At 39.7% G+C, this 1,117,497-nt stretch overlaps 7 protein-coding genes, 3 long non-coding RNA genes and 3 pseudogenes across 19 annotated transcripts; 6 read left to right on the top strand and 7 right to left on the bottom strand.

The window, feature by feature from the left end:
• Positions 1–205,403: 205,403 nt before the first annotated feature.
• Positions 205,404–233,666, bottom strand: TBX4 (T-box transcription factor 4). Its single transcript, XM_044250247.1, has 10 exons — positions 233,195–233,666; positions 231,774–231,868; positions 231,523–231,726; positions 230,653–230,747; positions 222,455–222,574; positions 220,981–221,128; positions 210,257–210,409; positions 209,211–209,299; positions 208,838–209,073; positions 205,404–207,593 (listed from the first exon to the last, which is right to left on the bottom strand). Exons 1-10 carry the CDS (start codon positions 233,664–233,666, stop codon positions 206,977–206,979), a joined length of 2,229 nt encoding a protein of 742 aa, XP_044106182.1. The 3' UTR covers positions 205,404–206,976.
• A 38,774-nt stretch (positions 233,667–272,440) lies between these two features.
• On the top strand, positions 272,441–278,505 carry LOC122907696. The gene is made up of 5 exons (XR_006384743.1): positions 272,441–272,599; positions 272,812–272,929; positions 277,883–277,941; positions 278,042–278,219; positions 278,474–278,505. It is a non-coding gene; the product is annotated as an uncharacterized LOC122907696 (long non-coding RNA).
• Positions 278,506–278,545: 40 nt separating this feature from the next.
• On the top strand, positions 278,546–284,834 carry LOC122907695. The gene is made up of 3 exons (XR_006384742.1): positions 278,546–278,585; positions 279,533–279,753; positions 284,183–284,834. It is a non-coding gene; the product is annotated as an uncharacterized LOC122907695 (long non-coding RNA).
• A 17,739-nt stretch (positions 284,835–302,573) lies between these two features.
• TBX2 (T-box transcription factor 2) lies at positions 302,574–311,692 on the bottom strand. The gene is made up of 7 exons (XM_044248521.1): positions 311,254–311,692; positions 309,869–310,136; positions 308,765–308,911; positions 307,523–307,599; positions 307,261–307,424; positions 306,156–306,793; positions 302,574–304,001 (listed from the first exon to the last, which is right to left on the bottom strand). The coding sequence occupies exons 1-7, from the start codon at positions 311,646–311,648 to the stop codon at positions 303,549–303,551; spliced, it is 2,142 nt and encodes a 713-aa protein (XP_044104456.1). The 5' UTR covers positions 311,649–311,692; the 3' UTR covers positions 302,574–303,548.
• A 7,341-nt stretch (positions 311,693–319,033) lies between these two features.
• Positions 319,034–907,900, bottom strand: BCAS3 (BCAS3 microtubule associated cell migration factor). 8 transcript variants are annotated; one of them, XM_044248513.1, is made up of 27 exons: positions 907,829–907,900; positions 906,339–906,426; positions 903,758–903,812; positions 897,061–897,136; positions 878,336–878,442; positions 851,625–851,706; positions 815,203–815,275; positions 768,075–768,182; positions 764,889–764,965; positions 749,449–749,525; positions 740,644–740,727; positions 727,635–727,805; positions 717,935–718,028; positions 695,129–695,262; positions 669,307–669,571; positions 641,311–641,461; positions 628,312–628,356; positions 620,232–620,356; positions 617,672–617,837; positions 615,456–615,556; positions 586,549–586,649; positions 583,878–584,074; positions 578,944–579,041; positions 342,444–342,611; positions 331,974–332,039; positions 323,179–323,269; positions 319,718–319,840 (listed from the first exon to the last, which is right to left on the bottom strand). In XM_044248513.1, exons 2-27 carry the CDS (start codon positions 906,407–906,409, stop codon positions 319,804–319,806), a joined length of 2,820 nt encoding a protein of 939 aa, XP_044104448.1. In that variant the 5' UTR covers positions 906,410–906,426; positions 907,829–907,900; the 3' UTR covers positions 319,718–319,803. The 8 variants fall into 8 exon arrangements, with proteins under 8 accessions (XP_044104447.1, XP_044104450.1, XP_044104449.1 ...); XM_044248512.1 differs by lacking the exon at positions 323,179–323,269 and having other exon boundaries at positions 319,034–319,840; XM_044248517.1 differs by lacking the exon at positions 331,974–332,039.
• On the top strand, positions 344,101–349,810 carry LOC122906499. The gene is made up of 4 exons (XR_006384549.1): positions 344,101–344,308; positions 346,169–346,406; positions 347,663–347,733; positions 348,973–349,810. It is a non-coding gene; the product is annotated as an uncharacterized LOC122906499 (long non-coding RNA).
• LOC122907994 lies at positions 431,026–431,183 on the top strand (annotated as a pseudogene).
• LOC122907985 lies at positions 762,699–762,781 on the top strand (annotated as a pseudogene).
• Positions 907,901–919,069: 11,169 nt separating the features above from the next.
• Positions 919,070–960,838, bottom strand: PPM1D (protein phosphatase, Mg2+/Mn2+ dependent 1D). Of its 2 annotated transcripts, none has more exons than XM_044248511.1 (6): positions 960,209–960,838; positions 942,350–942,575; positions 934,222–934,346; positions 927,133–927,323; positions 924,765–925,007; positions 919,070–920,556 (listed from the first exon to the last, which is right to left on the bottom strand). In XM_044248511.1, the coding sequence occupies exons 1-6, from the start codon at positions 960,678–960,680 to the stop codon at positions 919,996–919,998; spliced, it is 1,818 nt and encodes a 605-aa protein (XP_044104446.1). In that variant the 5' UTR covers positions 960,681–960,838; the 3' UTR covers positions 919,070–919,995. The 2 variants fall into 2 exon arrangements, with proteins under 2 accessions (XP_044104446.1, XP_044104445.1); XM_044248510.1 differs by having other exon boundaries at positions 942,350–942,578; positions 960,209–960,837.
• Positions 960,839–989,770: 28,932 nt separating this feature from the next.
• Positions 989,771–990,776, bottom strand: LOC122907694 (annotated as a pseudogene).
• Positions 990,777–1,031,967: 41,191 nt separating this feature from the next.
• On the top strand, positions 1,031,968–1,095,312 carry APPBP2 (amyloid beta precursor protein binding protein 2). 2 transcript variants are annotated; one of them, XM_044248507.1, is made up of 13 exons: positions 1,031,968–1,032,393; positions 1,060,965–1,061,053; positions 1,064,152–1,064,303; positions 1,067,159–1,067,282; positions 1,075,779–1,075,947; positions 1,080,515–1,080,604; positions 1,081,983–1,082,050; positions 1,082,131–1,082,236; positions 1,082,939–1,083,063; positions 1,086,231–1,086,316; positions 1,087,865–1,088,055; positions 1,089,539–1,089,704; positions 1,090,749–1,095,312. In XM_044248507.1, exons 1-13 carry the CDS (start codon positions 1,032,256–1,032,258, stop codon positions 1,091,000–1,091,002), a joined length of 1,758 nt encoding a protein of 585 aa, XP_044104442.1. In that variant the 5' UTR covers positions 1,031,968–1,032,255; the 3' UTR covers positions 1,091,003–1,095,312. The 2 variants fall into 2 exon arrangements, with proteins under 2 accessions (XP_044104442.1, XP_044104443.1); XM_044248508.1 differs by lacking the exon at positions 1,031,968–1,032,393 and adding an exon at positions 1,034,254–1,035,021.
• LOC122906495 (cyclin-dependent kinases regulatory subunit 2-like) lies at positions 1,072,541–1,073,115 on the bottom strand. The gene has a single exon (XM_044248509.1). It carries the CDS (start codon positions 1,072,989–1,072,991, stop codon positions 1,072,752–1,072,754), a length of 240 nt encoding a protein of 79 aa, XP_044104444.1. The 5' UTR covers positions 1,072,992–1,073,115; the 3' UTR covers positions 1,072,541–1,072,751.
• A 12,550-nt stretch (positions 1,095,313–1,107,862) lies between the features above and the next one.
• Positions 1,107,863–1,117,080, bottom strand: C5H17orf64 (chromosome 5 C17orf64 homolog). The gene is made up of 6 exons (XM_044250503.1): positions 1,117,015–1,117,080; positions 1,115,710–1,115,811; positions 1,115,270–1,115,445; positions 1,114,733–1,114,832; positions 1,110,816–1,111,011; positions 1,107,863–1,108,131 (listed from the first exon to the last, which is right to left on the bottom strand). The coding sequence occupies exons 1-6, from the start codon at positions 1,117,063–1,117,065 to the stop codon at positions 1,108,046–1,108,048; spliced, it is 711 nt and encodes a 236-aa protein (XP_044106438.1). The 5' UTR covers positions 1,117,066–1,117,080; the 3' UTR covers positions 1,107,863–1,108,045.
• Positions 1,117,081–1,117,497: the final 417 nt, after the last annotated feature.

Genomic DNA, 1,117,497 nt, shown 5'->3' with positions numbered 1-1,117,497 from the left:
AGTAGGAGGTAGGAAATATAAAAAATTTTTTGTGCCATCCTTAATATAGGCCTACTTAAAATTATAATAAAGTAAATTGATATGTTCATATTTCCATATTTTAGCCTTTAAAGTTGATTGGAGAACATAGGCAGAAATCTCTTTGATTGCAATATACATGAAGTTTGTTACCCTTAGACTTGGAAACATGTTCCAGTTCCACCTGTTGACTTTGGGCAAGTTACTTAAGTTCTCTGAACTTCCATGTTTTTAATCTTAAAATAGAGATAAATAATAATTTCATAAGAAATGGATCAAACAGGGGCGCCTGGGTGGCTCAGTGGGTTAAAGCCTCTGCCTTCGGCTCAGGTCATGATCCCAGGGTCATGGGATCGAGCCCCACATTGGGCTCTCTGCTCGGCAGGGAGCCTGCTTCCTCCTCTTTCTCTGCCTGCCTCTCTGCCTACTTGTGATCTCTGTCAAATAAATAAATAAAATCTTTAAAAAAATAGATCAAACATTATGAGTATCAAATGCAGTAGAATGCATAAAAGCTTTTAAATATTTTTAGTTTTTTTTTAAGTGTTCCAAAATTCATTGTTTATGCACCACACCCAGTGCTCCATGCAATATGTGCCCTCCATAATACCCACCACCAGGCTCACCCAACCTTCCCCATCCCCTCCCTTCCAAATCCTCAGTTTGTGTCTCAGAGGCCACAGTCTCTCATGGTTTGTCTCCCACTCCAATTTCCCTCATCTCACTTCTCTCCATCCCACAATGTCCTCCATGTTATTCCTTATACTCCACAAGTAAGTGAAACCATGTGATAATTGACTCTCTCTGCTTGACTTATTTCACTTAGCATAATCTCTTCCAGTCTCGTCCATGTTGATACAAAAGTTGGCTATTCATCCTTTCTGATGGAGGCATAATACTGCATTGTATATATGGACCATATCTTCTTTATCCATTTGTCCATTGAAGGACATCTTGGTTCTTTCCGCAGTGTGGTGACTGTCCATTGCGGCTCTGACCATTGGGGTACAGGTGGCCCTTCTTTTCACTACATCTGTATCTTTGGTAAATACCCAGTAGTGCAATTGCAGGGTCATAGGATAACTCTATTTTTAATTTCTTAAGGAATCTCCACACTGATTTCCAAAGTGGCTGCTCCAACTTGCATTCCCATCCAACAGTGTAAGAGGGTTCTCCTTTCTCCACATCCTCTCCAACACTTGTTTCCTGTCTTGTTAATTTTGGCCATTCTAACTGGTATAATGTGGTATCTTGATGTGTTTTTTTTCCAATTTATTTATTTTCAGAAAAACAGTATTCATTATTTTTTCACCACACCCAGTGCTCCATGCAAGCCGTGCCCTCTATAATACCCACCACCTGGTACCCCAACCTCCCACTCCCCCGCCACTTCAAATCCCTCAGATTGTTTTTCAGAGTCCATAGTCTCTCATGGTTCATCTCCCCTTCCAATTTACCCAAATTTCCTTCTCCTCTCTAACGCCCCTTGTCCTCCATGCTATTTGTTATGCTCCACAAATAAGTGAAACCATATGATAATTGACTCTCTCTGCTTGACTTATTTCACTCAGCATAATCTCTTCCAGTCCCGTCCATGTTGCTACAAAAGTTGGGTATTCATCCTTTCTGATGGAGGCATAATACTCCATAGTGTATATGGACCACATCTTCCTTATCCATTCATCTGTTGAAGGTCATCTTGGTTCTTTCCATAGTTTGGCAACCGTGGCCATTGCTGCTGAAAAAATGTTCATCATCATTAGCCCTCAGGGAGATTCAAATTAAAACCACATTGAGATATCACCTTACACCAGTTAGAATGGCCAAAATTAACAGAACAGGAAACAACATGTGTTGGAGAGGATGTGGAGAATGCCAGTGGAATTTTGTTCAGAATGGCATTAAAAGTATAGATTGCTCTACGCAGTATAGACATTTTAACAATGTTTATTCCTCTTACACTGTTGGTGGGAATGCAAGTTGGTGCAGCCTCTTTGGAGAACAGTGTGGAGATTCCTCAAGAAATTAAAAATAGAGCTTCCCTATGACTCTGCAATTGCACTCCTGGGTATTTACCCCAAAGACACAGATGTCGTGAAAAGAAGGGCCATCTTGATGTGGTTTTGATTTGAATCTCCCTGATTGCTTATCATGATGAACATTTTTTCATGTCTGCTAGCCATTTGTATGTATTCTTTGGAGAAGTGTCTGTTCATGTCTTCCACCCATTTTTTGACATGATTATCTGTTTTGTATGTGTTGAGTTTGAGGAGTTCTTCGTGATCTTGAATATCAGCTCTTTGTGTCATTTGTGAATATTTTCTCCATTTTGTGGGTTGCCTCTTTGTTTTGTTGACTGTTTTCTTTGCTGTGCAGAAGCTTTTGATCTTGATGAAGTCCCAAAAGTTCATTTTTGCTTTTGTTTCCTTTGCCTTTGGAGAGATGTCTTGAAAGAAGTTGCTGTGGCCGATATCGAAGAGGTTACTGCCTATGTTCTCCTCTCCTCTAGGATTTTGATAAATTCCTGCCTCACATTGAGGTCTTTTATCCATTTCAAGTTTATCTTTGTGTATGGTATAAGAGAATGGTCAAGTTTTATTCTTCCACACATAGCTGTCCAATTTTCCCAGCACCATTTATTGAACAGACTGTCTTCTTTCCAATGTATATTTTTTCCTGCTTTGTCGAAGATTATTTGACCATAGAGTTGAGGGTCCATATCTGGGCTTTCTACTCTGTTCCACTGGTCTATGTCTTTGTTTTTGTGCCAGTACTATGCTGTCTTGGTGATCACAGCTTTGTAGTAAAGTTTGAAATCAGAGAACGTGATGCCCCCAGTTTTCTTTTTCTTTTTCAGCATTTCCTTAGCAATTTGGGGTCTCTTTTGGTTCCATACAAATTTTAGGATTGTTTGTTCCAGCTCTTTGAAAAATGCCAGTGGAATTTTGTTCAGAATGGCATTAAAAGTATAGATTGCTCTACGCAGTATAGACATTTTAACAATGTTTATTCTTCTGATCCATGAGCTTGGAATCCTCTTCTATCTTTTTGTGTCTTCAATTTCTTTCATGAGTGTTTTGTAGTTTCTGGAGTACAGATATCTTACCTCTTTGGTTAGGTTTATTCCCAGGTATCTTATGGTTCTTGGTGCTATAGGAAATGGAATCAATTCTCTAATTCCCCTTTCTGTATTTTCATTGTTAGTGTATAAGAAAGCAACTGGTTTCTGTACATTGATTTTGTATCCTGCCACATTACTGAATTGCTATATGAGTTCTTGTAGTTTGGGGGTAGAGTCTTTTGGGTTTTGCCTATAAAGTATCATGTCATCTGTGAAGAGAGAAAGTTTGACTTCTTCAGTGCCAATTTGTATGCCTTTTATTTCTTTTTGTTGTCTGATTGCTGTTTCTAGGACTTCTAGTACTATGTTGAACAAGAGTGGCATGAGTGGGCATCCTTGCTGTGTTCCTCTCAAAGGGAAGGCTGTCAGCTTTTCCCCATTGAGGATGATATTTGCTGTGGGTTTTTCATAGATAGATTTTATGAAGTTGAGGAATGTTCCCTCTATCCCTTAACTTTGAATCATTTTAATAAGGAATGGATGCTGTATCTTGTCATATGAAAAGCTTTTTTTTTTTCTTTTTTAATCAGGCAAGGAGAAAGATAACAGAATTTGGGGTCACAAGAATAAGTTCGAATTTTGGCCCTGTTATTTACTGAGTGGACTTTGTTGATCTTCAGCTTTATCTTCTGGGGGGAAAAGTGAGCAATATCTACACAAGAAAATTGTGAGAATTATGCAGTATGTGAAAATGCTTTATAAATTCTGAAGCACTGTTCAAATGTTCGTTGTTAGGGAACCAAAATAATACAGTATAATGGTCATCTCAAATTATACCTTCAAAAGGACTAATAACCCTTAGAATTTGGACCATATACTCAAAACCACTTTGAGCTTCTTTCAAAGGAAACTCAGTGCAGTTATTCTTTTACTGGCAAGACATATATCATGATAGTTTACTTTCCATTTTTACATTTCATTTTTATGTCTTAAAATGTGTGTACATTGCAAACAGAAAAAGTTATCAGAGGAACACCAAAATCCATAAATCCCATTGAGAACATTCTATGCAAGATTCATAGGGAAGGGAATTTTCTTTTTGTATATGTTATTTACTGCTGTACTCCCAACATCAAATTTTTGATTAAATGTATGCACCATTTTGCTAATAATGTATTTATTTCTCTCAGGACTTTATCATATGATACTTGACTCTCATAAATGCCTATTTCATTTCATTTGACCAATTTCTAGAGTCTAGTGAACTTTCTCTTTCTAAATGTTTATTCTTATTCCTTTAACAGCAATAAATCTTTCACATCTTCTCTGTTTCTTCAATTGTGGGCCAGGGATTGTCTTTACTCTTTCTTTTTTTATTTTGAAGGCTGTACTTTTAACAACTTTATCCACAAGGGATGCTGGACTTTTGCACATTCTATTGCGCTGTCCATAAACAGTATTATTCTGACACAATTGGATTCTAAAACGTTAATTAAATTTCATATTAACTAATTGGTTAGCCAAAATATAAGCTATTTTGTAAACATTTTATTACCACCCCATGATAAAAATTAATTATTCCCTATATGATATTTATTGCATGATGTTGCAAGTAATTACGTAGAAGTGTGTCTCTCTGGCACACTGTGACTGCCCAAGATTAAGGACGATTTCCCATATTACCTAGCATTTGTTCATTCACTCACTTATCTAGTATATTTTGAGAGCCTGCTTTGCATTAAGAGCTATTCTGTGCTGTAGGGATACCAAAGATGAGTAAGACAAGGATCGTATCTTCAAGGAATTCATAGCCTAATTAGCATACAGCAAATACTTACTATACAGTGTGGTAAGAGCTGTAATAGAGGCAAAACACACAGCAGTTTTGAGTATATACATAGTGGTAAGTATAATAATGATATTATTTATCTAGTTAGAGGATCTGTAAGTTAACAGCAGAATTTGTTTAACACAGGAAATACCATCTGACAGATTTTCTTTCATTTCTTAATGGAAAAGTGCTTACAATTTTGAAATACATTCTTGAGGAAATTCAGAATATGCTATTTTTCTTGATAATCCCATCTTCAGATCTCTTGGCCTCTCTACTCAGGATTATTGAGTGTTGACTTACTTAAAGGAAACAGCAAGAACATAGCAACTAAATCTTATGTAGTATTTTTATTGTATATCATGTAGTCTGTCATAGAGCTTTCACAACCATTAGTTCATCTGGTTCTCAAAATAGTCTACCAAAGTCAGCAACACATTTAAAAATGAGGAAAATGAAACTGACATCACAGTCAAGGTCATGATGCTCTTTCTACTGCTTTGTTGGAGTTTTGTACTCTCATATTTATTTTAGTATACTTTTATTTCCAAAAATCTCTTTATGAAAAGTATATTCTTAGAATTCTGAACATAGACTTCATTATCTAACTTTTTTTTTATAAAGGAGTGCTTTCCAGAATCATCTTAACATTTCTATAATATTAAACAAAAATACATAACATCCATTAAAAAGTATAAGCTCCTTGGGGCGCCTGCGTGGCTCAGTGGGTTAAAGCCTCTGCCTTCGGCTCAGGTCATGATCTCAGGGTCCTGGGATTGAGCCCCGCATCAGGCTTTCTGCTCAGCAGGGAGCCTGCTTCCTCCTCTCTCTCTGCCTGCCTCTCTGCCTACTTGTGATCTCTCTCTGTCAAATAAATAAAAAAAAACCTTTAAAAAAAAAAGTATAAGCTCCTTGAGGGCAGAAATAGTCCTAGAGCATAGTATACTGCTTGACACATCGGAGGTGCTTAGTAAACATTTTTTCATAAGAAGAAAGAATCTTTTTAAAACGACCCAAAAACCTTAACATTGCCTTAGGTAACATAGCTAACTCATGATGCTAGAATCAAAACTTGTACACAGGTGTCATAAGTTCTAATTCTAGATTCTTAACACCTTACCAACTTACCTTATATGAAAGCCTCAGTTTCCTGACGACTGTTCTTGTGATTTCACTTCCATTTCATCCACTCACTTCCATTGACTATACCGTAAAACTTCCTTACTCATGATACTTTGAACTCTGTCCTTCTTTCTACTTCTCTGATCTTCTGTGCTCCAGCTTTTACTCCATTCCTCCTTGTATACCTACTCCCTTGGTTTTCTCCCAGTTTATCAATCTCCTGCACTCTTAGCTTTCCTTTTTTAAAAAAATCTTATAATTCTTTTTATTTCTGAAAGTCAATATTAATATCCCTGTTTCTTCTCATTATCATTAATATACAATGTATCATTTGCTTTAGGTGTACAGGTTTGTGAATCATCAGTCTTACATAATTCACAGCACTCACCATGGCACATATACTCCCCAAAGTCCATTACCCAGGCACCCGATCCCTCCCCTCCACCCCCCAGCAACCCTCAGTTTGTTTCCTGAGATTAAGAGTCTCTTATGGTTTGTCTCCCTCCCTGGTCCCAACTTGTTTCATTTTTTACCCTCCCTGCCCCCACAATCCCCTAGGGGCCCTGCCTCTCAAATTCCTCTTATCAGGGAGATCGTATGATAATTGTCTTTCTCTGATTGACTTATTTCGCTCAGCATAATATCCTCTAGTTCCATCCACATCATTGCAAATGGTCAAGATTTCACTTTTTTTGATGGCTGCATAGTATTCAATTTGTGTGTGTGTGTGTGTGTGTGTGTGTGTGTATACACACATATATATCACATCTTCTTTATCCATTCATCTGTAGATGGACATCTAGGCTCTTTCTACAGATTGGCTATTATGGACACTGCTGCTATAAACATAAAGGTACACGTGTCCCTTTGGATCACTACATTTGTATCTTTTTTCTTTTTTTTTTAAAGATTTTATTTATTTATTTGAGAGAGAGAGACAGTGAGAGAGAGCATGAGCGAGGAGAAGGTCAGAGAGCGAAGCAGACTCCCCATGCTGCTGGGAGCCTGATGTGGGACTCGATCCCGGGACTCCAGGATCACGCCCTGAGCTGAAGGCAGTCGTCCAACCAACTGAGCCACCCAGGCGTCCCACTACATTTGTATCTTTAGGGTAAATACCCAGTAGTGCAATTGCTGGGTCATACGGTAGCTCTATTTTCAAATTTTTGAGGAACTTACATACTGTTTTCCAGAGTGGCTGCACCAGCTTGCATTCCCACCAACAGTGTGGGAGGGTTTCCTTTCCTTTACATCCTCACCAACACCTGTCCTTTCTGATTGCTTAATTTTAACCATTCTGATTGATATGAGGTGGTATCTCACTTTGATTTTGATTTCTATCTCCCTGATGCTGAGTGAAGTGGAGCACTTTTTCATGTCTGTTAGCCATCTGGTTGTCTTCTTTGCAGAAATGTCTGTTCATGTCTTCTGCCCATTTCTTGATTGGATTATTTTTTCTTTGTGTGTTGAGTTTGACAAGTTCTTTATAGATTTTGGATAGTAGCCCTTTATCTGATATGTCATTTGCAAATATCTTCTCCCATTCTGTCAGTTATCTTTTGGTTATGTTGACTGTTTCCTTTGCTGTGCAAAAGGTTTTGGTCTTGATGAATGAAGTCCCAATGGTTCAGTTTTGCCCTTGCTTCCCTTGCCTTTGGCAATGTTTCTATGAAAAAGTTGTTGCGGCTGAGGTCGAAGAGGTTGCTGCCTGTGTTCTTCTCAAGGATTTTGAAGGATTCCTGTCTCACACTGAGGTTTTTCATCCATTTTGAGTCTACTTTTTTGTGTGGTGAAAGGAAATGGTCCAGTTTCACTCTTCCGCGTGTGGCTGTTCAATTTTCCCAACACCATTTGTTGAAGAGACTGTTTTTTTTCCGTGGGACATTCTTTCCTGCTTTGTCAAAGATGAATTGACCATAAAGTTGAAGGTCTACTTCTGGCCTCTATTCTGTTCCATTCATCTAGGTGTCTGTTTTCATGCCAGTACCATACTGTCTTGATGATGACAGCTTTGTAATAGAGCTTGAAGTCTGAAATTGTAATGTCACCACCTTTGGCTTTCTTTTTCAACATTCGTCTGGCTATTCGGGGTCTTTTCTTATTCTATATAAATATAGGATTATTTGTTCCACTTTTTTGAAAAAAGTTGATGGTATTTTGATAAGGATTGCATTAAATGTGTATATTGCTCTAGGAAGCATGGACGTTTTCACAATATTTGTTCTTCCAATCCATGAGCATGGAACATTTTTGCATTTCTTTTTGTCTTCCTCAATTTCTTTCATGAACACTTTATAGTATTCTGAGTACAGATTCTTTGCCTCTTTGGTTGGGTTTATTCCTAGGTATCTTATGGTTTGGGTGCAATTGTAAATGGGATTGACTCCTTAATTTCTCTATCTTCTGTCTTGTTGTTGGTGTATAGAAATGCAACTGATTTCTGTGCATTGATTTAATATCCTCACAGTTTACAGAATTCCTGAATGTGTTCTGGCAGTTTTGGAGTGGAGTCTTTTGGGTTTTCCACATGAAGTATCGTATCATCTGCAAAGAATGAGAATTTGACTTCTTCTTTGCTGATTTGGATGCCTTTTTATTTCTTTTTGTTGTGTGATTGCTGAGACTAAGACTTCTGGTACTATGTTGAATAGCAGTGGTGAGAGTGGATAGCCCTGCTGTGTTCCTGACCTAAGGGGAAAAGCTCTCAGTCTTTCCCCATTCAGAATGATATTCACTGTGGAGTTTTCATAGATGGCTTTGATGATATTGAGGTAGATACCCTCTATCCCTACACTGTGAAGAGTTTTGATTAAGAAAGGATGCTGTACTTGGTCAAATGCTTTTTTAGCATCTATTGAGAATATTATATGGTTCTTGTTCTTTCTTTTATTAATGTATTGTAACACATTGATTGATTTGCAGATGTTGAACCAACCTGCAGCCCAGTCATAAATCCTACTTGGTCGTGGTGAATGAACCTTTTAATGTACTGTCGGAACCTATTGGCTAGTATTTTGGTGAGCATTTTTGCATCCATATTCATCAGTTATATTGGTCTGTAATTCTCCTTTTTGATGGGGTCTTTGTCTGGTTTTGGGATCAAGGGAATACTGCCCTCATAAAATGAGTTTGGTAGTTTTCCTTCCATTTCTATTTTTTGGAACAGTTTCAGGAGAATAGGTATTAATTCTTCTTTAAATGTTTGGTAGACTTCCCCTGGGAAGCCATCTGGCCCTCGGCTCCTGTTTGTTGGGAGATTTTTGATGACTGCTTCAGCTCCTTATGGATCTGTTCAGGTTTTCTATTTCTTCCTGGTTCAGTTTGGGTAGTTTATATGGAGCTAGGAATGCATCTATTTCTTCCAGATTGTCAGATTTGCTGGTGTATAGTTGCTTGTAATATATTCTTATAATTGTTTGTATTTCTTTGGTATTGGTTTTGATGTGTCCTCTTTCATTCATGATTTTATTTATTTGGGTCCTTTCTCTTTTCTTTTTGATAAGTCTGGCCAGGGGTTTATCAATCTTATTAATTCTTTCAATGAACCAGCTCCTAGTTTTGTTGACCTTTTCTACTGTTTTTTTTTTCTATTTCATTGATTTCTGCTCTGATCTTTATTATTTCTCTTCTGCTGGGTTTAGGCTTTCTTTGCTATTCTTTCTGCAGCTCCTGTAGGTGTAGGGCTCGGTTTTGTACTTGAGACATTTCTTGTTTCTTGAGAAAGTCTTGTATTGCTATATACTTTCCTCTCAGGACTGCCTTTGATGTATTGCAAAGATTTTGAACAGGTGTGGGTTTGTTTGTTTGTTTGTTTTTTCATTTGTTTCCATGATTTTTTTTTAAATTCCTCTTTAATTTCCTGGTTGACCCATTCATTCTTTAGTAGGATGCTCTTCTGCCTCCATGTATTTGAGTTCTTTCCAACCTTCCTCTTGTGGTTGAATCCTAACTTCAGAGCATTGTGGTCTGAAAATATGCAGGGAATGATCCCAATCTTTTGGCACTGGTTGAGACATGATTTGTGACCCAGGATGTGGTCTCTTCTGGAGAATGTTCCATGTACAGTAGAGAAGAGTGTGTATTCTGTTGCTTTGAGATGGAATGTTCTGAATATATCCATGAAATCCGTCTGGTCCAGTGTATTATTTAAAGCCCTCATTTCCTTCTTTTTTTTTTTTAAAGATTTTATTTATTTATTTGACAGACAGAGATCACAAGTAGGCAGAGAGGCAGGCAGAGAGAGAGAGAGGAAAGCAGGCTCCCTGCTGAGCAGAGAGCCCAAAGTGGGGCTCGATCCCAGGACCCTGGGACCATGACCCGAGCCAAAGTCAGAGGCCTTAACCCACTGAGCCACCCAGGTGCCCCCCCCTCATTTCCTTCTTGATCTTTTGCTTAGATGATCTGTCCATTTCAGTGAGGGGGGTGTTAAAGTCCCCTACTATTATCGTATTATTGTCAATGTGTTTCTTTGATTTGGTTATTAATTGGTTTATATAATTGGCTGCTCCTATGTTAGGGCATAGATATTTAAAGTTGTTAGATCTTCTTGTTGGGCAGACCCTTTAGTGTCCTTCCTTATCTCTTATTATAGTCTTTGGCTCAAAAGGTAATTTACCCGATAGAAGGATTGCCATCCCCGCTTTCTTTTGATGTCCATTAGCATGGTAAATTGTTTTCTACCCCCTCACCTTAAATCCGGAGGTGTCTTTGGATCTCAAATGAGTTTCTTGCAGACTGCATATAGATGGTTCTTGGTTTTTGTTTGTTTGTTTTTATCCATTCTGATACCCTGTGCCTTTTGATTGGGGCATTTAGCCCATTTATATTCAGGGTAACTATTGAACGATATGAATTTAGTGTCAATGTATTGCCTATAAGGTGACTGTTACTGTATATTATCTCTGTTCCTTTCTGGTCTGTTACTTTTAAGCTCTCTCTTTGTTTAGAGGACCCCTTTCAATATTTTCTGTAGGGCTGGTTTGATGCTTGCAAATTCTTTTAGTTTTTGTTTGTCCTGGAAGTCTTTTATATCTCCTATTTTCAATGACAGCCTATCTGGATATAGTACTCTTGGCTGCATATTTTTCTCATTTAGTACTCTGAATATTTCATGCTAGTCTTTTCTGGCCTGCCAGGTCTCTGTGAATAAGTCTGCTGCCAATCTAATATTTCTACTGTTGTATATTATAGACCTCTTGTCCCAAGCTGCTTTCAGGATTTTCTCTTTGTCACTGAAACTTGTAAGTTTTACTATTAGATGACGGGTATGGACCTATTTTGTTGATTTTGAGGAAGATTCTCTGTGCATCCTGGATTTTGATGCTTGGTCCCTTCACCAAATTAGGGAAATTCTTTGCTATAAGTTGCTCCAATATACTTTCTGTCCCTTCTCTCTATTTCTTCTTCTTCTGGGATCCTAATTACTCTAATATTGCTTCATCTTATGGTATCACTTATCTCTCAAATTCTTCCCTCATTGTCCAGTTAGTTGTTTATCTCTATTTTTCTCAGCTTCTTTATTCTCCATTATTTGGTCTTTTGTATCACTAATTCTCTCTTCTGCCTCATTTTTTCCTAGCTGTAAGAGCCTCCATTTTTTATTGTACCTCATTAATAGCTTTTTTGATTTCAACTTGGTTAGATTTTAGTTATTTTTCCAGAAATTGATTTTATTTCTCCAGAAAGGAATTCTCTAGTATCTTCCATGCTTTTTTCAAGCCCAGCTAGCACATTGATATTGTCATTCTAATCTCCAGTTCTGACATCTTACTCATGTCCATATTGATTAGGTCCCTAGATGTTGGTACTGCCTCTTGTTCTTTCTGTTGAGGTGAGTTTTTCTGCCTTGTCATTTTATCCAGATAAGAATAGATAAATGAGAGAACAAAATACTAAAGGTGTAGCAACAACCCCAGAAAAATATACACTATTACATTGGAAGAGACCTGAAACTGGGGGAGAAGAAAGAAAAAGGAGAAAAAGGAAAATATATATATTATATATATGTGTGTGTGTGTGTGTGTGTGTGTGTGTGTCAGACTGGTGAATAGAACAGAGCCACACACTTGATTTTGGGTGTATTTTGGTCTGTTACAAGAAACTGCCTCCCAAAATTTTAAAGAAAGAAAAAAAGAAATATATATCTCTATATATATCTATATATAGAGATAGATAAATATATAGATATACACACACATACATACACACACACACACACACACACACACACAAACACACACATAAGGATAAACATGGTAAAGGGATGGAATATGACCATAAAGATGAAAATTTAAAAAAAATTCTAAAAAAAAGAATTGATAAGATAAGAAGATGGTTGAAAAAGAAAAAGAAAAAAAGAAAGAGGAAAGAATGTGATCAGGCTGGAGATAGAACAAAGACACGTACTAGATTTAGGGTATAGTTTGATATGTTAGAAGAGACTGTATCCCAAAATATTAAAGGAAGAAAAACCTGTATGTATACAAAAAAATAAGTTTAAATATAATGAAGAAATAGAGTATGACAATAAAAATGAAAATTAAAAATTTCTTATAAGGTTTTGATAAGATAAAATTGTTAAAAAACATTAAAATAGGAAAGAGGAAACATTTTTTTAAATAGAATAAGAAAAAAATAAAATTAAAATTTTTTAACTTTGAAAGTCTAAAGAATCATGGGGAAAAAGCCATGAATTCTATGTGCTGTATTCTCATAGCTCTGAAGTTTTGCAGTTCTCATTGATTGGTGAATTTGGTCTTAGCTAGATGTTCTTGTTGATCTTCTGGGGGAGAGACCTGTTGCAGTTATTCTCAAATGTCTTTGCCCAAGGCAGAATTGAACCACCCTTGCCAGGGGCCAGGCTAAGTAATCTGCTCGGGTTTCCTCTTGGGAGCTTTTGTTCCCTAAATGCTTTCTGTAGAGCTTTGGGGGATGGGAATGAAGATGGCAACCTCCCAATCTCTAGCCCGTAGGACCTGAGAGCTTGGGGCCCCACTCCTCAGTGAGCCCTCAGAGAAAAGCAGTCTGTCAGTCCCATCTCCATGGTCTCCAGCTGCGCTCCAAGCTCACCCAGCCTGTGACCGTGCGTTTCTATCTGGCGCACAGCCCTGTTTAGGAGTCTCCAAACCCAGAATATTCCCGCAGCACACTCCTGTGCCACTCCTCCCAGAAGAGGAAGGAGGGAGTCTCCCCAGATCTGTCACTTGTGGGTTCCCTGCTCGAAGAGCAGTGGCCCGACTGTGCCTTGGATCATGGCTTAAATTAACCCCAAGCTGAAAGCCCCTTCCTCAGCTCTGTCTCTGTAGCTGGCTTGCCTGCTCTGTCTGCCACACTCAGACAGCCCTAGTGTTTTTGTGACCCTGAAGTTCCTGAGACCACACTGTCCCAGCAAAAGTTCCACCCACCTCCCACCTCTCCCCTGCTTAGCCTCTGGAATGAAATCCCTCAGTGGGGCAGACTTCTAAAAGTTCTGATTTTGTGCTCGACTGTTCTACCACTTGCTGGAAGCCACCCCCTCTTCCCTGCAGTCTGTCTTCCCATGTATCACCTCAGATTCACTTCTCCACACATCCTATCCATCCTACCTTCCAGAAATTGGTTGCTTTTCTGTTCCTAAAATTGCTGCTCTTCTTCTCTTCAATCTCCTGTTGAGTTTGTAGGTGTTCAGAATGATTTGATAAGTATCTAGCTGAACTCCTGGGACCCAATGATATTTAAGTCTCCTACTTCTCTGCCATCTTGCTCCTCCCCCTCCAGCTTCCTTCCTTCCAAGTTTGGACTTCATAGTCACTGTAACTATTCTCTTGCTCAGGTCCTGAACTCCTGTCAACCTTTGTCATTCTGCTATCTTAGTCTTGCAAAATCATAAATCTAATTTAATGTCACAGTCTATCTTCGCTATTTGTACATCTGGGAAGTTGAGTACTACTTAAAAATTTTGTATAGTAGTGTGGATTGGTGCCACTGCAGTATAATGGCTTCCAGTCTTAATTGGATTCCCAGTACTGCTTTTCAGGTTGTATGTTTTCCCTGATTATTTTTCCATCTCTTCCCTCACCTGGCAGCAACTGGACTAAACTTACATGTTACTTCTTAGCCCAATTCCCTTCCCAATTGGTATGCTTCCTCTGAATAATCTTATCCTCTCTTCAACTGTGTGCTGATGATGCTTGACCCATCATCTAGCTACATACTCAACATGTTGGGTGTTCCATAGTATCTCAAATTCAATTTGTACAAAATAATTCTTTCCTGAACTTGCTCTTCTCTGTTTTAGCTGGTGGCACCATCATTCATGTACTTCTCTAAATCTTAAACTATCAAGTCATCCAAGTTTTAGAGTTGAGCAATATTGCTCAACTTTCCATCTTTACTGTGATTGCATTAAGACCTTCATAATCTTTTCTAACCTAGTGTAATTGTTCTTAACTAGTCACTTTGCCACTTGTCTTACTCCTAAAGTCCACTTTACATTTTGTTGCCACTTAACCGATCAAAAATACCAATCTGACCTTTTCATTCACTTCTTTAAAACCCTTCTGAGGGGGCGCCTGTGTGGCTCAGTGGGTTAAGGCCTCTGCCTCTGGCTCAGGTCCTGGTCTCAGGGTCCTGGAATTGAACCCCGCATCCTGCTCTCTGCTCAGTGGGGAGTCTGTCTCCCTCCTCTCTCTGCCTGCCTCTCTGCCTGCTTGTAATTCTCTCTCTGTCTAATAACTAAATAAAAATATTAAAAAATAAAAAATAAAACCTTTCTATGTACAGGACCAAGTCAAAACTCTATATGAAAACATACCAGACTTTTTATGATCTGGTCTTTGCTAGTGTTTCCAGCCTTATCTCCTGCCACCCTTTGTTGACATTATACTTAAGAATAGTTTTAAAAACAGACCATGCTGTTTCAGATCCATTGCTTTTGCTAATGCTCTTTCACTTGTGCAGAGTTCCCTCCCTCTTCATTACCTGGCAAACTCCTACTCATCCTGAGAGTTTTAGCTAAGGCATTATTTCTCTGAAAACACTGTGTCTTCCCAGCTGCATTAAATGTACTTCTAATTTTCTTGCCCTCCCCCCCAGGGCCTACCTTCAACATAGTATTTTTAACACTATGTTGTTTATTTTCACTCCTGTCTCTGTACCAGACTGTATAAGCTTATACAACGTAAGACCTTATTTGTCCTTGTAACTCTTGCATCTGGTACATGCTTTAAAACCACCCAATTTATGACGCTGTTCAGTTCCATAAGCCAAACTGAATCATGCTATTTTAAGATAGGCTACTTTTATTTAGGTGCTGCATTGATTTGTTTATTATATTATTGATTACTGTTTTAATATTTTAGAGTAGGCCAGAACTTTAGAAATCATATACTTCCCTTACATTAAACATGAGGTAACTGAGATCCAGAGAGATTTAGTACCTAGACCAACATTGATAGCAACACAATACACTGTGTTTTTAATGTAATTTAGAACAAATTAACTTGATTTAGACTTGTTTTTCAAGGCATTCTTAGAGAAAGTACAAGGTTAGATAACCGAAAACTAACTTTAAAATACTAATTAAGAAGCCACTTGATCACATACTTTACGATTACATATAACTATAGAGTTTATTATGAGAAGAAGTATATGTTGGTGGTAATATATTTTAATGGTAATATACTTTTGTTTATTGCTACCACTATGTGTGATAATTCTCCATTGAGTGGTCTTCTGATTGACTAAACTTATACACCACACCTTAATAAATTATCACAACCAGCAGTATATTTTTAGGAAATTAATATAATTGTTAGTGTGATATGACTTTCCTAAATCTTTTTTACCTTATTTTATTCTTAGGAATTTTTTATAAAACTGTTTCTAAAAATACTATGCTGATAAAAATCCAAATTGCATAAAAATCCAAACATTTCCTGAATGTTAAATTAAATTGCACACACAGTGCCTGGGTGGCTCAGTCTCTTGAATATCTGACTCTTGGTTTTTAACTCAGGTCATGATCTCAGGGTCGTGGGATCAAGCCCGTGTCAGGCTCTGCACTCAGTGGGGAGTCTGCTTAGAGTTTCTCTCCCTCTGCCCTCTCCCCACCCCACCTCCACCTCTCTCTCCAAAATAAAATAAGTCTTTTTAAAAAATTGCACAAAATCCCTTTGCCATTGCTTAACTGAGAATGCAGATCAGAAGAAAATTTATGTCACTGGTGACAGTGCTGCCCTTAGTAATTTAAAAGCCACATCAATGGTTTATCAGACTTCAGGGACGAATTTAGGTGAACTCACTTAATTGCTACATAGCATCCTTGTCACTTTCTAAAGCCTTCAAATGTAAATAAGACAACTTTTTCATGCTCATGTAAAATCTGAAATGAAAAGCAATTTTTAAACTTTTTAAATATGATCCAGTCTCTTAAGAATTGCAAAGGAAGAAAAAAATAAAATAATCTCAGATTCTGCTCAAAACATAGAAAGTAAGAAGTGTCACATTGTGGCAGATAGGCATTGCTCTATTTGTGTCTGATAATGAATTTTTTTAAAATATTCCCAAGACAAGGGGGGACGGAGAGGAGAAGGGAGTTGAGGGAAATTGGAAGGGGAGGTGAACCATGAGAGACTATGGACTCTGAAAAACAATCTGAGGATTTTGAAGGGGTGGGAGGTGGGAGGTTGGGGGAACCAGGTGGTGGGTATTAGAGAGGGTACGGATTGCATGGAGCACTGGGTGTAGTGCAAAAACAATGAATACTGTTATGCTCTAAAGAAATAAAAAATTTAAAAAATATATTCCCAAGATACACATAATCCAGATTTCATACTTTGGCAGGCTCGACCTGGCGAAAGGATGGTTGCTTCCATGGGTTACAGGAAGCAGCCTATAGGATGTAGTGACTCATAGAAGCAACCTAAAGGATAAAGGGGGATGGGTTCCACCAGCTGTTCCTAAAAAACAATGGGATGGGTGCTCATATACAAACAAGTGACCCATAAGCCTTTTTCTTTTGCAGAAGTATGTCTTAGGTTGCCTGCTAGCCTTTTTCAACTGCCCAGCCACTTTCAATGCTGCTCATCATATTCATTTTTATTCTGATACCCACTTCTAATGTTACACAGAAGAGACTAGGTCACACATTATGATTTATTTCAGGCCCTGCCCTCACCCAGAAATAATCTTAAACTCCACTTTTCCTAGAAACATTATGGCTGAGGAGAAACACATTAGTTGTATTCTAAAATGCTTATTTTAACATCTATTACTTACCCACTTTCAACATCAGTGGATTCATCTAAATTCTTTCTACCCATTTAAAATCTGAGAGTAACAAGTTCTATGATAATATGCCTTCATTCAATACTTAAGTATAAAAGACACAACTATAACTTGGGATTTTCCCTGCTTCTACCCTCTCAGAGGTGGACCGTTTATGACAAGTCTGAATGTTTACTTTGGTTACAAATGTCTGCAGAAACATATGGTCAGATCATATGGTTCTAATAATGTTCCCTTTAGTACTTTGCAGCTTTGACCAATTTCAATATTTTTTCTGGAATTGGAAATTCTTTCTTGTGGGAATGTACTCATTTATCAAAAAATGAATATGTGGTTGTTAAGAACTTTTTGGCTTAGTGCAATATGAAGGACTATAAGAATTTTTTTGAGAACTACAACTTTGTATAGATTCATAGTCTTATTATACAAATTCTTCAGATTTCAACTGTGTACCCTTGAGCTTGAAGTAAAATGCTATGTTGTTAATTTTTTTTTTGAGCTGCATCATTCAATATCTTCTCATTCTGAGTTTCCACTCCTCTCTATAGTGATTTCCAGCACAAATGTAATTCAGTCCCAAAAAGAGTTTGGGAGAATGGTGTATGGGAGGTTATCTCTGGGTCTATTTTCTTCTCTTTGGTGTAACTGAGAACCTTTGTTGTATAGTACCATTAATTCCTACAGAAGGTAGTGAGAGTTCACTCAACACCAAGAGGAGCTCTTCCTTCCTCTATGAAAACTTGGAGGTTTACTCACTTTGTGCAAAACGCAGTCTGACATAAAGAAGATTGCCCTTGCTTATTTGAGATTTGCTTAGTGACTGCTTGGATTGTTCGGCTAAAGAATATGGAGAAATTTTTGTCCTGAAACCAGATGTGTAGCAGTGACTTATTACTATTATTATAAATATACTGTTTAAAAGGAACACTACTCACACAGATTTATTACAATGTGGAAGAAGCGTGAGAAAAATTACTTTGCTTTTTTTTATGTTAATTTTATTTATTTATTTATTTATTTGACACAGAGAGAGGGATCACAAGTAGGCAGGGAGCAGGCAGAGAGAGAGGGGGAAACAGGCTCCCCACTGAATGGAGAGCCCAATATGGGGCTCAATCCCAGGACACTGAGATCATGACCTGAGCTGAAGACAGAGGCTTACCAAATCTGAGCCACCCAGGCATTCCTACTTTGCTATTTCTAATTGCTAAAGAAATATTTGCATTAAAAGTTTTTTCTTTTAAAATAGCCTTTTCTTAGACTATGAATCTTCATGTAATTTCTGTTACAGGCTCTATTATGGGAAAAATTTTGTTCTTACATATTTATATAATAATCAAATTTCTGTTTTAAAGCTCACTGGTTGAAAATTTTGACAGGTACTATTTCAAATTTAATTAACATAGACAGATTTTCTTATTGTAGAATATGGAGATTTGGTAATATTTTCAATTATACATAATGAAAAAACAAAGAAATATACCTTTCTCTTGAACAATTTTGATTTTTAGGAAGTCACTAAGCCTAATGGACTGGAGCATGAATTTGAGGTTATGATATTTTATTTATTTACTTATAAATAATTTTTTTAGAGAGAGAGAGAGAAAGATAAGGGGAGTGGGGGAAGAGAACAGAGAGAATCTCAAGCAGGATCCATGCCTAGTAAGGAGCCTAGCACAGGGCTTGATCTCATAACCCTGAGATCATGACCTGAGTAAAATTAAGAGTCAGCCCAACCAACTAAGCCACCCAGGCACTCCAGGGTTAGCATATTTTAAATCCTCACCTACTGCTTTCTAACTTTTACTTATATTCTCTGAAACTTAATTTTCTCATCTGTAAAATGAGGACAATTATACTTATCTCATAGAGATGTTATGAGAATAAACTTAATTAATGAATTTACCTAAAGGCAATAGAAAATGTAGGCTAGTACTCTTTTTTAAAACTTATTTTTGTGACTCTTCTATGTTAAACGAAAGATGGTAAAAGTTAAGATTTTATATTTTCCTTTACATTAAACTAATGGTTTTCAAATCTTTATCCATTCTTAACATCCACTCTACCTTCTATTAGATCTTTATAAGTGAAATTGAGATGTTCAGACTGGTGGTTTAAGGTTTTTGAAAGGCCTTTTTTTATTTATTGTAGGCATGGAGACAGGTTTATCTTTAAATGTCATCTGGAATATGAAAGAATGTTCTTTAACCAACTACTTATGGTGTAGGAATTGTATAACCAGTCTCTATTCCCATGTCTTTTAATTGGTGCTGAAAAAAGTGATCCTGGAAACATTGCTGAATCAAGGGTAAGTTTTTATACATTCGTTCTTGAAATGTAATATTGAGCTGCTTATGTATAATGATATTTCATATATCTTCATCATAACAAAAGTATTGCTATGTTGCAGAGAAATATGATTAATAAGGCCTATTCTCTCTTTTAATAAAAAATATAAAATATGATATACTATTAAAGATGAACTATTTCTAGATATAATACTTCAGTAAATTTGGCATTAAACCGTAAGTATTGAAGCCAAAACTAAAAAGCCATTTAAATATGGCCACATAGAAAAATTAGACACATTATACTTCCATATTGCAATGAAATTACACTTTAAAAACTTGCATTGTTAAAGCAATTCTGTCTTATCTCTTTGTGTGTTTTTTAATCTGCTCACTGAAGCCTAATCAGGATTAAATATACTGGAGACAAAGACATGACCCAAAGATTAGCCTTGTAAAATAAGGATCGGATTTCCAACTCAATGTAAACTCCTGGTGTATATCCCTAAACCAAGGAGAATCAAAGTTATAATAGTAAAGCAAACAATTTGGTTATAAATACAGTTTTATCAAAGGATAGAATGACTTTCAACACATATGCTCTATGAATAAGACTAGGTATGTTCTTAAAGAACTATGAATTGCATTACTTTAAAAAACATCAAATCTCAGGTAACTAACTATAGTAAGATTTTTAAAATGTCTTCTTAGTGTAATACAGTGTGGTGGGTAAGAATGTGAACTCTGCAATGCGATCAGTTGGATATCAAATTCTACTATTCTGCCTCTTTATTGGCTCCGTGACCTAGAGCAAGTTACTTAACTTTTCTTTTACTTTTCTACAAAACTAGGGAAATAATACCTAAGCAATAGGGTTGTTATAAGGATTAAATGAGTTAATTCCTATTAAACTACTTAGAATACTGACTAGTGTGATGTAAGAACTCATGCAACAAACATGATGATGCTATATTATTAATATTGATATCACTTTAAAAAACCTTTAGTCATTAAAAAATACAAAATCATGCATTATTCCAACATTAAATAATATAGTTAGAGGTTAGAATATTTATCCATTTTAGTGTTTAAATTGTGTGATGATGGTTAGGCATAGGAACAATTTAAACTGTAATATTCCTGTTTTAACATTATGAAATAGTATCAGAGTCCCTCAGCAACAAGACATGCTCTACTGCTGTGGGTTTTATAAGGTGAGTTTCAATACACATTCAGACGAAATGCCATTTATAAGCATACAGTTAATTGAATGCTCACAGGAAGAGCATAGTTAAGTACTATTCCTTTGTGGACTGGTAAATTATGCCTTACAATTAATACTTCTCTGTGGGAAAAAAATAGAGCTTGTCTTTCTTCCAAGGAAGGTGAAATTGGCAGTATGGGAACATTGAAAAGTTCTGGCAGGGTTATATATTTTATTTTTGAAAATTCACTCTTCCCAACTGGAAATGTAATAAGGATTTTGCAACAAGATTTTGTTCCATTGTCTTACCTGATAAGAAATTTAGACAGGACAGTAAGCATAACCTTATTTTGGTTAGGGCCACTGGGAATTAACTTTCAAATATGACTTTCTCTTTTTTGGTTATCCCCATATCATAGCTATCCACATTACACTCTTGTGTTAGTGACTTATACCACTTATTATCAATTATCTTGAAATTATATCACTTATTATCATGTATGTTAACTTAACATCACTATTACCTGTGTTACTGAGAGATAATTTACTTTCTATTCTCATTCAGTCTTACCTAATAGTAGCACATTAGATATTTTTTAACTTGTTTTAATATAGTAACTCTTTTTAAATAAATATTGGAGATATTTGGGGATCTAAAATCTGAAATGATTGTACATTCAAATGTACTGTGTGCAAATGAAGGATTAGTGCTACTGATTCTGACTTTACTGAAGTTGGTTGTTTTAAGTATTGTTGACAGTTTTGTTGATGGAAATGAGATTTGCTCAAGAGATGTTAACATTTTAACCTAGTTATATCATATGTAACTTAAAAGCTATGGAAGATATATTTTTTATATTTCATTACCGTCCAGAGTAAACAAACTCCATTTTCTCTAATTTGTTGTGTTCTTAACATCTCCCTCTTCCCTTTTATCTTCAAAACATCCATTGAATAATGTTAGTTTTTAAAATTTTCTGTAGGCTTATTTTTTCTTATTGTTTTATTTCTCTCATTTATGCCTATTTGTAACCCTTCTCTCTTTTCTTGTTTTTTTTTTTGCTATTATTTATACTAAATTAGAGCTTTCATATACTAGTGTGCTCTAAATGACTGCATCAGTAAAAATCACATTACTCCATAAAAATACTTTATTTGTTTTAGATGATATAACACTTTTAATTCAATAGAAAAAATAGTAGGAATGTTTTCACATTTTACGCATGTAGCTTGATGAAGGACCTACGTGTATATGGCTTGGAACCTTTCTTTCAGTGGAAGCAGTACTAGAAAAGTACAAGTAAATCAATGACAAGGAAGAGAATCTAAGAAAAAGGAGGAGTGGGGAAAGGAAATAAAATTATTATAGCAAGCACTTGATCCTATTTGGCAACTATTGTAAGAGAACATTGTGTCAATCCAAAACATTCAATTTCCTTAGTTAAGACAACACTTCTTTCTAAGAACTAGACATACTGTGAGATTATTATGTCACTGTCATAGAAATAATGTTAAAGCAGGATGAAGGATGAAGAAGAACCTAAAAATCTCAGGCTGCATCCAAAGATCAGCAAGAGTAATGGTTCAATAGGGAATTGGTAAAAAAAAAAAAAGCCCAAACAGACAAACAAACAAACAAAAACCCAACAACAAAAAGCTGCTCTCTTTCAGATCTCCTGGTTTGGTTAGTATGTGTATGTAAATGAAAGAAAAGAGTTCTAAATAAATGATGTTTAAGTGTTCTTTTTAATAATCCATAGTTCATTAAAGCTTTTGAAATTTTGTTCTTATTATTCTTTGAATGTATCTTTGTAAACTTATAGATTCTTTAGAGGATACCTTAATACAAGTAAGAAACTTTGTACACTCATAGTGATCATTAGTGAAAGGACTAAGCAACTATACTTTATTATAGTTGATCACCTAAGTTTTCAGTAATTTTTTCAAATAATTGCCTAATTCAGTTCTATTAGGCATTTTCTTCAATGAGTTAATTTTCTACTTCTTTGTTATTATAGAAATCTTTTTATGCTAATCTTAAACTTGTATAGTTACCCCGTAATTTCAAAATACTCATTTTAAATATTTTTTTCTTTATTGAGTTAATTTTCTACCTCTTTGTTATTATAGAAATCTTTTTATTCTAATCTTAAGCTTGTATAGTTACCCCGTAATTTCAAAATACTCATTTTAAATATTTTTTTTTCTTTATTGAGAGAAGAAAGCACATATGGAGTGTGGAAGAGGACAGGGGGAGAGGGAGAATCTTCAACAGGCTCCACACCCAGTGCAGAGCCCATTGTGGGGCTTGACTTCAAGACCTTGAGATCATGATCTGAGCTGAAATCAAGAGTTGGACACTTAACCAACTGAACCACCTAGATGCCTCAGTCATTTTAAATCTTAACGAGTATATAACTCTATGTTTAAGAATATAACTCCTGATATTTTGTAAAACAGTATATACTTTTGATAAGGCCATAATTAAAATAACTTCTAAGGAGGAAAAATTGAAATAACTAATGTTCAAGATAATTTTCACTTCTATCTTTATTTTTAAAGAATGTTTTAAAGTATTTAGAGGATACTTGGAATATCAATTTCTCTTACAAGATGAAAAAGTCCATTGAAATCTAGGAAATGTTTACAACCTATAGGAAGAAAATCATAAAACTTATCTGGAAGATGTTAAGCAGTGATTTTCAAATGGAGGGAAGTGTATCAACTTCTACTCTAAAGATTTCCTATATAATTAGAGTTAACTATTGATGGAAGTGTGGATGCATGTAAATGACATTGAGGCTGAAAAGAAGTTTGAGAGTGAAAGCTTTAAATAGATACTGTATCATAGAATTAAGGAAATAAATATGGTACAGATATTAGTTATTTATTACTTAAGACATAGAATTAACTGATTTGAATATGGCTAATGAAGGGATATCACCTTAAGGGATGTTAAAAACATACATCAAACTTATAAATAATTAAAATAATTTAGGAGATCAATGTCTGGAACGGTAGTATGAGGATCTTTGTAACTCACTTTTCCACAAAAACTATAAAACAACTAACAGCTATTTCACTAACCAAAGACACAGAATGAACTGAAAACAAAACATCTATCCAAGGGAAACTATTATACCTCAGTAAGACAACAATGTTAATGACTTCTTCCTAACTCTGTGATATCATACCCATTCAAAGGTATAAGTTTCACAGCCAGTAGAGAGGCACTCAGTTAAAAGGCAACACCACTACTCAAAAAAAGTTAAAAGTAGAATTGTTATATAATACAGCAATTCCAATTCTGGGTATTGTATTGAAAGCAGGGTCTCAAAGAGGTAGTTGTACACTCGTTAATCATAGGAGCATTATTGACAATAGCCAAGAGGTTGTATCAACCTAAATGTCCATCAGTGGATGAAAAGATAAAATGTGGCACACACATACAAAGTGATCTTTTTTAAAAAAAAGTTTTTAAAATCAACATATAATGTATTATTAGCTCCAGGGGTACAGGTCTGTGAATCATCAGACTTAACACACTTCACAGCACTTACCATAGCACATACCCTCCCCAATGTCCATAACCCAACCACCCTCTCCCTACCCCCTTCCCCTGGCAACCCTCAGTTTGTTTTGTAAGTTTAAGAGTCTCCTATGGTTTGTCTCCCTCTCGATCCCTTTTTTTTTTTTTTCATTTTTCCTTCCTTAATCCCCACATCCCCTACTTTGCCTCTCAACTTCCTCATATCAGGGAGATCATATGATAATTGTCTTTCTCTGATTGACTAATTTCACTCAGCATAATACCCTCTAGTTCCATCCACGTTGTAGCAAATGGCAAGATTTCATTTCTTTTTGATGGTTGCATAGTATTGCATTGAATATATCTACCACATCTTCTTTAACCATTCATCTGTGGATGGACATCTAGTTTCTTTCCATAGTTTGGCTATTGTGGACATTGCTTCTATAAACATTGGGGTGCACGTGCCCCTTTGGATCACTATATTTGTTATCTTTAGGGTAAATACTCAGTAGTGAAATTGCTGGGTTGTAGGGTAGCTCTATTTTCAACTTTTTGAGGAACCTCCATGCTGTTTTCCAGAGTGGCTGCACCAGCTTGCATTCCCACCAACAGTTTAGGAGGGTTCCCCTTTCTCTACATCCTCGCCAGCATCTGTCGTTTCCTGACTTGTTAATTTTAACCATTCTGACAGGTGTGAGGTGGTATCTCATTGTGGTTTTGATTTGTATTTCCCTGATGCCGAGTGATGTGGAGCACTTTTTCATGCAGCTGTTAGCCATCTGGATGTCTTCTTTGCAGAAATGTCTGTTCATGTCTTCTGCCCATTTCTTGATTGAATTATTTGTTCTTTGGGTGTTGAGTTTGACAAGTTCTTTATAGATTTTGGATAGTAGCCCTTTATCTGATATGTCGTTTGCAAATATCTTCTCCCATTCTGTCAGTTGTCTTTTGGTTTTGTTAACTGTTTCCTTTGCTGTGCAAAAGCTTGTGATCTTGATGAAGTCCCAATGGTTCATTTTTGCCCTTGCTTCTCTTGCCTTTGGCGATGTTTCTATGAAAAAGTTGTTGCGGCTGAGGTCGAAGAGGTTGCTGCCTGTGTTCTTCTCAAGGATTTTGAAGGATTCCTGTCTCACACTGAGGTTTTTCATCCATTTTGAATCTACTTTTTTGTGTGGTGAAAGGAAATGGTCCAGTTTCACTCTTCCGCGTGTGGCTGTCCAATTTTCCCAACACCATTTGTTGAAGGGACTGTCTTTTTTCCATGGGACATTCTTTCCTGCTTTGTCAAAGATGAGTTGGCCATAGAGTCGAGGGTCTACTTCTGGGCTCTCTATTCTGTTCCATTCATCTAGGTGTCTGTTTTCGTGCCAGTACCATACTGTCTTGATGATGACAGCTTTGTAATAGAGCTTGAAGTCTGAAATTGTAATGTCACCACCTTTGGCTTTCTTTTTCAACATTCCTCTGGATATTCGGGGTCTTCTCTGGTTCTATATAAATTTTAGGAATATTTGTTCAATTTTTTGGGAAAAAAATGGATGGTATTTTGTTAGGGATTGCATTAAATGTGTAAATTGCCTTAGGTAGCATAGACATTTTCACAATATTTGTTCTTCCAATTCATGAGCATGGAAACTTTTGCATTGCTTTGTGTCTTCCTCAATTTCTTTCATGAACATTTTATAGTTTTCTGAGTACAGATTCATTCATGTGGGTTTTCCACATGAAGTATCTTATCATCTTCAAAGAGTGATAGTTTGACTTCTTCTTTGCTGATTTGGATGCTTTTAATTTCTTTTTGTTTTCTGATTGCTGAAGCTAGGACTTCTAGTACTATGTTGAATGCCAGTAATGAGAGTGGACAGCCCTGCCATGTTCCTGACCTAAGGGGAAAAGCTCTCAGTCTTTCCCCATTGAGAATGATATTCGTTGTGGGCTTTTCATGGATGGCTTTGATGATATTGAGGTAGGTATGCTCTACCCCTACACTGTGAAGAGTTTTGATCAAGAAAGGATGCTCTACTTTGTCAAATGCTTTTTAAGCATCTATTGAGAGTATCATATGGTTCTTGTTCTTTCTTTTATTAGTGTATTGTATCACATTGATTGATGTGTGGATGTTGAACCAACCTTACAGCCCTGGAATAAATTCCACTTGGTCATGGTGAATAATCCTTTTAATGTACTGTTGGATCCTATTGACTAGTATTTTGGTGAGAATTTTCACATCTGTGTTCATCAAGGATATTGGTCTGTAATTCTCTTTTTTAATGGGATCTTTGTCTTGTTTGGGATCAAGGTAATGCTGGCCTCCTAAAATGAATTTGGAAGTTTTCCTTCCATTTCTATTTTTTGGAACAGTTTCAGGAGAATAGGTATTAATTCTTCTTTAAATGTGTGGTAGAATTCCCCTGGGAAGCCATCTGGCCCCAGGCTCTTTTTTGTTGGGACATTTTTGATGACTGCTTCAATCTCCTTACTGGCTATGGGTCTGTTCAGGTTTTCTATTTCTTCCTGTTTCAGTTTGGGTATTTTATAGGTCTCTAGTAATGCAAATATTTTTTCCAGATTGTCAAATTTGCTGGTGTATAGTTGCTCATAATATGTTCTTATAATTGTTTGTATTTCTTTGGTATTGGTTGTGATCTCTCCTCTTTCATTCATGACTTTATTTATTTGGATCCTTTCACTTTTCTTTTTGATAAGTCTGGCTAGGGATTGGAAGGGGAGGGGCTTATCAGTCTTACTAATTCTTTCAAAGAAATTTCTCCTAGTTTCATTGATTTGTTCTATTGTTTTTTTGGTTTCTATTTCATTGATTTCTACTCTGATTATTATTTCTCTTCTCCTGCTGGGTTTAGGCTTTCTTTGCTGTTCTTTCTGCAGCTCCTATAGGTGTAAGGTTCAGTTGTGTACTTGGTAACTTTCTTGTTTCTTGTGAAAGGTTTGTATTGCTATATACTCAAAAAGTTTTAAAAAAATTAAAAAAAACATGCTTATTTCTAAATACTACCAATAAGCATGTGGACATCAAAGTTAAAAAATATAGTGTGATTTATAATAGCTCAAAAAATGAAATACTTAAGTGTAACTCTAACAAAATATGTATTAGATTTGTATGCTGAAAATTATGCAGCACTGAAGAAAGCAAAGATCCAAAATAAGCAGGGTATGCCTGGTTGGCTCAATCAGTTAAGCATCCACCTCTTGGTTTTGGCTTAGGTCATGATCTCAGTGTCTTAGGATTGAGCCCTACATAAGGCTCCATGCTGGGCACAGAGTCTGCTGAAGGTTCCCTCCCTTTTCCACTGCCCCTCCCCCTGCTCATTCTCTCTATATTTCTAGTGTGTGTGTGTGTGTGTGTGTGTGTGTGTGTGTATGACATAAAATAGAGCACCTGGGTGGATTAAAGCCTCTGCCTTCAGCTCAAGTCATGATCTCTCAGAATCCTGGGATTGAGCCCCACATTGGGCTCTCTGCTCTGCTGGGAGCCTACTTCTTCCTCTCTCTCTCTCTCTGCCTGCCTCTCTGCCTACTTATGATCTCTGTGAAATAAATAAATAAAATCTTTTAAAAAAACATAAAATAAACAGAGAGGGGCATCTGGGTGGCTCAGTCATTTGAGCAACTCACACTTGAGGCTCTGTACTCAATGGGGAATCTGCTTAAGATTCTCTCCCTCTCTCCTTCTTTCCCTCTCTCCCTCTTCCCCCTTGCTTTCTCTAAATTAAATGAATAAATCTTTTTAAAAATATGAAAGATAATAAACAGAGATATGTTATGTGTTCATTCTAAGAGTTTAGATGTCATTTCTCCTCCCCCAATTGATATACCATTTATGTAATAACTGTCAAAATCACAGTAAAGGTTTTGTAGATATAGACAGTATTATTCTAAAATTTATATGGGAAGGCCAAAGTACTAAGATAGCTAAAACAATTTTGAAAAAAAATAATAAAGTGGAAGGGATCAGTCTACCTGATTGCAAGACTTTTTATATACTTGTTGTAACCAAGACTATGTGTTTTTTTTTAGGAGGGATAGAAACATAGATTAATGGGATAGAATAGTGAACTCATAAATAGATCCTCACAATATCCCCAGCTAAATTTTGACAAAGATACAAAAGAAATTCGATGGAGGACAGATTGACTTTTCAATAAGCAGTGCTAGATCAATTGGACATCCACAGGCAAAATAAAATGAACCTCAACAAGAACCTCATATCTTACACAAAATTTAACTCAGAACTGGTCAAGAATTTAAATGTAAAATGTGAAACTATTGAACTTCTAGGAAAAAATAATCGGAGGAAATCTTTGGAACCAGGTTAAGAAAAAGAGTTTTTAAACTTGATCCCCAAAGCATGACTCATAAGAAGGAAACATTAATAAATTAAACTTATTCAGAATTAAAAACTTCTGCTCCAAAAAGACCCTCATAGGATAAAAATTCAAACTACAGAGTGGGAGAAAATATCTGAAACCACATTTCTGTCAAAGGACTTCTTTGAAGAATTCTCAAAACTAAACAGTAAAAAGAAAACAACCTAATTAGGATATAGGCAGAAGATATGAAGAGACCTTTTGCCAAGGAAGTTATGCAAATAAGAAAGAATTACATAGAAAAATGTTTGACATTATTAACCAATAGGGAAATGCAGTTAACCATACTGAGATCACTACATACATATCAGAATGACTAAAATTTAAAAATTGTGACACCACCAAGTGATGGTGAGAATGTAAAGAACCTATATCACTCATACACTATTGTGGGAATGTAAAATAGTACAGCCATGCTCACAATTTGGAAGTTTCTTTAAAAACTAAGAATGCACATTCACCAAGAGAACCACTTTCTGAATCTGAAAATACAGCTTAACAAATGTATTCATTTATTTATTTATTTATTTATTTATAGGTTTTAGTTATTTAACCGAGAGAGAGAGAGAGAGATCATGAGCAGGGTGAGGGATAGAGGGAGAAGACTCTCCACTGTGCAGGGAACCTCATGCAGGACTTGATCCCAGGATCCTGGGATCATGACCTGAGCCAAAGGCAGACACTTAACCACCTGAGTCACCCAGGTGTCCAACAAATTTAAAAGAATAGAAATCATACAGTGTTAGCTCTGAGAACACAATTGAGTCAAACTAGAAATCAATAACAGAAAGATAACTGGAAAATCCCAAGGTACATGAAGATTAAACAACACACTTCTTAATAACAAATGGGTTAAAGAAAAAAATCTCAAGAGAAATTTGAAAATATTTTGAACTAAATGAAAATGAAAGCACAACTTATCAAGATGTGTGGATGCAGCAACATCAAGGCCTAGAAGAAATTTATAGCAATGAATGCATATGTAAGTAGAAAGATTTAAAATTAAAAATCTAAGTCTCCACCCTAGGAAACTAGAAAAAGAAGAGCAAATTAAATCCAAAGTAAGCAGAAGGAAAATAATAATAATTCAGAGCAAAAATCAATGAAATTGTAAACAAGATATAATAGAAAAAATTCAGTGAAACACAAAGGTGCTTCTTTGGAAAGATAAAAAATCAACTAGCCTCTAGCAGTTTAACTAAGCAAAAAAAAGGACAAAAATTACCAATGTCAGAAATGAAAGAGGGAGTATTACTGCAGATCCTGTGCACTTTAAAGGATAACAAAGAAATATCATAAAAAACAAATATTAGTGGTCTAGATGAAATAGACCAATTTCTTGAAGGACATAATTTGACAAAACTCACTCAAAGAAAATCTGTATAGGCTTATATCTATTAAAGAAATTGAATCCATAATTAATAATCTTCTGAAACAGAAAGAACCCAGCCCAAGTGGATTCACTGATTATTTCTACTGAACATTTAAGGAAGAAATTATACTAATTCTCTACAATCTCTTCAGAGGATAAAGTAGAGGGAATACTGCCTAACTCATTGTATGAGGCCAGAATTACCCTAATCCCAAAACTACACAAAGACATTAGAAGAAAACTACAGAACAATATCTCTCTTGAACATGGATGTAAAAATTCTTAGTAAATATTATCAAATCAAATCCAAAAACGTATAAAAGAATTATACATCACCACCAAGTGGGATTTATCCCAACCAGCCAAAGCTAACTCAGTATTCAAAAATCATTTAGTGTAATCCATCACATCAATAAGCTAAAAAAGAAAAATCACATGATCATATCAATAGATGCAGAAAAAGTTCACAAATTCAACACTCAACATGATAAAAACTCTCAGTAAACTACAAATAGAGGAGGATGTCCTCAACTTGATAAAGAATATCTACAAAAAACCAAAGCTAACATTATACTTAATGGTGAGAAACTCAGAGGTTTCCCACTAAGATCAGGTACAAAGCAAGATGTCCCCTCTCATCACTCCTTCTCAACACTGTACAGGAAACCCTAATAAGACAAGAAAAGGAAATAAAAGGTAGTCAGTATGGGAAGGAAAAAATAAATCTGTCTTTGTTCAGCAATGACATAACGATGTATGTAGAAAATCCAAAAAAACCCCACATCAACCAAAACACACCCCCCACCCCAGAACTAGTAAGTGATTATAGCAATACTGCAGGATATGAGATTAATGCACAAAAGTCAGTTGCTGTCCTATATACCAGCAACGAACAAGTAGAATTTGAAATTAAAAACACAAAACCAGGGCACCTGGGTGGCTCAGTGGGTTAAGCCTCTGCCTTCGGCTCAGATCATGATCTCAGGATCCTGGGATCGAGCCCCACATTGGGCTCTCTGCTCAGCAGGGAGCCTGCTTCCTTCTCTCTCTCTACCTGCCTCTCTACCTACTTGTGATCTCTGTCTGTCAAATAAATAAATAAAATCAAAAACAAAAACAAAAAACCACTTACACTAGTCGAACTAATGAAATATTTAGGTATAAAGCTAGCAAAGTAGGTACAAGATGTAGACAAGGAAACTACAAAACTCTGAAGAATGAAATAAGAGAAGAACTAAATAAATGGAAAGCTACACCATATTTATGGTTATATTATCAAGATGTCAGTTCTTTCCAACTTGATCTATAGACTCGATGTAGTCCCAATCAAAATCCAAGCAAGTTATTTTGTGGATGTCAACAAACTGGTTTGAAAGTTTATATGAAGAGGCAAAAGGTCCAGAATAGCCAACATAATATTGAAAGAGAAGAACAATATTGGAGGACTGACACTACCTAACATCAAGACATACAAAAAAAAAAAAAAAGCTACAGTAATTAAGACAGTGTGGTATTGACAAATCATAGCTAAATAGGTTGACAGAACAGAATAGAGTCCAGAAAGAGACCCCCATTAATACAGTCAACTGATATTTGGCAAAGGAACCAAAACAGTATGACAGAACAAAGATAGTGTCTTCAAGAAAGGCTACTGGAACATCTGGACAACTGCATGCAAAAAAAGTGAATCTAGACTTAAACCTCTCATAAAACTTTACTCAGAAAGACTGCAGACCTAATGTAAAACACAAAAGTATAAAACTCATTGTAAGATAACATATGCGCATGTAAGATAACATATGAGAAAACCTTGGTGACATTGGCTAAGGTGATAACTTTTTAGATACAGTAAATAAAGTTTTACTTTTAAAGTTGATATATAAACTAAGGATCCTCCCTATTGCCATATAACAGCAATTCACTCCTAGGTATTTATCCCAGGGAAATGAAAGCTGTGTTGCCTCAGAAATCCATACACAAATGTTTATAGCAGCACTATTCATAACAGCTAAAAGATGAAAACAACCCAGATGTTCTTCAACAGGTTAGTAAAGAAACTGTACTTTATACACAATGAAATTCTAAACAGCAATAAAAGATATGAGTTATTGATACACAGAACAACCTGGATGTATCTCCATAGAATTATGCTAGGTTTAAAAAACCAACCTCGAAAGATTACATGCTGTATGATTCCATTTATATAAAGTCTTGAAATGCAAAATTATTCAAATGGTGAGCAGATTAGTGGTTACCAAAGATTAAGGAGGAAATGCAAGTGAGAGTGAAGTGGGTGTGGCTATTATAAAGCAGGAGAGATCCTTGTCATGATGCAAATGTTGCATATTGACTCTTTCAATATCAACATTCTTGTTGCAATATCATGCTTTTATTTTGCAAGATATTATACGTTTGGAAACTGGGCAACAGGTCATGGGATCACTGTATTATATCTTACAATTGCATATCATTCTACAACTATCTCAAAATGAGTTTAATTTTTAAAATGAAGGAGAGGGATGCCTAGGTGGTTCAGTCAGTTAAGCATCAAACTCTTGATTTTGTCTCAAGTCGCGATCTCAGGGTCGTGGGATCAAGCCCCTTGTCTGGCTCCATATTCAGCAAGGAGTCTGTTGGAGATTCTCTCTCTCCCTCGCCCTCTGCCCCTCCCCCCACTCATACTCTCATTTTCTCTCTCAAATAAAAAATAAATCTTTTTTTTTTAAAAGAATTTATTTATTTATTTGACAGACAGAGATCACAAGTAGGCAGAGAGGCAGGCAGAGAGAGGAAGGGAAGCAGGCTCCCTGCCAAGCAGAGAGCCTGGTGGGGCACTTGATCCCAGGACCCTGAGATCATGACCCAAGCTGAAGGCAGAGGCCAACCCACTGAGCCACCCAGGTGCCCAAAAAAATAAATCTTTTTTAAAATGAAGGAGAAATTCTGATACTCTCAGATAAACAAAAACAGAGTATATATTACTAGCAAACTTGTTATATGAGAAATGCTAACTGGAGTCCTTCAAGATAAATGAAAACAAAAAACAAAAACAAAAAAACAACAGATGGTAACTTGAATACTCATGAAGAAATATAGAGCATTGGTAAAAGTAATTTCAGAAATAAATAGAAGACAGCACAGGGACGCCTGGGTGGCTCAGTTGGTTAAGTGGCTGCCTTTGGCTCAGGTCATGATTCCAGCGTCCTAGGATGGAGTCCCACATCCGGCTCCTTGCTCAGCAGGAAGCCTGCTTTTCCCTCTGCCTCTACCTGCCACTCTTTCTGCCTGTGCTCACTCTCTCTGACAAATAAATAAATAAAATCTTAAAAAAAGAAGAAGACAGCATAAATGTGTGTTTGTTTATAATCCTTTCCTTTTACCTCTTTTCAATGACAACTAAGTATAACAATAATTATAAAAACTACTGATGAGGGACGCCTGGGTGGCGCAGTTGGTTAAACGACTGCCTCCGGCTCAGGGCGTGATCCTGGAGTCCTGGGATCGAGTCCCACATCAGGCTCCCAGCTCCATGGGGAGTCTGCTTCTCCCTCTGACCTTCTCCTCGCTCATGCTCTCTCTCACTGTCTCTCTCTCTCAAATAAATAAAAAAATAAAATCTTAAAAAAAAAAAAAAAACTACTGATGAGTTCATATTAAAGACGTAAATTGTGTGGCAACAATTATACAAGTGACAGGATGGAGATGTTGGAAGAAAGTTGGTATATAACATTGAAATTAAAATAATATTAATCTGAATAGATTGTTTCAAGTTAAGTTGCTAATTATAATCCCCAGAGCATCCATTAAGGAAATAATTTTTAAAATGTAGGAAGAGACACAAAAGAGTTAAAAGAGTACACTACAAAATATTTAACACAAAAGAAGTCAATCTCCTCTTCTTATAAGGACACCGGTTATATTAGAGTATGTCTTACACCAATGATCTCATTTTAACTTGTTTTTGCTTTGTTTTTGTGACCTTATATTCAAATGCAGTTATACTCTGGGTTAGCAGAGGTTTGGGCTCCAATATATGAATTTTGGGGGGAGACAATTCAGCCCATAATACTGATCTATATAATTTTCTTTTTTTTCTGAGGAATTTCTTCTAACATTTCTTGCAAAACATGGAAGTTGCCTATGGGTAAAAAAGTCCCTCAAATTCCATTTTTGCTTGTTGGAGAATGTATGTCTCCTTCATTTTTGAAGTTTAACTTAGCTGGAAATAGAATTTTAGGTTGTTTTTTTTCTTTCAATGCTTTAAGTATTTTATTTTTTTAACAATATTTTATTTATTTATTTGATACAGAGAGAGAGATCACAAGTAGGCAAAGGGTCAGGCAGAGAGAGGGGGGAAGCAGACTCCCTTCTGAGCAGAGAGAGCCTGATGCGGGGCTCCATCCCAGCACCCTGGATTTAGGACCTGAGCTGAAGGCAGAGGCTTAACCCACTGAGCCACCCAGGCGGCCCAGCACTTTAAGTATTTTGCTCCACTATTTTTTTTTTCTTGCTTGCATGTTTTCTGAAGAGAAGTTTAATGTAATTATTATCCTTGCTCCTCTGTGGTAAAATGTTTTTTCCTCTGGCTTCTTTCAAAATTTTCTTTGTCTTTGATTTTCTGAAGTTTGAATGTGATACACATTGGTGTAGATTTTGTGGTATTTATTCTCAGTGGTTTATGAACTTCATGGTTCTGTGTTTTGATGTTTCTCATTAGTTTTGGGAAATTGTCAGTCATTATTGTTTCTGGTATTCCTTTTGTTCCTTTCTCTTTTATACTTCTGGTATTATTATTATACATGTTACACTTCTTGTAATTTTAATTTTACATTTATTAGATATTCTGTTCTCTTTCATTATATTTTCTCTTTGCATTTCAATTTGGAAGTTTCTAAGATTTTTATTTATTTGTCAGAGAAAGAGAGAAAGCAAACACAAGCAGAGGGAGTGCCAGGCAGAGGGAGAAGCAGGCTCTCCCCTGAGCAGGGAGCCCCATGGGGGACTTGGCTGGGATCATGACCTGAGCCAAAGGTATTTACTTAATGGACTGAACCACCCAGGTGTCCCTCAATTTGGAAGTTCTAAATTGACACTTCTTCAAGCCCACTGATTTTTCCTGAGAGCGTATCAATCTATTGATGAGCCCATCAAGGCATTCTTTATTTCTGTTACAGTGTTCTTAATTTCTAGCATTTCCTTTTGATTCTTCCTTAGAATTTCATTTCTCTGCTTACATTGTCTACATTCTTGTATGCTGTCCATTTTTCCATTAGAGCCTTTAACATATTTATCATATGTTTTAAGTTTTCAGTATGATAATTTCAACACCTCTGCCATGTCTGAGTGCTTCTGATGCTCTCTTCAAACTGTTTGTTTGTTTTGGTCTTTTAATATAACTAGTAATTTTTTTGGAAAACTACTTCATAAGTAGTATTCTATTCTTCCATCAAGAAGCATATGTGTAACTCTTTTGATGATGTTAACAGTCACTGATGTTCAACATCTAGAGCTATTAATTCATTAAGGATTGCAAAATACTGATGTTCCATTTCTCTCATTCTATATTATATTATTATATAGAGTACTTTTATTATATTATTATATATTATTATATAGAGGAACTTCTTATCTGCTATATGGTTACTCAGAGGTAGAGTTTTGTTGTTGCTGTTGTTTTATTTACTTGACAGAGAGAGACACAGCGACAGAGGGAGCACAAGCAGGGGCAGTGGGAGAGGGAGAAGCAGGATTCCCATTGAGCAGGTAGCCCAATGTGGGGCTCTATCCCAGCAGCCTGGGATCATGACCTGAGCTAAAGGCAGATACCTAAGGACTGAGCCACCCAGGCGCCCCCAGAGGTAGAGTGTATTTTTTTTTATTTAAAAAAAATTTTTTTTTTAAAGAGAGAGATAACAAGTAGGCAGAGAGGCAGGCGGAGAGAGAGTAAGGGAAGCAGACTCTCCACTGAGGAGAGAGCCCAATGTGGGGCTCAATTCCAGGACCCTGGGATCAGGACCTGAGCCAAAGGGAGAGGCTTTAACCCACTGAGCCTCCCAGGTGCCCCCAGAGGTAGAGTTTAAATAGGAAAGTCAGACTAAGTACTTGCTAGCTTTTTTTTTTTTTTAACCATAATTAATATGATGAGTTAGCTCATTAGAATCCAATGGCAATGTTTTTTGGTTGCTTTTTAAATTATATTATAAGCTCAGAAACCTGAAAATGCTGACATATTTCAATTCCTTTCTTATTTTAAAAATAGAATAATAACTCAAATTTCATTTATATGCTGGTTAATAGAACCAATTTTAAGAGATATTACAGTTTGGCTTGGAAGACAAAATGCAGACAAAAGACTTAGATAGGCACTTCACAAAAAAGGTATTCAAATGACCAATAAATACATGAACATATGTTCAACCTTATTAGTTATCAGGGAAATGCAAATTTAAACAATAACACTACCTAATATGCCTAAAAGAATGGCTAAAATAAAGACAGAAAATGCTAAGATTGGTGAAATTATAGAACATTGTTAATGAGAATGTGGATTGGTATAACCATTTGGAAAACTGATTCACGATATCTAATAAAATTGAATATATTTACATTCTAAGTCCCAGCAATATTCCTGGATATATGCTCAACAGAAATGCATACATATGTTCACCAAAAGACATGTGTAAGATTGTTCGTAGCAGCATAATTCATTATACCTATAAAATGATGACCATAGAATAAATAAATAATCCAAAATCTACCATATATATATATATATAATGGTATATTTGCACAAAAAGAATGAATGAGCTATAACTGCTCAAAAACACTGAAGAATCTTGCAAACATTATGTTGAGAGAAAAAGCTAGATGTAAGTTCAAAAAAACAAGCCAAACTAATACATGATGTTTAAAATTGGGTTAGTGGCCTGGCAGGGAAGAATCTAATGACTAGAAGGGCTTCTAGGATGCCATTTCTTGATGTTTAGTTTTAAAAATCTTTTTCTGGTTAACGTATGTGCTCACTTTGTGAAAATTCAGTAGCCTCTTTATTTATGTACTTTTCTGTGTATATGTTATTCTTCAATAAATGATTTTAAAAATACAACTTGTGATATTCTCATCTAACCTCTATTATACATTATTTTTTAAAGATTTTTATTTATTTATTTGACAGAGAGAGATCACAAGTAGGCAGAGAGGCAGGCAGAGAGAGAGAGGAGGAAGTAGGCTCCCTGCCAAGCAGAGAGCCCAATGCGGGATTCAATCCCACGACCCTGAGATCATGACCTGAGCCGAAGATAGATGCCTAACCCACTAAGCCACTCAGGTGCCCCATCTATTGTACATTATTAATTAGGATGTTTTTAGATATGAAGCAGTTATTAAACCCCACTGGATCAAAGACATTTTCAGAATGTATTATTAAAACAGAATCCCTTCACGTTACTAAATCTCCTACAGCATGATTTTTATCATGTTTTCAGTTTTGGGGGATCAAACCAAATTGATTTAAAACATCTCTTGGGGTGCCTGGGTGGCTCTGTGGGTTAAAGCCTCTGGCTTCAGCTCTGGTCATGATCCTAGGGTCCTGAGATCAAGCCCCACATCAGGCTCTCTGCTCAGCGGGGAGCCTGCTTCCCCCACCTCTCTCTGCCTGCCTCTTTGCCTACTTGTGATCTCTGTCAAATAAATAAATAAAATCTTTTTTTAAAAGTCCCTAAGCAATTAAATACAGAAAACGCATAAAGATGTTTGGTCTATTTTCCAGATAGACAAGTCAGCTGTTAAAAAGGTGACCTTTGTGTAACAGGGATTTTGTGTAGATTTTTTAGGGGAGTCCATGTTAACACATTTGATAAACTTTTATCTTAATGCGCCTTTCTGGAATACCAGTCTGATCTCAATTCGAACAAAGCCTTAGTTGATGTTTGCTGGTGGTTGAGGTGGCTTGGTCATTTTCCCAGCCTGTATATTTATTATTGAATGTTAATCAGATTCATTATTAAAGATTTCATCTGCCACACAAATAAGTAATTGGCTATGTCTGAGTGGCTACCTTTTGTCTTTAGGAGGTTGCTTAAAACTGCATTAAACATCATTAGACCAAAATGATGACCATTTGTCCTTTACTTGTTTTCTAACAGATTGGATCTTATTATTATGCAAACACATTACAAAGAACAGTCTTAGAAAAAGCTCATATGAATATTCTAAGTTCATAACAAGCTTTTATATTGAAGGATGCATGAAATTATTACTAATTATGTTAAACTATTTCCTTTTGTATGTATTATAGGGCACTGTTTAGAATCCATGGGTTAAAAATTATACAAAAGTGAGAAGTTTGTAAGCATTGCTTTCTACCTTAATGTATTTTATCCTCTTTTATTGATGAAATGATACAGAAGAAAAAAGATTAAATATATTATTTAAATTTATATGTTGGTTTTCTCTTAAATGAGTCCATGAGATAAAATAAGCAGAAAATAATCATGAAGGTATAATTATTAAACAATATAATTATAAATCCACATTTTCCCTACAACATATTTTTCTTAAAATCATATTTGCCAGGGCACCTGGGTGGCTCAGCGGGTTAAAGCCTCTGCCTTCGGTTCAGGTCATGGTCCCAGGGTCCTGGGATGGAGCCCCACATCAGGCTCTCTGCTCTGCCGGGAGCCCGTTTCCTCCTCTTTCTCTGCCTGCTTCTCTGCCAACTTGTGATCTCTGTCTGTCAAATAAATGAATAAAATCTTAAAAAAAATCATATATGCCAACCCACAGAACTTTATTTGTAAGTCATCATCTATTTTGATCCCCCCAAAGAATTATATGTAATGCTATCTTTCTTGTTCAATTTCTATTATTGTTGTGACTAAATAAATTCAGTGGCTCTGAAATGCATGAAATTGGCTGTCATCTGAGATCTGACAATTTCATAATTGGTTTAAGCAGAATGTACTTCATACTGACCTTAAAATATCTTTGGAAATCTTTCTGCGCCTGGAGCTGACTTGGCCACAAATGAAATTATTTCAGCCTTAGGAATGAAATCCTCACCCACTAAGGGTTCAGGTGGACTTAGCTTTATAATCTGGTTTAAAAGTTTTGAGTAGATGGAGCCCTCGCTTGCCACCTTCCCTTCTCTTCCTCCACGCTACCTGTGGAGGTGGCAGCTGTGTGTTACAGGGCAGTGTTGCTGCCCTCAGACATCTGGTGAAGCCCAAGATCATTAAAGAAAGGACCAAAAAGTTCATCTGGCACGAGTCAGACCAATATGTCAAAATTAAGCGCAACTGCCAGAAACCCAGAGGCATTGACAATAGGATGCACTGAAGATTAGAGGGCCAGATCTTGATGCCCAGTATTGGTTAGGGTAGCAACAAGAAAGCAAATCATATTCCCCAGGGGCTTCCAGAAGTTCCTAGTCCACAATGTCAAGGAGCTTGAAGTGCTGCTGATGTGCAGCAAATCTTACCGTGGAGAGATTGCTCGTATTGTCTCCTAAAGAACCGCAAAGCCCTTGTGGAAAGAGCAGCCTAGCTGGACATCAGAGTCACCAAACCCAATACCAGGCTGCACAGCAAAGAAAATGAATGATCAGTTTGTGCACATTATAGTTATATCAAAACCATAAAAGTACAAAAATTTTTTTGAGAAAATTGAATTATATGGTTGTCCTTCATATTTCCTGACCAGTTTTAGGGAAGAGTATTTATTATTTTCTGTTTCATCAAGGAACTGAATCCTCTCAAATTCATACATTGCAAATTATATTAGGAATGGATTATGGTCAAGAATTTTATAAATAAAGCAATTAATACTAATTAATAAAAATCTTTCTGTATATCTACTTAAGAGTGAAAATAATTCACTTTTTAAAAAAGATTTTATTTATTTATTTGACAGAGAGAGAGAGATCACAAGTAGGCAGAGAGGCAGGCAGAGAGAGGGGGGTACATGATGTACATGATGTTTTGATATTTGATATTTGATACATTGTGAAGTGATTACCACATTAACCAAATTAATATATCCATCAGCTCACATAGTGACCTTTTTTTGGTATGTGGTGAGAGAAAACATCTATATTAGCAAAGTTTAAGTATACAATACATTATTATTAGCTATAGTCACTATGTTGAACACTAAGTCTCTAGAACTTATTCATCTTATAATTGAAAGCTTGTACCCTTTGACCAATATCTCTCCATTTCTCCTGCCCCTTGTGAGAACCATTTTACCCTCTGGTTCAATGAGTTAGGCTTTTTTAGATTCCACAAATAAGTGAGGTCATGTAGTATTTGTCCTTTGTGTCTGACTTACTTTACTTAGCTTAATATCTTCAGGGTTCATTCATGTGGTTACAAATGGCAAGATTTCTTTTTTTTTAAAGGATGAATATTATTCCATTATATATTTTTCTTTTTCTATTCATCCATTGACAACCCTTAAGTAGTTTTAATATCTTGGCTATTATGAATAATGCTGCAGTGAACATAGGGGTACATATATCTTTTCAAGTTAGAGTTCATTTTCTTCAGATAAATACCCAGAAGTGGAATTGCTAGGTCATATGGTAGTTCTATTTTGTATTTTTTGGAGAAAACTCCATATTGTTTTCCATAATGGCTATCTCAGTACACATTACCACTACAGTGTACAAGGATTCTTTTCTCCACACTCTCACCAACACTTGTTATCTCTTGTTTTGTTTGTTTGTTTTGATAATAGCCATGCTAACAGATGTGAAGTGATATTTCAATGTTCTTTTGCATTTTCTTGATGATTAGTTATGTTGAGCATTTTTTATATACCCATTGGGCATTTGTACGGCTTTGGAAAATGGCTATGCAGGTTCTCTGCTCATTTTGAATCAGGTTGTTTGGGTTTCTGGTTGTATGAGTTGCTTATATACTTTGAATATTACCCCCTTATCAGATAAATGCTTTCCAAATATTGTCTCCCATTCCACTGGTTATCTCTTCACTCTGATGACTGTTTCTTTTGTTATGCAGAAACTTCCTGTTTTTGGTGTCATATCCAAAAAATTATTGCCAAGATTATTGTCAGGGGAGCTTTCCCACATGTATTTTTTAAAGTAAATCTGCCCTCTTCAAGATTTATGTATTTCTTTGAGGGGGAGAGAGAGAGAGCACAAGCAAGGGGAGGAACATATGGAAAAGGAGAGGGAGAGACTCTCAGGCAGACTCCTTGCTGAGCTTGTAGCGGGAGGTGGGGTTTAATCCAATGACAACTGAGATCATGACCTGAGCCGAAATCAAGAGTCTGACACCCAACCACCTGAGCCATCCAGGTTCCCCCTGGACCCCCTGTATTCTTCTAGGAGTCTTATAGTTTCAGGTCATCCATTTAAGTCTTTAATCCATTTTTGAGTTGATTTTTGTATATGGTGTAAAATAAGGATTTAATTTCATTCTTTCGCATGTAGGTATCCAGTTTCCCACCACCTTTTTCTGAAGAGATTATCCTTTCCCCATCGTGTATTCTTGGTTCTTTTGTTGAGGAATTAGTTGAACATATATGCATGGGTTTATTTCTGTGATCTTTATTGTTTCATTTGCCAGTACTATACTGCTTTGATTGCCATAGTTTAAAATCGGGAAGAGTGATGCAACCAGAAGAACATCTACTTTATCATTCCTCATTATTACTTTGGCTATTTGGGGTCTTTGGTGGTTCTATACAAATTTTAGGATTGCTTTTTCTGCTTCTGTAAGAAATGCCATTTGGATTTTATAAGGATTGCATTAAATTTGTAGATCACTTGTGTAATATGGATACTTTAACAATAATAATTCTTCCAATTCACATACACAGATATTATCTTTCCATTTACTCGTATCTCCTTCATTTTCTTTCATCTTTCTTTAGAGTTTCAGTGTGAAGATCTTTACTTCCTTGGTTAAATTTTTTTCCTAGTATTTTATCTTTTTTATGATATTGTAAATGGGATTCTTAATTTCTTTTTGGGGGGGCAGATAGTTTATTGTTTATGTGTAGCAATACAACTGATCTTAGTATGTTGATTCTGTGTCCTGTAACTTTACTTAATTTATCAGTTCTAACAGTTTTTAGGTGGAGTCCTTAGGGTTTTTTTTTCTAATATATAGAAATCATACATCTAGATATATACATCTAATATATAGATCATACATCCATGAACAGAGACAGTATCATTATTCCTTTCTGATTTGGATGCCTTCTATTTCTTTTTCTTGCCTAACTGTTCTGGCTAGGATTTCTAGTCTTATGTTGAATAGTGGAGGTGAGAGTCGTCATCATTGTCTTGTTCCTGATCTAGAGGAAAACTTTCAGCTTTTCACCATTGAGAATAATATTAACTGTGAACAAATCATATACAGCCTTTATTATGTTGAGCTACATTCCTTCTATATCTTAAAATGTATTGAGAGTTTTTATCATAAACAGTTGTTGAATTTTGTCAAACACTTTTTCTGTGTCTATTGAGATGATCATATAAGTTTTTTCCTTCCTTCCATTAATGTGGTATGTCACATTGATTGATTTGTGTATGTTTCTTGCATCTTAGGGATAACTATCACTTGATCATGTTGTACGATCTTTGTAATGTGCTGGCGAATTGAGTTTGCTAGTATCTTTTGAGGATTTCTTTATTCTTCAGATATGTTGGTCTATAATTTTTTTGCAGTGTCCTTGTCTGGCTTTGTTATCAGGGTAATACTGGCTTCATAAAATGAGTTTGAAGTGTTCTCTCCTCTTCAACTTTTTGGAAGTGTTTGAGAAGAACTGATATTAGTTCTTTAAATTTAATTAGATTCCACTCATGAAGTTATCTAGACCTCGGCTTTTCTTTGTTTGGAGGTTTTTGATCATTACGTTAGTCTTCTAACTTATTATTGGCCTATTCTTTCATATTTTCTTTTTCTTTATGATTCTTGGTTTATTCTTTTTCTTTATGATTCTAGGTTGTATGTTTCCAGGAATTTATCCATTTCTTCTAGGTTACCCAATTTTTTAGTATATAATTCTTTATATTAGTTTTTTTATGATCCTTCATATTTCTTTGGTATCAGTAATAATCAGTAACTACTTTCATTTCTGATTTTATTTTATTTTTGTTTTATTATGTTATGTAAGTCACATACACTATATCATTAGTTTTTGATGTAGTGTTCCATGATTTATTGTTTGTGTATAACATTCAGTGCTCCATGCAATACATGCCTTCCTTAATACCCATTACCAGGCTAATGCATCCTCCCATGCCCCCTCCTCTCAGCAGCCCTCAGTTTGTTTCCTGTAGTCCATAGTCCCTCATGGTTCATTGCCCCTCTGATTCCCACCCCTTCATTTTTTCTCTTCCTTCTTCTTCTTTTTTTTTTTTCTCTCTTCCTTCTTCTAATGTCCTCTATGTTATTCCTTATGTTCCCCATATCAGTGAAACCAAGTGAAAATGGTCTTTCTCTGCTTTACTTATTTCACCTAGCATAATCTCTGATTTTATTTATTTGAATCCTTTCTCTTTTTTCTTAGGCTAGTTTAAGATTTGTCAATTTCATTTGTCTTTTAAAAAAATCAACTATTAGGGGTGCCTGCGTGGCTCAGTGGGTTAAATCCTCTGCCTTCGGCTCAGGTCATGATCCCAGGGTCCTGGGATCGAGCCCCGCATCAGGCTCTCTGCTCAGTGGGGAGCCTGCTTCCTCTTCTCTCTCTGCCTGCCTCGCTGACTACTTGTAATCTCTGTTTGTCAAATAAATAAATAAAATATTTTTAAAAATCAACTATTAAAAAAATCAACTATTAGTTTCATTGGTCTTTTGTTTTTCTAGTCCCTATCTCATTTTTCTCTGCTCTGATCCTTGTTATTTCCTTCCTTCTGCTAACTTTGAGTTGAGTTCTTTCTTCTTTTTCTAGTTCTTTGAGGTGTGAAATTAGGTTGTTTAGAGATCATTTTTCTTTTTTAAAGTAGGGTGCTTATTACTATAAACTTCCTTCTAATAAATGCTTTTACTGTGTCCCCAGTGTTCTGTTGTATTGTTTCATTAGTCTCAAGATTTTTTTTTTATTTCCCTTTTGATCTCTTCTTTGACTTGCTGATTGTTCAGCAGTGTGGTCAATTTTCACATATTTGTGAATTTTCCAGTTTTTTACCTGTTATTTATTTCTAATTTCTTATTGTTTGTGTCAGTAAAAATACTGATTTCAATTTTCCTAAATGTTAAGATTTGTTTTGTGACCTTATATATGATTTATCCTGGAGATTATCCTGTGCACCTGAGAAGAATGTGTATGCTATTGCTGTTGAATGGATTGTTCTGTTAGGTCCATTTGAAGTATAGTTTAAGTCCTGTGTTTCCTTATCAACTTTTATCTGAAAGACCTATATTTTATTGAAAGTAGGGTACTAAAGTCTCCTACTATTATTGTATTGTCTATTTCTGCATATCTGTTAATATTTATATATTTAGGTACTCTGATGTTGGGTGCATATATATTTATAACTGTTGTATCCTCTTGGTGAATTCACCTTTTTATCTTCATCTCTTATGACAGTTTTTGGCTTAAGGTTCATTCTGTCTCATTCAAATATGGCTACATCTGATCTATTTTTGCTTTCCATTTGTATGGAATATCTCTTTACATTTTTTAACTTTCAACATACATGTATCTTTAAAGCTGAAGTGAATTTCATGTAGACAGCATGGAGCTGGGTCTTGCTTTTTAATCCATTCAGTCACTCTGTGTATTTTGTTTGGAGGATTTAACCCATTTACATTTAAAGTACTTTTTGATGGGTAAAACTTACTGTGGCCATTTCATCATTAATTGTTTCCTGGCAGCTTTTGTAGTTCCTTTTTTCTTCAATTGCTATTTTTCTTTTTGATTGATGGTTATCCTTAGTGTGGTACTCTTTTGATTCCTTTATTTTTTGTGTGTTTACTATAGACTTTTGCCTTGTGGTTTCCATGAGGCTTACCTAAAACATATTTTAGTTATCACAGTGTATTTTAAGGTTGTAGCAACTCAAAATCAATTGCAAAGAAAAGCACTATACTTTTTCTACTCCCTTATATTTCATTTTTAATGCCACAGCTTACTAATTTTTATATTGTGTATCCATTAACAAATTATTTTGGCTAGAGTTATTTTTAATACTTTTGTCTTTTAACTTTTATACCAGAGTTGAAAGTGATTAACTCACCACCATTCTGGTTTAGAGTATTCTAAATTTGACAATATTAAGACATTTATTTTCTTATTGCACTTTGCAGATATTGCATTTTTTATGAATTGAAGGTTTGCGGGAAACTGGTATTAAGCAAGTCTATGAGCACTATCCTTTCCAACAGCATTTTCTCACTTTGTATCCTTGTGTCACATTTTGGTAATTCCCATAATATTTCAAACTTTTCACTATTATTAGTTTGTTATTTTGATCTGTGGTCAGTGATTGTAGTTCACTGAAAGCTCAGATGATGGTTAGCTTTTTTTTTTCAATAAAGTTTTAAAAAATTAAGGTATGTACATTGCCTTTTTATATAATGCTATTACACACTCAATATACTACAGTATAGTGTAAGCATAACTTTTATATGAACTGGGAAACCAAAAAACTTATTTGGATTATTTTATTGCAATATTCACTTTATGGTGGTGGTCTGGAACTGAACCCTCGATATCTCCAAGGTATATCTGTATCTCCCTTTATTTTTTTTTCTAAATACTTTATTTGTTTATTTGAGAAAGAGGGAAAGAGCATGTAAGAGAGAGCATGAAAGGTGAGGAGGGGCAGAGGGAGAGGGAGAAGGAGACTTCCCACTGAGCAGGGAGCCCAGCACAGGGCTTGATTCCAGGACCCATGAGATCATGACCTGAGCCAAAGACAGATTCAACCTACTGAGTCACCTAAATGCCCCTTACCTTCCTTTACCAGTGAGTTCTATACTTTGTTCATATTAGTAATTAGCATCCTTTTGTTTCAACTTGGAGAATTCCCTGTAGCACTTCTTGTGAGGTAGGTCTAATGGTGATGAACTTCCTCAGCTTTTTTGGGAGAGTTTTAGCTCCTTCATTTCTAAGAGACAGATTTGCCAAGTGAGTTATTCTTGGTTGGCAACTTTTTTTTTTTCTTTTAGCACTTTGAATATCCCACTCTCTCCTGGTCTTCAAGGTTTCTGCTGAGAAGTCTTATGGGGGTTCCCTGGTATATTATGAGTCACTTTCATTTTGCTGCTTTAATAATTCTTTGTCTTTAATTTCTGGCAGTTTGATTATTATGTGCCTTGGTGATTTCCTCTTTGGTTTAAACCTGTTTGGGGATCTTTTACTCTCATGTACCTGGATGTCATAAAGCTCCCCCAATTTGGGAAGTTTTCATCCATTATTTCTTTAAATAAGCATTCTGCCCTCTTCTCTTTCTTCTGAGACTCTCATAACACATACATTAGTGTTTTGGGGTTTTTTGATGGTGTTCTCTAAATCCCATAGACTTTCTTCATCCATTTTCATTGTTTTTTCTCTCTGACTAGAATCTTTCAAATGATTCATCTTTCTATTCATGATTCTTTCGTCTACTGCTGACAATCTCTATTGCATTTTTTATTTCATTTAAAAATTTTTTCATCTACAAAATTTCTTTCTCATTGGTTTTTATGATTTCTTTCTTTTTATTAAACTTCTCATTTTGTTTATGTATTTTTTTCTGATTATGTTGTGTTGTTTTTGTTATCTTGTTGTTTGCTGATCTTCCTTAAACCAGTTATTTTTATTTCTTTATAATGTAATTCATAGATCTCCCTATCTTTGAGTAGGTTACTGAAAAATTGTGTCATGTTCGAATGGATAACCACTTTGGTGGTGTCATGTTTCTTTGTTTTGTGTGTGTGTGTGTTCTATGAAGTCTTGTGTTGCTGTATTCACATTTGAAGAAGTAGTGACCTCCTTTAGTCTTTATTAACTAACTGGATTTGGATGAGAAATGCTTTCACTACTCAGCCTGGTTAGTAATTCTGAGGCTCTCTTCAACATTTTCTATGGCTGTGTGTATTTGACACCTTTTGGGGTGAATTGGAATTCTTAAGATTATATGCCTTCTCTTGATTTCTGCAAAGCCAGCCAAATGCTGAAATTCTTCCTTTTGTTTTTCCTAGGATGGTACCCTGAAATGTTTAAATTTGCATACCTTCTCCCAAACTCATAAAGTCAAGTTGGATGTTTGTGTGTGCTTGCAAGTTGTTTGCAGTGGCTTGCATATATCCACAGGAACATGCATTATGATATGGACATGATGGGGGAGATGCATAGCTTGTAAAGGGAGTCCATGGGATAGTTGTGGGGGTTCTTTAGGCAACGAGGCATCCCAAGTGGCTTTCTTTTTATTTATTTTTATTTTTAAATTTCTTTTCAGCGTAACAGAATTCATTGTTCATGCACCACACCCAGCACTCCATGCAATATGTGCCTTCCATAATACCCACCAACTGCCCCCCCAACCTCCCATCCCCTGCCCCTTCAAAACCTTCAGATTGTTTTTCAGAGTCCATAGTCTCTCATGGTTCATCTCCCCTTCCAATTTCCCCCAACTCCCTTCTCCTCTCTACCTCCCTATGTCCTCCATGTTATTTGTTATGCTCCACAAATAAGTGAAACCATATGATAATTGACTCTCTCTGCTTGACTTATTTCACTCAGCATAATCTCTTCCAGTCCCGTCCATGTTGCTACAAAGTTGGGTATTCATCCTTTCTGATGGAGGAATAATACTCCATAGTGTAATGGACAACATCTTTCTTACCCATTTGTCCGTTGAAGGGCATCTTGGTTCTTTCCACAGTTGGCAACTGTGGCCATTGCAGCTATAAACATTGGGGTACAGATGACCCTTATTTTCACTAGATCTGTATCTATGGGATAAATACCCAGTAGTACAATTGCAGGGTCAAAGGGAATCTCTATTTTTAATTTCTTAAGGAATCTCCACACTGTTCTCTAAAGTGGCTGCACCAACTTGCATTACATCCACATTTAGAGTGTTCCCCTTTCTCCACATCCTCTCCAAAACACGTTGTCTCCTGTCTTACTAATTTTGGCCATTCTAACTGGTGTAGGGTGGTATCTCAATGTGCTTTTTTTTTTTTTTTTTTTTTTTTTTTTGGGGAAGCTGAAACTACGTTTCTTTTTTTTTTTTTTCCCAATTTATTTATTTTCAGAAAAACATTATTCATTATTTTTTTCACCACACCCAGTGCTCCATGCAAGCCGTGCCCTCTATAATACCCACCACCTGGTACCCCTACCTTCCACTCCCCCGCCACTTCAAACCCCTCAGACTGTTCTTCAGAGTCCATAGTCTCTCATGGTTCACCTCCCCTTCCAATTTACCCAAATTCCCTACTCCTCTCTAATGCCCCTTGTCCTCCATGCTATTTGTTATGCTCCACAAATAAGTGAAACCATATGATAATTGACTCTCTCTGCTTGACTTATTTCACTCAGCATAATCTCTTCCAGTCCCGTCCATGTTGCTACAAAAGTTGGGTATTCATCCTTTCTGATGGAGGCATAATACTCCATAGTGTATATGGACCACATCTTCCTTATCCATTCATCCGTTGAAGGGCACCTTGGTTCTTTCCATAGTTTGGCGACTGTGGCCATTGCTGCTATAAACATTGGGGTGCAGATGGCCCTTCTTTTCACGACATCTGTGTCTTTGGGGTAAATACCCAGGAGTGCAATTGCAGGGTCATTTGAATCTCCCTGATGGCTGGTGATGATGAACATTTTTTCATGTGTCTGATAGCCATTTGTATGTCTTCATTGGAAAAGTGTCTGTTCATGTCTTCTGCCCATTTTTTGGACATGATTATCTGTTTTGTGTGTGTTGAGTTTGAGAAGTTCTTTATAGATCCTGGCTATCAGCCTTTTGTCTGTACTGTCATTTGCGAATATCTTCTCCCATTCCCTGGGTTGCCTCTTTGTTTTGTTGACTGTTTCTTTTGCTGTGCTGAAGCTTTTGATCTTGATGAAGTCCCCAAAATTCATTTTTGCTTTTGTTTCCTTTGCCTTTGGAGACATATCTTGAAAGAAGTTGCTGTGGCTGATATCGAAGAGGTTACTGCCTATGTTCTCCTCTATGATTCTGCTGGATTCCTGTCTCACATTGAGGTCTTTTATCCATTTTGAGTTTATCTTTGGGTATAGTGTAAGAGAATGGTCAAGTTTCATTCTTCTACATATAGCTATATGTATATATATCTTCTACATATAGTATATGTATATATATACATAGCTACATGTATATATATACATAGCTACATGTATATATATATATCTTCTACATATAGTATATGTATATATATACATAGCTATATGTATGTATATCTTCTACATATAGTCCAATTTTCCCAGCACCATTTATTGAAGAGACTTTTTTCCAACGTATATTTTTTCCTGCTTTGTCGAAGATTATTTGACCACAGAGTTGAGGGTCCATATCTGGGCTTTCTACTCTGTTCCACTGGTCTATGTGTCTGTTTTTATGCCAGTACCATGCTGTCCTGGTGATCACAGTTTTGTAGTAAAGCTTGAAATCAGGCATCGTGATGCCCCCAGTTTTGTTTTTCTTTTTCAACATTCCCTTAGAAATTTGGAATCTCTTCTGATTCCATTCAAATTTTAGGATTATTTGCTCCAGCTCTTTGAAAAATACTGGTGGAATTTCTATCAGAATGGCATTAAAAGTATAGATTGCTCTAGGCAGTATAGACATTTTAACAATGTTTATTCTTCCGATCCAAGAGCATGGAATTCCATCTTTTTGTGTCTTCTTCAATTTCTTTCATGAGTGTTCTGTAGTTCCTTGAGTACAGATCCTTTACCTCTTTGGTTAGGCTTATTCCCAGGTATCTTATGGTTCTTGGTGCTATAGTAAATGGAATTGATTCTCTAATTTCCCTTTCTGTATTTTCATTGTCAGTGTATAAGAAAGCAACTGATTTCTGTACATCGACTTTGTATCCTGCCACATTACTGAATTGCTGTATGAGTTCTAGTAGTTTGGGGATGGAATCTTTTGGGTTTTCCATATAAAGTATCATGTCATCTTCGAAAAGAGAGAGTTTGACTTCTTTGCCAAATTTGAATACATTTTATTTCTCTTTGTTGTTTGATTGCTATTGCTAAGACTTCTAATAACTATGTTGAACAAGAGTGGCGAGAGTGAGCAGCCTTGTCGGGTTCCTGATCTCAAAGGGAATGCTGTCAGCTTTTTCCCATTGAGGATGGTATTCACTGTGGGTTTTTCATAGATAGATTTTATGAAGTTCAGGATGTTCCCTCTATCCCTATACTTTGAAGCGTTTTAATCAGGAACGGATGCTGGATTTTGTCAAATGCTTTTTCTGCATCAATTGAGAGGACCATGTGATTCTTCTCTCTTCTCTTATTGATGTGTTCTATCACATTGATTGATTTGTGAATGCTGAACCATCCTTGTAAGCCAAGGATGAATCCCAGCTGGTCGTGATGGATAATCTTTTTAATGTGCTGTTGGATCCTGTTTGCTAGGATCTTGGTGAGAATCTTAGCATCCATATTCATCATATTCATCAGGGATATCGGTCTGAAACTCTCCTTTTTGGTGGGGTCTTTGCCTGGTTTGGGGATCAGAGTAATGCTGGCTTCATAAAAAGAGTCTGGAAGTTTTCCTTCTGCTTCAATTTTTTGAAACAGCTTCAGGAGAATAGGTGTCATTTCTTCTTTGAAAGTTGGGTAGAATTCCCAGGGAATCCATCAGGTTCTGGGCTCAAGACCAGCAAGCCTTGCCGGTCTTGGAGACTCTTTATCTCTCCATCCATTTTGAATGTCAGTCATGCTGGATAAAGTATTCTTGGCTGCATGTTCTTCTCATTTAGTGCCCTGAATATGTCTTGCCAGCCCTTTCTGGCTTGCCAGGTTTCTGTGGACAGGTCTGACATCATTCTGATGGGCTTTCCTCTGTATGTAAGGAGCTTCTTTGTCCTAGCTGCTTTCAAGATATACCCTCTACCATTATGATTCCTCATTCTTACTATCAGGTGTCTTGAGGTCTTTCTAGATTCTATAATCTTGGCGGGAGACCGTTCTGCTTCTACTACATGAATGTTGGTTCCATTAGCAAGATTGGGAAAATTTTCATGGAGAATTTGTTCAACTATATCTCCTAGTCTTCTTTCTTTCTCTTCCCCCTCAAGGATTCCAATAATTCTGACATTGGGATGTTTCATGGCGTCATTTATTTCCCTAATTCTGTTTCTGTCATTTATTTCCCTAATTATTTCCCTAATTCTGCTTCTGAAACAGAAGCTGTTTGTTCCAGGCTTCCTCTTGATCCTTTCTCTCTATCTGTTTGTCCTCCAGATCACTAATTCTATCTTCTGTCTCAGTTACCCGAGTTTTTAGAGAATTTAGATTAGATTGGAACTTATTGAGAACATTGTGAACATCATCCCTGGTGGCTTTCAGTTCTTCCCTAATCAATTCCATTTTGTCATCCATGGCTTTCTCCAGCCTAGCTATTGCCTGGATAATTGTTAGCCTGAATTCCCTTTCCAACATATTGTCTATGTTGACAGCCATTAGCTCTGTTGCAGAAGGCCCAGCCTCTGGATTTTTCTTCTGTTGGGCACTCCTCCTCCTAGTCATTTTGGTGAGATGGCTGAATGGATGTAGCTGAATGTATTGACCATGGTGCAGGCAAGGTGCTCCCTGGAAAGCTTCTGAGAAATTAAGAGTCCCCACCCAACCGAAAGAAAAAAGAAAGAGAGAAAAAAGAAAAAGAGAAAGAGAAAGAGAGAGAGAGAGAGAGTGACAGGAAAAAAAAGAAAGATAAAATAAAAGAGAAAGCCCAGCCCAAAGAGGCCCCAAGGTAAGATTTATGAAGTAGACAAATAAGAACAGACAAACAAAAAGACTGATAAAAGTGGATGACAAGAAAAAAAAAAAATATATATATATATAAAAGCAAAACAAACAAACAAACAAACAAAACCTCGTCAAAAAGAACCCCAAGTATAAGATTTATACACTACCAGGACAAACACAAATACACAGAAACATTGGCGGAAGAAAAAGATGGGAGAGTGGCTATAAATTCTCAGTGTGGGCAAGGAAGGTTATTTTGAGTCTTCCTGGTTGTATCTTGATATCTTTGTTAAAGGACTCAACTTTCCCAAGATAAAGGGGGATTAAAAATTGGTTTACCTATAAGGGTAGCATTGATCGGGGAAAGGGGATTACCCTGAAGCTTAACTCTATGTGAATATTAAAAAATAAAAATTAAAAAAAGGATAAACTAAACTAAAATTAAATTAAATTTAAAAAATTAAAAAATAGAAAAGCAAAAGAAAAACACCGGTACATGCATCAAAAAATTTGGGTTAAAAGTTTATTATGGAATTTGATGTACTGACATCTCACTATGATGGTAAATAGGTTAAAAAATTATCTATAAAAAAAAAAGAACCAGAATAGTGGGAACGAATAAAAAAAAAAAGAGTTGTATCTATGAAGTAGTGGTGGTGGTTCTCTTGTCTTTTTTTTTTCCTTATTTTTTTTTCCTGGTTGGCTTTCTGGGGGCGGGGTCTGCCACGTGGATTTTCAGGCAGTGTTCCCTGAGTTACGTCTTCCCACCCCCATCAAGGGCATGGGCTCGGAGGAAACTGGTTTTTCAGGCTTTCATTCCCTGGAGGTTTTTTTTGTTTGTTTGTTTGTTTGTTTTCTCTTGCCTTGACAGCTTTTGATGTTTTTTGGAGGTTTAGAGGAAAGCAAACTGCACTCAGACCTCCCTCTCAGAGAAAAGCTCCAGAGCACATAAATTCCCCCTTGGTCGCTGGCAGAGCACATTCCCAGTCGCAGTCCCTGGGGTCACAGAACTCCTGCTTGTACCCAAAACCAGCCACAGCGGCGGCTATCTGGGCAGCTCCAGACTGCCAGAGAGGTCCCAAGCAGCCATAGCGCACTGAGATATTCCCACTGGCCCCGGCTTGGAGTGCTCAGACTTTCTGGGTCCGAGAGTGCCAGGCTGGCGCCTGCACGCACCTCTCTCAGGGGAGGGTGTGGGGCACGACTCAGACTCTGTTCGCGTGACCTGCACGCATGGAGAGGGCAAAAGGCTGTGGTTCTGCCAGCTGGAGCCTACAGGCACCTCTCTAAGTGGGAGGTGTGGTACGTGACTCAGACTCTGATAGCACAGTGCAGCACAGGTGTGAAGAGTGCAAAAGGCTGTGGTTCTGCTGGCTGGTGAGGCTCCCAGTGGTGAGCCACCACCCAGGTGCTCTCAGGTGTGCTCATGGCTCAGGGAACAACACTTTGTTTCTTCCCTACACTCACTCTGGCTCAGCACCAGGGGTGGCTGTCCTGGGTCCATGGACTTAAGCCTCTGTCCCCAACTGCCCCGATTCCCACAATTTCCCCCCATGATCTGTTGCTCTTTTTTGAGTGCTTTCAACCAGACTCCAAGTTAATGCTGGTCCCCAGTCACAGGGCACTCTTGTATTAGGGTATTACTTTCCAATGGGTCGCTTCTGGTGGCTCCCTACCCCTTTTGTTTATCTTCCAATATCAGTCCATGTTCCCACTCTGCTTTACCTTCCCACTGGTGTCTTCTGACCCTGTAGAGATCCAGACGTGTATAATTCTAATCTCAGGCTGATTTCATGGGTGATCAGAGTTCTTTGGTAGGTAATCAGCTCACTTTAGGGTACAGGTTGAAACGGCGCCTCCTCCTACTTCCCCGCCATCTTGTCCTCCTCCCCAAGTGGCTTTCTGATTGAGGGCACAAACACTTTGATAGCATCCACTGCCCTTTGTTGAATTCCAAGTACTGGTTACTGAGTCCTCCCTCTGTTCCCTGCCCTTAGCCTCTTCTAGTCATTCAGCTGTGCCTATTACTTCAATATTCTGAGTAGGGTAAGAAGTGACCTCTGAGCAGCAATCTGTATGACTAGGAAAACAAAGTAGTCACTCACCTTGTTCTCACTTTCCCCCATGGAAGAAATTGCAGGCTAAGTGGGTCTTTCTTGGCCCTGAGCTATACCACCTTGTGGGAGGTATGATATATTTAAAGTGAACCTATTCTTCTTACCCTCTTCAATGCATCTGTTCTTAGATTTTTTTTTTTCCTGCAGTGATGTGCTTGAACATCTTCATTGGACTTCTAGCCTCCTACGAAGTTACTCTCATCCATGAGCATTGTCAAAATTCATGCTTTTGTGGGGAGATGATGGTACTTTACTGAAGTCTTTCCTCCAAAATTCACTTTGTAGTGAAATATTTAGGTAGTATCTGAACTCAAACCTTTTTACAACACTGTGGAGCAGAGCTGGCTTATAGAATAGTGTTAGTGTAAATGGATTTCTTTACTGAAGTGAAAAAAGAACTCATTATGAAATGATAAATTGCATAATATTAAATTCAATGATATACCATCTATTTATAAAAGATAAATATTAGTTGATATAGTCTAAATAAGACTGCTCCAACAAAGATGATCAATTGACCAGTTGATTTTCAATGCTAGAATTTTTATGTAAGTTATTCCTTAACTCTAAAATACTCCTTTCCATCCATTTTGACTATCTTGCTTTTCCAATTTAGGATTCATCTGCTCTGTAGAGCCTTCCCTTACCCCTGTAGCAACATCCATCCCTCACTTTTCTGACAATGCTTCCTATTTTATGCATTTAACCACTTAATTATTTATAAACTTTGATTTTCTGTTCAATTTGTATAGCTTTTCTATTCCCCTTGAGATATGTTCTTCAGAGATAGTCTAGCATATATGGATGGATGGTTAGACAGATAGATACTTGATAAATTTTATTTGAAATGAATTATATGTTTATCCCTACAACATCTCTTTTCCCCTTCACCTAAATTAGCCATACCTCTGTTCACTCCTATTGTTCCTAGTGCTACTATTTTTTTTCTCCCTTTTAAGATAATTTTTAAGTATAAATATCCTATTAAGTATAGATGGAAATGTATATATATATATAGTGTAGACAATGTATTCATATACCTTGAATTGATCTTAATACTCAATATTGTAATTTTGTCAAAAGGTAAAGACTCATATAACACTTAGCAGATAGTCAGTTATCATTAACAGACACTGATATCCTACTGTTATTTTTTTGAAGATTTTTACTTATTTATTTGAGAGAGAGTGTACAGGAGCAGGGAGGAGCAGAGGAAGAGGGACAAACAAACTTGATGCTGAGCATGGAGCCCAACACGGGGCTCAATCTCATAACCCTGAGATCATGACCTGAGCTGAAATCAAGAGTCAGATGCTTAACTGACTGAGCCACCCAGGTGTCCACAGAGACTGATTTTTTAAATTTAATTTTCAGTGGTCTGGGCTCTTTATTCCCCTTATTTAAAAATTGAATTAATAAATTCTGCTCTAACTTACCTCATAGAGATGTTGTATTTATATATGTGTTTGTTTTATATATATGTATGATCTGTGTATTTCACACATATGTATGTGTATTTCATAATCAAGTAAAATCAGTGTGCTTTGAGGCCAGAGCTGTACATTTTCAAGCAAATATAGTATATGTGTTCAAGTTATAGATAATTCAGAAGTAGCTTATTTGGCACTTATTTATCTACAGGAAAGAATTTCTTTTTTTAATCTTTTCTGAATTGATGAATAATAAATATACAGTGTTATATTAGTTTCAGGTGTGCAATGTAATGATTAAACAATTCTCTACATTACTCAGTGGTCATCATAATAATCCCCTTTATCAGGGTGCCTGTGTGGCTCAGCAGGTTAAGCCTCTACCTTCAGCTTGGGTCACGATCTCAGGGTCCTGGGATTGAGCCCCACATCGGGCTCTCTGCTCAGCAGGGAGCTTGCTTCCCCCCCCCCCCCGCCTGCTGCTCTGCCTGCTTGTGATCTCTCTCTCTCTCTCTGTGAAATAAACAAATAAAATCTAAAAAAAAAAAAAAGATAATCTCTTTTATCTATTTCACCCATCTCTCCACCTGGCAACATTTGTTCTCTATATTCAAGAGTCTGCTATTTTGTTTGTCTTTTTTTTTCTTTGTTCATTTGCTTTATTTCTTAAAATCCACATAAGAGTGAAATCATACGGTATTTGCCTTTTTCTGTCTGACTTATTTCACTTAGCATTATACCTTCTAGTTCCACTCATGTTTTTGCAAATGGCAAGATCTTATTCTTTTTATTGCTCAATATTATTCCATTTTATATATACCCATCTTCTTTATATGTTTGTCTATGGATGAGTACCTGGTTGCTTTTATATCTTGGCTATTGTAAATAATACTGCAAGGCAACCTATTAAGTGGAGGAATATATTAAAAATGATATATTCAATATTCAAAATATATACAGAACTTATAGAACTCAACACCAAAAAGACCAAACAAAACAAATAAATAATTTGACTTAAAAAAGGGTAGAGGAGGGAGACCTGGATGTCTCAGTTGGTTAAGCATCCACCTTTTGCTCAGGTTATGATCCCAGGGTTCTTGGATTGAGTTCTGTATCCCGATCCTTGCTCAGGGGGAACCTGCTTCTCCCTCTGCCTGCTGCTACCCTTGCTTGTGTGGGCTGGCTCATTCTTTCCCTCTGTCTCTCACCCATAAATAAATAAAATCTTTTTTAAAAATGGGCAGAGGATCTGAATAGACATTTTTCTAAAGAAGACCTAAAAATGGCCTACAAACACATGAAAAGATGATCAGCAAATTAAAATCAGATATCACCTTACATCTGTCAGAATGGCAAAATAAGGTAAGAAATAATACGTGTTGGCAAGGATGTGGAGAAAAAGGATTCCTTGTGCACTGTTCATAGGAATGCAAATTTGTGTGGCCACTGTGAAAAACAGGATAGGCTTTCCTTTAAAACAGAGGGGTGCCTGGGGAGTGCCTGGATGGCTCAGTAGGTTAAGGCCTTTGCCTTCAGCTCAGGTCATGATCCCAGGGTCCTGGGATCGAGCCCTGCATCAGGCTCTCTGCTCAGCAGGGAACCTGCTTCCCTTCCTTTCTCTCTTTCTGCCTCTCTGCCTACTTGTAGCCTCCATCAAATAAATAAGTGAAATTAAAAAAACAAAACAAAACAAAAAAACAGAGGGGTTAGCTCAGTTGGTTAAGCATCTGCTTTTGTCTCTGGTCATGATCTCAGGGTCCCGGGATTGAGCCCCCATGTTGGGTTCACTGCTTGGTGGAGAGCCTGCTTCTTTCTTTCCCTCTGCTGCCTCCCCTGTTTGTGTGCATGCTCTCTCTCTCTATTAAATAAGGAAATGAAATCTTAAAAAATTTAAAAAATAGAGTTGCCACATGATTCAGTAATTCCAGTACTGGGTATGTATCCAAAGAAAGCAAAAACACAACTCAAAAACACTAACACTAACCCCTATGTTCATTGTAGCATTATTTATAATAACCAAGATATGGAAGAAGTAGAGAGTTTCTTTGCAAAGCACTGTTTCTCAAATTTGCTAAAGGTACTCTGATGAGAGTCAAATTAATATCTCTTCCAGGCACTAAAATTCATGAGAAGCAAAGATCTAGTTAGAGTATAAGAGAAAGGAAAAACTTAATTATAGACAGCACCTAACAACCTAAGCAACCATCATGCATTTGAATATGAATTACACTAGGCATAAACAAATTAATCCGGAATTCAGCAGAATGTAGAAAATAAGGCAGTTAAGCTAAAATATATGCCTTTTGCTCAATATTAGATTTAACTAAATGTGATTGCCAACACGTGGCATTTTTTACCTACAAAAACATCAATTTCTTACAGTTCAGCCTAATAGTGTTAAGGTATTGAATTATATGGCAAGATTCCTATCAAAACCTGTTTTCTTGATAACAGTGAAGCAGAGGAGCAGGTTAAATGACTTGCCCAATGAGACAGTCAAGACTATATGTTCAAGTTTTATTTGTTTTTTTTTCCTAGCTAAATACTACATAACAACCCATTATATTTTTTTCATCATTGGCATATTATTTTATTCTTTATATTAAACCATCTCAGAATTCAGTAGGCCTTAATTTTGCTCTATATTTGCACCACTTTGTTAATACTTTTGGGGAAGAAGCATTAGAAAGAATACTGGATGAAGAATTTAAAAAAAAAATCCATTGGAGAGGATGTGGAGAAAGGGGAACCCTCTTACACTGTTGGTGGGAATGCAAGTTGGTGCAGCCTCTTTGGAGAACAGTGTGGAGATTCCTCAAGAAATTAAAAATAGAGCTTCCCTATGACCCTGCAATTGCACTCCTGGGTATTTACCCCAAAGATACAGATGTTGTGAAAAGAAGGGCCATCTGTACCCCAATGTTTATAGCAGCAATGGCCACAGTCGCCAAACTATGGAAAGAACCAAGATGCCCTTCAACGGATGAATGGATATGGAAGATGTGGTCCATATACACTATGGAGTATTATGCCTCCATCAGAAAGGATGAATACCCTACTTTTGTAGCAACATGGACGGGACTGGAAGAGATTATGCTGAGTGAAATAAGTCAAGCAGAGAGAGTCAATTATCATATGGTTTCACTTATTTGTGGAGCATAACAAATAGCATGGAGGACAAGGGGCATTAGAGAGGAGTAGGGAATTTGGGTAAATTGGATGGGGAGGTGAACCATGAGAGACTATGGACTCTGAAAAACAATCTGAGGGGTTTGAAGTGGCGGGGGAGTGGGAGGTTGGGGTACCAGGTGGTGGGTATTATAGAGGGTACGGCTTGCATGGAGCACTGGGTGTGGTGAAAAAATAATGAATAATGTTTTTCTGAAAATAAATAAATTGGAAAAAAAATTCCAAGTACTAGTTGCAGATTTTCCACTGTAATTCCCTTAAAGTCCCTTAAAACCTTGATAAGAACAGTATGTGAAAGATTAATTCCTTTACCTAAGATTTCTGTGAATCTGGAGGGGTATTGGTATGTTTTCTTCTTTATCATAAGTCTAAGCTTATGCTTCTGCTGAATTTATTCATTTATGGATTATTTGCTCTTCCTCCACATGCTGTCCTTATCTTACAACATACTGACTTAGATACAGAATTGACCCATAAATATTTTTTTAAAGAAAGGAGGATGAGAAAGAGGGACAAAAAAGAGAAGGAAGGAGAATAAAAAGAACAAAGAAAAAGAACCACCTTATTTAAGGCATTTATTTATATAAGAGGTTTAATGGTGGTTTGGAGAGAGGGGGAGATTTAAGTTGAAAGAATGTGGGGCCCCTCGGTGGCTCAGTGGTTAAGCTTCCACTTTTGGCTCAGGTCATGATCCTAGGGTCCTGGGATCAAACCCCGCATCTTGCTTTCTGCTCGGCGGGAAGCCTGCTTCTCCCTCTCCCACTCTCCCTGCTTGTGTTCCCTCTCTCACTGTGTCTCTCTGTCATATAAATAAATAAAATCTTTTAAAAAATAAAATAAAATAAATGGAAAGAATGTATACATCAAATTGTATACTCTTGGAAGTGCCCAGGTGGTTCAGTGGGTTAAGTGTTTGACTCTTCATCTCAGGGTTGTGAGTTCAAGCCCCATGTTGGAATTCATGCTTGGTATGGAGCCTACTTTAAAAAAAAACTGCACACTCTTTAAAGATACTTCAGAGACCCTAAAGATGCTGATAATCCATCTCCTTATCTCTTCTATTTATTTTTCTGTGCTATCCTTAGCCACGAATTCCTGTTCATTTCTAATGTAGAACAACTTAGCTTTCTCTTATTTTCTTGTCTTCAGCTACTTATGTTCTCAGAATCTCATATTTTATTTCCCAGTGTCATATCAAAGTTTCTTTCTAATAGAAAAGAGTTGACTCCTCAATAGAAAAGAATTTTTTCTGTTTACTATAAAGATTTTTGTCACCCTGCTATAACAGGGTGAATTTGGTTAAAAATTATATTTACATTCTCTAAAATCTAATTTTTTCCTCAGAAAGTTGGAGGTGTTCTACTTGATTTGCCTGTATCTCAAAGTAATAAGCATCAAATGGCTTATACATATATGAAAGTGTCATATAAACTTTTATACACATTTAAGAACTTTCATGTGGGAGAGAGCATGGTGAAAATAACACTAGACATCAGTTGGAAAGAATATGTGCTTACATTGTGCATGATTTAATTTATTCCTTTATGTTGAATAGTCATTATGTTGAATAGTCATTACTGCCAATTTTACATATGAAGAAACTGATACACAGAAATGCCAAGTAATTTGAAATGCCAGACAGTTTTAAGGTAGGAGAATCAGGATTTAAGCCCAAGTTTAATTGCCTACAAAACTTGTGGATATATTTGTTTTTCATTATATCTCACATCCAAATCTGAGTTACTAGTGTGTGTACATTTAATTTATTAGAATTTCAGTGTTTTTTATTTGGAAGTCAGAAATAATACCTGTGTTGCCTACCTCACAAGGATTTTCAAGAATCAAATGAAACATTTTGAAAATCTGAAGAACTGGCTAAATTTAATTAGTGTTTCCTTATTGAGAAGTGGATGCAAACAAAGTAAAAGTACAGACACATACTTAAGTAAAGATATTTAAATTCAAATGAAGATAATTGAAATTTTGTTGAGGGCAAAAAATTCAGGAGCTAAGGACTTCAGTCTTTGATTCAATAAAACGACTTTGCAGAATGGCAGTCAGATTTCTCTGACCATAGGATTATGCCCCTACACGTACATTCCACGTTTCTTTTATTAGAAACAAAAGAAATCATAATTAAAAATCATAATATAAGATTTAGTCAAGAATGTCAGTTCTAGCCAATGTTCTAGAGTTAGCACAGATTCAACTCAGTGTCCTAGATTATCTATATTAATTAATGATCCTTAGTCTTTTATAAATATAAGAAATGTTAAGTATAGTCTACTTACTAAATCACTGTAGTCTGCTTACTAAATATACTATAAATATATAAAAATATTTAAATCACAAATTTTAGAAGGTCTTAAGTACCAGCATTTATCTACTCAAGAGTCCTATTTTTTGAAACCCTACAACAATTAAATAAGATTTTGCTACACTTGGTTTCTTTTTGAAATCATTTAAATTTTTGGCCTTTTAAGAAACTCAGAACATTTCAAATTTTTGAGATGTATCTCTCTCATTATGTAGGTACTGACAACTGAAACTAAAAGATTAAAATCATTGATATAACAAATATTTGCAAGTGTTAATGTTTAAAAATTCACACTGTATACTCCAAACAAAAATAGTATAATTTCAGCCAAAATTCAAAATTCTAGCAAGGCCCTTTAAATTTTAAAATATTTATGATTATATATAATTTGTTTGAGATATCCAAATAGATGAGTATTAAACAAATTTTGTAAACACAATGTATATGTGATTTATCTTTGCTCATTATACTATGACTAAAAGGCTTCATAATAGTGTGTATATATTTTTCATCAGCTAAGGTACACATTGTTGTATTTTGGGTTACAATTTAACTTTGACCATTATAAATTAATCTATAAATAAATTTCACATGAAGTTGATGAATTTTGCCATATAACATTACCTTTTAAGTTATTGTATAATACAATCATTAAGTTGGAAATCTCATTTAGTTTTAGAAATTTGTCATGTGGTACTTAAAAGGCCACATGCAGCTTGTAAGGCTGTTTTAAACAGGGGCTCCTGGGTGGCTCAGTCAGTTGAGTGTCAGACTCTTGATTTCGGCTTAGGTCATGATCTCCTAGTTATGGGATCTCCATGCTGTGTACAGAGTCTGCCTGTCTCACTCTTCCTCCTCTCCCTGGTTGCCCATTCTTTCTCTCTCTCTCTAAAATAAATAAATAAAATCTTAAAAAAGAAAAGACAACTTTAAACAAATATTTTTTGCATACCATTATTTTGCAAGTTAATGTGTCTCTGCCTTCCTTCAAGACTGTGTACTCCTAAGCAAGGAATCAGGATATATTTAAAACCTGTAAGAGTAGCTCTAAAATTAGGAATTAAAGATTAGATTGTTAAATAATCTAAAAAAGATTCATTGAAGTGGAATTATATTTTATGTAGATTTTTCTGCCATTGACACTTCTCAAGAGTATCAAAATATAAATCACTTCTTTGTTATTGGCATATTATTTGGCTTTGCAGAACATGAATGCAAAACATCAACCAACAGAAAAAAAAATCAAAGAATTGTTTTCAACATTGTATGATTTATATAAATTATATAATTGAGTTATTTGATTTCTCTGTAGTCATTTGTTATTAATTAATTCATTAATTATTTTAGAGAAGGAGAGCGGGTGTTTGGTGAGGGCAGAGGGAGAGGGGTAGGGAGAATCTTAAGCAGGCTGCATGCCCAGCATGGAGCCTAACACAAAGCTCAATCTCAGGACCCTAATATGATCTGAGCTGAAATCAAGAGTCTGATGTGTAACTGATTGAGCCACCCAGGGACCCCTGTAGTGAGTTTTTTAAATATCAAGAGCATTAAATAAGGTTTTAGAATTTTTAAAGTTACAAATAGATTTATCCCAAGGATGTTGGTTACATAATTTATTACAAAAATGAATAGCTTTCAGCAATAGTTTTAATGCTTTACTAGGTAAAATTTAATTTGTTAACATATACTAATATATAAAAACTTACAACATAGGAAAGGAAATCATCAGAGAAATAAAAAGACAACTTGGGGCACCTAGGTGGCTCAGTGGGTTAAGCCTCTGCCTTCGGCTCAGGTCATGATCCCAGGGTCCTGGTATCAAGCCCCACATCGGGCTCTCTGCTCAGCAGGGAGGCTGCTTCCCCTCTCCCTCTGCCTGCCTCTCTGCCTACTTGTGATCTTTCTCTCTCTCTGTCAAATAAATAAATAAAATCTTTAAAAAAACCCCAACAACCTGAACTTATAGACATAGGGAACAGATTGTTCCCAGAGGTGGGTAATGGGGTGGGTGTGTGTAAAATGGGTGAAGGTGGTCAAAGGTACAAATCTCCATTTATAAAACAAGTACGTAAATGCCCTTTTAAAAATTTATTTATTTATTTATTTTGACAGAGATCACAAGTGGGCAGAGAGGCAGGCAGAGAGAGAAGGGGAAGCAGGCTCCTTGCTGAGCAGAAAGCCCGATGTGGGGCCCTATTTATTTAATTTTACTAAAATTTTAAAGAAGAATTAACATCAAGTTTACACAGTCCCTTCAAGAAAAAAGGAGGGAACACTTTTCATTTCATTTTATGGAATTAATATTACCTCAATACCCAGACCAGACAAAGTCAGTACAAAAAACAAAATAACAACAAAAACTACACACCAGTATCTCTCATGCACATAAATGCAAAAATCTTTAACAAAATATTATCAAGTCAAACCTAACATTTTATGAAAGAACTGTGCTCTATGCCCAGGTATGCAAAGTTGTGTCAATATCTGAAAATCAGTGTAATCCACCATGTTAACAGTCTAAAAGAAAAAAAAAAAAAAACACCATATGGTCATATCAATTGTTGCATTGAAAGCATTTGACAAAATACAATACCCATTCATGATTAAAAGTTCTCAGTAAACTTCCTCAACTTCACAAAGAACATCTATAAAAACCCTACAGTTACTATCATATGTAATACTGAGAAACTGGAGATGCTTTTCCTGCTAAGATCAGGAGATAGATAAGGATGTCCTCTTTTCCTTCCCCCATTCAAGTTCATATTGGACATCCTGACTATACAACAAGATTTAAAAAAAAAAAAAAAGGAAATGTGTGCAGATTGGAAAGGAAGAAATGAAACTGTCTTTATTATCTAATTATATGGTTATCTATGTAGAAAATCCCAAGAATTGAAAAAATGCCCCAGAACTAATTGATTGCAAAGCTGAAGGATTCACAGTTAATATATAATGGTCAGTTGCTTTCCTATACCAGCAATGTACAATTAGAATTTAAAATTTAAAAAGTACTATTTTTAGTAATACCAAAAAAATGAGTTACTTAGGTATAAATCTAACAAAATATGTACAGAATCTATATGCTGAAAACTATAAAACTCTGATAAAAGAAATAAAAAGGATCTAAATTAATGGGAAGATATTTCATGTTCATGGTCAGAAAGACTCAATATTGTTAAGGTGTCAATTCTTCTCAAACCTAATCAACAGATTCAATGCAATTCCAATCAATATCCCAACAAGCTACTTTGTAGATATCAACAAATTGATTCTAAAGTTTTTATGGAAAATACAATATTTAAAGTCACTTTATAAATGGAATACCTAGATACTAGTCTAACAAAACATCTATAGGTCTTTTACATCAAAAAGTACAAAATGATGATTAAAAAAATCAAAGATCTAAATAAACAGTGAGACATATCATAGGAAGACCAATTCTTCCCAAATTGATATATAGATTTAATGTGATTTTTATAAAATCCCAGCAAAAAAGTGTTTGTAGATATAGACAATATTATTCTAAAATTTATATGAAAATGCAGTGGAACTGGAATAACTGTAACAATTTTGACAAAGGAGAATAAGGTGGGAGGAGTCATTCTACCTTATCTTAAGGCTTACTGTATAATTACAATATCAAGACAGGGGAGAATAGGCATTATAGATCAATGCAACAAAACAGAGAATCCAGAAATGGATCCACATAAATATGCTCAACTGATTTCTAACAAAGATGGAAAAGCAGTTCAGTGAAGGAAAGATAGCCTTTTCAACAAATGGTGCTGGAAGCAAAAACAAAACAAAACAAAATAAGAAATAACCCAAACCTTGACCCAATTACAAAAATTAACTCAAAATTGATGAACCATGAGAGACTATGGACTCTGAAAAACAGTCTGAGGGGTTTGAAGTGGCGGGGGGGTGGTGGGAGGTTGGGGTACCAGGTGGTGGGTATTATAGAGGGCACAGCTTGCATGGAGCACTGGGTGTGGTGAAAAAATAATGAATACTGTTTTTTCTGAAAATAAATAAATTGGGAAAAAAAATAAATGAAAAAAAATTGATCATGAATATAAACATAAAGTATATAATGTAAAAGATAAATATAAAGTGTAAAAATATAAAATTTTTTAAGAAACAACATAGAAAAGAATTTGGGATACAAAGCTAAATAAATAGAAGCACTATTCATAGAGAAAAAGTTGATAAATTGTTCCTCTAAACTTGATTTCAATAAAAATTTAAAACTTTTGGCCTTTGAAAGCCCATATGAAGAGGAAGAAAAGATGAGCTACAGACTGGGAAAAAATATTTGAAAATCAAATATTACAAAAGATTGCTATAAAAATAAATAAGGTAGCCTCAAAACTCAATAGTAAAGGGGTGCCTCCATGGCTCAGTCGATTAGCGATGGACTCTTGATTTCAGTTCAGGCCATGATCTCAGGGTTCTAAGATTGAGACTTGTGTTGGGCTCTGTGCTGGGCATGGAGCCTGCTTAAGATTCCCTCTCTTCCCCTCCATAGACCCTACCCCCCAAAACAAACACCTCAACAGTAAAAAACAAAACAAACAAACAGAAAACTAATCAGAAAATAAGAAGAAAACATTGAAGAGACATATATCCAAAGAGGATATACAGTTAAGAAATAAGCACGTGAAGAAGTGCTTAACACTAACCATTAGGGAAATGAAATTAACACCATGATGATATATCACATGTCTATCAAAATGACTAAAAAATTAGTGACAATACCAAATACTGGAAAGAATGCAGAGAAATGGATGCTACCACACATTGCTGGGGAGAATATAAAATGTTACAGTCACTCTGGCAAATATTTTGGCAATGTCTTAATAAACTAAATATACAGATGCACTTCTGGGCCCTCATCTCAGAGAAATAATAATGTAGGTCCCACAAAAATCAATACATGATAGGGTTGTAACAGCTTATTTGTAAATACAAAAAGCTAGAAAACAAAATCTTCTGCAATAGGTAATGATTAAACCATGGTACAGCTCAGCAATAAAAATGAAGGTGCTATTGATACCTACACAATTTGAGTACATAATTCAGTGGCATATGCTGAGTCAAAAAATCAAATTTCAAAAATTGCATACCATGTGATTCCATTTATGTAACATTTTTGAAATGACAAAATTGTATAAATGGAAAACAATAAGAAATTTCCAGAAGTTAGAGAAGGTGGCAGAGAGGGAATTGGATGTGTCTTTAAAGTAGTATCTTTGGAGTGCCTGAGTGGCTAAAACAGTTAAGTGTCTGCCTTCAGCTCAGGTCATGATCCCAGAGCTCAGGGATCAAGCCCCACCATTGGGCTTTCTGCTCAGTGGGGAGCCTGCTTCTCCCTTTCCCACTCCCCCTGCTTGTGCCCAGTCTCTCACTCACTCTCTCTGTCAAATAAATAAATAAAATCTTTAAAAAAAAATAAAGAGGTATCTTTTTTTTTAAATGCAACTGTTTTATTTTATTTTGTTTTTTTTCAAGATTCATTGTTTATGCACCACACCCAGTGCGCCATGCAATACGTTCCCTCCTTAATACCCACCACCAGTCTAACCCATCCCCCCAATACCCTCCCTTTCCAAAACCCTCAGTCTGTTTCTCAGAGCCCATAATATCTCATGTTTTGTCTCCCCTCCAATTTATCCCAATTCACTTTTCCTTTTCTTCTTCCAATGTCCTCCAAGTTATTCCTTATGCTCCACAAGTAAGTGAAATCATATGATAATTGACTTTCTCTGCTTGGCTAATTTCACTCAGCATAATCTCCTCCAGTCCCGTCCATGTTGATACAAAAGTTGGCTATTCATCCTTTCTGATGGAGGCATAATACTGCGTTGTATATATGGACCATATCTTCTTTATCCATTCATCTGTTGAAGGGCATCTTGGTTCTTTCCACAGTTTGGTGACTGTGGCAATTGCTGCTATAAACAATGGGCTACAGATGGCCCTTCTTTTCACTACATCTATATCTTTGGGGTAAATACCCAGTAGTGCAATTGCGGGGTCATAGGGTAGCTCTATTTTTAATTCTTAAGCAATCTCCATGCTGTTTTCCAAAGTGGCTGCACCAACTTGCATTCTCACCAAGAATGTAACAAGGTTTCCCTTTCTTCACATCCTCTCCAACACACATTATTTACTGTCTTCTTAATTTTGGCCATTCTAACTGGTGTAAGGTGGTATCTCAATGAGGTTTTGATTTGAATCTCCCTGAGGGCTAGTGATGATGAACATTTTTCCTGTGTCTGTTAGCCATTTGTATGTCTTCATTGGAGAAGTGTCTTCTGCCCATTTTTTGACATAATTATCTGTTATGTGTGTGTTGAGTTTGAGGAGTTCTTTATAGATCCTGGCTATCAGCCTTTTGTCTGTACTGTCATTTGCGAATATCTTCTCCCATTCCCTGGGTTGCCTCTTTGTTTTGTTGACTGTTTCCTTTGCTGTGCAGAAGCTTTTGATCTTGATGAAGTCCCAAAAGTTCATTTTCACTTTTCTTTTCTTTGCCTTTGGAGACATGTCTTGAAAGAACTTGCTGTGTCCTATGTCAAAGAGGTAAAGGATCTGTACTCGAGGAATTACAGAACACTCATGAAAGAAATTGAGGAAGACACAAAAAGATGGAAAAGCATTCCAGGCTCATAGATTGGAAAAATAAACATTGTTAAAATATCTATACTGCCCAGAGCAATCTATACTTTCAGTGCCATCCCAATCAAAATTCCACTGGCATTTTTCAAAGTGCTGGAACAAACAATAATAAGATTCACATTGAACTAGAAAAGACCCTGAATCGCTAAGGAAAAGTTGAAAAGGAAAAACAAAACTGAGGGCATCTCGATGCCTGATTTCAAGCTTTACTACAAAGCTGTGATCACCAAGACAGCATGGTACTGGCACAAAAACAGACACATAAACCAATGGAATACAGTACAGATTTCAGATATGGACCCTCAACTCTATGGTCAAATAATCTTGACAAAGCAGGAAAAAAATATCCAGTAGAAAAAGGACAGTTTCTTCACTAAATGGTGCTGGGAAAATAGGACAGCTATGTATAGAAGAATGAAACTCAACCATTCTCTTACATCACAAAGATAAACTCGAAATGGATGAAAGACCTCAATGTGAGGAAGGATCTATCAAAATCTATAGGAGAACATAGGCAGTAACTTCTTTGACACTGGACACACCAATTTCTTTTAAAGAGGTATCTTGAGGGAGATCTTTGCAGTGGTGGAAGAGTTCTTTTAATTTTGTGGTAGTTTTATGATTATGTGCAATAAAAAGACATAGAACTATACACACATTTTATACTAGTTTCAATTTTCTGGTTTTGATATTGTTCTGTAAATGTGTCAGATGTATGTCAGACCATTGCAGTAAAGCAAATAGCACAATAAAGTGAGTCAAATAAATTTTTCGACTTCTCAATGCATTTAAAATTATGTTTACACTATACTGTAGTCTATTAAGTGTGCAGTAGCATTATGTCTAAAAAGACAATATATATACCTTAACTTTAAATATTTCATTGCTAAAAAATATTAACCATCATCTGAGTTTTCAGCAAGTCATAATCATTGATCATAGGTCACCATAACAAATATAATATTAATGAAAAATTTGGAAATATTGCAAGAATTGCCAAAATGTGGCACAGAGACATGAATTGAGCAAATGCTATTGGAAAAATGGTGCTGATAGACTTACTTGATGCAGGGTTCCCACAAATCTTCAATTTGTTAAAAAACAAACAAACAAACACATTATTGGGGGAGGAGACAAGATGGCAGAGAAGTAGGAGGCACTGTTTCAACCTGTCCCCTAAAGTGAGCTTATCACCTAACAAAGAACTCTGATCACCCCTGAAGTCAGTCTGAGATTAGGATTATACACTTCTGGGTCTCTACGGGGGCAGAAGACACCAGTGGACAAGTAAAGCAGAGTGGGAACATCGGACTGATATTGGAAGATAGACAAAAGGGGGAGGGAGCCACCAGAAGTGGCACATTGGAAAGTAATACCCCAATACAAGAGTACCCTGTGATTGGGGACCAGCATTAACTTGGAATCTAGTTGAAAGCACTCAAAAAGAGCAAAAGATCTTAAGGGGAAATTGGTGGAATTGGGTGGTTAGGGACAGGGACTTAAGTCCATGGACCCAGGACAGCCACCATTGGTGGGGAACCAGAGAGTGCAGCGAAGAAGCAGGTCTTGGTCCCTGAGCTGCAGGCGTGCCTGAGAGTGTCTGGGTGGTGGCGCCCATGAGGGAGCCTGGTGTGGACGCCAGCTGGCGCTCTCTAGAACCACAGCCTTTTGTGTTGTGCTGCGTGTTTTTGTTTTTTTTTTTTCTTTTTTTTTTTCAGCTGTGCTGCGTGTTTTTGTGTTGTGCTGCGTGTCCAGGATCTGAGTCGCACTCCACACCCTCTCCTGAGAGAGGTCTATGCAGGTACTAGCCGGTGCTCTCTAGGACCCAGAGATTCTGAACAGTCTCAGCCCAGGCCAGCTTGAAAATCTCAGTGGGCTGTCTCTGGTTGGGAGCTCTCTGGAGGTCCAGACCTGCCCAGACAGCTATGGCTAGTATCCCTCGTGGTTTGGGTTACAAGCAGGAGTTCCTGTGACCCTAGAAACCTTGACTGGGGATGTGCTCTGCCAGTGGCAGAGGGGAAATTTATGTGCTCTGGAGCACCCAGAGGGGAACAGACTGAGGCTTCTCTCTGAGATGGAGGTCTGGGTGCAGTTTGCTTTCCTCTAAGCCTCCAAAGAACTGCCGAAAGCCACGAAGGGGAGAAAAAACAAACTAACAAACCAAAAAACCTCCAGAGAATAAAAGCCTGAAAAACCGGTTTCCTCAGAGGGCAGCACCTTGATGGGGGTAGGAGGGCTCAATTCTAGCAAGACTCCCTGAAAAACTATGCAGCAGGCCCCTCCACCAGAAAGCCAACCAGCCAAAAAAAACAAAACGAAACAAAACAAAACAAAACAAAACAAAAAAAGAAAAACCCCAAAAACAAAAAAAACAAGAGGACAACCACCACTACTTCATAGATACAACTTTTTAAAAAAATTCATTCCTACTATTCTGGTTCTTTTCATTTTTTTAAATATAACTTTTAAATCTATTTACCATCACAATGAGATGTTCAGTACATCAAATTCCATAATAACCTTTTAACCTGAACTTTTTTGATACATATACCTGTGTTTTTCTTTTGCTTTTCTACTTTTTATTTTTATTTTATTTTTTTAATATTCATATAGAGATAAGCTTCAAGGTAATCCCCTTTCCCCAATCAATGCTACTCCTATATGTAAACTAGTTTTAATCCCCCTTTATCTCAGGTAAGTTGAATCCTTTAACAAAGATATCAAGATACATCCAGGAAGAATCAAAATCACCTTCCTCATCCACATTGAGAATTTATAACCACCCTCCCATCTTTTTCTTTTGTCAGTGTTTCTGTGTATTTGTTTTTGTATTTGTATTTGTTATGTATTTGTTCTGGTAGTATATAAATCTAATACTTGGGGTTCATTTTGACTGTGTCCTTTTATTTATTTATTTTTTTCTCTTGTCATCTACTTTTGTCAGTCTTTTTGTTTGTCTGTTTTTGTTTGTATACCTTATAAATCTTACCTTTGGGACCCATTCAGGCTGGGCCTTCTCTTTTATTTTTTCTTCTTCTTTTTTTTTTTTCCTGTCTCTCTCTCTCTCTCTTTCTTTTGGTGAGGACTCTCAATCGCTCAGAAGTGTTGCAGAGTACACCTTACCTGTTCCAGAGTACACCTTGCCTGCACCACAGTTGATACATTCAGCTACACATCCATTCAGCCATCTCTTACCAAAATGACTAGGAGGAGGAATGCCCAACAGAGGAAAAATTCAGAGACTGTGCCCTCTCCATCAGAGCTATTGGATATGGACATAAACAGTATGTTTGAAAGGGAATTCAGGCTAACAATTATCCAGGCAATAGCTAGGCTGGAGAAAGCCTTTGATGACAAAATGGAATTGATTAGGGAAGAAGTGAAAGCCACCAGGGCTGATGTTAACAATGGTCTCAGTGAGTTCCAATTTAATCTAAATTCTCTAAAAGCTAGGGTTAACTGAGGCAGAAGATAGAATTAGTGATCTGGAGGACAAACAGATAGAGAGAACGGATCAGGAGAAAGCCTGGAACAAACAGCTTAGAAGCCATGAAAACAGAATTAGGGAAATAAATGACACCATGAAACATTCCAATGTCAGAATTATTGGAATCCCTGAGGGGGAGGAGAAAGAAAGAAGACTAGAAGATATAGTTGAACAAATTCTCCATGAAAATTTTCCCAATCTGACAAATGGAACCAGTGTTCATGTCCTAGAGCAGAAAGGTCTCCCCCCAAGATCACAGAATCTAGAAAGACCTTGAGACACCTGATTGTGAAAATGATGAGCCATCATTTTAGACAGGAGCTCTTGAAAGCAGCTAGGGGCAAGAGATTCCTTACATACAGAGGAAATCCTATCAGAATAATGTCAGACCTGTCCACAGAAACCTGGCAAGCCAGAAAGGGCTGGCAAGATGTACTCAAGGCACTAAATGAGAACGACATACAGCCAAGAATACTTTATCCAGCAAAACTGACATTCAAAATGGATGGAGAGAGAAAGAGCTTCCAAGACCAGCAAGGTTTAAAAGAGTATGTGACCACCAAGCTAACACTGCAAGAAATATTAAGGGGGGTTCTATAAAAGAGGAAAAAAACCCAAAAATATCATTGAACAGAAATATATGGAGACAATCTATAGAAACAAAGACTTCACAGGTAACACGATATGAATAGAAATGTATCTCTCAATAATCAATCTCAACATGAAAGGCCTAAATGTGCCCATAAAATGGCACAGGGTTGCAGATTGGATAAAATAACAGGACCCATCCATATGTTGTCTACAAGAGACCCATTTTGAACCCAAGGATACATCCAGACTGAAACTGAAGGGATGGAGAGGCATCTTTCATGCCAATGGGCCTCAAAGGAAGGCTGGTGCAGTGATTCTCATATCAGATAAATTAGATTTTAAACTGAAGATTGTAGTCAGAGATACAGAAGGACACTACATAATTCTTAAAGGGACTATCCTTTTTTTTGTAAATATTTATGCCCCCAATATGGGACCAGCCAATTACATATAAAAACTGTCAATCAAGATAAATATTCATATTGATATGAATATTAATAGTAGGAGATCTTAACATGCCACTCTCAGTAATAGACAGATCATCCAAGCAGAAAATAAATAAAGAAACAAGAGCATTGAATGACACATTGGACCAGATGGACCTCATAGATATATACAGAACATTCCACCCTAAAACAACAGAATACTCATTCTTCTCAAGTGCACATGGAACCTTCTCCAGAATAGACCACATACTGGGTCACAAATCAGGGCTCAACCGATACCAAAATACTGAGATTATTCCCTGCATATTCTCAGATCACAATGCTTTGAAACTGGAGCTCAGCCACAAGGAAAAGTTTGGAAGGAACTCAAACACCTGGAAGCTAAAGACCCCCTCGCTTAAGAATGCTTGGATCAACCAGGAAATCAAAGAAGAACTTAAACAATTCATGGAAACCAATAAATGAAGACACTTTGGCCCAAAACTTATGGGATACAACAAAGGCAGTCCTATGGAGGAAATACAGAGCCATCCAAGCCTCTCTCAAAAAAAATTGAAAAATCCAGAATATACCAGCTGTCTCTACACCTTAAGGAACTGGAGGATCTATAAAATATTAAGTCAACTCAACACACAAGAAAGGAAATAATCAAGATTTGACCAGAGATCAAGGAGCTAGAAACTAGAGATACAGTAGAACGCCTCAATGAAACTAGAAGCTGGTTTTTGGAAAAAATCAATAAGATCGATAAACCACTGACCAAACTAATCCAAAAGAAAAGAGAGAAGGCCCAAATTAATAAAATTATGAATGAAAAGGGAGAGATCACAACTAACACCAAGGAAATAGAAACAATCATCAGAAGTTATTATCAACAGTTACATGCCAATAAGTTAAGCAACCTAGATGATATGGATGGAAATTCCTGGAAAACTATAAACTTCCAAAATTGAACCAGGAAGAAATTGACAACCTGAATAGACCAATAGCTAGTAATGAGATTGAAGCAGTGATCAAAAACCTCCCAAAAAACAAGAGCCCAGGACCTGATGGATTCCCTGGGGAATTCTACCCAACTTTCAAAGAAGAAATGACACCTATTCTCCTGAAGCTGTTTCAAAAAATTGAAGCAGAAGGAAAACTTCCAGACTCTTTTTATGAAGCCAGCATTACTCTGATCCCCAAACCAGGCAAAGACCCCACCAAAAAGGAGAGTTTCAGACCGATATCCCTGATGAATATGATGAATATGGATGCTAAGATTCTCACCAAGATCCTAGCAAACAGGATCCAACAGCACATTAAAAAGATTATCCACCACGACCAGGTGGGATTCATCCCTGGCTTACAAGGATGGTTCAGCATTCACAAATCAATCAATGTGATAGAACACATCAATAAGAGAAGAGAGAAGAATCACATGGTCCTCTCAATTGATGCAGAAAAAGCATTTGACAAAATCCAGCATCCGTTCCTGATTAAAACGCTTCAAAGTGTAGGGATAGAGGGAACATCCTGAACTTCATAAAATCTATCTATGAAAAACCCACAGTGAATACCATCCTCAATGGGAAAAAGCTGACAGCATTCCCTTTGAGATCAGGAACCCCGACAAGGCTGCCCACTCTCGCCACTCTTGTTCAACATAGTTATTAGAAGTCTTAGCAATAGCAATCAAACAACAAAGAGAAATAAAATGTATTCAAATTTGGCAAAGAAGTCAAACTCTCTCTTTTCGAAGATAACATGATACTTTATATGGAAAACCCAAAAGACTCCATCCCCAAACTACTAGAACTCATACAGCAATTCAGTAATGTGGCAGGATGCAAAGTCGATGTACAGAAATCAGTTGCTTTCTTATACACTGACAATGAAAATACAGAAAGGGAAATTAGAGAATCAATTCCATTTACTATAGCACCAAGAACCATAAGATACCTGGGAATAAGCCTAACCAAAGAGGTAAAGGATCTGTACTCAAGGAACTACAGAACACTCATGAAAGAAATTGAAGAAGACACAAAAAGATGGAATACCATTCCATGCTCTTGGATCGGAAGAATAAACATTGTTAAAATGTCTATACTGCCTAGAGCAATCTATACTTTTAATGCCATTCTGATAGAAATTCCACCAGTATTTTTCAAAGAGCTGGAGCAAATAATCCTAAAATTTGAATGGAATCAGAAGAGATTCCAAATTTCTAAGGGAATGTTGAAAAAGAAAAACAAAACTGGGGGCATCACGATGCCTGATTTCAAGCTTTACTACAAAACTGTGATCACCAAGACAGCATGGCACTGGCATAAAAACAGACACCTAGGGGCGCCTGGGTGGCTCAGTGGGTTAAGCCGCTGCCTTCGGCTCAGGTCATGATCTCAGGGTCCTGGGATCGAGTCCTGCATCGGGCTCTCTGCTCGGCAGGGAGCCTGCTTTCCTCTCTCTGTCTGCCTGCCTCTCTGTCTGCTTGTGATTTCTCTCTGTCAAATAAATAAATAAAAAATCTTAAAAAAAAAAAAAACAGACACATAGACCAGTGGAACAGAGTAGAAAGCCCAGACATGGACCCTCAACTCTGTGGTCAAATAATCTTCAACAAAGCAGGAAAAAATATACGTTGGAAAAAAGTCTCTTCAATAAATGGTGCTGGGAAAATTGGACTATATGTAGAAGATATATATACATATAGCTATGTATATATATACATATACTATATGTAGAAGATATATATACATATAGCTATATGTAGAAGAATGAAACTTGACCATTCTCTTACACTGTACCCAAAGATAAACTCAAAATGGATAAAAGACTTCAATGTGAGACAGGAATCCAGCAGAATCATAGAGGAGAACATAGGCAGTAACCTCTTCGATATCAGCCACAGCAACTTCTTTCAAGATATGTCTCCAAAGGCAAAGGAAACAAAAGCAAAAATGAATTTTGGGGACTTCATCAAGATCAAAAGCTTCGGCACAGCAAAAGAAACAGTCAACAAAACAAAGAGGTAACCCAGGGAATGGGAGAAGATATTCGCAAATGACAGTACAGACAAAAGGCTGATAGCCAGGATCTATAAAGAACTTCTCAAATTCAACACACACAAAACATATAATCATGTCCAAAAAATGGGCAGAACCATGAACAGACATGAACAGAACATGAACAGACACTTTTCCAATGAAGACATACAAATGGCTAACAGACACATGAAAAAATGTTCATCATCACTAGCCATCAGGGAGATTCAAATCAAAACCTCATTGAGATACCACCTTACACCAGTTAGAATGGCCAAAATTAAGAAGACAGTAAATAATGTGTGTTGGAGAGGATGTGAAGAAAGGGAAACCTTGTTACATTCTTGGTGAGAATGCAAGTTGGTGCAGCCACTTTGGAAAACAGCATGGAGATTGCTTAAGAAATTAAAAATAGAGCTACTCTATGACCCCGCAATTGCACTACTGGGTATTTACCACAGAGATACAGATGTAGTGAAAAGAAGGGCCATCTGTAGCCCATTGTTTATAGCAGCAATTGCCACAGTCACCAAACTATGGAAAGAACCAAGATGCCCTTCAACAGATGAATGGATAAAATACAACACAGTATTATGCCTCCATCAGAAAGGATGAATAGCCAACTTTTGTATCAATATGGATAGGACTAGAAGAGATTATGCTGAGTGAGATAAGTCAAGCAGAGAGAGTCAGTTTTCATATGGTTTCACTTATTTGTGGAGCATGACAAATAACATGGAGGACATGGGGAGATGGAGAGGAGAAGGGAGTTGGGGGAAATTGGAGGGGGAGATGAACCAGGAGAGACTATGGACTCTGAAAAACAATCTGAAGGTTTTGAAGGGGCGGGGGATGGGAGGCTGGGTGAGCCTGGTGGTGGGTATTATGGAGGGCACATATTGCATGGAACACTGGTTGTGATACATAAACAATGAATTCTGGTACACTGAAAAGAAATTTTTAAAAAACACATTATTTCTGAAGAGCAGTAAAGCAAAGCACAATAAAATGAGGCAGCATGTAATGCAATCCTCATATTGATAGACTAAAAAGAAAAATCACATGATCATATCAATAGATGCAGGAAAAGCATTTCACAAAACCCAATACCCATTTATAATAAAAACTCTTAGACTAGGAATAAGAGGAAACTTCTTCAACTGATTAAGAATATTTTTGAAAACCTTCAGTTAATATCCTACTTTATGGTGAGAAACTCAGAGGTTTCCCACTAAGATCATGTACAAAGCAAGGTTGTACCCTCTCATCACTCCTTTTTAACACTGTACAGAAAATTCTAGCTAATGCAATAAGACAAGAAAAGGAAATAAAAGGGAGTCAGAATGGGAAAGAAAAAATAAATCTGTCTTTGTTCAGCAATGACATGACAATGTATGTAGAAAATACAAAAAAACCCACATCAATCAAAACACACCCCCACCCCAGAACTAGTAAGTGATTATAACAAGATTGCAGGATATGAGATTAATGCACAAAAGTCAGTTGCTGTCCTATATACCAGCAATGAACAAGTAGAATTTGAAATTAAAAACACAAAACCACTTACACTAGTCAAAAGAACTAATGAAATACTTGGGTATAAAGCTAGCAAGGTAGGTACAAGATGTAGACAAGGAAACTACAAAACTCTGAAGAATGAAATAAGAAAAGAACTAAATAAATGGAAAGCTACCATATTTATGGTTATATTATCAAGAAGTCAGTTCTTTCCAACTTAATCTATCGACTCGATGTAGTTCCAATCAAAATCCAAGCAAGTTATTTTGTGGATGTCAACAAACTGGTTTGAAAGTTTATATGAAGAGGCAAAAGGCCCAGAATAGCCAACACAATATTGAAAAAGAAGAACAATATTGGAGGACTGACACTACCTAACATCAAGACTTACTGGAAAGCTACAGTAATCAAGACAGTGTGGTATTGACAAATCATAGCTAAATAGATTGATGGAACAGAATAAGGAGTCCAGAAAGAGACCCCCATTAACACAGTCAACTGATATTTGGCAAAGGAGCAAAAACAGTATGACAGAGCAAAGATAGTGTCTTCAAAAAACGCTGCTGGAACATCTAGACATCCACATGCAAAAAAATGAATCTAGACTTAAACCTTTCATAAGACTTTACTCAGAAAGACTGCAGACCTAATGTAAAACACAAAAGTATAAAACTCATGAAAGATAACATATGAGAAAACCTAGGTGACCTTGGCTAAGTTGATAACTTTTTAGATATAACACCAAAGGCATGATTCATGAAGGAAATAATTGATAAGCTAGACTTCATAAAAATTTAAAAATGTTCTGTGTGGGGCATCTGAGTGGCATAGTTAGTTAAGTGTCTCTTGATTTCAGCTCAGGTCATGATATCAGGGTTATGAGATCAAGCCTCATGTCAGGCTCCATGCTCAGTGGGGTCTGCTTGAGATTCTTTCTCTCCCTCTCCCTGTACCCACCCCTACTCTTTGTCTCTCTCACTCTTACTCTCAAATAATAAATAAATCTTTTTTTTAAAAAACTGTTCTGTGAAAGACAATGTCAAGAGAATGAGAAAACAGACCACAGTCTGGGAGAAAATATTTGCAAAATACATATTTGATAAAGAATTTTTACCCCAAATATACAAAGAATTATTTAAACTGAAAAACTTAATTAAAAAATGGACCACAAAAAAAAAAAATGGACCACAGACCTTGATAGACACATCACCACAGATGATATACAGGTGGAAAATAAGCATATGAAAAGAATTTCCACCTCCTATGTCCTCAGGGAAATGAGTATTAAAACAACAACAAGATATCACCACACACCTATTAGAATGAACAAAATCTGTAACACTGACAACAGCAAATGCTGGCAAAGATGTGGAGCAACAGGAACTGATGCATTGCTGGTGGAATGCACAATGGTATTGCCACTTTTGAAGATGGTTTGGCAGTTTTTTACAAAACTAATCATACTCTTAGTAATGTACTAAGTCATACCTAGTAACATACTCACACAATCCAGGAATTTCAGTGCTTGGTGTTTACTCAAAAGTTGAACACTTTTATTCTCATAAAAACTTACACATAGTTGTTTATAACAGCTTCATTCATAATTGCCAAAACCTGGTAGCACTATAAACTGATACACAAATAAACTTTGGTACATCCAGCTATGGAATATTATTGAACACTGAAAAGAAATGAGCTAACAAGCCATGAAAAATTATTGAGAAGTCTTAAATACATATTACTTAACATAATATTTAATAATACATAATACTTAATACTTACATACATAATTCATACATAATACATATATAATACATTATACATATAATACATTATAAATACATACATAAAACTTAATACATAATACTTAAATACATATTACTAAGTGAAAGAAGTCAATATGATTACATACTATATGGTTCCAACAATATGATATTCTATTAAAACTATGTAGATGGTAAAAAGATCAATAGTTGCCCAGGGCTGGGGATAGGAGGGAGAGGATGAATGGGCAGAAGACAGAATTTTTAGGGTAATAAATACTATATGATATTATAATGATGTATACATGTCATTATGCATTTTTACAACACCAAGAGTTGACCATAATGTCAACTACAGACTTTAGGTGATCTTGATGTGACATTGTAGATTCATCAAATATAACAAATGTACCACTCTTTTGGGGGATGTTTTTAATGAAGGAGGCTATGCATGTGTGGGGCAGGGGATATATAAGAAATCTCTGCATCTTCCTTGAAATTTTGCCATGAATCTGAAACTATTATTAAAAACACTCTTTAACAAGTTTAACAAAACACTCTTTAACTACAGCCAGCAGTATACTTAAATTTGGTGAAAGATTAAACACTTTTCCCTAAGATCAGGAACAAAGGGATATCTGCCCTCACTGCTTCCATTCAACATTGTACTAAAGGCTCTCTAGTCAATGCAATGGTGGGTGGGGGAAGTAGAGCATATAGATTGTAAGGAAAAAGTTAAACTGTTTTTATTCATAAACAACATGCAACCTATGCATAAAATCATAAAATATCTATAAAAAACCACCAGAACTAAGAAGTGTGTTTAAGAACTCATGAGTCAAAATCAATGTACAAAAATAAATTAGATTTTTATGCAGCAATGTTTCTTTTAGTGTTTATCTGTTGGTCATGAAGTCTTTTAATATTTAGTTATCTGTAAATACTCTTTCACATACATTTTTGAAGGATATTTTCAATGGGTATAGAATTCTAGGTTGGAGTTATTTTCCTTAACCACTTTGAAAATAATCTATTGTCTTCTGACTTCCATTATTTTCATTGAAATATCAGGTGTCTTTTTTTCTCTATGTCTAAGATTTTCTTTTTGTCTTTTGTTTTCAGCACTTTTATTATGATGCTCCTAGTTTTCCTTTTACTTATTGCTCCTGGGGTATTAGTACTTCTTGAATATGTGGCCTGCTATCTTTTGTGAGTTTTAGAAAATTCTCAGGCATTATCTCTTCAAATATTTCTTCTGTCTTACTCTCCTCCACTACCCTGTGGCTCCAGGAAAGTCTCAGAACTTTTGTACCCAACTTATTACATGTTCTCTGAAAGAAATTGGCTTAAAGTGCCCTCATCTTTTTGTGTTAATATTTTTAGGCTATCATGCTGTAATTTTGTTGCATATCAATAAAAATAATTTTTTTTACTTAAGATGAGTACTAAAGCTTCTGAATACCTTTCAAAAGGATAATCATAATCTTTCTTTCTTTGATTTATGCCTTCTTGTGAATTAAATGGATATGGCTTTAAAAAAGGAGCATCAGTCTCAAATACTGTTTTGATACTTACACTGTATTTTATAAGCATTAACTTCTATTCACCCACAGTTATGGAAAAAGTCTGTATCCTTCATTTATTACTACCAGCTAGGGATATATGATTGTGGATGCATATTTCTGTTTCAGCTTTTGTTTGAGCAGCTTCCAAAACATCATCCTATAGGTTTTTAGAATCTGTGCCAAGTTCAGCTGAGATTAAGTTTCTTTGTTAGAATTGCTTTTTAAAGCATCTGGATCAGAAATCATATACTTCTGCTGCATAGCAAAAGAACATTTGGAAATCATCAGGGGCATCATAATAGAAGATGATAGTATTGTATGTTCTTTCTCAGAGTAGGTAAAGACTACAACAAAAAATAATTTTATTAAGAATTTAGAAAATGCTGTTTTGATATTGCTAAAACATGTATAGCAGGGGATGGTTGGCTTCAAAAATAATGTCATTCTACGCATTATTATTCCTAAAACCATCATAGAATATTTCTAGGTAAAACAGAGTTTTCTGCTTTTTACCTGTTTTCAATGGTGTACACACAGGCACACACACAAATATGTTAAGAAGGCATGCAGTGTTAAACATTTTTTGTTTAATGTGATAATTTTATTTTTGTTTCTTCCCTAAATTTGAAACAGAGACCTAAATTATTCTTCATATCCTTCTAAAAAACAGCATTCATTTTGTTAGGTTTGGTTTAGATTTCATTAGATGACAGTAATCACTTTGCTCTCCTAAAGAGAAAGATCCATTTTTTATTAAAAAAAAAAAAGAAACACAAAACTCCAAGAGAAGTCTTCCATTTTTAATATAGTACATTGTATCATTTTCGTAAATGGGAAGGAGTTTCAAAAATAGTCTCAGAACTTTTGTACCTATGAAGTAAACTTAAATCTATGGTTTTTAGGCTCTCTAATGTTTCCAAAATGATTGATGGATTTTGGAGAGATCATTTGATTATTCCATATATAGCCATAAGAGGGTACATTTAGGTTGTGGTTTGGAAATCCAAATGATTTAGTGGATAAGCTCCAGACTGTGGAACCAGAAGAAAAGAGTTCTTTTTCTGGTTGGAGTGTGACCTTTGTCATGTTTACCTCTGCTATTCTCAAATTTAGAAATAACTTTCTCTTCTATGTTCACTTCCAAAGATAGTGTGAAATCATCAAGGTACATCACAACCTAATTTTACTTTCTCATAGTTATATATGGGGTTATCAAATGATCTCTCCAAATCTCAGTAATCATGAAATTATGATTAGTATGACCATTTTTGTACCAATTTAAACATTATAGTTCTTACTTTTATGAATCATATAACCTTCGTATTGATAGCACTATTTTTCAAAATCTAGCCTAATAAATGTTTTTATTTTCTTCCTCTCATTAGCCAAGGAAGATAGTAGAGGAAAGGCGGACACATTCTTTAGAGAGTAAGGAAATACAATTTTGCTTCTTTATAGTCTACCTTATCTGCACCTTAAAGACATAGCTAAAATGTGATGTCTGAAATATATGTAGCAATGAAGTTTTTATTGATTGATATAAATAGGGATGGCTTTGTTCAGCTGAATACTGCTGGTAGGAGTTACTGGCGTATGTAATACATTATCTTATTACACTCATTTTATGGAAGCTGATCCTGATGGGACAGTGGAAGGAGAGCTTTCTCCAGCTTTCTGGAAAAGCAATTAATCCTACTGCTTATGTAGCAACCATGTCTTGGATCACATTGGTGTACTGGCACCCTTTCTCCTTTTATTAAAACAAAAATGCAGCTGCTGACCAGAAGTGCAGCTCTACAAGTGGGGCTTTCATCGTACTGGTAAGAGATTCATATCCAGGGTTGACATCATTTCAGTTATGGCTTTTTCATTATTAAATTTTGGAATTTCAAGTTTGTTTATTAAAGATTTAAAGCTATAGGTTAAATCACCAAATTGAAATCCACTTATTTTTCTATCCTATGATAAGTGGATAAGGTGTGCTAGAAAATGTATTTTTCAGATTTCACCACCAGATGAATTATTTTAATTGTGAAATACATGGTATCATAAGGAAATTGATAATTTTCCCCAAATCTTTCTGTTCTGAAACATTTCTATTTTATATGTAACTGTCCACGTTCCTCAGTTTGTAAGTAAATTTAGTAGTAAGTTTAACAAATATTTTAGTTATTGACTAATAACTGTTGGTAAAAATAGTGGCCAGGACTTTTACTTAGCCCTTGTGGCAACTTTACTGTATACTTCATCTGTTTCTCATCAGTATTGAAAATTGATAATTCTTTAAAACATGTTGCATTCACTAATGCTAACAAAGATTTTCAACTCTTAGTATAGTCTTGCATATAAGGGCTCTCTTAATTTGTAATCCAGTCTTTTTCGAGACAGTTCATTTTTTACTGCAAAACCAAAAATTAGCAGAATACTTTTGTTATCTAGGGTTTAATGTAAATTTTATTTTAAATAGCAGAAGCAGTATTATATAGTTAACAGATACTTTTACGAAGACATTTATGAAACAGAAAGTTCCAACTGCAGTATATTTTATGTTTGTAAATTTCTAATGCTTTGGATTTTTGATATTTTAGGTCTTGCTTTCCCATTCAATCAGTCTATTGGGTTTCAATTTTGACCTCTGTGAAATCCATTTTACCAAAGACCATGGAATATATGTAAAATGGGTTCTATTCTCTATTCTCATGCCCTGTGCATTGTGCATATATATTAGTAGGTAATAGTTGTTTTTTAGAAGTTGTTGTCATTGGGGACCTGGGTGGCTCAGTCAGTTAAGCATCTGCCTTTGGCTCAGGTCATGATCCCAGGGTCCTGAGATTGAGTCCTGCATCAGGCTCCCTGCTCAGCAGAGAACTTGCTCTCCTCACTCTACCTGACACTCCCCCTGCTTATGCTCTCCCTCTCTTTCTCTGTCAAATAAATAAATCAAATCATTTAAAAAATAAAATTGTTATTTATTTGTTTTGCTATTTAAGATGAAAATAACAGAACAAATAATTGGAATAATGGCTGACACATCACTCTGACATGTATTCTTTAAAGACTTTTTAAATTGGTTACATACTGCAGGAGACAGGGCAGGAAAATCCAAAAGTTCACAGTTCTTAAGATAAAAATATGTGTTGCTGTGTTCCAACATCAATTCTCTGATACCAATTGGGTGTTCTACTATTCAATTCAATTATGATACCAACTACCCAAGTTAGAGTCAAATTCCACACATTTAAGACAAAGTTCTTCACAAGACAGCCCTCACATTAGATCCCAATTGCAAGTTTTGGCTGTCACCAAACACCCACATTTCTGTCTGGCCTACTACAAATTCAGCCAGGGCCTCACACAACCTCTTCAGGTTTGATCATTCTAGAATGACTCACAGAATTCAGATAAGTGTTACATTTATAATTGCCACTTTATTATAAAGGATGATGAAGATATATACAGAACAAGGTTTGGAATGGTCCAGAGTACAGAGTTCTGTCTCTGTGGAATCATGCTATGTGCCACCAGCATGTCAATATGTTCACCAACCAGGAAGCTCCCCCTGAACCTGTATGTCCAGATGGTTGCATTACATAGACATAATAAATCAAATCACAGAACACTGTGATTGATTTCTCTAGACTACCTCCTTTCCCTGAAGGTTGGACTGGCCCAAATTTCCAACACTCTAATCATGTGTTCATTTTTTGGTTATAACCCTCATTCTGAAGCTGTTTGGGGCCCTGTCTTGAGTCACCTCATTAGCATGATGAAGACACTCCCATCACTCAGGAAATCTGAAAGGTTTTTTGAAGCTCTGTGCCATGAATAAGGCCAGATAAAGATTTAATTATACCATGGTTGTCTATTATAATGGTTATAATTATAAATACTTGTTATGAGATAAAACATAAAGAGATATTTAGAAAGAGAATTCTGATGTAGAGCTCATCAATAAATTAAGATAGGCACATTGGATATATCTCTTGTGGGAGTTGAAGGTTTTTAAATTTCTACATCTACAATTAAGCTAGGTTTAAAGACTGGACCGTTTTCTTACATCATATACAAAAATAAACTTAAAATGTATTAAATACCTAAATATGAGCTATGAAACCGTAAAACTCCTAGAAGAAAACATAGGCAATAATTAATTTTACATTAGCTATAGCAACATTTTTCTAGATGTGTCTCCTCAGGCAAGAGAAACAAACATATGCTCAGCAAAGGTAAACATCAACAAAATGAAAAGGCAACCTACTGAATGGGAGAAGATATTCACAAGTGATGTATCTGATAAGGGGATAATATCCAAAATATATGAAGAATTTATATAACTCAAGAGTGATAAAACAAATAAATAACCTGATTAAAATAGGCAGAGAATCTGAACAGACATTTCTCCAAAGAAGACACACAGATGGTCAACAGACATGTTTCATTTTGTTGATTCTCAACATCACTCATCATGAGGGAAATGCAAATCAAAACCACAATGAAATACCATCTTCTACCTGTCAGAATGGCAAGAATAAAAAAGACAAGAATAACAAATATTGGTGAGGATGTGGAGCAAAAGGAACCCTCATGCACGGTTGATGGAAATGTAAATTGGTACAGCCCACTGTGGAAAACAGTATGGAGTTTCCTCAAAAAATTAGAAATAGAAATACCATGTGATCCAGTAATTCAACTTCTGGGTATTTATCCAAAGAATACAAAATCATTAATTCAAAAAGATACATGTACCTGTATGTTTACTTCAGCATTATTTACAATAGCCAAGATATGGAAGCAATCCAAGCCCATCCATAGATGAATCGATATAGATGTGGTATATACATACAACGGAATATTACTCATACATAAAAAAGAATGAAATTTTGCCATTTGTGACAATATAGATGAAACTAGAGGGAATTATGCTAAGTGAAATAAGTCAAACAGAGAAAGACAAATAACCATAAGATTTCACTTGTATGTGGAATCTAAAACACACACACACACACAAACACAAATGAATAAACAAACAAAAAGCAGAAACAAAGAATAAATACAGAGAATAAACCAATGGTTGCCAGAGGGGTGAGGAGATAGTAGATGAGCTAAACAGAAGAAGAGGAGTGGGAGATTCAGGCTTCCATTTGTGGAATGAATAAGTCGTAGCAATAAAAGACATAGCCTAGGAGATATGGTATATCAATGATACTGTAACAGCATTGTCTGATGACATAAGGTAGCTCCACTTACAGTGAGCATAGCATGACATATAGATTTGTCCAATCACTATGTTGTTTACCTTAAATTAATGTAACACTGTGTGTCAACTATACTTCAATTAAAAAATGAAAACATGATTTAAAAAATATTTTTTAAATATCCGTAATAACTGGTTACTTATTTGATACGGAATCATGAAAATAATGTTCTGATTCCTGTTTTACATTATAAAAAGGCTTAAACTTCACAAAGTAATTGCCAAACACCAGGGTACTTGAAATATGCACTTTCCACCCATTGAAAACTGGTTTTATTTATCATGAGCAAGTTGTATTTATGATATCCATGTCATGGCAAATTGCGAAAACAAAGATTAAGTTATTTTTTCAGCCATACATAATTAGTGCCAGAAACTGAAATCTGAATACTGATTTTCCATAGCCTGTGCTTAGCATACTTAACCGTAATATAATTCAATTACTAAAACACAATTTTGTATGAAGTATTTGCTAACATAATAATGATTTCATTGGATATATCACATACCACATCTTATTTTTACTTTTGTTAATATCACTTCCAATTGACACAATAGATTTCCTTATGAAAAATGAATGAATGACATTACTCAAATCTCATAGAAACTGGGAAAACATGCTTTTTTAAATTTTTTAAAAGGGTAGGAATTGAATTTAGGTTTTCTACTAAGTTCTAGGTCTCTATTGATTACTATATTAAATGTACACTTTTCTTGTAAAATAAGTCACAAAAAAAAGATATGATGATTTATAATCTATGCATAGCTAGATTATAGAGTATTGAAGCTAAGATTGCTAACACCACCATAAGAAGAAATCAAGAATGATTTTTTGGGCACCTGGGTGGCTCAGTGGGTTAAGCCGCTGCCTTCGGCTCAGGTCATGATCTCAGGGTCCTGGGATCGAGTCCCGCATCGGGCTCTCTGCTCAGCAGGGAGCCTGCTTCCTCCTCTCTCTCTCTGCCTGCCTCTTTGCCTACTTGTGATCTCTCTGCCAAATAAATAAATAAATAAAATATTTTTTAAAAAAAAGAATGATTTTTTAATTTATTTTATTTATTTATTTTTAATTTTATTTGTTTTTTAAATTTTTTATTTATTTTCAGTGTAACAGTATTCATTGTTTTTGCACCATACCTAGTGCTCCATGCAATCCGTGCCCTCTCTAATACCCACCACTGGTTCCCCCAACCTCCCACCCCAATAATGATTTTTTAAAATATATTCTTTTATCAGTATCAACCATCACTTTCTTCCAATGGAACTGGCAAATGCAGCAAAACACACAATTTTCAAGAAATTAATAAAATTAAATATTTTGAGTAGCAAATATAACATTTGAGTGAAACTATTGCTGTATTATGGGATACTGTAGGCCAGCCATTAGAAGAGAGAACCATTGATTTTAGTAGGAAAAACCAATTTAAGATAACCTAAAAACAAATCTTTATTAGTTTTCTAGATTTCTTTTGAAGCAATAAGATGGGAACAAAGTATATTCATTATTTATGTATCAAATCCTAATCATCAATTACCTGAAATAACAATGTGTTTTTAGTATATAATTTTTGTAAGAATGTTACATAGTTGGTATTGTGTGTGTGTGTGTGTGTATGTGTGTGTCTGGAAAGTATATGTATATATTCTGGCAGTGGGAAGAAAAAGAAAAATGAAAGTACTTAGGAGTAATAAATAGAATGAAGGAAAAAGGAGACTCAGAATAAGAAATAAGTGGAAAAGGTAGCCAGCCTTACCTAATAGTATTTATTGGACTTTGGGGGTAAAAAATACATCTAGATTTTTAAAACAGACAAACATTGCTAGAATTTTACAATCAAGTATTTATTGAGTACATATTATATGCTTAAACTATGCTGATAAAGGGAATGAAAGGGAAGTTTAAGACAAGGTCCCGGCTTTCAAAGAATGTAAAATCCAGCAAGAGTGACTAACCTAACATGCAAGACAACTAGAGAAGTAGATTACAGATATTGGTGTGGAATGAGTTGGCTTCTCAAAGGAGGTAGAATTTGTAAGTTTTAGACAAAAATCATGTGCATTCCTTTCTAAAGTTTTATACAATTATTCCTGAAATCAGGGCTTCTTTTCTTTTCTTTTTAAGATTTTATTTATTTGACAGAGAGATACAGAGCACAAGTAGGCACAGTGGCAAGCAGAGGGAGAGGGAGAAGTAGGATCTCTGCTGAGCAGGTGGCCTGATGCTGGGCTTGATCGCAGGCCCCTGAGATCATGACTTCAGCCAAAGGCAGACACTTAACTGACCTGAGCCACCCAGGCACCCCAGGTCTTCTTTGTTTTCATTATGAAATTGTAGCTTCTTTGCTAAAAAGTATGGTTACCACAATTCCCTTTACATAAAAGCAGGTTTATTTTAATGTTATAACCATTTTATGTTTTTCTAGAATGTACCTGCTAAAGATTTAAAGCCATATTTTTGCAACACTTCCTATTTCTGCTCTAAGAGCCAGTCATATAAAGGTAAGCTGATATTTTGATTCAAACCCTGATATGAAGTTGGAAGTTCTCCTTCCTCTTTTGCCACTCCCCTTTGTACATTAGATAAAGAAAAAATATTAACAGAAAGTACCATAGAAACACAAATAATCAATGAAGATAAAATTGTGAGAAACAAGTTTTTTACATTACTCCAGTATTATTAAAATTATTTCAGAAAACAATATTTGATATTAAGACTTCAAAATTAATATATATGTGGTGAATATCATTATTATAATTGTATAGATCAAGATTGTTTTACAGTAAGAGAAGTCATTTGTGGTCAGTGGGGTATAAAATGTGACTTTAGATGCCAAAGTGTTATGAAATTAAATTTATGTCAGTCTCTTTTTGCTTTCTTTTCTGTGGGCTAATCATGAATCTACTATGTCACTTGAGTTTGCTTAACAGCTTGTGCTGATGAAAAGATACTGGTCTTAATATATAGTAAGGGTGGTTATAATAAACCTAGTACAATATGCTGAAAATTTTTATGAGTCAGTTCATAATGTACATGTGAACCTGTCAAAAAAAAATCAATACCTTAGTGAAGGATAAAGTTGAGATGAAATGGCTAAGATCAGACTTTTTAGATTATTCTACCATTTGCTTTAAAACTTTTTGAAAGTAGTTATTTTAGAATTATATGTAGATTGCATTTGCATATTTCTAGCTAGCTATTTTGCCTCATTAGATTAGTAAACAAATGAATGATACTTTACTGGGAAATTTCCCAATCTGGATGTTAAGAAAAATTGGATATGATGATATTAATTTGCTGTTAACTAATGTTATACAACATTGTTAAATGACAGTCCATCTGTCAAATTAACATCATGACATCCTACTTGTTATTTTAATATGTTATAATGATGAAATGTGTTTTTTAGATATGTTTTACATTTGCACTAAGTAATGGAAAGTACAATATATTATGTGCCTATGCCCCGAGGAGAGATTTTAACAAAAATAATTGAAGGTAATAAATCTTAGCCGCTTTCCCTGTGTTGCCCCTACCCCAGTATACCTTTTATATTATTATATCTCCTATACATAGCAAGCTTTCTAGATAGTAACAAAGTTTGAGCACTATTATGTGTTTTATAGAATAAAACCCACAATTCCTGCCAAAAAATTTACTTTGCCCTTAAATGTTACTTTAATAAACACTCTCTATGATCGCTTTTATGATGATTTGATCCCCTTGACCAAGATTGAAATGCATTCTTGAATGATGTTGCTATTGAACAAAAGACAAGTTTTTCAAATAATTAGGAACATCTACAGGCTAATAAATCTCCCCTACAGTTTTAATTTGATTGTATACCTGGTAGGTGTTTTTGCTTAAGAGAGTGTGTATGGGGGGGGTATGCATGATTTATAATGTGTTTGGGTTTTTGTTTAAATTGTCATGGGCAGCAATGATAAAATTTGGTGCAAAGAAGTAATGCAATTCATATTTGATAATATTGTCTTTAATCATGCCTTGATCTCGCCAATATTCCCTAATGCAATTTAAAAAAATTTTGAGATGGCTAATTTTGAGACACATTATTTTAATAACTGGTGTTCCTCATAGTGCTTTGTTTTCATGTGTAAATATATAGCACAGATGATTATACACTATCTTTTCAAAAATGGTTACAGGGTTTTGTAGCTTTTATATAACATTATCCAGAGTGTTTTCAGTGTATTTAAATGTGACAATATATTGTGAAAAGCAAATTTTAAAATTATATAAATGGAATACTTTTCAACAAGAAATAATGATGTGAATGAAAACTAATCCAATATATATGAACGTAGCCCAGGCTTGCAATATTGGTTTATCCATTAATTTTCTTAGCCCAGGTGTTTGTTTAGTGGGAAGTCATCTCATGAAGTGATGATAGATGTATTTTACTCAGAGCTAGTTACACAAGTCCAACATTTTATACTTTTCATGCTCAAAACTGCTAAGGAACCTTTGCTTATAAAAGTTTAAAATCACAATTGGAGAAAATTATTCATGATCTTTCAATAGAAGAAATGCTTTCTGAAAGCTTTCAATGAACAAAATAGGACATTTTAAAACCTAGGTAGTAATGAATTTTATTCACAATGTTATTATAAAATTCTTTTTAAATAACATTAGAACAGATTTTTTCTAAAATGGAAAAAACTTTACTAATTTTTCATACTTAAAAAAAAGACAATATATTTTTGTTGTAAAAATCAACAATACAAAAGTCCCCAAACTAGAAATTCTACCCAATCTTACCTCTCAGAGAAAATCATTGTTAGTACTTTGCTGTATGTCTTTTCAGGATTTTTTTTAAAAAATAGTTTTAAAATTGCCTTATACTTACACATAGTACTTTGCAAACTGCCTTTTTTCACTTACTATATTATGGATAACTTTTCATGTCAATACATATAGATCTTGATAATTTTTAATGACACATAGTATTCTGCTTGTAGTTAACTCCCTATAGGTAAATAACAGTTCATTTAATGAATCTCTCTAGTGATGGTCATTTAGGTTGTTTCCAGTCCAGAGCTTTTATAAACATTACATTTGTTTAATGATTTCCTTGGAATAAATTCTAAAAATTCAAATTATTGGATTAAGTATTTAGATGTTTTAAAGTTTTATATGTCTTGTCTAGTTGTTCTCTGAGAGAGTTATGCTGATCACTATACAAATTGACAGTATCCACACCTTCGCCTACTCTGCATATAATTCATGTTTCTAATATTTGTTAATTGGATATGACAGAGTAGCACATCTTATTTACCAACAAGTCTAGGTTTTTTTCATTTGCGAAGTACTAGAAAATACTTATGTATTATGGTTTTTTCCCCATTTTTCTATCTCTTTTTATTTATTGGTAAGAGAGTTTTAGTGAAGATATTAATCCTTTATGATGGAGTGTCTGGGTGGCTCAGTTAAGTGTCTGCTTTGGCGGGGGGGTGGGAGGTTGGGGTACCAGGTGGTGGGTATTATAGAGGGCACGGCTTGCATGGAGCACTGGGTGTGGTGAAAAAATAATGAATACTGTTTTTCTGAAAATAAATAAATTGGGGAAAAAAAAGTGTCTGCTTTGGGCTCAGGTCATGATCTCATGGGGATGGAGCCCCATGTGGGGCTATTTGCTCAGCAGGGAGCCTGCTTCTCTCTCTCTCCCTGCCCCTCCCCCTTGCTTATGCTCTCTTTTTCTCTCTCTCTCAAATAAATAAGCAAAATCTTCTAAAAATACTAATCCTTTCTGTATTATATGTTAAAATGTATTTTTAAATTTTGTGTTTTGTGTCAATATGTGGTCAATTATGTGGTTAATTTTATTAGTTTTTTTACTGATAGTTTCTAGCTTTAGTGCATGCTAAAGAAGGTCTTCCTTACCCAGATTATGATAATATCTTTTATTTTCTTCCAGTGCTTCAATAATTCTGTTCCACTTATTTCTTTTTTATTCATTTTGAGTAGATAAGCAGTTAACATACAATAAATTGCACCTATTTAAAATACAAAACTTGACAAGTTTTTGTGTATTTATAACCCATGAAACCACCAACCCAAGATGATGTGCATACTCAGCACCTCAAAAAAGTGTTTCATGCTTCTTTGTATTTCCTTCCTCCCATTTCTTTTTCCCTACCCCTCAACAACCACTGATTAGCTTTAGCTTTCTGTCACTGTAGATGCATTTTCTAGAATTTTCTATGAATGGCATAGTAAAGCATAGTAAATTGTAAAACAGTAAAGTAAAAAACAGTAATAAATAGTAAAAAATAGTAAAGCATGCTTTTTTCCCTCTGGCTTCTTTAACTTGGCATAATTATTTTGAGATTCATCTGTCATTGCATATAATAATAGTTAATTCCTGGGAGGGGAAAAAAACCCCCAATGATTAATTCCCTTTTATTGCTGAGTAGTATTTCATTATATAACTATGCCAAAATTTGTTTATTTGTTCACATGTTGATGGACATTTGGGTTATTTCATGTTTGGGGCTATTACAAATAAATCTACTGTGAACATTCATGTACAAGTCTTTGTATGGACATTTACTTTCATTTCTCTTGGGTAAATATCTAGGAGTGGAATGTCTAGAAAATATAATCAGTGCATATTTGATTTTTGAGAAACTGCCAAACTGTTTTCCAAAGTGATCATACCATTTTACCTTCCTACCAACAGTTTTTCCAATTTTTGCCAACACTTCGTGTGGTCAGTCTTTTTAATTTTAGCCATTCTAGTAGGTGTGTAGTGGTATTTTATTAAAACATTAATTTGCGGGGTGCCTGGGTGGCTCAGTGGGTTAAAGCCTCTGCTTTCGGCTCAGGTCATGATTCCAGGGTCCTGGGATCGAGCCCCACATCGGGCTCTCGGCTCGGCAGGGAGCCTGCTTCCTCCTCTCTCTCTGCCTGCCTCTCTGCCTACTTGTAATCTCTGTCTGTCAAATAAATAAATAAATAACTCTTTAAAAAAAAACATTAATTTGCATTTCCCTAATGCTTAGTCTATTCATATGTTTTCATGCCATTCACATATATTATTTGGTGAAGTATCCGTCCCAACCTTGTGCCCATTTAAAAAAAATTGTTTTGTTTTCTTGTTGAGTGTGGAGAGTTCTCTATGTATTCCAGATTCAAGTCTTATCAGCTGTAAGCTTTGTAAATATTGCAAATATTTTCTTTTAGTCTGTGGTTTATCTTTTTTTTTTAAGATTTTATTTATTTACTTATTTGACAGAGAGAGAGAGAGAGAGAGATCATAAGTAGGCAGAGGGGCAAGCAGAGAGAGAGGAGGAAGCAGGCTCCCCACTGAGAGCCCGACAGGGGGTTCAATCCCAGGACCCTCGGATCATGACCTGAATTGAAGGCAGAGGCTTAACCCACTGAGCCACCCAGGAGCCCCGTGTCTTTTTATTTTCTTAACAGTGATTTTCAAAAAACAGAAGCCTTAAATTTTGATAAAGTCAAATTTGTCCATTTTTCTTTTTCAGATCATGCTTTTGGTATCATATCTAAAAAATCTTTGCCTAACCCCAGGTTACAGAAGTTTTTTTCTTCCATTTTCTAGATATTTGTGTGCTATGATGCATTTTAGGGTAATGCCTATATATGGTGCAAGATATGGATCCAAGATATGGATACATTTGTTTGTATCCAATTGTTTCAGCAACATTTGTTGAAATGAGTATCTTCTCTCCACTGGATTGCCTTTGCATCTTTGTAAAAACTAAGTCATCCATATATGTGTGGATCTATTTCTGAACTCTCTATTCTGTTCCATCTATTTATTTGTCTACTTTTTACAATACTGCACTGTCTTGCAATCAGATAATGTTAATCTTCCAACTTTTTTTTTCTTCAAAGTTGACGACTATTCAAGTTCCTTTGTATTTCCATATACATGTTAGAATTACCTTGTCAATTTAAACAAAAAATGTTAGGCGCCTGAGTGGCTCAGTTGGTTAATGCTCTGCCTTCAGCTTGGGTCGTGATCTCAGGGTCCTGGGATTGAGCCCTGCATTGGGCTCTCTACTCAGCAGGGAGCCTGCTTCCCCCTCTCTCTCTGCTTGCCTCTCTGCCTACTTGTGATCTCCCTTTCTCTGTCAAATAAATAAAAAAAAACAAAATCTTAAAAAAAAAATGTTCACGTGAATTTCGATTAAGATTGTAGTTAGAGGGCACCTGGCTGGCTCAGTTGGTGAAATATATGACTCTTGATCTCAGGGTTGTGAGTTCAAGCCCCATGCTTGGTGTAGAGATTACTTAAAAATAAAAACTAAAAAAAAAAAAAAGAACAAGAAGGTTGTAATTGGAAGAATTAACATCTTAAAAATATTGAATCATCCACATACGAATAAAGTATAACTTGCTATTATTTGGGTCTTGTTTAATTTCTCTCAACAGTGTTCTGTAGTCTGCAGGTATAGGTCTTGCCCATCTTTGGTCACACTTATTCCTAAATATTTTATATTTTTATGCTACTGTTGATTTGAATTTCAATTTCTGAATGTTGTTAGTATGTAAAAATATAATTGATTTTTGTATATTTATTTTGTGTCCTACAACCTAGATGAGCTCATTTATAAGTTCTAATAGAATTTTGTATAATGCATGAGATATTCTACACAAATGAACATGTTGTCTATGAACACAGACTTCCTTTTCAACTGGAAGCTTTTAAATTCTTCTTGTTTATTGTACTGAATAATGCCTTCCAGTACAAGGAGCGCTTGGGTGGCTTAGCTGGTTAAGCATCTGACTCTTGATTTTGGCTCAGGTCATGATCTCAAGGTAGTGAGATCAAGCCCCATGTTGGGCTCCATGCTCAGTGAGGCGTCTGCTTGAGATTCTCTCTCTCTCCATTTTCCTCTGCTCCTCCCTGTTGCACTCTCTCTGTCTCCAAAATAAATAGGTATATCTTAAAAGAATAACAACAACAACAACCACCTCCAGTACAATATTGAATAGACATAGTGAGAAGAAACAAACTTGTCTTGTTATTGATCCTAGGGAGAAAGCATTCAGTCATTCACCATTAAGTATGATGCTCTACACGGATTTTTTTGTAAATGCCTTTTAAGAAGTTGAAGATATTTTCTTGTATTCCCATTTGCTGAGTTTTTATCAGGAATGTTTGCTGAGATTTTATCAAATGCATTTTCTGTATCTTTGAGATGAATCATATGGTTCTTTTATATATATATAAATATATATATTATATATAATGTATAAATACACGTATATTCTATATGTGTGTGTACATGTGTGTGTGTATATATATGATATATATCATATATAGTATGTAAATATATATTTTACATATATAATATGTATATATATATACATATATATATGATGATTCACACTGATTCACTTTTTAATGTTAACCTACCTTGCAATCCTGGAATAAACCCTTCAATTATTTCAATCCTGAAATAAACCCATGAATTGTCCTTTTCATATATTGATAGATTTGATGTGCAAAAATTTTATTTATAATGTTTACATCTATGTTTGTGAGGGATATTAGTTCTGTAGTTTTCCTTTCTTGTAATATCTTTGATGGCTTTGGTATCAAGGTAATGCCAAACTCTGAATGGCTGAGAAATATTCTGCACTCTTCACTTTTCTGAAAGTTTTTATAGAATTTGATATTATTTATTCCTTAAGTGTTAGATAAGATTTACAGTGGAATTTTCTTTGTAGGTTTTTTTTTTTTAAACAGTTTCAATTTCTTCAATAGATACAGGGCTACACAGATTATCTATTTCTTCTTGAGTGAGCTTTAGCAGGTTGAGTCAAGGGATTTTTTTTTCCACCTAATTTAAGCTTTCAAATTTATGGACATAAAATTGCTTGTGATAAAAAAAAATTGCTTGTGATATTCCCTATCATTATTTCAATATATGTAGGATCTATAGCATGTATTCTCTTTTATTGCTAATATTAGCAATTTGTGTCTTCTTTCTGTTTTTTTCCTGATTAGTATGGTTAGAGGTTATCAATTATATTAATATTCATAAAATATCAGCTCTTGGTACAATCTATTTGCTCTCTTTTATTTTATTGATTTCTATTTTGTTATTTATTATTTCTTTCTTTCTTTCTTTCTTTTTTTTTTTTTGCTTACATTGGACTTAATCTGCCCTTTTTTTCTAGTTTCTTAAGGTGTAAGTTGAGGTCAATTTTTTGAGATCTTTCTTCTTTTTTAATATATAGGCTTTTGGTACTAAAAATTTCTCTCCAGTCAAAATGCTTTTCAATTTGCTTCTGATTTCTTCTTTGGCAAATGCATTATTTAGAAGTATATTTCATAGTTTCCAAATATCTGGGGATTTAAATATTTCTGTTATTGATTTCAAATTAAATTGCTTTGTGATTATGAACATACTTTACATGACTTAAATGATTTTAAATTTGTTAAGATTTGTTATATGGTCCAGAATATGGTTTATCTTGGTAAATGTTCCATAGTACTTGATAAAAGGGTTCATCCTCTCTTGTTGGTTGTAGTGTCCAAGGTCATTGAAGATTTATTCAAGTTGTGTACCTGTACTGGTTTTCTCTCTACTTGTTCTATAAATGATTGAGAGATTGAAATCTCCCTTTTAAAATGTATGTATGTATGTATGTATGCATGTATGTATGTATTTATCTTAAATTGGTTCCAGGCGGGGCCCAATGCAGGGCCTTGAACTCATGACCCTAAGATCAAAACCTGAGCTGAAATCAAGAGTCAGACACTTAACTGAATGAGTCATCCAGCTGTCCCAGAAGTCTCTCTCACTCTTTTTTTCTTTATAGATTTATTCATCCATTTTAGAGAGAAAAAGAGAGAATGCTGATGTGTGAGTGAGGGAAGGGGCAGAGGGAGAGAATCTTCAAGGAGACTCCCCACTGAGAGCAGAGCCCAGTATGGGACTCAATTCCACAACCCATGAAATCACAACCTGAACTAAAACCAAGAGTCAGATGCCCAATGGACTGAACTACCCAGGTGCCCCCCTGAAATCTTTTATTTTTTCCCCCATTTGATTACATTTTATTTTCGGAAAGCCATCAGTCATTCTAGTTAGTCACATAGATTACATGATCAAGAGATTTAAAACTATGTTAATCATGAAATCCCACTTTCATCTGCAAAAGTCAAGCTATGCTCTTAAACACAACCAAGATAATAAGAACACAAATGTCCCTAAGTCTACTGGATCTTGAGAATTATTCAGCAACACCCACAAGAAAAAGGCAAAACTTTGTCCTCCTGAAAAAGTGTAGCACTTTTTTTTTTAGATTTATTTATTTATTTGTTGGACAGACAGAGATCATACGTAGGCAGAGAGGCTGGCAGAGAGAGAGAGAGAAGAGGAAGGAGGCTTCCTGCCAAGCAGAGAGCCCGACGCGGGGCTCGATCCCAGGACCCTGGGATCATGACCTGAGCTGAAGGCAGAGGCTTCAACCCACTGAGCCACCCAGGCACCCCTAAAGTGTAGCACTTTTTAGAAAACCAGGAGAACTTCCAAAAGCCTCAACATTTGTGATTATGTTAATAACCCTTACAAATGTCTTCATAAACTGTGCTAAGTCAGGTAGGGGTCAACAAGTCAAACACACCCCTGTTGCTTTTCATGAGGACATTTGGAGGTCCCAAACTACTACCCCAGAGTCTCTTCCCTTTTTGTTCATACAGTATACATATACATATGAAGAGACTTGCTTTGAGTAGGCACACTTAATACTGTAGGTCCTTTTAACAAAGAATGTCCCTATGTCAGTCTTTAACTGTGTGCGACAAAGCCAAGTTTTTCTAGTGAAGACAACAAAGCCCATTCACAACTGAGGGACAGAGGAAAACTCCTATTTTAGCCACTGTTACCTCTCAGAAGACAGACCTGGGGGTTCCATGCCCTGCCATGTGGAAAGCTCCCCTTCTTTCCTGCCAGACACCCAGTAGTTGAGAATGCAAAGGTCATTGTGATCACCCTGCATTGAGAATTTCACTGCCTCTGACAGCCCACACATGGGAGCTTTGTTGTGCCTGCATGGCAGCATGGGAGCCATAAAGGGAGAGGATGAAAGCATTCCCTGTGAGAGGCTGTTAAAAAGAATCCCCTGCCCCAGTCCACCAAAAAAGCACTGATCATAGTATTTAATAACTACATCCAAGCAATTGGAGGGGAAATTACTGGGGCATGCAGAGAATCTAATGTACTCAAGCTGTCACTGCAAAGCTGGTCTTGCAAAAAGCAGAGGAACCATGTGATCTAGCTCAAATCACACGTGCTGCACCCTTAAATTTTGTCCCTTCAATGGGTCTTCACTGCCAACACACTGGTCTTCAAAGTCTCTCAGAGCTTCTCTCTTAACCAGGTTGCTTGTGCTAGTTTTTTAGTCTTTCCCAACAGGATCCAGGTGAAAAATAGCCTTTGGAATGCAGCAGCAAAGGAAATAAGGAATATTCAGGTATGGAAAATTTAGGAGAAGGCCTCCTGGTGTTGATTTAGAGACTAAGAGTCTTGGGGGCGCCTGGGTGGCTCAGTGGGTTAAAGCCTCTGCCTTCGGCTCAGGTCATGATCCCAGGGTCCTGGGATCGAGCCCCACATCGGGCTCTCTGCTCAGCAGGGAGCCTGCTTCCTCCTCTCTCTCTCTGCCTGCCTCTCTGCCTACTTGTGAGCTCTGTCAAATAAATAAATAAAATCTTTAAAAAAAAAAAAAAAGAGTCTAGGCTACTGCTAACAGTGGGGTTGCCAGCAGAGCCGTCTTCCCGGAGACACTCGCCGCAGCATTTCCGTTACACAGGTCCTGCTGGCAGCAGCAGTACTCAAGCTTCTTAAGCCCTAGGGCTTTTGAAATATACTTGTAATTTTAATTATCAAACTTCCAACCCTGGTGGTAAAAAAGTTTTGGCTCAGCTTTGACAAAAAGACACATATCAAGATTAACAGAACAAGTGGTGGTCTTATTGCAGTCATGGTCTGGTTCAGTACAGATGGAGCATGTTAGGCTGTGATCAGAGTGGCAGAGGACGGCCAGGACAAGCAGAAACAGGATGAATCCTCCTTTGTTTCCCATTGCGATCGTCCACAGAATCTGTCTGCACCTAGCACCCCACTGCTAACATTGCACCCTGAAATCTCCTTTTTAAACATGGATTTCTTTATTTCTTTTTTCCGTTTTATCAGTTTTTGTTTCATGTATTTTGAAGCTCTGTTAGTAGATGTGTAAACATTTAAGATTATTATGTCTTCTTCATGAAGTGAAATTATTTGGCCTTAAAGAGTAAGAACTCAGATAAGCAAGAGAAATCATGAGCTTATTGCAAAAAGGCTTATTCAAATACATTTGTTTTACCTTCTACCACATTTCAAAAAGGATTTGAGGCAGATACATTTATTTAGAATCTACTGTGTTCAAGATATTCAAGTAGTGTTTTTCAAAAACTAAATTCATATCACAATTTTACAGAAAGGGATACATTGTACACAGGGACCCAATATACACATTTATTTATACATATTTTATATGTGTGCATATAAAAAACTCACAAAAAATTAACTCTTAATACATGTGATATAATCTGATATTATCTAATCTATGTCATTTAAAAAAATTAATACTAATTATTAAAAAACTAAATTGATGAATTTGAATTTTAAAAGATCACTGTGGTGGGGCACCTGGGTGGCTCAGTGAGTTAAATCCTCTGCCTTCAGCTCAGGTCATGATCCCAGGGTCCTGGGATCAAGCCCCGCATCGCATCGGGCTTTCTGCTCAGCAGGGAGCCTGCTTCCTCCTCTCTCTCTCTCTGCCTGCTTCTCTGCCTACATGTGATCTCTGTCTGTCAAATAAATAAATAAAATCTTTAAAAAAAAAAGGATCACTGTGGTTGCAATATGGAAAATGGATTAGATTTGAGGATGACAAAAGAAGAACCATGAAAACGCTTGTAATGGTATGGGTAAGAAAATATGGTAGCCTAGAGTAGGGGTGATATCAAAGTAGCTAGACAAAAGTGAATCAATTCAAGATCTATTTTAGAAGTAGAATTAACAGAACTGAATAAAATATGTGAGAAAAGTGACATTGAAGATATAAGAACCAACTTTGGTTGACTTAAGCAAAAAGGGAAATTAAAAAAAAATAGGGATATTGAAAAACTCACCAAATTGATTAAAAGGTGAAACAGTTACAATTAGAAATGACTCATAAGACTACCATCATAGGAATGAAAGAAGTCCAACTGATTTTGTCATCTTTTCTTCATATGCCCACTATAGAGAGCAGAGGTGTCAAGGGTCTCTGAGGTGTCAAACTCTCAGAGTTTAAAAACCTCTGGTTAACCACCCTCAAGGGATACAATGGTCTAAAGGATAGAAACACAAAAGTTCTCCTTACCCAAGGACCCGAGATCTTTGCAGGTTTTTAACTTAAAAAAAAAATTTAATTGTCTACAAATGGGAAAAAAGGCAAATTTGAAAATGATCTGCAGTTCCCAGTGCATATTAATAGGCAAAAAAGCCAAGTACTTCCAAACATCTATACTTACAGTCCTCTTTAACCCTCTTAAAGACAGAAAAATGTTCTTAATTCTGTTATCAAAACTATTAAGGGGGGCTGGATGGTTCAGTTGGTTAAGGGCCCAACTTTTGATCTCATGTCAAGCTTGACCTCAGGGTTATGAGTTCAAGCCCCATGTTGGACTCCACACAGAGCATGGAGCTTCTTAAAAAATAAAACAAAACAAACCTTTTGACTTCAGTTTCCTAGTGAATTTTAAGTCTAGGCTGTGTTTTCTTCATCTTTTCTATGTCACATCAAATTCAACATCAAACTTCTTTCCTTCCTATACAAGGTCCTCCCTGCTCCCTTCCTATCCTTCCTTCACTGATTCAAGTAAGTGATGCTGTGGAATTTGCAGTTTGAATCACTTAGTATTTCTTAGGGGCACTCCATTGACAGGAGTGACTTTTAGACTTGGAACCTCCCATCTGCAACCAAACAATGTCTACAGATTTATTTACCTTATATTTCACTGAGTGAGCATGAGGGGAAAACAGTAATGGTACTCTAGTCAAAAGCCCAGCTATATTAAGAGTTCTAGAGAACAAATTCCTAGAGACTCAGGAAATTCCTAGAGTCTTTAGAAAATTGGAATTGGTCTTTGTGGTGATTATATCTCTGATCCTTTTTGAAAAAATAGCAGTACACATGAAGATGATCCTAGTTAAATGGAAACCACTCTACTAAGTAGGAATCCTTTGACAAACATCTTATGGATGGAACTAATGTGAAAAGATGTATCCTTTGTATTTTAAAGACTATAGTTCTTTTTAATCCCCTATCACACAGTCACCTGTTAATAAAACACTTGGAAACCATTGCAGATGCTTTCTTAAGATTGCAGCTTCTCTTTCCTACCTATAAGTGGGGTCTGAACCATGCGTTATTTGCCCTGTTCACTTAACTAAATCTATTCTTGTCCCTAATCTTGTCTCAATTTGTCTGTTACTTTAATGAGTTCCAGTCTAATTTAATTCCATTGTGAATCCCATTGTTTGTGCATTTTGTTGTTGTTTTGCAATTACCTTTTTCTGGTCCCCGCCATTTGACCATGCCACTTGCTTAATCTTACTGCAACTCCAATTTGTCTGCATAAAGAAACAAATGTGGTGTCTATTAGTATTTGTAGGGAGGTCTAAAACAGAATCCTATACTGATAACTGATAACTTCCAAATGGTTTTGAAGGTCATCATTACAATTAAATCAATTAACAGTTTTTAAAGAATGTAATGATTGAAAAGTCATATGCTAGGCAATGGGGAGAAGGATAATACCAAGAAATTTCATGGTTCTTGCCCTCAAATAGCTTACTGTCTGGTGAAGGAGAGGGAAATATAAACAATTAAGTTTAACATGAGCTTAAATAGGAAAATAAGTGCAAGAAACATACGGTTGTACAGGAGTGCCCAGATGAGAATAGGGAAGATTTCACAAAGGAGTTGGAATAAAAATATATTAATAAGATCAAACGTTTATATAGTATCATGAACTAGGTACTATTCTAAGAGCTTTACATACACAGTTGGCCCTTGAACAACATGGGTTTGAACAGTGTGAGTCTGCTGATACATGGATATTTTTCTATAAACATATTACAGTACTGTAAATGATTTTTTCTTTCTTGTGATTTTCTTTTTTTAATTTAATTTTATTTTTTTTCCAATTTATTTATTTTCAGAAAAGCAGTATTCATTATTTTTTCACCACACCCAGTGCTCCATTTCTTAATAATATTTTCTTTTCTCTAGCTTACTTTATTATAAGGATACAGTATATAATACATGTAGCATATAAAATATGTGTTAATTGACTGTTATTGGTAAGTCTACCAGTCAACAATAAGCTATTAGTAGTTAAGTTTTCGGGGAGTCAAAAGTTATATGCAGATTTTCAACTTTGCAGAGGGTCAGCACCCCTAACCTTCATGTTCAAGAGTGAACTGTGTTAATTCCTTTTTAAGGATATAGGTAAGATTTTAATATATAACTATAGGCAGAAGAGCATAAGGCAAAGCACAAAAATCTACCTCATAAGTTTTCTTATCTGTAAGAAAGAAAGTTGAGATTAATATCTCTAATGCCTTTTTTGGGTTACCTTTGTAAGCTACAAACACAGAAAGCAGCCTCAAATCCTTGGGTCATGGCAACAAAAGCAGAAGTTCAGTATCTCATCACAGAATGCAAGAGCAAGCATCCTCTCCATTCATACATGTATGGAAGCCAAAACATTTAGATAACTTGTCTAATGTTACATAAGGAATTAGTATTGAACAATGGATTAAATTTAATTCAGCTAATATGTTTGATCATACGCAATTAGAATAACCTTTCACGTAGCTAAATAAGCAGAAAGTAGAATATATAGCTCTTTTAATTTTAGTTCATTCCATACTACTGTATCCTGCCTATAACCAAGCATGCTGTCATTGTAAGACCAGAGCCTTCCCTTTATAGTGCTGTGGATCACTGAGGTATATAAATTAAAGCTGGTTACTATGGACATCTCTTTGGGACCACTTATATGAAATAAATAATAGGGTTAAATTAAAAAAACTAAATCCAAAAAGCCTTCCCAGAAGTTATGTATAAACCTTCATTAGGTACATTTTCCATTTTGAATTCTGGTGGATGGGAGCCAATCAGTGGGTAAAGCCAGCACCACATACTGCAATATACTCAACACTTAAATGCTTAGTATTTGAACCTTTCATATTTTTGGTTGAGTAGAAAGCAGTAGCTCGCAAGCCAAGTGAGAATAAAGAGAAGACAGAAAATTTTTGCATGTAAAAACACCAATTTTAATAAGATACTATAATTACATGACACTTTGATACCTATCCCCAGTTTCTTTCCCCAAAGATCCCATTTATTTATTTGTGAGGAAGCATGTGTGCACAATTTGGGGAGGGGCAGAGGGAGAGGGAGAAGCAGACTACCTGTTGAGCAGGGAGCCCAACACAGGGCTTGACCCCAGGACCCAGATATCATGACCTGAGCCAAAGGCAGATGCTTAACTGACTGAGCCACCTAGGCAGCCCCTACCCAGTTTTTGAGTGCATTGGGAAGAAAATAATGTACTTCTCCTTGATGGCTTTGGAGATGTGTATATATATTTCCCTTTTATGTTTGTTTTTAAATATTCAGATTTAAGCAGTTTAGTATGGAGAGACAATATTAGTGCATACTTACAGTAGCTAAAGAGCCAATTCAGAAAAACTGATAATATAAATTAGAATGGGTAGAAGCCCAATGTGGCATCTTTCTATGTTGCTTTGCAGTTTGTTCACTCTGGGAAAGTGATGTATTCATAATGTCCTTGGAAGCATGATAAATTGAGAAAAATTGTCTTCTGGTGAGATTCTGATTTCAGTGTAATCATTCTTGTGAAAGGGAAAAGCTTCGTATCTGTAGTCATTTTACAGACCAAGCAAGTTACTAAGACAGAAACTGTCATTTTCTTAGAGACCCAGAAGGTCTCAAAAGAAAAGAAAGCAAGGTTAATAGAAAAAAGTGTCTCTTATTTCTTTGGATGCCAGAGGGCCCCTTTCCAGTCCTTGTTTATATTCTTCCTCACTTGTTACATTGAAAGGAAAAATTTGATACTATTGGAAAACAAAATCCTCAAGACCTTCATAAGTTTGAACTTTATAAACCGAGGAGGAGATTTCGGAGCAAAGACAGGAGTTTTAATAAAGGAAAACAGAATACCAAACCAGGAATCTGAAAATGGAGGAAATTCTCAGTGTTGACGAAAGGTATGGATATGGAGATTTAAGGAACTAAAGGAACTGCTTTCCCATGGAGAGTCTTAGAGATTTTTAGAAGCATTCTTTCCCTGGCATTCATGCTGAATCCAATTCTATTTTTTTCCTGTTCTTGAAATTCTTGGCAGACCATCTCATTTGGCAATTGGGACTAATTACATTCTCTTGTTCACTGCAATTAGAAAACTTTGTTTCATTTTGAAACACAAAATTTATGTTTATCCAGAATTACTATATTCCACTATGAACCAATTTGCTGTCATTAAGTTTAAATCAAAATATATCTATGAGTTATATAATTTTAGTTCAAATAGAAATTCCATGACTAAAATTTACTTCTCAAAAGATGATGATGTCAGTTAGTTTTCAGCAACTAGAATTTAAGAAATAGAAAAATCACTAGATCTGGCTGGCTGTAGCTTACAAAATGCTTGGGGGTTTACATTCAATCATTTCTAGTTTCTATATTCTTTTAAACTCCTACCCCCACTGCTTCCTGATCATCCCCTGGAACTCAAGTAGAAACTCTTGTAACTAAGCTCTGTGTAACCAACATAATATTAATGGGTACTCATCCATTAACTCTATAAACAAAACATACTGACTGATGACCACAGCACACTGATAGCATTTAGGTAATATGCCACCGCCCAGTTTACGCATAGATTTTTGTTCTCATTAGAGTGATAGAATTACCAAGAACCACTTGTGTTTATTTAACCTATTTATGCTAGATATACTTGTTATTATAATTACATAATTTAAGTGATTATTTTATAAACCATTACATAATTTTTATTTGAAATATAAATAAAGAAAATGGTTGTTTCTACTAAAATGAAGTTGAGTGAGTTGAAAACATTAAAAAAAGGAAAATGTCTTTAAATTTTTCCATTGGGGGGCATCTGGGTGGTTCAGTCAGTTAAATATTCGACTCTTGTTTCTGGCTCAGATCGTGATCTCAGGATCATGGGATCAGGCCCTCCATTGGGCTCAGTACTGGGCGAGGAGCCTGCTTAAGATTCTCTTTCTCCCTGGGGCATCTGGGTGGCTCAGTGGGTTAAGCATCTGCCTTCAGCTCAGGTCGTGATCCCAGGGTCCTGGGATCAAGCCCTGCATCAGGTTCCTTGCTCAGTGGCAGGGCGGCTGCTTCTCTCTGCCTGCTGCTAGTGCTTTCTCTCTCTCTTCCTCATTCTCTCTCAAGTAAATAAATAAAATCTTAAGAAAAAATATTGTCTCTCTCCTTCTCCCTCTTCCCCTTTCCTGTCACTTACACGCTCTCTCTCTCTCTAAAAAAAAAAAAAAAAAAAAAAGAATTTCCATTGGACTAGAGTAAAAAAGAAGAGATTGGGGAGAAATCATAAGTATCTAGCATTCTGCACTCAGATTGCTTCATGAGCACTTTTTCCACTTTTTAAAATTGTGGTAGAATATATATAACATAATATTTACCATCTCTTTTTTCATTCTTTCAAGATTTTATTTCATTTCCAGTTAGTTAATATATAGTGTAGAATTAGTTTCAGGGGTAAAATTTAGTGATTCATCACTTGAATACAATACCCAATCATTATGTCAACTGCCCTCCTTCATGCCCATCACCTATTTACACCATGCCCCACCCACCACCCCTCCAGCAAACCTCAGTTTGTTCTCTATAGTTGAGTCTCTAATGGTTTGCCTCCCTCTCAGTTTTTTTTTTTAATTTTTTATTTTTTATAAACATATAATATATTTTTATCCCCAGGGGTACAGGTCTGTGAATCGCCAGGTTTACACACTTCACAAGCACTCACCAAAGCACATACCCTCCCCAATGTCCATAATGCCACCCCCCTTCTCCCAACCTCCCTCCCCCCCAGCAACCCACAGTTTGTTTTGTGAGATTAAGAGTCACTTATGGTTTGTCTCCCTCCCAATCCCATCTTGTTTCATTGATTCTTCTCCTACCCCTTTAAGCCCCCATGTTGCATCACCACTTCCTCATATCAGGGAGATCATATGATAGTTGTCTTTCTCCGCTTGACTTATTTCGCTAAGCATGATACGCTCTAGTTCCATCCACGTTGTCGCAAATGGCAAGATTTCATTTCTTTTGATGGCTGCATAGTATTCCATTGTGTATATATACCACATCTTCTTGATCCATTCATCTGTTGATGGACATCTAGGTTCTTTCCATAGTTTGGCTATTGTGGACATTGCTGCTATAAACATTCAGGTGCACGTGCCCCTTCGGATCACCATGTTTGTATCTTTAGGGTAAATACACAGTAGTGCAATTGCTGGGTCATAGGGCAGTTCTATTTTCAACATTTTGAGGAACCTCCATGCTGTTTTCCAGAGTGGTTGCACCAGCTTGCATTCCTACCAACAGTGTAGGAGGGTTCCCCTTTCTCCGCATCCTCACCAGCATCTGTCATTTCCTGACTTGTTGATTTTAGCCATTCTGACTGGTGTGAGGTGATATCTCATTGTGGTTTTGATTTGTATTTCGCTGATGCCGAGTGATATGGAGCACTTTTTCATGTGTCTGTTGGCCATCTGGATGTCTTCTTTGCAGAAATGTCTGTTCATGTCCTCTGCCCATTTTTTTTTGATTGGATTATTTGTTTTTTGGGTGTTGAGTTTGCTAAGTTCTTTATAGATTTTGGACACTAGTCCTTTATCCGATATATCATTTGCTAATATCTTCTCCCATTCTGTCAGTTGTCTTTTGATTTTGTTAACTGTTTACTTTGTGAAACAGTGCAAAAGCTTTTGATCTTGATGAAATCCCAATAGTTCATTTTTGTCCTTGCTTCCCTTGCCTTTGGCGATGTTCCTAGGAAGATGTTGCTGCGGCTGAGGTCGAAGAGGTTGCTGCCTGTGTTCTCCTCAAGGATTTTGATGGATTCCTTTCTCACATTGAGGTCCTTCATCCATTTTGAGTCTATTTTTGTGTGTGGTGTAAGGAAATGGTCCAATTTCATTTTTCTGCATGTGGCTGTCCAATTTTCCCAGCACCATTTATTGAAGAGGCTGTCTTTTTTCCATTGGACATTCTTACCTGCTTTGTCGAAGATTAGTTGACCATAGAGTTGAGGGTCTATTTCTGGGCTCTCTATTATGTTCCATTGATCTATGTGTCTGTTTTTGTGCCAGTACCATGCTGTCTTGATGATGACAGCTTTGTAATAGAGCTTGAAGTCCGGAATTGTGATGCCACCAACTTTGGCTTTCTTTTTCAATATTCGTTTGGCTATTCGAGGTCTTTTCTGGTTCCATATAAATTTTAGGATTATTTGTTCCATTTCTTTGAAAAAGATGGATGGTACTTTGATAGGAATTGCATTAAATGTGTAGATTGCTTTAGGTAGCATAGACATTTTCACAATATTTATTCTTCCAATCCAGGAGCATGGAACATTTTGCCATTTCTTTGTGTCTTCCTCAATTTCTTTCATGAGTACTTTATAGTTTTCTGAGTATAGATTCTATGCCTCTTTGGTTAGGTTTATTCCTAGGTATCTTATGGTTTTGGGTGCAATTGTAAATGGGATTGACTCCTTAATTTCTCTTTCTTCTGTCTTGTTGTTGGTGTAGAGAAATGCAATTGATTTCTGTGCATTGATTTTATATCCTGACACTTTACTGAATTCCAGTACAAGTTTTTGCAGTTTTGGAGTGGAGTCTTTTGGGTTTTCCACATATAGTATCATATCATCTGCAAAGAGTGATAGTTTGACTTCTTCTTTGCCGATTTGGATGCCTTTAATTTCCTTTTGTTGTCTGATTGCTGAGGCTAGGACTTCTAGTACTATGTTGAATAGCAGTGGTGATAATAGACATCCCTGCCATGTTCCTGACCTTAGCAAAAAAGCTTTCAGTTTTTCTCCATTGAGAATGATATTTGTGGTGGGTTTTTCATAAATGGCTTTGATAATACTGAGGTATGTGCCCTCTGTTCCTACACTTTGAAGAGTTTTGATCAGGAAGGGATGCTGTACTTTGTCAAATGCTTTTTCAGCATCTATTGAGAGTATCATATGTTTCTTGTTCTTTTATTGATGTGCTGTATCACATTGACTGATTTGCGGATGTTGAACCAACCTTGCAGCCCTGGAATAAATCCCATTTGGTCGTGGTGAATAATCCTTTTAATGTACTGTTGAATCCTATTGGCTAGTATTTTGGTGAGAATTTTCGCATCTGTGTTCATCAAGGATATTGGTCTATAGCTCTCTTTTTTGATGGGATCCTTGTCTGGTTTTGGGATCAAGGTGATGCTGGCCTCATAAAATGAGTTTGGAAGTTTTCCTTCCATTTCTATTTTTTTGGAACAGTTTCAGGAGAATAGGAATTAGTTCTTCTTTAAATGTTTGGTAGAATTCCCCCAGAAAGCTGTCTGGCCCTGGGCTTTTGTTTGTTTGGAGATTTTTAATGACTGTTTCAATCTCCTTATTGGTTATGGGTCTGTTCAGGCTTTCTATTTCTTCCTGGTTCAGTTGTGGTAGTTTATATGTTTCTAGGAATGCATCCATTTCTTCCAGATTGTCAAATTTGTTGGCGTAGAGTTGCTCATAGTATGTTCTTATAATAGTTTTTATTTCTTTGGTGTTAGTTGTGATCTCTCCTCTTTCATTCATGATTTTATTTATTTGGGTCCTATCTCTTTTCTTTTTGATAAGTCTGGCCAGGGGTTTATCAATTTTATTAATCCTTTCAAAGAACCAGCTCCTAGTTTCGTTGATTTGTTCTATTGTTTTTTGGTTTCTATTTCATTGATTTCTGCCCTGATCTTTATGATTTCTCTTCTCCTGCTGGGCTTAGGGTTTCTTTCTTGTTCTTTCTCCAGCTCCTTTAGGTGTAGGGTTAGGTTGTGTACCTGAGACCTTTCTTGTTTCTTGAGAAAGGCTTGTACCACTATGTATTTTCCTTTCAGGACTGCCTTTGTTGTGTCCCACAGATTTTGAACCATTGTGTTTTCATTATCATTTGTTTCCATGATTTTTTTCAATTCTTCTTTAATTTCCTGGTTGACCCATTCATTCTTTAGAAGGATGCTGTTTAGTCTCCATGTATTTGGGTTCTTTCCAAACTTCCTCTTGTGGTTGAGTTCTAGCTTCAGAGCATTGTGGTCTGAAAATATGCAGGGAATGATCCCAATCTTTTGATACTGGTTGAGTCCTGATTTAGGACCGAGGAAGTGATCTATTCTGGAGAATGTTCCATGTGCACTAGAGAAGAATGTGTATTCTGTTGCATTGGGATGAAATGTTCTGAATATATCTGTGATGTCCATCTGGTCCAGTGTGTCATTTAAGGCCTTTATTTCCTTGTTGATCTTTTGCTTGGATGATCTGTCCATTTCAGTGAGGGGAGTGTTAAAGTCCCCTACTATTATTGTATTATTGTTGATGTGTTTCTTTGATTTTGTTATTAATTGGTCTATATATTGTTGGCTGCTCCCACGTTGGGGGCATAGACATTTAAAATTGTTAGATCTTCTTGTTGGACAGACCCTTTGAGTATGATAGAGTGTCCTTCCTCATCTCTTATTATAGTCTTTGGCTTAAAATCTAATTGATCTGATATAAGGATTGCCACTCCTGCTTTCTTTGGATGTCCATTAGCATGGTAAATTCTTTTCCACCCCCTCACTTTAAATCTGGAGGTGTCTTCGGGCTTAAAATGAGTTTCTTGGAGGCAACATATAGATGGGTTTTGGTTTTTTATCCATTCGGATACCCTGTGTCTTTTGATTGGGGCATTTAGCCCATTAACATTCAGGGTAACTATTGAGAGATATGAATTTAGTGCCATTGTATTGCCTGTAAGGTGACTGTTACTGTATATTGTCTCTGTTCCTTTCTGATCTACCACTTGTAGCCTCTCTCTTTGCTTAGAGGACCCCTTTCAATATTTCCTGTAGAGCTGGTTTGGTGTTTGCAAATTCTTTCAGTTTTTGTTTGTCCTGGAAGCTTTTAATCTCTCCTTCTATTTTCAATGATAGCCTAGCTGGATATAGTATTCTTGGCTGCATGCTTTTCTCGTTTAGTGCTCTGAATATATCATGCCAGCTCTTTCTGGCCTGCCAGGTCTCTGTGGATAAGTCAGCTGCCAATCTAATATTTTTACCATTGTATGTTACAGACTTCTTTTCCCAGGCTGCTTTCAGGATTTTCTCTTTGTCACTAAGGCTTGTAAATTTTACTATTAGGTGATGGGGTATGGGCCTATTCTTATTGATTTTGAGGGGTGTTCTCTGAACCTCCTGAATTTTGATGCTCGTTCCTTTGCCATATTGGGGAAATTCTCCCCAATAATTCTCTCCAGTATACCTTCTGCTCCCCTCTCTCTTTCTTCTTCTTCTGGAATCCCAATTATTCTAATGTTGTTTTGTCTTATGGTGTCACTTATCTCTTGAATTCTCCCCTTGTGGTCCAGTAGCTGTTTGTCCCTCTTTTGCTCAGCTTCTTTATTCTCTGTCATTTGGTCTTCTATATCGCTAATTCTTTCTTCTGCCTCATTTATCCTAGCAGTGAGAGCCTCCATTTTTGATTGCACCTCATTAATAGCTTTTTTTATTTCAACTTGGTTAGATTTTAGTTCGTTTATTTCTCCAGAAAGGGCTTTTATATCTCCCGAGAGGGTTTCTCTAATATCTTCCATGCCTTTTTTGAGCCCGGCTAGAACCTTGAGAATTGTCATTCTGAACTCTAGATCTGACATATTACCAATGTCTGTATTGATTAGGTCCCTAGCCTTTGGTATTGCCTCTTGTTCTTTTTTTTGTGGTGAATTTTTCCGCCTTGTCATTTTGTCCAGATAAGAGTATATGAAGGAGCAAGTAAAATACTAAAAGAGTGGCAACAACCCTAGGAAAATATGCTTTAACCAAATCAGAAGAGATCCCAAATCGTGAGGGGGGAGAAAGGGGATAAAAAGAGGTTCAAAAAGAAAGAAAGGAAAAAAAAAAAGAGAGAGAGAATTAAAAAAAGAAAATGAATAAAGAAAAGTATAAAAAAGAAAAAATATATATTAGATAAACTAGTTAAAAAACGTTAAAAAGGAAAAGGGTAAACGTTAAAAAAATTTTAGCAAAAGAAGAGAAAAAAAAATGAAAAAGAAAAAAATTAACTGCAAGACTAAAATATCACAGGGAGAAAGCCATGAGTTCCATGCTTTGCTTTCTCCTCTTCTGGAATTCTGCTGCTCTCCTTGGTATTGAAATTGCACTCCTTGGTAGGTGAACTTGGTCTTGGCTGGATTTCTTGTTGATCTTCTGGGGGAGGGGCCTGTTGTAGTGATTCTCAAGTGTCTTTGCCACAGGCGGAATTACCAGGGGCTGGGATGAGTAATCCGCTTGGCTTTGCTTTCAGGAGCTTTTGTTCCCTGAGCGCTTTCCGTAGAGTTCCGGAGGACGGGAATACAAATGGCGGCCTCCTGGTCTCTGGCCTGGAGGAGCTGAGAGCCCAGGGCCCCACTCCTCAGTGCGCCCTCAGAGAACAGCTCCAGTATCTCCCATCTGCCTGACCTCCGGCCGCGCTCTGAGCTCACCGAGCCTGCGACCAGTTCAAGGTAACCCCGAGCTGTGAGCTTACTGTCGGCTCTGTCTCTGTAGCCGGCTTTCCCGTTCCAATACCCGCAAGCTCTATGACACTCAGACACCCACGATCCTTCTGTGACCCTGCGGGACCTGAGGCCACGTTGACCCCGCGTGGGCTTCGCCCCGGTTCAGCCTCTGGAGCGATGTCCCTCAGCGGAACAGACTTGTAAAAGTCCCGATTTTGTGCTCCGTTGCTCCGCTGCTTGCCGGGAGCCGGCCCCTCCCCCCGGGGTCTATCTTCCCGTCGCTTTGGATTCACTTCTCTGCCAGTCCTACCTTTCAGAAAGTGGTTGTTTTTCTGTTTCTAGAATTGCTGTTCTTCTCTTCGATCTGCCGATGGATTTGCAGGTGTTTGCAATCTTGAGGTAGGCTATCTAGCTGATCTCCTGCTGGCTGAAGTAGTCTCAGCCTGCTACTTCTCTGCCATCTTGACTCTTCCCCCCCGGTAAGAAACCTCTTTCATCTATTTTGAATCTATTTGTGTATGGTGTGAGAAAGTTGTCCAGTTTCAGTCTTCTGCCTAACGTTTACCATATTAAACATTTTAAGCATATAGTTAAGTGGTATTAAATATACTCTTGTGCTAACATCACTACCATCTACATTGAGAACAGAAATTCTATACCCATTAAACAGTAAATCCCTATTTTCTCTGCCCCAGCCCCTGGCAACCACCATTCTACTTTCTGTCTTTATGATTTTGACTAAGCGTTAATCTAAGTGAAATCACACAGTATTTGGGCTTTTTTAAAATTTTTAATTTTTTTTTTTTTTGTGAGTGGCTTGTTTTACTTAGTATAATGTCTTCAAAATTCATCTGTGTTGGGAACACCTGGGTGACTCTGTTGGTTAAGCAACTGCCTCCAGCTCAGGTCATGATCCCAGGGTCCTGGGGTTGAGTCCTACATAGGGCTCCTCATTCAGCAGGGGGCCTTCTTCTCCCTCTGCCTATAGCTCCCCCTGTTTGTGTGCTCTCTTTCTCTCTGACAAATAAATAAATAAAATCTTTAAAAAAATTCATCCATGTTGTAATGTATATTACTTTTGAAGTGTGAATAATATTCCATTGTATGTATATACAACTTTACTTATCTATTCATCTGTCAATAGACTTTGGGTTGCTTCTGCATTTTAGCTATTGGGAATAATGCTGCTATAAATTTGGGTATACATATATCTCTTTGAGACACTGCTTTCAATTCTGTATACCCAGGAGTGGAATCGTTAGAACACATGATAATTCTTTTTTTTTTTAATTTTATTTATTTATTTGACAGACAGAGATCACAAGTAGGCAGAGAGGCAGGCAGAGAGAGAGGGAGAAGCAGGCTCCCTGCTGAGCAGAGAGCCTGATGCAGAGCTCGATCCCAGAACCCTGGGATCATGACCTGAGTTGAAGGCAGAGGCTTTATCCTACTGAGCCACCCAGGTGCCCCAACATATGATAATTCTATTTACTTTTTGAAGAACTGTTTTCACTGGTAGCTGTACCGTATTACATTCCCAACAGTGCACAAGGGTTCCAATTTCTCAACATCCTCAATAGCACTTGCAATTTTCTGTTTTTTTTAATTAGCCATCCTAATGGATGTAGGTGGTATCTCATTGTAGTTTTGATTTTTGATTTGCATTTCCTTAATGACTAGAGATGTTGAGCACCTTTTCATGTGCTATATGGCCATTTATATCTTCTTTGGAGAAATGTCTATTCAAGCCCCTTACCAAGTTTTGAATTGGACTGTTTGTTGTTGTAGTTGTTATCATTAGTTCTTATATATTCTTGATGTTATCAGATATTTGTAAATATCTTCTCCCATTCTCTGAGTTGCCTTTTTACTCTGTCGATACTCTGTCTCCTTTTTTTTTTTAAACAGTTTTATTTAAAAATTTTAAAGTTTTTTAAATCCAGTTAATTAATGTAGTGTTATTTTCTGTTACTTTCTGCTGAATTCAATTGTTCTAACAATTTTTTTGTGAAATCTTTAGGGTTTTCTGCTTATAAGATCATATCATTTGAAAATAGAGATCATTTTACTTTTTCAAAGTAAATTACAATTTGAATGTCTTTTTATTTCTTTTTGTCTTTCCTTCTTTCTTTTTTTGGGGAGGTCTAATTGCTCTGGCTAGAACTGCTAGTACTGTGTTGAATAGTAGTGGTAAAGTGGTCATCTTTGCCTAATTTCTGATCTTAGAGAAAAAGATTTCAGTCATTTACCATTAAGTATGATATTCACTGTGGATTTTTAATGTATGGCTTTTACTATATGTTGAGGTAGTTCTTCCACTCCTAGTTTGTTGAGTGTTTTTTTAATCATGAAAGTGTGTTGATTTTTGTCAAATGCTTCTCTCTGCACCAATTGAGATGATCTTGTATATCTTTTTCTGTTATCATGATATATTACATTGATCAGTTTTCACATATTGAAACATTCTTGCACTTTGGAAATAAATCCCACTGAATAAAAGATTCAGTGTTTAATCCTTTGAATACACTGTTGAATCCAGTTTGCTACCATTTTGTTGAGGATTTTTGCAAAAATATTCATAAAGGATTTTGGTCTATAATTCTCTCTTGTTTTGTAGTGTCTTTGCCTGGCTTTGGTATGAGGGGAAAGCTGGCCTCAAAGCATAAGTTATGGAATGTTTCTTCTTTTATTTCAGTCGTTTTGGAAAGTTTGAGAAGTATTGGTGTTAATTCTTTTTTTTTTTTTTTTTAAAGATTTTATTTATGTATTTGAGAGAGAGAGTGAGTGAGAGAGGGGTGGGGCAGAGCAAAAGAAGAGGAGAAAAGCAGACTCCCCTCCTGGGCAGGGAGACTGACACGGGCCTTAATCCTGGATCCTGGGATGATGACCTGACCCAGAGGCAGATGCTTAACTGACTAAGCCACCCAGGTGCTTCAGATGTTAGTTCTTATTTAAATATTTTGTAGAATTCACCAGTGAAGCCATCAGGTCCGTTGCTTTTCTGTTGGGAGATTTTTTGATTACTGATTCAGTCTTCTAACTAGATATAGGTCTATTCAGATTTTCTATTTTTCATTATTTAGTCTTAGTAGGTTTTGTGTTTCTGGAAATTTGTCCATTTTATATAGATTAGATTATCCAGTTAGTTCGTATGCATAGTACTCCCTTATAATCCTTTTTATTTCTATAGAATCCGTAGTAATGTCCCTACTTTCATTTCTGATTTTCAGAATTTGAATCTTCTCTCTGTTTTTCTTAATCCATTTAGCTAATTGTTTATCAAATTTGTTGATCTTTTGTAAAAACCAACCTTTTATTTCATTGATTTTCTCTATTTTTAAAAAAATTCTTCTTTTGTTTACCTCTGCTGTCATCTTTATTATTTCCTTCCTTTGGCTAGTTTCATTTGTTTGGGTTTCATTTGTTCTTCCTTTTTCTAGTTCCTTAAGTTGTAGAGTTTGGTGTTGATTTGGGATTTTTTTTTTTTTTTTTGCTTTTTTTTTTTTTTCTTTTAGCACTGTGAATGATCATCCCATGGCCTTCTGGCCTCCAAAGTTTCTGGCGAGAGATATGCTGATAATCCAATGAAGATTTCTTGTATGTGATGAGTAACTTTACTTTCTCTGCTTTCAAGATTCTCTCTTATTAGTCCTTGTATTTCCAAATTTTATTTATAAGGTGTCTTTTTGTGGGTCTCTTACTTTGAATTCTTATTTATTTTTATGTCTTTCATCAAATTTGGGAAGTTTTTAACCATTATCCAAATACTTTACCATTTTTCTTTCTCTCTTCTCTTTCTGGGACTCTCACAATGCATATGTTGGTCCACTTGATTGTATCCCACAGGTCATTTAGAGTCTGTTCATTTTTATTCAGTTTTTTAGTTTCTGTTCCTCAGATTCAATTAATTTCCATTGTCCTATCTTTAAGTTTACTGCTTCTTTCTTTTGGTGTCTCAAATCTTCCTTTAAATCCCCCTAGTGAATTTTTCATTTCAGTTATTGTACTTTTCAGCTCCAGAATTTCTTTTTAGTTTCTTTCTAAGTTTTCTATCTCTCTATTGATATTTCCATTTCACAGAGTGCTTTCTTTTTCCACATCTTGCTTTAGTTTTTTGAGCATTTTTAAGACATTTGTTTTAAAATCTTTGTCTGGTAGATCCTCCATCAGGTCTTTTTTTCAGAGACCCTTTCACTTAACTTATTTTTTGAACCGTAAGTTGAATGGATCATTCTTTCATATTTCTTTGTATACTTGTGTTTGTTCTTGTTGTTGTTGTTGTTGAAAACTGGACATTTGACACTAATAATGTGGTAATTCTGGAGATCAGATTCTTCTCCTTCCATAGGATTTTCTGAGTTTCGTTGTTGATTATTATTGTTGTTATTTTATTTTTGTAGGTGTCTCCATGCTAAGGATCAGCCTGAGGTATAAACTTAAGATCTTTTCAGGTCTTTTCTTAGCCTGCATCTTTCCCTAGGCATACACGGTGACTTTCTAATTACCCTTATATATGCAGTTGCTTTTGAATATCCTAGTCTTTAATGTCTGTCTTCCAAAAGGGGAAAAATAAAAATGAAGGGGGATAATACTGTGCTAGCCTTTTAAATCCCCTGGAAATGATTTCAGCTGAAGGGGTGGAGCTTGTTGGGGAAGTATAACAACAACAATGGCCACCTGCCTCTTTGTACCTCTGAGTTTAAAACCTAGTAATTAACAATCAGAACACAGATCCTTGATATTTTGTGGACAAAGTCCTTTTATGTTACCTTGTATCCTGCAAGCTGGATTGCAGGCTGCCCATGTAATGCATGAAGAAGTAGGGCAGAAGCTTTTGATTTTGATGAAGACTTCATTAAAATCAAAAGCGGCAGAAGCTTTTGATTTTGATGAAGACTTCATCAAAATCAAAAGCTTCTGCACAGCAAAGGAAACAGTCAAAAAAACAAAGAGGCAACCCATGGAATGGGAGAAGATATTTGCAAATGACAGTACAGACAAAAGGTTGATATCCAGGATCTATAATGAACTCCTCAAACTCAACACACACAAAACAGGCAAACATATCAAAAAATGGGAAGAAGATATGAACAGACACTTCTCCAATCAAGACATACAAATGGCTATCAGACACATGAAAAAATGTTCATCATCACTAGCCCTCAGGGAGATTCAAATTAAAATCACATTGAGATATCACCTTACACCAGTTAGAATGGCCAAAATTAACAAAACAGGAAACAACGTGTTGGAGAGGATGTGGAGAAAGGGGAACCCTCTTACACTGTTGGTGGGAATGCAAGTTGGTGCAGCCTCTTTGGAGAACAGTGTGGAGATTCCTCAAGAAATTAAAAATAGAACTTCCCTATGACCCTGCAATTGCACTCCTGGGTATTTACCCCAAAGATACAGATGTCGTGAAAAGAAGGGCCATCTGTACCCCAATGTTTATAGCAGCAATGGCCACGGTCGCCAAACTGTTGAAAGAACCAAGATGCCCTTCAACGGACGAGTGGAAAAGGAAGATGTGGTCCATATACACTATGGAGTATTATGCCTCCATCAGAAAGAACGAATACCCAACTTTTGTAGCAACATGGACGGGACTGGAAGAGATTATGCTGAGTGAAATCAGTCAAGCAGAGAGAGTTAATTATCATATGGTTTCACTTACTTGTGGAGCATAACAAATATCATGGAGGACAAGGGGTGTTAGAGAGGAGAAGGGAGCTGGGGTAAATTGGAAGGGGAGCTGAATTATGAGAGACTATGGACTCTGAAAAACAATCTGAGGGGTTTGAAGTGGTGGGGGCGGGGGTGGGAGGTTGGGTTATTGGGTTACCAGGTGGTGGGTATTAGAGAGGGCACGGATTGCATAGAGCACTGGGTATGGTGAAAAAATAATGAATACTGTTTTTCTGAAAATAAATAAATAAATAAATAAATACCAAAAAAAAAAACAAAAAAGAAGTAGGGCAGATGGTTACTAATTTACTAAAAGCTGAAATTGATCAAAATTAAACAAAATTTACCATTCGTGCCTTCCCCTGGAGGTTACAGGCCTCAGTAGACTCCAGAGTTCCAAATTAGTTCTATCAGATTCTGCCAGGCCAATTGTTATCTAGATAGGAATATAGATTCCTTGTGCTTCCTACTCTACCATCTTCTTAGAAATTCTCTCCTTGAGGACATTTAAGTCCTTGATTTACTTTAAATAAACCAAAACAAGGAACCATAGACAATGCACTTATGTATATGGTCTATGCAAGAAAACTGATGCTGATTCGAATAAACATATTCTAATATTAGAACATATTCAAAGAAATCCAATAAAATCAAAAAAGTTTTAGACCTTATATCAAAAGATTGGAAAATAAATGTATGCAAACAGATACATGTTTTAGGTTAAAATAAATGTTAAAGAATGTAATTTTTGCTCATGATTCCCCAATTTAATCTTTTTCAGGGAACTACCTATTGGCCAAATCCCAGGTCCCTCTTACATTTTATTAAATAAGTGGTTTTCCACTGTGCTGTGGATCATCTGTAACTTATATCCTCTAAATCCAGCCTTACTTCAATTCCAAACTTCCTTGACTTCTTGGCAACATTTGACACTGTTGACATCTCTTTTTTAAATGCTCACTTTTTTTGGTCTCCATGGCACCACACTCTCCTGATCTTTACCTTTCCTTTCTATTGTGTTCCTCAGTTTCCTTTGTGGGCATCTCCTCTTCTGCACAGTTCTGAAATATTGGTTTATCTCAGGGGTCTTTCCCAGCCTTGTGCTCTTTTCACTCCATATACTCACTTTAAATGATCTGATTAATTTCTATGCCGATGATTTACAAATCTGTAATTCCAAGCTCAGTCTTTGTTCTGACACACACACTTATGTGTCCAAATACCTACTTAACAATCTTACTTGGATACCCCTCCGGCACCTCAAACATAGTATATCTAAAAGTGAACTAATTACCTCTTCTCTACTGATTAATTAGAGAATCTTCTCCAGTGTCCCCTGCTCAATGAGTAGCACCATCACATAGATAATTTCCAGACCGATGTGATAGTCATGTTCTTAACTCTTCCCTTTCCTTATCTGTGATATCTAATAAACCTTCAGTTCCTGTTGTTGTTGTTGTTTTTACCTCTTGAGTATTTCTCAAATCCATGTACTTCTCTCCATCTCTACTATGATCATTCCCTCCTAATTTTTGCAATAACCAACCAAATGGTCTCCTTACCTCCAGTATCTCTTCTCACCAATCCATTCTGCCACCAGATTTGCATATTCATTCTTCAGTATATGTACAACTCTGAACCTCCGCCATATGGTTTATTAGGCCTTGCATGTTCTGATGTCTGCCAGTCTTCTCTTACTATTCTCCCAAACGTAATTAACCATACTGAATTTCAGTTCCTGTAACATCATGCATCCTTACCCCCAGACTTCCATGTTATTGTCTCTACTTGAAACACTCCTAGTATCTTTCAAATCTCAGCATTAAAGTCATTTTCTCAGGAGAGTTAATCCTGATCCCTAGATTAACTTAAATCTCCCTAAAATATGTTCCCATTACACCATTCTTTATGCAATTGCTTATTCAATCTTTGTCTTCCTGACTAGATGAAGAATACTTGTTCTGTCTGTCCTATTCACTGCTGGATCCACAGCCCAATGGCTATCACATACTAGGTACTCAATAAATACTTTTTGGATGAATGAATGAATAAACACATTGGCAATAGTTAGAACTCAGTAACTATCAAATGAAATGGTCTTAAAAAGAAAAAAAAACACTACATTTTTTTATGCGGAGGAGAGTTGTTCTCAACAAACTCATTGCCATGGGAGATGTTATTCAGGCATCTGGAATTCTGGAATTCTTCTCCGGATTACCTTCAGAACATGCAATATATTCCCCCATAATACCCTAGATAGTGGCAGATATTCATCCTTCAGGTTGGATTTTATTTTTGAAGCAGCAAGATCACTTAAAGCCAAGATGGGTAATCAAGCAGGGTAATACTATCAGAGGTAAAAAAAAAAATTATGTGTGATTGTAAATTAATGAGTCTGACTTTTTCATATGGCTCATAAACAGGGTCATAAGGTACTTCTAGAAGAGAAGTTTCAAAAAATATTTTGAGAAATGGCAGGATTGTTAGAATGTTTGTATAGCTTCCCAAGGGAACTTCTTTGTGGGGAACACGGCTCACTTAGATATATACAGTAAGGAATGTTTTGTTTTGTTTCCTTTAGGCACGATTTCTACATACATGTAAGCTTGACTCAAAGCTTCAGGGAGAGAATGATATAGTAGATAGCAGATATGTGAAGTAAATTTTACTTATCATCATCATTATTGTGAACATTTAATAATGTGCAAGGCACTTACAAAGTAATCATCATCATAATTTGACCACATATCAAGATAAAGTGAAGTTGTTAGCACACCAACCTAAATACCACCCCCAACAAAAAGTGTTATGAAATATAGAATAATCCTTTGCCAACTAATATAGCTCTCAAGAGTATCAACTACAGTGATATTAGGTTGACTCAGTTTATTGAAGTTAATGAGTGATTCCATCTGCCACAGATGATGCCTTCAGACTTTGGTCAGACTACTCAAAAATAGGTATTATTGGTCATGAGGGAAATCATGGGCAAGAACAGATCTACAGAAATAAATATATCTTCCCTATTAACAGCAACAATAATAGATCTTATTTAGATTCCCCATTATGTGCCATGAATTATGCTAAGCACTTAATATGCAAGTATTATTTTTTCATTTCAGAACCCAAAGCTAAGAGAGGTTAATTAACTTGTCCATCATTAAACATATAGCAACTGGAAGATTTAGACTGAGAACTAATGGTATACATAATTTCAAAGCACAAGTTCTTTCCACTTTACTCAAAGTACATAATGGATGAAACCAGGCCTTCACCATATGCAAAGATTGCACATTTGAAATACCAGCTCTATTGATTTGATTTTTTTTTTTGGTGGATCATCTTCTCATAAGTGTCTTAACTCTTCTGGCAGTTCCACTTTCTTCAAAATTAGCATTAAGAATTTTTTTTTAATTTTTTATTTTTTATAAACATATATTTTTATCCCCAGGGGTACAGGTCTGTGAATCGCCAGGTTTACACACTTCACAGCACTCACCAAAGCACATACCCTCCCCAATGTCCATAACCCCACCCCCCTTCTCCTAACCCCCCTCCCCCCAGCAACCCTCAGTTTGTTTTGTGAGATTAAGAGTCACTTATGGTTTGTCTCCCTCCCAATCCCATCTTGTTTCATTTATTCTTCTCCTACCCACTTAAACCCCCATGTTGCATCACCACTTCCTCATATCAGGGAGATCATATGATAGTTGTCTTTCTCCGCTTGACTTATTTCGCTAAGCATGATACGCTCTAGTTCCATCCACGTTGTCGCAAATGGCAAGATTTCATTTCTTTTGATGGCTGCGTAGTATTCCATTGTGTATATATACCACACCTTCTTTTTCCATTCATCTGTTGATGGACATCTAGGTTCTTTCCATAGTTTGGCTATTGTGGACATTGCTGCTATAAACATTCGGGTGCACGTGCCCCTTTGGATCACTATGTTTGTATCTTTAGGGTAAATACCCAGTAGTACAATTGCTGGGTCATAGGGCAGTTCTATTTTCAACATTTTGAGGAACCTCCATACTGTTTTCCAGAGTGGTTGCACCAGTTTGCATTCCCACCAACAGTGTAGGAGGGTTCCCCTTTCTCCACATCCTCGCCAGCATCTGTCATTTCCTGACTTGTTGATTTTAGCCATTCTGACTGGTGTGAGGTGATATCTCATTGTGGTTTTGATTTGTATTTCCCTAAGCATTTAAGAATTTTCTATTGATCTTTCTCTCCACTTTTTTTTTTAAGATTTTATTTATTTATTTGACAGAGAGAGATCACAAGTAGGCAGAGAGGCAGGCAGAGAGAGAGGAAGGGAAGCAGGCTCCCTGCCGAGCAGAGAGCCCAATGAGGGGCTCGATCCCAGGACCCTGAGATCATGACCTGAGCCAAAGGCAGTGGCTTAACCCACTGAGCCACCCAGGCGCCCCTCTCTCCACTTTTTACTATAATATTGAGTGTATTTTGGCTGTCTTCTCAGCTGTCCTTATGCCTCACTCCTAACTTCATTGCCCCAAAAGTTGTTACTGAAGCTCAGATCCTGCCTGTGGAGCTCTGTCCCATGGAAACCAACTTTGCATGACTTTTGCCTCCTATAAAATGGTAATGGACAAATCCTTCTCTGTGGGGAGTTTTTCTTGCCACTTGATATTGAATCTTGTAGGGGGAAGGTAATGGGAGATGGTTGATGGAACGTTTGGAGTTACCAAATCTGATATCCATACCTTGTCCAAGTACAGCATCCAATTTGGATTTGGACCTTACTACTAGATTCTGTCAGTATCCCAGGGAATGCATTGACTATCATAACATTTTTGTCACATCTCCATGCTGATTGTGCCATTATGTTGATGGAATCAAATTCAGTTACCATTTTTAACTTGATGCTCTTGATGAGGGTCTTAAAGGAAAGCATGATTTGTCTTGAGTAGGTAGGTTGACAGATTATTTTTGTCTTCTAGCTTAATATTAGCAAGAAGACTATGATGCAAGAGCCTTTAGTCCCCAGTGACAGGGAAACATCCAACTAAAGAAAATTGGAAAGGAATTAGTAAAACTGTGTCATAAAAATCACCATTACCTTCATATATGTTTATATCAAACTATAAATCAATATCTTTCTACCTATTTACAACCTAGCATACTTTAACCCCACCTCACTGTGTTTCTTCTCTTGTCTATATTCCTGATTGATTTCATGGTGTTTATTTTAAGGTCAGTAGAGTCATTTCCATCTCCTCATAATATTTTAACTCTTCATCTGTCTTTCATCCTATACCTTGATTTAATTATTTATTATAAGTATTTCTTAAGTCGCATTTGTTCAGAGAACTCTTTTCTGGACCTTAAAATGATACCAAACTCTCTAAGTCATGCTCTGTATTCTAAAAAAGCCTTTAGATTGTAAGGGGAAGATTAAAAACATGAAGGAAAATCTTTTACCTAAGAGAAATATTTTAAAGGATATAAGAAACAATCAGAAAATATACAATGGAAAGGATTAAAAGGGGTCTTAAAAATGCTATTCTAGCAGGTTTCTCCATCCATGTGTTTGTCTTACATCTTGCTCAGAGCAGCCTACACTATTATTAGTCTGCTAATACTAATTTTCCAGGGGTTCTGGAAAATAGTTTAGTAGCAGGAATTACTCCCCCAAAATATACTAAGAAACTAAATCACAGTAAGACTTGTATAAAGCCTGACAATTATAGGAATAATATTTAGATGTCCTGACTCCTAATTAATTCTTTGCTAAAAATAAGTTGATTGCTAGGGAGATTTGGCTACATGTTCCTTTGTTATCTTTTAGCATTCATTATTGTTAGATGTTAGAATACTAAAACATATATTCATATATGTCATCTGTTAGTATACATAATTCTTCCTTCTGCAAAGCGTTTGTGTAGAACGTAAACTCCAAGATATGATAATTAGTGATAACAGAGTCAAAGGTTTCCAAGGAGGAAATCAAAGAAGAAAAATGGGCACAAAATGTTGAAGGAAACTAGCAATAATTTTCATAATTGTTCTATTCTAAATCAGTGCCTTTCAAACTTCTAAAACCATGATTCACATGATTTTAAAATAAATGCATTTTTATCATAAGACTCAAAAGTTGTTATCCTCACTATGTGTAATGCACCTTTGATGCAATTTTTATTTCATTTCTTAAAAATCTGGTTAGGATCTAATAAGTGGGTCAACGTCCATAGTTTGAAAATCACTGCTTTAAATTGTCCACTGCTATAAAGAAGAAGGAGGAGGAAGAAGGGTTAGTGATGACATAGACTAGTCCAAGTGAAGTTTAGTAAGAGATATTTAGCATGATCCTTTTTTTCCCCCTCACTGACAAATATGTACATTTTAAAGACTTCAAAAGAAGGAAGTTATATGTGCCCAACATTGCGTACTTTAAAGATGCCAAAGAATTTTTAACTTAGAGTGCTTGTTCTTATTTCAGAGTAATAGTCCAAGCAAAGATGTGAATGTGTTTTTTTAAATCAACTAGTGTGAATTTTAAATAGCAGCTTTCTGCTTTCATAAATCATTTGTATCAAATTCATCTGTTGTTCTTCATATGGTAGATCACAAGTGGGTTGCAGCTGGCTTCTTTACAAACTGGAATTTGGATTCTATTAACAGGTCCAGGGAAAGATTCTTCTCCAGTATCTGGGCTTTTTCATTGCTACACACACTGAACATGGCTTTTGTACTATTACTTCAAGCTCCTTCAATTAGAAATTGCAAGATAGCTGTCATCAAACTCATGTAATGTGGATCAGCCATACATCTGGCAGAATTTGTTTGTGCAACAGATTAGATACCTACAATGTTTTCTCATCTTAAAGCAAAAACATTGCTTTTATAGCTAATGGAACATCAGAAGTGTTTCCATTATCCTGGTTTAAAAATACACGTACAACAAAGCAAGTGTCGCAATAAAATGCATGTTCTTTAAAAAAAAATTGCTATTAGGAAGTATATAAAATAGCTTTATTTGCACCAAAGTGAAACTTTACCATTATTTTTAAGACATGAAATATAAAAATCACAAGAAATTGGGAGCATTTGAGTAAGTAAAATAGTTGCTAAGCATAATGAATTTTGCTTTTTGGAAAGCCCATTTAAATTTCACTCTACTTCTAAGCAGTATTGTGTCATATAGTAGAAAATGCACTAAAGAGTATAAAAGGCCTGGGATTTGGTCTTAGTGCAGTCATTAGCTGATAGTGTAACTTTGGGTGATCCACTTAACCTTGCTGAGACTCATTTTCCTAATTTTAAAAATGAAGATATTAAATCACATGGTTTCTAAATTCCATAATATCATAGAGATAGGGAAGCTTGAGATAGTTATCTATTATATAAATGTTAACAAACAGGAATTATCCACTCATTCCTTTCCACATTAATTTGTGAGCATCTCTCATCATGTAGGTAAGAAGTAAAAACCTTTGCTTAAATGCAAGAGAGTTTAATAAACCTTTAAAAATAATCTCGGACCCTACTTAGAAACTAACGGACTAGAGGTTGCTAGAAGTCTGTTCTGGTTATACAGGCAAACTTGCAATCACTATAATAAAAGAATAAATCATATAAGAAAATGCATTAGCAAAAACTGAAGAGAGTAATCAGATAAAACATTGTGTGCATCCAACCATATCATTGAGAATAGACAATGCGTTTTTCTATGATTGAATTGAACAAAAATTATTCTAACTTATGAATACTAGAGCTACCAGAGAGAGAAAGTGGTGACCATCTGGAGTAAGAAGTTTCTTCTTCATGTAATCACAGTGATGACATCATTCACAAGTGGCAGAACATAATAAAGCATTTATCTTTCATTCCACAAGGTGGTGGTTTCATGTATAAACTATTTGGGATAGGGTTTTTATTCTGAATCTAATGATGTGCTTTTTAAACGGTTTTCTTATTTTTGTCTTGTTAGTACATCATTTAGAATCCTGCCTCTGGGTCTAACAAATTGCCTCATGCCAACATAGATACATATACTTTTCCCCCAAATTGATAACATATGCCAAGCTTTTCTGTACTGCCCTCAATAAACACACTTCTAGGGGCATTCTTGACCCTGATCCCAAAGAGAACTCCAAATGCGTTCCCTCTCAGCCAGAAGATCAGCTTCCTTGTGCTTTTTACCCTGTAGTTATGGCCTTAAAAATTAAATATACTTTAGAAACAAAATATGGTTCTTTATCTATAAATATTTGTATGTATTATATGGCTGAATGAGGTTTGTGAAATAACATTAAAAGGTATTTTAAAACAAAAGTTGAAGAGTTGTTGGCAATAAATTTTGCCAACTTTAACTTAAGAACCTTAGAGCCTTCCAGATACCTCAGATTCTGCCATTTCCTCCCTCCATAATGACATCTTCAACCAAAGCCTTCTCAGATGAGTCCGAGATTAGTTTCAAGGAGTCCAGGCTAAAGGTGTTTGAGGGCTGATTCTTTATGTTTGCCTCCTGCAGCTTTGTTTCAGATACATCTGTAAAATGAGCATCAGTGGTAAGGTACAGGCTTATGCATAAACTGCAGGGTATATTTAGAGTACATTGACCATTTATCCGTGCATTCATTCATTCTTCCTCTCACTCATTTTTCAAATATTTATTAAGTGCTTTCTTTGTTCCAGGCATGTGTTAAGCATTGAGGGTACAAAATAAAATAAACTCTCTTAAGAGTAATAATATAGGAATGATAGCATTAAACCTAATATTCAGCAAGGCAAATGAGATTTAATAACTTTTTATGCTAAATATCTTCATTTCTAATAATTTCCTCTATTTTTTCTATTATCTATTTAAAATAATTGTTTCACTTATCTTCTGCTTTTCTGTCTTCGATATAGTTTAAGCTAAGAGTTCTTTATAGTTTAAAACACTACATCTTATCAGAAAAAAATTTAAACATTTTAGGAGAGTGTAGGGGCATCTGGGTGGCTCAGTCAGTTAAGCATCTGCCTTCAGCTCAGGTCATGATTCCAGGGCCCTGGGATCAAGCCCCAGGTTGGAGTCCCTGCTCAGCAGGGAATCAGCTTCTCCCACAGCCCCTCATCCCCACTCATGTTCTCTCTCTGAAATAAGTAAATAAAATCTTTAAAATAATAAACATTTTAGGAGAGTTTAGTGGCACCTAATTGTTATGCCACTTTAATTTTTGCCTAAAATAATTTTAGAGTCTTTAGATTTCTAGGACTTAGAGTCCCAGAAAAATGGAGGCAAGTGGTCTCCACCAGCAGGTTTACGGGGATTGGAACTTGAATGTTATTTATTTAGAGAAGATTATAATAAGTATGAGCTAAGGGATCAGGAGACAGTACACACTACAAAAGTAAATATGATTATTAATAGGACACATAATAGAAGGTTTAACTGTGTATACATCAGAACTGAGTAGTTGCTTTCCACCCTGGGAAGGACTGGTTGTGTTCTTGAAGGGTGTTCTGACTCAAATGTACGGCAAAGTCAGTGATCAAATGCTTTCCTAACTAGAGATTAGTTCAGGTGTTTACTTTTAACAGTCTTTCTACTTAGCGCATAAAAAATGGCATGTGAAGATGAAAAACTTTCTATATACTGAGAGAAAATGTTGCCACTAAATGGTAAAGTAATTCTTATTCAAACTAAAAAATGTCGTTTTTCTTTTACTCAAATTGAGTCATCAGAACATTCAGGTACACTTAAGCCAATAAAAGAAAGAAAGAATAAAATATTCAGAAGTAAAACATGTCCATACTTACACAGTTTCAAGTTAGAAATGGTTGGTTCATTATCTTATTAAGCTGCCATCCACTACAGTATTTAATGCTTTCTATTTTTGAGCACTGCACAAATATTAACAAATTGATTCCATCACACTCTAAAGTTTGCTAGTGTTGTTACTGCGATTTCTAAGGCAAAGGCAGAAGAGACCATTTTAGAGTGTACTTTGAGCTAGAGGAATGACAGCATATTCAAACACCTATAAGTAAGTTAGTCTTGTTGGGGAAGCAAGGTATGCACTTCTGGAGCAACTAGGAAATACTGAGCATTGGACATGATTATGTGCCAAAATAGATAGTAAGTGCTATAGATCTGAATAGAGAGGTAAAAAACCAGATCTATGATGAGTCTTAGAGCAAGAGCTATTTTACTTCTCAGGAACAGAAAGTATTCATATTACCATGATTTTGTCTTTACACCCTGACTTCTTCAGTAGCTACTTTGAAATTAGAGAAGGTAATTGCCCTTTCTCAGCTAATTCTGAAAACATATGGAGTGTACTATCATTACACTCAAACACAGGTACTTCAGCATTTAACATGGGGGCCACCCTGCTTGTCAAATTTTCCCCAAACAAGAGGCAATAAAAACTAGCCATTCCTCAGGAGTAGATATTCAAAATTAGAAAAGTGACTGGAAATTTGAAGGGGGAAAAAAAAAAAAAAGATGGGGCTGTTTTTTACGTGAGCTCTCCCCACGACCCCCTACTGCCTTTTAAAAAATAAATTAACTCATCATGAGATTTCCAAATGCATTCTTTTAACATATGGTCAGAGTGTAAACATACTGGATTTATTTCAGGGAAAGAAGTAACCTGATTGATTCAAACAGTACCTCAGAATTTATTCAGTAATGTCAAGAGTCACAACTTCTTTTTATCACTTTGGATTCACAAAATTGCATCAGAGGAAGATATATGCTTGAGTGTGATTGCTCCCAGACATGCATTTTTCCTCCATGAGGGACCTGAAATAATACCAAAAAGCCAGCATGTATTCATGTGGGTTTTAGTGGCACTCATCCGGAATGATTTCCCACTGAACGTTATGTCAAACTTGTGAAACAATAAGGTTATATCCTGACACCAGTAATTTTCTCTCTGGCATCTAAAATTCAGATTCTTCTGTTGGTAAAACTCCTCTCCAAATTTAATGAGCTATCTTGTATTACTTTTGCAAGGTGAGGGTAAGAGAGCTGAGCGGGCCAGTATAGGAATGAACATGTGAAAAATCAGAAGAAAGTGAGAAATTGCTTAATGATCGAGTTCTAATACCAGATATAATGGTATGCTTACCCTTTGAAATGAACAATCCAAAAGTCAAAACACAGTTAAATTGAACGTAGAGAAAGTATACACTGGAATGAAATCAGTACTGCAGGATTAAGTCTATATTCCTTTTCATTAGGAAGTGTCCTTCCCATGCACACATGTCACCATACTGATAGGCAGCAGGAGACAATGTTGTACGTTTTCTTCCCACCATCAGAGGCCTGAGGATGAAATCAGAGATCATCTGCTTGTGAATATGGGGGGAAAGAACCCATTTTCACTGCAAGGCTTTAATGTGATGTTGATGGTAAGCGACATGATCACTGAAAACAGATGCCATATGGAGTCTCATTGATTGATGTGCAAATCTTTGACAGCAGAAACCCAGGTTGTCAGTTTGCCTTCATGGCTGTCTTACTGAGATCGAGTCAGGAAAGGATCCTCTTCATTTAAAATGCTGGGATATGAATCACTCTGACAGAGAAAAGTTCCTTCTGTCTGGCCTTGTGATTCTCAAGTGTAGGCAACATGGGGACTTCTTCTAAAGGTGAAACTCAGGAATTTCAAAATCCCCTTTAACAAATTCTCTTCTTTAAATGAAGAATATTTTTGCTGAAATAGTTCACTAGACACTGTTTTCTTGTTTAAAGCGAGGGTGATTGTCACCCTTAAGGTGCTGGCTACCCTTCCACAAGTATGTGTGACAGCTTTGGTTAACGGGATTTTGTGAAATGAGGAATCATGGCCCCTCATGCTTTTGTGTGAGTTTGTATGCTGCCGTACTACAAAGAAAACACACCATTTTACCATGTCAGTAAAAGAAGGACTGCCTTGAATTAGGAAACCTCTCCGGAAGCAGCCAGAGGAGCCTCTCCACCTGAACTCAGTTTGGGAGGCTTATGCACTTTGTTTTTAATTGGTGCAGTCTGATCAAGCAAACCAAAACAAGGAAGTGTTTATAAGCTCAAGAGGGAATGGTATTCCTTAGAATCTCAAAGAGCTATATATTTTTTAGATATTAATCATATGTGATGCTGTAAAGAAAAGCAGTTGGCACCGACATGAGAAATGTTGGCATTAGATAATATGTGTAGTGGAAAGGCATCTGAACCCAAAGCCTGTAAATACTTTCTTCCAATGGTAGATCCTAATTATATTTTCTGTATTGCCTTTTGATTGGTTGGCTCATTTTATGTTTGTTTTAATAACATCTATTAACAATTTTTCTACTACAAAAGCAGTACATATTTTTTTATTAAAACACTGGATAATATAAGAAAAAGCACTCATATTTTTATTACTTTAAGACAACCAATATATTTTTCTATGTATAGGTTTTTATTTTTAAAAAATGTTTAAAGACCTCATTTATTTGAGAGGGCACAAGTGGGGGGAGAGGGGCAAAGGGAGGAGGGAAGCAGACTCCCCGATGAACAGGGAGCCCAATGTGGGGATGAATCCCAGGACCCAGAGATCATGACCTGAGCCAAAGGCAGATACTTAACCAACTGAGCCATCCAGGTGCCCTCTACAGGCGTTTATTTTTTAAAACATATACTGCATGTAAAATTTTGTATTCTGATTTTTATTTATTTTTTTAAAGATTTTATTTATTTATTTGACAGACAGAAATCACAAATAGGCAGAGAGGCAGGCAGAGAGAGAGAGAGAGAGAGAGAGGAGGAAGCAGGCTCCCTGCTGAGCAGAGATCCCAATTCAGGGCCGATCCCAGGACCCTGAGATCATGACCTGAGCCGAAGGCAGAGGCTTAACCCACTGAGCCAGCCAGATGCCCCTGTATTCTGATTTTTAAACTTAACATTCTATCACATAATTTTTGTATATAAATTTCATCTAAATTTTCTTTTATTAGCTGCAGTGATGATCATCAAATGAATTTACTATGTTGTTCTTGACCATTCCTTCATTGATACTTACCATTTCTTATCTTTATAAGTAAGGTTGCAATTAACATTCTCTTCAAAGTTGTATCTTTGGATCTTAGTTTAAATTTATATAATTGGTTCCCAGGTATAGAATTATTAGGTTAAACTATAAAAACTTTTTAAAGGCTTTGGTTGTTTCATTTTACATGCTCTTAAGCCGAATGTGATAGTATTCATTTCTTGGCTCATTTTAGATGGCTGATTATTGAAACTCTCTTGGGGTTTCATGAGGCCCAATGGAGTTTGGAAATAGATGTGATTGCTGTTTGACTCTCCTTAACCACCCTTAAGCTCTGGAGGTTCAATTTTCTTCATTAATGAGATGAATTATAAAATATTTCACAAAACCATTGTGTGAAAAAGACAGTAAAATAAATGGAAAATATCTCATAATTTTAGAATATTTATTAAGTACCTGCTGTGCGTGGGATTATTCTACATACGAATATGTTTTTTCAATTGAGAACCTAGCATATTTTAATTTTCCCTAGACAATAGTAGTCTAGCAAAGGAAAGGATGAAAACCTTTGGTTAAAGAATCCATTCTCATTTTTACTCTTTTACTAAGTTGCTATGTGACCTTGTATAAATTACTTAACTCTTCAGGTCTCTATTTCTTCATCAAGGAGTGCAGCGGATTTAACCAGATTATCTCTAAACTGCTTATGGGTCTAAGATTCTTTGATGCTATCAAAAGTCATTTTTCCAGAAAAGAATGACCCTTCTAACCACTCGTCCTTTCAAAATCCAAGTGAAGAGTGCCTGCAATATTTATTTCCAAAAACTCTCAGAGAGTTCAAATATATATGGCTGTACTGGGTAACTTTCATGTTTCTATTCAGATTTACTTTAAAGAAATATCATGATGAGAGCATAACCTTTGCTTGATCCTTTTGTGAGTTAAACAAAAACAGATGAAAGTTATAACAAAGAATCCTTTAAAAATATAAGTATACTACAGAATGTGCCAAATTATGCTCTAAGCTTTGTAGTGTAATGGTCACTGTTTTCAGTTGGAATTTCATACAAGTCTTTGAGATTACAATTTGGTGCTCATTACTATAACACAGAAGACATCCTACACTAAACAGAGAGCATCATCTTATCTGGGCTACAGTGAACATTTATCTTTTTATTAGTGAACACTAATCTTTATCTTTTTATACAGTGAACACTTATCTTGTTTATTTCATTTTGTATACTCTTAAATATAGTGCTAACAAGGAAAAAAATCACATTTTGTTTGCTAGCAGGATTTTGTCATGGAAAATTTGCATTTTTAAAAATAACAGCTTTATTATGATATAATTCACAATTTTAAAGTGTATAATTCAGTGGTGTTTAGTATGTTCACAGAGTTGTACCAACACCACAGGTGTGTTTTAAAAACTAAATTGTGTAGACAATACACTAATTGCTTGCTTCTGTTTATTAGATTTGGTATCATATATATATTTTTTTCACTCAAGACCTTGTTTGGTTGCAAGAATTTAAACTATTCAGAGTTAATAAATAATTTGGCTGTGTTATAGCACATTTTCAGTTTAATGTGAAATCTACGCATTTACCCAATCCTACGTGGAAATCTTTGTTTACAGAGTATAGAAAAATTTAAAGTGCATATGTTTGATGGTTTTGCAATACAATTAAAATCCATGAGAGGCTGAGAACAGTTCATGTGTTTCTGAATTTATTTTAGATATTTAAAGTCATTTAAAAAAATTTGCCTCCCTCTGTTGACTTAGAATTCTTATGGATGATTAAAGATCATACCTCAAGAAAAAACATCTAAAAAAACATCTGAAGGTGATAGAGGGGTAATAGCTGTTTTTTCTCCTCAAGCCATGAAAAAAAAAATGCTTGTATTTTGAGAAATCATAGGTATGATTTAAAATGTAAATAATAATATTTTATCTCTAGCATTTCATAAGATTGATCTTGAAAGAGTTAACTAGATGTTTCTACTTAAGCCTTTGCAATAAACTTGCTAGTAATCTCTTCTTAACTGTTTTATAAACAAGCTGAGTAACTTACTATTACGATGAGTTTTTAGTAACTTGACTACTGAAGCTATAAAAACCATTGTAAATTTAGATAAAACCTTTTTTGTTTAACATTCCAATCTAAATCCTTCAGTATAGCATCTCATTTTTTTCCCCTGTCCATCTCTTGGGAATTGCAAGGGTTGTCATAAATTATTTTCTCACTATTCAGTTTGAGAAATCGGTGCCCATTTTCAAATAGAAGCTTTATTTTATTTTATTCTTTATCCAGTATAATTAACATACAAAGTTGTATTAATTTCAGGTGTACAGTATAACAATCAGATGGAAATTTTGAAGTAAACTTCTCACTAGTGAGGTAAAAAAAGAGAGGCCTAACATTCTTGCTAGAACCTCAATACAGACCTTTATAAGAACATCTTCTCAGGGTGCCTGAGTGGCTCAGTTGTTAAGCATCTGCCTTTGGCTCAGGTCTTGATCCCAGGGACCTGGGATTGAGACCCGCATCGGGCTCCCTGCTCTGTGGGGAGCCTGTTTCTCCCTCTTCCATTCCCCCTGTTTGTGTTCCCTCTCTTGTTGTCTCTCTCTCTGTCAAATAAAAAAATAAAATCTTTAAAAAAAAATCTTCTGTAAGTGTTCATACCTTGAAATGACCTTGAATAAGTCGTTTACCCTTATATGGCTTATTTTCTCATCTGCCAAATGGCAGTAAAGAGTGGTCTAAGTGTGTTTGAACATGATAACCTAAAGTAATTGTATTACATCAAATAGTGGTATATACGTTGTGTCCCTCAGAAAGACATCAACAAACTAATATTTTTAATATAACCTATAAATTTTCTGTGATATCCTTATCTACATTTGGGAAACCAGTTGAACTCTTAATCTAAAATATACAGATGGGACACCTGGGTGGCTCAGTCAGCAGAACATCTGAATCTTGATTTGGGCTCAGGTCACAAGGTCAATGTCATGAGATTGAGCCCCATAGTGGGCTCCATGCTCAGTAGGCAGTCTGCTTGAGAGTCTCTCTCTTCCTCTCCCTCTGTCCCTCACCCTGTACTCATGCATGTGCTTTCTCTCTTTCATAAATAAATAAATTTTTAAAACATTAAAATACACAGAAATATTTATCAAAGTAGTAACTCATATCATATCATAATAACTCATTATGACATTTTAGAGAGATTATGAGCATTGATTTTTGTTATTTTGCCTTTAAGTGAGCATTGAGATATATGAGAAACAAGCCTAGCTTGAGGAAAATAAGTTGACTCATAATTAGACTTAAAAATTCAGAAAAAGGGGCACCTGGGTGGCTCAGTGGGTTAAAGCCTCTGCCTTCAGCTCAGGTCATGATCCCAGGGTCCTGGGATCGAGCCCCGCGTCGGGCTGTCTGCTCAGCGGGGAGCCTGCTTCCTCCTCCCTCTCTCTCTGCCTGCCTCTCTGCCTACTTGTGATCTCTGTCTGTCAAATAAATAAAAAATTTAAAAAAATTCTTTAAAAAATAATTCAGAAAAAAATGTGGGACAGTTAGCAGAGATCAAATAATTAGCTGAGAAAAAAAAACTAACTTGGAAACAAGTTCGAGACTGGAAATAGTGGGCACAATTTTCTCTTTTGTAAAATTGGTTATTTGGGGGACCATTCTGTGTTTTATAAATGTGATTTATATATTAGAGGCAACATTGCTTTTTAGGGAAAAAATACTGATGCCCTCTGCTGTCATCTTAACTTCCTTCTGTTTGCTGTCAAAACAGGAAGGAAAGGGGGAAACCCAAGCGAAGTAGTCAGGGAGCAATACTGGGAAATTCTGGTATCTGCACTGCCATGGACTGAATCACATGCCTCTATCTGACTGCTTTATAACTTCACCCCAAAGTGAATTCCATCATTATTAGAGACAAACATAATTCTTTTTAAAAGATTTTGTAGTGACAGAAATGTGTGCCTTTGAAATTCAGAAAAACTAATATGAAATGAAAGTATCATCTGTTTGAGATTTCTCCTGGAATGAAACTAAAATGGGTTCATTTGGTAATTAGAGGAAACCTCAGCCAAAAATTCTTTTTGAACAAATGAGTACCTCCTTCCTCAATGAAGCCGCCTAAAATGTTATTTAAAGTATATGCCGACTGGACAGACCTGGAATTGTTATTTTTCACAATTAATTGAAGCATTTGGAAAATTCTGGCTGTAGATGGCAGCATCGCACTAATGCATCCGTTCTAAAGCCTCTCACAGAATTTGTAAGATGCTAAAAGCTCTCTGGTGCTTAGAGGACTACAGCTCATTCACTAAAAACTAGCCACCTTTTTTCCCCCCCTCTGAGGGTGAAAACTTGCCTTGCCTTTGCATGCATCCACCTCTAAATTTACTACATTCAGACTTATTCCCAAAGTCTTTGAGCATATTCCTTTAGTTGTGGGATTTGGAAAACAAAATGAATGGTATTTTTTTTTAGAGCTTCTGAAAATACCAATTGTAGAGCCTTTGAAAACACAGATTTGTCAGCATTTCACATTAATGGGTCTTTTATTTGTTTGTTTTTCTTCCTGATTTATAGACAGCACCCCATTATAGAGGCAATATATCTTAATTTAAATAACTTTCAAGTTATTTATGACTAGCAATGACTTTGAGGCTGGGGTGTTTTACTTTGTTTTATTTTTGTTAACAGTTTCATTCTGGTGCTAGTGATAACAGTAGAGCCTAAAATAAAAGTTTTACAGAGTTCTCTGGATGATTGGAATAAACTACTGAATTACATGAAAGACCTAAATCTTTCTTGAAAAATTTTCATTTATAGCTATATTCTAACTTAAACGTTTAACAAAAGATAATGATGACAATTCATTATGTCACAGATATTATCTAAGGTTCTCTTATTTCACTTAACTCTTGTTATAAATGCACATTATTTTTATTTTGCACACGAAGAAGCAAGGGCAAAGAGATTCAGTGATTTGCCCAAGATTTCACCACTAATAATGGTGGAACCAGGCTATAATGCAGGGTTTTTTTAATTCTAAGATCAGTTCATTCAAAGTGATGATAGCTGCTTCTCCAAGGAGAAAAATAGTCTAGTAAGCAGGACATGAAAGATTTAAGACAGAAAAATAGGTATAATTTATAAGCATTTAGAATAGGTAGTAGGTGATTTTTAAAATTTGGGGGTTTTTCTTCATTCAATAAATATCCTTTAAATGTCTGGCATGTACCGGGCGCCTGGGTGGCTCAGTGGGTAAAGCCCCTGCCTTCAGCTCAGGTCATGATCTCAGGGGTCCTGGGATTGAGTCCCGCATAGGGCTCTCTGCTAGGCAGGGAACCTGCTTCCTTCTCTCTCTCTCTCTCTCTCTGCCTGCCTCTCTGCCTACTTGTGATCTCTCTCTGTCAAATAAATAAATAAATAAAATCTTAAAAAAAAAAAAAAAATGTCTGTCATGTACCAAGACCTGGAAAGGAACCAAGGAAACCTTAACATAATCTATAATATATAGTTCTTGCCCTTCTATAGTGTGTGTGTGGGAACCAAGACACAAATAGATAATTATAACACAGTGATTTTTATCTTTGCATTTAGTCTGTTGTAATATATGTTAATATGAGAACATAGAGAAGGCAAATCTTACCTGGGGTGGAGGGCAAAAGAGCCTTCCTGAAATAATTGACATTTCAGTTGAGTCTTACAGGCTAGACTAACCAATTGGAAGGAATAGAAGAAGACATTACAAACAGAACAGCAGCATAAACCAAAGACAGCATAGTGTGCACATTAAATAATATCTAATACTGAAGTGAAGATTTTGCATTTTTTATAGGGGGGAGAGGGAGAGAAACTTAATCTCAGGCTTGATCTCACAACCCTGAGATCATGACCTGAGCTGAAACCAAGAGCCGGATACTTAACCAACTGAACCATCCAGGTGCCCCATGAAGTGAAAATTTTAGAAAATAGTTTTGTTGAGTTCAAAGGGAAGAGTTAGGGTCACTATTTTCTCATCAGCCTTAACTGTATTATAAAACTATGTTAACTATATTATAAAACCCTTAAAAATATTGTAATTATACCAAATCTTAGGGACACTTAGATGACAACCTCAACCGTCAAAAATATAACTAAGAACCTGGAAGGGGAAGGAAAATAAGAAAACTGACATTTATTGAGGTATCTGGGTGGCTCAGTCAGTTAAGTGTCTGCCTTTAGTTCAGGTCATGATCCCAGGGTCCTGGGATCAAGCCCCGCATGAGGCCTCTTGCTTAGCAGGGAGCCTGCTTCTTCATCTCCCTCTGCCTGCTTCTCCCCCTGCTTCTGCTCTCTCTCTCATTCTCTTTCTCTGTCAGATAAATAAATAAAATCTTTAAAAAAAAAAAAAAAAGGAGGGGTGCCTGGGTGGCTCAGTTGTTAAGCATCTGCCATCAGCTCGGGTCATGATCCCAGGGTGTCTGGGATCGAGCCCCACATTGGGCTCCCTGCTTGGTGGGAAACCTGCTTCTCCTTCTCCCATTCCCCCTACTTGTGTTCCCTCTCTCACTGTGTCTTTCTGTCAAATAAATAAATAAAATCTTAAAACAAAAATTAAAAAAATTTAAAAAAGGAATACTGACATTTACTGAATAGCACTCACGTCATCCCAATACTGGACATTAATTCTGTGATATTAATAGTAATGTGTCTGTTTTATGACAAGGCTTAAAAATATTAAGGAAGTTTCCCACAGCAAGCTAGGGAATGGTAGAGCCAGAATTGGGGTTCCGATGACTCTAAAGACTTTGCTCTTTTTTATGCTTTTGTAGAAGAGGGAAAATATTTTTTTCTTCCTACTCTTCCAAGATCTGGACTGAAACCCCATAGCAAAAGACAGATTAACATGAGAAAAGCATACAGATTTACTTTACTTAATATAAGTTTTATGTGACACAGAAGCCTTCATAAGGAAATGAAGACCCAAAGAAGTGATTAAACCTGAGTGATTTATGCTAGGTGTGACGAAGAGTGGAAAATTATGGGAAAATGTGATAAGACAAAGAGTGTGAGCTCAGAGTAGTAAAGGGGGAGAAACAAGGTCTGATTGTCGACCTCTTGGTGTACCTGCCTTTGGAGATAAGAATGTTCCTTTCCTTCAGGTATAGAGAGGGCACCTCTCACATCAGGGTCTTATGATCTGCTTTAGGGGAAAGTCAGAAAGTTCTTTCTGCACATGCTTTGCCTCAAATTCCTTAAGTTTAAAATATGCAATATGTCAAGTTTATTTTGGGGTTATATGCATATTTTGGGGTAGCATGTTTTGAACACCATCTTTCTTTCCTCAGAGTAGCTAAAAGTTAAGTATCACAAAATCTATACACTATGATTTCCTTATGAACTTGACTCATAAGAAAGCTCCTCAAGCTCTGACTCAGGTGGTTTCCTTTCATAAATCACAAATCCATTCCAATTGTCCACTCCTCATCATCTCATACACAGATTAAAAAGTAGCTTCCTGAAGTGCCTAGGTGACTCGGTGGTTTAAGCATTCAGCTCGTGATTTTGGCGCAGGTCATGATCTCATGGGTCTTGAGATTGAGCCCTGACTCCAGCTCTGTGCTCAGTGGGGAGCCTGCTTGAGAGCGTCTCCCTTTGCCCCTCCCCAAACTCGTGTACATGCATGCACTCTAGCTCTCTCTCTAAAATCAATCAATCAATCTTTTTTTTTAAAAAATGGACTTCCAGGGTGCCTGGGTGGCTCAGTGGGTTAAGCCTCGGCCTTCGGCTCAGGTCATGATCCCAGGGTCCTGGGATCGAGTCCCGCATCGGGCTCTCTTCTCAGCGGGGAGCCTGCTTCCCTCTCTCTCTCTGCCTGCCTCTCCGCCTACTTGTGATCTCTGCCTGTCAAATAAATAAATAAAATCTTAAAAAAAAAAAAAGTACTTCCTAACTCTCTCTGCCTCAGTCTACCAGCACCACACTCCATACTACTTGTTTTTCTAAAACAGAACTAGTCCTATCACTTATGGAAACAAAAAATCCTTTACTGCCTTCCAATTGCCTTCACAAAGTTCAAACTCCTGAGCGTAGTTTTCAAGGCTTTTTACTTAGCCCTGTGTTTTCCCATCTAGAGGCCTGTTTCTTTCCTTCTTTCTGCCCTTTCTCCTCTCCCTGTCCTTCTCTCTTTTTTCCCTTCCCTTTTCCTCTCTCCCTGTCTTCCCCCACTTTTCTCTCATCTTCCCCTCTATCGTTGCTCTCTCCCTCGTCCTCTCCTTTTTACCGTGACTCTAGTCACAGTGAAATATGTATTGCTCCCTGAACATAGTATGTTCTCTTCCCCTAAAATTTACTTCCCATCCTTTTCTAGCTGATAAGATGTGACAAAAATCCAATTCGTCTTTCAAGATATAGTTTAAATGTCATGAACCATGTGAAATCTTACCCTATCTCCTGGGGTTAAATTATTACTTCCTACTTCAGACTCCCACAACTCTATTCTTACCTTTAAGTGCCTTTTGCAAGTGCCCTTTGTAAGTTAATTTTACAATGAACTCTATACATATATGCTTGTTAAATTGTGAGCATGCTCATCCTTATCTTAGAACATGACAGTCAGGGGTGCCTGGGTGGCTCAGTTGTTAAGCACCTGCCTTTGGCTCAGGTCATGACCCCAGAGTCCTGGGATTGAGCCCCGCATCGGGCTCCCTGCCCAGAGGGCTCCCCATTCGCTGGGAAGCCTGCTTCTCCCTCTCTTATTTCCCCTGCTTGTGTTCCTTCTCTTGCTGTGTCTCTGTCCAATAAATAGATAATTTTTTTTAAAAAAATGAACATGAGAGCCATAACTCTTCCTCAAAAAACTGAAATAATGGATATTCAGAATGTTTATTGGATACATTAAGCTTAGTTCTCTGAATTCACAGAGGCATTAAAAATAACGAATTAGGAAGAGAAAGCTGAGATTATAAATTCTGATAGGTATTCTGATTATAGCAAAAAAAAAAAAAGACAAAATGACAGCTCTGAGCAAGGGGAAGATAGAAAACCACATAAAACAAAGATTACTAAAAATACCAATCTGAACTTATTTGCTGTGGAGTTGAACATTTGATTTATTTCAGTGTGTCCTGAGGTGGCACTGTTACCACACAGTACATTTTAATTTATACTAAGAATAGTGATCCTATATCGTTTTGAAAGCACTTACGATTTGTACTGTATGGTGTGCTTAAGAAAGCACAATGGCATAAGGATAGACGTATAGATCAGTGAAACAGAATTGAGAGTTCAGAAATAAACGTGTGTGTCTATGGCCAACTGATTTTTTGACAAGAGTGCTAAGATTATTCAATGAGGGAAAAATAATCTCTTCAACAGATAGTGCTGGGACAACTGGATAGCCACATGCAAAAGAATGAAGTTGGGTTCTGATTTCAGAAATTAACTCAAAATAGATCAAAGACCTACATGTAAGCACTAAAACTATAAAACTTTTAGAAGAAAACATAGGTGTCAATCTTTATGACCTTAGGTTTGGCAATGGATTCTTAGATATGACACCAAAAATACAGGCAACTAAATAAAGAATAGATAAATTGGGCTCCTTTGAAGTTCAAAACTTTGTACATTAAAGGACATTATCAAGAAAATGAAAAGACAACTTGGCAAATGGGAGAAAATATTTGCAAATCATTTATCTGATAAGAGTCTAGTATCCAGAGTATATAAAGAACTCCTACAACTCCGCAAAAGAACAAACAACCCAATTTAAAAATGGGCAAAAGTCTGGAAAAGAAAATGGCCGAAAACTCATGAAAAGATGCTCAAAGTCATTTGCCACTAGGGAAATATAAAGCTAGACCACAATGAGCTAACATTTCACACATACTATGATGGCTATATTTTAAAAAAAGAAGAAAAAGAAAAATAACAAGTGTTGGATATGGAGAAGAGGCTGATCAGCCCAACGCAGGGCTCGATCCCAGGACCCTGAGATCATGACCTGAGCCGAAAGCAAAGACTTAACCCACTGAGCCACCCAGGTGCCCCAGCAGTGCATTTTGCTTTTTTATTCAACATTTTAAATATTGTAAAATTTGTTATGTAATTTAAGACATTAAAAGGGCTGTCACAGATTGTCCCTCCCTTTAGCGTCCTACTATCTCCAGTGAAGCCTCTTTAACTATTTCATTAGTCAAAAATTCTAATGAATCAAAGACAACTAACAAAAAAGATATGACATAAAAAACAATTCTGTTGTCCAAAAAGATAGCCTTACTATGTTCTGTGTGTTTTTCCGTCACTTCTGAGATTTCAGAATTTAAGCTCTAAGACATAAAGCATTCAAAGAAAATCATAATTAGAAGATATGGGAAGAACCCAAGAATGTTGGGTACTTATGTTTCAATTTCTGGAGAACACTGGCCATACGTATAATCCAACAATTCGATAAAAATTAACACTATTGAGAAACACAAGTGCATTGAAAATATTCAATTTGGAAATAAAACTATGTGCCTAACCATATAAAGTCATAGTATGGGCTGGATTGTAACTGCATTTAATAATACTCATAGCACTGTATTTCTGTATGTTTGTTTGTTTGTTTATTTATTTTCAGGATAACAATATTCATTGTTTTTGCACCACACCCAGTGCTCCATGCAATCCGTGCCCTCTCTAATACCCACCACCTGGTTCCTCCAACCTCCCACCCCCCACCCCTTCAAAACCCTCAGATTGTCTGTATCTTTAGATCAGAACTTGAAACATAGTCTCAGACCAATACTTAACCTTCAACATATTTGCTTTGAGAAACTAATTTTATTAGGGGGTTAACTTTGGTGTTTAATGGTTTTATATGTTCTTCAGGTATCTCTACACCTCACCTCAGTCTCATAACTTACATACATGACAAATGCAAACTTTCCATTGACCCAGAAAAGACATGTGTTCTGGCACAGAGTATAATTATAAGTCCCTGATCTCCTCCCCTCTCTCACTCTGCCCCCTCTTTTTGTGTTCTCATTGTCAAATACAAGAACTCAAGGATGGACCAGAGATTTGGCTCCAATTAGTATCCTCTGGCACCTGAGCCATTAGATTGACAATTCATTTATACGTCTTTGTGGTTAACTCATGATCTCATTCAATAACAGTATTTTTCTGGGTGGTATTTTTTGTTGTTGATCTTTATGCTTAAATATGGGTTCTTATTTTTCTCTGTGAATCATTGTGTCAACATAGGTGTAGTTTGGTTAGGTAAATACAGAGGAGATAAATAAACTAAATCTGAACCTATAGAAACGTTCTCTTCTCGGTGCTTATAGTAATGACTTGCACATTTGTAATATTTCTTTCTGGCTTCTTTTCATGGGAGGTATTGAGTCTGGAAGTTAAAAAAAAAAGTGGAGATAAACAGGGAACGCTTCCCACTAAGAGTTCAAGACATGTAAAACAGAAGTTGGCCTTTGAGTAACAGAAATGTATATGAAACACTTAAAAGAAAACAAGTACCTAATAGTTCTCAGGTAAATTAGTCAGTATAATTTTGTAATACCTTCCAAAGTGTGCTTCTTTGAACTTTCAGTTGAAATGAGACCTGTGTTAATCAGCATGCAGCTTCTTGTCTTAGAGATCAACACATTTAAAAACCAGGTGGGTAAGTCAAGTTCAGTATTAATCTAGGGTGTCTGAAACTTCTCTTAGCTTTAAACTATCCCACCCTCTAGCTCTATAGAAAGATAAGTATTTGTTAAGGAGCTTTTCTTTTTTCTTTTCTTTTTTTTTTTTTTTGCTTCATTTTTATTGTTAGTTTTTATAGAGATAATAGTTCCTAGTAATAATTGTTTCCAGTGAAAAGAAGTTCAAGGAAGATTGAAAATATATTTGAATGAGCTCAAACAATTTGCAATTTAAATAGCGTGCAGGATTCTCTTACTCATAGGTAATATTGTTTAATCTTTGTTAACATACTAGGTATAAGATCAATGATTTCTGCCTGATAATACCTTGCACTTTAAAGTGTATTTAGTGTTTACTTACTATCTGGTTTTAATGTGGTGGAGTCATAATACATAAAAGAGAATATTCACCAGGCCCATCTTTTGGGTTACACCCATTAACACAAAAGTTGTAATGTTTTCCAAAATGCCTTCATTTAATTACCAGTTATGCTGAACTTTTCACAAGTTGAATCAATGGTGAGTCACGTAAACTAAAATCCACCAATAGGTAAAGTAAAATCCACCAATGTTACAATAGAACAAAAGAGAGGGGCAAAAGAAGTTTCAGCCTCTAGACAAAAGTAGAATTTTCAAAAGATACAAAGAAATAACCTTTTGTCAACTTCCATCCTATAGACAAGCTGTAAGAAAAATACTAAAGAGTCTAGTACCATGTAAACATTAATAGAAACTAATATTTCAGCAGGTGTGCCTGTTGCTTTTTAAATGGAACTCAGTAATCCTTTGATCATGTCTCTGAAAAGGTTTTCTTCCCCAGATATGTTGCAACTTTTCTTAAAGGTATAGTTTTCCTTTCTGGAAATGTCTTGATATCATTATTACTTTTTGTTTAAAAACATTCCCTAAAGTAATAATTTGGAAAAGAATATTGACCATTCTAAGAATACTTGTTTTGCTTTTAGAATTTCTATTTAGACAAATTTACTAAATTCTGTTATTAACCATGTCATTAACTGATATTAAGTTTTATTATAATCAGAATTTACTTTTCCTTACAGTCTAGTTAAAGGAGTGACTTTAACATATTTATATAGTATGTGTAGGATTAAAGATATACATGACACCAAAATAATAGGCAGGTAAACCGTCAACAATTAGATAAGTCATATTAAAAAACTATAAACTTAGTGATACAGCAATGTGTTTTGGAGGTATCACCATTGCAAGATGTTTTTAGCAGTTTCACTTTTTTCCAAGTTCTGTCAATACCCTATAGATGCAGGATAAACTTCTCTATCTCTGCTGCTAATACTCCAATTCAAATCTGCATCATATCCTTCCTCCAAGAGAGGCTTCCTGCCTCTCTCTAATCTTATCTTCTCCTAAATCTGTCATCTATATTGCCCCCAGAACAATCTACTTGTTCTACTTGTCCTGCTTGAAAGTTGAGTATTTCTTTATTATGCATGTAAGACCTCTGGCCTCTCATTGTTCAATCTTATCTTCTGCATCTCTCCATTTAAAAATTTATGCTCTAATAATACTGGATTTTTTTTATTGTTACATATACACATCTGTTATTTCATATTTTTTGGTGCCTTTTTTTTTTTTCCACTATGTTCCCTCCTACCCAGATTGTACTTCCCATGAATCTTTGCTTGGCTAATTCTTACTCATCTTTTAAGAACCCAATTCAGGCGTCATTTTCTCCTGAAGTCCTAGGTTGAACTAAAAAGTCTTTTTCTTGTGATCCCATAATGATCTCTGCAAATTTCTAGTTAGTATATTATATTGAAATCATTTATGTCTATATGGAAGATCTGCCTTACTTCTTTTTTATGTCATTAGTGCCTAATACTAAACTTAATGCATACATTTGTGTGTTCTCTGAAATAAACATATGATAGTTTATAACAGTAGGTGGAGTTTTTTTTTTTTTTAAAGATTTTATTTATTTATTTGACAGAGAGAGATTACAAGTAGGCAGAGAGGCAGGTAGAGAGAGAAGGAGGAGGAAGCAGGCTCCCCACTGAGCAGAGAGCCCGATGCGGGACTCGATCCCAGGACCCCGAGATCATGACCTGAGCCGAAGGCAGCGGCTTAACCCACTGAGCCACCCAGGCACCCAGTAGGTGGAGTTTTTTCCTTGTTTATATCTTTACTAATTTTTAGTTAATTGCCTTTGAGCAAGTCACTTGCCTCTTTAAAACAGTTTTTTCATCTTTAAAATGAAGATGACAATTGCTAATATTTATTAAACACCTGCTGTTATTTTTCTAAGTACCTTGCATGCACTTTTCTAAGTACTTTATGAAAGTGCTTAAGGTAGATATTATTATCATCTCTACTTCACAGATAAGAAAACTCAAACATTAGAAAAAAATTTAACCATTTTGCATAGTTAATAAGTGGGGAAGCTGGGTTTCCATCTTAAGCAGTCTGATTCCAGAATCCATTCTTTTAAAAATTATATAATGCTGCAATGATAAGAGCAAGGTTATTGGGAAGACGGAATGAGATGCTAGTGAGAACATTCTGTAAAGCACATAGTATTAGGAAATAATAATTACTACTACCACTTTTGGAGCCCTAGTATGTGTCCCACAGAGTGTAAAGGAATTTGCATATTTTATTAACATTATAATTAATTGTATTGAAATATTAATTATAATTAATGCTACTAAAAATTGATTGGATCTTAGGTACTATTGTAATCTCCCCTAAAGATGAGACAATTAAGGCGAAGAAAGATTGTATGACAGTAGGTGGTAGAGCCTGAATTCAAGGGCACTGGTCTGAATTTGTAGCCACCATGCTTAACCACCATGCTGTGCTGCCTCTCACATAGTAATGTAAACTCGGTTTCTGTGTGTTCCCTACCCATGAATTTTGTCACATAAATCTTCCCACTTATATTGTATGTATCTGAAACTATATGCTTTACCCAAAGTGAATTTATTCCATTTGGAACCAAAAGGAGGTGTCACAAAGCAAAGTGTGTGCTCATGCAAGTGAGGGCTTTCAGGATTGGCACCTATAAATAACCTGCTTGCTTCCTTAATATAGGCATGTGTTTAAAGATAGAATCCCACATATACTAACACGTAGGTTGTAATTGGTAGAGGAAATCAATGAAAAATTCAATTGTGATTTAGGAATGGAAGTATCCAGTTCATTATTATCTAATTTATTACTTCTTAAATAAAAAAATTCCAACATTATATCCTCTTCTGAAGAATTACAGCTCATGAAATAGTCAGAGACATTTTTAAAACCCCTAAATCGGAATCCACTGCTCAGTGGAAATAGAGAGATATGAGCTCCAAACACCCTGATTTTGGTGGGGTTAGGTGAGAAAACAGAGTGATTTCATTTTAGTGCTGGTTTTTAACATTTAATTTCCTTTTATAAAAGTAGTTTGACCTTTGTGGAACATGGGAAATATAAAGACTGGGAAAAAAAAAAAAAAAAGCCCAGGTTTCTTTCCCATCTCTCCAGAACCATCTTCTCCAAAGTATCCCCAGACCAGACCACCTGCTTTAGCATTACTCAGCTATATTCAGATGGAGACATACCAGAGGTAGAGGCTTCTGTCTCCTAACAGCAAAAATGCAAAGTGAATCTCCTGCTTGAGAGACCTGAAGGATAATGTTGTCCCTAGGAACCATATACTTGGCATAATATGGCATGTTTACCTAACAGCCTGCTATGTGCCTAATATGTGAAGTTCCCTTTCATGGCTGTTTGTTTCTGTTGGACTGTATGTGTTAAAAATAATATAAGGTCAAATTCCATAGAAAAGCATGGTTTTGATTGAATTTCCAGTCTCAAACTCTGGACCTAAGCCAGTAGAATCTGGGAATGTGGCAAGGATATAGTATGTCTTACATTGCAACACTCAAAAGTGACTACTTAGGTTGATTAACTAGTACTAAGGATAGGTTTGGAAAGATACTTCAACCAGACTAATTAGCAAGCAGTTAGATGTGACAGAAAAGTGAGTAAAATATATGCCACTTTTCTGGTAGGGGGTTCAAAGAATTCACTGATAGAAGATGGAAATAAGTAAGATGTATGCTGGAGCCATATAGAAAGAAAAGTTAGCTCCATTGCATGACTCATGCTGTTTAAAAATAGAACTGATAGCTCTTAAACACGATTTGAGTTAGACTAAGAGCTTGACCCCAAAATATATGTATTTAGCTATATAATTTTTGATGCAATTTATTATAGGTAATGTTGCCTTTAAGCTCATTTTAAGGTTCAAATTAAGATATGAAATCTTAAAAAAAAAACAACCCTATGATGTCCCCAAAACTATATTAGTCTAAATTTAAACCTGAATGGATCAGTTTCTTATTTTTTTCATTTCCTTTGCAAAATACCCAGTAAAACACGTGTATTTATGTTGACACTTTTTGGAATTAACAGTGGAATGAAACAGAATGAATGACTTGCTCAAGAATACCACCTTTAAAAACGTGGGTTGTGATTTTAGATGGTGGCTTCTCTTATATGGTTCAAACAATTAAAACTTTAACCATTACTTGGTCACCCTCATACTCAATTTTCTTCTCTTGGATTTTTGGTTCTCACTTACATTTCTACTCTGAAACACTTTCTTCAGTCATCTGCCTGGAATGCCTTTCTTGCCTTTTTAGCTTAATGAAATCCTATTCATCTTTCAAGGAATATTATCTCCTGCAGAAATTCTTCTCCGTTTCTTACCCTTCATTCTTCCCAAACAAAATTATTCCCCCTGCTCTATGGTTCTGGTACTACTTCTATTCCCATACTTGAAATATCATATTACAGTTAGTATGTATATGTCATTCTCCCAAACTTATTTGTAAGGCACTTGAGGGTAGAAACTATCTTATTTATCCTAGAACTTCTACTCTTCTTGAGCAAGAAGTTAACATGAAGTCTTACACACTGTCAACATTTAATGTTTTCTAAACCAAAGGATATTCAAAGCAGGAATTCTACTTTAAGTGTTGGGAAGGTAGATGGGGTACTCGGAAGCATTCTTCCAAACATTCTTTGTTATTGAACTAGGCTTCTTATTTGCCCATATTCTCCACAATGTAAATATGCATTTCCCTCTTAAATCTGCAAATCTGTTTACCAATTGTTCTCCTTATGAGATTGAAAATGTTACTTTGGATCTATTTATTTATGCATAAAGTATGTGTTGACCACCCACTGTGGCATTGCTGATATTTTCATCCACATTAACTTCTCATTTTTCTCAAATGCTGATAAGTAATAATGTCCACTACAACCATTGTTTGTGTAGCATTTCATAGCTTACAAAATACTTTCATGGCCATCGTTTCATTAAGTTTTCCAAAATGTATGAACTGGATGGTATGATCTCAATGTTTAAGACTTTTCTTAGATTTGCAGCTACCTTCATGAAAGAATGTTTTTGTTTAACCACATCTAATTATAACCTTTAAGAACTGTAAGGGACCTTAATGATCAAATCCTGATATTTCCTCTTACAGATTAAGTAAAATGATTATTGGTCCGGTGAAGTGACTTCTCTGTCACATATTCTTAATAAGTGGCATAACCTAAATTGTAATAGAATCTGTCTTCTGAGTCCTAGTTCAGTGTTCTAGCCACAAACCACATTACCTCTAGGTAAAAAATTTAAGTACATCACACTCATTTTTGAGAAATTCTACCTGTTCACTTTTGAGAAGTGTCATTTCTGACAGTCTTTGTAAATCTCGCTCTCATCAGAGTCTTCTTCCTGGATTTCTACTCTCTTCCTCCTGCTACTATTGGAAGTGGAACTTATACATACCTTCACCACCACATACAAAAAGTATTTCTACGCAATTTTATCTCTCTAGTAGATTTTATCTGCAGATTTTAAAATCTCCTAGCTTTTTGGCCTTTAGTTGTTTTCAATGTTCAGATAGTTGGGTAGTTTTAGAGCATTTATTCAAAGTTCTGCTGAGAGACTTGAGGAATGTGAGATCTCTGGGCACCATTGCCTCGTATTCCTCCATTGCTGAGAACTTAGAATTTTAAACTGGAATAATTCTTAGAGATACTTGGTCCAATTCCATTGCTTTCCGGATGAGGAAAATGACTGTGGTGAAAAGAAATGTCCTTAAAGTTATATAGCCTGAATTCGAGTCCAGGGTTCTAATCATGGCCTTTCTACTACTTGTAGTGCTTGTTGAATGTAAATAAGGTCACTGAACAAGGACAAGGGCATCGGCTGAGTACAGAGAAGGGAAAGCAAGGAGTTTGTGCTGACAAGGGCCCCAAATTTGATCATCCTAAACTGACTAAAAATGTAAACATTTTGAAGATTCTCTTACAATTCTGTAAAAATTGACCTTAATTTGCAGCTAAACCTGGAGAAGTCTTCTGAGGGGCCTACTAAACCTTATCTTCCTATTCCAATTAATCAAATTTTTAGAAGTATAACCATTTTTTAAAAAATATTTTGTATATTTATTTGAGAGAGAGAGAGAAAAAGCAAGAGACAGAGCTCAGAGTTCAGAGGAAGAGACAGAGGCAGAGGGAGAAGCAGACTCCTGGTTGAGCAGGGAGTCTGACCTGGGGCTCAATTCCAGAACCCCAGGACCTCATGACCTGAGCTGAAGGCAGACACTTAACCAACTGAACCCCCCCCCCCACTCGGCGCCCCTCATTTTTTTTTTTTCCTTAAGAAAATGATCTTCATGGGTGTCTCAGTTGGTTAAGTATCTGCCTTCGGCTCAGGTCATGATCCCGAGGTCCTGGGATCAAGCCCTCAGTCAGGCTCCCTGCTCAGCTGGGAGTCTGCTTCTCCTTCACTGTCTTCCCCTACTCAATGAGCACTGTTTTTCTCTCTCTCAAATAAATAAATAAAATCTTAAAAGAAAGAACGTTATTTTCATGTGACAATTTCCTAGAATTTTATGCCATTTTATCTTTAAATATAAGCTCCATTATCCTTTTCATGGCCCATTTTAGGGGAATACTGATAGTGGCATGACTGAAACTGGCTGAGCTTAAACATAGCATGCGAACCCTTTATAATTTATTAACAAGATTTGAGCATAGAGGCTGATTTTTTGTAAGATTGGGTTCTGTGAGACAGAGTCTTTTGCATTGATTTAGGATACCCAAATTCAGACTGAAACTTTCCAGACTTGAGAGTGTTCACATTTTTGTAGCTTAATTGTAAATCATCTTTCATTTAGAAGATTTAAAGACAGGCTAAAGACCTAAATCTTTTCAGTCACCTTCCTAACTAGGAAAAAGCCTCTAGATGAGCCTTATTATGGTTGTTTTTTTTTTTCCCCCTAATGGATTAGAACAAACAGTTTGATACTATTCAAATAGAACAAATACCATCACACGAAAAACAACTTTTTCCTCCAAGAGTTAAAAGTAAAATTAGGTGTCATTATAGAGCATTTGGAAGATGTTTGAAAGGAGTCTAGCCCAAGCAGGCCAAACCGCTCCACTGGAATGGGCAGCAAATCAAAACCAGAGTGGTAGGCTTGTTGTTCCCCTATTTGTTTTGCTTCATTCTGCTTGATTATTTTGGCAAAGCTAAGCTGAAACGGCAATGCTCTGAAGTTCTGTAAATTTAAGCTTTTAATTAGGTAAAAGACTCTTTTGCAGCTCTTGTTGAGTGCTCATTTTGTGCTTGGAATGCTTTATTCCATACTTTGGTATGTTTTGAAAAGAGTTGTGGTACTCTGCTGACTCCCTTCAGTAGCCATGAAAACCCTCCATGGATTCTTTCCAGTTTTATCTGCTGAGGTGTTGTTCTGTAGGTGCCTGGTGCATTTGAATATCTCTGGAATTTTCTGTCCATTTGTGATGTTAAAAGAAAGGTGACTTCTGCTTGAAGATTTCCTGCTTACAATTATTTTTAAATTTAAGAAAAATGTGCCTGTAAATGATAGGTTTTTCTCAGAAGAGAGTATTTTCTACTTTTACTTTTTCACAATATTTTCTCAAATGTTTAACTGATTTGCACATGTTTTTATATCTGTGGTTTTAAGTAAAAAAATGGAACACAGGAGAAAAAGCATTGTCAAATGATGGTATAACACCATGGCTATGTGGTTTTCTTTTAAGAAAAAATTTTGTGGTCTTTAAATTGATATTTTTCATTTAGATAAAAAAAGTCTTTAAATAATAACTCATATGCAAGGGTATTAGAGTCTGTCTTATAAAGAATAATTTAAACAATCTAAAGCTCATAAGGGAAATCTTGATCAAAATCAAATAGGTTAAGTATGTGTGTAGAAACATCAGTCACTGTTAGTGTTTTTTGGTACAGGGAAAATCTCTAAATTGGCTTCCTTCTGAAATAGGAAATATATTGCTTACGAATTAATAGCTACAATTGGAGGAGAGTCTGTTTATTTTCAATTAAAATCCAGTCTTCTTCTTATCTAAAATATAATACGTATCTCCATTATAGAAAAAACAGCCACCCTTATGAAAACGAATCCTAAAAGTATGTGTGTCAATATTCAAATGTCAACAATGTCTACAGAAAAAAATTGCTATCCACCGACAATCTTGCCACACTTACTCTTCTTGTGAAACAGGTGTCTGAACTGATTTGGGAGCTCTGGTTTTATTTTTGTCAGTGTTTAATTTCCTACCATGCAGACGCACTTTGTGTTAAGGGATTTATGTGATTAAGTGGCAAAATAACAAACAAGGTTGTCTGGTGCTCATCTTCCCTCTTTAGTCGACTAATCACCTTTGGATTCTGGGCTCTGTCAGTGAGTGTGTCCCTTACACAAGTAAGCCGCATTTATCAGGCTAAACAGTTGATCTGCACATGACCACCTTAGCTGGAGGTGAAGTCCAGGATAAAACTTAGTTTCAATTTAGGAAGACATTTTATTGTCCTGGGTTTGGAGATGGTTTCCTTGATTAGAGTTAAGGATCTTTCCCCCTGGCTATGTTGACAGTGCAGTCCTGCCCATGCACTTCAGCTTAAGTATGTAAGTCAATATTCACTGTGGCCAAGATTTTAAAGCATCGAGGGAGGTAAACTAGTCAAGACCATATCTTCTCATAGCAGTGAGGTGACTTAGAATTCAGAATCATTTTCTTAGAAGCAAAAAGTTCACAGAGAAGGCTTGAGGCTTAGACAAAACCATTCTGACACCAGTACTATAGTTTGCGTATGTCTCACTCGCCCTTGACTTGACACACAACTTGAGGGATTTGAGGTGATTAATAGCTTGCTCTTTCTCTCTCTCTCTCCAAGGTGATGATTACCGCCCTGCAGGTACTATCATCCTAGTGTATTAGTGGTAATAATGACTGGGATTTATGTAATACCGTCTTAAGGAAGATTGCAAAGTATTTGATGCTTATTATCTCCTGCCATTGTGTTACCAGCCAGAATTGTTATTTAGAGCATTCTGGTGCGGAAACTGAAGCCTCGTATTTAGAGGATTTGTCCCTGGGACCCACTCACAGGGCAGTGGCATAAACAAGGTTTAGTTCCTTGATTTCCTGATAGTTAACCCACTATTCCTTCATCCAGATTACTACTCCTTCTTCATTTTTCAAATAGTGTGGGAACCATTAGCTTTCCCATTCCACCCCAAGCATAGAAAACAACAAAAATGTCCTGGCAATGTGAAAATACATTTATGCACTAGCTTGAATTTGCATTACAGCATATGGTCCTCTGCATATGGTTTGAGATGTCTTTTAACAAAAAAGTTCGTGAGAGGATGACCTAACTCTGAGTCATCAAAGGTGAGGCATGGGAACTGTTGCATTTTGTTTGCACAGACTGCTCAAATGTACATGGGGCATGTGGTGAGTGTGATTCAGTGGTGGTGGAGGTGGTGTGAGACTCCTTTGTATTAGGGTCTTCAGTTTCTCTTGTTTTGAACTTACACAGGATTCTTTCCCTTATCAGGCCTATACCAAACCAAATATTCACATGTGACTGTAGGAGTTAACTAAACTCTTTTGTAATTCTATTGAATTCCCTGTACAAAATGGATTATGCCTTTGGTGTTTTATGTGTACAACCAAACCCTCTAAAACCCAATTCCTTTGGTCAGTACCAACCCAAACTTATGGTAAAATCACAACATGAGGAAGAGAAAAATTTGGTGTGATTCACATTTGGCTTGAAAAATATATTGTTGATAAAGGACCCCACCTGGTCATATTTTAAAACACAGATAACTCTTACTTTGAAGTAATTATTTAAAGTGTTCTTTTTAAAAAGAAGGGGAAGGAAGAGAAGAAAAAGAGATATATTGAGCCTTAATTTTGTGTCAATCTCTGTCATATATGTTTTCACAAATTCTATCTCAAACCTCATAAAACCTGCAAGATAATTATCTTCTCCCATTTTAAGAGAAGAAAAAATTGAGAGGTTGAATGATTTGAACAAGTTACTTAGTAATACACTACTAAATGACAGAGCCCAAATTTAAGCTCTGGTGTATCTGATGGTTATCCAAAATATATCTGGAGAGGCCCTTGGGTTATTTTAAATGTTATCAACGAATATCATGGAAATAATGGAACTAAGTCTCTCTGAAAGGGAAAACTTACTATATAGAGAGAGCCATATCCATGCAGATATTAAATATAAACAGAAAATAAATATTTTCCAACCTGATAGCTTGTGGCATTGAGAAAATCTTCTCACAAAACCCCATCTTAAAAAATAATTGCACCATTTTAAAATCTTCTGAGATAATTGTGAGGAAATCTAAAGGGAAATGTGTATTGTAGGCTCAATGGCTTGGCAGAATCAAGTATCTTTTGGATTCAGACTTTGTAGGGGAGTAAACCACAGGAGAATCTTCAGTGCTTTTAGTCAACATTTCAGCACCTGGGTAGATTAAAAGAAAAACTACCTGAAAAGAGCAATATTTTTATTGACTATTTTGCATTTCTAGGCACTAATCATTTTATTTGGACCTCTTCTCTTTAGAGGTAGGGGATGGATGTCAGAAACACTCTCTCCCTTTTCTAAATTAGATAAGTCACCATTAGATTATAGATTACTTTCAACTCTTAGCATCAATGGATTTAAACTGTGTAAACATTATATTTGTTTGTAATCGTGCCTCAGAAAAGCCTCAGAAAAACTCCAGTAATCTAACCCAATACTGACTCATAGGCCAGAAGACAGCACTAGGATAGGGGACATCTGAAGGTGAAGTAACTCCAGGAGGTGAGACCTAGATTTAAGCTTATAAGCATTCCTGCATAAACTTTAGTGACTATCTGCATGCTTCTGAAGATTTCTGAACTTTGGGCAGGCTGTAGATTGCACATGCCTGGTTGATGTTTTTCTGAATGTTTCATCCTAACATTGAAGCCATTCATATTCTCAACAGTAGAGGTCCTCAGTACCACAGTTCTTCAACTAAGATGCTGAAAATTTTTCCCACCCTTGAAATATTTGACTTTATGATTGCTTGTGGAACTTAAATCATTTTATATGTACAATTGTCTATTTTTGTGTCATTAATACACAAAACATTTTATTCCTAATTGTCTTAGATTGGCTTATATTTTCACTTTTATAACAGCTGAAATAATTTGTCAAACATTATTCAGATGGGTGGAGGAATGGGTAAAATAGGTGATGGGCATTAAAGAGTATACTTATTAGGATTCCTGGGTGGCTTAGTTAGTTAAGCATCTGCCTTTGGCTCAGGTTATGATCTCAGGGTCCTAGGATCGAACTCCACATCAGGCTCCCTGTTCAGCAGGGAGTCTGCTTCTCCCTCTCTTCCCTGGTCCTGCTCTCTCTCTCTCTCTCATTCTTTCTCTCAAATAACATAAAATAAAATCTTTTAAAAAAATAAAGAGTACACGAATCATGATGAGCACTGATTGATGTATAGAATTGATGAATCACTATATTGTACACCTGGAACTAATATAATCCTGTTCATTAACTATACTGGAATTAAAATTTAAAACTTTAAAAAATGAGTCATTCAACAGTGGGATATTTGAAAAAATATGTAAACTATTTTCTTGAAATTCTGAAATAAAAAGACTGAGAAGCTGTTTAGAGGATTTTAAAAGTTTTTGAGATGAAGGACAACAACGATTTGTTAGGAAGACTAAAGGGTCAGTTCTGGTTTTCTAAAAACTGCCAATTTATTTACTTGTCTATTGTCTTTAGAACTATGGGTCTATAAGCTTTGGGAGGGGTAATTTTTTGGCCCTGTCTCAGGAATTTGTATTTTTATCTATTTTTATTAGGATCTTCTGCTATAAATACAATCACTAAGAACATTCCTATTTACCCCTCTTTTTAATCAAAATCTGACATTATGCTTAACCCCTCCCCATTCATTACTTTTCATAGCTAAGCAATCACTAAATGTTCTCAATTCCACCTTCTATATATTGCTTGTGCCATTTCCCAACTCTTTAGCCCCCACAGTCCTCTGTCAGGCCCTAACTTGGCTATTACAACCATCTTCTAATTAATCTAGTTCCAGTCTCTCCTCTTTCTAAACCATTCCTTGCATATTTATGAAACCATCTTTCTGAAATGCCATTTTCCTCCTGAATACTTTCAGTGGTTTATCACCACTCCTCAATAAAGGCCAAATTTTCTTAGCGTCACCTGCAAATTCTTTTATTATTTCGTCCCTAACTACCTCTTCAGCTTTATTACTTCCTTCTCTCTTCACCACAGCCCCAAACGCATGCGCCAGTCATCCCCGGAACTATTTAGAGCTCTTCAAATGCATCACAGTGTTTCAAATTTTCTGCCTTTACATGCTGTCATTTGCTCAAGTATTACCATTTTTTTTTTACTCCCTTTTTTTTTTTTTTAAGATTTAATTTACTTATTCTTTTACTCCTTGTTTGCGTGACAAATACCTAACTCTACCTTTAAGATCCAGGCCAAGTGTATTCCACTTTGTAAAACCTTGCCCGAACCTCAGGCAGGGTTAGCCACTACCTTCTTGTGCCAGTACTCTACTGTATATATTCTTCCATTAACACTCTCCACATAGTGTGTTAGTTACTTCTGCTAGACCAGTAGTTCTGGTGGGGAGGGTAAGGAGGGTGCCATGTAGCAATGTCTGGAGACATTTTTTATGGTCACGCAGGGGAGGGGGAACGCTACTGGCATCTAGTAATTAGAAGCCGGAGATGCTGCTACACATTATATAATGCCCAGGACAGCCTCCCACAACAAAGAGTTACCCAGTCAAAAAGTCAGTAATACTGAGGTTGAGAAACTCTCCCAGACTGCTGTAAACTTGTATCTTTTTTCTTTTTTTTCAACTCTGGATCCTTATAACGTAGAACAATGTCGGGCAAAAAATAAGCACTAAATAAATACCGGTTCAATGAGTGCAAAATTTCATAGGATTCTCTGAAAGGAATCCATCCAAAGATAGAAAAACAAGATTCTTTGAGAAAATAGCCAAATATAGCCAAATCCAATCCCATTCAAAGATATAATTTGAAATTCACTTTAAAATTCCCTTAGTAATGCATAGTGAGGTTGGATTTAAAATCATGAATCTGGTTATGTGCCTACTTCTCCTCCCAAAAAGTCACAAAATGTAAGAAAATATACATTAAAAATAAGAAACAGTTCATCATTAGTTCATTTTGAAGAATCTCTGAGAGAACACAGAGGGTAAAAGCAAGGAAATAAAGAAATAAGAGGAAAAAGTTTCCTAGTTTCTGAAAGTCTTCATATTGAAAGGGCCTAATCAAAATTCCAAGGATAGAGAGATTAAAAAAAAAATCTACAAAGGAATAGATATCAATTTGGCATTAAATGCTTTATTACTAAGGCTGAATGCCAAAAGATAATAAAACAGTATCTTGATATATTAAGGGAAAATTATTTTAAAGCTAAAAGTCTTATTCCCAGTGAAGTTAACATTTAAATGGTTGGGGTGTGGGTGGCAAAATGAAGACATTTTCAGGTATGTTAAGACTTGGAAGCTTATCTTCCACAAACCTCTTTAGAGAATTATTAAATGATGTAACTCAAACCCTCCTCCCTGAAAGGAATTTATAGAAATAAAAATGATCAACAAAGCAACAAAACCTACAGTATTTCTAATAGTGTTCATAAATAATGAAAAATTATTAACAACAACCTAGAACTAAAATACCAGATCATTTCAGCATGAGCAACAGGAGGGACAAGAGGAAAGGACGGGGGAGTGAATGAATGCTTACTAAGACTCTGGCGTTGTTGGGGTAAGAGCTGTGTTGATAAGTAGACTAACTGATAGAAAAAAAAATGATGGAAAATTTAAAAAACCAATCTAAAAAAAGTAAGAGTAACCATAAGAAAAACATATAGATTCCAAGACAGAAAAGGGAAAAAGAGAACGAAATCAATCCAACAAAAGGCAATACAGAAGAAAAAAGAAACAAAAAGAAATCACAGTAAATAGACAGTATAAAATAAGGTAACAGGGTTGTCTAAATAAACCAGTAATCACAATTAATGTCAATAGATTAAATTCTCCCATTAAAAGATAGAAAATCCAATTGAACTTTGCAAAAATCCTGCCATATGCTATTTACAAGTAACATATATATTATAAAATGATAAGTTTAAAATTAAAAAATGGAGAAATATATCCCATATAAATGCTAACAGAAAGTGGATGTAGTAATTTTAATTTCAGACAAAATATTACTTTCAGTTTAAAAAGTGAAAAACAGGGGCACCTGGGTGGCTTAGTTATAAAAGCATCTGACTCCTGGTTTTGGCTTAAGTCATGAACCCTGTGTTAGGCTCTAGGCATGGCCCAGTCTACTTGGGATTCTTTGCCTCTCCCTCTCCCTCTCCCTCCCTGTCTTCCCCTCCTCCCTTTCCCCCACACCAGGTACACACCCTCTCTCTCTCTCAAATAAATAAATAAATAAAATCATTTTAAAAAGTGAAAAATACAAAATAAAAAGTGAAAAACAACAAAAGGGACAGAGAAGAATTTTTAAAATATTTATAAAAAGTACAGGGGCGCCTGGGTGGCTCAGTAGGTTAAGCCTCTGCCTTCAGCTAGGGTCATGATCCCAGGGTCCTGGGATCGAGCCCCGCATTGGGCTCTCTGCTCTGCAGGGAGCCTGCTTCCTCCTCTCTCTCTGCCTGCTTCTCTGCCTACTTGTGATCTCTGTCTGTCAAATAAATAAATAAAATCTTAAAAAAAAAGAAAAGGAACAATCCACCAAGAAGACATAAGAATTTTAAACTTTTATCAACTAAACACATAGTTTTGAAATATATAATATTAAATAAAAATTGATAGAAATACAAGGAGAAATTGAAATCCAGAATTAGAGTGGAAAATTCTAATAGCCCACTCTCAGAAATCAGATAATCAAGTATCCCCCACTCCCCCCATACAGAGTTAAGAAATAGAGGATTTAAATTACAGAATTAAGCAAGCCTGTTCTAAATGACACATATAGAACATTATATCCAGCAAAGACATAGTGCAGCTATGGGTGATTCTTAGAATTTAGCCATTTTTTAAACTACAAAGGAAATTTTAACAAATACCAGAATAGCAAAAATCTTATATTCTATAACTTTCTGGTCAAAATGCAATAAAAATAATGATAAAGAATTAATACTTAAAGGATTCCTCCCACCCAAATTTCTCTGCATGGAAAAAATTAAACATCCTTAGTACTATTATATCAATCACAGACTATTTAGAAATGGAAATCAGTAAACACATAACATTATCAAAATCTAAAGGATTCTGACAAAGTGACATTTGAAGGAAATTTCAAAGCTTTTACTGCATTTATTAGAAAATATAAACATTGGGACACCTGGATGACTTAGTCAGTTAAGCGTCCAGATTCTTGATTTTGGTTCAGGTCATGGTCTCAGGGTCTTGAGATCAAGCCTTGCATTTGGCTCCAAACTGAGCTTGGAGACTGCTTAAGATTCTCTCCCTCCTAGAGTCCTGGGTTTAAGCCCCGCTTCTCCCTCTTCTGCTCCCCCTGCTTGTGTGTTCTCTCTCTCTCTGTCAAATAAATAAATAAAATCTTAGAAGAAAAAAGATTCTCTCTCCCTTGTCCTTTGCCTCCCCCCAACCACTTGTGTCCTTTCTCTCTCTCTTAAAAAAAAAAAAAGATTAAAGATGAATTAATTAAGCATTCAACTATGAGAACTAGGGAAAAAAAACCAATAAGATAAACCCTAAATGGAGGAAATAAGTAATCAAGATGAAAGCAGAAATTAAAAGCAAGATAAAACTAGTAGACCCAATTAATAAAACCAAAAATTAGAGGTTTTTTTTTTTAAGACTAATAAAATACACACAAAACTTCAGCAAATCTAATTACCAATAAAAGAAAGCACCGATGAAGATATTGGAAAAGTTGTACTTACGTACTAAAAATTTGAAAATCTAAATTCAGTGGGGGGGATCCTGGGTGGCTCAGTCAGTGAGGCATCTGCCTTCGGCTCAGGTCATGATGCTAGGGTTTTAGGATGGAGCCTCGCATTGGGCTCCCTGCTCAGCAGAGCACCTGCTTCTCCCTTTTCCTCTGACCCTGCCCCCCACACTTCTGCTTTCTCTCTCTCTCTCTCAATCAAAATTCAATGGAAAATTTCTAGAAAAGTGTAACTTAGTAAAATCTATTCCACAAGGTAAACAGTTTAATGTACTAAAAATAAGAGAAATTTTAAAAGTGGGAAGAAGTTGGGGTATCTGGGTGGCCCAGTCGCTTAAGTCCCTGACTTTGGCTCAGGTCATGATCTCAGGGTCCTTTATCGAGCCCCACACTGGGCTGTGTGCTTACAGCCAGGAGTAAGCTTGTCCCTCTGCCCCTCGCCCCTGCTCATGCTCTCTCCCTCTCAAATAAATAGATAAATCTTAAAAAAAAAAAAAAAAAAGTGGAAGAGGTCTTCCTCTGAGAAAACATCAAGCCTAGTTTTTGTTTTTAACAGATGAATTCTATCAAGCTTAAGGTATAACTGTTTCTTTTGTTAGCTAAAATACTCCAGAACATAAAGAATGAACTAAAGCTTTCTAATTCAACCTCCAAGCTTGAAACCAAATCTAGACCAGGGCAGCATGCATTTAGATAAATAGACCAATGTCATTTGTAAAAAATTCAAAGATTTAAATAATAAAATGCACAAATCAAGTCCAGTGATGTATTAAAAGATAAATGCATTATGTCTAATTAGGATTTATCTCAAGAATGCAGAGATGATTTAATAGTCTATAAATTATCAGATTAACAGAGGAAAAATCAGTAATGTCAACAGTCTCCAGTTCAAAAAAGAACATTTAATGTAACTCAGCTCTATTCTTCATTAAACACACCAAAAAAGCAACAATTTTTAGTAAGCTAGAAATAGAAGTAAATTTCCTTAACTTGACAAAGTTTATCTGTCCAAAATCTATAGCAAACATGTAAACATTCCCTTCAAAATCTGGAACAAGATAGGATGCCTACTATAACTACTTCTTAGTGATACTGAAAGCCAATGCAATATGAAAAGGGAAAGAAATGAGAATTATAAATATTAGAAACAAAGACAACAGTGTCATTGTTTGCAGACCACATGACAGTCTGCTTAGAAAAATCAACAGCTCTAAAAACTATTAAGAAAATTTAGCAAAGTAGCTAATTAAAGATCAATATAGAAAAATCAATGGATTTTTTAATATCCCAGCAATTATGTGAAATAGATAAATTCCTAGGAATAAACCTAACAAGAAATCTGAAGGACCTATATTAACTACTAAACTTCAATAAACGCCATAAAAGGAGATTCAGTGGAGATAAATACCATGTTCTTGCATTGGCAGACCCAACATTGTAAAGATGTCAGTTCTTCTCAAATTGCCCATAAGTTTAATGCAATCCTAATCAAAATCCTAGTAAGTTTTTTTCATGGAACTTGACAAGCTGATTCTCAATTAGGTACTGAAGAGAAGCTGAATGAGACTGTAGAGAACTACTTGATACTGAATGAAAGGGGGATTGCCCTTCCAGATACACTATAAACTTATGATAATTAACACATTGTGACAGTGGTACAAGAATAAGCAATTGGGTTAATGCAACAAATGTAGTGCTCAGAAGCAGATACATTCACATGAATAAACTTAATTTATGCAAACAATGGTATTTTAAATGAGTGAGAAAATACTGTTGGGGTAATTAATTGTCAATTTAGAAAAATAAAACAAAATCATATCATGATCTCACATCAAAATCATAATTCTAAATAGATTACAAAGCCAAATATAAAAAATAAGTATCAGGAAAAATATAAAAGAATATTTTAAATTTGGTCTATAGAAGTCTTTCCGAAGCATTATGAAAAATCTAGAATCCATAAAATAGATTGGCAGTCAGTAAATAATTTATACAACTGAAAACACATAAAGTTTTTTTAAAATGACATGTGTCTAAACTTTTATAAAAACTTATGTACTGTAGGGGCACCTGGGTGGCTCAGCTGGTTAAGCATCTGCCTTTTAGCTCAGGTCATGATCTCAGGGTCCTGGGATCAAAACCTATGTTGGGTTCTGCCCCTGGGCTCTGCACTCAGCAGGGAGTCTGCTTGAGAGTCTCTTTCATGCTCTGTCCCTCTACCCCTCCTCCCTTGCTTGTGCACCTTATCTCTGTTTCGCAAATGAATAGATAAAATCTTAAAAAAAAAAATAAATATATTAAAAAACTCTTTTGAACTGTATACTCACCATATGTAAATTATACCTCGATTTTTAAATTTTTTATTTAAAAAATTTAGATTTATGTTTTTAAAGATTTTATTTATTTGACAGATAGCACAAGCAGGGAGAGCAGCAGAGGGAGAGGAAGAAGTAGGTTCCCTGGTAAGCAGGGAGCTAGATGCAGGACTCGACCCCAGGACCCTGAGATCATGACCTGAGCTAAAGTCAGACATTTAACCCACTGAGCCACCCAGGTGCCTCTTCCTCAGATTTGTTTTTTTAACCTTCCTCAGTTTTCTTTAAAAAGGAAAGGGAAAACTGTCAGGGAGGAAAATAATCATGACATCAGTAGTAAATAAATATTACAAATTATTATAAATAAATAAACATTCAAAATATAAAGAATACTACAAAGCAATGAAAGGAATTATAAACCAAGAGTGAAAAGGGCAATTGACAGAAGTAAAAAGGACCTAGTAACATCTGGCAAGATGTTCAAATGCACTAGTAATCAGGAAAAGGCCAGCATAAGCAACAGTGGATGCCACTTTTGCTCATCTGACTACCCAAAACAAAAAGATAGGTGATATCCACAGTTAATGAATGAAACCAATAGCCACTCATGTGAATCACTGAGAATTCCAGAGCTTGAGAGGTGACTTTAAGTTCTCAACAACTATTCTCATCAATGTATCACTTGCTTTTTGCTTTTTATCCTAGATAAATATTTGCACTATATATATATATGCTGAAATAGGTATGAGCATTTACTGAAGCATTGTTTACAATAGAAAAAAGAGAAATAGCATAAATATTAACGGAGCTGACTGAGTATACTATGGCTCTATAGATGCGTGAAATGCAATGCTATTTATAAGCAAAATAAAAATATGCACATATGTAAGATATAAATATGTAGAAAAATGGTCACGAAGGATATAGGAAACCAGCAATAGTAGTTACAACCTAGAAAGGAAATAGAATTGGGGATAGGGATGGGAAGGAAGAATAATTTTCAGTATTATGCTAATACTTACATTTTTTTTAATTTCATGAGAATATATTTCTTGTATAGACAATTTAAAATTTACATCAATGAGATGACATTCTTATAACAAAAGCAATACATGTTTATGGTAGAAAACTTAAAAATTCAGAGAAGGAAAATAGGAGAATAAAATAGCCTGTAACCCAGGAATAACCACTATTAACATTTTGATGCATAACCTGGAAATTTTTTTATTCACATATATACATATTTCCTCAGACTACATTCCTAAATTGCTGGAGGTGTAGATGCTGGATCAGATATAATACACATTTTGTAGGCCTTTGAAATGTATTTCCCCAAGTCTTTCAGAAACTACTATTTAATGCCCCCCAGCAGTACACGAGAGTAACAGGGTCCAGGGCCCTAACCAACACTGGATATTGTAATTTTTTAAAATATAAATTTGATAAGTAAAGTCTGACGTTTTGTGTTTACTCCTTGATTACGAATAAAGTTTAGTATTAGTGATATTAACCCTTTGATAGTATGTTGCAATATACATAAACTTTTCAGCTCCCAAGCCATAAACAGAGATTACATTTGATTGCCTTTAGAGCTCTCAGTAATATTTGTTGTTTAAACATGCTATTAAGCATGTATTATGTAGTGTGTGTGTGTGTGTGTGTGTGTGTGAGAGAGAGAGAGAGATACATGACTCTACATAGAAAAATAACACCACGTCTTGGCTTGTGATTGACCACATGGTCCCTCATAGAAAAATTAATTTATTTCAATGTTTTTAAAAATCAAAATGTTTTCTGGAAAACTACATTCTTTGGGAAAGCTTTCTTCATGAGAGATTAAAATCTGTCAGACTTTTACATGGATTAAGTTTTAAATTAGCATAGAAGAATAACAAAATGAATCAATTTGATCAAAGAAAAAGTGTCACTAATTATTTAAACAAGACACTTACAACAGGGATTTAAAGGCAAAGAAGCGGATTTCCCTTGCATGTGGATCAAATCAGAAGTATCCCATAATTGACTCTTTACAAGACCCTGCTTCAGTATAATGGACTAGATATTAAAGCTCTAAGTATTTAAAGCTAGTTTCCGTCTTTCTCTAAATGGAGGCCTGCCACTAAGAGCTATTTTACAAGTCTGACACATTAGCTGCATCACGGGGAAATACACTGGCTCTGCTTCTAGGGTCCGGAATTTCAAGTGCTTTCAATAGTTAAATGGTGTGAAATGGGTAACATTGAAACTGTGAGAAGCAATGAGTGCCTAAAAAATAAAATCCAGATGGGAAGTTGATGAAAAGGGATATAGATACTGTAATGGTTCTTTCAATGAATTAATTCTAAAAAGAACACATGCATATTTTGTGTGTATTTGTTTTAGCTAACTTATTTGTGCACATTTTGGGGGGGAAAACCCTGTAATTTTTCCCATTCTATTATTGAACGTTGTTTGGAAACAAAGGAGCTTTTGTAAACTATGGCTGTCAGATCAAACACAGGAGTAGAGTAAGAAGAGTCATATAAGGAGTATTTTATAACTTTCTTAGAGCAGTAAAGTCAAAAGGGTCAAGTCAAGACCACAGCTCTTCCTTACACTGTAATTTTAAACTAACTAACTAACTTTTTCATACTTTGGTATTCCCACTAGGGAATGGAGGTTTTGGTACTTACCATTATAGTACATTATTCAGGGAAACATAGTGTGCATTAAAGTGTTAAAGTTGTTTTGGTCTCACAGCATCTTTAACTGTTCACCTACATAATAACTCCGAAGAAGCATTACAGGGTCATGAAGAGGGTTTTAATATTCGACTAGACGTGGATTCAAATCCCATATTTGCCACTTAGTAAATGCACGATGTGGATCCAATTACTTAATCTCTCCGAGCCTCCCTGTCCTCAGTTATAAAACAGGGATAGTAGTCATATTATTAAGGATGTTAAAGGAATCACACCATTCAGTGTCTGAAAAGCCTGAAGCAGAGTGGCTAACTGGAAAGCCCTAAAATTCATAGCCATTACTATTCATAGTAAAAGCTTGTGTTTGAATTAATTTTCCTTCCCAATAATCAAAATAAAGACTAATTAGTACCAAAAACAGGTCCTATTTTGATACTCAAATATGGGCTACTCTTTCTCTTGTACAGAATAGAGAATATTGGAAAAATATATATTTGCTTCTACCATCCAACGTAATAAATGGAATCAAACCAAAGCAATACCCTCAGAGTGGTTTTTTTTTTTTAAGGTTCTAGCTTCATATCTGACCAACACAACTGCAAGAACCCCACAGCTCCGAGGCACTGCAGTGTGCCATTAGAGTGAGAATCACACTGGCCAGTGAAGGGGGAGAGCTTTGTTTGGCAGGAACTAACTACTCATACGTGAAAGGTGCTGGAGGCGTCAGGATAGGGATCTGGTTCTGACTCTAGTTAAAGCTCTCCATATTTTCATTACCTACTGCATTTTTATGGTTGAGACCTTGGCTATAGTAAACTCCAGATTGAATAGATGCCTCAAAATATACATATGAGCCCAGCAGTTCCCCTTAAATAACAGTCAAGTTGCCTGCAGATGGATTTTTTGAAATGGGGCATAGAAAAGGTTTAAAAAAAAAAAGTCAGGCATCAAGCAGCCTCACAAATCATTTTTACGTGGCTTGCTGGACCTTTGTCTTTAACAAATCCTTTAAGGGGGGATTGACTCATTTGTGTATTTCTTCAAAGAAAGGATTTTGCAGGTAGCTCTTCATGAGGCCTGCCACCTTCTGGGATTTGGGAGAAAGAGAGTTTTAAAAGAGTAGAGATGTTTACTCTTGAGAAGTCATTGTTTGGTCCCTGCAGCCATTAGCTCACTCACTAAACTGCTGGCAATCTCTGGAGTCAAGTATGTGTCTGTGGAGGCCTGTGGTCCTCAGACTACAGACTGGAGATCCCAGGACTGAGCCGGAGACAGAGCGGTGATGGTTCAGAATCTCATTAGCACTATTAATAAATGGACATGGGTACCATGTCAACCTAGGAGCTTCTTTTATAAATACAAATTTTGTTGTAGGTCTGTTTTGAAGGCAAAACCAGTTAAACAGGGTGAAATTATTTTTTGTCCCTTCATGTTGGGTTTTTGAAATAAAATCATATATGTAATTTAGATGGCGTGTGCCTCTAACTAAGTTAAAACATAAGCAAATCTACTTAGCCAAAAACCCAAATTTATTCTCATTTTATTAGGCAGGTGGTGTACATATTAGGTGATTTCCCTCTCGGGTTTTACATTTATTTCATGTGTTTTTCTCCAAAGAACAGGAGTTATTCTGTCAAAAGTGGGGAGGTGAAACCTCGGTTAAGGGGATACTGCAAATTCTACCCTTTCAGCAGAAGTAATTTATAGTTTCATAATATTCCAGAGTTTCTCTTTGTCTTTTCCATGACAATTTACGACCAAGGTATTTTCTGTTTCCCTTACTCCTTGCTACAAGCCTGAACAAATAAACTATGTGCATATCGGGTCTGTTTCCCCATGCTCATTTCCATTATTTTTTTCTTTCCCTGACCTCAGGTGACATAAACTGGATTCTGCAATGCATTATTTTAATCCAGAAGGTGCGTAATGTGAAACTTAACTAGTGGGAATGAGCTTTTGTGTTATTTTGTCTAAAATTATTCTTTAGAGCAATCCAATGTTGAAATCCAATATTTGGAATATAGAAAAAATGTTTTGGCTGCCTAGAGAATATATATAACTTATATATTTTATTTTTGGTATACAGTTATATATATATAATACTTGGTATACTCTGTGTGTGGGTGTGTGTGTAAAATCTTGTGTATACCTAAACAATGACTTTTGCAGGCATTTGCCTTGAGTTTTTATAAAGTTTACTATGATATTTAATATTTACTATATTACATATATATCACATATATATTACATGTATAAAACTGTAAAAAAAAATAATACAGCAAACACCTCTCTACTCACTGCCTAACTTAAGAAATGGAACATTAATAATAAAATTGAAGCCCTTTGTGTGTTCCCCTCTCCAGTTGCATCTTCCTTCCTGTTCCCTAAATGAGGAAATCTGATGTTTATCATTTGCAGGCATTTCTGCATATGTTTACTATATATGTATGTATTCCTAAACAATTACAAGAGTAATACCCATTTTAAAGACTTTATATAAATGTCATCCTGTGTATTCTTATAAAACTTGCTTCCCCCCCCTCAACATTTTGCATGTAAGTTACACTCACATAGCTCTGACTCGTTAATTGTCACTGATGTATGGTATTACATTGCATATTTATACTACAATGTATTTATACATTTCCTGTCAATAGATATTTAGCTTGTTTAGTATTGTTTGCTGTTATCAACATTGCTACTACGAACATACTTGCGCATACCTTTCTGGGCCTACATGCAAGAGTTGTTCTAGAGCATATCTTAAAAGTAAACAGATATTTATTTTTCTATTTATTGCCAATTTGCTCAACAAAGTGGTAAATCAAATTATACTCCCACCAGCAGGTTCCGCTTCACTATTTCACCAACACTTAACATTATAAAGCGTTTTAATTTTTGTTAATCTGATGGGGGTGAAATATCTCATTTCTTTGATTACTTAAATGAGGTTTAATATCTATTTCTTTTTTAAAATTTTTTTTTTTTAAAGATTTTATTTATTTATTTGACAGAGAGAGATCACAAGTAGGCAGAGAGGCAGGCAGAGAGAGAGAGGAGGAAGCAGGCTCCCTGCTGAGCAGAGAGCCCGATGCGGGACTCGATCCCAGGACCCCGAGATCATGACCTGAGCCGAAGGCAGCAGCCCAACCCACCGAGCCACCCATCTTCTGTGCAATATAAGCTTATGTCTTTTGTCCTTTTGGGGGGCAAGGGTATTACTTGTCTTTTTCATACAGATTTGTAGAAATTCTTCTTTTTTTTTTCAAGATTTTATTTATTTGTTTGAAAGAGAGAGAGCATGTGTGGGGAGAGGGGCTCAGGGAGAGGGAGAAGCAGACTCCTCACTGAGCAGGGAGCCCAACATGGGGCTGGATCCCAGGAACCCCACAAATTCTTTATATACCCTGAGTATTTATCCTTTGTTGGTTCTATGTATTACCAGTATATTTTTCTAGTGTGTTTCCTTTCTTTTCAACTTTTTTTATGATGTCATTTGATAAACTGAAGTTTTAATATTTAAAATAGTCAAACTTATCATTCTTTATGGTTTGTGTTTATTGTGTCTTAATTACTATAGCTTTATAATAAATCTTGATTTTTGGTGGGACAACTCCCCCCCACCATTTTTCTTCATGACTATGTCCTTGGTTGGAAGTGTGCTTATTCTTGCCTTTTTTAATAGTGTAACTTTATTTTGAATATCTATTTCTAGCCATCTGATAATTTCCACAAATGAGTTGAATATAACTTCCCTGATTCTGCTCCTCCTTTAAGTCCATCTCCATCCCAACCTTTCTTTTGCCTTCTCTGATTTTCAGAAAAGTGTGAAAAATTATGGTTATCCTTATGCAGATTGCCAAATAAATGATCAGTTGTTCTATAAAGAACCATGATTCATGGCCCCTGGGTGGTTCAGTCGATTAAGCATCCAAGTCTTGATTTCAACTCAGGTCATGATCTTAGGGTCATGAGATCAAACCCCATGTCAGGCTCTGTGCTCAGTAGGGAGTCTGCTGGAGATTCTCTCTCCTTCTCCTTCTCCCATCTCCCGTTGCTCTCTCTCTCTCTTTCTCATAAATAAATAAATCTTAAAAAAAAAAAAAAAAAAAAAAGAACCAAGGGGTGCCTGGGTGGCTCAGTGGGTTAAAGCCTCTGCTTTTGGCTCAGGTCATGATCCCAGGGTCCTGGGATCGAGCCTCACATCGGGCTCTCTGCTCAGCGGTGAGCCTGCTCCACCCACCCCCCAACTCTGCCTGCCTCTCTGCCTACTTGTGATCTCTCTCTGTCAAATAAATAAATAAAATCTTAAAAAGAAAGAAACTCATCCATCTTTAGTTTGGGGCAATTAAAAAAAAAAAAGAAGAAGAAGAACCAAGATTTATAAACTTTTTATGACCTAGCTTTGAAAGTCATATAGAATCATTTTTAATATATATTTTTTATTTCTTTTCAGTGTTCCAAAATTCATTGTTTATGCACCACACCCCATGCTCCATGTAATATGATTTATAAACTTTAAATACTATTTAAAATTTTTTATTCTAAAAGGAATCAAATAAATTATTGATTAAAACTCCACCATAAATGGTATGAAGATGAGAAAAATTTAGACTAAATAAAATTTCTCTAAACAATAGGAAACTAACTCATGATCAAGTTCAAAGAATATATGCTATAGATTCTTCCTCTTATATATACCTTATTCAACCTCTCTGAACTTTGGTGTCCTAATTTATAAAATTATCTCACAAGATTTTTAAAGCATGAAATGTTAAGTATCCTGCATAATGTCTGAAAGATGGTAGATACTTGACATTATTCTCTCCATACCCTCAACCTAAATCTTCCCCATAATGGTAAGCATAATGTTATGGGAAGAGGTAATGCCTTAGCTAAAACCTGAAAAATATTTAGTAGTTAATAGTAGGGAAGGACCTTTAGGGTTGCCAGCTTCAGCAAATAAAAATACAGGATGCCCTGTAAAATTTGAATTTCAGTTAAGTAACAAATAATTAGTTAGTATAAGTATGTCCCAAATATTGTATGGGATTTAAATTTAATTGGGTGTCCTGTATTTTATCTGGCGGCCCTACTTCCTTTTCCAGGTCTCAGTTTTCTCATAAGTAAGATGAAGTTTCAGGCTAAATTACTATATGTCTACTCTTGAAATGATACTGGGCTGTGATGGTAAAATGAGAAAAATCAGCACTATATAGCATGTTTGGGGACATGTATTGCTATAAAGCTGCAAACTGTTCTGTGTTGAGAAGGCCCATCATTTATTTTGAGGTTATTCTTCTACCACATGAATTCATAGCTTCGATGTCTACCATCTTCAACCCTACTTCTGATTCCATTGTTCCAAATTCTGTTACTTTTTTCTTTAGAACCCAAAGTTTCTTCTCCCTCTAATATCAGCAATTATCAAACTTTCAGGTCTCAGGGTGCTGTAATATCTCCTCTTTTCATAAAATAACAGGTGTTGCTTCTCTAGTGTCCTTTTCTGGGAAAAATTTATGGTTAATCCTTAAAATTGTTTCAAAATCTAACTTGTAAAAAATTTTACTTGTATGTAAAATCCAAACTATCAGGAATCACTCCACTAGATGATGTCTAAGTTTCTTCCCAACATTAACATTCTGTGGACTTTGCCATAGTCATGAGGGGCACACAGATTCTTCCCCCCAACACCCTATGTGACTCTAACACAATTTCTTTTCTAAGCCACATTTTCCTCAATATGCAATATAAAAAAAAAAAAAAAGGCTCTCACTCTCCTCTGCACTGTTAGTTACTGGAGAGTGAATGAAGTCATGTCTGGAAAGTGCTCCGAGCTCTTAAGAAAAGTACCTAGAAGGGGAGAGAGGTGCCATTACTCTGTATTGGGAGCAATAGTTGATTTTTTAGGATGAACTGAAAAGCTGAGAATATGTTTAAAGTATTGTTTTTGATTTGCACATCTTTAGTTTGATCCTTAACGACATGTTTGCTAGGATTCCAGAAATTTTGTGATCTTAGTTTAGTAATGACATTTTACATCCTTCCCAGGACTTTAAGTACCCTTTAAGGAATGCATGGTTAATGTAGTAGAGAGAAAAATTTTAAATCACACTGTATCTCAGAGCCAAAAAGTCCAGCCTTTTTATTGGCTTTCAATACTGACCTTAAGCAAGCATGACTTGTTTTTCTAGAAACACCTGTCAACTTAAAAAAAGAAAAAAGGACAAAGCCAGAATTCTTAAGGTTCACTGAATAGCTAAGTCAGACATCATTTCTATTCTTCCAAAGGTTGTGATTATTTGTTTTTCCATACAATTTTTTAGACTATCTATGCTAAATCTGATGCATCATGGGCAGAGAATTCTTGATCCAAAGCCCCAGAGATTACCTGACTTGATTATTCCACATACTCTGTATTCTCAACCAAAATAGACTTCTTTTTAAAGAGAATCCAATTTCCAATGGGTTTAACCTAGAAAAACAGCAAAAAGCTAATAAAAGCTCGGAGGCTGGTCCAAGGAAAGCATTGTGGCTGCTACACATTTGGAGGCCTGGTCTGGTGGAGAAGTTTGGAGTAGCTGCCAGTTCCTCTAGTGAATTTGCTGTTCTCTGAGATGTGGGATGGGGCACCTGGTAGACTCCTGGCAAATCTTATCCAGGAACAAATTTTACTTGACTTCTTTCCTGTATTGCCAAGACTCGGAGTAACTGAGATACTAGAGTTGCTAACAGAGTCTTGGGAAAGAAAGAAAGAAATATATGAAGATAAATTCTTCTCCAAGTTCTTCCTACTCATTCCTTATCACTCAAATTCATATTTTGGCAAATTCATATTTTGTGGTGCATCGGAGAATCAAAGTTCTTTAGGAAAGCATATTTTAAATGCCCAGAATAATGTCTGCCACTCCCCTATCCATTTTCTGCCATAGTATCCCACACCAGGAGTTTTTACTTATTTTACCAAGGAAGTATAACCTACAATCACTATTCAAAGTTGAGTTGATTATTCTTTTACCAGTAGCTGGATAATCTCAACAAGCATCAGCTGGGCAATGACCTTTCCTTTTCTCCCCATACTTATAAAATCTCTGAGTACAGTGCTCTAAGTTCTATTGTCAGGCTAAGATCCATGTATCTACATATATTAAATGTATTATACTGTAGTGTAAGATCTGACTAGGAATTTCTTCTTTCTCTCCTCCTGGGTTTCAAAATCAACTTTGTTTTCCTCATTCTCAGCTAGATTGACTGAACACAAGAAGCTCATACAAATTTGGTTGTCAAAACTATTAAAATGAGGGGGTCCCCCCAAAACAAAGGACCTAGTATGTTCCAATACTTCTCTGAGTTCCAAGCTTTTTGACTGCTTCTCTATATCTTAGAAAAACCGATGGCACCCTCTCTAGATGAGAAGTTGTACTTCATCAGTAAGTGTAAAGCAAACAATTATGAAGCATCATGACCTCCAAGCAGAAAATAGTAAATATTGCTATGTATAGAAATCTATTGAGGCATGGATTGATGCCACCATGATATGTCTCATTTCTAGAGCATTATACACATGGGATCCTAACATTAATTAGTGTCTTGGGAAGGCAAAGGCCAAACAGAAAAGTTTTTATGTTAAATGAATTGAACCTATTGGGTTATGATGGGCTTGAATGACTGAGAAAGACAAATGATTCCAAACCAGCTCTTAAGACAGGTTCATAGAACTTCCCTCTCTGATGCCAAGATGAACGTACTAGATCACTCACCTGGACCATAGAAAAAATTGATAACTATCATTATCTAAAAACATAACAAAATTCATTTGTTGAAGGCCTATCATGTACCAGTAAGTATGCACATGTCATTCTCTCTTTTTTTAAGATTTTGTTTATTTATTTGACAGAAAGAGATCACAAATAGGCAGAGAGGCAGGCAGAGGGAGAGGGGTAAGCAGGCTCCCTGCTGAGCAGAGAGTCAGATGTGGGGATCTATCCCAGGACTCTGAAACCATGACCTGAGCCAAGGAAAAACCCACTGAGCCACCCAGGCTCCCCTGCTTTGGGTTTTTATAGATGTTTTTCATTAGAGTGAAGTACCTGCTTTATATTCCTAGCCTGTTGAGTGTTTGTTTTTTTTTTTATCATGAATGTTTGTTGAATTTTGTCAAACGCTTGTCTCTGTCCATTGATTTGGTTATGAGGTTATGTTTTGTACTCTCTTAATATGGTGCACCACATTAATTGGTTTTTAAATGTTAAACCAATCTTGTATTCCTGGAATAAACCCCATTGCTCATAGTATGTAATTCTTTTTATAAGTTACTGGGTTCAGTTTACTAGTCTTTTGTTGAGAATTTTTGTGTTCATTTTCATAACAAGTATTGCTCTATAGTTTTCTTCTCTTATCTTCATCTGGTTGTAGTATCAGGCTAATAATGGTCTTATACAATGATTTGGAAAGTGTTTCCTCCTCTTCTATTTTTTGGAAGGGTTGGTGAAGAGTTGATATTAATTCTAATTTATATGTCTGGTAGAATTCACTTGAGAAGAGATTTGGTCCTGGGTTTTTCCTCTGTGGGTAGGTTTCTTTTTCTTTCTTTCTTTTCTTTTTTCTTTTTTTTTTTTTTAACTAATTCAATCTCTTATAACAGATCTACTCAGTTCATCTATTTATTCTTGTGTCAGTTTTGATAATTCTTGTGTTTTTAAGAACTTGTCCATTTCATTTAAATAATCTAATTTAGGGGCATATAATTCATAATTTATTGTAGTTCTTTATAATTCTTTTTATTTCTGTATTTATTTATTTATTTGATGCAATGTCTTCTCTTTATTTCAGATTCTAGTAATTTGAGTATTCTCTCTTTTCCTTTGGTCAATCTAACTAAAGTTTTGTTAGTTTTGTCAAACTTTTCAAAGAGCCAGTTTTTGGATTCATTAATTTTCTCTATTGTTTTCCTATTCTTTCTTTCATTAATTTTGTTCTAATCTTTATTATCTCCTTTCTTCTGCTTGCTTTGGGTTTAGTTTTTCTCTCCTTTTCTCTGTAAGGTGGACGGTTAGGTTATTTATTTGAGATCTCTCTTTTTTAAAAAAATACAGGCATTTAAAGCTACAAAGTACCCTCTATGTATTGCTTTAGCTGCATCTCATAAGTTTTAGTATGTAGTGTCTTCATTTTCATTCATCTCAAAATTTCCTTTTTTGAGTTCTTTGATCCATTGGTTATTAAGGAGTGTGTCAATTTCCCCATATTTGTGAGTTGCCCAAATTTCTTTGTGTGATTGATTTCTAATTTCATTTCATCATGATAGGAGAAGATACTTTGTATTATTTCTTTATTTTTAAATCTATTGAAGTTTCTGTCTTATCGTCTACCATATGGCCTATCTCGGTCCTCTTAAGCTGAGGATGAAGAGTCATGGAGAATCCAAATACAATAGAAGAAGCACCATCCAACTGAATTTTAACTCCAGGTTTTTCTACTTACCAACAATATGGACTTAGAAGTCCATTTTTTTCTCTGTTATTTAGTGTCCATATTTGCATAGAGAGGACCACTTAGACTAGAGCACTTCTAAGACCATAGGAATGATTTTAAACTCTAGTTCTTTTACTAGCTTGAATAAATCCTTTAATCTGTCTGAAGCAGTTTCCTTATTTCTAAAATGGGGAGAGTAAATCTCAATTTGCAGAGTTGTCATAAGAATGACATGTGCAGGGTACCTGGGTGGCTCAGTGGGTTAAAGCCTTCGGGGCATATAATTTAGGGGCAGGTCAGGATCCCAGGACCCTGGGATTGAGCCCTGCATCGGGTTCTCTGCTCAGCAGGAAGCCTGCTTCCTCCCTCACTCTCTGCCTGCCTCTCTGCCTACTTGTGATCTCTGTCTGTCAAATAAATAAATAAAATCTTAAAAAAAAAAAAAAAAAAGCAAAAACCAAAGCTAACATCCATACTGGTGAATGACAGAAAGCTTTCCCTCTTAGATCAAGAACAAGGCAGGAGTGCCTACTCTTGCCACTTCTATTCAACATTGTACTGGTAATTCTAGCCAGAACAGTTAGACAAGAAAAATAAATTAAAACATCCAGGTTAGAAAGGAAGAAGTAAATCTGTTTGCTAATGGCATGATCTGTATAGAAAATTCTGAGGAATCCACTAAAAACTATTAGAACTAATAGACAAGTTCAGCAAGGTTTCAAGACATGTAATCAATATACAAAAACCAATTGTATGTATAATTGTATATATAATTTATATATGATATAAAGAATCAGTTGTGTCTATATTTTTGCAATGAATAATTCAAAAAAAAATTTTTAAAAATTACATTTACAATAACACCAAAAAGAATAAAAATTAGGAATTAATTTACAAAAGAAATACAAAACATATACTCTGGAAACTATAAAAATTGCTGAAAGAAACTAAAGGCGATCATAAATAAATGAAAAAATATTGCATGTTCATGAGCCAGAAGATATATAATTAAGATGGCAATATTCCCCAAGTTGATCTAAGATTTGATCTCTATCAATTTGATCTCTATCAGAATCTCAGCTGGCTACTTGATAAAATCTATATGAAAATTTGATGTGAAAATTTCAACCTTGAAAAAGAACAAAGTTGAAGGACTCACACTTCCCATTGCAAAACTTACTACAAAGCAACGATAATCAAGATAGTATGATACTGGCATAAGGATACCCATGGAAGAGAACTGAAAGTCCAAAAATAAACTCATGTGTCTATGTACAAGAGTGTCAAGACCATTCAGTGGAAAGAATTAGACGATTCAACAATTGGTTCTGGGACAACTGGATGATAGCCACATGCAGAAGAATGACATTGGACCCTTACCTGATATAATATACAAAATTAACTAAAAATGGATCAAAGACCCAAATACGATAGCTAAATGTATACAACTCTTAAGAGAAAACATAGGGGTAAATCTTCATGATTTTGAGTTTGGCAATGGATTCTTAGATATGGCACCAAAAGCACAAGCTACCAAAGAAAAAAATAGATAAATCGGATTTTATCAAAATTAAAAAAAAAAATCTTTGGGTCTCAAAGGACAATCAAGAAAATGAAAAGCTAACCCACAGAATGGAAGAATATACTTGCAATCATATTTCTGATAAGGGAATTGTATTTAGAATATAAAAAGAACTCTTACAACTCAATTATGAAAAGATAAATAACCCAATTCTAAAAGTGGACCAAAGATTTGAATAGACATTTCCACAAAGAAGATACACAAATGTCCAATAAGCACATGAAAACATGCTCAAATGCTAATCAAAACCACAACGAGATGCCAGGTCATATCAACTAGGATGGCTATAATCAAAAAAGTCAGAAAATAGCAAGTGTTGGTTTGGTGAGTCATAGAGAAACCAGAGCCCTCACACACTGCTGATGGAATGTAATATGGTGCATCAGTTTTGGCAAACTGTCTGGAAGTCCCGCAAACCATATGTTACCAGATGACCCAGCAATTCTACTCCTAGATATATACCCAAGAGAAATGAAAACATATGTTTTCAAAGAAGCCAGTCACAAGAGACCATATATTGTATGACTGCTTTTATGAAATGTCCAGAAGAGGCAAATCTATAGAGATAAAAGATGATTAGTAGTTGCTTAGGGTTAGAGTATGTGGGAAATATGGGGGCAAAAATTAATGGATACAGGGTTTATTTTTGATGTGATGAAAATGTTTTAAATTGATTATGGTAATGGTTGACTACTCTGTGAATATACTAAAAAATCATTGAGTTATACACTTTAAATAGGTGAATTATACGGTATGTGAATTATATCTTAATAAAGATGTATCAGTGGCAGAGAATATTATAGAGTATTTATTTACTCAAATAAAAATTTTCCAAAAGTTTAAAAATTAATAAAGAATAAAATGAAAAAGAAGAAGCTTAAATCAGAAAAAGAAAAAAAAAAAGCTAAATGAGGTACAAATCTGAAAGTTCACAAAATCAAGGCTGGCTAGAATCAAATCACCTAGCAGGTTTTCATCTCATGTATTGGAATTTTTATATATATCACAAGGGTTTCCACTGTCAGTTTCAAGCCCTGTATATTTTCACACTTTTTTTAAAAATTTTTGATCAAGAGGTAAAGATTTAGTTAGTGATATCAATGAAAAAAGAGGGAGAATCCCTTCTCAATTGGTTGGGGGGAGGGCCGTGAAAAGGGTGATTAAAATCCACAAAGATTTAAGAGCTTGCTGTATATTTTGTACTAGGCTTTGTAGAGAAAACAAAGATGAATATGTTCACATGGATGTTATAGACTCTAGGAGAAATTTGACTAAGTGACCAAGTTTTTGGGCTTGAGAGACAAGAGGAAGGAGAGAATATCTACCTTGAAGTTTTCTGGGAAGTTTGCATGTTTCACAAGTTTAAAAAATTGAAAAATACTAATCTGGACTGGATATGGTTCACTACACTGTGATAGATGATCCTTTTTCATTTCTCTGATCGGTTTGGTCTAAACTTTTAGAGTTCGGACCCTCTAACAAATGCAAAAGTCTGTCAGCATTATGTGTTTTCTCCCTTCCTCCCCCCCTTTTTTAAATTCATCAACTCATCTCGTGTTGATCTCTCCACATCTAAGTGGAGGGCTCAAAGCAGAGTTCTTCCTGACCTTACTGATATCCTGCCCTATCTCCTAGGACAATCATAGTTTACCCATTGGAGCCCTAAATTGACCACTTGTTACACACACAAGGTTTCTGTTGCTTTTTCTTTTTTTTAATAGAGCCAGTAATGTTCTGGATGACTCTGTGGTTAACTCTGGTCTGACCCTGCACCTTAGTGGTTTTATTAGCTGTGTGTTTGGCTCTGAGATCCTCTCTCTAGCTATTGTCGTTATTGAGACTATTTGTGTCTCCAGTGAATCTCTCCTAAATCCCCTGCTGTTATCTGGCTTGGGTATGTGTGTCTAAGAAGTGAGTGCATTCTTGTCTGAAGTATGTCCTGACTGTCTCTGATAGCAGCCATTTCTGTCCTAACTTTACTGGGTACTCAGATTGATATGATTAAGACTAATGAGACTTACTCTCAGTCAAGGACCTACTCAAGGATAAACTTGTAAATCCAATGAATTCTGAAAATGACTAGTAACTACTTACCTTTCAACCTTTAGAGGATTTGAGGGATGATTTATAACTACTCCTTTTCCATCCAACAACATCAGTAGAAAGATGTTGTGAGAGATACTGCTTTGCAGCCCACAGATTCTCACTCACAAAAAATGTGCCTTTATTAACAATGATTCATAAAATATATTTATATGTTTGTATAAACTCTACCAATGAATGGTGATTCAATAAAGTCATTGCCACAAAGGCAGGACAACACATACCCCCACTGAAAAGTGTATAGTTCTCATGATTACTATGACAAAATTTTTCTTGAATTGGATTTTCTTCAAAATGTCACTGAGGTAACTATATAAGATCATCTACAAGAAATACAGACATGAAAATTACGATATTGCATGAATAGTAAGGTAAAATTGGGAAAAATATAAGGCTCTGGATTACATAGTAGCTCCTTCGTTATTGTATATCTGGTCATTCTGGAGAGCGAAGTCTTCCAGAGAGCGGGGTGCTTGTACACTTTTCCACTAGTTTAACCAATACAATTTCCCTGAATTTTCCCACAGTTTTAAAGTCATCTTCTTTGGGGGCGCCTGGGTGGCTCAGCCAGTTAAGCGTCCAACTCTTGATTTCATCTCAGGTCATGATCTCAGGATTGTGGGACTGAGCCCTGAGTGGCTGGGCTCTGTGCTCAGCTTAGAGTCTGCTTGTCCCTCCCCCTCCCCCTTTGCTCCTCCTCCTACTTCAGCTCACACTCTCTTTCTAAAATAGATAAATCTCAAGAAATATAGATTGATATTATTTTTAATTTGAATGATTTTAATGACTCAGAGTCATGCCTATGAATGTGGAGGCAACATGAGAGTGGGAAAAGCACAGGCTCTGAAAAAGACCTGCATTTGAATACTGACTGGTTCCTCCTCTTCATAGTTACATGACCTTGGGGGACATTTCTTAGTAGTTTTTGACCTCCAATTTCTCATCCATAAAATGGAAATGGTAGAATCAAACTGAACAGTGATGGGGCGCCTGGGTGTCTCAGTTGGTTAAACATCTGACTCTTGATCTCAGCTCAGGTCTTGGTTTCAGCTCCGGGTGGTAAGTTCAAGCCCCACATTGGGCTCAGCGCTGGGCCTAGGGCCTGCTTAAAAACCCCAAAAAACCAGAAGAGTGTTGATTTGGTAATTAAGTGATATAATGCAATGGTTTCTCGGTATTTTTCACCCCAAAATTCTTTTTACAAATGAAATCTTGGCCAGAGCTGTGTCATGAACAAGTGAAAATAGGAATGCTCTGAGTTTTTAAAATCGTGTCAGAGACCAACACTTAGTAGATACTGTTTAAATGATAGCCATTTAGTTATTAAGATCACTTAATATGAAGCTTTTATTTATGTTTATGGTTTTATTCTATGTCAGCTTTTATTTTTCTTTTTAAGTTTTTATTTATTTACTTGACAGAGAGAGACACAGCAAGAGAGGGAACACAAGCAGCGGGGTTGGGAGAGGGAGAAGCAGGCTTCCTGCCAAGCAGGGAGCAGGAGCAGGGAGTTGCGGGGGTTGATCCCAGGACTTGGGGATCATGACCTGAGATGAAGGCAGATGTTTAATGACTGAGCCACCCAGGCGTCCTCTTCTATATATGCTTTTAAAGTTTTCTGTCTTGCCATCAAGCTGTCTGTCATTTGTCTCTTCTCACTGTAATCATTGTACTTTCTCACAAAATCCCTTCTCCCATCTTTTAATTTGCTACTTCTTTCTGATCAGCTCTGGACTTAGAACCCAGACAACTGTAACTTAGAATTACGTGTAAAATAACAGTGACCGAGTTCTGCAAGAAGGTTGTAGACTGCTAATATGAGTACAATACCTTATCACATACTTCGGGCTTGTACTTTGTAACACAATCCCTGGTTATTCAGAGACATTTTCAGAAAATAGTGTGGTCCAGTAGAAGGAATATGAGTTTGAAAGTTAGACCTAGACTCCTCTACTTGTTAATTGTGTGACCATTGGCAAGTTACTTGATCTCTCTGAACCTCAGATTTATTATCTTTAAAATACAAAGAATAAAACCTGTATCATAGAATTATAATGATTAAATGAAGAAAGTATATAATGGAGCCCTAGATACTTAGTAGATGGTATATAAAGTTTTGTTCTCTTTCTTTGCTTTGCCCTTCATTTTCCTTTCTTCCTGATTTTTCACTGTGTTTTTCGATAGATTAAATTGCTAACTGGCTCAGGTGCAGGATATGATCTAATGGCATAAATTTTGGGATATGTTAGGAACGGAGTGGTGGGAGACTATAGAAGACTGAGACCATGAGAAGCTGTGACACGGAGAAGGGCTATAATTTCCCACCTATAAAAGAAAAAGAGAAGGGCGCCTGGGTGACTCAGTCAATTAAGTGTCTGCCTTTGGCTCAGGTCATGATCCCAAGGTCCCAGGATGGAGCCCCACATTGGGCTTCCTGCTGGGCAGGGAGCCTGCTCTCCCATGCCCTCTGCTGCTCCCCCTTCTTGTGCTCTCTCTCTCTCTCTCTCTCTCTCTCTGATAAATAAATAAAATCTTTTTTTGAAAAAGGAAGAAAGAAAAAGGGAAGAAAAATATCAAGATGTTAAGGCAATTCTGTGAAGGCCATTGCGTAGTCAGCTATGCAAATTAGCATCCCCGATGCAGTTGCGAGTGTGGAGCCTCCTTATTCAGGCACTAGTCCGAGCTGTCTACCTTGCCTGTTCGTTTTTCACATAAAATCTTGACTTCAGCTGTGAGCTGGAATCCAGTTCATTCAAGTGTCATCAATAGATAAATGGTTTTGTGTGTCTGAACTCAAGACTTCATAAAGACTTTCATAAGTTTCTTTTGAGAATAACTACATGTTATAGAATGAACCATCTTTTATCAAATAGTTAATTTAAACATAAATCTATAAATACAACTATTGGAATAAAGAACTCAGCTTTGACATGAAGCACTGGGGAGATAGATGGCTCTCTCCTGGTCCTGTTAACACTGTTCTTCTTACACTGTGTGTCCTGTCTATAGGGCACTGTTGGCCCATATTCTGTGTCCCACACTGTCTCACAGTCATCCCTGTCCACCTAGTCCAAATGCTTTTAACCAAACACACAGAATTTTCAGCTTTTCTGTCTGCAATTGCTCAAAGTTTAGTCTTTAATTATAGGCCTTTTGAACTCTATTTCCACAGCACTAGCAAAACTGTTCCACATCTGCTCCTGAACAGAACCATTTAAAGCTATAACATATGAAGGTTCATTTTCTTTTACTGTGCACCCTGCAAAATGCAAGCCACAACCATCTACTCTTTATCTTGTACAGCTTTGATATCTCTTGCTCTCACTTACTTGTTTGTGTTCTCTCCCTTTCTCTTGCTCTGTTCCTTTTTTTTAAAAGAAAGAGAACAGTTGGGTTGGTAACAATCTGAAAAGTCTTCTCCACTGTACGGAAAAAAACGGTAGTTCTTATAGCACACCATTTCCTCTCTGGTTGTAGTGAACTAGATTTGTGTATGTTTAATTATTTCAGGCTCATATCTAAGCACATTTTACCAAATTGTGAAAAATTTCCTGGCAGTTCCCTTTGATTTTATGTTGTTTTACTCTACTGTTTGCTAATTAAAGTCTGATCATGGAGTGAAAGATTTTTAAGACAGTTTTGGAGGAAAAGAAAATAACTAAAACCAAAGTTGGAGAAAGTGTGAAAGAAAGAGGAATTAAGTTAGTTCCACTTAATTCCATTTAAAAACATGCTGTGGGGAGCCTGGATGGCTCAGTGGGTTTGGAGTCTGTCCTTGGCTTGGATCATGATCCGAGGGTCCTGGGATTGAGCCCCACGTTGGGTTCCCTGCTCAGTGGGAAGCCTGCTTTTCCCTCTCCCTCTGCCAGATGCTCTGACTGCTTATGCTCTCTCTCTCTCTCTGTTTAATAAATAAATAAAATCTTTTTAAAAAAACATGCTAGAATTAAAATAAATGGAATAAACATATTCCATCTAAAAACATTTCAGCCTTGATTGTACCAATCCCAAAGTATTTTCTGGGGTTCTCTCTTAAAAAAAAAAAGGGGGATATGCTTTCTTTAGATAGTGAGTGTTCTAAAAGATGTAATGTCAACCTTTTAGAGTAAGACCCCATAAGGTGGGGGCACCTGCCTGGCTCAGTCAGTTAAGCGACTGACTCTTGGCTTTGGCTCAGGTCATGATCTCAGGGTCATGATCTCAGGGTGGTGAGATCAAGGCCCACATCAGTCTCTACACTCAGCATGGAGTCTGCTTGTCTCTCTCCCTCTGCTCCTCCTCCTGGCTCATGCTCACGTTCTCTTTCCTTCTCAAATAATGAATAAATAAACAAACAAATAATAATATCTTAAAAAACAATCAAAAAAAGAACCCACTAGGTGCTGATGACTCCACCATCAGCCATTCCTTCTAGTTCCATGAAATCCATGGAACGTTGAAAGGAGGACCAAACTTAGTATCAGGATATGGTTTGAGCCCTAGTTTTTCACTTTTTAGCTTTTTGGTCGTGGCCAAGTACTTAATCTCTCTGAACCTCAGTCTGTAAAATGGAAGTTCTAATTAAATTATGAGACCAGAAATGTAAAGAAAATCAAATTTTATTTCAAAGTCTTTAATTTCTATCTTCTCTCCTTTGGTTCACTCATGTGCAGTCCTTCCAGAGTCAGTCCTCTTTGCTCCTGATCCTGCCTCTTGATTCAGTTGTATCCTAGTGTCAGGCACGTGGATATAGTACCTCACTGAATCTTGAAAACAATCCTGTGATGTTGGTACCATGTGGATTTGAATCCAGGCATTCTGACAAAGTCTGCATACTTGAAATCATGCTGATTTGAGGTAACTTTCAGGTAGCTGTCAATACCTATCACTCTTGCTGCCATGAAGGAAGAAGTCTCTGGTAGAGGTTTTCTTTCAGGAAGATGCACCAGCCAAAAGCCACTGATAAATCCGGGTTGGGGTGGGGGGGGTCCTGGATACCTCAGGAATGGTGGCCTTTTGCATCATGGGAAGGATTCCCAGGAAGGTGGTGGCCTGCCGTAGGACGGGAGCTCAATGTAGTTCCTCTCAGGGTCACTTGGGAGACTTGAGACTAAGAGGCCTTGTAGACAGCTCTGAGACGCACCACAGAGCTCTGAAAATAGGAAGCCTTCCACAGGCTGGCCTCTGCAGTCAGTCCAGACATCACCCTGAACATCTCCAGATGGGCCTGTATCTAAGCTGCCTTTCCTAGCTGGGCTAGGGGAAGGCTTGGTGAGATCTGAAAGGAGAAAAAGAGGCCCCGAAGTAAGGAAAGCTGGACAGGAAGTTTCCCAGCACAGAAGAGGACAGGAGCAGCAAGAGGATAGCATCACCCCCACCAGCAAGCGACATTCTACGAAGTGCAAAAATTGTGTCAGCATTTCCATTTTAAACCCCTCATTGCACAGGCTTACAGCTCAGGTCATAAAAATTCACTCCGGGCTGAAGTTTGGCATCCAGTCTCTTAGCTGTTCTTAAGCGGTGTGCCCCAAAATAGAGACGTTTCTAGTTTCAGACATTTTGGGGACTGCTACAAACATGCCCCCAAAACTTCATCGGGTAAAAATAGGCTTCTAAGCTGTTGATCTACAATGCGTCAAAAGCTTGCCTCTATAAACCTATAGGAAACATGTTTTGAGAAAGCAGTATCATTCCACCGCAAATATGGATTCCCTACACACTGAGCTGGAGAAGCGGATGTCAGAATCTGCTGCTATTATTACTGCGCGCTTGGAGTAACACGTCAGGTACCCGTCACTGCCGCTCATCACCAGAGATATTCTCACCCCAAAAGCCATTTGAATTTCCAACTGGAGGCACCATTGTAGAGGTCTGGAGTCAGCAATTGATTCAGATTTTTACAGGTTATTGGACTTTGACCAATATGTATTTAAGCCTCAATTACACTTTCCTTACAAGTTTAGTATGAACAGAAAAGATAATATATGTCAATACAGCCTGATGTAAAATAGACCGACCTTTATCAGTAGCAACTGATTGGCATTTTGGAGATGAGAAGGTATCTATGGTAGTCATTAGTGAAAAGTCCTTTAACCTCTTGATTGTGAGGTTTCCACCTATTCTCCTCTTCCCCTAATACCCCTCACTGGCCTCCTAAGCTATACAGACATTCAAAATAGTAGACAAATTGAAACATAAATTCCCAAGAGAAGACTCCCAATGTTTTAGAAATGAGACAAATGACAAGGAGCTAATAATTATACCAGAATGATGGGGGTGCCTGAGAGCTATGCAAACTCGAATCGGATAACTTAGCTCAGGTAAGTAATACTCAGCCAGCTTGGGGCATTATAACAGCCTGACCTGAGGGAATTTTGAAGAGACTGGTCTCCTCAAGTGTTAGGACTTCAGCAGTTAACAAAGAAAAGGAATAACCGTAATTTCACCATATGCCCTAGCTGAAGGAACGGCAGAGCGGGAGCCAGGCAGCCACCATTTTGGACCTACGCATCCCTGGGCAAGAGGTTGCCCCTAATTCTCAAATAGTCTGTGACACTTGGGGTGTCAACGCTTATCTTAGGGGTAGAAAGGTAATGTCTGGCCATGGCACCTGGTTTGGGAGCAAACAAAGGAATCCATGGCTCTGAGCCCCAATCCCAAGCTTCCCACTTAGTATCTATCTCTGGAAACAAACCTCCAACAACCGAAGGATTTTCAAAAACATCTTCTTCACAAATGGAGGCACTGCTAAAAGGTCCATGGAGCTTTTGGGGGTCAGTTAAACCTGAAGGTTAACTTTTATTTTTAAATGTCAAAAGTAAACTGCAGATCTACCAACAGTTAACAGTTTCACCTACTTCTGTCTAATCCTTTTATCCACTGCAAATTTCATTCCAAAGGGAGTCATTAAGGTAAAGTAAAAATGATGAATACCGAGTACAGAGGGGAAATTAGTGAGGTCCTATTAAAACCAATGCATTTCTAAGCCCTCAACGCTATTTCTTTCTTCGTATTGTTAAGTTATGGACTCAAAGGAATGCATTTTATATATATATTAAGATAAACACTTTTGTACCCAAACACAGGCTAAGAAAAAGGACACCATCCATACCACCAAAGACTTCTATGTGATTCTCCCTCATTTCAAATTCTGCTCCGTCCTCCTGGAGGTTAACCTGTCCTGAATGTCATGTTTATTACTCCTTGACTTTCCTTTAGTGTGTGACTCACTTATGGGAGTAAGTATTCCTAAACTAACCTGCTCAGTTTTTCGTTTTGAGCTCCGTAAAAATGGTATCATACTGTATGTATTTTTCTGCAACTTACTTCTTTCATTCAGCATGCTTGCAAAATTCACTCATGTTGATATACATGGCAAAATTCATTTTCACTGCTGTATAACATTCCATTATCTGACTATACTGAAATTTATTTAACCATTGTCCTCTTGAGAGATATTTGGGTTGATTCCAGTGCTTTGCTATTGCAGACAATTCTGCTTTGAACATTATTGTACCTGCCCCTTGGGGAACATAACAAGAATTTCTCTAGGCATTTATTTCTGCTGAGTCATGGAGTTTATACATCCTCAGCAGCCCAAATCATCCCAAACTGTTTTCCAAATGGTTGTACATTGTACACAATAGCCAGCAGTGTGTATTTCTTCCAGTTGCTCCATAACCTTTCTGATTCTTGGTTTTGACTTTTCAAGTTTTGGCACGGTGAATGTGAAATGTTATCCCTTTGTGATTTTAGTTAGCATTTTCTTTCTTTTTTTTTTAAGATTTTATTTATTTATTTGAGAGAGAGAGATCACAAGTAGGCAGAGAGGCGGGCGGGGAGGGGGGAAGCAGGCTCCCTGTTGAGCAGAGAGCCTGATGCAGGGCTTAATCCCAGGACCCTGAGATCATGACCTGAAGGCAGAGGCTTTAACCCACTGAGCCACCCTGGAGCCCCTAATTAGCATTTTCTTGATTTCCAGTGAGGTTAAGCATCTTTTCATATACTTATCAATCTTATTTATTCTTTTATGAAGTGTTTATTCAAATCTTTCAGCCAGTTTTATTTGGAATTATTTGCCTTTTTCTTGTTAATTTGTAGAAATTCTTTATATACACTATATCTTCATCACTTGGTATGTTGCACATATATTACTGACTTGTCTTTCACTTATTTATGCAGACTTTTGATAAGCAGAATTTTCAATACAGTTTGTTATTACTATCTTTGTTCTTTCTTTGCATAATTGTTTCTCACAGGAGGAAAAATAAGTTGGAATTTGGTTCATCCTTAGTGAGTGGCTCCCCTAGTCCCACTTGGATAGTATTGGTTGGGATGAATCTGGACTTGATTCAGTTTATTTTACACATATTTTTTTTCTGAAGCAAGAGTCTGTCTCTAGAGACCCTCAAAAAGTATGGGCTTTTGTTGATAACTTTCACCTGTTTCTGGGGGAATTCTGCTTAGCATCAAACAACCATCAGAGTCTCACAGAGATTTTTTTCCCTGAGAGTACGTAAGAAATTGTAAAAAAGAGTCTTACTTAGGGTTCATGGTAATGTGGTAATAGGGTGATATGGAGCTAACAGACCTGGTGTCTAAACCAAGTTCCATTCTTTACCCACTGCCTAAGCTCTCAGACCCTCAAACTTCTTGTTTGTTAAATGAAGATAATTGCACTTGTTTATTCCCTTGTGAGAATCAATAAGATGATACAGTTCAAGTGCCTGCATGACACACAGCTCTCAACAAATGTTTGTCCCCTTCACCTTAGGAAGGGGAGTCCTTTGGCAATCAGCCTACTCAGTCCATCTCTGATCTTTGGCCCAAAACGTTCCTTCCACCACTCTCCCCAAGCTTGCATCTGCACATTGGGCATAGGGGAAGACTGTAGTAGACAAATAACTGTTGGCCAGGGATTCTGATTTTTTTTTTCTCTTCTTTAAATACTCAGGAATATTAGCACCGAGTGCTTAACCATTCCAACTCAACTCACTCACCATGTTCCATATATTTGTCAAATGAAAAGCCAATATTATTTTTGCAAGTACAAAATCTGGGGAGGAATCCTTACAACAAAGTATAATTGGACATATTGATTTTCATTTTGTCAATCACAATGTTTCACTACAAATGCCTCATACACCTTCATTCATATTCTCTTCCCCTCTCTCTCCCTCTCTCTCTCTCTCTTTCTCTTTCTCATTCTCTCTCTCTCTCTCTCTCTCTCTCACACACACACACACACACACACACATGCACACACACACACAGGCCTCCCTTCTTCCTGCACTGGTATTTCTTAGTTATCATAATCAATGATGACCCCATTGGTGTCATAAAGTTATGACCCTGGAATGAATCAGGAACCGTTGCAGTGAGGCAGTGAGGTTTTAGTTAAAAGCCTCCAATTCCACCTTTATGGTTCCTCATACCAGAATTTAAGAAGCTTCTAAGGCCTTGATCAGTCTTCCTCAGTTGACCTCACCCTGGCTGGCACCAGGGTTTGTGATCTTGATAAAGAGCATCTATGCTGTTCATTCTTTCTTTAGTCAAATTTATTTTGTAGTCATGCACCCATTCAGGATCTCAGACACTCTTTGTAAGTCATCCATTATTTTACAGTCTTTCCTGCTTGATCCATTACACTGGTTCATTTATCACTTTTCATTCTGAATTACTTTAACAAATCCTTTGCTCATTATTTATTTAAGCAACAAATGTTGTGTTAAGTTTCACTTTTAGGGATGTCTGGGTGGCTGAGCTGGTTATGCCTTGGGCTTTGGTCATGATCTTAGGGTCCTGGGATGGAGCCCCATGTCGGGCTTCTTGCTCACTGAGGAGTCTGCTTCTCCCTCTCCCTCTCCCTGCCAACCGCCCTGCTTGTGCTCTCTCTCTCCATCAAAAAAAAAAAAAAAAAAAAAAAAAAAAACTCTAAAAAAAATTAAAATGAGCTCCTGAATTTACTATTGGAGGAATCACTGTTAGTGTTTTCAGTAACTCGTAGCACATTTATCTGTGTGTTATTGGTATGCATGTTGCTTTTATTATATGTGCATTCAGATACTTCTATCTCATTCTACTTTCATTAATATCAAAGCCCTCCTTGGTGTGGTGATTTTCGATGTTGCTATTTTCCTATTCTATACTCCAGTAGTTCTTTGTATATACACCTGTCTTATGGCGTGTATTTTATGGTGCTTTGTATCATGATTTTACTCGTGTTAATCTCCTTTCTAAACTGTAAGTATAACCTAAGTGACTGCTTGGGCCCTTTCAGAGGTCACTTTCTTCTGATATCCTTTCTGAAGGCTGTTTTGTTTAAAGAAAATAGTCCTGAATCGTCCTCTCTCAACAAAGTGCTGCTACCGGCCACACTGGCCTCGAGGAGGGGTGATATAGCGAAAGCTTCATTTCTTTTTATTGTCCACACCTCTAGTTTCCTTCAACACCATTTATGCAAGTCTGTTATGGCTAGCATACTTTTATGAGAGTCACAGAAGGGCTAACAACGTAGCACAGCAAACAACTTGGAAATGAACATCATTGTCATAGAGTTTCCACGCCATCCACCTTCCAGAAAATCTCTCAGGAAGAAAGGAAATTCTTTCCTTTGGTTCTAGCTTCCGGACTATCTTCTTGGGCCCTCTTGTCTCCCTAGGCCATCCTCACATCTCTGGACATCTCCATCTGATGGTCCTACCTCATCTCTTTCACAATGATTCTGTAACTCAAGCCTTCTTCCTTTCTTCCTGGAAATACTCAGCTTTCTCTTTGTTTAGTACATTGAGGCTGTGCCTTTCTCAGCCAAAAAAGTTCCATCAAAGTGTTTTCCTTGACCTTGAAAATCAATTTTGCAACTTTCCTGTAAGTAAGAAGGGGCTGTGATGTGTGTGTGTGTTTTAATAGCATTTTTCCCTACCACTACAAATGTGAGGATCTTATTTCACATCATTCATAATGCCTTACACATGAGATGATCTGATTTTGTTCTTCCAACCCTGTTGACCCCCATTTAATAAAAACACCTGCATTTCACCAGTATATATATATATATATATTTCACCTTCTCCTATAAGAAGGAGAGGGGAGGAAAAGGAAGGAGACAAAAGTTTTCCTCCTTAGATGACCAGGTGATTGGTAAATCATGAACTTCTGCTTAGGGCACACAGGAAGAGGAGCTTTTTGTGGGAAAAGGATTTCAATTTCGAACACATCAAGCTTGCAGTATCCATCAGGTAACAATACCCAGAAGGCATTAGGAATACAGATGTTAGTGCTCAGGACAGAAGTGATTTTTCTCTTGATTTGGAAATCATTAGTGTGTAAGGTATTGGTTAAGCTGTAAAAGAAATCATGCAGAATACCAAGGAAAAGAGGAAAACTATGAGAGACCACATGATAGATCTAGAAGTCAGTGGATAAATGAGGCTCCTAGAAAGGATAGTATAAATGGGGACAGATGCAATAATCAGATGTATTATATAAGAAACGTAAGGATAAAATACCAGAGGATTTCAATAGAAGTCAGGGTCAGGAAAGAAGGCCCACTATCACTACACTTATTTATCATTGTTGTTGACATAAATTCTATCTAATAAAAAGATAGAAAGGAAGGAAAGGAGGGAAGAAGGGGGGATGGTTTATTATTTGCAAATATTAATCAGTATTTACAAATAATAAGATTGTGTAACTAAAAAATCTAAGAGAATCAAAGCTACTAGAACAAAGATAGTACTATAGTACCCATTTACAAAATAAAAACTGTTTTCCTATTACATCTCAGAAACAACCCTTTAGGCAGAACCAGACCTGGGGCTCCATCTCATGGCTCTGTGAGATCACCACCTAAGCCAAAATCAAGGGACGCCCAACCAACTGAGCCACTCAGGTGCCCCAAGACTTTTCTAAATCACTTTTCTTTTGCTGCATGGTTGACTAAGCCTAGATCCCTGCTTTAATTAGAACAGAGTCACTTGAGAAGTAAAAATGCTTAAGAAAATTCAAACAAGTGGGGGTGTAATAGTGTTATATTATAGTTATAATTTGCATTTTCCTGATGACAATTGAAGTCAAACATCTTTTCAGAAAAGACTTCTGGTTTGGCAATATTGTGTCCTAGAGAACCTGAAAATATGCTCCTGCTCAAAAACCTTTTGAAAGATAAAGTATAAGTAACTTTCTGCTAAGAGAGTAGATCTTAAAAGTTCTCATCACAAGGAAAAAATGTAACTATGTGTGGTGGTGGATGGTAATTAAGCTTTTTGTGGTCATCATTTCACAAGACAGTTCTTGAACAACATGGCTGTGAACTGCATGGTCCACTTTTACACAGATATTTTTATAGTACAGTGATGTATTTTCTCTTCCTTATGATTTTCTCAATAACATTTTCTTTTCTCTAGCTTACTTTATTTTTTTTAAATCTTAAATTCAGTAGAGTTAACATACAGCGTTATATTAGTTTCAGGTATACAATATAGTGGTTCAGCCATTCCATACATTACTCAGCGCTCATCATGAGTGTACTCTTAATCACCTCCTACTATTCCACCCATCCCCCAGCCCACCTCCCCTCTGGCAACCACCAGTTTGTTCTTTATAGTTAGAGCATACTTTATTTGTACGAATACAGTATATAATGCGTATAACATACAAAACATGTCAATCAGCTGTTTACTTCATCAGTAAGGTTTCCATCAACAGTAGGCTATTAGTAGTTAAGTTTGGGGAGAGCCCAAAATTATAGCCAAAAGTTTCAACTACATGGAAGTTAATATTCCTAACCCCCAAATTGTTCCAGATTCAACTGTATATATGTATATCAAATCATTATGTTGTACACCTAAAACTAATATAATGTTATATGACCATTATATCTCAATTAAAAAAAAATAAAAACAGAACAGGGGCACCTGGGTGGCTCAGTCGGTTGAACATCTGACTCTTGATCTCAGCCCAGGTCTTGATCTCAGGGTCATGGGCTCAAGCCCCATGCTGGGCTCTACACTGGTTATGGAGCTTACTTAAAAATAAAAAACAAAGAAACAAAGCAACTTTCATTTAAGTGTGTAACTGAATCTTAGGAAAGTAAGAAAAATCCTTAAAGATGAAAAATGTAGGAAGACTGAAGACAGAGTTGCAAATCGAAGCTGATGCTAGGACTGCCTGGAGATAAAGAATCTATCTTATTAAACCCAGGGGACTGAATTTTGTTTTTCTCTTTTCAGTTGGTTATGGAGTGTCTTTTTTTTTTTTTTTTTTTAAGATTTTACTTTTTTGACACAGAGCGACACAGCGAGAGAGGGAACACAAGCAGGGAGAGTGGGAGAGGGAGAACAAGGCTTCCCAGAGAGCCGGGAGCTCTCAGAGGGGATGGATCCCAGGACCCTTGGATCATGACCTAAGCCAAAGGCAGACGTTTAATGACTGAGCCACCCAGCTGCCCCTGGAGTGTCTTTTCTAAGTTAACTTTTTAAAGTAAACTTTTATGAAGTATGACATGCATAAATCATAATTGTATACTTTGATTAATTTTAGCAGCACGAACACACGCATGTAAGTAGCGCTCACACCAAGAGACAGACTCCTCTTGCCAGCACTCCAGTAGCCTCCTTTGTGTCCCATTTAATCACTACTCATGGCCTCAAGGGAAATCCTACCTTCTAACAGCATCAAATTAGTTTTGCCTGTTCTGACTTTGTATAATGAAAACACACAGTAAGAACTCATCTGAGGGGCACCTGGGTGGCTCAGTGGGTTAAAGCCTCTGCCTTCGGCTCAGGTCATGATCCCAGGGTCCTGGGATCGAGGCCCACATTGGGCTCTCTGCTATGCGGGGGGCCTGCTTCCTTCTTTCTCTCTCTGTGTCTGCCTCTCTGCCTACGTGTGATCTCTGTCAAAAAAATAAAAATATTAAAAAAAAAAACAAAACTCATCTGAGTCTGGCTTTTTTTTTTTTTTTGCTTCACATTATGTTTGTAAGATTTATCTATGCTTTTGCATTAAGTTGTAATTCCCTCATTCTCATTGCTGTATATGAGTCCAGTGTATAAATATATTGCAATTTATCCTTTCTACTGCAGATGGACATTTGGGTTGCTTTCACTTTTGAGTTACAATGAATAGTACTACTGTTAACATGCTATACCTACCTTTTTGTTAACATCTGCACATATTTCTTTTCCATATATACCTAAGAAGGGAATTGCTTGGCCATAGGATACATTCCTACATTCCTCCTAACCATAATTGTAGGATGCTGACAATTCAGTAGTTACTGCCAAATAATTTTCCGAAGTAGTTGTACCAATTTACATTTCTACCAGCTGTATGTGAAAGTTCCACAAACACTCAGTATTGTTTGTCTTTTTCATTTTGGCCATTCTGTTGGGAGTATAATAGTATAATAGTATTGTATTATGGTCATAATTTACTTTTTCCCAGTCACTATTGAAGTTGAGCTCTTTTTCATATGTTTCTTAGAAATTTGGATATCCTCTTTTGCAAAGAACCTGCATAAGTCTTTTGCCCATTTATTTTTTCAAATTGTCTGCCTTTTTCTTATTAACTTATAGGAGCTTTTTAAATATTCTGGACTGAGTCCACATATATCCAAAGATTATTTTCATTTTTTTTTTCTATTCTGTATTTGGCTTTTCATTGTCTTTTGATGACCATAGGTTTTTATTTTTTTTTTAAGATTTTATTTATTTATTTGACAGACAGAGATCACAAGTAGGCAGAGAGGCAGGCAGATAGAGAGGGAGAAGCAGGCTCCCTGCTGGGCAGAGAGCCCGGTGTGGGACTCGATCCCAGGACCCTGAGATCATGACCTGAGCCAAAGGCAGAGGCTTAACCCACTGAGCCACCCAGGCATCCTGACCATAAGTTTTTAATTCAATATAGACCAGTCTATCAGTTTCTTCCATTATGGTTAGTGCTTTTTGTGTCTTTAAGAAATCTTTGCATAGCTCAAGGTGATGGAGACATTCCTCTTTGTTTTCTTTTAAATATTTTATTTCATATTTAGATCACAATCCACCTGGAATTTATTTTTTCTGTATGGTGAGTCAGGGGTCAAACTTCCCTTTGTTTCAAATGGATATCTAATTGACACAGGACCCTCCTTTTCTACTGCACTGTCATGTTTCTCATAACTCGGGTACTATAGGGGCACCTCGGTGACTCAGTCAGTTAAGCATCTGACTCTTGGTTTCAGCTCAGGTAATGATCTCACAGTTGGTGAGATTAAGCCCCCTGTGTTGGGCTTTGTGCTCAGCAGAGAGTCTGCTTGAGATTCTCTTCCTCAGCCCCTCCCATCACTCACACACTTGCTTTTTCTCTCTCTCAAATAAATAAACTTGGAAAAAAAATACAGGTGCCATATATGTGTGGGTGTATTTCTGGACTTTGTGTGCTATTCCATTGGTCTATCATCTATCTTTGCACTAGTACCATACTGGTAAGACCAGTAAGATAAAGACTGGTGTAGGATGAATTTTTACAAAATTGCAAAACAGGGGTGCCTGGGTGGCTCAGTGGGTTACACTTCTGCCTTCAGCTCCAGTCATGATCCCAGGGTTCTGGGATCAAGCCCCACATTGGACTCTCTGCTCAGCAGGGAGCCTGCTTTTTCCCTCTCTCTGCCTGCTGCTCTGCCTGCTTGTGACCTCTCTCTCTGTGTCAAATAAATAAACAAAATCTTTTTTTAAAAATTGCAAAACAATAGAAGAAAATCCTGTTGTGAAACATCAGTAAATCCAGGAAATGTCATATCATTTCAATGACGGTTTCCCTAAGAACCTTAGATAACAGGACAGCCACAAGCAGAAAAATGAAACTGGACAATTTCTTTACACCACACACAAAAATAGACTCAAAATGGATGAAAGAACTCAATGTGAGAAAGGAATCCATCAAAATCCTTGAAGAGAACATAGGCAGCAACCTCTTCGACCTCAGCCGCAGCAACTTCTTCCTAGAAACATCACCAAAGGCAAAGAAAGCAAAGGCAAAAATGAACTATTGTGACTTCCTCAAGACAAAAGCTTTTGCAGAGCAAAGGAAACAGTTAACAAAACTAAAAGACAACTGACAGAGTGGGAGAAGATATTTGCAAATGACATATCAGATAAAGGGCTAGTATCCAAAATCTATAAAGAACTTATCAAACTCAACACTCAAAGAACAAATATTCCAATCAAGAAGTGGGCAGAGGACATGAACAGACATTTCTGCAAAGAAGACATCCAGATGGCCAACAGACACATGAAAAAGTGCTCCACATCACTCAGCATCAGGGAAATACAAATCAAAACCACAGTGAGATACCACCTCATACCAGTCAGAATGACTAAAATTAACAAGTCAGGAAACGACAGATGCTGGTGAGGATACAGAGAAAGGGGAACCCTCCTACACTGTTGGTGGGAATGCAAGCTGGTGCAACCACTCTGGAAAACAGCATGGAGGTTCCTCAAAAAGTTGAAAATAGAGCTCTACCATGACCCAGCATTCACACTACTGGGTATTTACCCTGAAGATACAAATGTTGTGATCCGAAGGGGCATGTGCACCCCAATGTTTATAGCAGCAATGTCCACAATAGGCAAACTATGGAAAGAATTTAGATGTCCATCCACAGATGAATGGATAAAGAAGATGTGGTATATATATACAATGGAATACTATGCAGCCATCAAACGAAATGAAGTCTTGCCATTTGCAGCGACGTGGATGGAACTAGAGGGTATTATGCTGAGTGAAACAAGTCAATCAGAGAAAGACAATTATCATATGATCTCCCTGATATGAGGAATTTGAGAGGCAACGTGGAGGGTTTGGGGGGTAGGGAAGGAAAAAAATGAAACAAGATGGGATCAGGAGGGAGACAAACCATAAGAGACCCTTAATCTTAGAAAACAAACTGAGGGTTCCTGGGGGAGGAGGGAGGAAGAAGGTGGTTGGGTGGTTATGGATGTTGGGGAGAGTATATGCTATGGTGAGTGCTGTGAAGTGCGTAAACCTGGCGATTCACAGACCTGTACCCCTGGGGCTAATAATACATTATATGTTAATAAAAAATAATAAATTTTTTAAAATCAGTCAATTAATTTTTTAAAAGAACCTCAGAAAACAAAATTATCACCTAGAGATTATTCTAAAATATGTTTAAGGTACATAAAAAGCACAGATCACAAAAGAGAAAGCAGTATTTTTTTTTAAAGACTAAATTGACTTTAAAAAAACCCAGAATTTTGGGGGCCTGGGTGGCTCAGTGGGTTAAGCCACTGCCTTTGGCTCAGGTCATGATCTCAGGGTCCTGGGATCGAGTCCGGCATCGGGCACTCTGCTCAGCAGGGAGCCTACTTCCTCCTCTCTCTCTGCCTGCCTCTCTGCCTACTTGTGATCTCTGTCTGTCAAATAAATAAATAAAATCTTAAAAAAAAAAAAAAAAAAGAAAACCCAGAATTTCAAGGAATGTAACACGTACTCCTCAAAATTGAGAGTGTTCATTGATTCCAACAAGTGGCAAATCTTAGTTAAATAAATGACAGGTTTTAACTGTGGAAGCATAAACATGACCCCTGGTTATTGTCCCTTCAACTGTAGGCATCAGGCAACCTTCCATCTTTTGTTGTGACTTACTAATGCCAGCAGACATGAAATTAGCAGGAAATGTGCTGAATGGGCTGGGCAACCCTATGGATTCATGTCCAGCGTATTGGTCTGTTTTAAATATTAGGTTGGCATTAAAAAATATATATTTTTTAAATTTAGTATTTATTTGAGAGAGAGCACACCAGTGGGTGGTGGGAAGGGGGTAGAGGGAGAGGGACAAGCAGACTCCTCACAGAGCAGGGAGCCCCAATGCGGGGCTTGATCCCAGGACCCCGGACTGATGACCTGAGCCAAAGGCAGACACTCAACCTACTGAGCCACCCAGGCGCCCCTAAATGTGGCATTTTTGTAAAACATCACCAGGAGGATAATGCTAAAAAAATGACCCAGCAAAACAGAAATTTAAATGAAGCTTTCTGGGTAGCTACGCAGTGAGCTTTGGAGGGGTTTTTTGATGCCTCATAAGCGGAACAAGCCCCATCTCGCTGATTCAGGCTTAGGCTGTGTTACAAGCAGCTGACATAATTCTCAATATTTACCAACTTGGAGAGTGGACTCCAAGGTTTTGGACTCCAAAACTCCAGGTTTGGGAGTCAGATCTGAATGTAAATTCTGATGGCACCGGTTATTGCTATATCTGGCCCAGAATGGGAATCCAGTCCCTGAGGCCTCCCTTCTCCCACTCCAGAAGGCTTAACAAAACCAGGGTCCACACAGCTGGTGCTTTTGCCCATCTGAGTCCTAATGACCCTTAGGAAGTAGGAATGGTAACAATTTACAATCTCTGGCAGGCACAGCACTAGATGTTTTGTATACATTACTTCATTTCGATCCTCACGATCACCCTGAGATAGACAGAGACACAGATATAGATGATTTCCCCCATTTTATTTGCCCTGAATCACATGCTAAATTGTGCCAGAAATGAGATTTGAACCTGTGTCTGTTCCTGGTTCTTTCCATAATGCTAAGTAACTTATTTTGAGGCTTTTTACATTCATTTTCTTTTTTTTTTTTTTAAGATTTATTTATTTGACAGAGATCACAAGTATGCAGAGAGGCAGGCAGAGAGAGAGAGAGAGAGAGGAGGAAGCAGGCTTCCCACCGAGCAGAGAGCTTGATGCGGGGCTCGATCCCAACACCCTGGGATCACGACCTGAGCCAAAGGCAGATGCTTTAACCCACTGAGCCACCCAGGCGCCCCATTCATTTTCTTTCCGAACAACATATTTTCATAAAACTTTAAACACTGGCCAGTCAGCAAAAGGACTCAGCTGATTTTCTTCTAGGCGGCTTTGTGGTCTTCGTGACAGTCGTGTTTCTGTTGCAGGTCAGGCTGCTCCCCTCCCCTGTGCTGGCCGCACACACTTATGTCAACCCCTCATCCGGAGACAGGCTTTATTGAGCTTTCTTGATGCTGCCTTCAAAGCTAGGGTGGCCCATCTGAGAGGATGGAAGAAACCAGTAAAAGACGGGATTCTGAGGAGCCATCCCAGGTAGAGCTGTGTTTTCACGCACCCGCACATTCATGGAGCAACTTTGGTGTAGTGAGGACAGCGAATGAGTACAAGTGAAGTTTAGTTCTCTGTGTAAGCAAGGGGGAGAGCATGTGTCTGAATGTAATTCTGACGGCATCAAGGTCATTTTAGACCTGGTGGAGCTCTATTTGTCTTAGGAAATCTCGAAAACTTTTATAGGGAATTCGGAAAATATTTTCAGCCGGCAGGAAAGATAAAATCCCTGCTCACAAAGTACAGGCACGGGCCCAGAGACTGAACAGACAGACTGCTGTAAAACCCCCATTTAATAAGGCATTAAAATGCCATCGACCTGGACACATTAAAAAGAGAGAGAGAGAGAGAGAGAGAGAGAGCAATGAAAACAAATACCATTCAAGTAATTAGGATCTTATGCCTGAGGCCAGCCTGGATGCCAAGCAGGGACTTCCCTGCAGGAATCCGCGTGGAGCCCGATCCCAGGAGGGAGGGATCGGCTAAGACAAAGGCAGCTCTGGGCCGGGATTTTTCTCCCCAGTCCCCCTCGACCGCCTGCCCCTTGATGCAGAAGGCAGGACATTGGACGTGGTCCCCCCCCCCCAACCCGCACCCCACCAGCGGCTGGGAGCACGCTCCTGGCTCCAGCTGCTCGCTGTGCCTTCCTGCTCTGCCAAGGACAAGGAGGCATTTGAAGGTCTGCCTTATTGAGTAAATATGCTCCGAATTGGGGTGAGGGCTGGAGAGTGAACATTTGTTTACGAAGGTAGCTGTGAGGGGGAAAAAGCTGTCTTTTCACGAGCTCCTGCAAATACGGAAGCTGCCTCCCGGCTATTTCCTGCCGCCCCGGGCTTCTGAAGAGTGGCAGGCCAGGTGCACAGCCTCCAGCCCGCACACTTCTTCCCCCGCCAACCCCCGAGGTAGTTCCCCAGGGCTCAGCCCTAGAAATGTAAAAAAAAAAAAACCAAAGGACTTGTCCTCTTCTTTCTGGAGTGACCCCGTGTGTGTTTGTGGCACCAGCAGGGTGCAGGGCTGCGTGTCCCGGGGGAATGCCTAGCAGGTCTCCCGGTAGAAGAGACCCGTTGCATTTTCAATCGCCTCATGCCTCTGGTACAAATTGAGAGGGTCTGGTATTTTTTGCCTTTTCATTCACTTTTTAAAACTTCCCATCTGAATTTATGACACTGATGAGTAACTTTTGTTAAAGACTCCCACAGAGAAACTTGTGACTCTGAATGTTTCTGTTCGATTTCTTCGTCTTCCCGGACCCTTTTCTTTTCTTCCAATACATTGTAATCGCCAGCAAAATGTGGCAGTGAGAGATGGGAGAAAAGGAGAGAGGAAGAAAGGGAAAAGAATGAAAGAAATACAATTAAAGTCTAAACATTTTCTGGGGTTAATTTGAATTGGACCAGTTGGTTTCATTTTGCAATACAAAAGAAAAATTCAGGCCTTAGGGCCTAAAACTTTCATTAAATTCAGCTTTGGTGAGTTCTAATAATACAGAGGTTTATTAAAAGCGTGAAAAATGTCATTGCAGAGGCCTTCCCTAGGCAGCAGCCTCACCTCTTGGGAATGACTCATGCTTCCTCCATGGCCGCCTGAGCTGTAAAGTTGTGGGTAGGATATTTAAGGTCCAGTGAATCTTTCTTGCCATTTTACTGGGATCACGTCCCAATTAGCAATCTTGCCATCGAGGGCGGTAGCCCGACAGCAAACTTGAGAGAAGGGCTGGGTGCTTAGGGCTGTTACAAATGATTAGTGCAAAAGGGTAGCGGTAAAATTTAGAACTTAGTCTCCGGCAGGAGTCTGCAGGAGGAAATGAAGGGATCAACAACATGAGAGGAGCACTGTGGCCAATTGTTCCCGACCACAGCCACAGGCTTTTCTGTGTGTGCTGGAAATTGACCTCGTCCAAAGCTGAGGACGCAGGCAGGGCAAAGACACTGATAAGGCAGATGATGATGCTAAATCCTCCTCCTCTCAGAGCCAAGGAGATTGCTCCATACCTTGCCAACTGTTCCCCCTCCTTAGTCTATAAAAAGCAGTGATTTTTTTTTTTTCCATGAAAATGCAAACATGAGCCTGGATGGTACTAAGTGGACCAACAGGAAACATAATAATTGCAATCCCTTTCTTTTCTCACTAAGTATTTTTATGCAGGCCATCTCATTGGGCCCATGAAGCAGGCCTAGGAGGTTGGCGGCACAGATAGTACTTATCCTTCTTTGTAAAGAGGAAATCAAAGCCAAGAAAGACGGGGGTGGGGGGAGGGAACCTCCAACAAAATAGTGGCAGAGTTGGGACTTTCAGGAATAGGGTAATTCCCAGTATCCCTGAATATGGCAATGAGCTTTGAATGAAGGAGCAGAAAGCCCAAACTTCCTGAGGCACCCGTGAAGATAGCTGGTATCTTCGCTGGAGGGATACCCTTTCCTAAATGTCCTTGAATGTTGTCCGGAATCCTGGATGAGTCCCAAGCCCCTGGAAGTGTGAGGTGCTCAAGGGGCTGGAAAGACCAGGCGGGGTTCTTCCCAGAATGGCCCTCCGTCTCCCTTTGGCACTCTATACCTAACTGCTCATAGGCTTTGGCGTCTGTTAAAGGAGGCTTAACTGTGAGACAGGAGAAGCAATAAAGTCCCGAAAAGCAATAAAAGGAATTTCCCAGAAAAAAAAAAAAAAAAGTCTACATCTTTTCAGCATCTAAAATAAAACCCGTGCAGACTGGCATCCCATGTTGGGGGAGGGGACCAAATTAATTGAGCTCGGTTTTATCTGTATTGTTTTATTTAACCTTATCTATAACCTTGGAAGAGAGGGAGCACTTCATTACCCATAATTAACATATAGGGGTATAGAGGCTCACAGAGATTAGGCATACAGCTAATAAGTAAAGGGCTCCAGGACCATTCTCTCCCCACTGACTTGTTTTGCCTCTCCATTTCTGGGAGGTCACGTAGAGCCCAGACTCTTGCAGGGACTTCTCTAGCACCCCTTAGCCTCCATACTTTTTTATTTATTTATTTATTTTTAAGATTTTATTTATTTAAGAGAGAGAGAGAGAGAGAGGCGAGAGCACGAGCAGGGGAAAGGGGGTAGAGGGAGAGAGAGAAGCAGATTCCCCACTGAGCAGGAAGCCTGACACAGGGCTCCATCCCAGGACCCTGAGATCATGATCTGAGCCACTCAGGCATCCCTCCATGCTTTTTTAAAAATCTCACCTCCCTTCAGCAAAAAGCTTTCAAGCACGTACCCTAATATATTATTTATTATTTATCAATTTACTTATATAAATTACACATATTTACTACTGTACTAATCTAGACCTTAGATATTTGAAAAGGATGAGATAAATATAGAGGAAGAAGTTTCTGTATTTCCTACCATTACCCTTCTTTGGAGAGAGTCCTGCTATAGATTCAGAGTCCTGGATATAACTAAGAAATTCATGATTGCAGACATTATCCATGGAATTATAGACTTTCAGTGCTACAAGGGTTAAGAGGAGCTGCACAGAAGAAGGAAAAAGCGGCTCAGAAAGAGGGTGAGTCACACAGCTGGCAAGGGACAAAACTGGGACCAGAACCTGCATCTTCTGCATCACCCAGTCCCAAGCTCTTTTCACTGCTCACCATCGATAATAATATGCCAAAAGCTCCTTTTGGGGGGCTAGAAAACTCAGGTCTTCAGTGTGACTGGCCATAGCTTAATGCCTGAACCTTGGGTACCCAGTATGGAGTAAATACAGGCCCATCAACTGCCCTGAAGAGACAGCCCTTGGCTTTGAGTCTGGGCCACAGAACATGTGGGCCAGGCCGTCAGGACGTGGGGTCTATGGGGAGGAAGACTGTGCTGTGCTGTATTTGGTGTTATTAAAAGCAGCTCACATAGTTTCCATCATTCCTAATGGAACAATGTCATTTTACAGACCCAGCCCTTGCTTCAGCCACCCTAGCTAGGAATTCTTGGTGTAAAGAACAGTGACTCCAGATCGAGTCTCTTCCAGGTCATCCCAAGGAAGAATTCTGTGACCAGGAGTTGCAAAGGCAAGGAAAAGACACCCAGGCTCTGCCACCCAAGCCAAGAAGCCTTGGGGCCATCCCCCCCAACACTTTGAACAGTTGTTTTAGAGTGACCTGGATTATTTACTAAATCTGCTAGTTTGGACAAAGCTGTCCCAGTCTCATGGATAGGATTAGACCTAATGCAGTGGCCTCCTACCCACCCCCACCTCCCCAACCCCTGCCCGGTGAGGCAGAGGCCAACAAGTTCATGGCCAGCCTACGGTGAGTGGTGGTAGAGGCAATGATAAATCTAAGTGCCACAAATTCTTTACTAAATTATATTTGGACAAATCTCCAGCTTCCTTAGGCCTTGAATATAAGGAAGTTTCAGATTAGAGCATTCTAAGGAACTCGCCTACTCAGGTGGGATGGTGAGGGGTTCATCTGCGGCTGCCCTAGCTCATAGGCACCTGTATTCTAGGGAGAGAGGTCAAGCTGAGAAGGGATGAAGGACGAAGGCGCACCATCGTTTCCTAAGCATATACCCTGTCCTAGGTACTTTATGCAGGGAGCCATGTTTGGGGGCTTCTTATCTGGCTTTGTTGGGGTTATCTCTTTCTAAGGGAGAGACAAGGCCAGTCCTATCTTGGCTTAGACTGAGTGGTCTCCTGTAGAAGGCCTTGGGAGAGGGGACTATTTGGAATCCCCGAAACAGAAAGAGATATAAGGACCTGCAGGGCAGAGGCTGGAAACCGCCCTCATCTAATACTCCCAGGGCTCATTTGCCCTGTAACAAGCAATTAGGTAAGACAACAGAGAGTTTTAAGTTTGGGCGTCACACTCTCAATGTAAGCCTGCTGGGTAGGAGGGTGTTCAGACTGCTTGTGGCCTTGGGGGGGCACGGGTGTGGCCTGTGCGCCTACAGAAATAGCTGCAGGGTGGCCTACTCTCTCACCGCACCCCGGTGGGGGCCAGAGCAAAGCAGTCAGGCCATACCAAGCTGAAAGCAGAGTCACCAGCGAAGACCACTCTCCTTTGCTTGAGCAACCTCTTGTCTTCTGCCTGGGCCATTCCCTGGCTCCCGAGTCTGAAGAGCCATCCCCTCACAGCAATGCTTTTGTGCCCTGGAGTGCTGCTTCCCACAGCCCTATGCTCTGCAGCATCACACTGACAGCGCTAAACCCTGGGCAGCCCAGACCCAGGGATTTGCCGCCACGGCGGACTCTGCCAGCCCCGATGACAGAGCGAGAAAGTACACAGATGTAAGCCAGCTTTAGAAAATAGAATCTGCCTCAGTTAGCACGGGTTTGGGAATGTGCAGGTAGGGAACTGGAGCCCAGGCTTCTGACTTGAGCTGGTGGTGCTCAAGTCATTGGCTGGTGGTACCGTTTACCAAAACAGAGACAGCCAAGAGGACGTTTGGAAGGCTCTGGTTTGAGCCGGAAGAGTTGGAGATCCTGACATCTAGTAAACGAAACATCCAGGAGAGAGTCTCAGGAGAGGGAAAAAGGAAATTACACCTGAGATTGGTCAGCGTATGTCAGTGAAAGACCTAGGGAGAGTGGCTAGTGAGGAGACATGGCTAAAGCCCCAGTCCTGGAACAACAGCTGCATTACAGGCCCGGGCAGAAGAAAAGGTGTCTAAGAAGGAGAGCCCAAGAATCGGAAGGGAAACAAGTAGGGTGAAGAGGCCCAGAGGTCAGTCTCTGTCCACGTGACTGGGAGCAGCAACCGCTTCCCAGACTTACTATCATAGCATTTGGGCACGATTTCCTCGACTCCTTCTTTTATTCCAGGCACTTCTATAATCACAACTTATTTCTCTTTGTTCCTTAGTGAAATCTGTTAATTATAAAAGTAATACATGCTCATGTTAACAAGGCAAATAAAGCAGAGATGTATGGGGGAAATATCAGAAAAAATTACTCCTGAATCTCTTAGCCTCTACCACACACACACTTGCACACACACAAGCACATGTCACAGGTTCACACATCACACACACACACACATAGACACACAGAACACACACATATGCACACATACATGCACACACACAGAGGGGTTTGGGGTTTTTTTGGTTTTTTGTTTCTTTGTTTTACATTTCACACAAATGGGAAACCGTATCTATTACTTACAAAATTTTTTTCACACAATAAATACATCATGGAGCTATATATTTATATATTTCATTCTCTTGTTGATTGTTGTTTAATGATCTGTAGTTTGGCTGCAGCAGTGTTTTTTTTATTCCCGAGTATTCTTGAGATCATACTCTATGTTATGATCCTCTTTTGTCACTTAGTATTAAATCAGTTCCCCATGTCATTAAACACATTTTGTAAGTATAATTTCAATGACGACGTCATAGTCCTGAATATGAGTATATCATAATTTATTTAACTATAATTTACTTTCTGCCAATTTGGGCTATAAAAAATAATACCATAATGACCATTATAGAACACTAAGCTATGTCTCCACATTTCTGGTTATTTTCTTTAGTATATGAACACTAATCTTCGAGTCTTTGTCCAAGTTACCAAACTGCTTTTCCTAGAAAGACTGTAGCAATCTGTGTTCCCACTGACAGTGATTGAGAGCTGCTCCTCACATCTTTTCTTAAATGTTTATTAATCGGTTAGATAAAAATGGTGTTTTATCACTTTAATTTGCATTTCAGGTGATTCGGGAGGTTAGCTTTGTTCAAGTTCATTATCCCTTTGCAGTTCTTAAATGATGCTGATCACAGGCACCCAGGGCCATCCATTTCTAAATCAGCCCTTCCTCTTTCGCCACCTGCCCTACCTCAGATGCTTCTTTCCCACCCTGGACTCCAGTGTGGTCCTCCCCTTCCTGGGTCTGCATCCCTTGCCATCAGCTCACAAGCCTCTCATTCCTTCCTTGGTCCCAGAGCTGGTCTCTGTCATAGCTTCCATGCCTGGGGGTGCCCTGGCTCAGCCAACGCCAGTCCCCCTGCCCTGGAGGACCGAACAGGAGCCTGAATTTTCAATCAGGCTTCCAGGGCCCAACATCAGACTGGGGTCAGTGCTGACCTTGGGCAGACATAGCCAGGGCCCTTCCTGCCCTGCCCTGGGCCCAGGGAAACCAGAGGGCAGCTGTTAGAGCCTTACCTGCTGCGACTTCGTACAACTCTGTCTCATCTTTTCCTCTCCCATTTTCCTCCTTTCCCCATTACTCCAACTCAGGCTTTAATTTTCACAAATGATACAATTTGGTGGTTTGGGGTTTCTGCAGGAGAATTTCTGTGATCCTCTGAGCACTGGGACCTGTTTGCCCTTGTTAGAGAAGAGGGACTCTGGATGCTCTGCAGACCCCGTCAGGCTGTGGTAATAAGCAGGGGCTGTTTGAGCGGCAAAGTGTAAACCTGGTCCTTCTTAGTGAGACTTTGCAGAAATCCCACTGGAGATTTTTCTGCCCCTGCCCTGTCTACTTTCCTTCATAATGATAAATGGCTGAAAAGAAAACTATCTAATCTCCAAACTGCTTGCTTTTTTTTCTCCTCTTTCTTCAAGAAGAGAAAGAAGAACACAGTCACATAAAACAGAGTCCTTCATCGCCTGCTTCTCAGGAGACAGTTCCTTCCCTTTTCATCCCAGGCCTGTTTCTGATCTCTGATGGGCTCGCACTGAAAGCTCTGGCCAGCCTCTCTAATCAGCTGCGACAGATGACAGACGCTGCAGTTGCTTGGGTTGCCCATCGAAATTGAATTGATTACCCGGCCCCTTTGCCATTTTGTTCTGCACACAATTGCTTAATAGCTGTCACCTTGGCTTTCAGTTCCAGCCGGCTGCAGGCTGACTGGTTCCCATTACTTGGGATGGCCAGTGCAAGTTCATCACCTTTACAGGATGTCCCTGATTGATTCCGTATGCCTCGGAGACCTGTAATATATTTGCATAGGAGGGAGCATGGCGCTGTTGGGGGACGGGATAGAACTCTCTGGGCTGCGGGAACTGCCAGGTTTCGCTGCAGGGCTCGCCATATTTGAATCATTACCAAGGCTTCTTGTCAGGAGTCTGGCCTCTGCTGACACAGCTGCTAATGAATTTGTAAATTTTTAAAAAAATACAAAACAACCCAGCCTGATCTAACCTTTGCTGTCGCCACCTGCTGCCTGGGTGGGGACGGCCCACAGAACCGTGCTTTTCCTGCTGAGCTTGTGCTGGTCTTTGGCAATGACAGCCTCTCCCTCCCCACTCCATTCCCGTTCCCCTGCTTGCCAAGCGGGAGAACTGGGCTCGGAGGGGAACATCTTTCAAGTGAAATCTTTGCACTGGGAACTACTTCAATTAGACAGCAGGGGGAATGTTAACATGCCCTCCGGCCTTTTAAGTGGGTTTTAATTTTATGTTGTAAGATAAGACACTGCGAGGCTCGGGCTGCTCCTTCTCCAGCAGGCTCCATTAGTGGGGCGAGCCGAGGCCTCTTGACCCCCTGAGGCCCAGCCAAGACTGGAAGTTGGTTTGGTTTTTTAACAATTTGTCAGTCTGACCCAGCTTCTCTTTCATTCTCCCTTTTGTTGTGCCAGGCTCTTCTGTTGTTGGAGGGCCGTTGGGTAGCCGAGTTGTAGCTGAGAGCCTAGCCCCCTTTCCCCAAGCGGCCGGGCCTGGGCTAGAGAGCAGAGCCCTGGGTGGGAGCTGCCTGTCCATGGCCTCACAGCTGAATATTCATCGTTTTTTTTTCCTTCCCTTCCCAGGCAGAGCACTGTAGAAGCAGACACTTTTCATGTGGCAGGTTTCTGGCCCGATGATGTATGACCTGTTGGCGCTACTGAATGGTGCCCTTTGTTCCAGGGTATCCCATGTGCCCCCTTTTTATTGACTTGTTGATTCAGAGGGGCAGGAAAGTTCCACAAATCCCACTGCAGGCCCTGCTCTCTAGCCGTGCCCAGGTGGGGAAGCCCAAGGACCTCATGCTTCCCAGAAAGCAGGTAGGAAGATAGGGGCTGCCTAGAGGCAGAATATTCCTTAAGAGATAGCATTCTTTACCTTGGACTCAGGCAACTATGTGTCTAGAGAGTCTGGGAACCCACATGTAGCTCCCAGCCCTCTGTCTGGGGTTCTAGAAAGTGTGGGGTATCCCAGAATTCAGTCTTCGCCCAGAAAGAAAAGAGCAGAGCGGGTGTGTACACAGGCACACATACATGCAGACAAAACCCACTTAAAATTAAAATTAAACCCACCCCTTCCCTGAACCCTAAGCCAGGTTCAGGTAAGTTTTTCTCTGTGACCAATGAGCCCAAGATGGGAACCAACAGCCAAAGAGAGAAGGAATTGGCCTCCTTCCACAGCAAGAAGTTTCCCCAGAGAGCAGCCCTACAGCCACAGGGAAGGACTTGAGGGAGGGGGGGAGATGACAAAGTCGACTTTTTACCCAGCAGGAAACCTCATCATCCTGAAAAAGATGGGGGTTTAAAGAATACCCTTACCCTTGCTTTCTCTTCTGCTGACTTCCCAGACCAGCCTGCTGTGCAGACAGTGGGTAACAATGAGCAGCTTTGGAAAAGGAGCCACAAGGGATGGGGGCAAGAGGCAGGATTGTAAGGAGGGAGACCCAACACACCTTTCCACACCAGCTTCTCTTCTAATCCAACAGGGTGAAACTAGACTGAATTTCATCTCTCCTTTTCACACTCCATCTTATGGCCAAGCTGTAGGGTATCTGGCGGACGGAGGGGAAGCAGAGCTCTCTGCCAGGCCTTCATTCTGTTCTCTGGGGTGCAGCTGGCTGATGAGCTCAGATATCTGACTTCTCCAGGAACCCTCAGGCTCTCACTTCAACCTGCTCTTCAGTTCCTTGTCTGAAGAGGCCACACAAATCCCACCAAGAATTCCCTTCTGTGTAAGACCACCTCTCCCAAATCACCAGGTTGTGTGTTGATTACTAAAAGGGGGCGAATTCTGGTGTCTTGCCTGCCTTGCCTTTCTGGGGTCTTTGTGGGCCCTGGAATCCAGACCCGTCATCTGGGGAGTAACATGAGAGGTACAGTTGTACCGTTGGTTCTAAATTCCTTCACTCGAGGCTCAGAGGCTCCATGGTATAAATGCTCAGAGGCACAGAAAAAAATACCAGCAAAGGGGACACTAAGACCATTGCTGAGCCAAGAAATGACAAGTCAGTAGTAAAGAGCATCCACACACTTCACAGTTGTAAAATGGCTTTATGTTACGATATGTAAAATAAAATGTCCATGCTATATAACAAAACACTTGAAGTTCCATATCCCCTGTTGGCTATTGTGTCTTCTAATATAGTTTAATCTGTGGTGGGTGTATATTTATATATATAGATTTATTTATTTATATATTTATTATTTATTTATTTATTTATTTATATGTTTTCTCTAAACCATTCTTAGTTTTTAACATCAAATGTGTAATAAAAATTTAAATAGATGTCTTTTCCAAATACCCCCTCCAGCGTTTATTTTATTGTTTATTCGTTTGTAAAAAGCAAAGCTGAGTTTGACATGTGGCCTGCGTTTGTGAGAGAGAGATATATATATTTATTTATTTATATAATATATAAATAGCTATTCAGCATGCAAAGAGTTTAGTGATTTCCCAAATTAGATTACAGAGTTCACACCAGCCGCACGGATGGTCTGGTGACGTTCCACGCTGAAGAGCTGGGCTGGGGGACGACACGATCCACCTCACGGGAGAATTATCCTCGCTTCTCTGAGCTCACTGGCTGAATGTACTGGAAGAAATGAATGTTTTCTCGATTCTTGTTTTTATTTCTGTCGGGCTTTCTTGCTCCAAAGGCGAGGATTTTCTGGGAGCTGAACAGGCTCTGCCTGGCAGCAGCTCCAGTGTGGTCTCCTGGGGACGTTGCCAGGTGGAGTGTGTTTCATGATGACCAGTCATCGGATGCAGATGGTGCCCGAAAGGCCGAGTCTTGTACACCAGAGAGAGAGTGGGAAACTGCATGTCGGGGGCTGAGGGGAAGGACTTTGTACCATATTTAAAAACCTGAATGATGACAGAGATGTTATTGGTTGCGTTTTCCCTCCTCTTGAAGGAAAAAACTAAAATGTTTTAATACCCATCAGGTGGCACTTAGCACATGACCTTCTCTGAAAGTCATCCCTCAGACCTCAGGACTCCAGGGATCAATTTCCAGGCCACTGACTGAGCCGTGAGCTCGACTCTCAGAGAGCGCTTTGTGGCTTAGCTGAGCGCACGTCTCAGGTCACCTCACAGAATCTCCAGAGGCCGAAAGAGGGGCCCCCTACTCCCCAGACAAGATTTCCAGCTTCTCTTGCTAACAGAAGGCCAGGAACTCAAAGATGTGCACAGAGACCTCCCACCCCAGCAATGAGAGTCTTCTCCAACCTTCCCTGCGAGAGAGACCTCATCACCTGGCCCCTGAGTGAATCAAAGATTATTTTATCAAAACCTCTCTAAGTAACTCACATGAACTCTCCACCCCCGTCCCATCCATGCACCTGTCAGGAAATGTGAGGTAACAGTGGACCCAGGTACCAGAGCCAAAATCACTTCTTAGGTAATTGTGGTTTTCTTCCTCGTCGTGGCCTCAGCTGTATGTCAGAAGGCGGATATTCTCCAAACGTAGGCAGGTACACAGGCACACATACATGCAGACACCCTCCCCTTTGAAATACCTTCCCGCAGGTATTGGTAGCGCAGGCCACCCACAGAGGTTAACACCGGATTACCGTGGTCCTGGGGCTATCGATGGACAGGGGAGTCATCCGTCAGTCCAGTTCTCTACCGTTCCCATTCCTGAATGATACTGTAAGGAAGCTTCCCGGGACAGGGAGAAGCTCTGAGAGTAGAGAAACTCGTTGGCAGCATTCAGGTGTGGAGAGGGCGGCTTCCTCTCGCACACGGCGGGGAGGCCGCGCTCCCTGGGGAAGGAGGCGGTGGGGCCCCGCTCCCGGACCTGAGACTGTGAGAGCTGATTGTAGACGCTGAAGTGGGTGTTTCCCGGCGGCTGGGAGCTCTGAGCGGAGAGAGTGGGCAGCCGAGGCATCATAGTGGTGGCGGTGAAGTGGGTGGGGAAGGACTGGTAAGGCACAGTCTCCATTGTCTGAACACTGTAGCTTGTGTACGGGGACACTGACGTCCACATGTTACAGCTCAGCGGGGGTGGGGGCAAGTCGTCCACCCCAGACACCCCAGCAATCTCCGGCCCCGAACCTGAGTACATACAGGCTTCTCTTGGGGTCACCTCACTGCAGTAGGAGGGGCTCAGCATCTGCTGGTCGTAGGGAGGGGGAGAACGGAAATAATGATCCTCTCCCACTGCGGGGGGAGCTTCCAGATAGGATCGCTTGCAGGGTAAGTCCAGATGGCGGGCACTGTCTGCTGGAAGACAGAGAAACCTTCAGGAAGAGCCATTTCCACCAGCCCAGGGCCCAGAACCCTCTTCTTGGATGCCAGGACAGCCTGCCATTGTCACTTGGGACTTGCCCCTCAGCCCATGTGGCCATGGCACTTCCAGAATCACTTTAATCAGCTACAGCTTTTATAAGGTGGCAGCAGCCAAGAAGTGGTCAGATTATGGACCCTGCTCAGAGGCCACAGGGGACACCACATCAGTGGACACGCAGTGATGTGGTCAGCCAGGCGGCATATAGCTTTCATCCTTTGCCACCATGACTCCTGGGGATGGGAAGAGGCCGTAATGTGCCCTGGCATTCTTAGGCGAGGCCCACCCTGGCCAAGGAAAGTGGAGGCAACTGCCAGGCCAAACTAGGCCCAGAGGCCACATCTGTGTGAATTAGCCAGAAAATTAAAGCCACAATGTTTCTGCCTTAATCCTCAGCTCCCAGGAAGGCCTTCGCAAGCCAAAGATACTTGCAGGCACGTTCCTGTTGCTTTTAGGAGAGGAAGTAAACCCTACATGTGTTCAAAGGAGTCCCAGCATTGTTATAATACAGATTCCAACCAGTGTTTACAAAATGGAAACGGAGCTGATAATCAGTAAAAGGTGACTTGGACTTTTAAGGCTAAGCTGATCCTCTCTTTGGGGAAAGATGACATCAGCTGCCCCAAACCATCTATGTGTGTCTTTCAATGTCCTCAGCCATGACGGCTTGACTGTCTGGAGCGGCATATCCTCTGGGTCACCCCTGTTTCAGGATTGAGGGTGCTTTGATAAATGAGAGCTCTAGTCCCCACACCTCTGGACCCTGAGGTGTCGGCCTCCTCGCAGACTTAGAGACAAATCCCTGTGACTTCGTGTGATGTGCCCACCCCAGGAAGGCTCTGAGCAGTGGCTATGAAAAGCACCTGGCACTGGGCAGGAGTACCCACCGGGGTCCTGGGGACATCAAGGCCAGAAGGGGTCTGTGAGGATTAAAATCAAGAATCAACATCCCTGCACTAAGCCAGCCATGCTCCTAACCCTCCAGGTTTGTTCTCCCAGGCCACACGATAACCAGGTATGTGGCGTGTGTATGCATGTGTGTGTGTACATGCACACATACACGCATAGGTGTGCGCCCACAAAGCATGAATGTTCGCACATATGGTGGAGAGTGTTTGTAGGAAGAGCTTGACCCCTTGTCTGACCCTCTAGGGCTGCCAGCCTAGGAGAGAGCTACCTCGTCTTTTCAGGCAGTGGTAGAAGAGGCTGGAGTCCCTCTGGGCTGGGAAGGTGTTGAGGGGAAGGTCCTGTGGCTCAGCAGTGGCGAACTGCATGTGAGCCCCATTCTCATACTGGTAGTGCTGGAGCGCCTGGTGGGCACCGTGCAGGGGACTGACGTCGGGCTTGGCTGAGAGCTGGGTAGAGACGAGCCTCTGCCTCATGATGCTTTTGGAGATCACAGGATATTCTTTGCTGGCGAGCCAGGGAGGACAGGGACAGAAGACAGGAAGAGAGTAAAGACACTTTGAGGGTTACCCTTCGTTCTCCTGAACCCAGTCTGCACCCCTACCCCCGACCTGTATGCCGTCCCTCGGGCCAGGCAGCCCCACCTCTGCAGCCGGGCCACACGCAGGTCACTGTCGTCACTGCCCCGGAATCCCTTGGCAAAAGGGTTGTTCTCAATTTTCAGCTGTGTGATCTGTCAGGAGAGGACACACAGAGTCACCATAGTAGAGGACTGAGCTGGTCCTCCTCCCCTGTCCCATTCTGTTCAGAGCTCTGGGCAGAGTCAAGGGACGGGGTACACCCCAGCCCTCGGCCAGCTGGCCGGCAGCCTTGCCGAGTCCTCCCGGCCCTCTCCATCCATGACTGGCTCCTTGCTGGCTCCCATCCATTCTCCTCACTGCAGACCTTCTGACTCTGCCTCCTGTTCTCCTATCTGTGTGCCTCTCGCAGCTTCACATCTGTGTCACCCCATCCAGGGCATCTGCCACAGCAGCTTCTGAGGGACCATACTAAAGCAAATCTGTCGCTCTTCTGCCTGAAATCTGCCACAGCCTATGGCCCTTCCTCAGTCCCCCAAGCCGACCTGGCCAGTCCCTTGCACGATGTGACAATCCCCCTGAGAAGGGTTGCCTGGGCAGCGGCAGAGGGACCGGAGAGAATGGCCCATGCATGGACCCAGAGGCGGTTTGGGGCAGTCAGGCTGGGGAGGGGCGTGGCAGGGTGGGAGGTAGACCCATCTGACCACTGGCTGACCACAGGCTCAGTCTCCCAGCTCCCACACAGCTGACCATGCCCCGAGGCTCCTTTCCCCAATCTTTTCCCTTTCCTGGCAGGCCCTGAGTCGGATCTTTGAATCCCAGCAGGGTCAAGAAGTTTGTAGGACAAAACGGCCTAACACTCAAGCCACAAGGCAAGATCCATGCTCTTGGTTCTGATAGTGCCGACTTTGTCCACTCCCCATAATTACTTCGCACTGGAGATTTAGGAATCTGGTCTCCCTTCCTACTCAGCATTTGCTTTCTCACTGCTCCGAGGGACAGTCCAGGTGTCCAAGGCGCCTCTGCCCCGTGCATGGGGCTTCCCTTCCTGCCTCCCTGATGGCACAGAAATGCCAGGCAGGGTCAGCGGTGGGGGCTGGGGGTGGCTATACCTTGTGATTCTGGTAGGAGGTCACAGAGATGAAGGAAGTCTCTGGGAACACATGGGTGCAGAAGGCTGTGTTTTTGGAGCCGAAAGCATTGTTCTCATCAGCCTTCACGATGTGTAGCCTTGGCTGGTACTTGTGCATGGAGTTGAGGATGATCTGGAAGACAAGGGTCTCTTTCTGAGCTCTAGGTCCCCACCCCCTCATCCCTGGTCTCAGTCAGCTGGCCTCAGGCTGGCTTTCATGCTCCTAAAAGCCCAGGCTCCAGGGCCTGACTCCTGGGACAGGCCAGAAAGGTGCCAATGCTCCCAAGCAAAGAAGCAGGCTCCTGGGTCCCCGCTCAGCCCCTCTGCTCCAGAACGAATGCCTGGCGCCAAGACCTTCCTGATGGCACAGATGTTTCACTGCAGTAATGAAGAACTGAATAGTTTAAAGCCCAAGTGACCTCAGCACTGTGTAGTAGGTGGAATTCCGAGCTGTAGGCAAAGGCCCAGGGTGTCACGGACTTGCTGTGTGACCTCAAGAAAGTCACTGGACTTCTCTGAGCCTCAGTTTTCATATTTGTAAAATAGGATCCTAATTCGTAACTCATCTCCCTCAGGTTTCCTGCTCCAGCTGCCTCTTTACCCTGCCCATCCCGTCCTCTCTTGCCTCTCCTGTTCCTCACCACCACCACCCCACGCACTGCTGTATGACCCGCTTTTCATAAAGATGCCTGCCAGGATGTGCAACATGGGGGAGGAGCTGAGGAGAGTGTCCCACTTGGGGTTTTTTCATCTGTTTCAACATTTTCAGAGGCCTGCTGAAGGGATTCTGGGAGACCCAGATGCATCCTGCCGGCAGACCTGCTCAAGGCTGTCCACAGCCTGGAGGGAAGCTCCGTCATAAGCTACAGTTCCAGGTGCCAGGGTAGGAGAGAGCAAAGTTCTAGAAATAATGCCGCAGAAGGCCAGAGGCCCCACGCTACCTACAGGCCCTTGAGGATGCCTGGGGCTGGGGAGGTGGGTCGACCCACCAGACCAAAAGAACCCAAAAGGCCTGGCCCTGGAGCCCTGGGAGTAACATACAGTAGTTGCGGCTCCAAACCTGCTTCATTCGGCTGTGCCCCACGGTAGCGGCTGCATCATGTGCCATTAAAATGTATTTTTTATCGTTGACATTTGCCAGACGCCCTCCCTATTGGAGGCAGGACCAGGAATTTGGGGCATTTTATCAGCACCGCTGCTTTTGTTAACCCTTTGGCTCCTATTCTGGCTGGGCAAGGCTGGCCCTCTGGCCCCATTACTCTCTGAGCTCCCTTCTCTCCTTCCTTTCCTTCTAGGGGTGCCCCTTCCTGGACTAGCCCTGCTGGATCCCATCTTCCCAGTTCCCAGGGACAGGTCTGGGGCCAGATTAAAACCCTGAGTGACCAGAGTGCCAGAAGAAGGGCCAGAATCAGACTCCTCTAGGGCACACCAAGGCAGAAGGGTTAGTCTAGGGAAAGGTGCCACGTTCAGCACGGCCTGGGGACAGAGAAAGCCTAGGGGACAGGCACAGCTGAGGAGCAGGTGGGGCAGCAGCTGGGCCGTGGCCTCTGGCTCTCCCTGGGCTCCTCAGCTTGCCTGGATCTCTCCATCCAGCAGAGCTAGTTTTTCTGCCTTCTGCACTGGCTGTGACAGCCTCCCGTGACAAATCTCTGGACCCTCTCGGGGCAGATACCGAGCACCCCAAGCCCTCAGCCAGGGCCTGCAGCTGAGGACCCATTGCTCAACTGGGAACCTGCCAGATAAGCAAACGCAGAGTGGACACAAGTCCTGCCTCGGGAGGCCTCAATGGACATCTGTTTCAAAAGGTTGGGGATAGGGGATGGGTCTTGGGAAACACCTCTCAGTCCCTTTAGGTTATTCTGCCACCCCGCAATGCCCCCCCAGCTGCAGGATGGGTCCACAAAGGACCCAAGTTCCCAAAAGACCAGGAAACTAAATCCCTGGGAGGTGGTCAAGATGCCTCCAGAAGTCTCCAAAGTCCCACCTCCTGGCCTTTTCACATGAAGTTCCTTTGGCTTGATCTTCCTTTTCCCCTCTCTCTCACCTTCTAGGGTTATCTTCTCTAAACCTGACTCTTCCGGGAAGCCTTCCCAGATCACTAGGTCCTTTTGTGAATCCCTGATTCTAAAACTTCCTCCCTACACATTGTCTACTTGGCTGTTGTGTTGCTCCCTAGTGATTTCCTGTTCCTGCTTGTCCCTTCAATTAAACTGTGAACTCCTCAAGAGAAAAAGAGAAAGGGCCATATTTTTTACTCTTTTTGTACCTCTGGGCTCCTTTACCCTCAGACAGGAACTAGGTAAGTGCAAGGCAGCCTCTAAGGCATTTTTCAGGTAAAAATTCGAGATTAAACCTGTGCACAGCATGCTGCCATCCCCCGCAGCAGGACTAGCCCCTGGCCACTTGGGGAGAACACAACCTGTGGACTGACAGATCTAAGCAATGCCAGGCCCCAGCACAGTGAGGCTGGGCTGTCCCTCAAGGATACCATCAGACAGATGACAGCACCCTCCCTGCTCCTTGGCCACCTGGGGAGTCCTAGGCTCTGTTGGTCTGGCCAGAGCCCTGGGTACCATCAACTCCCTACTCCTCACTGTCACTCACCTCCAGGTCCAGTCCGTGACCAAGTCCTGTGACTCCATCCACAAGATAAATGTCTCTCTGTTCCCTCTGCCCAGCACTGATTCAGCAACACCACCACCACCCCCCGCCATCTCTCTCTGGTTTGGGGCTACCTCCTCCCTGTCTCCCTCTCCATTTTCACTGCTACACATCAAATCAAGTCACTCCCCTGCTTATAACATTCCAGTTCACCCAGGACTGTCCACTTGCTTTGTATTTCTTCCTCTTGCCTCCCAAGTTTTCCTCCTTCCATTCCTGCCAACATTCAGAGCTCAATAAATGTCTTATATTCATAATGCCACCTTTGATGGTTCCCTCTTGCCCCTTGGGATAAAGGCCAAACTCCTCAGCCTATCAGACAAGGTCCTTCATTGACTGAGGTGGAGAGATTGCCAAACACACCTTCTAGGGGAGGGACCCAGTCTGGCTGGCAGGGAAAACTGGGAAGAGAGAAAGTGCCAGACGTGAAGGACAGGGAGGAGCCATAGGGGGTTGCAATCCTGGACACAGAGAAGTCGGGAAGCGTCCAGTAGCTTCAGTGGTTCTCTGCTCAGCAGCTGCAAGTCTTGAGCAAGCTCTTTCCCCCCAGGCATTGGGGTCCCTATCTGCAAAGGGAGGCCTTCGACTAAGAAGTGGTCCCAAACACCCCTCATAACTCAGACACTCTGGAACCCATACAGGTGTCTGGAAGAATGTCCTGCTTATTGAACCAACGCAATTTTAAACTGGTGCTTCCGCCCCAACAGCCCAGGAGAATGTGGAACCAACTCCGTGACTCACACCTGGCTTTACTCGGAAGTTCCTCAGGCGCCACATTAATCTCCTTTGCCAGAGTCTCCCATTTATACTTGTGGCAGAGGACGTTGGGCCAAATGGACCAGCCACGTCAACAAACCCCACTACATAACTGGTCTCATCATTGTTTTACAGACATGGGATTCATTACGTTCTGGCTACAATTCAGAAGCCTGTTCTATTTTAACAAACTGTGACAGCGCCAAACATCCATTTCCTCAAGAGATCACCCTAGCGTGCTTGGCCAATGAGGTTGAGATTTATCTGCATTAGAATCACAGAATATAAGCACATGGAGAGGCAAACCTTAGAAATCATTCTAGTCCAACCTCCTAATTTACAGATGAGGAACAGGAGGCTTGTAGTGGGAACGTGACTTGCCCAAGAACACATAGCTGGCTGGAGACAGAATCCTGAGAAGAGTCCAGATGGCCTTTGAGAGAGCACACGCTGCTCTCCACAACACGCTCAGAAATTAATGATAAAGTGTCAGCCCAACACTGTGAGAGACGAGGATTCACCAGGCCCTTATGTCCATCACGGAACACAGTGTATCTGGATGCTGGCTGCACAAATGTGGCCAATGTCCATTTTGTCATAGATTAAAACCAGATTTTCCCCTGTGTCGTAATTTTACTTTTTAAGACCACCTTCTCCATCATCCTTCTTACCCTCTCCAGTCCTGCGAAGAGGTAAGGATGGAGGCAGGTTCTAGAGCTTACACAAAAAGAGGAAAAAAACTGAGACCCAGAAAGGTAAGCGATTGGCTGAAAGAAGACCCAAACTAGAGCTGAGTCGGGCAGCCCATTAGGCAACTCAAGAGACCTCGGCCAGGTATGCCTTAGGCCTCACTCCCAGGGCAACAGCCCAGGCGCCCGGAAAGCTTTCTGCCTTCTCTCATAGTCACTGCAGTGTTCACAGAGCATAGCCTATGTGCCAGGCCCTGTGCTGAGGAGCCTACACACATCGAATAATTACTCTTTACAACATCCCTGTGTAGTAGGCATTATTATTGGGTGCATTAGGCACAGCCTAAGGGCACTGCAGCTCAGGGAGGTGAAGGCATCTACTCAACCTCAGACAGCCAGTGGGAGGCGGAGCTAGATTTTGGACTAATTCCTGAGCCTGAGCTCACACATGTCCCTGGCTAGAGAGCACCAGGCCCTATTGGGAGTTGTACAGGGCATCTGTACAACTCCCAATGCACCGAGCAAGGGCTCAGCACATTGTCAGGGTGCAAAATATGTGGGAGAAAAGAAGGAAAAGATGGAGATCAAGAGCCCTGGGTCCCTACCGACATGCTGACAGCATAAGCTTTGGAGGAAGTTCAGCCCCTGGCAGAGAACAAGCCTTCTCTAGCTAAATCCCACCCCTGTCAGCCAGTTCTCTCATTCACTTATTGCTTACCAGCACCCAATGTGCCAGACCCAGTGCTAGGCACTAGGATACAATTGTGACTTAAAACCTTGTGGTTTCCTATCTAGTGGGGAAAGACACGCAGTAATCCAAAAACTAGGCAAAAGTAAGTAGTGAGAAAATGTACTGGAACAAAGACTACATTTATTTATTTATTTATTTATTTATTTATTATTATGTATTTTAAAGTTTAGCCAATTTTTATCTTTTTTTAAATTTTTTTTTAAAATTTGTCAGAGAGAGAGTGAGCAAAAGCAGGGGGAGAGGAAAAGGGAGAAGCAGACTCCCTGCTGAGCAAGGAGCCCATTGCAGGACTCAATTCCAGCCTGAGCCAAAGGCAGGTGCTTAACCAGGTACCCCAAGACTACATTTATAATAGTGATGACTAAGATGAAATACCTAACTGAAAATATATAGGTTCTGATGAAGAAAACTTTTGGGGGGGGGGTAAAGATTTTATTTATTTATTTATTTATTTGACAGAGAGAGATAGTGAGAGATAGACAGCACAAGGAGGCAGAGCAGCAGAGGGAGAGGGAGGAGCAGGCTCTCTGTTGAGCAGGGAGCCAGATATGGGACTTGATCCCAGGACCCTGGGTTGATCCCAGGACCATGGGTTCAGGACCTACGCTAAAGGCAGACACTTAACAATGGAGCCACCCAGACATCCCTGTGATGAAGAAAACTTGATGACACTTTTGAAAAACAAAAAGCAGGCATCAAACAAAGAGAAAGGCATTCCTATCCATCCCTCCCTAAGTCAATTTATAATTTTGAGTGATCGTAATAAAAATACAAATAAGTTTCTTTTTTAATTATATGCTGATTCTTAAAGTTCATATAAAAAAAAAAAAAACACAGATAAGACGAGCCAAGAAAACTCTGCAAAAGAAGAGCAATGGGGGACCAGCCCTGCCAGACACTAAAGCTTATCGTGAAGTCTCAACAGCGAAGGCACTGGCACATGAACAGACACAAATTCAAGGGGGATTTAGTGTACAGAAATAAGGCATCTGAAGCCAGGAGGAAAAGAGAACCAGTCAATTATTGGTGTGAGGACAACTGGATAGCTTTTTAGAAAAAAAAAAAAGTTGGATTCACACCTCCTATTGAATGCCAGAATAAATTCCAAAAGGATCAATGGTTTAAATGTAAAACTAAATCCATAAAATATTGGAAGAAAAAAGAAGAAATTTTCCTTCAAAGTAAGGAGTGGGTAAGGGCTTTCAGTCACTCAAAATCCAGTATCCATAAAGAAAAGAGCAATATTTTCAGTCAAAACCTTCTGTGTTTGAGTACCCCTATAGGCAACGTCACAAGGCAAATTGCAAACTGGGAAAACACATGAGCAGTTCCTGTCACATATAGGGGCTAAGCCTTCCTCATTTATAGAAGCTCCTAGAATGGATAACTGCTCAAAAATCTGAGAGAAAAAATGAGCAAAGGAAAAAGATGTTCACAGAAGAGGGAAAAAGATGTTTAACTTCACTCCGAATAAAGGAAATGCAAACTGAAACTACAACCAGCATCTACAGTTCACCCCTCAGACTGGGAAAAGCCCAGAACGTCTCTCCCACCTGCTAGGAAGGCTCCAGCCACGGCAGGAATACACATCAAAAGGCGAAACCACGAGTTAAAATCCAAACACCTCTGAGCAAGCAACTCGCCACACAGAGATACTTGACGCAGGTGTAAAGTGATATATGTACCAGTTTAATTGAAAGAGCAAAAACGGGCATCTTCATTTCTTCAATAAGGACTGGCTACATGATTTATAGAACCGTCGCACAATGAAATTCTACGAGGCTATAAGGAAAGGAATCAAAGGAAACTCTAGATGAACGGCATGATCTCCATTTTATACTGTTTACAAAGCAAGGTGCAAAAAGCTTTTATAGTGTACTACCTTTTGCATATGAAAGAAAGGACTTGAGATTCTGCATCCTGCTCATTTATGCAAAAAGAAATGCCAAAAAGAAATTATTAACAGTAGTTAGCTGTGGCTGGGGATTAGAAGAAACTGGGAAATGGAGAACCAGAGGACAAAAATGGTTTATTACAGACATTTTTTTAATTTACTCATTGGTTTGTTTTTATATCATGGAACTGTGTATTTCCTATTCAAAAAACAAATCTGATTTATAAGTATAAAATTCTAGGGGGTGCCTGTGTGGCGCAGTTGGTTAAGCATCTGACTCTTGGTTTCGGCTTGGGTTGTGATCTTGGGGTCATTGGATGGAGCCCCAAGTCAAGCTCTGTGTTCATCGCGGAGTCTGCTGAGGATTCTCTCTCCTTCTCCCTCCACCCCTCACCCCTAAAATAAATAAATAAATCTTTAAATAAGTAAAATCCTAACTGCAGTAAGGACTAGGACAGAAAGGTGGATGGCACGTTGGGAGCATGTAATGGGGACCCTGAACTGTCTCCCTGCAGAAGGGGCATTTGAGCTTAGATCCCAAGGCTCAGGAATAACTAGGTGAAGAAGCCCGGGGTAAGAGGAGGAAGTGGCACACCGAGGGGACAATGTTGTGCCACTTGGTGACCAAAGAGCCACAGCCTACACCCCCAGCCTGGAGCCGACCCGGCCTCTCGAACAGTTAGACTTACTGTGTCAGAAATCGTAAGCTGGTCTCCCAACTCAGCAGTCTGGGAGTCCTGGGGCATAAGAGGTCTCTCTTCTCACACAAAGATGCACAGACGCACAGACACACCCTGCTGCAGCCATTGGCTCCCTGCCTCCAGATCAGGAGAAAAGGTAAGACCCAGCCATCATCAAGTCCTGCTGTAGGAGAGAGGCCCTACCTCAGGGAGGCTCTCCTCAATTTCCAGAAGCTGGTTCTCTTATCATTTCTTGGTGTCCTGGCCCAGGACCCTGTGGGGGTGGGAGGCAGTGCAAGTAGGAAGCCATGGGCACCTGCCCCTCCCTAGGCAGAGGAACAGAAGTGGAGCTGAATTAGGGCCCTAAGGCAGCAGCCCTAAGGTGCTGCCCAGCACCCCCGATCCTTTCTGCCCATCTCTGGGTTTAGGCTTACTCCCAGAAACTTACTCCCAGGGTATTACTGGTGGTAATACCCTGAACCTACCCCAGGAAGGAATAGAGGGCCCTCCTGGACTGCAACAAACACCCACCAGGAGTTTTCTAGGGAGAACCCGGTCCTAGAACACATGGGCCATGTGGTCTGAGGGGTCCCTCTGGCCTGTATGTAGGACTGGCTGTCCTGTCCAGGCCTTCATTGGGACCCTGAACCCTCTCCCGGGGTGGGCTGCAAATGAAAGGCAACAGCTAAAATCCCCAAGATACTAGGAGACCCAAGCCAAAAGTCCAAACTTCACTTGGTTGAGAAAGTGCCTCAAGGTCCAGGAGGTTTTAAGGAAAACTGAAACTCTGGAGGTGAGCAGTGCAGAAGCAAGGGCTTGTTTGGGGCAGACTCGTAGCCTGACATAGCTCTTTCCCAGGCTCCTGCACTGAGAAGCCAGGCAGGGTGACGAAGGGTTCAGCACTCCTACCGGAGCAGGCCAACAAGCAGAAAGCCCTGGTCCACCTGGCTTATCTAGGAATCCATCCTCCACAGCCCATGCCTGCATGGTCAAAAGCTGCTCCCTCTCCAGGGATGCTCCAAATAGTTGAAGATACCACAGCTCAAGCCCTGGGTACAGAAAAAACAGGCGGAGAAGCCAAAAGAACGCTGGACTGGGAACAGGTATGGGTTCAAGACAGCTCCTTCACACCCAGCCCCTGAGATAACGGCCTTGTCTCTGGGTCGTGCCACCATACATGGGGAGCTGTCACCACTGAGCTGCTCATGCTGGGCAGATGCAGGGCTGGGGGATGCTCTGCATCTCAGCCCTCTGCAGAGAGCTGAGTTAGTATGGGGAGTATCCCTATCGCCAAGGAAAGATGAGCTCCAGGCAGATGTGGTGAGTGTAGCCGGGGGCACCCCCAACATCACGAGCCCCTCAGGCAGCCCCATGGGCTCAGACTCAAGACAATATGCAGGATTACGGCAAACTCCTTGTGGACTCGAGAGGCCACCGAGGAGCAAGCCAGGCTGGGAAGATCTACTGCTGGGCTAGGAAGGCCAGGTCTCTCTCCCACTTCTTAAAAAAAACCCCACTTTTCAAGCACTTGAGTCCCACCCCTGCCACCTTCTGCAGGGGTTACGGGTGGGGGTCAGGGTTTGACGAGTCCTCTCAGGCATCCCTGCAGCTGGGAACCATGGTAGCCAGCCGTGCCTCCACCATTCTCACCAGGACTTTGATCTCTGGGTACTTTGGACTGCTCACTCCAAGATCCAGCTCTTGCCAAGCTCTGTGCTCACCCCAGTGGTCAGTCCCATGGGGTCCCTGTGTGCAGTGCTGGGCAGAGACAGGCCTGCCAGGGAGGTTCCCACACACCCACCACAGAGGCCCTCGTTAACCTCTCCAGGTTGGTGCCATGACTTGGGCAAGCAAGGGAGGCCGGGTAGGAGCCCATGGGGAGCGAAGTCTTGGCCAGGATAGTGCCCAGGAAGACCCAGGAGGCCCTTCTCTTCCTCTGTTAAAAGGCCCCGTGCTCTGGGAGGTGGGGGCTTGGCCCACCCTTCCATTGGATCGGTGGTTTGTCTCTGCCCCCACGAGAAGTTGGGGCTGCATCTTTCTGCCACACGCCCCACAGCACCTGCTTGCATCGCATGAGAAAACCTGCACCCCTTAAAAACAGAAAAGTCAGGAGTTAAATACACTAATTAAGCTTTCTCCTAGTTGCTTGTTTAGATTACCAACTCAGAAGAGAACTGTACAGACTCAGAAAATTAGAAGCAAGAGCTGCTAGTCTTATATACCACTCAGAAATGACCCACTGCTGGCATTTTCCATGAGGAACTATGATTCACAAGATTCTGATATGCATGCAACCCCTCATTAATAGAATTTAGGTATAAAAGAGGCACCTCCCTGCACCCCCAGCCCTACCCCTGTGTCCCCCACCACCAGACACACCCTGAAGAGTTCATGAACAGCCTGGGTAACTGCATCTAGCAGCCTCTGCTGCTCCCGTGCCCCACCCCATCCCCACTCTGTACTTCCAGAGTAAGGATGGGTAGCTGAGAGGGGCCTGGCCTGTGCCCTGGCGGATAATACCAGGTCCCCAGACTTCAGTTTGCCACACACTTGAGCTAAAAATTTCCACATAAAACGCTTTTTGTGGGCCTGCCAGAGCCAGATGAGGAAAGAATGAGCTTTAGCAGCCTGGATCGGGCGTCAGCGGCAGCATCCCTGGGGCTGTAGAGTCTCCCTTGTAAGAGCCAGGTCCGGGGCAAGGCCAGGGAGGAGTGGCCACCAGGGCCAGAGTGAGGCCCTCCGTTCCAGAGTGCAGGGGCTGCCAGGCCAGGCAGATGGCTCATGCCAAAGAGAGGCCTCAAAACTCATCAGTGACTCTTTCCCAAGAAAGTTAACGTGTGTTGGGCTCCAGCAAGGCCAAATTTGGGGACACTTATGCTGAGAGATTTTACCCATCATCATCTTACTTGTCAACCGATGCCATTTACTTAGAGCCTCCCATGTGGACGATGCTTCCTGCGCATTCTCTCAGTTAATTCTCACAACCATGAAAGGTTTCCAGATAAGAAAACCAAGGCTCAAGAAGGCCAAGAAACTTGCCCAAAGTTACCCAGCCAGCAAGTGTGAGGGGAAGGATGCAGGGCCTTGGGGGGTGAGGGTGGGGGCGGGGCTCAGACCCTGGCCTCCTTCCTCACTCTGGCCCGGGCGCGGACCAAAGCCCGGAGCTGGATCCCCGGAGGGGAGTCTCCACATGGCCACCCCTACCCAGCGCCCCCCCACCAGGGGGGCTGTGCGCCAGGACTGGTTCTCAAGGCCAGGCAGTCTCTTTCTTACATGGCCGAAGGGGTCCAGGTGGTTGTTTGTGAGCTTCAGCTTCTGGAAGGAGACGAGCTGCCGCATCCAGTGGGCCCCAGTGGCAGGAGAATCAGGGTGGACATAGAGCCTTCCTGGCATGGCGGGCTCGGCCTTCCCTGCCACCATCCTGCCAACAGAGCAGACAGAACCACAGCAGCTGATTACTCTGGGGTCTGGAAAAGCCCAGATTCCCTGCCCCCTCTGAGAGCAAATCCCCATAAACCTTGGGGGGGGGGGCGGGGTGGGAATCACTGCTTATCCTATACTCTCAATTTAGGGCTCTGGGACTTTGAGTGTTGGTCAGAGGAGAGCGTGCTGAGGAGAAGCCACGACTCTGAACCTTTTATTTCATTGCAGTATAAAGAGAAAGGGAAGTTACAGACAGATGTGATTATTTACTTCAAAGAATGGGGCTAATCACAAATATATTGTGGACAGGTTTAGGCACTTGTGTATATGTGTTATCCTTTCAATTTTGAAATGTTATTATTTATATTATTTGGAGGGAGCTTCTTAGAGGACCTAGACAGCTTTCAAATTGCTTGTCTCCAATATAGTGTTTACCCCTAAAGAAATTAATTGGTAACTGTCCCCTCAGCTAGAGCCTGCTCTGAATGATAATTCCAACCTGAAGAGAGAAGAAATAGAAATGTGGCCCTTGCTAGGACCTGGCCACTGAATCCTGTGGCCTCTACCCAGTCTCTGCTGACCCTACTACCAGCCCAATGTGGAACCCACATCCCACCTGGCTACTAATTCATTCAATCCCTCTCTCAACTTGAGCCCTGTCCTGGGCTCTGGGGATAGACAGTGTACAGAGGAGGTGGCCTTAGGAAAAGCAGCCCAATGTTTATTTACCCACCCCTGGGTGGGTAAATATTTTTTGCTATTTACCCTACAACCCACTTGTTTCTCCCAGCCCCTTGCTGAGGGGGCCCCTCATCCAACCACCAGGCAGCTGCCCCTCACTGTGGATCAACTGCTTAAAGGAAGGGCTCACAGCCAGAGAATGAGCAAGTGGAAAAGCAGCAGAAGACACCACAGACCAGGCACCGGGATGCTAACCATCCGAATCAAAATCACCCAAGAAAATAGCTCCCATCCTCCAACCCTACCAGTGATTGACTGCACCCAATCAGTGCAGCCCAGCCAGAGCCTGTATCCATCCAGTGTTGGTGTCCACCTGTCACCCCACAGCATAGCCCACAGCTGGAGGGAGAGAACAGACTCTCGAAAGCCACCAAACAAACACTGCAGCTCATTTCTAGCCCCAGCCCCTTTGGCAGCAGGTGGGCAAACATTTGTGGACCCTGCAGCCCCTGCGAGTTTGGTTCCCAAGTCTACCGGTCCAGGCAATCCTTGGAACTAATTGGGGAGTCCCTGGACCAAACATCAGGTGGTGGGGTGGGGGTGGCGAGAGAAGACAGGGGATGTCAGGGTCCCAGGTTCTTACCATTTGTTGTCACAAAACTTGTAGCGGTGGTCATCCGCAGGGACGATATCAATCAGCAGGATGTACTTGGTCTTGGGGTTCATGCCTGTGACTTTGACCTTGTAGCTGGGGAACATCCTCCTGGGGGGCACCAAGGTGTGAGGCAGAGGCATAGAGCACCAGGAGAGATGGCACATGGGGTGAGGGGACAGAAGGCCCTATATCAGAACTGCAAGCTGGGTAAGACCCTTCCCTCTCTGGCCTCAGCTTCCCCCTACACAAGGGAAGTCCTGCACCAGATGCTCTGAGCCCCCGGAGCTATGTCTAGGAAGAGGGCTTACCTGGCTTCCCCAATGCAACACAATTCCCTACTATTTAGTTCTCCTGGCTGTGAGCACCTAAGGCATAGGAACCCTCAGGGTCACAAGAGAAGATTTCAACACCAACCTAGCTGCTTAATTTCGCTTCTGTCCTTTGCCGTCCATACACAACTAAAGTTCTGGGCTGCCATTATGGAGGCCAGAGCAAAAGACCTCAAAGTCACTGTCAGCTGCTTCTGTAATCAGTGGAGTGTCTCCTCTGGGCCTTGTCTAGGTGGAAACACTCAGGCCTCAAACCAGTTCATGGGAAAACAGGAGAGTGCTGCTAGGTCTTTGGATTCCTTTGGAGTGTTTAGAAAAAGTGTTTAATTGTGTGAAGACCTTGCCTGGGCCTATGCACACTAACCCGGGACCAGGGAAAGTCAGTTCAGGAGCCTCATAAAGAAAAGCACAGATTCTAGAACCACTGTGCCAATGAGCCCCACCACTGGCAAGCTGTGAGGCGTTGAACAACTTGCTTGGATCTCTCTGTGCCTTGGATTTCCTTATCTCTAAAATGGGGATATTACCACCTATCTCATAGGCTGGTGTGTGGATTCACTGAGTCCATCTGTGACTCTTACTCCTGGCCCTCACTGCACTCCTCCCTCCACAAACCGGTGGACGACCGACCTCTGCGAAAATGGCCTCACTAAAAAAATAGGATGTTTTCCAGTTTCCATAGCCCTTGCTAAGCCTGGGACCCTCAGTCTCAGTGACTATTCTAGAGAAGGGCTTCCCCAGACCACCATTCACACACATGAACAACAGCATGTACACAAACCTACAAGGGCACCGCTCTGCCCCCTGGTCACTAGGCCCCTGATACTGGATCTCCAAGAGGGGCAGACAGAGCTTCCTCACAATGCTCCTCCAACACCCCCACCCTTTCTTAGCTGATCTCCCACAAAAGTGTTTCCCCAAGAGAGAGGCCGATCCAAACCTAACTGAAGATGCTTAAGGTGTCAGGAAGCAAATCCCCTGAGCTGGGACCCTGCCCAACCAGTCCCCTCAAGGAAAGCCATCAAGTGGTCCTCTGCCTCCTCACTCAGCTGAGAGTCTGTAAGGGTAACCTCAAGAGAAGCTGCCCTAGACACCTCAAAACAGATGATTGGAGCCCTTCATTTTGTCAACAGGGGTTTCAGCTTACCTGGACAGGACAGGGCTTCCAGAAGGGATCAAGGCCTCCATAAACTGGCAGACCTACAGCAAGCCCCGGCCAGGACCTTGAGGTAGGAGGTTCAGTTCTACCCCTGGCTCAGCCCCAGCCTGCTCACCCTCTTTCTTGTGGGAGGAAAGGCCTGTGAGAGCACTGCAGTGGGCCAGGGACACCGGAGGTGTTTGGCCCTGTGTATGTGCGAGCACATGTACTTGAGTACACAGTGGAGTGCGCATGTGTGCATGTGTGCGTGCCTGGAGGGAGGAGGGAAGTTCTAGCAGCAAGTCTAGGGACTTATAAACCGTGTGGAAGAATTTGTCTCAGATGTCAATTGAAAGCATTTTCAAATGTCCACCCCACCCCCTCTCCAGGAACAGGGGAAGTGAGAGGGCTCAGGAACCCAGTCCTGCCTCCTGCTTACCAGTCCCTGCCTGGCCTGGGGGCACAGCTGCAGCCTGCACCACCCTCTTTCCCAGCTCAGCCTCTTCCCTGATAGGCCTAAAGCTGAAGTGAGGACGGCAGCAGCTGCCTCCCCTCCCCTCCTCCCTGGGGGAAGGCCAAGAATCCTGTCCCCTCCAGGCCACCATTTTGTAACTGTTACAGAAACTGCCACAAAATGGGACAGCCCTGGCTGTGCTTGGGCTGACCTGGCACCAGTGCCCTGCACTTAGCCTTAGCCTGTTTCTCCTGTAATCACTCCAGGTGGCAATGGCAGAGGACAGATATAGCTGCCCCCACCCCCTCCCGGCTCAGGCCGGTATCTACCAAGGTGGCGGAGCGAAAATGGCTCCTTGCCACTGGAATAGTCTCCCAAACCTAGACTGAGAGGAGGGTGAAGGACCCTGCCTCTCCCCTTCTCCTACTCCCTACTGCCCTTCATCTCAATGGCTCAGGAGGCCAGGCTGACATTGGCTAAATGCTTTTTAGAAGGCCTATAAGCAGCCTTGGCCCAGCTCCTCCAGGCACTGAGCTGGGGTCCTGTGATTTGGCTTCTCCCAGAAGCTGACCATGGACCAGATTCCTGACAGAAAACACCCTCGGGGAGGTTTTGCCAAGACTTGGGCAGGGAAGGAAGGTATTCCCCAGCCTCTGCCTCCCAATTCCCCTCTTCTTAGGGCAGGAGCCCCTGTGGGAGGGGATATCTGGTCTGAGAGAGGGGTTCAAAAGTCTACTGCTCCAGGCTGAACTATTGAGGCTCAGTAAGTTCCACTGCTTTCACCGGAATAAGCATCTCCCCATCTGTCAGGGTCCAGTTTGGTGACTGCTTCTGAGAACACAGGCCTTGGGGACCCTGGGCACTATCATTTCCCCACCTGCGCGGCTCCAGTAGAATGAAGGGCGCAGCCGGGCGGGGAAAAGGCTGCGTGTGCGGTCCACGAAGCCTGCAAACCTCTCCTCCCGGCCAGAGGGGGCTCAAGCTGGATCCTAGAGGCCCAGCGAGGGAGCGTTCACCAGGTGGGCTTGGCTCCGGCCACCGACAGCAGGATGGGTCTGGGAGCTGTGGCATCCTCGGGACTCCCCGTCCACTGTGAGGGCCCTCTCTACTGAAATCTATGAAAGGATGGGGCGCGATGTAAGTTGTTTCTGTGATTTAGGACATAAATGTAGCTGAAAACCACCCCTGGCGGGGGGTGGGGGATGAATACCTCAGCGGGTCGGGGAGGGAGGGCCAGGAGGAGAGGGAAGGACTCGGAGCCGCCTGGCTCGCACTGTGCCCCGCCGCCCGCGCTGGCCGGGAATCGCTGGCTCGCCCGTCCCAGACACCCCGCGGCAACCCGCCCCCCCAGTCCCGCGCCGTCCAGCCCTCTCCCCTACCCCCTCCCTGTGCCCGGCGGGCCTCTCGTCCGCGCCCCTGGCGACCCCTCGGGGCTCCGGGCCCCGCAGGCAGAGCTGCGCTCCGGGCGCACGCGGAAACGGCTCCGCCGGCGAATAAACAAGCCGCCCGCCCCGCCGCCCGGGAGGAGATGAAAGCCGGGGGTTTCTCCTCTGATCATGAAACAGGCTCTGAAAGGGTGCGGGCTGGAGCCTTTATCTACTTCGTACTCGGAAATGGTTTTAGAATGAACTGCTAAGATAAGCTTCCTTGGACGTTTCTCGGCGTGGGAGGCTTGCGGGGCAAGGGATTCGGGGCATTGTGATTTTGGCAACAACCCCTCAACTGCTCGCTCGCTGCTGAGAGGGGACGTGCAAGGTCAGCTGGGCTCCCAGACCCGCGGGGGCTCCCGGCTCCCCGGCTCCCCGGCCAAGCCGTCGCCAAATTCCTGGCCTTGACCTGTGAGCCCCCCACCCATCCAGGGGGGTGCAGGGAGTAAACTAGGAGACCAGCCAGATTCTCTCCACCTAGCCAGGCCGCCAAACCCCAAACCCAACGGCACCCGACTTTCTCTGAGGGCCCGGAAACCCCAGGAGCAGCCAAATGTGCCTTCCCTTAAACATAGGCACAAAACCAAATCGAAGGGGTGAGAAGTCGGGAGAGGGGCTGTGAGGGGGGCGGGGAGTGGTGGGGGGTTGGGAAGGCACTCATGAGGACTCGCTTCTGTTTCTTTATTTGGGTGGTTCTTTGATGGGGGTATTCATTTTGTGTAAGTCTCTACAGCTGTACAACTAAGGTTCGTTCATTTCTATGCAGGAATTTTCCACTTCAATAAAATGGGCATTGAAAATTATATCCGTATATATACACGGGTACTGTATATATCCCTATATATACTGATATATAACAGAATATATCAGCAGCAGAGCCCAGAGTCTGAAAGGAACCAGTTACAGGCAAAAGACGGGGTTCCACAGAAAACCCCACCCTTCTTTCTATCCTTAGTGTCTGGGAATCTTGAGAGAGATTTCTGGGAAGAGCTTAAGGCCCATCAACCAAGGTTCAGTTTGCTGGAGGAGGGGGGCCTGTGTTGCTGGTACTGCCTATACTGAGATCAAACTTTCTAGAGTAAAATTATTTCTGAGATCATGGCAAAGCTTCATAATTTTTTCCCACTTTATACACACACACACACACACACACAAACAGAGTTTTCTAATTCACTCAATGCATTTTTAAGAAATATTTTCCCTGAGGTGGGAGGCAGGAGTGAGGGTGTGTGGAATGGATGCTGTTTTGGGAGATCGGTTGCTTCTCAGATTTTTTTTTTAAGACACTTCCTTCTGATAGACTTTTGCTTTCAGAAAATACTTTAGAAAGAGATCAAAGGACTCTCTCCCCAACCCACTTTCCCAGTGTCTTCAACCCTTACTTGTCTTATCACCCACGCCACTGGGCTCTGACGCTCTGTATACAGAGCGAGGGCAATTGGCTTTGAAGCCCCGGATTAAGCTGGGCCAAATCCTTGCCTCAGAATAACAAACAATACAGGTTCAACAGGAGTTCTCATCGGTAGTTCATTTTTCAAACGCAAATTCACTGTCACTAACACAAGCAACATTGAACTCAGCAGGCTATGAAGGCTGATAGTGGAGATTTATCTGGTGGCAAAACCATGACCTAGGAGGAGAGCAGTCAAACGGTTAGGAAATTTTCATTTTTGGGACGTTTATATTTAAATTTTTTGTGGAGCTCACTTTTATCTATGTTTGGGAGAAAATGCAGTTTCTCATATGTATCAAGCTTGGCAGGCTATGTGAAGGAGGTAGAGAGAGGAGGGGTCTGCTCTCTGCAGCAAACGGCTTAAAACTTGTGAGTGCAGGAGGCTGAGAGGGACAGAGACTGGCTGGGAGCATTCTGGCCCCATTTTACACCTGACATCAGGGGTTACTGAGCATTCAGAAATTGATGTCTCCCTATGTGATTGGCATTTTATTCCCCAGATCAAATGGTTTGAGAATCCAAACCACTATCCGATGAAGGGGATGATTCTCTCCTTGGCCTGCAGACCTTCAAGGGCTTAAGGCAAGAGGCTTGTGACCCAAAGACAAACTGGCTTGAGAATATTCTGGTTCCCCTTCTCCAGGGCCTGCCTCTCCCTCAACCAGATAGTAATGACCATGCCCCTAACCAGCCAGGGTCCCTATGGTAGAGCAACAACCCCACATCGAATGGCCTTGTAAATAAGCAGTAAGGGGAAGCTCTCAAAGTTGGGGTGTTGTTCTGGGGGTGGGGTGTTGTTCTGGGGGTGGGGTGTCACCCACTTGACTTGTGCAGACCCAGCAACTGCCTAATCTTGCTTCTGTCTATAAGAGCCAAGTGCCTTCTCTTCTCTGGGGTAAGGTTCATGTTCCCTCGGTTTTCCTCCAACTCGAGCAGTCTAGGAATCTGTGATTCAAGGTTCAGGAGAAGAGTCCAGGCCCTTTGCTAAGAAATGCAGGTGTCCCAGGAAGGGTGCCGGTAGAGATATGAAGAAGAGAACTGGGAGTCCACAGGGTAGCCCAAACAAAACAAGATGCCTCCCAAGGCTGCCCAGTCAGGGGAGGCAGGAGGAGGGATCATGGGGGTGGGTAGAGCCCTGATTTTGGTCTCTGAGGTCAGCGAGCAGCTATGCAGGGAGGAAAGAGGGTCTGTGAGAACCATGGGGAGGGGCAACGAGGCTAGTGACTTTCTTAAGGACTAGACCTGTTGTACAAATAACGTTCCGCCAGAGAAATGAAAGAGTGTGATGAAACCGTAGTTGGCCAACTTCATCGCAGTCACTTAAAAATTATCATCATTCCCTGAGGTCCATCTCTTAAGATCAGGTACAAACGTCTACCTGACATTGGTCACCTATGGAAGTGTGTGTGTGTGTGTGTGTGTGTGTGTGTGTGTCTGTGTCTGTCTGTCAGTCTGTCTGCTGCAGGGAGGGAAGGAGGAGGACCTATACGGATGCAGGAAACCCCACTAAGGAGAATCACAAATGCCTTTTGTTTTAAATAGCAGAAGCCAGCCTTGCCCCCAAGAACATGCTGGCCATTTATTTTCAAAAGACAAGGTTATTTCTGCTACCTAAAAAGGAAATTCTGGAAATTTCTCTTTTTTCTTTCCTTCCCTCAACTCTACAAGTCGTAAGAAATAAATTCCCCCTCTTCACACCTGGAATCCACTCAACAATTGACCATACATAGCTCACAGGACCCCTGGTATGAGTCTCATAGTAACCAAGAAAGGAAGGATGGCAGGTAAGTCTGCAGTCACCAGCTCTGTTTTACCCAACACCACTGAGCCACAGGAAGCATAGAGACGTGTCCAAGTGCACTCAGCTAGGAAGAGGCAAGGCTTGTGACACCTGGCTCCCCACTGAACTCAAGGACTATTCCAAGTGGCACCCTCTACTGGGTTCCCCTCATGTGTTCTCCTTCCTCATTGCCCAAATGTAGCAAATTCAGGCTCTGATAGCCCCCTGCTTCCTCTCGTGATAGCGTCCCCAGGCGCCCTTACCACCTACTGGGGCAGGTGGCCAAGTGCCCAGACCTTTACCCCCCCCCCCCCAAAACAAAGGAAACCTTGCATGCCTGCCAGGGAGAGGACATGAGGGGCCACAGCACTCCTACACCACACACTGCAAACCACCAGCTTTTTGTTTCTTTTGAACAGCCCACCATTCTCTGAGCAGGTCAGCGGAGTTCTTTAAAAAGTAGAAGAAAAATGCAGAGCGGATGCCAGACGTTTCTCTAATTACGATTAATTTTAGCTAACATTTAGGGCACGCTTACATGTGCCAAGAGCTATGCTACGTGCTTTGCATACAACTGTATGTATGATTTTGCAGAGAGGGGTGAGGAGAGGGGGATGAGAGAGTGGAGAGACTCTTGCCTGGGGGTTGCACAGATGCCAGCAGCTGCGGTCTGACTCCCCATTCCTGGCTATTGATGCTTCACCACCTTATTCCTTGGAATACCTAATTACGGGCACACAGCCAGGCAATGGGACATTTTCACACCTACCCTGTCCCCAGAGACCAAAATCAAATGTGAGCAAGTGGGGAGGGGTAGTTCCTACACCTGAACTCCCCAGCTTCTCTGTCTGCGGTCAATCCTCCTTCACTGATAACTGCTGGCCAAGCCCTTCCTGCCCCGCTCACTCCCGGCCCCATCCAGTCTCTGGTCTTGCCCCCTCTGCATCTCCCTCCTCTCGCCCTCTCCTCCAGGCTCTCTCCCACAGACACCAGCACATTTTAAAGATGTTTCCACTTTATAAATCATTATTTCTGGCAGCCACCCGAGAGCTGCTCCCTAAACAGCACACACACAGGGCCCAACGGTGCCTTTCCCTTTGCCGAGGGGGTTGCTGGCAAAAGAGGAACAGCACCCCTGAGATGAGAGATCTGGGGTTCCTGCTGCCCTGGAAAAGTTACGGAAATAGGAAAACACCATCAGGTCCCCTTCCGCTATCTGTTGAGGGTCATCTCCGGGTCCCCAATCAATGCAATCCTGATAAACCAGGCAGGTCGCCAAAAGGAGGAGGACAAAGCAGTCCCCTACAGGGGCCTATAGTGGTTGAAGTGGGACCTCCGACCCCCAGGTCCTTATTTGCATTTTATTTGCATAGAGCTGCCCCTCCCATCCTTCCATCCCTCTGGGCTTCCTAGAGAAGGAATCCCCTGGGTGAAGTTCTGTGGCCCAGTCACGGTGGTAGGATGCCGCTGGGCTAAGGCCAGAGAGTCCAAGGGGAGCCCCATCGCTCCCCTGTCTCCAGCCGGAGATGATTGTTAAGCTCCTGGGGATCCCCATCGCTCCCACCAATCATCTTCCAAACCCCAAGTAAACATCCCAGAGCTGACCTGCCCGCCTTGGTGATGATCATCTCCGTGCCCGCCTCGTGGAATTTCTTCCAGAGCTCCTTCTCATGCAGGCCAACCTTGATGTTCTCGATGGTCTAGGGGCAAGAAGGAAGGGGACTTATGTGGCTCCATGCGGAGCCCTGAGGACGGAGAACACAGGCCCAAAGAACTATGCAGAGTGCTGCCAGCCCCAGGACTCCTTGCCTGAAGGTTTCGTTTCATAAAATTATACCGTACCATTGGTGAATTTTTCAAACTTTAAAAAGTAGCTAAAACCCGCTCCTTTGGAGCTATAGCGGTCTGCAGAGGACACACACTGACTGTGTCAGGGTAGATGACACACTACACAAATATAAACACTCCATGTAGTGGGATGTAGCCACAGGCTTGCGGACAGACACACAGACACAGGAGGGACACGCGCACCCGCACACCCTATGCAGACCCACGCAGGCCGAGGGTGTGCACAGACGGATTCCTTTCATTGTGATCATCATCACCGAGACCCTCTTAGGGACGTCCTCACAGCGGCTCCCGGCTCGCACCCGCGGGGATCCGCTCTTCCCTCCCGGGGCCAGGCTTTCGCCCCCGCCCTCTCAGCGTCGTCGGAGCTGGACATTTGGCCCGAGCTCGCCCCGATGCCAAAAGGGTGCCCTCCGCCGCCTGTTCCAGAGGAGCCCCGAGGGCGCGAAGCAGAAGAGGGACAGAAGGCAGAGTGGGAGCCCTACTCCGCGGAGGAGAACACACAGTCCAGGACGCAACCAGATCCCGGGGAAGCGAGTCCTGTCCTCTTTGGGGCGGACTGGCAGACGCAGGCGGCCCTATAGACAGACGGATGCCCAACCTCTGCCCGACGGCCACAGGCCCTACCTGCTCGGCGGCGGCGGCGGCAGCAGCTGCGGCTTCGGCGCCGGGGCCCGGGGGGCTGCCGAGCGCCGCCCCGCTGAGGCCCGGAGCAGCCAGCGCGGGCTCGGGGGCGTTGGCGGCGTTGGAAGCGCTGGCCTCGCCGAGCGCCGAGCCCGGAGCCCGGAAGGCCTCCTCGCTCTCCGACAGGCCCTTATCCTGCAGCATCTCCTGCGGGCACAGCACACACCGAGTCACATGCCTGGGTCAACACTCGCCAGAGGCCCCGCAGCCCGCTCCAGGCCAGCGGAGGGACTTCGGGCCCGGGATGTAAAGGCAGCCCTGGCGCACGTGGACACCGCCCCCTTCTGAGCTGGGGGAGGGAGAAAATGCGGAGGGTAGGACCGTGGCCGCCTCCCTCTGGGTTCTGGACCTGGGAGGGTCTGTGTGCGGTTCAAGGTCTGGCTGGCCCCAGGATGTGGGGCTGTGTGATGAGCAGGTCTAGGGGAAGGACCGCCCTCTCGGCATTGCCCCAGCTGCACCCCCAGGCCCTCCCTCCTGCTGGGCTCCAGTGGAGCCTGAGGCCTAGGTCTCTTTTCGCTGTTTCCTAATAACGGTCCAGGCTCACTCTTGGGTCAGGGCAGCCAGGAGACTTCCTGGGTAGGCACCAGAGGACAGCCAGGACAGGAGGGCAGGGCCCAGGCTCCTGAAGCGCCACACCTGCAGAAAGGGCCTAGGGCTGGGCAGTCGCTCAGGTCCCTGCTCACCCATCTGCCCTCACGCAGTCCCTTAGAAAAAGGGACTTTTAGAAAAAGTCCCTTTTCCCTTCAGGAAAAGACTTCCTGAACCAAAGGCTTTCACTCCTGCCCATTCCCACTCCCATAGACACCCTATGGGTCCCTCCCACAGGCACATACAGCCTCACAGGGACGCAAGCACCCTCACAGGGGCTTCTAGTCCTTCAAGCAGCCACACTCTCCTAGTGCAGCGTTGATTCAGGCCTTGAACTCAGCCAGGGCCCTCACAGCCTTCCCCACACATTCACATACGCTGGTTCACTCTGTCACACTTCAGCTCCAAAGGGCTCTGCTTTGGGGCAAAGGACTGGGACCCTTCCCAGCTAAGGACCAGGCCAGCTGGGTGGGTCCAGGTCACAGGCACAACCTAGTCCTGCTCCCAAGCACAGCCATCCTTCCCCAAGTGTCTAGAACTATTCACCAGGCTGCCCCAAGTGCCTGCTCCCTTCTAGAAGTTGGTCCTGGGATATCAGAATGAGAGCCCAGGCTGCAGGTCATGCCTTTCCTGCCTCTCTCATGGATGCACCCCTACATTATCTCTGCTTCTCCTTTCCACCTCCCTGCTCTTTTCCCTTCATTTGCATCTGGTGGGTCTTTTTTCTGTGTGCATGGCTGCCTCTCTTCCTGTCTTATTTCTGTTCTCTTCTGGGTCTCCCTGAGCATCCCAAGGCCCAGGCCTCTGACCATCCTGCCCACTGGCCTCCCCATCCCAGGTCCTAGACATTGGCTCCCAGGGCCTCACAAAGTAAACAAGCCAAGTGCAACCGAGGGAGATAAAAAGGGGCCTGGGCAAGTTGGGGCTGGGAAAAGCCCATAAAGATAAAGCTGACAGCCCTCCCAGTCCTCTGGCCACAGGCAGCAGGAAACAAGTCTTGCTCATCATGGTTAGCACCAGTACCCGCCTTGGGCCACGTGCGGTTCCGAGCCAAGCCTAGGAAACCTGAAGCCCCAGGGCGAGGGGACACAGCTCCACGAGGGGAGTTGCAGGCTCCGGCCCAATACACTGGTTCCAACTATATCTGGGGTCAGCCGATTGGTCCCCCGCGATCCGCTTGGGCCCGGAGGGCGAGCCGCCTGTTGCAATGCCGTTCTGGCCACTGGGTCCTCTACGGGGCACTTGTCACACCAGAAGCCATACAGGGCCGCTATCTGACTCACTCCCGGTGCTCTCAGTCCTGTGCATGGAGCTCCTTGGCCGCCGGTATCCACTGACGCCAGTCCCATGGCTCCGACCATGGTGCTCTCCTTCGCTTCTTCCTTTTCTCTCCGCCCCGGAGACACACGCAGACATCGCGACAGCCGGCCCTCGCCCTGGCTGGAGCTCCCCGCAGTTTTCCTTTTCTTCCCTCCCGACTGGCCCAGAGTGGCCCCCATGGTTCCCCTCGCACCCCGAGCCCCGGCGCGAAGTGCACAGCCGGTTCCGCACCAAGCGGAGCCCACGGCCAGCGGCCTCCGCAGCCTCAGCGCTCGCCCCACTCTCCGACTCCTCCGTGGACGCGGCCCGCCAGCTCGGCGCCCTTCCGCTCCGTCTGCCGCTTTCAGCCAACTCGTTTTCTAAGGAGAAGGGCATTTTACTTTTCATTCTAGATTACTGATCTTGTATTTCTCGCACTGGGGGAATTAACATTTTGTATTATTTTAAATATTTTAATTATCTCTATTATCAGCAGTATTCTGATCAGTTCAATGACATTTAGAATATCCTAGCACATTAAATTATTAGTACTTTTAATTTTTAATACTGTAAAATCAAAGCACTGGTTTGATTTGTTAATTCATCATTATAAAATATGTTGGTGCTTTCCTGTCACTGCTCCATCATTCTAGGGTCTCCTGGTACCTTAGTGATACTGTTACCAATAGTCAGGTAATTATTAGATATCGTATTCCCATAGGTCATTGTAATCTATTGTTATTTTAATTTTTATTCTGTACCCCTAAAATGCTTCCGTTGCTGGCTCCTCTGTCTCTGTATTTTGTCACAGTTTCGGTAACTTGTTATCTACCATTACTTGTAATATTATTGTTCTCAATATTGATGTTAATTTTCTTCACATCCTTATAATACTTCTTATTTTGTCATTATTTGTTTTGTTAGAATTGTTCACAATATTCTAGGTATTCTTCATCACATCGTTATAATATCTTGTCATTATTTATAATTGCGATCTTGATTCGCTGGCTATTTTTCATCAAATCATTACTCCTTGTTACTTTGTCAGAATTGGTGACATTGCTGTAGTTCCTAATACTCTGATTATTTTTCAATACATTGATGTGGTTCTTCTTATGACTCTACCATTATTTATAATGTTGTTGGGACTATTAATACCTTGGTAATAAATTGTCATAATATTCCAGCAATTCTTGCTGCTGTCTTTGTTTGTATTAGTATTGCTCTAAAGATTTTGATTAATATTTAGTAATTCATTAGAGTATCTACAATACATTATATGATAGTATTCCATCAGTACTATTAATATTAGTATTTCCCTTAATAGTATTTTCAATTGTTCACCCTTTTCCATGGTTCTGTCATTTGTTACTATTTCCTATACTATTATTATTGATTTTAATACAATGGTTCTTATTACATTGTTCCTATATTTGGAGTTACTTTGTCTATAATCCTTTTACATTTGTGATTACAATTTTCACTTGGTTCGGAGACTGACTACTCTTACTCTTGTTTTAAAGTGTGAACACTATCAGTTTTGCCGCTTAGCCCTGTTTCTTTGGTAATTGCTCACATTCTGATAATTCTCGATGATCGATAATTATTTGTATATAATGCTCCTTGCTTTAATTTTGATGAGCCTGTTGCATCAAAGGCTCTGAAGTCCAGGTTTCCGATCGCGCACTTTCTCAACGATATCGCCGCAAGTACCCGGGCCCTCTTCTTGGCCTTTCTTATTCTGCAAACACCAGTTTCTAGACTACCGCTCCACTTGCCACGGCTTAACCTTGTTCCTTTGGAGCCGGCGCTGTCCCTTCTTTGCCTTTGGGTCCCTAGACCCAATCCATCCTGTTATTCAGAGGAGATGAGGGCTCGCGCCCCAAAACGCGGGGAGTCCGGCCGAGGCGGCAGCCTGATCTGAAGCACATCTCGCCACCCTTCTGCAGCCTTGCGTGTCCCTGAGGTCCTTCTCCCGGCCCCGTTACTCGCTTCTTTTCCAGTTCATCCTCTTCTGCCCTGCAGCCTAACCCTGGGCTCAGGGTAGACCCTGTCCCGCACGCCCGGCTCACCCCCATCCCGCCGGAATCACACTCACCCTAACTGCGCTGCCTCATGCGGAGGCGCCTGCGGCCCGAGGTCCACTGCAGGCTCGGGTCCGAGGGGCACGGGACGGCTGGGGCACTGACTTGGGGCCGCTGGGTCAGTGTCCCGCTGCCCGCCGTGCCCTCGGGGCCGGACACATCCCGGCTCTGGAGCGGGCCCTTGATCTCCGACGCTGCACTTTGGGGCCTCAGCTCCCTCCTCCTCCCTCCCTCCCTCCGGGGCCGCCACCCCCCTGCGCTGACGTCGCCGCTGTCAATCAGTCTGCGCCCGCCGCCCCCCCGGGGAGGGGGGCTCGAGGGTCCCCTGGCTCCACGGGCCCCAGGACGCCGAGCCCTGAGCGGGCCTCGCACTCCCCCACCGCGCGGCTTGGTGCCCTCCCTGCGGCCCTCGGGCCCCGCCGGCCCGGCCGGGCTGGGAGCCCCGCATGGTTTAGATTAGAGGGGGCGGGAAGAGAGAGAGCGGCCCGGCCGGGCCGCACTGCTCGCACCAAGACTGGACAACCAGGACGGCACGCCCCGAGCCCCGGCGCTGCCCGCACACTGAGGCGCGGCGCAGCCAGGCCTGGTCGGGCCGGAGCCAATTTGCAGACAGCCGCCCTCAGCCGAGCCCCAGGCCGCGGGCTCGGCGCCCGCACACACCTCCGTCCGAGACCCGCTCACAGCCGTGCACGCAGCGGCTCGGTAAGCCCACGTCCCGGGGGGGGGTGGCGAGCGCACAGCGCCTCACAGCCCCGCACTCGTCCACCGACCATGCCCCCAACACATTCTCACACCTACGCGCTGCGGCCCGCGCGCTACTGCTCCCCGGCTCCCCGCGCGGGCGCGACGGCCAGGGCGTGGACCCTCTGCTCACCCGCCCCACCCCCGGCTTGTCCCGGCCTGGCGGGCAGCGGGCAGCGGGCGCCGGACCCGGCCTGGCGCGCCTCGGAGTCGGCCGCGGAGGTCACGGGTGAGGGCAAGCCCTTCGCCCGGGCGGGGAGGAGGCCGGGCGGCCGGGCCTGGAGCCGCGGTAGCGGGGAAGTGCTGGGCCGGCTTCTGAATCTGAGCCGAGGCCCGGGCTTCAAGGTGCCAGGGCTTGGCAGAGTCCCTGGGGGAAACTGCGGCGAGGGCCAAGACTCCGCCAGCCGCCTCAAAATCCCAGAAAGCTGAGGAGGAAGTCCAATGCCCGCTCCAGTCTAGGAAGCTTAGACCACTGTGCCGGGAGCTATCCGGCCTCTGTGCCTCAGAAAGGGAGGCCCCCTCACTGTCTAGACCTCCCTGCCCAGCCTCTGACTCTCCACTCCCTCTGTCTCCACTTACCTCTCCTTCTCTATGTCTGTCTGTACCTTGACACAGGACCCTTCAGCGCGACAGGCAGACAGGTCCATGTGGACCTTAGCCTACGTCCAAGCCTCACAGCCTGTCATATGCCCAGGATACTGAGGCAGGATTAGGTCTGCCCTCCAGAGTCCCCTCTCAGTAGGATTCCCAGCTTAGCCTCTTGGTCCTCAGCGTGAGCTGCATCCCTCCCTCCACTCATTTCCAACGAGCCCCTGTTCCTTTCCAGACTTTTACCTCAAAATCAGATTGACGGGAACAAGACGAAGCAATAGCTTCCCTGGATGGATTTGTCCCTTTTCTTATGCTAGGAAAGGAAAGCCAGGATCAGTGCCTCCCACTACCCAGCACTCAAAGGTGGAAGCCTAACCAACTAGGAAAAGCCAGCTGCTGCTGTTGGGAGCCGGACGCCATCTCCACCATGGGCTCACTGCTCAAGAATCCCTATCATCCTTAGCAGTACCAGATTCTGCTACCCCATCTTCCTTTCCCAGTTTGTCTCATGGAGTCTCAAACCTGGAAGAGGAAGTAAGATCTAAGGGATGGAGAAGTTTAATCCTCCTCCAATCCTGCCTTCTCCTGGAGTGGAGAAAGGAAAGGCCCTGGTGTTTCAGAGATGCCTGGGGAGTCATGTTTCCTGTGTTAGGGAGAATTGGATGACACATCTCAGCTTCTGCTCCCAAGCCCTCCTCCCATGCCCTCCCCAACAGCCTGTAGGGAAATCCCTTGCAAATAAATAGTGTACAGATGAGCCATCCAACTACTGTGTGGAATGGTGTACAGGGAGGGCGGTGAATCACCAGGTACCATGGGAAGACTACATTTAGGCCAGAGTCTGGAAAGAACTGGTTGATAATCATTGGAGGAAGTTCATAATGAGAGCATCTAGAGTTGTTCTTTCCAGAAACTAGAGTGGAGACTTTCTATAAGTGCAAGGTTTTCTGAAGACTCACAGGAGATAACTCCAAATCAGCATTAAGTAGTTCATGATGACGTGGAGAAATGAGATACAGAAGGGACTGGCAAGCCTTTGGCGATGAAAACAACGGGGCAAACCAGCCAGCATGTAAGAGAGAAAGGGAAGGTATGTATACGTGTATACGCATTCTCTGTTAGTAGAATGGAATTCTTTGTTTCATTGATTCCAACAGGTACATTTCTTTCCACATTTTGACAGCTCTGAAATGGGGATGCATCTTAGAATCAATGGAAGTTTAATTCATTGCAGTGTTACAGTGTAATAAATATTTTTTCTTCTTAATGGTACATAAAATAATAGAAATGTGTAGTATTTGTTGATAAACAGCCGATGGAGAAAAGAAAAAGACAGGCAGTTTTTTTGTTCGCTTTTTCCAAAGTGAATTTGAGTAGCTCCGAGTACAAAAGCTCTCCTCAACTAGCTAAGTGAATAATTGACCATTTATCATCATAACCAACCAACTTGGGTTGGTTTAGGGGAAAGCCATCAGGTTTGGTGTCAGGCTCACCTTGGTTTTGAAACCTTGTTCTGAATTCTGGCTCAGCATTTAGCAGCTGTGTGACCTTGGGTAAGTCCCTTAACACTTAAATAAAATGGATACAATCACTCCAACTTACTAGCTTATTGTGAGGTTTGACTAAGTTAATGCATGTAAATTTCTGGCACGTGGTAGGTAATTAATAGGTTAATTCCCAAATATATTTTTTAAAAGATTTTATTTATTTATTTGACAGAGAGAGATCACAAGCAGGCAGAGAGGCAGGCAGAGAGAGAGGAGGAAGCAGGCACCCCGCCGAGCAGAGAGCCCTATGATGCGGGGCTCGATCCCAGGACCCTGAGATCACGACCTGAGCCAAAGGCAGTGGCCCACCACTGAGCCTCCCAGGCGCCCCAATTCCCAAATATTTCTAAAATTTAGTTTATCCCTCCCTTTTCCAAAAAGGCTTGAGATGGTTTATAACCAAAATAAGCTAATAAAAACACAAGTAAAAAGACAAAATAGGAGTAAGGGAAAAGGAATAAAAATACATGCTATCACCAAGTGTTGACAAAGTCACTATAATTGAGAGCAAAATCTGGCTTATCAGCAGCAGGGCAAAATGGTCTTTTTCCATTTCAGAAATGTGGAAACAGTATTTCTTTGGTGAAGTGTAGGGAACAAACTTTCCCTTGGCCCTAAGTTTTGTTTATTTAATTTTTAAAGATTTATTTATTTATTTATTTGAGGGAGAGAGAAAAGGGAGAGCACAGAGGGAGAGTGAGAGGGAAAAGCAGACTCCCTGCTGATCAGAGAGCCAAGGCAGGGCTCCATCTTAGGACCCTGAGATTAGGACTTGAGCCAAAGGCATTCACTTAAGGGACTGAGCCACCCAGGTGCCCCCTGCCCTAATTTTTTGTTTTTTAATATTTTATTTATTTATTTGACATACAGCAAGAGATCACAATAGGCAGAAAAGCAGGCAGGGGTATGGGGGGGAAGCAGGCTCCCCGCTGAGCAGAGAGCCAGGATGCAGGGCTCCGATCCCAGGATCCTGAGGTCATGACCTGAGTGGAAGGCAGAGGCTTAATCCATTGAGTCCCCCAGACAACCCCCCAGTTTTTTTTTTTTTAAAGATTCCATTTACTTAGAAATCGAATCTTAGAGAAAGATCACAAGTAGTCAGAGAGGCACGAAGAGAGAGGGGGGGAAGTAGGCTCCCTGCTGAGCGGAAAGCCCAAGGAGGGGCTCAATCCCAGGACCCTGAGACCACCACCCAGGGGGAAGGCAGAGGCCCCAACCCACTGAGCCACCCAGGCGCCACTCCCCCTCCCAATTTTTGAAGTAGTTTCTCATGTCAATTTTTACCTGTATGTCTGTACAGTGTCTTACCATTTACAAAGTGGTTTCACAGTTACTATCTCATCCGATACTGTATTAATTCCATTTTGTTTCCATTTTGTGGATTCATTCATCCAAAGTATTATTTATCATGTGTTTGCTATGTGCCAGGCATAAAAAGGAAAGGCCAAGCTCTTGGTTAGTTTATTAGTTCTATTAGTTAGTCAACTGATTGTCTAACCAGTTACTACCACAAATTCACTAATGAATGACCTGCAAACTTACTAATTAATCACCTAAATAGTCAACTCCGAGGGGAGCAGGGGCTGCAGGATAAACTGGAGAATCCTGGTCAGTGCAGTAAAATGGCTTGCGCCGAGGCAAGGGGAGGTTTGGTTGAAGACGACTGCTTGAGCTGGCTCCATAGCGTGATGAAAAGCAAATTACAATTAAAAAAAAAAAAAAAAACAAACCAAAACTAGGTTTTTGGAGTATTTAATAAATACCAATGTGAAGATCCACCCCAGACCAACTGAGTCAGAACCGCTGAGGATAGGAGCAAAGTACTGCCCTATGCCAATCCTGGAAATCCTGTTCCTTGCTTTCCTAGTTTCCCTGGTAACTCGGAGTGGTCACGTGATCCAATGTTGGCCAATAAGGCCTAAACAGAAGACTGCCAGGAGGAAGTTAGGGAGGGAGGAGGTTTCTTTTCTTTTCTTTCTTTCCCTTTTTTTTTTTTTTGTTTGTTTTGTTTTGTTTGTTTTCTTGGTAAAGGGGAACACATAATCTTCTTTTCTTCTAAGGAAGAGAACCCTGGAATTCTCACCCCCTAGAGACCCTGACGCAAAGACAAAGGGCAGTATACTAAGGATATTGGAATAAAAAGAAAGAGCCTGAGGGCATCAATGAGCAGGTAAGCCAGTGCCGGACTGTTTCTTGTGAGAAAAATAAGCCTGTTTCTTGACATCATTGTTAGTCTGGGTCTCGGTTACTTACAGCCAAACACACTCCAGAGACATGTGTAAAGGTTGCAACTATGTGTTGAGTGAGTCCTTATTAGGCACTCCACCGTGAGGGATACAATCTGAATGTTCATGTGTATCCTTGTGCATTTGTACACACTTTCCTGTTCAAAGCCAGGACACAAAAATCCCTCCCTCCACATCCCCTTCCCAGTCATGCTCTTTAGTGTGCGCTATGACCTAAGGCCTGGGGTCCTTATTAAGTCCCCCAAAGGGAAAGGATGGGTGAGGAAGCACAGAATTCACTGTCCCCTGTGGCTTTATCCCACTGTGTCCCCAGTAGCCCCAAATCTTGGTTCTAGATTTTCCAGCCCACATCCCATTAGGATTATCAAGCTCAGCTGGGGTGGGGGCAGGAGCTGAGCTCATTCTGGAAATTGGAGGATTGAGCAACAGGAATGGGTAGTAGGTAGCAGCGGCTGCAGGTGCTTCCCCTCAGGCCCCAGGTGCAGTTCTGCTCACCTGACCTCTCACCCTGGCCTCCCAGGCCTTCTCCCACAAAGAGAATTAAGAGACTTCCAGTTAGAAGAAATTGAGGAGTGGATTGGCTTGATCCCTGACCTGGGTGATATAGGCTGGTCTGAGCCCCCTCAGGCCTGAGGGCAGAGGCAGTGATTTACCATTTATCCCATGAGTCCTTTCTATAACTCTACAGTGGGGGCGCTACAGATACAAGGAACGAATACTCAGATCTGGGTTTTGCATAGTCAGGGCTAGCAATCTAGGTCTTCTGTTCCCAAGGCCTTAGCCATGGGTGGGTTGTCTGCCGATCAGACTTTCTCCCCCATTCCTCTACCTGCTCCTGTACTGCCACTTCTTCCCATTTCCTCCAGTACGACTGCTCTGAAATGCGTGCTTGTTTTGCTATCCCTCTGAGTAAGGTATCTCTTCAAGGGTGGGATTGGGTAACAAATATGCCTACATCAGAGAATTTGTCTCATTAGCCAACCCCCCTTTTTCTTTCTTCCTCTTTCTCCCCTCTATTCTTCCTAAACACAGACTATCCAAAACTGGGTTTGAATTTGGGTCCTCCGAGGGTATTTTTTGAATGAGGGGCTGAAACAAATTAGGACTAAGAATGAGAGAGTATGTGATCGATCAGCAAGTCCTTGGAATTTGAAATGAAAAAACCTGAATTCAGGTCCTCAGCAGGCTGCTTACAGAGGGACCTAGATCACGATCCACTTAAAGCCTGTTTCCTCATCTGTAAAATGAATTTAATAATAACAGCCACCTTGAAGGATAGTAGAAAGGATGAAACACATAGAAGTGCTTGAAGGGCTCACAACAATAGCTAATGTTTATTGTGTGCCTACAACGTGCCTGGCAGAATTCCAAGAGCTTTATGTGTTTACCCTCATTTCAACCTTACCATATTATCAGGTAAATACTATCATGGTCCTCATTTCATAGATAAATATACCTAAGGTCATACAATGAGGAAACGAAGTCAGGATTTGAACCCAATTGATTAGTCTGGATCTCCAGTGCCCATGCATTCAAATATACTGTTCTATGGTCATTTAACCTAACTAAGCTCATTTCACTTGTTAAACAAAGATAACAGTACCTCCCCTACAGTACTGTTGTCAAAGTGTAATATACTGCCTGACACAAAATAATCCTATTATCATTACTGTACTGTCAATTGATCTTACCCACGGTCCCACGCTTAAAAATAGAGGTCATTCGACCTCTAAGTTTCTAGACCCCAAGATCTTAACTATCGTTATTGTTCATTTTCTAAAAAATACAATACCTACCTAGAGACCAAAGACTTAGTCATCCTTCTTTAGACTCCCCAAAGATAGGGGCGCCTGGGTGGTTCAGTGGGTTAAGCCTCTGCCTTCAGCTCAGGTCGTGATCTCAGGGTCCTGGGATCAAGCCCCACATCGGGCTCTCTGCTCAGCAAGGAGCCCGCTTTCTCCTCTCTGTTTGTGATCTCTGTCTGTCAAATAAATAAATAAAGTCTTAAAAAAGAAAGAAAGATATAGTACAGGGGCACCTCTTGGGTGGCTCAGTTGGTTAAATGTCCAGCTGTTGATCTCAGCTCAGGTCTTAGTCTCAGGGTCATGAGTTCAAGCCTCCCTCCCCCCCCCAAGACATAGTACATCCTTCATGGTCCCAGAAACATCATGCTCTGTCTCCCACTGACCCCCACCAAGCTGGCCACGAAAGAGTCAGCAGGACTCATGGAAGTGGGCTGCTCATTCACCAGGACATGCTGGTAGTAGAATGGAGAGCACTGATTCTACTGCAGTCTTTTCTTATGCAAAGATGGTGCTGATGGCCCCTTCTAGCTGGTAACACCATCTTGGCCAAAAAAAAAGGCAATGCTTAATAGCCCAGGCATAAATGGGGATGAGGATAAACGCACTTTCGTCTGGAATAAAATCCTCTATAACAGGATTTCTTCCTTGCCTCCAAGATCCTTAAGCTTCCTCCATCTAGATAATGTTTGGGAAGTGCCTCCTAACATCTAGCTTCACCCCCTCTTGCTGCAGTTGGTCTGTTTCCTGTCTCTAAGGAATCAAAGGCATTCTGGGGCTTTGTTAACTGGTCAGACCTTCACAGTGGAGTTGCCATTCTCTAATTTCAGCCACCAAAGCTGGGTGGATGGAGCTGTCCAAGGAGCCCTGAGCCTAAGAGCTATGCCACACTGGCATTGAACAGGGCACAGACCCTGGTCTGTATTCCTGGGAGGCAGAGCCTGAGGTTGTGGCTCCCCTAGAATTCAACAGACCCTAAAAGGGGAGGCCAGGAAGGAGTCTCTAGGCTCAATCCCCCATGTCCCTGCATTTTCTGAAGTTCCTTCTTTGAACATGTCCCTTTATTTATTGGGCTTCATTTAACCTCAGCCTTGTCCTCTGAGATCATTTATTTGGTAACTGTCACTCAGCCTGCTGTGGCATTAACTTCATAATCCTATTGATTTCCTCCAAGCCAGTTGGGGGCTTTCTCAACATCTTCCTGGGTCAGTAGGGGCTGATTGCCAGTTCTGATCATTACCGAGTAGGAGGGCCCAGACTGGTATGGATTTGCCCAGAGGACCATCTTCATGTTCCTTTGTCCCACACTGGCCCTTCTCAGGCTGTGAGAGATGGATTTGTGTGGCTGCCTTGGTTGCTGAAGTGTAAGGTAAAGTGGCAAAGTGCCCACTACCACCGCCAGGAGCTCCCTGAATGGCTACTGAGGCCGTCCTTCAGCTCAGAAGTCCTGGGCTTCACCAACTGCAGCTTGCTTGGGCCGGAACCCCACCCCCTCCGCCATCTTGGATCCGGAGGGGTAAGGGGTCCAATCAGCACAGGAGAAGCGGGTGAGGGTGGGGTGAAGCTGCAGCTCCAGCCCACGTGGCCACCGACCCGCGCCTTCCCGCCACCTGCGGCCGGGGCCTGGCCCCTGTCGAGCTGCAGCTGCAGCTCCCAGACACCACCCCAGCCCGTCGCCAGGGGATTAGTGTCCGTCTGTGGGTTGGGACAACCTCAGTGGGGGTTGTCCTGGTCCAGACGAAGGCTCTCCTTCACCTTCCGCAGGACCACTTCCCCAGAGTCCGGCTTGGGCAGAGGGGATTGTGTTGGGGGGTCTGACAGCCTGGGGTGCTGATCTCTCCCAGAGCTGAGGTGTGGGGTGACGGGAGCCCCCCTCCCCTCCAAGCCTGAGCCACATGTGCTGGGAAGTTCATTTCCCCTTGTTTTGCACAACGGGCTCAGGGATTGACCCCAGGAGTGACCTTAGTGTCAGGAGGCATTAATGATCTCCATACGGGCAATAAACAGGCAGACCGGCTGGCTTGGTGTGGAGGTGCCCTGGAATGGGGCCGCCTTATTAGCCTCACATTCGTTTTTGGGTAGAGGCTTAATTAGTAAGAGCTCCCTCATTGTCTTCCCTCCCCCAAAACATCCTGGAGTGCGATGGGAACATGGTTGGAGACATTGGACTTCTCTGGCTGGTTCCTTTGCTCCTCATGGGCCTCCTCAAGAGGCAGACTCTTCAGGCGTCTGCTCGGTCATTTGCCTCTAAAAGGACTTCGGACTTAGTCCTCCTGATAAAATCTCTCTTGTTTTTAAAAGCCCCCAGAGGTCAAGTCCATGCATTCTGAGTCAGTTCACTTTTTTGTCTCTAAGAACCCAGGAACAAGAGGATCTTACTCTTCTTTAACTTAAATCACTCCTGACTCTTTGAGTTTGAGCCCAATTTTCCCAGAGGGAAATTTCCCAAGGGAATAAATAAGAGAATAAATAGGTGGTTACCAGCCTGTATGTGGGTGCAAGGTGGGTAGTGGGTGGTATAGGGTCCTTAGCAACTGCCCAAGCTATTAAAATCACCATCTGATCTATCCTATCTCCTCCAAATCCATTTCCCTCAGGTTGGTTCGTTTTTCTAGGTGTGTGATTTATCCTCTTTGGGCTTCAGGTTTTTTTTTTATCTGCATAGTTCCTTTAAGATTCAGCAAACACTATATGCCGGGCACAGTGCTAAGAGCTACAGAAATGAAACAGAGAAAAACCCAGATGGATCTCCCAAACTAGTGGGGAAACAGACTTGTAAAGAAATGCAGTAATAAAATGTGCTTGGGGCTATAATCTAAGTCCATATTGGGTATGATGAGAGTAAAAAGAGGGAGTTACCAACTCATCCTACCTTTTCGAGGAAGGCTCAGTCCATGAGCAGGTACCATCTGAGCCCATCTTTGAAAGACAAATATGTATGGATTCCTGAGGAAGAATGTGAAAAGAGTATTTTAGGAAAAGGGAAGAACCTGTACAAAGGCACAGAGGCCATGTTTGAGGAACAGCAGGGCTGTGGTGATAGAAATTGGAGCTTTGTGGGAAGGGAGGGTTTGGGAAGGGCCTTGTAAACCATATTGATAACATCATCTAGAGAGCCATGGCAGTACCTTGAGTTCTGCAGAAATAGCACCAGGGCCCTTGAGAGCCAGATGGGCACTGGGTGACTCTGAGCCTCACAGAGGAAAAAATAATTAAACATAGGCAAAGGAGACTCTAAGAAGGATCCTGATAGGCAGAAAACATCGTGTGCATTCTTTCTGCAAACCTGCTGGAAGGGGCACAAGATGAGGCACGAAGATGCTTCAGCCAGCTTCTCCAAGTTTTCTTAGTGCTCAGAGGGGTGGAAGACATGTCTTCTAGAGAGGAAGGAAAATTTGAAGATCTGGCAAAGACTGACAAGGCTCATTATGAAAGAGACATGAAAACCTGTATCCATACCTCTTAAAGGGGAAATAATAAGGAAATTCAAAGGTCTTGATCTATCCAAGAGGCCTCCTTTGGCCTTCACATTGTTTTGCTCTGAGTAGCATCCAAAAATCAAAGGAGAACACCTGGGCCTGCCCATTGGTGATGTGGGAAGGACCTGGCAGAGACATGGGATGCTGCTGCTGGAGACGACGAGCAGTCTCCGGAGGCTGCCTAGCTGAAGGGAAAATAGGAAAAGGATATTGTTGCATATTGAGCTACAGGGAAGCTGATGAGGCAGAAATGGGAGTTATCCAGGGCTGAAAAGAGCAAGATAAAGAAGGAAGGCAAGGAAGAAGATGATAATGGTGGAAAAATTGGTTTGAGGGCAGCTTTTTTTCTTGTCCCTAAAGCATTTAATGCCCCCCCTCCTTTTAATGAAAAAAAAATTGCTAGGCAGTGTAAGATCTGTTTTTAAACTTTACCGTGTCTTTTTTAAAATGGAGTTTGCTTACTACCGAATTTGTCTTTAGCTAGCCTTATCCCCGTGGTATTTTCAATAGCTACTAAATTTGTTAGCAGTATGGGCATAAAAATGTAAAGCAAGTTCTTGTTGGTGCACAGCCCAAATCAGATAAAAGGGGGATGATGGTTTTTTTCATCTTCAGTTGTTTCTGATGCGACTTACATGAAATCATTGTTTTTCTGTTCAGTTTGTAGTTGTTAAAAAAAAAAGAAGTTGCAGCTGTTTTGTTGACATTTTTTTTTTCTTTTAAAGGTTTTATTTATTTATTTGACAGAGACGGACACAGCGAGAGAGAGAACACAGGTAGGGGGAGTGGGAGAGAGAGAAGCAGGCCTCCTGCCGAGCAGGGAGCCCAACTTGGGGCTCAATTGCAGCACCCTGGAATCCCAGGACCCTGGGATCATGATGTGAGCCAAAGGCAGACGCTTAACAACTGAGCCACCCAGACGCCCCTCTATTTTTTTTCAATTGGTTAAGCCTCTGCCTTCAGTTCAGGTTGGGATCCCACAGTCTTGGGATCAAGTCCCATGTTGGGCTCCTTACTCAGCAGGGAGCCTTCTTTTCCCACTGCCTGCTTCTTCCCCTGCTTGTGCAAATAAGTAAGATCTTAAAAACAATATTTATTTATTTACTTGAGAGAGAGAGAAAGAAAGCATGGCATGTGAACAGGGAATGTGACAGAGGGAGAGGGAGAAACATTCCCCACTAAGCAGGGAGCCCGAGGTGGGACTCGATCCCAGGTCCCCCAGGATTATGACCTGAGCCAAAGACAGACACTTAACCGACTGAGCCACCCAGGTGTCCCTGTTCTGTTGATATTCTTATACAATTTCTTAAAATGTGTTATCCTTTTCATAGGTCTGAATTTTTTCTTCTTTAGGGGAAGCTATAATCTTTTGCTTTTGCCCATTTTGGATCACACGAATGATTTACACTATTTATCTTTTCATATAGTTAGCTGATAAGAAGCTTTTTGCTACACACCTGCATATAATGAGGGTAATAAAATTTGAATTGAGACAGAAACAAAACAATTTAAAAAACCACCACTGTCTAAGGGCAGTGGGAATCCATAAAGGGATTTTAGGAGGGAACAGGGCTGGACTGGTCAGACTTGTATTCTAGAAGAGGACTAGTGATGAAGGATGGGAAATTATTAGAATAATATTTAGAAGTGGAGTAGGAAAAAGGCAGGGCAGAAGTTGGATGTTTCTGGGCAGGAGTATGGTAGACATTTGTCATCTTCACCCCCTGCACCCACACTCCTTTTTCACACTCAGAAAAGTTTGTCGTTTTAGGGGAAAGAATCATTCCCGCTGAGTATTTTGGTGGACTGTCCATGAAGGGGCTCTGTCCATCCTCAGCCAGGACCATGTTAGATGCTCTCAGAATTCTAAAGTTGAACATAATGGCAGAAAGAAGGAAGGAATGTGAGTTTAATCATCCTCTTTGGGCCTCAGTTTCCTCATCTGTACGTATCATTTAAGATTCTGCAAACACTCCATAGGAGGTAGCATTATTTTTTTCTTATATAACTCCAATATCATTTACATTAAAAAAAAATAACAACAAGTCCATGGTATCACCCAGTATTTATTCCACATTCAAATTTTGCCAATTTTCCCAAGTCTTTTACATTTTTCTTTTTAAAAATTAATTAATTTTTTCTAAACATATAATGTATTATTTGTCTCAGGGGTACAGGTCCCTGAATTGTCAGTTTTACACAATTCACAGCACTCATCATAGCACATACCCTCTGCAATGTCCAGCACCTTGCCACCCTATCCCTGCCCCCGCACCCCCTAGCAATCCTCAGTTTGTCTCCTGAGATTAAGAGTCTCTTATGGTTTGTCTTGCTCCCTGGTTCCATCGTGTTTAATTTTTCCCTCCTTTCCCCACAAACCACCCCTGCCACCTCTCAGATTCCTCATATCAGAGAGATCATATGATAATTGTATTTCTCTGATTGACTTATTTTGACTTATTTTGCTTAGCATAATACCCTCTAGTTCACGTCATTGCAAGTAGCGAGATTTTGGGGGTTTGATGACTGCATAATATTCCATTGTATATATACAACTTCTTTTTTTTTTTTTTTAACTTCCTGAGTCCTCTGTTCATTTTTTTAAAGATTATTTATTTATTTATTTATTTGACAGAGAGAGAGAGAGAGACACACACACACAAGTAGGCAGAGAGACAGGCAGAGAGAGAGATGGAGGCAGGTTCCCCGCTGAGCTGATGTGGGGCTCAATCCCTGGAACCTGGGATCATGACCTGAGCTGAAGTCACAAGCTTAACCCACTGAGCCACCCAGGTGCCCCTATACCACATCTTCTTTATCCATTCATCTGTTGATGGATATCTAGGCTCTTTCCATAGTTTGGCTATTGTGGACCTTGCTGCTATAAATATAGGGATACACAAGGCCTTTTGGATCACTACATTTGTATCTTTAGGGTAAATACCCAGTAGTGCAATTGCTGGGTTGTAGCAGAGCTCTATTTCTAACTTTTTGAGGAACCTCCATGCTGTTTTCCAGAGTGGCTGCACCAGCTTGCATTCCCACCAACAGTGTAAGAGGGTTCCCCTTTCTTTGCATCCTCACCAGCATCTGTTGTTTTCTGACTTGTTAATTTTAGCCATTCTGACTGGTGTGAGAGGGTATCTCACTGTGGTTTGGATTTATATTTCCCTGATGTCAAGTGATGTTGAGAACTTTTTCATGTGCCTGCTGGCCATTTGGATGTCTTCTTTGTCGAAATGTCTGTTCATGTCCTCTGCCCATTTCTTGACTGGATTATTTGTTCTTTGTGTTCTTTGTTCTTTGTGTTTTGAGCTTTATAAGTTCCCCATAGAACATGGATACTAACCTAATATGTCATTATCTGATATGTCATTTGTGAATATTTTCTCCCATTCTGTTGGTTGTCTTTTGGTTTTGTTGACTCTTTCCTTTGCTGTGCAAAAGCTTTTGATCTTGATGATCTCCTAATAGTTCATTTTTGCCCTTGCTTCTCTTGCCTTTGGTGATGTTTCTAGGAAGAAGTTGCTGCAGTTGAGGTCGAAGAGGTTGCTGCCTGTGTTCTCCTCAAGGATTTTGATGGATTTCTGTCTCACACTGAGGTCTTTCATCCATTTAGAGTATTTTTGTATGTAGTATATTGTAGTATATGTAGTATATGTAGTATTTTGTATGTAGTATAAGGAAATGGTTCAGTTTCACTCTTCTGCATGTGGCTGTCCAATATTCCCAACAACATTTGCTGAAGAGACTGTCTTTTCTCATTGGACATTCTTTCCTGCTTTGTCGAAGATTAGTTGACCATAAAGTTGAAGATCCATCTCTGGGCTCTCTATTCTGTTCCATTGATCTAGGTGTCTGCTTTTGTGCCAGTACCACACTGTCTTGATGATTACAGCTTTGTAATAGAGCTTGAGGTCTGGAAATGGGATGTTGCCAACTTTGGGTTCCTTTTTCAACCTTCCTCTGGTTATTCGGGGTCTTTCTGGTTCCATATAAATTTTAGGATTATCCCATTTCTTTGAAAAAAGTTGATGGTATTTTGATGGGGTTTGCATTCAATGTGTAGATTGCTCTGGGTAGCATAGACATTTTCACAATATTTGTTCTCCAATCCATGAGCTTGGAAAAATTTTCCATTTCTTGGTGTCTATCTCAGTTTCTTTCACAAGTACTTTACAGTTTTCTGAGTGCAGATTCTTTGCCTTTTTGGTTATGTTTATTCCTAGGTATCTTACGGTTTTGGGTACAATTGTAAATGGGATCGACTCCTTAATTTCTCTTTCATCTGTCTTGTTGTTGGTGTATTGAAATGCAACTGATTTCTGTGCATTGATTTCCTATTCTGACACTTTACTGAATTCCTGTATGAGTTCTAGCAGCTTTAGAGTGTAGTCTTTTAGGTTTTCTACATGACGTATCATATCATGATATGATACTGAAAGAGAGATAGTTTGGCGACTTCTTTGCCGATTACAATGCCTTTTATTTCTTTTTGTTCTCAGAGGATTTTTTGTTGTCTGCTGTCTTTTTGTTGCTGAGGCTGGGACTTCTACTACTATGTTGAATAGTGAGAGTGGACAGCTCTGCCATGTTCCTGAGCTTAGGGAAAAATCTCAGTTTTTGTCCATTGAGAATGATATTGCTGTGGGTTTTTCATAGATGGCTTTGATGATATTGAGGTAGGTACCCACTGTCCCTACACTGTGAAGAGTTTTGAGCAAGAAAGGATGCTGTACTTTGTCAAATGCTTTTTTAGCATCTACTGAGAGTATCATAGGGTTCTTGTTCTTTTATTAATGTATTGTATCACATTGATTGATTTGTGGATGTTGAACTAACCTTGCAGCCCAGGAATAAACCCCACCTGGTCATGGTGGATAATCCTTTTAATGTACAGTTGGATCCTATAGGCTAGTGAGAATTTTTGTTGAGAATTTTTGGTTAGAATTTTTGCATCCGTGTTCATCAGGGATATTGGTCTGTTAATTCTCCTTTTTGATGGGGTCTTTGGTTTTGGTATGAAGGGAATGCTGGTCTCCTAAAAAGAGTTTGGAAGTTTTCCTTCCATTTCTATTTTTTGGAACAGTTTCAGGATAATGGGTGTAAATTCTTCTTTAAATGTGTGGTAGAGTTCTCCTGGGAAGCCATCTGGCCCTGGGTTCTTTGTTGGGAGATTTCTGATGACTGCTACAAGCTCCTTACTGGCTATGGGTCTGTTCAGGTTTTCTATTTCTTCCTGGTTCAGTTTGGGTAGTTTATATATCTCTAGGAATGCATCCATGTCTTCCAGATTGTCAAATTTGCTGGTGTACAGTTGCTCCTAATATATCCTTATAATTGTTTGTATTTTGCTTTTAGTTGTTATCTGACCTCTTTCATCATGATTTTATTAATTTGGGTCCTTTCTCTTTTCTTTTGGATAAGTCTGGCCAGGGGTTTATCAATCCTATTAATTCTTTCAAAGAACCAGCTCCTAGTTTCATTGATCTGTTCTACTGTTCTTTTGGTTTCTATTTCATTGATTTCTGCTCCTATCTTTATTATTTCTCTTTTCCTGCTGGGTTTAGGATTTCATTTTAGCTGTTCTTCCTGTAACTCCTGTAGGTGTAGGGTTAGATTGTGTACTTGAGACCTTTCTTTTTTCTTGAGAAAGGGTCTGTTGCTATATACTTTCCTCTCAGGACCACCTTTGCTGTGTCTTAAAGATTTGGAACAGTTGTGTTTTTATTTTCATTTGTTTCCATTCCATTCCATTCCAATCTTTTTTTTTTAAGATTTTATTTATTTATTTGAGAGAGAGACAGTGAGAGAGAGCATGAACGAGGAGAAGGTCAGAGAGAGAAGCAGGCTCCCCGTGGAGCTGGGAGCCCGATGCGAGACTCGATCCCGGGACTCCAGGATCATGACCTGAGCCGAAGGCAGTCGTCCAACCAACTGAGCCACCCAGGTGTCCCATTCCAATCTTTTTTTAAAAGATTTTTTTTTTAATTTGAGAGAGAGAAATCACAGTAGGTGGAGAGGCAGGCAGAGAGAGAGGGGGAAGCAGGCTCCCCACTGAGCAGAGAGCCCGATGCAAGGCTCGATCCCAGGACCCCGAGATCATGACCCAAGCTGAAGGCAGAGGCCCAAACCACTGAGCCACCCAGGTGCCCCAATTCTGGGAATTTTTAAAATTCCTCTTTAATTTCCTGGTTGACCTATTCATTCTTTAGTAGGATGCTCTACTGCCTCCATGTGTTTGAGTTCTTTCCACCTTTCCTCTTGTGGTTGAGTTCTAGTTTCAAAGAATTATGATCTGAAAATATTCAGGGAATGATCCCAGACTTTTGGTACTGGTTGAGACCTGATTTGTGACCCAGGATGTGATCTATTCTGGACAATGTTCCATGTGCACTGGAGAAGAATGTGTATTCTGTTGCTTTGGGATGAAATGTTCTGAATATATCTGTGATGTCCATCTGGTCCAGTGTGTCATTTAAAGCCTTTATTTCCTTGTTGATCTTTTGCGTAGATGATCTGTCCATTTCAGTGCAGGGGATGTTAAAGTCCCCTACTGTTATTGAATTATTATTGATGTGTTTATTATTGATGTGTTTCTTGATTTTGTTATTTTGTTATTAATTGGTTTATATAATTGGCTGCTCCCATGTTGGGGGCATAAATATTTAAAATTGTTAGGTCTCCTTGTTGGACAGACCCTTTAAGTATGATATAGTGTCCTTCTTCATCTCTTATTATATAGTCTTTGGCTTAAAATCTGATTTGTCTGATCTAAGGATTGCCACCCCAGGTTTCTTTTGATGTCCATTATCATGGTAAACTGTTTTCTACCCCCTCACTTTAAATCTGATGTGTCTTTGGATCTAAAATGAGTTTCTTGCAGACCACATATCAATGGGTCTTGTTTTTGTTTGTTTGTTTGTTTGTTTGTTTGTTTTAATCCATTCTGATATTCTGTGTCTTTTGATTGGGGTTTTTATCCCATTACATTCAGGGTAACTACTCAAAGATATGAATTTCATGCCATTGTATTGCCTATACGGTGACTGTTACTGTATATTGTCTCTGCTCCTTTCTGGTCTGTTACTTTTAGGTTCTCTCCCCTTTCAATGTTTCCTGTAGGGCTGGTTTGGTGTTTGCAAATTCTTTTAGTTTTTGTTTGTCCTGGAAGCTTTTTATGTCTCCTTCTATTTTCAATGACCACCTAACTGATTATAGTATTCTTGGCTGCATATTTTTCTCATTTAGTGCTCTGAATATATCATGTCAGTCCTTTCTTGCCTCCCAGGTCTCTGTGGATAGGTCTGCTGCCAATCTAATATTTCTACCATTGTATGTTACAGACCACTTGTCCTGAGATGCTTTAAGGATTTTCTCTTTGTCACTTAGACTTGTAAGCTTTATTATTAGATGACAGGGTGTGGACCTATTTTTATTGATTGTGAGGGGGGCAGTTCTCTGGGCCTCCTGGATTTTGATGCTTGTTCCCTTCACCAAATTAGGGAAGTTCTCTGTTGTAATTTGCTCCAATATCTTTTCTGCCCCCCTCTATCTTTCTTCATCTTCTGGGCTTCCAATTATTCTAATATTGTTTTGTCTTATGGTATCAATTATCTCTCCAATTCTCCCCTTGTGGCCCACTAGTTGTTTATCTCTCTTTTTCTCAGCTTCTTTATTCTCCCTCATTTGGTCTTCTTACCACTAATTCTCTCTTCTACCTCATTTTTCCTAGTGGTAAGAGCCTCCATTTTTGTTTGCACCTCATTAATAGCTTTTTAAATTACAACTTGGTTAGATTTTAGTTCTTTTATTTCTGCAGAAAGGAATTTAATTTCTCCAGGAAGGGATTCTCTGGTATCTTCCATCCTTTTTTCAAGCTGAGGTGGCATCTTGATAATCATCACTTTGAACTCTGATTCTGACAGAATTGATTAGGTCTGTATTAATTGTCTATATTGATTATGTCCCTAGCCATCGGTACTACCTCTTGTTCTTTTTTTTTTTTTTTGAGGTGAGTTTTTCCACCTTGTCATTTTATCCAGATAAGAATAGATGAATGAGAGAACAAAATAATAAAAGGGTAGAAACAATCCTAGAACAATATACACTAACCAAATCAGAAGAGACCAAGACTGGGGGAGAAGAAAGATATATATCCCCACAGAGCCACACACTTGATTTTGAGTGTGTTTTGGTCTGTTAGAAGAAATTGTCTCCCTGAATTTTAAAGAAAGAAAAACACACACACACACACACACACACACAAGGTTAAACACGATGAAGGGATGGAATATGACTGTAAAGATGAATATTGAAAAATATTCTAAAAAAGGAATTGATAAGAAGTTGGTTGGCAAAAGAAAAACAGAAGATAAAAGAGAAACTATGATCAGGCTCAGACTAGAACAAAGCTATATGCTAGATTTAGGGTATATTTTGGTTTGGGGAAGAAACTATATCCCAAAAATTTTAAAGAAAGAACAACTTATAAGTCTACAAAAAGTAAGGTTAAATACAATGAAGTGATAGAATATGACTATACTAATGAAAATTTTTTTCCCAATTTATTTATTTTCAAAAAAACAGTATTCATTATTTTTTCACCACACCCAGTGCTCCATGCAAGCTGTGCCCTCTATAATACCCACCACCTGGTACCCCAACCTCCCACCCCCCGCCACTTCAAACCCCTCAGACTGTTTTTCAGAGTCCATAGTCTCTCATGGTTCACCTCCCCTTCCAATTTACCCAAATTCCCTACTCCTCTAAAAAAAGTTTTAAAAGACTTTTTAAAAATGTATTGATAGGATAAAATAGTTTTTAAAAAAGTTAAAATAGGAAAGAGGAAAAATTTTTAAATATAGAATATGAAAAAAATTAAATTTTAACAATTTAACTTGAAAAGACTAATGTATCATGGGAAAAAAGCCATGAATTCTATGGTGCATTCCCCTAGCTTGGAGTTCTGCAGTTCTCATTGATTGGTGAACTTGTTCTTGGCTGGATGTTCTTGCTAATTTTCTGGGGGATGGGCCTGTGGCAGTGAGTCTCAAATGTCTTTGCCCAAGGCAGAATTGCACTGTCCTTGCCAGGGGCCAGGCTAAGTAGTCTGCTCGGGTTTGCTCTTGGCAGTGTTTGTTCCCTGAAAGCTTTCCATACAGCTTTGGAGGACAGGAATGAAGATGGCGGCCTCCCAATCTCTGGCCCTGTAGGTGCTGAGAGCTTAGGGCCCCACTCCTTGGTGCACCCTCAGAGAAAAGCAGTCAATCCCCGCCCCCCGTGTCCCTGGTCTCTGGCCACACTCTGTGCTTACCCAGCCTGTGACTGAGCATTTCTGTCTCTGGCACATAGCTCAGTTTGGAGTCTCCAACCCAGCAGATTTCTGCAGTGTGCACCTGTGCCACTCCTCCGGTGGAGGAAGCATTGGTCTCCCCAGATCTGCTACTTGTGGGGTCCTTGCTCAAAGAGAAGTGGCTTGAATGTGCCATGGATCCCAGTTTAAGGTAACCCCGAGCTGAGAACCCACTCCTCAGCTCCATCTCTGTACCCAGCTTCCCCACTCTGATACCTGGGAGCTCTGCCACACACAGGTAACCCTGGTCTTTCTGTGACTCAAAAGGCCTGAGACCACACTGTCCCCGTGAGGGCTCCACCCCCAGCTTAGCCTCTGGAGCAACATCCCTTAGTCGAGCAGACTTCTAAAAGTTCTGATTTTTTGCTCTGCTGCTCTACCACTTGCTGGGAGTCGACCCCTGCCCCCTCTTCCCATATATCACTTTGGATTCACTACTCCAGATGTCCTACCTTCCAAACAGTGTTCACTTTTCTGTTCCTAGAATTGCTGCTCTTCTTCTCTTTGATCTCCTGTTGAGTTTGTAGGTGTTCAGAATGGTTTGATAACTACCTAGCTGAATTCTGGACCCAACGAAATTTAGGTCTCCCACTCCTCTGCCATCTTGCTCCACCTCAGTAGGTAGCATTCTTATGCCAACTACATTCTTCAGTCCTCATGCCCTGAAGGAGTTTTGCTCCTGCACCCTCTGTTTGGCTCCCCACAACTTCTCTAGCCTCCATCACTTCTAAGCCTGGATCTTCAGTCTTTCCTGTAACCTGGTGAGTGGATTCATCCTTCCAATACATCCCCTATCTGCTTCAGCTAGCCAGAGGTTCGTTCAGTCATGACAAGCCTGAAGTTGGAAATACAGGAATTGAGGATCTAGAACACATCAATGTGTGGTTGGGGCTTTATATTGGTAGTTGATGAGACCACTAAGGGAGAATTCATAGAAGAAGGAGACCAAAAAGAGAGTCTGGAAGGTGTGGAAAAGAAGAAAGGACACCGGTGATGCAACCTAGTAAGAGTCTGTTAGAGTTGGCCAAGACAGAGTGCACTCCTGGCAGAAAAATAACTTTTTCAAAGTAAAGGAGTGGTCAGCAGTGTAAAATACTAGAAAGAGTGTCAAGGAGGAAGATGTAAATGATTAGGGGAGGGGGACAATTCAAGGTCACTGGGGACCTTAGGAAGAGCAGATCAAGCACAGAGGAGAGGTGTCTACCTGTTTCCCAGACTGTAGGAGGATCACATGAGCTGGCTCCAGTAAATGAGGAAGGGCCACCAAATAAGAGAGGCAGGCGTTCTGGTTTCTCTGGGCTTCTAGAAAGAGCAATAGTGCTAGCCTTCTATATCACCCTTCCCTCTTTTGCACAGTGACTAAAATTTAGCAGCAAGCCCCTACACACCACTGGAGCCTTCACCCACCCAGCAAGCTTGTCCTGGGGGGCTCTGTCTCAGACTCACTTAGGAGCCCAGGGGCCCATCTGAGAGGCTGACGACAGCCCTGCCTTCATCCTGGATTCTACTCCTGCTGCTGTAGAGTCAAATATCCTCCTTGTAGAGCATCTGGCAGTTACAGCGGGTGTGAAGGAAACCAAAGAGATAACCACTGTCAACATTTTGTCAGATTACCTTTCTTTCCCTTTATTTTAAAAAAAAAATATTTTTTTAATTATGAAGCAAAACAGATCTAGAAAAGTCAGTCCTTGCCTTTTCAGATGAGGGTTGTTTTGATGAACACCATTTGTGTAACTTTAAGCATTGGTGCCCAATTTTTATAATTTTACAGGATTTTCTTTTTTTTCCCCCTAATTTTGATCCATTATTTATGCTCTTGACTACTTTTAAGAGCAAAGAGTTGGAACAGCAGGAATGTTATTTAATTAAATTATGGTCACTTATAGTGTATGTATGGTGTGATTGGAATTTTGTAAACAATTAATTCTATCTGTAGCAACCCACAGCCAGGTGTGATTGGTAGTTGTCTCAGGGTAAGATTGTAGATGTTTTTCTTTACTTTTTTGGCTTACATTTTTCTTTGGTTTGCATGTAAATTTTTCTATAAAGAGTATGTATTGCTATTTTAATAAAAGAAATAGGAAAAATAATGATACTAATAGCTAACTGTAAATACTTATCATATGCCAGGATGCTAAATGCTTGATATAAGTTCCCTTACTGAAAGCAACAACATAACCTAAACCCTATTATCCACCTTTTAAAATTTATTTTTATTTTTTAAAAGATTTTATTTATTTATTTGACAGAGAGAGAGCGCGCGCGTGCTCGAGCAACAGAGGGAGAGGGAGAAGCAGACTTCCCTGCTGAGCAGGGAGCCGAATGTGGAACTCAGTCCCAGGACCCCGGGATCATGGCCTGAGCCAAAGGCAGATGCTTAAATCACTGGGCAACCCAGGCGCCCATATCCACTTTTTAAAAAAGATTTATTTATCTGAGAGAGAGAGAGAGAGAGAGAGAGAGAGCACATGAACATGTGAGCAGAGAGAGAGAGAGGATGAGAGAGATCCAAGCAGACCCCCGCTGGTGCAGAGCCCATTGCAAAGCTTGATCCCTTGACCAGAGATCATGACCTTAGCAGAAACCAAGAGTCAGATGCTCAACCAGCTGAGCTGCTTCTCCTTCTCCCTCTACCCCTCCCCCTGCTTGTGCTCGCTCTCCCTCCCTCTCTCTCTCTCTCTCTAATAAATAAATAAAATCTTTAAAGATGTATGTGTTAACTGACTATGTTATCAGTAAGGTTTCTGGCTAATAGTAGGTTAGTAATAGTTAAGTTTTGGGGGGAGGCAAAAGCTGTTGCTAGATTTTCAGCTGTGCAGAGGGGGGCACCCCTATCCCCCATGTAGTGCAAGGGGTCAGGTCACATATGCTGTAGGAGGTTAGCCTGGGGAAAGAGATGTTGCAGCAGGCTCTGTGTAGTTGGCCCACTAAGTTGATGACCACTTACACCCACAGCTGGTGTTTTGGAAGTATTCATATGTTTAGTTCCTTTTGAAGTAATTTTGCAACTTTAGCTATCTTTAAGCATTTCTGTCTATCTTTTCAAGGTGTTTTAAATCTATTTTATTATTTACTTATTTGTTTTATTTTTTAAAGATCTTATTTATTTATTTGACACAGAGAGAGAGAAGATGAGAGAGGGAATACAAGCAGAGGGAGTGGGAGAGGGAGAAGCAGGCTTCCCACCGAGCAGAGAGCCTGATGTGGGACTTGATCCCAGCACCCTGGGGTCATGACTGGAGCCAAAGGCAGACGCTCAACCGACTAAGGCACCCAGGTGTCCCTTTATTTATTTTTTAGATGGCTTCTTGAAAAGATTTTATTTATTTATTTATGAGTACAAGTAGGCAGAGGGCCAAGGGGCAGAGGGAGAGGAGAGGAAGAGAGAGAGTCTTGACAAGACTCCACACTGAGCACAGAGCCTGACATGGGGCTTGATCTCACAACTCTGAGATCATGACCTGAGCCAAAAACTGAGCCACTCAGATGCCCCTAAATCTACTTTTAAATTTCTAATTCTTTTGTTGCTATTTATTTTCTATGTTGTATATAGCACAAATTTGGAATAACTGAAATGTCCAGTAATAAACATTAATTGGAACAAAATTAAATATCTAACAACAAAAATTGGTGGGAAAAAACTAGATGATCTCTCCCACACACATGCATGAAAAGAAAACCATAGCCAAAGATTGTGGATGAAGAGAAATTAGAAAAGTTTTGTAAGTGGGAAAATTTTTTTCCAAACTCTTCAATTCCTAAAAACTTCTGGACTTGTTATTTTTTAAAAGATTTTTATTTATTTATTTGAGAGAGAGTGAGAGTGAGAGAGATCACAGAGGGAGAGGGAGAAGCAAACTCCCCACTGAGCAGGGAGCCTGATGTGGGGCTCCATCCCAGGACCCTGAGATCATGACCTGAGTTGAAGGCAGATGCTTAACCGACCAAACCATCCAGGTGCCCCTAAAAACTTCTGGACATCTACACAGCTGTATAGTTCCTACCTCTTGTGTGTGAGAATTACAAAAGAAAGCAGGATCCTCAAAGGAAGGCCCCATGTGCTGCCCAGAACCATGTTGCCCGCCACTCCTTATCTCCTCCTCCATGCTCCAGCCATACCTGGCTGTTTGTGACCCCATAAGGATTATCCTCCCTTCTCTTGCTGGCCACTTGGGGGAAACCCTATGTCCACACACAGACGACTACTCTGTTGGTTGGTGCTGCTTGGCCTTCAAATTTTCCAAAACCCAACCATGCCCTTCACTTCCCCTGACCCTCAGAGCAACCCTCTGAAGAAGGCAAGAGCAGGCACCAGTGCTCAAAGGAGGAACTGAAGATACTGGGGTATAGAGGTTAAGTGACCAAGTCAGAAGGCAGAGTCAACCAGAACTAGAACCCAAATGTCCCCCTTCAAATCCAGTGACCCTCCCTGTTGCTGCAGCTGGTCTCTGTTCTGGACACTCTATCATGGAAGATGAGATGAGATACTGACTCAAGACCTTGCCTGCCTTTATCATGCTTGGGTTGGTACCTGGGCACCTCTTCAAAGGCAGTTGTCTCTGCTGACAAAGGAGGAAGCAGAAAAGAGCAGAGGGGTCCCAAGCCTCTCTCCTCTGATGACAATGTCAAGACCAGGACCAAAGTAGGTAGGATAAAAACCGATGCCAGGGCCAACACTGGCACCAGAGAGCCTAGAGCAGTGTTTCTCAACCTTGGACACAGGCTAACCTTTAGGGCTGGAGGATTCTTTGTTGTGGGGCTGTCCTGTGCATTGTAGGAGCAGCATTCCTGGTCTCATCCGTACCTGAGGTAAAAGCCAAAAATGTCTCCAAGTATTGCCAAATGTCCTTTGGGAGTCCAAAATCACCCTGTTTAGAACCACTGGCCTAGATTTTTCAGGATATTATCTGCTTTGATTGCATTCCTTTCCAGAAATATAAGTTATTCAGTATGTAACTGTGACTTGATTTATATACCTTTTTAAAATCTTTTAATTTATACACTTTGTTTTTTAAAAAAAGATTTTATTTATTTATTTATTTGACAGACAGAGATCACAAGTAGGCAGAGAGGCAGGCAGAGACAGAGGGGGAAGCAGGCTCCCCACTGAGCAGAGAGCCCGTTCGGGGCTCGATCCCAGGACCCTGGGATCATGACCTGAACCGAAGGCAGAGGCTTTAACCACTGAGCCACCCAGGTGCCCCTAATTTATATACTTTTAAGGGGCTTTTCACATCAATCAATCCACGGATTTTTTTAAAAATCAGGTATAATGTCTTGATTTAGGATTTTAAAATATGGTCACCATGGCATGTTCGCAAAGACAGGACAGTCTACCTCTTCCAGAAGGAAGGATAGCCACTAAGGACTAAACTCTTGCCTTCTGCCCAAAGGCCTGGCCTCCTAGGGAAGAACCTGGCTGGCTTTGGGAACGGCATCTAGCTGCTGCCCCTGAGATAGTGAGTGATCTTTAGCTGTGACATAGACCTTTTCTGAGTGTTGTATCCCCACTGCCACCATACATCCCTCCTGTTGCGCTGGGGCATTGTCCATGAAAACAAAATGGTTACCTGCAGAGTAGAAAGTGACCACATGCACACCCTCGCACCCACCATTCTCAGCATGGGGAACGTGTTCACTAGGTTTCAAAGCTTAGCATTGAATTCTCAGGCCTGAGGAGCAGAAGCACTAATCAAAGGACCAATATATTTGACCCAAGTTGCAGAACTGCTTAGTAAAAACCTTTACCCTTCTGAAATATGGTGGGAGTTGGGGACAGGGAACTTTTTTCTGTTTTTCCCAGGTTGGACCAAAAAGCCAAGAACTTCCGAAGGGATAGAGGGTTAAGTAGATAGGAAACTGGCAGACAAGCTGAGACTCTAGGAATGGAGAGGAAGGAGTTAGTGGATTCTCGTTGGTCAGGGGTAGATAAATGAGTGGGTTGCCCTTCACATGCCCTTCTAGTTCAAAGTCTTCTGATTGCTGAAGACAGCGATTCCTACCTATGCCTGAAATGGAGATCAAGTCAAGCACTTTTTCTGAATTTACCTGATGTGGAGATTTACCTAGGATACTTACTAAAAATAAAGATTCTCGGGCCTTTTCAGTAATTCTGAATAAGTCAGGAATGGGGCCCAGACATCTGTAATACTTGTTATAAGCACCTCAGGCAAGGAAGCACCAGGGACACCAATTCTTATTCTTTCCCTTTGGCATATCTTTTTCATCCTAGCTTGTATCTCTTTGAAAACTTGGGGAGCTGTGTTATAGCCTTGGGCTTCCTGAGGGTACAACCTGCCTTATAGACTCACCAGTGCCAACCAGTGCCCACACTGAGCTGCTGTTCAATACTTACCTGTTGTCTGAATGAGTTTTCAGATAGACTCCACATGTAAGACATATATCTTATTGAAGTAAAGGATGTAGTACTTAAGGTCCACAGCTTCACAAAATTTTCTTTTTTTTTAAGGATTCTTTTATTCATTTGAGAGAGAGAGAGGTATTGAGTGCAAGCAGGCAGAGGAAGGGGTACAGGGAGAGGGAGAGAATCCTCCAGGAGATTCCCTGTTGAGCACAGAGCCCAACAGGGGGCTCAATCTCAGGACCCCAAGATCATGAGCCCAGCCAAAGTCAAGAGCAGGCTGCTTAATTGACTGAGCCATTCAGGTGCCCTTAGAATTTTCTTCCTAATTAAGTTTATTGAGACATAGTTTACATACAATAAACTGAACTCATTTTTTTTAAAGATTTTATTTATTTATTTGACAGAGAGAAATCACAAGTAGATGGAGAGCCAGGCAGAGAGAGAGAGGGAAGCAGGCTCCCCGCTGAGCAGAGAGCCCGATGCGGGACTCGATCCCAGGACCCCGAGATCATGACCCGAGCTGAAGGCAGCGGCTTAACCCACTGAGCCACCCAGGCGCCCTAAACTGAACTCATTTAAACTATCAATTTGATGAATTCTGACAAATATACATCAGTGTAACCTTGACCATGATCAAGATGCAAAGTATTTCTGTCAGCTTCAAGAGCACCCTCATATCCCTTTTCAGCCAATCTTCTCTCTACCCCAGCCCCAGGTAGTTTCTGGTCTTCCTGTTACAATAGATTAATTTGTATTCTCTAGAATTACATGTAAATGGAATAGAATATTATGTATTATTTTGTGTCTGCCTTCTTTCAGCATGACTTTGAGATTTGTCTATACTGGTGGTTAGATCAGTCCTTTTTATTGCTGAATAGTATTCCATTGTATGGATATACCATTTGTTAATTCACTCAGATTTTGATGGGCATTTGTATTGTTTCTAGATTTAGCTATTGTAAATGACATTTGTGTACAACTCTGTGTATGGACATGTTTTCACTTCTCATGGAATTTTCTAGGACTAGGGCAGAGTGGGGACATTAGTAAAACTCCCTCCCTCATCCCTTAAGTCAATAAACTCTTATTGGGACAATGATGTGGCAAGCCTGCTCCACAAACCAAGCATGACCGAGAGGGGTCTCATGATCGTTTTGGTATGGTCAGTATTTTGGCAGAAGAGTCCTCTGCTGAATGAGCCAGCCCAGCCAGAGACACCAAGAAGGCCTTGAAAATCTAGACCCACATTCCAACAAGAAGGCTTCATTTGCAATGCAGGTATGTGAGGGAAAGTTTTTAATGCTAAGAGAGAAAGACTTTTAATTTATATATTTTTAAATTAACATATAATGTATTATTTGCTTCAGGCATACAGGTCTGTGAATCATCACCCTTACACAAGTCACAGCAATAGCGATAGCACATATCCTCCCAAATGTCCATCACCCAACCACCCTATCCCCTCCCACGCCAGTCCCAACATGTTTCATTTTTTCCTTCCTTTCCCGCCATGAACCCCCGCCCTGCCTCTCAAATTCCTCGTATCAGAGAGATCATATGATAATTGTCTTTCTCTTGTTGATTTTTTTTTGCTTGGCATAATACCGTCTAATTCCATCCACATCATTCCAAATGGCAAGATTTCATTTCTTTTGATGGCTGCATAGTGTTCTACTGTGTATATATACCACATCTTCTTTATCCATTCATCTGTGGATGGACATCTAGGTTCTTTCCATAATTTGGCTATTGTGGACATGGCTGCTATAAACATTCAGGTGCATGTGCCCCTTTGGATCACTACACTTGTATCTTTAGGGTAAATACCCAGTAGTGCAAATGCTGGGTTGTAGCAGAGCTCTATTTCTAACTTTCTGAGGAGCCTCCGTGCTGTTTTCCAGAGTGGCTGTACCAGCTTACATTCCCACCAACAGTGTAGGAGGGTTCCCCTTTCTCCGCATCCTCACCAACATCTGTCATTTCCTGACTTGTTAATTTTAGCCATTCTGACTGGTGTGAGTTGGTATCTCATTGTGGTTTTGATTTGTATTTCCCTGATACCAAGAGATGTTGAGCACTTTTTTCATGTGCCTATTGGCCATCTGTACGTCTTCGTTGCAGAAGAATGTCTGTTCATGTCTTCTGTCTGTTTCTTGATTGGATTATTTGCTCTTTTATGTTGAGTTTGATACTTTTTTTAAAAGATTTTATTTATTTGTCAGAGAGAAAAAGGGCACAAGCAGGGGGAGTGGCAGGCAGAGGCAGAGGGAGAAGCAGGCTCTCCACTGAGCAAAGAGCCTGATGTGGGACTCGATCCCAGGATGCTGGGATCATGACCCCAGCTGAAGGCAGCCACTCAACCGGCTAAGCCATCCAGGCATCCTGAGTTTGATAAGTTCTTTACAGATTGTGAATGCTAGCCCTTTATCTGATATGTCATTGGAAGTATCTTCTCCCTTTCTGTCCATTGCCTTTTGTTTTGTTGACTATTTCCTTTGCTGTACAAAAGCTTTTGATCTTTTTTAAAAAATATTTTATTTATTTGAAAGAGAAACAGTGAGAGAGAGCATGAGTGAGGAGAAGGTAAGAGGGAGAAGCAGACTCCCCAGGGAGCTGGGACCCGATGCAGGACTCGATCCTGGGACTCCAGGATCATGACCTGAGCTGAAGGCATTCGCGAAAGCTTTTGATCTTGATGAAGTCCTAAAACTTCATTTTTGCCCTTGTTTCCCTTGCCTTTGGCGATGTTCCTAGAAAGAAAGTGCTGCGGCTGAAGTCCAAGAGGTTGCTGCCTGTGTTCTCCTCAAGGATTTTGATGGTTTCCTGTCTCACATTGAGGTCTTTGATCATTTTGAGTCTATTTTTGTGTGTGGTGAAAGGAAATGGTCCAGTTTCATTTTTCTGCATGTGGCTCTCCAATTTTCCTAACAATATTTGCTGAAGAGACTGACTCTTCTCCATTGGACATTCTTTCTTGCTTTGTCAAAGATTTGTTGACCATAGAGTTGAGGGTGTATTTCTGGGCTCTCTCTGTTCCAGTTATCTAGGTGTCAGTTTTTATGCCAGTACCACACTGTCTTGATGATGACAGCTTTGTAATAGAGCTTGAGGTCTGGAATTGGGATGCCGACAACTTTGGATTTCTTTTCCAACACATCTCTGGCCATTTGGGGTCTTTCCTGGTTCCATATAAATTTTAGGATTATTTGTTCCATTTCTTTGAAATAAATTGATAGTATTTTGATAGGGATTGCTTTAAACATGTATATTGCTCTACGTAGCATAGACATTTTCACAATATTTGTTCTTCCAATCCATGAGCATGGAATGTTTTTCCATTTCCTTGTGTCTTCCTCAATTTCTTTCATGAGTAATTTATAGTTTTCTAAGTGCAGATTTTTTGCTTCTTTGGTTATGTTTATTCATAGGTATCTTACAGTTTTGAGTGCAATTGTAAATAGGATTGACTCCTTAATTTCTCTTTCATCTATCTTGTTGGTGTATTGAAATGCAACTGATTTCTGTGCATTGATTTTCTATCCTGACACTTTACTGAATTCCTGTATGAGTTCTAGCAGTTTTGGAGTGAAGTCTCTTGAGTTTTCTACAGGAAGTATCATATCATCTGCAAAGAATGAGAGTTTGACTTCTTTGCCAATTCAGATGCCTTTTTATTTCTTTTTGTTGTCTGATTGCTGAGACTAAGACTTCTGGTACTATGTCTAATAGCAGTGGGGAGAGTGGACCCCCCTGCCACATTCTTGACCTAAGGGGAAAAGCTCTCAGTTTTTCTCCATTGAGAATGATATTTGCTATGGGTTTTTCATAGATGGCTTTGATGATATTGAGTAGGTACGCTCTATCCCTACACTGTGAAGAGTTTTGAACAAGAGAGGATGCTGTACTTTGTCGAATACTTTTTAAGCATCTACTGAGAGTGTCATAGAGTTCTTGTTCTTTCTTTTATTAATGTGTCACAATGATTGATCTGTGGATGTTGAACCAACCTTGCAGCCCAGGAATAAATCCCACTTGGTCGTGGTGAATAATCCTTCTAATGTACTGTTGGATCCTATTAGCTAGTATTTTGGTGAGAATTTTTGCATCCCTGTTCATCAGGGACATTGGTCTGTATTTCTCCTTTTTGACGGGGTCTTTGTCTTGTTTTGGGATGGTTCTGGTTCTTGTTCTGTTTTTGACCTCCTATTAAGAGTTTGGAAGTTTCCTTCCATTTCTATTTTTTAGGAACAGTTTCAGGAGAATAGGTATTAATTCTTCTTTAAATGTGTGGTGGACTTCCCCTAGGAAGCCATCTGACCCTGGGCTCTTGTTTGTTGGGAGATTTCTGATGCCTGCTTCAATCTCCTTACTGCCTGTGGGTCTGGTTATGGGTTTCTATTTCTTCCTGGTTCAGTTTTGGTAGTTTATGTCTCTAGGAATGCATCCATGTCTTCCGGATTGTCAGATTTGCTGGTGTGCTGTTGCCCATAATATGTTCTTATAATTGTTTGTATTTCTTTGGCATTGGTTGTGAAGTGTCCCCTTTCCTTCATGATTTTATTAATTTGGGTCCTTTCTCCTTTCTTTTGGATAAGTCTGGCCAGGGGTTTATCAGTCTCATTAATTCTTTCAAACAGCCTGCTCCTAATTTTGTTGATCTGTTCTACTGTTCTTTTGATTTCTATTTCATTGATTTCTGCTCTGATCTTTAGTATTTCTCTTCTCCTGCTGAACTTAGGCTTTCATTGCTGTTCTTTCTGCAGCTCCTATAGGTGTAGTGTTCAGTTATGTATTTGAGACCTTTCTTTTTCCTTGAGAGGGGTTCTATTGCTATATACTATCCTCTCAGGACTGCCTTTGCTGTGTACCAACAATTTTGAACCGTTGTGTTTTCATTTTCATTTGTTTCCAAGAATTTTTAAATTCTTCTTTAATTTCCTGGTTGACCCATTCATTCTTTAGTAGGATGCCCTTCTGCCTCCATGTATTTGAGTTCTTTCCACCTTTCATATTGTGCTTGAGTTCCAGTTTCAAAGCATTATGGTCTGAAAATATGCAGGGAATGACCCCAGACTTTTGGTACTGGTTAAGACCTGATTTTGACCCAGGATGTGATCTATTCTGCACAATGTTCCATGTGCACTAGAGAAGAACGTGTATTCTGTTGCTTTGGGATGGAATGTTCTGAATATATCTGTGATGTCCATCTGGTCCAGTGTGTCATTTAAAGCATTTATTTCTTTCTTGATCATTTGTTTAGTTGATCTGTCCATTCTGGTGAGGGGGTATAAAGTCCCATACTATTATTGTATTTTATGAATATATATTTTTATTTTGTTATTAATTGGTTTATATAATTGACTGTTCCCATGTTGGGGCAAAGATACTGAAATTTGTTAGATCTTTAAATACTGTTGCACAGAGTTTGATATAGTGTCCTTCCTCATCTCTTATTATAGTCTTTGATTAAAACCTAATTTATTGGATCTAAGGATTGCCACCCCATCTTTCTTTTGATGTCTATTTGCATGGTATATTGTTTTCCACCCCCTCACTTTAAATCTGGAGGTGTCTTTGGGTCTACAATGACTTTCTTATAGATAGCATAACAATGGGTCTTGTGTGTTTTGTTTTGTTTTTTAATCCATTCTGATTCCCTATATCTTTTGCCAAGGCATTTAGCCCATTTTCATTCATGGTAACTATTGAAAAGTATGAATTTAGTGTCATTGTATTGCCTATAAGGTGACTGTTATTGTATATTGTCTCTTTCTGATCTGTTACTTTTAGGCTCTCTCTTTGCTTAGAGGACCCTTTCAATATTTCTTGTAGGGTTGGATTGGTGTTTGCAAATTCTTTTAGTTTTTGTTTGTCCTGGAAGTTTTTATCTCTCCTTCTATTTTCAATGACCACCTAACTGATTATAGTATTCTTGGCTGCATATTTTTCTCGATTGGTGCTCTGTATATATCATGCCAATCCCTTCCGGCCTGCCAGGTCTCTGTGGATAGGTCTGCTGCCAATCTAATATTTCTACTGTTGTATGTTACAGACCGCTTATCCCAAGCTGCTTTCAGGATTTTCTTTTTGTCACTGATACTTGTAAGCTTTACTATTAGATGACTATTAGATTTACTATTAGATTGACCTATTTTTATTGATTCTGAGGGGGTTTCTCTGGGCCTCCTGGATTTTGATGCTTGTTCCCTTTGCCAAATTTGGGAAATTCTTTGCTATAATTTGTTCCAATATACCTTCTGCCCCCTTTCTCTTCTTTTTCTGGGATCCCAATTATTCCAATATTGTTTCATCTTATAATATCACTTATCTCTCGAATTCTCCCCTCGTGATCCAGTAGTGTTTTTTATCTTTTTCTCAGCTTCTTTATTCTCTGTCATTTGGTCTTCTATATCACTAATTCTCTCTTCTGCCTCATTTATTGTAGCATTAAGAGCCTCCAATTTGGGACGCCTGGGTGGCTCAGTTGGTTGGGCGGCTGCCTTCGGCTCAGGTCATGGTCCCGGCGTTCTGGGATCGAGTCCCACATCGGGCTCCTTGCTCGGCGGGGAGCCTGCTTCTCCCTCTGCCTCTGCCTGCCATTCTGTCTGCCTTTGCTCGCTCTCCCCCCCCCCGATAAATAAATAAAATCTTAAAAAAAAAAAAGAGCCTCCAATTTTTATTTGCATCTCATTAATAGCTTTTTGATTTCTACTTGGTTGGATTTTAGTTCTTTTATTTCTCAAAAAAAAAAAAAAGGATTTTATATCTCCAGAAAGGGATTCTCTAGTATCTTCTCTCCTTTTTTTGAGCCCAGCTAGCACCTTGACAACCATCATTCTGAACTCTAGTTCTGACATCTTATTAATGCCCATATCAATTAGGTCCCTGGCCCTCAGTACTGCCTCTTGTTCTTTTTTTGAGGTGAGTTTTTCTGCCTTGTCTTTTTATCCAGATAAGGATAGATGAATGAGAGAATGAAGTATAAAAAGGGTAGCAATGACCCCAGGAAAATATACACTAACCAAATCAGAAGAGACCCAAAACGGGGAAGAGAAGAAAGGAGAGGGAAGAAAAAAAAAAAAGAAAAAAAATATGATTAGTCTGGTGAATAGAACAGAGCCACACCCTTGATTTTAGGTGTATTTTAGTCTGTTATAAAAAACTGCCTCCCATAATTTTAAAGAAAGAGAAACATATATACACCCACAGAAAAATAAGGGTAAACACTATGTAGGAATGGACTATGACTATAAAGATGAAAATTAAAAAGGATTCTAAAAGAGAAATTGATAAGAAGTTGGTTGAGGGGCGCCTGGGTGGCTTAGTGGGTTAAAGCCTCTGCCTTCAGCTCAGGTCGTGATCCTGGGGTCCTGGGATTGAGCCCCACATTTGGGCTCTCTGCTCGGCAGGGAGCTGGCTTCCCCCTCTCTCTCTCTGCCTGCCTCTCTGCCTACTTGTGATCTCTGTCTATCAAATAAATAAATAAAAAGAGTTGGTTGAAAAAAGAAAAAAAGGCAGAAAGAATGTGATCAGGCTGAAAACTAGAACAAAGCCATGTGTTAGATTTTGGGTATATTTTGATCTTTTAAAAGAAACTGTATCCCAAAATTTTAAAGAAAAACCTCTATGTATACAAAAAATAAGGTTAAATACAATGAGGGGGTAAAATATGACTATAACAATGAAAATCTAAAAAGATTATTTTAAAATGTATTGATAAGATAAAATAGTTTAAAAGGGCCAAAATAAGAAAGGAAAAATTTTAAAAATTAGAATAAGAAAAAATAAAATTTAAAATATTTAAGTTTGAAAGACTAACGTATCATGGTAAAAAAAAAAAAAAAAAAAAAGCCATGAATTCTATGTGATGCGTTCCCCTAGCTCTGGAGTTCTGCAGTTCTCATTGATAGGTGAACTTGGTCTTGGCTGGATGTTCCTGATGATCTTCTGGGGGAGGGGCCTGTTGCATTCTTAAACATCTACCTGAGGTGGAATTGCACCTCCTTTGCCAGGGGCCATGCTAAGTAATCTGCTTGGGTTTGCTCTTAGGAGCTTTTATTCCCTGAACGCTTTCTGTACAGCTTTGGACGATGGGAATGAAGATGGTGGCCTCCCAGTCTTTGACCCCATAGGAGCTGAGAACTCGGGCCCCCATTCCTCAGTGCGTCCTAAGAGAAAAGAAGTCAATCCCTCCCATCTCCCTGGTCTCTAGCCGTACTCCGTGCTCACCGTCTTGTGACTGAGCACTTCTATCTCTGGCACACGGCCCCGTTTAGAGTCTCTAAACCTGGCAGATTCCTGCAGCGTGCTCCCACACCACTCCTCCCAGGGGAGGAAGTCGGGGGGGGTGTCTCCCAAATCTGGCACTTGTGGGGTCCCTGCTCAAAGAATAGTGGCCCAACTGTGCCTCAGATCATAGTTTAAGGTCACGCTGAGCTGAAAGCCCACTCCTCAGCTCTGTCTCTGGAGCCGGGTTCCCCGCTCCAATACCTGGCAGCTCTGCCACACTCAGTCACTCCTGGTGATTCTCTTACCTGAGGGTCCTGAGACCACACTGTTTCCACAAGGGTTCCACCCCCTTCTTAGACTATGGAGTGATGTCCCTCAGTGGAGCAGACTTCTAAAAGTTCTGATTTTGTACTCTGCTGCTCTACCACTTGCCGGGAGCCGGCCCCATCTCCCAGCAGTCTATTTCCCCATATATCACCTCAGATTCACTTCGCACATCCTACCTTCCAGAAGTGGTTGCTTTTCTGTTCTGGGAATTGCTGTTATTTTTCTCTTCGATCTCCTATTGAGTTTGTAAGTGTTCAGAATGGTCTGATAACGATCTAGCTGAACTCCTGGGACCTGATGATATTTAGGTCTCCTACTTCTCCACCATCTAGCTCCTCCCCCAAGGGAAAGACTTTTTAGCTAAATTATCATTCCCCCTGCCCCAACTTAACACCAAGGTAGATTTCCCTAAGAGGTAGGAGTTTCTGCTAAGAGCAGAGAGAAACGTGAACAGATCTTTACAAGAGGGAGTGAGCCTGGGCAGGGTCTCTGGACAATCAGAAAAAAAGTTGTATTCATTTCCCAGGGCTGCCATGACAACTCATCCCAGACTTGCTGGCTCAAACTATAGTCCTTTTATTCTCACAGTTGTGTAGACCAGACTTGGGAATCAAGTTGCTAGTAGAGCCACATTCCTTCTGAAAAATTCTAAAGGAGAATCTTTCCTTCCTCATTCCAGCTTCTGGTGGCTCGTTCTTTGGATTATGGCAAATCTAATCTTCATATGGCCTTCTAGCCCCTGTGCCTCTCTTTGTGTCCTTTCCCTTGTGAGGCCACCAGTCATTAGATTTAGGGCTCACTCTAAATCCAGGATGATGTCACTTTGAGATCCTTAACTGAGCCTGTCCAAATAAGCTGCTATTCACAGGTACCAGGGGATAGAACTTCATATATCTTAGGGAGGGGGACACATTATTAAACCTACTACAGAAGCTGAAATGCCAAATAGTTTGAGAAAACGCTAGCCCAGAAACTAATAGTAATAAAAGTCAATATTAAGGCTAAACACTAGCCATAAAATATCCCACCTAATCTTGGCAATTCTGAGGCACGTAAGATCATTAGCTTCAATCTGACAGAGGAGGAAACCATGTGTGGTACCTGGAGCTTCATGAACATATCTGTAGTTACATGGATAAGCAGTCCAGCCCCAGCACCACTGCAGCATCTTACCTGCAGCGGGTATTGAGAAGAAGGGCATCCTAGGGCAGGCTCTGCCCCTATGGTGCTTGGAGCTCTTGGACATCTTTTAGGGCCTGGGAGAGTTGGAGGGGGGGATGAAGCAGTGGGAGGGGCCTCTCAGGCCTCGCATCTGAGGTGTGGCAGGAATGAGGATGTGTGGGTGCAGCTAGCCTGCACCTGGGGGGCTGCATTGGGAGTCCCGTGCATCCAGGGCAGAGGCTCACCCTGCCAGGGAGCCAGGCTAGGCCAGGCACCCATTTCTTGACCTGGTATCTGTGAATGGGGCCATGTAAAGTAAGATTATGACAGCATCACAAGTAACCAGCTGAGACCAAAAAAAGAAAAGCAGTGAGTACAGGGGTCTTCCCCCCAATTCAGCCAGGGCTGCTTCTTCCCACTTGAAGGATTTATACTCTTTATTCATTCTGCCATCTACTTCCTTCAAGTAACGCATTCTGAAACCTACCCATTACCCAAGAAAAGCTAAGACCAGGAACTGACCAACCCCTACTCCAGTGTGCAGATGGATGGACCAGCAATGGTCTGTGAGTGGTTCAGAAGAGCAACTGGCACCGATTCGTTACTAGGCATATTACTAGGTGTCGATGCTTATTGATCCCTGAGGTGCTAAGCACTAAGCTGTGTGTTTTGATGCATTCCCTCTGTAATTTATAGCTACTGCAGGAGGTGGGATTATTATCTTGATTTCAAAGAGACTGATGCTCAAACAAGTTAAGGACTACTTGACTGCAAATTATTTCCTCTCGTCTCCACACATCAGTGGTTTTCAAGTTATGGTCCCTGGACCAGCAGCCTTAGCCTCACTGGGAACTTACTAGAAATGCAAGTGCTGGAGGGCCCCATTTGGACCTCCTGAATATGAACTCTTTGGGCAGAGTCTAGCACTCACTGCCAGGAGATCCTCATGCATGCACAAGTTGGAAAACCATTGCCCTACATTAACCCCCTCCCTCCGAGATCCAGGCATGCCAAAATAATCTCATTTTCTCTCGTAATAGGATGTCCAGAGTGGCAGACGAAGGACATACCCTGTCTCGGGAGTGCAGTAAAGCCTTTGATCTACTTCTTAAGAAATCTTCGAGGACAATGTAGGAGAACACGGAGGAGACTGGTGAAGGAGGCAGGACACAGCATGAGGGGTCACTCCAGTTCTCCAGAGGCACAGGTAGGACGAGTGACAGTTACACAAATCTGGCAGGAGGTCTCTACTGATGAGCCACAGAGTTCTAACTGGTTTGACCGTTTAGTCAGTGGTGTGGAAGATGGTATAAGCTCGGTTCAGTAGGTGTCACAGAGCTGGGGGAGATGGCAAGCACAATGGATAACAAAACGCAGACCCAACATGATTTTGACTAACCACCGTGTATGGTTGTGTAGTCTGTTCCCTCCCCAGGTGCACCGTACAGGTTGAGGGACTATATGGGAGCTGAAATGAAGGCACTCTACTCAGTTTTAGCCACGGGAAGAAGAACACTTTTTGAAGTTCATCTTGAAGGTATTTTATGAACTTGCAGCTGTGCTGACCCTTTATTTATTTTTTAACTGGGGTAAGATATATACAATATAAAAACTGCTAATCATGTAAAAAATTTTTAATTATGGTAAAACAGATGCTGTAAAATTTACCATTTTAATAACTTCTGATTGTATGGTTCAGTGACATTAAGTACATTCACATTTTGTGCAATCATCAGCAATACCTATTTCCAAAACATTTTCATCATCCTAAACAGAAACTGCACCCAGTAAGCAATAATCCCTCATTTTCCCCTTCCCTCAGCCCCTGGTAACCTCCAGCCTCTTTTCTGTCTCTAAGAATGTTCCTATTCTAGATATTCTGTGTGAGTGGAATCATACAATATTTGTCCCTTTGTATTCAGCTTACTTCTCTTAGCATAATGCCTTCAAGTTTTATCCATGTTGTAGCAGGCATCAGAACTTCGTTTCTTTTTATGGCTGGATAATATTCTCTTGTACATATGACCCATGATTTATTTATAGATTCATCTGTTGATGGACACTCAGGCTGTATCTGCCTTTTAACTATTGTGAAGGATGTTGTAATGAACATGGGTATGCAAGTATCTGTTTGAGTCCCTATTTTCAGTTCTTAGGGGTATATACCTATGAGTAGAATTCCTGGATCATAAGGTAATTCTTTAGTTTTTGGAAGGACTGCCAAACTATTTTATACAGTGGCTGCACCATTTGAGATTCCCAGCAGATACACAAACACTCCAGTTTCTCCATATCCTTGCCAACACTTGGCTGTTTTTTAATTCTAGTGATCCTAGCAGATATGAAGTAGTATCTAATAGGATTTTGACAGGCATTTCCCTAATGATTAATAATAATGAACACTTTTTCTCATGTGCTTTTTGGTTATTTATCTTCTTTGGAGAACTATTTATTCATGATCCTTTGCCCGTTTAATTAAGAAAATTCTTTTTAGAGAGAGAGAGCATGTATGCACTGGGAAGGGAGGGGCAGAGGGGGAAAAAGAAACTTAAGCAGGCTCCATGCTCAATGCTCAGTGGAGCCCAGTGAGGGGGTTCCATCTCATGACTCTGAGATCATGAACTGAAATCAAGAGTCAGATGCTTAACCAACAGAGCCATCCACGTGCCCCTCCTTTGCCCCACTGGCTCAGTTGGAAGAACACAGTCTCTTGATCTTGGGGTTCTGAGCTTGAGTGCCATGCAGAATGTGGAGATCATTTAAAGAAATAAACCTTTTAAAAAAGATTTTATTTACCTGAAAGCAGACAGTGTGTATGAATACAGGGGAGGGACAGAGGGAGAGGGAGAAGCAGACTCCCCACTGAGTAGGAAGCCCAATGTGGGGCCCAATCCCAGGACCCTGGGATTATGACCTGAGCCGAAGGCAGATGCTTAACCAACTGAGCCACCCAGGTGTCCCTCAAAATAAAATTTTTAAAAATCTGGAGATAGTGAGAGACAGCCCAGACTAATCTGACTCCCTGGATCCAGTTATGCCTAAAGTCCACTCCTGTTTTTATCAGTTATGTGAGCAACAAATTTCTTTTTTGGCTTAAGCTAATTTGAACTGGGCTTCTGTCCGTTGGAGCCAAAACAGCCCTGATCAACATAGCTTTCTGCAGGGCAGCTGTGTGGATTAAAAGAAATCATACTATAAATTACCTCCCACCTAGCAGGCATTCTGTGAGAGAGTAACAAGCCTGCCTGGGTTTCTAGTGTACCCATACCAGCAACAGTGGCAGATGGAAGGTGTATTTAGTGTAGGTGTATGAGGGAAGTGAGCATTTGATCCCAGCTGAGCCAAACTGTTTCTCTGGGTTGTTCTCAGGGCCACTAAGCTGATTTCCATAGCCAAGCTCCCTGTCCCACGAAGAAGCCCTTGTGTGGTAAGAAGGAATGAAACTGACTTGCAAAGAAAAAAAAATGAAAGGAGACCAACAGTGTTCAAACCCAGGACATGTGTGTCCCTGGCTATCAGCATTCTGAAGTCTGGCTGCTCCCCTCCCCTGTACTTCTAAGTACCATAGGCTCCACTAAACTGTTCCTTCTTTTCAGCTTGAACTGGATTTTTGTCCCTTGCCACTGAAGGATTCCGATTGTTCCCAGAGGCCAGCCAAGGCTATGAAAGACCCACTGGGTCAGCTCTGCAGCTGGGATGGTCTGTCCCTCCTTCCTGGCATGAGAAAAGCCAACATCCTTTCCTGTCAAGTAGCTCTCACATCCAGGGTCTGAGGCAGACGGGGTCCTGGAGGGGGACAGGCAGGGACGATGCAGGGCACTGACATCACTTCTACTGCCCTCTCCAATTGCCACCTTGCAAATCCTTGACTAAGCAGTTACCTTGTCTATGAACAGTGTCCTGACAGGTGGGCCTATTAGGTAATGACTGCATGGTGAACAAACTTGCCTCCCCCATCTTCTGTCTAGCTTAGGTGAGAGGGTGAGAGCGTGCATGGTCTGAGCTGACCCACAGTGACAGATTTGACAGGTGGAGGCAGAGTCCAGGCTCGGTGATCTCGGGACTTCTTTCTGAGGCTTCACCATACTCTAGCCTGTGTGCCTAGCCTGGTGCCATCCATGTCTTCATTCATGTGTTACTCAGTGAATGTTTGCTGAGTGGGTGCTAAGTGCTGGGCACTGTGCTAGGAGCAAAACAATGAACAAAACAAAGCTCACACTCTAGTGAGGGGAGACAATAAACAGAGTAAAAAATGCATAGTGTGTCAGATGTCAGTCATGACAACAACAATCAGAGGAGGGCAGGGGGGCTGTGGAGATGTGTCATGACTTGGGACAGGATAGCCTTTCCAAGCAAGAAACGGGGGAGTGAGGTGCAGCGTGCCTGGCATATTCCAAAAATGGCAAGGAATTGCTGGTGGGAGCATAAAATGGTGCAGCCACTTTGGAAAACAGTTTGGCAGTTTCTCAAAAAGTTGAACAGTTACCATTTGACCCAGCAGCTCCATTCCTGAGCATCTACTCAAGAGAAATGGGAACACATGTCCACATAAAGACTTTCACAAGGACCAGAGCAGCATTATTCTCAATAACCAAAAAGTGGAAACAAACCAAATATCCAGGAACAGACGGATGAAGAGACTATGGTATATCCATACAGCAGAGTATTATTCAACCTTACAAAGGAATAAAAGCACTGATACATGTTACAGGGTGGATAAGCCTTGAAAACACTATGTTACATAAAAAAAGCCAGCCGCAAAAAAACCCACAAATTGTATGACTCCATTTATATGAAATGTCCTGAATAGGCGAATCTACAGAGACAGAAAGTAGATTATTGGATGCCAAGGGCTGGGGACAGGGGCACAGTGACTGTTGATATGTCAGGGTTTGGTTTGGGGATGATGGAAATGTTCTGGAATTGGATAGTGGTGATTTGCTGTACAATGTTATGAGTATACTAAAACCCACGGAATTGTTACACTTCAAAGGGTGGATTTTATGCTATGTAAATTATATATTAGTTTTTTTTAAAGAATTAAAAAAAAAACAAGGAGGCCAGTGCCTCTGAGAGAGCAAGGATGAAGCCCGGCACACAACAGTGTAGAAGCTGCTTAATATATATTTGTTAAGTCATGTAAAAGCGAGAATAGTTAAACTCTTCATGGCCTCTGCTTTGTTCACCATGGGGGAGAGACTTCTGGCTCCCCACGCAGTGAAAAGCAGGCCTGGCTAGTTCTGGTGTGTGGACAGTGAAGGTTCTCATGCAAATCCTTCTTGCGGGGAAGGACCAGTGACCTCTGGGGAGGAGCCACCTAAAAGAAGAAAGAGACAAGTGATTTAGAATGAACCGTTGCAAGCTCCATGTTCGGCTTCCCTGGGCTTGTCCTTCACTTTTCCTGTTTGTGGAGCCCACACTGGGCTCTCTGAACCTCAGTGTTTCTGTCAATGGGGGAGAAGGAAATTGTCCCTTAGCCCTGGCCCAGGACTTAAAGGAAGCAGAGGAAGCAGTGCCTTTGTGTGATGGGGAGGAGACTTCTGAGCCTCTGAAGTGAAGCCTTGTGACCCAGGCCAGAGTCTGACCCCTAGATCCTGAAAGAAGCTGCCAGTGTGGCATCTGGGGGAGAAGACACAGTAAGCTGAATGTACCTTCCCCAGCATGTCTCCAAGGGAGGAGTCCTGGGAAAGCTAAGTTCCCACCAGTGAGTTGGGGGAGTACGGAAGGTTTGGAAGACAGGCATTGTCTAGAAAAACACGTGGGAAGTCAGCATGCAAGGCCATGAGACAGGTCCTGAGGATAAGCTATACAGATGCCACAAGCCAGCCTGAGGCTCAGGCTCTGCCAGGACGAGGGTCCAGCCTCTGTGTAAGGAAAGAAAAGGTGGGGGTGATGCAGGGAAAACCAGGAACCACCATGCAGGGTGGAGCAGGGCAGGGGGTACCAGGGACCAGAGTCTACTCCTGGGCCCTTGGGGAGGATAAAGAGTATAACCATTCTGGTAAATGCATTGGTTCCTTAAAACTTAGGACAACCTAGTAGGGACAGGGGGATGTTCTCATTAACTGTTTCACAGGTGAGGAAACATTCTGTTCAGAGGGGGAGCCACTTGCCCAAGGTGACCCAGCTAAGGGATGGCAGAGCTAGAAGGACATCAGTTCCCTCTGACCCCACAGTCGAAGCTCTTCCCACTCTTCCCCCTAGTAAACAGAGAAAGAACTGAAAACAGCCCTCAGTAGGGCACACAGGGAGCCACCTGGCCTTCCAGCCTTATCACAGGCCTTGGCTCCATTGATTCTCCCCTAGGTGGGGCTGAAGAGAAGATGGGGCATGGTAGGGTGAGGGGGGTATGGGGATGGGGTCATGACCCCCAGAGAAAGGCTGGATATGCCCCAGGCTCTTGTCCCAGCACTGTGGCCAGGCAAGCAAGGAGTTTCAGTTTGGGGGCTCCAAGGAGACCCTCTAAGGAACCAGATCCTTTCCTTTCCAGGTCTTCCAGCTACCTCTGCCCTCCTGGACCTACCCTCCTCTCAGGGCTGCTTGCTCTGAGTAAGTTCACATCTTTTCCTGAGCTGGGGGTGGTGCCCCCTTCCCTGCACAAGCCCAGCCCTTTGCCCCTGTGCTCTTGAAATGTCTCGCATCTTCTTAGGGCACCTTTCCATGAAGTCTTCCTCACCTTCTGGCAATGTTCTCTTCCGTGCGTTAAACATCTCCCCTGTGCCAGAAGCCCAAATCCAGCCCCAAATATCTGGCCTGAGGAGCCATCGCCAGCAGAGAGGGATATACCAGGACTGTGGGAGCCCAGGATTGGAGGAAGGAAAACTCAGGTAAGGCACGATGAAGTGAAGGATTTTTGGCCTAAGCCCTAGAAAATAATGAAATACTCAGAGGACATGGGAGAAGGGGCAGAAGGTCATTCCAGGCAGAAGGAATGAGGATGTCTCGGAGGATGAACAGCCCAAAGCTGTTTATTCTCACCTCCCTGTGGACTTGCCACATTTTTTTTTTTTTTAATTTTTGTGGGGTCGGGGAGGAGCAAGATGATGGACAAGTAGGAGACCTAAATATCATCGGGTCCCAGGAGTTCAGCTGGAGAGTTATCAAACCATTCTGAACACCTACAAACTCAACGGAAGATCGAAGAGAAGAAGAGCAGCAATTCCAGGAACAGAAAAGCGACCACTTTCTGGAAGGTAGGACGTGCGGAGAAGTGAATCCGAGGCATATGTGAGAAGATAGACTGTGGGGGCGGGGCCAGCTCCTGGCAAGCAGTAGAGCAGCAGAGCACAAAATTGTTACTTTTAGAAGTCGGCTCCACTGCGGGGTCTCACTCCAGAGGCTAAGAAGGAAAAATCTTAAAAAAAAAAAAAAAAAAAAAAAAGTCTCATGCTTTACTGACTTAGCCAACCAGGTACCCCTATTTGGGGCGCCTGGGTGGCTCAGTGGGTTAAAGCCGCTGCTTTCGGCTCAGGTCATGATCCCAGGGTCCTGGGATCGAGGCTCGTATCGGGCTCTCTGCTCAGCGGGGCGCCTGCTTCTTCCTCTCTCTCTGCCTGCCTCTCTGCCTACTTGTGATCTCTGTCAGATAAATAAATAAAAAATCTTAAAAAAAAAAAAAAAAAAAAAACAGAGGCTAAGAAGGGGCGGAACCTCACGGGGACAATGTAGTCTCCGGAAGACCAGGGGTGTCTGTGGGGCAGAGCCCCCAGGTATCAGAGTGGGGAAGCCAGCTGCTAAGACAGAGCCAAGGAGGGGGCTTTCAGCTCAGGGTTACCTTAAACTGGTGATCTGAGGCACAGTCCGACCACTGCTCTTCAAGCAGGGACCTCACAAGTGGCAGATCCAGGGAGACCCCCCACTCCTCCTCTGGGTGATAAGGAAAATCTGTGTTCTGAGCTGGCTGACCAATCCAGCAGGGGAATCCCAGTCCCATTCCAGGCTTTCCCCTAGCCCCATTGGCCACAGCAGCAAGAGGGCCACAGATAGAGAAGTACAAGTGTGTAAGATACCCCCTTTGTTTGTGCTCGAGGCTCAGACCTTGAGAGACTACTCTCTCCTGGGCCTGCTAGCATAAAATAAATCTCCGGTCCTCCAAGGTCTCTGAGTGCCGCTTTTTTTTTTTTTTTTTTTTTTTTGCCAGGATCCAGTCTACAGTCATAACATTTGTTCCCTGGCCAGGAAACCCAGCCACACTGGCCCACTGTTGCCACCAGCTTGGGAACAACAGCAGAGCAATGATGGAACAAGGGTCATAACACCCTAGGTTAGGCGCACCCTGCCTAATCTTTGGCAGTCTCCCACCCGCTTGCCTCGGAGCAGCCCAGCTCCGCTGTTCCCGCCGGACTCCAGGAGATTTGGCAGGTGAGGACGTGGTTCTGATGTCGGATTCCTGTCAGGCCTGGGGCCCCAGGACCAGTCAGACCCACCTGGCAGGGTGAAAGCGGGAGCTTGACCACCTCCCAGAGACCTCCAAGGTCTCACAGAAAATCCCCAAAAGGGGGATCAGAAAGGAATTTTCAAAAGGAATTCCACAGGTAGGGCCTCCCAAGGGGGAAGGAACTATAATAACTTTGGTATGAATGAATGTACAGTTTGACCTGGCGATTCTGTAGCTCCACTCTATTGAGACTACGGAGTCTGAGTGGGCCCCAACCTGTTTCCGTGGTGACCTCAAAGGTTCTAGGGAGAGCCCTTTGGGGTGCCAGTCCAGGGTTTATACAGATTCGCTACAGCTAAGAGGCACCCAAGTCTCCTCTGCGAGGGTGGACAGGCCGGCATCTGATTGTTCTCTCCTCTGGAGGGGTACCCACACTTTATCTGTCTCTGTGCCACACCGCACAGGGGAGTGTCACTATGGGATCAAGGCAGAGTAAACCTACAGTCCTAGATTGTATGATCAAAATTTCAGAAAAGGGTTTTCAAAAGACTATGGAGTTAACATGCATCCTGAAATTGAGAACTCTGTGAGTTAGAATGACCCACCTTTAATGTCGGATGGCCTTCAGAAGGGACACTGGATGTCCCAACAGTTAGTCGGGTGTGACAAGTTGTAACAGGGGTGCCAGAACACCCCAACCACTTTCTGCACATTAACTCCTGGCTAGGAATTTCCCAGACCCTCTCCTCTGGGTGCGATTTGCTTGCAATAGGCAGGGACAGGCCAGGGTCTTAACTGCCTCATCCAAGCAGCCCAAAAAGACCAACAGAAGCCCCAGCCTTCACAGATCTTAGCTGGAGATCCCAAGGATAAACCGATCCTGGCCCCTCCGTACGCACCCCAATGCCATCTATACCTGGCCCCCTCCAGTTCCAGACACTCCGTCTCCCCAGCACCCCAGGCCCAGAGGATCCACTTTCTCTGGGACCAGCAGCCAGGATGCACCCTGGGCCTGACCAAATGCCCTCCAAGTGCCAGTACAAGAGAAGCAAGAACCCGAGAGGCACAATAAAGACAGATAGTCCAGCCTGGCCATTCCGTGATGTATTGTCAAACTTTCTCCACCACCGGCCCCCTCAACTGAACACATGAGCCCACCTGTTCATTCTGGGAAAGAGTTTTCAGAGTCGCCCTATTGGCAGGTCTATAAGGCAGAGAGGCTCCAACCACCGAAAGGAGGGAACCCAAAATCCCCTTGGCCAAGGATCAATGTCCCTACTGTAAAGAAGAGGGGCATTAAAAAATAATAAGTGTGTCGCAACTGGGAAAAGGCTCAAAAGCCTTCAGCTACAAGGAAAAACCCCCAAAAGGGGACCTTTTAGGCCTTGCAGAAATAGACTCAGACTGAGGGGGACCAGGCTGTCTTCTTCTTGGCCCCCATGAGCCCACAGTCAGAATAAAAATAGGGGGTCAACCAGTGACTTTCATGGTTCATACTGGGGCCAAGTACTCTGTTGTCACCTCCCCAGAGGCCCTTTTTCAGCAAAGAGGTCTGCAACCATCGTTGGGGCTACTGGGACACAGACAATACAATAGCACTTCTGCCAGGCTCACCAGTGTAAACTCAGGGGCCACAAGGTCCAACATGAATTCCTTTATCTACCTGATTGCCCCATCCCCCTCCTGGGCCAAGATATACTCTCTTAAGCTTGGGGCTCAGATACACTTTGAGCCCACCGGGCACACCAGCCCGGTGGGCTCAAACCCAGAGCAAAAGGAGATGGGGGTCTCTGGTACTAGCAATTACCACACCAAGAAATAATGGAGAGAATTCTGCACCCAGGCCCAGCCGAATGGCCTGACAGAGTTCAGGTTCACCTACAGTATGGGCTAAAGACAACCCAACCCACCTGGACTAGCCCAGAATCAGGCCCCTATCACTGTTAAACTGATCCCAGGAGCCCAACCCCAGAGGCAAAGGCAATACTCCCTCAGACAAAAAGCTGAGATTGGCATTCAAGAACATCTGGCCAAACTTACAGAAGCAGGTATCCTAATCGAGTGCCAGTTGGCCTGAAATACCCTACTCCTGCCAGTTAAGAAGCCAGGAGGGAGATATCAACCAATCTAAGACCTGCGGGCCATCAACAAGCGTAGCCGTCTCCCTGTACCCGGTGGTCCCAAATCCATGCACCTGCCTCCAGTATGTGGACGATCTCCTCGCCAGTGACACACAAGAAGACTGCATGAAAGGCACAAAGGCCCTCCCACAGCTCCTGTCAGACCTGGGGTACCACGTCTCATGGAAGAAGGCACAAATCTGCCAACAACAGGTCTGTTATCTTGGTTTCCTCCTTACCCAAGGGAAAGCAGAACGAGGGCCAGAGGGGAAAAAAGTCATCTCCTTGCCACAGCCCCAGACAAAAAGGGGCCTATGAGAATTCCTGGGGGCTACAGGATTCTCCTGCATCTGGATTCCTGGGTTCTTGGCCATAGCAAGACCCCTCTGTAATCTCTTGGGGGACTAAATCGAGAACCTCTGCCTGAAACAGCAGAAGCCACCTGCACGAGGCCGGCTCCAGCCCTGGGCCTACCAAATATTAAAAAGGCACCAACAGCCGCAGTCCTACTCAGTAAGGAGGCAGACAAGCTCAACCTGGGGCAAGAACTTAACGTCAAGGTCCCTCATGCAGTTACGACCTTCAAGAACACACAGGGGCACCGCTTCCTTTCCAGCTGTGAACTAGCACAATACCAAGGGCTCCTCTGCAAAACATCCTTGGGTCACCCTTAAAACAGTAAGGACATTAAACCCAGCAACATTTCTCCCCAAGGAAGAGGGGGAACCAGATCATACCTGCTCCAAAGTAACTGGTAAAGGCTTACACGAGCCATCCAGACTTATGGGATCAAGCCACTAAAAATTCCAGAGCTCACACCATTCAGAGACGGCAGCAGTTATCTACAAGAAGGTGCCCAAAAAGCGGGTCCTAGGACTGAAGTCCTAGAAGGTAAGGCATTACCAGCTGGATGGTCAGCACAGGGGCTGAACTATACACCTTCTCCCGAGCCCTCACCCTCAGTGAAGGCAAGCCCGTCAACATCCAGTGATTCTCGGTACACCTTTGCTACTGGGCCTCTACAGGGGGCCGGCTATAAGGAGAGGGACTCCTAACTGCTGCAGAAAAGGCTGTCAAAAACAAGAGATACTGAAACTCCTCGAAGCTACCTGACTTGCAAAGGAAACAGCAATCCCGCACCGTAAGGGACACCAAAAAAGAGACAACCACATAGCGCAGGCAAATCATCTGGCAGATGAGGCTGCCAAGACCACAGCCAGTAAGGACACGGGCAGAGCCCCTTCCCTCACCAGGGCCCTGACCCCCAGAAGAAGTCCCTCCACCCAGTTACACTAAACAGAAAAAAAATGGGCCACGGCTAAGGGGGCCACCCTGACTAAAAAGAGATGGTGGGTAATACCAGACAGGCACACTTTCATCCCAACAATAGGAGGGCATCTAGTCAAGAAGTAGCACCAGCTCCCCCACCTGGAAAAAAACGCATTAGTGCTTCCTCCAGAAGCACTGCTACATCTGCCAGCTGCCAGCCCTGGGCCCAGCAACCAGGGAGCAAGGCACAACCTGTGCTAAATGTCATGCTCGGCCTGCACCAAAGCCCCCGCCAGGTGTCCAGAGGATGGGGGTAAGCCCTTTCAAAAATCTAGAAAGAAATTCACAGACGTCCAGCCAAGCAGGGGTTTCAGATGGCTCCTAGTAATGAAGTGCCTATTCTCTGGATGGGTCAAGGCCATCCCAAACAGGACACAGCAAAGCCGGAAAGGAGCCAAAGTTGTCTTGGGGGTGCTCGTGCCCCGGCTTGGCCTGCCATTAGCAATCCATAGTAACTATGGGCCCGCATTTGTAGCAGACATTGTTCAGGTCTTAACCAAGTTTCTCAACATTACCTGGAGGCTCCACACCACCTACTGACCCCAAAGCTCAGGGAAAGTAGAGCAGATGAATCGCACCCTCAAGGGAACTTTAGCAAAGTTTTGTCAGGAGACTAACCTCCCATGACCGGATCTGCTACCCCTGGCCCTCCGTGCCCGCTGCACAGCCAGGATGCTAGGTTACTGCCCTTCCAAATCAGTGTATGAACGGCCTCCCCCGTGCCTGGGGAGCCTTCCAGTAAACCTACATCAAACTGGGGATAAAAAAATTAAAAAAACAACTTCAGGAGCTGGGGGCCACCCTAAATAAATCACAAAGGTACCATTGAGAGGGCCCCAGTCTCCTTAGGGGGGCACTCCTTCCAGGCAGAGACTCAGTCTGCGTCAAAAATTGGAAAAGGAACTCTTCAAACCATAGTGGACAGGGCCTCACTCTGTTGTTCTAACACTCTCCTGCCCTTAAGGTCTCAGCTGTCACCCATGGGTCCACCACTCCAGAGTAAAAAAGCCCATCACCTGGATGAGAAGCCACAACAGTGGAAAGTCCAGCCAAACCTGGCAGACCTGCTCCGGCTTCGCCTCCAATGAGAACCCACTGACTGCCCGGCGTCATCCCTGCTTCTCACTGGCACGATATTCCTCATTCTAGGGGTCAGACTCTACACCGTTGTCCCCTTCTGACTAGACATTCCCCCAGAGACTTGCCGTTGTTATTGTTTACCAGATGACCCTAGGCTCTTTTACTGCCCTTACTTGTTCGCAGGTTTTCTCTGCTGTTGGGCTCGCCATAATGGCTCCCTCTAACTAAGGCGTGGGCCCCACTTGTATTGGCCCTCTGCTCTCTACCCCTACAGGCATTCCACTGTTGTTTTCCCAACCCCAGTCAGTCCTGGTCTTCTGCTACCTGGTGTGTTCCTCCTCCCTGCCTTTAGCTCACCCAACCCGGCAGTGGAGGGCAAACACCCACACGATCAATCATGCATGCCTGTCCGTCTCTTACCCGATCTTTCAGTCCTCCCCGGGAGCGATGCTCCACTTATACAAAAACCTCCTAGCCGCCCTGACACACCCCCATGGCCCTTCCCCTTCTTGTGAGCCTGTTGGCCATGTCAGGAGCTGCCCTAACACCAATGGCATGAAAACGTCACAGGTTCAGCACCAGGGACTAACTCAACAACTCATGGCCCTGACCCTGCAGCACTAACCTGATTCGCCAGCTTCAGTGTCCTCCAAAACAGGCGTGGACTCGACTGACTCATAGCCGCACAAGGGGGACTCTGCCTCTTCTTACAGGAAAAATTTGTTTCTGTGCTCATGATTCGGGGGTAGTCCAAGGAACTCTAACCCAATTGCAGGAACGAGTAATTTGCCAGTGGGAGGCACTCCAGCAGGCAACTTCGTGAGATTCCCTCTCACAACAGTTCCCTTGGTTTGCCCCCCTCATTGGCCCCCTCCTATGCTCCTCCTCACAGTAGCATTTGGTCCTTTTATTTTTAATGCTCTTACCAGGTTTATCACTACTCATATTGCCAAGGTCAGACTCCAGTAGTTCCTCACTCACTATCACACTGTAAATAATAAAAATGATGCCTTCTAAACCAGGTATTTAAAGGGGCATCAGGGTGCCTGGGTGGCTCAGTGGGTTAAGCCACTGCCTTTGGCTCAGGTCATGATCTCAGGGTCTTGGGATCGAGTCCCGCATCAGGCTCTCTGCTCAGCAGGGAGTCTGCTTCCTCCTCTCTCTCTCTCTGCCTGCCTCTCTGCCTACTTGTGATCTCTCTCTGCCAAATAAAAAAATTAAAAAATTTAAAAATAAAGGGGCATCAAAGGGGGAATGACAAGGAAAATTTGTGTTCCGAGGTGGCTGACCAATCCAACAGGGGAATCCCAGTCCTGGCCCAGAGCCATTCCAGGCTTTCCTCTTAGCCCCACCAGCCACAGCTACAAGTGTGGCACAGATATGGAAGTACAAGTGTACAAGATACCCCCTTTGTTTGTGCTCTGAGCTCAGATCTTGAGCGATTACTCTCTTCTGGGCCCACTAGCATGAAATAAATCTCTGATCCTCCAAGGTCTCCAAGTGCCACTTGGTTTTTTTGGCCAGGATCCAGTCTGCATTCCGTAGCACGGGAGGAGTGGTGCAGGAGCAGGGTGCAGGAATCTGCTGGATTTGGAAAGTCCAATCAGGGCCATGGGCCAGAGACAGAAACGGTTGGTCACAGGCCAGGAGAGCACGGAGTGTGACCAGAGACCAGGAAGACAGAAGAAATTGACTGCTTTTCTCTGAGAGCACACTGAGCAGTAGGGGCCTGAGCTCTCAGCTTCTATGGGGCTGGAGATTGGGAGGCCACCATCTTCATTTCCATCCTCCAAAGCTGTATGGAAAGCTTTCAGGGAACAACACTGCCAAGAGCAAACCCAAGCAGATTACTTAGCTTGGCTCCTGACAAGGGTGGTGCAGTTCCACCTTGGGCAAAGACATGTGAGAATCAATACAACAGGTCCATCCCCCAAAAGATCACCAAGATCATCTGGCCAAGACCAAGTTCACCAACAATGAGAACTGTGGAACTCTAGAGCTAGGGGAAAGCAACACATAGAATTCATGGCTCTTTCTCCATGATTCTCTAGTCTTTTAAAGCTAAATATTTAAAATTTTTAAAATTCTATTTAAAAAAATTTTTTTCCTCTTTCCTATTTTAACCTTCTTAAACTATTTTATCTTATCAATACCTTTGTAAAAATCTTTTAAAAATTTCCTTGTTATAATCTATCCCTTCATTGTGTTTAACCTTGTTTTTTTGTATACATGTAAGTTTTTCTTTCTTTAAAATTTTGGGATACAGTTTCTTCTAACAGGTAAAAATATACCACAAATCTAGCATATGGCTTTGTTCTAGTTTCTGGCCTGATCACATTCTCTCTCCCGCCCTTTTCAACCAACTTTTTATAAATTCCTTTTACCTTTTAAATTTTCATCTTTACAATCATATTCTATCCCTTCATCACGTTTACCCTTATTTTTCTATGTAATTTAGGTTTTTCTTTAAAATTTAGGGAGGCAGTTTCTTCTAACTGACCAAAATATACTAAAAATCAAGTGTGTGGCCATGTATGTATATATGCATGTGCATGCACACACACAAACACACATACACACACATATATAATTTTTTTCCCCTCTCCTTTCTTCTCCTCCTAGTTCTGGGTCTCTTCTGATTTGGTTAGAATATATTTTCTGGGATCATTGCTACCCTTTTAATATTTTGTTCTCATTCATCTATTCTTATCTGGATAAAATGACAAGGTGGAAAAAAACACCTCAAAAAAAGAAAAAAAAAAGAACAAGAGGCAGTACTGATGGCTAGAGACCTAATTGATATGGACATTAGTAAGATGTCAGAACTGGAGTTCAGAATGACAATTATCAAGATGCTAGCTGGGCTTGAAAAAAGCAGAGAAGATACTAGAGAATCCCTTTCTGGAGAAATAAAAGAACTAAAATCTAACCAAGTTAAAATCATAAAAGCTATTAATGAGGTACAATTAAAAAAATGAAGGCTCTTTCTGCTATGATAAATGAGGCAGAAAAGAGAATTAGTAATATAGAAGACCAAATGATGGAGAATATCTTAAGGAATATCCACACTATTTTCCAAAGCGGTTGCACCAACTTGCATTCCCACCAACAGTGTAAGAGAGTTCCCCTTTCTCCACATCCTCTCCAATACTTGTTGTTTACATTCTTGTTGATCTGGCCATTCTAACTCGTGCAAGGTAGACTGGGTATTTACCCCAAAGATACAGATGTAGTGAAAAGAAGGGGCATCTGTACCCCAATGTTCATAGCAGCAATGGCCACAGTCGCCAAACTGCGGGAACAACCAAGATGCCCTTCAACAGATGAATGGATAAAGAAGATATGGTCCATATATACAATGGAGTATTATGCCTCCATCAGAAAGGATGAATACCCAATTTTGTATCAACATGGACAGAACTGGAAGAGATTATGCTGAGTGAAGTAAATCAAGCAGAGAGAGTCAATTATCATATGGCTTCACTTACTGGTGGAGCATAAGGAAAAACACGGAGGACACTGGGAGAAGGAGAGGAGAAGTGAGTTGGGGGAAATCGGAGGGGAAGACAAATCAAGAGAGACTGTGGACTCTGAGAAACAAACTGAGGATTTTGGAGAGGAGGGGATGGAAGGTTGGATGAGCCTGGTAGTGGGGATTAAGGAGGGCATGTTTGCATGGACCACTGGGTGTGGTGCATAAACAATGAACTTTGGAACACTGAAAAAAATTAAATTTTAAAAAATGAAGAAGAGAGAAAGAGAGGTAAACAACTACTGGGCCACAAGGGGAGAATTCGAGAGATAAGTGATACCATAAGACAAAACAATATTAGAACAATTGGGATCCCAGAAGACGAGAGAGAGGGCCAGAAGGTATATTGGAGCAAATTATAGCAGAGAACTTCTCTAATTTGGTGACAGGAACAAGCATCAAAATACAGAAGACACAGAGAACCCTCCTCAAAATCAATAAAAATAGGTCCATACCCTGTCATCGAATAGTAAATCTTACAAGTCTAAGTGACAAAGAGAAACAAAGTCCGTAACATGCATGGGTGGAAATATTAGACTAGTAGCAGAACTATGCACAGAAACCTGGCAGTCCAGAAGGGACTGGCATGATATATTCAGAGCACTAAATGAAAAAAATATGCAGTCAATAATACTGTATCCAGCTAGGCTGTCATTGAAAATAGAAGGAGACATAAAAAGCTTCCAGGACAAACAAAAACTAAAAGAATTTCCAAATACCAAAGCCCTACAGGAAACATTGAAATGGGTCCTCTAAGCAAAGACAGAACCTAATAGTAACAGACCAGAAAGGAACAGAGACAATATACAATAACAGTCACCTTATAGGCAATACAATGCCACTAAATTCATACCTTTTGATAGTTACCCTGGTGTAAATGGGATAAATACCCCCAATCAAAAGACACAGGGTATCAGAATGGATAAAAAACAAAATCATCAACAACAACAAAACAAGACCCATTGATATGCTGTCTGCAAGAAAGTCATTTTAGACTCAAAGACACCTCCAGATTTAAAGTTGGGGGTGGAAAACCACTTACCATGTTAATGGACATCAAAAGAAAGCTGGGGTGGCAATTCTTAGATAAATTAGCTTTTAAGCCAAAGACTATAATAAGAGATGAGGAAGGACACTAAAAGGTCTTTCCAACAAGAAGACCTAAGAACTTTAAATATCTATGCCCCTAACATGGGAGCAGCCAATTATATGAGCCGATTAATAATCATATCAAAGAAATACATTGACAATAATACAATAGTAGTAGGGGACTTTAACAACCCCCTCACTGAAATAGATAGATCATCTAAGCAAGAGATCAACAAGGAAATAGAGCTTTAAATGACACACTGGACCAGATAGACATCACAGATATATTCAGAACATTCCATTCCAAAACTACAGAATACACATTCTACTCTAGTGCACATGGAACATTCTCCCGAAGAGACCACATCCTGGGTCACAAATCAGGTTTCACCTGGTACCAAAGATTGGGATCATTCCCTAGATGTTTTCAGACCACAATGCTCTGAATCTAGGACTCAATCACAAGAGGAAATGTGGAAAGAACTCATATACATGAAGGCTAAAGAGGTTCCTACTAAAGAATGAGTGGGTCAATCAGGAAATTAGAGAAGAATTGAAAAAATTCCTGGAAACAAGTGAAAATGAAAACACAACTGTTCAAAATCTTTGGGACACAGCAAAGATGGACCTGAGAGGAAAGTATACGTGCTTACAAGTCTTTTAAAGGAACAAGAAAGGTCTCAAGTATACAACCCAACCCTACACCTAAAGGAGCTAGAGAAAGAACAGCAGGAGAAAGCCTAATCCAGCAGAAGAGAAATAATGAAGATCAGAGCAGAAAACAATGAAATAGAAGGCAAAAGAACCATAGAACAGGTCAACAAAACTAGGAGCTCATTCTTTGAAAGAATTAATAAGCCTCATAAACCCCTGGCCAGACTTACCAAAAGAAAAGAGAAAGGATCCAAATTTTAAAAATCATGAATAAAAGAGAATAGATCACAACCAACACCAAAGAAATACAAAAAATTGTAAGAACATATTATGAGTTACTGTAGACCAATAAATTTGACAATCTGGAAGAAATGGATGCATTCCTAGAGAAATATACATTACCAAAACTGAACCAGGATGAAATAAACCTGAACAGACCCATAACCAGTAAGGAGATTGAAGCAGTCATCAGAAATCTCCCAAAAAACAAGAGCCTGGGGCCAGATGGCTTCCCAGGGGAAGTCTACCACACATTAAAAGAAGAATTAATACCTATTCTCCTGAAACTATTCCAAAAAATAGAAATGGAAGGAAAACTTCCAAAAACTTTTTAGGAGGGCAGCATCCCCTTCATCCCAAAACCAAACAAAGAACCCATCAAAAAGAATTACAGAGCAATATCCCTGATGAACACAGATGCAAAAATTCTCAACAAAAAGGATCCGGCAGTACCTTAAAAGGATTATTCACCATGACCAAGTGGGGTTTATTCCTGGGCTGCAAGGTTGGTTCAGCATCCACAAATCAATCAATATGATACAATACATTAATAAAAGAAATAACAAGAACACTATGATATTCTCAGTAGATGCTGAAAAAACATTTGATAAAGTACAGCATCCTTTCTTGTGAATATCACTGTAAATGGGGAGAAACTGAGAGCTTTTCCCCTAAGGTCAGGAACATGGCAGGGCTGTCCACTCTCACCGCTGCTATTCAACATAGTACTAGCAGTCCTAGCCTCAGCAATCAGACAAGAAAAAGAAAGAAAAGGCATCCAAATTGGCAAAGAAGGAGTCAAATTCTCGCTCTTTGCAGATGATATGATACTTCATGTGGAAAACCCAAGAGACTCCACTCCAAAACTGCTAGAACTTACACAGGAATTCAGGAAAGTGTCGGGATATAAAATCAATGCATGGAAATCAGTTGTATTTCTATACACCAACACCAAGTCTGAAAAAAGAGAAATTAAGGAGTTGATCCCATTTACAACTGCACCCAAAACTAAGATACCTACGAATAAACCTCACCAAAGAGGTAAAGAGTCTGTATCAGAAAACTATAGAGTACTCATGAAAGAAATTGAGGAAGACACAAAGAAATGGAAAAACATTCCAAGCTCATGATTTAGAAGAACAAATATTGTGAAAATGTCTATGCTACCTAGGGCAATATACATGTCTAACACAATCCCTATCAAAATACCATCAACTTTTTTCAAAGAAATGGAACAAATAATCCTAAAATTTATATGGAACCAGAAAAGAACCTGAATAGTTGGAGGAATGTTGAAAAAGAAATCCAAAGTTGGTGGCATCCCAATTCCAGACTTTAAACTCTATTACAAAGCTTTAATCATCAAGACAGTATGGTACTGGCACAAAAACAGACACCTAGATCAATGCGCAGATTAGGGAGCCCAGAAATGGACCCTCAACTCTATGGTCAACTAATTTTCAACAAAGCCGGAAACAAAGTCCAATGGGGAAAAGACAGTCTCTTCAGCAAATGGTGTTGGGCAAAATGGATAGCCACATGCAGAAGAATGAAACTGGACCATTTCCTTATACCACACACAAAATAGACTCAAAATGGAACAAAGACCTCAGTGTGAGACAGGAGTCCATCAAAATCCTTGAGGAGAACAAAGGCAGCAACCTCTTCAACCTCAGTCGCAGCAACTTCTTTTTATTTTATTTTTTTTTTTAAAGATTTTATTTATTTATTTGACAGAGAGAAATCACAAGTAGATGGAGAGGCAGGCAGAGAGAGAGAGAAGCAGGCTTCCCGCTGAGCAGAGAGCCCGATGCGGGCCTCGATCCCAGGACCCTGAGATCATGACCTGAGCCGAAGGCAGCGGCTTAACCCACTGAGCCACCCAGGCGCCCAGCAACTTCTTTTTAGAAACATTGTCAAAGGCAACGGAAGCAAGGGCAAATATGAACTATTGGGAATTTGTCAAGATCAAAAGCTTCTGCACAGTAAAGGAAATATCAACAAAACCAAATGGCATCTGACAGAATGGGAGAAGATATTCACAAACAACATATCAGATAAAGGGTTAGTATCCAAAATCTATAAAGAACTTATCAAACTCAACACCCAAAGAGCAAATAATCCAATCAAGAAACAGGCAGAAGACATGAACAGACATGTCTGCAACGAAGACATACAGATAACCAATAGACACCTGAAAAAGTGCTCCACATCACTCAGCATCCGAAATAGAAATGAAAACCACAATGAGATACCACCTCAAGCCAGTCAGAATAGCTAAAATTAACAAGTCAGGAAATTACAGATGTTGTCAAGGATGTGGAGAAAGGGGAACCCTCCCATGCTGTTGGTGGGAACCCAAGCTTGTGCAGCCACTCTGGAAAACAGCATGGAGGTTCCTCAAAAAGTTGAAAATAGAGCTCCGCTATGACCCAGTATTTGCACTACTGGGTATTTACCATAAAAATACAAATGTAGTGATCCAAAGGGGCACATACACCCCAATGTTTATAGCAGCAATGTCCACAATGGCCAAACTATGGAAAGAACCTAGATGTCCACCCACAGATGAATGGATAAAGAAGATGTGATATATATACACAGTGGAACACTATGCAGCCATCAAAAGAAATGAAATCTTGCCATTTGCAACCATGTGGATAGAACTAGAGGGTATTATGCTGAGTGAAATAAGCCAATCAGAGAAAGACAATTATCATATGATCTCCCTGATATGAGGAATTTGAGTGCCAGTGCCAGGAGTCGTGGAGGGCGGGGAGGGACAAATGAAACAAGATGGGACCAGGGAAGGAGACAAACTTTAAGAGACTCTTAATCTCAGGAAACAAACTGAGGGTTGCTGGGAAGGGTTAGGGTGATTGGGTGATGGACATTGGGGAGGGTATGTGCTATGGTGAGTGTTGTGACTTGTGTAAGACTGATGATTTACAGACCTGTACCCCTGAAACAATACATTATATGTTAATTTTAAAAACTTATTTGGGGGCGCCTCAGTGGCTCAGTTGGTTAAGCATCTGCCTTGGGATCAGGTCATGACCACAGGGTCCTGGGACTGAGTCCTGCATCAGCCTCCCCACTCAGTGAGGAGTCTGCTTCTCCCTCTGCCTCTCTGCACCTGCTTGTGCTCTCTCATTCACAAATAAATAAATAAAGTCTTTAAAAACAAATAAATAAAAGATTTTATTTTTAAGTAATCACTACACCCAAGAAGGAGCTCACACTTACAACTCTGAGATCAAGAATCACACACTCCACCCACTGAGCCAGGGAGGTGACCCCTGCCAAGTTCTATCCTATGCCTGCCTACAGACAACCTGAAGAAGGGGACCAGGCCATGCTTCATTGGGAGAGCAAGGAGCTCCAGGGGAAGGTTCAATGAGACAAATGGGGACCACCTTCCCTGGTCCCATCTTGTTTCAGTGTTCCCTCCCTACCCTCCATGACTCCCTACCTTGGCACTCAAATTCCTCATATCAGGTCCCTCCTCCTGGGTCAGGATGTTTTGTGAACCTGAGCAATAACCATTCCCCACCCTCTCTGTGTGGCAATCAGGGAGCCCCACATTTCCTCTTGCCCTTTGCAGACAAAGTGGACATAAGTCTTTTTTTTTTTTTTTTTTTTTTTTTTTTTAAGAAATGACACGTGAGGCTCAAGGGGTCAAAGCCACAGAGCGAGACGTGCAGCTGGAATTTGAACTCAGAGCTCTCGCTGCACAAGGGCCATGGTCATTCGCTTCCCTCAGTGTCATTGCCTGGCAGCAGGACCTAGCCAGAAATTAGAATGGCAGCACAGGAAGGAGGCATGGATTCCCCCAGAGGCAACAGGCAGGTTGGGACCCCTTGATCTGAAACAGGCCTAAAGGGGCACCTGGGTGGCTCAGTGGGTTAAGCCGCTGCCTTCGGCTCAGGTCATGATCTCAGGGTCCTGGGATTGAGTCCCGCATCGGGCTCTCTGCTCAGCAGGGAGCCTGCTTCCTCCTCTCTCTCTGCCTGCCTCTCTGCCTGCTTGTGATCTCTCTCTGTCAAATAAATAAATAAAATCTTTAAAAAAAAAAAAAATGAAACAGGCCTAAGGCAGGAGGGGCAGGGGCTGTGGGCAGCAGAAGCTGGAGCCCCAGACTCTAGGCCCGTACAACTCCAGATCCCCATCTAGTGGTAAGAGGTTGCCACTGCCTCATGGCCCAGGAGGCTCACAGGCCCGGCAGATCTAGTCAGGTCATCAGCAAACCATCCTCCAGCAAGAAACACCCCTTCCCTGGGCCTGGGTTCTGCAGGAGACAGAGGAGGTCCTATTGAGGGGCATGTGTACTGGCGTTCATGGCCCTCAGGATTTCTCTGCAGCAGCACAGTCCCCTGTGAGGGCTCGGTCCTCAACCACAGACACCCCAACATACAGGCCCTGAAGTCTAGGCCACATTCCTTCCCCAGGCTCAGCGACTTGACAACCTGTCGCCCCAGGAGGCCAGGTCTCATTGGCCTGTGCTGGCCTCCAGTGCAGGAGGGGTCACCTAATTCTGGTGGGCTGGCCCCTGGGTGCTGCCCAGGACAGAGGGGAATTGGCACTGTCTCTAGATGGCCCCTAGCACCCCATCCCAGGAGCCCCTAGGCGCCTCTTCAGGAGGGGAGCAGAGGGGCAGCATTCACTTTCCAAATAGCATCTCAGTCAAAACCCCCCATGAGCTCAGTCCTGTTATCTCCCTGCAGAGGAAGCAAAGGGGGAGGGGTACAATGATGAGCCCAGGTCACCCATTCACTGAATACCAGCTATAAAACATTGTATACGGGCACCTTACCCAGAAAGGAGAAGGTCAAGGGGAAGCTTCCTGGAGAAGGGTACAGTGGGCCAAGTTTTGAAGGAAGACAGGAAAAAATTCCAGGCAGAGGGAAGAATGTGTGAGTGTGAGAAGGACACAAGGCAACATGGACAAGGTTAACCTAGACCTGGGTAGGCGGGCAGTGAGGGTAGAGCCCTGGGGTGGGGGTGGGGAATGGGGGGCACGGTGTGGTTCATAGGCAGAACTCACTGCCAGGTTGAGCATTCTGGACTCCAAGATCATGGGAAACCCACCTTCCTTCCTTCCTTTCTCTCTTTCTCTCCCTTTCTTTCCCTTCCTTCCTTCCTCTCTTCCTTCTCTCTCTCTCTCTCCTTCCCTCTCTCTCCTCCTTTCCTTCTTTACTTTCTTTTCTTTCTGATTTATTTGTGAGAAGGACTGAGCAAGAGAGACAGCACAGCAGATGACAGAGGCAGAGGGAGAAGCAGACTCCCTACAAAGCAGGGAGCCCGATGTGGGGCTCGATCCCAGGACCCTGAGATCATGACCTGAGCTGAAAGCAGACGCTTAACCAACGGAGCTACCCAGGTGCCTCCCTGGGCAGCCTTTCAATAGGGCAGTGACCCCGTCTCATCCATGTTTCAGGAAGGTCCTGGCTGGCAGGAACTGTGGGCAGGCAGGCCTGCTGTGACTCTCAGGGCTCTGGGTGGAGAGGCTCACCTGGAGTTGGGGGTAGTGGGGATGGTTGTTACTCAAGGCAGGGGCTCAGCAGCAGCAAAGACCCAAAGGCCAGATGGCCCCAGAGCCTCTCAGAAACAGAGCATCACCCAGGACGGCTGGAGAGAAGGGGTGAGGACTGGGAGGGCTTGGGTATAGGGGGTCTTCGGTCCCCTTGGGCCACTCTAACATAATACCACAGACAGGGTACCTGAGAAACCACACACATTTATTTCTCACAGTTTTGGAGGTTGGAAGTCTGGGGTCAGAGGGCCAGTGGGGCAGGTGAGGGACCTCTTCTGGGTGGCAGATGTGTCACTGCATCCTCACATTGTGGGAATAGTTGCTTTTATAACAGCAGTAATCCCATCATGAGGACTCTGTCCTTGTGACCGAATTACCTCCCCAAAGCTGTACCTCCTCATACCAGCACCTTGGTAATGAATTTTGGGATGATACAGAAGTTCAGACTACAGCAGTTTGGAGTACTTTCCTGCAGAGGCAAATCCTCACACAAGATGTACACCCTCCCTGGGACTCGGTTCCTCAGGACAGAAAGGAGCCCCTGTTGGCCCTCAGGGGCCCTCTGGCCAATGCCAAGTAGACTTGGAGCGGGGGCTTCTGGGTCAGGGCTTGGGCAAGCATATCCTGGAGGGACCAGGTGTGGACCCTGCTTCCAAAGGGTGTATTTCATTCATTCATTCATTCATTCATCCACTCATTCATTCAGCAAATGCTTTATGTATGCTGGTCATGTGTTTATTAAGCAGTTTTACGTCTGGGGACATAGCAATAAGCCCAACAGACACCAGCCCCGCCTTGAGGGACTGTCATAGGAGACAGACCTTAAACAACTATAGCCCTTCCCAGAGCAGATGTGGCCATGCTGAAGGGTGGGGTGGGGTAAGAATGTGCGTGGCTCCAGTAAACAGGGGTTGGGAGGTGGGTACAGGAGCCTCAGAGTCTGGAGAGGCGGTTTCTCCAGGGAAAACCACCAGGCGTCTTGTGTAGGCATATCTCTGCTTGTTTATGTGCATGTGTGTCCCTGCGAGTGTGCATGTCTGTGTATGTGTGTGTGTACATCTGTGTGTTTGTATGTGTTAAATGAGTGTGCCTGGGGGGGTCCATACATGGATACATCTGTATGTCTGTGTGGGGGTGGGTGTTAGCTCGCTATGCGTGAGTCTCCATGGGTGTGCAAGCGTGGATGTCTCTAGAAGGAATCCATTGGGGAGGGTCTGTGTGTGAAAGGTAGAAGGTAGGGTGCCTACTGGGTGACTTCTAAGGGGTTTCTCAGAACTCATGATATCAGTAATAAAACTAGAACTGCCATGAACACAGGAGGACAGTCGTGGGAGGCCAAAGCTGGAAAGGTGGACAGCCCCTCGAAGAAGGGAATAAGACCCCAAGTTGGGGCAGGGTGAAGAAACGGGCCAGCCACACCAGGGCTGAGGAAGCACCAGTCCCATAGGAGCCTGCCACGTGGGGCTGGGCCAAAAGCCTGATGGGACTCAGAAGCCTCAGGTTCTGTAGAGCGGGAAATCAGGTCTCCAGGAAAGAACATGGGCTTGGGGACAGGCAGACCTGGGTGTGGCTCCGGACCCACGTCTTAGCAGCTGAGTGACCTCAGGTATGTCCAAGCCTTGGTTTTCTCCTCTGTAGAATGGGCATCATCATACCCACTGCCCAATGCCTAGAACCAATAAGAAAATGTGTGCCCAGTGTGAAGCACACAGTGGGGGCTCCGCAGCAACTCCCATTACCTCCACCCCTTAGGGCCTGAGGATATCTTTTTCTCTTTGGGATGGAAATCAATAATAAGGAAAGCAAACCCGAGCCATGCCTGAGCTAAGCCCTTGCCAGGTGACATCTCAGGTAACCCATGGACACCCCTGCTATTGTTTCACACAGAAGTCTCTGTGTCCCCCTTCCCCCCCACCCCCACTGGCCTCCCTGGCAGGCCCTGCTGGGCATGCGAGGCAGGGAGACTCCAAGTCCGGCTGCGTCTTTCATGGACACGCCACATGCTGGGCCAGAGGGCATTTGCCCAGCCTCTCTGCCCTTGCCCAGCTGAGGCTGATCCTGACTGACCAGGCAAGCTGATCCCTTATCAGCTCACATTTCCAAGGATCAGGCCCATGGGACTGTGAAAGACCTCTTCCTTTATTCGCTGGACAGCCTGAGGCATCTCCCTTTATTTCTCTGAACCTCAGTGTCTTCATCCCTGAAATGGGGATTCACAGCCAACACCCTGCCATCAAGGACTCAGCGGGGCCCATGGGTGCAAGTGCTTTAAATAGAACCTTCCACACAGGTAAGGAATTAGTCCCCCGGGTATCCCAGGTGTGTGTGTGGGGGGGGGCATCCTTCAACATGGGCTGAGAACGTCCTTCCCTGGTGTCCCTTGGTCTCTTTAGAAAGAAGTCACACTACTCCACACACTGGTGCCAGGTGGCCAAGTCACGCCCCCCCACCAGTCTGTGCCTCACCTACAGTTGGCTCCAAGGTGGAAAGTGAAGGCGGAAATAACTACCTCCCACAAGGGGTGGAGGCAGCTGGAGCCAGCGGCTTCCCTGAGGCTTTCAGGATCTGGAATGCACTTCCCCCACTGGGAATTCATCCTGGCCACCAGCCCCGCCCCCACACCAAGCTCCACAGCAACAGCAGCACCCCTCGGGCTTGAGTTCCTTAAACACTAAATAGAAGTCTAGCCCCTGCCTGTGGTATGAAGTTGAGACTGGGGATCCCTGGGAACTGAACCCAGGTCGACAGGTCACTCACAGATCAACGTGATTTTGGCCCAAACTACTTATTCTCAGGAAGAGGATTCTGAAGCCAGACAAAAAGTCACATTGTCCAAGGTCGCCCAGCTAGAGCCAGAGCTTAGCCTTGTACCCTGCCAGCGGCAGATGAATGTATAGATAACTATTGAAGCACCAGAGGTTTGATTCTATCCTGTATTAGACATTGAAGAGGAAAGAGCTGGAAGTCTAGTGCAGGAAAGACACCTGGCTTGGGTCACAACAAGCTGATGACTGCGTCCTGCTGGAAACCACCCTAGCTGCTGTGGACTGGGCTGCTTTCTAGCTATGCACCTTTAGTTAATAATAAAGGAGATAATCTCCCAGAGTGCCAGAGCTCATCCAGGGGCATAAGGGTCAACTGGAATCAGGCTTCCAAAGCCTCCCCCCCACCCCCCAATCAACCTAGCAATCTGGCCTCACACCTTTCCCCTCTCCCTTCAAACCTGACCCAGAGCCTTGGTGGCTTTTAACCCAAGGGACAAATTCTCACGCTGACCACTGTGCGGTCCCCATTCCCCACCACCACCTCTCACTGGAATAACGCAGCCCCAAAGCTACACCAGGGCTTCTGACACCCAGGGGTTACCGCAGGTCACCAGAGCAACTCTGCAGGGCTCACCCCAGGGGCCCCATCCTGTATCTTCCCCCGCCCCTCTGCGCTCCACCTTGCACTCGACCTTGAAGACCACAGTGGGAAAGGTGGAGGAAGGAGTTTAGGCTGACTTCTGGGCGGGAGGAGCGCTGGATCCCGCCCTTGGGCCCCTGAGCCACCGCAGCCTCCTATCCCGCACAACTGCACCGTCCAGTGGGCCCTGCAGGCCAAAGCAGTTTGTCAGGCATGCAGCGGAGTATCCAAGCCCGGAACCCCGCTTCTGAGAGGCGTAGAAGGCCAGAGTCGGGACCTCGAGAAGGCCCCAGCCTAGCGGAACACTCAGAAGCTGGCCGGGCGGTTCTGCAGCCAGGGTCTTGCAGGCCAGAGAGCTGGCACTGCAGGGCAGTCCCAAGGGGAAGGAAAGAAGCCTGGCTCGTGTCCGTATGTCTACAGCCCCACCACAGTCCCAGTGGGGCTCTGCGGAGCCTCTTGGTCCATCTGATGCTTGTGCCCGTCTCTAGGCCTGGATCTACGTCAGTCTGTGGCTCTGTCTTCGTGCCCATCTCGGCGGATCTCAATGTCCACCTCCGGCTCTAGTCTGGGGCTGGCTGTCCGGCCGCGGTCTGGCCCCTGGCCTGGAGCGCCATCTCGTGGGCACTCGGAGAGTTGTCGCGGCTCGTGGACCCGGCAAGCAGCAGGTTTGCTTTGGGCGGGAGGTTGCGGAAGATACCCAGGTGAGGAGCCGGGAAAAGAGCGGCGATGGGCTCTGAGAGCCAGGTGCTTTGGAGAAGATATGGGGTGCGGCGAGCAAATCTGACCCTCCCAGAGCCCAAAAGGAGCTCCAAGAGCAAATCAGAATCCCAGAATCCGCCATGGGCATCAACGCATTCACCGAGGGGTGACCAGGCTGCACTCCCGAGGGTGCACTCTGGGGAGTGCCCCAAGGGACCTGGGGCTCAGGTTCCGCTCCCTTTGCCTTCTTCCCCGGGCGCGCAACGGTCTTCCCTGTGCTGTCCAGTCCCTAGAACACGAGTGCTCGGCCCCTCGCCGGACACTGCCTGCTGGGCTGGTGCTCCAAACCTTGAGAACCAGGTCGCCAAAGGAGAGGAAAGAGTGGGATTGGATTTAGGGTACTTCCCAAAGCTGGGAAGAAAGGCAGACTCAGCGTTTAGACTTCGGTCTCATCCAGACTCAGTCCCTCGAACCATCCAGTATCTGGGGAAAGGGATGGAGGGACTCGAGCCAAGGCGTTCACCTGTGTGTGTCCTGGCAGCAAGAAGCTGAACGTTGCCTTCCAGCTCCAAGGGATGCCCTGAGTGGGCGTTCACGATAAACGGGGGAGGCGGACCCCAGCTCAGCGCCTTTGAGTGGCAGGCAGGGCCAGGCTCCTAATGCTGTACGTTTCCTCCGCCGCAGCGTGAGTGGGGGTGGGGGCAAAAGAATGGCTAGAGGGACTCGGGAGACTCGGATTAACCCAAAACGAAGTGAGTAGCTCCAGGTCTCGAGATCCGTGCTGCTTGGCCGCCAGGGGTCTCACAGAGCCCCCATACCCACATCCCCGGTCTCCAAGATCCCGTGAGTGACGCTCACCATCCCGCACCCACAAGAACAGTTCCCTTTCTGACACCACAGTCTCAACGCACACGGCCCCGCAGCGACCCCTCAAACACACCCTCCGCACATATCCGCGCACTAGCCGTTCTGCCGTCTAGGGCCGCTGGTGCCAGGCCCAGAAGGGTTAAGGCCTTGGGATACTAGAGCGGCGAGATGTGAGGCGCCTGGGCTAATTGGAGACCCCAGGAACAATGAGGGATGTGAGGCAAGGGGAGGTGGTCGGCTTAATTGGGCCAGGGAGCGTCCTGGTCTTTGCCTGGGACAAGGCCCTGCGGCCGGCTTTCCGCAGCCAAACTCAGGTGGACTCAACTTTCCGCAGCTCCGACCCAGTGGAGAGCCGCGAGGGCGACTCCGGGAGGAGACTTGCCGGTGGGGGTATGGGGGGCTACTCCCAAACACTCAGAGCCTGGGGCCCTCGAGGCCCTGCAGTATCACTCCATCCCATATGGTGTGCTGCGGCAACCGCACGTCGAGAATGCGGCCGCAACCCGGCTGCCCCGCCTAGCGTTTGCAGTGACCCTCCTGGAGTTCCCCCCTCCGCACGCGGCCCCTAACGCGGCTTGAGGTCGGTGCTGCCCCCTGGCGTCAGCATCCTGCTGAGCACTCGCGGGCTCTCGCCGATTTCCCTTCCTAGACGTGCAGGGAGAACCCGGAAGAAGAGAACGCGCCCCCGCTCTTCGAATCTGAGAGGCGTTTCGAACCCAAAGAGACCTCGAATAAGCAACCTGCCACGAGGGATTCTACTTGAGCTGAGAAAGGGGTCTCTCTGCCCCGCCCCGTTCCGGGACAAGCCCTTCTGTGTCCTGCCTGCGAAAGGTCAGAGACCGGGAAGAAGCAGCCCACTCACCCTCTGGGGGCTTGGGACTGGCTTCTGCGCCCTTTCACGCTCTCACTGGCCAAATCTCTCACCGAATTCAGCGTAGCCTGGGTCCAGCTTCCTACCTGGGAGAGGCGGGCATGGTTCTCTTTCCTTGCGAGTGCGTTGGCCCACGGAGGTGTCCACGGCACTTGGAGGCCTGGATACCGTCGATCCCAATTCCACCTTCACCCGTCCTTCATCTCACCATTCCTGGTGTTCCTGGTGAGTTGGGGACCCGTGCTTCCCGCCCCCAAAGTGCCCTAGGTGGGCAGGCAGTGTGTTCGTCCTGGGCTGCACGGACTCCCGAGGCTTAAAGGGGAGGCTGGGAAGGAGATGGCCGCCCCGTGACGCATTTATAGACCCAAAGGTGGGTTAAAGGAGAGACCGCCCATCTCCCACCCCTGCCCACTACTAGGATTTGGGACTGGAGACACCTGTTGGCTGAATGAAGCACAGGTGAGCTCAGAGGATGGGCAGCAGCTGTCCGTGCAGAAGCAGGCCGCGGGGAAGAACGTGCCTGATGGAGACAAAACACGGTGGGACTCCCAGGGACACCCCAGCCGAGCCCTTTATTATACCAGGGAAAACTGAGGCAGGAGAGGTAGTAGCCTATGGACCCACACTCCCCACAGCCTGAAGAAACATCTAGATGAGTTAGACGGGAAAACTCTCAGGTTAGATTCTGCCACTCTAGTCAACAACCCTGACAAGGAGAAATGTTTCTTTCCTCTTCTTTTTTGCTAATCTCTACACCCACAGGGGTCCGAACTCAGGACCCGGAGATCAAGAGTCGCATGCTCTGCCCACTGAGCCAGCCAGGCGCCCTGAGAATTCTTTCTTTTTGAGGTTCAGTAGGCAGTGGGATGGAAAAGGATTCTAGCGCCCGCGGTTTTGGGTGCACCTCGGCCAAGCTCCTTAAAGGGAGAGAGGGCGTAGGGTGCAGCCATCTTCCCAGCTCCAGCTCCCCAGAGGCACTAAAAGGGCATGCGTTTCCACTCCGGAGCCCCAGAGAGGGAGCCCAGAATCCCCGTGCGGAGTGGCTGGGGCGGCGGCCAGAGGCGAGTGGCCAGCAGAGGGAGCCCGGCCCCCGGCCGGGGAGGCTGCCCGCGCGCGAAGAGCTGGGGGCTCGAAGCTGCTCGGCGCCTCCCGGCCCAGCCCATGGCCCTCGCCGGCGCCGCCTGGCCTCGCAGCTCCGCCCGCAGCTCCAGCCCGCTGCCGCCCCCGGGGTGCAGCTGCTGCTGAGCAGGGGGCGCCCACCGTTTTGTCCCCGCCCCCAGCCCCTCCCTACGCGCTCGCTGCGCCCCCTGCCCCACGCGGCCCACAGAGCGCACAGCGCCGTTCACTTCGCATTGCAGCGTTTTATTGTTTTCTCGCGTTTTTGTCTTTTCGTCTCGCTCCGTAGCGAAAAGTGAAAACCTGAGGTGGAGCCCGCGGGCCGGCGAGCAAAGCCCGGGCGTGGGGGGTGGGGAGGGGAGCCGAGGGGCTGGCGGGTGGGAGTTCCTCCAGGGGTCGGGGCTTCTCCCGCAGCCAAGGACCCCCCGCCCCCAACCAGCCCTGTACAATATAGATGCTCATGTAAAATGAAAAGAAAATTTAAATGCTATGAATTAATCTCTAGATATTATGTACACAGCAATGTACACCTTTGAATAAATTAATACCAATTTGCATATTCTGGGAACCTTAAAGCTTATTTACACAAATTACCATTTATTTCATAAATATCTTTTTCCCCCCCCTGGAGACTCAAGGCCGAAGTGCCACTCCCTCCGCTGATCCAGGGGTGGGAGGGGCGCCTGTCTTTTGAGGGGGAAAGAGTGGGAGGACTAAAAGAACAGGTCCCTCCCAGCTCAAGTCTACACTGACTTCAGTCCTCACTGAGCCCAGCATCCCTCACTGCAGATTCTCAAGTGGTCCAGGCCCAAGACTAGGGGCTCTGGGCTTCTCTCCCAGGCTCCCATCCCTGACTCCTGCACCTTCTGGCTCTGGAAGAGACAGATGGGCGGGAGGACGAGGCCTCCCCACAGCGCTGGAGGACCCAGAGGGGCCCCTGGCCAATACCACCTTGACACTGGAGCAGATCTGGACCGTGACCAGTGGTTCCTAAGCGACTGTGTTCCCGGCAGCCGGGTTCCTTGTGACCTTGTGAGGAAATGTCCCAGGCCCCGGATGGCTGGTCGGGCCTCTATTCCGGCTGCCGCAGCCTGCTTTTGCTCCTTTATTTAAATAAATACCCATTCTGTGCTGTACACGTCCCAAGCAGCAGGGGCAGGCAGCCCGGGAGGTCTGCGTGGCAGCGGAGCAGCTGGGCAGCCCCCTCACTTGGGCGACTCCCTGCCGGGGGAGAGGGCTCGCTGGCTCTCCAGCCCACTCACCAGTCTCTGGATGCTCTGCAGTTCACTGGCCGCCTCTTTGGCTGAGCCACTGGGTGACAGGGCACCCCGAGAAGGGGCCCCAACCTTGCGGAGAGCTAGCTCCGGCAGGGGGCTGGGCTCCCGGCTGTTGCCGCCTGCAGCCTTGGAGCCCTCCGCCGCCAGCCCAGTGGTGAGGAGGCTGGCGCTAGGCGGGATAGTTACCGGGATCTGGTAGGGGCTGAAACGCAGGCGGGGCCGGGCACTGCCCAGAAAGTGGCTCCGGGACAGGGAGCCTGCGGCGGCGGCAGCTGCGGCCGCAGCACTGGTGGCGGGCAAAGCAGAGGCCGCGGCCGCAGCAGCTGCCATGTACGTGTAGGGGTAGGGGAAGAGGCCTCCGAAAGTGGGCATTGGGATTCCCTGAAAGAAACAGAACAAGACAAGGGTTAGGCATCCTGCCGGAGGTGTTCCGAGGGTAAGCTCGGTGCTGGGGGTGGTGCTACCACCAGCCATCCCTGCTTTACGTTTCTAGGAATATAAGCCCAGAGCTCCCAGAACCCGAACCCCAAGGAGCACAGGTAGGCATGAGCCGGTGTGCTTCGGCCAACCTCTGTTAGAAGGGCGCTCACTTCTGAGTATGATGCAAAGGTCTGGCGCCATCAAGCTCTGGGCCAGGTATTACAGTAAGAGTGAGGGAAAGACACGCCAGGTGGCCGCACTAGCATGGGCAAAGGCCTGGAGGCAGGAAACTGGGCAGGCAGAGAGCCAGGTGGCAAGCAGGCAGATTTGGCTGTCTTGGGAAGTTCTGCTCACTTAGACACTGTCTTCCCCAACCCTTCTTTCTGGAGGTGCCCGCAAAGGACTGAGGAAGCACAGGCAGGAGAGGGGAGGAGCCCTATAAATTCTCCTTTTACCTGCCTGCCTGCCCAGGGATCTCCTGCCTGGACCAGAAGGGCATAGATGCCAATCCGTTTATAAACTGGCCTGGATATTCTACAGAGAACTACTGGCGGCTCCTCAGTGGCAGCTGAGGAAGGAATGCAAAGTCTGCCTGTGGAGAGCACAGTAGCCAGGAAACCCCAGACAAACACCCGTCTGAGTCCATGAGGCCTGACTTTTGGATTTGCTGACCTTTGAGATAATGGCTCCCTCCCCGGAGTATGGAGATATGGGGAGGAGTGCAGGGAGCTGATTGCGCTGGGCTTCCAGGGAGCCTCAGGCCTGGCTCAGGCAGGGAGAAGGAAAGAAGTCGCTTAGTCAGGAATGAGCAAATAGCCTTCCCGAGAAGGTCAATTCTACTGGGCATTCAGTCCTGGCATCTCAGGTGGGGAGGAAGGAGGGAGGCTTCAGATCTCCCCAAAATTGGCTCTACCTGAGGGCTAGGGGCAGGCTACCCTGGCTCAGGAACTTAACCACTAGCATGAAGCCTCCTGAGTGCTGGGTGTTCTCCACCTGGCCCTGCACCTGTGGCCCAGGCTGTATCTGGAAGGCCTGACTTCTGCACGACCTCTCGGACACCCATGCTGGGGAGGAGGCATTCACATACACACAGAATCAAGAATGCAGGTTAAACCTCCAGGCCCTACGTTCCATTTTCCCGAGGCTTCCTGGCCATCTCAGAGCCACACACACGTGATGTGAGTGCTTCACTCACTCCACACATCCCTGACACTGAGCCCTGTTAAAAACCCATTTCAGAAACCCCTCACCCCCCCCTTAAAAATATTTGCTTCAGAACCAAAGGAGTCTTCTCAGACCTGAACTCCTATTTTCCTTCCCTTAAGATAAGATCTCAAGGATTCAATTTGCCAGAAACCTCAGAGGGAAGAAAATGAATGTAGAGATTCCAAATCTTTCCACAGGGAATATTCCACCCAAACAACCAAAGAGGCCGCCCTCCCCATGGGATCTCCACATTTTGCTGCTGGCCAGTTTCAGAGTCTCCCCTGGAAGCTCAGAATTTCAGCCTGGACCTGGGGAACTGAACCCCTCTTTCCTGAGATATGTGGCTGAAGGAGCTGGGAGACCCAAGGTGGGGGGAAGGAACAGCCCAGCCCTGTCCTTTGTCAGGTCAGAGGACTTCCTAGAGGACTTGAAAGTAGCCAGAGGCATCTGAGAGGTGGGTCTTTGTGGCTGTCAGTTGTTCAGAAAATATTGCAAATTTTTCTACTCCCTTTTTCCAGGCATCATAGCCTTTCAGGGACTGACAGTGAGCCAAGAGCTTTTGCCTCCAAGAAAAGTGTCCTGAGGCCAGGAAAGCGGCCTTCCCAAAGTCAGAGACAAATCCAGTCTGTCAGAGGAAGACTCTAATGGGTGCCACTCTGTGCTTGAGGCATAGGGAAGGAACCCCAAAGAGGGTCAGGGATTTGTTGAGAGTCAGACACAAGTAAGAAACAGTGCCTGGCCAGACCCTAGACCTACAGTCTTAGTCTCCCCTGAATCTAGGCATCCTGGAGAGTGTCTGTTGGGTCTCCCCAGGACAGAATCATTGCCAGTTGGGAACTCAGAGCGCCCATGGCACCCTCAGGCCCTATGCCCACCTCACTCTTTCTCCCTCCCGATCACAGGCCTTACCTGAGATGCCAGCATGTGCTGGGAGAGGTGGAAAGGGAAGGGCGCGGCGGTGTTTGCCGCGCTGGCCGCGGGACCCAGCCCGCTTGCGTCCAGCCCAGTGGCGGTCCCTGGCCCGCCTCCTCCACCACTGCCGCCGCCGCCCGCCACCGAGGCCAGCAGGTGACCCATGCCCATGGCGGAGAAGGCTCCGGGGCCCATGGCGAACTGTCCCGGGTGCAAGAAGAGCGGCTGGCCGGCCCCCAGCGGCCCGAAGAACTGCTGCCCGTGCAGATGGCCAGAAAAAGCCAGGCCCGGCAGGTGTCCGGCGCCCAGGGGGGACGCACTGTCCGTCTGCACCACCAGCGGCGCCAGGCCCGGCTCCTTGCACTCGCCCGCTTCCTTGCGCCCGTCGTCCTTCCGCCTCGCTTCGGCGCGCTCCTTCTCCAGGCTCCGCAGGCCAAACGGGCCGTCCCCGCCGCTCTCGGCCGGCTCCTTGCCCCTCTCGGGGCTGCGCCGCTCCCGGGTGCGCTCAGGTTCGGTCAAGCGAGGGGGGCTGCCGCTGTCCAGGGCCGGGCTGCGGCCTAGCGCTGGCCCCGCGCGCTCCTCGCTCAGCCTCTCCGGCTCTGGGTCGCTGTCCGCGGCACACGACTTCTCCTCGGCTGCGGAAGAGAGGACGCGCGAGGTCACAGGGGCCCGGGAAGACACACCCGCGAGGCCTCCCCCGGCATCTGGGCCAGGTCGGAGAGAATGGGAAAGGCCGGCTCTCAGGAAAGCCGCGTCCGAGGAGCTTCAAGCTCCTCGTCGGGCAGGGGGCAGTTGCAGGTCACCTAATTTAAGGCCCCGTATTTACTGCTGGAGAAACTGAGCCATGTAAGGAAACTCACTCCCAGAGTCACACAGCGCCCGGGGCCTGGCTCGGAGTCCAGCCAGATCTTCTAGCTATCGGGGACCACCCTCCCAGGGAAGGCCTGGGTCGGGTGCCCCAACCCAGACACAGTGCTGACGCTTCCTCCAGGCCGTACGGTTACCCGGTTACCCGACGCTCAGCAAAGAGCCAACCGGGCCCCCGGAGGAGGCCCTCCCCTCCGCCCTTCCTCCACCCCCGGTCCGACCACTCGACCCTCACCTCGGGTCCGATGCAGGCGCAGGGGGCTGGGCGCTGACCCCGGGGAGGGTGGCTGTTCCCGCGCGGGGGCGGGGTCGCAAGACGAGGCGTCCGACTCCGCGCCGTCGCGCTCGGGCTTGCAGTGTTCCTCGTACAGGCGCAGGGATGGCAGCGTCAGCTGCTTCCTGGGGAGGAGCGGAGGGAGCGGGTCAGAGGCGCGCGCACAAACTCGCGGCCTGCTCGCTCAGGCACCCTCCCCAGAGCCGCCCGGCTCGCCCCTCACCTTTTCTCCCGCCGCCCATTCCCGGTGTCGCGGAAGCCCTTGGCGAACGGGTTGTTGTCGATCTTCAGCTGCGTGATCTGCGGGGGACCGAGGAGGCGGCGTCAGGTCAGGAAGCGGCTCCTCCAGCCTGGCCTGGGGCACCCCGAGGTCAGAGGCTGCCGGCGCGGAGGAGAGCCCGGCGAAGGTCCCCCCGCCTGGGACAGGACGCTCCCAGACGGAAGGCGAGGTGAGGCCGGCTGGCGGACCTCGCGGGAAGCCACAGGGTCTCTCCTCCTCCAAAAACTTCATTCGAGGCGTATTCTCTTATCTTGCACACACAAGCCCAGAGCTGTGCGCAGAGTCGGGATCTGCCTAAGCATGCACCCGGGCCCGCTCGGTCACTCGGGTTAAACAAACCCGGCGTAGGAGGCGCGTAAAGGGACAGCAGAGCACATGCTGGTCCACGCCACAGGCGCAAATCACACTCACGGGCCCGCGCACACGCAAGTACACACAGACAAAACAAACACGTGCCACGGAACCAAAGGAATCCACACACCTCCACACCCAAAAAGTTGCCCGCCTACCCGCATACACATCGTTTCACAAAGACAAAAAGAATGACCGGTTGAGCACTTGGACACTCTCCGGAGAGGGGTACACATGGGCACAGGCCCAGAGGGAGTGCTTCTCTGCCCCTCTAAAGAGAGAGTGTAGAAAGGCAGCAAGAAGAAAAACCCCTTTAACTTAAAGGAAAAGTCTCTAAACACTTCCCAAGGGGTTCAGGGCCTGGACGGATGGGGGAGGAGGTCTTTGGGAACCTGTGTCACCTGTCCCGCCCTCTGGGCCCTAGGTTCCTATCGCTGGTTCCCCAGCCTCCGAAAAGCCAGGGCAGATTGCCTCCGGCTTCCTCTCTTCATTTAAATCCCCATCTCAGAGCCAAGAAATAAACGAATAAAATGTAAAAAATGTCAGCGCAGTCTGGGGTCTCTGCTAATTGCTAAGTAAACATCCCCACCCCAACGAGCGCCCAGCTGTTGCCGAGCTGGGGGAGCCTCTGTGTTCGTGTGGTGGAATTGGGAGGGAGCCTGGGGGATTTCAGTGGGTGCTGCGCTTACAGTGCAAGACTTGGAGCTGGGGAGGGAGCTGTGAGGGTGCAGGGTGGGTCCTGGGGGCTCAGGGGGGGAATGAGTGAAGATTTGGAGCCTGCAGGTGTAAGGGGGTGTTGGTGCAGGGACTGGGCCCGCTGCCCACGCAGCGCACCTTGTCGTTCTGGTAGGCAGTGACCGCGATGAAGTCGGTCTCGGGGAACACGTAGGTGCGGAAGGTGCTGTAGGGCAGCTTCAGGATGTCGTTCGCTCTCACGATGTGGAAGCGCGGTTGGTACTTGTGCATGGAGTTCAGGATCGTCTGTGGGGAGGGTGCGGGTCAGTCGGCAGCCCCCAGCCTTTGGCCCCAGCATTTCTACTTCCTGGGAACCCCACCACTTTCCAAGTCTCTCTGTCTCTTTCTTCGTCTGCCTCTTCCACCCCCTCCATGGCGATTTTCTCCTGTGTTCTCTGCTCTTTTTCTTGCCTGTATTTCTTTTTCTTCTATTTTTTCCCCTCAGTTTTCTTTATTGCAGTTTCTTTCTCTCTCCACTTAAAAATTTTATCCCAATTGAAAACAAAACAAAATAAAAACCCAACAAAACTCCACTCTTAACCTGTCTTCCTGGGCTCATTGCTAAGGCCCTAGTAACTCCATGGACAGAAGATTTGGACCTTCCACGGGCTCAACAATGGGCAGTCCCTTTTGCCGCAAGTCCCCCCTCCCATTCACTGCGGGGCCTGGCTCAAGAAGAAACGGAAAGAACCCCCAAACTCTCTCCTCCTGGTGGGGCATCTTCCTGTAGGAGGAGGGAAGGGAGTCTTAGGATGTGAAGGGGGCTGGTTTAACTTTTGAATCTCCTAGTTTGGGGGGGAAATGGGGACATGGGTCAAGGGGAAGGGTGAAGAAAAGCTGAGGTCGGGGACGGGACTTCCAAACTCAGCAGTTAAAGACTAGAGGCTGCACAAATGAGTCCCGGTCACACCTGCCTCCCACTGGGCTCTAGGAAGAGCTTTGGAAGGCCGGACCCCAGCCGAGATTGTGAGCAGCCTGAAGCTTGCTGCCCCACAACCCCTTCCTTCCCCAGGCCTGCAGAGCAAAGCCCTCTGGGCCCAGGCTCAGCCAGCATGGGCCACAGGGCAGTGACCCGAGCAGGGGCACTCTGAGGGTTCGGCCAGCGCTCCCCTCTGGGGAATCCCGGCCTGCTCTCCCGCCCCCACCCCCTGCGGAGCCGGATGCAGTGTCCGACCCTCTTCCCTGCGCCTGCCCAGGACTCACGAAGCCATGCTTGTCGGAGATGTTGTTGGTCAGTTTCAGCTTGTGAAAGGCCACAGGCTTGGCCATCCACTGCTCTCCCGTAGCCGGGCTGTCCGGGTGGATGTACATGCGTTTGGGCATCTCTGGGTCGGCCTTGCCCGCCACCATCCAGCGTGAGTTATGGAACTTATACCGGCAATCATCAGCGGCCACAATGTCCATCAGCAGGATGTACTTGGCCTTCTTGTCCAGGCCGCTGACTCGCACCTTGAAGGGAGGAAACATCCGCCTGCGAGAAAGGGAAAGGGGAAGACTCCGTGGAACCCGGTTTTATTTCTGAGGACCCCACTCTCCAGGCATACACTACTGCCAGGAGCTTCCCCATGTGGGTTTCCCTGTTGTCGCTGTTCTGCCCTCATATGACTGCCTGGGAGACCCCACCTGTGGTTGTTATTCCTGGGGGAGCCCATTTCCGCTGGTCAAACCTTTCTTATTATATGGTTTCCCATGGGCCCTATCCTTATATCATCAGGTTTGGTGACTGTCTTTCTCCCTCATCTGAGATGAAAGTCAGTGACCAGAAAACCCAGGCCCCCTAGAAATACACCTGCTTCTTTTGAATCTCCCCCAAATTCACTCGGGGGATATGCCCACTGGGACTGAAACTCCCAAAAATAAAACCAGAAGATGTTTGCTTGGGGAACTGGGTTACAGCCCAACGAGAACCTTGCGTTTCGGGGGAAGAGGGTGAACCTGAGGCCTGGATTCTTGATGGCTGAGTCGAACGGTGGAGGGGCTGGGGACTGTGATTTTCTTCAGTGTTTAAGGCTGGAGCAGTGTGTGAGTAGGGGGCTTCTCACTCCTTGGGCCTGGACAAGGCTCCCAGCCGAGGTCAGGCTGCAGCTGGGCCCGCTTGGGGCTTACTGCCAGAACGGAATGGCGGGCTGGAATCCGCTGGCCAGCCTGGGCCTAGCACGGTGTGCGCTTCATTCTGGGTTCCCGGGTCAGAGGACGGTCCGGGAGATGCTGCATCTCCTCAGAGCTCCGAGAGCCAGACCCGGAGGCAGGAGAGCCAAGCGCCAGGGCTGGGGAGCCGCAGCCGAGATCTCGGAGACCCGCCCGGGCCGAGCCGCAGGGCCTCCTCGGCTTTGAGACTCAGAAAGGTTGGGACTATTATGTAGGAGCGTGTTTTCGTTTTGTTTCATTGGGATAACTTTGGTGTTTTAGTTTTAAAAAATTCGCTCACTGCTAAATGAGAAAAGTCAACTTGGTTGTCTGAGGGAGCTAAGCGTGGCGCCTGGCCGGAGCCGGGAGCGGCGAGCGGCCGGGTCGGCGCCGGTGGGTGCTGTCGGGTCCCCCAGCCTGCCCTCCCGCCTGCATGCCCGCCGGCCAGCCAGCCGCCCTACCTCCCGGACTTGGTGATGACCATCTCGGTGCCCAGCTTGTGGAACTGGTCCCACAGCTCCTTGGCCTCCAGCGTCACCTTGGGGTCGTCCTCCACCTCGTCCTCGGGCTCCAGGCTCTTAAGCGAGCGCAGATGCGCGGCGGGCGGGTGCGGGCCGAGTGCCGAGACGTGCAGCCCCGCCTCGGCCGCCGCCGCCGCCGCGGCCGCCGCGGCCGCCGCCCCCGCCAGGCCCGGGTCGGGCAGCGGCTTGGCCAGCGCGCCGGGCGGCAGTGCGAGCGCCGGGAAGAAGGAGGGCTGCGCCGCCGCCAGGAAGGCGGACATGGGGAAATCGGCCGGCCGTGGCGCGTGGAACGGGTGGTAAGCCATGGCGCTGGCCGCCAGCGCCGGCTCTCTCATCGGGACATCCGGCCCAGGCGCCCAGGGGCCGGGGCCGGGGGCGCGCGGCTCGGACCCCCGGCCCGGGCGGCGGCGCGCGCGGAGGAAGGGCGACCCGGGTGGCAGGCGCGGCGGCGGCTCCTCCCGGCTCCCCGTCCGACGCACGGCGAGGGGCGCGGGGCTCTAGGCGCGGGGGTGGCGGGGGCTCTGCGCGGGGCTGGGCTGGGCTGGCCCGCTCCGGCGCCGGGGACCACGCGCGACTGGTTAGATCTTGTCGTGATCTCTGGAAAACTGTGACTATCTCACATGTCCTGCCCTGCTCGGATCCCCTGCGCTAACGAGCCAGGCCCCCCTTGATTGCTGATTTTACGCTTTTTGGACCAATTGTGGGTCTCCGGGGGCGGGGTTTTGACAGCTCAAGCCAAGCTCCGGCCGGGAGGGGGGGTGCCGGGGAGAAGGTGTCGGAAGCCTCAGCAGTAAGAAAACATGTCAACAGAATAAAATATTAACCAATGACGGGCCAGCGGGCCCCGAGACCCCTCCCCCTGCCCCGGCCCCCACCCCGGACGCCCGCGCCCGCGGCTGCCTGCGCCGGGACGGGAAAGCGCGGCGGGCCGACTCGACCCGCCGAAAGGGCCTGAGGCGGGGGGCGCCCGGGTCCCAGAGCCCTGGGGAAGGACCCCCAGCCGCACGCAGGCTCCAAGTGCAAAGCATTGACACGGCCCCGAGAGGAGAGGGGGCGCCCTCCTTCTCCCTCGCCTGGCGGCCCAGCCGCTCTGGCCCGCGCCCCAGCTTGGCCTCCGACCCCGCTCTCGGCCGCAGCGCAGCCCGGGGCCCCTGCACTCCTGCTGGGACTGGAAAGAGAGGCCGGTGGGCGGGCGAGTCGGGAGGCGCGGGCGGCCGAGGTCCTGGAGCCGAACCCAGGTGGCGGGAGCCGGTGAGTGGAGCGGTGGTAGAACCCCGGTGGGGCCGGCGTGGGCGGGAGTGGGACGCGGCCTGGCTCTTGGGAAACGCGGGGACGCCCTAGCCCGAGCCCCCCACCCCTCAGGAAGACTCAGGAGGAACGTGGAGTTCCTGGCAAGCCCTGAATTAAGCCCAGTATCTGTCTGCGTCCCGGATCCAACCTTGAGCCCTCCGACAGCCAGGAGAGGCTCGGGGCTAGGAAGGTGTGCGCATCTTCCGCTGAGCACCGGGCGGCACGGCGTGGGCCAATCCCGGTTCCCAAATCCGTGACCCAACGACTTTTCGCCGCATCCGGTACCGGAGACCCAAGTCTCCCTCCTAAACAGTGGCATCCTCTCTCCGCTCTATGCCGCGTTCTTAAGAGTTTGTTTCCGTTTCTCCGGAGCGTACGTCTCTCAAGTTCAGTAGTTCGGAGCAACGAGTGTGGGGGGTCGGAGTGTCTGGGTGCACCTGTGGTTGAATCCACTACCCCACCCCAGTCTTCGTTCTTCGGCAGCCCCACTATTTACCCCGCCCCGTGGTGTGTGTGTGTGTGTGCGCGCGTGTGTGATGCGCCCAGTACGGTGGTGCACACTGTGCATGGCGCGAGCCGCAACTTCAGGAGTGTGCGCCCAGTGAGTGAAGCGGCCACACACCTGCCCTGAATCGGGCTCCGGAGCTGTCACTCCGACTGATTCCTGGTGGTCACTTTCTAAAGGACAAGAAGGACCACAAACTACACATGGATGGCACTCTTGCCCGCACATCCTATATAAGTGTGGGTGAGTTTGGCCGGCGCGGGCCCTGTGCCCGCCTGGTAGGCGCGTGCAGCCCACATCCCACAGTGACCCAGGCAACACTGCCCAGCCACTGCACACACCCAGTCACAGGGCACCTTGTCGCTGCACACTTGGACCTGGCATGTAAAGCCTGATGGTTTGGAGCAATGCGGATTAGGGACTGGCCGGAGGGGTTTGGCCTCCCGACCTTTTTTCTACTTTTCCAAGCCAGTCCTTTCACAGTTCCCTTACCCAGCTTGCAAACGAGCGCCGCCCCCACGGAGTTTCTCTTCGCGACCCTGCTCCTGGCTGGGTCGCTACTCTCTGAGTGCCTCCTCTCTGTCCAGAACGAATCTTCGACTCTTTGCTGCGCCGTCTACGCAGATGGGGCAGAATCCGTTGCAGCTCTGCACAGGCAAAGTCCTGCTGGCTCCATTTACGCGGGATATGGCCCCTCGGGGAGGAACGTGTGTGGGCATGTTTGTGCTGTTGGTGAGGTGACCAGATAATAGGGCAGCGTTCCATAGTCAGGAATCCGGGGACGGGCCGGGAATCCGTGAATATATTTACAAAGTCATGGGTGTACATTACTTTCGTACTTGTAAGAATGTGTGTACATCTAACTGTGCAATTTGGACATTTTCTGGGAAAGGTCCGCATCTGGTCCAGGGGTCTAAGGCCCGGAGAGTTTGAAACGGCGGACCTGGGTTGTTTGCCGAAGAACCCTAGAGACAGTGCATGCATGGCTGCATTGGGGAACCACTATCCCACCTGGCCACAGCCACTGGGTGACCATCTTGCCCTCCCGCGGCCACAGGCTGTTTCCGGCCAGGCCCCTGTCGTCTGTCCTGCCTTTCATTCCCACAGCCAACCCGAGGTCCTGCTATAGGCACTCTCAAGATTCTGAATCTACCCCCCTACCCGCCCCCCCCCCAGCCAAACGAGAAATATTCTTGGCTCCTCGGAAACCCACGCAGGGGAGGCCCAGGAGGCCTCGGAGCGGCGCCTTGAGGCTCCCGAGCTCCAGCTCGGCCCCTCCCCCACCTGGGTCTACCCCACGTCCCCTTCCCGGGAACAGGCGCCTGGGGGGGGTCCCCGGGGCTGAGAGTTCGTGTCTCTTTAAGAGGCCCTGGGGGGCGCCTCACAAGCCGCCCGGGGCTGGAGGGGGAGGGCACGGGCGGGGGCGGCTGGCGCCAGGCGGCCGAGGCTCCACAACAAAGCTCCGGCCCCTGTCACTTCGCATCGGCCGGGCCCCGCAGACGGGCGGGGGACGCGCGCTCAGCCGCCCCTCCCTCTCCCAGGCAGTCCTGGGCCCGGGCGTCGGGCGGGCGCGGGCCTCCCGGCCTCCCGCGGGTGGTTGCGCGCCCTCAGTACGCTCCGCGCTTCCCACAACTAGGAAATCAGGAGGGGGTTGGCCTCGGCCGGGTGGTGCCTTGGTCCCGAGCCATGTTGGGCCGCCCGTCTGTCCTTGGCCCCGTAACATTTCGCGGCGTCAGGGGCCACTATTGGGACCTTCCCCGGGTTGGGCCTCTCGGGTGTCTTTGCTCTGTGTGACTGGATGTGGATCTGCGTGCGCCCGCGTGCATGGCTTACGGGGTATATGGTCGGGTGGCGCAGGCGACGAGCGTCGGGTAACGGGGCCCTGTCGTGAGAGGAGAACTAAAGATATGATTGTGCCCGGGCTAAGCTCAGGTGACGTGTGTGGCCTATCCGTGTAACCAGCAGCGGAGGTGCCACTGAACGTCTGTCCCCAACTTGGCGCGGCGTGCGTGCGTGTGTGTCGTGGGGCGGGGGTAGACACGGAGTTGCTTCCCATCCCCGCTTCCCGGCCGGACCCGCGCCTCCCGGAGTCTTGGCGCCAGCCAGCCCCGTTTAGCGGCCGGGCCCGGCTCCCCCGCGGTCCCGGGTCTGGCTGGGGTGGGGGCCGCGGCCTCGATGACCCCGGCCCGCAGCGGCCCGGCCTGTCCCGTCCACTTAGACAAATTGCGGCTGACAGGCGCGCAGTCTCTCTGGAGTCGCCGCCCGCCCGACGCCTCCCTCCCGACCCAATTACCCCGCGCAGGGTCGGGCCAAGTGGCTGGGAAGGGGTGGGGGGGCGTGGGGAGAGCAGGAGGCCCGACCTGTTCTCGGCCCGCCCGGTGGCCCCCGCCTTGCTCCAGAAAAGGCAGCGGGGCCACTTTTTCCGGTTAGGTCCCGGGAAGTGCCTGGGCAGGCTGCCTGTGTGGCCCAGTCCCAGTCTTACAGGCGAACGCGAAGACGAGGCCCCTCCTGGCCGCTCAGGTTCCGGACTTACCCGGCCTTTGAAGGGGGTCGCTTTACACCCGAGGGCGAGGTGCGCCAGCCCGCAACCGAGGGTGCGTCCCCTCCGGCCTTTGGACGACGTCCCCCGGAGTTTTGGGGACCCTATAACGCTGGGAGCTCCAGACTATTAGTGGCGCTGGGGTCTTAGTCCGCTGGTGGCCGCGGTCCGCTTGGGAGCAGGGATGGGCCAAAGTGAGGTGCACGTCTGTGAAACTGCGAGTGCGTGGACGCGCACTTGTGAAATGGTGGGTGCGGGTGCTTGGGATTACGGCGGCGCGAGCGGGCCATGCAGCCGCGGGGCTTGAGGGGGCAAATCGCTTAAAGGACCCCTAAGACCAGCCCACCTGCGAGAGAGGGGCGGGGCTGGCCTGCGCGCGCTCGCCGGGATCGGGATTCACTTTCTCAAACGCTTTCGCAGGGAGCGGCCCGGGATTTCCTGGCGTAGCGTCGTGGGGGACAGCGCCCCACAATCAGGGTTCCAGCTGGGTCGTACGCGCCCTCCCTTTCCCGAGGTAGAGCTACTTGGCTGTCCCGTCAGCCTCCGGGCCTCCAACCAAACTTTTGCCTTTTTAACCGATAACTTCCTCTTTGCTTGATTCAGCCTGGTTGCTCTTCTTGGCAGGACACGCATCTCTCCCCCTATTTTACAGATGACGACCCTGAAGCCCAGAGGGCAGTAATTTAACCAAGGTCACGCAGCTACCAGTGGCAGAGCTGGGATGGGACCTTGGGACCTTAGAAGAGAGCAAGGGCGCATCCACTCCTTAGAAACTGGTGCTGTCACTGCTGTCCTGAGAACTTCCCCCACTTACACAGCAAGGCAACACTGAGACTTCAGCCCCACTTTCAGGCTGAGCCTTTGTTTTAACTATAGGATAGAGGAGAGACTCTCTCCCTTTGCCCCTAGAGTTTCTGGCTCTAGGTGTTCAGGAGGAGGCTGCATTTCCAAGTTACACAGGGACAGGGAGTAGCTTCAAAAGCCAGGGTCTGGAAGCTCTTAGGGGTAGGGGATAGAGATGAGTGGGATCAGAGTCTTGGATTGTGTGGGGGCGCAGGACAGGGAGGTCAGCACAGAACAGAATCCAGCCCTCTTAAGAGCACAGGAGGCAGCAAGGAGCAGACAGAGGTCAGATCAGCTGTTCGACTTTGCAACCCTGTGGAAGGCCCGAAACTTCTCTGTGGCTCTGGCTTCTCATCTACAAGATCAGGACTGAGCAGTACTCTTTTAAGTAACCTTCTAGTTTACAAAGTCTCTGGTCTGTGCAAATCAGAAAAATCAGCCCTTGAGAAACCCTTTCCAACCCCAAACTAGCAGCTGCCTGCTCTGGCCTCTGCTTGCTTCCAGAGCTGATGCTGCTGTTTGATGGAGTACTTGCGCTCCTGGATTTGCCTTGGGACCACTGAGCCTTTTCTCAGATCAATCCCAGACAGCGCCCTCCCTCTTTGAGCTGCCACCCCAGCTCCCATCAGCCTCCTCAGACCATGAAGATATTTTTTCCTCCATCAGACTGAGAGAAAGTCCATGGTAATTTGCCCTTGGAGCAGGTAGCACTGTGAGAATCAGGGAGGTCACATAGCTCCCTCAAGGTCACTCGGTCAGGCCACAATTAGATGCATGTTCTGATGGCCTCCTAGGTGATGGCATCATGGAGGTCTGCTGGGCTGCTGGGGAGGGTGAGGTGAAGATTGCCCTTGGTGTTATCTCTAGAGGATAGGAGGCTGGCTGCTTGGGGGCCTGTGGGCAGTACAGTCCCCCACCTAGGGGCCCAGATCTCACTTCCAGCTGATTACAGGCTGTGGCAGGGTCCATAACCTCCCCAATTAGCCAGGGGCCAGGCCCAAGGCCTCTCTGATAACCCGAGTTCTGTGGCAGCCGCCATGGGGCCAGCTTATCTGGCCTTTCTTATCCTCCCCCTTCCCCCACATATTCAAAGACTTGGCCTGGCTGTGAGCAGATGAATAACCAGATTGTCCTGCAAGCTCAGCCGGCAAGTCCAGCCCTACACCCACAACTTTCCCTGACTGGAGGAGGCCACAGATGTTTTGCACCCCCCTGGAGGGAAAGGGCTGAGCCAGGGAGGACTCCTGACTCTAAGCTGCCCGCCAGTTCCCCGCATGGTTGGAGAGAGCTGCCCGCTCTGTCTTTGCCCCACCCATGAACCCACGTGGATTCAGAGGATCTCACCTTTCCTAGAGTTTGGGGCCCATCACCAGGGAGCCAGGCCATGGGCAGGATGCACAGGAAGCCTGGCTGCAGCCCTGTCCCTGCCTCTTTGGGACTGAAACCCTGCTCTGGTGGGGGGTTGGGGCTGTGCCAGCCACATCAAGGTCTCTTCAGCTGAAATGGGGGGAAGCTGCTGCAGTCTGGCAGCCCCCACTGGCCGTGCCCAGACCTCCTTATGGCCCCAACATGCCTCTCCCAGCACGGCCTGTGATTCCTTACCGCAACTGCCGGCCCCAGACAGGAGGGACTGGCTTCAGGCACCCTAGCTCCAGAAGCCATCTACCCAGCCTGCAGAGTCCACCAAGATTCAGGTCCGGCTTCTCCCAATAGGCCCAACTGACCATGAAATCTCTTCTCAGATGTCATGGGGTGCACGTGAAGGGGGCAGGGGCCTCTGGAGCTACGCCGGCTCCAGCTGGATGGTCGCACGGGAACCCCTGCTTGTGAACTCAACTCTTCCAAGGCTGTTACATTAAACTTTACCCCAAACCACACCTGGCTCAGTGGGTTTCCTTCAATCCTCCCAGGCCTCGCCGGCTTCTCAGGGAAGAGGGGGAACTGGGGCTGGCATTAGTCTCTTTCCTGCTCAACACCCCTTTTTGCTCCTCCTATTCTGGTCTCCTTCCTGCCTTTCACTTCAGGTCCAGAATTGGGAAGGGGTGGGAATCAGGAACCTGTCATCCAAGGTTCCAGTCAGGATTCATGGGACCTGCCTATACCTGACCACCCTCCCACCTTCTGAGTTTGAAAAGAGAAGCAATTACAAAGTGCCTGCCCCAACGAGAAGGCTAGCATCTTCAGGCTTTCTGTCCCCCAGCAGCACCACCCCTGCCCCCAGCCCAGCACATGTCAGAGACACCTTATGGCCCTGACTGCCACAGCCAGAGGGGGCCGGGGGGGGGGGCTCCTGGCCTGTGTGGTGCCTCCAGAACTCACTGGCTCTGGTAACTAGCAAGAAGTTTGGAGAAGGAACTTCAATCCGGCCCTACACAACTTGCACAGCAAACATTCTCCTTCTCCTTCCTACCCCCTCACTGACCCTCCCATCAGTCGCTCATGTTGAGGCAGGGGGTGCTGGTAGCGGGGACACATGGTCAGATCCACGGGACTCTGCTCAGGGCTTGGAGAGGACCCTGACCCCAGCGACGCAGGGACGGACACCAACTGTAGCGTGATTTATTGGACAAGACGTGCACTTTTTGACAGGGCCTTATTAACCACGGTTTCCTTCACTGGACAGCACAGGACCAGGGTAAGAGGGCTTACAGACAAGAACGACAAATCCTTCCCATGAGCCAAAGAGGAAAGAAAAGAGGAAGGGGGAGGCTTCTCCTTCCTTCCTCCTTCCCTAATACTCTGGGCCTCAGTTTACCTCACGCCAGAGGGAGGTTGGCCAAGGGAAACTGGGCAGTGCATCTTGTAGCCAGGAGTGGGCTGGGGCTGTCCGCTCAGGGTCAAAATGCCCAGCCGGGCCATCCACTCTTTCTCCCCTTCCCCGCACCCCATGGGTATGGTTAGAAGATACAAAAGCGGATCCAGTACAGGACATCATGTGCAAACGGAGGAGGGGACAGAACTTTTGCAGAGTCTCCTTCAGCCACAGCCCCACTGGTGGGGGGCAGAGGTCAGAGTGCGCCAAGGTGTTTGGGAGAAGGGGCTCTTCTCCATCCGGGGAGGGTGGGTGGCTGTTGTCACTAAGCTTGGGGAAGGTGGTTGGTGAAAGAGGAGCAGAGACTGAAGGGCAGGACCAAGAGGGGGGCTTCTCCCCCTCCCTCCAGCAGGTGAGTGGGCCGGCCAGTCAGAAGCAGGTTGCTGGTACTACGGGAAGCCGGTGGGGAAGAGGCTGAGGGGCTGACTCTCATTGGTGGGCAGTGGAGATCGGTAGCCATCGAAGTTTCGTGGGATGCTGCCGCTGGTGGAGCCTGAGCTGTTACTCAGTGTCTCGATGCTTCCCTCTCGCTGTAGTTCTGCAAGACAGAGGAGAGGACCAGGCCTGGTCAGAATGGAGTCTGAGGGGCTGGGGCACGCCCTGGGCCGCGCTGTCTGCCTGGAGGCACCTTCCACAGGGGGGGTCCCCACCTGCTCCCCAGATGGGCCAGGCAGCAGCTCCGGTCACAGGGAGTTCACAGCCAAAGGAGGGGGAAGCTCCCTTGGCTGGCAGAGTCCAGTCTTAGGCCACAGTCTGTCCCTTGGTGTGGGAACCCCTTTACATAAGTCTGGCCATCCTGCTGATTTGTCTGGACCACACTGCCATACACGGGACACGTGCCCACACCTGCACACACACTCATGCTCAGCCAGCATGCTCCCCAGTTCCAGAAGTGGCTCCGGGCCTGGATCTACAGGTCAGGCAGGCAGGAAAAAAGCCAGAACGCGGCAAGGACCGCAGGCTCCCTGCCTGATCTGTCCCTCCCTCTCCTCCCTGGCCCTGCCTGCTCCCTGGAGCTTCTGCCCTGGCTTAGCAACTCATTTGCTCACTCATTCTGAGCCATACAGTCTGCCTGCTGGCCAGGCCGCCGCTCATCTTTGGCACCTCCTGGCAAGTGTCCAGTTTCCCTGCAGGAGGGAATGCCTGGTTGGAGAGGGGCCTATTCCAATGGAGAGAAGGTCCCTGCTTGCTTGCAGTGCCTCCTTTCTCCCTTTCTCTTAGCCTCCCAGTGTCTTGGGGGCCCCTCAGAATGCAGAGCTGCCCTGGGAAGCAGGCGGGGAGGCTCCCACCCCATCTACTGCCCCTTCCCTGGCCCTCCCACAGCTGAGCTGCCATCTTGGATACAGCAACTAGCCCTATCTCATTCAGCTGTGGGCACCTTACTGCCTCCCACCCCCCAAGTCTCTTGACCTAAGATAGGTTTTGGGTCAGGTGGTTTGGGAACAGACTTCCCTGCATGTAGAATACAAGGAAGAAGGAATTATTCTTGGCTTTTGGCAACTGGCTAGTTCCTATCCCCTTTCAGTCCCTCAGAGTGGGCTCTGAGACGTGGGCACACACATCCCCGGGAAGACTCTGGGAGCCTACCCCAAGCCAAGATGTGGTGATCTGCAATTTCTTCTCCTGCAAGGTACGCCTGCCTGGGACTAAGGGGGTCTTGCTTGTCCCCCTCAGGAGCTCAGGACCTCAAAGCAAACTTGAAGCAGCCAAGTGTACTTGAATGTTATACTTGTTTGGTCTGGCTTGAGACCTGCATCTACAGCCTGCACCTACTCCCAGGCCCCCTGCCACCACACACATGCAGCACAGCTAGCTTGGATTAGGGTAACAGTCATGGCCTTCGCTCTTGGTCTGGCCATCGGAAGCCAGCCAGGAACTAACCACTGACTCCCACTCCCTACAGGCCTCCCCCAAAACACAGAAGCCACCCAGCTGTAGCAGCCACAGAATGAGGTGGGAGAGTCTGTGCTGCCTCCTTCAGAGCAGGCATGACCCAGGGGTGAGGGGCCCTCAGGCTGCACTGGCCATGTCTGGAACCTTGACACTGGAACCTCTCAGCAGATAGGGGGTAGTGGAAGCGGGGGGGTGTGGACACAGGCTGTGGGCCTGAGGATGGTCCCAGTCTCCAAGAGGCACTGGCTTCCCTGTTGGGCCAGAGACCCTGGGATACATCAAGAGTTATCTAGATAAGGACTGAAAACAAGACAGGTGGCTACCACATGAGCTTTGTCTCCCCTGCTTGTTCTCTGGTCTCACCCTAATTTGGGAGTACAGACTGTGTGCCAACAGAGGGAGAAGATGGAAAAGCAAAGAAGAGACCCTGGGATTTCTACATGGAAGTGTCAGATTCCAAGAAAACGTCCTTTGTTCCTTTCTTTGCCCACAGGCAAGCCAAGGAGTGTGTGGGGGATTCCTGAGGCCCGCTGGATTTCCAAGACCCTTGCCCTCATGCACAGCCATCCTGGCACTAGGGGGCGCTGACAGCAGGGCCAGAAGGGCAGAAGAGCAGAGCATTGCCAGGAGCAAGGAAAGCAGGCAGGATCTGGACACCATGCCCAAGCAAGAAAGCCCCAGATGAAGGAGCAGGAAAGGCCACTAGAATGGGGAAGGCTGGCCCCTTTCCAGAGCTGGGGGATAGGCCCAGAGTTCTTGATGCAAAGGGCTGACACATCCACGCTGCCAAGGAAGTGGAGGACGTTGGAGCCCAGGACCAAGCACAGCAGCCCCGCTGCCCCTTGGCACAGGCCCAGGCAACACCCTCAGCAGCCTAATGGGCTCCACTCTGTGAGTCTGAGTGGATGCCCTCATACCATCATGTGACAGCGCAGGGACATTTGCCAAAAGAACTTAGGAGTTGGCGGCTCTTGGGGGCCAGGTATGTCCTGACCGGCCTGGCTATTTTCTTTTCACCAATCAGGCCTGGGATTAGACAGGAGTGGGCAGGCTTCTCCCTTGCCCACCAGCCCCCCAGAACCCAGGTGGCTACACAATGCAGACTTGACATCCCCCGGTTTCCTCTCTCTCATCCCCCCTCCTCTCCACGACCACTGCCTGCACAGGACTGCACTTCCCATCTAGATGATTTCAAGAACTCCCTCCCTGTCTCCCCACTTCCAGCAACCCCCTCTTCAACCCACCATACCAGAGTGGCTCGTCTCTGGCACAAACCTCATCTTGCTTTCCCTCTGCTTCAAAACCTTCATTGTTCCTTGAGTCCTCAGCATCAGGTCTAAAATCAGCCCTCCAAAATGGCCTTTCATGATCTGCCCCCGAGACCCCACCCACTGATGGCACCTGTTATTGGATCTGAAGAACCAAAGTAATGCACTTGTGCATCCCTTTGACTGAAAAGCCCTTCCCAGGCTCCCGTGGCCCCCAGAACCCCTACTCATCTTTCAAAGGTGAGCATAGGTATCCACGCCCCACAGATGAGCCTGTCCTGCAGCCCTGGTAGCCGGCCAGGCTCCATCCTTATTCCTGCCCCAGGTCTGTTCACGTCTGTGTCCCCACCCGGGTGCAGAGCCCCTTGGGGACTGCTTCTGGGCCTTAGCTCTGTATCCCTTGTGCCAATCACAGGGCCTAGAAAATAGCTGGTGCTCAAAAAACGTTTCCTGACTAAATGGTGTGGTGAGGAGAGGCGGGGAGCTTCTCTTCAGCTTGTGGTCTATTAGTAAGAGAAGTAGGGGCCTGGCTGGACCCGGGCACTTTTCTACATGCCTTCTGTCAGCCCCCTTCTCTCTTCTCCCTGAGATAGAACAATGAGTGTGTGCAGAAGAGGAAGTGGAGGAGGGGTGCACACAGGTCTCCCCCACCCTTCGAGTCACCCCGGCCGCCCAGCCCTAGGAGCAAGCGGCAAATGGAAATGTGTGGCCTTACCTTCCTCCATCCCGAACACCTGCTTTGTTACTGTTGGGTTGCTCACGGACGCTGGGCTGTTGGCATTGTTTTTTTTTTCCTTTTTTTTTCCCTTTTGAAAAGAAAAGCATTGAGGAATCTTTTTGGAAAAGATATGGACAACGATTGAGAAGTACACTGATCCCTGCAAGCAGGTGGAGAGGTCGTAAGGAGGTGTGGGGTGTCACGCTGGGGGGAGGGCAGGCTGGCGGCGAAATTCCGCAGTCAAGGACAGTGACATGCATGTGTAGGGGGCGGGGGCCAACCCATCCGGAGGGCCCCAGAGATGGAACTGTCGTGATGGAGCTGAGAGCCCCTCCGGCATGGGGGCTGGGAGAGAGGAGGAGCCACACACGGAGCAGGAGGGCAGCGGGGCGGAGGGGGGGGGAGAGAAGGGTGCTGGCAGGCACCCCATGCGGGCAGGTTGCTAGGAGAGGGAGAGGAGGCAGGCTGCAGAGTTTTGGGGGGACATCTCCGACCTTTGGACTCAGGGGCCCAGCTTCTGGGCTGCTGCCCTCTTCCCCCATTCCCAAGCCCCCAGATCTGGGCAGCAGTTCTAGGGCCGAGGTGGGCTTATGGAGAGAGTCCAGCAGCTACCTGCTAGGGTCTCAGGAGAAAGCTGGGGGCCCTATGCCAGGGTGGCTGGGAAAGCACACCCCGTAGCCTCCCTACTTGGAAGAATGCAAATTCTGCTCAGTCGGAAAAAGCCAGCTCTTAAAGAGGTTGCTCCCCAGGCCTCAAAGCATGATAGGGGATGAGGACTAGTTCCCAGCCAAGGGGCAGGGCTCAGACCGAAGATAACTTATGGTGCCCTCACCTCCTGCATGACTCTGCACCTGCGAGTTGGGTGTTCATCTCCCCCTCTTGCGGACAGCAAAACCAAGGGAGAGTAGGAAGCCATGGGCTTTGGGTATGCAGTCCCCTGAGAAGGAACTGGGGTGGGTGCAGGCCCCGGGATGGAGATGTGGGCAACCCCAGACACCAACTGACTGGCTCCCAGTGCTCCCTGCTGGCTGTGTCCACCCATTCCCGACTGCTTCTCACTGGGAAAGGAACCTGCTAGCCACAGATACCCCTCGATGCCATGACCAGGGTGGGCAAGCCACAGGGGGTAGCGGGACAATGGAAGGAACAGCAACTACGAGGGAGGCGCCAGGCTCCCACAAGTGAAAGGAGAATGCTCAATATTCGGGTTGCCTGCACTCCACATGGAGTCTGGCAAAGTTCAGAGGGGACAAGGAGGTGGCTGCCCTTGTTAGGGAGAAGCAGCTCTGGCTACCTGGGCACATATGCAAAGGGAGAAGTAAGTCATGGTTATGTCTCTGTAAGGAGGCGGGAGCACGTCTGGCTGCAAATGCGGCCCCACTGGAGCTGGGCCATGCGGAATGAGGGGGGGGGGTCTCTCTGCGATAGTTCACTCCCTCATTCCACAGCTGGATACCGCAGTCCCTTTGCAAAGGTGGGAGCAGTGGAGACTGGCTCCTGGGAGCCGTGGGTGGGTACTGTTGAGCTGGGCAGGGGTGCACCAAGGGGAGAGGCAGAGGTTGGAGGCACACGGGACTCTCACAGGGAGCCAGAGATGGCCTCTGGAAGCTGGCTGCCAGGACACCCCTTCTGAGGCCTTTCCCACAGGCTGGTCCCAAGGCTGCCTCACCCTTGAGATGTTCCCTGGGGCCATCCTCTCCTCTGGATACAGACCCTTCTCTCCCTTGAGGCTGTCCCATACTGGCAAGCCAGAGACTTCCAGGGACAGACTGGATGGAAGCCTCTTCTCACTCATGAGTCACTTCACTAAATGCCATGGTCTTGGTTCCCCCGTTCCCTAGGAAACGCTGGGGACACAGGAACTAAGTGAGCCCTGGAGAGAGTGGGGAAGCCCAGGTGGGCAGGGGACCATGAGAGGTCAGGAGTGAGGTCCTACTTTGGGCTTGACCGTCTCCAGGCTTCTTCTGGGCAGATGGCAGCAGGGCAGCTGGCCAATCGGAGACCTTGAGGGATGCCCCACTGGCTTCTGATGGTGGCGGGGGGACACTGTGGAGAGCCCAAGGCTCAGGACTCAGAGAGAGGCCTGTTTCTGGGTTCCAGCAGAGTCCATGAAGGCAGTGCTGTGGCTGTGTTTGGGAGGAGGGTGCCTGGGCCCTGTCGTTCAGCCTCCGGGCAGCCCTGGCACTTCCTCCATCACCAAAGCAGCACCATCTATGGGTTGCCCCTCCGGCGTGCCCGGCACTCAGCCATGTTCCGCACACTCAGAGCCTCACAGTGCTGCTCATTAAAGGGATTAGCAGAGCACTTTTATTGGGCTCTGGCTGCAGCCACACAGCCCGGCCCTAAATGAGCCACCCAAGCGGCTGGGGTGGGGGCGGTAGGGCTAGAGCTCAGGACAGTCTCAACCCGCACCCACAGCACGCTTCTGGCAGTGGGAAGAGAGAACGCCTCCCCACCCCCAGCCCCACCTCCTATCCCAGGCTCACAAGGGCCTGAGGAGAGGGGAGGGGCAGTGTCTGTCCCGAGCGGGGAGGCAGTTTAGGGAAGAGGTAGAGAGCACAGGCTCCAGCCTGCGGCCACTTGGGAGACTTTGGGCAGGTTACTCAACATCTCCTGTGCCTCAGTTTCCTGTGCGTGAGGATTAACAATGTTTGCTTCCTAGTGTGGCTATGGCATTAAATTAAATAACACAATGCACGTAGAGTACGTCACAAAGCTTAAAGCTTCCAGCTGGCAAATGTTGAGTTACTACTACTGTCGCAGTTGTATTAGTGATGGTGATTATCCACAGGGTCCTCTGGGTCCCTCTCCGTCTTCCCTCTCCAGGAGGTGCCTCTGCCAAACAGGCCCCTATGAGCTCACCTGCCACAAGGGCTTGGGAAGGATTCTTTCTTTTTAATCAAGAAATGGCCCGCTGAGGAAGATGGCAGATACGTGTTTACAGCTTTTCATTTCCCTCCTTGCCTCTTTGTAAATACCCTTTTCCAAGCTGGAAAATAAATTTCAACCCTGTTGACATGCATTGATTTTTCCCTCCTGCATCTACCTTCCCCATCAGCAGGGCCTTTAGTTAAGCCCCTTGCCTGGGTTGGGCTCAGCCGTACCCCGGGAAGTGCGTGGCTCCAGAACACAGAACAGCCAGCCAAACTGCCCCATCCTGCCCACTGGCTCAGAGGAGGTCTGTAAATAGAAATAGTTCTGGTTCCCTTCTTGGCTGGGGAGGGAGGTTGGGATTGGCGGGGGGTATGGGTGGGCTCTGACTAGGGGGTTCGAGATTGTCAGAGCTTCTTTGGATGGGATATATGGAGAGGAGACCAGGGATCACAGGACTGCTGCCAAGTTCAGCAGATGCTTCCAAATGGGGTCTGTCCCAAGCAACCCACTTGGTCAGCCGGGAGCCTGCTGGGACCTGCTGGCTGGGACCAACCAAGCACCCTGGGACTTGGAGAGAAAACGGTGAAGCAGGAAGGGGGGCTGAATGCTTCCTGTGGGGCTGAGCAGGACTGGCAACCCCCCGATGCTGGGATCCAGAGAGACAGCCTAGATGCCGATCAGGAGACTTTCTGCCTTATACTAGTCCTGGGCTGGGAAACTCCTGCTCACTCCTCTAGAGTGAGGCAGAGACAGAAATGGAGTTGGCTAAAAATTTTTCCAGAAACCCCAACAGCTCTGTCAGAGACCACACTCTGGGCCAGAGCCAGTCTCAGCACTGGCAATTTTTAGGAAGATACGAGGACAGCAGGTAAAGGAGGCCTATGGGGAGGTCTCGCTTTTCCTCACACTCAGAAATGCCCAATTTGGAGGGTGCCTGCCTCCCCGACACCTTTCCCCTTCCCGCCCCGTTCCAGCCCCACCAGTCGGGCTCTCTCCCACGCAGGCAACCCACAGGCCGCGGAGCTTGCACAGGTGCCAACAGACAGACCTAGAGGTCTTGGGAGAGAACAGGACCAGGGGAGACAGAAGGACCGCCCTCCCCTTCCAGCAGGGCTTTTGCTCCCTTCCCAGGCATGCTTGTGGAGGGAAAGAGGGCAGCTTCTTGAAGTTGAGGGCCAAGGATGAAATGGCTCCTCCACATCCAGATAATAGGGATTCCAGTTTGGGCTGCTGGAACCTGGGCGTAGGAGAAACGGTGCTAATTCTGGCCGGCGTACCTCCAGACCTCGCACCCATGTCTGAATGCAGAGCCCTTGCCCTGACTGCACACAGCCTGTAGGTAGGCCCGCACCTTCCCTCCTGCCCGGGGTCCCTTTCCACCCACAGGATTGCCACAACTGTGCTTTCTCTCCCCTTTGCCCAGCTCTCGTTCCTGACCCCTGCAGCTACTGAGGTCTAGAATGTCACAGAATGAGGCCAAGGCCACATGGTCTGCCCGGACCCCACCTCTCAGCTCTGAACAATGAAGGGAAATATCCAGTGCTTTTGGCTCAGGAGACCAGGAACGGCTTCCCTTGGCCACTGGGGCCATACACACGCCTAATAACCTTAGGGCTTAGGGGGAGACGTGAGATCTAGAGAAGTCCTCAGGTCCTCCAGGCATCCACTGGCTCCTGGAAGATGAAAGCTGTGGCCAGTTGTGGGGAGTTGTAGAAAGGATGATGGTTGAAGAGACTAGGCAAGCAGACAGCCTCCACCCAGGAAAACTGGGGAACAGACACATCACCTCTCTTCTCCATCGCTCCTTCCCTCCTCCCTCCACTAGCTAAAGAGAAACCTTATTCATGACAGCAGGCCAGTGTGGCATTAATATCCTGAGGGAGAGGCACAGAGGTAGCTAGATCCCCAAATTCCTTGTGGGGACAGGGGTGTGGCAGATGCTGGAATGTTGGAGAAGGGAGAATGAGGGCAGAAGGAGAGGGAGGGCGAGGCCTAATGAATGAGGAGGACTCCAGAGGCCTCTGTTCAAAAGAACAGATTCTCACCACATCCTGCACCCCCTCTCCTTTGGAGCTGGCTGTGTGTGTGTATGTGTGTGTGTGTGTGTGTGTGTGTGTGTGTTGGGGGAGTGGGGAGCACAGCGTCTGAGTCCCAACAGAGCAAGCAGCTCGTGGCTCAGCCAGATTCCTTCACGGCCTTTGAACAACTGATGAGCAATGGCGGTAGGTGGGGTATCAGCTGGAGGTTGTGCTGGCCCAGGTTGCCCCATATAACACCCATAATAAGGTAGGGAGAGACAGAAATGCTGCCACGCTCCACTCCAGGAAATCCATGTTACCCTAAGCCAAGTGTTGGCTTCAAAGCAGGAGAGAGCAGGATCCCCTACCCGGACCACCTCGACCAGTACCCTGTGTGCAGTGACCTTCTCGGTACCACTGTATTCCTCTAACTTCACATCCTGACCTGTCACAACCTATTGGACATGCGAACAGCAAAGGCTGAGCAGAATGGGCTCCTGCTTCCCTGGTTTTGAGGTATTTGACAAATCTGGCTGAGGCCACGCTTCGGGAACAGCCCTGCACTGACACCACCGTGGATGGCAGGAAGGAAGAGTCCTGGGGTAGGAGGCTGAGAATTCTGCCACAGGCAGATGTGCTGAATGGCCTGTGCGAGTCACTTCACTTCTCCTCCGCCTCAGCCTCTGTCAGGCGGGAGGGGAGGGGCGTCTCTGGCAACCTCACCGGGTGTGTGAGGCTCTGAAGAGAAAAGGATGGGATGGGACTTCCAGAAGCAGAACACGCATCAAACACGCAGAGTGTCCTGGTTAGATCATCAGTGCAGCCGCCTCTGGTGTTCCAGCAGGCGGAGGCCCCCAGAGGTGGGCTCCTCAGGCAGGAGGGCCTGAAAGGGCCTTTTTAGCTCCTGGTCACGGCATGACATTGGGGGCTGAGTCTTGGCAGACGCCATCTGAAGTGGACACGGGGCCGGGCGATTCGGAGATGTGCCTTTGACAGAGAATGTCCAGCCAGGTGCTGTGGCATGAGCTCTTTGTGTGTGTGTGTGCGTGTGGGGAGGATGGGGTGCCAGTGAAGGCCCCATAAACATGCCCACTCAGCGTGGCTACGAGGAGGACATGGCACTTGGAAAGTCTCCTGTGGAAATGGTGCTTGCCAGCTAGCCTGGACCCACCTATCTCCTCCAGTCCAGCCCTGAGGCTCGGGAGACCCCACCGAGCTCACAGGCCAGGTCTTCCCGAGCTGCCCTCCAGGGCGGAGAGGCAGCACAGGGGTCCACAGGAGAGATGCAGCTCCTTGAACTTTGCTGGCCTGACGGGCCAGAGCCACATCTGGTTCTCATTCAAATGTCCAAACATAATTAAATTCTCTATGATGCAGCGGAAGAGTTTGGTAAGATGTGGCTTTCCCCCCTTTCCATCAAGGTTAAGAAATCAGTCTCTCATTCCACTGGCCGGCCGACTCCTTCTCCTCCCTGCCACTGGTCTGTCCCATTCTAGAAAGCAGAGGCCTGTGTTCTGATCTGATTTCTCGAGCTGACTGGGCTGGGGCCAGTGTGGGCTACGCGGAGCCCTTCTCCCCCACTGTCCCACTTACCCACCTGAGAAGATTAACAGCTGAGGCCAAAGCAGCAGGCTGGCGACTGAGCAAGTCAGTACCCTGTGAGCTGGGCGGGGGTGGGGGAGGCGAGCCGCCTGCGACGAGGCAGAGGCAGCTGTCAGCTGTCCTACCCAGGCTGCGCCAGACATACCAGTGTCTTCTCACTGACTAGATACAAGGATCCCCTCTCTCTAGGTCCTCACAACGGGAAGCCCTTGAGAGTCTTCAGTCTCCAGCCTGGCCCTTGAGTCCCTCTGTGGAAAATGGAGCTTCCCACAGTCATGGAAGGGCAAGGCAGTCCCCCCACCCCCAATCCGTGCACCTCCCACCTGGGGACTGCTGCAAGGCCGCACAGAGCCCTGGCCCTCCTCCACATATAAAGGAGGGAGGCAGGGGGAGTGCTGGAGGCATGAAGAAGGCTGGGAGCTCCCTGCCTCACAGAATTGCTGGTTGTTTCTGGCCTGTCAAGGCTCTGAACAGGCTAAAGGGCAGCAGGGTCCAAGGTGCAGTCCTCGGAGATGGCGGGCAGCCTCCTCAACAGAAAGGAGGCCCACTAACCAGAGGCTTAACTGCCTCTCCTCAGTGTCCAGGACTGCCCCAAATTCTAGCAGAATATCCTCTAGATGGGCTAGCGTCCCTTCCCAACTGAGTAGCTTCTGTTTCGGGCTTTTTTTTTTTTTAAACTTAGGGATTTATGACTTTCATGGTTATGGGTTCCATTCTACTTCCTCTGTGCCTATTCTAATCTTTGTGGTACGCGCTTTAAAAGAGTTTCTTAATAAGTCAGGATATTTTTCCTTTTGAAACAAGCTGTCCTGCAAGTTAATGACTTACAGTGGGTGTGGATGCTACCCAGAGACAAGCAGGGGCTGGGAAGAGGATAACCGGGGTGCAGTAGAGAAGAATCTTCTAGATTAAACAGAGCTATGTGGAGGTCCCTTTAAGATCCTGGACCAACTCCTGTGCTAGCGCCCTCCTGATGTCCAATGTCCCTATCAGAGAACTAGGACCACTTTCAGGTGCACATGGTGTTTCCATGCTAGAGAATGCTCAACGCTCACCCTGGGGACAGGTGCACACATACACGTACACGCATGCACATGCAAACACACACACACACTCACAAGCTGGTGTGAACCAAACAATTCCAACATTGCTGACCTGACTCTGAATTGGAATAATTCTGTTTATCTTTTTGAAATGGTAAACTTCTGTTTAGTAATGAATTTAATTAACTTCTTGGTGGCATCAGTGCCAAGGCCATGTGTCTGGTGCCTTCACATCCATGAAGAAGGCTTTAAGGAAACTTAAGCCAGTCTTTAGCACAGATGCCTGAGCAAGCCTAGCAAAGAGAACGGAGGTGGGGCCGAGGTCCCCGTTGTCCCTGCCAGGGTCGCAGCCTGTGTTCTGGAACCCATGTCCCCCCCCTCCCCCCACCGCTGGGAGAAGAGCACAGGTCTCAATTAGCTGCTGTGGGCCGCCTGTCCGGGGGAAAAAGCTGAGCAGGATGCCGCCTCTGCTTTGTGCTCTGTTCACAGACTGGCTGTTGGAGCCGGGGCTCTATTCATTATTCAATTCAGCTAGCTCAGATGAGTCTTTCCATTTGCTCCTCCAGGAGGAATAACAAATCTAGAAATGCAATTCCACTTTGGTGTATTAAGATATTGATTTGCCCAGCGAGGGGAAGTGCATTTGTTCTGTCAGCCCTCCCGTGGGCAGGAAGGGGTTAACCAAATGTTTATCACAAGGCTGGCTTCAGAGTTGAAAGTAATGTGATCAGTAATGAATTTTGTGTTACATTAGGTTGTATAAATGGACAGACAAGCGCAGACAACAAGTGGCCAGGAGTCGGGGCTAATCTAATGATGTAAAAATAGAGACAGCACCAATTATACTAGGGGCCAGCTCCAGGCTCCTGCAGGGACTGCAAATGAATAGGTACAAATCAAATTACTCACTAATAGACGCACTACAAGAGGGGCAGTCAATGGTAAGTGCATTAGAGCCCAGTGACCTCTCTGCTCTGCACAGCAGAATCCGAAAATTTGACTTCCATCTTAAAAGTGGGGGGCAGGGAATGAGGGTCTCAAAGAAACTCTTGTTGGGTGAAGAACAACAACTACGGCCCATCCCAAACCAGTCCGCTGCCAGGAGGTACCTCCTGTCTGTGCTGACCTCTTGCCCTCATTTCAAGGCCTCCTGAGAGCCTGAGCACCCGCGGGGGGTAAGGGAGCAACTTCTTGAGGGACAAACAGAGCAGCGGGACAAAGCCTTGCACGTAGGCAAAGACAGGAGGTTACATACCAACATACTTCACAGCCACGTGTCTCTCAGGGGTGGTGTTTTTTACGGCTACGTCAAGGGCTGTGTCTGTATTGAAAATAGAATATTTCTTTAAAGAGGATCACAACATGGACCTTTAAGAGAGCAGCAAGTGCTCAAAACAAAGCAAGTAGATATCAAAATCCAGTTGGGCCACGGAGAGCTCTGCAGGGGGCTTGTTCGTGGTCTGTTCCACGGTGCAGTACATCCGGGCTCTGCCCTAATGCTTGTTAGCCTCGACCGCCGTCATCCTTCCCTCCCTTCCTGCTGCCCCGCGCTGCCTACTGAGTGCCTGTATCCATGGATCATGGAGACGTGCTCAGAGGCAGGAACCCAATGCTCATTCTCAGTTCTCCGTGGCGTGAGGGGAAACCCAGTGTGAAGCCAAAGCATCTCCAAGCCTTCTGAGGACCCAGCCAGGCCTAGATGGACACGGGACCCTGCTGGGCTTCTCCCTCCACCCCCTCTAAGGCCAGCACTATCACACCCTCCAAGTCGAGATGGCATGCTGGTCCTGGCCGACTGGGGCCCAGAGATTATGGAAACATGCTGGCAGAACGAGCACAGGGAGGACACAGAGTGAAAAAAGGAACCGACACAAATGAAGCAACTGGATGTTGATCTTCCCCAAACTTAATTAAGCACACAGAGCGGTGGGATAGGAAGCTCTCAGGCTTCACTGAATAACATGTGGGGGGAGTTGGGGGCGGTCTGTGAAGCCTGGTGCTAGGAGATTCTGCCAGCAAATTAAAAAATTTATGCTTATGCAGTGGGCCTGCAGGTGCCTGGGGGCAGGGATGGGGTTCAAAGAGAAGTGGGCAGGAAGAAATCACCAAACGTCAGTGGTCAGGCGGCTGATTCTGACAGAGGTACTTGGAAATGCTTTCTTCTGCTACGTTCAGTCACACTGGCATGGCTTGGCCTTCTTGGTATAGTGGGGCTCTGGATTCCTGAAGGGTCAGAGGGTCATTTCCAACTTTCATTTCCTGTGTGTCATGTGTCTCTCCTCTATTACCAGCCATCAAACCTAGGGGCCAGTCCACACGCCACAGACCATCTTCGGAGGACGCGAGGCAGGCTCAGAGGGAAAGATGGGTATTTAACCATCCATGACTGTGTTCAACTTTGTTCAGATCTCACACCTCACAGAAAGGTCAATGGTTAAAGGTGAATTCTTTGGCAGAGGAGGAAGAACAGAGAGAAATACTCCCTCTTGTTAACCATTTACCTATGTTAATGTCTCCAGAGGAGGGCCCTCGTCTGGGGGTCCATCTGCCCTTCCCCACTCTCTTGTCCAAGCCTGTTCAATTTTCCACAGGAACTCCTGCCTCCATGTTGGGGCAACACCCGGAAAGGGGATTCTGCAGGTTCACCAATGAAGTCGCACTGGCACTTCCTCCTTGTTGACAGGAATCAGGGTGCTTTGGTTACAGAATTCAGAGCAGACTGGGCAACTGAAAAGTGCACAGAGGAGCTTCTCAGCCCTAAGCTCCCATTATAGCTCTGCCCTGGCCTGGGACTTCTAGCAGCCTTGGGAGACAGAGAGGGAGAGGGAGAGAGAGGTGAGAGGGAAAGGGGGAAGAGTGGGGACTACGAGAGAGACAGAGATGGAGAGAGAGGGAGATGGGGGTAGGAAAGGGAGAGGGAGGGAAAGTGAGAGAGAGAGAAATGGTCTTCCTAGAACCAGATTTGACAATGGGCCAGAAACTAACAAGTGTGTCCTAAACATGGTCATTTTCCCCATTGCTCTGGCTGGCTTTCATTTACTTCTCAGGAGCCACAAAAACCCATGCAGTCATTCAACAAACATTACTGGGGCTCAGCTTGGCTCTCGTCCCAGTGCTGCATGGTGGGCAATAAGAAGGCTGGTGGTTAGAGGTAACAAAGAGGAATAATGAGACTCTGTCCAACGCACCAGAATCAGGTTAAGACATGCAGTATGGGCAGTGTCGCTGAGGGAGGGGCTGAAGGGACCACCCCGCTGTGGCATGTAGAAGGGAATCAGACATGGCTTGGTAAAGGACAAGGCAGTAGACACTACTTGTCTGGGGCCAAGTGTCCAGGGAGCTGGCAGTTCAGAAGCTCAGAGGAGAGAGAAAGGGCATTTGGCGGCAAGGTCAGGGAGGGTTTCACAGAGGGGATGGGACTGGAGCTTGGTCTACAGAAGTGACCGGGCAGAGAGGGAGGGAGGGGACTCTTAGCAGAGCCAGGGGAGCAGGGCTCGTGCTGTGGACTACGGGAAGGTTCTGATGGGAGCATGTTTGCATGGAGGTGGTGGTGAGGATGAATACGAATAAGGGGTTACTGGGGACAAGTGAGTGAGAGAGCAGGTTGCCAAGGAGGGTGAGGGGGGCCAGGAAGAGCCCTGAAATCTCATGGCAGCAGCCGAGGTGGAAACATGGGGGCCCTGGGCATGTTGTGAGTAGGGAAATAGGAAGACAGAACAGGCCCTGAACGTGAGAGCCCCATTCCTCTTCTGGGGATCCCTTCTCATTCTGAATAGCAGGTGGGAGTCACTGAACTACCCTCTGACCAATGAGACTGATCGGATCTTGAGAAACTCCTAGCTCTCTCTCTCTCTCTCATCCTGCTGTCAGCATTCCTGGGCTGTGTGAACACAGTGGCGTTATTTAAAGCTCCCAGGCCTCATTTCACTTCTTGTGAGGCTACAGCTCAGGCTTCTTAACCTCAGCGCCCACTCTTCGGATGACGTGACTAGATGGTATACAACGTAAACTTCTTTAGAGATACTGTGTCTCTTCGACCTGTTTTCTCTGCATTTCCTGAGTCAAGTTTATAAAAAAAAAATTACTTTCCTTTTGTTTTGTGTGGATCCCAATTTCACAAATCTTTCTCACGAGCCAATTTTATCATTTATATACACACATACAAGCTTATTTTCATTTTCCAAACAATGACGAAAACAACTAGCAGTGCAGGCCCTTGTACAATGTCGCTTACCCATGGAGAATATAAGCTTTATGAGCACTCAGTTGGCTGATGGGTCACAAAAGGGCCCCCATTATCTTGACCTGGGGGAGAAATAAACATCTGCAGCTGGGGGCAGGGTTGGTTGGGAACCAGTAGGTGTGAATTAAGTCCCAGATGAAGGGTCACAGACAGGACCCACAGGTGTGGGAGATCCAACCCAAGAAGCCTGAAGACCCACAGGCATGGGTATGGGCACACCTGGCCAGGACTGGAAACCACAACCTGGGTTCAGTGTGCCTGTCCCTTCACCCCTCTGTCCAGTAAGCACCGGCACAGAGGTTTGGTCTGAACACCAAGGACAACATAAGTAGGATTGTCCCTGAAGATGCTTTTGCTATTGTCCATGAGACAGACCCTTAAAGAAAGCACTATTCTGATACCAAAGCAATGAAAGCTCATCTAATTCCACTGTTTTACAGAGCCTGGGGTTCTAGCACCTCCTCAATATCTCATTTTGATCCTGTGTTTTTTGTTATGATTTGACCTCAAATCTTTCCTCTTTCCTCCATTGTGAGTCAGAGAGGGGAACATCTCCCTGGCCCTGTTGTGATGATGAAAAGACATTTCTGTCACTAGCCTAGAGGCTGAAATATAGAAGCCACTTGGCAGGGGTGGCCATTATCATTGAGAGGAGCCAACGAGAAGACAGATAATGGAGCGTCCTGTCCAGCAGCACAGTGCCCGGCACCTAACACACACGGGGAGCAGACGATTCCATGTTGCCTGGTTTCTCTCGCCCATGGTACTGGAAAAGAAACTGAACCCAGAATGGGAAAGGAACCTGCCCAAGGTCACACAGAGTTCCCCCATTCCTTCATGAGGACTTCCAAATGCCACTAAGAAGAAAAAAAACCAACATTCTTCCCAGCATCAGTAGCTGGGTACTAGGAATGAAAAGGGCTGTCAGATTCAACCTTTCCCACCAGTGGAAACTAGCGAGGAACAGGCCATCTGACACCGAACTGGGACACAGATGGCAATGCCAACAAGGCCGCGCCCCAGTTCGCAGGCAGCAGCTGCCTCCCCGCCACCCTCAGCAGCAGTGCTGTGGCCGCCGTGGCGCTGGGCTCTGTGTCTGGGGGCTCCTATGTCTCTGGGGACTTACTCTTCTCTCCCCACCCTCAGCAACCATGGCAGCTGTGACTGGGCAATTGGCAGTTTTGTCTTCACATCCTAAAAAGACCCATCCAGACTCCTGGTCCAGCCCTGCTAGGCGGGCCCCTGTGGACAGCCGGAGAAAGGAGCCAGAGAGGAAAATACACCACTCAGCACTGCTGCCTCCTCTGGAGCTTTCATCTCTGTGGAGGGTAACAACCATGCCTACTTCCCCACAGTGCCCAGCCCAGCGGGGAGAAATCAGCAGGTGTCTACAGTGAGCCTGCCCGCCCACTGCGACCCTGGAAGAAGGTGCAGGCCCACTGACGAGGTCGTTGAGAGAAGACATGAAAAGCATTTTGCAGACATACTGTAGAAGGAGCAAAATTCTAGGGCCCAATTCGGTAACGCAAATGGAAGGACCTAAGTGATAGGGTAAATTACTAGGATGAAAGCGCTTGCCAGAAAGTAGAGGTGTCTAAGGAATAAGAGAATTAATTCACTACCACGATTGTCACCTGAGCATGTGGCAACTTGAGATGGGACAGGGCCAGTATGGCCTCTACAGAAATGCAGCCTCAGCCTGATAATGACCACAGCCCTCAGCAGTGGGCTGAGTGAGAGTTCCAAGGCCCATTGGAAGAGCTAATCCTAGAGGGAGGGTAGAGGGACCAACGCACTGGGTTACTTGCCTTGGGGAACACATCTGGTCAACTCCAATAAGAAAAGCTGACATTTATTACTAACATCGATTTCTACAGTCCTGAAATGGAAGACAGTATTGGCACGAGGCCACGCACACGCAAGTGCACATACATGTGTGTGCATGCACACACATACACACGCAGTGCTCTTTGTTCTTCTTCTGCAAATACCTTCTTCTGCAGGTATTTGTTAATTTACTGAAAACTTCCTATGACCATTTAAAAATGGTGCGTGTTGTTCAAAATGTGCTTTTTGTGTTAAAAAGGAAAAAAGACAGCCTTTCAAGAAGGAAAAGTTTTCTGACAAATCCTTGGAAGAGATTTCATTGAAAATAATCCTAATAATTAATATACATACATGAAAACTGAGGGGATTTGGGCGAATAAATTAGAGAATTGGTTTAAACTATAGGCTGAAATTCACTGATGTATTGTGAAATAAATTTAGTGAGTCATGACTATATTCTTTAAAAAATGTAAGAAAACAGAAAGTACTAGAATGCACTGCTTATAACATTGTTTTGTGAAAGTTTTGTATGTTTGGTTGGGTAAGGAAGTAAGTATATGTCTGACAGAAGGCAAGAGGCAAAGATTGAGCCTGTAGGGTTATCCCCTAAAGTAAATGTTTCTGGACTAGAATAGTCCACTTGAAGAGACGGCAGACAGAAAAAGGTGAAGCCTCTTTTCTCCCTTTAGTGCCATGATTATAAATGAGAAACGGTGTTCCCGGGATTGCAGGAAGTCACAGTCAGGGGGAAGAGACAGTTCCTCTTGACCTTGAGAGCTGACTTAGTGAACTCTTAAGAGTCAACAGCAGCAAAAGGAGGCTGCCTGCAACAGAGACATGTCAAGCTTATCAGGGCTTGGGAATGAGTCCTGGGACTTTTGCCATTGGACATGGGAGAGAGCAAAGAAGAAAGAACAAGGTTTAGCTGAAGACGAAAAGTTAAAACCTAAAGAGAAAACACACTTAATATGTATCCAGGTGTTTACGAAGATTTGTTGGTATTAGGTTCTATCTATCTAGACACAAAACAACTGGAGTAAGTACATGTTTTGCTTATTTAAAAAATTCTATTTTTTCTAGAAAAGGCAATATTGAAAGGAATGTCTGCTAAGCAGGAATTAGTCAGGTTGTTTTGAGGGGGGTGAGAGAGAGAGGAGGGGCTGTGGGAGACAGCATTCCGGGCAGGAGAAATATGTGTGGGGGGCCTGGCGGGCAGAGAGAGCACGTGGGCTCAGAGACCCTCCGGGGAGTTCAGCTTGGCTGGAGCTGGCAACAGCAGTGGGAGAGGAGTCTGGAGACAGGGCAGCAGCTGGTCATGAAGGGCTTTGTACACAGGGAGATGGGGTGGACCCGGACAAGGCCAGGGTTGGGGGAGAGGAAGTATCAGCAGGTGCCCGGATGAGTGGTTCTGGAGTTCTGGAGAGAGCCATCGCGGAGATTATTTGGAATTAGTCAGTTTAGAGGAGGTAACGGAGGCCCCAGAAGCAGAGGAGATTGCCCTGCACTGACTGAGGGTGAGGGAAGAAGGCCAAGGCGGGGCTTTGAGAAATATACCTCAGGCCGAAAGGGAAGGAAAACCCAGAAAAGCAAGGGAGGAAAAGGAGCCAGATGCAGAAGAAAAACCAGGAGAGTGAGGCAGAACAGGAGCCACAGGAGAGCACCTTGAGATCATGGGGCATGGCTCATGGTGCTAAAGCCAAGGGTCTGGTGGTGACTTTGGGGAAACAGCTGTTGTGGCGGGGCAGGCTATGGAGGCCGGGACTGAGCCTCCTCTGTGACAGGAGCGGATGGGAGGCTGCTGTGAGGACGGCTAGGACCTGGGTGCGTGGAGTCAAGAGATCTCTTGAACAATGACCACCATTTTCTCTCTGAGAGTGAGAGACAAGATGGTGGGGTAAGAGACCTGAGAATGGGGAAGTCTGAAATACTAGCCATGCAGAAGGAGAAAGAGATTTCAAAATGATGGACTGAGCACATGCACCATATTAAAAAAAAAATGAAGGGAAAATATTAAAAAAGGAAACATAAACTCCTACAGGACTAGAGATCTGCGGAATCTTAAGAGAAGGAAATCAGGCCAGAAGCGACAGCAGGAGACAGGGACTGTGGCAGAACTGCTCACTTCTAGACTGGATGCAGAATTCATTCACTCGGCAAACAGTGACCACAGGCCTACTATGCACCAGACACTGTTCTAGGTGCTGGTTGCTGGATTCTGTGGGAAAAAATGAGCACAAACTGAGAACAGGAGGAGGAGCTACTAGCACAATAGAGAAGGCCTCCCCTGGCTCACTGGAGAGTCAATGCCAGAAATCTGTAGAGGCGCCAAACTGAACCGCTTGGGATTCTCCTTCAGCAACCCAAGTGTCAGAGCAGAACTGGACTGTCCTTGATTTGGAGTTTTGCTGAATGGGGACAATGAAAGGCTGACGGGGCAAGGGGTGTGTTAATACTGTAAGACAGCGACTCAGCCAGTTATTTTAGAGCAGATTTGCAAATCACACATGTGATCTAGTTAGAATACCTGGTCAGCAGCCCCCATGGAGGACAGAACTAACACCTGCCTCCTAGATGAACTGTGTTTAAAGACAGACCTTGTCACATGTGCATAGAGACCTTATTAGGATGCTTGCGTGGACTCAGCGGGGCTGGGTGGGGCCCGAGACTGCATTTCTAACGAGCTCCCAGGGACAGAGGGTGCTGTGGATTCCCAAACCACTCCTGGAATAGCAAGGCTTAAAGAGAGAAAGAAAAAAAAAAAGGTTTTGCTTTACTTTTGGGGCACAGCTAAATTGCCTATGGTATAGCTTACTGGTGAGGTGCTGAAGCCGGCTGACAGCGACATTTTCAGGAATTCAGCAAGCCAAATGACACCATGTTGATGGCCTGACATTGGCCATAACTCGAGTTTTTATACTACAGAAATGTCCGAATGCTACCAAGCAGGGCCTGCCTGCTTCCCTCTGGAAAGCCGGTTGGTAAACAATTCCCAGCATGTCACTAGCGAAGCCTGTTATCACCGTGACGAAGACGAATGCTCTAGAATGGGCTTCAGGGTTGGGGGGTCACAAGCGCATGCTCTGTTCACACCTTGTTAAAGAGGCCATTGGTCGTGATTGAGAGACTACACAAGGTGCCTGCTGGAAGGTACTAGAGGATTGATCATCTCGGGTGCCTTGGAGTACCTGACACCAGCAAACACTTACTGTCACCTTATGTGTAGGTCCTGTGAGCCACGGAGAGGAAGAGAGTGGTGGGAAGGCAGAGATGGACGGGCTGCTATGGCAAAGGGAGGCTTGATGAAATTCCCATCCAAGTCACACCGCCTGTCCCAGGCCATTCCTGGGTGCGCAGGGCTGCCTCTCTGAGGCCCTCGGCTGCACCACTAAGCCCGGCACTTCAACTGGAGTTGCACAACGGGACAACTGATTCTCAGCAAGGGCAGAGGGAAACGAGTTAATTTCCATAATACCCGCTTTACTGACTGACCCTTCAAATGGAGGCAGATTTTAAAAAACTGATACATTTAATATGGTCAAAAAACCCCAACTGAATCCCTTTTGGTGACAGTTTGGGGAGGAAAATGAAATTCCTCTGCTCAAGAAGGGCATCTCTTATTTTCTGACCTGTGGGTCATGCAGTTTTAATTTCCTCTCTCATCTCTTCTTCTTCTTCTTCTTTTTTAATTTCACAAACCTGCTTAAGGCCACAAAGACACTCCTGAATCCCTCAGCTGTCTGGCAGATGAACTGCTGCCAGGTTTGGTCAGGTTACTGTTTGCGCCAGGCTGAAGTTCTCCAGCTCCGGACCCGGCACCCCTTTAAATCTGCTTGCTGGCAGAGGGGCTCCAAGTACTGTCTGAGGAGAGCAGCCCATGAGCCGTGTGAGTCCCGGCAAGGGTGGCTCCTGGGGAGTGAGTCTCGTGACACCAGGCCCTGGTGGATGTAGCAGGGGCTGGCAGGGAACCGAGGGGTGTAGGGGGAAGGCGGTGCTAGAGAGAACTTTTGGAATGAGAAAAGCTTCCCCCCTTCTTCGAACTTCCAAGGAAAACGGGGTCAGAGCCTCTGTAAATGGCAGAGCCCGCCTCATCTGCAGATGCAGGGAAAAGAACAGGGGCACGGTGGGCTACCATCCATGGTTGGGAGGGCTGGATGATGGGGAGAATGATGGTGTGCACATGTCTGTGCATGTGTATGCACGAGGGAAGGGGGCATGGCTGGTTGCTGCTTCCAAGGTCTGCATCTTCTCTCTCTCCAGGGAAGAAGGGGGTGTGGAAGGGGGCTGGCCCTCAGAGATGGCTGTCTCCTGCGGCCTAGGGCACTTCTCTATCCCCAGGCACACTCCTTCTCTTCCCTCCTTGAATCCAATCTGTCCGTTTGCCTAGTATGGCGCAAGCACTGTGGGCGGGCCCAGAGCTGATGCTGTGGAGGTGGAGAGGAGAAAGATGGGTCTCTCTCCGCTTGGCACAGAACAGGAGGACTGAATGGGATGTGAAGAAAGGAGGGGAAGAAGAGAGGGAAAAGCTTAACTGCTGACTATCTAGGGGATGGGGAGGATCCACACGGAAGTGGGACAGACGTGTGATGACGTCGGGCATTTCAAGCCCTGCTAAAAATGGTTGCCTCTCTAAATCTTGCTGATCCTGATTCCTGTCCCAGGTTGTAAGTTTCTCCTTGCTGGGATCCTCTTCCCAGGTAGGCCGGTGCAGTGCGGACGATAATGTTCACAGTAAAGAATAGTCTCCAGAGGCCTCGGGCAAGCAAGAGTGGAAGCCCCCCGGCCAGGATCTGCTCGACCCAGTAGGAAGTTCCTGTTGACCTCAGGAACTGGGGAAGAGGCCTGCTGGGCAGTCGTTCTTGGGCCTAAAAGCTGGGCTAGAGAATGCATTAGCCGCATAGGAATGGAGAATGAGGAGGTGCTTCGGAAGAAAAGGAGCGGCAGGCTGCGCTGGAATTGTGCGGCGATGGGAGCATCGTGGTCTTTCCTGACTGCATGCTGTGTACGTGTGTGTGCATGTGTGCATGGACGCATGCGTGCGTGCACGTGCACATGTATGCTGCTTGCTGGCACAGGGCTCACCCATCTTCTAAGGACATCTTCTGACTGCTCTACAGATTCGAGAAGCTGCCCCGGGCTCTGGCTGCCGAGCCCTCTCACAGGCAAGAGTGCAAGGGCAAAGGCAGCAGAAGAAAGAGTAGCCTGGGGGCTCAAACCAGCTTTGCTTCATGCTTGCTCCCTCCAGGCGGGCAGGCCCCACTGCTACTTGCTAATCCAAAAAGCCTCGAGCATGAGAGCATGACGGAAGGTGCGCTGCCTTCCCACTCCATGTCTTAGGACTGCTGAGAACTGAGGGACTCCACAGTTGTCCCTTCCCTTGGAGTAGGTGTCCTTCCAGGAGCCACATGTACAACACAGTTGCATTTGTCACTGCATTTGTGTACGTGTTATTCCACGTACGAGGGATCACTGGGTCCCGTGCACTCCTTCACACAGGGCTCTCCCAAGACCAGAGACTTCCAAACTGATGCTAGTCAGAGTGCTGACCAAAGGAATACACAGTTAGAACAAATGGACACCCTCTCCCGCCAGAGAAGGTCTATGCCAACATGTGCTGGTCCTGACCCCGTCAGGCTGGAAGTGCGAGGCCACCTTTACCTGTTCCGGATCCCACCACGTCCCGGCTCGGCGACTCGGCCATGGCATCGGCGAGCCGCTCCCGGAGGCCTTCCTCTGTGTGCTCCATGGAGGACATGTGCCGCAGTCCAAAGCCCTCGGGCCAGCTCCCACACACCTCTAGCAGGGTCACGCTCCGGTCAAAGGTACCTGCGGCACACATGGGATATCCGGCCTTGAGTGTGTGTGTTCAGAGAGCGGGCCCTTCCTCTGTCTACCCGCCACTAGCCGCCCCCTCCTCACCCCCACCCCCACCACCGTCCGGTTTGGCTCTTCTCCAGGCTGGATGGAAGAGACACCACCATGAAACCCGTGCTGAGGGCAGCAGCTCATGACGTGAGATCAGACAGGGCAGACTTTCAGGAAAAAGACTCAGAAACAGGTCAAGGGCAGAGCACCTCTTGGCCACGTTCAACCCAAACACACCTCTACTTGTCTTTCTTTGAGGCAATAGGCCTTCCTCTAACAGTTCATTTAAAAAAGTGGTACATAGCTTAAAACTTCAAGAAAGTTTTTCATCCCACTCCATCCTCTAACCTGTACCCAAGCTCCTCATGTTACATCTGAGGCTCAGCTCCAACAGCACGTTTGTGACAGTCCTGGTTCAAGAACTCCCATCACCTGACGCGTCAATCTGGAGCTCGCTCTACTCTGCCGCACGCCGTCCCCCAGCTGCCCAAGGACAGACGGACAAGAGGGGCACCATTTGGGGGACGCCAGCAATGGAACTGGGTGATAGAATCTCCAGCAAAAATTGTTCCTTAACTTGAAGGCGTGTTCCAGTTCCAAGACGTACATGGCGCTGTGCTCGGTGCCAAGATGAGATTTTAGGTGCAAGATCACTTCAAAGTCTAAATTTAAATTCTTCTCCTCTATTATACAGCAAGTCTTCTGTGAAAGCTTAGTTCGTCTACTCTCTCTTGGAAGGAGATTATCGTCATGCTCTGTTGCTTTAAGCACATACCATTTTCCCAGTGATTAGGTAACTGAATCTACTGCATTTATTGGGCTTGGTTCCTGCCAGCACCAGGAAGATGGGGAAAAAATGCAAATGCCAATGTTTCCTAAAGTTAAAAGTACGCACAACACACACTTTTTATCAGGCCTTGCTTCTCCTCTTTGATCAGCCGTCAGAAACTATCTTCCCCAGGCGGGCAGGACTGGGCAGCGTCAGCACACACTCTCTGCCAATGACAGGTGGTAATAGAGAGGGTGTGAGCCCCAGCCCCGGCAGGCGGCCCTGCCTCTGATAATGGCCAAAGCATCGAGGTGATAACCGTTAGTAAACACTCCGACAGCCGGTGACTCCATACATCAGCAAAGAGGGCCAGATAATCCTGAGCTCTTCTGACCAGACAAAGGCCCTTGGCCAGCCCGCTGGGATTTATATGTGTGGCAAGGGTCACCACTGGCTCCTGAATGTCATCAGCCAAGTTTGGCTTTGATTTATCTCTTGCCTAATTGCAGGGAAGATTCCTGGTGCTGGGAGGATGGGTAACATCTACAAATGTATCTCCCCAAGAAGAGGCCACCTTGGGACTGGGTTGCCGGGCATCGGCTTGTTGGGTGGGACCCAGGAATGGGGAGCTGCCTGATACTACCTTCTCTCTTCATTAGCAGGGTCTGGACGGATCTGGGGAGCCAGGAGCCTGTGGTGGGGGTGAGGAGCTCTGAGCATCAGCCCTCCAAGGGTCTGAACTGTGCATTCATGCCTTGGCAGTACCAAGCCCACCAGAGCCAACCCCCGAGAGCATTAGCAACAATCAAAAGTGCCCAGGCCCTAAGGACTGGTGACATACTGATATATGTCACTGATGACATATGACCCACTCTCTAAGTGATGTTAGGTAAGTCCCTCAATCTCTTTTTTCCATCTCTGAAGTAGAACTAATAACTCTGCCTTGAAGGAATGGAAGGTTAAGCCAGGTTCCCACCAGGAGCCGGAGTTCTCCCCTGGTGCTGTCCCACTCTTAGCCGACAAGATCAAGAGCTACAGCGTCATTGGGCCTCTGATGACCGGCAGATGAGGGAGTTAGTAATAAAACCTGCGCACACTTTGGTGAGTGCTGTGAAGTGTGTAAACCTGGCGATTCACAGACCTGTACCCCGGGGGATAAAAATATATGTTTATAAAAAATTAAAAAATTGAAAAAAAAAAACAAAAACTGCGCACTCCTCCCCCTTGTAACCTCAGGGCTGGGGTGACAGCTTTCTTATGGACAGACATGTCTCAGAGTCTGTCTCAAGAATGGGGATGCCCTTACCTTCTGTCACTTCACAAGAGCAGCGTGCCTGTCCCTAAAAGGTGCTCAGTCAGTGTTAGTACACGCCGTTCTTAGAGGTCAGGGCAGCTGAGCAGACAGCAGGAGCCAAGAGGAAGAAGAAAACAAAATAAGCCAGCAACATGCTATGACAAGAAGGGTGCAGGTAAGAAGGCAGGCCTGGTCTACGACAGATGGTAAAGGCCAGGGGAGCATGTGGTATTTTAGGGACAAAACAACGGTAGACATGTGAAAAAGAAATCATGAGCTGGTGGAGAATGGAAATAGAGCTGGACTCAAATGTAGGTTCTCGACATGTATTAACTGCGTAGGTTCGGGCAAGTTCTTTAACTTTCTGAGCCTCTGATTCCATACCCATAAAAGTGGAAAAAACAGTACAACCCTACAGGGTTGTTGTGAGAGTTGAATTAGATGAATATACAACCAATCCCCAGCACATAATGGGGGTGCTCATGTGCATGTTAGTAACAGCAAATATGTACAACTTTATACCACTGGAAGCATCATCATAAATATTGCCGATCATAATCCTGAGACTGGTTTTTTTTTTTAAGATTTTATTTATTTCTTTGACAGAGACAGAGATAGCAAGAGAATACGAGCAGGGGAGTACAAGAGGGAAAAGCAGGCTTCCAGCTGAGCAGGGAGCCTGATGTGGGGATTGATCCCAGGACCCCAGGATCAGATCCCAGGACCCTGGGATCATGACCTGAACTGAAGGCAGACGCCTAACAACTGAAGCACCCAGAAGCCCCAATCCTGACATTGTTAACAATTATTATGGAAGAGGGGCTGGAAGTTCTAAGGGATTAAACAGCATGCTCGAGGTCTCGAAGTGACAGATCCTGAACACAGGCTCCTAATTCTTAGTTTGGACTTCATTCTGTCGCTTTACACTCTACTTCTCTTAGCTGCATCTGTAGTGGGGAACTGTTTTTGTTTTTGCTCTTTTTTGTTTAAATTCAGTTCATTAACGTATAGGGTATTATTAGTTTCAGAGGTAGAGTTTAGTGATTCATCAGTTGCATAGAAAGAACACCCAGTGCTCGTTACGTCACATGCCCTCCTTGATGCCCACCATCCGGTTACCCCATTCCCCCCACCCCCTCCCCTCCAGCAGCCCTCAGTTCGTTTCCTAGAGATCAGAGTCTCTTATGGTTTGTCTCTTTCTCAGACTTCGTCTTACTTTACTTTTCCCTCCCTTCCAGTGGAGAACTGTCATAGGGAGAAATCACCTCTATCTTTCCTAACTTGTTGAGGGCTCTTATCACCTTCAACCAATACCTCTAAAAAGTCTTTCCCACTTCCAACCAGCCCAGCTTCTTTGGAGTATCATGGTAATGCTGACATGTCATCCTGTCTGTTGGATGGCACACAGGAGGGAAAAAACATTGACGGAAGATATATTCTGTTCTCTCTTCACAGGGGCACTGCTGAGGTGGTGTGGGCAGGAGGCTGGGGATACAGCGTCCGTCAGAGGAGCACGGGATTGTCTCTACTGTCCTGAGAAGTCCCAGAGAGGACTTATCGTGCTGGATGGAATCTGCACAGAGACTCTGTGGTGCCCTCTTCCTTGGCCTTGACTTCTACCCTGGCCAGTGCGGATGAGGACAGGAAAGGAGCTCCTGGACTCTTCTGGGTCCGGAGTGAGAGAGAGATGCAGGTGTGTGTGTGTCAGCAAGGGCTGGGGTTAAGAGGCCAAGCCCTCGGAGAGTGAGGTCATCTCTGCACTCTTAGGCAACTGCACATTGTGTCAGCGTTGTCGGCACGGCTATCATTCATCGGGAGGGCCCTGAGAGTCTCCATCTGATGGGCTGGCCCTCTGAGTCCCATTATGGGAGAAAAGGTCAGTTTCAAGGGAGAGAGGACACTTAGCGCAGGCTGTTCAAGAAGCACAAAATATATGTACTTAGCAACAAAGATTTTTTTGCCGAAGCAATGCTCTGTGGTTTGCAAAGCCCCCTCACATTTATTATTTCAGTTAACTCACACATTCCTCAAATACTGATAAGCATCCACTATGATATGACTCAAGCACAGCACTGAGGTATGGGGATACAGAGTGAGCCAAAAAAAAAAGGTTCATGGTCTTTCACAAAACTCTGAGAAGCAGCAATTGTCACCATTTTACAGATTTATATTTTACTGAGGCTGAGGGAGAGAGGTGAGGTAACTTAAGGCCATGGTTTAGATGTGACAGTCTTGCTCTGATGCTTTCTGGGAGTCCCTTCTTTTAGGGCTGCCTCCCACCCTGCTATTCTCTGCACAACATTTTCTAAGATTTGGTTCAAGTCTCACCTGCTTGGTGAAACCCTCAGTAACCAACCAAGTTATAATGAGAGCTGTTCCAGAAAGTCTGTTTGCATGGCAGGTTCTTTACCTTTTGGCTGAAGCTGATGAAAGCTCTGAACTTTCCCCAAAAAATGTATGTTTGCATACATAAAATTATGTAAACAATTTCATAAAATGCTGTAAAGTGATTACGGTTCTGTATGGTTCTCTGAAGCCCATCTTCGGATCCCAGGTTAATGAGATCATTTCCATGGTGTCATTCCCATCCTGCCTTATGTTGTCTTCATGATTTGCTCTCCAACCTACTTTAGAAGCTCCTCGAGGGCATGGATTCCTCCATAACCCATAAGTCTGTAATAAGTATAGGACTTTGTGCATCACATTTACTCAAGATATGTTTGATTATCAACTGATCGAGACCATCTAAGAAATCTGACAGTCACTTTGGAGTCAATACCTTTTGGGTAGGATCCTGGTGCCTAAACACCTAGGGCTGGGATTAGGAGGAATAAGCTAGAGGTAGGCAGAAAAGGGAGCTAAAGTGAAACAATAGGAAGGAAGGAGCTTATAAGGGAGCAGAAAAAAAATGTCACGGTATTATTCTACAGCCTTCTGCATTTATTTTAGACTGGAGATCCCGGGAATTGGAGGAACCGAACAATCTGCCTTGGATGGCACGGAGAGTCGGGCTCGTACAGGTGAGCTTCCCGAATCCTGCTTCCCAGCTTGGCATCCTGTGTTACACTCTTTCCCCAGAGGAGAAATGGGTCAGGTTCTTGGGTTTCACAAACCCATTAAAGACATGCTGTGACAGCTGGTAAGCCTGCAGCTCCTGGGGAGCCTAGGGGAACATGTGCTCTGTCTTTGGTATACCATTGCTGGGGGGCAACGGAGCCTGAGGGAAAAAGGGGGCATGGGGTGTGTTCCTCGGAGCTGATAGTGTCTAGTCACACCCTAGCTATTTAGAAGATGTGGCACAGCCTTCCCCGTGCCTCAGTCAGGTTTAGCCCAGAATTTGGACTTTGATGAGAGGCTGCCGATCAGATTTCTAGCCTCCAGCGAGGCCAGGTAAACTTGTCATTAAACACAAGCCCTTCTGGGTGAGCACTCACGACAATGATGATGTCCGTGAGAACTAAGAAACGATTCTAGGTGGGATGGCAGCAACTACCAGAGAGCTTCCTTGTCTGTTCTCCAAATTAGCTCACTCAACAGATCTGGAGACTGGGCCTGTGGCAGAGAACTCCTCTCTGTGTTTCAGGCTGGTTCACATAAGCACAGGCTGAGGACATTAGCTTTATCTGGTACCTGGATGTGGCCGCAGGCATATCTTACTATGTCAATACGCACTGTGTTGTGACTAACACAGACTGGTTCACTGTGGGAAGGGGAGAGAATATGGGTACCCTGTCTGTCCCTCTCAATTCCTTAGGGTGGCTCCCAAGGTAACCGTGATCTCACAGCCACAGACATGGTATATAGCAAAGGGGCCTAGACCCCAGCAATCTTTTATGACTCAGATTATCTAATGGTCACCAAACTTGTGACAGTGTGCCATCTTTATCCCATATTCATCCATTTGGCTGTGGGGTTTAGGTTTAGGTCATTTTTATTTTTCAAATTCAATTAAATTAAATAATTATATTTTTAAAGTAGGCTCCATGTCCAGCGTGGAGTTCAATGCAAGGCCTGAACTCATGACCCTGAGATCAAGACGAGCTAAGATTAAGAGCTGGAAGCTCAACTGACTGACCCACCAGGTGCCCTGGGGTTAGGTCACTTTTAAAGGATTCACTACTCGTTGGGGCACCTGGCTGGCTTAGTCAAAAGAGCATGCAACTCTTGATTTCAGGGTCTAGAGTCTGAGGCCTGTGTTGGGTTTAGAGATGACTTAAATATATAAAACATTTAAAAAAGAAAAGGATTTGTTACTCCAGGTCAGAAGTAAATTGAGCAAGAGAAAGGAAAGGTACCAGCAGCAGAGAAATGCCTTTGCTGATGCTGGCAAGCCAGGAGATGCTGACGTGCCAGATGTGATGATGTTATGCACATCTGTTCTCCCAGGCCCTTGGGGCCACGGCTGGGAAGGGATTATTCATCATTCATCACAGTCCACGAACAGACTGCCCTGTGTGGCGAACATACCAAGAGGTCCTAAGCCAGAGGAGAAGAGTTCAACGGTAACTCGGACACCAAGATTTCTTCAGTTTAGCCAAATAGTTGTTTTGGCAACTACTTCCACAAGTGCCAAGTATGATCACAACTCATACTTTCAAGAGGAGGAGACAGACCACAACTCAAGATACCAAGGTTATAACTGGATTTCTTCCATTAACTTTTCTGGACATTCTAGGTCTTAATTTCCCCATTTCTCACATGGACAGTAAATGAGTAACTCCCACAATAGAGGTTCATCACACTGGCATGAATAGCCTCAAATGTAATTAATAATAATACACTAACAGAGCAATGGTGAGATGATGTTTGATGTATCTGGGGATAAAAGGTACCATATTTCATTTTCCATGAACCAGAAAACATAATTAAGCATTCATACCGTAAGTGGGTTCTTTTTCTTTCTTACTTTATTAAAGGTATATGGTAAACATCGGACCTGGGTTCACAAGCCATCTCCTGCTATTTTCTCACTCTATGACCTTGGGAAAGTCATTTGGCCTCTTTGGACCTTGGTTTCTCTACCTGCCGTAGTGGGCTAAATTGCATTCCCCCCCAAAATATGCCCACCTCAGAATGGGACCTTATTTGGGAATAGGGTCTTTGCAGACATAATTAAGAATCCAAGATGAGACTATCCTAGAATTAGGGTGAGTCCTAAATCCAGTGTCTGGAATCCTAGTGACAAAAAGGAGAGGAAAATCACCAGACAGAGCAGGAAAAAGGCCATGTGAAGACAGAAGCGGAGAGACTGGACTTATGCTGTGACAAGACGAGGAATGCCGGGGTCCACCAGAAGCTGGAAGAGGTAAGGAAGGTTTCTCTCCTCGAACCTTTGGAGGGAGTGTGACCTTGCTGACCCTTAACTTTGAACTTCTGGCCTCCAGAAATCTGAGAGAATAAAATTCTGTTGTTTTTAGTCACCAGGGCTGTGGTAATTTGGCATGGCAGCCCTAGGAAAGGAATACACTTAGAGAGCAGGGACATGAAATCTGCCTTCCAGGCTGTTGTGAGCATCTGATCAGATTGTGCATGGAAGAATGTCAGGTAAAGTCGCACAGGGCCACCTGAACACGGACAGCTACTGTGGGACTACGGAAGCAGTTCTTCAGAGGTGCGCTGGGATTCTGAGAAAGCCTTAGAAAGTGAAGACAGTGATCTGGGGACATCTCTAGGCCAGAAGACAGGTACTAGGCCAGAGACACTGGTGTGCAGACTCCATCATTAAAGCTGAGTGGTTCTATGTGGTGACACAGCAAAGGCCCTTGATGGGAACTCACAGCACAGAAGTGGGTGTGTGGCCCCCACTTCTCTGAGGATGCCTGCAGGGGGCACAGGAGGGCAGGCCAGGTGGCTCTTAGCTCCCAGGTTAGCTCCCTTCCATCCTCGTGATCTCCCTACCTTTCCCTACATCTGAGGGGGATGTTTCAGCTCCTAAATTGTTTAATAAATAAACAGGATCATACTCAACACGGGTAAGGATAGAATGAGGGTAAGGAAGAAGTTAAGGGTAAGGAAGGAATGAGACGGACTGGTGCTGGTGGGGAATATTATTGTTATAAACCCCATGAAGGGCAATTTGGCAATACGTACTAAGAGCCTTTTAAAAACATTTCCAACCACTGACCTAGGGATTCCACCTCCAGAATTCTAGCCCAAGTAAGTAAGATGCTAACCAACCCTCGGGCATAAAGATGCCCCTTGCCACTTTAACACTGCCTTAAAATAAGGTATTTGTGAGGTAAATCATACTTCCTTTATGCAGCAGAATATTAGGTAGTCACAAAAAAACCATGTTTATAATAGGGGAAATTCTTTAAGATATCATGTAAAATAAAAGCAAAACAAAATCGTATAGTTATTATTACCGAGCAATGTAAAGGAAGCGTAGACAAACATTTTTTTAAAAAATTCATGATGAGGGCGCCTGGGTGGCTCAGTGGGCTAAGCCGCTGCCTTCGGCTCAGGTCATGATCTCAGGGTTTTGGGATCGAGTCCCGCATCGGGCTCTCTGCTCAGCAGGGAGCCTCCTTCCTCCTCTCTCTCTCTGCCTGCCTCTCTGCCTATTTGTGATCTCTCTCTGTCAAATAAATAAATAAAATCTTTAAAAAAAAAATTCACGATGAAGCATTAATCATGGTTGCCTGGGGGTAGCTGGGTTACTGGGGACTCTCCTGTCACTTTATACCCATCCATGTGTTTTCTGTAACTTTGGCAATCAGTATAAAGCAAGTCAACAAACATGAAGAAAAAGGAGAGAGAGAGAGAAGAGAGAGAAAAAAAAGCCCCGTGCCAGAAACATGTGCACTGGGACTCAGACAGTAGCCCCCTAAGGAGCATCTGAGTGGAGGGCTTCCCCTGAGCCTGGTCTTGACACGCCTGGGGGGCGGGGGGAGCCTGCAGCTCCACAGCCCGCATCTGACTCCTCTCCCAGTGTCCGCGGCCGGCCGCACGCGATGTTGACTCATCCCTGTGTACATCGGACATATTTCCTTTTAATTTGTGTCAGGAACGTGCACCAACCTGTGTGTGTGAAAACGGCAGAAACAACTTGACCTCTGTACAAATTTCATACAACAGTTCAGAAAGGACCAGAAGAGCAATGCTGGAAGGACTCCATTTTAAAATCAAGTCCCTTTACCTGTCATCTTTGTCCTGCCCGGCCACCCCAGCTCTCAGCCTTTCGATAAACAGGACAGAGCTTGCTAGGAGACACCCTTTCCTGATTGCCAAGGAATGTCTGAGCCCCCACACATCATTAGGAGGTCACTGAGCCGGGCCCCTGCCTTTTGCCTGGGAGCCCAGGAGATCAGTCATCACTGCAGGGCCCAAAAAGGTGAATTTCGATGGGCTCCCCACTCACAGCAGACCTGGAGGTGCCTCAGACAGAAGAGCTTTCCAAGTCAGGCTGACACTGGCATTTCCCAGACAGGATCCCAGAGACCTTTCCTCCTCTGCTTTGAAACAGAAACCATCAAGATTTCTACCCCTCAAAGTGGGAAGAGAAGAATTGTCTTGCAGCTAGACTGCAATGAAAATATTCCCTGCAGGACGGTCTGCCCTGCTTCTGAGGATGGAGAGAAAATTTACACACGGCGTTCTGTTACAGGACTCCTAGGGTAAGGCTCAGAATACACCACAAGACAAACTCTATCCTCGGAAACCTAACATCTTCTTTTTATTCCAACATCTCCTTCAATGGAAAAACTTCATGGAACTGTATCTCTAAACACAAATGAGCAAACAAAATGGGTTTTCCAGAACAGTCCCGCTCCCAAACAAGTCCTGTGATCACATCAGATATGGTGGAAGGCAAGAGAACTAACATTTATTGTTTATTTTGTGCCAGGCATGGCCACTTTATAATACCTTACCTCACTAAAATTGCCCCAGCAAGTCTATGAGGTTGGTGCTGACATTCCCATTTTATAGATCAAGCAACCGAGGCCAAGAAAAGTAAAATTTTGCTCAAGATGACGATGTCAAGGCTACAGTCAAGATTCTGATTCTAGGTCCAAGGCCTGTACTTTCCCCCACTAAAATTCATGCCGAATTTTCATTTTGAAAATATGGCTGCAGGACCAGTAAGGGGGTTTCCAGTTAAGCCTTCCTACCGCAGAATTTTTAAGTGGTTCTTAGAGTTGGGTAGTTGGGAGGCCGGACAAAGAACCCAACCCAAACAAATCCTGTGTGTGTCTTAAAGAGACTTCAGTACTCCGCAAATAAGCCAAATTTGAGGCTCTCCACAGAAAACCTTGAAGTCTGAAACCTGGGACTAAGAAGTCTTCTGTTTTTATTAATTAAAGAAGATATTTCAAAATCATCAGATTTAGCACGATGACTGGACTTCAGATGTGAAACTCCCATATACACACAGACATGCATGGCTTGTCCTTTTGGGTTATTTTTGATCTTCCCTGAGGATCTGCATCTCCTCAGATGAGATCTCTCTGCTTCCTGGGCTGGCTGACATGTCTGCAGGCCCAATTTTGCAGGCCTGGGCCCCTGCTGGCCTCAGGAATTTCAAAGGCCAGAGAGAGAAGTGTGGGCAAAGCGGCTCCTACCACCATTTGCTCCTCTAGGCCCCCAAGGCAGTAGCTGTGGGAAAGAAGGGAGGAACCCACTCTGGGCTGAAGGAAGGTCCTGGATGTGCCTGCAGGTCCCAGAGTTGACTGGTTTGATGCCCTGCCAAGTTTTGGTTTTGTTATTTTGGTAGTCACCTAACCACGTGGGCTTTCAAATGGTGTTTCCAGCTTGGGCAAGAGGCATTTCCATTTGTAGTGCGTGGTCAGCCTTCCACTTTTCTCTGCCACCAAACCCCATCAGCTCTCACTCCAAGGGGCAAAGCTGAACCAGATTTTTAGCTGCAGGGGTCTTGGATGAAGATTTGTGCCTGGCCTGCCATTCTGACACAGGGTATATTAAATAACAGGATCCCTACTTTCCAGGCCCTTACAACAAAGCTGTTCACCAAAGACTTGGCCTCAGGGCCTGAGAGGAGCAAGATGAGAAACAGCACTGTTTGGACAATGGGGAACACCCACTAAAGCTGGGGTAGTCGGGGACGGTTTCCATCAGTCATGGCGGCTTGATGTGGGTGGAAGATATGCCACAGTAGGAGGGGATGTCTGGGTAAAAACACAAAGGCAGGGATGTTCCTCACGTAGAGGCAGTCAGTAGAGTCTACTGGAGTGGAGCGTCCCTCATGAAGAATAATACTTCATGTGGTTCCTCAGAATTGGTGCCCATTTTCACACAGTTATTTCCTTGTGACTGTGGGACCATAGCAATCTGTACCATGGGCAGGACAGATACTGTTGATTCCATTTTACAGATGAGGCTCCCGAGGCTCCTGATGAGGAAATGACTTGCTTCGCTCACCTTAGGTTCTTTACTTTTTTTTCTTTTATTGAAGTATAATCGACAGTCATTTTAGTTTCTTGCCTCCCAGGTTAGTTGAGACACCTTCCGTGAAGATCCTCAGTGAACAAACTGGCACTACAGAAATATCATCATGGCGGCCTGAGGCAGGTGCCGAAATGGGATCACAGGGCAGACTGGTGACTGACTTTGCTGAAATCCTAACTAGTGCTGGCTTGGGCCCCTTGTCCTACAAGGGCTTCCTTGACTTTTGGCCTCATTTCCTGGTCCTGCGGCCCATGGGGGTGAGCGTGGTGGTAGGGTTCAACAGGGTATCACTTGACTTTATCACACAAGGTGTGTCCATGGCTTGTTCCACACCTGAAACAGTGAGGGTGCTTGGGAATTGTCATTCCCTGCCTTGACATGTCCACGTGTTTATTCAGCCTTGGCTGCTCCCACTGACTCATCCTCAGCCTGGGCATGGAAACCGGGGAGGATGTAGGGAAAAGAGAAGAAGCTGCAGGAACACACAGCAGGAGCAATGAGGTGTAGAAATCTTAACAATGACAATAATCCCTTACAATGCACCCGCTTTGCCCTTTACAAGGTGCTTTCAACTGCCTTAATCCTCACAACACTGCTAGAGAGGAAGGCAAGGCAACTCTTACTAGCCCCCGTTTTATGGCTGAGGAAGTGAATGCAGAGATGAGGGGGGCAGAGATGAGTTTGGAGAACCGGATCCTGAGTGCTACATCTTTGCTAGTCCAAGTGTGGGCCACTGGCCAGCACAGCAGCATTGCCAGGAAGACTGGGAGAAATGTAGCCCCGTGCAGGCCCTGCCCCAGGCTTAATAAAGCAGAATGTGCACTTAAATCACATCCCCAGGAGGTTGTGTGCCTAGAGTTGGAGAGAGTAGCTTACACGGCACTCCCCTCGCCCTGTTCCGGTCCCTTGGAGTATATCTGGTTCTACCTACTCATTTAAAGACCAGGAAATTGAGACCCAGGAGTGGATGGGATACGGCCTGTGACAGAATCAGGAGCAGACAGAACTTTGGTCTTGCAAAGCAGTCCTGCTCCTGTTTAATCCAGCTGACACTCAACTACTGTGCGCCTTGCCTTTTCTCCTCTGTCCCTGCCCCACAAGTTCAAGCCTCAAACCGCTTTCAGCTGCCAGGCCCTCAGCCTCACCCCTCAGTTCCAGCCTTGTATTAAGTGTTAACACAAGTTCTAGGACCTAGGGTTAACACTCTATTAAAGCAAACAGGCAAGCTGAGACCTCCTGCTACAGTGGAAGAGCTCAGTGGGGGTGCAGAGCACCCAGGGGCTCCTAGGCACAGCTGCGGAGGGGTGGGCTGGCGCTCAGCTGTCTCTGCCCTGCCCCACTCGGAGGCCCTACTGCTTTTAGGATAGGACCAGGCACTCCCTGCTTACCTGTGGAGGGGACACTACACATGCCTTGTAAAATGCCCACTTCATTAGTAAGTGTGGAAAATGCCCAAATAACTGTGTTAAGCTGGTTATGATTTTCCCTCCATTCACCGGTCTCCCTGGGTGCCAAGATTGGCGCCTGTGGGTAAAAGCAATTCCTAGGCCTTGGCTGGAGCTTGGGGCCAGGATTCCCCCTCCTTCCCCCCCACCCCCCACTTCTACTCTATTGAGGCCAATCAGGATGTTATTCATTTCCCTAGCAGAGACGCAAGTTCAAAAAGGGCCAGGAGAGCTCCTCGGCCCAGTCACAGTGTGAGAAATGCCAGTCTTTCCCATGAGAAGGAAGCAACAGATTTCGTTTCTGCTACTCATGCAAGGAGCAGCCCAGAATGAATGTGTGTGTGTGTGTGTGTGTGTGTGCGCGCGCGGGCGCGCGCGTGCACACGCCCACGCAGAAACCTAGCTTTTTATCTCTGGACCTATGGAACATAACAAATTTACAGGAAGATTGGAGTCATCCATAAGGAGAGAGGCGAAAAAAGCCAAGGCGCCAAGAGGTCCCTAGGAGGGGCCTGGAAACCTCATGTTACTATCTCAGACAGACATGGACCTGTCATCCAATCTTGAGTTAGGGCTAACAGCTGAATGAAAGAATTTCTCATTGTGCTTCATTTGAGTTTTAGAAATGCCTTTAGGGCTGAAAAGCCACTTAGAAGAGCTTTCTCACATCCCTCAGACTGTTAAAAATAAATAAATAAAAACCAAGTGTATTTGTTGTAGAAACACCTACCAAATAGCTCCAAATGAACTTGCAAATTCACACAAACTCCCCTGGGCAAGTCATTAACCCTTTCTGGACTGGACCTCCCTTTAAAATAAAGAGGCCTGGATAGGAGCTCCATAATCTTCAAATGCAGGAAGGGACTCTCATGCTGTCAAGATCCAAATGGGTGGTGGTACCCCATTTACTGGGTGAACCATCCCCCTCTTTCTTGCCCTGCCTCTGGGGTCCACCTTCAAGAACCAGCAGCAGTGGCCTGTGCTCCAAATCTAGCTGTAATCCCTTCCCTCCATTTAGTACCTTCTTATGCCTTATTTTAAAGGCCATTGTGAGAGAGGGGTGGGGAGCAGGTCTATTGGCCAGATGAGGTGGCTATAAGTCACTGAGCTTTCTGTCGGTAGAAAGAGCACTTGATTAAGAATGGGAAACTGAGGGCTAGTTCTGGTGCTGGTATATTCTAGCAAGTCCTCCTGGCCCCTCAGTTTTCTGCACTGTAAAAGAAGAACAGTAACGCTGGTTATTAGTGATGCCTGGGTGGTACGGTCCGTTAAGCATCTGACTCTAGGTTTTGGCTCAGGTCATGATCTCAGCGTTGTGGGATCGAGCCCCGTGTCAGGCTCTGAGCTCACTGTAGAGTCTGCTTGAGATTCTCTCTCCCTCTCCCTCCGCCCGTCCCACTTATGGTCTCTTTCTCTCTAAAAATAAATAAAGCTTTAAAACAATAATAATACTAGTTATTATTACTGTTAGTTATTTATAATCCTCAAAATTATGCTAAGATTCAAATGTTGATGTTCATGATAGACCCTTCAAGACTACAATGTGTAACGGGTACGTAAAGTATTGACTTTACCCTTAGAAGCCAGATGGCTTTATATTGGTGCTCTCACCACTTCTCCCAGATCCTTGGAGACTTAAGGATAATATCTAAGCTGTTTGGCTTCTGGAGGTATGGGAATGTCCACACAGCTCAGCACACTGCTCAATCCTAAAATGGGAATGTGAAGTTACCAATCATGTCTTCACTGGAGCTTTAAAGCTGCATAAGACACTTAACTGCTGCCCTCCAGGGTCAAACAGAGCGACCCTGAAGTTATTCTGATGTCCCAGAGATATCTAAGAACCAAGAGCCTGCAGCACAGATCTTGCCACATAAGAGGGGCCTAATGGGGGCGCCTGAGTGGCTCAGTTGGTTGAACATCTGACTGTTGATTTCGGCTGGGGTCATGGTCACGGGGTTGTGGGATTGGGCCCCGCGTTAGGTCCCACGCTCGGCGCAGAGTCTACTTGTCCCACTCCCTCATCCTCTGCCCCTCCTCCTGCTCACACACTCTCTCTAAAGTAAATAAATAAAATCTTTAAAAAATGGGTGTCGTGAAAAGAAGGGCCATCTGTACCCCAATGTTTATAGCAGCAATGGCCACAGTCGCCAAACTATGGAAAGAACCAAGATGCCCTTCAACGGATGAATGGATAAGGAAGATGTGGTCCATATACACTATGGAGTATTATGCCTCCATCAGAAAGGAAGAATATCCAACTTTTGTAGCAACATGGACGGGACTGGAAGAGATTATGCTGAGTGAAATCAGTCAAGCAGAGAGAGTCAATTATCATATGGTTTCACTCATTTGTGGAGCATAACCAATAGCATGGAGGACAAGGGGCGTTAGAGAGTAGTAGGGAATTTGGGTAAATTGGAAGGGGAGGTGAACCATGAGAGACTATGGACTCTGAAAAACAGTCTGAGGGGTTTGAAGTGGCGGGGGGGTGGGAGGTTGGGGTACCAGGTGGTGGGTATTATAGAGGGCACGGCTTGCATGGAGCACTGGGTGTGGTGAAAAAATAATGAATACTGTTTTTCTGAAAATAAATAAATTGGGGAAAAAAATGGGTGCCTAGTAAATGTTTATTAAATGAATGAAGAGAGAATCTTTGCTATATTTTGATCTGAAGTCTGAAAAGGAACACATAAAGGCATTTCCCAGCCACTCCAGGCAGCACTACCCTTAAATTTCTCATTCTAAAATAACTCCAAAAAGAAGGGGTCCCTATGCTCCTTGGAGCCACATTCCTTAGTATTCTCCTCAGCAGGTAACTTCTCCCTATAATATTAAAATAAGTATAATTAATATCTCTATTCATCCTGGACAGATAATGTCCCAAGATCAAGTGATTAGAAAATAATATTTATCCTGACTATTCATTCACAACAATGTCTGGATTTCATAGATTTGCAATTTCACACAAGGGGCACAGACCCTCTGCACCATTTCCATGCCTCATAAAATACATTTAGTAGAGATAAAGCCTTTATTTACAAAAGGTAAATACAACTGATTCTGAGAAGAGTTGTGTGAAACACACCTCATGATGAGGGGCAGTAAACAGAGTTAGGTTTCAAACATTAAACAAGTAGAGCCAGCTCTGGCCTTGGCAATCAATCACCTAAAAATTTCTTCTTTGTCTACAGATGTTGCTTCTTCCAAACTTCTTTAATAGGATTTTAACATATGTTTTGTTTTGTTTTGTTTTAAATGCTGGATCCCATTCAGGCCCATTATTCCACAAAACAGAGCAGCCAATCAGACTGTCTACAGCACAGGGAAGTGAGGATGCTCCAGTCCAACAGCTTTCAGAGAAGCAGCGCTAGGGCAGTTATCTGTCTAGATGCAAGATTTCCACCAGATTCCGGAGTATTCACTTGCTCAGAAACCCTCCTTCAGATGGATGGGTGAGCACTTCTCTCTCCATGCACCTGAGGAGTGCCACGGAAGCACTGGCTCAAAGGATGGGGGTTCTCCAGAACCTTAGGGGGAATCTGTCTGTGTCTAGGGTGGGAGGCTGGGATGTAGTTTGTGTAGTTGGAAAGTGCTCCCAGGTTATAAATCAACAACCTCTGGTCTACAGCCTCATTCCCAGATTTTCCTAAAGGGAAGAATCGCCAGGGGCGCCTATAGAATAAACAGATGCTCAGGCCCTTCTCCAAGATGATCCAATGCAGCAGTTCTGGGATAGGGTCTGAATCTTACCTGGGAATTTGGGGAACCACTGCTCTGGAGCGGCAGGCCCTCTAATCCAGCCTCAGGGGAAAAGGCCTCTGACTCTCCTTCCTCGATCATGGTAGCTCAGACATAACCACTTGGTCCCCTGTGGAAATCCCGATACCGCAAAGGAAAGCTGCTTACACTGGCAAATTGCTGACTACTCCTCATCCTTCCTTCGTTCCTTTGGTTTTCCTCCTCCCTCCCTGAACACCCCCCAAGCTTCTCCCTGGGCCTGACTTTGTTCCCTCTGCCCCTCAAGTTGTTGTGCTTCTATAGGTTCCACCCTTCACCCTCTTCTCTTCCTTCTTTGCACACTAGCCTGGGTGAGCTCATCTACTCTCATCGTTACAACTATCGCTGACACGCTGCTGACTTCCCTAACTGCACTTCTGACCCAGTTCTCTCCTGGCCTCTGGATCCATCTCTGTCTGACCCAACATACTCCACAGGCACCTCCAACTCAGTATGTACGAAACAAAGTCATCACCTGACTTCTCTGAAACTTCTTCCTTCCCGATTCCCTAAGTGAACTGGCAGCACTGTCTTCTCAGACTCCCCCCTTTCCTCACCCCCACTGATCAGGAAGTCCTATGGATTTTACTTCCTAAGCCCTGCCCAATCTGTCCCCTACTCCACGGCCACTGAACTTAGACCCTCCTCAGTTCCCATTGGGATTATTCCAACAATCTTTATACCAGTCTTTCCATCCCTTAATATAGCTTCCCTTTACTTAACTCTTCTTAGTGCCACCAGAGTTACCTTTTCTAAAATGCGAATCTGAACACTTAACTCGACTGTCCTCAGGATAAAACCCAATCTTCTTAGCACCATCATCTATCATCTGGCCCTGACCAGCTCTCCACACTCTGCACACCCTGCCCCACCTTGCGCTTTGCCACCATGCATCTGAAACAGCTGCTCCTTCTGCCTGGAATGTTCTTCTTCCCTAGTCCTATTATTCATCCTTGAAGACTTAGATCAGCCGGGGGAGTCTATCACCCTCCTTCTTCGTCTGACTTAGGTCTTGCAATAGGCCAGCACCCTGGCTTGCCTTCTACACAGCACATAGTCAACTCCACAATGAACACTTAACAGCTGTCTATTACAGTCCAGCCACGGTGCTGGGTGCTGGGAGTCTGGGTAAAGGGGATGGCTGGCTGAAAGAACAGTAACGTTTTCTGGTCTACTTTCTGACCAGACTGTAAGTTCCTGGAGGACAGCATCTGTGGCTCCTGGTTTTTGTTGTTGTTGTTGTTGTTTATTTGTTTGTTTGTTTTAAAATCTCTGTATTCTGAGTGCATAGCATGTTGCGTCAGTTCTTGGCACTTAGCAGGAAAAAAAGAAGGAGAGGAAGAAACTGGGGTTGTATAGCCCAGAGAAGAGATTGAGAGAGCTGAGATTCTAGTACTCAAATATGTGAAGCACAATTTTATGGAAAAGGGAATCAACTGATCAATCAATTGATCGATCAATCAATCTATTTAGGGGCTCCAGAGGCCAAACAGGACCCAGAGAGAAAAGACAATGGGCTGATGTATTTCAGACCAACATGAGAAGAAGCACAAAGAAGGACAAGCTACCTTGTACTGCCCACTCAAGACTCAACCCATGTGTGAGTTCCTCCATGAAGCCTTCTGGGAGTCCTCTGGGCAGGGAATGGTCCCTCTACTGTATCCCCACAGCACCTGCACAGCCCCTAACATGGTGCGTCCGTGACTCAGTGACCCATTCTCCTGTCTTCCCCTCAGCTTTGTGCTGTGAGTGTTTTGCCTTATTTTTGTATTCACAGGGCCTTAAGATGCAGTACAGGAGACGGTTAAAGGCTCAGGCTTTAGGGCTCTGGTCCTGTCACCTAATAGTTGTATAATGTTGGGCAAATTAGTTACCTCTCTTGGGTCAACGAATACCTCTTTCAAATGGGACTCATAAAAAATATTAAGGCTTAAATGAATGTGTTCAGAGCAGTGTCCGACACAAGTGAATGCTTACATGCACTATTATCCTGCTGGTCCTCGTCATGACTCAGTGAAGGTCCTGTTTCACAAAGAAACTGAGGTATAAAGAGACTGCGTCAGGCCACAGTGCTGGACCCTGGGGCCAAAATTTTGGACATCTCAGATAGTATACTTCTCCCAGACTCAAACTTTTAAAAAGGTTTTCCCCTTGATTTTTCAACCATGCTTAAGTGAGCTGAAAATAAAAGGAAGTACTTTGTTCTAGAAGGGAATACAAATGTTCTTTGTGAATTCCATCACCTCTTCCAAAGGAATTCTCTTATTAATCGGGAGAGAAGTTCAGAGCTCACAGGAGCTGTCGAGAATGGTGTTCCTCGTCCTTTTGACAGGACTCTACGGACTCTCAAAGTCAACAGCTGGACTTCAGAGAAGATTATGGCATGACACCACTGTCACCTTCTAAGTAACAGTAAAAGCTGAGAAAGTGCAATGCTTAGGTGCATGACCAAACCACTGCTCCTGGCCTCACACTTCACTGACCACCACACACCAATGACTTCACCTTCATTCCTGTGACTCCCTCACCTGGATCTTGCAATAGCCTCTTTTAGTATTGGAAGCAAGAAATCCCACCTCTTGATCATGAAACTTCCTATTTGTCTATCTCCTTCACTTCCTTATTCTTCCTAATGATGCCTTTCCGCCTCATTGAGCCTGCTAGCCCCTGGAGCCCTTCCCTGTCATCCCAGTCCACTGGTTCCCTCCCAGTGACACTTCTCCACGTCCATCCTGGTATTCAGGCTTGTAAGTCCAATAATACCCTCAACACCTGCCCCTCAACCACCCTCAAACACCGCCATCACTGCTCCCCCTGCTTTGCCAGATGCCTCCAGGATGATCCGCCCACCATCCAGCCACCTGATTCCTCTGCTCCTGCTCCCGGGCTGCTGGGCTGTGTTGGAGAAAACCTCACACTTACATCCACTGGCACCACGACAAATTTACCAGCGAGGCCTTCCCTGCTCCTCAGCCTTTTTTTTAAAACCCCCCTCCCCATTCATTCCTGGTCAGTTCCCTCCTGTATTTTCTCTTCTTCCCAAACCCCCTAAACCTGTCACAAGTCTCTCCCTCATTCTCAGCAGATGACCTGCCAACTAACTGCCTTTGGGATTTCTGTTTTCGTTCTTTCTTTTAAAGATTCAGAAGACCATGCATCTTAAAAGCGACCAGTGTAAGAGTGACAAGCACAGATCACAGCCCCTGAAGAATCACCCCGTCAGCCAGTCAAGCAGAGTCTCCTCTGATAAGAGAAAGCAGGCGAGGGGGTGTCGGCTGGGAACCAGAGAACCGCTCTTCCCGCCTTTAGTTTCCCACTGAATACATTCTGGAGGGTTTTTGATTTTGCCCTTGTCACTTCTATTCTTCATCAGAGAGCTGCTGCTGTGTGAGGCTGAGTGGCGTCCTAAGGTGGGAGAAAAAGATGATTACAGCAGGCGCGTGAGCCCGTGCCCAGGCGGATGGCTTATAATCCAGAAATGACCCTGTATGGTCTCCACATGAGAAGGGACAGAGCAGTCAGCATTCCTGTGAGATGTGCAGGCTCGCACGCACGTGGATGTGTATCTATTTCACAGCCATCCCAGGAGTCAGAAAATACCTGTCCAAAGTGGCAGAAAGGTGCGAGAGTGATGCCTCCACGCCTTGGCATGGTTGCCAGGCCTCGTGATGACCCGGCCCGTGCTCACGCATCCAGGCTCCTCTCTCCCCCTCCCTCCCTGCACCTTGCATGAAACATAAGGAACCCCGTTCTGTTCCTCCAGGGGAGTGTGCTCCCTTTCGCCTCTGGGCCTTTACATCTTCATCTTGCTCATCCTTTGATGGCAGCTTAGACAGAGCTTCTGGGCACCCTCCCTGACCCTCCTCTAGATGAGGCGAGGTGCCCCTGCTATGGGCTCCCGCAGCAGAGCCCCTGAAGCTACCTCATCACAGTACACTCCATGAATATTGCTGTTGTGTCTGTTTCCTCTTCTAGAACAGAAGCCCCACAAAGGCAGAGGTATCATCTGTCTTGTTCTCTGTAGTATCCTCAAAATTTAAGACCCATCTTCTCTAATAGCTCTATACTGATCCCAGAAAAACCAAGGGGTTTAGATGTGGACAGAGCACCCCTGTCAGTGCACAGAGGGAACAAGGTCCCGGTGAAGATGAAGCTGGGCCTGAGAGGGAACCAGTCAGGGCCCAGCATCAACGGCTACAGGCTTCACGAAGCAGTGGGCCCAACTCTCAGTATAAGCTCCTGGATGAAGAGACCCACGTCTCTGATAAAGCAGAAGCAACTGGTAAGAGAGGGCCCTTGAAGACAAGGGGGACTTGCTGTCAAAGGACAATGTGGGCAGGTAAACTTAGGTTCCAGCTCCTTCTGGGTTCCAATGAGACTCTCTGACTCAGCTGCAGTGCTCTCTCAGATTGGAGTTTTGTGCTGCTCTGGCCTTCACCCCCGGCCTGCTGTCCAGATTCCTGGCCCTAGTCTCCTGCTCTCTGATCTTATTACGGACATTCACCAGTCTTAGCTCACCCAGGACCTTCTTGCCAACCAGATTTCATCTGGCCAACTATACCCAAGCCTGCATCCAGCCAGACCCTCAGTCCTGCTGGAATGAGTGGACTTCTCCAAGGACTTTGTGGCAGGAAAAGAAAGCTGGACCAGGAGTGAGGGCAGGGCAAACAGAGAGAGTGCCCCATGGAGGCTGCAGAACTGGACCGAGCAAAGAACACTGCCACAGATTTGCTTTGCTCGTTCTAGGCAAAATGCCCAACTGGCACTGTTTTGGGAAGAATTAAGCTGCTTTTGTCTCAGACTGGGGATAAACACAAATTCCTGGGGGATACTATTGAGAAGGGACCTGTCAGGAGAGACATTTGATCACACAGATCTGGGAGGGGAGCGGCAGTGGCATGTTGGTTATCTTGCTGTCCAGCTGTTTGTCACAACTTTCCACCTACACTTCCTCAACTGGTACTTCTCAGAGGGGCTAGGGAGGTTTCTGAATATAGGGAGGTACAGGTCTCATCCCAGGCCATGGGGTGTAAGATTGGAGCCTGGGCATGTGTATCCCCAAGTAACTCTGAGGCACTCTTTGTGGCTATAAGCCATGACCAGACCAGTGCTCCTGTCCAGGTCAGCATGTCTGCCTTGGCCAAGGTGCTCACAGAGGAACACGGCAGGGAGGCTGATGGGCTGATGGAGGCATTGGGTACCCACCCTCCATGAATCGACCCACCTCTGTAGCAACTAGGATGAGGTGGTGAAGGATAGCTTACCTTCTGGAATATTTTCAGCTTCCTTTAAAAGGAAACCTCTTTATACAGAGCTTGGATAGAAACCCCCAACCGTTGACTGAGCTTACTTCTCTAGGGTAGTGCACATCTCTGTGTGCTCAGTACTATAATGGGTGATCAACACGTGCTTGGCTAAGTGAATGAGCCACTGAGACCACCTTCTTTGGGTGTGGGCTCCCTGCCTGAGCGGGGGTGGGGGGGTGGTTGGCCCCTGAAGACAGAGGGATGGGAAAATTCAGCAGGTGGGAGAGTCCTAGACTGCCGTCCTGCCCACTCACTGTGCCTGAGAGCCAAGAAGGAAACATTCTTAAGAACCAAGCCCTGAACCACCATGGCTCGGGCATGTTCTTAGACACCTAAATTCTTTAAAACTAAAATATCATATTATTTCCATTTAGGAACTGGTATCCAAATTGGCCCTAAAAGGAAATGTCCACTTGTGTCCCATTCCTGACTGCTAAGTTTAGGATATTTTGGATATCAGAGAACAGTCAAGAACACCTGGGTGGGTCTGAGTGGGCAGAGAGGAGGCCAAGTCGTCTTTGGGTGCTGAAACTTACGCTGTGGAGCGTGACAGCAACAATTGTGGCTTTGGATCAAGTATGGCTTCATGGGGTCTGTGGAAGGCCTGCTGGCCTCCTGTGGGAAGGCAGTATGGTACAGTGCCCCAAGCACTGAACTTAGAGTCTGAAGGCCAGAATCCACTGCCAACCAGCTGAGTGTCTCTACAAAATACCTTGCTTTTATAAGCTTCAGTGTTCTCGTGCGTCAATTGTGGGTAAGATATCTGCCCTCCCTACTTGAAGGGCTGTTGACAGAACCAAGTAAAATAGGAAGTGTATATATACTTCCTGTTTCTGTAAATCCTGAAGTGATGTATTTTGATAAAATACCAGGATTTCCTTTGGGGACACTGCCTGCCCAGCGGTCCTCCCCTGCAGCTGATTTCTCTCCCACAACCCTTCTCACTCTTTCCCAATGCAGACTTCTCTTCTTTGCTTCATAAAACCCATAGCTTTGACTCTGCTGGCCTAAGACTATACTGTCCCCTGCCCCTCCTTGTCCAGCCCCACTCCCTCCCTGCCTCACCACATCCCTTATTCCTCCAAGAGTTGAGCTCCTGATTTCTGTCATAAGTCACACAGATGATCCTTCCAACAACCCGGTCTCTCAGTTCTTGAACTTTCTGATTTCTAGCGCTCACCTCCTTTGCCTCTGCCACTCGCCACAATGGCCATTTCCTTGATATAATTAACAGCTGCAAACACCATCACAATCTCAGTTACCAAAGTACCCCACTACTGCCTATCTTTCTAGTACCGCAGCTCCAACAATCCTTCCACCCCACCAAGGTCTCTAAACCACTGATCCTGCCTGCCTTGGGTCCTTCTCCCACCATACGCTATTGTTTTACTTTCTTTCATTTAAAAATTTTTATTTATTTATTTGAAGGTGGGGAGGGAGGGGGAAAGGCAGAAGGAGAGAGAATCATAAGCAGTCTCTGTACTGAGAATGGAGCCCGACATGAGCTTGGATCTCATGACCCTGAGGTCACAACCTGAGCCAAACCAAGAGTTGGACGTTTACCAACTGAGCCACCTTGGTGCCCCTGCAATTGTTACACTCAATCCCTCACACTCACTGTACCCCTCCTTCCCTTTGCTACACTCCCCTGGTGAAATCAAAACCTTGTTAATCTGCCCACTCCCTGTCCCCATGAGGTTACTTGTAACTGGGAAAAAAGCACATCCTGCTAACCAGTCTTACTTCAAATTCATGATCACTAAGAGCAAATGGGCTTTTTTTTTTTTTTTTTTTAGGATTTTATTTATTTATTCAACAGAGAGACAGCAAGAGAGGGAACATAAGCAGGGGGAGTGGAAGCAGGCTTCCCGCTGAGCAGGGAGCCTGATGTGGGTCTCGATCCCAGGACTCTGGGATCATGACCTGAGCCAAAGGCAGACGCTTAATAACTGAGCCCTACAGGCGCCCCTGCAAATGGGCTTTTAATGCTGCCCTCTGATCACATCTCCTCAGTCCATCTGCTCTCTCACTCTTCTGGCCAGTGACTTCCCATGCCTTCTCCACCACTTCCATGCTCAGCTGAGGATATCAATCGCACTTCATCATGAAAACTGAAGCAATCAGAAGGGGATTTAAAGTCCTAGTTCTGCACCTACCCAGCCACCTGCATCTGAGTGCATACGCTCCCTCCCTGCACCAAGGCCAATCAGGCCACCCGTGCCCTGATTCCTCTTGTCAGCATCATGCCTGTATTCCCTCTAATAAATGAATGTCTTGACCCCACTTCCTCCTCTCATTACCATCCCATTTCTTTCTTTCCCTTAGAATTCCTTGAAAGAGATGTCTAGACTTGTTGTCCACAATTTTCTTCCTCTCTTTGAACCCAGTCATGGTGTTGCCCCACCTCTCCACTGAAACCACTCTTCCAAAATTAATGACCACCATATTACTAAATCCCACGGCTGTTTCTCAGTCATCTGACCTGACCTAACAGCAAATCGAGTCACGTGGCTCTAAATGTTGAGACTTCCAAGTTTATAAGCAAAGACTTGGTTGGGCCAAGAACGGATCAGAGACAGAGCCAGGGAAGTCCCAGTTTGTGTACTTTAGGTCCCCCCTTCCCTGGCTTCTTATCGTAGCCTTATCCCCTGAGTCTCAAGTGAGCTGGTGCCTAGGGGATCTACTCGATGAACCAAAATCTGTTCTTCACCGGCTTTCAAGGTGTAACCCAGGGATGCAGGAGAAGGGGATAATGGTGGTGAGGGCAAGGGGAAACTGCCAGCTGCGGAACATGGCCACTAACCATCAGCTTCTGCAGGCTCCACACGATGACCTTCCTAGGAGGTTACATGTTGCCTCTTGAATAGACTGTAGTGAAGTCCAGAAGAATATGAGAAAATGGGAGAACCTGATGGTTTTTCACAAACTCATTTTTTTTTCTTAAACCAAGATGTTAAAATCTGGCTCACTGAGAAAGAGTATGAAGAGGGACGTGACTGCCACGAAGGACAGAAGCAAGGGTACACTTAATTTGTTGTTTTTCCTTTCTTTTTTGGTTATGGCACCAGACAGCCTTCCCATTTGAGGACTGATAAGGATTTGCCTTGGGACACTGAAAAAAAATAAATAACTTTTCTCAATGTCACAAGGGAAAAATGTATTCTTCCTGGGAAATGGGAAAGGCATTAGTCAGGGTGAGGGCAGAAGGATCCACTCCCACGTTGGCTGATTTGCCAGATTCGGCGGTGAAAGGGCCGCCTCCCAGCCCGGAATGGGCCTTCTCCTTCCAGGCCTGGTTTAGCCTGACTCACAGCTCCCAAAGCCCCTACCTCCACTCAGCAAACAATGCCAGAAAAACATCTGCTACCCCTAACCCTCCGCTTCCCAAAAGAAATGATTAAAAAGTTAAAGAAACACTTCCATATGGAAGAACCCTATCCCAACAGGTCACCACAAAGATACTTCAAACACAATAAAACAGGAAGAACTAAAAAAAGCAGAGAAGTTCACAGAACCCACACAATCTTTTATATAGGGGGGGAAAAAGCCACCCTGGGTAACTTTACACAGTTCAGAACACCATTTGGCAGTTAAGTATGTCCTTAATCTGCTCAATTTGCTTACTATAGTAAAGGTTTAGGAGAATTTGAGAATAGTGGCCAAAAATACTGCAATGATCTCTATTCCTAAAGTAAACTCACAGAGTGAATTAATTTCTTCAACTGAACTATTGCGAAGTTGAAGTCCCTCCCCACCCCGCCCGACGTAGAAACAGGCCAAGGGGAAGCCACGGTTGCTTAAAGGCAGAACCACTTCAGTGGACTTAGCTTATTCATCCCACAAGTATTTATTGGATGCCCAAGAAAAGCCAGGTCTGGTACTAGTCACCAGGAAACAAAATTAAGTGTAACATTAAGCCTACCTTCATGGTGTTTACAGCATAGAAGGGATACTGTAGTTCCTAGGTTAGAACTTGGACCTTCCACCAAAGGAGGGGTAGAACAGAAGCACTGGGGAGAGGCCACCAAGCAGAGAGCACAAGCTTTGGAGTCACACAGATCTGGCTGCTTCCTTCTTAACTGTGCCACAGAAGTGTGATGTGGAGCAAGGCCCTCACTGAGCCTATGCTTTCCTCAGCTATAAGATGGGGATGGAATGAACTCCCTTGCAGGGTTGCATAAGAATGAACAGAAACAGGGGCACCTGGGTGGCTCAGTGGGTTAAAGCCTCTGCCTTCAGCTCAGGTCGTGATCCCAGGGTCCTGAGATTGAGCCCCACATCGGGCTCTCTGCTCAGCAGGGAGCCTGCTTCCCTCTCTCTCTCTGCCTGCCTCTCTGCCTACTTGTGATCTCTGTCTGTCAAATAACAAATAAATAAAATCTTTAAAAAAAATGTTAAAAAAAAAAAAAAAGAATGAACAGAAACAGGATTCCTGGTGGCTCAGTGGGTTAAGCATCTGCTTTCAGCTCAGGTCACGATCCCAGGGTGCTGGGATGGAGCCCCGCATCAGGCTTCTTGCTCAGCGGGGAACCTGCTTCTCCCTCCCCCTCTGCCTGCTGCTCCCCACTGCTTGCGCTCTCTCACTTGTGCTCTCTCTCACTGTCAAATAAATAAATAACAACTTAAAAAAAAAAGAATGAACAGAAATACACATAGGTATTCCACTGATTGTTGATACTAGGGAGACTTTTTTCATCTCTAAAGTCCTGTGAAATGCTAAAAGGCTTCAGCTAAGAACCCTGTAGATAATTAAGGCCAGAGGAGAGGGAATGGACAGAAAATGACCTCTAATGAGTGAGAACAAATAAGAAAAAGGAAAAAAAAATAACACCGACAAAAAAAGTTCCCCTGGTATTCAGTTTAGGTGGATTAGAAATAGTGATTTTCTTTGGAGAGTTAAAACAGAGGCAGTTCACACAGCGTTTGGCAAATCAAGGGCCAAGGGCAGCCTGTCAGGAGCTTGGCAGGACGATGACGGGAGCTTTCTCTTGCTCCAGGGGGAAGGCCTGGGGCGGAGGGCACTGGGCAAGGCTGAGCCTCCCATCCAGGAGGCTGCAAGCTGACTTCTTTGGCTACCTCCCTTGGGCCTTAAATTGCTTCCTGAGGCGAGGACCTGGCTAATGGTTTATTTACAACAGGAAGAAGCAATTACCTTGGAGAACACGGAGTCATATGCCCCACCATTAGCCAGGAACACCACACTCTACCAATAACCTCCAAAGATATATGAACCAGTGACTGCCCCCACTTCAGGAGTCTGCCACCCCACTCCTCCCTACTCTACCTCAGTGATGATTTTAAACAAAGTGTGACAAAGAGAGCCCGAGTTGAGCTCTGAGTTAGGAAAGGATAAAGTTATTTGGGGTTCTGCTGCCGCCCTTTCTGTGTCATGTTGGGCCTTTTTTGTGAGACCGCAGTCCACTGTGGGCAAAATGACATGATGTGTTCATGCCCCCAAACTACCTTCTCCCAAAGAATGCTGTGGGTAACATTAAAACAAACAAAAAGTGGATAGAGGAAAACTCCTTGTGGGTGAAGGAAACAGAGCACTAATACAAAGTACTCAGGCCCAGGAGTGTAAGGAAGCCAGACTTGGAGGAACACACACAGTGTACCTCCAAAACTCGAAAGCCAGATTATCCGTTAAGGAAGAATTGGCAAGGCTGCTGCCAGGGAAGCTGGGTGTGGTGGTAGTGGGTGGGGTGGGTGCATAGATGGGTACGGTTTCTAGAAAGACCTTCTAGAAAGACCTACTAAGAATGGGAGGCAAGCCGGAAGCTCTCTATGGGAGGAGGCTGACAAAGACAATGGGAAAGAAGCCTAAGGAAATGCAAGCTGTCTGTTCTGATATTTAATATCCAAGAACGAAAGGCAGAAGAGGTGCAAAAAGCTTAATAGTATTTGTAGTTCAAATTAAAGTGTTCAAAGCCCCGTTACAGAGCAGGGTAATGTATGCAATGACATCTGGGACTGTAATCAGCAAAGCGCTTTCAAGAGCTGCCAAAGCAAACAGCCAAATAACAAATCCACTTTACAGATCATCAATCTGGTCCAGGACTTGCCAAGGTAAATAGTACAAGGCTGAAGTTTGCTTTGCAAACCAGGGAGCTGGGAGTTTAGCGAGGCCGTGATCCAGAGCAGCACCGTTGGGGCAGGGCCTCTGGAGTCTCGCTCGCATCAGGAAAGCTGACAAGGCCTGCATCTGAGCAGGACAGAGAGAGGAGGTGGGAGTCTGGGCAGCCCCCTGCTCCGGAGCAGGGTCTGAAGACAGTTGTCATTCTGGGCAGCCGCTGTAGCTGCCAGGCTAGGTGGTGACCTCGCAGGGGCCCACTCTCCAGCCAGAGTCCCCCAGAGCCTCCAGGCTCTGACCAGACTGGAGTTCATGGGCTTCTAAGACAAAAAAAAAAACAGCCCAAAGTTGCTTTTTCTCCCTTTTTTTCCAGTCACTATGAAGGACCATGAATTCTCAACACAAGGATTTGTTTAATGTGTTTTCCCACCCAGACTGGGCGAATAGCTTCCTGACTGATTGGGCTTCTCACTGGGGTACCCTAGGCCCCACTCCAGAGTCTTGTCCACAGTTAGTCCCAGTCAGTATCTGGTAGCTGAGGGGGCAAATGAATGAGAACTACCAAGTACAGAGCACCTCAAATGTGCAGGGTTGCTAGTCTAGGGACGTGGCTTCATTCTTAAAAGGAGCTTTATGAGGTACCATTACTGCCCCCCCCCCATTTTCCAGGTGAGGACACGGAGGCCTGGAAAGGCAAAGGTCATTTAATTCGACTTCCTCCACCGTCAATATTAATTAATTAGCACAAATCACTGGTAGTGGGGACACGGCTGCTCTGGTGGTCCCTCCACCGTGTGCTTTGCATGTCTCATTGCACAGGATTCAGAGAAGCAATCAAAGAAATACCTGTCAAAAGCCTGGCAAAGGAGAACAGAGTTTATTCTGCTTCTTTCTTCTTATGTTAAGGATGTAGGGCAAGAACAGCTGTTTTGGGTGATAGCAGAAGAAGAGGTATTTCAAAAAAATCAGGTGCCTTGACTGCGGGCCTACTGTGGGCAGGACTCAGCATGCGGGGGCCGGTAGGGAGTGGGCCCCTCTCTACCTCTGGGACGAACCTGCTGCTCTGACTTGACTGAGCACACAGAGGCCTGAGGACTTTAATGGCCGAAAGGGGGCCTCCCAAAGGAAGGTTTGCCTGTGCTGACTATGAGAAAAAGAAACGGGCTAAAACTGATGTGCATCTACAAGAGGGCAGTGATGTGTCTGAGGAGGAACTCTGTGGTCTGGCCATCAGAGCTTTATTCTTTCACTGTTTTTTTTTTTTTTTTTTAAAGTTTATTTATTTTAGTAATTGCTACATCCAATGTGGGACTCAAACTCACGACCCTGAGATTAAGAGTTGCGTGCTCTACCGACTGAGCCTGCCAGGCACCCCTCGAGCTTTACTCTTGAGTGAGCTCTTGCAAAGAGCCATGGATGCAGGCTCTGGTTCTTTCTACCAGGCAGTGACGTCTGCTTGGGAAGCCCAGAGCACAGTAGAGGTTTCAGCCTCAGGAGCTGGGGCCAAGTCCCATAAAGGGGTCAGGCGTTTACTGGGCACTAATAAATACCACTTGCTATTCTGAGTTGAACCTGTGACACTTACTTTTCAAAAATTACAATTCAGTATTTTTTGTGGCACCTTTGCCCTCTATGACCTATTATGTACAAGGCGTTGGCTTGATGCTTAAGTACATTCTACATTCTCCTTACAATAAAATCTGTGACATAGGCTTTATCCATCCCATTTTATAGATAAGGAAACTGAGGCTCAGAGAAGTTAGATCACTTGCCCCAAATCATCTAGTTCACCCTTATCTTCCACATGATTTCTGTGACTTCTAGAAAGGAATGATCCCCACATTCTCTTTCCCTCAACAGCCTTCAATGCAGAGTGCTTTGACAGGAGCTGGGAAGCACTTCGTTAATGCGTCTACTGCACAATGATCATCTGTGTGTACATCTGTCTGCCCTGCTAGATCCTGAACATCTCAGGGTGGGGGTGGGGTGTAGAGAGATTGTATCTGATTACTGTTCTGAATCTCTAGGGCCCGGGGTCCTATAATCTGAATCATGGGGGCCCATCAAATCATATGCTGGTTAATCCAAATGAGTGAACTGATGAATGCATTTATGCATTCTGACCTCATTTCTCAATCAGGGAGATGAAGGACCAGAAAGGTTCAGGAACTTAATAAAGCTGTAGAGCTAGTCTAGTGGGCCAAAGAGGGGCTCTTGGGCTCAGGAGGAAGGAAGGACTGACACAACAGCATGGTATGTGTGGGACTGGCCGGGGCTGGGGGTGGCAGGGAATGGGCCAAGAGGAAGGTATGCTACTGGGGGTGATGAGGCAGACGCCCAATTGTCTCACAAAATGCCTCCATTTTGTTCTGGGCCTGGCTTGAGGTCAGGGACAACGGTTGCCTGATGGGAACTGGTGCCTTCTGAAGATTACAGGTGGAGATTTGCAGCCGGGCACAAACCTCTCTGAAGACAGAGCTTTTCCCTGAGCAGTAGCTACGGTGGCAGAGTCTGAGGGGCTGCTGGCTCCCTGGCAGTCACTGCTCTTGTTCTCCTCACCGAGACTGCATTCTGAGGCTCATGCAAGCTGCTGCCCGACCCATGCCCACCCAGGTCCAGACACAGGTGTGTGGTGGCATCAGGGAGACAGGAAGAGCCAGAAAAAGCACCCTGCCGGGACACTCAGAGAGATTCGAGGCTGCAAGGACAGAAGTTTGGGGAGTGCTGTGTTTTACCAACAGCACTGAACCTGGGGTCAGGAAGCCAGGACAGAGCCCTGGCTCTTTCACTGCCTCTTACTTGCAACACACCTTCTCTGAGCCTTGGGGAGAAGAACTCCTACTTCACAGGTTGGTTGTGGAGATTCATGAGAGTCAGGAATTTGAAAAAACTCTGTAAAATTATAATATACTCATCATATGAAGTTTCCTTTTCTGCTGTCAGGCTGTTCCCCCTCCTTTCAATCTGTAGCCATAAGCCCTATCAATCGGTCTATTTGCTCTCACAAACACGGTGAGCAAGGGCTCCATCCTGCTGGGGTAGGAAGCTCATCTCTAGAGTGGAGAAGGGATGGGAGGAGAGAGCACTGGTTGTCAGAGCCCAGAGTTCAAGGCCTAGAACACTCTTTATCTGAGAGCCACACACTGCTTGGCTAAAGCTGGGCATACCTGGGGCCCACTGTCCTAGTGAGACTCTGTTTCGGGTGGGTCACCAGGCAGTAGTTGTTCAAAGAATGCCTTCTTCTCATGCCCCGCTAAACTGCAAAGAGAAGCCTATCTGGGTGCCTCTCCACAGAGCCTAACTGGGCCTACGCTCTTCAGAGAGTCGACCAGTGGCCTAGCTCCAGAGCCCAGCCGGCTGGGCAGCAACTCTCCGAACTTGTCTGAGGCAGCCTCGCCCTACTCATGGGAGGTCGGGATGCACATGCCAAACCAGACACACATATGGAGACGATTAGTCCAACACTCAAAAGAAATGGGCCGGCATAGGATGATACATGGAAAAGGCCGGTTTGGTACAAACCAAAAAAGTACACCACCCGAACCCATTATGGCCTCAATTATGGGAAGACAAAGCTCTTGTCAGCACCAGTGATGAGCTGAGGGTTCAGAATGGGACTCACTTCGGGCCACTAAGTACACCTGCTGTGTGTTGAGCACACACCGATAAGCCACAGCACACGGAAAGGACAGAAACGTGTCCTCTCTTCATGGGTTTCTTGACAAGAATTCCCTTTTCCCCTTCCCTAACTCCTAAGTGTGGGTTGTAAGAAGGGTTATAATCATTTGGAATCTTCCTTTCTGCCAAAGTGGGCAGTAAGGGTACTCTAGAAGAAAGGGAGGGGGGCATCTGGCTGCTTTCCAACCCTCCCTCATTCCCAAGGAAACTGCAGAAGCTCTAGTGTTCATACCCTGTCAGAAACTCATTCAGGGAACAGGATGGAGAGAAACAAGCCAGTGGGGGTTTGCCACGTTCTCACCAACAGCATCTGAACAAGTGCTTCAAACTTTGAAGAAAGGCAGCAGCCACAGTTAACCTGCTGTGAGCTGACCATCACTTCTGCAAGAGTTTCTTGGGTTGTTCTGTCATGGCCCCCCCCAAACCCCCTGCTGTCATCCAACTCCTAACAGAGCTCATCTCATGTCTCCAACATTGACTACTCATTTGCAAATATCTCCTTGCCTCTGTAGTCCCACTGCCTCTCCAAATACTTTTGGGATGCCTACAGGGAGAGAAGGTATCTATTCCATCAGTTTATCATCATTCACCATCATTCCTTCTCCAGCGACATGCCTAGCCCAAACATCTCTTCCGTGAAGACTCACAGAACCAACTCCACCGATGTAGAGTCAACCTCTTGACATCAGCCCAGAAACTCAGTGGGCCCGAACCTCCTTCTCCACATGACCGGCAACCCTCGGTGAATGAAGTAAAGACAGTAAAATAAGGCAGAACACTGATGCCACAAAAAGTCCTGATGATCATCCCTCCTACATATCACTGCTCTGTCCACTGTTATCGATTCCAGCTTAATCCGCGCCCTTGCCTCCTATGGGACTCCCACAGCAGTCTGCTTCCTGAACGATCTTTCCAGAACTCAAACACGATCCTATGACTCTCTGTTGTGAACATATTTCCCAGTGCTTTTAGGATAACACCGAGATCCTTCATAGGAACAGTAAAGGGCCCACAGCCTGAGCCCACGCTGTTCTCCCCTCTGGACACCGAGGTCGAGCCACATAGGCCATCTTTCACATGGACCACTCTCCTCCCCTCCCTCACCCCTGCCTCCTTTGCTGACTGAACTCCCCCTGTAGGGCTAGCTGAAATGTGACTTCCACAGGGAAACTCTCCTCGAATACTGTTTTACACCACGTGAAATTTCTCCTCTATTACACTTCATACAATTTACAATTATGTTTATTTATGAGGCTATTTGATTGGTGTCTTTTTCTCTCCCTGGACCACAGACTTCACAAGCTCTGCTGTGTTCATGCCTAGCACATGGAATAGTACCCAGATCAGCATTTCAGAGATATTTGATGGATACTGAACTCATGAATGGTGGGTTCTTGGAAATATACAACAACATGAATTTTCCATTTTTTTTTTCTTTCAAGGTTTCTTTGCTCTATATTTTAACCAGATTTAGTCAGATACTGTGAGTTTTTTGGTGGGAGAAGCATTCAGCATGACTGGTTCCCACATGACAGTCCCTCGGGACCACCCTACACTGTTTATCCTGCCAAAGACACAGGGGAAATGGAGACACTCTTCTCAAAAACACCTCCTAAAAGAGTCCCTGCTTGGTAGAGTTGGCCAATCTCTTTCTTGCTGGTCAGGCCTGTTACTCCTGGAATCCAGCCAGTCATTTTTTGAAAAAGAAGCCCTGTCACTTTAAGATTTTTGTCCTTTGCTTGGGCCATATATTAGCGTTTCTTGCTGTAGTGGCTATGCTGCCTGCTGTTCAAATTTGTCCAATTAGACACAGCCCCACAGGGTGGAATTTAGTGTGAAATGTGCCTGCCACTGACCAAGAATGAACTGGTGTGTAGCTCTGCTGCTCTGCAAAGCCCCAGGGGAGGCGGGGGCTAAGGGAGGTCTTCCCAGGAATGGCGCACCACCCTCTGGGTACTGCCCAGCTCCCGGGGGCAGAGGGTCACCCTTCCCGCCCCTGTAAGGCCTGAGAACCAGGCAGGGCAGAGCGGGGTGAGGCTGCCTGAGTGAGTGGGGGGTGGGGTGGAGCCTGGGAGTCAGCCCCCACAGACATGAAAAGGTCAGGGCGCTGTTTGTATGGCTGAGAGTTCCTTACCATGCTCTCTACATGGCCCAGAGATCAGGATTCTGTCACTTCCTGAACGTGACTATGCGAGAGCCTGTGGCTTGTGCTGTGGGCCACGGAGACAGACTCAAACATTCAAGAGCCTCCAACCAGTAACTCAGCTGTGATGTGTACTTCAAAGGCATAGGCAAAGTGCTCACAATGGGACCCTAGTGGAAAGGGGCTTTAAGATGAGAATTAAAAATATATATTTATTTATTTGAGAGAAAGAGAGAGAGAATGGAGGGGAGGAATAGAGGGAAAGGGAGAGAGTGCCCTAAGCAGACTCTGCTGAGCACAGTGGAGTCCCATGCCAGGCTCAATCCCACGACCCCGAGATCACAACCGGAGCTGAAACCAAGAGCAGGATGCTCAACTGACTGAGCCGTCCAGGCACCCCTAAGATAAGAATTTTTATCAAAAGACCTCCTTTGCATTTTTAAATGTGTTTTGTTATTTTTCTTCTACAAGTTCAAACTCCTAAAAACTCATGCCATTCTTAGAACATTAGACTTTTGAACTATGGAGAGACTTCAGAGATCATCTAATCTACACCCTTATTTTATAAACCAGGCAAATGAGAAGAGAGAGAGGAAATGACTTAGCCAAGGTCATGTAACCAGCCACTGGCAGGGCTGGCAGCCAGGCTGCTGACTCCAAGCTTGGCTCTTACCTGACTACCCGATACTGCTTTCCTTTCCAGGCTACTTATACTTTTACTCTATCTGTAGATATACTAGAGTCACATATTCTAGAACAGAGACTATTTAAATATACATACACGTATAGTAAATAAATATAATATACAGATATATTTATTTTAAAGATTTTATTTAATTATTTGAGAGGAAAGGGGAAGAGAGAAAGAATCATAAGCAGGCTCCACACCCAGCATGAAGCCCAACATGGGGCTCAATCCCACAGTCCCGAAATCATGACCTGAGCTGAAACCAAAAGTTGGACACCAAACCCGCTGAGCCAAATTAAACTTAAACATTAAACACTTAAATATTAAATTTAATGTTTAAATACATTAAATAAAAGTGTATTTAAATAAAATACATTTAATCCCAGTTCTAGTTTCCTCTACCTGATCAATACACACAGCAGCTGTGGATTTTGGTTTATGTCATGTGTACAATGAAGGAGGTTGGGCTGGAAGTACTCTAGGTCCTTTTCAGTTTTCATTCATTCATTCATTCATTCATTCATTGAAACATTTATTGAGTGCTTAGCATGTGTAGGGTCCTGGGTAGATGTAGATACAGAAGGGAGGGGTTGTCAGCCCAATAGGGAGAGGGAAGCACAGGATGCCCTGTGCGCTATGTGCTCTAGCAGAGCTGGACGCAGAGTGCCCTGGGAACACAGAGGAGGCAGGCCCTTGCAGAGGAAGTACAAGGATTCCAGTTGAAAACTAAGGTGTATGTGATGAAAAGGCCCCAAATACCTTGCAGACACTAAAATCCTAGTCTTGTCTCCCAACCAAACTCACTTTTGACAGTGAGTTATCATTTTTCTCTGGGAGGAATGTGCAAACGAGAAGGGAAAAGGTAGTCCGGGGAAAGAGGAGAAGCAAAGGGCCAACAATCCACACAGGGACCAAGGGGCCAAAGGATAAGCAAGGGCTGCCTGCTTCTGCTGGATAGCTTACAAGCAGCAGAGCACAGCAGACAGGCTGCCTGCTTCCTGGCAAACGTGCACCATGGTGATGAATGGTCTCGGAATCCTTGGAGGGAAGTGGGGTTTCCTAAGGAAACACAGACCCACCTTTTAACTGAGAGGACATATGAAGGAAGGAATGGAGATCTTGGTCACTGAGACTCTCCCCAAATTCACCTCCCCTGCACACCTTTCAAGCTTGTAATTTTGAAAACATTTCAGGTATTTCTTAAAGCCCTATTATACATTATCAACTATTTATTTCTCTTCCAAGCCAATCCTCCAAGGTAGGAATGATTCCTTGTATTCCTTCATTTCCATAGAGTAGAAAACCTGGGGCAGCTCAGGGCCACTCCGGTGACTGACTCCCCAGCTTCCCTGGGAGTGTCCAGGCAGACTCTGGAACCCAGAGCTAGAACTCTCGCTAGCCGATCTCCTACTGCGCTACTTATTTCCATGGTGTAGCTGAGTGTTCCACACATATTCATATTAGCCAGTGAGGTTTAGGAGGAAAAAAATCATCAGAATGGGTTATAAATGAGTCCTTTCCCCTGGGGAAGTTTGGGCTCTAGACAAAAGTCTTCTCATCTTTAAAAGACTCCCTTTTGTGAAATGAACAATCTGGCCCGTGGTCATCAGCTGTCTAAAAGACCGCTGGCTTACAGCGAATTTCCCCATGTGATGCTAAGTCCATGTGACTATTATCCTTTTTCTTCTCCTTTTTCTTTTTTTAAAATCAACTGCTTAGCAGCTCAATCAAATTAATTGTGGTGCTTTCAAAAGGCATCAAAATAGCCACAACTCTCCCTGAAAAGAAGGAAGGCGCCTTGTTTTCAGGAAAAGATGTAAAGTCCTCACTTTAGGGGACTCAAACAGATATTCATTCCATGACAAATCCCCCCTTTCTCCCAGAGTCTTTTTTTTTTTTTTTTTTTAAGAGACTTAAAAATATCAACACCAATAATGAGACTATACTCTCAGCTTACTTCTGGCCAAATTTTATTTTCAGCTTTGAGTAACTGGGAGTTCTTTATGGTCAAGGACAAAAAAAAAAAAAAAAAGCTGGAAAAACCTCCTTGGAAAACTAACTAACACAACTCACTTGTTTGAAATGAAGTGGAGGCTGGAGAGAGAGAGAAGAAAGGAAAGCAGAGTGGGAGGCACAGCAAGGCCATGTTCTTGGCCAAGCCTCAGGCCTGGAGAAATATCCCAGCCAAATTATGGCTGAGTTACAAGCTCATTCCTAAGAGGATGGCGGAAGGCTTGGAGGATTGGGTGTAACCCCGGTAGGCAGTCCTGATCCTCACCAAGAGTGATGAGAGGAAAGAATTTTTTCTGTTCTTAAAAACTGCTCAATTTGGCAGCTCTCCTAAAACACCATCTTTCAGAGACAAGCACCTTCCCTCAGAGTGAGTGCCTTGAATGTGAGGGGGCTTTGGAGTGATCACAGGGCCTTTCTACATGAGCTCATTCTTGCCTCATAATAATAACCCAGGAAAAATAAGTGGGAATCAGTGTGATTTAGCCACATTTTACTGATGAGGAAACTCAGCAGAACTCAGCAGAAGACTGCGAGACCAGACACCCAGCCCTCCAGGGGTTCTTCCTACTATTCTCTTCCAGCCAAAGCCTGGGCCAGAATGAAGAACACTAGGCCAGGCTGAATCTTGTAGCCTAGAGTAGCCACAGTCACAATCTCTTGGTTGTTCTTCCAAGAGCTTGCCCCAGTGTGAAGAATTCCTGATAACCAGGCCCAAACACCAACCTAGTGACACTCAGCAGAGCAAGGCTTCCTGAAAGCACAGGGTCTACAGGGTCTACATGCATGGTCTACAGGGCCATGCAGATGGCCCCAGGAAGAAAGGGCTGCCTGGCCCAAGCCTCCCACATCCTCGGCCGAATGGCCTTTTGCTGGGGGTCATCAGCCACTTATGACCACTGTTTTGGCTCTTTGCTTCCTCCTGGCTCAGGACCACAACGAAGCTCTTTGAAAATGGGGGTCATTAGCTCCCGCAAAAGACAGGGGATGGATGAATACAGGGAGAGGAGGGTGGGGGAGGCGGCCTGAGTCACATATAACCAGCATATAACCAGCATCTTTCTTCTTTTGTTACTTACTCCTCTGCCCTCCTCTGGGTGAGTGAAACGTGGCCATTTAATTTCGTATCTATCCAGAGTATTGGATATGAGAAGGAAACTGACAGCCTTCTTTAAACAAGGGAGCATGAAAAGGGAAACTGGAGATGCCACAATTTTAGTTATATTTTGGGAAAAAAGACAGGAGGCCAAAAGACCCTAGATTAAGGATGCAGAAGACATGAGTTCCAGTCTCCATTGATACGGGAAAGTGTTCAATTCTCTGGGTCTCTTTTTTTTTAAAAAAATCTGTACAATGAACTAATAGTAATAATTCCTGCCTGTATCGCACCATGCCTTAAGGCTCGTCAGGGATAATGTATGTGACAGCCTTCCGTAAATGTTCAAACCTTACACACATGTGATCTATTATCATTATGACTGAAGAGTTTATTACACATGTTTCAGGCAGATTAGAGAAATCCTCTCGGACTATTAAGAAAACATATGAAACACCCAAAGCAAATATTAGAAGAAGTCTAACTATACTCTCTGGGTTCTTTCACTAAAGCAGGTAAAGGTTTTGTGACTTAAGACAAGCAGAGGAGAACAGGGATGAGAAAAGAACCTAGAGTCCAGTATTTTCCTTCACTCGGACCTGGCTCCGAGTCCCAAGGACAAATGAGGAACCCAAGACTTTTTTAGGTTGAAGTGTAGCTGTCCAGGAAGAGATGGGCTGGTATGGAAGAAGAAAACTGGGGTTTAGAGCCAAAGATTTCCAGCTCTACCAAGTGCTAGCTATGTACCTGGAGCAATCTGCCTTACCACTTTGGGCTTCAGTTTCTGTCTGAACAATGAAGATGAACATACCTATTTGTGCAGAGTTGCCATAAGAATTTGGAATTACACCTAGAAAGTTGACTGGCACATGGCAGATGTTCATCATTAAGTGATCTCGCATCTTATGTATACTTCCTAAAACATCATAAAATTCTAGTGGCTTGCTGAAGAAGACATCGGAGAGACTATCTAAAGACAATAGATAGTAGAGCAGTGTGGTAGACTCGGGTTTTGAGGCCTGGGATTACTAGCTGTGAGACCACGGGCACCTAACAGCTCAAATTTCCTCCCCTGGAACATGGGAGAAATACTATACTGTCAATGTAAAGACTATAGGGGGCAAATCATGAAAAACTTCAAGATGCCACGCACAGAATCAGAGATCAATAAACATCAGTTTTGTTTTCTTGTTTTCTCATTTTACCCCCTTTTTTTTTCCCAGTTCACTATGTCTGAAATTTTCCTGTGCAGATATCATAAATATATTACATAGAATTTTAAATTTTGTTTGCTATTTGTTTGTCAAGGCCCATGAAGCAAAGCATAGATATACAAAAGTGGCCAGTTGTTTTCCTTGGCTCACCAAAATAGAAAATGTCACTCCCCCCCTCCACTTCTTTTGGCAAACATCTAGGGCCTTGGATTTAAAAATTATGGACAACTTTAGTGTAACGAGTGTAATAAGCATTTCAGAATGATTCTAGATGTAAACATCAGAGATACAGGTGTGTCTTATGTACCCTAGAGGTTTTCCCATCTGTCTCTAATTTCCTAGTCTTACTGCTGTCATCCTTGGCCTCTGGTACCCTGGGATAGCTCTGTACACACCTTTACAGCCACACCTGTTCTCATAACCTAATCCAGAAACACCTCTCTTCTCTCAATTCCTATCTCACCTACTTATCATCTTATTAGAGCTCATCTAAGAAGTTGGACTGAGTCTCATTTCTACTACTCTTAGCAATACAGTAATTGGCTAATAAATGCATACTTCTTTGCCACTTCTGTCCTGAACTGAAGAATGCAATTGAAAACTAGAAAAAAATCATACAGATGCATTTTTTCCTTTGGAAAACATCTCAATAAATGCATAAAAAATTGACTGTTCTCTGAAAACCATGAGTTCATGCAGAAAAAGATGTTTAAAACCTCACCTTCAAAGATATATACTACTTTTCATTTTAATGGAATTACAACTATTTAGTATGGCAAAAGGATAAAAGAGAGACAGCACTGTACCAGAGAGGAAAAAGAAATTACTTTAGTCAATGTCAAAATGACAAGCCATCAAAAATTTGTGGTTTATTAAAAAAAAAGAAAAGATCTCTTAAACAGACCTAGATAGCTTGGCAAACTTTTGAATTTAATCCTGTGATATACTATAACAACAAAAGGCCTCTACAGCACATGAAGCAAATTTATAAGAAAATGATCGATACATTTGACAGATTATTTAATTATAATCTTTAGTGACAGAGGCAATATGAAAACCTAGTATCACTGTTCTGACAGTGGAATAAATAAATAGGTATAATTATTCCTCATACTAATCCCGACAGAATTGTAAATTATAAGGCCAGACTATAGGTCTGAGTTCCAAGGTTTCCTTAATAAGATTGAATTTGATGTAGACGGTGTCATAGCACCAATATTATGCTTTTTTATTAGAACAAAAAGCTCTCTGCAGAGTTCAGGTTCAAATGCTCAGAATAACTCGAGGTTCCCTCTATATCACTAGTATCCACAGGTCATGGGTACCTCCCAAGATGTGCACACAGAGAAGAAGCGTGCAGCGAGGGAAGTAGGGCCAAAGCAGAAGCAGGAGGTACAATAACCGTGTTCTCCGATTCTTGGAATCTCAGCCTTAGAGGTGGGAGGGCTTGAGAGACCTGTTAGCCCTTCTCCATCACCACTCAGAGCAGGAAAATGAAGATCTGAGAAGAGAGTGGGCTGCCTCAAGGCCACATGGACCTGGCAAAACCAGGTCCAAACCCAAGTTCCATGATGCGCAGTACAAAGCTCTTTCGGTGTCACCACAAATTTCTCATTGAGAGAAAGCAAATGCTGAGGGGGTCAACTAGAACACAGTCCATAGAACTGTGCCTATTATCATACCGGCAGAAGGAATGCACTCTCCTGCAAGGGCCAAGAGAAATTATAGTTAACATTTAACGTTATGGGACCAACTTCAAAGGCATCCCAGCTGGACTCTAATAATGGGAGATGAAACTGCTAAGGGCAGCAGAAAGTTGCAGGTGGACAACTGGCTGGAAATAGCACAGCTCCTCAGAGCGGGAGGCCGCCTCCGAAACCCCACACAGGGCTGCTGCCTCACCGCAGTGGGGGAGAAGTTTGGGGAGTAACCTTCTGTCTGTCTGTGCTTCACTGTGGTATTAAGCTGTCTGTCCCTTGTCAGTGCTACAGGACACTTAGAAATGGCCACATCTGCCATTTGTGGGGGGGGAGGGCGTGGCTGCTGATGACGACGGGCAGGGGGCCACTGCTGCCCCAGTGGGCTTCAAGAAAGACCACATTTCACTACGATAACAGGAGAGGAAGAGAGGAGGTGGCTGGTGCTCAGATGTCACTAAGGAGCAGAGACTATCACCTCTGGGTGGGCTCTGGTGAGGAGACCCCCCCACACCATGGTCCACTGGCTTTGTCCTGAGCTAGTAACGGTGGCAGGAAGATGTGGAGAAGAAGCTTCTTAAAAGTTTGGCAATAAATGCACACAATGACTAAATACCTGGGGGGAAAAGGCTAAATATAATATAATGGATTTCATATACAAATACATTAAATTTAGAGAGAAGATGCTACTCTTTGGAAAACTGGAATTTTTAAGAAAATAAAGCAGGGAAAGCAGTTTTCATCCATGCTACGCCCATCTCAGAACTGTACACGTGTCTCCTGAACTCTAACGGTCTCATGAGGGTCTGCATGAAAAAGGCGTTTTGGATCATATCCTAGTAGTTTCACAAAAGGACCAGCAATGGCTGGACAGTTGGCTCCTTGCACAGATCGATCACATCCATGAGGAATTCCTTAGGGGAAAACAGCTAAACATAATTTAAGTTGAAACTGTTAATTTAATAAGCCTAAATGGCAGGAATTGCTGTATCTTAGCCCGAGGAATCTAGCACAGCAGACACGGGCCAGCGTGCAAGCCTGAGCAGGTGTTTGACGAGGCAGGGGAGAGGACCACACCATTCAGAGGGCCTGGATTTCTTTCCTGAAGAAGTAACCTCCTTTTTTCTGTTTATTTTCTCCTTTTCCTTCCCTCCTTCTCTCCCTCTCTTCCTTTTTTATCAGACATTAAGTATCTACAGCTCTATGATTTTTTTCTTTGCTGCTCTACGAATGACATCTTAGGCTCCCCCCGCCCCCGAAATACATCTCTCATTCAGCACACATCGGCTAAACACTGGCTATATACCAGACCCTATTCTGAGCACCAGAGAATTACAGACGATAAAATGGAAGGTCCTACTCCTGAAGAAGTTCAGTGACACAAAGGAACAGGTGGATAAGGGACATGGAGTCATGATATTAGCCATGTGACCCGTAAGCCTCCCAAGGTGGAAAGGAGGAGGCTGGGCAAAGGTGTTGCCATGGGGATGCCTGGGCAGCTCAGTTGGTTAAGCATCGGCCTTCGGCCCAGGTCTTGATCCCGGAGTCTTGGGATCTAGTCCTATATTGGACTCCTTGCTCAATGGAATGCCTGCTTCTTCCTCTGCCTGCTGTTCCCCCTCCTTATACTCTTGCTCTCCCTCTTTCTCTGACAAATAAATCAAATCTTTTCTTAGAAAAAGGTGTTGCCATGGAGGTGACTCTTGAAGGACAAGTAGGTGGCATCTGGCAGACGGAAGGGAAGAGACAGTGAGGGGAAAGGATGAGTGGGGTGACATAGCAGGGCCTGGTCAGGATCTAGGACCCAGGAGGGGTAGCGTGGAGTGGGGAGGCTCGAGTGCACTCGGGATTAGGTAGAATTGTTGGTTTACTGGTGCGTCATCTTGACTCTGTCATTAACCAGCCTAACTGTGCGCCTTTTCCAGAGGCTTATCTGCCCTCTGAGGTAACAGTCCAGCCTCTGGGCCCGAGAGTGAGATCCGAGGCTGTGTGTAGGCCCTCTGTGCCTCAGAACAGGGAGTGCAGGCTGAGATGTGCACGAGAGCAGAAGGGCATGCCACTGGAATGTTTGGGAGAGGATGAAAGGCATTTTCTAAGCAAACTGTTCCTCAGATGGGTGAAGAGGAGTTCCAACATCGGACAAATGCAGCTCTTGCTAATAGCATTCAAATTTGGAGTTCTCTCTGGTGGCTGAAATCAACGTTTCCCACAAAGGGAACCTGGACAAGTGTGATCTGTAAAGAGCATTATCCACTCCCTGTGTACAATTTCTTGGCCCAGAATATCAGGTTAGCAAGCTGAAATAATTAAACATCAGGCCAGCTGTTTTAGGCAATTAGGTAACATTTTTCATCTAGGAGACCACACAACAGAGAGGAGAGAATACGGAGATAAGACCTGTGTTTTGATTTACTGAGTCTCGGCTGCAGATAAAGCCCAGCTTTTTGGAATCCTTCAGGCAATTACTATTTCAGGCTTGGCAAGAACTCGAGTCTGAAAGTAACTATTGGGCTTGTGTTGGCAAGACTCAAAGTCACTGTAGTTGTAAGGTTGTCCCAGGCAGTGGTAGAGGGGAAAGTCAGTGGCAAGAGGAAGCCAGGAACCATAGGGCCATTAGGAGGGCTGCTGCAGGCTTGGAGCTCAGAGGAGGCCAAATTTGGTCCTCCCACAACATGTTCTTAGAGAGGGAATGTGGTCAGATGGTGAAGGCCCAAGCCTCCTGGTTGGGATTCTGTGGTTCCCTTTCTGGCATCTGTTCTTGTCAGTTCTGCGGGCATTGCTTACACCCCCTATCTTAGTATCCTTTCCTGTAAAAGAGGAGGAGGGCCAAGCACTCCTATGTTCAGTGGATAAAGGAAAAAGACGCACGACTGGCACGTTGTCAAATGGCGGCTTAGAGCACATGGGGGATGGGCATGCTGCTAAGGCCAGTGGAGGACCTTGACTTTAATCTCCTCCCTGCCAATAAATAACCTAGCTGACAGAGGGACTTCAGTCAAGTTACTTCCCTTGTCATGGGCCTCAGTTTCCACAGCATTAAACCAGGGAGCATTAAACCAGGTCTTTTCTAAAGACCCTTCTAGTTCTGACACTCTCTTCTTCCCGAGATGCTAAAGAAGATAAATCGCCGGGCTGAAGGCAAGCAAGTTTTTCTTTGAATGGAAAAGAGAAAAAGCCTACGTGCTGCCAGCTGACATCCCCCACAAGATTCTGGAGCCAACGCTAAGTATGGGGTGGGGAGAGTGGGGCCGTCTGAGGAGACAGCAGGCCCGCGTGTGGTCACTGGCGACACTGTACTGAAACATCTCTTGCTCGAGCTCTTCCACTTAATTGGGAGCTTGCCTTTCCAGTTGTATATTTTTATCCTGCGCCCTGGAACCCAAACCATTAGGTTTGTAGCCAAAGGCTGCTTCTTGTTTAATCGTTAACTGCCTCAGCACTGTAGAGTTGTAGGCCAGCCGGAAAAGTCCTCATCCAGATGCCGCACCTCTCCAGCAAGCAGGACTCGAGGGAGGATGCAGAGCTGGACCAGGATTCGAGTCCTGTCCTCCAACTCGGGAAATAAATCCCCTACGCTGTCTGGCCCACACAAATCCCAGTTCAGCCCGCTCTCTCCTGTGGGGTTATTCTGGTAACAAAATGCTTGAGATCAGCAATTCTTTTCTACGCTTACCCACTCTCAGTGAGGAGCCAACTGGGCTATTCCTTAGGCTCCACTTTCTGCGTCTGAAATGCGGTTGAAAACTAATATTCCAGATGTTTCCTCATATTTTAAGTGGAACCACAGATTAAGCTTCCTGTAGGAAGGCAGTATGGCATCGCGGAAGGAGGACAGTCTTTGGATTCAGACAGGCGTCTGCAGGGGTGGCTTCACCCTCTCCAGCTGTATGGCCTTGAGAAAGTACTGCTTTTTTGAACCTCAGTTTCCTCTTTCATGGACGTAACAGCACGCACTTCTACTCGGCGGTAACCTCCGTGAGTCCAAAGACTCTGATTTGTTCCTTGTTATGTAGCCTAAGCCGAACACAGACATTTCTCAATCGTACACAGTGAGTCAGTGATTAAAAAACCTCACAGGATTTTGAGGAGATGAAAGAGATTAAAGACGTTGTACCTGACCTTGTACCTGGCACCTGGAAAGTACTTATTTCCTTGTCGGCCTTGCTTGGAGACACTTCTACCTGAATGAAGCAGATGCTCTGAGAAGAATAAGGGGCCCTTGATTATGCACATTTAAGTAATGAAGAGGCCACCTCCTGGGAGAAAACACAGGCTCTTTGATTTACAGATATTTTCCACCCTGACCAGTCGGGACCCTGAAGCCACTGCCATAGCTAACCTTCTGGCAGTGGGAGAAGCAGCCAATCAAATACAAAGCCACTGATGTCAGGGAAGGTGGTAGGCGGTCCTTCAGGAATACCAATGGCTTCCTAGCCTTAGGGTCCTCTAAGGAGATTCACAAAACTAGACCCGGGCATGGAAACTGGATTTTCGAGGGCCCCTGGTACACTAGACTATTGTTTCAGGACAGAAACAACCCAGAATGAAATGATGAGTGGGATTTTCCTTGCATTGGCCACAATACATATGTTTGTTCAAGAAAGAAAAGTTGGAGCAAGAAGACATGGATGTCTGCTGCTAAAGAAAAGCCCATTTGTTGCAGCCACAGTGGTAAGATTGTTCAGGGAGTTCATCTTGAAAGTCCAATTACCCCAAAAGCCAGGCCAAGATCAGTGTCACTTTGGGGTGTGCCAGCACTCCAGCTTCTCAGTACCAGGTGTGAGTTACATGGGGTATCTGCTTTGTGGGAGAACAGGCAACCACCAGACTTGCTAGCACACCTGGGCTGACATCACCTTGCTCCCTGCTCCCGTCCATCTCCTTGGACAGACCTGTCCAATGGGTACCGCCATAGACACCAAATAACTATAAGATATAGAATGCTGGGGCCTGGATCCAGATCTGTTGCTCCTAGGGGGTAAACCAGGAAGAACACTTGCAAGGAAGGGCCAGCACCTCTTCATGATGACCCGGGGCCCATATCCGAGGAGCGAGAGATAAAAGATCCTCTTGCTTTGTTTCTAACAGACTCTACACCAATCTGGAGAAGCATAAGACTTATGAGGCTGAGATGGGAAGTAACCTATTTATCCCAACACTTAACTTAAACACAGAGTGCGAAGTTCCCTTCCACTCTACATGTCAGGGGGACTGAAGAGCAATAATTTACCTATAAATTCTTCAACCAGCCAAGAAATAAGTATACACTGATTTTTCCAAACAGTGAATAATGTGTCCTGATATGGATTTAAAAGACAAATATCTTAAAATTCTCATAAACTAAATAGCCCAAATAGAGATCCTAAATTTAGTCTCTGAAGGACAGAAGTTCGTCAACCACAGCAAGGTACAGCCTTGAAGAGGTACCACCACATAGAATCTCCAATCTCTGATGGGGTTAGTCATAAAATTTCTCAAAAAAACCCTGATTTTAACACCTTAAGAGAAATCTATATGTGCTGCTGTGGAAAGGAAGTTAGGCTCTCTGTATAATGTGAGCTCAAATAAGAAAAAAAAGCTACACAGAGATTTTTATACACAGGTATTTATACACGTTCACACAAAATCTGTGAAAATAATACTAATAGCCAATATTTATATAGCATTTACAATCAGGTAGTTATTTTTTTGTGTTGTATTGGTGGGCCAGCAGTATTTTAAGCATTCTGCACTTATTAACACACTGAATCCTCACAACAACCCTAGGATATGGTTTATACTATTTTATGGATGGAGAAATGAGGCACAGAGTGGTTAAGTAACTTGTTCATGGTGACATAGCTAGTAAGAAGCAGTGCTGGGAAATGCAGTCAGTGTGGACTGTTCCAGAGTTCAGGTTCTAATCTGCTGGGCTGAATTGCTCCTGGTGTCCTAGAAGATCCTCAGAGCCATTTTGAACATAACCCTTCTTCTTTGGCCTTCTACCCTGCTCCCAGCTGCACAACAGAATGGGGTGGGCTGGGGGCAGGTATTTGCCATTTGAACCATTTGTTTATACAGAATGAGCCTGGGAGCTCTCAGAGGACAGGGTGTGGAGGCCTCCCTCTCGTCATGCACCTCACACCTTTAATATGTGCTTCATAGCTTGCATTAATTAATGGGGTTCAGGAGAAACACTGGTTTCTGAGAGATGGCTCGCATCTGAGATCTAAGAGTTCTTTAGATGGCTTCATTCCTGATTACTCAAATGACCCTTCAAAAGTGGGTCACAGACAGGGAAGCTCATACGCATGTATGCACAACAGGGAGGAAGGCCTGGAAATCTGGAAGCTGGGAGAAAGAAGAAACGTGATTTCTTTTGATCCATGCACCTGGCAAACCTATGGCAACACCCCTGATCATTAAGAACCAGAACCAAGTTCATTAGCCTCTGAATTCTTATATTTATTATTATTAACCACATGGACAACAATGACTAATTCCCAACACATGGCTGAAATATGGCTTCCTTATTAAGGAACACAAGGAGGTGGCCTAAATGCTGTCATTTTGACAAAGAAAACCGCTTTGAGCATATATACCTCCATCTTTAACCACTGACGTTCTTATTTGCCAGTGCTCATGGCTTCCTTTTACAAATTGTTTGACTTCACATTTGACGTATGAGGGTTGTATAGATTCACGGGAGTCTCCTTCCTCCTTAACCCATAAATAGGCCCCCACTTTCCCACAGTGGCTTCCTCACAATCCCAAAGCAGCTAGGGTCACCTCGGGAGCTCCAGACTTTCCTCAGATGGCCTTACATATATGGTGGTAGGACACACTTTGGGAAGAGGAAGCGGCATCCATCTGAGATGAGAACTGTGCTTTTTCAGGGAGAACAATCAAATCAAACCACAATCCCATGCTATGATGAAGCTGGGAAGCAGAGGGTAAGTGAGGCAGGAAAGGATCAGGTCCAAATTGGCCATAATGCGTTCCATCTGACACCCACTTTAGGTTCAAGTCTGGCCCTCTCAATGGCTCCCTGCTGCCTTTCCTACAAAAGGGAAACCTGGAGAGTGATGTTCTAGAGTTTAGTACTCAAACACCTCATCTCCACACACCGGTTCCCTCTGCAAGTTTACATTACCTTGCCATTATCCTTCATTATGGAGAGGGAGGAAAGGAGACTCAGGAGATCTTTCCATTTTGAAAATTTCGAGATTTGCAAAGCAGTAGAGAACTATCTAATTCCCCTACAAACATTCTCACACAGGCCAAGGTTCTTTTCTCACCTGTCACTTAACCCAGGAGCCTTACTCTTCATTGGCAGAGGGAGGGGGCAATGAACCCTTGTTTGGGTCAAGAACCTAGGACTTCAAAAGGAAACAGGATTCCATGCTGAAAGCACTCAGAGGATGGAACAGACAGGTCCTCGGCCTCTCTGCTGGAGGAGTCCACACAGTCAGAGACAGGGGGAAACAACACGTCTAATACTCCCCTGGCCTACTTATACTTGGGTGCATAAACTTTATTGTAAGTACAATGTTGCCAGATTCCAGTGCATAAAAAACTCGCTGAAAAAACCCAAACCATAAATAATGCCAAGTAATAAAGGAGGTGAATGTTTCTGTTATTAGATTCTTTCATTGTATAAATCTGTTTAATAAGCTGGCTAGGAATCACTGATAGAAAACAGACTTAGTATGGTGTTACAGACCAACCCGTTCTAAAAGGCCAGTATGGGAACTCATGCCAAGTTAGAGTTTTCTGTTCTTAACCAATGCAACTTAAAATGCAATTGTTGTTGACTTGTTCAAAAGTGGAAAATGTCTTTCGAGGCTGTGTTTAGCAGGAGTAGAAGGCATGCTTGGTGTTGCAGATGCCTCCCTCCCTTCTTCTGCCCCCACCCTTCTCCCCACAGTGCTCTTCATTGGAAGGCACTTGACCATATTTATAGATCACGCTGCCCTTTGTCTTACTCACTGAGAGGGGCTGGGGTCTGTGTATGACTCCTACTTTTTAGAGTCCTATTTCTCAACATTTATATGCGTGTGTTTAGAAAATCCCTCCAAATACCCTCCTTTTGACCCAAGAACCATAGCAACCACTTTGGCTAAAGAAATTCACTGAACATTAGAGGGTGGTGGGGGTTGTTGTTGGTGGTGTGATGAGATGGCGGAGCGGCTGGAATGGAGGTCTCTGGGGTCACATTCATCTTCCAACACTATGGTTTCTAACGGCTTGTTGATGTTTTTCTGGGGTTGGTTACTATCATCATGATGGGCTGTAAAATGAAATGCTATAAACTAGCTGAGGGCTTAAGGAGAAATATTTGCCAAATGGCATAAACAACAACACCAGGAGTCCCCACATCCTCAGCCTCACTCACAGGGCTTGGCCATTGTACCCAGGCTGCTGTTTACAGCACTGTGATGCGTAAACTCCACCGCCTGGCCGATCTGCTTTCTGACCCCAGATCCCAGGCCCCTTTGAGGAGGCCCACACACAGCTAAATAGATAAAACAGAGGTAATTGGATGAAATAGGTATTTATCTGTCCAATTTAATTAGTGTTTGGAAAATCTAAGTCTCAGCGGTATCAAGGTACGCTGGAGTTGTTTGTGTAACTGTTGGTTACATTTATAGCTATATATCAGATGCTTTGCTATGCATTTTATAAAGGCCCTATGGAAGTGCCTACAGAAGCTGCTCCAAAAAATTAGTTAAAAGTTGGAATTAAATACTTTTTTGATTTGGTTATTTCCCTACAAGTTAGCCATTAATTCCTTAGTCAGGAACATGACTCCTTCTAGAACACTGTTTACATAGGATAAGGTAATTCAATGTAGAACACTTGGGACAGGAAATTAGAGGCTCTTCTGAGTTTCTGGGTTCATATTGTTCCTTCTGTTTCTGAATATTAATTCTGGGGGACAATATCTTACTGCGGAAGATTGGGATTATTCCTATTTTACACAGTTTGATGCCAAACACAGAAGATGGGAAGTTTAAAAGGGCTGCTTAGTAATGTATAGCATGATAACTATATTTAACAATATTGTATATTTGTAAGGTGCTAAGAGAGTAGAACTCAAAAGTTCTCAACATACGGAAATAAAAAGCAACTATGTGAGCTGATGGATGTTAACTAATCTTATTGTGGTGATCATTTCACAACACATACACAGATCAAAGCATGATGTTTTATACCTTGAATTTATACAGTCCTATACATTGATTATATTTCAATAAAACTGAAAAAAGGACACCTGGGTGGCTCAGCTGATTAGGCTGTCATTTAACCTTCAGTTCAGGTCATGATCCCAGGGTCCTGGGATCAAGTCCTATACTAGGCTCTCTGCTCAGCGGGAAGCTTGTTTCTTCCTCTGCCTGCTGCTCCCCTTGCTTGTGTGCGCTCTATCTCCCTAACAAATAAATAAATAAAATCTTTTAAAAAATTATTTAAAAAACTAAAAAAAACAAAAAAAAACACAAAAGGGGCTGTTTACATGTTGGCCAGAGGCTAAAGAAAGTTATTTCTACACGGGTCATACTTGCAGCTATGGGAAATGCAATGGGAGAGAGAAAGGATGCGTTCGATGTGTCTGAGGTCACTCTCAAGGAACTGGAATAAAACTGTAGTAGTGAAACCAGCGGGGAGTGGGGTGGGGAAATGGGAAAAGTTATAGGTAGTATTCTTTGTTCCCCAAAGAGCAAATGAAAAATGGACAGCACATTTTCTTTCTGGGAACAGTCCCAGAGGAAGGATGCGGCTGAGGGAGACAGCAGTGTATTCTTCGTGACTGTGGGGATGGCAACCAATATTCAGTAAGTGCCAACTCAAGCCCAACACTATGCTAGGTTCTCAGCTTCATCCTTATTCTTCTAATCCTGTGGCTTATGGGGATAGAAGTAAAAGAAAACCACAAGGACTCAGTGGGAATGATTTTCTGCAAACTCAGACTTGGGAGAGAATCACAAAGTTGGGGGGAAATGGACCCGGAGTTCTGACGCCAAACTGGCCCAGAGATCCAGAGCTGTTCCTAGACAGATCTGATGCCAGGAATAACAGAGTTAGAAATAACCATCCTACTTAAGCCTGGGGAAAAATCCAAAGTTCCATTAAGGGATGACTAATAGTGAAGAACTACGGGCTTATAGTCAAAGAAGTGTTTGAAAGAAAAGAACCTCATGAGTTATCTTGGAAAATTGGTATCTGGTGATACTGATTATGTAGTGGGTTTTGCTTTTATTTAAAAATGAAACAAAACCTGCTCATCTCTGCTAGCTATATTTAAGGCTGAAGTCTGACAACTAAATACTTATGACCAAGCCAGTATTATAGTGTCAGAATACTCTCATTGTAAGCAACATGTCTACAAGGAAATAAAAAGCATCCAACAATAGAAAGTTTCATCTATACGTTAATCTCATTGGATTTTTACAACTCCGGTGCAGAGTCTAAGGGATGCACCTGAAGCCATTCAGCGGCCAAAAGGAGACACCAGCACCAGGACTCACAGACACATTTTTTATATTATATGCTGCTTTTTTACAGACCAAACTGGAGGCTTTAGCCTGTCCTCCTTAACTGCTTGAAAACTGGAAATGCATACTAGGATGCTGGAGAGGTCTCCTAAGTCAGAAGCTGCCTACTGCTCTGGATTGGGCACTGAGATGGATTTGGGGGATAAGCCTCAGGGCCAAATTCAGTGAAATGAGAGGGACACACAAAGACCTTGTTTTCATTGCTCAGCACTGTCTTTCTGGTGGAACCAAGTCAGGGACAATAACAACAAATTGCCTACTATATGCCAGTCACTCTTCTAAACACAGAACATATATTACCTCATTGAACCCGGTGTGAAAGGGTTCTATGCATGTTTACTGGAGGAGGAAGGAGTTTAAGGAAGTTGCTCAAGTTTATACAATAAAGAGGGAAATGATGGGTCTGAATAGCAGTCTTTCAATCTCTCAAAGCCCCTGTCCTTGCTAGTGAGGCAGGCTTTGCCCTCGTTGCGCTCAGCACCACTTTGAGCTCACTGTCTGCTGGGCAGCGGGGGCTGGAGCCTGGCGCTCTCCGTTCCTTGCCCTACACCCGGGAGGGACTGCCCGTCCAGCTGAGCAGCTGAGTCAGAGTTCACTTGATTCTTCATTCACCACTGGGTCATCTGGCAACCCCGAGATGCTTCCTCAACCACTGAACAAGGCCAGTATGCCATTGTTAGAGGAGTGAGGCCCTATAAAAATGGCAATCCTCCTAAGAAAGTTCATGCATACCTGTTACTCCCACCCTAATAGGAATGGAAGCTTTAAGAAAGGATTGCGAGGGGGAAATGGAGAGAAAATGAGGGTATTGGGCAACTGAAAGAGACACACTGGAGGTTCAGCACCTTATGGAAGTGTCTAGCAGGGTCAGGTACACGGAGGCGCACATGGGGCTCTAGGAAAGCCCAGGGGAGATATTACACAGCCACCCTCCTCCCTCCCACCTCCCTTCCCTCCTTTCCTTCTTTCCTTCCTTCCTTCTTTCTTCTTCCCTCCCTCCCTTCCTACCTTTTTTCCTCCCTTCCTCCTTCCCTTCCTTCCAAGAAGCTCTCTAGACAAGGTGACATATGTGCTGCATCTCATAGTAGGACTGAGAATGGAAAAAGCAAAAGGGAGGGGGCATTCTGGGCATCGAATAGCGTAACTAATACAGAGAACTACAAAAAGTCTGGTCATGCTGAAACATAAAATTCGAGGCAGGAAGTGGTCAGAGCTGTGGATCGAGAGGCAGGCAGAAGCCAGACCAAGGAAAGACTTTGTAGAGTAGGCTAAAAAGCTTGGGCTTTTTGTTGTGGGCCAGAGGCTGTGGACAGAGTTGTGACACAGTCAGAACAGCCATGCCACAGGACAGATAAGTGGAAGCCAAAGTGAGGACAGGAAGTTTAGGTAATTCCAATAATCAGGCAGTGAATTAGGTAGTGGTAATATGAATGAAAAGAAAAAAGGACAAATCTGAGAATTATTTAGAGAAGAGATCAGCAGGAGCTGGCAGTTTCTTTGTGTGAAGTGAAGGAGGAGGAGTCAACAGTGGGGATGCTTGCACCCCCATATTTCCAGTTTTACTGATAGGGATGCTACAAAGTCAGACCAGGAACACGGACAAATGACACTGTCGGAAGTGGAGCATGGTTAGGGTGGATCAGGCGAGGAAATGAGATCTACTCTTCAGCCAGCCATTCAACAAATATTAAGAGCACCTGCTAAATGCCAGACACAGAATTTGGTGCTGGGGTCACAGAGACGACTTTTCAGTCTCTGCTGTCCAAGAGGCTTACAATCTAGAAGGGAATCAGAAAAAGTTAACCAGGGGCACTGGGCTGGTTCAATTGGAAGAGTGTGCAACTCTTGACCTCTGGGGTCATGAGTTCAAGCCCCATGTTAAGTGTAAAGATTACTTAAGTTTAAAAAAAAAAAAAAGAGAGAGAGGTGCCTGGATGGCTCAGTCTGTTGAGTGTCTGACTCTTGGTTTCAGCTTGGGCCATAACTTCAGAGCCGCGGGATCGAGCCCCTGATCAGGCTCTGCCCTCAGCGGGGGCTCTCTCTCTCTCTGCCTTTCTGCCCCATGTGCGCTTCCTCTCTCTCAAATAAATAAATACATCTATGAAGGAAGGAAGGAAAGAAAGAAAGAGAGAGAGAAAGAAAGAAACAAACAAAATAACTAACTTTAATCAGAAAACTAAAGCATGATGTGCCAAGGGCTTGATACAGAGGGAACCGAAGAGGATGGGGAAACAGTGACGGTGCCTCAAGCTGAAGACAGGTTGGAAGAGAGGGTGAGTACCGACCCATACCCCAGACCCCTTCCCAAGGGCTGGTCACTCCCCACTGTACTCACTCCCCTAGAAAGAGGTCAAGGACAGCAATGAGAAATGACAGCAGGAGGAGAGAGCACCAAAGTCCAATTCACAACAGGTGGTAAGGCTGTCAGTTCAAATCGCCATCCCAGAAGTCAAGTCGATTTGAGGCTGAAACTAGAGCAGGATTCAAACTCCGTTTTACCTACAGCACTAATTGCTCCATGAAGCCCATGTGTTCCTTCTCACCCGGTAGATATTTCTCTGGCAGTTCAGAAGTTCCAGGCTGTTGCTGTGTCCCCACACATCGGCGCTTGTTTACATTCCTTCCCAGTTTCATAGATGAGAGACTATATTTTTTTTCTTTTTTTTAAGGCAGCTCAGAAGATGCCCGCAGACGGCATCTCTTGCAGCCATGCGCAGCTCTGGTACCCCATAAATCCCCTCTATTTTGTTTCCAACGGATGACATTCAAATATTATTTGAAAAATCAATAATCTCCCTGGCTTTGCTGTGTCAGTATTGCTGATCAGCACACGGCCAATGGCTGCAGTGCCCGCTGCCCGATCTCAGAGGTCCCACTGCTGGGCAGGTCTTTGCCTTTAATGACCTGCCTGGAAGGCAGGTTGGGAACTTTTCAAGCCATCCTTTGCTTTGAATATGCTAGAACTTCTGATAGTTACCTGGCACTGGAAGGCACCTTACAGAGGGTCTTCTTGCCCAAAGCCCTTATGGCATAGATGAGAAACTTGGGAAATGATCCAAATACTAGATCCCCTGAGTTTATAGTCAGAACCACTCCATTTCACTGTCTTCTCTTAGATTTAAAAAAAAAAAAAATGCCCAGAGGCCATAGCTAATCCTGTATACAAAGGGACATATAAATTAAGTTTGTCTTTTCTTTCAAGGCTGGAAAAAACATACATGAATTCTGGAATCCTCTCACTTATCAATGTGTCCTAAACTCTGTATATCTTAAGTTTTCTTCGCAGTAAAATGGGAACAGTGACATGGACCTTCTGAGTCTGTTGTGAGGATTAAGTATGATATCTTAGGGCTCCTGGAAAAGACACTATTTAAAATTAGTGTAAGAAAACACCACATTTTAATTTCCAGTTCTTAATTCATAATAAAGAGGATATTTCATTCCTCAAGAGTCAAAAAATGACAATACCACAAAAAAAGGGCAGAAAAATTTGCATTTCATTATTGGAATGGTGTGGTTAGCATGTCGAAGATTCTATTAGATGGTACCAATTTTCACATTAAGTGGACATGAGTTATTGCTGAATACTTGAGGCTGTCTCTGGAGAATAAGACATCATAGCCACATAAATGATAAAGTCAAATCCCGTGGTATGTCTTGATGGGACATTAAGAGACAAGATAAGAAAAGTCGAGTAATATACCACAGAGGACAGGAGAAGCCTCAGAGGAGGAGGGGAAATTCTGGCTCCTTCTCTTGGTGGGGCAAAAGCGGGATGGGGCAGTGGGAATGAGTGATTGTATGTGTAGAAAATCTCCGATTTTTCTTAGCAATAGCTGACAGAACTAGCCTTTCCCCAGAAAGACATCCCTCATTTTAGGGATGATCTGACTTCTTTTTCATTTACTACCTAAAAATCCCTATGTGAAAATGTGAGATTGCAATATATAAATTTGTAAGAGGAGTGGAGAGGGAGCATATTTTCCACACTGCAAAGAATTCCTTCTTTCTGCTGAAAGTTCCTTTAAACTGTAATCTCATTCAGAGGTTTCTGGCCTGGGGTTCACTGGTCCCCAAGGGAATCTGTGGGCAGAATTCAGGTGGTCCATGGATTTGAATGGGAAAAAAAAAATCCACCTACATTTTTGCTAACCTCTAACTGAACTTTAGCACTTCTACCAATTATGAAAATCGGTAACATTAAACAGCGGACAGCGGTTCGAAGTACCTATGACTAGTCACCCACAGAAATCCACTTTTTTTTTTATTGCACATTACTATTGTAGCAATTTACACCAGAGACTGGGAAACTTTTTCTGTAAAGAGCCAGATGGCAAATATTTTAGACTTTGAAAGGCATATGATCGCAGTCCAACTATTCAACTCTACTGCTGTAGCATGAAAGCCAGCAGAGACAATATGTAAATGAATCAGCGTGGCTGTATTCCAATAAAACTTTATTTACAAAAATGGTCTGTGGGCTATAGTTTACTGACCCTGGTGTACACACATTATGACTTTAAAATTAGAGTAGTTTAATTAGTTCTGATTCTTCATTTAAAAAACAGATAGGCATTACTATATCACAAATGTGTGGGCATCTAAAATATTTCAGTACCAATGTTCTTAGGCATTTTATTTTATGCACTGAAAAATATTCTGATAAGGGTTCCACAGGCTTTACTGGATCACCAACAGTCTGTGGCATAAAGATTAAGACACCCTGTCATAGATACAGTGCTCATTTACAAGTTACTCCCAAGTAGAGACTTAGTGACAGGGAAGACGAAAGCTGGAGAAAGAAAATCCGAGTGGTGGATGGCACTGACAACTGAAGCTAAACAAGCAGGAAATAAAAACCTCCCTGGACTTCTTAGGGCAACTGATGGAAATATGGGATTCTTTTCGCTATTTTCCGCTACTGCATAGAGCTTTACTTTTTGTACATTGCTTCTCTTCATTTACAAGGTACTCACGATTCCCATCCTGCCTTCCCTGCCATTACTTCTTGCTGCCACAGAGTTCTCTGAAGCGTTTACTGTGCCAATCTGTTACTTAAGCACAAGGGGTTTATATATCCCAAAATGCAACTTGCCTTCCTGATGATGTCCTTCCCCAAATGTCACCTGAATGATGCCTTCTGGAATAAAGGGGAGCAAGTTTTCCTCTTTGCAATTTTCTACTTAGAAACCTGAAGTTGAAGGATGGGGGAGTTGAAGGAGAGGAGGGGACATGGAGACCAGGCTTCCCTGTGTCTCACCAAGGTCAAAGCTCTCCAAAATATCCTTAGGGTCTCAGAACAGTGAAATCAACTGGGAATATATGTGACAAGTCACATCTTTCTCATGGAGGGCAGGCTGTTTTGTCTTTGAAGGAGAAGCCATATTTACTTCTAATAATGCAACCGCAAAATATAATGCAAAGAGAAAGCACCTTCTGCTTCGTCCTGTACTAAACAGCTCTGGGTTACATTTACAATTTTAATAAACTGATTTGTCAAAACTGTCAGAATCAAGGGAGATCATCTGGATACCAGATGAACAAAAATATCTGTAATTATAAGTTGTCCATTTTTCTCTTTCATCTTCTATATATGTATCTGTGAGCGGCTACATATTTTCATGCACATACGTACACATAAATTTTAGATCATTTTAAAAAATCTGTCATAATAGAATTCAGGAGAGTAGAAAATACAGTTCTCTTGGGATAGCAATGGGGCCCGAAGGCTAAGCCGCACTCCCCATCCCAGGAACAATATCCTCTTGCTGAACTCTTCTGTCAGAGTCAAAACATTTCAGTATCATTACCACCTGCACTGTTACCAATGCTTGCTGATCACTCACTTGCTGTGTGACCACAGGCAAGTAACTAAACTTCTCTGGTTCTCTGAGATCTGTGTGTGTGGACACATGTCAACCCCCCCTCCTACACACACACACACACACACACACACACATACAAGTGGCACAAATATTAACGAGATTCTTTTGGGGAAGAACCCCTCGCCCTCTGAAGAATGCCATGAAGTATGGCCATGAAGTTGTCATGAATTAATGAGTTAGTTCAAATACGTATCAAATACATTAGTTCAAATAGTTCAAAAACCCCTGAGTTTAATCAGAATCCCATCTCTTACAATGCAGCTGTTAGAGTATGACACATGATGACTTTCAACTGGAAGGCAGCCTGCATTTGAGGGCACTGGACTCTTCCCGGTGAAGCGGAAGGAGGAATGGCCAGATAGTGGGACGCAGCCTGAAACACAGAGACTGAAAAGGCGTGGATGCCACCTCAGAGGCTGTGGGGACATCCCCCGCTGGGGACTCAGATCTCACTCCCCTTGGGAAGCAGTTTGGAAAAGCAGTGGCATAGCCATCACTGCTCTTTTCCATCATTATTCTCAGGGTATAGAATTTGAGCTAGAACCTCAACTTGCATGGAGATTGAAGGTGCTGGGAGAGCCGGCGTCAGCACGGGCAGAACCACCAGGACCTGTGCCAGAGTTTCCGCGTATTAGAGCTCACCATTCTTCTCATTTTATTTTGTTTTTATTTGGACTCAATAAGGAATGAAGCCTCTAAACGAGGCGAGCTAGGCTGCTGACTTTGGTGGTGGTGATGGCAGGTGGGGGGCAAGATAGACAACATTTTAAATGACCCCTGATGGGTTAAGGGCTGCAGTGAGTGTCTCTATGGCAGTTTTCCAGCCCTGCTACACACCAGGCATAAAGTGTACTGGGAAGCACAATTTACTGAAGTATTTTGCTGATATCCAGGGCTGTGCCTTTGGTGAGTGAGAAGAACTGGCCACTCTAACCTAGCCTCAGGCTTGTTTAGATAGAAATGGATACAGATACAGAACGACAGTGTTAGAAGTGACCCTAGAAACCTGCTAGGATGTGTTACTTTACTTTCTCAAGACTCCACAGTGAGCTACTAATAAAGCTAGAGGGGGTCCCCACGTCTGTCTCCAGACTGCTGGTCCAACATGCATGCCATGGCAGAATGCTCATCAGTGGTCTTTCTTTGATACTATTCTTTCTGGACTACCAAGAAAGTCTTAAGGGACGACACACTTGACTATAGAGCAAAGGGGAATGTGCTACTAATAATGGATAGAATAGAACATTCCTGGAAGCCTAGCCACTGGGCAGAAATTACTCTCCAAATGAACACAAACATCTGCACTTGTTCTAGACTCCCTTATTTCACCCTCTCCATCACACCCGGCTTGCCTTGTTTTATCTCTGTCCATCAACCACTGGGGACCCACATCACAGTGATCTTTCTAGTAAGAACACCTGGGCTTGGCTTTCTCTGTAGGCTTGCTCCTTTGCCTATCCCTACAGCGGGTTAGGTCTCTGCCGACTGTTGCTTTAATCATTTGTTAATTTGCTTAAACATCTGGTCAGATTTTGGAAATAATCTCAGCAGAAGGGTTTATGCTAACCTCTCTTGGATGCTGAGAGTTTCCACATGCCTCTTCTCTCCCCTCTCCCACCACATTCACATGCACAAACAAGTCATCAAGGACAGTGAGACAGTCTAAGGCAAGAATGAGAAAGTCAAGGAATAGGACTTCAGCCATGATGTCTCCTAGACAAAAGAAACTTCACCTTGAAGCTGCTGCGTTGGCTCTTGGTGGCAGCCATGTCACAAATAAGGGACCACCTCAGAGACGCAGAGACAGCTACTCTTCTGAAAAGACTCTCTCAGTCTGTCCTTTGCCTTGGGAGTAATGCTGGGTATTGTCAGTCTCGGAGATAAAGGTTTTCTACCCCATCCTCCCCCCGGCCCACCCCTGGGAGCCAGACTGCTCTCGCAGAGGTTCCCATCACTGACACCTCCTTGCCGCCATCACCTGCTCCTTATAAACCTCTTCACTTGAGAATTGAGCTTTAGGAAGGAAGAAAGGGGCTGCTAGCGGGGCTGCCTAGTAATGCAGCATGATCATTCCAGATGTTGTGACTCACTTAAAGGGGGTTCCTTGTCTGGATTGGCCATCTCAGGCAGCTTATTAGGGAGTGTGCCCTCCAAAGGCTGAGCGAGAAGTCTCAGGGGGGAGCACATTCCCCAATCAAGACTTCATCACCCAGCAGGGGCTTTTTAGAAGCTGGGATTCTCAGCTTGTCTCCTCTGGAGAGTGACACCAAGACCTTCCTGTCAGTCACGATCTTGGTTCCAGTCATGTGGGTGGAGGCAGTCTATGTTTTCTGAATTACTAAGGTGGCCAAGTGCTTAGCTGACCTGCTGTATTGAAAGCACCACAGGAACAGAGAGAACTATCTTCGGGGCAAAGAACTGCAGGGTAAGAGATGGACCAGAAGTCTCAAGAGAAACTGTCCTATGCTGTTTGAAAAAACTGCTTTGATCCCCAAGCCCAGCTGCATTAAATGTGGGGGACTGGCCGGAGCCTGGCCCAGAGGGCTGGCTCTGGCTGACTGGGTGGGAGTAACAACACCATCCTGAGAATTCGGACCCACACAGGGACAGGAGAGGCGGAGCAGAAGAGTAGGCAATGGGACCAGGCCTTGCTGCCAGCCAACCTCGGTCTGAAATTCAACTGTGGTAACAACTCACGCAAGGCCTTGTGAAGCCAGTTTGCCCAACACCTGATGCAGAGCGTTAAAACAGCACTAGACAAAAGCCCTCTATTTCTTATCCCTCCTCCGGCTTCCTGAACTCATACTACCAGTGTGGAATTTTTTAATAACAAAAGGAATGCCAAATACCATGCTGTGGGTAGCATAACTCTGTTTGCCCCTTGGATGGCTTAATCAAACATTTAAAAGATACTTAGGATGGATGATTCTTCTCAGGCTGGCGAGAAGTTCCACGTGTCTCGCATGGAGAGGTAAAGGAATTGTGAGTGTGGGGACATGACAGAACTTCTAGCTTACCTGTGGACCCAGAAAAAAAAAATTAATATTCCATTTCAAGTCTCTTTTTAAACAGGATGAGTGACTCCACAGTAGCTGGGCATCTCTTGTATACTCTTCTTTTTTTAATAACAACTTCTTGTAGTGGCTGGCAGATACAAGAATGAAACGCTCTAGTCTATGACTTAACTACTCTGACCGCAGACACAACACATCCTACTCTGTACCAATAGGAGTTGCTACCTCAGCAGATCTCCTGAATCCTGCTGCATATCAAGGAACTGAAGCTCGTGACCATGGCTCTCCATACCGTCTCACCAGCAACAGTCATTTCTCTTTCCTGCTTGACCACTGTTGACCCTGGGATGGCTTAGAAGTGCCTGATTTAGGCTGTGACTTCTCATCTTAAAAATGAGGTGTTTTTGTTTTTGTTTTCCCTTCTGTCTCAGTGTATCTGAGAGATCAGCATCTCCCCAAGTAAGAGTTTGAAATTGGGGCAGGGAAGGTGAGAAATAATAGAGAAGATGAACAGAATCCCTTGGATAGGAGAGACAGGGGGATTTTCTCAAACTCTAAGTGAGATTTCCAGCCAAAGGGTTTCTTATGTCCCTTCCAAATACATTACTTGGACCACCTCTATACCCCACCACCACCCCTTAATTTTCTCTCCCATTGTTCCCCAGTAAAGTTGGGGCCACTTCTCTCTTAAGATTACATCAGTTACTATTTTTCGTTAGTGGTCTCTGAGATTGCTCACAGAGCATGAGTTCAGAGAAAGCCCTACTGGTTGCCAAACTTTAGCAGTAACTGGCATTTATACTTTGAGAAATCTTTATCAAAAATCTTATACATATATCAAATAATACATTTGTCAAAAATAGCTCCCCATAAATGATTTTTTTTCTGGCACATATGATCACAGGTTATTGCTTAAGTTTATATGATTTAATTGGAGATGTTTAATCACCGAGGGTTCAACTTTGCAAATATTCTGTATGTACTGATGAAAAACAGACATCTCTGGGCAGATTTAAAAAAAAAAAATGAAATCCACATACTTTGTTACTTACATGACATCATGTAAGTGATAGTTTGCGAGGCTAGAGTAACTCGTTTGTCAAGTACAAATACTAGGGGCACAATCAGGGGATCCTCTGTATTCTCCCAGTTTGGCCTCAACTACACATTCCCAAGTATGCAGAACTGCCCCCTCACCCCACTCTGCTTTCAATCAAACTAGGATACTGTCCTTTTCTCTTAATTCTCTGAAAACCTACCTGAAAAAGCAAGAAATCTAAGAACTGCTGTGAGAAGTTTTAGTGACAAAGAAGGAAAGTGGAGGGCGGTGGTGAGGGGGGTTGGAACTCATCTAAAGAAAACATTGGGGTGATCCTAGAATCCTATCCCCTAGAGGTGAGTGGGTGCCAAGTTCTGCATTTCTCCTAAATGACCCCGGCAGCTGCAGCACGTTATATGTGGCAACTTTTTTAGGATCTGAAAGGGTTTTCAAAGTCATGCTGGCAGCTGCCTCCTGTCGCCCCACTCTGTAATGATTGAACCTCTTGTTCCTTTTATAGAGTTGTTCTCTCCTAATAAAACACTAAATGCTGGTCTGAGCAACTGTTCCAGGATCACTAGATGCAATCCTCCCTCCCTCTTCCACCTCACCCTACATGCCTTTTCTTTTCTGGTCACAATGGACCCCTGTGTAAATGGTTCCAGCACAGATTTACAGGAGCACAAGCATGCACACACATACACACACACGCGTGCGTGTGCACACACACACGCATGCATGCACGCGCACACACACACACACACACACACACAAGACTCACCAATCCCATTTCAACCAAACCTGAGCTCCACAGCCATTTTTGGCTATTTTAAGAGCTGCTACTTTAAAACTGGCGCCCGTCCTAAACCCATGAGAGCGTACACGAAGCACCAACTGCCGTAAGTGAAGGACCGCAATTCATTGTGTCAGGAGCCCACAGACATGACACCTTCAAGCTGTCTGTCAGAACTGAGAGCTGTGACTTGCCAGCTTTTAGATACTACGCCCTGCAAAACAAGCTATTTTTTCCCCCTGGCAAGTAGGAACCATATTTTAAAGGTGTGAACCTCTTCCAAACGGCAACATGCAGATGGAGAGAGCACCGCGATCCTCCAGGAATTGCCTGGAAGAGGCTTCCCTGCTCATCCCCAATCTCAGTCCGTCTGCTGGCCACGACCTGGAAGCTACCGCAAGCAAGCACGATTCCCTTTCCCACATCAAACACGACAGCTTTAAAAGTGGCCTCTGCCTCTTAGGTTTCATGCCTAGTTTATATTTAATCTGTATTTTTATATTTCCACTGAAGACTGTAAAGCTTCCCAGGAGTGGGAGCCCAGGTTACCTGGCTTTTTATCACTGGCAGCTAGCAACGTGCCTGAGAGGTAGTAGCTGTTCAGGAAATGTTTGCTGAATACATAAGTGAAATCCAGAAAACAGAATGAACTTGGCTCATAGGTGCTTGCAAAACAGGCAAACTATAAAAGTCCCTTGACCCCGTTTGTTCCTGAGATTTGGAACATTTTTTTGCTGGGCTTTTAGTAAGGGAATCCTACTTTTTAAAAATAATTCTATTTATGCAATGGCCATCTGACTATAAATGAAACAAAACAAAACAGAAAGAAGCTTCAGTCTCTAATGGGTAGTACACAAATTATGGTGCCCAAATTTTCTGTGCAGCTTTTATCTTAAAGATCTCTCTGAAAGTATAAATAAAAATGCTGTAACTGCTGATTTAACATTTTGGCTTATAGTCGTGTACGTGTGTGTGTGTGTGTGTGTGTGTGTGTGTGTGTCTACCAAGTGCTAAGCATTTTACTGAAACAGATTTATTTATTTTCTGTTACGAAAACATTTTTAAATACATAAGCAGAGAATACGGTATAATGAACCCCATCCGCATGTCACCAGCTTTAATGATTATCGATTCACGGCCCCCTCTTACCTCATCTGTATAAATTAGTTTTTAACTTGGGTTTTGTGACAATCCAACTTTTGCCTCGAGCTCCCCAATTAGTTTATAATTACTACCAACTTTTTGGTTTTGAGAAACCTCCCACTCAGAAGGTAGAAGTTTTGAGCCAAAATATGACATTTGACATGGGTGCAGCTGCTTAAAATATGTCTTCATTAAAGTCAGATGAAGGAGATAAGCCTGGTCTCGGCCTCCAATGGAACACAGTCAACGTTTGCATTTTTCTTTCAAGTATAAAAGTAGAACTCTCTCCACCACCACGCTCCCTTCCTGACTCCCTCCCTTCACGCACACACACACAATTGCACACAGTAAATACCCTAGTTCTGAACAATTTCCTAAAGAGTGCGTTCCTACATTTTTTGGTCATCAGCACTCACGCCTCCTGTTCCCGGTTTCTGCACCATACTCTGAAGGACCTGAAGGCAAGGACATGGGGCAAAATAAATGCTCAAACAGATTGATTTTAAGAAACAGACCTTTATACATCTTTTCATTTTTATGGTTTAAGATGGTGCAAAAATGTTACTTACTCCCTAAACAGTTATTAGTCTCTGTAATGTAACACAGCAGATACTTTCTAAATCCTTTTAGCCTTCTCCCCCTTACTGGAAAGATCATCATTTTTTTTTTTTTATTTCAAAGTGGATTTAATAAAGAAAAGGAGTGCTGTTAAAGTAATACGTGAGGCTTTGACATTAAGCAGCGCAACCCTGCGGAGTCGGCAAGAACAGGGTCTCTAATCTCCAGTGATTTATAGAGGCTCTTCCTTCATCTCTGTACTTGGGGAGGGCCAAAAAGTTTAGAGACAGCCTGGCGTCCCTCTTACTCCACACCACTAACTCCTGCTGGCCAGTCTGCCTGCTAAAACTTTTAACTCTTTAGCTGCTAGCAGAGAGCACATCCATTAGAGCCAGTTTATTTGCTTTCAGAGGACAGAGTGGTTTCATATTGCAGTAATGCACAGGGAGGTAAACACCTACATCTGATACTGGGAAATTATAAGCAAAGAGGGGGAAAAAAGCTAAAACCAAATTGGGCTCATTCAAAGATGTTTGGAAATGGTCACAAGAAAAGCCCTTTTTCAAGAGTGAACGAGAATGTATTGGGTCAGCACCCTTACCCCACCCCCACAACTTGGAGTGAGCCCGCTGAGTCATGGTGGCTGTATTCTCTTCTAAGTAATCCTCAGTACTTGGAAATATAACTTAAGGTCAAAGCAAAAGTTCCAGAATCTGATTAGAAGGATGAGACAACACTAAGGGTCTGAAACGAGCCATTCTAACCAGTACACCACAGTGTGAGAGGAAAGTATACTTGTACTGGGCCCTGCCCAAAAGGAAATGTGCATAGACAGGGCACCTGGGCCTGTGTCGTCCTTCTGGAGTGGGAAGGACTAAAGGAATGATGCCATGAATCTGACTCTAATAATTTTAAACATTTTATTGGCTGATAAATACTATGAGCATATTTCTTCACCTCTATCCCTATCCTCTAAAACCAAAATCTTCTGATCCAAAGCTCTCTTTAACACTAAGGTACCTGAAAAACACCAGTCACCACCTTGGCCTAAGGAGGATTCGCCTGTTCTCAGCATAGTACTTTCACCCAGTTTTGGGTGCGGTGCCTCGTGAAAGGATTGACAGGTGAAGGAGTAGCTCCTTTCTAGGCATCTCTGCATGACAACCATCAGGGAAACTTTCTGGCCCTCTAGAAGACCATTATTTTGTGGTTGCCTCACAGTTGGTTCCTTGTCCCTACCATTGAGACAAGGAAGCACTCTCCTAACTCATCAGGAGTGAAGGAGAACTTACCTGCGTCAAGGTCTTGGGCTGCACTCCATCTATTAAAAGATCAGAGCACTGCATTTGTCAACAAGGCCTGACAGGGGGTCTGAAGTAGAAAGTATACGCTGATCTAAAGCTAGGACAATGCATATCAGAGATCACCCCCTGGGACACAAAGCCCTTGTACTTGATACCCTTGGGCCTCTGCTGCAACTTATGACCAAGAAAGGTAGAGAGCCCTATTTTATGAGGCCTTCTGGAATCAAGTACCCAGGTCAAGAAGACTGATAAAGATCAGTATCACTTACTTTATAGCTGGCAGATGACAAGCCAACGTCACTAAATTCACAACTGATAGGAGCAACACAAACAGAAAAGACCTTACTCTTTCCCTCATGACACCCCAACTGTTTCCTGTGACTCAGGAAGCTGGTTGAGCGGCCCCATTTGATGGTGGGGCTAGAGGGGGAACTGAGGCTTGCTCAAGGCCTCACCACCTGGTGGTGCGCTCGTCAGCCCCAGACCCAGAGTTTCAGAAACTTGAGTTCTGGTTCCTATCTCTGGTAAGCTGCTTAGTTTCCAAGCTTCAGTTTACTCCTCTCGAAACAGGAATCATAAAACTGTACACATATGATGATGTAAAGATTTGATCAACAAAATGAACAAAAGCCCTTAGAATGGTAACTGGTACACACAGCGTCCTGAACAAATGTTCTTAATTATTGTATTGTTGTTGTTCTTACTGTTTTTTATTTTCAGAAATTCCCACTCAAGTGCAAGGGGTAACAAGTGCACTTTTTTGGAACAGCACATGGCCCTCAGGCCAACTCCAAGCTGCTCTGAACCAATGCAGTATGGCAGACAATCTCCCCCGTGACAGCCCACCACCATATGCTTCCTTACTTCTGACACAGCACATACCACATTTGGTTGTAATTCAGCTCTATACAGATCCATTCCTCAACCAGATAGAGCTCTTTTGGGGTACAGTCCATGGCTTATTCCTAGTCACAACGCCAATAGCTGGCCCAGGAGGTGGCCCACAAACACTTACTGGGTGAGTAAGCGAATGGATGCCCTTTACAGGGCCTAGAAGGCCTTCTCTGTCTTCCCTCACTCTGCCAGGATTTCTAGAGTGTAACTTGTCTAAATATGCTGCCTTCTCACTCTAGTAGGCCCAGGGCAGAGTTTAGACACCAAACATATTTACAGTCTAACCTTCTTTGAAGGTGACACGCTGAGGGGGTCCCTCTGTGATGCTCTGCGCAACTCTTTCACCAGCCTATGAAGTGAGTATTTAACACATCACACCTCTGAACAGCATTCCCACAGATCCTGGCGTCCTGTTAGTGCTCTCTGTTAGTGTGAAAATCCCTATTTTGTCATGTTATTTTTTGATCCTGCACCAAGCCACAGCACGCTAATGTGAGAAAATCTGGAGACATTCCTTCTAGGTTGCATTGCCAATGGTCTAGAGGGTCATAAACACTATGTCACAGTTTTCCTCTGGTGGCCCATTTACCAGAGGCTCTGCCCCGTGCTGGATTTCACCAGCTCAGGAGCAGGAGTGGACATTGATCTCTTCATCTCATCATGGTGACCTTCAAAGGCAGAGGGAAAGAGTGTGAGCGAGCAATGTGTCACATTTCCCATCCGGCCTCACCAAGGGCCACCTGCAAAGACCTTCCCTTTGAACCCTCTTGAGCAATCCTGGAGGAAGACGTGTACCCAGTGAAGCTGCTTTGTGGTAGGCCCTTGCCTCACACTCACACGCTGGAAACTCTTTGGAGAAAACTTGCCACAGGTTGTTTCCTTTTATGAAACATCTTTGGTCAACAAGTAACAAAGGTGTCACAACATTCTGACAGCCAAAGCCTGGTGCTGATTTTAGGTCTGAGCTTCCATTAGGTAAACACCACTATTCACTTGACTGTTTTTTTTTTTTTTTTAAAAAAAGATTTTATTTATTTATTTGACAGAGAGAGATTACACGTAGGCAGAGAGGCAGGCAGAGAGAGAGAGAGGAGGAAGCAAAGACAAATTCCTGAAGTCTTCAAAATCAGAAAGTGGTAGAGCTCGAGAATTTAATGGATTAAGCTGATTTGCCAAAAGTAGGACCAGAAAGGGGAAGGAAGATGTTGAATCAGGAATCATAGCCTCAGGCTCCTTACCTCTGGAAAACTGCAGACCCCTAGCTCCTCGCTCTGCTCTCTGGGCACCCTGGATAAACAAGCCTTATCGGCCACCCACACTACTTCAGTTAGTAAAACGGCTTAGGAATGTAAATCACACTGGAGTGAAGTGTGATCCTAATTTGCACTTAATCAAAGCCAATTAGAGGTACATTATTTACACAAAGCCCATGCATCTCAATTATGCCTCGCACAGCCCAAGACAGTTTTGAGTCCAGACTTTAATTCTGCTTAATTAGAGAAGTAAACATTTTCACTGAGTCAATCCTCCAGTCTAGTCTAGAGCCTATGGCTAAACAGAACCAAACACGCAGAGCTCCCCAATGGAGGGCCAAGAGAGTGTAACTGACACCTGCTGGAAATGAGCAGAAAACAAAGATCAGTATTCAGACCTGGGGGCTACTCTGCACCAAGCAAGAAGCACTGGGTTCTCTGTTTGACACACTTCTTAGCACCTCCTCTGCCAGGCACTAAATAGCATATTTGTTTTTCCTCCTTCCCTGTACTTCAGCAAGATAAACCACAATGTAGGAGGACGGGAAAGCAAAGAATCCAGTTCAACTCTTAGGTGATACTCTTAATTTCTCTGGTTCATGTGGTCCCTGATCTCCTGAGGGGGAGGTGATCTCAAGGTAGCTGGTTTGAATCAGGAGGGGGCAGAAGAGGCCCTGAGGTCCAGGCAGGAAGCCAAGAGGGAGAAGCTTAGTCTGAGTAGGGACTGAGAACAGGAATTTAGGGCAAAAGGGCTTCCTGAGCCTACAGACCAGAGAGCTAGGAGAGGGCCTTGGTGACAACTGCTTGAGAACATCATTCACCCATCCCTTCAATGAATAGGTGCTCTACACTGAGCTAGGTGCTGAGAAGGCCTCAGGTCACCGTGCTGTGCCCGTTAGTGCCGGGGCAAATCCTCTGACTTTCCCCTGTGAGCAAATGGGTGAGGGGCTCTCCTGGCACTGACCCAGATGGCACAGCTGAGGGGACCTTCTCTTTAGTTGACGGTGGTTGGCATGGCCTCACAGGGACAAATGGATGCCCGGGCAGGTGGAGGACCCAGCAGAGTGAAGTCTAAATAGCAACCTCCCAAGCTCAGCCAGAGAGAGAGAGGGAGGAGAGGAAGGACATGCAGCTGTGGCCCCGTGCTGCTAATTCCAAAGAGCCCCAAAGCAGCAGAGCTTGGCAGTCTTCAGATGAAAGTACCCAAGGGCCAATTCAAGATGCCCAGGTGAGTGAGGTCAAGTTCTAACTTGAACTATGGTTCTCAAGTTCTAACAGGTCAAAAACCAGTTGATATTTACATTTCATTTTGGTACAATTCCCCTCTCAATGCACATGCCCATCCCTCTGCCAGTTGTGTCCAGCCAGGTAGGGATGGAGAAGGGGGAAGGCAACGAGTATATATGCAGTGTCTGGCGTGGCTCGGTTATATGAAACCAAGGCAAGTCAGATTCGTTGGTACTTTTCCAGCACCAACAGTCGCACATGTATTAAAAAATAAATTAGACGGTAAAATTGCTGAAAGGATGAGGCAGTACCATGGAATATTCGGTGGCCCAACTGTTTTCAACACAAATAGGAGCAAAATGGAGTGAAGTAACCATCACAACTTCAAGTATCACATCATAGTATTATTTAGATATAAAATGCCACGGGTTGCTTCATTTTCAGTATTAAAGGGGGAAAACCACAAATACATACGTTTAGATGTATTTCCAATTGTTAGAATTCATTTCATTACACACTTAAGACCTGTACATTTCACTGTATGGAAAATTAACCTCAATAAAAAAATGCTTAGGTTCAGGTGTCTGGGTGGCTCAGTCAATTGCACATTCAACTCTTGATTTCAGCTCAGGTTATGATTTCAGGGTCCTGGGATCATGCCCCACATCAGGCTCTGGGCTCAGCAGGGAGTCTGCTTCTCTCCCTCTCCTTCTGCCCTTCCCCCTACCATGTGCATGTGAGTGTTCTCTCTCTCTCTCAAATAAATCTTTAAAGAAAAAAAATGCTTAGGTAGATAAAGAGATGATATAATTTGACTAATGCATTAAACCAGGATGGAAACAAAAATAATAGTGTTCAAAGAAAAATAATAGTGTTCAATTCTTCCCAGACTTGAGGTACAGAAACTTCCAGAATGATTTGGTATACAGGACTCTGTATTGACAGGCTTCCTTCTTTTTCATTCAACCCAGCTCTTCCATTTTATTAACAAGGACCAATCCATACATAACTTCCTATAACTTGGGCCCTTAACATGTCCTGCAGCCTCTGTAGGTCAAGCTAGGGACTATCCCCCTGACTGACATAGGAAGTCACATCTGTCCAAGAGTAAACCAACTTTAGTTCCTGAAATATTTTGCCTTTGAACTCTTTCAACACAACCCGAATGAACTAGGTTCTCTGTCCTTCGTATTAACCAAATGCCATGCCCACTTTTCCCAACCATTCAATTCCTAGAAATTACTAGTCTGGACACTTGGAGAGAACCTCTCACTAAAGGCCCATTATCCCCCTCTTTCAGTTGCCAACTCAGAGGCTCAGTAAAGACTTCACATTGGTAAGATATTCCCAAAGAAGCAATAAAGGAAATTTCACATTTATGAGGTTTGCTTTTTCCTAGAGACAAATTTTATTTCAAACCTGAGACCAATTAGGGAGGAAAAACAACAAAAGCATGAAGGCAGTCAAATGATCTACTCCTGAGCTATGCCCCCAACAAAAGTATGTATGAATGTGTTCACTGAGACACCATCCTGAACAATTCTTTTACAGATGAAAAAGCTCTTTCTCCTATTTATTTCATTCGAACTTATTAGATATTCACAAAAATCCAAAAGGCAGGTACACAGTAAAGAACTGGTATCTATGTGGTACCAGTTGTTCAAAGAAAAATAATATTGTTCAAATTAGTCAATGAGGTCTTCCAAATCCAGTGTCTCCCCCTCTACCTGAAATAGTCAGATTGAAACAGTTGACAGGAAAAAAGTTCTTGAGCTTCTTTTGTGTGTCCAATCTCTGAAAGAGGTAACAAGGAAAAGAAAGTAAAGATATCCTACACATGAGCTAATATTACACCGTGTGTTAACTAACTGGAATTTAAATAAAAACTTGGAAGAAAAAAAGATTTACCATGAAAACACAGGAGAACTTTTTAATCGGTAGAGAAGGGGAAAGTTATTCTAAGCATGATGCAAGCCCCAGAAACCATTAAAAATGGCTCATAAATTTACAGACATAAAATTTTAAAATATTTTAAAGTGAAAAAAAAGGACTGCAAACATGTTAAAAGATATTGACAAACTGGGGAAAATATTTATAATATGTATGAAAAATAAAACTCTAGTTTATATAGTATGAAGAAAGCTCCTCCAAATCAATATGAATAAGACTAATAACCCAGTAACTATAGAAATATGAGCAGAGACCATGAACAGAAAATAAAAAATAAGGAATTTACATATGAGTGAAGATCTTCATGGCCAGTCTAAGGGAAATGCAAATTAAAATCACAATGAAGTATCACATTGAATCTGTTTGACAAAACTAAAAAAATCTGTTAACATGCCATATTGAAAAGGCAAGGAGAAATTAGCACTCATATATTGTTGGTGGGAGTATAAGTTAGTAGAGCAACTATGATGGGAAATTCAGCATTTGTTAACATAATTACAAATGGAAGTACTCTTTAACTTGGGAGTTTTGCTTCTAGGAACTAATTGCATAATTTCGAATTAAACATTACACAAATGTTCAAAGATACAAAAGGTATTTACTTTAGCATTGTTTATAACAACAAAAGATTAAAAATCATCTATACATCCAAAAATAGGGGTTCTAAGTGAATTACGGTAAACCATTACAATGAAAAACGATGCTGTCTCTAAAAAGAACAAAGAAATTTGTAAATACTAAACAAGAAAAAATATCCAAGATCTATGATTAAATTAAAATACAAGAGAGTGTGCATAGCAGGGTGTCCTTTTGATGGAAAGAAAAAAGGATGTTTGCATGTGTACAGAATACTCTTGGAATGACACACAGGAAACTGGTAATAGTGATTACCTCTAGGGACACACCAGGAGATAGGGGTGGGAGACTTTTCACTCTACACCATTGTGTGCCTAATTTTCTAATTATTTCCTAATTAGAATTGCCACGTAATTTTCTAACTAGATTGCATGGCATGTAATACCTGTTCAAGAAGTTGAGGTATCATAGGAATAAAGTAGACCAATGAATTGAGACTTGCTGGAAAAAAAGCCTTTGATCTGTTAAAGGTCCAGATATTCCCATATGGCTCCACCTTTGCTGTCCAAATGAGCAGGCATGTGTGAGGAGAGCTGGCAAAAGCCTTGGCTCTGGTCCTGCCCATGCAAACACTAATCTGTCCGAAGAATGTACTTGGAGGCTACTTCTTGCTGAGAACCCACACAAACACACACATCTTCAAACAGTACCGATCTTTTCATGGGAACGCACCTTTTGTTCTGAGTTACAAGAAGCTTTTACATCCATTATTTCATCAAATCTTTACATGTTCCAAGGCAGGTACTTTTATTCCTTCCTGTTACATGAATTTGTACACCAAAGTTCAGAAACTGAAGTTCTCACCCCAGATGTAAAATCAGTAAGTGGCAGGGCTGTGATTCAAACCAACATCCCTTAATTCCAAATTGGGTATTCTTTCTGCCATATCAACTACCTCCAATTCCCTTCCAAAGACAAATTGCGATTCCTCAGTCTCCAAGCTGTGCTGATTACAAGCTATGAAGTATTTAGTCTATCTACACAACTCCCTGGCTTCAGGGGCATCCAGTGGCCTCCTGGACTTCACAAACCACAGCTGCTTTTCTCTGGGCATGCAGGGTGCTCACGTGTAAAGGAGGGAGCTTCAATTATAGGAACACTGAGATCCCTTACAATTCCATTCTTCAATGAAATAGAACATTTCTTGAGTTCTGCTGACAATGGGAAGAAGATCACCCCAGGGATGAGCATTTAACTGAAAAAAAAAAAAAAAAAACCCCAAAACAAAAAAAAATAAAACAAAACCAGTACTCCTGGCTCTGGAGTCAAGCTAGAGTTAATGTAGAGAAAGACTGGGAGAGGGAGAGAGAGTGAGCCAGAGGAGGCTTAGCGAAAATCACACTATCACAGTCATCCAACCAGCCCGGAACAGCCAAGCCCAACGTGGCTTGTGGTCACCTGCCTGGTTTTTTTCACTCAAGCAGAGGGATCAGTGCCACCTCACCATAGAGGCCCAATGGCTTGGTCCACTATTTTAGACATCGTTTGTGCTCTATACTAGGATGGACTGAACAACTCTGTGTCCTCCAAGGGATTAAGAGCAAATGTAACATAGGCTTATCCCCGTAACAGTGATGGGGACAAGTGAACAGACACTGGGTCACAACAACACTGGACCCAAAAATATCCTCTGCAAGGCCCCAGGGCAAAGTTTGCAAAATATAAACAATGCCTAGTGAATCTCTTTGCCACAACAAGCTAGGAAGAAGTTGCCATTTAAGAAGAACCCAAATAATAAGGAATGGAATATAAGTCCCTAATTGCTCATATACTTGCCCACAAAGGGAATTACTGACTGAGGAAAAAAGGAGAAATAAGCAAGAGCTTCTAATCTATTAGGTCTATCAGTCCTAGGTCGCCTCCAACCCCTTGAAATAATAACAGCTTTACTTAGATAAAGCTCATCTCCTATACATTTCACCTATTTACATACTATACATACATACATGTTCTATTTACATAGTACAGTTCAATGGCTTTTAGTACATTCATAGAATGTGCAACCATCACTACAATCTATTCTGGAACATTTCAATTACTCCAACAAGAAAAACCCTGTACCTCTTAGCCATCACCTCATCTCTCAACCTTCCCATCCCCCCAACACTACACATCTTACTAATAAACTTTCTGTCTCTCTAGATTTGCCAATTCTGGACATTTCACAATCTATGATCCTTTGTGACTGGCTTCTTCCAGTCACATATATTTTCCAGGTTCATCTATGTTATAGCATGTATCAGAACCTCATTCCTTTTTATGGCTGAATAATATCCTATTGTATGGACATACTACATTTTGTCCATTAATCTGTTGGACATTTGGGTTGTTTCCATCCTTAGGCCATTGTGAATACTGCTGCAATGAACACTGGTGTACAGGTTTCTGTGTGGACATGTTTTCATTTCTCTTGGGTATATATCCAGGGGTGGAATTGCTGGATCATATGGTAACTCCATGTTTAACCATTTGAGAAACTTTCAGACATTTTGCCAAAGAAGCCACACAGTTAACATTCCCAAAGGCAGTATATTAAATGTTCTGATTTCTCTACACCCTTATCAACACTTATTATCTTTCTTTCTTTATTATAGTCATCCTTGTAGGTACAAAGCAGCATCTCATTGTATGTTTGAGTTACATCTTCCTGATTCCTTTTTATCTATTGGTTATTTGCCTATCTTCTTTAGAGAACTATTCAGATTCTTTGTCCATTTTTTTTTTAAAGATTTTACTTATTTATTTGACAGACAGAGATCACAAGTAGGCAGAGAGACAGGCAGAGAGAGTTCCGAGAAAGCAGGCTCCCTGCTGAGCAGAGAGCCCGATGTGGGGCTCGATCCTAAGACCCTGAGATCATGACCTGAGCTGAAGGCAGAGGCTTAACCTACCCACTGAGCCACCCAGGTGCCCCTCTTTGTCCATTTTTAAGTTGGGTTATCTGTTGTTTTATTATTGGGTTGTGGTAGTTATTTATATAGTCTATATACAAATCCTTTATCAGATACAGGACTTGCAAAAATTTTCTCCCATTCTATGGGTTGTCTTTTCACTTTGGTGATATTGTCCTTTGAAGCGTAACAGTTTTTCATTTTTTTTTAATTTTAAGATTTTATTTATTTATTTGAGGGAGAGAGAGAGAGCGTGAGAGGGGAGAAGGTCAGAGGGAGAAGCAGACTCCCCACGGAGCAGGGAGCCTGATACAAGACTCAGTCCCTGGTCATGGGGACCACGACCCAAGCCAAAAGCAGTTGCTTAACCAACTGAACCACCGAGGTGCCACAGCTTTTCATTTTGATAACGCCCAGTTTATCTATTTTTTATTCTGTTTGTGCTTTCGGTATCATATCTAAGAAATCCTTACCTAATCCATGGTCATGAAGACTTATACCTCTGTTCTCTTTCAAGAGTTTTTTTTTTAAGTCTTTGATCCATTTTAAGTTAAGTCTTGTATATGATGAGAGGTACAGGCCCAACTTCATTCTTTTACATGTGGCTATATAGCTGTCCATCACCATTTCTTGAAGAGATTATTCTTTCCCCAGGAATTGCTCTGGCATCCTTGTTAAAAATCAGTTGACCAGGGGAGCCTGGGTGGCTCTGTGGGTTAAAGCCTCTACCTTCGGCTCAGGTTATGGTCCCAGGGTCCTAGGATCAAGCCCCGCATCAGGCTTCCTCCTCTCTCTCTCTCTCTGTCTGCCTCTCTGCCTACTTGTGATCTCTGTCAAATAAATAAATAAAATCTTTAAAAAAAATCAGGTGAGCATGAATGTGAGGGTTTATTTCTGGAGTGTCAACTCTATTCCATTGATCTATACATCTAGCCTTATTTTAGTAAGACACTGTCTTGATTACTGTAAGTTAGTAAATTTCAATTGAAAAGCTAAAGCCTATGTTTGTTCTTCTTTTTCAAGACTGTTTTAGTTATTCTGTATCCACTGCATTTATATGTGAATTTTAGGATCTGTTTGTCAATTTCTGAAAAGAAGTCAGCTGGGATTTTTATAGGGATTTCCTTGAATATGTAAATCAATTTGGGGAGTACTGCATCTTAACAATATTGTCTTTCAATCCATAACATGCTTACATTTAAGTCTTCTGCAATTTCTTTGAACATTTTGCATTTTTCCGAGTATAAAGTTTACACTTCTTCTAAAAATTTATTCCTAAATGCTTTAATTTTTTTATTCTATAGTAAACAGAACTGTTTTCTTAGTTTTCTTTTTGGTTTGCTCATTACTACTATAGATACACAAGTGTTTTTTGTGTAGGATTCTTTTTTTTTTTTTTTAAGATTTTATTTATTTATTTATTTATTTGAGAGAGAGAGAGAGAGAGAGAGAGAGAGAACACGCACGCATGTGCTTGAGTGTGGAGGGGAGGGGCAGAGAGCTAGAAGGAGAGAATCTTGAGAAGACTCCAAGCTGAGTGTGGAGCCCAGTGTGGGGCTCACCCTCATGACTCTGAGATCATGACCTCAGCTGAAATCAAGATTCAGACGCTTAACCAGCCAAGCCATCCAGGTGCCCTGTGTATTGTTCTTTTATCCTGTACCCTTACTAAATAAGAATTTGTTCCTAAGGCACTTAAAAAATAATTAAATATTGTGGTAGCTTTGTACTGAATCAACTTACATAAGCTGGAATGACATTTCCCCAAATTTCCTTTCCTATATGATAGGAACTCCTATATGAGTTAGGCTTGACTGTAAGAAAGATTTATGTGAGATTCAAAAGATGGGCATGCAGCAGTCATCACTACACCCTGAAGGTTAAATGTTGGGCACACGGCACTGTGGCATCGCATATGTACTCTTGCTCCTGTGCCAGCAAACCCACCAGGTCTGCATGTCCCCCCAGCCCTCACCAGACATCCTCCTTCAGATTCTTTGTGCCTTGGCCTAAGTGGACGTGCAGCTCTGTAATGAAGAATGTCAGTGCCCACTGCAGAGCACATGTTTCATCATGGCTAACAGCCCTATGAAAGAGACCTGGCTTACAGGTGTTCCTTTCCTTCTGTCACTTCAGATTGAGCTTTCTTCCCAACATCAGCCCTGATCTACACTCAGGCCCACCATGAGAGGCAATAGAGGTCTTGAACAGTTACCACAATCATACAAGGTCAGTATAGGTCTAGTCCCTGTAAGGGATCCCTTATTCTGTACCAGTGGTTCCGTTTCTATGATGAAAATTTTCTGGAGATCTATTGTGCAACAGTATGCATAAGATCAATATGACTACTGTATACTTAAAAATGATTAAGATGACAAATTTTGTTATGTGTTTTTTTACTACCAAAAAAAATAATGTGTGGGGGAACTGGGTAGCTCGGTCAGTTAAGCGGCTGCCTTTGGTTCAGGTCATGATCCCAGGATCCTGGGACTGAGCCCCGCACTGGGCTCTCTGCTCAGTGGAGAGCCTGTTTCCCCCTCTCCTGCTCCCCTGGCTTGTGCTCTCTCTGTCAAATAAATAAATAAAATTCTAAAACAAACAAACAAACAACAACAAAAAAACCCCCCATCAAAACCCAAAAAACAATAATGTGATCCTGGTAAAGGGAAAGCAAAACAAGACTAAAAAATGTCATGGTGAGGGGGGTGTTGGTGGTGGTGATACAAAAGGAGAAGGAGGGACAGACAAGCTATATAATTCTGCCTTCCCAAATGAAATAAGGATATTCCTTGAAAAGAGAGTCTATGACATACTCATTTTCATGTCTGAGGAGTTAGGAGACCCATTCATTAATAAAAGGAATGAATGAATGAATGAATGAATGAACAAATGAAAAACAGGCAGGTGTGGAACAAACGAAGGTACAAACAGTACCCCAGATCAAATATGACTAGGGATGCTGAATCTTCAGTGAATGACAGAAGATCTGTGGCTTGAGTGACATCTATAAGTGAGTAACGGTTTCTCTCTAGGCACAAAATGTAGGACATGATATTAAATATTCAAGAGATACATGACCTAGTTTTGGGGGGTGGGGTGGGGGTATTGGGTTTTCAGTGAGCTCTGAGCATACACAGACCTATATAGGGCAGGTTTGTGGACACAGGAGAACAAAAAAAGAGAGCAGAATCTTTTACCGTATGGTCATGTTTCAGGTCAAACAGTCCTTTCTTACATAGCCCTTCCTGGCTATGCTCTGGAAAATTCCATGTTTCACCTCCTTGACATCTCTCGCCTTGAGTTCAGAATCAGTGGGTATCTCATGCTTCTTCTTCTTCTTCTTTTGTATACCATACTTCTTGCCAAGGATAACACTTCTGGGCAACACAGCATTCATTCATTTATTCACTCAGTCGCCCACCAACCACAGTTAATTGTTGGGGATTTACAGTTCAGACATGGTTCTTGCCACTGTAGCTTTTGGTAAAGGCCCTGAAAACTACTGGGAGACCAGTCTCTCTCCTGGTGAAGTTTCCAAAGAAATTAAAGCCTTGGTATCATTACAAATTACCTTCTAAGTTACCAACCATTGGGGCAATTTAAAAATTAACCTTCCTATCTTAGTAGAGAGGGGGCAAGAAGAAAAGAACCTTGCTTTTGGAATTCTGGCTTTATAAAGAAAATACTGACTGTCCCATTTAAATGTATCTCTGGCCGGAGATAGTTAATCTCTGGCAACAAATGATGTGCGTGTTTGAGGACACTGTTTATTCTAGCCTTTCTGCAATTTACAAATCGAAACAAATAATGGTGGAGACATTTGCAACTATGGAAAAAGGGTGTTTACAAAGTGGGAGAAAACAGACTAAATAGGCTTAGACTACAGAAAATTTCTAACACGGCATGGGATAGACTCTACAACAACGGAAGGTGCAAAAGGCTATGAGTCACACTTATTGTAGCAATTAGATCTTATCAGAGATTTCCCAAATATGTCAGCTTTAGAAAACATTATCTACATGCAAGGTCGTCCTGGTAAACCCTGGGGACACTAAACAGGAAAATTTTCCTAGGCCTCCTGTTTCATCTCTCCACCCTTAGATAGAGCTTCTCAGATACCAGGTCTTAGTTTAGTGTTAAATCATTCAAGCTCAAGGTGCTTCTCACACTTTCCTTTGGAAACTAATTCTTTCCCAAACCTTTCCTTAAATGGCATTGTTCACAGTGAGTTCCCCTGTGAGAAGCACGGGAGAAAGAAGATCTCCTTTAAAAAATCCATACCAGGGGGGCGCCTGGGTGGATCAGATGGTTAAGCATCTGCCTTCGGCTCAGTTCATGATCTTGGGGTCCTGGCATCAATTCCCACATCCGGCTCCCTGCTCTGTGGGGAGTCTGCTTTTCCCTCTGCCCTCCCCACCGCTGCTAGTGCGCACGCTCTCTCTCTCTAATGAATAAATAAAATCTTAAAAAAAATAAAAATAAAATCCATACCATGTTATTCTCTTTGTCCATGATCTTTCTCTCTGTTTTTAAAGCCATCCTTCTCCTTTACCACCACAAAGTTTTTCTTCTGAACACTGAATGTCATAGCAAACTCACCAAATACTAGAGTAAAAAAGAGGACAAATCCTAAACTGCAATTCTTAATTTGCTATCTTCATTGTCACATAAGTGTTCATATGAAAAACATCAAATGACTTGTTAATGATCAAAGGGAGTCCGCCTAGAATAGATAAAATTTTAATGACAGTGAGGACAAGCTTCAGCCATGTAGAAACTGACCCTGACTACATGGGCTTTCATATGGATTTCATATCTTTGCAAAAACAGTAATCAAACAGCAACTCATTAGAGAGGAAGAAGGGAAATAGTTTAGTATCCATGAAAAGTAACACCGGGTTTTCACAAGATAAAGACATTTATCTTTTATGGGGCAGAGGGGAATAACTATTCCCCAGCTCAGCTAGCAAGAGAAGGTTTAAGTTCACAAGTACTTATTACAAAAACAGTATAGTCAAAGATTTTTTAGGATAAATGTAAGGACTGTGGTCATTAGCTCTTCCTCACACAAAGTCCAAGACAGCACTACACACCCAGACACTGGGAAATATCGTACTTGATGAAAAACAAGAACAAAAAGAATGAAGGTTTTATGCAGTGAGATCCTGAAGTTCATTTCTTTATCAAATGAGCTTGTTTCACTATGTTTGGGCATGAATTGGCAATGCTTACTTAGAGTCAACATGAAGTAAAGCCAAGACAAGATTGTGGAAACCAGGCCCACAGAAGCAGAAATTTGGTCCAGAGTATTTTCCAAGGAAAATGTTGATTAGACTTTTTCTTCCTTGTACAAGAGGGAAAAGAATGGACCAATTACTGAATGTCTTTTAAATACCAGGCACCACGCTATATTATGTACAATATGCTATGCTATATTCAATAAAAAATATACTATGCTATTATGCTATATATGAAATGTGCAGATCTCATTTAATCCTCAAAATATCCTAGTGAGGGAGCTGATGTTAAACAACTTATATAAAGTTACTAATCTAATTCTTAAAAATTTAAGCGCAACAGAACCCAGGGCTGTCTGCCTACAAAAACTATATATATTCTTCCTCTACAGGGTTCTTTCTATCATACTTCTAGCATCTCTTTCATATTGTTAAAACCTGACCATGACTTACTGCTTAGCTATCTTTTTGGTTCAGATTTCTTAAAAGGTTGTTAAAGATATCAACTATTACAGATATGGCTGAAGCCTCTGTGTACTTTACTCCCCTACCCAGTGCTCCCTCCCAGTGTCCCAGTAGTCTCATTCCTCTGTCATCTTTTCCTCAGCATTTTAAAGATTTATCTACAGATAGTTTTTTTTTAGTTTGCTCACTTCTACTTTATATAATAAATGTACCATGATTTTAAAAAAATCCATGCTTTTGTTCATTTGCAATGAACATCATTGTATGAGTCTTCTTTTTTTTAAAGATATTATTTATTTGACAGGGAGAGAGAGAGAGAGAGAGATGGGCAGGGGCAGGGGTAGAGGGAGAGGGAGAAATAGACTCTCCGCTAAGCAGGGAGTGGTGTGGGACTCAATGCGGGGTTCTATCCCAGGATCCTGGGATCATGACCTGAGCTGAAGGCAGACGTTTAACCTACTGAGCCAGCCAAGTGCCCCTATATGAGTCTTCTTTTATACAAACCAGAACTTTCTCTGGTTTATCAAACCAAGGAGTGGAACTGCAAAATCCTAGAAATAATAATACTGATAATAACTGATACTTACAGTGTTATTATGTGTCATTGTTCTAAGTACTTTTTATATTAACTCATTTAATTTTCACAATAACTTTGTGAGGATTTTGTTACAGATGGGAAGTAGTCTGGCTCTAGAATCTTTGCAACTGCACTAGACATTGCAAATTACCTTTCGGAATGATTACATCAATTTCTATTCCACCATCAGCATATGAGATCCCTCATCTTTGCCAAGACAAAGTTTTTAATTTTTGTTATGCTACTATGATTTTTTTCTAATTTCTTCCTGTATGCATAACCATTTCTCCCAGCACAATTTATTGACTAGTCTACTCTACAGCACTGATTGGTGCTGCAATCTGTATCATATTTCAAGTTTTCACAAACATGGTGACTTCATCCTACTGTTCGTCTACCTCTAACAATACCATTCTATCTTAATTATCACAGCTTAGAATACATCTTGATATCGAACAGGCAGAAATGAAATGAAATTCTAATGAAAATCATAATTGGTCTGTTCTCCAAAACTTTTGTCTTCCATATGAAGTTCAAAATCAGCTTGAAAATGTTTATGAAAAAATCCGTACTGGATATTCTCTCATCGTTGCTTCAGATTCACTTGCCTCTTCTCCATCGTGCTCTATCCCCATGAGGCTGTCCTCCAGATGAACAGCAACCATTGGGTCCCTTCACCCTAGATGCAGCCAATGAGAGTCAATGGCAGCAGAATGAAGAGTAAGAAAAACAGACACTTTCCCCCTGGGCTTTCTTGCTGCAAGGCCCAGGTGAGCTGTGGCTGTTGCTCTACGGAAGCTTCTCCAGAGGCTCCAGCTCCAGCATGCTCTGGGTTCTGAGAGCTGCTCTACCCCTTATTGTTTCAGATCTAAGGGTGCTCAGTGCTCTACCTTTTGACAGCTTAAGGTAGTTTGCCTTCCCCCCTGTTGGTTTCTTGGTTTCCCTAAGCTTTGTCTAAATATTTGCAAATAGGTCCTTCATTAACTCTCTTCAGTAACCGCTTCTGTGTGCACCACTGGTTTCCTGCCATATGTTTGACTGATACAAAACCTATAATGATTTTGACTAAAATTTCACTTCTCAATTATTGAGAATTGACAATTTTAATATATTGAGTCTTCTCCTCCATGAGTATGCTATATCCATTTATTTATGTTTTCTTCCATCCCTTCAATTTACTTTTGCAAATTTTCTATAAATGTTCTGAGGCTTTTTTTTCTCTAAGGCTTCTAAGGCTTCTTTGTGCTTCTGACTGTTATTGCAAGTAGGCCTTTTCTTTAAATGGTTATTGCCGGCATGTAGGAACACCATCAATTTCTGTATTCAGCAACCTTGTTGGACTCTTACTTATTATGTTCATTGACTCTCCTGGATTTTCTTTTATTTTCTTTTTAAGATCATACTTTTAATGAGAAAGAGACAGAGAGCATGCAGTGGGAGGAGGGGGAGGGACCATCAGACTCCATGTAGAGCTGATGTGGGGCTTGATCTCAGGAGCCTGAGATCATGACCTGAGTTGAAACCAAGAATCGGATGCTTAACTGACTAAGCCACCCAGGCATTCCCCTCCTGGATTTTCTGTGTAGCAAATCATATCTGCAAATAACATCAACTACATCTCTTTCTTTCCAATTCTTATATCTCCTATCTCTTGCTCTTACTCCATTCTTACTCCATTCCATTGGCTCATGCTTCCACAGAATGTTAAATAGAAGTGGTGTTGATGGGCATCCTTGTCTCATTTCTCTTAGCTTATTCTTCTCTAAGTAAAACCACTGTCTATCCTAAAGCTATGACTCCCAAGCTTCTATTTGCCCTTAAATAATTCTATTCAAACTGAAGTGCTCAGGAGTCACATTAGCCAAAAAAGTCATGATACTACCATGCACCCAGAGAGTACGCTATGACATTCTAATGTAGAAATGGCAAGTCCTGACAATCATAGTCCACACGGAAAGAGCACTGTGTGAGCTGTGAGCTCTGGCTTCAGTGGAGCGAATTTAAACAATAAGGTTCAACCAATTCCTATATAAGCAACCATCCATTCATCCACTAGAATTTGTGGAGATGGTCGTTATCAAACATCACATGATTTACCATTTTAGGTTTTGAAACCGGGAGGAAAACACACCGAAAAGAAATAAACAGCACGCTTTCTTTCTCTTTTTTTTAAATGAATGTAATAACAGAAGAGTAATGAGGTTGGAAAACAGATGTGGACAAAGGAAAAGCGCATGCTACAGTGTGGCCCACACAATCTGGAAAGGAATGATAAAAAAAAAACAAAAAAACTTTACAAGCTGTTCTGAGGCTTGAATTAAAAGAAGTAATCAAGCAAGGCTGACTTATAAAGGGTCAGGGGGGTAGCATCCTGCAGCAGAGAATAAGCAGAACTCCTTTTCCTTAACTGTCCCCTGCCCAGCTAAGTACGGGAAGGAGGATTTTCCTGGGTAGCAGCCTCTCTGAACATATTCTTAATTCAGTGTTTAAGAACTGCCGTGTAACCTCCTTTCCCTGCCCACCCGCTCCCCAGGGAGGTACTTCCCTAATGGGTTGGCTCTTTTTAGTCTGGTTTTAGTCTCTGGCTCTTTATATTCTGATGGGGGCACCACAGTCTCCCTCTATGACTTCCAGGCAAAATGTGTCAAATTAGATAAATGTGTTCAATGCTGGTTTGGGAGAACTCTCATTCTTTAAATGATTTCTTCCCACACTCTTTGCACCACATTTGCTTCCTACAGTCAGTCAGAATGTGTATCACAGAAGAATCCTAACTTGAGAGTGTCTAAATCCTCAGAGAGAGGTTTTTTCTTGTCTTGTTTTATTTTTTTAACTTCCATAGTACACACACAGTAGAGCAACATCCAAGAGGCAAATGCAGCATCTTGGTAAAGGAAGATAAAGCCTTATCCTGTTTCCAAGGAGATGAAAGGCACACAGATAATTGTCTCGCGTTCCTATGGGCACTGGTCTTACTGGTGTTTTATGGCAGAAATTGTGAGAGACTCACCAGTGAACCAAACTATGTTAGTCTGTACAAAGTGTCTCTCGAAGTGGCACTGTGAGAAAGCAGTCTGCGGCACTTGTCTGACCCGCCCTCTGAAAGCTTTCAAACTCAACTACTGAAGTCCAGCCAGCATCTAATTTTACCCGTGAGTTCCAGGAGAGAGCAAAGCTGGTGGGAAGATTACAGAGTTCCTTGAAGCTCTGACCTACAACAGGAAGAGAGTTGTCAGCCTTCATGTCTCTCACCCTAAATCCCAAGGCAAACAACAGTGGCAGGGCGTTTTAGAACACGTTCCCATTGTAAAATTGCATATTTCAGAAACATGATGCTGGCTCCCTCATTTTCCATAGACTTTGTGTCCGTATAAACAGATGACCTTAAAATGAAATTTTTCTTTTTTTTTTTTTTTTTTACTTAAGATTTTCAATTCCAATTTGTCCAACGGACTTGGGCTTCTCTGGGTTTTCTTGTAAAACTGTGGAAATCTACTGTTTTCAAATTGCCAAATGCCTCTACACATTCAACTCTGATCACTTCATTAATGTCCTGGGAATTTCTGGTAATGTTAGTGTGAAATGCCACAGGGATTTCAGAGTTTCAGGGGCATTTTGAGCTTACTGTAAACAGAGGGGGAAAACAGGGCTTTGAAGTTAAGTCTTGGCTTTGACGTACAGTAACTTAGGCAAGTAGCTTAATTTTTCCCATACTTATCTGTAAAATGGGTGTCATGATACCTACTTTAAAGGGTTGTTGGAAGGATTAGAGACAACCTACATTAAGTGCCTTACACAGGGCCAACTCACACAGAAGTTTAATTAACAGTAGTTTTTGCCAGTCCAAAGTGAAAGAAAACAAACCCACAGTTTGATTCCATAAAGATGCCACAGAGGACACCTCCTAGGGAAAAAGATGACCTCAGGAGCCCTTAAAAGCACGAGGAAGATCAGCCAACAGGAGAGCAGAAGTGATAGCAAGTGTCCGGTGTCTAGGGAGATGGCCAATATGATTGTCCTAGGCCAGTAATGGTGGACAACTGCCCATTCTAAGGTTGGTTCCCTCAGAAAGAATATGAGCCTCTTCTTGGAGGGAGGCTGATGAAAGGGGGAAAAAAACCAAAAACCAAAAAATACAAAAGAAAAGAGCTAGCTTCCATGGGTGGAAAACTTAAATGGCTTCATTAAAATTCTTTTTTTTTTCCTTTAAAGATTTTATTTATTTATTTATTTGACAGAGAGAGACAGAGATCACAAGCAGGCAGAGAGGCAGGCAGAGGCAGAGAGAGAAGCAGGCTCCCCACTGAGCAAGGAGCCCAATGCGGGGCTTGATCCCAGGACCCTGAGATCATGACCTGAGCTGAAGGCAGCAGCTTAACCCACTGAGCCACCCAAGAGCCCCACTTCATTAAAATTCTTACACTGACCAGCCTGTTTTCTGGAGTAGCAGTTCACACAAGAGCCAGTCACCTAAGAATGGACCAGACTTAGGCACCCTCAGTTTCTCCAGTGTTAAACAGGTGATCTGTTGTTCTTGACCCCTATGGACAGGAGCTGACAACTGCTGTGCTATTAAGTCAGAGCTGGACTCTAGTAAGAACAAAGCACAAACCATACTGGAACATTGACCATAACTCTGGGTCATTAACTGGCTGAATTTCAGCATTCTCAAATTCTACGTGCCCTTGGGAAAAGAGATCAACACAGATTAGTTATGCTCACTACTCCCAGCTCTTCCAAAATAAGAGAGTAAATAAAAAGCGAAGATCATACTATTTACTAAGCAACTACAAAGAAGCAGGTACTACTACTAATACCACTCTTCTGTCTGCTAGAAGGAAACATTTTAGAAAGGGCTCAGATACCAGAAAGCTCCTTTAATATCCAATAGAAAATAGCAAGTTTACTTCTGACATTTAAATAAGCTGTTCAGGAGAGAAAGGCAGTGTGTATTTAGACCCTTGGGTTTAAGAAGGAAACTCCTCTTTTAATCAGAATGAAATAAGAATCCCCAAGAGCTCAAGGCTCTCCACAACATCTGTCAGTTTAGAATGGATTAATAAAATTAAGAGGTAAGGTGAAATCTTATCTAGGGGGAATTACAAATACCAATCCATATGCTGGGATGGGATGGAACAGGCGTTGTCAATATTTAGATGCTGTTCTGTAATTCTTTCACAGAACAACACCTGGCTTCCCAAATAAACCACAGAGAGTGTATACCGGTCTCCATTATGTTAGATGAATCTACTAAAATTATTATTGATAAATTCCTTGTTTAGAAAATCATGGCATGAGTGAGCATCACCCTATTTACTGCATCCATTTCTTAAAATTGTGATTAAGGGAAAGAATCTAGCATGTATTAAATGTCTATTTGGTGGCAGGCACTCTAAATATTACTTCATTTAATCCGTACAACAGGACCATGAACAAAGTATGATTTCCTGAATTTTAGAGGTTCAGTTGGTGAAGTAACCTAAGGTTAAGAACTAGTCAAGAAATGGAAGACCCAGTATTCAAACCCAGAGAAGCCTTCCTCAAAAATTTGTGTTCTTTTTTTTTTTTTTAAGATTTATTTATTTATTTGAGAGAGAGGCAGGGGGAGGGGCATAGGAGAGGGACAGAGAATCCAAGCAGACTCCATGCTGAGTGTGGAGACCAACATGGGGTTGATCTCATGAGCCCGAGGTCATGACCTCAGCCAAAACCAAGAGCTGGACAACTAACCGACTATGCCACTCAGGTGCCCCTAAACTTTGTATTCTTTTGACCATACCATACCTTTCAGGAATCATGCTATGTATTATGCTTGCTATCTGGAGACAAGAAGTTATAATCCCTTTCCACATCGAGTTTAATGTCTGAGCAAAAGATAATCAAGGTGTATAAATAAAGACAACCTAAGATAAAACATGATAAGTACCACATGAGGGCAATGATTATTGGACATTTGAAGAACAAGACAATTTCTGACTGGAACAATTAGGAAAGGCTACCAGGAGGGGTGGTATTTGATCTGAATCATGAAGGACAAGCTGACATTCTAGGTGGCTAAGGAGGAATATATGAAGGGACACTGATGACAGAAGGGTTACTCAGAGGAAGGGGATGATGTATCCAAAGAAATGAAGGTGGGAAGACAGATGGCATGCTCAAGAGATGATAAGTAATGAAATCTGGCATGAGCAGAGGTTTTATCTAAGGAAGGAATGGGAGTAAGATAGAAAAGGTCAGTTTGAACCAAAGTGAAAATGGGAAAAGAGTCTTCAGTTTATTATTCTATATGCCAGGCACTGTGCTGTGTCAGTTCATTTAGACTGATTAGAAGAAAGAGAGTAAGTGAAGACCCCGTGTTTATTATAGAGCAGAATCACGTTTTGAATTATTTCATGGCTCCTAAATTCCACATTTCTCCCACAGCACCATGTCACCTTAAACAAGAATTTAATGAATTTGGATTTCTATTATTTGCAGGTGGCAAAAAAACCAAAAATACAACTTTGTTAAAGTTTTTGAGGAGGAAAATATTTTGACATGATCAAAATATTTGTTACTTTGGGATAAAGACTCTCCTGGGGCCACTGAAGTATTTTGTTCAAGGGAGGGTAACTTGGTAAAAAGTATCCTTGAAGGAATGACTGAGGACATGGGTTGAATGCCAGAGTTCTGCCCTTTGTCAGCAATGTGATCTTAGAGTAGTTTCTTTCACTGTCCCTCCTCGGCAAGATGGTGATGACAACACCTATCTTCCGGGTTTGGATTTAAAAGGATACATTTAAATGTGGGTGAAAATACTCTACAAGTATAAAGCATAATTTGCATTTTTAAAAAATCCAAAATTCTTCATTTGGTAGAGAAAATATCTTAAACAGAACTTGAGGTCACCTGCAGGAATTGCTCAGAGACATACTTCTGTGCAATAATAAGGCCCACCACCCCTCTCTTGTAAGTTTCTCAAAGTCTGTCTGCAGGGTTTGGGGTTGACTGAGGGTGAGTAAATTACTTTGGGTTCTTGTGCCATGGGATACAAACCAACTTAAAACCCTTAGATCCTTTTTTTTTTTTTTTTAAGATTTTATTTATTTATTTGACTGATAGAGATCACAAGTAGGCAGAGAGGCAGGCAGAGAGAGAGGAAGGGAAGCAGGCACCCTGCTGAGCAGAGAGCCCAATGCGGGTCTCGAACCCAGGACCCTGGGATCATGACCTGAGCAGAAGGCAGTGGCTTTAACCCACTGAGCCACCCAGGCGCCCCCCTTAGGTCCTTTCTAAAATGGTTATTTTTGGGTAGCTCTTTCTCTTATTCACCTGTATATCCTACTCAACCCCCTTTAGCTCCAAAACTCAATGGTTTTAAAGGCAAGAAGTAGGCATCAATGTTGGATACACAGTACTTCATAGGCCAAGACATTACATTTTTAAAAAATCAATAAAAAAGAAACTACCTTTTGACTTTTATATATAAGGTTGATGACGCCACGGAGTCTGGTCCGGTTCATGGTCACTTTGAAGACACTTTGAAGTATAGTACTTTCATGTTAAAAAAGGAAGCCTCAACTATACAATGATCCATTGGTCCCTTTTCCTATGACTACCAGTAGAGGTTGGCAAGGGGTAGGAAACATTTACTAACGGCAAAAAGTAAAGATCAAAGTCAGAAAATAAATATGATATACTTGTGACTTAAGACTTTCAGAAAATAATCTCTCAGTTTGATGACTCACTTTTTAGGGGAAAAATGATTGTGTGGCATCTCCTATCCCCAGAGTCTAGGAGCAAAGTTTCATAGAGTTGGCAAGGAAACCATCAATGCCTCAAACTTCCTTGAGTCAAACCTCATCCACTTAATAATTTATTAGGTGTTACTTACTGAACATCTAAACAATTGCCAGGACTTTCCTACCAAAAAAAAAAAAAAAAGAAAGAAAGAAAGAAAAAGAAAAGTTCAGGGAAAACAAAGCTGTGGTAAGGTTCTCCACATGAGCAGCTCTATCAGAAAACCATTAGTCCCCAAACCCTACACACAGCAGAGCTGACCAAAAAATGTTTATAGAAGTATTCCAAAGAATGAGTACTCTAACAAAAAAACTTCACTCAATACATACACTACACATAAGCCAACTACTGAGATAGACACACAAAGCCAAGTCTACTCTGATTTCAGGACTCACACCAACACCAAAGGATGCAAGGATGTGTCCATCGTGGTTCCTGAGAAGGGTGGGAAGACTTATGGGTACTGATGGCATTCACCACTCTCTGCACATTGGCTGTCACCACCAGTTTCCCATGATGCTTTCTAGACATTGTCAAACTAACAAGAAATTTAGCAAAGCAACATGTAGAAACTAAACAAAGTATACTCTGGAAGTGTTTTAGAGCTTTGCGCAGTGGCAGTATCGTAGCCAATGAGGTTTATCCGAGGCGCGATTATTGCTAATTGGAGGTGTTTTAGAGGCTGTAAAGGAAAGAAACTTGTGTGCGCTCATCCAAGCTCTCTTCTTACCTGGTCAGGACTTTGTTTTTATTCCTTGGAAAATGAGAAATGTGATTAGCTGGGAAGGGTATTTCTGACAAGCACCAGAAAAAGGAAAACTTTGATATTTTCATCCAACTCTGGGGTAGAGATGAGGATGCAGAATTTGTTCCAATCTCCGGTGGCTTCAAACAGAGCAAAATCTGAAACTTCAATAAGTCATTGTGCTCTTCCTGTGACAATTACAGCTCTTTGAAAATTTGCTTTAGTGCCTTCAGAACAAATATAGATTAATGAGGCCAAACAGAGTCCCAAAGAGGAAGGTTACTAGGAAGGAGAAAGTGGGATGACACACACACCGGCCTGTTTCAACATAAGCAGGCAATACCAGAACTTAAAATCTTAAAAGGGAAAAGCTAAAGTATTCTAATTGAAGACTGGAATGAATTTATGGTCAATTTTTCTAGGTAAATAATCACTGATGTTGTTATAGCACTGTTGTGGGTAAGTACACAAGACCTTTCCAGCAATCTAATACCAGACTTATTTCCTAATCTTACCAAGTACTTGATGAAACATTCTAGAAAAACAGGAAAACCAACTTGATATGAGAGAGCAAAGTAGAGATAAAAGCTCAAGGAAAAGACAACTGAGGCATAAACTAAGAAAGTAATTTTACTGTCTAAACCAGGGAGCCTTATATTAAGCAAAGAAAGGTGCTTGTCATAGTTTTTAAAGCAATCTGAAATAAGTCTTTTGAGTTGTACTGTGTGAGGCCTCTGTGGCTCACAGAGGACAGGGCTGTGAGTGAGGCAGTGATGGCCCAACAGGGCTACATCTCTTCAAGGTTTTAAAATGGAAAACAAACATACACTTAACTTGTATAGAGGATTGTTCTCTAAAAATACCTAAGGAAGGGGCTGGATCTCTTGGATTTTTCATTGGGGTTGTCTCCGTGCTGACTAAGGAATATAAGGTCACAACTGGGGTTTTAAATAAGGCGGCAGTGGTCCTAATGCAGAAGAAAGGCTGAAGGATTTAGGTCTTGTGGCTATTCCTGGAGGCTCTTCTCCTCCAGTTTTCCTTTTATATATAAATAAGATGAGAGCTCTAGTCAATTGTGAAGTTAGGGTAACAAGACATAAGGCAAATCACTTTATCTTTCTGAGTATGTTTTCCCACATGTAAACTCAGGAGACTGAACTTTATAATATATAATTACTCAGTCAGCTCCAAAGTCCCTTTCAACTAAAATTACATAACGAAGTCAGAAAAGCAACCCCCACAGCCCCTCCCCCAAACAAAAACAAACAACAACAAAAACACTTCTAAACCTCTGCTCTTCTGCTGGAATGTGACAATAGGACTTTATGAAGCATGGGCCCAGAGGTATTCATGACTCATTATCCCCTCTACTTTGCCCTTGCATCCTGGGTGTGACAGTCTATGAGTGACAGAGCTGATGTTCCTTCCCCCAAATCCCAATTCCAGAGGGTGACCCCTGATGTAGCAACTGTTGAAACAACAGCAGTCATAATGATGAAGATACAAATGATAGTCACAGGGCCAATATATGCTATTATTAATGATAACACTAGCCAACATTACTGAGCCCTTCTCCAGGGTCAGGTACTGTGTTACATGTATTTACTCCTGCAGTCCTTCTAACAACTTCTAACAAACTTCACCCTGATATTATCCCCATTTTTCAGATAAAGAAACTGAGGCTGAGACACAGAACAGTTAGGTGAGTAGTAAGAGCAGATGGTAGAGCAACAAATAATTGTTGGATAGTCCAAGTCCACAGAGGAGGGTGCCCAGAGGGCCCCCAAAGAGTATGGAAGGCCACTAAGGACAGGCCAGAGTTGCGAAGACAGAAGGCCCTGCCCACAGAAGTGGGAGCCAGTGGGTTCAGCAGATGGAGAGCTGAGAGCTACAGACTCCACCACTGGCTCTTTCACGGCTGTCGAAGCAGGCCCATTTCCTTGTCTATCAGACGAGGGCAGAGGAGGAGATAACCTTTACGGCCCTTTTCAGCTCTGACATTCTCCATGAGGGAGCATGTTCCATCAGGACTCAGCAACTGCTTGATTCCCAGGCTTTTTTTTTTTTTTTTTTTTCAAGTTCTTCATTTCTATTTTAAAAAATAGCATGTTCCCGTGGCCCTGGAATGCCTGCCTCCGGCCCCTCTGGAGCCCTGGGTTATGTGAAAGCAGCCGTGCCAAGCTGGCCCATGGGCGGGGCTGAGTCTTCCTGGCTGGCTTGTGACATGTTCCTGACGTACTGTGTGGTCAAGGAGCTGGAACTGGGGGGGCTGAACAAGGGCCAAGCCTTGCACTTCAGCTTCCTGACCTGGCAGCCATTCAGAGAGACCCCGCTAAGTGCTATTTCCTAAATACACTCTCTTTTCATAACAATCTTACCACATTGCTTTCCTTTACAAGCGCTCTTAAAAAAGGGAACTGGACTCCTTCTGGTTAATCTACACAGACTACATTTGGAAACCATCAGAAACTGAACTCTAAACAAAACGTTATTAATGCGTTGTAATCTGCCCTCTATGTTGCAGATGAAAAGAAAATGTTTTATAGTTTCAGAGCATACGTTTTAATTGCCTTTTAAGAGTGCATATACTTTTAGTACTTAGTGTTATAAAACTGTAGTATCTGTTTCTTGATAACTGTTGAGTGATCTCAGCTATTTTTATTAGTTTTTTTCCTTATCCTTTCCTCCCTTTTTCTCCTACACTGCCACCCATGCAAAGTTCCTTTAGATGAAGCTTGATACAGGGCTCACATATTTGAGATCTTCATTATAAATAGCTTCTTAACAATCTCCACCTCACTATAAAACACTTGTTCCTGAAAATGAGTTCTATAAACAAAGATGGAGTGGGTGGCTTTGTCTCATAATCCAGTATTGCTGGGAACCTAACAGTCTAGCCTTTTCCCACTTGCTATGGCTTTTTTATAGGGGCCAGATGACCTACAGAGATCTGATGCTCTTGCTACTTTTCTCAACTGTACAGCTTTGTCCCAAGAGACTAACATATCAGTCATCAGCCCAGAGGTTTCAAGGGCAGACTCTTGGACACACCAGGATCCAGTCTTCTTTTCAGCAAGGAATCCCAAATCCATTAGAATCAGGCCAAAGTTAACTGAGGGACTCGACTCTTCTGTGGCTTGTCACCGGGCTGACAACCCCCCTGGAAGGGCCAGTTCACTGACAGCGGCTGAGGCCTCCGCTGTTCACCTTCCAGTTGGGCAAACAGTACCCAGCGTCAATGATATAAGACTGAATCATAGGCTGACAGGAAATGAAGTGACCTTTCAGGCTTAGAGTCTGTTGGGCCAGGGGCAGAGGATGAGGGTGTCTGGCGATCTGAACTCCTGGCTATGCAGAAACAGGAGCATGCAGCACTGATATTCCTGAGGAGTCTGAGCAGTGAGTGGTCCCAGTGATAGGAAGCAGCTGCAAATGATAAAACCTTTTCAGGTAAATCACCCAAGGCAGGACAATGTTCAAAACACCAGAATATCATAGATTCCTTGGGCCAGAAGGGCCCAGAGAGATGATGTGGTCCATCACTCACTTTCAGGTGAGGAAACGGAAGTGGGGATGGGCAGTAACTCACCCAGGGTCTCATGGCTGAGGTGAGCTTAGGAGCCTGGTCTCTGACTCTGTCCTGGCGCTCCATCGTCGACAGGATGGCCATCAGTAAGTAAAGGAAGCGTCACTAACAGCGATTCCCTTTAGTTGTCCAAAAATGAGAGCTCGTGCCCTTTAATTCCAGTTTCTCTTCAGAGATAGTTATCTTCCTTATCTGAAACATTAACTCCAATGTTTCATAGGGTGTCTCCAGTGCTTCCCTAATGCCTTCATGACTCACTGGCTATTACGGCCTAATACAGCACAGAGCGGTGCTCAGTTACAACCTTGGTTTCTGAAACAATTTTTATGAAAAAACAAGCCTTGCGTTCAGCCCCCTTCCCATCAAAACTCACACGCTATATTGAGAATTCTCCTAATGGCTTAGCAGACTGTATTTCCACAGTGCATCAAAATTTATACTGTGTGTGGGACCCCTGGGTGGCTCAGTTGGTTAAGCCTCTGCCTTTACTCAGGTCATGATCTCAGGGTCCAGGGATCAAGTCCTGCATAGGGCTCCTTGTTCAGCAGGCTCCCCTTGCTTGTGCTCTCTCTCTCTCTCCCTCATTCTCTCTTTCAAATAAATAAAGTCTTTTAAAAACATTTTTTTAAAAGAATTTACACTGTGTGAAGGAGCAGTTGTTTATAAATCTCCTCCTGAACTTTTAAAATTATCAAAACTTGCATTTTAAGTTGGGTTTTCCTCCCTACTCTCCCTTTGGTGACCTTTTACTTCATATATGTGCTGAGGAGGAGAAATGAACTAGGGACACTGATGTCTTACTTCATTCAGACAACCATGAGGCAAAGCTCTCTACAGAGGCCGGGGTACAAACTCTTCTAAAATTCCTCAAACCCATGGAAAAGACCTTTACTTTAGAAAAGCAAGGCCTCCCCCACTCTTCTTAGTTCTACAATGGCTGCTGTGAGTCAGTACCTTGTTTTGGATCCTCCTCAAATCACTGATTCAATTTGATTTCTTATTCTTAATATTTGGGGCAGGTGACACTTGAACACCCTCAGAAATCAGATGAAAAGAAAGCTTTAAAAAATTGGTAATGACATTTTTGTCTTCCACGGGTCTCTTAGCTAGATAGAGCAAGTCTGTCTTCCTTTCGGCAGATCACAGATTAAGGAGTGGCAATTATAAAAATATCAGGCAAAGAACAGCTAAATATCCCTGAAAACAATTCCCGCTACCACAATTTTGCAGCTCCCTCTTAAAGAATTCTCTTCAGAGACACATGAAACAGCATGAAAAGAAGAGTTTTCCCTTAGGTTAACGGAATGCTGGAATGCCGTTTCATTCAATCGCTTTTGTATTCACTGGTGCTCCTAAAACTAACCGTGTCTTTGGCCAGGGACACAATTCTGTGTTGGGGTATGAGAGGCCATCTCTGCTGCTCAGATGTCCTTAAGATTTCAGCAATACAGTTTCTGGGTGTGTTTCATGACCTTTTGTGCTAGCAAATAAGCCTGTGGAGGATTAAAATTAGCCTTTCTCATCCTACTTTAAGGCGTGCTCTGCCCTGGGAACATTAAAGAAGAAAAAAAAAGAAAAAGGAAAAAATAAAAAAGTAAAGGCCCAGTCCTGAGCCAAATACCCAGTCTGGTCGTACTGATAATGCTTTCAAGGTTCTTATTTTAAAAATAAATTTTTGAGGGCACCTGGGTGGCTCAGTGGGTTAAGCCGTTGCCTTCGGCTTGGGTCATGATCTCAGGGTCCTGGGATTGAGTCCCACATCAGGCTCTCTGCTCAGTGGGGAGCCTGCTTCCTCCTCTCTCTGCCTCTCTGCCTACTTGTGATCTCTCTCTGTCAAATAAATAAATAAAATCTTTAAATAAATAAATAAATAAATAAATTTTTGAGGGGCTTAAGTGGGTAGGAGAAGAATCTATGAAACAAGATGGGATAGGGAGGGAGACAAACCATAAGTGACTCTTAATCTCACGAAACAAACTGTGGGTTGTTGCTGGGGGGAGGGGGGTTGGGAGACGGAGGGTAATGTTATGGACATTGGGGAGGGTATGTGCTTTTGGGTAAATTGGAAGGGGAGGGGAACCATGAGAGACTATGGACTCTGAAAAACAATCTGAGGGGTTTGAAGTGGTGGGGGGTGGGAGGCTGGGGTACCAGGTGGTGGGTATCATAGAGGGCACGGCTTGCATGGAGCACTGGGTGTGGTGAAAAAATAATGAATACTTTTTTCTGAAAATAAATAAATTGGGAAAAAAAATAAATTTTTGAGAAGAGGGAGACAAACCATTGGAGAGTCTTAAGGACAGAGAACAAACTAACAGAGATGGGCGGGGGGATGGGCTAGATGGGGGGGATGGGGATTAAGGAGGGCACTGGTGGTGATGAGCACTGAGTATTATATGGAAGTCATGAATCACTAAATTCTACTCCCGAAATCAGTATTGCACTGTATGTTCACTAACTAGAATTTGAATAAAATCTGAAAATAGAAATAAAAACAAGTCTTTACAGGAGTACTCTAGGAAACAGGGAAAGAATATACATTAATTTAAACAAGTTCTTCTCTTTAAGATCATAGAAGAATGAAGTTTTATGCCACAGGTATTTGAGAGTATACTACTAATTCAAACTATTCCAAATGGTTTGAAATATTAAAAGTGAATATACTGCTTCAAATCTCTTGACCTATAGATCTAAAGTAGTCACTCACCTTATCGCATGTATCCTTTTTTTTTAAAAAGATTTTATTTATTTACTTAAGAGACAGTGAGAGAGAGACTGCATAAGCACGAGAAGCTGCAGGGGGAGAGGGAGAAGCAGCCTCCCCACTGAGCAGGGAGCCCGGTGCAGAATTCAGTCCCAGGACCTTGGGACCATGACCTGAGTTGAAGGCAGATGCTTAACCAACTGAGCCACCGAGGGACCCTATATTCTGTGTATCCTAATATGAACTAAATACAATATTCAATGAAGTCCACATATCATATGCATTAGAGGCCTTAAAATCAGGCTATCAGAATTGTTTATCTGCCACAAAACTGGCTAGATACATTTCCATAGTGACATACCTCTGGTATGATAATCACTGCCCTGGTATGATAATTCCCTGTTGAGGAAGCACAAAGTGGGCAAATGTTGCCCTCTGATCTTGTATCTTACCTGTCCTCCCTAGCCCAAGGCTCTATGGGAATTCATGCCAGATTAGGGCTTAGACCCTCAAAGTACCATCATCTTTATGTGTTGATTTCTTTGGAAAGTCCCAGGCAATAGACTGTAACCACTGAATGGAGTGGTTCTTTAAAGTTCCATTAAAAAAAAAAAAGAAAAAGTATCAGCCGCCACAACTGGAAAATCTATCCCTTTACCTCTGTACAAGGAACATAGTAAGAAACTGATTAAATCACCCAATCCAACCCCAAAGCAAAACCAGGCCTTTAAAGTGCTTCAATTTTCAGGCTCAAATAGGTACCATCCATGATAGGTACAAAGGGATGGGATCAGAAGAAGTTCCCGTAGCTGTATTCATGGGGAAGGTTTCAAGAAGTGCTCGGGGCAGCAGAAAGCTCTCCAAAAGCAGCTAATTCAAAAGAGATTTCCAAGCCAACATCCAAACCAAAATGATGTGGAAAATTCCAGAAAAGCATCCGAACAAAATATCCTAACAAAGTACCCTAACTCCTTTTTGCAAACCCACAACTGGTAGGAGCAAAGTTCAACGCGACAGCCTTTCTTAAAGCAGCAAGTTGCAACCACAAGTGTGGTTGCTCTCCCAACATCATCATCATATTATTATTATTATTATTTTTTATTTTTTTAAAATCACATGGGTGGGTAGGGAAGCAAACCCAAGAGGACTACAGTTAACCAGTCCCAAGGCCTGGGAGGTAAGATGCATGGAACCCAGAAGTGGGGGCCTCATGATAGAAGAAACCTAACCTTATTGCCCAAGGTGGCTGAGATCTCTGGCTGCTCATCAGGCAGAGTATACTGCTCTGTATTTGCAAAACTGTTTAATAAAATTTTACTGGCAGGGCAAAAGGAGAAACATCTGCTCTAGTCAAGAGCAGCTGTGGTCAGCAATAAGGCAGCTGGCACAGGGTCAATGCTGCTCTTGCTAGTAGGTGGTATTGTGGTCACCAGTAATTACTTTGGAGAATTTCATGGAGTCAAGGATAACTAAATGGACAAAGAACATTTTATTTTACTTTCTATCTTTAGCCCAGGAGCAAAAATCGTGACATGTTGTACAGGATTCAGAAGCCCAATGTGCTCCATATTTTTCATGGAAGAACTTTTTACCTCAAAGACTGGAAACCCTTAAATGTAAGTATTTCAAACAATATGTTCTTGACAAGTGACCTCTCCACTCATTATTTCTGATTGAATAGTTCCTGTAGATTGCATTAGTCTTTAAGTGTTTCCTTCTGAAAGATATATTATAGACTACTATAAAGAAAATGTGAAAATTATATTTAGCAAATCAATAAATGGTGCAAGTTTTTAAAAACCTCATCTTTATCAAATCTGTGTGATATCTTCAAAGTTAAATAACTCTATACTGAATGAGAATTTGGAGTGTAAATAAAAATCTGTTCAATGCATGCAGTTGTGATAATTTTTCATGCAATGATGAATGTCAGAAAGTAGCAGTTAAATTAATATACACTATACTTAAAAAATTAAACACTTGGGAAATAACCTTTTGAGCCACTGGAAAATGACAAAGTCTAAGATATTTCAATCAAGTTAATTTCAGTGCCAAAGTAATGCATTTTTCCCACCAGAAACTATATGAAAAAAAACAAATTAACCAAAATGGGTCTCCGAATGATGGGATAACATCGGGCTCAAAGAGAACTTCATGATTGCTTGTCAATTAGGTTATTCTACACAAACACACTCAAAAGCAAAACTAGCCACATTCATTTTAAATCATGTCAAGGCTGAATGGTTGATATTATATTAAAATAAAAGCATGACCTGCATTTCAAAGAGGAAAAGGAAATTCTCTTACTAGCCCTGAGAGCTGACTTGCAACAATTGGTATAATTCAGGTACACAAGCTCCAACAAAGCCATGCCAGGTAAGCCAGGCCCAAACATTATTGGATATAAGGTCCCTAAGTCTATCCCTTGGCCACTTGGGCTCCTAGAACATCTTTTGGATAGTTTTGGAAGTGGAGGGAGAGACCCAGGGACTATTTTCAACCTCTTTTTAACCTATTCTGACTCAGCCATCTCCAGATTGCCACCTAAGACTCAAGCCTGGGGTCATGTTAGATATTGAGCTCTCCCAGAACAGCTAAGAATCCTGGGTCATTAGGCAAGGCAGGCCAAATATGGGTGTGGGAAGACCAGCATAAGTATCAGCTCTCTCAGTCACTGTGGAACCTTGGGTAGCTCACCTGAACCCTAAGAAGTTCAGGTTTCTTTCATATGTCAGAGGAGGAGGCCTTCCAGCTTTAACATTACAGTGAGTCTCTGGATGCTAAGAGCTGCCTGTCAGCTCCATTACTTTCATGACTTTGTACTAGATAGTAAGAGGTACCTAACAATCTCCTGCTGTTTCTTCCTTCAATGGGATCTTTACTACCATTAAAAAGAAGTACTAAATTTAGGAGTTCCCTTAGGAACTGCTTTTTATGATAGTCCAACATCTCACGTTCTTACGTTAAAGCCTACAGTCTGAAACCACTGAATAGCAGGCCATGAAGTACTTTCTCTAACTTTGATTTGTACATACAAAATTTCGGACCAGAGAGAAAAACTCACTGACATTAGATTGTCTGGAAACAACTTTTCCACCTTTAAAAATAAACACTTTTCTACAGGTCAATAATTTGCTTAAATACTGCTAAATTATACCCCATTACAATCTATTTGGGAAGGTGAATAGTAAAATCACAAACTACTACGCAATTATAGTTAAGTCTTAAAAAACGTGGCTTCTTCCCTGTATATCCTGTTTCATAAAACATAGACTAAAGTCTGTGAACATTAGGCACTTATAACACTAAAGTAAGATAATCGTCTGAATTTTACTTCTCATTAGTCTTTTAGGACACATATTTTTGCCAACCCTGCTTCCAAACTCATGTCTTTGCCTGTGTTATTTCCATAGACTGAATGGACTTTCCTTATTCTAAAGAACTCGCAAAATAAATCCTGACATATCAAATGATGGAATAGTACGCATCCATTATGTAAGGGAATTTCTCATGGAAGAAAGTGGAACTTCACTTGTAAAGGCAGCAAGGGATGCAATAACCTTTAGAGAACCACGATCAACATTATTCCTTATACTCAACACTGGCTCAGAAAAAGTGGGATAAAACTCTGCAAAAAGGGGCGCCTAGGTGGCTCAGTTGGCTTACACTGCCTTCACTCAGGTCATGATCCTGGAGTCCTGGGATCAAGTCCCGCATCAGGCTCCCAGCTCTGCAAGGAGTCTGCTTCTCCCTCTGACCTTCTCCCCTCTCATGCTCTCTCTCTCACTCTCAAATAAAATCTTTTAAAAAACAAACAAACAAAAAACTTTTGGCAAAAAAGCAGGGGGAATGGTAGAAGAGAGGTTCCGAAAGTGAATTTTCACTTTAGCTCCTTGTGAATTCCACACTCTGCATCTCACGATATTGTAAGTATAGGTTCTGCCACAGCTCTTTGCAACAATTTGCATTCAGTGAGGTCATTCTATTTGGAAGAAGAGTCTAGGCAACACAGACTAAGTCAGTGAGGAAGTTTTTGTCATGCCTAAAGCATCAAATACAAAGAGAGAAGGGCTGGAGACGAGGCCTAGCCACATTAACCAAATATGGATTGGGATTAAAATAGACTTGAAAGTTGCTCAAACACCACTACGAACATCTTTATGTGTTTTAATGTATAGTGATCTGTCAAAGGGCTAACCAGGACATATTAAAGGGTCACTTTTGATTCAGATTCTTTATACTATCTTCCTCATGTTTTTGGCTTCTTCCTCTTGGATAACAGGAGTCACTCTGGTGCTAGATATACTTATCACTGGAAAACCATTCCCTGTTAATTAAAACACACACACACACACACACACACACACACACTCTCTCTCTCTCTCTCTCTCTCATTCTTTCTGAACTTATTCCAGTATTACGAAGGCTCTTAGTTTTCTCAGAAAGTTTACACATTTATTCAGAAACTTTAAAAAAATACCTATATGCTAAATGCTATTAGTAGGGGGAAAGGATGATTTTAAAACTGATTTTGCCTGAGAACTAATGTTTCCTTAGGCTTATTTACGTTCTCTTCTCTTCCATTATTAACATAAAGAGAGGGTTAAGTTGTTGTTGTGTGTGTTTTAAATCGTGGTGGTGTTAGATGACAAGTAGGGAACAGCGGAACCAAAAGGAAAAGCAGGTGCTAGGTTGTCCGACAGGTTGACTTGTTGGCTTTGCCACTTGCTCCTACAAATCAGTAGCGATAGCGAATTCCTCACTGACTTTTGGAATCACTTTTTCAAATAGTCAAACCTCTAATGTCAAATCTACTGCTTCAGTTTGTCTACTGTATTGGCCCCTCAGTCCCAAGAAAGCCTAATTGTATTGTAATTTTGGGCTGGATTCTTTCAAAGGGTGAGAGATGGGGAGTGAGAGTGGAAGGGAGGGAGCAGATGGTTTCTCACAGCAAGAATTCTCTCATGCCCGAAAGGAAAATTCCCAAGTAAGAGTGGCATATTGAAATCTAATCAAATGTCTAACCTATTTTTGCCCTTGAATTCATCAAAATCAAAATCAAAAACAACCACAACCACCCTTGGTACCTCTTAAGAATGCTTCTTTTAGGGGGAAGGTTTTAGTTAAGATATACTTCAGTGTGTTTATGTCTAGTTTAAAAGAAATGAGCCCTTTAGTCTTAGGGTTCCCTGCCACAGGTAAATGAATTTGGTCTGCTGAATAAGATAAGGTTGGTTTTGAACTTCTTAAGGTACATGTGCTACATTTTAACGAGCATCCGCTACAACTCATTCCTTTTAATATTATGGTAGAGTGGGAAGATGTGGATTATGAAGTCAGAGAAACCTGAGTTCAAAGCCTGTCCCTATCAGTTATCGTCTCTTTGGTCAGTTCTCTTACTTGTGAAATAAAAATACTGTTCTACCTGGCAGGAATAGTTGTGAGGATAAGAAATTAGGTATATAAGTGGCAATGATGAAGTAGGTATTCAATAAATGGTAGCTCCTTCTGTTACTATTATTTTTAAATAATAATAATAATAATTACTATAATTATTATTATTTTGAGACAGCATGGTTATGGTTCCCAAGCATCCAAAGGTGTTGGTATGCTACCTACGCTAAAAAAACGGTCAGCAGGACAATGTAACCACTCTCACAGAAAACCCCAACATATTTTCATCTTATGCATATTTAAAACTCAACTATAAGACTTTGAGTCCTGTAAACTTCCAACACAACAGTTATGGCTTCACATACCTGAGTGTTCTTTTAAAAAAAATATATCCACATCTGAAAGGTCAAGTTGTAAAGCCATTTGATTAAAATAGTAATGAAAGAGTAAACATTAACTCACAATTTCTCCTTTGGTCTTTACTATGCCAAGTGGTACCACCTCCAGAGTAAGTTGCACCTTAAGACATTTTGAGATTATCTTGATTAAAATCTTTAAGTCCTTAATTTTAAGTAGGGTAAACCTAATTTCCAAAAGCCAAGTTTAATACTTTTAGCATGATCCAGATCTTAACAGTAGCAAGTTATCCCTCTGCTACTCCTGAAACATTAACACATTGAAACATGATCACCCAAAGTGAATAAAGTTCCCTTCTTATATTAATTTTAGAGCCACTGATAGAATGCAAAGTACTAAAATTAAAAAGGAAGAACTCATCATCAGGCCACCCTTGTGTCCCAAAGCATCCTAAGTCATAGAAAACTTGTCTCTAGAATTTCAACAGTTTTTGCAAAGGTTTCAGAGCTATCTGCTAGAGGCCTGGTGCACTGAATTAAAAAACAAAACAAAGCAAAAGAATGAACCCTTTCCCCCTTCCTTGCCCCCATGTGTATGGCTTTCTTCTTGAGTATGTAAATATCCTTCACGGAGATGCTGTTCAAGCTAGTATGTCCCATACAGAGAATTTGTTTTAAGCCAAGCTAAATAAGGATGTTGGTGTCAATTAACTTCCATTATCTATAATATGCTAACTTGGTATTTTCTTCACTCTTGCTTTTGCTTTTCAAAACCAAGCTCACTTAAGCAGTACCTGATCTTCCCATAGAACTGTAAACCCAACCTATCTGCCATGCATAGGAAAAAATGACACAGAAATATGTTATATTGCTTTTATTGTTAAAAATATCCACTAATAAATTTAAAAATCTGAAGTATCCAAGTATTTGGATTTCTTATTTGTTTGCCTGGATGATCTGCAATATCCATTTCGATTTTTGCTATTTCTAGCCACGAAGCCATCACAGGAGTTGGCCTCTGGGCCCTGAGAGGAAATCTGGCTTCCACCTCTGGGACACACGTTTCAGTACTTATGTCTGACTGACCCTGCCAATCACCCCTCCCAGAAGCCACAAGCCTGGCTTACAATAACAGAGTATATCAAAGAGGACAGGAAAGAAAACAAGACAGTGGCAGGGTCAGGAGAGGATAAGAATACGGTGAAGATGCCCTGTGGAAACCGGGAAGTGGGGAACCATATTCTAATGGTATCAAATGCGTTTCTCAGAAAAGGAATGTCATAAATGCATAAGACATTAACTGCCAAAGTCAGCTCTGTCCAACTGTAAAACTGCTGTCAGAAGTCACTAGGAGAGAAGACTGCTTGTTTGATGGAGCCGGACAAGAAGAAATACTCTTGTTCACACAAACTCATTACAACTCATATGCTTAAACCAACTCAAAGTGCTCATTGTCACTGTATAACTGATGTCCGATATAAAAAATCATCCCATGTGCAGTAATTCTCTTGACTCTGGCCATCTAAGTCAAGAATAGTGATAATCCATTAGATTCAAGCATCTTGCTTCCATATAAAAATATGTCTTATCCAATTGGCATTATAATAAAAAAGCTGGCAAATTAAAAAGGTGTAGAAAGTAGAAGAGAAAAGCAGTTCAGAGCTGGGCAGTGGGGATGGGGGATGACTGTCTATACTCAGCCTAGGTTTGACTTGACTCTGCCACTTATGGGCTGTGTAATTCTGGGAAAGTTCTGTAGTTTCTCTGAATCTCAGGCTTGAGGAGAGTTATTATGAGGATTCATGGTTAACAGATGGTAGAATTTTAATATATGTTAACTTACCTTTTTTTTTTTTTAAAGATTTTTATTTATTTATTTGACAGACAGAGATCACAAGAGGCAGAGAGGCAGGCAGAGAGAGAGAGAGGAGGAAGCAGGCTCCCTGCTGAGGAGAGAGCTCGATTCAGGGCTCGAACCCAGGATCTTGGGATCATGATCTGAGCTGAAGGCAGAAGCTTTAACCCACTGAGCCACCCAGGCACCCCTATGTTAACTTATCATTAAAGACAGCTATATAAAAATAAAAGGGAGCTTTTACTGGCTTCTTGATGTACCAAATAAAAGCCACTCTCCTAACCCTGGCATTCTTGGTCTACTTTTAGTCCCGATCTGCCTTCTCTGCCTACTTCCCATCACATCTACTCTCCAACTCTCCTGCCTCCTGAATCCTTTTTTTTTTTTTTTTAGATTTTATTTATTCATTTGACAGAGATCACAAGTAGGCAGAGAGGCAGGCAGAGAGAGAAGGAAGCAGGCTCCCCGCTGAGCAGAGAGCCTGATGTAGGGCTCGATCCCAGGACCCTGAGATCACATTCTGAACCAAAGGCAGAGGCTTTAACCCACTGAGCCACCCAGGTGCCCCATCCTGAATCCTTTGTACTACTTCTCTGCATAAAATCACCTTAGGATCACCTTTAAAGATCAAGCCTACCTTCCCTCAAAGTTAGTTCAAATGATACCTTCTTCAAAAAGCCGTTATCTTCCACATCACCCTCTAGCTAAATTACTCATAATATTTTGTAACCTTTCCACAACTGATTGTTTTCTGCCATCTATGACAGTCTTTTAGACACAGGCATACCTCGGAGATATTGTGGGTTCAGTTCCAGACCATCGCGATAAAGCAAATCAAATGAATTTTTTCATTTCTCAGGGCATGTAAAAGATACATTTACACTAGGATGCCTGGGTGGCTCAGTTGGTTAAGCCGCTGCCTTTGGTTCAGGTCATGATCCCAGGATGCTGGGACGAAGTCCCGCATCAGGCTCCTTGCTCAGTGGGAAGTCTGTTTCTCCCTCTGCCTCTGCCTGCCACTCTGCCTGCTTGTGCTCTCTCTCTGACAAATAAATAAATACAATCTTTAAAAAAAAAAAAAGATAATGTTTACACTCTACATAGTCTATTAAGTGTGCAACAGCATTTTGTCTAAGAAAAAAAACCTACTGTACATACCTTAATTTAAAAACACACTATTTATTTATTTATTTATTTAAAAGGTTTTATTTATTTATTTCACAGGCAGAGATCACAAGTAGGCAGAGAGGCAGGCAGGGAGAGAGAGAGGAGAAAGCGGGGTCCCTGCTAAGCAGAGAGCCCAAAGTGGGGCTTGATCCCAGGACTCTGGGATCATGACCTGAGCCAAAGGCAGAGGCTTTAATCCACTGAGCCACCAGGCGCCCCTTAAAAACACTTTATTGCTTAAGAATGCTACCCATTGTCAGAGCTTTCAGCAAGTCAAAATCACTGATCTCAGATCATCATAACTAATATAATAGTAATGAAAGTTTAAAATATTGCAAGAATGACCAAAACGTGACACAGAGACACAAAGTAAGCAAATGCTGTTGGAAAATGGCACCAATAGACTTGTTCCATGCAGGGTAGCCACAAACCTGAAATTTTTTTAAAAACGCAGTATCTGCAAAGTGTGATAAAGCAAACTGCAACAGAACAAAATTTGCCTGTATAAACAGAGTATCTAGCAGAGGCCTCTGTCCATAGGAGCACTTAATAGATGCTGGTTAAAGGAATAAACAGGTCCCAATTACCATCTCTCCAAAATAAAGTCTAAGAAAATGAGCAACTTGTCTCTCCCACTCCCCTACAAAATCCCACGAAAATACCACTGCCCATTAACCCTGGCGGGACGGGAGACAGAGGTGGCCAGGAGTCCAACCCATGAGAGCTGGCACTTTTCTCTTTGCAACCAAGGAGTTAAACTGAGTCCCAAGGAGATAAAGATCTCTGGTTTTATTGTTTAGTGAGGCTGCCTGACAAACGAAGATCCAGCTGCAATTGTAACATTCCAAGCTCATAAGGCGCCAAGTTTTACTAACTATAATTTAACTGGTCCGGCTGCTGCAGTCCAAATTCTTGTTTGGATAATCAGCCTTTGTTTGAATATGTTCAAAAACAGCACAGGCTAGCATTAGCCTCTGGGTATGTCATGTGAGCTGATTACCCCGTGGCTCCCAGTAGCAGAAACTCATACACAAGAGGAGGGTTATTTTCCTAGTATTTCTGTTACGCTAACATATAATCAGTCCCTCCCTCTCCCCGTCTCCACAGCGCTTCCACAGCCTCCCCCGACCTTTTTGCTCCTGTCCTTCCTTCTTCTCTTTTTCTTTTTCTTTTTTCTTTATTACAATTTTTTTTTTATCATTCAAAAGTCTTCTTTCCAAGTTCAAACAAAGTTTAAAGGTGAAAAGGTCAAGAAAGTTTCATGGCCGCGGCTGTTTAGAAAGGGTAGGACTAACTGGGGTCTCTAGCTCAGCCTCTACTAAAGGCTCAAGAATCTCATATTTCACTATATTTCTGCAGCGCCCAGTCGCCTTGACACAATCTGTTTGGAATGAAAGTAAGCCCTTGTTAATAATTTTTAACATAATAGAATAATAATAACTCCACCTGCCAAGCAATCATTTCATACATAAGCAACCCAAGTGGCTCATTTGTTTCCAAAAAAAAAAAAAAAATCTGATTCTCAAAATTGTACATTTTCACTGGAGGGCACTCATTTGGGATCTGCCCAGCTCACCAGTCTTTAAGTCATTTGGCTCCAACCAGCCAAGGATTCTGGAATTCTGCACCTATCCTGTCGCTTGGGCCTTGGTCTGGCCATTCTCAAAGAGCCCTCATGAGTTAACACATTTTAAGTACTTAGGACAGTGCTTGGCTGACAGAAAATGCTAAACAGTATTTGCTATTATTATTTTGGGGGAGAAATCCTGACTCAGAGCTACAGATCTAACAATCGGTGGAAAAACTACGGGCTGGGGAAGGCCAAGGCTCAGGAGATGCCATGATTACCCATTAGTACACAAGTTGGTGAAATGTTGCAGACAGGGAAGGGAAGGTGGGAGCTCTAAACTGGTCTGGAATTGTTGGAGTAAATCTGGCCCCAGCAGCTCCCACATTGCTAGAGGGAAGCCCACCAAAGGAGAAGGAAACTCCGCTCCCTGGGAGGGAGATCTGTTTATTTTGCAATTAACAACAGCAAAGGAACCCTTTCTGAAGTTTTTCCTGGAAGGCTCCAGGTTTAATCCTCTACAACAGTTTGGTATTGAATCTGCAAGGTCTTGGCGGAGATGACAGGTAGAAATCAGACTGCCTTGGATGTGGCTCTGGTTAGAGAGAGAGACATAGGAAACCAGGAAGAGCCCTTCTGGGGCTCAAATTCTGAACCATGTAGTCATCTGGGACTTGCGAGAGGAGAGGAAAGAAAAAGAGGGAGCTGTACACTAGTACTCCGCAGGAAATATATACAAGCAAGGTCTATTGGCTAAAGGTCGGTCATTCATCTGTTCCTCTGCGTTCTTGTTCCAAGCATTCTAGGGCAAAGGAAGAAGGTTTCTATTGTGAATTTCCACAACTTGTAATAGTCTATGTTTAGACTTGTACTCATCTTTAATATCAATGAATTATATCTTCTACTAACTTAAATCATGCTGAAATTTAATACCACTTTTTTTCCTCCCTGCTTTGGGTACTAAGGGGGGAAAAATAACCTAGATCCACTGATATTAATAATGCTCAATTCACATTAATTAGAATTATAGAACACCACAGCTGGAAGAGCTCTTAAAGAAAGATCAAATAGAACTGAGGCCAGAGAAGGATTTTCCCTGAACCTCCATTAACGAAATATCTTAACTTGTATCTGTTTTATATACTGCATACAATTTCTGCATACAGTCCTGCATACAATTTCACTAGAAAGAAAGGCCCTGTCATTAGGGAGGAAAGTTGAAGAGGGAAACTCAAAGAGCTGGTCCAATTCTTTTATTTTAAAGTTAAAGAAACACAGGACAAGGAGGTTATGACTTGTCCAAGGTTTCTCTGTGAGCTGAGGACAGGGTAAGGCAAGAATCCCTCTCCAGTCTCCAGTTTCTGTTACCCACAGTCAAACATGGCTGTAAAGCAGCTGACTGACCTTCCAACCCAGACTAACTCCATGCCACATGCTTACACCATTCATCTCACTTACCTCATCACATAGGCATTTTATCATCTCACATCATCATCACGAGAAAAAGAAGAGTGGATACAATCCAACACGATATTTTGTGTGTGAGAGACCATATTCACCTAACTTTGATTACAGTATACTGTTACAGTTATTCTATTTTATTATTAGTTCTTATAAATCTCTTACACTGTGCCTCATTTATAAATTACCCTTTATCAGAGGTATGTATGTATAGAACAAAACGTGGTATATATAAAGGTTCAGTACTATCCATGGTTTCAGGCATTCCTTGGAGATCTTGGAACATATCCCTCAGATAAGCAGGGACTACCATATGCTTCATCTTCAAATCCTGTCTGTCTACTTCACTCTGTAGGGAAGCCCTCCATTTACTATGTTTTGATTACAGGACTGGAACCCAAAAAGAAACACTTCTTGGAAATATTTTACTGGTGCCATAAGTCACATTAACAATCATTTTTAGATCTGGACAATGAATAAGACAAGCCTGGTTGATGGCCATCTCTAGTTGTAAAATCACTTCTGCTAAAGCCATTAGCCACAGAGTGTTCTGGGCAGCTCACTTTTTACAACAAAACCTATAAACCTGGGGTCAAAACTCTTCCCTGGGGCTCAAAGGTGTGAAGCTTCCGAAATGAAGCTTGGGCATTCAGAACTTTCCCAACCAGTTCTAATCTTTACCACCTCCTTTACGTTATCCCTCAAAGAGTGTCATTAGATAACATGGAGGGGAAAAAAAACACACCAAGAAGAAGTATTTTTAGCCTCTTCTTAAGTGGTGACAAAGTTTATCACACTCCTACTCAAATTAGTCACACAGGTTAGTCCTAGGAGAGAGCAGTCTGGCTACAGATCATTGCAAAGGAATGACTTCTTGGAGGCCTAAAACAAACACTTAGGCACAGGGTTCCATCTGGAAATACAGTCAAATAGAAGCAAATTCCATGAAATTCCCAACTGATGCAAGCAACATAATTTTGTATCTTATAATACCAGTTCAGGCTAGCTGCTGTGGTCTGCCAAATGGATATACAACCATGAAATACTAATAAGGGAAATAGTTATTTTAATAATAATTATCATTGTTATTATTATTCCAATACACATAGTTGCAAGAGCTGGAGGTGCCAATAAAGCAGCAATGGAGGAGAGAGAACAATTGAGAATAAAATAGGACTTGCAAAAAATTCCCCACCATTTTAGTTCTTTTTCCTTTTAAGAAAGAGAGCATGATCCTGGATCCTTAGGATGAAACTCAGACTTAAGGTTTTTAAACATCATCTTTGCAAACAATAAGGTTTTCAAACATCATCTTTGCAAACAATAAGGTTTTCATGCCAGAACTAACACATGGGCCATGGATTGGCTATATTCAAAGGGCCTGCCAAATGCAACGAAGATTTCAACTTCGTCTTTCCTGTCCATGAAAGAGAAACACTCCCTCCCTACCCTTGCTAGACACAGATTTTGAGAGAAATTAGCCCTCCACTCTTGTTTGCCAAAATACATCTGCTTATGAAACATTACCACTAGTATCTACAGTTACAAAAAACATACATGCTTATCCAAAATTAATTATTTCTAAGCTATCTGGGAAACTAAGTGCACTGCACGTGAATAACTCATAATCACTAACTTTGTGGAATGTTTTTAAACTTGCATTCTTATTTCTTTCGAAGATAGGATTCCTTAATACCCAGCATGGTTTTGTATGATAGATTTGGACCTCAAGAAAGACATGGGTTAAAAAGAGCTTTGCTACTTTGTAGTTTATAAACTTGAGCAAGTGCCCAAACTTTACAAGACCTCTTTCTTTTCTGTAAAATGGGAAAATGACAACAAAAAAAAAACTACCAATGCTTGTGTTGTTGCACTATTTCTGAGAGTAAGCAGTGGTGGGTCAGGGAGAGCTGATTTGCTTGGAAATCACTTTTTAGGGGGAAAAGTGAAATAATTTGGCAAATAATTTAAATATTAAAACATATACATTGTGGAAAAGAATATACCATCAACACTAATTAAAAGATAAAGCCCTAGCTTTCAAGAAAACTTTTCAGCTAGTAACAGGGCTGTGGCTCTAGAACTGGAGACTGGCTACAGGAGACATAGAAGTATCCCTCTTCTGCCATGCGATGTACTTTAGCTTGTACATAGCTATGCGATGTACTATGCGAGAAGCTTTCGAAGCACAGGAGTGTGGTTCACCAACTTAAATGGGGGCTGCCTAGAAAAGTTACTGTATTTAGACACAGAAAATAGATCTGTGACTTCAAAGGTGACACCTTTCATTCTTTAGGGTGACATCCAATGATTCTGGAGATTACTGTACTTGCTGAACCTTTTACTTTAGTGTTTTCAAGTCCTTTTAAAATATGCTATAAAATTATGGTTTCCTGTTAAGGCAGCTCCGCTGGTTGAAGACTTTAATGTGTCTATAGTCTCCTTGATAATTTCTCAACACTATACAGGCTCAAAATCTCACGGCAAAATAAGAAAGGCCTCCTGAACATGTTCAAGGCTTCAGTTAAGAGCCAGATGACTGGACCTCCACATGGGAGTCACAATTGCCAAAATGAGGAAGGTTCTACTGCCAAGTGTCTACTGGGCCTGGGGGGCTGAAGCAAGAACATGCAAAAATGAGTGTAAAGGAAGAGGTATTCTTATGAAAACAAGATGCAAACCTATCAGCTGAAAAATCCAAAAGGAGAGTCTCCAGGGGAGAAGGGAATCTATGGCTACACCAGTGGCTAAGCCTTTGCACTTTATTTCTGGGGCTAAGGAGGTTATTCACTCACAAGGAAGAGGAACAGTGCTGCTAACACCACTGTAGGAGCTGTCCTTCCCTTTTATAAAGGCTCAAGGACTGATTCACCAAACCCCCTTTCTAGGGTGACCTTAGTGCACATTTTACATAAAACTGAGGAAAAAGCAAAAGTAAACCATTATAGAAAATATGAACAGCAAAGCAAGTTCACATGTCCCAAGTACAGGTTTCCGATTCTTAAAATCTCTCCTTGGAGCAAGAACGGTCCTGAGTTCAGGCCAGTGTGCTCAAATCTGATGGATGCGCATTAACTCTACAGGACCTCTGCCTCATCTCTTCTTTCTTGGCTTCGGCCCTTCTCTCAGGCATATGACCTCCAGGCACATGAATTGTTCCCAGCATCTGGGACTGCCTCTACTGTCTCCTTGCTCATTGCACCTTATTCAAGAGCAAATACAAATCCTAAACCCACCCCCCCCACGTCCCCCCATCCCCATCTCAAAGCTAAAGCCCTTGTCTGTTTCAAATCTCCCGGCTCCTCTGGGAGGAGCTCCTCTGTCCTCAATGATCATTTCTGGTCTGAAGGACAGGTTTCAGTTAAAACAGCATTGGTGACCAACACCTACCCATAGAGGCCAAACGGATTATCTTAATCAGGGGTCCAGGGATGGATTTTGGTTGGGGCGGGGGGGCGTCCTGGAATCCCAGACACCATGTGACATTTGTATGCGTGTCTGTACATTTTTTTCCTGGAGACAACTTGTAAATGTCACTCGCCTCTCAGAGGAGAGCTGAGGACGCCAAAATACTAGTAACTGATTGTTTAGCCTTTCCACATTTAGGCTATGGAACATGCATCCTCCTAGAACAGTCTGTGAGGTAATCCCTCTATCCCTAGGCAAAAAACTGTCTCCCATCCTGGCTCATAGTAGAACGTTATCTTAACTGTAGATTAACTAACCATAACTTCTGTAAAAGGGCAGGAGCCTACCCAGGTAAAATACCTCATGAATGCCCGACCCAGAACCCCTCTCCTGGTCTTCACCATTCTTTACCCAGAGGCTCACGTCAGAAGGACTCACCAGAGGATACTTTGTCATATGCATGATCCAGTTACCCCGACTTCTGGCTGCAAGAACTGGAAGTAACAAATTCAAAGGAAAGGAATGATGGAGGTAGGTTCACGGACAGCAGTAAGAAAACAACTTCATCTCTCTGAGCCTCAATTCCCTCCCATGTAAAGTGAAAACGGGGATAGCTACCTCCTGGGTATGCTGTGGGGACTGAAACGTCCAACATTAAGCTATGCATCTGGCACATATTACATAGTCAATAAAAGGTTTTGTCTGGCTCTCTCTTTCTCTAAGAGATAAGGTTATCAGTCTTGATGGCAGAAAGACAAAGAAAAGTTACAGGAAATACACATGAGCACTGAAGCTATTTTGCATTTGAGGAAAAAAAAAAAAAAGCCCTCAAAATTTAAGATCTAAGTACCAGTACAGAATTGTAAGCTCATAACAATGAGTCACTCAACATGATTCCACAACTGAGACCCGCATGCATGTCTGTTATGGAGAGGCCCCGTCCCAGATCAAAGTGTATTCAAGAAGTAAGCAAGCATAAAATCCCCTTGAGAAAGACCTCCATACAAAGGGCTACAGCATTAAAAAAAAAAATCATCTGAACATGTTCTTCTCCAACTACGCACAAAAAGATGAAGTGTTAATATAATTTAAATGCTTCAAATATTGTCAGTCTTCTTTCCGACAAGCTGGAGTTATCTGGAAAGTAGGTATCACAGGGCAGATATTTCCTGAATTCTCTACAGAGAGGATTTGAACATAACAGCAAGCATGTTAAAATGTGGGATGCCTGGGTGGTTCAGTGGGTTGGGCCTCTGCCTTTGGCTCAGGTCATGATCCTGGGGTCGTGGGATCGAGCCCCGCATCAGGCTCTCTGCTCAGTGGAGAGCCTGCTTCCCCCTCTCTCTTCCTGCCTCTCTGTCTACTTGTGATCTCTGTCAAATAAATAAACAAAATCTTAAAAAAGAAGTTAAAATGTATACAATAGACACTATTTGTGATTACCAAGCAGTTTAGAAACCATGCTGTATTTCTGAACATATAACAAGTATCAAATCAGAATTAGCATGTGATAGAGAAAAAAGCGAACCTTGATTGGCAAAGGCAGAATCACATATTCTGTAGCTGAATACAGATGGCCCCATGATACCACATGTAAAGGAAACAGATTCTCTGAATGATCACTAATAATTAAGCTCCCACCCTCATACCCATTTAAAATGGGAATAAATACTGCCTTCATCACCAGACTATGTCCTGCTAAGGTCTTAGGTAGAAAAAGAAGCCAGGAGAGTAAACTGATTATACATGCATCAAGTACAAGCACATAGATAGACGTGTTTCTGGATTGTAGGGATAAGATGCTGTGGGCTTATTACGGCTCCTGATCCAAAGAGATTTAAAGATCTGGCTTCAATTAGATGTTTTAAGCTGATAAAACAACATCAATAAAGACATGTATTGAAGAACGTAAAATGAAGATAATTAAGATGCGGAGTAAACTGATGAATTTCATTCTTTCTCCTTCTCCTTTTTTTATCACCTATTTGCCATCCAAATGAAGGAAGAAAAAAAGTGCCTTATGATTTTATGAATTAACCAATCGTGGCAAAATTAAATAAACTAATCTAGAGGGATCCTAGCAAATGGAGTACTGATACAGTGAATATACGGGGAGGAAGTGTACAAGTTCATGACCTTTAACACTGTGGTCACTGGCTAAAACCAACACAAGTGTAAAAGGTAAACTTCAGAAGCAACTGGAATTAGATCAGTACAGGGGATTCAGATGGCCAGGCATTAAATGGAAAAGGGTAACTGCTATATTGAGCATATAATCTGTGTTCTTCTGAGGTTGTTAGACCTATACAATGGCAGGCTTGGTCAGGAAAGAATAAAAGGAGAGATGAGTTTTATTCTTCATGCCAGAGCAAATCGTACATGTCCCCCAGGATGGACTTGTACCAGTAATTGCTTTCATTCTAGATAACTGCTGACAAATCTCTTGTGACTGGCCAACTGAGAACAAAATTTATTTGGATTAACTCCTTCTGTCATGTCAAAATGTAAGCAGTAGCTATGGATATCAGCAATGGAATGACTTTTGAGTCCCACTTGAATGTCTCTCTCTTTGTGTTCATAAAACCAAAAGCAGTAGAGAGCCAAAAAAGTGGTTCTAAAGACTGTGGGTCTGTGCTGGTAATGTGTGCCAATGTGTTGAGCACTGGAAATACGGCAAGTCCAAACTGAGATGTGCTGGTAAACACAAACTGTACAGGAGATTTCAAAGACTCATCATGGGGAAAAAAAAACATAAAATATGTCATTAATAATTTTATAATGATTAAATCTTGAAATGGTGTTTTATGGAGACTAGGTTAAATTAACTGTAGTATTAAAATTCATTTTACTGAGATGCAGAGATGCTAAGGAGTATGCCTGAGGTCATAGTGGTAAAGAGGTGGTAGAAGCAAGATTCAAATCCTGAGGGATCAATGGGCTCTAGAGATGTCTGAAACATTGCAAAGTATTTAAAGACCTGCACTCTCTAGTCTTACTTTTCAAATGTTCTCTTTTTTTTCCTCTCTTGGTCACACCTTCTCCTCCAGGCATGCCAAATCACCCGCTTTCCCTGTATGGACACCCTGTTTTCTGAGCATTGTTCTTTCTGCTGGACTGACTTCCCTTTCCTATTCCCATATCACAAAACTCAGCTCAAATGATACCTTCTAGAAAACTGTCCAGAATTTCACGTGGAGACAGATTTTCCCTTCACCTCTGAAGAACCCCCCACCCCCGCAGCTTCACCTGTACTTCTGGTGTGACTTTAAAGTCACAGGTGCCCTCAGCCCTCCTGCTAATGAGAACTTCGGTTTATATGTCTTTAGATCACCTATGGTTCCTAATGGAGAGAGGCACAAAATACGTGCTCAAAAATCCCTTCTGATCTAGGATTAAAAACAATTGCTTTCTACCCTCTACAGGAACCAAGGCCAGGAGGAAAGATGGACCCGCAGCTGATAGAAAGCAAACGCTTCTCTGCCCTCAACTAGGTGGCTGAAGGGAACTGAAGGAGGGCAACTTCACTCTCACCACCTCCCTCCACTCAAATCCCAGCATGTGATGACACTTGGCAGACACCCTCCAGGCATGATCCGGCTACAAGTGAGTTCTAGCTATATTGCCTGGTTGACATCTGTAGCAACAACTTTACACACAGCAAAGAGCCCAGGTTTAGGAAATGAGCTGTTTGGAAAATACCTGACCCGTGTCATTCATTACGTAGCCACCTCACCAACAGCGCTCAGAGATGCAAATATCAATTGCTCCATGCGGTGTTCTGAGAAACCAAGATATTCCCTCTTATAAAGTATACCCTAATTGCTTCTTTTAAATTTTTAAAAACTTTCCATCACGAAAAGGTACTTATGCAGCCCTTTATAATAACTCATGGTCACAGACATCTCGTAGCTAGACATTGGCAGGTGGTATATAAAATAAGGAAACCCACATGCATGAAGAAAGGCAGGACCCACGGCAGATGGGAGAATGACTGGGTCAGGTGGCCTGCTAGCCCCCCAGAACCTGGTTACCCATGGCTCTGCTAACTTTTAAATTGTTTTGAATATTTAGAAAAACCAGCTTTGAATCCCGAGTCACATCCTGAAAGCAAAATTAGTATTTGTAAGGGTTCTATTCTACAATCACCTCCTTCAGTTATGATTAAAGAAAGGGAGATACTGCAGAGGTACATAATGCAACATCTTCTTTAATTCATGACAATCTTATGAGTAGTCTGTAACTCTCAAAATAATTTTCATCTTAGAAATAAGGAGGCTGAGACTATGGACTCTGAAAAACAATCTGAGGGGTTTGAAGTGGCGGGGGGGTGGGAGGTTGGGGTACCAGGTAGTGGGTATTATAGAGGGCACGGCTTGCATGGAGCACTGGGTGTGGTGAAAAAATAATGAATAATGTTTTTCTGAAAATAAATAAATTGGGGGAAAAAAAAGAAATAAGGAGGCTAGGCAGAGGGATGTAAGTCTATTTGCTAGGTAGTGATGTGGCTGGCTTTCTCTTTAACACTATTTCACCATTCTACTCTCCCATGGGCCATATTCTTATGGTTTTTCCTTTATAGGATGTAGCCTCCTGCAGTTTTCTTCACACAGTGCCCTACAGACGATTCCAAACACAGGCGCATCTAAGGAGCCTTTTGATGATGGTGGCTCGGGTAACAGTCCCCACAGCAGGAGAGCAGCAGCAGTTTTGGGAAAGGTGCCCAGCAGTGAGAAAGCAAAGGGTAAATAGGCTTGGGCCTTGCCAAGAATCCATTTCTGAATGTGTCCCAGAGGTGTACTGGCCTTTTCTCCCTCCCGACCTTGATAATCAGATTTATGCCTTAATAGCTAAAGTCATGCCTCCACTGGTGACGAGAAGTTAAGAATCTTAAATCTCTGAAGGACAGTTGATAACCCACTACTATCAGTTTGGTTTGGGAAGAGAAGGCTGTGAAATGGCTTTAAGTGTCTGATAGGAGATTCTTCTTAGGCAGCCTGAAAAGACTGTGGAGGGTGACAATGACAAAAGCCAATTCTAAGCAGGTAGAGGTTGAGATGAAAGAAGCCTCTTTATCCTATTGGAAGGAAGTATTCTTAGATCTCCTTCAGACTACTCCAACCAAACTACTGCTTCTCTGCCCCTGAGAAGGGAAGGTGATGGAAAGAAACAGTTACAGCAGTTGATGTCTACACTGATGCTTCCAGACACAGGGATTCTACTAAGAACGAAACTTTTGGGGTGCCTGGGTGCCTCAGCCAGTTGAACGTCTGACTCTTGGTTTCACCTCAGATTGTGATCTTAGGGCGGTGGGACTGAGTCCCAAGTGGGTCTCCACACTTAGTGGGGAATCTGCTTGTCCCTCTCTCTTCCTCCTTCCCCTCCCCTGCCACTGTGCATGCACACGCTCTCTCTCAAATAAATAAATTTTTTTAAAAAATCTTTTTAAAAAAAGAACTAAACTTTCCAAATGGAATGGAGACATATTCTCTTCAGGCAGTCCCTCCTGGTTAGAATGAGTTTTTTTTTTTTTTTTTAAGATTTTATTTATCCATTTGACAGAGAGAGATCACAAGTAGGCATAGAGGCAAGCAGAGAGAGAGAGAGAGGAGGAAGCAGGCTTCCTGCTGAGCAGAGAGCCTGATGCAGGACTCGATCCCAGAACCCTGAGATCATGACCTGAGCCGAAGGCAGCGGCCCAACCCACTGAGCCACCCAGGTGCCCCTTAGAATGAGTTTTTATATCACACTAAAAACTTTATTATTTTATAGCCTCCATTTTTTTTTTCTTCCATTCTCATCACCCGTCTCCTTTTGGGTAACCCCCTTGACCCTAGGCACAGAGATCAAAAACTATCTTTGGCACCACAGCTGGAAGGTCAATGTAATGTCTTTTTTTTTTTTCTTTTTTGCTTCATTTTACGCTCTCATCTTAAACAAAGAGAAGTCTACCAAGAAGGGCTATCCATCTCCCTTCATCCTACAATTTGAGGTTTTAAGTTCCTAGCCGGGAATTCAGTCACTTTGTTGCATCTGAAGATCAAGTGATGGAACCAAAGCAAGTGAAGCAGCATTAATTCACTGTGCTTTAACCCTTGAGATATAGTTCATAACAGTAGAGAAAATCTTAGGGTATCATGAAATAGTTTGAAACCGTCTTCATGTGTGGAAAGGGGCCCTCCTCATTTGTGTGTCTGTCAGCCATTAAATAAAACTCTAAAATGTGGGAAAGCTAGAAAACAGGGGCTCCAGGCGTGGCATTCTCCAAATAGATTCTTATGACTCCGTCAGATGAGAACACTTTAACGACACACCAGGACTTTTCTCTAAAAGGTTCTGGGAATGGCAGACTTGTTCCTGCTTAGACCCTCTCTCTTGCCCCCCCCCCCAACTTGCCTTATTTTTCCTGCCCCCAACAGGATGGGAAGAAAATGTCCTTAGGAGACCTTTCCTTTTTTATATTACACAATCTCATCTCTGGAATTCAAGTCCTAGTTCTGCTCAGCCCAAATAAGAAGTGCTTGTCACCAGGAAGGCGGCCATCTAAACAAGCAGCAGCTGGATGAGAAAAGAGGGCATGTCAGCCCGGAGCAGCAGAGAGGGTTTCTCACGGCAGCTATTTGCAACCCTCCAAGGAGCTACAGAGGCTGCCCATTAAAACCCTGTTAAAACACTTCTGATGTTGTCAGCAGCAGAGAGCTGAAATAGCACAGTGATCACTGAGATGCTATCTGCCTCAAGCAATTCCATGGTACTGTCAATACTATGAGCGAGAAGGTACAAGATAAGTAACAACCTAATTTCTACATCAAAATTTCATAAACTCCCTAAGCTGGCAGCACCAGTGAGACCAAACCAATGGACCACCTTAGGGAGAGAAGGACCTTTAGGTTGAGATCTGGCCCAAAAGTCCTGAACCTACACACTGCTTATGTCTCAATATTCCCAAGGAAATCTGCCTAGAAAGGAATTACTGGAATGTTCCTCTCCAGGGCACCACTGGGCATCACATGAGGCATGGGAACTCTGGATAAGGTTCCCTTCTGAGAGGTGTTCAGAAGACAAATTGCCGCACCATCATCTATCCACCTTTGTCCCCCAAGAGTCAAATTTTCTTGAAAAGGTTGCAGAACCTGCCTGGTTTTCTCCTTTGCTGCTTTCTGATTTCCTAAGAAACTACTGGTTAGAGACCAGAATCCTGAACCTAGAGCTCCTTTCTTTATCACTAAACATAAAGAAGACAACTTAGAACTTTTGGGGTTTGAACAGAAAACAACAGGCTAATTCTAACGCTTGAGAAACACACATCCTGGTATCATTCCAGTTAGTGGTTCTTTCTTTTGGCTCCTAAGACTAGCACTGGGTCATAACCAGGGTGACGGTCTTCCAAACCTATACACTTATAATGGGGAAATGGGTTTCAGTGATCATTCAACTAGTCCAACGGAGAACAGGATCTGGGCAAATTGGGGCCTACAGTCACCCTAGCTGAGTCCCTATCCTCACAGCAAACTGAGGCCCAAAAAGTTCTGTGATGAAACAGGAAATGAGTAAGTGGCTATTTCCTCAGAGAACTAACAGGCAGCATGGAATGGAGATGCTCAACCCACCAGCTGGATGTCTTGCTTGCTTAACAACAAACATCGGCTGTTTGATCCACGGTGTCCCTGCACACAACTGTGCTGACAGGCACTGACTCCTTAGTGAGAGGGAGGAAGCATAATCAAGGTGATTACAATGCAGTTGTAATGACCCACCGCAACTTCACGTGCAGGATCCCAAGACCGCGAGCAACATGTTTCTGTAAAATTTACCTGAAGCCAAGAGCATGTGGGTCTTACGGTCCTTTTTTCCAGCTCAAAGGACAGACTCTAGAAGACAGACAGAATGCGGTTTGGCCATTTGCCACTTCGACAGCGGAGAACAGATGAATTTAAGATAATCCCCAAAATCCATCACCCAAATTCAGGCTCTAGTCTTCAGTTAGGGGAAGGAGTATTATCTCACCCTCTGCGTGCTTCTAGTTACTGTGATAACAGGCTCATTAGCAGCCTAGGGATGGGGTAGCAGGGAGGAGACTTAAGACTGAGAAAGTCAGTACAGCCAGCTCCATGAGAAACAAGAAATAAAGTGCTCAATCTAAATTCTCATGGCCCAACATTTCACCTTTCTTCCTTTGAAACATCTTAGTTCTTGCTCTGGCCTGATCAAGATCACGAGAGCATAACTAAATTGCATTATTAAATGAAGAGCCACCTGGAGAAGACAGGATAATCTCAAGGACTCTGGCTACAGAGGCTGCCCATTAAAACCCTGCTAAAACTTTTTTTCGTATGGTTTTTTTGTTGTTGTTTATTATTTATACCACACCCTGGTCCCAAAAAGGATGTAGGGGGCAGGATAGCTTGGAATAGCATAGCACAGGGAGAGCTAAGGAGTTCACGTCCCCTGCAAGACGTTGGCTTAGGAGGCTCTATCAGGAGAGAGGGGAGCTAAGAAGAGCAGTGGCAACTTGTCCTACCTCATCTTCCATCTCCTTGCCTGTCAGCCCCACCTCAGGAGTAAGGTGGGAGGTTGGAGGGCTGCAGTAGGCAAGGTTCACAGCAAAGCAGGAGGGCTGATTTCCAGAGAGGTACCCCATCCCACCATCCTTGTCTCCCCCCCGGGTGCCTGCTGCAGGTAAGGGGTTTGGGCTTCTCTGAAGGACTCTGGCCAGGCCTCAGGTCTCCTGTGGAGAAGAGCCAGCTTGGTCAGTCTGAAGCTGGAGGCCCACTGCTAGCTGCAAGCCCCAGGCTCTGCCCCCTCATCATCCCCCACCTCTTCCTCATCAGACAGCTCTGATGAGGGAGTATCTACTCTGCCATCACTGGGATTTGGGCTGTGCAGGTTGGTGGAGTCATCAAAGACCAGGAGGAGGTGTAGGATGCAGTCCTCTCTGGCGTGGGCATTGGCAGGGTCAGCTTGTCTAGATGGGCATCTGCCCCAGACGTCTGGGAGGCCAGTGGAGGGTCTTCGTGAGGCAAGAACGCATCTGCTCCATCCTAGTCTCCAAGGTCAGTAAGCCCTACCTGCTCCCATGCATCTGGAACATGTAGGCCACCTAAACTATCGGGGCTCAGTGTCAGCAGTGTTCATGCAAAATCATGAAGGCCTCTCAGAGGAGCAAGGAACTCAATCACCAAGACTATTCTAGAGGAAGTGTGACACTTTTTTCATACAGTTTATTCTGTGACTGTCATCAGGAATTTTTTTTAAGTCATTTTGAAAAGGGTAAAGAAAAAAAAGGCTTAGAGGAGTAGAAGCAGAGCAGTATGGGATGCTACCTGAGCAAAAACATTTCTCAAGCAAATGAACAAGTTATTAATAATTTGCCTAATGATAGCAGGTTTATAAAGCCTAACTTCAGTCACATAACCTAACTTTGGAGTGAGTCTAAGTCCTGGGAATATACCCTTCCTTTATTTGTCCATTCACTAGCTTCAAACAACCATGACAGGGTAAAAAGCATTCTGCCCTTAGTTCCTGTTTATCTTTTTCAAGAAAGATTTCCTATAATTTACAGCACTAACGCAAACCAAACTGAACCACAATGATTTCTGGGCCACAACATGCTTACTAAATGCTTCCAAACCATTGTAAGGACTGGAAATCATCCAGGTGAGAAAAGAATTTATTCTTTTCAGGAATTCAGACTTTTCACTATCATAAAAAGCAGAGGACACTTTAAAATTTGTGTCAACTTTAAACTTTGCAGATTAAGGACCTGAAATTTAGATAAAGAAAACCTCCACAAGAGTGCTCAGATTCATCATTAACAAATGCTACATTTAAATTCTGTATCTTGGTGGAGCAATGTATTTGAAAATTATCTTATTCCATATAAAATCAACAAATATTTAGTGAATTGTCAAGTCCATAGATAAAATGATATATGCTATAAACCTACATGAGGTTTAATCTGGTATCTCCTTTCTGAACTGTTTTTCTCACTTTACTTTTTAAAAATTTTTTTGGAAGATTTACTTTTTATTTTATTTTATTTTTCATTGTACTTAACTGATTCTTAAGTAATCTCTATATCCAACATGGGGCTTGAACTCACAACCCCAAGATCAAGAGCTGCGTGCTCCACCAACTGAGTCAGCCAGGTGCCTCTGTTTTTTCACTTTAAACTTCATTTTGGGGAAAGCCAATTCTGGAAGAAAAACCTTGTATACTTGAGGTTAGGGCAAATCTGACAAAACAGTAACATAAGTCCCAATAGTAGCATCTTCTGTTGTAAATAAACACATATCAACACCACCTTAATCCACTCACGTCTCTCAGGCCACACAATTTCCAGACATCCCATGGAGTACTAAGGAGTCTTCCTCCTAGCTTAATCATAGGAAAAGGGACTAGAATGTACATGTCATGTTGCTTCACCTGAAGCCATGCTGTATCTCCAAAGGGAGGAAAATGGCTATCAAGAGAGATTAGAAAGGAATAAAATATATATTCAGTTAAAATATTAAGTAAAATGTTCTGAAATATAAGAGATCTACTGCTGGGAAAACCAACCTAAATATATATTTTTTAATATATTAGAAGAATGGACTTACATATTTATAGTCTGAAAAGCAAAGAGATCCAACTAAGGTCAGAGGTTTTCAAATTTGGTTGCATGTTAGAATCATCTGGGGAATCTGAAGAATACTGATGCTTATACTCCAACCTCAACTGCTCTGAGTACGGTCTGGGTGTAAGGATTTTTTTTAAAAGGTCTCCAAAGAATTTCTAATGTGCAACCAAGGTTGAAAGCCATTGCACCAGGAGTTGATGTTCGTAATCTAATGAAGCCTGAATGCCACGAACCGAGGAGCCGGCAAATTAAGGAGATGGATGTGAAAGAGACGGAAACTGGGAGAAGTTAAAGTTAATCCAACACATTTCTTTTAATTCTAACAATTTTATTTGAGCTCAAGTAACTTTTAAAATAGGTAAAAATAGGGGCACCTGGGTGGCTCAGTGGGTTAAAGCCTCTGCCTTCGGCTCAGATCATGATCTCGGAGTCCTGGGATCAAGCCCCACATCGGGCTCTCTGCTCAGCACGGAGCCTACTACCCCTCTTTCTCTGCCTGCCTCTCTGCCTACTTGTGATCTCTGTCTGTCAAATAAATGAATAAAATCATAAAAAAAATTTTTTAATAGGTAAAAATATATCCCTTTGTATTTGAGAGCACCATAAGAGACATTACTTCCCACTCTATGCAGAGGGAGCATTGTATGCGAGTGTGTGGAGCTGGACATTCAAATATTGTCTGCATTTCTTAAGTGATGTATCAATAAAACTACTAAAGATCTATAGGAGAGGTGAGGAATCATCTAGTTCAGATGCTTCACCAAATATACTTGGCAAACAGAAGACTCTTGTCCCCTTGTCTCCTACTCTCAAGAAGGTGTGAACTGAAAAAAAATTATATCAGGCCAAGGAGTAGAGTAGATTAAGAAACACTATAATAATAGACAATATGTGAAATGAATCCTGGTTAGTTACATGTCCTGCTTATCTTCTCCAGCTATCAAAAGAGATCTGAAATAGCTCCTTCAATTTTACCTACTAAGTGAAAGAGACATGCTGTTTGTATTTTTTTTTTCCTTAGAGGGCAAGCTTGTATATTAAATACACACAAATGGCAGGGCACCTGGATGGCTCAATGGCTCAGTGGGTTAAGTCTCTGCTTTTGGCTCAGGTCATGATCTCAGGGTCCTGGGATGGAGCCCCACATCAGGCTCTCTGCTCAGCAGGGAGCCTGCTTCTCCCTCTCTCTCTGCCTGCCTCTCTGCCTATTTGTGATCTCTATCAAATAAATAAATAAATCTTAAAAAAAAATACACACAAGTGGTAAATTTCCTAATATGAAACCAACAAAAACTTGTTAATGCTAGATACTGCTTAGCATCTGTAGAGTGTGTTCACAGCCAGAGCATATCCCTTTTAACAGTTAGCTTTCAGTATTTCCCAGAAAAGGAGTACTTCCATCAAAATAGTCCTATGTTTAGAAGGAGCTTTGAAAGGAGCCATCCCGTGTGACAGGGTGTCTTATGTGCAGTTATATCAAGCAATCACACATAGCCATACCTCTTTTGCCTTTCCCTCCAGGAGGCATTTGGCTGCCAGAATTCCTCACTCATCCTTTTGTACTCCATTACTATAACCTTTCTATGCTGTTCTCTGACAATTATAAAAAGGTAGAAGGGAGAGTTTAATATCTCATTCAATTCTCCCCTGCTTGCTTCCTTTACAATCACATGCTGGGTACTGACAGAGTTTGGTATTAAAAAAAAAAATCACATCCAAAAAATTCAAAATTTGTGAGTTCTAATCCAGTTGCTGCTCCAAATGTCTGTCTCTCCATTCATCTTCCATTTTTCTCCTACCACTTTCAAAAGCAATCGTAATTAAAAAAAAAAAATTCCAATGTAAGACAGCTAAAGGTCTGGAAGAGAGATGAGTCATAATGTAGACAAGTGGCAAAGAGATCATTCTTCTTGACATAAGGTGGTTACCGTATTACGATTGCTTCAAATTTCCTGTCAACTTTTTGCACAGCAAAGGAAACAGTCAACAAAACCAAAAGACCACCAATAGAAAGGGAGGAGATATTTGTAAATGACATATCAGATAAAGGGCTAGTATCCAAAACCTATAAAGAACTCATCAAACTCAACACCCAAAGAACAAATAGTCCAATCACGAAATGGGCAGAAGACATGAACAGACATTTCTGCAAAGAAGACATCCAAGTGGCCAACAGACATATGAAAAAGTGCTCAACATCACTGGCATCATGGAAATACAAATCGAAATGACAATGAGATACCACCTCACACCAATCAGAATGGCTAAAATTAGCAAGTCAAGAAACAACAGATGTTGGTGAGGATGTGGAGAAAGGGTAACCCTCCCACACTGTTGGTGGGACTGCAAGGTGGTGCAACTGCTCTGGAAAACAGCATGGAAGTTCCTCCAAAAGTTGCAAATAGAGCTCTGCTATGACCCAGCGATCGCACTTCTACGTATTTTCCCTAAAGATACAGATGTGTGATCTGAAGGGGCACATGCGCCTGAGTGTTTACAGAAGCAATGTTCACAATAGCCAAACTATGGAAAGAACCTAGATGTCCATCCACAGATGAATGGATAAAGAAGATGTGGCATATATAAAAAATGGAATACTATGCAGCCATCAAAGGAAATGAAATCTTGCCATTTGCAATGACATGGATGGAACAAGAGAGTATTATGCTGAGCAAAATAAGTAAATCAGGGAAAGACAATTATCATACGATCTCTCTGATATGAGGAATTTGAGAGGCAGGGAGGGGTGTTGTGGGGAGCAGGGAAGGAAAAAATGAAACAAGATGGAATTGGGAGGGAGACAAACCATAAGAGACTCTTAATCTCACAAAACAAACTGAAGGTGCTGGGGGATGGGGGTGTAGGGATACGGTGGTTGGGTTATGGACATTGGGGAGGGTATGTGCTATGGTGAGTGCTGTGAAATGTGTAAGCCTGATGATTCACAGACCTGTACCCCTGGGGCAAATAATACATTATATGTTAATAAAAATAATTATTAAAAAATTTCCTGTCAACTGAATAGATAATAAAGTTCTCTTCCTGCCTTACTTTTTTTCATATGGGAAATTTATGGGTAACAATTAAATATGTAAAGGAAATTAACACCTATTTATGCACTGAATGGTATGTTTTAAGGAACCCAGAAAAAGCAAGACATGGGTCCTGCCTCAAAGAAGTTAACTATCTGGTTGGGAGTCAATTCTAAAACATAAACACATTTGGGGTGCCTGGGTGGCTCAGTCGTTAAGCATCTGCCTTCGGCTCAGGTCATGATCCCAGAGTCCTGGGTTCAAGTCCCGCATCAGGCTCCCTGCTTGGTGGGAAGCCTGCTTCTCTCCCTCCCCAATCTCCCTGCTTATGTTCTCCCTCTATCTCTCTCTCTCTCTGTGTGTGTCAAATAAATAAATAAATAAATAAATCTTTAAAAAAAAACCCCACATTTGCACACAATATAATAAAACAGGAATTAACTAAATAAGGGATCAACTCTAAGGAAAGGGTTTTGGAAGCACCAGAAGTTTCTAGAGATCCTGGCAAAATTTCCCAAGGGACCTCATGAAAACAATGCTAACCAAATGCTATTGGCTAAAAATGGGACAGCCAAAAAGGCTACTTTGATACCTAGTATAATTTCAAAGAATTGCTGAGAAACAGAAGTTGGAAACTAGTACCGATGAGCCTCATAATTGTCTTGGTAACAGTTAAGGCTGGTGTAATCTTACTGCCTAAAACAAGGCAAAAGTGAAGGCAACTTTGTTCTCTCCACGGAGTTGTATACACACACACACTCTTATATTTTATATTTTTGTACTGATTATGTTTATATATTTATACATACATTATTTTGCTATATTATTACATATAATTTTTATATTATTCAAATTCATATATAAAAATAAAGTTTATGGGCTGAAAAATTAATATTGTTGAAAGCCCCATACTACTACTCAAAGCAATCTACAGACTCACTGAAATCCTTACCAATATATCAATGGCATTTTATCACAGAACTAAAACAAATAATCCTAAAATTTGTATGGAACCATGGAAGGCCCTGAAGAGCCAAAAACAATCTTGGGAAAGAAGAACAAATCTGGAGGCATCACACGCCCTGATTTCAAGCTATACTACAAAGTTAGAGTAATCAAAATAGTATGGTACAGGCACAAAAACAGACACATGGATCAATGGAACTGAAGAGAGAAGAAAGAAAGCCACACATACATGATCAATTCATCTACAACAAAGGAAGCAAGAATATACAATGGAGAAAAGATAGTCTCTTCAGTGACGGTGCTGGGAAACCAGGACAACTATATGCAAAAAATGACACTAGACCACTATTGCCTATTCCATAGGCAAGAGGCAAGAAAAGCAAAAATAAACAAGTAAGACTATATCAAACTAAAGAGTTTTTGCACAGCGAAAGAAACTATAAGCAAAATGAAAAGGTAACCTACTGAATGGGAGAAAATATTTTCAAACCATATACCTGAAAAGGGTTTAATATCCGAAATATATAAGGAACTCATACCGCAGAAAACAGATAAAATAAAATAAAAATAAAAAATAAATAAAAAATGGGCAGAAGATCTGAATAGACATTTTCCCCAAAGAAGACATGAAAAGATGCTAAGCATCACTGATTATCAGTGAAATGCAAGTCAAAATCAGATATCACCTCATACCTGTCAGAGTGGCTAATACCTAAAAACCAAGAAATACCAAGTGTTGTCAAGGACTGTTGTCGTGCACTATTGATGAGAATGTTAAATTGGTGCAGCCAATTCCAATGCTGTGGAAACAGCATGGAGGTTCCTCGAGAAATTAAAACACATACTATATGATCCAGCAATTTCACTTCTGGGTATTTACCCGAAGAAAATAAAAACACCAACTTGAAAGTTGTAAGAATTACATGCAGTGAATTATATGCACAACTATGTTCACAGCAGCATTAGTTAGAATAGCCAAGATATGGCTGCAGCCTACCTAAGTGTCTATCAATAGCTCAATGGATAAAGAAGATGTGGTATAGATACACAAGAGAATATTACTCAGCCATAAAAAAGTATCAAATCTTGCCATTTGCATGAAGGAACCTTGGCAGTATTACCTGAAGTGAAATAAGTTTGGCAAGAGAAAGACAATACCATATGATTTTACTTATATGTGGACTCTAAAAAACAAATGAAACAATCAAAACAAAATAAAACCAGACTCACAGATACAGAGAATAGACTGATGGATGCCAGAGGAGAAAAGGGTTGGGGTGGCGGGTGAGGCAAAATGGGTAAAGGGGATCAAGAGGTACAATCTTCCAGTGGTAAAATAAATAAATCATGGGGATGTAATGTATAGCATGGGAAATGCATATAATAATGTTGTATTAAAATTCTATATGGTGACACATGGTAACTAGACTTAAGGTGATCGCTTTGTAATATATATAAATGTTGAAAATCACTATGTTGTACACCGAAAACTAATATAATACTGTGTGTCAATGATACTTCAATAAAAAATAAAAATAAAAACAAATTAAAAAATAAAATGTGCATGTGCATGTGTGTGTATTAATAATTTATTCTATGCCTTGTCTTTGCTAATATAGCAGGTTTTAGATAGCTCTTCAAAGGTATAAACAAATTCTTCACTGAAGACAAAGAATTTAGGGGCTTATTACATATATCATCTTATTTAATTTTTTAAAAAAGATTTTATTTATTTACTTGACACAGAGTGAGAGAGGGAACACAAGCTGAGGAAGTGGGCGAGGGAGAAGCAGGTTTCCCACTGAGCAGGGAGCCTGACATGGGGCTTGATCCCAGAACTCTGAGATCATGACCTGAGCCAAAGGCAGACGCTCAACAACTGAGGTGTCCCTATCTTCTTATTTTAAAACTGTGCTTCGAAAGGGGATATCCTCACAATGGAACAGATCTTTTCACAGGTATGCTTTTTCACAGGCTATGGATAGTCTTTAAGGAACAACAAGTTGAGGATATAAAACTGTCAAGTCTAGAATGTTCCTATTGAGTCTCACAAATGACAGAAAACAATAGTGTACCAGTTCTTTCTAACATTAGCTGCTTTGTTCCTCCTCATAGCCTTATAGAAAAGATTATTTGCAACTCTTCACATCCTTACAAAATATTCAGATTCTTCAATGAAATGAGGTTCCCACGTTGTGGATACACCCACACAGCGAACTGCAACAGTGAATGAAACGGATTATAGTCAGATCTTTGACAATATTAACTTTATGCTAAGGCCCTGCTCTGGTGGGCAGCTTTCCCTCCAAATCTATGCCTGAAAAATTTTACCCAGTAAACACGTCCTAGCCCTTCAGAGGAGCTGCTGAGTGGTGATTTGAGTCATAACATTTCATGTGTGGGAACAGCCTGATGTAAGTACAAGTATGGTTCCCTGGCTGAAATGTCAGAGGCATTCTTGATGGAGAAACGACCTGGACATGAGGAAAAGATCCTGAGTCTAATGATGCATAATTCCTACTACACCAGTGCACATCTGCAAACCCAACCTCGGGAGAGCCTGCCTACCTTCCGCAGCCACCTCTGCTGCTCTGGATAGCGCTCTTTTCAGCCAATAGCTCTTACGGGGAGCAACACTCACTTTAAATCAGCTTTCAAACAGCTATTCATCCAAGGGAGGCCAACTCAAAAGGGCTCAAATTGGGCAGCTAAGACATCTGCGGCCAGAGACGTGATGAAAGAGGTCAGAAGGGACCCCGTGGGAGGGTGGCTCTCAAAGAGGCCGGGAAGTGTCTGGATGTTTAAATCCTTGTCTGCAAAGTCTTCCAGGGCACAAATACAGTCAGTACAGAGGTGCAACCCCTTGGTGGCCAGCTGGGCTCTCATGTGAACTAACCAGGCAGCAATTCCTGATTTCAGAGCGGGGGAAGGTGAAGGGAAGCTGGTTCCAGCATTTCTTGTAAAGAACTTTAATGTCATTCTATTTCTTTGGAAGAAGTGAGAAAGCTTCAGTCACCTCAGCCCCTCCCCAAAAGGCCTTCTTCTTGCTTTTCCTCCACTTGGGGCCAGACCCTGGTTCCCAGAAGGCTGCAGGGCAGCGAAGACTCTCCCCTTCCATCACCTCCGTGGTTTTGGGTCAGGTTGCGCTGAGATGAACTAGAGAGAAAAACCCTTTCGGTTCCGCTGAGTGAGTTTTATGCCTTCCTTCATTTTCCTGTGATAACCTACACTTACGTGCAAAGAAGAAAATGGCCAGGAAAAATGGACTCCCTTTCTTTTGTGGTACTCCCGGCTACAGAAGAGGATCGTGTGTTAGTGGCTGAAAAAGCCCCTTCTCTTTCACTTCTCATTCGTCTGTGTTACGGCTCAGAGTTAGGGAAACACTTCAGGAACTGATTTAATAGCTGCCTCTGAAACTGCTTCTGCCAAGCAGCTCATGATTACCAGCACCATGAGGAGATTCCCTGCTTAACACCTGGTCACAGAGCAATTTCAGTGACAGGTCCTAGATTAGAATTTAGTGGATCCAAGGCTTTCTCTGATATTATATTATTCCTGGCCACCAGATATGAACTGGAAGAAATTCAGAACTCTTACTTCTTAATGCTGGCCCTGTCTTTCAAGACTTTATTCCAACATTCACTCTGTTAGGAGTTCTGGATATCGTTTAATAAACTGTAAAGGTCAATTTCTAAATGGTTCTAAAAGGAGTTAAAAACCCACTCTTTTCATGAAAACTACAAATTTCCTTATTATACAACGAGATCAAATCCATTGGGTTATTGCACCTTTCAGGGTATAAACTACTCCCTGCCTAATGGGATGACATTAATGTCTACAGCAACAACTTTGTAATCAGTAGGTGCCAATATTCCTGATGATCCACTTGATCAATCTGAACCTTCCTCATATTCTATACTTTTGCAAAATGTGACACTTACTCTCCTATCTGAGGGAATCAATTCCCAAACCTGGTGAATTTCGTGTCTAATGAAAGTGGTCCCCAGATCTTCCTGCATAGGCTGAAGACTGAACCACATTCAACTGGGTTTCTGTTCAGCCTCTTTAAGAATTAAGCAGTGACAGCAGTTCTCCTACAAAATGGTCTAGGGAAGCCACCTAAAAGGGTGGGTGATCTTCATAAATGGACAGGAAACAGAAAAGACGAATATTGGGCGGATGACAGATCCCTTAACTGGCCTTCAAGATACGAGCTGTTCTATTAAACATAGGGCCATTATGCTGGCCGGCCATCCACTTTAAACCCCAGAGTGATTAAAATGCTGGCAGGAAATGAAAGCTCTCTATTGAAGGTCCTTCCCTGAGGTCCTAATTTCAAACCAAATTTTACAGCACCGCACAGGAACAAAGGAAGCCCAGTCTTCCAAGTCTTCTTTTTGTCACTTTGGACAAAGACACCCCCTCATACTCTTCAAAGAACAATGGCCTCTGTAGAGCCACAGCCACGCCAAGAATGGGCACAAACCATACAGAAACACATTTTAAAAATACATTTTACACTGCCCTTGACATTTCAGATAAATAGAAACCACTGCACTGAAATTCCAAGTATTTCATCCTTTCCCTCCTCCCTTCGCCTTTATAATGAGAATTTTCCTATTCTCCTAATCTACTTGATCTTTGACATTTTGGTCTCTGTGAATGAAGGACACAGTAGAGTAGCCAAATAAATTAATTATTCAGATAATTGCATTTTATTAAAGTAATCACTGTAACTGAGACAATCCTATGATTTTCACCAACAGAAGACAACAAGGATGCCTACAAATCTTTTTTAATTGAAACATCTCCAGAGCCATTCCCGCTCCCCAGTCCACTATGAGCAAGCCAGGGAAAATACGTTATCAGAACAGGGATTTCTTTTTTTACTTGACTAGCTGTTGTTTCGGGGTGGCCTTCCCCCCACCCTTCTTCTTCAGCAAAAACAGCTTTTATGTTTTTACTGAACCACTTCAGATTCACTCTTCCACACAGTGGATGTTTACTTGGATTTGGCAGGCTGAGAACAGCTGGTTGTTTCCTAACGAATGGAACATGAGACCATATGTTTCAACATTTAAGCAATTTTGAACCAGAGGTATAATTCTGAGTGTCCTTTGTTAAAACTGTACATTACATACCCAAAGGATCTGAGCTATACAAGAGATACAGCTTCCCCTAACCTCCCCACCCCTGCCCCAAGCACACTTCCCTCAGCAAAAAAAAGAAAAGAAAAGAAAACAAAACAAAACAAAAAACCCCTCCGTCCACACTACTTCTATCACAGACTCGTCCCAAGTTTGCAGGGAGCACTGGTGAGCTGACAAACGGCTCTGCTTCAGGGGCAGCTGTATTTTAAACAGGAAAAGACAGCTAAGCACACTTTTTCCTTCTAATTCTGTTTGGGAACAAAATGTGTCTGAGGCCCTCTCTGGGGGAGCATCAACAACATGGATACCTGCTTTCCTCCTAGAAGCACGAACATAACAGATTCATAAAAGAAGGGCCACCGATATTAGCAGTTAGGCTGACCAGCGCTTTGCTTCTCCTTCTGCCTTTATTAGAACATCCTCAGGTTAAACTGGGCTAATGAGACTCAGGCTGAACTCAAGCTGGAGATAAGAAATGCCCCAAACAAAAACTTCTCATGAAACTTACTATCTCGGCTCTCTAGTGAAACTCTTGAATTTCCTCTCTTTGGTGCTTCAATATTAATCATTAATCGTGTTAAAAAACAAAACTATGGATTTAAAGTCAGGCTGAGTCACAGCATTAGCAAAGCATTAGCAGAGAGCATCAAGAAGAAAATTCTCCTGTTCCTGGAAGCAGAAGAGAGTTCAGCTTTGGGGAAAAAAAAAAAAAGAAAGAAAGAAGGAAAGAAAAAACGAACAAACAAACGCAAGCAAACACAATGAAAAGTTATATATATTTAAGTAGGCAATCTCGTCATTGATATACCAAACACAGGGAAGTGGGAAAGGAAGCCACCGGTCTCTGGAAAGTCTGGGAGCTTTCCAGAAACCTCCCCGTGTTGAATTTAGACTTGAGGTAGTAAGTTGAGGTCAATAAATTTTTTTTTACAGTTTCCAAAATATGAAATGAAAATTATTTATTCAGATCTAATATGTAGGAAGTAAAACTATAAGTGAAAACAGGTTATTTCTACCCTAGGTTCACAGAGACATTTCTCTGACCTTGTTTTTGAGTCCCTAAGTGTGTCGGTCTCTAAGTTCATGCACCTGTGTGGCTGGGTATACTTTTTATGGAGAGGATTTTAACAATAGCCTCACTAATTATCATGACTGTATTTTATGATAACTTCAACAGGTGATCAAGATTACCTCCTTTTTGTTTTTGTTTTCTATCCAGGTTTCTATGTAAAGAAGATTAATAATACCAGTAACACTTTCCTTTTCCTGATTCTACTTAACATGCAAGGACCTTAGAGCAAATTTTATAAAGCCCTTGTTTTCAGCCACATTACTAATAACATTTCAGCAAAACCAGAAACATCATCCCCCCCCCCACCTCTTCCCACCAACCAAGACACAAATACATTTGTCGGTCTTAGTTTAAATCTTATAGCTCCATGAAAATTTTGGAAAAATGGATCCTAGCTGAATTTCTTTGAGCCATAGGAGAGGACAGGTTTTCCCCATTTCTGGTTCTGCAGCAACGCAGGGAGTGCTTGAGGTAGGAGTGGGAGGAGAGGACAACTATATCCATACTTTTAAGATTGCTTATAAAACCAAACGTTTTGGAACAACTATGATAGAGAAGCAGTCAAATAAATTTTAATACCTCCATACAACAGAACACTATTGAAAAAAGCTCAGGGAACAGGAACACAAGCCAAGGAACCAGAGTATCTTGGTTTGAATCCAGACTTGCGTTTTACTGTCTTTGTCACCTTGGGCATGGCTGTAACCTTTCTTTAACTCAATTTCCTCATCTATTGACATCTATATCCTAAAGTTATGGTGCAGACTAAATGAACTAATACACACCTGAGATATTACCACTCTTATTACTATCCAGCCGGTAGAATGAATGAGGTAGATTTGGATGTATAATCTGTACTGACAAGGAGACCAAAGTCTATCATCCAAATGGGTGAGAGGACAACACAGGGGGAGGGCAGAAGAAACAGCAGTGTGAGAGCAGGGAAGGAAAATCTGAATTCTTGTTCTTTTATGCACGAGGCAGATAAAAGGTTAAAGAACAACTCTGCCATTTTTGGCACACTGCACGAGTTTATGTGCAGAAAACTTGGCAAAAGTGGCAAAAACAAATACTAATACTTTATCTCCAAATGAAGAGATCCTCAAAAAACATACTCCTCTGGAAGCCTAAATGTCAGTTGTTCCCCTAATATGCTTGTCCTTTCAAAACAAAATTATTTTGGATCTATATAGAGTTCTTCAAGTTAAAAAAAGAACTAGATTTAAATTTAAAAATAATAAAGAACTAGAGAGAATCAAAGTAAAAACTGGTATATCCACTGTGGCAGGGGGCTCCCTACGATTCTCTAATAAAGTAGTTTCAAGTAACATGACAGTCATTCACAGTGCCATAGAATAATTTACAGATACATGTGTGTGTACAAACCAAGATAAAATATGGCCTTACTTGTTGTAAAACACAAAGAGATTCCCAGCACTCAAGAACCATCTGCACAGCTCTGACTCAGAACATGGGGGAACACTGTGGACACGATGCACAGAAAATGCCACGGAGTGCCTTGAGCAAGTCAGCTATCCTAACACAAAGCACATGCCAGGGTATGTCAAGGTGTACAACAGCACAAAAGCTAATGTATCAATTTTAGGCTAAAAATCAAAGGCATGATATAGATTGAAGGTCTTATTTTATTTATTTTTATTTTTTAATTTTCTTTAAAGATTTTATTTATTTATTTGACAGACAAGATATCATAGGTAGGCAGAGAGAGGAAGGGAAGCAGGCTCCCTGCTGAGCAGAGAGCCTGATGTGGGGCTTGATCCCAAGACCCTGGGATCAAAACCCGAGCCGAAGGCAGAGGCTTTAACCCACTGAGCCACCCAGGGGCCCCAAAGTTCTTATTTTAAGAGTGATGATTTGATGGTGTTAAGTAAGGCTTTTTCCAAGATTATCATGTACTGTATACATCTTGAATTGTGCAGCGTTCACTCACTCATTCATCCACTCAGCATTTATTAAATACCTATAACTACAGTGCTAGAAACAGTCAAGAGTCTATACAAACTTTTACTGGCTAAAACCTGTGTTCCCCAGATATATGGAAAACCTACAAAAGTAAAAGAGAAGTAGAATTCAGAAATGTGCTCACTTCAGTTGACTCTGAGGTAGGAAAGAGATACTGTTTTTCCTTTAAAAGCACAGTTTCAGGATGCCTGGGTGGCTCGGTGGGTTAAGCCTCTGCCTTCAACTCAGGTCATGATCTCAGAGTCCTGGGATGGAGCCCCACATCGGCCTTTCTGCTCAGCAGGGAGCCTGCCTCTCCCTCTCTCTCTGCCTGCCTCTCTGCCTACTTGTGATCTCTCTGTCAAATAAACAAGTAAAATCTTCTAAAAAATAAAAAAAAATAAATAAAAATAAAAGCACAGTTTCTCCTGGTCTGATGGGTACAGAAAGTGTAAAGCACTTTGGGGCAAAAATTATCTTTCTAAAAGGAGCATCAAAACTGTCTTTCTGATTGTGTCAGCCTTAAACTCCCCTCCTAAAACAGTTCATACCCTAAGAATACAAAGACTATTCATCTATGAAGTACTTGGGTAAGACTAGGTATGCTCCACAGGTCCTACAAAGCTTCTAGGAAACATTAAAATAGCCATTTTAAGACTATCCAGACTGGGAAAAGCATGCTGGGCAAGGGTCTACAGAACATACAAGAAGCATATTCTCTGATGAGTAGCCCTTTCTCTTGCCCCCTCCACTCTAGACCAATGGCAGGGTTAGAAGGCACGACAGCATGTGGTAGCAATCACAAAGACCAATTTGTTCTGAGCATGTCAAGGTCAATGACATTATGGCTGAGGAGACGGTCTTGAGCACTGGAAGTCTGCAATAGTTCCTGAATGTCACACAGGATCACCTATGGTGTTTGTTTGCCATTTCCTTTATACCAGTTCTCTTAACAGCTATCTTTCCTGTAGACTTAGAAATATGCAGAAATGCAAAGACCTCATTCTGGTGGTCTTTTGTTGGTCAACAAATAAATGTTATTGATGCTGACAATGTGGGAGGCCCACCAGGAAGTCCAGATGGATTTGTTGAAATAAAACAATTTTTCCTTCTTAAAATACATGTTATCAGGAAACTAGTCTCTGGCTATAGCTATATCCAGCTGAGGATATATTCTGTCTGTTCCAGCTCTAAAAGACAGAAAAGGAGGAAAGAAAATAATTCCTATTTGGTTTTTTTCTTCCAGTTTCAACTTTTTTTTTTGACAGAAAGAAAAGAGAAACATAATATTTCTTACATTTCCCAGACAGGTAAGTTCCAAAGAAAGTCACTTTTGAATAAGAGAGTCTTATAACTTTGCCTCTACACTAACAGTGGGCTAGGAAAATGAATGGATGGGGAAATCCATTGTGTATTTGTCCAAACTTGCTACTTAATCTCTTCTTAGTCTAAACCAGAAGTCTGCCTTTGATTTCTGATGGAACTGGACTTCCTAATCTTTATCCTATCACTCTTTAATTTTTCTTCACATTATTCTTGATGCTTATTAAGTTCCAATGCATTTTTCTCCCCTTTAGACAATGTAAAGACTGAAGAATACAATGGGACTTAGATTTAAAGAAAAAAATCCTGACACTCTGTTTTCAAGATAATTATATTCTCGATATATTTAATGTAAGGGCTATAAACTCTGTTTTAAAGAAAGTTACAATGATAAAGCAACAAGAAATTTTGTTATTTTTAACGTGGATATTTTAGTTTAGAAAGATTCCATTCAATGTTTCCCAAATTCAATGTTTCACATAATGGTCAGTCTTAATATGAATGTGGGAAAAAAAGACAAAACCAAACATGGAATATTATTTTCAAAAAATAGTGAACTAAATGTAAAGGTCCAGTAAAATGTGATATCTAGATTTTTCTGAACTCATTCACATGACCTTCATTCTATTAATAGAAATGCAGCAATTCCCATTTGAATATAGAGCAATACCTTGTAGGAGAATTTGGTTTAGCACAAATAAACTTGGGGAAAGTGTTGACTTAAAAATAAAACACTGGAAGAGGAGGGAAGGGATTTTTTTTCCCCCCTCTGTGAAAATTTCCGGAAAAGTTGTAAACAAAGGCAGGTTTGGCTCAGACACTGAGTGACTCTGGTGAGCTGAGGAGGATGAAGAGTATATCAAACCTCCCAGAGTGAGGAAATGTTTGTAAAACAGTTAGTAAATCACAGGCAGCCAGGGTCACCATGCTGAACAACCCAAAGGACATGCAGCCAAAACCCCAGCTGTGAAAGAAGGGGGCCAGGCACTGTTCACAGCTTGAACCCCATTTTGAATGATCTCTTGGTTCCATTCTCTGCCCTTTCCCCTCTGTCACTCAAGAGCTCTGATGGCATTTAATTAGCTCTAAGCCACAGGGCAGTGCTAACTATCCCTCTCCTGATTGACAAGGTGAGGATACCAGCACACTGAAAATGTTCTCTGCAGGGTGATACTGATTGAGCCTTTGGTCCTAGGGACAAGGCTGAAAGTTCCAGCTGGGAAGAAAGACTCACACTCAACCTGGGGAAGAAAAAAAAAAAAAAAAAAAAAAAGTTGACAAAGATAAACAGAAGGCAAAATATGTAGCTGGAAGTTTCCACGAATTTTGAGCTATCTTTTCAAGCCCCTTTTGATCACTGTTCTCCCTAACTATTCTACGATACATCTGTTAATTATTCTTTTCCTGATTTTACACAGATGACAATGTGGAAATTGTTAAGTTCTTCATAAACCGTCTCTTTTGTGCCCCCATTGTCCCCCAGAAGTCAGGAAGACAAAAATAAAATAAAAATAGGAACGAAGAACTGCTAAGGGAGAGGAAAGGGAGGATGCACTTTGGAAGTCTCTTCTCAACTACTCTGCACAGAGAGTTCTTCCTGACTGGATTTACATTTAGTTCTCTTCATTAATCTTTACTCTCCAAAAGTAGTTTTTTAAAAAACTCAGATTCTTTCTCTACACCAAACTCAAATCTACTCACACAGAGAATGTTACTATGCACTTAAACTACGGTATGAATGAAGGATAATTATTAATGGCTTAAAATTTTTCTTAAAAATGAGAAGCTTGTCGGGGCACCTGGCTCAGTGGGTTAAAGCCTCTCTGCCTTTGGCTCAGGCATGAACCAAGGGTCCTGGGATGGAGCCCCGCATTGGGCTCTCTGCTCACCAGGGAGCCTGCTTCCTCCTCTCCCTCTCTGCCTGCCTCTCTGCCTACTTGTGATCTCTGTCTGTCAAATAAATAAATAAAATCGTTAAAAAAAAAAGAGAGAGAGAGAGAAGTGTGGGGGTGCCTGGGTGGCTCAGTTGTTAAGCATCTGTCTTCGGCTAAAGTCATGATCCCGGGGTCCTGGGACTGAGTCCCATATAGGACTCTCTGCTCAGTTGGAAGCCTGCTTCTCCCTCTCCCACTCTCCCCCTGCTTGTATTCCCTTTCTCGCTATTCCTCTCTATGTCAAATAAATAAATAAAATCATTAAAAAAAAAAAGAGAGAGAGAGAGATAGAGAGAAGTGTGGTGATAAAGAAAAGTGTTTATTTTTCTGCTGGCTAACTGAATTTAAATAAAAAATAAATAAATAAATAAGGAGGGCATGTGATGTGCAATTGGTTATATGCAACGAATGAATTGAATACTACATCGAAAACTAATGTTGGCTAACTGAACATAATAAAAAATAAATAAATAAATAAAGTGTTTACTTTTCAAATACTGAATGAAAACAAGGTGGAACAGACAAAAGCATATACTTCTGATTACAACCAGCAGAGACCAAAGATAGGCACAGTAAGGTGCTTACACTGAAAAAGACAGGAAGGAAGAAAAGAAGGAAGGTAGGAAGGAAGGAAGGGAGGGAGGAAGTTGGTCTCAAAATTATACAAAAACTTTTCCCTTTTAGACCTAGGAGGTACAAAAAAAGTTTTTTTTGAAGAGAGAGGTGATCAACACAGACATTACAGCAAACCTCTCCAGCAATCATACACAATTTAATATGAGCCCTGATTCACAACAGAGACGAAGACCTCCTTAGTCTCAATGCTGATGGTATAAATCGAAACCTGCTTAGAGAAAATTCAATACCTTGATAACTTAAACTGAAACAGGACGGATACATAAGGGTCAGCTTCACTACTGAAAAGCTACTGGCTTAATGTAAGTTATTCAGGCTGTTTATTTCTACCACGGGCACATTACTTTTATGCCTTTTGGATCTTCAGACCATGTAAGAGCAAGAGGGCATGCGCTGCTGAGTTCTTTCTCTGGGCTGGCTGGCAGTGAGTCAGACACACTCTTAGCTCATCTCTCACACTTTTGTCATAATGGCAGGCCAATGATGATGCCATATAATTCTCAGTTTTCCTTTGTAAAAAATTCACTGGGCCCATCCAGAGATCAAACAGAATTTGGGGCCCAATGCATTCCCTATTCTAACTAATGGAGTAATTAGCCCAGACAGCCTGGAGCAGAAAAGCAAGGAAAATGGAGGAGGACAGTAAACTCTGTCGAGAGCTCTAGTTAATGCTTTGAGTAATACTTCAAGGCATTTGAGAAAAGCATGGGCTTTGGAGCCAGATCTGGGATCAAATCCTGACTTCCATCTTACAAGCAAGCTGTGTTGCACTGGGCAAACTATCCATCATTAGTTTCCTCATCTGCAAAATGGAATGAAAAAAATCACTACCTACTAAGCATGGTGGTAGAATGAAGTGTGATTACTTCTGTAAGTACCTGGAATGGTGTCTGACACATTAAAAATATCAAAAACTTTAGCTTTCTTTTCCCAACTTTCCCTTTGTTTCATTGGAAAATACAGAAGAGCTTTCTTTAAAAGTACATGGCTTTTTCAGACAGACCATGGAATGTGCTTCATGAAGGGAGCCACACCATTCTCTCTCACCATTAACCACAACCTGGGCAAACTGCGGGACCTCGAGTCTCTCACCTCCTCTAGCACCACATCTGTTACAATCGAAGTCAAAAGGACTCCGCTAAGCCTCACAGAAGAGAGTGTCCCCCCAATAATAAATGGGCTTGACTCAAACTTTGGATATTTAGCTATTTAAACATGTTGCTCACAGCTCATGTTCTCAGCTTGAGGAATTCCTCTTGGATCCTTTCTCCAGTGGCAATGGAAGGTTTCCACATTACATTCTTTGCCCCCTTATTCAGCTGGCAAGTCAGATAAAATAAAAATAAATTCAGAACAAATACACACACATATACATACTTCAGTGCTATTGTGAGCCAGACAAGTATGTGATTAATACAAGATGGAAGCACGATTATTGTTCGTAAGGCTCCTCCCTCTGACTTTGATACTAGTAGATACTGGCAAATGTCAGTCTGCATCTGAGGAGAAATACTGCTGTCATGTTTGATTTTAAGTTTAGGTTAAACTTTACCTTAATTTTTTAAAAGCAAGTTCTTACAACTTTAATGGGACTAAAAGACAACTAAATAATGGCTTAGAATTTTTTGCCATCTGTCCTTTTTTGTTCTATCTGGTGGATGAAGAAACAGCACTTCCTGAGTAAGGATCAAGGACGACTACCCGTCCTACTAAAAATGACTCAGCGCATCCTCCTTGGCTTTAAAATCCTCTGTGGAGGGGTTTCTGTGATTTTGTTTTGTTTCCTAATGGGGATATTCATGGACTGTGGCAGGGGTAGAGAGAGGATTATCCCAACAAAACAGAGAATGTTCCAATTCTATCTGGCATTTCAGTACTTGAGTATTAGCCCAGAGAAGTTGTTTCATATGGAGAACCATAAATCCAGTCTACCTATACCTGGCCTTATGGTGGCAGAGACAAAACCCAAATATTGGCTGAAACAGCAGCGACATAATACTAAAAGGATACTAACATAATGAGAGCTAGTCAGTTGCACCACCCTAGCTGAGAATCAAAAGAAATTTCCTCTACTTCTAAAGCCCCTCCAACAGGAATGGTTGTTGCAAAGGATCAGGAGACAGGAGGCTAACAGTCCACACCAGCTCTGCCATTTATCTCTGTCTCGCTCTGGACAATCTGAGGACCTATTCTGCACCTCAGGTTCCTTTACTGTGGAATAAAGATAACCTTCTCTGCATTGATATGGCTATAAAATGATCAAGATGACAATGCTTTCAACAGTTACATGCCTTAGGGGGGTTAGCTCTTACAATTATTGTCCAATAGAACACTGACCAGGAGGGCAAGAATAAATGAACCAACTAAGTTTATTAGTCCAGTTCTCACTCACTGAAACCACTTTTACTTCCTCTGATACCTCAAGTGAGCTGTTGTGACCTAAATGAAAACTTTATCACAGAGTCAAGAGTAAATTCTAAGGTTTTCTGTTTTTCGTTTTTGAAAAGGAGTATATGAAATGAAGGGGCCTTGACTTCAAACCGGCTTTGACAGGATGCTGTAGTTAGTTCTGTTAAATTTTTTCCAAGCATGTTTCTATTTAAAATCATCCTTTTGCATTATTCTAGAAGAGAGGGTAACTCTTATCTCATCCCAAATTGGTGTTTCCAATTTCCTTATATAACAAGGCTTGAATGTTGTGGAGGAAGTAGGCAAAAACTACGGAACCAAGAAAGATCAAAAAGCAAGAGACCTATAACCTGTAAGGTTAAGAGGTTATGACCCTAGGGCCCCGAAGTAAGGTGGAAGTCTAGAGAGATGTTTTCAGGTAGTTTCAAGCAACTAACTTTACAGGGCTTTTTGAAAACGGATAGAGATAGGATCTAATACTTACGACAACATTCCTGGCATGAATACACTTAGAAAGAACATAGAGATCCCATCAAAATTAACCTGCCACTGCTGTCTGAGGAAGGATGTACAGTATTAGTAATTCATTACCCTTTGTGTCCACTGTTTAAAATCCACATCTGTCCATCCTGAATGTATTTCTTTTGACTTACCATAGCTTTTATTCTAGTCCCAAACCTTTGGCAAAGCAGAGTCAGGTCACAAATTAAAATAATAAATATGATGAGGTAACCACATAGCATCACACACATACCCATACAAGAGTGTCAGCCACATCCTAAATTTGGTTTTGACACATACTATTTGCCTTTACACTGACAGAGGAAAGTTGCCATCCGTATAATGCCAGGATATCATTAATATAATACCATACACAGGTCTCCTCCCTGTTTTCCTACTAGTTGATAGGGAAGTAGCTGTGGCTGCAGCAGAATGGAGAAATGTACATGTACATGTACCATGTACAACCACATATCTTACGTGGTTGTACATGGTACACAAGTAGCTAAAAGAAGAGGAGGAAATGGAAGGGAAAAAATACCTTCCTGGGATATCCCAGCAGGACCATAATGTATCATGGATTGGGAAAGTTTTAAGAAACATAAAAATAAGATACAGAGCTGCTTTAACTAAATTCAGGAAGCCTCTGCCAAATAACTTTTTTTTTCCACTAAGAACCACAAAACAGAGAAAATGTTTCAGTTATAGAGTTCTAGTAATCAAAGTATGGTAAAATACATTCGAAGTCTTTGGAGCTTGTAAATATATATTAAAGACATCAGCCATCAGGGAGGAATCAGTGATTTCTAAGTATCATTATCTTAAAAGCTTTAGAAACATGCACCTTTCAAACTTCCAATTATGTTAAACTAATCTGCATCAATCTAAGGAAACATTAGGTTCTCAGAGTCAGGAAATTAAACCACTAGTTCTTAAATTCTGAGCACACCTCTAAGCTTCTGTCTTACTTTTATACTTTGTGTTTGTAGATAAATGCTAAGAAAATGCTTGAGATGAAGTGAACAATGTATTCAAATTAAACAGATTAACCAGAAGTAAGTGCACAGAAACTTTTAAAAAAGGGTCAGGTACCCAGCAGACAGCAGGAATAGCAATGACAGTTTGGGAGAAACACCTTCACCATACACTCACTCTCCTACAAAACATAACCCGACTGGTATGTAAATTAAGGTAATAAAAAGCACCTCTCCAAGAAAATTTAGCATAAAGCGGCTGTAGGTATTATAAGAGAAAACATATAAATGAGAGAATGATTTCAAAATTAACATTTCCTGTCCATTATTTAAATATCACATCAGCAAACATCGACTAGACACTCCTATCTGCAAGACTCAGAGGATATAAACAGGAGTAAAACCTAGTTTTCTTGCCCTCCAAATGCTTAAAATCTAGTACTACACACATAGCAAGGACAGACTCCTAACACAGTCCTAACACACTTGCCTTATTATCCATAGAAGTACCTGAGTAACACATAATCTAGAAGCCATCAGAATACTTAATAAAATGTTGATGCTTTAGCAACATTTGCTTTGACATGCTAGGGCCATAGAACAAAGTGGGAAGCAAGTGTGGTTGCAGAGTAAACCTGGGTACATCTGGGATCAGCAGATGGCACTGATGATTTCAGGCTTCTGCAGGTCTTTTCTGGCTTGGCCTAGCGCTGTCCTTCAGTACAGGGTCTGTATGCATGCATACCTGACCCTGGGTCCTCAGCCTCCCCCAGGTGCACATTCTACCTTGGTGATCTCTACTAGTCCGGCAGTAAGATGAGAGGAAGTATCTTAGATGATTACTAAAAGTTCCTCCTAGCTGTGACATTCTATGAATAAAGCTAAAATGTTGGTTTTAGGCGGAAAGAAAGAAAGAAAAAGGAAATGCATTATTTAACTTCTGTGTCAGATGATCATTCTCTAAGACAACGTCTCCATTTTGGCAAAAGACCCTAATTTATGTCTCTTTATGGACTCCAATAGCATGAGCTCATCCTACACCTAAAAAAAATGTATTCATTATGTAAGCTTTCCCTTAAGCAAATAGAAGGCTGGCGAGGAGTAAAGTGCTGCTTGCCATTCAATTTGGCTTCAGCAGAACTTTCCATTATTAGGGAGGAGGCTGCCCATTTCTAGATAATGAGAACAAATTTTTCATCATCATGGTGGTGTCTTTTATTTTACTATGTCACTCTGGAACAGTCTGAAAGTCATACACTCTCCACCTTTGCCTCTTGTAGCAACAACAGGTTAGAAAAATAATACTTTGTCTCCTGGTATGCAACCTTAAGATGAACTCGGGAAAATGGTATTCGTTATCCTGTTGGATATATTAGATGTGCAATAACGTTGTATTATAAAGTAAATCAAATTACAAAAATGAGTCCTATCCCGTGGATAAAGTTCTGGGAGGGAGCCAACACCACAATTATTATCTTCTCTAGCATTGAATGTTCTACATAAGTGTTTGGAAGATGTAAACAGGATATAAATCTGAGATCGGTTCTTCAATCTGTCTACAAATAACCATGACATTATATATAAACTCGACTTTAGAGCATATATGCTTTCTGTTTTAGCAGTTAAGAAGTGTATTAGACACTCTGATAAACAGAACAAAACGAATACCGATAAATGCAAGCCTTCCGTCTCGGAAAGTCTTCCCTTATTTGATTAAGTTAGGTGAAAAACAGAGCAGTCATGCTTGTAGCCTTTCTTCCTTTTCCCTTTCCTCTCCTCTTTTCATTTCTAATGCGAATCGGAAGTCTATGTGGAGCAGTCTGGCTAGCCCCAGTCTAACCTCCCCATCTGGAAGGGGACTAACCAGCCTTGGGGCTACTTCCAACCCTTCCCAGCTGTTGGGTTGGGGTTTTTTGTTTTTGTGGGCTTGAGAAAGCATATTTATATAAATGATTGCCATATCCTTTGCCAGCTGTTGACCCTGCTCTTGTCCCGGTTGGGGCATGGTTTTCATTTTTAGCGGCCACAGACTGGAACTGACCCTGATAGAGTTAGCACGCTATGCAAACAGCTTTACGCGCTATTGCTGTGACAGTTCAGACAATGGATGCACAGTGTAATCCGAGGGACCGGTGTTTCCCTTTGGGCAAATGTCACAGAATCCAGAGCTGGAAGTATCAGTTGAAAAAACAAATTCTGAGATGCACTGTGTTATGGAATATCTTCTCTTCAGTAATTCAGACTTCAGTGATCTCAGCTAGGGTCAGAGCAAGAATTTATCAGCAGCAACAAATGAGATTTCCCTTGTACATATATGAACCCCAAAAGTTCTCTAGATGGATCTGCAGAAGAAAATGCCTGTATAGCTATGGGAGAGGTAAAAAGAAGTTATATTTTGAAGACTATGCCTATATCTTTCTGATGTTAAGGTCCATAAATTTAAAAAAAATTAAATGCTTGTACTTTAATAGGACAAAAAGAAAAATCATTCTGGGCTTTTGATCATTTCTATAACCTACCAATAACCATTCCTAAAGATCCACTCAGATCACTTCTTACACTCATTATCAACCAGAAGAAATATATGTTTAATCTCTGGGTAACTACAGGCACAATGAACTAGAAAGCTGAGGAATATTCTCAGGGAGAGAACAACTAGAAGAGGGGGACCCACAGGGATGGGAGGGAAGAGTATTCCATTAAGGATAATTTATCCTGAACAACAAATATTTTGTCCGCAGTTAAATGGGAGTAAGAGAATGAGCAGCATATTTTTACAACTTTCATAAATTGTATGAAGTCCTTCTGGCCTTAAGGACTGATGGCATGCGTGGAGAACGAAGACATTTAATTAAAAAGAATTTGATGGTGGATGCTTCAAGTGATATACTTACAGGAACTAAAGATTTCTAATATTTGATAATTTACCAGGTCATTTAGTCATCACAACAGACTATTATTTAGGGAGTCTAACTGCAAAGGGAAAGTAAAAAGAAAGCTTGTCAGAAAGAAGTCCTGTGTTGGGTTTTCTCCTTCTCTGCCGTCAAGCCTGAAGGCTGGCTGGCTATGGCAGATGGAGACGGCATACGTAACTATAATTAAAATGTGAACCCCATCTTAGAGGTCAGAATAGAATAGTTGACAAATAGGGAAGCTGGGAGACAGAAAGAGAAAATATTCCCTGACACAGGCGGTTTTTAGTCTTTGAAAAACAATCCAAAAGGAAATTTAGCCTATGAATTTAAGCGTCACATACTTAGTATATCTTTTTAAAATCCTTAGAAGCTTGAGGTCTGGAATTGCTTTAAAGGCAGCTCAGAATTTCAATCAGCTTTAGCACAATGAAAATTTCAAGTGCTGGAGGAATTAACTGATGGGATCTTTGAAGCTTCTATGAGCTCTGATTAACTAATGACAAAATCTGTGAAATTACAAGGCAATGTTTTCTTTCTCTGATGTAAATGTATTTGGAATAATGAAGAAAAGGAAACGAAACCATTTGTTGCTTACAGCTCTTGACTGAAAACTTCACACCACAGGAACAAGCTAATGGCACAATCTCCAGATAATACTTTTTCTGTAAGCAAAATACAATTATATTTTTTAAAAAATCAATATTGTATCTCCTGTCTTTTGTGTTAATTATTGATATATTTGGGCTTATTTCTACCATCTTATTTTGTATGCTCTGCTATTCTGTGCCTATAATTGTACATACATTTATTTATTTATTTAATTTCTATTGCAGTTTTCTATAATCATTTGTTCTCTATATGTTTGAAAGCTATCGACTATATTCTTGTTAATGGTTTACTCCTCATTTTCATCATACTGCACACAACTTTTAATTTCCCCAAGTTACTCAATAAGACAGTATTTGTCCTAACTATGCTTTAATTGCCACTGAACTGCCCACACCTTCCTTGACATTATTGTCTGTGGTTTTACTTTCATACCAATATATGATCACATGAAAGGTAATATTATTACTACTATAACATTCAAAGTTAATTACCGACATAATTCTCTTTAGTCTATGTAACTCCTTCCCTCTGCATTCACATTATTGTGGTGAATACTTCTTTAAAGGGTGTTAATTTCAGCAACACAGTGTGAAAGTACTGAATGATAACTTTAGCTGGGTATAGAATTGAATATCTTTGCTCAGCACTTTGGTGTATTATTCTACTTTTCCTAGCATCTAATGCTATCCAGTGGAAGTCTACAATCTATGTAATTTTCATACCTATGTAGGTAATGTCTTTTCTCTCTATTAGCTTTTTAAAAATAAATGGTCTTTAATTTTACTATAAAGTGTATATATATATATATATGTATACATATATATATGAATTTATTTACATATATTCTGCTCAACACTCAAGTTATACTTCCTTCTTTTTCTCTTAAACATTTCATTTATTTATATGAGAGACAGAGTGAGAAAGAGAAAGCACAAGGAGCAGGGAGGGGCAGAGGGAGAAACAGCCACCCCCCATCAGGAGGGAGCCCAACACAGGGCTTGACCCCAGGACCCTGGGATCATGACCTGAGCTGAAGGCAGATGCTTAACAACTGAGCCACCCAGGCATCCTCAAATTATACTTTCAATCTGAGGATGAAATCTCTCCAATTCTGTCAATTCTTAGTTATCATGTGAACATCACTTCTCGGTCATTCCATCTTATTATTCTGGAGCTCTTATTAGATACATATAGAAGTCTCTAAACTCCCTGCTTCTTAAGTACTCTTTCACATTTTTTAATACTTTATTTATTTGTCAGAGATAGAGCACAAGCAAGGGGAGCAGGAGGCAGAGGGAGAAGCAGGCTCCCTACTGAGCAAGGAGCTCGATGTGGGACTTGATCCCAGGAGCCTGGGATCATCATCTGAGTCGAAAGCAGATGCTTAACTGACGGAGCCACCCAGGCATCCCAACTCTTTCACATTTTCATACCTCTGTGCTGCTTTCTGAGAACTACTATCCAAAGATACAGTCTGAAATAGTTACTGAGTTTTAAAATGTCAGTGTCTTTTTATTTTATTGCTAATATTTTGAAGTGATTTTTAAAAATCTTCACTTGTTCTTATTTCTGCTAGTTTTGTTTTATAATTTCTTGTTTTATAAGGCTATTCCTTTACCTTTTTGAGAATCTGAAACATAAAGGGTCTTTTCAGATTATTATATTATTTCCTTTCACCTGAGAAAATTCATCTCCTATCTTCTAACTTTATTGTCTGTCTTCTTTGGTATTAATGTATTTCTTTATTTTATGCATTTTGACATTTGATCTGTAGGTTCATCTTGGGTCTGAGTTACAGTGAATTCTTTTCACTTTCTCTATGAGTATACCACTCCCTATCTTCCAGTTTAATAGTTGCCTCTATGGAATCCATAAAACTCCAGTCCAGAATTTGGTCTTATATTGAGCAACTAGGGATCAGATTCCTGCTAATAGGGGAAAACTGAAATCAGAAAATGAGTCAGTTCCTAAGGATGTCATTGTCTTCTCACCTCCCTGGGCATTTGATTTCAAATAAGCCACAGCTCTTGGCAGTAGTCCTCAGCAGCTTTCATTAGACATCACTTGGTCCCAAATGGAGCACCCTACAGAAGCCTAACTCCCAGCCACTTGAACCATCTTTCAGACATTAACACCCATACTCTTCACCTCTTGCCCCTTAACATTTCTGTTCCAATTTTGGTGCATGGAGATGTCTTTTTTTTTTTTTTTTTAAGATTTTATTTATTCTTTTGAAAGACAGAGATCACAAGTAGACAGAGAGGCAGGTAGAGAGAGAGGGGGAAGAAGGCTCCCTGCTGAGCAGAGAGCCCGATGCGGGGCTTTATCCCAGGACCCTTGGATCATGACCTGAGCCGAAGGCAGAGGCTTTAACCCACTGAGCCACCCAGGTGCCCTGAGATGTCTTATTTTTGAGCTTTGTCGTGTCTTACACATTTTTTTTTTCTGTTTTTTCCCCCCTCTTTTATTTTTCTAATAGTTTATCATCAAGGTACAGACTATAACATCATTTCAGTAAGAAAGAGTGCCCCCAACCAACTTTGTAGTAGTCTCCAATCATTAACCTTTTGATTTTCCTCTAAGCCAAAAGGGCCTTATTATTGTTATATCATAGATACTGAGATATGCAAGCCATGCTGAAAACTTCTTATAATTTATAAGGATAATTAATTTCTCATACTCTTAATTATTCAAGTAATGAAAAACACTCAAATTTGGGGTGCTTGGGTGGCTCAGTCAATTAAGGGAATGACTCTTGATTTCAGCTCAGGTCATGATCTCAGAGCTGTGAGATCAAGCCCCAAGAGCTTAAGATTCTCTCTCCCTCATCCTCTGCCCCTCTCACCCCTCTCCCAGAAAGAAAGAAAGAAAGATAGAAAGAAAGAAAGAAAAAAAGAAAGAAAGGCACTCAAAATATATTCTCTTAAATGATCAAAACAAAAATTCAACATCAAAAAAAAAAACACTTAAAGCAAAAGACACCACTTTTGCATAGTGGGTTGGAAAAAAGCTAGAGTTAAGAAGAGACAGTAAAGGGAAACAATTTCCTACATTTATAGGGTAGTGCAAACCTGACAATTGTTTGAAAAGTGATTTGGCTAACACATATCACAAGCCCTAACAGAATACATACTCAATGGATCAGCCATTCTACTGCTGGCAAATTTATCCTGAGAAAATAATAACATAAATGTACCGAAATGTACAAGGAATTCATTTGTTTATAAAAGCAAAAAACAAAGCTAACAATAGCAAAACAAACAAAAGCAAAGGAACAAATAAAGTATTTATTATCAAGAGACTTGTTAAATAAATTACAGAAGACTACATGGTCAATTTAAAAATACACTCATATACACAGAGGAGAGATGAAAGCTTATACCAAAATGTTAACTCTGGAAGTATGTTAACGGGTAATCCATATTTTTTTTCCTATGGCTATGATATTAGGAATTAAAATTAAAAATTAAAATTTTTATTGTTACTGGATCATGTATGTGTATCTCTGTAAAGAATAAAAATTAGGCAGAGGTGAGAGGAGCAATTACTCTTAAATGCACAGAAGGTAAGTGATGGGAGGTAATATGAGCTTGAAGCCAACCAACTGAATCCCTCGACTGTCTTTACATATAAATATATCACCATCCACCTAGAATTATTTCTTCCTATTACATAAATCTGAGCTTCCTTCTTTTCAAGATCTCCAACCCAACCTCCTCCTGGTTGCTCAGGATCTTGCTCCGTCAGGCATCTGAACACTCTTTCATTTCTAATTCACCCATCAATTCTGCATCCTTCCCTAGACTATAAATAAGCTCTTTTTAAAGAGAAAAAACAAAACCATCTCTTGAAAATGACATCCCATGTCCTATTTTCTCACTCACTACTTATTCCAATTCACTCCACAATTAGTAGTAGTAGGCTCTCATTTTTGACTGCTATCCTCAAACTATTCTTGCTAAATGCCTCCCGTGACTTGCTAATTGCTAAATTCAGTGTATATTTCTATTGTTATTATCCAGGACCATTGCACTATCCTATATTTAATGACACTGCTGGTTTAAAGTCTCCCTCCATCCCCCCATGACTCCTGATGATAACATACTTCGGGGTTTTAGTCTTCATTCTCTGGCAGCCCCTTCTGAACAAATCATCCTTTGCAGGCCTCTAATATCTTGCTGATTCTCCGGGTCTGCTCCTGACTCACTAGTCTTCTCATTCCACAGAGTTTTCTCTTTCATCTACACTGATAGCTCCCGAATTTTTACACAGGGTCAGGCTTGGTTCTTATAGGTACATCACTTTCAATATTCCTAAAATTAAAAATATTAAGTTCCCCATTAATCTGCTTCTCCCTTTATATCTTCTCTTTCATTCTCTTTCATTCAATTAATGTAGACAGAAACCTGAGATTCATATTAAACTCCTCCCTCTTCCACATGCCTGATATCCAATCACCATGTCTGATAATTTTTACTCCTAAACACTTCTCAACTTTCTGCTCTTCTCCACTCTCCTTCATTTCCGTTTACCACTGCCCTAGGTCAGGTCAATACTATAGGTGGTCTCCCCGACCCCGGTCTTAACCTTTCTTCAAATCTGCCTTCTCTACAGCTACCAACTGGAGTGTTTTGTAACACATGTAAGTGCTAAATTACTACGTTGTACACTTGAAACAAATATATTATATGTCAACCATACTTCAATTAAAGATTTTAAAGTTAGGTAAAGAGAAAAAATAAAATAAACGCAAGAATGATTATATCATTCTTCTGCTTGAAACACTTCTCCATTCCTTACAAGAGAGAATCCAAATTTATTCACACACACACACTGTTCTGGATTCATCTCCCATAACTCTCTGCCTAGGAATTTATATTATGGCAACATCGACCTCCTTATGAGTCCTTTGAATACACTGTGGCTTTTCTTGTCGCTATACCTTTACTTATGCTACATTCTATACCTGCATTCCTCCTCATCCTGGGTATCCTACCTCTAGAAAGCTTTCCTTAAATATTCTCTACCTTCCTCAACACCAAGATGTAACAGAACTTAAAAACGAAGGACATCCCCTGTAAAGTCTGTTCTTTGCTGTATCCTATTATTAGAAATCCAGTGGATTTTAATCTCTTACCATAGGTTGGATATATTTGAAATTTTTTGTGTATCTGTTACTTCCTCTCCTGCTTTTTACCCATTAAGCTCAACACTGCACTCTGAGTAGTCTGCATTAGGAAACTTTCCCTGCTTGTTGTACCTTCCACCCAAAGAGTATTCATTATATGCTTAGTCACAGGCTAAGACCTACGACTAAAATTATAGATAGAAAGCAAGCAAATCACCAGCAGTAACATAGGGTTGTTGTTTTTTTTTTTATATATAAAGTGTGTGTTTTTTTTTAAAGATTTTATTTATTTATTTATTTGACAGAGAGAGAAAGAGAGAGGGCACAAGCAGGCAGAGAGGCAGGCAGAGAGAGAGGGGGAAACAGGCTCCCCACTGAGCAGAGGGCCTGATATGGGGCTCCATCCCAGGACCCCAAGATCATGACCTGAGCTGAAGGCAGAAGCTTAACCCACTGAGCCACCCAGGTGCCCCAGTAATATAGTTTTTTAAAGGCAAGTAAAATCTTCTAGTAATCAAATAAGCCAAGATATAAGAGAAACAACTTTGGTATAAGAGACCTAACAGTGACTGCAACCAGAGCAGGCTTGCGATTTATACCAGAATATAAACCAGGAATTGTGCGGAAATTCTCAGGAGGAAACTCCACAGGGAACACTTACTACATGACAATTGACAAAACTACATTATAACAGGTGATTCTTTTTGCTGAAGAGTAGAGAGAACAGGAAGTTTTCAGATATCAGGGCACCAATTAAATCCCTAAAATTGGAAACAATAACAACAACAAAACTTGCCCGTTTAAAAGTTGGACGTTGTTTAATAGCAAGAAGAGCAAGGAGAAAGGCTGTCTCAGGAGAGAATGCATCCCTGAAATCCTAAAATTCTGCTGTGTGTTGGTTAGTTTGGTATGTAAATACATGGAGGAAAAACCTTAAAAGTTGAAAACTATAAAAAATAGTGGCATTTGTATGTTGGGAAATGGATGTTAAAGGATACAAAATTTTTTAAATCTTAGAAATAAGTTCACATTGCTTCATGGACTAGGAAAGGGGACTAGAAAAAGATCTGGATAGGAAAAAAAAAACCACCTCTATGAAAACTTAAATAAAATTTGATCAGAAAGGAGAGATTCTTTAAAAATTGGGAGAAATTAATTTGGCACGTTACACAAATAGGAGGAAATCTACTAAAAAAAAAAAAAAGAAAGAAGGAAAGAAAAAAAACTTAGCTGCTAATCTTAGGTTAATAGCAAATGACCCCATCCACTCTTAACCTCAAAGACTGACCTCTTGACCCACAGCCAGTGGCCCTGTTCAGAAACATGTTGCCACCAGAGTAAATAAAAAGAGAACATAACGTGCTGAAACTGTTACTGCTAATGATAAGTGACACACACTTTATCCTGCCAATGAGCAAAACCATCAATAAATAACTCTGAACATGTCTGCCAATATTCTTCTGGATTTTAGTTTCCTCTCATGTGTTTGTAAGTTTTTATTTATTTATTTATTATGGAAGGAGGGAAAATTAGTATTCTTAGCCCTGGGCATTTCAGAAGGAAGTTTTTTTAAGTACAGATGATAAATGTAAGGGAAAATCCCCATGGCTAGATGTGTGGCTGATCAGTACACTCAATAATTCATATTCACGCTCTCTTTCACTGGCATGGTCCATACTAGAAGATAAACAGTAAGAGAGGAGTTTCACAGACATATCAGAATTCTAGCCTAGAACACACGCCACAGACATAAAGTCCAGAGAGAGGAAACTCTAAAAGCCTGACATTTGAGTATTTCTTAAAATCTCTTACTGGAGAGACTATCTTGATGTCACCAATAATGCTTAAGCTTAGATTTGTTTGAGGTTGCCAAGGTGATTCTATAAAAATCAACAGGTAGTAACTGATTGCACGATATTTTTGGAAATTTTGAACACCACCCCAATTTATAAATAAAGTTTGCTTCAGTTTTTTTTTTCTTCTCACCTAAATATATATTGCATCAAACATTTCTGGAAGGATAAAGAAACTGATAGTATTGTTGGCCTCCAAAGAGGAACTGGGTAACTGGAGGACAGAGGTAGAAGAAAGGTTTTTCATTATGTACCCTTTTGTATGTTTTGAATTTTGACCCATTAAAATTAAAAACATGAAAAATAAAAAAATTCAAATGAATAAATAGCACAAATTATAAGCCTATCTATAACCAAACTCAGAGAGCTGGAAAAAACATATTTAAGTATAAAAAGATATGAATTCCAAACAGGAAGCAGGCTCCAAGTTACACAGTATAGATTTACATGGGTAGAGTAGTGGAAAATAGAGGTAAAATATAGGGACAGGTAACTAATTTTAATAAAATTAACCTTAATACACAGGTTTAAAATTATAGAATGTATATGAATCAGCACATAAGATGTAGTAAAAATAAATAATAATTTAAGGGAAGAGAAATGGTAGGGACACTACATTTTTCAAAGTAGAGGCCTCTTATATGGAAAATAAAAATTACATTTCATCATCCATCCCACCCCAACACCTCTCCGCCAAGAATACTATGTAGTAAACGTACAGATGGAATTGAACTGTGTATATACAATTGTGAATTGACTATTTTCTTCTATTTTCTATTTTCTTCTTACACAGTATTTCCAACTTGAAAATAAAATGAAAAAATGAAGGCTTTAGAGTACAGTTATAATTGTAACCAAACACAAGCATATAAAGTAATATAATCTATAGTTCTTAGTGATAAAATTATGTTTAGCTGTAAAAAGCAACCAGTTTCTCTCCATTTCTCAAATTTTTATTTTTGTAAAATGTTCTCCGCTTTAAAGTTGTTCAAGAGTGAAAGATGTTTTGACATGCTTTTAATTGATTCGTTTTACACTCAAAGGGAGGATAACAGTGATTTGTGAAAGGATTTTTTTTTTCTGTCTTGCACACATCTCTCATTTGTCCATCTTAATTCAATTAAAGGAAATAAGGACAGTTTGACCGATGAATGAACCATATTTTAACCGAGGACACTTCTATTTAAACTGGAGTGTATCAACCACTGTAATTGTCAGTTAGTTACTTCCGATCTCTAACTTTTGTTTTCAGAGGTCATAGCATGGTCATGGAAGAGAAGAACATACTAGAATATGGGTAAGTATTTAAACCATTACCCCATTAGTTATTCCAAGAAAGAAAATTTTTAATTATTACTGGCTTATATGAACATAACTCCACCCAATGAGTAGCTTCTGTTGTGCTAAAGGACTATAAATTCAAATACAATAAAACTTTTATTTGTTTTCATTGAAAAAAGTAGGCACGGTTTTATTATGCTGGGCCTTATAGTTTCTGGTAAGTTTTGTTGTTGTTGCTGTTGTTGTTTTAATAGCTTGAGAGGGGCATTAATTTATCTTCGATTAAACTATCCATTTTAAGTGTTGACTTTGATGAGGGTTTTTTTTTTTTTTAAGGGTATACAATATGTAATCCATCACCACAGTCAAGATATGGAATATTTCCAACACTCCAAAAAGTCTGCACATGCCCCTCTGGAGTCAATCCCTGTACAGTGACAGGTGGTAACTAGACTTATTGTGGGGATCATTTCATCATATATTAAAATACTGACCCACTATGACATACACCTGAAACTAACGGATATTGTATGTCAGTAACACTTTAATTTTTAAAAAAGCATTGAAAAGCTGCCCATATACTTAACCATTTCCCTAGTACTTAGTGGATATTTTAAAAATTATTCTGTAACCTTCCAATTTGCAAAACCTGCTTGATTACAAATTTGGCGTTTTTGTGTTGTTCTGTCTTTTGAAATATGCAAGGTAACCAACACTAGTCAAAATGGCTATAAGCCTTTCCTGCCCCTGGGTAAGATGACTATAAAGTTCTTTTCAGTTTTGGGTTTTTTTTTTAAGTTCTTTTCAATTTTAGCTCTTACTTTAGATTTAGATGATACCATTTAGAATTAAATTTGATATAACTTTACCTGTGATTCCCCAGGGGTAAATAAATTTTTAACAATACTGTCCACCACAATTTTTTTTATCAGTTGTCATCTCCTAAATCCACAAGTTTAGCTGCTTTTTCATCTTTTCCATAGCTTTATCAAGCACTATAGATGTTACTCTAGCATTTCCCAGAGCAGTCTCGTGTACTCATCAATGAATTCCTTGTCTTTTCTCAATATGTATTATATTGTTAATTCATTAACATTGTACTCATGACTAACGGAACTGTAACTCATACCTGAACTAAGTTTAGGTAACATACCTATTTTTTCCAGAAGGCACCTTGCAGCTTTCTTGCACTCAGGAACACTAGATAACACTTCAGCACTATGCTTGGGTGTGGTTTTAAACAGAAACATCACCAGCAAAAGCACAAAAATGCAAAAAATGTGCCACTAAATAGATCCAAAAAGGACACTTACCCCATAGCATGAGAGTTCAACAAGAAGGCAGAGCAAGTGTTGCATTGTTTGAAGTCAGCTGGGAAAGTACATGTCAGGCAACTTAAACGTTTGGCAGCTTTACCCCATCAGCCCATGAAAGCACAGCAAGTGAATATTGATTTGGAGTTATAAATAAATTCTAGTAAGTAGGTGAACTCACAAATACAGAATCTGTGAATAAGAGGAACCAAATACTTATGTTCTGCAAAGATTTTCTTCCACTCTGTAGCTTGCCTTTTTACTTTTAAAAAAGATTTATTTATTTACTATTTTAGTGAGAGAAAGCACATCGGGTAGGGGGTAGAGAGAGAGAGAGAATCCCCAAGCAGACCCCGAGTGAGCCCAGAGCCTGACAAGGGGCTTGATCCTATGACCCTGAGATCATGACCTGAGCCAAAATGAAGCTTAACCAACCGAACTACCCAGATGTCTGGTCTTATCATTTTCTTAACAATGGTTTTCCAAAGTCAAGTATTATAATTTTGACTTAGTATCAATTAGTTTTTCTGGTTAAAGTTTTTGAATCCTATCTAAAAATTTCTGCTTAATTATGAATAAAAAGATATGCTATTTTTTTCTTCTTAAAGGTTTATAGTTTTAGCTCTTTAGATTTATGATCCCACTTAGAATTAATTTTTATATATACCCTTACCTGTGACTTCCCAGGGGTAAATTACTTTTTAATTATTATTAATCTCAGCAAACCTCATGTTGAAAAATAACAAATATATGTTTATGGTACTTTTATAAGTCTTCTGTACAATATTTAGCTTGAAGCATCATATAAATTAAAATAATATATTTTAAAGATGTAAATTAAAATATTCATTTTGAACTACAAAGATAAGGAGAAAGTTTTTTTTTTTAAGATTTTATTTATTTGAGAGACAAAGCACACAAGTGAGAGAGAGAGAGAGAGCACACTCGAGGGAGACTGAGTGGTGGGGGGAAGGCAGAGGAAGAGGGAGAAGGAGAAGCAGACTCCTGGCTGGACAGGGAACTGGGCACAGGGCTCGATCGCAGGATCCTGAGATTAACTAGAGCTGAGGCAGAGGCTTATCTACTAAGCCACCCAGGCACCCCAAGGAGAAACCTCTTACTGATATGCAACAACACACTGAAAACACATTTGTCTAGGGGCATCTGACTGGTTCAGTGGGTAAAGCATGCGACTCTTGATCTCAGAGTCATGGGTTCAAGCCCCATGTTGGGTGTAGAGATTACTAAAAAAATAAAATAAAATAAACTTGGGGCGAAAAAAAGAAAACACATTTGTCCAAAAACCACAGTTAAAATCAGGTTTAAGCCTTTGTTCCTATGATGCTCTTGCCAATGAATTTTCCTATCAAGAACACCTTGGCCACTGACTGATACATGAAATCTGTTAACCATGCAAATAAGTAAGTTTTCTAAAAGCAAGAAACTATAAATTTCTAAATGAAGGAAATTTCTTAATGGAAAACTATAATAGCAAAAATTTTTAAATGATATTTAATACTTCAAGAGTAGGAGGAGCTCAAAAGAAGGTTCTTCTATTAAGGAAACATATCCCTCAACAAGTTACAATTAGAATGAACACATAAGAAAGGTGAGTTCATTAAAACAAAAACAAAAACAAACCCAATCTCCTTTCCCTCTAAAATGACACTGAAAGTACCAGTATATGTTGGTGTTCAGCACACAGCCCACAGAGTCAAGCCAAGATGAAGGCCAAGAAAGCTGAAATGAATGGGGTCCACAGCCACAAAAAGAATATCTCAAAAAGTTAAAGGACAGTGATGAACACAGAGTATGGAATTATTGAATCACTATATTATATACCTGAAACTAATATAATAGTGTATGTTAGCCATACCAGAATTAAACTTAAAAACATAATAACATTCAAAAAAAATTTTTTTTAAGTTAAGGGAAAAAAGTACTTCTGTATTGACCAACATGGATGAACCTCAAAGACATGTGAATAAGCCAGACTCATAAGCCTATGTATTATATGATGCCATTCATATGAAATAACCAGAAAAAACAAATACAGAGACAGAAATCAGATCAATAACTGCCTACAACTAGGGGTATAAGCAAGGATTCATTCTTAAGGGTTATAAGGAAGCAAATTAACCAAGCACCTGTCCTTTCCTTCTACTTCATATTTCATTCTTCAAATTCTTTTTCTTTTCTTTCCTTCATCCTCTCAATTATGCCCCAAAACTTTTTTCAAATTTTATGCTTCATTCATCTCTCAAGGCATCTTTGTAAGCCAATGGATGCATAATCTACTCCTGACAATGGGTCCCCTCTCTCTGAGCAAACAACCTGACTTGAAGAAGCAGTCTCACAGACCAGCAGTAAGAAGGTGATCTTTGCTGACTTCCTACTGTAACTCCCAGCGTTGTCATCATAAGGCTACTCAAAAAGAAATACCAATTTGCAGATTTTTTGCCAAAGAGGAAAAAAAATTAGATCATAAGGAAATGGTTGGAATACTTAACTTTTTGTGTTGTGTCAGTATAGAAAAGATTGTTTCTGGGTATATTGATCCATAAATGGTTGAGCAAAGGTTCAGAGAGAACATACCCAGCAACACTGAATAGCTTCTCAGTTCTGAGTTGCGGTCAGCATCGTCTCCTGGCAACTCCATACTTTGTTCTGAGCTGCTTAGCATCCTTCCTTTGACCACTACCAGTGAGCCCACAGTATTCTAGGCCTTACCACAGAAGCATGGATTCAGGCCCAGATCTAATCATCTCTTGTCCCTCACCGGTCATGTCAATTAATTAATTAACATTTTATAACAAATTGCCATTTTCTGCCAGGGATTGTTCCAACTGCTGGGAATTCGACGACAGAAGAGAAGGCACCATTAGCTTATATTCTATCCTTGGCCTCTATGTGGTTATCTTACTTCCTCCTCAATTCAAGCACTGCCTGGCTAGGATAATTTTATTCTGCGCCTCAAGTACAAAGTAAACTATGGGCAAAGCCATCTGTGAGGTTGGACTGCTGCTTTTTGGTCCACTACACAGACACACAGCATGGGACCAACACTCCTGATAAAGATAGCAAGCATCAGCCAAGACTTGCCATAAAGGCCCATCACTTGCTCTGAGTCCTGAGTTGTCTCCTCATACTTGTAGGACACACCTGTTCTTTGCTGATACCTGGGAGCATGTGACAATTTCAAATGTTTCTCTTGTATCCTCTGACAAAACAGGGTCCAAATTCAAACCACATTATTTCTACCCAGTGGCTCCCAAGCTAACAGTATATTGGTTCAGTATTTATTTATTACAGCTTGTTGGCTGAATAGCTTGATCTCTTATCTGTGGCCATAATAATTTTCAGTCTTCATTTGTCTTTCAAGGTTTTTTAAATGAAATAATGTGTCTTCTCAGACTACTCATTAGGGAAAAAAAGAGAGAATATTGTAAAGCTCTTGGGATTAATATGAAAATGTACAAAGGCTTCTCTGAGCTTTTAATCGTTCCTTCACTACAAGTCTCCAACATTAATGACTTAATGACGTTTGTCAAACCAGGGAGCACCGAATCTGGTCTCAGACACTAGAATATCTGCAATATTGAGATTTAATTCCATAGCAACTCCATGCAAGTTAAGCGTCTCTTAAAAAAAAAAAAATCCCAGATTTTTTTCTTAAATACAACTTGTTTTTATGAAATATCACAGCAAATACAAAGGGATTGCCATGATATATTACTGAATATCCTGCTGAAAGTATCTGAAGTGAGCTCTTCCAGATGATGAATGCCCCCAGGCCTGGACCAAGTTGGCCTTAAAGAAAAGGATAGTGGCATTTCACCTGCAAATCTCTAGTTGAGGACAGACGACCACCCCGCCTACCCTCCGGAGCTCATAAGGTTATTCTTGTGTTAATGACCTCACACAACATACAGATTCAGTCTTTCTGCTTCTCCTTCTCTGTAGAATGATTTCCCTAAAGCCAATGTTGGGCAAAATGCCACTAATACCACCATAAAGCCCCCACAGTGCTTGAAGGGGGAGGCATGAGACAGAGGGTTAGGAGGTAATCAAGCTTACAGATTAAAGCTTACTAAAGCTACAAGATGAGCACAGCTCCTGGTGTTTATTGACTCTTCTAGTATTGAGCACCCCTCCCCCACCCTCATGGCACAAAACACAAAGGTCTTTTCATCAATGGACCTCAAAGGCTGGTATGTTTTAGCGTTAAACTTCCAAGAACAGCATCCCTACTGGGGTTTTCTTTGGTATCCACCACAATCAGGCAACCATTCCTGCCTTTCCATACAACGTTAAAATTATTCATGGCTGCGGATAATGAAATTATGCTATCCACGCACTGACATCTGGGAGGAGGGGGCACTGAGTATGCATAATAATCTGGACACACACACACACATACATACAAGTCTTTTTCTGTGACAACAGGAGACAGAAATAGGAAAAAGTTAAAATAAGAAAATTTTTAAAAATTAAATACTATTTTAAGAGGGAAAAAAAAGGACTGTATTTGCTTATAATTCAACAGTTTATAGCAGGACCTTTTCTACTAATCTACTCTGGTAGAGGTGCTCTAAGGATTGATTCCCCCCTCCCAAACGTGCTAATGTTAGGCTGATTGGCTCAATTTACCTGTAACCCATCTCAGTCACTTTGCACATTAATCCCCAACTCTTTTCCTACTTCTTGAATTCCTCAACCCAAGTCCAGGAGAAGCAGTCACTTCACTTTTAGAATTTAACAACCACAGGACTTCTGTAATGAGCTAATGCTCATTACTTTGCAAACCTCCAAAGGATATGTAAACTTCATGTAGGATATGTAGGATATGTAAACTTCATTCATTATTTCCACTTTTTCATGTCTTGGGGCTATACCTAGGTTGCTAAATTGGGGAATACTAATTCCTGAGGGATATTTATTTGATTTTAGGCCATGAAAAATTTCCCACTGCTATTTGATAAATTATATTGTTTCACCATCACAACTAACTTAAAAGTTATGTAAATTATCCAGATGAACAAAAACAATTTACTATTATAACATTGTTAAACGAATTAGATAGCAATGACTACAGCTTCCCAATCGCAGTTTGAGACAGATAAATTTATACTTTATTGATAGCAGAGCAGAAAGCCCTAATCACTAAACGCCGGCACAGTCTGGTTTCTGTAGGGTAATGACCCATCTCTCTATTCATAACAACAATCTCATTCATCATAATTCACATAAAAAAAAAAAAAAGAACCCTAGTCAAGCTAATGGAGGAAACGTGTGAAAAGTGATTGGCTGGGTAAAACTCTGTATGCAGCTGGAGGGTCCTAATTGATTGTATTGTGCTGCAACTAAGCCTTCTGCCTAGTACAACAGATCTTTATCTAACTGCATTTCAATTGATTTTCACTGATAGTCTTCTTTCTTATGTCTAAGGCTTAAAGTACTAAACTAATAAAAGGATAAAAGACTTTGTAATACAGATTTCAAAATACAATGTCCAAGCAGGACTTCCAAGGAATAAGATGGCCGACTGGGTGTGTACAGCTCACCAAACAAACCAATGCCAGAACCTGGGAATTGGGGAGGTAATTTTTTTTTTTTTTTTAATGTTTAGGATTTGAGTCTCTATTTTATTAGAGTCCAAAAGCAAAACACTAACCTAAACATTCAAAGATACAGTACCTAATGTTCATCTTGTCATAGGATGAACAAGGATGTCATAGAAATGTAAGACAAAAGATTACCCATTTAGTAGCTATTACATGTGTTCTCAATATACCCGTTTTACTGGTTTAGTACAGAATCAAAATGCCTTGGATTTAGTTTTCTCACTAAAAATAGTGATGGGCTAGGGCACCTGGGTGGCTCAGCTGGTTAAGCATCTGCCTTCAGCTCAGGTCATGATCCCAGGGTTCTGGGATCAAGCCCTGCATCAAGCCATGAGTTCGACGTTGGACTCCCGGCTCCAGCAGGAGTCTGGTTCTCCCTCTGTCCCTCCCCACTGCTCATGCTCTCTCTCACTTTCACACTCCTCTCTCTCTCTCTCTCTCACAAAGAAATAAATAAAATCTTTAAAAAACAAATTAAAACAGTGATGGGTTTGGAAAGAAGGAAAGTACGATGGCTAGATAATGTTGAACTTCCAGGTGAAAAACCTGGATTAACTGAAACACTAGATTAATTGAAACACTAAATCAAAAATCTAAAATTGGCCAAACAAACAACCCACTCCCCAAATAGCATTGTTGAACAGAATTTAGAATGAGGATATACACTGCCATTCTTGAAGTTGTATCAGTTTGACCTACAATAAACTGTGCATATTTAAAGTATACAATTTGATGTTTTGACATAGTATAACCTATGAAACCATCACCACAATCAAGATACTGAACATACTCATCTTTGCCAAAGGTTTCCTTATGCCCCTTTGTGATCATCTCTCCCCTAACCCCATCTACATATCCAGGAAACCATTCATTGGTTTTATAGTACCATAAATTTGTTAGCATTTTCTAGAATTTTATATAAATGAAACCATACAGTATGCATTTGTGTGGTCTGGTTCCTTTTAATTTATTTGAGATCCATCCATGCTGCTACATTTATCCAAAAAAAAAAAAAAATCCCTTTCCTTTTTATTGCTGCATAATATTCCATTTTAATAGATGAACAATAATTTGTTTACCCACTGACTTGATGGACATTTGCATATCCTCTGCAGTTCTTAGCTACCACAAATATAGCCACTGTTAAATTTTGATGTATGAGTCTTTGGGTGGACACATACTTTCATTTCTCTTGGTTAAATACTTAGGAGTGAAATGTCTAGGACATATGGTAGGTATATGTTTAATCTTTTAAGGAACTGTCAAATTGTTTTCCGAAGTGTTTCTATGATTCTACCTTTCCAATAATAGTGTATGTGAGCTCTAGTTGCTCTATGTTCTTTCCTAAACTTGGTATGGTCAGTAGTTTTCAATATGAGACAATCTACTAAGTATTTAGTGGTACCTCATGGTTTTAATTCACAGTTCTCTAATGACTACTGATGTTGATCATCTTTGCATGTGCTTATTTGCCATCTGCATTTCTTCTTCAGTGAAATCTATTCAGATCACTTGCCCAATATTTCTTTGGTGGTTTTCTTGTTATTGGGTTTTGAGTTTTTATATATTTACATTTTCTTTTACCATATATGTGATTTGAAAATATTTTCTCCTAATGTATGGCTTTCATTAATATTTTCTCCTCATATGTGGCATTCCATTTAACAGTATCATTATAAGAACTGAGGTTCTTAATTTTAATGTTCAATTTATCAATTTTTTGTTATGCACCATACTTTCAGTGTAAAAACTATGAAATTAGTCTTGTATTGATTTTCTCTATTGCTTTTCAGTTTTCATTTATTTGACTTACACTTTGATCCTTATTCTAGCTTATTAAGATAGGAACTGAGATGATTGAGTTGAGATCTTTCTTATTTCCTAACATAGCCACTTAGTGCTATACATTTTCCTCTAAGTACTGCTTTAGTACATTCCACAAATTCTGATATGCTGTGTCTTAATTTTCACCCAGTTCAAAATAAATTCTAATTTTTAAATTTCTTCTTAGACCCATTAGTTTAGAAGTGTTAGTTTCCAAATATTTGAATGTTCTTCCAAATATTGTATGGTTATTGACTTCTAACTTACTGCATTGTGGTCAGAGAACAAACTTTGTATGATTTAAATTCTTTAAATTTATTGAGGCTTGTTTTATGGTTCAGAATATGGGTTATCATCATAAATATTCTGTATGCCTTGAAAAGAAGGTGGTTCAGCTGGTGGTGGTGAAAGAGACATATACCTGTATAGAGATAGATATCAATTAGACTAAGTTGGCCATTAGTGTTACTCAAGTCTTCCATGTCCTTCCATGTCTGTCTGTCTCTCTCTCAATTACTGAGAGAGGGATATTGAAATCCCCAACTATAATTCTGTGTTTGCCTAATTTTGCTTACAGTTCATTTTTGTTTCATAGGTTTTAAAGCTCTTGTAATGAGGCACATAAATATTTAGAATTGATAGATCCTCTTCATGAATTAACACCCTTATACTATGAATATTCCCTTATTCTGTACTAATATTCTTTCTTTTGGAGTCTACTTTGTCTATTAATAGAAACTTTACTGTTTTCTTTTGATTAGTGTTAACATAGTATATTGTTACTTCCACACCTTTACTTTTATCCTATTTATGTCTTTATATTAAAGTGGGTTTCTTATAGGTAGCATACAGTGGAATCTTGCTTTTTTAGCCAAGTTCATAATTTATGTCTTTTAATTGGGCATTAGGCCACTTATACTTAATGAGATTTTGTTTTAAATCAACTATATTGCTATATGTTTTCTATTTGCCCATATGGTTTTTTTTTTTCTTTTTTTTTTTCTTCCTCTCTCTTCTTTTGGATTGAATATTTTTATGATTCCTTTGATCTTATTTGTTGCCTTATCAGCTATATAAATCCTTGGTACTTCAGTGGTTACTTTAGGGTTTATATCATATATTTGTATTTATCAAAGTTTGCCCTAAAGGAATATTATAACACATCATATATAGTATAAAAAGCTTACAATGTTTTTCTCTTTATCACTGGCTCTAAGTAATTTGATTACGATGTGCTTTTAAGTTTTGTTAGGCAGGCCTGGAACAGTCTAGGAAAATACTATAGGAAAAATTCTGCCCTACTGTGGAGACAAAAACCCTTCTGAGTATTCTCCCCATTTGCCTATAAATGTTAAGACTTCCCACGTGGTTGGTGGGAACAGAAACTTCTTTGCAGTCCTGTGTGAATTTCAGTGAATTATTCCCTTTTTAGGTGGTTCCTTTCTGGGCTTTGGGTAGCTTCCTCATGTGTCAAGCAGGACTCAGCTAAAGGCTAGAGATCTCTGCAGATTTTTAGAGTTTTCTCTCTGTGTAGCTCTCTTGTTTTCTGCCCTGTGCATAACATACACCTTGACCTCCCCAAACTCCCAGTTCATTTCTTCTACTCAGAGATACTGTTGTGCTCCACCTAGATCTACCTCTCCCTAGAATATGTATTGGCAGTGAGCCAGTATAATTGTGAGACTCACTTCATTTGTTTTCCATTTCTTGGGGATCACTGTCTTTAACTACCCGATATCCAGTATCTTGAAAGCCACTGTATCATGTAATTGTCCAGTCTGTTTCAGGTGAAAAAATAAGTCTGGTACCTCCATTCATTGAAGGCCTTGTAAAATTCGATGCAGGGAGTATCCAATTAATACTCAGAAAATGAATGTTAATTATTTCACCTTTATTAAAATTAACTTACAGAAATTGAAAGGAACATAATCTATTTTAAACGACATTAATAAAAAATTGTCCAATATCCATAAATATCCTTAACTTCAAAAAACGCCAATTCATAATCTTATCACCAATACCACTCTCTGCTTTTCAAATGGTCTTTAACATCTGTATAACAAATGAAAAAATACACTGGTTTTTCTGATTTTGTGTATACTTATGGACGTTGATATTGAGAATTTCTATAAAGTACACTAAGAAATCCTTACACAAAACAATCCTGTCTCATAGTACAGTTAGCTTAGGCACAGGAAGAACCCCAAACCAAGTTATTATACAAAGGACTGGACACACAAAATGTTATCTTCATTCTGGATTTCATAAAAACTGTTCAGTTTAAAGGGATTTACCATTTTGCTTCACGTGAAATATTTAAAATGTCAGTTAAAAGTTTTTGTTTTTGTTTTTGTTTTTTTTGCACTTTATGATCAAAACAACCTATGGTATTGTCTAAACACAGGAATGAAATGGTTATTAGAATTATTGAGAAAATACATGTCTTGATTGTAAGGTCTTAAAAATTACCATGAAATACATTCCAACTTTTAATAATGTATTAGCTGAGAGCACAATGAGAATCCTTGCATTCTGGTCCTTAAAACAGATGACCTTTTTAGATAATTAGGTTTAGAACAGGACCCTGTATGTGTCCGTGGATGAGGACACGTTTATTAACACATGCATCTTGAGGGGTGAGATTTTCCATGTGCAGGCACTAGAAAACTAGGCAAAATGACTAGAAGTTAGCTTACACTACTGTAGATCTTTCAACATCCTATATCACTCTATGGCATTATTGAAGTGAACATAAGTCATTTCAAAACTGTACTATATTGTAATTAGAATATAAGGTATGAGAAGTCATATTTACAATGACTATAAGCCCTCAGAGGAAGTTAATGAACTGAGGCTGACCTTGATCATTGACTCAGATCCTGCAGCACAGGGCAGTACCTGCTCCCTCTCCCACATTTGCCAACCTTTGCTACAACAGTAATCAATTTGCTGTCTTGATCTCTCAAGCATATCATACATTTTTTGATCCATCATTAAGCCTCAAACTTGTGGCCTAATTAAATTACTGAAGAAAGACACTTTGGAATTCTAGACTTTGGTAGGAGAAAAATTAGAGATAAATATTTGAACAAGGTGAGAAAATTATGACCTAATCTCCATGCAGTCATTAATGATTCAAAATTGCTGTTCAAAATAAATTAATTTTTACTTGAATGCTTTAAAAACAAAACAAAACAAAATGATGTCAAACCATTTTACAGCATGGTAATTACATCCTAAATATAATATGTAGAAGAGAGAAACAGAAAAGGCTCCAGGGACAAGACAGCTCCACGTAACAGGTGTAAATAGATATGGAGTTGGTGTCTAAGAATCATCAAAAAGATCTTCTGGACTGTAGAAGTTACATGGGAAAACTGTGGAGGGATAGAAAAAAAAAAAAAGCCTAGAGTTAGAGAAATGAAAGACAGAAAAAGGAAGATAGATCAGAGAAAAGAAAAGTCAAGCTTGACACAGCCAATGAAATAATGAGCTAATGCTAAATTTTGTCAATGGGTATAAATTTCACTTGTTTCCTATGAATGATAAAAGCCAATGGAGAAATCAAATTATTTCTAGAATCAGGAGACAAGCAGTGCCATCTTATACCAAAGAGGAGAGAGAGTAAACCTCTAGTTACAGCAAATATAAAAAAGTAGGTTTTACAGACTCTTAAATACAGGGGATACTGGTAGTTGCCAGAAGGGAACTGAGTTGGGGGGGGGGTGAAACAGAAGGCGATTAAGAGGTACAAACATCCAGTTATCAACTCACAGAAAGTAGAGCATAGGGAATACAGTCAACAATACTGGAATAACGTTGTATGGTGACAGAGGATAACTACACTTATCATGGGGAGCACTGAATAATGTACAGAATTGTCAAACCACTATGTTGCCCACCTGAAACTAATATAACATTGCATATCAACTATACTTCAATTTTTTAATAAAGTAGATTTTAGCAAGGCAAAACCCCATTAGGAGCGGCTAAGACGGTGAAAAACAGGCAGGGGGAACAGATGATATTAGAAAGAATAAAGGAAAACAGGAATTAATTGTGTAAGCACTAAAAAACAGAAAGTAAATCACAGCATTTCTCTTCGCACAGAATGCCCTTCCAAAAGTTACCACCAATTCAGACATAACCCCTACAAGAAGCCATAGTCCCATTAATAGGATTCCCCCCACCCCCTTACCTCTGGGAGCCCACAGCACTCCATATATGTAAGGCTCTTGTGTGGTATTTGTGTAAGTTTATCTTGTAACCCAGTTAGTTGTAAATATTTCTACCCCATTCGATTGCAAGCTAGTTATGTCAGGGGCCTTTTCTTTAGTACAGTACCTAGGACTTCATGCCCTCGGCCACGGCCCACCAGGATGCTCAATGGATAGCTGCTTTAAAGCTACCTGTCAGAAGCTTAAAAATACCAGTGCTAAGATTTCATTTCTCTCTCAAAAATCTAAATGATTACAGATCAGGGAGAGTGGAATTCTAGATATGGCAATATCTTGTTATATAAATTTAAGCTTATATACCCATCTTGCTGAATTTTACTTTCATTTAAGGTGGTAGGACTTCAGTTCTAAGATGATGATTCTCCCTTCCCTGAATGCAAAGCATTTATTATCTGTGTCATTAATTTCGCAATGGATCATATAATGCCTCGTGGTACTTCTTCATCTTTTAAGTAATTCAAATTCATTTATGCCTCATCTTTCCCAACTGAAGTGCCTTGAATGGAGAAAAGGAACAAAATTTTCTCATCTCCCACACGGTAAGAACACAATAAAGATTCAATAAATATCTACCTACTTCACAAAACAAGAAAATGCTCCTTGGGCTGCAAATTCCCATCCTGAGACCCCACTGCAGACTGCCCTTTAACTAGAAGTACATAGTTGGAAGGAAAGACTGATAAAGCCATCATATATAACTGAGTTTATAGGACAAAAATATGACACAGAAGAATTCAAGGCTTCTGCTTGTTGATAACCTGCCAAAAGGAGCTCCCAGGAAGGGTGTTTTGTTTTGCAAGAATGAAAACCAACTGAGCAGGGGCATCTCCTAAATCAGCAATCATAGGGGAAAACTTACCAGAGACTTTGTGTCCTTTGTTCACTGAGAGGCCCAAGGAGCAATTACCTGCTTTCGCCATGGTCATTACCATCACAAAGAATCAGGCACTGTCCCAGGGTGGAAAGACCGCATTTGCCTTTACAAAATTTCCATTCAACTCCCAGCTCTAACACTTGGTTATCAGGCTGAAATTCCTTCACCTCACTAAACCTCTGTTTAAAATCATCCATACGATATGAAGTACTAATTCCTGCCTGGTATTAATTCAGGCAGCGCAAATGTAGAGTTCGCTATAAATTAGAATAATGTTTAAAAAAATCACGCGTTGCACTCAGAGTGCCTGACACCACTGAAGTAGGTGGGGCTCACCTCGGTAATGGTGGCCAGTACAGTAACTGTCTTTCTCCAGGGCATCTGTGTTCTTACATGTGACTGTACTGATTTCTTTGGATCCCAGGATTTCCTTTGAGGAAAAGTCTCTAATTTAAGTACTCCCAGCCCTAACAGGGCTTCTTTTGAAACCTATCAAGTAACTGAAGAAACTATAGAGAGAGAAAAGACCATCTAAGGAGTAATAATCTAGTGGGTAGAAACTGTCATGGCATGTGTTCTCCCAGGCGGGCCTGCGGAACACCCTGATTCCTGGACAGACATTGTATGGAGAACCAGCTAAGGACTGTCACCTTTCAATCTGAGTGCCTATAGTAGGGTCTCTGGTTCAGAATTCTCAAAACAGATCACAGAAGTAGCCCAAAGAAGAGAAAACATGTTGGGGTTAACAACATTCTTACTAATGAAGACGTAAATTACTTTTTTATCTATGTGAATAGAAGTTACAAGGAACTGGAAAATTATGACAAAAACTATACTGAACATAATATGTTTTTTTGATGATTTAGAAGACAAGTTCACTATCATGTCACTGTTTCAGAATCACTATACAGGTGATTTCATGGTACTTTCATTGCCTTCTGTTAAGGGTTTTATAAATTTCCCATTATTGAGGTCTCCAAAAATAAAACAAGCTGAGTCCTTATCATTGATTACAGTGCTTAACAATATGGTCAGTTTAATTAAAACTTCAGCTTTGTTGTTTTGTTTCTTTGACTCCTGGACAGATGGTATATTACCATTTCTTAAACTGTATTCCAGAAGAGACTCTGGAATAAAACCTTTAAACTAAATAACGAATCTAGGCAGCTCTGCATTGGAATAAGGTACTGGCTACTCTTTCAAAACTAAAATATCTTGGTGAAATAGTGAGAAAAAAGAAATTATTCTATCCCCTGCTACTTAAGAAGAGTTGACCCCCTAACTTTTAATGTAGAAGAAATGTGTTATTCAGTAATATCTACCATGTGTGCTGTAGTGCTTTGCTCATATGATGGGAGCAACATCTACTCATTCTACAGCAACCTCACTCTAGGTATTCACTATCACATCACACAAATAGGGGTTCATTTACTAAATGAATGTGAATAGAACTAAACTCACAGAACTATATACGAAACTTGAACAAGATACATATGTAATTTTCTTAAGGAAAAAATTCTAACACTATGATGGTCCTCTTGAATGTCTTCTGTAGGAAGAAAAGGCAGGAACATTAAGGATGTAAACAATACCCTGTTCTTTCTTATATTCCACCAGGAGTGGTTCCTCCGGTTCCAGCCTTGGCCAGAGATACAGCTCCTCCCTAAGGAGGGCACTATGACATGGAATCAGTTTCAGAAAGAGAATATATCCCTGAGCTCGTTTACTTATTATTTTCGTTTTCAACAACAAAAAGCTGAAAACTGCAAAAAGCTATCAGAGAAGTCTGCTAAAATAAATGCAGAGTCCAAAAAAATCAGTGAACCATACCAATAAGGTTTATTCCTGGGATCATCTTGGTCTTAGCTGCTGTACAACAGACTGTAGCACAGAAAAAGATAGGCATTCTGTCAGAACCTCTCCAAACAAAATATGGGCTATGTATCTGCCCTTCCTCTGTAGCCATTTCTCTGTAGGAGAAAATTCCCTTTCTGGGGACACAAATGCAGATAAAACCTCTATTTGTTGGAAATAAAAAGAAACCCGGGGTCAAGAGCACTTCTGCAATTCCAATGTGAGTCCTCCCTCAAGAGATGATTCTCTACCTAATCTACCCCCAACCCATTAATCTTCACGGGGCCTCCCCTGCTTACATGAACCATACAGACACCTGTAAAAATGGCGGCTCCACACACAATGCAGACACTGCCTGCTTACCCAGGAGATTTTCCAATAACAGATGTGTAGTTGTTTTTGTTCTTTTTTTTTTTAAATTTTATTTATTTATTTGACAGAGATCACAAGTAGGCAGAGAGGGAGGCAGAGAGAGAGACGGGAGGAAGCTTTCTGCTGAGCAGAAAGCCCAATGAGGGGCTCGATCCCAGGACCCTGAGATCATGACCTGAGCCAAAGGCAGAGGCCTACCCACTGAGCCACCCAGGCGCCCCCACAGATGTGCAGTTTTTACTTTTAAAAAATGTACAGGGGCACCTGGGTGGCTCAGTGGGTTAAGCCTCCGCCTTCAGCTCATGTCATGATCTCATGGTTCTGGGACGGAGCCCCACATCAGGCTATCTGCTCAGCAGGGACCCTGCTTTCCTCCCTCTTCCTCTGCCTGCCTCTCTGCCTAATTGCGATCCCTCTCTGTCAAATAAATAAATAAAATCTTTAAAAAAAAATTTAAAATGTACAGCACCAGCATATATATATATAAATACACATATACATACATATCATTTGGGATAGTAAAACCACCTGCATACAGACTATATATTCTAGCAACCATATCTACATTCAGCAGGTAACTATAAATCAGCTCTACATTTATCTATTATACACAGATTTAGGGTTTCTTAGAAGAAATCCAATTTAGTCATGGCATCAAATATGTGTTTTTTCTCCCTCTGAGAGAGTAATATAATTGAATTCTGTCCCTCATAGCAGATCAGTGCTGTTCATCTTTGTCTAGCAATGTGTTTATAAAGGCCAGGGAAGGCAATACTGATACTTTTCCAGTACAAGCTACTAGTTAAATATCAGCTGAAGAGAATGAGTTCAACCAACCAGACAGCAACTCAAGCACCATGAAACTGGATTTGCGGAGGCTGGTGTGTGTGTTGGGGGGAAAGGGTAGATGACTACCCTCAACCAGCAACCACCCTTGCCCTCAGCTGACATCACCTTTCCAGATGGCTTGCTCAACCCTTGCTTAGGTGGTTCAAAATAAAGGCACTGTCTGTCTTTTCACCCAGAAATGTGTACACTGAGGTATAAAATGTAAAAAAAAAAAAAAAAAAAGGACACTGATTAAAATCACATGATCGATCAAATATTGCCTAGACCTACCAGCATATTCTGTCTTCTGTCTCTGCCTTTTAACGAATAAATTGAAAAACAGTGTGCTCTGTGATAATGAAATCAGGACAACTGCTTTAAATTAAATATAACAAGTAGACCTTGTAACATGACTGAAATCCATCCCAGCCTTTTTCTAAATTCCAAAGGCACCAAATTCCTCCTTAACAATATTTGATAAGAGATGTTTAACACTTTTCATATATTTCCTGTAATTACACATTTATAACCAAATGTGGATTTACTTGGCAGCCACACCAAAATGTTTCATATTGCCCTTCGATTGCAACCCTTGTTGCTGAAATACAGTATACTAAAAATGAAATAACTTTTCCATTTTAATGTGGTTATAAGCTTCCTGCTAGGCAGCAACCTAATTGAGACTTTTGATGTTAGCTTTTTTAAGACATGCTATCCTTCATCATCTGTAGAGTATTTTAACTATAGATCTCTTGCAGTCTTCCTCAAGTTGACAGAGGGAAGGGGGAAGGGGTGGGAGGAGGAAGGCCACTTTATCAAAGTCAGTGGAAATACAAGGTATTAATTATGTTAAATGAAGAAATATGGGCATTTGGTTACTTTTGTGGGTCAGAAATATTTTAATCTGTCGCTGCCAGCCGGCTGCCTCACCCTGAACACCCCTGCACTTATATCAGTTGCAGGAACACATCAAAGTTCCAAACTGTGAGGAAAGCAGCCACCAAGTAGGGCCTTCCCCACCACCCCTGCTAACCCCTCCCTCTTCACCCTCCCCCCCCCACGCCCCCACCAAGGTCGCAGTTCTAACTAGCAAGACCACAGCAATTGGTAATAATGCCACGACCTTTTTTTTACATTTTGGAAATATAGATGTTAGAAAAATTGGTAAACCCTTGGCCCAAGGCAATAAAGAAAAAAAAAAGAGCCCTCATAAATAAGAAATAAAACTTTTGTGATATTTAGAAAAGAAAACAAATGGTGTACTCAATTGCTCTCCGTCAAAGCAGAGTTGGCTCACACAGATGCAGCTGACTTCTAAGCTTTGCTAAGACGGCCAGGCACACGGTCCAGCAGCAGAGTTACAGGGAGGGAAACATAAATGTCGGCTTCCACGCCCAAACGCATTAAGGCAACACTTGGAAATTCTGCATATGAACAGTCAAGAAAGCCAATAGCTATTCTGTAAATGCAACATATTCTCTATAAGACCTGGATAGGGACTTATTCAAGGTCACCCAGCAACAGTTTAAAAATTCACTCAGACTACTTTGTAAAATTTTTCTGATAAGGAATCAGATAGGTTAAGAAGTCAGGTTACTATAATATGGTGCAATAATTGTAAAAATAAACAACACACAAAAAACAGCCCAACCACCCTGCTTTTGACCAAAAAAGCAACTTTTTAGTGAACTATACTTCCCTGCACTCACTTTATATTTTTTAATCTAGTTGCCTATAATGATTTCAGACAGATGCATTTATAGATGATTCTAATTTCAAAATAAATCTTTGATTTAAATAAAAATCAAAGATAACTACCAATTTCTCTTCTACTTCACTTTCAGAAAATTTGCAAAGCAATTAATTTAACCATGGTTCAAATTTAAAGAAACAGATCCTCTCCATATAATAGGCAAACAGAATTTACCTGTTCTAGGGCTGGGTTTTGAGAGTTCTCATGTTCGAATTTTTTTAAAAACAGGAACTCATCAGAGTAAGGCACAAAAATCCTGTGATTGTCTTTGAGCTTACATTACATGATGGTAAGTAAAGAGGGGGACATCTTTTAGGTAAAAATCCTCCCACCACCACCAAAAAAACCCCAAAATACAATAACTAAGCCCACAGCACTCAAGTGAAAAGACAAAGGCCCTCCCTCTCCCTGCCTCTGAAAAGAAACTATGAAGTCAAGGGCCTTTTCGCTATTATTGAGTCACTGCGGACTTACTGAAATGTGTGCACTTCACTACAGCTCTTCTGCATCCTCAAGGATGTTAAAAATACACAAGATATCTATCTAAAGATACTCATTACAGAGCTGCATGAACTTTTTCTAATCCTAATTCAATAAAAATCCACATACCATGAGTCAGGCTTACCGACTGGTGTTCAATCAGGAATAAAAGGATTTAGAAAGACATTCACCTGCAATCACCTCACAATCTTCTTTCTCATTTCACATATTACTTCTTGGAATAAAAGCGCCGTGATAGGACATTTTACTTGTGTTGATAATTAATTGTTGCTAGAGGTAACAGCTCTCGCCACAAGGAATTTAAAAGTAAACAAAACGAAACCTCTTTAAGCTGACCCTGGGTATACCTTCTCTGATATTAAACCATAGCAACATTCAATTTTGAAAATAAGCAGAAGTAAACATATTGATTTTCTGTTCCTATGTGTAATTCTTACTGAGTAGTCAAAGGCAAAAAAAAATTCGTAGCTGAGACAGTGAAGACTATAACTCTATTCTCAGGCTCTAAAGGAGAAGATTTATGAATACATATGGATTCATAAGTTTGTGCTTTAAATGAGAAAAATTATGGTTACATATATTTTGATTTGTTGATGTTAAATTGTGTCAAGAAAATACGCAAGCTGATATATAAATAATTTCTCCCTATATATACACATAAGAAAATAAATACATTTCTGACAATACAACATGTGAACTTCCTATCAAATTTCTGAGCTTTTAGCAATTTGGTTTAGCAATTTGGTTATTTACTAACTTTTGTATTTGTCTGTATCTTTCAAATATAGAAGCCTCTTATATTAAACAAATGTAGTCAGACTAGCCTGGCTTTTCCACTGATGTCTAAATAGAATTCCTTTACTAGAGCTTCCCTATTGCCTCACGTACTACCCCTCTCTCTCCCTTTAAGCAAATAACAGTTATCAGTCAACTGGCTATTTGTGTAATTTGAATTTCATTGTTAGGAGAGGAGTGTAGAAATTATTCAAAAGTCTAGATAAAGAGAGCCTGATATCTGAGGCAATATTAACACAATCTGTCTAATGTCAGTTAAAGATTCATTACTAAACATTACCAATTGTAACAGCTACATGAATTCAGTAAAATACTTTTGAAAAAGGTACCAGCTTTGTATGTCGAACTTGATTTTTAAAATGACTCAGATTTAGCTTAACTACACGAAAGCGGCCGACGTTGGACTAAAAACAAATACCAACCACAAAAAGCCATGCACATATTCTAGCACTCTTTCTAAAAAAATGCCTGAAACACTTGAAAAACTTGGCACAAGGTACAGTCCTAACATTACTAGAGATTTGATGGGTCATGTAAAGAGTAAGAAATCATCTCCCAGATTTGAAAGACAGGAAAATAAACCTTCCCATGGATATAGAAAAAATATCCAAGTATAAACAAAATATCCATGATTAAATAAAACTTTACGTGATTAAAACTGGCTAGCATTGTACAATATTAATGCTAATGGTTCATCATAGTCTTGTTTGCATGTTTAACATCTCCCATGGAAAAAAAATTAAAAAAAAAAAGACTTGCAGGAAGGAGAAGCAAAGGGAAAACTAAAGTCATACATGGTTAAGGATGGAGAGAGAAGAAATATCCCATCAGCCAGAATTAGACAACAGCAGTTTCCAATGTTGGGTCAGGAAATAAGGTAGTTAGAGAAAAGTTGCAATCTAAGGAGAAAACACTTTTAGGAAATGGCAAAATTAAAACAGAAGTAGATATGTAAAATAGATGAATGAAGACAAGGTCTTCCTGCACCAAGGGAGTTGTTTAGGAGAAACAGTGTCCGTTTGTGGCCAGCGATAATACTTTCCATTCAATAGAGTTTGCAGCTTGCTGATTCATATGATTGCAGGCTGGCGCCCTGCTGGCGAGCCTCTCCACTGAAATTAAATCCACTCTCTTCAGTTATAAATTATAATGCTCTATAAACAACACTCCCATTGGGAATGGGGAGAGCGAGAGAAAGAGAGGAAGAGAAGGAGAGGGAAGAGTGGAAAAACCAGGGAGGGAGAGAGGGAGGGAAGAAGAAAAAAAGAGCTGGAGAGGGAGAGCATTTCTGCATCGTCCACTCACTGTTTAATGTTCTGCTCTTCTGCAAAAACGAGGAGAGCAAGTCTTCCACAGATAGCACTCCTGCTGTAATTCCCACACTGTTTGATGTAGAGCCCAGAAAGGAAAGGGGGATAGTAATGGGAGGCTACGAGGAAAAGCACTTAGAAATCAATGAGTATGCAAGAAGGAGAAAAATAGATTTTAGACATGGATTTTGCAAATATATTATTGAATGTATCTCTGGGGTCCCAAGGGAGACCCAAAATAAAATTCCCGATTCTACTTAGATAAATTAGATCTACACGTTGTGCATCTTTTGATATCCAAATCAATCAGTGATAGTCCCTCAAAATGCATTGTGGGGAGGGAGGAGCAAAGGAAACAGAGGAAAGCGAAGATGAAAATACTCATGCCTTCACGGCCACAGACAAGGAGTCCGTAGCAAAAAGAAAGTTCAATGATTTGCTCACCCGCAGCACCCAGAGATTAACCATACTTCTTAGGTTTTTTGTTTGTTTATGAATACCTATTTCAGAATTCAATGCTAAATTCACAGGAAAGTGAACCTCAGTTGTCTCATGTTGTACAGGTTTTTTTCTTGTTTTGTTTTGTTTTGTTTTCAGGTGGTTTCAAAAGTGGAAAAAATGGCAAATATTTGGTGTTGCCAATTAGCTAAATAACTTGGGGAAGAGCCCATCAGGGCTGTTCCAGATGCAGCAGCTTCGGGGCATTAACTTCTACCCACAGCCCAGGTTTCTCTGGTGTGTGTGTGAATCTTATTTAGGAGGGATTTATGCTGCGAAGCAGGGAAGAAACCATTATGCCAATATGCCAATCAGCATTCTGAGGAATCACGTTCACGGGTTACTCATCAACTATAAAAGGACATGGTTCTGTAAGAAGAAAACATTTTAAATATTTCTTACTGAATGATGAGCCTGGACATAAAAATGGAAGGGAAGGCAGGAGCTGGAGGGGTGAGAGGAGGAGGGAGGAGGCAGAGGAGAAGCCTGTTCAAACCTAGGTCTGAACGTGATTTAGGGAAAACAGCAAACCTTCAAAACCCCAAGGTGCGCTTCAGGTGAGGAAACTTCCAGGGAACCAAATCCCCCCACAAACACAGACTTCTGTTTCTCTATCTCACTGACGCAGACCAAACACTGCTCTCATTTTCCTTCCAAAGCAACACGATAAAAGCAAGCTGCAGCTTTCGACTGAAATCACGGAGTGAAGAAGGAAAGGAAAGGTGACAGATCCCGGTTTTAGACATAAAGTAATTTCACCAGGCTAAATTCCAAATCCTGAAAAAAAGGCTTCAAAATGGAAACACTGACCCAAACCTTAACTAGAGAATTAGGTTTAGGAACAACTCAGAGTTTACACTCTCTTTTTTTAATGTGTCTGGCTGACTGTCTCTCTCTGTCTCCCTGCTTTTGGTTGTGGTGCATACCAAGTAAATTATTTGCTGATAGGTGAATCTCAGCAAATGCGTTTCTTCCTTTGAATGCCTGGTGAGCTTGTTGGGAAAAGTCATTTAAGTCACTTAAAACAATCCCATGAAAAGTAAAACTCAATTCTGAAATAAGAGTATAACTTAGAGCTAAAAAATAAATTAAATAAAGGAAACATTAAAAGATAAATGGAGCAGGATGCTCTGTGGCTGAGGTAATCTGAGTGGAAAGGGAAGAAGGAGGGTTACGTTAATAAATGATTAAAAGGCCTTAACAAGGGCCTATCAGGTTGACCAGGAAAGCATTCTTCTCCTCGGCTCCTCCTGGAGACCACCTTTTTTACATTTGTTCTCAATGCTGATCAATATGGTTTTCATTTGCTGATTTCCATAATGCCATATGCGATCTGCCAGCCTGACACAATGAAGCTGGAAAGAGCTGAAGTCATTTGAACATTCTCGCTTATATGACTGTCGCCGGTTCACCAAATGCCTGATATTTGAAAGCCAATATTTTCCTTTTGCTTATTGACAAGTACCAGAGGAGTCTGGCCCTAGACACGTGTAAAAACTCCGCATTGGGTGGCAAATTTAAATAAGATTCAAGTTAGGTCCTACACTTTCTCTGTATTATTATTATTATTATTATTATTTTTATTTTTTGCCACCACACTTAACCTATAATTTAAGTTTGATTAAACAGAAAAAGACAAGATTGGAGTGTGAATTATCCATTTTTGAGCACAAATGTTCCCTTCTGCTGATAAAGCAAGAAATCCACTGAGTGGATTTCCACTTTCTGAGTGGAAATCCACTTTCTTGAATAAAATTCTTTTATTCAAGAAAGAATAAATATTTTCTGATGCCACCAAATGCTCAGGGTACATTTTTTCCTGTAAAGAATCAATCTGGTTGGCCCACTACTATGTGTCTCCAAGAACTTTCACCAGAATTCATATCAAACTATATTGACTAATTTTTTTACTCTGTCAAAGTTACTTGAATCCATGCTCTAGGATGTTGAAACAATTTTATCATGTGTTCGTTTCTTACACTTTTTTTTTCCACTGCGTAGTAAAAGGAGCTTGTTGAGGCCATCTCACACTAGTGAACCACACACATACCTTCCATGAAGCCTGAAATGTCTCATTAAGAATTCCATTTTGTTTATTGGTCACATTTCCATACTCAAAAGACCATTTCAAGTAAAAATGCAGACAGGAACACATTTCTGAAGTGACTTTTGTCTTTTGCAAGCCAAACCAAAAGAAAAAAAAAAAAAGGTTGCATTCAAAGGAATATTTCAAATTTACCTTAAAAAAATGAGATTATAAGGAGTGCCTGGGTGACTCAGTGGATTAAACCCTCTGCCTTCAGCTCAGGTCATGGTCCCAGGGTCCTAGGATCGAGCCCCGAATTCGAATTCGGCTCTCTGCTCAGCAGGGAGCCTGCTTCCCCCTCTCTCTCTGCTTGCCTCTCTGCCTACTTGTGATTTGTGTCAAATTTTTTTAAAAAATGAGATTATATTTAGTGCCAATACCTTCATTCACAATAAATTGTATTCCTTTTTACTACACTGAACACATTAAGTAATAAATATTCCAGTGATTAACCAAAGTCATGTTTTAGTTCTCAAGAATGTGAAAAGTCTGTAGTGGGCAGTGCTGTCCCGGAACTACGAAAACAGAATCTCAGAATTTCGCCAAAAAATTTTCCTGAGTTTTCCCAAAAAGGTGAATGTGTCATGACTGAGTCAGACCCAAAGTTTTAAAAATAGTTATATCTCCAAATATTGTATTTGTCCTGACTCGTAGTTCACAATCTCTGCTTGCTGTATTACATTAGTCCTTCCTTCCTTCCTTTCTTCCTCCCTCCCTTCCTTCCCTCTATCCTTCCCTTTTTACACATGCTCATCCAATGAAGGGCATGGCTGGCTCAAAACAAAGTGAAGGAAGGCAATGTGACAAATATCTAAAAGAAAGGTTCTTAAAGAGAACCAAGTGGTCCTAAGGAATGAACGAACACCAAGCTTCCTTACTCAGTCCTTGCTTCCCATCTCTAAAAGAATGAATTATTGTCCATCCATTTTCCTTTCTCATAATTCCATTATCAATGAGAAAAGGACATTAAAACATTAACCCCTTAAACTGGCTCGTTTCAGAACATGGATTGTTCAAATTTGTTGATGGTGGTGGTTGTTTTTTAAGTCCTTTGGAAAAGAGCAGCAGACTCTACTCCCAAATGGGAAGACAGAAGTTCGAACATGTTTACTAAAGAATCTTATAAATGCTGTTGAGTTTTGATATAAAAGTTGATAAGATGCAAACAGTGAAGCTTAGCAAAAAACAAGAAAACAAAAAAATCAATACAAGGATTCTACAGGGATACAGTGGTGGAGAGAATGCATTTCAGGGACCTGCTCTGTGGCTCTGAAATTTTTGGATTAAGGTAAAAGGATAAAAAACATACAGTCTGTCTAAAAGTACCAAGTTATTTTCTCTTATGAATTCCAAATTAAGTAAATGGTAGAGGTCACATTACTTAGGGCGTTTGGAGAAGTCAGATCTTTTATGCACACAGGCATTGCTTTCCCTCTCATATTCATAGTAAAAACAGTAACACAGCAAATGGACAGAGAGAAAAGATAATGTTGCCTACATAGGAATGTAGAAAGGCAGGAGTGATATTCTCAAAGTCTAGTGACCAGTGGCAGACTGCCCTACGAGAGCTTTAGCTACTAACATTTTGCTTTACTTGAACTATGATTACCACACAGAGACAGGTCAGATTAACACTCTTCTATATCATAACATTATGGTAACAATAGGTTAGCCAGAACACTTGAATAGACTCTCATAAAAGATGTAATCACAATCAGAATAGACTTCTAAAGTGAGGTAAAGAGTGGGAGCGAGGCAAAGGCCACTCATATTTGCAGAAGTAACAGGAAGAGAAAGAGGGCTCCATGTACAACTGACAGGTGAGAAACCCACCCAGGTTCTTCTGAGCTCTAATGAATTCGGGAGGATGAGAAAAACTGAGTTAGAATAGGATGACAGAAGAACATTTCTTAAATAAGAAGGAAAGGAAATCTCTCCTGCAATGTCCATATAGCACAAATAACAACAGTTTACTAACAAGTGGTTCCCTTGTAGAGAAAAAAAAAGTCTCTGGGAAGCTGTCTGTAGAGCCCTTGCCTCAGGTGGGACAGGGCAATCTTACGATTCACTGCTTTGTAGAAGGAAGTGTACTCACCAAATGAGAGGGCACCCTTCTTTCCAAAAGGAAAATGACCAGGAATTTGCAGTATTGGGATAGTTGTGGTCTTTTATGATTTTAAACCTACCCTAAAGATCTCATCCTCTTCATAACAAAATGAAACATGCAGCTTAGAACTGGATGTCTTGGGGCGCCTGGGTTCGTTCAGTCAGTTAAGCATGTGACTCTTGGTTTTGGCTCAGGCCATGATCTAGGGGTTCTGGGATCGAGCCCTGTGCCCACCTCCATGCTCAGCAGGGAGTCTGCTTGGGATTCTCTCCCTCTGCCCCTAGCCCCTGCTCACATGCACTCTCTCTCTCTAAAATAAATAAAAATAAATCTTAAAACAAACAAACAAACTTGGATGTCTAGCCCTTCCTCTTATCTCCTCCTAGTTCAAAGGGCTTGCATCTCTTACTAGCCAACATCCTCTGAGATCTGTTGTTAGGGTCAACACATTCAAACCTCAGTACCATCTTCTTTGTTGAGTTAGCCTTTCCTTGGATAAATCGACCTGATCTACCCACCATTGCCACTCCGCTTCCTGTCGTGACACCGCTTTCCGTGGGCAGACAGAGGATCCTTGCCATTCCTGTGCTGTGTTGTGTCCCTTTGTGGGGGTGGGTGCCTGCCACACTTCTTAGAGAAAATCAGGCAGGCTCAGGACTGTGCACTATGTCCGCGGGGGCGCACAGTGCCCCAGCTGCCAGCTGTTGTCCCCATTGCCACATCTGCGGCACTGGTAGGGGTGTCTGGAAAGCAGCAGTCATTCAAAGCGTGGGGGCTGAACGATGGTGAGCTTTCGAAGTAATGAGAGGAGCTGCAGAAGTCCTTAATTTTTTTATTATTTATTTTTTTTTAAGTAGCAGCAGTGAAGTTAAAGAAGCAGAAGAAACGAGAGGAAGTAAGTTATAGGCAGTGGTCATTGTGGTCAACACATCCTTCAGTGACAAGCTGGAAGGGAGGTGAAATCCAGTGGCCTGGATGTGGCTACACAGAATTCTGTGGCTCAAGGGCCTTATCATCAGTAGAGATTTACTCCCCTTCACCTGGGCTCCCAGGAACTCTGAACTACAAAAGAGGGCCTGAGCAAGGGTGGGAAACCAAGATCTTGAGTTACGGAAGGATTTATAGTCAAGTGTAGCCAGTGAGAAATGAAATGATGAAGTAAGTACCTTATTAGTAATGCTCAGGTCAGGACCAGGTCAGGGTGGGTTAAGACAGAAGAGTCCTGTCGCAAGCTCCAGAAGGCGCCTCGATGGCTTAAGACATTTTAAGGAAGGCCTCAGTGTCCTTAACTCTAAAATACCAGAGACCCAATCTAACTATTAGGAGTCTTACAAAAGCAAATCCAAGGGTAATCAACTAAATTAACTAAGCTAAATTGTAACTAAATTACAAGGAGATGAGAAACAAATCTGTTGAAGGCAGATAAAAGAAAAGACTGTCGATTTCTGGAATGACTATAAACACTCTGCCGGTAGCCGCAAGTCTATTTCTAGAGCAGGTAGGGCTCTATCACACATCGGGTCTGACTGTTGCCACTTTCCAGTCCATGTGGGTGGTGGTTATTATTTTTAATGTATTCCTACTTCAATAAGTCATAAATAAGCTTACCTATTCAAATGACCACAATAAATGATGAGAAATAGCACACTGACCCATAAGCAACAAAGACCCAGAAGGCAACACTTAAAACATAAACTGCCAACAGCAACCTGATCAGGTTTCATAAATCAGAGCAGCAATGGCCCTAAAGAGTGGGAATGAGAGCTCCAGTAATTGCAGCCTTCTGTCTGGGAGCATACTGTAAAAACAGCCACAGTAAGCACTCCTACTGACCAATCAATAGACTCCTATTAACCTCCTGGCCAATTACAGGATGATTGGCTAAGCAAACAAAGAATTATTGGCTGTTTAGTTGGGACTTTATTCAGGCCTCTCTCTTCCCCTGTTTCTCATTCTTTTCCTCCTCTGTTCCCCACCCCCTTTCCTGTTAGGAAAAAACATCTGCAAACACCTGATATTCATCTACGTCTCTGCAGTTGTACAGTCTTGTTAAATTGTTACCACCTTTTCCACAAGCAGTTTTGGCAATTAACCTCATGGCCAGGGACTTCAAAGAAAACAACTGTTGAGTTTAACCTCTCTGAGCTACCATAGATTCTTTTATGATTTTTCCTGAAACACTTTCATCCAGAGAGGAAAAAATGCAGACTGATAAAATTAATGTTTATTTTAATATTTGGTTAATTTATTAAGAAGATAAACGCCTCAGATGTTGGCCGTAACGTGGCACACTCGCTTCTCAAAGTCTCCACTGAGTGAGGTTTTATTTTAATTTACATTCCCAACACATGTGTGCTTCTCTGCTCTTCCACAAATCCTACATTTGCTGGAATCCAAGGATTTGATACATTTGACCCTCTCTTGCCCCTGTTCACAAATCTCTCATATGTTTCTCAAAACTGTTTAAAAGTTCAGAATGAAAAATGCATGTAAAATTAATGCTAAGAACCAAAGTTGCCATTAAAAATCTATTTTCATTTTATATTTTTACCCTCATAGATACACTTTTTACATTAAAAGCAAGGCTAATCCCCAACTCTCATGAGAATAAACTACTAGCAATAAAGATCAAAATATATGACTGAACAAGCAATACAATTCTTCTTGAGTAATCTTGTGGCCTAAGTGTTTCAATGCAATTTATGCTATGTAACCAGCTTTTTACAGCTGTATATAATAATAATAATGGGCCTGATCCTACCAGCTGAAAGCAGGTTTGTGGAGGTGTGTTAACTCCTTCAGGCCACAAAGTTCATTTAGAATTTTAACAAAAGTGCTTAAATATTTAGTAGATCCTGAGAACTAATGATTTCTCCTCTCTCTCTGGCAAGGTCAGGCCTTGTAAAATTGCCACTAATACTTTTGCCACTCTTTGTGAAACATGATGAACTCTACATACGATTTAGCGTTATTTGTGTAGCTTTTCTAGAAGTACTATGAGGTTGAAATAATAAATCCACAGCAAAGGAAACCGCCTTTTTTAAATTTTTATTTATTTATTTATTTATTTATTTGACAGACAAAGATCACAAGCAGGCAGAGAGGCAGGCAGAGGGAGAGGAGGAAGCAGGCTCCCAGCTGAGCAGAGAGCCCAATGCGGGGCTTGATCCCAGGATCCTGGGCTCATGACTTGAGCCTAAGGCAGAGGCTTCAACCCACTGAGCCACCCAGGTGCCCCAGGAAACCGCTTTTGTTTGATAATTACAGTCGCCAACACCTTCATGTTATCATGAATCCCACGCCCTGCCAAAGGCAATGAGTAACTGTTCTGTGGAAGATGTGACTCTGGTAGAGTACAACCTGATGTGATAATTTTGATATGGGCCTGGCTTTAACTATCACCAAAACTGCCAAAAAAATATCACCAGCACCACCCCCACCCAGTAAATCTACAGAAAACAGCAGAGTAGCGCTGTAGCTTCTGGAGACAGACCCAGGGTAGAATTCCACTTTTGCTATGTATTACATGTGCTGAAGGGGGGCGAGTATAAATAATTATGCTTATTTTGCTGGGATGTTGTGAGAATAAAATGAGGTTGAATATATAATGTAAAAGTCACAAACTTTTACTTGGCCTATACTGTTTTTAAAATCAGGAAATATCCATAAAACATGTGAATTTCCTGTCTCTCTTGACTAAATGGAAGGTTTGGCAACGCCAAGCCCACATTTCTGCAGCAGTGACACGGACTGCAGTAGCGGCAACAACCTGAAACACAAGTCACTTGCCATAGCCCCACCGCTTAAACTCAGCCATCGGAGATTCTGATGTTTTACACTCTGTTTGAAACAGAGTTTGGAACAGTGTCAGACGCAAAATGTCTGGTAATAATAAATACCCAATAAAAGGGAGGTATTATAAGAAGAGCTACCACACCAAATTGATGGAGGTTTCTCAGATACCAAGTAAACGTTTTATGCCGCAAATAATATACTCAGCTCTGGAAATAAAAAACAAAAGACTCCCATGTGTTTACATATATGCATAAGTGTTGTTTTCCAAACCTTCCAAATAATCTCTTTACTGGTCTAAAATTCCTATAGCATTTACTTTTTCTAATGCTTCTGGAATTTAGCAGAGTACTACCTTGTATTGGTATTTGCATCCCCAACCAACTTGTAAGCTCCTTAAGCGTGTATTCCTAAAGTGTTCTTGAGAACATAAAAATACCTCTAACTCAGACAATTAGAGAAATGGCCAGTCTTAAACAAGGGAACAGGTGAGTTATACTTAAGAAGAATACTTGTTGAGTGGCAGAAGTCTTGTTAGGGCTACTCTGAAGGAAGAAACACCTGCAATTAGGAACACTGTATACAACTAGCTGCATATATCGAAGTGTTTGAAATGCTTTCATTTTCTTCAGTTAGTGAATGGTCTCCTCTGAAATACGATTTAAAATACCACTTGCATAACAAACTTTACTCACAGTTAGTTCAAAGATCAGCAACAATTGAGCATAGTCACACATTCTGAATCAGTGGGATCCAAATCAGGGACTTGATTTTGTTCTCATCCATAATCCCATCCTTTCGCTGTGACTGTGAGGGTCACAAGGAAAGAAACAAAGTCTGATTGGAAGAGCAAAGCCTAGAATTCAAATCCACCTTCCTAGCTCAGGATTCTGTCATGTTTTGTTTTTTGTTTTTGTTTTCTTAATGGGGGAGGGGCAGAGGGAGAGGGGTAGAGAGAATCCTAAGTAGGCTCCACGCCACGCACAGAGTCCTATGTGGGGCTCGATCTCACAACCCTGAGATCATGACCTCAGCTGAAACCAAGAGTTGGACACCCAACCCGCTGAGCCATCCTTACGCCCCCAGGATTCTGTCATTTTTTTTACCTTAATTATAGTCTTACTTTCAAAGCCATGAAAACAACCTACCAATTTGATTAGGTCATTTTACACATCTGGGGGAGGGAGTGGGTAGAAACACTCCTAAGAGGTCATTTTAAAGAATCTGTGTTTGAAACCAATTTTGAGACTGATCCAAATTGCACGTAAGTGTCCAAAAGCACGTAAGTGTCCTTGCGCTACGGAACAGTAACGTGCCAGCTCAGCTGCCTGCCTGGGGTAGACTGGACGCAGAGGGATGGGTCCTCTGCAAAGGACTTGAAGGCACTGCAAGGAAAGGGACAAAAATATGTCTCCACCAAGAAGATAAAAGGCAAGCTCAAATTCCTGGGGTATCTTCGAAGCAGCCAGGGATGGTTTGGTGTTTTTTTTTTTTGCAAACAAGTGGCCTGGGCTGAAATTTGTGAGAGAAGGGAAAAATGAAATATGTCATGTACATGAAGTTCAAATCAAACCTCAAACTTCCTCTGTCCACTCTTGTTAAGAAGACTTTCATATTAAACAGAACTCTCCAGAGAGGAAAGCGATTTCTGGTCATTCTCATCGCAATATTTGGCTTTTTTCTTTTTTTCTTTTTTTTTTTTTAATCCTTTGTCAACTTAAGTAAAAGGGGGAGGGATATTTGTGTTGAACATTTAAGCACAATTTTAAAAAGAAACTTTAAATGACACAAGGGTCTGGTGCTAGGCTGTACAGTTCAATGAACTCCCGCACAGATCAGCAAGATGGTTGGAAATGCCTCTCTCCGTCTGTTTTTCATCTCCAAAGTCTGTGTACTCAGTAGAGTGTGAAGAGAGCCTCTCTTCTCTTCAGAACATTCTCCCAATGGTCCTGCCCCATCCCCCACTCCCTCTCCATAGCCCCTGCAGCAGAGAACAGGAACTAGAGCAAATGCTTTTGTGAATTAAGAGATCTTGTGAGCGTAAATTTGGTCAGGCTGCTCCTTTCTGCAGGCCAGCCCCTGCTGCTGCCCCAGGATGTGAACTGTCAGTTTGCATAGCTGGTGATGAGTTGCAGAACCATCAGCAAAGGTGAAGACGGCAGAAACAAGAAAGATTCAAGACTGGTGGAAATCATTTCACAAGGAAAATTTCAGCCATCAGTGGGAGGAAGCTTTGAAAAATGCTGCCATTTCCGAGTCAGAATGAAGGAAAAATTAAATTACTGCCGGTGAGGCGAGCCAAAGTTGCATCTCCCTCCAGGGAGAGTTTTGATAATGGTAAACATTTGACAGCTGGCCTGGAGTTGTTATCTTGTTCTAACAGTTGTTATGGTCTAAATGAATATTTCTGATAAGGAAATAGAAAGAAAAATTTAAACACTTTTATACTTTTATGTTTTAAACCTTGTGGTGGCGAGCCAAACAGGTTTCGAGCAATTTGTCACTCAGGGCCTACTCAAAATCCTGTAATGATCCTGGTCTGGAAATCTTACCGGTATCCTAATTTCAGTTAATCTACATGAAGTAATTCTTTGATGTAAATCAACTTACTAAGAAATTATCTTTAACCTCTAGTTTCCTCAGCGACTCAAAAACAATTCTAACTGTTGATGGGGAGAAGAAAATAAAGGGTTAATTAAGGCAGACGTAAATGCTCAAGAACTTAAAGCTCCCAAGAACTGGGCAGAGAAATGCTGTGCTGTTAAAGAGCTTGGGTTTTTTTTTTTTTTTTTAGCTATGGAAGGTCAATGTTAGAAAAATCTAATCTTTCCCGAATCCTGTTATTTTCGTGAAAAATATTGGGCCAAACATTTTAGATAGGTAATAGATAAAGCAGCCGACATTTTAAACTTAAAAGGGATTGCTTATTGGATGCCTCCTGAGGGTTTCACATTGCTAAGATGTAGAGTGCATGAAGAGATATTTCATTATAAAACACTCGCTCAGTTCCTAAATATAGCACAAGAAAACAAGTCTGAGTTATTGTCTGAAATGTTCCAGGTCTTCATAGGCATTCGATCTATTATGGTATCTAGACATAAGCATAAAGAGGCTCAGAAGAGGTGGGAAGGAGTCCAGTTGCCTTATATGGAGTTGCTGATGGATGTGTCTTCAGAGAAAGAACTGAAGTCCTGAGAATACTAGAACCCCCTCAATCTGCTTTAAAAAAAAAAAAAAAAAAAGGAATAACTACCCTTCTACTTTACTGCCTCTGACATTCTACTAGATGGGAGTTTACCGATGGCCAAAACATAAGGACAAGGGCAAATGAGTAAAGAGAAGAAAGGAATCAGGAAACAGCCCCGCTCTGGAATGAATAAAAACTTAGAACTCATTTTTAGAAAAATTTTAGAAAATTTGAGCTTTGCTTGTCTAAAATATAATTGACACGATGTTATGAGCATTTAGTATTTACCAGTCAGAAACAAACTCAACCTGCCTTTATCCTCAAGCAGTAGGAAGGCACGCAGGCCGTGGGAATCAGTGCCCCTAATTGGCCAGCATCCTATCTTTCTGTGACTTGCATACTTTAGAATACATTTACAATAATCATACCTGACCAAAGGAAAACTTAACCCAAACTCTTTCCCGTCTTTTCTTTAAAAAACAAAATCAGAAAATCTACCTTTATTCCTATAGTTGTGGGAAGTAAGAGTTCATTACTTTTCCCCCAGGGACCCTGCCCTTCTTTAATACGAAAGTATATAAATCGATATTAAAGTATGGTATTTTGAGAATGTTTCAAAGTAAGGTCAAACTGGTGTTAAAAACCCTACTAGTGAAGGCTAAAATAACAGTCTGGCGGAACAGTCTTAAGTGCAGCTGACTCCAATTACTAAGTACATCCTAGCGATTTTTTTTACTAACAAGAACAATGCAAGCAAGCCTTTGAGTTCAAAAATAATGTCAAAGAGAAGGTACTCATAAGAGAAATTAGATAAATTATCCCAAGACTGCAGCCATGTAAGCAGCTGACAGTTCACTTCACCTTCAGCACTGGCAATGCTGAGTTCTTTCTTTAATGAATAATCAGAAAAAGAACTGAAGGACGTTCTAAGAGAGAATAAATGCTAGGGGAAAGAAAGTGCTCCTTTTGACATCCAAGAGAGTTCTGGATAAGAAACATCCAAGAGAGTTTTGGATAAGAAAACATATACATAATCTAACCACTATAAACTCATGAAAACAGTGCTTTCAAATAAAAACTTAAAAACATTTTGTTATGGAGAATTTTGAACATACACCAAAATAGAAAAAAAATATATATATAATAAAACCCAAGCATCCATGGCACAAGCCAACAACCATCTAACCATGGCCAATCCTGCCCCATCCACATCTACTTCCCCCCTCCTGTATTATTTTGAAGTAAATCACAGATGTCATCAAATCAAACACAGTACATGAAAAAGCAGAGATCCTCCAAGTACAAGATTCCACAGACCGCCTCTTTCTGCCTTCATCTCCTCCCATAAATCAATTTTTTCCTGAAGATGACTACCTCCCCCCACAACAAACACACACAGGATATTGTTACTGGTACTAACTCTTACTACTCAGGGCACTGTATGAATCGAATAGAGAGAACTCAGACACACAGGACTTTTGTTTTACATGAGGTCTGATGACTTCCATATACCCTTCCATCCTTAAAATTCTATGACTCCTCTGTGGTAACATCACTTTGGACCAGTGTTCCTCTATTACCAAAACTGGGGTCATATCATCTGGCACCAAGGAAGACACAGTGGTTAAGGAAGTATAATGGTTAAGACAATGGCTTTGGTCATTCAGATCTGGTTTTAAATCTGGCCCTGCCAATGACTAACTTTGTGTTCTGAGTCTCTGTCTCCTAACGGCTAAAACTGGAATAATTATTGCCTGGCAGAATTGTCAAGAAGAGTAAATGAAGTAATATGTACAGAGTGCTTATTAGCCAAGAACCTTAATAATAAATGTTAGCTCATTTTTAAAAATTTAGCAATAGACTCTTACATGTGAGACAAGAAATAATGAAAAAGGGGTATGTATATGGTGAAAAAGGAGCAAGGAAAGGAGGAAATGAGAGTAAAAATACCCCATTTTTATAAACTGTACTCTCAGCTACCTTCTTTTAAGAACTTGAGTATCTCAGTATAATTGTTTAATGGGATTAAAGATTATAATTATTTAATGGGATTAGATTAAGCTCATAATTGAAAACATAAGTGATTCAACCTGTCCATAAATATTGATCCTTAAAAAATCAAATGTCCCACACATCAACATAAAGGGCTTTGGTTAAGAATGTAATACTGGGGGCACCTGGGCGGCTCAGTCAGTTGGGCGACTGCCTTTGGCATAGGTCATGGTCCTGGAGTCCCAGGATTGAGTCCCAAATTGGGCTCCCTGCTTGGTGGGGAGTCTGCTTCTTCCTCTGACCTCCCCTCTCTCATGCTCTCTCTCTCTCTCAAATAAATAAAATATATTTTTTAAAAATGTAATACTGATAAACTGATGCAGACTCAGGATAGACGGGGATGAACACTCACTACCTTACCTATATGAACCAGCCACATCCATTCGTGCAGGTGATGGGGAGTAAAGCAAAGAGAAGTGATCGTGCTGATAATGAAAAGTAGCAGCGGCAACCATGGGGCTCTCACTTGGCTTCACGCCTACACCACTTCAGTATTACACTTTTGAAAAAAATCACTCAAATGAACAAAGGGCACAGGGAGGCATGCTTTTTGCTTACTTAACATTTGTCAGGACACTTGCAGATTAGGACAAAATGTATCTTAAATCGCTCACTATCAAACCACTGCATTACCATCTGTAATGTGCCCAATTTCATACAGTCATTTCATACGGAAAAGAACTGATACAAAAGTTGTAAGATCTAGTAATTAAAAATCACAAACTAGCGTTTCACTGACTTTGTAATGAAAGTGTTCCTCTCTCTCTCTCTTTTGCATTCCAAAGTTTTCTAAAGGTACGCTAAGATGGCCACATGCCAGAGCCGTATTTCTCCGGGATGTGGTGGGGGTAAGGGGAGAGATTGGCAACTTTCATGTGGTTTTACAAATTAAGCCTCAGTTGGTGTGATTACCCGATAAATGTTTGATTGTGATAACCATTTAATGGTTTTCTTTAGTCCTTCCCACATCTATTCAATCCTGCTGCTTGGATAAGCTTTCTAACCTCATCACTCAACCCACCTTAGCATTTTGTTCCTGATCCCCTCTTCCAAATCTTTCACCAGCATGTTCCTTCCATGGTCTGGTCCTCACCTCCCTACATGGCTGGGTCTCCCACAACATCCCTTCACATAGCCTTTCCTATAAATCAAAGCAGCGTCTGGTTTGTCCTCACATTAGTCCAGTACATGCATGCCTTGGTGCCTTTGTGTCCTGCCAACAGGAGCCCTTTTCTCAATCTTTACCTATCAAAATTCTACTGATTCCTCAAATTCTAGCTCAAATGGGATCTTTCCTACTCTCTCTGACTTCAGTTAGAACTAGTCTTTCCCTCCTATGCACTCAAAGAGGACTTGATCTGCCTTCTACTATAGTCACTAGAATTTTATCCTTGTCACCCATATGCCAAATTCCTGGAAGTCAGGAAGCATGCTTCTTTCATTTTTTGTACTCCCTACAGCCTGGGGGGTGGCAACTTTTAATCACACTGAACTGTGCTGCGTATTTGAGATCTAGGAAATCATCAATAATAGCATTTACATCTTCTCTGATAAGCAGTCCACACAAGGAATTCTTTTAGGAAATTCCTTAATTGGCTCACCAACTCCTGGACATTATGGTTTTTGCTACAGACAAAGCCCCCACTGAGCCCATCTGTTATATGCACAGAACCCAAACAGAGCAGCCAATTCTCTCTTGACAGAGTAAGAAACTGAAGAAGGAAGACACATGTGTAAGAGGAAACACCAAAACCACAAATATGGAAACAGTATTTGTGAAAGTCTTTTGGCCAGATCACAGACATCTTTAACCTTATCACACTTCCTTAAAAGGAGCAAGTCAGGAAAAGGGAAAGGGAAAAAAATCTTTAAGCTTATTTTTAAGTCTTCCAAATTTTTAGATTAGATCATCTGTAATTCTAAGGAGAATAATTAATAATCTTTCAGAATGTACCTATCGCTTCTCTGCCTTCTGGCTAAAATCAAGTGAAAAAAATGTACCTATACTTCAAAACGTCAATCCCTAGCAATTCATACAAGCTAAGTGCTAGATAAAATAAATATAAATAAAAAATTAACAATAACTCTTGAAAATGCAAAAATAATAAAACTCATCTCTGTCTCCATTATAATTAAGTTGCTTTTTTCCTAGATCCAACAGACAGGCAAAGGCATAAAATGGGTTTAAGTACAATTTGCCAAAAATTACAGATTAATTAAAGATTGAAGGCCTTTGAAATAATTAAAGATTATTAGAAAAATAGTTGAAGATTGAAGGCCTTTGAAATAACTGTTTTTCTCCCTTTTAAGAATATATTGCTCATGAAAATGTATCAGTATAACATCATATTTATTCTCATCACCATAAATAAAATATTATGGACATGAAAAGAATATTTTAAAACACTGCACCTTCTGAAATACTCAGCAATATACTCAAAGAAGAAAAATTTTGTTAAGTTCCCTAAATGTAGCTGTCACTTGGACCAAGAGTCAAAAAACTAATATTCTAGTAAAAAATTCTAGAATTTCAACAAAGCAAAAGTCTCTTACTGCAATTCTTACTTTACTTTAAATTCTTAAATTACTTTTAAATTCCTACTTTAAATACTCTTACTTTAATTCTTAAGCACCTAAAACAATCAAACACATCATGTTATTCATTTTATTCCTCAATGTCTCATCATCCCTCTTTAATGGAGAATTTATCACAATAGTAATCAAGTCAACAGAAAAATACAAAATTGCTTACTAGAAGATGTTCACAAATGTTGAATTAGCACTGCAATGTGAGTTTACTCCCTATAGAGTAATTTTGTCCTCTACAAGTCACGTATCTGTGACTTGTTAATTTCAAAGTAACCTTTGAAATTACAATGTGAAAATACATATCCTACACTCTTCCATATGTATTCAGCACTGATAATTTATTCAGTCTGAAACTGGTATCTCTGACCCTGAAGATATTTGCTGGGGTTAAGCTTAGGTTTGTGGTTTTATCAAAGCTAAGACTTCCAAAGCTATCCTGTCCAACACGATAGCCACTAGACACATATGGCTATTCAAATTTCAATTAATTAACATTAAATTAAAAATTCAGTTCTTTAGTTCTCTCAGTCACATTTCCAGTGCTCAGTATCATATTGGAGAGCACAGAGATCTAAGTGGCATGTATCTATCACTGTAGAAAGTTCTATTGCACAGTACCCTTCTAAAGATTGCCAGTCTGACAGGTTATAATTTGTTTTAGTGCCACTGCTCCAAGGTAAAGTGAAAGATGGAACCCATAACGCCACCTATTAATTTTCTTTTCTTTCTTTCTTTTTTTTTTTTGGATGAAAATTAGATCTTTATGTTTTTTTTGTTTTTTGTTTTTTGTTTTTTTTTTAGATTTTATTTATTTATGTATCAGAGAGAGAGGGCGAGAGAGCAAGCACAGGCAGACAGAGTGGCAGGCAGAGGCAGAGGGAGAAGCAGGCTCCCTGCAGAGCAAGGAGCCTGATGTGGGACTCGATCCCAGGACACTGGGATCATGACCTGAGCCAAAGGCAGCTGCTTAACCAACTGAGCCACCCAGGCGTCCCAGAACTTTATGTTTTAGAATCAATTCCCCACCTCCTCAGGATCTAAAGACATGGAAGAAAAAATCAGTGTCCCCTTGGTGTCCTCAAAGAAAACAAACTAAAAAAAAAAAAAAAAAAAAAAAAAATCATAGAGCATATGTGCTGTTCTACAGATAAGAAACTCAGTATTTTGAACAAATAATGTTACAATTATTTAGAAACTGTTCATATCTACTATCTACATGCACTGTCTCTGGTAGGTATATGCATTTTCACCTGACCCAAGAAGTTAGGCTTCTTGTGGCTAACCTCTGGCTTGTGGAAGCAACATGGTCAAGTGATATGAACACAGGTCTTTACTTTCTTTTTAAAGATTTTATTTATTTATTTGTCAGAGAGACAGAGAGAAAGAGCACAAGCAGGGGAAACAGCAGGTAGAGGAGAAAATAGGCTCCCCACTGAGCAAGGGGCCCGATGCAGGAATCAATCCCAGGACCCTGGAATCATGATCTGAGCTGAAGGTGGACACTTAACTGACTGAGCCACCAAGGTGTCCCTGAACACAGGTTTAAAACCAGACAGGAGCTGAGTCCTCTATTCCTTTATACATACTCCCTAGTTTTGTGACTTTTGAGTAAGTTACAAAATCTTTTTGTGTCTGCATCTCTCCAAAAAGTAACAAGCAAAACTCAGGTCAACTTCCCAGGCTTGAAGTTAGTACTAAATAAGATAATGTAAATTTGGTATCAACTAGCACTATATATGACATTAACAGTTGCCCTGGCAACTATTCTAGAAGACAAATAAAAACCACCATAATAACACCATTAGTGATAACTAATAGTAAATCAAATCTTTTTTTTATTAAAAAACAGCTTTATTGAGAGATAATTAACACACCATACAAATCATCCATTTGAAGTGTATGATATTTAATTCAACATTTATTCAGTACCCACTATGGGCTGATGACTGCAAAGTTCTAGGGCAGTAGTTCTTAAATGGGGACAATGATGACCACGGGGAGACATCTGGCAATGTTTGGAGACATTTTTTATTATCACGACAGGGCAGGGGATGGGGGAGGCCACTAATATTTAGTGGATAGAGGCCAGCGATACTGCTATACATCCTACAATTTCATGGGATGACCCCACAACAAAGAACTATTGAGTCCAAAAGGCCAATAGTGTTTAGGCTGAGAAACTCTAACTAGGGCTACAAAGGTGAACGAGAGACAATATCCCTCTTATAAGAACTTGTTGTCTGGTGAAGAAACACAGGTAGAAAAGAGCACAGAATGCTAGGTAGGGTTGCAGAGAAGGGGCGCTTAAACCAAAAGAATGGCAGACCAATAGGAATGTGCTAGGGGTATTCAAGATGGAAAGGAATGATGTCATGCAGAGGGAACAGCATGGAGAAATAATTAGATATATAGAAAGCAGTTCAGAGTTTAAGAGGTTCTGGTAATTCAAATTGGTTAGTACAACACAGTTAGACCTTATCCTGCTTACCGGAGGGAAAAAGTATAGAAGATGAAGCAGGAGAGGTATGCAGAAGCCAGATCATAAAGGTTTTGTACACCATGCTTGGAAAGAGTTTGGATTTGATCTTATAATCAGTGGTTGGCAAACATTTCTGTAATGAGCCAGACAGGAAGTATCTTTTGGCCATATGGTCTCTGTTACAACTCCTCAACTCTGCTATCACTGTGAAAAAGCAGCCCTAGACAATACACAAATGAGTGAATATGGCTGTGTTCCATTAGAACATTATTTATAGCCACTAAAATTTGGCTTTCATATAATTTTCAGGTTTAATAAAACATTCTTCTTCTTTTTATTTTTTCTACCATTTAGAAATGTGAAAACAATTCTTAACCCATGGGCTGTACAGAAACAGGTGTTAGCGGTTGTTTGCCAAACCCTGCCATAGCGAATACACAGGACTCCAAGGTGACGAGTTAGCTGATTTGATAAAAAATGAGGCAGGGCATTTCTCTTTAGATCTCTGGAAGTACTGACCATCCTCTAGCCATTTTCTGCTCAGGAACAAATGGACATGGGCCCCAGTTTTGTCAATAGCTTGTTTATAATACTTACAATAAGATGGTATGCTAACTAAAGGAATAAATAGCTAATTTCAGGCTACTGTGGTGAAATGACATTTACCTAATGCAGATAAAAATTTCTTCATAATTAGTGGGCACTTGACACTGATGTAAACTGATTACTGCAGAAAAGTCATCCTTAAACTAGCTCCCCACCACTAACAGAGTATGTCCTTGATAAGACAATTAGGGTTAAGTGACAAAAAGCACCAACTATTAAGAAAAAGCTCTGTATTTATAATCATTCATTACAATGAAGATAATACCAAATACCCGACAGTGCCACTATGAGAAATATGAAATGGGGTGCATGATATGTAGCTTAGGTGTTCCTACTATCTCAGATGGTCCTGATGTTATCCCTAGTCAGATTCTGGAGACTTCGACCTACCACAAACTTCATACCTTTAAATTTGGACCTATTTCCAAGAGAGAAGTCTAATAACATGAATTCAAATTGTGGAGAAAATGTATCACTTTTAATAAATTTTTAAAAATATTTTTAAAAGAATTACCATATAATCCAGTAATTGCACAACTGGTTATTTACCCCCCAAAACCAAAAGCACTAATTTGAAAAGATATATGTACTCATATATTCCCTGCAACATTATTTACAATAGCCAAGATACAGAAAACACCCAAGTATCCATCAATAGATGAATGGATAAAGAAAATGTAGTGAATACATATACTGCAGAATATTACTTGGCCATAAAAAAAGAATGAAATCTTGCCATTTGTAAAACATGGATGGATCTACAGGGTATAAGGCTAAGTGAAATAAGTCAGAGAAAGATAAAAAAACGTATGATTTCACTCATGTGTGGAATTTAAGAAACAAGACAAACAAAAGAAAAAAAGGACAAACTAAGAAACAGATTCTGTATAGAGAGCTGGTGGCTGCCAGAGGGAAGGTGGGGGAGGGAATGGGTAAAATAGATGAAGGGGATTCAGAGTACTCTTACTGTGATGAGAACTGAGTAATGTATAGAACTGCTCAATCACTATACTGTAGACCTGAAACTAACAGAACACTACATTAACCATATTGGAATTTATAGATGAGTTAATTAATCAAACATATTTTATTAGAAAAAAACTGTGTAAGAGAAAAGCACAGACTACTAACCTGGAGAAACATTTCTTTAAAAAAACCTGTTTCTCCATGAGTCCAACTTTTTGTTACTTTTAGGAGCCACAGTGGCATACTATGATAATTAAAGCCATTTGAAATCTAAGCAATTGTCTTTTATACCTTTGATATGGCTGACTCTTTATGAATATTTATGATCTTTCTTAGGGACACTAAACCTATGTCAAGAGGATTGTTTTGAGGATTAATTGAGTTGTTTGTAAGTTTAATTACATGGGGCCTGGTATATAGTATACACTGAATCAATGCTAGGTGTCATTAACTTGAAATGGTATTATAATCTCTACTTGCATTCCTCTAAATGCTTTACTGTGACAGAGTTCTCCTAACTTTATAATACTTTCCAAGAATTGTAGAACTGAAAGAATCTAGAAATTGTATACTTCAACTCTCATGTTATCTAAATGCATTGACTGACCAAAGTCACACAGGGAGGTAGGGGAGCCTAGTATAAAAGGTGAGGGCTCTGGAATCAGGCTGGTTTTGAGTCCTGGCTCAACCAGCCCATCAGCTGAGTTAATGCTGGCAAAACCTCAATTTCCTTATTTATAAAATGGGAACTGAATAAGATAATGCTCACAAAGTACTGAGCACAGTGCCTCTCACCTATTTTTAAAAATCAATAAATAGGGCACCTGGGTGGCTCAGTGTGGTTAAGCCTCTGCCTTCTGCTCAGGTCATGGTCTCGGGGTCCTGGGATCAAGCCCCACTTCAGGCTCTCTGTTCAGCAGGGAGCCTGCCTCCCCCTTTCTCTCTGCCTGCCTCTCTGCCTACTTGTGATCTCTCTCTCTCTCTCTGTCAAATAAATAAAATCTTTACCAAAAAAATCAATAAATAAATGTTCGCTATTATTATTGCTCTTCCTACTGTATAATTTTATTTCCTTGATTCGTCTTTGGAAGAAAGGTGTATCAGCTGCTGTGATACTGAACTTGACTCCCATCTAACCCTACTGGCTGATCACACTGAACTAAAGCAGACTATTTAAAATACTATTTTCCAAATCAGGCAAACTCTACCTCCTCTCCCTTTTCTGTGTGTGATTCCTTCCTTAGTGCATCTCTCAATTTCAAGTTACTTTCTAGTCTTCTAATGCTTCAAGTCTCTCCCAACTCTGCTCCATGGATCCTGGGAATACATATGTGAAAATAATATGCTAAATATGTCTGTGAAATACTTTGTTAGAGATCATACAATAAGGAACAAAAGATGGTGTTCTGGAGATTCCGGGCAGTCGTGGGCCAATGAATGTCACAGAAAAGCATCCTTCCAATTCGCTTGCTTCAAAAGGCTAAGGAAATAACCTATTTCCTTTTCCCCCTTTTCTATCTGATTTCTCTGATGTGTTCCCAGATACTCAAAGAAAGATTCAGATATCCATGAAATCTTAATATGCCTGTTTGAAGCCAGGAAAAATAAAGAACAGTATGCCAGTATTTAAGACCAGGAAGAGTCCATCAGTACTTGGGGGGAATTTGGTGCAGGCTTGGAAATTACTACAAGAACCTTTCTTCCCCAGTTAAAAGGGAAGTAATGTCAAATGGCTCTAATTTGCATGGAATTCTACTACCCTGGAGCATGCTCCTGAAGTAATCCAATGATCTTGGCCATTAGTCCAGCAGCATGAATCTTCATCTGTTGCCAGATGGGCTGCAGCAGTCTTTGGCCCTTCCTACAGCCCTTGTACTTGACATCATTTAGCCTAAACTAAGACCTTGACCTCGCCTTTATAGCTGGGGGAAGAGTTCAGAGGAACCGAACCTCAACAGGAACAACCTAAGTGTGAAAGACTTTACCCACGTCTTCTCTCAGCGAGTGCTCTTTAATCTTCAATGTTGATCTTTAATCTCTTATGTTCATCAGAATGGAATAACCTCTAATACTCCCTTGTATCTGAGAAACGTTAAGCTCATAATTACTTGCCATTGTTGTTCATTTCCTTGTTTTTGTTTTGCCTTAGGACACAAGTAAAAATGCCAGAAAGGCCACAAGGGTAACTTTAAAGGCTCTTCTTACACCAATGATTGTGTTAATCAGCTTTGTTCATCTGATAGAATTAGATTTAAATTTTCCTTTAGCCTTGGATGTTTGACAAGGTTCTCTAAGTACACTGAGATTCTCTCCTCCAAAAGGAATCCATTTGCTCCAATAAGAAACCACTACTTGCCTCTGGAAGCCAAACCTTTCTGTAGGTCAAGTCAATCAGGGGTGGGGTGGCATCTTCTGAACTCTGCTCGGATTCTTTAATATTTCCCTTTTCGTGCGTGGAGATCTGCTAAGGGGCTTCTTAATGACAGGGGCAGGAGGCAGACTCTGTCTTCTATTCCCTGCCCTTCCCTCTCTCCGCCTTGAACACTGCATCCTCCTCAGCACTGAACGACACATGGAGCCCACTAACCGGGTACAGGCATAGTGGTTTGCTTCCACTCGCCGGAGTACCTCACAGCTCCCGAGGTACTTCACCTTTCTCTCTGTGTGCTCCGAATAGGACATTCTGACCATTCAATGTGGTTTAGAGGCTCACTGTGTAAGCCTGTGCAAACAATCTAGATCCTTAGTATTAATTCCAATGTTAGGGATTCCTCTGAAAGAAAACAGGATTTTCGGTTAGGTCTGACCAGGGCAGTGGATTATAGCTTATCGGGCCACACACAGACGGTAGGACCACTGATTTGGTCATGCCCAAAGACCCAGGTCAAGTCATGACACTTATTTGCAAAGTTCCCACTTAGACTCAAGTAATTCTGGAACAGTGTCCTAGGTTATGGACATAACACTGGATTTGAAACTTCTGACTCTAGTTTTGATTAAAATTACTAAGTGAATGAGAATTTGTGTTTTCCACTGGCCTTCTGTCTTCTAAAAACAAGAGGAAGGGAAGATGATTATAGGCACCCACCTGACATCAAATTTAGTAAAAATCATTGGGAAAAAAACCAGAAGTGTGATTTAATGATCTGAGAAATTAGGCAAAAGTGTCAAGTCTGAAGAATTTAAAAATGGTTATAGGTCAAAGCATTAAAAACTTCTTCAAGGATGGAGTGGCTATAAGGGGAACCTGGTGAGGAATCTGCCAGGGGTTAATTGCAACCCTGCATGAAAAGCAGTTAACAAGTGAGAATTAGAACACCCAAGAGGAAAAGAAAAATGTTTCCAGTGCCATGAGAAATAAACAACAAAGGAGAAATATTTCCTTTGGCTACCACCACCTCCTTTACAAAAGCTCAGAGGAGCTACGGGGAATGCCAAGGACTGGTTTTCTCTCAACTCCCTCTGAAACATTTGTCTTCATTACCACTCTTTTTAATCAGGGCTCCTTCATGAGTGTTTCTGCTCAGCCCCTAAGGGGCAGCTCTGGTCTGCGATAAATCAGAATCCACACCGCAAGTCACTAATCAGCACTCCCAGGGAAAGAAAAACAGAGACGTGCAGACCACGACGCTTTGAAAACCTAGGGGCTCACAGGCCTCAAGGAAGAAAGGCCTTTGTGGAGAAATACTAAGTTAGTGAAGGTAGAACAGCACTCTTATGTTTAGGCTTTATTTTAAAATCTCAAAAATAAATTGTTCACACTTAATGGGAAGAGTTTGGAACATAATTTTGCTTTCATGATGGAAAAGAGATTATGAGTTTGCTTAATAAATTGTGATTGGTACCCTAGGCTTGACGATTTTAATATCTAATTCAAAGCTGAATAAAGCCAAGGCAGAGGGACAGGAGATAAATTTCAAAAATTAAAACTAAGTCAGAAACTCCTTTCCACTTCTGGTTTTAGGGATGTCATTAAATGAAACAAAAAATCCCAGGTGGGAACTCTCTAATGTCTACGATATGACTGTTCCTTTGCTTCAGTGGAATTAGGATCATAAAATTATAAACACATTGTAGTTTTTTACTGAAAAGGATCTTAGAAGTATACTCTAAGAGAAAAATTAAACAGACTTGTAAAAAGTCAGCAGAGCTGGCTGGTAGCACAGTTTCCTCTAGAACCTAGGATTCTAATTATACAGCTACAGATCTCATGCATGAGGCAAATACTGAAATACCACCACTCACAGAGGGAGCACGAAGTGAGGAGAAGAGTAGAATGTAAATCAGGAAATGTGGGCTCTAATCCTGGGTCCACCACTTACTGGTTTACCTTGGCAAAAATAACCTAATAGTCTGAGTCTCAATTTCTTCATCTGTAAGATGGGGTTTACATCTTTCCTAAATTTATTATAGGGTTGCTACAATTCCCCCTAAACTCAAGGTATTATTACATTATTACAAACAATTTTTCTGAGAGCACTAATGGGCTGAAGAGCTAACAGAATTCATGTAAAACAGAGAAAACACACTTTTCATAGGAAGATAGATCCAGATGATGGCAAATACTTCTAGGACCCTTGGAAACAGGTAGAAATATGCAACCAGCCCTTAAACACATTGAATCCATGTTTTCCAAAATCGATGCTAACTGCTCTACTGACAAAGCTAAAACCTACTTTTTCTCTAGCTGCCTATGACAGAGTGTGCATGGCATGGACTCCAAAAAGAAATCCTGGGTGACACTTCGCCAAATACATGATGCCATCTAGCAATAAAGGCAACACACCTGCCTAGGAGTCAAGAGCTACTACTGTTCTGACCCTGCTTGCATTTTGTTGCTTGTTGTCTATGAAAGCTGATGGCATAATAATATCATCCCACTATGGCCTGACAGATACGGACCCTGCCCTTACACAGAGGAGCCCCTCTGAGGCAGAGTCACATCTGTCCCAAAATGCTAGGTTTTCCAACACTCCAATAGTACTAAAATATAACTAAGAAACTAGCATCCATCAAAGCGATGAACACTTTCTGAATCTAAGCGCATAAAACATACTCCTGCTTTTCCTATTTCAACCAGAGCCTTGTCTGTCACCGACTTTATGAATAAAAACTCTCATGAGACCTCACGAGACATGTTTTTTGATACTGACTTCAGAAGCTAGGATCTGAACTGCTCAGACTGACTGAACCAAAAAGGTCAATTTGGCTAGAGGGCAGGTGCTTCCAGAAAGGGATATACAAAAAACATGGCCAGAATTTTAAATCTTTACTCACAATATTTAGACTTCACGTTGTAAAATGGGAAGAAATCAAAGGTTCTTGAAAACAGAGTGACATAAAAGCAGTATTTGAGAAGACTCTATTAGCATTACTCAGGATTAACTGTAGGAAATGGCAGGGTCAGAGACCCGTGTTTGTGGGACCAAGATGGACCATCTTGTAGTGTTCCAGACAAGAAGTAATTGAGGATCAGTTTTGTGCTATTCTGATGAATGGGCTTCCTCAGGTTGTATTGCTTATTCTTCTGGATATTAGAGCACTAATGACAGTAAATAAACTGTACAGATTAGCTTTCTCACAATTAATTGGAAACAACTTTTATTTGTTGGTTTTTAAGGAGCCTTAGAAATGAGCATTAGAGAAATACTTTCACAATTATTATTAAGTATTAGTAAGCATTTGAAAGAGGTTTAGATTTTTAAAAAAAAGTGCTTGCAGTAAATTTAGAATTAGTGATATAAACTTAGTAAAGCTGAATGTGGGTTTTCAGTTGTCTACCAAGTATGTGATTAGAACAACTGGACAGATGCTATCAAGGCACCATCCATATGCTCTCTCTGGGACCTGCCAGCTGTCTGAGCCACAGAAGCAGAGTGTGGGTAGATGCTGTGGAATACAACATTGCTTTGTGAACAAACCAAGAATCACTCTCAGTCTAGAGAAAAGGGTTGGCAGCATTTGTTAAGTACAAATATGGATTTTATTTTTCTTTTAAATGTCGCAATGAAGTAAGATATAATTTAATGATCTGTTGGGAGAAAGAAACAGGTCTGCCTTAGGCACAAAAATGGCTTCTGTGGACCCTGCAGAGTGGCTCCACAAAAGAAAGAAACCAAATTGCAGGCTCTAACATATGGGCACAGAAGAACATGGAGACCTTCATGGGAGAATGAAAGGTGTCGCACAAAGGCTCTAATACTGAGGCTCCACACGTCCCTGAACTGGACATTCAAGGTGCAGCCAATGTCACAACGAGAGCAGCAAAGCTCCTCCTCTCTGTTTCCAGAGTGCTTTAAGGAGGCTCAAAGCCCTGAAAGTTGAAAATCAAGTCTGGCTGCTATAAAGCAGCCCCTCTCAGACATATTCTCATTCCTGACAAATACCCACCCACCGGCAGGTCTGGGAGACACATGGCGACCAGAGCGAGTTGTCAAAACTTATCATTATAAAACGTCTATCTTCCAAAAGTACAACCTTTGCTCAATACAATGTTTTCCTTGGAAGACAGCTCTTCTGAGAGCTATAAAAAGGGGGTCAGAATTGATGAGGTTAGCTCCTGAAGTCTGTGCTAACAATCCTGCTAAAAATGTGAAGGTGAATAATGATGGTGGAGTGTTTTGCCAAAAACAAAAGCAACAGCAACAACAAAATCATCAATTACGTTCCCCTACTTCAAAGAATTTCATTTTTAGCTTTTCTCTTAAGAAAACCGCCTGAGTGGCATAACCCACCTCCTTTCATTTCCTTTCTTATCCCCTACCCTCAGGTGGCTAGCCTGGTGCTACACAGCCAAGGCTACACAGAAAGTTCACAGCCCTTCGCCTGATCTCATGATCCTCTATCAAAACAGCACTTTCAAAACAGTTTCCTGTCTGGTGCTGCCCATTGCGTGAGTGTTTTCTTGGCTGGATCAGCTGCCAAATTAAGTCCCTTTGGTAGAGGACCACAGAGAACTCACTAGAGTCCTGTCCTCCTTCCACCTTAAGGCTTGACATCCGGAAGTGACTTAGGAAGTCCTCTAATGGTTACCAAATTTGGGGGAACTGATTTAACTTTTCTGAGCTAAACATATGTTTAGGGGAGGCTGCATCACTAATCATCACTTGACCTTGTGACAGACCAAAAGTTGCTGAATTTCTTTTCCTTAAAAAAAGAAAAACACAACTTTTCCCAGCTAGCTGATGTAAATGCAAAGTCATGTTGTGGGGTGACTGCAAACACGCTGATTTCCAGATGTTTGACAAGACCATACAGGAGCACCAAGAAGGCTGGTTCACAGTTTGTCACAAACTCGGCTGCGTTACTTGTGTTCTGGGGATTTTGCACAGCTGTCAAACTACTTAGAATAGAGAAGCGCTGAAGGTCAGTCTATTACGTATCAAATTTTAACCCATCGATTATGGGCTAAAAAGAACTTTGCCTTTAAAAACAGAGAAAATGTTCCAAATCTGTTATCATTACAATGTTCAGAAATAACTGTAGTGGGCTTTTTGCTTGAATGTATATTTATCGTTGCCCCAACATTCACTTAAATATGCTTTACACCAATCAAGTGAGATATGAATCTTGAACAAAGCCCTGCACATTCCACTAAATAACCCCTCTGTATATCAGCCATAGATAAAATCTGACTTAAGTCAAAACATAATATTGCTCAGGCTGTCCTTGATGTACAGGCTTCTTTTTTATGTACTCATCCTTGATTCTCACTATTCCTGGTGGAAGTCTTCCAAAAAAAAACCAGATTTAGTTGTCAGATTTACAGTATCAAGGAATCTCTAAAATGAATGGGTTCTTTAAAAGAAAAGCCAAACTTTGGGTAATTACATTCAAATTCCTTAATCACATTTTCTGAGCTCAATGGGAATTGTGGTGTTTCTTTCCAGAGCCACACGAATGTAATAGAGATTCTTCCTTCAAAAGGGTATCTAATAAAAGGACTCCCCCTTGGCAAAATGTTAGTTTCAAGTGCATGTTTCTTATGTTTTCTTTTTTATGCAGTTAGAAGCAGTGTGTGGAAAAACAAAAAAAAGAAGCAGTGTGTGTGGGTGGGGGTGTGTGTGGGTGTGTGTATCTATCAATCTCACCCTCTTCACTTTTTACACACACACAGACAGAAAAAGAGGATTCAGAGTATCTCAGGGTGTATTTGCAAGCATTTAGTTTAGCAACGGTGGTAGACATCATTGCAGTTCAGTAGTATCTGCTTCTTCCCCTCTTCTGGGCACATAAGAGGACTTCCCCATCCCTTTAACATTCTAGTCCAGTAGTCTCCAACAGAACTTCCTCTGATAATGGAAATGTTCTAGATTTCTGTTGTCCAATATGATAGATTTATAATATGGCTAGTGCAACCAAGTAGCTCAATTATACATTTTATTTAATTTTCCCTCATTTAAATTTAGATAACCCAATGGAGCTGGTGGCTATCACACCGGACAGCACAGTTCTAACCCAGGAATTATGAGACGTTACCAGCATGAGACCTCCCGTGTCCCCTCCCCACCAACCCTTCCCATCCCACCATCATCGCTTGCAACAATTCATTGCTGAAGCCTCAGTTAACCTAGGTTCCTGAGGGGAAAGCATGAAGTTGAGGCCCATGCAACCTGTGACAGACAATCACTAAGCCAGAAAAGCCACAAAAATAAACAAGAAAGAAAATACAGCACAATCTGATCTTTGTAAAGAATGCATGGGTCAAAGATGACTCATGAAAATAATGTCAAGAAGCTCCTACTTCACACGCACAGGTAGTGGTGGAATAAGATGGGGGAGACGTAGCTGTTCTAGCAGACTATAGCTAATGCCTCATAATATAAAGGTGTATCCTAGTGTAAAGATTAAGCTGCTCTGATAAGGGGTAGATAATGTTGGGCACTGTACTACCAGCTGGAAAAATAACTCAAGAAGAAATCTTAACACCTTTTAGGTTGCTGTTGCCATATAAGCCATTCTTGTATCCAAAGTAGTAAAGATATGTCTGTTAGCAATCTTTTTTTCCCACAAAGGGAAAAGTTCCCCAGTCGCGAAAGAGTTAAAAGAGACCAAAATTAGACACAGTTCATGTTAAAGGTTAGAAGAATAATCAGTCATTTGAAAAACACTACATAAACATTTTTCCGGATGCAATTTTCAGTCCAAGGATACATTTCCCAGTAGAAATCAGCAGCTAAAAAGGAAATCATTTCGTCTCCATAAGTGCCAAATTGTATCCTGATTTTTCCTGGTCTGGCTCAACTTTCAAAACTAGTGGTTCAACTTCTGCAATCTTTCACCCAATGACTATGTAAACATATCTTTATAAGACAGACATAATCCTTGGGTGGGCCAATTTATGTTGGATTATGAAAATACTTAAAATACAAAATCGTATAATGACTGTTGTCCTTTGGTTTTTCACTAAAAGGAAAGAAAAAGCCAGTTAACATAGGCAGTGGTTCAGCTGAAGATAATAAGGTCATATATACATTGCTTTCTTTTTCCAGTATCTTTGAAAATACTCCTGACAATCCAGTAAAGGATGGCCTCATATTTTGGCAGGGGGATATGTACATTAAGAATTTGTAAATATGCCTCTGATATCCTCATATCACATGATATCCTACACCACACAATCAGAATGAATTCAACTACTCACATGAGGCCAGGAAAAATTCTCACCCTTGGAAGTACTTTGGATCTTCTATACTTGGTCAGAGGTTATAGAAACATTGGTTTTAAGGATAAAGTAATCTAAAGTAAAAACTCAAAGATTCATTCAGAATTTATTACTGCCTCTGATTCATATATATCTTACATTATTCAGGACTTTTCATAACACAATTCAAGCAAAATCTCAACCACATAGCTAGAAGAAATCATAAATTTTAAATCTTCATAGAGAAGTAAACTCTGCTTTTTCACTTCTCCTTTGCAATCCTAGAGCTTTTACAGTCAACTACAAAATGCATCATGAAAAGCTTATCTCCATCATTTAGCACGTGGAAGAGAAGAATTTTAACTTTTCCTCCAATGGATAAAGTTATGTAAAAGAAGACATTTGGGGAGTCTTTGGAGAGTACAGAAAAAATTATAGTGGTAAGATCTGGAAAAGTTTGGTTGAATGTTAAGAGATTTTCACATCTGTGTCTATACACTCCTGTCTTGGGAATAATGTATCTCCAAAATCATTCACAGAAAAATGTTGTAAAGCACTCCTTCCTTCAGTAAGCAAAACTTGAGTTGCAATCAGAAACATTTCATCATATGCTCTTGACAATTACATCAAATATCCATAATTTTATTCATATAAACAATTTTTGCCAATATGTTACTGCAAAGCAAAGAATCCAGGATAGCTTAACCTTAAAGGCTCCTTACAATTTATAGTTTAACTCTGAAAAATTTTCTAATGGTTAGATTAATCCTTCATCTTTGTTACCCAGAAAACATAAAGATGTCACTGAAACAGTATGAAAAGACTATAGAAACAAACACAGCACAGCACACATTTTCTTTCCTATGTGAGAAGAGGCTGAGGAATGATACACTTTTTTAATTCATAAAATTTTAACTGAGTGCAAGGACATACTAGGACTGCATTTTCCTCTTCAAATGACTGCTGCTGCCCAAACCAGTATGAAGTGTTTAATTAAATATTTTCCTGTGGGTCTAATCTGAAGGCCATAAAATTTTTAACTTGTTTGCCAAAATTAGAAAATCTTGAGTTTTTTTGAATATACATCTAAAGACACTCAAAACTAAAAATCACAGGTTGATTATTTAAATCTCGCCTTAAAATTAAAATATTTTGCATTCCTTTCTGACTTAAAACACTCTCCAATGAAAGCCACCATTATTTCTAAGTGAAGAAAGAAAAGGGAATTTGTCTTACTTCTCCCCACTCCTCACTTTGCCATTGTCACCTGTATCTATTTCCAGGAAGCCAATATTCATTAGGGTTAATCTGCCTACTAAATGAATAAACAAAGGATTTCTCTGTCACTAAGAGGCCAGGTGAGCCGATAGCATCTTCCAACACAGAAAATCATCTGTACCATACAGCTCAGGAAATTACCTGCTGCAACCCCACACCTGGGATCATTTGGCAGGCAGAGCACTAATGTTGAGTAATATATGGAAAATGGTCTATAACCATTTTTTCAAAGGACTGACAATCTCACATATTTTATTTTATTTTTTTAAGTGAAAATCTCACATATTTTAAAACAGAAGAAAATTTTTATGTATTTAACTGTCTGACTCACCAAAGAAAACAAGTTGCGGGGAAAGCCCAACTAGAGACTTTTTGCATGTTTCCCCCCCATAAAACAACAATGGATATAAGAACTAATGTCAAAGTCCCAACGGGCAATGAAATCAGAACAGGTACAACAGTACCAGTATTTCTGTGGATCACAAGATCTTAGAAATAATTGAACAGTTCCACAATAAAATGCAGTAAATAAGGTAAACTAAATAATGAATACTGTTCTGATCCCTGACTTTATAGACTGAGAAATTCAGACCAAGCAAAGCTCAGTGATTCAAGACTCTGGGTAAAGAACACAAGACCAATTTTTGGTTAATAAATTAAATGTAGAATACTCCCTTTGCATGTTTTCCTTTATGGAGCAAAATCCCAGCTCTTGTTTCCCTGTGGTAATCATCTTTTTCCAGCGAAATCATCCAACAGTTAACCACTGGTGGTAAATAAACAAGCGCAAAATAAAAGAAAGGAGGTCAAAGACATCTGACCTCACTATATATGCAGAGGGAGAGAGGGAGAGAGAGAGATCCAAGATACTAGTTTTAAATAACATTTGATAGCCTGAAAACTATGCGGTATAAGCAGATAAAAGAACCAACTGGAGGAGGATTGATGTGATTAGGCGTGTGACACTGTGGTGAGAAAACTCATTTGCAAAACATGAAAATAAATAGTGATTAGCGATTATGGCCTTCTCAGAGTTCAGTCCTACAGGAGGGCTGATTTGTGACCTGGAATGAGGAAAGACTAAATCTATCAGTTGGCATGCCAATGAGAACCAGCCAATGGCTCTCCTCGGCACACAGACCATGAAGTAGCTGAGGCTAGTGCTATCTTTATTCAACTTTTAATAATCTACAGAAAAGGAGCCAAACTTTGGGGCAGATATTAAGTCATTCAATAGAGGGACTAGAGATTGGAGAATGAAAAGACTGAGAAAAAGAATTAGTCAACATTAAATGAGTGCCTACTGTTTGTCAAACCCCATATGACACAGGACTGGGTTTGCTCAAGGGTGATTAAAAAAAAACAGACCCAGTCTCTGTACAGTGTGTGTTGTTTTTTTAATTTCTTAGCTTCACAAGGGCTCCCTGGCTGTTTTTAACTGAATGTGTCACACACATATCAGATACTACAAAACTGTGGGAGGAGGTGACCATGAGGGGAGCAGTGTTCTCAATGGAGAAGTAGTGAAAAAGAGGAACCCTAGTCCCACGCGCACTGCACCTAAGGAAATGCAGAATAGAAACAAATAAAAAGGCCTTACTGAAAATGTGGGCTCTTTCACAGTTTTTAAACTGTGGGCCAGGTTTTCTGAGATAAGCCAGTGAAACATAAATCAAAGTAAATGAAGACTGTGTGTGACCCCCAATAGCCATCAGGTTATATTGTTGTATTGACAACAGATGCTAAAGATATGAATGTCATATATACATATCGCTGACTTTATTTTTGCTGAGAGGATTTTTTGGTGTATGTGGGAAAATTCAGCACGTCAGTCTAAGGAAATGTATATGATTTCCCTTTCAAGATCCTACAAAAACATATGGAAGCAAGATAATGTTTGTCCTGACCTGCCAAAATCCTGGGGAGATCATCTCAAATCCACATCACATTCCTGAGTACTAATGCTCACACTGGGGCTTTTGCATTAGCAGATGTGTGAAAATGCATGTACTCAGAGAACTCCCTCACGGCTTCACATCTAAAGAAGCTCCTTGACGACAGCTATTCCAGCCAAAAGCCGAAATGGTATTTCCAAGTGAAGTAGACCTTCATTTAAGCCAGTGTCTGGACAGAAAAATTCAACTGAAGAGTTTGTGATTTGGCTCCGAACCAAGAAGAGTCTGAGTGAATGCTGGACAGATTTTCAGGAGGCCTCCCATGTTCTACTCCCAGACCTCAAATCATATCAAAGACTCTGGTAAATTTTTCCTCACTCATGTAACAATTTCTAGCAATCACACTTTCCCATTTCAAACCTATCACTGGAAGAGTCATGTGTATGATTCTAGTTGTGATTGAAATGGGGGTCGGGGGGCTGATGTGCAACACTGTCCCTCGTTCATTATTTAGGCTGAGGCAAGAAAATATGCTGAAAACATTAAGGAAACCAAACTACTCTGCATACTTTCTTTACAATTTTCTTCTATAAAAATAATAGGTTTTGAGCCTCATAAAAGTAACACAAGTTCACTGTAAAAAACTTTGGAAAGACTTTAAAGAAGAAAATTTAAATTGCCCATAATCCCATCACTCAGAGGTTAAAAACTATTTACATTTTGGTCTGTTTCCTTCTAGTTTCTCAAATACCTATATCTATAACATTGTCTACATATATACTGGGTTTGTTTGTTTGTTTGTTTGTTTTTTAGTGTAACACTTAACACAGTTCAGTATTCTTCTATGTTCATAATGACAAAATGAAAAGCAGGGGTCGCAATCTTAATTAAACAAAAAGCACTACACAAGAAAAAAAAGGGGCACTTAGAAATGTTAAAAAGGATATGCAGGTATGTTATATTTATTCTATAATGAATCCCTAACAGTCATGCATATCTACATATTATATAACATTAAGATTGTACAGAAGTGCTACAGAATGTAAGGAGAAATAAAGAGAAAATTAGTAGCATGAGATTATAATTCACTTTTCTAAGTCCACGATAAGAGAGATGGTCATGTACGTGTGTGTGTAAACTTAATAATATATACACATGGCATCAGAGGATACACAATTAAGGAGGTAAATCTAACTAACATAAATGTAACTTTATGTCAAGAAGATAGAGATTATAGCTTTTTCAGATGCCCATGACATAAATTCATAAAAATGTAAGTATTTTTTGCCAAAAAATAAAATCCAATCTAACCAATCTTCTAGGTGTAATTAACAATTTACAGGAAATTTCAGAAACCAAAGAACGCCATGGGGATGCAATCAGCAAAATTCCACCCATGGGAAAGGAAACACTGTAGGATAAATGGTCCTGTTTCTTCAAAAAATATATGGAGGTGACAAAAGGAGATGGAAGAGAAACCTATAAATAGAGGGTCTTATGAGATATATCAACCAACTGCAATGTGCACAGGTCTTACTTGGAACGTTATTTTTAAAAAATGAGATAATCATTTGATAAGGAATTTGACATGGGTTGGAAATTTGATATTAAAGAATCAGTTAATTTTTTCACACCTGATAATACTATGCTTTTAAAAAGGACTCCTTATATTGTGGAAATACGTACTGAAGTATGTATAAGTGAAATAACATGATGTCTGAAATTGGCTTCAAAATAATCTGGGGAGGTTGTGGGATAAGATATAAAAGTAGTCTGGCCAGGAATTGAAGCTACCTGACGGTCAGCGGTTTGTTATGCTAATCTTTCTATGTCTGCATATGTTTGAAATTTTTTATATTAAGCAGTTAAAGAGAAGAGAGAGCATGTGTGTGTGTTCCTATACACACACACACACACACACACACACAGAGAAACTGGTAATAGAAAGGACACATAATTCTTTTGAGGAGTTATGCTTTAAAGAAAAGGAAAGAAATGGGTCTGTAGCTGAGGTCACTCTTAAAACAGACCTCACAGTTCATTCTTTTTTTTTTTTTTTTCATTTTTTTTCCCAATTTTATTTATTTTCAGAAAAACAGTATTCATTATTTTTTCACCACACCCAGTGCTCCCTGCAAGCTGTGCCCTCTATAATACCCACCACCTGGTACCCCAACCTCCCACCCCCCCGCCACTTCAAACCGTCTGAGGGGTTTGAAGTTCATTCATTTTTATTTAAACTTTATTCTGGCTATAGAGATACTATAAAATGTTGGCAACTGTTTAATGAGAATATTTATATATTTGTTGGATTATATTTTTAAATTTTTCAGAGTAACTGTATAAAAATGGGCATGACATGATTGCCTTATTCCCGATCTTAGAAGAAATGCTAATAATATCCCACATTAAAAACGATGCTGGCGTTTGGTTTAACTGGCCATTCTTTATTATCTAAAGGTTAGAAATCTTTCATAATAAAATATTGTGTAGTAAAGATACCTACTCAGTGCCAAGTTGAAAAATAACCTCAGCAATTCTTGCCTGTTTATACTTTCAAATGCACTAACAAATAATTTTATTGAGACACCAATAAAATCCACTGGTATTCTGACTGAGATTGCATGAAAGTTCTTTTTTTTTTTTTCCTAAGATTTTATTTATTTATTGTCAGGAAGAGAATGAGCAAGCACAAGCAGGGGGAGTGTCAGGCAGAGGGAGAAACAGGCTCCCTGCGGAGCAAGGAGCCAAGTGCGGAACTCGATCCCAGGACCCTGGGATCATGGCTTGAGCAGAAGGCAGATGCTTAACTGACTAAGCTACCCAGGGATCCCTGAAAGTACTGAATTAATTTTGGAATACCTGCAGTTTTTACATTAGTTTCCTTTTTTTTTTTTTTTTAAAGATTTTATTTATTTATCAGAGAGAGGGGGGGAGAGAACGAACACAGGCAGACAGAATGGCAGGCAGAGGCAGAGGGAGAAGCAGGCTCCCTGCCAAGCAAGGAGCCCGATGTGGGACTCGATCCCAGGACGCTGGGATCATGACCCGAGCCGAAGGCAGCTGCTCAACCAACTGAGCCACCCAGGCGTCCCTACATTAGTTTCCTTATACAGAAACATACTTTTCTGAAGAATTACAGCTTTCCTTATTATAGGCTTTCCATATTACTTTTTAGGGTTTTTCCACATATTTTATGTTTTCTGGTACTATCATGAGAGAAATTTTTTAAAGAATTAGCTCATAGCTCATTTAATTAGTATTTATTGGTTCATAGAAATCGTATGGATATTTTGCATATTAACCAAGTATCTGATCAATATAATCAGTTCTTTAAAAGTTGGTTCTCTTGAATTTTCCAGATCAAAAGTTGTATTATCTATAATCGTGATTTTGTAATTATATCTTCTTTATGGTTTAATATTATGGAATTTTCAGAGTAACTGTATAAAAATGGGCATGACATGATTGCCTTATTCCCGATCTTAGAAGAAATGCTAATAATATCCCACATTAAAAACGATGCTGGCGTTTGGTTTAACTGGCCATTCTTTATTATCTAAAAGATGAATCTGTCTATTCCTAGTTAACACAGGATAAACCTCATGGACAAACCCTGAATTTTATAAAATACTTTCTTCCACATCTAGTGAGATTATGATATTTTCTTACTAGACCAATTAATATTACATAACAATAGATTTTTCTAACATGGAATAAATCATATCTGATCATGGTAAGTGATTCTCTTGTTGTAACGTTTAATTTGATTTATTGGTATTTTATTTGAGATTTAGGACTCAAGATTCCAACCGAAGAGAATGCATAGTTCTCTTTTTTTGTATGTTACGTTTGTTAGGTTTTAGTCATTCATTTTTTAAAATCCTCCCTTAGAGGGGATATAAAAATCCTGCCCTCAATAGGTGTTAAAAAGTTCCTGAATGCTAATGCTATTTGTTATTAAATAGGAAAAGGCAAGAGGCCCCAGCCTGCAAGCACAAAGGTGAGATAATGGCTTCCACATCACTTAACTGTCAGCCTTACTTAGTGTGAAGTGTTGTGTCTAGAGACTCCCGACCCAGGAACCATTTAAAAATATACAGAATATTAAAGTAATTGACAAACATAAGAACTGTCAACTTTTTGGAAGGTAATCTAAAAACCATAACACACTTTTTTTCAGTGTCAATATGGAATAAGAAATAATAAAGCCGGGTTAGAAAACAAGCAAATAATATTTACTTCAAATAGTAGCACCAGAATCCCAAGAAGTTCGTCTCTACTTCGGGAGATGTTACTGAACGTGTCTAGAGCTCACTGGAATCCTAGTTTGCATCGGATTCTAGCAGTTTGTGACAGAATCTACACAGTGACCTGGGGAAAGAAAATACTTTGATCTTTGGGATGGGTTCTTCATTTTATAAGGTGTACTAGTCCCTGAGTTATGACACTGCAATTGCTAGATACTCAGAACACAAAGGAACAAAACAGAGGCAGTAACTCAAATCACCTACCATATGAGAGAATACCATCTCATTTCCAGAGAAGTGGAAGCTTGAGATCTCTGCAGGTTTACTAGTAAGGTGTCTAGCAGGGAAGAGATTGGTCTACAAACTCTATTTGTAGAAGAATAAAGCCAGATAAAAGAAATGAAAGCAAAGCTTCACCCAGACTTAGCAAGTCTCAAAATTTCAAATATAAACCCAATCTCATACTTGGTCAAGGCACATTCTGTGGCCATCATAGTTTCAATGTTTTTCTTTCCCAGTTTTTTCCAACATATTTAAAAAAAAAAAATGGTACCAGCAAACTTTAGCTTACTTTATTGTAGATGAAACTTCCAGCTTGGATTTTAGCTTGTGTAATACTGAACATGACACTCTTTTTTTTTTTTTTTAAAGATTTTATTTTATTTATTTGAGAGAGAGAGAATGAGCGAGGAGAAGGTCAGAGAGCGAAGCAGACTCCCCATGGAGCTGGGAGCCTGATGTGGGACTCGATCCCGGGACTCCAGGATCACGCCCTGAGCCGGAGGCAGTCGTTCAACCAACTGCGCCACCCAGGCGTCCCTGAACATGACACTCTTAAATACTGGTAAATCAGAAGGAATCAAAGAAGAAATGAAAAATTCAAATGTACCTACCATTATAGTATGGCCTTCGAAGTCTAAAATATTTACTATATGGCTCTTTAGAAATAAAATTTGTTGACTCCTGATACTGACCAAATCAGGAACAGAAGGTTCACTTTTAAGATATATTATCTTTTTCATATACATAAAGACAGACATATACAGTGTATATTTGCTGAAAGATTTGAGTAAATTACAAAAGCTGATTCTACTTAAGAGAAGACAGTAGGTACTCATTTCTTCTCCTGCTAGGTACAAACAAAAATTCTGGACATTACATATAAAACAAACATCAGATGATTCTGAAAGGTGGAGAAAAAAAGGTAGTCAAGCTGGGCTTTTCAGGACACAAGTACTGATACAACGAACATGAAATCTTTGGGTTTTCTTTGTGCCTCAAATATCCTAGACTTAGAGGTGCAAAAGCCAGAAACCTGAAAATGCCAATGAATAAGAACCAAAAAAGTCTGAGCTGGGGCACCCAGGTGGCTCAGATGATTAAGCGTCTGAGTTTGGCTCAGGTCATGATTCCAGGGTCCTGGGGTCTAGCCCCACGTTGGTCCGGCTCCCCGCTCAGCAAGGAGTCTGCTTCTCCCTCTCCCTCTGCCTCTCTCTCTGCTTGTGCTCTCTTTCTCTCTCTCCTAAATAAATAAATAGAATCTTAAAAATAAATGTTTGAACCAAAACCTGATCTCCCTAGCCAAAGGAATATGAAAGGAACAGCCCCATTGGACAGAAACTTACAGAAAATAATGCATTACTCTACAAACACCGCAAAGAAAAACTGGATCTACCACCACCCACACCAGCAAAGACCAAGTGGGGAACCTAGACATTAAGCTTAGTGAGGGTATAACAAGATACCCAACACCTTCACTGGGATGGTGTCAGAATAAGCTAGGTAGGAGTAAGGACATTCATTCCTGCCAGCTGTTAATAAGCACCACCACCTAACACACATGGAGTGTCAGAACAGGGAGTTTGGACTTCCATCCTCATCTGGCAGTAAAGAAGTACTCCTGTTCTTCCTCACTTGGACACTGTCAGAGGAGGCCTGGGAGGAAGTTAGGATTTAACTCATCAGCCAGCAGTAATGACTTCACAGTGCTGTCAGTGGAGACCAGATGGGAAACTAACTCCCATCTCTGTCCATAGTATCCTGACCTTGGATGGCAAGGCTGGCCAAGCAGCAGTTCTACCTCTTTCTGCCAGAGTGATGTCTGGGAAAGCCAGTCAAAATGAAAGGTTTAAATATGATCCAAATCTTAGGAAATTTCAACTGAAAATCACTCAACATACCAAGAACCAAGAAGATCTCAAGCTGAATGGGAAAAAGACAATTAACAGATGCCAACACTGAGATGACAAAGATGTTAAAATTAGCTTACAAAGTTTTTTTAAATGCCATGATAAAAATGTTTCAAAGAACAAGAAAAAAAAATGAAAAAGTAGAAAGCCTCAGCAAGGTAAATAAAATTCTTAGCAAAGATATAGAAGATATAAAGAAAAATCAAATGTAAATTTTAGAACTTAAAAACGCAATTAAGCAGGGCGCCAGAGAGGCTCAGTTGGTTAAGCAACTGCCTTCACCTCAGGTCATGATCCCAGAGTCCCGGGACAGAGTCCCACATTGGGCTCCCAGCTCCACAGGGAGTCTATTTCTTTCTCTGACCTCCCCCACCTCATGCTTTCTCTCGCTTTCTCTCTCAGATGGATAAATAAAATCTTTAAAAAAAAACCAAACACAATAATCAAAGTTAAAGTTCAGCGGATAGGTTCAATAATAGAATGGAGAAACAGTGGAAAGAATCAATAAACTATAAAGAACAAGAGGAATTACCCAATTTAAACAATACAGAGAAAACAGACTGAAAAATTAATAACTTATGTATAGTTACCTTATGTATAGTTAAAGTAGTACACTTAAAGCAATCAATAAGTATCTATATGTATATGTATATGTATAAAGCTACACAGAAGTAAAATAAAAAAATAGATAAATCAAAATGGAATTTTATAAAATGTTCAAGCAACCACAGGAAATCAGGGAAAAGAAAACTAAGAAACAAAACAAAACAAAAAAAAAACACATAGAAAACAATAAATAAAATTGTACACTTCAGCCCTAACATTCAACCTAAATGGTCTACAAACACCAAATAAAAGAAGATTGGTAGATAACTTAAAACATGGCTCAACAACATGCTGTCTGTAAGAAACTAATTTCAAACATAATGATATAGACAGATTAAAAGTCAAAAGTTGGAGATATATAGATATATAAACATATAAAGATATATATCTGTATCTATATATATTTAGGAGATCTTAGAATCAATGAGAATAGGAAAATTCCAAAGGTAAGAGTCAATGATTAATTAACAATTTTTCAATGTTTAACTTCAATAATAAATAAATATAAATTAAAATTACCTTTTTTCCAAAAATAAAACTTATTTTCTTATTTTTTGATAATATACATATAAGAAAATTTGATGTTTTAACCATTTTTTACATTTAAAAAATTAAAATACAACTGACATGTAATATTATATTAATTTCAGGTATACATGATTATATACATCTATACTGCAAAATGATCATCAATGTAAGTCTGTTTAATATCCATCAACACACAGTTACAATTTTTTCCTTATGATGAGAAACTTTAATATCTACTCCCTTAGCAACTTCCAAATATACTCTACAGTATTATCAACCACTGCCACCATGCTGTATATTACATCCCCAGGACTTATTCACTTTATAACTGGAAGTTTGCAGCTTTGACCAGTGTCACCACTGGGACCACATTCCTCCCTGCCCCCTCTACCTCTGGCAACCACCAATCTGTTCTCTGTATCTTTGAGATCAGTTTGTTTTGTTTAGATTCCACATATATATATAAGTAAGATCATAGAGTATTTGCCTTTCTCCACCTGGCTTACTTCATTTCGCATAATGCCCTCAAATTCTATCCATGTTGTCACACTAGTAGGACTTTTTTTTATTTTTTAATGATCGAAAAATATTCCACTGTATATATACTATACTTTTCTTCATGCATTCATTTATCAATGGATACTTAGGTCATTTATATGTCTTAGCTATTCTAAATAATGCTGTAACAAACACAGGGATGCAGATATCTTTTTGATTAGTGTTTTTGTTTCCTTCAAATAAAAACTGCTGAATCATATGGTAATTCTATTCCTAATTTTTTAAGGAACCTCCATGCTGTTTTTCACAGTGGCTACACCAATTTACTGTCCAAAATACCAATTTATGGTGCACTAGTGTTCCCTTTTATCCACATCCTTACCAACACTTGTTATTTCTTATCTTTTTGACAACAGCCATTCTAATAGGTATGAGAGGCTCTCTCATTGTGGCTTTGATTTGCATTTCCCCACTGATTAGTGATGCTGAGCACCTTTTCATGTACTTGTTGGCCCTTTGTATGACTTCTGTTGGAAAATGTCTAGTCCAATCCTCTGTCCATTTTTTTTAAAAGATTTTATTTATTTATTTGACAGAGAGAGATCACAAGTAGACAGAGAGGCAGGCAGAGAGAGAGAGAGAGAGAGGAAAGCAGGCACCCTGCTGAGCAAAGAGCCCGATGTGGGACTCAATCCCAGGACCCTGAGATCATGACCTGAGCTGAAGGCAGAGGCTTTAACCCACTAAGCCATCCAGGTGCCCCTCTGTCCATTTTTTAATTGATTTTTTTTCTATGGAGTTGTATTAATTCTTTATATTCCTTATAAATATTTTGGATATTAACCCCTTATCAGATACATGATTTGCAAATATTTTATCCAATTCCATAGGTTAATTTTTCATTCTGTTGATGGTATCTTCTGATGTACAGAAGCTTTCTAGTTTGTGTAGTCCCAACTGTTTATTTTTGCTTTTGTTACCTTTGCTTTGGTGTCAAATCCAAAATATTTCTCCAAGACCCATGTCAAGGAGTTTACTGCCTATGTTTTCTTCTGAAAGTTTTATGGTTTTAAACGGTTTTATATTAAAGTCTTTAATCTATTTTCAGTTGAAATTTGTGTATGCTGTAAGATACCAAACCAGTTTTCCCAACACCATTTATTAAAGAGACTATCCTTTCCCCATTGTGTATTCTGGATCCTTTGTCATTAATTAATTGATCATATATCTATGCATTTATTTCTGGGCTCTCCATTCTGTTCTCTTTATCTATGTGTCTTTAATAGTAATATTATATTGTTTTGATTACTAACTATCTATAGAATATAGTTTGAAGTCAGGAAACATGATGCCTCCACCTTGTTTTTCTTTCTCAAGTTTGCTTTGGCTACTCACGGTCTTTTCTGGTTCCATACAAATTTTAAGACTGTTTGTTCTATTTCTGCGAAAAATACTATTAGAATTTTGATAGGTATTGTACTGAATCTGAAGATTATGTAGGTAGTATGAACATTTTAACAATATTAAGTCTTCCAATCCATAATAAGCATGTAATATCACTCCATTTCTTTGTGTCTTCAATTTCTGTCATCAATGTCCTATAGTTTTTGTTTACAGGTCTTTTACCTTGCTAGTTAAATTCATTCTTAGGTATTTCATTCGTTCTGAAGCAACTGTAAATGAGATTGTTTTATTTCTCTATTAGTTATTAGTGTATAGAAACCCAAATGATTTTTATATACTGATTTTGTATCCTGCAAAATTTACTGAATTTATTTATTAGTTCTAACAGCATTTTGGTGGAGCCTTTGGAGTTTCTACATACAATATGTCATATGCAGATTATGACAGTTTTATTTCTTCCTTTTCAATTTGGATACCTTATTTCTTTTTCTTGCCTAATTGCTTTGGCTAAGTCTTCCATACTATGTTGAATCAAAGTGGAGAGGGTGGGCATTCTTGTCTTTTTCCTGATCTTGGAGGAAAATCTTTCAGCTTTTTACCACTAGGCATAATGTTAGCTGTGAGTTTGTCACATACGGCCTTTATTATGCTGAGGTATACTCCCTCTATGCCCACTTTGTTGAAAGTTCTTATCAAAAATGGAAGGTGAGGGGCGCCTGGGTGGCTCAGTGGGTTAAAGCCTCTGCCTTCGGCTCAGTTCACGATCCCAGGGTCCTAGGATTGAGTCCCGCATCAGGCCAGTGAGTGATCCTGTGTCCAGCGGTGATCCTGTTTCCCTTCCTCTCTCTCTGCCTGCTTCTCTGCCTACTTGTGATCTCTCTCTGTCAAATAAATAAATAAAATCTTTTAAAAATCTTTAAAAAATAAAAAAATAAAATCTAAATAAAGTCTTTTAAAAAATGGAAGGTAAATGTTGTCAAGTACTTTTTCTGAATCTACTCAGGTAATTTGATTTTTAAACCACATTGACTTTTTTTTGGATGTTAAACCATCCAAGCATCCCTAGAATATATCCCATTTGGCCATGGTATATGATCCTTTGAATGTATTGCTGAATTTAGTTTGCTAATAGCTTAGTAAAGATTTCTTTATCTATGTTCATCAGGAATAATGGCCTGTAATTTTCCTTTCTCATAGTGTCCATATCTGGTTTTGCTGATCTTGTACAATGAGTTTGAAAGTGTCCCTTCCTCTTCTATTTTTGGAAGCATTTAGGAAGGATTGATATTAATTCTTCTTTAAATGCATGGAAACATATAAGCCAAAGGTTTATATATAAGAATTTTATTTATTATTAATTAGTATGGTTAAAAAAATCAGAAATCAAGAAATTTAATGATGAAAGACTAGATAAATGACTTAAAGAATATAACTATTAAATTATCTATGTTTTGAAAAATATTTAATTATTTGAAGGAAATCTGATAATAAATGAGGCAAGTTACAAAATACTGTTTAATATATTGCCAATTTTAAAACCTTTTAAATAAAAAAGGCACTAAGAAGTTCTTTGCCAAAATGTTAAGAATAATTGCACCTGAATTTTAAAATTTTATTCTTTATAATTTTCTGTACTTTCCAAATTTTTAAAAAAGAACATATATATACAAGTAGGAGAAACCTTTTAAAAAATATTTTATTTGTCCATTTAAGAGAGAAAAAGAGTAAGCACGAGCTGGCGTGGGGGTATGTGCAGAGGTAGAAACAGGCTCCCTGCCTGTTTCTATGTTTCTATGTTTCTATCAGACTCAACGGGGAGTCTGATGTGGGACTCCATCCCAGGACCCCAGGACCCCAGGACCCATAGATCATGACCAGAGCTGAAGGCAGATGCTTAACCATCTCAGCCACCCAGGTTCACCAGGAGAAACTTTTAAATAAAGCACCATTAAGGGACAAAAGAACCCAACCACACTTTCCTTGCTCCCTTGCTTTCCCAAAGTATACCAGCCCTAAAGTTCTTCCATCCTCATTTTTTTTCTTTTCTCCTGAACACTGGAAGCAAGTAGTGTCAGAATTCTGTCGTTTTTCCTCTAGTGTCAGCAGAGTCATGGCTTTTCACAGATCTGGTTTTCTAGCCACACTCCACTACACTTTTACTGAAAAACCTCACAAATGAAACTGGGTTCCTCCTAAGTTTTTCTGTGATCATTTGGTTTAAAGAAATTAAAAGTCTGAGTAAGGCAAACTCCAGGTTTGGGGGTAAACCAGCTGGCTGGAAAACTGGGCTGGTGCAAAGCAGTTTTTCAAAGTGCTATGCCCTACAGCAGGGTAGTTTTCAATAAATGTCAAGTTGAGAATATTTAAGTAGCACCCAATTTACTTTTTACTCCCATAAAAAAAGGGAGGGATGAAAGAGTGGAAGTACAGAAATGGCTCCATTAAAATCCAGTTGAGCCAACAGCAGACAGGCAACCCATGGAGCTCACTGGAAGTATTATATAGTTTGTGATGATAAAAAAGAACTCACAACTCTTTTTCTTCTTAGATATGTCTAGGTTTGTGTTCTAACCTGAAGCCTTACTGAAGGACACTACTTGCTTTGGCCAGGAAATCCTTAAATTTCTTCAGTGGTTACTTGTGGACCCTTCAGAAGCTTAGACCTACTGGGCTCACATTCAGAATGATCGCTCCAAGGCTGGATAAAGTAACTCTGATTAGCAAAATGTAAGATAAAAGCTTTTTAAGTATTATTTTCAGGAAGAGGGGAAATAGTTTTCATTTCATTAAAGCCTTCAAATACCTTGGAAAAATGAAGATGCTTACATGAAATCCTTTCATGAAGCAGAAACAGATAGGGGCAATGCAAAGAAACTCTCAGAAGGTGACATGTCATGCCTGATCTGGAGCTTAAGGTGCTGACCTGAATGCTGATCAAATGAGGCTGGTATTTGATCCAATAAATGATGAGGTATGACATTAAGTATATATTTGAAAAGTACGGATCTCAATTCCCAAAGGTGGCTTGAAATAGTAATTAGTTGATATTCCAAAGCATTTGTCCTACATTCTGTAAATGAAACAAATAGTCAAAAACGGCCTGTGGTATTCTGTCCTGACTTCCATTTCGGCCAAAAACATTTATTTAAAATAACAGCAGAAAAGTGTGTCTTGGTTACTCCTTGGTCAATGATTTGCCTCCCAGAAGTCTGGAATTATGCTTAAAGCTCTCAGCCTTTCTGCCAACGTGAGAGTGTGGGTAGGGAAAGAGAGTGGGAGAGAGGACATCAAGCCCACCCAACTCCCGGAAATTTTAAAGAAAAGACAAAACTTTCCAAGAGAAATAATCATTTTGGTAAGTGAAACCATTTGTAACTTTAGAGGAGTTTTTTCTTTCCCTCCAACATATCATAAGAAAAATCCACACTGTGCACTAATAAGCTATAAAGCTTCGGTTTAAAAGGAAGGGTCAACAAGAGCTAAAACCACTAATGTCATACTTCAAGAAGGAAAAGTGGAGGGCAGTGACGCGCCAACACTTTCATGATCCCAATAAAAAGTCTCACCCAGGCTAAAAACTATCTGCCAAATTTATGCCAAGAGCAAGCTTTAGAGCCAAGCTAAAATCTTCTGTGCATTTAAGGAGTGCTATAAAAATAATGACATATTCAGCATCCTGGGAGAGTCTTTCACTTACAGAAATAAAGCAGAATTATCCAAATAGGAAGACAGAAGCTAGGAGAGAGAAACAGAAACAGAAGACAAACTAACACAGAGACAGAGGGGAGAAAAGAGTGAAAGGGAGCAGTGACAGTCAAAAGCAAATGTAAATAGCCAATCTAACACCCACAAGAGAGTGATCTGCTCCCCTGGCAAACAGAACAGGTCCATTTTTAAAGATTGAACAAAATATATTTACATATAAAAAACAAGCATCACAAAAGTCAAATCCATTTGGGCAGAACTATTTTGAGGTTCCAGCACCACCCCCAAGATTTATTTATTTATTTTAGAGAGAGAGTGCACTGGTGAGAGGGGGGCAGAGGGAGAGAATCCTCAGACTCCCTCCAAAGTATGGAGCTGGACTCAGGGCTCGATCCCATGACCCATAAAATCATGATCTGAGCCAAAACCAAGAGTTGGATGTTTAACTGTCTGAGCCACCCAGGCATCCCTGAGGTCTTTCTTTTCAATGAGCAAAAAGGCTTACGGAGTTAATTCCTGTTCTACAGTCCCCACCAAAAGCCCCATGAAATGGCTAATTTCAGTTCAGTAGAGAAGTCAACGTATTCCTTTTTAAGCCAGGGTGATGAATCTCTTTCCCTTAAAGGACTATCAGAGCTGTCTCAGAATACTTCAGATATAACCAAATAATACAGGATCCCAGATTTTAGAATCAGAAGAGCCTCTGAATGTCTAATCTAACAAACTTACTGTAGGAATCAAATGAGGATCAGGAAAGAAATTGTCATATTGTCACAATCTACAACTGGAAGAACTAGAGGGGGTGGGGGTGGAATAATAATTTCTGAGACTTAAACTGTTGCCTGAAATATCAGAATCTAACCTATTGATATTGGAACATATTCTCAAAGAAAATCACATATTAGTTCAAAATACAAGCTCTGGAATGAAATTGCCTGGCCTCCACCATAGGATCTACCACTTCTCCCAGTCTGTGTCCTCAATCATAAAATGATTGTCTCAGTCAAGGGCATCTAATAATTTGCAATCTAATAATTTGCATATAGCTATTTTTGTGAATGTTAATCATTCTGTATTCATTAATGTTCCTTAATATTTTTTTTATTCTTAAGACTATATTGCTAAAAAAAAAACAATAATGAACCAAAAACAAACCATAATGTTTATTCTTGAAACCACAGTGAACAAACTACAGTGAAAATTCTACCATCAATAGCAGGAAGTGACAGGGTCTCAATCTAGAGCCTCTCAGTTTACTAGTATTTTCTTCATATCAACCAAATAGAAGGCAGTGTTTAGTTACCATTTTGCAGATGAAAAAACAGAGGCATAACGTGGGCTGGTTAAGACCCTATAGTTCCCATGCATTAATGGACAAGAAAAGCAAGCAAATACACTTATATCTCAAGTATACTTTCACATTTGAGCTGAGTTCTTCTTTCCACATTTACTGGAAGACGAAATATTATTTTTCAGAATTTGAAGTGGGAGTTATTTCTGAATAAACTATACAAAACAAACCAGAATAATTTAAACATGTGAAAACACAAGTCCAGTGAATGGGATCTGAACACCCTTATAAGTTTCAAAGGGACGAAGAACCCTTAGATCTTTATAGTAATAAATATTGTAGTGTACAAAAGTCCTTTGGGAATCCCCACTCATATGTAATGCCATGATAGAAGATCAAGGTGTCAGGTCCTTTTAGGATCAGGGCATTTTGGGCTTCTTTATGCTTTAATTCATATTTTGAAAAAGCAATTAAAAATAATTCTAAGAGAAATATAATCACTTTGCCTCCCTCTCTTCTACCCCCAAATATAGAATAAATTACGAATTTCAAACACTAATATTCTGTTAGTTTGCATTTGCCCACAAGTAGATGGAAAAGAAATGTGACCTTGGGCAATCACTATTCTTTAGTGAAAGCCTTTTTCAGCTTGAGAAAACATTACCTGATTGATAGTGGCTTTCCTAGCTGAAAATAAATGTCTACTGCGTAAAGGTGAAGAGTTTCTCTGCAAGCAGCCGGGATACCTAGGTGAGTCATGGGTGAAACAGTCTTCAGTCACCAAAACTTTATCAAAGTTTTTATCTGACCAATGGCCCGTTAATATAGACATGCCATTCAGGAGTGGAGGTGCTATATCTGCTGACTTCTATGATGTACACAGTATATGATATAAAGAATAAATAAGGACAGTTCCTAGGTCAGATATAATGCTGCTACTTGCTGGTCATATGAATGAAATCAAGGTAGGCAATCGTGGCCAAGATGCTGTTTAATAATCTGGAAAAAATTAAGGTTTCAGAGATTTATATCCTTGCTGCACCGCCTATGAGCTATATGACAATAGACAAGTTCCTTAACATCCCTTACGCTCAGTTTCTTCATTTGTATAAACAAACAAAGAACTTGCAATGGTAACCTTTCAAATGCTGAAAACTATGTTTGGTGTTAAAGAGTTTCATTTATGTTTTATGGATAATGCATGCACATGTTCTAAAAGACTACAGTGGGAAAGAAAAAAGTCTCCTTCTTATTTCTGTTTCCTATCCGCTCAGTTCCTCTCCTAGAAGGCAACTACTGTGTCTAGTCAAATGCAAAAATTTGGTTTCAATATTCCATGCTGAAATGTTGAATTCATTAACATTTATTGAGTGCCTATTATGTGTCAGAGCCATTCAGGGTGCTGTGGGGAGTACAAAAGATGAGCTCACAGTCTAGAATGGGAAATGGTATCCAACTAACTTTAATATGAGGCGATAAACACAACAGTAAAAGTTTAAGAACAGCAGAGAAAGTAATTAATTTAATCAACAGGGTGAATAGGAATAAAGAGTAAAATTAAGAACAGGTTTCAAGGCAAATGAAAAGTTTCAAGCACCATACCAAAATTTTACTAAGGTCTCTCTAGCTTAGGCCCCCCCTGCTGCAGGAACTGGGATCCTACCACAGCTCTAAAAATTCTCTGTAAAGGTATTCACTCATGGCTAAAATGGAAAAGTCAGCCCTACAGGAGAATGTCAAAGGGACTAGTATGTATGCTGTAAGGGATCTCTTTAGGAAGAGAGAAACAGAGGGGTGAAACAAAAGTCTTTTCTCTTCCCAATCATGCAAACACTCATTTAAAAAGTATATAAACTCATCTAAAAAGGGATTAGTAACTGGGGAATTCAAGTTGCAAGTGTAACTTTGGTATTCCCTCCGATCTCAACACGGAGCATTTATAGAATAACTGTGATCTTTCCAATATGCTTAGCACACCAAAGCAAAACCAGTTTAAGACAAGACACCGTGTCTTGCAGGGCTGCCTGGAGCATCAGTACAAGTTATTGAACTGTAATGACATTACCAAAACGGTGGCAATTCTTCAACAAAATATTCTGGTTTAATGGAATTTAGGTCAGATCCTTATACGCTAATATCCTGGGTTCATGTATGAAATGGCTGAGCTTAAAAGGCAGTCCCAAATAACCATACAATGATATGTCAGAAAGTTAGCCTAGTATTGCCAGAACAAAAACAAGTCCATTCCCTAAAGTGGATGTTTGTCAGGCTTGACCATAGATTCCAGAAAGTGGGAATTTACTACAGTGAATGCTTTATAAAGATAACCTTAAAACACAAATTCACATGCCAGCCTAGAAACACAAAACGTAAGTGATTTGAGGGCCATAATTCCTTTATTTTTATTATCTGATGATGTAAAAGCTCTCAAAGATGAGAAACATACTACTTAAACATAATGCTGCTTTTTAAAAATGACATAAAAGATGACTTGAAATACTTTGCCAAATATTCCAACAGATACCCACAGTTTACCAAAGGCTCAAACAAAGAAACAGTGACCATAAACACAAGGGCTAAGTCTAATAAAGGACTCTAAGCCAAGATAACGTTTGCTAAGTTTAAGTGACGTAATGGAGATATAAAGATGTGGCATTATTAAATTTTAATCTGTTTATGGTATATTTAAAGCCTTACGCTTTAAAAAAAAAAATTCGTTTAGTTGACATGTAGTTCAATATTGGTTTCAAGAGTAGAGTTCAGTGGTTCATCATTTACATATAAACCCAGGGCTCATTGTGACAAGTGCCCTCCTTAATCCCTATCACCCATCTATCCTATCACCCACCCACCACCCTGCATCAACCCTGTTTTGTTCTTTATAGTTAGAGTCTCTCATTGTTTCCCCCTCTGTCTCTTTTTCCTGTTCATCTGTTCTGTCAACAATGCAACAAATATTGATTTTCCTCTCTATGGCAAGCACCGCTACCAAGCATGAGAAACATAAAGCCAGCCCTTGTTCTTAAAGAGCCCTCTATTATAAGACATTACCTTCCCCCTCTTTCAAGGCATCCTATCCACAGGGTAATCCAATAATAATGCCAACCAGAGTTATCTTAAGCCAAGCAGTGACAGAGCTATCAGGATCCACATCTCCTGTTAAGTAATTCATGCCTCTTTTTCACTGTTTTTGCAGGCAAATTAATCTCGATCTCAATATACCTAAAAGCATCAGCATAGACAGTGACTTAAGAACTGCTACCAGTCTATCTCCAACTCACTCCTGCCCAGGGATAATCACGGATGTTGTAATATCTGCTTACCCAGCTTCTGTTTTCACCATACGCTTAGCTTCCGGAAAATATCAAACTCAAATGTGTTTTATTTAAAGCTGCACTTCAAATCCAGGTCCTTAGATCAATGAAAAAAAAATTCTCTTTTGGTATTCAAAAATTCACAGTCACAAAACATTAAAGTCACAACTTTTTGCAGGATATTAGGATCCAATCAGAGGCAAGATTTAAACTTCAGCTCCCCAAATCCTGGCAATACAATGTTATAATCCTTTAAGAATACCCTATTCTGTGATTACTATGATAGCCTCTTAAATACTGTGAAGTATAGGAAGAAGGACAAAGCTCCTATTTTTCTTCTCTCCATTCACAACTTAGCCCAAAGTTCTGAATATAAGCATTTTCTGTAACAACAAGCTACCTTTATAACATCCAGATAATTATAGGTTCAGGTCAAGAACTCTGGACCATATTGATTACATCTCTGTGCAATCAGGACCCTCCAGCAGTGTTTGTATTCACGATAACAGGGACAGCTTTTAAGTATCTGTGACACTAAGAATTTTCAGTCCTATCAATGCCAGAAATGGAAAGCCAATGACCAGTCAGGCCTGTCAGTTGTTGCCTGAAGCAATAAGGACAAGCTGGGAATTCATCATACTGGAACTTCATCTGCCAGCTGCATTCACACATTTTCACCACCTGAATAGTTGATTCTCTTCAACTCCCACGTGGCTCATTTCAGCATACAATGTTTTGAAATGAATATTTGATCAGGCAGGGTAAAAAGAGGTTTGGACTTATCTGAGGTGTCACCCTAATGCACTTTAAGTAATTCTAAGTATCAGGAGCTAGGTGTCTGTAGGTCCCATGCTTTGCACATTTCTGAAATGGACCTGTGATCCTAATTAAATATGATTAAATGAGACAAGCCATGTAAAAACACCTAGCAGTATTGGGCACAAAGCTGTTTATCAATAAACATTGGTTCTCTGTTTTTTTACTTCTATCTAAATGGTGAATATCCTGAAAATTCCTCCTAGATCACTGGGAGATGGGGACCTCAGGATGCCAAAGAAATTTAAGAATTACCCTAATTCTGTCAAAATTCTAAACCCTCACCCTAAGAAATACAGAAACATTTAAAATTGCCTCAGGGACATCAAAAGAAAGCTGGGGTGGCAATCCTTATATCAGCTCAATTAGATTTTTAGCCAAAGAGATGAGGAAGGACACTACATCATATTTAAAGGGTCTTTCCAACAAGAAGATCTAACAATTTTAAATATCTTGCCCTAACATGGGAGCAGCCAACTATATAAACCAATTAATAACAAAACCAAAGAAACACATCGACAGTAATACAATAATAGTAGGAGACTTTAACACTCCCCTCACTGAAATGGACAGATTATCCAAGCAAAAGATCAACAAGGAAATAAAGGCCTTACATGACACACTGGACCAGATGGACATCACAGATATATTCAGAACATTCCATTCCAAAGCAACAGAATACACATTCTTCTCTAGTGCACATGGAACATTCTCCAGAATAGATCAGAGCGTGGGTCACAAATCAGGTCTCAACCGGTATCAAAAGACTGGAATCATTCCCTGCATATTTTCAGACCACAACACTCTGAAGCTAGAACTCAATCACAAGAAGAAATTTGGAAATAACCCAAATACATGGAGACTAAAGAGCATCCTACTAAAGAATGAATGGGTCAACCAGGAAATTAAAGAAGAATTGAAAAAATTCATGGAAACAAATGATAAAGAAAACACAACAGTTCAAAATCTGTGGGACACAGCAAAGGCAGTCTTGAGAGGAAAATATATAGTGATACAAGCCTTTCTCAAGAAACAAGAAAGGTCTCAAATACACAACCTAACCCTACACCTAAAAGAGCTGGAGAAAAAACAACAAAGAAAGCCTAAAGCCAGCAGGAGAAGAGAAATAATAAAGATCAGAGCAGAAATCAATGAAATAGAAACAAAAAAAAAACAATAGAACAAATCAATGCAACTAGGAGCTGGTTCTTTGAAAGAATTAATAAGAATGATAAACCCCTGGCCAGACTTATCAAAAAGAAAAGAGAAAGGACCCAAATAAATAAAATCATGAACAAAAGAGGAGAGATCACAACCAATACCAAAGAAATACAAACGATTAAAAGAACATATTATGAGCAACTATATGCCAGCAAATTTGATAATCTGAAAGAAATGGATGCATTCTTAGAGACATATAAACTACCAAAACTGAACCAGGAAGAAATAGAAAACCTGAACAGACCCAGAGCCAGTGAGGAGATTGAAGCAGTCCTCAAAAATCTCCAAACAAACAAGAGCCTAGGGCCAGATGGCTTCCCAGGGGAATTTTACCAAACATTTAAAAAAGAATTAATTCCTATTCTCCTGAAACTGTTCCAAAAAATAGAAATGGAGGGAAAACTTCCAAACTCATTTTATGAGGCCAGTATTACCTTGATCCCAAAACCAGACAAGGATCCCATCAAAAAAAAGAAGTATGGACCAATATCCTTGATGAACACAGATGCAAAAATTCTCACAAAAATGCTAGCCAATAGTACAACAGTAAATTAGCCAGCAGTACATTAAAATTGCCTCAAGATTTCAGGATTTCAATAGTTTGACTCTGATATATCTAGGTATGATTTTCTTTGTTTTTATTCTATGGGGTACACTGAGCTTTTTGAAACTTTGAGAGTTGATATCTTTAACTAATTTTGGAAAATCTTCAGCCTTTCATTTATTTCTTTGCCATTTCCCTCCTTGTCATCCATGTGTAACAATCACACATACATTAGACAATTTAACACTACCCCATACTCCTCACACTGAGTTCTTTTATTTCATTATTTTCTTCTTTTTCCACTTCGGGTTGATAATTTTTTACTTGTTTCTGAGTCTCTGATCCTTTCTTCTCCTGCATCCAGTCAGCTATTGAGCCCATTCAACAAATGATTTTGACTGTATCATAGACATTTTTTTTCTTTTTTTAAAAATTTTATTTATTTATTTGACAGAGACCACAAGTAGGCAGAGAGGCAGGCAGAGAGAGAGGAAGGGAAGCAGGCTCCCTGCTGAGCAGAGAGCCCAATGCGGGGCTCGATCCCAGGACCCGGGATCATAACCTGAGCCGAAAGCAGAGGCTTTGACCCACTGAGCCACCCAGGCGCCCCTCTATTTTTTTTTTTTTTTTTAAATAGGTTCCACACCCAACATGGGGCTTGAACTCATGGCCCTGAGATCAAGAGTTGCAGGCTCTAAGGACTGGGCTGGCCAGGAGCCCCGTATTATAGATATATAGATATATCTATATCTATATATAGATATTTTAATCTTTACTTGAGAGAGAGTGCAGGAGGGAGAGGGAGAGGCAATCTCAAGTAAACTCTGAGCTGAGAGCAGAGCCTTACATGGCACTTGATTTCATGACCCGAAGATCATGACCTGAGCCGAAACCAAGAGTTAACCAGATGCTTAACTGACTGCACCACCCAAGTGTCCTCAACATTGTAAGTAAACTGAATTTGTTTGTTTGGGTTTGTTGCTTTCTTTTTTTTTTTTTTTTTAAGATTTTATTTATTTATTTGACAGAGATCACAAGTAGGCAGAGAGGCAGGTAGAGAGACAGAGGGAGGCAGGCTCCCTGGTGAGCAGAGAGCCCGATATGGGGCTTGATCTCAGGACCCTGGGATCATGACCTGAGCCAAAGGCAGAGGCTTTAACCCACTGAGCCACCCAGGTGCCCCGTTTGGGTGTTTTGTTTTTTTTTTTTAAACTATGAGTGAATACCTTCAGCTACAAGCGTAGTTTGGTGCCCCTGCTTTTATTATGCTAAGACACCATCAGTTTTATCTACCATTGCTTATGCACCATCTGGACTTAATGTCAATGCAGTATAAAAAAGGAGAGGCAAATAATGACTTCACATTACTATAAAAATAGTTTTCACACACAGACCCCTTCAAAGTGTCCTGTGGACTTTCAGAGATCAGTGGACCACACCATGAATTACACATATACATATGTATACATATGTAAAAATATACACATGTGTTTGGAAATGCAAAGAACCTAGAATAGCCAAGATATACATGAAAAACAAAAGTGAAGGCATTAGACTGCTAGATCTCAAAACTGACTAAAAAGCTACAGTAATTAAAACAGTATGGTAGTGGTGTAAAGACAGAAAAACGCACACACATATATCAATGGAACAGAATAGAGAATCCAGGAAAAATACATTTTTTAAAAAGGCATCAATGAAATTCTTTGGAAGAAAAGTTTATCTTTTTGATAAAGAGTGCCAGAGGAAATTGCATGGAAGAAACTAAACCTTGATCCTTTTCTCATAGCGTAATAAAAAATAATTTGAAAGGGACCATATAGGGGTGCCTGGGTGGCTCAGTGGGTTAAGGCCTCTGCCTTAGGCTTGGATCATGATCCCAGGATCGTGGGATCAAGCCCCGCATCCGGCTCTCTGCTCAGCAGGGAGCCTGCTTCCTCCTCTCTCTCTCTCTCTCTGCCTGCCTCTCTGCCTACTTGTGATCTCTGTCTGTCAAATAAATAAATAAATAATCTTAAAAAAAAAAAAAAAAAAAAAGAAAAGAAAAGAAAGGGACCATATACCTAAATGCAGAGGCCAGAACTACACAATGACTAGAGAAAAGCATCACTTCAAGACTGGGTGAAATGGCAAAAAATTTTGCACAAAACACAAAACACAAAAGGAAGAGCAATAAAACTGGACTTCTGGCTGTCAAAAAATACCAATAAGAAAGTGAAAAGGCAATACATTGAAAGGAAATATTTGTCAAATATCTGACAAAAGGCCTACATCCAAAATATTTAAAGAATTTGAATTCAATAAGATAACAAGCCAAATAAAAGTTCGTGAGAGGCTTCACAACTACATTACAAATGAAGATAATCAACTGGCCAGTAAATACATTCAAGGGGCCCAATATCAGTATTCATCAAAGAAAAGCAAACTAAAACTATAGTTTACATTTACAAGAATGGATAACACATTGCTAAGAATGAAAAATGGTATAGTTGTCTCAGGATACCTTCTTGGAGGTTCCTAATAAAGGTAAACAAGAGCCTGCTTTGTGATCCAGCAATTCCAGGCCCAGGTATATGCTTAAAATTTATGATTTCACATGTAAAAAAAAATGCGTATATGATAAAAAAAGATTTGTACAGGAAAGTTTATAGCAGCTTTATTCATAAAAAGCTAAAAGCTGAAAACAATAGGGCAATGGATATATAAACTGTGTTATGTTTATATTATATTGCAATGTAAAAAAATGAATTAGTGTCACAGGTAAGATGTGGATGAATCTCAAAAACATTAAGTTAAATAAAAGAAGCCGATGCAAAAGAGTATCTATAAGATAATTTCATTTACATGAAGTTCAATATAGACAAAACTAATTTATGATGATAAAAGTCATAGTGATAATCTCTAGGTCAAAGGTAGTATATTGACTGGAAGGGGCATGAAGGAACTTTCTGGGATGATGGAAGTAACCTCATTTGTTCTGAGTAGTGATACATACAGGTATAAAAATACATCAAGTTGTATGATTAAGACATGCACATTTCTGCTATATGTAAATTATACCCTCCCTAACTTAAAAAAATTCTTCAAAAGTGATCCAAAGTACACACTGATAGATTTTTCAACCTGGAAGGAGCTTTGGAAATAATCTACTTCAATTCCTTCATTTCTTATGGGAAGAAAGTCTTGGGTTTCAAAGCAATTTACCAAAAAGGCAATTACAGGCAGAGTTAAGACTAGAACCAAAGATTTGTTAAGTTACTATTCTATTCGTTCCACTACACCAACTTTTCAAAACAAGACTTTCTCCGGGAACAATTATTTTCACTTTGATTATTTGCTTTAGCTTTTCTCTGACAGTTTTCAACAATATCCAGGGGACTATCATGAGCTCTGGTTCCGACTAGTTGCCCGGGTGAGGTCCCAAGCTGCTTTTTAATTGCTCACTGGGCTTATATATTCAATGGGGAGAGACCCTTTTGTTTCTTTCTAAGTTTATAGATGGCACCTATAAGCATAAGCCTCGGACACAATTTAAAATAGTGTGGTACTAACAGTTTGACACGAATGTCACTAAGACAAATGGAATTCCCGGTTCAGACTTAAACAAATTCTAATACTGCCCCCAATATTGTCCCTCTGCCACTACGGTCTCAAGCAACAGACTGCATAAACAGTCTGGCCTTGTATTAAAGATGTAGTAATAAAGATACAAAAAAGAGAAGTTGGGTCTTTTGGCCAAAAAACGCCTTGTAAATATATGGTACCCCAGTGTATCAACAGTGGGGAGAATTCCATCAATTCCTTCTCAAAACGCTTAGGAAAAACTTAAAGCCATGTCAAGGACTTGGTGCTTGCAATAGAGAAAGCAAAGACGAGGTTTTAGTTGACACAAAGATTTATTCAAAGAAGCAATGTGTCATCAGAAAAAAAGCTTTCCCAACAGCTTCTTCTACTTCTCTTTATAGTTTCTTCATCTTCAAGTGGGGCAATCTTTTTTTTTTCTTAATTGTGCTGAGCTAAAATTTTCCACATTGTTAACTTGAATTTCATCTTCTAACATCCTACAAATATTAAAAAGAAGAATGAGAGGAATATTTAAATCAGAAGGAGAGGGATGAGGCCGATCACCTTCCTCATGGACAAAAAATTTTTGATTCTATACAGACAAGTAGGTGTTCATCAGATTAGAGTTGAAATAATGTATAAACTTTCTCCCTTCTAATAAAAAAAAAAGCCAATCTTAACATCTGAGTTTGAATATTTGTTAACTGTTTCAAGGATAAATAGTGTCAAAGTAAACTTACTGACCTCCTTTTACCCCTCTGAGGGACTGTTCACAGGTCACGACTAAGCCTTCTTTTAATTTCGCCCTCATCCATAATCCTCTTACTGATCCCACATAGGCTTTGAATACTCAAGGTACAAGTATGCCTGGGCTTTTCGTCACCTTATAATCACAGAGAGTATCTGGGAGTCTACTAAATGAAAACCACATCATGTATGCAAAGAAATATGTCAAAATTTCTAAAGAACTTGATTATCTTTCATATCTGAGAATTATTTTAAGAAATAACGAACACATCTCTGCCCAAAAAAGTAAAATGATTTTTTTGCACTGGGAACCTTAAATTCTTTCTATAGATGCAGAGAAGACCAGATAGGTAGGAAATAACACCTATTGAAAGTTTTGGCGAAATGTTCAAGGCCATGATTTCAATGTCATGGTTTTGTCATTCAACTCTAGTTTTTGAAATCATGGCGTTAAGTAGCCTCACCACTGGATGACTAAATGGTGTTTCTTACAAATCTCTTTGCTTCTTACCACCAGCATCTCTTGTGTCTTCGATGGCTTTAAGACACAGTAACTAAGTCTTTCTGCCTCAGATTGGAATGACAACTGTAGATACAGTGAAATATAATCCTTTGGAATATTCTTCCCTCAGCACTTCACAAAAATCTCTGTAAAATAAAAGCATGCCTCTATATGAACATCCCTCCAGCAGAGATTTGACTTAAATAAGCTCCTTGTTGCCTACGCAATCGTACTTCTCAAATAAGTATTGTTTTGTTTTTTTAAATGTCCGATGCACCAAATGCTAAGTACGTAAAGCAGGCATAAATGATCATTATAATATCAGTCAAAGCAGGCATAAATGAATCATTATAAAATCAACTGAATCAAACCAATTTGCATTTTTAAGTGTCTCATTTTCTTCAGTAAACAAATATTTTGATAGTGGGAAAAACTGGGTGCCGAAAAAGTATCTTATGGATTAATGAATTTCTTAGAAATTATTTAGATTTCTTTAATTGTACAACAAAAATAATATTTCTCTTGAGTCCAGAACTCTGTCCCTACTTATAGAAAAGTAACACTAATTCCTGATTTATCAAAACCTGCTCTAAAGTATAAGAACTCATTATACTTAACTGTCTCAATTTTCCTTCTCCTACTATCATCTTCCATAGGAATGTACATAAATGATGCCCCCACCACTTCCAATAATGTTTTTTCTACACAATGTTTATTTCTGTAGAGTTGGACAAAGGTGTCTGCTTTCACATGAGCCAGGAATAAATCTGTCTTTCAATCTCAGATGCTTTGAGTTCTTTATTGGTAAACATCAACTGCTATAGTAAAGCCACAAACAAAGAGAAACAAACTTAGGATGAACTAGATTTTTCTAGGCTTTCTGTCTGGGTGACTCCAAAGCCACTTGAGAGTTGTTATTAAGTTACCCAACAGGTACAGCCCACAAGTCTGGAACAAGAGGATCAGTCACCGAGGTGGGAAACAAAGTCTGAATGAGGCATGGACAGCTATCTTTCTACTTTCTTTTCAGAGGTCCTACACCTTTATCAAAAGGACACATGTTATAAAGAACAAACAATGAGAAGAAATTCTCAGATACCTAACCAAAAGGAATGTACAGAGAAAAAAAGTCCTTTGTCTAGAAATGTTATCTATGATTCAAAGACACAGATGTTAATGAAAAATGGAATGGTTCCTTCAAACCTCCTTTATTCTGGGTAACCTAGAAATAAGGGTAAAATTCTATAAAGTATCCTTCTAGAATGGTCTTCTCTTTAAGTCCAGAAGGGAACATCTCATAATTACCTAAACTCAAAATTTTAAGTAGGATAGTACCCTTTTGAATCAACAAAGGTCAAATGTTACAGGAATGACATATCCTTAGGAAGCAGTTACAAATATTTATACAGGGACAGTAAGAAGCTGGTTCATTGACTTCTAAAGGCATAGAATTTATGCCATGCCTAAATCACTGAAGTTAAGAAAAACATAACGTAATTTAGGGAACGTTCTTCTTTGTGAACGAGTGAAGAAAAGACATACTAGATGATCAAGAAATTATAAAAACAAAATTTCTTAGCTTTCAGTTTCAATAGAATAACACTGCCAGATAAATATATAGATATCTAAAACATAACAGGCTGGCCCAAGGCATAAAAATAAAATACTTTCATTCTGAAGTCTGTTACAACTGTCAAAAGATTTAATCATATCACATTAAATTTCTAAATTCTATGCCTCTGAAAAGCAATTAAATGAAAACTAATTAAGCCACCACTAGTTTAGACAGAGAATGAGCTGTCACTGGAAATAGAAGGACAGTTATAAAAGGTGCCATAGGAACAATTAAAAAGGCAATACATTTAGTTGTATAAATTGCATGAAGGTAAAACAAAGCAGTGAAGCCCAGTAAGAGGAGGTGCTGCAGCAGTCATATCACCAAGTAAAAGTAATCAAAACTCCAAAAAAGCATCTTCAGCATATGTAGCTAACTCCGATGCACAGGTCATAATCAGACAAGCACTTCCTGGTTCATGAGCACTTGTACAAATTTATTAGACTCCTTTAATAGAAGAACCTGAAGCAGAATTTTCCCATTAACTTCCTTTTATAAAGAACCCAAACCATTTAGTCTCTCAGCTTCCTAACTTAGCAAAAGAAAAGTAAGTCTGTTAGAACAGTGGTCCTATTAGATAAAGTAGATTAAGCTTCCCCAACAAAACATTATTCACTCACTTAAAAAAATGTGTTGAACAAAAGGGATCCAAACCATTTGAGAAGTAGAGAATTATTATTTCATAACAATCCAATTCCTCATCTATGGGGTTTCTTTAGCTCAAAGTTAGAGAAAGCAGCACACACATTTCACTGCTCTGTCTCAGAAAGGAATTCTGGCTTTCTGGAATGAAAATAGGCTTAGAAAAATAACAACAGAGCTTAGTCACCAAGAAGTCCTTTCTCTACTCAAAAGATTAGTACTTTCGGGCAGAAGCTCACAGCTGTAGAACAATATCCTAGAATCTCCTACACTGTGTCTCTGCTGCAAATATAAGTAAATCAAGGGCAAAGATCTAGTTCCTTTTTCAAACATGAGTTGAAAAATTCTTCTCACGGCAGATTTAAATCAAAAGATGGTTGCCAAGAGCTCACTGAAATTCCTATCCATGGCAGGAGATGGAACCTTATTACAAAGAGCTAAAACTGAGATAGTGCTACATGATAAATATGTAGTATTACCTCAGAGCAGAGTGCCGAGTACAGCAACTTCTCATAACACTAGTAACTGCTTTAGTGACATGTATTTCACTTGCCTGGGAGTCACTTGACTCGAACATTCACACTATGGCAGTCTGAGAATGTTGAAACCCCCCAACAAAGGCTACTACTGTAATCCTGAATCAAAAACTTCAGGTTACAATACAGCGCTGCCAGGATTCATGACGGTTAAATGATAATTCCAGATGAGCGGAATCTGTTAGCATTCTCAGACTGAAACTATCAAAAAGATATATTGTTTAAGTTGCCCATCTCAATATTTCATTCAATTCAGGGGAGCAAAAATAGAGACTTCACACATTTCTGTGCTTGTTTCCAGGGGACGAACCATGGTTGCCGAGAGAACGCAGAGGGGCAAGTATGAGCTCTCTGAAGTAAGAGTCTACATTAAAAATGAAGGCACAGCCCTGGATATGGATAGCTAAATCAGACACAAGGTACAATCCACTGACCAAAAGAATCAGAAAGCTAAGAAAACGTACAAAACCATTCAGCTTTCAAAACTTCCAAATACATCCAGACACAGAATCAGAAACAGAAGCTTTAGTCTTTTAAAAGTGACCTTCACAAATCAGTTCTGTGTTTGTTTCCATTTTCTTTCACAGTTTAAGCCTCAATCAAATCAGCAGTCTCCAGGGATTTTGAAATTGCTATAGATTAAAATCCTCTCTGACTCAACTGTTTGGCTAATGCCGAGTATTTAATAATTCTACTCATAAGAGACGTTTTCTTGATGAAACCCTGCTGTATGCTTTCTTCAGATGCTCTGCAGCTGCATCAAAAGAGAAAGCATCACTGTCCTTATTTTGTCAATACATTTAGAGATGAAAAAATGTATTGTCATAAACAGGTCTGTTATTTGGCAGATGCAGCAGAAAACAGTTTGACAATACTAATGCAGCAACTATCACCTACAGAGGCAAAGATCTACTCCCAGGTACTAATGATACATATCCATGGCTTGGCTCCAAGGAGAGGAGGTTAATAACTGTGATAGATAGACTAAAAGTTAAGTTAATGAATTTCTAAACTTTATGCTTTCAATAATAAAACCATTTAAGCTACAGCATTTGGACTCTCTACTTCCACAGATCAGACCCTTTGATACTCAACAGGTTGAGTAAATTGAATCCATATATTGTATTTACGTTCTCTGTCAAGGTTGCTTCTCCACATTTGAGAGATCAAAGGCAAAACAGTCATCAACCCTGTAGCCTTCAATACTGTGTTCATTACATTTAATCAAGTGCCAACCCCACCGCATCATTCACCAACCTTAACAATACTTAAATGCATGGCATTGTTTAGCAACAAATGTAGGCACAGTATTGTTTTAACGAACACACACGTGTATACATGCACAACATGCACGCACGTCCCAAAACAAACAAACACACAAAAAGAGGAAGGCAAAAAATCTCATTCTCTCCATTGTGCAGGAAAAGAAATTTAAAATGCGCACAACTATCAGGCACACATTTTGGAGGTGGTTTCTACCTGAGGCAGCATCAATCACGGTGGAAATTCCCCTTCGATCAGAGACTGGACGGGATGACCCTGGCATGCTGACTGGGTCAGAGCGGACCGGCTGGATCCTGTAAGGCAATTTAATTTAATTCACATATGTTACCGGCATCAAAACTGCCGCGTGCTGCAACAGACCTTAAATCAGGAATGCTGGAATAGGCCAATCCATTAAAGAAGCATTCATTCTAAAACGAGACAAAAAGGGGAACCGCAGTCCCTAACTCTTGCACAAATCTAATGCACTGCAAATATTTCCTACACTCTGGACCTCTTCTCCTCTTTGTAATTTACTCAATAGATTTTAAGAGGTTGAAAAATTGACATTAACTGAAAGGGATAAATTTAGTAGGATGGGAATGGAAACAAAATACTTTATACCAAAACCCATGAAATTCCCAAGGGACAAATCTGAAGAGTTTTGATACTTTTCAAATTCATGAATAGCACCATACCTCATAACACCCGCCATAAAAGGCAGCATATATTAGATTCGAAATTTTGAGGAACTCCCTTACAATCCTGAGTGAAAGTTACTTTATGTATGATAAGAAGCATAGGAAAACAAAGCTGTGTTGGAATGTGATGGCCACAGGTTTAGCTAAAATCACTATTATCTGAGTTACCACCATAAAATTATCAATTAGCATGTAAGAATCAATTAGAGTATCAGCAAAACTGCAGTATACTACATATAATTTCAGGTTGCTTAGGAATGATAAATCTATAGATGCCAAGAGTCGCTTTCCAGCTGTATTAGATAAATACTATTAAGATTAAAAAATTGGTATGATTAGAAGATCTGAGACCCACACGCAACTTAGAATAAAAACCTGTTATAGCAATATAAGCATGCATTTTCAGTAACTCATTCATCCAATGACTATCTGCTGAATATTAAACATGTGTCAGTATTATTCTAGGGGCAGGCAGAAATAAAACATGAACTAGAAGGTCTATGTGTGGATATGTGGTCTAGCACATGACTGATGCAAAAGTAAAGTGTGAAAATGAGTGAAATAGGCAATAAGAGCTCAGAATGAGAAAATGGAGTAATGAATACATGGTCCACAGCAGACTTAAAGATCTTGTGGAGGTGGAACAAGAATTGGATGTGGACACAGTCATAGGCTATGTATATATGCAGAGGAGCAAGAAGCACTCCTTCAGCATAGAATGAGAACAAACAGACCCTTGGATTGGTAACTAAGCATGACAAACTCAGGGCAGCTTAAGGAGCTTGATTTGGCGGAAGCACAGAGTTTCCAGTGGATCCCGGTGGAAGATAAGGGGTTGATAAATGCCATGGGACAGATTATAGAAGTCTGAAATGCCAATGAACAGACTACAGAAAAAGAAGACTTCCTACATGCACGGTTTAAATGTTTGTGTATTTGTTTTGTGAGAAAAGTACTGAGAACAAAGACTGGTTGCTGCCATTGCAGACAGCAGGTACCACCTAACCTTTGTTCTACCCTAGCTGATTGCTATACCAGTCACGGTAATCCTATCAGCTCATGGCAGCAATTAATCAGCTCCATGATGGGCAGGCCTAAGCAAATTTGGGCCTGTGAGAAAAGAGGAGCCATTTATTTGAAATGTCTGGAAAAAATGTTTTCTGGTTCTTAACAGAAATAAGAAAATACATAGTTAGATATGGTCAGTTCATCCAAAGAAAAGCCCCTTCCTGGTCTAAACAACGTAAGTGGGTTAATAAATTTCCCATCATTAATTCAATTTATATCCGGTTTTCTGAATAATCGAGTTGTAGGTGGGGTAAAACAAGGCTGGCCATGAATTGATGTGTTGAAGCAGATACATGGGGGCTTATTCTATTATTTTCTTTAGTTTTAATTATGTTTATATATGTTCAAAATTTTTCCATCATAAAAATGACAAAAATAAAAACAAACTGGTAGAGGTGATAGAAATGTTCTGGAACTGGATAGTGCGGATACTGTCCAACATGAGAATATACTAAAAACTGCTAAATTATACCATGAATTTTGTTATGTGAATTATGTATCACTTAAAATAACATAAATGAGGTCTGAGGATCAAATGTATAACACGATGACTGTAGTTGATAACACTATATTATATAACCGAAATTTGATATAAGTAAAACTTTAGATGGCCTCACTAAAATAATCATAACACATATATACTAAATATGTGAGCTGATGGATGTGTTAAGTAACTAGATGAAAAAAATAAAACAATAAAGTAAAAGGAGCTAATCTTGAGTAGAAAACTAGACTTTGTATCTTAGCTTCTTTTACATGATCTATTTCTCAGATCTAAAAATAAATATTTCATTGACCTTTTTTTAGTTTACCTCCTGGCTCCAAGTAAGGAGCTGCCATGAGTTTAAGCTAACCCTTGGTTCCCTTCTGGACATGACAGTCAACTCTATACCTGCCTGCTCCCCACTTAGGGTAGGATATAGGGAGGTTGACTGTCACAGCATCACATCATTCTTAGTGCTGTCTTGTGGAGTACAGGAAAGGTACCAGGTGTAAAGAGTCGGCCGAATAAAAAACATCTAATAAATCTTTTACAATTTGAAGGAGAATATAAGGATAACAGCCATACTGCCATTGTACATGCAGAAGAAATAGAGATGAAGCGCTCAGAGCAACAGGAAACAGGAATGGGAAGAATATAAATACTTGGATTTCTAATTGAATGCTAGGCCGGAAATGGTACTAAAGAGGCCACTTATAATTCAAATTATGTAAGTCAAATCTGAATTTCCCATCAAAACTGTGTTCTAATGGAAGTTAAGGTTTTAACCAAGGGCCCATATGCTCAGATTTTTAAATATAAATTATAAGAGCAATCAAAAGAAATGTATAAGAAATGTATAAGATAAAGTATCTAAAGTTTAGATTTATCCAATCAACAGGACCATAACTGGGGCGCCTGGGTGGCTCAGTCAGTTAAGCATCTGACTCTTGGTCTCAGCTCAGGTCTTGATCTTGGGGTCCTGAGTTCAGGCCCTGTGCTGGCTGTGGAGTCTATTTAAAAAACAAAAACAAAAACAAAACAGGACAAAATTCTAATCTAATACATACAGCTTAAAATCATTTAAATGACAAATACTGGGAGTGCTTTAGTGTAAGAAAAAGGAAAGCCCCTGAGGAAAATTGTAGAAAGAATTTAGGACAGGGGCTGGCTAAAGATGCATGTTAGAGAGCTCTTAGGTGAAGGGCTATGTTTGAAGTAAAGAGTCATGAAGCAAGCTGGAGGTTACAAAGCAAAGGAACAGAGCTGCATATATAAAAAGCTAGAGATATCCTCCAAAGAAAAGGGACAAGTGCTTATTATAGTACCAGGTGACAGTCATCAGAGAAAAAAAAGGATCTGTGAATAGTTCAATAAAAAGAATAAACACAGTTTTATGGGTTGTCTATTTAAAATGCCTTATTATTAACATTTGAGTATTCAAATGATTTATAAACATGAATGACTACACACTGAATCATTAAATTGAAGGCTGACAGCTTCCTGAAAATGGACAATCTATAGCAGATTACGTTTGACAGTTAGTACCAGTGAAAATGGGTTTAGCATTCAGTATTGACACTATTGCCCACCATCTTTTTTTTTTTTTTTTTAAGATTTTATTCATTTATTTGACAGAGAGAGATCACAAGCAGGCAGAGAGGGAGGGAGAGAGAGAGAGAAGGAAGCAGGCTCCCGGCTGAGCAGAGAGCCCGACGCGGGGCTCGATCCCACGACCCTGGGATCATGACCTGAGCCGAAGGCAGCGGCTTAACCCACTGAGCCACCCAGGCGCCCCTTGCCTAACATCTTGAGGGAAAATTTCCAATTCTGAAATTTTCTGCTAGGTTTAAAAAAAAAAAAAAGCAAAAATGTATGTATGGAAGAAAGAAATAAAGTACAAACAAACAAAAAATTAAGACACTGAAAAAGATATTATAGGAGACATGTTTCCATTATGACAATTACTTTTATTTTTAAAGGACCTGAGATCAGGAGTCTCATGCTCTACTGACTAAGCCAGTCAGGCACTCAATGAATTACTCTTAAGGAAGAAACATTAGGCCTCATCTACAACAGCTTTTGCATTGTTAGACAAACAGATACCGACAAAGAGATATATAAAAATGTATTTCCAATATATAACTGGGACACATTTTTCATAATTTTTAAAGGAAAAGGTCTATTTTATATTCAAGTAAGATACATTACAGAACTTTTTGTAAGAGAAGACAAGGTAAGGGAGATTACATTGCCTTAGACTGAGCCCTTTATTGTTGAATCAGAATGTGTCAGGTCTGGATAGAACAAATTAAACTGGTAGGCAAACCTGAGACTACAAAAGTCAAAAAGTTCTCAGTTGCTTTAGAAAAAAAATCTTTAATAATAAAAAGCATACTTCATAAACCTTATACCGTGATTCTTACAAGTGAGGGCCAGAGCACGTATATGATGAATAAATGTGTGTGTGTGTGTGTGTGTGTGTGTGTATTAAACTATAAGGGAATTTATATCAATTATTTCTCATCCAAAAACTTTTTAAAACCTAAAAGAAGGAATAAGTAGGATTTAGATGAAGTTAGTTGAAAGATGAAGATCAGGAAGGGAAGGTACCCTCAGACTTTAAGCAGTTAGAAATATGAGGAAGACAACATAAAATGAGATTTTTTTTTTAATGCACTGAATATTAGATTTAGGGAAATACAATCTGAAACACAAATATTTATTGAATGTAAGGAGATCCCACATAAGATCCCCAGCAATAATAATGAATCATAAGCTACAGTGGATGTATTTTGTACCACAAAACTGTGTCGAAAAGGAAAACGTCAATATTACCTAGGATGCTCATTAAAAATGAATATATTAATCCAGTCAAATTACTCCTTAGTTCTTCTTACCTGAGACTGTTGAGATCAAGATCATCTGTGTCAAAATCCAAAAGGGGCTGTGGAGTATCACTTGGACCATGAGACTGCAACACAGATGAACTGGATGATATGACTGTGGTTTGGCCTGAGGGATGGATGGTTTTGAACTGGAACTGTGGACCCATCCACAGACGTCTGTGGGGTCCAGTGTGCGTTACAATTTCTACCTGGAACAGATTACAAATCATGACTTAAATGTCTTATGACATCCTTTTAAGAGCCTATCTGGATCTTCCCATTCTGCCTCCAAACACCCTCCACGCCCTTCTTAACCCAGTGGGAGAGGTACAAGGCATTCACATTCCAAAGGCAATGGTAATCACAGCCTATATACTCATTCTCTACATCCCTCTACTGGTTTTTACCAAAATAAATAAAAAATTCATTTTGTGTGTGTGTATGTGTATTTATATGGGTGTGAGCATGCACACGCACACACACAAACACACGTTCCACAGTAATACAACACAAAAGTCAAAGAGTAAAAGAACCAGTTGCCTGCCTCTCATATAACTAAGACCAATTCCCTAGGGACTACCTTCTTCATTCATTCATTCTAGACAGTACTTACCACTTACTACACCTATCAATCCACAGAGTAAAAGTAATTCCTTCACTGACGATCAAGCTCATGACAAACTAGAAGCTGTTCTTGAACTATCCAAGGAAAAGAAAAGGTCTGAAATAATTTTCAACACCCAAAGCCATTTTCTTTCCGTAATTAAATATTGGAATATTTACTATGCTACCCTCAAATCCCCCCAAATCAACTTTTAAATGAAGAGAGTAGTATATACTTTCTCTCAGACTAGATTTGTCTTCAAAACACCATTATTTAATTAGAATGTTTCCTCCACTACCATAAACACTGACAAAGGCATTGTTAAGCGCTATGAAACAGTAATACTGTTTGTGAATTTCATGCTCTATGGAGGGGACAGGGAATGGTGCCAATATTAAAGACTTTAGAGAAAAAGCAGAGTGTAGAAGATACAGAGTAAAACCTGAAGATAAACATATCATACGATTTTATAAGTGAGCAACTAGAAGAAGAGACTAAATATGCAAACGTTTGGTGAAAGACTACCTCTTCAAGTCTTTAATTGCTACATCTGTGTCTGTATATACACTTTATGGAACTGACTTCCCATGTGCCATAGTTTTGCCCTGAGTTCTTTCATATATAATCACATTTCTCTGATAGCAGTGATTAATTCCTAACAAAACATAACTGAAAAGGTTCACAGAGTGCAGCTCTGTGTTTGGTAAGTCCTAAAGGGCAGAAGCATCACAGTCTTGGAACAATATTCTCATTCCCACTAATCACAGGGCGAAAAACACTCAGATTTAGGACAGCAATTTCTGATTCAAGTAGTTGTATTCTGCAATGTAAATTAGGCCACAGATAAAGCATTCTGTGTATTTTAAGCTCAAAACCATCCGTGTCACAGAGCCGAGAGGTAAACAGATGCCTATGCAATTTCACTGAGGCGATGGCCAGATGTTCCTATTCACTCTTCTGTTGTGTGCAGTACAAACATATTGTATATACTTTCACACTGACAGCACACATTACCCCTTTTTCTAATTAAAAAGTTGAAGTGAAGGACAGTGGTTTCTTTGCCAGTATTTTTGTTGTTGTTGTTGTTTTTTACTTTACTGTGGTATTCTCAAGACAGGAGGCACCTCCATATACCAGGAACCGAAGCACCGGCCCTCCTTCAAGAGGCTTCCTACAAGTACTTCAGGCAATGAAATGTATGTTACCTAGAAACAATGTGGATGCTCTGGCTTCCAGATTCCTTTTAGTTTTTCAGGCTACCCTCCCTGAGAAAGCAGTGAAACTGCAAGGCCTCCATGAGGCACCTGTCTGATGACAAGCTGCTTGGATTGGTAATCTGAGACAGGTCATTAACTTCACCAAATGATGTCAGACTTGAGGCAGACATAACAGCATTTGTAATGAAGTCACTCGTAATCTCATCATTTTGAAATCTGCCCAAGTATCTTTTATTTCAAAGCCCTTGAGATGAAGACGGCTTCACCTGGCAAGGGGAAGAAGGGTCAGCTGGAGCGGTCACAGGATGGGCTTACAGTCCAGTACAGGCAGCAGTCCAGGAGCCGAGGGAAGGAACCCAGCTGGGCACAAACAGGACGTGTGCAGATTAGAAGGCTGACCTTTTCTAATCAGAGTATAGGTCTAATCTTCAGAAAATGTTGGCTCCACAAAACATAGCCAACACATTGTTGAATGGCTTCACGGTTTCAACAAGACCAATTCTCATTTTAATCTAAATAGTCCATCTAAAACCCAAGGTTCTAAGGGATATCAATGGCTTGTCTGAAAGCTATGCATACTTTATACCCTCTGTATGAAAGCTAATGTACACACACACACACACACACACGTATATAATACATATAAAATATATGTATATGTATCCTTGCAGCAGTAGTTATAAGAAATTCTTAATATGGAAAGACATCTGATTAATTCTTGATGATCCCACAAAGAGTTCCTAATTCTTCCCATTCTCCTCTAAGGAAAATAATTTTTAAGTTTTCAGAATTCAAGCATAAACACAGACAATGGATATCTGTTTTCTTTCACTTTAACAGGCCAAACATTTTAGAGTTTTACCTGAGAAAGCCATTCTTCATCTTCCTGTCCACTATGGTCAGAAGCTAAACTGTCATAGGACCCATGCCGAGTAATGGGCCCCGGACTTCCAGGGGGAACCACTGTAGGAGAAAGAAAATATATTTAAGCAATTTTAACTCACGCAGTGGAAAAAATCATGTGGCCGCAACCATCCTGGTTACTGTGTTAATTTTTAAGATAAAATAGGACATTTAATGCACAAAGCCAATTCAAATAATTGATGAATAAGAAAGACTGAATTTCTTAGGAATAAGAAAGATTTCCAATGAAGAGTACACTTTCAAAAGTATCTACAGGAATTTCGTCATGACAGGTATCAGTGTAAACGAAATAACAACCAACTGCACCTTAGCAGCATGAGTACATTAAGGAGCAGTGACAATTCCATCACATGTGCTCAGGACTCAGGACATTTCAGTCACCTCCAATTAACAAAGAAATGAATCTGATGAAGTTCCTATAATTTGGGAAGGAATTTATAAAACAAACATCGATATTCTTTAAGAGCCTATTTAGTAGTTTCATATAAATAAAAGGCATAAATATGCATTTTTAACTTAAAAAAACTTCCTGAAACATTTCATTCATCCAAAGAAATATTTCATTTTCTTGGATACTTCAGTAGTTTCCCCAATTCTTAGGTGGTAGAATACAGTTACAAAATACCAACAAAACAAAACAACCCCCCCCAAAAAAACAACAAAGAGCCTATTTTCTCATACAAAGAAGAACCTTTGCTTAGTCAAAGTAATAAAATTATTTAACATTTATTGAATTCCTACTATAAAACAAATATTACCCCAATAAAAACTTAGCTTTTCTTTTTAAAGTCCCATGGTATTTATTCACTTATTTATATTATAAAATAGACTTTATTTTTTGGATTTCTTTAAAGATTTCATTTATTTGAGAGGGAATGAAAGAGAGAATGCTGAGGGAGAGAGTACAAAGAAGCAGACTCCCCACTAAGCAGAGAGCCTGACATGGAGCTTGATCCCAGGATCCTGAGATTATGATCTGAGCCAAAGGCAGATGCTTAACAGAGTGAGCCACCCAGGCGTCCCAATTTTTTTGAATACTTTTCAGTTAACAGCAAAACTGAGCAGAGGACACACTGATTTCTCATATACTCTCTGCCTCCATCTATGATTTTAATACTAAAAGTAATAAAGCAGTGAAGTACTGGGGGAAGTAGGAAAAAAAGGGGAAAAAAGAGGAAGAAAAGTATGTGAGTACTAAAAAAAGAAGAAGAAATAGAAAAGAATGAGAAACCGACAATTATCTTATAATTTCCATCACCCAGAGGTTTGTGTGTATGCATCTACATGTGCTAATTTGTTAGGCTACATTGCTAAAAATGAAAGAAAAGGATATGAACATATTTAATAACTCTTTTTTTTTTAAAGACTTTACTTATTTATTTGACAGACAGAGATCACAAGTAGGCAGAAAGGCAGGCAGAGAGAGAGGGGGAGGCTCCCCGCTGCGCAGAGAGCCTGATGCGGGACTCGATCCCAGGACCCTGAGATCATGACCTGAGCTGAAGGCAGAGGCTTAAGCCACTGAGCCACCCAAGTTCCCCCTATTTAACTCTCTCTCTCTCTCTCTTTTTTTTCTTTTAACATTTTATTTATTTCTTTGGCAGAGACAGATCACAAGTAGGCAGAGAGGCAGGCAGAGAGAGAGGAGGAAGCAGGCTGCCCGCTGAGCAGAGAGCCTGATGCGGGGCTCGATCCCAGGACCCTGAGATCATGACCTGAGCTGAAGGCAGAGGCTTAACCCACTGAGCCATCCAGGCGCCCCACCTATTTAACTCTCTTAATGCTGGTTAGGAGTTATACCTTCACAGGCAGTTACTGAGAATACTAATCTCACTGCACTCTTGTCAGACAAAGTATTCTAAAGAATTAAATCTTAGTGAGATAGAGAAGAACCTAGGGCCAGATTTTAAAGAATGCGTGCTCAAAAAAAACCTAACTTACTTGCTGGTGGAGGAGAAGTGGTACCTATGCTATCAATTACCATCCAGAAAGGGATAAATAGTATTAAAGTGTCATATTTGCAGTAGTGAAAACAATTAGCTACTATTTTTTTCAAAATCATAGTTCTACTTCTAAGTGGCATGCTGCCATTTGGCAAAAAACACCAGTGATCACCACAGAATAACATCTAATTTCTTACAATTCTCAATGATTATCATGAAGAAAAGAGCATCATAATAATTATCTAATTAATATCTGAGCATCCTCTTGGGAATAATTTGGTGTATATTATAAAACTGTTAAGTAAATTTATGCTTGCAAAAGGCTGAGTTGTTCCAAAACCATTTCTTTTCAATAAATAAATTTAATATTAAATTCTTTTTTAAAAAGATTTACTTAGGGGCGCCTGGGTGGCTCAGTGGGTTAAGCCTCTGCCTTCTGCTCAGGCCATGATCTCAGGATCCTGGCATCAAGCCCCGCATCAGGCTCTCTGCTCAGCCAGGGAACCTGCCTCCTCTTCTCTCTCTGCCTGCCTCTCTGCCTACTTGTGATCTTTGTCTGTCAAATAAATAAATAAAATCTTTTTAAAAAATAAATAAATAAAATAAAATCTTCTCTGCCCTCAACTCCTTTCCAAAGTATGTCCTAACCTTTAGATATTTGTCCTTAGTCACCTTCTTGACTCTTATTTATAGAGGGTTTGAAGGATCCACTTTTTCTGTATTAAAAACTTAATACAGGGGTGCCTGGGTGACTCAGTCGGTTTAAGCTACTGATTCTTGATTTCAGCTCAGGTCATGATCTCAGGGTTGTGAGACTGAGCTCTCCACTGGGCTCCACACTGAGTGGGAATCTGCTTGAAATTCCTTCTCTCTCCCCACCCCTCCCAAATAAGTAAATCTTTTTTTTTTTTTTTAAGATTTTATTTATTTATTTGGCAGCGAGATCACAAGTAGGCAGAGAGGCAGGCAGAGAGAGATGGGGGGAAGCAGATTATGACCTGAGCCGAAGGCAGAGGCTTTAACCCACTGAGCCACCCAGGCGCCCCGGCAGAGAAGATTTTAAAGAGGTGAGGGTATGGGCCATGAAGATATGTGAGGGGAAAGTGTCACAAAGAGAATATCAAGTACAAAGATTTTGAAGTGGGAGCACAAGGAAATATTTTGATAATTATAAGGAGGTGACACAGTTGGGTGTGGTAAGGCAGGCTGAAAATAGAAGATGAGTCAGTAAAACAAAGGGGGTGGGGAGGGAGGACCAGCAGATGACTTAGGGCTCCCCCACCCCAATAAAGCTAGGGTATTGTGAAAGAAAGATATCAGAATGTTGTAAAGAGAAGTGAGAAACTGCATCCTTGTATAACTAACTAGTATTTAATGAGAATGTTTTCAGGAGTTCACACTGCATTCTATATATGCTGAGCCCAGGCTAGTATCTGTCACAGAATAAGCACTCTGTAAGTATTAAGTGAATGGAATTTTGGATTTTGGACTATGCAAGGACACCAGAATGGTTGGACATTTATTTATTCCTTATCAAAATGGGATAAACTTAATAAGAATACAGTGTCGGGGAAGGGGTAAGGAGTAGGATTATAGTTGAAACAAGATTAAGTCATGAGTTGATCATTGTTGAAGCTGGATGATAGGTACATGGAGAGTCATTTACACTATTGTTTTCTAATTTTGTGTATGTCTGGCATTTCCCATAGTAAAAGGTTCAAAAGAGAAGAAAAAAAAGAATACCCCTCCTCCCAACTATCTCCCTACTTTCCAAAGAAAGTGAAAAAATACGAAATACATATCTATGAAACATTAAATCCGAATCCTGAATTCCTAAATAGAGATTTTAAGAGTTCCATACCTTATGCTCACTAAAAAACAATTTTCCAATAGCTTTGAAGCATCCAGAAGATTCATAATAAAAAATAAAAGTCTGATGGGGTAACATTTTTAACATCAAATAAATATCCTTCCCTCTCCCTCATTTTTGCGTTTAAAAATTTTCCCCAGTCCAGGTGGGAAGAACATTCCACATTCACTACTTTAAGGAAGCAATGACATGCCAAGTCAGGATGAAAAAATAATTAAAAACTCTAACCCTGGCGTAAGAAAAAAACCTGAAAGTATGATAATTAAGAGCAAGGCTTCCATACTTTCTATCCAGCCAATTATTAGGAAAGATTGAGATTAGAGCAAGAGTGCCATCAGCAGAAAGGGGTAAAACAAGAGTCCTTAAGGAAGGGTAAAAAATAACAGAATCCCATGAGTTTTAGGGATAAAACATCTGTAAAAAATACTATCTTCATTCTTGGGTAGAGTTCAAGGAAGTAGCAAGAAATCCCACCTGGTTCAAGAAAAGAAGAAGTGTGCACACAGGGTGTCTACACAGTCACGTCTGTGATAATCTCTCCAAGTTCCCTGTGGATCAGCTGAGAATAGTCCTTCATATGTGTACAAGAGGAACGGAGATAAGATTCAGAGAACTGACAGGCATTGGAAAGGCTTTGAAGTAGAAACAAGGATGGATACTACAGAGACCTATCAGAACCTGTAACCAGTGATCAGGTAGGGGATTGGGACATCCCCCAGTGGTAATAATAAGGATAAAACATCTCCAACTCTCCCATCTCTTATCTTTACACTCTGTAAGTTCTATAGAATTTAGAAGCAATTTTGGAGGGGCGTGTAACTGATTGAGATTAATTTTTCCACATTTGTTAGAGAGAAGGCACGAAAGAGAATTATGTAAGAGAGTTTGTTTATAAAAAAAAAAATCAAGTTCCACATCTCACAAGTCTGAGTTTAATGGACCAACAATAGACAACTTCTATATAAAGAAAAACATTTAGTATCTTTTACATTTACCAACTATTCTTAGATCATTAATAAACTTGGGACAGGAAAAGAATGTGGAATTTTATAATAAAAATCTCTGCCATGTTCCTTCCCTACCTTAGGAACAGTAATTTAAAACAAACCTAACTAGAAACTAGGTTACACTGCCAATTTCCTATAGAGAATACAACTTCAAAAGTACTGCCTCTACACACAGGCATGTGGTAAGTATAGATCAACAAGCAAGGGCAGGATGAGCAGATCATTATGAGGTAACTGTGAGCCAGACTTTGTTTATATTGTGTTCTCAGGAAAGCAGATCATGCTTCTAGTGAGTAAATAAATGCTAAAAAAAAATCATGAAGTGTATTTTGCTGTCTTACAGTGATAGATGAGTGTGTCTATGTGTACATATGTGTTTCTATGTATATATTTATATATTTTAATATGTGTTTATGTGCAAAGCAAACAAAAACAAATCTGTTTCACTGCCGACCTTTGCAAATTAGTCCTGTTAATCTGAACCCCAAAATGTCCAAGTCAGTAGAACAACATAAGTAAAATTATGAACAGGCAGATGAAACGCACCTTTGATAACGACCCTAAGTCTGAATCCCACAACAAAATTCTTAATATTATAAAGTGGAAAATGTCAACCCATAATATAACTTTTCAAATATGTAAATAGTTTGCACAAGTTCTCTGGTTTTGACTTTTTAGATGTCATCTGCACTGTAATGTAAGGATCAATCAGTATAGAATTTTTACAAATTATCCATAAAAAATATAGTATTTCTGAGTTAGAAAAAGTTAAAAGTATTAATTTAGATGCTGTTAAACTACAGCTACAAAGTATTAAGCTACTCAAATAACTCCTAAATTAAAGTTATAAACATTGTATTTTTTAAAAGATTTTATTTATGTGGGGCATTTGGGTGGCTCAGTCAGTTAAGCATCTGCCTTTAGCTTGGATGATGATCCCAAGGTCCTGGGATCAACCCCGCATTGTGTTCCCCACTCAGTGGGGTGCCTGCTTCTCTCTCTGCCTGCCACTCCCCCTACTTATGCTCTCTCTCTCTCTCTCAAATAAATAAAGTAAAATAAATAAAGTCCTTCTTTCAATTATTTTTTAAAATTTATTTGAAAGAGAGAGAGAGAGAGCACACACAAGCAGTAGGGAGGTAAAGAGGGAGAAGCCGACCCCCTGCCAAGGAGAACCCCAATGTGGGGCTTGATCCCACAGGACTCTGTGGGTCAGACATTTAATGCACTGAGCCGCCCAGGTGCTCCAAGAGTTATAAACATTATATTAACAGACCTCTAAAGATACTCAGGTGTTCTTCTTAAGTAAATAATGGTCTGTATTCATGCTATTATGAGACTGATGCACTACCTACTGCGCTAACGAGGCACCTTGTATTCATGCTATTAACCAGAATGAATACAGACCATTATTTTATTGTAGGTTAGGATATGTAAGATTAAATCAAGTTTCCAAAATTGAGTTATTACTAGTCCTAGAGAAATTTAAACCTCTTGACATTTCAGGATGTCTCCCCCAAAACAATAACAGTATATCCTAAATTATAAGGAACCAAATTCTTTCTAAAATACCCAGAAAGTAATAACTAGATCTCAGTAACCTAGGTTCATCTGCAAAGTATCTAGTCTTCAAGTTAGAGGATAAATTTTTACAATTAATATATTGAGGATATTAGGGCAGGTAATTATTTTTCTTAGTGTATTAGTCATGGTTTAGATATTCAGAATAAAGCCAGATCTCCTAACTGTGGCATTTACAACACAGTGCACAGAGTCTAGATATTCTGTTAAGATGAAAGAATAAATGGAATAATTATTTGCTCCCAGCACCATTTGCTTTTAAAGCAATGAAAGGAAAAAAGATTTGACAATGCATAAAAAAAAAGAAAAGAAAAAAAAAAGACAATGCATATCAAAATAAACAGATAAACCACATACAGGTTATAATCATCCTTTTTATATGAACTAACACACAAAGCATAATATTAACAATGAGCAGTGCTTATTTGTGAAGCCAATGAAGGAAAAATCCATTTGGTTCTGTTCTCTTCTTGTTCTATTCTTCCCTACATTTCTTGAACTCCCAGTAATAAATTCTCTTACATGGGGCTCTGGAAGCTTCAGGAGACATAGTTAATCAACCACAGATTCTGTTGCCAGTGAACTCCACACTCCCAACTTCCGGGGATATAAAATAACTATTCTCCTTGAAATGAACCTCACTATTGGAATCAGGGAAATCCACTTCTCAAATAAGGGGCAAAACCCTAGTCCAACTGCTATCTAGTTTTTTTATGTGAGATATACCTCTCTGCTTTATCTCCTGTTGAAAAACCTACAATATGTTCATAAGCTGAACATATAAATCTAGAAAGAGACTTAGGGGGTCTTTTAATATGAAGAAATGAAGGTGGATCCAAAGGTTTTTATTTGGAGAACTGAGTACGAGCTGGTCAAACTGGCAGCTGTGTGGGCAGTGGAACAAAGAATTCTTCGAGAGATTCAAGACCAAAAGCAGCTTGTTTCCTACTCCCTACTGTAACCCCACCAATCCTCCGCAAACAATAAAACCTTCGCCATACTGAAGTCTTTAGTGGAGACCGGAGAGGTGAATAATGTTGTGCTGGCATTATTCAGTCCTTTCAGTTACTTAGGGGAACAACATTCCTTTTTCCAGCAAAAGAAAAAATTTGTGAGTTAAATGACATCATGTTGCCTTGAATGAAACAGTTCAGGCTCAAAGTTCACCCGAAGGCCAACAATGATAAACTCTCATCCAAGGACAAATTTCAGTACATTTTTGGTACTTATTAAAAACAGCATTTATATCACAGCCATACAATAAGTGAGGGCTCTTTACCAAACTGTTTCTGATCAGAAAGCACTCAGGACCTGAGGAAGAAATGCTGCTTGGGAATGCAATTTCCCAGCACAGAAACCAAAATGTGCCTTTTAAAAAGTAAGGCTCAGGTGGTGGGTATTATAGAGGGCACGGCTTGCATGGAGCACTGGGTGTGGTGAAAAAATAATGAATAATGTGGGGCGCCTGGGTGGCTCAGTGGGTTAAGCTGCTGCCTTCGGCTCAGGTCATGATCTCAGGGTCCTGGGATCGAGTCCTGCATCGGGCTCTCTGCTCAGCGGGGAGCCTGCTTCCTCCTCTCTCTCTCGCTCTGCCTGCCTCTCTGCCTACTTGTATTCTCTGTCAAATAAATAAATAAAAAATCTTTTAAAAAAATGAATAATGTTTTTCTGAAAATAAATAAATTGGAAAAAAAAAAGGCTCAAAAGACAAATAATCCCAAAGCAAAGTGGTCTATGGCATTTCCCAATGAACAAGCAATTCACAAAAGAGGCAATGCAACAGCCAACAAGAACATGTAAATGGCAGTAATCAGAAACTTGCAAATTAAAACAAGTCAGGCTTTCCTACTATCAAACGAGCAAAAATTAAACCTTGGCCTTTTAAACAATAATTTTTTTTAACAAGGGAGAAGGCTCTCAGGTCAAAAATAACACACCTAAATACATTGAGAAATGGTAAGCATTCTTATTAAGGAAGCAACTCTGTTTCTACTGAAGTCTAGAAGGAAGTTTTTCTCTGATTTATAAATGTTTCCATTAACTGTAAAGTGATTCACTGAATTTCATACACAGAGCAGTTAAGCAGCAGCACTATATATTACTGGCTATTCTGTTTATTAGGAGCCAACTTTTGTACCAGAGCAACAACAGCTGAAGTGTTACAATACATAAGAGGGAACAAGCGTTACCCACGTTATATACTAAACAGATCAATGATTTTCCTTGCACCCTGACCCTGTGGTACCATAGATGTTCTCTAATTAATTATTAAAGTTTTCTAACAGTCAGTCATTGTACATCTCTGGTTTCACTTTCCTTTTATTCCACATTCCCAGAAGAACAGTCACAGGCAATATATAATTAGAAAACTGACATATCCTCATTGCCTATGAGATAATAGATTTCGCTGAGTAACTGACAACCCTGGGTGCATCTCTTCCCCGCCCTGCTCTGTCTCCTTTTCCCTCCCCCTTTGGTATCATATCATATTCCCAAAGAAGACATAAACTAAGGAGCTTTCATTTGTTATTCCAGTTGCCATAATGGTCATTTGACATATAGCATCTGGACAAGTTATACCTGGAGATAATCTGGAAGGGTTCACAATTTAGTTTTGGTCAACATCACCATAAATTCTGTACAATGAAGAGAAAGAATAAAACATGCTGGCTTCATGCTACCAGCAAGATCAGCTATTCTGCTAAAAACTTCACACTATCCCAATATACTTCCAAGAACTAAAAAGACTGCAACAATCCCTTCAAAACATTTGCAGTTAAGGTCACGGTAGAGTTTATTGACCTGGAATGATGCACACAGTGCCTATTTAATGTGTATTATGGCAACTCGATTCTTAGTACAACCACATTATATATACATTAAAACAACAGCATGACAGCTTAGAAAGTCCACCCTTACTATTTTAAAAGATCATATTATAACTATATAATACCTTGCTTGTGTTTATAGCTAACAACTTTGTCTTCCTACGGGTTGTACAATGGTTTTGTTGTTATTTAGACTTAACATGTCTGGGTAGATTCTACTTCACACTGTTCCAATATACTTCTGAGAACTAAAAATACTGCAACAATCCCTTCAAAACATTTGCAATTAAGGTCAAGGTAGAGCCAATTTACCTGGAATGATCAACACAGTGCCTATTTAATACCTTGACACCTTTAAAATTACATTTACCATGTACCTATTTAAAATTTGTAACCAAAAAAAGTTGTGGAATAAGCACAATCTAATTGATATGGTTAGTGTAGTCAATCCAAGAAGTCAAGAAAGGAAAACAAAGAAATCAGATGGATATCAATGAATCAGAGGAAACAATGTAAGAAATAAAAGTTGAGCTTACTGCATAATGAGTCATGCATTTTCCTCCTTATTTTCTTAGATTCAGTGACGCTTTCTTTAAAGGGTGGGGGGTGCATGGAATTGCTTATATACACTCATTCTCCTACTATTCCACACACAGCCATTTATCATTATCTCTATTTAGACACACATAGCAAATACAGGACCAGCATTTAGCAACTGCTCAAGTATGTGAACATATATATATGGTAGTATGTGTTTCTGTTGATGAAAATGACTATTTTGCAGGAAGCCAGGTCTCCTAGGGCTAATACTATGTAGAATTATGAGCTATAATCCTTAAATAGTGGCAAATGTATTCTTACAGACAACCCTCTATGTTAGATGCATCTTTTTCAAGAATAATCAATTCTCCATTCTAAATTCAAGGAACACTATAAAATATAACACCCTTTACAAAGAGACTAAGATGAGTAGAGGATATGCAGGAACTTTTTTGAATTGATGTCTTGAATGTAAAAAAAAAAAATCACTGTTTTTGGTCATTAACTGTGCTCAGTTACCAATGTACCAATTTGTACAAGGGGCACTAGGACAGTTATTATAAACTTACTGTTCTTGGTCCCATCTATAATGGAAGCCTCCACAATGAAGTACAACAAACAAAAATAAAGGGGAGGCAGTTGTTTATAAATGTAAAACTGAAAAATACCATTTTTTGGTAAAGAATTAATGAAGCTTCTTCCCCACTTCATTTATTTAGTATCTAGTTACATATTAGATAAGTCCAGATCATTATACAGCAGGATGAATTAAGTAACAGATTTTCTCTTGCCTAAGCAAAAGAGGTAAAGTTCTCTTGGCATGGAGAGTTAAAAGATTTTAGACATGGAAGACATCAACATATGCAACCTATACTTAAGAATATAATAAAAAATCTTTCCAAACAATCATTATGGAACCAACAATGTGCTCCACACAACAGAGAAACTACAAGTTCGAATTTTTACCTCTAAATAAATCAGAAAATTCACAGACCAAGAAGATAGGGGAAGAATGAGACAGAGAATACTAGCCCACAACTACCATAGGGTTTTCTCTCTTTCCAAATGCAAAAGAACAGTTTCAAAGGCTTGCTCTCCCCTCTACTTCTCCATAGTGTAAAACTGCCAGAAAGAGTTACCTCTAGAAATCATTGCCATGGAGTAAACTACATAGTATGTAATGGCATAGTAGTTACTTTTTTTTTTTTTTAGTTCTTATCATTAGATACATACTAAAGTATTTGTAGGTGAAAAGATACAACAGTGGGTCTCATACTTTATCTGCCATTCACTTAAAGAAAAAAAAAAAAAAAGAGATTTTGGAGGCACCAAACTGGCTCAGTCAGTAGAGCATGTGACTCTTGATCTTGGGGTTGTAAGTTTAGCCCCCAATTAGTGTAGAGATTACTTCAAAATACAATCTTTAGGGGCACCTGCTGGCTCAGTTGGTTAAGTGTCTGCCTTCAGCTCAGGTCATGATCCCAAGGTCCTGTGATCGAGCTCTGTGTCAGGCTCCCTGCTCTATGGGAAGTCTGAAGTCTGTTTTTCCTTCTTCTTTTTCCCCTCTCCACCCCCACCTGTACTCTCTCTCTCTCTTTATCTCTCATTCTCTCTCTCTCTCTCTCTCAAATAAATAAATAAATATTTTTAAAAATAAAATCTTAAAAGAGTTTAAAGAACAGAAAAGACAAGAGAGGGACAATGTTGTTAACAGTTGAAACTGGGTAATATGTAGATTTATTATACTGACCAGTGTCTTTCTGTGTGTGCTTGAACATTTCCATAATTATATTTTTTAAAGACTGCTATGTGAAGGTTTGGAAAAAAAAAAAAAACTGGGCAGACTCTTGATCTGCAGACAGATTAGGAGTCATCTTGATTCTTTCCTTGGCTAGGGTATGAGATGTGTGAAGTATTCAGAACTATGTTGTTTTCACACAACACTGTATGTGTGAGAATCATTCATGTTAACTCCTTTAGCTCTGGTTTACTGGATAACATTTAATTTCTATTCTCTATGACAAACTAAAGTAGTCTGTCCCTCCTTCCTCTGTTCTTTCCCTTCCTTCTTTCTTTTCCTGCCTTCCTCTTCTCTCCTTCCTTCCTCCTTCTTCATCTTTCTCTCTCATTGCTTTCCAATTTGAAAATCACCTAATTAATATTATATGAATACATACTTATTATAAACCTCAAAGAACATGAAGTAAAAAAATTAAAGGTTTACTGGAATCATGAACAGTGATTCCAATGATAATCCTTTAGAAAATCAAATGTTCTTCTGGTATTTTAGAAGTTTTAAGGTTGAGAGTCTTACATTTTTAAGTAAAAGTTTCAGAGTCTTAAGGCAACTATCATAAAGGACTTCCAGGGCAAAGCATTTTTGAATGCAGTGAAAACCAAGAAAAATTTCACTCCCTATAAACTTACTAAGGGAACGAAAATACTCAAAACAAATAAGTTTAAAAGAAATTTCAATTTGCATCAGTAAGTTAGAACTGCTAAGTAAAATTTCTATAGCTTTCTAAAGCTATAGCTTTCTATAGCTTTGAAAATGCACACATATTACGATAGTGCCATATTTACCCAGATGACCACTAAGAACAGAAGAGGTATGATCTAGCACAATGTTTTATCTTCACTGTTGTTTGTTAACAACAAAGCATCTTTAGCCATGCCATCTCAGTCATCTCAGTCACTTGGAATTGAGGAAGGCAAAGAAAGACATCCAGAGAGAACAAAGATATCATTTCTATCAATACCAACTACAACCAACAGCTATCTCTAGTGAGTTTTTATTCTATCCAAGATAATGTGTGAAGACTTTTAGATGAATAATCTTACTTAATCTAACAACGATCCTATAAAACAGGTATTGTCAATTTCCCATTTCAAGGACAGGTAAACTAAAAAGGCCAGGCAGGTTAAGTTATGTGCCCAAAATCACTCAGCTAGCAGTTAGTAGAAACGGAATCTAGAACTGCAAACTCCAAAGACCATGTTCTTAATCTGAAGCATAAACTGCCTCAATTCATCACGACTTTACCTAATGAGTTCATTATTTTAAATTAAAATTTTCATATAAACATGTGAAAGATGCATATCACCAAATACTAACTATATCATTGATTCAGAGTCTCCATGATTTGTGTTTCAGGTCTCCTTTATTTAATATGATCATTTTTATCATCTTAATAAACATCTATGTATCTTGATCTGAGATACCATATGAAGCCATCAAACAATGGAGAAAAATAACCTTGACCAGATGTTCACAACACAAGAAGTTACAGACATTCACAGAAACTTCACAGATAGTGACAGAAACAAAGAAAGTACTTTGGGCCACAGCTCTACATTCTCTGTAATATCCCTGAAGAACCAGAAGACTTCATTTTTAAAAATACTGAATTTGCTTTAAATTAAAAAGTATATTGACATAACCATGGAAGGACCACTGGCACCTGGAATATAGCCTTGGAAGGCAGCAAAGTGCCTAAAAGAGGATAAATAAATAAATAAATAAACCACTAGCTTCAAAATACTCCTTATAAATCTCAGCTCTGACCCAGACTTGACATCATATAAGAGTGATTCTGATGTTCTTCATGTGGTCATAAAATACAAAGAAAGCATAGTAGAAGAGGCAAGAAACTGATGGTATAAAAGCAATGAAGGCAATTCAGTGTTTCTCGTCTCTCTACCAAGTTCCACAAAATCACATGGCAAAAAGCCTCCTGTCATATGACAACAATAAGGAGAACAGATTCTAACTGTAGAGAGACAATCTGTGGCATTCACCCACAACCTTTATGCCTCGGTCACTGGGTGGTTACCTTTATTAAGACAGATCATGAGAAAATTTTTTTTCTAAAAAGGAGAAATTCAGTGATGATAAAAAGCCTACACAGCATCAAAGCAAAAGTAAATAAATTTGACTTAAATAAAATGAGAATGCAGATGTAAATAGAGATAAAATGAAGAATTGAGCGGAAAGTCTCAACTATAGAGTTTGCCTATTTTTTTCCCTCTTTTCTGGAATAATAACTAAAAACTATTCAGCAATTAGTAGAGCCTGAAACCTATAATACAGCAGAAATCATTATTTTTGTATCGGTTAAAGGATAGTAGGTAAGAGCAGTCCTTCTGTTAATGGCAAAGAAGTGCAGATACACACGTAAGTAACACTACCATAAAATAGAGATTTTTGTTTTAACAAAATCCATATTTATGTGATTATATTTCCTATGGTTGAGAGCAGCTATAATTAATGGATTTCCCTCCTTCTCTTAATGCAGCCATTTGTCAATTCAAATACAGAATGTCCAATCAATTTTGATGTATTTAGTAAGCAATTTGTCAAATGGTGCTATAATCCAGTTAATATATTAATTCTTGTCATGGAGAGAGTTCTGACAACTACAGTTGACCCTTGAGCAAAACAGGGTTTGGGGTGCCAAAGCCCCCCAGTCAAAAATCCATGCATAACTTTTGATTACCCCAAAATTTACTACTAATTGCCTACTGTGACCAGAAAGCTTAACAACAGTCAACACATATTTTGTATATGTATTATGTACTATATTCTCACAATAAAATTAGCTAGAAAAAATATTTAGAAAATCATAAGGAAGAAAAAATATGTTTACAGTATTATACTATAAAAAATTTACATATAAGTAGACCCACGCAGTTTAAACCCATGCTGTTCAAGGGTCAACCATATGTGGTTTTCCATAACTAGTTTGGAGAGAAAAATCTGTACTGGGACTCAAAGGTCATTCTCTGGAGCTAACACCTCTATGTCCCAATATCTAAGAGCATGCTATATAGCACATCAATTAACAGGAAAACTATTTTGCTGGAATAAAGACAGCTGAGTTCCCCTGGACAGTGTGGCTGCTGATTCCTGGTAATGAGCTGGGTTTCTCTGAATCCCTGTGTATCTCATATGTTTTTATTTTTTTAAAGATTTTATTTATTTATTTGACAAACACAGATCACAAATAGGCAGAGAGGCAGGCAGTGGGGGGAGCAGGCTCCCTGCTGAGCAGAGAGCCCGATGTGGGGCTCAATCCCAGGACTCTGAGATCATGACCTGAGCCGAAGGCAGAGGCTTAACCCACTGAGCCACCTAGGCACCCCTCTCATATGTTTTTTTTAACAAAGTCAGCAAACCGATACATGTGACACTAAATGTAAACTAAGTATGGTTCTACAAGAGGAACAAGGCTTTATTAATGAAATGTATGAATTCGAAACTTAAAAATATTTCTATAAACATTTTCCACTATTCCAAAAACTTCTTCATATGGATTGCTAAGGAAGTAGTCTCAATCCTTTATTTTTTCCTATCCCAACATTCTTCAGGCAAATACACCTATCTACCAGTACTTAACACAGACACTGTACTAAGGCCACACAGTTAGTTACTGGTAGTGAAGCTTCTCGGAAGGCTGACCTTCACTTTCCGCAGTGGGAAACTCTGGATATGACTTTATAAATATATTTCATCTATTCACTGCTATGCTATCTCCATCTTTTTCCAGGTCTTTCTACACTCCAGGAGCTAGAGACAGAACAACCAGATGTTCCAGGCTTTTTGTCAGGGGGTCCAAGTTCACATCACAGAAGAAATCTGGACTATAATGACCAAGAAAGGGTCAAATCCTTCCTAAACTCTTCCTTCCTTCCTTCCTACCCATCCATCCTTCCTTCCCTCTTTTTCTTCCTAAAGAGAAAGCAAGCGGGTGTGGGGTGGTGAGAGGTAGATACAGGAGAGAGAGAATCTCAAGCAGGCTCCACACCCAGTGCAGAGCCCAACGTGAAGCTCAGTCTTACAACCCTGAAATCATGACCTGAGCCAAAAATCAAGAGTCGGACGCTTAACCGACAAAGCCACCCAGGCACCCCAGCCAAACTTTTCATGGGGATATTTCACCACTACCAGTTTGGCAGAGCAGAGGACTAGAAGACAGGTTTTTAACATGTCACAGATAGCCCCCACAGCACCTGGGCATAACTGGCAAACACTGCCTAAAGATGATGGCCCTCTCCATGCACTACATCCAAACCTCTATTTCTCTAACATAAAATATAAAAACAGAGATAAAGGCAAACATTTCTAGAAAACAAAACTAAAAACCATGGGAAAAAATTTTTTAATTACAAGAAAGAAAAGGAACACCACATTCATCTTTCAGACATCAGACTCCCCTTAGCCATTTATGAACCATGCAAGAGCAGAGAAAAAAAAAAAAAGCCCAAGTGATTTGGCACAAGGCTGTGTATTTTAAAACCTGCAATGTGTACGAGGCCTCCAGACTACCAGACGTCCCATTGTTTCATGTGTCTGCTGAGAAAGGTGCCCTATGTGTCAGAAAAGCACACTGAATATTTTTCAATGACCCAGGGGGCAAAGGTCACTTATTATAAATGGATAATGAGACCTAATGCAATGCTCTGAGTATGGACAAAGAAAGGGTCTATCCATAGCCCCTGGTGGATTGGTCATTCAGGCTTTTATTTCCTCTCCACACTTAATGGAGTCAAACAATTGACAGAAATTCTATAGAGAAGGCTGAAACTGAGAGAAACAACTGTATTCTAACTCTGATAGACAGACACAAATAGCGACCCTGAAATGGCGCCAGAACTCCTGTTACCACTAACGTAGCAGACAGCTGTAGCATTCCCCCTAAATTCCCATTTAGTCATTTGTTAGCAATTAACCTTACTGATGGAAGTGATGGCACATCAAACCACAAGCTCCTGCCAATATCAACCCATTATATTATCGCAGGTAAGCAGACACAGATCATTCTGTTCTAGCTCCTTATTTTTGAAGAAAGGGCAAACAGATATCCCCATTCCCTCCATCCTATATTCCTGCTACCCAAATAACAAAATGCACACTCAGGGATATCAGTATCTCAATATATGAACCTTAAACTCAGGTGGGACACAATAAATGACATCAGAAACAGAGATATGCATAGACTAGTGGCTTTATGACCCATAGATGATTTTTCTTTAATCTATCAGAATCCATGTCCTATCCTAGTCAACCTGCCAAGTAAGAAATAATGATGGTATCAATAGAAAAGAATGTATACTCTCACCTGTACCTGAAAAAAAGCAAGTCATAAAACAACTTAAAGAACATGAAGATACTAGCATCACTTACAATTTTGTAAAATAAAGAAAGACATTTAAAAATACAAAACAGTCCTTTATAAAAACTTTCCTTTTGTTTCTTTTTCAATTTTAAGGACAATTAAGAAAGGAAGGTGGATTGACATGTAAACTGTTTTTTGCCGCAAATAGTAAATGCTAAAGCAAATTACAGAAACGTCAAGATTTACTTCAGAAAGAAGCAAACAGGTCATTACAATGTAACAGAAAGAAACTGATGTTTATAAAGTTTTGATGTTGATACATCTCAACGATAAATCAGCAAGGACAGAAAAACCCATGAACTATTCCAAAGATGTGAAGACCCATGTATAGATTTGGGTATAAATAAGAAGTATGGCTCCCATAGACAAAAAAAAAAAGGAAGAAGGGAAAAGGGTAATCTAATCCAAATTTTTCAATCCATCATTTGTAAAGTTTGCCGATTGCTGGTGGTACTTTCATTTAACCATTCAACATCTTTTCATTGAAGAAAAGGTATTTAAATTTATAATGTTCCTCAAGTTATACAACACATAAACGGCTAAATTCACAGTTAACACGTCTTAAACTTTTAGCCTCCTGAAGAAAAATACCATTCATTTCACTAAAACTATCTTGCTATGGATGGACGTGTCAGTTGATAAAATTAAGTATAACTAAGAGAAATCATCAAATATAATTCAATCTGAAGTGGTTTCTTAACTACCTCAGATATTCAGACCTGGATAGAGGAGTATGACACACCCAATGACCAACAATGGACTATAAATACTCTTTAAATAAGTCCTGCATTACAAGTTTCCTCTACAAGAGAAAAACATTTCTTTCTTCCCCTTCCACCCTACCCACACTTGGGCAAATATTTATTATGGACAATGCAAGGAAATATTGTTGAGTACCTCCATCATACTCAGTACATACCACAATAGCGATGCAATCCAGGATGTTAAGTTAAATCTAATGTGACATTCGAAAGAGAGCAGCCCAGAGAAGTGCTGCATATTTAATTGCTTTTCCGGGGCACTGACAATGACCATGGTAGATAAGACCAACAATTTTTTTTCCTCTTTGTACCAATACGTTCAAAATATTATCACCGTTGTACTGTAAAACCAATAAAACAACAGAATAGTAAAATATCCTCAAATAGTTCATTCTAAACTCAAAAGTGTGACTTTATATTACAAGGAAAAGATTTGCCATTTATATTCTCATGGTTATTGCTGGTAGGAGAGCAGTACAAAACTTTGTTAGCAATCAAAATCTCTAGAATCCAACCTTAAGTGCATTGTTGACATCTTATTTTCATACTTGATAGGTAAGATAAATCTCAATACCAGCTTTAGTTACTGTCTACTTCATTATATGTAAAGACTAAAAAGTGCCAGTGAAGTCTAAGAGATTAGTAAAGCAATAACATCTTTTAAAAACAGATATACCAGTAGAGAGCCCAGCTATTCAAAAGAAACTCAGAATGACTTAGTCCTCTTCAGGATCATAAAAACCAAGATTTTTGTCAAACCAACACTAATACTTTAAAGTAAGGCTCTGGTTGCAGCTTTTAGAGTGGTTAATATTGCATCCTTACATGTCATGCTGTCTAGGGTATCATAATGGAACTTCATCACTTCTTTCTATGTTTTTTTCTGGGATAAGATTATTTCATAGAAAGTGTACTTGAATTACCAATTACATCCCCAAAAAGCCCCAGAAGGGAACTGAAATCTGTAAACACACATGGAAGTTCAGAGATTATTTCTAAAAGCTTACTGAACATAACTGCCAGGATATATATAACATGCACCGAAACAGAAGCCACACTGCGATCACCAATTCTCTGTCCTACACTAGGCAACATAGTTCCCTTAGTGTTGCAATGAATCGCATAACCTATTGCCCAAGCCAGTCACCCCCTTCCTCCTCACTTTTCTTCAGTCACCTCACAGAGTCCCAAATCCCACAGATGCAACCTCCTTAGCCACTTCTCTCCATCCTCACTAATAAGTAACTTCTTCCTTCTTTGAATTTCTATACCAATTAATTCAAGCTATTAACATAGCGCATATCACAATGTGCTACAGAAACTCGCATGTATGTTTCTTGTCTTTATGTTAGAGACAAAAGTAATAAATGCCAAAAAGTAAAAGTGCGTAGCTGGTATAATGCAAGGTAAAGGTAATACGTAGGATTTAAGCATCTGAGGTTTAAAAAATAATTATGATCTTACATTTCCACTACGAGCTATATAAGAGAGACTAGATTTACATTATCTTCTAAAATAACTAAATTAGGCCTAAGGAAAAGCCTACTTTGAACCCTCCATAGCAAGGCTTAAGAATAAGCATGGAATGGGCGCCTGGGTGGCTCAGTGTGTTAAGCCGCTGCCTTCGGCTCAGGTCATGATCTCAGGGTCCTGGGATCGAGTCCCATATCGGGCTTTCTGCTTAGCAGGGAGCCTGCTTCCTCCTCTCTCTCTCTGCTTGCCTCTCTGCCTACTTGTGATCTCTCTCTGTCAAATAAATAAATAAATAAAATCTTTAAAAAAAAACCAAACCAAGAATAAGCATGGAAAGAATCAAATTTATTCCAAGTAATATGAATGCTTCTTAGGAGTAAAGAACAATCCACCACTTAACAACATGAAACTGAAAATGCCCAGCATCCTATCAAAAATTATTAGGGATATAAAGAAGCAGAAAAACACAACCCAGACCTAGGAAAAAAATCGATCAATAGAAAAACCTCCAAGAAACATCATAGTGGTAAAAGTCATTAGAACATGGGGATTCTAAAACAGCTATTATAAAATAAATGCTCCATGTGTTCAAACACGTACATGATAAGGAAAGAAATGAAAGACATAAAAAAGACGCAACTGGGACTTCTAGGGATGAAAAATATGATATCTGAAATGAAAAAAATGCTGAATAAATTTAACAGCAGATTAGGCAAAGTAGAAAACTTGATGCATTTAAACATACAGAAATACAAATTATACAAAATCAGAGAGAAAAGTATTTTAAAGATCGAACAAAAAATTTTAAAAATTGAACAGTAAGCTGGGAAAATAACAGGTGGTCCATATACATATAACTGGAGTCACAAAAGGAGAAAAGGGGAGTGACAGAAAAAAATATTTGAACATGTAACTGCATAAAAATGTTCAAATTTCAGGAAAAAATAAATCCACAAGTCCAAGATTCCCACAAATCACAGCAGGAAAAAACCACCAAGACACTGTAGTTTTACTGATTTTTTTGTTTTTCTATATTACTTCCATTTTATCTATTGTTTATATGTTTTTATTTCTACCCTGATCTCTATCATGTCCTCCCTTTTGCTTTAATTTGCTCTACCTTTTCGAGTTTCTGAATGTGGAAGCTGAGGTCATTGCTTTCATAACATTAGGTATTATTTAGTCCTATAAAATTACTCTTGAATACTGATGTAGTGCCATGCCACATATTTTTCTATTTTCTAAGTATTCATGAGAAGTTACAAAATAGTACAGCACAGTCTTGTATAGCCTTCACCTAGTTTCAAAACGAGAAAATTACCATTGGTACAATCCAAGACTTTATTCACTCACCAGTTCTATACACATAGTTTTATATACACTCATTTGTGTGAGGGTGTGTATGTGTGTTGTTTGTGTGTTTGTATAGAGTCATATCCAATTTTGTAGCATGTTTATTTGTGGAAACTCAACTATAATCATGATATGGAGCTATGTCTTCACCACAAAGATCTACCTAACCCTTTATAATCACATCCAACACCTTCCCTTCCATTCTGTCTTTAAACCCTGGTCAAAACCAATTTGTCGTTCACCTCTCTAACTTTGTCGTTTTGATAATGTTATATAAATGGAATCCTTTCTGCTCTTGGTGTTTTTAAAATGTGTAGTAAGCGGACACCTGGGTGGCTCAGTTGGTTAAGCAGCTGCCTTCGACTTCAGGTCATGATCCCCCCGTCCTGGGATCGAGTCCCACATCGGGCTCCTTGCTCTGCAGGGAGCCTGCTTCTCCCTCTGCCTCTGCCTGCCACTCTGTCTGCCTGTGATTGCTCTCCCTCTCTCTCTCTCTGACAAATAAATAAATAAAATCTTTAAAAAAAAAATGTGTAGTAAGCAAACCTTTGAGATTGGCCTTTTCATTTGGCATAATGCCCTTGAGATTCATCCAATTTGTTGCATGTATTTATACTGCAATCCACCTTTTTTCCCTGAATAGTATTCTAAGATATGGCTCTGTTCTGTTGTCATTTTCATTCAGTTCAAAATAATTTCTAATTTCCCTTTTGATTTCCTCTGTGAACCATGTATTATTTAGAAGTATGTTGTTTAGTTTCCAAATATTTGTGGATTTTCCAAAGATCTGTTATTCATTTCTTATTTGATTCCATTGTGGTCAGAGAATATATACATTGTATGACTTGATAGCTCTTCAATTTATTAAGACATGTTTGATGGCTCAGAAGATGATCTATCCTTGTCACTGTTTGCTGTGCTCTTGAAAAGAATGTGTATTCTACCGTTGTTGGGTAGAGTATTCTAAGTAGTCTGATATTAATGTAGTAACTCAGGGTTTAAAGTATGTTTCTCCTAAGCGTCAATATAGTTGTTGTTTTTTTTAATCCAATTTGACAATCTTTGATTTTTTTCTTGGATGTTCAGACTATAACTAATATGAGTGCTGATACGCTCAGGGTTACATCATCTTGCTTATTTGTTTTCCTTTTATTTCCTTTCTTTGTGTTGGTTGCTTTTGGTTTCATTACATACATCACATACATTTTGTTATACACATCACAGTTTACCTTCAAGTCATGTTATACCACTCATATACATTCTAAAAACCTTACAAAAGGGCACCTGGGTGGCTCAGAAACATCTCAGGTCATGATCTCGGAGTCCTGGGACTGAGTTCCACATCAGACTCCCTGCTTAGCAGGGATCTGCTTCTCCCTCAGTGAGGAGTCTCCTGCTCCCTGCTGAGCAGGGGGTCTGTTTCTCTCTCTCTGTCTCAAATAAATTAAAAAACACAACCTTACAACAGTACCATTTCCCATACTCTTGGCCTTAATGCTACTATTGACATACATTATGCACACATACACACACACAATATATATACATATATACACACATTCATGTGTATATATATTTATATGTGTATTTTAAAGACCTCAATAAATGGATACTGTTTTTGTATTAACAATTAATTAATTAATTTTAAGAGAGACAGCACGCTGGGAAGGGGTGGAGGGAGAGGGAGGGTATCTTAAACAGGCTTCATGGGAGGACAGCAGCTTATGTGGGGCTAGATCCCACGACCCTGAGATCATGACTGAGCTGAAACCAAAAGTCAGATGCTTAACGGACTGAGCCACCCAGGAGCCCAAAGAGTAAATTTTATTTTAAAAATTTTATTTATTTGACACAGAGAGAGAGAGATCACAAGTAGGCAGAGAGCCAGGCAGAAGGAGTGGGAGAAGCAGGCTCCCACTGACCAGAGAGCCCAATGCTGGGCTCAATCCCAAGACACTGAGATCATGACCTAAGCCAAACACAGACACTTAACCGACTGAGCCACACAGGCACCCCAGTAAATTTTATTTTAAAGAGACATAAACTATTACAAAACCCCTCACATATTGTATATTTTAACCATTTTCAGTGTTCTTCATTCCTTTCCATCTAGTATCATTTTTCTTCTGCTTGAAGGACTTCCTTTAACATTCCATATAGAGCATGACTATTGCTGATCATTTTTTAATCTTTCATATATCTGAAAAAAACGTTCTTTCATTTTGAAGGATGGGGGAGGAGCACAGAAATCTAGATTAACAGGTGCTTCCTTTCAGTACTTAAATCTGTCATTCCTATCATTTTTGCCTTGGGATATAACGTCTTTATTTCCCTCTTGCTGCTTTTAAGATTTTTCCCTTTTTAAATGATTTTGAGCAATTTGATTATAATATACCTTGGTGGAGTTTTCTTTAAGTTTCCTGTGTTTGAGATTTATTGACCTTTGTGGATCTGTGAGTTTATAGTTTGTATCAGATTTGGACATTTTTGGGCCATTTCACTTGTCATACCACCCCTCCTTCAGAGACTCTGATTTCAAGCATAGGATTATCCCACAGCTCTGTGAAGCTATTTAAAATACTGGTTTTTTTGGTGTTTCACTTTGGATAATTTCTCTTGGCCTATCTTCGAGTTCACTAATATTTTCCTCTGCAATTCCTAATTTATACTCATCTTATCCAAGCGCAGCTTTCAGATTTAGGCTTTCTTATCCAGAACTTTGATGTGAATCTTTAAAATTTCCCAAGTTTCCATTTAACTTCTTAAACACACAGAATACAATTACAAGAACGGCTGTAGTGTCACGATTCCTGACCATGTATGAGCTCCAGGCTCTGTGCCCTCTAGGACTCTCTGATGGTTGTTTCCTTGGCTTCCGGCAGTTTCCTACAACCACCAATACTGTGTTGTGGACTCTCTGCAGATCTTCAGAGCTCACATTCTGTACAGATCCCTTCTCTCTGATGGTGTATCCCGCAAATTCTAGGTTAGGAGTTAGCAGACAGTAAACAGGGCTTTGTGGGTCATGATGACTCAAATCTGTGGTTATAATTTTAAAGTAGTCATAAACAACAGAGAAATGAAATGGCGAGGCTGTTGGAGTAAAACTTTATTTACAATAATAGTTCATAATAGTTTGCTGATAAGTGCTCTTCCTTGGTCTTACTGGACTCTCCGCTCCATCTTCCCTGTATTCCACTTGCACACACACACCCCCAACCCCTGCTACTGCAGCATGGCCCACAGACTCCTGCAAGGCAATAACTACAGGCAGTTGTAAGCCTTTTGCCTCGTTTGCTTCCCATCTCCCAGAAATCCTGTCCTTCATTCCCTGGTGTCCAGTGACTTGAAAATGTTGTTTTACATATTCTATTATTTGTCGTTGTTTCAGAGGAATGGTCAGTCTCAAAGGGAGCCTCAAGAAATACCCAATAAAAAAATATTACTTTCACATATAAAAAAGTTTTAAATCCAACCGAAATGTACATGTCTGAAACATATATGTTTTAACCATCTTCTGTGTTTTTCATTCCTTTCCATATGGTGTCAAAGGTTCTCCTCAACTTTCCTATAATGCTTTCAAAGGTAGAGAAAAACAATTATATCCCCAGTAAAACAGAGAGGTTCTATGGCTCCTGATCACCTTTTTATTGTATATCAAAGCTATGTTTCTGTTGAATGATCCCTTGTTACCACTTAACAAAGAAAACTCAATGAGTTTAGGGAGGAACCTCTCACATACCCAGGGATTACCTCAGAAATTCAAAGTCTGACCCCGCCCCCACCCCGCAACAAAGCCAGTTAATGTCAGCAACTTAAAAATACTGCTGCTGCCAAATTACCTGGAAGAAAAGGAGGAAACATTCTTTTTCCCCTAAATAAAACTTTCCCAAGTCAATTCACTAAGCCCTATCTTTAATTTACAATTTGGGAAGCTCTGAAGCGGACAAAAGAACAAGTTACTATCTATTTTGGGATCATATTCAAGGCTAGATGACATTTGTTAGTCTCCTAATGTTTATCTTTGTTTTTGGCAAAGTAATACACTGAAAAAAGTGCCTATTTTAGAAAAGGTAATTACAGTATGTAATTTTTTTTTCAAATGAGAAAAAATAGCATTAACACAAAAATTATGAATCTCCTCTGCTATAATCTTTTCATATACTATTCATGAGATTTCTTATGACCAAAGCAAAACAATTTTTTAATATTAGATTCTTGAATTTACCTTTACTGAACTACACATTAAGATCAGATTACTGTCTGTACATTCACTTTGCACATTTAATCAATCTACTCAATAAAACCATAGGAATTTGCTGATATTTTATTTCTGTTTTACTTACTCAAAATGGTAATATCTATGATTCAACCTAATAATGAAGACATCTCCACCTCCATAATGTAAAGAACATTCTAGTATAGGTCAATTTCTGATAAACCAAAATGCCTTAATTTTGTATCATTCCCATTCAATTAATATAGGTGGGAAATATCATGACAGTTACGAACACAAAATTTGGGGTGCTTGGGTGGCTGAGTTCTTTAAGCATCTTACTCTTGATTAGGCTCAGGTTGTGATCTCGGGGTCATGAGATGGTAGCCCTGCGTGGGTCTGCTGCTAGGAGCCTGCTTACTCTGTCCCTTCCCCGCCCACCTGACACCCCCTCATGCTCTCTCTCTAAAAAATCAAAGTTTTTCTAAAAACACAAAATTTTGGTTTTTACTTCCTTCACTTTAAATTAGGTGATAAGTCTTTAGTGTTTCAGGAAGATTTCTCTTCCCTTCCCCCACCATTTACCCTTTTGCCACATATGCAGAACTCTGTTTATCAACCACCAGTGAGTGTATTTATTATGATTACAGGGCTGGAAGGGGAGTGGGGATTCCTTGCTAAACATCCTGCTCTCCTACTCTCTTCTCCCTGAGACAAAGTCTCTTTCCCATTTCCATTTACATCATGCTTTGTCTACTATTATTATCATTTCCGGAGTTTGTACAAGTCTGCTTCATTTGATCCACAGATCCAAAATATAACACCAAAAAAAAAAAAAAAATGCTTGCAACATCTGAGAAAATGCTTGCAACATCAAATTAGCATTAGAGTTTTACTCCGAATGGTTATATCTGAAAATACTTCCAGTAATATATTTATCAATTCTTCAAGTTGAGAAGTAAGAGGTGATTTTCAATATGGTTAAGTAAAACAAAAAACTCCTCGGCATCAGGTATGGTATACTTGTGTTTTAAGAGGTCACAACATCTTTTCAAATGGTTTCAGTAAGAGGAACTAGAGACAAAGCAAAAGGGTACTCAGAATGTCTTCTTAATGAAGCTCTAACTTACATAAAGGACTCAACAGATGGGCAGGTAAAGACATTTTCTCTAAACTGGCTCTAGCATTGCTTTTACCAATTATATTTCAGGCTTTTACTCCTCTGACACAGATGTCCATTTTTTGCATATTTAATTGCTTCAGTCCTGTAATATATGGCATGTCCAGGACTCCCAATCAAATTATCTTTCTTTATCTAAGGAAACGGGGACTTTAAAATCAGACTAATCTGGGGCAATTGGGTGGCTCAGTCATTGGGTGTCTGCCTTTGGCTGGGGTCATGATCCCAGGATTCTGGGATCAAGCCCCGAGTCAGGCTCCCTGCTCAGTGGGAAGCCTGCTTCCTCCCTCTCCCCCTCTCCCTGCTTGTGTTCTCTCTCTCCCTCTCTCTGTCAAATAAATAAATAAAATCTTTAAAATCAAAATAAAATAAAATCAGGCTACTTCTGTGTCTCTGCCATCAATATAAAGAATATAAAATTAATTACAGAATTACCTATCTCTTAGGTGTTTTTTTTTAAAGACCTACTAAATTATATCAGTGGTATTTCACAAAGTAAGATAAAACAAATTAATTACATCGATCACTTACACAGCAGATATTACAACATGATCAGAATCACACTGTCGGAATAGGTATTATTAAGTCCCTGAAGTCTATTATTTGAAAATCAGTACTTTTGAGATAAGAAACAAAGACACCGATGATGCTTAAACTGTTTTACAGGTTTTTTTCCCTTTTTTAAAAATTTAAATTCAAGTTAGTTACTGTATAGGGTGGATGTTTACAGTTTTTACAGAACTTTAGCATCCCTTCGTTGACCATAACAATACCTTTATAAGAGTAAATATTATTATTAATATTTTATATTTATCAAATAATTGAGAGGTGATTTGGAACTGGAACTCCGGCCTTTTTATCCTTGTCCCAGGCTAGTCCATCTGGAATGGTCTAACATAAAATGCATTTATATGACATATTTTCATTAGAAACCATAGAATTTTCAGTGACTCCTTTCTTTCAAATTATCTCTAATTCTTTTAGAGATAATTTGAAAGAAAGGAGTCACTGAAAATTCTATGGTTTCTAATGAAAATATGTCATATAAATGCATTTTATGTTAGACCATTCCTTTTGTATTCCAACTCTGCAACATCTCACAGGTTTGTCCTGACTTTTCCGTAATACAGACTGAATTGAAGCCCTCTCATCCAGGATCACTGAGCCTCCTCCACACCCCTCCACTCCTCTGAACCTCACATTACAACATTGCCAGAGTGCCTTTCTAAAATGCAGTTCTGACAGTGTCACTCCAGTGCCTGAAAACATTTGGTGGCTTGCTACTGCCTACAGTGGTGGTTCTAAACTGTGCACCTAGAGATCTCTGTAATTCTGAGAACTGGACAAAGGTGTTTAGAGCTGCTAAAATAAGCAACGTCAATCAGCTTAATTTGCCAGAACACAAAAATTAAGGGACAGAGCTGCATTTGGTTTTTGCCCTAATTTTTGTTCTGTGTATCTTTTTGCCTATATACTGTTCGCCTACTGGACACAATAAATAACAAAATATCAAAATAACAAAACAAAGCAAACGAAGATGAATTCTGGGTCAACTCTACCGCATTCAAAATGAAAAAATAGCAGTGGTTATTTTCACCCCTGTTGAGAGGTAGGGGGGAATATGTTCTTATGATTTAAATTTGATATTGTATAAATGTCATTTTTTCCTAATTCAATGATTCAAATGGTAAGTACTAAATGTATGCTTCCATGACCTAATAACAACTATAGGTGCCTGTAAACTCTGCTTCTTGAACCCAAAACCACTTACATATACCTCTCTCTGAGGACTTTGGCAAGTGAAATTCAGCACTCATAGTTCACTGATAAACCCATCTCATTTTATTTTACTTTTTAATTAAACACCTGCTCCCAAATTAGTGAATTCACTGAGAACAGAAGCAACATGCTATTCATGTTTAACTCATAAGTGCCTGACACAGAGAAGTCACTCAGTAAATCCATGCTGGAAGAATCAGTGAATTCAATTTTAAAAGAGAGCGAGACTGCCAACTACGAGTTACAATTACGGACTTTTAGAAATTTCAAATAAAGTCGGTAAATCTTCTGTTTCCAGTATAATATATAACACATTATAAACATAAAGTAAAACAGTTTTAGAACTATTTCACTTTGTGCTGCTAAAACAGCCAGGCAAGATAGTAAGTTCAATACAACAAAACTCCATTAAAAGCATGTCAATGTTGATTTTTAGGAAGTTTCTTAAAAACATACAGGACTCACAGCCACCAAGTTAAATTAAGGATCCAGTCAATCCTACAAAATTAAATTAAAATTGTAAAGAATTTTTAATTCTATGACCATAAACTGGATAATAAATGTTAAATTGTCTTTCCATGCCTCCCCTACAAAATAAGCTGTTTCTACCTCAATGTACATGTTCTCAAGTGAAGAAAGAATATGGATCAATTTCTATAAATGTCAGGGCTTAGATATAAAAATAAACAAACAAATAAATGCCCAGTGGGGTTGCAATCATTACTTTACTGTTCCCAGTAAAATCTACAGAAAGAAAACCTGGCTGATACTTTTCACAGTGAAACATGCTTTTTTTTTTTCATGTCAGAAACAGATACCAAGTTTTATGAAGTTTATTATATCCTAGTATCCTCCTTTTAAAAAAAAACTTTCAAGACTACCAGATATATCCCCATGAACTTATATAACTGCAGGTGTACATCTCATGGCTACGGAACATGAACAGCCAGAGGCATACTTAATGTGTACTAAGGTTTACGGTTTACATTTATATTAAATATGTTACTTGTCTCAATCTGATTTTTATGGCCTATGGTCTGTGGACCTGTGGTAATATGCATGAATGCATTAAAAGTCAGCATTTTAAGATAAATCTCAAAACACTGTACGGTAGGTAAAAAACAATGGAAACTACTTACGGCCAGCAAGCAGGAACTGATAATACTGGACTGCATCTGCAGCAAGGAGCAGAGGGTGGTTTGCATTAAATGGTGGTTGCAATTCATTCCATTGAGGAGTTCTAAGAAACGGCAGAAGAATATTAATATTTAAGGTTAATAGATGGGATGTAAATCACATCACTGTCACCACTTATAGACATTGATATAAACTCACACTATCTTTGTAATCATTAAAGTGAACTTGTTGGGAGTGCTGAAACCTAAAATACAAGGCCATCTGCTTAAAAAGAATAAAAAAGGTGGTGGTGACTCATACAATTACATAGAGCTGATATTGGTTTAATAGCAGAAGACCTTCCAATAGGATAGACAAGACATTCAAAGCCCTGGACAGAGAGGAAGCATGTTACTCAACGTCAAGATAAAGTAGCTCTAATTTTACTTAATTTCAGATAACTGCTGGAGCTCACTACTCTCAGAATATGTGTATATTTTTTAAAATAAAATAAAGCAGGTAAAAGTGCTTTTAAAAAACCCACACAGTTAGGGGCGCCTGGGTGGCTCAGTGGGTTAAAGCCTCTGCCTTCGGCTCAGGTCATGATCTCAGGGTCCTGGGATCGAGCCCCGCATTGGGCTCTCTGCTCAGTGGGGAGCCTGCTTCCGTCTCTCTCTCTCTCTGCTTACTTGTGATCTGTCTGTCAAATAAATAAATAAAATCTTAAAAAAAAAAAACCCACACAGTTAAGTTAATGGCTGACTTATTACAGACCTAATTAGAATCTCAGTTCCAAAATAAGCCATTTATTTCAACAATGATGGTGCAGTAATTTTAATTAGATCTGCCTGTTCCTAAATAGCTTGATAAATAAGATATTGATCAGATCAATCTAGTCCAGTAAAGTAGTAAAGAATGCTGGAGCCTTCAAAAATCAATATAAGAATATTTTAAAACATCAAAAGGAGAAGGATCATTTTCATATACATTTTTGTCTGTTTCCTTCCATAGTTGTCAGGACAAATTTTTTTCTGTCTCTTCTATACCCTTATACACTGTGTCGAACAGGTTTTATTCTAGATTTTATTTCTCCCTCTTGACACTTGCTTATAAAGATTCTAATGATCATGTACTTTTGAGAAGGGCTCCAATTCTTAATAAACATTTCTACAGTGTTTAGCCATTATATCTTGGTGAAACCTTCCAATCTGTTTATATTCATTTCCAGTCCCCTTAATGGTTATTCCAATATACTTTCTATTTTCAGTGAACATGAGACTGGAAATAGAGCAAGCACTAAAGCTCTATATGTGGAATAGAAAAAAAAAAAAAAACAAGTTCTGAAAACTGTAATACAAAGATGCAAGGACAAGGTAACTCAAAGGGGCAAACAAAGACAACTGAAAACATGATCACACAAAAATCTGTACATGAATGTTCTCAGCAGCATAATTCATGACAGCTAAAAAGTAGAAGTGTCATCTACTGATAGATAAATGAGAAGAATAAACAAATGGACACAAAACGTGGCATATCCATGCAATGGGCTATTATTTGGTCATAAAAAGGAATCAAGTTCTGATGCATGTTATAACATGGATGAACCTTGAAAACATTATGCTAACTGAAGAAAATCAGATGAAAAAGGTCACATGTTATATGATTCCATTTATATGTAATGTCCATAGTAGGCAGATCCAAAGAGACAGAAAGCAAATTGGCTGAAGGGTTTGGTGAAAATGGAGAGAGACTGCTAATGGGTATAGGGTTCCTTTCGGGGGTAATGAAAATTGACTGTGGTGATGGGTGTACAATGTACTGAAAATTCACTTTAGAAGGGTGAACTGTATTATATGTAAATTATAAATCAAAAAAGGAATTACTGATACCTGCAACAATAGGGATGGATCAAAGTAATTTTGCCGGGTGGAAAGAAGCAAGACAAAATAAAAAGAGCACACACACTATGATTCCATTTATATAAAATTCTAGAAACTATAAACTAATCTCTGATGATAGAAAGCAGTGGTTGCCTGGGGCTCAGTGGGTGAGGTAGGGATGAAGAGGGGCAAGAGGCAAAGAGGCACAAGAAAACCTATGAGGGTGATGGACATACTTATAATGTTGATCACAGTGATGGTTTCACAGCTGTATACATATATCAAATTTGATCAGATTGTAGATTTTCAATATTTTACACCTCAATAAAGCTGCTAAGGACAATGGAAAGAGGTCTTACCTAACCAGGGTCCAGCTGGCTCGAGGTGAGGTCATTACTTCCAGTGGGGTGTCATCACTAATCTTGGGGGCAGTGCTGAGCGGCCGTGGCTCCATCATGTGCTCCACTAAGGTCCCATAGCAGCTAATGATGTAGAGAGACTCAACTACAACTTGTTTGGACTGATCTACAAACAGAAAAACAAATCCTCGTTTTGCAATAATGGCATAAAAGGAGCACAGTGCAATTTTTACAAGTTATTGACCTTTCCAACCATTTTTGACGCTGTTGAGAGAAAATATGGCAGGAAATGTTTTATGTGGTGCCTGCTCCCTGCCTAAAGGTTGCTTCTTAGAGGTGAATGCTAATGAGTATGAGAATCAAAATGTTTTTAAATCTTAAGCAATTTATTTCAAAAATGATGAAAAGATTCTCAAAATTCTAATACAATGAAACATTTCACAGCCTTTTGCATTTTTCTGCCATGTAATTTGTTCCCCATTATAAAAAATGAACGATAGCAGGTGGGATAGGGACGGGCTGACTGGAAAGGAACAACATAGGGACAAAAAAGTAGTTATGCAGGATGTACCAATTCAACTGCAGGAGAGGCTCTCTGCATGCCTAAATCAGCCTAACTTCTCCTCTGCTTTCTCTCAGAACGCTTTATTGTTTTTTTTAAAGACTGATTTGTTTATTGGACAGGGGAGGGCCAGAAGGAGAGGTAAGGAGAGAATCTCCAGCAGACTCTCCCCGCTGAGCAAGGATTCTTGACACAGGGCTCGATCGCATGACCCTGAGATTACAACCTGAGCCAAAATCAGGAGTCAGACACTTAACCAACTGAGCCACCCAGGCATCACAAACTTTTTTTTTTTAATCTGGATTAAAACAAATAAATGAAAAACATGCACATCCTCCCTCCACCCAATCTTCTTTCTTCTTTCCTCTCCATGGGATCACTGGCCTCTATGGTAAAGGAAGACCACTCATACTTTAAGGTCAGGTGCTGAATATGGTTCTAATCAAATGGCTTTATAAGGAGTACACATGTCCTCACTACAAAAACAGGTTTAGTCCTCTATCTTGGGTTTTACAGTAAACCCAGGAGCATATAAAATGACTCATGAATGCTGGGTGGGTCACCTTATCTCCATGCCAGAGGAATCAATTACAGCTGATTTGAGAAAATGGCTAACGACCAGTCAGTGGGACATAAAGGAGGAGTAAGTTAAAAGGGTAATTAGAACAGAAGGGAGAAGCATTTGAAATTGAGCTTCACAGAGGGTTTTAACTAGTAACAAAAAGTCATTTTGATAGCATCATTAAAACTAAGGAGGTAACAAAAAAATAGAGATGGGATAAGAAAATGGAAGGCTTACAAACTTTACTGTATCCTCTCCCACTTAGGCAAGGAACCTGCTGTGCCTGAGATCCTATTTCCAAGGAAAAGGTCACAGAAAGGCGATAACGAGGGAGAGGGCTGATGTCTGACTGCCAGTACTGAGCGTAAAGCAGGGCCATTTTGCCAAGAACAATACAGCCTGTGGAGCTGGGCAGAGAAGAGCCTCGCTAACAACTCAGTTTGTGACCTACTTTAATAGTGCTGAAATAATAAGGGCACAATCTTAACATTCAAAATTAAATACCTGATCCACGAATGCAGGCACTCCTCTACACACAAGCAATAAGGAGTAACATACTAAAGCAGTAATTATACAAAAATTTTAGTTATTGGTCTTGGCAAATGAAGCAGGGATTAAAAAAACACAACTCTATAAATTCAGAGGAGCAATGGTTACCATAAAAGATGATTCTTAGGGGTGCCTGGATGGCTCAGTGGGTAGACTGTCCGACCCTTGATTTCAGCTTAGGTTGTGACCTCAGGGTCATGGGATTGATCCCCGTGTCAGGCTCCATGCTCAGTGTGGAGTCTGCTTGAGATTCTCTCTTTTCCTCTCCCTCTGCCTCTCCCCTTGCTTTCACACGTGCTCTCTCTCAAATAAATAAATAAATCTTTTTTAAAAAATGACTCATTTATGAGCAGGAGCCTGTTTTTATCTTTTAACTTATAACATGGCAAAGTTGTTGGTGGTGGTTTTTTATTTGTTTCTTAACATCAGGACAGCGCTTTAGAAAACCCGGATTCAAACTCGGATGCCATCACTCCCTAACTAGTGCTTTCAGCTAAGATATTCAAACTTTTTGGATTCGAGCTCCTTGTCTCTAAAACAGGGAGAACACCTCAGAGGCAATGGCATGGAATTTGCTTGTCACAAATGTAAGTATAAAATAATGGAAAAATGCAGATTGGAATGGAATTAACGATGTTGAGGACACTGGTAGACTGTCATCAACAAAGCAAAATACATTTGGATGGGCAATTAATTTCACATTTATAGTGAGAGGATAGTCTTTGTCCTTAATGAGGCTTGACTAGTTGAGGAGAAACATGCTAACTGAATGGGAAAATGGATTCAGAGAATACTGGGTTCAAGATTATTCAGGAAGAACTACTATGACTTTCCCTCAAGAAACAAAAATTATAAGTGGCAAGTTTAATCTACATTAAGCTCCATACCTTTTTCTCTTTTCAGACCTGCATTATTTGCAAACCACGATCTGGATGTCCCGAACATTGCGGCCACACAAAATTCTCCGCCCATCGATTTGCTGGGTGAAATTTGTGGAGGTGGTTTAACTTTGCTTAAAAAATAAAATGATAGTAAAAAACAATTAACCATGATGGAATCACAGACCTCAAGACAGTAACATTATTTTCTTTAAAATTTCACCTCTGAGAATTCAAACCCTCCAATGTGGACATGCATTTTGCCTTAAGTGATGACTGGTGCTGTGAAACTATATTCTGCAGTAGAAGTACAATTCGTACAGAATTCTGGATATTATCACAATAGTAACATATAAAAACAATAAAAATTAACCCCTTTTTGAGGTATGTGTTGGTGAAATCCAAGTCCCCTTCTTTTCAGATGGATAACATTTCCTTGAAGATTTTAAAGTGGAACAATAGAACCAGTGTAAGTATTTCACAGTAATAAAATCATTTACCATTTCACTTTGATATATAAGATGTGGGACTGACAGGACAATTGAATGGAGACGGCATGTATGAAAATAATGAGATGATACAGAATGAAACCCCGCAAATGGTTCAGCCACAATGCTACATACAGTTAGACAATGTAGGGGGAGAAGCTCGAATGTTCTAACGCAATCATATCCACTAATTAAACTATTCGTTTATTTTTTCTTCAAGGCTTTGTGAAAACAATGTGTGTTTCTGCTCTGTTCTTCACATGTTTGAGGATGCCTTAAATCACTGATGTAACTACCATAAAAAAGTACTTGCTTTCCTCTTTGTTTTCTCCAAATTAGCTTTTATACCATCCACTTCTAATATCAATCTTTCATCTTCTGTGAAATTCTAGTATTTCTCTTCTGATTTGGCATAGGCCACCTCAAAGCTCACTGGCAATTCTGCTGGCCACCTCAGATAAATGGTGGTCAGACTTTCTCTAATTCACACACCAGAAAATAGCCTCACTGCACACTGGTCAAGATCACCGCCCAGTCTGGACACCAGAGCTCTGATGTTCCTACACTGCTACTCAGTCTCCAGTGTCAAATAACATCATTTCTACCTTCTTTTGTTCACTGTCCTTTATCTCTTTATCTTTTAGTAAAGTATGATTAGGTGGAGAAAGATTGGGTTTGGGAGCTGAGAAGAAACCTGAATGCTGCCACTTCTTAGCTATGTGATTTTGGTTGAGTTATTTAACTTCTCGGGGCTCAGATGGCTAATATGTAAAATAAAAATAGTAACGCCTATTTCATAGGGTTATTTTAAGCATTATTTGTTATTTATTTCTGTTATATTTCTTATTACTTGTTCTTTGTTCTCTAAGTGGGCTCCGTGGCTAGAAGTACCATCCGAGTACTTCTTAGATATACAAATATTCATCAAGCCACACTCCAAACTCTGGGGGTAGGGCCTAATCATCTGTGCTTTTAGTTTCAGTAATTTTTTTTTAACAAGACCTCCAAGAAATTCTGGTGCATGCTCAGGTTTAAGAACCACTGTATCAGAGCAAGCACGTAAGGCAATCACGGCAGTGCCTTCCTGTATGATGGTACTCAACAGGGTTAACTGTCTCCTATACGGCACACCACCCTCACCTAATTTTCCTAAACATCAAACTGTGCTTTGGTAATCTCAGTTTGCAGGTCCCTGTGACACCTGAAAGTTTTCCATGTATTTTATTTCCCCAGCCTTCTGCTCTGACATCTTCCTCCTACAGAAAGCAAAAAGTTTGGGTCAGAGTCCACTCTGATTGGTCTTTCTGGCTCTCCCTTTGTGCCAAATCTATGGTAATGCCCTTGTCATATATGAAAAGGCCTCTTCTTTCCATCATTAACATTTCTTTTTTTTTTTCCATCATTAACATTTCTTAATCACTTCACATCATTACCCAAAAAAAACCACACCCCAGCCTAACCTACCAACACCAGCCACAGTCAGACTTCCAGTGACAGCGAATTAAGAGACATGGTTTTTTTAAAAAAAGTTTTTTGATGAAATGAACCTGATTCTAGAAAGTTTCACATCTTCCTGGTTTCATCTACCACAACTACAATAACCTACCAGTAGAAAAGAAGACTCCCACACCTTGACCCCACCTACCCCAGAACAAACACACACCTTTCCTAGGTATCAGGGTAACCACCATCAGATTACACTTTCCAGTCATGATGCTCATTGCTGTAATACCTTAAAGTGTAAATTCTCCTTCAAAGCCTTTATTTCCACCATCACTGAACTGCTATCACTGAGCCAATAAGTTCCTATAACTAGCATTTTTTAGTTCCTTTGGCCATTTTTAACCCTTAAGAGTTTGGGGAGTTTGGAGATAGAAGGAGAAAAAAAGCCATTCCAGAATTTACTGAAAGGTGTTTCCAATTACATAACTAGTGTTTTTACTAGAATCACCATCAGGGAACAATAATACTACAATGTACAAATAAGCTTCACAGGGACAATTCAAAGCTTTTTGGAAATTACTGAATGCTATTTTTGTTTTTGTTTTTTTAAGACATGTGGTAAGCAATGAGAGAGAAAACAAGTGGGTATGACACTTCTTCAGAGAGACTATGGCACATATAAAGTATGCCTCCTAAACAGAACTGAAAAACGGTTGCTATTAGGCAAGATAGTTCCTTGATAACACAGTAATAAAGAGTAGAAATACGATAACAATTTATTCTTTGGCCATGCAAAAATATATTCTGTATGTGTTTATTAGCTTCCAGTCTAATCAACTGATGCCAAAAGCTAAAACCTCTTATACTTCTATAACACAACATACAACTCAGCTTCTGAACACACAACTAAAAAGCATCAACATGGTATTATTTTACACAAACTCGCTATCTCCTACAGGGAATAAGTATCTTATGATAAAGGTATGCTTAAAATTATGTAAAGAATGACCATTTTCATTTTTATACACTATTTCTTCTTTTTCCTCTGATGGGGCCTTAATAAATCACATTAGCAAAAGTCTGTGTTTAGTGAGTGATTAAAACAGTTTCCATCCCTGAAGTACCAGGGTGGCTCAGTCAGTTAAGCATCCTACTCTTGATTTTGGCTCACATCATGATCTCAGGGTTATGAGATCAAGCCCCACATCAGCTCTGCACTGGGTGTGGATCCTGCCTGGGATTCTCTCTCTCTCTCTCTCTCTCTGCCCCTTCCCAAAGAGTTTTCATCCCTGAGAATAACTTGCTGTTCTCCTCCGTGGCACAGTGCTGTCTAGTGGGGAGGAAGCATATCTGGTGAACATATTCATAGCAAGTCATTTCTACCATCAAACTACATTTGGGATGACTGTGGTTAACAAAACAGAATATAAAGATATGTGTCTAGAAGACTTTCAGAAAAATTAAAAGGAGAAGTAATATAAAGAAAAGATTACCACTAATTAAGTATTTCTATACAAGGGAAGAAAAATTTCACTTTGATTCATTTTGCCCTTTATCCTAAGTTTTAAAAGGACTAACAAGGAATTTGGAATGGAGGCAGAACTGAACTTTTCCAAAATAACCCAGAATATTTCTAATGCAAAATAACCTTTTGTTGGCAGAAAAATAAAACACTGAAAAATGATACATATGTGAAAGGAACAAAAGATAAAAAGTACTAGCCTTGTAAATCATGTTCACTTCTATACTGGTGACCCAATCCTTTTAGAAAAGCATTCTAATACTACCTTTTTTTCCATCTTCCTTTCAACATCTCCCTTTATCCTCCAAAAGGGGCTTAATAAATCCCATTACAAAACATTTGCAAGTTTTAAAAGAAGACCTGTGAGTGTTTGGAGGCCTTCCCACATTTATTTATTAATTTATTAAATAGTCCGATATAAAAAATAAAATTTCAATGTATATGGCACCCAGAAATTTAATTGTGTTGATCATGGTTTTAAAGAAAAACAAAACAAACTGATGGAGCTCATGGACTCCTCTGAGAACTCCTGCTCCTTACTCCCCTGAGTCCATCATAAATAGCCTCATGTTCAAAAATGAAAAGTAAAATTTAGCTTAATTTGTGAGCAGTGTATAAAAGAAAAATGGAATGAATTCAACTTTCATTATTATTTTTAACTTCCATTTATTATTTTTGCCCTACCGAGCAAAATAATGATTATAAAAATATCATATTTACTAAACTTGATACAAGAGAACAACATAATAAAAAGTAAAACAAAGAAAAACAAAACAAGGTACTGAATTAAAACTCAGGAGTTTCACTCTTTTTCACTTCTATTGGGAGACTTAACCACCTAACTATAGCATGAGAATCATTTTCACTGCTATCATAAGTTCTGGGGCTATTAACATTATGACCTCTTTTAAAATACTTACAAAGACTATTGAAGTTATCCCATTGGCTTTAACTGTATTATATAATCCAGTCAGATGAACATATCAAATTTCTCTAGCCTCTTTTTCTCTCTACATCCTACTGCAAAGAGAAAAAAGCAAAACTCTAATAATATCTGCCTTAAAAGTACAGAAAAATTATGTCCGTCTGGGTAAATCTACTACATCCCATAGAATAGGACGTAAGAGGGGTATCTGCACATGGCATGAAAAGCAGCAATGACGTCCACTGCCTTGTTTAAAGGCACAAACATGGAAAGAGTTAAATTGGGATAGAAGCACTGTTTCTTTCCTTTTCCACTGTAAATGTTAATATAATATTGCTGTAAGAATTACAAGTGGTATGTTATAATATCTTTGCTTGTAAGAAAAAAAAAATCTTATCTTTATATTCCTCACTGTGATTGAGCTTTTAAAAGGAATTTAGAAGTTTTTTTTTCACTCTAAACTTTATTTTTCTAAGAGAAGAACTAAGAGGGAAACTGAAAGTATTTTATTTTAAATAAGGATATTAATAATATACCTAAAATTATTCTATCACAAATTATTCTTAAAGATCTAACAGATTAATGTAAACTTAAGAAGATTCTCATCTTTATATAAAACTTTTCTTTCAAAAATGAATTTATAATATTTTAAATATCCTCAAAAGAACAAGAGGAGTTTAGTTTAAATGAACTGTTTACATATATATAAACTGAATGGTCTCAGCACTAATTAAAACTTTAAATATAATTTGATATGTAAGTTTTAATTTTTCTTTAAATTAACCTGATATAACACAAACCCAGGTTATGAGTATGGGATATATTCAAATGGGCTTTCATCTACACTATTATGTATATATATTTTTCTTTTGATAAGCAACTAAAAAATAACAGCAGTTTAAACATAATACTACATGTACACTGGGAGCTCAATAAATACTTATTACTTAATTGTAATATTGGGAGCAAAATTCATTTTAAAAAGTTCACAATGGCTATTTCTCTTAAAATTTCTATATTAAAAATATGTTATATGTGTGATTCTTTTATAATATTTTACAACATTATATTATAATATAAATTATATTATGATTATTATATAAAATATTATACAATATTTTACAGTCATTCGGACTCAAATATCCTGGAGGATGCATAATCCCCAGAGTTCATAAAATGGCTAAAATGTCAAAGACGGTCCATACAACTTTCCAACAAGCTTATTTTGTTATCAAAAGGGCAGACATTATTTTAAACTGACTCACTGCAACTGCATGAATTTAAACAAATCAGTTTATCAAAGAATAGAGAATTAGTAGAAATTGTGATCTACCAAGAGCAAAATCTTAGCTAAATACAAAGGTTGCTACTTGAAAGTATTTTAAAAAATTGCATGAAATGTCCATTCCATTTTAAGAGGAACTATACAAATTTCATATTCTTCTAAAATACAAATATCACACTGCAACTGGAAATACTATAAACATATTTATTTGGCATAATGTTTTATTTCATAATGGTAAATAAAAACATCCTCAGGTTGAATGCTAAATATCAAGGAAAAATAGCAAAGACTATTAAAACAAAGAAACTCTTATAAACAAGCTAGAAGTTGTCAAATTTATATTCATTTTGCTGCCTTAATTTGAAGTTTCATTAAGATCTTAATGGGAAAAACATGCACCACTAGTAAAGGAACGTATTTTAAAGGAGGATCTTTTAGGCTAGTATAAGTGACTAAAAACGAGTTTCTTGTGAGCTAACGATGGCATCAAACAGACCACAGAGCAGTCTTCTAAGGGACAGGCAATGATTTAAAAGTCTACTATATTTCATATATCCCTTTCTTTAATCTGGCTCTTTTAATCTTGTTTCAACCTCAAATCATTTCTGGTTGACAAGTGCTTTTGCTTAAATTTGAGGAGCACATAAGCTGTTGAAGGAATGGAGTTTTCTGACTTCACATACAACATTAGTTACTCCGTCTTTACTTCTATGCTAAAACTTCAATCTCTATTAACATACTAACCCTTTTTTTCTTTGTACTTAGAGAATGAGAAATTTATCCTAAGATGGAATCTAATTCTAAGTTTGGTCTACAAAGAAATGTTGTCCTATGTTGAATCTGGCATTTAAAAACTGCTCATCCAAGCTTCTAAATAAGATCCATGTATCTTGTTTGTTTGGGGAAGAAATCTGGTTAACAAAAAGAATAAAGATTGACTTGTATGGATTTTTTACTCATTTGTATGCTGAATTTCTTTAGAATAGTTTCACAATCTGTGTCCTAATTTTGAGGCTGCATTTCAAGGAGGTTTTTATGATTTGTCGCCCTATTCTTATATGATAATGAAATTTTCAGATGTTCCTGTGGCAGATGACCACTGAAATTAGTTTGCATCAAATTATAGTATACCTTCAAGAACTATTTCAGATTCTTTTTGTCCAGGAGAAAAACAGCTGAGGAGCTTTTCCCTGGGATAATGGGACATTATGAACAATTCCCAGTAGCAGTTATGAGAACTACACACACACATGTGCAGAACTCTTTTAAGTATCCTGTCTACATTTATAAAACTGATATACTTTACATTGCCCCAAATTTCCTTTTGGCTCATTTAACTCTTAAAAGTGAAAAAACAAAAACAAAAACTTATGATCAAATTTTAAAAAGCTTCTTCTCAAAAATGGTATTTTTCCCTAAAACAAGAAATAGCAGCAGAAGCATCTAACATTTACTGAGCTCTTACTATGTGCCAAGCACTGTTCTAAGCACTTTATATTGTCAGTTCATTTCATCTTCATGATGAACACATGCCGTAGATGCTACTGGTAACTCCTTAACAGATAAGGAAACCAAGAAACAGAAAGGGTTTAGAAAATTACACAAGATCATATAGGGAGGTAGTGTGTGAAATGGGGTTTAAGACCTCGATGATCTGATACTGGAGCCCTGACTCTTAGCCATATGTTAAACATACGAGCTCCTAAATATTCTACTTTGCATCTTTACGTAAAAGTATTAAATATGCTGTTTCTTTTCCATGACCATCATATCTAAGACTGATAAAATTGTATTTTATGCAATGTAACGTAAGAACTTATTAAATAAATAAGTTACAGTGAGTAGGTGCCAATAACTCAAAATAATAAATTATTTAGGAGCTTTTATTTGAATCACAAATTTCCTTATTATGTGGATCCTTAAATACCTAAACTTCTAAATAAATAAAGAACAGAAAAGAACGTCAGAGCTAACTCTATTCCTTTGGTACCAAATAAAATGCAATAATATTTATAGGGTATTTTTAGTAGACCTTAAATATATTTATATTTCAAAATAAATCATATCTTTGAATGTTCAGCACAATGTGTAGGGAGCTTCTCTATCATACTCAAAGCTCTAAACTTGGGTGTTAGCCTTGTCTTCTAACATATGATAGCATTATGAGAGGATCCTTCTAATTTCTTATTTTTAAATATTAATCTGTGATTTTTTAAATAGAGACTTCAAGAAATGAAGTGAAACCAAAATGCCTGCTCTTGTAAAGCTTAAATATCAACATTCATGTTCCATTCTACAAATTATTCAGTAATTTGGTGCATCTATCTGTGATCAGGCCATGCAACTGAAAACAAAAGTACAAAACAGAGTTACTTTCTGAGAGTACAGCAAATGAATTAGGCATGCGGGACTGAACTGGGACTCACCATGGAGCTTTTATGGAAAAACACCCCGCTCCAAACAGATAAGGCCTTCATGGAAAAGGGGGGAAAATGCACAAAAAATTAGAGGAAAACTCATTTCACATTAACAAATACATGTATATCATACGGTTATAGAGTATGGATAAAATAACTGAAAAAATTAGTAATCATTTGCTATTCTGCTGCAGATACTAATGAGTCTGATATAACCAATAAACAGACTGATGTGAAATAACAAGTCCCTTAATTTTCATAGGATTAGCGATTTCAAAATGGTCTCTTTCTCCCCCTTTTCTGGAGTACCCCTGTAGGGTTTCTGAAGTAAAATAAAATAAACTTCATTTTAGAGGCACTTAAAACAAAGTACAGGTTAAATGGAATAATTAGATGGAGAAAGGAGTGGGATCAGTAGCAACAGATGTGTGGTTGTAGAACACAAAATGTTTAAAATCAGCTAGAGAGAATGCAATAAAAAATTTGATAAGCATTATTCGCTCTTCTTGGTTGCAGCCTCAGGGCCACAGACAGAAAGCATGTCTTTTCCAAGCTACTCATTTAAAGTACATTGAACTGGGAATTGCTAGCCAAAGGAACAAACACTAAATAAAAGTAGTATGATTTATTTCCATGTAGGGTCGCATTCCAGAAAGTCAGCATTTCTCTTAATAGTGATAGAGGCTGGCTTCTTCCACCTGGCCTGCTTTGGGCTAGGTTGGAATACCAGAAATGACAGCCACAATTGCTTATTTTAAATATAACTGGGGATGCAAAGTCAGACTTCATGGTTACATGTATTTCTTACTAATATTCTATTCACAGCCATTTCAAGCATGCTACGCATATTTGCACACAAAGAAGATGGGCCGATTTAATTATATACAAAATCAAATGTTCCTATAGCATCTGACACGTGGAAGTGAGACACGGATTGAGAAGGAAAGCACACTGGCAAAACCTGGGTATTTTCTTTTTCAACTTTGGGGCTAAAACCACCTCAAAAATAAAAATTCCTGCTAATTGATTAGCATTCATCTGCCAGTAGATTGAGTTTCACAAACGGAAACTTAGGGTAAAAGGTTTTCACAACACTGAGCACAATTCTGAGGACTGATGCACAAAAGAAACAAAGGAGGGAACAGAGAGGGAAGAGATACTAATTAGAGAAAAGTGAGCTGAAAGTATTGAGAGATTGAAGAAAAAGCAAAGAAACCTCAAAAATGGTATCAATGCAAAGCAAGAAAATCTCTTATAGTTAATATGACCACAACCAAAGATAGGATGTTGTTATTCACGCTAAAACAGAGGATGTTCAAATTTTCTTAATCATGACCTGTAGAAATGGATTTTAAGGTGCAAGCTGGTGTATACATGAATACACATAAACTGAAACAATAATTTAATGAAGGTGGTTTTTTTCTGTCATCAACCTTACTCTTTTCTATTTCAATGTATTACAAACATCAATGCTGGGATTTTGTTACAATGAAGATCATACATATTCTGGCAGGGTAGGTCTGAATGGGGCCTGAGATTCCATATTTCTAATAAGCTCCTAGCTCATATATTTCTAATAAGCTCCTAGCTCATGTCAAAGCTGCTTGTTTGTAGAAACAACAGCAAAACTGCATTTTATTTTATTCTATTTCATTAATGACAAAAAAATTAGTCAAAATCACCTTATCTGACTTTATGATTCACAAATTATATCGGAAACAAAGTGTTACTGGAGCTCACAATGCACTCTGATGAACCCTAATTTAAATACCTGAGACTACTCGAAGACTCCAATCTCAATAACATGGTAATGCCGTGCAGAAAGGATCAGAAAATGGAAGCTCCTATATGTTTCAATATGCCCACAAATGCTTCCAAAATGAAGAGGTTACTGTTACCATACAGTACCCAACTTCCTTTAAGTTTCTTCATTAGGCAGGGCACACGATACAGTCCAATAGTTCAAATGATTCTGACAGAGCAGCTGACCATCTGGAACATCTAGACATGAGTGTCTCTTCAGTGTACGTTATGTCAACACTGAGCAGTCTGCCATCTCATTCTGAATACCAGACTACAGCTAATTTGTTGTAAAACATTTGAAAGTTTTATCTTCATCCTTTATGCCTTAAAAGGCTTCTCTACTGACCCCCAAAAACCAACTAAACAAAAATGAAACAAAACCTTCAAGTTTCTACATTTCAAAAGGCCAGCTGATATTCCCTACCTATAGCGCCAGTAAATACCCTTTTTCTAGGTTAAGGTTTCCTTATGTATCAAAAGGAAATATGTATTTGCCAAACAAATTAAACACAAGCTTTTAAAAAAAATCTCCTAGATTTTCCTTTCTAGGCAATGGCAGCGTATGTTACCAACGAAAGATTTCAACAGCCATTTCCTTCCCCACAATCCTAAAACGCACGGTTAACTCTACAGACACTGTAGTAAACAGGCCTGTACTAAGTAGCAGCCTCGTCAGATTTAAAGACAATAATATAGGTCTCACTGTTCACAACATAACCCAATTGTGGGAGTTAAAAGTAACCCTTCTTCAATCAAATAAGGATCAACTTGCTAACACAGTTCAGGGAGAAAACAGAAAGCTGGAAGAAACTGAATGAGGACCCTCTCTAGTATATGCTTGGCATGTTCCCAATTTTCACTTACCCACTTCTTAGCCACCCCTGCAAACTGGACCTGTGCCACATACATGTAAAAGAAGAGCCACAAACTCCAAAGAATCAGAGTGGCTGACATAATTATGGACTTCGTATGGGTAGTGTCAGCTGTTCCTTTGAAATGTGCCTGCTTCATCTTTCCTCAGTAGCGAAAGAATGAAAATATAAAGTCACAAAGGACAGGCCCATGATCCAGCTGTCTTCACCTATGACTTACCCTCCCCCTTTAAAATCCCACAGTTGTAGTTTTACATGAGGACAGTTAGGAGGTGGATGACAGTATATGAGTGGGAGTGTATGCTGAATTAAAATGGTCTGTATTAACATATGCAACTCCAATTATGATGTTCAGATATCAAGAACTTCTGTGTTTTTCTAAATACTATTAAGTTTCAGCCAGTTTAACAAGCCTGCCATAAAAAACCTATTCGCTCTGCCACAATTATATCCTTTTTGAGCTGAATTCTGATTGAAAAACAACAGGACTGGCCAAGAGATTAAAAATCCAGAAATATTTTTTATAGACTTATTTATAGTACAACATGAAACTACTTGACCATTAGTTCTCAACAGGTTTCTTCTGGAGATTCTCAGAAGACAAGAAGGAATTATGCTTCATATCATAACAGTAATGCCATGTAAGTTTTTAAATGCTGATTCATTTTGTTGAATGCGACATAATACTACAAAAGCTTTGTTTTTACTAGCTGAAAGGAAGGCAAACATGAAGATTTTTTTTAAATGCAAGGGAAAAGTAAAACTAGATTTGATTTTGAATGTGCTAAAGTCTCCTATAACTCGAACCTCATGGTAAAAGGTATAAATGATAAGGTTCAATCATCTTTAGAGTTAAAAAAAAACTAGTTGGAGTCAAAGAGAAAAATTCTATTAATTTACTCTGAAAGTCCTATTTTTTAACTGATCATTTCTAATGAGAATTCAGACATTATCATTTAACAGACATCAGAATAGCCTATACTTACTATGAGCAACTATGTATCAACAAACTGGACAATCTAGCTGAAAAGGAAAAAATTCTTAGAAACACAACTTACCGAGACTGAATAACAAAGAAATAGAAAATTTAAATAGACCAATTATTAGTAAGGAGATTGAATCAGTAATCAAAAATCTCCCACTGAAGAAAAACGAAGGACCAGGTAGCTTCACTGTCTTCACTGTAAAAATTTAACCAAACTTTTGAAGAATTAACACCAATCCTTAAACTCTTCCAAAAATTCTTGGGGTGCCTGGGTGGCTCAGTCATTAAGCATCTGCCTTCGGCTCAGTTTATGATCCCAGGATCCTGGGATCCAGCCCTGCATTGGGTTCCCTACTCAGCAAGAAACCTGCTTCTTCCTCTCCCTCTCCCCCTGCTTGTGTTCCCTCTCTCCTTGTGTCTCTCTCTGGCAAATAAATGAAAAAAAAAAAATCTTAAAAAACAAACAAACAAACAAACAAACTCTTCCCAAAAAATCTGAGGATAGGACACTCCCAAACTCATTTTGTGAGGCTAGCATAGTCCTGATACCAAAACCAGAAAATGACAGCACTAGAAAAGAAAACTACAGGCCAATATCCCTAATGAGTATAAGATGGAAAAATTCTCAGGAAAGCACTAGCAAACCAAAGTCAGTAGCACATTAGAAAGGATCACTAACAATGATTAAGTGAGATTCATCCTGGGGATGCAAGGATGGCTCAACATAACACAAAGCAATCAGTTTGATATATTACATTAGTAAAATGAAAAAAAATCATCTGATAATCTGACACAGGAGAAGGATTTGATAAAATTCAACATCTATTCATGATTAAAAACTCCTAAGAAATTAGGCATATAAGGAATGGATCTCAACACACTAAAGACAAGCACATCATACTCAATGGTGAAAGGCTGAAAGTTTTTCCTCTAAGTTCAGGAATAGGACAATGGCACCTACTCTTACCACTCTTTTTCAATATAGTACTGGAAGTCCTAGCTAGAGCGATCAGGGAAGAAAAAGAAATAAAAAGTATCAGAATTGGAAAGAAAAGAAGTAAACCATCTCTGTTTGTAAATAACATAACTTTATTTATAGAAAATCCTAAAGACTCAACCAAATAACTGTTAGATCTAAACAATGAATTCAGTAAAGTTGCAGGTTATAAAATTAGCATACAAAAATCAGTAGTGTTTCTCCATATTAAGAACAAATTTTCTGAAAAAGCAACAAGTGAATCAATCCCATTTACAATAGCATCAAAAATAACAAAACACTTAGGAATAAATATAACTAACAAGATGGAAGATCTCTACTCTGAAAACTACAAGACACTGATCAATGAACTCAAAGAAGTATACAAATAAATGGAAAGGGATCCTATGGTCATGAATTACAAGAATTAATGTTAAAATGTCAATACTGGGGCACCTGGGTGGCTCAGTGGGTTAAAGACTCTGCCTTCAGCTCAGGTCACAGTCTTGGGTCCTGGGATCAAGCCCTGCATTGGGCTCTCTGCTGAACTGGGAGCTTGTTTCCCCACCTCTCTCTGCCTGCCTCTCTGCCTACTTGTGATCTCTCTCCGTCAAACAAATAAATAAAATTTAAAAAAAAAAAAAAAGACTTGCTTTAAAAGAATAAAATAAAATGTCAATACTACCCAAAAGCTATCTATAGATTTGATGCAATCCCTATCAAGATTCCAATGGCATTTTTTACAGAAGTAGAAAAAATATTCCCTAAAATTTATATGGAATCACAAAAGACCGCAAATAGCCAAAGAAATCCTAAGAAAGAAGAACACAACCAAGAGGCATTATATTTCCTGATTTCAAATTATACTATAAAGCTATAGTCTTCAAAACAGTATGGAATTGGCATATAAACAAACAGACCAATGGAAAAGAATTGTGAGTGTACATGGTCCTCTAATATTTGACAAGGGAACCAAGAATACTCAATGGAAAAATGTCTCTTCAATAAATGTTACTAGGATAACTGGATATTCATATGTAACAAATGAAACTGGCCCTATATCTTACACTACTCATCAAATTAACTCAAGATGGATCAAAGACTTAAACGTAAGGCCTGAAGCCATGAAACTCCTAGAAAGAAACACAGAAACAAAAGCTCCTTGACATGGGTCTTAGTAATAGTTTTTAAAATATGACACCTAAAATACAAGCAACAAAATTAAAAATAAATTTAAAAGCTTCTGCACAGCAAAAGAAACCATCAACAAAGTGAAAAAACAACCTACAGAATGGGAAAAAATATTCACAAACCATCTATCTGTTCAGGGGTTAATATCCAAGATATATAAAGAACCACATGCACTCAAAGGCAAAAAAACCCAAATAACCCAATTTAAAAATGGGCAAATGACTTGAATAAACATTTTCCCAAATAAGATATACAAAAGGCCAACAGGTTCATGAAAAGGTGCTCAACGTCAGTAGTGATTAGGGAGATGCAAATTAAAAGCAAAATGAGATACTGCCTCATACCTGTTGTTAGCACGGCCATCATCAAAATGACAAGAGATAACAATGCGGCCATGGATATGGAGAAAAGGGAACCCATGTGCATTGTTGGTGGGACTATAAACTGGTGCTGCCGCTATGGAAAATAGTAAGGAGGATTCTCAAAAAATTAAAAATAGAACTATCCTATGATCCAGCAATTCCACTTCTGGGAATCTACCCAAAGGAAATAAAAACATGAACACAAAAAGATATGCACACTGATGTTCATAGCCTTATTTTCCATAGCCAGGACATGGAAACAACCTGAGTGTCCACTGATGGACGATGGATAAAAATGTGATACACACACACACACACACACACACACGGTGGAATATTATCCAGCCATGAAAAATGAAGAAATCCAATCACTTGAAACAATATGGAAAGACCTTGAAGGCAATATGCTAAGTGAAAAACATTAAAGAAAGACAAATACTTTATGATCTTATTTATATGTGGAACAAACAAACTCATAGAAAAAGAGATCACACTTGTTACCAGATGCGCAGGGTGGAAGAAGAGGGAACTGGAGGAAGGTATCAAAAGGTACGTACCTCCAGTTATAGGATAAATAAGGACTAGAGATGTGATGTACAACATGATGACTACAGCTAACCCTGCTATATGAAATATAGGAAGCTATAAATACAGTAAACCCTAAGAGTTCTCATAGCAAGGAAAAAGTGTTTTCCTTTTTTCATCTTTCTTTTCTTTTTATTGTATCCATAGTAGATGGATATTAGCTGAACTATTGTGGTAATCACTCCACAACATATGCAAACCAAACCATCACACTATACACTTTAAACTTACATAAAATATATGTCAATTATTTCTGAATAAAACTGAAAAATGAATAAGCCCATATAAATATTAAATGTGCTAACCACCAAAAAAAACAGAGGAAATGCTATACAACACAATGTGTAAAATTGTAAAGTGAAACCATATTCTCTACCAATATATTCTAGGAATTTTAATGACTCTGCTACATTTTGTGGACCCCCATAAGCAGCTACTGAAATGGACACACAATTCCCACATGCATATGAGCAAATTAGTCCTTACATTATTTTTTTCAAGTGTTACTTTTAAATTTTCATTCGTTTAATTTTAATCACTCCCTACTAAAGAATAGCACTGCTGGCTCTCATATTAGTGATCTGTTGGGAAAACTGGAGCCGAAACAGACAGCTACACTACCTAATTTGAGAAATACTCAACATGCAAATTTAAATTGCAAACTCAAGATTTTCATTAGAAAACATTAGATAATGTTCAAATTCTGCCAGATGTTGCAGAAAAGAGACTAGAATAGCACAGACTTTCAAATTTCTGTAGAAAGTTATGCCTGTTGATTTTTAATAGTAGGCTTCGTTCAAAAACTACAAAATCCAAGGATTTATGGCAAAGTGGAACAAACATATGTGAGTAAACATATGTAAAGCATAGATGGACTTTAAGTATTCTAATGATGGAGTACAAAATTGTAAACCCAAACTATGGTAAGTATATATTGTACATGCATATCTATCCATATCCATCCTAATGAAAATACACTGTCCATTATTTTATACCTGGGACCAAAGATTTATAGCTTAGTTATCCAAAACCAACACCTACATGAGACAGGGCTGGAAAGTGAAGAATTATGATCCACTACTCTACCTGGTGAGTCTTTCTCCAAATCCTTCCTGTTTAATTCTTGGAGCTTCCCCTATAAGGTTTGGGGCTCAGGCCAAACTGTATAGATGAGTCAAAGAAGACCTAACTGAATTAGGAAAAGACAGAATAGACCTTTCTTCAAGGTCTACTATATCTCGATGGCATTTACTTACTTAGCAAGCTCCATTCCAAATTTGGTCTACAAATTTCAAGTAGAGATAATCAAATAAATGCTATGAAATGTTTCCATTTCTAAATAAGAACAATTACCTATATTTTCCTAATGAAGGTCTTATTCAGCACTAGCGAAGGACAGTGAATAAGGCTTAGAAATTAGGTAATTAGGCCTGGTGGGAACTTATATAGTGTATAGCTGAAAGATCATAATCCATACATATAAACTTGTATTCTTCACGTGAAGAAGCTTACATAGGACACACTGGTAATAGGTACCAGAACCAAATGAGAAGTCAGGGCATCAGATTCCTATGTTAATAACCTTCCCCTATATGACCTAACTTATTTCTACAGAGTTGCGCCCAAGGTTCCTAATACCCACGTCAAACTGCTCCCAAAGAAATGAGTAAGTATAAAGATGGGGAGAGGGAAAAGGAACAGAAGCTGCTCCATTTAAGAAAAAGGAAACTTATGAAAGACAAAAGATCATCTCATTACTTCACTAAAAATGGTCAGTTAAGAGCAAGGAAATGACTTCATTACCAATGTCTGCATTTTTCATTCCCATGAAATCACTCTGATCTTTTCAAAATTTACTGCTCTCTGTGCCTTAACAATGAGGTATATATATTAACTTTAGATTTAATGTACATAAAATTAAGCATATTGATGAAAAATTATCTACTTAGTAAAATTTTACATAGGAAGCATTCAAAAAAATCTTTATCATTTACTTGATTCATTAACTCAGCCAAACATCTATCAAATGCTGCTTAATAAATCCCTACTATAAATACTTAACACCCCAAAATAATGCAATTCCTTAGCACCCAGTTTCACTTTACTAGATAAGACCTATTCTTATTTACATATCATAAAAACATGATGGAGATCTTTCCAATCCTCCAGTCTTAGACTGGAAGAAACTGGATTCTGTTTAAATGAGTGTTGAACCAAATGATTTCTAGCACTTCTTTTGGCTTCATCAGTGTATACTGTAGTCAGGTTAAGCAACAGCTGTTACCAAAACAGGCCTTATTTCCTCCAAGTGCTGCTTCAAGGTATAGAACATGAAGGTGAAAATACATCTGTCTTTTGCCATTTGTAGTCCTACTGGCCTTGTGCATGTCTTGGAGTAAGACAGATGGTCCCTGACACTGCACAGGCTTCCAGGGATATATATTTCCAAAAATAAGAAGGCAGATGTGAAATATGGTAAGCACACGTTTTATCCCCTCAAGATTTGAACTGAGGCTTCCACCTCAATTTGAATATTTAAATAGAGGATCCTAGGCAATCCTTAGAAATCTCTGTGCTAGAAATACAACGTTTTATGCTTATTTTGCCTTTATGCCAAATATCTAGGACATGGAATAAATAAATGCTGATCTAACCGAGGTAGGTATATAATTTTATTAGATACATTATCAGGTATGTTGGAAGTAGTCACAGAATTTACACGTCTATAAAAGAGTCAACTCTGTGTTGTATTTCTACATAATCCATGTCAAATACTCCTTGTTAATTTTTTTTTTTAAATGCTAGGAAAGACATGGCATAGAAGCAAAGTTAGAGTTAAACTGGAATTTCCAGAATGAAAAGAGACCTGGAATATGAAAAGTCTATTCGCTCCTCAGTCTAGTAACCTTAATATGGCAATCAAAATTCTCAGTAAATACAATGAAATTAATGGAAATAATGCAAATTATCTGACTGCAGATTGAGAATTGGTCATAGTAAAAAAAATTTTAATAAAAATGAAATAAATATAGCCTTAAAAATCTAATGAGATGAAATCTAATGACATGAAATGTATGGGATTTGGTTCAAATCTCAGCATATATCAAAAACAAAAATTAAGGGAATATATTATATTCTCATGAAACATTACTTTTCATAAGGCAAAATACATGTATTTCCATGAAAATGATCCAATTTAAGATAATAAAACCACAAACTGTATTCTCAAAATTCTATAACCAAATGGGGTGACTTAGAGTAAAAGAATTATAAGGAAAGTCCCCTATAGCAATTTCTGGATACAATCAACGAACCCTTCAGAAAGTGGCTGACGGGTACAAAGTCTTATAATCTAGCAATAGCCAACTATAAGTTACAAATACTATTACTGAAGTATTTATAGGTCACTATGATCTGTGTTAATAGGAAGCGAGAGAATAGAATAGAATAGAATAGAATAGGAGAATAGGGAGGAATGGGGAAAAAAAGAATTATAGGTGAAGGGGGTAAAAGAGTAGGTGGGGTAATTTGTGGTGCACTAAAGGCTCTGGCACGAACAGAGAACTCATTAAAGACAACAACTACAATTTAAAAACCTCACAGTGAGTTTTAAAATCTCTTCTTTTGATACCTATACTATGGTTTTAGAAGAGGATATCCTTGTCTTTAGAATTTATATATTGAAATTTGTAGGAATAAGGGTTACTAAGTCTACAAATTACTTTGAAACAATTTAAGAAAAATATGGGGGGGTTGTGTGTCTGTACACAAGTGGGCAGAATGAGCAAATGTGAATGATAAGGCAAAAAGGAGAGACTGTTAACATTTGGGAAATCTGAGTATATAGGAATTCCTTTTACTTGTCTTGGAACTTTTTTTGTAAACCTCAATCTATGTGAAGATTTTAAAAATTACAAACCAAGTACTCATTATGGGACAAATATTATTCTCTTTAAACACTTCAGCATAGGACATGCTAAAAAGAATTTAAAAACTCAGCAAAAACAGAAAGATCTGAGAATTGAGATAAATGGCCAAGAGAACAATGCAGTATTTTGAACTAACATTAATTTCAAAGTATGTAACTCAAATTCATATAATTGATTTCATTAATAAGAAACTACTGAATTGTCTATAAGGGGGCATAATATACATACTCTAGAAATCAAGGAATTGTGACTTTTTAAAAAAAGGAAACACAATTTATCTAAGTTCATAAAGTATGCAGCAGGAGACACCAGATGATTACTAGTTTCTGCCCATCTAAGGCCAGAGAGCGCAGCAAGAGACAGTGTGAAAGACTAAATGAGAGACTATGTTTTCATAGTGGAAAATTTCAAATATGTACAAAAGTAGACTTAGTTTCCACTCCTCCCCACAAATATATTGAATTAAATTCTAACATCATAGGATTTCATATATAGAACTTCAATTACTATCTTAGATAGATATCTATATATATGGAAAAGCTTATTTGAATAAGCTTATATATATATACAGAAAAGCTTATTTGAATAATCATATATATATATGGAAAAGCTAACTTGAAAAAGAAAGCTAATTCTTTGCATTATAAAAACAGCATAGCTCTTAAGTTTTAAAAACAACAAACACCAGAAACAAAGCTAGAATTAAATTCAAGAAGAACAATTTTGAGGATTCTTTGACTTAGATTCAGGAAACACACATAAAAACTCATAAGTACTTTGCAGGAATTGTACAATGCTCAGTTGAATCAAGAAGGTACAATTACATACTGATTTCTATGAGTAAAAAAAAAAACATTATGATTCAAGATTTATCCAATTTTTACTTGATTCTGCATCCCAAAGAGTAACATCATACAAGGAAAAAATGAGCTAATTGTAAATGTAAGTTCATAAGGTCTTTCTTACTCATGGCTACACTTACTTATTTTAAAATAAAGAAACTAAGAGGAAAGGAAGTCAAAATTCTACTTAAATTACTTAACACAAAGAGTTAAAAAGCTGAAACCAATTTAAAGAGAAAGGAATATAGGCCAAATGATCTATATCATAACATGTCCGATTTAGGGCCTGGGTTTGCTCTATTTTTCCTTCCACCCAGCCCTTAACATGCAACAAACTCAATTTTATTTCTGCATTCAGCAGTAAGATCATATTTGTATACAAATACCATTCCACTACATAAAGGGTCCATTTCTGTGCCATGGTGAAATCTGGAGCTCCAAAGCCTTATCCCTGAGAATGAGTATTTCTCTTCACAAAAGTGACTTCTACAAACACTTTACCACCCAGCACAAAAATATTAAGACCTTTTCATATAACAGCCAAGTAATTTACTCTATTCCTTTTGTTGGAAAGACCCTGAAGATTGTTTCAAGCCAGGATTGGGTTTTCTCTGGACTACATGAATACAAAATTTAAAACAGTTGTTTTATTTCAAATTAGGTTAAACCTCAGGATTGCTTATTGATGATATAGGTAATTTGCCTAGAGACATATATATTTTCTCATACAAAATGGAATTTCAGAGTCATCACAAAATTGATCATCTAAAGATATCTTAGATATCACACTTTACTTTCAGGAACCCAAAGAAGTGATAATTTTATATTCATAGCCAATAGTAATTAAAATTTTTAAACACCTAAAATAAACACAGACACATCAAGCGAGTCATTAAATATCTTTGAGGATGTTAATGACCAATCATGAGTAAAGCCCAAATCTTAGGACTCTGGCTTTTGAAAACTACCTATACATCATATCGAACGGACACTAATGACAGATTATTATATGTAAATTGTATCATAACACAGGTGATTTCTTACGTATTAGAAAAACAGTTGTCATCTGAGGTTCTTCCTTAGTGTCTGGACCAGTTAAAATTTGGGAGTCATTATAAATCCACAAAAGCAAGAAACTGACACTTTTGTCCACAAAAGCAAGAAACTGACACTACTTTCAGCAAGTGTAAGCCTGAGGAGATGGGTCTGGTTTTTATTAGCCAATACTAGTTTTCACAATTTGTCACTGCTTTGTTTTTGCTACAGATGTATATGTACATGGTTGTATTCAGGTATGTTTGTGCATGCTCTGTACTTTGTACTTAATCTGCTGCCATTAAAGTTTCATGTGGGCTGGAAATAAAGAGCATAATTAAACCACCCAAAGGAAATGGACATTTTATTTTTATGTATCCAATCCTCTGAAACAGCTATTTTAAAAAGTATCAAGCCTAAGGTCTTACCCTGTTCGTTTGGTGATGGTCCCCAATGTCATTGGCTGCTTGATTTGTGCAAGAGGCATCAGTACCATCAAGCTGGGGAGAGGAGAGAGCCGGGGGTTGCCAGGATTGTTGTTGGCAAAATTATTGTAGGAGTCTTGGCTGTTTAGTTTCCCTATAAAAAGAAAAACAAAGAAAAGCATCACCAAGGGACATCTCCTTCTCTGATGGGGTTTGTACTCACCCCACTAATCATTTAAGAAAGTTATCAAAGGCAGAACTGATTCCAAAAGAATCATGGTTATATGGATAGGAAAAAATAAATAAATAAAGGATACTGGTAACACCAAGTGTGGCTTATTATAAACAGATACTTTAGTCTTTGTGGGGAGAGGAAAGGAAGATACAGAATTGGATAGATGTTAAATGGTTATACAAATAATCAGTATAAAATTTAATAATTTTTTGGTGTTATGAAGAAATACAGGATCGCAAAAGAAAACACAACAGGAAGATGTAAAAGTAATCTAAAGAAGGCATGGGGCATTTCTCTGAATAGGTTTGAGATTAAATGGGTATAATACTCCAGCCACAGCAGCCTGTGAAGCCTGGGGGTTGAAAGAAGTTGAATATCCAAAGGCAGTATGAAGGAGACTAACAAAAGTCATGGGCAAAAACATCACCTTTTTCTCAATATCTACCACACCATACCATAAAATTTAAAAACATCAAATCAACACCTCCCTTTTTTTAATGCCGGGCATTAATATAAAAAATAAAAAGAGTCATTATGGCTCACTAATAAGTAGGAAAAATAAACTCATCTGTGAAATAAAATCTGATCCACAAGGGGAATAATTGCTCTCAGCTCACCAGGAAGCTAAACTTCTCCTATGTACTTATCTTTTCTCCCTCTCCATGGTTTTGTATTTTCCAGACTGTAAATGAAATCACAGAGTATGGAGCTTATTGGGTCCAGTTTCTTTCACTTGCCAATAAGCATCTGAGATTCATCTACTTTATATTTTCCTGAAAGTATCAAGAGATCTTTCCTTTTTATTCTTACATATGATCCTATTATATGGAACTAGGTCATTTGTTTATCTTGTCACTGGTAAAAGGACATCTGTTTCCAGCTTTTGGCTATTACATAAAAGTACTGTAAACATTTATGTACAGGTTGTGTATGAACACAAATTTCCTTTTTGGATAAATCATCTGGAAATGGAATTGCTGGTCATATAGTAAATGAATGTTCGCATAGGTAAAATAATTGAGACCGCATTTTCACCAGTGAAGTATGGTAATTACAGATCTTCCATATCCTCACCATCATTTGGTATTGTTACTCTTTTTATTTTAGCTATTCTGGCTTTTATTTGGATTTCTCTAATGTACAATAATGTTTACCACTTTTTTTGTTCATGCATTTATTTGTCATCCATATTTCTTTTTTGATAAAGTGCTCAAATCTTTTGCCCATTTTAAGAACTGTGTTAATATTTTTTGTTGAGCTATAATTCATATATTGCAAAAATCACTCTTCTAATGTATATAATTCTGTGTTTAGTATATAGAGTAGCACAACCATGACCACTATCAAATTTCAGAACATTTTTATCACCCCAAAAGAAAGCCCATACCCATTAGCAATTCCTCCTCCTTTGGTCCATCCCTCAGCCTTTGACAACCATAATCTCCTTTCTGTTTCTATGGATTTGCCTATTCTGGATACTTCAGAAATGGAATCATACAATGTGGCCTTTTGCGACTGCTTCTTTAATTTAGTATCTTTTCAAGGTTCATCCATATTAGTATCTTTTCAAGGTTCATTCTTTTTTTAAAACCAAATAGCATTTCATTGCATGGATATACCACATTTTATTTATCCATTTATCAGTTGATGAACGAGTTGTTTCCACTTTTAGGCTATTATGACTAATGTGTCTATGAACATAATAAAGTGCACAGGTTTCTTATGGAGACATGTGTTTTCGGTTTTCTTGGGTATGTATACCTAGGAATGGAATTGTTAGGTCTATATTTAACATTGTGAGGAACTGCCAATCTGTCGCTGCACCAATGTGTGAGGTCTCCAGCTTCTCCACATCTTCAACAGCACTTGCTATTGTCTCTTTTATTTTAGCCATCCTAGTAGGTATGAAGTGGCATCTCATTGCAGTTTTGATTTGCACTTCCTTAACTACTAAGGATGTTAAGCATCTTTCTCATGTGCATTTTGGTAATTTGTAGATCTTCCTTGGAGAAATGTCAGTCCAAAAAATTTGCCCATTTAAAAATCAGATCGTCTTTTCACTGTTCAATCATAAGCGTTAATCATATTCTCTGGATACAAGTTCCTTGTCAAACATATGATTTACAAATATTTTTCTCCCGTTCCACATGTTATCTTCTTACTTTCTTCATGGTCTGTTTTGAAGCATGAAAGTTTTTAATTTTCATAGAGTCTACTGTATCTGTTTATTCTTTAGTTACTTTTGCTTTTGTTCTCAGATCTAAGAACTCATTGCCAAATGCAGGGACACAAAGATTTATGCCTATGTTTTGTTCCAAGAGTTTTTTATTCTTATCTCTGACATTTAGGTCTCTGATCCATTTTGAATTAATTGTTATAAATGGTGTGAGGCAGGGGCGCCTGGGTGGTTCAGTTGTTACGTGTCTGCTTTTGGCTCAGGTCATGATACCAGGATTCCAGGACTGAAGCCCACATCGGGTTCCCTGCTCAGCAGGAAGCCTGCTTCTCCCTCTCCTACTTCCCCTGCTTGTGTTCCCTCTCTCGCTGTGTGTCTCCCTGTCAAATAAATAAATAAAATCTTTAAAAAATAATAATAAATGGTGTGAGGTAGGGGTTCACTGTCATTTTTTTTGAATGTTGGATACCAACTTCTTCCAGCACCATCTGTTGAAAAGACTATCCCGTCCCACTTCAATGGACTGTCCCGGCACCCTTGTCGAAAATCAAATGGCTACAAATATAAGGAATTATTTATATATTTTACTCTCACATTTTAAAAGTTCTTTATATATTCTGGACATAAGTCTTTTGGAAGATATACAATTTTCAAATATTTTCTATCACCCTGTAACTTGTCTTCTCATTCTTTTACAGATCTTCAACAAACAAAAGATTTTTTTCCCCATAAAGTCCACTTCATGAATTTGTTTCATATATGCAGTGTTGAGCTGATAAAATATCTGCCTAACCCCAGGTCAAAAAATTCAATCTAAAAATTTTTAAGTTTTATGTTTTAATTTATATATATATATATATGATTTATATTATATGATACAGTTAATTTCCTGCAAGGTATGAGATATGATTTTTTTATGTATCAATGAAATGAAACAAATAAAAGCTAATAAAACAAGAATCTCCAAAGCTTAAGTGAATGAAGTTTATCACAATTTTACAAGTAGGGGCTTAGGACTTTTTTTCTATTATTTTTTTAATCAGTGCCCTCAAAATATAACTGATAATGTCTATTATTCTAGTATTATGAAACCTGAAAGCCTGAGGCAAGGCAGGATCCATAATCTCTGTAATTCTTTCTTTTAACTGATATGTTGGCCAAATGACAAATTTTGAACTAAATTTTGTTGAGCAGAAGTATTAGACCAATTTTTCTTAACACAAATAGAAACCACATACAGTCACTGAAAAGAGAGAGAGTGAGACCAGCATATCAAAACAGAACATACTATATTCTGGAATAGAAGCACCCACTTGGGCATTTGGTATTTCTGTATTATTTGGTGTCACCACCTTGTGGCCTACAGCTACAAAATCCAAGTAAGTTACAAATCTCACAGAGAGTAGGGTATGAAATATAAAGGCAGAAATTGTTATTACATTGTCAAAGTCCTCTTCAGATAAAAGCCACATGGAATTAGAAATTTTAGGTGATTTTGCTTATTCTTCTGAATTTCCATGTTTTGAATCTTGGGAATTTGATTTCTAAATAACTTATAACTTCTAAAATAGACATTACACAAAGATCTGCCCAAATACAGACAAACTACTACAGATAGTACTTCAATTTTTAAAAACTCTGAGAACCCCTGTTCAGTCACCTTTTCCAAGGAAGAATAATGATTGTGAAGCATCTTTGTAACAGTAAATACTGGTTTTTCATAGGGACTAAAGATGGGAAAGGATAGGGAAAAATCATACTGAATTTCTTTTCTGTTTAGAGATAGCCATGGCTTGATGCCCTTCTTCAAGGGGTCATTATATCCAACAAAACTTGCTGCTTCCACCTATAACTTGTCATTCTCTGCAAAAATGCCAGCTAGGATTTTGACTGGGATTGCAATGAGTCTACAGATCAGCTAAGGAACTATTGCCATCTTAACAGTATTATGTCTTCCAAGCCAAGAACTTAAGATGCCTTTTCATTGATGTAGGTATTCTTTCATTTCTTTGCACATTAGTTTGTAGATTTCTGGGTACAAGTTTTATACATCTTTGGTTAAATTTATTCCTATTTTTTACATGACTTGTAAAAAGAAATTTTCTTAATCATACTTTTCAGATTGTTCATTGCCAATGTAGAGAAATACAACTAATTTTTGTATACTGATCTTGTATATCCTATAACTTTGCTGAACTTGCTTATTTCAGGTTTTTTGTGGATTCCTTATGATTTTCTATGCACATGATCATGTCATCCCCAAAGAAGAAAGTTTTGCTTCTTCCTTTCCAATCCAGATGACTTCCATTTCTTTTACTGCCTAAAAGCCCTGGTTACAACTGCCAGTACAATATTGAATAGAAGTGGCAAGAGTGATTCACTTTGAGTTAATTTTTGTATATGGACTGAGGTATGAGTTGAGGTTCACTGCTTTGAAATAGGACATCCACTTGTTTCATCGCCATTAAAAAGATGGTCCTTGCTCTATTGAATTGCCTTTTCATCTTTGTCAAAAATCAACTGACCATATCTGCATGGATCTAATTCTAGATTTTGTTCCATTGATCCATGTGTCTATTCTTTCACCAATACCACATTTTCTTTGTAACTGTAAAGCTAGAGTGATTCTTAATAATTCATGCACTTACACAGAAACTTTACAGAAAAATTTCCACACTCTCCATGTTATAATAATGACTCCGGTGTTTATAATTCAACAACTCTTCCATACAGAAAACATCTGATTGACCCAATGTTATTTTCAAATCATTATTCTTGACTTCTTATAAAAGTCACCTTCCCTGGTTCTGTGGTTAACAATAAATATGGTATTTTATAAATAACAGCAACAGTAAACACATACTTTATTTTTTACAAATTTGAATTAAGAAGACAAATTTATATACACAAAAGAAAAACAATACCTGCCAAAAGATCCTGATGAATATCTTATTTCTAAATGACATCCTAAAAGACATTAACTTTTTTCTCTTTTTTAACTTTTTATTTATATTCCTGTTAGTTAACATATAGTGTAATATTAGTTTCAGGTGTACAATATAATGATTCAGTATTTTCACACATTACCTGGTGCTCATCACAAGTGCCCTCCTTAATACCCACCATCTATTTAACCATCCCTTCACACCCTCTCTCTGGTAACCATCAGTTTATCCTCTACGGTTAAATGTCTGTTTCTTAATTTCCTCTTTCTCTCTTTTCTTTTCCTTTTGCTCATTTGTTTTGTTTCTTAAATTCCACATATGAATGAAATCATATGATATTTGCGATTCTCTGACTTGCGATCACCTTTCTCTGACTGACTTATTTTGTTTAGCAAAATATTCTCTTGCACCATGCATGTGGCTGTAAAGACAAGAGTGCATTCTTTTTTATGGCTGATTAATATTCCATTGTATATATATCACATCTTTTATTATTATTTTATTATGTTTAGTTAGCCAGCATATAGTATTATCATTAGTTTCTAATGTAGTATTCAATGATTCATCTTCTTTATGCATTTATCAGCTGATGGACACTGAGGCTGTCTCAATAATTTGGCTATTATAGATAATGCTGCTATAAACATTAAGAGTGCATGTATGCCTTTGAATTAGTATTTTTGTATTCTTTGGGTAAATACCTAGTAGTACTACTACTGGATTGTAGGGTGGTTCTATTTTTAGCTTTTTGAGACCACCAAGAGTGCAAGAGGATTCCCCTTTTTTCCACATCCTCAACAATACGTGTCGTCTCCTGTGGTATTGATTTTAGCCATTCTAACAAGTGTGATGTGATATCTCATTGCAGTTCTGACGTGTATTTCCCTGATGATAAGTGATACTGACCACCTTTTCATGTGTCTGTTGTCCTACTTATTGTTTGGAAAAATATCTATTCATGTCTTCTGACCCTTTTTAAATTGGATTATTTGGGTTTTGGGTGCTGAATTTCATAAGTCCTTTATAAATTTTGGATACTAACCCTTTATCATATTATGTCATTTGCAAATATCTTCTCCCATTCCAGATGTTGCCTTTTAGTTTTGCTGTTTCCTCAGCTGTGCAGAAGCTTTTTATTTTGATGTAGCTCTAATAGTTCATTTCTGCTTTTGTTTCCCTCACCCTCAGGAGACATATCTAGAAAGAAGCTGCTACAGCTGATGTCAAAGAAGTTACTCCCTGTGTCTCTGAAAGACATTCACATTTAAAACATCATGGATGTAGTACAATGGGAGAACTACCACACTGTAGCTAATGGTAGTTTCAGAGGTACTAGAAAGTTAAGAAGGTCTTTTAAAAAAATTATTACAAAATGAAGGTATCTTCAGAGTTAGCATAATGGCTTAACCAAATGTGACTTGTTTGGGGAAACACAAATCTATAGGATAATCAAGTTAAACACTTGATATCTCCTCAGCAAAATAAGATAAGAAATGCCCACAAGTACTTCTGTCTCTCTCTCCCCAATTTCCAAATCAGAATTCACATTAAAGTTAACTGAAGTAACCCACACCTACTGCAGGGATAATAAAAGGAAACATTCATAATATACATAAGATGCCTTAAGCCATTTAATAAATTACCCAATAATATCTACCTCACACAGCACAGGACCTTATAGGTAATATGAAAAGTGGAATCCCATAGAGGAATAACAGAAAAACATTTTTATACTTAAATCATTCAAAGTGATTTATTATGACACTCTTTAAACCACTATAGATGTAAATAGATGCAAGATTCACCATTAGACAACAATAGTAATACTAATTTGATTCTGAAATCAGACTGCAGCACTAAAATGTCACAAGCTAGTGAAATTCAAGGACTGTTTATAAAACACACATTTCACAACTAGTAGCCAAATACTTGTTGAACAACTTAGCCCAAGATTACCTGCTGGGAAGACTGCATTCCTTGTTAGCACCAAGTCGAATGTGCATGAAACAGGAGTAATTTAAATGCTAACTGCCTAGTACTAAAAGATAAGTACAAATGGGATCAACTATTTGGAGAAGAAATCATGAAGCAGATGGGACATAACCTAGGCTTTGAAAGATGCACAAAATATGGATATGAGCAGAAGAGAAGAAATATTCTGAGCATGAAGGATAACATAAATAGCAGAGAGTGTAAGGGGATGCCACATTTGTGAAACAATAGTAAGGAATCTCTAACTAGAGGAGACGATTATAATGGAAAGCAGTAAGAAGATAAAATGATTTCAGTTTTAAAAGAACTTTTTAATTGAGCCAGAGGAGCAGGAAATTAGGTAAATTCTTTAGCAAGGGAACAGTACAGATTCTGAGATCACTGAACTTTATGGATAGGATGAGTGGTCTAGAAAAATGAAGCCATTCACTGAGAAGCTCCAAATCTTGTAATTTAGTTAGTCATCATTCAAAACCCTTCACTGGCCCACCAGCATGAAGGGCAACTTCCAAAGAACATACAAGGTGCTTCAGACCTTTCCCTCTCAGATCCCTACTGTACTGTCAAGCAACACCCAAGTTTGCAGGCATTACTCGTAGTGTCTGTGTTTATGAAGGAGCCTCTGACACCCAGCCCATCTGCAAGAGTAGAGTTAGTTGGGTACATTTATGTACACAGAGGGGTATCATCTGTCTCATATTTTATAGGACATGGCAAGCAATTTATAAAAATAGCTTTAATGAAAGAGTAAATGGCTTAACAAAACTCTCAAGGGTGACAAGGTTCAGGAAGGTGAATTCAGAGAGAGCTACTAACTCTGGTAATCTTCAGTAGGTTCATTTCAGCCAAGAGGTGGGAAAAGGGATAAGTAAAGGAAACGCTGATAGGAGATGATCAAGGGAATGGATACAGAATACAGATTTAAGAACTTTGGGGGCCAAAATGAAGACTTTCTTTTGATGTCTGTATACATCAAAATGAGATACTGTACCAAACAAAGGTTTCATCAACATTCATTTTTTCGATTGACATTTTTTGAACCTTATCAGTATGAGGCCCTGTTCTAGTCCTGAATGAGTAAGTCCAAGGGCCTCCGAAAGAGTTCATAACATAATGAGATAGAAAGTACATTAGCAAAAAAACTATGATGGGAAAAAACATGCTAACAAAGATAGTTGCAAAATGTCTCAGGAACAAAAAGAAAAGAGACCTTTTCATAATTGTTTTAAAGGGACAACTTAGAAGATAGCTATACAAAGTTTAAGCACAGAGGAAGAAACCTGCATCTTTACACTGTTAATTTTCAAGTAGAAAATAAGGATAAGATGAAAGACATGTGAACAATTACATCAGCAGTTAGTAAAATAAGGAAATCGGATTGGACAAGAAATGTTATTTGCTGACACATAATGTAAAAAATACACAATAAAAGACACCAAATTTAAAAATGAAATTTCATATGCAATAAATTACATTCAAAAATTATAATGACCCTAGGGACACCCGAGTGGCCCAGTCAGTTATGTATCTGCCTTCGGTGCAGGTGATGATCTCAAGGTCCTGGAATCAAGTCCTGCCTGCTCAGCAGGGAGCCTGCTCCCCACTTCCCTGCTCCCCTTGCTTATATGTAAGCTCCTTCTCTCTAATAAATAAATAAAATCCTTAATAAAAAAAAAACTATAGTGATCCTCTCCTCCCCTTTTCAAGTGTTCAAAGTCTTTGGTTAAAAATAATTTTTCACAACAAGATGGGATCAGGAGGGAGACAAACCATAAGAGACTCTTAATGTCACAAAACAAACTGAGGGTTGCTGGGGCGTGGGGGGATAGGGACAGGGTGGCTGGGTTATGGACACTGGGGTGGGTATGTGCTATGGTGAGTGCCATGACATGTGTAAGCCTGATGATTCACAGACCTGTAGACTTGGGGCAAATAAGACATTATATGTTAATAAAAATTAAAAGAAGTTTTTTTCACTATCCCTTGTGTTATTGATTTTCTTTGAAAAAGCAGCTAGAACTAACAAACCTCAAGATTTATCCTACAGGAAAACTGGAGACTCTCTTCCAGACTAGGGGCAGTGTCTTACTGATTGTTGACAGCTCAAAAGTTTACCAAATGAATGGAAGAAATATATTTTTTCCCATGTCCAGGAAGCACAGGAAAATAGAGCCCTATGCTCTATAGAAAAAAATAATTTTGGAGGGGACACAAAATACTTCAGAAGATAGCCAGATGCTGGAATCCATGGCTTTAGCTATTCTGCTTAGTCTCATGTTGACTAAGCAGAAGCCTAGATTTGATAACTTTTTGAACAGATCTTCAGACACTTTCTTACGGTTATATCAAGCTTAAATTTCCAAGCCAGGATTTTTCATTAGATCCAAAGTCCCTTAATATAATGATGTTCAGCAGGAAGAGACTTGTAGTATCCCAAGTCTTGGATGAGGATTAAGTCTGTCCCTCTATTTTATCCTTCAGTTTCCCTTTGGACAGAGAAGGATAGTAGTACTTTTTCTTTGCTCCAGCTCTCATGCATATATAGGATAGTAACAGCAAAATTAAAAATATCCAAGATCAATGAAGAGTCACTACATAAATGCTAAAGGTCATCTACACTAACCATTCTTTACTATACTTTTCTCTTAATTGTATAAGTACAATGGAAATAGCAGAGGTTGTTTAACTGGAGTTTTAGTAGTGAGCTTCATAAAACCTTAAAATACATATAATATTTCCACACACCATTACACTTTTGAATTCCAGCTGGGACAAGACCTGTAAGTGACAAATGCCATGAGAATGGACATTCTCACAGTATTTCTGGCACATCCAAACAGAGGAAGTCCCAAAAATCTCATGAGAAAATAAGCCTTTCTAAGACTCTCATCCTAGTTTTTTGGGCTTACTCTATACAGATAAACTTCTATAAGCCTTAGGCTTTTGGGTCTTTATCCAAATCCACAAGAGCTTTGATCCTTTAGAGGTTTACCAGTCCCCAAGACAGACAGAGTTCTCTTGGGAAAAAAAAAAATCCCAACTTCCAACAAAATGGTTTCTCAATAAATTAAAGCAGGAATTCTACGTGGGAATAGAAAATCATTTAAAAATCAGAATTGATAAAACATCCCTTATGCTTAAAGCTATGATATTTTGTTCTTATTTTCAGTTGTTCATTTGTTTAATTATTATTGTTTTTATTGTTAGAATACAAAGCACTAAACCAGAACAGTTCACACTGGGGTTTAACCACTGACTTTCTGTGTTTACTTGAACATGTTTGCATTTTTGAAAAAGGAGTCATGAAAACAACCTCATGTGCTCTTTTTTTTTCTTCTTCTACCTTTTGCTAGAAGAATAGTTGCAGGTACCTTATACTGAGGAACTCTCCATCCCCATACTAATACATGAATAAGTACCACTGTCTGTGCATCAAGTTGACTTTGTATAACCTGTTTACTAGAAGTTTTGCTAACTTCAAAATGCCATCTTATCATTTAGGCATTGTCTCCAAGTATGTTTTCCCAGACATTCTACACTATAAAAACACAGAGGAAAAATGGATTAAGTTGAGGATAAAAGTAAAGAGACAAAATAACAATGGGCTTTGTTGCTGCACTAAAGGAACAGCTTGTCAGGTCAGCTTTGCAGAGAGGAATATTCCCAAACCAGTCATCATTAATGGACTCACTTCCACAGGAAAAAAAAAAAAAAAGACAGAGTCTGAAAACTCCGGACAAAAGAAATCCCTGCAGACAAAGTAAAAACAAATTAAAAGACCCATTATAAAACACAGATGCTACAAGGAAAATAAACTTTGCAAGATTTACTGGGCTTTGACAAACGTGAACATTTGTGGAAAAGACATCAGCAACAACTCCCAGGTAATGCGGCTGCAAAGCTAGACTCCTTTCTGTTTTATCTTTACCCTCTCCGCAGAAGCTGCCAGGTTGGTATTCTTAGCTTCTGAATGCAGTGATGTGAGAACATGTGAATGTGGCAAAGGGCCAGCTTCAAGAAGTTTCTGAAGGCAGCAAGATCCTGAAAGTGTTGGCCATTTAGATTACGCTAAATATTAAAGTTAATATCAGTGTATCTGTGAGTGTATACATTTCTTCTTAAAAACAATCAAGGAAGAAAAGACATAAATGTAATATATGCCTCCTCCCCCACTTTAAAAATTTTCCACCACACTGTGAACCAACGCAAATAAAAGCAGTTAAAATCACATTAGGAAATCAAGGGATCAGAGCTATGATCAGAAAGTACCTTAAAACAGTATCATATCAGTGACAAAAAGAAAACTTTTTTTCTTTTTTTGAGAAAACTTTTTAGTATAGGTTTCTAGAAGCACAAACTACAGTCTTCTGCCAATGGCATTCAAAGGAGTCTTCTAGGAACGAAAGGTGTAAGAGACTAAGCGCTATAAAGGAATGAAGCGAACCAAGTAGAACTTTGGAGGATAAAAGAGCACTGTTTTGTGCTATATGAGGGATGCAGGGATAAATACAAAATGGCAAAGATACAGCTGTGAAAAAGCAAAAGGACATGAGGCTGTGTAGACAGTACCCTACAGGAGAGCACTGTGATTAGGAGGCCTGCATTTTCTTCTTAGTTGTTAACCCTTTCATGGACACAGACCTTAGTCACTCCAGGTACTCCATTTTTCTGAAAGTTTACCATAAGAAACTTTCCTATAGGTAAGACTCCTACACTAGTATCAAATTCTCTTCTCATCACCTTTCCACACTCATCTATAAGATCCATGCTTGTTCTGGAACAGAAGCCTGCTTGTCAGTGTCCCTGACAGGGGACTAATATTTTCAACTATTATATATTATTTTAAGATTTTATTTATTTGACAGAGAAAGACACAGTGAGAGAGGGAACACAAGCAGGGGAGTGGCAGGCTTCCCGCTGAGCAGGGAGCCCAACGTGGGACTCAATCCCAGGACCCTGGGATCATGACCTGAGCCAAAGGCAGATGCTTAACAACTGAGCCACCCAGGTGCCCCACAACTATTACATTTTGTAATTGGATTCATGAAGCCCACTGAAAGCCGATGTCCATGTAACAACCTGGAACCCCAAAAAGGCAATTCCATAGGAAGACCTCCATTCCTAAATATCCCATTATTACTGTTCATGTTCCAACAATTTCCCTGTTCTCAGACCTCAAATAGATGTTCTATCCCCTACATATCTTTCCAAGATAAAAACCAGGTAATGAGTTCGTAGGGGGCACGTGTGTGTGTTTGTGTGCACGTGCATGCGTATGCTTTTTTGCTTTCTACAGACGACCAAAACTTTTGGTCTGCTTTTAATATCCTGCTGTGGAACTGACAGGGATAAAAATCCAAAATATACCCGTGAGTTAACTAAGTTAACTCTGTAGTTGAAAAGCTCCTGACTTCTTGACTCTGAGAAAAGAGCACAATGGTAGCTTGTTTTGAAACAATCACTGGAAATCTGGGCTCCGAAAAGTTAAAAACACTGCTGAGCTCTCACTTGCCATCTAATTTAACATTAAAGCTTTCTCAGCCAAACACTCGATAATTATTTAATCAGAAGCAAATAAAATCCTTTCAGAGTATATATAAAGTATCCTGTGCAAATGAGAATTTCCTGAATGTGGGTTGTTTTGGTTGGGAGGGGAGTGTCTATTTTTCTATTTTGTTCTTTCTCTCCCCCCACCCCTTTCCTAGATGAGAATGACAAGCTTCCCAGCTGCAGTTCCAGGACTTTCACCCTCCTTTTTGACCTTTTCTCAGGCGTATTCCAGTATAATCTGTAATCTACTCAAGTAGGAAAAGGAAACAGCAGCGCCCTGGTGAGAAACACTGCCTTCTGACCCACATACCAAACTGGGCGGAAGCAATGCTTGCTCCCAGAAGCCAACAAGAGTAGAATACACAATTAAAAAGAAAATGAATAATATACACATAGTTTTTAAAAGACTGTTAACAACAACCAGTTTATGGTGACAAAGTTCAAGACAGAAAAGAGTTCAAGGACAATTCTCACTGGGCGTTAACCTGTGTCTCCCTGTAACTTTTCTGGAGGGAGCAACAGATGATGAAATAAAAACACTGCAAAGCTTTATGCATTTCAAGCAAAAACACCTGTCGCTCTTCAACTAGTTCGTGGTGACACAAATATAGGTATTTTAGGGAAGGGTGGGAAGGTCAGAGAAATTTCTCACAAACTGACTCAGAAACAGAAACAAGAATGTAATCTTTTTTGGGGGGTGGGGGTGGGGATTGAGGTTTTTACTGACATCGTCATCACTTCTTCCCACCACATACAAGGTAGCGTGTAAGGAGATTTGTACTAGTGCTTATGACATGTCAGGAGAATTAAAACTTCATGTTCTGGAGAACTGAAATGCTACTAATTACTCAATAACTATTTATAAACTTATTTCTTGTATATTTACACAAATATATGTTTATAAATAATTAAAAATCTGCAAAGTGGTTTTCCTTTTGTAGTCTCAATACATTTTCACCTGTTAATTATTATCATAATGTACTCACGACTACTGTATATAAATCGGATTGTTTTTCTTTCCTTAAATCTAAAAGAAATTCAATTATATGTAAAAAGTTGAAACACAAAAATTAAAAATCAAAAGGAACTAATTGTTGCTAAACTGCATATACAGCAAGGACAATCTAGGCTATTCTGAAAAGATACCATAGCATGCTTAGATCAAGGAGTCCTGGAATGTAAAAATAAGCCTGGAGAAGGAGAGGAGATCAGGCGTTAAAAACTTCGTTTACATGATGCAAGAATACAAGCAGGGGAAAATTAAGAAATATGTCTGAAAAGTTTTAGAGATAAAATAAGGTATATGGGACAGGCAATGAAATATATTGTAGGAAATTCTTTTGCCTACACTTCCTCTCTGCAATTTAGTCTCAATCACACAGCAAACCCAGATTTATAAAATGAGTGAAAAAATTCTCCCCTGCAAGTGGGAAATTTATTAGTTTATTGTTCTTAGAGACCCCAAGATTTGAGATGAAAATTTGTAAGAGCTGGTACTCTTAATATTTAATTAGTTTAAGCAAGTTTTGATTCATTTTAAACATTAAGATTGCTACACTTAAAACAATGAAAAACCAAACAAAACAGTAAATAGACTATATTTAACACTAGAGATGACAAAGCAAACTCTTTTATAAATAAGAAGAATAGAAGAAAAGGATCCTGGGTCTTTCACTTTACGATTCAAATTAGTTGTAAATCTGATATAGTTAAGCGCCTCAAAATTTCCCACTCTTCTGAATTGAGCTCAAATAGCATTTTGAGACTAAGTGCTCAGAAGTGAAGACTTTTAACCCTGGTGAAAAATCTCCACAATCTAGCATCACTTAGACCAAATCTGGGGTTCCATGAACTCCCCAAAGTATAAATAAATCCTCACTGAAATTCTTTTGAAAATACACTACACCCATATCCCCCATGCTTATCTCACAATGAATTCTGTATCATGTCAGCAGAGCAAACAGAAGGATGAACTTCACTAGCCAAAGGGGGGAAAAATACATAAACTTATCTGCATCATTCAACAAACAGAACTGTATTACTGAAACTGTTGAACATACAGGATGTGGAAGAATTGGGGTTGGCTCTGAAATAAAAACAAACACTGTTAACAAGACACAATATTAAATAAGTTGCATGATTTAAGGTGCATTTGTTTCAGACTTGGAGGATTCAAAATGACTTAATTCAACATTTGCAAAACTTGTCTTTTTCAAATAAACACTGTATACTTCAGGAAAAATTAAATATAAAATCGAAGTATTTTCTGTTGACACCATAGTAGTAATATGTAAGCAACTTTCCTAATAATCAGAAAGATAGAAACTGGAATATCAATAGCAAAGATGCCCTTCTCCCTACAATGTTCTTCCCTCTTCCCCACCCCCACCACACAGAAGCTTTCCTTCTTTTTACCCATGACTGTTAAGGATATTTTCTGGCTCTATTTCAGCATCATGACTCAGGTCATGAGAAGTGTCAAAGATGCATTTCCTTCAGATGGGAAAGAGCAACAGATTTTAACAACCATACAAAGTTGGGATTATAATACAAAAGGGCCAAGTCAGCACTTTTGAGAGCAGAGAAGATAAAACCTTTTATATTCACATATATTTTATTTCCAGCTTAAAAACATTTAAATATCTTTCTATCAAAATATGATTACATGTCCTACTCAAGAAGAAAACAGGAAACCCATACCCAATTTAGCTGCCTAAATTATCAACAATTTCTGAAAGAACTGTTCATTCTCCCGAAAAAAACAAAGTACACTATATAAGCATTAATAAACTGTTCAAGTCCTTGTCTTCAAAACTTATTTTTCCAAAAGCAAAACCAGGAATTTACCTGTGTACATAAAAACTCCCTTGATAGAAAGTCCTTGAGAGTGAGAACCACAAAGAGGAGGGATACTATGACCATATCTGGACACCATATCCTTCCCTGGAATTCTCCTGCCTTAGCAGAAACACTTTTTCTTAATCAGCTGGATCATTGCCAAAAACCATATTCATTTATCAGTACTGTCATTTTATATTTTCTCTCATCCACGATTTTATCAAACGTGGAAACACTTCAATCCATTCCAAAATTAGACAAGTGAAATACTATTGAACATACTAAGCATTCCCTACTAAGGATGAAAATGAAATAGACTGTCTTTTCTGAAGCTACCAACAACAATGCCCACATTAATTCCAGTCTATCCATTCTGAAATAGTTTCACTCCTGTGCCTCATTCTAGCTTCAATATTCTCACCTGCAAAAACATATCACCCAATGTTAATAACTCTTTCAATGAACCTTAAATCCCTTTCCTTTTCTCATCTTCCTCCAAATTCTAAGCATCATTTTATGCTAAGAACAGTTATACTAAGAACCGTAAAAGTTTCTATTTCTCAGTATGTGTAACCCTGGCACAGCCCTGACCCCACTCTCCCTACTTGTAACTTATAAACTATGAGCTGGCAGTCCACAGATTTTTTACTTCCTGCTCAGATTTTAAGTTCAAGAGCACTCATGGCTGCTACTCCCAACTCTGATAATTTCTAAATCTGTTTATTTGATTTGGTCAGTCATTCAGACACTGGTCATTATGTATCCTAAGAAGTAATTTCTACTGTCTTCTTCCTCTCCATTTTTTTTCTAAAACTAAATTTTGAAAAAAATATTTCAGTGGACTCTGACCCAGAATTTCTTATTAACTGTCTTCCTCACTGGAAAAGTAAGGCAATGGTAACATCAAATTCTCTTGTTGTTATTCTCCTCACTAGACTGAATGAAGTACCAGGTCAATATTTTGGTTTAATCAGTCAGAGACTGGGCCGAGGCACCACTACTTTTTAAATCTACCTGGGGTAAATTATAATGTACAATCAGGGTTGAGGACCACTGACCTAGTAAGAAAGATAATGATCACAACAAAAAAACTGAAAAAGGAACTCATATGAAATAGAGATAATGCAAGAAGCAAAAAAAAGTCTCCAAAATTGTACCTATTATATCAAAGAAATAAAGAATATTCCATCTATAAAAAAGACAAGGTTGTGATAAGAAAAAGAATAATTCAGAGAAAAGGATATTTTAGAATATGTTGCAGAAATAAAAATACAACAAGATTAGAAGACAAAGTTGGGGTATTCTCATAAAGTAAAACAAAAAGACAAACAGAAAAACAGAAAAGGAAGTAACAGGTTCAGTGTAGGAGATCCATCATCCACTAACATGATTTCCAGAAAGAGGCAAAAAGAAAACAGCAAGGAAGAAACTATGAAGAATGGAAAGAAGAAGCCTCTGGGGAATGACACCTAAGAGTGGGGAGGGAGGGGGAGGCAAGAGAGTGCCATTTTTCTTTGTAAAATGTGGTCTCATTCGACTTTTATAATAAATTTATTACTTTGATAAAGAAATTACATTAAATAGGTACAGAAAAACAATAACACTCCAATCAGTGTTAACAGAAAAGACCAGCAGAGATTAACTATAAGCTCTAATATTGCCTCAATGGTAGAGTTAATCATTCTGGTCCCATAAAGTATGGAGATAACAAGTCCTTGAACAGTAATATACAGAGAATTGAAGAAAGGAATTTTTAGAACATACAGACACCACTTATTCAAATTATTAAAAAGTTTGCTTCCTCTCAATTACCTGAATTCATTCACAGAAGCTAGGCATCTGGATGGGGTACTAAAAATGGATTTTAATTAATAGTAATATATTTCACAAGTCTGATTCTCTACAAAGACTTTGAGAAATAAATCACAGAAAACATAATAAAAAGGAAGCCAGGTTATTATAAAATGTTATAAGACATCAACATCCATAGTACACCAGGTTCATGCCAGGGTTGCCATGATTACAATCATAGGAAAGTTTAGAAAAGATCGCCCTCTAGAGGCATGTCTCATTAACCATTTTAAAGCAAAACTACAAAAATCTGGAGTTTGATTTGCCAACATAAAAAAGAGAGAGAATGCATTTCACCAGCAGTAAAAAAAACAAAAGAACAAATTCCAGGTTAGTTTCGATTTCTAATTACTGTATGTGGCATTTAAGAGAAAATTTTCACAGGGAAACAATATGGCATATTCCAAATGAAGTAGACCGAAGGATAAAATATTCCAACAGAGTTCAATCAGTTTTTTATGGCACTACATTTTTAACATTTATTTTAAAGGTAACATAAGAGTTTTTAAAGATACTCCACAGGTCATTTTATTTTCCTCAAAAACTATGCTATCTGAACCTCCCTCTCAATTTTGCTATGTACCTAAAACTTCTCTATAAAATAGTCTATTAAAAAACTTTGCTATCTTTATTTCAAAGATGGATTCTTCAGTTAGTGTCTCTGAAATGAAAGCATTTTATTTTCAGTAAGGTACTATTTATAACGTCTCTCTTTTCCATCCATTTTCCTTAAAAAACTTACCTGTTCTCTCTGAGAAACAATAGGAAGTGACATGAAACTATTTAAAATGCGTACAATTTTGGTGTACAGTAAAGGTAAAGACTAGCATAATATTGTAATTTTGCAACATCATAAAAAGGATGATTAAAAAAACTTATAAGAAAACAAATTCACGGGCGCCTGGGTGGCTCAGTGGGTTAAGCCGCTGCCTTTGGCTCAGGTCATGATCTCAGGGTCCTGGGATCGAGTCCCGCATCGGGCTCTCTGCTCGGCAGGGAGCCTGCTTCCTCCTCTCTCTCTCTGCCTGCCTCTCTGCCCACTTGTAATCTCTCTCTGTCAAATAAATAAATAAAATCTTTAAAAAAAAAAAAGAAAAAGAAAACAAATTCACTAGATCGTATAAATTCATTAGATCTAACAAGTACAAATTCATTAGATCTATCAAGTACAAATCAGAAATAAAAGTTCAATCTGAACTAAAACAATAAAGTACACATAACTAGTAAAAACCCAGGTAGTAAACTAAGATAGCCGAAAAGAAGATTTTATCCAGTTAACGTGTTTATACTATATATGTATATATATATACTCTGTGTGAGATGAGGCATGAAATTTAAAGCAGAACTACAGTGCACATGATTGATTTTTCTTGGCAAAAATTAAAACATACAAATGGAAACTTCAATCCACAAGTAAACAGTGATGTGGAAAGAAAAGTCATGAAACATCACATTATTATTGATTGTCTTAAGTAGATGAAACTATATAAGGCTGAAATGTGGTTGTTTTGTATTTACAACTGTAATGTGGTCTGTATCAAGAAAACTACTGATCAACAAAAGCAAGTAATTACAAAAATATCAAATAAAGGCTATAAACAATTTCTGAGTGGTAAAAAGAACGCATCCTACAGATGCTAAAAAGAAAAGTGATGCTACCAGTTACTTAAAAGTACTTCACTAAAACCTGGAGGCTTCACGTCCAAGAACTCAGAGGCCCCTCTAGAGGTCTCAATCTCATCAGCCAGAGCTCCATTTGGAAGAAGCAGAATCTGGAATTCAGAGGCCAAAAGCTGTGACTCAAAGAGGACTCCTCCCCTGAGGAACAATGAGTTGATGGGAAAGGAGACACTTCCAGGAACTCTGGAGAACAGCAGAAGTGAATCAAAAACCCTTCTGTTAACTCGATGGAAACAGCAGGATAAAAAAAAAAAATGGGGGTGGGGGGAAAGCTAGCCCTATCACATAATGAATGCCATATTCCTGAACCTACATTGGAAAACTAATTTGTAAAGTAAAGAAATGCAAAGACTAAAAGAATAGGTGAATAAATCAATCAAATTATATTTCCTGATGTAGCATATTAAAATGAGCAAAAAAAGATGCAAGAGAAGGAATGCTACTGCTCATACTTTCAGGTTTGAGTTGGTATCTTCCTTCATTTCAGAAATAGTATCAGAAGTCAACTTATCAATTCAGAGTCCAATAATGCTATAAAAAGTCTCTACATAATAAAGTCACCATTATATTTCATTCACTCATTATTCAGTAAATTATTCATTTATTCTGTTTTCTGGGTAAGAGGCACTACACAAAAACACGAAAAATGAGTCAGTCCTATAAACCCCATCAATAATAAACAGTATCAAAGACAATAATCATAGCAGCTAATCTTTTACTAAGGATTTGTTATATACCAAACACTACTTAAAGTTGATGTGATCCAGACAGTAACTCTGTAAAGGTAGGTAATATTAGGTAGGTAATATTATTACCCTCATTTTATAGTTAGAAAATTAAGGCACAGGTATATTAAGTAACTTGTCTAAGATTACAGAGATAGGAAATCATGGGGGATAGGGTAGTCTGACTTCAGGTCCTCCAACTGCCTGCTCAAGCCAGTTACAACTTAGTAATGGAGATCATCAAAAAAAGAAGAAAAAAGGTAGGAAGTCGTAAGCAACAAGTACAGATAAAGAGTACAAGAAGGAGGGCGCCTGGGTGGCTCAGTGGATTAAGCCGCTGCCTTCGGCTCAGGTCATGATCTCAGGGTCCTGGGATCGAGTCCCGCATCGGGCTCTCTGCTCAGCAGGGAGCCTTCTTCCTCCTCTCTCTCTCTCTCTGCCTGCCTCTCTGCCTACTTGTGCTCTCTCTGTCAAATAAATAAATAAAATCTTTAAAAAAAAAAAAGAGTACAAGAAGGAGTAAATACATAAAGTTACACACTTAACATGAAGAGGCAAAAAGTGCATCATAAACTGAGCTGAGCTTAAAAGATGCATTCATCATTTACCTGAAGAAATAGGCAGAAAGCAGTTCAGGGGTAGGAACAAAGTGTTAGAATTGGAAAGCAAAGGCAAGTCATTAAATTTGCATGGGGCATAAATAATAGTGGAAGAAATGGTTTCTTCATTCATCAAAAATGTTCTGACTGGTAGAAGAAATGCTGTTCTCCTAGAGGACAATTTTCTGACCCTTTTTTTTTTTTTAAAGCTCCCAATACCTACCACCCCATCCTCAATGCCTGATTCCATTAAGAAACAAAAGCAGTCTTCTCTTTCCCTTCCAACTTTTCCCCATTTTCTTGCTCCCTTTTATTTCATTTTTTCTTGAAAGACTTATCAAGTACTGGTTTCCTAATTTCTCTCTTCCTGTCCTACCAAAATCCACTGCTATCAGCCCCCAAACTCTACCAAACTGCTCTGAGCGCAGGGCTCAAAGACAAGAATGTGTAAGAATATATATGTGGTTGGGACGCCTGGGTGGCTCAGTTGGTTGGACGACTGCCTTCGGCTCAGGTCAGGATCCCGAAGTCCCGGGATCAAGTCCCGCATCGGGCTCCCAGCTCCATGGGGAGTCTGCTTCTCTCTCTGACCTTCTCCTTGCTCATGCTCTCTCTCACTGTCTCTCTCTCAAATAAATAAATAAAATCTTTAAAAAAAAAAAATATATATATATATATGTGTGGTTCTTGAGCTTGGGCGAGTTTCACCTGGGAGCTGGTGGGGGTGGGAGGGTGAAGGAAGAAAGGATGTTAAGTAATTTATCAAGAGCAGAGCTCCAGAGCTGGTTTTCAGAAGAGCGCTGTCATTTGATGGCCAGATAAAGGTCTAAAGGGAGCTTACAAAGTACCCACTCTGGTGGGTGGAAAGCCTACTGAATTCCCGGCAGGTCTACAGGGTCGTTTCTGCAGGTGGGGAGGGTCAAGTGAAATGAATCAGGTCTGCTGGTCGAGTTTCCTCATTTTGTCACATTAAAGTGGGAAGTTATTTTAATAAAAATCATCAAAATCGCACACACAAAAAAATCTTCATCTTTTTTTCATACTCACTCAACTCACTAAATGATCTCATCCAGCTTTTGGGTTTATTTATGCCTTCTAAACATTTATCCTCAGCCTAGTCCTTTCCACCAAACTCCAGGCTTGTAGGACCAAGTATCCACTTAATATCACTACATCAAAGATACATCTTAAACTAAACATGTCCAGAACTTCTGCTTCTATCCCTATCCCCAAACCTGCTTTAACACTGTGTTCCTCATTTCATCTGAAAGCAACTTCATCCTTCCAGCTGCTCAGGCCAGAAGACTTACTAGTCATCCTGACTCCTCTCCTTTCATACCGGACATAACATATATCAGAAATCCTGTTGAACCTACCATCAAAATGTATCAAGAATAAAATTACTATTCGCAATCTCCATTATAAACGATTCAGTCTAAGCCTTGTCTTCTCTCACCTGGATTTTTGCAATACTCTCCTAACCAGTCTCATTAGGCTTCTACCCTTGTCAAGCTAAGACTGAATTCTCAATACAGATCTCCATTCTGATTCTGCTAGAATACAGTATTACCACATCACTCTTATTCTCAAAGCTCTCCATGGCTTCTCCATCTCACTCTGAATAAAAGTCAAAGACTTACATTATCTAACCACATTTCCTCTGTGACCTCACAATGTCCTCTTTCCTATTCCTTGAACAATCCAGGCACATTCCCAGTGCAGGGATTCTACACTGGCTATTCCTTCTATCTCGTACTTGTTCCCAATATCTGCATGACTTCTTCCCATACTTCCACCAGGTCATTGTTCAAAAGTCATCATCTCAGTAAAGTCTGTAGGAAGCTTTCCAATTTTGAACTGCGATCCTCTCCAGGCATTCTCTATTCCCCCTTCCATTCTTTAATTTTCTCTATAGCACATAAAACTACCTCCTAACTCATCATCCACCCATCCATCCTGTTCATTGTTCATATCACTCCACCAGAAAGTCAGCTTCATGGGAACAGGGATGTTTTCCTTTTTTGTTCACTGCTATACTCCTAGGGCTCAGGAAGAGCACCTGGACATAGTAAACATTAATTAGTAGTTGTTGAATAAATGAATGTTATTTCACAGATGTTAAAATAAAAAGCACTGTCAGCATGAATAAAAAGCTCTTCATTCTGGCAAGTAATGATTTAAATCTAAATTTTTTTATTAGAACATCTAAAGATGTTTGAAAACTTTGGCTCAAAGCCTTAGAGTCTACATTTTACCAATAGGCAAAGTGTCAAGATACAAAATACAAACCAGGAAAAGACCCTATCTTCATGGAGGTCAACCTAACAGGAGATACAGGCATGTCAATGAACAAGTAACATATTATAGTATGTTCAAAGTATGTTGGGAGTGCCAATATCAAAGCTGATACAGATGACACAACATCGGGAGATCTTCAAGAGGGGCTTAAGAGGTGAAGTAATATTTTTAGCTAGATCAAAATGAAATGGGGTTTCAATAGGCAATCAAAGGGGGAGTAATAATTACTTCTAGTAAAGAAAAATATATAAATAGGAAAGAGGCCAAGAAATGAATACATGTGGCATATTCAGGGAAGGGTACAAAAAACAAGGTATGGTGGGACAAGAAGTTAGAAATAAGGTTGGGTCTTCTTTAATGTTCTAAAAGAATGATGAGACACAGAAAGAAAGATTTTAAGCAGAAAAGTGTAAGATCATATTTATGGTTAACAAGGGAAATGCTTGTGATAGTCATAAAAGGATGAAGTCTATTGAAACAGATGAAGTAAGAAATGATGATCAGATAGTCTTAATCATTTTTGTGTCAAGGACTACTTGGACAGTCTGGGAAGGCCTATGGACTCTTTTTCAGAATAATACTTATAAATGCATGGAATAAAATAAATAGAATTACAAAAAAACAATTACATATATATAGAAGCATTGTCATCAATATATGCTAAAAATTAAGTTCTGCTATAGTATTATATGTAATAAATATTCAAATCAGTAATATTATTATATAACATAACTGCAAAGCAATGTTAAACATAATATTTCAAAATATGTTCAGTAATTGAAAACATTTCAAGATACATTTTTTTAATATAATGTGATACGAAAATGTGTTTTTATTGGTGACAATGTCACAAGTACAACTAATACTACTATCATGTGTTGTCTATATTCAAAATAAAAAGAAATGCTTAATTTTTGTTAGAGAGAATTTCTCTCTATGCACATTTATGGATCTTAAGAATCCTCTTAAGAGACTAAAGTCTAGGCAACAAGATAGGAAATGAAGGAGATATTTAGAGAGAATATATTTCAAATAAATAAACATCCTCTGTTAAGTAAAAAAAAATTTAAAAAGGCAAACAGATAAAATAACTCTACCTAAACTGGATTGACTCCAGAAAGTAAAAAGGAAATATCCCTATATCAACTGTTATTTAACAGTTTCCTTTACTTTGCTAAATAGAGCACAGACAAACAACGGTAATACCGCCAAAGCATGATTCATTTTCAAGATGAATCCCTCCCTGTTCAAGGTTTACATTGTTTTTTGACCAGCATCAGACTGTTTATCCACACAACTGTAAATACATCATTTTTAGAACTAACCAACAACAATGCCCATTTTGTTTTGACAGTAAGACACAAAAAGAACATGCAGAAAAATGACCATCACTTGAAGGTCTAAGCTTTAAAAATAAGAAATACTGTACAGAATAATGGGGTGACATTCCAACATAATAAAATTTTAACACGTCACCAGGAGGAAAATGCCTCCTGAAATTCCTTCTTTCAAAGGGAATGTTAAGTGCAACACTACTGCAAAACAGTATAATCTCTTCTCTGAGATGCCTTCTGTTAGCTTCATGCAAAAAAAGGAAGAGAGCTGTGAAAGCAATCAAGCTGAGGGAAAAATCATATATTTTCACTCAGGAATCGAGTATTGTTCTTCTACTATGTGTTCTTTCACAAATGACAAATCTTTAATTGATTGGCATCTCGTACCCTTCTACAAAAATACACTGAAAGTTATTTGTTCGCGGTCATTTAATTTCGGCCTTTTCCCTTGGACTAGAAGATACACCAGAGCAGAGATTACCTCAAATTTTTGTCTACGAATAACCAAAGCCTAGCACAAAACCTGGTATGTCGTAAGCTTAAGAGGGAAGGAAGAACAGGAAGAAAAAAGAAGCTCAAAAGACTTTCTGAATACATATAAATGTAAGGACGAAAAATCCTTCCTAATTTTTTTACTATTATATCTGTTCTCTAGTCAACCTAGTTGCCCCACATGCATTCTGAATCTTTCTCCATCAAGTGTTTGGTGAAATTTAATTGAAGAAATAAACTCAGCACAAAGAGAAAGGTCTCAAAGAACCTATATTATGAGCTAATTATATGACAAAATAGTTATACCTAAAAGTTTAATTATTTCTGAAGTAAAATTTCTTGCAAATGGCTGAAAATACAAATATTCCACAGCTTACTAAGCTTCTTTTTTTTTTTAAATTCCAATGCTTTTTAAAATGACTGTTTTCACCTAGGAATGATTCTAAAAGAAATCATTCTTTGAAGATCATGGGTCACTAGTTAAATTAAATAAACATAAATAACCACTGTTTTTATAAAAATAATGGGACCAAAGCATAAAGCATCATCTAAGAAGAAAATACAAGTCTTGAATTCTTTTTGAGTTAACAGAATTTCTCCCCAGAATCCATTTACCTACATACATATGCTTTCAGTTTATCTTAAAACTTCCTACAAAAAATACATATCTAGGATTGATTAGGTATTACAAAAAGATGTATGTTTCAACAGAAGCTAGAACAAATAAGGATGGGTATATAGCCAAAAGAACTACAGAAGTACTCAAAGAAATGCTCACACATGCATGTTCATAACAGCACTACTCAAAACAGTAAAAAGGTGGAAACAACCCAAATATCCTTCACTGGAAGAAATGATAAAATATCGGTATATACATACTGTAGAATATTACTGGGGCATAAAAAGGAATGAAGTACTGATAAATAATACAATGTGGCTGTACCTCAAAAACATACCACGTCATATGAGCCAGAAATGAAAGATCACATATTGTATGACAACAGTTATATGAAATATTCAGAATAGGTAAATCCATAGAAATGGAAAGCAGATTGGTCGTTGCTAGGAGCCTGGTAGAGAGGAACAGAGGAACTGGTGCAGTCATTTAAGCCTCCAACTCTTGGTCTTGGCTCATGGTCGTAATCTCAAGGTCATAAAATCAACCCCAAGCTAAGTTCTGCACTCAATGCAGAGTCTGCTTAAGATTTTCTCTCCATTCCTCTGCACTATATGCATGCGCTCTCTCTCAAGTAAGTAAATAAATCGTTAAAAAAAACAAAACAAAAAAAAACCAAAAAAACCACATGACGTTCTTCTTGGGTGAGGAAAACATTTTGCAACTAGTTAGAAGTGCTGGTTCATCACTGTGAATGCACTAAATGCCATGAAATTGTTAACATTTAAATAGATAACTTTTGGGAGAAGTCCCCTCTGCCTCTTGGACACAAATGCTTATTTCCTTCCCCAAATTATAAAAGCTCTCAGCTATGATCTGCTCAAATACATCTTCCAGACCTCTCTCTATCTTTACCTCTTCAGGGATCCCAATAATTCTCATATTGGAACATTTCATTGAGTCACTAACCACCTTACACCAGTTAGAATGACAAGACAAGAAACAACAAATGTTGGAGAGGTTGTGGAGAAAGGGGAACCCTATTACACTATTGGTGGGAATGCGAGTTGGTACAGGCACTTTGGAAAACAATGTGGAGGTTCTTCAAAAAGTTAAAAATAGAGCTACCCTATGACCCAGAAATTGCTCTCTGGGTATTTACCCCCAAAATACAGATGTGGTTTAAAGAAGGGGCACAGGCACCCCAATGTTCATAGCAGCAATATCCACAAGAGCCAAACTGTGGAGGAGCTGAGATGCCCTTCAACAGATAAATGGATAAAAGAGATGTGGTCCATATATACAACAAAATATTACTCAGCCAACTGAAAGGATGGACATCCAACATTTGCATCAGCATGGGTGGAACTGGAGGAGATTATGCTAAGTGAAATAGTCAAACAGAGAAAGGCAATTATCATATGGTTTCACTTATTTGTGGAACATAAGGAATAGTATGGAGGACATTAGGAGAAGAAAGGGAAAAATGAAGGGGGGGAAATCAGAGGAAGCAACGAACCATGAGAGACTATGAACTCCAGGAAACAAACTGAGGATTTTAGAGGGGAGGGGAGTTGAGTGATGGGTGAGCCTGGTGATGGGTATTAAGGAGGGCACATATTGCATGGAGCACTAGGTGTTACACACAAACAATGAATCATGGAACACTACATCAAAAACTAATGATGTACATAATAAAAATTTTGTAATAAAAATAAAATAAGTTAACAACTTAAAATAGTTACTTTTATATTATGTAAAGTTAAGATCAACTGAATAAATGAAAATTGATTTCTGTAATAACCATAATCCCTCTAGCTAAAATTCCCTATTCTTAAAAACCTAAATTGGTCATCTGTCAAGGAGAACCTGCAATGCTTTAGAAAAAATGTCATTTAATGTAAACAAATAACTTTCTGTCATTCCAGTGGAAATAAAATGGTACAACCATTCCAATATTACCTACCAAGGTCAAGATCCACATACACACCCACCATTTTCATTAAAAAATGAATACACATTTGCATGAAGGAACATGTACAAAAATTTTCATTGCATAACTATATATAATAAACCAAACCACAAACCTGACAAATACATAGTAAAAAGGATAGATAAATAAATAAATAGAAGCATATTTGTACAATAGAAGATGTAAGAGCAATGGAAATACATAAAGTAAACCCACACAGAATAACATGAATTAATCTCACAAACGTAATCCCATGGTGATATATTTTTTAAATAAAATGCAAATGCTGGTCTAAAACATATGATTAGCAGCTATTCTCCAACAATGAATATTTCTTAATGAGCTAAAGTACCAACTCTGGTTAAAGACAAACTTTTCTGAAAAAATCTATAGGTATGTGATTCAATCTATAAATTTATAAAAATAATCTCAACTTCATATTCCACACATGTGACACAAAGTATGCCTTAGATATTAAAAAAGTTAGCATGGCAGAGATCATCATTCCTATATTGGTTTCAATTTATTAAATTACTTAATAAATTTAAGAATGTTCCCAATGAGCCTAAGATCTTCTATTTGCATGAACAGATGAGGGGGAGGAAATGTTTTAATTATTTTATCCCAGATCTCAAAACATAAAGATAACAAGAGAAGAATGGTAGAGTTCAGTGGGGAGAGAAAAAATTGGTTTACCGTGCAGAGGTGATCCAGAAGGGCTACTTGATAGACCTGGAACAGGGCTACAGCGACCTCCTTGCTTAGACGTCAGTTCTTGTTCAATTTCTTCCAGCCCAGCACTTTTCTGGAAACGGCTCATACGATTCACAACTCGTGGTGACATATGTGTTCGAACACAAGGCTGGCCACCATAAGGGTTGATGGGGAAAACGTGGGAAGTCCCCCGGAGAGTACTGACCACGACCCAGCGACAGTCATGGCTGAAGCAGATGTCTTGTACCTAGAAATGGATAGGGAAAAACACAAACAGGACTGAAACTATTTGGATTAATATGTTAATGGAATTTAAATTTTTTTTAAAAGGGGGGGGGAAAGAAATGATTTGGATTTATCTAGTATCACACATACCACCAGATCTAAATAGAAACATCTAACTTGTTACCAAATTTACCTCATATTAAGTTATAAATTAAAATTTTTATCCTACAGGTGAGTTACCTGGTGAATATTGATCAAAACTCCCTATCAGGAATTCTGTCTCTTGCAGCACAGACTGCCAAGTCAAAAATCAGAACTTAGGCAGTTTCGCCTTATATATCTACAAATATATATATGAGTCAGGTTTATTTCTCTAAATTTATTTGCCTTCTAATAAGCATAAAATAGTAAAAATAAAAATAAACATTATACAGTGTAGGTGCAGTTATTAATCCAATCCTTCTCTGAAGAGTTGGATTAATATTAATTGAAGAATTAATTGAAGAATATTAATTCTTCAATTAATTCAATATTAATTAATTCAATATTAATTGAATTACTATTCATTAGGTTCCATGCTAATGAATGGAATAATAATTAATATTCATTAGGTTCCATGCTAAGCGCTAGAAATAAAAAGATGAGTAAGAAAAAATCTTTGGGAAAAGCTAGAGGAAGGAGCCAGACATAGTCTCATGATCTGAAGGAACAACTCTGCACACATCTGCTTGTTCTTTACTGTGCCTAAGATTTTTATTTAAAAAAAATAAAAGATGAAGAAGAAGAAGAAAGAAAGAATCTTTGGGCTCACAGCCTAACAGGAGAAAAAAACAAGTAAGAAATTTGTGAGAATGTAATATAAACAAAGTGAAGTATTTGCCTTGTGAATCAGGCACAGTGGTAAGAAAAAGGAAGAAATATATGAAGTTTCTGTGAAAGGTAAAAAGGAGATGGTGAAGGTGGAGGTGTAGGAAGGGCCTGGATTCTGGAAATAAATTTTGACTTAGGAAATACAGAGAAGGAGAGAAGGCAGTCCAATTTAGATATATTGAGACATTCTACATTAGATATAAATGCATAGATAGAAGATGGAAATGATGTTCAGCATGTCCAAAATAAAAAAAATAATTTAAAAATCAGACTTGGCAAAAGCCAGAGCAAGAGGTATTTGGATTTTATTTAGGAAATAGTGGAGTCAAGGGACACCTGGGTATCTCAGTTGTTAAGCATCTGCCTTCGACTCAGGTCATGATCCCAGGGTCCTGGTATCCAGCCCCACATCAGGCTCCCTACTTGGTGGGAAGCCCGCTTTCTCCCTCTTCCGCCTGCTTCTCTCTCTCCCACTCCCCCTGCTTGTGTTCACTCTCACTGTCTCTCTGTCAAATAAATAAATAAAATCTTTTAAAAGGGGGGGGGGCGCCTGGGTAGCTCAGTGGATTAAAGCCTCTGCTTTCGGCTCGGGTTGTGATCCAGGTCCTGGGATTGAGCCTTGCATTGGGGTCTCTGCTTAGCAGGGAGATTGCTTCCCCCCACCCCCCCACCCCCGCCTGCCTCTCTGCCTACTTGTGATCTCTGTCTGTCAAATAAATAAACACAATCTTGAAAGAAAGAAAGAAAGAAAGAGTGAGAGAGAGAGAGAGAGAGAGAGAGAAAGAAAGAAAGAAAGAAAGAAAGAAAGGAAGGAAGGAAGGAAGGAAGGAAGGAAGGAAGGAAGGAAGAGGTCAAGATTTCAAATTTGGAAGGATGATTCTGAGAGAGAAATGTAGGGGAGTAGATTTGCAGTAGGAATAAGGGTAAGCTGAAGGAAAATTATGTAAAAGTTCCTTCAATAGTCAAGGATACAGGACTCTTAAGAAAAGTGGAATGCAGAAGAAAAAATGTATCAAGACACCCTAAACACATACACACACACACACACACACCCTCATATATCTCTAGTGGCTGACAAACTTTGGCAGACCATCCAGTCTCTATTTTCTGCTATAACTACTCAACTCTGTCCTTCTAGTGTGGAAGTAGCCACAGAAAATATGTAAATGAATGAGTGCAACTATGTTCAAAAGAAAACTTTATTTACAAGTGGCTGGACATAGACTTGATTTAGGGGAATTTAGTTACTAATTTGTATGACTCTTACCAGGTGCTGAATATAGAAGTTCCATTACTTCCAGATTAGCAAACTCAATGTACTACTTTCATCTTTGTATCACTCTAAAGATGACAAGTTGAACAAAAATGTGCCCATTTACTTTTATCCTTAAAAAAGAAAGTCAAGTAGAGGCAGCTCGGTGGTGCAGTCAGTTGAGCGTCCCTCTCTTGGGGTCATGGGGTCGTGGGATCAAGCCCCACATGGGGCTCCATGCTGGCTTGGGATTTTCACTGCTCTCTCTCTCCCCACCCTGTGCACATGCGCACTCTCTCTCTCTCTCTCATCAATAAATGTTTTTTAAAAAAGAAGATGTATATATGTATATGCACATATATATTAATATGTGGCATATTAGCTATCCTTATAATATGAGCTAAGTAAAACTCCTCTGGCAGTCAGAGAAGCCCATACTTTCCAATATATTAGTACTTCAAATAAGCCCAAATTCAGATGAAAATCCTGAAATTCTGCTACTCCAGAAACAGTCCACCAACAAAAGCTATAAGTACACATCATAGTGTAAGTCTCTAAAAGAGCCCAGAACCTTTGAAATAAAAAAGAAATCATAGTCTTACAGATAAAGACAAGATATTTCATTGTTAGACTATTGCTAGACAAAAACTATCACTACATGGACAAACCCCAAATTCAACCATATGCCTGCCCATTTCAATCACTGTGATATATGCCCTAATGATACATTAAGGTTATAATTAAAGAATTGACTGAAACCTGACAAATTTAACCCCAGGGATTCTAGAATTGTGAATAAAAAGCCAGTTCACAAGTGGTTTACCTCTGTAATTTGCCTACAATAACTTCCAGCTAAACTGACTTATGAAAAAGCGAGAGAAAGTGTAAGGAGCAGGCAAAAAAAAAAAAAAAAAAAGTATAAATAGCAGAAGCAAAAGAAAAGAAAAACAGTTCCATACAAGTTTAATATCATACTACCAAATGCATTAACATGAGCCAGAATGAAATATATAAAGAAAAAAAAAAAAAACCACCTGTAGACTTATTGAGTAATTTATGTCCCGTCCACAGTGCAACTAAATCACGTTATCTAAAACCTTGTCCAAAACACTTATAATCAAGACTGCTTCCTGGTCTGTCAGTGAAAAGAAGTTTCCTTCTTTCATTTTAAAAATACTTGTGATACGAAGTGGCGCTAACAATCCATATCAGGGCAGGAAGACAGAATTCCACCTCAGCGCTTACTTAGAAAACTGCTCTTAGAGAACTGATTCTGCTCTATGACCCTGAGGACATATCAGGATACTTAAATGAACAGAGAAGATATTCGTTGTCAAGAGACAGAGAGAGTTTAATCCTTTAAATAACATAGAGGATAACAAGTCGCCTACACACAAAATGTGAAATGATGTAACTGTTGGTGTTATCAAACAAGTTGGGGGGTTTTTCACTACACTATTAAAGACAAGAAAGACTATAAATAAATAAATGAATAAAGACAGGGAAGACTATATATAATGGCAAACTAGTAATAAAATGAAGACACCATCTGCATGATTTTTGGACCTCAGGTTTGGAATGATACTTCTAGTAAAGATTTTTTCTCATCACGAAGCAGGGAAGCTACATGGGAGGTGTATCTCTGATTTAGTGATACAGTACCGTATATCATGGCAAATAACATTTACCAAGTACAGATCAGGCAATTCTTAGAAGTTTAAACTAAACCAGTACAGATACTAAAACATACCTGTACGGGTACCAAAACGTACTATCCAAATACCCCCCCTCAAATTTAGGAAGCAAGCATATTTAGACAATTGTGATTTTTAAGAACTATTTACTATTCTGAAACTCAGGAATTGACTCAATCAAGAAGATGTGGACAGCAAAAGACAGATCGTACGGCTCCAACTTAGCATTTCACACTGGTATGAAGCTGGAGCAGAGAATGAATGTGAACATAGGACAAGCACAGGTTTCTTCCAGAAAAGGGGTCAGCAAACTTTTTCAGTAAGAGGCCAGAGAGTAAAATTTTAGGCTTTGCAGTCAAGAAAGCAAAACTAAGGATACTATGTAGGTACTTAGAATAACAAGAAAGAAAACAAATTTTGACAAAATTTTCACTGAATAGAATTTTTTGTAATGTAAGTCTACTAATAAGAAGAAAGGAATCTATTTTTTATAGGAGATAATAGTTTGTTTATTCGGGGTTCAAAGCTAGTATTATTATCATCAAATAGATCCCAAGGCTTTATATATTTATAAAAACCATTCTTGGCTCATGAGATGTACAAAAACAGACAGGGGGCCACATATGGCCAATGGACCACAGTTTGTGACCCATTTTATACCACCACCACAGTAGTAAATGTAAATTTGTCAAATCATCATAAAACTTCAAAGCAGAAAGGACCTCAGAAATCTAAAGTCAAAGTCAAAAACACAGTAAGACCCTCAGGTCAATATTATTCTTATGGTTTGCAAGATACTCCACAGTAAAGAGAGGAAAAACTATAAAGAAAGCCTTCCCCATAAGAAGAATCCATGCAAGATATTAGTTAGGAACATGAAACCAATGAGATTATAGTTCTTTTCTAAATCCAACAGCAAGCAGACATTCTGTATTGTCTTCCAGATGAATATAGCAGTATTCAATTCAACATTAATACATAACTATTGGAGTAAGTCATTTGAGTTGGAAAAACAAAATCACACATACACTCATAAGCCCTACAACCTGGAGATAACTATTTCAAATTATCCTGGACATCTCAATGTACAGACAGGTATGTATAGATATTTATGTGTATATTTATGTGTGTGTATGTGTGTGTGTATATCATACAAACACAAATATAGATACATAAAGACATATGTATGCACATACACATATAATTTTTCACTGGATAAGAGTAACCAATTTGAAATATGAAATAATACTTCAATATTATACAAGATAGTGAAAAGATATGGAAACAGCACTATAAGTATAAAGTATTTACATGTGATTACAGGCTTTCCCTACAGGTAGCACGTAATGGCAAATATGTCAGTTACTAGCTACAAAGCCATGGAAAACTTAGTTAACTAACTCTCTGTCTTAGAGTTCTTCATTTGCAAAATGGGAACAATAATGCAAGTCTCCTGGGGTTTTAGATTTAATGAATTCACATGTAAAGCCTATCACTCACTAAGCACTAAACAAAGATGTTTACTGTAACTATCATAATTACCATAAAAATACATCCCTACTCGGTTCAAACATCTCTATTTTTACTGCTAACAACATACACTAAACCACTATCATCACTCCAATAGGTTACTACATTACACTCCAAACTAGGCTCTTATTTAGGACCATCTACAAGCAACAAAGGACAAAGTAGATAAACTGTACTTATTCAATATTCAAAACTTTCCTACCTCAAAGAATACTACAAAAAAATAAAAAGACAACCATAGGGGCACTTGGGTGTCTCAGTGGGTTAAGCCTCTGCCTTCGGCTCAGGTCATGATCTCAGGGTCCTGGAATAGAGCCCTGCAGCAGACTCAATGCTCAGCAGGGAGCCTGCTTCCCCCCTGTCTCTCCCTCCCTTGTGATCTCTCTCTCTCTCTCTGTTAAATAAATAAATTCATTAAATCTTTTAAGAAAGAAAAAAAGACAACCATAGAATATGAGAAAATATTCCTAAATAATAGGTCTGATAAAGGTCCAGCATGTAAAATACTTAAATAAGTCTTTCAACTCGACAACATAAAGACACGTAATTCAATTAAAAATAAGCAAAAAGGGGTGCCTGGGTGGCTCAGTGGGTTAAGCCGCTGCCTTCGGCTCAGGTCATGATCTCAGGGTCCTAGGATCGAGTCCCGCATCGGGCTCTCTGCTCAGCAGGGAGCCTGCTTCCTCTTCTCTCTCTCTGCCTGCCTCTCTGCCCACTTGTAATCTCTCTCTGTCAAATAAATAAATAAAATCTTAAAAAAAAAAAAATAAGCAAAAAAAAAAAAAGAGTCTTTTTTCCAAAGAAGATATAAGAAATGGCCAAAAGCACAAGAAAAGATGCTCAACATCTTTAGTCATTAGGGAAATGTATATAAAAAACACAATGAGATACCATTTCATACTGAAAAGAGTGGTTATTTTAAAAAAAAGTGTTGATAAGAATGTGGAGAAAGAAACATGAACCCTCATACATTGCTGGGAAAAAAGCAAATGGTGCAGACACCTGAATTCCTCTAAAAGCTAAACATAGACTTTCATCCTTAGATACCCAAGAAAAATGAAAACATGTTCAAACAGAAACCTACACACTAATGTTCATAGAAGTATTCCTTAGAATTCAAAAGTGGAAACAACCCAAATGTCTATCAACTAATAAATGGAAAAAATGTGCTCTATACATCAAGGGAATATTATTCAGCTACAAAAAGTAATAAAGTTCTGATACATGCCACAACATGAACTTTGAAAACACTATGTAAAATGAAAGAAGACAGAAAAGGCTACCTGTTATCTGATTCCATTTATATGAAATGGACAAAATAAGCAGATCCACAGAGACAGAAAATAGGTTAACAATTGCGAAGGGCCAGGGAGAAGGGAACGGGGAGTAGCCACTCATGGGTACCAGGTTTCTTTCTGGGGTGATGAAAATGTTCTGGAATAAAATAAAATAGTGATTGATATACAAGTCTGTCTACCAAAACCCACAAAACTGTACACTTTAAAAGGGTGAACTTTATGTATGTGAAGTATGTAAAGCTGTTATTTAAGAAAATGAAAAAACTAGTTAGTTCTCTGAAAGGTAAGTTCTATAGCCTCTTTTTATAGTTTGTGGTTTCATTTACCTGTCCTTTGGTTCTCTGAGATGTCTCTATTATTCTAGGCTCAAAAGAAGATAAGCAACTGCTAAGAACCCTAAGCTAGCATTTTATCGTGCCCATCTCAGCTCACTTCACATCTGAGGCTGGGGTAAATGAGTGAATACAGTATAATATGGGGAAACACTATAACCAGATGTTCTTATTATTAAGTTTCCCTCCATTCAGCAAAGAAGTGTGGCATAAAATGATAAGGAAAAAATCAAGCAGAGTACCTAAAGTAGTATGGGACTACTCATTAGACACTCACTATAATCAATTTAGAGCTTTTAAGTATACAAATGTCAGGATTCTTAACTAATGGGATATGAATTTTTAAAATACAGACTGCTTAATTAAATGTTTTGCAAATTTTTATTAGAGTATATAATTTATTATTTATAAATTATTTATTATAGGGGCACCTGGGTGGCTCAGTGGGTTAAGCCTCTGCCTTCGGCTCAGGTCATGATCTCAGGGTCCTGGGATCGAGTCCCGCATCGGGTTCTCTGCTCAGCAGGGAGCCTGCTTCCTCCTCTCTCTGCCTGCCTCTCTGCCTACTTGTGATCTCTGTCAAATAAATAAATAAAATCTTTTTTAAAAATTAAATAAAATAAATTATTTATTATAAATAATTATATAAATTATATAAGTTATATAATTTATTTATTATAAATAACTTATTATTTATTATTATTTATTATTTATACTTTATTAGAGTATATAATTTGTTCATTAAATGGTTCCTGTATTATTTGGCATATTGATAACATCTCACACTTGTTTTTTATTGTAATGATGTAAAATTTAGCTATCAGAAACCACTAGGCCTCTAGAAAGCAAATATATTTGTTCCTTAAAATATAATGTAGCTATATATATAATTCTAACTTATATAAATATTTTTTGGCAAACTGGATTATCCTTTTTTAAGTATTTTATTGATTTAATAATCCAAAACAATATTTGGAACAACCAAATCTAATAGAGCACACATACACTCACACAGAACAATTATGCCCATTTTATCAAAACCTTAAAAAAAACCACTCCAAATGTGTATGTAATTCACAAAACAGGTTGAATTCAAATTACATATGATACAAGATTATTTGAGCACTAGAATTAAGTGGTACCCCATTTAAGCATCTAAGGTATAGAATTCAGCATTTTACAGGGCTTCAATTTATGCCACAAATTCATCACCAAAACCCAATTAACTAATAATGGAAATAAAAATATAGGGTTATTATTTTTTTCTTTTGTGAGGGAAGGTGGGGCAGAGGGAGAGGTAGAGGGAGAACCCCAAGCAGGCTCCATGCCCAGCACAGAGCCCAATGCAGGGCTCGATCTTACACCCCCGAGATCATGACCTGAGCTGAAATAAAGAGTCAGACACTTAACCAGCTGAGCTACCCAGGCGCTCCATAGTATAGGATTATTTTAACATCCTAAAATCTAAAACAAAGTTCCTCAAACTTTAGTGTGAAAAGAAGCACCTAAGTTACTTGTAAGAAGTGCAAATAAGTTGGTCCTACCTTCAGGATTATGATTCTATAGGTATTGGGAGGTGACAGATACATGACCAAGAAATCTGCAGTTTCAGAACACTCAGAAAACAACTCTGCTACTGACCTAAGGTCTCTAATACAGAGCCATAGAATAAAGTGACCAAAAATGGCCTATTTCTGTACCAAATGTTAGAAAGCATAAAAAGAGGTTTTGGTCTTTGTTGTTGTTGTTTTTTATTTTTTTATTTTTATTTTTTTTTCCAATTTATTTATTTTCAGAAAAACAGTATTCATTATTTTTTCACCACACCCAGTGCTCCATGCAAGCTGTGCCCTCTATAATACCCACCACCTGGTACCCCAACCTCCCACCCCCCCGCCACTTCAAACCCCTCAGATTGTTCTTCAGAGTCCATAGTCTCTCATGGTTCATCTCCCCTTCCAATTTACCCAAAAGCACATACCCTCCCCAATGTCCATAACCCTACCCCCCTTCTCCCATCCCCCCTCACCCCAGCAACCCACAGTTTGCTTGTTGTTGTTTTTTAAATAAAGTAATAGCAATGATTGCCTAGGACAAGAGTGAGGTGGAAGTTTGAAAAAAGTTGTAGGATGTTTTCTGGAATGATGAAAATGTTGTGTAGCTTGACTGCAGTGATGGTTATATGAATGTGACTAGCAGATGGCAAATCGAACACCCATCTCCAATCCTCCCTCCCTCACCTGACACCAGGTGCTTCATATGTGCTTGCCCAGCCTCTCCAACAGGAAGTGTTGACACAGCTATGATCAGTCAGACAGAAGCAGGATGCTATTTTGCAGGATTCTGGGAAAGAATTTGCTTCCTGATTTAAAAATTAACATCACTGAGGCTGCCCATACTCCCCATCTTAGTGCCTTGAATTCAGAAACAATGCCCACAAGAATAGCAATTACATAAAGCGTCACAAGGAAAAGAACAAAAAAGTCACAAAGACATTGTCAAACAACTGTACCAAACCAGCAACAGAATTCTTATAACATGACAAAAATAAACTCCGATTTTTTTAAAAACCATCATTAAATGTGATTTTCTTTCTGTAGCCAAACGTACACCTATGGTTCAAATACCAATTTGCTTTCCAATTCTCTTAAAAAAAAAAAAAAGTAAGGAAGGAAAATCCAAAGACAGTACTTGGAAAGAAAGTCTGTAATCCAAGAGTATTATAGTTTCAGAAGCCCATGAGAATGGCAACCAAAGCCATAAAGACAAGTGCCATATATCAAAAACTAACTGGTCAAGGTCCAAGCCCTCAGATGATGTTATATTTAATGAAAATACATAAAAGAAGTTATTTGCTTGAAAATTAATATACAAGTTCTAGAGATATCCCCAGCCTGCATTTCAATAATTTTATCCTTCAAAATTGATATAGATACTTTCATTAAAATGTTATAATTCTGACTATCATGACAAGGTTAATGGCAATAAAAGTTTGCTTGGGAATAAGTGGCTTAGAAAGGAAATGTGTTAAAGATGGATAATCCACACATACCTTCTATCCTATCTGCCCCCCTGCTCCCCCTATGAATTCTTCATTATCATTCATTTAGTCAGTAAATATTTATGGAAAGTTTTTTAGATCTTTTGCACTAAGTACCAAAAACTGAAAAATGAACTAATGCTAATAAGCAGTAGGCAATTATCATCTGAACCAGCAACTACACTCTGGGCACCTATGCCAGAAAAATAAAAATTATGTTCACATAATATATTCATAATAGCCCCAAACTAAAAACTGTCCAGGTGAATGTATAAACCTGTGTGAGTTAGGTCTACTCATAAAAGGGCAATGTGAGGGAATGGTTGAGTATCCTCATGGACACACAAACCTACACAGGTGATTAAATTGTACAGAACTAAACACACATACACACACACACACACTCATTTCCACACAAACCCACAAATGCACAAATAAGTAAACCCAGTGAAACCTAAAAAAGATCATGGATTATACCAGTGCCAATATCCTGGTTGTGATATACTCTAGTTTTGTAAAATGTTACCCATTGAAATAAACCGTGTCAAGTGTACATGAGATCTCTTAGTATTTCTTACAAATCTGTATGAATCTACAATTATTTCTATAAAAATCTGAACTAAAAAAAAGTTAATACGATGCCTCACACACACCACAGAGCCAGCAGTGCTAACATGGCCTAGCTCCTGCAACCTGAACTTAAGGGGTAACAAGGATGAGGGGTATCCAAGATACCAGAGGCTGCAGGGGTGAAACTTGGCAATGTTGGGAGTGTGGGCACACTCGCAGGATGCTGGAAAGTAGCACTAATGCCCATGGGGAAATAAGTGGCACCCACACTGGGGAACAACCACTTGGTCAAGTGAGAGGAAGGCCAACATTTCTGGCTGCCCCCAGAGTATCTGCAGGGCAGCCTCCCCTAACAAGATGGAGGATAATGTGACCACCTGGCAACTGTCACTGGAACAACGGACATGTGCACAATGAATACATTAGTCTGTGTTCTCCTATAGGGAAAGTAGTCCCTGTCCTTGTTGGGGAGGTGGGGGGAAGGTGCCCCAGAGAATACCTGTAAGGAAGTGTAAGCAAATTCTGCAGTAGGGAAGAGAAGCTAAAGTGACCTGGTAAGTACTGCTATGCTGTTGATGAACGTGTAACTGGTATTAATGGCTTAACTTACATGCTTGTAAGTGTCAGAGGGTATATCCTCTGCCATGAAGAATGAAATAGTAACAGGGAAAGCGCACAACAGACTACCTACTGGGCTTCCAGTTCCTTCCATGTTATACAATAGAAACAACAGAATCCCAGTAGGAAGTTAGGTAGTGACTTAATGGCTGGTGAAATACTCAGGTGTTATCCCAGTACAACATCGCCACCTGCCTGATCCAGCAACCAAATACATTGCCTTTTTCAGATGGTGAACAACTAACCCATAAGGCCTTGTGATTTTCAAGACCAACACTGGGTTGGGTCAACTCAAATTTGATGATGAACATGGTGGTGAAGACCCAACAGAGCTTTCTAGTCAAATGGAAACGGTCTATTTCTGAGTATGTTCCAGCCCGGCCCTACAAGAAGCATCTCGTTTTCACAGCTACTTTATCAGCTTCTCCACCTGCCTTAAGCAACGGCACTGGTTCAATAGACCCTTGGTTCACACAACTTCCTCTAAATGCCTGTGCCTGATTCCCTGATGGCTTGCCTAAGATGAAGGCTGATGGTGTCCACTAGCCTGTGGCAGGTGCGCAACCCCAGCAAAAACTCTGCCGGGACCAATGAAGCAAAGCCCCATCAGCACAGTAGGATAATGGAAAGCTGTCACTTCTGTTTTAGTTGACGGGTCACTATAGCTCTGGGCCCATCATATCTACCTGTTGATGTATTCTCTATGATGTTTTTGTACTATGATGGCAAGTTAAGTACAGAGAATATATACAACGCAGAGTTTAAATATTTACTACTGGTCCTTCACAGAGAAAGTTTGCTGAACCTGCTTTATTTATTTTTTTCAGTGTTCCAAGATTGTTTATGCACCACACCCAATGCTCCATATAATACGTGCCCTCCTAAATACCACCCCCTCCCCTCCAAAACCCTCAGTTTGTCTCTCAGAGTCCACAATCTCTCATGCTTTGTCTACCCCTCCAATTTACTGCAATTCACTGAGCCTGCTTTAAACAATATTGCTAACACTTTGGTGACTGCCAATGTCCTAGCCAAACCTCGTGTGGTTTGCCATGAGGAAGACCACATACTGGCAGATTGCAGATATCCCTTCTTTTAGGGCTAAGAGCTACACAAACAAATCATGGCTAGTAACTGAACAATCTGGTTCACTCCCACCCAAGGTAAGATTCCATCCACCGATGGAAAGGACTAGAATCAAGCTGCTCATCAAGCCTGTACTGCCCTGCTCTGCACAGTGATTCCCAACTAAATTCATCAATAATAAATGTTTGGGGTTTACATCCTTTCTATTATCCACTGTTTTATAATCACTCAAAGTATATGTGATGTCATAGTTAAAACACACAAACTGAAGGTGTGTTATAATATAGTGTAGTAAATTATATACTACATGTAATATGCTATTATATATAACATATATAGTATGCTATTATATATAACATATATATAGCATATACATAAATATACTGTAGATTAGTTGCTTACCTATTAATATAGCTGATATGGTTTTCAGATATTTGACCCTTTTCACCCTATTTGTTCTATCAAATATTGAGAAAGAACTGTTAAACTCAGGTTTAGATAGTACATATTTAAATCTTCCTGATAATTTGACTCTTTAACATAATGAAAGATCTCTAGATCTTTCTGTTTTAACTTATTTTAGTTGATATTAATATGGCCAAGTTTTTGACATTATTGTATTTATCATTTGCATGACATATTTTTTTTAAGATTTTATTATTCATTTGACAGACAGAGATCACAAGTAGGCAGAGAGGCAGGCAAAGAGAGAGGAAAGGAAGTAGGCTCCCTGCTGAGCAGAGAGCCTGATTTGGGGCTCGATCCCAGGACTCTGGGATCATGACCTGAGCCGAAGGCAGAGGCTTTAACCCACTGAGCCACCCAGGTGCCCCACATGACCTATCTTTTAACATGCTTGTACTTCATTATATTCATGTCTCAACATGAAAAGTGAATCTCTAATAGACAATTCCTTTAAACTAAAATACATTAATATTTTATATAATTATTATACTTTGGTTGAATTTTGATGTACGATTTAATATCTGGTTTTTGTTTATCCAGTTTCTTGTGCCTCTGTTCTTCCTTGTCTGCCTACTTTTGAATTAACTGAAATCCATGTTAACTGAATTACTTTCTTTTAGGTATAGCACGTTGAACCCTGAAACAGTATAGTTCCAGATATGTGCTTCATACGTCATACGTCAGCACTATAGGTCCATCATGCTGTATTTATCGTATGCATTACATGAACACATGATATAAACCCCAGAAAATGACATAAAAATTTCATATACATAAATACTATCATTTTAACATTCCTATATATTTTTAAATAAATTAAAATGTGGGGCAACTGGGTGATGGGCATTAAGGAGAGCATGTGATGTGATGGGCACCGGGTGTTATATGCAACTGATGAATTACTGAACTCTACATCTGAAACTAATAATGTACTGGGTGTTGGCTAACTGAATTCAAATTTTAAAAAATAAGAAAATTTTAAATGGGAAAAATCATTCTTTCCCATTAGAAACTGACCATTTCTCAGATATTTCATTACTTCCAAAAGATCCAAGCTTGCTCTGCTATCATTTACCTTTACCATAATTTTTATTGTGAATGCACTGACCTTATTTCTCACTGCTTCATTTTTGAATGATACTATTACTGGATGGAGAATTTTTGATCGCTTGTATTTTTTTCCTTTCAGTCCTCTAATCATTATATTCCACTGCCTTTGGACTTCCATGGTTTCTATGAGAAGTCACTAATTTGTTGATATTATTTCCCTGTATACAATGTATTACTTTCCTCTGGCTATGTTCAAGATTTATTCTTCACTATGGTTTTCAGAAAGTTGACTACGATGTGTTTTGTTTTGTTTTGAAGATTTTATTTATTTATTTGACAGGGAGAAAGAGATCACAATTATGCAGCGAGGCGGGCAGAGAAAGGGGGTGAGGCAGGCTCCCTGCTGAGCAGAGAGCCAGACGCAGGGTTCAATCCCAGGACCCCGAAACCATGACCCAAGCCAAAGGCAGAGGCCCAACCCACTGAGCCACCCAGGCACCCCATGATGTCCTTAAGCTGGGATTTTGTCATAGTCAATCCTATTTGGTGTTTCCTAGTCTTTCTGAAGATTTAAACTGCATTTCTCAACAAATTTGGGGGGCTTTCCATCTTTATTTCTTTCTATATTTTTTCCGCCTCATTTTCTTTATATCCTCCCTTTCCACACAGATCAATGTGAATTTTGTCATAGGATGGATAATATATAGTGTTTCAATCATACCTGATTTGGATAATTTAGATGATGACACTGGGGCTTTTGGGCTAATGATATTATCAAGAAATTTTAGACTTTGAGTAGATGCTGCCATGCACTGAGACTTTTAGGGATGTTAGTATGCAGTAAATGTATTTTGCACATGGGGTGATCCTGAATTTGAGGGATCAGAAGGCAGACAGTAGCGAGGTAAACAGTGGCTCAAAAAAAGGCATATTCCGGGACACCTGGGTGGCTCAGTTGGTTAAGCAGCTGCCTTCGGCTCAGGTCATGATCCCAGCGTCCTGGGATCGAGTCCCACATCGGGCTCCTTGCTCTGCAGGGAGCCTGCTTCTCCCTCTGCCTCTGCCTGCCACTCTCTCTGCCTGTGCTTGCTCTCCCTCTCTCTCTCTCTCTCTCTCTGACAAATAAATAAAATCTTTAAAAAAAAAAAAAAGGCATATTCCAATCCTAACCCCTAGAACCTGCATATAGTACATTATAGACCCAAAGAGTGGCCATAACTTTATACACCAAAATGTGATTGATGTATAGATGTTGGGAGTTTATCTTGGATTATAGGTACAGGTACTAAATGTATTCACATATATCCTGTAAGATAAATAGAAGAGGAGAAGACACAGACACGAAAGGAAGAAATGTGATCACAGAGGCAAAGGTTGGAGTGATATAGATGGCTGCAAGGCAAGGAATGCTGACAGTCACTGGAAGCTGGAAAAGGAAAAGAACAGATTCTGCTTAGAGGTTCTAGAGGGAGTGTGGCATTGCCAACACTTTGATTTTGGACTTGTGGCCTCCAGTATTGTGGGAGAATAAATTTCTGTTATTTTAACCGCTCCCTGCCCAGTTTCATGGTAATTTGTTATGACAACCATAGGAAAGAAATATAATAAATATGGATATCCAGAACAATGTGAATTCTATGTTGTGGACTGCCCAGGACTGGGGATGCTGGGTGGTATGGTAAGTGTATGTTAATATTTCAAGAAACTTCTCAACTAATTTCTGGAGTGGCTATACCATTTCACATTCCCAAAAGCAACGTATGAGAAATCCAGCTCCTCCAACTCACTGACTTCTGAGAGTTCCTTAAAAGGTGTGGTAGATACAAGACAGTTTGTGCCTTTTCATTCTACTACCATTGTTTTTCAAAGAGCAGATATGCTTTGTTTTAATGAACTGTAATTTATCAGTTTTACTTACATGGATTTTGCTATTCAAGTCATCTATGAGAAATCTGTGTCTAACCCAAGTCACAAAAGTTTTCTCCAACATTTTCTTCTAAAAGCTTTATATTAGTGAGTTTCACATTTAAATCTATGATCCAATTTTAGTTCATTTTTATATATGGAATGATGTATGGATTGATGCTCATTTTTTTGTTTTGGCATGTAAGTACCCAAGTGGTCCATCACCATTTTTGAAAAGACTAGCCTTTCTCATTTTGCGCCTTTGCCAAAAATCAATTGTCCATATGTACAGGAATGTTCCTGGGTTCCCTATTGAACACTGTAGCTTAAGTAAATCTTGACAGCAGGTAATAATATCTCTTCAAATTTGTTTTTCTCTTTCAGTGTTATTTTGTCATTAAAAGCTCTATGTATTTACATATGAATTTTAGAAGTAGCTTGTCAATTTCTACCCCCCCCCCAAATTCTGTGGCTCTTTTTTTTATCCTGCTGGCCTTTTGATGGTGATTGCATTGAATATACAGATTAATCAAATCAACAAATATAATCAACAATATTAAGCATTCTAACTCCAAAACATGATTTAACTCTCCACTTATTTACATCCTTACTCTGAGCAATGTTTTATAGTTTTAAGGGTACATGTCTTACATATTATAAGTACACATTACACACTATTTTCTACCGTTAACGTCCTTAAAAAATTACCAATTACCTATTGTTTGTTCCTAATATGTAGAGGGGCAACTGACTTCCATATTGATCTGATACTCTGAAACCTAATTAAAATCACTTTTTCTAACTATTTTTATAGAATCCAAAAGATTTTCTACACAACTATATCATCTTTAAATAAATATAGTTTTACTTTCTTCCTTTCTGATATGATGACGATTCTTTCTGTGGTCTCAGATTTCCTTTGCAGATCTCAGGAGGGTCTGTCTTTGCAGCTTTCATCTCTCCAGCACTCTATCCTAAGAACTCTATGATCTTCACCTCTCAGTATTCTTAGCAATAACTCATCAATAGAGGGAGTCTATCCAGCTCCACTTGGACTCCTCTTTCTTGCACCATGGGCTAGAAAATTTGTCAAGGCAGTAAGCTGGGACAATCATAGGCTTTTTCTCATTTGCTTCCCATCTCTCAAGGATCACCTCCTTCATGGCCTTATGTCCTATGTCTAGGAAAACACTGTTTGTTCTTTCATTGTTTCATGTAGGAAGGTAAATCCAGTTTCTCTTACTCCAGGTTATTTATGCTGATTTGGGTGTTATCTAGTTGTATCCCTAAGACAAGAAGAGCTTAGGATCCTCTTACTCCACCCTCTTCCCACCAACCTCTCTTTCTTAGTCTACAGTGACCCAAAGTGAAGGTCCTCATATTAACTCTTTGTCATTTACTGTGCCAGGTTTTACAAGTACAGTAAGACACATTTTACATCTATTATTTCTGACACTTCCTGAAATAAATGCTATGGAACAGTCTTTGGTCCCATTTTACAGATGAGTAAATGGAAACTTAAGGAAAGTAGAAAATTTATCTTTGGTAATAGAATTACTAAGCAGCATCCAAGTATATATGGAAGTTGGGGACAGGAAATGGGGAGTGACTGCTAATCAGCAAAAAATTTGTTATAAAAAATGTTCTAATAGTAGATGCTGGTGATGGTTGCGTAGCTCTGTGAAGATACTTAAAAAAAACAAACACTGAAATGCACATTTTTTAAAAAATTTAATTTATATTCTAAGAATTATATCTCAATAAAGCTAACATTTTGGTGGGGGAGGGAACTGATAAAAGTCAAGAGCATAGGGTTATACACAGGACCATGAGGATTAGCAAATAAAAAATTACAGAAAGTCCAGTAAAATTTGAGTTTCTTTTTTTTTTTTTAAAGATTTTATTTATTTGACAGAGAGAAAGAGAGATCACAAGTAGGCAGAGAGAGAGGGGAAAGCAGGCTCCCAGTTGAGCAGAGAGCCTGATGCGGGGCTCGATCCCAGGACCCTGAGATCATGACCTGAGCCACCCAGGTGCCCCTAAAATTTGAATTTCAATATAAATCTAAGTAAGCAATATCTGGACATACTCATACTAAAATTACCTATTTTTACTTGAACTGACCATTAAATACTATCAATTAATAATATTAAATAGCTAGATTCTTTTGCCATAAGGATTAAACCTATAAGCTTACAATTTTATAGGACTATACTGATAAAAGTAACACTTACCTGATGTGCAAATGTTTCCAAAGCAAGTTGACCATTTAATAAAATTTGCATGTTAAGTACTAAAATGACTTGTACCTGCTTGAGTAAGACATTATATAAGTATATTAACAAATATTGTAAAGGTTTCACCATATATTCCTGCTGAAAAAGAAGTATTTTTCTAACTGCATATGTGCCTTATGAGGAAAATTACTGTCAGATGCAGAGGATATCCCAAGTCATAGATCACAAAACAACTTAATTCAACATAATTAGATCCACATACTTGAGTTTTTTCCTTGCCTGATTAAAGTACCCTCAGAGTTTTTGGAAGAATCTAGAATGACATGATTTTGAAGTACTCAAAGACAGTTAGCTAGATCATATGCCATATAGATTTCATAATCAGTGCTAAATTTTATATATTATTTCAAAGTAATTTTCAGTAGAAGCTTACAGAAATTAATTTTATAGTCATTACTTGAGTTTCCTTAGATCTTAATATTTGGGGTTTAGAAATTCCCAATCTTCTAAATTACAGAGTGTGACATCTCTATTTCCAGGTTGGATGTACAGGTAATTAAATGATAAATAATGCTAATGCAAATGATTTACAAAAAAAAAAAGGTGTAAGCAAAAAAAAAGTATAAACATTTAAAATAGTAGAATTCTAGGTTATAGCTGAAGTAGGGCATACAAATTACTGGTGAGGACAGAAAAGGTATTACAAAAACAGAGTTAAGAAATCAAATGTGTGGGCACCGGAATGGCAGTCGGTTAAACATCTGATTCTTGGTTTTAACTCAAGTCATGACCTAAAGGTCATGAGATCCAGCCATGTGTCAGGCTCTGCACTCAGCATGGAGTCTGCGTGAGTTTCCCCCTCTCTTTCCCTCTGTTCCTCCCCAACCCTTCCCATCTCTCAAATAAACAAATCTTTAAAAAATAAAATAAAATAAAATGTGCCAGCAGCATAGTTAAATATTGAATTTTCAACTAAAATGGTCCTCTACTTAGAAACTTCCATACAAAAGAAACAAAAATGAACAGTAACTAAAATAAGAATAAGCGGGACGCCTGGGTGACGCAGTTGGTTGGACGACTGACTTCGGCTCAGGACGTGATCCTGGAGTCCCGGGATCGAGTCCCACATCAGGCTCCCAGCTCCATGGGGAGTCTGCTTCGCTCTCTGACCTTCTCCTCGTTCATGCTCTCTCTCACACTCTCTCTCTCTCAAATAAATAAATAAAATCTTTAAAAAAAAATAAAAAAATAAAATAAAATAAGAATAAGCAAGTTCAGATGTGCCAGAAGGTAAGGACATTGTAAGAGAAAAATTGAGATATGTCAAAGGACACAAATGTCAAGTTGATAGATGCCACTGGCCAAATCTGGGATATCCTGAGCATTAAAATAAATAGTCATTGAATGAAAATAAGCCACTGAAATAAAATAGGAATCTATTAACCAAATGATATATATAAATAAAAGAAGTGTTATAAATTTGGGGAGGGGAAGGGATATTTACATAATTTAAAATGACTTCTACCCAGGGCACAGAACAGAGCAGTAGATAAAAATGTCCCACTCCTAAACTATCCTTAAGAGAGATATATTTTCATACTTTAAAAGCTGCTGCCTGACAGTCCAGCTTTCAATTAGCCACATCTAGATGCTGACTGAGATCCACACATTAACAAAATGAAGGATAAAAAGCCAATGACCATCTCAAAAGATATGGAAAAGCATTTTAAAATATTCAATTCATAATAAAAACATCCATTCATGATAAAAACTCTCAATAAAATGGGTATAAAGGAAATGTACCTCAATATAATAAAGGCCATCTATGAGAAGCCCACATCTAACATCACACTCAACAGTGACCAGCTGAAAGCTTTTCCTCTAAGATCAAGAACAAAACAAGGATGCACATTCTCACCACTTTTTTCAACATGCTACTGGAAGTCCAAGTCAGAGATATTAGGCAAGAAAAATAAAGAAAGAAATCAGTCAATGTGATATAACAAACGCTTCAACAAAAGAAAGGATAAAAACCATATAATCATTTCAATAGACAAAGAAAAAGCATCTGACAAAGTAAAATATCCATTCATAATAAAAACCAGTTGTAAAATAGGTTTAGAGGGAACATACCTCAATATAATAAAGGCCATACATGAGAAACCCCACAGCAACATCATACCAAATGGGAAAAACTGAGAGCTTTCCCCCTAAAATCAGGAACAAGATCACCAAGTCAATCCTACCACTTTTACTGGAAGTCCTAGCCATAACAATCAGACAACAAAAAGGAACAAAAGGCATCTATATGGGTAAGGAAAAAAATAAAACTTTCAAAATTTGAAAATGACATGATACTATATATAGAAAACCTGAAAGACACCACCAAAAAACTACCAGAATTGACAAATGAATTCACCAAGGTCACAGGATACAAAAATCAATGTACAGAAACCCATTGCATTTCTATATACTAATAACGAAACAAGAGAAACAGAAATGAATAAAGCAATCCCATTTACAAATGCACAAAAAATAAGATACCTAGGAATGGACTTAGCCAATGAAGTGAAAGAACAGTACTCCAAAAACTATAAAATACTGATAAAAGAAATTGAACATGATACAAAGACTACAAAGACATTCTATGCTAATGGACTGGAAGAACAAATATTGTTAAAATGTCCATACTAGCCAAAGCAATCTACATGTTTAATGCAATCCCTATCAAAATACCAACAGGATTTTTCACAGAATTAGAACAAATAATCCCAAAATTTGTATGGAGCTACAAAAGATCCCAAATAGCTAACATAGTCTTAAAAAAGAAAAACAAAGCTGATGGTATCACAATTCCAGATTTTAAGTTATACTACAAAGCTACAGTAATCAAAACAGTATGATACTGGCATATAAACAGGCACATAGGTCAATGAAACAGAATAGAAAACCCAGATATGAACACAACTAATCTTTGACACAGCAGGAAAGAACCCAGTGGGAAAAAGACAGTTTCTTCAACAAGTGGTACTGGGAAAACTAGACAGCAACATGCAAAAGAATGAAACTGGACCACTTTCTTCTACCATAGATATAAAAAAACAAAACTCAAAATGGATTAAAGACCTAAATGTGAAGCCTGAAACCATAAAAATCCTAAAAGACAGCATAAGCAGTAATTTTCTAACATCAGCTGTACCAATATTTTTCTAGATATGCCTCCTGAGGCAGAGGAATGATACAAAAAATAAACCACTGGAACTATATAAAAGTAAAAAGCTTCTGCACAGCAAAGGAAATAATCAACAAAACTAAAAGGCAACCTAATAGGAGAAAATATCTGCAAATGACATATCCAATAAAAGGTTAGAATTCAGATTATATAAAGAATTTATACAACTTGACATCCAAAAACAAAAACAAAAACAAAAACCAATAACCCACAAATAATGCAATTAAAAACAGGGGAGAAGACATGAAAGACCTATCTCCAAAGAAGACAGACAGATGGCCAACAGACACATGAAAGGATGCTCAACATCACTCAGAATCAGGGAAACACAAATCAAAACTATAATGCACTACCACCTCCCACCTGTCAGAATAGTTAAAATCAAAAATGCAAGAAACAATAGGTATTGGCGAGGATGTGGAGAAAAAGGAACCTTTCACACTGCTGGTAGGAATGCAAACTGGTGCAGCAACTCTGGAAATAGTATGGAGGTTTTTCAGAAATTTAAAAACAGAATTGCCCTACAATCCAACAATTGCGCTAGTGGGTGTTTATCCAAAGAATACAAAAACACTAATTCAAAGGGCTACATGCACCCTTATGTTTATTGCAGCATTATTTACAACAGCCAAACTACGGAAGCAACCCAAATGTCCATTAATTGATGATTAGATAAAGAAGATGTCTCTTTCTCTCTCTCTCTCTCTCACAAACACACCATACCCCCACACACAGTGGAATATTATTCAGTCATAAAAAAGAATGAAATCGTGTCATTTGCAATGCCGTGGATGAAGCTAGAGAATATAATGCTAAGTGAAATAAGTCAGTCCAAGAAAGACAAATACCATAAGATTTCACTCATTTATGGAATTTAAGAAAAAAAGCAAATGATCATAGGGGAAAAAATAGAGAGAGGCAAACCAAGAAACAAACTCTTAACTACAGAGAACAAATTGATGGTTACCGGGGGCGGGGTGGGGGGAATGGTGGGGGGTGTGGCAGGATGGGTCAAACAGCTGATGAGGATTAAGGAGTGCACTTGTCATGATAAGCACTGGATTATTAAAGTAAAAACTTAAAAATAATTAAAAGAGAAAAATCATAAGAAAGAGAAACTACATTTATAGTACTTATCAAAATAAATCCATATATGAGTGGACCCATGAAGTTCAAACCCATGTGGTTCAAGCGTTAGCTATATTTGTTGTTAAGATTCAGGTCACTAGAATACCCAGAAATGAACCCACAACTATATGGTCAATTAATCTTCGACAAAGCAGGAAAGAATATTCAGTAGAAAAAAGACAGTCTCTTCAACAAATGGTGTTGGGAAAACTGGACAGCAACATGCAAAGGAATGAAATTGGAACAGTTTCTTATACCAAACACAAATAATTCAAAATAGATGAAAGACCTAAATGTGAGACAGGAAACCATCAAAATTCTAGAGGAGAACATAGGCAGTAACTACTCTGACATCAGCTATGGCAACTTCTTACTAAGTTGTTATATAGTAACTTCTACATAACAACCATATAGTTGGATGTTGCCACATAGTAACTTCTTACTATGTTTTACTAAGTAAGACATATCTTACTAGATATCTCTCCTCAGGCAAGGGAAACAAGCAAATACAAACTATTGGGATTTCATCAAGATAAAAAGCCTTTCATCAGGATAAGATAAAAAGCTTTTGGGTAATGGCTATTAAGGGGGGATTTTGTGTTGAGTACTGGGTTTACATGTAGTGATGAATCACTAAATTCTACTCCTGAAATCAGTATTACCCTATATGTCAACTAACTAGAATTTAAACAAAAATTTGGAAAAAAAATAATAATTTGGTAAAGTTTAAAAAATGATAAAACCTTCTGCACAATGAAGGAAACAATCAACAAAACTAAAAGGCAACCTTTGGAAGGGGAGAAGATATTTGCAAATGACATATCTGATAAAGGATTAGTATCCAAAATCTATAAAGAACTTATAAAACTCAACACCCAAAAAACAAATAGTCCAGTGAAAAATGGGCAGAAGGCACGAACAGACATTTTCCCAAAAAAGATACCACATGAAAAGATGCTCAACATCACTCAACATTAGGGAAATACAAATCAAAACTACAATGAGATACCACCTCAAACCTGTCAGAATGACTAGAATTAACAACACAGAAAACAACAGGTGTTGGTGGGAATGCAAACTGGTGCAGCCAGTCTAGAAAACAGCATGGAGGTTCCTCAAAAAGTTAAAAACAGAACTACCCTACAATCCAGCAATTACACTACTGGGTATTTATCCAAAGGAAACTGATTCCAAGGGACACATGAACCCAAATGTTTACAACAGCATTATCAACAGTGGCCAAATTGTGGAAAGAGCCCAATGTCCATCAGCTGATGAATGGATAAAGAAGATATGGTATATATACACAATGGAATACTACTCAGCCATAAAAAGAATGAAATCTTGCAATTTGTGATGAGGTAGATGGAGCCAGAGAGTATAATGCTAAGCAAAATAAGCCAGTCAGAGAAAGACAAATACCATATGATTTCACTCATATATGAAATTTAAGAAACAAAACAAATGAACACAGTGGGGAAGAAAAGAAAGGCAAACCAAGAAACAGACTCTTAACTATAGAGAATAAACTGATGGTTATCAGAAGACAGGTGGGGGGGATGGGTTAAATGGATGATGGGGATTAAGAAGGGCACTTGTGATGAGCACCAGGTGTTACATGTAAGTGCTGAATCACTAAATTCTACACCTGAAACTAATATTACACTGTATGCTAAGTAACTTCAATTTAAATAAAAACTTTTAAAAAATCGGTAACATTTTGAATGAAGAACTTCCCACATTTTAGATTTGGCTGGCTATATTCTCATGGTATTGTTTAACTTATCTATCTCTATCTTTTATGTAAAGTACTAATTACATCTAGGGGCTGAATTGGATTCAGGTTTAATTTAGAAGACTGGGCAGAAATAGTTCATAGATAATATTGTATACATCCTATTACATCAAATCAGGAAGTACATGATATCTGACTGTTCCACTTTGGTAATCAGCTAAAACTAAATACAGATGATAACTGCCTAAATCCATTGTTTCATTAGGGGTAGCAATAATGGTGATTCTTAAAATTCTGACTTTTTTTAATTGAGGTATAACTGACATACAACATTCTATTAGTTTCAGGTGTACAACATAATGATCAATATGTGTATATATTACAAAATGATCACCACACTAAATCTAAATTCCAACATTTTTAATACTGGAATTCTTCCATAAAGAAAAACTTTCCCTCACCAGCTATTCAGTTATCTTATTAAATTGAAATAAGGAAGACAAGGTACATGCTTTAGTTATCAATTTTCAAAATAATGAGTTAGTAAACAAGCAACCTACGCTTATGTCCAATACTTCCTTTTTAAGTATCATTACAAACTCATAGATTTCTATATATTTAAGACGTTTCATTCTATGATAGAAAATTTTAATGGAAACTTATGATAAACAGCATTTTTGACTACCTGGAAAGGATGGACTAACTAATAAGTGGTGAGGGGTCAATGAGCTCTTAGGATAAAGGATATACAGTAGCATATGGTAAATGCATAACCACAAGCTCTGGGACACCAGAGATTGAACAGTTGGAATTTTAGCCTATTAAGTATCTCAGTATCTACCAAATGACATTAAGAGTACATGTAAAAGCACTTAGCATGGTACCTAATACAAATAGCAAGTTATATCTGTGGGTGTGGGTGTGGATGTGTGTGCGGATGTACACACATGTATACATGCATGCCCATACATGCATGCACAGTGACATGTTGCTAAACGTTAAAAACTGGCTCCATAAGAAAAAAAAACAGTTCTGACTTGCAGTGTTTGTCGATTTCCATTAAACACTCCTAACACAAATGTAATGTCACTACAGCCAGAGCTGGGAACACATGTACACAACTCATTCTCACTATACCACCGAATATTATCCATAGAGTCATATGTCATAAAATGCAATTATTTTTGCATATATATGAATATGGGCTTACATGCATATGTGTGTGCGTGTGCATCTATGCAAGTATATAAAACCAAAACACACAAAAAAGACCTGGAGAGATATCTAATGGATGAAGGGGTTTTCACCAGTGGGGGGAGGGGGGTGGGAGAGAAGGAGATGGTATAGGGTAGGAGGAGAAGGATAAATAGAATTTTTGTTTTATCAAGTTCACTGACTTGTTTACCTACTGCTTATGTATTTATTGGGTCAAAATAGGGAATTTTATGTTCTCAATAACATTAAGTCCCAAATAAACAGCTTAATCAGATGTCATATTACACACACACAAACACCTTCTATAAAATATACTACTTACTTTGGCTTCAGTTTCTCCTCTGTGAAGAGTATACAGATGATGGACAGCACTTTGTGATGAAGACCAAGGATGAGTAAGAATTTGGAAGACATGAAAGTCATGGCCAAGGGTGTCTGTTGTGACTAGAAGCATTCCTGAAAGACACACCAAAAAGAGAGTAAAAATAAAAACAATTAGGCATCTGGATGAAATATTTTCACAAAGTATTCATTATGCTTTTTTAATTTTTTTTTTAAAAGTCTACCTATTTATTTGACACAGAGAGAGAGAGAGATCATAAGTAGGCAGAGAGGAAGGCAGAGAAAGAGGGGGAAGCAGGCTCCCTGCTTAGGAGAGCCCGATGCGGGGCTCAATCCCAGGACCCTGAGATCATGACCTGAGCCAAAGGCAGAGGCTTAACCCACTGAGCCACCTAGGCACCCCTCTTTATGCTTTAAAGTACTACTGATGGAAAAAAAATGACCAAAGATGTAAAAAACTTCTCCCAATTAGAAAAAAATAAAATACATCTTTCTTCTGTATGAACCTTCATGCAACATCAGTACACATCAGTATAATTTAGTGAGGACACTAATTGTAGAAGTTTTCTGTTCCCGTATGCCTAGTAGAGAAAGGGTTACTAAGAGTTCTCAAACATTTTATTTATTTAATTATTTATTTTTAAGATTTTTATTCATTCATTCGACAGAGAGAGATCACAAGTAGGCAGAGAGGCAGGCAGAGAGAGAAAGAGGAGGAAGCAGGCTCCCTGCTGAGCAGAGAGCCAGATGCGGGACTCAATCCCAGGACCCTGAGATCATGACCTGAGCTGAAGGCAGAGGCTTTAACCCACTGAGCCACCCAGGTGCCCCAAGTTCTCAAACATTTTAAAACAGCCAATGTGATAACAAAAAATGTGAAGATGACTTCTCTCCATGAAACTAAAACCTGCTCCCACTTTTTACCATTTTTCAAAACCCGAATTTTGAGTTTCAGTTACAATACCCTACCTTAATTCACTAGTTTAAAATGTGTCTCTACCCTAGCATAACATTTATCCAAACTGCTTATAGTGTCTCACAGAGCAAGTTTTTAATTTTGACAAAGTATCTCGGTGAAGAACTCTTTCCCTAATCCATGGTCTCAACTATTTTGTTTTCTGGCAAAATTTTCAGAGTTTTATATTTTACATACAGGTCTATTATTCATTTTGAGTTAATTTTTATAAAAAGCATGAGGTATCACACAAAGGAACTTTTTTTGGAAATGATGTTCAATTGTTCCAGCAAGATTTCTTTCAGAAACTATTCTTTATCCACTGAGTTCTTTATTTTTTTAATCTATTGTCAATTTGCCAAATATCAACTGGCTGTATCTGCATAGATCTTTTTCTGGAATTATTATTCTAGTCCATCAATTTCATCTATAGTCATCTATACTCTCATTAATACCACACTTCCTTCACTACTATAACTTTATAGTAAATCTTGAAATCAGGTTAGAACCTTTTCAACATTATTTTGGCTATTCCAATTCCTTTCCAAACACAGAATCAGATTTTGATATTTTAAAAAATTCCTAGGATTTTTTGGGAGGATTATATTAAGTCTATAAATCAATTTGAGTATGATGAACATCTTAACAATATTGAGTCTTCTGACCTAGGAACACTTCATATTTCTTAACATATATCTTCTTTGACTTTTTTTTCCTTGTTTGGCACACAAATTGTAAATATATTTTCTTGGATCCATTATAAATGGTATTCTTTATTTTATCTCAATTATCAATTTTTCCCTGCTGATACATAGACATAAAATTGACATTTTTTATATTCTGCCAGCTCTAGCAAAGGTTTCTTTGTAGATTAGATGGAATTTTCTTTACAGAATACCATGTAGTATGTGACTAGACATAATTTCTTCCTTTCCAAACTACATGCCTTTTTCTCTTTTTCTTCACTCACTACATTTGCTGAGGAAAACAGGACTGGTGAGAAGCAATATTCATAACTTCCAAATTCTAAGACAAGTATTCAATCTTTAAGTATGATTTTAGCTCTAGGATTTTTTATAAATGCCCACTATAAACTTAAGGATGTTCCTTTCTAGTCGTAGTCTGTTGAGAGCTTTTATAATGAATGAAATGTTGAATTTTGTCCAGGGTTTTATACCTGTGAGATGATTATGTGGTCGTCTTCTTTACTCGATTAATATGGTGAATTTTACTAATGACTGATTATCAAATGTTGACCAAGCCGTGCATTTCTAGAATAAGCTCCACCTGGTCAAAATCCTTTATTATATGCTGCCAGATTCAATTAGCTAATGTTTTAAGATTTTCATGATGTGTTCCTGAGGGATATTCATTTGTAGGTCTCAAATCATGTATTTATCTGTTTTTAGAATCAGGGTAAAGCTGGTCCTATTGTGAAAGGTTCCTTATATTCTTATTTTCCAGAAGAGATTAGGGAAAAGTGCTATTATTTCTTACCTAGATGTTTAGTAAAATTTGCCAGTGGGCCTTTCTGTAGTTGAACACTCAACAATTTTTTAAATTTAATTTCTTTGTAATTTAAATTTTATTACTTTAAAATGGAAAATTCGAGTGTTTAATTTAAATGTTCTTCTTGGGTGAATCACTTTCTGTAACTCAAGGAAATGGCCGGGTCTTTGGTGATGTCCACTTTTTCACTGAGATTATCAACAATTTGTTTTCTCTCTCTCTCTCTCTTTTTGCTCATTCTAGCTAGATGCTTTCAAGGATATTTATTTGGGTGTCGCAGAGATTTTTTTTCTTTCTTTTTTTTTTTTTTTAAAGATTTTACTTATTTGAGAGAGAGAGCACAAGTTGGGGGGTGGTTGGGAAGGGGGACGCAGACTCCCCGCCAAGCAGGGCACCTGATGTGGGGCTAAATCCCAGGACCCTGAGATCATGACCTGAACCAAAGGCAGACACTTAACCAACTGAGCCACCCAGATGCCCCAACTGTCATTGATTTTCTTTCAATTTCATTGATTTCTCCTATATTCCTCCTTCTGCTATTAGTATGTTCTATTACTATTTCCTTCATTCTCCTTAGTTTTATTTGCTTTCTTTTCTCCACTTTGTTTTTTTAAATGTACAATGAACTCACCACCCCGAGATCAAGAGTCAGATACTTAACGGACTGAGCCATTAAGCTACTCCCTTTTTCAACTTTAAGGGAAGCTTAGATTATTGTTTCAGGAACTTTCTTCTTTTTCAGAATGCCATATATTAGTATAAATTTCCCTATAAACCTGCTTTAAAATGGAATGAATTCCAAAAATTTGATACTGCCTTTTTTTTTTTTTGCATTCAGTTCTAAATGTTTTCTAAATATTTCCTCTTTACTCATGGGATATTTAATACGTTATTAAGTTTTTCCAAGTATTTGGGTATTTTTAAGGTATCTTTCACATATTGATTTTAGTTTAATTCCACTATGATAAGGAATTTGTTAAACCTTATTTTATATGAGACTAGACTAGACTAGTCCCACATATACTTGAACAGCTGCAGTGTTATAAAGGTCAGTTAATTCAAGTTTATTGATAGTGTTGTTAGGATCTTTAATATCCTTTACATTAAAGGATATTAAATATATTTAATATTATTAAATATATAAATATACATATTATTTATATATAATTAAATATTATATAAATATATACTATATTAAATGTATTATTTATATATAACAATTAAATATATAAATATGTAATTAAATAAATTTATATAAATTATATAAATATATAATAGTATATTAAAGGATATTAATATCATTTAATATCCTTACTGATTGATTGCCTACTTTCTTGTTCTACCACCACTGAGAAGAACTGAACATCTCCAAGTACAATTGTGGATATGTCTTTTTTTTTTCAGTTATATAAGCTCCCTAAATTTTAGACCTTTTTAAAGTCCATACACATTTAGGATTATTAGGACTTCTTGGTGAACAACCTCTTTTATCGTGATGTCCCATTTCAACCCTGATATTTTCCTGTTTTGAAGTCTACTTTTTCTGATACTGATACCATCATTCTAGCTTTGTTTTGATTGGTTCACACATGGTATATGCTCTTCCATTCTTTCACTTTTAAAATCAATATAAATATACTTATAAATATATTTAATATTTTTATTTTATAAATATATTTAATATTTATATATAAATACATATAACATTTAAATTAATATTATATTTAATTAATATAAATGACTTTGTTTTAGACAATAATTGAGGCCTAATTTGGGCTTTTGTTTTTTTTTAATCCAATTCTGGACTTTTTAAGTTGCTATTTGTAGTTCATTCACATTTAGCCTAACTTACTTGTAGGGTTAAATTTATAGCTACAATTTTATTATTTTTTTATTACTTTTCTGACGGCTTCCTTGCTTTTGTTGTTTCTCTGTTCTTGCTTCCTTCCTTTTTCTAGATAATTTCAATACTTTTAATATCCAATTTTAATTTTCCTATTATCTTTTTAAATATCTTTCTTACATTACATTTCTGTCGGTTATTCCAGGAACTATAATACACACATCCAAATGTGTGCATGTTTGTTTATATTTTGTCCAGAATTTATATTTGTTTTCTGAGGGAAGAATGGTTTATTGGCTCACTCTGCTATGCCAAAAGCAGAATCACATTTTTTAACTCTTAAAACTTTTCTCGGTTGAAAAAAATGCTATGAAAGCATATTAAGTGCTAGTGGGAAGATTAAGGTAGGCATTTAAATGAAAAGATGAAGTATATGTGAGTTTGCTATCCACCTGGCTAATATAAGGTACAACTCAAGTCACTATGTTAAATTAAAAAATACCATACTAGATGGCAGTGTCCTGACTACTTCCAAGAGAATACATTTTAGATGATGAAAAGTGTCATTTACTGAGCTCTACTTCAAATGTGTAACAGTTTATGTAACATTGCCTCCCACTCTGCACCCAACTATGGTCATGAGGTCACTGACATATTTTATATTCTTTCCATATTACTGTTGTTATCCAAACAATAAATTTCTAAGGTTGGGCATGAATGCTTAGTTATCCTTTTGTGGACAATACTTCTTCATTCCTCCTAGTTTTTGCTGAGTTATACTAAGTCTGAATTATCACAGTTCTGCTCGTGTGTTCTGATTTCACTTTTCCACAACAAAATGATTTTCTGCACGTGACAAACAATTCAATGGAAACATTCTGACAGGAAAATGATGTACTTATAATACAAATATATGACTCACCTACTGAAGATAAACTCCATTTCTTTTAGAAGCATATCAATATTTTACTCATAATAAGAACTCCAAGTCAAGTTAGCCAAATCAAGACAATTACTGTTTCACATGTGAATGACAATCACAAATGAACACTTTTCAGTAAGCTCCCAGCTTTTCCAACTGACATTAACATCTGTCTAGTTTCTAATATCTAAAACGAATTCCGATTTTTAGAGAAATAGGCCACTGAAAATTTATCTTTATTATCTTCTGTGTATCCTATCTCAAGTAGTGCCTGGGTGGCTCAGTCAGTTAAGTGGCTGCCTTTGGCTCAGGTCATGATCTCAGGGTTCTGAGATTGAGCCTTGCGTAGAGCTCCCTGCTCAGTGAAAAGTTTGCTTTTCCCTCTCCTTCTGCCCCTCCCTCTGCTCATGCTCACTAGCTTGCTCTTGCTCTCTCAAATAAATAAAAATATTTTTAAAATAGGTTTTCTTTTCCCACTTCCCCATGGAAGTGGTATAATCTACCAACAAGCTATTTTTGATAAAATTTTTAAATAGTTTTAAAAAACTGGAAGAGCATAGAAGAAAGGAAGAAATAGAGGAAAGGAAGAAATAAATAACTAGTAAACGTACTATACAATCATGTGCTTCCTTTTAATTTATAATTTCCTCTTTTGCACACATTCTGCTGGGAGAAATGACAAGCTTTTTTTTTTTTCTAGAAAACAACTTAAAAAGCTGATATACATAAAAGGAAAAACTTGTACAGAGTAGACTGTGGCTTGAGAACTATTTATGCAGCATCAGAAGACTAAACCAGACTCTAGCCTGGCCATAAACTAAACCCACGCCCCAAATGAGGTGCCAAGCCACAAAAAGCATTTGCGTCATCTGGGAATACAAGGAAAAAAAGGACTTCTAATTATAGGGCCTGGAAGCGGAAGCTTAGAGTGATTAGCTGTTTAGACGCTGTTGTGTGTTTATCTGGAAGCTTCCTCTCCCTCACTCTCAGCCTCAAGTTTGATAGATGAGCGTTAGCATTAGAGGGTGGGGACTGAAGCTGCTGATGGTACATGGCGTTCTCCAAAATCTGAGGTAGCTGGAGACTGAACATTAAGGCTTCTGCAGCCTCATAAGAACATAAATCTTTTCAACTGGGCGTCAGCTGGTTAGCCCAAAAGGCAAAATTAAAGAGTAGCAAACCTCCACTAGGCATATGCCATAAAATCTTGGAAACATGAGTAGGTATGTCTTTTTTACCATATCCTATTTATAACACCTCCCTAATTGTATGGTTCTTTATCATGCGCACACATATGAACTGGAAAACAAATTACCAGCTATTACATTCTCTTCCAAAAAGAGATATAAACACTGATCTACTGGGGCAAACAGAAATCATTACAGGAATTCAAAATGTATCACTCTAAAATAATTTTACATTTTGGTATTAATTCCTGTGAATTTAATACTTCCCCCATCAATACCTGTACAGATTAAAACTTATAATTTATTTAATTATCTTTCAAAGTTACTAGTCAAATTTGTAAACATAAAAGAAAAACAAAACTTAGTACTGATAAAAAAAATCTTTTAGGTCTTCAAATTACATAAAACCACAATAATAACCTATGAAAGTCTGATTCATAGAACCTATAAACTGAATGTGAATACTTGAAAACAATGGTCTCAAAATTTCCCTGTGGGCAGCATTGATGTTAGCACATTTCTTAAGCTGCTTGAAGATGCTGATAATCAAACTCATCACTGTATTTTTCTACATTTGTGGCCCAGAATATATTAAGTCTTTCTTAAATTTAAGCTGAAAAATCACTGTTAAAAGCAGTGCATTACACACTGTTAGATGCACAAGGGATATGATTCATTTTATCCCTTCCTTAAGTTGCATATATCCAGGACCAAGATAAATTAGACCAAAATCTCTGTTATGGTTCTTACTCATTTGTTCCATGTGGAAAAATCTAAAATCAATAATTGGTTTTCTAGTCCACTTATTTTATAACTTACTATCTCCATCTTCTTGCATTTTTAGGAATTTCAAGATAAGTGTCCTAACATCTTCACTGGAACAATTAATTCGTTTTATTCCTTTCACTTTGCATCATGTAATATTTAGGATTCTGAAGATATCTTTGACCATATTCAATGGGTTTTTATATTAAATATGCAAATATTCATTATTTTCAATGGTCTTTTCATCCAGGAGACCTATAGGAAAAGTGGTGCATGTCTATGTATTTTTATTTTTCCAAATGGTTGAATACATTTTTTGGTCAGATGCCAAAATATTTTTTAGGCTTTATTAACCTTCATTAATATACAATTTATTTACAATAAATGTACTCACTTTATACAGTTTGATGAGTCTGACAAGCATATACACCTACACTGCTGGCATCATCAAGACAGAGCACATGCGAAAAAAATTCCCTTGTGTCCACTTGCCAGTCTATCCTCTCCCCAGTGCATGGCCCCAGGCAACCACTGATTGGCTTTCTGTCATTATGAATTAATACTGCCTACATTAGAATTCCATGTAAATGGATTCACACAATACCTTGTTAAACCTACTACTGTGGCTAACAGTACTACATTCATTTATTTATATTACTGGGCAGTATTCCATTATACAGATATATGATCATTTATTTGTCCATTCAGCAATTGTTTCTAGTTTTTGGCTACTCTAAAACTAACTCCTAGTAAGAGTCAAAAACAAGTCTGTGAGAACGTGTGTTTTTATTACGTGAATATGTAGGAGTAGAACTGTTGGCTCACATGTATGTTTAACCTGATTAAAAAAAAAAAAAAACCACCATGAAAATGCTTATCCAAAGTGGCTGTATCATTTTAACTTTCTCATGAGCTCCATAATTCATTAGCATTTGGTACTGTCAGTCTTTAAAATTCTTTTTATTTATTTATTTATTTATTTATTATTTTTTTCAGTCTTTAAAATTCTTAGTCATTTCAGTCAGTATTTGGTGATTTCTTCTGGTTTTCGTATGCCACATTCCTTGATGACCAGTAAAGCTGATCAGCTTTTCATGTGTTAAATGGCTATTTGCATATTTTCTTTTGTGACATAATTGTTCAAATCTTTAGCCTATTTTTAATTGTTTTGTCTTTTCATCACATGTATCTATTTGTATGTACGATATATGACTATACACATATAGGACACTCTCTCCCAGTATATGGCACCCCAATTTATTTTCTTAATCATATCTTTCCCAAGGTTCTTAATTTAATGAAAGCCAATTTTATGGTTTGTGTTTAGGTATCCTATCTAAAACATCCTTCTCTATCTCTCCTATAATCCTTTTTTTTTCTCTTTGAAGGTTTATAGTTTAAGCTTTTAAATTAAATCTATGATCAATTTAGAGTTCATTTTAGTATATGGTGGTAAGTAAAAGTTTGGGTTTTTTCCCAAGTGGATATCCCAGTTGTTCCAGCACCATTGTTGAGACAACTTTACTATCCACACTGAATTACTTACTATTTTGGTCAAATAATCAAGAAACCATGTGCATGGGATCAATTTTTGAATTCTACTCCATCCATCTATAACTATATTTGTCCCAAACTATCTTTTCTTGATTACTATACATTTAGAGTAGGCCACTCACCTTTTCCAGATTGATTGGACTACTGCAGATTCTTTGAATTTCTATATAATTTCTATATAATTTTGGAAAAAGCTCGTGTTGATTACGTTTGGTTTAACCATTCACTTTTAATAAAGTGATCCATTAGTGGACAATATTAAAACTAAAAGGATATCAAGGCATAAAGTGATTAAATATTTTTATAAAAATATAATTTTCTTTCACAACTGAATGAGTTTTCTTACCCAGTCATATTATAGTATCACAACATGGAGGGTCCCTACAATGGCAAATGTAAAATTTTTAGATAAAGTAGAACTGGGAAGATAAGGAACTATTGTTTGGGAAGATTAATTTGATGCCTAACTTTATTCAGGAAAACAACATATCATACAATTTCAGAGTTTTATAACTCTAAAGGTCTTAGAATCAGCATGACTTACTTCAATTAATAGATACAATTACTGAAACCCACAGTGAGAAAACCAAATTTGAGGGTCTAAAAAGTGTTAGCTTGTATTGTCTATTAATAGTACCAATACCTTATTGTCCTCAGAAAAAAATTATAAACACAGATACACACATACAACTATTACAGACAATACGTTTCAAATTGAGGTCAATAGGAATTTGGTAGACAGAGGAGGAGTAAAATGAAATATCATGAAAAGCAGAAGACAGGAGAAGCAAAGAGGATATGATGCAGAGCAGTCTGCTTGGAACAGATAGTCTATGCATTAGGACTATAATATACAATTTGAAAGATAAATTTGGAAATTAGGTATTTCCAAGGAATGCCATTCAATGTACTATGGGGGGGGTGGCGGTGTGTGTGTGTGTGTGTGTGTGTGTTTATGCGTGTGTGCGCGCACGTGCATGCACGTACCAAGCTATATACTTAACATTCATGCAATCTACATTTTGTAAGCTACAGTTCAATAAAAATGAAGATAAACCAAAACATAAGGGTAAGAGAACAAGATTAAAATTGGTCGTTTTATAGAGAGTGAATGGAGAGAGAGGACAGACAGATGCGCAACAGAGCAGTTAGTTAAAATCCTACCCCTATGGGGCAGGGGAGGCGGAGGACACAATAAAACCTAAACAACAACAACAACAAAAAGCAACCAGAGAGGGATGCATAAGAAATACAGATTTGTGGTGAGGGTCAAGAAAGAGGTCAATGAGTCTCAGATGTGCAGCCTGGCCAAATGGGTGGTCAAAGCACCATGAATCATGTATTCCAGAGCATATATATGATACTCTAACAGATTTCAGTCAAGAGTCTAGCAGGGGAGATCAGAAACTATGTAACAAATAGTTAGTAGATGAAAAATAAAAGTGATGATCATTTAACATTTTTGGGGGCATATTTGCAAATATGTCAAATATTAGCAAATTACCAACAGTCTCTGGAAATTAGATTTCATTACCTATCTATAGTATTTCAAAACATGACTCCTTAATTACGTTTCATAAAGAATATTCATAAGAACAACCACTGTCATACAACAAAGATTACCGGGCAGGTAGGCACTCTTTGCACAACCTCACTCTACACATCTGTATCCATAATAGATAAGTGTAATGGCTTTTTAGCCTGTCAGAAAGATATGGCTTGTGGGGCGCCTGGGTGGCTCAGTCGGCTAAGCATCTGATTCTTGATTTCAGCTCATGTCATGATCTCAGGATTGTGAGATCGAGTCCTGTATCAGGTTCTGCTTGAGGTTCTTCTTCTCTCCCTCTGCTTCTACTCCTCCCCCACTCTCTCTTTCTCTCTCTCAAGTAAATATCTTTAAAAAAAAAAAAAAGACTTGAATAGCAAGATCAAAACCAACTATAACCATCAAAAACTTCCCACAAAACAATCAAAAGAACAAAGGGAAAGCCAAAAGACAAGTTCATTTTATTTTAAAGATTTTATTTATTTGACAGAGATCACAAGCAGGCAGAGAGGCAGGCAGAGAGAGAGGGGGGAAGCAGGCTCTCTGCTGAGCAGAGAGCCCGATGTGGGGCTTGATCCCAGGACCCTGGGATCATGACCTGAGCCGAAGGCAGAGGCTTTAACCCACTGAGCCACCCAGGTGCCCCTAGTTCATTTTAAATTAAATAATTTTATTCTCATCTATACTGTTGGTACTCTAAAATGGCTTTTTTGGTAAAACCCATTATGTTAATTCTGAATACTGATATGGACTACTGTTTTTAACATGCTCCCTTTCATCATCCATTCCTACACCCAGTCCCCATTCCCATCCCTTTCTACCCTAAGTACCCATCCTATTGGATATATGTAATGTATGTCCTTTGGAATATATGTATCCTTGAGAAATATTTGCACTGTTTTCAGAGCAATGTTCAAAATAATTAACATATGGCAAGAGAAGAGACAAATCTGAATGAGAACACTGAAACAAGCCTGAACCCAGGGGAGCACCAGAGCATTCTAGAGAAGAGGAAACTGGAAGGGACCACAAATATTCAAGCACTTCACTGCTTAACAACCAGTGAAGTTTTCCTAATAAGCAAAAGTTAATTCACCCTTGGCTACTTTGCATGTATGTACTTGGCTATAAATATTCTTCTTTACCTTCTTCAGAATTTAATACTCAGTTTCTACTGTTATAGTTACACCTGTTACGGGCAGTACAGTGTTACAGATATGTGTGTGTGTGTGTGTATATGTTTGCTTCACATTTTACATAGCATACATATATGTATTCTCATCTTTCATTAATCCTTTTAGGGCAAACTGAGCACCTTTGCTTAATTAACTAGAAATACTATGGCAGTCATGGTGGAAAAGGAGAAGGGCTCCCCCTTACTAATGGACACCCAGGACCCGGGGTTACATTAGGATATTAATGGGCTTTGGGCATTTTGGCCTTTATGGACCCTGTCTTCAATGAAAAAATATTTAAAGTTGTATTTTATGATTACAGTTGCTGGTTTAAACATATATTAAAGTATCCCATTAGCGTAAATGTTTATTTATTTATTTATTTATTTTTGCTTTTAAAAGGAATTAAACATTTTGGTGGGGCCACAATAATAGCACAGGTCCTGGATATGATGCCTACTGTACTTTATGGTAAGTCAAACCTGCAAAGTTCCTATTGACTCTCATACAAGTCCTGCGCCACAAAGAGTAAGCAAAGAGAACACATTCTTCAGGGAGTAATCCATTACATGAGTAAAACACATCATTTTATGAGATGACGACAGAGGAAAGTAACTACAAATCTAGAATGGAAACATCTCTTTCTTGGGGAGGGGGAGCAATAAACTCTCCAAGCTGCCTCTGCATTGTTTGTGATACAGTATAAGTGACTGGCAGTAATAAACCAGAAGCTGTCAGATGAGAGAAAAAATCTGAAGCCACATAATTCTGTAAATCTAAGGCATTATAGATGTTAATAAAAATCAAGACAAGGTATTTTCCTGACCACTCGCTATGATTAATGGGGACAAATCTGTGCAAAAGAAAAAAAATATCCAACCTAAACTTTTTAAATGATTAACCCAAGACCACCATCACCTTTCAATATATAGCATTTAATTAACCAGAAAAATTTCAAGTCTGTTAAAGATGCAGTCAAGCATCCAAAGAGGTACATGTTTAATCTACTTTACTATAGACCCAACATTCATTTTCCTCTTATTAATGGATGGAAAAGCAATTTCCCTGCCAAGGAAGGGCAATTATTTAAAATGTAGATGTGCTGCACTTCACAGCTCTCAGCTACTCAGCTGGCAGAAATAAAGCCTCTGGAAAACAGATCAATTATTTACCAAATTAAAGACAACAGGTCTGTTTTAGAAATGTCAGGCTTACTGCATACGGTTGAGTATTTCTTTATTCTAATAAATATTCTAATAAATTTCTAATAAATTTCTAATTTCCAATTTAATTAATAAAAAATACTTGTCTTCTTTTATGTCAAAGACAATATACTTAATGATATGCCAATCTAGTGTACTTAGTTACACAAATATGATACATTTTCCACAAGATATTTTTAATATTTATGTTCTATATTTCAGTCTTAAGTATATGTGATATGTTTCTTCATTTAATACAATTTGCCACCAGGGATCACTTCCATAATTTAGGCGAAACGATGATTCTTGCTCAAACCACAAACGAGAAATAACTTGGTTTTATTCAACGAATGAATAATTATGCTGAATTAATGCCTTATCTCTGCCCTGCCAGAGTTTTTCCATGATGATAATGAGAGAAAAGAATAATTAATTAATGTAAGTATTCAGTGTATACTTACTACCAACTATGTGAAAATTACCAGGCTAATAATAAGCAATGCCTGGGGACAAAGTAAGAGCTTACCTCTAGCAGAAAACATGTTGAAAGGATACTCTCAATGGGTATAAGTAAATTTAAACTAGGATGAGGTAGGTTAATAATAATAAAAACAATGCCAGCTAAATTTTGTGAGGCCTCACCATATTTTGGTATTGTTTTACGCACCATTATCACCCCTCATTTCACTGATGAGAAAACTGAAGTTCTGGGGGTGATCCAAACAGACTAAGTAACTTGCCCAATTAAGTGGCAAGGTGGAGGGGGCATGACATTTTATTTAGAGTCAGGCAGGTCTTCACAAAATGATATTTAAAGTGGGACTCAAGAGATAAAAAGGAGTTACCCTGGTAAGAGAGGATCTCAGAAGAGGAAAAATGATGTAACATGTTTAAGGAGCTGAAAAATTGTGTGGCTAAATGTTGGAGGGAAAGGGTAGGAGAAAAGGTTGAAGCAGTAAAGTTGTGTTGGGCTATAATACTTTTAGACAGCACAATACAAGATGAAGGTATCATTAATATTTAACATCTCTTACAAAATATTTGAGTATCTTAAAATGGAAGTAAACATATTGGAAAAAGTATGACACAACAATCATAAACAGAAGAACCTAGAATTGGGCTGTGACCAAGTAAGACTTTTTTAAAAAACTAAGAGTAACTGAATGATTCTTACATGTACTGTTGTGAACTCAGTATTTGTGCAGCCCCAAATTTCTATACTGAAACTCTTAAAAACTCAAGCTATATGTGGAGATGAGGTCTTTAAGAAAGTAATTAAGTTTAAATCAGGTGATAGGGTGAGACCATGATCTGATATGATTAGTTTCCTTATAAGAAGAGTCATCACAAACCCTTGTACACCACTGGTAAGAACGTAAATTGGTGCAACCACTGTGAAAAACAATATAGAAGTTCCTCAAAAAATTAATAATAGAACACCCATATGCTATATGCACCCCTATGTATAGTACAGCATTATTTTTAACAGCCAAGATATGGAAGAAACCTAAGTGTCCATCAATACATGAATGGATAAAGATGTCATATATATTTATATATATAATAAAAAATATTACTTGGCTATAAAAAAGGATGTGATTTTTGCCATTTGCAACATAGATGGAGCTAGAGGGTTACTATGCTAAGTGAAGTCAGAAAGAGAAATATCATATATCTCAATTAAATGTGGAATCTAAAAAAATGAGACAAATGAACAAATAAACAAAAAAACAGACTTAAATACTGAGAACAAACTGATGGTTGCCAGAGGGGAGGTGAGGGGGATGAGCAGAAGAGATAAAGGTTAAGAGGTACAAACTTCCAGTTATAAAATAAATAAGTCAGGGATATTAAAAGTACAGCATAAGGAATATAGCCAGTAATACTGTAATAATGTTGTATGGTGACAGATGGTGATTACACTTATCACGGTGAGCACTAAGTAAGGTAGAGAATTGTCAAATCAAGATATTACACACTTGTAACTAATAGAACAATCAATTATATTTCAATTTTTAAAAAAGAACAAAAATAAAAATTTAAAAAGAGAGACCACAGAACTAGCTTCCTCTCTCTCTCCTTGCTCCCCTGCACCAAAGAAAGGCCATGTGAAGACACACTGAGAAGGTGACTATTTGTTAGTCAGGAAGAAACACCTCACTAGAAATCAAATCAGCTGGAACCCAGTTCTGGGACTTCTAGCCTCCAGAACTGGGGGAAAAAACGCTGTTGTTTAAGCCCCCCAGTCTATGGTATTTTGTTATGACAGCCTGAGCTAATACAAGTACACAGGTTACTGTATACATCTAGTGTCTTCAACATTTTACCTACTCCAATGACCAGCAAAGAGGATTTGGGGTTGAATTTGTAAAATCAAAAGAGACTGCTACTATTATCCTATAACCAAAACAAAACCAATAAAAAAACCCTGAAGTATTTTAAAAAACCAACTTGAAAATTCAATACAAAAACATAAATAAAAGTAGTTTCTCTTACATCAAGCAGAACAGCAGGAGGAAGAAAAATCCACAATATGTGAGGGCAAGAAGAACTCATCAACCTTTTAAAAAATTTTCAATGGCTCCATATGAACTGATAACCATAAATTAGAATGATGCCCCCCAAAGCACAACTCTGTACTCAACTAACCAAAAGGATCAGATTAATAATGCTTTAATGGGGTACCCAGGTGGCTCAGTTGGTTGAGCACCTGCCTTTGGCTCAGGTCATGATCTTGGGGTCCTGGGATCAAGCCCCACGTCAGGCTCCACACTCAGTGGTGGGGTATGCCCTCCCAAAATAAATAAATATTTTTTAAAAGATTAATAATGTTAAAAGAGAGCTGACATTAGAAAATAAATAGACAACTGTCAAACTAACCTATCCTGTCTAGTTGAAACATTCCTGAAAATTATGGGCAAGATGCAGATAGTCCCATGCAGAGAAAAACTAAAAAAGTCATCTTCAGGGGTGCCTGGTGGCTCGGTGGGTTAAAGCCTCTGCCTTCGGCTCAGGTCATGATCTCAGGGTCCTGGGATCGAGCCCCGCATTGGGCTCTCTGCTCAGCGGGGAGCCTGCTTCCTCCTCTCTCTCTGCCTGCTTCACTGCCTACTTGTGATCTCTGTCTGTCAAATAAATAAATAAAATTTTTTTAAAAAGTCATCTTCATCAGAGAATCCAGAAATAGCCCACAGAAGTATGTTACTTTAATAAGAAAAGTGCAAAAGAAATTCAATGGAGAAAGAATGGGACCTCGAAAAAAATGATGAAGTATCACCTGAATATCCACAAGCGAAAAAACAAACAAACAAATGAACCATGACCTAATCCAATGTATTATACAAAAACTAACACAAAATGGGGAACCTGAGTGGCACAGTGGGTTAAGCGTTCAACTTCTGATTTCAGCTCAGGTCATGATCTCAGTGTCCTGAGATCAAGTCCCGCATCAGGCTCCACGCTGGCCAAGAAGCCTGTTAAAGATTCTTTCTCCCTCTCCCTCTGCACCCCCACCAAAAACTAACACAAAATGGATAAACTTAAATATAAAATGTAAAACCAGAATACTATTAGAAAATCACATAAAGAGAAAAGTCTTCAGGCCCCAGATTGGTTTAGACATGAACGCAAAAATTGAAATGATTTTTTTTAATTGGATTGGACAAAAAGTAAGTAACTTTGCTCTGCAAAAAAACCCTGTTAGATAAAAATACAAACTCCTCACTGGGAAGAAATATTTCCAAATCATCTTTCTTACCTGTATCTAGTATTTATAAAATAAAAAGTGGTGAGAATAGCAAATACCAGAAAGGGTGTAGAGAAAGCATGTCTAAGGGGATTAAAGTATGAGAAGTATGTCTCACCAAGTAGAGGATATCAATAAAGATAAAATATTATAAAAAGGAAACATAGAGAAATTCTGGAGTTCAAAGGACAATAACTTCAATAGAGGGGCTCATACAGCAGATCTGAACCAGGCAGAAGAAATCAACTGAGATCATCTAGTTTGAGACAAAGAGAATGAAGAAAAAAGAAAATGAAGAGAGCCCCTGAGACATATAAGATACCACCAAGAAGACTGATCAATAAGTAGAAAAGAAGGAAAAAGAGGCAGAAAAAAATGTTTAAAGAAATAATAACTGAGAAGTCTCAAATAATGATGAAAAACATTAAGGCAATGAAACTATTTGGCAGGATACTACAAAGGTATATACATGTCAATTTTAATTTGTCAAGACAGAGAATGTGTGAACACCAAGAGGACACCTAAGGTAAACGACAGACTTTGGTTGATAATGATGTGTCAATATAGGTTCATCACCTATAACAATACTACCACTGTGGTGTAGAATGTCAATAGTATGGTCAGTTTGGGGTGAGGGCAGGATTATATGAGAGTTCTCTTGTACTTTCTAATTTGCTGTGAACCTGAAACTGCTGGAAAAACTAAAGTTCATTAATTTAAAAAAAAAAACTGCAGAAATAGAAAACATTCCTCTTTGTGTATCTAAATCACTGAAAGCAACAAATTTACACCACCCATAGAGAAATCTGCCTAGATCTGAGCACAGGCGGCCTCTCTGGCACTTCCAACCAAATCATAAATGTTGCCATTAAAATATTTGTTCTAATTCAGGACTCAGAGTCACAGCTAATAAACAAGAATGGGAAGGAGAAACTGAAAAACAAACTGCTTGCGGCTGCTGAACTAGAAGTTTCACAATGCTATTTAACGGCAGCCCATAATTTCTTTGCTGAATAGGCCCATACAAGACCGAATGGCACACCACCCAGTCAAACAACCAATGTTTTCTCCTTACTACACTTTGGAGTATTATTTCGTCATGTACATTTTACACTGCTTTTAAAATTTCTCAGGTGGACAACAGGTCTGGTTTCTTCTTGTATTCTGATGTATGTCCAGGACATTTTAGTAATTCTGTCATCCAAAAATATGCCTTTCTAAAAAAAAAAAAAAGTAAAAGACTGAAATTTATTTATATTCTTAAGTATAACAGGGATAGGTTCAGGTAAATGATTAGAGAAAGATGAGGTTTAAAAACAAAAATACAAAATCAACATTTTTGTTGTGTTTTGTTTGGTTTTTAATGAACTTCCCTAAACTTGTAAAAAGTATTCTAACAAGCACTGTTATTATTATTATCCACACTATGTACCCCATGAGAATGTCTTTAACCAAATAAAAGATTAGAAGAGCAAAACCGTTAAAACTTACTGATACAAGCAAATTTAGAAGCACATATGGATACATGTAAAGAAAAACTGGAAGCTGTTACTAGAGGATCTACAAGTTATATTTTGAAAAAGCCAATTTAAGCAAAAGTATCATAAGTACTGTGTAAGAGCCACTTAAATTACATACCTTTCTACAAACCACCAACTGATAGAAGTTCAAAAGCTAATAAAACTAAATCAACCAGAGAACAGAAAACTGTCTCATTGTATAGCATAAGTAAATTTTTTGGAGGGCTTAAAGATCAATAGAAAATACATCATTTGATCTCCCAAAAATATTTTTTAAAACTGTAAGTAACTAAAGGAGAAAGTAACAACCACTAAGGTATCCGTGCATTTACAAACAGCAATGCAGCCTCTTGCTTCAAACATTTCATATGTATGTAAGTATATATGTCTCAATCTGAGAGGGTTAAGATAAAAAAGAAATATAATACAGAAACTAGACAAGCAAAATAAAATGTCACATAATCACAGGAGCTGGATAATAGCAGCCACAGCTGAGTCTGACGTCCTTATATAGAAACAATTCAGACACTGATCAGTTTAAAAAAAAAAATCGAGGCTTTCAAATAATTGAGAACTGACTCTTTTATAAACACACTTGCTTATACTCAAGCCATAACAGTCATATTCTGAGTAGCAAAAATACTCAGAGCTGAACAGTAAATAACTAAGATGAATTGCAAGCAGTTGAATGAAATCTCTACCATCTTCTATGAAAGATTTTGCAAACCAATTTTGTGAGTGGTTGCTGAGTTATGAACCCTCCATTTAATTCAAATATTTAAACAGGTACAAAGCATTTATAAAATGTTGCAGAAATGAGGACACTTTGAAAAATACATCTGCCACATAATAAACAGAGGAGTCCACTGTATAGACTCCGCTTCACAATCTATGTCAAATGTGCCATATTGTTCTTGACTCATTCATTCAACTAATTTTATTTCTATACCAGACACAGAATCATTATTTCCTAGCTAACCATCTTTTAGGTTAGAATTTAGAACTGACTTCCTTTGAAGAACTTTCCCCAGTAGTCAAAAAAAGTTAATATTCATCTCCTGCCATTCTGTCCTTACTCCACAAAGGATTTTCCTTCCTTGTTTTTAAGTCTCTATCACACCAGCAGATTCCATGAGTAGGGAATGTCACTTGTTAACTCAATCACCAAGCCTGAGTCAGTCAATGTGAATGTCATCTCCAGTGAAAGAATTAGCTTCCAAAGTGTTTTGCAAGGTGAAATTATACCAAGCATAAACCTTTGGATAACAGGCGCTTAACATTCTAGTGCCATGAACATTTTTAACAATATGGTGAAGCCTAGGAACATCTTTCTCAGAATAATACATTTTTAAGACAAAGTAAAACACTCGTGATTTTAAAAACTGGCATACAGAGTATGCGTTTTTTGATATATATTAAAATACAGAGTCTACCATAATTTTGAACCATAAGCCGTACTGAGAGAATTATATAAATAAGATAGAAATGATGTAAAAACATGTTACTTTTATTGCTCACACTCATAGGTACAGCTAATATTTCATTGGTTTATTTTACATATTCATAAGTGAAGAGAACTTTCATCAGTTATTAGAAAAATTAAAGATGTAGTTTTTTTCCTAAGTTCAAAAACTCTCTCTGAATTTTATCCATGGACCTTCCAGATCCTAGATAGAAGTTTGAGATTCAAAAAAAAAAAAAATAAAAGAGATCTTAAAAACTCTGAAAAACAGTCTGAGGGGTTTGAAGTGGCGGGGGGGTGGGAGGTTGGGGTACCAGGTGGTGGGTATTATAGAGGGCATGGCTTGCATGGAGCACTGGGTGTGGTGAAAAAATAATGAATACTGTTTTTCTGAAAATAAATAAATTGGAAAAAAAAAAGAAAATAAAACTGTTTAATAAAGAGAAGATGTGGGTAATAATTAAAAAAAAAAACTCATGAAATAGTTCTCATAAAACTATCCCCCTCCAAGAAATTAAAAAATTCACTGTAAGATTCACTTAAGAATCCAAGAGCAGAAGAATGTCAATTTATATGTTTTAAAGAGGTTATATATACACCAAAGGAATGATCTATAAAAGAAATAATTGATAAGCTGGACTTCATTAAAATTAAGTAAGTCTGATCTTCAAAAACACTTTCAAGAGAATAAGAAGACAAACCAAAGACTACAAGAAAGTATTTACAAAACACATATTTAATACAAGACTGTTATCCAAATACAAAGAAATCTTAAAAGTCAATAATTAAAAATTGAACAACCGAATTAAAAATGAACAAAAAATCTGAACAGATACCTCATCAAAGAAGTTACAAAAATGGCAAATAAACTATGGTATATCCACACAATGGAATGCTATTTATCACTAAAAAGAAATGAGCAATCAAGGCATGAAAAGACATGGAGGAGATTTAAACACATAAAGAGAAGATGTGGGTAATAATTAAAAAATAATTAAATAATTAAAAAATAATTAAAAAAAAATTAGTAAATGAAGGAAGCCAATCTGAAATGACTATATATAGTAAGATTTCAACTATGTGACATTCTGGGAAAACTGAAACTATGGAAACAGTAAAAGGATCACTGGTTGTGGGTTAAGGGTTAAGGGAGGGAGTGATGAACAAGTACAAAGGGGATTTTTTGGGCAGTGAAACTAATCTGTACCGTACTATTATTATGTTTGCCAAAATTGATAGAATGCACAACACCAAGAGGGAACCCTAATGTAAAGTGGAGCCCAGAGGTTAGGTAGGAAAACAAATATTTAAAGAAATGATTACTCCAAGATAAGTCTTATCATAGAATTATACAACTAGTGCATTAGGAACACAAAAAAAGTAGTTATAAATATAAAAATTCTTAATCTTACCATAAAAACACTAATTTGGGAGTTCAAATAGAAATCAAATAAAAATGTACATCAAAATTATGAAATCACAGAAAACTACAGTTAGACAATGATAGAGATAACTAAAACATTCCTTAGGTTATATAGGATGTTCTTATTTTAATGGAAAGCCACAGACAGGAAAAAACACAGCTTCCAATGTCTGAAGCACTCTGACTATGGTAATATGAAATATACATTAATACAAAGGAGATATGACATAACAGATGGACTATCAAAATGAGTCATACTGGTTGTTCCAAGTAGAGTGCTGTAAGTGACATAACTTCCAGATTGTTTCTTCAAATTTAACTTAATTCCCATAACATTCAGAGCATTTCCATAAATCTTTGTCTTCATTAATTAAATCAATCCTACTGATCAACAATCACTGGAAAATCTTTCTCTCTATCAAAAATGACTTATTAAGATATTAGAAGGGAGATTATTCAAAATACTCTATATTATCCTCTTACCATCATTCTTTATTTGAAAAGATGAAAAGGGAAAAAAGATCAGTCTTTCCATCAATTTTAACTAATAGGATCATTTCTACAGAATAAGATAAAAATAACAATCTCCTTAGATCCATCAATTGAAAGGATAAGATCAGAAAAGATTGTAAGTTTATGAAGATTATTTCAGCTCTGAAAGCAAAAGAGCAATTTTGCCTTTTACTTAAAAACAAAGCATTTTAAAAATAGCTCCACCAGAGTGGAAGTACACCACTCTAAGTATTAAATCAATTCCTAACCATGAAAATTGGTAAAGAGAAAGAATTAAGTGTGTATCTTAGCCTTCTCATACAAGAGAACTATGGTTCATTCCTGGCTGATGAGAAAAAACTGGTTTTTTTTAAATAGAAGAACAGCAGTTAATCATGCAGAAAACATGACAGAAGTAGAAAAACCACCATTCTACAGCTTTCCACTTAACAACACTATTAAGTAAAAAGTTGTTTCAGATATGAAGCCAAAATACCACTCTACAGATTACTTGCTAATCTCCACAAGAAAAACTTACTCCAATATGTAGATATTTTGATGAGCTACTAACATACCCACGTGATCAAACACAGTACCACATTACACATTTTGTAGGACACATTTTTGAAACAATTGGGAAATTTTCAATTATGGTTTGGATATAAGATACTATAATGTGTTAACCTTTTGAACTATAATATCTGGTTACATGGGAAAAGGCCCTTATTCTTAGGAAATAGATGATTAATTTGTAGTCTGGTGAAATGTCATCATCAAGTATGTAACTTAAATTCAAATGATTTGACAAAATACAATATGCCTATGTATATATATTACACATACCATGGGTGTACACGTATATACATATATATATAATACATATGAAATGTGAACACCTATTTAATCAAAGTGGTGATACAAGCATCATTACTATACCATCTTTTAAATCAATTTTTATGTTTGAAGCCTTATGTAACAAAAAGTTTGGTGAAAGAAAATGAATAGTAGGGCATTCCATATACTATAACATCTCTCCTTAACAAATTCCTTAAGAACAAGCAGAAAAATAGACACTACCACCAAAAAGTAGGGGAAAATACATGTAATTTATAATATGCTACAAAATGAAAAAGAAACAAAGTTACAAAGAAAGTGTCACTTACATGCAATAATATGTAGTCTGGAATATTGAAATTCTCGGCTTAAATATAATACAGAAATTAACACAACTCAACAGCACTGTTTACAATCTTCTTGAGAACAAAACTAATGATTAGAGGATTTCTAAATTTTTATTTTAAATTACTTCATTCAAGAACCACCTACTGAACACTAGTTACTTTTCTGATATATACTGACCCATATAATAAAAGTCAGAGTCCATAGTTCATATTTTCCATTTCTAAAAACAAACAAACAAACAAAACTGGTTGAAAAACCCATGATATAAATGCCAAAAAAAAAAAAAAAACACCCAAACACATACCACTCGTATTAAACGCCATACAGCACACTGGTTTTTCATGAGCAGGAAAGTGGGCCACAATACCATCACTGTCAGAATCCTCGCTCACAAGCACCTTTACAGAAAGAAAGAAAGCAAATGGAAATTAAGCTTTTTTTTTTCCAATTTATTTATTTTCAGAAAAACAGTATTCATTATTTTTTCACCACACCCAGTGCTCCATGCAAGCCGTGCCCTCTATAATACCCACCACCTGGTATCCCAACCTCCCACCCACCCCCCGCCACTTCAAACCCCTCAGACTGTTTTTCAGAGTCCATAGTCTCTCATGGTTCACCTCCCCTTCCAATTATACACAGCTACACTACAATACCCCTGACCAAATAACATGCTTCCACTATATCGGAAGATTATTCTTGTCATTAGAAGGTGAGAATGCCACTTTAGGAATGAGGAAAAGATATAATATGCTCCAGCAGATCAATCATAGAAAGTTGACCAGCTTTACTGTAAATGACAGAGACAATAATTTATTGAAGTAGAGATTTAGAAAAAAAATAAAAAGCATAAAATCAGCCATGTAGAGCTTCCTCCAAAGAACACACAGTTCTTATTGTGTGATGGCCTGCTGGAAAATGCTGGCTCACGACTAGGTTATCACTGGGTCATGATACTCAGACGTAAGTAATTTAATCAATAAATATTTTTAAAGAGTTTGTTTATTTATTTGTGAGGGAAAGCGAGCAAGCATGGGCACAAGCAAGGTGAGCAGCAGGCGGAGGGAGAAAGAGGACCCTGATGAGCAGGGATGTGGGATTTGATCTCAGGGTCCTAGCATCATGACCTAAACTGAAGGCAGATGCTTAACTGACTAAGCCACCCAACGTGTCCCTAAATAATTTAATCAAAGTACGCCAGGAACTAATCCTACACAGGCAATGTTAATTTTTCTGTTAGTGTGAAAAGTTTTACAAAGGTGTAATTCACATACCATAAAGTTGCCTGTTTTATGTTTATAATTCAATGATTTTACACAATATTGTAACCATTACAACAATCCATTACATAGAAGTATCTGATTTGTCATCCTTTCCTATCCTAATGCTTTAATTTTCTTGCCTTATTGCTCTGACTCGAACCTGCAATTCAGTGACGCCACAGGTTTGTCAATTTTTTTGTGCATGGATCATTACTGCCATCTTAACAATATTTGAGTGTTCAGTTCAATATATTAAGTATAGTCACACTGCTGTGTAATCGATTTCTAGAACTTTTTCATCTTGCAACACTGAAACTCTATACCCACTAAACACTGATTCTTCTTCCTCCCTTCCCAGCCTTTGCTAACCACCTTTCTATTTTCTGTTTCTATGATTTTAAGTATTTTAGAGAGTCAAAATAATGGAAAGAATAGAGCATTTGCACTTTTATGACTGGATTATTTCCCTTAGCAAAATGTCCTCAAGGCTTGTCCATGTTGTAACATGTCACAAGATTTCCTATTTTGAAGGCTGTATAATATTATATAGTGCGTATATATCACATTTTCCTTTACTCACTCACCTAGTGATAGATATATGGATTGCTTCCACATCCTGGTTACCATGAATATGCTGCAATGAATGTGGGTGCGTAAATATATCTTTAAGATCCTACTTTGAATTCTTTTGCATGTAAACCCAGAGGCCAGACTGCTGAATCATATGATAATTCTATTTTTATCTTTTTGAGGATCAATTTTGTTGATCTTTTCAAAGAACCAATTTTGGACTTTCCCCAATATTGCACTATTTGCTATTTTGTTGACTTCTATTCATAACTTTAGTATTTATTTCATTTGTTTTGCTTGGTTATAATCTGCTCTTCTTTTTCATATTAGAAAAAAAGAAAAGTGAAGACTATTAGTTTCAGACCATTTTTCTTTCCTACTAAAGCATTTAAAGCTAAACATTTCCTCTATACAAAGGAAGAGCTGCACTTCATAAATTCTGATATGTTCAGTTTTTATTTTCATTCCATTCAAAATATTTTCCAATTTCCTTGAGATTCCTTCTCTGACTCATGAGTTATTTATAGGTAGGTATGTTGTTTTATTTCCAAATATTGGGAGATTTCCATAATTTCATTCTGTTATTGATTTCCATAGTTCACAGGGAACATACTTTGCATGATTTTAATCCTTTTAAAGCTATTTAGATTTGTTTTATAGCCAATTGTAAGGTCTATCTTGGAAAGCATTCCAGATGTTCTTGAAAAGAATGCAAATTCTACAGGTTTGGGGGCGGGAATGTCACATTGTGCTGGTTGATAGTGTTAATTGAGTCTTATAAATCTTCACACATTTTGTCTAGTTTTTCCTATCAATTATGACAGCAAAGTATTTAAATCTCAAGCTGTAAAGTTAGCTATAATTTCTCCTTTCAATCTGTTGGATTTTGCTCAATGTTTGCTGGCTATGCTGTAGGTGTCCACACATTAATATTTGTTTCATCTACTTATTACATTGACCCTATTGTTACTATGAAAGATCTTTCTCCCTGGCAATATTTCTTGACTTTCTATTTTGTCTGATATTAATATAGCCACTCCAGTCCTATCATGGTTATTGTTTGCATGGTACATTTCTTCAATCCTTTTACTTCAGCCAATTATGTCTTTGAATCTGAATGATTCTGGCCTGATAATCACTGTCTTTTAACTTGAGTCCATTTATAGTTAATATAACTATGTACATAATTGGATTTAGGTCTTCCATTTTGCTAATTATTTTGTCTCAGGTGTTTGTTGTACCTCTGATCCTCTTGTGTTAATTATTTTTAAAGTCACCATTTGAATTCCTCTGTTAATTTTTTGGAGTAATTTTTAGTGGTTGCTGTATAGGTTACAAGGTACTACATAGATTATAAGACTGCCCATTAATTATAAACTTAATTGGAATAAAGCATAGCTCCTTGCTCCAGTATAGTTGCATTCCCTCCCCATTCTTTTGTGTTACTGTTGTTATATGTATTATCAATTGAAAAACATGTTATAATTATTCCCTAAAACAACTGTCCATATTTTAAAGAAATTAAAGGAAAAGAAAGATAAATATTTATACATTTTGTTTCCTCAAATGTTTTTCTGCCCCTTTCTCACCTCTCTTTCTGAGACCCCAATTACACATATGTTGGTACCTTTGATGTTGTCCTAGAGGTCTCTGAGGCTCTACTTACATTTCACTAACATTTTTCCTCTCTGTTCTTCAAATTGGCCCCAATCTCAGGCTAGCAGGGCTACACATTATCCTTTATTCATCACCTACCAAGTTTACTAATGAAAATAATCCAAATCAAGTAAATCATCTGGTTAGAAGGGAAATGGCTTGTTCACCTGGCCCACTTTACTCTGATAAAACTGTCACACTCACCAAGCTCCAGGCAGATGTGAATAAGAGCAGCCTCGGTCAAAAAGGCCATTATCTCCTATCACTGTTATCCAAATTCTAAAATCTTTACATGTTTATCATTACATTCTTTTTTGGTCTATAACCAGAGTCCCCAGATAGCAATTTTTGAAAATTCTTTCAAGTAATATACTTATTTTCTAGGGAGAAGATTTGCTTACCTCTTCACCATAACTGATAGTCATTCCCCAATCACAGTAAATTTATACATTCAAACCACCATTTAATAATTTTAATAATGTATAAATTTAATTCTTAGCAAATTTATACAACTGCATAACCATTACCATAGTCAAGATTTAGAATTCTTCCATCACCCCAAAAAATGTCTTCATATTAACTCTACAGTAGGTCTTTACCTCTAAGCCCCAGGCAATCCCTATGTACATTTTATTTTTGCCTTTTCTAAAATTTTTGTAAATTTTTAATATAGACAGAATCATGCAGGAGGCCCAGTCAGTTAAGCGTCTGCCTTCAACTCAGGTCATGATCCCAGGGTCCTGGGATCAAGTCCTGTATCAAGCTCCCTGCTCAGCAGGGAGCCTACTTCTCCCTCTGCCTGCTGCTCCCCCTGCTTATACTCTCTCCCTCTGACAAATAAATAAATAAGATCTTAAAAAAAAAAAGAATCATGCAATTTGCCTTCTATTTTCTTTCACTCATTCTTTTCTTTCACTATAATTGTTATAGTTCAACCATGTTGTTTCAGGTATTCATTTCTTTATGTTGCTAAGTTGTATTCCACTGTATGGAGGTATCACAACATGTGGGTTCACCTACCAATTCTTGGCAATTCTTGGCAATTTGGATTATTTCTAGTTGGTTACTATGATGCACAGTCTGTTATGAATATCTACGTATACATATTTTTCTGAACATGCTTTTATTTCTCTTGGAGAGATATCTAGAATGAATTTGCTCAGTGATATGATAAACATATGCTGAACTTTTAACAAACTGTTTTCCAAAATAGCTACATCATTTTATATTTCCACCAGTAATGTATGAGGTTTCCAATTTCTCCACGTCCTTTCCAACACTTTGTATTGTACATCTTTTTAATTATGGGCAATCTACTAGAGGCAGAAATCAGAATGATGGTCACCAGGGACTGTGGAGACAGGGGGTTGGGGAGTTACAGTATAATGAATCCAGATGATGAAAAAGTTCTAGAAATGGAGAAGAGTGATGTATAACACTATGAATATACTTATGTCACTGAAGCGTAAACTTAAAAGTGGCTAAATGTCAAATTTTATGTTATGCATATTTTACCACAATTGGCAGGAAAACATGCCTTTTAAGTTATTTTTCTAATCTTTCTTTTTGGTTATTCCACTGACTTTCTTTTTTTATTATTAACATATAATGTATTATTTATTTCAGGGATACAGGGTCTGTGATTCATCAATCTTACACACATTAAGTGAGAAAAATAAGAAAAGGGAAAGAAGTCTTATAGGAGTAGTCTTCAGCAAAGTGTGTTACACCAAGTTTGTTAAATATACGAAGGATTTGCTCTGGGTATATGGTATATTCCCATAACTGTATCACCACAACCAAATTTAGAACATTTTCATCACCAAAAGAAAACTCATAATATTAACAGTTGCCCCACATTTCTCCCATTCCTTCCAAACTACTAGCCCTGGGCAACTATAATCTACTTTATTGATTTGCTTCTTCTGGACATTTCATTCCATAAATGGAATCACAACATATACTCTTTTGTGACTGGTTTCTTTCACAAAGCACATTATTTTCAAGATTCATCCACTTAAGTACTTCATTTCTTTTTATTGCTGAAAAATATCACATTGTATGTCTACATCATGTTATTTATCCATTTACCAATCAGTTGATGTATATATACCAAGGTTGCTCCTACTTTTTCGGCATTACAAATAATGCTGCTATAAACATACATGGACATGTATTTCGTTTCTTTTGGGTATATCTGGAAGACAAACTGCTAAGTCATATGGTAACTCTTTTCCAAAGCACCTAGACAAATTTGCATTCGCAGCAGCAGTGTATGAGGGCTCTCAATTCTGCTTATCTCATCCTTGCCACAAACAGAGCTCTCCCTGCTTCTCCCAGCCAATAGCAGGGGCCCACTGGGACCCATGGCTTCCGGGCCCCGATAGGCTTCAGAATAATGTGGAACCCAGGCCAACCTGTGGCCCCTTCTACCTCTGGCCTTCAGGTTTATTTCCCAGTTTGGTGGGGGCAAGGAGGAAGCAAGTAGGAATGGTTGTGTGGATGCAGAACAGCTGTAAGTGTATCCATTGTTTACCCTCCTGATCACATGGCTGACTAGGAGCTATGGCCGGCAGTCGCTGCCCAGCATCACAGGAGAGTACTATACCATGTATCACTGAACTAGGGAAGTTCAAAATTCCCAAAATTCAAAGTACAGTATCTACTGAATTTATAAAGGACTTTCATGTCATCAAAAAGTTGAAAAATCATTAAGTCAAGATATTAAGTCAGGGAAATTTTGTAGGTTTTAATTTTTTTCTGTGAAATATTTGTCTTTGCCCATTTCACTATTTTAACTCAATTTTACAAGATTCCCTTTCATGTATTATACCCTACATCTTCCTCTCCAACACAATTAGTAGTAAGTCCTCTATTTAATGGTACCAACACAGAAGCTGTCTAGTAAAAATGCACATTAATCTTGGGGCACAGCAAAGCCTCATACCACTATGTACAATTCTTTGTATTGAACCTTATGAGCTTCACAGTATAATGAATCCACAGTATAATGAAATTTGTGAATTTATATTTCACAAATATAACAACCAGATACTTTTGGAAGGATTCTTTCCATTGCATTATCACCTTACCTAAAACATCAAATTAATAATAGAAAAGATGTCTCAAAACAATTGTCCTAAGACATGCACCTTTTACTCACCAGTTAACTAAGCAGTCTGAACTTAAGTATATGTAATAACAACTTGACTATATTAAAATTAATCAAAGCACTTTAACTGATACAAGGTGGATAAACTTTTATCATATGAACAAAAAGGCAGACAAAACACTTCAGGATCCACTAAATTATTACGAATAACACTTGTACCCAGGGAAAGAAACAGTTCAAGTTTATGTCATCATTGTGGAGGATTTTTCTCTGATTAGAGACTTTGCCACACTGCTAACTTCATATATACATATATACATATAAATGTGTAAGGCATATTAAACCACTTAGCTTATCTAGCAACAAAATGCTTTTAGATAAAACAAGTAACACAGATTTTAAAATGGACACGAAGTCCATCAAATCCACTCCTCCTTAACGCAGTTACCACACAATGATCCCATCAACATAAAATCAAACTAATCAATTTAGCATTAGAAATATGGTGCATCAAATTTTATACTGCCACTGTAAACATCAAAATATCTTTATTAAAGGCTCACTGAATTTAAACAGCAAAAGTGAACATAATGTTAGTTTCAGCTCCTGAGATATATATATGGAAAAGGAAAAACATTACAGCTAAGGTCAAACATCAGTTGAAAAGGGCTAAAAGTGATAAATCTATGACAATAACCCCTGAAGTCTTTTTAATACAATCCAGCATAACCTAAAAACAGCTCTGTACTCCAACTGAACTATGTATCAGAGACAAAAATGTCTTCTTGACAAAAAACAGATTCCCATTAATAAAAGAAAGGAGGATAGTATTATACTCAGGAAATCTTGTTGCTTTAAAAAATATTTGTAATTCTCTCAAAATGCACATAGCAACTTGCCATTTATTGAATATCAACTTATTTCCTGCTTTATAATAGAATTTTTAAATAAATTAAAATTTCAGAATGTTATAAGTGGGAATGAAAAGAGATTATGATCTCAACAAATAAGAGAAAGGATAACATTTTTAAGATTGGGCAACACTTAACTTCTTTTCACTTTTAAAAGCTAACAATTCTGTAATTCTTATTTCCTAATGAAGTACTTTACTTGTTTCAAGTGCTAACAATTCTGTAATTCTTATTTCCTCATGAACTACTTTACTTGTTTCAAGTGTCAACAATTCCCTTATCAAGGAAAAATGAATTTTGCAATTCCACAACCTCCAGTTCATTTCCATATTCCAAATCTGAGAATTCCATTTAAAACTAATAAAAAGTTAATAAAAAATGGGGGGGCATGGGGGAACCACATTTGATAACATAAGGCCTAATGCTAAGCTTTTTAATATCATTACATCAAAATTTTCTTTTTACATGTTCCTACACTTAAATATAATAAAACAAATTGAATTATACCTCTATTTCATGAAAAATAATCAGATAACATTTTCTACTTCTAAATGACCACAAATCTGTCTGTCAACAAATGCTAGACGCTTAACAGACTTACTTAGACTCACCAAATAGACAATGTTGACTGTTACTATGCATTAAATGTGGGTGGCCTTGGAAGTAAATTAATTAAGAACTAAAGGACAAAAGAAAACATTTTTTACTTTAACACTCATAAAACACTAAGGGTTTAAATATTTAATTCCAATTGAGAAAGAAAATTAACATCTCTCTGTGTCTATCAACTTGAGCTAATTATCACTACTTAAAAAAATTTCATTACACTCAACAGAAAAGTTTGCTAGCACTTCATTAAAAAGAGTTTTAAACAAGATTTGGTGAACCGCAAAGTTAACATGAGAGAGGTAGATTATCATTCAGATTTCAAATAAAATACAACAGCTAAATTGAATAACCCAGAATTTCAAAGATTTTTTTGTCTTTTTTTTTTAAATTTTATTTATTTATTTGACAGAGAGAGATCACAAGTAGGCAGAGAGGCAGACAGAGAGAGAGGAAGGGAAGCAGGCTCCCCGCCGAGCAGAGAGCCCAATGCGGGGCTCGATCCCAGGACCCTGAGATCATGACCTGAGCTGAAGGCAGAGGCTTAACCCACTGAGCCACCCAGGTGCCCCAAGTTTTTTTTGTCTTTTAATTGCAGTAGAGTCCACGTGCTTTTGAAATGCCATTTGATCTTACTATAAGAACTAGTACATAAGTAGTGGTCAAAGGTAATCTTTTATCAGATACAGAACCATGTATTACTGGAAGGAGATTTTCTAAAAAGAACATGCAAAATTTACGGTTAATACTTTAAAGATTCACGTAGCTTCCAGACATTATGTTCTGAAAACAGAAACATATATTACAGAAAAATTAAAATAATTTCTATTTTACAAATGTTGCTCTACTCCTATCCTATTCTAACAATCAACTTTAGATTGGATTTTTTGTAGCAATAATCACAAACTACTAGAATTTTAAAATTCTCTTCCTTTCAGAAATGTATTTTAAAATTCAAGACTATAGAAAAGAAAATAACTTATGGGTACGTGGGGGGAGAAAACAAAATCCAATGGGTTTCTCACCAGCAATATATTGTCACATATTTTTCCATGTTTATAATCACTCCTTCCAAATGTTCCTGCATTATCTGAAGATACAGGATTTGGTAAGATGCATTACCATGTATGTATTCTAATATACACTTTGAGATATTTGTCCATTTTTCATATTTATAAATAAGTGTAATAAAATTTGATATTATTTACATTACTGTCACTTGTAACCATCATAATTAGTCAATAGTTTTTTAAATTCCCTCCAAAATGTGGAAGGTCATATTGATTGCTTCTATGAGTAAGCCTCTACCTTAAAAATTAATTATTAAAGGATGCCTGGGTGGTTCAGTTGATTAGGCATCTGCCTTAAACTCATAATCTCAAAATCCTGGGATTGAGCCCCACATCAGGCTCCCTGCTCACGGGGGCATCTGCTTTTCCCTCTCACTCAGTCCCTCCCCCCAACTCATGTACTCTCTCTCTCTCTCAGATAAATAAAATCTTTTTAAAATCAGTTAATAATCTTCTGATTTAGATCATAACAAGCATCATTTTTTTTAAAATGTATTACAAACACAAGAGTATAAAGAGGTATGAACTATTTATTTATAAAACAAATGTCCTAACAAAGAGATAATAAAAACTCCTTAGAATCTCAATTTTACCTTCAGGTTCAAAACATTAATAATGTTTGAAATAAGAGGTTTTAACATATTACTCATCTTTTCTTGAAAAAAAAATTCTAACCTGAAATAAGCTCAATTTCTAGAATTCCAAATTAAGAATCTCCCAAGGCCAAGTGCATCTGGCTGTTCCTGATCACAAATGACATTCTTAGTCACCCCATCCTTTGAAGAAAAAGGACATTGCCTGCATCAGAAGTTCTTACCTGGCCCTCTCCAACTGTTTCAGTGTCAATTACTGTGATGATGCCTGGAACCAAAGGACTCCGCCTTGAATTACTATGGAGGGCAACATCGTCTTCTGTCACACCTGAAGGCAGTGTGCCTGTCAGCTGAGTCACTACTTTCCCGACCATTGTCAAACCAGTTTTCAATGTCTATAAAATGAAATGTAAAATATATGACTTCACATCAGTATTTAGATTCTAAACAGAAATACGCATTTGTTAATTCTTCTAACTTTTAACTTCCTTATTCTCTTACAAGCCTATATGTAGCCGTGAATTGTCATAGAAATTCAGTCTGACTTTTCATATGATCTTAAATTTTAGTCAGAAAATCAGTATTAATTTAAGTGAATGCTATCAGTAGACTCCCCAAAGTCAGCATAGTGAAAATAAAGCCATACATAAATACCTAAAAAGCTTTATTTTGCATGAAGGAACAATTATATTTTTATTAAAAAAAATTCTTCTCTCCCTTCTTCTTAATACATATAACAATGGCAAGATTTCATTCTTTCTGATGGCTAAGTAATATCCCATTGTGTTTATATACCACATCTTTAACCATTCATCAGTCAATGGACATTTGGACTCTTTCCATAATTTGGCTGTTGTTGACAGTGCTGCTACAAACACTGGGGTGCATGTGTCCCATCAAATCAGCATTTTTGTATCCTTTGGGTGAAAACCTCGTAAGGTAATTGCTGAATCATAGGGTAGTTCTATTTTTAACTTTTTGAAGAACCTCCATATTGTTTTTGTAAGTGGTTGTACCAGTTCATATTCCCACCAATAGTCTATGAGGGTTCCCCTTTCTCTGCATCTTCACTAACACGTTGTTATTTTTTGAAATACAAATCTAATTTTAAATCTATTTTTTAGCATGAAAAAGACTGACCAATTGTAGAATTCCATTTGACCAATGGTAGAATGAAAAAGACTATGTTTTCAAAGTAAATCTATAATATGCTATTATATAATATTGTGCATCAAGATCAGGCATGTAGATACCTATTCCTATTCCACAGCCACACATCACAGGTAGGCCAGACAAGAGCCCCACATACTCCCATGCCAGAGCCATAGCCCTACCACAGTAGGTGGGCAGACACATGCAGCTCACACAGGAGACACTCCTTGAGTCCCTAGGAGAGATAAGTGTTTCTGAGCTCACAAGCTATCTCCCACAAAAGCCACTCCTTCAAGACTATTAGAGGTAGTTGATTTGCCTAATAATAGAAACACAGAAAGCCAAAATGAGAAGAGGAGTATGTTCCAAAGAAAAAGACAAAACCTCAGAAAAAGACCTTAATAAAATGAGATAAGCAACAGAGTTCAAAATAATGGTCATAGAGATACTCATCAAATTCAGAAAAATGAATGAACACAGTGCAAACTTCAACAAAAATAAGAGAAAATATTAAAAAGTATCAAACAGAAGATACAGAGCTAAAAATATAAAAACTGAATTGAAAAATACACTACAGGAGTTTAACAGCAGACTAAATGAAGCAGACCAGTGAGACAGAAGGCCAAACAATGAAACTCACTCAAAGGAGCAAAAAGAAAAAAGAATTCAAAAACGAAAACCTTAGGAGAACTTCAAGCAGAACAGCATTCACAATACAGGGTCCCCAGAGGAGAAGAGAGAAAGGGCCAGAAAAATTATTTTTAAAAAATAATAGCTAAACATATCCCTAATCTGGGGAAGGAAACAGGCATAATGGTGGGAACCCCAGAGTGTTCCAAATAAGACAAACCCAAAGAGATCCACACCAAGACACGTTATAACTAAAATGGTAAAAGTTAAAGAGAGAATTTTAAAAGCATCAAGAGAAATACATACAAGAAAACCATCTAAGGCTATCAAGATTTTCGACAGAAACTTTGCAGTCCAAAGGGAGGGGCATGCCATATTCAAAGTGCTAAAAGGAAAAAACTTCCAACCAAGAATTCTCTACCCAGCGAAGTTATCACTCAGAATTGAAGGGGAAATAAGAGTTTTCCAGATGAGCAAAAAGTAAAGGAGTTTATCATTGCTAAAATGGCTTTACAAGAAATGTTAAAGGGACTTCTTTAAGCTGAAAAGAAATATTTAATATTTAATAATAAGGAAACACACAAAAGTAAAACTCTCATTGGAAAAGATAAATATATAGTACAGACAGTGGGTCAATCACTTCTAAAGCAAGTATGAAGGCTAAAAGAGAATAGCAGTAAAATTAATTAAAACTACAATCAGTTAAGGGATGCATAAAATAAAAGATGTAAAATGTGACATCAACATTACCCTGATACTAAATCCAGAGAAGGACACTATGAGAAAGGGATATATCCCAATATCCCTGATGAGCATATATGCAAAAATCCTTGGGGTTCCTGGGTGGCTCAGTGGGTTAAGCCTCTGCCTTCATTACTCAGTCATGATCCCAGGGTTCTGGGATCAAACCCTGTATCGCGTGCTCTGCTCAGCAGGGAGCCTGCTTCCCTCTCTCTCTCTGCCTGCCTCTCTGCCTACTTGTGATCTCTGTCAAATAAATAAATAAAACCTTCAAAAACATTAAAAAAATGAATTAAATAACTGAATGTAAGACCTGAAACCACAAAATTCCCAGAAGAAAACATAGGCAATAAGCTCAATAACATCAATCTTGGAGATGTGCTTGTGGATCTGACTCCAAAGGCAAGGGAAACAAAAGCAAAAAAAAAAAAAAAAAAAATTGGACTCTATCAAACTGAAAATCTTCTGCACAGCACAGGAAACCATCATCAAAATGAAAACGCTTAACAGAAGAAGACATTTGCAGATTACATATCTGAATACATAGTTAACATCCAAAATATATAAAGAATTCACACACTCAGCAACAATAACAAAAAAATAAAAATAAAAAATAAAAAAATGAGAGGATCTGAATAGATATTTTTCTGAAAAAGATATGCAGATGGCTAAATGACATGAAAAGATGTTCAATATCACTAGTCAGCAGGGAAATGCAAATTAAAACCACAATGAATTATCATTTCACATCACATGTAATAGCTATTACAATAGCTATTATATATATAAAAAAAAAAGACAAGAAATTACAGGTGCTGGAGAGAATGTGGAGAAAAGGGAAGCCTTGTTAGCTCTCAGTAGGAATGCAAACTGGTGCAGCCACTACAGAAAACAGTATGGAGATTCCTCAAAAAGTTAAGAATAGATCTACCACATGATCCAGCAATTCTACTTCTGGGTATTTATTCAAAGAATATGAAAACACAAATTCAAAAATTACATACACTCCTATGTCCAATGGAGCATTATATACAATAACCAAGACATGGAAACAATGTAAGTGTTCACTGACAGATGAATTAGGATAAAGAGGATGTTATATATATATATATACACATATATATATGTATATATATAATATATGTGTTTAGTTATAATATATAGTTATATATTATATATTTATATATTCTATATTCTATTTTTAATTTATATATTTATATAAAAGTATATTTATATTTATGTATGTAAATATATATATAAAGAGGATGTGAGGTATATATATCAGAATATTACTTAGCTACATAAAAGAATAAAATACTGCCATTTGTGACAACATGGATGGACCTTGAGGGTATTGAGGTGAGATAAACCAGATGGAGAAAGACAAATGCCATTTGATTTCATTTATATGTGGAATCTAAAAAAACAAGCAAAAGAATATAAAAACAAACTTACAGAGAATAGATTGATGGATACCAGAGGGGAAGGTGATCAGGAGGTGGGCAAAAATGGGTGAAGGCAGTCAATTTGATGGTGATGAACGGCAACTAGACTTTTGGTGGTAACATTTTGTAGTACATACAGATGTCAAATTATAAGGTACACGTAAAACTAATATGTTATATACCAACTTTACCTCAATTAAAAGAAAAAAAAATTGGCATGTGGAAATATAGTCTCCATCCAAGATACCAATTACTAGATGAATAAAACATCACAAAAGATTAGCTAAGAAGATTTTTACTCTGGTAACAGAAAACAATTCACTGTAATGCTTCTAATATACTATTTCAATTAAAGATAACTTAAGATGTTTTATAATTACATTTTAGTTCCATTTCAAGGCAAATAGACAAACTCATGAGTTTTTTCTTTTATGTGAATCTTATTATCTGATTACTGCTATTTGCATTAACAAACAATAATGCGAAAGTAATGCGTTTCTGTGGGATTTTTTTTTTGTCCCACAAAGAGAAAAAAACTAAAAGAAAGAGAAAAGCACGTGATTCATATATATTAAAAAAAAAAAAGATTTAACCAGCAGAGTGAAAATAAGTAGATTACATGGATTACATGGACATATCAGAAATTATGTAGGATATACACATTCAGAAATAATTTTTTCCAGGGGTGCCTGGCTGGCTCAGTGGGTCAAAGCCTCTGCCTTCAGCTCAGGTCATGATCCCAGGGTCCTGGGATGGAGCCCTGCATCAGACTCTGCTCGGCAGGGAGCCTGCTTCCCTTCCTCTCTCTCTGCGTGCCTCTCTGCCTACTTGTAATCTCTATCTATCAAATAAATGAATAAAAATCTTTAAGGGAAAAAAAAAGAATTTTTTCCAATTCTCAAATTGTGAGAAAAAAATTTTTTTAAATACTGCAAATTAATCTTTAATGAAATGACTCCCTCTTTTTAGAATAATTATGGAGAATTCTGGCATATGCTATAGCTAAATTTTAAAATGAAAATTATTATATACATGGTATTTCAAATACTGTTTCATAAAAGATAGGCAAAGAATGTACTTTATAAAGACCTAAATGTGATTTAAGCAACAATTATATTGGAATTAAAATAAGGAGGGAGTGCCTGGGTGGCTCAGTGGGTTAAGCCGCTGCCTTCGGCTCAGGTCATGATCTCAGAGTCCTGGGATCGAGTCCCGCATCGGGCTCTCTTCTCAGCAGGGAGCCTGCTTCCCCCTTCTCTCTCTCTGCCTGCCTCTCTGCCTGCTTGTGATTTCTCTCTCTGTCTAATAAATAAATAAAATCTTTAAAAAAAAATAAGGAAATGTATTTTCCAAGGAAATTTTCCATTAAAATACCATACAACTAAGACTAGTAATATATGTATTATTTTATTGTAGCTATGTCCTGCGGAATCTTTACTGTGCACTTGTCAAGGCTCGTAACATAGATGATCTCTACAGATTTCCTCGAACACTTCTTTTCTATAGAAAAGAAAATTGAGGCTACAGAAGTTAAATAAAATGGCAGCTCAAACAGTTAACCAATGAATGACAAAGCCAGAATTCAGTACTAGAACTGTCTAAAACTGTCTAAAACCTGATTTCAACCGCCATCCAATACTGCCTTGTATTCTACTCCTGTTACTACTTGTGACCTCACACTTCATGAATTCAGAACACAGACATATACTGGGGCAGGGGGGAGTATGTGGAATGAAGACTATAATAGTGTGTCCTAATAAATACTTAAATAAAATGACCATCAAAGCCATTTGCTGAACTCAAGCAAAAAAATGTAACTTACTGCCGACTGAAACCATGAAAAAGCCACAAATCAATTGTAACTCTTTTGTTTAGCGCTAAAACCTCAGACTGCAGTGATTATAAAACACATTAGCATTCCTCAATTATCAGCCAAACATTTGTTTCAATAATTCACAAGCAATGACTTATACAAAGTCTGTTAGAGCGTTGTCAAGAAAGCCTCTGAAGGACCAACAAAATCAGGCGCCACTGTGTATTGATGTGAAAGCTGGCCAGGAAGCCTGATTAACCTCTGAGATGCCTCAGCTGCTACACTTACTCCATCAGGGCTAATGGAGATGCTCCCACTTAAACAGAGCTATCCCTTTATCAAAGGAATTCACTTTTCAGGTTTAAAGTCTGGTTGTATACCCTCTCCATTTGCCCTTGAGCCCATTATTTCATGCTTTTATACTAATAAACAGGAAGAAAACTAAAAGAACTGGAGCACATAGAAAGTGAGAAGAAGTGTACTAAGGAGACCACGGATAAAAGGAAAAGTCAATGTAAGAGAACTAGGAAAAAACTCCAGAAAGGGGGAAAACAGAGTAGTGTATTTCATAGTCAAAGGCTCATTATCATATGAAGAGTTATTGATAATTCTCACACACACACCAAGAAAACTTACAACTACCATTTTATTAGTGGACAAAAATATAAACCCAAAATTTAACAGTTATCAAATCTGAACTTTGTATAGTAAGCGACAAGATAGCACTTTTAAAGCTCATTAACTTTCAAAACACGGTATGATGCAAGGGGTGAAAGGGGTACTGGATGTTTCCTGCACCAGTAAAGACCTTTGCTTCTAGAAGAAATTTGTTACCATGTTAGACTCAAACACACTGATAAGAACTAGTGTCCAGAAGAAATCCATAATGTTATTTAATAGTGTTCACATACCATATTTAGGTCCCTAAATCATCTCAAGAGTAATTAGTCTTTAGATTTTAGCCAAAAGAGCCTGTACATACCTGATGACTTCCTCAATATGCCAAAAAGGATGAAAACTCAATAAAAATTAGAAATAAAAAAATCTAATTTGGCCAAATGGAGAATATTAAATTAGACTGAGTGTCTTCACAGTCTGAAGGAGCTAAAAAATTTATTATATTCCTGACAGATCTTAACAAGAGTTATTCACAGAACTAAATTTTATCGTGTAGGAGAGCTGAATGTAAGACTTTACCAGATATGCCAGATAATCCACTCTGACCAAAAATTCAAATGAGCATGGTACTTATTCTGTTCTGTGTAGACAGATTTGCCGAAGGGTCACTAGTCATCTTTAACCTTTCTCATGCCGTATCAGTTGTCTTCCCTGTCCATTAGTGCTAATGGTGCTGCTCTCACAAAAGCTGTTAGTTGTCATTAAGAAGTTATCAGATAACCAGGGAAAAAAGGAGGCATTTTTATTAAATCAATTTACCACACTGGGGGTAAAACACATTAAAAGGAAAAATCAAAGAGGACAGATGTATGCTAATTAGGAAATACATACCAAGATTTTATAAATGTATCAAAATAACCAATTTGAATTATTTCAGTATTAAACTTTTCCCCTTAACACTGCCACAGAGAATTCATCACCATTATATTCTAAGGAAAGCACATAAATTATTTGGAAAAGCAAAGAGAAAAAAATCTAAAAGTATAAAGATTAATTTTAAGTGCTATTTAAAAATACAGAAAATTTTAAAAGATCATTTCCTCTAAGGAGATTCAAGTACATATATAATTAATATATCTGTACTTACAACTATATGGTGAGACAAAAAATAAGAAAAAATTTAATAATTAATCCTTCCACATGACAAAGTTACTACCTTGTATGATGTCCTATAAACAGCTGTCATCAGTGAGAGAAAAAGGCTAATGATTACTCTTTCAGAAAAAGTTATTTAATAAGCAATGTGACTATTTCAAGATTAGTATTTTCTTAAGGAGCACATGCTACATGGCTTTTTAAATATCTTCCATGTTCTATCTCAAAATAAATATATTACCTAGAAATTATAAAAATGGTAAGAAATTATAAGAAATTTTATTTTCTATTTCCAGTAATGGCAGGCTAGGTAAATCAGGTCAGTCCTATCAATGAAAACAAGTAGGGTAACTGGGGAGAACTGTTTTTTTCAACTCTGCTTAAAGATATTAAATATTTTACAAGATAGTAAAGAGTTACTAGGTCCAAATCCAAGAGAACAAGAAAATCCAGACATGTAAGCAGGATAGTTAGGCCTAGATGTATCTAATGATTCTAGGAGAGGCTTCTGAGAGACTGAGTGGTGCTTTTGACGGACTTCTGGTACTAGGTGGTCATGTGCAAGGGGGTCTACCTGGTGACTTTACCTCCATGTTTTTTGCTTAAGACACAAAGGAGTATTATACAACAATGATAAGAGTAAACCTGTAGTAATCGGGATCTCATAGCTATTTCAGCTAAGCTTTACTTAAATAATTTAAGTAATTCAACCCCTGAAATCTTGGCATTACAGGATCCAAGACTGATAGTGCCACAGAACTGTGGTGTCTCAAACTCAAAATTGTTTTTAAAGATTTTTAAAATAAATTCTGGCAAACAAAGAGTCATGATATCATTGGTGAGAACCAGCAAAAATAATAAACAATAAAAATACCCCCAAAAAAAGCCAGACACTGGAGATATCAGAAATAGACTTTAAAATAACTATGTTTACTACATTTAAACAGTTTGGTACCTTGAGAAAAAACTGAACTCTAGAGAACCAGAAACTATCACTATTTACTAAAAGATTTTATCAATGAATATATGTTTGATTTTATCAAACTTATTGTATATATATATATTAAGATAATCATATAATTGTTCTCTGTTATTCTGTTCATGAAGCAAATTTCATTCACTGATTTTGAGTAATAAGCCAGCCTGTATTGGAATTATCCCACTCGATTGTGACATTATCATTACAATATACTGTTTAATTTTTTTCTGTTAGTATTTTGTTTAGGATTTTTCATATTCATGAGTAAGACTACAGTTTTCCTCTTTCATAATATTCTTTTTTTTTTTTTAGAGATTTTCTTTATTTATTTGACAGACGGAGATCATAAGCAGGCAGAGAGGCAGGAGGAAGCAGGCTTCCTGCTGAGCAGAGAGCCCGATGCGGGGCTCGATCCCAGGACTCTGAAATCATGACCTGAGCCGAAGGCAGTGGCTTAACCCACTGAGCCACCCAGGCGCCCCTCTTTCATAATATTCTTGTCAAGTTTCAGTATCAAGGTGATCCTGAATCATAAATCAAGATAAGGCACTATATGACTTTTTTATTCTATGGAAGTCTTTGTAATATTGCCATTGTTCACTCTTAAATGTTCGCATTCCCTGAAGAAGGTTTCTAGGTCTGAAGATCTGAGATTGTTCTTTTCTTAGTAAACTTTTATATTCCCTTATACAGAAAAGTATGGGAATTATAAGTATACATCATGATGAATTTTCACAAGTGAATATGCTGATATAATACAAATATAATACATCATGTAATAGTAACAAAGACAAAAAACATATTTATAATTATACTTCTTAATTAGAGAAGTCATTTTTATATACTTACCATGGGAAACTGGAACCGTTTTATACCTCAGAAGGCTAATTTACCCACAAAGTTTCTTATATCTAATAACTTACTAGGAGAAATTATCATTTGGGAGGTAAATGAGATGATTCTCAACTTACCAACCCTTTCCTATAAAAAAAAAATCCACAAAGGAAGGATCATTCCATTTCTGGCAAAATTTTGGGAAAATAACTAAATACTACACACTGATACTAAATACCAAATACCAAATTAATTTAATATTTTAAAAGAAATCTCAAAATATTCATGCTAACACAGGAATCCACAAGTACATAAACATTATATAAGAAAAATGTTTTTAAAAATATTTCATGGCATGGGGAACCTGGGTGACTGAGTAAGTTAAGCGTCTGCTTTCAACTCAGGCCTTGATCCCAAGGTCCTGGGATCAAGCTCCACATCAGGCTCCCTGCTCATTGGGGAGCCTGTCTCTCCCTCTCCCTAGGCCCCTCCCCCTGCTCCTGCTTTTTTTCCCTCTCAAATAAATAAAGTCTTCAAAAAATATTTCATATAAGTTACACACAAGATTTTTTAAAAAGGCAATATATAGGGACACCTGGGTGGAACAGTCAGTTAAGCAACCAGACTCTTGTTTTCGGGTCAGGTCATGATCTTAGGGTCATGGCATCAAGCCCCACCTCAGGATCTGCACTCAGCATGGAGTCTGCTTGAGACTCTCTCCCACTTCTTCTGTCCTTCTTCCCTCAAATAAATAAATCTTAAAAAAAAAAAAAAGGCAATGTGTAATATATGATTGGATTTAACTACTCAGTAAGTCCAAAAAGACTCTCCAGAAATAGGTGACTTTAGGGGTGCCTGGGTGGCTCAATGCGTTAAACCTCTGCCTTCGGCTCAGGTCATGATCTTGGGGTCCTGGGATTAAGCCCTGGATCGGGCTCTCTGCTCAGCAGGGAGCCTGCTCCCCCCCTCCGCCTATTTGTGATCTCTATCAAATAAATAAATAAAATCTTTAAAAAAAAAAAAAGAAAAATAGGTGACTTTACAGATGGCTAACAAACACATTGAAAGATGCTCAACATCACTCAACATCTGTGAAATACAAACCAAAACTACAATGAGATACCATTTCACACCAGTCAGAATGACTAAAATTAGCAACACAGAAAACAACAGGTGTTGACGAGGATGCAGAGAAAAGGGAACCCTCTTAACACTGTTGGTGGGAATGCAAACTGGTGCAGCCCCTCTGGAAAACAGTACTGAGGTTCCTCAGAAAGTTAAAAATGGAACTGCTCTATGACCCAGCAACTGCACTACTAGGTATTTATCCAAATAACACAAAAATACTAGTTTGAAGGGACACATGCACCCCAATGTTTCTAGTAGCATTATCAACAACACCCAAATTATGGAAAGAGCCCAAATGTCCATCAACTAATGAATGAATAAAGAAGATGTGGAACATATGCACAACAGAATATTACTCAGCCATAAAAAGGAATAAATCTCGCTATTTGCAGTGAGGTGGATGGAACTAGAGAGTATTTTGCTAAGTGAAATAAGTCAGAGAAAGACAAATGCCATAAGAGTCCACTCATCTTTGGAATTTAAGAAACAAAACAAATGAACATGGGGAAGGAAAAAAAAAAAGAAGCAAACCAAGAAACAGACTCTTAACTATAAAGAACAAACTGAGGGTTACTGAAGGGGAGGTGGGGAGATGGAATAAATACATGATGGGTATTAAGGGCACTTGTGATGAGCACTGGGTATTGTATATGGGTGATGAATCCCTGAATTCCACAGCTGAAACTCATGTTGCACTGTATGTGAACTAATTGGAATTTAAATAAAAATAAGGAAGGAAAGGAGGGAGTGAAGGAAGGAAGGAAGAGAAGAAGGGAGGAGGGAAGGAAAAGGGGGGGAAGGAAAGAAGGAAGAAAGGAAGGAAGGAAGGACTTTTTTATGTCCGTGGTTTTATTCTTCCTTCATTTTGTAAATTTATAAACAGGAGCATGAATTAGCATTAAAATCAGACAAAAGCGAGTAAACAAAAATTAAATATTAACTACTTTATTCAAGAGTTAATGCCAGAATTTTATAAAATACTAGAGCTAACAGTGAATTTCAATCCATACCAATTTCATTAGGGACCAACTGCCTACTGGAAATCAATGGAATTAAAGTGTTCTCATCATAATTTCTGAGAGTTTAAATATGAAGACATGAACCTATCCCTTACAGTTCTCAATATGTGGTAGAGAAAAACTGGGGAGTTCACACTTGTTCTTCTCAGAGTCTATTAAGTCTAGCCTCATTCCAGCATGTGCACATTCAGCTGACAGTTAAACAGCAAAATCGTTACTACATGAAGCAAGTCACTTTCCTTTTATGTAGGCACACAAACTTGTGACAGCAAAGCAGAGCTGAAAAGTTGTCCTTTATCACGTAAACTGAAAATTATTCAGGTAATAATACAATGAGCTATCCCAGTGAAAGTATACGGCACAGATAAATCCAAAAGGAATCTAATACTTGAGAATTAGGTATCATCGGTATATTTTGTGGATCTATTATAAACTAACTGAATAACACTGATTACTGTCTCAGATTTCTCTTCTTTGAAATAACCATCATAATTCTTGCTTACACAAAGGAGAAAAATAAGCAATTTTTATGAAGATTCTAAAATCTAAAATACACAGTGATGTAAGCATAAAGGCATTCAGCATTTCCTTTCCGAGCAAAAAACATGTAATGCTTTTCTCATCAAACCTAGAAACACATTCTAAAGTCCATCATGTAAGCACTTGTGATCAGTCTTGAAGTATTTTTGTATTTGTTTTACATAAAACAGAGTGACCTTTCATTCCCTCCCTGTGGTTTGCTTTAAACTGTTGTCCTTTTCTGAATAGTTGTGTTTTTTATTACATGCTGTCATTTAGATTCACTATGTCATCCCTATTATTAGAATTGTTTTGTTGTATACTTCACAATTCAAAAGGATAGTGATTATAAGAATACCTTATAATCAGCATAGAGTTTATGAGTCATCATCGAAATTAACCCTCACACACAGAGAAAGAACTCATTTGCAAACACACAGGGGGCAGCCCTGTGACATGAAAGAGTCTTTGAATGTGCCAGGGGTTTGACTCAAAATTTCTTAAGGAATAATATTCTTTCTATGTCAAGAAGATTCATAAATGTTCAAAGATACGAAAGGATTCAGTATAGGTAGAATGATACAAATAAAAAAAAAAAAAAAGAACCCAGAAGTCAGTACTGAAAACATGTAAAGCTTCTTTCACAAGTGTTAGTAATTAGGTAAAAAAGACTTCAATCGAGCTAAAAGACTTAAAATTTAAAATTTAAAAATTTAAATTAGAATTTAAAATTTTAAGTTGGATGAACACAGGGACGCCTGGGTGACTTAGTTGGTTAAGCAGCTGCCTTCAGCTTAGGTCACAATCCCAGAGTCCTGGGTTCAAGTCCTGCATTGGGCTCCTTGTTTAGCAGGGAGCTTGCTTCTCCCTCTGCCTGCTCTGTCTGCTGTTCCCCCTGCTTGTGCTCTCTCCCTCTGATAATTAAATAAATAAAATCTTTAAAAAAAAAAAAGAAACTAGATGAACACAAACCCTATAATCATTGCAAGAGAAAATAATATATTATTTATGAATCTTAAGAGATTAAATACCTAATCATTTAGTCATCAATCCTCATGAGTGGCAAAATAATTCTAACTTACTTAAGTTTATTCCGTATTTGTGAATGAAAAGGGAAAGAGTCATTTCAATACAACTCAGCAGAGAAACCTGATAGTTACTCCACAAAATCACATCTCCCAGGGACTATTTGATACTCACTTTAGCAGCACTAATGACTGTGGCAGTGTAAGACTGAATGTTGTCTCCACAGGCTCCACCACGGGACTGATGACATCGAATCAGCTGGAAAAAGAGAGACAGAAAGAAGCCATAGAGTCATTTCTCTTAAACTGTTTAACTCTGCAGGCTATTAGGATAGGGCTTATTTACCGTGTAGCATGATGGTGGTGGGTGGGAATGTTTGTACAAGTGTTTCAGACAAACAGCTAAAAGCTCTGCTGACACACTTTCCCCCTGTTTTATAATCTACTGGTACCACTCAGGCAGTTTCATGCTCAAATACAATTTTTAATTACAAGATGAATAGTCTTTAAGAATTCATAAACTCTGAAATAGTAGTATTTAGGATCTGGCCAACTTTCCACAAATAAATTTCGTAACATAATCAAAGGACTTAGACTTGACTTCCTAACATTAAATATTTAACATGCTAGCAAATTGGAATCTCTGTCCTCTTAATTCCTACAGAACGATTGTAAAAGATAACCAAAAAAAAAAAAAAAAAAAGAGAGAGAGAGAGAACAAGAGAGAGATGAAAGAATATGTCATATTTCCATTTTCAATTAAGTCAGTGGAAAAGTGGTACAAATTGTGCATAAAACAACCACGACACACAGAGTAGCTGTCCACTTCAGAGGGCTTACTAGTATTACCATTAGAATGAAAAAGACATGCCTGTACTTATGAATGACATAAATAAATCAACCTGTCAATTTTCAAAGTGAATCACTAATTTAACATGCACAACTGTCTCCTGTGCTAAGCAACACACCAGGATTAAATTCCCCACTGCTCCTATACACTTCCTAAATTTAGGTTTTCTTAAAACAAAGCAGAAAAGCACTCATTAGGCAGATTTTTACATTGAAAATTTTTTAAAAATAGAATGACAGTAGTAGAATACTAGAACAGCTCCACATTGGGTTATAGATTATTTTAAAGGCCTACAGAATTCAGATAGAATCTTCCTCTTCCAAAACATAAAAACAAAAAATGCTTATATAATTTAAAACATGGTCACTTGATAAATATTAATACATAAGCTTTTCTGTTCTTTTATTCTAAAATCAAAATTTTGAGGGTGCCTGGGTGGTTCAGTCTGTTAGGCACCTGCTATTGACTTGAGTCATGATCCTGGAGTCCCAGGATGGAGTCCCAGGATTGAGTCCCACAAAAGACTCCCTGCTCAGTGGGGAGTCTGCTTTTCCCTCTGACCCTTCCCCCTCTGGTGCTCTCTCACTCCCTCTCCCAAGTGAAAAAATAAAAAATCATAAAAAAAAAAAAGAGGAGGAAGAAAAAAATCAAAATTTTCTTCATCACTGACACTGTATTAAAAAACAGTTCCTCGGGGCGCCTGGGTGGCTCAGTGGGTTAAAGCCTCTGCCTTTGGCTCAGGTCATGATGCCAGGGTCCTGGGATCGAGCCCCACATCGGGCTCTCTGCTCAGGAGGGAGCCTGCTTCCCTTCCTCTCTTTCTTCCTGCTTCTCTGACTACTTGTGATCTCTGACTGTCAAATAATTAAACAAAAATCTTAAAATAAAAAAACATAAAATAAAATAAATAAAATTAAAAAACAATTCCTCAAAGCAATAATAATATGTTAGAATGGACTTATCTTTAAAAGTCTGATAGGAGATGTATAGCTGGCACATGAAATGGCTGCTGACGCAGATTCCAAGGTCAGCAGTGAGGAATTTTCCAAATGACAGGTGATGACAAATGTGGTTTCGAATAGGGGAAAACAGAGTTCAAAGTGATTGTTTTAGGGACACCTGGGTGGTTCAGTCAGTTAAGTGTCTGCCTTCGGTTCAGGTCATGATCCCTGGGTCCTGGGATGGAGTCCCACATTGGGCTCCCTGCTCAGCAGGGAGCCTGCTTCTCCCTGTCCCTTTGCCTGACACTCCCCCTGCTTATGCTCTCTTCTCTCGCTCTCTCTCAAATAAATAAATTGTCTTAAAAAAAAGAAAGAAAGAGAGGAAGAGATCGTTTTAACTAATAAAAAGTAACCCTTTCACTCACTCACTCATTCATTTGTTCATTCATAAGTACATATTCAAAGAATTATGAAAGTTATCCCTCCGCTACTTCCTGCTGCATGTGTAAGAAAAAAACATTATCTTAAGAAATACTACCATTTTTTTCTGTTTCAGGAATAATCAGGAATAAATCTACAAAAGCAAGCAATACCATCACTTTTTCAATTCAACTAAAACTGAGTCAGCATTTCTATATAAACATAACTAAGTCAGAACTTTTTGTTTAAAACTTTAGGCTCATTAGAAATTACATTTGTCATCTCAATTCATCAAAATTAAAGACAAATCAGAAATTTCTGTAGTGCAAATCTCTATAAAATGGATTAATTTCCAGGAAATGTAAGTTAAAAAAGGCAACATACAAAAGAGCACATGTGTTATGTTATCTTTTGGATAGAAAGGGAAATATAAATATATATAACATAGTGAAATATATTAGCATGTAAACAAAAAATAAATATAAAAAATATTTTTTAAATATTTAAGGGGCACCCGGGTGGCTCAGTCAGATAAGCATCAGACTCTTCGTTTCAGCTCAGGTCACGATCTCAGTGTCCTGAGATTGAGCCCCGCATCAGGCTCTATTCTCAACGTGGAGTCTGCTTGTCCCTCTCCCGCTGCTCCTCCCCCTTTCTCTCTCTCCCCCTCTCTCTCACTCTCTCATAAATAAATAAAGTCTTTAAAAATTATATATCAAATGAAAACTGTAAAAACAATGAAGGAAGGCAGAAAGTGAGAAATAAAGGACAAACTAATCAAAATAATATATCAGCACAGTATTTGCACATCTTCAGTTTGGGGCAGTAACAGGAATGGACATAACTGCGAGAAAATCCTGAACTCTTTTTATTGAGATTTATATTTACAGTGTTGTGAGCAAGTAATTCTGTCATTACTTTTTCCATTATAGGAGTCAACAAAGAAGTAAATATGCTGATATCAGTCTCCCATGCAAAAAAAGGACATTAAAAATGTGAGATGGAGGATGAAAGGAAAGAATCCTATGGAAATACCCATGTGTACCCTTCATTTCCAAAATATGTGTGTAGGTGCATAAGCACGTGTGTATATGTATATTTGCTGATTTATGTACATATAGAAGTATGTATGTAATATGCAGTGTTTCCAAACTTTGTCCACTGAAAGTGTCTAAAAGCAAAAACAGCCCCATAACTATGAGCACATCCACTGGACAAAGCTTAGTATCTAAAGCCATGGCCCATTAAAAGGAACAGGGGAATCAAGAAGTAGAGGATTCCAGGACTGACAACAGGGCAGATACTAGATGAACCTTAACTTATGACAGCAAGTAAGGTAATTTTAAAAAAATTTTAAGTAAAAACTTGATGAAGGCATGTCACCATGTCACAAGAACCAGCCTGAAGGGCTCTCCTTAGTCAATTGTGGGACAATTTGAAAGCCACAATAATTAAGGACAAAAAAATTACACTATAAGAAATACAGAACAATATTCATGTAGTATTCTAGCCAGAAATATATAATCTGAATATAATCAAGAGAAAACATTAAAAAAAATCAAACTAAAAATCATTCTATTAAAAAAGGCGGGGGAGGTAAGGAGTAGTGGTAGTGGGCCATATTCTTCAAAATCATCGATGCTGAAAAAGACAAAGCAAGACTGTCAACTCTTACATATTAAAAGAATCTCAGGGGACATCCCAACAAAATATAATATCTGGTCCTAGCCTGGACCCTGAACTACCAAAAAAAAAAAAAAAAAAAAAAAAAAAAAAAGCTCTACAAATGATATGATAGGGTTAATTGATAGAACTGGAATATGGATGGTAAAATAGCTAAAAGCATTTTCTCAAGATTAAATTGACTGATAACAAGTATTTAGGGGTAATGTGATACATGCAACTCACTCTGAAATAATAAGAGTAAAAGGTACATGAGTGTGCTTTGTGGTATCTGTACTATATTTATTCTTACAGCTTTTCTGTAAGCTTTCCTAGTTAAAAGTAAGTTTAAAGAGAAGCCCCGAAAAACAAATCCCTTGAAAACAGAACTACCCTACAACCCAGCATTTGCACTACTGGGTATTTACCCCAAAGACACAACTGTAGTAATCTGAAGGGGCACCTGCATCCCAGTATTTATAGCAGCAATGTCCACAATAGTCAAACTATGGAAAGATGTCCATTAACAGATGAATGGATAAAGAAGATGTTGTATATATATGACATCTTCTTTATCCATATATATATATATATACATGCAATGGAATATTACTCAACTAGCAAAAAAAAATGAAATCTTGCCATTTGCAACAACATGGGTGGAAAGAGAGGGTATTATGCTAAGCGAAATAAGTCAATCAGAGAAGGACAATTATCGTATGATCTCACTAATATATGGAATTTGAGAAACAAAGCAGAGGATCATAGGGGAGGAGAGAAAAAAATGAAACAAGATGAAACCAGAGAGGGAGATAAACCATAAGAGACTCTTAATCTCAAGAAACAAACAGAGTTGCTGGAGGTGAGGAGCATGGGGGGATGAGGTAATGGGGTGTTGGACATTAAGGAGGGCATGTGACGTAAGGAGCACTGGGTATTATATATGACTGATGAATCACTGATCTCTACCTCTAAAACTAATAATACATGCTAATTTACTGAATTTAAATTTAAAAACTATTTTTTAAAAAAAAGAGTGAAACAAACCCAATCAGTATATATGGCCTCTTTCTTTATGACTTAATTTTATTTTTTTATTTATTTAAAGTTTTAATTTAAATTCCAGTTAGTTAATATATAGTGTAACATTAGTTTCAGATGTACAATTTAGTGATTCAACACTTACATACAACACCTGGTGCTCATCACAAGTACCCTCCTTAATTCTCATCACCTATTTACCCCATCCCTTTACCCACCTCATCTCTGGTAACCATCAATTTTTTTTTTTTTAACATTTATTTATTTATTTATTTGATAGACAGAGAGAGCTCTCAAGTAGGCAGAGAGGCAGGCAGAGAGAGAGGGGGAAGCAGGCTCCCCACTGAGCAGAGAGCCCGATGTGGGGCTCGATCCCAGGACCCTGAGATCATGACCTGAGCTGAAGGCAGAGCCTTAAACCACTGAGCCACCCAGGCGCCCCCGGTAACCATCAATTTGTTCTCTATAGTTAAGAGTCCTTTTCTTGGTTTGCCTCTCTTTTTTCTCCACTATGCTCATTTGTTTTGTTTCTTAAATTCCACACATGAGTGAAGTCATATGGTATCTGTCTTTCTCTGACTGAGTTATTTTGCTTAGCATAATACTCTCTACTCCATCCACATCACCGCAAATGGCGAGATTTAGTTTTTGTTATGGCTAATATTCCATTGTGTATGTATGTATGTATGTATATATATATGTATGTGTGTATATACATGTATATCTATATAGATATATCACATCTTTTTTTTTAAGACTTTTATCTATTCATTTGACAGAGATCACAAGGGGGGCAGACAGTCAGGCAGAGGGAGAGGAGGAAGCAGGCTCCCCATCGAGCAGAGAGCCCGATGCAGGGCCTGATCCCAGGACCACGACCTGAGCCAAAGGCAGAGGCCTTAACCCACTGAGCCACCCAGGCGCCCCATATCACATCTTCTTTATCCATTCCTTGGTTATTGGAATTGGACTATTTCCATAATTTGGTTATTATATAATGTTGCCATAAATATTGGGGTACATGTATCCTTCTGAATTAGCATTCTTGTATTCTTTGGGTAAATACACAGTAGTGCAATTGCTAGATTGTAAGGTAATTCTATTTTTAATTTTTAATTTTTAACTCCATACTGTTTTCCAGAGTGGCTATACCAGTTTCATTCCCACCAGTACTGCTATAAGTTCCCCTTTCTCCACACCCTCACCAACACCTATTGTTTCTTGTGTTGCTGATTTTAGCCATTCTGACAGGTGTGAGGTGATATCACATTGTAGTTTTGATTTGTATCTCCCTAATCATCAATGATGTTGGGCATCTTTTCATGTGTCTCTTGGCCATCTGTATGTCTTTGGAGAAATGTTCATTCATGTATTCTGCCCATTTTAACTAGATTATTCATTTTGGGGGTGTTGAGTTGTCAGAATTCTTTATATATTTTGGATACTGACCCTTTATCAGATATGTCATATGCAAATATCCTCCCCCATTCCATAGGTTGCCTTTTAGTTTTACTGATTGTTTCCTTCACTGTGCTGAAGTTTTTTTTATCTTGAGGAAATTCCAATAATTTATTTTTGCTTTTGTTTCCCTTGCTCGGGTGACATATCTAATAAGAGGTTGCTATGGCTGATGTCAAAGAAGTTACTGCCTGTGTTCTCCTTTAGGATTTTCTTGGTTTCCTGACTCATATTTAAGTCTTTTTAAAAAATTATTGTTAAAATATATTATTTGTTTCAGGGGTACATGTCTGTGATTCATCAATCCTACACAATACATAGCGCTCACCACAATACAGACCCTCCCCAATGTCTATCACCCAGCCACCCCACTGCACCCAGCCACCCCAACTCCCCTACCTGTCCTCTGCTCCAGCTACCCTCAGGTTGTTTCCTGAGATTACGGATCTCTTATGGTTTGTTTCCCTCTCTGGTTTCATCTTGTTTCATGTTTTCCTCTCTTCCCCTATGATCCTCTGCTTTGTTTCTCAAATTCCACATATAAGTGAGATCATACGATAATTGTCTTTCTCTGACTGACTTACTTCGCTTAGCATAATACCCTCTCTTTCCATCCATGTTGTTGCAAATGGCAAGATTTCTTTTTTTTTTTGCTGGTTGAGTAATATTTCACGTTATATATATGTGTGTGTGTATATATATATATATATACATATATACGTATGTATGTATAGGAAACGTACATACATATATGCATATATGTACATATAGATATATCTATGTATGTGTGTAATATATACATATATATACACACACACACTACATCTTCTTCATCCATTCATCTATTGATGGACATCTGGGCTCTTTTAATAGTTTGGTGATTGTGGACATTGCTGCTATAAACCCTGGGATGCAGGGGTTCCTTCAGATTACTACATTTGTATCATTGGGGTAAATCTCCAGTAGTACAAATGCTGAGTTATAGGGTAGCTCTATTTTCAACTTTTTGAGGAACCTCCATACTGTTTTCCAGAGTGGCTGCACCAGCTTTCATTCCCATATATAGCCTCTTGCTTAAAATTTTAGTCAAAGAGCATTTTCATTGAAAGAGATTGTTACTCCAAAATTTAATTAAATTTTGCAATTCCACACTCAGCCCAAAAACCAAAACGATCAGAAACAGTTAATAAATACTAGCATTTTTGTAAATACTATGGAAAGACATTTATCTAAAAATATTTCCTTCAAAGGATGGTATAGTTATCTGATTAGCAAACTCCTTGTAAATGCCACTACACTTTTGTATGGAATGCTAGATATTAATGACACTTTACAAAGGCAAGACAAGCAAAACAACTGGCACACACCCACATATGCATCTATGAAGGGAGTTCCTTCTGCTAGAAAACAATATGTAACTATTTGCATAACACCTACAATTCTAAATGGGTAGTTTCCCACGTGTGAGAATACATTTACAAGAGCCAAAAGACAATTTTTGCACATTCTTCTTGGATGTCTCCAGCACTCAAGGAAACGTATTACAGATATAAATATTAGAAGATATCATTATGTCACCACTGAACTGTATGCCTCGTCTTTTTCGAAAATGTTTTGAAAAGAGCTATTTTTATGAGATATACTAGAAATGGCATTATGACATTCAGTAAGACGTAAAATATCTGTAGCAAACAGAATTTTGGGAAAAGTATCAAGAAATTTATCTACAAAAAAAAAAAAAAAAGAAATTTATCTACAAAAATAACTTTCTTCAGGAGTTTCTTGATTTTGTGAATTCCAGAGATTTACATGCTCTGTGGTTTCTCCAAATAAGTACTGTACTTGCCATATTCAGACTTGTGTCAAAAATTCTTCAATAAATATTATTTCCTATTATTCTTAATATATAATAATTATACAAGCAGGCTCAAATGAAATAAAAAACAATAATCTTCTCTGAAGTCTGTAATATTTTTTAGATTTCATTCTATATTCACATGCAGAGCACAACATGGTAGAAAAAAGATTTCACTTTTTCTTTGCGAAAATTCAAATTTGTCTTTGGCTTTGAATTGAACATAAAGAAAACTCTTCCATGTAATAACATAATATCTTCATTTACTATTATGACTGTAATAGATAAATGAAATTGATAAATAACTGGAAAATTCAACAAAATGTGATCACCTGTGATTTAATTATTAAGACAAATGGCTGAACCCCTGTTTAGATTTAGCTGTAGACACATAAAGTCAATTAAATTATTCTATGGCTCTGTTCCCAATATACCAATAAAAACAAAAGTCATCCCTGCCTCCTGATTTCTAGCTCCACAGAAACTACTAAGGTAATATCAATGTTGTGCCTAAGTTTAATGGAATAAAGCTCTATCTATAAAACTAAGGTTAGAAAATTAAGGTTGAGCCCAAATACTGATCCTAAGCAATAAGGGAAATAGGATAACTACTGAGTGCCTGATTAAACTCAAAAGCAAACCAAAGAAAACAAACTAGTAAGTTAAACACTCATTGTTGGTTGGTGATCACCTTTAGAAAACTCTTCAACACTTGCTCCATTACAAATAATCAAAACACGAGCCATGCCTTACCTTGTTTTCTGCATAAGCAAGCCAGCGGCTCCCAAGAGCAATAGGATTCATGTTGGGCCCTGGACAAGGATAGCAGCCTGAAAAATTTTAAATGGCAATACTGAGATATTTCTTAATAAATTTTTTTGGTACATCATATTTTGATGCCATAAAAACAAAACAGCCAAATGGTTTTATTTTTTCAAGTCTCACAAAAAATCCCCATAAAACCAGTCATTATTTTAATAGCTAAGTGAAGTTTTTTTTTTCCCTTCTACAGTTTCCTTTTGGTTTGATGCTGTTCCAATAAGAAACAAATCTGGGAGGAACTGGTTATAACTTTTAGCAAAAATTGGGTATTTTATACAGTTATTCCTAGAACAAGAAAGAGAAGCTAAAAGGAAACAAAGTTTGGAAGTCAAGCAACAGTATTTAGAGAGGAAAGAGAAAGGATAAAATTGGTTCAGAAATTTAAAAGCAAAAGATAATGAAGACATACACCTAAAAGGGAATATGATAAAACAGTCAGAAGAGAAAAACAAAACAAGTACTAAAGCAAGGACCAATGAAGCAAAGTAATTCACAAAGAGTGCTTCCATATAAAGATGATGGAAAACTACACGCTCCTATGTATTTACATTAGGCACTCAATTTCTTTTTTCCTACTTTCAGTCCAGCCAGTAACAAACTAGTAGGAAGGACTGTCTCGTGGTTCTCTCCTTTAAAGAATAATAAATCACGCAGTCGTAACAGTGAACACCATCACTGCATGGAAACTCCAATACCATCTTTCTGAACTCTACTAAACAAGGCTCAACATGATTCAGTCAAGTAAGTGATGTCTGTCTCCTAGAGGCTCTCCTCTCTGCTCCTGGCCAGGCCAATAAGGTCTTTGAGTCTAATGCCCTCATCCGTCAACTGCACAAAATAATACTCGACTGTCTCACAAAACTTTAGAGGGACTACTCAAAGGCAACTACAGAATCAGACAACATAAAAAGCCTAACTTAAAGAACTTCTGGCTTCTCATTCCACAAGTATCTGTTTAACATTTTTACAAATGTTTTCCTCTAAAAGGTACACTAGAGGATCAAACTGAAGTATTCTACTTTACAGTTTAGGTCCCAAGTTAGAATCTAAATTTATACAATCATGAGACAGACAAGATTCCATAACAATAATCTTTACTTCCACTAGCAAAATAGCCAAATTACATGAATCATATGAGCATAAGCACGAAAAAATAGCATCACCTGAAATGTAAACTGCACACCTGATAATTCCCTACCCAGCAGAAAGTCCCAGTGTATGTTACTGAGTTTAAGAGGAACAGAGTTATCAATGTATGATCATGTTTCATGCAAAAGCATACTTAATAATGAGAAAAAGAACAATAATGAACTACTTTAAGATTTACTTTCAATAATAAAAATAATTTACATGTTCTGTTAATATATTATTATTTTAAAATTTATTTTGTTTTTCGCCCACTTGATTAGAGGGGTATGTAAGAATTTGTGTTCACTGCTGAAATTCCACTGTGTAGAATTAATACCTGAACACAGCTTAACAAATGTTTGAACAAATTAAGAAATGCACCTAAATTAATCAAAGCATGTTTATATGACACTGGCAAAAAGTCATCTACATAAAAAAAAACTTTTCAAATACTCAAATAGTGTGCTTACCTAAAAGCCAAGTCTTTCATTTTAAACTATTTTTTAAAAAATAGGCATCTCTCTTAAACATGTATTACATGTTGGGGCACCTGGGTGGCTTAGTCAATTAAGCATCTAAGCCTTTGGCTCAGGTCATGATCTCAGGTCCTGGGATCAAGCCCCGTTTCAGGCTCTCTGCTCAGTGGGGAGTCTGCCACTTTTTCACCTTCTCCCTCTGCCCACCCCCCTGCTCCTTCTCTCTTGTTCAAATGAATAAATAAAATCTTTAAAACATACACACACACACACACACACACACGTATTAGATGCTTTCTAATTCAGAAAGCCTGTGTGCAGCAGTGATTGTCATCCTAAAATGCTAGTGTCATGGTGTTCATGGGCGCTAAAGAAGCACACACCATTATTGGGCCCCTCACACAGTAGTTTTTTCTTTTTTTTTCTTTTTCTTTTTTTGGCTTTTCTACATTTTAATTTTATTTTTTAAGATAATACCATAGTAGAGAAATGCAACTGTTCTTTTTTTCTTACAGTATTTAATTTAAATTCAATTAGCCAACATACAGTCCATCATTAATTTTGATACAAGGTTAAATGATTCATCAGTTGTGCCTAACACCCATCACACACAGTTTTCATTTGAGCTCCTTCAATCACTACCTATTTTGAGTTTTCCTTTTTAAAGAAGGTAACTTCTAAAAAAGATAATGGCCCTAAGAATAAACACGTATGTTACGTGAAATACAAGGTATGAGCTTTCTAATTTTTTACTCATCTTTTAAAAAAGCTTTTATTTCATGGTTTAAAGGGTTCTGTTGGGGGTGTTTGGGGTTTTGGGAAAACTGACCTATAGGTAACTATGATATTACTATATCCACTGAATGCACATTATTGACACATATTATAGATACATACAAAGGACAAAGCACACTAAATAGTACAAAGATAATACACTTTGACATATGTTCTACAGTATTTCACAGATTTCATTATTACACTCCCGCTGAGCAACCTAATTCATATACACATTCCATAGATATTTTCAGAGCTGAAGAAATTAATATAAATATGGCCTACAGAAAACTTCCCCCTTTTAAATATTTTTTTTTAATTTCCCCCTTTTAATATGTCATGAAAAAAGAACCAAATGGGGGCACCTGGGTGACTCAGTGGGTTAAGCCTCTGCCTTCAGCTCAGGTCACGATCTCAGGGTCCTGGGATCGAGACCCACATGGGGCAAGGGAAGGGGGGGGGTCTCTGCTCAGCAGGGAGCCTGCTTCCCCCTCCCCCTCTGCCTGCCTAACTGCCTGCTTGTGATCTCTCTGTCAAATAAATATTTTTTAAAAGAACCAAATGAAAAACAGAAATAAATACTTGTGAACTGCAGCATTACATTAGAGGCAGCTAATCTCCTAAACTTTAAAGTCCATATAATCAAACTCTCAATCAATTCTGATATTCATCTCATCTCAATAGATCCTAGTAAGTATATCTCTCCTTTCCAAATACTAGAAGATACTAAGGAAAAACGTAGTTCACAATTCTTCATCTCACTTTCTGAGTCATTGTTTTTAGAAACTCAGTGGACCTCAAGAATTATAGTGTATTGGAATGGAAGCAAATTGTTTTTCTGCTCTCCAAAAAACATTTCACAGCTGGAATCAGCAGAGCATCAGCCACTCAGCACTATCCCAACTTTACAAGAATGACTCCTTTAAAAATTAACCATTCCCTCCAGCTAAACTTTGAAAACAAGGGGGGTAAAAACCCAAATCTCTATAATACTATAACTAATACTAACATGTTTACAATGTTTGTGAAAAAAGCAAGAGAACTGGATTTTTTTTAACTGAGATTTCCAAATTTAAATAAAGGTAAGATCCAAGAAATGCACACTAAATGAAGGATTTCTCAGAAATATTTCAAAAGGCACAGGACAGTGATGCAACTTTAGATGGGATCCTCCCTTAAGGTTGGTCCCTAGTCAGGAAGTGACCTGAACCTATTCTGAAAAACAAAGGATTCAACTACTCTCTGCAACACTATGCCTAATTTTTCCTGTTGAAGACAACTCAAAAGATTACAGACTTTTTTACGAAAACAGATGTCTGCATTTACGGTCATCTGACTCTCAACAAGGATAGCGAGACAAGTCAATGGGGAAGAATAGTCTTCTCAACAAATGATGATGGGTCAACTGCATATTCTTATCCTGAAGAATATAACCCTGACTTCACACTGCACACATAAATTAACTCGAAATGAAACCAAAGACTTAAATGAAAAAGTTAAAAGTACTACTCTCTTCCTCCGCTCTGCCGGCAGTGGTGGCAGCCATCCTCTACTTCACACCATGGCCGCCCTGAGACCTGTAGAGAAGCCCAAGATTGTTGAAAAGAGGACCAAGCAGTTCATTGACATCAGTCAGACCAATATGTCAAAATTAAGTCCAACTGGTGGAAATCCAGAGGCATTGACAACAGGGTGCACAGAAGATTCAACGACCAGATCTTGATGCCCAACAATGGTAACGGGAGCAACAGGAAAACAAAGCACATACTGCCCAGTGGCTTCTGAAGTTCCTACTCCACAATGTCACGTGGAACAAATCCTACTGTGCAGAGATTGTTCACAACGTCTCCTCCAAGAACCGCAAAGCCACCATGGAAAAAGAAGCCCAGCTGGCCATCAGAGTCACCAATCCCAATGCCAGGCTATGCAGCCAAAAAAATGAATAGACAACTTATGTGCACATTGTATTTGTATTAAAACTATCAAAAATGTTAGAGTATTAACTTCTTGGAACAAAACATAGTGGTAAATCTTTATACTCTGAGATTAAGGAATGCTTTCTTAAGGGGCGCCTGGGTGGCTCAGTGGGTTAAGCCTCTGCCTTCAGCTCAGGTCATGATCTCAGGGTCCTGGGATCAAGCCCCACATTGGGCTCTCTGCTCAGCAGGGAGCCTGCTTTCTTTCCCCTTCTCTCTCTGCCTGCTGCTCTGCCTACTTGATCTCTCTCTGCCAAATAAATAAATAAAATCTTTAAAAAAAAAAAAAAAGGAATGCTTTCTTAGCTATGACACCAAAAGTACAAGTGATAAAAGAAAAAACTTATAAGGGCTCCTGGGTGGCTCAGTGCGTTAAGTGGCAGCCTTTTGCTCAGGTCATGATCCCAAGGTCCTGGGACCGAGCCCTGCATGGAGCTTTCTGTTCAGAAGGGAATCTGCTTCTCCTTCTCCCTCTACCCCTCCCCACTTCTCTTTCTCTCTCAAATAAATGAAATCTTTAAAAAAAGAAAATAGGACACCTGGGTGGCTCAGTGGGTTAAGCCGCTGCCTTCAGCTCAGGTCATGATCTCAGGGTCCTGGGATAGAGTCCCGCATCAGGCTCTCTGCTCAGCAGGGAGCCTGCTTCTCTTCCTCTCTCTCTGCCTGCCTCTCTGCCTACTTGTGATCTCTCTCTGTCAAATAAATAAATAAAATCTTAAAAAAAAAAAGAAAATAGATAAATTGGACTTCATCAAAACTGAAACATTTGTGCTTCAAAGGACATCACTAAGAAAGAGGAAAAACAGAATGGAGTTTTATAAAACATATGTCTGATAACTGACTTATATCCAAAATATAAACAGAACTACTACAACTCAAGAAAGAAAACACAAATAACTCATAAATTCAAACAAAAAAGATATATGTTAGTGAATGAACACATGAAAAGATGCTCAATATCATTAGCCATCAAGGAAACACAGATAAAAGGTATAATCAGATACCATTTCATGAGACATCAATAGGATGGGTATAGTTAAAGGAAGGTAGTAACAATCAATAGTGGAAATGTGGAGAAATTGGAACTTTCATGCACTGCAGGTGGGAATGTAAAATGCAGTCCCTCTGCCTGGCAGCTCTTCCCATAGTTAAGGATAGAATTACCATATAACTCAGCAATTCAACTCCTAGGTGCATACTCCAGAGAAATGATAACATATGTCCATACAAATACTTATACCCAAGAGAATTCAAAATATATTGACCCTTGAACAACATGAGTTTGAACTACACAGATCCACTTATACAGGTTTTTTATAAAACAGTATTGTAGATATATTTTCTCTTATGATTTCTTTCTCCACATTTCTGGTAGTTATATTTACTCATTATTTGTTTCTTTGTCCTTTAGTCTTATTAACATTTCTAGTTTTTTTTAAGATTTTATTTATTATATTTGTCAGAGAGTGAGAAGGAGAGAGCACAAGCAGGGGAAACAGTAGACAGAGGGAAAAGCAAGCTCCCCAATGAGCAAGGAGCCTGATGCAGGACTCGATCCCAGGATCATGACCTGAGCCAAAGGCAGACACCCAGCTGACTGAGCCACCCAGGCATCCCCCCAATTTTTTTTTTTAAAGAAGAACTGACAGATTCTACAACATAGATGAACTATGATTATCTATGTGCAGTAAAAGATACCAGTCACAAAAGACCACATATTCTATGCAGCCCAGGAAAAAAACTATGAACACTCTCCTCAGAAAGACATAGGAGCACATAAAATATTAGATATCACTTCAGGGATTTATTTGACTATCTTACAACTGATTAATGATCCTCTTAAAATTCCATGAGCATTCTGATTTATTTTTGCTTCATTTTTCATTTACATAAATATATCATTAATTTTTTTTAAGAATTATTCATTTATTTGAGAGAGAGAGAGAGAACATGTATGCATGGGGGAAGGGCAAAGGGAGAAAGAGAGAGAGAATCTCAAGCAGACTGCCCACTGAGCACAGAATCCAATGTGGGGCTTGATCTCATGACCCTGAGATCATGAACTAAGCCAAAATCAAGAGTTGGACACTTAACTAACTGAGCCACATAGGCACCCCAAGCATATCATGAATTTAAGAGTACAGCCAGTGTGAGGTTCAATGGGTAGGGAATTATGTTGAAAGAACAGGAAAATTACAAGTGATTTCATTGCATACACATTCATTAAGTGTCCACCATGTTCCAGTGCCTGCCCAGGCTGTGAAAAACATTATGGCAATATACAGATGGGAACCCAAAAGAATAGGAATAGATTTTACTTCAACTTGGACTGGGCTTAGACCTCACATTCACCTGCCAATCTCTCCTAATAAATGTTATAAATTGTTTTTAAACATTTTAAAATAAAAATAAAAATAATTTTTCATTTTTGAGATCCTTTAATTTCTTATCCTTGTTATTAATCATTAACGTAAATGAAGAAAACACGCAATAACAGCAAGAAATAGCATTGGATGGTAAGGAATAAATTTTCCTCCTCAAAGTTAAAAACAGGGGCCACTGGAAAAAGTTACTTACTGCACAATCCTTTGGTCTCTCCAGAGACTTCATATCTAACTTTCAATTTAAGCACACTGGAAATGACTGCTAATGACATCTATCAGTCCTTGTCTTTTGTTTTCTTCACCATACATGGGTTTTGAATTTCCACATTAGACAGCTGCTCAAGGCCACCGTTTCTATACAGACAAATACAAAGGTGTCTCCTTTCTCATCATATTGGCTGCGTTCCCTTTCCAGTTCTCTATCAGCTCTCTTTACCTGATCCTTCCACCCTTTGGCACAAATTCCCATGATGGTTTCTCTGATGGACACAGCTGTCTCTACTTACTTTACAGCCCCATCATTGTATTCATACATAACTGAGGCACTCACAATTGTATTATACAAGAGCTTTTCAAGCTACTTTAGAAATCAAATGCCTGCACCATCAAAACAATACCCTCATTAAGTGGAGAATTTGTCATTCTACGTGCGCTCTCGCCCTAATTCTTCAAGAATTAGAAACTAATCACTGGGAAAAAACTACGCGGCACAGGCAAAGAGGCTACAACAAATGCCACTCTCAGTATGCCTACTGCCTCTGCACCAACTTTGAAGCGCCCCAGGCAAACTGGGTTATACACTTGGGCTAGCCCAAATTCATAGAAACATGACTCGTTCCACCCGCTAACGTTTCAGTCTGTGTAAAGAAAGGGTGGGTGGGGGTTGATGCTACAATTAAAGAAAAAGAAGCTTCTTTCAAGTTAGGAAATGGCTCATTTGTTCTTTGATCTTAAATATCAGGTTATGCGAAATTTTGTTCAATGTGTTGATGTAAATCACTTTAGGTGAAGCTGTAACTCAGAAACAAGAAGCTAAACTCCTTCATACAAATATCTGCCAAATATCATCAATCTTACCAAACCTACATCACTCACATAAATCCAATCTCTAGGGTTTTCCAGTCAAGTAAAATAATATGTAACTAACAATGAGATACTTCTTAACAGAAGTACTATGGATTGGGGTATTCACAGATGAAAGGGACAGGTTGGGAAGAGCTGTTGTGGACTGCTACAACAGACAGTACTCAGAGCATGAGGAGACAAATCACAAATGTGCTGTTGTCATTGCTGTTGATGCTTTTTCAACTCTGTAAACTATGTATTCAAATATCCATCCAGAAGCACCTGAATCAACAAAATGAAATATATATACATAAGCAGTACCCAAAACAAAACAAAACAAAAAACCCCAGGACATTACAGAATCCCAAAAGCCCTCTCTCATATACCTTTCCAGCCCTCTTCTCCCAAGGCTACATACTACCCTGTCTTCTGACAACCACACTAAACATCCTCAAAAGACATCGCTGGGTTCTAATACACAGTTTATTACACTTATCTCCATCTTTTATCCCTAGAAATGCACTTTTATACTATCCCATTTTTCAACATTTTAAGTAATACACATTTCAGATTTAATGAAATACACACTAAATAGATGTTATGGCATCCCCAAATCATGACAGCCATTTTACAAATACTACAATGAAAGAAGAGGTGATAATCCTAATGGATCAGGAATTACTAAAAATTCACTTCTGAGGGCCTCAAGCCACTTGACCAGGACTTACTAATAAAATTACAGGTCACTCATAAAGCACTTGAGTGACACTCGTAAAGCATCATTCCAGATCTCTTATCATGAACAATTCACAGAATACAAGAGAGCCTAATATTTTTTTAAAAGATTTTATTTATTTATTTGACAGACAGAGATCACAAGTATGCAGAGAGGCAGGCAGAGAGAGAGGGGGAAGCAGGCTCCCTGCTGAGCAGAGGGCCCGATGCAGGGCTTGATGCCAGAACCCTGGGATCATGACCTGAGCCGAAGGCAGAGGCTTAATCCACTGAGCCACCCAGGCACCCCATGAGAGCCTAATATTCTAATAATACTTATTTCAACTATTCAGTGGGTCCAGCAATGCAAAGGGAAGCATTTAGGACCACATGACAAAGATGTTCCAAACGTGGTGCGTGGGTGGCCCAGTCAGTTAAGTAAGCGTCTGCCTTTGGCTCAGGTCATGATCCCAGGTCCTGGGATCAAGCCCCACGTTGAGCCCCACATTAGGCTCCCTGCTCAGCTGGGAGTCTGCTTCTCCCTCTGCCCTTCCCCCTACTCATATGCTCACGTGCTCTCTCTCTCAAATAAATAAGATGTCCCAAAGGATATCAACTTGAAAAGAAAGTACAAAGGCATTAAGAAAAAGTAATAATGATTCACTCTCCCATTCATTTTTATCAAACTTCACTAATAATTTGTACTTGCTAAAGACTCATAAAACAGAAGCTCCTATTCCCAAAAGGAGAAACACTCCAGGTACTGGAGAGATACTCAAGAGATGATGACTACAACATGTAACTTTCAAATATCAGATTTTCTGGATTTACAACACAATATATAGGAGAAACTTCACTCATATATCCAAACATATATTCACTTCTTTAAATATCCATGAAACACCATTAATTTCCAGCTCAGTCCGATATATCGTTTTTCCTGGAAATCAGTACTGATCCTATATTAATAATTCTCTTCCTCATCTGATGACTTTTAAAAGAGTAGCAGTACATTCTAAACCATTTTGGTTAACTAAACATCTTGGAAAAGGACCACTGATGCTTTGAAACCAGAAAATCTTTGTAATAAATGTTTTTCATCTTTAGCAAACTGAGTTTTATTCTTACAAGAAGCAAAAATAAACAGTAATATTTTTTAAGTTAGTTAGAACATATGGATATATTATACTTTCCATGTGGCCCTTACTTCCTTCATGTAAATCAAGCTAGATAACTTTGCTCTCAAGGAGATTACTGCCTAGTGGCAGAGAAGGAACAAGTAAACACAAAATGCATACAGTAACATGGAAAGTTAAGCGTCTTAAAAGAGACAGCAATTACATGTTATAAAAGCATTCCCAAAGGGTGTTGAGTAATTAAAGAGGTCTGTAATCAAATAAATCTGAGAAATATGTAAATGCAGTAAATAAATTTAAGCAGGTTAAAATGCTAGTCACCATTGCCATTCTCCAACAGAAGGCAGCGTTTCCTGAGTATATGTGACCAGGGCACCCTGATTCCCACAGCACGTTGAAGGTCTACTGTTCTGCCAACAGAATTTGAGAACTGCTATCTTTGGGGACTTAAAAGAAGGCAAGGTTACTTTAAGCCAAAGGTGTCAGGAAATAGTTCACATAAGAACTAATACAGACACTCAGCCAAGAAAGATATGAAGGATTAAGACATTCTGGGAAAGGAGGGTGCTGATATAAAGGCCAATTCAGACAGGAAAATAAAGCAACAGTGCACCTGCAAAGAAATGAGAATGAATGGGGTTCAAAGTAAATGTAGCATTAGCAGCATGAAAAAGGAATTATAGAAATAGTTAACAAGGATATTGGATACTGATAAAGAAGATCCTTGTGTGTGAAAAACCTTGGGAGATCGGATGGTAAAAAATGTACAGGATGCATGTCCCTATTGGCCCAGGACATTTCCAGTACAAATGTTGACCAGACTTGCTCAGAATTAAATTAGTATGGCAGTTGTTCAAATCGGAAGACCTCAGTTTAGATGATCAATTATATATGATCATTTGGAAATGACCTTTGGAGAGGTACAAATGAAAAAGATTGTTCATGAATTGATAATTGTTGAAACGAGGTAAGTACATGGTGGTTCATTATACCACTACGTTCTTTAAATAACATTATGTACTTCCCAAAATAAAAATTAAAAAAAATTCTTGAACAACATACACAGGAGATGAAATAGTATTTCTATGGCATTAATGGTTTAATAAAACACAATATTTTCACCATATCACTGTTTATTTAAAAAAATCATTAAAAATCAAAAATACATTTAACTATTTTAAAGTAACTAAAAATTCATCTTTCTGTAAGAAATGCATAATTTCCTGTGACGTGTGTAAACCTGGCAATTCACAGACCTGTACCCCTGGGGCTAAGAATACATTATATGTTTGTAAAAAATTTTTTAAATTATTTTAAAAATAAGTAAATAAAAAATAAAGCAAAAAAAAGAAAGAACCACATAATTTCAAGTAAGAGTGAAAACTAAGAATACATTTTCTAGTCACTCTTCTTTTGCTTAAAAACATTTTCATTCTTATTTCCACTATAAATGATTTAATTGAGAAATTACGGTAAAATCCCAAGAGTATATGAAATTTCCTTAATTTTGACAATGTGGCACTTTCTATACCAATTCTGCCAATTGATTCAAGAGTTTTATGTATTTGAGTTTTTTTAGGTCAGACAGAAAATCTGTAAGTAGGCCCAAGTTAAAACATTCTACAAACAAATCTTTCTATAGCAAAATCTCAAATTGCAAAATACTCCTCCACAAAATTGGCAAATATTGTCAATGTACAAAAAACAAAGATTTTAGAAGACAAATTGCATTTATAGCCTACAGTATCATAGGTTTTTATAAATTGTTACATGTAGGTCCTTATTCAAAGGGATACATTCACCCCAATGTTTATTGTAGTATTATCAACAATAGCCAAATTATGAAAAGAGCCCAAATGTCCATTGACTGGTGAATGGATAAAGAGGATGTGTGTATGTGTGTGTGTGTGTGTGTTTGGAAACACACACACACACACACACGAATATTACTCAGCCATCAAAAAGAATGAAATCTTGCCATTTGCATGGCATGGATGGAGCTAGAGAGTATTATGCTAAGTGAAATAAATCAGCCAGAGAAAGATAAACACCATATGAAGAGAAAGACAAACACTCACATATGGAATTTAAAAGACAAAACAGATGAATACAGTGGGGGGCAAACCAGAAAAAAGACTCTTAACTCCAGAAAACAAATGGATGGCTACTCGAAGGGAGGTGATCAGGGGATGGGTTAAATGGGTAATGGGTATTAAGAAGGGCACTTGTGGGCGCCTGGGTGGCTCAGTGGGTTAAGTGACTGCCTTCGGCTCAGGTCATGATTCTCGAGTCCCACATCAGGCTCCCAACTCCATGGGGAGTCTGCTCCTCCTTCTGATCTTCTCCCCTCTCATGCTCTCTCTCTCTCTCAAATAAATAAATAAAATTTAAAAAAAAAAAAAAGAAGGGCACTTGTGATGAGCACTGGGTGTTGTATATATGTGACGAATCATTAGATACTACATCTGAAACTAACACTACACTGCGTTAACTAACTGGATTTAAATATAAACTTTAAGGAAAAAATGAAACAAATACATTTCCCATTACCTGTTAAATAACAGATACTCATGTTAGTAGAAACATATTTTACCTATTTGTAAGAGGTATACAATTAAGGATATAAGGTAGATCTACATCATTTTATAGAAAATTTTATTAGACCATCTAAGCTTAAAAGTTACTATTATCACATATAATTTTGCCCATTTTCTCAATTAAACAGAGTACTCTGAAAGGCCTATTCTCATTCTAGTGTATCAAAAACATTAAAAAGCCAGTGTCCTTCAAATCTAATTATAAATTCAATATATAACTCTAGTGATTTTATGCTAAGTGAAACAAGTCAGTCAGAGAAGAACAAGTATCATATGATTTCACTCATACGTGAACTTTAAGAAACAAAACAAATGACCAAAGAAAAGAGTCCAAAAAAAGACTTAAATACAGAGAATGAACTGGGAGGGGGAGGTGGGTGGGCAAAAAAGGTGAAGGAGATTAAGAATGTACTTATAGTGATGAGTATTGTGATATATAGGAATGTTGTATTATTACATTGTGTATCTGAGACAAATATAACACTGTATTAATTATATGTGAATTTTCATTTTTATTTAAATCTAAAGATTTTAAATTGTTCCTTTATAATAAAACTCATTTTTTCTTTTAAAATTTTATCCTGGGTATTTAATTACTGAAAATCTGTATTTTTTACTTATTTACTAAAAAAAAACCAACATCATAAATATGCTCTATAAAGATTTCTATTATTAGCTTATCTATATTAACTTCTCTTTAGTTACTATAATAACTGATTTTATACCCAACACTTATTACAAAGAAAGAAAAAATCTATTGATAAATACGATATTACTTTCAGCCTAATGTTTAAATAAGGTTTAAATTTCAAAACATACACTGCCGCTTAAATAAACTATCTTAACAAATAATGATTTGGGATGTTTTCCTCCAATTTTACACTCAGCTGAGGGAGCAAAAGTTATCATTACATTTTAAAAATAAAAAAGAAGCTTTGCGCAGTGGCAGTATCGTAGCCAATGAGGTTTATCCGAGGCGCGATTATTGCTAATTAAAAATAAAAAAGAAAGTAGGGGGGCGCCTGGGTGGCTCAGTGGGTTAAGCCGCTGCCTTCGGCTCAGGTCATGATCTCAGGGTCCTGGGATCAAGTCCCACATCGGGCTCTCTGCTCGGCAGGGGGCCTGCTTCCCTTCCTCTCTATCTGCCTGCTTGTCTGCCTACCTGTGATCTCTGTCTGTCAAATAAATAAATAAAATCTTAAAAAAAAAAAAAAAAAAGAAAGAAAGTAGGTCTAGGTTCCTGACCTTATTTAGAAGGGAAAAGCGGCTACTAAGGAATACAGACTCTAAGTGTAAAATTAATATGAGATATCGGACTTTGCAGAAGCCAAGACACACACATCGTTGATTAATGATGAAGTACAGAAGACCACTGATAAAATGTAAGATAAATGCTCAGGGAAACCTGGTATCTGAATCTGGCTGAAATATTCATACTCTGTCCTGATTCACTGCTCTGTAGCTCACAAATATGGAGGTCATAGATAGATTTATACATGGTTACTCATATACATTCTATTTCTCTAATTATTTTAATTATAATAACAAGTAACACAAATACAGTGTAATATATTAATGCATAAGAACTGTATAAAAAGAATATACTAAAACAGACCATATAATATCCAAAGCTGCCCCTATTATATACAAAATACATTTGTGAATGAAGATGTTATTAACAAATATATGCTCCTCAAAAACCTTTTAATTTTTTTACATATAGATGTGAAAACATAAGATCCTGGCTAATGATCTACATTTAATAATTATTAACCACAAATAAATTTCTGATTACCATAAAATCAATGATAGCTGAATTAATGTACTCACTCACTCGTTCAAGAAATATTTAATGAGATCCTACGCTGGGCTAGTTCAATGTCCCAGGGGCTAAATATATGAATGGTATACATTAGAGTTTGTGAGAAAACAAAAATTATCTCAATGAACATAATCTCCATTACTATCTTTGTAGATCTGTCAGAGACTATTGCAAGCTAAGAAAGACAAACTCTCATAATTCTTCTTCCTAATCTACCAAATTATAAACTATGCATTATAATGAATTATTGTATTATGTGTTATATATCTTATATAATGTATGCAATTACCTATAAATGATAATGTATCAGTTATCTCAGGAACATGACCTCTAATCAGAAAAGATATGTCTACTACCCAGGGCTTAATATATAGTAGGTATCAGGTAAACACCTAATGAATAAGTATGTAAATAGTTGTGGTATTTCAAGAGCAACAGCAATATGAGTTGGATTACCTAGTTATAAAAAAACTGAAATCTGTTCCAACAAAACTATCTCTACATCACGTGCATAATCAGACTCTGGAAAAAACAGCTTACAGCTTTGATGGAGAGTTCAAGAAGTTAAAATACAAGAATGAAAACTACTGTTTTACTAGTGTGTGGTGAAAAAAAAAAAATTCTAGTATATGTGCTCCAGAAGCAAGCAAAAAAAAAGAAAATTCTAACTCCAGACTTTATTTGAACTCTGTTCCTGCTGGAATCTCTCCTTCACCTCTTGGCCTGCCCCAGAGTCCTGGGACTTCCCAGCCCCTCCCTACCACTGCATGAACCAATTCCTTCCAGAAAAAAACATCAATCAGCCAGTCAGTGAGTATGTATGTGGCTCCAGATTCCTGCACTTTCAAACAATACTGGAAGTCGTGGGAGATGAAGAAAAAAGGAGGGAGAAAAGAAAGAGACTGGCACATCTCTCTAAGTTTCAGATCCCTCATATATGATAATCCAGTTATCTCTTCAAGAATATTATGTTAATGAAATAATTTAACAACAGCTTCAAAAAGTATGGCATGGCTACATGAACCTAAATTAATCACAATTACTCAAGGAGAGTATGTAAGGAGAAACTGAGGCAACATAGTATAAGGTTTGCTCACTAAGAGGAAAAAAATGTGTTGTAGGTTGAAAATACATACCATAAAATGAGAGTAGTAAGAGATCCACAAAAACACAGGAATATCAAAACAACTAAAACTAACCACAAAATACTAATGTAATGTTTACAATAAGTTTGCTGAGTCTATCAAATAGCATAAACTCAAAAGCATATTATAAGAAATAAACCAAGTTGATACATACTTGTGACAAAAAATTTTTTTGTGAAAGTACAGCTATCAAAGGCAGCAATTTTCTCCTGCAAGACTACAACGAGGATCCTAAAATTAGAGGGGGAGGAAAAAACAACAAAAAATGAGAATGCGAAATTCGGTAAATTAAATCATAAATAAGTTAAATCATTAGATTTAAAGAAGTATCCACTAATGCAATTTAGTCAAGAAACATCAGCCTCTTAAAATGTAAAAACAGAACCACAAAATCCTTACTGTAATCAAGAAAGACATGATTAGAAGAAGAAAAGTCACAGAAGAAACCACAGCTCAAAACATTATTTTCCTCTAAATAAAACTTTATTTTCATTCATTATAAATCAAATAAATCTATCTTCATTAGGAATGTATGAAATCAATAAACTGCTGGCTATTTACTAAAAGTGTTTTTCCAGTGTGGGCTCAAAGTCATGGAATTAAACATAAAATGGATTTATATAACCTGACACTTAAAATGATTGCTGAATTTCCCAATGCAAGAGCAAAAGAAAGAAAGAAACCAAGCTCAGACAACTGTTATTCAGTATAAATGAGTCATTTCTGATTGACTCAATATATTAAAATTTAATCAGAATCTCTATGAACTATATCTCTCCCAGAACCCAAGATTTGTAAAAAAAAAAATAAAAAATTAGAAAAATAAGAGTTAGAAAGTATTTTATAACCAAAATTCCTAAAATACATCCCAGATGAGGTTACTTTATAAATTATGTTTTTGAGTACTTTTCTTTGCATAACATTAATATAAAGACCCAAACTACAAAGTTATTTTAATAATCAAATAAAAGATTATAATTGTTAAATATTTAACATGCTCAGGGTATTTTTCTAAATTTGGGGGAAGTAAATCTGAGTAACAGATGTTAAAGATGAGTGGGAAAAAAAGAAAATGTTGTCTTTAACATGCATGCTTTATTAATCTTGTTCATTTGCTAATGCAGAACAAAATCCTTAACACAGCTGACAACACATAATAAATGATTCTGTTATGGCACTTAACATAAGAAACCAACCAATCATCAGACCCAGGTTAAAAGGCTTAGAGAATCCATAATAAAAAGGTGACAAACTCAAAAGAAAGAAAATGCAGAGAGACAGAGATAAAAAGGTTTTCTTATAATCAAGCAGCCCCTCCCAATAGAAGAGTAACATACAAAATCATTTCCATAAGGACGGATTAATTTATTATGAATATTCCTAAGTCTAAAAGACTGTGTCATATCACTGATTTGCAAAACCAAAGGCAGAATTAACCAGAGCATTTTATAGAGCAAAATCTAAGCAGTATCCTGACATCCAAATGATAACTTTTCCTCTAACCTTTACCACATTTGAATTCATGTAACTTCTAAATTTTTTAAAATTACAGAATGTGTCCAAATCAACAGGTGTTTTTGTTGGAAGATACATCTTCAATGGTTTTTCATTTTTAAAAAAGGTAAATATGAACCTTTGCTACATCAAAAAAATTTCCAGAGAATTTTGTAATCACTTTTCATTAATGACATCTCATATTCATAAATCACTTTTATCTGCTTTTACTCCTACTCAGAAGTTTCACCATCATTAATCACCTATGATGAGCGCACAGATGACTATGAAAAGATTAACTGCATCAATTTTTATGGTAATTTATGTATGTTGAAATATTAAATGTGCTCATTATTTCACAGTTAAAAATAAAAGTAATAAACACAAAAATATCTGTTTTAAGAAAAGTTGACCTAACTGCATCATCCAGAAACAAAGTATTTGGAATAAGTACAAATTTACTGTAACAGTTCAAAAAAATAATGCCAAGAAATACTTTATTAAAAATTCAACTGCACTGCGTTTTTCTGTTTTCTAGTGTATTTGTGTATTTGTACACATTTGTACACAAATGTACAAGTAAATTGTGACCTAAAAATCTTATTTGTACTTAATCTCCCTTTCCAAAGTGTGTTTAAGTTTCTGTTTGACTAAATATGTACATTATCTATTTTGTGAGAACACAAAGGACACTTGAAGAAGAGCTTTTATTATATTTTCCCCAGGTTAAATATATTACCCACTAGATCCACCCACTCAATAATGCTGATTTTGAATAATTTGATGTGTCATTGGATAATTACATTATCCCAGCAATAATATTTGTTTCCTATAATTTTGAGTTTGAAGTATAAATAGTATAAATATGCATAATAATTAGATCTCCACTATAAATGGCACCCTATCACTGAACAGCTTTTCTTTGTCCTATTTCATTTTTCTGCATGAATTCAAATATTTTTATCATTAGTATCAAACCCACATGTTCTTTTAGTTTATATTTGTCAGGTATGTCTTTACCTTCTTTTAACAGCCAACCTTTCTGAGTCATTCTTCGAATCCCTTTAAAATCTAACCTGAGAGTCTTTTATTACAAAATTTATTTTATATTGACACAGCATAAATTATTGTGTTTTCCACATTCCATGTATTTGCTTTTTTATGAGATGTAAGATTTACAGTTTCCATCCGTGACCTCGATCAAGACATTTACTATTGCAGGGCTGCAGTTTTCTCAAATGTAAAAGGAAGTACTGAGTAACAGAGATTCTGAAAGCCCCTATCTTCCCTAATGTTCAGTGGCTATAAACTAATTCTTCATTGTCATTAGGACAGGTTCAACCCAGATCTGAGTATTTTCCTAGAAATGAAAGAAGGAAAATCTGCCTAGTCCATGTTTTAGCTCTACTGAGAAATATAAAGAAATAACAATATTTAAAAGCCATTTTATTGTTCAGAATATGCTTTGTTTTGATGAATGTTAATAGGAAATTTATACTGCATATCACAAACCACAGATCCACATACATTCTATCCATTAACATTATGTTATGTATGTAAAAAAGTTCCTCAAAGCAATACTTAATCTTTGTACATTGCTCAGATACTTTTTATTCTTTTCCATTTTAGTTTTTAAATGCTAGTTATGACTCACTAAACTTAATTCACTAATGGGTCAAGACTGGAAGTTTGATAACATTTATTCAGAAATCTTAACAGCTACTCCATTTGGCAGAATTCAGAAGGTATTTTGTGACTTCAAAATCATAGATGGCAAATGATACTAGTAGAGCTCTACCTGCCCGGGAGGTACCTTACTTTGAAAAACAGATAAAGAAATGCTTACCGTTTGTTGCAATGGAGATCATAGATAGGTGTTTTAAACTGAATAGACTTGACCATCTCCCCAGTACGAAGTGAATAGAGATCTACACAACAGTAAGGTGGACTTGTGCTAAAAAAAAAAAAAATGCGCCATTATTTTTTAAAAATGTGGCAGGGCCAGTAAACTCTACATTTTCAATGATTCATTATGTACTAACACAGTGGCCAACTGAACATAACAACAACCAAAAAAAAAATCAATTAAAAAATAATTTTAAAAAAAGAACATGAATGGATAAATCTGAAATAAAATACATGGATGATCAATTAAAAAACTCTACATTTTCTTATTAACATGATTGTTAAACCCCTAATTAACATAATATAAGGAAATTGATTTGAACTACTAAAAAAATCATAATATATCCCAATTAACTCATTTCAGAAATATAAAATTTGGGAAAAAGAAAATGAAACTCACCAAATTATTACTATAGAAAAGAAAAAATCATAAGATTATCTTAGTAAATATAGATATGAATTTGATAAACTTAAAAACTTGTTAATTATAAGAAATATTTCATTAATCTGATAAATTACAGCAACCTTAAAATAAAAACTATCAACCATATATAATGGTAAAACACTGAAAATCTTCACCCTAAAATCAGAAACTAGAAAAGAATATTCAGTATGAAACCACATCTACTCAACATAGTACATAAAGTCCTGTGCATAAGGCAAGAAAATAAATTACTATTCAGAAGAAATAAAGCTGTCATTATTTGCCAAGAACTTGACTGTGTAAGTATAAAACCCAGTAATACAAATCTGTACGTCAAAATATACAAAAAGGCAATCCCACAATAGGGGTGCCTGGTGGCTCAGTATATTAATCGTTTGCCTTTGGCTCAGGTCATGATCTCAGGGACCTGGGATCGAGCCCCGCATCGGGTCTGTGCTTAGCGGGGAGCCTGCTTCCCCCTCTGTCTCTGCCTGCTCTCTGCCTACTTGTGATCTCTCTCTCTGTGTCAAATAAATAAATAAATAAATAAATATTTTTTAAAAAATAATTTAAAAAAATATGCAATCCACGTGATCAGACTTAACTGGAATGGTACAGTAATTAAGACACTGAGTTCCTGACACTAGAACAGATGAAGAGATTGATGTTTCCATCTTAACAAAGTCGGAAAAGAATAGCAAGTTAAATCCAATAAAAGTTCAATGAGGGAACTAGTAGTACAATATGAAATGAAATGAAACCGGAGTAAGTCAAAGAAAAAGAATCTATGGAACTAAAGCCTCATCTTCTGTAACCAATCTAAACCAATCTATAAAGAAACAAATAATTTAAATATCCCAATATCTATAAAAGAAACTGAACTTATAATTTAAAAGTTTTTACAGTGATATCCTAAAAAATGGCTTCATTTGTAAATTCCATCAATCATTTAAATAAAAACGTTTAGATATCCTACTAAATAAAAACTTGAGGGACGCCTGGGTGGCGCAGTTGGTTGGACGACTGCCTTCGGCTCAGGGCGTGATCCTGGAGTCCTGGGATCGAGTCCCACATCAGGCTCCCAGCTCCATGGGGAGTCTGCTTCGCTCTCTGACCTTCTCCTCGCTCATGCTCTCTCTCTCAAATAAATAAATAAAATAAATAAATAAATAAATAAAAACTTGAAAAAGAAAAGGAAAAATAGAACTATCATAACTATCATATGACCCAACAATTCCAACACTGGGTATTTGATGGAAAAAAAAAAAAAAGACTCACTCAAAAGGATACACTATGCACTGCCATGTTCATAGCAGCACTATTTACAACAGGACATGGAAGCAACCTGTGTCCATCAATGGATAAATGGATGGAGAAAATGTGTTAGATGCAGATATAGATACGCAATGGAGTATTATTCAGGTATTTTATTTAAAAAAAAAAAAGGAAATCTTGCCATTTGTAACATGCACAGACCTTCAGGTCATTATGCTGAATGAAACAAGTCAGACAAAAACAAATACTATATGAACTCACTAATATGTGGAATTCTAAAAATCAAAAAACCTGAACTCATCAATAGAGAGAACAGACTAGGAGTTGCCAGAGGTAAGGGTATGCAAAATGGGAGAAGATAGTCAAAAGGAACAAACATCCAATTATAATATTAAGAAGTCCTGCAGATGTAATATACAGCATGGTAACTAGAGTTAACAATTCTTTATTATATATTTAAAAGTTGTTAAGAGAGTAGATCTTAAAAGTTCTCACCAAAAGAAAAAGAAATGGTTACTGTGTGGTGACAAATGTTAACTAGACTTACTGTGGTGACCATTTTGCAATATATACAAATATCAAATCATTGTATCATATACCTGAAGCTAATACAATGTCACAGGGCAATTATATCTCAATTTAAGGGGAAAATAGGTATTATAATACTGGTCTGAGCAAAGAAATACAGGTCAAGGGAACAGAATAGAGAGCCATAAATAAACTCACACATATGGCGAAATGATTTTCACCAAAAAAAACGTATAATTAAGCGATGAAAAGAACAGTTTTTGAACAAATGTCGCCTTTAAAAATTAGATATTTGCATGGAAGGAATTAAATTTTCCCCTAACTTACATACAAAAGTTAACTCAAAAATGGATCACAGTCTAACATAAGGACCAAACATAAGAACCAAATAGCTTCTATTTGGTAAGTCAAAGAAAAAGAATCTATGGAACTAAAGCCTCATCTTCTGTAACCAATCTAAACCAATCTATAAAGAAACAAATAATTTAAATATCCCAATATCTATAAAAGAAACTGAACTTATAATTTAAAAGTTTTTTAAATTTCTAGAACAAAATTTAGATAAAATCTATTTCTTAAATAAGAAAAAGCATGAGTTACAGACATAACTGATAACCCAAAATGAGCAAAACTATCAACTTTATATTTAAAAATGAACAAGCAAGTCCCATATTGTGAGGAAATATTTTCAAAAGATGTATCTGACAAAGGGTTTGTATCCAGAACATAAAAAGAACTCTTATCATTCAATAACAATGATACATACAACACATTTTAAAGGCCGTAATATTTTAAAAGACACTTTACCAAGGAAGATAAAGAGACATCAACTAAGTGCTTGAAAAGGTGCTGAACAGTGAAATGCACATTAAAACCACTAAACCACTAAGGGATACCACTACACTCACTAGAAGGGCTAAAATTTAAAAGGCTGGTAATACAAGAATGCAAAGTAATTAAAATGTCATATATTGCTGTTGGGAATGCAAAATGGCACAGTCACTCTGAAAAATAGTTTAGCAGCTTTTATACATTAAACATACCCTTACCATACGTCAAATCTAGGTAATTTGTTATTCATAATAACAAAACAATAATGTAGATCAATAGGTGAATGGATAAACATATTGTGATATACTGAAGCAATGGAATATTATTCAGCAATTTTAAAGAACGAGTTATCCATATAAAACATAAATGAATCTCAAAACCATTATGAAGTAGAAAAAAGCCAGAACAGAGTCTACACACTGCATGAGTCCCTTTCCATGAAAAGGCAGAAAGGTAAAACTATAATCATAGGAAGTAATCAATGGTTGCCAAGGGGCAGGGAAAGAGGGAAATAACATGAAAAGTGTACGGGATGCTGAAAACATTGCTGTGTCTTGATTATGGAGGATCCTTACACAACTGTATACAACTGGCCAAACTGGAGGAGGGGAAGAACCGAATAAAACCTGAACTTCTATCTCTAACACTGACACAAGGCAAAAATTTTCTTCCTAATGTTCCCAACTAATTAATCCAGTCCTCTGCTGAGAAGCAGTGAGTTAATAATGAATGAAATCTAACATTTTGCCAGACCAACCGGGAAGAAAAAAATAGCTTGTCACCTTCAATTAGCAGCTCATTATAGCACAGTACGCTAGAAACTTGAATTCTGATCATTTCACTGGCATGCATACAATGTCACAACTGAGATTGTTTCTGCAGAAAACCTTCAACAGAAGTGGACAAAACAAATGCTATGAAGGCTCAGTTTAGAGTTGACCAAACAAGGCTTGGAAGAATTTATATATGGAAAAAAACTCTTATTCAATGACTAACAGAAAAAATTCTTTTAAAACAAGGGTTTTCAGAAAGTCACACATTCATAATGGAGTCATGTTATCTGCCAATAGCACAGTTGTGTACACGCCTGACATATCCTTTTGTTCTCTATTTTTCTCTCTTTTTAAAAGCCTTGACTATTTCCCTGGAACACAGAAAGACAATCTTAATTTTCCTCATGGATAGGCTAATGAGAAAGTTTTCCATAACATCACCAGTATGCATGCCCCATAACAGAAAGAATGTATGTTAAACTAAAACTAAAACATACAAACATGAAATAAGCTTTTACTTTGCACTCTAATACACACCAGGAAGTGCCACAAGAAAGTTGTATAGAGAATGAGTCTTCATTAGACCTCTAGAACTCAAATGGGTTAACATTTTAACAGGTTTGTGTTTGACATTTTAATCATAAAGCTATCACTTAACTTTACAATAAGCCTAATTAATTATTTAAGGGAAAAAAGTGCCATATAGAATTGTTGAGAGCCAAATTTAAAATCTAACTGAATATATTGGAAGCAAACAGCAGAGATTGGAAAGAAATCAGGAATGATACAATTTTTATTACTGAATGGTTGGCTCAGGAAGTCTAACTTGTGGCCCCAGCTTCTCTGTCTTTCCAATACATAGATATCAAAGTGCATAGTATAAAGTTATGTTGTACTTTTCATGACAAATACAAATAAAAATAGAACTGAACACAAATCATCCTTAACTGACCTCTTTACTAGCTTGTTCTCCAACTAGCTTGCTTTATGGTGAGTAACCAAGAATGTAAGCTGAAAAATTTTGTATCAGAATAATCTGTTACCTATTGTACCCATGACCTATACCCATAAGGGATATTATTAAGCTTTTCTTACAGAGGGAAAACTCCTCCCACAGTCAATGGTATGGTATTTACACAGTTCATTCATTTCAGTGAGGAGTGCTGATAAGAACTATTTGAAGGGCAAATTTTTTTTAAAAGTTTCCATTATTGAAAATACACTGGTTAAATTAAGAATTAAGGAACTGGGCACTTGGGTGGCTCAGTTGGTTAAGTGACTGCCTTCAGCTCAGGTCATGATCCCAGAGTCCCAGGATCAAGTCCATCATTGGGTTCCCAGCTCCATAAGGAATCAGCTTCTCCCTCTGACCTTCTCCCCTCTCACATTCTCTCTCTCTCTCTCAAATAAATAAATAAAATATTTTTTTTAAAAAAGGAACTATAAAACAAAATAGATTTCTTAAAAGAAAAATATTTAAATATTATAAATATAGAAGATAAACAATAAAATACTAAACATTTCCATCTAAATACCTTGCCTACTTCAGTATACCTTCTCTGTAATACTTCTCATATTAAAAAACATTAATATAAATATATTTATTAATTTTTTTATTTTTAGAGTTTTTGCTTCATAGCAAAATTGAGTAGAAGACACAGAGATTTTCCACATATTCCTCCTACCATTCATGCATAGAATACCCTTTATCAACATCCCCCATCAGAATGGAATGTTTGCTATAACTGACGAACCTATAATGACATACAATCACTCAAGTCCACAGCTTACATAAGTGTTCACTCTTGGTATTATACATTCTATAGATTTGGACAAATTTATAATGACATATATCCAACATTAGAGTATCATAAAGAATAAACTCATTACCCTAAAATTCCTGTATGCTTTGCCTATTCACCCCTCCTTCAATTACCCTAGCAAACACTGATCTTTTTACTATCTCCACAGTTTTGCCTTTACCAGAGTAGAACTGAAATCACAGAGGATGTAGTCTTTTCAGACTGACTTCTTTCACTTAGCAATATGCATTTAACTTTCCTCCATTTCTTTTTGTGGCTTAATAGCTCATTTTAGTCCTGATCAACATTCCATTACTCAGATGTACCACAGTTTCTTTACCCACTCATTCACTGAAGGATATCTTGATGGTTCCATGTTCTTGTAATTATAAATAAAACTAATATAAACACTTGTGTGCTCTTTTTTGTGCAAATATAAATTTTCTACACCTCTGGGTAAATACCAAGCAAGGTAATTTCATTCATCATATGGTAAGAGTTTAGCTTTGTATGAAATTGCCAAACTATCAGAGTGGTTTTACTATTGTGCATTCCTACCAGAAATGAATGAGCGTTCCTATTGCTCTACAGCCTTACCAGCATTTGATGTTATCAGTTTTCTGGATTTTGGCCATTCTAACAGGTGTGTAGTAGTATCTCATAATTGTTTCAATTTGAATGTCCCTGATGATTTATAAGATATGGAGCATATTTTCATATGCTCATTTGACATCTATACATTGGAGGTGAGGTGAGGTCTTTTGCCCAATTTTTAATCAGGTTTTTTATTTACTTATTGTTGGATTTTGAGAGATCACTATATATTTAGATACCTGCCCTTTGTTAGATGTGTATTTTCCAAGTGTTTTCTCCTGATCTGTGTTTCATATTCTCATTCCATTGACAGTGTTTTCGAAGAGCAGAAGTATTTAATTTTAATGATATCCAACTTTTGTTCAGAAAATTGAATCTGTGAAGTATAAGATAAGCCTCCAAAACAGTTCTAGAATGAAAGGAAATGAATAAAAGGAATGAAATGGAAAATAGCAGATAAAAAGAACTGAACATAGAGATTCAATTTATGGAAATACATATTATTGAAGAAATTCTTCCTTAAGACTGTAACATCTATCCCCACCTTATAGTTTCCAGCCTGCCACCCTATGCTATTTCTTACCTTTGGGCCTCCACAATCATGTAAGCCAATTCCTTTAAAAGAAAATCATGTTGAATCACTGCAACTAATACAACACCTGAAACTAATATAACATTGTATGTTAACTATACCAGAATTAAAATAAAATAATCTTAAAGAAAGAAAACTCCAGAAACCAATACTGTACTGTGTGTTAACTTAAAAAAATTTAAATTAAAAATAACAAAATTAAATTAAATTAAAATTAAAATTAAATGAAAGAGAAAGAAAAACCATGTGTGTGGGTGTGGGTGTGTACACTGACCTGGGTAATCAAGAATATAATATACATGCCCAGAGCTGGATGTCTGCTCAAAAAAGAACTGCAAGCACATAACTTGCATCTCTGGCTGGCCCTTAAAGTCTGCAACAAGCTGGAGATGAAGGCTAAGGCAGTGTTATAGATGCCATCACTATGGACTCAAGGACCATCCCAGCTCTGTACCAATTTGCAAATGTTAGAGTATTTCTTTTTTCTTATTGGTGTCTGTCACGTAAGAACATCTCCGTCAGGTCACTGCCTGACCACCAAGATAACAGCGATTTCAGTAATCACATAAGACAATAAACATAGGCTTTACAAAGAGCTTGGAAAAGCCACTAAACAATGGGTGGATACTGGCAAAAACAACATACTCTAGGGAAGAGGACAATCTGATGTTCAGAGCTGCAGATTACAATATTCAAATGCCCACTGTTTAACAAAAAATTTCAAGGCACACAAAAAACCATGAAAGGATGGCCTATTCATAGAAATAAATGGAGGGAAACATTGAGGAAGCCCAGATATTGCACTTAGTATACAAATAATTTATATCAATTGACTTAAATATCATACTCAAAAAGCTAAAAGAAAATAGGAGGATAAACTAACAAATTGAGAAAATCAGTAAAAATCTAGGAATTATGAAACAGGAACCACATAGAAATAATGGAACTGGAAAGTACAATAATTAAAATGGAAAACACACTAAAAGTTTCAGAACTGTATCTGAGTATCAGAATAGGCAGAAGATAGAATGTGCAAATTTGAAAATAAGACAACTGAAATAACACATCAGAGGAAATTAAAAAGAATGAAGAAAAATTAACACAGCTTACGAGCAACAGTATAAGTCAACTAAACGTAACCAACTTATAGAAGACTCCACCCAACAGAATACACATTCTTAAGAAGTACACATGGAATGTTCTACAGGCTACACCATATGTTAGCCACATAACAAGTCTGAATAAATTAAAAAACAATGAAAACAAGCTTTCTAACCAAAATGGAATGAAATTGCTAATCAAAACCAGAAGGAAAACTGGAAATTCACAAATATGTTGAATTAAACAATAACCTCTTAAATAACCACTAGGCCACAAATATGTGGAATTAAATAATAAACTCCTTAACAATCAGCACCACATTAATGGAATGCGGTGGGGGTGGGGGGAGACTCATGATTATCTGAACTGATAGAGAAAAAGCATTTCCCAAAATTCAACATCCTTTCATGATAAAAAAAAAAAATGTAAGAAATTAGGAATTAAAGAAAATTTCCAAATATGATAAAGGGCATTTATAAAACACCCACGGCTAATGTTATACTCAATGGTAAAAGACTGAATGCTTTCCCTCTAAGGTTAGGAAGAAGAAAAGGACGCCCACTTTTAATACTGCTATTCAACATTGTGTTGAAAAATCTAGCAAAAGCAATTAGGCAAGAAAAAAATATTAAAAATCTAATAAGTTGGATAAAAAGATTTACTAACTCACTCTATTCACAGATAACATGATCTAATATATTAAAAAATCTCAAAGAATCCACAAAATAATACTAGAAATGATAAATTCCAGAATATTGGAAGGTCCAAGATCAACACATATAAAACAGCAATTATCAATCCAAAAGAGAAATTAAGAAAGCAGTTTCATTAACAAGAGCAATGCAATATCTATCAAAATTCCAATTTCTGCCCCTTTTTGCAGAAATGAAAAGCAAACCTTAAAGCAAATTGAATTGCAAGAGGCCCCAAATAGCCATACAGTACTGAAAAAGAACAAACCTGGAAAACGCACATTTCCCAATTGCAAAACCTACAATAAAGAGATTTTAATCAAAACACTGTGATACTGACATAACATCAGATATATAAACCAATGGAACCGAATTCTGATTCTAGTATCAGTTAGTTTTCAAAAAAGGTGCCAAATCTATTCAATGGAGGAAAAAGACAGTATCTTCAAGAAGTGGTTCTGGGTAAACTGAAAGTCTACCTGCAAAAGAATTAGGTTGGACCCCTATCTTATCATAACTAAAAATTAACTCAAAATAGATTAAAGACCTAAATATAAGATTTAAAACTATAAAACTCTCAGAAGGAAATATAGAGATAAATCTGCAGGACCTTGGATTTGGCAATATTCTTAAACATGATACCAAAAGCAAAAGCAACAAAAGAAAAAAATACGTAAATTGGTTTACATCATACTGAAAAATATGTGCATCAAAGGACATTATCAGGGGCACCTGGGTGGCTGAACTGGTTAAAGCATCTGCCTTCAGCTCAGTCATGAACTCAGGATCTTGGGATCAAGCCCTGCCTCTGGCTTCCTGATCAGCGGGTGGAAGGGAGGCTGGAAGGGAAGCGGGGCAGTGTCTGCATATGCTTTTCCCTCTCCCGCTGCCCTTCCCCCACTCACTCTCTCTTTCTTTCTCTCTCAAATAAATAAACATTTTTTAAAAAAGGACATTATCAAGAAAGTGAAAAAACTTAGAGAAGATATTTGTAAATGATCTATCAGATAAAGGGGTAGTATCTAAAATCTATATAGAAGTTATTAAACTCAACACCCAAAAAAGCAAAGAGTCCAGTCAAGCAATGGGTAGAAGACATGAAAAGACATTTCTCCAAAGATTTACAAATGGATAAAAGACACATGAAAAAAAATGCTCAACATCACTTGGTTTCAGGGAAATGCCAATCAAAACCACAATGAGATAGCACCTCATACTGGTAAGAATGCCGAAAATTAACAAGTCAGGAAACAAATGTTGGTGAGGATGCAGAGAAAAGGCAGCCCTCTTACACTGTTGGTGGCAAGGCAAACTGGTACAGCCACTCTGGAAAACAGTAAGGAGGTTCCTCAAAAAGTTAAAAATAGAACTACCCTACGACCCAACAACTGCACTACTAGGTATGTATCCAAAGGACACAAAAACAGTGATTTGAAGAGGCACATGCACCCCAATGTTTATAGTAGCAATGTCCACACAATTGCCAAAATATGGAAGGAGCCCAGATATGCACTGATGAATAAATGGATAAAGAAGATTTGGTAGATATATATAGATATAGCTATATACATACAATGGAATATTACTCAGCCATCAAAAAGAATGAAATCTTGCCATTTGCAATGACAAGATGGAACTAGAGTGTGTTATGCTAGGTGAAATAAATCAGAGAAAGACAAATACTACATGATTTCAGTCATCTGTGTAATTTAAGAAACAAAACAGAGAACACAAGGGCAGGAAAGGAAATTACAAGATAAATACAGAGAGAGAGGTAAACCAAAAGGACTCTTTACTCTAGGGAACAAACTGAGGGCTGCTGGGGCTGAGGTGAGTGGGGGATTGGGATAATTGGGTGATGGGCATTAAGGAGGGCACATAATATAATGAACACGGGGTGTTATATGCAACTGATGAATCAGTTAAAAAGAATGTGAAAAGACAACCTAAAAAATATGAGACAATAATTGTAAATCAGAGATAAGAGTCAAGTACCCAGAATATACTGAACTCTTACTATTCAATAAAAAGAAGACAAACAACCTATACTCACAAAAGGACAAAGGATACAATTAGACATTTCTCCAAAGAAGACAGATACATGGCCAGCAAACATATGAAAAGATGCTTAACATCATTAGTTATTAAGGAAATGCAAACCAAAACCACAATGAGATACCACTTCACACCAATAGGTTGGTTGTAATGAAACAACTGAAAAAGAGCAAGAATTGGCAAGGATTTAGGGTGGAACCCTGGTCCAATGCTGGTGGGAATGTCAAATGGTGCACCCCCTGTGGAAAATAGTTTGATGGCTCTTCAAAAAGCTAGACACAGAACTACCATCTAACCCAGTAATTCCATTCCTAGGTGTATATTCATGAGACATGAAAGCATATGTCCACAGAAAAACATATACATGAACATTCATATTAGCATTATTCATAACAACCACAAAGTAGAAACAACGTAGACATCCCTTAACTGACAAAAGCATAAACAAATTATGGTCTACACATAACAATATTATTTGGCCTTAAAATGGAATTAAGTTCCAATTATATGACATTCTGGAAAAGACAAATTTATGGAGACAGTAAAAAGATCAGTGCTTGCCAGAAGTTAGAAAGGGATGAATAGGCAGAACATAAAGGATTTTTAGAGCAGTGAAAATACTCTGCTTGATACAATAATGATAGATAACACACCATTACCTGGTCTAGGAAACAGTAAGATTTTTGAGAAAGACAGTGGGTGGGGGCATCTGTGTGTTATCTCTTCAACCATATTGACAGAAAAAGCTGATAAATAAGTAAAAAAGGATAACTTAACCTAAAGAATAGAACAGAGGACAGAACTTTGGGAAACAATGATGGTTCAAAAATATTACAATATTTTTATCCTTATTAACATTATTTTCAGATCTCCAATATACTGTGATCTTGTTCAAGCCACTAACAACAACCTATCATCCATTTCTCATGACCTCGTCATGTGCCTAGAACATAGTATACCATCAATTAATATTTTTGGAGGAGTAATCAGAATGGATGAAGGAAAAACAAGATGTTCAGAAATAGAGTGTAATGAGCAGTGCCCACAGTTAGGGACTATAGACATAGGGATTTGTGATCTATTTCTTTGTATCACACTCAAAGGTTACGAACCTAAAAAATCTATCTACTTTGCCATAGTAATCTTCCTAAACAATATCTCTAATCATTTATTCCTTTTTCAGAAACTATCAAAGACACCCCACTGTCAACCTTTCATCTAAGCAATGATACTGACTCAATTTTTTTTTAAATATTTAGTCAACACTCTCTTCTTTCAACTTGTACTCTAGCTCATGTACCATTAGTGCCTTTTTTACTCATGGTCTCTATCTACCTGGCTCTCTTTCATTCCCGTTTCTACACACCTATATCTCCAAAATTCTTCAGACTGACTACAATGTTTGCTTCTTTCTTTGAAATACTATAATACTTTACCCATCAGGTCAATTAAAGGATCTGCCAGCCATAACCAACTTAATAAGAAATGACCTACTAACCATTCCATGAGTAGTCAGCAGTCTTGAAAGGCCATGCTCTTTACTACAAAGGCCCTCCCCTTATATGACCAGAGAAGGTATCTAACATAAGGTCAAGCAACTTATGGATAGGTGTAAAGTATTAAACTGTATCCATATAGAGCTATACCACAGTACCTTGAAAAGGAAAACAAAAAAAAGAAAAAAATGAACTATATTCAGAGAACAGAGGATTATAGGTGATGGCAGTGTATCCTAATGCCTCATATATCACAGATTTAAAATGGTTAAAGATCAAATTTATAGAGCAATATGGAAGTAAACAATGAACAAAAAAAGTGTCAAAATTGGGTTTCATTCTCAGAATGATGGAAGAGAATCATTGCCTTTTATTTGTAATAATGAATTCACTTGATAAATTTAATTAGTTATCTCTGTTCTAGCCAATCTGAACAAAACAGGCCAAAGTTCCTTCCTTCATTGAGCATATTCTAGTAGATGAAGACTAATATAAACACATAAATAAGTGAAATAAACCAAATGATAAGTATAGATGAACAGTATGAATAAAGAAAAATACAGGAGTTAGGAGAGGAAGTGCAGGGGAGGAAGGTCTTATGAGGATTAGAGAGGAAGAATTAGAAGTGATCTGGGAGTACTAGTTTCTTCTGATGACTAATATGAACCTATACAAATGGCACAGTCTGTCATGATGGTCACAAGGTATATAACAGCAGTGTGACTAAGAGTGTAGACAGAAGAGCAAAAGAGTACATCTGGTCTGGAGTATGGAGATAGGTTCTCCTCTTAACTTCACTGAACAATGATCAAGACACCACAGAAAAAGGAATTATATGTTTTAAGCCAATTTTTTAAAAATGAATACTACATGGGGCACCTGTGTGGCTCAGTGGGTTGGATTCTCTGCCTTCGGCTCAGGTCATGGTCCCAGGGTGCTGAAATCGAGCCACGTGTCGGGCTCTCTGCTCAGCAGGGAGCCTGCTTCCCCCCCTACCCCACCTACTTATGATCTCTGTCAAATAAATAAAATCTTTTTAAAAAAATGAATACTACAGGGATGCCTGGGTGGCTCAGTTGGTTAAGCAGCTGCCTTCGGCTCAGGTCATGATCCCACCGTCCTGGGATCGAGTCCCACATTGGGCTCCTTGCTCAGCAGGGAGCCTGCTGCTTCTCCCTCTGCCTCTGCCTGCCATTCTGTCTGCCTGTGCTTGCTCTCTCTCCTTCTCTCGCTCTCTCTGATAAATAAATAAAATCTTTAAAAAAAAAAAATGAATACTACAGGGGCACCTGGGTGGCTCAGTGGGTTAAGCCTCTGCCTTCGGCTCAGGTCATGATCTCAGGATCCTGGGATTGTACCCCACATCAGGCTCTCTGCTCAGCAGGGAGCCTGCCTCTCTGCCTACTTGAGATCTCTCTCTCTCAATCTCTCTCTGTTAAATAAATAAATAAAATCTTTTAAAAAAAATGAATACTACATAAAACAAACTAATCAAAAAAAAAAAACAGAATAATTAACAAAACTATGAGAATACAAAAATCTAATTAAGGGAGCATTATTAGGAAATTGTGACTTCTGAAAGAAAAGCCAGGCTGTAGATATAGAGGAATTTATTTTCAATACAATGGCAGAATGCGAGGATATAAAAGAAAAGAGCTTAGGAAATGGACAATAGAGTAGGAATAAGAAAAAGGGAGAGGATACTACATCTCAATAAAAAAAGAGAAAAGTGGAGGAAGGAACTATGTCCCACCATGAGAAGTCACAGAGAAGCCCTATTCCACAGAGTATATGGAATATTGGGAAGTAGAGGGAAAGGGGCTTAGAACTAGCTATGGTCAGATTCCTAAATAGAAAGTTGAAAACTTGCATTAGCTCACTTTCTATTTTCTATCACCATACAGGCAAGGGCCATCTTGGCCCCAGAAGTTAGCACCAGAGTAATAGGGGCCAATACCACTACATATGATATGTTATGAAGTAGCATGGACAGTATGGATGTCCACTACCAATAAACTGAAATTCCACTGCCATCAAAAAGGGAGGTGGGTGGGAGGGATGAATTAAATAGGTGATTAGGATTAAGGAGTGCACTTCTGATGAGCACTGGGTCTTGTATCTATATGTCTGCTGCCTTAAGACATTAAGGCTGTCCTAATTTCTTACACAACAACAGATAACCAGATAATAGGCATTCTCCCTCTTTTGCACACAATGACCTTTAGATATAGTACAATCCCAGTCAAAAAGCAGTAGGATTTTTTTTCTAACTGGAATTTATTTTTTTTTTCTAACTGGAATTTAAATAAAAACTTAAAAAAAAAGCCACCAGTAGGAATTTTAATGGAAATATAAAAGTTTAAATCCTTCTGCCATTCATTGTACTTCAAAAATAATCAGGTTGTCTTTTCACTTACTGTATTTGAAAATTAAATTTGAGCAATGTATCTAGAGTTATGATTTACTGACTACTAGCATATTAGTTTCTTAAAGTAGAATATGAATAATTATGCTAAACCAATATATATTTCAATAATTTTTTTAATTTTCCAATACAAACTATTCTGAAACAAATCTGAGTGGACTTCCATTTCTCAGGTTCTTCTGTTACACATCATTGTTGGTATCCTAATTCATTTTTTATTAAGACAACAGAGATAGTTTCCAAAATAATAAAACTGGAAAACTACTGAGCATTAAGCACTTTGTTTTAAAAGATTTTATTTATTTATTTGAGAGAGAGAGAGATGACAAGTAGGCAGAGAGGCTGGCAGAGAGAGAGAGAGAAGCAGGCTCCCTGCTAAGCAGAAAGCCCGATGCAGGGCTTAATCCCAGGACCCTGAGACCAAGACCTAAGCCAAAGATGCCCCACATTAAGCTCTTTTAATCAAAGAGCTATTTTAATTTTCTGAGGTTATATCAAATTGTTCTTAATAAATTGAGTTTGTACAGTTAGAAGACTTGGTCAAGTATATATAACCATATCCTTTGGTTGAATGATCATCAGAACTCTCAATCCATCACACCTCAGAAATTTTATATACAAATAATACTAATACACGTTATAAACATGGGGAAACATTCTGACAGTTTGTTTCAGATTCAAAAATTACTACATAAGGAAAAAAAGCCAACAGTGAAGCTGGCCAAATGAACCATTAAAGGAGCACGAATTGGTCAAAGAATAGAAATTAAATAAGATTTTTAGGTCTGTACAGTTAAGTCCTCCTATTGAAGTATATCTTTCCATGGAAGAATCAGTAATACCTTCCCATGTCAAAATGAGGTTATTACCATCTAGAAAATGAGGAATGACCCAGGTCTCTCGGGCTTTTTTTGTGAAGATTTAGTAGGATATTGAGTACTTTAGCATTTTTGTAATAACATGGGAACAAATTATGACATCACGACCTTACACTTTATCTCTGAAACTTAAAGACTGCCTAAACAAATAATACATTATTAAGCTCCTAAGCTCAAATTTATAAATCTCTATCAAATATATTTTTAGCTTTAAATTTATTTAAATTCAATTTAGTTAACATATAGTGTAGTATTAGGGTCAGGTGTAGATTTTAGTGATTCATCAGTTGCATATAACACCCAGTGCTCATTATATCAAGTGCCTTCCTTAATGCCCATCACACAATTACCCCATCCCTCTACCCACCTCCTCTCCAACAACCTTCAGTTTGTTTCCTATAGTTAGCCTCTTAAATTTTGAGTCTCAGAATCTACTTTCAATTTTTATAACAATATGTTTTTTGTTTATTTTCATGTATTTTATTAGAATCATAGCCATTTCTTACCATGGACAATGTTTTCAAAATAGTTTTTTGTAATGTAATACCATGAGCATCATGTTTAAGCAATGTGAAATATGGCTTTTATGATTTGAAAACTCTAAACATTAATGCCATTTTCCTTTTACAAAGACTTTTATTATTTCTATTCATGATATTTAACAGATTGAATCAAAATTAGGAAAAGCGGAGCAAAGTATTTGAGAAAGTGACATTTTCCAAGAATGTGCATGTATAAAGTGAAACACAAAATAGCAAAGACATTTTAAATCTACCACAAATTGCAAGAAGAATGGAAACACTTATTTTTAAATGGGAAAAAGCTGCACAACCTTCAACATGTGTTACTGAATCTAATCCTTTAAATATAAGAGGAAAATTTTTGATAGTATTACATTATTTGTATTCTTATTCAGCTCTCAAAGAACAAAAGCCAGTTGGGTCACGTTTTTTATAAGTAATTAAAAAGAAAACCAAAGAAATGGAAACTTACCATATTAAAAGCTAAATTTGTGATTAGCCTAGTTAATAATACAATTTTTCTTCTGTAAAGTGCTAAATAAATACAGGCTAATTAAAACTTCCAATACTCCCGTAAGTTAAGAGAGTTATATTAACAATGCTTTTACATGGGGAGGTAATCATGCAGAAAAGAGTAATATCTCCACATAAAAACACAAGGTAATGTTAGAATTAGGGTTAGAATCTGATGTTCTTCAATCTTCATCTCACAAGCCATTAGGAGGCAGCCAAAGGCATAATACACATTTTTTGTTTAAAATTATTTATTTATCTGATAGAGAGCACAAGTAGGCAGAGAGGCAGGCAGATAGAGAGGGGAAGCAGGCTCCCCACTGAGCAGAGAGCCCAATGTGGGGCTCGATCCCAGGACCCTGGGATCATGACCTGAGCCGAAGGCAAAGGCTTTAACTCACTGAGCCACCCAGCTGCCCCCACTGTATTTTTTAAAATAAGTCTCTATCGGGGTGCCGGGTGGCTCAGTCAGTTAAGCATGTGCATTCAGCCAGGTCACGATCCCAGGGTCCTGGGATGGAGTCCCCCTGCAGGCTCCCTGCTCAGCAGGTAGTCTGCATCTCCTTCTCTCTCTACCTCTCCCGCTGCTCATTCTCTCTCTCTCTGACAAATAAATAAAACCTTAAAAAAAAATAAAATAAAATAGGGCACCTGAGTGGCTGGGTCGGTTAAGTGTCTGCCTTCAGCTCAGGTCATGATCCCAGGGTCCTGGGATCAAGCCCTGTGTCAGGCTCCCTGCTCAGCGGGAAGCCTGCTTCTCCCTCTCCCCCTCCTCCTGCTTGTATTCCCTCTCTCACTGGTCTCCCTCTCTGTCAAATAAATAAATAAAAGCCTTTAAAAAAAATTTTTAATAAAAACCATAAACATAGCACTTAAAATTTTATTTAGAAAAAATTTTCAAAAATTTTACTGTGGAGTAGAGGTCAACACACTATGTCCCAAATCCAACCCCTACTACTAGTTTCAGAGGAACACAGCTACACCCATTTATTTATTTATTTATCTTCTAAGGCTGAGTTCAGTAGTTGCCACAGTGACTATATACTCCACTAAGTTGAAAATATTTTGTATATGGCAAAAAAGAAAAACTTTACTGACACCTGATCTACAGTTTTTTATTCTAATGTAACGGAGCTGCTTTACAGTCTTTCTCAAGGGTCTTATATTATTTGCTTCAGTCACTGTAGGGGAATATGAGGTGAGCCTGAGTTCCTAAAATATAGGAATTGTACAATGATATATTGTGGGACTCACCATTCTGATAGTTGACATTTCCTTCATTGTATTATTTTGCTTCTCTTATTTGGGAACCATGCTATATTCTAATTTTCCTTCCATTTTCCTCTAGCTCCCATTTTATTCAGTTTTCTATCTATTCTCCCTTCTGTACCTTCCAATTTCTCCATCAATCCTGTGACAAATTTGTGGGGGTTTTTTCTTTCTATTTCTTTCCCTTCTATTATCTCACCCTGTCTTCCCTGGATTCTTGTATTTCTGGTTTGTGCTCTTCCTTCAGGGAGAAAGTTAATTAAATTATAAAAAATAACTGTAAAATGTTTGCTTACAGTTATCAACTGCATCACAGCAACAAAATCTACTTATTGTTCTTCACTTACCGTAACTTTTTTTTAAAGATTTTATTTATTTGACAGACAGAGATCACAAGTAGGCAGAAAGACAGGCAGACAGGGAGAGAGGAGGAAGCAGGCTCCCTGCCAAGCAGAGAGCCCGACTCAGGGCTCGATCCCAGGACCCTGAGATCATGACCTGAGCTGAAGGTAGAAGCTTTAACCCACTGAACCACCAGACGCTCCAACTTACCGTAACTTTTTTTTTTAATATTTTTATTTATTTATTTATTTATTTGATAGAGAGAGATCACAAGTAGGCAGAAGGCAGGCAGAGAGAGGGGGGGAAGCAGGCTCCCCGCTGAACAGAGAGCCCAATGTGGGGCTCGATCCCAGAACCCTAAGATCATGACCTGAGCTGAAGGCAGAGGCTTAAACCACTGAGCCACCCAGGCGCCCCCTTACCGTAACTTTTTTTTTTCCTTTTATTTTTCAATTTATTTATTTTCAGAAAAACAGTATTCATTATTTTTTCACCACACCCAGTGCTCCATGCAAGCCGTGCCCTCTATAATACCCACCACCTGGTACCCCAACCTCCCACCCCCCCGCCACTTCAAAACCCTCAGTTTGTTTTTCAGAGTCCATAGTCTCTCATGGTTCACCTCCCCCTCCAATTTACCCAAATTCCCTACTCCTCTCTAACGCCCCTTGTCCTCCATGCTATTTGTTATGCTCCACAAATAAGTGAAACCATATGATAATTGACTCTCTCTGCTTGACTTATTTCACTCAGCATAATCTCTTCCAGTCCCGTCCATGTTGCTACAAAAGTTGGATATTCATCCTTTCTGATAGAGGCATAATACTCCATAGTGTATCTGGACCACATCTTCCTTATCCATTCATCCGTTGAAGGGCATCTTGGTTCTTTCCATAGTTTGGCGACTGTGGCCATTGCTGCTATAAACATTGGGGTACAGATGGCCCTTCTTTTCACGACATCTGTATCTTTGGGGTAAATACCCAGGAGTGCAATTGCAGGGTCGTAGGGAAGCTCTATTTTTAATTTCTTGAGGAATCTCCACACTGTTCTCCAAAGAGGCTGCACCAACTTGCATTCCCACCAACACTGGAAGAGGGTTCCCCTTTCTTCACATCCTCTCCAACACATGTTGTTTCCTGTTTTGTTAATTTTGGCCATTCTAACTGGTATAAGGTGATATCTCAATGTGGTTTTAATTTGAATCTCCCTGAGGGCTAATGATGATGAGCATTTTTTCATGTGTCTGATAGCCATTTGTATGTCTTGATTGGAGAAGTGTCTGTTCATATCTTCTGCCCATTTTTTGATGTGTTTGTCTGTTTCGTGTGGGTTGAGTTTGAGGAGTTCATTATAGATCCTGGATATCAACCTTTTGTCTGTACTTTCATTTGCAAATATCTTCTCCCATTCCGTGGGTTGCCTCTTTGTTTTGTTGACTGTTTCCTTTGCTGTGCAGAAGCTTTTGATTTTGATGAAGTCCCAGAAGTTTATTTTCGCTTTTGTTTCCTTTGCCTTTGGAGACGTATCTTGAAAGAAGTTGCTGTGGCTGATATCAAAGAGATTACTGCCTATGTTCCTCAATGGGAAAAAGCTTGCAGCCTTCCCATTGAGATCAGGAACAAGACAAGGATGCCCACTTTCACCACTCTTGTTCAACATAGTATTAGAAGTCCTAGCAACAGCAATCAGACAACAGAGAGAAATAAAAGGTATCCAAATTGGTAATGAAGAAGTCAAACTCTCTCTCTTTGCAGATGACATGATTCTTTATATGGAAAACCCAAAAGACCCCACCCCCAAACTACTAGAACTCATACAGCAATTCAGCAACGTGGCAGGATACAAAGTCAATGTGCAGAAATCAGTGGCTTTCTTATACACTAACAATGAAAATACAGAAAGGGAAATTAGAGAATCGATTCCATTTACTATCGCACCAAGAACCATAAAACACCTGGGAATAAACCTAACTAAAGAGGTAAAGGATCTGTACTTGAGGAACTACAGAACACTCATGAAAGAAATTGAAGAAGACACAAATAGATGGAAGACCATTCCATGCTCTTGGATCGGAAGAATAAACATTGTTAAAATGTCTATACTGCCTAGAGCAATCTATACTTTTAATGCCATTCCGATCAAAATTCCACCGGCATTCTTCAAAGAGCTGGAGCAAATAATCCTAAAATTTGTATGGAATCAGAAGAGACCCCGAATCGCTAAGGAAATGTTGAAAAACAAAAATAAAGCTGGCGGCATCACCTTACCTGATTTCAAGCTTTATTACAAAGCTGTGATCACCAAGATAGCATGGTACTGGCATAAAAACAGACACATAGACCAGTGGAACAGAGTAGAGAGCCCAGATATGGACCCTCAACTCTATGGTCAATTAATCTTTGACAAAACAGGAAAAAATATACAGTGGAAAAAAGACAGTCTCTTCAATAAATGGTGCTGGGAAAACTGGACAGCTATATGTAGAAGAATGAAACTCGACCATTCTCTTACACCGTACACAAAGATCAACTCAAAATGGATAAAAGACCTCAACGTGAGACAGGAATCCATCAGAATCCTAGAGGAGAACATAGGCAGTAATCTTACCGTAACTTTTAACTAAGTTCTCTATCCATCCATTTCACACTAATTTTCTTTTCTTATTTTATTTTATTTATTTATTTGACAGAGAGAGAGAGATCACAAGCAGGCAGAGAGGCAGACAGAGAGAGAAGGGGAAGCAGGCTCCCCGCTGAGCAGAGAGCCCAACGTGGGGCTTCATCCCAGGACCCTGAGAACACGATCTGAGCTGAAGGCAAAGGCTTAACCCACTGACCCACCCAGGCGCCCCATTTCACATGTTTTCAAAGATAAAGTTGTTCATAGCATTGTTTATTATCCTGGAGTAATAAATGTTAGGTGATCAGACACCTTACAGAGATGTAATAAGCAGGGATTCCTTTACAATACAGACATAGGTAAGTAAGTTTAGAGGCAGAGGAGAAAGAGTCTAAGACAATTCCAAATAGACTGGATTAAAGTTTTAGAAAAATAAATGGGTGATGGGGATTAAAAGTGCAATTGTGATGAGCACCGGGTGCTGTATGAAAATGTTGAATCACTATACTGTACACCTGATATCACTATATTGTACACCTGAAACTAATATTACACTGTATGTTAACTGGAATTTAAAGAGAACAGGTTTGAGAATCTGCTAAATATGAAAGGGGCTTAAGTTATGAGTTTTTTATAACAGCTAGTTCTCCATCTTTTGTTATATCTATTTATTAAATACATACACTTACTAATACGAGTTTCACCATTCAAATCTAAATAGTTCAACTTTTCTGGCATCTGCTAAAATAGATAAGGTAAGATTTCCATTACAAAAAATGAAAACAGGGTTAAAGTGTAATCACTTGAGAAAAGAACAAAATCCTCTAAGTTTCCAGGAAGTTATTTAGTCTCATTTCCCAAAAACACAAAATACAAGTTTATAAGCCTGTCAAATACCTCTCCTAAGTTTCACATCTAGGGACCTGCTCCCCATACATAACAATATTAATACAAATCAGGACATTTTAAAACATGTTTTAATTAGACTAATTAGGTACAAGCAAAACATTTTTTTCAAACAAAACATATTTTATGACTTTACTACATAACCTGATCTAATATGAAGTAGTATATAACTCTGTAGAGATTATAAACTAAAACCCTAACACACAGGAAGCACTTTATTTCAAAGCTATCATATACCATTATATAATGCTAAAAATGATGTATGATAATTCATAATATACATGTGAGATATTTATAAATAACATTAACGATTCATATTATTATCTGCAACATTTCCAAGGACAGCAACAGAATTTTAAGATTTTATTTATTTATCTACCTGACAAAGAGAGAGAGAACACAAATAGAGCAGAAGGCCGAGGGAGAAGCAAGCTCCCTGCTGAGCAGGGAGCCTGATGTGAGGCTCTATCCTAGGACCCTGGAATCATGATCTGAGCCAAAGGCAGACATTTAACCAAGTGAGCCATCCAGGCACCCCAATTATAGAATTTTGAACATATAATTAGTTTATTCTAACAAGTGAGGAAAATAACTGCCCACTAATTCTCCCAGAATATTTTCCATGTTTTTAAATCACTTAGAGATATTAAAACATTCTTAATGAAGGAATGCAAAGGGACTAAACAAAGTCAATGTCTGTGTATTTCACAGACATATCAGCCCTTTCATGCAAAAGAACTATAAGTTTTGCAGAAACTACATCTTGCTTATTGTTATATGCTGAACACAGTACTATTTCTAAAAGAAAAAGAATCAATTAAATATTAAGAAAACTGGGACACCTGGGCAGCTCAGTCGGTTAAGCAGCTGCCTTACGCTCAGGTCACAATCCCAGGGGTCCTGGGATCGGGCCTTACATTGGGCTCTCTGCTCAGCAGGGCACCTGATTCTGCCTCTCCCTCTGCCTGCTGTTCCCTCTGCTTGTGCTTTCTGTCAAATAAATAAATAAAATCTTTCAAAGAGAAGAAAAGAAACTAGCTTACTTTAAAAAAGGAATTAAGAAAACTAATATTAACTTATTATCAATTAATTATTCTATATAATACTATAATGATGATACATATCATCATGCATTTGTCCAAAACCACAGAACGTACAACACCTGAACTAAAACCTATGTAAACTATGAACTTCAGGTAATTATATGTCAATGTAGGTTCATCAAGTGTAACAAATGGGGACGCCTGGGTGGCGCAGTTGGTTGGACGACTGCCTTCGGCTCAGGGCGTGATCCTGGAGTCCCGGGATCGAGTCCCACATCAGGCTCCCAGCTCCATGGGGAGTCTGCTTCGCTCTCTGACCTTCTCCTCGCTCATGCTCTCTCTCACTGTCTCTCTCTCAAATAAATAAATAAAATCTTTAAAAAAAAATAAATAAAATAAAATAAAATAAAAGTGTAACAAATGTACCACTCTGGTGGAGGGTGTTGATAATTGGGGAAGTTATACATGTATAGGAGAAATCTCAGTACCTACCCTCAGTTAAAATTTGCTCTAAGTCTAAAACTGCTCTAAAAAATAAAATCTATTTAAGAAAAAGTAAAAACTAAAGAAATTCAAGAGAGAGATACTTGGTAAAATTCCATTTCTAAAATAAAGATATGAAAATGTTTGACATTCTACCTTTTTTGAATTTACTTTTCTGATAATAACTCCCATATCAGTGGCAGCTCTGTAATTCTGATTACTGTGCATTTGACAAATACTAGCTATTGTTATAAAGACATTACATGTATTATTTAATTTTAACCATTATAGTGATCCTGTGATGTAGGTAAAACTTTATAGAGGAAAGCTTTTAAGCATTTATTCTTCAAAAAGTTTTTAATATTCAGCAATAAAAATACCATGGAAATGTTTCTATCAACAGCAAAGATTTCAAATACTAAATAGCTAACATTTTAAGGTGCTAATATTCATTTACTGGTTGATTAGAAAAGTGACTTATAGACACAGAAGAGAACACAGATAACAAAGATCAAAAGCTGCAACCTTGCTTTTATCAGTATGCTTCCAAAACCCAAAAGGAAACAAATAAATCTGCCTCTGGTATTCACACCGTAAATATTATAATTAGCCACACTTATAGTCTAAGTATTATATAGTAATCTTGAAATTAATAGTTCAGGATATTAAAATCTTACTTTGTAATTACTTATGTAAAAATGAGTTTTTATTGATAAGAAAAATTAATAGATTGCTCACAATTTTATAAATTTGGAAGACATATTAACTTAGTGAGTCTACTAGAAACTTTAATTTAACTTCCTATTTTTTTCCTTCCCATGGACATTTTCCTCTAAAATAAGGGAAACCAGTGACAGAGGGATATAGGACAGAGGCAAAAGAAGTTAAAAATTAAATTTTTATTTAATGATTAAGAAATACATCATAAGTAAGTTCCCTAAAAAACATACAGTTAATTCTGAGTCATAATATTATCATGAAACTTCGAGTGGTAACTAAACACTGTATCAAGGAAAATGTATGTGTTGTTTATGGTAGAAGCAATAATGCTCCAACAAAACAAAGCAAAATCCTGCTTGAATTTACCTCCCTAATAAGCAAGCTAAAGTATAACTGCTTATCTGTTATGATAAAGCATATACAGAATCATGTTGCATATCAACCATTAATTTATAACCATAGCTTAACTGAGAAATATGAAATACCTGAAATGAGAACACTGAAGTGTGGCTCAATTCACAAAAAGATGTTAATTACACTAACTTCTGCGAAGCCAGCACAGAGGCCAAATACACTATACTGTGTAAAAGCATAGCTGCTTTTTTTTTTTTTAAAGGTTTTTATGTATTTATTTGACAGAGAGACAGAGCAAGAGAGGGAACACAAGCAGGGGGAGGGGGAAGGAGAGAGGAAGAAGCAGGCTTCCTGCCAAGCAAGGAGCCCAATAAGGGGCTTGATCCCAGGACCCTAGGAGCAAGGGAGACGCTTAATGACTGAGCCACCCAGGCACCCAGCATATCTGCTTTTATTATGCTAGGGTTACCCTAAGACTTTATCAATGTGCATGAAATCAATACAAACACGTCAAGGAAGCCAATAAATCATCACATCATTTGAGGCACCTTGAGAAATGTAGGAAAACTAAAATTCATAGATTATATGAAATCTATCTCAAAATCAAAGAATAAGTAAATGTCCTGAGATGTTTTAGAAAAAGATATGTATAAAATCTATTACTTCTGTGTTTTGCCTTCTCAATACTTAAAATGATAACAAAAACCTGAGCATTTCTTTTACTTTTTAGGGGAAAATTAAACATATTCTTCTAAATTAAATCTTCCGAAGTTCAAGAAAATCATTACTTGTATACCACAGAGTGCATTTGAAAGTTGAAAGGAATATTTACACTCAGTTTTGCTAAATGTTTTTATTTATTTTTTTTTTTTTGCTAAATGTTTTTATATTCCATAATATGTAACAAAGCCACATTGTTCTCATTTCTTTTTCCTGAGAGGCAAAAAGCAGATGAGACTTTAAATACGTCTCATAATAATACTTCTCAAAGTTACCTTATAATGAAGTATAAATTAAATTTGAACAGCACTAAAATGCCTAAAAATACATATGTGGTTAAGACATAAGTGGTCTCCAGTTTTAATAGTATTATTACAGCAAAAGATTACCTTTATAGTATCGTTAGAAGAAAAATGTTTTTCTTACGTGGCTGTCCTTATAAAGATAGGTGGAATGGGAGGGAAGGGAAATCAAAGGGAAACAAACAACAAAACTTGTGAAATACATCTACTGAGGATAATCATAATTTCCAAACAGTATATTAAAGTGAAAATGTATAACTGCCTTCCACTAATTAGAAAGTTTTTACAAACATATGTACTAAACAAAATAAAATAAGTTACTTGCAACATAATTTTGAAACTGGTAATTCAAAAAAACTAACCCTCATTCACAATTCACAAATAAAACTATCTGAATGGTCACAGATGCAAAGCAAAACTATACAATATACAAAATACTAAGGTTGTATTGGAGCAACTGTAACCACAGTTTAACCACAGCAAGATGTGAATTTGTGACACAGCCTTATAAGAAATTTTAGATTTCATTATGAGGAATAAAAATTACCTTTATTGCCCAGGATCAAGAAAACTAATAACACACCACCTTTACAAATTAAAGCTGTTTCTATACAATACCTAAATAAAAGACTGCCAAAATACATTTCTACTCATGTGAAACCATGAATTGATTTGCATTACAAAATAACAGAGTAATTAGTGTTTTTCAAGAATTATCTACAAGGTATTTTAGATTAGTAAAGGGCTGGAGCTGGAGCTACAAGTTAACACAGATGTTCATAATTGAAATTTGGATTGTCTCAGAACACATAAAACGCAAGGTCAATGTACTTATCATACATATAGCAGAGAAATATTGATTTTAAAAGCAAAGGATGAAAAGCAGGTAGTTTTCACAAAACTTAACTCTTTTCACTTCAAAAATTTATACAAGGAGCCAGAAATTATATGACAGATAAATGGAATGATGTAGTTTTAGAAAAAACAAAAAGAAAAATTTCAAATGTTCTGGTCCCAGTCAGATGGAGAGTTAAAAAGGGAAACTGGAAATTCCCATTTCAACTTCCAGGATTAAGCAATTTAATAGTTATCAGTTCAATGCTAAGAAAGTGGTTAGACTTCACTTTGAAAAAATACTTTAAAGACCCAAAGTCTCTTAAAAAATGGGCAGAATATTTTTTCTCACTTATCAAAAATAACTTCTAAAAAAAATAACTTCTTTACATTTGAACCTAGATTTTAAAATAAAGGAGAAACTTTTAAAAAGAAAAAAAAAAAAAACCCTACCTCAGGCAAGCCTCAGTTCACTGGATCTATGTCACATTGATTTATAACAGTTATTTCTTAGAGGGAAAAAAAGCACACACAGATGCAAACAATTACTCTATTTTTGTAGGCAACAAGTGAGGTGGGTGGTAACTGAGAAATTTTTTTAAAATCCTGTCACAATATTCTCCTTTTTCTTAAGAAACCCTCCTCACACAACAAACGTTTGCCACATCAGAGAATTTCCAGGGCCCGAAGCACCACTTTGATTCCAGACCGCTGCAGGCATTAGCAGGAGGTAATTAGGGTAAAAAGTTCAGCCACAGTTCCATGTCTAGAGTCCTGCCAGAAATAAATTTCCTCTCTATTCACTGGTTTCTACTGTACCCTCCCTAAGAATCATATTGAAAACATATTTATCTTTGTAGAGTTTGTTCCTCTTCTAATTAACATCACGGCGTTTAGTGTTTAATAATTTAAAGCGGCCCCAAAAGCCGCAGTTCTGTCTGTAAGAGTGGAGGGGTGCATTACCATTTTTCCTATATTGCTGCTTCATTTGACAAGTGACTCACAGAAGTATGCACTGCAGCTGTTCTCAGCTATCTGGTCATCATAAACTTAACTTTTATTTCCATGTTTGAGAAAGGTGCATGGACAACTGACAAACAGATGCATTCAGAATGTGTTCTTGAACTTTTTCAAGGAAATGAGAAGATTCTAAGGAAACAAGGTTTAAAAGGCAAGAGGAAATCTTACTTTACAACATACAAAGTCATTATATCTCATTGTTTCTACAGAGAGAAACAGTATCTGTTACATTTGAATGAGTGATAGAACTTGTTTACCACATGTTTAAACCACTTATAGCACTTACAGGTTTAGAAAATACAAATAGTAACTCCAAAGGGGCACTCAAAGTATTGGCTCCTGTGTGTCTCCCTCTGCACTCCCCTCCACGCACATTCACCCACACCCAAGCATGAGGCGCTAATTAATATACCAGTTATCTCACAGTAACTGCTGGGGCCTTCTTTAGATACCAGGTTTGAAAAATAAGATGTTAATAAAATTACTTGAATGCCAAGAAAAACCACTTGTTAAAACAATTGTGCCTAACGAGGGATAAAATCAGTTAACATTAAGATATAACACACTCAGAAGTCTTCAAAAAAAAAAAAAAAATCCTGCCTCTGAGATACTATACTGATTGTGACAACTACCTTATTGAGGCCAGAAAGTTTATTTTTAAACAATAATAATCTGTTTCTAAACCTAAAACAATACTTCAAGTTGTTTGTAATTTTTTTTCAAGTTTTTCAGCAAAGTAGTAGTCCAAAAGGAGTTTTCCCTCTTTCTAAATCCCCTTCAAAGTATCCTAAGTTACAACTAAGAGCTTTACATTCAGAAATAAACAAGAAAACTGTGGCCCTCTATATGATCCTGCACAGAAAACAAAGCCCGGGATTTTAAAGCATTTAAAAAAAATTTTTTTTTCCTTACCATTTCACTTAGCATGCCTCCCAGAGTAACTAGCTAGCCAGGACTTCCTATTTCTCCTTTTTCCCTCTCACGACCTGAATAGCTGGAAGAATTTCTGCGACCTTTCAAGTTAAGTTTTTCAACCAGATTTGTAAAACGGTATCCTGCTTTGTGCCATTACATTTGGATCTACTTCTCAAACATAAAGAAACACTATTTAAAGGTGTTCAATACTTGGGATACTGGAAGAGAAATTAAGAAACAAAGGAAATCTTTTAAAGGAGTACAGATGGAGATAAAGCAAATCCAAGATTTCCAATCCCCATTTTTAAAATAATCTTATAAGATCCACAGTATATCAAAATAGGAAATGATGCACATTCTTCTATACTGTCCTCATTAGATAATAATTCCATATACTGACATTAAATAAAGGTTTGTGGGATAATAAAATCCTAGCTTTTCAGTGCATTACACAACAGGCTATCATATATACATAATATGCCACCAAATGCAGCAATTTTCTGTATAATATTGAAACCAAAAAAATACAAAGGATACAAATCTTTTGCATTTTAGTCCCTGTTTAGGGAATATCTGCCTACCTTAAAGTCATGAAGGTAATTCCTTTATCTTCAAATACTATTGTTTTTTCTCTGATATTAAGGTCCATAGTACTTCGTAAATTGATTTTTGCATGGTATAAGGTAGAGAATATGATTCTTCATTTTCCATATGAATATCCAAATGAACCATATATTAATATTCTCTGTACTACACTGCCAAGTTTTTCATAAAAATATGTGAATCTGTTTGTGAACTCTCTATGTATTCAACCAAACTAAATCTTCTCCTTATGCCAATGTAACTTACTTACTGCCTCTTCATAAGCTGATAGCAAGTAGTGTAACCCCACCCACTTTGTTCTTCAAAACTGTCTTGGCTAATCTTGGACCTCTGTATTGATGCCCATGTACATTTTGGAATCAGTTTCATTACCTTGGGGTAAACATGATTCAATCATAAAAGCACTGACAGGGAGTACATGTTAAAAGGGCTCCAAAAAGAGAATAAGAAAGAGACATATACTGCAAAAGAAAAATGAGCAAGACTTGGACAGGCACTTCAGAGTACACTGAAATAGCTTACAAATACATGTTAAAGTATTCAAATTCATTAGCTATCAGTAAAATGCAAACAAAACTACATGTGATACCAATGTATACCCATCAGAATGCCTAAAATGAAGACTACAAATGCCAAGTTTTCACAAGAAGTACTGCAGCTGTAACACTTATGGGCTACCAGTAGGAAAGTAAAACACTTCAGAAAACTGCATCGTACTATCTAACAAAACGTAACTTATGATCTAGCAATCCCACTCCCAGGTATATATGCCAAACAAATGTAGACCAAAAAAATGTACACACGTGGACACAAATGTTCACATAGCTCTATTCACTATAGCCCAAACATCAAATTTATCTAAATGTCCATCAAGAACACATGACACTGCCCTGTCCAACATTATCTAACCACATGATCTAGTATTTTTTATACATCTCTTGTCACTATACTACTTTACTAATTTTTTTCTCTCTGTGCTAGAATGCCACCTCAATTGGTGTGTAGATTTTTGTTTCCTAAGATGCAAACTTCTCAACCTTGGCCCTATTTATTGACATAGGCTGGATAATTATTTATTGTCAGGGGCTGATCTACCTAATATGATGTTTAGCAGCATCTTTGACTCTACCCACTAGATATGACCAGCTCCTCCCCACCTCAAGGTGTAATAACCAAAAATGTCCCCAGGCGCTGCCATGTGTCTCTGGGGATCAATATCATCCCCATCTTCCTCCCTTCACTTCAAAACCATTGTCTTGGATTACTATTGAATGCCCAGATACTGTAAGAGTAGCCAAAAAATGATATTAAAAAAATACAGGGGTGCCTGGCAGGCTCAGTTCGTCAAGTGTCCGACTCTTGGTTTCAACTCTAGGTATGATCTCATGGGTTTTGAGACTAAGCCCCTCTTGTCCAATTCCACATTCAATGGGGAGTCTGCTGTAGAATTCTCTCCCTCTCCCTCTGCCCTCCCCCGCCATGCTCTCTAGCACTAAAATAAATAATCTTTTTTTAAAAAGAATATCATGTTCCTTGTTAGAATAAAAGGGAAAAAACATAAAAATAAAGCTTTCTTTGAAATAGCAACACAGGTAATCTATAGCAAACATTTTTAAAAGCAGAGATTTTTAAATCATATACATACAAGGGATGATTCACCCAGAAGCAAGTAAGGATTCCTTACATCTCCCTGAAGTTTGTAGTAATTTACTCTCAATTATATCAATATAGCCCTTGATTGAAACAGATTTAAGTCTTAGTTAAACCAATACCTTTCTCAAATCCCAATACTTGGATTCAAGAAAATCATCAAATAACACAACTAGTGACATTTAACAGGATTTTATTCTGGCTAAATATCGTATAGCTACATCAACAAAGTATTTTTTTCTCAAAATTATGGAATAATATTTTATTTGGAAACTGTCATGGTTCTTCATAATGAATTACTTAATTTTCATCATCAATTTTGTCTTTAGGACAAGCACAACAGAACAGTGATCTCTTTCTAGTGCTTATGCACTGTGCACATGCCCTGCTTCACCAGAAGTAGAGTAAGCGTGCCTGTATGAAATTCCACAAAGTCAGAATCTATGCAGATGTTCTTTCTCTTTTGGTTTTCCTTTAATTTGCAAATCTTGTAATCTAAGCCTGAAGCTGACCGAACCAACATTTAAACCAGTAGAGTAATATCAGCCAAAAACTCAATCTGTTTTCTATTTATATGTCAAGACTGCATCCTTTTGGTGGCTGAAAAAATTTTGTTTTGAAATGACTACACAGAGAAACTGCAAGCCCTTTAGTAGTTTCATGAACTTGTCCTAGATGGAAAGCTTTTCTTTTGAAAGGGCTTTAGTTTCAAATGTAGAGCAGAAGAAAAAGCAACTTTGAATTAAAAACTCCTACCTTTATGTTTTTAACTATATACTAAAGTCATCCTAAACTACATGGCAGCAAAGTTTCTCCACAAAAAAGACCCCAATGATACTCAGAGACTTACTACATAAAAATGTGTTGCTTCTACTCCCTTTCTATTGGGAAGGGTGATAGATGCATTTTATATGAAGGGCCATGAGAAAATTATCATGGGTGATGGATCTGCTCATTACTTTGGAGTGCTGCTTTCATGGGTGTATACATATGTCAAAGTTTAGCATACAATACACTTCAAATATGTGATTTGTTGTACTTCAGTTTCACCTCAGTAAAGACATAAATATATAAATATGGCATGAGCTTCTTTGGGGAAAATAAACAAAAAACCATTTTCCAATGGAAGGAAAGGTCTCCTGTTCATCAGAAATATAGAGTACAGGGTTGACATGAAGCCTGACAAACCTGTAGCTTGAGTACTAGACATACTGGGCAGAACCACATTTCTCCAATAGTCATACAGGCAAAGCTTCCCCAAAGCATTACCTATGTATATGCATGCATACATACACCCACTTTTCTTCATATGTCTGCACAGGGGAAGAAATTCCTGGTAGAGTACTCCTTGGCTGCCCTTCACATCTTTCTAACCCAAAAAATATGAGGTGCACCTAATATGGATCTGATACTATACTAAATACTTGAGAACATTACCTTATTTAAGTACAGTAGTTGTATATCAGCACCACTTAACAAATAAGAAATTGAGCCTGAGAACTGGGCATAATTTACTAGTTTATGCAGCTAATAATTCAAATCTAGGTCTGTGTGCGTTCAAAACCTTTGTTGTTTCCAATATCCTACACTTCTTTCCATGAATTCTAGGCGGATCAGTGAATATTATAGAGCACCAACTTCAGGATAAATGCTTACAGAAAGAAAATTATAGAACTGAAAATGAAAACCAGATCCATTAAACACAAGTATCACAACAGGTAGAGTTCTTGTCAGATTAACACTAAAAATGCTGCCACTGAAGGCTCAGTGTCATCCAGAATATCAGAAAGTCAAGGATGGCTTTGAAGGCTTCTTTTCTTCAACTATATATTACAGACCACTACCCTCTGGCAATCTTTCCTGACACTACATTTCCAGGAATTGGAGAAATATTCCTGGCTAAGAGCTCAGAAGAAGTAAATCTATCAATCTGTACATGTAACAAGAAACTGTGATGATTTTCCACAAAGAGGTCAGCAGAAAGAATCCAAATACCCATCTGTAGCCCAAAATAAGGTTACAGCAACACAATTCAATAAAAAAAAATAAAGTGAGCTACACATATAATGTTAAATTTTCTAGTAGCTACATTAAACAAAAGTAGAAATAAACAGGTATAATTAATTTTAATATACTTTAACATAATATATCCACAATATTAGCATTTCAATCAGCACCAACCATATTTGAATTGCTCAGAGCCAAATCTGCTTGAATAGCTCAAGAAGAGAATTTCTAGTCAGTCAATACTTAAGTATACATATCCTAAAGGAAAGTGGTAACACATGAAACAAATCCAAAAAGGAGGTAACATTCTCTCAACTCCTTGTAATGATGGGATTGCAATATTCACTTTCTTTTTTTTTTTTCCAATCACCCTGATTAAAATCAGCCCTCTTGCATAAATGTCCCACGTGTTTATTTCAGATTTGTTCCCCCCACCCAGGGTTTTGTGTTTTTTTTTTCCAATTTATTTATTTTCAGAAAAACAGTATTCATTATTTTTTCACCACACCCAGTGCTCCATGCAAGCCGTGCCCTCTATAATACCCACCACCTGGTACCCCAACCTCCCACCCCCCCCGCCACTTCAAAACCCTCAGACTGTTTTTCAGAGTCCATAGTCTCTCATGGTTCACCTCCCCCTCCAATTTACCCAAATTCCCTACTCCTCTCTAACGCCCCTTGTCCTCCATGCTATTTGTTATGCTCCACAAATAAGTGAAACCATATGATAATTGACTCTCTCTGCTTGACTTATTTCACTCAGCATAATCTCTTCCAGTCCCGTCCATGTTGCTACAAAAGTTGGGTATTCATCCTTTCTGATGGAGGCATAATACTCCATAGTGTATATGGACCACATCTTCCTTATCCATTCATCCGTTGAAGGGCATCTTGGTTCTTTCCATAGTTTGGCGACTGCGGCCATTGCTGCTATAAACATTGGGGTACAGATGGCCCTTCTTTTCACGACATCTGTATCTTTGGGGTAAATACCCAGGAGTGCAATTGCAGGGTCGTAGGGAAGCTCTATTTTTAATTTCTTGAGGAATCTCCACACTGTTCTCCAAAGAGGCTGCACCAACTTGCATTCCCACCAACAGTGTAAGAGGGTTCCCCTTTCTCCACATCCTCTCCAACACATGTTGTTTCCTGTTTTGTTAATTTTGGCCATTCTGAATAGAGGCTCAAAACTTGGTTTGTTCCCCAAGACTTCTATTAAAATCAGGCAGAACCACATGACAAGAATTAAATGTAGCTCTTGGAAAATATACCTATCTGCAACACTGCTACATGAAACATACACTGAAGTAAAATGGCAGGAGAGATGGCCCCCTTTTAATAAAATCTGTGGCTAATTTTTGCTTTCAAGAAGTTTAGAAACAGATAATATAGGAAACAAACCTTTCATAAATGCTTTCTTTACCATCATTCTCTGACACAAAATCTTATAAAGCTAAACATGAGATCCTTAGATTTGGTGACAGCACATCGTGGTCTATTTTAAGCTTCAAGCTTTCTATTTATGATCAATAATTTAAAATATGTATAATAATGGAATACGTATTCAATGAGATACTGTAAGAATAGCCAAAATGATATTTTGGTATGCATGAGGTGTGCATGAGGTAGCACTAATAATCATTGTTAAATGAAGACACAGGAAAAAATATTAACAAACAGCAAAAACAAGCAAGGTGCAGATAAAAATGATACAACCCAAATATTTGTACAAATGTGTTTGTGTGTGTATACATGGCCATATAACTCTGTCTCCAAATACCTTTAAAAAATAATATATATCAACAAGGAGGGCAAATGAAATTGCTCCTGAATTGCCCTATAGCATAACTAAGAAAAAGAAAAACCAACAAATCTAAATAACATTTACACCGTGGGATCAGAAATATTCAAAAATTGGCAGTCTTCTCCTGAACTGGCCCAGAACTGAGCAGGGATTACTTGGAAAACAAGTTGAATGCAATAGTACTACTAGTGGCGGAATGTAGATAAAATCACCTAGGATTTACTCCCAGAGGCAAGGAGTCTCACATAAGCAGGGAATTACTAAAAACAGGTCTCAGATCAGTTGGATCAAAGTGTTGGCAGCTAAAGAATCAAAAGAAAGGGGCTGAGAACAAGTGTAGGACCAGAGATGCCAGTCAGAGGGAAAGCATCAGAGAGGAATCCTAACACACATGGTACGTGTGCTCAGGAACTTAATGCGAAAGGAAAGATGGAAAAAAGCAGCTGAATATAAAAGGCTTATCAGAAAACCAGAGGAAGTACTGAAGCCATTGTCCCAAGGTGCCATTTATTAAAGAGTACCTATACTACACCAAATCTACAGAAAAATACAATTCCTACTAGGAAACCAGATAAAGCACTTGAACCCCTCCAAACCACAACCCCTAACCTCTATAAAATTAATTGTTAAGGGACGCCTGGGTGGCTCAGTTGGTTAAGCTGCTGCCTTGGGCTCAGGTCATGATCCCAGGGTCCTGGGATCGAGTCCCGCATTGGGCTCCTTGCTCGGCAGGGAGTCTGCTTCTCTCGTTGCCTCTGCCTGCCTCTCTGCCTGCTTGTGTGTACTTTCTTTCTCTATCTCTGGCAAATAAATAAAATCTTTAAAAAAAATTAATTGTTAACCTGCGCCAAAAATATACTGAACAAAAAAAGGAATAACATTCACACTAAACTACTAGAAGAAAAAATGGAATTTAATGAACATAACCTCCCTAAATCCCACAAAATAGAAAACTGTAACAACTACAAGATAACTACCCAAACACACATGTTTCACTTAGTGACTTTAATTTGTTCCTGAAAACTCTACAACTAAATGAAAGGGCATTAAATGGAAAATCATTTCTCTTACTTTTAATGAGAAAAATTGTAATGCATTCTATTCCAGTCCATATTTTCACAGAAAAAGATATTAAATACTAAAAGTGAGTTTACATGATAAACATTACTCTGAAAATAAATATAGATTGTACTTCAATTATAAAATAATGAAAGGTTATCATCCTAGTCAAAGTAGAAAGACTTGTGTATAAGTGGTTGTTGATAAAGAAGGGTATCAGGGAGTCATTTCTTTGAAGGTGAATCTCCTTTCTGGTGATCCTACTTCCATGTGGACCTTCAATATTAAAATCAGGCATGTTTGATGAGAATTATCTTTTCCTTCATACTATGATACTAAAAAAATTTTAAAAGCCTGACATAGCCATAAAAGAGAAATATGTGTGGGGAAGAAAAAAAAATACAAGCTGGAAACCTGACTGACTTCCCACAGTTTGTCTCCCATTTAATATATCACATACATTTTAAGTTTCTAAAGTATCATGACTACTTCTCATGACATGATGTAATTTCTTAGAATATATAGCCAATCATTAGGTAACTCTACAGAAAATACCCCACTACTTCAAAAACTAATGATGTATTTTATGGTGACTAACATAACGTAATTTAAAAAAATAAAATTCTATTTCCGTTTTCAATCCTCTTTATAAGAAAAACCATCTTTTGCTAAATAATTTAGGTGGGGGTTTATGGGTTGTTGTTTTTTTTCCTTTGCTTCTCTTCTATCTACACCATTCTCTTCACCATTTTTTCCAACCTTTGGGGGGATTCATGAATCCCTTGCTCCAAAACCCACATTAAAATAAAATTACAGGAGAGAAAAACTGATTGGGACAAAAAAAAAAAAAAAGCTAAAATCAAGAGTGTTTCCAGACCCGCGTGGCGGGGCGGGAGCCAAGTCCCCCGGAGCCTCCCTCTGAGAACACACGTCTGGACAGCGAGGATACCTGAGGCGGCATGGAGCCCAGCAGAGACCAAGACCGGATCTGTGGGGCAATGACAACTGGGGGGATCTGAGGTCAGAGAACTGGCAAGCGAAGGCTGCACTGTCTTGGATGAAACGTGAGAACTGGCGGGTAATCGAGGCCAAATGCACTGAAAAGGCGGCGGCGACGGGCGCCTTATAGCTGGGAACCCGGAAGCTGGGAACCCGGAAGCTGGACTGAACTGCCCACGCGGCCACTTCCGGTGCGGACAGCTGGCCCCCGCCAAATGTACTTCGGCTTTTTTCGTGTGAACCCTGAGAGCCCGGCTGGCCCGGGCAGGTGTATCTCACATGTACATAACGAGAGCCACAGTAAATTCTATGTCACAAAATAATAATAACAATAAAGACTATTCCTAAACCTATAAAAGCAGTGACTGTAAACAGACAGGACTCATCCTTCTCACTAGGTATGTACATAAATGGTTAATATGGTTCATGTAGCTATTGCTGTATGACAAACGACTAGAAATCGTAATGCTTTAGACCAATAACCACTTTATTCCTCAGGATTCTGGGGATTGGATAGGTGGTGGTTCTGTGATTCTCTCCCGCGCTCATATTCCACCTTCTCAGTTGGCCCAGTGTTGGGCTCAGTTGGGAAAGTGAGAATGGTTGAGTGTCTCTTCCCATGTGGACTTTCACCTTCATATAATGTTGGTGATTGTGACTTAATATAGGGGACCCGGCAGGCAAATATCTATCAAGCATGTATTTCCTGATAGATGAGTTAAAGCAAGTCCCAGAAAGTAACTTAGATTCAAGTGAAAAGAATGAAATCTTGCCATTTGCAACAAGGTGGATCGAACTAGACTGTATTATGCTAAGTAAAGTCAGTCAGTCAGAGAAAGGCAAATACTATATGATTTCACTTATATGTGGAATTTAAGAAACAATTATAATAATTGTAATTATAATACAATTGAAACAATTATAATAATTCCTCCTTTCTGGAGGAAAACCAAAAAAGACTCTTAAATGTAGGGAACAAATGAGGGTTGCTGGAGGTGAGGTAGGTGGGGGGTGAGGTAACTGAGTGATGGACACTGAGGAGGACATTTGATGTAATAAGCACTGGGTGATGTAATAAGCAACCGGTGAATCACTAAATTCTACCCCCAAACTAATACTACACTACATGTGAACTAACTTGAGTTTAAATAAAATCTTGAATGGAAAAAAAAAGAAAGAAAGAAAGAAAGATTCAAGAGGGAAGGCCCTATACAAGAACATTGAGAGATGTGACTGGAAGTTCCACTCACTGAAAAATATTACTGTAATAATTGGCAGTAGTGTATGTTTCAAAGTTATTTGATACAATATTCTGACTAGAAACTATTGTTTTGATTAAGCTGAAGTGGTAGCTTCACCTGAAACCATATGTAGAAATATTACTCTTAATTCATATTCAATTTCTGTGTGTTGTGAAAAAGCTCCATTATACCAAGAAAAAGAAAGGTATAAAGTTATGGCTTTTCAAGAACCATTACATATAGTAAATCAATACTGCTTATTGCTTACAATACAATAATGTTTATCTAGCAATTATAGATTTGCAATACAAATTTGTATTTGTATAATAAGCAAATAAGATTTGAAACAACACTATGAATCAGAAAGTCACAAACTCAGAATGCTCAAATAACAGTAAGATATGAAAGAAGAGTTAACTAAATTGAAGAGTGAAAAAAAAAATTTTTTTAAAGATTTTATTTATTTATTTGAGAGAGAGACAGTGAGAGAGAGCATGAGTGAGGAGAAGGTCAGAGGGAGAAGCAGATTCCCCATGGAGCTGGGAGCCCGATGCGGGACTCGATCCCGGGACCCCGGGATCATGACCTGAGCCGAAGGCAGTCATCCAACCAACTGAGCCACCCAGGCAATTTTTTAAAGAATAATTTTTTTATTATGTTCAGTTAGTCACTGTATAGTACATAATTAGTTTCGATGCAGTGTTCAGTGACTGATTAATCACCACAGCAGGTGCCCTCCTTAATACTCATCACCCTGTTATCCCCCTCTCCCCTCTGAAACCCCCAGATTGTTTCTCCAGGTCCACAGTCTCTCATGGTTTATTTCCCTCTCTGACTTCTCCCTTTGGATTTCCCTCCCCTCCCCTATGGTCCTCCATGCTAGCGCTTATGTTCCACAAATGAAACTTTTAAGTGAAACTTAAAAGTGGTTTCACTCATAAGTGAAGTTATGGTCTCACTCATAAGTAAAACCATACGATAACTGTATTTCTCTGCTTGGCTTACTTCACTTAACATAATCCCCTCCAGTCCATCCATGTCGATGCAAATGGTGGGTACTCATTGTTTCTGATGGCTGAATATTATTCCATTGTGTATATGAACCACATCTTTATCCATTCATCTGTTGAAGGGCATCTCCACTCCTTTCACAGTTTGGCTATTGTGGATGTTGCTGCTATGAACATTGGGGTACACATGCCCCTTCTTTTCACTAAGTATGTATCTTTGGCGTAAATAACTAGTAGTTCAATTACTGGGTCATAGGGTAGCTCTATTCTTAATATCAAGGAACCTCAATACGGTTTTCCATAGTGGCTGTACCAGGTTGCATTCCCACCAACAGTGTAAGAGGGTTACCCTTTCTTTACATCCTCACCGACATTTGTTGTTTCCTGATTTGTTAATTTTTTTCACTCTAACTGATGTAAGGTGATATTTCATAGTGCTTTTGATTTGCATTTCCCTGATGGCTAGTGAAGCTGAGCATTTTCTCATGTGTCTGTTAGCCATTTGCATGTCTTTTTTGGAGAAGTGTCTGTCCATGTCTTCTGCCCAATTTTTGACTGGGTTATTAGTTTTTTGAATGTTGAGTTAAAGAAATTCTTTATAGATCTTGGATATCAGCCTTTTCTCTGTAATGTCATTTGAAATATCTTCTCCCATTCCATGTGCTGCCTCTTAGTTTTGTTGACTATTTCCTTTGCTGTGCAGAAGCTTATTATCTTGATGAAATCCCAAAAGTTCACTTTTGTTTTTGTTTCCCTTGCCTTTGGAGATGTATCTTGAAAGAAGTTACTATAGGCAATGTCAAAGAGGTTACTGCCTGTGTTTTCCTCTAGGATTTTGACGGATTCCTGTATCACATTGAGGTCTTTCATCCATTTTGAGTTTAGAAGATTGAGAACTATTTTTTCAAAAATTGGTAATGTACAATGTACACCTGGGTGGATCAGTGGGTTATGCGTCCGACTCTCAATTTCAGCTTAGGTCACAATCTCAGAGTCCTGAGATCGAGCCCTGCATCAGGCTTCATGCTCAGTGGGGAGTATGCTTGCGACTCTCTCTCTCCCTCTCTCTCTCTGCCCTCTTCCCCACTCTCTCTCTCTCTCTCTAAAATAAATAAATAAATACTTTTTAAAATTGGTAATGTACAAAGTGAAATCATAATGAAAGACCATTACATATTTCCTAGAATGGCTAAAATTAAAAAGACTGATAAAAAGCCAACTGTTGGTGACGAAGTAGAACTAGAAATTTCATACACTACTGGTAGGACTGTAAAAATAAGATAACCACTTCGAAAAACATACACCTAACATGTGATTCAGTCACTCTACTCACAGGTATTGGTCCCAAAGGGGAAAAAAGCATAAGTTTATACAAATACTTGAAAATTATGTTCATAGCAGCACTATTTGTAAAAGCCAAAGTCTATAAAACAACTGAAATATCCATCAACAGGTGAATGGGCAATCAATATTCATGATATGATACTAGTCAGCAATAAAAATAAATTATTGATAAATGCAACAACATGGATGAATCTCAAAATAAATATGCTACATAACAGAAGCCTGACCAAAGATGCTATATGATTCCATTTACATAAACATCATAGAAAATGCAAACTAACCTATTGTGATCACTAGTCATCTAAAGAAAAGGAGCTGAGAGGGAAGAGTTATAAAGGAACACAAGGAATATTTTGGGGGTGATGGTTTCCATAGGTGTATACATATGTCAAACACAAAATTGTACACTTTATATATAGCCTATTTTATGCCAACTATACTTCAATAAAGCCATTAAAAGCATGTTCATACAGGTTTTTTGGTATTATTTATGATTCTAAATGGGGATTATGTCAGTATATCAGGAAGCTGTGTTAATAAATGAAATTGACAGTATTTTAATTTTTTGTGCTACAACCCAACAGCAATTGAATACAAAGTACTCTAACTCAACTGAAGAGAGAAAACCAGGAGGAACCAGGTTCTTTATGGCTCGGTCTGATCATGTGTTAAGGCATGTTTAGGCATACAATGTACTTAGAACTTGTTTCTATACGGTCTTTGTCCATTTTGCTCTTTTCTCCCTAATTTAACTGTTTCGACACTTCTTTACACACCCGTTACAAAAAAGTATCTTCACTTCCTTTTTCAGTAAAATTTCTTATTACTAGTGTTTTTTTTAATTAGTATTAACATTTCTTTTCTCTTTTTTTTTTTTTTTTTTTTAAAGATCTCATTCATTTACTTGACAGAGACAGATCACAAGCAGGCAGAGAGGCAGGCAGAGAGAGAGAGGAGGAAGCAGGCTCCCTGCTGAGCAGAGAGCCCGACGCGGGACTCGATCCCAGGACCCTGAGATCATGACCCGAGCCGAAGGCAGCGGCTTAACCCACTGAGCCACCCAGGCGCCCAGTATTAACATTTCTATTTAAAATTTCTAACTTTTAATGAGTATTATTGCTCTGATTACAACACAGCAGAAATTTCCTCCATACTTGTTTTCCCCATAAAATCTGTTTTAGTTTGGAATTTTACTGAATAGAATTGTGCTGCTCCTCCCAATACACTCTGTATAGTCTGCACCCTGCTCCCTGCCGTGGGAGACTGACCCATACAGTATGGATTGCTTCAGCAGGCTCTCAGAACCTTCAGAACTCGGCCTCTGGCTTCTGGCTAGGTTCAGCCTGAGGGAGCCATTTAGAGAAATGAAAGTATATAGTTGCCATGCCCCTCAGTGCTCCGCTGTGAGGTTATTACAGGTAAACCAAATCCTTACACCAGAGTTTCTGTATGTGAACCTTTTGATAGGGCTCCCTTCACAGTTTCTGCTAATGGCTCTCTTCCCTTGCCTAGAAATGGTAAAAAGTCTCAGCTCCCACATGTTTGACTTGAACTTTCCTCAAATTACTCAGTTTGAGTATTCATATGTTTCCAGGTTTTCAGGGATACATGTAGCATATAATAGCAAGTAAGGAAGTTCTTTTAAAAACTAAGCAAACATTCCTTTGGTTTGGTCACTTATATGCAAACATTTTGGTGGGCCTTTTGAGATTTGCACCAATTTCAGGATCACAAGGAAATACACAGTAATGTCTGTAAATATGACTTTAAAACACATCACTTAGGAGTGTCCATAGTTCAGATACTATTTTTTAAAATAAACACATTTTTCAAGCTTTCCGTGGTTAAAATATTACATAATAATGTGTGTCTCAGTTTACAGATTTGTCCAGCATGTGTTTTAAAACTTTTTAAGTGTAACTCAAGTGTGTAATATTCTGGCTCTCTGCCTTCCCCCTATAGGAAAATTAAAAATTTGCTTTAAGTGAGAAAGTGAATACAGTAAATGCTGCATGATTAACATTCATGCTAGTGACGTTCGTTTACTAAAGGCAGTGCAACATTTCAAGATCTATAAAGTGTATCTCTAAGCCACAAGAGAGAAAGTACTTAAGTAGTAATAGTAAAGTCATCTTGTTTCCTTAAGATTTCATTACATCCACAATCAGATGAACAGGGCATACTCTAGATATAAAGTCCAGAACCCCGTGAGCAATCCATGATACTGGATACCCTACTATGCTGATCCATTGCATTAAAAACCTTTATGCCAATGTGGCAGCTCTGATAAATGGTATGACAAAGATGTAAAAGACCATTCTTTGAAAACAAGAAAGAGAGCCACAGAGCCAAACAGAGAGCCAGAAGAAAATGCAGAACACCCAAAGGAGTGAAAAATACCAGAGATGGGCAAGTGAAAGACTTGGTCCTTGAAGGAAGGCCAAGGAACTGTTTGGAAAGCTCATATATTAAAGCACACAAAACTGGAAGAACATCTTAAATCTCTCATGTCTGCAGAAGTAAAACCAGCCCAAAATGTGATTTCATCAGACCACATGAACACAACAGGATGAAAATTAGTCAAAACTCAAAATACATGCTATCATATGTAACATCATCTGTGACATTTCACCACAAAAAGAAACACTGCATACCTATAATCCCAAGCAATCATCTTCCTAGTTTTAATTAACAGAACTTTTATTTACTTTATACACAACTTGAAATAAAGTCTATTCAGTAACACTTCAGGACAGTGAAACAATGCTTAACCTCTACCTAAATAACTACTGCTTTCAGGCAGTGGCTACTAAATACCAGACCCATGGAATTCTGCCAATCCAAGTTCTGCAACAAAACTGCAAAAAATAAATACTGTGAACTAACTGTATTGTATTTAATGAATAGTCCTTAATTTTTAAATTAAGACTTTATTCTTATTTAGCTCTTAAACTTACTTTCTTTTTCAAGGTAAATTTAAGATGAAAACAGATATTTATTTGAATATTAGTAGGGAACCTGCCCTGTCTTGAAATTACTTCATTTCTTACAAAGGTTGCCACTGAACTTCATTAAATAAGAGCGTTCCTTGGCCTTGGCAACTGCAATACAATGTGGTTCAAGATTCTGCCCAATACGGGTGCCATGGTTGTGTCTTGTTCATTCTGGGCACAGCCATTATGCACATCCACAGGTTCACTGAGGGGGGCAAGGAAGAAAGGGCTGTCCATTATTCATATTACTGGAGTCTAAAAGAAAGACACAGGAGCTCTCTGGAGTTCATCTTACTATGTGTCAAAAGACTTAGAGAACATCAGTTAAGGAAGCATTTTGCTGATTAATGAAAAATAAGTCTTTTATGCTCATCTACCCCTTCTAGAAGGTTATACAATACTGCAGTGCATAATAAAGAAAAAACAAAAACAATTTTTAAGTGTTTCTTAAATTACTCTCTCTCTCAAATAAATAAATAAAATCTTTAAAAAAAAAAAAAAGGGACGCCTGGGTGGCGCAGTTGGTTGGACGACTGCCTTCGGCTCAGGGCATGATCCTGGAGTCCCGGGATCGAGTCCCACATTGGGCTCCCAGCTCCATGGGGAGTCTGCTTCGCTCTCTGACCTTCTCCTCGCTCATGCTCTCCCTCACTGTCTCTCTCTCTCAAATAAATAAATAAAATCTTTAAAAAAAAAAAAAAGTGTTTCTTAAATTAACTAGTTCTATTTCCCAATGCCTGTGTCCTTTTTATACTACTGCTATCATGCAAAGGAGATTCCCTTTGCGTTTACTAAACATTGTGTTCACATGAAGAAGAAACAATCAGGGAAGTCCCTTCACACTCTGAAAAATTCCAGGTAAGTAGCTGCAAAACAGTATGCATCACACTGCTTAAAACAATAAAAGTAAAATCAACAACAAAAGTATATTCCATTTCTACAGAAATACTGAGACAAAATATACACAAAACAAAAAGTCTCCTAAGAAGTTACTGTTTAAATAAGTGTATAAATATAACTTAATTGCTACATTTTAAAATAATTCTTTATTAACTCTAAAAATAACTGCCGAAAACAGGAAAGTAAGTTTAATACATGAACAAGAAGTTAGAGTACTCTAAATGCAAAGGCATGTTCCATCTACAGACTTGGAAAATGGGAAAAGGCCTGGGTCCACAACTAACTGTGACTGAATCTCACTTAATTTTAGTTTCCTCATGTATAAAGTGAGGATAATACAATCTCCTTCAGAGGCTTGTTTTAAGATTAAATGATGTTACATAGTGGAAAATATTTAATAGACCTGATACATAGTAGGCATTCAACATTTGCTTTCCATTCCCCAGTGCTATATTAGCACAGTCAATAAGCATATGCCTCATAAAAATTTTGGGTTATAACTTTTTTAAAATCCCAGAATCTGGGAAACAGATTCTAAAAGAATTGACCTATAACTAGATTTCTCTGTTATTATATTCAGCTTTGGAGTTATTAAAAAGTGTCTAGTCTATTCAATATCACCATCTGCTAACCTACTGCCCACTTAGAATAACTCTTAAAATATACACATACTTTGGCGCCTGGGTGGCTCAGTCATTAAGTGTCTGCCCTCAGCTCAGGTCATGATCCCAGGGTCCTGGGATGGAACCCCGCCATCAGGCTCCCTGTTCTGCATGAAGCCTGCTTCTCCCTCTCCCACTCCCCTGCTTGTGTTCCCTCTCTCACTGTATTTCTCTCTGTCAAATAAATAAATAAAATCTTTAATATACAAATACACACACAAACACACACACCTGCAAAGCACTAGCTCAGATTAGAGAAAATTGTATTCACCAACAATCATAGCACTTGCAAGAAACATAATCCTGGGGCACCTGGGTGGCTCAGTGTTTAAAGCCTCTGCCTTTGGCTTAGGTCATGATCCCAGGGTCCTGGGATCGAGCCCCATATGGGGCTCTCTGCTCCGCGGAGAGCTTGCTTCCTCCTCTCTCTCTCTCTCTCTCTCTCTGCCTGCCTCTCTGCCTACTTGTGATCTCTGTCAAATAAATAAATAAAATCTTAAAAAAAAAAAAAAGAAACACAATCCTACATAAAACGTCCTTCTTGAGACTATAAACATTCTGACAAAGATACTACACACACAAGTTGTTTATTGTAATCAGATCAGCAAATAAATAAGTGAAAACAAAATGGGTATTTCCTGCCATTGTCTTCCATTGGAAAGAAAGGTATAAAACAAGAGAGAAAAAAGACAGCACACAGGCAAGAGAGAGCTTATATCCAGTAACAACAGGATATATCATGCTCGAAGTTACGGTCCATGAAATGACTTATGAACTTAATTCAAAACTATCTTTACATTTATTCTTCAATAATCACTCTTAAAACAACGCAGCAAATGATACAAACATATAAAAGTCTCTTACTAGAATGATTCCTCTACCATGAAATAATTTCAGGAGCAGAAACGAGAGGAGGAAAATAAATATCTACAACAGACTTTTTCTAATAGGCAAATGCTATTGTAATTAAGACTAAATTCACTGTCCCTATGGTGATTAGTTTTATATGTCAATAGGACTAGGCCACAATAACCAGATTTGGTCAAATATTATTCTAGATGTTTCCGAGAAAGTAGTTTTTACACAAGATTAATATTTAAATCGGTAAAGTTTGAGTTAAGCAGATTATGTTCTATAATCTGAGTGTGCCTCATCCAATCAGTTGAAAGCCTTAACAGGAAAAAGCACTGACCTCCTTGGAGGAAGAGACAATTCCATCTTTGGACTGGGACTGCAACTCTTCCCTCAGTGTCTAGATTTGGACTTGCCAGTCTTCACAGTCATGTGAGCCAATTTCTTAAAATCTCAAACTCAACCTCCCTCTCCCTCTCCCTCTCTTTCTCTCCATACAACTACACACATATATACCCCACATCATACTGGTTTTGTTTCTTTGGAGAAACCTAACTAATATGACCCCCATACCATTAAATGCATCCCTCAACAAATGATCCCATCACCAACTGCATATAATCACCTTACCCTTCCTTTTTGCCTTATTTTATAAAGTGATACCTCAATAAATGAATCTTGTAAAAACAAAAGCAATCTCCTTCATCATACTAACGTTAGCAGGGTTAATAAGGAGTAGAAAACCTTTCAAAAATTGCAAACCCAACTCAGCAGGTAGGTGAATGCCTTCCACGAACGCATCTTTTCATGGGGCTTCCACAGGTCTACATGCCCTGAACTACAGAGGGCTAAACATCAGGAAAACAGAAGTCAACAAAGCGGCTTTACCATAGCGGCCAACCCTCTTTGTAGCTCCCACTCTTGTTCAGCGCCTCTGTAAACACATCAGTTCCCTAATTCTCATGCTCTCATGTACTGAGTCCCTCTAGTGAGATTATCACTTCACTTTTCGCTCTTTTCAACTCCAGAATTTCCGTTAGGTTTTCTATAATTTCTAACTCCTTATTGAGGTGCTCTATTTGTTGAGTCACTGCTACCACACTTTCTTTAATTTTAGAAACACGACTTATTTACTTCTTAAAACATATTTTAAATCCTTATCTGTAAAATTTAACATCCAGAGACTAGCAGAACAGTTCCTACTGCCTCCCTTTTTTTTTCCGCAATGTGACATACTTTCTTGTTTCTTGGAATGTGTCCTAACTTTATGTTGAAAACTCAACATTAAAATTATACAAATATATTACAGTATAACAACTCTGTAAATCTGTCTCCCTCTACAATGTGTAGTTACTAATATCTCTGCTCAGTTTTACTTTTCTTTAATTCTTATTATTTTAAAGCCTGGTTTCCTTGGGTTGCCCCAAGTCTATGTAGCTCAGTGGTTAGTCAATGATTCAACAGAGAATTTACTCAAATACTCAATAAAGGTAGTCATCCTTTCCAAAAGGATCTGTGTGTGGGTACTGCAGCACATTAAACATTCAGAACAGTTTCAAGGCTCCTCAGATTTTAGTTTGGTCTCCATAAAAGTTACTATGATAAAAAACACATAAACCTTAAAAAAAAAAAAACTTAATGATGCTAATCTTTTATTTCAAGACTGAATTCTAATCTATTGCTTGTTTTCTTTTGTCTCCTGCTATCACCGTGCATATGAGAAAACAGTAAACAGTAAACAGAAATCACAAGACCAGAGCCACAGAAAACCCTAAATATGCTTTTAATTCTTTTCTCTTCTTTCTTATAAGAGCGTTGTCTTACAGTAACAAGGATTTTAAGATACCAAAATTCACCCTCTGAAATAACAATACAAATTTTTAAGTGGTTCAAAGAATTTTTTTAATTTCCTTACCCAGAAGATCCAGTGCTCTTACAAACACCAAGGAGGGGCCTTTTTTCAGCAAAGTTGTCACACTTTTGAGTACCTGAAAAGGAACATAAAAGGTAAAATAAAACTTTGAGAGGATTCTTTTACACTTTCCATTATTTTCATGCTCTCAAAATATAGGCAGCTAAAAAGATAGCAAAACATTCATGACAAATTGACATAATACACTTGATTGAACAAAAATAGAATAGCTATAAATAAAAATATAACTATTTTTAAAATTGAACCAGCATTTAAAATATCTTTTTTAAAAAGTTGGCACCAACTTCAATCTTATACACATGCTCCATGAGATCAAAAACCACCCTGAACTCCACCAACTAATTACCTAAGACTAGTATAATTTTCATGTCAAAAGTAATTAACGAGAGGTAAGGACAGAAAAATTATAAAATTATAGGCCATTATCAATATACATAAATGCAAAAATCCTTTTAAAAATAGTAAACTGGATAGCAATATATTAGAAAAAAAATAAAATCTCATAACAAAGTTGGATTACCCAACTAATAATTTCACATTACAAAAACTATTAATGTAATATTAATGTAATTCATTATATTAGCATTTCAACAAATGCCAAAAAAGCATTTGATTCTACATCTAGTCATGATAAGAACAAAAGAAAACAACAAAAATAAGTTTTCTTTTCCCAATGATTATTTACAAAATATTGTATAACAAAATCATAGATAATGCTTTAGATCATTCCCATGAAAATGAGTAATAACACAAGGATACCCAATTAACTGTTCCTATTCAACCCTGTACTCAAAGCCCTAGACAGGATAATGACAATAATTGAACTCAACAATATTACTGGATATAAAACCAATGTAAAATAGCAGCAACAAGCAGAAGAATAGTCAGGAAATACAAAAAGGCTCAGAACCACATAAAAAGGTGCTCAACGTCACACATGAAAGAAATTCCATTTAAAACTATATTGAGGGTGCCTGGGTGGCTCAGTGGGTTAAGCCGCTGCCTTCGGCTCAGGTCATGATCTCAGGGTCCTGGGATCGAGTCCCGCATCGGGCTCTCTGCTCAGCAGGGAGCCTGCTTCCCTCTCTCTCTCTGCCTGCCTCTCCATCTACTTGTGATTTCTGTCAAATAAATATATAAAATCTTAAAAAAAAAAAACTATATTGAAAAATTATATTGAAATTTGCTAATTTTGAAGAAGTGAAAATAATACTATGGTTATAATTTTAAGATTCTTTATCTTTTGGAAATAAATAATAAAATATTAACCAAGAGGCTGGTACAGTATCTGGAAGGGGATAGTTCATAATATTTTGGAAGAAGGAGAATAGATGCTAATGAATTAAAAGTAGCCATAAAATGATGGGTAATAGGTTCTTAAAGATTGTTATACTATTTTTACTACTTTTAAGTAGTTAGAAACTTTCCATTAAAAAACTTTTAATTCTACTAATATACATTGACCTTCACATAAGACCTTCTCAAAAAAATCCAAAAGTCCTGTAAAATTACCTGGCCATATCAATCAAAATTCTAAATGCAAATAGCCTTTAACAGAGAAATATCACTGCTAAGACTTCACCCTACATATATAATTAGCCATGAGAAAAATAATTTGAATACAAAATTATTCACTATAGCACTGTTTGTAACAGCAGAAGACTACTAAGTTCCAAATATATAATGAAGTATTTCCCATAGCTGTAAAAAAAATGTATACTCTATGGAAATATTAAATGAAAGCTAAAATATAAAGTGGAAACATATATATATATACACACACACACACACAAATAGAAAAATACAGAATACTAACCCATCTTTTGTATAACTTGGAGAAAGAAAGACTTATTTGCATATATACATACCTACACACACTCTCTAAGGATACATAAAAAATCCTAACTAATGGTGACCTATGGGAGGGAAAATGGAAAATGCAAAAGACAGGGAACAAAACTAGGGAAAAAAGCTTTCACTGTCCATATACTTTGTATGTTCTAGTTTTCAAACCATACAAATATATTAATTCCTCCCGAAATTTTGCTTTGTTTTTATTTTTTTATTTTTATTTTATTTTATTTTTTTTAAAGATCCTATTTATTTATTTGATAGAGAGAGATCACAAGCAGGAAGAGAGGCAGGCAGAGAGAGAGAAGGAAGCAGGCTCCAGGCTGAGCAGAGAACCCGATGCGGGGCTCGATCCCAGGACCCTGGGATCATGACCTGAGCCGAAGGCAGCGGCTTAACCCACTGAGCCACCCAGGCACCCCTTTGCTTTGTTTTTAAATAAGGAGACAAATTCCAAAAGAGACAAGTAAATGGTTTCATCTTCTGAGACAAACTGGTAGACTGAAGACATGCATTTCATTTTATCCCTTCTGAAAATTCCAGTTCTAACTGGAATTAAATCAAACATTACATACAGTAAATCAAACAGTGTTGAAAACTATATAATAATGCCCACAAATTTTGGAAACAGATAATTGATGACTAACTTAGCAGCCCTAAGTAAAAGTTCAAGCTCGTCATGGGGGAAAAAAAAAATCTGAGACTCAAACAATTTGATACCTGATTATGTTGGGTATACCTGAGATTTATCCTTATACAATTAGGAGATTGTAAAAGAGCTTGTGAGCTTTCTCTGGAGAATTTAACAAGTCAGTCCATGAAGACAGACCAAAAGACACTGTCAATCAGAAAGTTCCAACAAAGAGTACAACCAAAGCACCAAACAGTAAATTAAAAATTGACAAACACAACACAGAACTTTTGATCAGGTTTTTAGTTTGCCACTCACAAATATGTGCAGACAATGAAAACAACCATCTGCAAGTGTCTAACTCTAGACAGGAAGAAAGACATCAAAAATTACATATATATCTATATATATATAATCACTTCACTAATAATTTATAAGATACAAGAGAAGATATTGTAGTCATGGAATAATATAAGAATGCAATGAAAAATGGACTCTTGGAGAATAAAAGGAGCTCCAAGAAATTAAAAAAACCAAGATAGATTATTTAATAAACTCAACACAAGGAGCAAAGGTAAAATTGAGAAAAATTTCTCGGCAAAAATGTAAAAACTAGAGAAAACAGCATTAATATAAACACACATACACATAAAATGTTAAAGGAACAGTCCAAAGTCAAATTCTAGTCAAAAGTCCAATTTATAGGGGCGCCTGGGTGGCTCAGTAGGTCGAAGCCTCTGCCTTCAGCTCAGGTCATGATCCCAAGGTCCTGGGATCGAGCCCCACATTGGGCTCTCTGCTCAGCAGGGAGCCTGCTTCCTCCTCTCTCTGACTGCCTCTCTGCCTACTTGTAATCTCTGTCTGTCAAATAAATAAATAAAATCTTTAAAAAAAAAAAAAAGTCCAAAACTTTTTCCCAGAACAAAAGAATATGATTTTATAAGCTCTCTGAAGGTCTGGAACAATAGATTCAACAAACAACATCAATGCGCATCATTTCATGATAGTGGTAACAAGAAGTTTCTACAAGCCTCCACGGAGAAAAAAACGGGCTATTTACAGAATCAGGAACTCCAATGGCTGCTTTAGATATTACATAATATCACAAAACCCTACAGCTAACACCATATAGACTAAATGCCCTCCCCCTGAGGTCAAGAACAAGGCAAGAATATCCACTCTCATCACTGCTATTTAACATACAATTGGAAGTTCTAGCCAAAGCAATAAGACAAGAAAGAAAGAAAAAAGGCATGCAGATAAGAAAGGCAGAAATAAAATCCATGGGTGCTGATAAGATGACTAATACACAGAATCAACAACCACAAAAACAAACAAACAACAACAAAAAAAACCCTAACACTAATAAGTGAGTTAATCCAGCAAGGTCACAGGAGACAAAATCAACAAACAAAAATCAAATGTGTTTCCTTTTTAAGATTTTATTTATTTATTTGAGAGAGAGAGACAGAGAATAGGAGGAGTGGGTGGAGAGAGGCAAATGGAGAGGGAGAAGCAGATTCCCCACTGACCAGGGGAGTCAAAGACACAAGGCCTGATCCCAGAACCCTGAGATCATAACTTGAGCTGAAGGCAGATGCCTAACTGACTGAGCCACCCAGATTCCCCCCAAATCAAATGTATTTCTATATACTAGTAATGGATTAACTAGTAATGAGATTAACAGTACAATAACAATTTGTAGACCTGAAATTAACATTACACTGTTATTATACCAACTGGAATTAAACTTTTTTTAAAAAGTAAAATAACACTTATAATTGTTCAAAAGAAAATTAAATTAATAAATCTAACAAAACACATGTAGGATTTATATACTGAAAACTGCAAAATGCTGATAAAAGAAATGAAAGATAATCCAAATACATGGAAATATATAATTGATATGATAGACAGATTAAGGGAACAGAAGAGTACAAACAGACCCACACAAATATGGCCAACTAATTTTTATAAAGGTATAATAGCAATTAAACAGAGAAGAACAGTCTTTTCAACAAGTAGTCCTGGAGCAACTGGACAGGCACAGGAAAAAAATAAAACTGGACCTCAAACTGGACCTTTATCCAAAATTAACTCAAAACAGATCACAAATTTATATGTAAAACTATGTAACTTTCAGAAGAAAATCTGCAGAACTTAGAGTTTGATGAAGAAGTCTCAGACATACACAGCATCAAAAAGTATGATGCATAGGACCAAAAAAAAAATTTTTTTAGAACAAGCAAAAAAATTAATAAGAAAACAAAAAACAAGCTACACATTGGGGAAAAAAATACTTAGAAAACCCATGTCTGACAAAAAAAGTCATACCCACAAAATACTAACTCAAACTCAACACTGAAAAAAAAAATACAATCCAATTAGAAACTAGGCAAAAGAAATAAAAAGATATTACACTGGAAAGAAGATATGAATGGCAAATAAAACAAAGAAAAGATTCTCAACATTATCAGCCATCAAGAAAATTGAAATTAAGACCAAAATGACATATAATTACATAGCGATTAGAATAACTAAAACAGAAAATCATGGTAATAACAAGCATTGGTGAGGACGCAAAGAAACTAAATCTTTTGTGCATTCTTGGAAATGAAAAATAGTACAACCCCTCTTGAAAAAAGTTTGATGTTTTCTTTAAAAACAGCAAAAGAGGCACATGGGTGGCTCAGCTGGTTAAGTGTCTGCCTTTGGCTCAGGTCATGATCCCAGGTCCTGGAATGGAGCCCTGCATTGGGCTCCCTGTTCAGCAGGGAGCTGGCTTCTTCCTCTCCCTTTCCCCCTCCTCCCCACTCATTCTTTCTCTCTCACTCAAATAAATAAATAATCTTAAAAAAAAAAAAAAAAAGAGTAACAATAACTTATACTTCCCATACATCCCAGCAATCACAGTACTGGGCATTTATCCCAAAGAACTAAAAAATTATGTCCAGACAAACCAGTACACAAAGTTTTACAGTACTTTTATTCGAAACAGCCGGAAAGGGAAATCATCCTAGATGTCATACAACAGATGAATATCTCTATACCATGTAATACTAATCAATACACAAGTAGAACTGTTCATATGTTAAACAACTTGGATATACCTCAAGAACATCGTGCTAAATGGAAAAGCCAATCTCAAAACTTTACATACTGTGTAATTCCAGTTATGTAATTCTAGTTATTGTCCACCAATGTCGTTTCTTGGTTTATATATTATTCTGTACTTATATATGAGGTAACCATGAAGAAATACTAGGATAAGGGTATGCAATACCCCTTTCTGGTATTTTTGTAACTTCCTAAAATATCTAGTATTTCAGAAAACTTGCTAGGATTAGTTTATAAATGTTTTCCTATAAATATTAAAAATTTGGGTTTTACTCTTTAAAAAGGTATGTATATCAGGGCGCCTGGGTGGTTCAGTCGGTTAAGCGGCTGTCTTCAGCTCAGGTCATAATCCCAAGGTCCTGGGATCCAGCCCTGCATCAGGCTCTCCGCTCATCAGGGAGTCTGCTTTCCTGCCCCCTGCCTGCCTCTCTGCCTACTTGTGATCTCTCTCTCTCTGCCAAATAAATAAATAAAATCTTTAAAAAAAAAAAAAAGGTATGTATATAAAAGAATGAAAAAACAAGCCACAGGAGACATCTTTGCAAAAGACACATCTGATAAAGGACAGTTATTAAAAACATACAAAGAACTTAACACTGAACAATAAGAAAGTGAAGAACCCAAATCAAAAAATGGAAAAAAGATCTGAACAGACTCCTAACCAAAGATGATATACAGATGGCAAACAGGCATATGAAAAAATGCTCCACATCATATGTCATCAAGGAAGTTAAAATTAAAACAACGAAATATCACTACACACCTATTAGAATGGCCAAGATCCATAACAATGACCATAACAAATGTTGGCAAAGATTTGGAGAACAGGAACTCTTATTCCTTGCTAGTAGGAATGCAAAATAGTACAGCCACATTGGAAAACAGTTTGGCAGTTTCTTACAAAACTAAAGATACTCATAGCACCCAATCCAGTAATCACACTCCTTGGTATTTACCCAAAGTTCTTGAAAGCTTTGTCCACACAAAAACTTGCACACATGTTTGTAGCATTTTTTTAAAGATTTTACTTATTTATTTGACAGACAGAGAACACAAGTTAAGCAAAGCAGCAGACAGAATGAGAGAGAAGCAGGCTCTCCGCTGAGCAGAGAGCCCAATGCGGGGCTCAATCCCAGGACCCTAGAATCATGACCTGAGCTGAAGGCAGCCGCTTAACTAACTGAGCCACCTAGGCACCCCTGTCCGTAGCATTTTTATTCTAGTTGCCAAAACTCAGAAGCAATTAGGACATCCTTCAGTAGGTGAATGGATAAGCTGTGATATATCCAGACAATGGAATATTACTCAGGACTAAAATGAAATGAACTATCAATCCATGAAAACAACATGGGGGAAAATTAAATTTGCCACTGAGTGAAAGAAGTCAACCTGAAAAAGCTACCTACTATGTGACCATCATATGACATTCTGGAAAAGGCAAAACTATGGAGACAATATGAGAATGACGCACTACCTACTGCACTAACCAGGCACCTAAAACGATGGAGACAATAAAAAGATCAGTTGTTATCAGGGGTTTAGAGGAAAGAGAGATTAATTCATAGAGCACAAATGATGTTTAAGGCAGTGACACTATTCTGTATAATATTACAATGATGGGTATATGGCATTACTTATTTGTCAAAACCCATAGAATATATAACACCAACAGGGAATTGTAATATAATCTATAGACTTTGGGTGGTAATGATATATCAATTTAGGTGTCAACATGGAAAGACGTGGATAGTGGGAGAATTGAAGGGTAGGCAGGGGGTACACAGGAACCCTCTGTGCTTTCCATCCAATTCTGTTATACAAACAAAACTGCTCTCAAAATATTAATTTTTAAAAAAAGATGTACCAAGCTCTTAAATACTCATGTTCATTGCAGCATTATTCACAATAACCAAAAGGTGAAAGCAACCCAAAGGTCCATCAATGGATTGAATGGATAATGAAAATGTGCTATATACACACAATGAAATATTATCCAGCTTTTAAAAAGAAGGAAATCCTGTTATATGCTACATATGGATAAATCTTGAGGACATCATGCTAAGTGAAATATGCCAGTCACAAAAAGATTACTCAACTTACACGAAACATCTAAAGTAGTTAAACTCATAGAAACAGAAAGTCTAATGTGGTTACCATGGGCTGGGCCTGGGCCAGGGAGAGATGGAGAGCTGTTACACAATGGATACAGAGATTCAATTTCACAAGTTGAAAAAAGTTCTAGAGATCTATGTACGTACTTAACACTAATGAACCAAATGGTGATCTAAAGATGGTAAACCTCACATGATTTTTACTACAGCTAAAAACTTTGAAAAAGGTAGAACTAAGTTGTGCACATATATGGGTACACCAGTGCAAGCATGCACATTGATGTGTATACATACACATACAGATATTCAGTTACATTACACACTAACCTCATAAACAGCAATTTCAAAATTTGGGATATACCTCTTAGGGGATTAGGATAAAGATATTTAGAAGAGGTAGCCAGGAAACTTCAGCATGCTATTAACAATGTCTCATTTTTTCACTGGCTGATAAAAAGTAGCTGTTATATTTAGAATCCATGTTAACAGAACACTACAAAAATAATGGGGACTGACCCAGAAGAGACAGGCTAATGGTTATACATTTCGATTGTGACATGGTGTACCTAATATGACACTTTTAAATTGTTAATATAATTATACAAAATAGGTTAAGACTAACTCTATCATTCCTTGACAGACTATACTAACATGTGAATATGATAAAGATTAAAGATAAAAACACAATTAGTATTTATGAATAAAGTTCTCACTATTTAATTTTCTAGGAGCTTATAACAGTCAATGTGTTAAGTCTCTACAAATTACTAATTTACTATAGATTTGTACTGTTACTCCCGCTCAACAAATAAATCAAATTTCACAATTAACAATACAACTTCAATCAAGTACAAGTTAACAATTAACTCGTCCAAAGCCCACAGTATTTATGTTCCAAATTAATTATAGGTGAACTTCATCTATGGAAGCCCAATTCTTCACTCCTAACATATTTCACCTTCACCTTCAACAATAACCATTCTACTTCTGCTTCCTGGTGTCTAGAACGTCTTTACAATTTGTACCTGTATTATACATAACAATTTGATATTTTGATGAATGAAACATCATGTCTTTAAAATGCAAATAATACTGGTGAGAATGGTTTGATGGTTTTGTGTTTCTCAAACCTGAATGAAGAACTCCAATTGGTTTCAGCTACCTAACAGGTTATATCTGTACTCCTAACTTTGCACTAGAAGGTCAACCATCCAACAATTACTGAAGACTTGGATTCATCACAGATATTCAAAGAGAGGCAAGCAAAAATTTAAACACAAAATAAAACCTTAACTTGCAAATGGCTTAACCTCCAACATAACTACTACCAAAACCAGGCAGGCAGAAAAGACCAGAGTCAACAATAAGCAAACAAATAATAATGGAACCTCCAAATTCATTTGAGTCATGCTCTTCAGTTTAAAAAAAAAAAAAATTTCTAATTTCAGAGTCAGAAAACTAGGTAACAAAACCTTAACCCTGCTTTAAATAATGTATTGTAGATGGTTTGAATAAACACAATTTTTAAAGTGTTAGTATAAAAATTCTACAATCTCATGAACACTGTAGCTATTAACCTGATTTTTCATGCAGGAGAAATAGGAGCATGTACTCTCCATGATGCCTAATGGAGTCACCACCCTCCCATAATGTAATCCTCCAAATTGTAGAGGATTAACTTTTTATATATAAAATTGTGTTTATTTGCATGTACAATAGAGAGAATGACGTTATACACACCTGTTCTACAGCATTTAACAGAATGTAGCATGATGATTGAAATGAAAAGCGGCTAGCCAAATCCATCAAATATAAAAACTATTGCAATCCTGTTGCAAAGTCCTTTTGTTAAACTCCTTTTATTCTAAATCCTTTTAATTCTGTCCGATAACACTAAAACATTTATAAAAAGCTTAAAATCCTAATAAATCGCACAATTAAAGTAATGAAAGTGGGTTTGCCCCCCAACTCACAACTCCTCTTTTCCTCAACAAAATTTAAGACAGTTTACATGTCAGAAAATGTTAAATAATATCCCCCACCATACAGACCAGTATTAAACTCATTTGAACCAAAGAGTTTAAGCTCATAAATCAACCTTAAAGATTTCAAGACATCAAATAGAAACCACTTCTGTGAAGATCCAAAAGCAGATCCAGAGGCAAACACATATCCAACTCATAGTGAAATATTCCAACTCTACTCTTTTGATGTGGAGAATGATCTCTTAAATATAAAGATTTAAAGTATGCTAATACTAACAAAATTTAACTGAGAAAGTATTTTGTAGAAAATCTCACTAAATAATTCATCTTATCAGTTAATTAAACCACTTACAAGACTTCCACCCCATTTTTTTATTTTGCTGAAATAATTTTCTTTTATAAAAGATTTAATTTGGGGTGCCTGGGTGCCTCCGTTTATTAACCATCTTCCTTCAGCTCAGGTCATGATCCTAGGGTCCTGTAACTGAGTCCCTGAGCAGGGAGTGTGCTTCTCCCTCTCCCTATGCTGCTCCCCTTGCTTGTGCTATCTCTCTCTCTCTCTCTCTGTCAAATGAATAAATAAAATCTTTTTAAGAAAAGAAAAGAGGGGCGCCTGGGTGGCTCAGTGGGTTAAAGCCTCTGCCTTCGGCTCAGGTCATGATCTCAGGGTCCTGGGATCAAGCCCCGCATCGGGCTCTCTGCTCAGCAAGGAGCCTGCTTCCTCCTCTCTCTCTGCCTATTTGTGATCTCTGTCTGTCAAATAAATAAATAAATAAAATCTTAAAAAAAAAAAAGAAAAGAAAAAGAAAGGATTTAATTCAACCAGTTTGTCATGTCCAGTTTTCCTTATAAATTCTCTCAATGTGAGCTTCAAGTTGTAGTAATATTTTACAGATCTAAAATTTAGCTAAAAACTAGGATTCCATTGTCATAGGCAAATTTTATTGTATGATAATTTTAGATTCTGTAGAGATCTTTTCCCACTAAAAAGTTCTATTTTCTAACAAAATTTTCTTTAAAAATTCTCTCATGTTACAAAATAATCCCCATTATAAACTGGGTAATCCTCATATTTATCTCTTACCTAAGCAGGGAATTTTTTAAGGCAGAGAAGACAGAGATCAAATAAAAGTGATGAGAAAGGAGACAGACTAAGGAAACTAGATGGAGGTTGCAGGTCCATCAACCAACCACAGGGAGAAACAGGATAGAAATCATATTGCCTTGAACAGTTTTATCTAAATATGACCAACCAAAGAGATCTTTGCCATTTGCCTCAAATATCCAAAATGTGTGTATACATTTTAGCCTCCACAGTTTCAAAAAGCTTAATATATTAAAGACATTCGTTTCATTATTGCTAGCCTTATTACCTTCCCCCATTAGTTAAAATGTGAAGTCTCCCGTAACACTGAGTGGCATCATATTTCACCTTGATGATGTGGCCCTTGTGGCTCCTTCACAGTTTAGACGCATCAGACCTTAACAAGCACAAAGCACAAACCATCCATTTGACAGCGGATTAAACTGTTACTAACGAGGCTAAATAACTTGTGCAAGTTGGTGTGGTACTGAACGCCACATGTGAACCTGAAAGAGATTCTGAATTCTTTCCTTTGCTACCCTTGGCCTTGGCCGCTGAAAAAAGCTATCAGAAAATTAGAATCAATTTCTTCTCTCCTGAAAAAAAAACAAAAGTATTGACAAAGGCCAATGTATTTAATCCGTTAGTGCTTTGATTCTCTCACCTGTAAAATGAGGATAAATACCAACACCTCACACAGGACTGTTGTGAGGATTAAAAAAGATAATAAATGCAATGGACTAAGCAAGGTACTGCAACAGGTAACAACTGAGTAAACCTGATGTAATGATTACAGCAACTGTCAATTCTGGGATGGCCAATCCATTCATCTGCTTTTCTGGTAAACAGACAAAATAAACCAACCTGTTCACATCCTTGACTTCCCTTTTACTTTTCTACCATGGGGCCAATATCTCTTTGACCTAACTGTCTTTTTCACCCATGTAGGAAAATGCCAAGCACATTTCCGCCTCAGGAATGCTGCATTTTCTGCTCTCTACTTGGAAATACCCAGTTATGCCCTAGTCATGTATCTAATTTACTCACATGCTTCTGTTTAAGTCATGCTAAAAAATTTTCCAATCAGAAAGATAACGCAAAAAAAAAAAAAAAAGAAGAAAGAAAGAAAGATCATTGTCAATCAGGTTCTAGTTCTTTACCCTGATTTATTTTTTTTCCAGACACTTAATAGCGCCTCATCTTATATATGCTCCATTGTTTATTTGTCTCCACACACTTAAATAGGGACTCAAACTCTATGACACAAAAAGATGTGGATAAGAATGTTCACAACAGGGGTGCCTGGGTGGCTCAGTGGGTTAAGCCTCTGACTTCTGCTCAGGTCATGATCTCAGGGTCCTGGGATCGAGCCCCACATCAGGCTCTCTGCTTGGAGGGGAGCTTGCTTCCCCTGCTCTCTCTGCCTGCCTCTCTGCCTACTTGTGATCGCTCTCTCTCTCTGTTAAATAAATAAAATCTTTTTAAAAAAATGTTCACAACAGCTTTATTCATAACAGCTCAAAACTATATTCACCTAAATTCCATCCACAAAACAATGGATAGTTTAGTATATTCATACAATGGAATATTACAATAATAAAAAGGAAAGATATACTGATATACACAACATCACCAAGAACAGGCAAAGCTACTCCCTCCAAAGTGAAAGAAATCAGAATAGATGGCCTCTGGAGGAGATGAGCATGACTGGAAAGGGTATGTGAGAACTGTCTGAGGTGATGGATATGATCTCCATCTTTATGGAAATATGTGTTACAGGAGTGTATGCATCTGTCAAAACAAACTATAACAAAAATCACTGCATTTCTCTATTGTAAATTATATCTGCATTAAAAAAATTGAGGCAAATGATTGGGGTGCCTGGGTGGCTCAGTGGGTTAAGCCTCTGCCTTCAGCTCGGGTCATGGTCTCGGGGTCCTGGGATCAAGCCCCGCATTGGGCTCTCTGCTCAGCGGGGAGCCTGCTTCCCCCTCTCTCCCTCTGGCTGCCTCTCTGCCTACTTTTGATCGCTGTCTGTCAAATAAATAAAAAAATTTTTTCAATCTTAAAAAAAAATTGAAGCAAATGAGAAATTCGTTCAGCGGCAAAGGAAATAAACTGTGTATATAACATTGAGTGGCTAATTAGAGTGGTAAGACTAGAAGTGGGCTTTTTCCTCCTTTTTATCTAAAATATGACCAAAATAAATATTAATAAATAGGAGTTTATCATTCTACTCGTTCCACCTTTCCAGGGGCTTGATGTTTTTCAAAATAAGATATTGGAATATATATGCATTAGAATAAAAAATAACCCACTTCATTCAAAATGTTAATTACTTACACTTTAGCAGGGATTGCCAATACTACAAATAAGTATTTAAGAAATTTTGCCTCAACCTCTTTAGAGAAAGATTGCCTAAAAAGCAAAATAGCCTTTTATTTGAATTGCTATTTTTGAATTGCTAATTTATTTGAACTAACCTTTTATTTGAATTGCTGAACCACAAATAAAAACGTAATCATGTACAGTTCCATATCAAAGTCAAATAATGTTTATAATTTTAAGATTATTTAAGTTAAATTCAATAGAATGGGAAGATAATTTTAACAAATCCTTCCCAAAATACAGAATAAATGGAAAATTTTTTTTAAATTAAATGAGAAAGTTATAGATGCCCAATATCTAACTTGTAAAAGTTCCAAAAAGAGAGACTAGGGAAAACAGAAGGAAATTATAAGTAATGTAAGAATTTTCCAAAACCAAAGAACATAAAGCCCTATACCCTACCCTCTATTTATACAGCAGATATCATGATTCTACAAAAATACAAGCCTGAATGATTTAATTCTCAAAATCCTCTAGTGGCTTCCTATCTCACTCAGAGATGGAAAGTAAAAGCCAAAAATACTTATAAATACATCCTTTGGTACCTCATTTACTTAGCTCTCATCTATCTCTTAATACCCCTCGCCCATTCTGGCTCAGCCTCACTAGCAGCCTCCTTGAGGTTATCCAGATACGCCAACTATCTTCCCTCCCTTCGGTCTTCACACTCTGCCTATGAAGTAGAGGATGACTAATTTTTGTCCAGCCCTGGTTATCTGTCATTTAAAACTAGGTATGTGGGTGATTCATTAAAAAAAAATTAAACTTTAGGGGCGCCTGGGTGGCTCAGTGGGTTAAGCCGCTGCCTTCGGCTCAGGTCATGATCTCAGGGTCCTGGGATCGAGTCCCGCATCGGGCTCTCTGCTCAGCAGGGAGCCTGCTTCCTCCTCTCTCTCTCTCTGCCTGCCTCTCTGCCTACTTGTGATCCCTCTCTCTGTCAAATAAATAAATAAAATCTTAAAAAAAAAATTAAACTTTAATAAAAATATATATATAAATATAATGCCTCTGTTGTTAAATGAATACCCATTTAGGATTGCCCTGTCCTCCAAAGAACTGATGTGGTTTGGCTTTGTTTTTTTTTTTTGTTTGTTTTTTTTTCATTATGAAATGTTCCTCCTCACCTCTGAGAATACTTGCTCTAAAGTCTTTACCCAATATTAATATAGAATTTAAACTTTCTTATGATTAATTTCTATTCTGGATTATTTTAAATATATTGGTATCTTTATATTTAACATTTATTTGTTATAGACAGCATATAGTTAGGTCTTGTCTTCTTTTGGATTAACTAAGTCTTGTTTAATATTCTATTTTATACCTTCTATTGTCTAATGAACTCCACTTGTTTGGTTTTTGTTGTTGTTTGCTCCCCTTTTTTCCTCCTTTGGTTGCTCTAGAGTTTGCAGTAGATGTGTAAGTTATTTCACTCATCATCAGGGAAATACACATCTATATTCAAATAATATAGTATTTCACATATAATGTAAGAGTCTATTTGTTTCTTGTTTTTTGTATTTTTATTTGACAGAGAGAGATCACAATTAGGCAGAGAGGCAGACAGAGAGAAGGGGGGGGAAGCAGGCTCCCTGCTGAGCAGAGAGCCTGATTCGGGGCTTGATCCCAGGACCCTGAGATCATGACCTGAGCCGCAGGCAGAGACTTTAACCCACTGAGCCACCCAGGCACCCCCAGTCTATTTGTTTTTTAACAAATTTGTCCTCATATGCTGCTTATCAGTTTTTATATAAGGCAAAAACAAAAACAAAAAGTAGCTGGTGTGGGTTTCTTTTCCTTTTGTGAAGGTTTTGCCTGTTTCCTAGCTAGGTTATCACCTGGTATTGAATTCTTGACAAAAATTTCTATATGGAACATGGCAAATAAAGGCAATGACAGAAGGAGGACAGAAAGAATTAAAAATGCAATATTCAGGGGCGCCTGGGTGGCTCAGTGGTTGAGGCCTCTACCTTTGGCTTGGGTCATGGTCCCGGGGTCCTGGGATCGGGCCCCGCATCGGGCTCTCTGCTTGGCAGGGAGTCTGCTTCTCCCTCTCTCTCAGCCTGCCTCTCTGCCTACTTGTGATCTCTATCAAATAAATAAATAAATAAAATCTTAAAAAAAAAAATAAAATATTCAGAGAGATAAGCAGACAATTTTCCAGAATTATATAAAGGCAACAATCCTGTGATCCAGTAAGCCTGATGAATCTGTAGTAAAATAGAAAGAAATTCACACCTAGAAAAAAGCCTTGAGACATCTACGTCAATTGTTAATATATTCCCTAAAGAAGAAAGAAATGGAATTAAGGAATACATATGCAAAAAGTATACATACGTAACTAGATATAATTCTTTTTTTTTTAAAGATTTTATTTATTTATTTGACAGACAGAGATCACAAGTAGGCAGAGAAGCAGGCAGAGAGAGAGAGAGGGGGAAGCAGGCTCCCTGCTGAGCAGAGAGCCAGATGCAGGGCTCGATCCCAGGACCCTGAGATCACGACCTGAGCGGAAGGCAGAGGCTTAACCTACTGAGCCACCCAGGCACCCCGATATAATTCATTTTTATAACAACATTTTTTCTTTTTTTTTTTAGATTTTGTTTATTTTTTTTTTAAAGATTTTATTTATTTATTTGACAGAGAGAGATCACAAGTAGGCAGAGAGGCAGGCAGAGGGAGAGAGAGGAGGAAGCGGGCTCCCCGCTGAGCAGAGAGCCCGATGCGGGACTCGATCCCAGGACCCTGAGATCATGACCTGAGCCTAAGGCAGCGGCTTAACCCACTGAGCCACCCAGGCGCCCAAGATTTTGTTTATTTATTTGACAGAGATCACAAGTAGGCAGAGAGGCAGGCAGAGAGAGAAGAAGGGAAGCAGGCTCCTGGCCGAGCAGAGAGCCTGATGCAGGGCTCGATCCCAGCACCCTGGGATCATGACCCAAGCCAAAGGCAGAGGCTTCAACCCACTGAGCCACCCAGGGGCCCCCATTTTTTCATTTTATAAAAAAACTTTTATTTATTTGACAGAGAGAGATCACAAATAGGCAGAGAGGCAGGCGGAGAGAGAGAAGGGAGCAGGCTCCCTGCTGAGCAGAGAGCCCAATGCGGGGCTGGATCCCAGGACCCTGGGATCATGACCTGAGCCAAAGGCACAGGCTTTAACCCACTGAGTCACCCAGGTGCCCCCCATTTTTTCATTTTTAAAGACTAAGATAAAAGAAAGGTGAGAATAAAACACAGACACGATGAGAAAATATGTTCCAAGTAAATATAAGATAGAATAAATAGAAGAAGAAAAAGAAGAAGGAAAATTCTTTGAGAGAGATGACTTAAAATTCCAAAATTAAAAAAGAAAAATTTAAACATGGTGGTAAAATTATCTTAAAGGGCCAATATTTAAACTATTTCCATGTAGGCCTAACAAAATATTTATAGATATCATATAATAAGCTTAGGGGTGTATCTCAAAAAATGCCACATTGAGCCAAAATTCTATGAAAGATACAAAGGACCCTAACCTAGATACAAAACCAAAATACATAAGTTGGTTGCATTTCTATATACCAATGATGAAGCAGCAGAAAGAGAAATTAAGCAATCAATCCCATTTATAATTGCACCCAAAACCATAAGATACCTAGGAATAAACCTAATCAAAAATGTGAAAGACCTGTACTCCAAAAACTATAAAGCACTGGTGAAAGAAATCTAAGCAAACACAAAGAAATAGAAAGATATGGGGCGCCTGGGTGGCTCAATCAGTTAAGTATCTGCCTTCAGCTCAGCTCAACTCATGATCCTGGGCTCCTGGGATCCAGCCCTGCATCCAGCTTCCTGCTCAGTGGGGAGTTTGCTTCTCCCTGTGCCTCTGCCTGCCACTCTCCCTACCTGTGTTCGCTCTCTCTCTCTCTGTCTCTCAAAATAAATAAATAAATAATCTTTTAAAAGGAGAGAGAGAGAAAGAAAAAAAGACATTCCATGCTCATGGATTGGAAGAACAAATATTGTTAAAATGCTTGTACTACCCAAAGTGATCTAAAGATTTAAGGCAATCCTTATCAAAATACCAATAGCACTTTTCACAGAACTAGAACAAACAATCCTAAAAATCCAAATAGCCAAAGCAATCTTGAAATCAAGAACAACAACAACAAAAAGGGAAGAATAAGAAGATATAGGCGTCATAATTCCAGACTTCAAATTGTATTACCAAGAATACTTTTTCTTTTAAGTTCTTATTTATTTGACAGACAGCGATCACAAGTAGGCAGAGAGGCAGTCAGAGAGAGGAGGAAGCAGACTCCCCGCTGAGCAGAGAGCCTGATGTGGGGCTTTTTAAAGAGCATTGATCCATCTCTGCATGATTTAGAAAAATTCTATTAGTAGTGACAGAACAATGTGGTTAGAATCAAGCCACTGTTAAGACAAATTAAAAACACTAATACTGGGGTGCTTGGGTGGCTCAGTGGGTTAAAGCCTCTGCCGTCAGTCGGCTCAGGTCATGATCTCAGGGTTCTGGGATGGAGCCCGCATCGGGCTCTCTGCTCAGCAGGGAGCCTGCTTCCCTTCCTCTCTCTCTGCCTGCCTCTCTGCCTACTTGTGATCTCTGTCTACTAAATAAATAAATAAAATCTTAATTTAAAAAAAAAACACTAATACTGTGTTAACCAAAAAGTATACTGTAAAAAATATATATTTAGGTGTTCATTCAATATCTGCCTAGAAAAAAAGTACTTTGGATATAAAGAAATTTTAAGTAAGTGCTAACATGTACATAGCCCAGAATTTATCTGCCCACCCAACCATATGCTCCTCACAGCACACACCCAACACACATGCATGAACCACTCAATTCTAGCCAAAAGAATGCCTGGTCAAATGCTAGGGTTGGTCTTTTTACACAACAGATAAATTATATACTCATAAATAGACATAAAACCTCCTATAACACTCAAGGATCAACTACATCAACTAGGAAACTTTGAGATTTATCCAGTTCTTTTAAGGATTTGCAGACTGCAGGGAAATAAATCTTGCTGAACAACACAGAGTTCTTGCTGAGTAAGACCAATTTCCCCAAGCATAACAATATCTGAGAAACAAGAACCAAAATACAGAGTATCAAAGTTAATGTGTAGAGGGATCTCTACTACTTTGTGCCAAAATACTCCTGAGGAAATAATCCTTTCATTTGAAAACAAATTATTAACTAGAGTTTATTTAAACTGAGATGATGAAAAGATAAGCCGTGGATAGAAAAACGTATTTGTAAATCACACATCCAATAACAGATGTGCATCCAGAATATGTAAAGAACTCCCTAAATACAACAGGAATTGGCAAAAGAAATGAAGAGACATACTGCCAAAGAGATATAGAGATTTCAAGGAAGAATATGAGAGATGTTCAACATCTATTCTATTAGGAACTGAAGAGTGGTACTACATAAAAACAAACAAAACAAACAAACAACAACAACAAAAAACCCTTAATCTTCGAAAACCTAAAGGTAATAACTAAGAAAGACTGCAACATGGAGAAAAGAAAAGAACATTCTAAAAGAGGTTGGTTAAGGATAGAGGGGATTTTGCAGATGACAGACAATGACTTCTAGAGTACCTAGTCAAAAAGTTTCAGAAGTTGGGGAGAGTAGTAGGAGAAGGGGAATTAATAGAGAGATCTGAAAAGTTTGACAAGTGAATGCTATATGCTGAAGAGTATAAGAGAAAGAGAAGACTTTTAGGCTTTTCATGTTGATTGAGTTACACAAAGATAAAGGACATAAGGAATTTAGTTCCCATGGTTTCAAGATAGTGATGGCAACACTTTTTAGTATGAGAGGGGAAGGGGGAAAGGGTAATGGGGGAGATACTAAGAATTCTGGACTCACTCACTTCTTTTCTCCTGTCAATAGTGGAGTAGGGGTCACAGGACTCCCTTTGGATACCTGGTCAGTTTAGCCACTTTATCAATGAAACAAATTTTTTTAATTATACTTTGATTCTGGAGCAACTAGATGGCTCCGTCAGAAGATCCTCCAACTCTTGATCTCGGGATTGTGAGTTCAAGCCCCATGTTGGGTATAGAGATCACTTGAAAAAACAAATAAAATCTTTAAAAAACAATTATACTTTACTTTGTTTATCCTCATGAGAGTTCTGTGAGGTAGGTTAAAAAAAGGATAGTGTTTACATTTAAAACTTCGGTATATAGGTTAGAAGATCAATTTGAGATGATACTTCAGTGGTTTTTGCAATAATATGAATAAAAATACCAAGAACAGGTGTTAGCTCAATACAAGCAGTCATTGTTCTGGTTAGAGAAATATATACATACACACACACACACACATACACACACATACACATGTACATACACACATGAAAACACATATATACTTTTTAAAAAAAAAGACAAAGACTTTTTTACAAAAAGACTTTTTAAAGTCTTTTTAAAGTCTTTTTAAAACAAAGAACTGATTTAATACTACTAAATTTTAGGGGCGCCTGGGTGGCTCAGTGGGTTAAGCCTCTGCCTTCGGCTCAGGTCAGGATCCCAGGATCCTGGGATCAAGCCCAGCATCTGGCTCTCTGCTCAGCAGGAAGTCGGCTGCCCACCCCCCCCCCGCCCCGCCCCGCCTCTCTCTGCCTGCCTCTCTGCCTACTTGTGATCTTTGTCTCTCAAATAAATACATAAAATTTTTTTAAAAAATACTACTAAATTTTAAATATTAACAAATTAAGGAATATATCCTTATGCAAAAAAATAATAAATCTCTCAATGAAAAATACACACAGAGAGAAATAGCCCTCCCTTTTATTTCTTAACTTGTAATTCCCATTTCTGATTTCCATTTCTGCCCTAGTAAAGACTGCTATAATCAGTTTCTCTTCCTTACATCTTTCTCCACTGTACCCAAGGGACTGAGAATTAGGCCATTAATAATCCCTGGCTTATTTCTCATCATAAATGCTTAAACCTCTCCATTATGTTTTAATAACATACAATAAACACCTATGAATCCACCATCCAAGATGAGAGGTAAAACATTATTCCATTTACTTTTATAGATTCATATATCATAAACCCTGTCACTTACCCACTACCAGGCAGCCATTCTCCTAAATTTTGTGTTCCTCACTCTTGCAGACATATACACCCAAAGTTGTATTTTTGCTTTTCACATTTTAAAACTAGAGTTTTGATTAGTTCATTGACAGGTTGTTGCTATTAAATATAAAGTTATATAAATTCACTTGACCTCAAATTAGATTCTTTTCATGTTACACAAGTAAAAATAATGGAAATTCTAAAATCTTCCCCAAAGTAAATTCACACATATATAAAAACTATGAGGCACAATTACAGCAACAAGAGGGAAATTTTCAGTGAAACCTGGGTTAAATAGTAAGTGCCAAGAAGATATTTCAAGTGATAACAAATGAGCTTCAATTCTCTTGTTTTTAGACTAACAGTATCACAAGCAAAGGAAAAAAAAAAAAAGATGCCATTCTCTGAAAGCCAAGAATCACAGTAGTCCCTTGGTGACAGTAAAAGGGGAAGGAAAATTTAAGCTTCCTTTACCTATTCATGAGATCAAAAGAAATAAAGGAATCCCTTGGCGTTTTTATCATTTTCTTTTGGTACTACATCTAGCACCAGAGAGAAGAAAGTACAATTAAGACTACAATACCTCTAAAAATTCCTGTATAATACCTGCAACTTTTAAAGGATCTGAAATTCAAGGTCTCTAAAGATACACTAAATTATATCCTACAAATAAAATCCAAATCCAATTTATTTCTTGGCTTCGTTCACAAAAATTCATATGGAGCTTTGAGCACATACTAGGTGCTAAACAATCTTAAGAAAAATTATCCAAAACTTAGAATTTCTCCCTCTCCCTCTGCCCCTCCCTCTCCCTCTCAAAAAAGCTTAAAAATAAAAATAAATAAGTAAATAAATTTTTAAAAATTTTTTAAAAAGAGGCACCTGGGTGGCTTAGTTAAGCATCAGACTCTTGATTTTGGCTCAGGTTATGATCTCAGGGTCCTGAGGTCAAGCCGCAAGTCAGGCTCCACACAAGGCATGAAGCCTACTTAAGATTCCCTCTCCCTGTGCCCCTCCCCCTTCCCTCTCTAAAAAAATTAGGAAGGAAGAGAGGGAGGGAGGAAGGGAGGAATTAAAGAAGCAAAATGCTTAACTTCCACATCTAGCTATAATGAAGTAACAGGGAGTAAATTTATCCTCCTCCTACAGATAAAATGTATGAAAAGACATTTTCCAGACATTGAACAATAGGAAGCACAGGCCAGTAATCCTTGAGACAAGAGAGTCCTATGAATGCCCCAGCATATTTCTCCTTTATTTAGAAACTTCCAATAGCTGCTTTTGCACTATGATGGCAGAGATGAATAGTCACGACAGATACTATATGGCCCACAAGTCTAAAATATTTCCTATCTAGCCCTTTAGGAAAAGATTTACACACCCCTGCCTTATAGTAAATGCTGCTCCAAACATACGAAACAAAAAGTCAAGTAATTTAAGTCCCAGAACAAAACAAAATCTTGCCATTTGCAAGGACTTGGATGGGGACTAGAGGGTATTATGCTAAGCGAAGTCAGTCAATTAGAGAAAGACAATTATCATATAATCTCTCTGATATGAGGAATTTGAGAGGCAGGGTGGGGCTCATGGGGGTGGGGAGGGAAAAATGAAACAAGATGGGACCAGGGAGTCTCATAAGAGACTCTTAATCTCATGAAACAAACTGAGGGCTCCTAGGGTGTGGCGGGGTGGGGGGAAGGGATAGGGTGGCTGGGTTTATAGACATTAGGGAGGGTATGTGCTATGGTAAGCGCTGTGAAATGTATAAGCCTGATGATTCACACACCTGTACCCCTGAGGCAAATAATACATTATATGTTAATAAAAATAAATAGAAAGTGAAAAGTCCCAGAACAAAGCCCCAAAATATTTATAGGAATACAAAATACCAGCCCTGAGCAATATAAAATTCATAATGTGTGGCATCCAAACAAGTATTTCAAGACATGCAAATAAGCAAAAAAATATGACCCATAGCAAGGAGATAAACAGAATAAACTGATATTTAAACTGCTATGAGAAACATACTCTATTCAAGAAAGTATTCGAAAGTGTTAGCATGCTAAAAACACATGGGGGATCTCTCTATACAGATAAACACACACTTCTAAAAATGAAAAATGCAGCATCTGAGGTGAAAAATACACTGGATAAGCTAACAATATATCAGATACTTGAGGGCAAAAGATGAGGAAAATGAAGAAACAGCAGTAGAAACTACTAGAAACAAAAAAGGAGAGAAAAGACTGAAAAAAATGAACAGAGCCTCGGTGAGCTGTGAAACAGCATTAAGTGGGCTAAAACAGAGAAGACAAAGAAAACATATTTGAACATGCCCTGGGAAAGATGCTGTCTAGAGAATAAGACAAGTCACTGGCTGGCAAAAAAAAATACCTGAAAAAACTTATGAAAGATATATGTATCTCACATATGATTTACATATATGATAAAGGGCTATTATCTAAAATATACAAAGAAAACTTAAAACTTAAAAATAAGGAAATAAACAACTTGGGCTAAGACCTGATAGGTACCTTACCAAAGAAGAATACAGAAGGCCAATAAGCATATGAAAAGATGTTGCTCCACATCATATGTTATTAGGGAAAAACAAAGTAAAATGAGATACCATTACACAGCTAGCAGAATGGCTAAAACCCAAAACACTGACAACATCAAACACTAACAAGAATGTACAGCAATCCACATATATTCAGGAAACATATGGGAACTCTCCATACTTTCCATTCAATCTTTCTGTAAATCTAAAACTGCTCTTAAAAAATAAAATCTAGGGATGGGGGCGCCTGGGTGGCTCAGTGGGTTAAGCCGCTGCCTTCAGCTCAGGTCATGATCCCAGGGTCCTGGGATCGAGTCCCACATCGGGCTCTCTGCTCAGCAGGGAGCCTGCTTCCTCCTCTCTCTCTCTGCTTGCCTCTCTGTCTACATGTAATCTCTCTCTGTCAAAATAAAATAAAATAAAATCTAGGGATAGGCAGACATAGATAGATAGACAAAGTCTAAGGACACCTGGCTGGCTCAGTCAGTAGAGCCTGCAATCCTTGAACTTGGGGTCATGAGTTCGAGCCTCATGTTGGGTGTGGAGCCTACTTAAGAAAAAATAAAATAAAATTTTAATTTAATTTAAAAATAAAATATATGGGGCACATGGGTGGCTTAGTCAGTTGAGCACCCAACTCTTGGTTTTGGCTCAGATCGTGATGTTGTAGGTTGTGGGACTGGGCCCTGTGTCAGAGACCATGCTCAGCTTGAAATCTGCTTAAAGATTCTCTCCCTCTGTCCCTCTCCCTACTCACACACACACACATACACACTCACTCTCTCTCTAAAATAAGTAAATAAATCCTAAATATATATGTATATATATTCTATTTTTAACATTTAAATAAATAACCACAATTTTTCATAAATCCACTGTTTTTGAGAAACCACCATACCACTTTTCACAGTGGCTTCACTATTTAGTGGCTATGCTTAAATATATGGGTTTCAATTTTTCCATATCTTCATCAACACTTGTTATGTTTTTTTTTTTTTTTAATAAGAGCCATCCCAATGGATATGAAGTGGTATCTTATCATGTGTTGCTTTTTTTTTTTTTTAAGATTTTATTTATTTACTTGAAGGAGAGAGAGACACAGACAGAGAATGAGCAGAGGGTTGGAAGGAGAGGAAAAGGGAGAAGCAGACTCCCTGCTGAGCCGGGAGCCTGACATGAGGCTCAATCCCAGGACCCTGAAATCATGACATGAGCCAAAGGCAGACGCTGGACTAACTAAGCCACCCAGCCATTCCTAATCAAGGTTTTGATGTGCATTTCCCTAATGATGATGTCAAGCATCTTTTCATGTGCTTATGAACCACTTTTACATCTTCTTTGGAGAAGTATCTATTCAAGTGACCATTTTTGTCTTTATTTAAAGTTTTTTATAAAATGGTATATTACTTGAAGGTAGGCTGCGATGAGTTAAAGATACATACTACAAATCCTAAAAATCCAATAAAACAAAACAAAGGTTCATAATAGACACAATAAAGGAGGAGGTAATGTGGAGTTATAAAAATAGTCCAAAAGAAGACAGAGAAGTAGGAAAAGGTAATAGTGAGCACATAGGAAAAAAAGAAAACAGTGAAATGACAGACAAATCAATTCCCATTAACACACACATTAAATGTAAGTGGTTTAAAGACATAATTAAAAGATAATGAAATATTAGATAAAAAATCAAGACCCGGGCGCCTGGGTGGCTCAGTGGGTTAAGCCACTGCCTTCAGCTCAGGTCATGATCTCAGAGTCCTGGGATCGAGTCCCGCATCCGGCCCTCTGCTCAGCAGGGAGCCTGCTTCCCTCTCTTTCTCTCTGCCTGCCTCTCTGTCTACTTGTGATTTCTCTCTGTCAAATAAATAAATAACATCTTTAAAAAAAAAAATCAAGACCCAATTATATGCTGCCCACATAAGTGCATTTTACATATAAAGAAAACCTAACATTAAAAATTTAAAAAAAAACACAAAAAAATTTATCATGCCAACACAAGTCTAAAGAAAGCAACAATGTCTAAAATAACAACAGAAAAAGAAGGTTTCTGGGCAAGGAACATTACCAGGGATTTCAGTAACAACTAACTGATCGATTCACAAAGAGGACTTTATCATCCTAAATATTTTTGCTCTCAATAACAGAATGGCAAAATACATAAAAAAATCAGAAGAGTAACAATTATTATGGAAGATTTCAACAACCCTTTCTCCATAACTGACAGAATATGCAGAAAGACAACTCATAAGGATAGAGATGAATGAAACAAGATAGGCTATATTTGGGGCCATAACACAACTCGGGAAACACTTAACAGATCTGGAATCATATAAACTATGTCTTCTCATGACAATGGGATTAAATTAGAAATTAGTAACAGAAAGACATCAGGAAATCTCTCAAATTTAAAAGCAAAACAACATCCTTTTAAATAATCCATATGTCAGGGACAAAAATCACAGGGTAACCTAGAAAATGTGTTGAACTGGAAGAAAGAGGAAACACAACAATCACAAACTACTTTTTTAAAACTGGGCAAATGGGAAATTAAAAATGAATTTTAAAATTAAAATGTAAAAACTTTTGAATATTAAAAATGTTTGTTCTTTAAAAGCCTGAATGTACCCTCTATAGGAAGATGTTGCTATTGGGGGAGGATATGCATGAGTGGGGTATAAGAGAAATATCTACCTTCTGCTCAATTTTACTGTGAACCTAAATATACTCTAAAATGTAGCCTATTTCTAAAAATCCATTAAGCCAACTCACATAAAGGGACACAATTTTTCTATATATTTTACATATACCTGAAAAAGCACTTGTCATCTAAACTATATACAGTATTCTTACAACTAAATCATAAAACAATGCTCTTATGGCAATGAATTTCAACAGTTATACAAAAACAATGAAATGGCAAATATGCACAAGAAAGATCAGTATCACTAATCATTAGGGTAACTGGAACATTGTTGGTGGGAATGCAAAACAGTATAGCCACCTTGGAAAACAGCTGGGCAGTTTCTTGCAAAGGTAAACCTATACTTATTATATATCCTAGAAATCTCACTCCCAAATCCTCACCTAAGAGAAATTAAAACATATATCTCCAAGCAACTATTCACATAAGTTTTATGCATAAGGGAAAACTGAAAACAACCCAAATGTCCATTCACTGGTGAAAGGAAAAACAAACTACAGTATATCTGGATAATGTAATACTACTCAGATTTAAAAAAAAAAGGAATGAACAAGTGAAACACACAACACAGATGCTTCTCAAAAGCGTTATGTGAGATGAAAGAAGCCAAGCACTATAAATGTTACATATTCCATTTCTTCAAACTCTAGAAAGGCAGAAACAACAGTGACATGAATTATATCAGTCATTGCTGGTGTTCCAGGTGTGGGGTGGTAAGGCACACAGGGGGACTTTTGTTGTAAACAACTTCATTAAACTGTAATTCACATAAATAGTTTTCACCAATTTAATGTATACAATTGAATGGTTTCTACCATATTTACAGAGTTGTGCAACCATCACCACAATTAACTGCAGAACATTTTCATCACCTCAAAAAAGAAACCCTGTGTACATTAGCAGTCATTCCCAAAACTTTCATAGTCTCTCAACCGTTGGCAACCACTAATGTGCTTTCTGTCTCTATGGATTTGCCTATTCTGGATATTTTGTATGAATGGAATCAACAACTTATGGCCTTTTGCAGCTGTTTTCTTTTATTTAGTGAGATGTTTCCATGGTTCCTATTGTAGCATTTATCACAACTGCATTTATTCATGGCCAAATAATATTCCATTGTATGGTTATACCACATTTTCTTTATCAGTTAATAGACATTTGGGTTGTTTCCACTTTTTGGCTACTATGAATAGCACTGCTATAAATATCCATATACAAGTTTCTGTGTAGACATATGTTTTCATTTTTATTGGTTACATGTCTAGAAGTGGTATGGCTGGGTCAATGTTAACTCCATATTTAAATATTTTAAGGAATTGCCAAGCTATTTTCCAGTGACTGTACTATCTTAACATTCTCATAAATAACATATGAGAGCTCCAATTAGTCCACCTCCTCACCAATATTTGTTATTCTCTCTTTGTACACAGCCATTTTAGTGGGTATGAGTCAGAAAAAGGGACTTTTACAGGGATAGAAATACTCTGTATTTTGATTGTGGTGGTAGTTACCTAATTGCACCCATCTGACAAAACTCAAATTATATACCTAAAACTCATGAGTTTTGTTATATGTAAATTATTTCTCAAAATAGATGAATTTTCTGGGGTGCCTGGGTGGCTCAGTTGGTTAAGTGTCTGACTCTTGGTTTTGGCTCAGGTCATGATCTCAGAGTTGTGAGATCCAGTCCCCTGTCAGGCTCTGCACTCGGCACACAGTCTGCTCAAGATTCTCTCTCTTTTCCCCTTTCCCTCTGCCCCTTCTCCGGCTCACTCTAAATAAATAAATAAATAAATAGGGGCACATGGGTGACTCAGTCGATTAAGCACCTGCCTTCAGCTCAGGTCACGATCCCCAGGGTCCTGGGATGGAGCCCCATTGTCAGGCTCTCCCTGCTCAGTGAGGAGTCTGCTTCTACCTACCTCTCCCTCTGCCCCTCCTGGCTCATGCTCTCTCTCACATGCACTCTCTCTCTAATAAATAAATGAAAGCTCTTAAACATGAATAAATAAATATTTAAAAGAAACAAATTTTTAAAGGCTTATTCTATAATAACTTTACTTAGAAAATTGTGAATTTTCACACCTAGGAATGTGTTATGATAAATGAACACAGATTTCTAAGACCACAGCTTGTCCAATTCACTAAGACACCCACTTCTTCTTTACAATTCTACAGTAGAAAGCATTTAAGCTGTACTGATAATCATCAGCATCTCCATTACAAGTCTGTTTATTTGGGTCAGAATCATTAAGCTCACATGTAATTTAGTTGCTTCGTGTTACACCTTTGCTTTTTATCTGATTCGAGATATCCGTCACTAACCCTTTTGATGTACTTTTAGTAGTTTATACCAAGTCCTGTAAAAGGGAACCAACATTTCTTTTCAGCGGTTGATTTAATTTAAGGTGAATGTAACTTGAATAGACTACAGCTGTTTTTGCGACATACTCTGTCCTGACAGCTTAAAATTTTAAATGTAGTTATGTTGGATAATGGCTTCTCTGTATATTGGTGCCCATGTTGACTATTTTAATCGCTCTTCACCCTTAGACTAAACAACAAAGACTGAAAATATAATGAAGACACTAAGACAACTGAAGATACTTTAGACTTTCAAAATGTAAGAAAATACAGAGAAACAGAGCTACTTTTTATATATTTCAATGGATACGCAACAGTTTGATTTCTTCAGTCAGAGACATAGCCTAGAAACACCTGGATTTGGTAAATGTGTTTCTCTGTAATCATGGAGACAGTGAGGCCTAATGATTAAGAGGCCAATCTTGAAGTTTAATCTCACGAAACAAACTGTGGGTTGCTGGGGAGAGGGGGGTTGGGAGAAGCGGGGTAGGGTTATGGATATTGGGGAGGGTATGTGCTTTTGGGTAAATTGGAAGGGGTGGTGAACCATGAGAGACTATGGACTCTGAAAAACAATCTGAGGGGTTTGAAGTGGCGGAGGGGTGGGAGGTTGGGGTACCAGGTGGTGGGTATTATAGAGGGCACGGCTTGCATGGAGCACTGGGTGTGGTGAAAAAATAATGAATACTGTTTTTCTGAAAATAAATAAATTGGAAAAAAAAATTTCAGTTCTATCACCTACCACAACTGAACGTCTTTATACCAGCCAATTACCCTCTTTCAGCTTTAAGTCTCCTTACCTATCAAACCAGGTAATGGTACTCACCTTTGCAGACTAGCAGTAAAGAGATGATAATGTATTTAATCAACCTAGAATTTCATCTGAAAAATATCAAGCATTATTATTCACTTAATTTATAAATTTAGTTCCTTTCTTTTCTGTTCAGTACACTTCCCACTCACTACAGCCCTCATAGAAAAGCCCTTAATTACAAGGTTCAAATGGGTATAAACTTGGGTATAAACTGAGAATACTCTCCGATCAGGGTCTCAAATTCAACAGCATGACATCACAAAACTAAAAAACTAAAAAAGTAGCACATATGAAACAGGTATTCTTTCCTGGAAATAACTGTTTCTCCAACCAAAAACATTAAAGAAATTGAAGAGGAACAGAACATATGTTTCCATAATTAACCTAAATCACAGGCTTAGCAAAATTTTATAAAAACCTAAACAATTCCAAGTAGTAAAAGCCCCAATGATAAAGACGAGGTGTTATTAAAAAAAAAAAAAAAAAAAAAAACAGAAGGCAAACTGAGAGTAATTAGAGCAGAAAACATTAGGGAGGCCCTAAATCTCATAGTTTGGCCATTTAAAATGTCAATAAGCCTGTTTCCTCTTTGCAAAATACTGGTGATGACTGTAAGCAAATGTCAGTTGGCCTACTTTTGGAAGGTTGCTGGTGTCTTGGTTGAACAGACTGGGATGTGTGTGTGTGTGTGTGTGTGTGTGTGTGTGTTTACAGGATTTACTTGTTTAACATTAGAACTTTATAGGGAAAAAAATTATAGCAAACCCTTCTGGACAAATTAATCAAAATCTCTGAATTCACACAGCAGAAAAATCAAACAGCTCTTCTTTGAATGTGATAAAAACCACATGGTACATTATTTGAAAAGGATGAGACTGGTATTATGAAAAATAATGAAAACTGGACACCTAGAAGTGTGTGAAAGTTTACAAAAATAAGCAAATGAAAAAAAGCTTAACAACTCTAGGATTATTCTGCTCATGTTTGTTTCTAGAAAAATAACTTTAGCCATTCATAGTATAAAAAAACATCAACAACTAGTATTTTTGACTGCATGGGTGGGCTGTTTATAATATTACAAGTTTCAGAAAACTTTGCATTTTCACTCCAGTAGGAAAAAATAGGTTATATCTTAGGGGTTTTCTTAAACCTTTAAATATTTTGAGACATGAAATTGTAAATTCCTTATTTAGCAGGATGATAAATAACAGTACCTTTCCAACAATAAGTAATAATAAAATAATCTAGAAGAAATAAGCCATGTTGGCTACTTGGTATTTTGGATGAGTAGCAGAAATTGGGCTCAGAGACATTTAGGAAACTTTATATCCAGAGTCCTGTTCTCAGAAAAAGATCCTAGCATATAAGAATTAGTTCTAAGACATTCTTAGAAGAAAATTCAGGTACTTGGTACACTGGACTCTTAAGGATAATGAATAAGATCGAAAAGGCATTTCTAAGAAATCTGATTCAAGTTTGAGACCAAAATAATCGTCTTTCTCCATAAAATAAGGAAACAGCACATACAAGGCTAATGTAACTCCTGAGTTACAAGCTCTATTAGAGTTTAAAAAATAGCATTATTCATTTGGTCACTGATAAATAACAAAAATACTTTATACAAAAGCAGAGTTCTGGTTTCTCTTTTGTCAAATACAGAATAAATTCTTTTTGGGTCACTACTCATATTCCATATAATCAAGCAAGGCATTGCATAGGATGAGATGATTAGTAAATTACTGTTCCCATGATTCCAAAGAAACACATTACAGTATGGGAAAGACCATAATAAAGAAGAAATTTCCAAAAAAAGTCATGAAACTCAGAGGTTGGCAAGGAAAAATCAAGAAAATATAAACAGAAAACAAATAACAAAAAAATTAAATTCAAGGACAGTCATGATTTAAAATTAGACATGGTTATAAAACATGCAAAAATATGCAAAGATTTTCTTTGAAACTAAAGACATAACATAAAATCTGATAGATTTCACCAAATAACTTGACAAATCACAAACTATAAATGAAGTATATAGGATACATATCCATAATAATATACCATTAATAATAAAAAGTTCAATCAATAAGAGCAAAGAGTATAAACAAGCATGGTATTAATTAGAATAAACAGCAAAAACATGAAGAATTTCCATTCTCCCTAGCATTCAAAGATCAGAAAATTACAAATGAAGATGATTTTCCTCCATCAGATATGCAAAGACTAAAAAGATTCACAATAGCCAGTAGAGGACAAACTTGGAGAAAAAAGGAATTTTCTTGTACAGATGTCAGTATACTCTCTCTGAGAACCAACTTCACATGTATCAAAATTTTACATGTATATATTCTTTGACCCAGTAATTCCCTAAGAGTTGTCCTAAGAAAATTTCCTTCTATTTTTTAAAATATATACATGTAGAAGTACCTAACAACATAACTTGTTACAGGAGAAAGTTTAATATAAATGTTTATATAAAGGAATGACACACATACCCAAAACCAATACATGCAACACACGTAAAGAACTTGAATCAGACCCTGGACATAATACTACAAGTTAATTTCACGTATGTTAAGGGGAAAAGGCAGGAAATGTATACTCTAAGCTGTGAATACATGCTCAGTGTCCAGAGAAGGCAAGAAAAGGAAAGAAAGAGATAACCTAGGTTTATCTCTGATAACACAGAATCAAGTGAATTTTCACTTTCTACTTTTAGTATTCCGTAAATTTTTATAATAAATATTTTAACTGGTTAGAATTATAGGATCTTTATTTTATATGATCTTTAAGAAATTAAAAACATATTAAAGTGAAAGTGTTTTCTGATCCCGCTCCTTGGAAATAACCATTACGAGCACAAAATTTATAATCATATAAAATTTTTAACTTGTACATTAACACATACATATTAATATGTTTTATTTCACATGTGAGGTACTGAGATACTAAAAACCACAATGGCTACTGAGAGTAATGAATACAAAGAATTCACTTTACTTGAAATACGTTCTAGAAAGATTTAAAGGATAATAAGTAAGTTTTTATCTGATATAAGAACACCAATTGATTGGTCATAGTTTTCTGAAGCACTGTCCTAAAAAATTCTAAAAAAGGTTACAGGTTCATTAAGAAAGTAACCAATTATTGATAGTGACCATGAAGAAGTAGGAAAGCTAAACTATGCTGATACAAGCAAATGCCCATTTATACTATATTTAATGATATCTTCTGCGGAATAAGATGCCATCAAATCCTTCATATCTTCACTTTAATTAAAGGACAAACTTTCCACAGAAATACCTACAGAGGAGCACCTGAGCAGCTCAGTTGGTTAAGCATCTGCCTTCAGTTCAGGTCATGATACTAGGGTCCTGGGATTCAGCCCCATGTCAGGCTCACTGCTCAGCGGGGAGTCTGCTTCTCCCTCTCCCTCTGCCAACTCCCCTTGCTTGTGCTCTCTCTCTCTCAAATAAATAAATAAAATCTAGAAAGGCAGAAAGAAAGGAAAGAAGGAAGAGAAAGAAAAGAAAAAAGAAATACCTACAGAAAGGGAACTTGCTTTTCTCCTGGTCATAATTTTCAAGAGATTATACCATTCAGCAACTTTTAACAAATATTTATTAACATCTTATATAAAGTACTTGGTGAGGCACTAAAGTTATGAAGACAGACTACAAACCTAGCAAGAGGTATGGGGCCCTCAGCTGGCTGTTGGTGGAGCATGTGACTCTTGGTCTCAGGGTTGTTAGTTTGAGTCCCACATTGGGTGCAGCGATTAATTAAAAATAATAAAATCTTTTTAAACATCTAGCAAGAGGTAAAGGAGGAACCAAAATTAAAACAAAAACAAACAAACAAAAAACAGTAAGTCCTGGCGGGCTGGGTGGTAGAGTGGATTGAGCATCCAACTCTTGGTTTCAGCTCACTTGGGTTGTGATCTCAGGGTCATGAGATCAAGCTCTGCATTGAGCCCCACATCAACTCCATGGTCATTGTAGAGTTTGCTTGGGATTCTCTTTCCCTCTCCTTCTTCCCCTTCTCCCTGCACGTATGCATTCTATCGCTCTCTCCCTCTAAAATAAATAAATCTTTAAAAAGAAAAAAATAGTAAGTCCTAGGAGAGCATATACTATTAATATTGACTATGGAGCAAAAAGTGTTACATGGATATGAGAGTTCTAGAAAAGGAAATAGCAATGAAATGACCTTTAAGAGGATGGATCATTTCAGGAAATAAAAGAAGTACAGTTAAATTATCAGAGAGTACTATTAGGGCAAGGAAGGAGAAGATGGGGAACGCTGGTTAAGAATGACTAAAAATGATACTGGAAAAACACACAGTGAGGGTATCAGTTCACAAAAGATCTAATGAACCTGGTATGCAAAAGCTATAACTAAATCTACTTACTAATTTTAAAAGTTTATAGATTCTTTTGTATTTTCCATACACACAATCAAATTACCAGTGAATAAAGACAATTTTACATCTTTCACTCTAATATTTACACCGTTTATTTCTTTTTCTTGCCTTATTGTAATGACTAGGTCGTGCATTCAAAGATAAATAGAAGTTACAGTAGAAGTCATCCCAGACTCAACAGGAAAGTATTTAATACATCACTGAGTATTTATTTAATAATTTAAGTTATTTATTTTATATATAATTATAATATGTATTATAATTTTATATATTATACAATATATATTATATATAATAAATTATATATAAATAATTTAAATATTTAAATTACTATTATTTAATAATAATAATGAAAGTATTTAATACATCATACTGAGTATGATGTTAGCAGTAGATTTTTTATAATCTTTATTATACTGAGAATGTCTCTTTCTATCCTAACTTGCTGAAAGTTTTTTCTAAGATTTTATTTCTTTAGAGAGGACAAGTGAACAGGAAAAAGGGTAGAGGGAGAAACAGAATCTCAAGCAGACTCTGTGATGAGCAAGGAGCCCAATGCAGGGCTCAATCTAACAACCCCAAGATCATGATCGGAGCTGAAATCAAGAGTCAAACACTTAACCAACTGAGCACCCAGACACCCTGCTGAAAGGTTTTTTTAGTCATATATGGCTACTGAATTTTATCAAAGGTTTTCTCCACTTTCAGTGAGATGGTCATATGGATTTCCTTCGTTCTATTAATGTGAATTATAATGATTGAATTTGAAACATTAACCAGCCTTATATTTCTGAAATATCCTTTATTGGTGGTGATATATAATTCTTTTTATGTGTCACTGGATTCTATTGGTAATATTTATATGTAAATTACACCAAGAAAGAAAGAAAAGAGAGGGCAGAGAGAGAGGAAGAGGGGGTGCAGGCTGAGAGAGAGAAAGATGTTAGGTATGAGAAGGTAAGATTAAGAAAAACATGATAGTAGAAAAAATTATTCAACAAAAGAATTAGTAATCCACATTGAGACAATCTCCCAAAAAAAACATGAAAGAAATTATTTTTCCAAATTAATCATTAATCAATCTAGGGGGTCTAAGAACCAAATAATAAAAGTACCAGAAAGAGAAAACAAAGAAAACTTAGAAGAAATCATTAATTAATTAATTAGTTAAAGAAATTTTCTCAAAACTATACTACTTGCATTCCCACATTGAAGGGGCCCAGGACAATGTATGACCTAAGAAACAACAATGTAAAGTTTCAGAACACTAGGAACAAAGACCAACATTCTACTAACTCCCAGACAGGAAAAACAAGCCAGAGGCAAAGAAAAAGGTATCAAAATGGCTTCAGACTCTTCAATCATAGCACTAGATCAATTCTCAAGTAACATCATTTACAAACAAGGATTTGTTACCCAGCCAAATTACCAAACAAGAATTAAGAAAGAATAAAGACATCTTCAGACAAAATTTACCACACATCCTTTTTCAGGAAGCTACTAAAAGACTTACTCCACCAAAATGATCACACAAAGGAAAATGGACAAGAGAGGGATGAGGTGTTCTATTTTCCATTACAAATTTTATGTGATGAGTCACATGTCGGACTTCAGTAAAAACAAATCCAAAAAGTTAATCAAATACAACAAAAGTGACACATAGGTAACCTGTGGATAAGAGAACCCTTAGTTATGTGAAACTGTATTTCAAATCTAATATTATATTTTTAGAAATATTGTAGAGAGATAAATCTTTTTTTTAATTAGACAAAATAAATTATATATACTCAAATCCTACTAGCAATATTAACTTTTATAGCTTTATACTCTCGAAGTATTTCTGCCCAAAATAAAAGCTGAGAAAAGTTGAACATTAATAACCGGCGTAAACAAAAGAGCTTCGTAAATGAACTGAAGAGAGAAAAATCTGCATCTGTGAATTACATACAAAAGAAACAAAGACATAGCAAATTCTTTTAATAATAACATTGTTCTTGCGTCCAACCATCCAAAGAGAAAGCTGGCTATTCTATAAACCTTCTGGGAAAAGATGTTCCACAATCTTCCTCATCAAAGGATTTCACCAAAACTCAAATGCAACAAAAAAAACAGAGCAAGAGAGAGAGAGAGAGCGCGAGTGCACGCGCGCAAAGGAGAGACCACGGAACTCTGGGTATACCATATCGTCCAATAACAAGGACAAAAATCTCTACATGACTGCAGGATGTCACTGCCTTGTTACCTTCACCCTTCCACTTCAATTAAGCAGACTCAGCCACTAAAATAATCCCTGACATTGCTTATGCATATGCTTAATGCATAATGCACAAGGTAGTAAGTTTTAATACAGAGCATTCTTACCAATTTAGAGAATTAACTGCTCAATGAAGTATTATAAGGAAGACTACTCAACTTCTGGAAAAACTTTCAAGTTTAATAGAATTAAAATATTTTAACATCCTCTTTTTTAAAAGATTTTAAAGTATACAAATAAGATTTAATTGACTGTGTTTTTATTGCTCATGCAAAAATATGACTCAGTGAACAGAGGCAAGTTCATGAGAAAACACAACAGAAAGCTCAGATCATTAAAGTGCCAGGAGTTATTCAGGCACCCAACTACCAGGTGTCATTTAAACATGTATTTGATTTAAAAAAATAATAAAAACAAAACATACATAATATCTAAATACAACATTTAAGCATTAAGAAGTATTACTTTTTAAAGCAGAGATGAAAGGTCAGAAGCCTGAAACTGTACTTCTGACATAGCTGGAAATGCAGACAGCAGACTCATCTACAAGCGAGATAATGGTGAAAACCAACCTCTCCAAGGCAGTAAGAATAACTAAGAAGGCAAAGACATGAGAACAACAGAGACTTGGGGAATACCCACAGAAGAAAGCTAAGCCAGAAACGTAACAAAAGCAGCACAGACAGCAAGGAAGGGATCTGGGAAGAGTAATGCCATGCAAACCGAGAGAGAAGAGGGCTTCAAGACAGAGCCAGCAAAGTCAGAGGCTAAATCGAGATCAAAGTGGTTGAAGATAAATCAAAACCACAGTAGAATGTGAATGGCCATATTGAATTGGTTAAGATTACCTATTTCCATCTCAACTGACGAACAGGAGTTTATCTTGTGAGGAGGAAGGGAAGGGTATGGGCACTTGGAGGAAAATAGACTTTAGTTATCATTCTTGCTGTCTGTAGCCCAAGACCGATAAAAGAGAAACTCCTGAATGATTTGTTTTTTCTTAAGGGCTACACTCACCAAACTGCGGAGCAGGCAAGATTCTAGCCGCTCGAATGGGGCCATGTCGAACAGAAAAGAGCTCCTGTGCTTCCCCACTGATCTGCATGAGAAGACAAAAAATTTCAGTAAATGAAAATGCAGGTCAGAACATGATTATAAGAAAACAAGATCTCCTAAATTTTATTACATTTTTTTGTCTGAAATGTAATATATGCACACATGCACACAAATATACACATTTATGGTTGTTCACACACATTAGGTATATTCATGCTTAAATTACCACAAATATTTTGAGAAAATGAAGAGATTTTCATTTCCTCACACTTGACATAAATAGGAAAATGAATGATCTGTTCTTGAAGTCTGTAATTCTTTTCTTTAATAAACTACTATAAGTCTATTCAGTTCCTGCACAATTGCCTCTCATTTTACAGCAAAGCAGTTACGATTTTTTAAATCAGTACAAAGGTTTCCATGTAAGAAAAAGGTAAATATTCTTAGTATTCCGAAAAGCAGAACGTAAATGTGGTAGCAACTTTTGTAAATATGTTGTAAATGAGAAAAAGCAAAACAAATTGCAAAGAACCCTGTAGTAAATGTGAATGACCTACCGGTCAGGGTCCTGCAACTACCTAACTGTTAAGCACCTTGAATAAATCATTTAACTTATATATACCTATATTTTTAAAAATATATTTTGGATAAAAATTGTATGTATTTAAGGTGTACAATGTGATGATTTAATATACATACATGATAAAATGATCACTGCAGCCATTTCCTCAGTTACCTTGTTTGTATGATGAGAGCACCGGTTTTCCAGTATTCAGTACAGTGTTACTAACTACAGTCATTGTGCGTGAACATTAGATCCCTAGACTTACTCATGCTACGTAACTAACTCTTACCCTGTGATCAACATCTCCCCACTCGCCCCACCTCTCCTAAGCCCATATTCGTTTGCATGTACAAACTGAAAAGGTAAAGGGGCTAAAGGACCTCAAAGATACTTGTAATTTCAATATTCTATGAATTACAAAAGTAATATGTAAGCACCTTTAAATGTCATCATTTTTATTATACACCTAGATCAAACACTGCATGAATGTCAGACTGTTTTGAGCTGTACCGAAGTTATTTCTCAGATAACAGGAAGTACAGTAGTCTATTAGCCCAAAGGAAAAAGAGATATGACAATGTATGTGTTGAGTGTGAAAACAATCACTTTTCAAAACTAGCAGCTCAAGGAAACACTTTGTGGCTAATTGAAGTATTGAGCAGATTAAATTAGAATTAGTTAGGAAAGGCTTTCCAGACTGCTTTAAGTGGTAATGTAGTTCCCAATACATTTCCATATTTTTTTTCTTTTTAAGATTCAATTTATTTGCCAGAGACAGAGAGTACACAAGCAGGGGGAGCAGCAGGCAAAGGTAAAACCAGGCGCCCCACTGAGCAGAGAGCTCAGAGAGCGGAGAATTGGATCCTATGACCCTGGGATCATGACAGGAGCCAAAAGCAGACACCTAACCAGCTGAACCACCCAGGTATCCCACATTTCCATAATTCTTAAGTGTTTGATGGCCTATGTGCTATCAGACAGGGAAAATGGCAAAAAAGATAAAACCAGTTCTAAATACTCAAGAACTGACGACAAATGTAATAAACAGTCAACAGAGGAAAGATGCTGATGGTAGTTTTTTAGTGAACCTGCCAAACAAGCAGTTTAGAATATCCACAACGCATACAAGATAAATGGCTTCTAAAGCTTTCAATATTAAACTGTGTATCTGCAGCGCTGTCTTTAAGATTAACTGCTTTTTCAGCTCTTCAGCTTGTCTTCTATCTGAATTTAAGAGCTGCAAACTACAAATATTTTGTTTCTTATAATTGTTGAATTATCAGGATACCTAAAGATACATCATATTCATTTTGCTTACAAAAATTATTTCAACTCATTCATGGGCCACAGTGGCGCATCCCTCTGGAACACGTGGGATGCAGAAGATTTGAGGAATGCTAGGCTCTTCACACTAACTGTGCAACAACAGCACCACCTATCACCAATTAAACATACCAAAGCCATAAACTCAGGATAACAGAAGATAAGAATGGAGTGCTCTACAAATTCCTTCGTGGATATTAATTTTCTACATGAAAAATAGAGCTATCGTATACTGTAGTTCTTAAGTCTACAGTTTACTATTAGAGAACAAAATTTAAAATCTAGAAGTCTTAAAAGGTCACCTTGTTCAAACTCCCACCCGGGGCAGTAACCATACATTCTCTGAAATCTAAAAATCATGATCTCTTTGAACTTGCACTGAAATTATAATTCAGAGCAATGAAAAATACTTTCATTATAACAAATACAAGTCATGGTATTCTGACACAAAATCTGCTCTGTACTTTATTGCTATATGCCACAGGTCTAGCATGTAGCTTTTGGTTTTATGAAATAAATCTTAAAGTTTAAAAAAAAAAGTCTAATCATATTTAACTGAGCTATGTACTAAATTACACTAAATAATGAAGAATAAGGCAAGCTGTCTCGGCATTCTCACAATACGATAAACGTTTAACACTGGATTTAATACACAAGAGCTTACTCGGACATCGAAAAACATTTTGAAATTAGAGCACACCATGCTCCTCAGCATAACAGCTTTCAAAACAGACCTCTAAATGCTCTATTCTATTCCTAGCTCTACTCTAAATCCCTCTTTAAATGTACAGCAACAGGTAAGAAAGAACATTAGGAATGATTACAAAATGCACCCTGCGTTTATTACCCATCCTTTATTACCTCTAAGTTAAATTCTAAACTCTTTAATTGTAACATAAGGATGAAGAAACATCCTATCACTATTTATTACAGATATTTGTGAATATGTTAAAATCAAGATTGTTAGAAGCCTAATTCTAAAGTATACTAAGGGAGTCGCAAATGTCAAACTTGGAGAGAACTCTCCCAACTGTGTGCGCAACTGCTACACTGGAATGCTATTTCCGAACAGAACTGCCAACAAAATATATACAGATAAAGACGTGACGTGTGCACATTTTAGAAAGAACACAAAATGGATAAGTCCTTACAGGCTCAGGTTTAGCTGCCGCTTTCAATTGCCTCTAATAATTTCATACAGTATGTTCCCTGGTAATTCTGCTCTCAAATAAATGAGTGTCAAAACTGATTAACTTTTTTAATGGTTTTCACAGTGATTTTTACATCTCTTAAAAAGAGCTAATTGAAAATGGCAAAAAATCTCAGAGATGAGGGTTTTATATATCCTGACAAGAATTACCAGGAGCTGTAAGTTCATTTCTAATCCAACAATAATAAATACAAGGGCAGAACTACAAGAAGGAGTGTACCAAGCAATGTTCCAACTTCCTGGCAACGGTGGTAACTTGGGGAGAGGAGCAAACAGGGAGGAAACCTCTCCAAGAGTTCCTCATGGGTCTCTGCCTTTGTTCTTACTGGCATTTTAATTTCTGATGACAGACTTTTGTTGTTTGGAGCATAAACCGGACGTACCAGTTTGGAAGCACAATAAGGAGAACAAAGAATGATTTGTTCACACTGTAGGAAAAAAATCTTTTCCAACCATAGAAAATAGCTTTCGCATGGTGAAAATATGCAAATTACATACCAAACCAAAAAAGTTGGGGGGAGTACAAGTTTAGAATCTCACAGCTCAATCTATGGCAAAAGGAAATTATAACAGCCGAAACAATAATACACACAGAGAAAGGGCTATAAAAGTTGTGGGAGAGCTTTATAACTACTGTTAGAGAATTCTAAAAGCAAACGAAGGTCATCTAGCCCTCAGAACTAAACTTTTTTCTGAAATTGTGATGACTTTTCAAAGGTATCTGACTACAGAACAGAAAAGTCAATCAAATACTAACAACAGTAATAATAATGCTTGGGGCTCCTGGGTGACTCTCTGGGTTAAAGCCTCTGCCTTCGGTTCAAGTCATGATCCCAGGGTCCTGAGATGGAGCCCCATATTGGGCTCTCTGCTAGGCGAGAGCCCTTCCTCTCTCTCTCTGTCTGCCTCTCTGCCTACTTGTGATCTCTGTCAAATAAATAATAAAATATTTTAAAATAATAATAATAATAATAATGCTCCGTAATGACTAAGAATCAAGACAAGAGTACATATTTATACCCCCAATTCCCCTTTTAGATACTTGCCAAATTGGAGAACTGTGTCTGCAAGTTGGTTCTTTTTAGCAAACTTTGTTGAAAAATAGCCAACACAGAAATAACACACATATCATACATCTATGTACAGCTTAGTGAATTTTCCATGTTAATATACCTCTGTTACCAGCATAATCATCAAGAAACAGAACATGATACTCAGAAGGTTCCTCCACATACCTTCCCAGTCACAAACCCAACTCCAGAATAATCATAACCACTAATGCATTACACACAAGCTTTACTCATTTAATTTTATGCAGAATCACACAGTATGTACTCTTCTGCAAATGGCAGAATACATGTGCATGAAATTCACCCATATTGTTGCATATGATTGTACTTTTTTCTTTTTTTTTTTTTAGGATTTTTATTTATTTGACAGAGAGCACAACAAGGCAGAGCAGCAGGCAGAGGGAGAGGGAGAAGCAGGCTCTCCTCGGAGCAGGGAGCCCAGTGTGAGACTCGATCCTGGACCCAAGGATCATGACCTGGGCCGAAGGCAGCCGTTCAACCAACCGAGCCACCCAGGCATCCTTCTTTTTTTAATTGTACCTTTTTTTTTTATCCCTGTTGCTATACAGATTTCCACTGCATGAAAAATACTACAATTTACCCATTTTATCCTTGGTGGACTACTGGGTTGTTTCTTGTTTTGGGCTCATAAGACAGAAGAAATTGCAAAAAACTTTCAAGTAAGAAAAAAAATTACTGCATGTCCTTTCAATAGATTACCAGGAGTGTCTAATGGGCCCTTTGGGGTTATTTGGTTCTATAGACATCTGCACCTTTCTTTTGAATGGATTATTTTGCAATACTGTAAGTTACAGAAAACCAATAGTAATGTTACTGACCCTTGTCCACAGAAATGCAAATGAATTTTGTCTGGAAGAGATACAATTAAATTGCCTCTATAAAAAAGATTATTCCAGGCAGTACATTTTAGTTTCAATAGTATATTAACCAAGTTTGCATCTCATAACAAGTTCATTTCAGTATTCCCCTAATTGCCTGAATCAGTTCTTAAGATTCTCCTCTGATCCAGCTGTAACAACTTGCCAAATAATACCTCATTTATTAATGAGTTAAATAAAATCTATGACGTGTTCATTTTACAGTTGTATAAGAGCCATGATTTTACCATTTTTAAAATAATGCTATAAAGAACACTGCTATGAATATTCTTGCACATTTTGTTTAGCAAACACACATATGTATTTCTTCTGGGTATATGTCTACTAGGAGAATTGCTCCCATATGCATATGTGCATATATTTTGTAGATTTCAACAAAATAGTTTTCTACAGTGACTGTACAAATTTACACTTCTACCAGCAATGTAAAAGAGTTCTACCTGCTCTATATCCTCACCAACGTTTTGTATCAGCCACTCTGGTGGGTGTTCAATGGGACCATCATTGTGGTTTTAATCTGCATTTTCTTCAAGACTGAAGAGGTTGATCAAATGTTTTTTCATTTGCTTACTGGAATTCAGTAGTTATACTATTCCACGAATGACTGTTAAAGTATCCTGCCCACTACAGTTGCCTGATTCTAAAGGATTATGGATTTAAATCTATTTTGCACAGTGAATGAAATGCAGATCAGTCTCTTCTGAAAAGCAATGCTGCCTCAAACTAACTATATAAACAGTCTTTATTATAGTGACTCTCCGTCAAGGCAAATGACGTAAGAATTTTGTCCTGAAGGACCCTCAATTTCTAGATGTATTTATGACAAACAGTTCAGAATATGAATGAGATTCAAGAACTCATTTCAAGAAAAAGATAGAACTTTTCCTACTAATCTAATTCATATCTTAATTCCAAATCCAGTAATGAGTAAACTTTTCCCCAAACTAAGAAGTGATAGTTGAGTTATACCAACATGATATCCACCTCTTGAAGTGGAAAATATTGATTTGTAAAAATTCATACAAATATTCAAAGCAAATTCAGTCCCTGTTTAAGATAGGAAACATATAAAAATAACTATGTATTTCCTTATAACTCAAGCAGTTCAAACAAAAGATAATGATAAGTTTTTTTCTTGATAAATACTTTCACAAATTTTCACCTTTAAAATAAAAAAATTTAAAAGAGCTATTAATTTGTCTATTTTTTTTTTTCAAAATAGCTATGGCATATATAGCAGATGATTTCCAGGCTAGAAATACAAATTGAAAACCAAGACACCAGACAAGAAAGACAACAGAAGAAAAAGTATTCCCTGTGTTATCTCACGCACATCCTGACTTTCAATCGAAAATATCTTTCATATCAGAGTGCTCCAAACTAGTAATGGCTTTCGTTCCCCCTGGGAAGTCTGAGCAAGCCAACAAGGAGGACCCTGGAAGTTTTATTCTTTTCCCAAAATCATGGCCTACGGCAACAATGCCAAGTACATAACAATATGCCAGGATCATCGGTGACAAATACCACACAGCAACATCAAATATTCTGGCAGTTTATTTTAGTAGAAAATAATTTACTAACTATACAAATTTGCTAAATATGTTTAGCTTTAAAATAAGGAGTGGGGTGCCTGGGTGGCTCAGTGGGCTAAAGCCTCTGGCTTTGGCTCGGGTCATGATCCCAGGGTCCTTAGATCGAGCCCCACATCGGGCTCTCTGCTCAGCGGAGAGCCTGCTTCTCCCCCTCTCTCTGCCTGCCTCTCTGCCTACTTGTGATCTCTGTCAAATAAATAAATAAAATCTTGAAAAAATTAAAAAAAAAAAAAAACAAGGGGCAACAGTGATGACTAAATTGTGTGTTTAAAAGATGTAACCTTTTAAACATAGTTAAATCAAGATGTTGCTGAATGAATGGATGAATAAAATGACTGTGCCTATATTGGCCTCATTATTCAACGTTAATGGTATTGGGCATAAATTAGACTTGCCCCCACTATTCTCAAAGCATGTTATTAACACTTCATGTCTGGAAATTTATCATAATACCTTATCATAAAACACATTTGCTACAACTCATTCTTGAACCCCCCGGTATATTACTTCCTATGTTTTACAGCTCTCAATAAAAGGACTCTTACCAAGGTGGGAAGGAGCATATCATCTGTACTGCAGTTTTTATCACACTACTCTTCACACTTACACTCAAGATCAGGGCAATCTCCAGCCTTTCTGGCAAATATCCCACACTCATTCCAACCTTTAGGAGTTTATATGATGTTTTTACCTGTGACAGGTTTCCTAACCAACTGTGATGTAAGAACAGACCATTTAAATATTCAAATGTAGAGCTAGCAATCTTTCTAACTGTTCCACATGCACTAACCAGACAAACACAACTGAAATGAAGTTCCTGAAAAAAGAGCCTTGTTTCACTAGTTTTAAACTTAAAAGGTAACACCAAATAAAAAATTTTTAATTAAGGAGAAAATGTAAACTATAAATTACATTATTAATAATTTATCAATATTGGTTCATTAATTTTAATAAATGTGCCTTACTAAGGGGCAAACGGGAGTGGTGAGGGGATACAGGAATTCTCTGTACTTTCTACTTAATTTTTATGTAAATGTATAAAAAATAAAGTCTATTAATTTTTATTTATATAGATATTGATATAGACATGGGAAAATGTGGAAATTCCATAAGTTAACCTTCCCTAATAACTCCCCCAAAAATAAGGATAAGAGGTAAAAATACAGAGAATGAAAAGGTGATGAGGTCTTATACTAAGGAATTCAGTTTTTAAAGCAACAAAAGAACTCACTTAGCTGATTTAAATGTACAAGTGTATAGTTACTAATTGTTACATATTTGCTAATCAAACAGACCACACAACTGCACTGATGAAGAAATTCTGTAAAAAGAAGGCTGCTTCATGACTGTTTTTTTACCTTAAAAAGTCATGGCAATATATTTTTTTAGAGAGGAAAGGTAAAAAATATAAAGGGAGATATGGAAAGAAGTGAGAAGTGTCATCTAATACTTAGGTATTCAACTAATAAGTAACAAAAGGACTGTACTAACTACATGAGTGACTATTATAACTTCAAAGTAATTTCTATTAAGAGCTGATAGCCTCTCTCTAGCATCATCCTGTGAGCCAGTTTGATGATATATTTTCATTTTAGATCTGAGGACACAAAGAACAAAATGACAAGACCAGAAAATTGTCCAAAATGACAAGACCAGAGGCATTAGAATCTCCTATGAATATACTGTATTCAAAACCATTTTTTTCAAGATTTTATTTATTTAACAGAGATCACAAGTAGGCAGAGAGGCAGGCAGAGAGTGAGAGGGAAGCAGGCTCCCTGCTGAGCAGAGAGCCCAATGCGGGCTCCATCCCAGAACCTTGAGATCATGACCTGAGCCGAAGGCAGAGGCTTTAACCCACTAAGCCACCCAGGCGCCCCTCAAAACCATTTTTAAACTTGGGTCTTTTTTTCACTAACAAGTCATTGCCAGGGCGTTATTTTATGTGTCACACTTGTTCTAGCAATTTCAAAAACTTAAGATAGCATAGTTTGAAGAAAGTACTTCTAATAATTAAAAAAAAAAAAAAAGTCATTCTTTTGAAAGCTCCTAACATTAGGAGGAAGACAGGGACAACGTTTTTGTTTTATTTTTGCCTAACTAACCACAAGTGATTAAGTTAATGTCAGAGTGTCAGTATCTCTGTAACCTACTCTGTATGCCATCAAGAGAAAAAAAAAATGCAAACCACAAAAACCACCTAAAACACATATTTTTGAGGACTAACAACTTATAGAGCAGATATTTGCTAACCACATAAAGCAGACAGCAGCTGAGTCTATATTTTGGTCTTGACACTAAATTCAAAATACAAAACTGGAGGCAAGAAGGAAGTGAGTTTCAAGAACAATATGAAAACCACAGAACAAAAATAATGAATGGAACTTGTAATCATATTTTCATACTTCCAAATTTTCACACACAGAGAGAGTAGTATTTTAAGGAGACTTTCACCTTTCCCCTTCAGCCTGATTTTTGAAAGGAAGATCAAAGAAAGGCCGTTTAAACTCACACGTTCCTTTGGTTATGCAACACGGATTCAGACATTACACTTCAAAACCCCAGCCACTGCTTCGGCACCACCAGCCCACATACCATCCCAAGCTTTGAAGCAGCCCTAATGGTATCTTCCATTTGCAAGTAACACTTCTGTAGTCAAAAGATCTTACTCAGGGTAGATGTTAATGTAAAACCACTCAGACTACACAGACACACACGCCTGGAGGCAGACTGGAAGGTGTTCAGAAGTCAATGTAACACCATTACACAGAGTGTCAGCCTAGCAGCTGTCATAAACACTTCATCATCACTCACACACACAAACTGGATTCCCTTTAACTTGTTATTTTATTTTGTGTGGAATACATGTCCAATTGGAAAGAGAGAGAAAACAGTGCTACAGATAAGCCAATTCTGGCTTACAGCCTTTTTCCACTTCTATCCTGATATAATCTATTGATTGAAGATAGTTTTGCAATGGATATCTAACCAAAGAGAAACATTATATTAAATAGAAGCCTAAGGTTTTTCTTCTATAAAATAGGTATCATTCGAACTTGTAAGACTGAGAAGATGATAAAAAATGACTGACACCCCCATGGCAGCAGGAAGTGGAGCAACCAGAACTCTCAGATAATGCAGGTAGAAGCGTATAATAATACAACCTCTCTGAAAAACTTTTGGTTTTTCATAAGCAATTTTCTTAAAGACTCTATCTATTTATAAGACACAGAGAGAGGCAGTGAGAGAGGAAACACAAGCAGGAGAGTGGGAGAGGAAGAAGCAGACTTCCCGCTGAGTAGGGAGCCTGATGTGGGGCTCGATCCCAGGACCCTGGGATTATGATGCCCCTGTAAGCAATTTCTAATCAAGTTAAATATGTGCCTAACCTGTGACCCAGCAATTCTACTCTTAGGTACATACTCAAAAACAGAGCACACATCGAGTGCCTGGGTGGCTCAGTCAGTTAAGCTTCTGACTCTTGATTTTGGCTCAGGTCATGATCTCACAGTCATAAGACCGAGCCCCATGATGGGCTCCACACTGTGAATGGAGCCTGCTTAAGATTCTTTCTCTCTCCCTCTCCTCTTGCCCTACCCCAAAAAGGAAAAATGGAGCACATATATCTACAATTATGTTCAGAGAAGCTGTATTCATTACAGAAACACAAATGCCCACCAAAAGGAGAATAGCTAAATATGGGGTGCCAGGATGGCTCAGTCGGTTCAGTGTCTGCCTTCAGCTCAGGTCATGATCGCAGGGTCCTGGGATGGAGCCCTATGTGAGTAGGGAGCCTGTTTCTCTCTATGCCTGCCTCTCCCTTTGCTTGTGCATGCTTTCTCCCTCTCCCTCTCTCTCTCTCTGACAAATAAAATCTTTTTTAAAAAAGGGAATAGCTAAACAAATTGGTATAGTTAATCAGCAGACTATAACACAGTAATAAATTAAAAAATACAAACTATTGCAACATGCAAGAACATGGATGGATCTAAAACATACACTGAGTGAAAAAAGACAGATACAAAGGAATATATACTGTGTGCCTCTATTAATACGAAGTTCAATTCACTCTATTAATATGAAGTTCAGCAAATGATTATGAAAATTAGGCAAAACTAATCTATGGTCAAAATATTTTTTATCCTGTCAGGAGGGAAGGGAATACTGACTGGGGAGCTTTCTGAGTAAGAAAAATATTCTACATTTTGTTCTCAATAGCACTTTCATTTATTCATGTATGAGTACACACAATATATATAATTACATAAACATACACACAGTCGTCAAACCACAAATTTGAGATCTGTACATTTTATAGTATATCTTAATTTTTTAAAGGTACCTATCATAAATTATAGTCCATCCAGACATTGGAATATTATTCAGCACTAAAAAGAAATGAGCCAACAAGCCATAAAAAGACTTGGGCTTACATGCATATTACTAAGTGAAAGAAGCCAATCTGAGTGAAAGAAGCCACATGCTATATGATTACAACCATATGACATTCTGGAAAGGCGAAACTATACAGTAGCCCCCCACCCTTTCTATGAGCAATATATTCCAAGACCTCCAGTGGATGCTAAAACTGTGAATAGTAAGAAATCCTACGTATACCATGTTTTCTCCAATACACATGAGCCATGATGAAGTTTAATTTATAAATTAGACACAGTAAGAGATTAACAATAATAATAAAATATAACAACTATCACAATATACTGTAACAGAAGTTATGGGAATCTCTCTCTCTCTCTCAAAACATCCCATTGTACTGTACTTACTCTACTTGAGATGACATGAGATGATAAAACGCCTACGTGATGAGGTGAGGTAAGGTGAATGATGGAGGCATTGTCATCGAGTGTTAGATTACTGACCTTTTTTTTCAAGATTTTATTTATTTATTAGAGAGAAAGCACAAGCAGGGGGAGCAGCAGAGGGAGAGGGAGAAACAGTCTCCCCCCTGAGCCGGGAGTCCAGTGGAGACCTGGATCCCAGGATCCTGGGATCATGACCTGTGCCAAAGGCAGATGCGTAACTGACTGAGCCACCCAGGTGCCCTACTACTGACTTCCTGACAATATGTCAGAAGGATGATCATCTGGTTTTGGACAGCTGACTGTGGGTAACTGAAATCATGGAAAGCTAAACCAAAGATAAAGGGGATTACTGATGTGGAATGTTGATAGTGGAGAGGTTGTGCATTTGTAGAGGTTAAACCTGAGCTTTAATTTTTTATCTATAAAATGAGAATAACACGGAATACTAAGTTAAGGAGCTCCTGGCTGGCTCAGACAGTGGAGCATGCAACTCTTGATCTCAGCATTTTGAGTTCAAGCCCATAATCGGTGCAGAGATTACTTAAAAGTAAAAGAAAATCTTTTTAAAAAATAGTAAAATTGACAAGATAATAAAGAATAATAGTCAATGTACCTAAAATAACGTGTATGGTATATTCTGATCATTCCAATTATAGATGCTAATATTTATATTAACATTATGAAACATCACTAGGCAGCACAAGTGTCAAAACTCTCCCAGGCATCTCATCACTACTCTGTGCTCTATAGCACTTTATCCATGCCTCCATTGTAACTCTGATCTCATAGGCCAGGGTTTCTCAAACTCAGCCTTACTGATATTTTGGAAGGGACAATTCTGTATTGTAGAAGTTGTCCTGGACATTATAGGATGCTCAGCATCATCTCTAGCTTTTACCCACTAGATGCCAGTAGCAACTTCCAATTATGACAATAAAACATGTCCACAAACATGGCCAAATGCCTCCTTGGGGGCAAAAGCAATCCCATTTGGGAAGCACTGATACAGACTGCAATTAAGTAGCGACATCTCACACAAGTAGAATATGATCTCTTGAAGGCTTAGGTCTTAGTTATATTTGTATTAGGTCTTAGTTATATTTGTATTAAGTCTTAGTTATATTTAGGGCATAGGCCCTAAAGTTTCAGTGTGGCTGAATAGAAAAATTATGGTGCTATTAATTAACAAAAATAGAGATTTTAGGAAGAGGAGATAGAATAGGAATGGAATGGGAAATGAGCAAACAGCAAATGATTATGAAATTTAATTTGGGTCTTTCCGAATTGACTCCGTTAGATGAAAATATTCAGCAGAAGACTGAAATCTTGAAACACATCTACTAAACATACACACATACATATATGTGTACATATACACATACATATATAAATGAACACACAGATGTAACAACTAACTGCCAGACAATTTACTTGGCACCAGATATATAAAAGCCATTAAGACATGACCAGAGCCCCAGGAGCCTGGGTGGCTCAGTTAGTTCAGCGACTGACTCTTGGTTTTAGCTCAGGTCATGATCTCAGGGTCATGAGATGAGCCCCACATTGGGTTCTGTGCTCAGTGCAGAATCTGCTTGAAATCCTCTCTCTCCCTCTCCCTTTTCCCCTCCCCACTCTGATGCACACATGCCCACATGTGTTCTCTCTCTCTAAAAATAAATAAATCTTTAAAAAATAAAAAGATATGACCACAGTTATAGAGAGGCTTACAAAGAATTCTCCCAACTGTGGGATGCCTGGGTGGTTCAGTCAATTAAGCATCTGCTTTCAGCTCAGGTCATATCCCAGAGTCCTGAGATCAAGTCCAACATCAGGGTTCTTGCTTCTCCCTCTGCCTAATGCATACTCTCTCTGACAAATAAATCAATAAATTTTTTTAAATAAAATAGCTATTAAAAAGAAAGAATTCTCTCAACTGCTAATGCAAAATCAAGGCTCCCAGAAAATACTAGAACTCATAGGCTAATTACACACACACACACACACACACACAGAGTAAATCCCTGATATTCTTAAATACACACAACTTTTCCCCCTTAAATTATATACATCTAAGCCAGTGGTTTAAACCAGAATTTTCTCTAGAGTCGTGATTCACAACCTGAAGAGGTTCTAAACCAGAGGAGAACATCCTTAATTGTCAAAGTTAAGGGAGTTGCTTCAGGCATCTAACAGACAGAGGCAACAGATGAGGCTACATATCCTGCAATATACAAGGCCAGCCCCCCATAACAAAGAATCCTCTGGTCTAAAATGTCAATAATGGCAAGACTGAGTCACAAACATATAAAATTTATATTTGCATATTTTCATGTCTTATATTTTTAGATAATTTCCTATTTAAAATAGTGTTAACCCTCTAAAACAATCATTTTTTTAAGTTTTCTTATCACTTCTTATTAGTTCCCATCAAGCTAACCAATACTTTTAAACTAGGAAAGTATACATAAAGAAAAAGAACAGAAAGCAAAGGCACAGAATATGAGAACTATGTGATCAATGCACACTCTTCCTTTAGCTGTAAATAATCCCCAAACCAGACTTAAAGAATATTAATATATGGCCAATTAAAAATACTGGGACTCCGTTTCAAGATTACTCATCGTGTCTACAGATGAAAATCTGATAGGGTTCATATGCTATCAGTACACTTAAATATAGGTCAAACCAGCAAAATGATCACAATTTATGGTGTTAAAAATCTATGTAGTAGGTCAATTATATCTACATAAAAATTGGAAAAAATGAACTACAAAATTTTTTAAAAATTAATGTAATTGTCTCTTTCCTGGTTTGGATACTGTACTATAGTTTATATAAGATGTCATCTTTGGGGGAAGCTGGGAAAAGGATACATAGGATTCTAAATAAGATTGTGCAACTTCCCATGAGTCTATAATTATTTCAAAAAAAAAGGATCTTAAAAATCAATTCAAAAATAGTTAAAAATAGACAACAGAGAGGGCAAAAAAAAAAAAAATTACCTACATATATATGGTATTACTGCACTTAAGAGGGGAAAGAATGGTCTTTTCAGGAAATGGTGCTGGATCAATTAGGTTTTTGTTTTGTTTTGTTTTGTTTTAAGTAAAAGGATCCTTGACCCCTGTCTCACACTATACACAAAAAATTTCAGATGAAGCATAAACCCAAAGATAAAAACAACCTCTGACGAAAAAATATATGAGGGGCGCCCAGATGACTCAGTCAGTTAAACATTGGACTCTTGGTTTCGGCTCAGGCAGTGATCTCAGGGTCACGGGATTGAGCCCCATGTCGGGCTCTGTGCTCAGTAAAGAGTCTGCTTGAGAGTCTCTCTCTCTCTCTCAAATAAATAAACAAATCTTTAAAAAGGTAAAAAGAAAATATAGGAGAATATCTTCATGGTTTTAGAATAAACAAGAATACAAAAAGCATTAACAGGGTAAACCACTTAAAATCTGATCCAGATTTCTGTCATCAAAGAACAACATTAGGGCACCTGGGTGGCTCAGTCGGTTAAGTGTCTGCCTTCAGCTGAGGTCATGATCTCAGGGTCCTGGGATCGAGCCCCACATCGGGCTCTCTGCTTGGTGGGAGCCAGCTTCTCCCTCTCCCTCTACCTGCTGCTCTGCCTGCTTGTGATCTCTCTCTCTGTGTCAAGTAAATAAATAAAATTAAAAAAAAAAAAGAACATTAAGAAAGTGAAAATCTAAGAATACCTACAAAGGAGACATTAAGACAAATGATGAAAACGAAGATGGATTGAACATAACAGTATTTTATCAAATATAAATGTCCTGGTTTTGACAGTGCTATGTTTGTATAAGATAATATGCTTATTCTTAGGAAATATATAATGAGTTATTTATGGAAAAGATGTACATGGTTTCTCCTACTGATAAATGGTTCAGAAAAAATCTTCACAAATAAAAAAACTGAGAAAATAATACAGCAAATGGGGCAAAATGTCTATAACTGGTAAATCAAGGCGTACCTTGTAAAATTTCCTGTAAGTTTAAAATTACTGCAAAATGAAAAGCATCTTTAAAACTCCACAATGAGATACTGGTACATACTTACCAGAATGGTTAAAATTTTAAAAGCTGAAAATACCAAGGGCCAATGAGAAATAGAGAGCAGATGAAATTTTCATACTTTGCTAGTGGGCATACATATTGATAAAAGTGCCTTTTTTAAGATTTTATTTATTTATTTATTCAACAGAGAGAGACAGTGAGAGAGGGAACACAAGCAGGGGGAGTGGGAGTGGGAGAAACGGGCTTCCTGTCAAGCAGGGAGCCCAATATGGGGCTGCAGGCAGCCACTTAATGACTGAGCCATCCAGGTACCCCAGTAAAAGTACTTTGGAAAACTGGCTCTCTGAACTAAAGTTAAACATACATCTACACTATGACATAGCAAATCTACTCTAGGTCTATATATACAAGAGAAATGGGTACAGTATATGTCCACCAAGAAACATATATATCAACTTTCAGAGCCACTTCATTCATAATACTCAAAAACTGGAAACAAAAATGACTATTGGATATATAAGGGACTTTTTAGAATGTGTTGTATTCATCATAAGATACTACACAGAAAAAAATAAGAACAAATTATTGCTACACAGAAGAACATGAAAGAATCCCATAACCAGGGGCACCTGGGTGGCTCAGTGGGTTAAGCCGCTGCCTTCAGCTCAGGTAGTGATCTCAGGGTCCTGGGATCAAGCCCCACATTGGGCTCTCTGCTCAGCGGGGAGCCTGCTTTCCACCCACCCCCCACCGCCTGCCTCTCTGCCTACTTGTGCTCTCTCTCTCTGTTAAATAAATAAATAAAATCTTAAAAAAAAAAAAAAAAGAATCCCATAGCCATACTGCTAATAGAAAGAAGCCAGACATAAAAGAATACAGACTGTATTATCTATGACCATATATTTTTTTTATGAAGTTCAAGAACAGAAAAACTAGTTTCTGTTACAGAAGTCAGAATACTGGTTACCTGGAGTTACAAGGAGGACAGTATTAAAAGGGAAGAGGGACTCTTCAGAGTTACTGGGAACATTCTCTATCTTATTCTGAGTGATGTATAGATTGTATACATATATAAAAATTCAATCTGTACACTTAAGATCTGTGTACTTTATGGTATTTACTATACTCAATAAAATGTATAACAAGAGGAAAAAACTGCCTTCTACAAACTCATAACTCTGCTTATGTCCTTTGTGTCCAAAGACTATCTTCTGCTTTAGCATAGAAAAACATCAAAAATATTTCAAACAAGAAAGATTCCAATTTATGATAATAAATTTCAAACTCAGAGTGGGTATGAAATCAACAAAAGCCCATAAAGCCACTATAAAACATAAAGAAAGATTAAACTTCAGATGCAAGATTTCTCTAAAGAGACACGGTAGGAAATACATTTAAGCAAAAGCATTTTCTCCATTAATACAGGTGGATTCTATAAGTTATTTCAACATTATTCTTCATTTTTGCTTTTATTCACTGCATGACTCCCAAAGGTCTTCCGCTACAGATGACTTAAAACCGTCCTTTATTTCTCTTCCCAGTAACAAGAGACTGAACACAACAAAATAAGGCCTCATTCTCAACGAACACAATTTTTTTTTAAAGATTTTATTTGTTTATTTGACAGACAGAGATCACCAGTAGACAGAGAGGCAGGCAGAGAGAGAGAGAGAGGGAAGCAGGCTCCCTGCTGAGCAGAGAGCCCGATGCGGGACTCGATCCCAGGACGCTGAGATCATGACCTGAGCCGAAGGCAGCGGCTTAACCCACTGAGCCACCCAGACGCCCCACGAACACAATTTTTTGATTCAGGTCCATATTCAAACTTTCTCTGCTTGCCAGTTATCCCAAATCATGGACTTTATATTGCTCCCAAATGAAACTCATAAAAATTGTTTCCTGGCTAGCAATCTTGACATGGCAAGGTCTATTGGCACCCAATGTCTAATAAATAATAGACTAATTGGTATTTACCTCAACTATGCCCTCAAACATGGCTTTAGAGCCATGTTTCTCAAAAGCTTAAGTGTAAAGCTACAGACACTAAAAAGCTTTAGGGGAAATACTTCAAGGGAACGGCAGCACTTTTCTTAACCCAATGTGTTAGCGACACCTAGTGTCATTACTTTTGAAGTACAGTCAAAACTCCAAGATCAAGCACTCCAATAGCTGACTTACTGAAGCTAAATATACGAGTTAAGATTTTGGTGCTGGAGGGGAAGTAGGAGGGGGAATAGACTAAATGGGTGATGGGGATTAAGGAGGGCACTTGTTTTTGTTTTTAAGATTTTACTTATTATTTAAGAGAGAGAGAGAGCATGAGAGAAGGGGAGGGTGGGAGGAAGAAGCAAACTCCCTGCAGAGCAGGGAGCCCGATGCGGGACTAGATCTTCGGACTCCAAGATTATGACCTGAGCCAAAGGTAGTTTGCCAAAGGGCACTTGTGAAGAGCACTGAGTGCTATATGTAAATGATGAATCACTGAATTCTACTCTTGAAACTAGTATTACACTGTACATTAACTAGAATGTAAATAAAAACTTGAAACAAAAAAACTCTTTGAAACTAAATACATATACTGCTTCATGCAACACAATTGTCACCTTTTAGTTGTTGTAATGAATACATTTTAAAGATTTTCTAAGATATTAAAAGTTTCAAAAGAGGATGCAAAAACTAAGTAGCCATTTAAACATATATCAAAAAAGTAGGGAAAATTCTCAGGACTTTTATAAAGGTATGTCATGGGTTTCTTATCCGCTGAATATTTTAAATGAGAATTCTTTATTACTTATACTATGCAATGCAATTTTTGCCTTATATAATTTTTAACATAATGCAAGTCTAAGTCTAATAATAAAATTACATTTCTTCAAAACTATCCCATCTTACATACCAGGTAACACCAGCCCCAAGTCAAAACCCTGGGAACATCTTTAACTCTTCTCTCCTCTTTAATGACTTACCAGATACCACCACAACAAATTTAGTTCAGGCTCACAACATCCCACATTAGGACAATGCTGAAATTGACTCCTAACTGGCCTGATAACCTTTTCTTTTCTCCTTAGTCTCTATCTATCCGACCATCACTGCAAGATAAATCTTTATTAAATATGGACTTTGAAATGTATTTCTTGTTACTTGAAGATTTTTAATGAGTTCATAGTGGCTGAAAGATCAATAAATCCAAGTCTTCATCCTGCAATTCAAATTTCTTCCCTGAAACTTCTATATCTCATTCTATGTCCAGAGAGCATATAACCACTAAAATGAATATTAATAATCATAGAAATGATTGTCTGTGTTAAATGAAATAACACATGACTACACAACATCTAAAACATACCCACTCTCATAAACAACCCCTCCTCCACCTGGATGCCATGTTGACAGTGTTTGTCTAACCATGTTATGAATGCCCAATTATTTATCTTTTAATTTCCATTCTGGCACAGACTCTTCCATAAGCAACAGACACGTATTTGGATCATGTTCAACTGGCAAATAACTATCAATGTCTAAAAGCTTGCTCTCATTTCCTGTACTTATTTTGTTGCATACAGCAACAAACATTTCACTATGACCAGTTCGTGGACCAGCACGACCAGTCCACAGTCCAGAAACTTAAAACCAAACTCACTATCCTTCCACTCCCATTTGTGCTTCATACCATCACTACTTTTATAAGACACATTACTGTCTAATCATACAAAGTCCTCAAATGGCTTCTCCAACTCACTACTTTTAGTGAGCAAAAAAATGTACAGATAGGAATGCCTGGGTGGCTCAGAAGCCTCTGCCTTCAGCTCAGGTCATGATCTCAGGGTCCTAGGATCAAGCCCCACATCAGGCTCTCTGCCCAGCGGAGAGCCTGCTTCTCCCTCTCTCTCTGCCTGCCTCTCTGCCTACTTGTGATCTGTCAAATAAATAAATAAAATCTTTATTTTTAAAAAAAGTGTACAGATAGTTCCTAAAAGATACTCAAATGGCCAAAAATACATTAAAAGTATTCTAACATTATTAGCCATCACAAGGTACCTCCCATCAGAATGGCTAAAATTAAAAAGATAGACAACACCAAATGTTGATGAGGTTATGGAACAACGTGTACACTGCTAGGGGAAATGTAAGATGGTACAACTACTTTGGAAAAAGGTTTGGATGTCTATTATAAAACCGACCACATTCCTACCCTATGAAGCTGCAATTCCACTTGTAGGTCCTTACCTAAGAGAAATGAACACACCACTTTACAAAAAGACTTACAGAAGATCTCCACAGCAGCTTTAGTCAGAAAAGGCAAAAGCAGTAAAGAGTCCAGCTAACCATCATTAAGAGAAGGGATAAACTGTGGTATGTTCATACACCGGAGTATTATTCAGCAATAAAAAGGAATAATATGGGTGAATCTCACAAACACACTGAGTGAAGAAAGCCTTACACACACAAAAATGCATACAGTACAATAATAGCACAGGAAGTTCTAAAACAGGCAACACGAATCAATAGTGGGGAGAAGAGGGGCACTTGGGTGGCTCAGTGGGTTAAAGCCTCTGCCTTCGGCTCAGGTCATGATCCCAGGGTTCTGGGATCGAGCCCTACATCCAGCTCTCTGCTCAGCAGGGAGCCTGCTTCCCTTCCCCTCTCTCTCTCTGCCTGCCTCTTTGCCTACTTGTGATCTCTGTCAAATAAATAAATAAAATCTTAAAAAAAAAAAAAACGGTGGGGGTAAGACATGAGAACAGTGGTTGCCTCTGCATAGGATAGAAAAAAATTTAATTGGGAATAGGTGATGAGGGAAATTTCTTCAGTGATAAGCACGTTCTACATCTTGACAAAGATTTGGGTTACTTAGGTGTATATACTTGTCAAAGCTTAGGAAATGGACATAATACAGATGTGGTAGGGAAAAGGGCCACACGTACCCCAATGTTCATAGTGGCAATGTCCACAATAGCCAAATTATGGAAGGAGCCGAGATGCCCTTCAACAGATGAATGGATAAAGAAGATATGGTCCATATATACAATAGAATATTACTCAGCCATCAGAAAGGACGAATACCCAACTTTTGCATCAACATGGATGGGACTGGAGAAGATTATGCTGAGTGAAATAAGTCAAGTAGAGAAAGTCAATTATCATACGGTTTCACTTACTTGTGGAGCATAAGGAATAGAGCAGAGGACATTAGAAGGAAAGAAAAAGTGAACTGCGGCAAACCGGAGGGGGTGATGAACCATAAAAGACTGTGGACTCTGAGAATCAGAGGCTTTTAGGGGGGAAGAGGGTGGGGGTATTGGTAAGTGTTGTGGTGCGTATTAAGGAGGGGATGTACTGCATGGAGCACTGGGTCCTGTACAAAAGCAATGCATCTTGGAAACTGCATCCAAAACTTTTATGGTGACTAACATAACACAATAAAAAAAAATTTTTTAAAGGAAGTAGACATATTAAGATTTCAGTATCTAACTGTATATATACTTTAACAAAAATTAATCAAATACTGAATTCTAATTAATGCATGCAAAAGTGGCTGGAGTAAAGTCTACTGATGTTTGCGATTTACTTCAAAATGTGTTGAATGAGGGGCGTCTGGGTGGCTCAGATGGTTAAGCAACTGCCTTCAGCTCAGGTCATGATCCTGGGGTCCCAGGATCAAGTCCTGCATCGGGCTCCCTGCTCAGTGGGGAGTCTGCTTCTCCTGCTACCTGCTTCCTTCTCATGCTCTCTCTCTCTCTCAATAAATAAGTGAAACCTTTTAAAAAATTCATGTTAAATAAATGTTAAAATGTGTTGAAAGAGATGGATGTGAAATAAAGGAAGTACCATAAAATTTAACGCTTTGATCTAGGTGGTGAATATACTTGTTTTCACTGTAAAATTGTTTCAACTTTGCTCTGCATTTACAATTTTTGAAATTCATGGTTGACCAAGCTCTAGCTCACCACCACCTCTCAGACATCCTCCCCCAGCATTCGTCACCTTGCCTGCACACCTCCAGCTGAATGGCCTCCTTGCTGTTCTTGAATATAGAGGAAACATAATCTTCACACGGAGTACTGGCTTTTAATGTTCTTCCATCAAATACCCAGAAGGATCACTCCTTCACACTTGTGCTCAAAAGATCTTTGAGAGAGGCCTTCCCTTCCCAGACCACCCTGTATGATACAACAACCCACCGCAACATCCACCACCCCACCCTAACACTCATCACCAGCTAGCATGCTACATGCTTGCTTATTATCATCCTCCCCACCTACCTAGAATGGAAAATCCACAAGAAAAATGATTTTGTCCTGCTCATTGTTGTTTTCCCAGCACCTTGAACAGGGTCTGGCTTGTAAAAGGCAATCAATAAATCTTCACTGAGTGAATGAATTAATAAATAAATGGGGTAAATGTAAGTGGCATGGCTTTACAAGAATGCAATCTGGCAAATCTATCAAGAGCCTTGGTGTATCTACTTTTATCGATCTCTCCAAACTACATGATCATAAAAATATGTATCTCAATATTCTTAAAGAAGAAAAAAAAATTAAGAAATCTAAATCAATGTCCAACCATAAAGGAAAGAACATTTCCACCTCAGAGACACTGACTTTACTGTATGCTATTCTAAGCTTACCCTCACTAAATCTTAATTTCTAGGCCACTTCCTTATTATTATGATCTCTTATTCTTTTCTTCACATTACAACGTAAATTGCATATTATTTTTATTTAAATCCATCTTTCCTACTTGCTCCATTTGACCAAATACCATGTCTATTTTGCTCAAAATACATATTTTATCCCGGATCTGTGCTGAATAAATGAATGCCCATTTTTTTTCCTTTTTCTTTTTTTAAGCAGGCTCCATGACCAGCGTGGAGCCCAGCATAGGGCTTGAACTCACAACCCTGAGATCAAGACCTGAGATGAGATCAAGTGTTTGAGGCTTAACCAACTGGCCACCCAAAAGCCCCAATAATGAACACCTTTTAAGTCCTCATAGTTCATGGCACCAAGTTGGTCTATGTGTAACACTGGGAGAAAAAAATAAAATCAAGAATATAAGTAGGAGGGGCACCTGGGTGGCTCAGTGGGTTAAGCCTCTGTCTTCAGCTCAGGTCATGATCCCAGGGTCCTGGGATCGAGTCCCACATCGGGCTCTCTGCTCAGCAGGGAGCCTGCTTCCCTCTCTCTCTCTCTCTGCCTGTCTCTCTGTCTACTTGCGATCTCTGTCAAATAAATAAATAAAATCTTTAAAAAAAAAAAAGAATGTAAGTAGGACATATTAAGATGACTACAATAAAAACTGAGATAACAGCTCACAGAATTCAAGAAATTGTGAAGGAAGAGCACAGAACAGCTTATTTTTTCATATGAATCACACACAAAAAAAAAACTATTCGATTTTTTTTTTTAAAGATTTTATTTATTTATTTGACAGAGAGAGATCACAAGTAGGCAGAGAGGCAGGCAGAGAGAGAGGAGGAAGCAGGCTCCCTGCTGAGCAGAGAGCCCGATGCGGGACTCGATCCCAGGACCCTGAGATCATGACCTGAGCCGAAGGCAGCGGCTTAACCCACTGAGCCACCCAGGCGCCCCAAACTATTCGATTTTTAATCCACATACAATCTTGATTTTTTTTAAAGTTAAGGATTTTAAGCAAGAGAACCTATCATTTATATGACCAAAAAGAGGCAATGAGATTGTTAGGCATGAGTTGGAAAAGGGCCTGTTTATCCAGAACCTCAACAAATAATCACGCTTTCTTATGTGACATCAGCTGTGTTGAGAGAAGGGACCTGACAGCTTGGGAAAGCGGGGAAGGCTGGTGTTTCCCTCCAGCCACCCCATATACAGAGTGGTGGGAATTGGGCAGTACAGCAACTACTTCTGGGCAGTTCTGATCCTAAGCATACTCCACTTAACCATATATTGAGACACCATTTAGGCCTTGTTCAAATTTGTGCAATTCATAAACAATTTTTTTAAAGGTGTAACCAGGATCTGTTTACTTTCTTAATCTGAGACTCACAGCTTATATAAAATCAAGAGAAGGGAACCCTGTTTCACAAACTTGAAGCAAAAAAATCGGGCTATGGCTTGGACAGGGATTGACTTCCCGCCCACTCACACGTACTCAAAAGCAAGTATGATTTATGGTCTGCAAAGATTCCCTAAGAGCCAGGATTATTTCTGGGTTGACCAACATAAGCTCCCCACTATCTAGCACATGGTAACACTTAAATGATTACTGAATAATTGACGAGTGATAAACAAGTTTTGGAAGGGTTTAGTTAGTAATGGGTTACAGTCACAGTACTCTATAAAAGATGAAGAGCTGAAGGCACATCATAAGCTTGCATAATGAAAACTAAAACTGAACTGCCAAAGTACTCGCATGGCATATCTTTTGCTTATCACATTTGGGGAATAATGAAGTACAGCTCTAAGATCAGAGGCTTTGAACCTGAAGTCAGACAGAACTGGGTTTGAATTCCAATTCCAACTCTTACAAGCGTATGACGTTACCACCTGTGAAACAGGGTAACTTCTACCTCACAGTCTACGACAGATGAGATTCTGTGTCTGTAAAATGCTTTGAACACAGTAAGAGCACAACCAATGTAACAGAAGGAGCTCATTTTCCCAACCTCCTAATTCTTGAAACAGTCCACACAGGACTATAATACTACAGTAATAAACAACCAGCTACTGAATATTGCATGAAGAAAAGATTATTCGAGTCTCAAAATGCAATCTAGGCATAAGAATTACATTAAAGGGCGCCTGGGTGGCTCAGTGGGTTAAAGCCTCTGCCTTCGGCTCAGGTTATAATCCCAGGGTCCTGGGATCGAGCCCCGCATCGGGCTCTCTGCTCAGCAGGGAGCCTGCTTCCCCCTCTCTCTCTGCCTGCCTCTCTGCCTACTTGTGATCTCTATCAACTAACTAAATAAAAATCTTAAAAAAAAAAAATAATTACGTTAAAGAGGTAATTTAAATTACTCAGAAGACCTTTAAGTCACTCAGAGTTAGACACAAGTTAACTTTAAAACTATTAAAAGTGATACCTCTAATTATAACCGGAACAAGTGGGTAGCCTGAGTACTACCAAAGGAATGTACTCAGTCCAGTCAACACCCCTAATCACACAGGCTCAACCTTCTTGTTAAAGCTCTAGCTTCCCCTCCACCTTCAAGTCTGTCAACAGTGTAATGGATCACAATATTGTATCTATTAATAAGAAAAAGTTACATTTACAAAATCTCTTCCCCTGATCACAACCTAGAAGTTTTTCTCTTGTTAGGAAAAAAAACCAAACCACTATCTAATTTTAAGTCCTCTGTCTATGCCTTCATTGTGATGCTTAAATTACAAACAGCATTGCAGGGCCATGAAAAGTGTCAACTACACATCCCAAAAGGCAAAAGAAAGAGGACACTCATTTCACGACACACCAGCATACTATCTCTGCAAAATAAAGCCTATCTTTAAAAATAAGAAATATAAAACCCCTAATCCTAAATAACTAATAGTATCATACATAATTACATGATTAGATGGAAGACCAAAGTTTATCAGCAGTGACTTATCGAGGACTAAATAACTTTTTACTTAAATTATTAAAGAATTATGAAGTCCAATGTGATCATTATTTAATAATCTTTATGCCACTGAAGCCAAATTCTATACTCAAGAACATCCTGAATTCCTTTAAATTTAACATAATATACTATGTTTTCCTATATACCTTTTAAGAAAGAATGATATTACCCAACAGAAGAGGTGGGAAAAACTCTAGCTGAAACACACACATACACAAGGGGGTTTGAAAAATTTGGTGAGTGAATTTATTAAAGGTACAAATAGCCCTGAGCCTCCAACTGCAAAAGAACCACAGAACAGAAGTCCACCGCCCACCCCGCCCCCACCCCCATCCACTGGAGAGATCTGATATTTCGGCCAGGCCAGAATGTAAGTACAAGCCAAAGTATGCAATCTGTACTACGGTTCACTCAGCTGTGATCCTACCAAGCCTCCGTCTCTTTTAGGACATTTTATTTTTGGTCATCCCAAAGAGGAACATGTAGGATTTAAGAGGCAAACTGGGACCAACATTAGGCAATTTTAAACACTTATCATAATTGAAATTTATCTTTCATAGATACACAGACATAAAATAACCTTTGTTCAAATTCCTGTACTACATCATTATGTCTGATCACAGGAAAAAAGAGACACTCAAGCTTTTTCAATATAGGGAACAAATTATATAAATCAAGGAAAATCCAAATAATGGAATTATATGCAGCTTTTAAAATTCAGTGAAGAAGCTCTATGAATACTGACATTATGAGTACAATACAGCAACGTACAGACTAAGTTGTATAATGTGCTCCCATCTGTTAGGGAGGGCAGGGAGGCAGAAACAAATTTATTTATGTTTTTATTTACATAAAACATAGCTACAAGGATACATAGCAAATAAGAAACCCAGGGTGCCTCAAGAGGAAATGGGAGACAAGGATGAGAGGGAGTTTTTGTTGTTTGTTTGTTTAAGATTTTATTTATTTATTTGACAGAAAGATCACAAGCAGGCAGAGAGGCAGGCAGAGAGACAGAGCAGAGAGCCCGATGCGGGACTCGATTCCAGGACCCTGGGATCATAACCTGAGCTGAAGGCAGAGGCTTTAACCCACTGAGCCACCCAGGCGCCCCAGGAGGGAGTTTTTTAACCTTTCATAACCTCGAGAATTTTGTACCACATGACTGTTTTAACTGATTCAAAACACTGATTTTTAATGACTGCTAATTTTAAAAAACAAAAGAAAAAGCCTTCTATAAGCTTGTTCACTCTTTTGGAAAAAGGGAGGGAAATAATAATAATACCTACTCAACAGAGTTACTAGGATGAAAAAATAAGATCTTGCATGTAAGGTGATTCCCACAATTCCTGGCCCAACATCACAAATCATTTACAACTCCTCTGTCCCCTCACTTATCCCTTGTTCTTTGTGCCCTGTTACACAGACAGCAGCCTCTCAACAACTGCTAATGAAGTAAATGGATGAGACCTTACAGAAACTATGGTCAGGGTTCACAGCAGTGAGCATGCTGCCCAGTATTATATCTTAGGGATTCGACCTTCTCCAGACTTACCGGAATGCTCCAGACCTGCATTCCATCACTGTAGCCGATCATAATCAGCAGAGGTGGCTCATTCCCAGTGCTGTGTATTTCATGAAATTCCAGATTTCTTGATGTATCTGCATGAGAATTAAGCCACAAAGAAGCAAATCAAAAAGAAAACAGCTACACTTCTTTAATATTATTAGTCTAATAATTGTTTATATTGTTTTTCAGTAAAAATTAAGTACTTGGAAGACATCCTTTATAAGAAAGTGAACAGGAAGCTGAAATTACAAAACCAGTAGTTGGGGGTTTTTTTAACAGTACCTATAATTATTTGCACAAGTAAGATTTTTTTTTTTTTTTAATTCTCACTAGAGGGGCACCAGGGTGGCTCAATTGGTTGGACGTCTGCTTTTGGCTCAGGTTATGATCTCTAGGTCCTGGAATCCACCCCCATGTTGGGCTCCCAGCTCAGTGGGGAGTCGGCTTCTCTCTCTCCCTCATGCTCTCCCTCTCCCCCTGCTTGTGCTCTCTGTCTCTTTCTCTCTCTCTTTCAAATGAATAAATAAAATCTTTTTAAAAGAAAAAAAAAAGAGACTCCTTTAAAAAAAAATTCTCACTAGAGAACTTGGGAATATTAATACCAGGAACAAAACCAGAACCTATAAATGATACATGAAAAAAAAAAATTTACAAAAATTAATTAAATATAAATATGAAGTATAACCTACTAGATTTTCTAATATTTATATACTTAACAGTGGAAGACAAGTTATGTTCCTTCATATTTAAGAATTTAATTCTGGGGGCGCCTGGGTGGCTCAGTGGGCTAAAGCCTCTGCCTTCGGCTCAGGTCATGATCTCAGGGTCCTGGGATCGAGCCCCGCATTGAGCTCTCTGCTCAGCAGGGAGCTTGCTTCCTCCTCTCTCTGCCTGCCTCTCTGCCTACTTGTGATCTCTCTCTGCCAAATAAATAAATAAAATATTTAAAAAAAAAAGAATTTAATTCTGATATACCTGAACACCCGGCATATGGTCCACTACAAGAGAATTATAGATGCTTGTCTAATCACTTCTAATTCACATCAGTGAATATTAAGCATCTGTTACATAGTCAGTATTATGAAAGATATCCTTCCTGAACAAAATTAATGCACCTCACAAAACACGAATTCAAGCATTCTAGTCTCAAATCATGACCTTATCCTCTAGCAAGTTTTCTCAACCACTTCCATTACAAATCCATTCTCTGACTTCATTAGGCCTTCTGGTCCACCAACAACCCTGCCTTCTCCCTATTTTTCAGACCACCTTATGTTGACTCTCCTTCCACCTTACGGTCTTTGATCAATCATCTCAGTAACTTCTGCCAATAGTCTACAGTCTGATCTCTCTTTATGGGCTCTCTGCATGGCACCCATCTTGCAAAATATCAATCCCAGACGAACCCAAGTACCTGCTATCTTCGTACATTCTACGGCAATCAAGTATGCTACAGGAATATCACACAATTAGACAGAATTTGGTACCACTAAAATAAATTTATCTCTACAAACCTCACTGGACCCTCAAAACAGCACAGCACATTTATTCTTTTTTCTAGAACTTCACCTATAATTTCTTCTATGACTTTCTTAAGCTTTCTCCAAGCTCTGACTCCACCCAGTCTCTCCTTACTGAGCAGATAGTCTGTCACAGATGGCACAGAGAAACCAGAAATATGTTGCTGAAGACCCAAGTGCATTGGTACCACTCTGTTCTCATTCCATCCCATTACAAATAGTTGTCTTTCCTTCTCTCTAGACTAAATTTCTGCATCTGCGCTTTGGATCTCATCCTCCCCAACCTTCTCAGGAGCCTTTTTCTAATCATTTCTTTCCTGTATCTTCAATACTTTCCATGCTACTAGATATTTTCAATGAGCACTTGAATATGCTGAAGTGTCTCCTAACTTTTAAAAAATTTCAAGTAAATCAGTGCCAGGGAAATTTAGATATAAGTAACAAAAGTAAAATTACATGAGTGGATAATGTAGAAGGACACTTTCATCATCATGGTACAGGGAAAGACTTCTTAATAGAACACCAAAAAATTCTTTGCATAAAAGATTGGCAAATTCTACCACATTATCTCTTACATTAAAATGGAGAAGTCCTGCTAATCATCAGCCACCCTTACCAGAAAAGTGAAAAGGCAAGCCACAGCAGGGGAGAAGAGACTTAGAACAAGTATAACCCCACAAGGACTCATCTTGTACATGTAACAGTTAAAAATCAGTATGAAAAAGATAAGTCATTAGAAAAACAGGCTGGAGACATGAAAAAACACTTCAAAAAGAAGACATTCAAATAAATCCACCATCAATAAGCATGAAAAGTGGCTCAAACTCATTTGTAATTAAGGAAGTGCTGACTAAAACCACAATGACAAAACCAAGTGTTGGCGGGATGTAGAATAAAGTACTGCTTATTTTCTGCTAAGGAATGTAAATCAGTACAACCAGTTGGGAAAACAGTTTGACAACATATGCCCACATTGAAGATACAATGCCCTTTGACCAAGTAGCTCCAATCTAGGTATTTACTCATTAGAAAAAAGAGCAAATATACGCCAAGAGACAAGCACAAAAATATTCACAGCAGCATTATTTGTGGGTTTTTTTTAAGATTTTATTTTTTTAAGTATTCCCTATACCCAACGTGGGGCTCAAACTCAAAACCCCAAGATCAAGAGTCACCAGCCAGGCTCCGTTAGCAGCGTTACTTGATAAGAGCCAAAAGTTGGAATCAATCCAAATGTCCATCAAAAGGAAAGTAGACAAGCACAGCAGTATACTGAAACAATGGAACACTATTAACCACAGAAAAAAATGAACCACTGTCATACATAACAGGCATGGACCTCACAGACAAAATGAGTAAGAGAAACCAGACACAAGAAAACGAGATAGCAAATAATTTCAAATGCAAAACCATGAAGCAATTAGGTAACAATATTCTATCTCTTACCCTAGGTGATGGTTACACAGGTGCTGGATTTGTAAAACTTCATTCACTGATCTACCCTTTTGTATTATTTACCATGATATATTTGCACAATAAATAAGGCTTCAAAAAAATCATAAATTGAAACAATAAAACCCTCTCCCTTTACTTGACTTCATTACTGTCCTCTCCTTCTAGAAGATGAACTCCTTGATTAAGTTGTAATTATCATCTATACTTCATCTCTCATTCATCCCAAATCCATTTCAAAATGGTTTCTGCCCCCCAACACTCCTCCCAAGTAACTTCTGCTGTGGTCACCAGTAATCTCAAAGTTGTTGAATGCAATGTATGTTTTTCAAGTCCATCTTGTTAGACTATTTAGCAGCTATAACCAACGCTCACCATCTTCTCCTTAAAATATTCTCCTTTGGTTTTCCAGGCATAATCTTCTCCTAGTTTTCCTCCTATCACTCTAATCAATCATTCTATAACCACTCCTTCCCCTGACTCATTCCTTTCCACCTACTCTTTACTGGGGTTGTTCAAAGCTAACTAACTCCTAAACACTGTTCATGCAGTATAACCTCCAAAGTGGTCTCATTCCATCTACTGCTTCTCTTAGTATCTGCGTGACTTGCTCAAAATGGGTTTTTGGATGTCTCAGTAGAAGATCAAATTCCACTCAAAAATCATGATTTCTGGGACACCTGGGTGGATCAGTGGGTTGGGCCTCTGCCTTCGGCTCAGGTCATGATCTCAGGGTCCTGGGATTGAGTCCCACATCAGGCTCTCTGCTCCACAGGGAGCCCGCTTCCTCCTCTCTCTTTCTCTCTGCCTGCCTCTCTGCCTATTTGTGATCTCTGTCAAATAAATAAATAAAATCTTAAAAAAAAAATCATGATTTCCTCCACAAACCTCATCTTCCTCCAGGGTTCTCTATTTTGGTAAATAGCATGACTATCCAGCCAGTTGGCAAAGTCAGGAATCACCTTCTTCCTTTACTCTAACAATAAATCTATCATCAATCTATCACCTGTGTCTTCCTAAACAGCTCTTCACTTACACTACCACTACCCTGTCCATTAAAACGTAAACTCCAAAAGCATAAAATGGCTTCCTACATCCATTGTTACCCACAAACTCCATACAAAAGAGTACTTTTTTACAAAATATAAATAATGACATATCTCCTCACCTCCATCCTCTATATTAGTGACTTCCTGTTGCCCAAATATAAAGATCAAAATGCTCAACATAGCTTCTAATCAGTAATTTTTAATACTGATTTTCATTGACAGGAATTCACTGGTACAAAGTTAACAGCATATGATTCTATCTCCACGAAAATTCAGAATTATAAACTTATTTTCCAAAGGTGAATTCTCTTTATACCTAACATTTACATGGTCTTTTATAGTTTTCAATGTGCTGTGATATACAGATCAGCTAATCTGACAACAATCCTGCTTTATATGCAGAGCAGGAACCAATTTCATTTTATCATTGATGAGAAAAAGTTAGGTAAAATGTACTCAAAGCTGAAAAGAAATCTCAGGATTCTTGACACTCAATCCAGTCATCTTTCTACTACAGCTACCATCTTGATCACAGGTTGTTACTTTTAGAAGGGCTCAAATGTCACATACAAAACCCTGAGGTCATTATATGAACAAAATATCCTTTTTCGTATTTTAGATTCTGCCCAATAACTTGTACTATTTTTCATTCTCTAGATGGTGGTACAGCAGACTTTTATCACTCTGGAATGGAACTCCTAATTTTGTAAAAATTGAGGTTATTCTTCAAAACTGTTACAGCTTTAAGTAATCCTTATTCTTTGACTTTTCTTTATATCCTCTATTATACCATCATTGGTTATTCTAACCATAACTGTTCTTTATCTTTTTTCCTGGTTTCTTTATCCTTATTTGCCCCCCAAAATACAGACTTTACAGTCTTTCCTATAGAGACATGTAGCATTCTTCTGTGGTTTTAGTCAACTACAACATTCTCCTTTCATTCACCCATCCTCCGAAACCCTGACCACTCATATACTCTCTCTCCTTAGAAAAATGTTTGCAACTGGGGAACAGAGGCCCACTGGGTGTTCTGCTCATCTAAAAAATCAAGGTATAAAGTGAAATTAGATCTTTCTCCCAAACCAGCTGCTTCTGTATTCCATGTGTGTATTAATAGCAGCAGTGTACTGCCAATACTCAGTGTAAAAACTGGGAAGTCATTTTTAGTAGATGCTAATAGGTGAATGAGGATTAAGGCAGGAAAGAACGTTCAACCAGAAGGCCCCCTGTACAAAGATCCTGAGGCATGAAAAGTTCTGTGCCATTAATAACCTGAAAGCCAAGCAGGGCTGAAGCACAGCTTTTGAGGGAACATAGTTAGATGGGAAAAGGAGTAAGAAACTGAACCATTTGTGAGACATATAAGTGAAATGTCTAAGGGGTAGCTTACATGTGGAGCACCCCAGAGCTGCTTGCAGTTGCTATTGCCTTTGTATGCCCCACACACTTCTTACTCTATGCCACCCCCTTTTCTGGTAACTGATATTACTCCCCACTTAGCACAGGAACAGGCACATAACCAGCTGAGCCAATTCTAGTATTACATCCTTGGCCACTGGAACTATTCCAGTAACTGGAAGGTAATCTTTCTGGACACCCAATGAGTACATTTTCCTCTTTGATCATATAGTACAATCATAAATGTATAATCAGGGATCTTTAATCAATCATGGCTCCAACCTCATTAGAGAAGTCAAAGAAGAGAAGTAAGCATTCAGAAAGAAGTAGTGACAAGAAGTGAATGACTAGAAGTTTCAGGCCACTGTCCTCTCCAGCTATATGATGTGAGCAGGTTTAAAAAAAAAAAAAAAAAAACAATTCCTTGGGGCGCCTGGATGGCTCAGTGGGTTAAAGCCTCTGCCTTCAGCTCAGATCATGTTCTCAGAGTCCTGGGATCGAGCCCGCATCAGGCTCTCTGCTCAGTGGGGAGCCTGTTCCCTCTGTCTCTCTCTGCCTGTCTCTCTGCCTACTTGTGATCTCTATCAAATAAATAATTAAAATCTTTAAAAAAAAAATTCCTATATGTAAACAGTATGGAATTTCCTCAAAAATAAAGACAGAATTAACACATGAGGGGCACCTGGGTGGCTCAGTGGGCTAAAGCCTCTGCCTTCAGCTCAGGTCATGATCCCAGGATCCTGGGATCGAGCCCCTCATCAGGCTCTCTGCTCAGCAGGGAGCCTGCTTCACCCTCTCTCTGCCTGCCTCTCTGCCTACTTGTGAGCTCTGTCTCTCAAATAAATAAAATCTTAAAAAAAAAAAAAAAGAATTAACACACGAGACAACAATTCCACTTATGGATATATTCTCGGAAAGAATCAAAAACAGAAACTCAAAGAGATATTTATACAATAATATTAATAGAAGCATTATTCACAAAGCCAAAAGGTGGAAGCAACCCAAATGACAATCAATGAAGAAATAAATAAAATGTGATATACACATACAATGGAATATTATATAGGCTTGAAAGGAAAATTCCAACCCATGCTACATATGGATGAACCCTGACATGCTAAGTGAAATAAGCCAGTCACATAAAGACAATTGCTATACGATACCACTTATGAAGTACCTTGAGTAATCAAATTCATAGAGCCAGAAAGTAGAATGGTGGGTACCAAGGGTCAGTGGGAAGGAGAGAATGTGGAACTACTGTATAATGGCTACAGAGTTTCAGTTTTACAAGATGAAAAGTTCCAGACATTATCTGCATAGCAATGTGAATGTACTTAACACTACCTAACTATACACTTAAAAATGGGTAAAAAGGTGAATTTTATGTTATATGTATTTTACCACAATAAAAATTATTTTTATTTTTTTAAACCAACTTGCAACTAAAAAAAAAAAGTCTGTTGAATATAAAAATAGATACCTTAGTGAGTACTACACTATAGCATAGTATATATAATATACAATATAACATATGTAACATAGTACTATACTAGTACTTTTATATTAGAATTGATTATATATATAGAATTGATTGAGTCAGGATGGGCCAGCGGTGAGGGGGTGGTAGGAATTTTCCCTCACAGTCTAGAAGGTTGGCAGTTCTTGTTTTAAGGTAGCAAACCAGCTAGTTAACATGATGTGTTCTGGGACTCAAAACTATATGCTCACCTTTAAGGAATCTGACAGAAACATCAGGGTATTAAGCTGCTTTGGCTACTCCTTATATCTTTTTCAGTATGGAGCCTCAAGAGAAACAAGTTTAGGTATAAGTCAGACTGCCTGGAAGCAGAAAGAGAACAGTGACAATGACATGAAGGAACTACATGAGTTCCACTCACGAATGAGTTCCAAAAACAGGACTCTCCACCTATCACCAAACCAAAGTCAGTACAATGATTAAGAATGGAGATACCTGGGCACCTGAGTGGCTCAGTGGGTTAAGCTGCTGCCTTCGGCTCAGGTCATGATCTCAGGGTCCTGGGATGGAGTCCCGAATTGGGCTCTTTGCTCCACAGGGAGCCTGCTTCCCTCTCTCTCTGCCTGCCTCTCTGTCTACTTGTGATCTCTCTCTGTCAAATAAATAAATAAAATCTTAAAAAAAAAAAAAAAGAATGGAGATACCTAAGAGAGCCCAGGATTGGAGAAGTCCAAGAAGACAGTTCCCTTAGAATTATCTTCTGTTAGCCATTGCCTAGTCAACCCCCAACCACGATAAGCCATAATCAAATGGGTTGCAGCCTGGAGGCAAGGGGCCAGCTGTTATCACTCTATCATTCCAAGCAAAAAAAGCAGAGTTCCCAGGTCTGTTGGAAAGAATAGAAAGCAATCACCAGAGCAGAGTTTTCAATTCAAACACTGCAACTTTTAAATTAACTAATAGCTAACAGAGTTTCATTAAAAATATAAAAGAACTTAAATCTACAGACAGCTAATAAACTTCTAAGATTGTTCTGCCAGAAAAAGTCCAGGTCCAGCAAAGAGAAGCCTAAATACCTAATACCATCTCCAGGTACCCACAGCTGCTCTCTGAAGAATTCTGTAAGCTGCTAAATTAGCCTGGCTGGGACCAGAAGAATCCCCTCGGCTAGCTCCCCTAGGGTATCATGAAAGACAAAAGGCAGTGAAGAAGGAATTGCACCCGGGGTGTACCAGGCACCAGGGAAGGGCAGACTGGCTGATCAAGAAAGTCCAATGCAAGGGAAAACTTAGCCGTTGTTGGCCTTCTTCAATGAGATGCTAGAATTGGAGCCAATCAACCCTACTTTCCTGCTTTTCCACAGTCAAATTTTCTTTCAACTGTAAACACCTCAGGTTTGCTGCAAAAAGAACCTTAAAAAAAAAATGCTTGAAGAAAGAAGACAAATAGGGATGTCTGGGTGGTGCAGTTGGTTAAGCGTTTCATTATTGGTTTCAGCTCAGGTCATGATCTCAGGGTCATGAGATCAAGCCCTGCGTCAGTCTCTGAACTAAGCACAGAATCTGCTTGAGGTTCTCTCTCTCCCTCCCCTTTCCTCGCCCTGCTCATGCTCAATCAATATCTCTCTCTCACTCAGATGAAAGAAAGAAAGAAGGAAAAGAAAAAAGAAAAGGAAGAGGAAAGAAAAGAAGGGAGGAAAGGAGGGAGAGAAGTAGGGAGGAGAAGGGAAGGAAAGGAAAGGACACATATAGACAAATTCAAGAAATGCTATAAGAGACTACTATTGTCTTAAAACCTAACAAGTGTACACACATACTCCTAGGGTCAGAGATAATAAAAAGTATATCCATTAAAAACCTGGGCCAAAATTTCATACCATATCAATATGATACAGAAAAGAAAGACCAAAGGACATGTGAGTGTGCTAAAGTATTTGAGGAAAATTTATACATTTAAAAGCTTAATAAATCAACTGGGATATGGGATACTACATTTAAAACCACTACAGTGTGCCTGAGTGGCTCAGACATTAAGCGTCTGCTTTCGGCTCAGGTCATGATCCCAGGGTCCTGGAGTTGAGGCCCACATCGGGCTCCCTGCTCAGCAGGAAGCCTGCTTCTCCCTCTCCCACTCCCCATACTTGTGTTCCTTCTCTAGCAGCCTCTCTCCCTGTCAATTACATAAATAAAATCTTTGAGGAAATAAAATAAAACAAAACAACCACTAAAAGTTCAATAGCACACACAGACTAAAATAATTTTCAAGAAGGATCAATCTACATTTCCAGATGCATTTTACTCCAGTAAAGCAAAGGCTTTATGAAATATTATGCCAACAAGTCTTACTGTTAAAAAAACAATAACAACAACAAACAGAAAATCATGCTTAAGATTATTTTGAAGAAATTTTCTAAATGTTTTGTAGTATTAAAAAAATTTTCTTTTTTGCTGCTGATATGAACCTCTATGCCCTTAAAAATTATTTTTAACATTTTGCGTATGTTGTAAAACAAGCTTTTGTTACTATCTGTACTAGTATTTCCAAGACCATGACCATATTTACTTTGTTATTAAATCAAGAAAGCTCTTTAAGGGCACCTGGGTGGCTCAGTAGGTTAAGCCGCTGCCTTCGGCTCAGGTCATGATCTCAGGGTCCTGGGATTGAGTCCCGCATCAGGCTCTCTGCTCAGCGGGGAGCCTGCTTCCCTCTCTCTCTCTCTGCCTGCCTCTCCATCTACTTGTGATCTCTCTCTGTCAAATAAATAAATAAAATCTTTAAAAAAAAAAAAAAGAAAGAAAGAAAGCTCTTTAAGAGGGCACCGGGCTGGCTCAGTCAGTGGACCATACAACTCTTGATCTCAACTCTTGTGGATTTAAGCCCCAAATTGGATGTAGAATTACTTTACAATAAAATCTTAAAAAAAAAAAATTCTCTAATACTCTCTGACTGCACAAAGCAAAAAATATACTTCCAGAAAAGAAAAAAGAGTCTAAATTCAAGAGGAAAAGATGATAGAAAACAAAAGATGAATAGTTGCCTAGTTATTAATAAAGAGGGAAAAGGAGAGGAGGAGGACTCTACACTTGCCTCGTCCCTTGAATACCCAGGAAATCGATCCAAGGGCTGAGAGAACACTGTACAACTAGAGGGAGAAAAAAGGCCACGTCGTGGAAGGTGAGAGGTGCAGAAATGTCATTTGGGGGAGAAAAGAATCCTGGTGCTGCAGAGAGGAGGGAGAGAGAGAGAGACAGAGGGAGAGAGAGAAACAGAGAGAAAGAGAACAGAGCTCAGGACATTGCACAAGAAAACACTTCCCCACTGAGGCGAAACAGGAGGGGCTGATTATTTCGAGTTTTTACAAGCAGTGGAGCTCAAAGTCTTAAGTTTTAGTAGACTGCACCACCTCCAGGTGGAGCCTGGAGGGCACAAAGGTGCACGTGTGGAGAAAGAAGGCAGAAGCCCAGGAGCAGACAGCATGGTATGAGGATTCCCTGGGTCACACTGGAAGAAACAGTTCCCCTGCCTGGAGTGTATCTGGGAGAGGTGGCACCTCCTGTGGGGACAAAAGAGCCACTGAGTGCCACTGAGCTGCCAGTTCATTAGCATAGGAGGAGAAGAAACAGCTGCTGAGGGCAGCTCACCTGGACGCCAGCTCTCAGTTACATTTTGTCACAAACCCCAAGCCTAGGCACATTCGTGCTATTGTCCTTCTGGAACAAACCAGCACTACCCACCGTGTGGCAAGACCTTCACCCAAAGGAACAGCATGGGTCTGTGTAGCACCAGATCCCTAAACTTTGGAGTTTTGAAACCCAGCCAGTGGGCTTGAGCTAAAACACAGGAGCACTGCAGCACCAAGTGAGCAGATGGCTGGAACACAGACAGGATGAAGACAGGGATCGGACAGAAGCTGGGGACACAAGAGGGGAGATTGTTCACACGTCTGTGAGGGCTTCCTGAATAGTAGCATGTGCAAACTCCCCTCTCCAAGGACAAGAGAGTCAGCTGATGCCGTTTTTATCCCTGTCCCTCAGCAGGAATGGACTTCAATGAGGAGCGCGGCGCCCACAGCAGAGGCTTGAGTCACTTACACCAAACCCCGACCCCTGCGCTCTACAGGTGCTTCTTTACTAAGACAAGTGTGCCTGAGAATCAGAGCACCAGCAGGCCCCTCCCCCCAGAAGACCAGCTCAAACCCCCAAAACGCACCAAGTCTACTGACGATGGAGCACTACAAAGCTTCAGCTCTAGAGGAAATAGGATCTAGCCTCTTTTTTTTTTTTCCAATTTATTTATTTTCAGAAAAACAGTATTCATTATTTTTTCACCACACCCAGTGCTCCATGCAAGCCGTGCCCTCTATAATACCCACCACCTGGTACCCCAACCTCCCACCCCCCCGCCACTTCAAACCCCTCAGACTGTTTTTCAGAGTCCATAGTCTCTCATGGATCTAGCCTCTTTTAACAAGCAGACTGAAACGCACTTAGTTAAAACTCACCATACAGTGGACAAGATCCAAACATTCCCAACTGCAGGCAAAGAGAAATTCTACATTGGACTGACACGGAGGAAAGAGCAGCCAAATACAACAGCAGAGTAACCAGAAACAATTCCTGAAGCGCCAGGCCCTGGAGAGTATCAGACCTCTTAATATGAGTAGGAAACATAACAGGCTTTCCTAACACAAAGAAGAGAGAGCCCTAGACAAAATGCCAAGACAAAGAAATTCATTCCGAAAGAAAGAATAAGAGATCACAGCCAGGGATTTAATCAAAACAGATACAAGTAATATTTCTGAACCAGAATTTAAAACAGCAATCATAAGGATACTAGCTGGACTTGAGAAAAGCACAGAAGACACCAGGGAGTCCTTCACCACAGAGATAAAAGACCTAAAAACTAGATAGGCCAAAATAAAAAATGCTATAACCAAGATACAAAACTGACTGGATATAATGACCACAAGGATGGAAGAAGCAAAGGAACTCATAAGTGATACAGATTAAAAACAATTAAGCTGAATTAAGCTGAAAAGAAGAGAGAAAGAAAAATAGTGGATCACAAATTCGGACTTGGGGAACTCAGCAACTCTCTAAAGCACAGTAACATTCATATCATAGGAGTCCCAGAAGAAGAAAGGGAAAAGGGAAAATGGGGTAGAAGGTTTATTAGTGAAAATTATCGCCAAAACCCTCCCTAATCTGGAGAAGGAAACAGACATCCAAATCCAAATCCAGTAAAATCTCATAGTAAAATCTGCAAAATAGAGAGACAAGAAAAGAATCCTGAAAGCAGCAAGGGAAAATAAATCCCTAACCTACAAGAGAAAACAAGGTTAGCAGATTTCTCCACAGAAGCTTGGCAGGCCAGAAGAGAGTGGCATGATATTATAGTCAACGTGCTGAATGGGAAAAATATGCAGCCAAGAATATTTAATCTGGCAAGGCTGTCATTCAGAACAGAAGGAGAGGGGCGCCTGGGTGGCTCAGTGGGTTAAGCCACTGCCTTCGGCTCAGGTCATGATCTCAGGGTCCTGGGATCGAGTCCCGCATCGGGCTCTCTGCTCAGCAGGGAGCCTGCTTCCCTCTCTCTCTCTCTGCCTGCCTCTCCATCTACTTGTGATTTCTCTCTGTCAAATAAATAAATAAAAATAAAATCTTTAAAAAAAAAAAAAAAAGAACAGAAGGAGAGATAAAGAGTTTTCCAGATAAATAAAAACTAAAGGACCTCATGACTACTAAGCCAGCCCTAAAAGAAATATTAAAGGAGACTCTTTAGTGGGAAAGAAAGTCCAAAAGCAACAAAGACTAGAAAGGAGCAAAGAAAATCTCCAGAAACACTGACTTTACATGTAATACAATAGCACCAAAATTCATATCTCTCAATCATCACTGAGAAAAAAAAAAAAATCACTGAACGTAACTGGACTAAATGCTCCAATCAAAAGACACAGGCTATCAGAATGAATAAAAAAATAAGACCCATCTATAAGCTGCCTCCAAGGGATTCATTTTAGATCTAAAGACACCTGAAGACTGAAAGCAAGGCTGGGGAGGATGAGGCGACTGGCAGGCTTGGTTGGTGAAACATGCAACTCCTAATCTGGGGGCTGTGATTTCAAGCCCCATGTTGGGTGAGAAGCTTACTTAAAAAAACAAAGTGAGGGGATGGAGAACCGTTTATCATGCTAATGAACATCAAAAGAAAGCCAGATTAGCAATATTTATATCAAACAAACTTTAAACCAGACTGTAAGGAGAGATGAAGAAGGGCACTATACCATAATAAAGAGGTCTATCCAATAAGAAGAACTAACAATTGCAAATATTTGTGCCCCCCAACTTGGGAGCACCCATGTATACAAATCAATTAATAACAAACATAAAAAAAACTCCTTGATAATAATACAATAATACTAGGGGAATTTAACACCCAAATTACAACAATAAACAAATCATCTAAGCAGAAAATCAACAAGGCAACAATGGCTTTGAATGACACACTGGACCAGATGGACTTAACAAATATATTCAGAAGATTTCATCCTAAAACAACAGAATACACATTCTTTTCAAATGCATTTGAAACATTCTCCAGAATAGAACACATAATGGGTCACAAATCAGGCCTCAACAAGTACAAAAAGACTGAGATCATACCATGCATATTTTCAGACCACAATACTATGAAACTTGAAGTCAACCACAAGTAAAAATGCGGAAAGACCATAAATGCATGGAGATTAAAGAACATCCTACTAAAGAATGAGCAGGTTAACCAGGAAGTCAAAGAAGAAATTAAAAAAAAAAAATGTGGGAACAAATGAAAATGAAAACATGTCAGTCTAAAACCTTTAGGATGCAGCAAAAGCAGTCATAAAAGGGAAGTACATAGCAATACAGGCCTGACTCAAGAAACAAGAAAAGTCTCAAATAGGATGCAGCAAAAGCAGTCATAAAAGGGAAGTACATAGCAATACAGGCCTGACTCAAGAAACAAGAAAAGTCTCAAATACACAACCTAACCTTATGCCTAAAGGAGCTAGAAAAAGAACAGCAAATAAAGCCTAAAGCCATTAAAAGAAGGGAAATAATACAGATTAGAACAGAAAAAATGATATAGAAACAAACAAACAAACAAAAAAAAAACAGTACAACAGATCAATGAAACTAGGACTTGATTCTTTCAAAGAATTAATAAAACTGATAAACCCCTACCCAGACTTACCAAAAAGAAAAGAGAAAGGACCCAAATAAATAAAATAATTAATTAAAGAGGAGCGATCACAGCCAACACCATAGAAATACAAACAATTATAAGACGATATTATGAAAAATTATATGCCAAAAACTGGGCAATGTGGAAGAAATTGTTAAATCCCTAGAAACATATAAACTACCAAAACTGAAATAGGAAGAAATAGAAAATTTGAATACAGCCATAACCAGCAAAGAAATTGAAATAATAACCAAAAATTTCCCAATAAACAAAAGTCCAGGGCCAGATGGCTTCCCAAGGGAATTCTACCAAACATTTAAAGTGTTACTACCTGTTCTTTTCAAACTACTCCAAAAAATAGAAATGGAAGGAAAACTTCCAAACCCTTTCTACAAAGCCAGCAAAACCAGACAAAGACCTCACCAAAAAGGAGAATTACAAATATCCCTGATGGACATGGATGCCAAAATTCTCACCAAAGTACTAACCAATAGGATCCAACAGTACATCAAAAGAATTATTTACCACAATCAAGTGGGATTTATTCCTGGGCTGCAAGGGCAGTTCAATATTTGCAATTCAACCAAAGTGATATACCACACATTCATAAAAGAAAGGATAAGAACCATATGATCCTCTCATTAGAGGCAGAAAAAGCATCTGACAAAATGAAGCATCCATTCTTGATAAAATCCATTCGCAACAAAGTAGGGATAGATAGAACGTACCTCAACATCACAAAGGTTATACACAAGAGACCCAGAGTTAATATCATCCTCAATGGAGAAACACTGAGAGCTTTTCCTCTCTAGTCAGGAATAAGACAGGGATGCTCACTCCCACTGCTGTTATTTATCATTATACGGGAACTCCTAGCCTCAGCAAACAGACAACAAAAAGAATTAAAAGACATCCAAAAAAAAAAAAAAAGACATCCAAAGCAGCAAGGAAAAAGTCAAACTTTCACTATTCACAGATGACATGATACCCTACCCAGAAAACCCAAAAGACTCCACCCAAAAAATTGCTGGAACTAATACACAAATTCAGCAAAGTCATAGGCTACAAAATCAATATACAGAAATCTGTTGCATTTCTCTTTTTTTTAAGATTCTATTCATTTATTTGAGAGAATGAGCAGTGTGGAGGGGCAGAGGGAGAGAAAAAGAAAGAAGCAGACTCCCTGCTGAGCAGAAAGCCCAACTCGGAACTCATGACCTGAGCCGAAAGCAGAGGCTTAACCAACTGAGTCGCCAAGGTGCCCCTGTTGCATTTCTATACACCAATAATGAAGCAGCAGAAAGAGAAATTATGGAATCAATCCTATTTACAATTGCACCTAGGAATAAACCTAACCAAAGAGGTAAAAGCTCTGTACTCTGAAAACCATGAAACAATTACGAAAGAAACTAAAGATGACACAAGGAAACGAAAAGACATTCATGCTCACAGATTAGAAGGACAAATATTGTTAAAAGTCTATACTACCCAAAGCAATCTACACATTTAAGGCAATCTCTATCATAATACCAACAGCATTTTTCAGAGAGCTAGAACAATCCTAAAATTGGTATGGAACCAGAAAAGACCCCAAATAGCCAAAGCAATCTTGAAAAATGCTCAACATCACTTGGTATCAAGGAAATACAAATAAAAACTACAGTGAGATACCACCTCACACCTGTCAGAATGGCTAAAATTAACACAGGAAACAACAGATGTTGGTGAGGATGTGGAGAAAGGGGAACCCTCCTGCACTGTTGGTAGGAACGAAAGCTGGTGCAGGAAAACAGTATGAAGTTTCCTCAGAAAGTTAAAAATAGAACTACTCTACAACCCAGCAACTGCACTAGGTATTTACCCAAAAAACACAAAAATACTGATTTGAAGGGGCACTTGCACCATGATGTTTATAGCAGCAGTATCAATAATAGCCAAATTATGGAAAGAGCTCAAATGTCCATCAACTGATGAATGGATAAAGATGATGTGATGTGTACACACACACACACACACACACACACACACACGAATATTACTCAAGCATCAAAAATAAAATCTTGCCATTTGCAACAATGTGGATGGAGCTAGAGTGTATTACACCAATTGAAATAAATCAGTCAGAGAAAGACAAATATGATTGCACTCATATGTGGAATTTAAGAAACAAAACCTGAACAAAGGGGAAGGGGGTAAAAAAAAGAGGGAGGCAAATCACAAGAGAATCTTAACTACAAGAACAAACTGAGGGTTGATGCCGGGAGGTGAGCGGGAATGGGCTAACGCGGTGATGAATATTAAGGAGGGCACTTGTGTTGAGCACTAAGGTATTATATGTAAATGTTGAATCACTAAATTTTCCTCCTGAAACCAATATTATTACACTATTATGTCAACTAACTAGAATTTAAATAAAAACCTGAGGGGTGCCTGGGTGGCTCAGTGGGTTAAGCCTCTGCCTTCAGCTCAGGTCATGATTCCGGGGTCCTGGGATCGAGTCTCACATCGGGCTCTCTGCTCAGCAGGGAGCCTGCTTCCCTCTCTCCCTCTCTCTCTCTCTCTCTGCCTGCCTCTCTGCCTACTTGTGATCTCCCTCGGTCAAATAAATAAATAAAAATCTTTTTAAAAATAATAATAAACAAATAAATAAATAAAAACTTGAAAAATGGGGCACCTGGGTGGTTCAGTGGGTTAAAGCCTCTGCCTTCAGCTCAGGTCATGATCTCATAGGATCGAACCCACATCGGGCTCTCGGCTCAGCGGGAATCCTGCTTCCCCCTCTCTCTCTGCCTGCCTCTCTACCTACTTGTGATCTCTCTCTCTGTGTCAAATAAATAAATAAAATCTTTTTTTAAAAAAAGGTGATAAAGGGACGCCTGGGTGGCGCAGTTGGTTGGACGACTGCCTTCGGCTCAGGGCGTGATCCTGGAGTCCCGGGATCGAGTCCCACATCAGGCTCCCAGCTCCATGGGGAGTCTGCTTCGCTCTCTGACCTTCTCCTCGCTCATTCTCTCTCTCACACTCTCTCTCTCTCAAATAAATAAATAAAATCTTTAAAAAAAAAAAAAAAAAAAAGGTGATAAAAAAGGAGGGAAAGGGAAAAAGGAGGAAAAATACACGAGTAAACAAGGCAGTTTAACGATCATAAAAAGAAAAAACTTAAAACTATAAGCTTTCAAAGAGACACACATTAGGAAACGTTATGTATCATAAACGATCACCCACACAAATGAATATTTGTGTTTATTTATTTAATATGTATTATTTATTTAATATTTAATATTTATTAAATAAATAAATTTATTAAATAAATAAATGAATATTTATTTCTCACAAAGAGGGCCCAACAGGGGTGCCTGGGTGGCTCAGTGGGTTAAGCCACTGCCTTCAGCTCAGGTCATGATCTCAGGGTCCTGGGATCGAGTCCCGCATCGGGCTCTCTGCTCAGCAGGGAGCCTGCTTCCCTCCATCTCTCTCTCTGCCCGCCTCTCTGTCTACTTGTGATCTCTCTCTGTCAAATAAATAAATAAAATCTTTAAAAAAAAAAAAAAAAACAAAAAAACAAAGAGGGCCCAACAAGTTGCCATTATTTGAGTGAACCATTAATAAAGAATCCAAAATTCAAAAGAAGCCAGTTTGCAGAAGTGCAACTTAACCTCTCTCTCCTGGATAGTAACTTTAAAATCTATATATATATACAGCACTACATTTTTAAACTGTTAGAGGAGATGAAGACTCAAGAGTATGATATCTGCCAAAATCCAGCTAACAAAGGAAAACAACTCGATGTGTTCATAATTGGGATTTAATGAAGATAAATGGTTACACACATGATGGAATAGCTGAGAGACCAAAAAAGGAATGAGGCTACCTATTTCACTGGCAGCAGCAGAAAGCCATGACCATGCTTAGGCTAGGGAGACACAGGAGTGCAGGATGCTGGGTCACCTGGCAGAAGCTAGAACAACAGTAGAGCTACCTAGAAGAAGCCAGAACCACAAAGGAAATGCAGCCACTAACAGAGAGAGGAGAGGTGTGAGTACTCTTCCCTTTCTTCCATCCTCTCATTCAATTTCTCACCAGTGCCTCCCAAACTCAGCAGAAGAAAACAGACTAGGTACCCTGGGAAACTGACAAGGGGCAGACACCTTGCAAAACGGAGCATGAAGAGGCCATGAAATGGAATCTAGGAATGTATTTGGGGAAAAAAAAATCCAGACATAAATTCTATTTAGGAAAAATTAACTAAAGACTAAGACAATCAACAGTAATGATAATTATGTAGGTATATCCTATAACATCTGATCAAATTTGAATTAATACCTTCTTTTCTAAGAAATCTTTATGTCCTAAAGTTTAAAGTTAGCCACTATATGTAACTGTTACTTCCAGACTTACACAATATCAGTTCTAATGAACTTTCTATAGTGTGATTATGTTACTTTTTAAATTAAAAATGAATTTATTTTGAAAACTAAAAAGTTACTGTAAGAGAAAGTAATCTGACTAAAGTAAGAGTTCTCGTTTTGGAATGAGGTCAACCTCAAACAAACATTTAATTTATATGTCCCCAAAAAAGTAAAACCATACCATTTAAATCTGCATTTTCAAATCTGACCCAGACTATCTTCTCCTTTTCTTCTGTTAGAGGTGTTCCACTGTAAGCCTGCAGAGTAAACAGAAATGTATGAATAAAAATTTTTTACAGCTCTAATATTACTGATGTTCAAGACAAAAAGCAACTTAAATAAAGCCAAACTTACCCCTCTCCAATTCCACCAATCCAACATCTTGGGAACCAACACATTTTGTAACAATTTTACTACTAAAGAAAGTTATCCAGGAGTCTGATAATCTTGGTTAAAGGAATTTAACTTACTAAGGAATTGCAGAAACCTAAAATAAAATAATCACAGCCTACTAGGAAGTATCACTATAATGCAAAGGAACTCAAGTAAATCATCCCCTACATTAGCCAACAAATAAGAAGGCTTAAGGAATAAAACTACCGGGTGCCTGGGTGGCTCAGTGGCTTAAGCCGCTGCCTTTGGCTCAGGTCATGATCTCAGGGTCCTGGGATTGAGTCCCGCATCGGGCTCTCTGCTCAGCAGGGAGCCTGCTTCCTCCTCTCTCTCTCTCTCTCTCTGCCTGCCTCTGCCTACTTGTGATCTCTGTCAAATAAATGAATAAAATCTAAAAAAAAAAGAAAAAGAAACAAAACTACCACATGTATCTATTTAGCCCCAGCTGTTTATGATCAGGTAATTACACACTACCTAGAATTTTCAAAAATATTTCTTCCAACTTGCCTTCAGTTTCAGGTGGAAGACAAAGGCCAGAGTTGGGGGTGGGGGAAAAAAAGTACAGTATTACTTTTTCAGACTTTTGTCTGGCTTCTAGACTCAACCTATTACCTGGTTTCTGCAGGCCTGCAGGGTTCACAAAGATAAGCATCAACTGCCACAAAATCATAGGAAAAGTGTCAATGATATCCATCAGTATTCAAAGGGAGTCATTTTTTCATAAAGCAAATGTTTCTATTTAAAAGTTTCAAAGATTGGGGACGCCTGGGTGGCTCAGTTGGTTAAGCAGCTGCCTTCGGCTCAGGTCATGATCCCAGGGTCCTGGGATCGAGTCCCACATCGGGCTCCTTGCTCGGCAGGGAGCCTGCTTCTCCCTCTACCTCTGCCTGCCTCTTTGTCTGCCTGTGCTCGCTCGCTCTCTCTCCCTCTGTCTCTGGCAAATAAATAAAAAAATAAAATCTTTAAAAAAATAAAAAATAAAAAAAATAAAAGTTTCAAAGATTGTATATATTTATAAGCATTTAGAATGTCAAAATAGGGGTACCTGGGTGGCTCAGTGGGTTAAGCCTTTGCCTTCTGCTCAGGTCATGATTCCAGGATCCTGGGATCCAGCCCCACATCAGGCTCTCTGTTCAGCAGGGAGCCTGCTTCCCCCTCTCTCTCTCTGCCTGCCTCTCTGCCTACTTGTGATCTCTGTCTCTCAAATAAATAAATAAAATCTTAAAAAAAAAATAGAATGTCAATATAGACCTGCAATATTTAAAATTATAAAGTTGTACTCAGTTCACAAAACAATGCTTTAACATAAGCTATCCAAAAGCATATAAAAACTACCATCCCACATATAATTTGTATTATGCATAACCTGCTTTCAATTTCCGTGCCAATTTACAGCCCCTGTACTGTATCATAGAAGCTATTAACTTGTATAACTGAAACTCATCTACAATGAAAATACTACTAAAAGACAACTACTTTAATAGATTTACTATACAATGGAAATTATCTTACAAATCCTTACAATTTTATTGTCTTTTTTAAAAAAAGGTGAGATGTATATAGGGCAGTCAATTCCTTTGAAGAGGAAAGCCTAGGTTATTTTATTTTAGGTTTAGGTTCTACGCTAGAACCAACTAATTCATCAACTTTATCTTCGGCCACCTCATCCTCATTTCCTTCCTCTTCTTTGGGCTTGGTCTTTTCAACCTTGAAAATACTTTTAAAAATAAACTTCAGGAGGGCACCTGGGCAGCTCAGTCCATTAAGGGTCTGCCTTTGGCTCAGGTCATGATCTCAGGGTCCTGGCTCCCTGCTGGATGGGGAGTCTGCTTCTCCCTCTTCCTCTATCCTTCCCCTCTGCTTGTGCCCACTCTCTCTCTCTCTCCCATTGGCTCTCTCTCAAATAAATAAAATCTTTTTTAAAAATAAACTTTAGGGACACATGGGTGGCTCAGTCAGTTAAGCTTCTGCCTTAGGATCAGGTCATAATCTCAATCCACAGTCCTGGGATTGAGCCCTGCATCAGGCTCCCTGCTCAGTGAGAAATATGCTTCTCCCTCTCCCTCTTCCCTCCACTCATGCCCCCAACACCCACCCCTGCTTGTGTGACCACTCTCACTCAAGTGCGCTCTCTCTCTCAAATAAATAAAATCTTTAAAAAAATAAATGAAAAATAAGCTTTATGTTTTGGAATAATTTTAGATTATTAAATATAGTACAGAGTTCTCAGATACCCCTCAGCCAGCTTCCCCTAATGTTAACTATCTAACCAAACCTGACCTTGCTATGGTACATTTGTCAAAACCATGTCACTGATATTGATGTATTACTATTAATTAAGCCTCAGACTTTATTTGGATTTCATCAGTTTTTCCACTAATGTCCTTTCTCTGTTCCAGCATCCAATCTTGAATAGCACAGTGCATTTAAGCAATTTTTCCCCCACATCATGCTCTCCTTTAATCTGGTAAAGCAGTAACATTTTTCAAAGTTTTCTTCAGTATAGCAGATTATAAGGCTGCTTATCACCTGTGGCATTAGTCAACATTCTCCCAATTCCTTTGCAACATTTGCAGGATGCTCTCCTTTGATTTCTGAGCGATATGCTGAACAAAACAAAGTTGAATGAGGTCTTTCACTACACTGGGATTCTTGAACTTCTTTTTTTTTCCCTTTCGGGGAAAACAAGACTTTCAAAACAAGCCTTGTATGCTTTTGCCTTGTCTTCAAGTTTTCTTCTTTCCTTTGTGTTCTCTACTAAGCCTTCTTGAGAAGATTCTGTGAAGCTGACTGAGGCAGCTGAGCACTGTTTCATGTGTGCCTTCCTGAACGTTCCCATGGAGAAGGCACATGTGGGTATTTTATTCTCAGTGAGGCACATACTCACCAGTGCCCATCCAGCTTTCATTTGGTATCTTAACAGAGGTCAGTGTACTACTACCCTGAAGGTTTCCCCCACATTCCAGTCCCAATCATTAGCCTTCCTTCTTCAACCAACATCCAACTACTTTAGCCCTCTTAGAATCAAAACTTCCACCCCATTATTGACAGGATTTATTTATTTATTTGTCCTTTTATTCCTAAAAAGGATATATGTAAGGTTTAGAATATAACAGGTTTCTAACACATACACACTTTCATAAGCATAAAGTTATTGCTGAACTTTATTTTTTTAATATTTTATTTATTTATTTGACAGAGAGACTTCACAAGTAGGCAGAGAGAGAGGAAGGGAAGCAGGCTCCCTGCTGAGCAGAGAGCCTGATGTGGGGCTCAATCTCAGGACCCTGAGATCATGGCCCAGGCTGAAGGCAGAGGCTTTAACCCACTGAGCCACCCAGGCGCCCCCTGAACTTTATTTTTTTACGTTGAACTTTAAAGACACGATCGTTGTAGATATGCTATATTTACATGTTTTGTTTATGTATTTCATTTTTTTCATGGTATGGAAAATAACACCCTTTGTGTCAAGAAGCATAATTTCTAGTTATAGCAAATCATTCTATAGGGATCACATACCATAATTTGCTTGACTTCTATTGACATCTGGGCTGGCTACAATTTTTTATACTGAAAATGCAGACTTTTGACACACATACACTGAAAAGTTCTGAGCTTTACCTTTCTTCCTTGCTGAATTATTATTTAAAAGATTTGCAGAAGTAAAATTATTAGATCAAAGAGCACAGCTAAGAGCATCTACAGCCATCAATAACACCTGTTAAATACAATGGGAATTCACTCTATCTATAATAGCTTAAGAAGCGGACACCAGTCTAACAACACATTTTCTCCCTTTTCTGGGTATTTGGGAACTCAGAAGACAATTCCTAGCCTCCTGGAATTTGAAGATTTCCAGAATAGGCGTTGGAACACAACATCAGCAAAAAATATAATTTTCCAAATACCTGACTACAAAGTACCACTGGGAGATTCTGGATTAAAGGTTGCAAAAAAAAAAAAAGAGGCCATAGGTCACCAAATCTGGCCCACCACCTGTGTATATAAATAAAGTTTTATTTTATTTTTAAAGATTTTATTATATTTGACAGAGAGAGAGATAGCAAGAGAAGGAACACAAGGAGAATGGGAGAGGGAGCCCGATGCGGGGCTCAATCCCAGGACCCCGAGATCATGACCTGAGCTGAAGACAGACACTTAACCCACTGAGCCACCTAGGCATCCCAAATCAAGTTTTATTTTAATAGAGCCATGACTTTCCTTTACATAAAAAGCAGTGTCAAGTAGTTGCAACATGTATTATATGAACTGCAAAGCTTATCTGGCCCTTCACAGAAAGTTTGCTAACTGCTGCACAAGACCATGAAGCCTTACAGAAAGGAATCAGGTATCCCTTCAACTTAACCCAGTGCCCAACCCATAGTGGATGCTCAAGTAAATGTCTGTTGCCTGAATTTTTGCTTTATTTCCAGGGTAAACAGAATATAATGACCTGCATAACATACATTTCTTGAATGAATATTCTAATCCTTAAATCTAGGACTACAACTTCACTTCCATAGTTGCTACTCTGATCCAAATCTTCATAAGCAATTACAGAGATTATCTCCTTCCAAATGTCTAATGCTCAAAAAACTAAATCAATCTTTTTTTTCTAAATTAATCCTCTACCTCTCAGCATTTTTACCCTATCAATTTTAACAGTCCCCTATTTCCCATCTATTAGTCAATCTGGTATTCTTGTTTCTCCAGCAAACTCTCTAGCCATTCCCTCAAAGCCTCTGACCACAGCCTCTCTCCTCCCACCAATAAAAACTGTTTGCCACGCAGGGTTTCCACTAACACAAAAGGTGCCTTTGTAAAAATGTGATAAAAAGGCACTCTAGGAGTAAGCAAATTATAAAAATTTTTAAATGCCCTTTTCTTGGAACCAACCTCATGCCAGGGCTCAGGGCTTAAGAGAAAGAGCAGATTGGAGACACCAGTTTGGATTTCAGCCCCAGGCTACTCTCTAGAACTGCCATTCCAAGCACAATCCAAGATGCTCTTGGACAGCAACTCTGTTGCCTACCATACCCGGCTAACCAGCTCCTTCCAATACCTAACCTTTCCATTCATTTCAACTGCTATTTCCAATGTCCTTTAGAATTTGACTCTTTCGGGGCACCTGGATGGCTCAGGTTAAGTCTCTGCCTTCAGCTTAGGTTATGGTCTCAGGATCCTGGGATCGAGCCCCACATCGGGCGCTCTGCTCAGTGGGGAGTCTGCTTCCTCCTCTCTGTCTGCCTGCCTCTCTGCCTACTTGTGATCTCTCTCTGTCAAATAAATAAATAAATTCTTTTAAAAAAAAGAGAGAATTTGACTCTTTCACTCTTTCTTTGCTACGCATTCTCTTAGCAAGTACATATTAGGTCTATACTATAATGTATAACACTTACTGAAATGCTGCTGTAAGCTCTGCTTGTTTCAGCAATTTGACTTCCTTTAGTAACCAAGTTCCTCAAAATAGGAAAGCATTTATTATCCTTTACATGCCCAAGGACCTTGTCATTGTGACCCATTTCCATGAACATCATAAAGGAGTATCAACATTCCCTGATACTTTCCCTTGTTTGATAAATACAACTTACATAATATAACTGAAATCTAGATTTTAGACTTTTCTAAATTGCTGTCATAAGGCTGGGACACTGGATCTACGAATTCCTTTTTTCAACCGCGTGGTTACAAATAGCCTGGCAGTCAGGAAACACTGACATCCCCATAAGCAGAAAATACCTTTCCTTTCAGTAGTCCCACAGAACAGAGCTTCCCATGGCCACTGTTTCACAAGAATCCCCAGAGGCTCTCACTACACACACACACAAGTTACTGGATGCCACCTCGATTCCACTGAGTCAAACTCTCTGGGACGGGGCCTGGAAACGATTATTTTTAACACATGTGCCAAGTGATACTCATGTTAAATCTGGGCAACAGTGCACTAGGTATGACCCCAGGAGGGTTGCTCTCATTCTTTATTCTTACGTTTATATAGAGACAACTTCTCTGGTAAGTTAGAGTAACAAAGCATATCCCACTTGGCATAAAGATACTGCTCACCATGAAAGACATGTAGATTTGTGCTCAGTATAGTATTTAGCCAATATAATTTCTAGTTAATGAAATGCAAAGTATAGACTTTGCTTTGATCATTTCAGACAGGCAACATTTAACTAGGGCAAGAGGAAGATTCTGGAAATAGAACCCAACTAGAGATTCCTGAGTCCCAGCTCTCAACTAACATCTCACCTTGATTCCTCTTAGGAGATCAAGTCTTGAGGAATAATAATTGTGCCACAAACAATGCAAAACTAAGGCACTTGTAATACTAACATGTATAGTTCTACCCTACCAATGCTCAGGATGTTAAAACGTTAAAAATCTTTCTGAAGTTCATGATACCAGTGTCAAGCTTAGGAAAGAGAACATTTCAGAATCTCCCTGGCCAATGGTAAAACCTACTATATTTCTTACTTACTTACCTGTGGTACAACGTCCTGTAGAAAAGTCACAACACTTTCCATGTAGGACTGCTCCCTGAAAAAAGGTGAAATGGATAAAATTGATCCTGACATCTTAAAACAAAACATGGAAAAGCTCTTTCTCTAAGCCTTAAGAAAGTTACTCACAATATTTAAAAATATCTCATCAACTAATAATTCTGTTAACTTGCTTTCCAGTTTCTTTGTATAATGTTATTAAATAAAATGCAGATGAGATATTAATCTTTTTAAACAGCATCTCTTCTTAAAAGTCATGCTCTCTTAATTTGACATACAGATTCTAACTTGTATTTGAAGGAGTGATGACACAAGGCTAAGACAGGATCTTCCTCTTGAGTCAAAGCAAAAGAATCCCCCAGTCAGAGCAAGAAGAACTGTGGCTGATGGCTCAGTACTTAGTGACCTTCTCTTTAAATTGGTTATGCACCTACTCCCTTACCTGTATATAGCAAAATCAATCTGCATTTTGCTGCAGGTGCAGGGCAGGTATTAGGAGATACTAAGAAGTCCAAAAAAAAAAGAATTTTTGCATAGACAAGACATGGGAAAATATTAAAACACATAAAAGTTAAGAAAAATGATACTGTTAAGGTCACTGAGAGATTTTAAATGGAAGCATATGGATGTCAGCAAGTGGGAAAAAAATTCTTCAAAATACCAAATCAAATTCATTTCATTTCATGTGAAAAATTACATTTGAAGAAACTCCTATGAGTTATTCTAAATCCAATAAAAAAGCAATATGCCTCCAAAAGCTACAAAAACTGATTAGGCCGAATAAAAACAAAAAACACGCACACAACAATTTGATTAGGCCTGCCTCTCCCCGCTCATTTTTTTGCCACTCTCCTCACTCTGCTTCCATCATCTGCAACTTCCATTCCTAGAATACACCAAGCTCTTTCAGTCAAGACCTTTACGCCAGCTTTCTTTCTGCCTAGATTCCTTTCCATGCTTTTCCATCCCTTTCATTTCTCCAGCTTAAGCGTTACCTCCTCAGAAAGGACTTTCCTGAGAGCCTGAAGTTAGACTCCTCACTATCATTCTGTATCATAGCACACCAGGCACTGATCAGAGTCTGTAATCACTTTTCTTATATACTGTTTCCCCCACTAGAATGTAAACTGTCCTACAGAAAGGACTCCAACTCTCATGTTTACCTTCTACCTCCAGAATCTACAAGCCCGTACTTCAGGCATGGAGTAGATGCTCGAGCATTATTTGTTAAAAGAATACAAATATATAAAAGATTTTTTTAAAAACACTAAAATTATGTATTGAATAATAAAAATCAATATAAGTTGGATACCATATGGTGAGACAACATAGAATACTGCCTAAATGCATAGACTCTGGGGACAAACTGCCTGGGTTTGATCCAGGTTCCCCTTCTTGGCTTTTCCTGAAGATAATTTACTTAATTTCTCCCTGCTTTGGTTTCTTCACCTGTAAAATAAAGACTGAAAGAGTACCTAACTCATAGCTAGTAAAATATTTAACTTGTTGCCATGGTCCACAGTTAGCAAAGAAGTATAGCCCAGGGAAATGCAAGAGGAAAAAAAAAACAGAAGTATTATAGTAAGATACTGTATTATACATATACCTTTCTTAGTCTGAGAGGGCAATCTTTATGTAACATGCCAAACTGCCCAAGGGAATAATATAAAATGCTACAATTCCCTTATGAACATTTTAAAAGGTAGAAAAGTTTCACCTCCTTACGTAGATACTGAAGGATCTTCACTGTCCACCCTAACCCACTTTATATAGGTCAACTTCCCTATATTTCATTTATAAAAAGAGCTTGCCCTACCTACATCTGCTCACCTTATTCCCTTTGTCTAAAATGTTCCTTTGATTCTAATTGCCCAAACTCTACTCAGCCTTTAAAGCACATTATGTTAGCTTCTTAATAAAACTCTTTAGGATCTAAAATACTAAAATATCCCCACTAAATACTCCCACCAAAATATTTCCTCCCAATTCTCACGCTTTGCTGATACTTTTTTATTGATTATAGTGATTTCAAGTATACATCTCTTAAAACCACATTAGATCATAAGCTCCTAGAAAGTATAAGCAGGCTTTGGCAAAAAATGCTTAAAATATAGAATGTTCTTTATGACACTGACTTTGAAACCTTCTGACTAAGACCTAGATAAGAGATACATTTTACAACAGCATCTGGTCAACATACGTTCATATGAATAGTGTGTGTCACAAAAGAATACTCCCAACTATATTTTCTATAATATGCCATTTCGTTTTTTAAACAATGGTACTGATCCACTGAATCGATCTAATTAATGAGCCAGGAATTTTTGAAACTGGAGTTTAAAAAAACATTACTCCTTAGGATTTAGCATAGTGCTTTTGATGTACTCTATAAATGTGAATAACATTCACTTGATCCTCCAATTACTCCTTTTATTTGGTCCTGGCAATATTTATCATCCTGTAAAGGTAAAATTAAATAGATGTTCAAAAAGGAAACCTGAATATTAGTTACTATTCTGAGCAAAGTTTCTTTAGCTTTTAGGCTTATCTGAAATTTGCTTACGTGACAGCCTGGGGGCGGACCACAACTCCACCAGTACAACGACTGGGTCTTCGGGGAGAATCTGTAGCCATAGCTTCATTCGCTAAACCTGTTTCCAGCACAAAGAGACAGAAAAAAAAATGGATTATTATTGTTGTGGGTAGGAGTGAGGGTTTATGGTTGCCCACTTGAGATCCCTTATGGAAAATGCCTAAAATGTAGGAAACCTTCCCAGCAAGCCCCATTACATGAAAAAGGGTAGATATTAGGAGAGGAAGTAGATAAAGAAGTTTTCTAATTATCATGAATTTTTTTTATTTGGACTAAGCCTTAGAACCACAGAAGAAGTTAAGACTCTTTCTTTCTGGACCTTCTGATCCTCTGTTAACATAATCTAGAAAGGTAAGGGATGGAGAGTCTAGCACAAGATCTCTTAATAAAAACAAATGTGCTATCTCTGTGAGCCAAAATTAGAGAATGTACTAAAATCCTGAAATAGTGAAAACACACATGGCACAATACTTCGAGACCAAATGGAACAGTGAAATAATTGAAACCTTCCAACTAAGACTGTTGGAAAACTAGTAGCAAGACTGCATACTGTAACTATGTATAGTGATAAATGTTAACTAGACTTATAGTGGTGATCATTGCACAATATGTACAAATATCAAAACATTATGTTTTACACCTAGAACTAATATAATGCTATATGCCAATTATAGCTACCAAAAAAAAAAAAAAAGAAGGACTGCATGGTCATAATCTAACGAGTTTTTAAACCATATTTGTCAACCCCCTGCTACTGTAACCTAAACACCAGAGCCTAAATAATTAATAAAAACTTATATGACATTAGAAGCCCCTTATCCTCTCCTGTCACATCACTGAATCCTGACCCCTGGATGTCCAATAAGCATCTGAATCACTTGGGAGGTTTTAAGAGTATGGAGTGTACTTGCTTAAGGTTAAAAAAGGAATGACAGCAATATTAACCATCTCTTTCAGGACTCAGGAAAGTCCACAGCCAGGAATTAATCCTGAAAGCCCCTAAAACCATCACTTCTAAAAAGGGAGGGTTCTGTCACCGTATTTGAAAATTCCCAAACTGTGGAGTCTCATCTGCTACTACAAAAACACCCTTTGCCCCACCTGGCCCAGGTATATTCACCACCAGCTCCTCAACCCTCTCATTTCCATTCCACCCTTTATGTCCCGAAGCCTCCCAAGAAATGTCCTTTATGGGCCTCTGTCCTGAGGACGACCCTCGCCAGCCCCTCAGGCCCCACTCTCCTGAGACACACTAACACAGCTCTACCCACTTAACCTCCAACGCGGAGCCACCGCTGCCCCCCGCCGCCCTCTGGCCCCTTGCCCTTCCTCCCCTCCCCCTCCATTCTCGCTAGCTCTCCCTCGTCGAATCTCTGCCAGCCAAGCCCTCTCCGCTCACGCTGCTTGCCCCTCGTCCTCTCCAAGCCTCCCCAAAGCCACAGCCCCACCAGCCCTCTCACCGGCCGCCCCGCCGGTAAACGCTGTTCTCCAGCTCAAGGCTCACTGTTTGGAGTCTCCCCTTGTGATTGACGGCTACCACTTCCTACCACGCCTCAGCGGAACTACTTTGCTAGCCAATCCCAGAAGGAAACTGACTACCGCCGGGCACCGCCCTTGGAGGTCAGTTTCGCCAACCAGCAAGTAGAAAAGAGGCGGACCCGCCTCCTGAATTTATCCAATCCGCTGGGGCTCCATGGACAACAAAACAGTATGTAAGTTCGGGTGATGCCGAGGGGTCAGGTTCGGTTGTGAACGCAGGCAGGTAAGGAGAGTTACAAGCACGTCTGTTTTTCTTTGCAGACAGCACACCTACGTGGCTTTATCAAAAAGAATCATGCCGCAGGCTCCTTTGCACTTCAGCTGAGCGTCTCGGGCTGGGAGCCTGAGGTCGGGGGACCGGTCTGTTTACATCGAATTCTCGCGACAGCTAGTTCGAAGCTCAAAGCACGTGGACATGGCAGCTGCCAATCACTTTCTGCTGGCCATTCACCCATTCCGAACCCGCCTCCTGCCCCGCCCTTTTCGATGTGTTTATCTTCCGGGAGCCTAGGCCGGCTTGCGAGGTGGGCAGCTCTAGAGCCAAGGAGTTATTGATCTAAATGAGGGGTGCGGCCGCTGATCCTGTGAATTTGAACGAGGTTGGTGGAGCCCGCCTGACTCCTTTATTTCTTTCCATCTCCCCTATGGAAGAGATCGCGATTTCATTAGAGATATTGCGTCAGCTACATTCTTTTATAATAATGATAACATTTATTGATTTATTGAACAAATGTTCAGCAAGTCTCAAGCACTTCATAAGTATTATCAAAAGTAATACGGCAGTCCCATGAGGATATGACTTTTTAATAGGCATGAGGTTTGTAAAAAATTGGCTGAAACGGCTTTAAAAATTCTAAGGAGGGGGGCACCTGGGTGGGTCAGTGGTTAAGCCTCTGCCTTCGGCTCAAGTCATGATCTCGGGGTCCTGGGATCGAGCCCCACATCGGGCTCTCTGCTCAGCAGGAGCCTGCTTCCCCCTCTCTCTCTCTGCCTGCCTCTCTGACTACTTGTGATCTCTGTAAAATAAATAAATAAAATCTTCAAAAAAAAATTCTAAGGAGGTTTTAAGCACAATGGAGAATGTAGTAGAGAAACTACCTCAACGAATATATGCAGTTAATCGGGTACTAGAGAGAGAGAATAGAGATACGGATATAGCTGTAGATATAGCCAAGAAACCATCCATTTGCTCTTGACGCTCTATCAGTGCCAATATAGAGCACACCCAAAGTGCTATTTCTCAGGCTAATGTTTGAACATATTGGCTAATAAAAGATTCTGAACATTTATCTTCCACTACACACACAAATTCTGAGCACCATCGGCCTTTTAAGATTTGCTTCCCACATTAAACCCACTAATGGAAGAATCTTTCCAACACTCTAAATTCTTTTTGCTCTTACTGCTCTCCACCACTATTACTTCTTTGTTGTATTTGAAATCGCCTGGAGTTTCCCTTGTGCATATCTCAATTTCCCCAACTAGAAGGTTAAATTCTTCCTAGGCATTAGAAGACTGAAGTTTTCACATTGTTGAATCTCTTTTAACACTTAACCGCCCTGAATACAACAGGTATTTCAAAATTCAGACTTATTTGAATTAAATAATTACTATTTTCATGTTGTCCAGACCCAGAGCAGGAATAAAGAGGATATCCAGAGGGTAATAATCACAAGTGGGATAACCAGCATTTATATAAGTTTATTCAGTTTACATAGCTATTTCATATGCATTGTTAAGCTTCATAGCTCTCTGACTATTCCTCTACAAAGCTATGGAAAAAACAATGAAACAAACAATCATAAAGAATATCCTTGTACACAAGTTCATGCATTCATTCATTCAACAAATATTTGAATACCTGTTAAGTGTCAGAGGTATCTAAGCTCCAGAGGTACAGCAATAAATCAAATGTGCGTACCTCAGCCAGAGAATTTACATTCTGATGGGAAGACAGAAATAAACAGAGAAATTCAAGTAGTGTAAAATGCTATAGAAAAAAAAACATAATAAACCAGAAAAATAGATAGCTTAATTCATCTGGGAAGGCCTCTCAGGAGATGACATTTGAGCAAAGACTTTACTGAAGTACGTGAGAAAACGACTCTGAGAGAAAAGCAGTTCAGATAAAAGGAACAAGTACCAAGGCCCTAAGAAGGGAATGAATTCTGATGAGGAATGAGAAAAACAGTATGGTTTAAGCAAAGTGAAATAAGTAGAAACAAATAGCCAACTAGTTAGGAGAGTTAAACAGTGGCCAGATGGAGAATAGTCTTGTACAGAATTATAAGGAGTTTCAATTTTTATTCAAGTGTGGGAATCTTTTGGAGGACTTTCAACCAGAAAGTATCATAACCATATTTACATTTTTAAAAGACCAATCTAGCAACTGTACATAGAATAAACTATTGTCAGGGAGGGAACAAGAGTGAAAGCAGTGGGACAAGTAGAGAAGCTATTTCAGTAGACGAGGTCATAGATGCAGTCCAGAACTAGGTGTCAAACTGAAGCAGTAGAGGTGAAAAGAAACCAACTTCAAAATATTTTGGAAGAGAAAATTGAAAGATCTTGATATTGGGTTGGTTGTAGGATAGAAGGAAAAAAGAGAATCAAGGATGATGTTGTGTTTGGGGCTTGAACAACTAAGCGATGACATTTATGGGTAGGATAAACACTGATGACATTATACATTTTGGGGGGGGTGATTTTCTGTGCTTTTGTTGCTTCCTTTATAAATTGTAAAAAGACAAAAAATAAAAAAATAAAAAAAATAAATTGTAAAAAGACTATTATGAGCCTCCTATAATTCTTTTTAAATATTCCATTTATTCACTTGACAGACAGAGATCACAAGCAGGCAAAGAGGCAGGCAGAGAGAGAGATAGGGAAGCAGGCTCCCCGAGGAGCAGAGAGCCAGACGCGGGGCCCGATCCAGGACCCTGAGATCATGACCGGAGCCGAAGACAGAGGCCCTAACCCACCGAGCCACCCAGGCACCTAGAGCCTCCTAGAACTTTTATGAGGAGTAAATAAATTTCAAATTCTTAAAACCAGTTAGAAATTTCTCCAAATTAACTAGTTCTAGTTATGAATTAACCAACCATGTCTAATTAATTACTCCATTTTTTCCTCCACAAAAATGGGTGAAATTCTCTCATGAGACTTCAAACAGAGAGCGAACAAAATTTGTAGGGATCATTTTTTTGAGTGGAAATAACTTGACGGTACTTAGCACAAAATACCCGCTTATGAGTCATTTCAAAGCATTAGGATGTGGGGAAACTTTTCAACATCTGTTCTTATGGCTGAGCAATACCGGCGAGGAAACTGATTTTCAGTGTAAAAGAGTGACTTCGAGGGGCGCCTGAGTGGCTCAGTGGGTTAAGCCTCTGCCTTCGGCTCGGGTCACGATCTCGAGGTCCTGGAATCGAGTCCCGCATCGGACTCTCTGCTCAGCGGGGAGCCTGCTTCCCCCTCTCTCTCTGCCTGCCTCTCTGCCTACTTGTGATCTCCCTCTCTCTGTCAAATAAATAAAATAAATAAATAAAATCTTAAAAAAAAAAAGCGTGACTTCGAGCCAGAATTCTGTTATTCCAGCTGCTACAATTATAATAATAACATTATAATAAATCACTAAGGACTAAAATTGCCTCTCCTATGGCCCTCCGAATCAAAACCAAACATCTCGGGATGCCTGGGTGGCTCAGTTGGTTAAGCGGCTGCCTTCGGCTCAGGTCATGATCCCAGCATCCTGGGATCGAGTCCCACATCGGGCTCCTTGCTCGGCAGGGAGCCTGCTTCTCCCTCTGCCTCTTCCTGCCATTCTGTCTACCTGTGCTCGCTCGCTCTCCCTCTCTCTGACAAATAAATAAAGTCTTAAAAAAAAAAAAATCTCCATAAAGTCAAGGAATTATTCATATGAAAACCAGTTTCAAGATCAGTTTGTACTTTATTGTGAATTTTCATTTCAATAGGATTAAGATTCCTTTTTAGCTTCAAGCAAGCCTCACTTACCCTGGCCACCAAAAACACATGAACAATAATCACATGATTCAAGCAGTGGTGAAAAAATCTGATTTCACAGAACCATGATAAACATTAATATTTTAATTTCTAGTCAATTGAAATGGAAAAAAAAAACACCCAAAGAGGTTAAAAAAAATAACCATCATCAAGCATAGGTTCATCAGTTGTATCCCTCTGATCGGGGATTTTTATAACAAGGGAGACTATAAATGTGTTACAGCAGTAGAAAGTGAAAGGAAACTAGTTAGGAAAGGGCATATATGGAATATCTGTATGTTCTGCTCAGTTTTGCCATGGACCTATAATTGCTCTAAGAATAATCTCTGTTTAAAAACCACGTTTCTCTAAAATCCTCCAATTGTGAAGTAAAACTATACTAATCACTCACTATATGGACTTTCTTTGGTGCATTTTTAGGTTGCAACTTTTGAACACTACCTTTTGTAGTAATCTCCTAAAAAGTAGAATCCAAACTTTGTAGAATAGCAAAACCAACAAAGATCATATCACCTCATCTCTGTCTAATTACAGTAGTACCTGCCATGTGTCTGTCCTGCATGTTATGGCATAACTGGCTTCAAAAACAGCATTTTCCCACATTTCTTCAAAGTTCTAAGTATTTGTTCATTGTGTTGGAGCCCTTCAACCTCCACCCAGTTCATACTCAGGCCCAGCAAACTATGGTGATTGCTTTCCTTTCATTATCTTGAAACTAACTAGTATCTATAAAGTAGCCATGTAATTTATCATCCTAACAAGAGGCTCTATTAACAGTTATACTTTCTTGCCCCCTCACTTCCCCAGGGCAAAAAAGTAAAGTAGGACTGTCTCAGGCAAATCGTGAAGTATGGCTTCCCTTTATCTCTGACATATTAGTATTATTTTGTAACTTTTCTAGTAGATTAATGTATAAATCTATTGTCTATTTAGCTAACATGTAAGCTCTTTAGCAGAAGGGATTGTTTGTTTCAGTTCTGTTCTCCATAAAACTCTCTTCATTAACAGGAAAAATTACATGTCAGAACCCCAACAATTTACCCTGCAATCTGGAGTTTGTACTTATAATTAAATGTACCAAAAAGTAAAACTCTTGACAAAGACCAAAAATTAGTTTCATCAGCTGTTTTAATGATACCCAGGGCATAGTTTACCTCCCTCAAACATGCCTAACCCTAGATAAAAACTACTTTAAGTGCTCGCTTCGGCAGCACATATACTAAAAAACTACTTTAAAATCTGAGAAACCTGAATTAACTGTTAGTCTAACAGTTTTGAGAAGCTAAAAATTTAATAAAAATAATATTGGGTAACATTTATTTAGCTCTACATGCCTGTAGTATTACTTATCTACATTTAGATGAGAACCAAATGTAGGCACAGTAGTGGAAGTGCGTGGTTCTTAAAGCCCGAGATTTCTGCCCAGAGAATTGAAAAGAGGAGCCCCAGAGAAGGGTAAAGTACCATGGAGACTATAAAGAGGGAGGAGCTCAGGAGAGTGACCTCACAGAGTATATCTAGCAAGGATCAGATCCTAATTTGCATATCAAAGACTTAGAGAATTGTGAAAGAACCAGAAAAATCTAACTCCCAGAAAAAATAATCAACAGATGCTCACAAACATCACATGATTTAAGCAGTGGTGAAATAATCTGATTTCACGTAGAACTGTGATAATCATTAATATTTTAGTTTTCAGCCAAGGGAAAGGAATACCTAAATGACAAAGATTATCTGACACACTTTAAAGCAGTACTGTAACAAATGTTCCTGCAAACAATTGTGAACCCTCTTGACATGCATGAAAACACAGAACATTTCAACCAAGATATAAAGAAGAACCATATGGGAAAAAAAATAAGGAACCAAGTGGAAATTTTAGAACTCAGAAATATAGCATCAAATGTTCTAACGAAAGGAAAAACAAAGAGTTACAAAGAAAGAAAAAAAGAGGGTGCCTGGGTGGCTCAGTTGGTTAAGTGTCTGTCTTCGGCTCAGGTCATGATCCCAGGGTCCTGGGATGAAACCTTTTTGCTCAGCAGTGAGTCTGCTTCTCCCCACCCTCCCTCTGTGCTCTTTCTCTCTCTCAAATAAATAAATAAATAAATAAATAAATAAATAATGTTTTAAAGTGGGGGGGGGATGTGATGCTGAAAAAAATTTTGAGGGAAAAATGGCTGAAAACTTCCTAAGTTTGGTGAAAGATAAAAACCTACAGATTCAAAACGCTCATCAAGCCCCAAGCAGAAAGCCTCAAAGGAATCCACGTATAGGGACTTCATAATCATACTGTTGAAGACAAAAGACAAAGAAAAAAATCTTGAAAGCAGCCAGAGAACAACTATGCATTACTGACAAAGACACAATTTGAATGACTACAGATTTTTCATCGGAAACCGGACAATAATACTAGAAGGAAGCCTAGAATAATGGAATGAAAAAAGAGCAATAGCAATGGTAAATATCTGGATGAATATCACAGACTGTTCTGTTGAGTTTTTTAAAATATGTTTTTTGGTATAAAAATTATAACATTGCCTGATGGGGTTTTTGTAAAGTTTTTTCCGGCGAGATAAACACAACACCAGGCAAAGTGGGTGCAAGGCAAGATTTATTTTTTTTTTTCTTAAAGATTTTATTTATTTACTTGAGAGAGAGAGAGTGAGAGAGAGCATGAGCAAGGAGAAGGTCAGAGGGAGAAGCAGACTCCCCATGGAGCTGGGAGCCCGATGCGGGACTCGATCCCGGGACTCCAGGATCATGACCTGAGCTGAAAGCAGTCGTCCAACCAACTGAGCCACCCAGGCGCCCAAGGCAAGATTTATTAAAAACACTCTCCGGCGAAGTTTCAGGGCTCAGGAGAAGGGGAGCCGAGAAAGTTGCACCGGGAGGAGGTGGGCACCCTCGGGCGAGGTTCTGCGACTCTGGAAAGCAGAGTGGCGGAAGTCGTGCCCAAGGCAGGGAGGAGGGGGCTTTAAGGGGTCTTGGAGGAAGCTCAGGGGTCTTTTGGAAGTTTCCCTTATTCGGATATCTCGCCTGCTCGTCGGGATCCCATTGGTCCACAGGAGCCCGGGGCGGGGGGTCTCAGATTCCTGCTTGGGCCTTTGTTCTCCTGTCCGAGCTCAGGTCCTGTGGCGGGAACTTTTGCCATCTTGGACCTTTGTTCTTTTGTCCGAGTCAGGTCTTGTGGCGGGAACTTTTCGCCATCTTTAGTAGCCCTTCCTGCCAGCCCAACAGTTTTCAATATATACAAACATAAAGAGGAGAGGATAATACAGTGGTAAGTTTTCTACATTGCACTTTATTTGTTTTAAGATTTTATTTATTTATTTAAGAGAGAACACAAGCAGGGGGAGCAACAGAGGGAGAGGGAAAAACAGACTCCCCATTGAGCAAGGAGCTTGATGTGGGGCTCAATCCCAGGAACCCAAGATCATGACCTGAGCCAAAGGTAGACACTTAACCATCAGAGCCACCCAGGTACCCCTCTACATTGCACTTTAAGTGGTAAAATAGATTCAAGTAGACTATCAAAGTTTGTATACTGTCATCCCTAATGCAACCATTCATACAGTCAAAATATTTTGCCTTAAAGATTAATATTTGGGGTGCCTGGGTGGCTAAGTCAGTTAAGACTCTGCCTTCAGCCCAGGTCATGACCCCCAGGTGCTGGTATCAAGTCCCCCATGGGAGTCCTTACTCAGTGGTGGTCTGCTTCTCCCTCTCCCCAACCCTGCTCATACTCACACATACTCTAATAAATTTTTCAAAAATCTTTTTTAAAAAAAGACTAAAATTTAAGTTTTCAACTTTTCTCGTGACAGAGTATATTTAGGAGAAAGAACACACTAAAACACTTCTCTCCCTTACAGAACTTTCTCCCAGATATCCGGAAGATGAAAATAACATCATTCATGCAGTGCTAAAAAAAAAAAAAAAAAAAAACCCTGTATTTTATATGATTAATGCTTCTAACTTCTAGATTCTGATAGACTGCTTCCACGATGGCCCTCAATGATGCCCAGTTCCTAATACTCATGCCCTCTGTAGCTGCCTCCTATACTGTCTCAGTATGGTTTATACAACTAGCAAAACACAGAACTGGTATCTATTTTTGAGGTTAGGTTACAAAAGACAGTGAGCCTTCTGCCTTGTTCTTTCTCCTATCATTAGGAGAAATTTAATTTATTTAACTAATAGGGGAAAGTTAACTAATATATTTTGAGAGGCCCTGTAGGGCACACGTGACATGTAACTGAGGCCTCCTACCAACACATATCCTCCAGGCCCTAGTGAAGCCTTTCGATGACTGTGGCCCTGCTTGGGCCCCACATGATTCTGTAGCCTAGCTTAGTGGTTCCCAGATTCCGAACACTCAGAAACTTGAAGATGTTCGTTGTTTAAGGCTACTAAATTCTGAGGTATTACGCAGCAGTATATAACTAATACATATTTTAATCTTTGAGGCACATGGTAGAGAACTGTTTTACAAAATACTGAGAAGAACCAGTGTGTGGATGTGATATTGTGATATAATAAGAAACATGGATTTTGACCTTTGTCCCAGGCTCCTGGGTAGAGCATCTAAAACCTTTGTAATTTCTTAGGTGATAAAGGCTCTAGGAACAACTTTTTCTTTTTTTAAAGATTTTATTCATTTATTTGACAGAGAGAGATCACAGTAGGCAGAGAGGCAGGCAGAGAGAGAGGAGGAAGCAGGCTCCCTGCTGAGCAGAGAGCCCGATGTGGGACTCGATTCGAGGACCCCGAGATCATGACCTGAGCCGAAAGCAGCGGCTTAACCCACTGAGCCACCCAGGCGCCCCTCTAGGAACAACTTTTATCTTTGGTCACTGACTCTTATTCCTTACAAAGGTCCTAAATCCCCTGGAATTTCTCCGGTACAAACATCTTTTGTTTTAATGAGATAACTCTTTCTCGGTGGGCTCACTAACACACCCTTTTTCTCCTGGGAGGGAGGAGTTTCAGATTAACAACTGATCACACCTAAATGATAAAGCCTCTATAAAAATCCCTGAAGTATGGGATTCAGAGCTTCCAGGTTGGTGAACACACATGCAGTGAGGGTGGTTCACCCCAAGCCAATGGGATCGGAGGCTCCTCTGCTTGGGGCTGTTCTGGACCTTACCTGGTGTATCTTTTTTTTAGAAAGTTCTTTTGTAACTTTTGTATATAATAAACCAGTGAATGTTTCCCTGAATTCTTGTGAGCTGTTCTAGTAAAAAATTACCAGACTTGAGGGGGTTGTGCAAACCGATTTACAGCCAGTCGATCAGAAATGTATGAAAACCTAGGACTTGGAATTAGTTTCTGAAGTGAGGGCAGTCTTGTGACACTGAGCCCTTAACTTGTGGGATCTGGTGGTAACTCTGTAAGTACCAGAACTGAATTGAATTGTAGGACACCCTGCTGATGTCTACAGAAAATTGGAGAATCGCTTGTTGTAGGAAATCTTACACATCTGGTGTATATGAGTAAAGAAGAAATGTTTTCTTTTCAGTGGACATGGTTAAATAATGCAGTTAAATAACTTATATCCATAGATGGGAATACTAAAGATTGAGGAGGCTCTGTGAAATACTGAAAGAAAAATCTTCATCATTAAGAAGTGAACACCTCGGGGTGCCTGGGCGGCTCAGTGGGTTGGGCCTCTGCCTTCGGCTCAGGTCAAGATCCCAGAGTGCTGGTATCGAGCCCCACATCGGGCCCTCTGCTCAGCAGGGTGCCTGCTTCTCCTTCCTGCTGCTCACCTTGCTTGTACTGATAAATCTTTTTTTAAAAGTATCAGAAAAATAAAGATTGCATAATCCATTATTCTAATCAAGTGGAAATTTTAATTTCATGTAGATACAGGATTTACAACCACCGGCAGAAAAAGTAAAAATGGCTAAATGAATATTAATACATTCAGATTTGTTGAATTTCTAGTTGGTGCACCTAAGATGGTATCACAGGTCTAAAAGATGGGAAAGAAACAAAAAATTAAAAAATAATTAATAACGGATGGAAAAAACCTTCACAATAAATCGACTTCTAAAGTGTCTACTAGGGGGCGCCTGGGTGGCTCAGTAGTTAAGCATCTGCCTTCTTTCGGCTCAGGGCATCATCCACAGAAAGCCTGCTTCTTCCTCTCCCACTCCTCCTGCTTGTGTTCCCTCCCTGGCTGTGTCTCTGTCAAATAAATAAATACAATTTTTAAAAAAAGTATCTATTAGTGGCTGTATCACTGTCTTGGAAAGATCTGAAAAACAAACTCTTCAGTGTGCCTGGGTGGCTCAGTCGGTAAAGCGTCTGCCTTCTACTCGTCATGATCTCGGTGTCCTGGGATTGAGCCCCACACCAGGCTACCAGCTCAGTGGGGAGGCTGCTTCTCCTTATCCCCCCATTCATACGCTAATGAATAAAACCCTAAAAAAAATCCCTCTTAGGTAACTGTAAATCCTTCTTAAGGAGCTAGCCACAATTGTTTTACCTGGACCCCTGGTTCTCAATCTTGTTACTGAAAACTGGTATGCTTCCAATTGCGCAGTTCCCAGCATATTGTGGATATTGAATGCATGAATTAACTCTTCAATCTCTTAATAAGAGATCTTCTAAATTAATAAATTTAAATTTTTTCTTACTGTAGAATAACTCATCACACCAAAATGACACTAATTGTCTTGGTTTTTTCCTGTATTAATTGCAACATAGTATCTCTTCAAATGTTTATAAGCCATAACTAGCTTCACCATATTCTTAACGATATTATATTGTTGGATATTTGGCCTGTTTCAATGTATTCTAAATTAAAATTAAAAAGTGAAGAGTATTGGGCGCCTGGGTGGCTCAGTGGGTTAAGCCACTGCCTTCGGCTCAGGTCATGATCCCAGGGTCCTGGGATCGAGTCCAGCATCGGGCTCTCTGCTCAGCAGGGAGCCTGCTTCCCTCTCTCTCTCTCTGCCTGCCTGTCTACTTGTAATCTCTGTCTGTCAAATAAACAAATAAAATCTTAAAAAAAAAAGTGAAGAGTGCAAAAATAAACATTACATATATTTTTAAGTTGTTACTCTAAAGCATGATCAAGGCAAAACACAAAGTTTGTATCATTAAAACAAACCAACAAAAATCCAGCAACATCAGGAACAGTTCACTGATTTATTAGATGAACAAACATATATCCACATAATCAATGAAAACTGTATGATATATAAAATAATTTAAGAAATGTTGGGAATTAGCAGCACCATCTGTTATTGAAATAGCAAGAAAAACTTCACATATTTTATGCAAACACGAGAAAAGAATAACTACTTTAAGACCTAATAATGCCACTGAGTGTCTGGGATGATTGAGAGGGACACCTTTTTAGGCAAACACACCTCCTTCTACTCCAAAGATTTGGGGAGTATATCGGATGATTAAAGTTTCAGAAAATGCTACTGAATTAAGAGATACTGCATAGTATTTTAATTAGAACAGGGAGACAAACACCAAGCTATTTTCAGCATGGCTCAACACTTTTGCTATGAAAAATTTAGTTCTGAATTATGAAATTAGAAATAAAAAATAATTTTTAAAAGACACTAGCTGTCTCTAAGAAACATTAAGTGGAACACAGGTCACTATGAAAATACATCACTTTTCCAGTTTGCTTAATAATTTACTTTAAAAAGTTGTGTAGTTTTCATCACAAGTGACTTATACAAATTTCTTAATAAGCATTTTTAAAAGTTTAAATGTATTTCTAAAATCTAATAGATTCTTTTGATTTTTTTTAACCTTTAGCCCTGTTGTTACATTTACTGTGTATCAGAGTAAGAGACTGAGTTTGTGTGAAAGTATACAAATTTACACACATTTTACAGCAACTTATACCCTAACATCTACAAAATTCACATTTATAATACAAGCAAGTACAAGGCCAAGATAAAACTGTTGAATTCCAAAAAGTCAAACTGTATACTATTTTTATTTTGTCCCTTAAAAAAAGTTCAAGTTCTGCACCAACTTCAAAAAGCCCTCTTAAATCCTAAGTTTGGAAAAAACATTTTTCATATACATTTCAGCAGACACAAACAGTTTTTCTGTGCTGATGAAGTAAAGGATTTCCAATTTTCTTCTGGCCCCGAAGTCTGCGTCGCATGGTAAGTTTAACAGAGTTCTTTCGCTGTGAGTTGGTGGTGGGGAGGCTTGCAGGCTGAGCACCACTACTTCGACTTAAACCATTTCGTCTGTGCTTCTTCATGAGAGGGCCAGAATTGGATTCTTCTAATGTCCTTTTAAAGTTTGCTGGAGGGGTTCTTTCAACTTCTTGGGCTTTCATTTGACCTGGAGTTGACATCTTAACATTTTTTTGGTCCATGATAGTATTTGTTGAATTGGTAGGCACAAGGCCAACTGACAGGCTATTATTCAAAGAATCATGTATCCTTAAAGTCAGGGCTTTAGTGCAATTTTCTTCAAGTGGCTCTGGATCTTTTGAGGGTATGACAGCCGGCTGGACATTCCCTCGAGCTACCTCCGCTGGGACTTCTACATAATTCTCTGAGAAGGCATTACTACGAATAAGGGCAGGTACATGGTCCTTAGAGTTCAGCCGTGGCCATGGGTCCTCCTCCAGCGACTAAAAAACAAGAAAGGTAAGCCAAATAAATAATCTATCACAGAATTCAGCTTAATCATTAGGATTCAAGATGAAGTTTCATTAGAATAAGTGAAAAATTTGGTTGGTTGGTTAATTTCTTACTTATTTTTTTCTATATTCTCATTTCTGAATATTCAGTAGTAGAGAAAATGTAAACTGCAACATTAAAGCAATAATGCCATACTGCAAACTCGTACTGTTGCTTTGTACCTATCTCCCAAACACTAGAGACTGTTCTAGAACTTGAGAAAAGCAGGATGTCTGAGAACCTAGAGAACATGGCTGGGGCAACTCTCAAAGAAATAAATGAAAATTATATGGAAACTTTCAGGTATTCTTTTTTTAAAAGCTTGACGGGTCATTTAGATATGCACCACTCGTTTAGATACAGTGTCTTAGATCTACATATACTCAGAATATTTTTCCTATCAAACCCAAATCTCTCATAGTACTAATACTTTATAAAATCATTGTTAATAGTTCCTCAAGAACAGAGTTTAAGCATAAATACTGTCTCCCTCAAGTATATAACATTTCCCTCAAATTTTTTTCTCCTTTAATCAAATCATTTATTAAAATATTAATATAATCTGAAGTAAACCCTTTTGTAGAAGGATAAATGAAAGCACATTATCTGGTCTTCCTCTGATATAAAAATCCCTTAGAAATAAACGCCTTTCAAAAAAACGCTATAGAAAAGTATACTTATAAAAAGAATGTTTCCTTTAATGGTTCTAGAATTGAGAAGGGAAATTTAAGCCACCCAAAAGCATTTCAATCTCACCATAAACATGAATGAACATGCTTTAATGGAAAAAAATGTATTGACTTTAGGTCAACTGGAAGCTAGAGACGAGAAACCCCGGTTCCTAATTTGGGACAGCCTCAAAAAGATTGCTGCTTCTGCTGCTGCTGCTTTTTTTGGTGGTTTTTTTTTTTCTTCTTTTTTTACTAGGAAAATACTCTTTCTTTCTGCAGAAAGAATTGATTCATTTATTTCTTTTACATTGCATAGTTTACTGAAACCACAACTGTTCTTATCTGTTTTATTTTATATTTTAAAGATTTTATTTATTTGACAGAGAAGTAAGAGAGAGCCAAAGAGCACAAGCGAGAGGGAATGGCAGAGGGAAAAAGAGAAGAAAACTCCCTGCTGAGCAGGGAACCCCCCCCCCCCAAATGCAGGCTCTATCTTAGGACCCCGGGATCATGACCTGAGCCAAACGCAGACCTTAACCAACTGAGTCACCCAGCCCCTTTTCTTATCTGTTTTAACACTGACTAGGTGTTAGGTAGCAACCTTGTTTCAAAGTATCAGTTGAGAAAGGGTAACAGGATAGTCTTCATTCCAGAATATTTACATATGGCTTTCAAAAATATCAGCAATAGATGTATGTGAGTTCATCCTTTTGCAATAGGTTGATTCCAATACCTACCCTGGTCACAAGCATGTTCTGGATAATCACAGAAAACTATTACCTACTCATAAGAAATTGTTGAGCCAGAGTTTGTCCTTCTTTAATAAAGAAAAAAGGACTTAGAGTAAGATCAGGCAGACAGAGAAGGCTCCCTACTACCAGTCATATCACTAAATTAGGCAAAAGAAAGTAACAACCAAGCCACTGGTAGTAATAGAACATACTGCTCTAGTTTGTAAAATAAGGTTAGATATTAGATGGAATTCCTTTATAAAAGAAATCCAGTGGAACAATTTCAGAGTTAATACGATTTAATTTCTGTTGTGCTCTTTTTATTTTATTTTTTAAAAGACTTTATTTATTTGAGAGAGAGAGAGAAAAAGAAGTGGGGAGGATCAGAAGGGAAGAAAGAGAGAGAGGAGCAGACACCCCACTGAGCAGGAAGACCAATACAGGGCTCGATGCAGGGCTTGATTCCAGGACCCAGAGATCATGATCTGAGTCAAAAGCACCCACGTAACCGACTAAATCATCCAGGTGCCACTGTTCTGTCTTTTTAAATTCACAAGATTATTCTTCTGACACTACATGTGTGCTGGCTTTTCTTCCCCCACTTCCTCCTTGAACTTTCCCTTTTCCTGCTCTTTTTATTGGCATTCTGCGGGAATACACTGCATCTGTTAGTACAGGCAATTGCTCAGACTTCTCAGACTCATCCCAGATGAATTACCTGTATTGCTAAATCTTTTTACATGTACATAAAATGTAATATTGAGAGATTACCTCCTAAAAACACAAACTTTAAAAGTTTTACAACTTCGGAGATCAACTTCCTTGCTCCACCAATCTCATAATCCAACATTAAATCTAACTGAAAATTGTGCCTAGAACACAACTGAAACTAAAAGCTAATTTTCTGAAAGAACTCCCTTCCTCATTCCTCCTTCCAATAACTCTTGGCTTATTAAAAAAAGAGCTATATTGGGGTGTCTGGGTGGCTCAGTCAGTGAAGTGTCTGCCTTTGGCTCAGGTCATGATCCAGCCCCTCATCGGACTCCCTGCTCAGCAGGGAACCTGCTTTTCCCTCTCTCATCTGCTCGCCCTGCTTGTGCAATCTCTCTCACTCTCTGTCATATAAACAAATAAAATTTAAAATAATCAAAAGCAAACAAAAAGCTAAATTTAGTTTCGCCCTAAAGAAAGGACAGAGAAAAAAGTGTGCCAGAGTAATATATCACTTAAACAGAGGTATTTCTACCATATTCATCCCAAAACAAATATCTGACTATTTGGATACCTTAGGATCCATACAGAAGTTGACATGTCTATAAATAGATAAACCTAGTCTCAAATGCCTACTCTAAATGTGGGAAAGTATTAAAAACTAAGCTGACCAAAATATCATTCTATTTATCTAGATGTTACTAAATGTGGGATTATTTTACCAAGAAAATAAATCAATAGATTACATGTGTAGTCGTGGTTGTCAATTAAGATAAAACACAATTTCTTGGGCAGAGATTTGTCTTTATTTACTTGTTACGTCAGAGCTAACATCACTAATTATTCTGAATGGCTCCAAATATTTTCCTATATTTTGGTGGGGCCAACTAGTTAACTACCAATGCCTAAATATAAGTTAGGGTATACATAAATCTCCTTATCTTTATTATTATTAGATCATTAGGTCCCCAGATTTTCAGAAATAATTTAAAAAACATTTTATATAGGGGCCCCTGAGTGGCTCAGTGGATTGGGTGACTGACTCTTGGTTTCAGCTCAGGTCGTGAGATCGAGCCTGGCATTGGGCTCCGCATTGGGTGTGGAGCCTGCTGAAGATTCTCTCACTCCCTATTCCCCTCTGCCCCTCACTCACACATGCTCTCTCTCAAAAAACAAAAATAAAAGCACATTCTCAGAAGTTCCACGTATAACAAAGCAGTTATCAGTACTACCAATTTTTAGTAGGAAAATACTGGGATGAAATAATAAAAAGGGAAATACAGTACCATTTAAATTTACTTCACAGCTTATCTTAAACTCATTCAAAATTATCTAAGAAGAGGAATAATGTTTCTTGTCCATGTTATTAGACAACCAATTCTAAGCTCTGATATCCTAAGGTCCACTTCAGTCTGTAGTCTGTATGATCTTATCCAAATTGTTTAATCTCTCAGTCTTATTATCCGTAAGATGGAATAATATCTGCACTAGTTACCCATTCCATTTATGAGGTTCAAATGAAATATATATAAAAGTACTTCACAAACTTAAATGTTTATAAATGTTCATAGTATTAGAAGGGGATTATTTTTTTTTAAATCTTTTTTTAAAGATTTTATTTATTTATTTGACAGAGAGAGATCACAAGTAGGCAGAGAGGCAGGCAGAGAGAGAGAGGAGGAAGCAGGGTCCCCGCTGAGCAGAGAGCCTGACGCGGGACTTGATCCCAGGACCCCGAGATCATGACCTGAGCCGAAGGCAGCAGCTTAACCCACTGAGCCACCCAGGTGCCCTAGAAGGGGATTATTAAAATATTGTTATGTACATCTCCTTTCTATTAAGCACTGTGCACACACCTGGCATGCAGAACAGTACTGATGGGAAGATGAATCAATGATAGTAAGTTACATGACAAAGATCCATCACTTTCTTGAACCCAGTTCAAATCCAAAATCCTATGATAGAAAGAATCTGAAAAACTTTTCAGGCAATTCTAACCAAAGAAATTCTATTAAAAAACCTCGAATACTATAGAGAACTGTATACCTTGACTGGCGGTGTAGAACATGGAGAAGGAGTCATCACGCAGGTTTCTTGACTATTATACGAAGGACTATCAGTCAGGTTCAGATAGAGCTCATCTTCACTGGTGAAATTTCCCTGGCTATCTACTCCTGGAGAAATGCAGATCACTATAGCACTAGTATTATCTGCTCGAAGCATACGCTGCCTCCAGCGGCCTAGTGCTCGATTCACAAGCATTTTGGCACAAGATTGTCCATGTTCACCCTGTAGTTAGAAGAACAGAGAGAGAGAAGGTTAACAACTCAGATTTAGTTCCCACTACGTCTGTATCAAATTAAAAACAAAGTATTCAATATGGCTCACATAAGTAAAATTTCCTAAATTTCAAACATTATCCATAGACCCCATAACTATGCTAAGAGTATCGCTCTAATTTTTTTTAAATAATAAGACAAGGCCTTATCCTGTGGTTAAATTCCACCTGTGTTTTTATCTTTTTAGTAGCAAGAAACTCAGTCTTCACTGTAATAGGAAAAGTTATACAGAAGTTATCTAAAATGGAAAGTAAACATCAAGTTATTACAGATAAACAATTCGCAAACAAGATAATCAGGCAAGGCAAAAACAAAAAACAAAAAACCCCCTTATTGCAAAGGGCCAATCTTCTCCTAAAATAAGAGCTTCTACAAATCAATGACAATAAAATTTTGTCAAAGAATATGAACAAAATTCAGAGACAAGAAAATATAAACAACAGTTAAATATATACAATTGACCCTTGAACAATGGGGGGCGTTGGAGGTGCCAACTCCCCCATACAAATGAAAATCTATGTATAACTTTTGATTCCCCTCAAACTTAACTACTAATAGCCTACTGTTGACCACAAGTCTTACCAATAAAATTAAGTTGATTAGCACGTATTTCGCATATTATCTGTATTATATACTGTATTCTTAAAATAAAACTAGGGAAAAAAATTATAAAGAAAAGAAAATACCTGTATGGTGCTGTATATACCTAAGAGAAATGAAAACATATCCACACAAAAACTTGTATGGGAATGTTCACAAAAGTCATTCATTCATAAGAGCCCCAAAGTGGAAACAACCCAAATATCCATCAACTGGTAAATGGATGGATAATTAAATGTTGTATATCCGTTGATGGAAAATTATTCAGCCCTAATAAGGAATAAAGTACTTTTATTTACAAGCAACATGGATGAACCTTGAAAATATTATGCTTAAGTGAAAGAAGTCAAATATGGAGGTCACGTATTATATGATCTCTCTCTTTTTTTTTTAAAGATTTTATTTATTTATTTGACAGACAGAGATCACAAGGAGGCAGAGAAGCAGGCAGAGAGAGAGGGAAGCAGGCTCCCCGCTGAGCAGAGAGCCCGACGCAGGGCTCGATCCCAGGACCCTGGGATCATGACCTGAGCCGAAGGCAGAGGCTTTAACCCACTGAGCCACCCAGGCGCCCCTTATATGATCTCTTTACATGAAATATCCAAAACAGGCCAATATAAAGAGAGACAGAAAGATCAGTGGTTGCCAGTGGGTGGGGATAACAGGAGACAGTGAATGACTACTGGCAATTATTGGTTTTGGAGGTAGTGATAAAAATGTTCTGGAATGAGATAGTGGTAACGGTTGCACAACTTAGAGAATATAGTAAGAACTACTGAGTTAGTTATACATTTTTTTTTAAAGAGGATTTTTTATTTAAGGTTTTATTTATTTATTTGATAGAAGATACAGCAAGAGAGGGAACCCAAGCAGGGGGAGTGGGAGAGGGAGAAACAGGCTTCCCGCTGAGCAGGGAGCCCAATGCGGGGCTCGATCCCAGGACTCTGGGATCAGGACCCAAGCCAAAGGCAGACACTTAACGACTGAGCCACCCAGGTGCCCCTGAGTTATACATTTTAAAAAGGTAAAATTTTGGGCACCTGGGTGGCTCAGTTGGTTAAGTAACTGCCTTTGGCTCAGGTCATGATCCCACAAGATCTTGCTTCTGTCTCCCTCTGCCTGCCACTACCCCCTGTTTGTGTGGTCTCTCTCTGTGTCGAATAAATAAAATCTTAAAATAAAATAAAAAATAAAAAAATGTGAAATTTTGTGGTATATGAATTATATCTCAATTTTTTAAAAAGAATTAACGAGGTTTCATAGGCCACTAAGGGCTATTCATAACAAAGTCTGTGGTTGTGTGTTTATCTAATTTATATCCTGTCTCATTCCCTTTATGAGCTGCAAAGTTTGTTTTATTTAATTCTAGAGCCAGGCATATGGAATAGCTACTCAAAGTGAACATCCTTAGACCTATGACAAAGTAGCAGAACAATGTATAGACAACAATATCAAATTACTGAGTTACTTCTCACCATCAAGTATTTCTTCTCCTCTTGGTCCTGGCACATTGAGATGGCATCTTGCGGTGGAATCATATTCCAAAGTCCATCACTCCCCAAGATAATATACTTGTGCTTCTGGGGGTCAAGAGTGTGGACACTTGTGTCTGGTTCAGGTGACACCACAAATTCACCACTGAAGAAATCATAGCTCCACAAATCACCTGGGGGGGGGAATAAGCAAGAAGTGTTATTTCCAGGCTAGTAATATTTTGTCAACAGATTAAAGGAGAGAATCTACACATTCATCAAAATAGATGCAGAAAAGCAATTGATAACATTCAAAATCCATACCTGATTTAAGAAAAAAAAAAAAAAAAACTGGGACACCTGGGTGACTCAGTGGGTTGAGCCTCTGCCTTCGGCTCAGGTCATGATCTCAGGGTCCTGGGATCTAGTCCCACATCGGGCTCTTTGGTCGGTGGGGAGCCTGCTTCCCCCTCTCTCTGCCTACTTGTAATCTCTCTCTCTCTCTGTCAAATAAATGAATAAAATCTTAAAAATAAAATAAAATAAAAACTACTTGGGGCACCTGGTGGCACAGTCAGTTGAGTGTGTGACTCTTGCTTTAGGTTCAGGTCATGATCTCAGGGTCGTGGGATCAAGCCCTGTGACAGGCTTCCCACTCCATGAGGAGTATGCTAGAGATTCTTTATCCCTTCTCCGTCTCCCTCTACCCACCTCCTAGCTTGTGCTCTCTCTCTCTCTCTCTCTCAAATAAAGAAATCTTTAAAAAGGGGGGAAGGTGGGGTGCTTGGGTGGCTCAGTGGGTTAAGCCTCTGCCTTCAGCTCAGGTCATGATCTCAGGGTCCTGGGATAGAGCCCTACATCAGGCTCTCTGTTTGGCGGGGAGCATGTTTCCCCCTTTTCTCTGCATGCCTCTCTGCCTATTTGTGATCTCTCTGTCAAATAAATAAATAAAATCTTTTTTAAAAAGGGGCGGGAGGGAGGGAGGAAGTGAGGAAGGGAACTCTCTTACTTTTCTGTGATACATAAGACAAAGCTATCTAACTTTTTTTTTACTCCTCCAAACTGGGGAAAGAATAGACAAAAAGAAGGAAACATTAATCTCTCTCTCTTTTGTTTGTTGTGAAATACTCTGGGTAAAGGCCTAAATTACAAGCAAAAGGTTTGGGGCACCTGGGTGGCTCAGTTAGTTAAGCATCTGTCTGCCTCAGGTCATAATCCCAGGGTCCTGGGATTGAGTCCCAAGTCAGGCTCCCTGCTCAGTGGGGAGCATGCTTCTCCCTTTCCCCTCTGCTCCTGCCATCTCTCTCTCAAATAAAGACAGAAAGAAAATATTTTAAACCAAATAAAAGCAAAAGGTTTTCAGAAAAAAGTGGTTTTAGCACTCTTTCAGCAGGTCTGACCTACTGCTAACCAAGAGTAAATCTCTTTGTCCTTTCTCTGCCTTACTTAAACGTCCCTTCATTAGGTCCTATCAAAAGTATTGTCCAATTAAAACACATTCACAGTCTAAGGGACAAGTAATTCAAGTCAATTGCTCTACTTTAAAATAGCAAAATTCATTGCCAAATGAGCCCCTTGAAAGGTAAAGTGGCAATTCATCTCTCAGAGTAGCAAAAAAAAACAAAAAACAAAAACAAAAACAAAACACACATGGGGCACCTGGCTGGCTCAGTTATTGGAGTGTGCCACTCTTGATCTTGGTGTTGCAGGTTCAAGTCCCCACACTGGGCATACAGATTATGTAAAAATAGTATCTTAAAAAAAAAAAAAAAAACATGCAACCACTAAAAGCTAATTATAATCCAAGTAAACTCACAAAGATGCATTTACTTCTTTTTCTCTTTTTTTTTTTTGAAGTTTTATTTATAATCTTTTCAGTATCTTTCTTTATAAGTTTATGGATTCTCACAACTCTGAGATCATGACCTGAGCTGAAACCAAGAGTTGGACACTTAACTGACTGAGCCACCCAGGTGCCCCTTTTATTATTGTTTAGTGCTTTAAATTTGCCAGTGAAATTTGCTGGAATGTGAATTTTTAACAAACTCACTAGGTGAGTTGTATTCATAGTCAGATTTAAGAACATAGGACATAGGCACGGTTCCCTTATTTAATCAGTTTAGAGAATCCTGGCTTTACCTGAGATAAAATGAGCAACGATCAGAACTGGGCCTTGAATTAAGTGTTTCTATCATTGGTCTATTGTTTGTACACCAAAATAGGATCAAAGAATATCATTCCTGTAGTAAAGGGAGAGCCTTTGGACATTGCAGCAAATGTTGTTAGTTGTCTCCTTGATGACCATTTCCCTTTTGTCCTTAGTAGGGGCACTGGAAGGACACCAGAGGAGAAAAAGGCCTTTCTTCTGGTTTCAGTATGTTCTCTGCTGGCTTCTGTGGCACATGGCAGCCCACAGTGCACAGGATACCCAGTAATCTTTACCGCTAGTGACTTAACATTCCCCCCCACTCCGTGAGTGGCTTCCCACAGAGCACTTCCAAAGAACCTCAATTCATCTATTCTTTAAACCGCAACCAATGGGCACCTGGGTGACTCAGTTATTAAACGTCGGCCTTTGGCTCAGGGTCCTGGGATGGAGCCCTGCAGCAGGCTCTTTGCTCAGTGGGGAGCCTGCTTCTCCCTTTCCTCTACCCCTCCCCTTGCTTGGGTTCCCTCTGTCACTCTCTCTCTGTCAAATAAATAAATAAAATCTTTAAACTGCAACCAAAATCATCCCTTGAAAAGATAAATTTAAGGGGTGCCTGGGTGGCTCAGTCGGCTAAGCACCTGCCTTCGGCTCAGGTCATGATTTGAGTCCGTGGATCAACCCCCAGAATGGGCTCCCTGCTTGCAAGGAAACTCTTCTCCCTCTCTTCCTTGCTCATGCTTTCTCTTGCTATCTCTCTCTCTCAAATACATAAATACAATCTTTAAATAAAAAATAAAACATATTTAAGATGGATGGTGATGGTTGCAAAACACTATGTAAATGAACTTAATACCACCACTGACTTGTAAACTTAAAATGGTTAAGATAGCAAAATTATGTATTTTGTCATAATTAAAAACATACGTATACCCAAATTTAGTTGTTTCCACTCCCACTCTGCAATAGCTTAGTCTTATTCCTAAGATACAACTCTTAACCACAATCTAAAAAAAAGTCATTTTATTTATGCCTCTTATTCTCATATCTCTGTTCCAGCTACACTGGGCTTTGTCAGAGTTCCTTATTATTCTCACCTTCCTTCCTCTTATCAGAGCTGCTTGCAGATGCAGCTCCTACGCTTAGAACACACGTTCTTCCTCTCTTAAACTTCAGCTCAGTATCAAATATCTCTTGCCTCTCCAGCTAGGTATAATACCCTTATTTTAAGTTCTCATTAGCACATATTGAAGTATTTAGAGATGTAATTTTTCAACTCGTTTTGTGATCCGATGAATGCTTCTCCCCTTCTCTATACTGTAAGCTTCCAAGAGGGCAAAGACCACATGCTTAGCACATATTGCACTCAGTAAGTATCTGTTCAAGGAATAAGTGATTTGCAAGATTCACATACAATTCTGTCACACAGCCACTAGAAGGCACCTTTGTTATATCTGTATGGAAGTAATTCTAATCCTCATGAGTATCTAAAAATGGTACCAATTTCTGTTAAGCAAACTTTTCTTTCCCAAAAAGCTAGATTAAAAATGGTCATAAACCATAAGAATGGTGCCAAATACTATAATTTACTATGATCCAGTAAGTATTACCATGTAACAAGTTAAAAAAAAAAAAGTTTAAGATTTTATTTATTTGTGGACACCTGGGTGACTCAGTCAGTTAAAAGTCTGCCTTTGGCTCAGGTCATGATCCCAGGCTCCGGGTCTTTTATAGGCTTTGGCCTAAGATCAGGAATAGCATGCACTTACAACATTTCTTTAGGTTATACATCTTGGCCAGAATACTACATAGGGAATATTGTGTCAGTCTCAGCACTATTCCTCATTAGTGATGATAATTTTGATTATTTAGTCAAGGTACTGCCTGACTTCTCTGTTCTCTAATTACTAGTTTTTTCTTTTTTAAAAGTTTATTAATTTTTAGTATCTCTACACCCAATATGGGTTATAAATCACCACCTGGAAATTAAGAGTTGCATGTTCTTCCAACTGAGCCAGCCAAGGCACCCCTAATTACTATTTTTTCTCTTTTGCAACTTAAAGCAGTCTATGGGGAGATATTTTAAAACAATGCTGATATACCACTGCTTAAGTACTTTTGAGTATCTGTGTAAATAAATATTGAGGACTATATTTCTTTCTCTCTACATAGTTAACAAATGTTGAATCAAGCTAAGGAAAAAACACAGATGGGGTGCCTAAGAGGCTCAGTCAGTTAAGTGCCCGATTCTTGGTTTTGGCTCAGGTCATGATCTCAGAATTATCAGACTGAGCCCCAATGGGGCTCCACGTCACCACAGAGTCTGCTTGGGATTATCTCCCTGTCTCCCACTCTTTGCCTCTCTCCCTGCTTGTGCTCTAGTAAATAAATAAAATCTTTTTAAAAAATCACATCAAGGGACATCTGGGTGGCTCAGTTGGTTAAGCGGCTGCCTTCGGCTCAGGTCATGATCCCAGCATCCTGGGATCGAGTCCCACATCGGGCTCCTTGCTTGGCAGGGAGCCTGCTTCTCCCTCTGCCTCTGCCTGCCACTCTGTCTGCCTGTGCTTGCTCTCACTTCACTCTCTATGACAAATAAATAAATAAATAAATAATCACATCAATATCTCTCTCCAAATACAGTAATTGATACCTTTTGGACTGACTAGATATTCTGTAAGAGGTTCATTCAATGCTGCTATTAATTCCGTCTCGGTCTCCCCTCCCTCATACTACTCCAATAAAAACCAAAGTGTATGTAATAGAGAAATCTGACTGGTAACAGTTCATAAGAAAAATATCTAACGACTGGAGTTATTTCAATAAACCAACAAATGTGGTATGATTACTAAAAGCTAATGACAGATTCCAGGACTCAACTAGCAGAAGTACAATGTTCAGGTAGCAGGAACAAAATAGTTCCATCATACTTCAAACTGTTCAGACCACATCTTGCAGAATATCCTCAATTCTGGAACATTTAATGAAGAAATAAAGCAATATGACAAGAATAATGAAGGGTCTTCAGCCTAGAGGAAAGACTAGAAAAATATGCTAGCTAATTTTGAATAGGTAAATGATGGTCATTATGCAAAAGGAAAAATAAATACATTGCCCTGTTTTTGTTTCAGCACACAAAACTAGAGCCAATATCTGAAAGATTCATGGTGGCAGATTTTAACTGACAATTATGCAAGAGTTTGTACTTTGAAATATTAAGATTTACTGAAGATATTCAAGTAGGAGTTAGATTACTTCTTGTCTGAATTACTCTAGAGACACAGAAGTCAAAAAGAAAAGTAGAAAGTAGGAAGTCTGAAACAGAAAAACCAGTTGGTTTTCCTGCTCTTTCTGCCAGTCCTTCATCTGTTCCTACTTTTCCACTACACAATCTCTTATGAGTTTCAAGGTTTAAAATGCTTCATATATACTTCATAAATGCTTCACACACACTTCATATATACAAAATAACTTGGCATCTATTTTTCTAAATTGAAGGTTCAATTTTTTTTTTTTAAGATTTTATTTATTTATTTGACAGAGAGAGATCACAAGTAGGCAGGCAGGCAGAGTTGGGGGGAGGGGGAAACAGGCTCCCTGCTGAGCAGAGAACCCCACGTGGCGCTGAATCCCAGGACCCTGGGATCATGACCTGGGCTGAAGGCAGAGGCTTTAACCCATTGAGCCACCCAGGCACTCCTCAATTTACCCCTCAGTTTGAATCTGAAGTAAGACCTTGCCCTCAGTATAATTAGTTAGGTTCCCCATAAAAAAACCCTCTGTTCTTGAGGTGTCTGGGAGGCGCAGTCGGGTTAAGTGTCTGACTTGGTTTTAGCTCAGATCCGTGATATCAAGGTTCTAGGATCAAGCCCCCTATTGGGCTCCGCACTGAGCACAGATTTAGCTTGAGATTGACTCTTCTTCCCTCTCCCTCGGCCCCTCCGGCTCCTGTCCTCTAAAATAAATAATCTTTAAAAACAAAACAAACAAAAAACGCTGTTCTTTAGTAATATTAATTACTTGCCAATTATCACATCCTCCCTCTTTTATCCTTGCTAACAACTGAAAGACCTATTATAGCACATGGTTATACTATTAATGAATAACCTGAGAAACAGACAGCCTTTGAGTTCTGCAAAAATCTACAAATATGTAGAGTGCCTAGAATACTGCTACAGGCAGTATTAGAAAAAAAATGAATAAAAGAAAATTCCTTGTCATGGTCTAGCTATAAACTCTTGTAAGGTTTATTTCTTGCCTACCACACATAATGTCTGCACCAAACTCCTTATCTTAACCTGCATGCCCTCCCTTTTTGCGTCCAAAACCAGGTAGATTAGAAAATAAGTATTTTTATTTTGTCATGAACAATTTATTTTGCTAGCTAATGAGAAAGAGACCTTTGAAGGCTCTTAAGAGAAATATAAAAGGCTGAAGTAGGGAAGCACATTTAAAAATAATTTTAAGGATAACACCAAGCCTAGACATATATATACTTCCCTAAGTACTGGTGTGAATCACCAAAGTGTTGAACATGACTCATGGTTAAAGAGCAACCAGCACTGAAATCCATTTTAACCTTCCCCTCCATTAAGTTTTAAAGCATTTACTATAACAACAGCGTATTTCTACCCCCATTATCAGTCAAATGAGGATTTTTTTTTTAAAGATTTTATTTATTTATTTGACAGAGAGAGATCACAAGTAGGCAGAGAGGCAGGCAGAGAGAGAGAGGAGGAAGCAGGCTCCCTGCTGAGCAGAGAGCCCGATGCGGGACTCAATCCCAGGACCCTGAGATCATGACCTGAGCCGAAGGCAGCGGCTTAACCCACTGAGCCACCCAGGTGCCCGTCAAATGAGGATTTAGTTCTTAGTCTCCTCTTTTATGTTACCACCATACACTGTAGAATATCTAGTATGATTTACCAAATATAAGTCCTACTTACCAAGTGCTCTTGCTACTGCCAGAAAAGGAATCTGGTCAATAACTGTGCTCCTTCTAACAGGTCCATTGTGAGTGAGCCGAGGTCGTTTCCAAACTACACGATTCACACCAGACTTGTTCATCACACTGAAAAAGAGTTCAAAAAAAAATATTCTAAACGAATAAAATAGAACAACTAAGGTAGCTTAATATGGTAAATAACTAATATAATCAGATTATATGATCATGAAATAATGACTTATGTGTTTCAGACACAAAGATGCTTAAACCAAAATTCCTGTTCAAAGAGGAAACACAGAATAGGTAAGATTAACATGAGGAGAACTGAGATTGCTGAGGTAGTTTAGAAAGAACAGAGTAGAAGTAATGAGAAGAAAAATGAGTAGACAGCATGTCAGAGAAAAAAGCAAGATAATGTGATAACTAAGAAAACTGAAGGGAGGAAGAAGAGATTATAAATAAATAGTGATTAAAAAACTGAAAAGGAGATGTAATATAATTTTTGATGGATTTGAGGGTGCTGAAAACAGTACAACTTCAGTTTTAGTATTTTTAATTTGATGATTTGGTAACTCAACAGAAATATCATGTATTTAGATATTTCTGTAATTACAAGTATGAGAGTAGACTTTGGAAATGGATCAGCTGTAGAGATATAGATGTGGGAATCACAGAATAAGAAAACTCTTAGAGAGGGGCCTGGGTGGCTCACTGGGTTAAAGCCTCTGCCTTCGTGATCCCAGGGTCCTGGGATCAAGCCCCATATCAGGCCCTCTGCTCAGCAGGGAGCTTGCTTCCTCCTCTCTCTCTCTCTGCCTACTTGAGATCTCTGTCTGTCAAATAAATAAAATCTTTAAAAAAAAAAAATAAAACTCTTAGAAAGGAATCTGGTATAGCAGCAACAGAAATCTATAATTAATACACAGAATAGTACATGCTAGGTTGCCTAAAACATGGAAATATGGTCAAATCTTTAAGCAAAGAAAGTAATAATGAAACCACAACAGAGAGGCACTTGGGTGGCCCAATCCGTTAAGCGTATGCCTTTGGTTCTGGTCATGATCCTTAGGTCCAGGGACTGAGTCCTGGAACTGGCTCCCTGTTAAATGCAGAGTCTGCTTCTTTCTCTTCCTCTGGCCCTACCCCCTGCTCATGTGCACGTGTACTCACTCGCTCTCAGTCTCTCTCATAAATTAAAAAAAAAAAAACACAAACACTAGAGATGGTCTCTCAGCAGGTGCCTGGCATGACTGAAACAGTAAACTGACCCTTAACTAATCATGACCTGCCTGAATTAAAAAAAAAAAAAAATCAATGAAAGAAAGATGTTCCTCTGGAAGGCTAGAAAAGTTGGCAGAAAGAGCAGCAAAGAGAATTTTCAAGAAACACTATTAGCCTAAAAATTGATATTAAGTCCACCTGACAAGATACATGCATAAGAAAAAAAAAAAGATACATGCATAAGATGAGGTTGTTCCCCAAGACTTTCAAAGATAGAGGACACTAAAATAACCTAATTAAGTCTTCTCACTTAGCGCCCCTATACATCCAGAAACCCTTTGATTACAATCTGAAATTTCATTCATCTACGGCAGGCCAGCTGACAATAATACGTGGTTTCCTTGTTGGTCATTTTTCTCATGATTAATGAGTACTAAAACATCCTGATATATATATGAGTCTTTATTAGTTTATTATGTTGACCTTGAGTAGCATGACTCTATCCTCCTAAACTTGATGAACACTGAAATGACACTGGCTTCAAGACGCTGAAAGCTGAAGACAGGACAAATAATGGTGACCACTCTCAAAGGAATGTCACTATAAAATACCATACACCTCAGCAGCTGCCAGCCAGTTAAGCCCCAACTATAGCTTTTCTATCTCTACTCCAACTTAAAAAGAATGAAAATACTAGAGAGAAAAGAGATAACAAATGAATAAAAATCCGAAGAGATGCAAAATAAAGGCATAAGCCTTATAAATGAGAAATAACCACTCTGTGAGCCAAGAAAAATATGAATATGGCAGAAGAGCCTCAACCTTCTTTCTGAAATAGAAAACAAAATTATCTCACAAGAGGAAGCCAGGAGATTTAAGCAGCTCTGTCTCATGAAACTCTGCAAAGATCGAAATGTTCACTCTTTCCTGTGTGGCCACTGAGCACTCTAACTGTGGCTAGTGCTAATGAGGAATTGAATTTTTTATTTTCATTGTAATTAAATTATACTGAAATTTAAATAGCCATATGTAGCTAGCCGCAACCATGTTAGATAGCAGAGAAACGGAATAAAGCAAGTACAGAATGGTCACTAAACGATGTCAATCATTAATAACACAGAAGAGAAAGTCAGGAGTTGTTTATTTACTATCCCTTTTGAGAACCCATTTAGTTTAATTCAGAGTCCTCAAAGCAACATTGTTCTACATCATAACAAGTTAGAAAACCAAAGGTGGTCATTTTGTTATTTTATGTTTTCTTTAATACTTACCCTCAAAAAACAAACAGGAGAGTAAAGATTAAATCTACCATTCACAAGAAGAGACACAATAATTTTGCCTTCATACTACCTTAATTAAGTACTATTGTTCTTTCCTAAACCTGCTCCCTAAAATGTAAGGCTTAATACTTAAGTAATTATGGTAGCTACCCAAATTGTTTCCATTATAAATCTTAAGTAGGAGCCTTCTTGATATTTAATAGTCAAAGATATTATTGTCTCTATGCTTCTGAGGAACAAAAAACTAATGGTACTGGTTAAAACAAATTTTAAATCCAGCATCAAAAAAACAAAGCAATCTTATAAAAGATGCTGCTTTTATTGCACTCCCTACTGCTGTCCTGTATGATTAAAAGGCATAAACAAAGGCACAGCCTGATATGCAGAGAGCTGACTGAGCAGCAACAGAAGGCTGGAAAAACAGAGCACTGGCCAGTTGCCTAGGGTGAGACAGAGGGAAAGGAGGAAATAACTTATAATGAAACAGCTCAATTTGTACAAAAAGACACCTGCTCCCAAATGGCAAAGAGCATCTGTCCAACCATGCAGATGGTATTTTAAGTGACAAGACAAAAAACATAAACTCTAAAAAAAAGTTATTAAAAATCAAAGAATATACAATTTAACAATTCATATAGAAAAATAAAGAATAGTCCATCAAATATTTTTTAAAAGATTAATGAAAAGGGATCAGTACTACCAATGTTAAAAATTATAATGAGCCACAATTTCTTTTTAAAAAGTATGCTACTCCTACAAGAACATACAGTATAAAAATAGCCCAGAAAAAGACCCAAACATATACAGGAATCCAGTTTATAATTGCAAAGCTCACTTTGCAGGACTATGAGCAATGGCCTCAGATACAGACTGATCTTCACACTATAGGATCAAATAGATAACTTTGTAGGATATAGAACAGGAAACAGTATGCCAGCACGGCAGCTTCAGTTATGCTGTCATCAGCTATCATCCTTAAGAGAAATCTAAGAGCCATTTTCTAGCACCCATAAACAAGCTTCATATGACCCACATAAACTTCATATGCCCCAGGAATCAGTGTCCTATAATAGCCTTTGACTTACCAGTCCCTGCATAAGTCAAACTGCATGTACACAGCGCAGCTAATAAGGTCTGTATAGTCCACTCAAAATCTTCTCTATCCAAATACAGTTCCAATTCAAGGATCATTCTACCATAAGCAATGTTACCTTATAATGGAACTGACATTCCATCTTAACCAGAGAAATGGTGCTAGAAGAGGGTAAACTCAAGGTCATTTTCCCATTAAAGAGGGGTTTTATGCCTAGTTACCCTTCTAATCAGTAAGAAAAAGATACAGAATTGTTCTAGTAGCTACTAATGGCCATTGAGAAAAAAATATTAACTTGTCGCCCTACTACACAGCTCAGATTTTAAAATTCCAGAGAGTCTAAAGGTTAAAATGTATATGATAACAACCAAAGAAGTACTAGAAAAGTGGTTCTCAAAATTACTAGAAAAGTGGTTCTCAAAATATGGCTCAGAGGCTCCTGGGAGTCCCCCAGACCTTTTCAGGGAGTCTACTAGGTCAAAATTATTTTCATAAGACCATGTATATACAGTGAGGTTTCTGAGAGGCTATAAGATTTGGTATGATATTATATAATAAAATATGTCAATATTTGGATCTGTGTTAACTCAGCAGTATTTCACAAATTACCAATGCCTTTGTTACAAAACCACACATAGGGGCTATATACTACATGTTTCCAACTATATGATCTTCTGGAAAAAGCAAAACTACGGAGATATACAGAGACAGGTAGTTCCCATGAGTAAGGGAAGAGGAAGGGATAAACAGGCAGAGCACACAGAATTTTTAGGAGAGTGAAACTATAATGGTAGATACATGTCATTATATACCTGTCAAAACTCTAAAACATCCCTAATGTAAACTACAGGCTTTAGGTGATAATGGTACGTCAATGTAGGGTCATCAATTTAATAAATGTATCACTCTGCTAGAGGGTATTGATAGTGGGAGCTGTGCATTTAATAGGAGGCAGGGAATATATAGGAACACTCTGTACTTTCCATTTACTTTTGCAGTGAACTAAAACTGCTCCAAAAAATAGTCTGTTAATAAAAAAAAGTCATTTAACCAAATGGCTCTTAACTGATACACCTATGGATCTGGAATGTAAGCATATAAAAAGGTCACTGATGTAATTTCAGTTACCAGGGCACCTGGGTGGCTCAGTTGGTTAAGCAACTGCCTTCAGCTCAGGTCATGATCCTGGAGTCCCGGGATCAAGTCCCACATCCAGCTCCCTGCTTAGCAGGGACTCTGTGTCTCCCTCTGACCTTCTCCCCTCTCATGCTCTCTCTCTCTCTCTCTCTCATTCTCTTTCTTACATAAATAAGTAAAATCTTTTAAAAAAATAATTTCAGGGGCACCTGGTGGCTCAGTGGATAAAGCCTCTCCTTAGGCTCGGTCATGATCCCAGGGTCCTGGGATTGAGCCCCGCATCAGGCTCTCTGCTCAGCAGGGAGCCTGCTTCCCCTGCCCCCCGCCTGCCTCTCTGCCTACTTGTGATCTCTGTCTGACAAATAAATACATAAATAAATAATCTTTAAAAAAATAATAATTTCAGATACCACACTATTATTAACTCTTAAGAAACTACTTCTTTTTGAGTTTTAGAATAACATCAAAGAAGACTATCTCCATAAATGGAAAAACTATTAAAATAATCCCCCTTTTGCAATTATATACCTATGAAAGACCAGTTTTACTTCTGATACTGCAACCAAAAAACATAAAAGATTGAAGGCAGAAGCAGCTATGAGAATCTAGATGTCACCTATTAAGCCAGACATTAAGCAGACTTTGTGTAAAACAATTCCAAGTCTCTCCCTAAATATCTGTTTTGGGAAACAGCTATTTTTTCATTAAAAAAATGTTCTTTATGTTAACACAATGGATTTACTTTTTTTTTTTTTGAAGATTTTTATTTATTCATGAGAGACAGAGAGAGAGAGGGAGAGAGAAAAGCAGTCAGAACTCGACCCCAGGACCCTAAGATCATGACCTGAGTCAAAGACAGATACTTAGCTGACTGAGCTACCCAGGTGCCCAATACAGTTGGGTTTAATATTGTTATTTTTCAGAGTGTATGGGTGGCCTAGTCAGTTGAGCATCTGACTCTTGATTTCAGCTCGGGTCATAATCTTAAGGTCCTAGGATCCAGCCCACCACCAAGCTTTCCACTCAGCAGGGAGTCTGTTTGTCTCCCTCTCCCTCTGCGTCTCCCCTACTCATACATGCACACTCTCGCCTTCTCTCTCAGATAAATAAATCTTTTTAAAAAGTTATTTTTCAATGAACAAATATTTGGAAGGGTCTCTACATTTAGTTTCTAAAAATCATTATATATAACCCATATAAACAAAAAGCTCCTTGAGGTCCTCAATTTTTATGAATAAAAAGCGTTCCACCTGTAAGTAGGAAATATTCATAACTACTGTAATAGATTCATAAATATTCGTAATATATTCAAAACTACTGTATTAGTAAAAATATTTGTAACTACTGTACTAGAATACAGAAGACTTTTTAATAACCCCAGAATGAGAGAACTGTATGTACAGCACAAAAAAACGAAAGTCATAACAAAAGAGACTAAACAACATTAAAATGAACTTCCATGTGAATAGAAATTTCAGGGCCATAAGTGAAAGTCAGATTGTGAAAACAACTGAAGCACATCACATACATTAGACTAATTTCTCTAACTGTATAAGCAGCTCTTACACATTAATACAAAAAGGCTAAAAATTTCCCCCCTAAAATGAACAGAGTATAAACAGAAATACAAAGAAAAGGAAATATACATAGCTGCTAAACAAAAAGATATTTAACTTTTCTTGTAAGACAAATTAAAATTAAAATATCACCAAGTGTCCCCTCCTTTTTAACCTAAACATCAATATGATCAAAAAGTTCTAGAAGTAGGGGCGCCTGGGTGGCTCAGTGGGTTAAAGCCTCTGCCTTCGGCTCAGGTCATGATCCCGGGGTTCTGGGATCGAGTCCCGCATCGGGCTCTCTGCTCCTCAGGGAGCCTGCTTCGTCTTCTTTCTCTGCCTGCCGGTCTACTTGTGATCTCTGTCAAATAAATAAAATCTTAAAAAAAAAAAAAGGAAAGTTCTAGAAGTAGGGTCAAGGGCATCCACATACAATGCTGACGTTAATATAAACTGGTACAACCTCCATGGAGACTAACAGTTATCAATTTTCAAAATATACTCCTCTTTGGCCCAGCAATTCCTTCTAGGAAATGATCCCACAAATATATATGTACAAAAAGATACACGTACAGGATTTTTCATTTTACAGTAGGGTTTGTAATAACAAAAAAAAAATAGAAATACTCTTCAACTGGAGAACAGTTAAATAAATGATGGTACATCCATATATGGTACAGCTTCATATCTGATTATGTATGAATCTCTATCAAAGGATACACAATAATACTGGTTTCTTGAGGGGGAGGGGAACTGGGTGGCCTGTGGAACAGTAGCAGTGGAGAGACCTTCTAAAGTGTATCATTTTATGTTACCTAAATTTTAAACAAATGAATGCTACCATTAAAAAAAATGTGTATGTACATATCATCATACAGAAGATTTTATTTTATTTTATTTTTTAAAGATTTTATTTATTTATTTGACAGAGATCACAAGCAGGCAGAGAGGCAGGCAGAGAGAAGGGGGAGGCAGGCTTCCTGCAAGCAGGGAGCCCAATGCAGGGCTCAATCCCAGGACCCTGGAATCATGACCTGAGCTGAAGGCAGAGGTTTTAACCCACTGAGCCACCCAGGTGCCCCCATACAGAAGATTTTAAAATGTGGTGTATTTCTGTACTACTCCTATTTTTCTGGATAGTTGAAATCACACTACAAATATAATTTTATATCCTGTTTATTTTGTGACCAATAAGCATTAACCCATATTATAAAAAATTCCCCATAGATGTGGGAGTTCATTATACTACTCTTTCTACCCTCACCTGTGTTTGAAGATTTTCATAACACAATGATTTTTAAAAGTCTATAAGCATTAGGGGTACCTGATGGCTCAGTGGGTTAAGCCTCTGCCTTTGGCTCAGGTCATGACCTCAGGGTCCTGGGATGGAGTCCCACATCAGGCTCTCTGTTCAGCAGAGAGCCTACTTCCCCTCTCTCTCTCTCTGCCTGCCTCTCTGCCTACTTGCGATCTCTGTCAAATAAATAAATAAAATATTTTTTTAAAAAATCTGGGGCAAAGTCAGATTCAAATTGTTCTATTCTGCAATCCTAAAGACTGCTCTGTCCAGATCCTGAAAGTCATGATCAATAAATCTTGGTATGTATTATTTGACTCCCATTAAAATATTATTTCCCCCTGGAGTCATTATCAGAAATAAAACAGTCAGCTCAAAATAATGACATAAATATGAATACAGATCAGTACTTTATCAGGAAAACTAAAAATTTGTAATACTGAAAAAGTAACTTCACTAAAAGGGAGTAATAGGTCAATCTAGTAGTAAAGCAGAAAAGAACAAAATAGAACCAAGAGAGGAAAGACAAACAGCACAATGATTACCTCCCACCAAGTCCTTCGATTCGTTCTCTTTCCTTGGGAAGTTCTGGCTTATGGTCCTGTGTCACCTCCACAGCTCTGACAAAATCATCCTTCGGGTCATCCTGAATTCCAAGAACCACCCCTGAGTCACCCACGTGAGCTACATACATCTTCATGCCCCGTATGATGACCACACTGGCAGTTGTCCCTGACGTGCTGGGAAGACCTGTCATAGTCTTTGGCCATTCTGCTGTAATAAAAAATAAAATATTTTACTCTTCCAGACATAAACATTAATATGGTATCAGAATAAAAATAGCAATGCGTGCTGAATTAGCATGTTAAAACTTGAGTTAGCATAGGATAAATTTTAAGAACATTTTGAAAGCTATTAAAAAAGAACTTGTGTTCATTTCTTCATCAATATACTAATGAATTAATTTTATAAATAATATAATTTTATTACAACCATCAAACCAATCCTAGGAGAAAAATATTACAGAGAGATTTACTAGTTCCACATCTCTTAGTCCCAACTACATTTAGTGGCAGATATGTGTTCAGAGTTGTTTGTTGTTTTTTTTCTGTAGCTTAGCATCTATTTATTAATCTCTCTTTTAAGATTTTTAGGAAAAGGTACTTGATTTGTTTTTGAAATAGCTATTTTAGACATTCAAAATCTATGGTTCCATGCTAAGAGCTTTACATGTATTATCCCAAATAATACTTGCATTAAACCTATAAGATTGGTAAAATTAGTCCCATTATTTTCCTTTTACAGATGAGGAATCAATAGTTTGAATAGTTAAAGTTGTTTAAGATAACTCAAATATTAAGTGGCAGAGATCTGATATATTTAATTCTAAAATCTTATACTGACTAATCACATTCATCATTTAATAGTTCTAAAATATTCTGTAATATTATGGGCGCCTGGGTGGCTCAGTGGGTTAAGCCGCTGCCTTCGGCTCAGGTCATGATCTCAGAGTCCTGGGATCGAGTTCTGCATCGGGCTCTCTGCTCAGCAGGGAGCCTGCTTCCCTCTCTCTCTCTCTCTGCCTGCCTCTCTGTCTACTTGTGATTTCTCTCTGTCAAATAAATAAATAAAATCTTAAAAAAAAAATTCTGTAATATTAAACTACAATTTACAGCTTAAGACAGCCAACTGAATCCAAACAACTGACACAGGCTCCTCACCAAAATCCCACTGAAAGAACAGAATATAAATATTAGAAAAAGTCCACAGCAGTCATGAAACACAGAGGAAAGTCATAGACAAATCTGAGGAAACCCTGGAATCTTAAAGAAATGGAATTATACTAAGGGAAAAATCAGAATACAAAACTTATAGTCCAATATAAGTGAAAAGCACAATTGTAAAGGCAATACATCAGTTTTCCCTCTTAACAGTCCCTGAAAAGCTCTAATTCAGAGACAGTGGCAAAGGCTGAGATAGGAATGGACAGTAGAAGCTTGGCAGATTTATTTAAAACTGCAGGAGCTAGGTCAATGCCTAAACTCTCTGCACAGTAAAAAGTAAAATATTTTAGTTCCTAAGTGACCAGATCCTATAATAACCTCTCTCTCTCTCTCTCTCTCTCTCTCTAAGATTTTATTTATTTATTTATTTGTCAGAGAGAGAGAGAGAGAGAGAGAGAGCAAGCAAGCGCGAACACCAGCAGGCAGAGTGGCAAGCAGAGGCAGAGAGAGAAGCAGGCTCCCTGCCAAGCAAGGAGACTGATGCTGAACTCGATCCCAGGACCCTGAAATCATGACCTGAGCCAAAGGCAGCGGCTTAACCAACTGAGCCATCCAGGTGTCCCTAGAATAACCTCTCTTAAGGGAAGTGATGCATCTGTTGATAGAGACAAGAGGGTCTCAACCAAGATGAGGCATAAGAAAAAGGGCCTTAAAAACTGGATGGGGCACCACACAACTTTCAAAGCCACAAGGCAACTCTAGCATAGTCAGACTAATTAGAGTTCTTTTCTTTTCCTTTTTAAAAAAAAAAAAAATTTATTTATTCATTTGACAGACAGAGAGATGACAAGTAGGCAGAGTGGCAGGCAAAAAGAGAGGGGGGAAGCTGACTCCCTGCTGAGCAGAGATCCCAATTTGGGGCTCGATCCAGGACCCTGAGATCATGACCTGAGCCAAAGGCAGAGGCCTAACCCACTGAGCCACCCAGGCACCCCTAGACTTCTTTTCTTTACAACATTACATAGCTGAAAAGACATTTCTTGAATCCTACAGCGCATTTCATCTCATCCTGCAGATGGAATCCACCCTACAGAATGCCCTGTCACCACAGCAGAGGGCTGCTTGCAATAATGAAATAATGACCCTCACAATTGCTGAGGGAAAAAGAATGGCTACCAATATTAACGAAGCTAGAAATTCATAAATTTACACATGTAAAACGACCTTCAACAGTACCAGACACATAGTAAGTGCTCAATAAATGTTAATTTTTATTGTTATGATCATTATTTAAGAAAAGCAAATAGCCTAAGAGGCGTCAAGAATATACAAAGAGAAAATGGCCCCCAAGAAAACATATGCGGAACAATCAAAAGCATTTATAGATTATTGGCTTTGATAAGGTTCAGTAAGGTTACTGAATATAGACATTGTTATATTTGAAAACAAACAAACAATGCTATTTCCATAAGCCCACCACAAAAAATTACAAAATGTAACTTTTAAAAAAGATACCATTCACAATAGCAGCAAAAGGTATACTGTATCTGGGAATAGTGCTAACAAATCTCTAACAAGACCTTTATGGAAAAGTTGTAAACTAGTGGACCAAAAGAACAGAACAGTGAGCACAGAAACAGACCCATGCATTTTTAAACACTTGATATATGATTAGTAAAGAAAAGACTGACTTTCGGGGGTGCCTGGGTGGCTCAAGCAGTTATGGGATTGAGCCTCAGGATCAGGCTCACTACTAAGCAGGGAGTCAGCTTCTCCCTCTCCTTCTGCCCCTTCCCTTCCGTTCAAATAAATAAAATCTCAAAAAGAAAAAAAATGGGGGCGCCTGGGCAGCTCAGTGGGTTAAAGCCTCTACCTTCAGCTCAGGTCATGATCCCAGGGTCCTAGGATCAAGCCCCGCATCGGGCTCTCTGCTCAGCAGGGAGCCTGCTTTCTCCTCTCTCTCTGCCTGCTTCTCTGCCTACTTGTGATCTCCGTCTGTCAAATAGATAAATAAAATCTTTTTTTAAAAAAAAGACTGACTTTTGGTACATGGGATTGCAACAAGATTACACAAAATAAAACAAAATAATAAACTAAACACTCTGGGTTTCTGATGCCAAGCAAAAAACAAAACAAACAAAAAAATTCCAGATATATTAAATGACAGTATGAAAAGCAAAGCTAAAATAGCTTAGAAAATACAGGAAGGTATACTCATGACCTCAGAATAGGAAGGGACTTCCTAAAGACAAAGGATAGACTAGCCATATAAAGAAAATGATTAAGAAGCTATACTACCATTAAATTTAAGAATTTCTGTTCATCAGGGGCACCTGGGTGGCTCAGTGGGTTAAGCTTCTGCCTTCAGCTTGGGTCATGATCTCACCGTCCTGGGATCAAGCTCAGCAGGGAGCCTGCTTCCCCATCTTTCTCTCTGCCTGCCTCTCCACCTGCCTGTGATCTGTCAAATAAATAAATAAAATCTTAAGAAAAAAAAAAAAAGCCCAAGAATTTCTGTTCATCAGAAGATGCTATTACTAGAGTGAAAAGACAGTCACAGAATGTAATTTATAATAACACACCACAAAGATGGTATCCAGAATATAAAAATGCTCCTACAGAACAAATCAACAAGACAAACTATGCAACAGAAAAATGGACAAAATGCTCGAAAAGGCCTTTTGCAAAACAGGAAATCCAAAGAGAAAAAAAAAAAAAAAACACGCAAAGGTGTTCGGCTTCTTTAATCAACAGGGAAATACAAATTAAAAACCACAATGAGATACCACTATATAATTATCAGACTGCATAAATTAAAGTCTGACAATAGAAACTGTGATTAAGAATGTGGAACATGTTCTATCAACTACTCTTGGGAATATAAACTGACATAACCACTTCAGAAAACATCTAGGCATTATCAAAAATGAAGATATGTGTACACTTCGATTACTCACTATCCCTAGACATAGATCATGAATTAATGTACATGTACACACATAATATAAGAATGTTCAGAGCTGCATGGTTCATATGGGCTCAGGTCATGATCTCAGCGCCCTGAGATCCAGTCCCACCTCCAGGTTGCTTAAGATTCTCTCTCTTAACATTCTGTCTCCCTCTCCTTCTGCCCCACCCCACAGGCTACGAATCAATAAAACCTTTCAAAAGGAAAAAAAAAAAAAAAAAAAAAAGTAAACCCCTACAGAACTATCACCACAAAAGTCAGGATGATGGTTACCCCGAGAGAAGATTAAAAATATGAGATGAGAAAAGACATATGGGAGCTTCCATAGTACAGGCAATGCTCTCTTTCTTAACCAGATGGTGTTCATTTTACAACTCTTCATTGAAATGTACATTTATGTTCTATGGCCTTTTCTATATGTATGCTGTATTTCACAATTTGTTTAAAGTTAGAAAAAAAGGAAACAGGAAGAAGGCATCAATTATACAGGCATAGATCACAGCACACAGCTCCCTAGCCCATCTAATTTCCCAGTATGGTTACAGATATTATTATTCCTAGAAAGCTTAGCCTAGAGTATGCTGAATGTTTCTTCAGCCCTTTCAGTTATCTTGCGGGTTAATTACAGATCTTGCTAAAACCTTTTCTTTTCAAGCAAGCTAAAACAGAATTTTTTTTTCTGCAGCTAAGAACCCAAAAAGATAAATATCTATTATCACAATAAATTAAGGAGGTGAACTCCCAGAAAGAAAGGGTTTTAGGCACATTCAAAAAACAAAATTTACCTAAAATTAACCAACTGTTTGCAAAAAGCACCTACAAGATGGAAAAGAAGAAAAAGAGCTTAAAAAGGGGAGGGGAGATATTGAAAGACACAATATTAATATTTAAATCACATTTTTTGGTCAAAAGCCCTAACATGTACAAAGAGATATTCTGCAATTATCTTAAAATACTGAAAAAAATCCATGCTTTCTTCATTTGAAAAGTCACCTTTCATCATATGCTACATTTTGCCTCAGATCTATTTCTAGACTCATCCTACTATTCTATTTATGGTTCTTTTCAATAATTGGGAGTTTAAGTATCCCCCAATTATTCTTCTTTCTCAATACTCAATAATTTTTCCAAATAAACTTTAGAAGCAACTTGGAAATTAAAAAACAAACCAGCCGGGCGCCTGGGTGGCTCAGTGGGCTAAGCCGCTGCCTTAGGCTCAGGTCATGATCTCAGGGTCCTGGGATCGAGTCCTGCATCGGGCTCTCTGCTCAGCAGGGAGCCTGCTTCCTCCTCTCTCTCTCTCTGCTTGCCTCTCTGCCTACTTGTGATCTCTCTCTGTCAAATAAATAAATAAAATCTTTAAAAAAAAAAAAAAAACCCAGCCAACCAACCAACCCTGGGGCACCTGGGCAGTGCTGTCGTTTAAGTGCCTGACTCTTGGTTTCAGGTCTGGTTGTGATCTCAGGGTCATGAGTGCGATCAAGTCCTACATCACTCTGTGCTCACTGTGCAATCTGCTTGAGATTCTCTCTCCCTCTGCCTCTCCCACTTGTGTTCTCTCTCTCAAATAAATCTTTAAAAAAACCTTGTTGAAGATCTGATTAAAACTGCAATAAATTTATATATTAAGGAATAGACATCTTTATAATTTTTATTTTCCACTTTACATTTTAGTTTTTTAATTTTTAAAAAATGACTTATAAATAAATCTCTTAAAACCGGGAGCATATTGGGTGCCTGAGTGGCTCAGTCAGTTAAACCTCTGCGCTCCACTCAGGTCATGATCTTGGGATCCTGGGATCCAGGGAATCTTGTCAGATTCCCTGCTCAGTGGTGAGTCTGCTTCCCCTCTCCTATTTCCCCTGCTTGTGCTCGCTCTGTCAATAATCTTAAAAACAACAACAAAAAAAACCAAGAAGCATATCAGACAGTACATGAATTCTAACTTACAGAAAGTATTTTTAGTAAGAAAATATGTATGAGCCATTTAAAACAAAGAAAAATAAATTTTCTAACAAAAGTACAAAACTGTGCTTGCTTCGGCAGCACATATACAAAAGTACAAAACTTCTAGGAGTGACTGGACAGCTCAGTCGGTTAAGCGTCTCCCCTTGGCTCGTGTCAAGATCCTGGTGTTGGGGTCCTGGGATCAAGTCCTGCATCAGGCTCGCTCCTCAGTGGGGGTGAGGGTGTGCTTTTCCCTCTCCCTTTGCCTACTTGTGCACGCTCTGTCAAATAAAATCTTTCAAAAAAAAAAGTATGAAACTTCTAAATAAAATAAAACTACTATAAATAAGTACAGAATGTGTATGTATTTTGTGATAAATTTAAAACTTGAGGTACTTATGTACTTACCATGTACCAAATAATACGTACCAAGTTATGTAACTCTCAGGAGGGAAGTACTATCATCATCTCTATTTTAGAGATGAGGATGCTCCAGATCAAAGAAGCTTCACCCAAGGTCATATAGATAGTAACTGGAAAATCTGGGATTCAAACCCAGGCAGTGTAACATACTCCTAAATCACTATGCTAAGAGCTGTTACAGAATTCTAATGCCTAAGTGGTATGGAGATGTAAAAGCTTTCAGGAAAGCAATTTGAAAACAAGTACCCACAACCATCAAAAGATCTACATCCTTTAAACAAATGATTCAGCTTTGAGTATTTTTTTTCCCTGAGGGAATAATCCAAATGAAGTATAAAGCTATGTGGCATTCACTTGAGCCCTTATTAATAGTACTAAATATAGTGTGCACCTGTCCAGCCCCCGATCCCTCCTCACTAGCATCCCAATTCTGTTTTGGAGTACACAGCCTCCGCTGCATGCAGTCTTTCTCTAATGCAACTGAAAAACTTGCTTGTTCTAGCCTAAAGGGCAAATGACCTAAACTAGGTCAGACTCTTTCAGATATCTGCATCTTAGAAAGGCATAATCTCAGAAAACTGTGGAGTTGATCCATCCCACAGACTAAAACCTTTCAATGTCCACTAGTTCCTATCACCTAAAGCCCCCAAGGTACCCTGGTTCTGTCGGCTCTGCGACGTGGTTTAGTCTTCCAATTAATTCTGTGACCTACTGAATGTCCTTCCAATAAATTCCCATGTTCTCTTCCTTCCTTAATGCAGACCAAGTTAGTGTTACTTTCAAAGAACTGTAATATATAACTTGTATCACAAATAGCTTGTAGGGCACTATCCCTCAGAAAAATGTCAATTAGTTATGGAACAGTCCAGATGGTAACAAACAGCCCATGTTATACAGTGGTAAGATAAGGCTAATCTTATCAATAAAGAAATAGTAGGCAAATAAGCAGACAGTCTGTAGTCAGCATACTAGCTTAGAACTGTGGTTATAAAACTTTTCTGGGTCATCTAATGCAAACATAGACTCAGGCCTGGCCTAAAAGGCCATGTGACTCTGAAAAACAACAAATTTGTTATGACTGACTGATATGATTTGGGATGATGGATTATGGATTTAATTGTGTCCCTCTAAAAAAGATATTTGAAATCCTAATACCCAGTACCTCAGAATGTGACCTTATTTGGAAACAGGGACTTTGCAGAGGTAATCAAGTAAAATAAGGTCATTTGGGTGGGCCCTGGCCCAATATGACTAGTGCTCTTATAAAAAGGAAAAACTGGGCGCCTGGGTGGCTCAGTGGGTTGGGCCGCTGCCTTCAGCTCGGGTCATGATCTCAGGGTCCTGGGATCAAGTCCCGCATTGGGCTCTCTGCTCAGCAGGGAGCCTACTTCCTCCTCTCTCTCTGCCTGCCTCTCTGCCTACTTATAATCTTTCTCTGTCAAATAAATAAATAAAATCTTTTAAAAAAAAAAAAAGGAAAAACTTTAACACAAAGACAAACACACAGAAGGAAGATGATGTAAAGACACATAGGGAGAAGATGCAAAGTACTAGTACTAGAAGTACTAGAGTACTAGAGTAATGACACATCTACAAGTCAGGGAATGCCAGGGATTGCCAGTATACATGAGAATCTAGAAGAGGCAAGATAAGAGTCTCCCTTAAAGCTTTCAGAGTTGAGTACAGAGAAAGCATTGCCCTGCCAACACCTAGATTTTGAACTTTTGGCCTCCAAAACTGAAACAATAAATTTCTTTTGTTTAAAGACAACCAATTTTTGGAATTTTGTTACAGCAGCTCCAGAAAACAAACACAGTGAAAGAGAGGAAATAATTACTCTATTACATGCATATGAATCCCATATATCCATTCCCAAGAAAGATTCAGATGACCTTCTTCAACTTAAATGCTTATGGAAGTAATCATGTAAACATCAAAATCTTTTAAACATTTTTTATTGACTCCTCTCTAGGCAAGGAATACTAATAAAAGAGGCTGAAACTAAAATTGGTTCTCTGATCTTTGTGGGGATGGGAGAACCCTGAGGTGACAGATCAGACAGGAGCAGTTAACAACCCAAAGCAAAGCTGGTAGGGTTACCTTACCTATCTGACAACAAGGCAGAAGAAAAAATGGATTCCAGAATGGTCACTCACAAGGCCTTATTTGACTCAAAGGACCAAAATAAAAGAAGAAACAAAACAAAAACCAAAAAAATCTTCCACATTTAGTTAAAGGAGTATTGTTAATCTTTCTTCAAAATGGTATGTGGCCATTTTCACGTGTAGCTTATGCAGAGGAAAGAGAAATACATCACTGAGTAACTACTGAAGGATGGCTCTAAGATAAATCTGGAGCTGCAGAACAAAACCACAGTCCACTGGTCAGGAGCCAAGACTCACGGAGGTCAAGTACTAAATAAGACTATGAATCCAGTCTACCTCAAACTCTGTGGAACCCCAAACCTATCCTGCAGGTAGTTTAGTCCCCAAATAACTGCGGCAATGAAAAGTTTCCCCTCATAGCTCTTAATTGATAGGTGAGTAAGTCTATTATAGTAGAAAAGGCCAAGTGTAAGATTCTGGAGCATCCCACTAATGATACTCTCCTCCAAAATAGTAAACTAAAAGCCTTATTTCATCTCTCAGAGAACCACAAAGATTAGCTGTCACCATTAAAACAAGAAAGCAGGGGGTAGAAAGTCTGATTGCTCTTGGAAAATGACAATGGATTATATTCAAATGGTGACCCTAAATGCACCTGCCCTTTCTGATTTATCCTCTTTAGTGAAACAAATAAACATAACCCTGGCTATCTGGTATGCATGCAGCAGTAGGGCCTGATGAAACTGTTATCTGAATTCCTGGAGATATTCAGATGTCTCAACTTTCTGAGACCTGTTACTTAAGGTTTGCCTTTTCTTTTTTGCATGAATAATTCAAAGAATTTCTTTTTTTAAAGATTTTATTTACTTATTTGACAGAGAGGGATCACAAGTAGGCAGAGGGAAAGAGAGAGCTAGGGAAGCAGCCTCCCTGCTGCACAGAGAGCCCGATACAGGGCTCGATCCCAGGACCCTGAGATCATGACCTGAGCTGAAGGCAGAGGCTTACCCCACTGAGCCACCCAGGCGCCCCCAAAGAATTTCTTTTTCTTGAACTGATAGAGACTAAATGGCCAACAAGATAGACTACACTCCCAAATACAATTGCATTATCTAATTCCTACAAACAAGGGCATTCTACATGTCCACAATCAACCAACAAAATCAGAAATCTACATCTATTCAAGGATCTTAATCAAATTTTTATCAATTATCCTAATAATATGCTTTATAATGAAAGGATAATAATCAGAACCACTTCATTAAATTTACTCATCATGTCTCTTTTAGTCTTTCAATCTGGAACAATTCCTCTGTTTCCTTGATGCTTTTTAAGAGTACTAGACCAATCATTTCAAGACTGTCTCTCCATTTGGATTTGTTTCATGTTTCCTCATGTTTGTATTCAGATTATGCACTTTGGCAGGAATATCACAGAAGTGTTAAATACGATCTTTTTATTGCAAGTGGTACACAGTTTCAATTTATCCATTAAAAATGATGCTACCTTTGGTCACTTGATTAAGATGATATCTACGAGGTTTCTCCACTATAACCTTTTCCCCCTTGTAATTAATAAGTATTTGTGGGAAAATAATCTGAGATAATATAAAACTCCTTGTAGTGGGTTGAATGGCTCCCCCCTCCCCCATGAAAGTTAGGCCCACCCAGAACCTGTGAATGTGACCTTACTTGGGAAAAGGGTCTTCACAGATGTAATTAGGTTAAAGATCTTAAGAAGAGATCATCCTGGATTAGAGTGGGCCCTAAATCCTAAAACAGGTGTCCTTAAAAGAGAAGGGAAGAAGACATAAAGGAGGTGATATAAAGACGGTGGAGACTAGGTAATATATCTACAAGCCAAGAAGTGCCAAAATTGAGGGCAGCCACCAGAACCTAGGAGACAGCATGTAACAGATTCTCCCTCAGAGCCTCCAAAACAGAGGTTAACACCTTGATGTCCCTTGATGTCAGACTTCTGGCCTCCCAAACCATGAGAGAATAAATTTCTGTTGCTCTAAACTACCCAATAAGAAACTAACATATAATTCTGTTCCTCTAATTTTCACCCACTACTTTTAGCATTCACTGATGTTTCTTGACTGAAATCATTATTACTAAATATGATTTTCTGGGGCGCCTGGGTGGCTCAGTCATTAAGCGTCTGCCTTCGGTTCAGGTCATGACCCCAGAATCCTGGAACAGAGCCCTACATCAGGCTCCCTACTCAGCAGGAAGCCTGCTTCTCCCTCTCCCACTCCCCCTGCTTGTGTTCCCTCTCTTGCTGTGTCTCTCTCTGTCAAATAATAAATAAAATCTTTTTTAAAAAATATGATTTTCTAAAAGTCTATCATTCCTTCTACATTTATTAGTGGCCTTCTACTGTAAAGAAAAACTTTACATCAGCTTTATCTGTAATAGCCAAAACTGCAGACAACCCAGATGCCCATCAACAGGTGAATGTATAAACAAATTGTGGTGTAGCTATACAATGGACTACTACTCAGTAGTAAAAAGGAATGAATTATTGATATATGAACAAGAGGTAACAGGTCATCTAAGAGGTAACAGGTCTACTGATCAAAAGTAAAAAATAATTTAACAAAAATAGAGAAAAATTAGTACTTGAAAAATATGGCAAACTCTTCCAAACATGTGATGTGTGAGAGGATGAAGGTCCTTGAAAATAAAAACTGAGAAATACTAAATGGGTTTAAATTCTTGGATTTAAGAGAACCCTTCTTCAAATTTAGCTCTACCTCACTCTCCCTTGTCGTTCCCTCTATCCCTCCCATTTTCTTTTTGTTTCAGTCTCTCTAAATTTGAGGTAACAAAAACTACCTGCCAAATCTACAACCAACAATTTAGGTTAAGAGGAGCTCCTTCATAATTCCTTTGGTCATATTCTTTTTTTTTTTTTTTTTTTTAAGATTTTCTTTATTTATTTGACAGAGAGAGAGGGAACACAAGCAGGGGAGTGGCAGAGGAAGAAGCAGGCTTCTTGCTGCACAGGGAACCCGATGCAGGGCTCCATCCTAGGACCCTGGGATCCTGACCTAAGCCAAAGGCAGACATTTAACAACTGAGCCACCCAGGAACACCTCCCTTGGTCATACTCTTTAGAGGAAATGCTCTGAACCTCAGTCACAGTAAGGTAGCGAAACTTCCACTTTATTTTAGCTATAATGGAATTAAAATTTAAAACATTATTTTTTTAAAAGATTTTATTTATTTATTTGACAGACAGAGATTACAAGTAGGCAGAGAGGCAGTCAGAGAGAGGAGGAACCAGGCTCCCTGCTGAGCAGAGAGCCCAATGTGGGGCTCGATCCCAGAACCCTGGGATCATGACCTAAGCGGAAGGCAGAGGCTTTAACCCACTGAGCCACCCAGACATCCCTAAAATTTAAAAACATTATTAAAAAAAGAAAAAGAAATTTAAAAAATCTTTTCAGACATATTCATCACCTACATTTTATTATTTTGGAATCATTTTGTACCAGCAAAAGTAATGCATGCATGCCACACACACATACACACACCCTCTCTCTCTAGCAATTTCTGAAATATTTATACATGTCTAATAATACTGAAAATCAAAAAGGGGAAGGAAGGGGAAGGAAGTAACAGTCCTTCAAAAAAAAATTCCGTATTTCATCTTCCTCTACAAGTACTGTGGTAAATTTCCCACAATCAATCAGAGATCACATTTATTTCAACAATGTACTATTATCTTTCCAGGGGCTCTCTTGATAACCTAAGTAAACCATAGTTCCCGACACATAGGAACTAAAACTGCAATTTGTTCACTACTTTCTTTGAACTATCAAAAGAGGCAAAACAAACATTATTTCAAATGAACAAACCTAAAAAAAGCACAAACTTTAAAACATTTTCTTAGAAGGCAAACATAAGAACAGTAAATCCATACATGTGAATATACATAAATTAGGCACATACTGTAACTTGAGATCATGAAATAAGAAAATAAATTTTTAGGGGCGCCTGGGTGGCTCAGTGGGTTAAAGCCTCTGCCTTCGGCTCAGGTCATGATCCCAGGGTCCTGGGATCGAGCCCCAGGTCAGGCTCTCTGCTCAGCAGGGAGCCTGCTTCCTCCTCTCTCTGCCTCTCTCTCTGCCTGCCTCTCTGCCTCCTTGTGATCTCTGTCTGTCAAATAAATAAATAAAATCTTTAAAAAAAAAAGAAAGAAAGAAAAAAGAAAATAAATTTTTAAAAAAGGGGACTTTAATTCCACTTCTAGGGTTTCTACCCAAAAGAACTGAAAACAGAACCAAACATTTACATACCTTTATTCAAAATAGGATTATTCATACCAGCCAAAAGGAAACAACCCAAATGTCCATCAACAGATGAATGGATAAGCAAAATGTAGTATACACATAGGATAGAATATTATTCACCATTAAAAAGGAAAAAATTCTGGGGCGCCTGGGTGGCTCAGTGGGTTACGCCGCTGCCTTCGGCTCGGGTCATGATCTCAGGGTCCTGGGATCGAGTCCCACATCGGGCTCTCTGCTCAGCAGGGAGCCTGCTTCCTCCTCTCTCTCTGCCTGCCTCTCTGCCTGCTTGTGATCTCTGTCTGTCAAATAAATAAATAAAATCTTTAAAAAAAAAAAAAGGAAAAAATTCTGATATATACTATAATTTGGATGAACCTTAACGACAGTATGCTAAGTAAAATAAGACAAAAGGACAAATACTATATGATTCCACTTACATGAGGTACCTAGAATAGGCAAATTCATAGTGACACAAAGTAAAACAGAAGTTATCAGGGGGTGGAGAAGAGGGTAATGGGGATCTACCATTTAATGATTAGAGTTTCTGTGGGATGATGAACAAATTCTGAAAATGAACAGTGGTGATGGGTGCACAATACCGTGAGTGTACTTAATACCACTGAACGTACACATAAAATTGGCTAAAATGGTAAATCTTATGTGTATTTTACAACTTTTAAAAGGGGAAAATTTTTTAAATTAAAAAAATAAAAATAACAAAGCCAATTAATCATTTCACCCACAGAAATTCAACTAAATTAACAGCTACTTTGAGCAAGGAATCAGCTCTTACAGATTAATGATAAAGTATATAAGACATCCCCCTACCAAAGACCTTAAGATTTATCTGAGAGGCAGATAAAACAAATTGGTTATCTCACAGTGGTCTGTGTGATCTTTACAGGAATTTCACAAAGCCAAAATATTTTCATAATAATTCTGAGTTTATTTGCCCTTTCCACTGTGTTGACATTTGCACTGATGGTTCAAAAACAGTGGTAAAACTGCTGGTTTTATTAGGAATCGAGGCAGTGACACCAAAATGAACTAGCAGTCACTGTATTCTCCATAGCCACCCACTTGCAGTTAAAAAAAAAAAGGCAAACCAGTTTTATTTAAGAATGTCCTTGATATCACAATAAAATTTAAAACAATAAAACACCAAAAAAATTTTATTAAAGCTCCACCCATGAATACTTCTGACTCTGTGAATTATAGAATGAACTAACCCCATTTTTCATGGTTTTCATTTTTACTTGGAAGACTGATAAACTGATAAACTATGTTAGTAAGACTTGGGCATCTGACATACATTTTTTTCAAACTAAACAAAGTGAGCCTCTCCCTTTCAAGAAAAACAACTGACAGGGGTGCCTGGGTGGCTCAGTCTTTAAGTGTCTGCCTTCAGCTCAGGTTATGATCCCAGGATCCTGGGACTGGGCCCTGTGTTGGGATCCCTGCTCGGCGGAGAGCCTGCTTCTCCCTCTCCCTCTGCCTCTGCCTGCTGTTCCCCCTGCTTGTGCTCTCTATCAAATAAATAAAATCTTAAACACAAAAAACAAACAAACAAAAATCTCGGGGAAAAAAAAAAAGAAAGAAAGAAAGGAAGGAAGGAAGAGAAAAGAAAAGAAGGGCACCTGGGGTGGCTCAGTCTTTAAGTGTCTGCCTTGGGCTCAGGTCATGATCCCAGGGTTCTGGGATTGAGACCCACATCAGGCTCCCTGCTCAGCGGGGAGCCTGCTTCTCCCTCTCCCACTGTTCCTGCTTGTATTCTTTCTCTTGCTGTGTCTGTCAAATAAATAAATAAAATCTTAAAAAAAAGAAAAGAAAAGGAAGAAAAAACAACTGAGAGTATTTGTTACCAGTGATAAATTTCTAATTGCTGCTTAAAAAACTTACATTTGGAAAATGTGTATCTACTAGAGTGAACTTGATAGCTTCCAAATCTTAAAACTTTTCTGATGAGATCAGAAATATTTACAAATGTTACTTAAAAAAAATACATCAGTATTTAGATCTGCATAATTCAGTGAAATACTATTTTCCAAGCGACTAATGTACCATGTCATAAATTACACACCGGTAAAAGATTTATTCAAAGTACAAGACAAGGGCACCTGGGTGGTTCAGTCGGTAAGCACCTGCGGTCAACTCAGGTCATGATTCCAGGGTGCTGGGATCCAGCCCCTCATGGGGCTTAAGTGGGGAGTCTGCTTCTCTCTTTGCCCCCTGCCCCAGCTTGTGCTCTCTCTCTCACTCTCAGATAAATAAATAAATAAATAAATAAATAAATCTTTTTTAAAAGTGCAAGACAGACCAACGGGATTTCAATGTAAAACTACAAAAAGTCCTTTGATAAGGTTTCAGATTCCATTTGTATTAACCTTAAGAAACAATCACTTTTTTGGTATAGAATATCCAGAATTATCTGAAAACACTACTAAACTATTCCTCCCTTTTCCTACTATACACGTGAGACTGCCTTGTTTATGTACTTCAACCACACAACACAGCACAACAGACAGAATGCAGAAGCAGTTATGAGAATATTTATTTCAGTATTAGTTTTTAGAAAGTGACTTTTCATTTAAATTATGTATTAATAATGAATATTTACTAAAGATAATGAATTATGAATAGTATATTCACTTAAATATATTAACATATTTAGTTTATTTTTAATAGATTAATAAATATAAATTTTCTGTTTTAATTTCTCAAAGAGTAAATATGACATGTATCCCACATAAACAAAAGATCTTTGGGATCCTCAATCATTTAAGAATAAAAAGCGTTTTAAGAACAAAAAGTTTGGGAAGCACTGCTATAACCTAATGAGCACTACAAAAGTAGAAACAAAGAATGCTTATTAATTCCAAAAGAAACAAGTCTTCACAGAAGAAAACAAACTGACTTAGAGATTTGAGGAGTTTATTTTTCAGTTTTCTTTTTTGGGGGAGAATTCAAGAAAATGGAGTATTTCAGTGTGCCATGGGGAAAAGGTAAGTAGACTACTGTGTTGGAAATATGAGTAACAGATAAAATTGAATAGGAAGTCTAAAGTTGGAGTGGAAAGAGCTTGGCCTGCCGATTACAACCAGAAGTTTGTTTATTTTATAGAAATTGAGGAGCCACCCATGAATTTGGGACTGAAGTACAATTTTTCTTAAAAACCTGCATCTCCTGTGTCAAGACTTCCATATACTCAGCATTTTCTTTTTTTAAATTCAAGTTTCAAGGATGGAGTACAAGGCTTGGCTGTGGAACAAAGCAAACTTGAGTATTTGATATACAAAGCTCTAAACCACGCCTCATAGGAGTCAAAGTTTGACTCAAAAAGCACGTGTATGTCAAAAAAACATACACATTCGCTTTTGAAGGCATGGTCCATGCCTTATTAAAAAAAAAAAAAAAAAGCCCAAGTAACAGGGTTTATGCTTTATTCTTTTAGCTCAAATATATGACAAATTCATGCTGCTCCAAGTGTACTGCAAAATAAACATAATACTCTTCATAGTTCTTTGTGTCTAATCTTCCTCTATATAGTTATCTCGGTGTCCACTCCTGGTTGGCCTGCAAGCCATGAAATGACATATTTCTGGAATACACTCCAGTTCTGCTCTGCCTACACAAAAACAAAACAAATAATAGGGGCCTCTGGGATTGGATGGGAAACGCCTCTGACAGGAAGACTGGTTGTTCTATGAGTCAATCAAACAATTTTTGGCAGAAAGCCAGACAAACAGAAAACAGACTTCAAAAGAAGCTAGTCTACAACTCTATGACAACACCTTTGTAAAAAATGTTCTGTTTGACCAATCTTTACACTCTTCTCTCTCTATCCCTCTGCTATAAATAAAGCAACATCATGCTACCATTAAACAAGAGGATTTTTTTAAATGACAGAAGTTATGATCTTTTCTCTAAAAAAGACTCCCGCCATTCATACAGCGCAATGCAAAAGCAGCTCTAAGTCTGTATGATAACACATGTCGGGTACAGAAACACTGGATACTTTAGAAAACTAATTTAAAGTTTAGATGAAACTACAATTCCACCGAATTTTTAAAAAGTAAGCTATTTCCTTTTAGCTGATCAGTAATTTCCTATCTCTTATAACTTTGACGGGCAGTTACAACTTTTAACTGGTAACTGGTGAGAACTATCTGACAGCAATTCGCGAAGGCAACTTAAAAAAAAAAAAAAAAAAAAAGTCTACCTTTAAAAAGCCCTAGTAGAATTTAACACACACCCTAACGTGGGGCCAGTTTAAGACCTAACAACGCATTCTTCGCTTTTGTTTTTCATAAGCAGTACTACCATAAAGATCCTAAACCCATTTTATGGTCAACACAACCGAATTCCTCCCAAGACTTTATTTAAGTCGCTGGATGATTACATTTGACCTTCTTAATTAGTCTACAGTATACTTCAACTGTCAGCCACCTAGGGTCAATTTGGTGAACTGACACCACCGGTAGGAGGCAACCCGACAGGGACAAGTCCTTCAAGAGCAAAAATTTATGACAGATTCTAAGGCAGCAGTCTCATTTCTGCCGTCTCCGGCTTCCTTTGCGTGGGGCTCAGGTACCAAGTGTTCTGAATACGTCTTCTGGCCAAAATCTGGCGCCAGGTTTCAAACACTATTCGCAGCCTGCCACCAAAAAAGTGAAGCCGGGAGAGGACCGCTTTCCTGGCTTCTGGGAGGGTGGAAATAAGGCGCCGGGCGGCGGCGGAATAGAGCGATCCGATCTCTCCCGGGGCCACTTTGGCCGGCCCTCCACCCTGGAAAGCGCGACCCGACCGAGGAGAGACTTCACTCCCACCAATGCGCACTTTGTAGCGCGCTCGGAGCCGGGGGCCACGAGGTGCTGGCGCTCTTAAGAGCCCTCAACTGCCCGAAAAAGAGGCGGGCGGCAAACAAGCAGCGAACTTACCCAGTTTCTTCCACATGGCGAGGTGACAAGCGAGGAAGCCTTTGCGGATGGCAGCGCAAACCTTCGCCGGCTCGGACGACGTAAATCCCTTCTGCTTCTTGATGAAACCCCACAAATGCTCCCGGGCAAACTGTGCCGCCTCCCGCCCGCCGTGCCCGTCGCACACGGCGAAAAATGCCACTGAGGAACGGCGGCGGCAGCAGCGACCGGGAGCTGGAGAGGCCGCGGCGTCCGGGGGAGGGTCGCGAGCCTCTCGGGTTGCCACCACTGGGCCTTTCCCCAAGACTTCGCTGCCAGCAAGAGCTGGCGGTGACGGCTGCGGAGGCGACGCCTGAGAGAGTGACCGCCGCGACCAGGGTTTTTCTTCAGCCGTCGGCTCGGGCTCCACCACGATTTGAGTAACGTCCTCCATGTACTTCCTCCCGCCCTGGTCCGAGAAGACGCTCACTCCCAGCGAGTACAGCCCCGCCATGGCCGGCTGGCTGGGATCCCGGCGGTCCCACGCAGCCCGCCGAATCCGGCGGCGGGAGACACACTCCGCGCCCGCCGGCCAACTATTGTTTATCTTCGACGACGCCGAGAGGGGGGAGGGGGCGGTCCCGGAGGGGGGGCGCGCGATGTCGGGACTTGTCCGCGAGAGCTGGGCCGGAGCTCTAGGACGAGAGGAGCCGAGCAGCTGCGCCTGCGCAATGCGCTTCCCCGCCTGCCCGCGCCCACCACACAAATCAGACGTTCTCCCCGGCTGTCGTCACTCGGCTCTCTGGACCGGACCAATCAGGAGTCGAGTTGGACCAAGCCCGCCCTCCACCCCCAACCCTCGCTCCTCCCAGCAACTGCCGCGCACCGTGCTCCTGCGCGGGCACTGGGCCCGCCCTTGGCGGGCTTGGCTTTCTCTGCTGCTTTGCGTGTTTTCGCTCTCCGGGTTTTCGTCGTAGTTGAGTACTTACCGAGCATCCTGGGCCGTCACCTTTTGGGCTCAGTCGCCGGGATCGTAATGCAGCCTACAGCACTTGGCGTTTCACAGCTCGCCTTGCGGGGAGCCGCGTAGGCTCGGGCCTCCCAGGACTGTGGAGAAGCTGGGCGGCGGGGGGAGGTAAACCTTCCATTCCTTGAAGTGAAATGGCGGGAAACCTCACTTTGAAAGGTCGTTTGTGGGCACGCTGCAAAAAAGTGTGGCACTCTTACTGGATTTGGGTGGGATGTATCCGACCGGGAGTTGAAGCAGGCTGTCCAGTTTGTGTTGTTAAGGAAGCTTGGGGAAATTTCCACCATCCGCTGAACAGTCCTGTCTCACCTAACTAGGTATGTCAGAGACTTAAGAAGGGTTATATTTTAGCTAATTTTAGACAGATCTTTTCAGCTTTTGTTAAGCCTAATACTTTTTCCATCGAGCCCTGGGTTAAGTATTTTATTCCTTTGGTGTATCACTTGAAGTTACCACTTGAAAATAGCTTGCGGAAACTGCCAAGCGCGCTTGTGCTGTAACAATTTGGTTACGTTCCCACCTCTTCACCCAGTACGCCCTATTGTAAGCTCTGAAACCTTTGCAGCGATTTCCACAAATGAAGCCTCAAGAGTAACGAGGTTAGTATGTTCTCGGCAGCAAATTTTATTGCAGAGAATCAGTTTAAAGTTCACTTTTTTAAAAAAGTTATTTTTTTCCCCGATTTTAGCCACTTCACCATCAATTACTCCGGTGTGCCCTTCCCTGTACAGTTTTTTGAGAGTGAGGAAAATGTTCATCCAACAATTGGCACCAAAAAAAAAAAAAAAAGCCACGAGAAGTACAAATAGGAAAACTCTTTGAACCAATAAAAATAAGACTAACCAAATCAGCTCAAAATGTAGAGAATACGAATTACATAAAATTACAGTTATGTAGAAAATAAATGTAGTCAAGAGATAAGCCCCTGTATCAAAATACACTAGACCACATAGTTTCAAGGTGAAAATGCTTGGATAAAGTCCCAGCTTGTTTTGAAAGATGATTACAATCCAGTTATCAAAACCTAACAATTATTAAGAGTAGGAGGATGGGGCTCGTGGGTGGCTCAGTGGGTTAAAGCCTCTGCCTTCAGCTCAGGTCATGATCCCGGGGTCCTGCGATCCAGCTGCGCATCAGGCTCTTCGCTCAGCGGGGACCCTGTTCCCCGATACCTGCCCACCCCGCCCCCCGCCTGCCTCTCTGCCTACTTGTGATCTCGGTCTGTCAAAGAAATAAATAAAATCTTAAAAAAATAAAATAAAATAGGGGCACTTGGGTGGCTCAGTGGGTTAAGCCGCAAGTCTTAGGTCATGATCTCGGGGTCCTGGGATGAGTCCTGCGTCGGGCTCTCTGCTCCGCAGGGAGCCTGCTTCCCTCTCTCTCTCTGCCTGCCTCTCCATTTACTTGTGATTTCTCTCTGTCAAATAAATACATAAAATCTTTAAAAAAATAAAATAAAATAAAGAGTAGGAGGAAATCTGGACGCCTAGGTGGCTCAGTCACCTTGGGCTCAGGTCTTGATGCGGAGTCCTGGAATCCAGTCCCCCATCTGGCTCCTTGCTGGGCAGGGAGCCTGCTCCTCTCTCTGCCTCTGCCTGCCACTCTGCCTGCTTGTACTCTCCCACTCTCTTTCTTTCTCTGATAAATATAAATAAATAAATAAATAAATAAAATCTTTTTTTGAAAAAAAGAGTAGGAGGAAATCTATAGACTCTATATCTGTAAATGCAAAAATCCTAAATGAAAAATTAGCAATTCTAATTCAGTGGCCTCCAAACCGTGAGACCTGCAAGAGAGAACAGTTTGTGTAGCTCCATATTACTCATCTTGAACAGTTTGCCCACCTTCCCTCCCACCCTAGAGATTACAAAAAAGATAATTCCACCACACTTTATAATCCTTCTCACTCAATCACATCCAGTAGCCTCCAGGTCATATACGATTAGCCTGATTAGCATCTCCATGCTACCCTCCACTTACATTAATCTGATTCAGTGTCTACTTTTCACTAACCATTCTAACCATTTCACTCTACACTTAAGATTTCAACATCTGTTAACAGCCATTTCCCCTTTATTAACCTCTTCTCAAAATGTTCCCATCAACTTCCTGTTCCAACTGAAAACTGGTTTATCACCTGGCAAAACTACCTCTCTTGCAACTTTTCAAGTGGAGGAGATTATTTTACTTCACTCTTCTCTTCAAACCTGCTCTTCATGTTGCCTCCAAATCATTTTTCTTTCTTCTTCAAAAACCCAGGCTCTTTTAAAGGTACTGCCAGCCAATTCTACACCAAGATGTCATCATCTACTGGTCCCTAGGAACTCCTTCGTTTGTTCCTGGTTCATTGTCTTCCTTTCTTCCACTATTTTTGTCATATCCCAATCACTTTTTTTAAAATGTTATCCACATTTTCCATCCAATACTGTGGCCTCTCAGTTCCTCATTTTCCTCTTCATGAAGTGGCCTTGCTACTATTAAACCGTCCATTTGTATTCCAGATCCTTTCTTTTCTCTCCTCCAGAACTTTACTTCACCATTTATCTTTTCTTGCTCCTACCTCATCAATTTTTTCCTTTTTTACAGGGTCATTTCCATCTGCACACAGACATGTTCTGATTTCTGTTTTAATTAACAACAACAACAAAAACTACCCGACCCCTTACACTATCCCATTTCTCTGCTTCTCTTCACGGAAAGATTTTTTTCTAAGAGTTGTCTCTATCTAAATTCTACTTATAATTTCTCCTAAACCTATTCCAAACAAGCAACCATCCCCATGATTCTTTTGGCACTGTTTTTGTAACATAACAAGACTTTATTTCCAAAGCTAGTGATGACTTTTCTGTTACTGACTCTGCTCCAAATGAAAAAGCAAATAGAACCAGTTTCCTTCTTGAAACTTCTTAACAAGGAAAATCATCGCTTCTTTTTAAAACTTCTTCTCTTGGCTTAAAAGAAACCACACTATCCTGGTTTTCTTCCTACCCCATTGCTAAACCACCACTTCTTATTTCAGTTGCTGATTTCTCCCTAGCCAGACCTTAAATTGTTGGGAGAGACCAGGGCTTGGTCCTTAGCTCTTTTCTTTTCCTATATGCTCTCCCTTGGTAATGCCATCCAGGACCACGGCTCACCTTCCATGGTCTTACACACATCAGTAAACATCACTATCTACTATGCCATTCAGCCCCCAAAAAAGACTAGGAGTTGAGGGGTGCCAGGGTGGTTCAGTGGTTATGCCTCTGCCTTCCACTCAGGTCATGATCTTAGGGTCCTGGGATCCAGGCCAGAGTCAGATTCCCTGCTCAGCGGGGAGCCTGCTTCCCCTACCCCTGCCTGCCTCTCTGCCTACTTGTGATCTCTCTCTGTCAAATAAATAAATGAAATCTTAAAAAAAAAAAAAAAAACACCTAGGGGTCCGGGTGCCTGGTAAGTTGGTTAAGCATCTGACTTTGGCTCAGATCATGATCTCAGCACCCTGGATTGAGGCCTGTGGCAGGCTCTGTGCTCAGCAGAAGCAGGGAGTCTGCTTCTTCTTCTCCCTCTGCTCCTCCCCTTGCTCATTCTCCCTCTTTCTCAAATAAATAAATAAAATATTTTTTAAAAAATAAAACCTAGGAATTTTTTTGTTCTTCTCTTTCCTCCATTCTCCTCCCCATTCCACCCTCCCACCAGTTTCCAATCCTTCTAATCTATCAGCAAATCCTTTTGACTAAATCTCCAGGATGAATACTGAACCTGCCTACCACTTCTCACTGCCCCCACCACTATCAGCCCAGTCCAAGCCACTATTACCCCCTACTTGAACCACTACATTAGTCCCCCCACAAGTCTCTCTTTTTTTTTTAAAGATTTTATTTATTTGACAGAGAGAGATTACAAGTGGGCAGAGAGGCAGGCAGAGAGAGAGAGGAGGAAGCAGGCTCCCTGCTGAGCAGAGAGCCTGATGCGGGACTCAATCCCAGGACCCTGAGATCACGACCCGAGCCGAAGGCAGCGGCTTAACCCACTGAGCCACCCAGGCGCCCCCCCCCAACAGGTCTCTTTTCTTTCACTCTGTCCCCCTGCAGTCCTTTTTCCACTGGCTACTGTCAAAATCATAAATCAGATCAAGTCATTTTGCTACTCACTATGCTCTATGACTTCCTATCACATTTAAAATAATATGGATAGGGGTGGGGAGATAGATAAAATAAGTGAAGGGTATTAAGAGGTACAATATTCCAGTTCTAAAATGTATAAGACAGGGGCGCCTGGATGGCTCAGTGGATTAAGCCGCTGCCTTCGGCTCAGGTCGTGATCTCAGGGTCCTGGGATTGAACCCTCGGGCTCCCTGCTTGGTGGGGAGCCTGCTCCCCCCTCCCTGCCTGCTGCTCTACCTACTTGTGATCTCTCTCTCTCTGTCCAATAAAAAAAATAAAATTTCTTTTAAAAAAAAATAAATAGGGCGCCTGGGTGGCTCAGTGGGTTGGGCCGCTGCCTTCGGCTCGGGTCATGATCTCAGGGTCCTGGGATCGAGTCCCCCATCGGGCTCTCTGCTCAGCGGGGAGCCTGCTTCCCCCTCTCTCTCTTTGCCTGCCTCTCTGCCTACTTGTGATCTCTGTCTGTCAAATAAATAAATAAAATCTTAAAAAAATAAATAAATAAATAAATAAATGAAATAAAAAATAAAATGTATAAGACATAAGGATGCAATGTACAGCATAGGGAATATAGTCTATAATATTGCAATAACTTTGTATGGTCACAGATGTAGCTATATTTTGTGGTGACCATTTCATGATGCATATAAATATCACCTGAAACTAATACAATGATGTATGTTAACTATTCTTTAATAAAAATAATAAAATAAAATAATATGCAAACTCCTTATGAAAACCTACATGAGGGACGCCTGGGTGGCTCAGTTGATTAAGTGTCTGCCTTTGGCTCAGGTCATGATCCCAGGCTCCTGGGATCCAACCATGTTTCAGGCCCCCTGCTCAGGGGGCGGTGCCTGCTTCTTCTCCCTCTACCTGCTGCTCCCCCTGTTTGTGCTCTCTTCCTCTGACAAAAAAAAATCTTTTAAAAAAGAAAACAAACAAACAAAACCTACATGATCTTTTTGGTCCCTAAATGTTTGTCTAACATTATTTCTTAACAATTTTCCCCTTCCCCACTACACTCCAGCCTCAATGGCCTGCTTCCTGTTCCTTGAAACAACCAAGCTATTTAATGGCCTTAGGACTTTTTACATTAGCTCTTCCCTCTCCGTAGAATTCTCACTTCACCTCTAGCAGCTTAATGAAGATGGATTCTTGCTATTCAGACCTTGGTCTAAATATTGAGAGACTTTCCTAGTCAGCCAGTCTAAAATAGCCACCCATTATCTCTATCACATAATATCTCCACCTGGTTGGATGGAGGAAACAAATGTGGGGTGACGATTGGGTGAAAGCCAGTGGTGCAGTCAATGAAAGAATTTACCCCAGGCAGAACAAAGAAGAAAGAAGTTTATTAATACACAGCAAGGGAACAATGGGCAGGACAGCAAAGGAGCAACGACTGTCTGCCTTGAGGCAATGGGTGGGGACTGTATTTAAAGTGGGAAGGCAAGGAGGTATGGGGACACATGGAATTTTCCCTTTTTTGGTAACTGTGCCTGGATGTAAATAGCCCATTGGTCAGCTAGGGCTTATAGACATTTTGAGCTGTGTGGACTGATGGGTCTGCCTGTTTTCAGCCAGGTGGTTGCTGTGGCCCTTTTGCCCTAATCAAGTTTCCATGGCACAAGCCTGTTGTCTAAATGTAGCCTCTACAATAATCCTATTTTAAATCTCTACAGAGGACTTCTTACTATCTGATCCTTTTTAATTTATTGATTATTGAACATCCTTCTCAAATAGAACCTAAGCTCTGTGAGAACAGGGAACTTGTCTTGTTCGCTACATCGCCTGAATCTACCACAAAAAGTTATTTTGTGAATTCACTGATTCACTCGTTCATTCATTCATCATGAAATGTGTAAAAATGTGTAAAATTTTCTTCGTATGAAGAAAACCATGAAATTTTCTAAAGGAAAAAATAAATCTCTGAATAAGTGGGAAAACATGCACAATTCCTGGGTGAGACACTTACTTTGTTCCAAATGAATCTACAAATTCACTATCATTTTAATCAAAATTTCAACTGGATTTTTTTTTTAAGTCAGCTCTACACCCAATGTGGGGCTTGAACTCAGGATCCTGAGATAAAGAGTCACATGCTCTACCACCTGAGACAATGAGCACCCCCTCACCACAACTTGATTTAACTGGACAAGTTGATTCTAAAATTTATCCAGAAGAGAAAATGAATAAGAAGAGTTAGGATGGAGGCACCTGGGTGGCTTAGTTGGTTAAGCATCTGCCTTCGGCTCAGGTCCTGATCCCAGAATCCTGGGATCAGGCCCTATATCAGGTTCCCTGCTCAGCCGGGAGCCTACTTCTTCCTCTCCCTCTGTCTGCTTGTGCCCTCTCTCTCTCTCTCTCTGTATCACGTAAATAAATGAAATCTTTAAAAAAAAAAAAAAAAGAAAAAACTAAAAGAACTAACTTACCACACCTTAAAAAAATATATTATTGAGAAAGAGGAATATTAAGATAGCTAGGTGCCGGGGCGCCTGGGTGGCTCAGTGGGTTAAGCCGCTGCCTTCGGCTCAGGTCATGATCTCAGGGTCCTGGGATCGAGTCCCGCATCGGGCTCTCTGCTCAGCAGGGAGCCTGCTTCCCTCTCTCTCTCTCTCTGCCTGCCTCTCCATCTACTTGTGATTTCTCTCTGTCAAATAAATAAAATCTTTTAAAAAAAAAAAAAAGATAGCTAGGTGCCCTGCAGTTACCAGAATATTTCATAAGTTGGCACTGGCACATAAATGTCCAAAAGGACCTACAAAATGGAACCAAGAGTACAAAAAGGATCAATATATACATGCACACGAGTATATGATGGGTGTGACATTTCAAACAATTGAAGAAAGGACTGACTGATAATTCACTGATGTTAGGACACCTGGCTGTCTCTTTGGTGGAACACTCAATATCTTAAAGGGGAAAAATGGTGAAGTCCTTAACTTGGACAAGCCTTAAAATAAAATGGCAAGTGGATTAAAGAGCTAAATTAAGAAAAAAAAATGTAAAAGTGCAAGAAGCAACAATGAGATACTTATCAGATTGGCAAAACCCTTTTAAATTTGATAATATGTAGGGCTGGGAAAGAAGTGGAGACAAGCACTCTCATTAACCATTAATGGAAGGGGCACCTGGGTGGCTCAGTTGGTTAAGTACCTGCCTTTGGCTCAGGTCATGGTTCTGGGATTGAGCCCCTCATCAGGTTCCTTGTTCTGCAGGGAGTCTGCTACTCCCCCTGCTTGTACTCTCGAGCGCTCTCTCTGTCTGATAAATAAATAAAATCTTTTTTAAAAATGTTAGGAATTTACCATCTTTGCAAAAGGTACATATGTAAGGACTTTCACAGAAGCAGTGTTTATAATAAGGGAATTTTTTTTTTAAGTACTGGAACAAAACATGGGATAGAATACACTAAAAAACCTCTTGAGATTTCCTTTCTTATATTTCCAGGGATATTATGTTTAAAATGTCCTTTTAACTTTTTTTTTTAAGATTTTATTTATTTATTTGACAGAGATCACAGCTAGGCAGAGAGGCAGGCAGGGAGAGAGGAAGGGAAGCAGGCTCCCTGCTGAGCAGATAGCCCAATGTGGGGCTAGATCCCAGAACTCTGGGATCATGACCTAAGCTGAAGGCAGAGGCTTTAACCCACTGAGCCACCCAGGCATCCCATGTCCTTTTAACTTTTGAGATAAGTTAATACGACTAAAATTTCATATTTTCTTCTAGTATTTTTAATGGTTGAAATGTGTATTGCCATTCAAATTTCTCCAGAATTATTTTGGCACAAAGTGAATTTGAATTTCTTTTAAATAACTGTTTCCCAATGTCTTTTGTGAAATAATCCATTTTGTATCTATTGGCTAGTGATACTCCCTTTATTAGATAGTAGGTAGGTTTCTATACACTCCGATCTATTTCAGGGTTAACCGTTCCTATGCACTGATTTGTAGATTCGAGAGTCATATCTTACTTTTATTGGGTTCAGAGTCTTCAAATGTAGACTGTAAGAATTAATTTGAAAAGCAAAATAAGAATCTAATTAATTTGCTATTGTTTCTTCCCATAGCTAGAAAAATCAGTAACATATACTAAATATGAGTCTGTTGTTCATTTATTAGAGCCACAGTGTTTAAAACTGTGAGATAATTAATGTCTCAAGAGGTTAAATTCTGTGACTCTGCCTTTACTCTCCCTCTGTTGTTTTGCAACACTGTATTTGACAAAATAATCAGTCTAATCTGGCTATCACTGTCACATTCACTGTGTGCAAATGTAAATTGGTAGGGGACACAAAATTAGAATCATTGCTGCCAGAATCCCAAAGGTATCAAACCTGTATCTGTTCTTAATTAGCCGTGGAAATTCAATCTGTCATGTTTTCTGCAGATAACTGGTTTCAGAGTCATTAATGTGAAAAGAATATTCATTTCTCTTCAGATAGTTTTACTTATACAATTAGCTTAGCCTTTTCTTCTGAAGAGAACTACTCTTGAATTTATTGTTTTTCTTTGATGAAAGTTCCACTTTTTTTTTAATTTTTGAATAAGCCACACAATAGTTACTTAAGTCATTTGGAAAAATCTTTTTTTTCTTCTTGAAGTAATTACTCAGTCAGTTTTATTCAGCAGCACTGTTTATTGTGTTTATGTTGGAGAAAATTTTAAGCTCCCAATAGCGTGCCCTTCAGAATTAGAGACAAAATCAGAGACCACCTTTAAGATAGAAACCAGTAGGGGCACCTGGGTGGCTCAGTGGGTTAAGCCGCTGCCTTCGGCTCAGGTCATGATCTCAGAGTCCTGGGATCGAGCCCCGCGTCGGGCTCTCTGCTCAGCAGGGAGCCTGCTTCTCTCTCTCTCTCTGCCTGCCTCTCTGCCTACTTGTGATTTCTCTCTGTCAAATAAATAAATAAAATCTTTAAAAAAAAAAAAAAGATAGAAACCAGTAAAACTTAAACATTACATTTTTTTAAGAAAAATTTTGAGTGGGGGAGAGGAAGAGGGGGAGAAAGAGAGAGAGAGAATCTTAAGCAGGCTCCAGACTCAGCATGGAGCCCAACACAAGGCTCAATCTCACAACCCTAAGATCATGACTGAGCCGAAATCAAGAATCAGATGCTTAACCAACTGAGCCATCCAGGCGCCCCTATTTGTTTTTAGATGCTAATAAAATCACTTGGTTTCTGAAATAGGGTAGGACCAGATTATTTAGAACACTCACTACATCCCCTATGCTGAGCTATAAGGCATAACATTCCTTTTTTTTTTTTTTTTTCATATTTTCTTCCTCCATCTGGTCTGTGGGACTTGAGTGAACTTAGAAGGGACTTCAGAACTGTTAAAGATGAATTTTTAAATCACCTATGTAATGAGGGAAAAACTTGCACATATAAGTGAATATTGGTAAGAACACTTAATATCTTACACTTTGGTTTTTTTTTTATTTTTTTTTAAAGATTTTATTTATTTATTTGAGAGAGAGAGACAGTGAGAGAGAGCATGAGCAAGGAGAAGGTCAGAGAGCGAAGCAGACTCCCCATGGAGCTGGGAGCCCGATGTGGGACTCGATCCCGGGACTCCAGGATCACGCCCTGAGCCGAAGGCAGTCGTCCAACCAACTGAGCCACCCAGGCGTCCCTTACACTTTGTTTTTTAAAAGATTTATTTTTATTTGTTTGTTTGAGAGAGAGAGAGAAAGAGAGAGCAGGAAGAGGGGCAGAGGGAGAGAGTCTTTCAACCAGACTCCCTACAGAATGTGGAGCCCAACACAGGGCTTGATTCTAAGACCCATGAGATCGTGACCTGAGCGGAAACCGAGTCAGTCACTTAACCCAGGTGCCCCTAGTTTGCTGTAGATTTAAACCTTTAAAAAATTATAAAATTTTTTTCCCTAGGATATTCTATCATCAGAAAAATCTTGAGGTTCCCTCCCCCCAGAATATGCTTTAACAGGAGCACCTGGATGGCTCAGTGGGTTAAACCTCTGCCTTCAGCTCAGGTTGTGATCTCAGGGTCCCCCATCGATTCCATCGAGCCCCATATCAGGCTCCCTGCTGAGCTCCCTGCTTCCCCCCTCCTCTCTACCTGCCTCTCTGCCTACTTGTGATCTCTCTCTCTCTCTCTCTCTGTGTCAAATAAATAAATAAAATCTTTTTTAAAAAAAAGAATGTGCTTTTTTTTTAAGTTTTTTTTTTATTTATTTATTTGACAGAGAGAAATCACAAGTAGATGGAGAGGCAGACAGAGAGAGAGAGAGAGGGAAGCAGGCTCCCCGCTGAGCAGAGAGCCCGACGCAGAACTCGATTCCAGGACCCTGAGATCATGACCTGAGCCGAAGGCAGCGGCTCAACCCACTGAGCCACCCAGGCACCCAAAAAGAATGTGCTTTAACAGAAAAATCTATTTTGCTTTCTAGCTGTCTAACTTGGTACAGACAATGTTGTACTTACCTCCTAAGTTGTTTGTGAAAAAACAGTGCATGGAAAATATCTGAGATCATGCCCACATGCAATAAGCATTCAGTAAATGTTATCTCTTACCATTTGTTTTTTTTTTTTTAAGATTTGTTTTTTTTTAAAGACTTATTTATATATATGTATATTTTAAAGATTTTTATTTATTTATTTGACAGAAAAAGATAGGCTAGCACAAGCAGAGGGAGCAGCAGGCAAAGGGAGAGGGAAAAGCAGGCTCCCCACCGAGCAGGGAGCCCTATGTAAGACTCAATCCCAGGACCCTGGGATCATGACCAAGCCAAAGGCAGCTGCTTAACCAACTGAGCCACCCAGGTGTCCCTATATATTTTTTTTTAGAGAGGAAAAAAAGAGAGCGCAGGCACGTACACACGAGCAGTGGAAGAGCAGGGGAGAGGAAAGAATCTCCAGCAGACTCCCCACTGAGCAGGTAGCCTGATGTGGGGCTGAATTCCACAACCCTAAGATCATGACCTGAGCTGAAATCAAGAGTCTGACCCCTAACCAACTGAGCCACACAGGCATCCCTCTTACCATTTGTTATTAATGATTTATTTCTATTAAGCTTCTTGATTAATTTTTCTCCATACAGTAGTTTTATTTTTCACCTTATTCTCCTGAAATCTGGCCTTCATCCTCTTTACCTTCCTGAATGACTTCTTACCTTCTACTTATCAATTTCAATTCCAATTCTCTTACTCACGGACCTCTCTGTTTAATTTATAGCTTTTGCCACACACATACATGCATACTTTAAATATTCATTTTAATTTGCATGAACATATATTTATTTGACAGTCTTTCAAAGTAGGACCAAGGCCTTTACTTTGCATATGAATCCACTGTTTGGAATTCAGCATCCTTTCTTTTTTCATAAACCACAACAATAGTGTATCACCTAAGGCTTTCAGTTTTGACTTCTTTAAAGTGGAACAAGAACTTAAAAACATATGCAAAGTGCTTGCAATGCAGAATCCTTCTGGATTTTCTAATTTATGCAAAACACCATCAATCTTTTACAGTTGTCATACATATACCTAATTCACAGCAGTTTCTTTTATTGATTTACCTTTATTAAATCTTTCTAAAGCACTGAATTTAATTTTCATGGAGATAAATTATTTTTCCTCCCATTCATATTTCATCACGTTGCACAATATTTAATTAAACAAGAACAACTGGAATAAACAGGTTTGTGAACCAGCATTGACTCACCATGTGGGAGCAGTGGAGCATGGATGTAACAGAAGATTAAAGTCGAGCCTCAAAAGGGTGTCAAAATATCTGTGATGTTTTATTTTATTTAAATAGGTCAAAAAAGGTGTGAGGAAAATATTAACAATCTTCAATCCTTGGTAGTGAGGACAAAGGTGTTCATTTTAGTGTTCTCTATATTTTCTATATTAAAAAAGAGTTATCGGGGCGCCTGAGTGGCTCAGTGGGTTAAAGCCTCTGCCTTCAGCTCAGGTCATGATCTCAGGGTCCTGTAATCCAGCCCCATATCTGGCTCTCTGCTCAGCAGGGAGCCTGCTTCCTCCTCTCTCTATCTGCCTGTCTCTCTGCCTACTTGTGATCTCTGTCTGTCAAATAAATAAATAAAATATTTTTTTAAAAAAAGTTCTCAGGATGCCTGGGTGCCTCCGATGATTAAGTGTATGCCCTTGGTTCAGGTCATGATCTCTGGGTTCTGGGATGGAGCCCCGCATTGGGCTCCCTGCTCGGTGGGGAGTCTGCTTCTCCCCCTGCTTGTGCTCCCTCTGTCTCTCTCTCAAGTAAATAAATAAAATCTTAAAAAAAGAAAAAAGTTCTTAAAGAGAAAAAGCAAATGATTCTATAGGGTGTATGAGGAGGAAAACTAAAAGAGAAACTAAAGATCTTAGACTTTAAGATTTAGACTTTAGACTTAGACTGGTATGTCCAAGAGAAGGTTATCCTGTGCCTGCTCCTCTCTCTGAACTAAGCCTGGAGGAAGTCAATTGAATTCCTGCACGTGGTTTGAGGATCAGATGCTCCGGAGTGTTTACCTCATTTTCTCGGGAAGGCAGTCATCCTTACCTCTCCACTCTGTCCACCATGGTAGGGCATCAGAGGAGTAGAAATGGCTGCCTTGGGATTTGGGAAGGTGTATCCAAGGCCCCTTTCACCACTCAAGTTAAGTACAGCCTCACATATGGGAGACTCTTAAAGGAATCAGCCCATCTGAATTATTTGAAAGAATATCCAATTTCCTAAAATCAACAACCAAGAAACAACAGATGTTGGTGAGGGTATCAGGAAAGGGGAATCCTCTTGCACTGTTGGTGGGAATGTAAACTGGTGCAGCCACTCTGGAAACAGTATGGAGTTTCCTCAAAAAGTTAAAAATAGAACTACCCTACAATCAGCAACCGCACTACTAGTGATTTACCCAAAGAATGCAAAAATACTAATTCAAAGAGATACATGCACCCCAATGTTTACAACATTATCTACAATGGCCAAATTATGAAAATAGCCCAATAGCCAAGTATCCATCTACTGATAAATGGATAAGGAAGATCTGGTGTGTGTGTGTGCGTGTGTGAGTATGTATATATAATGGACTATTACTCAGCCATAAAAAAGAATGAAATCTTGTCATTTGCAACCACATGTATAGACCTAGAGACTACTATGCTAAGTGAAATAAGTCAGTCAGAGAAAGACAAATACCATATGATTTCACTCATGTGGAATTTAAGAAACAAATCAAATGAGCAAAGGGAAAAAAAGAGAAAGGGGGGCAAACCAAGAAATAAACTCTTCACTATAGAGAACAAACTGATGGTTACGAGAGGGGAGGTGGGTGAGGGGATGGGTAAAAAAAGGTGATGGGGATTAAGGAGTGCACTTGTGGTGAACACCAGGTGATACATATATGGAATTGTTGAATTATATACCTGAAAGTAATACAACATTGTATATTAACTAACTGGAATTTAAATAAAAACTTGTAAAAAAAAAAAAAAGAAAAGAAAATTCAATTTATTAAGACTAGTTTTTCATTAACTTGAGGAAGTGGGGCTATTAAATATAAACATAATTATAGAAAATAAGTTAATGGGGCACCTGGGTGGCTCAGTGGGTTAAAGCCTCTGCCCTTGGCTCAGGTCATGATCCCCTGTCCCGGGATCAAGCCTCGAATCAGGCTCCCTGCTCAGCCCGGAGACTGCTTCCTCCTCTCTCTCTCTCTCTCTGCCTGCCTCTCTGCCTACCTGTGATCTCTGTCTGTCAAATAAGTAAATAAAATCTTTAAAAAAAAAAAAAAATTTACCTTCCTCCCAGACCTGAGTTTGTGTAATCACTATATCTAGATGTCTTTTATTTTCTCCAAGACATTTTGTAAAATAGGTAAGGCTGTGTGATGCACTCTATAGATTCTTGCTTGCTTTTCCTTTTTTTTTTTTTTTTTTTGCCATTTTAAGCATTCTCTGTTTGATTTTTACATTTCCTTTGATAAATAAGTGTCTTTCAGGGCACCTGGGTGGCTCAGTGGGTTAAGCCGCTGCCTTCGGCTCAGGTCATGATCTCAGGGTCCTGGGATCGAGTCCCGCATCGGGCTCTCTGCTCAGCAGGGAGCCTGCTTCCTTCTCTCTCTCTCTGCCTGCCTCTCTTCCTACTTGTGATCTCTCTCTGTCAAATAAATAAATAAAATCTTTAAAAATAAAGGGACGCCTGGGTGGCTCAGTTGGTTAAGCAGCTGCCTTCGGCTCAGGTCATGATCCCAGCGTCCTGGGATCGAGTCCCGCATCGGGCTCCTTGCTCAGCAGGGAGCCTGCTTCTCCCTCTGCCTCTGCCTGCCACTCTGTCTGCCTGTGCTTGCTCTCCCTCTCTCTCTCTCTCTGACAAATAAATAAATAAAATCTTTAAAAAAAAAAAATCTTTAAAAATAAATAAATAAATAAATAAATAAATAAGTGTCTTTCTTCTGATGCAATTGGGAATGAATCTTTAAAACCCTTTTTGGGAATCACTATCTGAAAACAGAAGGCCAAGAAATTTGGAACACTTTTGTGAACTCATAGTGGGCATAGTACACACATACAAAGGAAAAGGGAGAGGGAGAAAGAGAGCAGCTAAGCACTATCTCCTATTCAGATATCCTTTCTTTGTACCTTGTCTTGCTGGAAAATCTTGAAGATAGTTGTCATAGGTGGTCTATAGTTTATCCAAGTTCTAAGTAGGACTTCTAGGGATTTAAAAGATCCTGAGGATGTAGAGATGTCAACAGGACTGAAAACCATAATTATGATGAAACAAGATATTCTGCCTAGAGGAGTGTAGTAATTTGCTAAACATAAATTCTGTAGTGGCAATATGGGTGAATCTGTCATATCGTCAGCAAGAAATAAGAAATGTGGGTATTCCCTGAAAATCCATTTGAAATTATTGGCATGGCCATCCATCTCTGTGATTGGTGAGAAGTGACCTTAGAGATTCTTCAAGAATTTCTAAGATTCGGGGCGCCTGGGTGGCTCAGTGGGTTAAAGCCCCTGCCTTCGGCTCAGGTCACAATCCCAAGGTCCTGGGATGGAGCCCTGCTTTGGGCTCTCTGCTCAGCGGGGAGCCTGCTTCCCCCGCCCTCACCCCCTGCCCTCGGCCTCTGCTTGCCTCTCTGCGTGCTTGTGATCTCTGTCTGTCAAATAAATAAATAAAATCTTTAAAAAAAAAAAAAAAGAATATCTAAGATTCTTTCAGGCCTAGGATTGTGAGAAACATACTAGAGACACATGATGCAGGTACAAAACAAAATCTATTGTGGAAGAAGTTTATATAGAAGGTCAGCAGAGTGCACACAGTCCCCTACAGTCTCATTATGCCGTGGAGAGGAAAGCTTGGGTCAGGCATTGCTGAACATTCTAGAAATGGTGCTCCAGGAAAATACACACACACACACACACACACACACACACACCCTGCCCCAAGCTGCTCTATGTATTCATAGGAAAATGGGAGGAGTAGAGAACAGTAATCAACCAGAGTATTTTAGTTGGAGGAATAGCCATGAATACAATAGGGACATTCTGTGGGACAGTTGTCCAAAGGAGTTCAAATGCCAGTGCTGGTATCTGATAGTACCAGTAGTAGCTGGTATCTGATAGTGAGTAGTAGCCACCTCAGTAGGTGGCTCAGTAGGAGCCAGGAGCTCAGCCAGGTCTTTGCTAGGCTACTCCAGGGTAGAGGGGACTACCTTTGCAGTCCAGTAGATAAAAGGTTTGTCTCTTCTTACTCCAAAGTCTGGGATTTAAGTTAAAGGCAATGATTAGAAGGGAATGAGCCATTCATGCAGGCAGGTATCACTGAAAATTGATTGGCAATGAGTAGTATATAGTGCGGATTGAGTCAGGAAATAAAAAATGTGCCATTATGAGAACATGTCAGATCTATAAAAAGTGTAATCTTCTAAAGAAAACCCAGGGTATCTGAGAAATGTTTGGTTACCAATCTATTCATTCTTTGGGAATCAGGACTTCCCAGGTCAGTCCTTGAGCTAAGCACAGGTACCTAACTGTGGTCCCAGGCATGTGTGTCATGTGGAACTGTCCCAGAATATTCTGCTTGTATCCTATTGGCCAGATTTGATTCACATGGTTCCATGAACTTAAAGAAGGCTGGGAAATGAATTCTTCTTTCTGAATGGGCTATGAGCCCAAATTAAAAATTCTACGGCAATCTTGCATACTTAAAAATAACCTGTTTAAAAAAAGGAGGGGGGCACAAGCATGGAGCTGACCCCTGGTTTCAGCTTGTGTCATGATCTCAGGGTGGTGAGATCCAGTCCCAATTAGGGCTTCACACTCACTGCAGAATGGAGTCGGCTTGAGGATTCTCTCCCTCTGGCCCTCCCACTCGTTCCCTCTCTCTCTCTCTTCTCTCTTTCTCTCAAACAAATCTTATTTATTTTTTTAAGATTTTATTTATTTGACAGAGAAAGACACAGCAAGACAGGGAACACAAGCAGGGGGAATGGGAGAGGGAGAAGCAGACTCCCCACTGAGCAGGGAGCCGGATGCGGGGCTCAGTCCCAGGACCCTGGGATCACGACCTGAGCCAAAGGCTGACACTTAACAACCAAGCCACGCTCCACCCAATAAATCTTTTTTTTAAAAAAGAGAATTTATTTTATAAATGTAGGGGTGTCTTGCAGAACCAAAGGGCAGAGAGACTACAAGGCCTAATTAGGACTTTGAATGGGGACTTGTCAGAAACTGAACCAAGGCACTTGTTCTCTATCTTTCTAGGGGCATATAGGGTCTCAACTATGCCTTTCTCAGCAAACCAGCCCTTTAACTGCTCATCAGCACATTCACTCAGCAAATACTGACTGAGCATTATCCCGGACTAGGACTGTTCCAGGCACTGGGGATAGAGAAAGGAATCAAACAGACAAAAAAATATGTATTTCCAAAATGTTCACCCATGCTCCTCTAGTCTGTGTGTCTTTCTAATCTCAAAGACCTGTAATTTTTGGACTCCTTGTTTCTATTTCTCAATCACAATTCTCCCACAGGACTAAGTGGGAGATCTTCGAACTCCAAAGAAAATTGGTTTCAAGTTAGAATAGTTCAGCCTCAGGGGTGCCTGGGTGGCTCAGTGGGTTAAGCCTCTGCCTTCGGCTCAGGTCATGATCTCAGGGTCCTGGGATTGAGCCCTACATCAGGCTCTCTGCTTGGCAAATAAATAAATCTCTCTGACAAATAAATAAATAAAATCTTAAAAAAGAAAAAAAAAAGAATATTTCAGCCTCTTGACCTAGTATCAGCAGAGGACACCAATGAGTCTCAGGTACAGTGAAAGGGAGTTCTGAGCCTAGCCAGACCTCTTTTTTGACTTCTCTGTTCCAGCTACCCCTTCTACTATTCAGAGAGAGTTGTTTCTGAGGTTTCAGTTGAGCCCTAGAAGCTGGGAGTCATCATGACAGTGGTGAGATGGCTGGCCTCCATGCAAAACATGGAAAACGAGAGAAAAATTAGTGTCCCCTGGGAAACTAAAGTAGAAAACCAAACAGTGCAAACAAAATGTCAGACTAAAGGAACGAGCTGAGAGAGGAAAAACAGGTCCGAGGAAATAAGACAACAGGAGGCAGTAAGATGAGTAAGTAAGTTTGGGAGGCATATTATTCAAGATTAAATCCAGAGGAAGAGCAGACCTTAGGACTGGTTGATCCAGTGATTCGGTGATGTCATGCGACTCATCTCATTCTTCACCCAGAGTTACAGGCTGGCTGCCTGTAGCGTTCAACTCACATGCTTCCCCCATATAGTGGGAGAAAAAGAATGGCTTTCCAGACCTCTTTCTCAAGTATGGAATTTTTTCTAGAAACCTTCAGAAAGCCTCTCTTAGTGCTGATTAGAACTAGGGCACACGGGATTACCTTTAGACCAGTGGTTCTAAACCATGGGCAGCTTTTCTCCTGAGAAGATATTTAGCAATCTCTGGAGACATTTTTGTTTGTCACACCTGGGGAGGGGGCTGCTCCTGGCATCTAGTGGAATAGAGGTCAGGGATGCTACCAAACATTCTGCAATGCACAGGATAGTTGCCACAATATATTATCTAGCCCCAAATGTCAAGAGTGTTGAGACTGGGAAAGCCTGCTTTAGACCAAGTAGGCCCACTCTTCTGAAGCACCCAGACTGGGTGTGTGTGTGGGGTGGAGGGTACATACCAGAGAAAGACTGATAACAAGAGGCCAAAGAAGTCAGAGAAGATGGAAAAAAAATGTCCTGTTCAAAAGCCAAAGGAAAATTTTAAGGAAGCTATGGCAGTAATATCAAATGCTGTAGAGAGGTCAAATTAAGTTTATGACTGAAAACCATCCAGTAGATTTGTCCCTAAAGGGGTTACTTGTTACCTTTGGCCAAGAAGTTCCAGGAGGGTGATAAAGGCCAAATTTAGGCTTATAAGGAGTGAGTGAGAGGTGGTGACCGAGAGATCTTAATTATGGTTTAGGCAAATCATTCAAGAAGTCTGTCTGTGGATGGAGGAGAGGGAAAAATAGCAGAAGAGTCAGGGAATAATAATATTAGTAGTAGTAGTACTATATTAATTTATTATTATTATTACTGATTTGTTTTTTAAATCATGAAGAGACAAGATCATTTTTAAAATGTTGACAGGAGGGACGCCTGGGAGGCTCAGTTGGTTGGGCCTCTGCCTTCAGCTCAGGTCACGATCTCAGGGTCCTGGGATAGAGCCCCGCATCAGGCTCTCTGCTCAGTGGGGAGCCTGCTTCCCCCCCACTCTGCCTGCCTACTTGTGATTTCTCCCTCTGTCAAATAAATAAATAAAATCTTTAAAAAAAAAAAATGCTGACAGGAAAGATCCAAGAGAGTGGAAGGTAAAAGAGAGGGAAAAAGGAGACTGCCATCTACAGCAGTGTTTCTCAAACTTTAATATGTATATGAGTCACCTGGGGATCTTGAAATCACCTGTGGGAGTCTATTAGTTGCATATTCCGATTCAGTAAGTCTGATGTAGAGCCTACAATTCCGTAGTTCTAACAAGCTCCCAGGGGATAACCAGGCTGTTGCTTCATTAGGATGCTGGGCCCTATTCTGAGCGTTTCTGATTCAGTACATCTGGGATTGGGCACAAGAATTTGCATTTCCTTCTCTTCCTTTTTTTAAAGATTGTATTCACTTATTTGATACAGATAGGGAGAGAGCACAAGCAGGGGAAGTAGCAGAGGGGGAGGAAGAAGCAGGCTCTCCAGTGAGCAGGGAGCCCCATGTGGGGCTCAATCCCAGGACCCTGGCGTCATAACCTGAGCCAAAGGCAAATACTTCATCAACTGAGCCACCCAGGCGCCCCAAGAATTTGATTTTGTAACAAGCCCCAAGGTGCTTTTAATGCTGCTGGTGCAGGGATCCTGCTCAGAATCATTGATTTCCTGTATATGTGGAGAATATCACCTTTGAAGAAAGATGGCTTCACCACTAAGAAAATAAGAAAAAGGCTAAAATTGACAAGGTACCAGAGATTAGCTGGTAGGTTTAGGAGGAGGTAGGATGCTAAAGAATTTACTGCTTATTGCCCTGTATCTTCTCTGTGAAATAGGAGTAAAATGGCTAGCTGAGAGCAAAGAGCAAGGGTGAAGGGATAAGGAACTAGAAATACTAGGTAAAGCTTATTGCCCTCCAATTAGCTCTTGTCATAACACCATACAAAAAGTCTATTTGCTTTGTTACTTATTAAAGGAATGTTTTGCAATTAATTCACCCAGACAAATTGACCAGGAAGTTATGTAGTGCTGGGGAAGAATTAGCAAGATTTTCCTTTGGCCAGTAACTAGAAACTCCTGCTTTGGAAATTTCCAAGCTCAACTCTGGTTGACAATGTGTTTTGATGTAGAAATGTAGAAATTCAATTGGTTTTAAAAGGCAGAATGACATGGAATTTATGAAGGGGCAGACTCTACAATGAAAGGCTCTGGTTTCTTTTCTCTTTTTTAAATTTTTATTGTTTTTTTAAATAGGCACCATGCCCAGTACAGATCCTAATACGGACTTGAACTCAGGACCCTGATATCAAGATCTGAGCAGAGATCAAGAGTCAGATACTCAGGCGCCTGGGTGGCTCAAGTGGGTTAAGCCGCTGCCTTCGGCTCAGGTCATGATCTCAGGGTCTTGGGATCGAGTCCCATATCGGGCTCTCTGCTCAGCGGGGAGCCTGCTTCCTCCTCTCTCTCTCTGCCTGCCTCTCTGCCTACTTGTGATCTCTCTCTCTCTCTGTCAAATAAATAAATAAATAAAACTTTAAAAAAAAAAAAAAGAGTCAGATACTCAACTGACTGAACCATGCAGGTGCCCTGAGGCTCTGGTTTCTTTTTCTTTTTTTCCCCCTCCTGCTCTTTCTTTCTTTCTTAGAGTGCACACACATGTGAGAGGAGCAGAGATAGAGGGACAGCAGCCCCTGAACTCAGTGTGGGGCCCAACACTGGGCTTGATCTCAGGACCCTGAGGTCATAACCTCAGCAGAAGCCAAGAGATGGACACTACACCAACTGAGCCACCCAGGCACCCTCAGACTCTGGTTTCTAATCCAGCCTTCACCACATACCAGTGTGAAACCTTAAGCAAGCATGTTAACTTCTCTTAGCTTCCATTTCTCACGTGTAAAATAGGGATAAGCATGGGAACGGTACCTATCTCACAGAGTTTTGGGGAGAATGAAACAAGATAATGTAGTAAGTACTTGGCACAGTGTCTGTCACAGGAAATGCTTCCAGTTGTTTCCTCATTTGAATCTATTTTGCGAAGATCTTGCGAGGGGATTGAATTAAATTGAATCTAGAGCCATCCCCCTCTTCAACCACAACTCCAGGTAACCATTCATATGCAGTCGTGAAAAATGTATGTGCCACTGTTATTTTAACAGCTGACATTTATTGAGACTCTTTTGGTGCACTTGGCATTGTTTTAAGCCCTTCACACGTACGAATTCAGGTGACCCTTGCAATGGCTCCGTGAGATGGTTCTATTATTATCCCCATTTTATAGGTGAGGAAACTGACACCTGAAGAAAATACTTTCCTCAAAGTCACACAGAAAATAAGTGGTAGAGTTTGATCCCACACAGTCTAACTCCAGGCCTATATCCCCCAACTACCTCACGGTTAGACTTGCCAGGGCTTCACAGTGTACATTCAGTTCAGATGGAGTATCGAATCGTCATATGATACTTAAGAAGTCTAGTTTATGTGAAATGAAAATTATAATAATGGTCACTATTTGCACTCTAGCCTTAATACAACAGCTCTCCACCATTTAACAGATAAGAATCTGAAGATCAAAATTTGCTGGGAGGGGCGCCTGGGTGGTTCCATCAGTGAAGCAATCGACTCTTGGTTTCAGCTCAGGTCATGCTCTCAGAGTTGTGAGATCGAGTTCTGCATCTCATGGGGCTCTGTGCTCAATGGGGAGTCTGCTGGAGATTCCCTGCCCCCCCCAACGCTCCTTGGCTGCTCGCCCACACATGTGAGCTCTCTCTCTGAAATAAATAATAAAATCTTTTTAAAAAATTTGCTGGCAGTCAGGAAAGTTTCTCTATTTCCCATTCTGTAGAATGAAAATAATTATTTTTAAAAAAGTAGTGCATATTGATCTCTCACAACTTCAGGGTCTGTCAATCTCTCCAACAGGGCTTTACCTTCCGTTTATAAGAGGTTATTTACATCTGGTTCTGGATAATTTGTGATAATCCTATTCAGCACCTTCTATACTGCAGCATAGTAAAGAGACAAGGTTTTGGTCATTTTTATTTTCCTCAAGTCTTTCATTTAATCCAGATTTCTGACACAACACTTATTTCTTTGAACTTACATCTGCAGAAGGAAAGTGACTGCATCATAGAAAAGCTGAGAAAGGAGATGGAATATAAAGATCATGTTGTTCCTCTTTTTGATCCACCCATCCTCGGTTGTCTGAATTAATAACCTTTTTTTACTTACGCTAGTTTGAATTGGATTTCTGTCATGACCGAAAGTATCTTAACTAGTATATCTATCTCTTGGGTATGCTGTTTCTCTTTTTCTTCTATGTTTCTTGAGAGTCACAGACCCTGGGTTTTTCCTCATTATTCATGTTTGAGTGAGGTTAAGTCTAGATCAGCAAATTGTAGCCCCTAGGCCATATCTGGCCAGCCTCCTAATTTTATTTTTACAGTCCACAAGCTAAGAATGTTTTTTATATTTTTTAATGATTATGTGTTTTTTTAAAAGATTTTATTTATTTATTTGACAGAGAGAGATCACAAGTAGGCAGAGAGGCAGGCAGGAACGGGGGATGGGGTGGGGGGATGTAGGCTCCCCGCCCAGCAGACAGCCTGATACGGGGCTAGATCTCAGGACCCTGGAATCATGACCTGAGCGGAAGTCAGAGGCTTAACCTGCTGAGCCACCCAGGCACCTCTAATGATTACATTTTAAATGGTTTTTTAAGTATCTGCATAATAGCCTTGGTTGTGTCTCTTGGCCCACAAAGCTTAAAATCTTGACCTATCTGGCCCTTAAAGAAAAAAATTTGCTGAACTCTGATTTAAACAGATGTGATAATTGACTAAAAATATTGTGCATTTATTTTTCTTGGGTCCCTCACTATTTACGTGGCTGCTGTGGGAGTCCTTCATTATGTGGGTTTAAATCATCAGTTCAGCATTTCGGCATCCTGCACAGGACTGAGAGGAAGTCAGGGTCATGGGTCATCTTATCCAGAAGTTTGTGAAACTTTTCTCATTGTTTGTTCAAACTGCTGCCCCATGTAACAGTTTTTGGTATCACTTTTCTGTTTGGCCTGCCTTCTGCTTTTGGTTCAGGTGTATGGCTTCCTTCTTGGCTGTTTTGAGAGTAACTGCTTCACGAGGTCATTTGCTCCCTCAAAATAAGGGGGCGCCTGGGTGGCTCAGTGGGTTAAGCCGCTGCCTTCGGCTCGGGTCGTGATCTCAGGGTCCTGGGATCGAGTCCCACATCGGGCTCTCTGCTCAGCGGGGAGCCTGCTTCCTCCTCTCTCTCTGCCTGCCTGTCTACCTACTTGTGATCTCTCTCTGTCAAATAAATAAATAAAATCTTTAAAAAAAAAAATAAGGAAACTTCTCCCAGTGTTGTAATTACCTGCTCTAATGAGACATACAGTCAGGGAAAGACCTCCCCACAGTTTTTTCTGTTTTCACAGCCTCCTTTTCTAAAGGCTACACCTACCTTCAGGTGCTATTGATCTGTAGTATCAAAAGAGTTTCCAAGAAATAATGGCCCCCATCCCCCTTTTTCTAGGAGAATTTATTTCTTTGATTAGTAGGTACTTATGTGGATCTGCCAGGATTTCCTCAGCTTGGTTTTCATGATACTGCACTATTCTTTTGGAAACGATATAAAAGGGGGGCACCTGGGTGGCTCAGTCGATTAACATCTGCCTTCAGCACAGATCGTGATCCCAGGAGATCATGATCCCAGGGTCCTGGGATCATGTTCCACATCAGACTCCCTGCTCCTCTCTCTGACTATCTCTGTCTCTCTCTTTCCAATAAATAAATAAAATCTTTTTTAAAAAAGTGGTATCTGTGGGGTTTTGCCTCTCATTGAGTCCTCGGGGACCATTAGCTAGCAGAAATTCTTCTGTGATTATGGTATAAATCTATGTCTCCCTTCCATCATTTCATCATCGATGTTATTTTCCTTTGATTATTTCAATCAGTTCCATAGAGATAGGGGAGTAGATGTATACGTTTCAGTCTGGAGGATAACAGAAACTCATTATAACAGAATGGATATATAACAGAAAGGATAACAGAAACTATACTGGAGGATAACAGAAACTCATTAAAGACAGAAAGCTTTTGCCAGACTAGCACCTAAGAGCCCAAAAAGGCACAGTTCATGTCCTAGCAGTAAAGTCATGAATGACATGGAGATGATATGAACTGATTCTTAGAGAAGGGACTGAGAGGTTGGCTCCACTAATTGGATTGGCTCCACGAGTGCCAGGTGAAAGGTCCAGAGCTAAGTAGGAAAGATTTGTACCTCATTTCGACTAGCCCATGATGTTTTTCCCTTCCCCCAAGGTAGCAATGATGGATCAAGAACACTTCCTGGATGACAGGATAGATAAAAAACAGAACCAATGGGTTAAAGCCTCTGCCTTCAGCTCAGGTCGTGATCCCCGGGTCCTGGAAACAAGCCCTGCATTGGGCTCTCTGCTCAGCAGGGAGTCCGCTTCCTCCTCTTTCTCTGCCTACTTGTGATATCCGTCTGTCAAATAAATAAAATCTTTAATAAATAAATAAATAACAGAACCAGAAGAATCTCCTGGGATTTGTTTCAGCCAGGGCAGGATATTTTGTTTCTGTCTTTTTTTTAAGATTCTCTTTATTTATTTGAAAGAGAGAGAGCATAAGCAGGGAGAGCAGCAGAGGGAAAGAGAGAAGCAGGTTCCCCGCTGAGCAAGAAGCATGACATGGGGCATGATGCCAGGACCTTGGGATCATGACCACAACTGAAGGCAGATGCTTCAACTGATTGAGCCATCCAGGCTCCCCTAGCCAGGGCAGTTGTACAGAGAACTTGAGAGTACTCAAGCTACTGCCTTCTGTCCAGGGTCTATCAGTAAGCAATCGGTGAGTGGGATGCTCTCAATGAAATATGTTCCAGCAGCCTCTCAAAGTTCCATTTAAGAGAACCATACACTTTAAAGATAACGGGGATAGTTAACATCAGAATAAGTTTAAATCACACTGTGACGAAGACTCAGTCTGACCTTGAGTCTGGTGAAAGAGGCACAAAGTTTAAATAAAAGCTCGACTGCAGAGATGTAGGTTACATGTGAAGAACGGTGTTTAGACATGAGCTTGCCTGGAGATCAACTTCCAGAATGGCTGAAGGAGTACCTCAGTGAACTTGCTTCTCCACAAAAACAATAAAAATACTGGCAAAACAACTAAGATGAACCGTTTTAGAACTCTGGAAATTAACCAGAGCCCTAGAACAAACTGGAAGTCATCTATCCAAGAGAAATTACTGAGCTTTGGTTAGAAAGTGGGACCTAAGGGTGCCTGGGTGGCTCAGTCAATTAAGTGTCTGCCTTCTGCTTAGGTCATGATCCCAGGACCCTGGGATGGAGCCCTTCATCAGTTTCCCTGCCCAACAGGAAGTCTGTTTCTCCTTATCCATCTGTTTCTGCCTGCCCCTCCCCCTGCTTGTGCCCTTGCTCTCTCTTTCTCTCTCTCTGTCAGATAAGTAAATAATCTTAAGAAAGAAAGAAAGAAAGGAAGGAAGAAAGGAAGGAAGGAAGGTGGGGTGCCTGGGTGGCTCAGTGCGTTAAGCCTCTGCCCTCAGCTCGGGTCATGATCTCAGGGTCCTAGGATCGAGCCCCACATCAGGCTCCCTGATCAGCAGGGAGTTTGCTTCTCCCTCTCTGTCTGTCTGCCTCTCTGCCTACTTGTGATCTTTGTCTCTCTCTGTCAAATAAATAAATAAAATCTTAGAAAAATAAAAAGAAAGAAAGGAAAAAAAGAAGGAAGAAAGAAAGAAAGGGAAAAAGGAAGAAAGAAAGGAGGATCTGTGGTATTTTAACTAGTGGATGGGATGCTATTCCCATCCACGCTACCTCTCCAGCTCTGAGGAGTCTTGAAGCCAATGGAGAGGACTGACCTCTTGTGGAGCTCACTCAGTTAAAAGCAACATCCCCAGAGCACAGTGAATATTTTGTCTGAATTTGCAGCTCCCTGGAAAATCTCTATCTTTAGGTCATTCTGGCTATTTGATTTGACTCAGAATTCAGCTCAATAGAAAAAAAAAAGTCCTATTCACAGGGCCTTTTCAGAACAATAGCCATCTACTGGTAACTTTGTGGCTGCATAAGGTTATGCTTTTAGGAACTCCAAAAAGCTACATCATATTCCAGGGGACTCTAAAAGGCTGTGTAGGGGCACCTGGGTGGCTCAGTCAGTTAAGCATCTGCCTTTGGCTCAAGTCATGATCCCAGGGTCCTGGGATAGGGGCCCATGTAAGCTTCCTGCTCAGTGGGGAGTCTGCTTGTCCCTCTCTCTGCCCCTCCCCCTGCTCCTGAGCTCTCTCTCTCTCAAATAAATAAACAAAATCTTTAAAAAAAAAAAAAAAAGGCTGTGTAGGGACACCTGTCTGGCTCAGTTGGTAGAGTATGTGATTCTTGATCTCAGGGTTGGGAGTTCAAGCCCCATCTTGGGTGTAGAAATTACTTAAAAATAGAATCTTTAAAAAATAAATACATAAGCATAAAAGGCTATGTAAATGCACAAGGCTATGCACATGCTCAGAAGAGACACAGGAATGGAAAAGGTCCTAAAGTCAGGTTGACTTTAAGTCTTTGCAAGCAGAAAGTGAAAGCTGAGGCTATCTTGTAGACTGCCTGAGGTATGAAGATATGCAAACAAAGAATAACCCCTGTTCCTCATGGATTTTAATTTTTCTCATAAGTTTAAGGAATGAATTATAGGATCAAGGACCTCATTCCCAAAAAGTGCAAGAAGAGGGGAATTACTCCTCTTGGGCATTTTAGAGGGGGAAATGGAGAAAGGGATATGATAATGTGATCCTGCAAGGGTACAAAAGTGACCTGGCACTGAGGCTGGGCCACAACTCCTGAACTTGAGAATCAAATATACAGGGTGAAAGTGAAGAGCTCAATGGTCTTTGCCTTCCTCTAACCTATCATGGACGTCTGCCTGATGACCAGCTGGGGGGATCAAGAAAAGCGGGGAGAGGGGCGCCTGGGTGGCTCAGTGGGTTAAGCCGCTGCCTTCGGCTCAGGTCATGATCTCAGGGTCCTGGGATCGAGTCCCACGTCGGGCTCTCTGCTCAGCAGGGAGCCTGCTTCCTCCTCTCTCTCTCTGCCTGCCTCTCTGCCTACTTGTGATCTCTGTCTGTCAAATAAATAAATAAAATCTTTAAAAAAAAAAAAAAAGAAAGAAAAGCGGGGAGATAAGGGACTAAGGAAGGTCAGAATGACCTAGGGATCCTTGAACATAGGGTCTGAACCATGCACTTCCTTCTCTCTTAGATTTTTCATACTTGTCATTTATTGTCTCTGGAATAGAGATTATAGACATTACTGCATGCTCCTGCGTGTGTCTGGGGCTCACAGCATCCCTGGAGCTATCAGAATAAGAACTAGGGGAAGAATAGAAAGGGGGGATAATATGTCAATGTAGTCTCAGTACAGTCTTGAGCTAGTCTTCTTTCTAGAGTGAGGGTGTATGCACATTTTCAGATTGTCCAGCATCCCCACTCACCCTCTTCCCCACTCCATCAAAACCCTTCCTCTTCTGCCTTGTCCAGATCTGAATTCTTTTCTGTCCTCCCTCACCTCTCTGGTGTGGTATTATCCCATATGCGAAACCATCAGTTTGTTCCCATATGTCCCCAGCCATAGTTCCCTAGAGGTACCAGGTGCCAAGATATCCAGGTTGCTGTAGAGAGAACTCAAATACCCATGATGACTCTTGGGTTCACCTGAAAGCAGAGCCTTCAACAAAGAATTGAGTGAAGGTAGTTTATTTGGAAGATAATCATAGGAGGGATGGAGGAGAATTAAATAGAAAAGGAAAAGATCACATAAGGGCCATTACCTAGGTGTTTCTGAGTGAGAGGGGCTCCAGTTAATTAGGGCCTCCTGAGAAACTACAGGATGGATCCCAGAATGGTCCATCTGAAGGACAGGAGGGTGGATCATCATCCCTTCTCAACCCCTTTGGATGAGTTTGCCCCGGACTGCACTTGTCTGTGGTGCTAGCAGACTCCCGTGGCATTGGAGAATGTCCTGCGGCAGAATATGCAAGACACAGGGTGCCTGGGTGGTTCAATCAGTTAAGCAGCTGCCTTTGGCTCAGGTCCTGATCCCAGGGACCTGATCCCTCTCCTGCTAAGCTTTGTTTCCCTGTCCTGCACTGGGCTCCCTGCTCATTGGAGAGTCTGCGTCTCCCTCTGCCCCTCCCCACGCTCGTGCACTTGCTCTCTCTCTCTCTCTCTCTCTCTCTCACATATGCATGCTCTCACTCAAATAATAATTAAAAAAAAAGACACATTTATTCAGTGTCATGATCAGACTGTTACATTTAGCAATCAACAGCATGGGTGCAAAAAAAAAATCTACATTAAAACCCTTTGTTGGAATGCTTTACCCTTTCCACAGAACAGAAACTAAAATAACCTGTTATACAATTAGTCACAAATACAAATAAATAAATAAAATCTTAAAAAAAAAACCAATTAGTCACAAATACAGTCCTCGAGTTTTTTGCCCATACACATGAGTATTGTCTAAAACATGTCTTCTTTGTAGCAGCTAAGCCCTGCCACCACTGTGCTTGGGTGAGTTCACAAATCTGTTGTAACCTGTGGCTTCCCTGTCACTTCTCTGGCTCTTCTCTCTTGCTAAGCTTTGTTTCCTGGCAGTAATAAAAAACCTTCTGCCACTGCCATAGCTACTGCTGCTGCTGGAACCACCATAGCCACCGTAGTTTTGTGGTTTGGCGAAGTATTGGCCTCCACCACCGTAAGCGTCAGAGCTTCTGACTCCAAAATTTCCTCCTTTCACGGATCCAGAATTTGAGGATTGATTGTTGTAAAATAAAATCATTATAGCTTTTTAATATAAAAATCATTATAGCTTCCGCCACCTCCAAAGTTGCTTCCATTATTACCAAATCCATTATAGCCATCCCCACTGCCACCATATCCACCACCACCTCAACTGCCACCAAAGCCACCTCTATCGCTGAAGTTTCCTCCATGACCAAAGTTGTTATTCCCACCAAAACCACCTCCACGACTACCATCAATGTTTCCAGAACCACCTCGACCTCTTTGGCTGGACAAAGCACTAGTCATCTCTTGCTGAGATGGCGCTTTCCTTACTTCACAGTTGTGGCCATTCACAGTACAGTATATTTGAATGACAGTCTTGCCTACAGAGTCATGGTCATCAAATGTTGCAAAAGCCAAACCTTCTTTTTGCCACTGCCTCGGTCAGTCATGATCTCATTCACTTCGATTTTCCCATAAGGTTCAAACAATCTCTTAGATAATGTTCTTCAGTGTCTTCTTTAATGCCACCAACAAAAATCTTTTTCACAGTTAAGTGGGCACCAGGTCTTTGAGAATCTTCTCATGTGACGCCCTCTTTAGTTCCACAACTCTTCGATCCACCTTCTGTGGCCTTGCGTTCATGGCTGCATCCTCCTCCTCCACGGTGGCATCTGTGACAAACCCAAAGCTTCTGGAGTGCTTGGTGTTTGGATCACTCATTACCACACAGTTTGTAAGTGTTCCCCACTGCTCAAAATGGCTCCTCAGACTCTCGGCGGTTTTTTCAAAGCTCAGATCTCCAATGAAGAGCTTCCGCAGCTGTTCAGGCTCTTTGGGAGATTCTGACTTAGACATGACGGCGGTGGGACGGGAGACTTTAACGATGCTTACTCAGCGGTGTCCACAGGCAGAAAGTCAAATAAATAAATTTAAAAAAAAATTTTTAAAGACTATGCACTGGGTGCATGCCTGGGTGGCTCAGTGGATTAAGTCTCTGCCTTCGGCTCAGGTCATGATCTCAGGGTCGTGGGATTGAGCCCCGCATTGGGCTGTCCGCTCAGCGGGGAGCCTACATTTCCCCCTCTCTCTGCCTGCCTGTGACCTCTCTCTCTCTGTCAGATAAATAAAATCTTTAAATAAATAAATAAATAAATAAATAAATAAATAAAAAGACTAGTCAAGATGCACAGTATATAGTCAGTCACGGGCACGGCCAGTGTTAAGCATGTCTGAGCTTATCCCAGGTGTTGACTGAAAGCAGAGATGGGTCAAGGAGATATAATGCAGAAGCCAGGAGGTCTGCCATAGACCCTTGCCCTGAGTTTTAAAACTTTCTCATCAGAAACTGTTGTTGGGGGCACCTAGGTGGCTCAGTGGGTTAAAGCCTCTGCCTTTGGCTGCGGTCATTTTCCCAGGGTCCTGGGATTGAGCCCCACATCGGGCTCTCTGCTCCGCAGGGAGCCTGCTTCCTCCTCTCTCTCTCTCTGCCTGCCTCCCTGCCTACTTGAGATCTCTGTCAAATAAATAAAATTTAAAAATCTTTTAAAAAATTAAAAAAAAACTATTGTTGATGACATAACTTGTAATGGGTGTTTATTTCTGTCACTTCTTCTAACTGACATATATTCAAATATGAAATTCCTGGTTGGGAGAGAGGGAGAAATTTACTGTTCTGCTCAACTAGGATAGATCAACAAAATCGAAGAAACACAGAAGGGGTTCCATATGACTCAGCAGAAGTGCAGCCACTGATAATTTGACATTTCAAGTACTTGCATAAGTTTCAGAGAGCTTTTCTGTTTAAACCCAGACTGGATTTTTTTTTTTTAGATTTTTTATGTATTTATTTGACAGAGAGAAATCACAAGTAGATGGAGAGGCAGGCAGAGAGAGAGAGGGAAGCAGGCTCCCTGCTGAGCAGAGAGCCCGATGCGGAACTCGATCCCAGGACCCTGAGATCATGATCTGAGCCGAAGGCAGTGGCTTAACCCACTGAGCCACCCAGGCGCCCAAACCCAGACTGGATTTTAGTTTTACTCTGACATTTCTCAAGAGAAGATTTCAAGTTTCTTGTCTATAAATGTTCAATGTCTGAGGTCAAAGAATGCTTCTTACCTTTATTTAAAAGACTTCCAGCACTTTTATTTTATTTTCTTAAAGATTTTATTTATTTATTTCACAGACAGAGATCACAAGTAGGCAGAAAGAGAGGAGAAAGCAGGCTCCCCGCGGAGCAGAGAGCCCCATGTGGGTCTTGATCCCAGGACCCTGGAATCATGACCTGAGCGGAAGGCAGAGGCTTTAACCCACTGAGCCATCCAGGCGCTCCAAGACTTCCAGAACTTTTAGTTGCTACTCTTATGGGTGGGAAGGAACAGTCATAATTTATATTTTTTGCAAACAATAAGTTATCTATTGAATTCTTACATGATATATAGGATTTTTGGTTTAGTGGTTTTCCTGTAGAGTGTGAGTATTCTATACTGTTGGAGAGTGGACATACTAATTACTAACTTCCTGTAATTGCCTAGCACCTGAACCTTTATTGCATATACTTTCCCAAAATATCTTGCTACAGCAAGAGCTGCCTACTTGGACAGCATGATAACACAAATTAGAAAAACAAATATTTTCCTCTTAATGATTGTATTGTGATTAATTTAGAGGGAAGCAGAAAAGACAAGAGAAAAGGTAGCGGTCATCAAAGGCCATATTGGCTGGATCGTATGGTGAGTAGACCCAGGTGGAGTGTTTGTTTATATCCTGTGCCCACTCTTACTCTCCCCAGCGACTTTGCAGTAACGGGTTTTATAATGGCAACTATACCAATTCTGTCCACCAGGGGGCATTTTCAAAATAGAAGGGATAAAATTATGTAGCAAGATTAGCTCTTGCCTAATTGGGGAATGTTCCAAAGTTCTAAATTGGACATCCAGTTTCAGAGAGACTGTGCCTCTTCTGAAGAAGCCAGGTCCTTTGAGGATACTTGTTAGCAGTAAAGAAAGATATTACATATCATCAGGATGGAAGAGAGATTTCTGTTGCTGATCCACAGTAAGCAATAGAGACTCAGATGTCACCTGGGTTCCAGATCTTAGTACAGGATGGGCTTAAAGATTCTGATGTTTCACAGGATCAGTAGGCAGGTTCTGTTGGTTAGAAGTACCAGAACTCCCTGTTTTTCTATTGGGGGGACATTAGACATTAGGTCTAATGCTTTGATCCCAAACAGGGAATTTTCTTTTCTTTTTTTAAGATTTTATTTACTTATTTGAGATCAAAGAGAGAGAGCACTAGGCGGATGAGGTGGGGGAGGGGCAGAGGGTAAGGGAGAAGCAGGCTCCAGGCTAAGCAGGGAGCCAGATGTGGGGCTTGATCCCAGTACGCTGGGATTATGACCTGGGCTGAAGGCAAACACTTAACTGACTGAGCCATTCCGGTGCTCCCAAAACAGGGAATTTTCTTATTGCCTCACAGAAATCCTAATGCACACAGGGGACAGGAAAGTACCGGGAATGAATGTTTTACTTATCTCTAGCAAATCAACAAGAAAACAGACACCTCGATCAAATTTACACAGACCAGATGGGTGGTTTCTTTGTGGGGATCCTCAAGGACTGAAGTACTAACTGCTTTTATCTGCTTGGCGTCTCTGCTATCACTTTCTTCTGGTTGCAGACTCACCTTCTAGGCAGAAGGAATATGACCAAACCAGGCTAATCCTAACACTCATCTGCAGGGGTTTGGCCACCAGAGGTCACAAACATGGGCAGATTCTATCTCCCAGGAACTGCAGTCTTGAATGGAGAAACACAGAAACAGTTTAGAATAGGGATGCCCTGTGGCAGCGTACCAACGAGAAGTTCTCTGAGCTGCCTGGGCTGCTCCAGGGTCTATTCTTTCCAATCTAGGCAGAACATTTAAGAAAGAAAAAGAGGGGCGCCTGGGTGGCTCAGTGGGTTAAGCCACTGCCTTTGGCTCAGGTCATGATCTCGGGGTCCTGGGATCGAGTCCCGCATCGGGCTCTCTGCTCAGCAGGGAGCCTGCTTCCTCCTCTCTCTCTCTGCCTGCCTCTCTGCCTACTTGTAGTCTCTCTCTGTCGAATAGATAAATAAAATCTTAAAAAAAAAAGAAAAAGAAATATAAGGTATCCATATTAGAAAGGAAGAAGTAAAACTATTTCTATTTATAGATGGTATGGTCTTAGATGTAGAACACCCAAAAAAATCACAAAAAAGTGGGCACCTGGGTGGCTCAGCTGGTTAAGCATCCGGCTTCTGCTTGGGTCGGGATTCTAGGATCCTGGAATCGAGTCCTACATCAGGCTCCCTGCTCAGCAGGGAGTTTTAACTTCTTCCTCTGTCCTTCCCCTCTGCTTGTGATCTCCCTTGCTCTCTCTAAAGTAAATAAATAAAATCTTCCTTTTTTAAAGATTATTTACTTATTTATTTGACAGACAGAGATCACAAGTAGGCAGAGAGGCAGGCAGAGAGAGAGTGAGAAGCAAGCTCCCCGCTGAGCAGAGAGCCCGAGGCAGTCCTCCATCCCAGGACCCTGGGATCATGACCTGAGCCGAAGGCAGGGGCTTCAATCCACTGAGCCACCCAGGCACCCCAAAAAATAAAATCTTAGAAAAAAAAAAAAAAAGAATACACAAGAAAACTATCAAAGCTAATAAATGGTGTTAGTAATATTGCAAGATAACAAAATAAACACACAAAAATCAGCTCTATTTCTATACACCAGCTATAAACAGTATAAAAAGGAAATTAAGAAAACAATTCCAAATAGCTCATGGGAATGTCATGTACAGCATAGTGACTATAGTTCATAATACTGTATTGTATAGGGACGCCTGGGTGGCGCAGTTGGTTGGACGACTGCCTTCGGCTCAGGGCGTGATCCTGGAGTCCCGGGATCGAGTCCCACATCAGGCTCCCAGCTCCATGGGGAGTCTGCTTCGCTCTCTGACCTTCTCCTCGCTCATGCTCTCTCTCACTGTCTCTCTCTCAAATAAATAAATAAAATCTTTAAAAAAAAAAAAACTGTATTGTATATTAGCAAGTTGCTAAGAGAGTAAATCCTGGAAGTCCTCATCACAAGAAAAAAAATTTTGGTAATTAAGTCTGATGACATATGTAACTAGACTTACTGTAGGGATCATTTCACTATACATACAATTATTAGCTCCTTCCTCATTAGTATAGTGGTCAGTATCCCTGCCTGTCACAATGTATACAATTACCAAATTGTTATGTTGCACACCTGACACCAATGTTATATGTCAATTAAATCGCAATTTTAAAAAAGATTGCTTGTATATGCACTCCTAATAAATAGTAAGCTCCTTGAAAACAAACAAACAAAGAATTCTGTTTATGATAGCCTCAAAAAGAATAAAACTCTTGGGAATAAACTCAGTCGGGGAGGTGTAAGACTTGTATACTGAAAACCATCAAATCCAGCAAGATGAAATTAGAGACCTAAGTAAATTGAAAGACATTCCATGTATTGGATCGGGAAAGTTCGTATTGATAAGATGTCAATACTATTCAGTGATCTACAGATTCAATGTAATCCCTAGCAAAATCCCAATTATTTTTTACAGAAATGGAAAAAGACAAGATTATTTTATCCATTATAAGTTTTCTGATATGATCATATTTAAGAAATACTTTCTAGGGGCTCAGTGGGTTGAGCCTCTGCCTTGGGCTCGGGTCATGATCTCAGCATCCAGGGATTGAGCCCTGTATCCGGCTCTCTGCTCAGCAAGGAGCCTCCTTCCCCCTCTCTCTCTGCCTGCCTCTCTATCTACTTGTGATGTGTCTGTCAAATAAAGAAATAAAATCTTTTTTTTTACATTTCTTTTTTTTTTTTTAAGATTTTATTTCTTTATTTGACAGAGAGGGAGATCACAAGTAGCCAGAGAGGCAGGCAGAGAGAGAGGGGGAAGCAGTCTCCCCGCAGAGCGGAGAGCCCAATTTGGGGCTTGATCCCAGGACCCTGAGATCATGACCTGCACCGAAGGCAGAGGCTTACCCCACTGAGCCACCCAGACGCCCCAAGAAATAAAATCTTAAAAAAAAAAAAAAGAAATACTTTCTAAGTCACATAAGGAATCAGCAAAAAATAAAGATTTAATTATGAAAACAGTATGGTGGTTCCTTAAAAAACTAAACATAGAATTACCCTATTAGTAATAGGGTCTGCTTTTAGGTCTATGACCACAAGAACTGAACACAGGGACTCAAACAGATATTTTGGGTTTTTTGTTGAAAACATTATGCCAAGTGAAATAAGCCAAACACGAGGAAAAATATTGTATGAGTCCACTTCTATGAGGTACCTAATGTAGCCAAGTTCATAGGAACAGGAAGGAGAATAGAGGTTACCAAGGGCTGGGAGGATGGGAAAAAGTGGAGTTATTGCGTAATGAGTAAGGAGTTTCCATTTGGGGTGATGAAAAAGCTTTTGGAAATAAACAATAGTGACATTGCACAATATTGTGATTGTAATTAGTGCCACTGAAATGTACACTTCAAAATGGTCAAAATGGCAAACAAAACAAAACCTACTATTTTTCCAAGACCTGTGAGCTGCTTCAACATTAAATTTATTTTCTTTCCCTTAGCATGTAGCAGTCACTTTCTGTTTATATCCAAAGGATTTTAACTGATACACCACCTCCACTTTCCCATCCGTTGTTCATTAGGAATTCTGAGTAGTTGTTTGACAAGCCCTTATACTTTCAGGTTTCAGGCATTCATGGTGTCCGCTCAACAACAATGAATGGATGAATCTAAGGGAAACATGTGTGGCTTCTTGAAAAAAAGGTGGGAGAAAAATGAGTGACATTTTTGGCCTTTAGGTTTATGAAATTTCATTTAAAGAGAATCCAGATTTGGAACTGTCAGCTTTATGGATTAGATTGAAAGAGATGGAGGAAGGGCCTCTGGCAGAAAGAAGAATGACTATAGGAAAATTTAAACAAAGAAACAGCCAGCAGTTTTTTGTTTTGTTTTGTTTTTTAAGTGGGCTCCACTCTGGGTGTGGGGTTTAAAGCCTAATGTGGGGGGGCACCTGGCTGGCTCAGTGGGTTAAGCCGCTGTCTTCGGCTCAGGTCATGATCTCAGGGTTCTGGGATCGAGTCCCACATCCGGCTCTCTGCTCAGCAGGGAGCCTGCTTCCCTCTCTCTCTCTCTCTGCCTGCCTCTCCATCTACTTGTGATTTCTCTCTGTCAAATAAATAAATAAAATCTTAAAAAAAAAAAAAAAGCCTAATGTGGGGCTTAAAGTCATGACTCTGAGATCCAGACCTGGGCTGAGATGAAGAGTTGGACACTAACCGACTAAGCCACCAGGCACCCCCAAACAGCAGTTTTGTATACAGAATTGGCAGAGGGTAGACTTGGGGTTATCAGGATGTGAGGAAGGAGTGGACCTTATCAGAAGAAAGGCTGTGTTCTTACAAGGGAAGAGACATGCAAAGAAACGTTTACTAAGCTCTAACCGTCTTGGAAAATAGGCAATCCATCATTGTTACTACTTTAGGGAGATTTGGGGACCCCAAAGATTTAACAAAGGAAGAATCAAGTAGTACGCTCAGAAGTAGCTGAATTTCCTCACAGAAAAAGCCAAAGTTCAGGAAATTTTTGAACGTTATCCTCTGAGGGACGCCTGGCTGGCTCCGTTGGTAGAGCTTCGCAACTCTAGATCTCAGTGTTGTAAGTTTGAGCCCCGCGTTGGGGGTAGAGATTACTTAAAAACAAATCTTTAAGGGCTCCTGGGTGGCTCAGATGGTTGGGTCACTCTTGGTTTCAGCTCAGGTCCTGATCTCATAGCTGTGAAGCTGAACCTCGGGTCAGGCTCCTCGCTGGGCAGGCAATCTGCTAGAGATTCTCTCTCTCTCCTTCTCCCTCTGCACCCTCCTCCCCCAACTCGTGCACTGTCTTACGCATTCTCTCTCTAATAAATAAATCATTTTTTAAAAGATTTTATTTATTTATTTGACAGACAGAGGTCACAAGTAGGCAGAGAGGCAGGCAGAGAGAGAGGAGGAAGCAGGCTCCCTGCTGAGCAGAGAGCCCGATGCGGGGCTCGATCCCAGGACCCTGGGACCATGACCTGAGCCGAAGGCAGAAGCTTCAACCCACTGAGCCACCCAAGCGCCCCATCTAATAAATAAATCTTTAAAGTAACATAAAATCTTAAAAAGAAAAGAAAAGAAAGAAAGAGGGGCGCCTGGGTGGCTCAGTGGGTTAAGCCGCTGCCTTCGGCTCAGGTCATGATCTCAGGGTCCTGGGATCGAGTCCCGCATCGGGCTCTCTGCTCAGCAGGGAGCCTGCTTCCTCCTCTCTCTCTCTCTGCCTGCCTCTCTGCCTACTTGTGATCTCTCTCTGCCAAATAAATAAATAAAATCTTTAAAAAAAAAAAGAAAGAAAGAAAGGAAGGAAGATAGAAAGAAAGAAAAGAAAAGAAAGAAAGAAACCAACTTACCCTCTGAAAGCTGCAACTAAAGAACTGGGCTGGCAGCCGGGGGAACTAAGTGGAGCACTAGCGTATACAACCAAGGAGGCTCTTGCACGTGGAGGCTGCGTGTAACACAGAGCCACTCTCAACCATTCAGCTGTACTGTTTGGATCTTGAGTCCCCAGCCTGCCAGAGGCAGAAAACAATCTTGCCCATGGAAGCCAAACAGTCAAATTCAGTCAAGTCTTAATTCATGTTTAAAATACAGTGTGTTTAGGTTTGTTTCTACGTGGTCCTTCTTTTTTTCTTTTAAGATTTTATTTATTTATTCGACAGACAGGGATCACAGGCAGACAGAGAGAGAGAGGGCGAGCAGAGAGACCGATCCAGGGCTCTATGCATAGCTCAATCCCAGACCCTGAGATCATGACCTGAGCTGAAGACTGAGACTTAACCCACTGAGCCACCCAGGTGCCCCCTACGTGGTCCTTCTTTTATCCTGCCCCGGGTGGGGATGGGAAGGTGGTTATAGGAATGAGAAGTCACTTCCTCAGTCTCGACCTATTTGGTCTTCTCTGCTGGCTATTTTTATCAACTTTCTTAATATTTTTTGCTTTATAATGCAGCAACACCTTCGAACTTACAAATCCAAATTTACTGTCTTTTGTTCCTGATATGACAGGGTGGTCAGTGAGGTTCCCATCTCTTTCCTTGTTTTCCCAAAGCAACTGGGGTGGGGGAAGGTGAGAGGTAACTGTAGGTTGTAGGAAAATCTTCTCTGGAAAAAGCAAAAAATTAAAATAATATAATATAATGGTAATAATAATAATAATAATAATTATGTCTGTGATCCAAAGGGTAAGAAAACACACATTAACATTTGAAATCTTATAGCCCATCTTACACACAAAGACATATGCTAAAATGAGCATGCTTAGGGAGCATATGAGAATGGGTTTAGAACGGAAATGCAGCCAAGGGAAACCACAGGTGTTGAGGTGAGCAAAATGGGAGCCAGACAGCACCACAAGTGAGGACACCACAAAAGGTCATGTGTCAGACTGAGTTGGATCCTGAGCTAACAACAGAAGGCTGGTTCCCTGAGAACTCCATCAAGGAAGTGCAGGGTTAAGAGGAAGTTTTCAGACTTAATTTAAGCTCGTTGACTTCGTATCTCACTCTAGAAGCTCACCACATCACATAATAGAAGAGTCTGTCTTTTTTTTTATTTTAAGATTTTATTTATTTATTTGACAGAGAGAGGTCACAAGTAAGCAGAGAGGCGGGGGGAAGCAGGCTCCCTGCTGAGCAGAGAGCCCTATGCAGGGCTTGATCCTAGGACCCTGGGATCATGACCTAAGCCAAAGGCATAGGCCTAACCCACTGAGCCACCCAGGCGCCCATAGAAGAGTCTTATTATGGAAAGAACTCTAAGTGCCCGTGTTCCTTTCGTAAGGCTACAGAAGCCAGTTGCCACAAAATGGGTGTCTTTAAACAGCAGCTCCCCTTGTGAAGAAATTGACCTTTGCTCCATCTTTTCATCTCCCGATCAAGGCTCAGATTCCTGGGTAGCTGCATCTGTTTGGTTCCGTGTTCTGGCTGCTAGGAAGAAGGAGGAAGGGAAAATATGCCTCTTTGGTTTCTGTTGTGGGAGGTGAACTGCTACTGCTCACCATAAAAGAGGTTGGAAGACAAACAGAGGAAAAAAAAAAACTCGCATTAGTCTGGGTCTTAGAAGTAACTATTGTTAAGTTTCTTTTTCCTTTTTCTTTTTGCAGAGACAAAAGTATTCACATGCTGTGGTCTGGGAAGGGAAATTTTATATGTGAGGTAAATTTTTCTTCTCAGTCCATGGGAAGCTTAGTGTCACAACTTAATGTGGATCTCCTCCCACTTGAATTATAATTTCATAGGCGGTGTGTTCTGAATATCTACAAGGGACTGATAAGACTTACAGCAAGTCTAAAATGAGGAAGCCCTTTCTTGTTGTCTCTACCTTTTGGCTCCAGCAACGCAAACTCTGCAGATTGGTACCAAGCCTGTGGATTTAGATTGCTACTGGATCATCAAAAACACTATTGCTTAGGAAACGAAGTTTTGTGGACAAGGGGATTATGCTGGAACATTTTCACGTGTCCTTCTAAAACTCGGGAAAAGTACACAATGGATTGGAATGTTCTGGGAGGAGCTGGAAGAACAACAGTGGGTCTAATGAAAGATGGATAGAGTTGTGGTGGTCAGGAAAGAATCCTGGGGCGCCTGGGTGGCTCAGTGGGTTAAAGCCTCTGCCTTCTGCTCACATCATGATCCCAGGATCCTGGGATCCAGCCCTGCATCGCACAGGGCTCTCTGCTCAGCGGTGAGCCTGCTTCCTCCTCTCTCTCTCTCTCTCTCTCTCTGCCTGCCTCTCTGCCTACTTGTGATCTCTGTCTGTCCAATAAATAAATAAAACCTTTAAAAAAAAAAAAAAGGAAAAAGAAAGAACCCTGATGACAAGGCACCTGAATGAGATCTTTCCAGCTAAAGCCCAGAATTAGGAAAGGGAAAATTGGGTGATTTTAATTTTTGGTTCAGAATAAAAGAGTTTCATTTTAGGGAACACTAATTTCTCTTAAAATGCAAAGGAAGAGGTGCCTGGTGACTCAGTGGGTTAAAAGCTCTGCCTTCGGCTCAGGTCATGATCTCAGGGTCCTGGGATCGAGCCCCACACCAGGCTCTCTGCTCAGTGCAGAGCCTGCTTCCCCCTTTCTCTGTGCCGGCCTCTCTGCCTCCTTGTGATCTCTCTCTCTCTGTCAAATAAATAACTAAAATCTTTTTTAAAAATGCAAGGAAAATGGACCATTAGGTTACATTCCCAATGTTATGATTTTTAAAAAATAGCTGGCATCGTTTTATTTGGGTGGTATCATCAATAAACTAGACTTGAAAATATAACTGAGCAGGAAATAATGTGTGACTTCTTGGATAGTATATAATGGGGCTGTTGGATAAAAAGTGGATGTTCTGCCTTGACCCATTTCAAAGGCTTCAGAGGCCAGTATCAAAGAGGCATTCATAAAGGCCTTGAGGAGCTAGACTGCTTGTCTCATTTGCTCCAGACCAGTGTCTGGAAGGCCAGCCCAGGATGTGTGGGCAGGACTTGTCTGATACTACCTTGATCCCCTCTCCGAGAACATCCATAGGGTACACTGTGTTCCAGGAAAATCTGATACAAAATGGTCAGCAAATGAAAAATTCTGAAAAGCTTGCCTACTGGACTTCAAGTCTGACAAGATACTAGAAACCATTAAAAACACAAAACAGAACACACAGAAATTTAAACTTATTCCAAGGCCAAAAATCACCATAATGAAGGTCAAACCAGGAGAAATACTTTGCATTACTTGATAAAGGGTTCATGTTCTTAATATATAAAGGGTAAACCACTCCCTAGAGGGAGAAAAGGAGAAAAACATAAATAAGAGTCTGATAAAAAATAATAACATGAACAGTTTTTCAATGTTACCAATAATTTAAAAATACAAATAAAAAAAAAAGAATGCAGAAGTGAGAGGCAGCAATGTAAAAGACCAATACTACCCAGTGACTTTCCAGATTATGGAAATCAAGCAATTGTGCCTGTTAGTGAAAATGCAAAGTGGTACAGCTTTTTTGCAAGGTTATATGACAATGCTCATTGTCATATATTTTTTATATTTTTTATTTTTTTTAATATGTATTTCTTTTAAAGCAGTTCCTTTACTAGAAATGTATCTTACAGGCATATTCATACACATGGAAAGAGATATATGTACAAGGTTGTTCATTGCGGCATTACAATAGGAATAAAAAACCTAAAAAAAAAAAACCCTAAATTCAAGGTAAATATCCAACAAAGGAAAAATAGTTAAATACATTAGTAAATCTCCATCTAATGGAAGACTTTAATGAATCCGTTAAAAATAATGAGAGCATTATCTTTTCACTGCATCAATATTCAGCTCAATAAATTATTGCAAAACACCCACAAACAGGCCAAATGATGGCCTTCATATACCTTCATATACCTTCCTAGTCATAGGCATCCTCTCCAGAGGTAATCACTTCCTGATTACTATCACTACAGATTCATTTTGCCTGTTTTGAAATTATAAGTATAATCCTACAGAACATTTTTGTGTGTGTCTGGCCTCTTTCATCATCACTGTAAGATGTAGTCACGCTCACTCTTGCTATAGTTTGTTAATTTCTGTTTTTACATGGCATTTTATTGAATATACCAAAATTTATTTGTGCAGTCTACAGTGGGTTGTCTCTAGTTTTTATTTATCATGAATAATCTGTGGTTGTTTCTTTTATACATATTTTTAGTTCACATATATCTACATTTCTGTTAGGTATGGACCTAGGGGTAAAACTGTATACATTTAAGTCCTTTATTTTTTTTTAAGATTTTATTTATTTATTTGAGAGAGAGACAGATTGTAACAGAGATGGCAAGAAAGAGCACAAGCGGGGAGGAGAGGGAGAAGCAGGCTCCCCGCTGAGCAGGGAGCCAGATGTGGCGCTCCATGTGGGGCTTGATTCCAGGACCCTGGGATCGTGACCTGAGTGGAAGGCAGATGTTAAACCAACTGAGCCACCCAGGAGCCCCTAAGACCTTAAAAACAAAAACAAAACAAAAAAAACAGAATTTTTTCTTTCTTTCTTTCTTTTTTTAAGATTTATTTCTTTATTTTAAAGTGTTGTTTTTTGTTTTGTGTGTGTGTGTGTGTGTGTGTGTGTTTTGACAGAGAGAGAGATCTCAAGAAGGCAGAGAGGCAGGCAGAGAGAGAGAGAGGAGAAAGCAGAATCCCTGCCAACCAGAGAGCCCAATGCAGGACTTGATCCCAGGATCCTGAGATCATGACTGAGCCGAAGGCAGAGGCTTAATTCACTGAGCCACCCAGGCACCCAAAGTGTTGTTGTTGTTGTTGTTTCTTTAAAGATTTTATTTATTTATTGGACAGACAGAGATCACAAGTAGGCAGAGACGCAGGCAGAGAGAGGAGGAAGCAGGCTCCCCGCTGAGCAGAGAGCCCAATGTGGGGCTGAATCCCAGGACCCTAGGATCATGACCTGAGCTGAAGGCAGGGGCTTTAACTCACTGAACCACCCAGGCACCCCTTATGTCTTTATTTTAGAGAGAGAGAGAGAACATGAGCAAGGCAGGGCAAAGGGAGAGGAAAAGAATCTTAAGCAGAGACCCTGCTGAGTGAGGAGTCAGATATGGGGCTCCATTCCAAGACCCTGAACTCTTGACCTGAGCCAAAATCAAGAGTCAGACGCTTACCTGACTGAGCCACCCAGGCACTCCCCCACCCAGCATTATTTCTTTTTTAAAAAACTAATTTGTAATATTATCTTCTTTTCTATATTCCATTGACTTTATAATTTTAAAAAGCCAAATCTTAAATATAAGGACAGAGATCTGGTTCAAAGAAATGGAAAATGTAATCAGGCTAATGAATAAGATTTAGTAATAACAGTTCAGTGAGTAGACATCAGATTTAACTTTGAGCTGCTGATAGTTCAGGCAGGATATATTCTGAATAATTCAGGGTAAATAGGTGTTCTCAACATTGATAAGGTATCAAAAACATGATTCATCATGCGTTGCCTACCGAGACAATGGCCAGTTTTTTGGCATAGTTGAAAACTGGATTTCAAAAAATAGGAAAGTAGGGTAGAAGGTAGGGTAGGAATAATGAAAGAAGTGGAAATATAGTTTTGGATTAGATTGTGAAGGGTTTTAAAAGCCAAATTAAGAAAATGTAGACTTTAAGATTTGGGCATTGATGAATCATCAGAGGTCTTTTTTTTTTTTTTTTAAGATTTTACTTATTTATTTGACATAGATCACAAGTAGGCAGAGAGGCAGGCAGAGAGAGAGGGGGAAGCAGACTCCCCACTAAGCAGAGAGCCTGATGTGGAACTCCATCCCAGGACCCTGAGATCATAACCTGAGCTGAAGTCAGAGGCTTTAACCCACTGAGCCAGCCAGGCGCCCCACCAGAGGTCTTTAATCAGGAAAGTGAAACAATATAATTATACTTAAGAAACATATCCTGCTATCAGTAACTATGTAACAGTAAGCCAAAAGCCCACCTTTCTAACTACTTGCCTTCAGTAATATAGCTCACTATAACCATTGGCACCAGGAATCAAGTCTCTACTTCTCTATCCATCCAGTGGAACAACAGAACAATGGTGAAGCAGAAATGAGCCCCTCCAGTACCCAGTCAATTATTTTTCAAATCAAGTCTGAGAAACAGACCTCAGTTCTCTTCTTCAACAAAAAGGATCCTTTGGGGCACCTGGATAGCTCAGTCTTTAGGTGTCTGCCTTTGGCTCAGGTCATGGTCCCAGGGTCCTGGGGTCAAGCCCTACATCAGCTCCCTGCTCGGTGGGAAGCCTGCTTTTCCCTCTCCCACTCCCCCTGCTTGTGTTCCCTCTCTCACTGTCAAATAAATAAATAAAATCTTCGGGGCGCCTGGGTGGCTCAGTGGGTTAAGCCGCTGCCTTCGGCTCAGGTCATGATCCCAGGGTCCTGGGATTGAGTCCCACATCGGGCTCTCCGCTGGGCGGAGAGCCTGCTTTCCTCTCTCTCTCTCTGCCTACTTCTCTGCTTACTTGTGATCTCTCTCTGTCAAATAAATAAATAAAATCTTTAAAAAATAAATAAATAAATAAATAAATAAAATCTTAAAAAAAAAAAAAAAAGAATCCTTTGGGACTGCCTCTCCACATGCCCTTCTTCATCTTGATTCAATAGAATAGGGGCTCCTGGGTGGCTTAGTCTGTTAAACATCTGCGTTCGGCTCAGGTCATGATCCCAGGGTCCTGAGATTGAGCCCCATATGGAGCCCCAGATCCGGCTCCCTTCTCTGTGGTGAGCCGGCTTCTCCCTCTCACTCGGCTGCCCCTACTGCTTGTGCACTCGTTCTCTCTCTCTCTCTGTCAAATAAATAAATAAATAAAAGGGGAAAAAAGAATCAGTAGAATAGCTCTTTCATCTGGGAGCTACTCAACAGGGAGGACTGATTCCACTTTAGAGGTATTTCAGATGGGGCTTCACCATTGAGGGTGGGGGGAGGATTTGAGATTTAGCTACTGCTGTTGGAAACCAGACTCATCAGGCCCAATTAATGAGGAGAATACAATTTGGGGCTTTAATCTATAAAAGGAAGAGAATTTGGGGTTTTGATTGATTTCTCTGCAAGAATGCCTGAGCGTGTGGGTCACAAGATCTGAATTCAGGCCAGCAGTAAGAATCTGTATTTTGGCATCGGACCTAAGCTAAATTATAGCTTAGCATTGGAGTAGTAGGACCTTGACCATATTAATGGAATTGTATTTCAATCATCATTTGACCAATTTTGGGGGGGCATATTCTTCATTAATCAGAATTTGAGTAGAGATGGGGAAAGGAACATCCATAATCTCCAAAGATACAGTTCGTAAAGGTGTACAGTGGTATTTTTTTTTAAGAAAAGCTGGCAATATTTATTAGATGTTTAAATGTACACACTCTTTCACTCCGCAATTTCATTTTTTTTTTTTAGATTTTATTATTATTTATTTATTTGACAGAGATCACAAGCAGGCAGAGAGGCAGGCAGAGAGAGAGGGGGAAGCAGGTTCCCCGCTGAACAGAGAGCCCGATGCAGGGCTGGATCCCAGGACCCCGAGATCACAACCCGAGCCGAAGGCAGAGGCTTAACACACTAAGCCACCCAGGTACCCCAGCAATTTCATTTCTAAGAATTTACTTTAAAGATAATGTACAGGGGCGCCTGGGTGGCTCAGTGGGTTAAGCCTCTGCCTTTGGCTCAGGTCATGATCCCAGGGTCCTGGGATCGAGTCCCGCATTGGGCTCTCTGCTGAGCCTGCTTCTCCGTCACTCTCTCTGCCTGCCTCTCTGCCTACTTTGATCTCTGTCTGTCAAATAAATAAATAAAATCTTTAAAAAAATAATAAAGATAATGTACAGGTATGTAAAGATATAGGGGATGTTTCTTGTTTATTAATAATATTGAAAATTTGAAATAATTTAAATGTCCAAGGACAGAACAGGTGAAATATGGTACCTCGATTTTATACTATTCCTATTCTTCTGAAAGCATTAAAAAGAAACAGATTCTGGGGCACCTGGGTGGCTCAGTGGGTTAAAGCCTCTGCCTTTGGCTCAGGTCATGATCCCAGGGTCCTGGGATCGAGCCCCACATCGGGCTCTCTGCTCAGCAGGGAGCCTGCTTCCTCTCTCTCTGCCTACTTGTGATCTTTGTCTGTCAAATAAAGAAAATCTTTAAAAAAAAAAAAGAAACAGATTCTAAGTAGTTTGGGAATGGGGGGAATGAGAATATACTAAAAAAAAATCTTGTATTTCATGAAAAGGAAGGATAAGTTAAAGAATTAATACTCAGGAATGTATAGAATCAGGGCAGTTTCAGAGAATCAGGGAGTTGTCCTTTTTACGTCACAAAATTTTGTAATGTGTGTGTCTGTGTTACAAGAAGAACACATTATGGTTGTAATTTTTAAAGCTTTAAGAAAGAATTGTCATTTTTTCATTTTTGTCTTTGCAAAACCTAGCATGAGTCACGTATTCTTAGGGCAGCAGTTTATATTCATTTGATCTAGTTTTCCTATATGCATAAACCTTGAGTTAACTCTTTCAAAATTCTTCTGGCCATGGGATATGAGTCACCTACTGCTGCATAGAATATTATCCCCACATTTGGTGGCTTCAAATAACAAACATTTCTTCTGTACAGTTTCAGTGGGTCAAAAATTCAGAAGGGGCTTAGTGGGGTGGTTCTGACTTAGGGTATGTCATCAGACTGCAATTCAGATGTCATTTGGGGTTGCAGTTATTTCAGACTTACTGGGCTTGGGGAAATCCACCGCCAGGACGGTTCCCTCATAAGGCTTTTAGCAGGAAGCCTCAGCTTCTTTTTGAGTCCTGGTTGGGGGCCCCCAGATCCTCACTACATGGACCTTCTGTGTAGGGCTGCCTAAATATCTTTACAACGTAGTAGCGGCCCCTCACTCCACTCCCAGCAAGTGATCCAAATGCTAGGCTAAAGCCGTTCTATCCGAGCCTCAGAATGGACATCCCAGGGCCACTGGATAGCTCAGTTGGTTAAGCGTCTGATTCTTGGTTTTGGCTGCCTCATGGAGGGCTCTACACCCAGTGAGAAGTCTGCTTGAAGATCATCTCCTTCTGTCCCTCTCCCCATCACTCTCTCTTGCTCTCAAATAAATAAATCTTTAAGTAAAAAAGAAAAAAGAATCGGCATATCATTTTCTCTGCAGTATACCGCTGGTCATATAGACTACCCCGGTACAGTGTGAGAGGGAATTACGTAGGCCTTGTCAAGGGAAGATACACTGTTTTCTCTTCTACTTCTGGTCACCGCATGTGTGGGGTGGGGGCAGTTCCACACACTGACAAATACTCCAACATCAGTTGGGTATCCTACAATTCAACTCAGTTCTGACACCATCTACTTGGAGTTAGCAACAGATCCCATAAATTAGGGGCTCAGTCCTACAAGACCATCTTCAAGAATTCAGATGTCAATTCCAAGACCCAGCTTATCACTTACACTTCTGATGACTGAAGCTATAAATTGGGGTTCCCATAACCCCATCCTTAGGTTTGATAATTTGCTAGAATAGCTCACAGAACTCAAGGAAATACTTACACTCACCATTTTATTATGTAATAAAGGATATGACGAAGGATACAGATGATAACCAGACAAAGAGATACATAGGGCAGGTCTGAAAGGCTCCCAAGTGCAGGAACTTCTGTCCCTGTGGGGTTCAAGTGTGCCACATCCTAGTATGGGGACAGAAACTATGGCAGAAAGAGCGGCACTTTGCCATATGAAGCTGGTGGCTGTACGCTTTCGTGCTCAAGGGGGAGGGGATGTGCAGGTGATAAGGGAGCAGAAGGCTAGCTGAAGACAAGGCTGACACTCGGCAACCTCCCCCCACCCTCCACTCCTGGGTGGGAGTTGTGTGCTTTCTTCAGGAATCTCCCAACTATCTTAATGTTAATACCTTGCTAGAGGGGAAAACAATCTTAACTGGACAGTGGGGAGGCCTTCGATATCTTGTAGGTCGGTCATCCGTAACATATGAAAGTTCTTTTGAAACCTCCCTTTTCCTTTTGCCCCCCACTCCCAAGTATATAATCAGCCACCCCTCACAACCTCGGTGCCACAGCTCTTTCTGCCTGCAGGTCCTGTCCCCGTGCTTTAATAAAACCACCCTTTTGCCCCAAAGACATCTCAAGAATTCTTCCTTGGTCAGCGGCTCTGGACCTCCCCACACCGAACCTCACCTCTATTCTAAAACCACATCACACAGAGTATTAGATCATAAATGTTTCTTCACATTTCTACTCATAAAACTACTTTCACAAGATTTCTCTGGTGTTTTTCATCCAGTTCAGTATTAACTATCAGTGAGATTTACAGGCTGTCATGAGACCCCTCAAGAATGTAGCAACCAGCACGTATTTGATCCTTATCGAAACTATGCGGGCTATAGGTCAGCCTTCTGAGCCAAAGGTGAATGTTTTCTTCTCTCTCTTTTTAAAAAGATTTTATTTATTTATTTGAGAGAGAGACAGAGAATGCACAAAGGAAGAGGGAGTGGGAGAAGCAAAATCCCTGTCCTAAGCCTCCTGACCTGGGGCTCGATCCCAGGACCCTGGGATCATGACCTGAGCCGAAGGCAGATGCTCAACAGACAGAGCCACCCAGGTACCCCTAGGTGAAGGATTTCTGCTTCTGTCCCTCATCAATACTGCTCGTCCAGGGAGTACACTTTGAGAAGCACTGATTAAGACCCACTCTGTCCAATATGATTGAACTCTAACCGCATATGCCTATTAAGCACTTTAAATGTGTGTAGCCCAAACCGATTTGCGTGATAAGTACACACTGGAATTGAAAGTCTTAGCAGGGGCGCCTGGGTGGCTCAATGGGTTAAGCTGCTGCCTTCAGCTCAGGTCATGATCTCAGGGTCCTGGGATCGAGTCCCACGTCGGGTTCTCTGCTCAGCAGGGAGCCTGCGTCCCTCTCTCTCTCTGCCTGCCTCTCTGCCTACTTGTGATCTCTCTCTGTCAAATAAATAAATAAAATCTTTAAAAAAAAAAAAAAAGAAAGTCTTAGCAAAAGAATGTAAACTATCTCCTTAGTAATTTTCTTCATTAATTCTATGTTGAAATGATAATATCTCAGATATGTTGGGTTAAAAAATTACAAATAATTCCATATGTTTCTTACTACCTGTTAGTTACTGGACAATTAATTTCAGGTAATGTATATGGCTGGTATTATATTTCTAGAGGACATTGTGGATTCAGATAATTCTTGTTCTCTTCAATGCTTACTATTTCTGGTCCTTGAACACCAGGATTTTGCTGAGAGACTAGATCTGATAAACTGAATTGTTTATATTGTTAATTGTTAAGTTGTTAATACGTGACTTAGTAAATTTGTTCCAGTTAAAACTTGTTTCAACCTGCTGTCCACATACAAAAGAGTAACTAATAGGAGGAATTTTCAGACATCTTGACAGCCCTGTGGGGGAGACACCTTTTGTTGGGCAGACCTTCTCAACCCTTCTTGACTTCCACTGGGCTCCAGCAACTTACGTGGCTTCAGCACAGGAGGGACAGGACCAGCAGGCAAAAGAATTAATTCCCTTTTCTCAGGCTTAACAGAAGTTTTTTCTCATAATGTTGGCATTTTAAAAAACAAAGACCCTATTAATGCTGAACTACAGGATACCTGTTTTAAAGGTCTTTAAGTCACCACTTCATGAATGTCACATTGTTTTTTTTTTTTTTAATGTGGGCCAAAGGAATTTTTAAAATATTTTTTATCTCCATTAATCAATTAATTTTTTATTTTTTAATCTCTGTACTCAATGTGGGGCTCAAATTCACAACCCTGAGGTCAAGTGTCACATGTTCTTCCAACTGAGTCAACCAGGTGCCCCTCAAAGGAATTTATTGAATGCAGACCCTAGTAAATATTTTCACAACATTCTAACTTAATCACTAGCTAGTTATGTTATCAAGTAGAAAAATTATCTTTTAATTTCCATTTAGGAATAATAATGAATCAGCTGATTCAGTCATCATTAGTCATTGTATTTTTAACATAGCATCCTAAAGAGAAGTGCATCAAATATTTTATAATTAGTTTTTTTCAAAATTATGCACTGACATAGTTGAAAGAGTCAAGTAACTCTACAAGTTTTATTATTTAAAATAGAAGTCCTTTCCATTTTCTGTTCTCAGATTATTTTAGATTGAAAATAATTTTTCCTTCAAGGTTATTCACCGAGTCTATACATTAATCAACAGTTTCCCAAAAACAGTGTCTCTTTTGAAAAACTTAATAATGGGGCACCTGGGTGGCTCAGTCATTAAGTGTCTGTCTTCAGCTCAGGTCATGAACCTAGGGTCCTGGGATCGAGCCTCACATCAGGCGCCCTGCTTAGTGGGGAGTCTGCTTCTCCTTCTCCCACTACCCCTGCTTGTATTCCCTCTCTCACTGTCTCTCTTTGTGTCAAATAAATAAATAAAATCTTTAAAAAATATAAAAAGAAAGAAAAGAAAAGCTTAATACCTTTGTTACTTGTTTACCCTTCTTACGAAATATTTTTCCAAGAGACAACCAGTTTTCGACTTCTTAGATAATTCTTTTGGAATTTATCTCCCCGTCTCTAAAATAACATGGATTGCTACTCCTTGTTTTTTCAAATTCAGGTATTATCTATTGTTTTCCCTTCATGGAAGATGAGGATTTGATTCCTTTGCTTTTTGCTACAATGTCACATATGTGCCCTTCCCACTTCCTTATCCTTCTCCTACACTGAAATAGAATTTCAATAGCATACCATACAGCATAATGCTTTATTAAATGAGCAAATGCTGTTCTTGTACACTCATCATGATGAACACTGACTAATGTGTAGGATTATTGAATCACAGTATTATGCATCTGAAACTAATATTAACACTTACGTTAACTATACTGGAATTAAAATTTAAAAATTTAAAAACTGAGGGGCACCTGGGTGGCTCAGTGCGTTAAGCCGCTGCCTTCGGCTCAGGTCATGATCCCAGGGTTCTGGGATCGAGCCCCGCATCGGGCTCTCTGCTCAGCAGGGAGACTGCTTCCTCCTCTCTCTCTGCCTGCCTCTCTGCCTACTTGTGATATCTCTCTCTGTCAAATAAATAAATAAAATCTTTAAAAAAAAAATTTAAAAACTGAATAAATAAATGTTATTCTTATAGAAGTTAGTATTATACTATGGTTACTCTTTCTTTCTTTTACATTTTGTCTATGGTGGGATTATCTTGGTTTTTCACTAACCCCACACTTTCTCTAGTTGTATATACATCTGTTCTTGATACATTCAAAAACATTGGTATTCTAGCAATCATATTTAATCAATTTAACCTTCTTTTAGACCTCTCTTTCAGAGCTCTCAGTTTGGCTGCAGTCTATATTGGTTTCTCTCTAGACCTGGACCACTGTTTCACTGGTCTCTGCATTTACTGTCATATTAGGGGTTTACTTTAGCTGTTTCTCTGTTTTGATTGGACCCTCAATTTTCTATCCTATTTTTCCCCCTTCTTGTTTACTCCTTGATTTTGGTGGAGGGTATTTCCTAGTTGTCTTTGAGAAAGGGTATATGGAGAACAATTTTTCTTTTTTTAAATGTTCTATGTCTGAAAATATGTTTACTTTACTTTCATACTTAATTGATAATTTGGCTGAGGAGGGATTTTAGGTTGGAAATAATTTTCTCTTAAAGAAGATTCCTGGGACTGTACAGTAATAAATATTTTCTTTTCTTTTTTTCAAGTGTGCTTGCAGACAGAGGAAGGGGGAGAGAGGGAATCTCAGAGAAACTCCACACCCAGCATGGAGTCCAATCCTGATATCATGACCTGAGCCAAAATCCAGAGTAGGACGCTCAACCAACAGAGTCACCCAGGTGCCCCTATAAGTACTTTCATTATAGTGTTCCTACTGATAGGTTTGATGTCATTTTGATTGTGTTTTAAAGTCCTGCTGAAGGATTTATCCTTTATCCTTGCTGTTTTGAAATTTCACTATGAGAAACCTTGGTGGTAGGTCCATTTTCATCCATGTTTGCTAGGCACTTGGTAGGCCTTTTCTTTCTGGAAATTCTTGTCCTATGGTTCAGGAAAAAAAAAAAAATCCTAAATTATTCCTGGATTATTTTATTCTCCCGTCTATTTTTCTCAAGTCTCCCCTTTAAAAACAAAAACAAAAACAAACAAACAAACAAAAAACCAAAAAACCCTCTTACAATTTGAAATGTTATTCCTCTCAGTCTGATCCTACATTGTTTTATTCTTCTAGCCTCCTTTTAAGTTTATCTTCAGCTTTCTGGGAGATCGCCACAACTTTGAATTCCAAAACTACTATTGAAATTTTGGGAGGGGGGGCGAGAGAGAGAGAGAGAGAGAGAGAGAATGGTAGCCAGGTGGAGGGGTGGGGATGAGGGAAGGCAGATGGAGAGAGAAACTCAAGCAGAGGCCACACTGAACACAGAGCCCAGCATGAGGCTATATCTCAGCCGGGGGCCAAAACCAAGAGTGGAACGCTTAACTGACTCCAGAGCCCCCGAGCTCCTAGTTACTATGATTTATGTTAGATGCCTTCATCTAATAATGCCTGATGGTGTGTGGCTAAGTGTTCATATTTCATAGTGAGCTTCCTCTAGGCTCTGCATGTGGGTGGAGCTTGTTCACTGGGGCCTTTGATCAAGGAGTCACTGATGGCAACTTTCTTTAGCTGGTTTGGGCTGAGCTGGGGATAGAGAAGCCTCTTCTCTTGAATGACAGGTGGTATGGACCTGCATGTCAGCATTCTGGGACCTGAGGCAGGAAGAAGGATAGGGAGTAGGGAAAGCATCTTAACATTTATTATAAAAACATTTTTACTTAGGGTCCTTGTTTTTATTTTTTTTTAAGATTTTAAGGTTTCTTTTTTTAAGATTTTATTTATTTATTTGACAGAGAGACACAGCGAGAGAGGGAACACAAGCAGCCGGAGTCGGAGAGGGAGAAGCAGTCTTCCCGCTGAGCAGTGAGCTGGATGCGGGGTTCAATCTCAGGACCCTGGGATCATGACCTGAGCTGAAGGCAGATGCTTAATGATTGAGCCATCCAGCCCCAGGTAGCCATCCAACCCGGCAGCCCCGGGTCCTTGTTTTTAATGTGAAATCCTTACCTTCAACTGAATCTGGTATCACCCAGTCCAGACCCTGCGTTTTACCCTCTCTAAAGAATAAGCTTCTGGGGCACCTGGGTGGCTCAGTGGGTTAAAGCCTCTGTCTTCAGCTGGGGTTGTGGTCCCAGGTTCCTGGGATTGAGTCCTATATGGAGCTGGGTGGTAGGGAGGAGTGGCGGGTGATGTCTCTGCTCAGCGGGGAGCCTACTTCCCTTCCTCTCTCTGCCTGCCTCTCTGCCTACTTGTGATCTCTGAAAAATAAATAAAATCTTAAAAAAAAAAAAAAGTTTCCATTCTTCTGCCAGGATGGAAGAAGCAAAAGTTGTTTGTTAGCATTTGTGTGGGTGGACCCCTGAGAGCTTAATGTTTCCTTTTTTTTTTTTTTTTTTAGATTTTATTTATTTATTTATTTTAAAAATTATTTTATTTATTTATTTGACAGACAGAGATCATATGTAGGCCAAGAGGCAGGCAGAGAGAGAGGGGGAGGCAGGCTTCCTGCTGAGCAGAGGGCCCGACTCTGGGCTCTATCCCAGGACCTTGGGATCATGACCTGATCTGAAGGCAGAGGCTTTAACCCACTGAGCCACCCAGGTGCCCCAAGATTTTATTTATTTATTTGACAGAATGAAAGAGCGAGACCATGGGTGTCCACAAGCAGGGGGAGGGGCAGGCAGAGCAGGCAGAGGGAGAAGCAGACTCCCCGCTGAGCAAGGAGCCCAAAAGACCATTCAATCCCAGCACCCTGGGATCATGACCTGAGCTGAAGGCAAACACTTAACTGACTGAGCCACCCAGACATCCTGAGCCTAACATTTCCTACTCAGGTTTTCAGTTTTTCTGGTTTTAGCCTCTCATTTCCCCCCAGTTCAAGTATCTGGCACCAACAACCTCTGAGCCTTTTATGAGTTCTACAATATAAATCAGATTGACTCAGTTTTTTCCGTTGCTGGCTTAAGATCTATCAAGTCAGTTAATACCTATCCATCTGTATTCCAGTTGCCAAAATATTATTGCTGTTGTCTTTATTTTTGTTTTCTTTATTCGTGCTGGTTTATACCCCTTTTTATTTTATTTTTTAAATACAGGCATTGTTTATATAATGGAGTTTGGCAAGAAGGAACTCTTTAGCAAAAACAAACAAACAAACAGAAAACAGAACACAGTTGTCCAGGGACGCCTGGCTGGCTCAGTTGGAAGAACTTATGACTCTTGACCTCAGGGTTGTGGGTTCGAACTCCACACTGGGTGCAGAGAGTACTTAAAATAAATAAATAAAATTTTTAAAAAACCACAGTTGTCCAAAGTACCTTTCCAACTAGAAGTCAGGAATATTTAAAATATTGTTCAGTAAAAAAATTAATTTAATAACGCATGTTGAATTGGCCAAGGTGGTGAATAAATCACACACATTCTATTTCCTATCTCTCCCAATTTCCTGATGAAATGATTCAGGAATTGTAAAAAGAAAGTTTTGTTTTGCTTCTAGAAACTAAAGAGGAACCCTTTTCCCACCGTAGTCTTGAAGTAATTTCCATGGAGCTGAATCACATAAAAGGTCTGGGGCACAGAAGCAACTATATAGACGATTTTTTAAAGATTGGAACTATCTCATTTGGAGATGAAAAAGAAGGCTTGTGCATTGAGAATTCCCCAAAGATTACCTGTATTGGGGAAACAAATATATAAGCTAGTGTTGTCTTTATTTTAGGCTACTAAAAAATAAATCCCATCTAGATATATCCTATTCATCCAATTCAACATATTTATTGAGAACCTGCTATGTGCTGAGTACTGTTCTAGTCACTGGAAAAAGGACAATGAACAAAACGGACAAAAATTCCTACCCTTATGGAACTTCATTCCAGCCGGAGAAGAGACAATGAACAACTGACAAAATAATTACTAATGTATCTAACATGTTAGAAGACTGTAAATGTTATGGGAAAAAATAAAGCAGAAAAAGGAGAGGGATGAGGTGTAACTGAGTTGGAGGGCTAGTTACAACATTATTTAGGGTGATCAGTGAAATCAGGGCCTCATTTGAAAGGTATCATTTGAGCAAAGACTTGAAGAAAGTGAGAAAGCTAATAGTAAACTTATCTGTGGGAAGAGCATTCCAGGCTGAGAAAATGGAGGAGCAAAATGACCACTGTGGTTGGAACAGAATGAAGAAGAAAACAGTAGGAGATCAGGTCAGAGAGATGAGGTACAGAGGTGGTGCGGGGGGTGGGGGGCTTCAAATCCTATGGCGTCTTGTTGTCTATTGTAAAGACTTTTGTTTTACTTTGAATGGAATGGGGAGGCATTGCAGGGTTTTGAGCAGAGAAATGACTGGAGTGAATGCAGTAAGATCATTTTAGGAAACTGTCTCAGCATCCAGAGGAGAGATGATGGTGGCTTAGACTAGGCTAGTAGAAATAGATATGGTGAGAAGTCATCAGATTCTACATATATTTTGAAGGTAGAACCAACTGGATTTCCTGGTGGGTAGGATGTGGAATGTGAGAAAGAAGGGAATCAAAGACAATTCCAAGTGAATCTTGGTGGCTACTCTATATTCCAAAGATAATAAGAAACTTGTAACTTTCCATGCATTCTCATATGCAGCAGTAGATACAAAAAGACAATGGAGCAGTGTTAGCTGTTTTAAGGGGGGAAAAATCATCATTCTGGACGGCTATACCTAGCTCTCCCTGAAGTGGCAAATTACTTTGGCAGTCAGAGAGATTAGGTGGCTGAGATCCAACTAATTTAAGCAACCACAACAGAGAAAGGGAAAATTAGTTTTTAAAAAATGCTCAGCACAATAGTCAAATGACATCAATGAAATACCTTAAGCCTCCATCTCCTTTGCTTTCTTGTCTGGGAGGGATTTCTCTTTTGCAGATCTGTTCCCGGCCCATGAATCACACTGAGGGTAAAGCCTGCCAGAGAATGCTGCAGCCTTGGAGTGGGAGGCCTAGCTCAGGGGAAACTGAACAGCTCAGTGACTGGCACAAGTTCTGAGGCAGTGGAAACCATCTATCAACACAGAATTTTTTTTTCCTTAAGAAAAAAGAATCACTACAAAACCTCAAAAAAAATTAATAAAGCATGATATATAAGAAACAGTGATAAGCAAAGAAATTGGCAAGCTTACAGCTAAGTATAAATAGCTGTTGACAGAGTGATTTTGAAGTTTAATGCAATTTCTTGGAAAAGATTCTTAAAATAGAAGAGATAAAATAAGAAAAATTAACGGCAATCTTGAACTGAATCACAATAAACTGGAAGTGGGGTATAAAACAGGGGAGAATTAAAATCTTGGAAAAGTATCCTCTATTGTATGTGATATGCAAAAGACAGTCTCTTCAACAAATGGTGTTGGGAAAATTGGACAGCAACATGCAAAAGAATGAAACTGGACCACTGTCTTACACCACACATAAAAATAAACTCATATAGATTAAAGACCTAAATGTGAGACCTGAAACTATAAAAATCCTAGAAGAAAGTACAGGCAGTAACTTCTTTGACATCAGCTATAGCTACTTTTTTCTAGATACGTCTCCTGAGGCAAGGGAAACGAAAGCAAAAACAAACTACTGGGACTTTATCAAAATAAAAAACGTGCACAGTAAAAAAATAAAATAAAATAAAACTAAAAGACAACCTACTGAATGGGAGAAGATATTTGCAAATTACATATCTGATAAAGGGTTAGTCCAAAATATACAAAGAACTTACACAATTCAATACCAAAAAACTCCAAATACTCCAATTAAAAAATGGGCAGAAGACATGAACAGACATTTCTCCAAAGACATCCAGATGGCAACAAACACATGAAAAGATGCCCAGCGTAACTGATCATCAGGGAAATGCAAATCAAAACCATGATGAGATATCATCTTACACCTGTCAGAATGGCTAAAATCAAAAACACAAAAACAACAAATGTTGGTGAAGATATGGAGAAAAAGGAACTGTCATGCACAGTTGGTAGGAATGCAAACTGGTGCAGCCATTGTGGAAAACAGTATAGAGGTTCCTCAAAAAATTAAAATTAGAAATACCATATGGGGGCACCTGGGTGGCTCAGCAGGTTAAGCCTCTGCTTTCAGTTCAGGTCATGATCCTAGGATCCTGGGATTGAGCCCCGTGTTGGGCTCTCTGCTCAGCAGGGAGTCTGCTTCCCCCTCCCTCTCTGCCTGCCTCTGCCTACTTGTGATCTCTCTCTCTCTCTGTCAAATAAATAAATAAAATCTTTAAAAAATAAAAATAAAAATAAAAATAGAAATACCATATAACCCAGTAATTCTTCTACTGGGCATTTACCCAAAGAATACAAAAACACTAATTTGAAAAGGTATATGCACCCCTACATTTATTGTAACATTATTTACAATAGCCAAATTATGAAGGCAGCCCAAGTGTCCATTGATGTATGGATAAAGAGGAGGCAGTATCTATAATGGAATATTACTTGGTGATAAAAAAAGAATAAAATCTTACCTCAGAAATGTTACCTCAGAGAGGTAACATAGAAGTGGGCTGTCTTATTTTTTTTCTTGAAACATGGCTATATTATTCAGCTTAGGCCACCATAACAATACCATAGACTGGTTGACTCAAATAACAGAAATTTATTTTTTAATAGTTGCAGAGGCTAGAAGTCTGATACAGGGTCCTGGCATAATCTGGTTCTTGTGATAGCTCTCTTCCTGGCATACAGATGACTGCCTTCTTGATGTGTCCGCATGTAGAGCAGAGAGAAAACAAACCCTCTGGTATCTTTTCTTATAAAGGCACTAATCCTATCATGAGAATCCCACCCCCCCATGACTTCCTCTAAACCTAATTATCGCCCAAAGGCCCCATCTCCAAATACCATTACTTTGGGGTTAGAATTTCAACATATGTATGGGGGGCAGGGAACACAATTCAATCCATGGCAATGGCCATCTTAGGTCTTTAATAAAAATGATCACACCATGGGAACAGAGGCATGTTCTACCATGAGAAAACAATAGTGCAAACAAAGATTATAAATATAAACTGAAATTTACTTTCCACTTTGAAACACACACACACACACACACACATACACATATGGTGGGGACTATAGTGAACTAGAGAGTACACACCTCCTTTAGGGGGCCAGCCACTATTTAGTTCTAGATGATTGTTGCCATGTGAGAGTAGGAGCCTCTTATTATATATATCTTTGGTTTTTCCAGTGTGGCTAGATAGATATCTGAATTTCTATGTGAAATAACCATAATTTTTAATATTAGCTCAAAAAATTTTAAATACTCCATGAGGTCAAAACAGAAACAAAAACAAAACAAAAAACACAACTGTATCTGGGGGCTGAATATAAGTTATCTTTTTTTTTAAAGATTTCATTTACTGGGGCTCCTGGGTGGCTTAGTGGGTTAAAGCCTTTGTCTTCAGCTCAGGTCATGATCCCAGGGTCCTGGGATCGAGCCCCACATCGGGCTCTCTGCTCCGCGGGGAGCCTGCTTCCCCCTCTCTCTCTGCCTGCCTCTCTGCCTACTTATGATCTCTGTCTGTAAAATAAATAAATAAATAAATAAAACAAAAAAATATGCTAACAAAATAAAGCTTTTGTGACTAAAATGATGGGCTCATATAACTGGAAGACTAAAGTTAAGGTGGGGTTATGGCTGTTTCTAAATATTCAATAATTTTATCAAAGACCCACTTTGTTTGGTGTAAGTAATTTGCTCCCTGCAATATTATAGTCATCCTAAAATTGGCTTCCTTTATGATAACAAGATGGTTGCCAGTTACAATCTGAATTAGGTTCTCATGCTTATGGGTAAGTGGAAGATCTCTGGGTTTAAAAAAAATATATAGAAAAGAAAAGAAAAGGAAGCATGTCCCTTTGGTTGATTTGGGACAATTTAGTAACATGCCTATTCCTAAACTAATAGAGTTTATCTGGGAATGGCATGTTCTCATTAGGTTAGGTCTGGATTCCTAAACCAATCTTGTATTAGTTATCTATTGCCACATAACAAATTACCCTAAAATTTCATGGATTAAAACCTACAACAAACATTAATTCTCAAGGTTTCTGTGGGTCAGGATCAGCTTACCTGAGCGCTTGCTGGCTTGGGATTTTTCATGAAGATTCAGTCAAGGTGTCAGGTGGAGATGTAGTCTTCTGTAAGCTCAACTGAGACTAGAGGGATCCCCTTTCAAGGTGGCTCACTCACTCCTTCTCACAAGGCTGTATGACTCTATTCACAACATGGTGACTGGCTTACCCCAGAATGAATAATTCAAGGAGAATGCCAAGTGGAAACTACGTCCTTGGAAGTCACATAGCATCATTTCCACCGTATTCTTTTTGTTAGATTTGAGTCACAGCAGAGAAAAAGAATTCCTCTTTCCCGATAGTTTCAACCAAAGTTCCAGAGTTGTTTTCCATGAGCCTTACTTGGGTCATCATCGCTGACCAAACCTGAGTCTCGTGCTAGTTCTTGGAGCTGAGGGGTGGTCGGGTCAGTCCCATCTGAAATACATGAACTTAAAGTGAGGGAGAGAGAATTCTCCAAAGGGAAATCAGGGTACTATTACCAGAAAAAGAAGAAATAGATACTGGACACGCAAAAATAAAAGATGTCCACTATAGTGCCCATGTATTAATTGAAATTGTTATAGGAGATGTGCATTACTTCCTTAAAAATGTTTAAAATGCAAAAGGTTTAAAGATATTAACAGTGGTGGGATGCCTGGGTGGCTCAGTTGGTTAAGCAGCTGCCTTCGGCTCAGGTCATGATCCCAGCATGCTGGGATTGAGTCCCACATCGGGCTCCTTGCTCAATGGGGAGCCTGCTTCTCCCTCTGCCTCTGCCTGCCATTCTGTCTGCCTGTGCTCACTCTCTATCCCTCTCTCTCTCTGACAAATAAATAAATAAAATTTAAAAAAAAGATATTAACAGTGGTTATCTCTGCATGGGGAGATTACAGCAAAATTTTTCCTGCTTTTCTATGTATTCTAAACTTCCTTTCATACATGTGTATTACTTTTTATAGTTAGAAAATAACAATAACTATTATTTTATAAAAGGTTAAATTCACCACTCTAAGAATGGAAATAGGGTGCAGTACTTCGAAAACAACAGATTTTTTTCAAGATTTTATTTATTTATTTGACAGACAGGGATCACAAGTAGGCAGAGAGGCAGGCAGAGAGCGAGGAGGAAGCAGGCTCTCCGGGGGAACAGAGAGCCGATGCGGGGCTCTATCCCAGGACTCTGGGATCATGACCTGAGCCAAAGGCAGAGTCTTTAACCCACTGAGCCTCCCAGGTGCCCCCAAAACAACAGATTCTTTTAAAATGTATTTAGCCAAAGTCAGGGATAGGAAAAAGAAAAGGAAACAAGAATATACAATGGTAGACCGGGCGCCTGGGTGACTCAATTGATTGGGCGACTGCCTTCGGCTCAGGTCATGATCCTGGAGTCCCAGGATGGAATCCCACATAGGGTTCCCTGCCGGGCAGGGAGTCTGCTTCTCCTGCTGACCTCTCTCCTTTCATGCTCTCTCTCTCTCTCTTTAATAAATAAATAAATAAGAAAAATATTGTAAAAAAAAAAAAAAAGAATATACAATGGTAGAAAATGTAAAGCATGATGGCTGGTCACAATCATATATACCAGTAATTAATATCCAAACGTGTGTGTGTGTGTGTGTGTGTATTTTTCTTTTTTTTTTTTTTAAAGATTTTATTTATTTATTTGACAGACAGAGATCACAAGCAGGCAGAGAGGCAGGCAGAGAGAGGAGGAAGAAGGCTCCCCGCTGAGCAGAGAGCCTGCTGCGGGGCTCGATCCCAGGACCCCGAGATCATGACCTGAGCCCAAGGCAGAGGCTTAACCCACTGAGCGACCCAGGTGCCCCTGTATTTTTCTTTTTAAGGTAAAGTCCACCTATATGCTGCATTGACCATAAAACTGACATGGGATTGTTGGGGCATGTGGATGGTTCAGTTGGTTAAGCATCTGACTTCAGCTTGGGTCATAGTCTCAGCGTCCTGGGATTGAGCTCAAGCTCAGTGGGGAGTCTACTTCTCCCTCTGCTCCTCCCCCACCACCCCTAACCCCCTACTCCCTCATCCTGCTTGTACGGGAACATGGACTCTCTCTCTCTCTCTCTCTCTCTCCCAAAATGATTTTTTTTAAATGACATAGAATTGTTGAGAATTAAAGTAGAAATCACATGTTTACAATATTGTCTTTCTGGGAACAAACCACGTCCCCTCCTTGCCTTAAAAAAAAATCTTTAAAATGTAAAAGCAATCTTTTTTACATCCCTTGATTGTTTTGTGGCTTTTCTGACATAATCTTTCTTACTGACTCTATTCTTCAGTTGTTTATGTTTTTATTGCTCTTACACTTTCCTTCCATTATACATATATATATATACCTATATATGTATGTATATACTTTTTTTTTTTTTTAAGCAGGGTCCATGGGCAGAGGGAGAGGGAGAATCCCAAGTAGGCCCCATACCCTGCTTGGAGCCTGACTCAGGGCTCAGTCTCACAACCCTGAAATCATTTGACTTGAGCCAAAATCAAGAGTCAGATGCTTAACTGACTGAGCCACCCAGGCACCCCTCGGCTATATTGTCTGACTTGCTATGATTGTTATGTAGGAAAATCATTACCACTACTGGAAGGAATGTAAATTATAATTACTTAAAGATTTTATTATTTATTTGACAGAAAGAGAGACACTGTGACAGAGGGAACACAAACAGAAGCAGTGGGAGAGGGAGAAGCAGGCTTTCCACAATGTGGGGCTCAATCTGAGGACTCTGGGATCATGACCTGAGCTGAAGGCAGATACTTAATGACTGAACCACCCAGGTGCCCAGGAATGTAAATTAGTAGAGTATAAAGTACTTAGAAGGAGTTTGGTCTTCAAAAATGATTATATCTTTCCAAACAGCTCGATCTACGGAAAGAAAGGAAAGAGCATGAGAAGTTGTAAATAATCAGGAAAATGGAAAAGACTCTTTTCTTTCTTCTTGTAATTTACTTAAAAGACAATGTTTAAAACAAAAAAATATATAATGATGGTTTTATAAGAAATGTAGAAAGAAAATATATGAGAACAATCATACAAAATACAGGAGGGCAGGTAGATTTATTTGCAAATTTTGTTTTCAAGTTATTTCATTGTGAAGCAAGAAGTATCACTTAAGTAGGGGTAAGGGTTAAGTAGAAAGTGGGAAGTGGGAAAAGATACAGTATTGCCTTTAAATAGACTAATAAGTTGAGAATACATGTTATTAGCTTTATTAAAAAATACTGAAAAAATAAGAGAGATGTACAGCTAAGAAGTTAATAGGAAATAATATGAAATATTTAAAAAATAACAGATTACTATTCCATTTATATGAAATTCCCAAACAGATAAAACTAATCAATAATCCTAGAAATCACATCAGTGGTTGCCTACAGCGGGGCAGTTGAGGAGACTGACTGCAGAGGGGCACAGGTAACTTCTGGGGAGATGGAAATGTGCACCTTGATTGGTATGGTGGTTACATACATTTGGACATTTATCAAAAGTCATCAGTTTTTTCACTTAAAAAGTGCAGCTTTTAACAAATATATATATACAATATATATAATAATATATAATAAAATATATATATATAACACCTTTTAAAAAGCTGATTTAAAAAAGTATTGTGTCTTTGACCCAGGAAATATGCTCTGTAAATTCAGCTATGGCACATACCTATAGTTTTTGCTTGCCAGACATCCCTTACCTCACCTTTTGGTAATATCACCTGATTTATGTTTTTTAGGTAACCACCCCTTTTCTACTTGATATAGCCTTGGCGAGGAGTCAGTTATATCACCTTCTATTCCCTTGGCGAAAGTTAGACATGTAAAACAAGCTAGCCAATCAGACTCTCTGTCTTAATTCTTAACTTAAATCTTGAACTTAAATCTTGAGTCATGTGATCTAAGAATTTAAAAGGAATGGAGCTGTTTTATCTGCTTAATGATCAGCATCTTGAAGATGATCAATGTCCTGTTTAATCTTTGCCATAGTCCATGCCCATCACTGCTGTACTTTTCTCCTTTTGGATCTCAGAGGTTCCCTCTTTTTTTTTTTTTTTACTTTTTCAGAAAAAGAGAGAGAGTGCGCATGTGCACACGCACACACGTGAGCCTGGCTCCAGGCAAGAGGGGCAGAGGGAGAAGGGGAGAGAGAATGTTAAGCAGCACAGAGCCCTACTCGGGGCTTGATCTCACAGCCCTGAGATCATGACCAGAGCCAAAATCAAGAGTCAGCCACTTAACCAACTGAGCCACCCAGGCACCCCTGGATCTCAGAGGTTCTTAAAAGACAAAGTTCTTTCTCCTTCCTCAGGGGCACTCTTTGGAAGGCAGCTATGCTCACCACTATACCACCAACGCAGGGGCACTCTTTGCTACTTTGGAATTGTCAGTCCCTGTGACAGGTTGCCAGTGACCATGTAAGGCTCTTGGGCACAGAAATCATTCTGAACAATTCTCGAGCTGCTCAAAGCCCTTCATAGATGCTGGTTACTCCTGGGTAATTAAAGTGAGTCATTCTACTACTCCCATATCATGCTGGGGAGCCCTGTGACATTGTCGTAGGCTCACCTGCTTGGGCCTATTGGCCAACCATTCACACTATGCATTCTTACTGCCTTTCTGGACTCTGCTTATGAAAGTAAAATTCTCTGCACTCAGATCACCATAAATCTTTTTAATACCTCCTCTGGGATCCATATGGAGGTGTGGAGGTGAGTGGTATCTGTGGTCAGGGAGCAGGGTGTAGGACACTTGGTCCATTATCAGATTCCTATACTTTTTTACTTCAGGTTTTCCCTCTTCTTTCTCTTTTCCTGGGAAACTGGAAGGCAGGACGAAACTCTATCCATCAAATCTGTATTGTCTATGCATGTAAGTTCTCTCTGTTTCCCCTGCAGGGCCTAGACTTTTAAAATGCAAAAGTAAAAGAAAAGTCTCCTTGTTTCCCTTTTCTGTGTCCTCTCACTAAAAACAAAAGGCATAGAACCATTCTAGCTGCTGTCTCAGTGCGGGGGAAGGGCTGCTCTTCATATTTTAAAACTGATAAGCACATGAACAAGTTTTATGAACATCCTTATACATATGTCTATTTGAACGTGTGAGGAACCATCTATGAATTAAGTTGAAATTTGCACATTTTTTAAGGCTCTTGATGTGTATTATCTAAACATTTTCTCCAGCATAACTTTAGCCTCTTCAACTACATACTTTCTCTTCTTATCTTTTTGAGATTTTATTTATTTATTTGAAAGTGAGAAAGAGCATGCATGAGTCGGGGGTGGGCAAAGGGAGAGGAAGAAACAGACTCCCACCGAGCAGGGAGCCAGAGGCAGGGCTCAATCCCAGGACATCAAGATCGTGACCTGAGCCAAAGGCAGGCGCGTAACCGACTGAGCCACCCAGGCGCACCTGTACTCTCTCCTCTTATTGGGCTAGATCATCATTCTAATGTGAATTTTGGTGGAACACAAAAATATTTTAATACCCTTCACAGCTATTTGGGTGGCTATTATCCCAAAAAATGAAAAAAAAAAAAAGGAAAATAGCAAATGTTAGTGAATACATGCAGAAATTGAAACCTTTGTGAATTGCTGGTGGGAATATAAAATGGTACAGCTGCTGTGGAAAACAGGGGTGCCTGGGTGGCTCAGTCAGTTAAGCATCTGCCTTCGGCTCAGGCCCAGAGTCCTGGGATAAAGCTCCACATCAGGCTCCGCGTTGAGTGGAGAATCTGCTTCTCTCTCTCCCTCTGCCCCATCCCCCTGCTTGTCCTCTCTCTGTCTCTCCCAAATAAATAAATAAATCTTAAAAAAGAAAAAAGAAACAAACTAAAGTGAATGTTTTTGAAAATTTGAATGTGAAGGAAGTAGATATTTTGCAATGCAACCAACTGTGTGGGTTTTTCCCCCAAAGAGAAGTAGGAAGGCCTATTCACTTATTAATCTAATTACTAAATGCTCACCTTATGTCTGCTCTAGGCTTGGTATCTGTAATACATAATATTTGTTATCTAGTTTTCAAGATGTTTATGGGCCATTGGGGAGTTAAGGCATCCACATGTGATATAAGTGACATATGACATCATTATAAGAGATATTACAGGGTAGATTACAATGAGATCTCTTATTTTTTTTCCTCTGGAATACACATTCTTTCTCTCTTTTGATATATTCTCTTGTCTTAAACTATCATAGACAATTATCAAGGTTTTTTTTTTTCCCACACTTGAAACCTTTCCCAAGTCGGTCTGTGTATCTTATTGATATATCATACATAAAAAATCCCAGGTGTGCCTGGGTGGCTCAGTGGGTTAAAGCCTCTGCCTTTGGCTCAGGTCATGATCCTAGGATCCTGGGATCGAGCCCCGCATAGGGCTCTCTGCTCAGCAGGGAGCCTGCTTCCTCCTCTCTCTCTCTGCCTGCCTCTCTGCCTACTTGTGATCTCTCTTTGTCAAATAAATAAATAAATAAAATCTTTAAAAAAAAAAATCCCAAACTAAGGGATGCCTGGGTACCTTAGTTGGCTAAGTATCCAACTAGATTAAAAAAAAATAAAAAGATCTTATTTATTTATTTGACAGTAGGAGACCCAGCAAGAGAGGGAACACAAGCTGGGGCAGTGGGAGAGGGAGAAGCAAGCTTCCTGCTGAGCAGGGAGCCCGCTGTGGAACTCGGTCCCAAGACCCTGGGATCATGACCTGAGCTGAAGGTAGATGCTTAACAACTGAGACACCCAGGTGCCCCTATCTGACTCGATTTTAGCCCAGGTGGTAATCTCAGTATTCTCTCTCTCCCTCTCTACCCCTCCCTGCCCCTTGCTCTCTTAAACAAACAAAATCCAAAACTGAACCCAAACTCTTCAGTATGCTGTTAACCTCAGTAAATGGGTTCACTACAGATTTTGTCATCTAAGTTAAATACCTGTGTCATTTGTGTATTTTATTATTTTTAAAATTTATTTTAATACAAGTTTTTAAAAAAAGATTTTGTTTGAGAGAGAGAGCATGAGCAGAGGGAGGGGCAGAAAGAGACAAGCAGGGAGCCCAACATTGGGGACCCTGCTTGTCTCTCATGACCTGAGCCAAAGGCAGATGCTTAACCGACAGAGCCACCTCATTTGTATATTTTAACTAAAATGTTTGGTGGGGCGTTGGATCCCACTCAGGCAGGATAATAGTATTTCTCTCAGATTGGCTCAAGGGCTATTATCATATCACTTTGCATAGAGTTACCGTTTTCCTATTTCTATCTCATTGAAAAAGTCAAAATTTTCAGTGTCAGAATTAAAGAACTACAAGTTTGTTTTATATACTTTCCTGTATTTTTTACATTCTGATAATTAGAAAATTTCCCAGAAATTAGAGGTGTAGTGTCATGGCAAAATAAACCTATTTATAATTGTTCAAGTAAATCTGTTCAAGTGTTCTTTTCCCATGAATTTCATTGCAACTAAAAATACTTTGAGGACTGACCTACATTGGAATCGTTATAGCATTACTACATCCCAAACCAACTCATTATCTCCTCCTTAGCACTCCCACAATGTCCTGTGCAAACTATCACCATGTTTCTCACACTGTATTATTATTATTATGTGTCTGTCTTTCCAAGAATAATCCTTAGCCTTTATTACATACAACGGAATCAGCACAAGTTTTCTACCGACATGGGTAAAAGTATAGAGGAATGAGAATTGGATTGAATCTCTCATCCGCATTACTTCTCCAAGCAACAAGAACTTGGTGACAAACCCTTGTGACAAGTTACAGGACCTAGTCATTTTGCCTCTGTGACATGTGGTACCATATGTGTGTCTCAACAGTCTTATTTATGAGGCCCATGTGATTTTTGGTCTGTGGCTAATGGGTGTTGAATATGTGGATTTTTTACTTGGAGGGCTCTGGAAAAGATTCTTTAGTTGTAGGACAAAAATTATTGTCTCTACACTAATACTCTACAGTTAGGTAACTTCAGTCTTATAGCGGAGCCATTATCAGAAAGCTAGAAAGATTGTTCAGTACAGGTTATGAATTTTATCATCTTCATGAATGCATTTAAATGCTTAGCAATATGAAGCCTTGAAAGGGAATAGGTTCAATATGCAGTCTAAGGGGTTGGGTTCCCCTGGGATCTTAAGTGGTCTACCGTGGTATAATAAGCCACCCAACCTTAGTGATACATTAACAACCATTTTATTTTGCTCTTGTGGGTCAAGAATTCGGACAGAGAATAGGAATGTTTGTCTCAGCTCTGTGACGTTTGAGCCCTCATCTGGGAACACTGGAGTGGCTGAGGGTGACTCAAATGACTTGGATTTGGAATCATCCGGAAGTTTCTTCACTGAAATAACTGGCACTTGAGCTGGTATGACTCAAAGGCAGTACTTATCTGGAACTCTTGACTGGAGTGCTTACACATAGGCTTTGCATGTGGCTTGAGCTTTCTGAAAACATGGTTGCCTCACAGTGGTTCCTCTTTTTAACATGGTGGCTCAGGAATCCAAGGATGAGAATTCAGAGAACAAAATGGGCTCTGTATGGCCTTTCCTGACCTAGCATCACTTCTGCTGGACTCTACTCGTGGAAGCAAACATAATCTAACCAGATTCAAAGGAAAGGTACGTATGGGGCACCTGGGTGGCTCAGTCAGTTAAGTGTCTGACTTTTGATTTCAGCTCAGGTCGTGATCTCAGGGTCCTGAGACAGAGCCCAATGTTAGGCTCTGTGCTTAGCTGGGAATCTGCCTGAGGATTCTATCCCTCTCCTATATGGGAGAGCCATATGATGATGGCTCTGCTATAAGAGTGAAATTGCCCCTTCCCCAACTCCTGTTCTTACGAGTGCACTCTCTCTCAAATAAATACATTTTTCAAAAACAAAACAAAACAGGGGCGCATGGGTGGCTCAGTTGGTTAAGCGTCTGCCTTTGGCTCAGGTCATAATCCTGGAGTCCTGGCATTGAGCCCCAGGTCAGGCTCCCTGCTCGGCAGGGAGTCTGCTTCTCCCTCTGCCCCTCACCCTGCTCATGCTCTTTCTCTCTCACTCTCTCTTTCAAACAAATAAATAAAATTTTCAAACAAAACAAAACAAAGCAAAAAAAAGGAAGGTACTTAGGTTCCACATCTTTTTTTTTTTTAAAGATTTTATTTATTTATTTGACAGAGAGAAATCACAAGTAGATGGAGAGGCAGGCAGAGAGAGAGAGAGAAGCAGGCTCCCTGCTGAGCAGAGAGCCCGATGTGGGACTCGATCCCAGGACCCTGAGATCACGACCTGAGCCGAAGGCAGCGGCTTAACCCACTGAGCCACCCAGGCACCCAAGGTTTCACATCTTGATTAAGGGAGTAATTGCAACTTAAAAATGATCACAATGTATATCGCCTCTTAGGAATATTTTTGGACCTGGTTCAGGCCTCAACAGCTCTGTATGCTAGAAGGTCTTCTACCAGATCTGAGGCTACCAAGGCTAAAGGGGATTTACTTTGCAATACAAAGAACCTCTGCCCATCAAAATGTATAGGTGGTCAAGACAGTTAGCTGGCCTCCCCTGTATTCTCCCTTCCCATAGCTAAGAGTGCATGATTCTGGACCTTCTCTGACTCTTCCATCACATATGATTGCTGCCTTTTTTCTGACACACAAATCTGATCTCTTTTCTTCCCTGTTTATAATCCTTCAAGGATTTCCTATTATCTCCAAGATAAAGTCCAAGGCCTTTACCATCACCTATAAGCCCCTTTATGATCTGGCCCGGTCCACTGAAAACTCAGATGCTATGCTGTTGTACAAAATATGGAAAGACGGTGTTTATATAATTAGTGAGTTCAAATCCCAGTTGCTTTGGGACTCATTGATGTCCTAGAGCTCAAGGGAGAACCTTTCTTCCCTCAGTTGATGGTAGTGTACAACAAAAATGGTCTAGTTTCCACTGGTTTCTTTGGTAAGCCAGTCCTTGATGGGTTCTTGTTCTGAAATTAATTCTCCCCTTAGATGCTTAGTCCTTTGTACCGATGCCAGCTATTGGTCCTGACTCTTCCAACATTTCATTCTCAGGGGCCCTGTCCTTCCAGGTAATCTATCTGCTCTTAGTCAGGGCCTCCCACACCATCACACACATTTTAGTAACTTTCAATCTCAAAACAATAAAGGATCAAAAGGCCGTTTTGTCCATAGAGATCCCTCTATATACATTTTTGGATGTCTAACTCTGCCCAACAGCATCCAAGGTCCATAGAGCAATCAATAACTGTTTCTGGGGGCGCCTGGGTGGCTCAGTGGGTTAAAGCCTCTGCCTTCAGCTCGGGTCATGGCCCCAGGGTTCTGGGATCGAGCCTTGCATCGGGCTCTCTGTTCGGTGGGGAGCCTGCTTCCTCCTCTCTCTCTTTCTCTGCCTGCCTCTCTGCCTACTTGTGATCTCTGTCTGTCAAATAAATAAATAAAATATAAAAAAAAATAACTGTGTCTGACACAGCTTAACCCATATAGGAACTGAGCCCAAGTCCTGATTCAGCCAAAACGTCCTAGAACATCTGCATTCAATATCAGGTTTTTCATGGATCCCTTGAGGTAGGGTTGCTGGATAAAACACAATGCCCAGTTAAATGCGAATTTCAGATAAACAATGAATAATTTTTTAGTATAAGTATGTCCCATGCAATATTTGCATGGATAATGTATGGATAATTATACATATTTGTGGAAAGGTCCAAACAGCTTCAAAAGATCTAAGAATTACTGATACAGAATTTGCTGAAGGAACGGATGTGCTTGAGTAACTTGAAATGGGCATGTAAAACTACTGCATGCAACATACTTATATGAAAAACTATTCATTATTTATCCGAAATTAAAATGTAACTGGGCATTTGTGGGGTTTTCTTGTTTGTTTTTTTGTTTTTGTTTTTTTACTTATAAGTCTGCAACCCTTAAGGCCAACCATATCTGTCTTAGGTTCATGGATTATAGAACTGGTATAGACTGAGAAAAGAACTAAGTGTATGTCTTTTTTAAAGAATATTTTATTTACTTATTTGACAGAGAGAGCACAAGCAGGGGGGAGAGGGAGAGGGAGAAGCTCCTCTCAGTAGGGAGCCCAATGTGGGACTTGATCCCAGTACTCTGGGATCATGACCTGAGCTGAAGGCAGGCGCTTAACTGACTGAGCCACCCAGGCACCCCTAAGTGTATTTCTTTTTTACCAAATTATGTATCCATTTAACATAGGAATACCAGGGCGAACTGTAAGAACCAATTCCAATTCCTTTAGCTCTGAATATCAGGATGTATTTTCATTATTGTCTTTGGGTTTTACATTGTTACAGAGTGATTATGAGACAGTGATGAGACAGTGTCATCAATTATGGCCAATAACTTCCTTCAGAGCAGAAAGATACTGCACAAAGTTCTTGAGATGGCCGACTTGGAAAGTTAAGTTACATAAATAGCAGCTGTTCAGGCTGACTGAGGAAGGGAGCTCAAACAAGTACTCTTAATTATTCAATAATCCCCTGAGATTGGGACTAGAACTATCAGAGAAAATTGAAATCTTCATTTCTGTCTTCCCATTAAGTCCTGACACAGCCAGCGATTAACCCCTTTATTCTCACCACTATCTGTAATTCCATAATCAGGCTAACCTTCCTACCAAACTCTTCTACAGAAGTTCTTTTTCTCATTTTTTGGGTTTGTTTGTAACTTTTCTTTGGAAAAAAAGAAATACGGTTTTTAAAAAAAGTTCAAACAAGGCAAATGGGTTATACAATGACCCATAATGACCCTTAGTCCCCGGACCGAAGGTTCCCAGCTTGACTTAGGGACCGCAGTCTAAGGAAGGCAGGGGGTCTAGACCCTTCAGTTCCCGGAATGCATAATTTTCAATGTTCTGATAATGCGCATTTTTGTGATGAAAGGATTCAAACTTTTCCATGAGCCTCAGAAAGTTCCATGCCCAAGAACTCTCGAGGCACAATTTGCTGAAAGGACTGACGCGCCTGCAGAGTTCGGCAGGGTAGAGAGTTACTCCTCCCAGTGTAAAAAGCCCACTCCCAACCACCAAGTCCGGCCCCCTCAGAAAGTACGTTCTCTGTGGAAACAATCAAGGATCTTTTCTCCCCAACTTTTCCGCCTGCCGCATTCCTTCCCTCTGGCGCGTCGGCGTGCACTGACGTCATGACGCCGCACACGCAACCCCGCCCCTGCAGAGCTCCGCGCTGGGACGGAACCCGGGTTTCTCTCAAACCCGGAATGTGAGGCCTGGGCTTGGCGCTCTCTGGCTCCGTGCCCCCTGTTTATCCGGGCCTGCGTGCGCCGCTGCTGCCCTATAGCTCGCCCCGGAGGAGCCAGGACGGCCGTGTGCTCCTGCCCTGTGCCCGCGTGGCTGCCGCCGCCCGTCCGAATCCTCCGGGGCCGCAGAGGAGTTCGCTACGGAGGGAGGCGGGGGCCTTCGGGAGGAGGAGGCGGAGGAGGCGGAGGAGGAGGGAAGGAAGATGGCGGCCGTGGAACTAGAGTGGATCCCAGAGACTCTCTATAACACCGCCATCTCCGCTGTCGTGGACAACTACATCCGCTCCCGCCGAGACATCCGCTCCTTGCCCGAGAACATCCAGTTCGATGTTTACTACAAGGTACGGGCCTGCTCTCCGCTCCCCTGCGGCAACCCGGGGGCCGCACCCCCTTCCACGTCTGCGAACCCTCGCAGTTAACCCCTCACCCCTCGTAGCAGGATCGCCTCCCGAGACATCTGGTGCGGTCTCTAGGTTGCCAATTGGAATACCCTGTCTCCATGTCCTCTGTCTCAAGCTCTTGGGCCTTGATTGGTATCTCTTCCTAATGAGACTCCCCGTTTTTTGGTGTTCCCTCCTACACTGTGCCCGCTCCCCCGCCCTCAGTTGGGTAGGCCTTTTGCGTGGACTTCCTCTATTGCGCCCCTGTCCCACTCAGTCCTTCACTTCCAGCCTGTGCCTTCCGGATATTTTATGCCCTTTACCCAGATGAAGTGTCAGCATTAGCTGAACTTTTTGCTCTGCTCTTATCCCCCCTTCCTACTTTCTCCTTTTGCCGCCCCTCATCCCAAGAATCTTTTCTCCTTCGTGTTCTTCGTTTCTCATTTCTCATCCTAATCGAGAGGGAGTTGAGGATTTACTGGAGATAGTTGTGTGCTTTATTCGCATATCTTTTAAAGCTTTGGTTTTTGTTTATACTTGGGGTCGAATTGGGGATTTTGTTAATATGTGAGTGGTGATAAACTGTTTGGAAGGAAAGGGGGAAATCTTTCCTGAAGGAAAAAAAAATGCTTTAGAATTTAAATTATGTTCATGTATTTGAAAGTTGCAATCTTGCAGCATTCCTGAATAGCTCCCCCTCAGAAATCTGAACAAAAAGTCTCCCAAGTCACTCTCCAAGGAGTTTCAAGGGTAAGTGTCTTAGACGTGGACAATTTTTGCAATGTTTGGAGAGGGAGGAGAACTTTATGAACTCGGAGCCTCCCTCCCCCCCCCCCAACATTTGAATGTGAACAGTGGACTTATTATTCAGTCCTCATTGCCTTGAATCAGCGTGGATAACTCTCCAGTAGTCTCCAGTAGCCACCCGTGCAAAATGTGACCAGAAGTGGAGTATGACTTATTTTTTAGATCTTAAATACTTCTTGATTAGTAACTTGGCTAGAACACAGCGTAAACTGATATTTAACAGATGTGTATGTTCTTATATATGTATGGTGTTTGTGGCAGTTGTTTTATTGGGAAGATTGCCCACTTTCTCCACCCCAGAATAATTTTTCAGAAAGCAGCTGACTTGCTACATTTTACTAAATCCAGCTGCATTACACCAGTTCTAACAATTCAGATGGCTTTTTTTCCTCCATAAATATTTGGAGAAGATTTATTTTGGTTATTAATTTTATTATTTGGCCCTGAGGCCAAAACCTCCCTTCATCCTAAATCCCTTGGATAAATTGATTTACTTTTATATGTATCTAAGGAAATGTTGTATATTTAAGATTCATTCCTCCCAAGGTAGGATGAATTTGAAATTTGTCTTTCCCAGCCTGGGGAACTATGGTTTGTGTGTATGCTTACTCTGTCCATTATATTAAATCTTATGTAATCTTTTACACTCCTAAGAGGACATAATTGGAAATTCAAGCAAAATACGGTTACTGCTTGAATTCCCTGAGTATACTTGACCATCTTCTAATAACTTTTGCTCCTGATTGAAGCTTTTCATTTGAAGATTATTATTAGTGTGTACAGATGGTGCTTTTGTCACATCTTCTGATTCACGTAAATTCAGAGTTTTAATATTGCTTCTTTTTGGTACACTTCTAAATTGTTCTGTCTGATGAAAGTGTGGCAGTGTGCTAAAGTGCAGGAATGTGCCTGGAACTGTGTTAAGTGCTTTTACACGTGTTGTCCTGTTTAATTCTCAAAAGTAAACCATGGAGTAAGGCATAACCCTTTCTTAAAGGTGATAAAATTAAGTAATTAAGTCAAGGTCTAATACTTAGTATTTAGTTTCTGTGTTCTTGCTTTCTTGCTTGAAAAGATTTTGCATTTTGAAGTAATTGATGAAAGACATTCATAGAACAAATTCCTGGACTTGAATCTTTGATGGAAATAGAAGAAGGAGCTTCCCTTACTTTAAAATGTGTTACCAATACATAAATATAAATACTTTTAAACATTTGAATGCATATGAATATAAGATCCTCATCCCCTGCCCAATTTGTGAACATTTTAAAGCTATTTACAAGTTTGCAATTTTATCCAATTTAGAACCAAGGAGAAAGGCATTATCAGATTCCTTCAGCAGTCCCCACTTCCAGCAATAGGCATAGTCACATACAAAATTAGAATATTTGTGGAACCAAAAAATACCCCAGTCCTCTTGATTGTTGTAGTTCAGTGTGACTGTGTTAATTTTTTTGTGAGTAGCTTCAGGCAAAGGCATAGTCTTTGGACTATTAGGAGATGGGGTTATGGAATGAATAGATGAGGTAGGCATGCTGACTGCTCCCTAAAGAAGGGAAAAGAGAGAGGTGTTGACATATAGAAAGGGTAAAATGTAAAGAGATTTTTTTTTTTTTTTAAGAATGGAAGACATTAGAATATATTTATTGGCTGAATGGCAGAAACCGAAATGGAATGAGAGTCCAGTTGTACAAGTAAGGTGGGAAATGAATGAAGCAGAATTTCTGGACAGGAGAATTAATTAATGAGTCTTACCTCTTCCTTCATCATGCATAAATTAAGGTACTCGTCTTAAATTGAAGTATGTATCTAAGGAAGAAGCAAGAATACTTGCTTCTCTGAGATCGGATGAAAAAGTGTTGGGGACATCAAGTATCAGCATAGTGAGGTTTGCAAAGAATGGTTGTCATGAATGGGAAGACCATCAGCTTAGAGGAAGGGATAAGAGTGGTGGTTTCTGTTTTGAAGGCCAAACTGAAGTTGAAAATGGCTGCTGATGTATATGGGAAGGGAAGTTCACCAAAAAAAATGTGTTTGAAAAAATAGCAAGTGGGGAGCATCTGGGTGGCTCAGTTGGTTAAGTGGCCAGCCCTTGATTTCCACTCAAATCATGGTCTCAGGGTGGTGAGATCCAGTTGGCATTGGGCTCTGTGGTTGCCAGGAAGTGGGCTTGGGACTCTCTTTCTCTCTCCCTCTGCCCAACCCCACCCCCATGGGCTGTCTCTCCTTTCTCTCTCTCTCAAATAAATTTTTTTTTTTTTTAATGACAGGTGGGAAAAAATGAAATTTTTAAAATGACAGGTGGTATAGATGGCTCAGTAAAAACCCATATTTTACAAAATAATGTTAATGAATCTGAATAGCTTTTAACCAGGGGTGCTCATTTAGGTATAGAAATGGAAAGATAAATAGAAGGAATTATAAAATTATATACCAAGTGAAAGCAAACAGAGTGAAGGGCTGATTTTTTTTTTTTTTTTTTTTTTAAGATTTTACTTATTTACTTGTCAGAGAGAGAGCATAAGCAGGGGGAGGCATAGAGGGAAAAGCACACACACACACACACACACACACACCCCGCTGAATAAGGAACCTGACACAGGACTCAATCATGGGACCCCAGGACCATGACCTGAGCTGAAGGCAGATGCCCAACCAGCTGAGCCACCTAGGTGTCCCTGAAGGGCTGGGTTTTTTTAAACAATGAAGTTTATGATCTTTTAAACTGCTGAACGGTCTATTTTGTATCCTATTCCAATTACAAAATTGTCCATAGAGTTAAGTTTTGGTTAGGTAAAGTGTTTCCATAATATGTTCTACTTATTGTTTTCAGTCCTAACGACTTTGGCTTTTATTATAATTCTAAGTCTTGTGCTGAAAACCATTAATAACTTTAGAGTTATTTTTTTCTTTTTCTATGTATATTTCTGTTGTATACCTATATAATGCTTCAACTAATTTTCTGATAAACTTTTTAATTGTTAACAAATTGAAAAATTCTTCCAACATATTTGACTGCCAGAGAGTTAATAATATTTTCATATGAAGAGCTCTTGGGCATAATAAATTGAGAACTTAAACTATGGGGTAGGAGCATAAAAGACCATAAATAGCCCTCCATACCATGTATCTCTGGATGGTAAGGTAATATGTTATAAATAATATCAGCTCATCTCAGTTTAAGGTGTGAATATGTCTGATATATGAATCAGGCACTCAGAACTTGATTGGTATAGGAAAGTGATTAAATATTGACTTTGGGGGAATTGATTATATGAGAATAAATGAGTCAAAGAAATTTTGAAGATGCACAATACTTAAGAGAGATGTGCGTTGTAAGATAGTAAAGTATATTAGAAAGCCACATATTTTAAAACAGTGTAGCATTGGGGTGCCTGGATGGCTGTTGTTAAGCTTCTGCCTTTGGCTTAGGTCATGATCCCAGGGTGCTGGGTCAGGCTCCTTGCTCCACCGGGAGTCTGCTTCTCCCTGTCCCATTCCCCTGCTTGTGTTCCCTCTCTCTCTGTCTCTCTCTGTGTCAAATAAATAAATTTAAAAAAAAAAGTGTAGCATAGGCACAAGAACAGCAGAGAGATTATAGAACATAGGAAGCAGTCTAGATAGAATCAGAGCATATTTAAGAATTTTTAAATGAGGGTCGCCTGGGTGGCTCAGTTGGTTAAGCCGCTGCCTTTAGCTTAGGTCATGATCCCAGGATCCTGGGATTAAGTCCTGCATTGGGGCTCCTTGCTCACCGGGGAGCCTGCTTCTCTCTCCCCCTCTGCCTGCCACTCTGCCTGCTTGTGTGTGCGTGTACGCGCTCTCCCTCTCTGGCAAATAAATAAATTAAATCTTTAAAAAAAAATGTTAAATGAGAAAGTTATGGGACAATGCTATAATTTAAATGGGGAAATATATAAAAATATTTTGGGAATCTCTCTGTTTAGAGAAAAGTTAGACCCTTATGTCACAACATATAGTAAAATGACTTTCAGGTCAATTAAAGATTTAAATATTGCTGGGACTCCTGGATGGCTGTTTGTTTAGTGTTCAGCTCTTTGTTTTGGCACAGGTCATGATGTTTGTGAGATCAAGCCATGTACTGGGCTTTTGCTTGAAATGGAGTCTGATTAAGATTCCCTCTCTCCCTTTCCCTTTGCCCCTCTCCACCCTTGCTCTCTCTCAAATAAATGGATAAAATATTTAAAAACATTTAAATATGTTTAATTATGGCAAATGAATATTTAAATATGGCAAATGAAATCATAAAAGTTTCAGAATGGGTGCATGGGTGGCTTAGTCAATTAAGCATCTGACTCTTGATTTCGGCTCAGGTCATGATCTCAGGGTCATGAGATCAAGCCCCGTGTGGAGTTTCAAGCTCAGCTCACAGAGTCTACTTGTCCCCCTCCCTCTGCTCCTCCCTATCACCTCTCAAATAAACAAATAAAAAAATAAAAACTTTTTAAAGTACCAATAAATTATTGGGTCAGTGTCTTATAGTGGGAAATGACTGAAATTTCTTTTTTAAAGAAATTATTAAGGGTACCTGCGTGGCTTTAGTCTGTTAAGAGGTTGCCTTTCAGTTAGGTCATGATCCTGGAGTCCTGGAATTGAGTCCTGCATCTGGTTCCCTGCTCAGTGGGGAGTCTGCTTCTCCCTCTGCCCCTTCCCCTGCTCGCGTGTGCTATCTCTCTCTCAAATAAATAAAATCTTTAAAAAAATTATTAAGGTACTTTACAAAATTTAAAAATGTCAAACATTATAAAAATAAGTCATGTAACAGGCAGAGTCTCTGTTACAGTGGCCAACATTGTAATGCCATGTTGGCATGGGGAAGGCTTTTCTAAGCATGAAACAAGAACCTAGAAAGAAAAAGAGAAATTGATACTTGTAAGTACATTTAAAAAAAAATGGAAAAATTGTAAGCATTTTTTTAAAAATTTATTTATTTATTTATTTATTTGAGAGAGAGAGACAGTGAGAGAGAGCATGAGCGAGGAGAAGGTCAGAGAGCGAAGCAGACTCTCCATGGAGCTGGGAGCCTGATGTGGGACTCGATCCCGGGACTCCAGGATCACGCCCTGAGCCGAAGGCAGTCGTCCAACCAACTGAGCCACCCAGGCGTCCCAGCATTTTTTAAAGACTATGGAAATTAGAATATTTGACAGTTAAGGGGTGTGTTTTCTAATACAGAGAGATCAAATACTAATCAATATGTAAAAAATAACCAGCTCATTTCCAGAATACTTGGACAGCTCATAGAGGGGGAAGATATGAATGGCCAGTAAACATCAAAAGATGTGCAACTGAAATGCAGAATCAAGCCAAGGCAATCATGAGGAAAAAAAAGAAAGAAAAGCTGGAGAACTCACACTACCAAATATCAAGCCATAGCAATTAAGATTAATACAGTATTGGCACATGGATAGACAAATAGACCAGTGAAACAAAACATTCCAGAAACAGACTGATGCATAAATTGTCACCTGGCTTACTATAAGAGTGACACTGGTACAGTAGGGAAAGGAAATTAATGGTATTGGTCAGACTAATGGTATTGGTCAATTAGATATCCATTTGGGGGAAAAGTACATGACCTTACCTTACACCATACACAGTAACCATTTTTAAAAAAATTTATTTATTTATTTGACAGATAGAGAGTACAAGTAGGCAGAGCAGCAGGCAGAGGGAGAAGCAGACTCCCCGCCGAGCAGGGAGCCTGATGCGGGGCTCGATCCCTGGACCCCAGGACCACGACCCAAGCCGAAGGCAGTCACCCAACAGATTGAGCCACCCAGGCGCCCCACACAGTAATCATTTTTGAATGGTTTGCTGACCTAAATGTGAAAAGATTTTTTTAGGAATACAGTTTTCACTATGTCAGCAAAGAATTATTTAATAATATAGAAAATGACCTAAATATAAAGATAATTTGATAAATTGGACTTTATTAAGATAAATAACATCTATTCTTGAAAAGATACCATTAAGAAAATGAAAAGCCAAGCACAGAGTAGGAAAAGTGGGAAAAGATACTTGTAGGACATATGTCTAATCAAGGACTCATCCTGCATCTAAAGAACTAATACTAAGGAAATGAAAAATAGCCCATTTTTTTAAATGGGGAAAGAACTTAAATAGGCATCTAAAAAGAGTATATTCAAAGGACCAATCAAGCTTTTAAAAAGGGACTCAACCTCATTTTGTTTTCAGGGAAATTGTCTTACTGTACAATTCCTCAGAATGACTAAATGAAAAAAAAAATGTTAGGAAGTACATGGAGGAATCAGAACTCATACCTTGTTAGTGGGAATGTAAATTGATGTACCGTTTAGGAAAACTAGCATTGTCTACTAAATCTGAGCATATACATACCCTGTAAAACAGTAATTCTATTTCAAGAAATGTACACTTAACGTTCAGGGGCGCCTGGGTGGCTCAGTGGGTTAAGCCTCTGCCTTCTGCTCAGGTCATGATCCCTGAGTCCTGGGACTAAGCCCCACATCCGGCTCTGTGGTCAGCTGGGAACCCGCTTCCTCCTCTCTCTCTGCCTGCCTGAGAAGCTGGCTGTCCGGTTGGATCCCAGGACTCCTGGATCTTGACCTGCCTAACGGAGGGTAGATGCTTAACTAACTGAGCCACCCAGGTGCCCCCTAACACAATTACTTATCACTGGGGTGTGCATGTTCAGCACTGTACAACTTCTCAAATCTTGGAATCTTGTCGGACACCCACCACCTCATTTTCTATTCCACGATGAGTTGGTTTTTTTTTTAAGATTTTATTTATTTATCTGAGAGAGAGAGTATGGGGGTGGGGAGCAGGGCAGAGCAACAATCAGACTCCCCTCTGGGTGTGGATCCCAACATGGGGCTTGATCCCAGAACCCTGAGATAATGACCTGAGCTGAAGTCAGACACTTAACCAACTGAGTCACCCAGGTGCCCCAGTTCTATGTTGAGTTTTAAATGTTACTTATTACTGTAAGTTAACACTGAAAATGCAGCTTATTAACCAAGATTAGAAGTCACTGAAAAGAATATAGCAATCTAGTAGTTGGTATGGTATAACACAGATATCGGGTATAATTTCTCTCAAATTTAAAATTCCTTGCAGTTCCCGAGGCACCATTGGTGCAGTTTGGAAGCTGTGGGTATATTGTATATGATTCAACTTATATAATGTACAAAAACACAGGATGCCTGGGTGGCTCAGTCAGTTAAGCATCTGAGTCTTGATTCCAGCTCAGGTCATGAAGAGTAGTGGTGGGATCAAGCCCACTTTGGGCTCCACGCTGTTCACGGAGTCTGCTTGAGATTGACTCTCTCCATCTCCCTCTACCCTCCCAATCCCGTGCATGCGTGCTCTTTTTCTCAAATAAATCTTTTTTTAAAAATGTGCAAAGACTAGCAAAACTAATCAAAAGTGTTGGAAGTCAGGAGAGGTTACCCTTGGAGGATAGTGATTACATAGGGGCACAAAGGGAGGTGTCTGAAATTCTGATAATACTCTGTTTCCTGATCTGGATGTGGGTTAGGTGTGTGTTCACTTTGGGAAAATTCACTGTTAAATTTTAAATAATGTGAGTTGTATGTTCTCTGTATATTTCAATTAAAAGGTTTTAAAAATATAACATTCATCCTCACTTATTGTCTAGGTTTAAAGATTTAAATCACTCATACCTCTTAACCACAATACTGTTTAGAGGTGTTTTTTTCCCCCCGTACAGAAAGAAATGTTTGTTGAGTGTGGAGAAAGTTCACTCAATGAGGATGTTTGATGTAGTGAACATCCATGTTCACTAGGATGTTCACTACATCAAACATCCAAACAATATTGTTTATGATGGCAAAAATTGGGTACAAACTATAATCAAATAAGAATGGACTATCGCACTGCAGTTACAAAGAATGAGAATGCTGTATACACTAGGGTAGAGATGCCAGAGCACATCAAGTTAGAATAAAAAGCTTGCTACAAAGTAGTAGTAATAACATAATCCTCTTTGTTTTTGTTTTGTTTTTAGTAGAAGAATATATATGTATATTGTTGTTGTTGTTTTTTATTTTTTTTAATTTTAATTTTTTAAAAGATTTTATTTATTTATTTGACAGAGAGAGATCACAAGTAGGGAGAGAGGCAGGCAGAGAGAGAGAGGAGGAAGCAGGCTCCCTGCTGAGCAGAGAGCCTGATGCGGGACTCGATCCCAGGACCCTGAGATCATGACCTGAGCCGAAGGCAGCGGCCTAACCCACTGAGCCACCCAGGCGCCCCTGTTGTTGTTTTTTAAATAGTCTATATGCCTAGTGCGGAGCTTGAAATCATGACCTTGAGTTCAGGACTTAAGATCAAGAGAGAGATGCTCCACCGACTGAGCCACCCAAGTGCCCCTATATGTGTATGTTTCTGTGTGCATTGAAAAAAAAGATTCTAGAGGATCACAGAGTTTTAATGGTATTTATTCAATGGGTAGGACTGCAGTTGCTTTATACTTTGCACATATATCCTTTCTGGTTTATTTTAATACTTGGATTTTTATAACCATTTATTATTTTGATATATAAAAGAAATAAAATAGAATTTTTAAGGTATCTGGACACAAAATTTTGCTAAGAGGAGAATAGCCTAAAAACTGATACTCTCGAGGCACCTAGATGTCTCCATGGGTTAAAGCCTCTGCCTTTGGTCCAGGTAGTGATCTCAGGTCCTGGAATCAAGCCCCGCATTGGGCTCTCTGCCTACTTGTGACCTCTCTCTCTGTGTCAAATAAATAAATAATAATCTTAACAAAACAAAACTGATATTCTAAAATATTTGTCAGTGTGAACGAGAAGTCCATGTGGCTTAATTAAACAAAATTAAAAATTCATTTAATTAAATAGTTGATTCAGTAGCTGGCCAGATGAAGAAACATGAGAAAAAGCGCTCATTCTCAAAATTAAGAAAAAGAATTAAGGGATGCCTGGGTGGGTCAGTGTGTTAAGCCTCTGCCTTCGGCTCAGGTCATGATCTCAGGGTCCTGGGATCGAGTCCCACATCAGGCTCTCTGCTTGGTGGGGAGTCTGCTTCCCCTCTCTCTCTCTGCTTGCTTGTGATCTCTCTCTCTCTCTATCTTACTCTCTGTCAAATAAATAAATAAAATCTTAAAAAGAAAAAACAAAAACACAACTTAAAAAGAAAGAAAAAGAATTAAAAAACAGATACAATGGAAAGGGGAAAGTAGCTTTTTTTTTTTTTTTTAAAGATTTTATTTATTTATTTGAGAGAGAGAGAGAGACAGTGAGAGAGAGCATGAGCGAGGAGAAGGTCAGAGAGCGAAGCAGACTCCCCATGGAGCTGGGAGCCTGATGTGGGACTCGATCCTGGGACTCCAGGATCACGCCCTGAGCCGAAGGCAGTCGTCCAACCAACTGCGCCACCCAGGCATCCCGGAAAGTAGCTTTTTAAAAAAAGATTCATTTATTTTAGAGAGAGCATGAGCACACAAGAAGGGGGAGGGAGAGAGAATCTCAAGCAGACTCTCCTCTGAGCACGGCCCAGTGGTGGGTTCCATGTGGGGCTTGACCTTACAACCCTGAGATCACGATCAGAGCAAAAATCAAGAGTAGGCTGCTCAACCCACTGAGCCAACCAGGTGACCTAGAAAGTAATTTTTTTTTTTTAAGATTTTATTTATTTGAGAGAGAGAGTGAGCAAGCAGTGGGGTAGGGCAGAGGGAGTGAGAGAGAGAGAGAGAGAAGCATACTCCTGCTGAGCATGAAGCCTGATGCAGGGCTTTATCAGAGGATCCAGAGATCATGACCTGAGCCAAAGGCAGACACTTAACAGACTGAGGAGCCCAGGTGTCCCAGAAAGTAGCTTTTTAAATTGTAGAATGGCTTCTTTAGAAGAGCCTATATAATTCGATGTTAACCTGTCTGAAAACCTTCCTGAAAGTGTGTTTTTAGGAAAATACAAATGACCAAACGAGAAGTTAATAGACTAAAAACCATGAAAGAAATTGAGAGATTATACTTTTTCCTTTGTCCATCTGCCTCCCATCTCAGCAAACAAACAAGAGCTCCCACTGACTTCAGGCATTTTCTTGAGTATATTCAAAGAAGAGTTGATGGTGATACTTAATTTGTTCCAAACCAACCTAATTCTTTCCAATTAAAAAAAAAAGTAGAAAGAGGTCAATATAACATTGATACCTAAGCCTAAAATAGGAACAGATAGTATCTAGAAAGCCTCACTGGTGAATCGTGAGGCAGAAATTCTAGATAAAATAATAAATGCAGATCATATCTTAATATTTACCATATTAATAGAATAGAACAACTATCAAAATATAAAAGCCTAACTTACTTCCTTAAGATTTTTAAAATTTATTTGACAGAGAGAGGGAGATAGAGGGGGCACACAAGCAGGGGGAGCTGCAGGCAGAGGGAGAAGGAGAATCAGGCTCCCCACTGATCAAGGAGCCCGATATAGGGCTTGATCCCAGGAACCTGGGGTCCTGATCTGAGCTGAAGGCAGATAGATGCTTAACCGACTGAGCCACCCAGGGGCCCCTTAAGATTTTATTTATTTACTTATTTTAAATTTTAACTTATTTATTTGACAGAGATCACAAGTAGGCATAGAGGCAGGCAGTGGGGTGGGGAAGCAGGCTCCCCTCTGAGCAGAGAGCCCAATGAGGGGCTCGATCCCAGGACCCTGAGATCCTGACCCAAGCTGAAGGCAGAGGCCTAAGCCACCAAGCTACCCAGGTGTCCCTTAAGATTTTATTTTTAAGTAATCTCTGTACCCACTTCGGGGCTCGAATTTACAACCAAAAGTTGAATCTCTACCAGGTGAGCCAGCCAGGTGCCCCCAGACTGATATTTTTCTTTCCTCAATTGAAATATAGTTGAGTGTCATTAGATTTTTTTTTTTTTTTTTAAGTGAAGACTTTCAGACTTATTTCTGGAGCTGTATACTGAGTAGTCCGTATTCCTCAAGTGCTGATTAGGGCAATTAAGAAATTTAAAGAAAAGAATAAATAGCCAACAAAATCAACTGAAGAGCTAGAGCAATAAGATAATTCAGGGACACCTGGGTGGCTCAGTTGTTTAAGTGTCCAGCTGTTGATTTTGGCTCAGGTCAAGATCTCAGGGTTGTTAGGCCGACGTTGGACTCCCAGCTCAGTGCAGAGTCGGCTTGGGATTCTCTCCCTCCACCCCTCCCACTGCTTGCACTTGGCTGTGTGTGTGTATGTGTATGTCTGTCTTTCTCTCTCAAATAAATAAATCTTGGGGTGCCTGGGTGCCTCAGTCGCTTAAGTATCTGCCTTCAGCTCAGGTCATGACTCCAGGATTGAGCCCTATGTGGGGCTCCTTGCTCAGCTGGGAGCCTGCTTCTCCCTCTTCTTCTGCCTTCCCCCTCTTGTGCTGTCGCTCTCAAATAAATAAATAAAATATTTTAAAATAAATAAATCTTTAAAGAGAAAAGATAATTCAGTGAGGGGGATCATTATACATTTATGATTTAAAATTCTAATTTTTAAAAAAGATTTTATTTGAGAGAGAAAGCATGAGGGAGAAGTAGACTGCCCACTGAGCAGGGGAAGCCTGATTGGGGGCTCAGTCCCAGGACCCTGGGATCATGACCTGAGGTGAAGGCAGACACTTGACCAACTGAGCTACTCAGGTGCCCGTTAAAATTCTATAATTTTTCTATATGCAGTATGGGAAAGAGTTTATTAAAAATAACAACAGGAAAAATGCAGTGGAGTAAATCTAAAAAGGAGTGTACAGAAATCCAGAAGTTTTCAGTAAATGTAGAAGAGATGTACTTTGTTTCTGATGAGGGAGCAGGAGGCTGGCTGAGAACGGAGCAGGGGCTGGCGCCTTGCACCCCCTCTCCACCCACTCCCCTTGGTAATATGTGTGACATTTCACAGGCACCCCTGACTGCCCTAAGGAAGAGCAAATGGTTATCTTACAGAGATCACAGTCCTGCAAGGCAGGAGTCTCTCTTGGTTTACAAATGTCCTTGATATTTACAACAAAGAAGTTACCTTATCAATAGCCCAATTTCCAAAGACACATAACTCAGTTCCTCAGGCCCTAACGTCACCCTCCCCTCCATAAAAAACCGAAGGAGACGGAGGTAGAAGGAAAAGTAAATAAAGTTAAATTTCTTTCAAAACCTAAATCTTACTAACAAGGACGTTTGATAGCAGGAATGTCACATTCCACCAGGAGACTCCCAATTGTCTTTATGTTAGTGCCTCATTAGAGGGAAAGTGGCCTTGGCTTGATAGTAACCAGGCCTTCAATATTCTGACAGTCTTCTTTGCCCCAATAGCCTTTTCTGAACACCCCTTTGTCCTCACCTACCCAACTCCTGTGTATATAACCAGACACTCCTCACAGGCCCAGGGCAGCCGCATCTCTGCCTGCCCACGGGTCCTGTCCCCGTGGCTCTAATAAACCACCTTTTTGCACCAGAGACGTCTTAAGAATTCTTTCTTTAGCCGTCGGCTCCGAACCTCACCCCACTGAACCTCACCTAGGTTCGAGAACTTCATCAGTTTCTAGTTTGAAAGATTCAGGATTTTAAAGATAAGATTTCTCTCTTAGGGTATATATTCAGTATAGACTTAAAATCCCCAGAATGTATTTTGGAACCAACTTTAAGAACTTAAAAATGTGGGGTTCCTGAGTGGCTCAGTGGGTTAAAGCCTCTGCCTTCGGCTCAGGTCGTGATCCCAGGGTCCTGAGATCGAGCCCCCGCATTGGGCTCTTTGCTTAGCAGGGAGCCTACATCCCCCTCTCTCTCTGCCTGCCTCTCTGCCTACTTGTGATCTCTGTCTATCAAATAAATAAATAAAATCTTTAAAAAAAAAAAAAACTTAAAAATGTGAAATGGAAGTAAAAGTTTTTAACTTACATAATGGAGTATTGAAGATTATGAAACACTCAAAACTCCTACAAATCAGTAAGAAAAAGAAGACTAAAAAGAAATGTGCCATTATGTTGACAGTGATTTTTTTCCTAGGTGGTAAAATTGTTGTTTTCTTTTTTATAAATTCTTTTCCATATTTTCTAATTTTTCTAAAAATAAGTAATTCTGCAATCGGAGGAAACAAACTGTTTAAAGTTGGTTATCTAGAATACAGAATGGGTTTTTTCATAAAGACAAAACATATTTCTTAGAACTATACTACTGTTTTTCTACTGCCTCATGGGTCTACCTAATTTTCATCACAGATTGGTAATGAAACTATTAAGAAGAGAAGCTCAGTAACTTCTAACCAAATACAGAGATCATGGTCACATACTGAGTTATAGATGGCTGGTGGTTATCGATGTCACTGTTGTTAGATATTACTGTTAACTAAATTAGACAATGGAAGACCAATGGTTTTCCATTTGTATCATAGTAGCTTCTACCACCATTAACATAATCATGCAAATTATGTGACTGACCCTTCAAATGTGGGATAGAGTTACAGATTCTGGATACTAGATTTAAATTCATCCTCACAATGATAGGGAAAAAACTCTTAATTTCTTGTTTAATGGATGTAGATCTAATAACATCTTCGTATGTGGACAGCATTATTAAGCTTTAGTAAAGGTTTGCCCTCTTAAAATTTGAGTGTTAACTGCTCCTTTTACTTTTTAATAATAAGAACTTGTTCACTTAACCTTTTGGCTTACTTAGCAATAAGCAAAGCATTTACCCTGCAAGATATGAATATGTTGGTCAGTTGTATTTGAGAAAAAAAAAAAAAGTATGCCATAGAACCAGTGAATGTAGAGCAACTAAGAAATTAAAATGTTAATAAGAAGCAAGACATTTAAGTGTTAGCTTACCTTCAGAAGAAGGCATTTACCTTTTAATTACATGTATGTTATGTTGAAACACTTCTATGGTACTTGCTTTAATTCAGGAATTTATAATCTAGGATTACAATGTAATCAGTTACAGAACTTTACGTATAATATACAACATAAGACCAAAGGAGGAACTAGAGTATATTATGCTAAGCAAAATAAATCAGAGAAAGATAAATATCAAATGATTTCACTTGAATGTGGGACTTAAGAAACAAAACAGAGGAACATAGAGGAAGGAAAGGAAAACTAAAACAAGATAAAAAGAGAGGGAGGCAAACCATAAGAGACCCTTAACTACAGTAACAAACTAAGGACTGCTGGAGGGGAGGTTGGTGGGGAGAATGGGGTAATTGTGTGATGGGCATGAAGGCAAGCAGTTGATACAGCTAGCCCTGGGTGTTATATGCAACTGATGAATCACTACATTTTGCCCCGGAAATGAATTCTACACTGTATGTTAACTAACTTGAATTTAAATAAAATCTCTTTTAAAAAGGACCAAAGGAAATGGATATTAAGTTATATTCCAATGTGAGTTTTTTCGGAGCTACATTTCAGATGAATTTTGAAATTAGAGAACAAGAATAAATGTATCCTTTTTTTTTTTAAGATTTTATTTATTTGACAGAGAGAGAGAAATCACAAGTAGGCAGAGAGGCAGGCAGAGAGAGGGGAGGAAGCAGGCTCCCTGCTGAGCAGAGAGCCTGATGCGGGGCTCGATCCCAGGACCCTGGGATCCTGACCTGAGCCGAAGGCAGAGGCTTTAACCCACTGAGCCACCCAGGCGCCCCAAGAATAAATGTATCTTATAAGTGAAGATAGTACATGTGTATTTTTTTTTTAAGATTTTATTTATTTATTTGACAGAGACCACAAGTAGGCAGAGAGGCAGGCAGAGAGAAAGGAGGAAGCAGGCTCCCTGCTGAGCAGAGAGCCCAATGCGGGGCTCAATCCCGGAATCCTGGGATCATGACCTGAGCCAAAGGCAGAGGCTTTAACCCACTGAGCTACCCAGGCACCCCCAATACATGTGTATTTAATGAAACAAAATATTGCTGATTTTACTTACTTTCGAGGTAAAGGATATATTTGGAAATAAAGGATACATACTTTTTAAAAACTTTATATTGAAAAAAACTAAACATAGGGGCGCCTGGGTGGCTTATTCGATTAAGTGTCTGCCTTCAGCTCAGTTATGATCTCAGGGTCCTGGAATCAGGTCCCACATCAGGCTCTCTGCTCAGCAGAGTGTCTGCTTCTCTTTATCTCACTCTCCCTCTGTCCTTTACCTCTCCCTCCCTCTCTCTCTCTCTCAAATAAATAAATAAAATCTTTAAAAAAAAAAAACCTGAGTGAAAAAAATGAAACATAAAGGTGGATAGAATGGGGTGCCTGGGTAACTCATTCAGTTAAGCATCTGCCTTCAGCGCAGGTCATGGTCCAGGGATTGAGTCCCATGTCAGGCTCCCTGCTTGGCATGGAGTCCTTCTCTCACTGTCCCTCCTCCCCTCCCCTTGTTCCGGTTCTCTCTCACTTGCTCTTTCTCAAATAAATAAAATCTTTTTTTTTTTTTTAAAGGTAGATATGGGAGCACCTGGGTGGCTCAGTGGGTTAAAGCCTCTGCCTTCAGCTCAGGTCATGATCCCAGGGTCCTGGGATCAAGCCCCACATGGGGCTTTCTGCTCCTTGGGGAGCCATCTTCCTCCTCTCTCTCTCTCTCTGCCTGCCTCTCTGCCCATTTGTGATCTCGGTCTGTCAAATAAATAAATAAAATCTTAAAAAAAAAAAAAAAGAAAATAGATATAATAATGGGTCTCCATGTGTCCCTCACCCAGCTTTAACAGTTAACCATTTTTGGCCAGTCCTGTTGGTAAATCTATTCTACCACATCCCCCTTTCCTATACTATTAGGAAGCAAATCTAAGCTTCGTGTAATTTCATTTGTAAATGTTTTAGTAGCTACCATACTATTATAACACCTAAAAAATTAATAATTCAACTTACTGTTATTAAATATCTAGTCATTGTTCCAATTTTCACTTTCAAATGTTAAGTGTGTATGCATTTTTACAGTTTGCTTATTTGGATCAGGATCCAGATAAGTTCTCTATCTTGGCTGTTGGTTGATCTCTCAAGTCTCTCTTGATCTCTAGGTTCCCTTTCCATCTGTTTTCTTATCTTTGCAATTTATTTGTTGAAGAAACATGATCCTTTGTCCTGTAGACACTACAGAGTTTCCTGTGGTCTAGAGTTCAGTGATCATGATATAAAACATTTTCATCATCCCTTCTGGGTGTTTTAATCTTTGTCTCTGTGGGGACTTCATGGGTTTTACCCATTTCAGACCAGTTTTTAATACCAGGTTCTGGGATTGGGGTCTGTAAATCATTTAGGTAGCATGAATTGGGGCTGATTATTCATTGTCTTAGGTTGGAGGTCTCGGTTTTTCATAACAGACTTTTAAGGCTGTGAATGTTTTTGACTTTCTTATTTCTGGCTTAGGTAGGTGGTTCAGCTCCAGGTCCCTTTGCTTAAATAGGATCTGCTGCCTGGACTCCTTCCTATCTGGTGTTTGCACCCTACACAGCCATTCTGAGGTATAACCTGTTCTGTTTCTCTTCCTTCCTGGCTTTTTGAGTTTGTGTCTTCTTAATTTTTGACAACTGTGAAGTTTTCGTTCTTGGTTTAAAACTCAGCTATTTATCCAAAAGTTATTTTCTGATACTTTATTCAGCATTTCCCTTTGTTTGAAAAGAAGCTGGAAGTTTTTGGTAAGGTATCTCTGCTATCTGCCCTATTGCCACAAGCTTTACTCCTGTTCCTCTTCAAAACTCAGCTGAAATTTTTCTTAGGGTAGATACAGATATTTTATTGGTGCTACTAAAATATTTTGCTTACCTCTATTGTATAATCTGTGAACATTATGTTTCTACTCTAACAGATTTTATGGTTGTTTTTTTTTTTTTGAGATCAGAGGACAGTTACTGACTTTTTATTCCTGTAGTGATAGTCACCACTATATCTCTGATACCTAGCACAGTGTTTTACACAAGTGTTCCTAATACTTATTATCTTGATGAAAACAAATAATAAATAAAATATTCCTGGCTATAGTTTTCTTTTTTTTTTTTTTTTTTAAAGATTTTATTTATTTATTTGACAGAGAGAAATCACAAGTAGGCAGAGAGGCAGGCAGAGAGAGAGAGGAGGAAGCAGGCTCCCTGCTGAGCAGAAAGCCTGATGCGGGACTCGATCCCAGGACCCTGAGATCATGACCTGAGCCGAAGGCAGCGGCTTAACCCACTGAGCCACCCAGGCGCCCTAGTTTTCTTGCCTTTGATGTGAAAAATCACAAAGACAAAACGGGTTCAGTAAGCTTAAAGTTTCATGACTATGTCAGGGTGCTTCGTAAAACATCAAGTGTTAAAATAGGAAACCACCTATTTTTGTATATAAATTTAAGCAGCTGTTATTTAGATTTTGTTCTTGATTTTTCCATTTAGGTCCTGGCAGTTTATGTTCTTCATCACTAGCGTATTTAGTTTGCATTCACGTTTGTTCTCAGAGTTTATTCCGTGAGCACTGTTCTATACAGAGCACCATAGAGACAGAACACGAGATTTATGCCTGACAAGGTGCTTACAGTGTGGTTGGGAGGCAGAAGTAACTATGTATGAAGCTGGGGCTTTTCTGTAGGTGTCAACTTTTTTTTTTTTTTTTTTAAAGATTTTATTTATTTATTTATTTGGCAGAGAGCAAGCACAAGCAGGGAGAATGGCTGGCAGGGGAGAAGCAGGCTTCCCACAGAGCAGGGAGCCAGATGTGGGGTCCAGTCCCAGGACCCTGGGATCATGACCTGAGCTGAAGGCAGCTGCTTAATCAACTGAGCCACCCAGGCACCCCAATGTCTGCTTCTTTAGATGAATTGGGGTACTTTGTTTCTTGTAAGGTTGGGTTTCATCCAAAATAGATTACTACCAGTTTGGATTATGGATTCAGAAAGCACCGAATGTGTACTAATACTAGGCACTTGTGCTAGGTCTTGGGGATATAGTGGTAACAGTGGTCACCTCATAAAGTGTAGAGCGTAATGGACTGACATGTTTAACAAGTTGGGTGAATGTATGATGCATGTCTTGATGCGACTATGGGGGAAAAATAAAATATGTCATGATACAGTATTAACAGGGACAACAGAATTTAGATTGGGGAGTCAAGGGAAGGTCTCTGTGAGGAAGCGACATATTAGTTGAGGCCATTAGGAAGAGTTACAGATTAACCAGGCAAAGAATAGTGGTACTAGTACTTCAGGTGGCCTCAGTTGTGTGTGTGCAAAAGTCATGAGGTAAGATAGAGCTAAAGGAAAACTAATGTGGCAGAATGTGAGGGACAGGGAGAAAGAATGGTGGTAAAAGATGAGGTTTGAAAAATAGGCAGGAGGGGCGCCTGGGTGGCTCAATGGGTTGGGCCCCTGCCTTCGGCTCAGGTCCTGATCCCAGAGTCCTGGGATTGATCCCCGCATCGGGCTCTCTGCTCAACGGGGAGCCTGCTTCCTCCTCTCTCTCTGCCTGCCTCTCTGCCTGCTTATGATCTCCGTCTGTCAAATAAGTAAATAAAATATTTTTTAAAAAAAAGAAAAGAAAAATAGGCAGGAGTCAGAGGACTTTCAGAGACTTTTAAGACCACATTAAAGATTTTGAATTAAATTCACATTGACACCACCATTGAAAAATTTTAAACAAGGAATGGTATGAAATAATTTACATTTTAAAAAGATCGTTCTTGGGGCGTCTGGGTGGCTCAGTGGGTTAAGCCTCTGCCTTCGGCTCAGGTCACATGATCTCAGGATCCTGGGATTGAGCCGCACATCAGGCTCTTTGCTCCGCGGAGAGCCTGCTTCCTCCCTGTCTCTCTGCCTGTTTCTCTGCCTACTTGTGATCTCTCTCTCTGTCAAATAAATAAATAAAATCTTTAAAAATAAATAAACAAAAAGATCATTCTTGCTACTGTTTGGACAGTTGACTAAAAATGGACAAGAGTGCAAATGGAGAAGCCAGTTCTTATCAAACCTTTGCAGTAATCCAGGTGAAAGATTTGAAATAGAAACCCTATCTTGTGGGTGTACAGTTTATTGACTATAGTCCAGATTTCTAAAAAACATATGTATATATAATGGTAGATATATAATTTAAAAACAAAAGTGGAGGTGTAGTATTCAGACTTTGCTGAAACTTGTTCATTTTATGTGTCATGGTAATTTTCCTTGATAACTCCTTTTCATTTCTGAAGATTTTTGCTTCTTAATGACTCTTAAAGAGGGATTAACAGTTCAAATATGAGTGAGGTACACAAGTTTCATAGATTGTGTCTGTGTGTGACTTTTCATAGTTACTTTTAGACAATAGTTTGAACTCAGTTTCTTTTATTATTTTTTTTTCTAAACCTTTCCAAGTTTTTGTTGTTGGGAATTAACCTAGATTATTTTGTATGCTAATTTGATGTCTAGACTAAGCTGTTCATTCTTAGCCTGTGGTGATCTTGAATTGGCTGGGAAAGCACCTGTGCTAATTAAAAATCCCTTGGGTTAAGGAAGGCTTTCATCCCCATCTTTACCTCCCAAAGAGTTTTCTGGGTTTGGGGCTGTTTTGCATCGCCCTTGCAATAGTTTTTTCCTTTGGTATATTACAAGATTTTTACTCTTGTCTTTGGAAGCCTTTGCTTCTAAAACATCACCAGGAGTTTCATCCCTTTGTGTCTTAAAGATATTAACTCTTATATGTGTGTATTATTTTACTCAGTTTTGTTATATTTAAAATTGTTTATAATATTCTATATTTATGGGCATTTTAAGGTTTTGTGTAATCACTTATCTCTTTATGATTTTTGCCTGTGTTCTGTTTTGAAAGGCAATGTTACCAGGTGACTTTTATCACTACTGTGATTTAAGTTGAAAAAAAATTTTTTTTTCTATATTTAATCAGGAGGCATCTTACTTTGCTTCCCCATTTTTATATACTCTTTATTAGCTACTTCAGTGATTTAAAAATTTTTTCTTTCATCATATGTTGATTTTTGCATTTTGGTACATTAATTGGTCTGTTTTCATACCTGTATAGTATTGCTATAGGTGGGATTTTTGTTGTTGTTTTTTTGTTTTTTTATTTTTTAAGTGGGGGAGAGGGGCAGAGACAGAATCTTTTTTTTTCTTTATAAGATTTTATTTATTTATTTGATAGACAGATCACAAGTAGGCAGAGAAGCAGGCAGAGACAGAGAGAGGGGGAAGCAAGCAGGCTCCCCGCTGAGCAGAGAGCCCAATGCAGGGCTCGATCCCAGCACCCTGGGATCATGACCTGAGCCACCCAGCTGACCCGACAGAGAGAATTTTTTTTTTTTTTTTCCCAGAGAGAGAATTTTAAGCAGACTCCATGCCCAGCACGAGCTGGCTGTGGGGCTTTATCTCACAACCCTGAGATCATGACCTGAGCTGAAATCAAGAGTTGTATTGACTGAGCCATCCAGGCACCCCTGTTCTAGTTGTATTTTATTGTCTGTTTTTGTATCTGTTGGGAGGTAATTTACCTACTTCTAAAAATAAGCTATTTTTCCGTATTTTCCTTAAAGAACCAATAGCTAAAAGTAGTTGATCAGAGTCCTTTAATAGCCTCATTATTCATTGCATACAGAATATGAAACACCATTGGGGTGCCTCAGTGGCTTTGTTGGTTAAGCGTCTATCTTGGGTTCAGGTCATGATCCCATGATGTCTTGCATGGGACTTCTTGTTCAGTGGGGAGCCTGTTTTTCCCTCTGTCAGCCACTCTCCCCTGCTTGTGTGCACTCACACTTGCTATTGCTGTCTCTGGCAAATAAATAAAATCTTTAAAAAAAAAAAAATGGAACACTAAGAATGAACTGAAATAAGTCACATTTTAAAAATCTAACAAAATCAGTACCAAATACTTTACTGTATAAGCCATATGAATCTATGAAGGAATTACTCTTTGAATCTTCTACTCTATAAATTTTTTAACATTACCCTCTTATGTGTACTCTTCGTTCCTGATAGATTATCTTCAAGAAGCAGTGTAGTGTAAGTTATTAAGAACATGGATGTAAGGGCGCCTGGGTGGCTCAGTGGGTTAAGCCGCTGCCTTCCGCTCAGGTCATGATCTCAGGGTCCTGGGATCGAGTCCCGTATCGGGTTCTCTGCTCAGCATGGAACCTGCTTCCTCCTTTCTCTCTTCCTGTCTCTCTGCCTACTTGTGATCTCTGTCAAATAAATAAATAAAATCTTAAAAAAAAAAAAAAAAAAAAAGAACATGGATGTAAAGACAGACTGCCTGGGGCCAGATTTGTATTTTCCACTTCTTAATTGGGAGGTTTTGATCAGGTTATTTAACTTTAACATGCCTCGATTTCCTTAACTGTGAAAGGATAGAAGGAGTACTTACGAAAAGCACTTAAAACAGTGCCTGGCACATACTAGATCTTTGTAAGCATTAAATGCTATTTTTAATCTGAATCAGTGTCCAGAAATCCTGTTCATAGAATGTGTAAATTTGCTTTTTGGGGGGCATAAACCTGATAAGGATAATTTGAAGCAGATCATTAAACTCTTCCCAGAATTTAAATATGAACCCATTTTTAGCTAGAAAAATTGAATAGTTGAGTAAAGGGGGGGTGTTATGTTAATAAGGGCATGTTTATGATATATTTATAACTTTAACTAAGGAAGTAACTTTTCTAAATTTTAAATTTCAATTTTCTAAATTGAAATAGAAAAATTGAATAGTTGAGTAAAGGGGGGGTATTACGTTAATAAGGGCATGTTTATGATATATTTATAACTTTAAGGAAGTAACTTTTCTAAATTTTAAATTTCAATTTTCTAAAATTTAAATTTCTAAGTTTTAGTTTCAAGGGGCACCTCAGTGGGTTAAGCCTCTGCCTTCGGCTCAGGTCATGATCCTAGGGTCCTGGGATCAAGCCCTGCATCAGGCTCTCTGCTCAGCAGGGAGCCTGTTTCCCTCTCTCTCTGCCTGCCTCTCAGCCTACTTTGTGATCTCTGTCTGTCAAATAAATAAATAATCTTAAGTTTTAGTTTTGAACCCCATTTAGTAGGATATATACATTTTTAGTCATTAAAGGGATATTTTGAGTTGTAGAACATACAAGGTTGTCTCTTTTTGACCTAGTGAGTATAGGTAAAAAAGTTGTACAACTTGTTTTCATTTCTCCTATCTTAAAAGAAATGCTAAACCTTAAGTTTGCTAATGATGAGTTATTTTGGTAAGCAAAAATTTTTTTGTTCTGTACTGTTTTTGGAGTGTGTATATATTTATTTCGTTAAGTACATTTGTTTTTCGGCACCAGATCAGAAATTTATCACATTGTTAAGCCCCCGAATAGGGCTTATGTTATAAATACTCATATTTATTTTCCCTGAGTTATTCTCTGTTGGTTGATTAGTCAAAGTATGACAGTGGTTAGTAACACTGAATTTTACTGTGTACATTCCTAGAAGCTCTTACTATAGCAGAAAACATAATAACCTCCAAAATTAACAAATCTTTCCTTCTAAAGTTTTACTGTTTTTGTTTTTTCAATTTTTCTTAATTAACATATAATGTATTATTTGCCCCAAGGGTACAAGTGTGTGACTCATCAGGCTTACACACTCTACAGCAGTCACCATAGCACATACCCTCCCCAGTGTCCATAACCCAACCACCCTATCTTTCCCTTCTGCAACCCTCAGTTTGTTTTGTGAGATTATGGTTTTCTCTTATGGTTTGTTTTTCTCCTGATCCCATCTTTCATTTTTTCCCTTCCTTATCCCTCAAACCCCCCACTTGGGCTCTCAAATTCCTCATATCAGGGAGATCATATGATAATTGTCTTTCTCTAACTTATTTCGCTCAGCATAATACCCTCTAGTTCCATCCACATCATCACAAATGGCAAGATTTCATTTCTTTTGGTGGCTGCATAGTATTCCATTGTATATATATACCACATTTTCTTTATCCATTCATCTGTTGATGGACATCTAGGTTTTTTCCATAGTTTGACTATTGTGGACATTGCTGCTGTAAACTTTCGGGTGCGCGTGCCCCTTTGGGTCACTACATTTGTATCTTTAGGGTAAATACCCAGTAGTGCAATTGCTGGGTTGTAGGGTAGCTCTGTTTTCAACTTTTTGAGGAACCTCCATGCTGTTTTCCAGAGTGGCTGCAACAGCTTGCATTCCCACCAACAGTGTAGGAGGGTTCCCCTTTCTCTACATCCTTGCCAGCATCTGTCATTTCCTGATTTGTTAATTTTAGCCATTCTGACTGGTGTGAGGTGGTATCTCATTGTGGTTTTGATTTGTATTTCCCTGATGCCAAGTGATGTGGAGCACTTTTTCATGTGTCTGTTGGCTATCTGGATGTCTTCTTTGCAGAAATGTCTGTTCATGTCCTCTGCCCATTTCTTGATTGGATTATTTGTTCTTTGGGTGTTGAGTTTGATAAGTTCTTCATATATCTTGGACACTAGCCCTTTAACTGATACATCCTTTGCAAATAATCTTCTCCCATTCTGTCAGTTGTCTTTTGGTTTTGTTGACTGTTTCCTTTGCTGTGCAAAAGCATTTAATCTTGATGAAGTTCTACTAGTTTATTTTTGCCCTTGCTTCCCTTGCCTTTGGCAATGTTTCGATGAAGTTGCTGTGGATGAAGTTGCTGTGGCTGAGGTCGGAGAGGTTGCTGCCTGTGTTCTCCTCAAGGATTTTGATGGATTTCTGTCTCACATTGAGGTCTTTCATCCATTTTGAGTCTGTTTTTGTGTGTGGTGTAAGGAAATGGTCCAGTTTCATTTTTCTCCATGTGGCTGTTCAATTTTCCCAACACCATTTGTTGAAGAGACTGTCTTTTTTCCATTGGACATTCTTTCCTGCTTTGTTGAAGATTCGTTGACCATAGAGTTGAGGGTCTATTTCTAGGCTCTCTGTTCTGTTCCATTGATCTGTGTGTCTGTTTTTGTGCTAGTACCATACTGTCTTCATGATGACAGCTTTGTAATAAAGCTTGAAGTCTGGAATTGTGATGCCACCAACTTTGGCTTTATTTTTCAACATTTCTCTGTCTTTTCTGGTTCCATATAAATTTTAGGATTATTTGTTCCATTTCTTCAGAAAAAATTGATGGTACCTTGATGGGGATTGCATTAAACATGTAGATTGCTTTAGGTAGCATAGATACTTTCACAATATCTGTTCTTCCAATCCAGGAGCATGGAACATTTTTCCATTTCTTCATGTGTCTTTCTCAATTTCTTTCATGAATACTTTATAGTTTTCTGAGTACAAAGTCTTTTCCTCTTTGGTTAGGTTTATTCCTAGGTATCTTTTGGTATTGGGTACAATTGTAAATGGGATTGACTCCTTAATTTCTCTTTCTTCTGTCTTGTTGGTGTATAGAAATACAACTGATTTCTGTGCGTTGATTTTATATCCTGACACTTTACTGAATTCTTATACAAATTCTAGCAAATTTGGAGTGGAGTCTTTTGGCTTTTCCATAGAAAGTATCATATCATCTGCAAAGAGTGACAGTTTAACTTCTTCTTTGCCGATTTGGACGCCTTTAATTTCTTTTTGTTGTCTGATTGCTGAGGCTAGGACTTCTAGTACTATGTTAAATAGCAGTGGTGATAATGGACGTCCCTGCCGTGTTCCTGACCTTAGCCGAAAAGCTGTGTTTTTCTCCATTGAGAATGATATTTGCTGTGGGTTTTTCATAGATGGCTTGGATGATATTGAGGAGTATACCCTTGTCCCTACACTTTGAAGAGTTTTGATCAAGAAAGGATGCTGTACTTTGTCAAATGCTTTTTCAGCATCTATTGAGAGTATCATGTGGTTCTTGTTCTTTCTTTTATTAATGTGTTGTATCACATTGATTGATTTGCGGGTGTTGAACCAACCTTATAGCCCTGGAACAAATCCCACTTGGTTGTGGTGAATAACCTTTTAATGTACTGTTGGATCCTATTGACTAGTATTTTGGTGAAAATTTTCACATCTGCATTCATCAAGGATGTTGGTCTATAATTTTTTTTTAAAGATTTTATTTATTTATTTGACAGAGAGAGATCACAAGTAGGCAGAGAGGCAGGCAGAGGGAGAGAGAGGAGGAAGCAGGCTCCCTGCTGAGCAGAAAGCCCGATGCGGGACTCGATCCCAGGACCCTGAGATCATGACCTGAGCTGAAGGCAGCGGCTTAACCCATTGAGCCACCCAGGCGCCCTGGTCTATAATTTTTTGATGGGGTCTTTGGTGGGGGATCAAGGTAATGCTGGCTTCATAAAATGAGTTTGGCAGTTTTCCTTCCATTTCTATTTTTTTGGAACAGTTTCAGGAGAATAGATAGTAATTTTTCTTTAAATATTTGGTAGAATTCCCCTGGGAAGCCCTTTGGCCCTGGGCTCTTGTTTGTTGGGAAATTTTTGATGACTGCTTCAATCTCCTTACTGGTTATGGGTCTGTTCAGGTTTTCTATTTCTTCCTGGTTCAGTTTTGGTAGTTGTTTTTTGGGTTTGTTTTGTTTTAAGATTATTTATTTATTTGACACAGAGAGGGAGATCAGAAGAGGGAGATCAGAAGTAGGCAGAGAGGCAGGCAGAGGGGGGCCCGGCATCAGGCTCCCTGCTGAGCAGAGAGCCCGATGTGGGGCTTGATCCCAGGAGCCTGAGATCATGACCTGAGCCAAAGGCAAAGGCTTTAACCCACTGAGCCACCCAGGCGCTCCCAGTTTTGGTAGTTTATACATCTCTAGGAATGCATCCATTTTAAAATTTTACTGTTATTATGACTATCTGACCATTTTATGTGGAAACATTTCTGCCTTTTCTTCCTGAGCATTTGGTGGTCCCTTATCTGTTCTCCCCTTCAAGAGTTAGGGATTTTTCAGAGTTGTCTTTATTGATTTGCATTAAAGTATCTACCTAATTTGACCTGGCTTCCATTGAGACTAGTGATTGGCCCAAGAACTAGCTGACTGAGCTTGTGGTATATTTTCTTAGCACAAAGTTAATGGCCCATTTGACAAATGAATTCTAGATCTTGTCCTCTTTCTGAAACCCATGTTCTATCAACTGAGCTAAAAGTTAAGTGCCTATAAAGTGAATTAATAAAACAAAATTCAAGCCTTCTAAGGCCCTGTATTTATAAAATACATATAAATTCAAAAGCTGGTGAAGCTGGAGTGGGGCAGAGGTATTTATTTGTCTCTTTTTAACTGTGTGCATGTATTATTCATGATAAACATTTAACACATTTGTTAAAATTTTCTTTTTCCCTTTTTGTTTTTTTAAGATTTTTATTTTAAGTAATACCTACACCTAATGTGGGGCCTGAACTCACAACACCAAGATTGAGCTGCATGTTCTACCGAACCAACCAGGCATCCCTAAAATGTCATTTTTAAAAGATGTTCTAAGGGTGCCTGGGTGGCTCAGTCAGTTTAGTGCTTAACTCTTCCTTTCAGATCGGGTCATGATCTCCAGGTCGTGAGATCACGTTCCTCCCTCAGTGTGAGTTGGCTTGAGATCCTCTTCCTCTCACTCTGCCCCCTCTCCCACAGACTCACTTGCACTCTCTATCTCTCTCTATCAAATAAATAAATGTTTGAAACAAAAGTTCTAAAAAGGCAAAATGAATAAATGATTGTGACATGATTAGAAATCCTGCCATCTTGGATTATTTTGTGTTTTTAGTTCTTTTTTCATCCTGGAATACTTTATTTATTACTGTTTTTTTAAGACTTTATTTATTTGAGAGAGCGAGAAAGAGTGCAGGAGAGAGCACAGAGGGAGGGGGCAACAGGAGAGGAAGGAACAGATTCCCCACTGAGCAGGGAGCCCAACCTGGGGTTTGGTCCCAGGACTACATGAGAGTAGGACCTGAGCTGAAGGCAGACACTTAACCGACTGAGCCACCCAGGTGCCCCCCTAGATTACTTTAGATGTCTTTTGGTGTGCTTGTAAAGTGTTATGGCCAGAACTGAGCTGAGATTCTTGTGGTAGTCTGAGGAGCCCTTTAAGTGGGGCATATTGAGCATTCTGGCTTTTGGACATTATCTGTGCTATAATTTTGATAATTTTACATTAACTATCTAGTTTTGTTTAAAGAAAAGTTAATTTTAAAAGTTTCTTATATATAATTTTTTATGTTTATTTAAAAGTTTTATTTGAGAGAATGCGTGAAGCAGACTTCCCACTGAATGGGGAACCTGACATGGGTCTAGATCTTAGGACCCCAAGATCATGACCTAAGCCAAAGGCAGATGCTTAACTGACTGAACCACCCAGGCGCCCCATAACTTTTTAAGTTTATATAATAAATAATTATATAGCACTTTGTAGTGTTCAACATGTACCAGATACTATTTTATAAATGCTAACTTTTACCTTTATATACAACTATTAAAATGTTTTTTATGAATTGTAGAAATTTGTTAATTTAGGGGCTCCTGAGTGGCTTCGTCAGTTAAGCATTTGACTCTTAGTTTTGACTCAGGTCGTGGTCTCAGGGTTGTGAGATTGAGCCCCTGGGCATGGAGCTTGCCCTGGATTGTCTGTCTCCCTCTGCCCCTTCTCCCCTCTTAAAAAAAGTTGTTAATTTACTGCTGTATTTCTCTCAGACAGCAGACGTATGTTTCCTGATACTGCTGTGTGATCATACCGACTTGGGGTAATATCCATGAAATAATCAAATATTAAGTCAATTAAATTATATCTGTAAGTATAACTAAAGTATAAAATTAAATTAACATTTTAAAATTACCTTTTTCATTTTCATTTCAGCTTTACCAACAGGGACGCTTATGTCAACTGGGCAGTGAATTTTGTGAATTGGAAGTTTTTGCTAAAGTATTGAGAGCTTTGGATAAAAGGTAAAATCACTTTTTAAAAAAATTACAGTAAACTATACATGCCTGAATTTTACCATTGTAACTTCTTAGGTGTACTTCACTGGCATTAAGTGCAATTCCCATTATGAAACCATCAGTACCACCTTGCTTTTTGTGTTCAAGAAAATGAGATTGAATTTATCTTTCCCATGGTAGCTGTTACCATGTAGTAAGAACCACATACATGTATAGTGACACAGCATTTGATTATACTTGCTGTTCTCTTTAGGATTCATCCCAGAGGGATGCCTGGGTGGCGCAGTTGGTTGGACAACTGCCTCCGGCTCAGGGCGTGATCCTGGAGTCCCGGGATCGAGTCCCACATCAGGCTCCCAGCTCCATGGGGAGTCTGCTTCGCTCTCTGACCTTCTCCTCGCTCATTCTCTCTCACTGTCTCTCTCTCTCAAATAAATAAATAAATAAATAAATAAATAAATAAAAAAGGATTCATCCCAGAATTTGCTTTCTTTCTTTTTAAGATTTTATTTATTTACTTGTCAGAGAGAGAGAGTGCGAGAGCAAGCACAGGCAGACAGAGTGGCAGGCAGAGACAGAGAGAGAAGCAGGCTCTCTGCTGAGCAAGGAGCCGGATGTGGAACTCGATCCTAGGACGCTGGGATCATGACCTGAGCTGAAGGCAGCGGCTTAACCAACTGAGCCACCCAGGCGTCCCCAGAATTTGCTTTAAAAGCCATTTCTTTTTCCTAACTCTAGGAAAATAAGAATGTAGTTTTTACAAAATACTGCTGTCTCTAATAAGAACATTATCAAGTTCCATTTGTTCAACAAATTAACTAAGTATATACTTGTTGAATGCCTAGTCTTTGTTAGGTACTGTTGAAGATCGGGGATTACAGCAGTGAATAAAATCTGTGTCTCTTTTTGGTGGATTTTGTATTTTAGAGAAGAATGATAAAATAATAAACAAGTGGGGCGCCTGGGTAGCTCAGTGGATTAAAGCCTCTTCTTTTGGCTCAGGTCATGATGCCAGGGTTATGGGTTCGAGCCCCACATCGGGCTCTCTGCTCAGCAGGGAGCCTGCTTCTTTCTCTCTCTCTCTCTGCCTGCCTCTCTGACTACTTGTGATCTCTCTCTGTGTGTCAAATAAATAAATAAAATCTTTAAAAAATAATAATAGTAATAATAAACAGGTAAATAATCAGCATAATTTCAGTATTCAGGGGTAACTTTGAAATGTGGCCTTTGTATTACAGAGAAACTACTGGTTGAATAATTAAAATAAATCTGTTAAAAAAAAACAAACATAACTGAGAACTTCATATTGATAAAGAAGGCTACAGAAAAACTTCTTTTAAAAACATTCTTTAAGGGCGCCTGGGTGGGTCAGTGGGTTAAGCCGCTGCCTTCGGCTCAGGTCATGATCTCAGGGTCCTGGGATCGAGTCCCGCATCGGGCTCTCTGCTCAGCAGGGAGCCTGCTTCCTCCTCTCTCTCTCTGCCTGCCTCTCTGCCTACTTGTGATCTCTCTCTGTCAAATAAATAAATAAAATCTTTAAAATAAATAAATAAATAAATAAATAAAATAAAAACATTCTTTAAGGGGCGCCTGGGTGGCTCAGTGGGTTAAGCCTCTGCCTTTGGCTCAGGTCATGATCTTGGGGTCCTGGGATCGAGTCCCGCATTGGGCTCTCTGCTCAGGGGGAAGCCTGCTTCCCCAGCTCTGTCTGCCTGCCTCTCTGCCTACTTGTGATCTCTGTCTGTGAAATAAACAAATAAATAAAAACCATAAATAAAAATTCTTTAAGAAAAGGTTAGCTTTCTGGGATTTGAATTTCTCTATACAATTCTAAACATGGCCATTGTAAAGATTTAGTGGAATACCTCTCTTTCATCTCTCAGGTTATCTTTCACCAAGTCCAAATCCCTTGGTAAGTGTTTAATATATTTGTAAAACTAAAAGCATGTAGTTTGACTTTTTTTCCCCTTTATCCAAAGCAGTGGTTCTGTTATTTACAGTTGTTATTTACAATTTTTTATTGAGATATAATTCACATACCACCACATTCAGCATTTTAAATTGTACAGTTCAGTGGCTTTTAGTGTATTCACAAGGTTTTGCAACCATCACCACTTTCTAATTCTAGAACATTTTCATCACCGCGAAAAGAAATCCTGTACCCATTAACAGTCACTTCTTATGTCCTCTTACCCTGGCCTACCATTAATCAACTTTCTGTCTCTGAATTTACCTATTCTGGACACATCATATAAAGGGAATCAAAATATATGGTCTTTCGTAACGGGCTTCTTTTACTTATAATGTTTTGAAGGTTTATTCATGTTGTTGCTTGTATCAATACTTCTTCCTTTTATGGCTGAATAGTTTTCTATTGTATGAACATACTGTGTTTTGTTTAGTCATCTGTTGATAAACATTTTGCCTATTTGGCTATTCTGATAATGCTGCTATGAACATTTATGGATAAGATTTTGTGTGGACGTATGTTTTCAGTTCTCTTGTATATATAACTAGGGTGTATAAATACGATCACCCTATGGTTAGCTTTTTTAGTAACCTCAAAACTATTTTCCATAGGTGCTATTGCATTTTAACATTCCTACCATCAGTGTATGAGAGTTCCAGTGTTTACATATTTTTGCCATCACTTTTTGAGAATAGTAATCACTTACAGGGTGTGAAGTGGTATCTCATTGTGATTTTGGTTTGCATGTCCCTGATGATTAATAGTATTGATCATCTTTTCATGTGCTTATTGGTCATTTGTTTATTTTCTTTGAGGAACTCTTCTGTTTCAGATCCATTGCCCATTTTTAAATTGGGTTATTGTTGAATTATAAGATTGTTAGGTTTTTAAAAGTTAGTTTTACTTTTTACTGCCATTAGTTTACACATAAAGGATCACTCAGTGATCCTCTGAATAAAGATACTAGGCTAAATTGTGGATTATTGTAGCCTCATAATTCGTAAGGCAGAAAAGGTTTTTTATCTTGTTCCATCTTTTAAAATAATGGTACTGTTATTTTTTAAAAAGAAAGCTAGCACTTTCTAAAACTATAAGCTATGTTACCTTTATAAAATAACCTTTTCTTACCTTGCAGACATTTGCTTCATCATTGTTTCCAGGCTTTGATGGATCATGGTGTGAAAGTTGCTTCGGTCTTGGCCTACTCATTCAGTAGGCGGTGCTCTTACATAGCAGAATCAGATGCTGCAGTAAAAGAAAAAGCCATTCAAGTTGGCTTTGTTTTAGGTAAGTAATAGTAAAATAGAGGAGTATTTTGTTCTATAATATGACTCATATTAAACTTACTAACAATAAAGGATTCAACGAGGACATTCCAAAAGTCTACATATGGAGGTTGTGAGAAAAACATCAGAAAAACTAAATGTGATTTATTGAATGTAACTTTAAACCAAACACTACAGGAGGCATTTATTTAAAAACAAAAAAAGATTTTATTTATTTTTTTGAGAGAGTGAGCAAGAGAACACAAGTGGGTGAGAGAAGCAGGCTCCCTGCAGGAAGCCTGATGTGGGGCTTGATTCCAAGACCCTGGGATTATGACTTGAGCCAAAGGCAGACACTTAACGGACTCAGCCACACAGGTGCTCCCTAAACGTTATGTTTCTAAATCCTCACAACATTTCAGTATTGTGAGCACTTTACAAATGAGTAAGGATTCAGAAAATTTAAGTAACTTGCTCTAGTCACATAGCTAGTAGTGTACTAAAAGTTTAGAATCCCCTGTCTGTAGATCCATACCATATATTTTGCTACATGTCATGCTGCCAGCAGCCTATTTCACCAGCTTACCATATGCTGTGACATGGGACTTAATCCTTTTGGAGCCTCAGTTTTCAGGCTGTAAAATAAAGATAATTTTTTATTTCCTCAGGAGGATGTTAAGAAAATACTGAAAACATACATGGGAAAGGGATCTGTAAAGTTTTTGTATGTTACATAGAGAAAAGTATTTAAGGTTTATATAATATTTAATATGCTGTTTATAAATCTACATAGATAAGTATGTTTCAGGCAACTACTTATTAAAGTTGTTGTTGCCCTTCTTGCTTTCTTTTAAAAAATTTTTTTGATGGGGTGCCTGGGTGGGTCGGTTGGGCGTCTGCCTGAGGCTCATGTCATGATCCCAGGACCCTGAGATTGAGCCCCTCATTGGGCTCCCTGCCTACTTCTCCAATTCTGCTACTGCCTCATTCTTCCTCTGCCACTCCCCCTACTTGTGGGCACATGCTTGCATGCTTTCTCCCTCTCTCTCTCTCAGATAAATACAGTCCTTAAAAAAAATTTTTAGGGGCACCTGGGTGGCTCAGTCGGTTGGGCCACTGCCTTCAGCTCAGGTCATGATCCTAGAGTCCCAAGATCAAGTCCCACGTCGGGCTTCTGGCTCTGCGGGGAGTCTGCTTCTCCCTCTGACCTTCTCCCCTCTCAATGCTCACTCACTCTCTCTCTCAAATAAATAAAATCTTAAAAAAAAATTTTTTTTTTAATGATTGTAGATTCGTTGTATCAAAACCAGGAATTAACACTGGTTTAATACTGTTAACTAGACTATAGACCTTATTTAATTTTCAAGTTTTTGCATGTACTTTCGTGTACATGTGTCTGTGTGTTTCTTTTTCTTTTTTTTTTAAAATATTTTATTTTATTTATTTGTCAGAGAGAGGGTGAGAGAATGCGCAAGAACAAGCAGGGGGAGGGAGAAGGAGGCTCCCTGCTCTGTAGGGCGTCCCAGCGGGGCTCAGTCCCAGGACCCTGGGATCATGACCTGAGCTTAAGGCAGTTGCTTAACTGAATGAGCCACCCAGGCATCCCTAGTGTCTGAGGTTATTTCCACATAACGGTATTCCATGAGGTTAATTCCATGTAAAGATTTGTACAGCTGTCATTACCATCAGAACACAGAACTAATCCATCAGTACAGACTCTCATGTTTAACTTCTCATTGGCATGTATGTGTTTTAGCTGTCTTAACACATACATGCACATACACTTTCTTTGCCAACACATTTTCATGATCATTTCCATTAGTCTTAGAATAATTCTTTGTATTGGTTATAGACAGTTTGCTGGAGGAACTTCAGAACTTTTTTTTCTAAAAAAAAAAAAACAAACATGGGGCGCCTGGGTGGCTCAGTGGATTGAGCCTCTGCCTCCGCTCAGGTCATGATCTCAGGGTCCTGGGATTGAGCCCCGCATTGGGCTCTCTGCTCAGCGGGGAGCCTGCTTCCCCCCTCTCTCTGCCTCTCTGCCTGCTTGTGATCTCTCTCTCTGTGTCAAATAAATAAATAATATCTTTTAAAAAAAAAACATTTATCCTTCGGTAGTCCCATGGAATATAAATTGCAACTAAGAATTATGACCAGAGAATGTCTATAGCAAGAATGTGTGATCTCAGTGAATGTTAAGGTTGACATCCCTTTAGTCCTAGAGGGTCATGTAAAAATCTGTGGGAGAGCAACTTTAGAATCAACAAAAGTGAAAGGCAGGAAGGTTTGTGTTCATTGAGGTCCTCTGTCATCTCCACAAACATGTATACCAGTATCTGGCCATTGTACTGAGCCAGGTTGAAGAAACATCTTGGAGATAGAATGAAATTCTAAAAAACTCATAGTTACATTATTGGTCTGGATCCTAAAATTACCAAAACAGTGAAAAAAATTTAATACCAAAAGTATGCAGTGATGGAGATTTTTTTTTAATGATAGCTTTATTGAGATGTTCTTTGAAATTGAGCATGGAGAGATTAAAAAGTTACGTTTGCCCTGCAAATTGAAAATGTTGGGATCATTAGAATATATGACTAATTAACCAGAAAATGTTAATTCGTAGGTTATGGAGTATTTTTAGAGAGTTAAAACTCTTGACTCCTTATTCAAGGCCTCAACATCATTCTGATTCCCCTAGTTTATAAGTTTTTGTTCTGTTTTGTTTTGTTTTACAGTATCTTTGTTTTGGGCCAGACACAGAACTTGAATACTGTGGTTGTTTTCATTTTAGATGATATTCATTTTAAGCATGTCACTTTAGCTTTTAAGTGATTTATTATTAAATTACTTAAAATTACTAGTTTTCTTGTCCTTTAGGTGGCTTTCTTTCAGATGCAGGCTGGTACAGTGATGCTGAGAAAGTTTTTCTATCCTGTCTTCAGTTGTGTACTCTACATGATGAGATGCTTCATTGGTTTCGTGCAGTAGAATGTTGTGTGAGGTAAGTTGAAACAGATCCTACTCTAATGGTCTTTAGTGGCTTTTGTAGTTTTAGCTCTTCAAGCGTGCTCCAACATTTATCTCTGAGGTGATAATTTGTATGTTTCATTAGTCTGGCCTCGTGTCTCTCATCTCTAAAATATAGTTAACTTGCTATAATCACCTTAGCTTAATATTTTTTACTTTGTCATAGAGCTTGTGTGTTCTCTTCACTCACCAAATATTTATTGAATGCCTCAGTGTATTCAGAACTGTGCTAGGCACTGGTTGCTGGCAAAATAAATCTGTGTTTTTCTTGAGAATTATTTTTTACTTTTTTTTTTTAAGATTTTATTTTTTTATTTGACAGAGATCACAGGACGCAGAGAGGCAGGCAGAGAGGGGTGGGGGGAGCGGGCTCCCTGCTGAGTAGAGAGCCCGATGTGGGGCTAGACCCCAGGACCCTGGGATCATGACCTGAGCTAAAGGCAGAGGCTTTAACCTACTGAGCCACCCAGGCGCCCCTTATTTTTTACTCTTGATGCATTTTTAGAATTATGTATAAGAAGATTAGTATTTTACTTATAAATACCTGTTTTCTTTAAAATATATTTTTTAACAGATGTACTTAAAGGAAAGGCAAGGTAGTTGAGAGGTAATGCTTTCTTCTTACTGTCTTTATTTTTTCTATGTACGTAACAAAATTATGAAGAGAATAAATACTATCTATAATCCTGTTGTCCAGAAATAACCACAATTATTGTATTGGTGTATTTTTCAATTTTAAGTGTGGAAAGGAACTTTCTGAACTGGTGGGAGAGAGACTTGAATCTAGATTTAAAAAGAACCCTGAGCCCCTACACAATTGGAGTTCCTAAAATCAAAGAATACATAGAAATTGGAAGCTATAAGATAGAAATATCTCCGTTACTGAGAGAAAATGCTATACCTCACCAATTTTTAGGGTAAAATAAATTTTTCAAATATATAGGGTACAGTATACTTAATGTACTTGAGCTGAGGAAAATACTTATGGAATTTCTCTAAACAAATAAAGGCTCAGTAGAGTAGGAATGGCTATCATGGTCATACCTTATCAGTGCTAGGGTTGGATATTATAATTTATATAATGCAAAAGTGTGATAGACATTTTAAATTAGGGTAGTGGTAGTGGAGGTAAGAATGATAGGAAAACTGTCCAAACGAGATAAAAACAGAAGAGAGGAAATAATTAAATATGATAAATGAAAAAAAAAGTTTACTAAATGAAAAATGAACAATAATATGATAAGCTTAAAACCAAATTTGGCTATCATCACAGTATATGGAAATGAGCTCAATTCCTTTGTGTAAATGTGGTATCTACAAAGAGTGTTGAAAAGTGAAATACAGCTATATATTGTTAAAATAGTATAAACAGGGGTGCCTGGGTGGCTCAGTGGGCTAAAGCCTCTGCCTTCAGCTTGGGTCATGGTCCCAGGGTCCTGGGATTGAGCCCCACATCGGGCTCTCTGCTCAGCAGGGAGCCTGCTTCCTCCTCTCTGTCTGCCTGCCTCTCTGCCTGCTTGTGATCTCTCTCAGTCAAATAAATAAATAAGATCTTTAAAAAAAAAAAAGTATTAACAGTATTAACAATAAAGCAAAATTCAGGATAAAAACCATTAGTTGATACAAAAGGGATATTGCTAATAAAATAAGTCCACTAAAAAGATTATAAATGCCATGTGTAGCAAATAAGATAGCAGCCACCTATATAAGCAGCATACCCTAAAAATACCCAGAATTTGAATATTATTTATTTATTTATTTGACAAACAGAGATCACAAGCAGGCAGAGAGCGAAGCAGAGAAAGAGATGAATGCCTAAACAAAATCAGGCTCCTGCCAACAAAGCATGAGGTGGAAAAATGCTATTAGTTACGGAGCTAGCAGTGTCTGCAGCATCTCACAGTGCTTTGCTCCCACACATAAAATTAAAACCACACTAGACTGACCCACCCCCCAAAAAAGATGCAAATGGGTAAAATCAGAAATACAAATCAAGGTTTCACTACCAGCCTTCCAGAAATGGAAACACAAGAGAATCCTATGAACAGCTGTGTGCAAACAGAATAGATATTGTAGCTGAAATGAACAAATCCCTAGAAATGAACAAAATTACCTAAATTGGCCCCCAAAAATCTCAACAAAGCTATTGCAAGTAGAGATTGAATCAGTAATCAAAAACCTTCCAACGTGGGTCACCTGGATGGCTCAGTTGATTAAGCATCCAACTCTTGGTTTTAGCTCAAGGTCTTGATTTCCAGTTCGAGCCCCACATTGGGCTCCACAGTGTGCATGGAACCTAAATAAAACCAAAAAACCTTCCAAAAAGAAAACTCCAGGACCAGAATTTCTCATCAAATGAGTGCTACCAAACATTTAAAGAAATAACACCAGACCTTCTCAGCGTTTTCCAAAAAATTAAGGAGGAAGGAATACTTCCTAACTCATGCTATGAGGCCAGCATTACCCTGATACCAAAGTCAGAAAAAAGACATCACAAGAGAAGAAAATTACAGGATAATATCCTCTGTGAATACAGATGTAAAAATTCTCATCAGATTGCAGGGGTGAAGGGGTAGGGAGAGGGAGGTGGGGTTATGGACATTGGGGAAGGTATGTGCTATGGTGAGTGCAGTGAAGTGTGTAAACCTGGTGATTCACAGACCTGTATCCCTGGGGCTAATAATACATTATATGTTAAATTAAAAAAATTTTTTTTAATTAAAAAAAATTCTCAATAGAATACTAGCACATCAAACTAATGGCATATAAAAGGATTGTATACTAGGAGTAATTGGGATTTATTCCAGGAATGCAACGATGATTGACGTAAGAAAGTCAGTGGGGGCGCTGGGTGGCTCAGTTGGTTAAGCAACTGCCTTCAGCTCAGGTCATGATCCCAGGGTCCTGGGATGGAGTCCCGCATTAGACTCCCTGCTCCACAGGAAGCCTGTTCTGCCTCTCCCACTTCCCCTGCTTATGTTTCCTCTCTCACTGTGTCTCTCGCTGTATCTCTCTGTCAGATCATTAATTAGAATCTTTAAAAAAAAAGGAGGGAGGAAGGGAAGGATGCCTGGGTGGCTCAGTTGGTTAAGCATCTGCCTTTGGCTCAGGTCTTTTGAGTCCCTCATTGGGCTCCTTGCTCAGTGGGGAGCCTTTTTCTACCTCTGCCTGCCTCTCTCCCTGCTTGTGCGCACACGCTCACTAGCTCTCTATAATAAAAATTTTAAAAAGAAGGAAAGAAACAGAATCTTCTCAATAGACACAAAAGACGTTTGACAAAATCTGACACCTTTTCATAATCGAACATTCAAAAAACCAGGAGCAGAAGAGTTCCTCAACATGATAGCATTTACGAAGAATCCACAGCTGACATCATACTCAATGGTGAAACACTGAAAAGCTTTGTCCCTAAGATCAAGAACAAGATCAAGGATGCCTGCTTTCACTATTACTATTAAACATTGCCCTGAAAGTTCTAACTAAAGGAATTAGACAAGAAAAAGAAAAAATAGCATCCATATTGGAAAGAAAGAAGTGAAACCAAAAAAAAAAAAAAAAAGAAGTGAAACCATTTCTGTTCACAGATGAGTTGGATTTCATCAAAATAAAAAACTATGCACATCAAAGGATGTTATCAAGAAAGTGGAATTGGAGAATTGGAGAAAATATTTGCAGATCATATATCAGATAAGGGTGTAGTATCCAATATATCAAGAACTACCGCTCAACAACAACCTGATTAAAAAATGGGTAAAGGGGGGGAGGGGGGTTAGGAGAAGGGGGGAAGGTTATGGACATTGGGGAGGGTATGTGCTTTTGGGTAAATTGGACGGGGAGATGAACCATGAGAGACTATGGACTCTGAAAAACAGTCTGAGGGGTTTGAAGTGGCGGGGGGGTGGGAGGTTGGGGTACCAGGTGGTGGGTATTATAGAGGGCACAGCTTGCATGGAGCACTGGGTGTGGTGAAAAAATAATGAATACTGTTTTTCTGAAAATAAATAAATTGGAAAAAAAAAAAATGGGTAAAGGCCCCAAGGACACATTTGTCCAAAAAAGAAGATAAAATAGCCAAAAGATGTTCAGCATAATTTTTCATTAGGGAAATGAAAATCAAACATGAGATACCACTTTACACATACCCAGGGTGGCTATAATTAAAAATAAAAGTTAAGTGTTATTAAGAATTTGAAGAAATTGGGATCCTTGCTAATGGGAGTGTAAATGGTGCAGGTGGGGTAAAGGGTATATGGGAATTGATTGCTTGTTATAGAGTTTCTTTTTGGAGTGATGAAAAGTTTTGGAAATAGATGGTGGTGATGGTCACACAATATGGTGACTGTAATGACACTGAAGTGTATGCTTAAAATAGTATGGCAGATTTTTTGTTGCATATTTTACCGCAATAGAAAAGAATTTTAGTCTGTCATTTATTTCCAAAATTGTTAAATAGTTCTTGGAGACATACTCTTGTAAAGAGGAGAGAGACTATTTTTTTTCACATTTACTTTTTTTTTTTTTTAAGATTTTATTTATTTATTTGACAGAGACAGATCACAAGTAGGCAGAGAGGCAGGCAGAGAGAGAGAGAGGAGGAAGCAGGCTCCCTGCTGAGCAGAGAGCCCGATGCGGGACTCGATCCCAGGACCCTGAGATCATGACCTGAGCCGAAGGCAGCGGCTTAACCCACTGAGCCACCCAGGCGCCCTCACATTTACTTTTAATATATTTATTTTTATTGTGTCTTAGGAGGTTTGGCCTAGTCATCTTACTTAGTCTCATAGTGAATATATTCATAAATTAATGACTTCTAAACTTACAGGGGTGCTGGGCTGCCTCAGTCAGTAGAGCATGCAACTCTTGATCTCAGGGTTTTAAGTTTGAGCCCCACATTAGGTGTAAAGATTACTTAAAAATAAAAATTTAAAAAACAAAAACTTGTATATTTGCCTTTCAAACAGTGAATTATTTAATCAATTAAATGTAATTGTTTTTGACAATAGCTCTTGATCAGGTAGATGTGATTGTATTTTTTCATAAAGCTAATACTGCAGGAAGGAGGGTATATGAGAAATCTCTGTACCTTCTGCTCAGTTTTACTGTGAACCTAAAATTTCCCTTTTTAAAAAAATGTTTTATTTATTTATTTATTTATTTTTTAAATAAATGCAACATACAAACTTTATTTAACAAAAGTAACAGGTAAAGTCAAACAGGCACTTCTATTAAAGAGAAAAACCAACTAGAAATTTTATCTTAAACACCTTATAGTAACCTACTTGCCATTGCATTTAACTGAGCTCTGTTGCTGTGAAGAATACAGCTCATGCACAGGTATAGATCAACAATTTGTACATTTTTCAAGTATTCACTGAATACTACCCTTATATACACATATACGTTAAATTTGAAAAAGACTTAATTGACAATCCCCAGGTAGACTTCATTTTTGTTGCTCTTTTGGAAGAGGTCGTCGAAAGAGAAGAATATGTGGTTCTGGCTCGTGAATCATGTAGTGAACCCAGCCTAGACTCTGTTGGACGCCAAGTCTCCTCCACTCCTCTTCTGACATCAGATGGGTTTTTGGAACTTGTTTGGAAAGTTCTCTGGGTAACATAATATGCCGGTACTCGTAGTGCTCGTCGAAGTACATGTCCGAGTAGTAGATCTGCTTGTGGGCCATCTTGCGGGCGGGCGGGAGCGTCGGGCTCGAAGAGCGGGCACAGAGGGCCACACATCCGCCTCTCGCCAAAGGCAACGACTCAACTGCCTATTTATTTATTTATTTGAGAGAGAAAGCTCAAGCAGGGTTATGGCAGTAGAGGGACAAGCAGACTCTCTGTTGAATGGTGAGTCCCACGCAGGTGTTGATCCCAGGACCCTGACTGAGATCATGACCTGAGCCAAAGTTAGACACTTAACTGACTGAGCCTCCCAGGCATCCCTAAAACTGCTCTTAAAAATAAAATCGTTTTTAAAAATAATAAAATACTGTGCTTACTTTGGAGAACCACAGTTGGAGAACCTTGAGAACCTGCCTTTTTGTTAGGCTGAGTATTAGGCAAAATTAGATCTTCAGTTGACCAAAAGTTTCTTGGATCCTTGATCCTGCTTTGTGTCAGCCCAGATGGATGTACAGACCCTGAAGAGAGACTCCATATGTTTAATTTGCCCTTTTGTTTCAAGAGACAACCAGCAGGGACTGGAGACGATAACAAGCTGTGCTTTTCTGGCTTAGCATATTTAGTTTGCTGCCCCATCATATGCCAATTATTAAATAATTTCTAGAAATTTATTTTTAGGAGGAATATCTACAGTGAATGTTGTTGGAAATGCAATTCTTAGTATTGTAGAAAAAAGAGGTTAATACCGTTCTTTTCATTCTGTGAATTTATAACCTATGCTTGAGTTTAACCTTTTCCTATTGAACTGTTTGGATAACTGTCAGCTCTATCTCCAGTACCTATCCTTTTTTCTCAAGGTCTTTCTTTCTTCTGGATTGTTGTAATACCTCTGTCCTGATTGCCTTACTTCCACTCTTGGCTTTATTGTAATCCATTTTCTTTTTCTTTAAGAGAGGGGGAGTATGAGAATGAGCATGGGCAGTAAGTAGGGGAAGGGGCAGAGGGAGAAGCACTCTCCCTGCAGATCAGGAAACCTGATGTGGGAATTCATCCCAGGACCCTGGGATCATGACCTGAGCTGAAGGCAACTGCTTAACCAGTTGAGCCACCCAGGTGCCCCTGTAATCCATTTTCCACAGCATAGCCAGAGCAATCCTTCAAGAGTTGCACTGTCCAGTATGATAACCATCCACCATGTAGAACTATTTAAATTAATTCAAGTTAAAAATTAAAAATCAGTCCCTAGTCACACTAGGCACATTTGAGATATTCAGTAGCCACCTGTGGCTAGTGGCTACTAGATTGAGCAGAGCAGATCCACAGCATTTCAGGAAATTCTATTAGCATTGTTCTAGAGGATAAATCAAATCATATCTCACCATTACAACCAAAATTTCTTACCCTGACTGGCAAGGCCCTATAAAATCTTTTTAATTTCTGCTTTTTTGCCTCTTTTTTATAATCCTTTATTCATTATATCTTAGACAGGTTGGACTTTTGTCTGTTCTTTGATGATGCCAGAATTTTTTTCCCTTTCTCAGGGCTTTGCACTGCTTATTCCTTATGTTTGAAGGAATTTTTTAAAAAAGATTTATTTATTTATTTTAGAGAGTTGGGGGGAGGGCAGACGGAGGATAGAGAAAACCCCAAACAGACTCCCCTCTGAGCTTGGAGATAGACATGGGGCTTGATCTCTGGACCTTGAGGTCATGACCTGAGCTGAAATCAAGAGTCTGATGCTCAACTGATTGAGCCACCTAGGCACCCCAGTTATTCCTTCTGTTTGAAGCATGGTTCCTTCCAGACCTTTACATGATTGCTTCATCATTTAGGTATCAACTCAAATATTAACTTGTTAAGAGAATTCTTCCCTGTCTACCCTGAGAAGTACCTTTAAGAAGTTCCTGCAGGAGCTCACACACTCTCTCTCAAATCTTTTTTTTTTTTTTTTTTTTTTTTAAGAAGTTCCTGATCATTGGGGCACCCTCTTCCTGCTCAGGACTGAGCATTTTCAGAAAATTGTATTGGCAGTGATACATGCACATAATGTTGTAGCCAGCTTTATAATATATACACAAACACATTTCTGGTCTTCACTGTTCTGTTTTCCATAGTCTGTACAGATGTATAGTCTGTTCGTATCACAGTCTGACCTACTCTTCTTACATATCATTAGATAGTCTAACATGGTTTTACAGTTACTCTGTGTGAAGAACTCTGTATTTTTCCACATAGAAGATAAAGGTTTTAAAAGAAATAGGTGACAATACCACTATTTTCAGTGAACTTACCTTATTGGAAAGATAACAAAAAATGAGCATTTATGAAGCAACATGAGATGAGGTTACTGATCAGGTGTTCCACAAATAGACTAGAAAAAAGAACAGAAAGTAATGGTAGGTAATAGTATTTCATGTTGATTTTGGTTTTTTTTTTCATTTTTTTCTAAATTTTTTATAATGAGACTGCATTACTTTTGGATTTGGAACAGAGAGAGTTAAGTATTAGATATAGCACATACTGAGTGCACAAAGATCATCAGGTCATGATCCCAGGGTCCTGGGATGAATTCCCACATCAGGTTTCCTGATCTGCAGGGAGAGTGCTTCTCCCTCTGCCCCAAAGAAGCAGAGTTGGGTGAGAATTAATCATGGGTAGTTTTCTGGAAAGAGCATATACTCTTACGTGTTTTAGTCAATCTTGGTTTGGCCCAGACTGTTACTTTCCAGTGCTGCCTCACTTTTTGCATCTAGTTTCCTTAACTCATTTGGGTACTAAGTGGGGACCTCCAAGAGGACCACGCTGGAAATATCAAAAATAGAGGAATGTTATTTCTGCCTTTGCAGGTTGCTTCATGTGCGAAATGGAAACTGCAAATATCACTTGGGTGAAGAAACATTTAAGTTAGCTCAGACATATATGGATAAACTCTCAAAACATGGCCAGCAAGCAAACAAAGCTGCACTGTATGGAGAACTGTGTGCACTACTCTTTGCAAAGAGTCACTATGATGAGGTGAGTGTTTTGAAGTGCATTTCTTGGTGACCACCAAGTAGCTATAAACAGATGGTAAAATCAAAACAAACAGATAAACCAAAAAAAAAAACAAAAAACAAACAAACAAAAAAAAACAGAGGAACCTGAGCTGGGGGTGATGGACACAATAGGTAAAAGGTATTTAAGAGGTAACATCCAGTTACAAAATAAGTAAGTCATAGGGATGAAAAGTACAACATAGGGAATATAGTCAATAATATTGTAATAATGTTATATGGTGACAGATGGTAGTTACACTTACTGTGGTGAGCATAGCATAATGTATAAAATTGTCCAGTCATTGTGTTGTACACCAGAAACTACTATAACATTGTGTGTCAACTGTACCTCAACTTTAGAAAAAGGAAAAATCATATAATCTTGTATTAGTCTTAATAGATTTTATTCTCACATATCAGGTTTACTTAAAGCACTACACATTTATAATGGAATATTTGAAATGAGGCAGAAAGAGTATACTATGAGATATATTTTAAACATACACATGTATGGTTTATGGCCTATTTTTGTTTTTAATTTGACCAAATAAATCTCTATCTAAGTTATTTTGATGGGCATGCTCTGTCAAATTAACCCTTAATAGATCCTTTTTTTTTTTTTTTTTTTTTTTTGATGTGTAGCTCTGGGTGAACTCTCAGAGCTTGAAGGCATTCGTTCTAATGGAAAGCTAGATTTTATTTATACTTTTTCGCATTGTTTTGCTCCTTCCTCTGCCTTACAAGAAAGATAGTTTCACTCCTGTCTTTATGCTATTAATTTCATGCTTCAGTGCTAATGAATACATAGTTGAGAAGTAACCTATGTCTTTTTAACTCCTTTATTTGGTTGTTTTCTGTATGGAAAAATAATTATTTTATGTTGCCACATAGCAGTCATTTAGCTTTCATATTTTACAGTTATGCCTGTCTTGATTTTTGCTCCATTAATATTCCATATTTAAAGGAAAATTATAATTAGAGGTAAAGCTAGAAAATTCTAGAATGATTATAAAGTGAGGTTGTGCAGCCCTGATGCTAGGATTATCCTTAATATCCATATAAGAAGGCATCAAATCTGCATGTAAAAATCTAAAACCCTTATCAACAAGCCTACAATTTCTTAGAGGGGTGTTAGGTATGTTCTTCTGGTTATTTTTGATGATGAATTCCTATATCTGCTGAATTAGTTCTATTTTGCTGCTGCTTCTGTGCAATAATTGTTCTATAGCTTATCCAAATATAAAACTCAGCCTCTTTCTTTTATTTTCACACACCAAGAACAAAGAACCCCATTCACAGAAGGCCTTTGTGTGGATAGCTGACTACTGGAAATGAGAGTACGATATACAACAGTTTGAGTATTAGAAATGTCTACCTTAAAAGTTATTCAGGTGCCTCACCATCTTTTTTTTAAATAATTTTTAAAATTATTTTTATTAACATATAATGTATTTGCCCTAGGGGTATAGGTCTGTGAATCATCAGGCTTACACATTTCACAGCACTCACCATAGCACATACCTTCCCCAATGTCCATAACCCAGCCACCCTATCCCTACCCTCCCACCGCCACCAACCATCAGTTTATTTTGTGAGATTAAGAGTCTCTTAATGGTTTGTCTCCCTCCCAATCCTATCTTGTTTCCCACCATTTTTATATATCTGTGTATAGGAACTCACTTTTTTTTTTTTTTTTAAAGAAGCTCTATGGCCAGTGTGGGACTTGAACTCATGACCCTAAGATCAGTAGTCACATTCTCTACTGACTGAGCCAGCCACACACCCCAAATAGTTTATTTTAAATATAGGTAAGTTTCGGGCCACCTGGGTCGCTCAGTCAGTTAAGTGTGTGCCTTCGGACTCAGGTCATGATCTCAGGATCCTAGGACTGAGTCCCGCATCAGGCTTCTTGCTCAGTGGGGAGCCTGCTTCTCCCTCTGCCTGACGCTCCCCCTGCTTGTGCTCGCTCTCTGTCTCTGATAAATAAATAAAATCTTTAAAAATATGTATAGACAAGTTTGTCATTGATAGCTACAGAAAAGTACACAAATATTGAGGATACAGTTTGATGAATTATCACTGTATTTTGATACTATTGGCTAGGCTATGCTGACAAACTAGCAGTGACGTGGAGAGATAAGTTTATTTCTTGTTCATGCTGCATCTTGTCTTGGGATGCCTATGGTTCTGCTTAACGTTCTGTTCACATTTGATCATCAAAACCCCGTATGATGGAGCATCCTCTGTCTAAAACATTAGCAGCCTTAGAGCAGAGGCAAAAGCATCTTGAGGAAGTACTACTTGCTCTTGAAGCTTTTTCCCAATAGAAATTGCTCATTTCACTTTCATATTTTTTTTTAAAGATTTTATTTATTTATTTGACAGAGATCACAAGTAGACGGAGAGGCAGACAGAGAGAGAGAGAGGGAAGCAGGCTCCCTGCTGAGCAGAGAGCCCGATGCGGGACTCGATCCCAGGACACTGAGATCATGACCTGAGCCGAAGGCAGCGGCTTAACCCACTGAGCCACCCAGGCGCCCTTTCACTTTCATATTTTAATTAAGTTTTTAATTGACCAGAGGAAATCACATGGCCACTATCATCTTTAATGTGGAAGGGAAGTATATCCTTCCCCGAGGAAGTAAATATTTTAAAGAAGTATTACAGTAGGGGCACCTGGGTGGCTCAGTGGGTTAAAGCCTCTGCCTTCAGCTCAGGTCATGATCCCAGGATCCTGGGATCAAGCCCCGCATCGGGCTCTCTACTCAGCAGGGAGACTGCTTCCCCCTCTCTCTCTGCCTGCCTCTCTGCCTACTTGTGATCTCTCTCTGTCAAATAAATAAAATCTTAAAAAAAAAAAAAAAGTATTACAGTGTACAGTTTTGAAGATTTTAACTTACTACTCTGAAACAAAATCTGCTTATTTAACATTCTTTTAAAGATTTTATTTATTTGAGAGAGCGAGAATGAGAGGGAGAGAGCACAAGAGGAGGGAGGGTCAGAGGGAGAAGCAGGCTCCCCACTGAACAGGGAGCCTGATGCTGGATGATGCAGGACTCCAGGATCATGACCTGAGCCAAAGGCAGTTGCTTAACCAACTGAGCCACCCAGATGCCCCAATGCTTATTTATTATCTTAAAAACAACCAGGTTTTTGGGCCTAAATCATATACATTTCATTTTTACATCAAAATTACTTTGGAATCTTTTTTTTTTTTTTTTTTGACAGAGATAGATCACAAGTAGACAAGTAGGCAGAGAGGCAGGCAGAGAGAGAGGAGGAAGCAGGCTCCTGGCTGAGCAGAGAGCCCGATGCGGGGCTCGATCCCAGGACCCTGGGATCATGACCTGAGCTGAAGGCAGAGGCATTAACCCACTGAGCCACCCAGGCGCCCCTACTTTGGAATCTTTTAGGTGGAATGAAGAGAAGGAAGTTTGCAGAGGGTAACAAATGTTTATTTTTTTACTGTTTTCTAATTTTTCCTCTCCCTCCCTCATTCCTTATAATTCTTTTTTTTTTTTTATTAAGATTTTTATTTATTTGACAGAGAGAGAGAAAGAGAGGAAACACAAGCGCAGGGAGTGAGAGGAGGAGGAGCAGACTTTCCACAGAGCAGGGAGCCCGCTGTAGGGCTCAATACCAGGACCCCTGGGTTCATGACCCGCGCTGAACGCAGACACTTAACGACTAAGCCACTGAGGCACCCCCTTTTGTGTTATTTTATTAAGATTTATTTATTTGACAGAGTGAGAGAGCACAAATAGGGAGAACGGAAGAGGGAGAAGGAGAAGCAGGCTGAGCAGGGAGCCTGACGCACGGGACTCAATCCCAGGACCCTGGGATCATGACCTGAGCCGAAGGCAGGCACTTAACCAACTGAGCCTCCCAGGGACCCCTATAATGTTTTGTTTCTTTGAAACAGTTCTTACTATCTGAAGTAATTTGTTTTGTCACCCCCCCCCCCACTAACCACTAGGAGAGGAAGGACATATTTTATCGCTGCCCAGTAGATACCTAGGTGCTAACACATTGCCTGGTACTTAACCTCTCTGTACCTCAGTTTTCCATAATAGTATGCATCTGATAGGACTGGTGTATCAGTTAAATGTGTTCATGCACATAAAGTACTTAGAACAATAACTCTCACAAACTAAGCACTCAACTAAACAGGCAGTTAAGATACAAAATAATAAGATGACAGTAGGGGAAGAAAGTACAGTAAGCCTAATATAGGGCTGAAACCTGGAAAATAAGTTATGTGGGTTTAGTTCAGGAAAGAGGAGTGTATGTAAGGCAGAGGGACCTGTATATGCAAAGGCTTGTGGGCAAGAGAGAAATGCCCCTGACTTCCTTTGTGTCACTTACTCAAGGAAAAGTGTAACAAACTTGAAACTTTCAAGAAAATTTACTCTCAGAAAATTATAAGTGGAAATACTTTGTATGTATTCTTATTCAAGTACTTGAAAGTTGGGTAGAAAGATACACAGTCATTTCATTATTGTCAATTTGACTGATCAGTTTTTGCTCTTGTGTAAATATTTTTTTAGGCTTACAAATGGTGCATTGAGGCAATGAAAGAAATCACAGTGGGCTTACCAGTCAAAGTTGTGGTGGATGTTTTAAGACAAGCTTCTAAGGTGAATATAATGTTAAAATTTATTAATGAATTAAAGGATTTAGCCAGCTTTAAATCTGTTTTAATTAACCTGTTATTTAACAAGTTAGATACTGCATACTCCATGGACTAACAAGGTCTGTTTTCTCAATTTCTGTGCTTAGTTTTAGAAACCAGATTTAGAAATCTGCATATAGAATTGAGCTAATTTTCCTATACCTAGAAAACCCATGAAAAAAATCATTTTGATAATTCAGCTCACTGAACTATAGATAGAGGCAGTATTTTGGTGCTACTCTAGCTTGGGTTTGCTTTTGTTTTTCTTAACCTTCCCAGCAGCGTGAATTCTTCATGCCATAATTGTATGGACTTCCGTCATTTTTCTCCTAAAGGGTGGCCTAGTATTAAGTCTGGGAGTGATAGTGTGAAGCCTTACAGTGTCACAACTCCCTTTACTTGAGCTGCTGAGTGGCACTTACTTGATTTTCTCTTCAGTTTCTTCTTATTCTATAGATAAGTGCATTCACTCTTCGAAGCCATTTATTTTTAAATTGCAGGTTTGGTGTACTAAGGTTTTAAAGCATTGACGTGCTTTTCAGATGTATTCTTTCTACCTAGAGTTTTTTTTTTATTTTGAATATTTCATTTTGGTTGGTTTTAATTATGGAAATTTCACTTAGAAGAAAGATTCTAAAATTACAGATTTAGAAGAGTCTAAATTTCTTTGAAACTTACTAGGTAAATTATTTTAGAGAAGTATATAGTACAAGTATTCAGATTATTATCAGACCCAGAAGAGAGATATTAATATATTTTAATTAATTTAAAACATTAAAAATGCAGTTAATGTAAAGACAGTTTAATTATGTGCAAGATTTATATTTCTATATGCAGATAATATTTAGGGTTTGAAAACTGGCCATTTTCATGAATCAGAATATTTTAAGATGAGGAAAAACTTGAAATTCTGTGCATTTTAAAACTGAAAGATGAAAAATACAAGATATTTAAGCCACTCTAGAGTTAGGATATAAATAAGTAGCTTAGAAAATTCTGTGTTGAGCCCTTCCCCCACTTATTTACTATATAATCTGGAAGGATGGGAGTACACCATCTTTGTAAGGCAACTTTGTTATAACAGGTTTGTATTGGGCATGAATGTCAAAATTTTAAACTGTATTATTTCCCAAGATATGTACAGGTCTGTTTATAATAGAATTTTCGAGTACTTGGAAGGGAAGAAATTACAAATAGAACCCTTCTATTTATGTTGGAGGATGCTTTATTTTTTTATTTATTTATTTTTGGGGGGACCATCGTAGTCTGACTGTCTAATCTACTTTTCAGTACACTAAGTAACTGTTTGAGAGTTATTTAATCATTTTTCACTTTATCCTTAGGCTTGTGTTGTAAAACGTGAATTTAAGAAAGCAGAACAGTTAATTAAACATGCAGTGTATTTGGCACGGTAGGTGATTGTTACTAAAAATACCATTTCAGATTGTCTCTCTCTACTTTATATCCTAATAGTTTTATATCTTTTTATAGGGATCATTTTGGATCCAAACACCCAAAATATTCTGATACACTGCTAGATTATGGGTTCTACTTACTCAATGTAGATAATATCTGTCAATCTGTTGCAATTTATCAGGTATGTTAACAGTTAATGCTTTTTTTCTTTCAACCTGAATTGACTTGCTGACATGTTTTTGTTTGCGGCGTATAATCCACTCTCTAAAAGTAACTCTTTCTGAGTCCCTCCTCATATATGGAACATCATTCTTTTACTAAATAATATGTAGAAGCATTAGAGGTAAATGTTAGGAATTATGGAGAACCATCGAGGAAAACAATTTTTGACTTGTGGGTTCATATGCAAGAGTACTTTTCCATTTTTCATTTGCCCAAATGAAGATTTGTCTTCATTGTTGATTTAGCCTGAGTCATTATAGCTGTCTTTGTAATAGCAAGGAGGGTTGATAACAATTACTTTAGGCCTTGTATTAGTCATTCTTAGGTAAATGTGTTACACCATCACTCCGGACAAAGTATCCTTGATTTTATGTTGCACTTATGAAGAAGGACATAGAGAGAAAAACACTGCTGTAATTCTCAGACATATGAATAATTTTTATTGTGAAACCATTGTCTTTTAAGTTAGATTCAGTCTTCAGAAAATCAGGCCTTTTGGTGACTTTTATGTTCTCTTTTGATTTAAATACAGCAGGATTTTTGCTTCAAAACTGATGGTATTGATATGTAGAACATATATTTAAGTTATTAGGATGCTTAATATTACTGGGCAGTGCTTTCTAAGGATTTATAGTAATAATTATTTTCATTATACTTTCAGGCAGCCCTTGACATTCGGCAGTCAGTGTTTGGTGGCAAAAATATCCATGTAGCAACAGCCCATGAAGACTTGGCTTATTCTTCTTATGTTCATCAGTATAGCTCTGGGAAATTTGACAATGCACTGTAAGTTCCATGTTCCTTTTCAGTGAGCAATTAAATGCTGTTGCTGTTGTTTTTTTTCCTAATGCAATAATATTTAATATATTTATGGATTAAATATATCTTCTGGAGCTTTAACAAGATGCCTGAAATGTTCTTGAACTCATTTAAAATCATACCAATTTATAAGCCATTTATTTAGAAGTTACATGGTTTAGGGCGCCTGGGTGGCTTGGTGGGTTAAGCCGCTGCCTTCGGCTCAGGTCATGATCTCAGGGTCCTGGGATCGAGTCCCGCATCGGGCTCTCTGCTCGGCAGGGAGCCTGCTTCCTCCTCTCTCTCTCTGCCTGCCTCTCTGCCTACTTGTGATCTCTCTCTGTCAAATAAATAAATAAAATCTTTAAAAAAAAAAAAAAAAAGAAGTTACATGGTTTAATATTGAGAGTTACATATCTTCTTAAGGAATATGGCTTATCTTCTGAATACTTCAGTAATTTTTCTTTGAGTAATACAGTAGTCTCTGGCTAACTGACAAACATAACCTAAAAACATTTTGCTCAAAACATGCAGAAATACTGAATAAAATATAACCGCTGTCTTCGGAAATGCATAACTGAGCTTGCAGGAGATAAATAAAATCCCCAAGGGCCACTCATGGACTAAAATCCAGTAGGTTAGCATGAACTGTGGTATAACCACCTTGGGATGATGGGAACGCTTAGAAGTTTCTGTAAACCTTGGTTGGACAATAATCCTGAGTTTATGAGTTAAGGCATTTAGTCCACAGGAAACTGAGTTAGAACTGAAACCCTCAACCTGAAGCCAAGATCAAGCCTGCACCATCAGGGTAAGGGGAGACTAGGAGGGAAAAAAATGTTCCCACTGACAAGAAAGGACAAAGAAACTAATTCATCTCAGGTTGGGCTCTCAGTTAAACAAAAACAGAATCTCACAGTGGAATTTATAACTGCATCATATATTCAGGAACCCCCAAACTGAGGAAAACATTAAAAAGCAGTTTGGGACTGTTAGTTCTCCTGAGATGCCTTTTGGGAGAAAGTGTAAAACTCTTGGAACTTCTCAGTCCAAACCAAACAGAATTTCCGTAGATCTAGCTCCAGCTAAGATGAACTCACCATTAAAAAATTTTGAAATAAAATATGGAAACATTTCCTCTATGAGTGAGAATCAGCAGATATAACAAACAGGATTAGAACCCAAAGAATACTGGCTAACAGAACTTCTTTTTTTTTTTTTTTTAAGATTTTATTTATTTATTTGACAGGCAGAGATCACAAGTAGGTGGAGAGGCAGGCAGAGAGAGAGAGAGGAGGAAGCAGGCTCCCTGCTGAGCAGAGAGCCCGATGCGGGGCTTGATCCCAGGACCCTGGGATCATGACTTGAGCCGAAGGCAGAGGCTTTAACCCACTGAGCCACCCAGGCACCCCCTAACAGAACTTCTTGATTGATACTATGAAGTATCTTTAAATGATTAAATATATAAAATGGGTTAGTAAACTATGGCCTGCAGGGAAAATAAAATTTTATTGGAACATGGCAATACTCATTCACTCATGTATTGTCTGTGGCTGCTTTCCTGCTACATTAGGAGAGTTGAGTAGTGGAGACAGAGTATGTGGCATACATAACCTAAAATACTTAACTATCTTGCCCTTTACAGAAAGAAATTGCTTACCTGATATAAGAGAAGGAATCAGTAATATTTTGGAGGGGAAAATAAAGGGGAGAAAAGGGCAGATTTTAAAATAAAACAACTGATACCTGCTACAACCTGGATGAATCTTGAAAACATTCTGCTAATTAAAAGAAGCTAGTCACAAAGGACCACATATTGTATGATTCCATTTATATGAGATGTCCAGAATAGGCAAATCTATGAGACAGAAAATAAGTTTGTGGTTGCCATGGGCTGATAGGGTTGGAGGAAAATGGAGAGAGACTGCTAATGGGCCAGTATTTCTTTTTAGGGTCATGAAAATACTCTGAAATTGCTCGTGGTCATGGGCGCACAGCTCTGAATATACTAAAAACTATTGAATTGTACATTTTATTTTTTATTTTTTAAGATAAATTCTTCTGTGTGAAGAATAAAGTAAATGAAAGAGCTATGGTAAATTTTTTTAGGTTTTTTTTTTAAAGATTTTATTTGAGTGGGAGCGCATAAGTAGGGGGAGTGTGAGAGGGAGAAGCAGACTCCCCACTGAGCAGGAAGCCTGATGCAGGACTCGATCCTGGGACTCCAGGATCATGATCTGAGCCAAAAGCAGTCGCTTAACCAACTGAGCCACCCAGGCACCCCTTTTAGGTACTTTTGTACAAGCTGGTCTGAGAAGGGTATTCATTGAAGAGTGAGCCATGTGGGTAGATAGTCAGGGGGATAGTATTCCAGAGGGGACAGTGCAAGAGTCCTAGGTGAGAGTATGCTTTGCATGTTCAGAAAGCTGCAAAAGCCTGTGTGGCTGGAGGAGAAGGAGAGGGCTGTTTCTGAGAATAGTAGATGAGGTCAGACAGGTAGCCCAGGGAAAGAATATGGTGAGCCTTGTAGGCTGTGGTAACAGCTTCACAGTTCATTCTGTGGGAGATGGAAATCCAGTGGATGTATTTTTTTTAAAAGATTTTATTTATTTATTTGACAGACAGAAATCACAAGTAGGCAGAGAGGCGCAGAGAGAGACAGGGGAAGCAGGCTCCCTGCTGAGCAGAGAGCCCGATGTGGGGCTCAATCCCAGGAATCTGGGATCATGACCTGAGCCGAAGGCAGAGGCTTTAATCCACTGAGCCACCCAGGTGCCCCAGTCCAGTGGATATTTTAAAATTTCAGTCCACAACAGATTAGAAATTTAAGAAACAAAAACCAGTACCTTTACCACAGAAAGTTTTAGAAATTCCATCAGTATTATAAGTTGTGATTTTTTTAAAAAAGATGTTATTTATTCATTTAACAGAGATCACAAGTAAGCAGAGAGAGAGGAAGGGAAGCAGGCCCCCTGCTGAGCAGAGAGCCCGATGCGGGACTTGATCCCAGGACCCTGAGATCATGACCCGAGCCGAAGGCAGCGGCTTAACCCACTAAGCCACCAGGCACCCCAGTTGTGATTTTTTTTTTTTAAATGCTATAATTATTTGTACCTAAAAAGAAATACCAGAATATATATTTGTCTGTATTACAGATTTCATGCTGAAAGAGCTATTGGTATCATTACCCACATCCTACCTGAAGATCATCTTCTTTTGGCTTCTTCAAAGAGGGTGAAAGGTACCCTTTGCAATTAGTCTCCAGTATACGTGTGTATATATATATATATATATTTTTTTTTTTTTTTAGATTTCTTTTGCTGTCAGTTGTGATAGATATTAAAGATACATAGTTTAAAATCAGGTTATTTGTTTATTTCTTCGGATGGTAGCGTAGGATTAGACTATATCTGCGTATTACTAAGATAACCAAGCCACTGATTTAAAGTATCTGCCTATAGCTCTACCTAGGAATTTCCAGTGGTTCATAATAAAAGGTTTGCTTCTCTCATACAGCATTGTTAATAAGCCAGAATATCTTTTGTTGCTTTTTTCCTTCCTTCCTCCCTCCCTCCCCTCGCCACTCCCTTTTCCTCTCTGTCATGCCTTCATTCGTTCATTTCTTTTGAGGGGAGGGTAAAAGAAAGAATAACATGATTATTGCACAGTAGCATGGGTTTTTCACATACCTTCAGCCTTATAGTGTAGAATTTTGAAGCTCAGCTTTGTATCAGATTACCCTTAATGTTGCAAGGCCTTAGCAAATACCACTTTCTTCTTTCCTTATTTTAACCTTTCTTCTAATCACTACCAAAGCCCTTTCATTTCAAAAGCATTTTTTTTTTTTTGCCAACATGATTGGGTCACCCGTGTGGTAATTCTGTGCATGCTGGAGAAATTTTACCTTAATTCTGGAACTAGTTCTTTTTCCTCCCTTTAGGGTTTGCATTTTTAACTTGACACAAGTAATACATAATTGTTATAAAAATTAAAAGTTAGAAAAGAGAAAATAATAAATTAAGTCACCTGCAATCCCATCAATCCAGATTCAGCATTTTGGTGAATATTTTTTAGACTTTTTTACCTCCAAATAATGAAATGAATAAATTTCTTTAGTTTTATATTCTGCTTTTTTCACTTAATACCTTGTGAATATTTTTTCATTGTAGTACCTGTGGATATATATCTTTTTGTTCTTTAAAAATGCTATAGTGGACTAAACCTCTTTTACTTTTGCACATATGGACAGTTTACCTAGAAATAAAATTAAATCATAAAAAATATGTATTTTTTTTTAAGACTTTAAATGGAATTTGAAATATGTGACTTTGAAATTGCACTGTCTTCTTGCCTGATTTGGTTAGTCAAGTGAATAGGAGGAAACCAGTTCTTTCAGTTGTGTTTGGTTAGAGGTTATATTTTAGGAGTGTGGTTTCAAAATGTTCAACAGTGCTTGGGGACTCCTTGACACAGTTTCATAACTTTAAAATTTTGCCTTTGCCTTGTCTTACATTGCTTTAAATAAGAAATGAACATCAGCAAAATATAATAGTCTAGTAAAGCAGAAATTCTGCAAAATACTTGATATATACCATTGTTTTTAAGTTCATTATATTGTGCAAACTGGAATGGCCCCCAAAAGTTCATTTTTTCATTAACGTGGAACTCATCTTTACCATTTCTAAGCCATGAACACAAACATTTATAGAATTTAATTTTAAATTATATGCTCTGATTAGCTTTGATAGATGGTTTGGAAGTGTGCTAATTTTATTGCTTTCTTAATCAGCTCTTATTTTAGAGGAGATTGCAATTGACTGTCATAATAAAGAAACTGAACAGAGGCTGCTTCAAGAAGCTCATGATTTGCACCTGTCTTCACTCCAACTAGCTAAGAAAGCTTTTGGGGAATTTAATGTACAGACTGCAAAACACTATGGAAACCTTGGAAGACTTTACCAGTCAATGAGAAAATTTAAGGTAGAAGCATGTTTTACTATCTTTTTCTTTCAGTAAATAATTTTAGGTAATAAATTATAATTTTAAATAATATACCTTCTGTAATCTTCACTAATAAATGTACACTTACTATACTTCTACCTTATTCCACAAAAGAATTGAGAAAATAGCATAAAACAGCAGAGTCAAAATATAAATAAAATTCAAAATCTAAGCCATGGAAAAATAAGGCATAATATCAAACCATGAAGGTTAATATGGTTATTGTAGTTAGACTTAAAACATAGCTATTAGCAGGGCACCTGTCTGGCTCAGTCAAAAGAGAATGTGACTCTTGATCTCAAGGTTGTAAGTTCAAGCCCCACGTTGGGTGTAGAGATTACTTAAATAAATAAAAACTTCGTCCAGGGACCCCTGGACGGCTCAGTCAATTGGGCATCCAGCGCTTGGTTTCAGCTCAGGTCATGATCTTATGGGTTGTGAGAAATGAGCCTCGGTTGGGCTCCCCAATCAGTGGGGAGTCTGCTTGAAGATTATCTCCCTCTGTCCTTCCACCAGCTTCTGTGCACACATGCACAGTCTCTCTGTCTTCACTCGCTATCTCTGAAAATAAATAAAATCTTTAAACAACAACAACATAGTGTTAGCTATATTAAGTGTAGCCCTTACCTTCTGGTTGGCACCGTTGGTTAGGTGTCTGCCTTTGGCTCAGATCATAATCCTGGGGGTCCTGGGATCATCCTGGGATCATCCTGGGTTCAGGATCAGGCTCCTTGCTCAATGGGGAGTCTGCTTCTCCCTCTGCTTCTCCCCCAGCTCACGTTCTCTCTCTTTCTCCCTCTCTCTCTCTCAAATAAAGAAATAAAATCTTTAAAAAGAAAAAAAAGTATGGCCCTTAGCATAATGTCTGGCACATGGTAGGTATGCAAGAAATGTCAGATACTGCAAGTATTATTAATTGTGATAAAAATTTACTAAATTCTCTCTAAAAATTTTGGATTATAAGTTTTTAATATTGTTTATTTTAGGGTCACAATAAGGACAGGATGAGAGTCACTGCCTAAGATACTATTTTTTACCTGAAAATCCATTACATATCCCTCACTTAACCTGAGTTTTGTTTGTTGGAATAAAAATTGTCAGAATTCCAAAATAAAGTGTGTATCTATGTAACTGAATGTACTATAGTATGGAGTTTCTTAACAAGGTTCAGTTAAACTTTGGAGCATGTTAAATAATTTTCATTTTGGAAAGTTTTTATGTTGATTTCTTCTAACAATTTTTCATTACCAGGACAGATTATCTCATCATTTTTGGCACAGGACACTTACTGTCATCAGCTTATGTGTGTAGCTGCTCAAACCAGTAATGCTTCCCATAAGCAACTTTTGGATTAACATAGTATGTCCTCTGATCTCCTTAGCACTTAGAAGAGTCTTACTCGGAAAGAATTGTTACTATGAGAGTATAGTCTAATGGCTAAAACAGCTCAATTATTTTTCAGGAAGCTGAAGAAATGCATATCAAAGCAATTCAGATAAAAGAACAACTTCTTGGTCAAGAAGATTATGAAGTAGCCCTTTCAGTGGGACATCTGGCTTCTCTATACAATTATGACATGAATCAGTATGAAAATGCTGAGAAACTTTATTTGCGATCTATAGCAATTGGTATGTTTTTTTAAAATTTCTTACTCAGTTGATTAGAAATAACATGTAACATATCTTGTATGTTGTGTAAGGGAAGTATAATTATGAAGATTTAAATGAGCTTAGAGCTGCTAAGGATACCAGAAGCCACCCAAAAATCATCTCAAACATTTTGCTTAAGGTGATTTACTGATCTTGAAGCCAGTGATAAGAAGTATGACAGTTGAGGCAGAGTGTCAGGTATAGGCAAAAGCAGTTATTCTAAACTAGTTGCGTAATTAGTACTCCCTTCATCTCCCTTCTTCTTGCTATAACATAGATCAGGTTTACCAGTTTTTTAATGTAATATCAGTGGAATCATGCGATGTATATTTTTACGTTTTGGTGAACATGAATTGTGAAATACATCTGTGTTGTTCTGTAACACTATTGCTTATTAATTTCCAGGGCTATATAATATTTTATTGGATTAGTATATCATTATTTACCCATTCTACTGTTAATGGGTATTCAGAGCTTTTGGATTGTTTCCATTTGGGGCCTGTTACAAAATAAAATACTGTAATTATCATCTAATGTGCCTGTTAAAATTTTTCCCTGTTTTGGGAACACCTGGCTGGCTCAGTTGGGAGAGCATGTGACTCTTGATCTCAAGGAAATGGCTTTGAGCCCTGTGTTAAGGTTTTAGAGTTTACTTAAGAAAAAAAAAATTCTTCCCTATTTTTATATTGAATTGTCTGTCACTCTCTATTGATTTACAGAAGGTCTTTTTATACTATGGATGCAGCAAGCCCTTTGTTGGTTATATATTTTGCAAATAGGTAACTCTGCTGCTTGTTTCTAAATGGTACCTTTCATAGAACAGAAGTTCTTAGTTCTAATATTAATCTTGTCTCTGGGTACCCAATCTCATTGGTTCCTCAGCCTAGGGAATAAGATGAAACCACCTTATTTAAAGAATTGAACTTGTGTTGTCTTTTAAGAACCTCTTATTGTTTCAATACTTGAGCTTTCTTTCTTTCTTTCTTTCTTTTGTGTGTGTGTGTATGCGTCTTTTACTTTCAGGGAAGAAACTGTTTGGTGAAGGCTACAGTGGACTAGAATATGATTACCGAGGTCTCATTAAACTTTACAACTCCATTGGAAATTATGAGAAAGTGTTTGAATATCACAATGTTCTTTCTAACTGGAACCGGTTGCGAGATCGTCAGTATTCAGTGACCGATGCTCTTGAAGATGTCAACACCAGCCCCCAGTCCACTGAAGAAGTGGTGCAGTCCTTCTTGATTTCTCAGAATGTTGAGGGACCGAGCTGCTGAGGGAGGACCTCAGTTAACTAATTTACCTTTTCCCAGATTGCAGGGAATTCATACTGTGAAATCAAAACCATGTTGTTTTTTGGGGCTGGAATTTGCATTGAAACACTGGTCCAGTCCATTGACCCTATTTGGGTGATCCCTATCTTGCAGAGTGTCTGTAGGAATAAGCATATATTCAGTTATATTCAGCATGTACCGCATGTATAAGTAGTCTGGCCCATATTTTCAACCTAGTAGAACAAACAACAGGAAATCTTTTTTTTTTTTTTTTTTTTTTTTCATTTTAAAAAATAATTCATTTTGCAGAAAGCCTGAAAAGAACCCCCAAATAAAACTATTTAAGAGTTTAAAAGAGTTGCATTCTTATTATGTAAGGATGATTTTAACAACTTTTTAACATATTCTTCCTTGTGGAGGTATTCAATACTGTATTGTAAAGATATTTTATGGGGAAAATCTTTATATGCAGTATAGAAAAGTTAACACAGTGCTAGTAGAAGAGGGACATCCTGACTTAGGTTTGGCTACCTTACCCAGAGAAGTGGATGCAACCACTCCAGAGCTCTGTTACAAGGGAAAGACTGTCAGATTCATCTGAACTGGACCAGTGTTGATCTGTAAGTAATAGAAAAGCTGACAGACCAGCAGTTTTATTAACCCTTTGGTTATTTCAGGGTTTTTTGGTACAACAATGCAAGATGCTCTGATAGCGTTTGCTAATAACAGGACCAGGAGGACCTAAAAAGGACCAGCCTATGTAGAAAGGGGTTATTTGGACCAGAGGCTTTAGGTGATTATTTTAGCCCCTGCATATAATTTTATCAGTAGAGTGTTTCATTTAGAGGTATAATGAAAAGTGATAATGCAAAAATTATATTCATGTAATTAGATACCAAACCAGGGAAATTTGGTGATTACAGTGGCATATCTTTAGTCATTGTGCACAGATGGCAGTACCATAAGCAAGTCTATAAATATCTGCTGCAACCATCCCCTTCATTTTAAATGTTATCCTAATAATCAATGCAATTAACAAGTATATTGGCTAAGAGTCATGAAATAGCTCATGGGTGGGAATTTCATGTTACTATATGGTTTGTGGGGATTAATGGAAAAACGAATGCCCAGAAGAAGCAATTCTTAGAAATCCTTCATTTTTATGGTAAATAATAGTCCAACTATGTCATTTTCTTTGAAATTCAAGAGTCAAATGCAGAGATCCCCTAATTATATGTTTCACTAACTTGTCTTCCTGTTCATTGGGTTTTGATATTTTTTTTAATCTTATGCCAGTCAGGTTATTTAATGTTGAGGTAATTAATACTCAAATTTGGAAAGTTGTGACATGTAGCAATTAAGAAACAAAGTCTTTTGCTGTTACCTCAGTTCTTACTATAGTGGCCTATGTGGTACCTCTATAGTTAAGAATCAGGGTTTTCCCCCCTATTTTCAGGGGTTCATGACTTGGCTGTCAGAGATGTTGCTCTTGGCTAATGCTTGGAGTAGTCTGTGGGTGAGTGGATGTGTGTTGAATTTTGGTTTTCTTTTAACATGCACGTTAGGGTTGGAGGGGGGAAGAAATGTAAACTGCCACATTGAGTACAGAAAAATTAATTGGAGATTTCGGGTAAATTTGATTTTAAACACTTTTTGGGCTTCCCAAACCTAATCTTGTTTAAAACTGTTAATTGCAGTCTTGTTAGTTATGAGCCAGTGTTTTTAAGTCCCCAGGAGGGGATTGACTGGGGGAGGTACATAAAGAGATGAAGCAAGCCCAGACACTAAGTCTGTAACTATGATTTCAAAACCTGGGTTTATTCCTCAAATTGAATTATTTTCTTTTTCATTTTAAAGAGTACATTGGCACACCTGCACCTCCCCTCGCAGTTAAATTGCAGTCTGATGCCAAGAGGCACCTCTTTATTAATTACCAAATAGTCTGTGTGACCAAGGACTAACATTTATCAAGTTACTCAGCTCTATCCTCACGGGCCTATATATTTAATACCTCCAAAGATATTTCCAGGATAGGCTTTGTATACTTTTGTTGATTATTTAGAGTCCTGTGGTATGTTTGTGGTATAGGAATGTCATGGTAAATTGTTTTTCAATAAATATTTTGAAACTTAACGTTTCCATATGAAGTTTTTTTTTTTTTAATCAATGTGTATCTTTTGGTTTTGTGCACATGTAACATTTCCTAGGATAAAATAAAGCAAATAACTTAAGGCCTCATCCTCTCTTAATTCAGTTTGAGCTCTACTTAGTTCACAGTGATCAAGCAATATGATACTTAGAAGCCTAAGATCACAGGGTGATAATGTTATGTGGCAGCCAGTTTTTCTAAAAAAAAAATCGCTAGTTTCCCCTTATTACCACTGCTTTCATGTAGTTTTCTATAAATCTGTACACTTTGATTTAATCCAAAAACTGTAGGCTGAAAAAAGAGATTGACAGCTTGTTAGTGATAAAACAGATAGTATGCTATTAATTCAGGTTGTAATGAAGAATAATACCCTAATGATTCTAAATGTGGGATTTATCCTTTTCCTGGGGATGTTTAAGGTAGGATAGAGAGGTGAATGTTACCTTGCTTTATGGGGTTAAAAAGAATACAAAGAAAAGAATGAAATGTACCTCACAATAACCAATAGGTTGCACAGATTTTTCACATATGGTGGGGTTGTGTGTAAGGAAGCCTAGACCAACTTTAAGATTTTTCTGGAAGTTCAGCAAAGTCATATTAAATAAGGGGCCTTTGGTCTCATCCTTCCTGACTTTGATTTCTTCTCTTTTACCCAGTCTTTTTCCTAAAGTTGGTGCTACTCAGATTGGGTACATCAGGGGGCTCTGTGATCCTCCTGTGCCACACAGACGGTCAGTCCCTCCTGCATCCAGTGTAATAGAACTGATGGGGCTTTTCAGACCACAGTTTTTATGGGTCCCCAAAGCTGACTTTCCCAAAGCTTTAGGACCCTTCTTGTCATCGAAGCTCTGTCTCCTTGGTTAAAAACAAACTCACTGTTGCTCTGTAGTAATCTGTGTGCAGGTATGCGCTTATTTGTGAAAATAAAAGATTTGACAAAGGCCTTTGTTCCTAGCCTGCTTGGGAAGAGTTGGTAATGTTGTGAAAATTAAGTACAGAGGATGTTACCTTATAAGTAAACAAGAGTGCCATTTGGTGGCTCCTTACATGCAAACAGAGCGCTGAACAGTCAACATCTAAAACACGACTGAAGCTTTTGGCCATACTTTACAAATTGAGAACGATGGTTTGCTTAGGTAGCAGGTATTTTTAACTGCCACTTGGTCTTTATCTTTTCCCTAGAATTCATAGCCTTGCTGCTTGCAAACTGTTCCCTTTCTGGATAACAAAGTTACTACTGGAAAAATACTTATTTATATAAGTACGAACTTTTTTAAGAGTTTTATTTTTGCTTTAAAAATTAATGTATATATTTCACCTCTTGGCTTTGGAGGACCTCAGTTCTTGATAGGAAAGAAAAAAATTTTTTAATCAGACATTTGGATTATTCTCCAGCTTGAACCCTAGTAGTTGTATTGTCCACAAATCTCAGGAATGTGTTAGGCAGAAAACTGGTTTTACCCTGTCGGTGATCTGAAGGAGTGTGCTTATTAAGTAATACTATTCTTTAATTGCAATCCTAGGTATCTATAGCATGAGTGGCCTTAGTGAGTTTGTTGAAGTGCACATTTTTTTTCAAAAGTAAAATTTAAGATTAAAAATATATGCTATATATAGATATCTAGAAAACCTGGTTTGTGGTGCACAAGTTAAGTGTTGGATCACTAAATAATTGTTGCAGGTACCATTTGTGTAACATTACTCATTTCTGTATATTCCTTTTATGGAAAGATATGTTGCCATGGTAACTAAAAACTTTTCAATTTAGTTCTACTTTTATGATGTGAATGAATGCTACATTTTATTAAATATTACCAAGTCAGTACTATTTTTATACTTTATTAAGCAACAGGGGATTTTAGTTTAATAGGCTCAAGAGCTCTTAACGAAACAAATTACTAACAATTCTTTACATGAAAATCCCCACTAATAGTGCCACAGTAATTTCTATAGAAATATCTAGGGTCATTGATAGATTTTTTAAGACAATTCTTCATTGTGTCAGAATGACCTTTCATATCATCCTTAACAAAAACTTGTAGTGCCCACCATTATTTGTAACCATTGAACCATACTAAGTATGTTTGTAACCAGCATTGTGATATATTCTGTACTTGTATTGCTAAAAATGAATTATTGACCTAATAAATATAGTGTTCCTGCATTCGTAGTGTATCTGTTTCCATTTCAGTTGTGATCACTTTTGGTCGGGACTTGGGATTATTGCTGCAACCTGTTTTTATTAGAGAACAGTGCAAGAGAAACTGTTGAAACTAGAACAAAAATGTTCTTGTTTGAGAAAAATAAGATTCATGGCAGAGGAGACACATGGTACCAGCATCTGGAGATGGTACTTATGAAACTACTTTGGAAAAGACAGCAGGACGTTAATTAATGCGGGGGTTTTTAATCTTTACAAAAGTACCCCGTTCTTTTCCCTGGTCTTCCATCTCTGAAGGGCAGGAGGCTGGTGCAGAGACCTGAGGAAGCTGTGCCGGCGATAGTGGAGAAACCCTGCGTCTGTTTCAGTTCCAGCTCAGCCTCTGAGCAGTAGGAATTTGAGGTACGTCATTAGTGCTCGCTTCGGCAGCACATATACTAAAATTGAGGTACGTCATTATAAGTAAGCCTCTTTGTGTTCATTTCCTCGTATAAATGGTGGGGTCATGTTAGGTCTATCTGCCATGGAACAGGGTTGAATCATAAGCACACAGAACAGCTAGTGCCGGAAATGAAGCCACACTTTAAATTACTATAAAGAAAATTAACATTTCGACAAAATCCCACCTTCACTTCTAATAGTCAGCACTGGTTTGATCTCGCCTGCCACCTGCAGTGATAACTGACTTTTTCTACGTTTTTCTTTTTACATTCCCATGACTTTGAGCATGCTGTTCTCTCTTTAATAGGGAATGCCATTTCCTGCTTAAACTTTTATTTATCAGTCAAGCTTGGAGGACAAGGAAGACTTCCCTGAAAGTTTGAGTTGCCTTCTCTTGGTACTTCAGCGGCATTTTATTTAAAACTTAAAGTCGGGCACCTGGGTGGCTCAGTGGGTTAAGCCGCTGCCTTTGGCTCAGGTCATGATTCCAGGGTCCTGGGATCGAGTCCTGCATCAGGCTCTCTGCTCAGCGGGGTGCCTGCTTTCCTCTCTCTCTCCACCTGCCTCTCTGTCTACTTGTGATCTCTCTCTCTGTCAAATAAATAAATAAAATCTTTAGGAAAAAAAAAATTAAAAAAAACTTAGTCATTACCCTATAATCATATAACTTAAAGAATTAACACTTTCCAGCTTATAAGTGTTGCTGATTTGTACACTTAACAAATTTTACATAGAATTTTCTCTGTAGCAGATACTATTCTAAATGTTAGCCAACCACACCCACTTATTTTATACACATTCGTTTCTACAGTTCAAAAACTCAAAAGCAAACTCAAACTCATCAGGATGGTTATTACCAAAAAAATAGTGTTGGCAAGGATGTAGAAAAGTTGCAAACCTCATGCATTATTGGGAGGATTGTAAAAAGGTACATCTGCAAGGAACAACAGTAAGGTGGTTCCTCAAAAAATTAAAAATGGAATTACCATGTGATCTAGCAATTCCTCTTAGGGGTGGATGTTCAAAAGAATTGAAAGGATCTTTGATTTGTACACCATGTTCATAGCATTATTCGTGATAACCAAAATGTGGAAGTAACCCAAATGTCCATCAGTGGATGAATGGATAAACAAAATATGATACGTCCATACAATGCAATATTATCTAGCCTAAGTAACATTCAAAATAATAATTAAGAAATTGTTATTCCCTAAAAAGGAATGTTTTAAACTTTTTTTCTAAGATCTTATTTATTCATCAGAGAGGGAGAAGCAGGGCCCCCATAGAGCTATGAGCCGGATATGGGACTCTTAGGACCCCAGGATCAAAACCCCAGCCAAAGGCAGACACTGAACCAACTGAGCCACCCAGGTGCCCCAAAAGGAAGGAATTTCTAACACATGCTACAACATTGAAACTTGCGGGCATTACGCTAAGGTGATGCAAGCCAGACAAAAAAGGGAGGGGAAAGCATACTGTATCTACTTTAAGTATGATTCTACTTACATGATTTATGTGGTCAAACTCAGAAAAAGAATGGTAGTTGTCAAAGCTGGGAGGAACTGAAAATGAATGGTCGCTTAATGGATATAGAGTTTCAGGTTTGCAAAATGAAACAGTTCCTGGAGATTCGTTACACAACAATGGATATAATACTACTGAACAGTACATTAAGATGATATATTTTGTGAGTTAGCACAATTAAAAATCATTGGATGGGGCGCCTGGGTGGCTCAGTGGGTTAAAGCCTCTGCCTTCGGCTCAGGTCATGATCCTAGGGGTCCTGGGATCGAGCCCTGGAGGGGCTTTCTGCTCAGTAGGGAGCCTGCTTCCTCTTCTCTCTCTGCCTGCTTCTCTGCCTACTTGTGATCTCCGTCTGTCAAATAAATAAATAAAATCCTTAAAAAAAATCACTAGACATTGGGGAGGGTATGTTATATGGTGAGTGCTGTGAAATATGTAAGCCTGATGATTCACAGACCTATACCCTTGGGGCAAATAATTTTTAAAATGTTAAAATCATAAGACAAACTTTCCAATTGCATAAGCAGTTATATAAGACATGATAAAGTATGATAAAGTTTGAAAAAATCTGAATGATCACTTCCATTCAGTGCCTTGATAAAACTTAACTGCAATTTATTTACTGGATTAGAACGTTGATAGAACATGACAAACTTGAGTTGTATTTAAATTCCTGTTCAGCATACAAGCAAGAGCTGCTAAAGAGTATTTTTCTTTCCTGTTATTGGCTGTCATCACAGCACACATTCTGTATTTGGTATGTTGGTGTCAGAGTAACTAAATTACACAAGACCAAACAAACGAGAGTCATTTTAAAAACCAACCTTAGGGGCGCCTGGGTGGCTCAGTGGGTTAAGCCTCTGCCTTTGGCTTGGGTCATGATCTCAGGGTCCTGGGATCAAGCCCCACATCAGGCTCTCTGCTCAGCGGGGAGCCTGCTTCCCTCTCTCTCTGCTTGCCTCTCTGCCTACTTGTGATCTCTGTCTGTCAAATAAACAAATAAAATCTTTTTAAAAATAAAAACCACCCTTAGGGGCGCCTGGCTGACTCATATAGTAGAGCATGCAATCCCTGATCTCGGAGTCATGAATTGGAGCGCCACTTTGGATAAGAGATTACTTTAAAAACCAACAGGGGCATAGATGGTTCATTCGTTAAGCATCTGCCTTTGGCTCAGGTCATGATCTCAGGGTCCTGAGATTGAGCCCTGCATCAGGATCCCTGCTCAGCAGGGAATTTGCTCCTCCCTCTGCCTCCCACCCCCGATTCTGTGCAAGCTTGCTCGCTCTCAGATGAAATATTTTATAAATAAATAAAGTCAAGTTTTATCTGAAGGTGAGAATTCTAGAGAGGCAGGGTGCTTACAATGAGAACAAGGACTTAGTCCGGAGGAGCTGCCTTTTTACTAGCTGGGAGGATGTAGGCAAATTTCTGACCTTGACTCCTCACCTTTCAAGTGAAAAGGACACTAATTGTCTCTTGGATTATTATGAAGATTAACCAAAAATGAATGCAGTGCCTGAGTCCCTACTATGCCCATTATAGACATTGTGGAAATGTTAGTCCTTTCTCCCTCACTAGAGGATTGTGGAGGCAAAGGAAGAGAAGCATGGAAACTTCCCTTTTACTAAATAACGTGATGATGCAGCATGCCTAGCCAGGGGATTCCATCTGCCAGGATGACACCTTGTAAGACTCAGCTGGTACCTAGCACCATAGCAGTTACTTGGGATTTTGAGAGTAAGTAGGGTTAAGCTAAGCTCTTTGGTTTCAGGTCAGGTTTGTGGAGGAAGAGTGTTAGGTAGATTGTGTCCTTTTGAAGGTTGGTTTCAGTGACAGAGAAGTCACTATAGGTAAGAAAGGTAGGAGTCTCAGAGAAGTTGGAGGAGGGAGTCTACCAAAGCCAACCAACATTTCCAGGAAGGTCACTAGTACAACCCAGGACAGAATGGTAGTATGGAAAGATTCACTCAAACCTAAGATTGCCCTGGGTCCTCAGGGAACTCTTTGCCCCTACAGACATCCCATATCTCTTTCTTAACGTCTCCCTGATGGCTTATCATGTACTAGAGACATCTCTAGTATGCTTTAGGATACAGACTCTGGAGCTGCACCAGAATCCTACATCTGCCATTTACTAGCAAAAAATGCAAGCAGTACAGCAGTGTCCTTGCCTCTGGTCATCTCAAAGCCATAGATAGCACCAGGCTCTCTGGCTGCAGACTCCCAGGGCCAACTTGAGAATTTAGGAAACTACTCCTATACCAGGAAAAGCTTATACCACAAGGGGGGAGGGGTGGGGAGGAGTGGGGGAGAGTGTTAAATGAACTCACACAAACTTTAGGGAAAATGCCAAGAGGAGACTATGAGATCCTGTTTCTAGCCATACTTACACAGAGCAATAGTGAAAGGAGGGGAGGGAGCCACATGAGGTGGAATGGGATTGATAAACTGACATTGAAAACCAAACAATTTTTTTTTCTTTCTCTTACAGGTGATATGTATTAACTATTGGAAAATGCTAAAAAGTCTTTTTAAAAAAACAAAACACAACCTTAAGAAATCAAAAATTACATGAAAATGAAAATACAACAGTCCAAAATCTTTGGGATGCAACCAAAGTGGTTCTAAAAGGGAAGCTTATAACAATACAGGCCTACCTCAAGAAAGAAGAAAAATCTCAAAACAACCTAACGATATACCTAAAGGAGCTAGAAGAACAACAACGAACAAAACTCAAGTCCTGCGAAAGGAAGGAAATAATAAAGATTAGAGCAGAAATAATGATACAGAAACTAAAACAAAACACAATAGTGTTTTCTAGTTCAGTGAAACTAGAAGCTAATTCTTTGGAAAGATCAACAAAATGGATAAACCTCTAGCCAGACTCCTTAAAAAAAAAGGAGGACCCAAATAAAATTACTAATGGAAGAGAAGAGGTAACCACCACCACCACAGAAATAAATTGTAACAGGCTATTACGAAAACCTAGATGCTAACAGATTGGACAATTAGAAGAAATGGATAAATTCCTAAAAACATATAAACTACCAAAACTAGAAGAAATAGAAAACCTGGGACGCCTGGGTGGCTCAGTTGGTTAAGCAGCTGCCTTCGGCTCAGGTCATGATCCCGGCGTCCTGGGATCTAGTCCCACATCGGGCTCCTTGCTCGGCAGGGAGCCTGCTTCTCCCTCTGCCTCTGCCTGCCTCTCTGTCTGCCTGTGCTCGCTCTCTCTCGCTCTCTCTCTGACAAATAAATAAATAAAATCTTTAAAAAAGAAAAAAAAAACTTGAACAGGCCAATCACAGCAATGAAACTGAATCAATAATCAAAGAACAAAAGTCCAGGACCAGATGGCCTTACAAGTGAATTATACCAAACATTTAAAGAAGAGGTAATAACCCTTCTTCTCAAACTTCTCAAACTATTCCAGACAATGTAAGAGGAAGCAAAACTTCCAAATTCATTCTATGAGGCCAGTATCACCCCGATATCAACCAGATAGAGACATCACAAAAAAAGAACTACAAGCCAATATCTCTCATATATGTAGGTGCAAAAAGCCAAATCCAACAATATATTTAAAAATCAATTGCTCATATTGCATGGAACACTGGGTGTGGTACATAAACAATGAATTCTGGTACACTGAAAAGAAATTTTAAAAATAAATAAAAATTTTAAATCAATTGCTACAATCAAGTGGGATTTATTCCCAGGGTAGCTTGCAAGGGTAGCTTAATATTTGCAAAACAACAGGATACATCATATCAATTAGAGAAAGGATAAAAACCATATGATTATTTCAGTAGATGTAGAAAAAGCATTTGATAAAGTACAGCATCCATTCCTGACTAAAAAACAACAACAAAAAAAAACCTCTGCAAAGTGAGTAGTTCTAGAGGGAACATAACTCAATAAAGGCCACTTAGGAAAAAACCCATAACCAACATTAAGCCCAATGGTGAAAAACAGAGCTTTTCCCTTAAAGTAAAGAACAAGACAAGGCTATCCACCCTCACCACATTTATTTAACATGGTACTAGAAGTCCTAGTCATAGACAACAAGAAGAAAGAAAAGGCATCCAAATTCTTGAGGAAGAAGTATTTGCAGATGACATGATACTATATATAGAAAACCCTAAAGAGGGACGCCTGGGTGGCTCAGTTGGTTAAGCAGCTGCCTTCGGCTCAGGTCATGATCCCAGCGTCCTGGGATCGAGTCCCGCATCGGGCTCGTTGCTCTGCAGGGAGCCTGCTTCTCCCTCTGCCTCTGCCTGCCACTCTGTCTGCCTGTGCTTGCTCTCTCGCCCCCTCTCTCTGATACATACATACATACATAAATAAATAAATAAATAAATAAATAAATAAATAAAAAGAAAACCCTAAAGACCCTACAAAAAAAAAAAAAAAAACTACTAGAACTGATAATTCAGTGAAGTTGTAGGATAGAAAATCAATGTACAAAAATCTATTGATTTTTCTATTGATTATTAGATTAATTATATAGGCTCTATATAACTAAATCTATATAATTAGATTATAGATTATTAGATTCTATTGATTAATAGATTAAAAATCTATTGATTATTTATTTCTAGGACTAGAAATAAATTTAACCAAAGAGGTGAAAGACCTGTATTGTGAAAACTGTAGAACACTAATGAAAGGAATTGAAGATGACACAAAGACATGGAAAAACATAAAATTAATTTCTTAATTAAAAATGGAAAAAACAGGGCGCCTGGGTGGCTCAGTGGGTTAAGCCGCTGCCTTCGGCTCAGGTCATGATCTCAGGGTCCTGGGATCGAGTCCTGCATCAGTCTCTCTGCTCAGCGGGGAGCCTGCTTCCTCCTCTCTGTCTCTGCCTCTCTACCTACTTGTTATCTCTCTCTGTCAAATAAATAAAATAAAATCTTTATTTAAAAAATGGGAAAAACATTCCATACTCTTAGGTTGGAAGAACAAATACTATTAAAATGTCTATACTACCCAAAGGAATCCACAGACTTAATGCAATCTCTATGAAAATAAAATAACAATTTTCACAGAGCTGAAACAAAGAACCCTAAAATTTGTATGGAACCACAAAAGACCTCGACTGCTTTGACTAAAGCAATCTTGAAAAACAAAACTGGGGGCGCCTGGGTGGCTCAGTGGGTTAAAGCCGCTGCCTTCGGCTCAGGTCATGATCTCAGCGTCCTGGGCTCGAGTCCTGCATCGGGCTCTCTGCTCAGCAGGGGGCCTGCTTCCCTCTCTCTCTCTCTGCCTGCCTCTCCTTCTACTTGTGATTTCTCTCTGTCAAATAAATAAATAAATAAATCTTAAAAAAAAAAAGAAAAAGAAAAAACTGGAGGCATCACAATTCCAGATGCCTCATTATATGACAAAGTGGCATAAAAATAGACACAGATCAGTGGAATAGAATAGAAAACCCAGAAATAAACCCACAATTATATGGTCAGTTAATCTTTGACAAAGAGAAATGAATATCCAATGGGAAAAAGGCATATCTTCAACAAAGGGTGTTGGGAAAACTGGACCACTTCCTTTCACCAGACACAAAAATAAATTCAAAATGGATTAGGGGCACCTGACTGGCTCAGTCTGTACAGTGTGGAACTCTTGATCTTGGGCTTGTGAGTTCAAGTTGGGTGTAGAGGGGCGCCTGGGTGGCTCAGTGGGTTAAGCCGCTGCCTTCGGCTCAGGTCATGATCTCAGAGTCCTGGGATCGAGTCCCGAGTCGGGCTCTCTGCTCAGCAGGGAGCCTGCTTCCTCCTCTCTCTCTCTCTGCCTGCCTCTCTGCCTACTTGTGATTTCTCTCTGTCAAATAAATAAATAAAATCTTTAAAAAAAAAAAGTTGGGTGTAGAGATTGAATGAATGAATGAATATTTTTTAAAAATCAAGAGTCCTACCCTACCAACTGAGCCAACCAGGTGCCCCTTATCATGTACTATTTTCTTATAGTAGTATATTTTTCTCCTTTTTCATTAAAATTCTACATGGAGGGGCACCTGGGTGGCTCAGTGGGTTAAAGCCTCTGCCTTCGGCTCAGGTTATGATCTCAGGGTCCTGGGATCGAGCCCCACATCGGGTTCTCTGCTCAGCGGGGAGCCTGCTTCCCTTCCTCTCTCTGCCTGCCTCTCTGCCTACTTGTGATCTCTCTGTCAAATAAATAAATAAATAATCTTTTTTAAAAAAGTCTACATGGACACAGATCAAAGGACCAGAAGAGAACGTTCAGAAAAGGCACAAATAAGTCGGGAATTTAATGTATCATAAGAGTGACATTTCAAATCAGTGTAAGAAAGATGGTTGGTTTTTTTTTTTCCTATATGGTATATACTATAAATACACTCCCACACGTGCAAGGACAACTGTTTAGCCATCTGAAAAAAAATATGTTGGATTCTTATTATACGACTTATACCAAAATACATTTCAGATAGACCAAAGATTTAAATGTAAAAATTGAAACCCTAGTGCTACAAGGAAAGACACGATTTTAAATATTCTCTGAGTGGGGGAAACCTTTCCAAGTCATAAAGAAACCATTAAAGGAAAGACTGATAACTACACAAAAATAGAAAATGTCTGTATTCACAAAGGAAAAATCATAAAGTCAAAACACAGAAGCACTGCAGCCAGGAGATCTGGAAATTCGGTATTTTCAGTTCAGCTGTACCAGCTCTAAGTTGCGTTAAGGAAGACTTCAGGGAAAATATCCATGTTCTCTAAGGGAGGGGGCCTTCCTTGAGGGCTGCCTAGCCTGGCTCTTGGTGAAGAGCCCTATACCCTACACTCCCTACAGTGGGAGTCCCTATATGGGACTACCCGCTAAGGCACCACAGGCCAAGGTATAATTGGGGGTTCCCACGTGGACACTCCACCTCCAAATAGCCTTCCCCAACTACCTGCTCCTGGTGTTCCCAAGTCCAGCTTAGAGAGTCATGCTTTGGATAGGAGATATCTTAACTAAGACAATGCAAACTATCCTAGAACTAACACATTGAGTGTTGTGGGTTATTTATGGGGCATGAGCATTTTGGCCAAGGGTGGGTGGAGCATGTGTCACGTTTTTTGGGAAGTATGCCAGCCAGGAGGCATTGAGTTTGAGTTCTAGTCCTGGTTCTGGCATTGACTTTCTGCCCAACCTCAGAGAAGTCAGCTTTTCTTCTTGGGCCTCTACTTTTCCCTCTGAACCAGAGTGGTTGGACTAAATACTCTAGGTTGGTCCATTTGTTCATTCATTCATTCTATAAATGTTTATTAGGTACCTAATACAGGCTAGGTAGTAATTGCTTGGGACACAGTGATGAACAAAACAGTTGGAAAGTTCCGCCCCTGTGGAACTTACATGTTAGTTGGATGGCATCAGTAAACACGAAATACAATCATTAAATTATATACTATTTGAAAGACATAAGTGCCTCAGGAAAACAAAAACAGAATAAAGGATATTCAGAATGTGTGTGGGTGTTGGAGTTAAAATGAGGGTACATGCTGGCTACACCAAGAAGGTGACTTTTTTAAAAAAAAGTTTGATTTATTAGAGAGTGTGTGTAAGTGAAGAGGAGAGGCAGAGGGGGAGAGAGAAGCAGACTCCCCAATGATCAGGAAGCCAGATGTGAGGGTCAATCCCAGGACCTAGAGATCATGACCTGAGCCAAAGGAAGACACATTAACCAACTGAGCCACAGAGGCACACCAGAAGGTGGCATTTGAACAGAGATTTGAAGGCAATAGCCAACTGGGTATCTTGGGAAAGAACATTCCAGACGGGAAACAGCCAGTGAAAAGGTCCTGAAGCAGGAGTGTAATTGTCAAGTATGAGAAAAGCAAGAATGAGCTCAGACAGGTAACAGAATGGACTATGGGGGATAGATCATAGTAGGTCTTGTAGGTCCTTGTAAAATCTTTGGCTTTTAGTCTACATGAAATGAAGAACTCTTGGAGGGCAGAAATATCTTTGTTTTGGTATTTATTTATTTATTTATTTGAGGGTGAGGGGATGGAAGAGGGAAAGAATCTCAGGCAGACTCTCCACTGAGGGCAGAGCCCTATACTGGCTCAATCGCTCACCCCTGAGATCATGCCCTGAGCCAAAACTAAGAGTCTGACACTTACCTGACTGAGACACCGGGGCACCCCTTAATATTTTTTAGAGCAGTTTTAGGTTCACAGCAAATTTGATCAGAAGACTCAGGAGATTTCCCATACACCACCGTCCCGACACATGCACAGCCTCCCTTATTATCCACACCCCCTACCAAAGTGTACGAGGACACGCCATCACCCAGAGTCCACTGTTTACACTAGGGCTCACTCTTGATGTTGCTCATTTTATGGATTTGGACACATGTATAATGACATGTATCCACCATTGTAGTATCACACTGAGTATTTTCACTTTCACTGCCCCCCAAATCCTCTGTGATTGGGGCACCTGGATGGCTCAGTCGACCAAGCATCTGCCTTCAGTTCAGGTCATGATCCCAGCTGGGGGATTGAGCTCCATGAACTGCATGCTCAGCAGGGAGCCTGTTTCTCCCTCTTCCTGCTGCTCCACCTGCTTGTCCTCTCTCTCTGTCAAATAAATAAATGAAATCTTTAAAAAACAAAACAAACACTTTTGTTCTATTGGAGGGTTTTGAGTGAAGCAATGTCCTGTGATCTTGTTCTTTGGAATCCTGAGATCCTACTAAATTTGAGGAAAGAGTTAAGACCAAGACTTGCCTATTTTGCCTTTCTGCTGGTCCCCAGGCGGTATAGTTCCCCTCCTTCCCCGTGTCTGAGCCTCCGCACACGACCGGCCTCGGTTGGAAGAATAAGGCTGTAGAATCCCATCCTTCCTCTAGGTGGCGGTGCTGCATCACACACAGGGACACGTTCTCTGTTTTGTGTTCCCAGAGCAAACCGGTCCTTTCCCTGGGACCTTGTCAGTGAAACCGCTCAGGAGTGGAAAGAATTGGAGAGGCCCTCCATCATCAGGGACACCCTCCAGCCTGCTCACTCTTCTCTGGCAAATCCTTGCTTTGTCAGAACCGTCAGGGGCCCTGGAACGAGGCCAACCCCCAAGCCTATACTCGCACCTCGCCACTTCTGGGAGGCAATGAGTGTGAGGACCAAAGAGAGAGCCGGGACCTTCTTTCCCTCTTTTTGCTTCTGAGTACTTGTTCTTCAAGTCTAGATTGATATTCATTTTGACACGTAGACACTGTGATGATACTCACTCCTGAATACGAATTGAGGGGAGGAGAAAGGGTCATGTACATATGGACACCATACACTGTTGCCTCAGGCAGCGTTCGGACTCTCCTGTGCTTGTGGAAAATGCTTCCCCTCCTTGGAGCTGACCACCATCTACATAGTCTTTCCAGCCAGAAGCAAGTACCATTTTCACTTCCTCCTCCTCCTTTATCTCTCACCTCTGTCACCAAAACCTGTCCATTTTACCCTACATAATGTCACAGATTCACACCTCCCCGCTCTACACACATCTTCACTGTCTTTGTATATCCCCAGGGTAGCAAAAATGAAAAGCAAAACGGGTCAGAGGCGATATAATTGGAGGAACAAGGCCACTGCATGAGGCAATAGGGAGAGGTGGGGACTGTGGTGAACCAGAAAGAGCATCTGGGAAACCTGAGCCACTGCAGCTCAGCCACAGCCCCATTCCCTTCGTGGGAAGGCACACCCACGCGTGGCAAGTCGTGAAAAGCCAGAAATCTGTTGCGGTTTGTTGTTTTTAATGTGGAATGTAATATTGGCAACTGTTTTTTGTTGTTTCGTTTTACTGTCTTAAACAATAAGTAGACCACAAGAGGGCAACCAACACACCAGGGGTCCGAATTTCGTAGGCAGCTGCTTATTTTGACCACTAGCTGCAACTACTGATGTGGTTTCTTTTTGGCTCTCTGGCTTCTCCCTCCCGTGCATTTTGCATGTGGTGGGGGAGGGGGCAGCAGAATCTCTCCCCAGGCACCAGGTCACACCAGCTCATTCCACTGCCAGTCGCCTCCCCACTCCACGGGCCACCCAGTAAAACAGAAGACCAAGGGCGGAAGATAGGGGCAGGCTGCCAGAATTCTCCCTCTCTCACTCCAGGCCCGCTCCCCTCCCTACTGCGCCCTCCCTGGCACGCATCACTCCTTTGATACCGGCCTCAACCCAGTGTAACCGCTCTCCTTGTATGTCTCCCACACTAGATGGTGATGGATGGCCATGATGCAAGCCATCGCCTATTATTTATCTGTGCTCACGTGGAGCACCTGCCGCCCAGAAAGTATCTGGCAAATATTCTTTTAATAAATTAAAAATGAATGAATGAATGAATGAATAACTGTTAATCAAGTACAGTGGAACAGTCTTGGGGCGCCTGGGTGGCTCAGTGGGTTGAGCCGCTGCCTTCGGCTCAGGTCATGATCTCAGGGTCCTGGGATCGAGTCCCGCATCGGGCTCTCTGCTCAGCGGGGAGCCTGCTTCCTCCTCTCTCTCTGCCTCTCTGCCTGCTTGTGATCTCTCTGTCAAATAAATAAATAAAATCTTAAAAAAAAAAAAATCAAGTACGGTGGAACTGTCTTAAGGATGTTTATTTCCCCACCCCATTTAGACATAACTAAGATCTGAACATCCTTTTGACAGACAGTTTTCTTCTTTCCCCTCCTTGGCCCCCAGCCCCCAGGGTGCAGAGGTGTTGAAGACAAGACAAAGTGCTCTGGGAGCCAGGACAAGCTGGCCCCGCACCCCGGCCTGGCTGGCTGTTCTCACGCGCAGGTCTCTGGAGTCTCGGGGGCTTCCTCAATCCTCTTCCTTCTGAGTTTTGTTTTTTGAGGAAGTTTCCTTAGAGAACCTGAAAAGGGAAGGTGACACAGTCCTGATAATATCACAGAGAATCTCAGTCTGTAACTTGGAGGGAAAGAACGACAAAATCTTATCTTCACTTGCAGCTTCTGCCCCTTCCTCACAGATTTCTCACAGAAATCCTGTGGCAGGGGAAGATGGTGTCACCCCGATTTACAGATGAGGGATCTCACCCAAGCACAGAGCCCACCCTGCCCAAAGCCCTAGGCAAGTGAGGGGCAGAGTCAGGACTAGACCATGTTGCTTGACTCTCAGCCCTCCCCAGCTTTCAGGCCCCAGTTCCCACGACTTGGCTGCCGGCCTATTTGTGAACCCCACTGCCAGCTTTTTACTTAAAAACTGACTTTTGAACATGGTGCCAAAGAAACACCATGAAGGTTACCTTTAATATCACAAATGGACTGAGTGATTGATTGATCAAAGCCCCTTCATGGCGGGCCCTCCAGACAGCATGGGCTTTGTCATGTAACACAATGTGAAGAACACAACCTTGTCTGTATCCCAGGAAAACAAATGGTGAACGGGACTTCATCAGGACTTTCGATCTAAAGTCCTGTTTATGCACAGAGGAGCAAGCTTTTAAAAAATGCCAAAAGGAAGTAACAAGAGTCAAAAGTGGAACATTCTGCAGAACAATGGCCTGATCTCTTCAACAAGTCAGATTGTGAAAAGGGGGATTTTGTTGGGTTCAAAGAGATGGAAGAGATGTGACCAGGTGCAAACGCAGGAGTGGGAAATCGTTGCAAAAAATGTCTTGGGCTGGGGCGCCTGGGTGGCTCAGTGGGTTAAAGCCTCTGCCTTCGGCTTGGGTCATGATCCCAGGGTCTTGGGATCGAGCCCCGCATGGGGCTCTCTGCTCAGCAGGGAGCCTGCCTCCTCCTCTCTCTCTCTCCCTGTCTCTCTGCCTACTTGTAGATCTCTGTCTGTCAAATAAATAAATAAAATCTTTTAAAAAAAAATGTCTTGGGCTACTGGGAAAATGTGAATAAGAAGTACTTAATCCAACCATTAGATGAAAACATTGACATGGAATGCTGACCTAACTAACTGAAAAAAGCAAGTTCCAGTCAAAATCCTATATGCAGTGAGGTCTCATTTGGCTAAAATACGTGAATTTATGTGTATAAAAAACATTTGGAAAGTGCTAGCAGTAGTGAGGACAATATATGTCTACATTTTCTTGTTTTTGCCTATTGGTATTACTTACTTTCCATGCTCTGCTTATGTTTGTAAGAACAAAATGTTATTTTAAGAATTCCGTGAAAGTCAACGTTCTTAACCCACCATCCAAGGTTTTTTCCTATTACGCCCCTGTCCTGCACTTCTCTAACCTGCTCTTTCATTCACCTCCAGGCCCAGACTATCTGCTCATCGCCCCTCACCTCTGCACACACCTTTCCTCCCTCTCTTTCCCTCCCTTATCCCTCCTCCTCTCCTCCTCTTGCCTTTCTTTAAAGCCTGTCCCAGAGTTACCTCCTCCAACTAGCCTTGTCCTACCCTTTGCCCTATGGCCTCGGATGGCTCATCTGTAAACTGTAAATTTGTAAATGGCTCATTGTGAAAGGGGGATAATACCCATCTCCTGAGGTTGTTGCAGGGGTTAGGGTTAGGTGAAATGAAGAGATACCAAGCACTGGTTTGGGAAAAGGTAAGCCCCAAAGCCCAGAGCTCACTTTCCTTATGTGATTCATGAACTGCTGTGGCCTTGATAATGGGCTGGCCTTCATTTCACAATGAAAAATAGACAATTCGTTGTGTATTTTGCTTCCTCAGTTTAAACTCTAGGCACCAGGACAAAGGGCCTTCATGGAGCCCAGACAGGGTTCTGAGCCTCGGTAATTTCTTGACTCACACCTACTGTCCCTGCCCCGTTTTCCCTCCTGCTCTTCCACTCAGGGCAGCTGTGACTCGTGGACAAGTCCCCTTGAGCGGCGCAGGCCTACATCACTCCCAGCTAGCCTGACCCTCAGAGCAGCACCTGGGGTCAATTTAGGACCACACCATGAGCTCCTACACCACCCTGTTTGCCTTCACTTTCTCCCCCAGTAGCGAAGCAAGAACAGCTAACTGTGGTCCCAGAAGTCAGATACAGAAGCGGGAATGGTAAGTGGCTTTGTTCCTCTGTGCAAAAGGAGGGACCTTCATAGGTTCCAACCTTGGCTGGGATGCCTCACTGAAGAGCCCCTGTCCAGAGGCCCAAGCAGGGCAGTCGTGGCAGAGACCAAGGCTGCTGGCAAGGCCATTCTCAGGCCATCTGACTCGACTTTCTCCCCACTGTGGGAATGAACCTGTCCCTTAAGCCATACCCCACCCGACACCAAGAGCAGGCTTCCTGCCTCTGCTTGGACCCTTCCTGGGAGTCCCCACCCCTGACTGCTAGAAAGCTGTCTGCTTTTAGTCCTATGGGCGAGTGGCTTCATTCAGACTGTTCCCTGAAACATTCAGGATCCAAAACAGTATGTATCATGAGACCCCCAGAGGGACGTCCTGCAGAACGCTGAGGGAAACACATCAAACTCTTGACCGGTCAGGGCCTTGGGGGATGGGTGATTTTCCTCTCTCCCCTTTTACACTTATCTCTACACTTCAAACTTCCTAGGATAAGCATCCCCAGTTGCAGCCCAGCCTCGGAGGTCCCTCCTCCAGGCAGGCCCCCAACCCTGTAGGCATTACCTGCCCCGCCCTGGGCCCCGGATGTGGGCTCCCCGAGCAGGGAGGCCTCTGGGCCAGGGGCTTGCATCTTGGACAGCCTCTCCTTCATGCCACTGATGTTGCTGTGCAGGCCCCAGGCACTGCAGAGTTTGGGCAGACTGTCTTCCTGGTCGGCCAGCAAGGAGCTCTCCGGCGCGTCCAAGGGGCAGAACGCCACCTGCAATGGGCACATAACGTTGAGGAGGGTGTGGAGGAGAGCGGCCCCCACCTTCCAGAGCCCCAGCCCTGCCCGTGAGAGAGGAAACTACTGAGGTCTGGCCGCCCCTCACCCCCTGCCTTGCCAGCTGGAGGAATGAGTCACAGAGTGGGGAGAGGCAGGACCCTGCGGACACTGAGGCCAGGCTGCCAACAGTTCCTTCCTGGGTGGTTCTTTAATATAAGTCCTCCTCCTCTATTTAGAGTGAAATATAGTGTCTTTATTTGCTTCAACTTTTTATTTAAATTCTAGTTAATATAGCATAAAAAATAATGGTTTCGGGGTGTCTGGATGGCTCAGTGGGTTAAAGCCTCTGCCTTTGGCTCAGGTGGTAATGATCTCAGGGTCCTGGGATCGAGCTCCGCATCGAGCTCTCTGTTCAGCAGGGAGCCTGCTTCCCCCTCTCGCTCTGCCTGCCTCTCTGCCTACTTGTGATCTCTATCAAATCAATAAATAAAATCTTAAAAAAAAAATGGTTTCCCTGGTAGGATTTAGTGATTCGTCACTTCCGTATAACACCCAGTGCTCATCACAAGTGTCCTCCTTAATCCCAATCACCCATCTGGCCTGTCCCCCACCTTTCTCTCCTCCAGTACCCCTCAGCGGCTATAGTTCTCTGTATCTCTGTATTTAAGAGTTCTCCATAGTTAAGAGTCTCTTATGGTTTGCTTCCCTCTTTTTTCCCCTTTCCCTGTGTTTATCTGTTTTGTTCCTTAAATTCCACGTGAGTGAAATCAGATGGTGTTTTTCTTTCTGTGACTGACTGACTTCGCTTAGCATAATGCACTCTAGCTCCATCCATGCCACGGCAAATGGCAAGATTTCCTTCTTTTTGATGGGTGATCTTATCATATATATATATCACATCTTTATCCATTTATCAGTCAATGGACATTTGGGCTTTTTGCATAATTTGGCTATTGTTGATAATGCTGCTGTAAACATCGGGGTGCACGAGCCCCTTCAAATCATTTTGTTTCCTTTGGGTAAATACCTAGTCGTCGTGCAATTGCTGGGTCACAAGGTAGTATGTTTAACTTTTAGAGGAACCTCCATACTGTTTTCCACAGTGGCTGCACCAGTTTCCCTTCCCAACTGTGCACGATGGTTCCTTTTTCTTCACATCCTCATCAGCACCTGTTGTTTCCTGTGTTGTTAATTTTAGCCATTCTGACGGGTCTGAGGTGCACCTCGTTGTCGTTTTCCTATTTCCCTGAGGTGAGTGATGTGAAGCATCTTTCATGTGTCCCTCAACCTAGAGTTATAGCGTCTTATTTGTTTTTAATGAAACTATGGTATTTGTTTTAAAGTCCTTGGCAAAATTAAAATTGAGAGCCTAAAAATATCTTTTGAAATTTTCCTGGCCAGTGAAATCCAGAAATCACTAAAATGTCAACACCTCATATTCAGAGTCCCTGAAAGGATCCACCCATTCATGTTCATGTTTGCGGCTATTAAGAAGGAAATTGTATTTGGTTAAAGCCAGGTAGCTAGAGTGGGGAGCTGCAGTTAGAGCAGGGCTTTCCTCTGAGCCAGTGTACCTTTGAACCCAGCTTTTCCCTTCACTTGCTGTGTGGTCTGGATCATGTTACTTTACAGCTCTTGTAAAGAGCTTGGCCTCTTCATTTACACACTGTGGACACTACTTGTAATTACCAGGTAGGATTGCTTTTGAGGATGACAGGAGGGAAAATAAAGCGCCTGGCACGTAGAAACTTGATTCTTATTTTGAACACGTGATTCTCAAACGGTGCTCTGTGAACTCCTGGGGACACAAAATATTTTAACCTCGCTGACCCCCTGAAAAGTGGGGCCTACTCAAAGTGCAGGAGAGAAACCAATGGATTCTAATGAACCCAGTGTGAAAAGGTCATTGATGCAAATCTGAGGAAGCCACATACTGTACGATTCCAACTGTAGGACATGCTGGAAAAGGCAAAACCATTGAGACAGTTAAAAAAAAAAAAATCAATGGTTGCCAGGAGTTTGGAGGAAATGATGGAGGGATGACTACTGGAGCAGTTTTTAAGCCAGTGAAACTATTCTGTAGTATACTGTAACGGTGGGCACAGATCAGTATGCAATCGTCAAAACCTATCGGGAGCGCCTGGGTGACTCAGTTAAGAGTTGGCCTTTGGCTCAGATCATGATCCCAGGATCCTGGGATGGAGCCCTGCGTTAGGCTCCCTGCTTGAAGGAGAGCTTCTCCCTCTGCTCCCTGCTTATGCTCTCTATCTCTGTATCTCTCTCTCTCTCAAATAGAGAGATAAATAAATAAAATAAATAAATAAATAAAATAATTGATATTAAATAAAATTAAATAAGTAAATAAATAAAATCTTCAGAAAAAAAGAATCTATAGATGCACAACACAAAGAGTGGGCCCTAATGTAAACTATGGACATTATTTAGTTAATAGTGTGTCCTAAATAATGTGTCAATACTGGCCCAATGATGGTAATAAACATACCCCTCTAATGCAAGGCGCTAATAGCGAGGGAAGCAGGAGGGGTTAGCATACTGGAAATCTCTGTACTTTCTACCCAAATTTTCTGTAAACCTAAAAGGATATATATTTATATTTTAAAACATTTATTGATAGGTTTCAGATTCCATATTGCTACTAAGTAGCTGCCACTTGTTGGATTTTGGTGTGGTATCAAAGAAGAATATCCACAACTATCTAAAAATGTTAGTAAAATACTCTCTTCTCTAACTCTATGTTGGTACAGGCTGGGCTTTTTTCTTCTCCTTCTCTTTCTCCTTCTTCTTCTTTTTTAAGATTTTTCAGAGAGAGAGAGAGCACACAATAAAGGGAGAAGCAGGCGGAGGGCAAAGCAGGCTCCCCACTGAGCAGTGAGCCAGATGCGGGGCTAGATCCCAGGACCCTGGGATCATAACCTGAACTGAGGGCAGATGCTCAACTGACTGAGCCACCCAGGCATCCCAGGCTGAGTTTTCTTCATGTACTGCAACCAAATCACATATCACAAGAGACTGCAAAAGCATCTGTTTTCTGTTAAGTCAGACACTAAAGAGATTGGCGAAAACGTCAGACAATGCTACTCTTCTTACTACATTTTTGTTTTGTTTTGGAAAATATAGATATTTCTTGTAAAAACTATTTATGTCAAAATGTAAGAGGGTCCTTGTTTTTCTTTTAAAATGGATTAGTGAGTACATATTTTGAAGTTTTTTCTTTAGTTTTAATTTCTAATAGGGCAAATATCAATAGCTATAACCTACATAAATGATTTTTGGGCTTCTCACTAGGTTTTTAAGAGGGTGAACATGACTTGAGTCAAAAATGTTTGAGAGTCACTGTTTCTGAGCAAAGCCAGGCCAGCTTCTGTCAATAGTGATTTGAGCCTTCCCCAAGCTGGCTGAGCCTCTCTGTCTGGCCTCCACCATCCCCACCCAAAGCTCCTCAGGAATGTCCCTGCACCTGTCCACCTCAGAGTGTGGGTGTGGAGAGCTACCAAGAAATTGAAGCCAAGCCTCTGCCCTCTTCAGCCCCTTTGCCCCCTGTGGGGGTCTTCCTGAGGCAGTGAGGGTGGAAACAAGTCAAGGGTTGCTGGCAGTATGAAAGGGCCCCCTCAGCCCCAGGCCTCCCCCCCAAAATCCAAGAACACACCAGCCAACCCTCAGCTGGGCCCGGGAGGAGCTTTCCTGAGCGCCTCACCAGGAACTTCGCTGTCTGGTTGCTCTTGGTGTACTTGTAGAGCCTGCGAAGTTGTTTCGCCTCCAATTCTGAGAATAGAGAAACAAATCGCCAGAGCATCCTGCGGGGGAGAAACCAAGGCTGAGGGAGGCAGAGCACAGGCCCTCTCCCTTCAGCGTCTGTCTTGTGTCCAGGATCCACCCAGGGAGAAACGGACCATGTGCTGCCTCCTTGGGTTTGGTCGGGGACGTGGAGAGCTGAAGATTTGCTAAACCTTGAACTCCCCATCCTGGTGCTGGACACCCACACCACACAGCAGTTGTTCAATCACAGGGTCAAGAGAGTTCTTTGTCCACTGTGTGGGCAAGCTGTGTGAATCAGCTCTGCCCTGAATAACTAGAGGACCCTCTTCTCTCCACCCCTTCTTCACCAAGCTTGCTCCAGGATCCTCACTCTTTCACATAAAGATGAAGTACTCTGGGAGTTGACTGAGGTGTGTCCTTGAATTGGCGGGGCCCAGGAATGGGTATAGTGGGAAGGACAAGGAGGCTGCCCTACTTCCTCCAGTGCTTGATCTCCCAGGTTCGGCAGTAGTGCTGCAGAAAAGTGTTGATGTGGTCCCCTAGGACCAGCAGGCTCTGCTTCATGTACTTTAGCTTCTTCTTCTGGGGAAGGTCACTGGGCAGGTGCAACTTTCGCAGAAACTTCTTTAGTGGCCTTAGATATTCTTTACACTGTGGAGGCAACAGGTGATGTGAGGGACCATAGAAGAAAAGAAGAGGCAGATGGGCAGCCCCAAGCAACCAGCAACCATTATGGGCCAGGAAGTGTTAAGTGGGTTAAGTAAGGAGGCTCTTGTCAAGGTCTTACCCCACTTCCTTGCCAAGACCGTGACAAGTGGGACAGAAAGTATGGGTCTGAGTAAGTATGGGTCTGAGACCTGCCAATTTCTGACTCAGGTCTCCCAGCCTGTAGGAGGGACAGAGTTCCTTACTCACTATTTTGAAGGTGTCCTGGCCCAGGCCCTTGGCATGGCGTATAAGTGAGTCCCCAGTGGAGGTGGTGCCAGAGCTCTTCTCTAAGCAGGGTTCATCTGTCACCTAGGAGGAGGCAGGGGGCAGCAGTCAGCTGGGGGGTTTAGATGCGTGCTTCTCAGGGGGCCAGTGCGAGACAACCAGTGGTCCAAATTCCAGCCAAAGCCCTTCTCCGTTTTCCCTAGGACCTCTTTCCTGGCCCAGCCTGGAGGCAAGGAAGCCCTCAACAAAGAAACCCATCTGTGAAGATCCCTGCTTAGAAAACCTAGAATGCCCTACCCATTTCTTTTATAATCTTTAGAGCACAGTATTGTAGCTACTTTTGCAAAGCACTTGATAAACATGAACTCATTTTATTCTCACACAAATTCTGTGAGGTGAGCTATCATTATTCCTGGTTATAGACGAGAATACTTTGAGGCACCAAGAGATTGAAGGGACACCTTGGGGGAATGAGCAGGGAGTCATTCACTCTTTCATTCTGCGAACATTTACTGAACACCTAAGTCCTAGGCCTGCCTCTAAACTTTAGCGTCAAGCCACAGTAATGTGCTTGGTTGTGTGGTGTGAGTGGTGTGTTGGTACTTGGAAAAGCACGTGATGGTGATGGTGATGGTAATGAGAAGGAGCTTTCTGATAGGAAATGTGGGGCCAAAAAACAAAAAACCCCAGAAAACCTGAAAATTAATTAAGAGCCTGCCTTAATTAAGTAGCTGTAAAATAATACTTGAAGTCAGAGCACAGGATTAGACTGACACAGTAGAGTTTGCACCTGACTTTGCAAAATCCTCTCAGAAAAGTGAGGATTAATTCCTGCCTGTGTTCAGGGGGAGCAAGGAAGACCCAGACCCAGACCACTCTGAAGGCAGAGACCAGGGAAAGGGAGGAAGGCAAACAGAATGAGTATGAAACCTGGGCTTCTCTGGGCCCCAGAGCGAGGGGACTTGGGCAGATCGACTCCGTAAACACACCACTCACACCACACAACCAAGCACGCAGACCATAACGCAGGTGTACACACATACACGCACACACACATACAAGCACTTGTGTCTACACAACCAACAGTCATCTTGCCCTGAATATATGTCTTCGATAAACATCTGTTTGAATGAATTAACCTCTTGTTCCTTTGGTCTCCTGCTAGCTCATACATCACCATTTTTTCTTCTTCTTTTCTTCCCTGAATTTCATGTTCTCTGCTTTCCAAGACCAGCCCCTCAAGGACCCTCCTTTCTTCCTTCCCTCACCTCCCTAGCCCCATTTCACCTTCTTTGGTGGCTTGTCCCCTTCAGCCCCTTGCCCATCTGAGGCCTCCATCTCAACAGGTGCTCTGGTGGCCTCCAGAGTGATGCTCCTTCTGTCCCCTCAAGCTTCTGACCTACTGCTTCTGTGACCTGAGTGTCTCAGGGAGTGAGCAGGTTGGCTCCAGAACTCAGAGCCAAAACCATGGCAACCGCCAACACAGCTCCCCTCCCCCTCCCATGCCCTTGTTCTTGGGGGTGGCCACCAGCCACCTCCTTCAACTGGGAATGGATGGGGGTGGCCACCAGCCACCTCCTTCAACTGGGAATGGAATTCGGGAAGCGAGCAAGATGAGCTGGGTAGACCCAGGACTTTGTCAGAGCTCCCCACGGGCCAGGAGGGGCTGGAACCCCTTCTCTCGGGAGATGCCGGTGATTGTGACCCCTGGTAAGACCTTTGAAGTGATTTTCCTGCGTGTGTTTCACTTATGACTCCTCAGTTACACCG

Source organism: Neovison vison, chromosome 5, assembly GCF_020171115.1.
Source record: "Neovison vison isolate M4711 chromosome 5, ASM_NN_V1, whole genome shotgun sequence".
Lineage (NCBI taxonomy): Eukaryota > Metazoa > Chordata > Mammalia > Carnivora > Mustelidae > Neogale > Neogale vison.
Note: the sequence above shows the minus strand (reverse complement) of the source record. Positions and strands in the feature narration are given on the sequence as shown.

What these genes read in the sequence shown, in the direction of transcription:
- TBX4 (XM_044250247.1), bottom strand. Translation starts at nt 233,666, where the DNA reads ATGGGGGCCACTCTGGGCCAGTCGGGAGGGAAGAAAAGGAAAACTGCG. An exon ending in AGCGGGCTGCGGGGCCTCTG is followed by an intron (nt 231,727 to 231,773) that starts GCGAGTGTTGAC and finishes CTGTGCCCGCAG; the next exon opens with GAGATGCTGCAGGATAAGGG. An exon ending in ATCATCACCAAGGCGGGCAG is followed by an intron (nt 222,575 to 230,652) that starts GTCAGCTCTGGG and finishes GGTGCCCCCCAG; the next exon opens with GAGGATGTTCCCCAGCTACA.
- TBX2 (XM_044248521.1), bottom strand. Translation starts at nt 311,648, where the DNA reads ATGAGAGAGCCGGCGCTGGCGGCCAGCGCCATGGCTTACCACCCGTTC. An exon ending in CTGCCTACCAGAACGACAAG is followed by an intron (nt 307,600 to 308,764) that starts GTGCGCTGCGTG and finishes GGTCCCCCGCAG; the next exon opens with ATCACGCAGCTGAAGATCGA. An exon ending in AGCACATGCTGGCATCTCAG is followed by an intron (nt 304,002 to 306,155) that starts GTAAGGCCTGTG and finishes TGTTTCTTTCAG; the next exon opens with GGAATCCCAATGCCCACTTT.
- BCAS3 (XM_044248512.1), bottom strand. Translation starts at nt 906,409, where the DNA reads ATGGCTACAGATTCTCCCCGAAGACCCAGTCGTTGTACTGGTGGAGTT. An exon ending in GTCCGCCCCCAGGCTGTCAC is followed by an intron (nt 903,813 to 906,338) that starts GTAAGCAAATTT and finishes ACCTTTTTTCAG; the next exon opens with GGAGCAGTCCTACATGGAAA. An exon ending in TGAAAATGCAGATTTAAATG is followed by an intron (nt 878,443 to 897,060) that starts GTATGGTTTTAC and finishes ATTCTCATGCAG; the next exon opens with ATACATCAAGAAATCTGGAA.
- PPM1D (XM_044248510.1), bottom strand. Translation starts at nt 960,680, where the DNA reads ATGGCGGGGCTGTACTCGCTGGGAGTGAGCGTCTTCTCGGACCAGGGC. An exon ending in ATCGAAGGACTTGGTGGGAG is followed by an intron (nt 934,347 to 942,349) that starts GTAATCATTGTG and finishes ACTCTTTTTCAG; the next exon opens with TGTGATGAACAAGTCTGGTG. An exon ending in GGCAGTAGCAAGAGCACTTG is followed by an intron (nt 927,324 to 934,221) that starts GTAAGTAGGACT and finishes TCCCCCCCCCAG; the next exon opens with GTGATTTGTGGAGCTATGAT.
- APPBP2 (XM_044248507.1), top strand. Translation starts at nt 1,032,256, where the DNA reads ATGGCGGCCGTGGAACTAGAGTGGATCCCAGAGACTCTCTATAACACC. An exon ending in CAAAGAGTCACTATGATGAG is followed by an intron (nt 1,075,948 to 1,080,514) that starts GTGAGTGTTTTG and finishes ATATTTTTTTAG; the next exon opens with GCTTACAAATGGTGCATTGA. An exon ending in TTCTTCAAAGAGGGTGAAAG is followed by an intron (nt 1,086,317 to 1,087,864) that starts GTACCCTTTGCA and finishes TTTCTTAATCAG; the next exon opens with CTCTTATTTTAGAGGAGATT.
- LOC122906495 (XM_044248509.1), bottom strand. Translation starts at nt 1,072,991, where the DNA reads ATGGCCCACAAGCAGATCTACTACTCGGACATGTACTTCGACGAGCAC.
- C5H17orf64 (XM_044250503.1), bottom strand. Translation starts at nt 1,117,065, where the DNA reads ATGGAGGCCTCAGATGGGCAAGGGGCTGAAGGGGACAAGCCACCAAAG. An exon ending in GCCAGGACACCTTCAAAATA is followed by an intron (nt 1,115,446 to 1,115,709) that starts GTGAGTAAGGAA and finishes TTGCCTCCACAG; the next exon opens with TGTAAAGAATATCTAAGGCC. An exon ending in ACCAGACAGCGAAGTTCCTG is followed by an intron (nt 1,111,012 to 1,114,732) that starts GTGAGGCGCTCA and finishes TGCCCATTGCAG; the next exon opens with GTGGCGTTCTGCCCCTTGGA.